The 1097799-nt window shown below is 38.9% G+C and overlaps 3 protein-coding genes, 3 long non-coding RNA genes, 1 other non-coding gene and 4 pseudogenes across 18 annotated transcripts in view; 5 read left to right on the top strand and 6 right to left on the bottom strand.

Annotated features, from left to right (window-relative positions):
• The first annotated feature begins 29074 nt into the window (after window positions 1–29074).
• Window positions 29075–272422, top strand: WDR72 (WD repeat domain 72). Of its 7 annotated transcripts, none has more exons than XM_077127950.1 (20): window positions 29075–29294; window positions 58496–58659; window positions 64108–64214; window positions 70509–70587; window positions 71712–71886; window positions 72648–72724; window positions 73691–73810; window positions 74767–74912; window positions 75289–75385; window positions 79957–80098; window positions 81621–81866; window positions 85373–85593; window positions 88114–88309; window positions 114453–114652; window positions 158654–159471; window positions 161935–162026; window positions 166535–166614; window positions 173614–173806; window positions 264588–264692; window positions 270268–272422. In XM_077127950.1, exons 2-20 carry the CDS (start codon window positions 58507–58509, stop codon window positions 270321–270323), a joined length of 3303 nt encoding a protein of 1100 aa, XP_076984065.1. In that variant the 5' UTR covers window positions 29075–29294; window positions 58496–58506; the 3' UTR covers window positions 270324–272422. The 7 variants fall into 7 exon arrangements, with proteins under 7 accessions (XP_076984065.1, XP_076984063.1, XP_076984062.1 ...); XM_077127948.1 differs by lacking the exon at window positions 29075–29294 and adding an exon at window positions 29402–29479; XM_077127947.1 differs by lacking the exon at window positions 29075–29294 and adding an exon at window positions 39523–39682.
• On the bottom strand, window positions 29443–40805 carry LOC143656136 (uncharacterized). 3 transcript variants are annotated; one of them, XR_013162407.1, is made up of 3 exons: window positions 40221–40805; window positions 32212–35292; window positions 29443–30247 (listed from the first exon to the last, which is right to left on the bottom strand). XR_013162407.1 is itself a non-coding variant. In XM_077127954.1 (2 exons), the coding sequence occupies exon 2, from the start codon at window positions 34995–34997 to the stop codon at window positions 33921–33923; it is 1077 nt and encodes a 358-aa protein (XP_076984069.1). In that variant the 5' UTR covers window positions 34998–35292; window positions 40221–40805; the 3' UTR covers window positions 32088–33920. The 3 variants fall into 3 exon arrangements, 2 of the variants coding, with proteins under 2 accessions (XP_076984069.1, XP_076984070.1); XM_077127954.1 differs by lacking the exon at window positions 29443–30247 and having other exon boundaries at window positions 32088–35292; XM_077127955.1 differs by lacking the exon at window positions 29443–30247 and having other exon boundaries at window positions 32094–35292.
• A 45397-nt stretch (window positions 272423–317819) lies between the features above and the next one.
• LOC143655164 (uncharacterized) lies at window positions 317820–374439 on the bottom strand. The gene is made up of 3 exons (XR_013162086.1): window positions 374354–374439; window positions 372062–372244; window positions 317820–318162 (listed from the first exon to the last, which is right to left on the bottom strand). It is a non-coding gene; the product is annotated as an uncharacterized LOC143655164 (long non-coding RNA).
• Window positions 374440–390327: 15888 nt separating this feature from the next.
• LOC143655163 (uncharacterized) lies at window positions 390328–428153 on the bottom strand. The gene is made up of 3 exons (XR_013162085.1): window positions 428074–428153; window positions 426697–426828; window positions 390328–390476 (listed from the first exon to the last, which is right to left on the bottom strand). It is a non-coding gene; the product is annotated as an uncharacterized LOC143655163 (long non-coding RNA).
• Window positions 428154–471088: 42935 nt separating this feature from the next.
• On the bottom strand, window positions 471089–1074453 carry LOC143655162 (uncharacterized). 3 transcript variants are annotated; one of them, XR_013162082.1, is made up of 11 exons: window positions 1074084–1074453; window positions 1012407–1012574; window positions 795614–795753; window positions 791925–792036; window positions 741613–741746; window positions 741084–741225; window positions 692187–692367; window positions 688518–688634; window positions 554120–554243; window positions 475788–475945; window positions 471089–471633 (listed from the first exon to the last, which is right to left on the bottom strand). It is a non-coding gene; the product is annotated as an uncharacterized LOC143655162 (long non-coding RNA). The 3 variants fall into 3 exon arrangements; XR_013162084.1 differs by lacking the exon at window positions 1074084–1074453 and adding an exon at window positions 1015049–1015099; XR_013162083.1 differs by lacking the exons at window positions 471089–471633; window positions 475788–475945 and adding an exon at window positions 510555–510673.
• LOC143656599 (U6 spliceosomal RNA) lies at window positions 528687–528793 on the top strand. Its single transcript, XR_013162516.1, has one exon. It is a non-coding gene; the product is annotated as a U6 spliceosomal RNA (small nuclear RNA).
• On the bottom strand, window positions 564394–564447 carry LOC143656645 (U7 small nuclear RNA; annotated as a pseudogene).
• Window positions 618846–619956, top strand: LOC143655161 (protein lifeguard 2 pseudogene; annotated as a pseudogene).
• On the bottom strand, window positions 794300–795411 carry LOC143656522 (growth/differentiation factor 3-like; annotated as a pseudogene).
• Window positions 895558–897237, top strand: LOC143656521 (ATP-binding cassette sub-family F member 2 pseudogene; annotated as a pseudogene).
• A 15321-nt stretch (window positions 1074454–1089774) lies between the features above and the next one.
• ONECUT1 (one cut homeobox 1) overlaps window positions 1089775–1097799 on the top strand; it is a 35911-nt gene continuing 27886 nt past the window's right edge. Inside the window, exon 1 of one of the 2 annotated variants that reach the window (XM_077127945.1) lies at window positions 1089775–1091278. In XM_077127945.1, coding sequence (XP_076984060.1) covers window positions 1090177–1091278 — 1102 coding nt within the window. In that variant the 5' untranslated portion in view covers window positions 1089775–1090176. Of the gene's footprint in view, window positions 1091279–1094280; window positions 1094888–1097799 lie in introns of those variants that run through there. The other variant, XR_013162406.1, reaches the window with a different exon arrangement.

Raw genomic sequence — 1097799 nt, 5'->3', positions numbered from 1 at the left:
GTGTTCAGTTGGGTTGTCAACCCTCCAGGAAGGCTTTCTGGTTGCTCTTGTCTCTAAGTGCCCTTTTTCCTGTGTTCCTAAAGCACCCTGTCATAGCACTATAACCACCACGCTGAACATGTCTGCCTTCCCTCTGTGTTCCCTTTGAGGGCTCCTTGAGAAAGGAACCAAGTTCTTTCCTCTAATATCATAGTACCTGCACCTCAGACCTTAACACAGTCCTAGCATGTGATACACTTGCAATGAATGTTATATGCTGAAAGAACACTGTGTGCTCATTCTTTTTAATATCTTATAAACAACACATTTTAAGCCTTTGAAGGTAGATTTGATTTTCTGAAGTGGTCAAAAGTCATTTGGATTAAGTAGGATAAATAAAGAGAATGATCAACTTAATAAAAGCATTTTGGAGGGGAAAATTGACATTACCACCCTGCCTACCTCCACCCCCAAATAAGCCTGCACAATTACAGAATATCGAGACTGATTTTCTTATGTGGTTTGTGAACCGTCACAGAAAAACATCCCTAAACAAGAGTTTAGAGGTGAGAAATGATATATGAGGAGAATGAAATAATCACATGAAAGAGATTCTTTTGAATGGGACAGTATTCCATTGACTGTAAAGCGACAGTCATACAGAAAAGTGGTTTCAGTGGGAGAAACAAAGCTGGGAATCAAGTTCTGAGTCCTGTCTCCAGCTCTGACACTGGCTGGGTCTCTGCCTTGTGTTTCCTTCCCCCCCGCATATGGATGGGTTAATAGATGCTGCGTATCGAGACTTTGCTGCCCTGTAGACAACCCTGGCTGGCCACTAAATTTCAAGAGCAACCCCAGGCATTGGGTATCAGCCTAGGTTCATATAACGTCAAATGTGGGGACTGGATATATATGGCTTTTTATAAGGAATTAGTTCACACGATTGTTGGAGACTGACAAGTCCAAATTCATAGAGCAGGCCAGAGGCTGGAAATTCCAGTGAAAGTGATACTGTATTTTATTTTTAATTTTTTTTTTAATTAGAGCAGCTGTAGGTTTATAGAAAAAACAGATGTTGAATTCTCGAGTCCACATTCCTCAGGAAAGAATGGAGGGTGTAATCTTGAGGCAGAATTCCTTCTGATCTCGGAACCATCAATTCTTGCTGTTAAGATGTCCGATTGATGGGATGAGAGCTCTCCACATCATTGAGGGTAACCTGCTTTACTTAGAGTCAATTGATGATTGATGCTAATCCCATCTACAAAATACCTCCACCAGAGGCCTATGCCAGTGTTTCATCAGACAAACGGACATCATAACCTAGCCAGGCTGACACCTAAAATTAACCATCACACTCCACGACAAGCAAAAATGCTCTTAAGGGGCAGTACTGCTCCTCATGGGAAACAACTGACTTTTGGTCTTTCAAGTTCCCTTACCATACTATCATCCTACAAAAGAAAAAGAGGCTTCTTAATTTGAGTAAATTTTTTTTATCAATCACTTTTGTTTCCTCCTATGAGAGGTCTTTGGAGGTTAAGTTAGATTCTTTTCCTGAATGTGAATCTAGCTCATCATTTTGGCCCTCTTTGTGATATCTGAATTTTATCACCAGATTCTTAATCTGGGTTTGCACGGTGACATTTTAGAACTCTTGCACATGCATTAGATTTCCAAGAGACTCAAATTAATGGCTTAAATGGAGTTCAATTGTTATCTGGTGGGAAAGCAAAGGCTCGTCAATAAGTAAAAATAGTTTAAAATCAGGTAGCTTTTGGTAAGATTTTGAAATTAGAATAGTTTCTTCTCACAAAGAGAGATGAAGGTAGTAGGCATAGTGCCAGCCAGTCCACCAGCTAAAAATGCCTTGATCCATTGCTAAGGGATGCATAAAAATTCAATATATCTGGCCTTCCCTATAATACATAATAGAGAATAAATAATAAAAATGAAAAGAAAGAGAGAGCACTAGGGGAGCAAAAAAGGTCACTAGGGCCAAAAGTTAACTGGGGAGAACTTTTTCCTACACTTTCATACTATTGGTTTCAAAGGATGTTAAATATCTTAGGATATAAGATATAAGGATATAACGATATAGGATATAAGGATATAAGTAGGGTCCTATAAACTGCTAATTGCTTTTTCTTTAGCACCTAAATATTAGTAGATGTTCACTAAATATTTGTTGAATGATATGAGCCTAAGGTTTCTTGATTGTTGTAAGTAGATGAATAAGGGAATAACTTATCGGCACCGTTGGTCAGGATAGACCAATGAGACAAATTGGGTCACAGAGACCTCTGTGATGAAATAGGATTTAGAAGAGGGAAAGTTAGAAAGAGAATACTCTTGGGGAGTTAACAAGCTGAAGAGAGAAACAGACAAACTGGCTGAAAGGTCCCAAAGAGTAAACGCTTCACCGGCTTCTCTCAATTGACAAGTCTGTCAACCAGCCAGGCCTGCTAATAAACCATTTCTGGCTGTGCCTCTCTCTGGTGACCAAGGAGATTCGGGCTTCTCTAATGTCATTTCAGGAGTCCCAGCTCAAGAAAAATGATATCATTTAACAGCCATGGAAAACTTATAAATCAGTGGATTTAGGCATAAGCTTTGGAGTTTGGTAGATGTAAGTTTAAATTCCAAAGGGTGGGCATCACCATGTTCCTTTACCCCATTTTATATCCATCCCTCCCCACTTTAGGAGCAGAGGTATTTCATTGGAGGGGCCTACCTTTAGTAGACCTTTCTAGGTTATAGAATATACACAGCTTATCTTTGTGCTTAGTTTTTAACTCTATGAAAAATATGAAATATTTATAGTAGTTTCAAAAATACACTCTACTCATATTTTATATATATGGTAATATTTGCAATCAGATGTATGCATACTTGCACAGACCATCAAAATTTATTATCACATTTTCAATAGTTATAATTCTTTTCTCCCTTTGGTATATTAAGTGGTAATAGGTTGTACCACACTAGAATCTGGGATGTGGGATGAGAGGCATTGTTAAGGGGAACTTGTGATCACCCACTTTATCACCAACATCAGACTACATTACTACTGCAAAATTATAGTTGTGTGACCCTGAGTAAATTACTTAACCTCTCTGAGCCCCAGTTTCCTCATTTGTGAAAGGGGAATAATAACTGCAACAATAACAACGTATGGAACTTAGTATATGTTCAGTCCTACTAAAGCTTTACAATGCATTACCTAATCCCCATAACCCTTCTGGGAGGTAGGTCTTAATATCATCCTCATTTTACAGAAAAAGAAATCTCGGGCCCCGAGAGTTTAAATACCTTGCCCCAAAGCATTAAAGCTTTTAAGTGGGGAAAGCTCCCCTACTTAACTGCCTAGCTCTGGGATCCAAGTTCTTAGTCACTATACTAGAGTTGCCTCTCACAAAGCATGGAAGGCAGTGAAATGATGTGATAAAAGCAATTGGCATAGGGTCTTAAACACAGTGGGCTTTCAAAGATTGATGGTTATATTGTCTAGACCAAGCTTCAACCCTTCATAAAGGCAACATGGCAATAAAGGAAAGCATACAGGTCTTTGGGATCAGATGGCCCAGTGTTACGGCTTTCTACAAGTTATTAACTTCTGAAACTTTGCTGTTAACCTATTTTTATAATGGGATGATAATACCCATTGCGTAAGGTTGTCGTAATATCTTAATTCAAGATAATTCACATGGTTTATTGAGTACAGTGTGAGAACACTATGTGAAGGGCATTATATTGGAGAGCTAAAGGGTCCCAGAGCCTCTGTAGACCATATCCCACTTCATTATCACCCCCACCCCAATCCACTAAACACCTTCATTAAATGAATAAATGAGTCTGAGCCAGAAACACAATTCTTTCCTAAATCGGTAACTATCAGAGCCCACCTTAGATATGGACCAACCAGTATCTTTGCTTCCACTCTTGCTCACCTCCATGAGAATATCACACAGCAATCATTGCAATTACATTTTATTGTTGCTTTTCTTTAAAACTTTACCATGGCTCATGCTGCTGTGGGAAAAATAACTAAATTTTCTATCAAGGACTTAAGGCACTGAATGACCTGTCTGCATCTCCAGGCTCTCTTACTAATACTATTTATATTACCTGCTAACACTTCCTTGGATGCTGTGCTAGTTGAAATTTGTGGTGGACCCCAGAAAAGCCATGTCCTTTCATCTTCATTCAGTATTGCTGGCAGGGAGCTTTTTGATTGTTCCCATGGAGATGTGACTCACCCAATTATGGGTATTAACTTTTGCTTAGAGGGAGATGTGACTCCACCCATTCCAGGTGCACCTTGACGAAACCTTTAAAAGAGGAAGCATTTTGGCAAGAATCCCTTTTAGAACCTTGACAGAGCTGCACAGCCAGAGATCTTTGGAGATTCAGGAGGAAAGTGCCCCTGGGAGAGCCTCATGAAATGAGAAGCCAAGAGAGCAAGCAAGCAGATGCCACCATGTTCACCATGTGCCTTTCCAATTGAGAGAGAATCCTAACCGTCTTGAACCAAGGTGTCTTTTCCTCGATTCCTCAGAGTGGATAGTTCTATAGACTTGCTTTAATTTGGACATTTTCCCAACCTTAGAATAGTGGACTTGCAACTTAATAAATTCCCCTTTTTAAAAGCCATTCCATTTCTGGTATATTGCATTCCAGGAGCTAGCAAACTAGAACAGATGCCTTCTTATACATATAATAAATATGAAATATTATATTTTAACAAAATAAGATCACACCAAACACATCGTGTTCCCTGCTTTTTGTACTTAATAATGTATTGTGGACATCTTTTCAAGCCCATACAAACAATTTTGCAACCTCATTTTTGCTATACCAGAACTGAATGCATCTCCTAGAGTTGAACAATCATAAACAAACTTTTATTATTATATAAAATACTGCATTGAGTATTTACTTATGGCTGTAATTTTATATAATTCTTAATTATTTTATCAGGAAGTTTTTCTAAAAATTAAATTGTTGGGTCAAAGGACATATGCATTTTTGAGGCATTTAAACATATTGCAATTGCCCTTCAAAAATATTTTACTGATGTTCATTTGCACTAGCAAAATAAAAGCATGAATGCCTTTCCAGGTTGTTGCCAATGCTGAATGCTATCATTCTATTTTATTTTGGTCAATTTAATGGGCCATAGAAAAATTAAATAGCCAGATATTGTTTTAATTTTCATTCTTTGATATTAGTGAATGTTCTAGTTTGCTGAGGCTGCTGGAATGCAACACACTGGAGAAGGATTGGCTTTTAATAAGGGGATTTATTTAATTACAAATTTACAGTTCCTTGGAGAAAAGGCAGCTAACTCATCTGGCTTTCTCTGTCACATGGAAAGGCACCTGGCAATGTCTGCTGGTCTCCTCTCCCAGCTTCTGGGTTCAAATGGCTTTCCCTGGGGCCATTCTTTTCTGTATCTCCAAACATCTGGGTCTGAGCTGTAGAGCTCTCTTCTGACCTGTCCTTGTAAGCCTCACTTAAAATTAAGGAAGGCGCTCCCTTTAGCCCACCACAGATGTAATCAAACATAGATGAAATTCACATGCTGATGATTTAAGTCCACAGCAATAGAACAACTAGTAACATCATCTGGCCAAGTTGACACTTGAGCCTAAGTACTACAGTGTCCACCACTTGGCAACTTGGCAACTATACATATCCCCTTAAACAATACTTAATCTCTAAATAGACAACAGTAACAGATATTTTTTTTGCCTAACAGTGCTCATCTGTCCTGCATACAATGCACTAAAACTTTCCATGTACAAATGCATTCAGTCCTTCACAATATCTCAAAAGTCTTAAATCATTTTAGTAAAACAATACAAATACAATACCAATTTAAAATAGCATACAATTTTATCAAAGTCAGTTATAGGCATGGTCTGTCCTAAAGCAAAATTCTCCTCTGGCTGTGGACTTATGAACTTTAGTTGTCTGCTTCCAATATACAAAAAGGAACAGTCATAGGATAAACGATGCCATTGCCATAAGGAGAAATTGGAAGTAACACAGGGGTTACTAGACCTGAACAATTCTGAAAACTTGCAGGGCAAACTCCATTAGGTTTCAAAGTCTGAAAGTCATTTACCCTTGGGGCTTTAGAAAGCACCAGTCCAATCCTTTCCAAGGGTCTACACAGAAGTCCTGTTCTTTCTAAGCACTGGGGTGAAGGTTGCAACATTGGGGGACATTGGGGAGACTATCCTTTTCTCAGCCCCACCTTCCTCAAGCATCTGTGTGGCACCTAGATTCCTGCCACCCCCAGGGCACATGCTCAACCCCTTCAGAACAATGGGGTGGCAACCAGCAACCCCCAATCCCTGGGAAATGTGCTCTACCCTCTCTGAGGCCTGGGGCACTAGAACTCTTCCTGAACAATGAGACGGAAAGCCCACCCTCTGCCTTCGGAGCAAACTCATCCCCTCCACACATACAGGTGGACCCATTCTTATGGCCTAAGGTTTCTTGGCTTCAGACCTTAGCTTCCATGGTTCTGCCTCTGAGGTTATTCTTCCTTCTATCTGTCCATTTTCTGCCCTTCCAGGCCAGACCAGCAGTGGTTCCATTTATACAGGTCTTGCAAAAATTTTTTCGATGTAGCATACATGGATCAAAGTCCTCAGACCATAAGACCTTCCACAATCCTTTCTGGATAACTCCATCTCCAATCCTGGCTTGTCTTCTAGTGGGTGACTGATTCCATATATGGTTAAATCCTCATATGGGGCACAATTCTCTGGGGTCTCACTTTCTGGAAGCCCAGAATTTTCCAGACCATCAATTTATGATTTCTTTGTTGCCAAAACTTCAGTCTTCAGCATATGCTTTTTTTGTTACATTTTACTATAAGCTGCAAGGAGAAACCAGGCTGCATCCTTCACACTTAGTTTAGAAATCTCCTCAGCCAAATATCCCAAATTGTCACATTCAAATTCTACAATTGAGTTTATGATCAACCCAACTTTTACAATTTTCTTGAGGTTCTTCCAGCTTTGGCCTCTCATCCAGTAAAGCAAATGCTATATGTTTTAGGTTTTTTATTACATAGTACTTCTAGCTACCTAATTTCGTTTCAGTTATTTATTTCTACATTAAACATCAATGCTTTATCATCTCTCCTGATTCTGGGTTGACTGGGCTCAGCTAAGTAGTTCTGTTGGTTTCATTGGGATCTTTCACAAGGATACCATCAGATGGCATCTTGGGCTAGAATCATTGGAGCCTTGAATATACATGTGCTGATTTGAAACTGTTATGCACCCCAGAAAAGCTATGATCTTTTAATTCGATCTTGCAGGTGCAAACCTACTGTGGGTGGAACCTTTTGATTAGGTTGTTTCCATAGAGTGACCCTGCCCATTCAAGGGGGTCTTAGACCTTTACTGGAGTCCTTTAAGAGAGCTCAGAGAAAGAGGGAAAACTAAGAAAGAAACATCCCTGGGAGAAGCAAGAAGGACCCAGAGGAGCTGAGAAAGCCATATGAAACCAGCAGCCAGGAAAGAAGGATAGCAAATATTGTCATGTGTCTTTCCATGTGACAGAGGAACCCTGGATGCCAGTGGCTTTTCCTCTGAGAAGGCATCTTTTTTTTTCAAAAAAAAAATTTGGGACATTTTCACAGCCTTATAATAATAACTTGTAACTTAATAAACTACTTTTTGTAAAAGCCAATACATTTTTGGTATATTGCATTCCAGCAGTTTTAGCAAACTGAAGCAGTCACTTGGATGTCCCTTGGATGCCTGACCCTCCCTTCCTCTCCATGCAGTCTAAGAGCCTTTTCTTTTCATGACTTCTCCATGTAGTCTCTTCATGTGTTCTCTTCAGGAAAGTAGTTGAACTTCTTGTAGAGCAGATCAGAACTCCTGACAGCTCAAAAATGGAAGCTTCCAAGCCTTCTAAAGTCTTAGGTCCAAAACTGGCAATTTCATTTCTTCCTACTTCTATTAGTTAAGCATTCACAAGACCAGACTAGACTCAGGGAAGGGGAAGTAAACTCCATCTCTAAATGGTGGAGTTGCAAGGAATTTGCTGCCATCTTTAATCCATCACAGATCATTATAATTTCAACATGAGTTGAAAGTATTTTTCCAGGTTAGTTATTTGCCACTTTACTTTGTTTATAATGATTTTGCTGTATAGATTATTTATATTAAACACAGTAAAATTTATGTCATTTCCTTGATAATTCCAGTCTCTGGCTCATACACAAAATGTCTCTCTCAGATGAAAAGAAACAAAAAGATCACCTTGATTTGTGTGTGGTGGGAAAGTAAATGGTGAATAGGGTAGATTATGAAAGGATTTACATTTTCTCAATAATCTTTGGCATCTGTATGATTTCTTGAGAGTTTTCATTCTAAAAATAGAAGAAGAAGGAAGAAAGAGAAGAGTGGGAGGAGAGGGGAAGGAGAGTAAAAAGGCAGAAGAGAAAGAAAGATATTTTCTTTCTCTACAAGAGAAAGAAAATATATGGATGAAAGAAGCTCTTTTGCATAACTAAGTTTTTAAATAGTTACTAATGTTTACCTCTGGTGATTCCATGGTTTCCTTTTTGTAAACTTCTAATATTTAGTTCATTTGAAATTTCCATTGTGTTATATATGAATTAGGATCTAACTTTATTTTTTATAGGTGGTTAAATGATAATATAAATGTATTCATTTAATTTTCCAATAAATATTTATTAAGATCTCCTATGTCTTAGGTACTCTGCTAGTCACTGAATAAATAGTAGTGTAAGAAACTGATTTGGTCACTGCCATAAAGAGCTTATAATAGTCCAGTGGGGGAAAAAAGCAAATAAGCAAATGAACATAAATCACAATTTTGATATATGACATAAAGGGAAAAATGGAGGCTGTAATGAAAAAACAGGAGGGAAATAAAAGGAGCAGAAATTTAGAACCAAGCAGAATATGTGATGAGAGTAAAATAAATTGAGTAGTTTTCCCATAAGGGAACATGAAAAAATGGATTGATGGATGGAAGAGAGCAAATGGGAGGTGTGGTGGTTTTAAGTTGTATGTACCCCAGAAAACCATCATCTTAAATCTAATCCATTCTTGTGGGTGTGAGCCTGTTGTGAGAAGAACCCTTTGATGAGGCTACTCCAGTTAAAGTGTGACTTACCTCATTCAGGATTGGTCCTAGACCTGTTACTGGAGTCCTTTATAATTGCATTCCATTTACACAGAGAGAGAGTGTGTGCTAAGGAAGGAAGAAGCTGAAATCAACAAAATCCAGCAAAGTAGAGAGAGACCACCAATGCTGCCATGTACCTTGACATGTGGCTGAGAAACCAAGGAATACTAGCATCCAGTCTTCAGGAAGAAAGCATTACCTTAATGATGCCTTGATTTGGACATTTTCCTGGATTCTAACCATAAGCAAATACATTCCCATTGTTTAAACCAAACAATTTCATGGTATTTGTTTGGAGCCACCTAAGAAACTAAAATGGGGTTACCTGGATTATTTTTGAAGATGGAAAGTTGAGAACTGAGGAGAGTTTTTATTATCCATGAAATAGCCTAGATTCAATTAAAGGGAACAAGACAATCTTGTTTGATCTTGAAAAATAACCTAAAAGAAACAACTGCTTAGGATGACAACTAGGGTTACCCTCAAAATGATGACATAATGCAGAATAACTGAAAGCAACGCAAATCCAAAAGCCCATGATTTCCCTGTCATGTCCTTTTTCTATTGTTTGTACATCTTCTCCTTTCATTAGATTGGTTAAAATAAAATATATGAAAGTTTGTTAAAGTAGCACTATCTAAAAGTGAGATGGTATTGCTATTAAAAGTTGGAATTGAGTCCTAGTTCTTGAACCGATTTTCCCAGGCAGGATGAAAAATATAGTACTAGATACTAACTATATACTACTGTGTTCCTTGACCCTTTCTGGGAGGTTGTTATAATTAAGTTCTGGGAATTAACCTTTCTTTCATGTCAGAGTGTACTAAAATCTAGGAGACAGCTTTTCTTCTGAAAACTCGCATTTGCTGATGATTTAGTAGACAATGTAGTAGTCGTTTATATGGACTACTGAGCAGAATTCACAAGGAGATTGCAAAATTCAAACTAGTTTATCTGGATTATTCATTTGATATTATTGTTCTGGGTAATTATTCTGCTCTTACATGAAGCATTTAGAGCATGGGAAATAATTAGGTTTGATCACTGTTGTAGCAACAACTTCACATTGCTTCAATGTTCACCGTTTTTAAAACCAAAAATTCTATCCCTTAAAAACAACAACAACAAAAAAGATGTTGACTTGTCTTTTCTCATTTTGCTTTCGGTATAGGCACTTCTAAAACATGAAAAAAAATACATTTGACCTTGAAATCAGGTGTTAGAAAAATAACCTGTCTAAATTCTACCTTTCACCTAAAATATCATAGTAGAGGCTGCCCAATAGCAATGCTATAATCAAAAATCTTCCATCATTTTATTCAATTCATAGTGTCATCGGTTTATAACTTCTTTAAAAGTCATCCCAAGGATCTTTAAGCCCACTGTCAGTTCAGGAAGGAATACACTCCAGCTCCCACCCCCAGACACATTTAAAGAAAATTCATTATCTAATCAATTTTTTAACCAATACGTATCTTGAAATATGTGTTTATAGAAACATTAAGTCCTTGATTTGAGTAATGAGCAAGACATTACTAGCATGGAGTGGTTTTTTACTGAAGTGGTATAGGGCGGTAGGAAGACCCTTGAGCTAAAAAGTTTGTATTTCGAGCACAACCTTGAATAAATTCCTTAACTACTTAAGCCTTTTTATGCTCCAAGCTAAAAATGTGGCATTGGATTTGATAATGTTAAAAATTATATAATTTCTATAGGTCAGGCTTTAGCTGAATAGCATAACAATTGAAAGCTCTTGTTCTATCCCCCAAAGACTGATCAGAAGGAAGATTTTTCAGTCTCCACAAGTTTTAATCATTGTGAGGTATTTTCATAGTTTTGGTATTCCATAGCCTTGGTTTAAAGGGTGATAATCTGATGAAAGAATGCATGTGAAATGTCAACAGTCAATGCTTCATTCTTATTATCCATTAGCAGCTCTAGTTGCAAACAACAGGTACCCACTCGAGAAGTTTCAGCAGAAAAAGAAATTTATTTAGGTGTATGTGAGGACTGTTAAGTTTAGACCTGCTTGGTGGATGCGAGAATGGCAAGAATTCTCACTGCTGCTGCTGAGTGCTGGGCCCCGTCACTGGAACCACCACATCGCCGGTACCGAGTTGACTGAATTCTGCAAGGCACCTCTTTGTCGATATTGCTAACCTACGTCTCACGGGGTGCATCAAATTAGTGTAAATCTAGATCATATGCCTGAATCTGGCTACAAGGACAGCTGGTAAAGAAAGTTCCTGTTCCTGCCTTAAGGAGGTAGAAGTGAGTGAAGTGGGAAATATCCCCCCAAAGGCATGAGTGTTCCAGGAGCCTGGGAAGCCCAAATAAAACACAAATGTCCACTACCACCCTTTTATAGCAAATTTAAAATAGAGTGAATTTTTTTTCTTTTTTTGCATGGGCAGGCACCAGAAAGTGAACCAGGGTCTCCAGCATGGCAGGTAAGAACTCTGCCTGCTGGGCCACCATGGCCCGCCCTAAATAGAGTGAATTTTAATTAATCTTTTCCTTTTCTTATTTTTTACAAATCTTTTTTATTTTGAAATATTTTCAAACTTACAGGACAGTTGCAAAAATAAATCAAAACCAATATAGAGGATTCCTATATAACCCTTATCCAGATACCCAGATTTACCAGCTTTTAATATTTTGCCTTATTGGTTACATCATTCTGTATGTATTTATGTGTCTATGTGCTTCAGTTTGCTAATACTGCTGGAATGCAATATACCAGAAATGGATTGGTTTCCAGTGGCTTTCTCTCTAAGCATCTGTGAGCCCTCACTTAGCTTCTCTGGGGCAAACTCTGGATTTCATCTCTAAGTTTCCCTTTGTTCTCTCTAGACTCTGGCTATTTCTGTGAGTCCTTATTTAGCATCCAGGGTATTTCTTTCTGGCTCTTCTCAGCCATGAGTGAGCATTCTTAAAGGACTCCACTAAATGGATGAAGACTCACTTTCAACAATCAGGGTCACATCTCCTTGGAAACAATCCAATCAAAAGGTCCCACCCTTAAACAATATGTCAGACGCCAAAAGATTTGATTAAAAGAACATGAATTTTCTGGGGTGCATAACAGTTTCAAACCAGCACACTATGTATGTATGTATCTATCTATCTACCTATCTATCTATTATTTCTCTATCTAATCTATCTATTTTCTAAATAGTTAAGTATGTGTTGATACATCATGCCCCTCTTATACTTAATACTTCCGAAGAACAAGGATATAAACTCAACCTCATTAAGTATAGTTATCAAATTCAAGAAATTTAACACCAATATTAAGCGTACAGACTGTATACAATTTTTTTCAGTTGCCCCTATAATGTCTTTTTGGGCTTTTTCTCTTCCATTATTTTTAGATCCATTTCAGGACATTATATTGCATTTAGTTGTCATTGTCCATTTAGTCTCTTTCTTTTTTTTAATTATGTATACAGAAAAATATAAAATTTCCCATCTCAACCCCTTTCAAGCATACAATTCAGTGGGATCAATCATATTCACAATGTGTTAGTATCCATTATAAAAGCCCTTCTATCACCCCAAACAGAAACCCCACACCCAGTATGCATTAACTCCCTCATTGCCCTTTCCTGCAACCCTAGTAGCCTGTACATAATCCATCAATTCTACTTTTTTCCTCACTACAGACTCTCTCCTGCTCCCCCCTTTTTCTTTTTTCTTTTGCATGGGCAGGCACCAGGAATCGAACCCAGGTCTCCAGCATGGCATGGCCTGCTCTCCTTTTATTTCTCTCCAGAATAAACTGGTTGCTTTCAGGACTTGGAGCACATGTCTCACTCTGGGTTTTTCCTTCACCACTTTCCACGTTGACTCCCTGTTTCCATAATTCCTGGATATCATATTTTCCTCTTTAGTTAATTCCTTATTTTGCTGAAGATATCATTCATGATTTCCTAAAAAGTATGTTTGGGAGATTTATTTAGTCTTATAAATATCTTATACTTATTTGATAATTTGGCTGGACATAGAATTCTGTGCTGAAAATCATGTTTTCCTCAAAATTCACTATTTTCTAGCATCTAGCACAACAGCTAAAAAGTCTAAGAGTTTTCTTCTTTCTTTGTAGGAACTTCTGTCTAGACACTCTTAGAATCTGCTTGTTATATCTGGCATTCTATAACTGCATAAAATTGAACCTTTGTATGTTTTTATTTTTTGTTTATTTATAATGATATTATTTGGGAAAATTTAAATTGGCAGCACTGTATTTTCCCTTCCCATTATTATTATTTTTTTTTTTTGAAATTTTACTAGTCTATAAAATCTTACAGTTTGGGAACTGCTTAGAGCAGCGACCTGCAACTAGCCATTTGTGATCAGCTTTTCCCCTAGGTCTCAATGCTGAGAGTCTCTTGACAGTTGGAAATTCATCGACATACACAATGTAACCTTACAGAACCTTTTAAAAAGGAGAGACCTTACCCTGAAGAACAAGGTACCTTCCTCTAGGCATTACATCTGCAGTTTTAGTCTCTAATATTGGCTGCCAGAAAGATGGCTTGTCGCCTATTAGCAAATCAGAGAGAGAGAAAGAGAGAGAAAGAGAGACACTAACTCTGTACCCCTGTAGGACAGAATTATTTTAATAATTCTAACGTGCGTGCATATCCCTGGCAGTTTACAGAGGACATTTCCTTACAGATAAAAATAATGGGTTTCCGAATGATTGTGTGATGTTTATAGTCTCATAGCTAGAGGCAGACCCCAACTTCACACATCACATGCCTCTGTCTCTTTTCTTGAATTTCAAGTAGTTGCAGCTTTTAAGAAAAGGAAGGCTATTTGAGAGAATTATTTGTTGAGACGCAAAATCTGTAAATAATTTCAAATAAATATGGTAATGATTTCACAAATGAGACACCTGACCCCATTTTTTTAAAATTTGTGAAAATTTATCCTGGTAAGATATGGTCCTTGCAGTTCCTAGGCACCGAAGTGGTTTGCTTTCTTTTGTTGAGCTGTTATTACATTGGAGATAAATACATTCTGGTCTCACTACTTAGTTCTGCACATTTACGTGAATGTCTCTGTAATTCCTAGCTATATATTTTTAAATTTACATATACTAAAACTTATACTTTTTGAAATACTGAAGATTTCAGCCGTCAGAAATGAGAATTTCTATCTTTACTTCAGCTGGCCCATTTCTCATGGGGAATTCAATATCACCTTCACTAGAGTTTCCAACTTGCAGCCTGCCCTAAAGAATTCACATTGGCCATCCCCTTGGTTTCATGAGGCAATTATTATAATAAATCTCTTACTATTATATATATATATATATATATATCCTGTTAATTCAGTTTCTTTAGAGAACTCTGACTAATACAGATCTTCTGACTAGATCCTTTAGTTTTCTAATCTTTTCTTTCCCATTGGCAATCACTTTTTCATTTACTTTCAGAGACATTGCCTTATCATGATTTTTCAGCCCTTCCATTAAAATGTATACTTTTTTGACCTTTTTAATTTTCAAAAGAACTTTTTCATTCTCTATTCCTTTTTTTAAAATTAAGTCATATTCTTGCTTTATAGGTGCAATTTCTCTTTTCCTTGATTTTATATATATATATATATATATATATATATATATATATATATGTTTAAATCTTAGTCTTCTCCCTGAATTGTTTCTGTATATTTCTTTCTCCTTTCTGGTTGATATATTTTAGTCTTTTTCATGTTGGAAGTTTTCTATATAATTTTGACAATCCCTTGCTTTTCAATAAGATGTAAGACAGTAAAAATTGAGTGGACATTCTGTATAAAGGCTGGACTTATCAAATATAGACTTTCACAATCAGATGGGGGTCTCACCCACTTTTTTTTTTTTTTTTTTAGAAAACTACAAATGTCATTATTTTGAGGCCTTTTCTGATAATATTAAATTTTCTTCTGAAAATCCATTGTCCTTCATAGGGGTTATATGGTTGGTTGTCAGCATTCCTCTAGCTCAGTACATCAGAATGCTGGGCTTCCTGTTCATTACGGAAATTTTTAAATTAATTTTCAGCATGACCTGCATTGGTTTGGCAGAATCTGGAGTCTTTGTGTTCTTATCATTGGAGGTGAGATGGGGTTGGACAATTGTGCAGTTTGAATGTATTATGTACCCCAGAAAAGCCATGTTTTAATCCTGGTCCAATCTTGTAGGAGCAGCCCGTTTCTTTTAATCATGATTCAGTACTGTAGGTTGGACTGTTTTGATCAGATTTTCTACAGAGAGATGTGACACACTTAATTGTGGGTATTAACTTTGATTAGATGGAGATGTGACTCCATCCATTCCATGTGGGCCTTGATTAGTTAACTGGAATCCTTTAAAAGAAGAAACATGTTGGAGAGAGTCAGAAGAGAAAGAAATGACAGAGCTGACAAAAAGACTGCCAACAGACACTTCAGGGCCGACAGAGAGAGCAGAGACACGAATATTTGGAGATGCTTGGAGCCCAGCAGATGTTGCTATGAAGTGTTAAGCAAGCCAGAACCTTGAGAGAACCAAGGGAAACCTTGAGATGGAAGTCAGCCCAGAGAAGCAAATTAAGGAACCCCCATAGGAACAGAACCTGAGAGCAAAGGAGCCCAGGAACAAGGGATGAGCAGATGCTGGCCACGTGCCTTCCCAGCTGACAGAGCTGTTCCAGACAGTATCAGCCTTTCTCAAGGGAAGATAACCTCCTGTTGGTGCCTTAATTTGGACACTTTCACTTCCCTAAAATTGTAAACTTGTAATATATTGAATTCCCCTTTTGTAAAAACCATTCCAGTTCTGGTATATCACATTCTGGCAGATAGCAAACTAATATACAGGTGAACAAGCTGAATAAGCATTTCGTCATGGATAGAAACAGAACTCAGGGAGAGCATTTGGGGCAGGTGAGAATATTCCTTGCTCCCAGGGTAAGAATATTCCTTGTTCCCAAATTTTAACTGTCATTAAATATGGTTGTTGAAGTAAGAAGAGGAATTTTCAAATTGATTAAAGTGAGTGAGAGGCAGGGATAAGCAGAGAAAACACTTGCAGGTGAAGTATCTGTGCAAAATCAAGGAAGCTTGGAGGAGCATTGTAGGAGATAGGATTAACATAAGACCTGGGAACTACTTGGGAGTAGATGGCATTAGGGTGGTGGCAGCAGTAAGCTGCTTTATGTTATCTGATTTATGTAAGACAGTTTAGGAGGAAGAGAATGTTTGTTTACCCCAAATGGAAGGAAGAACACTGAAAGATAAGAACTTTGTTCCCTCAGGAAATGCATGCATGCCTATTGTCATCCTGTGGTATATAACTAGGATCTGGTTAAGAATAAAATTGTCTGAAGTCTGTCTGAAGTAAACTCAAGCTTCAGACCCCCTGAGCCCGTCTGTGTCTTTCTTTCTCTCCTTCTTCCTTTCTTTCTTTCTCATCATTCCTTAATATCCTTCGAGCTCTATTTCAACAGGAAGCAACAGAGCATGGTTTATTTCTGCAGCAAGGGGTTCAATGTTGTTGGTATTTAGTATGCTGCAGGGCAGAAAACCAGCATTTCATCTTGTTTAAAGAAAAACAAAGTCCTTTGTTTTTACAATTCTAAATTAAAACCCTTGTTTTCTTAGCTAATGTAGTCCAGTTCTACCAGTTGCAACTTGTATCTGCTGAAAAGTCATTTAACATCTTTGATTTCAATTTTCTCAACTTTAAAATGGAGACACCTACCTGTCTCTGTCAGAATTTTTACTTGTATACGATAGAAAGCAACACTACTTAATCTAAGCAGAAGGGGATTTCATAAAAGGATATTGGATCTCTCTCTCAGGAAATGGAAAAGTAAGCTTGGATGCTAGGCAGTCATGACAGTGTCTGAAATCATACTGCAGAGCTGGTTCCAAGGAGGCTTCATAGCCAGCAGCACTGGGTACACACACTGACCCCTCTGCTTTTCGCTGCAGCAGATGCAGCCACTGAGGATACTGCACTTCTCGTTGCCCTCAGCAGTTTTGCCTCTGAAACTCCTTGAGTTATGACCAAAATAGATTTTGTTTAGGGCTCTGAATTTGATTGGCAAAAACTAGACCATATGTCCCTGTCCTTTATAAAATGGAAGACCACAAAGCAAGCCATGGCACCACTTTTCAGCTTCAACAGGAAGAAATGGGCTCTGCACCATAAAAGGGGTAGAGATCCTCCAAACCTAGGAAATGGACAGATCCTGGATAATCAAAAAAAATGGCATGCCTGTCCCGGCCCGCGGGACGATCAACCGAAGCTCGAACTCCTGTGAGGGAAGAATGGCATGGGACAAAGAGACGCGAAGAACGGCAGCAAGACAAATATTCTGATCAAGCTGCAAAAGTTTATTGAAAAGGCTAGGTATATATATACTCTAGGAGAGGGGGTAGCTAGTAGGAATAGGTGACGATCTCTGATTGGGTGAATAAGGACAAAGGGATGATTTGGAATTGGTGACTGCTGTTGCTAGGGCAGAGGGCAGATGTAGGTTAGTACTTTTGGTGCGAACTTTAGGCACGAACTACAATTACTTCCGTGAAGAAGGCTGATTATAGTTTAGGCTGTTCTTTGTTTCAGCCCTGGCGGCCATGTTGCATGTTTCTGGCATCGCTGAGGGTGGATTTTATACATGCTACCTTAATTGTCCCCAACACATGCCCACAGAATTCAGGCCACCTTGTGAGGTTTTTGGAGATAAGTAAGGCATTGTATTGCAGAAAACTCTAAAAATGACTCCGATAATTAGTATTATCATCTTTAGTACATCATTATCAGGGAAGGTTCTGAATAAGTTCTGTATTTAGTTATTTATTGCTGTGCAACAGATTACCCCAAAATGTAGTGCCTTGTAACAACAAAAAAATTTTATTTCAGAATCTCTGGGGGTCAGATTCAAGAGGTGCAGGGGCTCTTGTGAGATTGCGTTCAAGTTTCCGGCTGGGGCTGTGGTCATCTGCAGGTTTGACTGGGGCAAAAAAAGCTATTTCCAAGACAGCACAGTCATTTGACTGTTGGCAGGAAGCCTCAGTTCTTTACTGTGTGAGCCTGCACATAGATCTGCTTGAATGGACTCACAACATGTCAGCTGGTCTCTTCCAGAGAGACTGATTCAAGAAAGAGAGAAAGAGAGAGCATGATGAAAATTGCAATATAATTTTATAACCTGTATTTGATAATTATTCTCTAACGTTTCTACCATATTTTGTTAGAAGTGAGTGACTAAGTACAGTCTACACACAGAGAAGAATTAAATTAACCCCTACTGTATTAATATTCAAGCTGCCAGAATGTGATATATCAGAACTAGAATGGCTTTTAAAAAGGGGAATTGAATAAGTTAAAAGTTTACAGTTCTGAGGAAGTGAAAATGTCCAAATCAAGGCAGCAACAAGAGGTTACCTTACCTTTCATTCAAGAAAGGCTGATGGGTCAGAAACACCTCTGTCAGCTGGGAGGTCACGTGGCTGGCATCTGCTGATACCTGGCTCCTGGGCTCTGTTGCTTTCAGCCTCTGTCCCTCAGGGGGTCTTCACTCTGGGGCTAGCTTTCACCTCCTGGCTTCCCTTGGCTCTCTCTAGGTTCTGGCTTGCTTAACACCTCATAGAAACATCTGCTGGGCTCCAAACATCTCCAAGTATCTGTGTCTCTGTTCTCCACGTGTTGGCATCTGTGTCAGTTCTGCTCAGAAGTTTCTGTTAGCTCTGTCACTTCTGACTGTCTCCAAAATGTTTCCTCTTTTAAAGGATTCCATTAAACTAATCAAGAGCTACCTGGAATGGCTGGAGTCACATCTCCATCTAATTAAATACCCACAACTAGGTGTGTCACTCTCCAGGGAGATAATCTAATCAGAAGTTTCCAAACTTTGTGACCTACAGTATTGAATCAGGGCTAAAAGAAATGGCTGCCCTACCTGATCAGATCAAGATCAAAACATGGCTTTTCTGGGGTACATAATACCTTCAAACTGGAACACCCACCAAAGGGAGAAATATCAAAGAACTTCAGACACATATTAAGACTGTCACAAGTTATTTTTTATTATAAAGAATTGGACAAACTAATTTCCTTAGGCATTATTTCTATTCATTAAAAAATAAAATTTACATGTCATATAATTAATCATCTGTGCTGGTTTGAAAGGAATTATGCCCCCTAAGAAAAGCCATGTTTTAATATAAATCCCATTTCATAAAGGTAGAATAATCTCTATTGAATACTGTATGTTTGAAACTGTAATGAGATTATCTCCCTGGATGATGTGATTTAGTCAAGAGTGGTTGTTAAACTGGATTAGGGGATGACATGTCTCCACCCATTTGAGTGGGTCTTGATTAGTTTCTGAAGTCCTATAAAAGAGGAGAATGAGATATTCAGAGAGAGCAGAGAATGCTGCAACACTACAAAGCAGAGAGTCCATCAGCCAGCGACCTTTGGAGATGAAGAAGGAAGATGCCTCCGGGGGAGCTTCATGAAATAGGAAGCCAGGAGAGAAAGATAGCAGATGACGCCGTGTTCGCCATGTGCCCTTCCAGTGGAGACAGAAGCCCTGACTGTGTTCGCCATGTGCCTTCTCACTTGAAAGAGAAACCCTGAACTTCATCGGCCTTCTTGAACCAAGGTATCTTTCCCTAGATGCCTTTGATTGGACATTTCTTTAGACGTGTTTTAATTGGGACATTTTCTTGGCCTTAGAACTGTAAACTTGCAACTCATTAAATTCTCCCTTTTAAAAGCCATTCCGTTTCTGGTATATTGCATTCCAGCAGCTAACAAACTAGAACATCATCTTAAAGTCAATGATTCAGTGGCATTTAGTATATGCACAATGTCATGTAACCACCCTCTATCTCATTACAAAACCCTTCCCATCACTCCAAAATAAAACCCATTACCTATCAAGCAGTTTCCCCTCACTCCTTCCTTCCTTACCCCCTAGCCCTGGGCAACCACCAATCTCTATTCTATCTCTATGGATTTATCAATTCTGGATATTTCCTATTCATTCTTGCATTATAATGTCTCAGAGAATCTATTCTGAATCAAAGTTGAATTGTCATATGTCTTCCAGGGATATTTATTTTATCTGGCAAAATTTTCAGTGCAAAAAAAGGGGAATGGGACACACTAGATAGGATCTTATCACCAAAGAAACACATTTCAATTATAAATGAAATATTTGCCCTTATGTTCAATCTTCTGAACCCTATAGTATAGAGATCAACAGATTATAAAGTACGGTATTGTTTTGGTTTGAAAGCTGCTGGAATGTGGTATACCAGAACTGAAACGACTTTTAAAAAGAGGAATTTAGTAAGTTACAAGTTTATAGTTCTAAGGAAGTGAAAATGTCCAAATTGAGGCACCAATAAGAGTTACCTTCATCAAGAAAAGCAGATATGTCAGGAACAGCTCTATCAGCTGAGTAGCCTGGCTGGCATCTGCTGGTCCTTTGCTCCAGGGCTCTGTTGCATTCAGCCTCTGTTCCTGTAAGGGTCCTCACTTTGCTTCCACAGGCTGGCTTTCATCTCTTGGCTTCCCTTCGCTGTCTCTGGGTTCTGGCTTGTTCAGTATCTCATGGCAGTGTCTGCCATGTCTCTGTGTCAGCTCTGCTCTGAAGTTTCTGTCAGCTCTCTTGTTTCTGACTCTCTCCAAAATGTTTCCTCTTTTAAAGGATTCCAGTAAACTAATCAAGACCCATGTTGAATGGGCAGAGTCAGATCTCCACTTAATCAAAAGGTTATACTCACATCAGGTGTGCCACATTTCCATGGAGATAATCTAATCAAAAGTTTCCAACCTACAGTCTTGAATTAGGATTAAAAGAAATGGCTGCCTCCACAAGACTGAATAAGGATTAAAATATGGCTTTTCTGTGGTACATAATATTTTTTAAAAGGCACAGGCATCATTGCCTGGCCATCTCTATTGATATGGTAGGAAGAAAGGGAAAAGGCATTTTGTAATTTGAGGAACCTTATCTGAGAGCATAAAAATATTCTAGGGACACAAACTTAAATACTTTCAGAGGCCAGACAGATAATAGGAATGGGTAAATACTTGAGGAAGTGGTGAGGCCTGTGACACTCAAATTCAATAAAAATATAACAACAACAACAATGCCAGGTCAGCCAAGCAAAATAACTTGAAGTGCTCACACTGACCCTCAGCTGCCAGTGTGCGCTTCCTGCTGAGGTCTATAAGCACTGACTTGCTTTACATTAATAGAAATAAGGGTTGGAGGAACTGTCAAGTGAAAAGAATCTTTTGGTTCTTCCTGCCATCCTACCCTGAGGTTCAGCACATCCCCTAACATGATCTGCAGAGAGAGAGGGATCGAAGGCTCTTTCTGTCTTCTCCCATCTCTGCCCTTACACAGTGCTCCTGACCAAGGCAGTCCATCTGATACGGATTTGCTCTAGGAGTATGGGTTAGCCATGACTGGGTTCTTTGAATAGGAAATGATTACAGGTTAATTATTCAGACCAGTTGTGATCCTGTGTTGAGTGTGTTGCTGCCTCTGTCTTGACAGAAAAATCCACATGCAGGCTGGAAACAAACAAAAATGGATACCATACTGTCTTAGTTTCCTAGCTGCTAAAACAAATACAATATAATGGATGGTGTTTTAGTTTGCTAATGCTGCCAGAAAGCAATATACCAGAAATGGGTTGTCTTACGTAAAGGGGATTTATTAAGTTACAAGTCTACAGTTCTAAGGCCATCAAAATGTCCAAACTAAGGCATCCAGATAAAGATACCTTGATTCAAGAAAGGTCGATGTTGTCTGCAATACCTCTATCAGCTGGGAAGGCACGTGGCTGGCATTTACTGGTCCTTTGACTTCTGGTTTCAAATAGCTTCCCCAGGGGCATTTTCTTTCTGCATCTCCAAAAGGTCTCTCTGTCTGTGTTGGAGCTGAGCTTTTTTAAAAATGGTTCCCTCTTTAAGAACTCTATTAAGCAGATTAAGATCCACCTTGAATGGACAGAGATGCATCTCCACGGAAATCAGCTAATCAAAACTCCCACCCACAACTTGTGGGTCACATCTACATGAAAACAACTTAAAAGATCCCACCCAACAATAGGTCTACCCCCACAAGATTGGAATAGGATTAAAAGAACATGGCTATTCTGGGGTATATAATAGTTTCAAACCAGCACAGTTGACAACAGAAATGTATTGGCTCATGATTGTGGGGGTAGGAGAATTTCAAAACTGAGGTTTCAGTAATGAGATACTTTTTCCTGTAAAATGGTGATGTTCTGGGGCTGACTGCTGGCAATCGTTGGCTTTACTTTCACATGCTCCCTTTGACTACCAGCTTCTTGCTTCTCCATGTAGCTTTGTCTTCATAAATCCCTCTATAATAGTTTCAAGGCCCCACCTCATTCAGTTGGGCCACACCTTAACTAAAAATAACATTTTTAAAGGTACTATTTACAACGAGTTCACACCCACAGGAACAGATTAAGATTAAGAACATGTCTTTTCTGGTGTATATAATTCAACCTATCACAAATACTCTTCAAGCAATTTCTGTATTTCAGGGAAGAGAATCTATATATGTGATTTTGGACATCTGTTCTGTTAAGAGGAGAAAAGGCCCTTTCAGAAATTTTGCTTTGGAGGTTGTAATTTTTTTTCAATAGACTTTGTTTTTTAGAGCAGTTGTAAATTTACAGAAAAATTATGCACAAATATGTAAAAGTTTACATATTCCCACCTTCCAAATACAATTTCCCCTATTATTAACATTTTGCATTGATGTGGTACATTTGTTACCCTTGATGAAACAATATTATGATAATTACAATATTAGCTAAAGGCCATAGTTTGCATTAGGTATTCCTCTGTGTTGAATAGTTCTATTAGATTTTTAAAAAGTTTGTGTGGTGGTAACATATATATAACATAAAATTTTCCATTTTAATCACTTTCAAGTATACAATTCAGTGGTGTTAAATACATTAACAATATTGTGCCACCATCATCAACATCCACTACCAAAAGTTACCCATTAAGCATTAAATTCTCATTCCTCACCTCTATCTTGGGCAACCTATACTCTACTTTCTGTCTCTATGAATTTGAATATCAAATAATTTCATATAAGTGAGATCATATAATAGTTGTTCTTTTGGGTCTGGATTACTTCACACAGCATGATGTCTTCAAGGCTCATCCACGCTGAAGCATGTATCAGAACATTTTCTCTTTTTTTTTTTTAACTTTTTTTATTAATTAAAAAAATTAACAAACAAAACATTTAGATATCATTCCATTCTACATATACAATCAGTAATTCTTAATATCATCACATAGTTGCATATTCATCATTTCTTAGTACATTTGCATCGATTTAGAAAAAGAAATAAAAAGACAACAGAAAAAGAAATAAAATGATAATAGAGAAAAAAAAGACTATACATACTATACCCCTTACCCCTCGCTTTCATTTACCACTAGCATTTCAAACTGAATTTATTTTAACATTTGTTTCCCCTATTATTTATTTTTATTCCATATGTTCTACTCTTCTGTTGATATAGTAGCTAAAAGGAGCATCAGACATAAGGTTTTCACATTCACAGAGTCTCATTGAGAAAGCTATATTGTTGTTCAATCATCATCATTTTCTCTTTTTTACATCTGAGTAATATTCCATTGTGTATATATATATATATGTATATATACACATTTTGTTTATCCATTCATTCATTGATGGACATTTGGGTGGCTTCCACCTTTTGATTACTGTGAATGCTGCTGCTAGGAACACTGATGTACAGATGTGTATTCAAGTTCTTGCTTTCAATTCTTTTGGGCATATACTTTGAAGTGGAATTGCTAAGCCACATTTAACTTTTTGAGGACCTGTCAAGATATTTCCCACAGTGGCTGCACCATTTCACATTTCCACTAACAATGGACTTGGGTTCCTAATTCCCTGCATCCTCTCCAGGACTTTTTATTTTCTATTTATTTAAATACTAACCATTCTAGTAGATGTGTGGTTTTCATTTGCATTTCCCTAATGGTTAATGATGCTGCATATCTTTTCATGTATTTATTGACCATTTGTATACCATCCTTTATCATGTTGAGAAAGTTTCCTTCTTAGTTTTCTGTATCAGTTGACATGATGATGTGTTTTTCTCCTTTATTCTGTTACTGTGGTGTATTAAATTAATTGATTTTATTATGTTAAACCACCCTTGCACTCCTGGGATAAATCCCATTTGGCCATGGTATATCAGCCTTTTAAAGTGTGGTTGGATTTGGTTTGCTAGTATTTGTTGAGGATTTTTGCATCTATATTCATAAAGGATATTGGTCTGTAATTTTCTCTTCTTTAGATATTTTTTATCTGGCTTTGATATTAGGGTGACAAGGCCTCATAGAATGAGTTAATGTTCCCTTCTCTTCAAATTTTTGGAATAGTGTGGGCAGTATTGGTGTTAATTTTTGTTTGAATGCTTGGTAAAATGCAACAGTGAAGTCTTCTGGTCCTGGAATTTCCTTTCTTTGGAGATTTTTTATTAATCCTTTAATCACTTTTCTTGTTATAGGTGTGTTGAGGTCTATTTCTTCTTGAGACAGTTTAGGTAAGTTATGTGTTTCTTGGAATTTGTCCATTTCCTCTATATTGTATAATTCATTGGTGCAACCCTTTACTTTCTGGAGCTCTGAGAAAGATGGCCCTACCATGTTTTGCTAATTTTCTTTTTCTTTTTACACTTTTTATTTTGAATTACTTTCAAATTTACAGGACAGTTACAAAAAATAATAAAACCCCATTACACAGAACCCCAACATACCCCTATCCCCAAAGACACCTTGATCCACCAAATTTAACATTTTGCCACATTTGCTGTATCATTCTATTTATCCATCAGTCTATCAATCCATCTATTTGTCCACTCATATATCTGGGCTATCTATTAACCTATTTTCTGAACACTTGTGAGTAGGCTGTATACATCATTCTCCTTGAACACTTAATACTGCTATATATATTTCCTAAGAACATGAACTTTCACTTCTGTAATCATTTTAAATGCAGTTATCAAGTTCAAGAAATTCAGCATCACTTAAAGCTTACAATCTATATTCCAATGTTTTACATGTTGTAGTAAGGTACTTCTTTATTTTATTTTATTTATTTAATTTTCTAGATTTTTAAAGAGTCTCTGAGGGGACAATCTTTTCCATCTTGGTGATTGTGTCAGATTGAAAGCCTTGTCTACCTCAGGAAAGCCATGCCCTTTAATCTTGATTCAATATTGAAGGGTAGAATCCTTTTGATTAGATAGTATCTTCACAGAGATGTAATGCTCCCAGGTATGGGTGTGACCTTTTGGATACATGGAGATGTGACTCTACCCATTCAAGGTAGGTCTTGATTAGTTTACTGGAATCCTTTAAAAGGGGAAACATTTTGAAGAAATCTCAGATGCAGATGCTTGGAGGACAGTTGCTTCACAGTTCAGACACAGATATTTGGAGATGTGGGAGTGCTGACAGAGAGAGCAGATGCCTAGACAAAGGCAGAGCCCAGCAGATGTTGTCATGTGCCTTCCCACGAGATGCTAAGCAAGCCAGAACCCAGAGTTGTGTCCTAGAGGAACTAAGTGAAGGCCCACAGAAGCTAAGTGAGGAATCCCCACAGGAAACAGAGGCTGAAAACAAAAGAGCCCAGAAGTAAGGGACCCGCAGATGTCAGTCACATACCTTCCCAGCTGACAGAGGTGCTCTGAATGGCATCAGCCTTTCTTGAGTGAAGGTAACCTCTTACTGGTACCTTAATTTGGATATTTTCATGACCACAGAACTGTAAACTTTTAACTCATTAAAATCCCTTTTTAAAAGCCATTCCATTTCTGGTATATTTCATTCTGGCAACTTAACAAACCAATACAATGATGTCATGCTTCCAATTAATTTTGACCCCTTTTTGAAGGGCAACTCTAGGTAAGCTTTTAATGACCTCGTCTAAACCTAAGGATTAAGATTTATAAAAATTAAGGAGATTTATATATTTCAAAATGCAGTTGGGTGACTTTGATAAATATTTTCCTTCATTCAGTCTTTTATTCACTATTTAACAAATAATTATTGAACAATTATTAAGCGCCAGATTCTATGCTTGTTAATGGAGATACGATGGTATAAAATCAGACACTCTCTGCCCCCTAGGAGCTAATAGCAATCCAGTTCATCAAATTAGAAAATACTATAAATCTGTATATTTAATCCTCATGCTAAGATCAGAGAAATTGACTCTCTCATGCTTTGCTGAAAATAATTGTTCTAATTCTTGGAAATCAACTTGGCAAGATATATTTTGATGCATAAAAATGGTGATACATTTTGACCTAATAATTCTGCTTCTGGGAATCCGGTCTGACAGAATATTCAACACTGTATATTTCAGTGAAAAATTGGAAACAAATGTGCAGCAAGTGAGAAATGGGTATATAATGAAGCATTCACTTGATCTAATATGCAGCTATTAAAAATGAAGACTTTTAGCAATATGGAAAACTTCTTGTAATGTGCAATATTATAAAAGGATATAAATTATATCTCTATAATAATTATATATATAAATATTAAGATAAGAGAAAGACAAGAAAAATACACAATATGGAGTTAGTGGTTATTTTAGATTACTATGATTTTTCTTCCCCATTTTTTGTATTAATTTTAATGTAGTTAATTCTTAGAGAATAAGCTTCTAATAAAAATGTAGCCAATTAAACACTTTTAAATTAAGCTAAGGGGTTTATAACAATTTATCTGGTTGAGTGAGAAATAACATTGCATATCATACAGTTTGTGCCTTAAAAATCATTTTAAAAAATCCTTTCTTAGTTTTAGTATCTAATGTAATCACACGAATCAGAAAACAGGAAGTTACCATAACCAGCAGCTACTGTGTCAGAATCAGAGAAAGACATACAGATCAATGCATGGTCACACCTCCTTCCTCCTTGTGGTGGACTTTCAGAAGGGAACACTTGAAGGCCTCTATTTCATCCATAAAGGAGGCACAGGAAGTTCTCCCTAACCATTAATAGAAGCAGCAATGCATGAGTAAGGTGTGTGATGAACGAAATGGGTAAGTCATTCTGTCGGTGGCTATGTATTGATTGGCCAGGGGCAGGAAATTCTGCTTCTGAATTCACTGGTTTTGATCTGGCAGGGTCTTGGTCTATGTTCTAACTTCTCCATTTTACAGATGGAATTTGGCACAGGACACTGTGGTTTTTGTGGGCCCTAGACGCTCTTGTCTTCATGGACCCCTTCTTCCATCAAAAAAATAATAAAAATGATATTTGATGATGTCGAATAAAAAACAAATTGGGCTTAAGTAGGGAATCTGATTTATTTGAAGGAGTAATTGCAAGAGAGTGGAAGAGGACTATGGCAGGATGGGGAGGGGGACAGTTTTAATAGGGAGAACACTCTGATCCTGACATTGCAAGTATCTCACAAGTTAGGCAGAAAAAGGCTCTTACTTTATGAAGGGGTGTAGACAACGGTAGAAAGAACTGATTGTAGGTTAGTAGGATGACCAAGGGTGGCATGATTTTACAGATCAGAGAATGTTTACCCTAAGGTCAGCCTATTCTTAGGAGGGACATTAAGGAGTTCAGGCTGGGGAAAGGTAAGAGGATTAACTCAAGTTTGGACAGGTCAAGTTGGCAGGTATTTTGTCAGATTGGTCAGTGGTACAAATACTTTAGCTAATTAATTATGACGCATAGAATGGGGATTTGAAGGGTGTGTCTAACCTTGTCATAAATGGGTCTTATCTAAGTTATATGGGGAGGAATGGTTCCTTGCAGTAAGCCATTTCTGGAAGGGGTGGGAGGATTTTTTTAATCCTTGCTGTTTTCCAGGATCATAGGGCTCGGGTAAAATTCAATACTGTCAATGCCTACATTAGTATAAAGGCAAATAAATTAATATTACATATTACAACATTTTCTTGAACCTAAAAGTTAATTTCCCCCTTTCTTTTTCTTTTTGTTCATTTTTGTGGGCCTTAGACACTATAATGAATAAGCTGTCCCTGATCTGAGACCCAGAGAAAGAAAGCGCACTAAGCTAATTATGGCACAGCTCAGAAAGGTGAAGACTCTGTTGAACAGATGGGATGAAGGCTTAGGGATGGTGGGAATATTAACTTTGAAACAAAATTTAGGAGATAAGGAAAGGCCAAGAAAGTTCATTCAAGAGTTGGGGGCTTGGGAACACCTAAATAGTTGACTTAAGTGCTGTTCACTATTCGACCAATATTTATTATGTTGTCCCCACCTTCATAGAGTTTACAGTCAAGCAGGAGAGGCCAAAGACTAAGCAAGCAACCACAATTAATTGTGACAGGTGAGACACCTAGAAGTGACTAGCAGGAATGCCTAGCCTGGAGGGGAAATGTGAGGTTCCTGATAAAACAAGACTAGGAATTAAGGAGGCACAAGAGGATGGGGAGGGTGAGAGGAGTGTTGTAGGTAGCAAGAGGGAATGCACAAGGATATGTGAAGTTTAATCTCAGAGGAGACCTGAACTCCGGATCCTGACTTAGATCTGGACAAATATTCTTAGCATTTGGGAAGAGAGCAGTAAAAGTCTCTCCCCACCTGCTTCCAGGCACCCTAGAATCCATAACTAAGGAGTCCATAGGGTTGGGAGGATAAAGTAAAAGAACTAAAAACCCTGAGAAAGAATACAATCCCTCCCACTTTTCTAAACTAATCTAGTCAAGTGTGGTAATTGGACCACCCAGCCAGGCTAGGATGCTGGTTTCCACGTTGAACGTTTTACCCACTTTAGCTACCAGGAATCGCGCTTTGCCCTGCTCAGAAGGTCTTGAGGGGAGCTGCCTTCCATCGCGGATTAAAGATCTTGGAACTTCGAAGGGCAGCTCCTGGCCAGTGCCCGGGGTAAGGAGTTCACGGTCCACCCCCACCAGAGTTACTTGGATTTCCCCCACCCGAACTTTGACTTCTCCAGCCCGGTAGGGCGAGACACCTTGAGGCCGGTGTCGGGCCTGCTTCCAGGAGTCACCGCAAGGCGAGGAGGACGGCAGCGGGTAAGCTGGAGGCGGAAGGGGAGAGCGGGTGCGCCCGGCCGGCTGGGCGGCTGCGGCCGGACAGATCCAGGGCGCGCGGTGGGAGGGTCGGGGCGGGGTCGGGCCGGCCAAAGGGCCACTGTGGGCCGCCTGGCCAAGGGCTGCCCGGCGCCTGCTCTCCACTGCTCCTGAGCTGGCCGGCTCGGGTAAGGCGGGCGCCCCCGGGCTGCGACGCAGGCTCCCCGGTCCCGGGCGGTGGGTGTTGGGTGGCCCGGGCTTCTGCCGCACCTCGGCCTCCTGCCCTCAAGCCTGGCGCCGGAGAGGACCGGCCGGGCAGGGGTTGAGAAGCCTTGGGTGCGCGCGAGCAAGGTGGGCGCGCGTCGTAGTTGCTATACCTTCGTTTTGCGTTAAGTTCTTGCACGTGGAAAATCTCCTTTTCCGTCTCTTTTCTAGACGCCGCAGGTAGTGACCAAAGCCGTGCGCAGCTGTGGCTCTGGTGCTGTCAGGGAGTTTGCGGAGCTGGGGGGCGGCGGCGCAGGATTCGTACCCGCGCAGCTGGGAGGAATCTGCCCCCAGACACTTGTAGGGACCTGCCTGGCGTGGTTGGGGGAGTTTCCTGGGACTCGGGACTTCTGTGCGGCGGGATTTGGTTGCGTGGATTTCAAAACTGAGTTCAAGCACAGCGTAGAGTCCCAGCGCAATCCCTGTGGCTGGAAACAAGACCCGAGCCGGCTCCGGTGTGAGACGTTTGGGCGTCTTAAGAAAACTTCTTAAGACCGCGGGCACGAGTCTTTTGTGTAAGGTTGGACGAGGAGCAGGAAAATGAAGGGGAGGGTGTCAGCGAAGACAAAAACCTGGAATAGGCGACTTAGAGTATCCGCTTCGGGATCCGGTGCTTCTTTATCCTTCCTTTCGCTCCCCCTTGCAGTTTTATGCTGAGTGAGCTCAAGGTCACCTGTTGGAGACGAGGTCACCTGTTGGGAATATGTGTACCAGAAAATAAAAAGGTGTGGAAACTTTTACTTGCCCCTTTCATACCCACCCCCCCTCCCCATACAAGATGCAGTTATTCTACACCTACCCACCATAATCCCACCCACTTAAAGTCTGAGGAGAAGAAGGCAATCTCTTTGTTATTCCAGTATTTGTGGTGAAGTTACCTTGTGACTTTTTTGTAAACGTCACTTGTTCCTTAGCCTTCTTTCAGTTCCTTCAATATTAAAATGTACCAGTAGTGTTTTCTGTAAAGAATACAAGGGGCTGAAGAAAAAAGAGAAACAATTTGTCCACGAAGTGGGCATGGAGTGATTTTAAATGCACACACACGCATGCACAAGCACAGAAGTGCACACAGAAATTGGTTCTCTGTAGAGTCGTCATATTTTCACCTCTTTACAAAACGATATTTTAAATTTTTAATTATTTGATCATAAATAAGATTTCAATTGTTAAGCTTCTCCTTATTTGTGTGAAATTTTGATTTGTGTGAAATCTTATATTAGCAATCTTCCCAGTGAAGTGAATGCTTTAAAAATCTGAGGTTCTAGTTATAGAGACCAACTGGAATGGGAGAATTTATTAGTTATAAAATAATTTCATGGAACTTGGAAAATGATGGTTTTATAAGGTCTCTAGAGTGCCATATTCAAATATCTTTAAATATAAAATTTATTTATTCTTTCTATTTGCTGTTTGATAATGATGCACACAATTTGGGGCAGTCCTTACTAAGAATTCTGTCAGCACATTATAAAAGACAGGTCTTTGGAGTTCTGCTTTGAAGGTATGGTTACTTTCTGCCTTAGTCTATAGAAGTTTTAGATTCAAGTCTGCTCTAGGCTGTATTAGGACCAGGTAGACGTGGTAGAGACTGGAACTAAAAGTTTCCTTTGGACTGAATTCTAGCCCCAGATCAGCTTTGGAGACCTGGCAAATCGAATCTATATGTATGTCATTTTTCCTATCTGCAAAATAAGAGGATTGTTATTTCAGGTGCAAATGGACATTAGGAGCCCTTTGTACTCTTCTAATAATGCTGATCTTCATTTCTAGAGCTAGGTATTAGTGTTCTGAAAGAGTTTCACTTCCAGAGTTTGCTTTAATTTCCAGAGGGCAAACTAACATGTGATCACTGCCCCTGACACACCTAAGCGGGAGGTCATGTGGAGTAACATTTCGAGGGAGAGTTTTGGAGACCGAGGGGCCTGTCTCTAGCTCTGACCTTAGACAAGAATAAGCCTCATTCTCCTCATATTTAAAATAGAAATAATAATGCCATGTAAAAAGACCAAATGAAGTCATGCACATAATATAAGTAAATAGTGCCTAGAGCATGATAAATTGTCAACAAATGGTAGCAGTTTGGTTCTTCGAGACGGACTTCCCTGCTGTTTTCCTTTTAACAAAATGCAGTTTCACTGATAAATATAATATCTCCACATAGGTGTTTAGAAAAATAAGCAAGTCGGAGATGAGGGAGTTGTAATTTATTGAACCAGCTAATTGCAGTGGTTAATCTACTATATTTCCTGTGGGTCAGCATTGAGTTGTGCAGACGCCAAGAGCTGTTATGATTTCAGGCTGCTTTAATAGAAATTAGGATACATGTCTCTAGCCAAATGTATTTTTCTTTTTCTGCCTTTTGTGCAGATCTTAGAGTTGCACTCTTAAGATGAACATTTACAGGCTGGTTTGTCTTCGGAAAAGAGAGGAGAAAAGCGAGGTGACTTTGAAGACAGAACAAATGCGTATTTGTTCATAATGAATTAATAACAAATACATTTTTTGTTACCTGTGAAAGTTCCAGCCAGCAGAACGCAAAAGCAAAGGGAACAGGTTTCTGACGTGGTATTCACAGTTAGGATCAGTTATGGTTCAGGTAATAGACTCAGGGTGATAAGTGCTCTGATAAAGGTAGATAAAGGTGGAGTCACCTTACCGGTTTCCGCTTCCCCAGAGGTGATGGCTAGAGACTGACACTTTTGCTCAGGCTTAAGGCTAGAGCTCTAACTGAGGGGTCGGAGGAAACGCCGGCGCTCAGGACCGAAGTCACTGAGGGACCCAAAGACTTGAGGCAGAGACTAATTGTAGCACAGAGCTTGTTTTATTGTAATGGTTAAGCTTAGGCCATAGCTGCTCAAGTGCCAAAGGACCCTGAGGCTTGGTGAGCCCCGGATTATATACAGTGTAAGGGAGGGTGGAGTTGGGACGTGGGCTTCAGGGGAGGGTAACCAATCACACAAGTTCAGAAGCAGTTACTAGGCTTTGGGCAGAAGTTAGGTTAGGGATAGAGTTTGAACACAACAGGAAAGGTTTGTGGTTTTGTGGTGGGCTACGGAAATGGGCGGTCTACGACAAGAGGGGGAGAGGACAGCAAGTAAGAAGAATAAAAACTAAAAAATTTTTAAGTACTGTTTTGGCTCCAATCCCAAATAATTTGCCACAATTCCTCTCTTTTTCTTTTTAAAGAACACACTTGTGTGACAAGTGGCGGGCATGAACCTTTGCTGGGAGGGGTAGGGATGAGATTCCCCTTGCACGTGAGGCTCAGAATTTCAGGGGAAGGGTATGTGCTGAGCCGACCCTTATGCAAATCTCATGTGCCCCAGAAGAGCCAGAGGAGGTCTGTTAGAGGGACCCTCTTCTGCGACTACTTTGTGTCACACCCAGCGGTACCCATCTGGTAGCCATGCGGCGGCCCCAGATGCACATACTCTGGTAACGTGCAGTCCCCGTGGGGGAATGGAGAGGACACAGAAATGGCGGAGACACACGGTAAGCATGGCCAGAGCTACAGCAGCATGATGCAGGCTCCACAAGAGGACCAGTTCCGGGAGCAGCACCAAGACCCCAGGGTGGTCAGTCCTGGGGGTGAGCCATACCAGCCAGCCAAACCTGCGCCTGCCAACGGTTGTCCGCATCGGCGAAGGGATTTTGGAGTTCAAGGGCCGCTAAGGCTAGGAGTTGCGTTTGTTGTCTTTGCCTAGCAAGGCTTTGGCACAAACATTTGAGGAGGATGAAGATGAGTATGACAGCTAGGAGCAAGAGGCCATAGAAAATGAGATTGGAGGGTTTGAAGAAGGAGGTGAATTTACCTAGTAAGTCAGTGAGGAGGGAGGAGGTGATGGAAGGGACTACCGTGCGCTCAAGCTCTAAGATCTGTGTTTGAAGGGTGTGTGTATAGTTCCAGTAAGAATCATTGAAGGAGGTGAAGATCCAGTCACGCAGGGAGAGACGGGGGACAGAATGATTGACAGGAACAGGGGTGACACAGATTTTGGTAAAGGGGTATCGACCATCACAAGTACTAGAGGCTAATTCAAAAAGCGCTTCAACATCAAGCGCGACTAAGTCTATTTGTTGTTGCAGGTTATAGATGGCAGAATGCATAAGATGATTGATGTTTTCTTGGGTGCCGGTTAACTGGGCTGTCGTCTGCGTTACGTTGAGAAGAACTTCTGCCGTGGTGGAAGTTTGAGTGAGAGCAATAGCTGCTACCCTGCTGGCAGCGACTGCAGCGACGATGGCGGCGGCAATGGCAGCGGAGATGCCGAAATCACGCTTTTGTTTTGGGTGGAGGCTGGTTCCTAGAGTATAGGGGGCTAAAGGAAGTTGTGGGGCCATCCAGGTGGTGGCGTTGACCGGAATCTACAGTAATCTAGGTTGAAGCACAATGAATGTATAGGGGAGGGAAGGGTCCCAGATGTTTGATAGAGAGCAGTTCTCGGTCGGGTTTATGCTTGAGCACTGGAGGAAGAAGAATGGAGGTTTTAGAAAGATGTATGTAGTTATATTTACGCATTGTTCGGTTGAGGGCTCTGGCCGGTGGGACATAGAGAAGTTAGACGTTCCGTTGCATAGGCTGCAGCCCTGTAGGCAGAGAATTGGACGGAGATCCATACATGCATATTTGCCACAAAGCATGTGCATGGAGAATAGAGGGGTTCCAAACAGAACATCTGGGACGACATCGAGAGTTGTGAGGGGGGAGTAATGGCTGGAGGAGGAATTGGAATTGGAGGAATCCAGGGTTAAACGAGGGGAGAAGAGTGCATAGAAGGGCGTAACCATAAGAGGTTCCGGGCGGCGACATTTGACCCAGCGAAACTGTAAAGATAAGGATTTGGGCCGTCGGGATTTAGACGGGTGAGGGGAGGCACAGGCAGGCTCCGAGGGGGGATGGGGCATGAAATCGCCTGAACTCGCGTTGGGCTTGGGGGGGATGGGCCACCAGGCATTTCTTAGAAAGAGGCCAGGGAGATTGATATTATTTGAGCTCCCGTAGTTGGAGACGTCTTTAGAATAGAGGTCGGAGCCGTTGTTGCAGAGAAGAGGGACGCAGTTTGGAAAGTTCGGGGGGCAGATGGAGTTTGACAAGCAAGGGTATTGGTTTGGGTTGGATATCAAATTAGCGACAAAGAGAAAGGCCGATGAAGGGGGAGTGAAGAAGATATTCAAGGTACTACTAGCATTGAGGTGAAGGGGGTCGCAAGGAAGAGAAAGGTTGCAGTTTTTATGGAATAGTTGCGGGAAGAAGGGACTGTTCGGAGTTATGAAGAGGACCCCAGGAGGGTGTTGAACGGCGGCCCACAGTTCGGTGGGCTGAGGGCCAGCATTGGGTTCGGCTGGAGAGGCTGTGGAGAAAAATGTAAGTGAGAGAAAGGTGAACATCAGGAAGCGGGGTAGGGGATGGCGGGTCTGGGTGGCGAGGTCAACGGTTAGCATTTTAGAGGAGGAAGATGAGCAAGTTAAAGCACGCTATGATACACAGAAATATTACGGCAAGTAAAATTCTTTCAAATAGATTCCAATCTTTTGGAGCAATAGTTGCTAATATTACTGCCCACAATAAGGCTAATGGGCAAATGAGAAAGAGCTAGTAATAATTCATTGGGTGTTTAACGGCGGGTTGAACCTGAGTGCAGGGGTTCCTCTGGCTTTCGGTCTTCTGTTTTCTCCGCGGTGGCTGTTGCTGGTCAGATGCAGCGGGAGGGGATCCACAGTGGTTGTGGCTCGCTCTCTGGGAAGACACAAGCAAAACCGCGTCCCTGCGCTAGGAGCGGGGCGGGACCCAACCAAATATTGGTAACTGGATCGCGCCAGTAGACCGAGGGGACTACTGAAGGTCGATTGGCAGGACCCCAATGCCTATGTAGAGGAGACAGGCCATCTTTGTCAAAGGTTAATAAATTTAAGACTATAAGGACTTGAGTAATGATGTCTTTGGGCGATGCTTTAGGCATATTGCCCTTCTGTTTTTCAATTTGAATTTTAATTCTCTTGTTTAGTGCCTCCACCATGGCTTGCTCTTGAGGGTTATAGGGGATGCCAAAATGGTGAGTGATGTTGTACATATCCAGAAAACTTTTGAAGGCAGCGCTGCGATACGCAGGGCCATTGTCTGTTTTTAGATCCCAAGGAACTCCCATAAAGAGAATTCCCTGTCGTAGGGCTTGTATGCAGTGTTTGGCAGCTTCTCCCGGCATGGGAGCCGCATAGCACATGCCCGAGTAAGTGTCTATGATCACATGCAGGTATTTGTATTTTCCGAATGATGGGACATGAGTAACATCCATTTGCCACCTAGCATTGGGCTTGAGCCCTCGGGGATTTACTCCTTGTGGTTGTAGAGGTCCCAAGGGCGCAAATGGAGCGCAAGTGGCGCAACTTCTGACCAGATGTTTGGCCGTTTCAATAGGCAACCCACATAGGTGCCGGATTGCCCCTGCTGACAGGTGGAACCTGCTGTGCAACTGCTTGGCAGCGTTGACGGGGTCTTGCACGGTTGCAAGGACCTGGGCTGATACAGCCCTGTCAACGAGCCGATTGCCTTCGGCAATTGGGCCTGGGAGGCCCGAATGGCTGCGCACATGAGCTATGAACCATGGAGGTCCTCTCTCTTCTAGGGTGTGCTTTAACAGGTTTAGGTATTCATCAATGGGCTTGGACTCATCAGGACAAAACATGGCATGGGCTAATACCTTGCAGACTTGGTAAGTATACAGGCTGTCTGTGAAGATGTTTACAGGTTCCAGGGGAAACTGCTGCAAGGCCAGTAGAACTGCTTTGAGTTCCCCAACTTGGACTGAGTAGGGATTACTTTGGACAACACACACCGGCTCCTTTTGCTGAGGGATAAATGCAAGGAATGCTAGAGAGGCCTTGGAGGCATCCGTGAAAATGGTGGTGGCTGCTGGGATTGGTGCCGAAGATGGGAATGGGTGTAGTGAGCTACTGGGCCTTAATGGAAGATGAATGAGTGTTTGAAAGATTTTATGCTTGGGATATTTGGTTGAAAATGCACCAGTGAAGCCTTCTACTAGAATTTGCATGCTCAGGTTATGCTGAAGGAGCCATGTGGTTTGTTTGTCATCTATTGGCCAGACAATGGTGTCTGGGTGACGGCCGGTGAGCTGAACAGCGGCCTTAAGGAGATCTTGGGCCAGGGCTATAAACAATAGGAGCTGTGGACAGATTTTCCTGAGCTTGCCTTTGGCAGGGTGTACCCAGAGTAAGGGGCCTTCTTGCCACAGGACACCGGATGGCACCTCAAAGGTATCGATGATTATGGCCATCAACGGTTTTTCCGGATCGAATCTGTCCAACTGGCAGGTATGGAGCTGCTGGTTAAAGGTTTCTATCGCTGCCTTTGCCCAGAAAGTTAATTTGATAGGCTGGTGCAGCGCTTCCACCGTTTTACGGCTTGTCTTTAACAGGTCAAACAAGGGCTGAAGCTGCCCGGTGGTTAATGGCAGGGCTCCCCTTACCCAGTTTATTTGTCCACACAGCTGTTGTAGCTGATGTAATGACAATCGGTCCGGAATTTCAAATGAGAACTTAACAGGGGCTACTTGGTTGTGAATAGTGTAGCCCAAAAATGTATAAGGAGGGGAGGTTTGGATTTTGTCAGACTGAACAGTGAGACCTATGCCATTGAGGTTCACAATTAACTGCGAGAGGACTGATCGCAATTGGTCTCGAGTCTCTGCCGCCACGAGTACATCATCCATGTAATGGAGAATGGTGGCTTGTGAACGGAGTGGCTGCACTGCAACATTAACATAGGCCTGACAAATAGCTGGGCTATTACGCATCCCCTGAGGCAGCACCTTCCATTGGTAGCGTGGTGCGGCCCCCATGTGGTTAGTAAGTGGTTAGTACTGTAAAGGCAAATTTTTCTTTGTCCTTCTCATGCAATGGGATGGAGAAGAAGCAATCTTTTATATCTATAGTAGCAATTTGCAGATGTTTAGCAAGGGCCGCAGGGTGAGGCATGCCAGGCTGAGGGGACCCCATGGGCCGGATGTGCTTATTAATTTCCCTCAGGTCATGAAGGAGTTTGAACTTGGTGCCTCCCTTCTTGCTGATGATGAAAACTGGAGAGTTGTAAGGACTGCATGATGGTTCTATGTGCCCTGCGTCTAGCTGCTCTTGTACTAATTGCTCTAATATTGTTAGTTTGTGGGATGGAAGGGGCCACTGCTCCACCCAGATAGGCTCCTCTGTGTCCCATTGAAGAGAAGTGGGTGCCGGAGGTGTAATGCGAGCAGTGGTGCAAATCATTGGGGGGGCTGCGAGGTGATATCGGTCCCTCTGTCTGCTGGACTGGCTCGCCCCCAGAGTGCCTGGCCGATGGTGGTTAGGAAACCTTCTTGAGGGGGCTGCGTGGTAATATAGGCCCCTGAGGCTGCTAGAATGTCTCGCCCCCATAAGATTTGGTCAATGGTGTTTAGAAACAAAGGCCTGAAGACGCCTCGGTGGCCTTCTTTATCCTCCCATGTAAGAGGGATGGCAGCTCTCTCCGAGGTGGCAGAGCCCGTAGCACCGATTACTGCGGGCCCTGCGGTAGTTGGGCACAGATTTTTCCATTTGGCAGGAAGGCATGAGATTTCTGCTCCCGAGTCCACCGTACCTAGAAGCCAATCGGCTCCGATTTTTAGTTTACGGGTGGGCTTATTCGGGGTTATTGGAATAGTCCACATTATGGTTTGGGGGTGTTCCTGTTGCCACCCCTGGTCTCTTGGGGATGGGGCTGAGACCTGCCCCCTCTGAAGTTTAAAGGAGGGTTAGGTGCCCGACAATTGTGAGCCCAGTGATAGCCTTTGCCACATTTTGGGCAGGGGGTGGTAGGCTTGCGCTCTTCCCATCGCCGCTGTCCCGACTGAACAGGGTTTTCTGGCCGTTCTGCTCTAGAGCGGGCGTCTGCCGGCTGATTAGGGCATTCTCGAGCATAGTGCCCGCTTTCCCCGCACCTAAAACACTCATTGGAGAGGCGCATGGCTGCACTTAAGGTATTGGCCAGGTTTACAGCAGTGGGATCAACATTAGAACATGCGAGCACCCAATCAGAAATAGATTTCTCTCTGATACCCATTAACGCCTGTTTGAAGACGGGACGGGCTCCCTCAAAGATGAGGTCTTTAGCAAGTGAGTTTTGCCCTTGCACATCAGTAACCCTTTTCTGGCACGCTTCCTGCACCCTTGAGACAAAGAAAGCAAAGTCCTCATCTGTTCTTTGAATTAGGGCAGAGAGCTGCTCTGGCTTAGCTGCAGAGCAATTACGGAAAGCTCTCATGCCCACATTAGAAAGAAGAACCCATTCGGGGCATGCATGTATACTGCCGGGTCAAAGTAAGGGCCGAGCCCGAGGAATGACTCTATTAGAAGACCTAGGCCAGGAGGGCCTGCTTGCTGGGCTGCTTGCCGTGCTGCTCGCTCGGCTTCTGAGTTAAAGTGAGCTTTCCAGTCAACAAATTGGCCAGGGGTGAGAATGGCTCAGGCGAGAGAAGTCCAGTCATGAGGGGTGTTAAGCTCATTGGACAACTCGTCTAGAAGGTGGGTAGCGTAGGGACTAGCAAACCCATCCTCTTTTATTGCCTTGCGCAGCTGTTTAATCGCTTCCGCATCGTGAGGATACCACGCGAGCGGGCGCTGCGGGGACTGTTGGAGATTTAGGGGAAAAAGTCCCACTTGCGCCGGAGGCAGAGGTTGAGTGGGGGGCCATACTCTAGGACTGTACGTGGTGGGGAGGTTGCCTGGCCAGCCGGAAGGGCTGGCAGGCAAGCACTGTCCTCGGCTCAGGGACGGACTGCCATCTGTGGGTATACAAGATGGCGGCTGGGTTGCACAAGATGACGGCCGCCAAGGGCACGCCCCTGCATAACATGGTGGCGGGGGTATGTAAGATGGCGGCGGCGCTTCCGGCATTTCCGTCCCAGGGCGCGAGAAGGGGTTGGTGTTGCTAAGGGGAGGAGGAAGAGTGACGGGAGGAGGGGCGGAAGGAACAAGGGAGGGCTCGGAGTGCTCCACATCCGCCCTCTTAGGGAGGGCGGGGTATAGGTTCTTATCCCCTTCCGGTTTTGGATCTGAAGAAGAAGGCGGAAGAGCACCGCCTGCCCCTCCGCCATTAGGTATACCGCCATGATGGTTTGAAGGCGGGTGTCTTTCAAGTCGCTCTTCTATTTGCTCGAGCAAGGACTCGGTATCAGAGTCAGAATCAGTGTCAGAGCGAGGAGCGTGGGCAGCGGCCGCGGCCATGGGTTTAGAGGGTCGGCCGTCTGTGGGGGGCAATGAGCCTTAAAGGCATGAACGGATGGTGATGAGTGTGGGAAGAAGCCCTGGAGGGAAACGCTTGCCCTCATGCTCCATTTTATCCGTGACCCGGGCGATAAGCTGGTCATAGGTGCCCGGTGTCCAGAGCGGGCACGTCAGCAACCAGGGGTTAAACGGCAACAGAAGATCCCAATAAACTTGAAGTTGCCTGGCAGATACTTTACATTTGTGGCTGTCTAAGAGGGCGGCTAACGCGCGCACCTGTGGGACCTGGCTCTTGGAGATGGAGTTGCCCATTTTGAAATCAAGTAATTTAGCGGGGGCTTCTCACCGCTCCTAGAAACCTAGGACTTCGTGGGGAGTTTAGTTGAGCGGGAGAGGCCGGGGGGCACTTACCTCAGACGGGGGTCCTAGGGTGCAGCAGAAGAAGTCGATTCGGCGATGGAGGTCCCTGTTCGGGCGCCAATTGGAGTCACCTTACCGGTTTCCGCTTCCCCGGAGGTGATGGCTAGAGACTGACACTTCTGCTCAGGCTTAAGACTAGAGCTCTAACTGAGGGGTTGGAGGAAACGCCAGCACTCAGGACCGAAGTCACTGAGGGACCCAAAGACTTGAGGCAGAGACTAATTGTAGCACAAAGCTTGTTTTATTGTAATGGTTAAGCTTAGGCCATAGCTGCTCAAGTGCCAAAGGACCCCGAGGCTTGGTGAGCCCCGGATTATATACAGTGTAAGGGAGGGTGGAGTTGGGACGTGGGCTTCAGGGGAGGGTAACCAATCACACAAGTTCAGAAGCAGTTACTAGGCTTTGGGCAGAAGTTAGGTTAGGGATAGAGTTTGAACACAACAGGAAAGGTTTGTGGTTTTGTGGTGGGCTACGGAAATGGGCAGTCTACGACAAGAGGGGGAGAGGACAGCAAGTAAGAAGAATAAAACTAAAAAATTTTTAAGTACTGTTTTGGCTCCAATCCCAAATAATTTGCCACAAAAGGAATACTGAGGTTGAGGATTGCTAAATATCGACCAGCAGAGACTGAAAGGAGTTGACATGTACTTCCAGTTTTGAAGGTTGGGTAGAAGGTTGCCAGAAGGAATACTAAGGAAAAACATTCGAGGCCAAGGGAAAAGTTCTCATGAAGCTGTAACGGGGTGAGAAGGAGTGCGTGACAAATGGAGAACACCAATCCTGGCAAACTGTCCCCAAGCTGTCTCAGCCATTTACATTCATGCTGCTTGACCTTAGCAAATTATCTTACCTCTCTGAACTTAAGTTTCCCAAAATTTAAGATGGGGATCATATTGTTATTTTATTGGGTACTGATTTGGGGATCATATTATTATATTATTGAGTACTGATTTAATCTTTAAGTGCATCCTATACGGGTGTGTCTGCCTCACAACATTGTTGGAAGACTTAGTCCCATGTAAAGTACTAGTTGGTCAGAGGCAGGGTAGGCATAGACCAGTTCCCTCCACCTCTCTCCTTTCTTTGATTAGACATGAGGGAGCACTATCTGCTCCAGCCTTGAGGATAGAGAGAATTTATGACTTTCATGCATAGTGTAACAAAGCAAATAGGAAATGTTCTAACTGTTCTTGTTGTTTAGAATGAATGACATGACATATACTTCATCCACCACTGCCCCTATTCCCCATCCACCACATGCTTTCCTTCAAGTGAGGCAGTAGAATTAGTTATATTTCAGAGCAATACACTGAAAGCAGGACTGCTCATTTTTGAGTATTCATTTGTTGGAAAAGTTTGCATTCCTATATTTGTGTGACAGGACCTTGTCTTAAGGCCCTACTTCAGGCTTCAGTTTGAGCTAATGAAGTGAGTCTTAGAAAGATTTGAGTGTGGAGAGGATATTGGAAAATAGTTAGTTATATTGGGGCACCAAAATGCAAATTGGGAGAAATTTGTTAAAGGATTTTATGTTCTTTAGATTTTTCTTCGGTATTGTTAGCTCTTAAAATTCTTTGACATGTGGAAGAAATTGCCTTGAAATTTCAACTTGATCACACATGAATGATCTCTTTTACATATATTATTGTAAAAATGTCCTGAAAAATCAAATACTTAGAGTCTCCCCCATAGGCACTTTCCTCCAGCTTGATTTCAAAGACTTAGGCAGTTTTGGTATTGTTTGTTTGGTTTGTTGTTGTTTTTACAACACTCTGTAGAACTCTCATCTATATTTGACTGAAAGTTGGAAAAATTCTAGTACTGTGAGGGAAGTAGCAGGCAATAAAAGAATTTAATCACTTTAGCTTTTGGTCATTGTAGAAAAAAATTAGATGGTTGGTGGTGAGACTGGGTTGATGCACTAAGAAAGACACACATAAGACAAGGTATAAACATTCTCAATAGACCAGGAAGACTGGGCCCTTAACGCTTCTTAGGAAACTGCTCTTTTTGGTCATTTATTAATTCATCCAGTGACTATTTTATTTAACAAGCATTAATTGTTTCGTACATAATGAGTATTGAATTGAATCAAGTTCCTTACCCTCAGGATAGCAGTTTTTGAACTAAGTATGAATAAGAATCTCTTTGTAGAGCTTGTTAAAAATTCTAATAATTCCTAGACCTGGGTTTGATTCCTAGTACCTGCCCATGCAAAAAAAAAAAAAAAGAAAAGAAAATTTAATTAAAAAAAATTCCAATTCCTGGACCCAGTTTCTTAGAGGTTCTGATTCATTGTATCTGATTTTTAATCTGGGAATCTGCATTTTAATAAGCCACACAGGTGATTGTGAAGTTTTCTCTTTGTAATCAATGTTCTTCCAGTTTTGGTGTATACATTTACACAGATTCTTTGGACTACAGCTCAATCCCTCTGTCTAGGCCTTTTTTCTTATTGTTCAGTTGTCTGAACAAATGCAGACCCTATTTCCAACCCTGCTTTCAGCTTCGTAAGTCAACTTATTTTTTTTTTCTGTTGCTGTTTTTAATCCATAAAATAGGGATTTCTGCTAGGTTTCTGTAAAACTCCACACTGCTCTTTAATTTGATGCTTTTGTCTCTTTTGTACCCAGATTAGGATCAGAGAGAATTTTTTGGGTACTTACAGACTAAGGAACCTCTTTGAGGAATTAGACTATTGGGAGACATTTGCCCCAAGTTAGACTCTTCAGGATATCTGTTCACCTGATTTCTTTATTACCACCTTCCTGAGTAGTTGTAAAGGAATCATGATTTCAGATATCAAGGTAGGAAGATTTGGTTTATAGAGACCTGGTTAGAAACCAAGTTACTTTTTTAAAAAACTATGGATGTAAGTAACCAGCTGAATGAAACAGTTATTGAACTTCCCTTTGAGAAGCCCTCTCCAGGTGGGATGGAGTGTGCCTCCCCTGGGCTCTCCAGGCATCCTGTGGGAGCCAGGCTGCAGCCCTACTGTGCGGTGAAGGGGGTTCCTTGGTCTGTCCACGTCGTGGGACAGGACCTGGAGGCTCCATCTCAGTCTCCCAAGTATGATGAGCACAGTTGGACAAATGGTAGATGCTTCAGAAATATGTGTTAAGTGAATGATTATTAACTGGCACTTCCACAGCCACTGGTAAAAGAGAAGCCAGGTATTTTCTGTAACGTACTGCATAATTTTCTTCTCTTTTTAAAATATGAAGAACTGCGTGCTAATTCTTTATGCTGGCTTTTGAGAAATGCCATGCGTTCGATTGCAATCGTTATTTAGAAGCTGCGAGTAAAAGGAATTTTACTAGTATTGTCATTTTCTCTTAGTTAAGGGGAACAGAGGCTATGATTATGAATAACAACCCCGTGTTACAGAGACATGTATTTCCTGAGGCACGGGGAGGTGGGCATTTGAAACATTTTATTCATGTGCACTTTTATTTCCTATTGAAGAAAAAAATACAAACAGAAAGAGCTTCATTTTTTTTTTTACCCCAGAAAGATCACAGAGATAAACCAAGTTAGAACAACTCACCTGAATAGCTAATGTCTGTCACCCAGAGGAGAAAATTATTTTCTGCCCTCTATGTTGATGTGTATAGAACATGTGTTCTGAGTAGCTGCTATTTTCACCACCTCTTTTTTTCCAGTTGAGGTGCAACATAAACTATTTTAATTAATATTGTGTCACCAATAGGGATTGAAATAGCCAATTGAATTCTGCCAAGATAGAGTCTTTTGATGAAAACATATCTTTATTGATTGCGGACGAAGAAAATCATTCTTAAAATGAAATCCAGAGAAAAATCATATCCCTCAGAGAAAATTTCTGAGTGGCAGGCCAAGATTAACATCATAAAATTGAATTTGTGCTGCAAGCCTTTGATGTAATCAGCAGCTGGGAGATGGGGTTGCCCTTGCTGTGCTCCCTCTGATTGTGGTGAATTATTGTGTGGAATGAAATAAGTGTTTCTTGTGTCCCTCCTCCAAGAAATACAAACAAGGTATTACTAGGTAGTTTCTTGCTAGTTAAAATGGGTTGGATCGATTCTAGGCCTCTCAGGCTCTCATCCTCTCAAGAACTATAGGAGTTGGGCATTTATTTATGCCTGAGACAGAATTTTTGATATCACTGGACAGTGATTTCTTTAGCTGAGAGAAACCCAGCAGAGCAGAGGCCAGAGGGATCCCCTTACCAGAGACTTTTCAGGATAAGCAGAGTTCCACCGAGCCATGCATTGCCTGGTGTCGGTTGGCCTGTGGGTCCCAGCAAGCCCCTCCCTGTCTCCCTCTGCTAGTTCTTATAGCATACCCTGTATTGAAATCAGTGTGAGGAAGAAATCTCCCTGTGCATTTTGAGTCTTGTTCCATGACACCCGTGTTACAATAGACTTTTAATCGTTTTATGTTTAGTCTTGAAGCTTTGAAAACACTCTTGCCCTCTCATGCACCTCCATGCATGTAATGAGTAGGCTTTGTAGATTAAGAAGAGAAAATCTACTTATAGATTTACTCTCTACCAAAGCGTGATTTGACACCTTAACCACTCTGTGGTTGAACCTGAGTTTTTTGTTTTGTTTTTAATAGGTGCACTGGCCTGCCTGTGTGGAGCTGTGAACAGGTTGTGGTGTCCTTATACTTTCAGCTCAAGCCCTTTGAGGAGTGGGATGGGCCTCGAATTCAGTCAGCCCCGGGGGTATAATCCTTTTGAGAGATTTAAATTTAGCAAGCCTGCTTTTCCACTTTTCCAAATAACACTAATGATAGGGGTGGGATTAAATGAGATAATGCAAGGGAAAGCCCTCAGCGTAATGTCTGGAACAGAGTTGGTATGCAGTAAACAATTATTAAATTGAATTGTTAACACTGTGGTTTAACACTGGGTGAAAGGGGAAGGAGAGTTAAAACAAAAAGTGAGGGCATATTCTGGAATAGGGGAAAGTGGGAGGAGCTAGGACTGGGGAAGTGCTGAGTAATGAGGTGAGATGGGGGTCTAAGAAAAGGAGGTGGGGCTTACCACAAGGAGGAGAAGAATGTTTGCAAACTCTGTCTTCTGGGTCCTGAGTTAGTGCTAGAACTGGCTGGAAGTTTCAGAAAATATCTTCTTTAAAAACTGAACATTCAGGTAAGGCTAAATTTCCTTTGAATTTCCTCAAGTGCTGTCCCTGCTCTAGTCTTCTCTCCAAATCACTTTTGAGTTCTGCATTTATAAGCCTTCCTCTGACTTAAATCAGTTTGGGCCAAGCTTCTGCTAGGATCCTCAGTGCAAGAGGATGGGTTTCAATAGGCTTCCCTGCTAGAGATGTCTTTGGTTGGTGGGCAGGATCGAAGAGCACTGGAATTATGGGTGTTAGGGAGGCTTCTGCCTCCCTGCTGTGGGGACAGGTCCACTGGGCCAATGCTTCTGTTTGTGGAAGGGCCTTCCATTTAGGAGGAAGATATTACCATAATGGCTGTGGACTGACTACCAGAGTCAGTCTGTGCTGAAATTGGTAGGAAGTTAGTAGATATCAGACCAAGGAAAGAGCTAACTTGACCCCAGAAAAACAAGGAATTTTCTGAGAGAGAATAGTCAAGGTATAAGGCATGCATCATTGACCATTATGGAAGTGAAGTTGGTTCACTGCTGTACTCTGAAATCTTTGTACCCAGGACTTACAGGTTGTGAATTCTCAGAGGACAGGACCATGTGCTTTTCCACCTTTCATTTAGTAGGGCTTTAATAAATTCCTGTTGAATGAATACGTGAATATTTTCTTTCCTCAGCCTATAATGTGGATGGGAAGGCTAGGTATTACACAAAGGAAAGATAATATAATTTGATATATGACCAATTATGTGGTTTGAACAAAAATTGAAGTGTACATTTCAAGTGCTGATATATGTATTATTGAGATGTATGTTCTAACTAGAAGAAAACAAAATCTTCTAAAAAGATGGAAAGGTGGTAGAATTTGCTTTACTTTGTCAGTTTGACATCTTTGAAGTCTTATCTTCATATCCCCTGTTTAATTCACCTAATAGATGGGATTTACTATAAATTATGAATAATAAAAGGAAGGATTATGAATGACAAGGATTCTTCTCATTGAACTCTGTTTACTTAGCAGAATTTATGCTCAGATTTTGAGATTACAAAGAGCCTTCCAATAATAATGGCTAACACTTCTTGAGTGTTTACTATCTAATACTTTCCATGGATTATCTAATTTAACACCCACATCAACCCTATTAGACTAGTGTTTTATTTATTCCTATTGTATTGATCAAGGAACCCAACATAGAGATGTAAAATGAACTACAATAGTGGAGTTGACATTTGAATCCAGGCTTTCTGACTCTACGGCCTAATCTCTAGGTATATGCTGCCTTCTTATTCTCGTAACTGCCAAGTAAGATAGATATTTATTCCCATTTCATGGATGAGGAAATTGAAGTTCAGAATAACAAGTAATGTGCTATGTATGTCACAAAACCAGCAAGTGTTTAACATTTGGGATTTGAGCTTCGATGTTATTTTCCTGGGAAAATCCTTTCAGTTTGGATTTCAAGCTCCACTTGGGTTTTCTCTCCAAATACTCTTGCACAAACTGGTAACATAAGGCTGATCACACTGTGTGGTAAATCAGGGTGTGCCTGTCGCCTGAGAAGCCTTTAGCAGAATTGATATCAACTCCTTGATGTTTGTGACTATTTTGTCTGTCTTGTCTACATCTCTAGTAGCTTGGATATTTTTTAGCTCATACTAAATGCTAAATAAACATTGTGACCTAAGTACATATAAATAAATGCTAAGAGACCAAAGAAAAGGAGACTATTTGAAAATAGCAGAGAGAAGGGATTTGCTGAAGTGGCAAAAGAAGCGATCTGGGTGAAGATAAAAATGTTATTGTAAGAGAGTAATGCAGCTGTGTGCTGTTTTGAAACTGTTGTGTACCCCAGAAAAGCCATGTTCTTTAACTCTGATTGAATATTGCTGGGTGGGATCCTTTTGATTAAGTTGTTTCCATGGAGATGTGACCCACTCAGTTGTGGGTGAGACCTGATGATTAGGTGGTTTCCATGGAGCTGTGTCTCCACCCACTCAAGGTGGGTAGTTGACTGGTATCCTTTAAGAGAGAACTACTTTGGAAAAAGCTTTAGAGCCTACACAGCCTGAGACCTTTGGAGATATAGAAGGAAAGTGTCCCTGAGGAAGCCTCATGACACAAGAAGCCAGGAGAGAAAGCCAGCAGATGTCACCATGTGCCTTCCCAGCTGACAGAAGTGTTCAGAATGGCATCAGCCTTGGTTGATTTAAGGTAACCTCTTGATGGTGCCCTAATTTGGACATTTTCATGGCCTTGGAACTGTAAACTTGCCACTTAATAAATTCCCTTCTTAAAAGCCATTCCGTTTATGGTATATTGCATTCTAGCAGCTTTAACAAACTGAAACAGGCTTAGACAAGATAGATCAAAAATAAAAAAGATACAGAATGTTGAAGTGGTAAGAGGAAGCTCATGCCTGAATGCCTTAATTTTCATGGTTGATTAGGAGGAACATTAGCTATGAATGCTGAGATGTGAGATATTGCTTGGGTTCTGATGGGAGTTTGAAAAGGTGGAGGAAAGAATTTGACAATGGGAGAAGATTAGAACAAAGTTTCCCAAGATGATTTTAGGTGGTACTCAGAAAACATTAATTGTAATAGTAAGTCATTATTTTAATGTGCATTTTGAAAAACATAACCAGCACATCAAACACCATGATTTGGGGGATATTATTGATTAAGATGATTCTGTAGGAGATACTTAAATAATTTATACTTAAATTTAATTTTCTACTTCACTTTGTAAAGTGAGTTAATTTAAAGACATCTATTAGGCAAATAGCTTTACAGATTGTTTTTGGATATGGCAAAGAAAAATATTGCTAAAGGTTGGAAATAGGTTTAGAGAATCATACGCAAAAATATATTGTTTTATCCAATAGAACAAATTACTTTGTTAAAACTAACCAGGAGATGTCTGACTTACAAATACCCTGAAGGCAGGAAGTATGCTTTTCTATATTTTGTGTTTCCTGCAGCCCAACTGACCATCTTGAATGTATTTGGTTTTCAGTACATATTTGTTGAATTTAATTAAGAATGGGCTATAATTTCAAATTATTTTTGTTCATATTAAACATCTCAAGCCCCCCCAAAATCAAAGGCATTGACTATAAATATTCAGAAAGTTAACTGTAATTTAAGCTAAAAAAATAAAACAAAAATTCTCTTCAAGAGTCTGAAATGTTGAGGTTTTAGAGCAGAGAATTATAGTTCCATGAAGATCACTGTTTGAATATAAGTAAAAGTGAAGGGCCCGCCTGGGAAGACATGCGTTGTCCTTCTCCCGTTCTGTACCACCCTACTGCTCGTCTTTTTGATGACTGTAAAACTGTAAATGAAACGTACTTGGCATTAATCTGCCCGTGTTGGCTGTGCCCCTACTGTGCCTAATGAGCAAGGAAATTGAAGATAATGCTTTGTGAAAATCTTGACTCAAAGGACTGGAAGAGCTGCACGTTGTGGTAGAAGCATCATCAGGGGAAAGTTTATGGAGGGATTTCCTAGCCAACTGATTTCTTGGTTGTTTTGTTTTTGTGTTATGCTGTATGGTGGGGTCACATTTCATTATTTTTTCATGTGAGTGTCCCGTTATTGCAGCACCATTTGTGGAATTTTTTGTTTGTTGTTTGTTTTTTGGGGAAGTGAGTGGACTGGGAATTGAACCCGCGTCTCCCGCATAACAGGCGAGAATTCCACCGCTGACCTACCCTTGCACCCCTGGTTTTTTTGTTTTAGATGCATTCTAAATTGTGGAAGTTTTAGAGTTCATATATTAACTTGCATATCTGTTTAACTCCTTCCATGATCTCTAAGTTATTTTATCACTTATATTACCTGTCACCTAAAACAAATTACATTCTAGAGTTTCCTAAATGGCAGCTAATCACCTTATAATAACTTACTGGAGGAGCTTGGCTTTGTTGTTGGTTAGGGGTTAATTCTGAAATAGTCATGCTACAGTGGGCAGAATAGGTGGAATTTTATGTTATTCAAATAATCTTTGGGCAGCCTTTGAGCTTGTAGAAGCAAATGTTTATCTTTTCTAAGCAGTGATCTGATTACAATCTGTTAATAAAGCAAGAACATTTTCTTTGGGGGTATCTGCAGGCAGACAGCTTTGGGGGACTGGGCTTTTGCTGAGACCACACCAGCTGTGCATGAGCTCTCAGTTTCCCATGACCTTCTGGGGCTGCCTGCTTCTTATTCCCCTAAGGCTAAAGTAGCTCTCACCCTGGCCTATCCTCATACCCAGTTGCTTTCCCTCTAGCTTTCTTTAGTTTATTTCTGTTCTTTGTTCCTCCTGAAAGCCTCCTTTGCCCTCTTCCAAACTCTTCATTGCCACTGAGCTGGCTGTGTGACACTGATCAAGCTACTTTACTCTGATCTCCAATCTCTCTTTTCATTTGTTTTTCAGCTTTATTAAGGTACAATTTGCATACCATAAACTGCACTCAAAGTGTGCAATTTGAAATTTAATAACCAGATCTCATACTCTCTTCCTGAACGCAAAATTTTATAGTATTTTTTGAAGGAATGCATCGTGAGGTAATTCACTTTTATCCTTCACAGTGCCTAGGTACAACCTTTAAAGAAAGTAGATACGTGTGGTGGTTTGAAGCTATATATACCCCAGAAAAAACTTGTTGTTAAATTTAATTCATGCCTGTGAGTGTGAACCCATTGTGAGTAGGTTCTTTGGTGCATTACTTCCGTGAAGGTGTGGCCCAGACGAATCAAGATGGATATTAATCTTATAAACAGAAGGACATTCAGGTAGAGAGAGTCTAAGGGGAAGCAAAAAGCTGAAAATCAATGGAACCTGGAGGAGGAGAGATTGGCCCAGAGATGCCACCATGTTCATAGCCACATGACAGAAACGCCAAAGCAAGAATCACTGGGAACCAGCCCCAGAATGCTAGACTGTGAGGAGAAAGCATCATCGTGATGACACCTTGATGTGGACTTCCTTTTCACCTTGGAACTATGAGCAAATCCATTCCCATTGTTTAACCCAACCCCTCTCCTGCTATCTGCTCGAACCGCCCAGGAAACTAAAACAGTGGGATTCCTCTCCACTAAGAGACCGGATACAGAGAGCTTATACAACTATAATCGCAAATCTGCGATTCATACCTGGATTGATTGTATCCCGAGTCTCATCTTATTAACTGTTACACTATTTTTACTTTCCTCACAAATGTTATGTTTTGTGCAGGAGATTTTTGTCAATATTTTTGCATTCTAGTTGAGGACTCTAATTTGACGACTCTAACCTTTGTAACTTTCGCTTGGCTGTCTCCAGTCAAGGTGTTGGAGATTTGTTTCTGATTGTGAGGCTGCTGAGGCTGAGAATTGCTTCTGGGAGTGTCTCTGAAGAAAGTCATTTTTGACACAGTAAACAATTGCAATGTCTAGTAGACACCAGCCAAAAAACCACGCAGGCGTCAGACTCATTATTCTGTTAGCCTCAGACAAGTCAGAGAGTGAAAAACAAATTGTTACAAGAAAGAAGGGGGAAGATGGGAAGGAGGATGGGAGCTGCAATGATGTGTTGTCCTTTCTTGGTGTTTACCAGGTATTTTGGATCTGTAGAAAGTACCAGGGACTATCAGCCCATCTTTTAGAGGTCATGAATGCCGCATTGGAGCCTGAATGAATAAGAGGATTTTATTGTTGTTGTTTTGTTTGATATCTTGATATATATATATATATATTTTTTAAGAACAGTCAATAATCAAATTTTGTTTTGTACTTCATTAAGACTTTCTGGTGGGGGGGCTCTGACCCATCTTTGTCATGGTGTGTGGGACAGGGGCTGGGGGCGGAATGCAGTTCTGGATGAATTGTCAGGAGACCTACTTCTAGTTCTGGCTCTGTTACTATGTTCCAGGGTTACCTTGGCCAAGTAGTCAACATTCCTGAGCTTTCATTTCCTCATCTGTAAAAGGAGGGGAAGTGATATCCCCAAGGTCCCCTTAGCCTTTGCCAGAAGCCCTAGGACGCTTCTAGGATGCTTCCTTAAATCTGAATTTCAGATAAAAAATAAGTACTTTAAAAATAAATATGTCTCATGCAATAAACAGCAATTATTTTTTTAGTATAAGCATCTCCTAAATATTTCATGGGACATACTTACACTAAAAAAGTTCATTGTTTCTTTCTGAAATTCAGATTTAACTGGGTATCTTGTATTTTTATATGCTAAATCTAGTAACTAATTTAGCCTGGAATCTTTAATTAAAGTTTCATCATAGAGTGTAAAAGTAGTAATAACAAATTGTGTATTTTCACAACCAAATGTTCTAATATATACCCACAGTATTTTTGAGAAAAGAAATCATTGTGACAATATTGTAAAAGTAAAATAAGGAAATCTCACATTGATAAGGATAAAGTAGTAGAAAGTGACAGTGACATTCTCTACACAGTGTAAAATTATACTGATTCATTGTTGCATTCTTTCATTCAATAAAATTTACTGAGTGCTAATAATGAACATAATCACCTATCCTCACAATTCTCCTGGGTAATTATTATTCCCATTTCATAGGTAAGAAAGCTGAGCCTGAAAGATTATTTGCTATCTAGTAAGCAGGGGAAGAGACCAAGATTTATGTGACTCTTTCTATTGTCTTTTCTTGCTTCTTTTCTTCACAATAAAAATACGTTTTGAATTATGTTAATGGGGACTGTAGCGTGCTGGGTATATGTATGGATTCAGTGTTTCAAATTTTATTCAGTGGGTTATAATTTGTTACTAGCATTGTTTATTTTGAATCTCAAATTGTCCTGGTGTGACTATAGGATACCTCCACAAGCTGGCTTCTCTGTTCTTTTGATATGTCCCCTTGACTCTGAGAACTTTTTTGCTTTCAACAATGTGTTCTAGGCTCATTTTGTGCTTTCCCTGCTCCAGTCCTGGAATCAACCATTTTCCAAAGAAGCTCTGGTTTCTTTAGATGGAGAATAGAATTTAGAGGTTGAGATCAGGTGGATCCATTGTTATTGGGGTGTTCTTGTTTCCAGGCCTTCCTACTGAATACAGCTAGGATACGTGTATGTATGTGTGTGTGTTCACCTCATGGATTGGGTTGGGTTCTTCCAATTTTCTCTGTTTCCATATTTCCACATCCCTTTTCTATTGGTTGGAAACCTGGATCCTGCTACCCTTAAATCTTATTTGAGCAATTGTTCTGTATGTGACTGTCCTACAGATGCTACTGCTCTTTCCTCTATGCAGATGTTCTCCTTATCCTTTTATGGCTTCTACTTCCTTGTAGCGCTGTCCACTGCCCACACATGTGAATACCCTCCTCCTCTAAATCATATTCCAAAGTGTTGTTGAACTTTTAGGCAGTAGCCCTCCTCACCCCACTAGAGCTCCGATAACCTGTGCTGAATTTCCTCCAGTGTGACGGTCTTCCTTAGCTTCCTTGGGCCCCATCACTGTGCCAAAGTGTCCTTTTATGTGGCTGCCCCTCCTCACCACGCTCCAGTTCTTACTCCCCTGTGCCAATGCCTCCTTACTCAGAGTGAAGAGCATAATCCCTCTGCTTGAGCTCCTGCACTCTATACTGGAAGCTCCCATCCCTGTGAATCCTGCACAGGCTCTGACACCTCTGACAACAGGGTCAGTTCTTCTGCTGTTCTCACCCCTCTGAGGCCCTTGTCAGCCTGTTGAACCACCCCATCATGGAGCCCTGCCTTGATCAGGCTCCAAAGCCCAGTTCTGTGCTGTCTTCTGTACGTTCTCTCTCTTTTTCCTGGTTGGATTCTGAAACTCACACTGGACACCCTACCCAGCAACCCTGGGCTCTCACTCCACCTGTCCTCCGGTATGGATGTACTCTGTGCTCTGTTCAGCTTAGGAAGGGGAAGAGTTCTGCCTTTTTTGACACATATATTAGATAAATGTTGTTTCTTTTCATTTTATCTTCCATGTCTCTTGATCTATCTGATTAATCTTAATCTTTCTATTTTTTTCACTCCATATTTTCTATTTCTCTACCTCTTCATGCTGTTTTTTTTGATTAATTTCCTGAGCATTATTTTCAAGTCTATTGATTCTCTCTTCACTTGAGTCTAGTCTGATTTAACTTCTTAATTGAAATTTGTTTTATTTCAATAATTATATGTTTTATTTCTAAAAGTATTAGTTGTTTTGTTTTTTTTTTTACAAGTCTGCCTTTTTTTTTTAATAGGGTATGTTTTTTCATCAGGTTTTTAATTTCTTCTTTTGTTGTTTTAATAGTTTATAATAATTTAATAATGGGTTCTGATTTTGTAATAAGTTTTAGATTGTCTCTTATTGTTAATTCCTGGGGATACTAATCCTTCTGGCTTATTATTATTTTCTTGAATGTTTTGCAGTTTTAGATTGTGAGTTTATTTGCCACAAGTAGTTTCTCTTATGTATTTTATGCAATTCTTGGTTATGGATGTGTCTTCCACAATACTTTTTATTTTGTAGCATTAGTGAAGTACAATTGATACTTGATATACTTTAATGTCATATATATGTATTTAAAATTAATGTTTTGATGTATGTCTACACATGAAAACATCCCCACAAGTAAGCTAATGAACATATCTACCACTCTCAAAAGTTTCCTTGTTCCCTTTGTATTTTGTCCCTCCCTATCTCTAGGCAGCCACTAATCTGCTTTCTGTTACTAAAGATATTTTAAATTTTCTAGAATTTTATGCAGATAGAATCATGCAGTGTGTGTATATTTTGTTATATATCCTGCTCAATATAATTATTTTGAGATTCAGCCATGTTGTTGCATGAATCAATAGTTCATTCCTTTTTATTGCTGTGTAATATCCCCTTATGTGTATATACCACAATTTGTTTATGTAGTCATCTGTTCACAGACATATGTATTATTTCCAGTTTAAAACTATTAAAAATACCAACTTCACATGTAGAAGACTTTAATATAAATATATGCTCTCGTATCTCTTGGGTAAGACGTAGGAGTTGTTTGGCTTAGTTGTGTGCTAGGTGTATGTATAACAAGAAACTGCCAGACTGTTTTCTATTGTATATTTCCACCAGCACCTATGAGTTACAGTTGCTCCATATCGTTCTTAGCATATGTTATGGACATTCTTTTTAATTTTAGATATTCTAACATGTTCATTGGTTTTGATAGGCTTCCTAGAGTTATCACTGACTTGAGAAGAAAAATATTTTTATGTTAATTTCTTCGCATGCAGATTCTAGCAGTGTATATAATATTTTTACTCCAAAATGATTTGTCATTGAAGCTTGACGTAATTTTCTTGGGAGATTTGTTCTTTCTTCTCACGTAGTGGCCTAGGTAGAAATAACCTTCTTATCTCCCTGGGATAGTAGTAGAGTTTTCTAGTTTTCTTTTCATTCAGCAAGTTACCTATGGAAGGCCTTGTTTCCTGTCCTTGTGTGGAAATTAACACTCAACTCCTAGACAAAAGAGCCATTTACTGGCTCAGTTACAGTCCTTACTGTACTGTTTTTTAATTTTTCTTTTAGCTTTTGATTATTTGGGATCCCTAGACCTCTTGCAAGTTTGGTCATGAAGCAATATTAAAAAAAAATAAAATTCTCTGGTTTCAAAGTAGAAGATATCCACATTCAGGTTACAATATTAATGAAACCAGAACCCTTTGGTTAGTTTAGTAATATGATTAATATTTGTGGTTCTGCTCTTTAGAAATGGAATGCTGGAAACCTTGGTAAATGGTGCTTGGGTATTATAGTGAGAACAATACAGGTCTATTATATGTTAGACTTGTGGCGTAGCTTAAGAAGTAATCCTTGGGGAACTAGCTATAAGTAAAATTGTTAATGCAGTCAGTTTGTGGGATCAGCACTGCCTATATTAAATTTGTGTAGATGTAGTTAATGGAGTCAGTGAATTCCTATGTATATGCATATGTAAATAAATACATGTGTGTATAATTGAACATTACAAATAATATGCACCATAGTTTTTACAACTTGAATTGATATTTACACTTTATATGCTTTAGTATCTGCAAAATGGTATCTACTGTCTCAAGGCAAATGTAGGAAATAAGCCTGTAGAATCAGGCTATCTCCTCTTTGACAGTTTTAATAGGTTTAAATATGGAGTGCTAAATTACAGGAGAGAATCTATCAATTTATCCTGAGGACTTAAGGTATTATCTATCCCCAAATTATTTATGTTTCAGTAAAGAATGCATATATGGATAGAACATTTAACTCAATATTTCATTAAATGAAATGCAGATATTCCTGGGTGATATTTCAAGCCATTTTGGGTGGTACACAGGCAAGCTTTTTTCTTTTTTAACTTTTTTTATTGTATAGTACAACATATATACAAAGCAAAGAAATAAAAAAGCAATAGTTTTCAAAGCACTCTTCAAAAAGTGATTACAGGATAGATCCCAGAGTTTGTCATGGGCTACCATTTGATCGTCTTATATTTTTCCTTCTAGCTGCTCCTGAATATAGGAGGCTAGAGGGCTTAAATACTTTTTTATCATTACAATAGAATTTTTTTCCTTTTTTTTTTTTTGTAAACAATGACATATATACAAAAAAGCTATAAATTTCCAAGCACAGAACCACAATTAGTTGTAGAACGTATTTCAGACTTTGACTTGGGTTACAGTTTCACAATTTTAGGTTTTTACTTCAAGCTGCTCTAAAATGCCGGAGACTAAAAGCGATATCAAGTTAATGATTCAGCATTCATATTCATTTAAGTCCTATCTTCCATGAATAATTCCACCACACCTTTGATCTTTCTATACCTCTCATTGGGGTTGGTTGGGCTATGGCAATTCCAAATTTTTGATATTGGAAGGGTCTGTCACTAATATGGGGTAGGGAGATGGAACTATTTGATGTTCTAGAGAGGCTGGGCTAGGTTTCAGGACTTATCTGTACCAGGGACCCATCTGGAAGTTGTAGGTTTCTGGAAAGTTACTCTAGTGCCTGGAACCCTTGTGGAATCTTATAAATTGCCCTGGGTGTTCTTTAGGATTGGCTGGAATGGTCCTGGTTGGGAGTTGGTAGGTTATGATAGGTAGCAAGGTCTACCTGAAGCTTGCATCAGAGCAACCTCCAGAGTAGCCTCTCGACTCTATTTGAACTCTCCCTGCCACTGATACCTATTTATTATACTTCTTTTTCCCCATTTGGTCAGGATGTAATTGTTGATCCCACAGTGCCAGGTCTGGACTCATCTCTGGGAGTCCTCTTTCACGTCGCCAGGGAGACTTTCACTCATGTCCCAGGTAGGGGGGAGGGCAATGATTTCACTTGCAGTGTTGGGCTTAGAGAGACTAAGGCCACAGCTGAGCAAAAATAGAGGTCCTCCAGAAGTAACTCTTAGGCATACCTATAGGTAGTCTAAGCTATGCTACCTACATAAGCTTCACAAGAGTGAGCCTCATGATCGAGGGCATGGCCTATTCATTTAGGTGTCCCTAAAGTTTGACACAGTATCAGGGGATTTCCTGATGGTAAGGTTTAATAGTTCCATAGTCTTTCTCTCTCCCTCAGGGGACTTTGCCAATACTTTGTGGTTATCTGCTTAATATACTCTAGGATGTTTCTAGGCTTTACAATAATCTATACCAGATTAAAGGACCTCTTTCTCATTCTGTGCTCTCTGTGTTTCAGTTGTTCAAATGAGCTATATAGATAGATTGAATTAGATTATGCACTGCAGAAAATTTCAGATCCAGATCAAATAAACCTTTCTTCCATTGGTCTCAAAGAACATGTGTGGTTCTAAAATATAGACACTGTCTTCCTTCCCCTATGTTCAGAATTACTTTAACCCCAACCTGTTTGGCTTTGTTCTTATCTCTAAAATATCAGGTTACATATATACAACAGCCTCTCAGAATCCAGAAATAATAATCACCACCCTGAACTTAATGTGTCTGCTCTAAAAGCTTACAATCTAGGCCCCTGTTTTCTTATAAGCATTTTCTAAAGGTGACCATACCATTGTTGTTTTTTTGTTTCTGGCTTATTTTGTCTCACCAAATGCCCCACATGTTCATTCACATCTTTGCATGCCTCATGACATTGTTCCTTTTTGTAGCAGCACAGCCTTCATTTGTAAGTATACACCATTGTTTGCCATTCTACTTCTCTGTCAGTGCATCCTTCAGCTACCTGCATTCATCAGGCATCATGTAGAGGGCCCAAGTCCACAGCCCATCAACATGCTCAATTTTAGGTAATTTCATTGTTCCCAAGAGACAGAAAACCAATAAACACCCCGTCACCAATTAGGAAATCTAAACCTCTTCTTAACTCTTGTCCCTCACCCCATTATTTACCTCTGCTGTTGCTGCGGTAGTGCTGATGGTTTCCTTTTGAACATAGCTCATAGCATGCAATAGCAGTTTTACCCCTGTGCCCTAGACTTAAACACTCTTTATACAAGAATCATATTTGAAGTAGTTCTTACAAGAACTCATTCATATTTCTAGTGTGAGTCAGTGGTACAGGGCAAGCTTTTTTGATAATTATTTATTTTAACACAGGAAGCTGGTGATTTCATGAATATCACTGTTTAAGAAAGTGTCAAATACAAAAATGGGTCTAATAATAATTATGAAATTTTTATTTTAAATAAGTACAGGTAGAACATGAAAATGGCAGAAATCATGACAGTCATACCCTAAATCTTTGAAGGCTAGGAAACACTTAATAAAAAGATTTACTTTTTAATAATTAATAAATTCCAGACATTGATCATTAGGTGATGTGATTTCTGGGGGGAGGAAGTCAGCAAAGCTGTCTTCAAATGATATTTGTAAATTGCTTTATTCTTCATGAGAGGCCCAGCTGGGCTTCAGAATAGGATGCAGTGAGAACTGGGTGCAGAGTGGACTGACTATTCCTATCCTTCACTAGCATCAATAATCAAGAATTAGAAGAACAGTCCTTCTTTTTTGACGGGTTAACCTTGGGCATGGTGACGTCATTGTCTGGTGGCTACTTTCTCCTCTAATTAGTGGAGGAAGTATCTTTCTCCATAGTTCTAGGAGAAAACCTTGTCATTACAGTTTGTGTCATCATAGATCCACTTTGTGATATGTTCATTCCTTAGAATTTAAGAATGATGATCATGCACGCTACTTCCCTTCTCTGTTTGTCCAGGTTCTTCCAACATGAGATCCTCCCTGCAGGCAGTGGTGCTTTGGGGAAAAATGGCCCCTGTTCACAGCATCACTGCCATCATGCTCACCGATGACCAACAGACAATTGTCACTGGAAGTCAGGAGGGTCAGCTCTGTCTCTGGAATCTCTCACCTGAACTGAAGGTTAGAGAAACTGATATTGAAATAAACAGTGCTCACAAAATAAGCACAACTTCTACATGCAATGACGATGGAAGGTTTGCATAATTGTTAAAAAGATATTTTCTAAAGTAGTAATTGATTTTAGTTCTGAATTTGAAGGGAAAAAAAAAGCATTATATCCTGGATCAAAAATCATACTTGAAAATGATATTATGAATATTGCTAATCTTAGCTACCAGCTATGTGCTATCACCCTTTACACTGTGCTGACTTTTACTATTTTATATCCTGAATTATATGTTTAAGTAACTGAACTGCAGACATTTAAGTATAATTCTGAAAATTATAACTCATTAATCTAAACAAAGGGCATCCTTAAAAAGCACTATTAGCTAAATGAGTAATATCTTAATTACCTGGGTGTTTCTGTCAGTTTGGCCTTCTTGCTTTTCTCTTAGTCTGTGCTTGCCTGTGATTTTTACAGACCACATCAAAAAGCTCTAAATCCAATTTACTATTGTCATTCTTTTATTTCAGAACCTGACCTCACCTAGGATTTGGCCCATTGATTAACAATTAATTGTCCCTGTCCCAAGTCATAAACGTTTAACATATCGGAATAGATATTTGCTTAACTCTAGCAGCCTGGAGACCCAATTTGAACACTTAAACTAATGATGTACTTAAAGTATACTGCCCTCATTAAGTAGCCTTTTAAAGATCAAAGACTATTTTTAGCCTTTAAAGTTTGTCACTTTAAAACCTAAATTAACAATTAATTGTAATTCTATTTTATAGTATAATTAATTAACATCTTCCATTACTCAACAGTTCTACTACGGGATTGCCAAGAACTACAGAGCAAACCAACTCAGCTCAATGTTCGTCGTCGTTCTTGAGAGCCACATTGCAGTAGTTGTGCTTTGAAAATGGAGACTCTCACATTTAATTTTCCATTGCAATGTAAACTCAGACTCCTAAGTGGTTTAAAATGTCTTGCTACTCTTTTTGATGTTGAAGCATAGAGTTTTCTGGCTAGAGAAGTTGTTTTGCAATATGTAAATTGCTCTTAGTGTAAGAGATTTGGAGCCCTAGCATCTATTTCTTTCTCTGTAGTTCTTGGTAGTCATTCAGTGTTTATTCAGCATGCATTTATTGAACACGTATTATAAGTTAGGCACCTAACTATGCTAGGTATCTGAGTTCCCACGTGAATGAGAAGTCTATTGCTGGCTGCCCAGGAAGTTGCAGTGTAGGGGAGAGGAAGAACATAGGCTAATAGTGATGCAGTAATGTAATAGTACAAGGTCCAGTGTAGCACAAAGTAGGAGTGATCTGTAATGCATCTTCAGTGGGGAAAGTTATGCCATGCTTCTCTTAAAAGCAAATCTTTTGCTTGGGGTTAGAACATTGGCTCTTAATGAAGGGGTGGGGTTCAAGGCTGGGTTGGGGTGATTTTGCCCCACAGGGGCCACTAGGCAATGTCTGCAGACATTTTGGGTTGTCACAACTGGGGGAGAAGGCTGTTATGGGTATTTGTTGGGTAGAGGCCAAGGATGCTGTAAACATCCTACTGTGCACAGGTGGCCCCCCACATCAAATAATTATCTGGTCCAAAATGCCAATAGCACAAAGTTCAAAAACCCCAGATTAGAGATACAGGGTAGGAATGGGAACCAGCAGGAGTAAAAGAAAGGAGATCATTCCATGTCAAGGAAGTCGCATGTGCTTGGAGAAGTGTTTCTCTTGTTGGAGGGCAAGAGGGGGACCTGATCATAGAGAATTTTGGAAAACAGGTGAAGGGCTTTGGATTGAATCGTCTAGCCAAGAAGGGCCATGAATATTTAAGTATTTTGGTGGGATCACTTTTGTGTTTGGTAATCTTAGGGACATTGTGAAAAAGTGAACAACATGAATAAGACATTGATTTGTACAAATGTGAGATGACTCCATGCCAAAGTTTTCCTTAATGTTTTCTGTAGCCAGCCATAGAGCTTGAATGAATGAACATAGTTTCTCTTGTTTTCCTATGACTCTCACCCCTACATGACAACTGAACCAGTAGCAGAGAAAACAACAGACTTTAAAAAAATCAAGGGCAATTTTTGAGTTCCTAACAATGACTTTTCTTATCTGTAAGACGGTAGAATGAGTGTTCCATAATTATTGCTTTAATGCTTATGGTTTAATGTGACTTTTAAAAGCTGAACATCTCAAGTAATAATTTGGGCAGAGAAGGAAGGTAGGATGTGGAACATGGAGACTATAAGAGGGGATGTGACTACTTGAGTGACTGGAGTAGTTGTAGAGGGAAAGAAGAGTAGAAAGGGGAAAAGGAAATTGTAGGGCAGCAGGGTGTAAAGTAAACTAGAAGATATATATTTCCTCTTAATACAAAACTGAAAAGCCCTCTCTCCCTTCCTAAAGAGTTGAGAGAAGAGAACATATGAGGTTCTGTGGTCTTAAACACTTGTCACCATGAGATATAAAGTGGAAAAATAAACCCAGGGACTTTTATTTATTCATGCATTCGACGGACTAGATAGGGGCACAGACCATCCCCTTCATTGCACAGTGTCTAGCATAGGAGACACTTGTACAGCAGAAATTGTAAAGCTGTATGATCGATGCTATCTTAGAAATTGGCTGAAAAGAATATGGAAGCACAGAGAAGGAGCACTTCACTCCAACTAGGAGATCAAGGAAAGGCTTTCTGAGGGTGTTGCTTGAGCTGAGTTTTAAAGGGTGCACAGGATTTAAACTAGAGAAGATAGGAAGGGATTGTAGACAGGGTGAATGATAAATGTAGGTAAAAATTACAAGCCTTTGACTTCAGGAAACTGGTAAAATAAGTTGAATAGACCTGGAACAAAGAAAGTAAATTGAGGTAGTCAGCACACGTGCAAAGAACTGCACAGTCCCAACATGGAATCTGCCACATGAAGGGTTTAGATTTTTGTTTTTAACTAACAAGAGCTAATACCATATACTAACTAAAAGCAGTGGTGACATTAAGGGATTTTGATGATGTTTTGTGCAATAAGATGAAATAATACTGTTTTTATTATATTCAAGTTTTAGAATATAAAACTAAAAATACTAACTAAAAGCAGTGGTGACATTAAGGGATTTTGATGATGTTTTGTGCAATAAGATGAAATAATACTGTTTTTATTATATTCAAGTTTTAGAATATCAGCTGGTGAAAGGCACATTGAAGAGAGTGGGGGATGACATAAGGGAAAGGGACTCTAGGTAGAATGTGTCTATGGTAATTTAGTCAAGAAAGTTTTGAGGCATGAACCAAATCAATGGGAATGAAGAGGCAATGAAAACTGAAAAGGTGTTAGGAAGAGAAAATGCACAGAACTTAGTACCTGTTTGATGTGGTGTAAAGGAGAAGGAACAAAGATACCTTCCAAAGTTTGGGCTCAGGTAATGGAAGGTATATGTTATCATTTATTTGCATAGGGAATAGAGAGGATTAGAAAATAGAAGTAGGGAGAGAAAGAAGGTAATTTAAATTCTAGACATCTTGGAGTATCCAAGAATTCACTAGAGTATTGGATACACATTTCAGTCTTTCCCTGTCCATGGGTGGTGGGATGGGAAGGTGCAGGGGAGCTGGAGAATGAAGATCATGCTTGCTTGGTCTTCTGGTCATCTGCCTTGGTTATGCCTGCTGCCTCCAGGTTCAGGGTCTGACTTCCATTGAACTTGTGGAGTCTGCCAGTGAGGCACCTCTCCATGTCCCATGCTAGGAACTTCCTCATTTGAGAGTTTTTTAGTTTTGTGATGTTGATTGCTGGTATTCATCATACCAGTAGTCCCAGAGAAAGTGAATGTCCCTTCAGATATATTTACTTAGGATTGCTATGTTCCATTTTCCTCCCATCTAATATTCAGAAGGAAAATACAATGACAAAATGAAGGCTAGGAATATGTATGACATTGGACAGATGATCGAGTCTCAATGTTCGAGGTTCAGTTTCCTCATCTGTGAAATGGGAGTTTAAACACTGTCCATGGAGAGTTGCGTGAGTGCCTAGAATATAGTAGAAGCCCATCAAATTGTGTGTCCTTTTCCCTTTCTCCTTTGTGATATTAAAAGAATTCGGGGGTGAGGGTGTAAAAACCAGTGCTTCACAGAGGTAAAGCCAATGAATAGAAGTAAAGTTCCCCCTGGATTACATGATGACAATGCCAAAATATGATTGTTGAATTTTAAAATGTTGTTATTCTTGACAACAGCTTTAGAAGATGATAAAATGAGGAGATTAAAGTGAAGTGACACAGCTTGTTCCAAGTACATGTGGGGATTTACTAGTAGAATAAAGACTTCATTTGAAAGACAATATAGTGCCATTCTATGTGCCATAGTGAATTTTCTCTTTAGGAGGAAATGTCCTTGATGTGCCCTGATTCATTGCTCAATTTGGCTTATAATAGATGGGAAAGGGGTTGATTTCACGGGGTGTGTGCCCCCAAGTGTGATGATGGGAAAAAATTGTATGCTATTTTCTAAGATGGAATCTTCTGAATTTCCCAGGAAAAAGACAAAGAGTTAGAATTTTGGCTGTCAGTAATTCCAATCAACCACAAAAACCCTGCTTTTAGCACTAAATATTTAGTCTGATAAGAAACTTTTTAGAGAAATATTTTTGATTATGATCGAAATAATATAAATGCAGAGGACAATTATGACATAAAATAATGTGACCTTATTGATATGGTTCAGTTACCATCTATGTATGTAGTTGCATGGTTCAGAAAAAAGCATGGTGAATATTAATTCATTTGGAAAATTGATTTTCATTATTTATTCTGGCATATTTTCTATTTTATAATTGTTTTCATAATCTTGTTTTACTAAATAATGAATAGCAGACTCTTTCACATCTGAAATAATGGAAGAATTAGCTTTTAGTATCATATTTTTAAAATTCACATGTAAGTAAAAACCAAGGGTATTTTAAATTATAGTTAAACGTTTTTCTTGAATGTTCAAAAGTTAATTTTACTATTCTGAGGCAAGAAGCTGAATAAAGTATTATAATGGTTACAAAAAGGTTAATATTTTCTTTTGTAGTATTTTGTAAACTAATTTGTGAATTCTGAAATCTGCACATTAGAATACTTCTATTATTTGGGGATCTTTTGTGCAAAATAAGAATCAACACTGACTTGTTTGTATTCAAAACTTAGATGTTGTAAAACAGGTCTGGCAATTTTCTAGGTTTCATGATGGATGCAAAACAAAAAAATTGTGTGCAACACAGTTCTTTTATCTATAAGTTTATTATTTCATGGATTTTGATATGCTATATATCTGAGTTTTTCTGAAACTTAGGCACAATAAAAATATTATAGGGTTTTTAAATTAGAATTATGAATATTGTAAATTATGATGTTTATATTCTTTAATTAAAACAGTTTAAAGTTATTTTAAAATCTTACTGTTATTTTCAGATTTCAGCTAAAGAACTTCTATTTGGTCATTCAGCTTCAATAACATGTTTGGCAAGAGCAAGGGACTTCTCAAAACAACCATATGTCGTTAGTGCTGCTGAAAATGGGTAGGTAAGACTAGTAGAACTTTGTTCCCTTCTACATTTCTTCCCCTTGTTTAAAAACTATAATGGGATACAGAATTCTATAAAGGAAATTTGTATGATCAACGTGATCTTGACTTTTCGATGGCTGAGTAACAATGGCTGTGTGACAGTCCCAAGGAATGTAATTAGTATTGTGACTCCTGGTCACCTCCTCTTTTTGCTGGGTTGGGACTATGAGACATCCTAGTACATGCATCGATGGCCTGTGGCAGCCTCATGTGTGAAGGGTAAGGGCAAATGCCATCCCTCTTAACACCTATTATAGAGTTGGAAATGGAAAAGTCCGGGTTCTAATCTTTTCTTCATGTTGTAACACACTTTGAATTCTTTTCTTTTCTTTCTCTCTTTTTTTTTTTTTAACATGGGCAGGCACCAGGAATCGAACCCGGGTCCTCTGGGATGGCAGGCAAGCATTCTTGCCTGCTGAGCTACCGTGGCCCGCCCACACTTTGAATTCTTAACCAAACCCATCTAAGTCTTCATTGTTTTGTAAACAGTTCAGTACTTAACATTCTTCCTGTTGCACCTTTGTCGAATGTTATCATAAAACTCAGAAAGGAGAGGACTCGATTTTAAGTGGAAGGTGAGAGAGAGAAGGGAAAAGAACGTAAACAGTGATTTGTGTGCTGTTTCATGGAAACCAGGCTTGCTCCAGTGACATAGGGTTTAACTGCAGGAAAAAAAAAACCCACTGATAGAAGCACTTATATGTGCTTGACTCTGCTGATGAGTTACCTGCTAATGTGTACTCAGGAATGTGACATCAATTTGGAATTCACATGTGAATGAAGGATTGGGTTGCTGGTTGAAACGAGAGCCCTTCCCCATTTTCTTTGTTCAGCCCAAGGATTGATTATATGGCTCTGAATTCCAAGAACCAAAAGAATAATGAAGAATCAAATGTCATAACTTGTTGAAGCAGAATAGTTTAACAAAATGGGAGGTGGACTAGCTTTCAATGAAGTACCTATTCTCATAGCTTAGCAGTGATTGTTATATTTAAAGAGATTGGACTTTGGTTGAGTCTAAATTGAAATGCCCTTGTACATTATTATTATTTTTTTTTGTAGCAATTGCCAGTAGCCTTCAATCACTAGTGCTGCCACAAAGCCTGCTACACAATCTAGGGAATTTGGCAGATGATGAGATCTTTCTGGGATTACTGAGTTGAGAAAAGCTTAATGGTTAAGTGAGAATCAGATCTGAAAGTAACTGCATCCTAATTTGATGTTTTGCTCACAGTGGTCTAGCTCCAAAAAGAAACTAGGCTCAATGATAGGGAAATTCAAAGCTATGTAAGCCCTGTAAGAAGAACTGTTAATGGACTTGGGAATCTTGTTTGTTCTGACTATCATCTTTCTTTTTGAAGATCATTTGAATTTTCTAGAACTTTGTTCCATTAAGTTCCACAAAGAAATTTCATCTATTATTTATCTATCAAATCCAAATTTAATCTGCTGAAAGTTATTACCCTTGCTAGGCTTGGTCCCATTAGTCCCCAAACTCCAATGGTTTTTACCTTTGCGAAGTCCTAATAAGTGGCTGCGGGTTTAGCATTTCTGCCTCCGAGATGATCAGAAAAGACCCAGAGTTGCTTCGTGATGCTTTTTTCACAAAGTATCATTTCGAAATATCAAAGAATCACTGAGAATTTGTAAATTCTCACATTCAGGCTTCCTACTGAATGCTAGGATAAATGAAAGGAAATCAGCACCTAAAGATAATGATGTTGAAATGACAGAGCCCCGAAGGAAAAAAAAAAATCCTAAAAGGCTCCAGTTAGAAAGGGCAGATTACTTACAAAGGAATGAAAATTAGACTGAGAGCTCATTTCTCTACAGTAAAGGAAATTAGATGGTATGGAATATTATCTTCAAAAAGTTGAGAGAAAATATCTGTCAACTTAGAATTATACATCCAGCAAAAATATCTTTCACAAATGAGGACCAAAAGAATAACATCTAAGATAAACAAATATTAAGACCATTTACTAAAACCAGACACTTTATAGGTATAGTTATGCCTTTCACATGGCATAGCACCCCCACCACTGGGAAATCCATGTACATTTTTTTTCCCCAGGCTTTACAGAAACACCCTAGCTGCCCCTTGATTAGCAGGTTCTGCCTCTCCCATCACTTTTCCATTGCACAGGCTAAACCTTTTTTAAAAAATTTCGAGCCAGACTTTGCTGGCCTGAAAATCCACGGCATAAAGCCTTCACCTTCATTTTTCTTTAGGGAATCTTATAAGGACTTTGCCTTTTCTCCTATGAAGTCAGTCTACCAGAATGCCTTTTGTTTTAATAACAACCCTGCACATGTCTAGCCTTTGTATGTCATCTGCTGGCCATTCCCTCCTGTCTGTGGCTTCTGCAGAACACCAAAAAAATTCCCATTTAATTTCTTTGCCAACCTGTGATATGTTGAAACTATGTTGGGGAAAGTTGCGATGTGGAAAGGATGACTGTAAATTCTAACAGATATTCTTCAGGAAGAAGGCCACTGGTTTCAGAAGGAATATCTGAAACGGAAGAAAAAACATTGAGCGCAGAACCCATCAGATTTTTAGAAAATTGAAATGATTGCGGACTATAAAGCATGATAATGCTTACACACCCAGTCCTAGTTAATAATAACATATAATAGTTGTCAGATTCCACATGTTCTGGTGTGCCAGAGGCATGTAAAGAAGATTAACTTTGGGCTTTAAGTTAGATATATATGTTGACAATTTCAGGGTAGCCAATGAAAGACAGAAATAGACTATATACTTCCAATTTAAAAAAAATATATGTTTTTAATTTAAAGATACCTCGCCCTCTCCAAAAAAAAGGTCGAACAGGACAAATAGAAAGCACAAAAATGAGATAGTTGAAATAAACCCTAATAAGCAACCTCAGTTACTTAAAGGGGTCTTTCAGTTAAATTGCAAAGATTATCAGACTGATAGAAAAACAAATATAGCATTAAGATATACATAAAAAAGTTAAAAGTAAATGGATGGAAAAAGACATCTGATGACTACTAACCAAAGTAAGCTTGGAGTAGCTGTATTAATATTTTATATTAATGAATATAAGTACTTAATAAAACCTTAAGGCAAAAAGCATTGGCACTAATAAGGAGGGTTATTTCTTATTCATAAAAGTTTCAATCACTGGCAAACGATGAGGTTAGAGAGATGGGCTAGAGAGGTAGGCAAACTTCCAGAACAGTGTTTGTCCAACCTGAGCATTCATCAGCATCATCTGCTTGTTTAAACACAGATTTCTGGGCCCTACTCCTGGTATTCTACTTGAGTAGGTCTGGGCTGAGGTCTGAGAACTTGTGATTCTTTACTACTTGAGTAGGTCTGGGCTGAGGTCTGAGAACTTGTGATTCTAGCAGGTTTTCATTTACTGCTGATGCTTCTGGTTCAGAAACCATATTTAGGGTAGCAAGTAGACCATATTTCAGACAATGAGAGAAAGTGTGGGTCAAGAATGACTTGGGAAACTCATTGGTGATGATTCCATTCATTAAGACAGAAAATGAAGGAGAGGAGATATGCTGTGTTTCATTTTAAACATGATGAGTGTGAAGTTCCTGCAAGCCATCAAGCATTTCTCCAGCTAATTGCATATGCAAATCTACAGTTCAGGGAAGAGTTCTGGGGTTCTAACATCATAGAGATGAAGCCATAGAACATGATGATAAAGAAACCAACATTTAAGAAGCAGGCTGAGGAAAAGGAAGAGCGTGAGAATGCCAAAAACAAAACAAAACAAAACAAAAACCCAGAAGTATAATGGAAGACAAGGAAAAGAAAAGTATCAAAGAATATAATGGATTTACTATTTAAGATGGTGAACCAACCGTTCTTGTTTATTTCCTCTTCTTCCAAGCATTTTACTAAAATTTGAATGAATGAATAACAATAATATAAGCGCACAACAAAGACTAGGAATGCACCCAAGAGAAAGATGGAAGGTAGATGCAAAAGTGGTAACTGATCCATATGATATCCATTGAATGAATTTTTGTTGAGGTCTGAGGTGGGAATGTAGAGCTGAATTTTACAAAAGACCCTTCCTTAAGGAACTTGTTGTGGGAATTTAAAAATTTTCTAACTTTACAGTGTACATATATTTTCCCCTTTATTTGAATAAAAGTTTAATAATTCAAAAATTTTGGTTAATCATTAAATTTCATCTATTTAGAATGGAAGGTGATTTAATTTCCATGGAAACGTTGAGAACAGTATTTGCAAAGGAAAAGGAAAAATATACATTTCAATAGTTATATTTCATTTCTTCTTTTTTGTTAGGTATATAATTTGTATAGTTGCAGATAAAATGCCGATGCTACTTTTGATACAGAGAGAATTTGCTTTCTTTCTTAAATAGAATTGATGGACAAAGATTCAGTCTTTGCTTTGTGATATTTTTGTATTTTTTTTTCAAATTTATGGAAGGAAATAAGATTATGAACAGAGAAGTTATTCAGGATCCAAGGTGGTTTAAAAACATTACTATCACTAGTGTATCTCACTGATGCTGGGCTCTAACCCTAGAAAATGTGATTTCATTAGCCTGATGTGAGTTCTGGGCTGGGTCCCAGACATCAGGAGTTTTAAAAAGCTTCCTGATGACACCAGTCTACCAGAGTTTAGAACCACTGGTTTATCGGTAAACTTACCTAGAGACAGGTCAACTGACCAGGTGGTTTTCAAAACCACACATGCAAGCACCTCAACCCAGAGCTACGGAATTAGACTTTCTGGAGGTAGGAACCAGACATCAGCAATTTAAAAAATATACACAGGTGATTGTTGATGCACAGAAAAAATTGAGACCCACTCATAGAAACTCCAAAATTGCTCCTAGAGCTGAGTTTTTATATTGATGGTTAAGGTTCAGGTCAGTCCAGTAATATCTTTACTGTTGAGATTATTTTAGTTTCGACTTTTCAGGTACACATATATGTACACACGTAGGGTTTTTCTCCTGTTTTATTGAACTGCATATTTTCCAGCTTACGTTAAATTCTTTTTAGAACAAGATTATATATAAATAGAGAGAGAGGAAAAAAGAACTATGACTACTTTGTTTCTATATCTAGACAGTTTTTTCATCTCTGAAATGAGAGGTTGGGCTGATTTTTATCAGTATGTTTCTTTTACACCAGGATTTTGTAGTATCTGCTCTAATGACATTTTGGGTCAGATTACTTTGGGTTGAGCGGCCTGTCCTGCACACTGTAGGATGATTAGCAGCATTCCTACCGTGTACCCACTAAATGCCAGTAGTACTTGCCCAGTTATCACAATCACAAATCTCTCCAGGCATTGCCACATGTCCTTTGGAGGGCAAAGTCACCCAGGTTGAGAATCGCTGATCTAGAAGATTGAGTTCCAGTGTTTGGTTAGAAAAAGAAAAAAGAAACTGCGATAAGTGTGTTTAACATTATTAGTCTCTTGCTTCTTACTAACAGCTTCTCCCTCAAAGCCAAAAAGGCTTTGGTTTTTCTTCCACGGAAATTTTTGTTTGTGTATCAAAACAGAAGATTATTGCCCAACAGCTCTGAAGCAGCAATTCTGGGGTTTGTGAATGGAAATAATACAGATTTAAACTGTCCCACACTGAGTGCATTTAATAACTGTATCTGTATCTTTGTAAACTAGTCAGAGTTTTCTAAACAGTAATGGTTTTGTAAATATTAAGCAGCAAGAATGATTTCAGAATCTACTGGCCCTTTTATGGGTTTAGATGAGAAGCAAAGAAAGAAACTTAGCAGTGACAGACCAAGTATGGCCTCTTGGTGGCACTGTTTATTTTTTAACAGAGATGATACCTGGGCTCCAGACTTGCAGCCAGTGATGCATTATGCTTTTCAGAATATGTAGTTTAAGTTCAGTGAAATAAACCATTTTCAAGACGATGTAGTTTCCACGGAAGGACTTTTGTATTGTCACTCGAACAGACTGTGATGGCTGTATCCCCACAATTTGTCGTTGGCCATATTGGCCTTAAAGTAAGGTTTGCAAGCTGGCAGCAAGGTGTAATTACCCAAACAAAAACTACAGATACAGCGTGTCATCCCTCGCTAATGACCACAACATTTTCTTGCGCGGTAATCTGTAACAAAAAGCCACATAAACGATCAGGCTGCACTTAAGTGCAGCACTAAAGCAAAACTGGGTGGCACAAAAATTATTCCAGCCACTTGAGTGGAAATGACGGAGAATAATACAGAGTTTTATCTCCTTTGCTAGGGAGATGTGCGTTTGGAATGTCAGCAGTGGGCAGTGCGTGGAGAAGGCCATACTCCCTTACAGGCACGCTGCGATCTGTGTAAGTATGCTAACTTCCTGTAGTGCATTTCTTAGTTCTGCAAATCATTTAGAGTATTTGCCGCGTTCACATTTAAAGAAATGTCTTTGGAGGATATTCTTTCTTTTCCTAAATTTTTTTTTTTGTCCTGAGGATAGAGTATCATCAGTAATCATCTCCTATTTTGGCATCTTGCTTTCCCAAAAGTTATTATTGAAGCTGATTTATTCCTGGATCTTTCTTTTATTCTGTATCTTTCTAGTGTAGGTAAATTTGAAAGACAATTTTCATATTTTTTCTTAGTGATATTTACCCAAACATGCAGAAAGATTCAGTCCTAATGATATGCTATTTTATGAAGCAAAACACTTACTTCTCAATTTTCCAGTTTCAACTTTTCAATGGATAGTTTCCAAATTTCTGAATTTATTATTTATGAAAAGAGAACAAGAAGTCTATCTATAGCCTTTGTAGTCACTTTCCAATATTTAAAATGGGTTTTGACTTTTGGTAGATGGACTCCAAGACCTATGTACATTTAGTTGCTTGATTCCAATGCTGGCAGTGTTTATCCTGCATTATTCCTTGTGTTTAGAGTTGATGACTTTCATTGCAACATTCACAAACTCCTTTTTATTCTTCTGGCACCAAAACTCTGCACAGTGAGAGAGCTCATTAAAGGTAGAGTATATTACTTGATCCTTTACGAAAACCATCCTTAAAACTTACTTGACAGAATAATTCTTTAAATGATCTTCAAACATTTTTTATTTCTTCTTGAAGTGTGTCAATACTAGAATAGCAATCTGCGTTTTTATAATATAGTCATTGTTATTTAAGCTTAATAGAAATAAATATAACCTTGTGAGCTTTCTATGATTTGGAATAAATTCCTTCTTTTTCCGAAGTTCCCACTTCCTGCAGAAAATTAATGGAGTACAAATGAGAATTAGGTACAAAATAACACTTAAGGAGTTTCAATTAGGAAATATTGAGTTAAACTAAATTTTATTTGCCATTTAGTCCAATATCCTAATTGACAAATGATAAAACTAAAATCTAGAGATGTCTTCAGCACACCCTAGATTAAATTAATTGCAAATGGTGGAATTATATATTTTTGCTTTTGAATTCCATTTGTATAGTATTACCACTGCTCATTTCGGATGACAGGAGAAGGCTGGCTTCTGTGTTGTGGAGAATATCAAGATGTCCTCATAATTGATGCCAAAACGTTAACGATTGTTCACACTTTTACATCATCCCAGTCCCCTGATTGGGTCAACTGCATGTGCATTGTTCACTCCATGAGAATTCAAGGTAACAGTTGGGTATTATAGAACACTAAGAGATTGCATATAATGTCCACCTTTGAATCATTTGCTAAAATATGGTTGAGAATTAAGGATGCTTCTTTATATTTATCTGTTAGTGGGGTTAGCTGTCTAAGCTATATCAAGGAAAACTGAGAATACCAAAACCAGTAGTTCTAGTCATCATAAAGTCAGCAAGAGGTTAAGATGTACTGCAAAGAACTTGGGTCCCGTATCCCAGTTCTGCTTGGTAAATCTTAAGAGTGACAAGTGGGTATTTGGAACTTTCTCCCTACTGCATCTTCTGAATATGGTAGTGAAGATGATTCAGTTTCTGTAATGAGTGACGAAAGAGAAGACCAACTCCTTTATAATTAGTAAAATAGGACAGCATAATATTGCCAACATGATGGTTTGCAGCATGTGCTTGCTATTTAATAGTGTTCTCCTTTTACGTGGGGATCAATCTGAAATATTAAAACAAATTTGGAACAATGGTCTAAAACATTCATTATTTTATGTTAAAAAAACAAAGCTGGGCAGTGCGACGGTGGCTCAGTGGCAGAATTCTCGCCTGCCATGCCGGAGACCCAGCTTCCATTCCTGGTACCTGCCCATGACGAAAAACAAAACAAAACAAAAGCTGAATATTTTCTACATATACAGCCTTGCATAATCCTTAAGTGACTATGAAATGATCTGTCCAGGAAGGGCGGTCAGCAGTTATAGCAGTGGTCAGCTCATATGTGACTTTTATTCCTTTTACAGAAGATTCTCTCTTGGTAGTAACAGTAGCTGGTGAGCTGAAAGTATGGGCTCTCTCTTCATCTATCAACAGTATTCAGGTTGGTTTGCGACTCGCCATTCTTTTCTCTTGTTTCAATCGTATATTAAAAATTTAAATTACAAAAGCATTATATGCTCACTGTTAAAAGCACCGTGATCTAGGAGTATATACATTTTATTTTCATGTACTTCCTGCAGCCCTTTTCCCAGGGGTGAGCAATCTCTGTGCATATACAAATGTTTTTATTTATACACCCACACATCTGTAACGTTGATTACATTTTTTATTGAAAAAAAAAAAAACTATCATAGGAGAATACCTCTCTGTCCCTTACAGCAGAAGACTCCTCTTTTTCTGGGTGTGTGTGAGCAGTGGCAGGGAGATAATTTTGAGTAGTTTGGGGTCATCTGCTGGGGGTCTGCCATGTTTGCCTGCCCCTTGGCCTCAGGTTGCAAGTCATGGTAATGGGCAGAAAAACAGCCATTGCATTTATGCTGGTGGCAAAATTGTTTAGGCTGCTCCCAGGAGCTCTGGGGTTTTAGGAATTTCTTGGTTGAAGTAGCCAAGCAATTGTGTGTATGCTGAGCCCAAGAAATACTCACCCAGGGTTATCATAAACATAGTGAGAATATGTTATTTTATGTGTTCTGTGAGGGCTACTCTTCTGTCTTTAAAAAGCACTTTGTTCGTTTTTTTATTTTAGCAATTAAGGTATTACAGGCTTTAAAATGTTAAATTTACATTCTTGTTTTTCTCTTTCTGTCGTGTCTCAAAGTCAGTGACTTATTATATTTATATTCTCAGCATTTAATACAGTGCCTCACATGATGTTTGATGGAATATTGTAAATAATGAGGCCTTTTACAAAATAACTTCTCAGTTCAGAAAACTCAAAAAAAAATTGGAGTACTTTTCATTTTAAGCTAGTGGTGCAATCTGCTTCAGTATTCAGGGAGCAGATCTTCCCATAGTCATTTGTAAAGTACCTAGAACTAGCACTAAAATGTTTTCATTCCTTTTGAAGGAAAAACAAGATGTCTACGAAAAAGAATCTAAATATCTGGACTCCCTGAACTGCCAGACAGTACGATTTTGCCCCTATACAGAGAGACTTCTATTGGTGGTATTTTCCAAATGTTGGAAGGTATTATAGAATTACATCATAATCAACAGTGATGTATAAATATAGTCTTCTTTTTTGTCCAGTACAACAATTATAGGAATGTTTAAATATGATGCACAGATTTTATAATATTATGATTTCTAAATGAAATGACATCTAAATTTTATGACTGACCATTTTATAAGTTTTCTACTCCCTGTATTCAGTTGATTTACCTCCCAGTATATGTTCAGTAGTATATCCTAATTTGGTTAATAACAAACCATAATAATAATGAGCATTTTTATGTATATATAAATTATTTTTTAAAGTTAGTGCCTGTACTTCAGAATTGAAAAGAAACAATACTGTTCACCTATGTAGATTAATCTTATTTTGATAAGTTTTCTCTTCTGCTTGTAACTACATTTGTTTCTTATCAATCTGTATGCTTTTCTTGTGAATATACTCATTGAGGTCCCTAAGAAGATAGAAAAGCCAAGTTACTATCATTTGATAGTATCTTTTTCTCTTTATTGTTTCATTTAACTGACTCAGTTACCGAAACTATGCTGTCTTACTTGTGTGGTGACTATATATTTCTAAATGAAAATCTGAAGGCACACGGTCTAGCAAAGGATTTCTGCTGTATAAACTTTTTTGTATAATAAATTTTAAAATTGAACTATATGGAAGAGAATAAAACTATATAGAAAGGCTGAGATTTTTTATCTCTGTGCTTCACTGGCACATTCTGAAATGGCATTACCAGGTAAACTATCTACTGAAACCTACCTTAGAATAAATGTGAAAAAATATGTACTGGCACAATATCATCTTGATATCCAAGTATGAAATGACCTATTATTAACACTTAGCATGTGGATGCATTAATATTGCCATCTAAATAGTCTTTACAAGCATAATTTATCTTTCACCTCATTGGCAGATTAGATTGTAAACTTTTGTTAATGTGCATCATTAACTTTGTATCTTAGGTTTATGATTATTGTGATTTTTCCCTCCTGCGAACTGAAGTTAGTAGCAGTGGGCAGATCTTTGCTGGTGGAGAGGTGCTTGCTCCTCATAGAATCATCATCTGGACAGAAGATGGTCATAGCTATATCTATCAGCTGCTGAACAGGTGGGCTCAGATGGGAGCAGCATACAAAACATTCAGGTAGAAAATGAACTTTGGGAGGTTTATTATGGAAAAATCCCTGCATGCTGCCCATGATCAAAAACCAGAACAAAACAACTTTGGCACTAGAAGATTTACCCTGAGCTTGGTAGGCTTCAGCCTTTGTATAAAACAGCAGGGGATGCAGGAATGAGATTAATCATGTATAACTTGTACAGCTGGTGCTGGGTTTTCAAAGTCACTTGTAATTATTAACCCAACAATTTCTAACTAGAGTTTCGAAACTTGAATGGTACCATCCGGCTCTTGAAAGTGGGAGGAAAAAAGTGAATAAAGAACCCCAAAGTTCTAAACTTTGCTTTTTATTTTTGCCATGCAGTGGGCTTTCAAAAAGCATATCCCCTGCTGATGGAAGAGTGCTTAAAGAGACCGTTTATCCTCATTTACTGTGCTCGACTTTTGTGCAAGAAAACAAGGTAATGCAAGATTTAGAGTGACTGCCTCAAAGCTGTTTCACTTGGTTTCTTAGATAAGTGTTGCTTTGTCTGTAACAAAGTAAGACTTGATAAAATTTAATTGAAGCATCACCTCAAGTAGTTAATGAGAAAATCAAGTCTAATTGTTAATAGCTACTGAAGAGAGAACTTCCTCTTTAAAATCTCTTGTTTTTAGGTCCAACTAAACAATTCATATTTATTATAGGAAAATTATAAAGCCTGAAAAGGATAAAGGATTAATTAAAAATCTTGACCTTATCCATAATATGTTCACTGGGAATATTTTTTATTTTATTTTCTCCATTAAACTTATTTTTATTGGAAAATTTTCAAATATTTGGAAATGGTGCAGGAATTATACAGTGATCACTCATATTCCCTTCACGTAGATTTACCAGTTGTTAATGTTTTGGCATATTTGCTGCCTCTCACTTTATCTATATCTTTATATATATATATATTTATGCATATACATATATGTATACACACACACACACACACAAGTAACATATACATCCATACCAGACACTTATTTTTTTTCACTGATCCTTTTGTAAGGTAGTTTGACAGAACATTGTAAATGTTTTGATCTATTTGCTCCAATTTTAAAAATAGATGAAATGGTTCATGTCCTGCTTTTTTTTAAACTTCATATTGAGTTCATTTTCACATGTATTTAGCTGTTCTTCTGAATAAAATTTAGTTGTTATTTAAACAAATATAACTGAGATTTTGTTATTTAAACAAATATAATTGAGATTTCTATAAATGAAGGCTTGTTACTTGACTAAATTATAACTTTTGACACTCTATGAAGCTTGAAAATATAGGCAGTTTTTATTTTATTTCAGCAGTATTACACAAACTTTTTTTTTAACTGATTGGTCTAAGTTGTCAGTTAATTATCCAAAAAGGTAATTTGTAAGAATGGAGAGATTTTGAATTATTGGTGTGTCAGCCAAGGAAGCATTTTACAGAATGATGGTTTGCTTAATTAGGCAGCATAGCTATTGGAGAACGTACAGTTCACTGATTGCCCCTTTAACAAATATGTGAGGTTTTGTTGCAAAATCTTAAGAAGTTATCAAGCAAAAGTTAATTCCCAGTGTCACTAGAGCATGGCAAACTTTAGAATTATGGCATGAGGGACTATTTCTAAAGTAAATTATGACTTAACAATAGAGCCTTGTTTTGGCATTGATCACAAAAGCCGTATTGTGGCTTAAGCAATTATTTCTAGTTATATTTTAAAGGATCTGCCCTTTTCTCCTTTATAGCTCCAGAATGTATTTGTACAAAGTACAGTTTGCCTGAAAAGGTAACTCTTTAAGTCCTGTCCTTTAGGAGCTTCCAGTCTACTGCAGGCATCAAGGTTTACATAACCATGAAGAGAAAGTACAGCTATAAAAATTAATTTATGAAAATACTAATAATATGGGAAGTTGCCTTGTTTTTTTTTTCTCAAAATGTGAAGACATAAATATGCGGGTCTTCTACCAATAATTCTCCTTTGGACAGCCACAGTTGTTTCTGTATCTCAAAAGTGGGAAGTGCCTGGAAGTTACTAAAATATGAATAGATAAATCTCAAACTAAAAGAAGTTGGCTTACCTGTCCTTAGACCCGTGTCTTTTATGCAGTCAAGAAGTTAAAGTCATATATTATTCATGTCATTCAAAACATCACCAGTCAGGTGCACAGGTGGTTCAGTGGTAGCATGCTCGCCTTCCGTGTAGGAGACCCAGGTTCGATTCCCGGACCATGCAATGCCCCACCCCCCAAAAAATCACCAGTATTTATGGAATATAAGATTTCTTAGTCTCTCTTGCAGTTAGAAGATAATGAATGCCTTGTTGTGGAGTGGAGATAAGTTTGATAGAAACAGTGAGCTTAGCAAAGGGTACTCTATGCACATATAATATTGACCTGATTTAATTTTGAGTGATAACCATAGAATTAGATCTCATTTTTCCACAGTAACATATTCTCAGTTTGCAATGCCTGGAGGCCATAGGCTAATGGAGTACTAGTAGCAGGAATGAGGATGTCCCCTTCCTTTGGTAGATTTATGAGGGTCTCTCTAACTTCAAATCAGAGCTTGGGTTGTTGAGGCCTGGGCCAGGGGTCCTGGCTGTTAAGATGAAGAACTGGGCATACCAGGGTCTTCGGTAAGGAGTAGCTGGGGTAGAAAGAGCCTGAGCCTTGGAGATAAGGAATTTGGGTGCATCAACTAAGAGTAATAGGTGATGATATTGATAGCTAATTTGTATTGAGTCCTTGTTTTGCCAAACATACAGTGTAGCTGATTTACTTTAGTTCCCACCATGACCCCATTTTAAAGCTGGTGCTCATAGAGGTTATTTCCTAGGATTTGCATCCAAGCAGTTTATTCTCAGAGTTTGGTAATGGATTGAGATTTTCCATTGTTCTGAGAAAAGGATTATAGTAATAGTTATTATTTACTGTATATGTACTAAATGCCAGACACCATTCTTAGCACTTACACTTATCATCTCATTAATCTTCACAAGAATACCATGTGTTTTTATTAGCCCTCTTTTACAGTTAGGGAAAACGAAATGCATGCAGTTTAAGAAAATTGCCTAAATTCAGTAACTAGCTCTTTAAATAGAGTTTAAATAGAGTGACTGTTGGGCACCAGTGATTGGAAAAAAATGCTTTCACCAGTGAGGAGCGTAGGATCCGCTCAGCACCACCATGGAGGGTCGCTGGTTTTTGGGCAGGCAAGCATATAAAGATATGCACAAGAGATCGAATGTGATAAAACCAGGATTTGAAAACAGCAGTTAGACTCAGAAAGGAACTTCACTCTTAACCACAATATTTTATTACTTCAAGGGGGGTGGATTCTCCCTGTGATGAGTACTGGGTTCTCCCTGTGATGAGTAAGAGGCTATAAGGGGGTTTTCTGCTGTACAGGGAAGAAGGAAAACAGAGGGTTCAAGGAATGGGTATCCCCAAGTCGGGAGTGGCTGTGTGGACAGTGCTGGAGAGGGAGAAGCAGCAACCCAGAGTATTAGCTGAGTAGGCAGCACCCTAGGCTGGGAGGGAGGGGATGTGCTGGTATCAACCTCAGTGACCCGCAGCCTCTCAGGGGCTTTATTTTCATATTAAAATAGTGAAGGAGTTCAACTAATAAAGCCTATGATTCCTCAAAGTCTGGGAGAGTTCAATAAGCCAATTCAATCAAATTTTATCCACACCATTTCTAACAACTATCAAATAATGGCCATGAGACCTGTAAGACCCCAAAGTGCCTTCCGAATCTCAAAAAAAGAAAGAAGAAAAACGGGAAAGGAAAAGATTTATCCAGGTAATTGACTTCATTGTTTTCCCTTTTGAGTAGCCTCATTTCTTGGGACCATCTTGGTTAAGTAGTTGGACTGGTTTCTTGTCCTCTCGTCTTAGTTTCCTCATCTCCATGACAGGGATAATAACAATATTTACTTATTTCATAACATTGTAAGGATTAAATGTAGCAATATTTTGATCTTTAATATTCCCTAGAGAAACATTATAGAATCTTTCCATTAATGTATCTAAATGCTGATCTTAAAACATGTATGTTCAGACTAGGAGCAAGCACTTTCTTAGATTTCGTTAATTCTGGCACAGCAGTTGACTTTCTTTTCAGGGCACCTTGTATTTGTACATCGAAAGATGTTTTTCTAATCACATAATCATTTCGATCTCTTGTGCATATCTTTATATGCTTGCCTGCCCAAAAACCAGCGACCCTCCATGGTGGTGCTCAGCGGATCCTACGCTCTCACTGGTGAAAGCATTTTTTTCCAATCACTGGTGCCCAACAGTCACACTTTTCTTCAACAAAATTGTAAATTATGGAATCATTTTTCCTCGTGATCACTTAGGAAATTTGAAATCAATTGTGCTGAACCTGAAAAATGCTCCTGGTCAACAGAAAGTGTAAGCATATTAACAACTCAAAATTAGCATACAAATATTAGTTGTTGATATTTGAATGGACAATTGGAAGTGAAAGGGCCTTTAAAGAAACCAGGCCTTCCTGGTGGGCAGTGGAGCATTGCCATGAAGACATGGTTCTTGAGTCAGAATTACTGGACTCAAACCCCAGCTCATTCCTTGCTGTCTGTATCACCTGGGACACATCAACCTCTTCACTCTCAGGTTACTTGTCTGTAAAATGAAGATAATAATAGTAGCAACTTCACAGGAATATTGTGAGGATTATTTAACCAAATACATGCAAACTCCCTGGTGGCATAGATAATATGTACATAGAACATGTTCAAAAAAAGGATATTCTTATTAACTCTTGGAAGTATAGCTGGTGGCTTTGCTTCTTGTTTTATAAAGTGTGGTTTTTTTTGTCCGAATTCAAAGATTATTACATTTAATTTACTTGGAAATTTTGAGACAACTGGAAAATAAATTGAAAAGAGTTAGCTCAACTTTTAAGTCCTCCATTTAAAAAACAGTGGCTTGCCATCTAATCTTTATAGTTTGATATTTGTCCTACATAAAAGTTACCTCTTTGTTTCTGACCAGAGCCTTCACTTTGTTATGGGCTACATGAATGAAAGGAAAGAGCCTTTTTATAAGATACTTTTCTCTGGAGAAGACTCAGGGAGAATTACTTTGTGGCACATCCCTGATGTTCCTGTATCCAAGTTTGATGGTTCTCCGAGAGGTATGTTTGCATTCCTAACCACATGTCTACTGAGAATTAGTTTATAATTAATTCAGGGTTCCTCTACATTGAGTAACTACAAACAGGGAAAAAAAATTTCTTGTATACACTATACATTATATTATTTTTAATATAATGTTGCCTAAAATGTGGAAACATATTAGTTTAAATAAGATGCTTATAAATCTTAAACAACAATGCAATCAATATAATTCAAGTTAACAGCAATTTAACATAACAAGTCATGTTTTATTGAAATGAAATGAATGCCAGCGATACAAGTATGGGATAGGCTGATACACAGTATTCATATTTTTAAATTTATTATGTGAATACCTTGTACTCCTTTTCAGTCCATTTCTCCATTGGGTTTTATGACAGTTGTTTGAAACTACAGACACAAATATAAATTTGGGCACTAAAACACTTAGCAATTGTCCATATAATTTAACATTTGCTTATTTAAATTTTTCTTGGATTACAAAACTGAAATAATTAACAATTATCATGGAGAACCATCAAATTGAGGAATCCAGTGGTAACTGTTTTTTCCTTTATTCCAAAATCATTGAGTCATCAGTGAGTCTTCACTGTTTGAGGGCACAGCAGAAATAAGATCTTTATTATTTGAACTTCTAAGCACAACTTCCCATTAGTTAAAAAGTTTACTGTATGACTTTTAGTTTCCCTGTCCAAAATGTTTTCACAGTGAGACCTAGATTAATAAGAAATGGTCAAGAAATAGAACTTGGTATGGCATGTAGAAAATTTTCTTATAAGTTCAGTTTTATGAGTTAAAAATTATACCATTCTTGAGGCTGCCTGATGATGGCTGTAGAGTTTCTCCTGCATCTTCTCCACCTCAAAGCAGAATTAAGGCTCTAACCAATTTTATATGGAAATCTATGACAACTCTTGGTCCTATTCTAAGATTGGTGGTAGAAGTTTTCACAGTCACTGTGGCATGTCCATGGCACGGTCAGTGACATGCTCTCCCATAGAGAGGCAGGGTGACTTTAAGCTGCCTTCTTCATTCTTGCATGACAAGCCTCTCTTACTTTCTGAGCCTACCTGAGGCCCAGTTGAAACGCTTGGGAGGTCAGTTATATCAAATGATGGCCAAAGTTATTGATTGTCACAGATCAAGCCTGGGGCTTAGTATGTTTTTGAGATACTCAGATTTTTGACATTTAAAGAATACATTTCTTCCATTTACCTCACCGGATTAATTGACACACCCAGTTTTCCCTCTAAACATGCTAAGGCAAATGAGATTGGTCCACCACTTTACAACACAAGAATTTCTCAGTTCTTTTCAGGTGGCCTAAATCTAAAATAAGTGTGCTAATGCACACCTATTAGTACCGGTACAATCACATTTTGAGTGAAGACAATGGATGGCAGGAGGGTTCTTCTGCTTATAGACCACACTTAGGATGAAAAGAAAGCTTGATAGTATTTTCTGTATCTATTATGTGTTAGTAAACCAAATTTTCCATTTTTGCATCTTTTTTCCTTTTAGAGATACCAATAACTACCACCTGGACTCTTCAAGATAATTTTGATAAACATCACACCATGTCACAAAGTATTATTGACCATCTGTCTGAATGTAAAGATGGGGCAGGGACTGCAGTAGTCACTTCATCAGAGTATGTTCCAGGTCTTGATAAGCTAATATGTGGCTGTGAAGATGGAAGAATTTTCATTACACAGGCTTTGAATGCTGCCAAAGCAGGACTCCTAGAAGGCGATTCTTTATTAAAAGGTTGTTGAATTTTTATGACCCTAGTCACTTAATTTATCTAAGCTTCAGCTTCATCAAACTGTGTTAAAGAAGATTGCAGAAACTTAAAAAAAATGGCTTGCATTTGCTGATAAATTTGTACATTTTTAAATTTAAAAGTAAAACAAACATATGTTTTTTTAAGAATTCAAGTAGAACATAAACTGAAGAATGTTTCTCTCCTTCCTTGATCTTCCAGTCCCCTTTACCAAAGGCAACTGATGATAACATTAACTTTCTTTATTCCCTTCTTGAAATTTTCCATGCATATTCAAGCACATAGCAGCATAGCAGTATACATTCTTTTAATTATGTTACACAAATTGGCACATACTATACAAACTTTACTGAAACTTCTTTAAAAAAATCATAATACAATATCTTGGAACTCATTCTTTATAAATTCATTTTAAATTATTAATAATAATCAAAATTTAACTTTAAAAAATCTATAAAGTGTTAGGTTTTTCTCGTCTTTGGTCACTGTGAATAAGGCAGAATTAACAATCTTTGCCCATATATTTCGGTATATCTGCAATATTAATTCCCAGATGTAGAATTACAGGATCAAAGTTTGCATGTATTTTTAATTTTGAAAATATATCTAAAGTTTTCTTCAGAGAGCTGATATCAATATACATACATGTCCACTAACAGCCTCTGAGAATGTCCTTTTCCCTAAATCTTGTCAACTTTGTGTCCTATGAAATATTTTAATCTTTGCCAATCAGGAGGAAAATTGGTATTCTTTTGTTTCATTTTTTATCTTTTTGTTAATCAAATGTATATGTGTTTTTATATATCTTTGTATATTGCCATAGCTAATAACCATTAAATAAAGATTGTTATACAGTAAGTTGTCTTATATAAGGGAAGAAAATAGAGGAGGTGATTGAAAAAAAGGTATATGCCATTTTCTATTGTGTGGATCCTCTTAGATTGTAAAGTCCTTAAGAATAGAGATAAACTCTTAATTAAAATTGTTTTGTTACATTGTACTCAGCTTACCTTGGCTAATTATTAAATATTACTGACTTATTGATTGAAGTAGGGGAGTGAATGACAATGAATCATGGTAAGGAAATTTACTGGTATAGAGCTAAATAATGACTGCTGTTAAAAGTTAGAGGAAATGCAAAATCTAACTAAAGAACACTGGTGTAGATGTCAAATAAGGTAGATTTTAAGGCAAGAAACACTACTAGAGCTTAAGAGAAACATTTCACAATGATAAAAGATCAATCATCCAGGAAAATAGAACAAAACTATAATTGAATCATTTAACAACATAGTTTTGAAATATTTAAACCAAAAATTGAAAGACCTTAAAGAAATAGTAGAAAAGTCCGTAATCATAAAAAGAGTCACTAATGGTCATTCTCAGTAAGAACATAGAAAATTTTAACAATATGATTAACCAACATCACTGAACTGATATATAGAGAACATGCTATTCAGTGATATAGAATTCGCATTCTATTCAAGGGCACATAAAAATTTATAAAAATACATCATATCCTGGGCATAAAGCAAGTCTCAACTAATGTAAAAGGACTGAAATCATTCAGAGTTAAAGTCTCTGAACACAGCAGAATTAAGTTGGATATAAATAATAAAAAGACAATGATAAAATCTCCAAACGCTTGGAAAGTAGGGGTTTATTTCCTAAAGATCCATTTTGAAATGAGTGATAATGTGAACATGACAGATCAAAACTTATGAGTTGTAGCTAAACTAGTGTGCAAAGGGAAATTTATGGCATTTAAAATGCATATATTAGAAAATAAAGGCTAAAATAATCAATGATATAAAAATCCATCTCAAGAAGCTAGAAAGTGAACAGCAAAATAAACCCAAAGGAAATAATAAAGATAACAGCAGAAGTCAATGGCATAGAAAACAAATATATAACAATTGAATATCAATAAGTCAAAGAATGAGTCATTGGAAATACCAATAAAAATGAAACAAGAAATAGCACAAATCTTAGATAAAACTCTTCCAGAGAGCAGAAAAAGAGGATATGCTTAAAACCCTTTTATGAGGCTAGAATAATAAAGTCCAAACCTGAGGAGGACTTTACAAGATAGTAAAATTTATAGGCAAATCTCTTTTAGGAAAAGAGATGCAAAAATCCTAAACAAAATCTTAGCTAATCTGATCCAATGATAAATAAAAAGGATAATTCTTCAAGTTAAAGCTGAGTTTATTTCAGATGGAAAATGCTGGCTTAAAATTTAATTGAATCAATTCATGAATTCACCATATTAACATAGTAAATAAGGAAAATTATATGACCAGTTTCAAAAAAAAAAAGTTAGAGAAAAAAATTTAGACCTTATTTTTTGTCTAGGCAGATTCATCTTAATATTCAGAAAATAGAACACTACATTCAACCAGTAGTTTGTGAATTAACATGCATCATGGTTTTCTATGCATGTTGGAGCAGAAGTAACTAAAGTATGATGATGCTTTGGGATTCATTTTTCAATTTGAATAAAGAATTTGTGGTCTTTGATATTCTCAGTATTTTTTAGATTTAGCTAATGATTAAGGAAAAAGCAGCATGCTTAGTGAAAGGAGTAATGACTAAGTCAGTAGACTTAGGTTTTAGTACATCTTTTGTATAAAATACCCATGTGCCTACCAAGTATGAGGAACAATGCTAAGGAAATATAGGTATTATTTTATTTATTCCACAAGAGAATTGCAAGAAATAAAGAATATTATTCCAGTTTTTCAGCTCTGTACCTGTGTTTAGAGGGAAAAAGCAGCTTGCCCATGGTATCAGATTTAGTAAATAGAATCAGAAGAACTAAGTCAGATTTGTTTAATAGCAAAGCCATGCTCTTAAACATTCCGCTGTGATTTTACACATGAAAGCAAGTTACTTAACCTCTCTGAGCCTCAGATACATTATCAGTGAAATGAGGGGGTGGAATGAGGTATTCTCTAATATCTTTCAAACAATAAATAGTCCTGTAAAACTTTGCTTTTCCTTATACTAGCCTTGGTCATACTAATTTAAAAAGAAGCAATAATATTCTGAGCTCATATTTTTGGAGGCAAAATGTTTGAATTGTTCCCTCTTACAAGTGTTTGCTATTTTATGACCTTGGAATTAGAAACTTGCTGATGTCATTAAAGAATGAACAGCCTTTGAACAACCAGCTTTAGTGGTTTTTTTTTTTTTTTTTTTAATTAACATGGGCAGGCACTGGGAATCGAACCCAGGTCTCCAACATGGCAGGCAAGAACTCTGCCCACAGAGCCACTGTCGCACCACCCAGCTTTAGTGTTTAATCAAAACTATGATCTGGTTTATGATGAGGCACTTGCTTTTGAGATGATCCAAGGGATCCTCATTAATTTTCTTAGTGAAAATTGTATGTAGTTTTCTTAAATAAAAATTATAAAAGAAAATCTCAAGACCATTTTCTGCATAAAAATAATTTTTTATAATTATTTGGTGTTTTGTTGTTTTCCAGATTCCCTCCCTCACAAAGTTCTTAAAGGCCATTACCATAGCGTTACTTCATTACTCTACCCACATGGTCTCTCTTCAAAATTAGATCAAAGTTGGATGTTGTCTGGGGACCAGGACTCGTGTGTCATCTTCTGGAATATCTTTACTGAAGAAATTTTACATAAATTCTTTTTAGAAGCTGGTCCAGTAACAAGTCTTTTGATGTCACCAGAGAATTTTAAAGTAAGTTAAGACAAAGAATAAAACATAAAACATAAATCTGAAAGTTATGCAACATAACAGAAAGTCTAGAAAACAGAAGGAAAAATGGCCCATATTCTCATAGGAAAGAAAAAACCATTCTGTGTACCTGTCCGTAATACAACTGGATGATTATGATTTTTATATATTCCTTTCTAATCTTTTTATATGCTTTTTATTATGCCCCTGGTTATAGAATTGTAATTTTTCATGGAATTATCTTTTTATTATTATTATAAAAGTGACAGATACTCAATGTAAAAACAATACAAACAATATGGGAATCTATAGATTAGAAATTAACTTTTGCCTTCAGCAGTTTTCTCTTATGGAATTGACGCATAGTTACATTTTCTTTTCCTTAAATCCGTTTTTTCTTGTTATTCATTTATTTAGCAAATAATGAGTATTAAAAAATTTATGAGCACCTATCTGGTGCTGGGCAAAATGAAAACTAAATTTTAAGTATAATTTTTCCATGAAATGTCAACTTAAATTCACTTTCCAAGCTGAACTGATATCTCTATTAAAATATGAACAGCCAACTCTTGAGTTTCCCTTGGAAAAAAAGGGACATGGTCAACATAAAATGGGTCTGTAAGTAATTATCTGGCTTATAAAAAAATTACTTCTCCAGGGTAGGGCACGGTAGCTCAGTGACCGAGTTCTTGCTTGCCATGCTGGGTTTGATTCCTGGTACCTGCCCATACAAAAAAAAAAAAAAAAGATTCTCCATAGTAATATAAAAAATTGTATTCAAAGTCAAATCAGAGGATGCTTATATATTTTTTCCCAGTAAGACATAGTAAAAGCAATATTTCAGCCACCCAAATGATTAAGCAAAACAAAGTTAACTGATTTTGTTTTTAAACTTGATTTGGTATACCTTGACATGCCTAAGGTTCTTTTTCATTCCTAAGGTTCCTCTTTTTCTTCTCCTTCTTTTCAAATCGTATTTTAACTCCCATTTCCAGGACCCTAGTCCATATCAGCTCCTGTCCTGCTTGGGGTAGGCTCTAGCTGTCGACCTAAGTCATAGAGGATTTAAATGTAAGGTTCAAAAACCCATCCAAACCAAGTTAAATAAAAAGAGATTGTATTGAAAGAGTATGAACCATCCAAGACAGAACACCACAAAAGGGACATAATGGAACTTGAGCTATGAATCGAGAAACCAAGTTACTCTTCAAGTCTTTTTATCCCTAGTATCTGCTTTTCTGTGATTGCTCTATCCTCGTGCTTCCCCCCCATGACTTCTTCTTGTGTCACAATTTAAAATTCCTAGCAAACAGAATCTGATTGGCCTAGTGTGGATAATGAGTGTATGCCCATTCCTGGACTTAGGATATGCATTTGTGTGTCTCTATGTGCTCTTGTAGGAGGTTCCTGAAACACATCAGGTTGTCCTGTCTAGAAACTGAGAATGAAGATGTTCTCTAGGGAAGTAGACAGTCATATTTGTCCCCTTCTACAAATCTAGTCTCCAGATCTGTCACACTTACCACTTTGTAAATGTTTCTCAGCTTTTCTATAGTCTCTTTAAAAAAAATTAGGAAAGATAGCATGTTCCTCAGTGCCTCACAGAGAGAGGTTAATGATAGACACTGGGAGAGTCTCAAGGAGCCTCTATACCTATTTAAAACATAGGAGCTGATGTTCTGGCTTATAGAAGGTAGGCATCTTCACATGGTCTGGTGGTTAGAAAAGAAATAGGTTGGATAGAAGAGACACTACCCTATTCCCCTCCCCACCACCCACCCCCAGTAATGGCTTGACTAATAGCTGGCTCTCATTGTGAGGGACAAAGCTGTCCTGTAAACTTCTCTCAGATCCACCTCAGCAGCGCCCAGTGTGGAAAATCATTGTCCTAAACTCTGTTCAAGGTAAGCATATGCTGACTATTTTTTAAAACAGCTTAAGGATACTTTGTGCCCTGTGTCTTTGAGGCTGTGCATTCAGTTGGAACTATCTAACACTTACCTTTTTTAGATTGTGTCTGCACTGATTTCCTGTTTGAATTAGAAAGTGTATAGCTCTGGGAACGGCACCAAATCACAATTTGAGGCTCTAAGTGGAAAATATCTGCTCATGATACCCTTGGACCTAAGCTTCTGTCTCTAAATAGCTTCTTTTTCTGGGAACAAATTAGTTCTGGGGATGTTTTATTTTGCATTATTCCCGATGCCTGTCTCTCTGCCTGAATTTGCTGAGTGATGGTCAAACCCTGTGTTTATCTTAAAAGTAAATTTGGCCTGGAATTTTCCTTTTTGGGGGGGGGGGTTCTTGACCTTCCCAATAGTTGTGGAGTTTTCAGATTTGCTTAGTGTTTAAAGCTCCTTGGTTGGAGTGTTAGGTAGAGAAGTGCTGTAGAAATCAGAATTGTCGTTCTGTAAATGGGGTTCCGAACAAAAATTTTTAATTTTACTAGGGACAAATATCTGATTTAACAACAAAGAAGGCATTTGGCTATTTACTTGCAGAAGAATGTTGTTTTCTTCACAGGTGAGAGGTGATCAGATAATTTGCTGTGTGTGCAGCGACCATTCTGTGGCACTGCTCCATCTTGAGGGAAAGAGGTGTCTCCTGCGTGCCCGGAAGCACCTTTTCCCTGTAACGATGATAAAATGGCGCCCTGTTGATAATTTTTTAATTGTTGGATGTGCAGATGACTCTGTTTACATCTGGGAAATTGAAACAGGTAAACTGAAATTTTACTCCTTTTCATCCTTTGTATATTTATGACACCACAACATTTGGGGGGAGGGAGGCAGGTTCAAAGAAGAAATGGTGATGACCTCATTTGCTTTAACCTTTGGTTGGGCTACATTTAATGGTTTTAATTGAAGACATATGTAGAAAATAAAACACAATGACCACTAAGTCAGATCCTGACCAACTGACGATTAGCTGACAGGGCACTACACAGGAATGAGCAGATATTTCTGGAAGCTATAAATAAAAACCTAAGTTATCAACTTTAATTATTAACAAGAGAGAAATTTAGTGTCCTACCAGTCTCAGTTTATCATTAAATTCTGCTTTCTTCAGTATCTTTACCATCTCAGCAACATTTTGAGCTAATTGATGATCAGTAATAATGGAATGTAATTAATTACAAAACTCCAGAAAGTTGAGTCAGGGAAATAGAAAACTGAGTGGCTCAGTTGAACTTTTGATATCGTATGGTAGAGAATGTGCAGTTTGGACTTCAAAGTTTTTAAAACAATTTCACTGCATAATTGAAGATTGAGACCAACATATTTCAGGTAAATGCTGGAAACATATCAAATAAGACAAGGTAATTAATGAATATGAATCCAGAGTTCACTTATGAGTACATTCAGTGAACTCTTGCATGAATTTTTATTGATTAATCAGTGGTGGTTTTATGTTGGGTGTTATTAACAGACTGGATAGTTTATACTGTTACAGTTTAGTGTCATGCTTCACCAAAATAATTGCTGTTTTCTATCCATTTGACTTTCATTTGTTACTGTTGATTGCAGCATACTGGGGTATTGGGTATGCAGTGCATTACCGCCTTACATGTGCAACTTTCTTTACAGCTTTGAAGGGCTTTCATGTTCATTTTTTCATTCGATGGTCACAACATCTGAGGTAGGTAGGAGAGGTGTTATTTCCCATTTTATTCATGAGGAATCTGCAGCTCTGAGACGTTAATTAAATATGTGATAACAGCTTATAAATGCCGGAGCCAATATGAGGGTCACCATTGTCCTTTGCATGATATACACAAAACTGAGAGAGTTTTGGAATTTTTAGATGATCTGCCAGTCTGAAAGGCAGTTGAATATAATGGTTAGAAATGCAGATACTGGGATAGCTGGGTGCCTCTCTGCATATCAATTTCCTCATCTATAAAATGGAAGTAATGATATTGTCTTCCTGTTAGGATTCAATGAGGTGATACCTTTGAGGCTTGTAAGCAGTGCCTCAGTAATAGGTAAATATGATTCAAAACGTTATTTTCAAGGATTGCATCAAAATCTTGACCTCTTTTTGTGAAAACTCTTATAAAATACAGGTACATATATATGTATATAACTGCATCAATTTCAGTTGTGAACATTTGATTTCCTAACATATTTTGCCTGCAGAATACAGTCCAGCAGACTTAAGAAGTATCTGGGCATTTCCAAATGTTCATGTTCCCATCGCCCCATTAGAAGCCATTTTTTCAGGCTAAGCACCTTTTTATGTACTTTTTGATAGAGTGGAAAGGAAAAGAGAGCAGACAGACCTCTACTGCTTCAAAGCACCGCCCCACTGGCCACCTCACCTGAGCCCCACAGTACCCTTTGGAGGTGACTGACGGCCAAGCTCTCCTCACTACAATTTTTCCTTTTAGTTTTGTGTCTGGCATCGGCTTTCCTGTGGGAGTTGCCATCAACCTTTGCAATTCCAATTTTGCTGGACATTTAATGAGCTAAGCAACTTTTTTATTACCAGGCCCATTTCAATTGGTTAAGATGCTTCCATCATGCTTGCTTTATTTGATTCCTATTCTGTCCTTTTCCTGTAAAGGTGGAAAAAAATCTGGGATCAGGAAGTTTTTCCATTTATATTTTCATAACGTTAGGAGAAAAACTCCAGTTGAGAACCGATTGAGTAGACTGAGAAAATCTCTTAGAGATGTGCCTAGCATATGAATGAATGAATGAATGAATAAACGAACGAATGAACGCACCAACAATTTACGCACTAACCCAAATGTTTTTGGGCCTCGGTAGATTGGGTTAAGTGAGTTTGTCTTAACATTAGCCAGCGTTGTTAGCTCTTCGATTGCAGATACCTGAGTATAGATCCTTAGCTTTCTCTTCCTAATGGCCCCTAGGGTTTCTGGGTTTCTGGAGTTCACAGGACAATTCGTACCTCCTCAGGTATAGGTCTGTGCATTTTTTTACTGCAACCAATTTTTCATGGACTTCTGCCTTTTGGCTTTGCGTATAGCTGTGTTCTTAGAGTTCAAACTTTGTTCCTTGGAGGAACAGATGCATTTTTTTTGCTCCACTTTTCCAGCATTCTGCTTCCTATAAATACATACACAAGGCTTAAATTTACACTAAGATCTTTGAGCCCTTTGAGCAACTCTAGAGTACCTAGGAAGAAAATTGGAAGTGTCAGCAGGATAGGAATTTTGGGGAAAGGGGCCTCAAAAGAAAAGGCAGGGGAAGGGGCTTAAGCATGATTAATTCTCAGCTGTGCCAAAAGATTGTCTTAGTGGAAGGCTGGGAGGAAGGCAAATTATGGGATCATTCCCTTTGCCACCCACCCCCAGGTATGGTGGATAGGACATGGGACCTCTTTAATTTTTCACAAATGCTCTGTATCAGCTTATTCTTGCTTTGATTATGAGTCTCTTTGTCAGATTGCACAAGCATGTTCTAGAGCTCTCTTCCTCGATGCCCATTTTATCTTGAAATTGCAGTGGGTGCTTCTTTCTGTGACAGATGGCAGAGTTCGTGTGCCAGAGTATAGGGTGGGACTAGAGGTGGGCACACTCATGTCATTGCACAGGCAAACAACCAGAGTAGAGAAATATTTATGAGACACTGAGGGTCCTTGTCTGCTGGCTAAAAATGCAGCATTGCCAGGTTGGGAGTGATGAGGGCATCCAGTTTTGCTTATTGATCTGCTGGATGTCCCATGATGTTTAGGCCTGATTAGGAAGGAAAAGCATTGGAGATGTCATTTTGATTAATATTTGAGCTCCCACAGTGTGTATGGCACTGACAACTCTGGGCAGCTTTGTTCTCCCAGTGCTACGAGGCACAATAGGGATAATGGAATACTGATTTTTTTTTTCCCCTAAAATTCCCACCAGAAATAAATCTCAGTGCTGAATTATTTTTTCTTTTAAGAATTTAATTTAATAATTAATAATTAAATTAAATGTGGACTTTTCTGTCCACAGTATTGGATTTACATAGCAGAAAATTTGTTTAATAAATTTCTTGTGTGTTAATATAAACTACTGTTATTACTCAGGATCTTCTGTTAAGCTTATGAACCATGTTGTGAAATATGGGTTGGTGTGTGTGTGTCGGGGTGAAGAGAAGTGAACAGTAGTTGCTTTCAAATGAAACATTTCTTGGTAGGATAGATCAGAAAAACTTTAAATATAAAGGGTCAGTGTTTCAGTTTAAGTTGCCAGAATGCAATATATCAGAAATGGAGCTGTTTTTATAAAGGGAATTTAATAAATTACAAGTTTACAGTTCTAAGGCTGTGAAAATGTCCAGATTAAGGCACCGACAAGCTGTGACCTTCATTCAAGAGAGGCTGATGCTGTTCAGAGCACCTGTGTCAGCTGGGAAGGCACGTGGCTGACATCGGCTGGTCCTTGTTCCCAGTTGCATCCAGCTTCTGTTGTGATAGTTTCCTCTCTGAGCATCTGTGGGCCTTCACTTAGCTCCTCCTGGACATAACTCTGAGTTCTGCCCTGCTTAACGTCTCACGGGAAGGCACATGGTGGCATCTGCTGGGCTCTGCCCATGTCTCTGTCAGTTCAGAAGCAGCTGTTCTCCAAGCATCTATACCTGTGTCAGCTCTGAGGTTTCTTCAAAGTGTTTCCCCTTTAAAAGGATGCCAGTAAACTAATCAAGACCCCACCCTGACTGGGTGGAGTCACATCTCCATCTATCAAAAGATCACACTCATAATGGGGCACCACATCTCTGCAGAAACAATCTAATCAAAAGTTTATGCCCTACAGTATTGAATCTGGATGAAAAGAAACAGGGGCCTCCACAAGATTGGATCAGGATTAAAACATGGCTTTTCTGGGGTACATAATAGCTTCAAACCCTCACAGTCAGATGGTAATTATTCTCAGCTTTGTGGACCACATGGTTTCTGTGGCAACTCTTCATTATGCCAAGGAAGCCACGGACAGTAGACAAAGGAATAGGTAAAGTTTTGTTCCAATAAAACTTTCTTTACAAAAACAGGCAGCTGACTGGATTTGGCCAGCAGGCTATAGTTTGTAGACCTCTGAGATTAATATTAGTTCTATTTAAAGGCTATTATTTTCACAATAACTCATTCCTACAGCAGTTTATATTTTTTAATTCATTATATCTCACTGTCTCTTTGTGGTAAGCAGGGTGGGTATGACTATACCCATTTTATTCATGAGGAAATGGGACATAGAGAGGGTTTGTGTGTCCAGCCTGAATTTCCCCAGGCTGGACATTGGCACCTGTGTTAGAAGATACACTGCCTTCTTTAATTCTAATGTTTTCCTAAGTGCGCTGTACCACAAGAACACCCCTTGCAGATGCGGGTCAGCTTTTTGAGGCCATCAAGCAAGGAATTAGATAAGAAAACCTCAGAGAATAAAAGAAATGGCTGCCAGGAAACCTGCCATGTGCTCTCTTGCAGGAGAAGGTCTCTAGCTATCTCTCAGAGCTTGGCTCTTAATTTACGCACAGTTCTAACAGCTCTGGTCATCTGATTTCTCAGATGACAGATTAGAAACAGCAAATTACAAGTGGCGAGGCTGTTCGTGGCAGGCACTCTGATACGAGAAGCAACAGCTGACAGGAAGGGATGAGAAGCAAAAGCTTAGTCTCACTCACTGCTCAGGGCTCTGCTTCCTGTGCTCATAAGGAGACGGTTGCCAAAAGACGCTGAAAGCATTTCCCGTGTTCAGGAAGCTCTTCAGAGGCCATGGCAGCTGCGGGGCTCTTTCCTGACTGGGTACCGCCGGGCTCCAGGAGACGAATGCTTACTGGTGGTATATCCAGGGTGCATTCTGGACCTGGGGAAATCTTAGAAACAGCTCAGGGCATGGACCTCAAGGAGGCTGAAGTCTTGGGCCGAGGACTGGGAAAACTTGGCCCATGAGAGTCTATTTTTGTCAATTCCTTCCAGGTCTTACTCAGATGATAAAATCTTTGTGACCTTGAGCAGAGAACTTGACTTCTACAGCAAGAAGATAAGAGGATGGATAAGATAATTCATTTCAGAGTTATTTTCACCACAAGTGTTACATTTTCTGTTCATTTCTTTTCGTATTGGAATTGGCTATAGCTCGCTAGAAAATTATTCTGTCCACAATGACACTGTGTAAATAAAGTCCTTCTTCTTCCATAGTCTCAGAGAACATAGTTTTACAAAGACCACAAAACTATTAAGAAAGATAAGATGATGTTTTTCAACCAATAGCTAATAGTCCATATGTTTAGAATATATCCAGTGTTTAATGTTCTGCTATAGATTTGAGTTTGCTTTAACTGTTTAGGGTGAGAAATATACGGGGTCTGTGCAGGCCCCAGTTTCCCAGAAATATGCAGTCATATTTACCCCAATAGAATCGTGTGGTTAGATTTTTACTTTGCCACACTAAGATATCACACGAGGTCACTACATGGAGAAGTAATCTTCCACTCCACGAATCTTATGAGTCACTCTCTTTTATAGTACATTTATAGTGTCTAGTGCAAGTAGACATATAAAATAAAATTTTAAAAATTACACTAGTTACCAACTGTATCATTCTGAGGGACAATTTTACTTGGTTTTCTCATCAGGGTCACCACTTTGTAGATATAGGGGTAAACTTACCTCTTGTCGACTGCCTTGTCGGCACAGCCAGCATGCAGCAACTTTCATTATATACATGCTAAAGGTAGGTTTTGGGTATGCAGCAGCCAGCTGATAATAGACCTTCCAGCGTGTCATTTTCTCGGAGCCACATTATTCTGTTGTGGTAGATAATAACGGAACCCTCTTGGGATGATTGTTTTTAGAAAAGAAAAATAGGATACATTAAAGTACAGGGTGTGCTTTTTCCTATATCACCTTTCCCAAGCCCTTTTCTTCTTTATTATAATAATTACTGATGTTATTACTCAACATATATTTTTGGTTTACTGCAGCCCTTCCTGCCAATTTTTGGAATCTTTATTTCTTCCTTCTTGGCCATGGTTATTACAGCTGCACTATAATTTGCCATTTTGATTCATGCTGTATTTTGATCTTGTGCATGCAAATGTGCACGTTTGTGTAGATGACGTTTATCTGCAGTTTAGCTTTTAAAGATTTTCAATATTGTCAAAGATTAATCTCTTGAGTAAGGGATAGAGTATTTACGACCATGAGCCCAAGAGTCGGACTACCTGGGTTTGAGGTCTTGTTCTACCCCTTAAAATCTGTATTACCTCAGTGAAGCTTTCATGCCTCCAAGACTCACTTACCATATCTAAGTGGTGCATAGTATTGAATTAATTTTAACTCTTATTTAATATAAATCCATCATATTACCATGCCAGTTTGTACTTGAGGTTTCACTGTCTTCTTCCTTTTTCTCTCCCTCTTTCCATTCTAGTTGCGCTCAACAATTATTTCTTGCTTCAGTGAAATACATACCACTGCAAAGGATACTAGAAGCATCACATGTGGCCTTGTCCCTTAAAGAGCATGCAGTATAAACGTGGAAAACTTGTATGGCTGAAACAATTTGAAAAAATATAGAACAATAGATAAGGAAGTGGAATATGGACTATACTTAAGTGCCCAAATGTACTAATAAGTATTTTGAACTCTTGTATAAGTGTATAATTTTATACACTTTTCAAAGTGAGGAAATTCCAAAGATGATGTAGTAAAATCCAGGAAAAAACGATCTGCATAGACTAGTTTCTTCTGTGCCTTTTAAAATCCATTTACTACATTGAAAGGCTATTGACAAAACAAGCACAAGTAATTTTCTTTTCCCAAATTTGGATTTTTTTTCTTTGTCAGCCTGTATTTGTATAAATATTTGAACAATTATTTACATTTTTACTATTTCATTACACTTAAAATGAACATGCTTCTCTGTTGTTTTTAGATAACCATGGATTATCTTTGAAATTCTACATTTTATGCAATTAAACATACACAGTTATTTGTGTCCCTGTGCATCTATTTTAATTTAGGTCTTATTCAATTCCATCTTTTTCTGATCTCCTGGCATCTTGATATACATTAGGCATATTATTGTGTTTTTTGCAGATGTCTTTAGGACCCTCTGTATACTCAGAAATAAATATGAAAATCAATACAGTTTCATTCCCATGATAAAAATAAATATTTTCTGCTCTTAAAATACTTTCACCAATTAAATCCCACCCTTCATTGCCTTTATCGGGTCCTTTCGCAGTTGAAATCATCCTGGATTTTCCTTCGGTAAAGAAAATATGAGCTCTAACGAGCTTTAGCTGATCCTGTCATCTGTTGGGCATCTGGATTTTTGCTGGCTGGATTCGTTTGTGTGGTGTCTGCATTTAATATTCGCAGGGGCCTATTCTATAGCTGCAGAAAGAGGAACGTATCAGGATGGGTGCTTTAGGGATCCTTCTCGGTTAGGCCCCCTTTTTTATGGACATTTGGATGCTTAGTGGGTTTCACAGCTGCAGTGTTTAGTAGAAATAAACCCAAAGAAGCCATCTGCCCCTCTTCATGCTGCCTCCTTTCAATTCCCTAGCAGCTTCCCAGGAGCCAGCTGCCACAGGAGCGATTGGAAAAGCAAGATTCAGTCGACTGTAATGATTGTTATTCTCTGGGAACGTGGGTTTTCTGATTTGTTTGAGAGATAAAGGATACTGGATGTACTTGATTCATTTGAGTATATCAATAATATCCAACTTCTACCATTAACTTACTTGTTAGGATTTGACGGGAAAGGTCTTTTATGTTTCAGGGGGTAAACCAGGTGAAAACAAATTCAAAGGTCAAGTCCTTGGCTTGGGAATGGTGAGCAGAGAATTTGACTGTGGGAATGTTGTCAGATGTTATCCTGTGTGCTACAAACAATGGTGGTTGTTAATCTCAGCCTTGTCAATAAGTCCTGGGTATGGACTACCCCATGATTTTCTGCAGTCGTTTTCACATTTAAGTACAAGCAGATTCCTTTCACTTTTCACTTTACGTGTGCTGAGAAGAACATGGGGACTGTTTCGTCCCTTTAGAAGCATCAGAGCATCAGCAGGTCCACCAAGGGATGCAAGATGCCAATGTTATGTCCTGAGGGACTTACAGTCCATCATCTGAGCAGAAAGCAATGTGTAATTTTAAGTTGCATGTGAGTTGTACTTGATGCTCAGTTTTTTTTTTCTTTTTCTGCTCATAGTTTTTTTAATTGAGAAAATGTATGCGTTGAGATTTCAGGAAGACAACTAGAATAAAAAGATTTGATAAAAAAGAATTCACTTTGAACCCATGATTTGCTCTGGATATTATCCTTAATTTCTCACATTGTTCTTATTTCCAGGAGAATCATATCTAACTCTAGCTGGCAAATCACATTGTTATATGTTCCCTTTTATTTGCCTGTTGTTTTTTTAAGAAATTTTTTTTTTTTTTTTTGCGAACAGGATAGTTTTCCCAAGATTGATGTGTTAGCAAAACTATCTCTCATCAATGGTTTTCCACAGGAAATGACATAGACAAAATAATCAGCCAAACTGGGAGCATAGAATTGAATGATTAAGCATTACCTATATAGATATAAGGACAAATTAAATGTATGATCTGATATCCTATATTTTAGAAAACTGAGCATCATGTTAGCCCAGACAATCTCTCTTTAAGTTAGCTCTGACTTCTTAGCTACCAGTTTTTTTAAATACAGGTCTACATTTCCTTAGCCACAATTTAGAGATCAAAAAAACTCTGATGAGAAGTTTTGTTTTATATTTTTCATTAGTTTGTGGTAAGGTAACAAACCAGACTTAATTTACATGAGATTGTTTATTCCGCTAAATGGACATTCTCTTGTTTTATCTGCAAATACATAAACATGTTTGATTGTCATATGCTAGGCTAGACCCTCTTGGGGGTGATACATAATATGCATATATGCATTATGTTTTCTGTCCAAAATATGGAAAACCCTGATTTTAAAACTTTGTGATTCAATTGTTTTTCATAAGTGATTGGAGGAATCTATTATTTTTCTCTGCTATTATCATGAAAGTAATCAATACTTTTCTACTAAATGTCGTCTATATTCTTTTCTTTGTTTTTTGCCTCCAATTCATATAACCCATTTTTAACCTGGCTTCTGTCTGCACTATTTCAGTAGAACTGTTCTGTTTGAGTTTACCTTACTGCCAATATCAGTTGCCATTCGCTGGGTCTCAGATACTCGACTTGTCAGCAGTCACACAATTCCCTTCTCTCTCTCTCTCCACTCTCAGCCTTACATGATACTGCCTTCTCCTGATGGCCATTGGCACTCTTTCTCAGGTTGTCCTACTTCTGCATGCTTTCTCAATATTTGTCCTTGCTTTTTTATTTCTCAATGCACTTTTGTCTTTATCCTATCTATTTTTTTGACTCTCTTATCATCATAGGTGCTGTTAACACCACCTATGCATCCTGAGAGGTGGAGTGTGGCCCACGGTGGCATAACATCCACTTCTAGCCTTCCTGGGATCTTTACCAGGCAGGAGGTGGCAGTAGGGAGGAGAGGCAGGTTGGGTTCCAATTTGGAATTAGGTTTGGGCAATGACTGATGTCAGGAAACCTACCTATATTCTACCAGACTCCTTCCAGGGTATAAGATATATAGCACTAGATACAAACCAGCCAGAAATGGCCATAGAGATTATAAGCTATAGAAATGGTGATGTTGGTGAGACAGGCTAGGGTAGAATATTCTGGTCAAAATAGAAGAAAAAGGAAATGGTTCTAAAGAGTAGAGAAGAGTTCACCAAAGACCTGTGGCTCTATAGGACACTTATATGGCCATTCAGTGAAAGTCCTAATCAATAATATGAGAGGTTGTTACTGTATCTTAGCCCCAATTCTATCAACAGTATCTAGTGATGAACTTGGATCCGTTTGTAAACTAAACTATATGCTGAATTTATTTTGTAAACTCCAGAAGTATCAAAGGTATCAAAAATATTTAAAACATTTAAAAGTAAAACATTTTAGGGTTCAGTGTATTGGGGTTGTCATCATAATTTATATGAACTACTGAATATTTTCCCTGATTACTTTACCAATTGATCTCTTTCTTTCTTCAGCTCTTTCTTTCTTCAGTTCTCATCTCCATTTTGCCAGCCAAACATTTCCTACTTTAAATCCAGTCCTGAATATGGCAGTCTCTGCTGTTTGTGGTATAAATCTAACACCATTGTACAGCATTAAGACCCTTTCTCAGAGTTGTTCTCAGCTCCTAGAGGCTATTGTCTGATCATTGCACTTAGCCTCCTCCACTTCAAAGCCCAGCAGCATAGCATTGAATCCTTCTTGTATTCAAACCTGTGACTTCCACTTCTACCACCAGCCGGAGAAAACTCTGCTTTTTGAAAGTGCTAAGCTAATTAGGCCTGCACCTGAATAATCTACCTATCTTAAGGCTAATTGCTCAGTAATTTGACATCAGCAAAATTCCTTTTGTCTTGTAACTTTATATAATCATGGTAATGATGTCCTGTTAAATTTCTAGGGAATTGTGCCATACAAGGGTGTGGGTCACTGGTGATCATTCTTAGAATTCTGCTTATCACATTGGTCTTCAGGTAGGGTGGTTTCTGCAGGTCTCCATGGCTGGCTCACTCATGGAGTTGGAGGGGATGGATGGGAGAGACTCACTGGGTGCAGGCATGTGTACGGAATTTAACAATTGGCACTGGGGAACCAGGATGATAATAAGGGTAAATTGTACTTTGCTCCTTTCAAAATAAGCTCTGAAATGCTGGCTGGAACTTTGGCCACCTATTATCTGCCTAAGGCAAACCACTGTTATGTCTCAAAAGAAAATTAATTGCAGTTTAAATGTTTTTGTCCTCCCATTTCCATCCCTGTTTGTAAAAAAAACAAACTCCATATGATTTCATCTCTTATCCAGCACCTCATTCAGGAAACCCTACTCCAATTTTTCCTTCTCTAGTACTGTTCCACCCTCCACAGGCAAAATTGTAGGTCAACTCAGAGTGATATTGACCTTATTAAATTAATTGACACTGGAGGTGAATAAATGGTAGACTCAAATCTTTTTAAGGTTGGGTACACAAGTAGTGCATGGACCATGCACCAAAAAAAAAAAAAGAAAAAAAGACTTTTCAAGGTTATTGTATCCCATAGCGATGTACATGATTTCAATTAAGAGAATGAGGAAAAATCTATTTTTGAAATATTTTTAAATGACAAAATAAGCATAACTGGTGTAAAAAATCCAAATACAGAATGAATGGCATTTTGTGATACTTAGAAACAGAACTTTAATGTTTTGTAGATAATAGATTATATAAATATAAGTATTTAACTTAAACATAAATATGTTTCACATCTTGCCGCTGAAACACTTTTCTGTAAATATCCTTTCGGTTGGTTGTATACTGTATTTAGTTTTAGCATGAGATTAAAAATTAAAATTTAATCATAGCAGATTCTATGTTGTCAGTGCATGTTTAAGAACAAGGAGTATTTCATAAATAAATTCCTTATCAAGAAATCCCTAGTTTCAATTTTGTTTCATCATTTGTAACCCTTTATCCTTGTAATCTGAGTAATTTAAACTTCTATGTGTTTAAATCCTTCTTTTCTCTTCCTGTCTCCTCCCTCCTCTTCCACATACCTGACCTTTATCCTGGTTTTCCTTTGAGGTGAGAATTAGGGGTGAAGGTGAGTGGGGCCCAGATGATAAGTCCCCACCTTGTTCTGAATAAGCTGGAGGCTGTGGCACAGAGCAGGGTCAAGGTCATGGGGGTCAAAGACTTTTAAAAATACATTTTGTGTATCCTTGAGGTTTAAAGGGTGATACAAAACCAATCACAATTTTGTTATCATGTTAAGTCCTGTGTATAGCACACATGAGCCAAGTCCTCAGTGGTCTATTTTAAAGCTACAGTCAGCATATTCAACTATACTTAGGAGCAAAGTAATTGGGGACTTTTTATGCCTTACGTAGTATTCAGATTCATTCCCTTTCCCTACCCTTCTGTTCTTTTCTGGTTAGCTAAGTTTGTTACATCCAGGGTCTCCTGTTCCTTGTCAGAAACCCCTTCAATTGCATGGTTTCTGGAGTAAGATGCAGTAACTGTGAATTGGCTTTGTTCCAAAAGGGGCCCTAGGTCCCTCTCCATACACTTCTGCGGGCAAGGCAATGAACTTCATGCGGAACTGAAGACCAGCGATAAATCTCACAACGGACTCGATGATCAGAGGCCTGGGTACATGGACTTTGATGGCAGTCAGATTTGGTCGAAACTTGATTTTATGAATTTGGCTAGCAACTGGGTGGTGAGACTGTTTTTTTAAGAAATCTTGTTCTGTTTTAGATAGAACCACTTTTGAAATCTAACGGTGCTCTTCATCACTGCCCAATATTGTGGTGGATTAAGTTAGAAAATGCTGCCTGATGTGGAAAGACCTAATCTATAATCTGTAATGTATCTTACAATTAAGTTTTTTAATGTAAATACTACATATGTATTATTAATAATTTTTAGAACACATTTTGTACAGTATGAATTATTTACCAAATCCTGATGGTTTTCAACAATCCCATAGTAAGCAGAATATATAATTGAAAATGTTTCCTTTTCCATGAAACAAATTTTTTGGTCTATAATATATGTGAACTAGGTGGGTTAGGAGATGTTTTTGCTCCTGCAGTCCTGCTATTTCTACAGTGTCTTCTGAGGAAAAGCACCGTGAATTATAATAAATCAATTTCTGCCTCAAATTTATTCATGTATAATTTTTAAATAAATGAGACATTTATATACAATATGATGAAATATTAATCCATCTGGGCGATGTTTTTAATTTTAATTTACTCTTGTTCATTTGCAGCTGGATTCATTAAATGACAGCAATTTCTTTTTTAACCATTTCTTTACCTATTGGAATAGTAGCTATTCCTTTTTCCCCAGACTTAGGGATTCATTTGTAGAAAGAAGTTTTATCTGACTAGGGGTTTTAAATATATACTTTAAAGCTATTCATCCATTGATTGTAGGCTATGATAATTTTTCTTATTGTTGAAAAGCAGATATTAAGTGGAGCTGAAAAATGTGTTTAAGCAGAAGACAGCAAATATTTAAAGTATGGAAACTTTATAAGAAGGATAAAATCAAGGGAGCAAGAATTAAAGAACAATTCTTTGGAAGGGAATTAAATGTAGACTGTTATACCTTCTTCTTGTTGTGTAGAATTTCAAGTCTAATGACATCTATAAAGCATATTATATCACCTAAAAATATTCTCTTTATTTTCTGTCTAGCTTCTCTACCACAATTGAAGACAGCATCCTGCATGGTACACGTGTCTTGCTTTAAGACTTCAAAATCAGATTTTGTAACAGGCACATCACAGAGTAATTATTGGCCCTATTTATAAACAAAACAAATAAATGAACAGAAAAAGTGTAGGTGCCTATAAATATTGACAAACCTAAGGCATTAAAATACAACTGTGTTTTATTAACATACTGATTTACAGCAGGCCTGCAATCTTTCTCCTCTCCTTTCCTTTTTAATGAAGAAGCTGCTGAAGGTGCTGTGCTGGTGTCTTTGCACATCCCACTCCCAGTTTTCTTGGAGGTAGCATTGTTGCATTGGAATTTAATCCTCACCTGCCTGCTGGTGATGCTTAAGCTTTTATCTCTCTATTCTGATCTCTATCTGGAACTCTGTACGCTTCAACTGCTAATTTTGCTGCTCTATGTAAAATGTCCTCAAACTTGGCATTTTCAGCATAGCAACAACTCTTCTGCCCTGTCTTAATTAAGGCCCTTTAGGTAGCTAGCAAGCATTAGAAGCCAAGTAAAGTTGACTGTATCAGAAAGGGGCAGTTATTGTAAGGACTCAGGGATGTATTTCAGAGTCTCCAGTGTCAGTAACATATCCAGTCCAATGGAAGGGACTAGAAACAGAAATTGGAAAATTGAAAGGCTCCTTCTCTCCTCTTTCTCCTTTACCTCCTCCTCCTTTTCTCTGCCTCTATATCATCTGTCATTTCTAGCTCTTTATCTCTTCTCCTCTTCTGTACCTCCTCCCTTCTCCCTATCTCCCTATTACTCTCCCTCCGTCTCTCTGTCCTTCTTCCTCCACTGCCTATTTCTGGGTTTCTGTGCATTTTTTCCATTCTTTTTTCTCTGTAGACTGGCATATTCTGCTCCTTAGTCCGCTGAGCCAGAGATGGCTACTCTACAGGTCAAAAGAACCTGTCACGTTCAGGGACTTGACTTGCTGCTTCCAATTCCAAATTCTTGGGAGGATCAGGGATGCCCTGTCAGTATAACTGAGACTGTACAAGCGTTGGGCATGTGTGTGCTGCTTTTCCAGGTGTTGGTTTCTACTGTGTTGAAAGGTCTAAGTTTATAAGAGGTATGTAGTTTGGCATGAACTTCTGTGACACTGAGACCCTCACATCTTCTTATGTTTTTATGGCACCCTCCTTCCACTGCCTTCAAGGAAAGGGAACGATTTCATTTTTTCATTTAGTGAACATTTATCAAGCCCTCCTTTGCACTAAGACAAAGAATGTACACTTGCTCACAAAGTGTTTGGCATGTGGTAGAATGATAGCCTTGAATCTAAGCAAGCAAATAAAATATAGTATATAAATGGGGGTAAATACTATAAAGAAAAGGAATATAGCTGAGATAGAAAACTATGAAAGATGGAGAGAAATCTTTAGAAAAGCCTCTTTGAGGAGGTCAGATTTTAAGCTAATTCCTCAAGGATGGGATGGAGCTAGCAAGAAAGGATTCGTTTGTTTTCAAGGGAATTAAAAAAAAAAAGATAGAATTTGTGAGCAAGGGGAGATAGTGAGCAAGGGGTAAATGATGGGAAAAAAAACAGAAATAAGCAAGGCAGGAATATGACTTGTAGGTCAAGAGGTTTGTGACCATGGTGATGAATAAACAACTATGTGATGATGTTGTGAGCCATTGATTGTGTTGGACTATATGTGTGTGAAGATACCTCAATGGAAATATTTTTTAAATAAAATTAAGTTTTAAAAAAGTGGAGTTTGAATTTAATCGCAACTTAAAAAAAGATTATTAGCCAGCTTGTGGGTGTCATATAATGCATTAGGAAATATTTATGTAGCATCCTTTTATGCCAGACTCATTCTAGTTTACTGAGGAGCCCTATACATACGCCTACCCTTATTTTGATCATAACCTAGCCTGAGAGGCAAGGGTGGTTGAGGAGAAGGCATTGGGTTCCACACTGTCCTTATGCCCAGTAAACTTGGAACCACAGAGCAGAAGACATTTGTTAACCTCCCACATGGGCTGAGTAGAAACCCCTGTTGTGTGTCAGAAGGAAGGCACAGCTATCTCTTGTTAACCAGGACAGCGAATCTGAGAAATGCTACTTAGCAGCCAGTGAAGCCCAGGTGAGAAAGGTCCTATTGACTTATTTACAAAGCACATATGCAGTGCAGCATTCACTGTATGCCAGAAAACATCTATGCTTTAAAAATATCTACTCAGTCCACTTAATAACTGAGGTGAGAACTATTGTTATCCCCATTCTGCAGATGAGGAAACTGAGGAACACGAAGATTAAATAACTTGCCCAAGTGAAGATATTGTCACTATGGGCCTTGGTCTCTGCGAGGAGGAGCTGGGCTGCTGCTTACATTTTTGTACATTGGCTTTTTTGTGAAATAGGCTCTTTTGGATCAGTGTTAACTACTTCATCTTCCTTCACCTTCTATCTGAATGTTAATTATTCTAATCTTTTTCCTTATGACTGGTTCCATTCTCTAATGCACATATTATATAGCTATATATCAATTTTGAGAAACTGTAACAAAACTCACCTTAACAAAATGAGTAATAGATAAAAATGCAAAACATTTACTAGAAAGCATTTTATATAATGAAGATTTTGCTTTGAGTAGATAGTATGGCTTTATTTTCTTTTTGCATAGCATCTGCTTTGAGAAAGGAAATGGAATAGCTTTCAAAAATATTTTACTCACATGTATCTCTACATCTTTTCTTGTCATGTACAGTCTTGTTCAAATGAGAAGGAGAAGTACATTACCTCATAGTTTTGATGTAGCACAGCACAGGAAGAATTCTGATTATCTTGAGTTCACTTTGGAATACTTCTCAAATTGGAAGTTAGATCAAAACAATTCTGTAAACTTCCAGTTTTTGTTATTTTTTTTAATGTCGTGAAGGAGTGACTATACTCTTGGCAAAGGTAGCTTGTTAGAATTGCAGAGGCAACACCTGGTGGAGATTCCTTATGGTCATATAAGATCATATACCAACATCCCCTGCTTGGTTAAGTTTGTGTTATAGAGTCCCTCTAAAAATTTAATTATATTCTTGAAGTTAGGTAAATTCAGTTACCTTTGGAGATATATTTGAGAGGCCATTCTGCATTAGAAGTGATTTATCATAGTGCATCCATCAAGATCCCACTCAGGAACAAGAAACAAGACAGTGATTTGAATGGAGAAATCGTGTTTTATATTCATGGACCATGTAATCATCCAAACTGTACAATCAGTGGTTTACAGTATCATCATATAACTGCATTCATCTTCACAATCAACTTTCTTTTTGTTCTGAAATATAACATATATACAAAAAAGCAATAAATTTCAAAGCACAGCACAACAATTGGTTGTAGAACAGATTTCAGGGTTTGGTAAGGGTTACAATTCCACAATTTTAGGTTTTTACTACTAGCTGCTCCAAGACATTGGAGACGAAAAGAAATATCAATATAATGATTCAGCAGTCATACTCATTTGTTAAACCCTCCGTTCTCGGTAGAGTTCCACCATCACCTTTGATCTTTCTCCCATTCTTCTGGGTTATTTGGGCTATCTTCATTCTAACTTTTTTATGTTGGAAGGGGCTTTTAATATGGGATAGAGAGATGGAACTAGTTGATGTTCTAGAGAGGCTGGTCCTTCTGTATTTTATGACTTATGTGGCCTAGGAACCCATTTAATGGTTGTATGTTTCTGGAAAGTAGTCCTAGTACATGGAACCTTTATAAAATCTCATATAAAGTCCTAGGTGTTCTTTAGGGTCATCAGGAATGGTTTTGGTTGGGATTTGGCAAACTATGATAGGTAGCAATGTCTAGCTGAATCTTGTGTAAGAGTGACCTCCAGAGTAGCCTCTCAACCCTATTTGAACTTTCTCAGCCACTGATACCTCATTTTTTATACTTCTTTTCCCATTTTTGTTCAGGATGGCATTGTTGATCCTATGGTAACAGGGCCAGGCTCATCCCTGGGAGTCCTCTCCCATGCCACCAGGGAGACTTTCACCCCTGGATGTCATGTCCCACATAAGGGTGAGGGTAATGATTTCATTTGAGGATTTGGGCTTAGAAAAAGAGAAAGGCCATATCTGGCAACAAAAGAGGTCCTCTGGAAGTAACTCTTAGGCATAACTATAAGTAGGCAAGTTTCTTTGCTATATAAATAAGCTTCACAAGAGCAAGCCTCAAGATCAAGGGTTTGACCTATTGACTTGGGAGTCCCTAACGTTTGACATTGTATCAGGGGTTTCCCTGGTGGTAAAGTTTAATGCTTCCATATTTTTTCTTCTATCCCTCAAGGGACTTTGCCAATACTTTTTGATTGTCTGCTTAACAAATTCTGAGATGTACCTTGGCATTATATTAAGCCATACAGGATTACAGGCCCTCATTCTCATGCTGGGCTCCTTGTGTCTGGGTAGTTTAAATGTTCTATCCACACAGGTTGAGTTAGATTATGTACTACAGAAAATTTAGGTTCTGAACAAAATAAATCTTATTCCTTGGGTCTCACAGAGTAGGTAAACATTCTCATCTCTAAATACCAGGTTATGCATATGTAGCACAGCCTGTCAGAATCTAGAAATAAAAATTACCACTGGACTCAGTGTGACTGCTAAAGAATTTACAATCTAGGCCCTAATTTTCTTATAAGTATTTTCCAAATGAGACTGTACAATATTTGGTTTTTTGTTTCTGGCTTTTTTTGCCTCAAAAAATGTCCCACAAGTTCATTCACAACTTTGCAGGCCTCAGAATTTTTTTCCTTTCTATAGCAGCACAATATTTGAATATGTATACACCACCGTTCACTGTTCTACTTCTCAGTCAGTGCATCCTTCAGCCACCTCCATCCATTGGGCAGCATGTACAATGTCCAAAGTTGACAGTCCATCACCACTCTCAATTTTAGACAATTTCATAGTTCCCAAGAGAAAAATAACCGATAAACATACCCTCACCAAATAGAAAATCCAAACCTCCCCTTAGCTCTTTCCCTCTCTGCCCCCATTATTTACCCCTGGTATTGCTGTGGTACTATTGATGTTTTCCTGTTAAAGAGAGCCTATAACATGCAATAGCAGTTTTCCCCTCACATGCCTTTCAATCATGTTCATTCTTGCAATGTTTCTTATAGACCTACTAATGAACTGCCTTCACTTCTAATTATTCCCTTACATTTAAGTTCAACCACATTAACTAACCATTCACCCATCTCTAGCTTCTGTGTATCTCTAGGCCCCCTATATTTTGTATTATAAGCCTTTGACTTTACCTTTACCAGGGTCATAAAAGCGAAATCATACAGTATCTATCCTTTTGCATCTGGCTCAGCATTATGTCCTCAGGGTTCATCCATCTTGTCATGTGCTTCACGCCATCATTTCATCTTACTGCTGCATAATATTCCATCGTGTATATAATATATATACCATATTCTGTTAATCCACTCATTTGTTGATGGGCACTTGGATTGCTTCCATCTTTTGGTGATGGTGAATAATGTTCTGTGACCATCGGTGTGCAAATGTCTGTTTGTGTCACTGCTTTCAGCTATTCTGGGTATATACTGAGTAGTGGTATTGCTGGGTCATAGGGCAATGGGTACTTAGTTTTCTGAGGAACTGCCAGACTGTCTTCCATAGCAGCTGTACCATTATACATTCCCACCAGCAGTGCATAAATGTTCTGATTTCTCCACATGCTCTCCAGCATTTGTAGTTTCCTGTTTGTTTAATAGCAACTATTCTTATAGGTGTGAGGTATTATCTCACTGTAGTCTTGAGCTACATTTCCCTAATAGCTAATGAGCATGAACATCTCTTTGTGTGCTTTTGAGCCATCTATATTTGCTCTTCAGAAAAATGCCTATTACTATCTTTAGCACTTTGTATTTGGGTTGTTTGTTCTTCTGTTGTTGAGTTGTATGTGTATACAGGATATCACACCTTTATCCAACGTGTGATTTCCAAATATTTTCTCCCATTGGGTTGGCTGCCTCTTCACCTTTGTGACAAAGTCTTTTTAGGCACAAAAGCATTTGATTTTGAGGAGTTCCCATTTATCTATTTTTTTCTTTCATTGCTTGTACTTTGATACAAAGTACTGTTAGGTCCTAAAAATGTTCCCCTATATTTTCTTCTAGGAGTTTTATGGTACTGGTTCTTATATTTAGGTGTTTGATCCATATTGAGTTAATTTTTGTACAGAGTGTAAGGTAAGGGTCCTCTTTCATTCTTTAGGCTATTGATATCCAGTTCTCCCAAGCCCATTTATTGCAGAGGGCATTTTGTCCCAGTTCAGTGGATTTGGGGAAATCCACTTGCCAAAGATCAGTTGACCAAAGATTTGTTGGTCTATTTCTGTGCTCTCAGTTAGATTCCATTGGTCAATACTTTTATCTTTGTGCCAGTACCATGCTGTTTTGACCACTCTGGCTTTATAATAAGCTTTGAAATCAGGAAGTATTAATCCTCCCACTTCATTGTTCTCTTTTAGGATATTTAATTATTTGGGGTCTCTTTCCCTTCCAAATGAATTTGATAACTAGTTTTCCAAGTCTTCAAAGTAGGTTGTTGTAATTTTTATTGGTACTGCATTGAATCTGTAGATCAATTTGGGTAGAATTGACATCTTAACGATATTTAACCTTCCTATCCATGAGAAGGGGATACCTTTCACCTATTTAGGTTTTCTTTGATTTCGTTTAGCAATGTTATGTAGTTTTCTGTATACAAGTCCTTTACATTCCTAGTTAAGTTCATTCCTAGATGCTTATTCTTTTAGTTGCTATTTTGAATGAAATTTATGCTTATTTGACTCCTTAATTAGGTCATTGCTTGTATATAGAAACATTATTGATTTTTGCACATTAATTTTATATCCCCCTGTCTTCCTGACCTTGTTTATTAGCTCAAATAACTTTGTTGTAGATTTCTCAGGATTTTCCAAATATAGTATCATGTCATCTGCAAATAATGAAAGTTTTATACTTCTTCCTTTTCCTTTTGGATGCCTTTTATTTCTTTTCCCAGCCTGATTACTCCAGTTAGAACTTCTAGTACAATATTGAATAATATTGGTGACAGAGGGCAACATTGTCTCATTCTTGATCTTAGGGAGAAAGCTTCCAGTCTCTCACCATGGGTTTTTCATATGTACTATATTACATTAACTGATTTTCTTTGTTGAACCACCCTTGCATTCCTGGTATAAACCCTGCTTGGTCATGATGTATAATTCTTTTAGTGTGTTATTGGATTCAATTTGCTAGTATTTTGTTGAGAATTTTGGCCTCTGTGCTCATTAGGGAGACTGGCCTGAAGTTTTCCTTTCTTACAACTTTACCTGGTTTTGGTACTGGACTGATGTTTCTTCATAAAATGGTTCGATAGTGTTCTTTTTTCCTCAATTTTTTGGAAAAGTTTAAGCAGCATTGGTGTTAGTTCCTTTAGGAATGTTTGATAAAATTTCTCTGTGAACCCATCTGGCCCTGTGCTTTTCTTGTAGGAAGATTTTTGATGACTGAATCTCTTTACTTGTGATTGATTTGTTGAGATCTTCTGTTTCTTCTTGAGTCAGTGTAACTTTTTTGCGTGTTTCTAGGAATTTGTCCATTTCATCTAAGTTGTTGAGTTTGTTGATGTATAGTTGTTCATAGTATCCTCTAAAGATTTTTTCTTTCTTCAGCATCCATGGGTATGACACCCCTCTCATTTCTGATTTTGTTTATTTGCATCTTTTCTCTTTTTGTCTTTGTCAGCCTTGTTAGGGGTCCATTGATATTATTGGTTTTCCCAAAGAGCAAACTCTGAGTTTTATTGATTCTTTCTATTGTTCTTTTGTTCTCCCATTCATTTAACTCTGCTTTGATCTTTCTTATTTCTCTTTTTCTATTTGCTTTGGAGCTAGTTTGCTGTTCTTTCACTAGTTCCTCTAGGTAAGCAGTTAAGTCCTTGGTTTTTGCTCTTTCTTCTTTTTTAATATAGGCATTTAGGGCAATAAATTTCCCTCTCCACACTGCCTTTGCTGCATCTCACAAGTGAACAGAGAAATTTTAATTTAAAATTAGTTTAAATTAAAATTTAATTTTAAAATTAATTTAAGTTAAAATTTAATTTTAAATTTTAGCTCCCCAGGCCAATGATGACAGTTTACCCCAAACTGAGAATGTGACTATTTGAAACCTCTGGGTCCTAGTGATATAGGAAGAAAAAGTTAGATAGATAGCTCTTTATCTCTTCCCTCCCTTCCCATACCGGTGTTTCTTTCATCTTAAAAAATTAAGAAATTGTCAATTCCTGGAAAAAAAAATAAGACCCAAGGAAGAGGAAGGGGTAAGTCCTGACATAAAGCACATGTAAGCATCATGACTGTGTGTAAGGGCCATGTTTACAGGTAATAATCCAAGAAAAGCTGGTATGTTAATATGCTATGCACTTATGCCCGAATCCAAGGCCAACAGGCATGGGTACTTGTGTGCTCTTTGTTGAAACATAATCCATACCTATTTTTTTTTTTTTTTTTTTGCTACCACTGGCCTGGTTGGAATGCCAGTTACATTCCCAAGGATGTTTACCACTCATTCCAGGCAAACCTTCCAGGGCTGTACTTCCAGAAGACCACACCCCAACACTTAATAGGCTTCCAAACTCTTTAGAGGGAGGGGCCCTGGTTTACCAGGACCAGGTCCAAGGAAAATTTGTACAAATGAAAGGCCTATGCCATCACCCTCCATGACACAATCTTTCCAAAATTTCTATGAGCTCTGTTCTTAGATCATTTATCAAGAGTCAGACATTCCTTCGTTAACCATTTTCAATGGCTATTTATGATGCATCCTTTTGTGGTCATTTGAAGCTGTATGTACCCCCAGAAAACATGTTTTTCAACCTAATCCATTCCTGTGTGTGTAAATCCACTGTAAGTAGGATCTTTTGATGAGGTTTCTTCAGTTAAGCTATAGTGCAGCCCAATCATGCTGCGACTTAAACCTATTACTGGAGTCCTTTATAAACAGATTGAAATTCACACACACACAGAGAAAGCCATAGGAAGCAAAAAGCTGAAACTCAGCAGAACTTCAAAGAGAACAGAGAGGTCAGGAGATGCCACCAGTGTGCATTTCCATGTGACAGAGGAGCCCAAGACGAAGGGTCACTGGCAGCCAGCCCCAGGATACCAGCCTTTGGGAAGAAAGCATTTCCTTGATGCCACCTTGATTTGGACTTTTCCAGCCTCAAAACTGTGAGCTAATAAGTTCCCATTATTTATGTCAATTCATTGTATGTATTTGCTTGAGCAGCCAAGGAAACCAAAACACTTCCTTTCTTTCAAGGACAAACAAAAATTACAATTAGTTTATCCAATTCAATGACGTTATCCACATAACTGAATCTAGACCTTGGAAAATCATATTTAACTTGTGCAGTTGGCTTTTGTGAAGTAGATGGCAGAACAAAGTATATAGGTGTTTGTAATTTTCTTCCTTCGTTACCATCTATGTCTGATTTAAGAAATGTCATCTACTATTTGAAAAAAAAAGAATGATTAATTATAACAAAGAATTGAATGCAAGGGATTGGCTAATAAAAAGTAATGAGAATTTAAAATATATAGGAATAACTGATATAAGGGGTAGACATCTACCCCTAGGTCTGAGAGAGCATGCTCAAGAAGGGACCTCCCCTGGGACTAAGACCCTGACTTTATTGGAGAGGATAGGACTGCGGCTTACTGGATTTCAGAGAAGCTGCTATGGCAGTTCGCGTGGACCTTGACAGAAATATGCCTTCTAGGGTGCCAAGGAAAACTGTTCATGGGGAGGTGTCTTGCTGGAAGCACTCTGCTACAGCTTTTCCTGAAGGGTGTGCCAGGGGCATCTGCTGGCTGCTGTGTACCTTAGGAGCCAGGGACTGGAGGTTTCATCTTCTGAGGAAGCCACTTGTGCTCAGGAAATGGGCATTGGAGATGCTGCCCATGTGTTGTAAAAGAGCACACCAGAGCCAAAGAAGAAAACCTCGTCCTTCTGCTGTTTCTTCCAGCAACTCTCTGCCTACTAAGATGAGCCTCATAACAGCTAGCAAAGGAGCCCGGATCCATTTTCACAGTGTAGTTAACGAAGGACAAATCTGGAGCTGAGAAACAATAAATTGGTTACTGGTAGAAACAAGAATCTCTATCCACTGTCAGGGTTTTGACCAAGGGCTTCCAAAAGCTGTTGCCCTGAATTTACTGCAAAGTGAACTAATTGTTTTAAACTAGTTTATTTATTTGTCTTTGAAAACTTTTTAAATGCAATTTTATTGAGATATATTCACCCAACATACATGATAAACTTTGAAGAAATTCTTCTGATCATTTAAGTTACATTCGTGTTTCAACCTGTCCCTTTGAAGTAAAATAATAGCTAATTATTTCTCAAATGTTTTATAATTCATCATGATGAAAACATTGTTCACAAAGTGTCCAACATTTTTTTTAGGATGGGAGATTTTTAATTTTGGTGGAAATAGCTTATATGTTACTTCACATATTATAGCAAATTTTTCAGGTATTTCTTGCCTCTGCACTGCCATTAGATTTTAAGAAAGCTGCAGGAAGACAGTATGGGTTTTGTTTACTAGTATGCTGTTAGCATATGGCCCAGTAACTAGCTCATAGCAGATGCTCATGCAGACTAGTTACTTAAGCATGAATGAAAATGGGTTAGTACTGCTGAATTTTATAGATAAAATATAGTCATCACTAAGAAACAAAAGAGGGATAGCAAAATCTGTGGAATAATTCTGTGTGTGCAAAACATTATATAGAGAGTAAAAATGTGAAATATGAAAACGTAGTATAAGGCACTTATGCATGTGTTAAACTGCAGTAAACTCTCTTGCAAGAATTTTCAAAATATTGTTCAAGTATTACAGTTGGAGGAGCCACAGAAAACCTGTGAAAAGAAAATATTCCTGATGATGTCATATTCAAAGAGATTTCTCAGAAAGACAGTGGATTTTATGAGATACGACAGCTACAAATTCTGAAATACTGTTATTTTTAGGAATCAGTAATAACTATTATCTTTTGGTTTGTGAAATTCTTTTCCTGTTGCCATCCTTGAGATGGAAGATTTTCTTGATGTTGGGCCAGTTTCATTTGTTTAAGGCATGTAACTCTTGGTGGAAAAGGAAAGTTGAGAAGAATCACATATTTATAAGTTTGATATGTTAGAGATGCTTATTTGTGAATGTAGAAATGTTATAATGAAAAAATATATATCATTGCTAGGTGACTGGAGACTAAATTTCTGCCCAATATTTTAACTATTACTGATTTGGAATCTGAAGTTCGAGCTAATGCTAGTTTAATTGCTATAAAAGGATATGTAAGAAAAGAGGAGAAATGAGAAAGGATTAGTTATTTATAATCTTCAAATCTCTCTTTCCTTCTTTCTTTCTTTCTCTCTCTCTCTCCCTATTCCCCCTGTTTACCCATCTATTTATATTTTTTCTTCTTAAGATACACAGTTGTATGAAATTATTGCTTTTATTATTTTATTATGAAAAGAGTTGCTTTAAATTGACATTTTCTTTCTATTACCAATGAAATCAAACATAAGGAAAAAAAGTAATTTTTTTCTAACAATAGTGTTGCTACTTTCTTATTGGTAGAAAAGAAATGATATTAAATGAAATCCGTTTTTAGGTATTGTCTGCCAAGTTAATTTTTCTTAGCATCTTTACAGCAGAATATGTTATGTATTTAACATAGTATAAATAATATAAATGAACTCTTCACTGACATGAGAGAGTGGTCATAATTATTTCATATTTATTAAGATTTCACAAACTATGGTGTTGTATTTTATAAAACACTTATCTATTTGTGAATTACTTTTACTCTTTTTCATACTTGTTCCTTTTAACTTTAAATTGAACATTTAAGCACCTCTAAATTCGGAAACTGTGGAAGAATGGCAGAGAAGGGGCAAAGTTTTGTTTTTTCTTCTTCTAATGTAAGAAATCTAGCAACAATAAAAACAATAACAAATCAAGTTAGCCTTCATTCTTTCAGCATTAGTGGCTGTTGGTGTAGGGAGGTGGCCGTACGAAACATCTGTGTTCTTACTTGCCCTGCTTTTTTAAATTGCATATTATCAAGAGGAAACATTTTAAGCCTATGAACCCAAGCAAAATACTGTAGATTCTTTGTTGTTTGTGAGTTGAGACACTAGGGGTCAGCACTAAAATATTCCATAGTTGTTTGTTATTGATCACTTGCATAGTGTATAATAAGTAAAAGATTTTACTGTTAAAGACTATTGAACGTCCTGTTGATTTCAGTGGTTGAAAAAGCACAGAGAGGAAGATGAGATTTCCAAGTTCATAATTTCAGCCTTTGTGAGAGGGTTGTTTGAATAGTTGAGAGAAAGCAACCAGCTGTTTTTTTTGGTTGCAAGAAGATAGTAAGGCATAATCACTTTAAAGCATTTTGATTAATCTTTTAAGAGTGTCTTGTTTTGTCTTATTCTGTTGGGATAAATATTTTGCACACATTTTTATTTCTGATCTTGTTTTCAAGGCACTTTGGAAAGACATGAAACGGGAGAAAGAGCAAGAATTATTCTTAATTGTGATGATTCACAGCTTTTAAAATCTGAGCCCGGACTTCCAGTTGCCCCAGAGCCACATAAACACAAAAATGTAGAACAAAGATCTTCCAGCTCCTGCCAACTTGGGCCAATACCTTGTCCTGGTCCACAGGTAGAGTCTTCAAGTAAGGTAAGTTCAAATCAGGCTGCTCTTCACAAAGAACTTTATCAGTAGAATGGCTATGCCTTCATAATAATATGGTGCTTAAATATCAACAGAGAAACAAGAAATCAGAGTTGATTGCATTTGCCAGACCTATCTTCCAAGTAACGTTGGTGAATTGGGGTAATTTTTTGAGTGTCTATTATTTTATAGCGTTCTTTTGGACAAGATAGGTTCTGGCTTATCACAGTTGAGCCAAATATCTTTTAATTCTTGAATTCTAAAGGGTTTTCCATGAGGAGGAAGAAACTATATTCTTTGGTTTGGATCCATTTTATTTTTCAGTTAAGGGCATTTGATTTCTTTTTAGAACACTTATGATAAATAAACAAAACAGTATTGGAAAAAGTGGATCATTGTCTGGACATTTCTTATCTCCTGATGTATTTACGGGGCCACCAGCTCTTTGGAATTATAAGCTTCGTAATACACAGTGATGGAGTTTGCATTTATCCTCAACTAACCAAGTTGGTCATCTCAGCAGAAATTTGAATTAGCTTCATTATTTTTCAGTTCTAAATATGACATTGTAATTTAATCTGATTTCTTTAGGAGACTGTTTTTCATCTTTTTGCTTTCTATTCCTCCAAGGGATGTGGATCATCCCTTCTTCATGCTGTAACTATGCCATTTATGTACACATATTTGCCATTATATCTTTTTTCATGTGATCATTTTTTCATATTATCTAATACAAATGTATTAGTTTTAAAGGCTGTTTCAACTCTATTCTTTGTATATGTGATTGTTTATATAGATTATGTTTCTATGGCTCAATATATGGATTGTTTTTTTCATGCTTCACTTTTATATAAAACATATTTGTGAACCTAAGATTGTTTTCATATTCAGGATTCTTTAATAGGATATATTTCCAGGAGTGGGGTTGGGAGATATTAGATATTGTTAACATTTTGCATTGCTATAATGATAGTATCAGGACTATTCAAATATCATTAATAAGGGTTTTACATATGACCTTGTTATCACATGTATACATTTTATAGCTAGAAGCAAAAGCATTTGGCATCATCAAGGAACACCAGGTGACTGCTTAAGCCAAGCCTCAGAATGGCAGTTGAGGACAGGGGCATCTGTGATCTTCATCTTTTAAGTTTACAGACTTGATTTAGACTTTGATCAGTGAGGCCAGGTGTGATAGATTGAATTGTCTACCCCACTTTGGACAGGTTCTTGGTCTTGGTCCTGGTTATGGTGGGTAAGATCTCAGGCTGTTACTTCAGTTGCAGTGTGGTCCAACTAGATGAGGTTGGGTTTTATTCTGGACCCCTGGAGTCCTTTAGAAGTGGAGTGAGCGTCATAGAGTGAAGCCACAGGGAGCAACCAGAGGCTGGAAGTCAAGGGAACCCAGAGGAGAACCCAGAGGAGAAAGAAGACATCACCACATGACACCATAAGACAGAAAAGCCAAGGAACCCCAGAGGATCAGCCAGCCAGAAGATACACTGACCCCAGGAAGAAGTAAGTCTTCTAGCATCTGAAACCATGAGCCAATAAATTCCTGTTGTTAAGCCAACCCATTGTATGTTATCTGTTGAAGCGGTTGAGAAACTGAAACACCAGGGTTTTCAATTTTTTGAAAACTGAGTCACACTAACCAACCCCCTAGGAAATAAGTATTTAATCAGAATGACAATTCTTTAGTTTATTATAATATATATAATTGGAATTCTGTCCATTGCTCAATGTAATCTCATTATAATAAAACTATAGAAGGAAGGTAAATTGTAACAGAGGGTTTCTTGCTGGGCATGGAATCAGAGTTGGGTAATTCATTAGATGACCTTACATCTTTGATCTCTGAAAAATTTAGTACAATCCTCTTTTAGCCTATCACGATACCATGTACTTGGTAAAACTGATACACATGGAAAAACGCATGAAATTGGATATCTCTTTTTGAGATTCCTATTTAGAACACCCACTTTTGTTTTTATTTTCCTCTTTTGAATGCAAAAACCCATGCTTAGGCTATAGCTTTTGTTTGTTTCCGTCATTTAGTCAATTTTTTAAAAATGTATTTCCAAAACTTGCTCTTTGTGTTTTTAACTTAAAAGAGATCACATCTGGGGCAACGGTAGTGCAGCGGTTAACCCTTTGCCTGCAAGGCGTGGGGAGATGTGGGTTCGAGGCCCGGAGCCACCATATACTGAAAAAAAAAAAAAAGAGAGAGATCATGTCTTTTAAGGGCAGTTATATAGATACGATGAACTTTACTATTCACAAATGAATGTGAAAATTGATAAGGTCCTAGTCTTCCAAGGCAGAAAATTGAATCAAATTTATGTATTATAAGTTTGGAGTAAAGGCCAATAGGTACGCCCACTGACTGCCCAGCATCCCCCGTCTTAATTGTGGCTTTGTTATGCTGTGTAATAGGATGCGCATTTTATGATGGAACTTACATGCTAGAATAGTAGATAAGAACTTGTGATTGTGTCTTGATTTGTACATTTAAGAGGGTATATAGGAGAAATCTTAATTCATCCAGTGCCAGTTTTACAGTTTAATTCTCAGAAGGTAAACCTGTTTGCTGTTTCTTTAAGCTTCTTGGAGTACCTAAAACTATGCTTTGGATAATAATAATAGTATATAAAGATTTTCTCTATATATATTTATTTATTTATTTTGCTTTCTTGACTCTGGGAAGCAATAAAATGCCAAGGTCTTGTTTGTCCTTCTCTTAGATGATTCCAACTATATTTTCTAACTGCTGCCTGTTACTTTAGATGACTACAATTTCTAATCCTTCACTCCCTATGTAGTCGGAAAGAAACCGAATTGAACGGAATTATTACTTCTGTTGTTCTAAGTATTGTACTTCTGTTGATACTGAGCTTAGTGTTAATCACAGCTATTTTTATTTGTACTGCTCCTGTTATATCCTCTACAACCATGTACTAGAATTTGCATACCATGCATTTGTCCTTTTAACATTGTTTAATCTTAGTCTTCCATTTACTGATTTGATAAGCATAATATTTCAAGGGGGCTTTTAAGTTCTCCAAATTCACTTTATTATAATAGTAAAATTCTGTATGTGCTTTCATTTAAAAAATCAGTGTTAAAGAACATTTGAATCACACCCATTTTATGAGTGGGAAAAAATGAGGGACAGTAAGCTTCAGAAATTTAGTTCTGTTTAAGGTTCATTTGCATTTCAGGATTTTAAAAACTTCTTATTGCAGCAATATATATATAATACAAAATTAGCCATTTAAACCACTTTCAAATATACAATTCAGTGCTATTAATTGGATTCACAATACTGTGCTTCTAATCACCAACATCCATTATCTTACTCTTTCATTACCTCACATAGAAACTGTATCTATTAAGTAATCACTCCTTCTTCCCTCTCCCAGCACCCCCTGGTCCCTCAAAACCTGTAATCTACTATCTGACTGTATGAAATTTGCTTATTCTAGGTATTTCATATAAGTGAGATCATGCAATATTTGTCTTTTTCTGTCTGGCTCAGTATTTTTTTTTAATGTGAGTATTTTAGTGAGACACAAGTGAAATTTCTCCAACGTAAAATGAACTGTTTAAATGGAAGGATAGCATGTAAGCATGTACTCAAAACTGAGTACAGTGAACTCTTTGTTTTTGGTGATACTTGAACTTTATTAGAATGCTGTATTCACTTTTCCATACTGCATGTGAAGAGGACGTATAGATTTTAGAAAAGACTTTAAAGGGAACAACAAATACAGCCAAACATTTTGAAAATGCATCTAATTTGAAATGCTAGAGGAGTTACATTTGTGCTGCTGGACAAAGTCAAATCTTTGGAGTAGGAGAAATCCAGAGACTTAAAGGACTTAAAGGAATACAATATCATATTAGTGATGGAGAACGACTTTTCTCCGATTCTGCTGAGGATAAAACAAGATAGAACCTGTTTAAATTGCAATGGGAGGAATTTAGCTTCAAAGTAGGGAAAAAACAACCTTGCTAAAAATCATCCCACATGGCAGAAATCTTTGTGGCTTCTTCAAATTTTAAGGAGAAAAGGTCTATTTGGTTTGTTGGTTGATTGGCTTTAAATTCTTTTTCTGGATTCTTGTCTATAAAATAAGTAAAAGGACAAACAGATTAATTTAACTGCCACTATTTCGACCTATTGGAGTATCCTGGGAATGATTTTTAGTTTTTACTTCAATATATTTTTTATTTTAACTGATTTTCTGTAGAATGGGTGCCCTAACAGCTGTCCCTGATTGCTTATTTCGAGCCATTCTGGCTAAGACAGTTGCCAGTCACCACAAGTAGCTATTGAACACTCGAAATGTGGCATGCCCCATGGCTAAAATAATGCTTTGGCATTATCATTAATGTTAAATAAAACATATTACTAAAATGAGTTTCACCTAATTTTTTTTATTTTAAAGATATGCTACTGAGCAATTTAAAATTACCTATGTGTTTTGCATTATATTTATATTGGACAATAATTAACTAAACAGGGATCAGCAAACTCTTTTGTGAAGTGCCACATGGTAAGCATTTTAGACTTTGCAGGCCAGCTCTTCACTGCTGTTTTCTTACAAAGCAGTCAAAGATATTACTTGCAAACAAATGAGTGTGGCTGTGTTCCAATAAAACTTTACTTAAACAATCAGGCCCTCTGGCTGCAGTTTGCCATTTTCAGATCTAAAGGGTCCTCTCTGGACTTGAAGACCATGAGATACTAAGAGGAACTGAAAGAATAGCCAATGTTGCCCCTTGCTTACCTTATCTGGATTTTTTACTAAACAACTTTTCCCAACTTCTTCAGCTCTGTGTGGAATGTAATCCAGAAGACCTTGTATCAATTCTGTTCTCTGAGAAAAACCACAAGCTCATATGTGTTTGAAAGTTTGCCCTTTGTAGACTAACAAATATGTACATATACCCAATTCAAATGGGATCTTTTAATGGGCTTTTCTTTAAATGAAGCATGTATATTTGCATCTTTACTTAAACATAAAATTGAATATAAATCAAGGATGCATTTACATTCCACTTGAGCTGTCAAGAAATATGGTTGTATTTTTTTAACCTTTAGTTAGCCTTAGGGTAGTGTCTATTTAGTGACATTTGCTGAAAAATCTTATTTGAGCTTTATCCTACTATGTCACATAAAGCACAGATGATGCACTGATAGGCCACCAATAAAAAACTGGATCCCAACTTATCGTAAACTTTTCAGAATAAAAAGTTAGTTATTTTATATTTTATAATATGCTAACAATAAACCAAAATGGAATGTGAGTAGTTTCCAAAATGTGAGATTTTGAGATTTTACCTACAAATTTACATGTAAAATATTAAATAATAAAATGTTGTGGCAACATTACATGTTGCAGACTAGCTCCATTTTTATTGAACTATCTACAATTTTATTAGCAAAATTGCATCAGCACAGAGAACATATAACATTTCTTTGCAAACAATGAATTTCATACTATAAGGTAAATTTTCAATATAGAATGGCAATTCTTGGTCTGTTCCTTTTAATGTAATGAACAGTGTATGATCTTTTCTAGTGCAGAAAATATTTTGCATCAATTTTGTATAATTTAAAAACAAAATAGCTTTTTGTTGTTAGACATGAAGACATTCGATGAAATATTTATATATGTATTTCCCTCCATTGGCTTTGGATTAAGATTTGTTTTAAGTGTTTTGATCTAGTTGAATCCCAACTCCAGTGCCTGAGCAATCACACCTGTCCTAGCCTACCCGGGAAACACACAAAGCCATTTGCTTTTTAAACACACGTGAAATGATGCAAGTCTTTGATAGCATAGAACCGTTTTTCATAAGCATTTAATATACAGTTTTAACCATTGTAAGATACATAAAAATCATTTCATTATACCCTACAATACTTTGTTCATAGCGTCTTTGTAAAGAATGTCCCTTTTCTCACTTTGTTGCATTAATTTAAACTCTTTTGACGAAAGAGTGCCATCCACGATGAGGAAAACTATGAAAAGCATGTCACAGCTTTCTGCCAACACTAATTCAGGAGGTCTCGGCTTCCCTGTGAAAAATAGGAATGGACCATTAAATAGCTCCAGCTGTCTGCCTTGCACACAGAAGCAACTCTGAATTTCCTCACAGGACTTCAAAGCCATGCATGTATCTAAACATTTGATGGCCATGTAAATCAGAGGCACAAAGGGAGAATGTGTGGATTTCACGGTGTGCGGCTGGTTTAAGCCCGGCATTGTGCCCCACGTGCCGGTGGGGAGTGCCAGCAACAGAAGGGCACTGTTGAGGCGCGTGTGACAAATGTAGTTAACACCAGAGCCATATTACTGTTGTCAGGTTTGCTTGATGTATTTAAACAGGTTTTAATTATTTTCAGCATCCAAGAGCCTGAAATATATAGCTTAATAGTTCTTCAAAGAAAGCTTACTTAATGTGTGAATGTAAAACCTCTCATAAAAACGAAACTTTTATATTGGCCTTCGTCATTGACATAGGTTATTCATCAAGTCAGCAATTTGTGTGGCAAAGTGCCATTTGAATAGTGTATTGTTAGGATACTTATGGTCCACTTGACAAGGGCTCTTGCTGTAAATAGTGCAATTTGACTCCAGCTGTTAAAGAGTGGCTTTGACAGCAGCCAAATAGAATGGAGATGCTTTACTGCACCACCGAAAAATCAATATTGGGTTTTTGTTCATAGTAACCTGTTCTTTTCTCTTCTGTAGATTTATAAAGGACTATCGAGGGTGTATAAGTGGAAGTTTAAATATTATTTTAAATGTGATTCACATTGAGTTTCAAATTAAGACTTGTGATAGATGGTACAAGTGCAGAGTTTTAGGATATTATTTCCACCCCCTGCTTCATGTTTAGTCACAATTACAGTTAAGTCGCATTCAGATTCTCTAACCTAAATAGAAAAGAAGGAGTGTAAAACATGGACTCAAAATTGTGTACCTATTGTGTGTTGCCAGTGCAATTATTTCTTTTTATTTTTTCTTATTTATCTTGTGTGTCCTTTCCATCTTTTCTGTGTGTACCTTTTTGTGTAGATGGCAGGGTTCTTTGTGGTTGTGCCCCTAGCAACACCTACAGATGTTGACAGCCAGTTAGGTCCTTGGTATTGTTGCAGGTTTTCCTAAAGCAGAGTCTTGCTGGTTTTGAAAAGGTTCCTGGCAGTTTCCAGCAATATCAAGTTGCTATGATACCTGACTGATAGCAATAGATATTGAATCTCTTAATCACAATAAGTACACGCAAGGGTTCTTTTTTTGATTGGGTTTCTCTACTGTTGCTAGCAGTTATCTTTAAGATACAGTAATAGGAAGTGAAATTATTTATACAATATGAGAAAAAAATGTTTCAGGGGCTTACCTCGAAATGGCATATTGAATCGAAAAAAAAAGAAAAAGTTTTCCAGGTGTAAAAATAGTTTAACTAATTATTGATTTCCCAGAATATCAGAAATAATATATGTAAATCATTTAAGGTTTTACCAAATTTGATTTTGAATTTTTACAGTTGTATATCTGCCTGAGATGTCATAAGTCTTTGTCTAAGGTGGGCTGAATAGGATTTGAAGAAGCTGTCATTTTTAACATATGGAAAATGCTGGTATAATGTATATATTCTCAAATGCCTTTCTGAGTGAAGTCTGTTAAAATAACTATCTTCCCATTACTGATCAAATCTGCATTTATTGAATTTGTGGCTGAGATAGCAACTGAAAATTCATAAAGCTGATAATATAATTGTGCAGAGACCTTTAAGGCTGATTCAAGGTCACTGATACTGTTTTTTCTAATTGCTGATAGGCAGTTGTGATTTCTTCCAGAGAAAGGTTTGTTCTGCTTTGGCTGCAGCTGCCTTCAAAAACTGTTAGCTCTTCTGTTAATTTTAAAGTCTTTTTTCCCTGAATAAATGTCTATATTGTTTTTCTAGCACTCTATTCAGTTGACAAATAAAGGGCCAGTAGTGCCTGCAGAATTTTCACTAAGAGGGCCAAGGTTTCCCTCAAACCCCTCTCCCTATCCCCTGGCCTCAAAAGTTCACCAACCCTGGAAAAAAACATAGAGACATAATATTATTCCTTTCTTCCTAAATTAAAAATTCTGTTTAAAATCTTCACTTGACTTGGCAGAGTAAGGGGTTTCTAGCCATAGAAACATAGATAAAAGTTAAGCATACCAGGCATTTTGATTTTGTATGTAGCTTAATCTAAGGACAGGACAAACATACCAAAGCATGTCTTAAATTTGACACCATTTGCATTAATTTCATATAGCTTTTTAGAAACAATGAATTCTCTAACCATGTCCTTTCCATACTACCCACCTGTTCATAACCATTTTAGTCTTTTTAAAATCTTTCTTTCTTCTTTTCTTTTACTTTTTCTTCTCCGTAGTAAATAGTTTTTGTTTTTTATAAACCTGTTACATTTCAAAATTTGCTAAAGTCCTGATTCTTGTAGGATCCAAAAGATGGACCTACTGAAAGAGGTCTATATGTTTATTTCCTGTGATGTAAATTCACTCCAGTGGATTTGGGCATACAGTTAGCGTACAACTTGCTAGTTCTAATTAAAAGGTGGTGATAACCGTTGTTACCCCTTAATAACCAACCACTTATCTTACATTTGGGATATCCCATGTCTGTGTCCCATTTTCCCATTCAAAAAGCATTGACTGATATTTCCAGGGGCTAGAAAGTGAAGTTTGGTGAACTTCAGATACTGAGTTAACCAAAAGGGTTAGTTGCTTACAATAGGAAAGGAAAAAGGAGAGTAAAATCTTTCTTCTTGAAAGCTGGTAATATCATTTATTGATTGATGGTACCATTTGGACTCATTTAAAGAAATCCCAACAGGAGCACTACTTCTGTTCCTGTGACTTATGTTGAAACTGGCCCTAAGAGAGCAGCAAATGCAAAAAACTAACCATGAATAATTCTCAGAAAAGAAAATACTTATTCTCATGGAATATTTTCCCTTTAGTGTTAAAAGCAAAATGTGTTAAGATCTTGGTTTTATTCATTGGAACTAAGAGAATGAATTATCAAAAAATTTATCCAGCTAGCATTTTTATTCATTTTTCTGAATTAGGTTTTAATCATGACATCCTGAGAACACCATGATTTTTCTACCTCCCCGAGTGACTTTCACTTATTTGTAATAGTCCGCATACTGCAAAGCATATATTGCTTTGGAAATAGCCATTTTAACCCTAAATTAAACTATTCTGCATATCCTTTTTGTCCAGTTATTATTTCTGCCAGGTATAAAATTATCTTATGAAGCTTTGTGTGGGACTATCTTATGCACATATTTAACTCCATGCATATGAAGATAGGACTGAATGTTTTAGTTGTTTTTTGTCTTCACATATTGTGAAAACCTAGAGAACCCCATTTTGAAAGTTCATGAACTTAAGAGTCATGCTCATCTCCTTTACTTTCTTCACTGATCCCCTAGAGATCTGTGGTCATTATACAAAACTTGGCTTTCTCCATTGATTCTCTGGTGATAGTTGTTTTTTTGTGTTTGTTTTTTACCTTTTTTGGTCCTTGAACTGAAATAGTAATCTTGATGCATAAAGAGTAGTAACAGAGAAGTACAGGTACACCAGAACCCTTCATCTCTGGTTTTAGCAACATAGAATGTTAGAATTAGAAATGGTTTATTTACTTGTCCTTGCCTGTCCCATCTCTTTTTAAGAGGGATTTTGGAGTCCAGTCTTGATGAAATCATTCAGTGAGGTTCAGAACTAGTACTGACTCCTTTTGGTTCCTGTCCCAGCTCTCTTAGTCCCATTGTATCTGAATCCACGGACAGACGGTCCCTGCAGCCAGGCTCAGGGCTATCAAATTTCTCTCACTGTTGAGTTCCCATGTTATTCTGCTTTCACTTCCCCACCCCATTTTCCTGGATGTTCATAGCAAACAGACTTGAGATCTATTGTACTAACATGTTTCTGTAGTCCCAAAGAATTTCAGAATTCCCTGTTTTGCAGTGGTGAGTTGATAGAATTTAACTGCTGCTTGGATCTTGCCTTCCTTTTCTCTGTCTGATTACTCTGCCTGGTATAGCTGGTCCTTTGAGACTGCCTCTCCAGCCCTAGGGCTCTCATCTTACAGCCCTCACTGAGGGTCACTGTGCTGATTTGAATCTGTGGTGGACAACAGAAAAGCCATGTACTTTAATGCTCATTCAGTATTGCTGGCTGGGAGCTTTTGATTGTTCCCATGGAGATGTGACTCACCCAGTTGTTGGTGGTAACTTTTGATTAGATGGCTTCCATGGAGTTGTGAGTCCACTCATTGCAGGTGGGCCTTGACTGGAATCCTTTAAAACAGGAAGCATTTTGGAAAAGGCTTAATATTCTGAGAGAGACTGAGGCCGGGCAGCCAGAGACCTTTGGAGATGAAGAAGGAAAACGCCCCAGGGGCGCTTCATGAAATAAGAAGCTGGGAGAGAAAGCTCGCAGATGCTGCCATGTTTGCCATATGCCTTTCCAGTTGAGAGAGAAACCCTGAAAGTCATCGGCCTTCTTGAACCAAGGTATCTTTCCCTGGGTGCCTTAGATTGAACATTTCTATAGCCTTGCATTAGTTGGGACTTTTTCACGGCCTTAGAACTGTAAACTGTAGCTTATTAAATGCCCCTTTTAAAAAGCCATTCCAGTTCTGGTATATCACATTCTGGCAACTAGCAAACTAGAACAGTTACTCTGCCATCTTTTCCCTGAAATTTTCCAGATGCTAGTGTCTTTGTTTACTATTGTTGTGTAACAAATTATCACAACCTTGGAGGCTTAGAAAAATATAAACATTATATCACAGTTTTCATGGGTCAGAAGCCTGGCCCAGCATGACTGAGGTTGCTCTTCAGGGTCTCTCATGGCTGATACCAAGATGTCAGTAGGAGCTTTCTCATCTGAGGCCTGGGCTCCACTTCCAAGCTCATTCAGGATGTTGGTGGGATTCAGTTCTTTGTGGTTGTAGGACTAAGGTCTCCATATTCTTGCTGGCTGTCAGTTGGGGCCACACACTTCCTTGCCACGTTACCCTTGTCATCTTCAAACCAGCAACAGGGAACTTCCCATGTGCCAATCCCCCTTGCACTTCACCTCCCTGACTGCTCCTTCTGTACCTGCTATAGAAAATTCTCTGCTTTAAAAGGGTCACATGATTCATCTGGGACCTTGGTTACACTGGCACAATCCCTTCCCGGCAGTACCAGATCAGTATTTGATTAAATAACTGGGAGAAGGTGTGTGTAAATCAGGGGCCAAGAATCTTGGGGACAGTTTTTGAATTCTACATGCCCCAGATGAGAAGTCATTCTAACTCAGGCGACTGCTGCCTTGGGAATGTTACACTGCTCTGCTTCTGGAAGACCTCTTCGCCCTGTCTGTTCCTGCTGAGGAATTGGTCTGCACTGTGACGGTTCTGAATCTCTTTGCCTCTCAGGTCAGTGTCTGTTTTAAGACAACCATGGTGTGCTGATCATGTGATCAGATGGTGGAATGTGGAAAGGAAAATATGGGTCCTTTGTCTTCCTACATGGTTTGCATGTAGGTTAAATGAGAAAGTTATCTGACATTTAAATGGCTCTGTAAACTAAGAAGTTATCTGAATCTAGAACTTTTATAAAGTTTGTTAATCTATGCTGGACAGTCCAACATTTTTAATTACCAGGGGCCTGTCCTTATATAAGACAAGGGACTAGGCATAAATATTCAACCTGTCATAGTTAAAATCAAGTTTATAGATGGTAACAAATTATTTGTCTTTACAATGCCTTAAATGTATTTTTCCTTTATACTTTTTATGTTAGCACTGTTCAGTTATATTAATGATCAGCTTAAGCTGTCCTTAGACATATGAAGTTTCTGATGTTACCGAAGGATATGTATGATGCAGCAGAAAACTCCCAGTTTTAATTGTATTTTTGTAATTATTTTATTTGCATTACTATGATAATTGCATTAATCATAATAAATTATGCCCAGAAATTCATTTGATTTAAGTGATCTAGTCTCCTGTCTATGTCAAGATAAGAGTTGGGGTTAAATACAGAAAATTCCAATGAGTTGCAGCATAAATAAATATCCAAATAATATACAACATCCCAGCTGTTAGTTTGCTTTGCTGCTCTTCTTGGCCCATGATAGAAGACTGGCTATAGGGCTACAGCTTGACAGTTTTTGCCTTCACCTAATAGTCAATGTCCATTGATTCTAGGAATAAGCTCTTACATTTTAAAACATTGTATTATTCTTCTTTATCAGAATTCAGATTCATAACCGGAAGCAATTGTCAAAATTTATTTCTCCTTCAGTAATGCATAAAACCTAAGAATTTTTGCCCTTATCTATCTGCAAAAAGGACATAAGTAGTGTTCAATTCATAGGCATACCATGAAGTATAATAGAACTAATCAAGATAATCTACAAGATTATCAGTACTTCATTATGTATGAATGATACATAGCATACTCCCCTAAAGTTTTTGCAACCCTCTTGGTGTCATCTATCTCCAAGGTAAATAATGTAATATGGCTGCTTTTAATTCTCATTTTCAGTATTGCTGAATTTCATTCAGAGTAAACATGCAACAACATATTATAAATAAAAGTTTCCACACTTGAGAATTAGAGCATATGTAGCAGTTCATGAGTGATACTTGGGGAAGAATTCTAATTGATCTTTATTATCCATTACCTTTTTGGACTTTTTGCCAGTTTGTTTCCAAATTTTGAACACCTTGATACATAATTAAAGCATAGAAAATAACACCTGTAATATTTCACAATATCTATAAAATCCAAATTACTAACCACTATTATTGCTGCGTAATTTTTATTGTATCTTTTGAACTAGGAAATATATTATTCTTTTCTTAGCAAGAATATCTTCTAATGGACATTTAATTATTATTAATCTGGGTGTATTTATCTTTAGAGTACAAGCCAAAGTTATTAAGTATACATGAAGAAGATAGTGAGAAATTTCAATCGTCAATTTGAGACTCAGGTATTTACCTACCAACCAGTTGGCTTTAAAAAAGAAACTCAGTATTCCAACAACTGCTAGTTCTGCCAGAATGTTCCTTTCTTAATTCCTTCCCATCAAATCTTAGCTTCCATGTTCACCTCCCCATTACATGAGTAGCCCCCATCTCCCTATATTCTTCTTCTCAGCATTCTATTTATTTAAGCTCTTTTTTTTTTTTTTTACATGGGCAGGCACCGGGAATCGAACCTGGGTCCTCTGACATTGCAGGCAAGCACTCCTGCCTGCTGAGCCACCGTGGCCCGCCCTTATTTAAGTTTTAATCTTCCCAATTTTACACTACAACATGAGCTTAAGGGTAGGGAGGGGGTGTGGCATTGACTTGACCAGCTCTGCAGGTTTATCACTGTAGCCTCATCACCTAGCACATGTCTGGCATAGGGTAGACATTATGCAATATCTATTGAATAAACACATGAAAGCTACTAAAACCTAAACATGAAAAAGAGATGGTGAGAAAGTGGGAGTTATTTCCTTTTTTAAATTGTAAGGGACAGAAGTGAAAATGATGGCTAGGGAAATACAAAGCATATTTATTTTGCTTAAAGTCCATATTGGGTTTACATGTGACTTGATCTTACAGAGGGGAATGACCTAGCAAATAATAGTCAATAATAGCAAAGATGCTATTGAAACACAACAGCTACCCCACCAATATTTAGACAGTAGTCTCAATCAATTCAAAAGTTTACAAGGCATATTGATATTTAGACCAGCCCAGATCAATTCAGAAGTTTATAAGAAAAAAGATTATTAAATATTGGTGATGAAGTTTAGGATGTTGAGCTCATTAGGGAAAGAATGATTCACTATAGATGAGATGGGCATAGCACTGAGATGATAAACCCTTAGGAAGATTAAAAGGCACTATGGTTAAAATTACATTTTGCACCAGCAAAGTTTGCATTATTCCCGCATTCGCTTTCCTTAAATCTTAGGTTCCTTTTTCTAATAACAAAGTCATCTAAAGTAAGTACTCAAAATAGCTGGAGGATTATACTATATATCATGAGCCCTCTGCTTCCTTCAAATAATTACTTTTAACTAAGCCCTCCCCTCAGTACAAAACCCCACAGACAGCAACAACATAATCAACCGTCTTGTAATAACTTTTAGAAATATAAGTGTAATAAATATGAATAGGCTTGATTTTTGTTTCATTTCCAAGATGCAAGGTCTCTGGCACAGTACTGCATCCCTCAACTGGCAAACATCATAGAAGCTTCTTTCTTTTGCAGATCATTTTAAAATGGTTTTGCTCCTCCTCTCATCAGAGAGGGTTGACTGTGTTCCATGGTGTATGGCATTAAATGCTTTAGGTAACTTCTTGCCATGGGAACATAGGGTAACGTGCTGGATTAGCAACCTCAGGCTATGCCCAGCCTCATAGGATTTGGTCCTTCTCTTTGTCCCTTAACACCCCATCTTGATCACAGTGAGGAGGCTTCTCAGTGATTGCAGGTCTGTAGGGCTCCTTGGCTCAGCTGGCCCTGCTGCCTCCACTCTCCTGCCTAATCTCATGTACAGGAGATAGTCCCTCTACTTAGTCAAATCCTACCCATGCTACAGTATCAGTACCATGCTATCTGACATGCACATGCTGAGCAAAATAATGTAAAATGAATATGGATTCCTTAGTTATTTTACAAATATTTGTCTTATTTTTCCAATTTGGTCTCAAGCTCTTTGAAAGCCAAGGACTGCTATGTGTGTAAGTTTTGCGTGGAATACAGAATAAGACACTTTATTCATTCAGCATGTATTTGTTGAACACCTATCATGTGCCAAGCACTCTTCTTGGTATTAGAAACTTCATTCAGGTCGTGGCATTCATGGAACATACATCTCAAGTGAAAGTGGACCAATCGTAACTATATATGTAGAGAAAGAGAGTGATCAAGTTCCAGCAGGTAGTTAAAAATCAGTTGGTATTATAAACACTTCCTGGGTGTTTACTGAGGGCTCACTGGTGAAAAGGCCTCTTGGAGGATGCTAAGTCTGCATGACTAGAAGGAGGCAGACATGTGATGATTAGAGAGGATAATATTTCAGGCAAAGCAAGCAGCTACTACTGAAAATGGTCAAATGTAGGAGTGAGCTTGATGTAGTCAATGGAGTAAAGAAGGCCAGTGTCACTGGAGAAAAGTGGTATGGGGGAAAGCCTGAACATTTGGAGAGTAACACAGGGGCAGACTACATAGGGTGTGATCATCTGGGAAAAGGAGTTTGAGTTTTATCCTAAGTACTAAGGGAAGTGTATTTTTCTAAGTACTAAGGGAAGTATTCAAAAGGAGTGATGTGATCTGATTTACTTTTTGAAAAGATTCCTTTGGTTGCTATGTGGAAAACTAGATCAGAGGAGAAGGGGTGTCTGGTAAGAGGTGGCTATTGCAATCTTGAAGCAAGAGAAGGAAATTATAAGTTGGTACTGAGTTGAATTTTTTTTGCATTAAACTGGTAAAAAAAAGTCACGACACAACATATGTACATCTAATAGGCCAGCATCTTAATTAAAGTGTGATTGGAACCCCCACTGATGGAGAGACATAATGCGGGAAGTCTTGTTGGGTCTAAATCCTGTTAGATGAATAGGATTTTGCTGTAAGGAAGAAGAGGTCCAAAAGCCCAGAAACATGAAGAGTAGGGGATTGATGAGAAGTTGATATGAGTGAAGATAGAATATATAGTGAGTAGAAGGGCACGATGATTGTGTCTTGTGCTCCTGCAGGAAAATGTTTTAAAAGTCTACGAACTTGGAGGTGAACTTCTGAGAGCAACTTTTATTTGAGGTGGAAAGTCACATGAGTAACCATAAAAGCTACAAATATAGCCTCAAGACCTTTGTTAAAATGTAACTTACCTGAGTCAAGAGGATTTTATACTTTAAATTGAACCCTTTATATTTATATTTTAGTTTTGCCTAGGAAAAAATGCCTTTCTATTTATTTAATCTTCACATTAACTTAGGATAAGCCAGCTCTCTGCAAACATTTTCTGTAAAGGGCTAGATAGTATATATTTTTGGCTTTGTGGACCTTACATTCTCGGTCACAACCACGTAATTTGCCTTTGTAGTTCAAAAGCAGCCGTATGATACGTAAACAAATGAGTATTGCTGTGTTCTGATTAAACTTTACTTGTAGAAAGAGATGCCAGACAGGCTTTTGCCAATGGGCATGGTTTGCTGACCCCTGCAATAGGCAGTGCTGTTATAATTAAGTGAAATAGGTCACAGGCGTAGGAGTGGAAACGTTCCATTAGAAAGAGCTGCATTTGGTTCTTCTGTTATCAGCCTATTTTCTTTTTTTGCTCCCTCATTTAGTAAAAGTTCCCAGTGTTTCCCTTAACTTTAGAGTCCTAGTTTGTGAAATCATTTTCGGCTTTTTGTATTTTTTTTTTTAATTTCCCTTGCTTCTTACTTAAATAAGCTCACAGTCTTGATCTTGTCAATCACTTTATAGATATGTGAGAAGTGATGATGGTATGGTCCTTTGAAAGTATCCACGTCTTCAGTTATGCTTTTTATATACGTTAGTTTAAATTATACACTTTTCCTTAGGTGAGCATCCTTTTTAGATATTGATTTCAATTTAATAAGTATGTTTTGAATTGAATTGACTAAAATATCTGGTGGCCACATACAGGTATATACCTAAAATAAATGTTGTGGCTGGTTATGCTTATGCTATGGAAATATGCATAAGAAGTATTCCAAAGGGAAGAAGCACTTTTTTTTTCCCCCTTTGATTTACTTAGTGGAAAAACAATTTTGACTAAGTTATTTTCTTTCAGACTTACACGCTTTCTGACCTTTTGGCCAATTATAAGCTTATTAGCTTGATGTTTAGAAAGTATCAACATGATACAACTGACTTAGATGTCATAGCTGGGAAGCAAAGGTGTTGGAGTAAGTCAAATTAGCATATCCATAGCACATCACTTTTAATTAGTTTTCATCTCTAGGGGGTGAGTACAGAGTAATTCAGCAACACACACTTGTTATCTTAATTGACAATTATACACAGAGAGAAAGAGAGGTAAAAAGAAATGGAAGGAAACACTTGCTATAGAGAATAAGGAACAATTATCTCTCTTACTCCATATAATTTGACTTTTTAATGAAATTGATTTTGAATATGATATTGAGTAATTTCTTTTTTCTATTAATATCATTGAATTTCTTGCAGGATATTCAAAGACCAAAGTTGAATTATGAAGTTCCTATTTAAACAGTTGCAATCATCTGTCGGAAAATGGAGAAGTAGTTTCTTTTATTCGATTAGTTACTAGGAGACACAGAGCACATAGGCCTGAGAGATCCCATGTTATGTAGTGGAGAGAGCACTGGGAGAAGGCCGTGTGAGTTCTGATTTCAACTCCGACTCTTCGATAGTTTTGGTTGATTAGATGAATCCATGTTATGACTTTTTTGGGGGTGCATGGGCCGGGAATCCAACCGGGGTCTTCCGCATGACAGATGAGCCTTGCACTGCTGACCCACCCGTGCGCCCCTGAATGAGTGGTGTGACTTCTAATCACTCACCTACCCTCTCCTGATTGTCCACCTCCCTATCTATTCATTCATCTGCTGTTGGATAATGTCTAGATCAGGACAGGCTAGGTAGAGAGTCTAGTCACAAAAAATGCCCTAAATCTCAGTAGCTAAAAACAATGCAAATTGACTTCTCACCCACTCCATGCATCCATCTCACACAGGCCCCATTGACAGGGCAGAAGCCGTGTGCTGGGAGGGGTGGAGAACTGAAACTATTTGGTGAATACACTAACGACTGCACAGATAATAATCTCTAATATCCTTTCTATCACTAAAATTCTGTGACATTTTGTAGGAAAGCATGTATTTCTTTCCAGACTTCTAATTCAGAAAGTCAAGGGGCTTCCCACATATTGTGATTATGAATGACTTTAATTTACTTTTCTATCTGTATTTTCTAATGCAGTGCAAATAGTGTTAGTGTTGTTTATTAAAGACAAAAGCAATATAACAAGTTATTTTTTTAAGTTGAGGATCTCTTTTAAATGTCTCTTGTTTACCTTACTAATTTTTAAAAAAATTGATGAATGTATATAAATATCTCTAGTCTCTCCTATAATTCAGGAGTTGGTAACTGAGCTAGCATTTAATATTATATACTATTTGTGATTTTATAATAATTGAATATATTTTTTCAAGTTTCTAGACTGTCATATGATTTTTTTTAGTGGTTCTGTATACAGAAATAATTCCATTAATTTACATTTTGTTCCTGAGAGTCAGTCAGATACATCCAGCATTCTGATTTCTGATAGAGTCCTCACCATATAAACTATGAAGTCATTTTTGGCTTTAGCAGAATACTAGAGAAGTTTTATCAGAAAAAACCTTAATTATTCCTAGATAACTCCCACATTAATTAATTAATTAATTTTCTTCTTTTTTTCTAATCATTTATAAAGCAGTGCATGAGTAGCTCAGTAGTAGAATTCCCACCTTTTTTTTTTTTTTTTTTAATGTTAACTACTCTCCCTAATTCCTACACTTCAGTTTTCTTGCAATTTAGTTTTTAGGAGTTTTCTTCAGTCAGCTTTTTCTGAAGCTGACTCCTGTCACTGTGGCATTTCATTACCTAGAAGTTATCCTGAGATTTTGTTTTGCATTTCCTTTTCAGTATCATTTATAAGACTCTGAAACTTTAAAGCCAGTTCTGGGCTCCATCCTTCCCACAGAGTGATTGTTTCTTTTTTTGTCAGGGAGGATACATCTATCCCCAACCTTTGTCTCTGATCTGTTAGCTGATTACCAATCTAAGATATCCTAAAACATTCTTTCTGACCTCATGATAATTTTGTTTACCCACCTTCCTTTCTCTCTCTCTCTCTCTCTCTGACCTTGTAAATTCTTCAACTTAAGTCATTTGTTTTATTCTAAATCAATTGTCTATTGTTTCTCACTTCTCTACAACCCTTACAGAAATTTAGTTGATTGCTGAGGGATTCTTTTGGAAATACCATAACAAACTAATTGCATGGACTTAATAAGCACAAAATACAGAAATAAAAGCATGAATTATTTAGTAATAGTTCTTATAATGGGGGCTTTATTTATTTTTAAATTTGCTACCTATCAAAAATTTTTGAGATTTAGGAATACAAAACAAATTGAACCTGAGAGTTTAAAAAAATAAACCTTACATCTTATTTTAGTCATTTAAAAATAAATCAGGGGGGCGGTGTGATGGTGGCTCAGTGGCAGAGTTCTCGCTTGCCATGCGAGAGACCCGGTTCGATTCCTGGTGCCTGGCCATGCAAACAAATAAATAACTAAACTCAGGGACTTATGATTGTGGTTTACAGAACAATAGTCACATTTTAAAAGCAATACAGAAACTTTTTTATTTTTTAATAAGCATATTTCATCACCACATTCCTTCAAGAAAGGGCAATTAATGTTGTCATTAATAGTGCAGTATTTCAGTCTCAAAAATGTTCTGGTTTGAACAATAAATTATATGATCACTTTACTGAGGAAGAATATATACATCTATTTAAGGTTATACTTATAATTTTTAAATATTCCACAGCATGATGATACACTAGCACAAACAGATTATATCTTAATAAAGTTAATAGTGAATCGCTTTCCCTTCGCATTTGAATATGCCAAAATACTACCATCTCCTTCTAGCAGGTGAATGATCTAATTCAAGAGAAAAATTTCATCTAAGGCAAATTAAAATATTCTTTTTACTTCATCCAACATTGATAGTCTCTTAGTTTTTTTCTGTATATGGCATGACTTTTTTAGTCTGTCATTAATACAAAAACAACATGTAACAAGATCACTGGGCAGTAAATGATACCATGCATTTTTAAATGGGCTATTTTTATATTACTTTAAAAGGTAACCAATTAACCCTTGCCCATGCTTTATAAAATTCTGCTATTCCTCAGACATAAAAAACAAAACCTACAATTAGAAAAGAAAGAAGCAATTTTGTCCATTAGCTGGGGTCAGATTGTGTACTTTAAAACTGGAGACTTTGTAGGACATACTAACAATATTTTACACTCATAAACCAGTTTAAAGCCTGAAACACAATTTCATTTATCTTTATATTCTAAGCTTTATAGTGTCACAGAAAGTGTCCATCTGTTCAGCTGAGATTGCTTCAAATAGTGAGTGGTCAGAAAGACTTAGATGAGAAAGGTCAAAGGAGCCTCTTGACCCTGTGATACTTGCCAAAGCAATTGGAACATAGGGGCTGATATACAGTTAGATACAGTTCTCCAAAGCAGCCTTCACTTTAATTGGTAATGATAGCATGAATACACAGTCAAGTCATTGCTGAGAGAAAACAAAAAGTATCCAATATAGTAATTTATTACCAGTCAGTGGGTTTCACGCACTAGGTTGTTTTACCCCTGCAGTGGTGAGAGAAAGCAAAAAGGTACTCTAACACTTAGCTGAAAATGGATGCCCTGCTGATACCCAAAATGCATGGTGGCCCCGTGATTGCCCATGCCATTAGCTTGGTAATGCCGTCTCTATTGTAAACTCAACTCCCCATGTCCTTCCTGTGCATCAGCTGCAGATTGAAGGCTTTCTCCTTTGTCTTCTATTTGTGCTGCCAATCATCAAGCTGCTGTCCACCCAATCTGCTGGAGATGGACAGCTATTACTGCCAACAGCTACCTCCAGCTACCTAGGGTTCAAAGGATCTAAAAATGAATGGCTGGCACTTTCATTTGCACCTTGTTGTTTGATTTATGAATTGCTGAGATATCTGTTCTTTCCTATCATTCCACCAATGGTGGCTAGATTTTTCATATGTTTGTTAGATGTATGCTTTTCCTAACTGGTATATCCCTACCTGCTTATGGTTTTCTATAAAATTAAGTCATTTGTTATAAATGTTGAAATGTATTTGGTGCAATATGAGGAGAGCCCTTTGTAGATCTTTTTAATTTATTCAATCAATAAAAAACCCTTTTAAAAATAGTTACTCTTTTCTGTCAGTGAAGATAAAATTCCCATGGAGAAATATAAATGAGCTCTTTTCAAACTCTAGATTTTTTTCCATAAAAATATCTTAAGATAAAGTGTATAGCACTAAGGAAAGATAGATTAAAGCAGAGAATTTTTAATTGCAAGTACAGACAAGGTAAATAAATCTTATTTCACAGTCCCAATTGTTAATGGGAGGATTCAATTTGTGGTTTCAGTTTGTTTCTGTGTCTGCTTTAAAATAGCTCACCCTTACAGAACGAGTAACAATTTGTAAGTGTGTGAATACTTTTACTTTCCTCAAATACCTGATTTTACTTCAAGAATAATTTTATTTCATGACTAATGAAGCCTCCCTTACTCTCAGATCATGATAGAAATTTATTCCTGAGGTAGTCATATAGAGAACAGTATTAATTTAGCATTTGTACTTGAACACAAACCTTAACCTTGATTTTGTTTTCTATGACTGAGGGTTCAGGTAGTATATAAAGTTTGTTACTGGGTGTGTTTTTAATGATTGAATAGTTTTTTACGCACTTAGGTTGCATATATGAAATGAAATGACGTGTTATTGTGATTCTTAATGAAAATATGTTTTCAATTAAGGATTTAAACATTTTAGATGAAATCATGGAAATGAGTAAATTGTTGAACAGGGTGTTATTTTCTCTCTTTCTGTGCTCATGTTCGCGTGTGCACATGACACACACTTATACAAACTTATTTCAGCTTTCAACTTGCTGAGACCAGAACTCATTATATGAGGAACTAGAAAAACTCCAAAGCATATTAGCCACTCTTCTGCAACAGCTTTTATTTATTTATTTTTTAGACGATAGTGAGGGTAGCACAACATTGTTTATGTAATTAATCCCACTGAATAACATACTTGGAAGTTGTTGAGATAGGAAAATTTATGTACGTTTGTTTCCATAATTTTAAATAAAAGGCAACTAAAGAGACAATAACGATTAAATGCAATACGTAAGCCAGGACTGGGCTTAATAGTGGAGGAGAAAAGGCCCAAAAGAACAGTGTAAGGACCTATTAAAAAAAAGTTGGAATTGGGATATAAACTGTAATTTTTTATCAGTGTTAAAGTTCTTTTTTTTTGCATATATAAAGATTTTAATTGAAGCAACGATTATAATAGCTCACTCATAGAAACAATCTAAATGTACATTAGGGAAAAACAGTTAAATTATGATACACATAGATGTTGAAACACTATATACCAGATAAGAAGAATGAGTTTAGAGCTATATAGTGGCACTGTCCAATAGAAATATAATGCAAGCCACACATGTAATTTAAAATTTTTCCAGCTTTTATTTTGACCAGGTTGTCAGTAACATATTTGGTTACCCCAAAGGCAGGTTGCTGGAGAGCCTGCCCCAAGCCAGCTCCCTTCTATCTTAGAAACCATACTGCTTTGAACTTCAGAACAAATAGTGACTTTAGCTTTATAGGCTGGAATGCTTTATCTGCTTTTTAAGAACAAAAGAAGGCATTTTGGGAGAAAAAAAGTCCCCAATATCCTGTTTCTGAACTGTGAGAATTGTTTGACCTGCTGAATAATAATCTTCTGCTCAATAAGCATTTAGTTATTATTACATTAATTGATTAATTAATTAGCTATTGGGATGGAGACTGGGTACTCTTGTCATGAATCCTCATAAACTCAAGAATTCTTAAGTCAATATCTGACTCAGCTCTGAGTTCTGTTTTTTAGGCCAGATAATTCTAATCTGAGATTATGAGAATTGTGTGAAAGTGTTTTAGCACTGGATAAATGTTAATCCTTCATCACATTTATTAAGAATTCCTTCACTTTTCTTTCTTACTTGTGGCTTTTACCTTAGAATCAGCAAAAGGGTAAGAGGAAAAGAATTAGCTTGTTCTTCAGGGTTGTGTATCTTGTTAAGAGAATCACTAGTGTTTTAGGAAAAATTGTAAAGAGGAGGTAAACCAATATGGGACTCTCCATCAGCTAATGGAAATGTGCATTTTAAGGGAGGTAGCAGAGTTCCCAGAAGTTGAATCCCAATGGTAAACAGCCTTCAGAGACAAGAAGGTAGATAGGTAAAATAGCATTTAAATTGTACTTTCCATGAAATTTTTATGTGGTTATGTATATTAAATCAGTTAAAATAGATGGCATGTCTTGACGTATTTGAGGGGGGGAAATATAAAAGCATTTTCTTTTCCTGGATATCATGTTGGTAATATACACAGTAACTTGACTTTTCAGGTATGGTTTATGTTGCAATTTAAGACTTTCCAAAATACAGTGTAACAGTATTGGTTTTCATGTATCACTAATGGATCAAGGGTGAATTTTGGAATTGAGTGCTTTTCAGTCCAGGGAGGACCTTGACATTTATGGATAGTAAAGAAACCTCTCTCATTCTTCAAACCACAGTCCTTGTGTTTAGTATCTTTTACTGTGATGCCATTATGTTCCTTTCTAGACCACAAAATAAAAACGTGTGTGTGTCTGTAGGGGTGTGTGTGTGTGTGTGTGCATTTAATTACCTTTTTATATAGAAATGAGACCATATTATATATTGTTCTACAACTGTCTTTTGTTCAGTCAAAAATATGTGGTAGACATTTTTCCATATCAGATATACCCTGATTAGATATTTAGCCAAATATCAAAAAAACATTATTTTAGTTTACTCTTTCCGAAAATCCTTGATGGGGGTAACTATTAGGAATTACATATTAATATGCAGTTGTTACTAGTGTATGCTATTAGAATGGAGCCAGTGTTCTGTTGTTAACTGGGTATTATTGCATAAGTCAAATTTAAACAATAGAGGCTGAAGAGGAATGGTTATTTACATAAATGAACCTATGAAAAGCTTTCCAACTCATTCAAAATTAAGAAACTAGATGAATCAAATGATTTTTTTTAGACCAGCAATCAGCATACCAATTAAAATTTAATCTACCATCCCCCTAGTATTTACGTTTTTTTTTTTCCTGGCAGTTTTAGCATATGCCATAAGCCGAGGAAAAGAAATAATAAAAATAAAAGTAGAAATAGTGAAACAAAATGACCTTTATTCAAATACAGTAATAGTGGATACTCTACCTACTTCTATTACATTGTTGTAATAGAACAGAAAACTTAATAAAATAAAAAAAATGAAGATAACATAATCATTGGTGGAAAACAAAGCTCATATACTGATATGTATATAACACTGGGTAAATTATATAGTGAATATTAAAATCCCATTTATAATAGCAATAAAAAGTAAATAGGGATAAAATTGACCAGAAATATTCAAGCCCATATGAAAATATGCTTTAAACATTACAAAAGGGCATAAAAAATCTTTTCAGTTAAAATAATAGAGTCACAGAGGGAAGGTATATTATTTTAAGGATTTCCATAGTCAAAAATTAATCTATACATTTAGTAACAATAACTCAAAATCTCTTTGATGATTTTGGGAAATCAATGAGTTGATTACACAATTCTTCTGGAGAAATAAATATGTAGAATGAGCTAAGAAGAATTAGAAAAAAAAGAATGATGGGCAAGGTTGCTTCCTTCTTAGACATCAAACATTATATAGAACAGTAGTTTGGTTTGCTACTGGTTCAAGAATAGGCAAATAGCTCGGTAGAAAAGAAAGCATAAGCACATATATAAGTCATAATTTGCTTTTAGAAAGACATGACGCTAAATATCATTGAGGAAAATTAAGTTCCTTAATAAGTGGTGTTTATATAATGGATTGTAATGCTAGATAAAAATAAAATTATATTTCTACTTCCCACCTTTCAAAAAGTAAACTTCAGATGAGTAAGTTTTAAATATATAAAGATAAATTGCTAGAAGAAGATATATGACAATATCTTCAATAATCAGGTTGTAAAGAGTCAAAGTATGGCAAAATTCCCAAAAGATACATGAAAACATTAGTTTTGACAACTTAAAAATTAAAAATAAAATTGTATTGTAAAAACCCCAAAACCCAATTCTGCAACTTAAAAGCCTATTGACAGACTTGAAAAATTTTTGCAATGTATTCAAAAGAGGGTTAGTATGCTTATGTACAAAGAGGTTCTTAAAATCTGGAAAAGTTAAATAGTAAAATAGGAAATTGGGCAAAAATTTTAACACATAATTCACAGAAAAGTACAAATAATTATTAAGTTCACACTAAAAATCAGCAAAGCCAATTTCCTATGATCAGATTAATAAATATTAAAAGAAGTGCTAAACTCTTTAAGGGTATAGTAGCCTGTGTAGAATCGCTGTTGGTTGAAGTGTGTTTTAACACAACCTTGTTGGAGGATTGTCTCATAATTCAATCAACATTTTAAAGGTCCATATCCTTTGACTCTCTAATTCCATTTAAAAAAATTTTTAAAAGAACTAGAAAAATGTTTGATGTTTTAGGAATAGGTATGTTAATTTGGCATTATTTGGAATCATGAAAATTTGGAAACCACGTTTGTATGTCGTTGGTTCCATACATTGTTTCTCAGATGCCCCCTTTTTGGTCTACTCTGGTCCGTATCCAGGTCTCTCCCTCTGGTTTTTGGGATTGGTGGAAGTTAGAGAGGACAGTTTTCCCTGCAGATTAACATTCTCAGCAGTTCCTTAGCGACACCAATTGGTGGAGGGCGAAGCAGAGCTTCAGCTAGCTCTGCCTCCTACTTCGTTGCAGTAGGTGGGAATGCAGTTCAGCTTCCTGCTGAGCTCGCTGATACACTGCTCCAAACACCTACTTTTATCACCTCTCTCTGGCACTTTGTGACTGGGTGTGTGGAAGTTCAAGTCTGGGTCCTGCTGACATTAGCCCTTAAAGACTCCAGCTAGCACTGTGTGGTGTTGCTTCCTTTTGCCTCATTGCTACTGGGTGCAACTGGAAGTTCAGCTGCTTGATCAGCCTCCCTGACATCACCCCAATGGGGGAAAAGGAGGATCAGTTTACCCTCTTGCCTCTTTGCTTCTGGAGAGTACCAGAAGATGAGCTCCTGCTCAACCTCCCTGATGCCGTGGTGCACGTATGTCTGTGTATGTCAAAGGATGTGCAGTTTTTCCTTTGGTGTTGGCTGGAAGGATGGATATTATTAGTAAGGTTTTCTGTTCTGTTAGGCTACCCTTTTCCCAGTCCTTTGACAAAGAGGGAGCAAGCTGTTCTTGGGGGATTTCTGTGTGTGCCAATTGGTAGTTCCAGGCTGCTGGCTTCTTCAGAGCATCACCTAAGATATTTGGGAGTCAAAGAGAAAAACCCAGTGAATTCACTCTTGTGTCATTATCAACCCTGAGATCCCCAACCAGTCTGCTGCCTTCTTTCCATGTTTCAGAGTTTTTCTGTATTTGTTATGTTATGTCCAGGGACTTTTAGTGTTAAGAGGGAGGCCCTAAGAGTGATGGCTCTGCTTCCTCTTGGCTACAACCAGAAGTCCCTCATTCAGTTTTTTTGTTTTTTTTTTTTTGTTTTGTTTTCAGGTGCATGGCCTGGGAATTGAGCCCAGGGCTCCCGCATGGAAGGCGAGCATTCTACTACTTACCCACCTGTGCAACCCCTCATTCAGTTTTAAATATTTTATAATTTCTAATGTGATGTCCTCTTTAAATTGTGAGTTGTTTAGGAGGGCATTTTTTAATTTGCAAAATTTAACTTTTTGTTACTGATTTCCAAATTAATTGCGTATGACCAGAGAATGGGGACATTAGAAGATATTGGTTCTTTTACACTTATTGAGATTTCTTCTCTTCCCTTATGATATCTACCAAAGAGATATCATGGTACTAATGTTCATATTATGTGTTTTTATGTGTGCATCAACTTAAAAAGAATGTTTATTCCATTTTATAAGTTCAGGTATATGTGTGTATATTTCAGTGTAATTTCACACACACCAAAGTTATTAATTCAGTTACGTTTAATATTTTAATATAAATTAGATTACCTGCTTCCTCTTCATGCTAAAATCAAGTATGATTGTAGTTTTGCCAATCTCTTCTAATAATTATGTCTATGAATGCCTTATTCTGAGACTATGCCATCAGGTCTATAAACATTCACGATTATTATATCTTACTGGTGGATTTTAGAGTCCCTTTTTTATCCCTTAGAGCTGTTTTGCCTTAACTTCTACATTGTACAGTATTAATATCAATTTATCAGCTTTCTTCAGATTACTGTTTACTCTATCTCTGTATCTATATTTTTGAGCTTTCAGTGCAGTTTTCTTTTGGGTATGTTTCTCAAAAATCTCAGGCTTTCTACGTCATAACAAATGTTAAAACATCTGTATTTTGATGGCACATAGGTACACATGGAGGTGGCTGTTAGTGGCCACAGGTAAACTAAGTCTGTACCAGTGTGATCAATTCCTAGGCAGACTTGTAGCCCACTTAAGGCACACTGACCAAGTATTCTTTTTAAGAAATTGTAAGGAAATGTAACTGAATTTCATTTGTTTTTATTTAATTGAGTCTGATTTTCTCTCCCTTTTAAAATTTGATACTACAATGTAATTAGCAATATGTATGGGATGCTTTTTACAGTTTTCTTTTGTAAAGAATGCTGCACTCCATAGTTTATCTGTTTGTTGTTGTTTGTCTGTTTGTTGTTGTTCATGTGTTTGATTGTTTTTTATTTCCCTTTTTATTTGTGTTGGATTGATAAAGGTTTCTATATTATTTTTCTTCTCTGATGGTTTCGAAGTTCTGTATTTACATTTATTTATTTATTGTTAAATATTAAGTGTAATTGCTTAACTACATATTTAATAATGAATTCAAATGTATTTAATATCTCTAGTGTCCTGTCAGAAAAGCTAAAGACCTGTTGAAAACCAGTAAGCTATTCTATTGTAGTTGTCCTGAATTTTTAGTTCTACTACCTGTGGGATCAAGCATGTTAATTTTATTTTCTTCCAGTCCTTGATATAGAATATTCTGTCTCATTTATCTCATTTTGATTGATAGATTGTATACAAAATCACATAAAATGTTTTGGTTTTGTTAAATCTCTCCTTATAATTTTGGTTTTTTAATCCTTTCATATTTTGATTATTGTTGTCTAGAATTTTAAATCTACGTTGTTGGGTTGTTTTTTGTTTTGTTTTTTTTTTTTGGCATGGGCAGGCACCGGGAATCGAACCCGGGTCTCCGGTTTCATGGCAGAACTCTGCCTGGTGAGCCACCGTGACCCCTCCTAAATCCACCTTTTCTAAGATGGGGAAAAAAAGTCATTTTTTAAATGTAGTTAATTAAATATAGCTCATTAACCTCTGTGCTTTCATATTTCCTTATAGTACACCTTCTCTCTCTGGCTTCATTTTTTATTTGATATTTCAGATAGAAATACTGTAATCCTTGGTGTTACAAAAGCCTGAAAATAAGTTCTTTATTTTGCTCTCATTCTTGAATAATATTGTATCTGGGTATAAAATTCTAAACTGACTTATTTTGCCTCAACACTTTGATCAATAATTTTCCAACATTTTGTGACCTTGGTTAATGGCATTGAATTTACTGTCATTCTAATTGCTGATTTTCTTCAGGTAGTTGTCCTTTCTTTCTGATGGTTTTAACATAAACTCTCTTAACTTTTGTATGTGTAGTTTCATGATGCTCTGTCTAGATGTTCATTTATTTTTGCTTACCCTACTTAGTATTGTCACAAAGCACTTTCTATCTGAGGACTAATGTCTTTCTTCAATTTTGGAGCATTCCCAGCATTTACCCTTTAAATATCACTTATTTTCTGTTCCCTTTAGTCTAATCTAGGATTTCTGTTGAACTTATTGGATCCTCCCAATTTCCACTCCATGCCACTTCAATTGTTTTTTCATAATTTTTATTTCTTTACTTGTTTATGCTGGGTCCTGGGTGAATTTTTTAGTATAATTTTCCAATTCATTTATTTTTCTTCAAATATGATCTATTGCACTTTCTCCCTTTTTTTTCTTAATTCACCCTTTTAAAGTATACAAATTCAGTGGTTCTTAGACATTCACAAGGTTGTTTAACTTATACCACTTTCTAATAACATTTCATAACCCCCAAAAAAGAAATTTCCTAACTATTAGCAGTCATTTCTTCCTCCTGTCTCCTTTACAGCCTTTGGAAACCACTAATTTACTTTTTGGCTCTACAGATTTGCCTTTTCTGGACATTTTATATAAATGTAATTGTATAATATGTAGCCTTGTGTTTCTGGCTTCTTTCACTTAGCATAATATTTTCAAGATTCATGCATGGTGTGGTATATATCAGTACTTCTTATTGCTAAATAATGTTCTATTTTAGTGAAGTGAGTTAAGATGTATCCTTCAAAATTCATGTCTAACTGAAACCTCAGACCGTGATCTTATCTGTAATAAGGGCCTTTGCAGATATAATTAGCCAAGGATCTTGAGATGAATCATCCTGCATTTAGATGACTCATCACTATAGTATCTTTAGAGATTACAATGTTAAGCTTTGTTTTCCTAGGAAATAAATTTTATATGCAAATTTCATCATTTTACATATCTTATTAAAATTGAAAGTACACCTGAGAAAAAAAGTTGAGAACAAAAAGGTTAAATTACTGGAATGCAAATGACACAGTTGCTATGAGTAGAAGTACAGAGAGTAGAAAGTATTCTACCACTAGTCAGAAGGATTAGAGAACACTGGTTAATCTGGCTCCTTGAATTGAGGTCAGACTTCTGGGCCAAGATGGCGGCTTAACAATGTGTGCATTTTAGTTCGTCTTCCAGAAAAACTACTAAATAACCAGAAGCAGTACAGAACAGCTCCTGGGGCCACATCAGTGACCGGACACACAGTGTACCCCAGTCTGGACCAGCTGGACCAGCTGTGAGCCCCCCCAGAACCGTGAGTTCCCCAAGCCAAGGCAGCTGGCGCCCCTCCCCCACAGGCTGCTTCCCAGAGGGGAAAGGAAAGAGACTTTACCAGCAGCAGAGACTGAGCCCAGCTAGACGCCAATTGTGGAATTAATTAACAAGTTATGACTACTAAAAAATACGCCCCCAGCTCAGGTGAACCTGGTCAAAGCAGAGGTCGCTGATTTTTGCCCCGGAGCCGAGGGGGCAGGGCTGATGGAAAAAAAAAAAAAAAAAGGAAACAGAGGTTTTTGTGGCTGTGTTTCTACAAAGGCTTGACTGCCTTTGGATATAGTGGCAGGACTTTTCAGGCTGCAACTGCCTCAGACATAGGCAGAAACAAGGTTGTTTGAGAGCTTGTCTGGAGCCTGTGCCTTCCCTAGGGGAGGGGTGAAGCCCAACTCAGGTGGAATTCAGACACCAGGGCTTGGTAATTTGAAGCCATTAAAACCAGCCTACAACCTCTTCTCTGTCTCCACCATGCCCCCAGCAGGGAGAGTCTGCCAAAGTTAAAGGTACCACATCATCTTATGCTGGTGGGACCCACAAGGCAGACAAGTACCACATACTGGGCAGGATAAGAAAAACAGAGCCCAGAGACTTCACAGGAAAGTCTTTCAACCTGCTGGGTTTCACCCTCAGGGAAAACCAACTCAGGTGACTCTTTCCTCCTGACAGGAGGCCATGTTGGTCTGGGAAGATCCGGCTGGGGTCTATAATACCTAAGTAGACCCTCCTAAGTGTGGGGGGAAAAAGGCACCATACAAGCAGGGCAAGAAACAAGAAAACAAGAACTGAAAATTTCTCCTCTGTTACACAAAACTTAAGCTAGAGGTCCAGATAAAGCTGAACTTAATGTCAAAGAACAGATAGACAACAAATTAATCCAGCAAGAAAACCCTAGGTAAAAGAAGTGAAAGAAGAGAGAGGTATGGAGAAGAGTGTAGAAAGGAAGACTATGAGTAAAGGTAAAAAGAAGGAAAATTAGATATGACATATAAAATCCAGAAGTCAAAATAGTACTACCTGTGCAGTAATAACACTAAATGTTAATGGATTAAACTCCCCAATCAAAAGACATAGACGGGCAGAATGGATTGAAAAACAGGACCCATCTATATGCTGTCTCTACTCAAAGGACATGAGGGCAAGGACACAAATGGACATTTGCACACCAATGTTTATAGCAGCATTATTTATAATTACCAAGAGATGGAACAGCCAAAATGTCCATCAACAGATGGGTGGCTAAACAAACTGTGGCATATACATACGATGGAATATTATGCAGCTGTAAGACAGAATAAAGTTATGAAGTATGTAACAACATGGATGGACCTTAAGGACATTATGCTGAGTGAGATTTTCCAACAACAAAAGGACAAATACTGTATGGTCTCACTGATATTAACTGACATTAGTGAACAAACTTGCAATATTTCGTTGGTGACAGAGACCATCAGGAGATAGAAATAGGGTAAGAGATTGGGTAATTGGAGCTGAAGGGATATAGATTGTGCAACAGGACTGAATATAAAAACTCAGAAATGAACAGCACAATACTACCTAAGTGGAATACAATTATGTTAAAACACCGAACGAAGCTGAATGTGAGAATGATAGAGGGAGGAGGGCTGGAGGCATAAATGAAATCACAAAGAAAAGTAGATGATAAAGATTGAGATGGTATAATCTAGGAATGCCTAGAGTGTATAATGATAGTGACTAAATGTACAAATTTTAAAAATGTTTTTGCATGAGGAAGAACAAAGGAATGTCATTACTACAGGGTGCTGAAAATTGATGGTAACTAATATTTTAAAATTTCAACTTATGTGTGAGACTAAAGCAAAAAATGTTTATTTGGTACAAAATTTATATTTTGACTAGTGCATGTCCTAATATAACTTATGTAGATAGTTGGTTGAACAACATAAGTACATGGAACCTTGAGTAGGACATGAGATTTTGTTGGTGTGTCCAGAGTAATGTCCCAATGAATCCCAGAGTGATTCGATCAATAAGTGGAAAAGTATTTGCAAAGTCCCCTTCGGGGAATGGTGAGAACAGGGAAAAATTCAACCCCCCTCATTGAATTCTTGATATTCTCACAAGCAGTGTGGACAAACAAAGCTATAGGCTGAGCCCCCAGTCTTGGGGTTTGTTCATATGAAACTTAACCCCACAAAGGATAGCTCAAGCCTACTACTTAAAATTAGGCCTAAGAGTCACCCCCAAGAGAGTCTCTTTTGTTGCTCAGATGTGGCCTCTCTCTCCAGCCAACACAACAATCAAACTCACCACCCTCCCCCTGTCTACGTGGGACATGACTCCCAGGAGTGTGGACCTTCCTGGCAACGTGGGACAGAAATCCTAGAATGAGCGGAGACTCAGCATGAAGGGATTGAGAAAACCTTCTCGACCAAAAGGGAGAAGAGTGAAAGTAGACAAAGTGTCAATGGCTGAGAGATTCCAAACAGAGTCGAGAGGTTATCCTGGAGGTTATTCTTATGCATTAAACAGATATCACCTTGTTAGTCAAGATGTAATGGAGGGGTTGGAGGGAACTGCCTGAAAATGTAGAGCTTTGTTCCAGTAGCCATGTTTCTTGATGATGATTGTATAATGATATAGCTTTCACAATGTGACTGTGTGATTGTGAAAACCTTGTGTGTGATGCTTCTTTTATCTACCTTGTCAACAGATGAGTAGAACATATGGAATAAAATTAAATAATAAGGGGAACAAATGTTAAAATAAATTTAGTTTGAAATGCTAGTGATCAATGAAAGGGAGGGGTAAGGGGTATGGTATGTATAAATTTTTTTTCTGTTTTCATTTTATTTCTTTTAATGTTATCTTTTATTTCTTTTTCTGAATTGATACAAATGTTCTAAGAAACATGATGAATATGCAACTATGTGATGATATTGTGAATTACTGATTATATATGTAGAACGGAATGATTATATATTAAGAATGTTTTTGTTTCTTTGTTGTCATATTTTTTTAATTTAAAATTTAAAAAAACTTTAAAAAATTGAGGTCAGAAGAGAGAAGTAAAAAAATACAGATTTTTTAAAATTTAAAAATGAAGCTAAAATTATTAAAATAATGAGGCTTATGTATATTTCATAAAATTTAGGTTATAATTGCAATTATACACAAATTCTTTAAATGGCTGAAGAATGAATGAAATGGGTTTATTTTGTGTATTTTTTCTAATTTAATTATGAAATCCTTCTTTTGCTTCGTGTTTGACTTTCAAAAGGAGTAATAAATTTCCTTATTATTCCTTAATAATTATTAGAATTATTCTAGGAAGTATTTAAGGGATAATCAAGTTTTCCACAGGCCCCTCTTGTATATTTTATATTAAATTATTTGTCGTTTGAAGCCTCTGAGTTTATTTTCTTTTCTTCATTTGCTAACTGGTCTCCTTCTACCCAATTCTATTTGTCAGTGACATTGTCTGTGATTCACATAATTCTTCTGTATAATTTTTTTTTTTAATTTTTTTATTTTTTTTTACATGGGCAGGCATCAGGAATCGAACCCAGGTCCTCTGGCATGGCAGGCAAGTGTTCTTGCCTACTGAGCCACCATGGCCCACCCTCTTCTGTATAATTTGTTATGAGCTTTGTCAAATCCTGTATCTTTAACAGCATTTGCAGTTGGCTTTGCAGTTTAATTGCACTATATGATAATCAGTCAGAGACAGACCAATGGATGGGGATTGTCCTTTATGTTATGAGGGGAGTGTTTGAATTTAATATTATTATTATTATTAGAGGAGTTGTAAGTTTACAGTAAAGTCTTGCCTAAAATGCCGAGTTCCCATATACTACCCTAGTATTAACACCTTGCATTAATATGGTACATTTACTACAACTGGTGTAAGAACATGGTTTACAGTTGTCCTGTTTATTGTAGTATGTGGTTCACCCTAGGATTCGCTGTGCTGTATGGTCCCATGGATTTTCTTTTCTTTGTTTTATTCTAGTAACATATACAACCCAAACTTTCCCCTTTTAACCACAGGTACTAATTTTGTAAGTGATGAGTTCATTAGTGAATATTCACGTGATGCTGATTTTGTCTGCTTGTACAGCTCTGTAAATATGGTGTCTCATTAAATGAATACTTAGAGAACAAGGACCACTTAGACCTAATAATCAGGAAACGTCAGTCTAATTTCTTAAGATTTTAAGTGGAAACAGTCATCTATAAAGTAGCTGAAAATCCCCAGACTCAGAAATCCCCAGCACGGCTACTTATCAAATGGGTGGCAAGTCATTCCATTTGTCTGGCCCACACTTTTGCCGTATTTTAAGGGGATGGAGTTAGATTAGGTGATTTCTGAATTCTTCTTCCTCTAACATAACTATATATCTACAGTGTTTTAGTAACTGCTGTCAGCATATGATCTCACTGAGTAAAATGTACATACTAAGTTTTATTTCACAAAGTTACACAAGTGAAAAGACAAGGATGGTTTGAAGCATCAGTCTTAGTTTTATAGCTGTACTCGTTTGGGCAGGCCAAATCCTTTAATATCAAACTCAGTAGGGGCTCTGATGTTTTCTTTCAGAGAGAAGTTGCCAGAAAATAAGTGCATTTCCAACTTCAAAAGCTCATTATATCTTTCTGAATCAAGCAGCAAAGGAAGAGATGTCAGTTGAGTAGGATTAAGAAAAAAAAAGAATAGAGATATATATATTTATTTGTATGAAGGTATTAGACTCATACTTTGACATTTATTCTTTTTTCCTCCTAACTTTTGGGTCTTTTTGCTTTCCTTTTTATATCTACACGGGGTCATTGAGGCTGAAATTTGTGTTGCTGAATTTAGTTTTACTTGTCAGTTGTTCCCGGATCTTGAGGACAAGAACGATGGTGGTAAAGGGATCATTTCAACCGCTGACCATCTGGGATGACACTGGCAGACTTTCTGACTCAGTAACTTTTCACATAGTCTGTGTACTGCAGACAAAGAGCTCCACTCTGGGTGCCTCTTCCTACTTCCCACCTGCTGTTTGTATCATTCAGATGTAGATGGGCCAGAACTGTTTTGCTTCCCATCCCCACCAGAGTGTCACGTTTGGAATGGACTGTTGTCCTTTAGTGCTTACTCCTTTACAGCCCTGAGAGACTCAGCCTAGAACTTCAAAGAGTAGGGCCAAAAGTGCGATGTTAAATTGGGGGAAATGCCAGCACCTGCTCTACAAGGCAAAGCCTGGAAAGCACATTTAGGGGAGTTAAAGTCAGGCAATCAGAAAATGTTCTATAAACAACCCGTGGACTAATAACTTAATATTTATCTGCAATGACATAGATTGGGCAAAATACTTTTTGTATTTAATCACTTGTGCTAGACTTTTTTATTATAACCAGACGGATGAAATGTTTACAAAGCTCTTTTGTTATAATGGTATTTTAGATATATTTGTTCACTTTAAAGTTAATATAATAATATTTATTTTTCTACGCCAGTCATGACTGAGCAGGTTATTTTTAACAGAATCATTGTCTGAGGAAGATATTGCATATATGCAAAATGTATGTTTGTAACCAAGAAGTTAGGATTTAAGGGATAGTTATGGTTGCTAAATCATTGTAGATATTCCTTTATGCTTTCTGCTGTACTGGAGTAGACAGAGGGTAATACCTGAAATCTTTGAACTTTGCCATCCAACTGCCTTGACCTCTGATAGTGATCATATAGCTTTTATCTTCTGCCCTATGATTAACCCTCACTTGTATCCATTTAATCCATTTTTTTTCAACTTTGGAGATTTGATCACTAAAGACAGCCTCTAGTGTTTATTCATGAAAGCTCTTGGGTCAGCCCAGAATTTACCCTCACCAAATCCCAAGTTATCTTGATAACCAGAGCTGGATCTAACCCAAATGGGCCCACCTTACATGTGCAGTAGCTTAGACTTTAACCTATAAATCACCTAGACCTCATTATAATACTAAAAATCACACCCATCATCATGTTAAGGTCATCATTTTCTTACATACCTTCTGTGACAAAGCATGTAATCAATCAGTGCATACTCAATAATTAATCACCTCTAATTCCATCATCTAGAACCACTGTGCTCATTACCCCAAAATCTGCCCCTCTTTTAATACTTTAAAACTATCAGAATTACTGCAGTTTGGAGAAACAGATTTTTTGACCAAAAGGCCATCTGTTCTCCTGCTTTGCACCCAGCAGTAAACTTTTTCTCTCTTTGAAACCCCAGTGTCATTGGAACACAAAGGCAAAGAATCCTCCGCCTTTGTTCAGTATAAAGGTTAAGATTTAATAAAGATTTTGCTAAGCATTACTAACTATTGTGTATGCCCAATCTATAATATCTGAAAACTCAGGAATTATATATTATAGATTTTTTTTTGTCATTTGTTCTATGTTAATTGTATCCAAAAATAATGACAAATATAGTCTTCAAGGCCCTTTGGTAATGTGACTTTAAAAATTTGCTTCCTATTAATAAAATTTTAAAATTTAAAACAATGGTGGTAGGCTAAAATTATATTTTAGCATTTTGGTACATTAAAACAAAACAATGGTTAATATTTCAGTTGTATGTTGAATAAATTTGTAATAACATTTATGATTTGAATATAATGCAAACTGACCAGTGGCTCCTGAGGCTAACAGTGATCATACTATGACAGAAATTTAGGATTTTTGTTTATTGTAGTGAATGGGCCTGTTATACTGTGTGGATCACAAAACAAGAAATGTATCCTATTGCTAAAATCAGTGCTGTGATTTTGGTTGTCCTGTTAATTGAGGAGATGTGGACACTGTGGACAGAGAAGATTGTATCTTTGGGGTGTGAAGGTAAAGGAGGCCCGAAGTAATAATCCGCAGGAAGAAACCGCAGTTTTGTTTTGTGAATAGTGACTTTCATGTCTTACATACCCACTCTTTCAAGGACTACTCAACAGAGTTAAAAGGCTCTATATAATCTGGCTCTTTCCTTTCTGTCTGACTCATCTCTCTACACTCCCTTATTCTACCCTCCAGCCATACTAACATTTTCACAGTTCATGCTATAGGTTTTCTTAACTCTCTTCCAGCTATCATTTCAGGGGGCTTCTCATGTTCCTCTTTGCCTGTAATATTCTGTCTCCCACTATTCTTTTGTCCCTTGTTCCTTAATCTTTCAGACCCAAGTTTTGTTGTCACTTGTTTCTAGAAACCTTCTTGATGCCCCCAGGTTGTATGTGAGGTGCCTACTTCTTATCCTCATAATTTTCTGTCTTTGCCTTACACTGTTCTTATCCAAGGCATGTGGTTACTGCTTGGCACTTCTCTTGCTCTTCTCTGATTTTAAGGGATGTGAGCTGCATCAGTGTGAATGTTGGGTTATGTTCCCTATTGTGTGGTCAGTTACTCACATAGTTCTCCACTTGGCAGGTACTCAGCAAGCACCTCACGAATGAATGCTGAATGAATGAATGAAGACTAGGGACAAATCCAAAATGTGGAATAGGGAATAGTGACAGCTAAGAATATGAAGTAGCATTTGGATTAAAGGAGTTAGCACTGAATATTTTTAAGACTTATTTTCCATTCTTTCAATAGTCATGCTAGTGGGTATAAGGTGGTGGTATCTCACCATGATTTTGATTTTCTTTTCTTAGTGGCTAATGTTGTTGAGCATCTTTTCATGTGCTTATTGGCCATTTGTATATCTTCTTTGGAGAAATGTCTTTTTCAAGTCCGTCTGTTTTTAAAATTGGGCTGTTTGTCCTTTTGTTGTGTTGTAAAAGTTCCTTATATATTCTAGATATTGAACCCTAATCAGATATGTGGTTTAAAAATATTTTCTCCCATTCTGTTGGTTGTCTTTTCACTTTCTTAATAATGTCCTTTGATCCACACAAATTTTTAATTTTGATGTGGTCCTATTTATCTATTTTTTCTTTTTGGCTCCATTGAATGGACCTGCCATCCTTGTTGAAAATCAGTTGGCCATAGAATTGTGGAGTTTTTTTTCCCTGAACTCTCAATTCTGTTCCATTGGTTTAAATGGCTGTCTCTGGGCCAGAATCACATTGCTTAGATTACTCTAGCTTTGTGATAAGTTTTTAAATTTGGATAATTGAGCCCTCCAACTTTGTTCTTTTTTCTAGATGGTTCTGGTGATCAGACTCCTTGCCCTTCTGTATGAATTTAATGATTAACTTTTTTATTCCTCCAAAGAAAGCTGTTGGAATTTTGATTGTGATTATCGATTCTGTAAGTTTCTTTGGGTATTATGCCACCTTAATGCAATTAAGTCTTCTAGTTCATAAATACCACGTACAAAACCTTTTAATCCTGGCTTAATTCATTCCTAGATATTTTATTCTTTTAGTTGCTATTGGAAATGAAATTGTTTCCTTGGTTTCTTTTTTGGATTGTTAGTTTCTGGCATGTACAGACATCATCGTTTTTTGTATACTGATCTTGAACCCCACCATTTTGCTGAACCCACTTATTAGCTCTAGTAGTTTTCTTATAGATTCTTCAGGATTTTTTATATATAAGATCATATTATCATATTGGATAATTGAGCCCTCCATTTTGCTGAACCCACTTATTAGCTCTAGTAGTTTTCTTATAGATTCTTCAGGATTTTTTATATATAAGATCATATTATCTGTGGATGGAGATAGTTTTTTAAATGGACTAAATGAAATTTCTAGAAATTCAGTGGGTAAATCGTAGGTTATATTAGAGAAGACAGTTTGTGAACTTAAAATTCTGAAGAAGTTATCCAGCATGTGGCAGAGAGACTAAGGGACTAAGGGTCTGACAATAGCTAACCAGAGTTCCATAAGGGGATAACTGATTGCAGAGAGAGAAAATTCCAAAAGATAAGGCTCAGAGCTTCACGAAATAAACAGAAGGGTAGGAGTACTCAAATACAATGTGGGATTGGGCAAAAATATTCACATCTAGAAGAACTGTATCAAAGCTGCAGAATATTAAAGATCAGAAGATCTAAAAAAGCAGCAGAGAGAAAAGACAGATGGAGTGACGGGCTGCCAGCTGACTTCTCAACTGTATCAAAAGAAGCCAGAAGAATGAGAATAGCATCTTCAGAAATGCTGTGAGAATATAAGTCAAGCTAAAATTGTATACTCAGTGAACCTATCTTTCAAGAAAAAAAATATTCCATTGAGAGGATAAACAAAGTCAAAGTTGTTTCTTTGAAGAGTCTGAAAACTCCCAAACTTCTAACAAAAAAAAAAGAGCATGTCAACAACAACAAAAATAACATCACAAATGCAGAACACACCCAGTTATAGGTGATACAGAGTAAAAACTAATAAGCAGATAATATAAACATATTTGGAACAATTATAAAACTATCAAGAGAAACTAAAGATGGTCCATATAGGTGGGAGATGTAGTCCTGAATTTCACAAACTTTTTCTCAAGTTTGTTTGAAGAGGTATTATTTGGTCAATGCGGCACACTTTTCCTACAATTAGTATAGAAGCGTAAAAGGCCTTGGGAAGGACGAGGTGGGAGAAGCTGCCCAACCAGATGTTCATTTTTTTTTTTGTAAAGCTATTTTACAGTGTAGTATTGTGCAGCAAGAGATAAATTATTTATACCCCACATAATAGAAATCAGAGAGGAAAGGGCTAGTTCACAAATGATATTAGAGCAGTTGAATATCAAAGTAGAACATGAAAATAGTTCCCTATTCCAAACAAAACCTAACAAAGAAAAATAAAATTTACTAAAGATTTAAAAAGTTGTGCAAATTTTAAATTTCAGGGAAAATACAGGTCAACATTTTTATTTCCTCTGGATAGGGTATCTTTTGTTTCTTTTCAAAGAGAACACAAGAAGTATACTCTTTAAAGTAAATGTTTCCTAAATTTAACAGAATTAAAATAGGAACATAATGTCCATGAGAGAACACTATTCAAAAATAGCGAAAACACTGTTGTTTATGGCAGCAGTATTCATGCTTTGCGGTGGATGGAGGAGGCCTATGGATATACCGGATACAGAATGGGAGGTGAACTGTGGAGTGTACATACAATGGAATATTGAGCAGCTGCAAGGAGGAATGATGTTGTAAGGCATGCAGCTAGGTGAATGGACCCTGAGGACATTATGTTGAGTGAAATAAGCCAGAAACAAAAAGACAAATATTGTAAGCCCACACTAATATGAATCAACTATAATGTGCAAACTCTGAGAATTGAATTTGCGAGCATAGGTATTAGGAGAAAAAAACATGGCCAGGGATTGGTAACCGATGATTAAGGAGTAAGAAATGTTCAGTAAGGCTTATTGTAAAGGTTCCTACCTTGTAAGCTCTTACAGCAGTCACATCTATCCATGAGTTTTAATTATTATTTCTAAATTCTGAGATGCTTAGCTATTTGTGTATAACCTGGTCTTTGGGTATCTGGGTGACACCTGAGACTTTTAGAGTTCTGCAGCTATGAAAGTCAGCATTACCCCATATAGCAACTGTTAAAGAAGGTGAAAAAGAGATCAGACAGTAATTAGAGAGATGAATGAAGCTGATCTGGTTAGGACTAAGGTAAGTCAGAATACAGGGTAAAGGATATTAGCTGTATTTTAAAACTTCAACTACTGTATGAGACCAAGGGAAGAGATGTTTATTTGGTACAAAATTTTAATTTTCTGTAGCACACTATCTAATTTAACATGTATGATCATTTTATTCAACAATATAATGACATGGAAACTTGAATAGGGGTGAGATCTTGTAATTTTGTACAGGTTAATGTGATATCCCAATACATCCCGGAGTAATTTGGGCAAAAATTTAAAAAGTATTTGAAAAGTCCCTTTGAAGGACTAGGGGGAAATGTGGAACTATTAAACTTCACCAGTGGGGAATTCCTGATATTCTTGCAAGCATTAAGGACTCCCAATTTAATAAGCCAAGTTCTCAATCCTGGGGCATAGTATAGAGACACTTATTACTGCAAGGGAGATTTTAAGCCTATTTACAATTATGCCTAAGATTCACCCCCAAAGAACCTCTTTCGTGGCTAAGATATGGCCTCTCTCTCAGCCAACTCTGCAAGTAAGCTCACTACTTCCCTCCTACTTGGGGCATGACTCCAGGTGTGTACACTTATGAGGCAACGTGGGACATGATTGAGAAGGACTTCTTGACTAGAAGGGAGAAAAGAAATGAAACAAAATAAAGTTTCAGTGGCTAAGAGATTTCAAATAGAGTCAAAAGGTCATTCTAGAGAATATTCTTAATGCATTATATAGATATTCCTTTTTAGTTTCTAGTGCATGATAAAAGGAAATACCTGAAACTGTTAAACTGTAGTCCAATAGCCTTGATTTTGATGGTGATTGTATAACTATACAATAGCTTTTACGATGTGACTGTGTGATTGTGAAAACCCTGTGACTGACACTCTGTTTATTCAGTGTATGGGTATATGGGTAAGAAAATAAAGGCAAAATAAATAAAAGTAAATTATATAGGAGGATAAGGGGTATGGGATGGTTTGGGTGTTCTTTTTTTGTTTTTTTGATGTAACGAAACTGTTCTAATACTGATTGTGGTGATGAATGCACAACTATATGATGATAACTGTGAGCCACTGATTATATACTTTGGATGATTATATGGTATTTGAATATATCTCAATAAAATTACATTGAAAAATAGTAACAAACAAGCCACAAACAGGGAAAGGCATTTGAAACACATAACCAAAAAGGATTATTTCTCAAATGTATATATATATTTATATAACCTAAAAATCAATAAGAAAAAGTCAATTTGGTAGAAACTCTATAAAATATCATAAAGAGGTATTTTATATAATAAACATGAAAGGTTAATGAAATATTGCAGTGATAATCCTATTAATAATTAAGGAAATGTAAATTAAAACTATGAGGAATCCAATTTAAACCCCTGAAATTGACAAAAATGGGAAAGCATGTGTTAGTGAGGATGTAGAGCATTGGAACAATGTACAAATTGGTACAACCACTTGGGAAAACAATTTGAGATTATCTAGTAATGTTGAAGCCAACCATATCCTATGAATTATCAGTTTCACACTAGATAGCCTTTCAAATGGGCACCAGAAGTCTTTACAAGAATGTTCACTGTAGCCTTAAAAAAAATTTGTAATGGTAAATCCTGAAAAAATTTTGTCTCCATTTAAAAGCAGTGGATTCCCACAGGAAAAAGTTAGAATGGCCATAGCCCAAATACCCCTAAAGAATGGGTTAGAAAGATCAACAGTGATGTTGAAGTTGTATGAACAAGGTAGGATTTAACAGATGAATATGGTTGTTGAATCATTAAATTGTTATTTCTTTTAGTCCCCAGTGTCTTCCAGCAGATAGTAGTAAAAACCCAAAATTGTGGAATTGTAACCCACTGCCAAACTCTGAAATCTGTTCTACAGTTATTATGCTGTGCTTTGAAATTTATTGCTTTTTTGTCTACATGTTATTTTTCACAAAAAAGAAAAAAAAGTCACTTGTAATGATAAAAGAATATTTATTCCTTCTAGCCTTCAATGTTCTGGAGAAGCTAGAAGGAAAAATCTAAGAGGCTCATTATGGTAACTCATGACAAACTCTGGGATCTGTCTCGTAACTGCTTGTTGAAGAGTGCTTTGAAAACTATTGCTTTTTTATTTATTTGCTCTGTATATATGTTATATGTTATACTATACAATAAAAAAGTTTTAAAAAAAGCAGTAGATAAACTATACTTTCATACAGTTTAATAGTTTATGAACAGTGAACATGGAAGAATACAACTATGAGCATTAATAAATATTAGTCTCATAGGTATAATATTTAGCATAAATTCAGGAAAATTATAATAGTTTAATAACATTGTATAAAAATCAAAATCATGCAAGATTAAATAAATAATTAGGAATACACCTATAAGGTTAAAACATTAAATGAAAACAAATCATCAACATGAAATTCAGACTATTGACTACCTCTGACAGTACTGGGGCAGGTTCTACTATTTTTTTTATACCTCAGAAATTTAACACAATGCTTTTACTGAATATACTGCCTAATATTCAATTTTCTCCAGTTTCTAAAATATGTACATCTTGTTTTTGTTTTTACTTTTTCCTTTCTTTTTTTTTAAACTTTTTTATTGTATAATATAGATACAAAGCAAAGAGAGAAAAAAGCAATAGTTTTCAAAGCTCTCTTCAGCAAGTGGTTACAGGACAGATCGCAGAGTTTGTCATGGGCTACTATACCATCATCTCATATTCTTCCTTTTAGCTGTTCCAGAACACTAGAGGCTAAAAGGAATAAATATATATATATTTTATTATTGCAATGGACTTTTTTTTCTTTTTTGTGAAGAATAACATATATACAAAAAAGCGATACATTTCAAAGCACAGCACAACAATTAATTGTAGAATAGATTTCAGAGTTTGGTATGGGTTACCATTCCACAATTTTAGGTTTTTACTGTAGCTGCTGTAAGATACTGGAGACTAAAAGATGAGTCTAATGATTCAGCAGTCACACTTGTTTGTTAAACCCTACCTTCTCTGTATAACTCCACCATCGTCTTTGATCTTTCTCCCACTCTTCAGGGGTATTTGGACAATGTATTGGCAAAGTCCCTTGAGAACTATTAAACGCCTGATACTAGGTTCTACTTTTTAATGTGCAAGGGACACTTTGCTAGCTTTCCTTATATGTTTCATTTATATTATTTATTTACTATGAAATGTATAATTGATAGAGAAAAAAATACACAGAACAAAAATGTACAACTCAAAGTATTGTCACAAAGCAATCGCCTGCATCATCACCACACAGATCAAGAAATAAAATACACCCCCAAAACGATACTCTTCCTGTCTTCTATAGGCAGCCATTGTTCCTCAGTTTTATTCTCTGTGCATGCATCCCTAAACCCTATTGTTCTGTTTTCTCATGGTTTTTTGATGAATAATTTTTTTTTTTATTCCCCTCAGGTTGTTGATGCTAAGTCTTTCTCGGGACCTTTTAATGTCTTACCTGTGAAAACAAAATGGAGTAACGTTGGCTTTCATATTCTTTTATTTGATCTGGAAAATCTTGTTGATCTTTTGCTGCCAACTCCACTCAGTGATGAAGACCCAGCCAGTTCATTCTATGGAAGTGAAATCCTGAGAAGAGCCAGGAGCACAGTAGAGAAGAAGACACTCACACTGAAGAGAAATAAGACTGCTTGTGGTTCTCTCTCAGAAGAGGCACAAGCCAAGTCTGTTAGTGAAAGCCTAGTCCAAGGAGATAACACCAACAAATTCTTAGAAGAAAACGATGGCATTAAAAAATGGAAGAAAATGAAGAGCTCCAAAAAGACATACCCTAAGCCATCAAGGAAAGTTGATACTAACCTCACAATAGACACAGCTAAATTACTCCTGTCTTGTCTTTTGCCATGGGGAGTGGATAAAGAATTAGATAATCTCTGTATTAAACATCTCAATATTTTAAAGCTTCAAGGTCCTGTTTCTTTAGGACTTGCTTCAAATGAAGATCATTTCTCAGTGATGCTTCCTGGTTGGGATTTATGCAGTGCTGACATGAAGAAAGACTATTCAGCAGTGAATTTATTTTCCAGAAAAGTTTTGGACTTGTCAAATAAATACACAGCCACTCTTCCAGGCCAGGCTGGCATTCTGAGGGGACTTGAAAATAATTGTGATGCTCTGCAAGAGTCAAACACTATAGTTTATTTATTAAGCAGACTATTTTTAGTTAACCAGTTGGTTAATATGCCTTTAGAATTGGCCTGTGGAATTGACAGGTAAGACATGACTAAAGATTTTAACTAGTCTTATTTAGAACATTGAAAAGTTATCATAATATGCTTATTCAGTTCTCCAACTGCTTCCCTTATTTTCTTCCTTCTTTCCTCCCTCCTTCTCCCTTTTCTTCTTTACATTTGATGAGGGGGCAAGATGTATATATGTATGTACATATATACATATATATGTACATACATATACAACAACTCTTTAGTTCAAAATACATTTTTAAAAAAATACTCCTTTTACTTTTTTGGAACTGGAGGCCAATAATTTGGCCAATAAATTTATATGTTTTAAAATCCATCCATGTAAAAATACCCATTGCTTTCATAAAATGTCAGGAAAGTCATTGTTCTGAATGTTGAATGATTCTCTCTCTTTGAAATCATAGTATTTAATTTATACTCTTATATTAAAATAGAAGAGGTTATTCAGTCATTAATTTGTAGAAAGCACAGTTTAGTAATACTAATAACAATTTCTTGAGTGTTTAATATCACTTGTCACTGTGTATATCTACTGCATATGTAATTTCATTGAATATGTACAGGAAATGCTTATTGTATGGATGAGATAGCAAGACTTAGGGAACATATCAAACCTAAGCTTATTCGGCTCACTAGAGGGTGATCCAGAGCTAATTCCAGAGCCTGATTAATTACTAATTTCTGCTTTCTCACTTATTTTGTCTTCTCCATTGCTAAAATTCATTATAGTTTTTCACAATCTGATTTAATAGGATTGAATTCAATTCACCAAGTACTTGTTGAACTTCTCATATGTCCTTAGCAACAGCTTAAAGAGGAAGTATAAAATCACTTTATAATTCCTGTGATAAGGAATATGTGCATGAAATCAATAGAAAACACTGAAATAAAGTAAAGGAAGAAGAAACACCATTTGTAGTATAGATGGTCAGAGTAAGGAAAATAATCAGTGGGAGATGAAAGCTTCAGGATGCCATTGTAGAAGGGAGACTGTTTGAACTCCCCATTACAGTGTGCTTGATGATCCTTGGCATTTCTGTCATTTGATAAGAGCTCAGTTCAATAAATGTCTGAGCCAAGCAGTGTATAATATAAAAGTTGGAGTTCCTGCCCTCAACAAACCTTCAGTCTATTGGGATGTACAAATGGATCATGTAAGATTCAGTATCATTATTCCTTCCACTGTAATGATTGCAGGTTATGGGGTTTTCCATTTTCAGTCCAGTGACCCTTATAATGAAGAAACACTTGAGATTTATAAATTCCCTCATTCATAAATTTATAAATTAAATTTATAAATTCCCTCATTCACTTAATTTTCCATTATTTGGTTCATTTTAATTGCCTAGATCTTTTTTTCAAATCTCAGAACTTCTTTCATTTTTCTCTTCCATTATACTACTATTAAATTATGAAGCACCGAAAGTATGGTGAAAAAAATGTGCTCACCCTGGTGTCTGCAGACCTGGGCTTGCATCCCAGTTTGGTTGTTTAACTAGCCTTATGATTTCGTGCGGTTTACTCAGCCCCTCTGAGTCTTATTTTGCTCATTTCCAAAGTGAGGTCACTGCGATAGGTGATCATTAAGATTTCTTCAAATTCTTAAAAAATTGTCTGCTAAATTTTTTAAAGCTTGTTCCCAGGATCATGATCCCACAGGGTAGATGAGGAACTGAGCTCTGATTAGCCAGAGGTTTTCATTACAAGTTTGTTCCTGATGCAGTGGAAGTAGAGGTGCCTGGCGCCCATCAGAGGGGCTTGCAGGCTCTCAGCAAGACCTTTGATTGTTGCCACACATTCATTAACTATTAAAAAGAAATTTTGCATTAAAAGAAACTGTAGAATGGAGTGTTAGGATTGGAGACTGCTTCCCTAAATAAGTAAACCCACATTTGATCTGCTGCCAGAGCCTGTATATAATTTTTCAGAAAATCAAAATAAAATGTCTTGGGTTTGCCACACCAAATCCTTCCAACATGTTTGGCCATTTCACCAATGTGCCACTGTGTTCGTTGAGAAATAGCTTGCATGTTAACAACTGGGTGCCCAACTTAACAAAATTTTAACAAAAGAGCTGTCTGCCAGTACCTGAAAGTCCCTATGATAGAATTACTGTAATAGGATAGAGCCCTGCTTTCATAAGGCTTTGATGGTTCATGAGGAGAATATTCATGAATATATTGCTGTAACCAGAAGTCACCTAAAATAGCAAGACCTGTCCTATAAAAGTGTATCACTAGACAATTCTATGATTCCCAGTGCAATTGGGATTGAGGTTTTAGGTGGGTGCAAGGTGAAGAAATAAAATCCAAAAAGGAGATTGACGTGGAAGATATTGCTAAAAATATTTTGGAACTGTGTTCAATTCCAAAATTTGCTATGATGGGCATGTACCCAATCTTAAATGTATTTTCTCAAAGTATTTTTCATACTTCCCTGATAATAGCCTTTAAATCTTTTCTTTTTCAACAGGACCTTCAAAATGGAATCTATCCATACTAAGGGAAAAAGTCCTGGGAATGATATTTTGAATATTTCAAACTTCTATGGTTACTTAAGAAATGGTAAGGAAGAGAATTTTAGATGCAGATATTGCTTTAGTTCCCAGCTACTAAAATGATATTTAATGGGTTGGCTTAACAGTAGGAGTTTATTCTATCATGGTTGCAGAGGCTAGAAGGCTTGCTTTCTCCCACAGTCAGAATCTTCTGGCTGTTAGTCTTTGGGGTTCCTTGGCTTTCCTACCACATGGTAATGCACATGGTGGCATCTTCTCTTTTCTCTTCTGAGTTGTCTTGACTTCTAGTTTCTGGCTGTACTCTAGCTTTTTCTTATGTCTGATTTTCCTTGCCTATAAGGATTTCAGCCATAGAGAATCGATTAAGGCCCATTCTCATTCAGCTTGGGCACACCTTACTAATAACATCTTCAATAATCTTTTTTCCAAAAAGCACACCTGCAGGAAGGACCAGGGATTGAGATCTGAACATACCTTTTGTGGGGGACATCATTCAATTCCTACCAGAAATGAGCTGATTTTTTTTTCCTGTGAAATAAAGTAACCTTTTTGTGGCTGGATAGCATTTTACAGTTTAGAATGAAGAGTGTGTATTTATTGTTTTATTTAGTCTACATTTCACTTAGTTATGGTTTGCATTCTGCCTATATTTGAAATAGCTATGAATATTTTTATTAAAATCAGTAATATCATATAGGAGATCATGAGATAAAGTTCATCAAATGAAGTTTGAAATGCCTGAAAGTCTGAAAATTTTCAGCAAAGGAAGTATTTGGATATTAAATGAGGGCATATGTAATCCATTGGGAAATTTATAGCATCAATGTCCTGAGTACCAATGAAATAATCATTCGATTTGAGAATTTTAGAGCTATTTCACAAGGTTCTATAATGGTCCTTCAATTTTCCTGAGTAAAAATTTTTCTTTTGATGCCAGGAAGCTAATCCATCTACAAACCTGTTCCTCCTAGTCTTTACTATCTCAGTATGGCAACCTAGCCTTCTGGTTGCTCAGGCAAGAACTTTGGTACCATTTTTTACTATCCCCTTTCTCTCATACGCCACATCCCATCTTCCAGTAATCATGGTGAGTCTACCTTCAGAGTGTATGCCACAGTCCACCTGCTTCTCACCACCTGCAAAAGAACCCTGGTCTGAGCCACCGTCCTCTCTTGCCTGCATGACCGCAATAGCCTCCCAACTACCTCTCTGCTCTTTTTCTTGGCTCATTTACTCTATTTCCAGCCAAGGAACCAGAGTGATCTGAAACCAAGTCAAAACCTCATGCTTCTGCTTCAAACCTCCCAGTGACTTCTGTCTCCCTCAGTATACAAACCACAATCCCTACAGTGGTCCAAGGCCCTACATCACCGGACTGCCCTTCCTTTGCCTTTACATACATCCCAATGGACCTTAGCGCTTTCTACTCATTGTCTGCTTCACTCATTCCAGCTGTGCTGATCTATTTTCTCATACCCAAGCATGACAGATAGGTCCGAGCACTGGCTGTTCCCTCTACCTGGAATACTGTTTACCTAGATACCCATACTCATATAGCTCAAACTGCCTCCTGTGTTCCCACCACACCCCATGGCCTTCAAGTCTGGCTCAAATATAATTTATCAATGGAAGTATCTGTCCACCCCAGCACTCCCTACCCCCTTCTCTGTTGTACCATTCTCCACAAGTTGAATCACTATCTGACGATATATATCAATTTTTTCATTTGTTATACAACTCTCGCTACTAAAATGTAAGCGGCATGGGGTTATGTTTTTATAATAGTTTTATGAACTGCTGTGTCCCCAGTTTCTAGAACATTCCCTGAGAGGAATTAAGTAAATATTTTTTTAATTAATGGATGAGTGAATTAAGCCAAAAGAGGATTTAAATTATTCCTCCCGCTCTATCAGTATATTCAAGGGGGTGGCCTAAATGGTATGTGTGAACATGTGTGATAGTCACACAAAATTGTAGGTTCCTTTTCCTGATAAATGCAAAATAAGAAATGCATCAGATTTTCTTGAGTCTCTTTATATCTATGAATAGAGCAGTGGTTTTGGAGATAAATGAGACAAATGGCTGAGATTCAAGATTCAGCTTTGCCACTGTTTACCTTAGGCAAGTCTTTTAGTCCTTTAAATGTCCCATTGACTACAAATGTAAAATGGAAATAAAATCCAGAATGGATGTGGATGTTGCTTCCAAGGTTGTGCAGTATATGATCCATACAATGGATGATCTGACAATGGTGCAGCCTTTGCAGGGCTATTGAAAAGAATATTTGGGATATTCTTGAGAGTTTGTTAATAGCTTCCAATAACTGTGTACCTACCATGTACCAAGAACTTTGCTAATGGCTTTACATATATTATCTCAAATAATATATAAGCAACCTTGTATAGAAGCGGGTAGTATCTTTGCTTTATCTTAAGAAAAATTGGAATCAGCAAAGTTGGATGACTCACAGTCAGGCAGCTCTTACATAGAAGAGCCAGGACTCTGATCCGAATCTGTCTGTCCTTTCAGCTGTGTCAGGCCATGTGTCCTAATTCCCATGATATGTGCTGCTCCCTCTATATGGCCCCCATCTGGGTTGTCTGCCTTCTCCTAGGTAGTTGCCCTTATTAGGGTCATTTATCCCAGTTTTCACTTTTTATAACACACAGGGAAATCCCCAGACTTACTGCTTTTTGTCAGAGCTGGGAAAGAGATTAGAAGTTAAGGACTTAACGTAAATATTTCTGCCAAGACATAGGAAATTGCTAACCAGATCCAAGAGGCCCCTGTTTTTCTGTAGCCACCCTAACCAAAGTAGCCTTGAGCAACTGGGGTTTTTACTGAATAATCTGTGGTTATTTAGGAGTGGCATCTATAGCATTTAAAATTCAATTAGTCATTAAGGAAACAAGATTTTTTTTTTTTTAACTAATAGGAAGATAAGAGGTTGGAGGGAAAGAAGGGATTCACTTTATGGTGTTAATTTTTTAAAACAAAAACCTGAGGAATAAAATAATACTTTGAGGTGATCATTCTACAGGATTGACACAAACCAGTGTTCACTGCTGTCAGCGGGAACAGTGACTGTGCAGTATTGATAATATGCTTTATTTTTATTTTCCCCCCTGAAGCTGCAATTAATTCCTTAACTCACGGATATTGCCAAGAAAAGCTGTCTCTTATTTCTCTCTCATATTAAAACGTTAACATCACGTTATCATGCGCAATGACGTACCACATGATTCCAGCATGTCGTTTCAGTTGAGACCAGAACTTAGCTTTGATGGTGGAATCACAAGGTCCACAGAATGAGAGATGGAGAAAGGAAAGAGGTCAAAAGAAAAATTTCTCTTACCTGCTGTCCTCATAAAGAAGTGGAAAATATGACTTAAAAATCATAGTGCCCCATCGTACTTGCATGTTTCATGCACTGTTCTTGGTCATTTCAAATTCACATTATATATTCCATCAGCAAAAAAAAAAAAAAAAAAATTGAAAATGGATCAGAAGTTTCTTACATATTTTTCCATGTTCTCAATTTGCATGATATCTGTAGCTTTTATCTCTTTTCCTCTGACTACTGTGATAGATATCATTTATATTTATCAATTAGTGATTCAATGAAAAGCATATTGGATTAGTACTCATGTAAATATTTGATAACAGAAGTTCAAATATATATTAATACGTTAATGTAAATAGACGATCATAGCAACAATTTTCCAACTAGGGTAAGCTCATCCCATTCTTTCCTATCTCACTCCTGGGATCTGGCATCTAGATAATATATTTAAGTCATCAGCCTTAATTCATTGATTTCATTTGGATGATAATATGTACATTTTCAACTGATGAAAAGCCATTTATTAAGTGCTTTTTTGTGCAGAAGACTTCTGGACACTCTATGGATCAATTTAAATAGACGAAGTCCTAGCTCACTCTTAAATTTCACACTGAACATTAAGGCAAATAGATAGAAAGGATATTCAAGAGGGCAAACTTAAAAGAAACAATACATAACAAAATGACTCAAATTAAAACATTAGCGTTATACCTATTGATCAGAGGGTTATAGCTGGGTAAGGTCAAACTAAGGGAAGTCTTTGATTTTTCCTGTGAAATACATTGATTCATGGGAAAGTAGAATTTTAGGAGAAAGAAATTGTAGAATTTGGTGTCTATGCTAGGCAGGGAATATTAGCCATAGCAGTCAGTTAGCAAAAAGGTACAAAGAGGTGTTCATGGTATAGAAATGAATTTGATTTGATGAGACTCTATGTGACTTTAATTGTTAAAAATACATGTAAATATTTTTACATTATCGGTGCTCAACTTTGGCTGCACAGTGAAATCACCTGGGGAGCTTTTGCAAAGTAGGAAAAGCTTGCCCACCCCCACACCAGACCTAACAGATTAAAACCACCTGATGATTGAACCTGCGCATTTATTGGTGTTTCTTAAAGCATATTCTGATGAGCAGCCAAGATTGAGGACGATTGGAGTGCATCCATTTTTAACACTCTTATAATAAAAATATGTTCTGTGCATTTCAAGGTAAGACTGAATCCCATATGCCTCAGGCTGACCTTTCACTTTTGAAGTTAATTTCCTGTTGGAGAGACCAGTCCGTGCAGGTATGACACATTTCAAGTTTTAAGTTATTCGAAGTGCTCCTTGCTGCTGTGGTTCATTCATATATCCCTTCATAGGAGAGGAAAAGTATTTACTCTTATCCTCACATAATGCCTTCCCAAGGCATTTCATTTACTAGGCCTAATGCCTGAGATGAAGGAATCATGGAAAATAATGTAGGCTAAGGTGCTCCAAGGGGGATACGTAAATGGAGGGGACAGAGAAAGAGAGGTTCATGATGTCATAAATAACTTGTCCTTTGGACAAGTTATTTAGTTTGAGGCGGAATCATCTATCTGATCTCAAACTGTGCCATAATATAAGTGCCTAAGCTTGGGAATTTGGTTGTGTGTAATTAGAAATCATTATTCTATCCTGAGAGTAACTCCTCTGTGAGCTGATTAAGAAAGTTGTTTTTTTTCAATTCCCTGTATAAGTCCTTCTTCCTTTCTTAGGTCTTAAGTCTTCCTTGGGTCCTAACAGTTCACTGGTAGCCTTGTACATTGTGCCCAGCTAATACCTGTGCATTGATTCGGTGAATGTTTATAGAACTTTATTCTTCATGAGCTTGATAAATATCAAATTTGCAAAATGTAAATAGCAGTAAGTAAATAACCAATGGTTATTATTGGTTGCAAGGAAATAAAGGAAGTTCAACTTGGAATATAACTGTCTAGGGGCTTGACCCCATGAAAACAAATACGTGTTGTTGGGATAGCTGTGGAAATTTGTTACCTTGACCTACAAGTTCCTACTTGATTTTTACCCCAGCCAGATACCATCTCTCGTCATTTTCTCCCCCTTCTCATCCTGATGTAGCCACAGCGACCTTTCTCTTTCCACAACATGCAAAGTTCCTTTCTACCTCAGAAGCCTATAATTTTCTGCCTATAATTTTATATAAATTTCACATCCATCATTCAGGTCTTTGTTCAAATGCCACCTCCTCTGAGAAGTCTTCCCTGACCACTCCAGTTAGTATTTTCACCACACCCACCCCTACACCATGCCTCCGTTCACCACACATTATCCAGTTTTATTTTCTTTGTTGCACTTTTCTTTAATGGACATTATTTCGTTTGCTCTTTGGCTTGCTTATTTTCTGCCTTCTCTAGTATATAAGTATGCTAAGAGCAGAAACCTTGTTTGTCTTCCCCATTCCACTTTCACCAATTCCCAGCGAAGCATAGTGACTGTAGCCAGTCAGTGAGTATTTAATGAATGAAAGAATAGCTATGCTATAAATGCTAGTACATGTTGACTTTGCCATCATATTAGCAGTCACCCTCAAAAGAGTCTAGCTATTAAAGGTGAGATTTTTTTTTCAGTAGCCAAAGAAATCCTCAATAGGAAAAAGAAAACCCTTAGGGAAGAGCATCCGAATATTTATGCTGAGTTGTGCTAATCTAAAGCTCTTTCGTAGTTATTCATTTGGCCTTCACATAAATTTCAAAGTGGTTTGGGCATGTTTGGACTAATGGATCTTTAAGGTTCTATGTTTCTATGACCTTGTATTAAATGCTGGCAACAGGGCAAAATAATATTACTAGAGCATTTACTACTCACTCCAGCTTCGAAGCTGTTCTCTCATCTCTGCCACTAACTTGATGAATGACTTTGGAAGACAAGTTTCACTTGTTGATTATTTTACTCATGTGTAAAATGAGAATTCATGGGCACTCAGGTACAAAAGAGATTCTTGCAAGTATCCTTTTAAATCCTTCATTAGCTAATCCTCAAATTCTGTATAAATCTGTTTATTTAAGCTGTTAGTAGAATGATGTTAACTTTATTTTTTTGTTTTTTTTTGTTAGAATTATGTTAACTTTAACTTTTTATGTATTGTATGAGCACTGGCTGGTCATGGAGTGCTTTTGTAAAACAGAGCAAAATCCAATTTCAGGAACTCAGCCTTTATCTTTTGTGTTTGTGCTGGGTTTGTTTTGTTTCCTTCCCACGCATAGAGATAAATGCTGGAAATAATACAGGAAGGTTTTGGAGTTGCTAGTTTGGATGGTTCTGACCCTGCTCTTAAATTTCTTTGCATTTAATAATCTAACACCGATGGGGACAAATCATGACATCCAGGCCTCCATGGGCTTTTCCAGGAGACCCTGCAAAGGCGTGAAAGGTCAGGGTGAGCCCGAGTGTTGGGGAAATGCTTTTATACCAGGAAATCTGGACACTGGCACAACAAGCAGGGCACAGGGGTATCATGAGTCTCCAGGAAGCTCTGTCCTACTTTGTGGTACTTTGGTCTTCCAAGACATTAGTGGAAAGGCATTAAATATTTTAACTTGCCTAGAGCATAGTAATACTTCCAATAATAAGGATATGGCCCTAGTTTGGGGCCGACTCTTTCCAGCCAATGGCTTTGTAAATTTTATTTTGAATATCTGCAGATTTCTTCAGAAAAGAGTATAATACATTACATATCATTTTTTCAGAGAAATTTGTTTATGCTCATTTGGAATATAGTTTTATTGCCGTAGGGCTTTCAGTCCTAGCTCATTATTAAATTCACAAAGGTATATAAAATATCAAAAAAATTTAAATTTTACTGGAGAAAAGTCTATATTGATTATCTATGAAATTATCTACTGTATTTGTATACTTGTAAACTTAACATACAAACATACAAACATTCCTAACATACAAACATTCCATACATGTTGTACAATCGATGTACAATCACAGTATCATCACATATTTGTGTATTCATCACCATGGTCATTTGCATCATTCCAGAAAAAGAAATAAAAAGAAAAACAAAGAACTCATGCATCCCATACCCCTTACCCCTGCCTCTCGTTGATCCATAGTATTTCAGTCTACCCAGTTTTTTGCCCTTTATCTCCTCCTATTATTTATTTATTTATTATCTTACTTTTTTTTTTAACTCATCTGCCCATACCCTGGATAAAAGGAGCATCAGACACAAGGTTTTCACATTCATACTTCATATTGTAAATATTATATAGTTATACAGTCATTATCAAGAATAAAGGCTACTGGAATACAGTTCAACAATTCCAAGTGCTTCCCTCCAGCCCCCACTATAACACACCATAAACTAAAAAGTGATATCTATATAATTTGTAAGAATAACCTCCAGGATAACCTCTCGACTCTATTTGAAATCTCTCAGCCACTGAAACTTTTATGTTGTCTAATTTCTCTTTCCCTTTTTGGTCAAGGTTTTCTCAATCCCTTGATGCTGCAGGGTCTCAGCTTATCCTGGGATTTCTGTCCCATGTTGCCAGGGAGATTTACATCCCTGGGAGTCATGTCCCACAAAGTAGGGGAGGGCAATGAGTTCACTAGCCACATCGGCTTAGAGAGAGAGGCCACATCTGAGCAACAAAAGATGTGCTCTGGGGGTGACTCTTAGGCCTAATTTTAAGTAAGCTTAGCCTATCCTTTGCAGGAATAAGTTTCATAGGAACGAACCCCAAGATCAAGGGCTCGGTTTATTGATTTGGTTGTCCCCATTGCTTGCAAAAATATCAGAAATTCTCCAAATGGGAAAGTTGAATATTTCCCCCCTTTCTCCTCATCCCTCCAAGGAGACTTTGCAAATACTTCTTTATTTACTGTCCAAATCACTCTGGGATTTATTGGGGTGTCACGTTAACCTGGAAAAACCAACAAAATCTCATGCCCTATCCAAGGTTCCATGTACTTATGGCATTCAACTAAATTGACCATACAAGTTAAATTAGGAAATGCACTACCCAAAATATCAAATTTGCACCAAATGCACATGTCACTTTAGTCTCACACAGAAGTTGAAGTTTTAAAATACGGACAATATCATCCTTTACCCAGTCTTCTGATTTATCTTAGTCCTATCCAGATTAGCTTCATTCATATCTCTACTTGATGTCTGATCACTTTTTCAACTTTTAAAACAGTTTCTGTATGGGTAACTTTCAAAAGAAGTATGGAGTAAGAAATTTTTAACCTTAACTGATTATATCTTAGTTAAAAAAAGACTGGAAATTACTGAGATAAATGCTCAACAGTAAATAACAAAATAGTTGCTGCTAATAATTAATAGAGAGGATGAATTGATCAAATAGAAAGCAAAAAAACAATAGAGAAGATTATAAAACCCAAATATGATTCACTGTAAAAAACATTAAAGTGGAAAGACCTGCAAGCAAGATTGAGCAGAATAAAATGAGATAAAACATACACACAAGTATACTAAAACTAAAAGAAGAGATGTCACCACAGAAAGAATTGAGGTTTTAAAAACTGTAAGAGAATGCTATTTGCTATTTACAACTTAATGCCAATAAGTGGAAAAACAGATAAAATGAACAATTTCTTAAAATAAATAAAATGTATTGTTCGAGTTTGCTAGGTGCCAGAATGTAATATATCAGAAACAGAATGGTTTTTAAAAGGGGAATTTATTAAGTTGTAAGTTTACAGTTTTACAGTCATGAAAATGTCCAAATTAAGGCAAGGCTATTAACATGTCCAACCTAAGGCATTGGGGAAAGATACCTTGGTTCAAGAAGGCTGATGACGTTCAGGGTTTCTCTCTCAGCTGGAAAGGCACGTGACAAACATGGCGAAGTCTGCTAGCTTTCTCTCCAGGCTTCTTGCTTTATGAAACTTCCCCAGAGCATTTTCCTTCTTCAACTCTGAAGGTCTTGGCTGTTTGGGCTCTCATGGCTTTGTGGCTTTAAAGCTTTTCCCAAAATGATTCCCTCTTAAAGGGCTCCAGTAAGGAACCCCACCTTGAATTGGGTGGTGACACATCTCCATGGAAACCATCGAAAAGATACCACCCTGCGATACTGAATGACCCTCCTTGATGTAATAGGTACAGCTAAGAGCTAGCTTCACATAGTATTCTGATATTAAAGCTCTCTTCTAAGCCTCTCGCAGACTCTCAAGGTCTCAGAGACTTTATTTTATAAGTGAGGACATGGAGTCCTAGAGAATGTACATGACGTATCAAAGATTTTATTTGTAGTAACTGCCATAGTTGGATCAGAAACTCAGGCTTTGTCACTTCTGATCCAGAGCTCTTTCTACAAGATCCACATCTTGGAGGTTGTGCTGTGAAATAAAATATGTGACAAAATTAAAATGATGCAAATTCAGCGATATGAAATTATCATGAATAATTAATACAGCAAATCCTATCATGTGATATTCGTAAATAAAAATGATTAACCGATATTGTGATATACAATAGCATATGTTAATAAGCATCATCTGCAGTTGTTAATGCAATATTATACATACCTCACCACATGGTAGACATGATTAGTAGTATAGTGATGGTAGCACTATATTCAGTGATATACAATGATTATTACAATGCTATCTCATTGCTTGATATTCACAAGTAATCATCATTTACCTATATTATGATAAGTAGTTCTACATGTTAGTATACATGATATGCAATAGTAAACTCATATCATTCGATAACCTGTTTTTAAAACCTAACCAAACATTTGTTTCAACTGTATAAGGACAGAGGGGTAATCAGAGATCAGAACCTGTTCTGATATTCTTAGGAAGCTTCCTGTATTTAAAAATGAGGTGGGGTGGGGTTGGTGCATGGGTGGTTCAGTAGTAGAATGCTCGCCTGCCATGCAGGAGACCCAGGTTCAATTCCCAGACCATGCACCACCCCCAAAATATCAGGGGGCAGTGGAGTGGTGGCTCAGTGGTAGAATTCTCGCCTGCCATGCCAGAGACCTGGGTTCAATTCCCAGAGCCTTCCCATGACTCCCTTCCACCTCCCCAAAAAATCAGGGGACCAGTTCTTTCTGCTCCATTAGTTCACTGAGCTTCTGCCATCGGCAGAAACTTTCCCAGTGCCCCTGGAGCCTAAATGCCTCACATGCTACCATGACACCTAAAAGTGACTTAATTGTTAAAATGATTACACGTTCTGTTTTTGGTCATGGCATCCTGAGACCACAACTCTTAGTAGGTCTTGTCTCAAAGCCCTAGTTCTAGACATCCTATGGGTAGACTGGAGATAAAGAAGAGGGCACAGTGGCAATTGTGGAACACTGGTCATTTTGACAGAGGGCAGGTTTCTGAGGGGAAAAGCAGTAGGCAGCGGATGGTGGTACTAACTGTTGGCCAACAAAGGATAATTAGAATGTATCCCAAGTTTGCCTAGATCAGCGTTGCCCTTCTGTTAATTTCTCTGATTCAGCTCATGGCTTTCTTTGGACTCTCCCTAATTCCTATACCTTGCTTCACCCTCTTGCTAGGAAGAGGGCTCAACAGATTGTCGCTAGCTTTGCTCTGAAAGATTGAGGGTGAAGGACATAGAATCAGGGCTCAGAAGCCCTGTCCACCTACTCTGTGTGACTATGGGCTGTCGTGTTCCAGGTTCTTTATTTTAAGAATAAAGATACCAGACTTACAGATACGCTACGACAAGCAACTTCTTATCCCCTTCCAACCAAAGGTCCTTGAGTGGGTGTGTACAATGGGAAGTGATATCTTGCAGTGTTTAGGCTATATGAAACAACATACGCATGTATGCAGTTTAGTAAGATTTATTATTAAAGTCCTCTCCTCAGCTCTCAGTGTTAGCTTAGTTTAATTCCAATGTTTTCAGCTAAATGATACCTTAGCGCTAGACATAATTTGGGAAACTAAACATACCTTTAAAAGCTCTATGAAATATTCAAATCATTTTTTTTCTCCTGATGAAAATTAAAATAGCTTAGTTAGTAGAAAAATTGAGAACTTTCAACTCTCCTTTTAGAATCTTTTTCCCTTGGGAAAAAAAATCAAAATGTGATGGTTTGGGGGTACCGTTTCTCACTATCTGAATTTCAATTGTTTTAGAGGCCATTTCTAGTGGAGTGGAGCATTATAATTGATGAGAAACCTGTTCCAATAAAACTTCCAGGCTTTGGATTTTGTGCAAGACTCCCAAGTATTTGTAATGATACTAAAAATAATTCATTTTACAAAACAAAACAAAAGACACACCCAAAACTTTGCAGGTAACTGAAGCAATACAAGCTGTCCTCTTGGCTGAAGTTCAACAGCACATGAAGACCTTGAGAAAGATTTCAGTCAACAGTCAGCCCATGTCCACGACAGAGCATTGTGACCGTGAGGTGATACGGATCCTGCCAAAGAAGGAATGGGCCGAGCAGCTGGAGTTACAGTGCATTGCAAATGTGCCTCTGCAAAGTAAGTGCAAAATGTATTGGTTTGCTCTTTCCTCAAAACTTTTTCTGCTACAGAGAACATGTTGAGAATATGAATTCACATGCATCGTTTCCCAAACAGCCAAGCCAGTTACCCTGTTTCTGACCTATTTTGCTATCGATTTCCTGTTATGATTGAAAGAACTTCCAATTCTTTTATAATCCATAAATATTTTCTAGAAGAAAAATGTGTATTATTTGTAAAGGTGTTTTAAAGTTAAGTGATTAAAATGAAAATAGAATTATCAGTGATAATGGTATGTTCATTACAAGAATACCCTGATAATAACAGGTCCTAAATTTGTTTTCATTTTGTACCTTGATAATACTCTGTGTCAATTTGTCTTTCATAGGAATAAGAAATGTAGTATAGCAAATTAAACTAGTTTTATAGTTGAACTGTTTGAATTTATAACAAACTTTATCATTGTAACTTCATAATGATAACATCAACGGTTGATGGATAGCAAATGAAATCTTCTGGCATAAAATGGTGAAATTGAAATGGATCAAAAACAAAGTAAAAAATTTCATTTTCAGCTTAATGAGATTTTGATAAACAAATTATATATACAAAATATATTTATAATAATTTTTAATTATACAAACAAAAAAGTATAATATGAGTGAATGTGTGTTTTTGTCACAAAAATGTGTTACAAACTTAAATATTCCAGAGAGTTAAAAATTGTCAGCTACTGTTTGTAGCTCTGAAAAAGAGATTTTCTTTTTAATTTATTTGGGACTCAGACAAAGGTAGCTGTATTCAGAATATTAAATCTTAGAACGTGTCATTCTTGGAAAAGTGTTAAAATTCTACCTTCTTATTATTTTTATAACAGTGCTAAGTTGGAGAGCATTATGTAGTGAGAGATAATAAATAGTAGGAAAAAAGAAAAATTATCATTTGGCCTATTCAGTGAAAGCCAAGGGCCAAAATTGATAGAATATTTTCTAATGCCTGGAAGTCACTGATGGTGTAAAGGCAATAAATAATTTGATAACTCTAGATGTCTATTTAAGGCCATTTTCTTTGTTTTTCCAGAAGTTATCTTTTCTTTCTTTTTTGCATGTGGGCAAGCACTGGGAATCGAACCTGGGTCTAACTCTGCCTGCTGAGCCACCATGGCCTGCCCAAAAAAAGAATCAGAAGTTATCTCTAATTATACGAAAAATTCACAAATGTGAAGGAACTGCTTTTTATCGTATCACATAATTGTCATTACATCATACTTTTTAAGCAAGAAGTGGAAAATTCTGTTTTAAATTAATTTTCCATGACTACATTAGTGTTCATACAGAGAGACTCCTTCCCTCCCCTAGTATCATTGTTGGTAGGTTGCTTCCAAATCCCATAGTAGGTGAGTGATCTCTTCCAACTCTGCAAAGTCAGCCAATGTTATTCGTCATGTGTCAGTTCTCATTAACTGTCATTTCCAAGACTTATCCCTAAATTTGAATGTCTATCTTATTTATAGGCCCATAGCTCTCTTTTCTGGGTAAGAAACTCTTAGCAGATTAGCAGAGTGAAACTTGAGATGAATTTCTCTGTTACACAGCGGACCAGTATTTGACGTTTCACAAGGCCGGACCCAGTTCTATCTCCACTTCATCCTTATTTATAAGAATTGTTGATACCATGGAATTGAATCTTACTATAACTAAAGACATCCAGATTTTAAGTTTGGTACAAACTGTCTTTTGTTCAGTTATTGAATGATCCTATGTCAGCGGTGATGAAAAATTGAGGGTTAATTTGTAACAAGAATTGGAACACCAAAAGACTAAATCTATTTTATATGTTGGTGGTGAAATTTAGAGTATGTTATTTAAAAGAATAACAGCATATGCACAAAATTCTGAGTATATATTTTCTCGGAAAACCCTTCCTGCAGGAAAATATTAACTGTAATTGCAGTTAAATAGGAAATACATTAAAAAGCTTGAAGAAGAAAATATCCAAGCAATATTAATTATGTTAGATAGTAACATTGCTTTTCCCCCCTTTGGGAGAAAAATTATTTTTAAACTATGCAAAGAAAGCAGGTAAGATCAGAAGAAAAGATTTTAAACCTCCATTGCAGTGATATATTCTACATTATTCAGTAGGATTTTAAAAAAAGCAAAAAACAAAGTGCTATTTTCCCTATTTCCAATGTCCTGAGACAAATGGTTAAGGAGATATATAGATGCTTTTCACTGAGTGTGATTCTTCCTCAAATTTCATATGCAGATTCACTTAGCCTAAGTATTATTGCAAGGTAAGTCATTTTACCAAATATTCTTATGATAAAATGTTTATTTTTTTTTCAAGTCCTTGCTAATTTGTCCTCTGTGAGATGCCTTTTTTTTTTTTTTGGCTAATTTCTTTTTTTGGTTTCTTGGTGAAGCATCTTATCAGTGAATCATCAATAGCTGATGGTTTGATGAGCATGGGTATTCATTAACTTATTTTAAACCAGGCTGGAGAATGTTTGGCTTATTAGGAGTATGCCAGGTACTCTATGCATACTGCCCCATGTTTTCCTTTATCCTCACATCAACCACACAAATCCTATGGCTCTGTCTCCAATACTTGAATAATTAGTATAAACAGTCTCACAGCTTTTTAAATGGCTGGGTTTGCTGGAAATGGAAGTTTGAACCTAAGGCTAAAAAGAACTACTCCCTGAGAAAGAGGGATCCCTATGGTGCTAAGATTTGTCCTGAACAATTAACTGTGTAAAATTTTAAACTTAATATGAAAATTATATATTTTTCTCTTACACATTAAAATAAATACTATTAAACTACAAAGTAAGTTCATCACCATAGCAGCTAAAATATCTTGCTCTTTGAGACATGCGTCTTACTTTTTTGAATGAAGAAACTGGCAACTTAAGAGAGGTTAGATGTCGTGCCTACAGTCACAGAATTACTAAAATCAGGAAGCAAACCCAAAGCCAGTTATTCTCCTTAACACTGTGCTCTTATCCAGTAAGCTACATCCTCATATTGGCAGCATGAAAGAAATTTGCTCTAAATGAGCGTAATCTAAAAATTGAATAATTTATTGAGTAGTTTTGCTTAGATTTTTATTTCTTTCTCATAAATCATACTTTCTATTACCATAGAAAATGCAGTGGTCAATCATTGCCATCTTAGCCCTCATAATAAAGAAAATCACCAGATTTCTTGACCTGTTTGCACATGAGCTGAATTAATAAAGCAATTTGGAAATTAAGTGAGGTGATGTTTGAAGCATAATGAGTATTTCCATTCTTAAATTTTGCATCTTATTTATTTGTCAATGTCTTCACTTGATAATACTTCACAGCATGCATTCCATTTGAGCTTTTTTATATTTGTGTATCAGAGTTTTATGGGAGAGTGGTGGATTTTATCTGAGTTTACAGTTTTGTAATGATTACATTGCTATCTTCCTTGCATCTTTTTTATAAGAAATTATAAAATCAACACTCACATTTGAGGCTATGATTCATTTCTCTAAAAACAGCAATGATTGCTATCTGAAAATTATTTCCTTTATATATATATATTTATTGCATGCTGTTTGGATTGGCTTTAAACAAGTACTCTAAAATGTTCCATTAAATAAATTGGTTGAAATAGAAATGGAGGCTTTGTAGATAAAACTGTCACTATGAGATTATTGGCTGAATTTAAATTTCACTTAACCGTGTTGTGAAGATTATGCATCAAATATGGGTATTGGAAATAATCTTTATTACACGCATTGTTTTAAAAGACTTATCTACAAAGTTAAATAATGTAAAGGTACATTCTGTGTAAATGAAAATATTCATCTATTGAGCATTTGCAGTAATCATCTCTTGAGCCTAAAATCTTCCTGGGCTTGGTGGCCACTGGAGGACTCGTTCAGGAAAGGCTTGCTTTGTTCACTGAGTTTGTCAGAAGGAAGTCAGCTTGTTGTGGAGACCCTTTGACATGTGGTTGACACCCTCACAGCGGAACCTTTCTGTGGCTGGATTTATAGTAGATGCATCTTGCCTCACCCCCAGTAAGTTCTTCTGGCCTGAGTGAAAAGGCCATGGAGGAGTTCTTTATGGCCACAGCAGTTATTTAGGAAAGATCTGTGTGATTTGAGTGAGCAAGGAGCAAAGAAGTAGTAGTGGCAGATCACAGAAGATCATGCGTTCACTGTGAGGCTCGAGCTTTCTCTCTGAATGAGATGGGGAACTGTTTGAACAAAGTGGCACATGTAATGGCATCAAGTTGGCTGTTGACTAGGGGGCAAAGACAGAAGCAGGGAGAGCAGTTAGGAGCTAATGCAGATGACGGTGGCTTAAAACCAGTATGGTAGCCTGGACAGAGTCAGTGAGAAGTCATCAGGTCATGAATGTATTTTGAGGATATGGCTGACTATCTTTGCTGATGGGCTGCTGTGTGTGTGTGTGTGGGGGGGGGGGGTAATAAGAAAATGAAAATCTATACTTATTTTTTAAACAAAAAGTATTTGACACCTGCATTGACTCCCGGTGTCCTGATTTGATTCCTGTGTTAAGTGGTGCAGTGTCACAGATAGGATTTTAGGTCTAATGAAGGTAGACTGGGAGAGCCACATGGCAGAGGGCTGTGCCTGCTGTGTTCAACTTGAAATATACCTGGTTAAGTGATTTACAGATTTTAATTTCTAGTTTTAACAAAAGTAACCCTCAGGGCGGGCCACGGTGGCTACCCAGGTTCGATTCCTGACGCCAGAGACCCGGGCTAGATTCCTGGTGCCTGCACATGCAAAAAAAAAAAAGTAACCCTCAGAACATGGACAAGTGATTTAAAAGTTTCCTGCCAGCAAAGCATGGGTTGAAGACAATACCAATAATGCAAGCTTAAGGAAATAAATGACATTGCCCAACTTCTCGTAAGCTACATCAGGAGGTCTATATGTAGATATCTATCTGTGTGTGGGTATATATATGTGTATTTCTGGACATTTTTTTCTCTTTTTTTGGGCGTGGGCAGACTCCAGGAATTGAACCCGGGTCTCTGGCATGGCAGGCGAAAATGCTACCACTGAGCCGTTGTGCACCGCCCCACATTTTATTTTGAAAAAATCAATGAAATGATATTGACATTTTTAATATGTGTGATCAGGGCTAAATACTGTGCTTTTTAAAAATATATGTTTTTTTTATTGAGACATATCCCCACATGTACAGCCCAGCCAGCCATATTATACAATCAGTGGCTCACAACAGCATCACATAGTTGTGTATTCATCATTTTTAGAGCATTTGCATCACTCCAGAGAAAGAAATACAAAGAAAAAAAGAACTCATATATCCCATCCCCTTTATCCCTCCTCTCATTGACCCAGAATAGTTCAATCTACCCAATTTTGACCCTTTATCTCCTCCTATTATTTTTTTTTTATTTTTATCTTTTTTTTTTATTCCTCTGTCCATACCCTGGATAAAAGGAGCATCAGACTGTTTTTTTTTTTTTTTTTTTTTTTTTTTGCATGGGCAGGCACTGGGAATCAAACATCAGACTGTTTTTGTATATATTTTAAATGGGCATAATATTGATATACCAGTAGCATGATTATCATTTACAAACAGACATACATATATATACTTATGGTGCATGCTTCAGAGCTCCTTCTTGGTATTTTCTACAAGAAGGTGTCCCAGCCACAACCTTTAAGTGGATAGAACCAACCAGCAGGGCAAATGTGACAGGTTTCTGAAGAATCACGTGACCAATAAATGTGTGAATTAGGAACCAGGGCTTTAGAGAAAAACCCAAGTGTTTAGTTTAGTTCTCTGCAGACCTACTGTTTGCTGTTTGAATCTCATCATACCGGTCACCTTCCTTTCAGCCTTCCAGCACAACAATAGTGATGACTGATGATAATAATACCTGTGCTGATGTGACTTAGTATGTGCCTCACATACCTCAGCTCATTTTATCCAGACAACAATCCTGTGGGAGTAGTTAACATTGTTTTACCCATTTTATAGTTGAGAAAACAGACATAAAGAAGTAACTTGCCCAATCTCCTATAATCAGTAAGTGAGTCTAGGTTCTTTAACACTATGTGACTTTGTCTTCTGATTACCTGCGATTCCACTTTACTATTTCTTAATTCAGTAAATATTTACCAACCTCCTTCTGTGAGGCAGTTACTGAGATAGGTGTTCCCCATGCTGGGAATTGCAAGGTAAGAAAAACCTACATAGATGGCATGGAACCAGAAGAAAGATTTCCTAGAAAGAATCAGTTGACAAATATTGAATGCCTAAGCTCTACAAAGTTCTGGATGTGGGGCTATAAGCTATTCAACTAAAGATGTATTTCATACTAACGATTTTTATTTGGAATGTAAATTTATTTAAGTTTAAGTTTTAGTGGTTAATAAATAGAAGTTTTCATGACAAATAATCTGTTTTACTCATGAGAACTGGGAATATCAATTGTTAAATACTAAAAATGTAGAAGATTTGACATACGCATATTATTTGAAATTGAGTAAGGGTTGGGGTGTGAGAGGAAGACAGGAAGAATGAACAAACTTCATTTTAAAGGTTAATTTGAATATCTAATCTTATTTAAACATCAAATTACTCATGTTAGATGAAGACGAATTTATGTATGATAAACAAATAAATTGTTCAGCATCTAGAATGCATTACATGCTTTTCAAAACACACTGTAGTCATTTGGGTTTAATAAACGCCATTTCTTATTTCTTGCTTCTTTTAAAATTGATGGAGAAATTTCATCGTTTCCCCTTTTTCTCCATATAAATGCTTCTGAACGTCTCCACTGCTTCTGCCCTCTCTGTATCATCTTATAGATTGCGTTGCCTTAGAAAGACTGATAGAATTCACTGCTCTTTTTCCAAAGGTAGTTTCATCTTTCACAGGGATTGAGATTGATGATTTTCATCTTGGCATATGAAGAACTAGAATATTTCATCGTCTTTTTTTCCTCATGAGCGGACAGAATGCCAACCTGGCCTGACTGCACAGACGGAAGCATCAAGGAGTTGAGTTAAATATTTCCTTGCTAACAGTTGAGCAGGCACCACTGTATTGATTATTGTCTGCATACCCATTTAAATTTATTGACAAAGAAAAAGTGATCTAGTTTCTGTCACTGAAATCAATGTGTTTTGCACTATTGTTCTCCCAAGATGAGACTGGCTTCTGGACACTGACCCTTCAAGGACAGGGAGCAGTTCTATTTATCTTTTTTGCCTCCCATCACTTAGTACAGCCCTTCACTTAGTAGCTGGTAATAAGTGCTTTATTAAATGGATGGATGGATAGACAGAGTGATAGTTTGTATTACAGATTTAGCCAACTCCTTACTGGTAAGAGAAAGAGGGGACAGAGATAGTCAGCTGATGGCTCTTCTTTAACAGCTAGATACGATCTTGAATACATGCTGAATTCAGTGCTTTGTAAGGACGTCATCATCCCGGAACAGGTGGTGCACACATGGCAGGCTTGCAACAAATAAAAATGGATACATGAATGAATCTAATTTGTAAGCCTCAAGAAAGGTTTTCCCTCCTGGTGGTTCATTATTTGGCTCTTGACTCCTCATTTTTTCATGATCTGCTTTCAATCCGATAATCTTTGAGAGTGCTGAGCCTTGCCTGGGCTCCCCATTTAGCTGCAGCTTCTCCATGGTTCTCCCCATCAACCCCACGTCATGCTTGCCAGAAATATTTAAGGAGCTGCTACCTCCAACACTGCTTCCTCGGTATTTGGATTCATACCCCTGTGCTCTCTCTGGCTCATTACTGATGCCTTGTAACCAACAGCCCCTATACTGTTAACCTGGAATCCATTTTACAACCTGACTCACCTGGGTTAGCCTCCTCTCTAATGGCCTTACTTCTGAGCCTGGGACTTTGCATGACAATTCCACTAGACAATATGGATATGCCATTCTAGTTCTGGAAACAATTTTTTCTAAGACCAGGAGCTAAGTTCCTTGAGAGAAAAAGCAGGCATATAGTAGGCTTTGTATTCTCCAAAGATAGCACAGTTTCTGACACATGTCAATTACTAGGGAAATAATGGCTGACAAAAAAATTAGCCATTCGTCTCTAAGCTGTTAGAATATTCCATTTCCACCAGAATGAAAATCATCTTGCCTGCAGGAGTTCTCTTTCTACGTCAGTTTATCAGTGTATCTGCCCAATTTTCAGCCTTGAAACAATTTGAATAACTTCAAAACATTCCTTATTAAGCACTTACCACAGCTAAGATTTGATATCAGGTGCTGAAATTTTCTAGCATGACGCTTTTTCCCCAACCTGTATATCCTTTTAAAATAGTGCTTATCACTTTGCACTCTAATTGCTTGTTTATTTGCCCTTCTTTCTCACCACTCTGAACTCCTTAAGGGCAAAAGTTGGAACTTATTAATCTTGTGCTCCTAGCAGCTAATGTACTACCTGGCACCTGATAGGTGCTCATTAGATGTTTGCTGCCTGAGTGAGCAGACGAATGATAAACGATAGTTTCAAAGAACTTTGGTCTATGGCAGAATGGAAGAAATGTTAAATCATATGTTAATAATCTTTAGGTAGGAAGAGAATGGAAAGATCATTATAGGATGGTCATTTTCTTCTAAGGCTATAATCCAGGGCATTTCTTCAGTTTCTCTTCTTAGTTCAGGAGTGACATCTGTCTAGAGAGCCACCAGGAAAAATTAATGCTGAGAGATGTTTGAAGGCATAAAAGCAAGAGCGCTTTTCAACCTGAGAATAAGTTATAAGAAATGAGGATAACTAGTTTAATGAAGAGTCACTTTTTTTTTTGTTTCCCAAGCTGAAAACATGATATGATTTCTACCTTACAAAATCCCATCCCAAAAGGCAAGAGTCCTGTTAACATAATGAGGAAATGGTGAGGTATGAGATATTAAGTCTCACCTTACTATGCTAGAATAAAGGTTGACCAGTTGCCTGGGATAGTTTTTAGGGACTTCACATAGGAGTAGATATTTACATATGATCTGGGGAATAATGGTGTGGCAGACATGGAGAGATGCACATTTATGGGAAAGAACTCCTGTCCAGCTGTGAACAAGGTGGTCCAACTGTGAACAAGGTTAGCTGACAACTTCCAGCTATTAGTCCCTTCAGGATCTGTTGCAGCATTGGAGCAGTTTATGTCTTATTGGGACAATGACTGAGCAGGGTGGAGGGAGCTGAGGTCATGCTTTTCTGAGAGCAGCTTCACCCAGTGACTGAGCAAAGTGGTGGTACTTCCACCCAACTTAGACCTCCTCTAATGGGCAGATTTCCTCTGAGATTTCCCATTGGATTGGTAAAGACATTGTCAGATCTGCATAGTGGTCAGAGAACTCTGCTTGTCTAATTCTGCTTTTCCCTTTTTTCTTTCCCAGGTATTACTCCCCAACAAACCTTTAGCATTCTTAATTCCATTTCAAAGTCTGTTTCTGGGAGTACCCAAGTGACACCAGGAAGGAGCAAAGTGAGAGGGTAATTTAGGCGAAAGGAACAACATAAGAGTAGACACAGAGGCATGCAGGAAGTGGGGCATGGTCAGGAAATGGGGATCAGTATTGTCAATAAAGAAATGAGGGAACTCCCAGCTAGAATCAGAAAGTGAGACACATGGAATGTTAAGGTTTTGCTTGGGGGCTTTTTCCTGGAAGATGTAGGAAGCCATTAAAAATCATTTCAAATGGAGAAGTGGGACTTTTCCAGTGCAAAGCAGAGAGTGCTCAGAGCAGGACATACAAAGAAATCTTGCTTCCAAATTTTGTCAGAGTATCTTTCTTTTTAGTATTTTATGTGTGAAGAGGTACTTATTTTCTAACTTTTTAAATTGCCCTATGATTTGTTTTCTATAGTCATGAAATTTTGCCTCATCACTATCAGACTAAGCCCCCCAAGTATCTTTCAGAATACTTAAAAGTCCCGATGATATTGTAGTACCTTCTAAGTCACTGTGCATCTTGGTACCAGTTTCAGTTTTTTTATCTCCCTTTATGTTTGGCCATTATCTCAATCTTTCATCCTCTTTTAATCAGTTCGTAATTTTTTTCTAACTTTTATACAGTAATATTCAGTCTGATTTATCATTCTCTTTGGATACGTTTGTATAATTTACCATTTATTGACAAGTTTGTGTCTCACCGTCCAGTTACTCTTTCATCTATCTCTCCCTTTTCTCTCTCTCTCTCTCTCTCTCTCAATGTATGCAACATTCTTCACCTCCTTTTCTAAAAATATACTTAACCAAAGCATTAAGTAAACACAGCCTTATTAAATAGTGTTTGCTATTAGACACTTTCCAGCCATAGGCTATATTATTTCTCTTTACCACGTTAAAAAATAACTTCATTTAATGAATTGATTTTTACCAATAAAAGGAACTTTAAAATGTGCTTCTCCGTGTGTTAATATTAATTTCCAGTGAATCGTTTCAAGGGTTAAACTTCACGATCCATTTCTTCCAACTACCTACTTAAGTCTTGAGTCATTACATCACCTGCTTCCCTTATACCATTGATTTATATTTCCTTCAAACTGCTGAGATTGGACAGTATAATTTATTTTTTTATATGACATACAGTGCTTCAAAAGGTAATGGGGATAACAAAAAAGGAGATATAGTACAGAATTACCTACTCACCTGTGTGGCTCGGTAACCTACCCCTTGCCATATGCTTGGGGTTCTCATAATATTTTAAGAAAATGAGAGGTTTTAATTGGGCTATTTCTGCAGTAAAAATGTAGGGGAAATCTCCGGGTAGTATTTAGTCCCTATAATTTGTCTGTGTTTAATGTTGAGGGGATGCAAAAGGAGTTTTTAGAATTTTCTTAGGGATCTCATACTTTGAGTACACCAGATTAGCCAAAGTCTATTCAAAATGTACTCCAAAGAAATACCAATTTCAGGACCCAAATATATCTATTTTAACATTATTTCTGATATTAGGAAAATATTAGTTTAATGATTTCCAAATGATCAGCATGTCTTTTCTAGTACTTCCTTTTTTAGTACTTCCCTTTTGAAAGAGTTTTAGCCTGCCTTCTTATTTCTCTACACAGATTTCCTGTGACATAAGCCCATTTCATTGAGAGGAAACTATTGTACCGATAAACTGAAATAGCTTTGTTTTGGTGATATGACAAGTTGGAAAATAGCAGTAGACTAGGTTGCATGCTCCTATTTGCTAATGTCAGTTTCTTTACTGTAAGTCACATGACTTCATAGAGTATCATGTGGAGGATGGGATTTTGGTTTACAGGAGGATAAGCTTGTATATTTATGAAAAACAATATATTTCCCTCTAGTTAGATTTGGGCCTTTCTCTAGAAGAATATTACCATTTTTATATTTCCAGTGGCTCATTTTAATGGAAAATATATTACCCACTAAAAAATGAGTTGAAATATTTCTACTGTTAATGGCCACCCACTGTTATGAAATTCATATTAAAAAGCCTACTATTAGTCAAAAATATAGTTTGATGAATGTCGTATTTTTATAAATTGAAGATAGTCATTTCATTTCTTCCATAGTAAATTTGTTTTAAATATTAGTTTATTATATATGTTGGCTTGTATTACAAATAGTTCCAGTAAGCAAACACAAATCACTTTTATGTTTAGCATTTAAAATGTATCTTAACGTGACCATTAAGTCATCTATTAAATATTCAATTAAAGTGGGTTTTGATCCATTTTTAAAAATTAGTGGCCAGGTATTCGGGGAAACAAGCTTACATGATATTTCTAAAACACAATTCACTTCATTTCTTGTTCTGTATGTTTTGTCAGAGAACTCCTTAATGTAGCAGAAATCAGATTTGGTGTGTATTTTTACACCAAATCAAATTGTACAGGCGCCACCCTCAGCTTTCTCCAAAACATTATAAAGGATAAGATTCCATCATGATATATCTTAAGAAAGCAGCATGGCCCTGTAAGAAGTCCATATGTAGAAAGCGCAGCCAGCCACAGGGGTAGGTTTTACTGGAAAACCATGTGTTCTGTAACACCATGGCACACTGGGTTTAAAAAATAAGTTTAGTTAACTGAGTTCTGTCTCCTTCTGGAGGTGTATGTGTTTTTTCTAGTTATTCTCTAGGCATAAATCACAAGTATAAAAGATATTGAAAAAAATGTAACAATGAGGCTGCAATATAGCCATGAGTGATGGTATAAAGCACTTAGATACTTCAGTTATAACAACTCTATGAGGAGGAAGAAGGCATCATAAGTCATTTTATTTATAACAATTGGCAGGTTTCCCTTTCTAGTTGCATTGAACATAGTCTTGCTTTCCCTGTCCTCTCCTCACCCAATTCCCATTTCCCCAAATTCACAAGCCACGTTTATCAATTTTAATATTTTTAAATTTATTCTTTCTATCTATAGCAGTTATCCAACATTATTAGTTCCTTTTTCAGAAATTCAGAAACCTTCGGGATTAAACCTTCAGAAAAAAAGGCTTTTCTGAAAAAAAACTATCAGACCTTCATAGGTTTTTTCTAGTGTAAAGTTCTAGTTTATATCACAATTTGTAAAATTTCCATTTCTGGTTCCTAGAGGTATAAGCTGTGTGCTTTTTAAATATCAGAAAGTTGCAATGAAATAATTTCTAGTTGCTTAAATATTAGAAAGTTACTCTGAAATAATTTTGACACTATGAAGGTGAGTTAGGTTGTTTTCATCTTCTTTGGGGACTTTCTCCACAGTCATAGTTGAAAATTTGAAAAAATTAGTAAAACAAAGCAAGATACATCAGTAACTTCTATCTCATACATAAGGTATAGAAATGTGTAAAGATTTTAACCAGTGCTTTCTTTGGTTATTTAGAAATTATCTTCATTGGTAGTTTTAAATTTTGGTTAGCATTCAAACTATTTGTAAAAATGACATCAATGAAATAGACAAACCTATATGTTATTAGTTTAAAGTTATATTATATATCATACATTTATAATAATTTACATTTTACAAAGTTAAATACTAAGGACAAGCATATTTTGCTAAAGTATGAAATTTGAAATTGAGAGATGGATGCTCATCATGAACATTTGGTCTCAACATCCAATTCATTTTGGTATATGGGTCCAAATACATCGTAGTAAGAAAATTCTGATTGACCCTGGTAAACAAAATAGCACATCAGTAGACCTTGCTATTATAATTTTACATGAATGAAACTGCTGAGAACTTACATTCAAAAAAAATCCAAAGGGCAGGCCACCAGGGCTCAGCAGGGAGAGCTCTCGCCTACCATGCCAGAGACCCGGGTTCGTTTCCCGGTGCCTGCCCACGCAAAAAATAAATAGGTAAATGGAAAACAACATTTCCCTGAGCTGGTCAGGTGCATTAAAAAAAAAAAAAAAAAAGAACAAAACCAAAACATGCAATTTTTCTAATATATTTAAATATAAGCACAGAGATTCATCTTGAATCTACCCAAAACAAATTTATTTGGCATTATGAATTAATGTGGTCATCGTTTCCAAGTTTATTAAAAATTAGTATAAAACAAAAGATTGGTATTTTATATTATAGTTCATTAAAAATAGCTAAACTATATACTTTTTAAAAGAATACGTAATCAGACAAATATGTAATTTGCTCTGAAAAAGACTGAGATTTCAAGGAATGTACTTTGGAAACTGCTGGACAGTGTCATGAAGGTAGAGACCACATCATTTCTTCTTGGACACCTCGAGCACCTAGAAAAATATTGTGGCAGTGAAACAGATACTTGACAACCCAGATTTTATTTTTTTCAAGGGCCCACTTATAATTATATATTTAAAAACAAAAAAATAGGCTTATGCTATGATTTGTGTAACCTGGGTTGTTTGCTACCTTGCAAAAGGCTCAAGTCATAAATCTCAGACAGTTTCACCCTGGCGTGGGCCTTTATGTTTCCCCTGTGCTCCTGTAGGGCATTGCGCCTAAGTCCAGTGCCCAGCTTATGTGCCATGCGAGCTGCTGACTTGCACAGAGAAGAGTTCCAGGAAGCTGTCAGAACAGGCCATTTTCCAATAATGCTCCCTGGCATGGGCTCAGTTCAGGACTCTCTTGCAAATGGCTATGACATTGAGATCATGATGAGATTTCTTAGAAGTACATGCAATTCTTCTATAAAATATCCTAACTCAAAACTTTTTGTGAAAACAGAGGTTTTCCCTTGCATTCTTAATGTCACACAACCATATGTCAGTGCATTTTAGTGTCCCCCTTAGATGTGAAAGTGCTTTGATCTATTGGAAGCATGCTTTTTAAAATTAAATTATTAGTATTTTTTTACTTTGCATCATTTTGTTTTAAATGTTAGGCTTAAACTATAGTGGAGTTTTATGTCTTATTTCCAAGATGATTGAGGAATACAGGAGGAACATATTGTCTCTATTAATTCTGTCAGTCAGCAGTCACTGAGAGTTTATGGTGTGGACAGTGGTACAGCAAGCATTCTAGACATCTGGGCAGATATTTGGGTGATTTCAGATCAGTTTGGCCTTAGAGCCCACTATAGAGCCACTTGAGGAATCTAAAACACATAAATTTCTGCAGTGATAAGTAAGATCATCATGTTACATTTGGTAAAATTTTGGTGTGGAGAAATACTGGAGTACTCAGTTTCACCTAGGACTAAGAACTGACTACACCGCTTGGCCCCTACCCCTTGATCTTTTTGTTATAGATATTTGATATTTACTTGATTTTGAGCATCTTTTCAGGGGTGTTGGGGTGGGGGGCTCAGTCTTAAAGATTGGTGTAGTACTTGGCATATGAGTAGTACTCAGTTAATAGGACTCATAAGGCCTTTGAATCACGCATTTTAAGGGTTATTGCGTTTAAGACATTTGCCCAGAAATCTGACACTCAGAGAGGCTTGGTGCTTTGCTTAAGGCCACACAGCTGATTAAGAAGTGAGACAGTATTCATACCTGACACTAAAGATATGAAAACTCAATCCCATTGCAGTGGAACTTTCTTAATGGACTCAGGACCTGTTACTGCCCAAGTGAGCTCATTGCCTGATGCACACAAATGCCAATAATGTGACACTAGGATTTTGACAAAAGAAAGAGTTTATTGGGAGGCCCGCCTTGTAAGAGACAGGAGGCAAGCCTGAGGTCTGTCTCCTTGAACTGAAGAGGCTTGGGGTTTTTATATGGTTTGGGGAGGATTGGTCCAGGAGTGTGTCACAGGATGAGGTGAAATGATGTGGATCAGGTGCAGGGTTAAGTGGCACATGTGCTCTTAGAAGCTTAACATGATGAGTGGGTGTGATATTTACTGTTATAATTAGGTATAGGTAACTTCAGGTCAGGGCTTCTTCTGTCCACGTATGGCCCTGTTGCGGGGAGGAGGAAAACAGACTCTTATTTTGCAGTGAAGCAAGTTCCTTAGGAATAAACATCAGGAAATGGGAGTATTAAGAAAAGGGAAATGGAAACTTCTATAAGCCAGAAAGGGAGAGTTTACTTTGGAAAGTGGGTTAGAAGGTGATGGTTTTAAACCTCTAGGTTTAGGTAAAAGTTAAGGAAGTTTTTCTTCTCCCCTTTTTGAAGGACTCTATTGTATCCCCATCTGATTTATACTATGTTTGTTTGTTTTCTTAATTTTTCGATACATTTTCTAGCTGGTTATAGCTATCATAGAAGTAGAGTGATGACTCTGGAAGATTTATCTTATACTATATATTTTACTACACTCATTTATTTTTTTTAATGCAGCTTAAACTACAAATAAAAGTACCCCTCATTTTTTTAATAGGATCTTTATTATGAATGAATGGTGAAACATATGGAAGCCATTGCCTGTGAGGTCATTTGCATACTCTAGTTGCAGAGCATCTAGTTCATTGGTATATATGAGAACAGATTTTGATAATAGTGAAGTCATACTATATCCATTTGTATCTGGCTTATTTCACTCAGCATTATATCCTCTAGGTTCATTCATATTGTCATATGGTTCAGGACTTCATTTTCTCTCACTGCTGCATAATATTCCATGGTGTGAATGTATCACATTTTGTTTATCCCCTCATCAGTTGATGGTACTTAGATTGTTTCTATCTTTTGGTAACTATGAATTGCCAGAATTCACACTGATGCTGTAAACATCAGTGTACAAATGTCTTTTCACATCATGGCTTTCATCTCTTCTGGGTGTATATCTAATATTGATATTGCAGGGTCATAGGGCAACTCGATATTTAGTTTTCTAAGGAACCACCAAACTGTCTTCCACAGCAGCTGTACCATTATACATTCTCACCAGCAGTTAATGTGTTCCGATTTCTCCATATCCTCTCCAACAATTGTATTTCCCTGTTTGTTTAATAGCAGCCATTCTTATAGATGAGATATCTCGTTTTGGTTTTGACTTGCATTTCCCTTGTAGCTAATAAAGATGAACGTCTCTTTGTGTCCTTTTTAGCTGTTTGTATTTGCTCTTCAGAAAAATGTCTATTCATATCTTTTACCCATTGTATAATTGGATATTTGTTGTTAAGTTGTACAATTTCTTTATATACACAGGATATTAAACCTTTTTCTGATATGTGGTCACCAAATATTTTCTCCCATTGAGTTGGCTGCCTTTTCACCTTTTCAACAAACTCCTTTCAGGCACAGAAGCTTTTGATTCTGAGGAGTTCCCATTTATCTATGTTTTCTTTCATAGTCTGTGCTTTAGGTATAAAGTTCAAGACGCTACCTCCTGTTGCCAGGACTTGAAGATGTTTCTCTATATTTTCTTCTGAGAGTTTTATGGTACTGGCTCTTATATTTAGGTCTTTGATCCATTTGAGTTAATATTTGTATAAGATATAAGATAGAGATCCTCTTTCATTCTTTTGGCTATTGATATGATATTCTCTCAACCCCTTTTATTCAAAAGACTATTCTGTCCCAATTCAGTGGAATTTGGGGGCCTTCTCAAAGATTAGTTGATCACAGATTTGATAGTCAATCTCTGATCTCTTGATTCAGTTCCATTGGTCAGTACTTCTCTCTGTGCCAGTACCATGCTCTTTTGATCACTGTGGCTTTACAGTAAGCTTTAAAGTTGGGAAGTGTTAGCCCTCCCACTTCATTTTCTTTTTTAGGATATCTTTAGCTATTTGAGGTTTCTTTCCCTTCCAAACAAATTTGATAACTGACTTTGCCAAGTCTTCAAAATAGGTTGCTGGAATTTTAATTTGTATTGCATTGAATTTGTAAATCAATTTGGGTAGAATTGACATCTTAATGACATGCAACCCTCCTATCCATGTACATGGAATATCTTTCATCTATTAAGATCTTCTTTGATTTCTTTTAGAATGTTTTGTAGTTTTCTGTGTACAGATCCTTTACATCCCTGTCTAAGTTTATTCCTAAATATGTGATTCTTTTAGTGGCTATTTTGAATGGAATTTTTCCCCTAATTATCTCCCCAGCAGTTGTATATAGAAACATTACTAATTTTTATATATTAATCTTGTATCCTGCCACTTTGCTGAATTTATTTATTAGCTCAAGTAACTTTATCATAGATTTCTCAGGATTTTCCACATATAGGATCATGTCATCTGTGAGAAATGAAAATTTTACTTCTTCCTTTCTTATTTGAATGTCTTTTATTCATTTCTTCTGCCTTATCACTCTGGCTAAAACTTCTAGCACAATGTTGAATGATAGTGGTGACAATGGGCATCTTGTCTCATTTCTGATCACAGGAGGAATGCTTTCAATCTCTCACCATTGAGAATGATGCTGATTATGGGTTTTTCATATATGCCCTTTATGATGGTGAGAGTTTCCTTTGATTCCCACCTTTTGAAGTGTTTTTATCAGAAAAGGATTCTGAATTTTGTTTAATGCTTTTTCAGCATCATTTGATATGATCATGTGATTTTTTCCCATTCAATTCATTAATGTGCTGTATTAATTTGATTGATTTGCTTATGTTGAACCACTCTTGCATTCCCAGACCTCATGGGGGGATTGCAGTTCTACTTCAGGCTGTATTGAAAGCTAGGCAGATAGGCAGTTAGCCAGACTGCACTTTCTACTTCTTTCCATCAGATGGCAGTCTTGAGTCACCCCTTCTCCTCTGGTCCACTTCTCCCCAATTGCAGGTGCCAGCTGACCTGAATGGAGACCCAATGTAATTCCAGCCAGAGCCAATGGTCTTGTTACTTGTTAAAAGCCATCAACCCTGGGGCTGGGGAATTGTCAACTTGCACCTCAGCATAGACCCCACTTGTGTGCCCTATATATCTGGTGGCCCCCAGACTCCCACTTGGCATGACCTTGGGCTATGAACTGAGAATTTCAGCTTCCCCTGCCCACAGCCAGTCTGGAAATATCTGGCAGCTGGTCATGGTATTCAGTTCAGCTGGCTTCTTCATCCTTGCCTCTCCATCCTTGCATGCTTAAGGTCTCTAGGCCTCTGTAGGGGAAGGGAAGCGAGATAACCACTCAAACAAGTGTCTTTCGCTGGCCAGCTGCCAGACTAGCGCCACTCTACATCTCCCCCTCCTCCCTGTAGGAGGGCCCCCAGTCTCCACCAGAAAGTCCAGGCAGCCTGTCTCAGGAGTAGGGAGTAGGCATTGTACCCTAGGCAAATGATCTCTGTGCACAGGGAAAGTAAATCTGCTGGCTTCCAAGCTCCCCACAGGAACTCCAGGCTACAGAGCTGTGAGGAAAATTTGTGGAATTGTGACCAAGCCTATCCACCGCATTCTTTCCATCCCAGTTTCTCCACTTTTTTGTTCAGGGCCTCCCTATATATGGCAGAAGACCGTCTCTGGTCTCTTGCTCCCTGGAACCGCAGTCCCAGTCTATTTTTTTTTTTTTACATGGGCAGGCACCGGGAATCGAACCCGGGTCCTCTGGCATCACAGGCAAGCATTCCTGCCTGCTGAGCCACCGTGGCCCAGTCCCTGCCATTTTTTCTCTACCATCTCTCACTGTTGCACATAGCCAGGGTAAACTCAGCCCCTCCTATTCCGCCATCTTCTCAGAAGTCTACACTCTTACTGTTTTAAACCTTAACTTTTGTTATTGATTCCAGAAATAAATTGGATCATTAGCACCCCTTAAATAGACAGGTGTTGACCTAGAATACAAAGTTTATTTATTTTAATTAATGTGCTTCAGCATCTGTCCAAAGTAATTCATGACACTACATTTAACAGTCCATTATGAAATGAAAAATAGGATCCACTCAATAAACACTGTATTCCTTCCTAATAAAAACATCTTTAAAAATTAGGAATGTAAGGTTTTTTCTTGCAATCTAAAACAAAAGTCAACATTAACGTCGGTGGACAACTCATGGGAGAGGACCATTAAAGGCTTTAAGACTCAGAAACAAAACTGGGATTCTTATTTTCAGTTTTTGAACTTTGGCCTGGCAACTAAAGAAAGAAAAAGAATGTGTCTGATAGCAAAACATCAAAAATAACAATTTTGTTTCCCATTGGTGTGCAGATGCATCTATGAGGACAACCATTCTTTACTGCAACTATTTTTCCTGGAATTTTTCACATGAATTCCAATACAAAGCATCATTAAGTCACACAGTAAAGTACACCTCTAATCAGCTTTCCAAAGGCACAATTTCTCTTAAATATGACACTTTTTTATATCAGCTTTCTATAAAGTCAAAGGACATGATATTGAGCCATAACTCAGTGAAGCCATGTCTTTGATTGACTAAGATAATGTGGTCCAGGACATTATTTTCTGATGGTCTCAGAGTGCAGAGATGGAATTTGGAATAGTGTCGGTAAATGGATAGTTAATAATATCCATTTAGGCTTTTTCTTTCAAATATCAAATATCTTAAATGAGCTTTGGAGAGGTGCTGGATTGCATTCAATTTGCAATCAAATTCCCTTAATAAGATCTTACAGTACAGATTCTTCCTCTCGGATTAAAATGAGAGCCATAATTTTATGAACCAGGTACTGACCAAACGTATTTTCCTGCATAAGGAAGGACAGCACACTTGAACACAGGCATGAACAGCCAGGGTGCTTGCAAGTAAAATCCTAGTCTTTTGGAAGCAGCAGTGGCTCTTTTCAAGCTCAGTAGCTTAATATTAATTTCTAGGCTTTCAGGGTCTTTAGGCTTTATAGCAAATATTCAAACTGTTCCCCTATAGATGCGTTCTGTTTGATTTTCACAGTACTTTACAGAAAACACACAACACACACACTGAAACACTCACAATAACCCCCTAATGGTCAACACTTAAAAATCAGGAGATTTCCCAGAATGTTCTGAATTTCTGGCTTCTCTTGAAGGATTGGAAGATGTGGTCACACCGAGAAACCATTTTTTGTGACAACAATAAGCTGGAGCTGAGTAGCAGTTAGTTATGATATTGACGTTTTCAGAGTAAACCTGTGCTCTCCAGGTCACTTCAGTATCCACCAGACCTGTTTTATTCATTGTTCACTAGACTCCTACAGGAATTTGAGGTTTTTACTTGCTCAACACTGTGTACCATAGAATAGATAGCTTTAGTTTGAAAAAATATATATGGGCTTCTAGGGATGGAGGAAGAAGTGGGGGGGGGGAGAAGTTATTAGTCACTGGCCTCTTCCATAAAAAGCTTTTAGTATTAAAGCATTTAACACCCACATTAAATTTCACTTAATAAGAATAGGCTCTGCACAAGTTACCATGTAAACAAAAAGGAGTAAGACATAATGATACATGAAAGTGTGTCCTTTACTTAGGGAGATGTGAACTGCTTCCCCAAACCTACCTGTTTATGGGAAGTTTCAGAGGATCTGATGGCACTCCACCTTCAGTTTTGAACATCCTTAAAATTTAATTTCAAAATGTTCATTTTACTGATATCCCAAGTAGTTTATGAAGGATGCTAACAGTGGGTTCTCCTTCCAATGTACTTATCTTGGGAAGGGTTTCAATGTACTGCCCTTGGTACTCAGTCTAGAGGGAATCAGACCCCTGGTGAACTAACTATAGCATAGTGTTATAAGGGTCATTTTAGAGGTGTAATTGGGTAAGCTCTGTTGGTTGAGGGGGTGGAGCAGGCTTAAAGTTGAGGTGGGGCCTGTTTGTGAATATTTTTTAATGCCTTGCTATGCCATAGTGTAGGTAATAAGAGGTCTTTAGGCTTATAATTGAGGTATTTCTCAATGTGGTTGTTGGATCAAGGGGGCTAAAGGAGGGAGACCAGTTGTCTCTGTGGGCTCCAGAAATGTCTTCTGCTGTCCTAAGATGCTGTTAACTGGCACTTGTACTCTCTGAGATAAATGAATACATTAAATGGTTGCATAAATTAAGGTTGGCAATTAAATTAATTTAATTAATCCCTGTGTGTGGTAGGGATAGGCAGCAGTTGTTGATACGCACAGGTTAAATCTAACCCAGTTATGGACATTGATATTTAAGTTCAAGTCATTTTACCATTTCTCAATTTAATAGTTGCCTGGAAATTCTGGATACTTTGCATACAGTATCTCTTTAATTTGGTTACAACTTTTTGAGCTGCAAACTATTATCCCCACTTCACAGATTGAAACTGAGTCCAGTTTTCTTCCTAAAAGCTGTTTCCATTAAAGAAAAAACAATACACGTGCTCAAGTTGGAACTTTTGAATACCAACACTATACAACTTTTAAACTCTAGGTTGATTTTATTCCTGATAATGAAGTTGTGTTAGGGGATATACAGAATTACCACATTTCAAAACAAGGTGGTTTGCATTAGTAATTAAAACTTTATTTGCAGAACAGCCCCTGGTTTCAGTGTGCAGAGGATGTAACATATAATATTGATTAAGGCTTTAATACATAAAGTGTCAGCAACCAGATATAAAGCATCTCACTGGCATATTGTAGAAACTGTCCATGAATTACTTCCTGTGAACATCAATAATTAAGTCCACATTTATATATGAAAGTTCATGCTCAGTTGTTGGTTCTCAAATACAATTGGTAGTGATTCTCCTGTTTACATTTAAAATATATAGAATAGGGCAGGCCATGGTGGCTCAGCAGGTAAGAATGCTTGCCTGCCATGCCTGAGGACCCATGTTCGATTCCCGGGGCCTGCCCATGTAAAAAGAAAAAAATATATAGGGTAGTATTTTTTTTGTATGTGAAAAAAAACTATTACTAATTTCTTTACATTGCTTTTTGAAATATATTGTTGGCAAAAACTGTATAGAAATTATACATATACATATATACATTTAATTATATATATATATATTCTGTTTCAGTTTTAGCAGCCTGTCTAGATGCATTCTAGGGAAATGTACATTGGAAGATTTCCTTGCTTTGAACTGAGGGCTTTGTATTCAAGCTGTTTCATGAATACCTGGGTACTCCTCCTCCCTCCCCCACCCATATATATATATTCTTTTCTGTATTTGAGTACAAAGAAAATAGAAGAAATAATGTGAAAATAGAGGACATAAATTCTCTACATTAGAAATTATGTAATGAAAGAAGCACCATTTCAAGTATGACTACTAAAATAGTTTCTTAGAGAAGTTTTAATAAAGTTGAATTTCAATGCATTAGAAACAGTTGAATTGGACTGTCTAAACTGACTTTGAAGCTACATAACTTTTTTTACCCTATTCTGAGATGCAATTTTTATATATTCCTCCACATTTTATCATTTTTGAAATCTGGGTGCCTATTATAATTGAAGAATGTGAGCTTGATGAGAGCAAAGATATTATCTTATTCACCCGATGTTGAAAGTACCTAGGTCAGTGCCTGACAAGCTAGCCTTTAAATAAATGTTTGTGGAATGAATCCATTAATCAAAATTAAAAGGAAATTTCCAGTGTGGGAATCATCACTTGTGCATGAACTTAGCTATGTATAGAAGGCATCCTTCATTCAGTTTTCATTTCAGTCAGATAATTTACAATGGTAGCACTGTTTGCGGCTGAAAATCCACTCAGTTTTCTAATTGCCACTTAACCTGTCTTAAGAAGGATTATGTTGTGATACAAAAGTGAAACAAATACTATTCTGTATACAGAAGATTGCCTGTCACATCTAGAGATGCGATTAAAGACAATAAAAATAGCCAAATCTATTATAAGAGGTCATCACGTTTTCAAGTTGGGGAAGTCTCTACAATGGATTCAAGCATTATAAAGGACTTAGAAGTTTCCAGGTGACTTTCAAGAGAATCTTTTTAATGTCCTGGGATGTATTATTTGAGTAAAGAAAGAAAAACTAATATGAAACTATGACATTAACTAAATAGAGATTATGTAGTGAAACAGTTGATGTTAAAATTGCTGAAGGAATCAAAATCGCAAGTAAGAATCATGAAAAGTATTTTATCAAGTGTCATTGTATAGAAATTCAAAAACCAAAAATGAACCAGAAAAATCATAGCCTCTGAACACACCTGGGATTATACTCAAACATAAGGATATTTGAAAAAAAGAGGCATATGGTTGTATGAAAAAAATATACCATTGTGAATCAATAAAAAAATATGGACAATTAATGTGGGAGTTCCTTCTGCTTAACAACTGTTAGGAAATTGATAACATCTTAGAATTAAAGATGTCTTGGAATGAAGGAATATAGGCAGGCATACATTTGGATACTTGGAGGTATCATTTAGAGAAAATGGGGTACTTAGTTAAAAAGGAGCAGTTAACTCAGTTGATGTTTGAATGGCACAGAAATCTGAAGAAATGTTTTTTAACAAAGCATTCATTACCAGAGTTCATTGGTATTGTTTGCAATCTATGACCATAGAATGGAGCCTCCTGATTGAAATTCTACCACTTCTCCCTCCTTCCAACCCCAACTGTAAGGGCACTGGTATTCAATACAGCAATATAATAATGTTTTCCTTTGGTTTGATTTCCAACTAATGTAAAACCCAGCCACTGTGAAAGTATGTGTATGTGGCAAAATGATAGAAAATGTGGTTCTCCGGAAAGGAAAGTTCTGACAGCTGCTGCATGCGGGCTATTTCTTCAAAGGTGAGAAACACTCTGAAAAAAGCAATAACCGGAGTCTTCTCCCAAAAGGGATTAGATCCTCTTATTCCCACTCAGACTGGAAGTTCAGAACCAGTTGCAATATTTAGTATCCTCTGGTATGGTGACTAGACTCTATAATCCATTTAAACAGTGTTCCTTTCTAACAGAGAATACAGTTCTTCCCTGCATGTGCCTTGGTTTTGTAAACTTGGTTACAGAAAACCCTTTCAAGGCAGCTAGCAAATTAAAGTCCACAGTTTATATTACTCAGGCATGCAAGACACTAGAAGAACAGAAGGGTTTCTCTTTTCCTCTCACCTCATTTTTCATTTTTAAAATTAAAATACTATTAAAATACTATTAATTAAAAGTTAATAAAATTAAACATTTAGTCCTTTATAAGAAACTGCCAAACCATTTTCCAAAATGATTGTACCCTTTTTTGGCATTCCCACCAACAATGTATGAGAAATTCAGTTGCATTGCATCCCTGTCAACACTTGCTTATGTCAGCCTTTTAAAATTTAATTTCAGCCATTCTAATATGTTTAGAGTAGTATCTTCTAGTTTTAACTTGAATTTCCCTAGTGACTAATAATATTGAACATCTTTTCATGAACTTATTTGCTGTTTGCATGTTTCCTTTGGTGAAATATCTGTTCACATCTTTTCCTTTGCCCATTTCTTACTGTTTGATAATGATTTTTTATCACTAGTGATAAAAAAGGAGGGTTGAAATCCATTTTGGGCTATATGGATATATATACCTCTTTGAATATACTCGTTGTTGAATAAAAAATAGGCAGCTAGAAATTCATGAAGCTATTAAATTGGGCCTGACATTACTGGTAGGCAAAAGTATGCTGGATTGCAGACGATGGGCATGCCCCGATCATGTGGGCTAGGAAAATGTTTACCTAAAGGATGAGGAACCTTAATCTTGGGGCTGTTGTGAATAGGCTTCTGTTAGCATCTGCATTCAGGCCCTGGTGTGGACATAAATAGTCATTACTCTTAGGTAAATACCCAGGAGTAGAATCATTGTGTTGTGTGGCAAGGGCATATTTAACTGTTTTCCAAGGTCATTGTACCATTTTGTATTCCTTCCAGTAACATATGAGAGATCCAATTGGTCACATATCATCAAATCTTTTAATTTCAGTCATTCTAGTGGGCATGTCATTGTATCTAATTGTGGTTCTTTCCCTTTTTAAAAAAATTACAGATTTTTTTTCAATTAGGCTCACAGGAAAATTGTGTAAAGAGTAATATTTATCCGTTTGTGTCTGGCTTATTTCATTCAACCTTATGCTTCAAGGTTCATCCATGTTGTCTCTCATATCAGAACTTCATTCCTTTTTATGGTTGCACTATTTCATACTCTCGTCAACAATGAATGGGTGTTCCTATTTCTCCTCATCCTCTATGATACTTAATATTTTCCTTTTATTATTTTTTTTTAGTGTCGGTATTCTGTTGGGTATGAAATGGTATCTTATTGGATGTGGTAGTTAGATTAGTTGTCAACTTGGCCAGGTGAAGGCACCTAGTTCTGTTGCTGTGGACATGAGCCAATGGTAGGTGAATCTCATCTGTTGCTAATTACATCTGCTGTCGGCTAGGAGGCGTGTCTGCTGCAATGAGTGACATTTGACTTAATTGGCTGGTGCTTAAATGAGAGAACTCAATGTAGCACAGCTAAGCAGCTCGGCATTCCTCATCTCAGCACTAGCAGCTCAGCCCAGGCCTTCGGAGATGCAGAAAGAAGTCACCGGGGGAAAGTTGTTGGAACCCAGGGGCCTGGAGCGAAGACCAGCAGAGACCATCTTGTGCCTTCCACGTAAGAAAGAACCTCAGTGGAAAGTTAGCTGCCTTTCCTCTGAAGAACCAACAAAATAAATCCCCTTTTATTAAAAGCCAATCCATCTCTGGTGTGTTGCATTCCGGCAGTTAGCAAACCAAAACATTGGGAGTTTAACTTGTTTCCCTAATCGCTAAAGCTGTTGGGCATCTTTTCAACATGCTTTTCAGCTATTAGTATATCCTCTTTGGAGAAGTGTTTATCAAAGACTGTAGCCCATTTTTTAATTGGGTTGTTTGTCTTTTTGTCATTGATTTGTAGAATTTCTTTGTATATTTCAGATATTAAATCTTTATCAAATATTTGGTTTCCAAGTATTTTCTCCCATTCTGTAGGTAGTCTTTTTGCTGTCATGATGAAGTCCTTTTGATGCCCCTAAATTTTTAATGATGTTAAAGCCCCATTTATCTATTTTTTTTCTTTTGTTGCTTGGGCCTTGAATGTAAAGTTTAAGAAACCATTGCCTAATGCAGTGTCCTGAAGATGTGTTCCCTGTTTTTTTTTCTAGGAGTTTTATCGTTTTGATTCTTATATTTAAATTATATTTAAATCATTGCTCCATTTGGAATTAATGTTTATATATGGTGTGAAGCAAGGTATTACTATTTTTTTTATTTCCACAATATTCATTTATCTTAAATCATTCTTTCTTCTGAGTTGTCCAATATTTTCCAAAAGATATAGTGTCTTTTTATGTTTTTAATCACAGAATAAGGCTTAAAAAGTTCTGGCTTTTAAAGATATTTATTCTAATTATTCAGACTGCTTTCCTATCTTAAACTCATGTCTTCTAACAGGCTCAGAGATTTTTCTGCCTGTTCACCCATTTACCTAAATGGATAATGAAGCCTGTGTTCTAGCTTAATTTAAAGAGCAATTGACGTGTATAATTATCACAGATATTCTTTCAGACTCAGGTAAAAGGAAAAAGTAAGTTAGATATACTGTTGATTTGTTTTATCAAATCGTAAATCCAACAGAGTGGGGAGGAAGTCTAAGCATTCATTCATTCACTCGTTCTTTTTTTTTTTTTACATGGTCAGGCACCAGGAAGCGAACCTGGGTCCTCCCGTATGGTAGGCGAGCATTCTTGCCTGCTGAGCCACCGTGGCCCGCCCCATTCACTCATTCTTAATATTTATTTACTGAGTGCAAACTGCATAGTAAACACTTTTCTATGTGCTGAGAATAAAGAAGTGAATATGAATAAAACACAGAACCAAACCTCTTCTGTCTGCTGAGTAGGCCATCAAGACTTTCTTTTTTTTAAAATTTATTTATTAATTAAAAAATTAAGAAACCAAATAAAACATCAACGTATATAATCAGTAATTTACAATATCATCACTTAGTTGCATATTCATCATTTCTTAGAACATTTGCATTAATTCAGAAAAAGAAATAAAAAAACAATAGAAAAAGAAATAAAACGAATACAGGAAAGAAAAAAAGATTATACCTAACATACCCCTTACCCCTCGCTTTCATTGATCACTAGCATTTCAAACTAAATTTATTTTGGCATTTGTTCCCCCTATTATTTATTTTTATTCCATATGTTCTACTCCATCAAAACTTTCTTGCAGCAGTGCCATTCTCCCTCACAGAGCAAAAGGTTTTAATTTTGATGAGGAACGATTTATCAGTTTTTCCTTTTATGGAATCTGCTTTTGGTGTCACTCTAAGGATTCTTTGCTTAACCCTAGGTCCCCCAAATTTTCTCTTTTTTTTTTTTTTTTTGAATAATAAGCATAAAAAAACATTTTAACATTAGGAAGAGAGCAAAAAAGGAAGAGAGAGAACATATTCCTTCAAAAACATGTTGTCTTTGGTGGAATATGGAATCACTTCTACTGAGTTGTTAAGTGTGAAGCACTGTTACATAAGACCACAAAGCCCACCTATGTAAAATGTTTGCCATTTTTATAATTTAACCTTTAATACAATACAAAGATAAAAATTAAAGCGAAGTGTGACAGCTAATGAAACAGTGCAAATATACTCACTCACCCATATAATGACATCCTAGAAGGCAAGATGAGTGAAATTATTACCTCTTTGAGTGTAAACCTTGAGTATCCTGAAAAGAGGGCTTAATCAAGTGCACAGCAACTGTACCTCCTTAAATTAGATTTTGTGACACTCACGTTTTACATGGTTTTGTGAATGCAAATAAGTCAACGTAGAGATAGAAAATGGAATTCCTGGTGTATTTGAAATCTTGTGACTTGAATGAATAACTGAGCATATGGCTGTTCTGTGATGACATTCATCTTGGTTTTTTTTTCTTTTCAGAGAAATTGTGGGTTTACAGAACAATCATGAATAAAATACAGAATTCCCCTATGCCACACTATTATTAACACTTTGCATTGGTGTGGAATATTTGTGACAGTTGATGACAATACATTTTTATAATTGTGCCTTTAACTTAGGTTTAACTTAGGGTTCACTGTTTACGGGGTGCAGTTTAGTGGATTCAAAAAGTATTCTATTAACATATATCCAACCTAACATTTTCCTTTTAACCACATTTAGATCTATATCTCAGTGCTATTAATTATATAAACAATGTTGTGCTACCATCACCACCATCCAAAACATTTCCATTATTCCGAATTCTGTTCACTTTAAGCATTAACTCCCTATTCCCTATCATCACCTCATCTTCAGCTAACCTATATTCTAGATTCAGACTCAGTAGAGTTTGGTTATTCTAATTATTTCACATCAGTGAGATCAAACAATATTTGTTCTTTTGTGTCTGACTTATTTCATTCAACATGATGTTTTCAAGGTTCAACCATGTCATTGCATGTCTCAGAATTGTACTCTTTTTAAAGGCTGAATAGTATTCTGTTGTGTATATGCACCACATTTTGTCTATCTATTCATCTGCTTGTGGATACTTGGGTTGCTTCTATCTTTTGTCTATTGTGCGTAATGTTACTATGAACATCAGTGTGTGAATATCTGTTTGAGTCCCTGCTTCCTATTCTTTTGGGTATGTACCTAAAAATGGGATTGCCAGATCTTATGATAATTCTGTACTGGACTTTCTGAGGAACCATGGATCTATATTTAATATACATGTCTTATTTAATAGAGACATGTTTCAAAATATTACCATAGATACTCTTAAGATGCCTTTCTTGCTGATTCTTGCTTCTCATACGGCTTGTCCATGGCCTTTTCAGATATCCTGGTCCTATTGCAGAGATGCATGGGCTACTGGTTGTATAACTCCATGCCTGTGGAGATCTCTGATTAGACCCAATGGTGAGTGGAGGTCTGTTGAAAATTAAATTTTTTCTATCCCACAATTTGGAAACTGGAAATGTATAGGCCCAATTACTTTCTATTTGATGCAGAACAGGAAGATCATGTAATGTCAGGGATGGGCTGGCCATAGCTGATTCAAAGCAGAGAAATCTGCAGAGAGAGAAAAAATAATTCTGTGCACAGAAAGAAATAAACCATAAGTTCTGTCAAGAGGAATAAAAACCATGGATTTGTTTATATGTTTTCACTAACCTCTCCACTATGTTTAAATACTGTGAGTTCTTTTTAATTCAACATGGTGAATTAAACTTTATTTAGTATTTAATATATCATAATGAAGGTGTTCTTAATCTTAATCTATTCCTGTGGGTATGAACCCATTGTAAATAGGGCCTTTTGATGAGGTTTTCAGTTAAGATGTGGCCAGTTGAATCAGGATGGTCTTAATCCTATTAATGCTAACTTTGTTGAGAAGACCACAGACAGAGAAGCTACCAGAAGGAACTATAAGAGAGAAGTCAGTGGAACCTGGAAGAGAAAGGGGAAGTTGTCGCATGTGCATTGTTATGTTACAGAAAAGTAAAGGACCGAGGATCATTAGCAGCTAGTGTGACAATGCCACTGTCTTCGGGAAGAAAGCTGTGCCTTGCTGACCTCTTTTTTTGGACTTCTTCCAGCCTCAAAACTATGAGCCAATAAATTCCCACTGTTCAGGCTAGCCCACTCTGTGGTATTTGTTTTGCCGCTGAGGAATGAAAACACCTACCCTTTGTGCTAAACTCCCAACACAATGAAAATGTGTATGTGTCAATAGTGCATCAGAGTTATATATCTTACAATATAAGGTTACACTGGTGGAAGCTAAGTGCTCAACTTGTGGTAGTTACCCTAGTCATGAAGTTGTGTGATATTTGAGAGAGAGTCTGTAGTCTTGTTAGAGACCATCATAGTGCTCTTTGAATAGGAATTGTTGAGAGGCTGTGTAAACCATGTTGTAGGAAGAGTGATTAGAGGAAATGGGAACATTTTGCCTTAGAAAATAAAATCTTAGTATGAAAGACATGATTGATGATCATCTGAGTAAAAATGGGGAAGACTTGTTGACTGGTTCCCAGAAACCAGAGCTAGGACCATAGCTAGACATTCAGTTACAGATTTTTGTACCATATATTAGAGAAAATAACCAAATGCACAGATCTATTGAATGATGGAGGCTGTCTCATTAGGTAATACGCTCACTGACATTGTTTTTGTTCATAGTATATATCAAGAAGTCAGACTCACTTAGAAAATCCCTATCTTCCCCTCCATAGAAATTGATTCTACTATTCTAAATCTCTTAAGGGTCTGTAAAATCAAAGGTTTACATGCTTAAGAGGAACTCTACTTTTAAGCTCCTGCTTCCAACTTGCATCCACGTGAGCCAGACCTACACATCTATGATTCACATATCAAATGTAAAGAAAGCTTTTACAGTTGACATAAATAAGCCCACCTATTTTTAAAACTCACATAGTCATTCACTAATATTTAGAATTTAAGTAGAGTTTACTTGTAGAAAAGAAACCTAGGAGGAAAATGCCTAAAATCAAATCATGATTTAGAACATCTTAAATAATCAATGATTTTTAAATTTTTTTAGATTGCTATGTTTATGTTCAGGAAAATGAGCAATTGATCTTGAAGATAAAACTTGATAAAATGGATAAATATTGAATTGAAGACATTTCTAATAAAACTTAGAAATACTTCTCAGTTTTTTCTATAAGGTGGAAAATTAGGCCTTGTAAGTAAAAAATTATTTATTAAAAATTTAGCCCTAGGTGTGCCTTAAATATTAATGGTGTGTATAGACTTTTAGTTGTTGTCCCTAGAATAGTAAATAGTATTACAATTTTATTTGTATAATTTTCAGAGCTTCTGTTCCTATGAAGATCAGTTTAAACACATATAAAAGTGCTTATATTCTACATCTGGGTCCAATTGTAAATTTTCAGCGTGGCGTATTCAGAAGTGGAATTTGTTTGCTAACATAGAAGATATTATTTATGACTTACAAGACCGACTCTATAAAGCTAAACTTGAAAATTAGTCCCATCTCTCCTGCTTATACTGCATATCAGTTATGATATAGCAATTAAAACACCTTTAGAGAATTGATTCCCTTTGAAAAGAGGGTATTTGTTTTGTTTTGATTTTTAGAAAGAGTTTGGAGAGTGGAAAGGTTGGAACTTCTTGCGATTTAGAGACTGAATCCATCAGTCCACTGACAGTGGCTACATATTCCCCCCAAATATATTGTATGAGCTGCATATTACACAGTCTAGGCAGACTCAGAAAATCTATACTCATTTCTTGATCCCAAATGTGAAGATCCGCTTTAAACCTAGAAGACTCCTAGAAGGATTTACAGGGAAAATATAACGAGCCTGATTTTCCAACATGTGTTGGACACGCAGCTCACAGCAACCTTTGGAGAGCCCTCTGTAGATTTATACGAGGTGGTGTATGGGGCTATTCCTTGCCATTGAGTGCAACTCTCCTGCTTCTGAGTTATGTCAGGTACATAGGAATCAGTCCCAGACACTCTCCCGGGACTACAGCAGTAGCCTTTAAATCCTCAATTTGACATTTTTCTGCATGGTTATTAGAGCTTTAAAGAAATGTATCAGGACTCTCAGCCAGCCCCAAGAAAGCAGTTTTCCCCTGGACTATCACATCCAGAAGACAATATTGGTGGGGAGGTTTTAGTAAACTATTCTTTCCTTGTGTTTGGGAAATATTTATAAGTATTACTTTCACAATATTTGAGATTTCTTAGGAATAAAAATGGCATTAATTTAATTTGTTGTAAAGCAGTCTCAGGTGCTTTTTTTTTTTTTTTATGTGGCTTGGTGGGGGGAGGGGATAACACTTTCTTCTGTTTTTCCTTCCTTTCCTATCTCTTGGTTCATTCTTAGTCTCTTTGATGCTCTCCTCATCCTTGGCTCGTTCCATCGATGTTGTTCCCTGGGTGAGCTCTTCCATTCCTAGCACTTCCCAAGTGTAACGATGCCTCCAGGTATATCTCCAGATCAGACTGTTTTCCTGCTTCTGAGGCAGTAGAAACATCCTCTCCTATACCTACCGCTGGTACCTCGAATTATAAATCAAACTCACCCCAACCCCCATAGCTTTACTCCTTGACTTGCAGTTATAAGTCTTCTTAGGGTTCCAGTCTCAGCAGATAATGCTGACATGTTCCTTTCCCTGCAACCAATCAGTTACCAAAGTCAATTCTACCTCTTTGATAGATCACAAATGAATCAAATTTTCTTTATTCCACAGAGGCTGTTGTTGTGGCTAAAAGCACTGGCTCTGAGCTAACACTTCTCTAGATTTGAATCTCAGTTTTGCCTGCATGAATCTGGACTAGTACCTGATGCACCTGATTTTTGTTGCTATTCATCTGAAACAGAAATAATAATAACTAACCATCTGTGTTGTAACTTGCAAATGAGATAATGCAATTGAAATGCTGAATAGAGTGTAGCATGTAACATATGCTCAATAAGGATGCCTTTCATATAATCCATATTGAGTTTCTGTTCTGGGCTAACTGCTGCAAAGCTTTCTAATTGTCCTTCCTGCTCCCTGTCTTACCCCCAAATCCATCCATTTTCTACATTGCAGTGAGGCATGTTTTTCTAAAATGTAAGCCTAATCAGGTGACTCCTCTTCTTAAGAGCGTCAGTTTACTCTCCAGAGTTCTCAAGATAAAGTTCAAACTCCTTTGGGGGAGAATAAGGAAACAGTCACTTTCATATGTTACAAATGGGATTACAAATGGGTACAGACTCAGTGGAGAGCAATTAGGAAAAATTTACCACCAAGCTTATATCAATCTACTATGATTCCACAATTCTGTTTCTTGGAATTTAAAATGTATTTGCATATGTGAAATGAATTAGGTACAAGTTTATTCCTTAGGGCATTATTGGCAAGAGCAAAAGGTTGAAAACAATCTAATTATATATCAGCAGGTAACTGGGAAAAGGTATTATGGTATGTATATTTCGTAGAATACTATGCAGTGGGGTAGTTTGCTCTCCAAAATACATTAAACCCAAAAAAACAAGGTATGGAACTTTGCACAGTGTTTTTATTCTATTATGTATGGGTGCAAAGGATGTGCTGGTTTGGAAGTGTTGTGTACCCCAGAAAAGACATACCCTTTAATCCTGATTCAATATTGTGCAATGGAAACCTTTGACTAGATTGTTTCCATGGAGACTGATCTACTCAATTGTAGGTGTGACCTTTTGATTAGATTATTTCATGGAGATGTAACATGCTCAATTGTAGGTGTGGCCTTTTGATTCAAGGTGGGTCTTGATTAGTTTATTGGAGTCTTTTAAAAGGAGAAACATTTTGGGGGAAGCTCAGATGCTTGGAGAACAGTTACTTCAGAGCTGACAGAGACATAGACATTTGGAGATGCTTGGAGTGCCAACAGAGAGAAAAGACACTTAGACACAGAAGTTTGGAGATGCAGAGCCCACCAGACATGGCCATGTGCCTTCCCATTAGATACTAAGCAAGCCAGAACTCAGAGTTGTGTCCCAGAGGAGCTAAGTAAAAGCCCACAGATGCTTAGAGAGGAAACCATTGACAGCAGAAGCTGGAAGCAACAGAACCAAGAACAAGAACCAGCAGACATCAGCCATGTGTCTTCCCATGGAAGACATTAAACCTTTCTGATGTTAAGTTATCTTAACATGGGCCTTTCTGGAGTCAAGTTATCTTTCTCTTGATGCCTTTATTTGAACATTTTTTTTATATCCTTAGAACTTAAACCTGTAATTTAATAAGTTCCCTTTTTGAAAGCTGTTCCATTTCTGGTATATTGCATTCCAGCAGCATTTAACAAACTATAGCAAGGGGTATTGAGACATATAATAGTACATTTTTGTATAAAGATACATAAGAAACCCTTATTGGTGTTTTCCTTCCAGAAAAGAAATGGGTGACTGAGGTGGGGATGGAAGGAAAACTTTTCATTGTAATTTCTCCATACACATTTTTCCATGTGAAAGTGTTCAATAAATAAATACTTTTATTAAAAAGTGAGACAAATGTCCATCATGACAATGTCCTTTCTACTTCTTTAAATGCGTCTTTTACCTTGGCCTCCTAAGCTTTCTAAACTAAGCTGCCTAAAGTTTCCAAGAGCTTGTATTCTCATGCAGATCCCTGGATAGGAGTGATTTACCCACTCTTCCCTGCATTTGACCGATTATGCCTGTGAAGTTTCTATTTCTCTGGCACCTTTTCTCAAAACCATTGCCTATGTTTCAGGACTGAGTCAGGTGCTTTGTGGATATTACCTCCAGAGTACCCAGCATTTATTCCTGAACTTAGGAACCTATCTTGTGTACCGTGGACCAGCTGTATTAGGGAACATCCAGAGTTCACATTAAAAGGTATTTCTGGGCCCAAGGCTAAGATCTGTTGACTTGGAATTTGGGCCCCCAGAATTTTCACCGTTCATGAGCATTTGGGTGATTTTGGTGCACACTGAAGCTTACTATCCTAATTGCTTACTTACCTGTCTCCTTCCACTAGTCTGTCAGCACCACTTGTGTCTTCAGCACTATATGCACTTAGCAGTGTGACTAGAAGATAGGAATTTTCAATAACGGTTGAAGGAAAGAATATGATCCATCTGAATAAGGCTTTGACTGGAACAGAAAATAATATAGTTTTTATAATACCAAATGTGGATATCGATAGCGCAGCCTTGTGACTTATTAAGGCCAGACAGCAAATTAGTCACAAAACCTAGAGTCAAAGCCAGCCCTAGTTCCTGTGCCAGTTTCTTTTGGGGGGGTGTGGTTGACCTGAGGATAGTTGATTTTCTGTTGAATTTCAAACTCAAGTTCTTTTCATCATAGGAAAGGAAGAAAAATAGTAATAATAAAAAATACTGCATGTCTAACAGGTAATTTGCATATTATTTTTAGACCCAGGTCTGAAATCTGACAGCACAGAGCGTGACTAGAAATTTTGGATAGGGATAGGACAGATGCAAAATTTTGAAAATATGGAACACTCGACATTTCAGGTTTATCTCCCTAATAAGATATAACTACCCTCCATGTGAATTTGGTTCCAAATATTCATTATCCTATGGGCCAATTCTAGCCATAGCATGAGATGATAGCCGACAGACACCTTGGTTATTAAATTTTGTTGCAGATAAAGGTGCCAGAAATAAATTAATGGCTGGTAAAACAGCTGGCTTTCTTGGTTACAAGAAAAATACCTTGACATATTTTTTGACTCCATGATTGGTCAACATTTCAAGGGTATAAATTAATCTTCTGAAGATTCTGAGGAATATCTTCCCTCGACACTTCACTTATACATCAAAGTTGGCCATGTTAGCAATCTAATCACAAACCTGTAATTCAGTGGGCAACAATTTCTTATTGTGACCAGCATAGCAGCTTTTACTATCATTTAGGTCAGCTCAAGATTGCTGATGCACCGTATGTTTCAGGCCAGGGATGATGGATGGGAAGCTCTGATACCCATCCCTAAGTGATTGGAAAGATTGAAGACACACAGTTCACTTAAGCTTGCTTACTATTACATCAAGTAATCAGTAGGATAGGCAAGCCCGTGCTCTTTATGTCATCTAACCAACTTTCTGCAGGAACTGTATTTCACATAAAAAAAAAAAAAAGATCTTAAGAACTGTGTTCCAGCTGACATTCCTATTACGCAATTAATCATTTAGCAAACAGTCTCACCTCAAACGTGTAGACACCGGGGGCAGAGGGGGAGGGTGGCATTAATGAACATTTCAAAAATACCTTCGTTATTGCAGGCACATTTTGCTTTTCTTTAATTTCTCAGCTCAAATCAGGTAGATATGTAACTGAAGTTCCAAGTGAAAGATGCAGAATTGTTTCTTTCAAACTTAATTCATGCCAGAAAGAGAAAGAAGCTGTTAAAATAATCTCACACTTTCAATGCTCAGTTTCCAATTTAATAAATTAGTCTGTTTATTGTTTGCTGCAATTGTTTCATATAAATTCCAGTCTCTGAAATCTCAACTGCCCAATATCTAACACAAACAATTAGGGGCATCCTTCCTAGGTAATATTCTGTTTTGTGAGAATTTCTTTCTAAAAGCAATAAAGAAAAACTAAATGCATATCTTGAATTGTCACTTTTGCAATGAGAGCATAAATCATTTAGATAAATTCAACAAAATTCCCTTGCTTTTATTGTTTTAGACACTGTGCTTTATAACTTCAAATAGAACATTTCATGGAACAATTAAATATATCTTGATGCAATTTAAGTAACTTCAGGAACACAAAACACAGAGAACCTGAAAATGGCTCATAATTGCTCATTTATTTTCTAAGCCATGTCATAATGTAAGTTTCTGTGACTTGGAGAATACTTTACATAGCCCACCATCATGCACACAGTCTAATTTTAGCTTCCTAGAGAAAAGAAAGCTGAAGTTCATTTATCTCTTGGGAAGGGTTGGCGGTGGGTGAAAGAGAGAATTTCCTACTTGAAGTTTTATTTTCAATTCGAATTAATGTATGTATATATTATCATCCCTCTCTCCTTTCTTTCCTGTTTGTATTTATACATATCCTTTCTCTTTACATAAATGATTTAAGGAATCTCATAATGAAGACAGATAATGTAAAATAAGATTCACTGTAATTAATCTAACCCAGTGATTCTTAAGGCATGGTCCTGGCCACGGTTCAGCAGCATCACCTTGGAGCTTATTGGAAATGCAATCTTTGTAGCTTCGAACCTACTAAATAAGAAATCTTGTTTTTTAACAAAGTTTCCAGCTGTTTCTGATTCACACTAAAGTTTGAAGTCCACCCATAATTCTCAGAGTCCAAACCAAAGTTAGCAACTAAAAATTAAGTCGGGTGTGTGTATGTGTGTTTGTGTGCACACATGTGTACACATACACTCCTGTTCTTTCACCAAGTATGTGTGTTGGGTAGGGGAGTGGCAATTAAGAGAAAACTAATCCAAAGGGTGAGAAAAGCTTCAAGAAATGAACAACAAAGCAACCCTCAATGTCAATGTAACATTGAAATTTAAGAGTATAAGCTCTGTTACCAGACAATGCAGGTTTAGATTCGTGGATGTTCTGTTACTAAGGAACTATTTGACTTTGAGCAAGTTATTCTACCCCCACTAGCCTCAGTTTGTATGTACAATGGGAAAAGTGACATTGCTGTCAGAGTTTGGTGAAATGTATAAAAAGGGGCTTAATGCAGTGATTAGCATGTGGTATGTGTGTATTACATTTTAACTTATTGTTTGTTGCTGTCAATATAAAATGATGATTTTATATTACTCATAAAGATTCCTGCTGACTACATGAGCTTCCTAGCAGCCAGTGTGAAAAGAGAAGCATAACAGGTTATATGGCTTTGATTGGAATGGTGGTCCCCAGCCCTGGATGCACATTTGTGTCATCTGAGGACCTTTTTAAAAATGCCAGTGCTTGAGCCCTATAGTCAGAAATTCTGATTTAATTGTTTGTTAGTGGGGCCCTAGAACTAAATTTTTAGAGAAATCCTCAGGTAGATCTGAATCACATTCAGCATTGAGAACTATTTTATTAAAGTAGGGCTTCTCAGACTCAAATGTGCATATGAACCACCCAGGGATCTTGTTAAAATGCTCCTTACTTGATGGGGTGAGATCTGAAATTTTGCATTCTAAGAATTTTCCAGATATTCTAAATAACAAGGAATTAAAGTATGGGGAAATATTCCAGTTTCCTGGGAGAAACAAACCATTTTTGTCACTTTAGCTCTAAGAGGAAACAGGGCCATAATATAGCAAAGCATGTATTTATTTTATGGAGAGGAATAGCCCCGTTTCTGACAGCTTCAAGTGCAATCAAACTATGTCACGCTTTGTTTATGTGTTTTATAATTACTTTGTTTTAGTTTTTTTTTTTTTAATTGGGAATGTGGATTTGAAGTCTGAACAGAATAAAAGCCTTCAATGTCTTTTTTTGGTCGGAAAATTTAAAAGCAGTTCATTTCCTAATATGTGTTGGGGAAGGGAGTAGAGTTCTAATATTAAGTGTTTGTTGCACATTTAAGTTTTGTAAATAAACTATTTATAAAAAATTAATTTCAGATGAAGTCTTTTTTTCTCAAATATGCTATTCTAATTTCTACATTTATCAAAAGTAGAATTCCAAGTGTTCTGAAGAATGCAGTTTATGATACTCGGAATCAGAGAAGACTGAAAATGTCAATAAAGAGTTAGAACTTGAAGACCTATAATATTCTTCTCTCCAAAAGAAACAAAGTACAGTGGTAGTAATATCTTTAGGGACAATGAAATCCATTGTGAATGATGTACAAACAGATGGTACGGAATAGTATAATCTTTAAAAGTGATTCCAGGAATTTTCTGGTGCATGCCAGAGGTTGTAGTTCTCCTTGTTGTATGGACTTCAGAAGCTTATTACTCAAACTCATTGCCCCTTGAATACAAATGAGCTCTAAGAATCCTTATGGATCTTCTTTAAATCATTGTTGTGCTTTCAATATGTAAAATACTTTAGGAAATTTTTCATACTTACAAGAATATGAAGAAGAAGAATTTGAACACACTCTCTACCCAATTAAAGGAAAAAGAACTAACTTTAACCATACATTGGAATCTCCTATACAATCATATTCATCTCCTTGTTTCCTCAAGTGGCTAAACTCCTGAATTTAGTATTTATTATTCCCAAGCTTTTCTTTATACTTTTAATACATGTACCCTAAACAATATTTGGTATTGCTTTGTATGGTTTTAACTTTTTATACACATTATTATATATATATTTTTAAATGATTCTAGGGCCAGTTCCTCTCTTTCTCCTCACTCATTTTCTTTTATTTTGAGGACATATAAATAAGAGTATTGCTAGAAAAATGCAGAGTAGTTATTTTGAGGTTAATAGATTTAGTTGACAAAATCACATTAGAAATAAGGGTCAAACATTTTATTGCTACTAATTAACTCCTTAGCAAAACAAATTTCAGTCCTTGAAACCTCCTAAAAGAAATCAAAAAGGTGAATATCTTTTCTCAGACAGGACTCCAATAGTAACCTGGTTGTATCTAAAACTCATTTGCTATTTTAAAGCGCAAAATTAAAATAAGAATAAGTATAGCATCTTGACATGGGGGAAAAATCACCTTGTATATTGGGGTCATGATGCTTAGTATCCTTTCTGATGACTCTTTGTATGTGTGAAGCAAGAACTGGGTCAAGCATCAGACGCACGGGAAGCCTTTCCTTCCAATCATTGCAGTTAAAACAGCTACTGGTAAGGACACGTGAAGAATCTGAGCTTTTAACCAGTGCAGTCTTCTATCCTGTAGAGTAAGCCTTTTTTTTTTTTTTAAAGTGACGATGGCAGACACATATGTTAAGCACGTGGCTGGTTGGTTGGCCAAGTCAACCATGTGCATCAGAAAGTGGCAGAATATGGAGTAAGGTGCAACCTCAATCTGGGCCATAATAAAGTAGTTGTTCATCTGTGGTCAGAGAGCGCCATGAAAGACCTTGAGTTCCTCCACTTTATTTTGCAGAAAGCCATCAGACAGCTTTGCATCATCCAGCTCTATCAATCAAGGACCTCAACCGCTGCTTGCTGCTGAAAGCTTTCCTGTTTGGCTCTGTTTTTTCACAGACAGCTCAATAACTTGTCTGTGGAGCTGTGATAAACGGCCATGTGCTTCTAAACTGTCTCTTTAACACTGGACTGTATTTCACCTTGGAATGCTTATGACTAATTGCTTGTATCAAAGGCTTTTTATTTATTTGTAATGATTATCCAATAGGCTTATCATTTGTATTTCTCACTTCTCTTTATGAAGTGGTTTTATTTTAAAGTTGCACATAGCAGATTGTCAGAAAACTTCTAATGGAGTAGCTCTTGCTCAATGAATAAGCTGTCAAGTTAAGAGAACATAATTGGCGAACCCTGTTATATAACCAGCACCAATACAAACTCCTAATGCTTTTTTTTTACTCTCTTTTTGTGACCACCACACATCAGCCATAGTTTTAACACCGACTTTATGACTGCCTACGGTGGCTGTCAGAACAGAAATTTCCTTATGGTTTTGTCCTCTTGGGTAAGGACAGTAGTCAGAATCACAAAACTGTCTTGTTTGGGCACAATTACCAGTTTCTGCTGAGGACACCCAGAATAGAGCTATTATTGTAAATGAATAACTTCTCACTTTGAAAGAAGGTGGTTCTTTCAGATCAGGTTGAAGGTCAATGACAGGGCAGGGATAGGAAGCTCATATTGCAGCTGTCTGCAAATGAGCTTTCCCTACAGATACTGTAAGGAAAAATAAGACTCTAGTGGGGAGGCTGGTCTTCATTTAGTCTTTAATAACATATATTTTTTTAAAAAAGGAAACCCTACATGGTTTTCTTCTTAAACCTAAGTTTTCACTGTACCTTCATTGTGCCATAGAGTTATCATCTTCTTGTTGGGAGTGAGTATTTCTCCCTTCAAGCCCATGGCTAAAAGAATAAGGAACTTTACTACAGCAAAGTCTGTGTTTAAAAAAAAAATAGTGCTAACCCTGGAGCAGAGAGATACGTTAAGGAGTTATAGGGCGTATAAGTAAATAACCTTTGAAATTGCTATTGTTTTTCAGTTATGGTTCTGTTGACTAAATGTTGGGTTGATTCAGACATTGATAAACTGAAGAGAAAACTGCTTGTCTGCATGCTTGAGATTACAACTCCCTAAAAAAATAGATTTAATAAACATCATGCAATTACTTAAGTATACAGAGTAAGTGAAGAAGTAAAATATCTCATTTATGAAAGACCCAAAATAAAGTTTCATTAAGAGACTTTTATTCTGAAGTCATTTGATTGCCTCACTGTAAAAACCCTGTCACACAAATGAAATCAAAAGGAAGATGTCATTTACTGCTGTGAATCAGAATAAGCCAGTCTTAGTCACTGGCTTTATTGGAAGAAAGGAGTTACACATTAAATTTTTTTTAAAAAAATCACCTACATCTGCATAAGGTTTGAGAATGCATTAAAGTATCCTCTCTCATACAGCAACCTAGTGCATGGACTTTAACTTTTTTGAATTTATAAATTAGGAGATCAATTCAACATTGCATTAAACATACTTAGACAGAACGTTGAATTGCTAAATCATCATTTTGAGAGGTAATCAAACAATCCTTGCTCCTCCTTCACTCCACTCCATTTCCTTAAAGATCAGAGATAGAATGTGGTATCTATAGAATAATGTTTAATGAAGCTTCAAATGTGTAATGAAAATTGATACATAGAATTTACTTTACAGCCAGCTTTACAGAAAACTATCTTCTACTTCTTAAATATCAGGGCTGCCTTATGCTATATTTCTAATTTGGTTTGGTTTGAACAGTTGGTGTCTGGTAAAACAATCCCCAAAACTGCTAGGCGGTAGAAAAAGGCAGCCTGGAATTAAATATGTCATGGATAATACTTAAAATGTGGACAATTAAGAATATGCTATTATAGGATAATTGTTTGCCGCTGAGATTAGACAAAAAGTTAAAATTGCTATTGGAGTCTATAAAGTCCTATTAAAGAATAAGCAAGGATTCCAAGTCAGATTTATGGTAAAAGTGGAGATGTGTTGATCAGCTTCTATGAAAAGACCAAGAGATTGGGCTGTTGCTCTGAGCTGTAGTCACACTTCACCAGGGGACCACCATTGCTACTTTTTCAGCATCAGTAAGGAAAGAAGTCATTTCTATCCACTATTCCCTAAGGTCCGATGAAAAGCCAGCCCTCTTGGGAGCATTTTCTTTCTTCGGGTCCATACACCAGAGCCTACTTCCCTGCTCCAGCCAGCATGGGTAATAAACTGCCTCCATTGACAACTTTATGGCTCGGCTCATTTATTTCCATGGCCACAAAGCACACAGGAGGGTCTGGAGGAGAAAGAACATCTGCTTCGCTTTCTTCTGGGTTTCAATGCTTGGCTCTGACAGGAGACCTTTTTCATTGTAAAAGAAGTCCGGGAGACTGGTCCCTCCTGAGTAGGAGACCCATCAACTGGTAGTGACTTCCAGAAGTGATGTGTTAAGAAGTAATCTCACGCTGTGTCTGGGCATAGCAAGAAAGGCCACCATGATATATTACTGATATCTACCATAGGCAAGGAATGGGGGATCCAGGAGGTTAGGAGATTGGCACTTGACAATGGGTAGGTATGAAAGTAAGATATGTATTTGGCGTGCCAGTAGAAATGTGCATTTGTATATGCATCAGGCCATGTGTAAATTGGATGGATCCTAACATTTGACCCCTTGCTCACTGCCTGTGTCGTCTTGGTTAACCTCCTTGGGCTTCAATTTCTTTATCTACAAAGTTATAATAAGGAATAAATAAATTAATGCCTATAACATCTTTTCTTGAATTATAAAATTGGTATACAAACCCTAGGTGCTATTAAATTATCTTGGGGCACAAAGAGGACTTTGCTGATTATGTTGTAAAGCCCCCTTCATTTAAAGGTGAAGAAATGAAGCCTCGGGGGTGATAGTGGTCTCTCTCCCAGATTCACAGGGCCGGGTCTCTCATGACCTCAGCCCAGATCTTATTCCACAGGAACACAGACATGTGTCAGATGAGCTGTCTCTTCTCCATCCCTTCCTCATGGCAGACATTGCTCATTGATCAAGTTATTGTTCCTTGCTGAGTTCAGATACAACAGTATAGATTTTCTAAACATATCCTTTCAGGCAGTCACTATAATTTGTCTGAACATAGCATGTGAGATGAAACCTTTTGTCATTTTAATGTCTAAGGGCCCCTTCAGCTCACATAAAATAAGTTCCCTTGTAGTGCTCTCTACTTTAGGTATTCTTACTATTGTAAGAAGCTTCATGCAGCTGGTTTCTCCAAGATTTTCTGACAGTTCAGGAAAGTTTAATAAATTCCAAATGCAACATTGCTCTCTCCACTTAGAAAATAGTGAAGAACTTTCCCAACCTTAGAAAACTAAGCACAGTGGTACAGTAATTATTCATTTCTGTAAATGTTATGGCACTGCTCCTTGGCATCTAAACTTTCTGGATAGTCTAACTATAAAGAGCTAATAAAATAAATTGCCTTTTAAAAGTGTAGTCTCTTAATCTGAACAAGTCAATCTTGGCAATATCCATTATTTAATTTTTGAAGTCAAATTCCTATTGTCAATAAGCCTTTTATTTGTTTTCTTTTTTCTCTATTTGGAATGAAACTCCTTTTCATTTTTGATCCAATAACTTAAATTATTCATTCTATTAACGTGCCTTTTACGATTTTAGTGCATGTGTAACCTTTCTACATATACACGGCATGTGTTAATATCAATAATGTATGCATATATGTGAGCTTTGTAAAGAAGAGATTTATGCTACCTTTGGGGAGCTTGGACCAGATTACAGAATACCTGTAAAAGCAATCTGTATTTTTTGTCTTATTTTAGATCGCTTGATTGACCTGGTATTTTGAATTTAATCCATTCAATATATTGCATTTTGAATCCACAAAAGGCACTTTCCATGATTTCCCAATGCAATTATTTTTATTCTTTAAACTTTTATCAAGGCAGGCAGTATGCTGGGCTTGGCTCACCGGATAATTGCCAGCTCAGTGCCATGTCCGCCTTCTTCACATGGCCGATCTGTGTGACGTGGGTGACAGTTGAGAAGTCAGCATATCCATCCATGTATGTGAACACTGATGACCGTCACCCTGCTGGTTCCCAGAGCCTGTGACAGGCAGTCCTTCTAGAAACATTATATAAATCCTGTGAAGTGAAAGATTAGGGCAAGTGGTGATTTCTTTGCAATGTGATGAAAACTAAAATGAGGGAGAAAACATGAGTCCTTAGTTCAAAACACAGTGTTTTTCCTATGCTGAAAAGTTTTAATGGTTACCATGACCATCACCCATATCCTCGTGAGGATATTCAGCTGCTGTTAAAATGTTTTTCCAGGATATGGCTACTGTATGTGTCTCATTTACACATTTGCCTCATCATGATGTCTCCAACATTTACATTGGTAGGTAAAGGAGAACATTATTATTTGTATTTTCCATAGAGAAATGATCCCTGCCTAAACATTCAATGTGAAGTGAAAGGTATTCTAAGTTTTTAGTGTATGTTTTAATTTTTTTATTAGAGAAATTGTGGTTTACAGAACGACTCATGTATAATATACAGAACTCCCTATGCCACCCTATTATCACCACCTTATAATGGTGTGGTATATTTATTACAATTGATAAAAGCATGTTTTTATAATTGTTCTATTAACTAGAGTCCATGGTTTAATGTAGGATTCATTGTTGGTGTTGTGCAGCATGAATTTTTTCAAAACCTTTTATTCTATTATGATATATACAACCTGACATTTCCCCCTTTAACCACACTCAGATATACATTTCAGTGCTGTTAATTACATTCACGATATTGTACCACTGTCACTACCATCCATTCTAAGACAATTCCATTGTCCCAAATTACATTTTGATTTTACAACTCTGTAATCTAGTAGAAAATATCCTAGAATAATAATGTAGAGGTACAGATTCAAACTTAAGTCCATTTTTTTATTTGATGAAGAAATTCACTTCATTCCTTTTTATCTTCATTTATTTTGTAAAATGAAAATAATAGTCCCTTCCTCTGAGAGTGTACTATAGAACTTTTAAAGTAAAGGGTGTAAAACCCTAGCAGCATCGAGGAAGTGTGGAACTCATTATTTTTTACTTGTCGGCAACCAACCCAGCAAAATAGTCAAATTAGTAGTCTAAATGTAAAACAAATAAACAAGACCCCATTTTAACTAACTGGATGGTAGATGATAGAGAGTAATAGTAGGGGAGTTGAGAGAAATATGGAACTATAAAGACTACCACAAATAAGAAATATATTTATTATAGCATGAAAGAGAGGGAAGATAAAACTGGAAAAGCACAAATGGGCCAAAAGAGAGAAACTTACATACATGCAGAAAGAGAGATGAAAAATGCTATGCAATGATAGCCCCAACTTGTGATGTTTTGATATATTGGGGCCTCAACTGCATGTTGCATTTGCATTTGACTAATTATAGGAATAAATTAAGATATTCTTTTTAATCTGCCTTATTACCTAGATGAATTTAAAAGATATTTTGTGTAGAATTCTTTTTACTGCTGTGCGAAATCCACCAAATGTAACTCTACTTACCTGCACAATATTTCGGCCGTTTTAACCGGATTCATCTTGTGTTTCTGTCCATTGAAAGCAAATTCAATTACTGTCTTGTTAAAGTGGCTTTGTTTTGCTTCATTTTGTTTTTGAGTTAGTGGATTGGACCATTTGCTTCACTCCTCTCTAGAAATAGTTCATTTGGTATGCAACCTCAGAGGAACATTATAGGCGAATAAGAAGGAACCCAGTAAAGAAGAGATTTTATTCAAGCTTGCGCCTGTTATTAGCAGCCTTACATCACTGGATGGCCAAGGACTTGTGAAAGTACTTTATAAATGCAGAGTGAGTCCTGTGCATCCACAGCATATTCTTTTTTTTATGAGTTCCTGCTTAGATAAGGGTAAAACAGTACTTATTCAGGAAAAGGAGCCAAATCTAGTCAACGGGGTTTGGAACAAGCTGAGTCTGAGGCAGCATGTTTTGTTCTTGCATGATCTTGCTGACTTCCTCTCTGAGGCTCTTTCATCTGGTGTTCTCTCTCTCTCCCTCCCCCTCTCTCTGTCTGTCTCTTTCTTCCTCATTTGTCTGTTTATCATTCCCCTGCCTTTCCCCTCTCTCTCTCCTCTCTATGTCTACACCTTCATCTCCTGCTGTTTTCTTCCTCTCTGTCTGTGTCTGCATTGAGTCTTCCCTGCCCCTCTCATTGAAGATGCGAGTGCTTCCCTGAGTCCAGACACAGCTACCTTACCCTTCTGGCACCCATTTCCCCCCCTCTTTTTGTCCTACATGGTTTTTCAGCGTAGAAAGGCAAGAGGAGCTCAAAATAGAGTAATGAAAGGTGTCTACTACCTGCCCGGCTATCTTTTCTTCTTCCCTCTCTGATGAATCCCTTAATCTCTCCTCCAAAATGAGGACCCTATTATCTGTCCTATTTCCAGTGGCATGAAGCCACCTAGCCCCAGCTCCTACGAGACGGCTACATGCGTCTCCTCCCAAGTCGGCATTAGTGGCATCACTGGCAGCTTGAAATCATGTATAGTGGGACTATCTGCACATAAAAATAGGCAAATGGTACAAATTAGGCTTATTTCATTTTTTATTTGTGTGTGTGTGTGTGTGTGTGCATGTGCGTGTGTGTGTGTGTGTGTGTGTGTGTGTGTGTGTGTGTGTTTCAGGGTAGGCTATTAAACGTTTACCAACACACCATGCCCTACATGCTACATGAGGTTGCCGCAAGGCTCAAATGAAATATAAAGTGCTTTAATGGGACAAAGAGATGTTGTTCCACGATTCCCATAAGATGTCACTTTATTCTCCTTAAACCTATAAACTCACTTCCCATCTTCTCTTATATCATGGTTCAGCCGATATCATGTATCTAGCAGTAGTATTCCATATTATTAATTAGAGCGGGGCTTCACTGCCATCTAGGCTAAATGCTTTTACTTTGGAAAATCTGTGACTCTTTAGGAAAATTCAGTATGCGCAAGGCCAAAAAAGAAAAGATTTTCATATAACACAGTAATGTGTCACATAACACAAGAATCCTGCATATCAGAAATATTCTCTATATCTTTACTTAGTTGAGTTGGATTGAATAAGCTTGAAATCAGTAGAAAAATTGACTTTGGTTACCATTTCGTCTTTCTAGGTTTGGCAGATAGGAGGAACTGTGAGGAATCTGTGATGAAGCTTTTTTCCCCAGTCCTCCATTGTTATGTTTTCTGTGTGTGTGGTTTTTCTCACAATTTATGAACCCAAACCCAAAAAACTGGTTTCAAAGCACTCCAAGTGTATTACAATATTGCAAGGGGCATAATGTTATTTTCACTAAATGGCCTTTCTCATGATTCAGAAATTAGCAAGAGTTTAATATGAAGAGTGAAGAAGAATATCATATTCAGTTGAAAGGCGACCTAACAAAATAAATATTATCAGCTAAAGTGGAATTCAGCCAGGCCTCTGACATTTTTCATTTAAAAGGACACTGAGTGAACACAAATTAAATGCACTGTAACATGTTCTTAATCAGAGATGTCAAAATGAGACGTATTACAAGATATTTATTAAAATAATATAAACATAAACAAAGTTGACTTTATAACAGCTGATGTTTTCCAGAAACAATAACAAAAATTTAAAGGATCAAAATTTAAGAATACATAGCTTAGTTAGAAGCCATCTTTCTATTTTAATTTTTGTTGAAAATTCAAAATACTCTACAATAAAAGATCACTGTTTCTTTCAAATAAGCTAAAACACGTAAATAAATTATAACATCAACAATACTCCTATAGCTTAACCTCTAAACCTCTTATCTAAATATGAAGAATAGTGATTTCAAATGAAGGTCAACAGGCACATCTTTATAGATAAATAGGTTCATGTCTATGTTCAGAAAGTTCAGCTAAAACCACCTAGCTGATAAAATAAGTAAAATAAATAGAACAAAAGAACTTTTAATATTTTTGTCAATGTTGCAGTAATAAAGAAAATCAGGGTTAGGAGATAAATATTGAAAAACACACTCATTTCTACTAAACGTAACAGCTAAATAGCAGCATCAGAAATCAGGAAAGGAATCTCTTTAAAAGCAACAATAAAAATATTTCTGTAAATATCTCTTTACATGCCACAACAGTTTTGAAAACCTCTCCTCTCCTGCACCCAGGTACTACGTAGTGCAGCACCTACAGCCTGGGTGGAGGCAGCTCATTAGCTGAGCTGTCTGCCCGTGTGTGTCTGCCATCAGCATCTGGTGAAAGGGAAACACTGACCCTGCCAGATTTGGGTCACGAGGTCAACAGGTCTCATTTATTATTCAAAATTGCTTTCTGACCCTTTATCTGCTAGGTCAAAGGATGTTATAGTCTAGATGCTTGAAATTTTTAATGATGAAGCCACTATCCTGCCAGTTAATAAAATTATTTCTCCCTTTTATAGGGCAGCATGATTTCTCCTCTCCTTCCCAAAAGTGCAATATTCTAAATCCTCAGAAGAAAGCCATTAGTGTTCTCTTTTCTTTCTTTTTTATTTTTTTCATAAAATTTCTAGAGATTCAAATGATATTGACTATTGACAGCAGTTGAAGTCATTTGCTTGGCCGTGGTTTGGATCTTTCAGTCTACATTTAGAATTCCCCCACTCCTTGTAGCTCTTCTGCACTGCTCAAAACAATTGGCCACTGCGCTGATCACCCTGAGTTTGGGCAGTCATAGATTTCCGAAGCAAAAGCAAGTGCAGTCGAGTGGCATTAGGCTTTTGCTGGTTAAGGTTTGTTTCAGAAAGAGAAATGAGTGACAGGTGAATGTGTAACATGCTGTCCAATTTAGAGAAAATTCAGGAGATTTTTTTATGTCTATTAAACAGATTCTTCATCATTCAAGACAAAGAATTTCTGAACCATTTCATTTTCTATGTCTTATCTCATAAAACATAAGCAAAGAGAAGCAGGATAAAGTCCCCTCCAATAAAGAATGGATTTGAAAATATTTAGACATCTAGCCCTGTACCATAAAATTAGCTATAAACATTTAACAAGCAATACAGCAGAAAATAGGGACCACATCAATAGCAGATTGGGGAGCTGTGCCGATAGACAATGTTTCTAAAGCATGGTCCTATCCTTTGCAAAAGAAAAAGCCAAAGGTCATGTTGGTCTTGCCCTTGAAGCAGACACATGAGATGTGGCCGTGTGCTTTGTGACACTGCAGATGATGAATATCTTTGACAAGCTAGTAAACAAATAGCAGAGAACATGTAGCCTTCGTGCACCCAGTGAAGCACTAATATACTCTACGGATTAAGTTACAGCTCTAATCTTGTGTATATGGCTTTGTCACTGATGTGAAATTACCTGATAATGATTTTGTATTTTTTTTTATTTTTTTAAATAATTGTGCACACATATACACAAATACAGAGATAGACCTAGAACAACTCATTTGGGAATAGTCTAAAAATGTCAGGTGATGCTTGATGGGCATTCTAAACAACCACACTTCCATCCCTTCTCTGAACGTGCTCAGCCAGAGATGACCAAATGGTGGTCATTTCTCTTCCTTCCTGCCCATCCCTGATCTGATAGGACCATGATACTAAAAGGAGATCAACTTCCAGACAAGGTCAGAGGTCTCCTGCCCAGCAGTATGTGCGTGTATGTGGTGTGCACGTGTGCGTATGTGCCTGTGTTTGTTCTTAGTCTTCTTATATGCCTTAACTGTCACCTTGCATAGATTTTTACCTCCCTCTCCATTGATGCTTCCCATTGGGTGAGCAAGATCCCTTCCAAAGGGGTTCCCTCTGGTTCCTGACTTTCTTTGTCCAGATGATCTAAAGTTTGAATCTAAAAGTTAGTTGTTTTATATGGTGATTCTATGATTCATAAAAGGGGCTCTGATTTCTGTGCTTGATTTATATATAGCATTACAATTGTGCATTGTTATAAAGAAGCAAGTTATGGTGATAAATGTATCTGTATATACCCTGGGGAAGGAAGAGATGACTTTTTCCCTTTTACCTTTTTCCTTGTCCTGTACATTTTTGCTTAGAGGCATTTTGCCCAGGTAAGGTGCTAGAAGGAGGAACATGGAGAGTATGTTTAATCAAATTGTCCTTCCAAGCCATTTTTCACCCAACAGACAGAATGATCTGTTGAAAATGTAAGCCTAATCTTGCCAGCTTTGCATAAAGTTTTTTGATGTCTTCTTAATGCATTTAGGATAAAATACAAAATTCTGAACAAGTTTTATTAGGCTTATGAGTTGATTCTCGGCCTCTCCAGCCTCAGCTCTTGCTAGTTGCTCCCCCATTTTCTGTGTTGCAGTTGCACAGTCCTCCTTCCAATTCCTGGACTATGTCATGTTCCTTCCTGCCTCCAGACTTTCACGAATCTTTGCAAGTGGGGCCAAAAACAGCCATTAATCTTCCCTACCATTGTGTCCTCACCTAATTTCTACCCATCCTTCAGATCTTACTTTAAAGGTCACTTCCTTAGAGAGGCCTTCCCTGACCTCCAAGCTTCATTGGGTTCACTCGGTTATTCATTCTCATAACACTCTGTGACTTTCTTCCAGATCGCTTTTGTTCATGTGTAATAATAATTATTTAGACATTTTTAAGTTCATGTATTTTTTGTAAGTCTCCTAGAATATTCCAAGTTTTACAGGAGACAGGGATCATACATGTTTTGTTTGCCCCTCTATTCCCAAGACCTATAATCCAAGTCCTGTCACAGAGTAAGTACTCAATGAATAGGTCTTGAATTAGTGGCACTGTCATTCTCTTTTCTCATTGATATATAACACTTATAAATATAACCTCTTTATCTGAAAGGATGATATATGAGTGGAAAGTCCCTAACCATCTCCCTAATGTATCTATGGAGGAAACAAAAACATCTTTTTCTTTCTTGGACCAGAGTTGGGGCAGGATGAGGCACTGAAAGGAAAGGCAGAGTAAAAATTAAGTTTAAATTAATGCTTGATAAGCAGAGGAATGGAGAGGTGTATTATGCTATATTCCTAGACTCCAAGGCTCAGATGTACTTTTAATTCATAGCACCCCATCACCGCATTGTGGAAGTTGAGGCTCAGCTGGTAACCTGATAAGTTACCCAAAGATCATCAAGACCAGGGGTCTGCAAACTAAGATTCACCCCCAGGCTGCTGTCTTTTTTTATAAGTGCAGTTTCATTGGAACACAGCCAAACCCATTTTTTTTTTAATGTATTGTCTGCAAGCTGCAATTGCAGAGTTGAGTAGTTGTCACAGAGAAACTATTAGACCTACAGGCCTAAAATATTTGCTAGGGCTCCTTTAAGGAATAATTTGCCTATCCCTAGGCAAGACCCACAAAAGGAAAAGCAATTCTAGGGAACAGATTATGTCTATCTTACCATGCTATTTCCTCAACAGTTATCATAGTGCTTGCCTCCAAGAGGGTGTTGAGTTAACAATGTTTGGATTCAATTAAGCTTAGAATTTTATTTTATTTTTTTTGGCATGCCCAGAACTTCCAATCTGTGGAACCTGTGTAACTAAGGAGCGCACCAGCAGTTCATCCAGGAAGGTGTCTGCATGAATGGAAAGAAAAGCAAATAACCTGATTGGCAAGACACCTCTGGGAAACGCTGGGACCTAAATCTGGGTATACTATAATTTGGATATATATTAGAAAGTTGGACACAAGAAATAAGAGGAAAAATCCAAATAATAGTTTGGGTTTCAAGGTTGGAGCAGATACCTTAGGATCTGCTTAGTATCTGCTTGGTATCTGCTTAATATGCCACCTGGTTCCTAGAGCACTCCTGTGCTTACCTGCAGCAGTCTTTGGATGGGATGGGAAGAGAGAATAGAATGAACCAGCATGCCAGGTCCTGGAGATCACAGGAGACTCCTTGCCTTCAAGGAGCTTACACTTGAGTTAAGGAAAAACAGAGAAACATACAAGCAGGAAACATTTAGAAAATAAAATTAGGAATATATGTGTTGAAGAAACTTCTAGCTAAGGAAAAGTATATTATGGAGAGCAAGAAGTAGAGAGAGGTACATGGATTCTTACTTAGAAAAAGTGTTCATTGGTATCTTTCTTTTCCACAACTTTGTTGTGGGGCAGATGAAAGGGTTATAAGAGGGACCATTTATTAAACCCTTGCTGCTAACTGCCTGGTACTATGTCAGGTGCTTTGAATAGATTATCTCATTTAATCACAGTGAAATTACTACGATGTAGGTCAGTCGTCCTCAACCCTGGAATTCCGCTACGTGGAATCACCTGGACCTCACTACTGCTACCCAGGATTCTTATTTAATTGTTGTGAGTTGGGCCATTCATAGGTCCCTTCACAAATTGCTCCAGGTGATTCTAATATACAGCCAGGTTGGCAACCACAGGTGTTCATGTTAATTCTCTTTCCTTTGTTTCTTTCGAAACGCAGTCATTGGTGTGGACTCAAGGGAGAGGCAGGGAAGATGAGGGGCGTGTCTGACCCTCAAATCAGAATTCAGTAGCCTTCATAGAATGGTTAGAGTTCTTTCAAGGACTTCAATAAATTATCAAAATTATTTTCCCAGGATCTATCTTAACCTCTTAATTTACTTGGATCCAAGTCACTCTACTCTTACTGATGTGTTCCTTATGGTAAAATAGAAGTGCAGACATTTGACCCTTCAAATACTGTCCTGTGTATAGAACTCCACCAGGTCTTTTACATGATCTCTGCCCTCATATCACTTCACATTCATAGGTATGAAGCTAAATGAGCAGTGTTGAATTTCCCTGCAGAAATGGCTCAAGCCAAGGTGAAGAATGACTGAAGTGGTTCCCAAACCCAAATGTCCATCAGCATTACCTAGGGGCCTTGTTAAAACACAGTTTGTGACTCACTCATTCAGTTTTTGACTCAGTGAGCCTGGGGTCAGGCCTGAGAATTTGTCTGCCTCCTAAATTCCCAGGTGATGCTGATGCTGCTGGCCTGAAGATCATACTTTGAGCACCGAGAGTGTATCTGGTGCCAAAGTCTGTGGAAGCAATGAAGACCAAGTGGGCCTCCTTCCCCATTTCCATTTTTCCCACTGACCACCTGAAATGCATATTTTCCTGAGACCTGCTGAATTCCAATTGGGTCAAAGTTGAAGATGAGTCCATGCTTCCTGTCCAGTCAGGTAGGAGAGCTGCTCCGTTCCTTACTTGTGGAGCTTGCATTACTAGGACTAATTTTAATAATGACAAACTAATTTCCTTTGGTTGGCATCAAATTCCAAACTGGACATGACTAGATTACACCACCAAAGCATACATGCCATTAGGAGTAAGATTTCACCTTTAGATCGACTTAACCACTAATGTGCTCTGCTCCAAAAATGACCTTTCCTTTTTTTGTCAGTCTCGGTTCTCTGTCTCTTATAAAACAAATGAACAAACACAACTCTTCAAATCAGTTTCTTGTTGAAGTTGTCCCCTTTTTTAAAGCCTTGGCACTCACACATATGAGTAAAACTGCTACCTTAACAATGTTGAGTTTAAATTTTCTCATTGATAAATGGAGAAACATATCTACTTGGCAGGGCGTCTTAAGGATTAAATGGCACAATGTATGTAAAGCATATCTATCTATGTCAACAACCAATCCTTCTGAAAATTGACTTATCGATCTCAAGCAGTCTATATGTTACATTTCTTGTTCTCACAAGAAACAAAATGATCTAAATTCCTCTTGGTGCATTTTCCAAAAGGACTCAGTATTTACCCAGCCAAACAGTTATCACATGTGATTGTCATTTCTTGTCCAATGTCTCATTCCAGTTAAACGGTAAGATCTAAGAGGGCATCAGCCTTGCCTGTCTTTTATTGTTGTTTCCTCCCCCTAGCATGTTGGTACGTCATATACCAGGGTCTTCAAAACATACTGTTAGTGAATAAAATGTTAAAATAAAAGGATCCATTGGAATAAATAAATAGTGTTGTCCATACTTAACTGCTGAAAACTCTTCCTACTTAGATGGTGCTTTCATTATACATAGACCATGGCTGTTCTTTTTCTTCACTACTTTGCCCCCAAACCTTTTGAGAGCTTCTTATCTGTCATTCCCAGTCTTCTTGGTGTTGGTATTAAGATGAGAACAAAAATATATAAGCTCTGTTTTCAGATAGTCTATGCTAATATCTCTCTCGATGCTGAATTATGAAAACATCTTGTCTTATAACTACTGATGACTTCTCAGTTCTTCCTACTAAAGGGCTTTTCCATTTTTAAGTGGCCAGAACTGTTTTTTTTTAAGTCTCATTATCACTTATAAACTACTAATCACAATATAATGTATTTATAAACTACTAAATACAATGTAACGTAATGTTTTGTGATCAAATTATACTTTTCCCCAAAAAAGGCACAATTCATGATATTGTCAGAAAATCATTAGCATTCACCACAGATGGTTCCCTCGGTTTTTACTTTTTTAACCTGATCCCAATTCCCATTGCCTTTATAAATTAGTAAATGAAGTTTATCAAAAATTAATGCCTTGTTTTATTTTTTTCACGACTAACTTTCTCTCCTCGAAATCGCTGTCTTTGAAGTCAGCCGAAATTCTGTACATGGTCTGTCTGCACAACAGGAATTCTGAGTCCAGTGTGTTCCAGAAACAAACCCTGCTATATCTCAGAGTCCAACTTCCCCGTCAGACCTGCTCTGCCATCTCTATAGGAGAAGATGGCAATAGCCATTTCTTTTTTTTTTTTTTTTTCCCATTTGGAACTCTTACCTTGTGAAAGACACCTTACCACTGGTACTTTCAGAAGGAAGGTCAGGATTATGATGCAATGCTACCAAATTCTGATCTACTTAAAGAAAAGAAGATTTAGGTAGAGACTGATCTCCATTATAGGGAGTGAGTGGTCAATTTTGTGCTTATTTTTCAATGCATAAATTAGTCTCACATTCAGTGTACATTTGGACAGCAGTCTTAAATCCAAGAGGTCAATTACAGTGATACAATTTATTATAGCCTTTGGAGGTCAGTGACACTTGTCTCTTTTTTGCTGTCCAGCAGCCATTGCTGCCATGAGAGCACCCCAGTTTTCTTTTGTGCATTCCTGCAGTTATAATATATTAAATCATCTCTCATTTCAGGCACTAAAGGCATGCCTGAAGCACCTACCATCCCATCAGTTCCTCTGTCATTGCCCTAGTAGAGCCAAGTGTTCTAGTTTGCTAGCTGCCGGAATGCAACATGCTAGAGACGGATTGGCTTTTAATAAAAGGGGATTTATTTTGTTAGTTCTTCAGAGGAAAGGCAACTAACTTTCATCTGAGGTTCTTTCTTATGTGGGAAGGCTCAGGGTAATCTCTGCTGGCCTTCTTTCCAGGCCTCTGGGTTCCAACAACTTTCCCAGGGGTGATTCCTTTCTGCATCACCAAAGGTCTGGACTGAGCTGCGAGTGCTGAGATGAGGTATGCCAAACTGGTGGGCTGTGCTGCATTGTGCTCTCTCATTTAAGCACCAGCCAATTAAGCCAAATGTCCTTCATTGCAGCAGGCATGCCTCCTAGCCAACTGAGATGTAATCAGCAACGGTGGAGGTGCAGGTACCATTGGCTCATTGGCTCATGTCTACAGCAACAGAACTAGATACCTTCACCTGGCCAAGCTGACAACTGAATCTAACTACCACACCAAGGAATGGTCATGTGCCTTAGCTCATACAGTCAGGTTTTTTTTGTTTTTGTTTTTTTGTTTTATGGCTCAGAACTTTATGCTGAATGGAGCAAAGGCAGAACAAGTGGATGCAATCTATACATTCCAGAAGTAGCACCCAATAAAGATTTGTAAAGGTTCTGCTACTAAGGAATTTTGGAAGTTCTCTGATCCTGTCTGTTCTGGACCTGATGTATCAATCCATCCTTTGGTGAGCAACTTTTGTTTAGTACTTAGAACTACTAAAACTTGTATTCGGAACTACTGAATACGGAGATCACTGGTTATCACTATATACCCAGTACTTAGTACAAGACCTGGCACCTGGTTAGCACTCATTAATGTTTGTGGAATGAGGGTTATTTTAATAGTTAACACTTGAGTTATTCTTAAGATTAGTGCATGAAATACTCCATGGAACTTTTTTATTTTTTTGGTATACTGTATGATGGGGGTCACATTGCATTCTTTTTCCATGTGACTGTCCCATTATCGTAGCACCATTTGTTGAATTTTTTTTTTGGTGGGGGCAGGTAGTACATAGGGCTGGGAATCAAACTCAGGTCTTCCACAGGGCAGACAAGAATTCTACCACTGAATTGTACCCGCCATGTAACTTATTTTTGACAGAAATAATTTCTAGACTTTTTAATTGAAATACCATATATCTGTTCTAATTATGTTTTTAAAACACTTTACATCTAAAAAAGTTTAAATCTATTTTCTTATGCTTTGATTACAATTTTTGGGAGGCTGAGTGTAATTCATCGAACACTGAATTCAGTCTATGTTTCATGTTCCTCTAAAATGCAATCTTCATGAGTTAACATCTCTGAACTTAGGTATTTTTTTTTTAATGTGCATTATGTCATAGGACTAGATTCAGTGAGTTCAATAATTCAATAATTTGCCCAAATTCTTCCCTTAAAAGCATAGGTGTGTCTTGCTATTATTCAAGTCCATTTTTGGTCTTCTAAGAGTCTTTTTTAATCTTCCTCACATACAGCTTAGGCATTTCTTATTATTTATGCTTTATTTTAATTATTATAAATGGAGGCTTCTTTTCCTTTATATTTTCTAACTGGTTTTGTTTGTATTTTTCAAGATAATTAATTTGTATGCTGTACTACTTTACTAAGTTCTCTTTTTCTTTGCAGTGCTCTTCCTATTGCTTCTTTTTGGTTTTCCAGATATATAATTGTACCTTCAGGTAAAAAAGCCTTGCTTCTTCCTTTCCAGTTATTTTGGAACTGATATCTTTTAGTTGTCTCACTGCATGAATGAAACTTCCAACACAATGTGAAGTAGTAGTTGGAGACCCTTGTCACTTTCCTTACTTCAATGAGAAAGTCACTGGTGCTTTTGTATTAAGTAAGGTGCTTGCTTATGGGTGACACATTTATTTGGTCATATTAGGAAAATATCCAATAATTGTTGTTTTATTAAGTGGCTTATAAAATGGGTGTTGAATTTTGTCAAAAGTCTTTCCCCTATTTCTTTTTTGGTAATTTTCCATTGATGCTCTTGGACAGTATCAGTAACTTGTTTTTATAGAAAATTACTTATGTAACCTAGGTTTTCAAATGTATTTGTGTAAGAGTTGAGCAGAGTAAAATTAGAATTTTCCAGTCTCATTATTTATTTTACGTATTTGTGCATTCTCCCTTTTCTTTTTATTAGGCTTGCTAGTTTATTGGTTATACTGATTAATTTTAAAGAGATTGCTTTGGGAATTCTCTCTTAGTTCTTCTGTTTTACTGTTTTCTAACTCAGTATCTCTATTAATTTTTCCTTTTGGCTTTTTTTTGGTTTATTTTATTGTCCTTTATCTGCTTTTTTTCATTTGGATTTTTAATTCATTTTCACTTTTATTAATATAGATATTTAATGCTATGAAAATTTATGGATTCTCTCATTTCGTGTTTTCATTATTGTAATTTTGAAGAAATTCTTTATTTGTATTGGATTCCCCTTCTTAACCAAGACTTATTTACTAATGTGTTTTGAAATTTTCAGGTGGAAAGATTTTTTTATGTTCTTATTAATATCTAGTGTTGTATTGTGATCAGAGAATGTTGTCTATACTACTAGTTCTACTATTTGGAGTTTTTTAGAGGGTTACTTTGGGGTTTAAAATGTGGTCAGTTTTTGCGAATGGGTCATGTGCACATGTAAACAATGTGTGGTGTCTATTATTATCATTCAGAGTTTGATCATTAGAGCTACATTATTTGGTTATGTAGGTTTTCAATGTTCTTGACAAATTTTGGTCTCTTTCTTCTTAGCATTGGGAAAGTTTTTTGCTTGTTTTTTGCTCCAATGTTTATTTTTATACTAATCCCTTTATATAACATAATACCCTATTTTTAAAAATTTTTAAATATTTATTGTTCATTTGTTTATTTATTTATTGCCATTGCTAATTGGTCTCCAATTATGAGCAATATTGAAATAAATTTCCTATTTATCTTGTCTCCCTCTCACCCAGCATATACTTTGAAATTGTATTCTTTTACTCCCAGATGATACATATAATGCAATTAGTGAGTTTATTCTGATTTTCATAATACTTTTCTTATCCTTATCTCCTCCATTTTTTCATATTTGTTCTATACCTGCATTGTCAGAGCATGTAACCGTATTTCTTATAACCATCATTTAGTCTTAGTTCTAAAGGTTAATGTATATTTAGTGCTTGCCACCAGTTCTTATGCTGATCTGTCTTCAGTTGCTTTGGTTGTCTAAATCTCATCCTCTAGTAGATCCCTCAGGAAAAGCTTAGGCTTACTCAAATAATATTTCTTAAATTTGATATGCTTGTATCAGCTGCAGCCTTTATAGTGGAAGCTCATATTAGATAGATATAAAATTTTAGGAGCAGTAGAAATATCTTGGATCAAACTAGATATATTTATTGGCTATGGCCAGAGTTGAGTTGGATATAAAATAAAATATTCTTAACTTAGCCCATCTTATCTTTTTGTTACCCCCCAAAAATGACATCTTTTCAAAATAATGAACTAAAGTACAAAAATAAATATATACTACTCTCAACTTTATACTTGAAGAAGATGGATGGATACATGTTTTATCCAAGTTTAAGTGGTATTCAAGGAAAAGAGAACTTTTTGGTTGTTATTTAATATTTTTATTTTGGTGCTTTCTGCCCTACAGATGAGAGAGGGAAAGTGTGGATAGCAGGTAAGCCCTTATGCCTGTGTTTTAGTTGTGTCCTCCATCTAATTGTGCCCATCGCCCAGTAATATTTTTGCCTTTGATGGAGCTGGGCTGGATTAGACTTTCAATTTCAATACTGGCATATTCTCAAAACCTAATTTATGAAGGGAAACCAGTAAAAAGCCTGGCAGTCAAGGAGTTACATAATTGATAGTACCAGGTTGTGCTTAGTTTGCTTCTTACTTTCAAATATAAAAACAGTAGCTATTTATTTAAAAGGTTGTGATCTAATTGTATCAAAATCTGAAATTCTGTTTTGCATATACAAAACTTTAAATCTCCAAACACCAATCAATTTCTATATAAGGGCTATTGCTATAATGTTTCTAAAGGTATCAACATATCATCATTTCCATTCAAAGTAATTTAATTCATCAGGAAAAATCTATTTAGAATAACTTTCCATTGAGGTCCTGTTTTACCTGGTCAGAATGTCAGAAATAATAGTTATTTCTTTCCATATTCAGCATTTCTTGATAGGTAAAAGGAAAAGAATTACAGATCACTGTGAGCATAATTTTATTTGGCTATAGATATTGCCTAATGGATACAAACCTACATGCCTCCTTAAACTGTTTAAAAAAGATGGGCCACTAGATTATCTTCTGGATTTCTTCAATTTTAAATGAAGTCCAAGATTATATAACTATTTTAAATATTCTTATATTATTAGGTCAGAGAAATTTTTAAAATATTTTTATTGAAAAATCTTCACACACATACAATTCATACATGGTATACAATCAATAGATCACAGTATCATCACATAGGTGTGTATTCATCACCATGATTATTTTTAGAGCATTTGTATCACTACAGAAAAAGAAATAAGAAGAAAGAAAAAACTCATACATCCTGTACCTTATCCCTACCCTTCCCTCTCATTGACCACATTTCAATCTGTCCAATTTTTAACCCTTTATTCCCCCTTATTTATTTATTTTTTATCCTTAGTTTTTTACTCATCTGTCTATACCCTAGATAAATGGAGCATCAGACACAAGGTTTTCACAATCACATGATCACACTGTAAAAGCTGTGTAGTTATACTATCATCTCCAAGAATCAAGGCTACTGGAATGCCCCTCCAGAGTTTCAGGTAATTCCCTCCAGCCACTCCAATACACCATGAACTAAGAAGGCATATCTATATAATGCATAGGAATAACCTCCAGGATAATCTCTCAAGTCTGAGATCTCTCAGGCACTGAAACTTTATTTTGTCTCCTTTCACTCTTTCCTTTTTGGTCAAGAAGTCTTTCTCAATCCCATGATGCTAGATCCAGGCTCATACTGAGAGTCCTATTCCATGTTGTCAGGGAGATTTATACCCCTGGGAGACATGTCCCACATAGAGAGGAAGGCGATGAGTTCACCTGCTGAGTTGGCTTAGAGAGGGAGGCCACATCTGAGCCACGAAAGAGGTTCTCTGGGGGTGACTCTTAGGCATAATTATAATTAATAATAATTATAAGTATGCTTAGCTGCTTCTTTGCAGGAGTAAGCTTCACAGGGGCAAGCACCAATATCGAATTGAATTGGTTGTCCTCACTGCTTACGAGAATATCAGAAATTCCCCAGATGGGGAAGTTGAATATTTCCCCCTTTCCCCCAGTCCCTCAAGAGGAATTTGCAAATACTTTTTTATTCTCAGGTCAGAGAAATTTTTTAAGTATTACTATATTGTTAGTAAAACAATGTGCCTTGATCTAAAGGATAGACATCTTATGGCCATTATATTCATAACAAAGACCATAAAAAACAATAGTAATAATAGTGGATTTATTTAGGTCTTACCACCTTCTATTAAGTAGTCTAAGTACTTTGGATGCTCTAACTCATTTAATTCTAATAAGCATTGTATGCATCTGGAGGCACCATCTTATTCTTATTCTGTAGATGAGAAAACTAAGACACAGGAAGATTAAGTTAATTTGACCAAGGATACCCAGTTTGTGGATGAGCCAGGATTTTATTTGAATTGGTTATTTTAATAGCATAGTAAATTTCTTTAACAATAAGCTACCTGTCTTTCATTTGTGAAAGCTGTCTTCTTCAGGAGAGTCCCTGAAACTGAATAGTGATTTTAAGCAATGTTGGAAGAACTATTCATACAAAGCTAGTCAATTAGAAAAGAAAAGCATTATATGTAATTCTTTGAACACCTAATCGTACTGTATCATTCAATTAAGCCATCCTCTTAGAAGTAGAATCCCTATATTGCCAAGTACAATCCTTGCCAAATATCCAGAAGCAATCATGGTCTTTAAAGGATTACAAGTCACATAATAAAGGCTAATGACCTAAAATTAAGCACACCAATATAGAAAACTGAGATTGCCATGCTCAGTATAAATCAGCAATCTATTAGATTTAATGTGAGATTAAGGAGCTATGTGACCTGCAATTATGCTGTTTTTCATTAAGAAAAAATGTGGTGATGGTGCTCAGTAGGATTCTTCCATATATATACCTCTGTTTAATTGGATTGGGGACTGCTTAAACATCTTTGGGTTAGAGCTTATAAGAAGATGATCCCAGCTGTTTTTCAAAGCTTTAGACAGCAGGCAGACAATGCAAGCTTGTCAAAGCTCATGCAAACGCCTTAATCCTACTTTTTTCCATCAACCAGCCACTGCAGCCCGGTGTTTAAGCTTGTAAGTACTAAATGTGCTTTGTCACGACTTTGGTAGATTTGCCATAGAATTGTTATTGTTTAGTGCTATTAGAAGATCTCAATTCTCTCTGTTTTGGGATACTGACCATTATTATTAGGATTTTCAGTATTTTATCCCTTAATTTTAAAATAGTGTTTGATTGTCCACACTTCTAAAATGTCAAATAGAGCATAGTGACTTGTTTATTCATATATTCATTCACTCATTTATTCATGTGACAAAGAGAGCAAACATTAATGTACACTCCCTTTTGAAGATGGCCCACAATCTTAATTAGCCCAAAACCATATTTTCTCATCCAGCTCTTAGGATCTCACTGTTGACAGTAAATAAAATAATTTGGAGTTCTCTTTTCCTTCTTTCTTTTTATAATTACATTTTGCCTAGTTCATATGTTCAGCATCCTAACCTTAGGAACGATCAGCTGTGTTTTTACCTAGATATGCAATGCCATAGCATTTAAAGAGTAAAGGTTAAATGGTCAAATTCATTTTCTCTATAGCTGTACAAGCTACATGAGCGGTGATGCACTTTATTTTCCAAGTGGTGAAGGGAAAAGAGAGTGGCTCTCTGATTTGTCCCAGTGGCAGTGGGCAGCCAACAGAAAAGCAGGCACAGTTAATGCTCAGCTGCTGGACCAGTCAAACAAGTTACCAAGTCCCAGCTGTGCTTCTTGATGTTTTCTGATTGCACCTACTCCTCAATCCGTGAACTGTTTTCTGGACTCAGACTCATCAAGCACTGCCGCTTTAAAAACGCACGCAGGCAGGCATCCTAGGATATGCCATTATAAGCTGCTGCCAGGGGATCTTCTAGGAGGTAAATGGAATCTGTGTGAATTAAATTAGTGTGAACCAGTCAATCTGAGTGTCAGCCTTGAGCCACTTCCTTGGATAACTAGCTGGCCGCCTGGAGCCCAGGGTCTTTTGCCATATGTAGGTTGGAATCTCTGCAAACGTGGTCCACAGAATGGGGGGTTTGGGGAGGGCTGTTTACTCTTAGAATAGGGCCAATTTGACCTGTGTTTGAAATTTGCCAATGAGATGAACTTCTAAGGCATTTTCGTATACCTCCCTACTCTAGCTGAACTGAATGCCTGTAAGTTGGACAAATTCTTTACTACAGGAAACATGAGAGAAATGCCATGGAAATAACTGCTTCCTCCTTGCTTTAGCAACCATTTTGCAGACTCCAGCTGTGCTATCCTTGGTTTGTTCTTTCTATCTAAGATCTTTAAGGTTTTAAAACAAATAATCATAATTTGGCACAAAAGAGTTTATTCAAAATCTTCTCTCCTTATTTTTTTTAAAGAATAAATCCACATGATCTTTTATTCACAGAGAGAGCTTGTAGCAAAGCCTGATGATTGTGGTTCCCTCAGAAATCTGGTTTTGAAATTAGAATTTCAGCTGTGGGGTGAGGGGTGGTGTGGGGAGCTGCCCCTCAATAGCAGTAGAAGGAGAGAACCTTTTAAAAATTTTTAACTGTTGCTTGGGACGGATTTAGAAACAGAAAACATATGAAACAGTAAAGCCAAAAGAATTATTATTCAATATGATTAAATTGTAAGTGTAAATGGTTCTATTATTGTAAAAATCATGTATGCATGGTTCTGTGTTCTTTTAGATATCATGCTCTGCTCTTACGTTAAGATCACAAGGATTCCTTTTATCTAATTAAATTATAATGGATCATCTTTATTTCCTTTTTTCCTTTATTACTTTAATAAAAAATTTTATCACCTCCCTCTTGGTAGAATGAAATATCAGTGAGATGATTAAACTCAATAAAAATGTATAAAATAGCATGAGACCAGAATTTTTTTCATATTTTGGAAAAATTTTAAAAGAACCTTTTCTCCCCTGTGGGGAAGTATTTTGTCTTTCACAGGAGGGAATAAATCTGTTTTGGACCAAGAACCTGGGTGAAATAAGAGTTGTTTAAAAATTCAACTGTGAATGTTTATTTTCTATTTTTGATCACCTTGTCTAGACTCGTATGTCTGTAATGTAGCTTTTGAGTACTTTATATGAAGATACCACCATTATGGGGTCCATGGAGACACATTTCATATATAAGTTACATTTCGGGATATAGAGTGTGTCTGTGGATGGTAGATGGCGTGAATCATAGCAAAGATCAAACCAAATGCTTTAAAAATTGAGTGACCCTTTCCTTGAACTAATGAAACAAAAATGGGATGTCCTGTGAGAACGAAGTTTGTTTTATGCCTGTACATTGATTTCAGAGAAATGAAATCCCTAGGGTAAATTTAACTTTATGATTTATGAGGGCAAGAAAAAGAGAGCAGAAACCAGCGAATTTTCCCTTCTGTTACAAGGGGTAGGTGTAATCTTTTGCAATGTCTGACTTTTATTTTATGACGCTCTTAGACAGAAAAGGGAGCAAGTGTTGTAGAAATGATGCTTTGGCCTTGAGAGCTTGCTCAACCTGGTCTATTACATAACCTCATTCAATGCAGAAGAATATAGTAAACTTCTTAAGCCATCACCACCCACAAGCAAGCTACCCCATGCGTATGAGACACATAATGTTTGTGGAGCAAGCATAGTGTCTGTGAATTTCCAGCTGTCAGAGATAAGCTGAGGATGACAGGAACTGACACAGTGGAACAGGTCTATGATTCTTCTAGCCTGGGCATCTCACTGCAGCACCAGAGGTTTCACTATAGAGAAACAAATTTTTCCTTGTTGAAATCAGCTTTAAAATTCCAGGATGTGTCTAAAATGTCTTGCTTCCCTATTAATAAGGAATAGCCCCATGGGGTAGCCAGATATGAGGTCAAAAGAATGGAAGACAGAAGAGAAGAAGAAAGATTAATGTTAACTGATGGGTTGATGAAGACTTCATGCAAAAGGTAGCATTGAATCTCAGCCTTGAATTAGGGGTAGTGTTTTGAAAGCAGAGAATTGCAGATGGGGTAGGAGAAGATATCTCAAGTCAGGATCTACACAAAGATACCAATGCAGAAAATAAATGGCATATCCCCGGGAAAATAAGTGTTCTGGTCCAGCTGTAGAACATAATCTAGGAGTCTGAGATGGGGCAGGTTGGCAGGGGGACAGGCTCAAGTGAGAAATTTCTAAATGTGAGTTAAGATTGTATCATAAAGGGCCTTGAAATCCATAGCTCCAGAATTCCCCTTTGCATACTGAAGAGAGGGTTTTTCTGCATAGGAGCTGTATGATCAGACCCATGTTTTAGGGATATCCCAACTTTAAAGAATAACTGAAGGGCAGGCAACAGTGGCTCTGAGGCAGAGTTCTCTCCTGCCATGCCGGGTACCCAGGTTCTATTCCCGGTGCCTGCCCATGTTAAAAAAAAATTTTAAATAATAATAAAAAATAACTGGAGAAAGAGACACCTATATCACGTTATTGAACTAGGGGAGTGACTCTGCCAATGTAAAGTAGTAAGAGTGTATAAATATGTAATCATCTTGAGGGGGTGGAGGAATCAGAGGTGAGAAAATGGCAGTCATAACTATATATAATCAAGATCTTTTGTGGACTTCATAAATTCCATTATATCGTGTATGGGCTAAAATGACTGGCAGCACATGCAGTGTTACAGGTGCAAGGGCCTCATGGGTTTATTTGTTGGATTTCCTATTGTGTTATCACCTTCCTAAAGCCTTCTATAACTCCATTTGTCAACATTTATACATTGGCCCAATGTCCCTGTGTTATAAGTGATAGCTCAGAGCCAATTTCTTGGTTCCATGTATTTTGGGTGTGTTTCCTTTAATTATGTTTCCCAAAACTTAAATATACTGAAATTTTTATGTAACCTTTATTGTCATTGATTTGGCCTGACAATTGTCTTCTATCAGTCTAACATTTCACAAGTCAGAAACTCTTAGTGTCATCTGCAGTCCTGGAGATTATACCATATACTCTTCAAATGATTTTAAAAATACCTTAAGAGGAATATTTCACACTAATCTGGGAAACCAACAAGTATTGCCTTATTTAAAAATATTTCTAACCCATTGCTTCCTATTTCTTAGTTCCCTAATTATGATATCTCTCTTGCACTGAACTAAGCTATCTGAAAGTCTTATGAGATTGTATTTACTGGTTTCCTTTTATATGCATGAATGTTTGCTCTTTAAAACTCTGCTTTCTTCAAGGGTGTGTCTCTTATCCTTCATTTATAGAGCCCACTGGCCTGCCTAATATCAAAATGAGACTTCTTAGTACTTATCAAGGATTATTTCTATATTTTGGGCCGCCATCTCTTAGAGATATTAGTCCAAATACTGAATGTTCTGCTGTGACACAGCTTGAAGATTTGCAAAGGCATCCTTCTATTCTTTACTCCCAGCAAAGTTAAAATGATGAAATGATTGGCACATTTTACATCTGTGACCACATGTGTAGTAATCAATGATGACAAACCACCTATATGTGTATTTTTTATATCTAATGTGAATGCCTGTGTGTGGTGTAGGGTATGAGAGAGCAATGCTTGCTCAATAGTTAAGTACATTGTTAGCACTGAAACATACTTTCTATGCAATTTCAGTAAGTTCTCAAGTATACTAATATAGCATTTTGTTGTCATGCAAATAAAAATAAATTACATTCAGAATAGGTACAACTAATGATGCAAAATTTGGTGACATAGACTGTTTTCCTCATGTATCTTTCTTCATGTTGACTAAAACTAGAAAACAAAGGTATAATAGATAATTTGATTTCTTTATTTCCATCTCCTATCTGGGAAATGAAAGACCTCTGACATTTGACTAACCATCTGAGACAAACATTTCCCCCTGACACAGAGACAGTTATCAGCTGGAAATTTGGGACTGCACACCAACTGTTCTCCCCACTGATAGTGTTGTCTTACATTAAGTCTGTAGAGAAGTTGCTGCTCTTAAGAATTCCAATGTTCAGTGTCATTTGAAGTTTCTTTTACTACTGATCCAGGACGGAAATTGTGTTGGTACATTTCTTTAAGAATAACAGTAGACTTTGCCGTGATTTAAATTGTCCTATCTTGTAGATTCTTAAGTTCATATATAAATCATGTTCATCTCCTGTCTCAAATGCTTGTTTGATGTTCTTTTGATCGAAGGGTCTCTTTTTTTATTGATGATTTATTTTTTAAACAGAGAAGTTGTGGGTTTACAGAGCAATCATGCGTAAAATACAGGATTCCCATATATTACGCTATTATTTACCCTTTGCATTGGTGAGAGCATTTGTTAATTTGTGACAGCACAGTTTTATCACTGTACTATTTACTATAGCCCATGTTTTAACTTAGGGTTCACTGTATAGTGTAGTTCTGTTGATTATTTAAAATTTTATTCTATTAACATATATACAAATTAACATTTCACATTTTATCCAAATTCACATATATATATTTCAGTGTTGTTATTATGTTCACAATGTTGTACTACCATCTCCACCATCCATTATCTAAACATTTCCATCGTAGGAACCCTGTACATTTTAAATCTAAATTCCCATTCCCTATCCCCACCCATCTCCTGGTAGCAAGGTTCTGACTCTATGAGTTTGCTTATTCTAATTATTTAGTATCATTGGGAACATACCATATTTGTCTTTATGTCTGGCTTACTTCGCTCAACATGTTTTCGAGGTTCATCCATGTTGTCACATGCATCAGAACTTCATTCCTTTTTATGGCTGAATAATATTCCATTCTGTGTATATATCACATTTTGTTTATCTATTCATTGGTTGATGGACATTGGTTGCTTTCATCTTTTGGCAATTGTGAATAGTGCTGCTGTGTGTGCAGCTATCTGTTCAAGTCCCTGTTTTCAATTTTTGGGGTATATACCTAGTAGTGAGATTGCTGAATCATGTGTAATTCTATACCTCACTTTCTGAAGAATCAGCAAGCTGTCTTGCACAGCAGCCACCAGCAATGAATGATTATTCCTGTTTCTTCAGATCCTCTCCAACACTTGTAATTTTCTTTTTTTTAATAGCAGCCATATTAATAGGTGTGAATTGATATCTCATAGTTTTGATTTGCACTTCCCTGATGGCTAATGATGTTGAGCAGCTCTCATGTTGCTTTTTGACCATTTCTATATCTTCTTTGGAAAGATATCGATTCAAGTGTTTTACCCATTTCTTAATTGGGTTGTTTCGTTGTTAAGTTGAAGGATTTCTTTATATATTTTGGATATGAAACATTTATCAGATAAGTTGTCTCCAAATATTTTCTCCCATTGTGTAGGTTCATTTTACTTTAATGATAAAGTAAAATGTGCATCCTTTGATGCACGAAAGTTTTTAATTTTGATGAGGTACAATTGATCTATTTTTCTCCTTTTGTTGCTTGTGCTTTTGGGTGCAAAATCTGAGAAACTTTTGCCAAACACAAAGTCCTAAAGCTCCCTCCCTACATATTTTTCTTGGAGTTCAATAGTTCTGGCCCTTACAGTTAAGTCTTTGATCCATTTTGAGTTGATTTTGAATATGGTATGAGATAGGGGTTCTCTTTCATTCTTTTGCTTATGGGGATCCAGTTTTCCCAGCACCTTTTTTTCAAAAGACATTTCTTTCCCAACTGAGTAATCTTTACCACCTTGCCAAAAAATCAGTTGGCCTAAATGTGAGGATCTATTTCTGAGCTTTCAATACAATCTCATTGTTTTGTGTCTGTCCCTGTGCTAGTACCATGCTCTTTTGGTTACTGTGGCTTTGAAATAAATTTTAAGATCAGGAAGTATGAGTCCACCATAGCAGATGAACTCACTGCTCTCCCCCTTACATGGGTATAAATTTAAGGGTGTAAATTTCTCTGCAACATGGGGCAGAACTCCTGGAATGAGCCAGGACCTGGCATCATGGTATTAAGAAAGCCTTCTTGACCAAAAAGGGGAGGAGAAAAATGAGACAAAATAAAATTTCAGTGGCTGAGAGATTTCAAATAGAGTCAACAGGTTATTGGAGGTTATTCTTATGTATTATATAGATATCCCTTTTTAGTTTATGATGTATTAGGGTGGCTAGAGTGAAGTACCTGAAACTGTTGAGCTGTGTTCTAGTAGCCTTGATTCTTGAAGACGACTGTATAACTATATAGCTTTTACAATATGACCATGTGATTGTGGAAACCTTGTGTCTGCCACTCCTTTTATCCAGGGTATGGGCAGATGAGTAAAAAAAAATAAAGATAATAAATAAATAAATAAATAATGGGGGGATAAAGAGTTAAAAATTGGGTAGATTGAAATACTAATTGTCAATGAGAGGGAGGGGTAAGGGGTATGGGATGTATGAATTTTTTCTTTTTTCTTTTTATTTCTTTTCCTGGAGTGAAGCAAATGTTCTAAAAATGATCATGGCAATGAATACACAACTATGTGATGATACTGTAAGCCATTAATTGTATACCATGTATGGACTTTATGTGTGTGAAAATTTGTCAATAGTGTTAAAAAAAGAGTATGAGCCCTCCAACTTCATTCTTCGTTTCCAAGACAGCTTTGGCTAATCAGGGTCCCAACCACCCTTCTATGTAATTTCGATGATTAGCTTTCTCATTTCTGGAAAGAAGGTTATTGAAATTTTTATTGGGATTATGTTGAATTTATAAATTTCTTTGGGTAGAATTAACATCTTAGGGAATGTCTTTCCAATTATTTAGTTCTCCTCTGATTTCTTTTAGAACCATTTTGTAGTTTTCTATGTCCAAGTCCTAGGTTATAATTATTCTTGGATATTTCACTCTATTAGTTGCTTTTGAAAATAGATTTTTTTTCTTGATTTCTTCTCCCTCTAGTTCATAGCATGTGTACAGAAACACTGCTGAGTTTTGGGTGTTGATCTTGTACCCCACCACTTTGCTGAATTTATTTAATAGCCATGGGAACTTTGTTCTGGATTTCTCAGGATTTTTTATATATAAGTCATCACCAAATAGGAAACATTTTATTTCTTCCTTTTCAATTTGGATGCCTTTTATTTCTTTTTCATGCCTAATTGCTAGATTGTAGGATCTTGTCCTAGAGGCAATAGGAAGAATACATTTGCCTAATAGTTTCATCTACTTATCAGTTATATACCCCATAAGTTAATAAGGCTATCATTATTGTTAAAAAAAAAAAAAAAGAAGTGGTATTGGATTTTGTCAAATGCCTTTTCTGCATCAATTGAGATGATCATGTGTTTTTTTTCCTTTGTTCTGTTAATGTAGTCTATTACATTAATTGATTTTCTTGTGTTGAACCATCCTTGCATACCAGGGATCAAGCTTGCTTGACCATGGTATATAATCATTTTAAAGTGCTGTTGAATTTGTTTTGTAGTGAGTGTTCCCTCCTTATTAAGTTTTTGGAAAAATTTGAGCAGAATTGGAGTCATGTCTTCTTGAAATGTTTGGTAAAATTCCCCTGTGAAGCCATCTGGTTCTGTGCTTTTCTTTGTTGGAAGAAACAAATAAACAAGGATTCCATCTCTTTACCAGTCATTGGTTTGTTGAGAGCATCTGTCTTCTTCAATCAGTAAAGGTAGTTTTGTGTTTCTAAGAATTTGTCCATCTCATATAGGTTATCTAATTTATTGGCATACAGTTGTTCATAGTATTCTCTTATGGTCCTTTTTTTTTCAGTGGGGTCAGTAGTTAATCATCATTTACATTTCTGATTTTTGTTATTTATAGCCTCTCTCTCTTTTTCTTTTTAGTCTAGATAAAGCTTGGCAATTTTATTGATCTTTTCAGAGAGCCAACTTTTGGCTTCCTGGATTCTCTCTATTGTTTTTGTTAGTTTGTTTTCTCTTTCATTTATTTCTACTCTAAACATTTTAGTTCCTTCATTCTCCTCACTTTTGGTTTAGTTTGCTCTGTTTTTTTTTCCCCCTAATACTTCTAGTTTTGAGGTTAAATCTCTAATTTTAAGTCTTTCATAATTTTTAATATAAGCATTTAGAGCTATAAATTTGCGTCTCAGTATTGCATCCATACATTTTGTTATGTTGTTTAACAGTATGTTGTTTAATTTCTACCAAGTTGTGAATTTTACATTTTTCCCTCTGTTATTTGTCTCTAACTTCATTTAATTGTGATTGGAGAAGATATATTGCATGATTTCAGTATTTTTTAATTTATTGATACTTGTTTTATCTTCTAACATATGGTTTATCCTGGAGAATGATCCTTATGCACTCAGGAAGAATGTGTATTCTGTTGCAGTTGGATGAAGTGTTCTGTATTTATCTGTTAGGTCTAACTGACTTAGTGTATCATTCAAGTCCTATACTTCTTTATTGATCTTCTGACTAGATGTTCTATCCATTATTGAGAGTGGTATGTTAAAGTCTTCTACTATTAATATAGAACCATCAATTCCTCCCTTCAAATCTGTTAGTGTTTGTTGCATATATTTTGGGCCTCTTCTGTTAAGTGCATATACATTTATATATGTTATATTTTCTTGTTAAATTGACCCCTTTATCAGTAGATAATGCCTATTTTTCCCCTTAAAACTACTTTTTACCTACTCTATTTTATCTGATATTTTAACTACCACAGCTCACTTTTGGTTACTATTTGCATGATGTATATTTTTCCATCCTGTCACTTTAAACCTACTTGTATCCTTGAATTTAATGTTTTTCTCTTGCAGGCAGTTATAGTTGGGTCATGCTTTCATTATCCATTTTGTCAATCTCTGCCTTTTGATTTGGGAGTTCAATCCATTTACATTTAAAGCCAGTATTGATAGTGCAGGACTTTCTTCTATCATTTTGTTATTTAGCCTTTGTAAGTCTTATACGTTTTTGTCCCTTAATTCTTCCATTAATACCTACTTTTATATTTATTTGCTTTTTTGTTGTGTTTCATTAAGTACCTTTTCATTTCTACCTTTATATAGTTTTTATATACTTTCTTTGTTACCATGGTTTTTAGCATCTTAAATATATAACAGTCATGTTTGATTTGATGCCAACTTGACTGCAAAAGCATATACAAACACTTTTCCTATATTCCTCTGACCCCCCACCTTTTTTGTCTACTTTCTTTTTACCACTTATATCTTTGTAGTGTATGTCCAAAGCCATTGATTTATCATAACTTTTTATGCATTTGCATTTTAGCACCTGTAGGAAGAATTGAAGTTATATACCAAACAGTACAATACAATTATACTGGCAAATATAATTATCCAAATGGTTACCTTTAACAAAGGTCTTTATTTCTTTATACTGCTTTGAACCACTGGGCTAGTGTCCTTCCCTTTCAGGCTGAAGAACTCCCTATCATTTGTTTGTAGGGCTGGTGTAGTAGTAACGAACACCCTTAGCTTTGGTTTATCTGGGAATGACTTCATCTCTCCCGCATTTTTGAAAGTCTCACCTGATATAAAATTTTTGGCTTGCAGTTGTTTTCTTTCAGCACTTTAAGTATTTCAACCCACTGCCTTTTTGCTTCCATGGTGTCTGATGAGAAATCAGTACTCAACTTAATTGGGATTGTCTTGTACACAATATATTTCTCTTCTTTGGCAGCTCAAAACTCTCTCCTCATACTTTGCATTCGTTGCTGTGATCAGTATAGGAAAGGTTATAATTTTCTTCGTGTTTATCCTGTTTGGTTTTGTCTGGGTTTCTTGGATATGCAGAGTCATGTCTATTGCTAAGTTTGGGATGCTCTCTATCATTATTTCTTTGAATATTCCTTCTGCCCCTTTCTCTCTTTCTTATTTTTCTGTGATTCCCATAATGTATATAATAGCACTCTGTTTTGATCATCCCAGCTAAGACAATTCTTAGTCTACTTTTGTGCTTTGTAATTCTTTCTTTCTGCTCCTCAGCCTGACTCATTTAATTGTCTTGTCTTCAAGTTTTCCTATTTTTCCTTCTTCTTGCTCCAATCTGTTCTTGAACCCTCCTGGGAATTTTTCATTTCACTTACTGTGGTCTTCAACTCCAGTAGTTCTGTTTGATTCCTTTTAAAAATTTATATCTCTTCACTCGAGATTTTTCTTTTTACTGTAAGATTCTCTTATTGCTCATTCATTGTTTTCCTGATATCCTTAAGTCCTTTCTCTGTATTTCCATTAATCTCCTTGAGCATTTTTAAGATTTTTTATATTTGAAGTCTTTGTTTGGTTTGTCAACATTCTGGTCTTCTTCATTGGTGTTTTCTGGACTTTTTATCCTCTTCCTCTGGATGGGCCATCATTTCCTGCTTCTTCATTTGTTATGTACTCTTTTGTCCACACAGTAAATTTTAATATTTTAGAATGTTAACTCTTGGATTTATTCCCTGAGATGTCTGTCTTTTGATTTTATAGACAGCTGGTGATAGGACAGATATTTTCTTGAGTTGTCAGCCCTCCTATCAGCAAGGTCTGCCCGAGGAGAATGTGGTGTTCAGGGTCTTAGCTGTGTTTGTCTCAAGCTGTTTTCATCTGGAAGGCAAATTCTGGGAGGAGAGCTTGCTGGAGAGGAGTTTCCCACTCAAAACTGGACCAGGGACCCACAAAGGAGGTGTGAGACTGGCTCTAAAGAGGTCTGGGGCAGGGTCAAGAAGGCCACCAGGATCTTTTTCCTCAGCTCCCCAAAGCTGAGCTTCCTTTTTTTTCAGTCTACTAAATTTATTTTAACATTTGTTCCCCCTAGTATTTATTTATTTTTAATCCACATTTTACTCATCTGTCCATACAGTAGATAAAAGGACCATCAGACACAAGATCTTCACAATCACACAGTCACATTGTGAAAGCTATATCATTATACAGTCATCTTCAAGAAACATGGCCACTGGATGGAGCACAGCTCTACACTTTCAGGCACTTCCCTCCAGCCTCTCCAATATACCTTAACTAAAAAGATGATATCTATATAATGCATAAGAATAACCTTCAGGATAACCTCTAACTTTGTTTGAAATCTCTCAGCCATTGACACTTTATTTTGTCTCATTTCTCTCTTCTGCCTTTTGGTCAAGAAGATTTTCTCAATCCCTTGATGCTGAGTCCTAGCTCATTCTAGGATTTCTGTCCCACGTTTCCAGGAAGGTTTACATCCCTGGGAGTTATGTGCCACATAGAGAGGGGGAGGGCAGTGAGTTTGCTTGTCATGTTGGCTGAGAGAGAGAGGCCACATCTGAACAACAAAAGAGGTTCTCTGGGGGTGACTCTTAGGCCTAATTTTAAGTAGGCTTAGCCTATCCTTTGTGGGGATAAGTTTCATGTGAACAAACCCCAAGATTGAGGGCTTAGCCTATTGCTTTGGTTGTCCCCACTGCTTGTGAGAATATCAGGAATTCTCCACATGGGAAATTGAATTTCCCCCCTTTCTTGCCATTCCCCCAAGGGAAGTTTGCAAATACTTTTTTATTCACTGTTCAAATCAGTCTGGGATTTATCGAGGCATCACTCTGGACAAATCTACAAAAGCTCATGCCCTAATCAAGGTTCCATGTACTTAACGGTGTTCAATTGAACTGTCCGCATAAGTTATATTTGGAAATGCACTAGTCAAAATATAAATTTTGTACCAAATAAACATTTTTTGCTTTAATCTCAAAGATAAATTTAAGTTTTAAAATATGAATTAACATCTATTTTCGACAGCTTGCAATATTGAGATTCCTTTGTTCTTCCTCATGCAAAAACATTTCTAAATTTGCACATTTAGTCACTATCATTATACACTCTAGGCATTCCTAGATTATACCATCTCAGTCTTTATCATCTATCTTTCCTTCTGATCCTATTTGTGCCACAGGCCTTCTCCCTCTATCATTCTCACCTTCAGTTTCATTCAGTGTACTAACATTATTGTATTACAGTTAGGTAGTATTGTGCTATCCATTTCTGCATTTTTACAATGGGTTCTGTTGCAAAATCTGAATCCCTTCAGCTCCAATTACCCAATATCGACCCTATTTCTATCTCCTGATGGTCTCTGTTTTTAACTGAAATTCTCCAAGTTCATTCACTAATTTTAGTTGATATCAGTGAGTCCATAAAGTATTTATCCTTTTATTTCTGGCTAATCTCACTCAGCATAATGTCCTCAAGGTTCATCCATATTGCTACATACTTCATTACTTTATTCTGTCTTACACCTGCATAATATTTCATCATATGTATATACCACAGCTTGTTTAACCACTCATCTGTTGATGGACATTTTGGTTTTTTCCATCTTTTGGCAATTGTAAATAATACTGCTATAAACATTAGTGTGCAAATGTCTGTTTGTGTCCTTGCCCTCATGTCCTCTGAGTAGATACCTAGCAATGGTATTGCCAGATCTTATGGCAATTCTATACTTAGCTTCCTGAGGAACCGCCAAACTCCCTTCCACAGCAGTACCGTGTTACATTCCCACCAGCCGTGGATAAGTGTGCCTCTTTCTCCATATCCTCTCCAGCACTTGTCGTTTTCTGTTTTATTGATAATGGCCATCCTAGTGGGAATGAGATGATATCTCATTGTGGTTGTGATTTTCGTTTCCCTAATAGCCAGGGAAGTTGAACATCTTTTCATGAGCCTTTTAGCCATTTGTATTTCCTCTTCTGGGAAGTGTCTGTTCAAGTCTTTTGCCCATTTTGTAATTGGATTGTCTGTCTTTTTGTTGTTGAGTTGAGCAATCTTTTTATATACTCTGGATAATAGACCCTTATCTGATATATCATTTCCAAATATTGTCTCCCATTGTGTACACTGTCTTTTTACTTTCTTGACAAAGTTCTTTGATGTTCAAAAGTGTTTAATTTTGAGGAGTTCCCACTTCTTTCTTTCTTTCTTCAATGCTCATGCTTTGGGTTTAAGATCTAGGAAACTGCCTTCTCTTATAAGATTTATAAGATTTATAAGATATTTCCCTATATTTTCTTCTAAAAGTCTTATGGTCTTAGATCTAATGTTTAGGTCTTTGATCCATTTTGAGTTAATTTTTGTATAGGGTGTAAGATATGGGTCCTCTTTCATTCTTTTGCATGTGGATATCCAGTTCTCTAGGCACCATTTATTGAAGAGACTGTTCTCTCCCAGGTGAGCTGGCTTGACTGCGTTATCAAAGATCAATTGTCCATAGATGAGAAGATCTGTATCTAAACATTCTATTTGACTCCATTGGTCAGTATATCTAGTACCATGCTGTTTTGACCACTGTCACTTCGTAATACGCATTAAAGTCAGGTAGTGTGAGATCTCCGACTTCATTTTTCTTTCTCAGGATACTTTCAGCTATTTGGGGCACCCTGCCCTTCCAGATAAATTTGTTTATTTGTTTTCTATTTCTGCAAAGTAAGTTTTTGGGATTTTAATTGATATTGCATTGAATCTATAAATCAATATAGGTAGCATTGACATCTTAACTATATTTAGTCTTCCAATCCATGAATATGGTATGCCCTTCCATTTATTTAAGTCTTCTGTGATTTCTTTTAGCAATTTCTTGTAGTTTTCTTTGTATAAGTCTTTTATATCCTTAGTTAAATTTATTCCCAAATATTTTATTGTTTTAGTTGCAATTGTAAATGGAATTTTTTTCTTAATTTTCCCCTCAGATTGTTCATTACTAGTGTATAAAAACATTACAGATATTTGAGTGTTGATCTTGTAACCTGCCACTTTGCTGTACTCATTTATTAGCTCTAGTACTTTTGCTTTGGATTTTTCCAGGTTTTTGACATATAGTATCATATCATCTGCAAACAGTGAGAATTTTACTTCTTCCATTCCAATTTTGATGCCATTCTATTTCTTTTTCTTGCCTAAATGCTCTGGCTAGAACTTCCAACACAATGTTGAATAACAATGGTGTTAGTTGACATCCTTGTCTTGTTCCTGATCTTAGGAGGAAAGTTGTCAGTTTTTCCCATTGAAGACGATGTTAGCTGTGGGTTTTTCATATATTTCCTTTATCATGTTGAGGAAGTTCCCTTCTATTCCTATCCTTTGAAGCATTTTCAGCAAGAAAGGATGTTGAATTTTGTCAGATGCCTTTTCTGCATCAATTGAGATGATCATCTGGTTTTTCTGCTTTGATTTGTTGATATGGTGTATTACATTAATTGACTTTCTTATGTTGAGCCATCCTTGCATATCTGGGATGAATCCTACTTAGTCATGGTGTATAATTCTTTTAATGTGCTGCTGGATTCGATTTGCAAGAATTTTGTTGAGGATTTTTGGATCTATATTCATTAGAGAGATTGGCCTGTGATTTTCTTTTCTTGTAATATCTTTGTCTGGCTTTGGTATGAGGGTGATGTTGGCTTCATAGAATGAGTTAGGTAGCCTTCCTGCCTCTGCATTTTTTTTGAAGAGTTTGAGCAGGATTGGTACTAATTCTTTCTTGAATGTTTAGTAGAATTCACATGTGAAGCCATTTGGTCCCGGATTTTTCTTTTTGAGGTGCTTCTTAATGACTAATTCAATTTCTTTGCTTGTGATTGGTTTGCTGAGGTCGTCTATTTCTTCTCGAGTCAATGTTGGTTGTTCATGCCTTTCTAGGAAGTTGTCCATTTCATCTACATTGTCTAGTTTATTAGCATAAAGTTGTTCATAGTATCCTCTCATTACCTCCTTTATTTCAGTAGGGTCAGTAGTTATGTCTCCTCTTCCATTTCTGATTTCATTTATTTGCATCCTTTCTCTTCTTCTTTTTTCAACCTCAGTAAGGGTCCATCAATCTTATTGACTTTTCTCATAGAACCAACTGCTGGTTTTGTTGATTTTCTCGATTGTTTTCACGTTCTAAATTTCATTTATTTCTGCTCTAATCTTCATTATTTCTTTCCTTTTGCTTGCTTTGGAGTTAGTTTGCTGATCTTTCTCTAGTTCTTCCAAGTGGACAGTTAATTCCTCAACTTTTGCTCTTTCTTTTTTTTTTTTTTTTTTAGATATAGGCATTTAGGCCAATAAATTTCCCTCTTAGCACTGCCTTTGCTGCTTCCCATAAAATTTTATATGTTGTGTTTTCATTTTCATTTGTGTCTAGATATTTATTGATTTCTCTTGTAATTTCTTCCTTGACCCACTGGTTGTTTTAGAGTGTGTTGTTTAGCCTCCATATATTTGTGAATTTTCTGGTCCTCTGCCTATTATTGATTTCCACCTTCATTCCTTTATGATCTGAGAAAGTATTTTGTATGATTTCAGTCTTTTTTAATTTATTGAGACTTGCTTTTTGCCCCAACATATGGTCTATCCTTGAGAATAATCCATGAGCACTTGAGAAAAAGGTGTATCCTGCTTTGTGGGGTGTAATATTCTATAAATGTCTGTTATGTCTAGCTCATTTATTGTATTATTCAAATTCTCTGTTTCTTTATTGATCCTCTGTCTAGATGTTCTGTCCATTGATGAGAGTGGGGAATTGAAGACTCCAGTTATTATGGTAGATGTGTCTATTTCTCTTTTCAGTGTTTGCATCATGTGTTTTGGAGCACTCTGGCTCAGTGCATAAATATCTATGATTGTTATGTTTTCTTGTTGAATTGTTCCTTTTATTAATACATAGTGTCCTTCTTTGTCTCTTTTAATTGTTTTACATTTGAAGTCTAATTTGTTGGGCATTAATATAGCTACTCCTGCTTTTTTCTGATTGTTGTTTGCATGAAATATCTTTTCCCAACCTTTTACTTTCAACCTATGTTTATCCTTGGGTTAAAATGCATCTCCTGTAGACAGCATATAGATGGGTCCTGTTTTTTAATCCATTCTGCTAGTCTATGTCTTTTGATTGGAGAGTTTAATACATTAACATCTAATGTTATTACTGTAAGGGCAATACTTTCTTCTACCACTTTGCCTTTTGGATTTTATATGTTGTATCTAATTTTTCTTCTTTTTACCTTTACTGATAGTCTTCATTTCTACACTGTTTTTCACACCTCTCTCTCCTGTTTTTTCTATCTGTCTCTAATGCTCCCTTTAGTATTTCTTGCAGAGCCAGTCTCTTGGTCACAAATTGTCTCAGTGGTTTTTTTTGTCTGAAAATGTTTTACTTTCCTCCTCATTTTTGAAGGACGGTTTTGTTGGATGTAGAATTTTTAGTTCGCAGTTTTTCTCTTTTAGTATCTTAAATATATCATGCTATTGTCTTCTCACCTCCATGGTTTCTGCTGAGAAATGTGTACATAGTCTCATTGGGCTTCCCTTCTATGTAATGGATTGCTTCTTTTTTGCTGCTTTCAAGATTCTCTCTTTCCTTTTGACATCTGACATTCTGATTAATAAATGTCTTGGGGTACGTCTTTTTTGGATCTATTCTGTTTGGGGTATGCTGCACTTCTTGGATCTGTAATTTTAAGTCTTTCTTAAGAGTTGGGAAATGTTCAGTCGTAATTTCATCCATTAGTATTTCTCCTCCTTTTCCCTTCTCTTCTCCTTCTGGGACACCACAACACATATATTTGTGCACTTCATGTTGTTATTTAGTTCCCTGAGTCCCTGCTCATATTTTTCCATTGTTTTCCCCATATTTTCTTTTGCTTATCAGATTTCAGATGTCCTGTCCTCCAGTTCACTAATCCTATCTTCTGCATCTTGAAATCTAACACTGTAGGTTTCCATTGTTTTTCATCTCTTCTACTGCACCTTTTATTCCCACTAGTTCTGCAATTTGTTTTTTCATACTTTTGATTTCTTCTTTTTGGTCATTTCTTGCCTTCTTTATATCCTCCCTCAGTTCATTGATTTGATTTTTGATGAGGTTTTCCATGTCTGTCCTAACATTCCAAATTGATAGTTCAACTCCTACATCTCATTTGAATTGTTGGTTTGTTCCTTTGACTGGGCCATATCTTCAATTTTCCTAGTATGATTCATTATTTTTTGCTGGCATCTAGGCATTTAATTCCCTTAATTAGTTTAATCTGGAGATTGTTTTCACTTTTTTTTTTACCTAGGATTTTCTTCCTGGATGACTTTGTTGTCTATCTGTTCTTTGACATTCAGTTCAACTTATTCTAGGCCACTAGCTTATGTTTTGTTTAACAGATCAGAATTTTTTTTTCCAGTTTTTGTTTTCTTGTTTCTTGCCCTGCCTATATAGTGCCTTTTTTCCCCTTAAGGAGTTCTACTTAGGTATTATAGACCCTACTCAGATTTCCCAGGCCAAACTGTCCTCCTCTCAGGAGGAAAGAGTCACCTGCATCAGTTTTCCCTGATGGTGAGAACTAGCAGGTTGAAACTTTCCTATGAAGCCTTTGGACTCTGTGTTTTTCCTATCCTGCCCAGTATATGGTGCTTGTCTGCCTGCAGATCCCACCAGCATAAGGTGATGTGGTATCTTTAAGTTCAGCAGACTCCGCCTGCTGGGATGTGATTGAGACAGAGGAGAGGTTGCAGGCTGGGTTTAATTGCTTCAGTTTTCCAGACCCTGAGGTCTGAATTCCTTGAGGGAGGGATTCCACCTGGGCTGGGCCCTACCCCTCTCTTAGGGAAGGCACAGCCTCCAGACAACCTCTCAAACAAGCTTAATTCTGCCCATGCCTGGGGCAGTTGGAACCTGAGAAGCCCAGCAGCTGTATCCAAACAGGAGCCAAGCCATAGAAAAACAGCCTCAAAAAAGAAAAGGAAAAGAAATTCTTTTCAGAGCAGGTCCCCCATTCCTCGGATTTGCTAATTAAGAGCTAAAGTTGGTACATTGCTTTGTGTATCTTCAGGTCCTGTGTGCTCCCTCTTTTCCTCCAGGGCCCAGACCCTTTCAAGTATTTTGTGCTGTCCAATCCAAAAAACGTCTGTTTTTGTTTTTTCTTTTTCCATGAGCCCTGCCCCCTTTGCACCAGGGCAAAACCCAGCAACCTCAGCTTTGACTCAGGGTTCAGCTGAGCTGAGGACCTATTTTTAGTAGTCAGAATTTGTGAATTAATTCTGCAGTTGGAGCTTGGTCACGCTCAGCCCCTGCTGCTGGTAAAGTCTCTTTCCTTTCTCCTCTGGGAAGCAGCCTGTAGGGAAAGGGTGCTGGCTGCTGCAGCTTGGGGAACTCACAGTTCTAGATGGGCTCACAGCTGGTCCAGCTTGTCCAGACTGAGATACACTGTGTGTCCGGTCACTGATGTGGCCCCAGCAGTTGTTCTGTAGTGTTCCTGGCTATTTACTAGCTGCTCTGGAGGATGAACTAAATCCTACACCTCACTAAGCCACCATCTTGGCTCCCCTCCTCCCTATAGTATGCATCTGAGCTTTCTTGACATGCCCACAAATGCTGCCCTTGAACTTGTGCCCCACTGCCCTGAGGAAGCCTACCTTCCATAATACTCCCTCGCTGCCACTTTTATCTGCGGTAGGTTGGAACAATGGCCACCCTCCTAACTGGGTCCCCAGAGATCTGAAGTTACTATTCAAAAGCTGTGCTCAGCAATCAGTAGTGCCCACCCCTGATGTTGGAGAAGAGAATTTTTTTTAACATATTTTTATTGTAAAATATAAGATATATACAAAAAAGCAATAAATTTCAAAGTGTGTTCTAACAATTAATTATAGAACAGATTTCAGAATTTGGTATGGGTTACAATTTCACAATTTTAGATTTTTCCTTCTGGCTGCTCCAAGATACTGGAGACTGAACGAAACATCAATATAAGGATTCAGCAATCATACTCATTTGTTAAATTCTATCTTTCTGTCATAACTTCTCCTTCTCCTTTGATCCTTCTCCCAATCTTTAGGGCTATTTGGATTATGCCCATTTTAACTTTTTCATGTTGGAAGAGACTGTTGATAATATGGGATAAGGGATGGAGCTAATTAATGTTCTGGAGAGGCTGGCCCCTCTGGCTTTCAGGACTTATCTGGCCTAGGAACCCATGTGGAAGTTGTGGTTTTCTGGAAATTTTTGTAGAATCTCAAATAAAGACCTTTATTAGGGTTGATAGGAATGGTTTTGGTTAGAGTTTGGTAAATCATGATAATTAATAATATCTAGCTGAAACTAGTGTAAGAGTTGCTCTAGAATAGCCTCTCAACTCTGTTTGCACTCTAGCCACTGATACCTTATTTTATTACATTAATTTTCCTCCTTTTTGTCAGGAAGGCATGGTTGATCCCATTGTGCCAGGGCCAGGCTCATCCCTGGGAATAAATGTCACATTGCCAGGGAGCCTTTCACCCCTGGATGCCATGTCTCATGTAGGGGAAAGGGTAATGATTTCAATTGCAGAGTTGGACTTAGAGAGAGAGAGAGAGGCCACATCTGAGCTACAAAAGAGGTTTTCTGGAAGTACCCTTAGGCATAATTATAGGTAGTGTTAGCTTCTCCATTACAGAAATAGGTTTCACAAGAGCAAGCCTCAAGATCAAGGGCTTGGCCTATTGACTTGGGAGTTCTTATGTTTGAGATAGTATCAGGGGTAGGGAAGAGGATTTTTATGTCCCTTTCTCTGACCGGCAAACTAGTCAGGGGCTGGACCCACAAGTGACCTATCACAAGAGTGGAGAATGAGTGTCATTTACCACTGCCACCTAGAAAGCAATTTATTGGTCTTTGCTATAATTTACCAGCTCCTGCCTTCCACTCTTCCCTGCATGCTGTTCTGTGTTTTACTGACTTCTGGAGTTTCAAACAGTTGTTTTAGATGATTCCTGCCTGTTTAATAGTTGCTCTGGTAAAAGAACTGAATCCCGGAGCTACCTACTCTGCCATCTTCCCACAAGGATGGGTCTCTTGTTTTCTTGACCTTCTAAACTTTCAAATTCAAGCTGGGAAGTTCACCATGAATTCTTCTTAGAGTCTCCCTTTACTGACTGTTCTGTGGTTTATCGGTATATGGGGATCTGTTTATTTTCTCCTTGGGAATCTATTGCTGCTTTTAAATTAGCGTTTTCTTGAGCTTCTGAACAGTAAAATTAATGCATTTCATGTTATCATGAAATTAGAGTCCTTATGAGGAAACTTAAATGACTTTTGCAGAACCGAAATTATATGAAGCATGTAAGAGTTAATTTTTGAAACGTTAGAACTCAGTTGTCACCTACAGTTCCTTTTAGTGATGAAGGGGCTTTTCAAATAAGATGCTCCTTCTGCCTTTGTCTTGACTAATTATCTCTATGGTTTAACATAGAATGCTGGGTTTGACCTTGCTGATTTAACCACCTTGCTTCTTCGATGTAAAAATTCTCTTCTTTACCAAATGATAGGTAAATATAAGAAAATAATAATAAGTAATGATTCCCTGAATTATTTCTACCCAAACACTCTGAATTTGCTCAGTAATACTCAACACCAATGTTATGGGAAGTATTCTGATTTGAAGTAAAAAAGAAAATGTACCTGCTTACCTACTCACCACCCCTCAGTCTTGGAACACTGCGTATCAAGGAAATTGTACCCTAAAGGAGTAGTCTAACCCCCCATAAAGAAAACTAGGCAAACTTCTCATCAATAACTCTGAGAGCTATCCTGGTTGGGATGAGAAAATGCAGCAGAAAAGGCAGAAATAGTTGCCTCATTCCCTGTTATTCTGCTTTCCCACTTTCCAACCTAAACATTTTCTCTTTTTGTCCTTTCTTCCTCCTACATCCCAATTTGTGTGTCTCAGTCTGGAGTTTATATAATTTGATTAAAAACCCTGGTTTTTATGCCAGGGTTGGTTAAGGCAGAATGCCTTCTTGGGCTCCTATCTTTACATACAGAAACAAAATCAAGAGTTGGGACTATATCACTTCTCCTGTTAAGAGACTTGACTTAAGAAGGCAAGAACGATTCCATAGAAGTATGACACCTCTTCCTAACCCTATCCATCCATTCCACAAATAATAATTGAGCAGCTCTTTGTGCCTAGGAAACTAAAACTAGGAAAGTGCCAATCCTCAGATAGGCTCATGCAACCTAACCCTAACTCGGACCATCTAATTTGGAGGCCAATGCTTTTCTACTCTGCTGGCAGTTATTACATGGATCCAAACTAATTTAATTTAGGATGATTCATCTTGTACTGAAGTTCACATTTGACCTATTAATTGGTGGGGAGGTTGTTAAGGAAATTGATATCATCTATGTGATTCTAAAGACTAAGGTATAGCTTATTTTTTAAAAGTTGTGCTTTTAAAGAATTTTGTTCTCCATTTGTAAACATCCAGTGGATGCTTTTCTTTGACCAGGAATTCATTTCGGAGTACCCAACTATAGCCTCAGTTCTTTTCTGATCACCTTCCATAGAGATGGCTCACCCTAGGATTATATCGTTCCAAACTTGTCTCTTCAGCTACCCTGATTTCCTCTTTCCCTCAGTCAAATCAGACATCACCACTATAGGAAGAAACCAATCTTACTTCATTCATAATGGGCCTCAAAAGTCGTCGTTATTTTCAAGGCCAGTATAGTAGGCTCTTACCCTTTTGGTATCCTGGTCAATGATCTAATGAGTAATTGGTTGGTCTTGAATTCTTGACTGTCAGTATATTTGCATCTCAGATCTAGAGGGGCTTTGAGAGGTTATATATTTCAACTCCCCTTTCTCTCATTTTATCAGTGAAAAAACCAGAGGTCAGCAAATAAAATAACCTGCTCAAGGTCACAATGCTGGTTAGAATCAGGGAGGGGATTGGATACCAGATCTTCTGGGTCCTATTACTTGAGTTTTTTCCCAGTACATAGTCCCTCCCTGAGAACCAAGAAGAATGTTTCTATAATGAAATTGTTTATATTTCTGTTGCTTTCAATTAATGTGTATGTTTGGGTGCTAAATCATGAGTAAATTTATTTTCTATTCAGAAGTAAGGCAGATAGAGGATCCTCCTTTATGCAAACTGTCTGATGGCATTATAATAGATTTTAGGCATGTTTATGTAAGTTTGAGCTGACCTTGAGGTTTTTCCTTGAACCTGCAAGTGAAAAGAACCATTGTTTTGTTTGTTTATTTGTTTGTTTTTTACTTAGTCATTAGTCATTTGATAGTACTTTCGATTGCCAGCCTTGTGCCTCACACTAGGCTTACGGATAATTAGTATTTGCTCATTTATCAGCCTTACCAGTGCAGCCTATTGCTCAAACATTCTTGGTAATAACAAACTGTCTATATTTGCGAGGAAGAAAGTACTATTTTAAAAGATTCAGTAATCAATCAAAACCTCTTCCTCATTTGTATTTGTCTTCCTCCAAATAGTTGGATTATCTAGTCATACTTCTATAGACATATATGTATGTGCATATAAAAATGTATAAACACACACACATCCTTATTTGGAAAACCCAAACAAAAAATAATTTTAAAATAATATAATCAATTCTATACATCTAGTTAAGGATGTCAAAATAACTTTTTATCATTTGATAATTATATCATCCCTAAACCAATTCATACTCAAAAATGCCACCCAGAAAATAATATTCATGTCAGATTACAACTGCATGAGGATGGCAAACCCATATAAATCCAGTGTTAACTAATTTTCCTGAATTTGGACTATTAAAATATTATTACTTAGTTATGAAGAGGCATTAGATATCTTATTTAATTCTTTTTTTTTTTTAATTTCCAATCCACGTTGAAGAAAGGGTGAGCCTGAAGTCTGATGCAGGATGTAGCTATTGCTATTCAAATATAATCAGGAAGTCCTCTCGCTTGATTATCTCAGTAGATACTCTTAAAGTAGGGGTAATATATACACAGCTCTTTAGCTAGATAGGTTTTCCCGATAAGACATCTGTGCAGTGAGAAGCCACTTTGTAAACTAAATTTGGGATCGCTTCAAATGACATCCTCCTTGTTTACAAATTTGAAGTTCATTTAAGGTACTTGGCTGATTATGACTTCCTCTAATTTAAAATGTATTGCTGTCTTTTGTCATCTGTTAATATAACATTAGTATTTACTTCTACTGTTTCCTGACCTCTGCAATCTGTACGTCATTTTTACACCATTGCATAAAATGGGATTAAGATTTTTATCTGAGTTTTATCTGCTGCTGCAGTGTTTTATTCCATTTTAGTCGAACAACATTTCAAATGGTTTTATCTATTTATTGATGAATTTCCTATAAATATCTCTATTACTTCCCCAAAAGCCCATGGTGTATGATGGATAGGGATCTGTTTTGAAAACATTCGTAAGTCATCATATTAAAAACATTACTTAGAGCTGCAGAATTTTACTCACACTGTAAATATGGATTTTTAACACAGGCTTTATTTGTACCAGAATAGTGGCTGACCTCAGAAGAGTCAGCTGCTGTTTGTGGAAGTGAATGGAGTTGTTTTCCCAATGGACTTTCTTTTGGCGGTGGGTGGGTATTTCTTGGAGATGTTTGTGGCCTAGGCATAGTCATGTTTAACAGCTAACATCACCAGTCAGGAAATGATGAGAAGAGGAAGGAAGGAAATTTAGAAGATGACTGAAACCAAAATTGAGGGAGCAATGGAGGAGCATTCCCACCGAGAACAGATGACCTTGTCACTGCAATTTTTTGGACATTAAGTCCTTATACAAGGTCTGCCTCATGTAGTCTTCTGGGTTTCTCTTAGGGTATTCTTGAATTTAGTTTAAAAGCTACCAATATCATATTGCTTTGAGCTGAGCCATTCAGCTGGCTAGGATCTAGAAGAATTACTCTTTTTTTTTTTATTAATTAAAAAAAAATTAACTAACACAACATTTAGAAATCATTCCATTCTACATATGCAATCAGTAATTAGAAGAATTACTCTTATAATTAAAAACACCAAAGTCAGGCACATGCATGCAAAGGACACAGACTTCTACCTCTCTCTAGCTTCTGAAGATATTGTAAAGAAATCTAGAAGCGTGGTCTTCCAGTTGTCAATACTTTGAATGTGTGATGAGTAAAAAAAATTAACTAACACAACATTTAGAAATCATTCCATTCTACATATGCAATCAGTAATTAGAAGAATTACTCTTATAATTAAAAACACCAAAGTCAGGCACATGCATGCAAAGGACACAGACTTCTACCTCTCTCTAGCTCCTGAAGATATTGTAAAGAAATCTAGAAGCGTGGTCTTCCAGTTGTCAATACTTTGAATGTGTGATGAGTAGATGGAACAGTCTTACATCTTTCAGTAGAGGAACTGTTAAGAAGGGTTTGTCTATTTTGCCCCCACCCCCAAATGTTGGCTATTTCAGAATCCATTAACGAAAAATAAACAGTTGATCTTAAGTCATAAGGATGAGCCTAGCAAACATTTGCACTCTTATTGATGTCAAAAGTATCTTTCTGCCAAGCTCTAAAATGCACCTTCAAAAACTACTGAAATTATACAAGAACTTTAGTAATGAGCTACAAATGGAGTTTAGTATTGATGAATAAAAGTCAATGTGTATGGTGAAAGGACAACTTACTGTGATAAATGGGCTCACCATTAGGAAAGATCAAATTATTGACTATCTAGGACAAGGGGGAAAAGCCTGATTATAGCTAACCTCTACAGGTGAGAAGAATTAGCCACAACAGCTGTTCAGGAAAAGCTCAAAGACGAATGTAAAGAGAATTCATTAAAATACATATACCAAAATAGACAGTAACATTCTGTTAACAAATACATTAGTGGCACTAGGCTAATGTATTTCTTTGGCCATGCCTGGGTTCACCTTTTCTTTTGCTTCAAATGGGTTCCCTTTAGGCTTTCCAGATTCCCACTCAAGGAGGTCCAATTCAGATTTTGCATCTGGACCACCTTCTTGCAGGGAAATTCTCTGCACTCCTAAAGGCCATGCGACTCTTGGAATGTCGCCTCTTCTGCTCCAGCTAGTTACTTTATCCTTTACTTCAACAAGAGCACAAGTTGTATGAGGGTTCATTAAATGTACCATCAATTTTTTACCCTTCACCCAGCCCAGCACAGAGCTCTACCCATAATAAGCACTAGATCAATATTTGTTGATTTCATCATTTTTGAAATGATTCATTAGAGAAGTTTTGGTCACACTCATGTGAGAGTTTAATGATGAAATACTACGGGAAACACCCAAAAGCACAATTGTAGGGATTAACCTATCAGATGAAAAAAAAAAAGGAGAATAGTAGTAATTAAACTCTCCCATGTCTGTTCCCAATTGGCAGGTAGGAATATCTTCTATGGTTAGTTTAATTGGATGCTCTATAAACTACCCAGTAAAAATGACAAATCTTGTACCATTCCAGAGTGGGAAGGTAAACGGTAACTAAGCAAAACATCTGAAGAACAATCCTCTACACCACTTCCCCCAGAACCACCATGCTTACACAAATACACCATACCCTCAGAAATCAGAGCCAGCGACAAAAATAGCTGCATGGTATCTACTAGTGTTTGTTTAGTGATAATCATGAGGCTGAAACTACATCTAACTTCTTTCACTTTCCTGGGGTTATTGTATCTAGAAACAGCTTTGTAGCTATGCGTTGTAGTTCTAATACCATATCCTCTTCCTCTTTGAGACAGAGTCTTCCAAATAGGTGGCACTTGAGATAAATATTTGTTGGAGAAATGAATAAATGAAAGTTTTAAATTATGAAAGAAAGTGTCATTATGGAATGACAAATGAAATACATTTGCGGAAAGGCTATAAGAAATTTACCTGCATGGTTCTTTCCCTCTTTTAAACGCTAGTGTAAATGTCACAGGAAATTGACAAATGAGATGTATACAGATAAAAGTTATTAAACTGGGCCAGGAAATCTTAACCAATACAATAGTGTTCTGCAACTTTGGTGCATTTAACTATCTCACTTAAACATTTCACAAACATCTATGAATTTTAAAATAATCGATTAACAGGACATAAGCCAAGGAAAATGAAATTAAAGGCAGTTATATATCACTAACTACATAGACTGTACAATATAAAAGGCCCTGAGCTTTTCTCTGTGTAGTTATCCTCCTTCCAAGTCATTGACTAAACCATGCCACATATGTGCATCCTTGGTCTCAAATAGGCCTAAACAAGAAACTGAACAGATCTAGTGGAAAGATAATTCAAAGCACATATCCTCATGGATCAGTAGGACACCTGGCATGGTACCTTTACTTTATTCACTTGTTCATTCCACAAATCCTTAGAGAATACCTTCATTGGCTCAGGCCTGATTGCATGCTGGACTCACAGTGATGCGTGAAGTAGACGTGGTCACTACCTCCATACTTTTTTCAGAAAGTTCAGATGTACAAAATGAAAATTTGGGTTTACTCATTTGAAATAAGGTTTCCAGACATATATCTTTTTCATATTTTGTTACTGTTCTAGTTTGCTAGTTGTCAGAATACAATAAACCAGAAACAGAATGGCTTTTAAAAAGGGGAATTTAATAAATTGCTAGCTTACAGTTCTAAGGCTGAGATAATGGCCCAATTAAAGCAAGTCTATAGAAATGTCCAATCAAAGGCATCCAGGAAAAGATACCTTGGTTCAAGAAGGCCGATGAAGTTCAGGGTTTCTCTCTCAAGTGAGAAGGCACATGGGGAACAGGGTCAGGGTTCCTCTCTCAACTGGAAAGGCATATGGCGAATACAGCATCATCTGCTAGCTTTCTCTCCTGACTTCTCTTCATGAAGCTCCCTGGGAGGTGTTTTCATTCTCCATTTCCAAAGGTCACTCTCTGATGGACTCTCTGCTTCTCCTGGCTATGTCATTCTCCTCTCTCCGAATCTCCTATTCTCCAAAATGTTTCCTCTTTTATAGGACTCCAGAAACTAATCAAGACCCACCCAAATGTGTGGAGATGCACCTCCAGCTAAGCCAGTTTAACAACCACTCTTGATTAAATCACATCTCCAGGGAGATGATCTAATTACAGTATCAAGCATACAATACTGAATAGGGATTAGAAGAAACAGCTACCTTTACAAAATGGGATTAGGATTAAAACATGGCTTTTCTAGGGTACATACATTCTTTCAAACCAGCACAGTTACCCAATATTTTAGAGAAGCAATGAGTTCAAGCTCTATTTTCACATTTCCATAGCACGGAAAGGTACTGTGTATTCCTGGGGAGACTGTTTGGGGGGAGAATTTGGACCAGAATTATTTTACGAGTCTTCTTAAAAACATGTATATGTAGTCCCTAGGTCATGTTACCAAAGCTATGGACACTCCATTCAAACAGGAGGTGGCACGTGGGAGGTGTGAAAGCTGCTGGTGCAGCTTTGGGTCTCAGTGAATGTGTGACGTGACACAGTCTCCAGCTTCTTTGTGCTGCTCTCTTGTCTCCTGATGGGGTTTAGTAACAGTGACCAGGCCCACTCCCCTGTGCCAATAAGCATATTGTATTTAATGTATGATTTATAAATGCATAGTTAATTTATGGTTTATAAGTAATGTATGTGTTATCAAGATATAAAGAGACAGTGAGAGCATTTACTGGAGCAACTTCTGATAGATAAAATCCCATGTACTCAATAGTATGGATATTTATAGTGTTTGGCTTCAAACAAGCAACTGGAACATAATTTATTTTGGAGCCTTCCTTTGTTTTGTTTTGTATTCACTGAGTTCCTTCATGAAGACAATGCCTTTTGCTGGCAAAAGGGTCCTAGAACCAATGCAATACAGAGCTGTGTAACTTACAGAGATAATAATTTAATACAGGTATTACAACTTGTAGAAGAATACGGAAACTTGAGTCTTTGTTTCCCAAACAGAATTAATGGGGGTAATGTCTTCATGGGAAATAGACTCATGTCTCAATAGACCTAACATTCAAAATATCAACCCTCCTTTTTATCATTTTCAATGTAGTTTATGCATTCCATATTTTTATACTCTTAAAAGAGACTTGTTTTCAATGTAACCTTTTTTAATTACCATAGTTTTAATTTAATAAAGGGAGCCAAAATATATACTTATGTGTTCAGCCGCTGTGACTTGTGTGATAGAAGGAACCACTGTGTCAGTGTTAAGTTAGTCTTTCTAATTGACCAGTCTGATGGTCCTTTCTCGGTGTCTGTTGCCATTAATTGACTGCATTGTTTTAGATTTATGCATTAAAAATAGGATTTCTACTTTGAAGGGATCATTTTGTTACTTTGTAGCTTTTAAGCCGAAGCCAAGAACTTATTTTTCTTCTAAGATAAAGTCACATCTATAGATTTTTCAGCTAATTACATGTCTGCCAATAAATACTTAGAGGATACATTTTATTTCAATTTATTATTTGTATTTACATAGTGTGTCCCCAGAAAGATCTGTGGAACTGAAAGGAAATGTTTATTGGTTCTTGTTACTACTTTTTCATTGCTCTCTCAGTCTCTCTCTCTCTCTCTCTCTCTCTCTCTTTTATTTTTTTTTATTTTTATTTTTTATTTTTTGGTCTCTCTTTTTTAATAGCTCCAGTCAGTCTGGTCAAGCATGACAGCAACTCAAACTCGGCAAACTTCCAAGATGCTGAGGATGTGCCTGACAGATGTGTCTTCGAAGAGTCCGAGAGTCCAGGTGAAAGCCATTTAAAAATAGTCAAGTATAAAATGATAAATTTGACAGAGCTTTGGGGTCCTTGGAAGGGGGTGGGGAGAGGACATTGTAATGCTGTTTTCTCTTAGCAGCTGCACTGTCAAATCAATGGTCACCTCCAGGGGTCACAGTGAGGGGCTGTTATCTTCTCCTCTTTCATCAAGAATTCAGTCCAAGGAAGCACAAAGGCTTTATGACTGAGAAGGGAAGCTGACACTGTTAGTTCATTAACATCAATTTTAGCCTAACCTGGTTAATAGAGGCAGAGATTCAAAACTGGAGAAATGGCAACATTTTAGATATTTCAAATAATGGGATCTAACGAAGAGCTCAGGGGAAGTGGAGCATTTGCGAGAAAAGAAAACTGTCATCATTACAATTCTGTTTACCTTTCTAAATACAAGCAGGGCTCTATCTGTGATGAGAGGATTTTAGCATGACAATAATGGATGTTGTCAGCTCTTTAGAACAAAACAAAACAAAAGGAAAAGGTAGCCCCTCCTCACACAATAAAATTCCCCGTGTCAAAGTTACTTATATTTATATTCTGTTTTTAAAAAGAATAGACAGAAATGTGTTGGAAGGATCCAATCAGAAACATGTAAGTGTAGATTTTTGTTTCTGTCTTTGTGTTGCTTTGAAGCACAGCTAGTCATAACAACTAATTAATTTTAAAATACTGTAAAAGTTGGGGGACTTTCTTAGATCGCTACAAAGCCATACAGGGCTAGAAGTCACCTTATTACCCTGAGTGAAAGAGTTAACTCTCGTCCCCCCTTATGTCTCCCACTTGATATTTTTCTTTCCTGTTTCATCTGGCGGCTATCAACTATCTTTTCGCATCTTTGTGTGCTGATCCATGTATCATATTTTTGATTCATCCTCTCTGTGGCCTGTCAGCTTAGTTAAGAGATTTCCAAATCTTGTAGCCTCTGCTGACAGGGGGCAGCTGCAAACAGTCCCCTGATCCTTCCCCGAGGAGAGCTGCTGAGATTTAATTTTCAGTGAAAGGTGCAGCCTGCAATCTATGTCAGGTCCCCTAAGTCATCTGGGAACCCCGATAGGCCCAGTGGCGATGGCATTGCATTTCAGCCTCCTCCACTACACCGAAGTTCCTCCAAAGATGAGCCATCGCCGGGCACCCATCTCAACCACCCTTCTGCCTCAGCGCCCATGTTGCTGAGAAATGGCATCTTTAGAAGGACAGAAGTGTTTAATCAGCCAGCTAATCCCGCCCTTGCCATAACACCTAAAAGAACAAATGTCAATCATTCTCATTCTAAAAGGAATAAAGTAGTGGTGGCATTACATTTCTACAATAAAAATTATTTTAAAATCACTGTTTAGTTTTGGCTAAAATTGCCCACTTTTGACTACATTTTTTAAACGTCTTAGTAAACAGTTTCCTCTCACTTTGTCAGGAAGCTCAGTTAGTGAGCCGAGTTTTTTTGTTTGTTCATTTTTGTTTCTTTATCTAAGTGTTCACTGTTTCTGGTAAGAATAGATCAGGCTGACACCATTGCAAAAGTAAAATGAATTCCAGTCATCCCTTAATAGGAGTGGAATAGTGGTAGGATTCAAAACCTAACCTACACTAGCTGATTGATACAAACAAAAGGATATATTGAAAAAGAAAGATAAGTTGGAAAAATACAAGTGCTGATCTGATATAAAATCTGAACTTAAAAAGTGAGTCCTGTTCTGTACATCGGACATCATTAAACTGGTAATAAAGAATGAATTACTCTGGCTTTTTCCTCTGTCCATTCCTGCATTTTAAGACATCTTGCCTTATAGGCCCAGAACCCTCTAGAGAGTTCACTACTGGTCTCACTGCCTTCCACTGAGAATTTGTGGCTTGGTTGTCATGGAGACATCGTATTTCTCCAAGAATTGCTCATATTGATCCGTGGCCAGGCGTAAATGGCCAGGCGAGTGTGAGGAATAAAGGGGGCTGGGCAGGACTATAAAATGACCAGGGCTTGGGGGTTGGAAATAAGCTCATAGCAAACACTTAGGTAAAAAGAAAGAAGCAGTTTTATTTTGTTTCAGAATTTCTTTCTGCACTTTGGGCCATTGTCTTCTTTCACTATGAACTGAAAGAAACTTGTTAGTCACTTGTCATGTCAGATCTTTGGTGCTTGTCCTGACACAGCTGTCAGCCTCCCAGCTCTGTGCAGTTCAGGGACATACAACAAAGAGGCAGCAACATGAATTATTTATTGTTCCTTGTGTGGATAAAATTCTGTGATAAGAAATTAAGACACTTCTGACAGAGGTGCTTCTTTAGTAAGAAAGATTTTGAGGAGGGAGTGTATTTGAGAGGCAGAATTCTTACAACAACATGAAGAAAGATAAGTTTTGTATTACTTGTATGGATTTGGTGACATAGCAGGACTTTCTCGAACTGTGAAAATGTGACCGTCCATTTTTCAGTGGCCAAAAATGAACTTCAAGATATCATGCCACTCAAGCGCAGGGGCTCCAAAACCATAAACATGATATTTTGGTCCTTTGATTACCTCTATATACTATGTGTAGGAGGTGTTTCTTGGAAAGACTTAACCACCTTAGTTAGAAGAGAAATGAAAAAAATTGGGGCTTTGAAATGGTGTGCTCTAGGACACTCCAGTGGAGTTGCTTCAGTAGCTAAGTCTATAATTACATTAGTATATTTGTGATATGGAAAGAAGTGCAATTAAATCTAAATGCATCATTCTTAACATTTGCACCTGCAATATACCACTCATTTAAAATTCCTTTGAACATTTCTATCTACATGTGAAATCTTCCAGTTACAGAGTTGAATGTGGTCAGTCTTCAAGCTTTAATGGATATTGACCTTACGTTGTTTCATCTATGCAGTGCTAAATGACTAATATATTTATTATATCATTTTGAATGAAATGATCAGTCTCTTGAACAGCATATAGAAAATGAAAGCAAAAAATCATTTTCCCACCCAAGCACAGTTCAAAAATATTGCCTCATATATGGTCCTTTATGAGTAAAGCCTTTTCTTTTGCAAATCCTCTAAACATCATTTTACTTTGGCACTTACAGCTTTATATTGCTAATACCAACTAATTTGCATGTGCAGAGATCAAGAGGGACAGGGAAAGAGAAATAACATTTTTTAAAAAAGGTGAAGTTGATATTTTTTAAATGTTAGAGAATTTTAAAATGCCATTAATAAAGTCAAAATTTTAGAATTTGTATGAAACAGTAAAATTTTGCAAAATGATTATCTTTGAACATAATGACATTTGAACCTAGTGTATATATTGTTTAGTTCTACACCATCACCACTGCTTCTTTAGTGCTAAATTGACTGGGCGAACCCATTTGTAAAGGGGCTGGAGTCTACAAAAGGTCCTAAATTGGATGTCTTGTGGCGTGGTTGCTTACCTGGTCTCTAGCGCACTCTACCTTATTCATCATGTCATTGTGATCTCTCTATGGGTTCAAGCTGTATACCCAGGTGAGAGCCTGTGGAGTCCATTAGGGTTGGCAAAGCAGCTTCAGACCAGAGCATTCCTGTTACTTTGACCCTGCTAGTGAATCTGGAGGTCTTGTCTTTGGAATAATTCATTAGCAAAGAGTTTTGACTCGCAGGTGAATCCCAGATTGAAGTTTCTGGCTTCGACTCTGTGAAGTCTACTTGCTTCTTCGCTGGCATTTATACATTCCTGAAACCTTTGGGAATAACTTTGATGTCTAGTAATAGAAGCACTGAGACAACATTGTGAACTTGCAGCTGGCTTTTTGGAGATTTTAGGGCCATTAGGCTCTTTAAGGCCTGGTCCCTCCTGAGTCTGAAAGATGTTATCAAAAAGTAGTTCAGTTTAGTCTTTGGCCCGTTAACATCTTGTTAAGTGTTTCCTAGGCAGTGATTAAAGCTTAAACCCCCTGCTCCAGAGGAACAATTTTGTCCATTGCCCCTCATCTTTGCACTCATAAGGATACAAAATTTAGTGTGACATTCACAGTTTCACTCCAAGTATTAATGAGAGTCTTTGAGCTTTTATCACCTTGTTGGTTTAGAAAATTAAGAATTTTATTTCCTTGTTCACTAGAGGCAGTGCACTTAAAAGCACCTTCAATTGAAAATAGTGGTGACAAAAGCTTAGAAGTCCAAACAAATGCATTCAGATAAGAATTTTTATGTCATTCTGAAGGAGTTTATAATCAGTATGCATTCTGCCCTTAATAGAACATTTTAGTTGTTTCTGTCTAGCACATTATGTGCAGATCTATATACATCATTGTCAATCGATATTACATTTGCATGAATCTAATGAACAAAACTAGCTTTCTCACAGAGTTTCCAAGGCATACTACATTGTGAACACCAAAGTGGATTTTTTTTTCCTTACTATTCTGGCTCATGAATCACCAGCAAAAATCAGGTAACAGAAAGTAGGACAGATTCAGGAGTGGAGTGCAGGAGATGGCTGATGATGATGCATGAAGCAGAAAAAATGTGGAACATGTGAGCAGCCCATCAATCATAGCCATTGGGAACACACTTCTTATGGTTAGTGCTAAAAAAATGTGTTCTAGAGGAAGCAAGAATAATTTCAGTAGTAAAAACATTTAAGCTGTTCTTCTCATTATGTTTGACAAAATAAATATTTTTTAATTGGCCCAAAGGAAAAAAAAATTAAGCATCAATCTAATAACTTACCCAAGAACATAGAATTGTAGGCTAAACTTATACGTATATATATATATGTATATATATAAAGTATATACTTATATACTTAATATATAGTATTGGTTTAAATAAGCCAAAGAATTCGCCCTTTGAATTTTTGCCAATAGGAGTGGAAGTTAATATGCTTGGTCACATCTTCAATATAAATGTGTTTAGAAATAATTAACTAAGGCATGATGCTCAAATTAGTTTGATAGTCAAATTAATTTAAACCAAGTGACTTTTTTAGCCCACAATTACAACCATAATTGTACAAGTAGTATGAGAAATAAATGTTCTTGAATCTATAAGTCAAACCATATTTCTACTAACATTATAAGATTCAACCCCAAAGCTGGTTTTTCTATGTGTGCTTTTAGGATTTTTTAAAAATTCTTTTTAGAGGTGATTATGCTCAACCCTTCTTCTATTTCAGTGCCAATAAAGTTTAGGAAAACTTCCAAAAAAAAAGAAATTCAACCCTAAAGCTGCAGTCATGGATCTCTCTAAGAACAATCTATAGAAATTTACTAAATTCAAAAAAATACATCTTGTTGAAAGCTTTCATCGTCCTTGACATTTTTTTTAAATCTACCTGTATTAGTAATATAAGCAATTGAAATGTATTTAACTGGGACATTGATAATTTATATGACAAGAATGTTATGTTGGCATTTCCTTTTGTGATAGTTAAGAAATATAGAAGTTATAAGCAATCCTCCCCTCCCTTCCTTCCTTCTTTTCTTCTTTCCCTCCCTCTTTCCTTTCCCCCTCCCTTTCTCCTTCCTTCTCTCTCTGCATTCCTTTCTTTTTTTCTTTGTTTATTTTATCATATAACCCAAGTATCTGTTTTCTTGCTAGGTGAGACAAAACACCATTCATGGATAGCCATGGTGTGCTCCTGCAAGGTGTGCTAAGTGGACTCTCATCTATAGGAATTGGAGAAACCCAAAACATGCCCTTTGTTTATCATTGAATATAGGCGCTGTTGTTATTAGTTAAGTATTAAGCTGCAATGCCATTTGCTAATAATTTAGCCAGGGCATATTGAAATCAATTACTGATTAAAATTACCCAAATTCACTTAAGTAATTGTCTAAATCATTTTATATTCCTGCTTCTAACTTTTCTGTTAATATTTCCACTGAGGAATGCCAGCCTTCAGACATCAATGTACTCCTTTTTTAGATTTTCTTCCATCTTTTCAGTTCCTGAATTATGTAATAATTAAATGTTGTCAGCAAATAGCCCATCCCATTTTGTTGTCAAATAGCCCAAATAAGTGATACACTATATAATAGGGACCAACCTTGTGCACTCTCGTTAATTTGGACTTCCTATGTCATAAAAGATAATGTCTTTGGCTAAATGTTGATCTTGTTGGCCATTTCAGTGTAAGCTGGAGAAGGGGAATCTACTTATGACACATCACAATTGATCCTTATAAAGTATAAACTCTTGTAGTTTTCCCAGAAAGAAACTAGACTAGCAGGAATTCTAAAACTAAAATATGCGAAGCAATATAAATAGGGACAGACATAAAGTGCTCATTTATTAAGGCCTTTAGTGATCTGAATTTTATTTGTCATGATTTATATCTACAATTCCTGGATTTATAGAAAATCATCAAAAATATTATTTATGTGCATATATTATAAACACATATATAGTTTAGTCCACAGAAGAATGGAAATAATGTCATATGTATGGTTTATATCTCTATCTCATCTCTCTATCTAAAATGGGGAAGTGCAAGTCACTTCAACTCAACAGACATTTCTTTTGAGCACTAACATCATACAGCAGGCCCTGTGCTGGGACAAGAGGGCAGAGAAGATGAAGAGATTGGAGAAGAGAACTGTGCATTTGAAATAGCATGGTCTCTACCCTTACAGAGCTTCTAATTAATGATTAACCTGAAATGAATATATCATAATATAGACATGAAATGTTTGTGACTCCTTTAAAATAGATTAAAAGTAAATGTTCTTTACTTCCTAAAATGTTTTGCCTTGTCATTTATTGAAATTATGTTTAAGAGTTGAACTTCATTTCTAATATGAGTAATTATGGACAATCATTATCCTTTGAAAATGGCTGTGTATATTTTTTCCCACCTTTGGAAGTAGCCAAAAGCTACTTGGAGCAAGTTTCAAAGAAGATAGCAAGCTCAGCAATGGAATGGTATTTTCTTGCATCTTATATATTGATTCTAAAGGCTTTACAAGCGAGCCTACCAACAACATTTTAAATGATGGAAATATGAAATAAGTAAATAGCCCTGCAAAAGGGCAATTTTAATGCTTACAACTAATTTGGATGCCTAAGTTCTTGTATGTGTATTAAAGATATGTATCCAGTATGTATATTTAAAAATTATTTTGTACCTACTTCCAATTATTTCCTTTCCAAAGAAAAATGAAAGTTTTAAAAGTTGCCCTAATTAACAATTTTCAGGTCTAAGGAAACCAGTAGTGAATCCCTGATAAGTATTTTAGGATGTCACTAGCCATTTGAAATTAGAACTGTCATAATCCTATAATCAGATTTTTAAAGTTTTTTGCATCATATCTTAGGTAGAATATTAAAAGAATTTTAAATAACTTTAATTAAAATCCTTTTGTCATTATGAATTCTGCATACCAACACTATTAACTATCAAAATTCAATCTCTGAAAATGAGAGTTTTAGAGGTATTTACATAATGCTTTCCTAACATCATGTACAAGCGTGTTTATGACACAAATTTACTAGTCTGTTTAGAGATGATTTCTCTTGTTTATATTGACTTATATTCAACATGCTTCAGTAATCTCTGTTGTGAGGAGACTTAAAATAGCAAATTGTACCTAGTTAAATGGACTAACCATGTGGTGATCCTAACCATTTGGTAGCACAGCTAGAAACTCAAGTTGACTGCCTCTTGATTAAGTATTTGTCCTTTTCCACTCTTAGCCCTGGGTAACAGGGATAAGTAGAGTCATTACATTAGCAAGCATGTTTGTATCCATCCTATTCCTTGTCATTGTAATAAATGACTCATTGAATAAAATCCTCTTGTTTCCTTTTGTTTGTTTGTTTAGTGATTCTTATGATTATATATATTTCACACCAAAGAAATACCATCTTTTCAAATTCGCAAGCCTGGGTTCTTTTATTCTCTGTGAAAATACCCGTTGGCTGTTTGCAGAGGACGGTTATCCTACTCGAAGAATCTGTTTTTGCAGGTGGAGGCCCCACTGCCGTGTTTCCCAGCAGAGTGTCTCGCTGTGCTTTGCAGAGCCTCATTGCTTCATCCATCAGAGACCTCCCTCCCTCATGGGGGTTCCCCCAGAGCTGCTCTAGGAGGTGGTATAGAGAAAGCCATCTGAAAACCGTGAAACACTTCAATGTAAAGGACAATATTATAAAGACATAATTAGAGAAGCAGCCTCAGGCCTTGCACATTCTGTTGCTATTTCAGAAACTAAATTAAGGTACTGCTAGAAAAATGACTGGAAAATGTTTGCTAAACATTAACATTCTATCTCTAGATGGCCACGTCTGGGTGATTTTGATTTCCTTCCTTATATATTTCCCTCCCAATGCTCTGTATTTTCTTGAAAGACCTTTTATAATTATATATAAAAGAACATCCTTTTAGAAAAGATATTCTTTTCATCAAGCTTTACAGGGCACATTAAAATAATTGAATTATTAAATTATCGTTTTTTTAACTATTAAATTATGAAATTGAATAATTAAAGGCTCAGAGTACATTTATTCCAATGGATTATAAAACCTTACTTTCACAGAGTGGACTCATTCATGCAACGTTTAAAAAATTTTATATTGCATACATGTTGATTGCTCAATTATTTAAATGCAGTGCTATGTGCCTTTTAATTCTCTACAAAGAGTATTTAATAAGTGAACGGTCCATCGTTGTCTAATTTCATAAGAAAGTCACTGCTTTGTAAACGTTCACATAGTTTTGATAATATTTCCAAAATCAGCTGTAACCTAGAAAGTTGAAGAGTTAAAACTTTCTGTGGTTTCTTGACCACTTTTGTGTTGTGATGTGGTCAACAGGCACCTGCAGATGACATGTAGGAGAAAAGTGTAACCCAGCAATGAACAGATCCAAGTAAAAGCATGACGTGATAGATTCCCATCCACCTGTGGCCCTCTGGGAGACAGACACATCATTTCATCACCTCAGCAGCAAGGCCAGGTCGAGGATGCGGCAGTGGCAGGACTCCCTCACACCTCTCACCCTCCTCCCAACCCTCTCAAGCCTGTCTTTATGTAAAATTTCAATATGCTCTTCATCATAGATTTTTGCAGTAGTTTGGCTTTTTAAAAATAAATATTGCATTGAGATATATCTTGGTTAGTGAGTGTTTTGCCATCCCTAGACCTGGGACCTACTTGTTAAGTCCATGTCACCTTTATCCCAGTAGGCATGCTGCAGGTAAACGGATTGTGGCAATTGCATCATTATGAGCACAATTATAATGACACATCAGCAAGAAATAGTTATTTTAACAACATGTGAAAACTGTAGCCATAGACCATTGAAAGTGTGTGAGGTGGCTTACTTCTAGTGATGTACACGGGGAAATGTTGAGCATGTATAGTTCTTCTTTGAGACGGTAATTTTTTTTCTATGCATAAAGTATATTTTCCTATCATCGGTTTTAGGGATGCTCTTTTGCATTCACCATCAGACTAGTGGAAAAGGTGGTGGTGATTTTTATTCAAGGACACAAGGTTTTTTAACATTGAAGATAATCAGCACATTCTTTTTAGTACCAAACTGTACCTAAATCTACAAAGTGCCAAATGCCCATGGAATACCAATATTCATAACATTGTACTAAAGGGATAGTCAGTTGGCCATACTTACAGAATCCATCACTTATTCACTTAGCAACCATTATACCTATAATTATCTGTGAGGTCATCAGTCAGCTTTCTGATCTTGGATGTGTATTTTTTTAGGGAGAAGGTATCTATCTTCACACAGCTTCAGGCCTGAGCATCGGGACCATCTGAGATAAAGGCACAGTTATGATATGTTCTTGACATATCACAAGGTTCCTTTAAACTTATTAAAAGAGATTTCCTGTTAATTCTGAAGTGGCAACTACATTTTCCATCAGCAATAATCTCTTATCTATAGCGGAAGAGTTCTTGTACCTAGGAAGTCTCCATATGCATCAATTTCTATTTATAATCGACTTAAGGAATATTGTTTTGTTTTTCCTTTTGTAATTTAGAGCTGCCAACACACAAAAAAAAACCTGTGGCACAGTTAAATTAACTTTCATCCTATCTGCATAGCCATGAGGCACAAATTGCATTTGGCATTGTCTTCATAAGGAAGGTTTCCTTGAATCAGCCCCTATTTCAAATAATCACTGTATTCTCACAAATCTAAGCAAAAACATTGAGTCAAAATTCTGCAAGAATTTGAGATAGGAAGCACATGGAAAATAACAAATACTATCAACTCAATCGTTATTGAGATAGTCAAGTAAAGAAACAAATTTGTAGATTTCCAAAATGTGTTTGCACAGTGCCTCCGAGGTCCTTCTGGAAAGGTCTGGGTTTCGTTTGCAGTCTTCCTGCCATGTAGGTGGCAGCAGCACTCAAGGCTAGAGGTTTCTGCTCACATTTCCTTAGCCCTGGGCCAAAGCATATTCTTTCTAAAAATCCTTGTGGAGGAGAAAAGGTTTAAAGTGTAGAGACAAATTTCTCTCTGTCTTCACACATCTCTGAAGCACTATTTTAAGGTTGTGCTTAAAATGATTCCTATAATGTGAAAATATTCATCATTTTCCTTAATACAAAAGTCATTCTGCTCCCATACACGTTGGTAGCATTAGGTTTCTGTTTCTTTATTTACTCGGATCTTCTGAACCTTCTCTCAGGCTTTAAGGCTTTCTCTGGAAAAAAAAAAAAAAGGAAACTTTTCTGTCACTACCACTCAAGCTTTTATCAGAAATATGAAAAGGCTATCCTCTATTCTTGGTAAGAATCTAAGAAGCCAGGAGGTTTAGTACACATGGAGCAATTTCCTGTTAGTCTTCTAAAGGAACCCGTTTTCTCTGGTTGCCTTAACGAGAGGTGACTGCATTCAAGTCCTATGTGCAAATCAGGGGACGGCGGCCTCCAAGCAGGCAGACCCAGGGAGTTGTGTGAGCCCAGAAGACCTGAACAGGGGACGTACAGACTAAAGATGTCATCAGCTTGGTGTCCTTGTGTGGACTTGGCCCCTTGCCTTGGGAAAGCTATTGCCTCCTGAATCCAGGTCTAAATGAAACCAGGATATCTTTTTATAAACAAGTTTGCTCTTCCTTCATGTTGGAAATTGATGAGCAATTGGTTTTTCTTCAATTCCTGGAGTTTGGCTGGAATAAGTATGCATTATAGCACACATAGGCTGTTAATGTGAAATCATCGTCAGCGTTCTTTTTATAGAGGGTCAATCAGTGCTCCCAAAATACCAGGCCTATATGCACAATTCATACACAATTCCAGGCCCAAATGAAGTAGATAGCAATTAAATTCCCAGGTTACAAAGAAAGTTTCCTGGTTGAAAGGTTTTTGGGGAGGTGAGGAGAGGGTTTTGTATCTATTATCTTTCAATCTAGTTTATTCCCCTTTCTTACTTATTTTGTCCTACATGTCCTTGATTACTTTCCCCATTTCCCTATGTAGTTGGATGCAAGACCTTTAAGAAAAAGACCTATGCATTGTTGTGGTTTCTGAGTACCAGCTCCTTCATTTTCTCACTAGCTGTTTGAGACCAGACAAGCAATTTCATATAATAATCTGAACCTCAATATATCTTATCTATACATAGGACTAATAATTCCAATTTCTCAAGCACCATATGCATGGACTATTACTATGGCATATATTACAAATAATTGAAATTAGTAAATATTTTTAAATTGCCTGCTTAGAGTCTTAATTGTGGCCAACATTAATGGCCCTCCAACTTGACCAGGCTTCTTATTTACATTGGCGAGAACAGTCTGGTATAAACAAGCTAAACAGATTATTTAATAAAAGTTTCTTCTTAAAAATTGTTTCATGTGAGCTGAGTACGCTCAAGATTAAGGGTTAGATCTCAACATTTTCAATAATTTATTTAAAGGTCAAGGCTTTCCCCAGCTCTGTGGATAATAACAAATAGTAAATAGTAAATAGTTTTTCTTCTGGGTCCTGAAAGATAATCCTCTGGGAATGTGTTATGTCAGCATGGGATAGGCCACAGTCATCTAAGATGTACAAAATGGCAAGTAGGTCCCCTCTTGACTTCTATCAGTCTGCTTATTAATCAGATAACATCAAAAAGCATGTTTCTATAGTTTTATATGAGTGTGATGAAAGAGACCAAACCAAAGACATCTAAAGAGAAGTCCAAAACAACAGAAGTCAACGAATTCCTGAATGATTGTGTATAAAGCAAAGCAGTGTAAAGCAAATTCTACCTGCCCACTAAAGCTACCATGAAAGTAGTATATCTAATATTTCCCCCTTAGACAAGAACCTGAAAATGCATGAACCAGCCATCAGATGGGTAGTCTAACTTCCCATCAACTTCTTCAAATAGAATAAAATCTGAGTCAAGGAAGGGTTAGTGTAGAAGCTTGTCTGCATGGCATCCAGGCATCAAACGCCAAAAGACAGTTCCTGGAGAGGCAAGCTCCTCCTTATTTTTACTTTAATAAATCTTAGTGAAATATCTTATCACAACTTGGTCTCTGGCTCTATCCTCTTCTTTCTCTAAATAGAAAAAGAAAAAAAATTATGGGTTAATGATAATTATAGTAATAACAGTAAATGACTATGGGGATTTTCAATTAAAATAGTAGGTTAAAGATATACTAATCTTTGCCTCTTCTGAAACCCCATTGAAATAATGGGATAAAGGCATACACCAAGAAAAAAAATAGAGAATGGGAAATGGAGTAACAAAAGCAGAATTGTAGAGGCTGGAAAGCAGATGGGATGACACCAAGAAGTGAGCTGGTTGGTGCTGCAGAGCTCCTTAAAGACTCAGAAAGTAGAGTCAGTGGAAACCTCTGAAAGTGGGGGGACAGAAATGACTGAAATAGGAGAACTGTTTGAAGAAAACAGTTAACTATCCTAATTCCCACCTCCATTTGCCATGCACCCTAATGACTGACCACCCCCTCTCCTTCTGGTGCAAGAGGTTTCCTCTCTGGCAAGTTGAAATGGAGCAATTTGGTGCTCGGGGGCCACAGGCCCAGTTGATGGTGGGCATCATCCAGAAAACAGGAGAGATGAGTCAAAATCTGCGCACTGAAGAGGCACAGCCTCAATCCCAGGCCCCTCTGTTTTGCTTCAAAACTGTTGATCGCCATTATTATTGACCCTGGGCAAGGGACAGAGGATTCTTTTCTGGTAAAACAACCAACCTGAGGAAAAAGACCTATAGATGTTGACTGCTTGGGGCTCCTCCAGTGAAACATCATAGCCAGATAACCCCATGGTGGTGCCCAGCCCTGGAACCTGCTCAGGAATGCAAAGTATTTTGGGGCCTCACTATCCCATGAATGGAAACCCAAGGATCATGAGATCTATGAAGAAAGCAGTCCATATGAAAAACAGAGACCAAAGCAAACAATTGAGGAAGAGAAGCTCAGCAAAAGCAGGCAATGTAGTGTCTTATAAGAAAATCCCAAAACATTTATAATTAATATAATCAGAGAAATAAGCGCTGTTGTCCAGACTGGAGTAGAAGGTGGAGGGTTCCAGTTGACATGTCTCCAGGATGACAATGAAAATGTTAGATTACTTGATAAGTCTGACTGTACTGAGAGTGATTTTAGAGTTCTGTTGATGAGTGTGGTGATGAATGAGTGACAGGTATTGTGTACAACAGAAAACTAAACAATGAAAAAGAAAGAGAGATGTGTAATAATAATTTATTACATGGCCCAACTGTGAATAATACTTACAAAGTAATAATTATCACAAAATGCTAATTACCCCAACGATTCTTTAAATGATGTAACTATTAGGAGGATGAGACGATATGTGTGGGAGGGTGGTAAACAGGAGGAAAGGAAAACTAAATCCGCATCCTTTATTCAAAAATTAAAGATAAAATATTAGAATAACAGCTAAAGAATCATGGGATTCACTAAAATTGAGAAATTCTTCTGAAAATGTGGGCAAATCCCCACTTGACAAATTTTGCTATCACCTATTTTAGTATATTGATTTTATTGACAAAAAGGGTTATCTGGAATCTTTTAGTGTCTCCATCTCTGATTGCCCTGTACGGGCCTGTCTTTGTATCTCCCTGGTTATTTAGGACCATTGCTCACAAAATTACCCAAGTCTTACAGTTCCTGTGAATTCCACAATTATATCACTCATCTGATGCTATTCTTTCACAGTTGGCCATAGCCCAGTCTATGGAGTAATCCAGCAAGCATGGCTTCCAGACGGGATTTTCTGCACATCTGGTACACTTGGTAATGATCCTGCTTTGTAACATGATTAATGAATGTAACGGATGATTAATGAGTGAGAGATGGTGAAACTTTAAACAACTGAACTCGATGTTGAGTATCTGCCTATTCATAAGATTTTGTGAACAGCATCTAAGATTATTGGTCAAACACACTCTATGCCTTCATAGCTGTCCTGTAGACCAGAGGGCAATCTGCATCTGTGCATCTCAAAAACTTTCACCAAAGTATTTTCACAAGCAAAACAGTACACAAAAGTTGCCCCAAAATGACCAGTATAAATGTGAAATTTCTGTGACATCTTGTAGTTTGTATTTAAAATTCATTTAACTTTTTTGCCTACATGTCAGTATTTGCTAAATATGTAAACTGCTAATAGCTGACATTTATTGAACATTTTCTGGGTATACTGTGCCTAGTACTTTACATACAATTTTCCATTCTTTCCTTGCAGGAACTTTATGGGATAGGTTCTACTGTTATCCTCAAATTGCATATAAGGAAACAGAGACAAAGAAAAGCTGAGCAATTTGTCAAAGACCACACAACTAGTAAATAATGAAAAAAAGGATTTAATTATTACAGTGACTATATAAGCAGGCAGTTGCTCCATTCAGAGTCTTTGGAATCATTTTGAGTCTTTTATTATTAGCTGCCTTATCTGTGGTTCTCAGGGTTTCTTTAGGCGTATGAGAACTATAGTTTGAAAAGCATGACTCTTTCATCTACTCCCTTTCGTTATGCAGAAACTAGTGCAAACAATGGCAAGGATATCACCATTTTTAATAAATATTGATAAGCAAATTATCATTTTCTTCCCCAAAAAAGAAATAATAAGTATTATTATTCTCTCAGCGTTAATACAGTAAATATCATTGAGTCAGTTACCTGGAAGCCCTTAATGAAGGATCATTTGGGAACCAGTGGGCTGGATCCAGGTCTTCTTTTGCTCCATTAATAACACACTCTACCAACTAGTCTCCCAAAGCACATGCAGATGAATTTACTGGGAATCTACCAGGTATCAGTTGCTCTACTAGCTCCATGTGTGATAGGTGATTTACTGCCATCCTCAGCCATTTGCGACAGGTACTATTTTTATCCCTTTTTGAAAGACAAGAAAAGTGCAGTCAGAAAAGGATAAGTAATTTACTTAAGATCACTCAACTGAGTCATGGGACCAGGAGTCAAACTCAGGCAGCTAAATTCAGCAAGCCAGGTTCTAAACCACTACGCTATGTTGCTGAACACCTCTGCCACCTTTCTGTCCTCATATTTGGCCATGCAGTAGACAAATTTAGTGTTCATTTTCAAGCCCCCAGTTTTAAGGTGTCCTTGGTTGCCTATGCTTTCCCATCTGTACCCATGATACAGAAATTAACATCTTTACATCAACTAAGTAAAAGTTGCATGCTTTCTTGTAGCTCTCAATGTTGTGTCTTCCCAGAGCACTCCTGTACACACCCAGGGTTTTCTGACCAGGTAAGTAGCCTTCTGAGTTAGAAAAGCTAACTGGAATGGGACTTTCCAGGCAGTTTATCAAGATTCTTTCATGCGTTACATCAAAGACCTTCTCCAGTGTTTCTTGATCAGAAAAACAATTTAAGGATGATTTCAGCTCGTTCAACAAGATTGTTAGCTCAATTGTCTAAGGCAAGGGTTTCTCAGCCTTGGCACTATTGGCATTTTGGGCTGGGTAGTTCTTTGTCGGCAACTGTCCTGTGAATTATAGGTTATTCAGTAGCAACTCTGGTCTCTATCACTAGAGGCCAGTAGCAACTCCCTGCTCCCTCCTCCAGTTATGACAACCAAAAAGGTCTCCAGACATTGCCAAATGTCTCCTGGGTGGGGGGGCACAAAATTGTACAAGTTGAGATACACTGGTCTAAGGAAAAAATTCTTCCTACTTATATTCTCAAGCTAAAATTAATAAATTGTTATATGTTTTATTTAGTTCAGAATAATACCCTCTAGCCTGATTTCAGTGTACGACTTATTCAGGTTATATTTACATCTACTGAGAAACTAAGAGAAAATAGTTACTATATCTTTCCCCTCTTTTTCTCACTGCTTGCTTACTTCCTCTGACTCTTTAAACGGATGCCTCCAAGACATCTCTCTCAAGTATATCTTCATGTCAAGCTCCGACCAATATATTCACTTGAGTCATCATTGTCTCCTCTCTATGCCACAGGAACCGCAACCCATTGTGCCCAGACTGAACTCATTCTCGACCTCTCCAAATCTCTCATCTCTTCAGTCCTATAGTTCATTTCCTAAATGGCTCTCATACCTGTCCTTTTGGCATCACGTCCTCAATTCAGCCTCATTTCCCATCCAAATTGCCACAGGACCCTCCTCACTCATCCATCTGCCTCCAGTCTGCCCTCCACACCAGTCCCCAAGCTGCCTTTCTAAAGCACAAATCTCAGTTTTCCACTCCCTTCCATATAATTAAGCCCTCTTAGCAAGCTTGTGAAAGTCTTCTTAAAGTCTCCCTTGCTTTCTGCTATATAACCATAAAAGAATTAGTGAGGATTACATTTGCTACTAACATGAAGGAAATATAAGAATTTGAACCAGAAATTAATTACATAAAATATTGGAACTTTATATATCTTACTGTATTCAAGGGACTACTTGTGCATAGTGTTGCGGATTTGAGAATATACACCCCTGAGGTTTAGGTGTCTTTAAAAAACAGGATAAAGTCTTGGTACATACTCTCAGGTGCACCAAGACTCAACCCAATTTTCTCTACATATAAATTTAATTTCTAATTTAGATTCCTTTCCTCATTTTTCCAGGCAAAAGAAAATTGTTCAGTGGGTTCAGGCTTCCCACTTTCCCCCCTGTGTTACTTTCTGTGTTCTGAGGAAATAACTTGTTGACCACATAAGAAGCATAACATATTAGATTATTTCATCTACTGAAGGCAGATGAAACCTAGAGTAGTAAAAATTTATGGACTTAAAGATGGGGTTTTATTGGATCCTGGATGCTCATGGAAATCATGTGGTGATCTAAGATCAGCAAACATTGCAAGAGTGACAAAGAGAGTGAGCTCTGTCATGACTTAAGGAGTAAGGGTAATCCACGGCATCAAAAGCTATAAAGAGATCAGCAAGAAAAAATAATGTCAATAATGCCTCTGTGGAGTAGTGATTGCAATCAGATTGGTTAGGTTCAATTGAAAGCTAAGTTAGAAGAGACAAAATGGAGTAGAAAAACAAAAAATAAAACTAAATTTAATTAACTAAGAAGTCTAGGAAACTTCCTCAATATGATAAATAAAATTGTTAATAAATATTTAGCAAATTTCATATTTAACCATGAGACACTCAAGGCATTCTATTTGAATCAGAAACAAATGTAAGATGATCAACCGACCCCGCTATTCAGGATGACTCTGGTGATCTGGCCAATGCAAAAAGACAAAATAATAAATGGGTATAAACATTGACAAAGAAGAAAAACAATAAAATTGGCAAATTATATAAATGAAGCCCAAGAGGACCAGCTGAAATGAGAGTGTGGTAGCAATGCCCAAATACAAGGCAAATATGCAACATAACAACTTTCCTGTACACTGGTAATAACCAGTCAGAAAATGGAATCAAACAAGACCCCATTCATATTTCCAGCAAAATTTACCAAAATAACTAGAATAAATGAAACTAAAGAATTTGGGGGAAAAACTATAAAACTTAACTATGATATAGTTTCATATATATAAAGATGACTGGAATAAATGATGAGATTATGTTTCTGGATGGAAATAATAGAAATCATAAAGGTTTCAAGTACCCTTAATCAATCTCTCATAGACTCCAATCAAAACATGTATACATACATGTTCTGTCTTATCATTGATGGTTTTCTGAAAAAGTGTAACTATTTAAAATTAATGAAAGAAATGAAATATCTATATAGGTGAATAAACATAGAACAGTCTTTACAAATTTTCAAAAGGTGCCTCCTCTCCAAAAAAAAACACCTAGTCAAAGTGGTTTCATTAAGGAGTTCTGTCAACCCTTCAAGAAACAACAATTTGTGTACTATTTAAGTAAGAAAGTAGAAAGCTTCCCAATTAATATTACAGGTCTTGAACAATTTTGTCACCTGAACCTAACAACAATAGCACATGTTCACACAACACACAATCATAACTTTAAAGCAATCTCAATTATTTTATTGTGGCAAAAATTCTAAAAGAAATATTAGATGAATGAATATTAAGTGTTTAGAACTATACAAACATTCTAAAGAGAAAACAAATATAGTAAGTGCTACATATGTGCTTGTTAAACATATTGAATAAATATATAAACACAAATTAAATCTACCAGTAATGCAAAGATTATTTAATGTTAAAAATATATTCACATCAGTAGGTTAGAGAAAAATTGCATGATTATAAAGACAGATGCTTTAAGAGTGTTTGATGAGATAGGTATGAAATAAGAAGTCTCTACTATTTGTACATTTTTTAACACTCTCATAAATGACTCTTGATTCAAAGAAAAAGTGACAGTCATAGTTACATCCTATTGTGAAAATAATAAGGGTACTATACATAAAAACTTTCAAAATACAGTAAAGCTGTACTAAAGGTAAATTGATAGCATGAAGTAACTTTTAATACATAAATAAGTCAATAAGATGGCTGTTCAGTTCAAGCAATTTAAAAACAAAGATTCTTAAAGTAAAAAAAATACAGCCATTGAGAAGAATAAAAATTTAAATTAAGCAGCCAATAAAAGAAAGAGACAGTTATTGAGATTAATACATTGTTATATCTTTACATCTTATCTTATGTGATACCTTTCTAGGATTCCCTTGAAAGACCATCATGGTATATTTTATATATACACTCACCTATATATCATGACATATGTGTGTGTATGTGTATATGCATACATATGTATGTATGTCATTATATACACACATATACACTGAGATCTCACTCTAGCACTAATCCAAGTGAGGTATAAATTTCTATAGAGCATTGTCTTACACATAAACTCTTTTTTTTTTTTTTTTTTGCATGGGCAAGCACCAGGAATCGAACCCGGGTCTCAGGCATGGCAGGCAAGAATTCTGCCTGCTGAGCCACTGTCACACCACCCAAGCATAAATTTTAAAAATAGCAGCAGCTATTTATCTAGTTGCCTTGTCATAAACCCTCTGAGGTTTGCTCTTTGTGCATGTCTGCTTCTCTCTCTGTGTCTATGTTTGTGTCTGTCTCTTCCTCTTTCATTTTCATTAAAAGATATTTTAATTTTAATTAAATGAGGTCAGCAAATGTCTCCTGTAAGGGACTAGACATTAAGTAGGCCAGTTTTGCCCTGGAGGCCATAGTTTGCCAAACCTATGAATAAAAATATAATGAGTGAAAGCCCAGTAGCTAAGTTGAAGGTGCTTGCTTCACAGAGCTGAATGTAGGACTATGTGCCATGGAAACTGCTTTCTTCCACAACGTGTTTCTTTGTACTGAGAGAACATGTGACTGTTGGAACCTGAAAACCCTTCACTGATAGGAAGATAAGTACACCTACTCATTCTTTTCTCAATGATTCAATAATAAAGAGAATTTTCTCTTCCAGGTTTCTGTGCTACACATGTTAGATGCCATGTTCAGTTTGCTTATAAGCTGAAATTTCAGAAATTTCTTTTGTTAAAAGAGAAAAATAATTGCAATAGAAGAAAAATAGATTATCCTTGTCCTTAAAGTAAGGTGTAGAAGCAAATTCTCTAAGCTTTCACGTTAATGATTTTTTGTTGGGATTTATTATTGCTTCATCTGTGAGAAGTGTTTTCACTGAGCTGTAGTGCACATTTTACAATCTAGACCAGTGCTGTCCAACTGAAATATAATGCAAACCACATATGTAATTATAACTATTCTACTAGCCACTTTAAAAAAAATAAAAAGAAATAGGAGAATTTAGTTTTAATCATGTATTTTATTCAACCCAATATATCCAAAATATTATCATTTCAACATGTACTGAATATAAAAAAAAATATGCTTTGCATTCCCTTTTTTTTTTTTTTGGTGCCAAGTCTTCAAACCCTGTGAATTTTTCACTTGAAGTTGATCTCAATTTGGACTAGCCAGATGTGACTAGTGGGTTGCCATTGAACAGCGCAGAGCTAGATGGAAATGTTATGAGAAGGAATTAAGGAGGCATTCCTGTGCATTATCATAGACTCAGCAATTTTTAGAACAGGGAAATATAGTTGAGGTTAATCCTTTGACTTGACTTCCTCATTATGCAAATAGAAAAAAGTAAAAAACCCAGAGAGGTTGGGTGATTTTCCAGAAATCGTTCAGTAAAACCAGAGTGACAGATTCAAGATAACCCAGTGTTTCAGATTCTCGGCCTCAAACTTTAAACAAAATCACATGGGAATTATAAAGCATAATATATTAGGCCAACCAATACTATCAGTTAATACTGCGAGGAACCAAACAGCATGATCAAATGAGTCATAAACAATAAGAATCATGTTATCTAACATAACAAGATCCCCAGGTTGGTTGCTTCAGATGCTCTATGGGGTCATCAAAAACCCCAGTTCTTTTCATCTCTCGACTCTGCCCTCCTTGTATGTCAGCTTTGCCCTCAGGCTGACAGTGGCAATTCCAGACAAAACTTCTTGCAAGAGGAATATGTAGAGAAAGAAAGGAATAGCCTCTTTTTATAACTCTTTCTTTGGAGGGAGGAATCTTATCCCAGAAGCCTCAAAAAATGCAGCAAAATTCCCCTCTTATCTCAGTGACCAGGACTGGGAGACGTGCGTATTCCTGAACCTATCACTGCCAAAATGAATAGCATTACCAAGATGCTTTGAGATTAATCATTTGAGAGTAGAATGGATGTTGGGGGAACCAACCACAAAGGCTACTACACCTCTGATTTAATTCAATAGCTGAAAATCCATTTGTAGGGGAAATATAGTAATAGCCATAACCTCAGAATTCTATAAACAGCTGCCTTCTATTGGTCCCAAATTCCACTTAGGTTTAATATACTAATGACTCAATGAATATACATGAAACAACCAGACTATCATACTCATATTTCTTGATCTAAACCCCAGAATTATGAGACAGAAAGTTCCCATTATGTTAAAACAGAGATTGAACAAATCTTTATTAAAGCTGTCCTATACAGCAGGTACTGGTTTCACCATTCCACACGCACTTCATCCTTATGACCACTCTGTGAAATGATTCAAACCAGTTCTGATTAGACTGACTGGATTTCACTTAAGTACTCTGAATTCAGTTTCCTCATCTGAAAAGTGACAGAAAAGCTTGATTCAAGAAATTTTGAAATTGATATAAGCTAATGTATCTAAGCATGGTTTGTCATTGAAGAGTCATAGCCAATGAATATGACTAGGAGAGGAGTTTTTGTCAGGTTTCACAGAGAGAAAAAGGGAAATCCCATTTCTCTACCATATTGAGGTTTTCCTAACTCTATAGCATAAATCTAAGTTGTATCCAAACTGGGATAAAAAGCGGAGAGATATTTTGCTTTCCAAGGTAGCACTATTTGCTTGGCTGAACAATAGCTGATGGTGACCAGTTCATGATCCCAGAGTAAGGTAAGGGGCATATTTTCCAAGTGGCTTCTTGGAGAAGCCTGAAGAATAAACAGTGATGCCAATGGACAGCAGTTGAGTAGCATGATTGACTAAGCCAAATAATTTGGGGCTCAGATAATCGTCCTAAAAGATTTCAAAGGTAGACTGAAAACATTGGGACATTACATTAAATAGCATTTTCTACCAACAAATTGTGCACATTTCCAACTACAATAGTTGCACTGTAAGAAGATAATAGCATTTATGTTTTAAGAAAAGTTTGAAAAGCAAAATGCCATGTGCTAGCAATTTTTAAAATTCTCCTTTGTGATCTTACTTTATTTATGATGCACTCATGTAAATTCCTTCCTTGCTTTTGACCTTGACCACAGTATGAAAAGTAGTCATTTTTCTATTTTTGAGCCTTATAAGCATGTCTCTTCCTCTCTGTTCTGGGACCCCTGGATTATAGATCAAACACCAGTAAAATATGGAGCAAGGCATAGCAAAAAGAGCCATTTGCACTGCTATTCTGACAGCTATTACCAGCAATAACTATCATCTCTAAACTGTTCGACAGTGAGTCCATACCAATAAGTGAAAACATTTCTCATAAGTGCTGTATAATAATATCTGACATGTATACAGCACCTTTCATCTGTAAGAATTCCAAAGTGCTGTATGGCGTATCCTAGGGTCACTTTATCTAGTAAAGAAATACGGTAGCCTGTGGAATGTGAAATGGTAACCCTTCCATTCTTATAATATTCCACAGTTTAATTCCTCTAGTGGGTAGATTTGTGGACTAAAACCCCTTCAGATCCTCTATGAAGGTCTTCACATATGCTTTAGTTTTGTATATACAACCTGTGTGTCCAAAAGAGAAACTCTTCTACTTCATTACTTTCTGCTTCAATGGGAAGCCTGATTTCTTGAACAACAGTGGAACTTTGAAGAAACTTATCTAAGTGCTGATTTATTCTGACTGCTCTTTATTTACAGAAGATTTTGTGGGAATTAATGAAAACACAATAGTAAAATGCCTTTGAGATGCAGACTATTTTTGATACCTGGTTCGGCTGTTTTTTAGCTGTGGATTTGAGACAGGTTTCTTAATTTCTTGCAGCCTCATTTTCCTCATTTTAAAAGATGGAGAGGATAGTACTTACTTCAAAGGGAGCATACAAATTTAGAGTGATTAGCAGAGTGGTCACGACAGCTTAGAAGCAAAATAAATATGAGCTTCCCTTCAATTGCAGAGTGTGTGCATTGCTTGAATTAGTGGTGGGGGGGGAATCTATTATTTCTTAACAGAGATGTTTACTTTAGTAATAGTAATGCCATGGGTTAGGAGTCAGAGATTTGATTTAATAATCTTTGGCATGTCAATTATTTGATGGCTCTAAATAACCCTGTCTACCAAAAGAAAAAGAAAAACATCTCCTACTCTCCTCACTTAGGACTTAGGAGATAAAGTGAATATGTTTGTAATACAGCTCAACTTCCTCATAAGATGGTACCATGTAAAGATAATGCTACGTTGGTCTGGTTATGATTTTTGACCAAGTTCAGAGTAGAAAGAAAATGACGAAAGAAAGGAAAAGATTCAGAAAGGTTCCATTAAAGTCAACCTATGACAAGGAATACAAATCCAATCCCATAACTTCCCCCACCCCCCTACCAAACACACATTGTAAAGGCTGAGAAAGTGGTGGAAAACCAATAGAGGATGAGGCACATGGTCTTACTGACCTATAGCATATTCTTTTAACAAATATTTATCAAGAAGCCACTATGTACAGAGTATTGCAATAAGAATTTTCATTCTCACATCAAACTGAAAGGTATTTGGTTTAACAAACATTCTTTGATGTCCTTTATGAGCAAAGCACAAGGCCCAGAACTAATGATCTAGGAATATGAAAAAAACTCCTTCCTCTATAAAAAAGTTGAGAAGATAGATAGATGTAGATGTAGATGTGTGTGTACATGCATACATCTACATCATAGAAGACATAAATGATGTATTTATAAAAATGGTGAGTTTTAGAATTGGCTAATTATTAAAAAATCAGCTCTACCATTGACTGGCCAAGTGGCTTTTTCTGATTTCTGTGTTTCCTCATACTTGACTCACAAAGTTTTTTTAAGCATGAAATAAGTTTATATGTGAACATTTTTCCAAAGGGCCTGGGCTTTAATAATCACCTAATAGATATGAGCTTAAAATAAAATAATTTCACCATTATTGTATCCTAAAAATTGGGAGTATAATGGATTTAGGATCATGGTTCTCATTTGGGAATGATTTTGCTCCCCACCTTCCCCTAGGGTATTTGGTGAAGTCTGGAGACATTTTGATCATCAAAACTGGGAGAGGATAGAAGCCAGAGATGCTACTAAACATTCTACAATGCACAATGTAGGACAGTCCCGCACAACAAAGATTTATCCAGCCAAAATATCAATAGTGCCAAAGTTTGAGCAATCCTTATCTAAACAAAAGTATCTATTTATCATCCCTCCATCTATCTGTCTATCTAATCATCTATCACAATTGGTTTGGATACAGCTAAGCTGAATTAACTGCTGTTAAATTGCTGTTAGGCTGGGTGAAAATAAAAAGCAAAGTACATCTCTAAAGTGACTTGCCTAGAAATTCAGAGCAGTTATGAATTGTAGAGGCTGGGGAACAAAATATGAGGTCCAGAAAAGAACTTGGTGCCACTAGTGATCAAAGACTGAAGCCCATTATTTTTAAGGCATTAAAAATAGAAAGCAGGGCATGACCAATGGAAAGTATAACAATATTAGTGATACTTGCTACTCTGTCATTGAAAGGAGCACACACAAGGAGGAAAAGAAAGCTGTCAAAACAGAGACCACCGAGGCCAGTGAAACTCATACGGAGAGCAACGTTTGAATTCCAGTCCCAGGATCCTGCTGCTTTACTGAAGGGAAAATAAAATCTGAAGTACCATAGAAAGAATTTCTAGTATGTTTCCTTGGGGAATGGGCCTTCTATGCAAGTAAATAACTGTTCATGATATAGAGGGTGAGAATGAGAAAGATGTAACAATGCCATCAGTCTCCCAAGGGGCAGATGGTAGATGGAGAGACAGTGAAATGGTTGATGTTTGAAAGCCAACACGTGCTTGGTGTGCTTGGAAGGACAGGCAAGCCCATGGACGTACCCAGGAGGCAAAGGGAGCATGGCAGGGTTCAAGGCTAAAAAGAGTGACGGTATAGGATGGAGACAGCAACAGTAGATTGTGTGTGTGTGTGCATGGTCCAGGAATAGTGGATTCTATGTTATGTAACTGCAACAGAGAGAACTGCAGGAGAGGAAAAGAATCTGGCTAGGATAAGGGGTGGTGAAAAAAGGAATTGTAGCCCAGTGCCTTCATTATGTAATAGATGGTATTGAGTAAATGTAAAGCAAGTCCCTAAGTGCAGAACAATTTCCAAAAGGAGACATCACTATATAGAGGAATTTAGAATATACTAATAATGATACCTCACATCAGTGAGGTATAGATGGGCTTTTTAATAAAGGGTGTTAGGACCACTAGGTAGCCACTTACAAGATATATATCACATATGAGTATAAATTCCAAATGAATCAAAGTTTTTCATGTCAAAGAGAAACCTTAGCCTTAACGGAGGAAACTATAACTCCAAGTAGCAAACAAAAAATGCCAAATGCAAACTTCAAAAAGCAATGACAAACTGCGTAGAAATATTTGCAACCCTTAGATATTAGAAGGAAAAATAAAGAATAACTACCCAATAGGAAAAGAAAAAAAAGACATGAATTGAGAGACCACAGAAAAACTCAAGGAACAAAAGCACAGTTTCAGTCATAATTGAAGACTGTATTGATGTATCCATTTCTCAACTATCAAATGGTAAAAAACCAAAGTTTCACAGCATACTTCCTAAGCTAGGCTGGAAATAAAGAAATACTTTCCTATAAGACTGGTAGGAGTACAAATTGGTACAAAATATCCACCAAAGGGAAAATATCCACCAAATTTGGCAACATCTACCAAAATTTCTGAAGCATTTAACTGTTGACCCAGAAATCCCACACTGGGGACCATTTACTGTGACACTGTTTAAATAAGAAAGGATTGGAAACAAACTTAAGTGTCCATAATTTGAAAATGATTAAAGAATCATAGAACATCCGGGCAATAGAATCCTATGCAGGGATGATGAAAAAAAATCTTTATCTTTGACACTGAAAGATCTCCAAGGTTGAGGAAATATCAGAGTATTTATGAAAAATCAAAAAATAGATGTTCATATCTACTTGTATTTAAATAAAGCAACACTGAAAGGATATACAAATTAAAAATGGTCATCCATAGGAGGCAGGAGAAAGTAAGGTTTTTCAGTGTAAGTCTTTTCATGACATCTTGCAGTAATACTGAACACTTCCAAAATGTTTTTTATCAAAACATGAAACCGATTATGCCAGTTCAGAATTCTTGATATTTTCTCATTGCCTTCAGGGTAGAAATCCCAATCCCATATATGGAATATAAGGCTTGTCTTGATTTGTTCTTCCATATATCAGTGCCTCCCTACTGTCCTTCTCCTCTTCATCTAGTAAATTCCTACTCATTTCTAATATGCAGCTCTGGGCAATTTCTCTGCCTCGATACCTCCTACCTCACCCATGTTGGATGAGACACACCACTTTGGGTTCACATCGCATTTGAACCCAGTGCACTGCATTTCTCAGTCACAAGCCCATATCACTTGTTCTGCTGCTTATCTCTCCCCCTTGCCTGAGTTCCCGAGGGTAGCAAGGACACCTTCACGGCCAGTGTTCAGCACATCGTAGGTATCGGTGTTTGAAGGGTGGATGGATAGATGGATCAGACAGTGTGCCAGCTACTAAGGTGAAGTCGCAGGTCCACACCCACCCTCCTATTTCCTGCCTTGTGTGATGCTGGGGCGAGGACAATGCAAACACTATTTCTATGTTGCCAGCTGCTCCAATAGGGGATGCCAAAGGGAGCCTGCCAGGCTTGGGGAGGAAGCCGGGGCTTGTTCCTTCCTTCTTGTTGGTTTCCTGTTCTCGTTAGAGCAGTCTTGCTGCTTCACCTCAGGAAGTGTCAGGCGAGCCAGCAGCAGCAGCTGAATCCACTTTGCAGTCACAGGTTTCTCACCACTTGAGAACAAGCCACATCACGTTCCCTCAGAGACGCCAACACCAGGTGAGCAGCGTCCCTTACTCAGAGACCTGAATTTCAAATCCAAGGGGCCTCTTCGCCAAGCCCCTAAGTTTTAATAATCATACCTCTTCCCTTGTTTCCTTAACCCCAAGCCTTGAAGGTGCTTGCTACCTCCTAAATATCTTAGTGTTTGTTCTCTTCTGCCTTTCCAATTGTCCAAAACCTGGTTTAATAATTCTTTATATTAAATTCTCTCTGTTAAAATAACTAGTGTGCATTCTGTCTCTTGCTGGGAGCCTGAGGGACTCCCAGCCTCCACTTCTCCACACCTGTTCTCCTTGTGAGGCTGCACCTGACACCGGGTCTATCCTAACTGTTGGCTACACAATGAGTCCTGGGACCGCCCTCCTCTTTCTGTCCCACCTCTGCTAAATACTCCACGTGTGGAATAAGCTGATGGGCATCTCTGGATGTAGGTGGAAAGGACCAGCTTTCAACAGTTTCAAGAATGTCCTTGGCCCCCTGCTTTCTGCAAAAGGACCCAGACCCATTCTGCCATAATTCAAGCATCCAAAGTACCCTTGGTTCTATCTCACTATACCTATCTCTCTTGGGTGCCTTGTGTTCCTCAAAATCTTGGCAATTTTTGAAAAAATTCTCTAACATGCTATAAGCATAGCAGAGGGCAATGACAATATTACCAAACATTTACTAAACATTTACCATAGACCACACAGGTGAGAGATCTTCCTTTAACTCTCAAAACAGTCTTATTTTATAGAGAGGGAAAATGAGGCATAGAAAGGTAAAATCATTTGCTCAGGGTCATCTGGCTGATAGACAATGAAATCAAGATTTGATCCAGGTACACTGACCCAGTGCTTTCCTACTGACCATCAGAAGTCGCATACACTATGGAATATTTCAGAAAAACCTGTGACTGCTTTGTAAAAGTTGATGGGGCTATGGTGTCTTACCAGAATTAATTTTGATATATGTGCGTGTGCAGTCTATGTAAGCTCTGAATGTTGTGGAGCACAAATATTTAGAATTTGGGAAAGAGAAAAGTCATTTGTAAGGGTTCTCTGTAGCATATCACAAAGCCAGAGGTCAAGAATGGGGGGGAAACAGGCATCGTCACAGAAAAAAAAATAGATAACTGCCCATTTCTCTTGGCAGTACCTGGATGATTGCTGGCTCTTTGGCATTAATCACTTGTCAGAAATTACCTTCCCCACACCTGACACTCCTACCTTGACAATTTTCACCCCCTTGCTCATGAGTGATGGGGTGATGGTTAGGCCCTATCCATCGTGCATTTTGATCAGACTGTCATCCTTAGATGACATACATCTCCTGGCCAGGACTGGGCCCCAAAGATGTCAGCTCCAAAGTGATGTCTTGTGATGGTTGGGTGGATGGTTCTGGGAGCAGGTTGATTGCAGCCAGGGTTTGCTGTATGTCAGCACCAGCTTGCCTGCTGTGACACATGAGCCATGAGCTTATGTAAAAGTATACGCAAAGGCAATGCTGGCCCAGACCTACCTCTTTAGCATAAGGCTGAGCCTAATTGGATAGGTGCTCAGCTGTGCAGCATCTGGTGTCAAGGCTGGGTCAGAGAAGGACAGGATGCTAAACTCGTAAAGGAGCAGTTTCAATGTCATCTGAACAAATGACTCAGAACACCTACCGATGCCAACTTTGGGAAAGAAAAAATGAGAAGCTTACGATAAGGTTTCTGGGGCTCTGAAGACCAAAGAACCCCAAAGTAGAAAGGTCAGGGAGTTAAATCATGAGGATCTAAGGATGGATTCTGCTTTCAGAAGTAATAATAGTTTCCAGTTAGCATTATACTCCGTGGGTAATGAGTTTCATGACTCGAGGCTGGTAAAATCCTTATTCAATGGGGAAGCCCAAGGGTCTTTTGTTTGTTTGTTTTGTTTTCTAAACCATTTCACAGAGTCCTCGATCTTTTATCAGCATTTGATACTGTTGCTTTCCTTTCTTCTTGAACTTCCTTTCTTCTCAGCCATTGCTTCCTAATTTAGACCCACCTAAAATTCACTCTCCAGTCCTAAACCCTTATTCAGCCTTGTTATTCAAATCTGTGTTGCACAGATGGTCTTCGTTATACAGCTCACATATTATATCATGTTACTCTACTTACTGTGTTTATTTATTGGGAAACAGTTTCTATAAGCCTGTCTCCCGATTTTGTAGTTAGGTTTGCATCATTTCCCTCCCAGTTGATTATAAGGTCTGAAATTAGAGATTATATATACCTTTGTGTTCCCAGGAATCCCCACTAGTGTATACTCTGGAAATTTCATTGACCGATAGCATTTATACTTCTGCTCTCTGCTGACACCTAACCCATGGCTAGGTACGGAGAAGCTAAGTAAAAGCTTATTGACATGTTCAGGTAGAAGGTGATGTCTTGTTCAGAACTGTGTCACTGAGCCTTCTGCAGGATACATCCTGCACCTCTTTCTGGATACACAGATGCCATTTCTATTCTCAAGGTCAGGGAGTCCAGCAAATTGAAAACATTTTTCAGGCCTCACTCAGTAAACTCTTTGCAGTTTAAATTGTATCTGTTTCAAATGCCACTTATAGGAGCCAATAATAGTACAAGGGCTTGATCTTGACAGCAGAGAAATGTGTTAACTTTCCCAATGTGCCATATTTTCTGTAATCTTGAGTAAATTTCACTCTCTTTTTTCTTCACCACCTCCACTTCAACTCTTTCATTTGGAGAGTAATTTCTTCAGAACACTGCCCAGGCTAACAAGGGGGCTCCTGTCCTGCTTTGACTCTTGATGTTGCCCTTTGCCTGATGGGTCCTTTTATTTTCCTATTTTTTACCGCTAATCTCGTGTTCATTCATTCTGTTCACTGATTCACTCATTCACTCTCTCATACACATATCCATGTATCAAACACCTGCTCTTGCCATTGACCCTTCTGTTTTTACTATATATGTGATGGTGGCCTTTTCTGTGACTCGGGTTCCTCATCCACGAGTGTGTGTGTGTGTGTGTGTGTGTGTGTGTGTGTGTACACTCAGAATAATGCCTGGCATATTCTAAGGATTTGTTGTTATTTTTATCTTCAGAGAGAATGACACCAAACACATTGGAAGGGAAATTCTATGCCTCCAGAGCATCATCCATTTCTCCCTCCAATCTAAAATGTATGCCAGAGCAGATTAATATGTCCCCAATAGCGTTTTTATCATACTGCACTCCTCACAAAGTTTCTGGTGCAGGCTAGGGTAGAAAGTATTGTGGCAGAGGGCTGGTTGATGCAAAACTCCAGAGTGCTCAGCATAAACTCACATACCATGGAACATTTGCTCCTTTATTGATCTGCTAAGCTGTCTGTCATCAGATAATTTACAAGTACCTCTGTCTGGGATCATGATTCCTGGCAGGGTTAAAGGAATAGATAATCTAAGATGCAGAAGGACGTAAAAAGATCAAATAAAACCATCCAAACAAATGAATAGGTGCTGAGCCAGTGTTCTTCAAATTACATTCTGAAGAATTCAGGTTCCCTGGAATCTTATGTAGGGAAAGCAGTCTTATGGTCAAAATGTTGACCATAAATTAAATCAGGTCAGCATTCCACACTGCTACTGTCCTGTTCCTGGCTTTAAATATCCCTTGTGGGTTACGACCATCACCACCTGCTTAGACTCCTCGACTCATTTTCTTTCTCTGTCAGTCTTGCCAGAGAATTTTCCTAAGATGTAGAGTTGATCACACCACTCCTTTGTTTGAAACCATGGATAGCTCGTCGCTGCCTGTAGTATTGAATACAAATTTCTTAGTAAGGCTTACAAAGCCCATCAGTATCTGGGCCAAAAACTGTGTTTCCAATGTCTTCCTCTGAGCACACCCTGTTCTCTGTGCATACCAGAGGTTCGCTCGTCCTGGGGTGTCCCATGGATATCCATCCAGTTCCCTCTGCCTGGAATGGCCTTTCCATGCCGACATGAACTAACTCATTTAATCCTCACAGCAACCCTGGGGGGGATGTACTATTATCCCATTTCACATTTCTGTAAACTGAGGTGGAGTCATTAGGCAATTTGCCAGAGATTACAGGGATCAAAAGTAGTAGATTTGAACCCAGGCAGTCTAGTGCCTGAGCCAATGTTCTTGAACCTTATGCTGTCTTGATTTGGTGAAGCTGACAGAGAAACTAAGATAAACTCCCTGATCCAGCTAAAGTCAGCTTCTTTCTGACCAACGATGTTCTCTCGCCTTCTTCCCAGGAAAATGAGTAAGTTAAGCCATTACCTGATTTTACCACCACGTATGTATATATAATGTTATACATATACTTTATAGTACTTATCATCCTAAATTCATGATTTATTAAGTTGTTTCTCCTTTAGGACTGTGAGCGCCTCAGGAACAGAAACCCTTTATAAGTATCTTAACACCCGTTCCCACCCTAACAGCCAAATACACAAGGGGTTTAAGTTAGGTATTTAAATCTGTGTGGAGGTGAATTAAAATGAATCTGCTTGAAGGTAATGGGATGCTGTGGTGACAGCTTGGTTATAATTCCTGTCCAACCGTTCCCAGACACACAACTGATAAATGCAAGCCCCTTGTCAAAAATGACAGTGTCTGCTAAGCTGTGTGTTGCAAGCAAGTGTTTCTGAACTGTAATTGTCACAGCAGGGTTTTGAAATGGAAGTCAAAGTACTTTCGAGAGAGTCCACCTTAGTCAAGAACTCCTTCCCCCGAAATGGCCTTGGAGAAATCGATTTGGCTTCCTGTCTGAGATTTCTTGGTTACTTTGAACGGACACAGGTGTCCTTGGTATGCACTAGCTCTTCCCCAGGCCTTTCAAGTTCAGAATCAATCCCAGGCCCCTAAGCGTGGCTGCCACTCAATGTTTCATGGCACGTGAAGGGCCCCCCAACAGCCCCGAGGGCACAAGGCCCCCGGGCACCTCTCCTCTCCTGAGCGCCTCCTGTGCACCAGGCTCTGTGCTCCTGCTGAGGGTACAGAAATGGATGCAACACTGCCTCTGCCCCCCAAAATATTCACAGTCTTCCAGACGGTGGCCACGGAAGTCGATATTCTGATTTGTCCCATTGTGGAGGCACGTCACAGGCTGCTCAGAGAACAGGAGGGGGTCTCTAACCTGCAGGAATGAAGGCCTCTCCAAGGCACCATTTTAGGGGAGGCAGCATAGGCCTGAGCCTTACAGAAGCAGGAATTACTCAGAAAGATGAGAAAGGTAAGGGCAGAGGCCACATCATTGGCAGTGTTAATTCCCTTCCCTGTATATCTCTTAAATCCATCCACTGTCATCACATTGGTGGCAGACCAGAACAGCCTCCTAAGTAGCGGCTCCACCAGCTTTGTCTCTTGTGTACCCTCTAATTCATCCATCTCACAGGTGCCAGAGCAAACTTTTTAAAAATGTAAATTGAATCATATTATCCCTTTGCTTAAATCCAACCACAAGCTTCCAATTGCAGTTGGATTAATAGCCCTTACTTGGAGCTAGGAGGCCTTGCATAATCTGACACCTGGCTCCTCCTTCATCTTCACCTCATACCACATCCCCCACACTCACCATGCCCCAGTTACACCAACCGTTAATGAATTCCTTGAACCTGTGAAGGCCTTTCTTACTTGAGAACTCGCACATGTTTCCTCTGCTGGGTGTTCATTGCCAGGGTCTCCTGGCAGACTCTCAGCCTTTGTGTCTCAGCTGAGATGTCACCGCCTCAAAGAGGCCTTCTCGGGCGGGCCATGGTGGCTCAGCAGGCAAGAATGCTTGCCTGCCGTGCCCGAGGACCCAGGTTCGATTCCCGGTGCCTGCCCATGTGAAAAAAAACAAAAAAGAGGTCTTCTCTGGCACGTAAAGGACACCCTTTTTCATCTCTAGCTGAACAATCTGGGCCTTTCCCTTCGCAGCATCTATCACAACTTGCAATTATTTTATTTACATTTTATTTTGGCGATGTGCGTGCGTGTGCGTGTGTGTGTGTGTGTGTGTGTGTGTGTGTGTGTGTGTGATTTTTCTTTGTTACCCCTGCTAGACCGTGAATTGCATGAGGCCTTGAGTCATGTTGTCCTGTTTATCGCTTCTTCTTAGCTTTTGGCACAGTGCCCCCGGCACATAGTAGGTGCCCAATATTTATTGAATGAATGAACTTTAAAAGACTCGGGAGGTTGGGGACAGAGTCTATTTAAAAGCCACAATAATGAACTATGATATAATTGTGATGAGGGGTGGATCTGTGGGTGTCAGGATATGAGACTGAAAATGTGGGCAAGGATAGATCGTGAAGTATTTTGCAGTGCCATTCCAAATCATTAGATGTCATCCTCAAAAGAATGGGGAACTGCTGAGGAACTTTAACGCACTGAGTGTCTTGACACATAATTAGATTTTAGTCTTCTGGCCCAAGGTCGCCTGTGTGAAAAGCATGACCTTGGATAGAAAGGACGCCCCACAGTTGTCCAGGCTTTGCCCTGTGTACTTCTGCAGGATTTTGAAAGGAAATCTACATTTTACTATCAACCTAGACACAGCAACTATTTCCTGTTCCTTGCCGATTGGTAACTATATGACTGTTTTTTTTTTTTCCCACGAACGGTCAGCTTTGGGTATAGGGAGTAAATAGGGCAATTTCTGATCTTATTTGTTGAATGGTGACAAGTATTTAAGAGGCAGTGTGACCATTGTACACCATTCTCTGCCTTCCAGTCCCACCTGAAACATAAGAAAAAATTTATATATAATCCTTTGTCATTTTCACACACTGACACACCGTTTCCATATTTTATTACCCAAACACTATAAAGTGTACAAAATGCACATGATATAGTGAAGGTTTTATGTCACTTTCCAAACCGACTCTATTGCAAAAGAACCAAGCAGGCTGTGTCCCAAGATTTATTTGTACAAGGATGGGGATAACATGAAATATGGCTCTGGGTGCTCCTTTTGCCCAACCCCCAATTATTTGACCAATGTGTAGCTTTTCATGATTTGAACTGAAAATGTCCTTTTGATTAATTTGTAGACGTTTCAACCTTACCTAAGAAAGTATCTGCTTCGAGTATTTTCTGGGAAAAGCAATATGTTGAATCCGAAAAAAATATTTTCGCTGGGCAATATTTATCAAAAAGTAAACCACAGGAGGGTCATATGTTAATGGCTTGTATGGAGCCCCTTTATATCCTTGAAATGTAATGGGTAGGAGTAATTGAGAAATGCTACCTAAAATGCTGCTTGTTTAAACCAGATCACAAGACATTATCAGGAAAGGAGCACAAGGATTAATAAAGATAACAAATATGCTACCATTCTATATTTAAATCCTGGAATGAATTACATTTAGTTTTTCTTTTCCATCTTTTACTTCAGTCTTTTTTTCTTTAGGAGCTCAACCAATAGTTTCATTTTCTATAAAATGTAAATGAAATTGAATTTCAAAGTATTAGACAGAAGATTTTCTTTCAGCTAATAAAGTTTTATTAGTTACAAACAGTTTTTATACCTTAGAAACTTCTGCTTTCACCAGCAAAATATGAACAGTCCCACACTGGGACTGCTCCCAAATCTGAGGATCTGTGGTTATTGTTCGTGGGGAAATGTCTTTTCTGGAGCCTAAGTCTGAGCTTTGGGGCATCATAGCACACCTTTGCTCTTTTTTTTTTATACCTTTTATGTGTGTGTGAAATATATATACAAAAAAAGCAATAAATTTCAGAGTACATTGTAGCAAGTAGTTATCGGACAGATTTCAGAGCTTGATATGGGTTACAGTTCCACAATTTTAGGTTTTTCCTTCTAGTTGCTCCAAGACACCAGAGACTAAAAAAAAAAATCAGTATAATGATTCAGCAGTCATACTCACTTGTTGACTCTTGTCTTCTCTATAGCATGCCCCCTTCTGCTCTGATCCTTCTCCCAATCTTTAGGGGTATCTGGGTTATGCCCTTTCTAACTTATTCATGTTGGAAGGGGCTGTCGGTAATACGGGATGGGGGATAGGGCTAGTTGATGTTGTGGCCCCTTGGGATTTTGGGATTTTTACCGTCTAGGAACACATCTGGAGGTTGGATTCACATATACAACTAGCTGGGATAGGTTTGAAGACTACAGGATTAACTGCACTTGAGGTACACACACCTTTACTTTTGATTGTCTTAACCAGGTCCTCTTGTCAGGCACAGGACAAAGAAAACCTTCCTATATTCAGGACTAGAGAAACTCGGGATCAAAACATGGAACTCAGTCAGGACCTATTGCATGCATTTTATCTGAATCTGAGTTCTGAATTCGAATGCAGGCTGGATCTCACTGGGTGTATGAATCCACTAGACTATGAGAGCTTTTGCTTTTAGTGCTATGAATTTCTCAGCAAGGTTTGTGATTTAGAGGTTTCAGCTACAGTAAACATTTGGCTGCACTGAAGTAGCTCCCATAAGGTAACTTACTGTGTTTCCATCCACGAGCACGTGCTGCACATTGCAAGAGGCTGAAAGTCTACAGCGGAGGGGTGGGGAGCAGGGGGCAGGAGGTGTCCAGACTTCACTTTCCACTTTCACTTTTCAAGAGCAAACCTGTTATTGTCAAGTAACTCTAAAATTCCACTTTGAAATGAAATTGAAATTGAGCTCTGAAAACCTCCATTGAAAAGCACCAAATTACAGGAGAATTTATGTTTAAATACCAGACTCACTAGTTCACTAGTTTTCTGATAATTTCTTATTGGCAAGGGGCAGGAAGAGTGTGCAGAGAATCTGGGATGGCCATCCACCTCACCCCTTCTCTAGTCATAACCACGTTGAGTCCCCCAAATACTGGGGCATGTCAGAGCCCATAAACAGAGGCTGCATTTTCTATTGGTAACTTGGTACAGACCCCACAACAAGTATTTATATCGAAATTGGCTCCACAACAAATATTCATATCAAGATTATCTTCCTCACATTTAACCTATCTTATTAAATAGAATATTTTGATTATCTAAAGCAATGACTCACTGTTTTACTGAATATGAATGTTTAGAGTGAAATCAGAAGGTATAACAGATTTCATATCCAAGGCATTCTGAGGTGGCACAGAGGAAAGAGCCATTCCCTTCTGATAAACCTTTTTGGGAAGGAGGAATATCAGAAAATCTTCCATTATAAAAATCTTCTTGTAAAGTGAACCCAAATATCTGATTACCACCAAAACTACTCATTTTTATTGTTGATAAAATTTTCAGTTCTCATGATCAGAAAATAGAACTGCTTTCAAAATAGTGACTGCTTGCAATTCTCTTTTAAGGCCAGTTACAAGTCTTAATCAGTTAAGTAGGCTCTGCCAGGAGGTGCATTCCAGGCTTAAGGATAAGAGACTAAGTGATGACCTAGGTGTGTGCCATGGGAGAGGAGAAGGCTGGGTGTTTTCTATTTGCCTCTCCAGTTCCACTTTCCGCCCTTTTCTACCTTACTTTGTGCCCTGCGAGGTTGACCCAGGTGGACGGCACCAACAGGTGCCCTTGCCTGCTGGCTTCCAGTTGGTTCTGCCATTGAGGGGGTCAGTAGGCAGCAGAGGGTGGAAGGAGAGTGAGGATGAAGAATATATCCCTCAATTCCCTCCCTCCAGGTCGTGGTGGACTCACTGGGTCTCTCTACCAAAGGCCCAGCTTCTGTCCATCTGGTCTCTCCATCCAATGACCCTCAGTGGGTTCCAGAAACTGCTCCCTCCCCTTGCTCCTTCAGAACCAGGGGTGATAACTGTGCCCACTACTATTAAACCCTGGCTTCTGCACGATTTGTCTTCCAAAACACTGCCTGTATCTTTGAACATATTTCTGATATCAAACTTGTCTCAATCATGATGTTTGCATGTGATGTGAAGAGCCAATGAAAGAGCAGCCCCATCTTCTTCTCGGGAATGTGGCAAAATCAAGGTCCTTTTGTACAAAATAGAGTTTTCTTCTATAAAAAGAAAAATTGGTAATTTATCTTAAATTTCAGGAATTTATCAGACATCAAGGATAACTGCAGTTCCATCCTTGAATGAATCATTTCTGCCTGATCTAGGGAAAATAAGGAAGAACTGGGAACAAAGTCAAAGGGATATCCAACAACAATGCATTCCAGTTGCCTGTTGGGGAAATGTTCAAGAAAGCTTGCTTAGTTAGAGAGTCTGAAAATAAGCAAGACGCCTCTGAGCAGGCTGCTTCGCTGTGAGTCCTAGGATCTGAGAATAAATGGGATCTGAGACATTATTTCCTTAATTTCCCCTTGCAGTGCTGGAATACCTGCAGTGACGGCTCTATCAAAAGATGGCTCAAGCTTTGCTTGCACATTTTTGGAACCTGGTTTCTCAAAACCTCCAGAGGCAACTCACTCGGATGTGGACAGATCTAATAGTGTAGAAAGCTCTTCCTTCCACGGAAACTCAACATCCCTTCCTGTAGCTTCCAGCCACTGAGGCTAGTTTGTCCCCCAAGGGCAGCATAGAGTGAGTCTAACTTGTCTTTCTCTGATAGTCTTTCGAAGGCAAAGGCAGCAATCATGCTTGACCTCCATTTTTTCCGTTCCAGACCCAAATTCCTAGTTCCTGGTGGTGAAGATATGGCACTCTGGAAAGAGAGAGATTTTACTAATGTCCTGGGCTGAATTTTGTGTTTGAGGTATGGTCTGACCAGCTACAGAGTGGCGCTATCCCCTTCTGCCTTCCAAACACTCTATCAACATAGGCTCAGAGGACACACTCCTTTTAGAATGGTCCCCAACTCTGCTATATGCTCAGGGGTGGGGAGGCATGGCTTATGAACTATTGGGATAGGGGAACTTGGAAGATGTTTAAAATTATTGCTCCCTACTTAGGTAGGTAAGGTGCTAACATAATAATGATAAATGGCAATAGTAAGTTGTAAAGTTTTGGGATAACTTGCAATAATGAGTTGTAAAGTTTCTCCATGAATTTCCAGGAACTGAACTGATGATGTGGTGACTCACACAGAGTGTCAAAGGTGCTGTGACAATTGGTCTGTTGCCTCGTGCTAGACCTCTTTCTTGGCCAGACAAGCTGGTTGAGAAGATCACCAGCAAAGTCCTGGATCTCAGAAGACCCGAATTCCAATCAAGTTGACTGAGTCCCAGGAGGCCAAGTCTTCCTTTGGGATGCCTGTGTCCCCATAAAATTGGTGCTAATACAGCTGGCAGAGTTGCTATGATTACAAAATGAGAGAATGCTGGTGACAGTGTTGCAGAAATTCTAAAGTGCAATAGAGACAAATATGCCATGTGCAGTTGGGACAACCACAAAGAAGCTAATACTGGGATTGGTCTGGAGGAGAAGTTCTTTATTTATTAGGCGATATTGTTGACCATTACCTTGACCAGGTCCTGACAGGCGGTCGTTCTCCTCTGACCTTCAGGTGGTTTGTAAATCTGCAACTCATGTACACACTAAAAAAAACTAGTATTGTTGTGGCTAATATTATTTCATATAATTGTGTAATTATTTTTTCTGCCTTAAAAATCCCATTTACATCCAGAGAGATTATCCATGAGTAATTAAACCAGAAAAGAAGGAAGAGTGATTACACATCTAAGTCCTCTCAGTCCCTGAACAACTATCCCAAATTGAAGAGAACCACCTTTCCTTTATCCCTGGACAACAAAGATGCATGTGCAAACAGCTATTACAACCCAACTGGGTTTACAGCTACCCAGCAATGCTTTTTTAGGGACAGACATCTTTGCATGGAAGGAAGGAACAGGAGCTGTCTTGGAAAAGCATGTTGAATGTTGGTACCAGTGAACTTGGTATCCATCTGGGCACAAATTGACAAGGCAGGGGTTTGGGATGGCAAAAGGCAGTATTTGTACAAGCTGAAATTCAGTGCAGCCTTCTGTTCTACTATCTGGACCAGTTTATGAATAACTGGGCTTTTTTTCCCCCTTTTTCTTCCTTTTTTTTTCATTTAATAGATTCTGAATCTGATATTTTCTATTTAGGTGGATGAAGAGATCAGTGGAATCAGACTAATCCCAATTGATATTTGACAGTTTTCAAGTAAAATTGAACCACATATGGAGTACTGAAAGCACTCAAAATGGATGACTGAATGCTGTTCATAGTTTTAATAGTGGCTTAAAAGACCAAAAGATGATTTCCACAATGGTAGTGCCAAGATAATTACGACATTACTTAGGCCAGGTTTAAATATGTTAAAAAATATATTAATTTTCTAGAAAGGAAGAAAAGTTAAATTTTTATTTTAGTTCCTTTTCATATTGTCTCATTTGATTCTCTGCAGACCTCATAAAACAGTCAGAATAGGAATTATCCCACAGGTTAATTTTACAGGGGAGCAATTTTAGTTCCAAAGCTATAAGACCTTGAATTAATCTGACACAGAGACTGGTACATAACTAGGTTCTCAAAAAAAATTTTATTGGAATAATTGAGTGAATATATTGTTGTACAAAATATCAGATAGCAAAAGGGATAGACAGGACTTGAGGCCAGGTTCCCTGACTTTTTGTTCAAAGTGTGTTCCATTATACCAACATTATTCAAGCCTGAGTAATATGTGAACCCATTTGCGAGAAAAGAATTTCCATTGGAATTATATTTGTTATAATGTTTTAATAGTATTAGCATTCCAACCGTTGTTTCTAAGAAATTAGTAAAACCATTTTAAATTTTGTTTTGTCATTAAGATTTTGCATTGTCTGCTTGTTCCGTGTTCTTTAGTTCTGTTTCATGCCATTCTGCACTGTACATGTGTCATCCTCTGATTGTTCGCTTTGCATACCAATTGCAGAGAAATCCCAGTCTTTCCTTCAGCAATTGTACCTGGTTCAGGTTTAAAATTTATTTTTAGCTATTACAAAGCCAAAAATTCTGGTCTTTCTAAATCCACACACTACAATATTAGGATAGGATGGCCTCTTAAAAATACCCACTTCATTGACTTCATTTTACTGTTTTTCCACTGCTACAATCCCACTTTTTATCTTTAAATTCTGTGACCTGCATTTCTGTGTATTTGCTGCCCTATGGAATTAAAATACACAAAGGTTATCCTTTGCTCTTTTGGGAAAGGAACATTTAGAACAGTGTGCTGGTTTGAAGCTATTAAATATCCCACAAAAGTCATGTCCTTTAATCTTCATTCAATATTGCTGGGTAGGATATTTTTTATTGCTTCCACAGAGATGGGACCCATCCAATTGTGGGTGGTGACTTTTGATTAGGTGGTTTCCATGGAGATGTGTCTCCACCCATTCATGGTAGGGTTGCTTACTGGAGCCCTTTAAGAGGGAACCGTTTTGGAAAAAGCTTTAGAGCCCATAGTGCCAACAGAGCCAACAGAACCGAGAGAGCACACACAGCCAGAGATCTTTGGAGACGCAGAAGGAGAACACCCTCAGGGAATCCTTATGAAACAAGAAGGTAGGAGAGAAAGCTAGCAGATGTCACCATGTGCCTTTCCAGCAGACAGAGGTGTTCTTGACCCATTGGGCTTTCTTTTTTTTTCTTCTTTTAGGTGCATGGTCCAGGAATCAAACCCAGGTCTCCCACATAGAAGGCAAGCCCATCAGCCTTTCTTGACTCAAAGTATCTTTCCCTGGATGCCTTAGTTTGGATATTTTCATGACCTTAAAATTATACACTTGCAACTTAATAAATTCTCCTCTTTAAAAATCATTCCATTTCTGATATATTGTATTCCAGCAGATTTTACAAACTAAAACAAATTCAGGATAAAATAGTTACTGCCTTTTATATAAGTCATGGTACCATTAACATTACCCAGATCCTTCTCAGTCACTCATCTCCACCCAACCTTTGACCAAAGGTACTAGGGTTCATTGTCGTTCACAGTTACTGCTCTCCAAGCTACGTTAGGACTGTAAGGATCAAAAGATAAACTGCTGTCGAGAAGTTTACTACACACTTAGATTTTCAGTCTAAACACATGACATAGGCAGAGGATAGTCAAATTATCACACCATGTTATATTAACCATAATTAGCATAGAAGTTCAGAGAATGGAACAAATTCTGTGGGTTGAAATTATTGGGAAAGGATTCTTGAGCATCTAGAGGGTAAACAAGGTCATGGAAAGTAAATAGAATTGATACAGAGGATGAGAGTAATAAGAGTTTCACAAGTGGAGTGACAGCAGTTAAAAGCACCTGGTAAGAACATAGTGTGTTCACGGTCCAACGAGCAGCATGGCCCAGCTAGGTGATAATAAATTAATAAGAGAATTGGAAGGTAAAATATGGAAAAAAAGAAAATCAGAAAAGATAGATAAGGACTGAAAGGGAGAGTCATTGCAGGTTCCAGAGCAATGGGGTAACATGAGACCTGCATCTGTAAAATACTATCTGGAAGCTCTACTCATATAGCTCTTTATTCCATGGAGGATCAAGTGCAAACTTGAGCAGATAAGTATGGATTTCCTTATTGCTCATAATCTGGCCCTGAGCATCATCATTGCTTCCTTTCTACCATAACATTTGATATAGAAAGGCCACTTGGCATTTCCCAAACATTCCATAAATTTTAATGTCTCTCTGCCTTTACTTCTCTTTTCATTTTATTTTCCTGATTTCCTATTCATTCTCAAATTCTACCATTCTGTTGATCCATTATATGTTACTGATTGAATATATACTGTAACAAACTATGTGCTGGGCACTAGGAATTTTATAAAAAATTTTATATATTTTTTATTTGTATGAGTGTATGTGTGCACGTGTGTATGAGTGTATGTGTGTATGTGTGTATGTGTGTACATGCCTAGGCTTGAACTGGCACAGCATCACTTTCACGTATTCTGTTGACCAGCTGATCAAAGCAAGTTACACGTTCCCATCAGGGAAATAGGCTTCGCATCTTGATGGTGGCATATGTTTGTTCTTGGTCGTGAGGAATTGTTGGTGGCCATCTTTGTGGACCGTCTATGAAAACCACTGATAGAATAAGGTGATATGATAGAGAATTGACCACAGAGGTCATAAGTGACCCGGTCTAAAATATTTTCAGTCAAGTTGGGTCAAAACATTGGGTCAAAAGCTACTTGCGTTCAAGAGGGAACAGGAGGAGATGAATCAAAAACAGCAAATAAGAGGGAGCAGGAGAAGTTATATAACAGATGGAGTGAGTTATATAGTAAGAGGTCAAGAAAGTTTTTTTTTTTTAACATGCTAGTAATAGTAGTATGTTTATATGGTGTTGGGAATAATTGAGTAGGTTGGAAAAATTTGATGATTCAGAAGAAAAAGGAAATAATTATCAGAGCGATAGCTTTCAGTAGATGGGGAAGAGGAGAGGAATGAGAGGGAGGTGAGATGACGCTCGCAAGTGGAAAGTTGTGTGCTAGCCAAGAGCACAGATGGTTCAAACAGTTAACAGGCAAGAGTGTGGAGACTATGGATCCAAACCTAAGCAAGCAGGCAGACTAGGGAGTGTTTACACATGGAAGTTCTATTCTGATTGTTCGCGCTTCCTCAGGAAATAGGAAACCAGGGCATTATCAGAGAGAGGAGAGAGGAAATAATTGAAGCTTTGAGGTCAAAAGAAATGATACAAAGCAATCATGTAGGAAATAAAGAATGTGTTAGGAAAGCATAGAAGGATTGTTGGGCAGCACTAAGGGCCTATAAAAGGTTAGAGGTTATGAATTTAAAGGGAAATAATGCAGCCTGAATTTGTGGTTCCCAAAATTTCAGTGTAGCCACAGAGTAAAACCAGTGCTAGGGATTTTGAAGGGAAGGTGATAATGGGAGAGCTGGACAAAAGAGTTCAGGGTAAACCAAGAGATAGTTAAAGGGCTGGTCTTGAAACTTAAGCTGGGAAGGAGGGAAATGATGACCTGAGATGAGTGAAGGGCAGAGTCAAAGCAAAAGTGATAAGATCAATGGATTGGAAAACCTGATGTGGTTAAAGATTCATGGGAATAATAATACTAGAGGGAATTACCTGAAAAAGTAGTAGGACTGTTTGAGGCTGACATTGTGAAGGGGGTGCAGTTATTGGAAATGACGAGCCTAGCATGTAACCATGGGAATGACTGACTGAGGTAGGGTGAAGAGCAAGGCTATCTAAAGACAGAGGTTAAGGAACTGAGAATAATCACCTAGATAGAAAAGGAAACACCAAAAATGATCACATAGATTGTACTGGAGACAGTGACAGTCACCCAGATGCTAACAAATCCTTATGAAATGAGGCAAGAGCCCTTTGGGTTTGTAAATGACAGCTCCAAGGAGAGGTAGCAGGTGATAGTTTGGGGGCTTGATTTTCAGAGAGGTTGGAAGGGGGTGACATGGTCTGGAAGTGGCAAGGAGGAGCTAAGAGCACACCTACCCCATCTTTAGGCAGTGTGAAATAGAAAACAGGTATCCCTTGAGAGGGCTGCAAGGAAGCAGTGTCCTCAGGGGAGAGCTTGGTTTTCGTTAGGGCGAGAACAGGAAAGGAAGAGCAGATACCAGCCTCCGGACTGGGTGAGCAAAGTCTCTGTCGTGGGACTGTCTGCACCCTGACTCATGGGCTGAGGGGTATGTGGGACCAAGGAGAGGCACCCACTTGAAGGCAGTGTACCCCTTCTAGACCATGCTAGGTGCCAAGTCTTCACAATTTCCTGGGCACCCATACCCTAGCCTGGTCTCTGGGCCTATGGTCACTCTTCCACCGTCCATCCTCTGGAAGACCACCCAATTCCAAACACACAGACCTTTATGACATGAGATGGAAATGAGGAAGGACTAGAAGAATGGGTTGGCTTAACGTAGGTGCCAGGAGTGGGGGCTCCTCTTCCTATGTCAACATGTGAACCCCTAGATCCTGAGGCATGCTGCCCTTTCTTTGGGCATCTCCTGCTATGGCATTTTTGTAGGTAATTGATGTTGCCATTTAGATTAAGATGAAATTTTGGGTGTCAGCTCTGGGCTGCTTCAATGGCCATGATCAGTTAGCTCTCAGTTTACCAACTTGTGTTCCACTGAACTGAGCAGTAAAATTCCGTGGTAGTTTACTTGAAAGGCCATGATGATGACTTATGGGCTTCAGCACACAATATTTCTTTCCTGTACTTTATCTAGACAAATAAGTGCTTATAACTCTGGATTCAGGAAAGACTGTTTATTCTTCAGAACTGACATCCCATTAAAAAGAAAATAAAGTAAGTATCAGGATTAGTTCCCCAAGCTTCCATCAAGTCTTTTGCCATGACTGTGTGTTTTTCCCCTGTCAGTTCCTGACACTCAATACACATTTTTCTGCAGAAGATAATATCATGTTACTCTTTTCTTTTTCCCCTACACTTACCACTCTTTCCACACATTTCTCAAATAAAAAAAAGAAGAAAAGAAAGAAATCAAACCATAGACCTAAAAAAATAAAAAGAAAAGAAACTAAGGAATGAAAGCTCTTATGGAGTAGGGTAATACATTTAGTGAAGAACTTCCCCCACCCTTAAGGACTCTCCTTCCATTACTCTTGAGAAAGAAGCATTTTAGGGTATATTTAGGCCAAGCACAATGTCACAGTGACTTTATGTCCTTTGTTAAGAGAAAAATAAAGGAAAGAGAAGATCTCTACTACATAGGGCTAAATGAATTCTTCTAAGTAGGTAGCTTCTTCCTTCATCTCTCTTACCAGTCAAATTAAACTTTATTAGTTACTACTTTTGTCAAATGAAATCAGACAAACAAGAACATATATCACTCAAATAATCATAATGCAATATGTCTAAGTCCCAGGTTGCAGGAGAAAAGAGAACTTAAAAAATCAAATGGCATGACCTGGTTGGTAGGTCACCAGGCAGGACCTGAGGGATGGAATGGGTATTTCAGCCCTGGGTCTCATTTTGGGCTACCTGAAACCCACCTGCTGTTTTCTTTGAGGTTCTTGAGTGATAGATGAAAGGTGATGGGTCAGAGGCAGGCTGTTGGGATTGCAAGGAAGAAACCCTTTGTGATTTTATGTTTTGGTGGAATAATGAGTCCACACCTTTGAGCTCCAAAGCAGATGAAGCAATGTGACTTGTCATCCAGCAGCGATTGGCAGCTGGAAAGCAACTGGCATTTAGATTGTAAAGCAACTAGCAACAGGAGTCTTAACTGTGTCCAGGCAGCACCCCTAGTCATGGCGAGGCTGGCAAGTAAGTTCCTGTCTCTTATACAGATTCCTTAGGCTGCACATTACCCTTTTGTAACTTCTTAGACTGAGACATAGCATTCTCAGGCTGGACAAAACCCTTGTTACCATCTGAGTGAGCACCTTCCCTTTCACAGTGAGTTAACTGCAGCAGAGAAGAGGTGCACTGCTGGTTAATATCAAATCACCTAAATTCCAGCTGTTGTTCTTTTCACTGAATAAGGCCAGGTTGAGGTCCCGGTCCTTTTCCTTTGCATACTGCCCTTGGGTGTTCATTTTCACCTGATAGCACTTAGATAAAAATGTTTGAAATGGGGATCTTGCCATCCCTTGAGATGTATTTCTGTCCACAGTCCCAAGGAATGGCTCTAATGGATCCTGTCAGATGATCCTAAAGAGAGATTCTGTCCTGTCTTTAACCCCAAGAAGGAGTATTTTTGAGTCTCAGGAAGGTGGATAGGAAGGACACCCATTTTGTTTGGCAAATAGAATATAGATTTTATAATAGCAAAGGATGTTGCCGAATAGGGACAATTATTTCTGACTGGGCTGATTTCAAGCAATTTAAATTTATTTGTTGTTGCTTTGGTTCCTATTATTCATTTCTACTCCCTTGTTCTTATCCAGGGAACTTGTATTCCCTGGATAATTAGAAAGGGTAGACAAACCCAAATGGATATTGTAACATGTGAGTCTAAAGCTTCTCTTTTAATGCCCAATAGAGGACAACAATTCTCTATTTTCACCAAATTAGAAATCATCCTAATATTCTAAGAAAAATGCTGCTTTAAGTTCCAAAACTCTGAATTTGAGATCTGGTTTTTTTTCTTTTTTCAATAATTTCACAAACAATATTGACTATCCTTGTGCAGTGGGTAATTTCCTGAGTCCTCAGCGGACTTACAGAAAATAGAACTTGGCCAAATCGTTCATCTCTCTGAGCAACAGTTTCCTCATTTGTAAAATGGAAATAACTGCACTTCAGTAGGTCGTTGTGAAGATTAAATTATATGACATATATAAATCCTTCAAGTGCTCAGGAACTGTGAGATTAAGTGTTGGATCTGAGAGTGATCGAAAGCAAGGATGAGCTATTAGATTTTTGGGAAACAAATATTAGCTTACTAAATAAGGGACATCTCACATCAAACCCATGTTTCAATGTTACTTATTATGAGTCTAAGAGAAAACACGTTAACTTGTTCAAATATAAGCTGTTGAGTTTAGCTCTCACTTTGATTTACCTTTCCCACCAAGCTGCTGGTCCTCAAGATTTGAGTGATCGCTGCCAATGTTCACTTCTTGTCATCTGAGGGCAAGTCAGTTTCTAGACATCCAAACTCTGATTAGCTCGATCTAGATGGATGGGGTGGAAAGATGAAAGTATACTACAAATACTGAAACATCCACCTGGGACATTCTCACAATTTTAACCTCAGGCTCCCCTTTCATATCATAGCCCAGAAGCTTGTCACAGCAATTTCACCCACGTGTTCCTCAGCCCCTACTTTACGGAATCACACTCACAGCAGAACATGAAGAAATGAATGAGAGAATGAAGCCATGTTAAAAAGTGAGCCCATGAAAGGGAGCTGTGAAAAAAAAGGAGGTTCAGATTTCCCCATATGTAGACAATACATTTTAATTTCCTCAAATACTCAAGTAATTCTAACCTGGGAAATTTTCTACCATTTTCTTTTTTTTCCTTAATGAATTCCCACTGTGCATGACCCTTAAAAACTATTTTTCCTAAATTTATCTAATTTCTCCACTTTTAAGAGAAAGGTAGATGGCCAGGTGGGCCAGACCCTCCTCTTGGCTGTCTCCTCTCCAGTCTGGGTTTGATGAGGTGGAAGAGGTAGTCTCAGCTCCTGGGCAAAGGGGTATTCTCAGCTCCCGGGCATCTCTGCCAGGCCTTCTGGCCCCTGTAGGGCCTCAGGGCCTAGGAGGAGGCTGCTCATATCTTTGTTCTCAGAGCATCTTGTGCTGGCTGAGAGACCCTCCTATTCCAAGGGGCTCAGGGCCTTGAATCTTGAAGGTTCCAGGACTGGAAGCTTCAGGACCCAGCCAGTCACTAGGCTTCGGTGCAGGCAGCGGTGGAGCAGTGTGGTGGCACACAAAGAGAGTGTGGACCTGAGTTTTCATTCAGGGGTCACCCATAGATGGAGGACTGGTTTAAACAGTTGGTTAGCTTCTCCCAACTTCATTTTCCACAATTTGCACAATTAGGAGAATACTGCCTACCTCCTAGGGCTGGGGAGAGCATTAAATGAGAAAGTACAGATAGATACCAAGCATGGAAAATTATAAGAGTATTTTAAATCTTAATCCTTCCTGGTGTCCACAGTCTTGCAATTGCGGACATCACACTAGCCCATCTATGCCAGTTTGAATGTTATGGGCCCCAGAAAAACCAAGTTCTTTAATCCTCATTAGCATTGCTGGGCGAGTGCATTTTGATTGTTTCCATGGAGATGTGACCCACCCACTTGTGATTAGACGGCTTCCATGGAGCCGTGTCTCCACCCATTCAAGGTGGGGTTGCTTACTGGACCCCTTTAAGAGGGAACCATTTTGGAAAAAGTTTTAGAGCCACCAGAACCAACAGTGCCAACAGAACGGACAGAGCCCTAGGGAAGCCGTTGAAGATTCTTGAAGAGAAAGCTAACAGATGTCACCATGTGCCTCTCCAGCTGAGAGAGAAACCTTGAACATCATCAGCCTTCTTGAAACAAGATATCTTTCCCTGGATGCCTTAATTTGGATATTTGCATAGCCTTGCCTTAATTTGGACATTTTCACAGCCTTAGGACTATAAACTTGCAACTGATTAAATTCCCGTTTTTAAAAGCCATTCCATTTCAGATATATTGCATTCTGGCAGCTTTTGCAAATTAGAACAGTCCTACAAATACTCTCACTTTGGAAGTCTTCTCTCTCTTTTCTTCAAGCTAGTGTAATGCAATGGTTAAGCACTACTGAAGACATTAATAGCTGTGTGATTTTGGGCAAGATGCTTAACCTCTCTGTACCTCAATTTTCCCATCCCTAAAAGGAGGCTAATAATAATAATACTTATCAAACAAGGTTGTTATGAAGAATAAACCAGTTTATGAGCATTAAGAGCCAATGGCATAAAGCAGTAGGTTATCATCCCTACAATGTACACTACATAAGGGCAGGAATTTCATCTATTTTTTCCTTGACATACCCCACAAACTTGGAACTGTGTCTAGCACATAGCTGCACTCAATAGGTATTTCTGGAATGATTTAATAAATGTTCCTCTCACCTTTTCTGGCTGGCTTTCCAAACCCTCTATAATTTGGACATAACTCAACTTTCATTTTCCTTTACAACCGGCTCAGGAACATGGGGTGCAACCAAACTGATTGACTTGGATATTTTTTAGCAAGTCGTGCATTTTATGTTTTATTCCCCCTCACTCCAGCTGCTTCTACTTGTAATATCTTCTCAATTCCCAGCCAATCTCAGCACCCTAAGTCCCACCCATCTTCAAGGCCACTCAAATCAAATTCATATCAGGGTTTATTGAATTTAATGGACCATCCAAAATTCCTGAAGCATCTTCAGCTTCCTTCCATACACCATATCTCTTACAAAGGTGGATGTCCCCCTCTTCACACAACCCCCCGTCCCCTCCCTACTCCCCTACACACACACACAGCCCCAGAGGCTCTTTGGGAGACAAAAATCAGGATTCTCAGGGCTCTACCTTCTCAAACCTTCAGAGCCCCATTCCTCCTGTCCCCACAATGAAACATCCTGGAAAGTATTACTTTAGATTCCCTGAGCAGCCTCTCACACCTTTCTCAAGAAGCAGCACCTGACTGAGAGACAATAGAGATATCTAGTCAAAACTATCAAATATTAAAATTCATTCTGTAATAGGGGGAGCAAATGTTAAAATAAATTTGGAGTGAAATGCTGGTGATCGGTGAGGGGGTGGGGTGGGGGGTGTAGCGTGTATGAATTTTTTTCTATTTTCTTTTTATTTCTTTTTCTGAATAGATGCAAATGTTCTAAGAAATGATCATGATGATGAATATGCAACTATCTGATGACATTGTGAATTACTGATTATGTACGTAGAACGGAATGATCAGAAAAGTTACAAATGTTTGAGTTTGGTGTTTTTTGGTATTTAAAAAAATTTTTAATTAATTTAAAAAAAAGAATATTGGAGAAAAAAAAAAAGAACCAAAAAAAAAAATTCATTCTGCTTTCAGTTTGGGGAGAACTTTTCCAATACCATTAGAAATAACCAGAGGAGACCCCAGGAGGGTTGTAAATTCAATGCTCGCAGATGAAGGGGATATGCTTGAAGCCATCCCTCATTTCCCCCCCTCCTCTGCACAAATAGGGTCATGACTGCTTTCTACCTTTGGGACAGAAGTAGTCTGCCCCCAAACTTATCAGCAAGTATGTCAAAATTTGGTGAGGAGGGGGCAAAAGGACAGAGCACAGAGATAGCTGTGGGGCGCTGGTCCCTGCAGTAACTGGATCTCCCACAGAATTTGGAAGGAAGGTCCTTTCATAAGTTTGATATATTTGCATTGTTTTCTCCTGACTCTTGTGCTACCACCCCCTGAGGTGGGGCCTCGAGGTGGGTCCTCCCTTATTAAAATAGATTCACTGAATCAAATCTTGAACCTGTTTGCACAGGAATGAGCTGGAGGGTAACCACAGCTGTGTTTGCTCTTCTGGGGATACTGACATTGAAACTCTTCCCTGCCCGGGCTTCCGGAGGAGAGCCGAGTTGTTTGTCTCTCAGCTCTTAGAGTCTCCAGCTCCTCACAGGCAGGGCTGGAGGCATCCTGAGGGCACGAGTCACATGAGCCTTTCACCCCGGGGCATGGGTTGGAGAAGAGCCTCATCATGTCCAGACCTCTGATGCTGTGGCTTCAAACTCACCCCAATTCACTCTCTAATCCTACTTCTATTTTGCTCTTTTATTTCTGTACTAATCATTGCCTTGGCTGGAAAATTGATGAGTGTTCTAATTAAGTCATACGATTTTTTTTTTCCTATCAAAATATTCACCCCAATACTCTGTCAACTCCCAGAGAGGACAGACATCACTCATAATTAGGAGCATTTCAGTAATGTCAGCCTATAATGATATCATGTGTTCTAGTTTACAAGGCATTTTCCCATCTATTACTTCAGATTATACTCATAATAAACCAGCTCTGTGAAGAGAGCTGGGAAGCTATAATTAGCCCTCTACAAATAAAGATCCTAAGAGAGGTTGGCTAAGTGATCTTGGCTCATAAGTGGCAGAACCGAATTCTCTGATGAATAACTGGAGGGAAGGGCCCTTAGGAGCGGGTGAGAAAAGGTAAGAGCCGAGAGGCCCCAAGCGCTAGGCTAGTAAGAACTGTATGGTGCGTCAGATAAAACCAGGATCCCATTCGCCTCATGACCATTAGGCTATTTAATGAATGTATAGTGACTCCTGGATGAAATAACCTCTGCCAGTCTGCTTCCTGGTCTCTTTCAGTCCCTCGACAGCCTCACTGCACTTTCACTCTTGCTACCACTGACACCAGCTAGAGAAATCCAACCTGATACTATCTCACCATCACATCCTATCCTATCAATCATCTTCCTACATACAACCCTTCTGTGGCTTTCCCTTTCCCCTAAGATAAAGACCAAGCCTTAAGATTACCCATAACGAGGGCCTGCCTCACCCTTTCCCTAAATGCCCACCTCTGCCTCATCTTACCTCGTCACCATCCTCACTTGCTCCAATCCTGCCGCACTTCCGGTTCCTCAAGTGCCCACGCTGTTCCCCGCTGCCTGAATGCTCGTTCTCCACCTGCTTTAAGGACCACTTTTCCTTCCATCCAAACTAAATCAACACTTCCTAGGGTGGCTGTCCCCTGACAGTCCTGACCAGGCGGAGCTACCCCTGCATAGGTTTCCATAGTCCCTGGTCTCTCCTTGGAGGACTTTGTGATTCGTCATTGCAACTGGCATGTTTCTGTGTTTCGTTGCAAAGTTTTATGAACAAGATCGCAGTCTTTAAGAGCTATTGGGGCATTCTTCTGTCGATGCTTCCTCCTTTTCCTTTGTCACTGAGCGGGAGCTCCCTTCCCTGCTCGCCTTCTCCCCACCTAAGGAATAGTATTATGTTTTTTAAACGGCGAGTAATTCTTTTCTAGCAGGAAACTCTTGCTGGTGAGACACATTGGCGAAGTGCCTACCTGTGTGTGTGTGTGTGTGTGCACACGCGTGTGACTCACCAAACACACGTCAGTCTTCCTCTGACTGAGAAAATGGCCACCTTTTTACACTTTCTAGCTCTTTGTTAGGTTCCTCAACTTGAGCTGATTTACATTGAGAAAAGCTTTTACACCAGAGACGCACCTGTTTCAGAACATCCCCTGGGGACCAGGCGGGGAAGCTGTGAGGTTTCCTGATGAAAGGGTCTGTTCACACATAATTCAGTGAGTCTGACTCAGAAAGATAAATGAATAAAAAGAGCTTTTTTTGTTTGTTTTTCTCACCTAACCTCAGCTCTGCCAAAAGGAATGTACTGAGAGAGGAGAGTTTTAAGGCAAAAAAAGCAAGAGAATACAATAGCAGTAATCATCAGGAAACCATGTTGAGCAGTGTTTTGTTTCCTAAAGCAGAAATGAACGTCTGTTTCCCTCTGCATCAGATGCTTCAGAGAAAGAAATGTAGCTCAGCAGATTAACCTGGCATTTGTACAATAGTCTCTGAGTCACTAACTCTGGGGAAGGGGAGCGGGTGCAGGTGGGAAAGAAAGACCTCAAATTGGCTAATTGGGGGCTGTTGTTGGATCACACCGATACATTTGTGCCAGGAGTCAGGAAAGGATTTACCCCTCCACTTGATCTGTGGATGTGCCTGAGGGGCAGCGAAGTTTTGAAGGAAACAAACCAATGGAGGATTTGTGTTTCGCTCCATCAGTTTGGTCCTCAGAATCTAAGAAGGCGCTTGTAGCCCTGTCTTCGCTCTTAACAGATTTTTTTTTGCTTTGAATCATGGTAACATGTAAAGGCCTGACACCTAAGATAGCCTGAGGGGGAAAGCGAGAGAAGGATGTAATTGTGCCAATTCATCTGACCAGGAGACTGAGGGCAGAATGTCCTTTGGGCAGAATAAATTGTTATTTTGGGGCCTCGTGTTGATCATTTTGGCAGCAGTGTCCTGGAGGGACAAATCCAGAGTTGCAGAAAGATGCTTGGGTGCCTGAGGCCGGAAGGCAATTAGTCATAAGGCTCTTCTTTTCCCCACCCATGTTTATCCAGATTGAATGTCCATTAAAGGTCCAGTTTACTGAGGTGGTATCTGATTTATATTCCAAAGCCTCTGCAATACCTCATTTAAAAAGCCTATGTTGTTCTCTATGTCATTAATTTGTCATGCATGCAAATAAAGAGAAATCATTATATTTTACTATTTGCAGCATTTAATCGGCAGCAAAATGCTTAAATAAAAAACATCCATATGCCTGGTCTGTAGATGCTCAATGTCTCATGATATTCGAGATCTGGCTCCCTCCCGCTCTTTTTTTTTTTTTTTTAATTTTTATTGTGGTAACACAGGCGCTACATAAAATGTCCCCTTTAAAGTACTTTCAAGCATACAATCCTGGGGTGTTAATTGCATTCACAATGTTGTGCCACCATCACCAACATCCACTACCACAAGTTCTGGTTCTCTTTACTCCCTCAGTTCCTTTTCTCATACTTCATAAACGTTTTCACATAATATTTTCAAAGAAGAAACTTTTGTTTTTCATTTCTGTAAAGCCACCTCGATCTTAGTTCCAATGATTCCTGCAACTTTGAATTTCCAGCTGGCATTCATGGTCACTGTAGAATTAAATACAGTTCTCAGGTTTAAGGATTAACAAATTAACAACATCAGCATTTTCAGCCCTTTACAATAAAGAAACAGATGCTGCACAACAAAATTTATTTTAGGAAATCTCCTTTTTTTGGAAAGTGCTATTTCCTCATTCTAAACCCTTTAGATAGCGCCACGCCAGCCACACCTTGCTCCCCAGGCCAATTCGCTCCATTCTTACCCAGCCCAGCCCTCACCATGGTCCAGGGAGAAAGGATGGAGACAGCAGCACCCATGGGTGCAAGTGGGAACGAAGCAGCAGTGTCCTGGACCATCAAATTCACCAGGAGGATGGGCAGGGTGGAGATTGTGGTGCTGAGACTATGTGACTCTCCTTCTCCAGCAGATGTCCTTTTTTCCCCTTTCTGATTGCTGCCTCTCAGATTAAGCTTCTGTTCATCTTCCTGTTTTAAAATAAGACAGCCTCTAATTAGTAGGCTAGAGGATCCAATGGCTATGGAGGTCTTCGAGTGGACCAGCCCTATGCAGAGGCAAAGTGCCCAGGACACAGGAGAGGGAAAAAGACAAATGAGGTTTGTGTCCCCATGGACCCTAGAGAAATGCCACTACTAACCATAAAAAGGGGAACGGAGGTGAAAACAGGAAGAGGGGACCATCTCCTTTTTATATGCTTAAGTAGGCAACTTTCATATTTGACTAGAGTAAGCCATATTTATCTCACATTTTCCATAGAATAATATATTGTTTCTGTGTTCATTTAGAAAATGTGCCTCCTTCCTGTTTGGCATAGCATGCCTAATGCAATCTCTTTCATCTGTGTTGATATTGACCTTTCAGCTGAGATACTTTCCTCCTTGTGTAACACATTCCACATGTCATTAAAGAATCTCAATAGTTAAATTTTTACATGATAGAGAATGTATCATCAAAAAAACAAACATTTCTGAGATTTTTTTGGATCTGTTTTAAAACTGCAGCTTGGATATTATCAGAGCCACATGTTTACATTGTGCTGTGTCCCACACAGCTTGTAAATATTTGATAAATGTTACCGTTTAATTCCTGATAACATTATGAATGCGTTAAGAAATGTTTGGCTGATAACCTCTTCCTGAGCCTGAGATTCACATTTACCATGTAGAGTTATTGATTGACTAGAGCAAAAAGATTTTGTTTTCAGGGAAACTGACTCTCAGAGGCCATATTCAAACTTTCCCTTCATTTAATTGTATGTTTTCCAAGGACAGAGATAAGATTTTTTTTTTTTTCCTTCTGACTCTCACGCAGGTCAACCTGGGTCTGCCAAGACCAAATATTTATGGACATATCTGGGTATGCAGGTCCCTAATGACAAATGTGTGATACTATGTCAGAATGAAAGATTTTTGAGACAGTCATGTTGACTGTCTGAGTTGAGCATTTACTTAAGCTGTGTTGCTGGGAAGCGAGTACCTGGCCCTCAATTCAATAAAGCATTTTCTAATGAATGAAGCCACATTTTGAAGTGTAAACTCCAGGATCAGGACATCAGGCCCAAAGGCAGCACTCTTTGCAGAAAGAGTTAGTGATTTCTAATGCAAGCCTGGGAAAGCTTCATACGAAGCCGATGACTCACAGTGGATCAACCTTTGCTGGTGGCATTTAATGAATAAAGCAAAGTCATGAATTGAAATGTGGTGAAAAAACGCTTTTAAAATCTTCATGCAGAAGAGTACATACTATGTGATTCTACTTATTTAAAGCCCAAAGACAAATAACATTTCAGTGGCATGGACTATCAGAATAAAAGATATGAGATACCCTCGGGGACAGTGACAAAAATTATGATATAAGGGGAATCAGGGGGTTCCGGCAATGTTGGTTCTTAATATGGGTACTGGTTGCATAAATGTGTGCAGTTTGTGAAAGTTCATTGAGTTCTACAGTGTGTGCGCATATACTTTATAAAAATTTTCATTTGCAATTTTCATATTTTATAAAAAATTATAAATACATAAATGCACACAGATCAAAAGCCTGCATACGTGATTGGCAGCTTTCAGTTATATTCTTCTTTATAGAAAGATGCGTTTTCTTTTTTATATATTCAAAGAGCTCTTTTGAGGAAATAGACTTCTGTTCTCCTTGAAGTTGGCATGTGCACATTTGTACATATTTCTTAAATGAATCTGTTATTATATCCAACTTATATTTTGGTAACAGTTTGTCTAAGTGAAAACTTGTTCTCCCTCCATCTCCAGGCTCTGAGCTCCCTGACGCAGGGGTCATGTCTTGCTTATACCCTAGGAGCCTGGCATATGGTAGGCAGTCAATAATTATTGAATTGGATCCAAAAGATCAGGCAAGCAGGCGCCCCCATGTTCCCCAACACTGACCCCCAGTCTTTTCAGTCTCTTTCTACTTGATAGTTCATAACACTGAGTATCGAAGGGAGTTGAAGCATAACCACTTCTGCTATGACCAGGTTACATTATCTGCAGGCATCCAGCTCCAAATCAGGAGATATTGCACAAGGACCAGGAGGGAGCCAAGGACAAGAACTGAGTAACTTCATCATAATTCGGTAAACAGCAGCTAGCACAAAACAGGTTCTAGCTACCCAATGGCTACACAAAACAGGACACATTCAAAGGGCAGTGTCAGGGACAGATGTCTCTTTTCATTGGAATGGGCACAGGTGTCCCTTAGCAGCCCTGCCCTGTAGGAACAATTACAATGAATATTTGCCAAGCGCTTTATGGATTATGGGATGTCATGTGCTCTGTGTGTTCTAATCTTATGACGACTCTGTGGTATAGGAAATGCTGTTCCCATTTTATAGATGAAGAGACTGAAGTACAGAATTTTAAGCTGTATACTTTTGGTCACCAAGTACGTGAAAGAATTGTAACTCAACCCTGGATCTGGTTGACTCAAACTCAAAGTTCCATGAACTGATGGCATCACACATTCAAAAATCAAAAACCTATGATAACTCAGAATTACCCTGATTAAGCTAAGACCTAAAAAAAAAAAAATAGAAAAACAGTGGGAAGATAGTAGACCCTTCTTCATAATTTTTTGTATTTTTTGGATGATTTTGCAGTTAGAAATGGGCGTTAAAAGGGGCATTTTCCTTGTTTTCTTTTCAAGGATGCTTAATGTCTAATCAGGTCCTGTGCTATTTATATAGAATCTTACTTTATCCCTCATTACAATTCTGGAAAATAGATACTATCATTATTTCCATTTAATGATGACCCATTTGAGAATCTGCAAGGTTATGTCACTTACCCGGTGCTGCTCGGCTAATAGGTGACATTGCCGGTTTAGAAACTAGGACTCTTCAACTCCAAATTCCACTGCTTACTCCACCGAGGATATCACATAGGTTTCCTCTCTAGAGCCTGCCCTGCTCTGAATAGTGGCTGTCTGGAGTTCCATACCAAAATAGATTGTGAGCCACTGCAGAGTCCCATGGGAAAGAAGGCTGGGATGGGATTGATTAGCCATGTTGCATATTTGCCATCACCGTGCTACACTGTTCCCACAAACCACTATCTATAAGCTGCTGGGGAGCCACTGGCACTTAATTATCACAAGCCTTGTTATGCTTTCCTGCCTGCAAGGCCCAGGCATTCAGACCTCCACCCTGCTGGTTCATCCTGATGTTTGTGTGCTCAGAAGACAGTACATCCGTTCTATAAGTGTGCAGCAGGTAAAGGGATTTCTAATGCTTCTCCTTACGTTTTTTTTTTTTCTTTGTTTCGGTTTTTGTTTTTTAGGTGCATGGTTCAGGAATTGAACCTGGGTCTCCCGCGTGGAAGGTGAGCAGTCGACCACTGAACCACCCATGCGCCCTCTCCTTAAGTTTTCATTTCAAAGCAGACATTTAAATCACTCATGCAAACATGAACTACAATTTTTCTGAATATAATACTGGTTCAGTTAGAATGAAAGTATTTACTTAAATACCTGCACTACTTTGTGAAGATGAGAAGCAGATTAGAACAATAAAAAGGACCTAGATTAGAATCAGGAATATCAGACCAGGTCGCCACTTGGCCACTCACTGGTACTGCAGCCTTGGGCTAATTACTCAAAAGCACGGGTTTTAAAGTCAGACCTAGATTTGAATATTGGCCCCAACATTTACAAAGGCTATCTTCTGTGCATTTTGCTATTTTTCCTAAAGCTTTGGTTTTCTCACCTTTAAAAAATGAATAGCAATTACTACCACATTGGGTTGTTATGAAATTCATGGAGATGTCACATGTTTACAGATTAGCACAGTCCTTGGCACTTTAAAGTCCTTAATAATGCCAGCCGTCATCATTTTCTGTGTGACTCAGTTTCCTCATCTACACAATTTGGCTATAATGCAAAGTTCCCTGAGATGTTGAGAGAATAAAATTAGATCTGCGTGTGAATAGGCTTCAAGAACTGAAAATCTATAAAGAAACATAAATTATTACTTTTAGTTGATAGTACAAGATAGGGCCAAAAGGATAGTGAGACAAGTGAGCCTGCTAGGGTATGAAATTTGAGACACTCAGCACAACTCTGAGTGTGTGCCTTTTTAAATTTTGCACCCTAGGCATCTCTCTTGCCTCACTCTTATCCTTGGTCCTGGATAAAGAGACAGCAAACATGTCTCTTCTAATTGGAATAAAAATGTGAGGACAAATATTGAGACATGAGAGCATGGTGATAAATCCAACTAATAACAGACTATAAAGCACAGAGCGATAAGTCTGGACCAATGAGATAGTGGAACTACTTGAGTTTTTGGTGAAGGATCTCTGCATGTGTTTTCATAACTTGAACATATAAGGCAGCAGTTCAGTTGGTTTCTGGAATACACACCAACTGGATCTATAGAAGTTAAAAATGCTCCATTTTATTGTGAGTTTGGAGAGTAAAAAACTATTATGTACATAATTGGTTGACAAATTTTAAAATTATAAATTAATGAAAATCACCTAGCACTTATGAAGAATTGCTACTTCATGCCCTATCTTTGTAGTATATAGGATTTTTGCACTGAGGATTACCAGATACCTCATATCAGACCATGAAATGCATGCTATCTGCCATTTGTATGATTGGGTTACTGAAAGGGCAAATAGCATTGTGACAACCTAGTATTTTTTTAAGTACAGTAATTATTGAAACATAGAACTACTTGGATGTAAATTTGGAGTCAAGTAGATCTGGAATCTATAGGGTGTTAGTGGGCTGGGTGTACAGATATTTAAGGGTAGAGGACTTAATTCTATTCTGATGAGGATTGGGAAAAAGCCATCCACCCATAGAAGCTTTGAACAAGCAGCAAGAATTAGCAGAAACATCTTTCTCGAAGCTCCAGAAAATAGTCGAAGGACTGCAGCAACAAGGTGAGTGCTGAATCAAGAATAAAGGCTGCCTAAAAGCAGTTAAGATCTGTTGGCAGCATGACTATCTCACCCTTCACTGGCTCAGTGCAGAGCTGGCACACACTCCCAATGCGGATCCCTGGTCTTGGTTGTGGAGGGAGCAAAGTAACCTTCATGCTCATGTTGGGAGCGTGTACTTTTGGTCCAGTGTGACTGGTGGTGGCCTAAGGGATTTGCTATCCTAGACTTGCCCTGGGTGACGACAGCTCACAGAACTCTACGGAAGGCTATGGGAAAGAAGTCAAGTCTTGCTCTCTGGGGCAAAGAATTGCTGCCTGTATGACATGCAGTGCAGTGTCTGGACCCATGAGGAAACTCTTTTCTAGGGAAGAGGGGACATTCAGGACCACATAAATGGGGAAATCCTAGGGCTATGCACACGTACTTAAGACAAACCACATGCACAGAAAGGATCAGGGAGACCCTTCTGCTTTGGCCTGGAACTCTTCTCATAACTAATTGTATGGCTAAATTCTGAAGGAGACACTTGTTCAAGTCAATCTGCAAAGACTGGTAAAAGGTGTTTTCTTTTTTCTTCCTTCTTTCTCTTTCTCTCTTTTTTTTTTTGAAAATCAAGGAGAGCTCTGTTATACTAGCTGGACATGGAATAGATGCCTTAGAGTCTAAATTCCAGCAAGAACACATTAAAATATCAAAATGTCCAAATTTCAACAAAAGGTTAATAACATCCAAAGGACCCGGAAGCAATGGCCTAGGTGAAAGATAACACTGAAGCCTTAGAAACTGTCAGTGAGAAGGACCAGACCTGGGACATACCAGACAAAGACTTAAAAAATGATCCCAAATATGCTCAAAGGAAAACATGGGGAAAAAGCTGCATGAATCTGGAAAATGATAGATGAAAATAAAAAGAATAAGAATTTAGACGTGGAAATTATGAAAAAGAAGAAAACAGCTGAAGGACAGACACCGTAGCAGAAATTAAAAATTCCCTGGGGTTCAACAGCTGATTGGAGTTGGCAGAGCAAAGACTCAGTGAACCTGAATATAAGACAATTAAAATCATCTAGTCTGAGGAGCAAAAAGACAAAAAGGATGAAGAAAAGTAAACAGAACCTGAGGAACTTGTGGGATACCACTGAGAATGCCAACGTATGCATTGTGGGAGTCCCAGAGGGAGGAGAGAGAGAGAGAGAGAAAGAAAGGGTCACAGAAAAATTTGAGGAAATTACGGCTGTAAACTTTCCAAATTTAATGAAAGACATGAATATATACATCCAAGATGCTCACTGAACTACAAACAGGATAAGCCCAATAGACTGTCAATGCCAAATATGAAAAGATAAGTCTGAAAGCTCCAAGAGAGAAGCAACATGTCACATGCAAGATAGCCTCAGCAGCATTAAGTGATGATTTCTCATAGGTAAACATGAAGGCAAAAATGCAGTGGGATGACATATCTAAATGCTGAAAGCAAAACTGTCTTTCAAATATGAGGAAGGGGTTCAGACATTTCCAGATAAACAAAAGCTGAGGGAGTTTGTCACCAGTAGATCATCCTACAAGAAATGCTAAAAAGAGTTCTGCAGGTTTAAAGGAAAGGACAATAGACAACAGATCAAAGCCACATGAGGAAAGATCTCTGGGATGGGTAACACATGGGCAAATATAAAACCAGTACTACTGTATTTTTGGTTTTTAAATCCACTTTTTACTTCCGACAGGGTTTAGAAGGCAAATGCATAAAATGTAATGAAAAATCAGTGGTTTAGAGCTCGCAATGTGTAAACTTGGAATTTGTGATTTAAAACTATGTACAGGCAGGAAAATAAAGGGGTATAGAAACACAGTTTGTATATACTATTGAAGTTAAATATCAAAGTAATGAGATTATTATATATTTAGGATGTTAAATGTAAGCCCCATAGTGACTACAGAAAAAATATGGAAGAAGACGCAAGCTCATAAAGACAGAAATTAGAGTCCAGGTTGCCAGAGATGGGGGCATAGGGAATGGGGAATGAATGCACAGTGGACACAGGGTTTCTGTTTGTGAAAATGGGAAAGTTTTAGTAGTGGAAAGTGGTGAGGGTACTGCAATACTGTGAATGTGGTTAATCCCACTGAAGGGCACATTTGGGATTGGTTGAGATGGGAAATTTTATGTTGTAAATATGTTTCCACAATAAAAAAAATATTAAAGAAAGAACAGCTAAAGAAATAATGATGCTTAAATGTAACAATTATAGATGAAATCTAGAAGGGAGAATTTGAAAAGGTTCAAAAGGATATTATGGGGACATATGAAAATCATAATATAGACTGTAAGTTTTATATCAGTGTTAAATTTCTTGAACTTGATAGCTTCATTTAAGGTTGATATATAAGAGAATGTCCTCATTCTTAGAAAATGTACACAAAAGTATGAAGTGGTCAAACAGCATGATGTATACATTCTATGCTCAAGTACTCAAAAAAATAGATTGATATCTATCAGACAGAAAGGTGATAGATGATAGATTGATACATATATATATATGTGTACATATATACATATATTCATGCATACATGGAGGAAGGAAGGAAGGAAAGTAGGAAGAGGCAGCAAATGTGGCAACATGTGAAAATTGGTGGATCTAGGTATTTGGAAGGGGTAAGGGTATGCTGGAGTTTTCTGTATGGAATTTGTATTATTTTTGTGACTGTCATGTCAGTTTGAAAATATTTCAAATTTTAAAAGTTCCAAAGATGGCTGTTAGTACACTGCCAAGTAAAAGATTCTGAGGCCTCAGCCAGGTTTGGCAGGAAGGAGCCACAATAGACTCGCAATGTGTGTCCAAACAGCAGCATTGATGAGTTGTGCATGGTTCCCATAGGTGATTCCCTGAAACTAATTCAACTGCTTTATTTTCGATTGATAAAGCTAAGGCCCTACTAAGGGAAGTGACTAACTCAAAGCCATGAGAAGGTCAACGAATAAGTCAAAAATCAAACTCAAGTTCTCTAGTCAATGTAATTCCTTCACAATTTGCTTCTCATCAGAGCATTTTAATGTGCTTATAGCTTTGCTTTATATTTTGGTTCAGAGTGGACGATTCAGCATCTCAGGGTTAGACTTTTCTTCAGGATGTTTTTACTCGAGCTTAAATGGCATCTTTTCTAGGCTACTCTACCAGAAAAGCAAGATAATGGGAGCCTTTGCTGAATATGAAACAGATTCCTAGAAAACAAGCAGGCATTGATTTATTTTTATTGATGTGCTTTTACTAACTGCCAGGAAGTGTTCTTTGAACACCTCTCTCCCAAACCTTCCACTCCAATAAGCCACTGAGCCTGATCATTTCGAACACATGGTCCATCCGCTGTCTGGAGACCTGAGAGCCTGACCAGCAGCAGAGCTAACTGGGGCAACAGCCACCCGAGTCTCGTCCACAGGGACAGGGTGTTTCCCTGATGTGGGATTTGCATCCTGACCTAAAGATAACCTACCCATTCTAGAAAGTGTGAGAGGGAAATGGGCTGGGATATGGATACCTCAGAAAACTATTGATCTTTTAAAAAAAAGAGAGAGATTTAGTTAGGAATAAACTTGCAGATGAACAACTCACGTAGCCAGTATAAAAGGAAAGGCAGGCTTTTAGGGGGAAAAAGGTTATAAACTGAAAAGGAAAAGTCAGGCTTTCTCCCCCCTTTGAATATAGATGTTATCTCCTTAAACATCACTGAGTATTTGGCATTTTCTAGGGTCCCCAAATGCTATGTTACTTTTTCAGTGGAAATCAGCTGCAGAGAGGCACGTGATGTTTTGACGTCTGAGTCAGGGAGGGCACTGGGGACATAACTGTTGGGAACAGCAGGAGACCACTGGGACCTTTAAATTTCAATTTATTAGCTAAGCCCTGAAGAAACAGATTAGCAAATTCTAATTCATTCTGAAAAAAAAATTACTCCTTTTTTGAAGGATGTTTTCATCCACCAAAATAAGCTTCTCGGGGCTTATTTTTCCCTGTTTAAAAAATAATAATACACTATCAGATCACTAACAGTTTGAAAAGCAACCATTGCTAGTATTCTCGGGTATTTCTTTTAGGTATGCTGTCCTGGACATTAATTTTTCCATAGCTGTAACTTATGATTATTTTTTTTTTTACTTAAGCCCACAGCATTTCTTTATATTTCCTGTTTCTTTAACTTATATTTAATTTAATATATTTCTTTCTATTTATTTTTTTCAAAAGTCATTTCTTTTTTTTTTTCTTTTTTTTTTATTAATTAAAAAAAGAATTAACAAAATAATTAGAAATCATTCCAATCTACATGTACAATCAGTAATTCTTAATAACATCACATAGTTGCATATTCATCATTTCTTAGTACATTTGCATCAATTTAGAAAAAGAAATAAAAAGACAACAGAATAAGAATTAAAACAATAATAGAAAGAAAAAAAAACAAAAAAAACAAAAACAAAAAACCTATACCTCACATGCAGCTTCATTCAGTGTTTTAACATAATTGCATTACAATTGGGTAGTATTGTGCTGTCCATTTCTGAGTTTTTATATCCAGTCCCGTTGTACAGTCTGTATCCCTTCATCTCCAATTATCCCTTCTCTTTTTTTTTTTTTTAATTAACGGAAAAAAAGAAATTAACCCAACATTTAGAGATCATACCATTCTACACATGCAATCATTAATTCTTAATATCATCACATAGATGCATGATCATCGTTTCTTAGTACATTTGCATTGGTTTAGAAGAACTAGCAACATAACCGAAAAAGATATAGAATGTTAATATAGAGAAAAAAATAAAAGTAATAATAGTAAAATCAAAACAAAACAAAACAAAACAAAACAAAAACCTATAGCTCAGATGCAGCTTCATTCAGTGTTTTAACATGATTACTTTACAATTAGGTATTATTGTGCTGTCCATTTTTGAGTTTTTGTATCTAGTCCTGTTGCACAGTCTGTATCCCTTCAGCTTCAATTGCCCATTGTCTTACCCTGTTTCTAACTCCTGCTGAACTCTGTTACCAATGACATATTTCAAGTTTATTCTCGAATGTCCGTTCACATCAGTGGGACCATACAGTATTTGTCCTTTAGTTTTTGGCTGGATTCACTCAGCATAATATTCTCTAGGTTCATCCATGTTATTACATGGTTCATAAGTTTATCTTGTCTTAAAGCTGCATAATATTCCATCGTATGTATATACCACAGTTTGTTTAGCCACTCTTCTGTTGATGGAGATTTTGGCTGTTTCCATCTCTTTGCAATTGTAAATAATGCTGCTATAAACATTGGTGTGCAAATGTCCGTTTGTGTCTTTGCCCTTAAGTCCTTTGAGTAGATACCTAGCAATGGTATTGCTGGGTCGTATGGCATCAAAAGTCATTTCTAATGGCTGCATAATATGCTATCAAATATATTGCTACATATTTCAGTTATTTACAATTTCTGGCTATCTTAAATCTCCCATGAACATCTCTGTACATAACAGAAAAATCGTATCTGTGATGTTCCCTGAACGTAGATTTCTTTGATTAGTTCCTCCTCTCAGTCTCACCATCATTTTCATTCCAAAAACAAGCTTTTATTTTGTTTCATTTTTTTGCAAATGGTTGAATTGTTTTAAATAGTTGAACTTTTGCCAAAACCTTATCTGCTGTTTTCTTGGTTATTCATTCCTTAACCTGAACGCGTGTTGGTTTTACTTCCCATATTCACGAATCAGGACCAACTTTCCTTGTAAGAGGAGTGTTTGGAGCTTCTTTGGAGGGCTGTGGTGACATGCCAGGACAAGAATTCCCTGTGCTGGTGGCGCTGGTGGGGTCATCGTTGAGAGGCCGCCCCGAAATAAAAATGGTACTTTTATGGCTGTGGATGTGTTTGTCCAAAGACCATTTAATCACCCTGAAGGTTTTTCCCCCTTGTCTGTAGTGAGCAGCATTTTGTAACTGTAGAGTTCTGCTAATGCACACTTCTGCCGGGAAGCTTCCCAGGGTGGGGCACGAAAGATGCTAAGTGGCAGGGGGCGGAGATGGGGAGAAAGCCATTAACACTCCAGCAGCGAGGTCAGATTTGATGTTTCCTTTTGTTTGCAGGATCCAAATTAAGAAGCTGCTTCTGTACTTTCGCTGTTGCCTCCCACCTAAACACACTCTTGGGTCATCTCACTCCGGTCACATCTTTTGACAATTAGCCACCCATTAACAGGATGATTGAAAAGGAGCCAGAGTGGTTTACACATAAAGTGCTTACTCTTTTCCAGGAAGAACACATAGCTCTACAGTTTAATGCTTTGGCCGATCAGCACACAAAAATAAAATATTTGTCCCCTAGAAAAGCAAAGGGGAAAAAGTGGGGTGGGAAGAAAGAAAATTAAGGCACAAAAATAACCTTTGGAGGTTTTTCTCCTTTTTTTCCCTTTTCGCAAACATGTTTCAAAAAAAAAAACGGGAGGGAGGTGTTGTCTTGCTTCTATCTTTTTCTACCTTTAAAGCCAGTATTACCAGCCATTTTACTTGTACTTTACCATTATTATCTGGGTGATGGCTGTGACATGTTGATCATATATGGCAGTGAGAAAATTGATTTCCCTCAACAGAAATGCTTCCAATTTTCCCAGGGCCATAATTTTACGTCCACAACAAAATAAAAGGGTCATTTTCCTTAAGATGAGGGGAATTGAAATCTTTGATAAAAGCTATAGTAAATGTTGTACTTTTGATTGCAGAAACTGCAGTTTTCACAAACATCTGGCCTAACTGATTTGGGGGTGCAAGTTGGGGGCAGGGGAAAAGGGTTCGAAGGCAAAGAATTGTTGTTGTTATTTTTCTTTAAAGAGCTGAATTTGCTTTAAGAAAGCCCAGGAAGTCCACCGCTTCACTCTAAGTGTTCATATTCCCATTAAAGGGACGCGACAGGGTGCCACTTTGAGCTCCCTGCCGACAAGCAAAGGGACTAAAAAAGCCACGGTCATGCAGTTCCCGCTTTCTCGAAGAACGAACACCTGTGTGGAATTGGACACCTCGGTTCACAGAGAGCCAGTCACAAAATATATTCATTAACTCACTGATGTCACTTTGCAAGCCCAAGTTGCTTCATACCAAAGAAGGTGGAGGGTGTGAGAATTGAGACTGTGGACAATTCAACCTTGCATAGGCCCAGGAAGAACAAAAAAGAGGCTGTTTCCTGACGGGAGGAATTGCAGCTTTGTTTGATTACCAGGCTTTACCGGACCTCATGGCAACGGACTGCCACGTAGCCGATGAAGCAACATTTACCAACAAACATTTAGAATGAGAGACCTTTGCTTCACCCTGAAACTACACATGGGTTAAACTGTAAGCTTTCCAGCCAAATCCCCAAGGATTTTATTTGACATTTGAATCACCGACAAAACTTCTATACTTCAGCTCTGAACTTGGAAGAGATGGTAAAAAGATCTAATAGTTTTAAATAATAATTGTCCTCGAACCAGAAATAATCGATGCTTCTGTCTTCTCCACGTAGTAGTCCACAGTAAACAAATATAACTTTTGTAATCAGAAAAAGGATTTTCTTATATGATGAATTATATTATTTGTTACACATTTCTAATAAACTTGTTATGAATACAGATATAAATAAATACAAATTCAGGATTTCTTAGAAAGCAAAATTCACAATTCATTAGTAATCTGAAAGCATACTCTTTCGGGAAAAATTTTAACTCCTGGACTTGTAAAACACAGCAGAGAGCACAGCAGTCTTCCTCAAAGCACATGCTATAAGAAAAATAGTCTTGATGCCTCTTTACTTTTCTTTTTCCCCTTGGATATTTTTCTTCTAATGCTAGAAAGATGAAATCTGAAATTACTAGTAGTGACACACTAAGATAGTTGTTCTGTATGTGTTTTCATGGTTCAGCTGATTTTCTCATCAAATCAGGTGGGCTGAGTCCATGTTGATAAAGAACTTGAAAATGAAATGTAAGCAAAGAGATTATGTGTCTTGTTTTCAAATCTGTGGGTTGAAGTTGGTAAACTATGGGCTGCAGCCCACCACCTGCTTCAGTGTGAGAACTAAGAATTGGGTGTTACATTTTGCAATTGTTGAAAAAAAAAACAGAATATTTTGTGACATGAAAAGCATATGAAATTCAAATTTCAGTGCCCATAAATAAAATTTTAGCATAGCATAGTCACACTCATCATTTACACATTGCCTATGGCTGTCCTTGCACCGAGACTGCTGAGTTGGGTAGTTGCAATAGAGATCATATGGCCCATAAAACCTAAAACATTTATCATCTGACCCTTCAGCCTCCACATTTCTTTCCTTATAAAAGAAACTTGGTAGATGATTGCTCCAAAGCACTTTTCAGGTACAAGTAATCACATAAACATACCAGTAAATATCTCTTTTACATGGGCATGAATTTTGCTTTTTGAAATGGAGTAAATTCAATGATAGATGTGAAGCTATCAAGAAATCATCCCTTCCCAACTTACAATTTCAACAAAGTTTAGATCTGTAGAACTTGCATCTGGGGCACTAATAATGTTTCAGTCTTACTGAGGGGTCAGTCCTAAAAAGTGAATGAGACAGTTTCAAGGTGACTCTTCAAATAATTCTCAGAGCACTTAGAAATGTCTGTACCCAGAAGAAATCTAAAATGCTTACACTTCACTTGCTAAGAGCATTTATACTCCTCTATTCAGAGGAGTAGGTAATAAGGGAAGAAAACTCACTTCATTTCTTGGGAGCTGTGCTCTTTGAATGTCCAGTTCTTTTCAGTGTGTTTAGAGGACAACAATTATAAATGACTCTTAGGACCCTGGACCCGGCAGAGGGAGTGACAAGCCATAAGTAAGTGACACTCATTTGAATCCATGGTCCTGCCTCTTTAACGTGAAAAGGTCCCTGCATTTAGAATAGTAACAATGAATTAGAGTAACTTGCCTGCCTCATTAACATGTGGTCTGATCTAGGTAAATCAATTTGGAGGATGTCAGCGTATTTAATCCTTCCCAAGGGTGAATTGCGGCTTTTTCCAATTTGTTGACCTTATAGCTATGCCCAGCAGAGTCTCTTCATCACGTCACAAGCCTGCCTTGGATACTGAGCATGTCTGTGCTGAGCCAGGAACATGAATGAGCCCCTTTGCATTTCTTCTAGCAAACACAGTGGATTAGTGGATGCCGAAATGCCAAAAAGCATTCAGGTGTTTGCTCAGGAACTCTATCATGCCACACTGAAAACATAAACCACAGAGCAGTTTTGAAGTGGTCCTTCTATTTGCTGGTGTGCAATCAGCCTTCTTGTGTGAATTGTATTTCTTCAGGGCCAGCTCTGAGAATTTGCAGAGCATGGTCGCATCTTTAGAACAGGAGGGTTTGCAAAGCAGTTGCCATTTGGGAGCCCAAATGGATTTTTCAGGATTTTTACAATGCCCTAAATATGGTTCAGTGGGTATGTGATTTGCATGGCTGGCCACATCTCCAGAACAAAATCATTCAGACTGTCATGTATATCTGCTCAGCCTTGGCTCCCACCTAAGGATGACTGCATAATGCCCATAATAATTAGTGACAAGTGGCACTACTGGGCTTCCTGTCCCCTTGGCTAACAGCACCCTGCTAAATAGCAAAGTATTTACAATCATATTCTCGCAAATTTGTGCTCCATGATATGTGAATAGGTATTCCATGGAGTAAAAAACTGATCCAAAGACAAATAAATTTAGGAAATTCTGGGTTAAATAATACCAAGCAAATTTCTTTACTATTTCTCACAGCCTTTAATATAGTTTTACGTCCTGAGTGTCTCTAAGAGGACGATGTTGTATGCATTTCTAAAACTTATTTGACCAGAAACACTTCTTTCAATTAACAAATGATTTCCAAGATTCACAATTTAGGTAGTGCTGACTGAAGACTTTAGCAAACACGAAGGCAAAAAGCTCTCATCCCACTAGTGAGTGGAATTACCTCACTAGTAGAATCATTGACTGCAAAAGGTGGAATGGACCCTACTGGTTTTCTAACTAAGAAATCCTCAAACTGTGGGCAGTAGATCCCTGAAAGACATCACAGTTATTGCAAATGCATGTATCCACGTCTTATCCATGTATGTACTACAATTTTCCAAAACATGCAAATTATTTCTGTAATTAATAATGTATGAATTTATTTTAAAGTGGTGATGAACTCATAAGAACTTTTGTCATCTATTAAGCAACAATACAATCATGTGTGGGTCTGGGATATTTTTTACAGGTGAAAAGGGATTCTCTTACTTGGAAGGGTTTGGGGCCATTGACCTCGTCCTGCCTCCTCATTCTTTGGAAAAGGGGGTGACATTAGTTTCACTGGAATCTAGTCCGGGTAGTTCCCTCATGCTTTCTTGATGATCTCCACTCTCTTTGTGGTTAGACCAGAAGTCGACTTTCAATCACTATTTTTTGGAACATCTGAGACTATAGAGGTGGTTTCCAGCCATTCTACAGGCAGAGTGGAATTTCAGCCTGGCCAAGGAACAAACTATAAGTTGGTTCCTGCTTTTCCATTTGGCAGCAGGTGGGGTTGTTGGTAATGGAGGGGTTGAGGTATTTCAAGAATCACAAACACCTGTGTTATTCGGGATGCTTGCGCTAGAACAGGACGTAAGACAGGGAAGATGAGGGATTAGAACATTTTTGGCCATAGTCAGTGCTTGCCAAACAAGGTCATGAAAAGAAGCAAGCCTGCTAATGTGAGCAGACAAAATGAATCGGCTAGCAGGTGATTATGTAAACCAGATGTTATAGTTTAGCGCCAATTAGGATACGCATAAGAAGTCCCGTATTAGTAAAGATAATAAAAAGGGAAATAGTATATTTAGGAAAACAAATCTATTCTTTGTTAATCTATTGCTACTGAATATATGTGTCATGCACTGAGTGATGGGCCACAAGAGTGAAAAAGGCATGGTTCTTTTTTTTTTTTGGCATAAGCAGGTACCGGGAATCGAACGCAGGTCTCTGGCATGGCAGGCAGGAACGCAGCTTGCTGAGCCACCGTTGCCCGCCCAAGACCTGGTTCTTACCCTCAAAGAGCTTTCACACTGGCTGGATAGAGAGAAAACCGAGGAGACGCTCACTGTACAGTGTGATAACTGCTGAAATAGATGTTCAGGCAGGCTGCTCCGCGGAGGGGAAGACTTCCTTAGTCAGTGGAGGGCAGGATGGGAAATCAAGCAGGGCGTTTTAGAGGAACAGGTTAGCTAAGATCTGGAGGAAAACTTGCATCCTCAGATAAGAGATGAGGGTGTGAGAAAGAGTTATTGCTAGAGAAAAAAGCTTAGAGGTGAGCGGCGCTGGCACAAGATTAGTTTGGAAAACTGAAAATAGTTCAATACACCTTTAAAGTGTGTATGTTTGGGATGGTGGGAGAGAAGGAATGTTATGGGGCAGTTACACCAGGTAAGAAACACTACATGGGTAAGAACAGTCAGTCACTGAGGGCTGTGCAGGATATATTATTGCAGGAGCAAAGGGAAGTTTCTGAGGAATTTTAAGCAAAGTGACATGATCACAACATATTTCAGAATGAGCAACCTAAACCTGAAAAGAATTGGGTTTGGTGGGAATGAGGGGGCCAGTTGGAGAGAAACCAATTAGAGAGGAGCAGAAAATCCAGAAGAAAGCTTATTTAGCATAGAGGTGAAGGGGGTTGGAGAGAATAGACGGTTCTCAGAGATAGTTAGAAGTTCAATTCCATAGGACATAGAGATTGACTGGATGTGGCGATTGGGAGCAGAGGTCAGAGTCTGACAGTACCATTTACTGAGCAGGTATCTCCTTTGGGTTAGGAGAGGGCTAGTTAATGCAATCTGGTTATTTTGTCTTAATTTTTCATAATGTACTTTTTTTCCAACTTTTTATTGTAGTAACATACGATTCAAAATTTCCCTTTTTAGTTACTTTCAAATGTACAGTTCAGTAGTATTAATTACATTCGTAATGTTGTGCTATCATCACCACCTAAACTCTTTCACCACCCCCAACAGGAAGTTTGCACTCCTCAAGCAGTAACACTCTATTTCCACCTGTTTCAGTTTCTCCAGCCACTGAAATGAACACCATGCAATGGGTTGGCTAAACAACAGGAATTTATTGGTTTCAGATGCTATAAGGTTTGCTTCCTCCCGGGGCTGGTATCTTCTGGCTGACTGGCAACCTTTGGGGTTCCTTGACTTTTCTGTCACATGGCAATGCACCTGGTAGCATCTTCTTTCTCTTCCTGGTTCCACTGATTTCCAACTTCTGGCTGTATCTGTGGCTTCCTCTTTCCATGTCCAGTTTCCTTTGCTTATACAGACTTCAGCCATATTAAATTAAGGCCTACAATCGTTTAGTCTGGGAACACCTTAACTAATTACACCTTCAAAAGTCCTGTTTACAAATGGGTTCATACCTGCAGAACCAGGGGTTAGGTCGAGACATGAATGTGCCTTGTGTGAGAGACAGATTCAACCCCCAACATAATGCTTCTCCCCAACCCTTGGCCCCCGGTAACCTCTGATCTACTCTTCTCTATCTCTTCTGCCGCTATGAATTTGCTTATTCTAGGTATTTCATATAAATGAAATTAAACAATAATTGTCCTTTTGTGTTATCTTTAGTTTTTTTAACTTAATCTTTTAAAAAAATATTAAAAGATGTCTCTTTCTTGTTGTTGTTTCTCATACACTGATTTTTCTTAGACAATAGCAAAGTAATCTTCAAATTTTTAATCCTCACATTTAAGCTTAGATTTTTCTGTTGTTATCAACAGTTAATCTAAATCAGCTATTTGAAAATAACATGTTCAATACCTGTTTTCACATTTTGAAAAGGCAAGCCACAACTGGGAGAAAATATTTGCAAAATAAATACCCAGTAAAGGACTTTTGTGTCTAGAATATATAAATAATTCTTATACCTTATTTAATAAGAAGACAATCAGCCCCATAAAAAAATAGTCAGAAATTTGAACAGATACTTCACCAAAGAAGACATACAAATGGCAAACAACCACTTGAAAAGATGGTCAAAATGAATAGTTATTTGAAAAATGCCTAATAAGATCCACTAAGATTAAAACGACTGGCCATAACCGGTGTTGGTAAGGATGTGGAGCAAATGCAACTATCATGCACTAGTGGTGAAAATGTAAACTATTGTACTTTGGAAAGCAACAGGCCAATTTCTTAAAATCTTAAAGATACAGTGAACCAATGATCTAAGCCTTCTACTTCTAGGCATGTACCCAAGAAAAGTGAAAGTATATGTTCACACAGGGACTTGAATACAAATGTTCACAGCAATGCTATCTGTAATAGCCCAAAACTGGAAACAACCCAAATACTCTCCAACATGTTTATAGAGAAATAAATTGTGCTATATCCAGGTAATGGACACTGCTCAGCAATAAAAGGCATGAACTATTAATACATGCAACGACTTGGATAAATCTCAAAATAATTGTACTGCCTGAGAGAAGCCAGACAAAAAGAATATATACTGCAAAAAGAGTACATACTGTATGATTTCATCTATATAAAATTCTAGGAAATACAAAATAATCTATGGTGACAGAAAGCAGTTCAATGCTGTCTGCAGAAGCAGATGGAAACTTTCAGGATGGTTAGAAGGCAGGATTACCAAAGGGTACAAAGAGTGATGGGTATGTTCATTACTTTGATTGTGGTTTCATGAATGTATACATATATAAAAACTTATCAAATGGTACACTTTAAATATGTTTAGTCTATTCTATGTTAATGATACCACAATGAAGCTGTAAAAGCAAAACAAGAAGTATAATTCACCATGATAAGAAAAAATGGAGAAAAACTTCAAACATCAAGATCACCTTGACGGATGTACTCAAATTGTTTAATAAGCTTCAGTCCCTATTCATGACTAACATTAAAAAAAAAAATCACACATCTAGAGGATTAGGAGTAGGAGGAAATTTTTTGTCCACAAAAATCTTAAAACAAGATCATATTTAATGGTAAAATTTGAAAGCATTTCTGCTGAGATTGGAAATGACCTACAGTGTTCTATTCAATATTGTAGTGAAAGCCTAGGTCAATGCAATAAGGCAAGAAAAAATAACTAAAAGCTATAAATATTGAAAAGGAAGAAATAAAGCCATAATTCAAAGATGATATAATTATATGGAAACTTCAAAATAATCCATAAACTGCTAAAAGTAGAATTCAGCAATGCCACTAGAAATAAGATCAGTAAACAAAAATCAATTATATTTCTATATTCTAGCAACAAATAGAAAATGCAATTTTTCATGATACAATTTAAAATAGAAAACAAATATCAAATATATAGGCATAAATCAAATTCCTAATAAACTGCAAAATATTGTTGAAAAAGACTAAAGCTCACATTCCTTCAGAACTGAGGATTTATCAGGCCAGTGTAGGAGAAGGATGGCAAAGCAAGAAAAATGGAGATATAAGGAAGAGAGGTATTCAAGTAGTGGACCACAGAGTTCAAGAATTACATAGGAAATATGTAAGAAATAAGTCTAGGCAATAAAAGGAAAACGGGGGGATGGGGGGTATGGATCCTAAATGATAGAAAGGACCAAAGATCTGTCACTTGCTTAGTTTAATAATAGTTTCTTTATTTTTGAATCATTCCTTACAGCTCACCAGTCATTAAATCCCATATTTTTTCTTTAGAACATTCTTCAAGTACATTCCTTTCTTATTTTGCCAACCACATTAGTCTACATCAACCAAACTTTACATCTTGGTTTTTCTCAGAAATAGAAAAATCTAGACAAAAATATTTGGGGGTGTGTGGGAGGAGAATGATGAGTTAGTTTTGGAATTGCTGATCTTAAGGAAATGGCAAGATAAAGGATATTGAGTTGGAGGAGCAGATTTGAAATTTATCCCCATTGTGATATTATTGAAACCCCAAACTGATTAAATACTCTAAGGTGAGACTTTGAAGAAATAAGAGCTGATGGTGAAGGACTGTGGTCCCTACATGAAGAGAAAGAGTCAGCGAGATGGGAGAGAACCAAGAGAAAGACATGGAGGGCGTAATTTGTCAGATAGCTTCAAGAAAAGATTCAAATGAATGGTCATGGATGTTAAGACCTGCAAAAAAGAGGAGACAGACTAAAAATCAAATGATACTTCATGGCTTTTATCAAAAAGAAAGTTATCAATAACCCTGAAGAAAAAAATTATAGTAGATAATTGAGGATTACAGGTGATACAAAACTTTAGTTTCATGAAGTTGTTATTAGACAGACAACCTCAATTTAAATATTCCACACTCAAAAGTTATTTGTATGATATGATGACATGGTATACACATGGCAAGGAAGGCCAAATGTTTGGAAGCCACTGAAGTTTCTGGTTTTGGTAAAAAGCAATTAAGGGGCTCTTGAGACTCAGTTTCCCCATATGTAAAATCAGGGGTGTGGATGTGTATATAACTTAATGTAATGCCTGGATAAATCCCAGAGTATATTAAGCAGATAATCAAAAAGCATTGGCAAAATCACTTGATGAATGGGAGAAAAAACTTTACCACCAGAGAAACCCCTAATACTCTATCAAACATTAGTGACACCCAAATCAATAGGCCAACCCTTTGATCTTGAGGCTTGCTCTTATGAGGCTTATGTATGTAGTGGAGAAGCTTAGCCTACTTGTAAGTATGCCTAAGAGTTACTTCTAGAGGACCTCTTTTGTTGCTCAGATGTGGCCTCTTTCTCCCTAAGCCCAACTCTGCAAGTGAAATCATTGTCGATGATATCCATGGATGAAAGTCTCCCTGGCAGTATGGAAGATGACTCCCAGCATTGAGCCTGGCCCTGGCACCATGGGATCAACAATTCCATCCTGACCAAAAGGAGTAAAAATAAGTGTAACAAATAAGATATCAGTGGCTAAGAGAGTTCAAATAGAGTTGAGAGGCTACTCTGGAGGTCACTTTTATGAGATCTTCAGTTAGGCATTGCTACTTATCATAGCTTGCCAAACCCCAACCAAATCCATTCCAGCCAATCCTAAAGAACACTTAGGGCAATACATAAGATTCTACAAAGACTCCATGCACTAGGGTAGCTTTCCATGATCCTACAACCTCCAGGTGGTACCTGGACCAGATAAGTCCTTAAACCCAGAGGAGCCAGCCTCTCTAGAACATCAACTAGTCCCATTCCCCCTATCCCATATTATCAACAGCCCCTTCCAACATGAAAAGCTAGACTGGCCATAGCCCAAATACCCCTAAAGGAGGAGAAGTTAGAGTTTAACAAATGAGTATGAGTGCTGAATCATTATATTGATGTTTCTTTTAGTCTCCAATATCTTAGCACAACTAGAAATAAAAACCTAAAACTGTGAGATCATAAGTCATACCAGACTCTGAAATCTGTCCTACAACTAATTGTTGTGATGTGCTTTGAAATTTATTGTTTTTCTGTATATATGTTATTTTTCACACACAAAAAGAAGTTGATTGTGATGCACAGGTATATGATGATATTGCGAACCACTGTTTGTACACTTTGGATGATTACATGATATGTGAATAATACATATCAATAAAAAATGTAATAAAAGGGGGTGCAAGGGTAGTTCATTGGTAGACTTCTCGCCTGCCATGTGGGAGATTTGGGTTCAATTCCTGGTCCATGCACTCCCCCCCCCCAATAAAAAACAAGCAAGCAAAACAAACAAACAAAAAACAAATGGTGTTGCAATAACAGGATACTCACATGGAAAAATAATGAAATGTGTCCCCACCATACACCATACCAAAATACAAGAGCAATTAAAGGGAATTTTCAATTTATCTGCCTTTAGCCAGAAAGAATATTTGAAGAGAGGGATATAATTTAATGACAGAAAAAAGAAGAAAAGAAATAAAGGCAGTTAGACTAGGTCATGGTTCTAGGTTCAAAGAGGAAAGGACAAAGAATATTTAAGCCTAGGTTTCTTGGACCAACCAAGCAGCAATGGTGATTCCAACATATTGTTGAGTTCCTTGCTTGGGAAATCAATCACATGATCTATGTGAGATATAAAGTTAAATGCGGCAGGGTATCATGATGATGGATCTCAGGAATCTGGTCATGATCTTCTCAATCAAAATATCTTATATATAACTTGGCATTTCAGGGTCAGAAAGAGTTTAGTCCCAGGACTCAGTTATGTTTCCCCAAATTTTGACTTATTAAAGAAGATCAAGAGGAAGAGGCTCTTTAGAAATTTTTTCTTAATGAAAATTCCTCCAATAATTCCTTTGGCATCAGTGAGAGGTGGCTGATTGGAGGCACTGAAGGACTGGCATGAAGCAGAGGAGAAAGATCATGCTAACAGAGAAGGCTAATTTCTAGGAGAAGATGATGTTGAGTAAGAATATTGCAGCTGACTGGATTGAAAGATACACAGATACTCTCGGAAAAGACTCTGATACTTTAGCAATGATAACCAACAACTGGAAAGTGTGCTTTACAGAGGCTGGCCTGTTCAAGCTGGATGATATCCTTGAATAGACAGACATTTAGGTGCTACTAGGATACAGATAGAGAAAGGGAATGACTGTGTGGCATAAAAATGGCCTATTTCATCATATAAAAACACATTCCTTTGTACTTGAACATCAGCTGGTCTGTAACAACATCATGTGAAGAAAAACTTTATAGAAACAAAGGTTTCCTCATATAATCAACTGAATCTTAATTTTAGACTCTAAAATGTTACTGTAGGGGAAAAATAAATGCTAATCTCTTTCAACTGCTCTCTTTCCCAGCATCTCCATTTTGTCCATGACATCTGGCATGTGAAGTGGTTCATGACTGTGATTAAACATTTTTGCATGTTTTCGAAATTTGATTGTATAACTTTGTTACAGTTACCCAAACTCTCTAAGCCTGGGCTTATTATTCTGTAAAATGACACTAATAATACTGTCTACTTCAAAGATTATTTGGTGATGATTAAATTAGATAATATAGGTAACAGGCCTAACATAAGGCTGGGAACAGAGTAAGTCCTCAATAAATAGTTATTACTGTTGTTATTTTATTCACTAACATCACAGGGGAATAGAATGAAAATTGAACCAGGAAATGGGCTTAGGCTCTACTTTCAAATGAATCACTGCCAGACTTTTGAAGCACATTTTAAAAATGGGAATAATATCTGTAACAACAACTCTCTCAGTCTTGTGTGAATGAATAGAATAATGAATATTTGCTCTCTGTAAAAGGTATTTAAGTGTAAGATGGAAAAGAAATAAAAAATTACACCACGGTTCTACTTCTACCTCTAAAACTAGTATATGACACTTTGTTAGTTGAGATTTTGCTATCATTTATCTAATGGAAGCACATGGTTATTATTCTGTCAGAGATTTTGAAACCAGTTGAATGTCTTAAGTCAATCTTGGATTAAAAAAATGCCTTGAAGTTGCATTTTCTTTAATTGCCTATTGATAATATAATAAAGTTCAATGGACATTTTTAAATACCTGCTATGTACTATGCACTATGCATAATCTAGTAATAAAAATTAGATATGGAGAGTTAGGATGCTTGAATTGTACCTCTTGTAATAATTTGCAGTGGCATTGACCTTATAATGTATGTGTTTCCGTCGAGTCATCTATTAAAAGACTATTATGATACTTATCTACTATGCAAAGGAACTATAAATTGGTTTGAATGTTAAGCTTCACTCAGGAAAAACACTATCTAAGCAAAAGCCGCCCCATTGTGTCATTCCTGAATTTGGTGCCATGCTTAATAGATGCAAAGTACAAACCACTGAATTATGCATTTGCTGGTACAATTCTGCCCCAGAGCAAGGTTCTGTTGGAAGCCATCCCAGTGAAGCGCAGGAAAGAAACTGCCCAGTTTTGAAAAACTGATGAAAAGAGGATGTGATAAGCAATGAAATAAGCAAAGAAAAGTCAACTCAGAAAATTACACTCTAAGGCTGTGTCCACTGACAAAACCTCTGCCACCGGTTATGAGCCAATATTTTAACCAAACTGATTGATTGACTAAGAATATTTATTAAGAGAGGGTCTCACAGGATATATACACACACAGACAAACCACTTAGGAAAAGATGATCTGACCAAAATATAAGCAATCCATGTGTGGTATAGGGAGCAAGCTTTGTGTACAAAAGTCTCTGCTGTATGAATGGAAGTCCCAACACAATAAACAACATCAATACATCACTCTACAGTTTATAAACCTTTTCACCTGCACAATTACACTTAACCCAATGGCTCATAAGTTTTCATATGTGTCTACATTCTGGGTCAGCCAAGGGTACAACTCCTTCTCTATTTATGCTTCAGATTCACTCTAGTTTTAGTCCTTAATATAAACTCTTACACGAGCTGCCACCTTTCTCACCAGCCTGGACAGTGTACCTGTGGACTCTGGCTGACATCAGGACCCTTTGCTCCTATTAGCAGACAGGGGTCATAGTCTTTGAATACAGCATATCTTAGGGGCTGTCTCCTTGCCACTTTCAATTTATCTATACAACCCATTTCTCCCACTCTTTTTCTTATATGCCACAGGGCTATACAATTCAGTTCCCTGAAATCTTCAGATCACCTAGGTTTAATCAACCTCTTCATAGCCTCAGGATCTGAGAATAAGATCTCTCTAAGGTCCTTTGGTCAAACCTTCTACTCATAGTAGGAATTCCCTCTAGCATGACTGACTGCTGGTCATTCAGCCTCAGTGTGAATGGCCCCAGTGAAAAGGGGCTCACCATTTTGCCAAGTATGCCATTCCATCAGATTGTATCTTCCTAACAGATCACAGTGATACCTCCTACCCCACATATCTTATTATGTGACTTTGAGGTTTTTCCCATTGAGAGTGGAGTCTAGGGTTCTTCCACCTGAATTTGGACTGGACTTGGAACTGCTCCAAGTGATGGTGTACAGCAGAAGAGATTTTATGTGACTACTGGGGTCAGCTCATAAATAGACCACAACTTCCAGCTGGCTCACTCTTTTTTAGGACTCTTGTTCTGGGGAAGCCATCCACGATACTTTGAAAAAGCTCATGCTCACCACAAAAAGAGACCACCTGGAAAACTCCACAAGGTGAAACCCTCAGGCCTTCAGCACCAAACACCATCAGCCATCAGTTATGAGTGAATTGCACTCTAGATAATTCTAGCTCCTATCCTTAGAGCCACCATACCTGATACCAAGTGGAATGAAGATGAGCTATCCACTTGGAGCCTTGTCTTTTTTCACAGGTTTTCATATCAAGAAGAATAGTCCTCAAGGAACTGTAGCCAAAAAACCACACTGGAGAAGCCTCTTTCTCAACTGGACCTGATGTAGTGAATGATGCCTAGATTTCTAAGTTAATGCCTCAGTGGGATGAGACTTGGGGGCTTATAGGGAGAAGATGAGTATATTTTGCAGGTGGGAGGGATAGGAATTGTGGCCAGAAGGTGGACTATAGCAGATTGTATTTTCCTAAATGTAACAACATCTTCCATTCTACTTGCTCATCTTGTGATGTCGTTTCCTCCCATTGAGAGATGAGGTCTATACTCTCTCTTCTTGCATCTGAGCAGGAACTAGTGACTGCCTTAACTGATAGTGTAACTCATGACTTCCAAGGCTTCCCCTTTAGAGATGCATGCCCTGAGAAGGCCAGTCATCATACTGCAAGGAAGTTCAAATTAGCCCAGGTGAAGAGAACTCACGGAGATGTCCCATGGAAACTGAGAGTCCATCAACAACCAGCACTAACCACCAGTCATGTGAGCGAGAGCACCTCCAGATGATTCCAGCTCCTGGACTTCAAGCTGTCCTGGCTGATCCCAGTGACACAGAGATGAACTATTTGTATCAAGCTTTGTTCAAATTGCAGACTCATGGACAAAATAAATGTTGTTATTGTTTTGAACCATAAGTTTTGAGGGTAATGTGTTAGGCAGAGATAAAGTGCCAGAACAGAAGTAATGCCCTATATTTGGGGCAGAGCCCTGCATGGGAGGGAGAGAGAGTCATGCATTAGAGAGGGGAATCCTCAGTAGAGTTTTGTATCAGGTAGAGCCACGTGTAATAGTATAGCTTTGTATTGGAATCTGTATTGAGATTTGAGCTCTGTGTTAAGGAAAGAGCCCTATAATGAGGATACAGCGCTATAGGAGAATAGAACCTCATATCAGGAGGGAAAAGGGCAGAATTCTTGTCTTCCCTGTTCCCCTAGCTGGGAGATCTTGGACAAGACACCTAATGTCTCAGGACTTGACATGCCTCATTTGAAAACCTGAGGTGATATTCTATTGACCTGAAAGGAGACTCTACCAGATAATTTCTTTTTTTAAAACTTTTTTTAATTGTATAATATAACATATATACAAAGCAAAGAAAGAAAAAAGCAGAAGTTTTCAAAGCATTCTTCAACAGTAGTTACAGGACAGATCCCAGAGTTTGTCAACACATCATCTCAAATTTTTCCTTCTAGCTGCTCTGAGAACACTGGAGGTTAGAAGGAATAAATATTGTTTTATCATCACTCTCGACTTTTTTTTCTTTTTTGTGAGAAATAACATATATACAAAAAAGCAACGATTTTCAAAGCACATCACAACAATTAGTTATAGAACATATTTCAGAGTTTGGTATGAATTACAATTCCACAATTTTAGGTTTTTACTTCTAGCTGCCCTAAGATACTGGCGACTAAAAGAAATAACAATTTGGTGATTCGGCAATCATATTCATTTGTTAAGCCCTACCTTCTCTGTATAACTCCACTATCACCTTTGATCTTTCTATCCCTCTTTTTAAGGGTATTTGGGCTATGCCCATTCTAACTTTTTCATGTTGGAAGGGGCTATCGATAATATGGGGTAAGGAGATGAAACTAGCTGCTGTTCTGGATAAGCTGGGCTCTCTAGGTTTCAGAACTTGTCTTGCCCAGAGACACATCTTTTTCTGTTAATTTATTTTAAACATAACAACATACAGACATGAACATTCTTCCATATGATTACTCCATTCGATATATAATCAATAATTCACAATATCATCACATTGTTCTTTATTCATCGCCATGATCATTTCTTAGAAAATTTGCATTAATTCAGAAAAAGAAATAAAAAGAAAAAAACATATACATACCATGCCCCTTACTCCTCCTTCCCATTTATGGCTAATATTTCCATCTACCCAACATATTTTAGCCTTTGTTTCCCCCATTTTTCTTCTATACCCCTTATCACTCCCTTTCCTTGATCATTACCATTTCAATCTACTAAATTTATGTAAAAATTTGTTCCCCCTATTATTTATTTATTTTTAATACATATGTTTTATTCATCAGTCCATACCATAGATAAAAGGAGCATCAGACACAAGGTTTTCATAATCACACAGTCACATTGCGAAAGCTATATTATTATGCAATCATCCTCAAGAAACATGGCTACCGGAACACAGCTCTACATTTTCAAGCACTTCCCTCTAGCCTCTCCAATATACCTTAACTAAAAAGGTGATATCTATGTAATATATAAGAATAACCTCCAGGATAACCTCTCGACTCTGTTTGAAATCTTTCAGCCATTGACCCTTTATTTTGTCTCATTTCTCTCTTCCCCTTTTTGGTCAAGAAAGTTTTCTCAATCCCTTGATGCTGAGTCCCAACTCATTCTAGGATTTCTTTACCACATTGCCAGGAAGGTTTACACCCCTGGGAGTCATATCCCATATAGAGAGGGAAAGGGCAGTGAGTCTGCTAGTTGCATTGGCTGAGAGAGAGAGGCCACATCTGAGCAACAAAAGAGGTTGCATTGGCTGAGAGAGAGAGGCCACATCTGAGCAACTCTTAGACCTAATTTTAAGTAAGTTTAGCCTATCCTTTGTGGGGATAAGTTTCATATGAACAAACCCCAAGACTGAAGGCTTGGCCTATTGCTTTGGTTGTCCCCACTGCTTATGAGAATATCAGGAATTCTCTACATGGGGAAGTTGAATTCTCCCCCTTTCTCATCATTCCCTCAAGGGGACTTTGCAACTACTTTTTTTATTCACTTTTCAAATCACTCTGGGATTTATGGGGGCATCACTCTGGACAAACCTACAAAATCTCATGCCCTCCTCAAGTTTCCATGTACTGGTGGTGTTCAGTTAAACTGCCAGGGACCCATCTTCTACCAGATAATCTCTCAAAATTAGATCAGATCCTGAGCTAGACTTTATGATTCTAAATCGCCTTTTATTCACCCAAATGTTCATTGTCATTCTGACCTGCCTAGTCACAATTCAAGTCCTAAATTCTAAGCTGAAATCCTCTACTGAGTAATAGGAACCTCATCATCATCTTTGTGTTTTCTAAGCTACCCCCTCACCAATCCTCACCTGGTACCCTATTCATACAGAGACCTTTATCTGAGGGTTATTTTTATAGGATAAGAACAAATGCAATTTTTGCAAAGCCTCCAAAGAAAATAGGATATGTATGTGTGTATTTATTTTCCTATCAAAATAAAATACTGACAAAGTGTAAGATTTATTCTTTTCTTTTGCAACTAGACCCTGTGCTGAAAAAGTGTCCTAATTTTTCAGGGTTTTTGCAAATGATATCTTTTATCACAGAAGACCTACACATCTAATACAAAGTAATATTTTTAACTACTTTCCCATCTGGAGTTTTAAAGCGTGATGTTATTTAGCCTAAAATCCTTAATATAAAAGAAAGACAGGAGCTTGGCTAAGTGGTTCATCAAAATGAAACATGTGGTCACCCACATGCATGTAACCCAGTTATCTAAATCATGAAGTAAAAGTACAAAACTATAGAATTACTGGGGTCTACCAAAAGTGTTTCCACTATTGTTTCAGAATAAGAGATTCAAATAAGGGCATAACTTATCACATACACATTTTAATCTCTAAGTAAAAGAAACCCCATTTCTCAGGGTTATGTGGCTTCAGCTGTACAAGGCAAAAGTGGCCCCCATATTCCAGATGCAAAGGGCATGCTTGGGTAGCCTCTGCTTCCTCCTGACCTGAACCTCCTTTCATTTTTTTGCACACCCTCAACTTCACCAAAAAGACAGATCTTTAGATGTTTTTTATGTTCTTTTTCTGAATTGATCATTTTGAGTCAGGTCATTTTGGAACCAGTGATTAGTAAATATGATAAATTACCGGGAGCAGGTTTGCAGGTTTGAAGTTCTGATGCATTAGTTATTTCCACCCAGGACAATGATAGCTCTGAACAACATCAAGTGCTATCTCTCCAGGTGGAAAACTAGTTTGATAAAGAATATTGTTTTGCATTTGGAAATGTGGGTCCTTTATATCAGCAGGATCTAAGTTTGCAATATTTTTGGCACCTGCTGTCTTGTATTTTCAAACGCTACTATTTAAAAAATTATTTTGAAATACTTTCCCCTCAACTTGTCTCATTGAGCAAAGAGATATTTTTTCTAATATAAATCATGTTGATTTTGTTTTTACCATTCTGTGTCCTAAACAAATTTCAAGGCATAAGTACAGCAGATTTTATACCTTTTGGGGAGTAAAATGGGGCTGGGTATGTGTAGGATACAGTTTAATATTTTAGAATTTGCTCTAGAATTGGCCGGTCTGCCATCTCTTTATCATCTGCTTGTCCTCCCACTGAAAGGGTCTTTTGGACAATGGGGTTGACACACTTCACATAGAGCAGATGCCCAGATGTTTATACTGCGAGGCTGTTGTTGATACACATTTCTTCGTGTTTGTGATTATGAGTGCCCCACTCTGAGAGGTGCGGGGCGGAGGTAGGCTTGAGGACATGAATTCTTCTTCAGGAATACAGCAGGATTCACGGTAGGAGCAGCGGGAGGATTTCCAGGGGAGAGAATTTCAGGACAGTGTACAGAATCGGAGCAGGGAGGTCATGACCTTGCCTATTGATCCAGCCTCTCTAATTTCCCCAGCTTGCTGAGGCTTGTTCTTCCAGCCTGCTGGTGCACATTAGAGCAGAAATCCATAACATGGCCATGTTCATCCAAGCACAGGAAGAAACTAAATTAAATGTTAAAAAACAATCTGAGGCTAGAGTTGGAGACAATTCATCATGATCCTAGATGCCAGGCAGGTAGGATGACCAAGGGTTCCTCAGCCAATAGGCCCCTTAACAGAATGTGGAAACGCCTTGGCGCCCCATCTGTCAGGCATGGAGCAGATAGCCTGAAAACGCACGAAGGTCAGCTTTTTAGGCTGCAACATATTTTTCTTCTCAAAAAAGGAGATATTACACATACGAAAAGTGTAACTGAAGTAAACTATCAGAAAGAATTGGGAGAAATGAATGGAGTTCCTTATGAAAGCATATTTGAGGGGTATTTGGCAAATTCTCAAAGCCAAGCGATGCTTTTGTGCCAGCCTCTGCATTTTCAGCTCACTGAATTCCAGGACAGGGCTTGTTGCATTTATATTGCAGAAAGGAGACCGCCTCACCAGGGTCACGGCCTTTCTTCTTGGGGAAGGAGATTTAGAACAATAGCACCTGTGAAACCTCAAAACAAAGTCAGATTCCTGGATCATGCAACCCTCCCCACCCCCTGCCAAAAAAAAAAAAAATGAAGTCACAGTGGTGAGGTAAAGGGTGCCAGACACTCAGATGTTTTAGAACAGTGCTCATTTTTCCTCTGGATATTTCACTTCAAGAAAACACAGTTGAAGACAGCACTTTTTTAAGGCCTGTAGGACAATGCCGAAACTGCCCTTTTCTGCTTCTTCAGTTGATCTCATTTATATTGGACATAGGGCTCATGCCATTTATTTGCCATTTACTTATTGATTAATCTAAAATGTTTAACCTGAAGGAGGCATCACAAATGGCAGGTTGTTCTGTTGGGAACTGCCTCAAATGCTGGGATGCATCCTCGAAAGGCATTATCCAGGTAAAAATCCCATTTTAATGAGTAGGACTGCAACAGAGCACACGGCTCTATTTAGGAAATCCAGCCCCATTTGGGTGGTGGCCTGCAGCAATGGGGATTTAAAGGTTTACAGAATGCTAGGAAACAGTAAGACCACTTTCCCTAAGTACAGATCCAGGCAGTCCTTCCATCCAAGCTATCCAAAAAGGGAGTGGGGATGGGAGGGAGTTTGGTTTTGAGATTGTGCTTCAGGCTGAAGTTCTATTTGCATGCTAATATGGCCTTGGGCTGCATCAGATTTTTTTTTTCCCCTAAGAAAAGCAGAGCAGAGACAAATGGGAAGCGCAGATCAAGTTGAATTAATCGGCAAATCCAAATTGGACAGGAATGTGAGATCTCAGAAAAGGAGGGGTGGGCAAAATGCAGAAATTTTGGACTGACTGGACCCCAGACATGCTGCAGTTTGTGACAGAGCTCATGGCTTCCTGCCATATGTGGTTCAGAGCATGCCTTTGGCATGCAAAGGTTGTGTTTGTGCCCTGACTCTATCACTTATGCTTACGTGAATTTGGGCAAGTGATGTTGTCTCTCTGAACTATGGTTTTCTCATCTATAAACTGATGATAATAATAGCATTTTAATAGAGTTGTGATAATTGAATGAGATGATGCATCATGAAGCTTTTAACATTGCCTGACACATGTTAAACTCTCAACAGATAATGTTGTTCTGTGCTGCCTTTCCCTTTGAAAGCATCTAGCCATGCCTATCTTTTATTTATGCATTCATTCTTAAGGAAACATATCCATACAGTGTTTAAAGTATAAGTATACAAAATGTGGTGAATTTTCACAAAGTGGACGCAGCCACATCACCACCCAGAGTTAAAAAAAAACAAAACAGAATTTTCCAGAATCTCGGAAGCCCATCTCATGTCCTTCCATACCACAATTCTTCTACCCATCAAATGTAACCAACGGTCAATTTTTTTTCACTAGCTATTGATCTTGCCTGTTCTTGAACTTTACATAAATGGAATTACACCATTTTCATCCTTTTGTATTTGGTTTCTTCTCAATACTATGCTTGTGAAATCCCTTACTTCTCTTGTAGCAGTAATTTGTTCATTTTCATTGCTGAGGATTTCCTTATTATAGCCTCACAAAATATTCCAAACAGTTGTGAGCAATGTAAAAAGTGATTCATTAATTAATATAGTTTATAATAATATAGAGTACCAAAGTTGATTAGTATTTATTTAAACAATTTATTTAACTCAGGGATCATTCAGAGTTTTGCCTAGGAACTTCACTCACTCATTTTCATGGCGAAAGGTTTTATTGAATGGGAGAAAAGTGGGAGTTCCAGCCAGTACCTTACCTTCTCCACAGCAATGTATGGCTGCCGCTGATTCAGCATCATTATTAAGATAATTAGCAAATTGTTAGTTTACTCTGAGCTCTGTTAAATCTGGGTACACCATGGAGAATCTTTCGTGAATGCCATCCATTAATGGTATGACCTAAAGAATGAAGGGTTGTGAACTACTGACCAGGTCTCAAATCTTCATTTTCTAGATGGGAAAACTGAGTTCCAGACGAAGAAAATTATTCCACCCGGGATCATATAGCCAGTGAGTAACAAATTTAGGGTTGAATGGGAAGACAGCAAAAGAGTAGAGGAATTGAGACACTGATGTAATCTGGAACTAAAGTACAGCTACTGGGACCATGGCACTGCCACCCGGAGTCCAACCTCTTTGCATAAGGACCACTCACTTTGCAGCCCAAGAGTTCCTTAAACAGAGTAAAGTGTCCCAGAGTCTGCTGTTACTTGCAACTACAGAGCACACTGGGGCACTGCAGTTAAATTAAAAGATACGAATTCTATACTTTGAAGATAGTAAATACCAGTTGGCGTGTGCATATAATTTGAATTTGCAAAATAAAATGTGGGGTCTGGTCCAATAAAACAGTTTTTTTTTTCCTCCCATAGAAATTTTATCGGATGACAGCACCAGCAGTTGTCACCTCCATGGTAAAGAGGGATTTTTAGCATTTCTTCAAGAAGATTTAATTTCTATGGTCAAACTTAACTCAGATAGTTCATTAAGAAGTGGAAAGTAATGTGTAATTTTAATCACAAAGTTCTACCAAATCATGTGTGTGACGTTATAGATGAGGTTCTGTTTTATCAAGTCTATTTGATACTATATAATATAGACTAAGAAAATATAACAGGGACACATTTAGAAAAGAAATGTTCCCAGTCTTAAGCAAAAGGTGAAGCACACTTGAACAATCATCAATGATATGAAGTCCTACACCTTTGCCAATTAAGCAGAAATCTAAAACCATCATATGGAAAAGAATTTTCCCTTCTTTGAGTCAGGAGGAATGTACAGAACACACCAGGGAAGGGAAAGGATGTGCTCAGAACTTGGATTTACCTGTGATATGTCCTTTAAACCTGAAGACTAAAAGCAACATTAGTTTGGTTCTTTTGCTTCTGTTTCTCCACACTGTGCAATCTAATTAAATTCCTCTATGACTGAAAAATCCAAATTGGAAACACATTTTTTTATCTGAAGATGTTTGTATGACTGCTGTAATGTATTAGCCTCTGACTTCCAAGAAGAAAAGACTTTGAATATTTGCATTGCAATGCCTTTAATTGTTTCTGCATTGTATGTTTCCATTTTCATGCTTTCTGTACTTTTTCAGCAATCTTATTTTAAAATTTTTTTAAATTGTCCTTCTTCATGCAAAATGACTTTTGGGGAGATACTTTCTCCCACATTTTTTCTGTAAATTTAGTGTTTTGATGTCATTTCAGGTTTTGAAAGCTTTTTATTTTGAAATATATATTCCAAATATAACATAAGGTTTTAATGTAAATCACTTTTTTACTCTCTGAATGGGTAGTGGATTGCACTTGATCATTTCTATTCAAATGAAAACAAACCAGATAAATATGAAATATATGTGTGAGTATATGTATGTGAATAGTAGGGGGATGATGTCAGGTGATGATAGATGATTAGATAGATAAATAAATAAATGGATGGTAGTTCAATATTTCTCAGTACAAAATAAAAAAGAAGAAACGAAAATACATAATTTCTGAAAATAAACTGTCTTTCATTTGTTTCTTTATCTTTGGTCATGAGATATCATAATTGTGAGTAATCACTTTGCATTAACTCAGCTCATATGTGGCCAATTCAATGTAGTTGTTAAAATAATGGACTAGCTTAGATGCCATTCCCAATTCATCCGGATTTGGGAGTACAAGCAGGTCTCTTTGAGGAATGGAGGGACTACCATTAAATTCATGGCAATTAGGAGAATAGGCCATTGGGCTAAAAGTAGAGATAGTCTCTTTTGAATGGTCACTAATTAAAGGAGGAATGAATCATGTGCTGAGTAAAAAAAGAATCATTGGTCCTGATGTGGCTGGCACCCTTTAGCCAGCCCCTTCCCTTCACACACATATGCCATTTCCTGATTGTAATTACAATCAGAAAGACTCATCTTCTGGGAGGAAGGAAAGGAATAAGCCCCTGGGACCACCTGGGCCATATCTACACAGCATGATTATATCTTTATTGATAATTTCCCCAATAGGTGTTTTTGGTCCTCATGAGGACTGATTGCCATTAATGGTGAAATAATCAATGGGATTGATGTTATTTCAAGCACCTTAACAACTGAATTGGATCAACCATGCATGAGTCCATAGACAGCTCAATGACCAGTTATTATTGTGGCTGATAAAACCAAGTCAACTGGAAAAGAGCCCTTTCAGGCTGGCCTTGTAGACAATCTTTTAGTCTGCACTGTTGAACCATCCAAGATGACTGGCCTGAAAGAGTGAAGCCCTTTGAAGCAGCAATTGGTATGAGCCTGGATTGATTATGGCACAACAAGAAGCCGAACATGAGATGCAAGTTAAAAAGAGCTTCAGATTTTGTATACATGAACTTGAGAGGATTCACTAATTGGCTTACCAAGGTTCAACTAATTAAATCTGTGGGCATTTACCCTTCTTGCAGCATGGTAGTCAAGAGAGAAAATGGCAGGTATGAGGTACTTCAATGACACAGTTATTAGTCTATGCTAGTGGAAGAAATCTCTCTAAATGCCCAGGCCTAAGCCTTGTCTTGCTGCAGAAGCCCCTAGTAGAGCCAGAGACAAGTATAGAGCTATTTAAGCAGGAACAGTTAGGGCACACTTAAGCCACCATCCCCAGAATGCTTCCAGATCACCAGGAGAGAAAGGATTTAAGGATGTACAAGGCCAGTGCATACTTGCCCTAGATATTGGGTTTGGATTTCTCTATATAAATTGGCATGAGTTATAGCTATCCGGGGAGCTAGACTGCCCTTTGTACAGCAAGGCACCCTTTTATCTATCATAGGTGATTGTGAGTTGTGTCAGTGACTAGGAGAGTCAACCTGAAAAGGTCAGGAGTGTAGGCAGACCCAAAGAAGTAACTCAAGCCAAGGGTAGCCACGAGTTCTGGGATATTCTGGGGCAGTTTGGGATTATACCTGTTCTAGTTTGCTAGCTGCTGGAATGCAATATATGAGAAATGGAATGGCTTTTAAAAGGGAGAATTTAATGAGTTCCTGGATTACAGTTCTAAGTCTGAGAAAATGTCCCCGTTAAAACAAGTCTACAGAAATGTCCAATCTAAGGCATCCAGGGAAAGATACCTTTGTTCAAGAAGGCCGATGAAGTACAGGGTTTCTCTCTCATCTTAAAGGCACATGGTGAACACGGTCAGGGTTCCTCTCTCATCTGCAAGGGCACATGGCGAATACGGCATCATCTGCTAGTGTCTTCTCCTGGTTTCCTGTTTCATGAAGCTCCCCGGGAGGCATTTTCCTTCTTCATCTCCAAAGGTCGCTGGATGGTGGACTCTGCTTCTCGTGGCTATGTCATTCTGCTCTCTCTGAATCTCTCATTCTCCAAAATATTTCCTTTTATAGGACTTCACAAACTAATCAAGACCCACACAAATGGGTGGAGACATGTCGTCCCTTAATCCAGTTTCACAACCACTCTTGACTAAATTGCACCATCTAGGGAGATGATCTCATTACAGTTTCAAACATACAGTATTGAACAGGGATTATTCTACCTTTATGAAATGGGATTTATATTAAAATATGGCTTTTCTTAGGGGACATACTTCTTTCAAACCAGCACAACACCTATTGTCACAATATGAGCCTCATTATTTCTAGATGGTGCACCTAATAATAAAAGCAGTAGCCACCATTGCCAGGTGCTGCAGTGTCAAAATAGTGAATCAAAGCAAGGATGACACCCATTAAAAAGGAGGAAAAAAGATGGAAACAAGACAAGAAGGGGATGTATATGCTTGCTCTAGGCCAGTGTGTTTTAAAATGCCTCACACATCTTGAATATCTGAAATTATTGTTAAAATGGAAGGCACTGTTCCCTGTGTACATTTCCACATGGTTCCTCTCACAAGTTTCATTTCACAGGTAACGAAATTAAAACTCAGAGAGATTAAGTGACTTGTTTAGAATCCCACAGCAAATACAAAACTTGGTTCTGGCTCACACGATCACCACCACACCTCACTAAGATAGATTGATAGACTCCTTACCTCTTCAGAACTTCTAGACCCCTCTTCATTCCTGGAAGCATATTCAAGAGCTGGCCTGTCCTGTTAAAGTCACGAGTTTCCTCAGCTTGTCCTTCCAACTATTGGGCTGAGGGCTCTTTGAATTTCAGGAGACTCCTTCCATCAAACTGGCTATTAGGATATATCTCTTTGCCCCATGTCCCCATTACAGGATTCTCTGCATTCTCAGTCATGCCACGCCAGAGAAAAAAAATTAAGTTCCTAATCTAGCAACGCAAACAGATCACTAGCCCACCTGTGTGTGTATACATACACACACACACACACACACACACAAACTTGTACTTATAGACAAACATGCCAGCTAGTGCTGCTGATAAAATGCAAGACACTCAGAAAAATTTGAATTCAGATAAATACCTAATGATTTTTCAGTACATAAATGTTCCAAGCCTTGCATGGGACATAATTATCCTAAAAAAATTTTGTTGGTTATCTGAAATTTAAATTTAACTGGGGATGCTGTTTTGTTTTGTTTTGCTAAATCTGTCAACTCCAATACCTGCCCTTTCTTTCCATATCAAAACATAGCCCCATATACAGACTAACAGACACACATGTACACACACACAGTGTTACACAAACACTTAAATGTAAGGTGTACACATTTGTTCCACCTAACTCAGGTAGAAAATTATACAACTCCAAATAAGCTTTCTATGTTCTTTATATGTCTATATGTTCTGAGCTTCTACTCATACTGTTGTGATGTCTTAATCCCAGTCATGTTTTGGGAGCCCCCCTCACCTCCCTAGGGTTATCCAAGAACCTGGGAATGTGGGAGAAGGGAGGCAGGTATTAGGTCATGTCACAAAGCCAAGGAGAGAGGCTCCACTCACACAGGACCAAGAGTGGCTGGGGGGGGGTCTTTCATGGATCTCCCACCAGAGCCTGGTGTCCTGGCAGCTAGCCGGGCACCATTCTCATCCCAGCCTCCTCTGGGGTTCATGGTGGGAGAAAGACGTGGCAACTACACCCCTCCCACCCGCCCATCCCCTCGCAAATATATGACATCTTCTGTCATCCTCCAAGTCTTAGGGAGACTGTCAGTTCTCCTGAAAAATCTAGTTTTATTTTTCCTATAAGCTAAGACTCCAAAACAAATCTATCTTTATTTTCCCTGGACCAAGAGAAGCCCCTAAACTTCAGATTGTTCTGATAGGTAGGGGGATAGAATGGATAACTCCAGAGAAATAAGTAAAGTAAATTTATGGTTGTGCATGATATGAAGAGAACTATATGTATATATGCCAGGTAGGTTTTTTTTTTTTATGCCCTATGCGTAACTCACAATAATCCTTCTTTTCCCCACATTCAACAGGTGATGAAACAGAGAGAGCGCAAGTAACTTGCACAAAGTCGCTTCCCTAGTAAATTGCCATGTGAAAAGTAGTATGTATGAGAGAAGCGAGGAGAGCAATGAGACTGAGACGGGGGGGGGGGGGGGGGGGGCGTGGATCGGGGAACAGCAGGGAGGACACCTAGGGAGGAGGGTGGCTTGACTTGAGAGTTTTGAAGAATGAGCAGAGAGGAAAGGAATCCTACACTGAGTAAATGGTAGGAGAGCTTCAGAGGCATGGACCTGCGTGCTGTTTGGGGAACTGTGTCTGCTGTGACAGGAGGTGTGGCAAAAGAAGGGGCAAAAGGGAGAGCAAGAAGTTTGAACTCCATCCTGAGACCTAAAAAGTCATTGAATCAGGAGAGTGGCATGCTCAGATCTGTGATTCGGAAAGGTGATTCTGTGCAGCTGTGCAGAGGAAGGCGAGGCTGGCAGCAGGGAGACGAGTCAGGAAGCTGTTGCAATCACTCAGGCAAGAAGTCCTAAGTGTTTGATTCCAGACTGAAGGCACCGAATTAAAAGTTGCACACCGAGATATTAAGGGTGTGGAATCTATCAGAGTCGGTGACTGATTGGACTGAAAGTGTGATGGAGAGAAAAGAGTCTACACAATTAGTTATGAAATTGCTGAGTGTGGTTCTGCTGAAAAAATAGAACTGAATCGCCATTGCCTTGTTTGAACCTTGACTTAAAAAAACTGACTATAGTGAAATCCTATGTGGGCCTCGATATTATCTGTCTTGTATGTTACTCATTCATTCATTCTTAAAATGTACTGACCCTTTCATCATATAATTACTGAGCATCATATAATTACTAACAAGTTCAATGCTGGACATGGGGATGTATTGTGAATGACACCACTGTGGCCTCCGCCCTGTCAGAGAAGGTGAGTATAAGAGCATTTGCTGCAATAGGAATATATCCACATATAATATGTATGTGCAATTTTCTGGATGATCACATAGGGTATATCAACATCTAAAATTTTGTTTTATTTCCTAGATCACACATACAACAGATATGTATTGAGCACCTATGGCATGCCAGGATCTGTGCCAGGGGTGAAGCGATCAAATAATCAAGCAAACTCTAATAGCAAAGCATGCTAAGAAGACAACAAAACCAGGTGATGCAACAGCACATGGCAGAAGAGGCACAACTCTATACTCTAGTTTGGAGGATCACCAGGGACAGCCTCTCTGAGGAGGTGACATAAAGCTGAGGCCTAAATGACAGGAAGGAGGCAGCCAGGCAAGCCCCTGGGGGCAGAAGGGATAGTGAGTGCCAAGGCCCTGAGACGGACATGGCATGGTGCTCATGAGATCCTAAAGGACAGTGTAACCAGCTATCATGACCAGAGCACGAACAAAAGTCAAACCAGAAGCCAAAGGCCAGAACATGTAGGGCTTCCTTAGGTGATGGCTCACAGGGCAGGTGTTATTTTATATGAAATGGAAAACCACCGCAGGGTGTTAGGTGTGACATGATCTGATTTGCAGTTTTAAAAGGTCCCTCTGGCTGCTCCTGTAACTGAGAAATTAGCATTTAAGGGATGGTTTTGATGACAGAATCATTATATAGGTATTCCTTTTTGCTTTCTGGGTATATTGGAGTAGACAGAGGGAAATTCCTGAAATCTCTCAGTTTTAATCCAGCTGCCTTGATCTCTGATGATGATTGTATATCCCTTATCTTCTGCACCAGCGACTGTAAAAACCTTGTGACTCACCTTCATTTGTACCCAGTTGTCCAATTTTTCAACTTTAGAGTCTTGTAATCACTAAAGAGAGCCCTTTATGTTTGTTAATGAAAGGTCGTGGGTCAGCCCAGAATGAACCTACCCCAAGTCCAAAGTTATCTTGAAAACTGAGACTGGATCTAACCAAAATGGCCCACCTGACATGCAGAGTAGCTTAGACTTTAACCTACAAGTCACCTATATCTCGTTCCACCATTTTCTTACATACATTCTGTGATGAGGCAGGTCATCAGTCTGCACGTGCTTAGTAATCAGATTCCTTCAAATTACGCCATCTGGAGTCACTGTGCTCTTTATCCTAAACACTGCCCCATTTTTTTGTCTAATAAAACTATCAGGGTTGCTGCAGTTTGGGGAGACAGATTTAGGGCTGATAATCCATCTGCTCTCCTGCTACATGCCTAGCAATAAACTTTACTCTCTTTGAAACCCCACTGTCTCAGGAATTGGCCGTGGAGCACATCAAGCAAAAGAATCCACCACTGTTGTCCAGTAACACTCTGGAGAAAGCATTGTCAAGGAGAAGGAGGAAGAACTGGAAGACCAGTTCAAGGCTGCTGTAGTCATCCCGTGACAGTGATGAGTAGAGAAGCTACTCTTACACTAGCTTCAGCTAAATATTGCTAATTACCAGGGCTTGCAAAACCCAACCAAAGCCATTCCTGTCAACCTGAAGAACACCTAGGGCTTTATCTAAGAGTCTACAGATTTCACATACTAAGATTACTTTTCAGAAACCTACAACCTTCAGTTGGTTTCCTAGGTCAGATAAGTCCTAAAACCTGGAAGGGCCAGCCTCTCCAGAATATCAACTGATTCTATCCCTCTATCCCATATTATCAACAACCCTTTCAAACACAAAAAAGTTAAAATGGGAATAGCCCATATATGCCTAAAGATTGGGGGGACGACCAAAGACAAAGGAGAAGTTATAACAGTGAAGTCAGGAGTTAACAAATGAGTATGACTGCTGAGTCACTTATATTGATTTTCTTTTTGATCTTCAATGTCTTGGAGCAACTAGAAGGAGAAACCTAAAATTGTGGAACTGTAACCCAAACTGAATTTTGAAATCTGTTCTACAACTTCTTGTTACAATGTGCTTTAAAATCTATTGATTTGTTGTATATATCTTACATTTCACAATTGAAAAAAAAGTTTAAAAAAGAATCATTACCAAAAAAAAAAAAAAGAGATGGTGATGGCTTGGATCAGGGTTGTAGCAGGGAAAAATGGAGAGATTGGGACAGATTTGAGATATATTTTGGAGGTGGGGCCAACAAGACTTGCTTAGAAATTGGATGTGGTCAGAGAGGAAAAATGATGAATTAAGGTTGTTCACTTGAGGAGGTATATGGTAGGAGTGCCATTTATGGAGATGAGAAGACTCAGGCCAGAAAAGCAGAAGAGGCTTGGGAGAGAAAATTAAGAATTCAGTTTGGCCATTTTAAAATTTGAGATGTTTGTTGCAAATCCAAGTGGAGATATCAATTGCGCTATCAGATCTGTAAGTCTGGAGTCTAATGCAATTGACATGTAGATGGTATTTAAAGCAATAGGATCAAGGCAGTCACTACAGAGAAAAGTGTGGGTGGAGAAGAGAAGAGGGCTGAGGGCCAAGCTTTATAGAAAAAAAGAAAGCTTCCATTAATCCTTTTAGGAAGGTGGTGAGATTTAACATAGAAAAGAGTATAAGATGGGTCCTCGCCTAGAGTAACATACAGTCAACTTTAGAAGACAAATATAAAAGCAATCATTTGAAACCTCATTTTGTCTTGTAAACATTTTGGGGGGCATGCTTCAGTTGCAATAGAATATTTTAATGGTGTGATTTGACCTTTGTGAAGGTGTCAGAAGGTCACAAACACATCTTCACCTGAATCCTCAGATGAAATCACCTCAAAGCTTGAGCTGGAGTCCAGTGTCTTGTATTTTCTTGCTATTTATCTCCAAAGTGATGTAAAAAGAAGGCTGGCATGTGATCTAGCTGTGCCTCTGTTTCTGTTGTTTCCTATCAGGTCCTGAGGGGGTGAAGGTGGTCCACACAGCCCATAGACCAGGATGGAAAGGGATGAAGCAATGGGAGAGCTAATGCTTTCCTGCCTACTTTGAGCTTCCTTGCTGCTATGAATTTAGGCAGTAAGCACATTAACTTGGGCTCCATTTCTTATTTTATCTAGGTTTGTTCCCGGCTCCTACATAGTTGTCACATAAATGATCAACTCGTTCTTCTTGTATTGTGGCTAGAATTAGGTCAAGCCACTCACCCCAGCCTAGTTTCCACCTGTATGTTATCATTCCTGCAAAGATGCCCGTTACATGTCCAAAAGAGAAGCCAATCTGACAGTTAGATATACAAGTCTGGAACTCAGAGGGGAGTTACCTCTTCATTCCTGGGTATGGATCTTCTCAAAACCTCCACCACCACCCTTACCCACTGTGGGCTCGGGTGGTCTACATGACAGAAGTTGCATGCAGGCCATCTCAATAAGCCCCTGTGAATTCCCATGTTTCATGTAAACTAATTTATCTTTTTGTGACCTAGTCTGACTCCCATCTCAGTGTTCCCCTTTCTCTGCCTTAGAATTGGTCACACTATTAATTCCCCATATTGCATTTTAGGAAACAAATGTTGCCGTGTTTCCAACTCAGCTAAGCTTTCTAAGATGGTTCTTTAACCTTTCTCTTTTCCTATACTCCCCTACCATTTTTCACCCCTTGAATTTCTCACCCAAATGGAAATTCTATTTAAGTCATTCTTTTACTTATATTTCCCCTTGGGGGACAGAAAGGATAGCTTACAATCTTCATAATTTAGTAATTCATAATAACTTATATTAGTGCATAGTGTTTTATATCTTACTGCCATTTTCTAACTTAAAAAAAGTTGCATTTAAAAAGAAACTCTAACTTAAGGAATGAAAGCTTTTTCATTGGCAATATCTTTCAAATGCTAATTATCACTGCAAAAGACAAATTTTCATTTATTATTGGTAGGAGTATATATTTAAAATTGTAATCAATGAAAGGAGGGGTAAGGGGTATGGTATGTATAGTTTTTTTCTCTATTATCATTTTATTTCTTTTTCTGTTGTCTTTTTATTTCTTTTTCTAAATCGATGCAAATGTACTAAGAAATGATGAATATGCAACTATGTGATGATATTAAGAATTACTGATTATATATGTAGAATGGAATGATTTCTAAATGTTTTGTTTGTTAATTTTTTTAATTAATTAAAAAAAAGTTAAAAAAATTGTAATCAAAATGAATATACACACTTCTTTAAAAATCTCATGGAACCTTGGGGGTCATGTCTATGGACCCCCAAGAGGCCTTTCTCCCAGAGTGAGGAGAAGTGCCAGGTTATTAGGTCAGCTAGCAGTGAGCTTTATCCCTTTTCAAAGGGGAGAATCAAAAACTCCAGTGATTTAAAGGAGTTTCAAAGTCACATAGCTATATGAGCTGTTATCAGGACTCTAGCTGGAGACTTTTGACCTCAAACCAATACTCTTTTTACTATATCTTCTATACAGTTTGTGCAGAATAACTCCTTGGAAAATGTGTGTTGACTCTTATTGAATGTTGGAAATAGGGAAGAGTTGGCTTCAGTTCAGTGTTTCCCAAACTTCTGCTATTCATGCATCACTTTCACAGTTTTTACTGTATCAACACAAGTTTTATTATTACTCCTTAATATTTTTTTTTAAATCTACTTGCTTTTTCTTACCAAAACAAATTTCTTACAAAAAGAAATTTCATATTGCAGGCTTAACATACTAGTTAACGTTTTTCCCTAATACTCAATATAATGAATATATATTTAAAAGTGTTAATTATTCAATTAAAGTCAGCCCAGGTAGCTCACCTTGAGACACTATGGTTTTTAATGACAGCTTTTGCTTTGCAATTAGATAAGCCTGAGTTTTATATTCAACTCCACAACTTACTGGTTGAGTGTCCTTGGAAAGTTATTTAAGTGCTGTAAACCCTGGTTTTTCTTATCTATAAAATGGGAACACTCAAACCTATATCATAGGACTTTGTTTTAGGACAAAGGAGATGATGTACAGAAGGCACTTACCAAACTGACTGCCACAGAAAAATGTTGCATCATTCCATTACCACCCACTACAGGTAACTTCAGCCCAGAAGGTGTTCTAAGAAGCCATAAGAATGCTTCTTAGGAGTACCTCTTTGGAGTAAAAAGGTGAAAAGGTTTATTCATCAGCTCTTATGCCCCATTGATCAAGGTTCACTCATGGGCTGATAGCGCCCGCTCATTCCTGGGCTGCACACAGGAAGTCAAATGGATGGGTTCCTGTATGACCTTGGAGGCAGCAGACCCAGATCAGGAGGCAAGAGGGCAGCAAAAGCCTAAGCCACAATGCTCTCAGGTCGCACCTGCACAAAGCTGGTGAGCGCCCACAGACAGCTGGTCCCCACAATGACAGCTGGCATAAGAGACAGGGGAGGCTGGGAGGACCTGAGTGGTGCATAAGAGGTCTTCTGAACAATCACTTATCCCAGTATCGACATGCTGTCTCTTCCCTGGCTACTGTTGAAATGCCAACACTTGAATTTTGTGCTGCAGAGTAGGAAAGAACCCTGTGTTCAGAAAACCTTTTGTGCTTCACTGGAAATTAGGAGAAGTCGAAGATATAAGGAAGAAGTGTTCATTTATCTCAGAACCTTACAATTGCAGGTCAGCTTGTGCTGTCTGAACTCTTGTTCTCTTCAATGGGCTTTCAACAATTCCAATCTAACAAGGACACCTTGCACAAGCATCTGTCCCTTCTCCCTTTGGTAGTACCTTCCCTCATTTTTAATGCTTTCTTTGATGTTGGAACAACAAAGACCAAATGCTTTTCTGCGACACTATCTATGGAGTCCTAAAAATAGCTACAATAGTTTTTGACAAGTAAGTAGCTGCAGCTGAGAACTCACATAAACTGGTTTTAGCAATAGCTCCTTTTGAAATTGACAAGCAAACATGCATCTTTTTCTAAATAAATTTCCCAACAACTCTTTGACCACATTACACACCCAGAAAGAGGCAATCAAGACCCAGAGAAACTTCATGACAGGATCTTTTTGGCTCTTCTGTCAGGTGATAAAGAGCCTGGCAGCAAGGCCTGGACTAGACGACACACCCACCTTAATTGGAGGCATAATGTGCAATAATAATAATTCATTATTCCACTTCATTCTTATAATACTCTTCTATTAAATGAGTATTGGCGGTTGGTTTCAGTGTCAAAATTCCTCAAGGGAGGAAAATTGACCTATGCCTTCTGGATTAGTAAATAATTCATAAATCAGACACTGAGCTTGTCAGGGAGCCTTTGCCACCTATCCCTACAGCCCCAACCTTGTCCACAGGTAGGTTTGATCTATCCAATTGCTGTATAAGCAGTATAAGAATATGCTTTCCCTCAATCTCCATGTCTCATTGTAAGTGTGGCCTGTCCCAGCTACCTATCTATCATGGCTTATCCATTCATTCCCTGGTTCTGTTGGTAGTAACCTTAACATTGGGTGTTTCTCCTACTTCTTTGTCCCCTCTGCTCCCCAAATGTCTCTATCCAGTGAGTATATTAGACAATAAGCTTCTTGAAGTCTTCCGCATCCTTCATGTTCATCACATTTACTGACACTTGATAGGTGTTCAATAAATGTTTGAACAGAATTATCTTGTGTGAACCCAATCTTGAGGGCCCCCTTTATGCCAAGAATAATTCATTGTGCTTTCTCCTTACCCCTGTTCCCAAATGGAGGTTCAAAGTGAGGGATCATAGTAAATAAGAGATAGTATGAATGAGGGACATACTTGAGGTTCCCCTCAAAGGCTTCACAGACATCCTCCAAAAGAGAAAGTCAATTTAGATTATGTTTATTTCAAATTTACAGTTTCCAATATTTCCTGGCCCAAGAACTTGCTCTCTTGTCTCATTGCTGTTTGAAAACATCTCATGATAAAATAGTTTTTGCTTCTACATCCATAGTCCATGACCCAAAAAAGAAAAAGAAGAGGTAAAGGAAAAAAAAAAAAAATATATATATATATATATATATAAATGAGAAAAAAGGCAAAAATGTTAGATAACCATCAATCTATATAATCTTCACCAATAGTTGTTCTACAGATGTGATAAAAGTTTCTAGAATCCAAAGAAAAGTCAAAAGAACAGGAAGACCAACCTTCTAAGAGAACAAGCTCTTTGTATTTAATTGCCAGAAGCATATGGCCTCTAAACAAATTGTTAGAAGCACTGGGTTTAAGCTTTAGTTCTGTGATTTCTGAGCTGTGGGACTGTAGATCATTAAGCCTCACTGGTCCTCAGGAACTTCAGTTCTAAAAGAAAAAAAGATTGCCTTCTCCACCTTCTTCTCATGGTCACTGTACAAATGACATGGCTTGATTCTGCAGTCAGAACACTTTCTGAATCCTCTTTTAGAGAGCATGACACATTGGAACATAGGTATTTGTTCCATGATCAGTCTCTCTGATTAGATTCTAAGAACACTGAGAAAAGGGTTGGTGGTCAGGTTTGCTCTGTATTCCTGATGCCTACCACAGTGACTGGCACAAAAGAGATACTTAGGAATTGTTTGTTAAATAGAAGCTGGAGAAGTAATGGCAAAAATATTTAAAAGCTGAACATCTGTGCAACTTTAATGATATCCCTAAACCTCTTGCTATCCCCTTGCTAAAAACTGGAGTTAGCAGAGAAAATAGGTTGAGTGATGGCCCCAAAAAGATATGTCCAAGTACCTGCAAATGTACACTTATTGGGAAAAAGGGTCTTTGCAGATGCAATTAAGATCTAAAAATCTTTAGATGGTGTCATCCTGGATTTCACGTAAGCCCTAAATCCTATGACAAGTATCCCTATAGGAGACAGAAGAGAGCCCCTGACACAGAGGATAAAAATGGCGGAGTGAGACACTTCAGGGTTCCATCTACCTACAGAAGCTTTGAAAAGCCAGCAAGAACTAGCACAAACATCCTTCTCAAAACTCTGGTAAAGAGTTAAAGGACTAAAATAATAAGGCAATTGCCAAATCAAAAAAAAAATTTAAGACTATTTGAACACAATAGGATCTAGTGGTCCCGTCCCCAACCCTCAACAGCTTGGCTTTGAGCTGGCCTGTGCTCTCCAGTGAGGATCCCTGGTCCCAGTTCCAGAGGGAACAGAGTAACCCTCCTGCATATGCTGGGAGCATGTATATCTAGTCTCTCTGGTGGTGGCTTGAGGGACTCACCATCCTAGAACTTGCCCTGGATGTAGAGGGAGCTCAGGAAACTCTCCAACAGAATGATATGGGACAGCAGTCAAATCGTGCTCCCTGTTACAACGGATCCCTGTCTGTAGGATACACAGTGCAGTGCCCAGGACCATGAAAAAACTGTTTCTCAGAGAAGAGGAAACATTTGGAGTCATGAAAATGGAGATTCCTAGGGCCACTTGCGCATTCCCAAGATAAGACATATACACAAAAAGTCTCAGGGAGACCCCTGTGCTTTGGCCTGGAGCGGTTCTCTAAACTCTTTGAACTGTCCAGATAAACCCTGAAGGAGAACACTTGCACAGACTATTCTTCAAAGATTGAGAAAGGTGTTTTCTTTTTTCCTTTGTTTATAAATTTTTAGCTCCTGGAAATCAAAGAAACCTATTTCATAATACTAGCTGTATACAAGCTTAAGGAACAAATTTCTCAAGGTCTAAATCCCAGCAAATATCAAAATATTGAGCTTTCAACAATATGTCACAAGGTATACAAAGGGACAGGAGGCCATGGCCCAAGCAAAGGATAACATTAAAGTATTAGAAGCCATCAATGAGAAATACCAGACCTGAGACATACCAGACAAAGACTTAAAAAATGGTCTGAAATATGCTTAAAGAACTAAAGGAAAACATAGAGAAAAAACTACGGGAAATTTGGAAAAAGACAGATGAAAATAAAAAGAATAACAACAGAGAGATGTAAATTATGAAAAGAAACCAAACAGAGCTGAAGACCACAGGAACGCAAATTAAAAATTCCCTAGAAGGTTCAAAATCAGCTTGGAGCTGCATAAAAAAGACTCAATGAATGTGAAGATAAGATATTTGAAAGTATCCAGTCTGAGAAGCAGAAAGAAGAATGAAGAAAAATGAACAGAGCCTGAGGAACCTGTGGGACACCACCAAGAATACCAATACATGCATGGTGGAAGTCCCCAAAGAAGAAAAGAGAAAGGGGCAGGAAAAAAAATGTGGAGATAATGGGTGAAAGCTCCCTAAATTTAGCAAGAGAAATGGATATACACATTCAGGACTCTGTGAATTCCACACAGGATAAACCAAGTAGACCCATGCCACAGCATATTATAATCAAACTGTTGAATGCCAAAGACAAAGAGAGAATTCTGAAAGCTGAGAGAAAGAGGAAATGTGTTACATACAAGAGACCCGCAGTAAGAGCCAGGGAGGCTGTGGAACAATATATTGTGCTGAAAGCTAAAAACTGCCAACCAAGAATTCCATATCAGGCAAAAATGTCTTTAAATACGAAGGAAAAATAAAGACATTTCCAGATAAACAAAAGCTGAAGTAGTTTGTCACCACAAGACCAGTCCTACAGAGATGCTAAAGAGAGTTCTGCAGGTTGAAAGGAAAGGATAATAGACAATAGATCAAAGCCACATGAAGAAAGAAAGATCTCCAATGAGGCTAATACATGGGTAAATACAAACACCGGTACCACTGTATTTTTGGTTTGTAACTCCACTATTTACTTCCTACAGGGTCTAAAAGATAAATGTAATCAGAAATCAATTGTTTGAGCCTAGATTATAAGCTTTTATACCAGACACATTTAGTCCAGAGTGGTAATTATTAATTCTGGATTTCAAGAGGCTGTTTTATATATATCAAGTTATTTATATATAAAATATATGTATCAATTGTTGATATATATTCCCTATATATGTGGAATTGTTGATCCCACGGTGCCAGGACTGGATGCACTGACGGAGAAGTAAATTGGTGAACGATGGTGTATATTTATGAATGAAGCTTGTGCTGCTACAAACGGGCAAAGTCACGAGGCATGAAACGATGTGAATGAACATGTGGGACATTTGGTGTTACAAAATAAGCCAGAAACAAAAGAACAAGAATGGCATGGTCACCTTTAGAAAATGCTTATAAGAAGACAGGGGCCTAGACTGTAAGCTTTTAGAGCAGACACATTAAGTCCAGAGCGGTGATTATCATCTCTGGATTTTTGAGAGGCTGTTTTATATACATATAACCTGATATGTAGAGATAAGAACAAAGTGATCAGGTTGGGGTTAAAGTAATTCAGAACACAGGGGTAAGGAAGACATTGTCTATATTTTAGAGCCACACATACTCTTTGAGATCAAAGGAAGAAAGGTTTATTTGGTCTGGAACTGAAATTTTCTGTAGCACATAATCTAGCTCAACCTGTCTGTAAGCTCATTAGAACAACTGAAACACAGGGAGCCCAGAATAAGGAAGAGGTCCTTTAATTCTGTATAGCTTAATGTAACGCCTGAATATATCCTAGAGTATATTAAGCAGATAATCAAAAAGCATTGGCAAAGTCACTTGAGGGATGGGAGAAAAAATATGGAACTTTTAAACTTTACCATCAGGGAATCCCCTGATACTGTGTCAAACTTAAGGGATATCAATAGGCCATGCCCGTGATCTTGAGGCTTGTTCTTGTGAAGCTTATGTAGGTAGCAGAGAAGCTTAGACTACCTATAGGTATGCCTAAGAGTTACTTCTGTAGGACCTCTTTTGTTGCTCAGATGTGGCCTCACTTTCTCTAAGCCCAACTCTGAAAATGAAATCATTGCCCTCCCCCGCTATGTGGGACATGACATCCAAGGGTGAAAGTCTCCCTGGCAGCATGGGAGATGACTCCCAGGGATGAATCCAGTCCTGGCACCATGGGATCAACAATTCCATCCTGACCAAAAAGGGAAAAAGAAATGTAATTAATAAAGTGTCAGTGGCAGAGAGAGTTCAAAGAGAATTGGGCAGCTACTCTCGGGGTTGCTCTTACACAAGCTTCAGTTAGAGCCTACTACCTATCATAACCTGCCAACCCTCAACCAAGACCATTCCAGCCAATCCTAAAGAATAGTTAGGACAATATATAAGATCCCACAGGGTTCCATGCACTGGAGTAACTTTCCAGAAACCTACAACTTCCAGATGGGTCCCTGGTCCAGATAAGTCTGAAACCCAAAGGGTCCAGCCTCTCCAGAACATCAGGTAGTTCCACCTCCCTACCCCATATTAGTGACAGACCCTTCCAATATGAAAAATTTAAAATGACCATAGCCCAAACACCCCTAAAGAGAGGGTTAGAAAGATCAAAGGTGATGGTGGAGTTATACAGAGAAGATAGGCTTTAACAAATGAATATGATTGCTGAATTATTAAATTGATATCTCTTTTAGTCTCCGTATATTAGAGCAGCTAGTAGTAAAAGCCAAAAATTGTGGAATTGTGACCCATGTCAAACTTTGAAATATGTTCTACAACTAATTATAGTGCTGTACTTTGAAATTTATTGCTTCTTTGTTTATATGTTATTTTTCACAAAAAGGAAAAAGTCTATTGTGATGATAAAAAAAATATTTAAGCTTTCTAGCCTCCTATATCCTGGAGCAGCTAGAAGAAAAATCTGAGAGGATCGTATCGTAGCCCATGACAAACTCTGGGATCTGTCCTGTAACCAGCTGTTGAAGAGTGCTTTGAAAACTATTGCTTTCTTATTCTTTGCTTTGTATATATATCATATTATACAATAAAAAAGTTTTAAAAAATTAAACAAACAAACAAAAAAGAAATCAATGGTTTGAGGCTCATAATGTAAAACACATAACTTGTGAAATAGGAACTACATAAAGTGGGGGGACAGAGGGGTATAGAAACATAGTCTGTGTAACATATTGCATTTAAGTTCATATCAAAGCAATCAGGATTGTTATAGATTTAAGATGTCAAATTTAAGCCCCCTGGTAATTGCAAAGAAAATATTGGAGTATATGCAAGCTCAAAGAAACAGAAATTAGATTAGAGGTTGTCAAGGGTGGAGAGAAACAGGAATAGGGTGTTAATGCAAAACAGATTTAGGGTTTCTGTTTGGGAAGACAGGAAACCTTTAGTAATGGAAGTGTAACATTATATAATGCAAGTGATTGATCCCACCAAATGGCATACTTGGGAGTGGTTGAGATGGAAGAGTTTATGTTATTATTCCCACAATAAAATGAACAAAGAATGAAAGAAAAAAACTAAAGAGACAATGACATAACAAGGATATAACAAGGAAGGAAAGAATGTTGGAAAGGATATTATTGGGGCATATGAAAAATTGGAATATAGACTATAAGCTCTATGTCGATGTTAAATTTCTTGAACCTGATAACTACCTAACATTGACACATAAGTGAATATCCTTGTTCTTAGGAAATATACATGGCAGTATTAAGTGTTCAAGGAGTATAATGTATACAACCTATACTCAACTATTCAGAAAATAGATTGATAAAATAGACAGGTGGATAGTTGGATGGAAGAGGGCTGATACAGCAAATGTGGCAAAATGTTAAAATTAGTGGGTTTGAGTATCTGGGGGAATAAGGATATGTTGAAGTTCTCTGTATGGGGTTTACACTATTTTTTTACTGTCCTGTAAGTTTGAAATTATTTCAAAATTAAAGTGTTTTAATTTAAAGAGAAGGAGAGAAGTGGAGAAGACACAAAGAGAAGAGGGGAATGCATGTAAAAATGTAGGCAACGATTGGGGTTATGCAGCCACAAACCAAGAAATGCCTATGGCCACTAGAAGCTGGAAGAGACAAGGAAGAATTCTCCCCTAAAGCTTTTGGAGGGAGGGGCCCTGCCAGCGCCTTGATTTTGGATTTCTGGCCTCCAGTACTGGGAGTTGTTTTAAACCACTTAGTTTGCGATCATTTGTCATGGCAGTCCTAGGAAACTGACAAAGCCCCAAATCTTCAAGGCCTGATCTGATTCCCACAGCAACTCTGGGGAGCTGGGGCCTCCAGGCTTCATGCAGACGTCTCATCCAGCAGTGCTGGGTGATGAGGCATGGAGAGACCTGTCCAAGAGGCCTGTGCAAAGAGAGCTCCTGGAAGGGCCATTCAAATGCAGCCCACAACCAGCAGCCCTTGGAAGCCCAGTCTCCCCGTGATGAACACAGGCAATCAAAGTCGTATTTGTTGTTTTCAACCACCAGTCTTGGCAAGAGTTAGAAGCCAATGGGGAATTCAGAGTAATGCGATTTGTCATCCGGGGAGGCAACCAGATGAGAAGTCACCAATTATTGGCTTGCTTAGCAGAGGGAAATGAAAAATAATCGTTGGAAACAACACAAAAGCCTCCAGAAACAGAGAGACTCTCATTTCTGGAACTACAGCCTCCAACTATGTAATTGCTTTTCTGAATATTATAAGAAATGTCTGTGCCCTTCACAATTTAAAACTGGCAAAGGAAAATTAAGTTACATGGATTCTGCATGACTGTTCTGTTGGTTTACGGTCAATATGATCTAAAGAGCTCATGAGTGGTTACTTGAGTCTCTCTCAGCCTCAGTTTCCCCATCTGTAAAATGAAGACAATATGGTACCTCCTTCACAGGTTTCGGGAAGAATTAAATGAGGTAATTTTTATAAATAGCATGATGTCAAGAAAATAACATTCAATAATTGGAGTCATTCTTATTACTATTTGTTGATACTGTCACTGTTGTTATCTAGGTTAGAAGAGAGTGAGGCAAAATTTTAGCAGAGCTGTTAAAGCTCAGGCTCTGGTGTCAGTCAGTCATGGGTCTGAATGCCAGCTCCACTGCATATAAATGGGATGTTATTTTCTCATCTGTAAAATGGGGATATCAATAGATAGCCATCCCAATCATAGAGATGTTAAGAAATAAAATGATAGATGTAAAGCATTCAGCACAATGCTGGCACATGGTCATTCATATTCCATCTTGTTTGCCCTTAAGAATGAAATTTCATTCTTCCACTCGTTTTGCAAATATTTTGAAAGATGTTTATGTCAGACGAGCACTAGAGGTTTAACGGTGAACAAGATAGCTGTGATCCCTGCTTTCCTGGAGCTCACCTTCCATGGGGGTGGAGACAGGCATTAGTCAACCATGTGACAGACGGACATGACTGCATTTATCAGGGTCATTTAGGAAACCTGTGTCTCTCGCAACAGATATTCGTTGACATGGTCCCTGGGGGGTAGAATAGAAACTAAGTGAACTGAATATTAGTAGAACCATTTGTGAACTCTTCCTGCCCCCAAACAGAAAAAAATAATAGATCATTCCACATTTGAGCAAGAAGAAGAGAGAGAGTGAAACCATACTGTGGTGACAAATCAAGGAAAGCCTCTGAGACGGTGATACTGAAATTGTGGTGAGGATGAGATGGACCAGTGCCAAGAAAGCCTTGCATGTGCAAAGGCTCTGGGGCCTGGAGGAGTGTGTTGTGTTAGAGGAAATGCACAGAGGCCAGAATGGAGAAATGGTATGCAGAAATGAGTGCAGTTTGGGAGGAGAACCGAGGGATAGGAGAGGCAGCTCAGGCAAAGCCTCCAAGATAAGTCTTCTTGAAAAATAGCCTCTTAAGGGCGGCACTTCTCAGAGACCTCTAGAGGCCTGCACTCCTGGGACATTTAACCACGATAAAATGTCATAATAGGGTTACAACAAATTGCAAATATTCACATTTTAACAAATTAACACTCGTCACCCAAAAATACAGTGATATATAACTATGATAGCCACAGAGAATTTATTTTTAAAAGTGATTAATTCATAACATGAACAGCTTGTGTGGTCTGGGACTAGGACTCACATTTAAAGATGTAATTATTATTATTTTACTTATTTATTTTTTTTACATGGGCAGGCACCAGAAACTGAACCCACGTCTCCGGAATGGCAGGCAAGAACCCTGCCACTGAGCCACCGTGGCCTGCCAAATTATTATTATTATTATATCTCCAAAACCTGATTTTAAGATAAGGTCACGGATATACATTTGCAAACCTGGTTACTGCAAGGCCTTGGCCACATGGTCCTCTCCTGTGGTCCCTTCACCCCTGCCCTTGGCCCTCTGAAGGGCATTGCTTAAAGGATCGGAGACCTAAGAGTTTGAGGAAAAAAGTATATTTACCTAAAAAGCTTGCACCTCTGCAGTGCTTATGAGTAGGCTGTGGCCAGCCCCTAGCAGAGTGCATAGCTCACAGTAGATGCTCATCAAATGTTAGATGAGTGAGTGAGTATTTGCAAATGACTGGATGTTGGCATACATCCCTCCTGCACAAAAGCACCATGCTACGGAACTTGATTGACTTTCCTGTAGCAAAAAAAGACAGAAAACAAAATGAAACTCAGAAACTATAAACAGCTTGGATGCCCCAGACATGCCTTTGAAAAAAGTCAGCTTTTCCAACACTGTTTTCTCACCCTTTGCCACTGTAGTTTGAAATGGAGAATGCGGTGGACTTTAAGCACCAATAAATAACCACATAACTCCATTTGGTTTCTGCTCTCCTGGGGCCTTGCTAGCTTAGGACCGCAACGCTAGGCTTCTCACCTTCCAGGCAGAAGGTAGCTTTGAAAGGACATGCTGTTACTCAGAGCTGTGTTCTCATTTTCACTGTCTGGGAGAGGAAATGAAAAGTTCATTCTTGGATAATTTATAAGAATATCTCATCTCTGCTCTGAGACTCATTTACAGAAGTTCTATCTCTATTAACTTGCTGTGCGACCTTGAGCAAGCCAGCCAACTCCTTGGGACTCTTGATAAAGTCCAAATTATATAGAATTTACCTCAGGAGACTGTCGTAAGGCTTCCACGAGAAAAGTATTTGGTAAATGAGGGATAAATCGCAGAGGCAATTCTGGATTTTCTGGGGACCAAAACTAGGACAATTTGGGGAGTCTTCATTAAGGAAAAAAAAATTGATTATCAGATACAAGGTCTTAGGATATGGCTGTGTAAGGGAGGAGCTCTATGTCTGGCAGGAAGATAATCAGATAAAGAATTATTAACACAGACTTTTTGGTCTTACTAGAAAGCTGTGGACTAAAAGGGACAACTTCTGACCTTGCTGCAGTTGCTGGGAGAAAGAAAAGTTGGCCTACACTGGGAGGGTCTCAGTGGCTTTTTTTTACTGCCCAAAGAGAGTGGCCTCAGATTTCAAGTTCCCCCCTATGGACAAGCCCAGCATGAAGACCTCAGGGCATGACTTAATTCAATTCATTGTGTGTCTCTGACGTATACTCTGTGTGTTCTTTCTGGTGAAGCTGACCCAGGGGAGAAGGATCCATAAGGCGCATGGGACAGGTCTCCTGCCTTCAAAAGCTTGCAGTCTGGCTGAGCTGAGCACCCTGCCACATGTTAAATAAGTCGAGAATGTGTTGCTATGGTATAATGGCAAACTTGCATCTTGCTCGTCTAATTCTCACTCTCTTGTGAGGATAAGTTTAAATCCGTTCTGCAAAGTCTTCCCCAACCATCCAGGCCACAGACACAAATTCATCCTGCACTTCAGGTTGAAAGTACACATTTGACATCCATTGTATTCTGTCCTGGGATATTGTTGTCTTGCTGTTGGATTATGTGTCTGTGTGTGCTGTTGTTGTTTTTGGTGGTGGTGTTTCCTCAATAAGACCATAAACTCTTTGAGGGTAAGAACCAGGTCTTTTGCTTTCAGTCTGCTAGATGAATGAATATGGATCAAATGTTAAAATATGGTCTTCAGACTTGGCTCACCACGTGCTTTAGGAGGAGAAGCAAGGGGTGCCGGTCAGAGGTACTAGGGAGGCTTTTAGTGAGGAGAGGGCGTAAATCTTACTGAACTTCATGTCTCAGAGGCAGTGCAGTGCCCGCTAACTATGCAGCTCATCGTTCCCCTTCTAGCCTTGTGTGCCAACTGAGGACTTCTACAAAGAGTCTGAAAGAAAGGCAGCAGGGGGATTTGCCAACTTGAGGGAGGAGGTTGCTCAGATCAGGGTATGGCTAGAGGAAAGAGGCAGAGGTAGAAAACGGAAGAAGAAATGTTTGCTGAAATCCCTTTTTAGTCTTCCTGGGAGAAATGAGGGTGGGCCAGGGATCCAAGCATGATGAGGCATTGGGTAGTCTGGCAAAGACTAGTACGAAGCCTGTGCCTAGGGGTTCAAGGGTATGGAATTGAGGGGAGTCATCACCACACTGAATAGAGATAAAAGGACAAAGGATGTGGCAGCCAAATCAAGGACAGAATGTGGGAGAGCTCCATTAAAACCCACCACAGCCTCCACATACGTCTATGAACACTGCAAATGGAAACCCTCGCCTGGCAATTACTCCTGCTCACTTCTAACAGGGGCCCACCTCATCAGGCAGAGTCATATCCTGCTTATCATACGCCTGCGGTGGGCCTCCATCATTCTGAAGTCAGTGCCAGGAATGCTGACTTACCCTCTTGTCTTTCAGGGTCCATCTTAAACCTCCTCCCTCCTGACCAGCCAGGCTCCAGTGATGTCACAAGTCTCTGAATCCTGTACCCTTGAAGTTCTAGCAGGGCAACACAGCTCCTGTAGCCTCTACCTAACAAGCACTCTTTTTATGTCATGGAATGCTGCGCCCTTCAACCAATGGAGCAATGAAAGGAAGAAACAGCCACCAAGCCAGCTAACTATTTAGACCTGCTGAATCATCAACCTGCAAAATAACAGGAGTGAGAATGCTTGAAGATGGGCCTCCTTCCCTTCCCAGTGCAGGAGCGTCTGCACCTCTCATATTTATTTGCACTTAATTACGGTGTTCCCTGGCACAGCTATCTGAATATCTTCAGGTTTAGGCACAGAGTAAGTACTCAAAAAAAAAAAAAAATCCTTACAGAATGAAATGAGAATAAGAGGCTTACTTTTTTTTTTAATTTTAAAGTCAGGGAGTCTTTGAGCCCAGAGGTTCAGGTTGGGAGTTTCGCAGGGTGATCACAAAAGGTGACCTTCTCATCCAATGCACTTTCTGTCTCATTTCCCATTGCTTTTATCCCCAACAATGAGACCCTAGGGGTTGGATGCAGGATAGAAGTGCTCCCTGCTGTGGAAAGGATCAAATATCTCAGCAGGCTAATTCCTTTCTGGGTGCAGAAAATTTTGCTGCCGAGATAGGGCCTCCTCCTGCAAACTCAGGCGGGCAAAACTAAATGCCACTTCATGGAATCCATCCCTCTGAGGGCAGAGCCATTCTTTGATGAAACCCTGTTTGGCACAGGGTAGCCCTGGACATTCTCTTTGCTGTGTCTTCCAAAGGGACCACTGGGGACTGCAGGAGCCTGTCGAAGTCCACAGCCGATAAACGCAGTCTTCAAAGCCACTCATCCATTCTTAATGGACGGCCCGTTAATTTGAGGTCTAGGTCATGAATTTGAATGCTGTGCACTGAACACCTCTTCAGCAAGAAAACCTGGTTTTGCCTCAGGGTAACTGGTGATTCATTAATTGTAATTAAATTAGGCTGGTGGCTTCAACTGGATGTGACAAAATGAAAATCCCCATATAAAACCTGAGATGCATATCCCAGGCCTTCTGTCAATAATATCTAGTTTTTGTTTAAGTGGATTTAAAGAGAAGATGCCTCTTCTTTATGAAAAAAAAACCTGCCTCAATTAAATAGGAAAATAAATAACTTCTAAATGTTTTTCTATTTCCTTTTCACTCAGGTCCTGCTCCCATAACCTGAGGACTGTAATCAGGGGTTTTAGGATCCCCCCTGCATATGTGTGAGGGAATCAGCCGCCCTTTGAGGGTTGGATTTAAGTTTAGCCCATTCTGGGTTGGCTGTGAAGCTCTCCACACCCTGCTGGTTAGGGGAACTACTCTGAATTCTTTGACTCGTAGGACAGTCAGTGTATCAGCCAAGACCTTGGATGGAGTCCTGAGGTCACACTGCACCTCATTCACTAGCTCATTGTTTACTTTAGGCTTTTTTGGTCCTGACTTTCCTTATTTGTGAAATGAGAAGGTTAGACTCTTCTACAGCAATTGTACCCTTTCCTCAAAAATAACTAAGCAGAAACCCAATGTGAAACAGGTAAACAAGAAGTTTCTCGAGTTGAATGGAGCAGAGGATCCTCACCTGTTGAGACCCACTGCCCCACCTTCGAGTTCCAGAAGGAACTAGTCTAGTCTCAGAGGAACCTGGATGATGGTGGAGCAAAGTTTGAAAACCATTCAACTGGGTATTATCTGGTTTCCTCCACTGGAAAGTTTGTGAAAGTATACTCTTGTTTCCTACATCCCAGCCACTTGTGTTATTTTTCTGGGGGAAGTATGTGGGCTTGTATACACTGAAGGAAAATATGGGTATTAATCCATCCTTAATAATGATGGAATAATAATTTTAATATAGAATAAATAATTATTTAATTGAGGCAACGGCACTTCATTTACATGCAATTAAGCCAACTTGAAAATACTATTGGCAAATGCCAGCACTGGGTATAAAGTCTTCATGTCCTGTGAACAGAAATCAGACAAGGCCTTTTAAAAGCCTTCAGGTTAGGGGTCATAAATCCAAGTGCTTTTGGGTGTCAGACTGGAAGTATAAATGGAATGAAGAGGACCCACTGGAGATGAAGAAACCTGGGGCATCACACTTTATCCCGGAGAGCTGCAGCTGACTCAGTTCCAGCAGATTGTAGGCATGGGGAAGTCAGGGATTACTGTGAAAAAAATCTGTGTTGTCCTGAAAAGCTGGATATCCAGATTATGCAAATTTAAAAAGCACACACAATATAATAGTGTATCAGAGTTTGATCTGAGAAGCAGATTCACTAGGAATGGTACATAATAGGGGATTTTTAATAGGAATTAGATTTAAAACAATTGGAGTTGGTGAAGAACTCTTATAAAGCTATTGTGCACCGTTTTGGACTGAAATCACTTTATATCCGCTGGGCTTGCTGTTGCAAAAGAAAACTGGGCACAGAGTGGAGAAGGGAAAGACAAACTGGAACTCATCTTGACAACGGAACTCTCATCTGGATGATGTAGAGGAGAAGCTGGAACGCTTATCTATGGGACAGCACTCACACCTGATTCTGCAAAGTGAAGCTCAGTGGGAGCTGGGGTAGCTGAAGGCCTGGTGCTGCCCCATGCCAACCAGATCGCCCACAGATCAGCAGCCATTTCCAGGAGCTCCCATCATGTCCTACAGCCACCATGAAAAAGGCTGCTGCTTAGCTTCCTTCGGAATCATACATATATATCTCTTGTGGCCAACCCTAAGGCAGAATCATACAGGGAAAGGAACTGCAGGAAACGGTTTCAGTTCAGCCAAGTTGACAAAATACAAAGCCGCCACAGTCCAACCCTTGTCAACTTGGCTTTGCGCACTTCTTTTAAGCATATAAACCTCCAAAATCATAATACAACAATACCTCATACAATAAAAAACATGCTAACCCTTTTCAAAAAAGAAAACACAAAATCATTTTACCCATATTTGGCTGATGTTCTTTCTTCTGAGTCATCTTTGCCTTTTGAGATCTTGTAATTTAAATACAGAACTGTAAGGTCAACTGCTATGAACACATCTTATGTTAGATGGAAGGGGCAAGGGAAAGAGAGTCATTGGTTAATAAATATTTTTATGTCAAAATAAAGAAGAAATACATGTAACTATTGCAGTCTTTGTGTCTGGAACTGGCCACATGGTTATAGCTGCTGTTTATAACTGCCTTCTTCTATTACCAATTCCATATTCCTTTGCCCTCCTTGAACACCTTGGCTGTCAGTGTCCTTGGGTGGGATGACCTAAATGGTCTTTCCTGAAGAGTCTGGGACATCAGCAGTCTGTCTATAGTGGGCTGTCATTGTTTTCTACTGACTTTTATCTCATGGAAGTTTAGGAGGGAGATTTATAGTATACATTTTTGCTAGCATAGCAAGCTCCTTCTTCAAGAGGAGCTGAACTCCACTTCGCTCCAGGAGTACTGGCTCTGCATTCTAGCTCAGGTCTTGGGCTTGGTGGGTCTGCAGTTCTCTATAGTGGTGACTCAATGAGACTTCTGTTCACTAGACCCAGAGTATCTCTGCTTATTCAAATGAAGTAGACTACCTATCTAATTCAGTTCTAGGATATTCTGATCAACTAGCCAAAATCAATGATTTCCTGTCCTCTGCATTTACAAATAACATAATGATAAAAATTCTTGCATAGAGTACCTTGTGCAATATACTTGCATACCTAAGCAAGTATAAGGTATATTGGAAAATAGGAAAACAGGGACTATTTTCTTTTAGGGCCTCATGCTTCCTTGTGGTTGACTGTTTGCTTATCCACTTGTTTAATCATTCCTCTGGGTCTATGACAATAATTAAAATAATAATAATTCCTATTTTCAACACTTGGTATTTGCTAAGCTCTTTTCCTATAGTATCTCATTTAATCCTTATAACTTGGTAGGTGTCATTATTCCCAGTTTACAGATGAGGAAATGCTCACAATTCCACAAGGACACAAGGAACTTAAGGGTCGTGCACCAATTCCGATAGCTGATAACTGGCAGAGATAAGACTTCAGACTTAAACTTGTCTGCTTTCAAAAACCATTGTTCTCAATATTATGACCAAGAAAGAAGGAAGAAGTAGCTTGTGCATTTATTTTAATACCTCTTAAAGTTAGCTTTATGCCTCGTCATGAGCACAAAACCTGGGTCCAACCTTGGTCAAAGACGTAATGAGCAATGAGCGTCTTGAAGGCATGTGGAACAGGCAGTTCAGCCAAGTGGCTGCCCATATTGCTGAAGATGCTCAGCAACTGGGAAGTCTGTGGGAATAAGATACAGCTGTAACATTGTAAAGTGTGGCTGTTTGTTATTGGTGTAACTTTACATGTTAATAAATCTCTGCCACATCTATCTGTTAAATGGGGAAAACATTAAAACCTGTTCCACAAGGTTTTGAAAAGAATCAACAATATGTATAAGAGCCTGCTAAGCTGTGCAGTTCTGTACCAAATGTTATTATTAGTATCTGCATGCTGCAGTTGCCAAACAGCCAGCACTGAATCAGCAGCAATTATGGTGGCCAGGTTTGTGCGAGCTGGTTTCCTGAGGGCAGAACAGGTTTATCACTGTTGACCTGGTGTCCCATTTGGATTAGCCTTTTAGGACTCTCAAAGGCAGCCTGGTCTGAACAATCAATGATATGGAAACCAGAGAATCAAGAGTAGAGCTTCCAGGCTGGGAGGGGCATACAAGGGGGTGGGGGGAGCAGATGGAGAAAGAATTTCCTGACAGTCTGGCTCATTTTTTACTGCTAGTTAGGAGATCAGACCTGGAAAATAACATGCATTACAAAATAGCAAATGCTTATAATATATTTATTATGCACCAGGTGTGGTTCAAAGTGCTTTATGTTATCAGCACATTTAGTCCTCCCAACAACCTTATGAGGCAGATTATCATCCCCATTTTACAGATGAGAAATTGAGGTATGGAGAGTTAAGGACTTTCTCCAAGATCCCACAGCTAGGATGTGGCAGAGACCAGAATTTGAGCATAGGACAACTGGCTGCAGAGTCCAGGCTCTGCTCCTCTGGCTATGCTGTTTCTCACCCTACTGAGTTTACTAGAAGCAAACTAGTAAAGGTCACCTGGGGCAGAGAATCGTGGGGGTAAATTCTTCCTCTCCCCCTTCATAAAGGCATGGTGATGGAACTTCAACTTTTGGATAACTGAGGTTTTTGAAAAGTAGTGATTCTTTCCCATTAATGGACCTGACATGCTACAGCATATGTATTGGGGATTGAATCACGTCTCCCATAAAGATGTGTTCAAGCCTTAATCCACATTCCTCTGGGTATGAACCCATTTGTAAATAGGACCTTGGAAGAAATTATTAAGTTAGAGCACAAATTCATTTGTCTATAGGATCTTCAAAGTTGCTATTTGATGAGGCTGAATTGAATCAGGGTGGGCTTTAATCCATGTGGCTGGAGTCCTTATAAAGCAGAGGATATTCAGTTAGTCAGAAGAAGCCAGAAGTCAGCAGAAATCAGAGGGGCAGACACAGGGAGAGAGAGAGGGGGCCAGGTGGCAGAGATTTGCCAGAAAGCTACAACTTCCAGGAGAAAATAAACCGTGTCAGTACCTTCATGTTGGACTTTTAGTCTCCAAAACCATGAGATAATACATCCCTGCTTTTAAGCCAACCCAATCTGTGGTGTTTGTCACAGCAGCCCTGGCAAACTAAGGCTATGTGCTAACTGCCCCCATCCATAATGAGGTGCTGAGATTTTTGACTTGTGAAGTATTGGGAGTTGGGACCGTGAGTATGATGATCTGTGAAAATGTTTCCCCTTTCTACGCCAACAAAGGCTTGCTAAGGTAAGATGTGAGTATTTCTAATCACACTGGTTTGAAGAAAACTTCTCCGACATATTACTGCCGAAGGGTTTGTGGGAGGGGATGAGGTTTGAGATGGATGGATGGTCCATCATTTGGTGTCCAGATCTTTTGAACAGGAATTCTTTGGTTGAGATAGATTGTGAAAGAGATGGGAAAAGCAGCCCAATCTAGTCAGCTTTGGATTCTAGGAGTCAGGACATTTAAGGCCTCAATCCTAGTCTGTTCTAAGCTGGCCATGTGATGTTGAATACCACAGGTCATTCAGTCTCTGTGTGTTGCCCAGCACAGGAGTATTCTGAGGAGCAAGGAAAGAATAGATGCAAAATAAACTTGGGGAGAGTTAAAAACTGCCCTTGAAATGTAAAGTCCCTGAGTAAGACCTTGAAGAAGGAACAGATAAACTTTCCAAAGGAGCTGTGTTAAGTGGATCAGGAAGAAATGGGAACTGGACTGGCCTGGGCTTTGTAAGATATTTGCAGCCATATACAAATATAGAATGAGATTTTTAGAGGGCTTTTTTTTTTCTTTCGTATTTACCTTATTACCCATGCTTAACGCAAAGATATGGAAACTCTGGTAATCTTGCCACAGAGCAGTAAAGGAACAGAGTTCTTCTACCCAGCCATCTTAAACAGCTTCCCAGTCCACAGTCACATCCTTCAGTTTTTCACACTGCACTTTCCGTGCAGCTAACATTTTTCCCTCTCATTTCCCTAGACCCCACGCAGACCCGGCACTACTGGAGACATCAACAACCCCCACTGAAAAGCCAGATTGGCCTTCCGATAAGATTTTCCCTTCCCAGGACCTCATCTGTCATTTGCCTGACTCCTAGGGTCTAAGAATAGAGGGACATTGGTGGAGCAAAATGAAACAGTATCTCAGGGACAGTCATCCCAGGTAGGAGGGTTGGCTTCAGCATTCAGTTCTGGGAGAGGCTGAAGGGCTGAGCGTGTGCTGATAGCCAGCTGACCACTCCAAATTCGTGCTCCCTCCTCAGGGTGTCAGGTGGTTGCTGGGAAGCAGCTGCCCAGCTAGGGATGGCATGTCACAGCTGCCTGGCATCCAAGTGTGGACAAGCAACTCATTTTCATGAATGGGATGTGGCCAGAAGTGAGTGTGGCCCTTCTGCGTATGAGTGGGTAAGAAGATGTGCTTTTTCCTGGCTCTGTCCCTGCCTGCCAGTGTATGGAGAGGAGTCTGAGGATCTAGAAGAGGAAGGAACCAGAAGGTGGAAGGAGCCAGACCTCTGAATGACCATTTGGAAAGGAGCATCTGCATTGGACTTTTTCCCATATGAGGAAAGTGTGTTAAGCCACTGAGACTTGGGGATTCGCTTGTTGCAGCATCTGGCTAATATAGTCATTAACACAAGTAGGAACTGAACCTTTGTAGGCCCCGAGAGAGTTCTCATTTTTGTCTTGGAGACAAAAAAGCTCTGAAAACCTAAAACCCAGCATAGGATTGCATAGTCTAGCCAGACAGAAATGACAGGTACTGACATTAGAACTTTCCATTCCCCGTTGTGCCGATACAATGCTCCTTCTCTCAGGCCTGGGTGACAATGTCTTTTAACCCTTCCCATGCTGCACAGTGCAAAGGGCTGAGAAGGACCAGGAGTTCATACACAGGAATAATCCAAGAGCAATTTAGACCTTCCTGGTCACCAGGGTTTGACAGTGCATGCCCCTGGGTAGCCTGAATTGAAGAGCCTATGCCTCACTGAGGGGGACCTGGGTGAAGGTCATTCTGTCCTTCCCCATTCTACCAGATAAACTATTGAGAATGCTTCTCTTCTGGCTTAGCCAGTAAAAAATGAAGCAGACCACCATTGGTTTTGTGGCTTGATTTGGCTTAAAACTGAGCCTAGATGGACGAGTGGCAAGAGAGGGAGAGGATATAATGCTGTTCCTTTGAGTTAATTTTGATTCTGAAAAATGTCTCTGCCAAAGATGCCTGAGCATCATCCTCCTCGTTTCACCTGCAGCTCCTGCAAGGAGTTGAGAAGCAATCAACCTCCTTCCAGCTTCGTTCTGGCATAGACCTATGCAGCATATGTCAAAATCCTGGGCGCTGGCCCAGAGGGCTTGCCAGGACCAGCATGGGCTGCACGTGCCCAGGTGTGCAAGGCGCCTTCTCATCACAGCCACCCCTGACACCCAGGAAAAAGCAGCTGTCTGTCTGTTCCTTGCTAATTTTCCTTCCGTGCTGAGCTACATGTTGGAGAATAATTGCCTTCACTCTGAGCTCTGACATTCCCACATTCAAACACCTGCTCTCCCACTGTTCTCCCAATAGGAAGACAATTTCCACCATTCTCGGTGTCTCCTTATAGCAAACCTGCTGATTAGAGAGACACACTCTGCAAGAGACTGTTGGGGGCTTGCGAAAGTGGCCAGGACTACAGCCACATTTTGGAAGACTGGTTGTCATAACCACCCCTATCACCACTACCAATGACATATGAACTCTAGTGGGAATTCCCTGAAGTCAAGGAGTAAATTATAGAATTCTCTGGAGCTCTCGGCCCCTCGAAGTATCTTAAAAGGTCCCAGTCCTGTCAGAAGCAACAAATTAGGAAAGCCTAAATCCACTAAAAAGGAAAACAAAGTCATGGTCATTGAATGATAACATGTTGAATTTACCAAAAGTTTTCTCCGAAAGACTCAGAATCATTCTGTTCATACTCGAGGGTTGATTTCAATGGATTTCTTCGTTATTCTAGATTATAGGATATAACACTTTAGCAGTTATCAATCCTAGTAGAGGTGTCTCAGGGAGAGAACAAGCTAACACTCCTCTAGATTCAAGCCAGCCCCTTTAAGAAACCATAAATAAGGAAAGGAACAGCTCTTATCCTATCCTTTTATCACCCCCCCAAAGAGCCAACCACTAGGTCATAATTAAGATTACCCTTGTGCCCCAATTTTATATATTTTTAAATGTCTATATTTTTTAATCATGCAGGTAATAAACTTTCATTGTAGAAATGTTAGAGCAGGGTTTGACAAACTATGACCTACAGGCCAAATCTGGCCCACCACTTATTTTTGTAAGTAACGTTTTATTGAAACATGGCCATGCCCATTTGTTCATGTATCATCTATGGCTGCTTTCACACTACAAAGGCAAAGTTGAGTTGTGACGCTATGGTCCACAAGGACTAAAAGATTTACTATCTGGCTTTTTACAGAAGAAGTTCACTGATACCCACCTTAGAGTAAACTAAGTAAATAGGGAAATAAATTTCTCATAATCCAATCATTCAGAAATAGCTAATGCTTATTATTATTATCCAGTCCCCCTTCTATACCTGTTGTAGCCATCCTAAAGAAACAGAATGGACTTGCCCAAAATTTGGGTCGGATGTTAAGACTGACCACACACACATCAAGAAGATATGAAAAGTGTATTAGTTACATGATTGAAGCTGTCTGGGAAGAGCTGGTCCAAACATAACTTGCTCCTTGTGCCTCCCATGCCCCACCTTTTTCTGGCTTGTTCCTTGAGAGCTCTAGCCCCCCAAAAGGGCAAGGCAATCTCTTGACAGCCAGGGGTGAGGGGCTTAGACTAGTTCTGCTTTAGGTCTTAGGGAAAAGTTATTTTTTTCTCCTTTTCCTTCCTTTAATTTACTATTTCCTCAAATGAAAATCGAAGTATTTACAGCTGCAAAATTAGGAAATGGCCCCAAAGAAGAGATGAAGGAAGCTACTCAGCTGGCTGAACCTTTAGGTCTGCGTCGCACCTGGGAGACAGGAGTCCTGTAGGTTCTGCACTGGGGCTTGGCTCACTAGGAGACTACACTGGGGTCTGGGGTCAGAGCCTCAGCTTATAATAATGGCACCTCGGCCTGGCAATGTCCTCCTTGGAAGATCTCCTTAGGGGCTTCACTGAGTATGACTGAGAGCGGATGCAGGAGTCCTGGGCTCCCAGCAGCCCTTCAACCACTCCCTACCTGAATCACATTTAACTGAATGGTAGAATTGGGTACTGTGAGAGCCCTGAGAAGGAAAAAGAGCCCTGAGAAGGGGAAAGGAAGATCGGAATAGTGGGAGATGAGGGGAAACAGCAATTATCTACTAAGTATAGGTGCTTTATGTATATTTCCTTTTATGAAAATGTTCTTATTATGGGAATGTTTAAACATATGCAAAAGTAGAAAGAATAGTAGGGTGAACTGCATGTACTCACTATTCAGCTTTAATAGTTATCATTTCATAACAACTGCCCGGAGAAGTAGATATAATTCTTACCATGTTTTGAGGACTTTAAATTACTTGCCTAACGCCACAGAGCAGAGAAAATAGTGGCTCTCTTTGGCTCTAAACCCAGGCCCTTTCCGTATCATTTTGCCTCCTGGGAAGGCTTTGTGAAAGACACAGGGTTAAACTGGACCAGAAATATCAAAGAAGAAGCATGAGGACATTTTGGGAAGGGGCAAGATGTTGAGTCCATAATCAGCAACAGAGATGAGGAAAGGGCTGTGGTGTAGTCACTGGCCATGAGTCCAAGAAAGAATCTTCTGGGCCCCACTGCAGTGATGGTTGGAAGACTTACTACACTGCCTCCACCCACCATGAAGCACCCAACCCTCGTGGTGAATCACAAATGACATCCTTCAGACCCCATGTCCCTATTGTGTGGCTGCTTGCGGAGTAGGGTTCACCCTTCCTTTGAAGATGAAAGAGACATTAATATGGGCCTTGTTAGAAAGTCCCAGAGTAGATGGCCTTTCTCTGCTTCCTGAGTGTATATGTAAGTGATGTCTCATCACTGGCATAATTTTATTTTATTCTTTTTTTTTTTTGCCACCAGATTGAATATTGCTCAGCCATTTCAGAGGAGGCCTGTGTTTGCCGCTTCCTGCTTTGTTGATTATTGAGTGCTTCCAAATAAGGAACAGGAGTCTACGGAAAGGGAAATGATTCTTTGAAACTGCAAGAGGATGCAAGAGGACATCTTCAGCAATTTTAATAATAGCTTTGGAACAGATGCCTGTATGGTCTCAAAATTACAACAAATGAAACCCTAAAAAGCTTTATTGTCTCAGGGAAGGTGGATTCCAAACTGGGAGGATGGACTTAAAATACAGAGAATAAGAAGTTTAAAAGCCTAAAGCTGAGCTGGATTTATTAACTCATTAGTTAAATTAAGTATTAGATAAGCACAGACATGCCTATTTTTATTGAAAATATCGATATTTTGTATGTTTTGTGTATGTTACATATGTCATTTTGAAAATATTTGATTATATTTATAATACTTACCTTAAAATATATTTGAACTTTCACTACATGTATGAAAAAAAATGTCCAACTGAATATTTTTTTGTTTTCTAAATTCTGAGATGAAATTTCATGGAATGTGACTCCTTGGTCCACATTAAAAACACCAAAAACTCATCTATAGTTTATTAGAGGCATCGGGAAAAAAAAATCCTATCAGTCATCAGATGTCAGTAGCATTTAAAAATTTTCCTGGTGTTTGAGTCAGTTTTTATCTGGAAAAGCCACAAACAAATCTAGTCAAGTCTGGAAATGTACATCTTGGAGGAAAGTCTGTACATGGTTCTGACAGGTGAGGGTAACCTCCATTGCCATATCCAAGGATTTTAGCTGTCGCGGGTCAGATGTGAGTGTCCCTTTAGGAATAGGACTTTGGGCCTGAGATGGTTGAGACACACATACAGTAGAGAAAGAAGAAAAGGATAATTTCAGCTCCAAAGTTTTCTTCCTTTATTGTTTTGACAAAACACAACTCACTGACCTTCCAGGCGTGGTTTATTTCTCACCCCTTCACTCTAGTTGGAGAGGAGGTATGTGGATAAAGGCTGATGCTTTTTACGGCAAGATTTTGATGTTGCTGGGCTATTTAGAGATAGTGTATGTTCTTCATGAGCCCCTTTTCATATGTTCCTCTAAGGACTGCAAGGGAAGGACGACAGGGCAAGCAAAATGACATGAGCCCAAATGACACACGGGAGACAACTTAGCTTATGGGTTTTCTGGTAGAACCGAGAGATGTGAACTATCTATGCTACAGGCAGAGCCACCTGAGACCAGCGTAAATGAGTTTCACTGCCACAGCTCCCAAATTGGTAAAAAGCGCTATCTGTTAGAGATTGAGCATTTTCTGCCCCAGCAGTAAGGGGGCTTATTTGGTGGTCCACAAAAGCCTAAAAACATGAGGAATGGTTAAGGAGTGCCATGGCCCAGTGGCTCAGGGATGGCATCCCCGAAGAAATGGTGTCCCACATGCTCTCCATTTACATAACTGTTCTTTAATTTCACTTAGAATAGTACTAGTGTCAACTCCGTGCCATCATGGAGACATTTTCTAGACCTTGCCGTCGATAGTGGATTTTGTGCTTAACACAACAGGCTGAAATTAAGAAAATATTTGAATTTGTAGTTCAACAACTCTTAGGAAAGATACTGCTACTATCAAAATAACAATGCATTGCTGTTTTCCTGCCTCAATATGTGTTAATTCTTTTCATTTCTTCCATATTTTATGTTTTGACATGAGCCAATGTGGAAAAAATGGTATATTTAATAACACATGTTTTAGGATATTGTCCCATTACAGCACAAAATGAGCAAAGGACAAGAACAAGCAATGTGCAAAAGGACACGTGTGGACTTATATATATATATATACACAATGATGTCTAATCTTATTAGAAATCAGAGAATTATAAATCAAGCCAATGATGAAAGGCTAATATTTTTCCTGGTGATACTGGCAAACATGAAAAAGAACGATAATACCATGAGTTGGTAGATGTGTGAGGAAATGGATATGTTTTTTTCTCTGGCGTTTAAGAGTATAAACTGTTTATTTCTGGGGGGGTGGTTCAAAAATATATATCAAAAATACAAACATGAATACTCTTTAACCCTAGAATTCACTTCTAGGAATTAATTCTAAGGATAAAAATGGAGAAGTATGCTAAGCTGCTTGTGTACAGAGACGCAACAAAGCATTAGGTGTAATACAAAACAGTTGAAACAAATTTTTATCAGTCGGAGGGGGTTGCTTATACAATTTATTGTACAAGACAAACATTGGAATATTATGCAATCCCTAGAAGTTGAAATATAAAGCTATGTTATGGAATATGCATCTACAATGTACTATTGCTGTAAAATAGAAAGCATAGGATAACACATTCCCCAAAATAGGAACAGTCATAGTGCCTTACGTGGGTGGGGGTAAGCAGTCACAATATCACACTGTTTCTATACTTCGGGGAAATTATGTGGCACAACTGAAGGATTTCAAAAAAGACTTCAGGAGCACCACCTAATTGTCACAAAGCAGATCCAGCGTTTATAAATGTGTTCTTACATAGGTGCCCACCTTTGTTTCCTTCTGTAATTCATATTTCTTTGAATTCTGCTTTGTTAATATCCCATGAATTTCTTCCCCATGAAAAAGTAGTCTGAGTACAGAAAGAGGTTATGACAAGTTCAAAAAGCAGAGGGATAACAAATAAGGGTATCCACTGATACTCACTGAAAAAGCATACTCTTTCAATGTTGAAATAAAGATTGGTCTCGTGCACAGAGACAAATGTCAAGGGCAATTGGGATCTTTAAGCATGGCAACGAAGCTTAGGATATAGAGGACAAAGAAATATGTAGCCAGTAATTATCTTCCACCTGTTTTTGCAAATGAGTTGGATGAGGCCTGCATGAGGGATTCAATTGCTAAGGGCAGCAGATGAGGAATTAGCACATATGTAGATTATACCAGTAATGGTTATGATAAGCTTAAAGTATTATGAATGATCACAGCCTAATGCTTTTTTTTAAGTAGATAAGCACAAATATCATTTCAAACTAGCAGAATAAGGACCATTTAAGGAGATCCCTGTAGGAAATGTATTGCATAAACATTCGAGTTTGGTGCTAAACCAAAAACAACAAAACAATACTCCTTTATCTAGATTCCAAAGCCATATAGCCACCAGGTGCCCCAGTAAACTTGAAAGAGCATGGAGCAGTCCTCCAAAATCCTCTTTAGTTTTATTTTCAAGTATGTCACTGCTATATGGTTTCAAGTTTCATCTAAACCAAGAACCTGCTTACTCATCAATAAAATGGATGCATTAACATGTGTCACCAGACCAGCTCTCAGAAGTGATTTGTGAGCCAGAGAGAATTCTAACTAAATTCCCTGAGTCTCCCTGTATTAAAAAAAAAAATTTAAATAGCATGTACACTCAGCTTCTCAATAGCTTTATTGGCAGAAAAGCTTCAATGATAAAATCACAAAACTGTTTCTTCCAGTCACTGAACAATAGAAAGGACAAAAAGGAAACATTTATTTTTTTGCATTTGTCTTATTTAATTCTCACCACCGTGTAAGAAAAAAAGAAAAGCAATTTTAGAGATATTGTTGAGACTCAGACACATCAAATAACTTGTCCAAGTCAGTAAAGGGTATAGTGAGAATTCAAACCCAGATTTTATCGAGTCTACGTACGCTTTTTGCCCCAAAGGACAAGGATTCCTTCTCTAGCATCTGTCCAAAATAACATGCTCCTGTGGGCTGTGTCATTCTCCTCCAGCCCTCTTTCCCCAAATTACAAGGCAGATACCTTTATCACTACTATATTTGAGGCTTCTAATGAAGTGTTTTCTAAGCAAACCTATTAGTTTTTCAAGTTAGTCATGCAATTCCCAGCCTATCTCAGCGCATCTAGCTATCCGTTTTTGTCACACAGTTTTCTATTGTTTGTTCCTAAATATTTTGTCTTTCCTATTAGAAAAGAAGAGGTACAAAGAAAGGCACCATAAGTGAACTTCACTATGCATTGATCCTCAGGCAAGCAGGTCAGTAACACATGGTATAAATGGTACAATATCTTTAATCTTGGGAGGTTAGCTCTAATTTGGATGCAAAACCAAAGCCATCCTGTTTTGTGTTTTGAGGTTTCAGGAGGATAGAAGTTCACTCAAAGCTACTCTAACCAAGGAGGAGATTATTACGCAGTTTCAGAGAGGCTTCACAGGAATCCAGGCAAAGCTTAACAACTGTGCTTCTTTGGAAGGGCCAGAGCTGTGGCTGCTCCCAAGACCAGCTTCCCTCTCTCTCCTCACTCATTCTGCCCGATTGCTGCACTATCTTTTCTGAGTGTAAGCTGTCTCTGCTTGTACATGGTAAATAATGATTGCCCCAGCTATATCCCAATAAAATCTTTTACATCTTCTACACATCCCACTGCTCGTTCTTTCTCTTAGTTTAAATTATTGAGAGACAATCTGATTTTCCCAGGTTATCTTTTCAAGCTAGCACACATGATTCTTGGTCACTCTCTCACTCTGATGGGACACCTCCGATTAGAGGGCCTCTCTAGTCAATTGCCTACAGTCACAGGGCAGGTTCAAGTCTTCTAGTCTGCTACCCACTCTCTGTTTCTAAAAGGAGATGCATGATTGGGAAGAAACCACGGACGATGTCTAACGCATATATATACTCAAGCCTGCATCTCCTTCTTTGAAGAAGTCTTGCCTTTCCATCTCGTTTCAAAAGCACAGAGATAGATTATTAACTCAGGCATGACTTTTAATGGAATTTCAGCCCTTCTCGGTAAAGATAATTATGAAGGAAATGGGTGACTTCACAAAATGAATTTTTTAGTCATGGAGCAAAATGCTAAAAATTGAAGGGAATTTAGAGAGGAGGCAACTGATATATGACACAGTTTTCAGTCTTGTTCTAGCAAAAGGCCTATATATCCTAATAGGACCACTTGGCTGAGCATTTGGAAGTCATTTTGCAATTTTTAAGTTGTCTCAGCAAGAGACTTGAGAAATGGATAGATCTCCAGTAAGTTGAAGTGGGTCAGGAAAATGACTGAAAAAAAAAAAAAATCCTAGCTATAATCCTAGGATTTAGGATTATTTTAGCAATTAAACTTGATGAACAGAGTGTTCATCTGTTTATATCTATGGACCTGTTTAGAGAATCTGAATTGCCCACCCACCTCCAACACGTACCCATTAATACTCTATCAATACAACAGTGGTATGACTGTGACTTAAAATGCATTGTTGTAACCCAAAATATATGTCTCACCTCCTTTTCAATATTCACTTTGCAATTCCATTACTGACTGACAGCAAGTGTAGTGCAACTTTATGGGCAGTCTTTTCGTTTTATGGAGCTCTCCATCTGAAATATTAGAGGGTTGGGATTAAAGGTTTCATAGACACAAGTTCTATCATTCATAAATCTTTTATCTTAAAATTGAAAGCATTATCTTTAAATGTGTTCGACAAATCTTTTCTGAGAATAAAAGACCATTTGCGAACTATAAGAGAGGTGACTGAAAGAAGGATACTTTATGAAATTTTTGGACCATGAACTCTAGATTTGGATTTTTCTTAATTAAAAAAAATGATGCTTTTGAATGTTTTGAGACTGTGATGGGAAAAGCAACTTCGATGTATTTTCTCTTTGTGGTCACTGAGGTAGGTCATCGAGGCGCTGAAGTCTCCCAACAGACTTTTAAATATGTGAAACTGAAGATATTTCAGGATGTATCAAATAAGCAGTGGTTTAATTTTTATTTATATTCTATTTTTGGTGTGTTGTGACTCTAGCCCCACCAAAGATGGGTGATCAGTAATGAATGTGTCCTGTTGGCAGATCCCCCTAGGGTTCTGATTCAATCTTTTGAGTTATGAGATGAGGACAAAATGAACTATTTTTCAAGCTTGTAAATATGTGACAAATGACAGTGCAAGAACTATTGATTCCAATCACAGTGATACAATGTTTCATAGTCAAGACTGACTCTGGCTTTACAAATTACTTGCAAGTTGAGCGGTAAACCCATGCACAACATGCTTCAAACTGGATCAATCTTCAGGAGTGTTTGTGTCAGTGTTCGCCAACATTTGAATAAATTCCCCAGTCGAAATGGACTTTTCTTGCATTTTCTTCCTTAAGGGGTGCTGTTAGGTTTTCACTCATACTTAAAAAGGGAAGAGAGAAAGAGAAACTTTATAAAATCCCCAATGACTCTATGCTCATTTATCTGCTTTAATCTTTTGAGTTAAATATCATAGTTCAAACATAATTGAGAAATGCCTTGCAAGAATACGAATCTTGAAACAGGTTAAAATTCAGAAGTGCTGCCTAGTTCAGCACCCAAATTCTATACAAACATATCTGGAAACAGAGAGGGGAAAAATAATAGAGTTGATTCCATAAGTTAGAATTTAAGGTAATCCAGTAGCTATTTTTGGTCCTGTTTGGGGCAATTGGGTCTGATCATTTTTAAAAAACCCTTTAAATGGCAGGCATTTATATGTGCAGACTGATCCTTTTAAATCACCCTCACTTGGATTCTGTGCCCGAAGAAAACTTCTCCTAAATCACTATTACATGAACCTAGTAAAATTCTTTGGGGGGCCAGAAGTCAATTTTGCAGCAATTGTGGGAAGGCAGCACCTGTGCCACCCCCATCCCTGCCCCCATGGCTAAGCGCCACTTCAAACTTGCCCTCAGGTTGTCATGGTACATTTTATGCAGGACTGACCTTAGCAGAGACTCTGCATGCTGATGTATTATTGAACTTCTTCCCTACTGCTTACTCAGACAGGCCATCTGGGTACCAGAACAGTACAGGGAATTTGTCCGACTTTCCAAACCAAGATAAAAATAAATTAAAAAACAGAGTTGGGGGGGATGGCAGAAGGAAGACCCTTTAGTTTGGCCCGTGGGTTCATCTATTCATGCGTAATTGGCGAGGGTTTGGTCAAGGCACAGTTTCCTTCTTTGTCTAACCCACTGGCCTCGTAGCCCCTCCCCCCATTGTTCATCTCCAGCAAAGTGTGATGAGCCACTAAGTAAGAAAGGAGGGCAGAGTCCCGGCCAGGCCACCACCAGCCCCTCCTAAAGCGGTTACGCTTCTGACAAGGTTGGAGCTAACCAGGGCATGTGGGTGTCCATTGAGACACATTAGAGCTGAGTGGCCAGGAGGTTGTGGCAAGCAAGGGCTGCTTCTCCCTCCCACCCACTACTCTGCCCCAAATGGGTGTGGGTCTCTAGGGTTGGTCTGGCCAGGCACCTCTCACTCCCCTGCATGAAAAGATCTCAACCTTGCCAAGACAGACTAGCCACATCTACAGCTTCCCTAGTGAATTTTTCCCAGGCTCAAATCCAGTTTTAGCAGCTTAGCTTGGTTGATCAATGGCTTCCATTCAATGGTGATATTGACTTCAGAAACTAGCTCAGAATGTCAGATGTAATTCATGCACAGCCACTTTCCAGGTTGCGAAGATAACCATGAGCTCTTTGCAGCACAGGGACACCACAACTAGTGAAGGGGATGAGTGCTGTTTGTCTACAATTTAGTTGAGGAAAAGAAAAGTATTTTTAAAGTATGCATTTTAGATATTTTTATATTAAAAATTGTGTTTGAGGAGCGGTGTGATGGTGGCTCAGTGGCGGAATTCTCTCCTGTCATGCCGGAGACCCGGTTTCTATTCCTGATGCCTACCCATGCAAAAAAAAAAATGTTTGGGGACAAAATATCCAGCACAGTTAGTCTCATACAGTATAGAAATGAAGTAAGTATTAGCCAGGAACCAGCCATCTCCTCCCGAAAGCCTTCTCTGCATCCTGCCCCTAGCCACTAACTCTCCTCTTTCTGTTTTTCCTTGACACTTTAGAGAAAGCTTTATATCTTTCATAATAGAATTTGATGTCCATCTAAGTCTACCCTTTTCAGAGTATGGAGGGCTAAGGGGTGTTGTAATCATCCATGTCAAGTTCAGCCCCGTGCCTGCTAGATAGGATGAGCTCAACATATATTTGCTAAATGAATGATTAATCATAGCTCATCATTGCTTAGAATTTGACAGTGCATCAGGCACTTCTGTTAATCATCACAGCAACCCGAGAAGGTAGGTGCTAGCCTCATCTCCATTGTGCAGATTAGAAAAACAGATACAGAGATGTTAAGAAGTAGCTAGACAGATGTGAACCAGGATTTGCACTCAGGCATCTGACTGCATATTCTAGCTGAGCTCTAGCTCGGCACCGCATGCCTCCCTTCACGCACAGATGGGAAATTTTATGGTCCTATTTTTGGAGTAAGTAAGGATGAATCTATCCCATCACAAGGTATATTGGGGTTATGATGATTATCCGGGCCTTTTAGGAAGAGCGAACACAGATTATAAAAGGCAGTCCAGCTCTGTTTTTTCTATATGTCCTGTCCTTTTTTCCCATGGCAGACTCTGCAAGGAACAAGCACAGATTTAGGATGGTTGTATCTTCAGCAAAGTGCACTGACCCATGGAGTGAATATAATTGCTTAAATGTCTGGGCTCTGCAGCTGACAGACCTCTTCCACTTGCTAGATGTGTGGCTCTGAACGAATAACATGACTTCTCCCACCTTCACTTTACTCATCTGTAAAATGGGACAAATAAACAGCATCTTCCTCAGAGGTCTGCTTTACAGAACTAATGAGACAAGGCATATGAAACACTTAGCATGGTATCAGGCACATGCTTAGGAGTTTAATAAATGGTGGGTATCTGCAAGACATCAAACTATCTGCTTACTGTCAAATACACCAAGGGTGATATAGGCAAAATAAAATAAGTTGAAGTACCTGTCCATTATCTTTAGTATATGTCGTAATGAAAGAACAACCCAAAAACCAACATAAATGAAACAGCTGCTACTGCAGACATTTCTAAATTATCTAGAAAAATGTTATTTTAATTTTTTAAAAAATCTAATATTCTGAACATTTTTAATACAAATTCTTTGCATGTCATGTAATTATAATATCTAACTAAACTGTTATTCATATTGCTAAGACTCTTTCATATTCTCTATGAATTCCCAACAGCTAGGTGGGTTCTCAAAAAGGTTTTTATAATTATTTTTATTATTGTACTTTTTAGCACGTTAATACTTTCAAAGCATATATTTTATCAGATTTTCTTTTCAATCCATCAAGGTTAGTGATTTCTACAACCCAGGACAGGAGATGAGTTTGGAGTGGAGGTGAGCCTGGCTTATGGGGCTTAAGTGAGAATGCACAGCCTGAGAGCCTCACACTGGTACTCCTACCACAGCCAGGACCTTAGGGGCAGGCTGGTCCCAATCTCTGGCTATAGATTCATTTCTAGCACACCTGCTTCCCACTGAACACATCAAGTTGCCTTACGATGGTAAGATTTGCCATCCTGACATCTCTCAGACCTACCCCTGTGCCTGATGTCAGCCTACATGACCTAACTTCAGTTTGGTAAATACTGTCTCCTTATCTGCGCAGATAGTATGAAGATCCAAGAGAACTTCCAGCATTGCAGAAGTTAGGGCCAAAGAGTAGAGGTTGGCGTGTTGCAGCATGTTTGAAGCTCTGCCCATGTCTGAAAGGAGCATTCTAGCCTTAGAGTAGAGAAGGAGAAGCATGCCACATACCCAGGGACCTTCTTTGGCTGGGTGGCCTCTGAGAACTGGGAATCCTCATCTTTCCCTCTACCTTCCCTTAGCGTCAAGTAGAGCTGAGCAATAATGACTACCGCCTTTTCAATAAGCATTGTCTTCAGGAAGTTTGTGACCAACTGGGGACAAAAGGAAAGCTGATCCACCTGTCATTGGCCCACCTCAAGGAAATGACTCTGAGTCTCTGAGTGCCTCATTCATTGAATGGAGAGACTATGTGTATGGAGAGATTAGGGGGTAGGAATGGAGCTTGATAACCACCTTCTAGATATGTGGTTGCATCAAACTCGGTGGATGAGCAGAATTGCCTGGGAGCTTCTTAAATCTCCAGAGACAATAAATCAGAATTTCCAGAGCATGGCTCAAGCAGTTGTGATTTAAAAAGTCCCACATATTGTACTGATGATCTGCCAGTTTAAGAACTGTTGCAATGCAATCTAGACCCATTGACTAGAATAATTAGAGCAGGAGTGTACGTGCTCACAGTGATGATTGAATGCCAGATGGCACTTCTGAAACAGGTTCATTTTTTTAAACACATGTAACACATTTTTTTTGAGCAACTACTATATACTAGCAATAGCAGTGATAAAAATGGACATAGGCCTTACTCAGGGTGCTTACAGACAATGTATACCATATAATCTAGGACCCTTGACTTTGATCTTCTTTGTGTGGGAGCATAAAGACAGTGTGCTCATCCAATTCAGAAAAAGTCAAACCAATTGTTCAGCATATTGGAAAGCAAACAACTCATATGATGTATATGACAAACATTTATTTAATGCCTTTGCTAAGTAATATGGGACATTCAAAGAAGAAATGACAATACTAACTCCTTTAAATGTGATTTAATAATAGTAATAACCACAATGTATCAAATGCTCACTCTGTGCCAGGCGTGGTTAAATACCTTCACATTTAATCCTCAGGACAACATGGGGTCTGCCTGGCTTCAGAGCTCTTTGCATCGTTCCTCTTCCTCGTGGGAAAAGTGCTAGTAGTCACAGCCTCATGGGCTTTACAGCCTTACACCTCTGTACAAGACTCTAGCTCCACTACTTAGTTGCTTTACAATCTTGAACATGTTGCTTAATCCATCTGAACGAGTACTCTTACCTATAAAATGGAGATTATACCGCGTACTTTGCAGAGTTGTTGAAAAGAAAACTGAAATAATGCTTCTAAAGGATCAAAATAATACATGATATGTAGTTAGTGCTTAATTAATATTCGCTCTTCATTAATAATGTTAGTTGGTCGGTACCCACACTGATGAGTCATCCCAGGCCATTCAAATAAGGATTAGAAGTGAAATTCTTAGACTTGCCCAAAGGCAATATAAATCCACGTGGGCTACACTTTTATGTAAGAGGACACCACAGATGTGAGATTTCTGCCATCAGGCAGCGTGTGACAAATACAAAATGACTGGCTGCAGCATCAGGTGCTGGGGAGCTTAGGAGAAGAATGAAAATGTTGAGGACTGGGTGGCAAGATAAGCTTCAGGGCAATAGTGAGGCTTGATGGAGGGGGTTTCAGACACATTAAGAGAAAGGAGAAAGCATTCCCCATGCAGGTAAGGAAGGCATGTGATTCAAGGTAGACACAGAGGTAGCAAAACTCAGGTGTGCTCAAAGGCCAGTGAGGTACAGGGTGAATGGGGGTAGGATTTGTGCAGAAGTTTAAGGCAAATACAATACTTGAAAGTTCAGCTGAGCCATGCTACCAAAGATCTTGATTGTTAGCCCAAAGAGATAGGTGAGAGGGAGCCACGGTTTCTTGACCTGTCCAATGACAGGGTAAGAGTCCTTGTTTGGGGGAATATTTATCTGGAAGTCATACATCAGAAGGAATTCATTGGGGGAAGTAGCAGCCAACTTCAGCTAGTGGATGTGGTCACATTTTTAAGATCCTCAGCTAGATTCCTTGAGCCCTGACTTTGTTATTTCCTTCCAAACCAGCATTTTAGGGTCTGCAATCCATCTACACCGCAAGCTTCACCCAAGCTGAACATGACAATAGGCTTTGTCCTTCAGACTCAAGATTTCAGAATCATCCTTTACTCTTCCCTAACCTGCTGTACCCTCATCTATCCAATTGCCATTCATACTGACAATGCCATTCAGTCATTTAATTTTAATAGTGTACTTGGCATCGTACCATGAGCATCTGTCATCTGCTTGCTATTGTCTCCATCCATCCTGCCAAAGCTTCATCTAGACCTGGGTCATTTCTCATCTGTATGACTTTAGCCTTTTCTCTTTGGGCCTCTATTTATCAAATATCACCAACATTCTAGGAAAAGCATAAAGCATACAGAATTCGCATATTAGTGCCAGACAGGGCCTTTAAAATCATCCAGTCCAACCCTCCCAATGTATTAAAGAGGGAGCTGAGAAGTACAACCACTTGGGAAGTTAGAGGAACTTTAAATCCAGGTTGCCCAATCACTGCCCCCTCCCTCAGCCCCACGGGTAAACTCACACTGTACTCTACTGTCTGTCCTGAGTGAGCTCCAGATGACTCCTTAGCAAACCACTCCAAAGTCTTCTTCTCTTTCCTTACCCAGGTAAGCAGAAGTGATCTTTGACCCAGCAAAGTACCTCTGCTGGGCCAACAACCTGGTTGTTGTGTTCATTTAGTCCATGAAGATCAACTGTCACTCAATGCTGGAGGTTCAAAAGGGCACTCATTAATACTAGATCCTGGATAAATGTTTTTTGAATAAATGAATAGATGGGTAATAAGAAAGGAAGGGAGAGAGAGGGAGAGACAGAGAAGAGAAAGAGAGAAGGGGACGGAGAAAAAGAAGGGAAGATGAAGAAATCAACTTTCTCCCCATAGTCTTCTGCCTCAGTGCTCAAGGTTTGGCATTACTTTGCTAACCCAGCTTCTGCCTCTGTATTGTAAAACCAAGAAGGCATCCCTAGGGACATAATCTATTCAGTGACTGTTTTTGAAGCCTTCACTGCTTACATCTGCAACATTTTCTCAAAAATGCTGCCTAGAGGATGAAGAGATGTGTCTTCCCAGTCAGACCCGATATGATGTGTTAAAAACCCATTACTTGGGCACCTCCTGGTGACAGGACTGGCAATGTGGTCAGGAAGGAGGCGACTGAGAAAACCGTCAGCAGGGACCGAACAGGCTCAAAATTAACTGGCTTCCATTGTTTTTATAAGTCACTGGGCTTCACCGCAGCATATTCGACATTGTCATCTGTGCCATTGAACCTTTTAAATTAAGGATTTCATGACACCTTTAAAACATAGCTAGCTGAGAGGCTCAAGTAAGAACATCTTCCTCAAATGAGGAAACAGTGGGAATTGTTTATCTTCAGATTGAAACATTTTAGTAAATACGAATTATCCCTTGAGTCAGGGGGTGCATAGCAAGAAAGAAGAGAGTCTCTACCCGTGAGGAAGTTACATGGACTCTTAAGCATGTGCTGTATGCGGTTATTTCTGATATGCCTCAAAAAATGTAGTCTATTATGCATGCATTTCAGTAGTTAAAAGGGTGACATTTCTTCATATTGATGAAATAAAGTTAAGTTCCAATCAGATGAACCTGACATAAATATCCAATTCTAACTGATAGAGTTTTTACACTTTCGTTGATGATAAATGGCTTCCTGATTAAAAAAGAAATTCTAGCTGCTTCCTAGAAGAACAGTTGAAAGGAAAAGGAACATAAAATAAAGATGTATTGGGAAGGATAGCAGTCCAATGCAAGTTTCACATTTTTCTTAAAAGCACATGACAGGGCTCCAATGGAAAAGCCTTATGGGACATAATTTACACCAGGTGAAACCAAGGCTCAGATAAGTTAATTGAACTTGCCTAAGTCTGCAAATTTGTGATGGGAATGGGATTTGAATCCAGAGCCACTGAGTTCTAATGCTATTGTTCACTTAGGGAACTTCCATGTTATAAAGGAACACCAGGCATGTTACTGCAAATGTTCATACAAGAAAACCTGGCTGCTAAAGTTGAAATCAATTGCTGCTTCTCCTGGGCCACTTCCCGCTGTGCCCTGGTAGTCTGTTAAGTTGTGCTTCTGGCTGCTCGTTTATCATTCTCTCCAGATTAGAATGTGCTATAAGGCTACAGTCATTAGGTTTTACAGTTTATTGTTTTAATGCTCTGTTAGGTTTTTTTTTTAATTTAGAGGGAAAATGAAAACCTTGATATATACAGTTAAACTTTCCTAATTTACATCCCATTAATTTCAGGATCCATGGTAATGAAACCAAAACTGAAGCTGAATTTTGTGCTTCTTTTGAAGAAAAAGCTAGCTAAGCAAATTAGTAGTTAAATAAGGACCTGCTCTATACCTGCATCTGGTTCCTGATCTAAAGTGGGTTGCTAGACCCTTATAAAATTCTGATGAAGGGTATACTCTCACCAAGAGAAAGAACACATTCAAACATGCTGCATGTGGTGGTAAGTAAATCTGGGGGCTGCAGAACTCCCACCCTACTGCCTATTTATAAATATTGTCTTTTTTGTTCATAAAAGCAGGTCATCCATCTGAAACCATTTTATTAGCAGTATGTTTTTCTGCATAACTGTGTATTGGAAAGTGACATCGATGTGTTTGTTCTCAAACAGATGAATTCTGACTTTTCATTAAGTACTCCTTAATTGGCATTCATGAAGTTTTCTTGTACAAAGACAGAATTTGGTATATCCTCAGCTGTTTTATTAGGTGATATTCTGGTTGTTCGTTAAATTATTCAAATGTGAAGCTGGGGACAGTGTGGCAATGGGTGGCAGCAGTAGGTTTGCGTCCAGGCCAGAGCTGGAGAACCAGACTGGGGGCTGAAGGCAGTGCCACACAGAGCCAGGCTGGGCCTGAGGTAAAAGGGAAAACTAGTCATATTGAACTGTCTTCATTTAAGGTTTTGATTATTTTGCTCATCATGGATTTTTTGCATTAATTTTGATTTTCTTAAATATTATTTATCTTGATCGAATTTTTTTGGTGCCTCCTTAAATTTTACACCTGCGACAAATGCCTCACTCGCCTCACCCTAGTCCAGCCCTAGCTGAAGGGTAGAATGAAGCCAATAGAATACTTGTAAACATGGGGTGGTTCCCATGAAAATCAGTATTTCTGCATCCCTTGGGGGGAAAAAAGGAATAACTGGCATCATTGGCCTTGAATTTCCACATGGAAAACAATTAAAATAAAAAGGTTTCACCTAAGTGGCAGTAGTCTCCAATGGGGGGTGGGGGCTTAGGTGCTCCCTAGTTCTCTGTACTCCCCACCATTTCCTGATTTCTTGGCTTCTTCAGTATTGCCTGGCCCTGAAGACATTTTGAATTGAGCACTCTGAGGCTAGACCAAATGGTGAGTGTATCACAATTATCCTCTAACCTTCAACAAAACCTGTTCTGCCACAGCCTGTAACACTCCATCAGGATTACTGATGTGCCACCCTTGACAGTAAATCACAAGACAAGATCACTGCCAGCAAGACCCTGAAAAAAACACACCGACCAGCACTGAAGCATCAAAGATCACAGAGCCCAGTGCATATTTCACATGTGCTGCCGGCATGGCAAACATTACGTTTTTATATCAAGGACTTAGGTTAACAAGTACTTCTATCATCACTAAGATTTTTTGAGCATTTATGAAATATCAAACTCTGTGCTGATATATGATTGTGTACAACCATCACAAGAATCCTACGAGATGTAGTAATAGCCCCATTTTTCTAGCCAAGAAACTGTTTCCAAAAGGAAACTGAATTTCCAGAAGAAAATCACCGAAGGACATGCAGGTAGTAAATGGAAGAACCTGAACTTAAAACCCAGATGGAAGACAGCAAAATAACTGCGCTTTACCACTGCGCATCTGCCATCATCTTTAATATAGACACCCGGCTCCCTAAACTTGCTGATCTCTCTCTTTGCTGTCAATGGCATTAGCATTTCATAAGCACGTGGGAGTTTGAGCCAAGCACCTACAGAAGCTGCCTATTGTATTAAATTCACTTTGTGGGTCTCTATTCCTTGTTTCTGTGCCTCTTTTTCATACCAGATTAATTTTTCAAGGGTTAATCGCATGACACTTACTTTAATTATGCCTATCCAGTCAGGACAAATGACAGCTTTTGACTTCTTGTTGCCTTCCTTTGTACTGTGTGACCAATGAGATTATTAATAAATGCCTTTTTATTATGTAGCCATGCTGTAGGTGCCCACGGGGTATGGGCCGGCCTCATGTATTTTACTCTGGGTGCAGTATCAGTAGGGCCTTGCAGATTTGCTAATGAGCTAAATCCGGTTAGTGCCACATGCCCTGGACTGCCAGAGATCTTTTAAGTACATCATTGCTCTCAGAGACTCAGCTGGGTTCAGTTTGAGAGAGATTAACTTCTCATTCCAATTAGTGGAGAGTCACCCTGCTGGAGAGAGAGCTGCTTATGGAACCCCAAACGCAGAGTGCTCTGACTGATGAATCAGGGACGAGTCAACACAAACCCTGACATAGGAAAGGCTAACCTCATGAAAGGATGTTTTTATTACTGTTTGTTACGTGTGGGCTTAGAGACCATCATCTCCTTGATGGGGTGAGCAGCTGGTGGGGGTGGGGAGGGATGTTTTCTTTCCCATGTGGTCAGCAACTGAGCAGGAAAACTACATTGACTTCTATCTAGAATGAGGAAAAGATAGAAATCAAGGGAGAGCATGAAAATAAACTTGAAATTGGGTGTTTAAATCTTTGACCAGATTTCTCCATCACAAACCTTGGGTAAAGTGCTGTTTTAAAATCCTACGTTTTATTTTTTCCCCCAATAATAACAATAAGAAGAAATTATTGAGCCCTGACAGGGTCAGGCACTTTTAAAATTGCCCTAGATGCATTAATTAATTAAATCCTTATGACAATCCATGGAGAGAAATAAAATTATCCTCATACAAGGTTCTGTTCCAAACAATTCGTGAAATAATTTCGTTTGGAGCAGACGTGTCTCTTTTCACGTCTTGTTCTTCTTGAGTTGAATTAATGTTTTAAGCTATGCATGATGCTATTCCATGCCTTTGTTGAGGACAAATGAATAGTTGTTTAAAGTGTGATGCTTTTTTGGATGACAGTCCAGCCCAATTCAAGCTCTACAGAGATAATGCAGATGTGCAGAGGAATAAAAAAAGCTCTATAGACCCAGAGAAATGAGGGGATTAAAAAATGTGCTTTTTCTCAAGTATATGATCTGATGAGAAAAAGATGGGCAGAATAAAGAATTCAGCATAGAACTCAAGAAACAAGCAGAAATGCACATCTTCCTTTCATTTAGAATTCAAAATGATTCCGAAAAATATAATCTAAAACATGCTCCATCGTAATTGAAAAATATTCTGTTGAGATTAAAATTATCTCACCATAGTTCTGATGTTAAGACAGGCAGACTGGCCTACCTAAAGAGAACTCCAGAGGTATTCCTGAATAGAAATCAATGCACACACCCTAAAACCGCAGTCCATCTAAAAAATCAATGAGGTTTTTTTTTAAAAAAAAAAAAACACTTGTTTTACAAGAGAATATATTCTCTTTTGAGGGGGGGATTTGATCAATCTTATTTTCAAAAGTAATATCCTACATTTAAAAAGCAGGTACAAGCTTTCTTTGTCGAAAAGAAGGCAAAGGTAAGACAGGATTTTTAATGTAAAAATTCTCTCCAAAGCTACAATTGCACACACACACATACACACACATGCACACACACACGTATGTAATGGTTTTAAAATGGCTTCCCCATCTAGAGGCAGCCAAAGACAAGACTTGCTGGAGGAAAGAGTTTGAATGGAGATGCAAAGTGTCCATAAATGTGCTTTTTCAAGAGTGTAATTGCTTCCTTATCCTTAAGGTCTGCAGGGAAGTCAGAGTGGCTGACGCATGAACATAGAGAAAAGCAAACAAAGGATCTTGTTGAAAAAATTACAGGAGGAGATGTGATGAGTGTGTGTTTGCATGGGGGAGCAGGGGCGGGGGAATGGGGTAGTTTGCAGTGGGCAGGGTGGAGGGACAGGCACTAACCAACCAACAGAGGGTCCCATAGCCTCGTTTTCTATCTGATTATAGAAATAGTTAAATTTTATGAAGGAAGCCCATTTGTTCCCTGTCTTTCTTAAAAGCAACCTCAGGAGAATTCACTAAGTGAGGGGTTGGGGAGCCTCATCTCTTTCCTGGCCCGGACCACTGCCCTCCCCTCCCTGTGTGCAGGGCAACACAGCCGAGTGGAAACCACCTGCCGTCCCTCTGCCATAGGCCCTGTGGTTCATGGGCCTCTGGACAGCCAGAGCTGGGCCCTGCTCACCCTTGTGCTCCCCGAACATTGGATGCATTTGCAGCGTGATCAGTGCTGTTTGAAATGAAGAAAGATTCTGGTTAACTCCTAGAAATTCATTTATTAAACCTGGTGAAGAGGAAAGGACGTTTATATATCCATCAAGCTGTGTAACTTCATTTTAAAAGTCAAGAAGCATTGTTTTCCTTTTTTCCCATCCACAGATCAAAAACTTTTTCAAAACCTCATTTTGCAAGTAATTGATGGAAATCCAAGATGTAAATAATTTGCCTGAAATATATGTTTAGCTAAAAAAATGGAAGTGAGGGCAGCATATTCAATGTTCAAAAATGGAGAGTTCATGGTAACTGATGAAAGCCATAAGTTTTTCACATTTATTCACTTTCAGAGAATTCATACCTCAGTGAGGGTGATTGCAGCTGTAGGTCTAGAAACTTCAGGATGGGGTCATCCTGAAATGGAACTCTGAAATTTGTGGTTTGTGATCCTCAAACTCACACGATACTGATTTGGATTGATTAATTTACATAAACTTTTTTTTCCATTTTTTATTAGAGATGTTTATAGATTTACAGAAAAATGATCCACAAAATACAGTGCTCCCATACACCACCCTATTATTAAAACCTTGTATTAGCATGGTACATTTGTTACAATTCCTGATAGAACTATTACATTGTTGTAAACGATCATCCATCGTTTGCAACAGACATTTGTAAGTGTTGAGTATATGCTAGACATTGTGCCCCAATGGACCAAGGCAAGCCTTCTATCTTTCTCTGAGCTTGCAGTCTAGTAAGAGAAAGGCATGTAAATAACTATCTTAGGTTCTCAATGTGTGGTACCAGACCAGCAGAGTCAACATTACCTGCTTGCTACAAATGCAACGTTTGGCCCCACTCCTGGTGAAACAGAAACTATTAGGTGGGGCCAAACAATCTGGATTTTTTTTTTGTAAATATCTGCAGTTTATTCTTTTTTAAAAAATGTTTTATTAATTAAAAAAAATATAAGTAAGAAACACAAACATTTCCAACACATACACTCAGCAATTCACAATATCATCACATAGTTGCATATTCATCATGATCATTTCCCAGAACATTTGCATCAACTCAGAAAAAGAAAGAAAAAGACAACAGAAAAATAAAACAAAAACAGAAAAAAAAATTTTACATACCATACCCCTTACCCCTCCTTTCATTGATCACTAGCATTTCAATCTACTAAATTTATTTTAACATTTGTTTCCCCTATTATTTATTTTTATTCCATATGTTCTACTCATCTGTTGCAAGATAGATAAAAGGAGCATCAGACACAAGGTTTTCACAATCACACAGTCACATTGTGAAAGCTATATCATTATACAATCATCCTCAAGAAACATGGCTACTGGAACACAGCTCTACATTTTCAGGCAGTTCCCTCCAGCCTCTCCATTACATCTTGGTTAATAAAGTGATATCTACTTAATGCGTAAGAATAACCTCCAGGATAACCTCTTGACTCTGTTTGGAATTTCTCAGCCATTGACACTTTGTCTCATTTCACTCTTACCCCTTTTGGTAGAGAAGTTTTTCTCAATCACTTGATGCTGAATCTCAGCTCATTCTGGGATTTCTGTCCCACGTTGCCAGGAAGATTCACACCCCTGGGAATCATGTCCCATGTAGACGGGGGGAGGGTGGTGAGTTTGCTTGCTGTGTTGGCTGGAGAGAGAGGCCACATCTGAGCAACAACAGAGGTTCTCTTGGGGGTGACTCTTAGGCCTAATTTTAAGTAAGCTTGACCTATCCTCTGTGGGGTTAAGTTTCATATGAACAAACCCCAAGACTGGGGGCTCAGCCTATAGCTTTGGTTGCCCACACTGCTTGTGAGAATATCAAGAATTCAACGTGGGGAAGTTGAGTTTTCCCCTGTTCTCACCATTCCCTAAAGGGGACTTTGCAAATACTTTTCCACTCACTGATCAAATCACTCTGGGATTCATCAGGGCATCACCTGGACAAACCAACAAAATCTCATGTCCTATACAAAGTTCCATGTACTTAAGATGTTCAACCAACTATCTACATAAGTTATATTAGGAGATGCACTAGTCAAAGTATAGATTTGTACCAAATAAGCATTTTTTGCTTTAGTCTCACACATAAGTTGAAATTTTAAAATATTAATTACCGTCAATTTCAGCACCCTGCAGTAATGACATTCCTTTGTTCTTCCTCATGCAAAAATATTTTTTAAATTTGTACATTTAGTCACTATTATTATACACTCTAGGCATTCCTAGATTATACCATCTCAATGTTTATCGTCTTTCTTTGTGATTTCACTTATGCCCCAGCCCTCCTCCCTCTATCATTGTCATATGCAGCTTCATTCAGCATTTTAACATAATTGTATTATAGTTAGGTAATATTGTGCTGTCCATTTCTGAGTTTTTATATTCAGTCCTGTTGCACAATCTGTATCCCTTCAGCTCCAATTACCCAATATCTTACCCTATTTCTATCTCCTGATGGTCTCTGTTACAAGCGAAATATTCCAAGTTTAGTCACTAATGTCAGTTCATATCAGTGAGACCATACAGTATTTGTCCTTTTGTTTCTGGCTAATCACACTCAGCATAATGTCCTTAAGGTCCATTCATGTTGTTACATATTTCATAACTTTATTCTGTCTTACAGCTGCATAATATTCCATCTTATGTAAATGCCACAGTTTGTTTAGCCAGCTGTCTGTTGATGGACATTTTGGCTGCTTCCACCTCTTGGTAACTGTAAATAATGCTGCTATAAACATTGGTGTGTAAATGTCCATTTGTGTCCTTGCCCTCATGTCCTTTGAGTAGAGACAGCATATAGATGGGTCCTGTTTTTTAATTCATTCTGCCAGACTATCTCTTTTGATTGGAGAGTTTAATCCATTAACATTCAGTGTTATTACTGCATGGGTAGTACTTTCTTCTACTATTTTGCCTTCTGGATTTTATACGTCATATTTAATTTTCCTTCTTTTTACCTTTACTCATAGTCTTCCTTTCTACACTCTTCTCCACACCTCTTTCTGTTTTTTCGTATCTATCTCTAGTGCTCCCTTTAGTATTTCTTGCAGAGCTGGTCTCTTGGTCACAATTTCTCTCAGTGATTTTTTGCCTGAAAATGTTTTAATTTCTCCCTCATTTTTGAAGGACAATTTTGCTGGATATGGAATTCTTGGTTAGCAGGTTTTCTCTTTTAATAATTTAAATATATCATCCCACTGTCTTCTTGCCTCCATGGTTTCTGCTGAGAAATCTACACATAGTGTTATTGGGCTTCCCTCGTATGTGATGGATTGCTTTTCTCTTGCTGCTTTCAAGATTCTCTCTTTCTCTTTGACCTCTGACATTCTGATTAGTAAATGTCTTGGAGTATGTCTATTTGGATCTATTCTCTTTGGGGTACGCTGCACTTCTTGGATCTGGAATTTTAAGTCTTTCATAAGAGTTGGGAAATTTTCAGTGATAATTTCCTCTATTAGCTTTTCTCCTCCTTTTCCCTTCTCTTCTCCTTCTGGGATACCCACAACACGTATATCCGTGTGCTTCATATTGTCTTTCAGTTCCCTGAGTCCCTGCTCATATTTTTCCATTTTTTCCCCTATATTCTCTTTTTCTTGCTGGATTTCAGATGTTCTGTCCTCCAGTTCACTAATCCTATGTTCTGTCTCTCGAAATCTACCATTGTAGGTTTCTATTGTTTTTTCATCTCTTCTACCTTGCCTTTCATTTCCATAAGTTCTGTGATTTGTTTTTTCAGACTTTCAGTTTCTTCTTTTTGTTCTTTCCTTGCCTTCTTTATATCCTCCCTCAATTCATTGATTTGGTTTTTGATGAAGTTTTCCATGTCTGTTCGTATATTCTGAATTAATTGTTTCAGCTCCTGTATGTCATTTGAATTGTTGGTTTGTTCCTTTGACTGGGCCATCTCTTCAATTTTCCTAGTGTGATTTATTATTTTTTGCTGGCGTCTAAGCATTTAATTACCTCAATTAGTTTATTCTGGAGATTGCTTTCACTTCTTTTACCTATGGTTTTCTTGCTAGATGAATTTGTTGTCTATCTGTTATTTGACATTCAGTTCAGCTTTATCTGGACCACTAGCTTAAGTTTTGTTTAACAGAGAATTTTTTTTTCAGTTCTTGTTTTCTTTTTTCTTGCCCTGCTTGTATAGTGCCTTCCCCCCAACCCTTAGGAGGGTCTACTTAGATATTATAGACCCCAGCCAGATTTTCCCAGACCAAACTGGCCTCCTATCAGGAGGGAAGAGTCACCTGCATTGGCTTTCCCTGAGGGTGAGACCCAGCATGTTGAAAGACTTTCCTATGAAGTCTCTGGACTCTGTTTTTCTTATCCTGCCCAGTATGTGGCGCTTGTCTGCCTGCGGGTCCCACTAGCATGAGATGATGTGGTACCTTTAACTTTGGCGGACTGTCCCTGCTGGGGGTGTGGTGGAGACAGAGGAGAGGTTGTAGGCTGGTTTTAATGGCTTCAAATTACCAAGCCCTGGGGTCTGAATTCCTTGAGGTAGGGATTCCACCTGGGTGGGGCTTCACCCCACCCCTGAGGAAGGCACAGGCTCCAGACAAGCCCCCAAAAGAGCTCACTTCTGCCTATACCTGGGGCAGTTGCAGCCTGAGAAGTCCTGCCGCTATATCCAAAGGCAGTCAAGCCTTTGTAGAAACACAGCCCCCAAAATCTGTGTTTCCTTCTTTTTTCTTTTCCCCTTTTTCCTTCAGCCCTGCCCCCTTGGCCCCAGGGCAAAAATGAGCAACCTCCACTTTGACCAGGTTCACCTAAGCTGGGGGCCTATTTTTAGTAGTCAGAATTTGTTAATTAATTCCACAATTGGCGTTTGATTGTGCTCAGCTCCTGCTGCTGGTAAAGTTCCTTTCCTTTACCCTCGGGGAAGCAGCCTGTGGGGGAGGGGCGCCAGCTGCCACAGCTTTGGGAACTCACAGTTCTGGGGGGTCTCGCAGCCGGTCCAGCTGGTCCAGACTGGGGTACGCTGTGTCCAGTCACTGACATGGCCCCAGGAGCTATTCTGTACTGTTTCTGGTTATTTAGTAGTTGTTCTGGAGGACGAACTAAAATGCGCACATTGTTAAGCCGCCATCTTGATCCGGAAGTCTACAATCTGGATTTTAACAAGCCCGCCAGGTAATTCTGATACACGTTAAAATTTGAGAAACATTGACCTGATGACCAATTAGATGTGGTGCTTCTCAGCCCTGGCTACATGTTAAAATCACCTGAGTCAAAACACCTGCAACCCCCCTCCATCTCATATCAATAAAAATGAGTTCTCTATTCATTTGGCCCCTCCTTTTTAATCACTGCTTTGTTCACCTGGTTTTAATCAGGTATTGTCATCTATGACTTCACTGGAAAAGCTGCTGCCAACATTTTTAATGCCTGGTGATCTTCCTAAAATCTGTCCTGTTAGATTTTTCTTAGATGTCCTTTCATTTTATTATATTTTTTAACTCACAACTGGACCGAAGGCCTAACTTTCTAGGATTTATTTCACATGCCCAAGACTCAAATGTGCCCAGAGTTTTCTCCTTAGCTACCACCTGATCTTCCCCTCTTGAGATTTATCTCTATAGCTTGAAGTCCTTTTTCTCCTGTTTAAATGAACACTCCATGAGACGAGAAACAATAGTATCTGCAACTTGTAAGTAAAGATTCTAATACTGGGTGGGCCATGGTGGCTCAGCAGGCAAGAATGCCTGCCTGCCATGCCAGAGGACCCGGGTTCGATTCCCGGTGCCTGCCCATGTAAAAAAATAAAAAATAAAAAAAAGATTCTAATATTTTTAAAAAGCCCAGTGGAAAATATTGATAAGGCTTTACAAAGGCTAACAAGAATTCTTTGTCTGGGGCAGTACAGTAAGCCTGGTTATCTCATACTGATAAAATCTGATAAGCATATGTGTTTGTATTCGACAAAAAAAAATAAAAATGAACTCCAAAAATGAATTTATAACAAAGGTTGGTGGATAAAAATCTTTCAAAACATGGCTTCCATGGAGGGAAAGTAATAAATAGTGTCCTTGGTGGTAAAATGGGTAAAACACTGCTTTGAGTTATCAATCATGTAGACATGAGAGGAAATAGTGATTCTGATGGCAGCAGGTTTGAATGGGGGAAGGAAGAAAAGCACTGGTTAAATACTGAGGGCAGAGAGAAAAGAAGAGTTTTTTAGCCTCATCTCCTTACCCTAACAAAACAGAGGTTGGGAGTTTCACAACCCTGGACAAAGCAGCATTACTGATCTGGGGCCAAGTTTGGGAAGCACTTTGCCTGAGATTTTAGTGTGACATTCCAAGGTATTACAAGGGGCCGTATCCTAAGGGAGTACAAGGTCAGAACCGGGAAGAAAATGGAATATCAGGACACAAATTTACTTAGAACTGGACAAAGAGGGAGAGAACTCAGAACTTAGTCAAATAAGACTTGAAATAGCGGAGCTGTCAGCTTTCTTAGGGAGAACCGAAGAGAAACAGTCTGAAGCCTAAAGGCAAAGTTTCCAGCTTCAGTTAGGACTTAACCCCGAATATCCAAGTCAGAACATCTTAACTCAAAAGGAAAGAGCCCCCCTCATCCCCAGCCATAGGCCCCATTTGGACAACAGGGCACAAACCTGCTAGGATGTGAACCGTGCCTGGGAAAGGACACTATTGCTCACTGGGGATTTTGCTGAAACAATCAGATTCATTTTGCTTGGGTTTGCAATGGCAATAATAACGTTAAAAACACCATCCATAAAACAGCTATCATTATCTGATTCATTTTTTGACATGTACTTATGTTTTGTGGTAGTTTGAAAATATCACAGTGAAGTTAATGCCTCATTACTTAGAACCTCTAAGGTTAGACCCTCCAACCTAAATTGAATCACAAAAATACATTTATAGCTAATTCACATATTAGAACAGCTTCTATCGATCATCATTTGTGCACTTAGAGATTTGCATATATCTTCTATACCCTCCAAATCCCTCTCCCCTCTAGCCATCCAATTTTCAGGAAATCCATCACTGCTGCAGTGCAACAGTAGGAAGTACAGCTGGGAACTCGGGGGGGTGGGGAAAGGGAGAAGTCTGTGTGAAACCGGAAGTGCTACCTCAACCACCAGGTGAGGGCCAGGATGATGTGAAGCTTTGCAAATCTAAAGGCCCAAGCTACACTACTTAATCTCTCTGCACCTCAATATTTTCATCTAAGTGGAAATAATAATACCGTCCCATGTGCCTCACAGGCATGTTAAGTCAAAATTGTCACGGTATTGCAGGATGGTGGATTATACATGTTAGCGTGGAATCCAAAATGAAAGTGATTCCTCTAGTGTAAAGAAGTTTAAAATGTTCCTTTCCATCATAATTTCATACCGAAGAACGTTGGCCTTATTTGAGAGGACCAGCAGCCAACAGGCATGAAAAGACTTTCAGGTTAGAGAGGCAGAAAGCCTGGCATTTTTCAGGACCTACTGACAGGAAACATTATCTTGTAAAAACTCAATTTAGGGTGGTACGACGGTGGCTCAGTTGCAGAATTCTCACCTGTCATGCGGAGACCCAGGCTCAATTCCCGGCGCCTGCCCATGCAAAAAGAAAACCTCAATTCAGATTTCTCACCCTACATTTGAGCAAACACAAAGTGGTATGTAAAAACTCAGAAGAAGGTATCATGGACAAGATTGCCATGGACATCATGGACAAGATCTAGAATGAACTGAATATAGTTCTTATTAAGAGTAACACAAATTACAGGGGTAGCCTCTTACTCAACATTTATCATGTGAATTCAGTTAATCCTTTCAACCAGTCTTGGAGGTAAACATCATTATTCCCATTTTAAAAATGAGGAAACTGAGGCTCAGAGAGGTGAAATGACTTGCCCAAGGTCACACACAGTGAATAAGTGGTGGTGCTGGGGTTTGACTCCGGGTCTTTCTTAAGTCACGCTCTTAATTGTTATGGAATCTATCTGCAGACTATGAAGTCAACCATTTCCAACAGTTTTTCTCAACTTCAGAATGCCTCAAGCTAGAGAGTCCTTTTACATGTAGTTAAATATAGCTATCTCAGCTGCAAGACTCTACTCAACTACCACAGTCATAGTTCACGTGTATAGAATTTCCAGTTTAAATGGAAACCTCTTTCTTCAGAGATCCCATCATAAACATAGCAAAATGAAAAACAAAAAGCCAACCACTATGTAAATGGGGAAGGGCCATCAGTGGGAGAAAGGTTTTGACAAGTTAAGATGATGATGATGGAGAGATAATTGATAACATTGGATGAGAAAGTCATAGCCCAGAATAAATACAGAGAGATGCAGCTACGGATCATGCCAACAGTCTGACAAAACCACAGAAAGGTGGAGACTCAGAAACAACAAGGATAACAGAGGGCAAAAGTGAGGGTTCCCATCAACACCATTCATTACCAAAACATTTTCATCATCCTAAATAGGAACCCAGTACATTTTAAGGCTTAACTTTCCTTTCCCTAAACCCATCCTGTCCACTGGTATCCGATGATTCTGACCCTATGACTGCTTATTCTGATTATTTCATACCAACGAGATAGAAGCTGCACTACACAAACAGTGCAGCCTGAGTTAAACTACAGACTATAGTTAAGAAGTACAATAAAAAAATGTGCTTTCATCAATTGCAACAAATGTTCCACATCAAAGCAAAGTGTTAATAATAGGGTGATATATTGGAATTCTGTATTTTATGCATGATTTCTCTGTAAACCCACAACGTTTCTAATAAATAATAATAATAATAAAAAGGTAAGGGCTCAAGGAAGATGTGAAACTGCAAGCATTGCAATTAATGGAAAGTTTGTAAATAGAACCGTGAATCACCACCTCCAATTCCTCCCCTACTCCCGCATGCAGCACCTCCAAGCAGGCAAGCTTCTACCCCTCAGGAAAAGATGTCAGAGGGTTTCTCCTAAAAAATTCTTAACAAGGTTCCAAGAGAAACCCCTTAATATTTAGGGCTCCCGCTGTGGCTATGAGTTCTGCACCTTAATACCCTGAAAATGAATCTCTATAGTTAAATACTTCACCAATATATACACAAATTCCCAGCCAGATTTTTGCTATCCCTTTTTCACAGATGAGCAAACAAACTAAGGTCACCAGACATTTAAGGAAAACCACTAGCATGTTAAACAGAAACAAAGATGTACAGGAGGAAACATGGACTTCAGAAAAAATCAAAGATAACTTGGGACAGAGAGAAAACTTTAATCCGAACCTTCAGAGAGATTTGAGAAGACAGTGCATCCCTAAATTGATATGAAAACAAAACAATCAGGCTTCGCTGCTGGAACTGTGTCAGACTATGTATATATATATATAGTTATATATATATAGTTATATATATAGTTATATATATAGTTATATATATATAGTTATATATTATATATATTAAGGTGCATGGTCTGGGAACCGAATGTTAGACAATATTTTGAAAATCCTGCCCTCTGCAAAATCCTTAATGCTATGTAAACTACAGTACATATACTTAGACATTGCTGAGCTCATGAGAAAATGAGAGAAATCCCTAAAACGGAGGAGGAAATAGAATGGTGAGTGAACGAAGACGTCAAAGTGCCCTGATGACAAACGCAAACAACCAGAAGCCGGAGCTCAGGGTTAGTGGTCATGGATGGAAAGGAAGACTTAGGTCTTAGATCTGTGTGAAGCGGGAGTTGAAACCGAAAGCCCCACACAAAGCTGGGGCATTTGAAAGTGCTGCAGTCTCTGGAAGATGATAGATAAAAATTCATCTGCTGCAGAGTGGGTCAACATGAAACTTGTCTGTCTTCATCAAGCTTCTAGAGGGAAAATAATGGTGACTGTGCTGGTCATAATAATAATAGTATATGCTGAGACTTTGTAACCACAGACCAACTCTCAAATAGGTCCGAGGCTCAAATTTTCGCTATTTATGCAGTCCTAGAAATACCAAACAAGAAATTAAATAAGTGGTCACAATTTGAAAGTGCCCCTGAAAATTGAAAGATGCAAACACTAATTTTCTCTTGAGGAATGCATCATCATACCCAGGCCCTCGAGAAATCAGTTAACTTCAGGCAAATATAAGCTCATCATGAAAAAATACTTCACCACACGCAGAAGGGAGCAAGCCACTACAATTGAGAGTCAGCAGAAACTCATGGTATGCAGTACATTTATAGTCTCAAATATTTATGTAAGAAAAGAAGACAGGCTGAAATTAACAAGGTAAATTTTCAAATTAATAACAAGTTAGGAAAAAATAAAGAATAAACTAAAGGAACTAGAAAAAATAGAGATGATAAAGTTTAAAAAGATAAATAGAAAACAAAGGTACAATAGAGGGTATCAACAAAGACAAAAGTTGGTTCTTTGAAATGGCTATAAATAGATGAACTTCTGGCAAGACTGATCAGTCAAAAAAGAAAGTGATACAATGTAGCATTTTTAAAAAAGAAACCAGAAATATATTAGAGAATTAAAAGAAAATAAGATTAAATAAACAGCTTCATATAAGCAAGTTAGAAATTTACACAATTTGAAAACTTATACAACACAAAGAAATTTCTAGAAAAATATACTTATCAAAATGGACTCAAGAAGAACTAGGAAGATAATATTAAAAACTTCCAACAAAGAAAACTGCAAGCTCAGATGCTCTTACGAGTAAGTTTTAAAAACTTTAAAGAAAGAGAAACTTTCAACCAAATGCTAATATTTCTAGAAATTAGAAAATAAAATGAATGCTTCCCATCTCATTTTATGAAAATGGTATAATCTTGATATCAAAACTAGACAAAGACATTAAAAGCGAGTGTGACTGCCGGCCAATTATTTCCATAAGCATAGATGTAAGAATCATAAACAAAATATTGGAAAATGGAGTTCACTAATACACAAAAAATAAAATATGCAATGACCAAGTTGAGTTCATTTTAGTAATAATTCAAGATCAATTTAACTTTAGATAACCTATTAATGCAATCATCACATTAATTGATAAGTGAGGAAAAAGCAAATGATTTGAGTAGATTCACAAAAATTATTTGATAAGACTCATGATAACATTATTTTTAGTAAATTACAAATAGTAGGACACTTAATTTACCTCATAAGTGTTACCTAACAAAACAACTACAAATATTGTAACAAGCAGTCCCCTAAACTTGAAAGCATGACATTAGTGTCCTCTGTCACAACTTCTATGTAATATTGCATTAATATTGTATTAAAAACAAAATAAAATGAGAGGGAAATAGAGCATAAAAATTAGAAAGAAAAACACCCATTATTCACAGATAATATGATAGAAATGCCAAAAAAATTATAATGATGATTAAGAGTTTAGCTAGTTGGTAGATAAGAAAAATATATAAAAACCATTATATTTGTTAGCAACAAAATATTTAAACTATGTAATTTTTATAGCAAAAATAAGATACCTAGGAATAAATCTAATACGAAGTATCCAAACCATTTCTAGAATAAATTATAATATTTTATTAAGAGACATTAGCTTTTTAGTCTATGCTTCTCTATTCCACTCTTTCTAGTTATCATAAGACTATAACACGTATCATGGACTTCATAGAGATAAATATAAATGACTGCTTTTATCATTTCTATGAAATTATAAGGGCCTAAAACCACATTAACGCTTGAATTTTTGGTTCTGTTGCTGACATGAATTTTAATTTTACATGTAATTTAAATTCTGGAAGATATTACAATTGTTTTGTTCAATCAGTATTCATATAGACTTACCCAAAGATTTATTCTTTCCATTATAGTTCATTTCCTCCAGAATTTCCATTGTTTACCTCTAGGATTGTTTTCTTTCTGCCTAAAGAATTCCCATTAGCATTTTTTTAATTAGCTTTATTGTGATATAATTTGCATACAATAAATTTCAAATATTCCTTTTCATAATGGTGAATAGGCTCAAATTTTTGTTCATCTGAAAAAGATCTTTATTTCACACTTAATTTTAAAGATTATTTTCACTGAATGTAGATTTTACTTTGGCAGTTAGTTTCAGAGCTATAAAAATATCCTTCCATTATTTTCTTGCTTCCACAGTTTCTTTTGAGAAGTCAGCAGAAAAGCCAGTTTTATTGCTGCCTTCTGAAAACAATGCCTCCTTTTCTTCTCTGATAGCTTTTGAGATCTTTAGTTTTGTATTGCTTTTTAGCAATTTAACTAACATTACCTTGGTTTGATTTTGCTTTATTTATATTGTTTGGGGTTGTAGAAATTCTTGAATCTGAGAACTGATGTTTTTCTTCGGTTTTTGAAAAGTTCATGTCTATTTCTAGCTATATCATTTCTACCATATTCTTTCCTCTCATTCTGGGACCTCAATTACATATGTGCTAGACATAGACAATGTGTCATATGTCTCTTGTACTCTTCACTGTTTTTCTATTTTTTTCTGTGTGCTTCAGTCTGGATGTTTTCTATTGATCTAGCTTTTGGTTTCATTAATCCTGTCTTCTGTGTCTAATCTCTTGTTAAACCAATTTTTCCTTAATCTTAAGTACTGTATATTTTGGTTCTAGGATTTCCACTTGATTTTTTAATAGATTCAAATTCCCTGAAGAATTTAACAAATGTTAAAGTAAATTCAGTTTGAAATAGTGGTAAATAAAAAAAATTAAAAAAAAAAGAATTTCCCTATCTTGTCATTTATTTTCTTGACATATAAATCACAGTTATTTTAAAGTCCATGTCTGAATGCTCTACTATATCTATCATCTGTAGATCTATTCTATTACCTTCTTTAGTCTCTTAAATTTGAACCTGACTTCTGGTATGCCTGCTAACTTTTCATTGAATGTCAGGCATGTATAAAAATTATAGAGATAACTTGAGGCTCTGGTTGGTGTTGTCTTTCTTTAGAGAGTATTTTTGCTTTCTGCCTGGGGATAAAATAAGAGCAATTGACCTTAGCCTTTTTTTGAGAATGAGCTTGTTTGAAGTTTGGTTGTTCCCTTTTCTCTGTGTTGGTCTGTTTCCGGCTTACCCTTACTTCAAGGGTGGCGCCGTCTAAGGATTCCTAACTGGAAGTCTGGGATTATTGACAGCACCCCTCCTCACCCACCTGGAGCTCTGGTTTTGCATCCCCAAGCCCATAATACTGAGGAAATGGATGTCAGTTTCCAGCCACGAGCTACGACTTTATTGCTCTGCTTGTTAGCTTTTCAGCCCCACATTCATTACAGATCAACAAATACCTCAAAGAGAAAAATACTATAGATTATCTCACTTTATGGGTTTTTACTCTCTCTGATTTTTTTTTCTTAAGTCCTAGCAGACTTGGAAGCTTTTCAAGTCTTCGAATGAATGTTCTTGGTATTTTGTCCAACTTTTCCAGTTATGTTTAATTGTGTTTTATAATTATGTAAACTATTTACAAAATTCAAAACTCAAATTCCTAAAGCAAGGTGTATTCAAAAATTCCTGTCTTCTATGCCTGTCTACTTATTCGATTCTGTCCCTCCCGTGTTTTAATGAATTGTCTTTCCACTGTTTTCTTAACATAATAAAATACATGTATCTGTTTATAAACCTACCTTTCTTAAATAAATGGTAGCATAATATAAACACATTTCTCCCACCTTGCTTTATTTCACTTACCATTATATCAATGCTTATTTTATTGTAGTATATAATGATATTTTGCATTCCTTTCACAGCTGCTTAGTAATCCTTTGTCAATTTTCCCAATGGTTTGCCTATTTACAGTTTAACTCATTATTTCTCTAAATATTTATCATTTTAATCATTTAATATTATTTCATTTAAACATTTATTATTTCCTGTCTAATTCATTTTAAGGTATGATTTTGGGTCACTGATTTTAGAGGAACCCAAGGTTTAGGGAAATTTAAATGTTAAAGTGGTTCATCACATAAGAATTCCAGTAGACCCCAGTACATTTCCTTTACCAAGGCTGTGAGAACTAGATTTATGAAAGGATCTCACACATCTTTGAAGAGATTTGTAGGGCTGTTCTCTGTGGGACAGAAATGATAGTGGGTTCTGCCATCATGAAAATGCTGCATTGGAGATGATCGGTTTCTGGGTGATGGGGCCATGGGCTAGCCTTTCCTCATCAGAAAATAAGTGTGCAAGGCCAACACAGCCAAAAGAGTAATCAGTTTGATCTATAGGTACCACAATTGGCTAGCTGGGTTCGCTAATCCTAGAACTGGAATAGATAGACTACTAAAGCCTTACTTGGTTGGTACAAGTGAAAAAGCTCTAGGCCTAGTAACAAGACATATGACTTGAAATACCACAATAGTCACCAAGTCCCAAGATTAGAGCAATTCACAGTCCCAAAGCCCCTTAGCTGAGGAGTAGGCTGGGTCCCCTTGAGGAAAGGCCCTATTACACTGCCACCAATTTCTATTATGCATCTTCCCCTCAGTCTTTTCCAAAGGGACCTGTGGTCATTTACCAGATGTGCACTGAGGAAGGGGATTAACTCGACACTGGCTCTGAACTGACATTAATTTCTGGAGCTCCAAAATGCTAGTGTGGTCCACCAGCCAGAGTTGGGACTTAGGAAGGTCAGATGATCATTCGATGGAGTTTGAGCTCCAATCCATCTCACTGTTGAGATAGATGACAGATGATAGATAGATAGATAGATAGACAGACAGACAGATAGATGGGTAATGTATGTGTAGTAGCTAGTTGAATTATCAATTGGTGAATATTGATGAATGCACACATATTTTAAAGCATTCTTTAATACAATAAGAAGAGCATAAACTAAAACAGAAAATACAGTCATAATATGATGATAGGTAACTTTAAACCTAGTCAAGCTTTCATGTTTCCAAACATCTAAATGATCATTTTATATTAGAAAAACCTCCATAAGTGATGCCCTGCATTTTTCACCTCTCCTCCAGACCTCATGGCAATGGGAGGCATGCTGATTGATATGAGCTCCCTTTCAGGGAGTAAAGGGAAAGCCTCAAAAATCACAATTCCAAAGCTTCACCCATATTTCACTGTCATGAAGATACTAAAATATGCCATGGATAGGAAATGAGTTTCTCACTCTTCAGTGGCATCTAATGTGAGAAATGAAACATGTTCTCTCCTCTTTCATAACTGCAGAACTACTGTAACTAACAGTAGTAGTGATTTCCACGGGTAAATCTGATGGTGCATTTATAAAGACCCTGTGCCGGTTTGAAACTATTACGTACCCTCAAAAAGCCATGTTTTAATCCTGATTCAATCTTGAGGGGGAAGCCATTCCTTTTAATCCTGATTCAATGTTGTAGGGCTTTTCATTAGATTATCTCCATGGAGATGTGGCATGCCCACTTGTGGGTGTGACTTGATTAGATGGACATGTGACTCCACCCACTTAGGGTGGGTCTTGATTAGGTTACTAGAGTACTTTAGAAGAGGAAACATTTTGGAGAAACCTCAGATGCAGCACTGGAGAACAGTCGCTTCAGAGCTGACAGAGACATGGATGTTTGGAGATGCTTTGCGTGCCAACAGAGAGCAGATGCCTAGACAGAGGTATAGCCCAGAAGACATCACCTTGTGCTTTTCCATGAGAGATTAAGCAAGCCAGAACATGGAGTTGTGTCCCAGAGGAGCTAAGTGAAGGCCCACAGACACTTAGAGAGGAAATCACTGGCATCAGAAGCTGGAAGCAATGGAACTGGGAACAAGGGCTAGGAGACACCAGCCGCATGCCTTCCCAGAGCAGCCTTCCTTGAGCCAAGGTATCTTTCTCTGGATGCCTTAGTTAGACATATTTATAGCCTTAGAACTATAAACTTTTAACTTATTAAATTCCCATTTAAAAGCCATTCCATTTCTGGTATATTGCCTTCTGGCAGCTTTAGCAAATGAATACAGACCCTGTTTGAAAATTTACTTTCTTTCTTCAAACTTTTCTCTCTACATTTAGGATACCTATATATCTTGATGGGCCCAGGACCATCCCATTTCATCCCTGTACCCTGACATCTCATCCAAGTAAAGGGCCCAACCCACTATCAAAAGGATCCTTGTCTGGAGGATAAATTAAATTATCACCCTACCTATAAATCACAGGGGAGCTCTTACTCATGTGAAATTTCATGATCATTTTTGAAAAAAGGGAAAAAATTTTGGAATCTTTACTATGAGATTAGTAAAACATCAAATGTCCTTTTGGTCAAATAGGATAAGGTGAAATTCTCACTCTTGTCCCCATGCTTTGGAGCCCATAAAATGTGATGCAGGGTGAGAGTCTCACCCAAGTTGTCTATGAGAGTGATTTCTTATGTCAAAAGACAACTTCAACCTTGTGGTAAATTAGAAAAAAACAAATGTTAAAGTGTGTTTGTGCTCTCACTTTTAAACCAGTTTGGCAATAAATTAATCCCATATGTGGCCTTTTAGTAAGTTATCTCCATGTCAGAAGAGTGAGGGCTCTTAAGTGCTTCAGAGGTGCCGGGGTCGATGTTCACAGTCCCCCTTTCCGCTAATCTGTTGTAGGTCTCAAGAGTGACATTACACAGAACCCATCACTGCCTGAGTCACAAACTCTCATATGTCAACATCTGGAGTAGGAGCAGGGAAGTCAGATGCTCTGGATGGCAAAGCAGCCTCCAGGTTCAGACTAGAACACTCATCAGTGAGAACAGTCACGGCATGAGATGGGGACTTTGAAACTGAGATTAGCTAAAACATGGTCATATCAAATGATGCATTTATTCTTAAGTCCATGAGATCTCTTCCTGTTCTTCAAGGTTCAGGTAGAAATAGTACCTCCTCCAAGAAGCCTTCCCTACTTTCTTTTATGCAACTCTGATATTTTGTGCTTCTCTCCTAACTCTTACCCTCTTGCCTTAAATTATGCTTAGCTCCATGCAGGCCTGCTTCTCACTACCAGTAAGCGTAGCACATTGAGGGCCAGGCATGTTCTAATCGTCTTTGAGATCACTTCAGCTCTTAGGACACAGTCTACTGTAAAAGTAAATATTTAATTGATTGAATGAAGTTCTTTTCTGTTGCTTTTCTTTCCTTTAACTTTTCTTTCATTTGTAGGTGCGGGCAGTGTGCTCACAATTCCAGAGTCGGTGCCAAACTGCTATTGAGTTATTTGGAAAGAGTCTCCCAGGTTGAGGACTCAAGCTGCAAGCATGTCTTAAGATAAAGAGCAACTGACCCTAGATTTTCTCTACAGTGTCTTATGGTCTTCCTAATATTATTTATAAGAAGAAAGAGAGTCATTAGAAACTAACAGCCAGTACATTTAAAATATTGCTGTTAAGACATTTGTGCAATTCTTGATTTAGAGCGCGCATGACACATGAGGAGTAAAATGATCAGGCCCTGCTGCATTCATGCCTGGGGCAATTTTTATTCTGTATTTTTTAATATTTTGCTCTATTTTAAAAATTGCGGGGTGTGCAAGGGTCGTTCAGTGGTAGAATGCTCGCATACTACGTGGGAGACCTGGATTTGATTCCTGGCCCCTGCACTCCCCACCCTCAACCCCCCAAAAATCAACAAATGGTGCTGCAAAAACAGGACGGTCACATGGAAAAAGAACAAAATGTGAACCCCACTGCACAGCATACAAAAAAAAAAATTTAATTGTGGTGATTAACATATCACAATAAATAGTAAAATATACAATGTTTAAGTATATAACTGGATGAATTTTTACATATAAAATTAAATATGTAAAATTTAATTAAAAAATTTAGTGAGTGTATGTACACTCATTTAACTATCACCAGAATTGAAATGGAGAATATCTCCATTTCAGAAGGTGTTCTTACTTCAATAATATCAACAATGACCTCCCCTCCTCCTCCAAATAATCCTATTCTTACCCCCATCACTACAGATTGGTTTTGGGTTTTTTGAACTTCATATAAGTGAATTAACAGTACGTAATCTCTTGTGTCTGACCTCGTTTATTTCGCATCATACCTGTGAGATTTATTTATGTTATATCGAGTAGCTCTATTTAATTCTTTCTCACTAGTGTGTAGCAGTTTTTTGAATGAATACGTTAAAGTTTATATCTATTCTATATTTGATGGATATTTGGATTGTTTATACTTTGCGGCTAATATAAATAAAGCTACTATGAACATAGTACAAATATTTTGGTGAAAATATCCACCTCTGAATTCAGGAACATAAGTTTCTGGGTCATGGGTTATGAGCATATCCCATGGGTATTTTATACAATGTTAGTAGACACTACCAAATAGTTTTTCAAAGTAGTTTTGACCAATTTACACTGCCCCAATACGGTATGAGCATTTCATTGTCTTCACCAACTTGCTAATTTGCTAATACTTGTTATGGTCAATTCTCTTTATTTTAGTCACTCTAATGGGTTGTAGGAATCTCATAGTGCTTTCAGTTTGTATTTCCCTATTAAATAATAAGAATGATTCCTTTTCATTTGTAAATTAGCCATCTGATATATTATTGGTGAAATGCCTGCTCAAGAAACAGAATGTAGGGAGGGAGAGGCCAAGAAAAAGGAAAGGGAGGAGAAAAACTGAATTCCCAAAGGGAAGAGGGAGAGAGTTAGGAGTGTTGATCACAGAGCTCGTTGCCCAAATCAAGGAGAAGTAAGCATTTGACTTTTAATTTAACTTGACCTTTGCGAGAACAAACATGCACGACCCTTTTCATGTAAAGCTCCTGAAAATAAAAGGTGATACAACTGCTGTCGCTGTTTCAAAACTAAAAAAGAAAAAAAAATTGAAGAAATATACCTACATCTGAACAGATGGGAGAAGGAGTAAAAACCTTCAAGCAAAACACTGTGGATTAACTTCTCAAAACAGTGGAAGAAGACAGGGACAAATATTGTGCTTGAGAGTTTGATGAGGGCAGAAGAAAATGATTCCCCAGTGAGCCATTCCATTCAAGAGAACAAATTGGAATGAATATGGGATCTTATTGTGCAGTTCTTTTTCTAAACATGCCCTCTCTAACCCAACAATGGCTCTGTCTATGCTAATTAGAAACTCACTGGATGTGATTACTGTCATTTCTGATTGGAGATTTTGACGAGCAAAATCTTTTTGTAGTTACTGAGGGGAAAAAAAACAATCTGTTCTGGGAGAACTATAGGCTTGTTTCCCAAGCTTGAGTTATACAAAATGGAGCCTGTATGTGTTTAGGTATAGGTATGTGTTTTCCCCCTTGTCCAGACCTGCTGCCTCCTTGGGCCCTGACTTCTCATGAGCTCCCTAACCAACCTCTTATGACTAAAACTTCCCCGACATGGCTTGTTTGCCTGTCTGAAGGCAGTGGTGATTCCCTAGGGTTCAACAGTCCCTCTACTGAGAAAACCTTTTTCCCAGGGCTGTGCAACCCTTCTGAGATTATAGGTATTTGCTTTCCCAGTTTCACTTATGAGGAACTTTTATCTCTGAGGAAGTGCTCAAGTTATAATCATTGTTTGTGTTTATTCTCCTTCACAGAAGTATAGAATGTTAGTGCCAGAAGGATCTGATTATTCAGTCTCACCCAAGGCCCTCATTTAGCAAATGAAGAAACCAAGGCCCAGAGAAGTAAAATGAACTGATAGGAATATATGACCAGGAAGCAGCAGGGCTACAACTGGACTCTAGCTCTCCAGGACTCTGCACCTCTGTACCTGCCTACCATATCATGGTTACATAAAGTAATTGCAAATAAAGAAATAGAAATACAAATAAATGTACATAAATAAGCTCAAATTTCACCCACCTCTCCCAACCCTTGCCTCTGACAACTTGTTTGTAGAAAATAATGTGGATTGAAATAATCCTTTTATGGTTTGGACTCTGTTAGGCAAGTCTGAGTAATTGCAACCCAATTCAACAAGGAAAGAAGAATCTCTGAACATTTGCCTCATGTCTGGTTACAGAAGAAAACACTTCAAAACATTCCTTGTATTTTACACAAAATGCAATGGACATTTTTTTTTTTTAGCTATTCCTTAAGTTTGGCTTGAATTTCTAGAAATAAAATGCACTGTCTTTGAATTCTGAATTAAACAAATAATAAAAATTACTGTTCTGAAGGTGAGATCTGAAGTACTCTGAGAAATAAAACGCTTCCTTTCAAATTTTGTGATCATTTTAATTGGGTGGGGAACTCAGCTCCTCTTGGAGATTTTATGCAAACCAGCAAAGTGCATGGAAATAGTTGCCAACAACTTGTTTAGTCATTGTCTACTTACCCTCATATTGAAACTATCAAAGGGGAGAAAAATATCGTTTAGGGAACAAAGTTATTTTAGAAGCCAAAGTGGTTCTTCGATGCTTAGACAAAAGATGTAAGTCTGTGTAATTAGGACCCAGAGACTGATAGAACCGTGCAGGTGACAGGAGAGGTGAGGAAGAGTAAAGAGGAAGAAAGAAATTCACTCTATTGAAACAAAGTTTGATTCATCTGATTATTAAACTTTAATGATTCATGAAGTTTGGTAAGTTTATATGTACGATACACTCCCCCATCCCCAGTCTTTTCTATAATATGACAAATAACAACAGACTGAACGAGGCAAGACAGCATAAGAGGACTCTTTCAACTGAGAAAGCATCGGCTGGTCTGTGATGAGTAACGAGGCTGATAACCCCACAGAGGCAGGATGGACACACTGAGTTCCCTAAGGTCCAGCAATGCTGGGCTCACAAACATAACCACAACCACTAGCTTCTTCCTTTGGTTAGATGTTATTTCTCACAGATGCTCCCAAATAGGTCACATAGCTGTTACATTAGGGCTGTTGACAGGTACTTCTTGGGACTGTTTAAGGAGCTGTTCCCTGGTGAACAGGGCAAATGTCACCTGTAGCAGATCAGGCTAGAGGTTACTATTTCTTTCTCAATTAAATACAGATGGCCCCCCCACTCCAGTTTCATAATGCACCCTGGGTAGTTGGAGAGACCCAAGGCTCTCAAATAAAAGGACAAATAAATATCATTCCTTACTCTTGTGCTAAACTTTGAGTTCATTCATCGAATTTTCTTATCTCTATAAGAAATATGTTGATCAGTCATAAGTATTGTTTCTGTTTTCAAGATTACTGATTGCTACTTTTAAAATAAAGCAACTTCTTTCTCAAACAAATTGCCAAATGAGAGAGACTCAGTTGATTTCTTTTTCCCTTAAGAGTCAGAGAAAATGAGAAAAATTGCTGAGAAGCAAAGATGACTACTATTGTTCCATTCTAAATATTGTTCCTGGCTTCCCTGTGTGTGAAACTGCACTCCTGGAGCTGTAGTCACACTCTCATCACATTTATCTGAGTGGCTGATCCATTAGAGAGAGGCCCTTCTACTCCAATCATTTAAATGGACATATGTGCAGCTTTGTACAGGACAGGCTTTTGATTGCTGCCATGGTTTTTTTCCATTTAAGAATTGAGTCATTGGCATTTTAAATGTGAAACACCATTTCTGTTATGGTATAGCCTGGAGCGCAGGAAAGAACATTAGGTTGGGAAATAGAAGAATTTAAATTCATGATCCATTAACACCATGTGAAAACTGAATATGATTTAAGTACTCTGAGCCTCAGTCCCTTCAGCTGTAATATGTTGATAAAAATATCTTTAGGGGTTAAATATGTATGTGACAATGCTTCTAAAGCCCAATGTTTTATAGAAAGGAGATACTGTTTTTATTTTATTAATACTAATTATTAGTCCTTGTACAAGCAATCTTCCTTGTGATTACAGTCTTTAAGTTCCTGTTTGCATAAAAGGAAACAATGAAGTCCTATGATCAGTGATATTTGGGGAGCCAAATACTCAAGGGCAAGCACTGCAGACGTTGTTCTGCAGTGTTTCAGAAGCCAAACTGGTTTGGCAAACTGGAGAAGATCAAGACAAGGAGAACAGTTGGAAGCCTGTTTTTGATAATCCACGACATCAATAATGGTGGCCTAAAATAGGATAGCGGCAGTGGGGATGGAGAAAAGTAAATGGGATGAAAGATGGACTAGAAGGTGGAATTGATAGAAATTGGTGATTAACTGGATGAGAGTATTGAGGGAAAGGGAAGGAAAGGTATGGTATGTTCTCCCCTGAGATAGGGAGGAGAAGATGTGCAGGGGATGGGATGAGTTTGGTTTTTGACTTGTGTTTGACATGTTGGTGGAACACCCAAATGCTGATTCCATAAGGAAGCTGTGTACATGGGTCTTCAGAAGCTCAGTGGTGAGATCTAACCTGGAGTTCTAAGGAGATTGACACATGTGTAGTAGTTGAAGTCAAGAGGAGAGTATCCAAGGGACCAAACAGAGAAGGGAGTCCAGGACAGACCACTGAGGAACTCTATTGGACAGGTAGATGAAGATAATCCTACCAAGAAACTTAAGATGAATTATCAAAGAGTGAAGAAGAGAACCAAGAAAATGTGCTCTCAGAGAAGGCAAGGAGAAGGAATTTCAAAAGGAAGGCAATAGTCAACATTGTCAAATGCTACATGGAAGACATATAAGAGAAGTTAAGCACGAAATCATGCTTGTACTTTTTAAACTCAGGTTTATTGTAAATGCTCAATTTAATGAGTTTTGATAAAGATACACAGTCATGTAACTACTACCATAGTCCTGCTCTAGAGCAATTCCATGAACTCAAATTCTTCCCTCCACCCCCTTTGCAGTCAATTGCCTCCCTCCTCCTTAAGCCACACCAATGACTGATCTGTTTTCTAGCACTGTACTTGTGCTTATTCTAGAACTTCATATAAATGGAATGATAGTAGTATTTTGTGCCTGGCTTCTTTAACTCGGCGTAATGCTTTTGAGACTCAACTCTGCTGTTGTATGTTTTAGTACTATTTTAAAAATTTCTTAGTACTATTCAGTTGTATGTGTATACTACAATACGATTATCCATTTATCACTGTTTGGCTATTATGAATAAAGCCACTGTATACATTCGTGTGCACATCTTAGTGTGAATATATGCCTTCCTTTCTAATAGGACTGGGATAGCTGATGCATATGGTAATTCTTATGACATGTTTAACTTTATAAGAAACTTCCATCTATTTTCTAAAGAGGCAATACCATTTTTTGCATTCTCACCAGCAGAGTATAAGCATTTCAGCTGCTCCACATTCTCACCAACACTAGCTATTATCAGATTTTTTTTTAAATTAGCCACTCTACTGTTATGTAGTGGTATTGCTTTGATTTTCACTTGCATTTTCCTAATGTCTAATGATGTTAAATGTCTTCTCATATGCTTATTTTCTATCTGTATATCATCTTTGGGCAAGCTCCTATTCAAAATTTTTACCCATCTTTTATTGAGTTGCTTGTCTTCATACTACAGACTTATACAGGTCATTTATGTATTTTGGATCAAGCCCCCTATCAGACACAAGTTTTGAAAATATTGTCATTCACTAGATATCCCTGTTCTTTATTGATGAAAGGCTAATGTTTTGAAAACAGTTTTTTTCATTTTTTTTCAGGTGTAAGGGTAAATTTGGTCCTTGTTACTTTACCTTGGCTAGCAGTGGAAGTGTCCATGCTTCAATTTGGATAATTTTGTTTTTTCTTGCTATGTCTCCAAGTTCAGTAAACGTTTCTTCTTTTGTGTCTCATCTGCTGTTATACTATCTACTTTAGAGTCCCACCTGCTGGAACAAAAGCCATAAAGTGGGTTGGTTTAAACAATGGGAATTTGAGGCTAGAAAAGAAGTCCAAAATTGAGGTATCAACAAGTCAATGCTTTCTCCCAGAAAACTGTGGCATTCTGGGGCTGGATGCCAATAATTCTTGGTCTTTGGCTTTTCTGTCACGTGGCAATGCACATGGCAGTGTCTACTCTTTTCTCTTCCAAGTTCTGCTGATTTCCAGCTTCTGGATGTTCCCCATGGCTTCTCTCTCTGTAACCCTCTCTACCAGGCTTCCAGTAATAGGACTAAGACCCATCCTAATTTAGGTGGGCCACACCTTAACTGAAGCAACCTCATCAAAGCGTCCTATTTACAATGGGTTCATATTCACAGAAATGGATTACCATTAAGAACATGATTTGGGGGGAACATAACTGTAAGCCATAACCATTCAAATATTTTTATTTCCAAATATTGTATTTATCTCTAGAAATTTTATTTGGGTCATTTTGATATCTTCCATTTTCACGCTCATGTCTTCCTCTATCTTCTTTAAACCATGGAACATACTGATAATAGATGTTTTCACGTCCTGCTAGCTCTATCACATTTGTCATTTCTGTGTCTGTTTCTATTCCTTGAATTTTCTCTTAGTTGTGGGTAATAATTTCCTCCTCTTTTTCATGCCAGATATCATAAATTTTGCATTGTCAGTTGCTGAGTTTTGTTGTGTAAAATGTTATGTTAAATTGTTGGATTTTGTTTTAGGATGCAGTTATGCTCCCTGGAATAAATTTGATATATCTATTGGCTTGCTTATGAGACTTGTTAGGGTAGGTCCAGACCAACCTTTTGTATAGGGCTAATTTATTCCCACTACTAATGTAACACCCTAATCATTCTTCCTGAAATCTTGTGTATTATGAAATCTTTCCAGCTGCCTTGTAGAATACAAACTATCCTCAGTCCTGTGTTTTCTTTTGGAAATGTTTGACTCTTCTCCTAGCCTTAAGTATTTTCCTTTCTCATATGTGCAGAGTGTAGCCAAAGACTGATGAGTCTTTGCAAATTTTCAATACTCTCCCCCTTTCTATGCTGCCTCCTTCCTTGATTCTCTGTCCCACAAATTCTAACAGCCTTGTTCTGTCTGATCTCTGTCTTTTCAACTCAGTGAGACTGTCAGACTCTGTTTCCATTCCTTTTCCATGTGACATAGCCTAAAAACTGCCTTAGGCTCAAAGCTAGTGCAATTGTAGGGCTCACCTCATTTGTGTTGCCTTTGTCCAACATTGTGAAACTGTTTTTATCATATAATTTCTCCATTTTTATATTTGTTTAAGATGGGAAGGTAAGTCCAGTGACTTCTACTCCACCTTGGAAGAAAGCAGAAATTTGACACATTATTTTAGTGAGAACAGTTTCATGGAGGTGATAGAGTTTGAAATTATATCCACTAATTTTGAGGACCTAGTGGGAGGTGAGAAAGGGCAGGTAGAACAGTACTTTCAAATACTTTGTTCTGAATGAGATGGAAAAGATAATGGGTTGGTTATAGATGGACATTATCAAATGGGAAGGTTATTAAACTTGAATATTTTTATGTGTTAATAGGAAATAGACTATTCAGAGAAAGAAATGAGAAAGGTCAAAGGAAAATGTCTTAGTAGTCTGGAAAAGATGGGCATGCAAAAGTAAGAATTATCTTTAAATGGAGTTTTGACTTGATTCCTTTAGGAATATTGTTGAACTGTTTTATGCAGGTTTGGAGGTCGTATGAATAGATTTGTTCTATTCATATGAATGAAGTTCACTCCAGCTGTGAAGTTCACTACAGCTGTGATGTGGAAGACAGATGAGGGGGATGGTCCAGAGACATTATAAGTGAAGCATTTAGAAGGTTGGTTTCTTCTTGTTTCACTAGTTTATTAGGTAAATGATGGTAGCATGGATAGAATGGTAGCAAGGTTTGAATTGATCTGAGAGACATAAACACGTAAAACATACAGGATTTAATCCTAGATTGTATGGGGTAAATAAAGGAGAGAACTATTTCTCTGGTTTAGAGTACTAGACACACGGTGATCCCTTTCACTAAGGAATGGAACTTTGAGAAGAGTCAGGTTTTGGCAAGGGAGGTATAGTTTGGGACATATAAATTTGAAGTGACTTTTGACACATAAAAGAGGAGGCAGCAAATAAATAAGAAGATATAGAGAGAGCCTGGTGATATAAACATGGTATCGAGAGAATTGCAGAGGAATTAAAATGGATTAGACAAGCGGAGACAGGAAGTGGTTTACGGGGATGGAGTAGAGGTGTCAAGGGGCTGGTATCTTAATAAGGTCAAAAACAGTTACAGTGGGAATGACTGAGAAGGAAAATGGAAGGATAGGCGATTAAGATAAGGGGATGGGATTCCAGAAAATCATAATTAGATAACTTCTGGGAGTAGATAACTGAGGTAGAGTTAGAGTAAAGGTCATTGAAGCAGTGGCAGTCAGAGAATTGGGTAGCAAATGTGTTGGGAACAGCATCCATATCAAATTGAAATAATCCGGAGCAATGACAGGAGAGTGATGGGGAAAGAAGAATGCAAGTCAGGTGCCCCTGTGTACAGTGAATGATGAGCAACTAGGACATTGGTGGAAGAGAGTAATTGGGAGGTATAGGAAGCTGTTATAATGAATGATACAAGGGTCAAGCAACAGTTTACCAGGAGAATGCTGGCCCTACCTCCTGATTCTGAGGCACATGGGTTGGGGAGAAAAAGATGCTTCCCCTTGAGAGACTATCTTGTGAGAAAAGATAGAAAGAAGCACTCAGTGAAAGGGACAAAGGAAATTGTTAATCAGGGAACAAGATTCCTGTGGTCAGGGTGGAAAAATTGGGGACAGAGGAAGATTTGATGGTGAAGAAAGATGGAAGAGAAGAGGGATGAAAGTATTAGGAAAGATGGGTAGCAGAGAACCACTGCCAAGGTGGTTCAAGAATGTGTAACATGGTGGATCAATCCAGCTCAAGGCTGCCAAGAGAACGTACCCACCACATCTCTCATGGATGGTGGGTATCCAGGCATTCCAGGGGTCGTATGTGGCTTGCAAAAGTTGCATTCTAAGAAGATCTCAGGCTCAGATGGATAAAGTAACTTTAGTCTTTCTTCCAGGATCTGACTCATTGTGTCTGTGGAGGCCCAGGGCCTGGGCTCCCCCTCCATATTGAGAGTAAGTTTCTGCACGTAACCACCTATATGATCGAGACAGAAGTTAAAGGTCAACAGACCTCCTCAGGGAGGGAATAATGTACAGATGGCATTGTAACCACTTATCATATAAAGCGTTAAAACTCCTTTTCTCTGATCATTGTTGTTAACAAATCTTCAAACCCTTGCATCATGAGACCCTGTTGAAACCTGTTGTTTTAGTTTGAAAACTGCCAGAATGTGATATATCAGAACTAGAATGATTTTTAAAAGGGGGAATTTAATAAGTTACAGGTTTACAGTTCTAAGCCTATAAAAATGTCCAAACTAAGGCATCCATGGACAGATACCTTAATTCAAAGTACCTTAATTCAAGGTGTTTTGATGGGTACAAAACACCTCTGTCAGTTGTGAAATCATTTGCTGGCATCTGCTGGTCCCTTGCTCCTGGGCTCCATTGCTTTCAGCCTCTGTTCCTATGGGGGTTCCTCACTTTGCTTCTCTGGGACTGGCCTTTGTCTCACAGCTTCCCTTGGCTCTCTCTGGTTTCTGGTTTGTTTAAGATCTTATGGCAGCATTTGCTGGGCTCCAAGCATCTCTAAATATCTGTGTCTCTGTTCTCCAAGTGTTAGCATCTGTCAACTCTCTCTCTGTCAGCTTTGTCATTTCTGTAGTCTCTCACTCTGTCCAAAATGTTTCCTCTTTTAAAGCACTCCAGTCAACTAATAAAGACTCACTAGGAATTGGTGGAGTCACATCTTCATCTAATTAAAAGAGCACACCCATAATTGAATATGTCATATCTCTGTAGAGGCAATCTAATCAAAATTTTCTACTTGCAATATTGAATCAGGATTAGAAGAAATGACAGCCCTCACAAGATTGAATGAGGATTAAAGCATGGCTCTTCTGGGGTACATAGCACTTTCAAATCAGCACAAATGTCTTCTTCCTAAACCTTTATAAGCTGTCTCTTGCACTCCTGCTTTTATGGTGTGTTAATTCCATTTTTACTAATGGCTGCCACCAGAAACCCTCTCCTGTTGATAAGTCCTAATAAAACTCATGTCTGACTATGTGCCTAGCATTTTCTTTGGTCTTCAGCCTGCATCAATTCTAGTTCTTCAAGAGTTGGGATGGGAGGGTTGGTGAACAGCCAGGAGACCAAAGAGCCACTGGCTATAGCAGATATGAGCTCTGAAAAAAAGAATCTGTGGTGTAAATTCCAAATTGGCCTATATCATCCATGTGGGGAGGAGTGGCTATCTTCCTGGACAAATGGGGACCACCAGGAGAGCATGAAGATGCCCTGAAAACTCCAGCAGGGTTGCTAACTATTTTGCAACAGATAGCAGGACAACCAAATTTTAGCAGAAAGAAAAAGGAATGCCAATTAGCAGCAGCCATAGTTTGGCCCCTTTTAGGAGCCTTATGTATGGCCACAGAGGCAGAACAGGTGGTAAAAGCAACAGCCTACAATCTAGAGAAAAAATTAAAATTAGAGAGGGACATGTGGCTTGCTCATGGGACATGAAAAATGCCTTAAATGAGCACTTGTGTCATGTGGATAATCAATTGGAAACATTAGCTTGCAGATATGCTTAAGCCTGTGGTAGCTCAAGGAGGTAGCTTGAATTACCCCAGATTCAAGTCTGGGAGAATATTAATTACTCTGGGATGAGACCCCAGAGTATAGGACCACAAAAACTCCTTCTCTGAATAGGAAGGTAAGGAGGAATGGGAGATGGAGGAGAATGAAGAGTCCTGACAGGTGCGCCCCATAATACAACAGAAATAGAAGGCATCACACAATCAGCAATTCCAACCTCCTGAACAGAAATTACATGTTACTATGAGAGATTTTACTGCTAACAAGTTGGATGATTTAGGGCAGTGGTATAGATAAAAGAAACTATGGAGTCCCTACCCAAGTGGTTTCTGAAGTTATGGGACATCAGAGCAGAGGGGGGTAATTCTTGCTGGATTGGAGATGAGCAAATTGGTATCTATTACAACCCATCCTTCACTATGACATTTATATGCTACCTTAGCTGATGCAAAAATTGACTCCTTATTGGTATGGCTAGTTGATAGGTATAAGGCTACATGGTCTTATGAAGGGGATACCTCACACAATATCCCCCCGCCGTTGGCAAAATATGTTTTAAGGGTTAGAGAATGAAACATGCCATTGATGCTGTGGCTTTCATAGGTACTGACACTGAAGCTTTTACCACAGGAATAAAAGCCACAGTATTGCACATTGCCCCTAACCATTACTATGGGCCTCTCGTGTCTATCCTAAGTCTACTAGGAGGACAACACATTTCCCTTGCTGCTCAAGCTGTAAGTGACCTCGGAGAATCAGAGAGACAGTGGAAAGATGGAGTGGGAGTTAGGGCAAAGGGAAAGCCTCCATGTGAGCATGGCAGCCCTAATCAGGTATCCTGCAAGCAGATGTGGGTGAATCCTATTGCTGCAGGCACAGAGATAGAGGCTATAGATAGGCAACCTAATGCAATCCTGGTCAAACTATGGAGTAAACTGTCTAAAGACCAAAGATTTACAAAAGTGAGCTTCCAAGCTTCCATGGGAGGAAGTCAAGAAAGAAACCACCATTCAGAGTCTGAGCCTGGTGGCTATCTGCTCCCTGGAAGAGGCTTGGCAATTCCCTTTCCCTCTTCTGTAAGAGGGAGGTCGAGATCCCTGGGTGCAAAAAATAGCTGAGAACCCTGGGGATTGGAGGCCGTATGTAGAATTAATCATCTACTAGTCCTCTACTGACCAGAAGCAAGTGTTAGCACTAGTAGATACGGGAGCTGAATGTACCTTAATCTATGGGAATGTAGGCTGAGTCCACAGGCCAGTACTGACTATAGATGGCTATGAGTGGGGGAACGGAGGAGGGTAACAATCTAGGCAAAGTGGCACAGCTTAACTTTACAAATTGGGAGATTGCCCCTCCCAGGTGTCTATTCCCCTATATCAGAATACATTTTAGGAATTGATTTACTATGGAATGCCACGTTGCAGACTACCATAGGGAGTTCTGCCTCTGGTGTACAGTGATTGAAGTGGTACTGAGAGGGCAAGCTAATTGGTCCCCTGTAAAAGTATCCCCGCCTTGAAGGGTCATGGCTACAAAAATACGAACTTCTGAGATGGCACTAAGAAATTTCAGCCACTATCAAACAGTTGGGTATTATTATCTGCACCCACAGCCCTTTCAATAGTCCTCTATGGGCAGTATGAAAGTCTAATGGAATGTGACATATGACAGTGAAGTATCAGGAGTTGAACAAAGTAACACCACTGTTGTATGCCATAGTCCTGAACACTGCTTTATTTATAAGAAATTAGTACCCAATTGTGTCAGTATCATGTTATATTAGAACTTGATAATGCTTTCTTTATCTCCCTTGAAAAATCAACCAGCCTGCATTCACCTTCACTTGGGGAGGCCAACAATGGACTTTACCTGTGATTGCCCAAGGCTATGTACATAGTCTGACCATCTGCCACAGTCTCATGGCAAAGGATTTGGCTAAGTGGAAAAGCTCTGCAAGTGTAACTCTATTTACTATATTGATGATGTCATGTTAACCAATAATTCTCTTTCAGAATTATAAGAAAGCTCAAGCTCATTGCTGTTTCACCTTGAGAGCCGGGGATGGACAATCAGTTGCAACAAGCTGCAAGGCCCTGGCTAATTTGTCAAATTTGTGGGTGTTGTATGGTTGGGTAAGACAAAAATCTATACCTTCTGTTGTAAGTGATAAAGAGCAATGTTTCTCCACACCTCAAATGCCAAAGCAACTAATGGCTTTCTTGGGGTTGTTGGGGGGTATTGGAGAACTTTAAGCTTCACTTAGCTCAAATATTAAAACCTTGTATGTTTTAGTTAAGAAAGGCCATCCCTGGTAATGGGATATCTCCCAACAGACTGCTTTTGAAAATTCAAAAAGGGCAACAGCACAGGCACAAGAACTGGGGGGTATAGATCCAGACCTGGCCCATGAATTGGATGTAGCTAGCATTGACATTGGCTTTGGGTAGGGTCTGTGGCACAGACAACATTCTAAACGGCTTTTGGTCATAATAATGGAAATGGGAAGAATGGAGATACAGCCCCTTGGGAAAGCAATTGTGTTCTCCATATAATGCCTTATTGCAAGTGGAGGCACTGATGCACAGATGCACAGTCACCTTGAAAGTGGCCATCCTTATTCAAAGGTGGATAGCCAACATGGCTTCTAAGCCATGCTCTGGCAGTAACCAACTGAGCACAGTGACCAAATGGTAAGCTTACCTGCTACAATGCTGCATTTTCAATACCAGCCCCCTAAGTGCAGAAATCCATGAGATTCTCAGACCAGTGTCCTATACAGATGATTCAACAGCTAAAGTTGCTGCCCCTGAAATAACTGTTGAAATGCCCACTATAAAAGGCATGAGTACTGTTCCTTAGTCTGTTTGGTACACTGATGGATCTGCTAGTGGGAAGCCTCCTATCTGGAGAGCTGTGGCAGTACAATTCAGTGCTGAAACGATATGGTGGGAGACTGGAGCTATGCAAAGCAGTCAATGGGCTGAGTTAAGAGTATGAAACAAGAGAGACATTAACTATCTTTATCAATAGCTGGGATGTTTACAAAGGCCTTAGAACCTCATTGGTAATCTGGAAGCAGGAACAATAGATAGTCATAGGTTGCTCCCTCTGGGGGCAAAAATTGTGGAAAGATATCTAGAATGCCTGCCAACCACACAAAGGTAACTATTTATCATGTCCCTACTCACACTCCCAACATGTTCCCTGGGAATTGGAAGCAGATTCACTCACAAAGATTCAGAGCAGCAGTGCTGAGCAGTGGACTGACTTCATCAGAAAAGCTGACGCCAAGGGTATCAAACCCTTTGGGGTCAGGCCCAGCAATTCCATCTGCCAGTCATGTACCAGCAGCTAGTGGACATCACTAGAGAATGCCCTTCAGGTTCCCTATGTCCACCACATAGCCTACCACACCAGATGGGACTCATCAGCCAGTCACAAATCCCAGTGACCCAGTGGCAAGTAGGTTGCATCAGTCCCCTTCCACTCTTAGAGGGCATGAGATATGTTTTTATTACTGTGAACACAGCTACAGGACTTCTGTTAGCTTTCCTGGTAGGGAAAGGAAACCAGAAGGCCACCATCTGCTGTTTGGAAGGAATGAGCACTCTGTATGGCAAACTGACATAGAAAGACAGTGATCATAGGACCCCATTCACTGGGCATATAGCTCAATCCTGGGCCATGGGTCAGGACATCATGTGGATGTTTCTTCTGTCCTACAATCCCACAGGTGTGGGCCTTACTGAAAAAATGAAACATTTGTTAATGGAAAAGCCAAGGAATGATAAGAGTTCCTTGCAGCAGTAGACTAAGAGCCTCTATCAGGCCTTAATTCACTTGAATGTTATACTGCAGGCTGCTATACCTACCCCCATTAAAATGCTGATGGCTGGACCAATGCAGACCCTGAAAATACAAGTCAAAGATCCCACTGCTTTTCAGCCAAAAAAGGAAAATGATAATAATTTATTGTTGCTTGTGCATCAGACCATACAAAATGGGGAAAACAAGCTCAGTTGTCCTTGTTGCTGGACTACACAGTCATGTTGGTTAGGAATTCTAAACCCCTAGGGAATAAAAGTCACCCAAAATATTGTAATAGATCTCAATTTATACAGAAAATTCTGAATCTTTATCACCAATCCAGGGCCTCCTATTTCCATGGGAACCTTATACATGATTATGTAGACCCTTCTTATGCCCAGGATAATAAAACTCATGCCTGACTATGTACCTAGCATGTTCTTTGGTGATGGGGCTGCGCTGACCCAAGCCTTTCAAGAGCTGCATTGGAAGAGTGTCCCAGGATGAAAGCCTCGCTCAAGGGTCACTGGCATTTACACAGTAGTGCCCAGCCTGGTCTGAGGGTATAGAAGCTAGAGAGTCGAGAGCAGAGTGATCAGAGCAAAGCGAAAGCACAGTCCAGAGAGTTGCTGAAAGCTGGTAAGAAACTTGACTTTAAGCTTTCATACTGAGCCAAAGCACAAAGGGAAACATGATCAGTTAAAAATTCACACATAAATCCTCCGCCTAAAAAAAAAAAAAAAGGCTTTTTAGAAGAAACACAACTGTTTCTAGAACTAAGACTAGATTTTACTATTTTTCTTGGGTGGTTTCCAAATGAGAGAAGTGTGTGATATTTAAGTTCAATGATGCATCTCATGGGGCTCTTTATTAGATCATCTAATCATACTGGCTAATTCCTTGATACTTCAGGTTACATAAAGAAATACCTTCTAGTAATCAAAGTGTAAGATGGCTGCATCATGAAGCAGTGAGTTCCCTGTCAGAAGCGGGTATTAGAGTTCATGTAGCCATCAGGTTTGCATATGGAGGGAGCTCTGTGGTAGGATGAATTATACCCTAACAAAACAGAAATTCTTAATCTTAGTATTCATCTCAGTGTGTGTGTACCTTTTATAAATAGAACCTCTTGAAGGTGTTATTTTCAGTTAAGATGTGGCCAACTGAATGAGAGTAGTTCTTAAACCATATTACTGGAGACTTTATAAAGAGAAGAAACTAGAAGCCAGAATCAGAGAAGGCCACAGGGAGAAGCAAGAAGTCAGAAACTAGAAGAGCAGGTACAGGGAGAGAGAGGGATCACCATGTATGAGAGGCAGAGATACAAGCCAAGGAAAACCAAGGATTGTTGGCAGCCAACTCTAGAGAGCTACAGACCCCAGGAGAAAGCATGCCTTGCTGGTTTCTTGAGTTTGAAAAGAAGCCTTGTTGATATCTTCTTCTGTTGTCAAAACCATGAGCCAATAAAGTCCTGATCTTAAGCCAAAGCCAGTTTTTTGTATTTGTGATGGTCTACCTAATGTTTATAAAATAATGGCACATTTCACAATCAATGCATCATAGTTGAATAAAATATTGAAATTTATGGAAGCATTAAACCCTGCATGTCAGGTATGTTTTCTTTTTCTAGGACAGGTTAAAGTTTTATAAAACTACAGCCCCCTAAATTTAATTGCTCTAGAGAGAAAGTGGGCAGAATTCAGAGATAGAGAAATGAAGATTCAAACCAAGTTTTCCAGATCTCTAAAAAGTTATATTACATTGCAATATACTGGACATTGGTTCCCCATGTTGACTGACAGTATATGTTTTGGATTCCAATTAACCTCACTTCATACCCTGGCTCTTCCATTAGGTACCATGATTCTTTGAACAAATCATTATATCTCTATAAGCCTCAATTTCCTCACCTATAAAATGGAGATAATATGCATAGAGTTGTTAGGATTGAGGTATATGATTCATATGAAGAGCTCACAGATCACCTGAAGCATAATTAATATTCAATGACTGTGGAGTTCATATAAAAGTTGCCTGCAATCTGCAGTGCAACCTCACTTGTAGTCCATTTTTAGGGCAGCTGTTCAAGAGGCCCTGCCCAAAAGAAAAAAAAAGGAGGTCCTTGGCAACCGGCTTAACTGCAAGAACCTACCCAAGAAGAGTCAACCCAGCTTTTATTTTGATGAATGAAATTCCTCTATCTGAGGAAAATTTCAAAACCATGTTAAAACCTCTAGAAACAAGTCAATTAAAGAGTCTTTCTAATCACATGTTACATTATCAAAATGAAAATACTTTTTCATTAAGGAAAAGCATTTCAGAGGTTGTAATTCTTATTGATGGTGAGGATCTTTGAAGAAAACGAGACCAGCATATTTCAAAGCAACTCATCCATCCTCGTTAGAATCAACAAGGAAATTATTTGTCTTTCCTGAATCAGTGTTCAGATCATCACAAAAAAACATGTATCGACTCCTCCGGGAGCCTCTCTTCCTTGATAAATAATGTAAGCATGAAAAGATAAAGAGAGCATCTGGAAGGAATGATGTCACACGGATTCAGGATTTATTCTTCTCCTCTGAAGGATGTTGAATGGTGTCATAAGGTTAGGAATTCAGAAATGTAGGGCCAGATCTGAAAAACAGGAAACATATACCCTAATTCAAATAATATCTGCCTTTGGATCCTTTATGTTAGTTATTGACCTAATGGAATCTCTGAACTATAATTTGTAATCTATGAAGTCTAAAAGAAATGTGTTTAAATAAAGTAAACACATACAAATAGATATATATATGATAGATAGATGATAGATTCATAGAAATATGGAGAGATAGATGATAGGCAGATATAAATGTAGATGATAGATGAAAGGATAGACAGATTAAGAGATGATAGAGAGATCAATAGATAGATAGAAGAGAGGTATAGAGATAGAGATGATAGATATAGAGAAAGATAATTGATAGATGATAGATAGAGATTAGATTAGTAGAAGGTAGATAGAGATAGATGAGATTAGATTGATACAGAGATAGAAAGATCACTGCCCTTGTGAGTGTTACTGGCTTATGGATTATCTAAGTAATTTTTATTTCAGCCCAGTGTCCCCTGGTCCTACCATTCCCTCTCTTGCTTCCTCATTCTCACTTGATTAATTAGAAATAGTCACTAAAGCAAACTAGTTTTTCTAAAATTTTAAACCATGATGAAAATTCTGTTCCCCAAAATGCTGGTGTTAAATGCTCTAAAGTCAAATACAGATTTATTTTGGAAAGGTGGTGTTTTGAGTGAATGACACTACTAAAGATGCACCTGATTCTGCTGCCCTACAATGATATTAAGGTAAGTGAGACTATTTTGCCAATTCAGGGTAAACTTTGATATGCCGATTCCTTTCATGGGACAACCATGGGTCCGAGGTCCCTCCTCAGCTTCTCAGGTTCAAAAAACTTGTTTAATCTTTTCCACAAGGAATGCTTACATTCTAAGTGTCTGACTCAGGTTAGCAAACCAAAAGTGGCTGATTTATAAACCAAAAGGTCAAATTGCTTATAATGTGGAACATCTTTCCAGTGACCAGAGCCCTTGTGCCATTTCCCCAAGTATCCCTATTTCCTGTATTAATATACCCTGCAAACAGAATATCTTATCAGATGATTGTTTCTACATGATAGACTCAAACAAAGATAGTCAGATGGCAGAGAGACATTCTACGTCTTTTTATCCCCATAATACCTTGTTTGATGCCAACAGACATCTATTAAAATAAAGCTGTTGTATTTTATCCATGGTATAGTCTACCTAAAAGCACACCTGTCTAGTGACCAGGAAATTCATTCCCCTCTCCCATGCTAGATTGTTCATCAAAAGCACTGCTCCTGGGTGGGCCACAGTGGCTTAGCAAGCAGAGTTCTCACCTGCCATGCTGGAGACTCGGGTTGGATTTCCAGTGCCTGCCCGTGCAAAAAACAAACAAACAAAGAAGCACTGCTCTTAAGGGGTTCAGGGAAATAGAATAGATTCGTATATATGCATATCTACAAACTATCTTCCAATGAGGGTAACCTCTGCTGACCCCTGACATTTTTATCTGTGTTCTCTATTTTTACTAGTTACAGTTTCAAAATACTATGTTTTCCTGTCCTTGTTGCAAAGTTTGGTTCAGATATACTATATGATAATCTGACTGCAGCTATATAGAATCTTATAATGAGATCTTTTCATCTTAGAAGAAACCTTTCTAAAGACAATTGAGCCCAACCACTCATCTTATGCTTGAATACCCTCCTTTCCATATCAGCCTTGGAGTCATTTGGTGATTATTTGCCCACATTATTGGGAAAACATCATTATGATTTGATATTTCTGCTGAACACAAAATCCAACAGACATAAACTCACTGTAAAATTAAGTAACTGTTTTTTGTTGTTGTTGTTGTTTTTCAAACATAATCCTTCCTCACCATACAGTTTCTGTCTCTTCGGGTAAATGAGAGAGAACTCAGCTTTGTGGGGTTTTTCCAGCTACCTGTCTTAAGGTGGTTTCTTATTTGAGGCAGCTGTTCTAAAATGAAAACTGTCCTGCTGCCAATATTTTCTTCCTGAAATTAACTTCTTTTGATGGGAAAGTCAGAGCTGATGTTTGAACCAGCACTGACCCCCATCAGTCAGGCAGTCTGGTCAGCTCATTAGGTCCTCAGGGAAGTTTGGATTAAGGATAATCAACACGGATGAACCAACAGAGGAGTTTTGTGGCCTGCCAGGAGCTAAAACGATCATTTGCAAACAGCACAGTCTTAGTGCCCCCTCCTGAAGGCTAACCTAAGAGACCTTGGAAATGGAGCAGATCAGTTCAAGGAAGAAGTTCTTAGATGTTAGGCATATGGATTATTTGGAACCACTTTGATTTCTTAGATTGACATGCTGTTACAGAAGACTGAGCGCATGCAGATGAAAAGGCAGATGAAAGTGACCAAATCAGAAACCTACTGCTCAGTGGGAAAAAAAAAGAAAAAAAGACAGAGTTTTAGAATGGGGAAATACTGCCCACTTAGTTGCTCTTCTTTTTCTCTCAGGTCCCAACTAAAGAAAGCACTTTGAAGAGTCAAAAAGAGCATTCAGCCATATTTAACATATATCCAACTCTTTGGCATACTAATATCTGAGAAGAGAAAATGTGAGTTACAAAAATAGACTCAATCAACTAATTAATAGTCAATAGTGTGTGTCAGTTCCAGATAGACATATTTGGCAACTGTTATTAACAGGAGGAGCTGAGCTAAGTGCTAGAGTTGGAAAAACTGATTCCTTTATTTAAGGAGTTGATGGTCTAGTGGGGGAGGAAACAGACAATTACCGTCAAATAGAATGCCTGATTGTAGGATTAAGACAAAGCTGATCTCCTACTCAGGAAAGGGCTCCCTTACTCACCTTGGCCAAGACCTGGGAAGGAGGTTAGAGGAACTTGCTTTATTTCCTCTCCTATTTTTTTTAATAAACCTTATTTTTTAGAATAGTTCTAGATTTACAGAAAAATTTCAAAGATAGTACAGAGAACTCCCATAAACTCTGCATCCAAGTTCTCCTATTTTTTTTTAACATTTTCTATTGTGAAAAATAATGTATATACAAAAAAAACCCAATACATTTCTAAGTATATTGTAACAAGTAGTTATACAACAGACTTTAAAGTTTGATATGGGTTACAGTTCCATGATTTTTCATTTTTCTTCTAGCTGCTCCAAGACACTGGAGACCAACAGAAATATCAATATATTGATTCAGCAGTCATATTCATTTGTTAAATCCTGTCTTCTCTATTATACTCTTCCTTCTCTTTTTTCTTCTTTTTTGTGAAAAATGACATACATACAAAAAAGCAATAAATTTCAAAGTACATCACAATGATTAGTTATAGAACAGATTTCAGAGTTTGGTATGGGTTACAATTCCACAATTTGAGGTTTTTATTTCTAACCGCTCTAAGATACGGGAGACTAAAAGAGATGTCAATATACAGACACAGCACTCATACTCATTTGTTGAACCTGACCTTCTCTGTATAACTCCACCATCACATTTGATCTTTCTCCCACTCTTTAGGGGTACTTGGGCTATGACCATTCTAACCGTTTCACGTTGGAAGAGGCTGTTGATAATATGGGGCAGAGGGATGGAATTAGTTGTTGCTCTAGAAGGGCTGGCCCCTCTGCATTTCAGGACTTATCTGGTCCAGGGACACATCTGGAGGTTGTAGGTTTCTGGAAAGTTAACCTAGTGCATGGAACCCTTGTAGAATCTTATATAATGCCCTAGGTGTTCTTTAGGATTGGCAGGGATGGTTTTGGTTGGGGGTTGGCAAGTTATGATAGGTAGCAATGTCTAACTGAAGCTTGTGTAAGAACAACCTCCAGAGTAGCCTCTCGACCCTATCTGATCTCTCTCTGCCACTGATACCTTATTTGCTACACTTTTTTTCCTCCTTTTGGTCAGGAAGGTCCCCTATTTGGTCCCCTATTTTTAGCATTTCACTTTAGTGTGATACCTTTATTTATTTATTTATTTTTACAATTAATGAACTAATATTGATCCATTATTATTAACTAAAGTCCATAATTTATTCAGATTTCCTTAGTTTTTACTTAATGTCTCTTTTCTGTTCCAGGATCACAACCGCAGTTTACTACATTACATTTCGTCATCATGTCTCCTTAGGTTTCTCTCTGCTCTAACAGCTTCTCGGGCTTTCGTTGTGTTTTTGATGACCTTGACAGTTTTCAGGAGTACTAGTCAGATTATTGTGTAGAATGTCCCTCTATTGGTATTTGATGTTTTTCTCAAGATGAGACTAGAATTATGAGTTTGAAGGGGGAAAACCACAGAGGAAAAGTGCCATTTTCATCACATCATATCCAGGGTTCATCTGATCAACATGACTTATCTATGGTTACGGTGACCTTGAACACCTGGCTGAGGTAGTGACTGTCTGGTTTCTCACTGTAAAGACACTCTCCCCAATGCCCACCGGGTCCCCTTTCCATCCCGTGCTCTTCTTTGGAAGGAAGTCCACATCCACAACCGACACACACAGGAGGGGGAGTTATATACACCCTCCTTAGAGGCATAGCATCTATGTAAATTATTTAGAATTTTTTGTTACAGGAGATTCATCTCTTCTCCCTCACCTATTTATTTATACCAATATGAACTCATGGATATTTATTTTATATTTTGAGTTATAATCCAACATGCCTTTATTTATTTTGTTGTCTAAATTTTTCCAGCTTTGGTCATTGGGAGCTCTTTCTGTTGACTGTTGTGTCCTTTTGACACACACCCTCATCATTGTGGGTTTTGTTTTGTTTTGCTGAGCAACTCTTTATTTTCTGGGACTACAATATGCCCCAGGCTCATTTTGTATATTTCCTACTCCTCTTCCATCTTTTAAAGTATAATATAGTCAGGACTGTTATAATGCTCATTTTGAGAATGGGAATTTGTTTCAATGTAATTGATATATTAGGGAATAATGTGAGCATGACACCAGTTTAGCATTTGCTTATGCATGAGAAACACTGAGATAAACAGAAAAATGCACCCTGCTGAAATGAGTTGAAGAAGAAGAAACAAAGCACCTGTGCACACATTGCAAGGGCATCTAACAGCTACCTCAGTTTACTGCATGTGTTATGAGCCACACCCATCCACATATCAAGTTGGGCTTTTCCATTCGATTTGAGACAATCCTCCTTCCACCACTTCACAATAATTTACAAGCTGCAATGCTTCTGCTGCCCACTTCTACAAACAATCTTCTAGTCTTTCTCAAGGTAAAGTTTCTATTTACACTTTCCCTGACTGTTGGGGATTGAATCACATCCCCCAAAAAAGATACCTTCAGGTCCCCCACCCCTGGTCCTGTGGGTATGAACTCATTTGTAAATAGAACTTTTAGGATGTCATTAGTCAAGGTTTTTCCAAACTGAATGAGGCTGGGCCTTAATCCTATATGGCTGAAGTCCTCATAAGCAAAGGAAATTGGACATGGAAAGAGAAGCCATGCTGAGCAGCCAGAAGCTGGAAGTCAGTGGAATCCAGAAGAGAAAGGAGAAGGCATGGCCATGTTCAGACCATGTGACAGAAAGCTGAGGAACTCCAGAGACTGTCAGCCAGCCAGAAGACACTGGCACAGGAGGAACAAGCCTTCTTCCCTCTGAAACCATGAGGCAATAAATTCCTGTTGTTAAGCCAGCCCACTGTATGGTATTTTGCTTTAGCAGCCAGGCATCTAAAACACCGACCATTTAACATAGGTAAAACAGTGCTACTGCTTTTATTAGTTTCCCATCTTATATATGTGTCACTTGGGAACTGAGTGTTATGCCTTTGATCACATTTACTTTTCTGGCTTTCTACTGAGAAATTTTTCAGAGCATAGTGTTTTCAGGAGCTTATATGTAATGTAATAGCAGAACTGGCTGTAGTTGGCTCTAATTGTGAAGAGCAGAAAGAATGTTTAGGGCAGAGAAGGCATAGAGCTATGAAACAAACCATATGTGTAGTGCGCTTTCTCTCATTTGTGTTGTTGGAGTATAAAAGACGGTGAGATGAGGCCAAATGGGTAAGTAAACAGGAATAAAAGCAAGTGCAGCCATTTGTTACAACAAACTCGGCATTAATTCTATAGCTACTGGGATTTCCTCGAAAAGTTATGAACATTGCACTGACAAGCACAATTCTTCATTTTATGTAGATTCCTCTGTTCTCATCACTGTGAAGAGGATGGATTGGAGAGGGGCACGGCTCTAGGCTGGCAGAGCAGGAGGCTTTTTCATATGATTGAATATTACAGTAGCAAATGGAATAAATTGAAATAGATTGATGAAGTTTTTTGCAGATAGAGTTGACAACCTGGGTAATTGACTGTTGAATGTGGTAGATGGAGGCTGAAGGGCAGTTAGAAGTAGGGAGAGGACCTCCCTGATTTTTGCCTTGAGCACACTGGTGGATGATTGTACTACTAATTGCATTTCGGAATGTAGTGAGAGCAAAAACTTGGGAGGGGCTTTGGCTTTGGCAAGAGGATGGGATTGGTGGATTGAAATTAGTAAACTTAATGGATGATTTTAGGCATAGGGATAAAGCTATCTGGCATGCACTTGGATATTCTGATTTGAGTTTAGAATTCATATGTAACTTTGCTTTTTCCTAAGCCTGGAAAAGAATACCTAAGAAACCAACACAATAAGGATTTGTTTTGCTCACTGTCTTTTCACCTAAGTAACTCCTTCTCACCTTTCAGATGTTCGCTTAAATTCACCTCTTCAGAGAGCGCTCCCTTCATCACCTGTCAAAGTCCCTAGGATTCATATGCAAGTAAATTATTTGGAAAATTATCTAGAAAGGGATTGGGGAAAAGGGGACCAAGATAGGGAAGAAGCAAAGCAAGGGTGTTATATTAAACAAAGGTCCTGGGAAGGGTAGCTTCAACCAGATCCCACAGGGGAATTCTGGAGTATAAACTGTATCTTGGAATTATCCTACCCTGAGGAAAGAGAGCTGGACTTTCCTAATCCACAACTCCACCCACATTTTGGGGGATGGAAGCTCCAGATGCTTCTGGCTCTCAACTGCAAAGCAGCTCCACAGCCCAAGGACTGGACTCCAAGGAGCTGAGTTGCACGTGTATTATTAGCACACTGATGGGGAGGAAAGAAAGAAGCAGAAATGATTTAAAAAAAAAAAAGCGAAAAGGGATCTAACATGGAAAAATTGGGATGGGCATAGCCTAAATACCCCTAAAGAGTGGGGAAAGATCAAAAGTGATGGTGGAGTTATACAGAGAAGGTAGGGCTTAACAAATGAGTATGGGTGCTGTTATCAGTGTATTGATACCTCTTTTATTAAATTCAACAAACATAAAAAAAAGTGGCTGCATCATTTTGTATTCTAACCAGCAATACTTGAGGGCCTCCATTCTTCCATATCCTTGCCAACATTTTTTATTGTCTATTGTTTTGATTATAACCATTTTAGTGAGTAAAAAGTGGTTTCATTATGGTTTTGATTTGTCTTTCCCTAAAGGGGAAGCATTTTTTTCATAATCTTCTTGTTCATTTGTATATCTTTTTTGGAGAAAATCTATTCAAATTCTTTGCCCATTTTTAAATTACATTAACTGTTGCCTGTTTTCATAAATAACATAGTCATATCCATTCATTCATTTACATATTCTTTATGTGGGTGTTAGTGCTTATTACAGCAGAGTTGAGTTACAACTGAGACTATACATCAAAAAACTAAAATGTTTACTGTCTGGCCCTTTACAGTAAAGGTTTGTCAACCCCTGTTGAGGTTGCCCTGGCACATTAGCCCTGCCAGGGCTGCAGCTGTCCCTAAAGATCTTTGGGGAATGGAGCAATCATTGGGTCTTCACCCCAGCCACCATATTTCTAGTAGACCCCAGTGGAATATATACTTACTTTGTTTATTTCTACATTTCCAACACCTATCACAGTGCCTTCCATATAATAGGCATTCAATAAATCTAAATGGATTTAGTTTACAAATAAAATGAAGGCTGAACAAACAGCAAATGATTCTGAAGAATACTTTAATGATAAAAATGATGATCATTCCAAGCGAATCAGATTTCCTGCTCTACATATGGTTTTAATGGTCTCTTCTTAAAGTTTTTGTTAAAGAAATTCATACCTTTAAAGCCTGTAAATTCCTTGATAAAATAATTCTAGACTAACAAAATAGGTTATGTAATTTTTAAATTATTTTTTTAGGTTTACAGAAAAATCAAGCAGAAAATACAAGTTACAATGTTAAGCACCTTTTTCTGCCTATTAAAAAATCTTCAATGAGCCTGATTAGTGAGCTTTTTATAGAGGCTTGATTTAGGCTAGTTACAATATTACAATATTAACCACTAGACATGGTTTTGTCTAAAGATGGTCATACTGCATACTCTCTGAGATACACTACATATTATGGAGACAAATGTCTCCCATAGCTTTTTCCACAAAAGTCAGCTTTAACCATCTCCTTGGCCCAGAAAGCAATAAGCCACCTTGCCATGTGAACACTCTCCTAGCTGGAACATCTCCTCCCACCCTGTCCTTCCACTTAGGCAGGGAGCAAAATATCACCATCTAATGCTGGGAAATAAGTGAGCAGGGAGGAGAAGCCCACCTCTCCTCACCCACCAGTGGGGGGACGAGAACTTACATTTAGAGCCTCCATAATTACATGATTCTGGATTATATTTTCTGAATTGAGATTGTGTTGGCGACTTACAGTGACTTTAGGTCTCTCTATTACCTTAAGTGAGCTTCAAAGTCAAGAACTTGCCTGAATTTCTTTCAGGGACAGAAAAAAGACTATTAAGTTCCAGTAGAGCAACGGGGAAAGAAAAAATTATATTGTGATTACGTTCAGAGTTGAGCTTGTTCAACTTGTTACCAGCATATGTGAGATTCTAGCTCTAGATAATGAATAAATGTTTACCAAATAAGTTAAAGATGTCCCTAAGCAAAATTAAATGTAAGAGTTTCCTCACAGTATCTAACTTTTGTTTCTTTTAGGAAGTGTCACTATTTGTCCTTACTGACTACAGAATATCTGCATATTTTGATGATCAGGAAGATCATGTAACAGGATGAATACTGTTTTGTTAGATTAAATATCCTGTCTTCCAGTGTCTTCCCTAAGAGCCCATATCTCTCTTTCCCTCAAGGACTCTCCATTCCTTTTCTTCTCCAAGGTAGGCCACGAGTTCTTTCTCAGTATTGCCAAAGATCCTAGAACCTCCCTCTATCAAAGCTCCTATCATATTTTATTTTAATTTTCCAGTTTCTTGTCTGTTTCTCCAACCAGCCTGGGATTTCTTCCAGGGCAAATATTATATATTGCTCACTGATAAGATTCCAGCATAGTGTCTCACAGAGCATAAATGAGTATTTATTTAAATCATGTTGCTTAAATAACTAATTCATTGTCAGATATGGTATGATTAGGTGTAGTCATTGGCTTGCCCCTCAAATGCGCCCCAAAGAGACTATAATTCTACCTAACAGGAGAAGGGAGAGGAAAGGGAGACTAAGCAGTACAAATTCACTCCTTGCCCTGTAAACCAGAAAGTGGAAAATTAGAATCCTCTTCACAGTCAAGGTGTCTACAGAGGTTGGAACAGCATACTTCATATTCCACTGAAAGTCATATGAAAACCTGTTTTGCCTCTAGTTGCTCCTATGTTTCTGAAGCAACTTCTCCCAGTGCCTTTGAACAGCTTTAATTGATGTGGACCACTGACCCATGGATGTGGGTGCAGCAATCAGTATCAACTGGAAGGCAGCGAAAGTAAGAGGATCAGCCATCCTGCAATCTGGTGTGCCAGCCACATATAGCTAGAGACTGGAGAATTGATCTTTGCTGCTTTAAATGATCAAACTGCAACCTAGTCAAGATGCATAAGGTTTCAAAGCCTCCCAAATGCTGATGTTGGACACTGCTAAAAGGGAAATAATGAGCCTAGCACCATTAAAGTTGGAGTCAATTAGCAGAGTCAGGAGACTGACATTGTGTGTTTCTAAGTATAATTTGCATCCTTTGTATCTATAATAAAACTTTAGTGATTTTCCTGTAGCTTGATCATTCCCTAAGGAGTCACATTTGTGGACAGGTGGAGTGGTATGTGGGTGACATGAGGAGTACAATGAAGTTACTGCCCACAGTGGTTTAATGCCATGCCTAAAAGTCTACTTTGAAAACTTTTAAGCTAAGGTTTGTTTTCTCTGGACCAGCTTTTCTAGGGTGTATTTGTAGAATACTACTTGGGAAAAATGTTCACCTGGCCAAATAAATATAGGAAACCCTGTATTAGATTAAGTTAAAGAAGTCTCTTGATTTTTGGACTTTTCAGTGTTAATCTGCATTATGTACCATAAATTATGTACATATACACTAAGGAAGGAATACTGTTCCCAAACATTTCACCAATGAGCATTCTATCAGGAAGCCTATAGTGGATTCTATTCTGAAAAACATACCATGAGAAATACTGCTTTAGAAGGTACTGCAAGAATAGCTCCACAGGGTAGGCCACGGTGGCTCAGCAGGTAAGAGTGCTTGCCTGCCATGCCCGAGGACCCGGGTTCGATTCCTGGTGCCTACCCATGTAAAAAAAAAAAAAAGAAAGAAAAAGAATGGCTCCACATGGGTCTGCCAAGAAATCCTTCCTATGAAGGAGTTTGCTTGGTGTTTTTTTCCCCTCCACATTTTTTTAAATTTATTTTTAAAAATAAACTTCATTTTAAAATAATTTTGTATGTATACAAAAGTTGCAAAGATAATATAGAGAGTTCTCATATACCCCACAACCAGTTTTCCATATTGTTGATTGCTTACATAACTATGGTACATTTCTCACAACTAAAACTGGTTTTAGTACGTTACTGTTAAACTCCACACTTTATTTGAGCTTCATTAGATTTTCCCTAATACTCTTTCCCTGCATTTCATCCAGGATACCATTTTACATTTAGTAATCACGTCTCCTCTAGTCTCTGATAGTTTCTCAAGATTACCTCATCTTTTATGACCTTGATAGTTTTGTTCCTTAATAACAAGAGATATCAGGAAAACATAATGAAGCTGGAAATCTTGTGGAAAAAAAGGGGATGAAGGAAGTTTGAAAAAGCAGAAAATATACAAGAAACTAGAAAAGCAGGAGACAAATTTTATTGATGCGTCAGTTTTACATGATCAACCATGCCCATAAACTAAGTTTGTGGACTTCCGGAGAAGATGGCGGCTTAGTAAGGCACGCGGGTCTTAGTTCCTCCTCCAGAACAACTACTAAAGAACTAGAACAGTACAGAACAGCTCCCGGAGCCACGACAGAGACCAGACACACAGTGTACCCCATTCTGGAATGGCTGGACCAGCTAAGAGACTCTGCTGCAGTGAGGTCCCCGAGAGGCATGCGCTTCCCCGGGCCGCAGCGGCTGGCGGCCAGAGCCCCTCCCTCCCTCCCTCCTGGGCCGGCTGGGAACTTTGGATCGGGTTCCCCAAGCCGCGGCGGCTGGCGCCCCTCCCCACACGTGGCTTCCCGGGCCAGCTGGGAGCCTCGGAGCAGAGGTCCCCCAACCTGCGGTGGCTGGCAACCAGAACCCCTTCCACACACGCGGCTTCCTGGGCTGGCTGGGAACCTTGGATCGGCGGTTCCCCAAGCCACGGCGGACGGCGCCCCTCCCCCACGCGTGGCTTCCCAGGCCAGCTAGGAGCCTCGGAACAGCGGTCCCCCAAGCCATGGTGGCCGGCGACCGCAGCCCCTTCCACACACGCAGCTTCCCGGGCCGGCTGGGAGCATCGGAACAGCAGTTCCCCAAGCCACGGCGGCTGATGACCCTCCCCCACAGGCGACTTCCTGGAGGGAAAGGAAAGAGTCTCCAACAGTAGTAGAGACTGAGCCCAACCTAACACCAATAGTGGCATAAATGAACAACTTCTGACTACTAAAAATAGGCCCTCAGCTCAGGCGAAACTGATCAAGGCGGAAATCGCCGATTGGGCTAACTGAAAAAGAGGAAAGGGGGTGAAACAGAGCCTTCTGCAGCTGTTTCTATGGAGGCTTCGGTGCCTCTGGGTTCAGCGCTAGGATTACATAGGTTACAACTGCCCCGAACGCAGAAACAGGCTGCTTTCAGGGCTCTCTACCACCTGAACCTTCCCTGCGGGAGGGGTGAAACACAACTCAGGTGGAATCCCTCTCTCAAGGAACTCAGATCCCAGGACTTCACAATTTGAAGCCATTAAAACCAACATACAACCTTTCCTCTGTCTCCACCACACACCCAGCAGCAAGAGTCTCCAAAGTTAAAGGAGCCACAACATCTTTTGCTGGTGGGAGCCGCAGACAGACAAGCACCACATACTGGGCAGGATAAGAAAAACAGAGCCCAGAGACTTCACAGGAAAGTCTTTCAACCTGCTGGGTCCCACACTCAGGGAAATCTGATTAAATGCCCAGGCGCCAGCAAAAAATAATGGATCACACCAGGAGAATTGAAGATATGGCCCAGTCAAACGAACAACCAATAGCTCAAATGAGATACAGGAGCTGAGACAACTAATTCTGAATATACGAACAGAAATGGAAAACCTCTTCAAAAACCAAATCAATAAATTGAGGGAGGACATGAAGAAGGCATGGGATCAACAAAAAGAAGAAATGGAAAGTCTGAAAAAACAAATCACAGAACTTATGGGATTGAAAGACACAGTAGAAGAGATGAAAAAAACAATGGAAACCTACAATGGTAGATTTAAAGAGACAGAGGCTAGAATTAGTGAACTGGAGGATGGAACATTTGAAATCCAAAGAGAAACAGAAACTATAGGGAAAAGAACGGAAAAATTTGAGCAGGGGCTCAGGGAATTGAATGATAATATGAAGCGCACAAATATACGTGTTGTGGGTGTCCCAGAAGGAGAAAGAGAAGGGAAAAGGAGGAGAAAAACTAATGGAAGAAATTATCACTGAAAATTTCCCAACTCTTATGAAAGACCTAAAATTACAGATCCAAGAAGTGCAGCGCACCCCAAAGAGAATAGACCCAAATAGGTGTTCTCCAAGACACTTAATAGTTAGAATGTCAGAGGTCAAAGAGAAAGAGAGGATCTTGAAAGCAGCAAGAGAAAAACAATCCATCACATACAAGGGAAACCCAATAAGACCATGTGTAGATTTCTCAGCAGAAACCATGGAAGCTAGAAGACAATGGGATGATATATTTAAATTACTAAAAGAGAAAAACTGCCAACCAAGACTTCTATATCCAGCAAAACCGTCCTTCAAAAACGAGGGAGAAATTAAAACATTCTCAGACAAAAAGTCACTGAGAGAATTTGTGACCAAGAGACCAGCTCTGCAAGAAATACTAAAGGGAGCACTAGAGTCAGATATGAAAAGACAGAAGAGACTGGTATGGAGAAGAGTGTAGAAAGAAGGAAAATCAGAGGAAAGTATTACCCAAATAGTAATAACACTAAATGTTAATGGACTGAATTCCCCAATCAAAAGACATAGACTGGCAGAATGGATTAAAAAACAGGATCCTTCTATATGCTGTCTACAGGAAACACATCTTAGACCCAAAGATAAACATAGGTTGAAAGTGAAAGGTTGGGAAAAGATATTTCATGCAAATAACAACCAGAAAAGAGCAGGAGTAGCTATACTAATATCCAACAATTAGACTTCAAATGTAAAACAGTTAAAAGAGACAAAGAAGGACACTATCTACTAATAAAAGGAACAATTAAACAAGAAGACATAGCAATCATAAATATTTATGCACCAAACCAGAATGCCCCAAAATACGTGAGGAATACACTGCAAACACTGAAAAGGGAAATAGGCACATCTACCATAATAGTTGGAGACTTCAATTCGCCACTCTCATCAATGGACAAAACATCTAGACAGAGGATCAATAAAGAAACAGAGAATTTGAATATTACAATAAATGAGCTAGACTTAACAGACATTTATAGGACATTACACCCCACAACAGCAGGATACACCTTTTTCTCAAGTGCTCATGGATCATTCTCAAAGATAGACCATATGCTGGGTCACAAAGCAAGTCTCAACAAATTTAAACAGATTGAAATCATACACAACACTTTCTCGGATCATAAAGGAATGAAGTTGGAAATCAATAATAGGCAGAGTGCCAGAAAATCCACAAATACATGGAGGCTCAACAACAAACTCTTAAACAACGAGTGAGTCAAGGAAGAAATTACAAGAGAAATTAGTAAATATCTCGAGGTGAATGAAAATGAAAACACAACATATCAAAACCTATGGGACGCAGCAAAGGCAGTGCTAAGAGGGAAATTTATTGCCCTAAATGCCTATATCAGAAAAGAAGAAAAGGCAAAAATGCAGGAATTAACTGTCCACTTGGAAGAACTGGAGAAAGAACAGCAAACTAACCCCAAAGCAAGCAAAAGGAACGAAATAACAAAGATTAGAGCAGAAATAAATGAAATTGAGAACATGAAAACAATAGAGAAAATCAATAAGACCAGAAGTTGGTTCTATGTGAAAATCAATAAGATTGATGGGCCCTTAGCAAGATTGACAAAAAGAAGAAGAGAGAGGATGCAAATAAATAAGATCAGAAATGGAAGAGGAGACATAACCACTGACCTCACAGAAATAAAGGAAGTAATAACAGGATACTATGAACAACCTTACGCTAATAAATACACAATGTAGATGAAATGGACAAGTTCCTAGAAAGGCATGAACAACCAACTTTGACTCAAGAAGAAACAGATGACCTCAACAAACCAATCACAAGTAAAGAAATTGAATGAGTCATTCAAAAGCTTCCCAAACAGAAAAGTCCAGGACCAGACGGCTTCACATGTGAATTTTACCAAACATTCCAGAAAGAATTAGTACCAACTCTCCTCAAACTCTTCAAAAAAATCGAAGTGGAGGGAAAGCTACCTAATTCATTCTCTGAAGCCAACATCACCCTCATACCAAAACCAGGCAAAGATATTACAAAAAAAGAAAACTACAGACCAATCTCTCTAATGAATATAGATGCAAAAATCCTCAACAAAATTCTAGCAAATCGAATCCAACAACACATTAAAAGAATTATACATCATGACCAAGTAGGATTCATCCCAGGTATGCAAGGATGGTTCAACATAAGAAAATCAATTAATGTAATACACCATATCAACAAATCAAAGCAGAAAAATCACATGATCATCTCAATTGGTGCAGAGAAGGCATTTGACAAGATTCAACATCCTTTCCTGTTGAAAACACTTCAAAGGATAGGAATACAAGGGAACTTCCTTAAAATGATAGAGGGAATATATGAAAAACCCACAGCTAATATCATCCTCAATGGGGAAAAATTGAAAACTTTCCCCCTAAGATCAGGAACAAGACAAGGATGTCCATTATCACCACTATTATTCAACATCATGTTGGAGTTTCTAGCCAGAGCAATTAGACAAGAAAAAGAAATACAAGGCATCAAAATTGGAAAGGAAGAAGTAAAACTATCACTGTTTGCAGACGATATGATACTATACATCGAAAACCCGGAAAAATCCACAACAAAACTACTAGAGCTAATAAATGAGTATAGCAAAGTAGCAGGTTACAAGATCAACATTCAAAAATCTGCAGCGTTTCTATACACTAGCAATGAACAAGCTGAGGGGGAATCAAGAAACGAATTCCATTTACAATTGCAACTAAAAGAATAAAGTACTTAGGAATAAATTTAACTAAAGAGACAAAAGACCTATACAAAGAAAACTACAAAAAACTGTTAAAAGAAGTCACAGAAGACCTAAACAGATGGAAGGGCATACCGTGTTCATGGATTGGAAGACTAAATATAGTTAAAATGTCAATCCTACCTAAATTGATTTACAGATTCAATGCAATACCAATCAAAATCCCAACAACTTATTTTTCAGAAATAGAAAAACCAATAAGCAAATTTATCTGGAAGGGCAGGGTGCCCCAAATTGTTAAAAGTATCTTGAGGGAAAAAAACGAAGCTGGAGGTCTCACGCTGCCGGACTTTAAGGCATATTATGAAGCCACAGTGGTCAAAATAGCATGGTACTGGCATAAAGATAGATATATCGACCAATGGAATCGAATAGAGTGCTCAGATATAGACCCTCTCATCTATGGACATTTGATCTTTGATAAGGCAGTCAAGCCAATTCACCTGAGACAGAACAGTCTCTTCAATAAATGGTGCCTAGAGAACTGGATATCCATATGTCAAAGAATGAAAGAGGACCCGTATCTCACACCCTACACAAAAGTTAACTCAAAATGGATCAAAGATCTAAACATTAGGTCTAAGACCATAAAACAGTTAGAGGAAAATGTAGGGAGGTATCTTATGAATCTTACAACTAGAGGCAGTTTTATGGACCTTAAACCTAAAGCAAGAGCACTGAAGAAAGAAAGAAAGAAATGGGAGCTCCTCAAAATTAAACACTTTTGTGCATCAAAGAACTTCATCAAGAAAGTAGAAAGACAGCCTACACAATGGGAGACAATATTTGGAAATGACATATCAGATAAAGGTCTAGTATCCAGAATTTATAAAGAGATTGTTCAACTCAACAACAAAAAGACAGCCAACCCAATTACAAAATGGGAAAAAGACTTGAACAGACACCTCTCAGAAGAGGAAATACAAATGGCCAAAAGGCACATGAAGAGATGCTCAATGTCTCTGGCCATTAGAGAAATGCAAATCAAAACCACAATGAGATATCATCTCACACCCACCAGAATGGCCATTATCAACAAAACAAAAAATGACAAGTGCTGGAGAGGATGCGGAGAAAGAGGCACACTTATCCACTGTTGGTGGGAATGTCAAAGGGTGCAACCACTGTGGAAGGCAGTTTGGCAGTTCCTCAAAAAGCTGAATATAGAATTGCCATACGACCCAGCAATATCATTGCTAGGTATCTACTCAAAGGACTTAAGGGCAAAGACACAAACGGACGTTTGCACACCAATGTTTATAGCAGCATTATTTACAATTGCAAAGAGATGGAAACAGCCAAAATGTCCATCAACAGACGAGTGGCTAAACAAACTGTGGTATATACATATGATGGAATATTATGCAGCTTTAAGATAGAATAAACTTATTATGAAGCATGTAATAACATGGATGGACCTAGAGAACATTATGCTGAGTGAGACTAGACAAAAACTAAAGGACAAATACTGCATGGTCCCACTGATGTGAACTGACATTAGAGAATAAACTTGGAATATGTCATTGGTAACAGAGACCATCAGGAGTTAGAAACAGGGTAAGATAATGGGTAATTGGAGCTGAAGGGATACAGACTGTGCAACAGGACTGAATACAAAAACTCAAAAATGGACAGCACAATACTACCTAATTGTAATGTAATTATGTTAAAACACTGAATGAAGCTGCATCTGAGCTATAGTTTTTTTGTTTGTTTTTTTATATATATATTTTTATTTTTTTCTCTATATTATCATTTTATTTCTTTTTCTGTTGTCTTGCTATTTCTTTTTCTAAATTGATGCAAATGTACTAAGAAATGATGATCATACATCCATGTGATGATATTAAGAATTACTGATTGCATATGTAGAATGGAATGATTTCTAAATGTTGTGTTAGTTAATTTTTTTTAATTAATAAAAAAAACTGTAAAAAAAAACTAAGTTTGTGGAAATGTAAGATGGATGCAAGTCCTATTTTAAAAATTTATATAAAAATCATACCACTTTCTCCTAAAATGCTGCTTGGTGTAGTTAAAAAGAAAAAAAAAAGCAAATATCAAACCAAAATCAAATGATGAGATAAGACCCAGTAAAATGTAGGCTCAAGAAAGATAGAAGAGGATTGAGATGACCACCAGAAAGAAATTTGGAGGTTATGACACCCAGAGATTTTTCCATCAATAGCACAGCCTTTTGACTTGAGATGGTAGCTTTCAAAAGATTGTCTGTTGTTCATTTCCTCTTTGTTCTCAGGAAGTTTTGAAATTGGGAAACAAGAACATTCTTAGAGGGACTGGCTCTTGGTTTTCTGGGCTTGGGTTGGGAAGAGGGTAAACAATGGCTCCTAAAGACTATTTTTCCCTTCCCCAAACCAAGAAAGTACATTTTCTCTTCCATTATACTGGCCAGATATATAGACTCTAGGAAAATCATATGTAAATAAGACTAGTAACATGTCGTATTTAGATCTATTCCATCCAGCTTAATCAAAGCCACATAGCAATGGCAAGCAGTATGACCAGGGAGACTATTGCCTGGTGACCAGCAGCCAGGGTAGAGTTTCTTAGAATATGCAATGGCCTAAAATCTGGTTTGGATTAGGTAGCAGATATTGTTAGTGCTATAAAGGTTAGAGTACAAGCTAAGCTGTTTTTTTGGGATTGAATCATGTCCCCCACAAAGAGGTACCCAACCCCTGGTCCTGTGGGTATGAATCCATTTGTGAATAGGAGCTCTGAAGATGTTATTCGTTAAGATGTGCCCAAACTGAAAGAAGGTGGGTCTTAATCCAATATGCCTGATGTCCTTATAAACAAAGGAAAGAGAACACAGAAACAGAGGTCACAGGGTGCAGCTAGAAGCTGTAGGTCAAGGAATCAGGAAGCAAAAGGACAAAGTGCTGCCCTATGCATTACTATGTGATTAAAAAAAGCCAAGGCTCAAAGACCAGGGATCACTGGCAGCCAACTCCATAGTCTTCAGGAAGAAAGTATTGCCTCGTAGATGACTCAAGTTTGGACTTCTCCAAGCCTCAAAATCATGAGCCAGTAAATTCCCATTTTTTAAGCCTCCCATTGTATGGTATTTGTTTTAGCAGCCAGAAAGCTAAAACACTGTTTTAACAAAGACTAAACATACAGTTAACCAAATAAAATCAAAAGAATCTATTTCTCCTCAAGTAATTGTCCAAAAGTTGACAGGCCATGGAGAGCTGGTAGTCAATTCTACCATTTTCAACACCAGGCTCAAGGCAGCTGCATCAGTTCTTGCTATTTTGCAGCTAACAAGAAGAGGACAAAAAGCTAAGCAAGTACACAACAAATCACTTTACAGACAAGACATCGTTTTAACCCAAATTCACCAGCCGAACTTAGTCACATGGCCACATCTGGCAGCAAGGAGGCTGGGAAATGTAGTCTTTAGTTGGGTAACCATGCGGCCACTAATATTCTACTACAATGGCAAAGCAAGAATAGATACTGTGAAACAACTTACCCTCTGCCTCAGTTGTTTGCCCATTCTCCATTTCCCCTGGTTAATACAGGCCCATTATTGTCTAAGGAAGCAACATGCCCAGATAATTAGGTGTTTTTCAGTCTCACTTACCATTAGGAGATACCATATAGCATAGTTCTAGCCAATTAGAACAAAAGCAGAAGTCTGCTGGGGGTTTTACATAAAGTTTTGCTTTACTAGTAAAGAGGAAAGGATACAGGTAGTGCTGCCCTTCCCAATTCTTCTTTCCCAGAAAGCAGATGTAACTGTGGGAGCTACTGCTGTCAAATTGTGAACATGAGGGAAGGCCAAGAGAATGTCAGAAACATCTGTCTTGACATCAGTGAACTGCTGGGCCAATACTAACATTGCTGCTTCTAGACTGTGGCATGTGATAAAACAAAACACTTCCTCTTTGTAAGCTTGTGTTAGTTAGATTTTCTATTACCTGTAGCTGATTTCATTCTTAATACAAAGGATAAAGTGCTAGAACAAGGAAAACCTTGAAAGTAGATAAGCAGCAGCTCTGGAGGGAGTAAGGACCACATAGGATTGATATATTGTGACATTATATAGAAAGAATTAGAATTCAAAGAACAAAAAGTAACAAGTAATAGAAAATAAAAGTAGGCAAACAGCTGCATTGGAACAGATCTCAGAGTATTTGCAGCTAGCATAGTAAAGGGGGTGTAATATAATGATGGAGTGTTTTAAAAATGCAGATATAATGTATAAATCCCTCAAAACATGTAAATGAAAGTAAGTGAATAGAAGTAAATGCATATTTATATACTAAGCATCAGAAATAAAGTCATACCTATAACTAAAAGACTCTTGATGTAAACTTCATAGTAACAAGGGGTTCATGAATAGTGAATACAATAGCAAATATCATGAACCATAGAATGAAACATATTAAATATTGGTAATTAAGCTAAAATACTCACTACGACATTCTAGGAAAATCTATTTAGCATTTATCCTTGGTAGTTCTGAATTTCTTTCAAATCAAATCTTTGCTTCCAAAATCCCGTTTAAAATCTTCATTCAATAACATCTGTCACAGGCCTGTAGGTGTAGCAGTCGTGCACCTGGATTTAGGCATTAAAATGCCTGGGTTTGAAACCGAACCCAGTCACTTACTCTCTTTATGATCATGGGCAAACTGTCAGCATATTTTTGCTTCGATTTATCTAAATAACTATGATAGCAGCAACACTGCCTTCATATGGTCGTTGTAAGAATCAAATGGCATGACACCTGTAGATAACTGGGACATAGCATGTGTTCAATAAATATCGCCATTTTTGGTGTTGGGAAATACCTAAATCCAAATCAACTATTCAGTCTCTATGTTGGGTGGGTACCCAGACATGGAGTGGAATGCACGTGAAGTTCAAGAAGCATACACAGCATGATTTATTCCTGTGAAGCTTTACCTGTATGGTGATATGGGGGGCAGAGGACCTGAAGAGCACCTGGGCACAGAGGCCACTCTTACATGGATGGGGTAACATCTCATTCTCAAGTCCTCCAAGCTAGAGATTTGAATTCTTTCTTTTGGTTGATGCTGTCATACCCTTCTCCCTCTTTGCTTCTAAATCCAACGTCCTTAGATTTAACTCTAGAAGTGATAGTTGAACTGCTTAAGGTAAAGAAGGGAGAAGACTGAAGGTTAGCTTTTCTTAACATTTGAAAAACTAAACCTCATGCACTTTTGTCTGTTGTCAGGAAATGATTATAATTGTCCTGTCTATTTAAGTGGCTCTGAGATTTCCTTGTAGAATTTGCCCCTATTTTCAGAAAGAAAGTCAAGATGGTGGACCAGGTAGGTCCATGCTAGGTGGGTCACGTTGGGCAAGCGAGGTCAGAGATAACGATTAGAATGATTGGTTCAAATGTATACAATTTGTTTGTCCCAAGTGAGATTTAAATAATCTCATGGTGCCATCAGCTCCCCGCCTCCCTCTCCCCCCACCAATTGATATATACATAGATCATGTAACTTTTGCCTGCATGCATCCTTGTACATATGTCAATGAGATAGGCACACATCATATCAACAGGATGAAGCAATCCATTTTGTGCAGGGTTATACAAAACTCTTTGGAGAACTGAATTATATAAGTACAGTAAATATCCTATAAAGGGGGAAAAGCTATAATTTTTTATGTTTCTTTTCTGCCCTATAAATATAATTCTCTGGAAGGGTACCAAATAATTATTGTCAGTGAGTATCCAAATTCCTTCAGTGCACTGCATCATTGAAAGATTTTTCACTAGCTGTGAGATGATTCATTTGTTTTCCTTATCCAGTCAAATGAGCATCATTATAATAAAGTGCTTTACAAATTTGCTTTGACCCTCATACCCCATGCTCAGTTCTTCCTTGCATATCAAGGAAATTATGTTCTAAGGGAACGCATATTCCTTCTATGTCAGAAAAATACATAATATATAAGAGAATGCAATGTCTCTGCTAAGTCACAGTTGTGTAATCAACTTTTTCTTAAGATTCGCAGAGCCAAAAAAAAAAAGGTTTTAAGTGTTTATATATATGACATAAATAGAAGGTTACCTAGAAAATTTGTGTACTATAAAACTACTTCAAGGAATAATTACTAACAATAATTTGTAAATAGTGCTGCAGCAACTAAAGTGATAATTCAGTGGCCAAATCTGACAGTAGGAGCATCACCTTTACTTTGCCGGCCGGGTGCAGAGAGGTCTGCGGGTGTGTCTGCAGAGAGACAGAGAGAGCTGGTTTTCAATCCTACTCTGTGAGAGCTGGGTTAGATATTGGACAACTCAGATATCTCAAGTAGAAAATGAAGCGTCTGGCTCATGAGGTTGTTATAAGCAGTATGACTGTGGTACGGTGAGTGCTTGTGAAATGGAATTGTGTAGTGATGCTCAGACAGGTGACTCCTGGGTCTGCAGAGAGGATGCACCAACCTCATCCCATGTGATGCAGCTCCCGTGGCTGCCAGGGGCAGATGCTAAGTCATTGGAACAGTTCCCTTTTCCCACAAATGCAGATGGAAGGAGCCCTCCCCTCCAGGGAGAAGCGAGAGAGAGAATATGCCTGGAGAAAGACACACCACAGAGCAGATTTATGTTATGGAGCACAGTCCTGGGACTCTTGAACATTTATGACTTGTGGAAACAACACTAGATTTATAATCAAAAGTTTGAGATGTGAGCTCCATGAGGGGAGGACTTTGCTGGTCTTACTCGCCACTGTGTCCTAAAACAGAGTCTGGTATTTAGGAGGTACTTCGTCCATATTCATTTACCGAATGACTGAATGAATCAACCCATCACCTTGTCTCTTTTATTAGTAGTTTGATCTTGGACAAATTAATTAACCTCTTCAAACCTCTGTTTTATGATTTATAATATGGGGCCAAGAATAACATATACTTCACGGGATTACTCAAGCAGGAAGAGAATCAACACTACTGAAATGCTATTTCCATTCAAGAAGATTCTGACAGCAAAGTACATCACTAATTCAAAGAGCATTCTTGGAGTCATGTCGGCAAAGTGAGAAAATGCCTTAACACTCAGTAGTCTGGCAGAGGCAATGCAGTAATTCTGCAGTCCCTCAAGAGCTTAGAATAGAATGGAAGTCAGAGTCTGCATCGCTGAGCTTCCTCTGGAGCTCATGGTTTTCTTTCTTTCTCTGAAACATGGGTCACCCATGATCTTCTCTTCTAGGTGACCACCAGGAGGGGAACCCCACGCATACACCTATGCACATTCTGGTGTTTGGCTTAAAATCTGTCTTTACATTGTCATTAGCTACAGAACCAAGCAGAATTTTGCCTGCTTTTTCTCATTTCCTTTGCCATTTTCCTTGTGCATGATCTTAGTTTCCTTTGCTGTTCCCCACTCCAGGTCTTCTCTGCCCCAGCCTCCCTGATCTGGTAGAGCAGAACGAGTGCCAGATTAGTATTTAGAATTTCTGGATTCTGGTCTTGGCTTTGCCGTATCCCGCCTACAAATATCTAAGCTAATCATGTCACTGCTCTGAATTGCAAAAAATTGCAGTTTTCCCGCCTGCACAGTGAAAACACTGATATCAAACTCTCTGGATTAAAGGCCCAACTGAGATAAATATAAATCAGAGCATTCTGCAAACTGCAGAGTGTTCTATACATTAAATCCATTCATTCCTTCTCCCTTGGTACTTCTAAGATCCAACTGAGGCATTATTATTATTAATATTCTAAGCTGTTCTCCCCCTAATTTGGATAATGAGAAATGTAAACTCCTTTCTGAAGTGACCCCTGAGTCATAAAAGAAAAAATGTCCAGCGCTTCAGCCGGAAGCAAGAGAGGCAAGAACTGAAAACCTCTCTCAATGAAGAACCGGTGTCTGTGGACAGGTCCATTCCTGTGTGGTTCTCAAACTCTCTTTTGCTTCCTCCCACCATGCCATTTTGACATGGGCTCTACAGAAGCCCGAACCTCACTGCTGGAGCCACCACTCATCAATCTCATGCAGCCTCGTTACCAAGGCATCAGGGGCCTGGGCTCCAGTGAACTACACGTGTGAGTAATTAATCTTCTGGGTCCTGAAGCCCTTATATGTGGGCAGCCGCCACCAAAGCCAAGAGCGATGTTGCAGATTAGTTGTTTAAGTGCAGCCTGGAAGCTGCCTTCTGAGTGAAGTGGTGCTAATCAAACCCTGCACCATCCCAGGATGGGTGCTCTGTCAGAGAAACGAGAGGTTAATTATGGCTTCAGCACTATTTTGGAATTTGTTGATTAACTCCCAGGAGGATTGATGAGCTCTCAAAATAGAAGCACTTGCTTATTTTGGGCCAAGCCCAAACAATGAAAATTCTCTCCTGATCCTAGGTCTTTTTATGTTAATTGGGTCATAAGATTACCAGGTGCTAAAGAAGGAATTCCAAACAATTAAGCAAATGGACATTTTTGAACAGCAATTACTATTTTTAGTATTTCAACTACTACAAACTCAGATATGGAGAATAAAATGAAGAACATAGCAAAATTATTTTACATTAGAAATCAAAAGGGAGGCATAACTCCACTGACTTACAGTTTCAGACATTAGTTCATTTTATTCTTTTTGAATGAGAATAGAATGTAAATGAAATGATTACTTAAATTTGGTTTTTCCTTCTCTCAACACATTTAATGTAATAATTTAACTACCTGTGTGACCGGTAACATCAATAGTAAATGTACTAATTATGTAAAACCATTCCGTTACGACCTGAATGGGGGTGAAGACTACAGCAGGGTCATTATTTGAGTTCTTGTAGAAGCTCCATTAACATTTTTTCCTGTATCAAATTTACTGCTGTCAAGTTGAGCATAATAAGAAATGGGGAAACAAGTAGCACAAGCTAGGAAAAACTAATAAGCTCTGCACACAAATATTTGGACAGAGTTTCTTCCTACATGTATGTGGCCACCACTCAGTTTTTAGTCAACTTGGTTCTCGGGCAGATTTACTGACCAGGTTCTCCCGAATCATTGTCATTGAAATGGTTCTAAACTGCGGCTTTGTGTGCAGGCGTGTTGTGTGTACGACTGTGTTTGCATGGAAATAGAAGGTTTTCGTTTCTAATTCCACCCCCAAATTATTCAATAACGTGTGTGTTATTGAATAACAGAGAGGCAAGAAAAAGCAGGGGAAAACCAGTCATTCCAGTCCAACCAAAGAACAGCTCCATTAGGTTTGAGTAGCCAGTACAGAAGTAAGACCATAAATACAGTGGAGATTCTGCCCCTTGATCTAGTTCAGGAGAGAAAAAATTGCAAACCACCCAAGGAAAAATGCTATAAATGGTAATTTCACATAATTCATATTTAAAAATGTTCATTTATATTTAATGAATATTTGCTGTCAGGTGCATTATGGCTATTACCTTGTTTTATTTTCCCAACCAGCATATAATGTAAGGCTATTATTTCCACCATTTTAGAGTTGAGAATACTGAGGTTTATAAACATTAAAACAACTTCATGTTCATTTCCAGAAAGTAGTAAAGACTAGATGTGGATCCACCACTCTGACTAATGAGCTTATGTTATCAGCTACCATATTGTTTGCCTCTACTCTACTTTTAGAATGAACTCATACCAGTTTCAAAGATGACTGCAAATAACTGCAAAATTCCTGGCAAAAATTACAAATCAGAAACTCTAAAAGTTGAGACTGCTCTGAGTTGCAGTAATATCTGAAACTCTTTTCTCAGGTAATCTCTGAAACATGATTTAAAATAACAAAAAAAAGGCAAGAAGGATATACCCCCCATGCCCAATTGCATATCACCAAAGATGGCTCTGAAGGATCTCAGTTTTCACTTAGTTGGCAAAGAGATGAAGATATTGGGCTGAAATCTCCAAGCCTTGTTAAGGTAGTATCATTATACCTGAAAATACAGTTCCTCATTCATGCAAGATTAATAGTTTTACTAGGCCTTCACCAGTCAAACAGAATATGTCTTATTTCCTCAATTCTAAGATGCATTTTTCCTCATTTTAATGTTTCTGACATAATGGTTTGTGCTATAATCAACGTACATCTTTAGTTGAGGTTTTCTCCCAAAGCTGTAACAAACCTAATGTTGCAGTTTGCTATCCAGGAAAAATCTACTCTTTGTCTCTTGCTCTCAGAATCCATCCCCAACGTTGACGCTCAGCCCTAATGTGGCAAAGGTAAGCCAGCATGGATGTGTTACCCCGCATCATGAAAACATAGAGAATTAGTCTATAACTGAAGAGGAGAAGCACATTAACAGCCAAACTGCGAGCAGGAAGAAGACCTCTCAGTGCTGATCAAAAGAATTATCTCTCCAGCCACTTCCCAAGTTAAAACATAAAAGCTGCAGCAGCAAACTACATACCCCTGTATGCCACACTGCAGAACAGACTAAAAAACACTCATAATTGCCTATTTCATTATGGGCTTTGATTATTAGAGCTATAACCACATAGCTATTTGAATACAGATATATATAAAAAAGAGAGTTGTCTGAAAAGTGTGAATAAGCACAATGGCCAGAAAGTTGTATATAACATTGTATAATGTCACAAATATTCCTAAGATTCCAAAGTATTTGCACCAATTTTTTTGGTGCCCATTCTGCACAACGAAAGCATCTCCTGCATGATTGCAGGTTCTGCCAAGTACAGTAGATTTAAAACTAAACTGGCTTCCTAGTTTCTAAATAATCCCCTAGGAAACAGTTTAGTCTAGACCATTATCTTGATAGTTCATAATTAGGTTCAATAATAAAGCTTGTTTTGCTGGCCTAGGTCAGATCGACGTGTCCACAGCATCTGGGCGCAGTGACCTTGCTTTGAGAGGGTATTGTTAGAAAATCCATTATTATCATCACATACACTTCAAAGAAGTGGCTGTTTTGTGAATTGATGGTGTGATGTTGCCACTTTAGATAAAAGAGTCCATGAATTATTGACTTAATGAGTTAATGTTGCTTGATTTCACAACAAAGTCTTTATTGCCTCAATGCTATTTACTGAACACATAATCACAGCATATGAAGGAAAGCACAGGTAAGGGGTTGTGCTGTGCATTTATGAGCCACATCAAATCTGAAAAAGGCATGATCCTCTTGGAGGTGTCACCGCCTTGCTCTCAAAGGCATGACACCTTGGTCAGTGTGTCTAAGGCTGACTCATGAACAGTCTCTTGAGATGGCTTTCTTTCCCATTATTTGTGCCCTGTAGACACAGAGCAGTTAATTGCTTTTCCTCCTCCCTCAGAGTCTGTTTTGGGCCCCAGGCAAGGCCTGGGGATCAGTCCTGTGTAATCAGCATGGCTGTCACTGGGTAGAAATTCAGAGAGAGCCCAAAGAGAGAGCTTCATTGCAAGCACTGTGCCGGTCTCCCGATGCTCACCACCTACAAAGTGGAAGCAAGAAACCTAGTGTGATACATTTTGCCGTTCAGTACACAGAACATGAGGAGATGGCAAAAACCCCTAGAGAAGCTGAGGAGCTGGTGAGGCACATTGATTCATCAAGCTGTTCCTCATTATGGTTTAGCCACCATTTATGATGTGCCTATTATCTGCTAAGGACACTATATGTAGTATTTCATTCAGTCCTTGCAACAGACTTTCAAAGTAGGTGTTATTTTTCCTATTTTACAGATGAGGAAACTGAGTCCTGTAGAGAAGTAACTTGCTCAGAGCTGCAAGTGCGGAGTCAGGATAACCACTCCATGGAGCTGTGACCTCCTGACGCCACATCTTTCCATGCCTTCCATCTGCCTATATATCTCTCAGCCTGTAGGATCACATTTGGAAGTTCATATCATCCTCCAAATCAAATTAGAAGTCAATAGGGGTGGGCCACGGTGGCTCAGCAGGCAGAGTTCTTGCCTGCTGTGCCGGAGACCCGGGTTCAATTCCTGGTGCCTGAGCATGCAAAAAATAAATAAATAAGAAGTCAATGTTATTCAAGGTGGCTTGTATTTTGGTCTCAGCATGACTTTCCAGCTTACTTTCTAGACAACCAGCCAGGTACTCTTTACTCTCAACTTCTACTTCATCCCTTGCTTTGCATGCATAGGGACCCCAGCTCGGACATTCCCTTTCTATCTCTAATGAAATTTGAACAATTTTCCAACACTTGTTCCTTGTGTTTTGTTTTCAAGAAGTTTTTCTGACTCCTATCCCCATCAAAATCATTATGTATTCCATACTTAAAATTCCCATAACTCTCTGCTTATTCCCCTCTCACAGTATTTTATCCCAGTCTGGCTTGTGGTAATTATGTGTGATCTTGCTAGCTTCCTCTTGTGGGAACAGGGAGTCTCTGAGGACAGGGACCTTAGTCATTGCTGTGTCTCCGGGGTTTAACATCATTTCTAGAATGAGGGATTCTCCATAATGTTTGTTAGGTGAATAATTAGATGAATGAATGTCCCACAGGACCTCGATGCAATTTTTAGTGAAAGGATTGTTTTCAAAGAGCATGGAAAGTTACCCTTGACTATTTGCCCTTTTGTACCAACCTATCCTTTTGTTTGTATGTCAGAACCCAAGAATAGGATGGGAGATTATAGGCATATAAGAAACACCTTCTCTGCCCCATCACACTACCACTATTTTCTATGCCTTCAAGGATTGTTCAGCCAAATTGGGAAAAATTTCTGCTCCATCTTGGGCAAGTTACTTAACTGCACTAAACTGCATCATTCTCATGTGTATAAAGGTGATATTATAGTACCTATTGGTATTTATCTCATTTCTGGATACATTTTATGTCCCTACTTGTGATTTTGATTTTCCATCTCATGCACATTGGATTATTCAATCAGAAAGTTCTTCCTTGTGTTGAGCCAAAATCTGCTCCCTTCTAATACCATCCATTAGTCCAAGTTCTACTGTTGAAAACACAGAACAAGTCTAATCCCTCTTCTACATAATGCTTTTTGGTGACAAAAATACCCATTTGGGATGTATTGAGAGAGTTCATTCGAGAAATAGGCACCAGCCAACACTCAGAGAAAGACCAGGAACTATGCTGGGAAATTAAGGGAGAAGGAGCCCATATCCCTGTTCTTTCTATTACTAGTCTTCTTCTGTCATGAGAAGTGTGGTGTAGTGGAAATAAGAAAGGTTTGTGAGCCAGATGTTTTTGGATTCAACTTCTCACTTCACTGGACTGAGTTGGAGGCAAGTCATTTAACTTCTTTGAATTAACCTACCTTACAGGGTTGTTGGAAGATAAAATGATATGAATAGATGCAGAGTGCCCAATACAGAGAAGATATTCTAAAAACTGTCAATTCTGTTATCCCTCAATTTCCTATAACCTTTTTTTCTTTTCTAAAATTATCAGCAGCTCCAGTTAAAAGAAGGAAGTAACTATTTTGATTTATGTGCAAAAACATTTTTCCCAAAGTATCAAACGTTTCAACAAAAGCATCCAATAACATAGTATCAAAGAACTTTTCAAATATTCCAAAAAATGGTCATGGCTTATCAATTAAATGTGAACAATTTTGCTTAGGCTTTAATGTTTCAAGTTTATTTTCAAATTAAAAAAAAAACAGTGACAATACTTTCATGTTAGTTAGACTTGGAGGTAATATAGAGTCAGAAGAAACGTTGAAAGCCTTCCATGGTTCTTACAAGGTTGAAAACCACTAACACAGTAAAGCTTTGAGGAATGGGAAAATGGAACTGCAGGCCCAGGGAGAATGTGTACTTGTGATCACCCCCACCCTACCCCCACCCCTCCAGACTCTTTGCCTCTAGACAGGTGAGCCCAGGAGAGAGGAGGGAAGCAGCTCTGGCAAAGTGCCCTTTCTCTGAGTCTTCCAAGACATCCCACTTCCTATCAAGTTATAGATATTGGGATATTCCATCTTCGGGACATCTGGACAAGTTCTCCCAGTGATGCACCAGGGAAGTGTCAGCATTCAGCTGTTCGTTATGCATCTAGAAAACTTTCAAGTTGAGTGGAACTCAAAGAGGAAAATTGTTGAATGTGATAAGAGGAAAAAACCTCTTTGTCACTCAAGAAACACCATGCTTTGACCTATTGAGTTCCATTTCCCCAGCTGCTCCTCTCCCCCCATCCCCACTGGAATGTTCTTTCCGTGTATCTCTACCTGAGTCTAAAAGAAAGGCTGCCTCCTCTGTGAAGATTTCTCACACTGATCTTTCTGACTTCCTATTACACATGTGCACACATTTCCACAGAAACGGTATCAAGAGGCTGCTTTCATCTAACTCATGTGCTTAGCACAATGTATGTTTATCCTTCTTCTATCTTTGTCACCACATCCTATCCTAAACATCAATATTTCCTCTTTTCTCCTTCTCTGCACCACAAACCACTCTTGGGGTTGTCTGAACTTGCTCTTCCACTTCCTTCCTCACCTCCTCACCCCTTTCCCCTTAGCATCCTAAATTGTGTCTCACCACCCACTGATGGAACCCTATCCTTAAAGGCACACCACAACTTCTAAATCTGTCATTTGCCAAGAGGCTCAGTGCTAAATATAGTGTTCAGCCATAGTACTTAACTCCCCCTTAATGCCTCCTTCTAGCCAGCTTTTGAGTTGTCTTCTTAAAATGTTTGTTTCACTTGTACTATTTGAAGTGTGTTGTGACCATGTAAATCTCTTCAAATGCCTTTTAGAGAAAAGTGGGAATAAATGTTGTTTACTAAGATCACCAAATCTTATGGCTTCTTCTCAGCCCTTATTCTTATCAGCCTTTCACTAACTTTTGATACTGTTGATGGATCTCTCTTCTAGAAGCTCCCTCCTTGGTCCTGCCTCCCTCATGCTCTGCTGCCACCTCCTTTGCTGTCACCTCTTCCTGCCTTCAAATGGACACATTTTTTTGACATTTTCCCTTGTCCTCTCCTCTCCTCTTTGCTCTTTTCTTCCACTCCCCACCCTAGTCTATCTCCCCTGGTAAACTAGTCACTTCTCTGGCTTCAGCTTTGACTGAAGAGTAAATGATTTCCAAATCTGGGTGGTAGGTCCAGACTCAATTCACAAATCTGCATTTCCAGTGGCCTCATCAACAGTTCTTGGACACACTGAAGGAATACCATACTCGATAAACTAAACCTAACTCATATACCTCCTTCCTTCTTAATTTGTGTGAATGACATCACCAGATCCTTTGTCCCCTAGAGTTGGAACTTTGGAGCCCTCTTCTACTCTTTGCTGTCCCTCACCCCATAGTGGATCAATAGCCACATCCTTCCAGATCCGCCTCCTCAATGTCCCACATTTGTCCCTCAATTCCATTTCCACTGCCTTTGTTCTAACTCAGGTCCTCATTTATGCTCATCTGAACCGTTGCCACAGCCTCCTCATCAGACTCCTGCTTCAGGTCTTTTCCCATTCCAATATATTTTTCTCACTATGCCAGTGTCATCTTTCTGAAATCTCTCTCTGGTCATGCTGCTTCCTGATTTGATTCCTTTGATGCCTCCCTGTGGTAGTTAGATTCAGGTGTCAAGTTGGCCAGATGAAGGTGCCTAAATCTATTGCTGTGGACAAGAGCCAATGGCATGTGAACCTCATCTGTTGTTGATTACATCTGCAGTTGGCTAGGAGGCATGCCTGCTGCAATGAATGATGTTTCATTTAATTGGCTGGTGCTTAAATGACAGAGCTCAACGTAGCACAGCCCAAGCAGCTCAGCACACCTCATCTCAGCACTCAGCTCAGCACAGGCCTTTGGAGAAGGAGAAAGGAATCACCCCAGGAAAGTTGTTGGAACCCAAAGCCTGGAGAGAAGGCGAGCAGAGATCGCCCTGTGCCTTTCTATGTAAGAAAGAACCTCAGTTGAAAGTTAGCTGCCTTTCCTCTGAAGAACTATAGTTAAGTAAATAAATCCTCTTTTATTGAAAGCCAATCCATCTCTGGTGTGTTGCATTCCAGCAGCTAGCAAACCAGAACACTCCCTAATGCCTACAGACCAGTGACCAATGACTGAGCAAGTCGTCAAGACGTCCCAGGGTTTGGACCCAGCTCCCTTCTCACTCTTCCTGTTTCCTCCACCTTCAGTTCCCAAAAACTCCTCATCCTTTCTCACGCTCTTGTCTTGATTCAGTCTCTTCCGTCCATTCCTTCATCAAAACGTAACCTAGTTTTCAAAGCACAAGACAAATGCTTCCCCACCTAAGAAATCTTTCCCATCTTCCTCCTTTGTATTTTGCTGACACTTTGTTAACATGGTGTGCCAGTCTTAGAGGGAAATCATTTTACTTATTGTGAAACATCCTACATGCTAAGAATTGGTCTGGTGGTTTCCAGGTCTGTTCTTTCTACTTCTTAAAATAATTCCATAAAATGGGGTTATTAAAACCATTTTACAGATGCAGAAGCTGAGGCTCATATGGACCAAGTTTCTTGGCCAAGGTCATATGGGCAGTGAAGCACAGCCAGTCAGACCACAGTACCTGTGTTCTTTTCACTACACGAGGGCATGTCTTTTAAAGAATCATCCTACTTCGCCCTCGCTGGAGAGCCACAAGAATCTAAGGGAATTGATATGACTATCTAACAATGACAAAGCAGCTCTGACTTTGGCTGTCCTAGTTCCATGCTTGTTTTTTCTCCTTTCAGATCCTCTTCTGATATTTGGTTTCTGTTGCCTTTTAAAAGTTTCATTATTATGCATAATGTATTCACTGTAGGGCAGCATTTCCTGTAATTTATGTCTCTTCATTTTACTACTCAGCAATTCCTCAGTATTTAGCCTCATAAATTTCCAGTTATTGTCCTATATTTACACATTGCGTCTGCTGGAGAAGTCTATATGCAATTTAATACTGTGTGCAATCCAAAGGGACGTTGACAAGGAGGGTAAGCCTGCTGCTTATGCCTCTCCTAACAGAGTAAGATTGCTCATGATCAAAAGCAAATAATCTTTACCTTTTTTCCCCCTCCAGTATTTATCTTATTAAATAACAGTAGGGCCTGAATCCCTTGACTTTACAAAAGCATCCCTTGCCTGATCCTGGGGACCTGAGCTGCTGGCCTCCAAGGCCCTTTGTGGCTGCGATGCATTTTGTATGCTGTACCTCTCCATCAGCCGGCTGGGCCGCCTGTTCCTCCCCCTCTGAAAGGCCAAACAGTGCTAAAACCTCACCTCATCTGGCTCTGGGCTCCCTTTGTTTCTTTTATATTGTTCTGCCATTGCCCTAAGGCCAAAAGATCTTTGGGGCTGTGGCCCTGTTTGGTGTTTGGCACACTTTCATTTACTGAACATCTCTATGTACATTTATGATGCCATATAACTAATAATAAAAACAGGACAGCCTAGGGCATCGTTTTTTATTGCCGGCGCCGTGGCAGCTGTGGAGGATGGGGAGGGCAAAGGAGGCGAGCGCAGGAGTGATACAGGACTGGCCCACGGAGCCTTGCCCTTGTGCAGCGGCATCTGCTGAGCCATGTCCCCTTCCAAGGAGCCTAGTCCACCATCCCAGTCTCGCCCAGACCCTCTCACAGAGCAATTGCAAGTTTTCCGAACACTCTGCAATGGTAGAAAATATCAGAAGGGACGATTTTGTGCACTGGAGGGCAACTGTCTGGGTTGCCTACCCCACTATTTTTCAAGTGGCAGGTTTGCCCTTCTCTATGCGTGTGCAAAATGGATGACGGCAGAGCTCACGGTGTTCATCACTGCCTGCTGCTGAATTGATGCAGCTCTCCACGGATGCCCTCAGCTGGGCAGTAATCCATATTGATGGCCGGGCTTTAGAGCAGCCGTTTGTATGCACAGTGTCCCTCTGTAACTGGCTGCTTTTGGTGGAGGGGGCCTAGGTGGTATAGGTCCCAGGTCTGCTGGCTTGGGCTTCAGCATGTTGAAAAGGCTGTAATAGGATTTTAAAGAGAAAAATTTGTTTCATGAAGGTGTTTTCAGGAGGCAGCATAGAAAAATGGAAAGAGCCTTAATTCTAAAAGTAAATGGCCCGACTTTGTATTTCAGGTCTGCCCTTGCTAAGCGTGTGACCTTGTGTAAATCACTTAACCACTCTGAGTTTCAGTTTTTCTCCTCTGCAAGTGGGGAGTAAAGAATAACTCAATAACTCACAAGGTTGTCAAAAATCCAAAGACCATGTTTGTATACACACACACACTCAAAATACATGGCTCGTCTCCATTCTCTATGATTCCGGCTACTTCGGGTGCCTTGGTTCATCTGGAATATTTGGTGCAATTCTACCATGAGGGCAATTGTTGGCAGCATCTACTTAGAAAAAGTGAACCCTCTCTAAGGTTAAAACAAAAATTCAATGCTGATTTTTACATTTGTTCAGGGTGTGCGGTTTGTAAACAGTTAGAGGAACCTGTTCCGTAAGGGATCCATGGACTAAGGGGACAGAATATGGGAAGGATGCAGTGGAAAAATTAATTCTGTGCAACGGCCTGGCATTGATCTTGGAAACACATGGTCAGCTGGAAGCAGCCCTTGGAATGTGCCAGAGCCAAAAGGGATTGAATGTAGTTTACAAAATATGTGTCAGTGAAAAACAGATTCATTTTGGCTGGGATATTTTGTCATGGTGCCAAAGCCAAGAAAGACTCAACAAACAATGGAAAGTGAAGTAACCAGCGGGCATGAGGGGAGATATGCATCCACGTCTCAGATTTCTTTAATGACCCTAACTCTTTCAACCCCACCCGCTGTTTGTGCAGGGGCCATTACCCTTCAGCTTTCAAAATGGCCTGTCCTTTGCTGGGTGCAAACCCTCAACAGCAACATGGGGGGGGGGTGTTATTTGGGGGTTACTACAGATGAGTTAATAGTTATCTCTGAACTGCACATGCTAAATGCTGCCCTGCGCCTGTAAAAGAAAGGAATCAATTCCCTTTACATGTTCTGAGGACCTAACAGATTTTTCTAGAAACAGAAGATTGATAAAGAAGGCAGTGATGGCCTATTTCAGGGAAATATTTTCTTTTATTCAACAAGGAGTGTGTCCTGTAGTGCTTTTTTGACTTGCTGATCTGCTAATTTTAACAAAAAACTTGAACAAAGCCTTAGCTGTCTCTACCTTTTCTTTCTAAGCAAGAAATCCATTTGACCTACAAAAATGAAAAGGCTATGACAGGCGTTTCAGCTACGGGCAAGTGAGAAGAGGTAGCTGCTCTGGATTTGCTGTTGCCTCTTCTCCACTGTTGATTTTTGTGTGTCAGAAGGTGTGTCTACCCAAACCTAGTATTTCAGTTTCCTTCAGTCATTAGCAGGAAGGAAGAGGATCAGGGAACCCACTGGCAGCCATTTATCTTTCTCTTCAAGTACCATGTTCTTTGTAAATGAAAGAGGCCAATCAATAGGGCAATAAGGAAGGAGGGCGAGCAGCTGGGAGGTACCCACTGCTTGTGGAGGTTTACTCACAGCCAGTGCCCCACACTCCATCCCAGAGGGGCAGCTCATCAACGTTCCAGGGAGGAAAACTGGGCTTGTTTTTTAAATTAGCTTTCTACTAAACAGAACAGGCTGGTATCTGAAGAGCAAAAGGACACATCAGTTTAGCATGTGGGGCTATTGAAATTAGATGTATACTGCCCCCCTAGTAGGAGGCAGCGCTGTGGAGGGGAAAGATTATGGGTCAGGGAGGTCAGGCAGATTTGGGTTTCAAATCTGGGCTTCACTTCTCAGCTCTGTCAACTTGTTCCGTTACTTTCTTTGAACATTTGTTGCCTCTTCTGTGGGTTAGAATAGCAGTACCAATCTCAGTTATCAGAGGATGATATAGGATAATTTGTGTCAAAGTACTTCAAAGAATTGTGCTCAGAAATTTGAATTCTTATTAGTTCTATTGTTATAGAAACTGAAGTACTAAGTGTTAGGGGAAAGAAACAGGTAACTCTTTGTGAATCCATAAGGCCCAGTTGGGGCTGTTCTATCATATGGGTAAATCTGTAATTTCTTTAGGGAGGAACCTTCTCCTTAACTTTGAGACTTCCTTGGTCCTCAGAGCTGAATTATAGTTATGACTTCGAAGACTACAACATCCCAATATGTGAAGATACTAAATATCACCATTGCTAATCTCCAGTGTTCTGATCACAATATTTTTATTAGGATGCACACGGTCTCATGTATTCATTTTGCAGAAGGCTTGAGAGATGTTGTGATTTGTCCAGGCTCACGTGTTGGAATAGTGGGTGTAGTCCTATTTCTCTCCCATTCTGTTTTAGTTTTGCAGGCTGTTCAAAGAACAAACCATGAAATGAGTGTGGTTTAAACAATGGGGATTTATTCACCTACAATTTTGAGGTCAAGAAAATATATAAATCAAAGCATCATCAAGGTGATGCTTTCTTCCCAAAGTTTGGCTGCCAGTGATCCTTGGTTCCTCTGCCACATGGCGAGGCACATGCCCGCATCTGCTGGTCCCTTCCTTCTCTTCCAGGTTTTGTTGCTTTCAGCTTCTTGCTTCCCTGGCTTTTTCTGTCTGAGGGAATTCCATTGTCTTATAAAGGACTCCAGTGATAGGATTAAGACCCATCTTGAATGAGGTGGGTCACACTTATGTTCACACCCACAGGAATGGATTAAATTTAAGAACATGTTTTTCTGGCGTATATACAGCTTCAAGCCAACACAAATTCCATCAAGGTAATTTCCCAGAATCTTTATAAAAGAGTATATCAATATTAAGAAGGAATTAAATGGTCTTTTAAGCAACTATAGCAATATTCAAAAGCCCTAGGGAAAAAGTATATAAAGTCTGTAATTCCTCATTTGAGGGATATGACCAAGAACCCATTAGACTTCTCCCCCAAACACTCTAGCTAGAATTCCATACTTCTGCATTCTATCGTTTAGCCAGTTTGCAAACCCAGGATTTCCTGGGTTTGTCCACAGTGATCCCTTTATATCTGTTGAAGCTGCTGTGGGGTTCAATCAGGGTGACTGATACTGCCAGATTGTTGTGCATAACAGGACTGTGGGCCCCCTCTAGAAACTCCCATTAACTTCTAAGCATTGGGTGTCATTATACTCATGTAGCAGAGCACCCATGCTTTAGTGAGTGCTCCCTGAGAGGAAAACTACTCCAACAAGTGATGTCCACATGGAAGTTGGGCCTCTGGAGAGGCAAAATTTTTACAACAAAGTTATAAAATTATCTCCTACTGCCCCTCCCAAATTACTACCTCTTGTTTTCAGGGTTCTTGGGGTCCCCAGCCCAGGATTCTACCTATACTATAACCATGAGGAGAGAAAGTGCAATGAAGGAAAAAACAAAAAAAAAGGCCTAAACACACCTGAGTCTGTTTTCACCATAATTACTATGTAAAACATAATTTATAAATCATGTGTTTCCTCAAAATCTATGATACAGTTTCCACCATGGTCAAGAGGCAGTATAATGTATTGGAATGAAAAGACTACAGGCTTGAGCCAGAGTCAAGGACTTAAATCTCCTCTGCCACTTAACCAGCTCTGTGTTCCTGGGCAAATAATATCACCAAGCCTCAATCCTTCATCTATAAAGCATACCTACCTTATAGAGTTGTATGAATTTTGGAGATTTGCATGTTATGTACTAGTCCTAAAATTGGATGCTGAATAAAAACCAGTAATAATTAGAGTTAGAGCTTTCTATTGAGATTACACTGTGATGAAAAATATCCTTCCTTGATGTTTTTGAACACTAGAGCAAATACCTGGCAACCTGGAAATGCTTTGGATGAGTCATTTTAGATTTAGTAAATGAGGAACTGGCTCAAAGTCTTTTATTTATATTGTTGGGATTAAAGATATTATAGGGGTTGATAAAACCAAATGTTCGAAACACCATACATCTGATTTTCCAATCTTTCTTGAAGCATTCTATAGTCAAAAATGTGAACAGATTTTTTTTTTTATTACCATTATCTCACTAGAAACCACTGGCTCTAATTATTACAGACTTTAACTTTATATATTAAAATTCCTTTATGATTTCATTTACATCTGGCTTCTAACCATAACCCCAGGTAGACAAAAGAGAAATATTTTTTTCCCTCCAACCTTGCTTCCAACTGTGCACAGGCTACTTTCCTCCCGCTTCAGCACCCAGTCCCGGGATCACTGGGGCAGTCTTTACCATTGAAGAGCTGTTGAATTGAGTCCACACACTGAGGCTTGGCTGCAGGCTCCTTTTGCAGATGAAGATGTCAAAAGGCAGTCTGCAGTGAGAATGACAGCGTGATTAACCAGAAGGAGGCCCAAGTCAGAAGTGGCCGGACCACTGGGAAATTAAGGCACCAATTTTCACCGTCAAGATCAGCTGTGATAGGGTGATATCCTAGCAACAGCAGAAGTCTTAACCTTGCCATCACAGCAAAAACTAATTTTGTGGTGTTATCAGTTCCAATATCTTTTAATCCAAAAAGTCTTTAAACAGAAAATAAATACTCACACATTTCCTCTCCTAGATCTGCCTTTTGCCTCTAATTGGGAAACCCTTAATTCAGTGAATTAAAAGGTTAAGTGAGTCTTAACACAAATTTCATTTGCTTTCATTCTTGATGCAACCGCAGGAAGCTCATTCGAAATACGGAGAGGGATGGTAATAGTTAATGTTAGCAGCGTTCATGGAGAAAATGATACTTAAGATCACCCTTGTGTATCTTAAACCCAATGTACCGTATTTTATCATCCAGATGCCCTGTTATTATGTTGATTCAGATTTACCATAGGGCAGCACCATCTCTTAAAACATAACTTCATATAAAGTGGTCACCCAATAAGGATGGCGGCTTCTCTGTCCCTTGACACCAGTGATTTAAACAGGCTTCACTATGATATATTTATATTTTTAAAAATAAGCATGATAGAAGTTCAGCTGCCAGGTCCGTGAGACAAGATAAATAAGCTATTCCATGCACTATATTGATGTATCAAACTGTCAGAACATGCAGTTTCTCTTTTGAAAACTAAGCAAAAATAAAATTGCTCTTTAATGAGCCCAATCCTCCAATTAAATGTAAAATTGTGCCAGAGGTCAAAATTATTCTCGACACGCCTTTATCTCTGGTTAGGAGCTCCTGCCCCAAGATTCTACACTGCTGCAAATATCCAGCAAGTGTCAGCCCTTCCTGCAGAGCCCAACGCACAGGTGAGAACGGAGCCTTGTGCCTAGCACTCAGTTACGGGAAGGAAAAGGGCACAAAGGAAGTGAAGCAGCCACAGCCAAGGCACTGGGGCCAAATAGGATCAAGAAAGCCAAGGGAGAAGGCAATTTGAGGACACCATGCTGATTGCAGTGTAGATATTATGAAGCAATGGGACTAAAGAAAGCTAGATGGTAGCTCTCCAAGTATCCAAAACTCCATCCATTGAGCATAACAGGCCCTCCCTTCCCCCTGCAAAATGGAACTGCAAGATGTTGAGGACCCAAATTATACTGCTGGCTAAAACGCCTGCCCTACAGGCCGAACATGATCCATAATTCAGTAGGAGTTTATATTGAAAAATGGGAATAACTTCCTATCCCAGAAATTCATTCTTGGGATAGAATGATAGAATGTCAGTCCACACCCTGACTCTGATGCAAAGTCTCTAAGGGAAAAAAAAGAGGCAGACAGGGAAACCCCAGAGCAGGCAAGAGAATGAAATGATCCGTTGGTATGTTCCTCCCAAACTCAGGCAGAGGATTCAGTTCAATTAAAGTGTGGACACAATAAGTAGGGGGAGGCGTCCCCCCACCCCTCTTGGGGACCTGGGGAAGGCATTTTACTGGCAAAAGGTGGTGTAGGTTTTGCACACTAGTGGCTTTAACTACCTCTGGTCTTTCAGCACGCATTTGTGTGTGTGTGTGTGAAAATGACATATATACAAAAAAACAATAAATTTCAAAGCATACCATAACAATTAGTTATAGAACAGATTTCAGATTTTGGTATGGGTTACAATTCCACAATTTTAGATTTTTCCTTCTGGCTACTCCAAGACACTGGAGACTAAGAAATATCAATATAATGATTCTGCAATCAACTCATTTGTTAAGTCCTATCTTCTCTGTTATAACTCTACCTTCTCCCTTGATCTTTCTCCCAATCTTTAGGGGTATTTGGACTATACCCATTTGAACTTTTTCATGTTGGAAAGGATGCCAATAACATGGGATGGGGGGTGGAGCTCGTTGATGTTCTGAAAAGGCTGGCCCCTGTGCATTTCAGGACTTATCTGGCCTAGGAACCCATCTGGAGGTTGTAGGTTTCTGGAAAGCACTCAGTGCAATAGAACCTTTGTAGAATCTCAGAAAAAGCCCTAGGTGTTCTTAAGGATTGGCAGGAATGGTTTTGGTTGGGGTTTGGCAAGCTATGATAGGCAGAAATGTCTAACTGAAGCTTGCATAAGAGTGACCTCCAGAGTAACCTTTTGACTCTATTTGACCTCTCTTAGCTACTGATACCTTATTTGTTACAATTATTTTCCCCCTTTTGGTCAGGATGACATTGTTGATTCCATGGTGCCAGGGCCAGGCTCACTCCTGGGAGTCATAGCCCACGTTCTAGCACATAATTCGCCTTATGTGGAGGAAGGGCCTACTTCAGAGCTATTTAGGAAGTCTTAGGGTTTTACACAGGAATGCCAATGCAAGTTTGCTGGTGCCTCCAGTTTGGCGAAGCTGCTGTGGGTGCCACTGCCCTCACAGTGTGGGAAGCTGTGTCTGAAAATCTGAAGTATGCCCAGCGGCCCTCTTGCTTCTGGGCATCCATGATCTCAGCAGGTCACTCCACCAGCTGTGTGTAGGCTTTCTCTGAGGACTGACTTCTGCATTTCTCAGGCTGCCTGCGCTGCTGCTGAGCTGTTCTTGCTAAAAATAAGCCACAGCTCTCTGCTCCACTGCCTGCCAAACTGGGCTGGCAGCTGCTGTGGTCTCCCCTTCCCTTCCCCACAGCTTCCTGCCAGCGTCAGAACCAGTGCATTCTGCCCTGAAGGCTTTTTTTTCTCCTGGTCCCACTCATAGCATGTCACTCACACATCCTACTTTCACCTTTTCGCCTCCTCTCTCATAGATGCATGGATTTTGGAGCCAGCCAGATTGCCCCACACTGAACCATAGCTCCAATACTTACTAGCTGTGTGACCTCAAATAAGTTACTTATCCTCTCTGGGCCTTTTCCAGCAGGTCAAAATGAATGGAATCGTAACAGTATGTAGACTTTTCGGATTGGCTTCCTTCACTTAGCAATATGGATTGAATATTTATCCGTGTTGTTGCAGGAATTAATAGCTCACTCCTTTTTATCACTGAGTAATATTCAATGATATGGATGTATACCATTTGTTTATCATTCTTCTATTGAAGGTTATCTTGGTTACCTCCAGTTTGGGGCAATTATGGATAAACTGTCATGAATTCATGTGCAGGTTTTTTTGTGAGGACATAGGTTTCACATCATTTGGGTAAATACCTAGGAATGTGATTGTTGTATCATATGGTAAGTCTTTAAAAGAAACTGCCAAACTGTCTTCCATAGTAGCAGTACCATTTTGCATCCCCAACAGCATGAATGAGAGTCCCTGTTATTCCACATCCTCAATGACAATTTGCTATTGTCCATTTTTTTTATTTTAGTTTTTCTGATAGGTTTGTAGTATTCTCATTGCTTTTTGTTGTTGTTTTTTGGGGGGAGGAGTGCATGGTTCGAGAACAGAACCCCATTCTCCTGCATGGAAGGCAAGCATTCTACCACTGAAACACCCGTGCACTCTCGCATTGTTTTTTAATTGCATTTTCCCAATGACAAATGACATTAAGCATATTTTCATATGCTTATATGCCATCTATATATCCTCTTCAGTGAAATGTACATTCAGATCTTTTGCCCAGTTTGAAATTGCATTGTTTTCTTATCGCTGAGATTTAAGAGACTTTTACATTCTGGTTATAAGTCATTCATCAGATACATGATTTACAAATATTTTCTCCCAAACTGTAGCTTGTCTTTTCATTCTTTGTGTCTTTCAAATACCAGACGTTTTTGATGTTTCATGAAATTCTGTTAATCAGTTTGTTATTTTATGAATCATATTCATAAGAAATCTTTGCCTAACCCAAAGTCACAAAAATTTTCTCCTATGTTTTATTTGAGAAGATTTATAGGTTTAAGTTTTACATTTAGAGTTATGATCCATTTTGAGTAAATTTTTGTATATGACATGAGGTATGAATCAAAGTTCAATTTTTTGCATATCTAAACATTGAAAAGACTATCCTTTCTTCTCAGAATAGACTTTGGGCCTATTTCTACTCTTTGTTCTGGGGGAAGAGTACTGATGTTTGCACCTTATTATGGAATGCATCAAAAAAATGAGATGAATTGATGATGGATAGATATGCGACAAGTTAATGGCAAATCTAGGTTATAAGTATATGGATGTTTACAGTAAACTTCTATCATCATTTCTGTTTGCTTGAAATTTTTCATAATCATGTGTTAAAATAATAACTCCCTTAAGGATTTCTAAAAAGCACCAGCATGCCATTAGTTTGTGGACCAACCTTTAAGAACGACTTCCTGTATGAGTATTTTAATCAAGCTTTTGGTATCTGAATTGTAGAAAACCAGGTAAGGAGCCATCCTCTACAGAACAATTTCTTAATCAGACAATTTTTGGCTGGGTGTGCTCCCATAATGGCCATTACTTCTGTTTTTTGTTGTCATTGTTGTTTGTTTGTTTGTTTGCATGGGCAGGCAACAGGAATTGAACCCAGGTCTCTGGCATGGCAGATGAGAACTCGACCTGCTAAGCTGCGATGGCCCACCCCATTACTACTGTTTTTTAAGAGTTTACCAGTCCTTCATATGAGGGGCTTGATGTCAGTCTATTATTGTTGGATTGTTTGTCGAGCTATTTTATAGTTCATGTTTTTGCAACATACTAAAATATCTCGCATTGGTATAGCTCTTTGCTGTCCTGTAACAGTGTTTTCATTCACAGTATGTCATTAGATCCTGTGAGGTAAGCACTGCACCAGGTATTGTTATCTCCATTTTCCTATTGATGAAACTCAGCTCAGAGGGGATCTCCTTTTCCCAAGATCAAATGCCTAACAAGTGACAGTCAACTCTCCACACTTTGTAACCTAACGCCACATTAAACTAAACAATGGAGCTTTCACTCCCAATTATAATTTGAAAAGTTTGTGGCCCTGGCTAATCATCTCAATGATTTTGTAGTCAAGTTTGATTGTATTCTGATTCATTCCTTGGAATGTCTCCAACAAGGATGGTAAGTCCCCTTTGTCAAAAGAATGGTGGGTTTGATGCAAAGTGATGTGTGAGCACCAAGAGGATGCTGTTAATTGATTCATCAATGCTCTTAAGTGTGAACAGGTGTGATGAAGTGTACAGAAGCAAATGATGTGGATGTAGCAGAGCTGTCAGAGGGGACTTTGACTATCAGAGGAGATGTTTCCTTGATTATATTCTACCTTCCTCTCCAAACCCCATCCTGCCTTGGCAACTTGAGGAGGCTTAGGAAAAGTGACAATGAGATGTGGGCCACGGTACTACACACCTGAGTAAGGTGGACATATTTGACCATATGTAGACTTAACAGGCAGATCTTTCACGAGAGCACCTCTGACCTATAGCTAAGGCTAAATGAATTTCTAGGAATAAGATTTTCTTTTAACACTCTCACCAAAATTCACTAAAACTTGTCCTGGTTTGCCCAGACTTTCCTTGATTTCACAGTGAAGTTCCACATCCCAGGAACTCTCCTCAGTCCTGGGCAAACCAGGACAGTTGGTCACCCTAGCACTTGTCCATTTTCAGCTTCCCATCCCTCCCGATTTGTCACTGAGGCAGTCCCTGAAGGAGCTGCAGGTAGAGACTGTCCACTGACCCCATCACAGTGGCAGGGTAGAGAGTCCTGGCAAGAAGGAGCCTGAGTGGTGCTGTTCCTGGTTCCACCAAGTGGGTTAATACACTATGCCCCACCCTGTCCACTCTGACTCCCTTTCTTTCTGTGTTAGTTAGATTCAGTTGTCAACTTGGCCAGGTGAGCATACCTAGTCTTGTTGCTGCAGACGTAAGCTAGCGGTACGTGAACCTTATCTGTTGCCACTTACATCTGCAGTCAGCTAGGAGGCGTGTCTGCTACAATGAGTGATGTTTGACTTAATTGGCTGGTGCTTAAATGGGAGATTGCAACGTAGCACTGCTAGCAGCTTGGCATTCCTCATCTCAGCACTTGCAGCTCAGCCTGGGCCCTTGGAGATGCAGAAAGAAGTCACCCCGGGGAAAGTTGTTGGAACCCAGGGGCCTGGAGAGAAGACCAGCAGAGACCATCTTGTGCCTTCCACGTAAGAAAGAACCTCAGTGGAAAGTTAGCTGCCTTTCCTCTGAAGAACCAACAAAATAAATCCCCTTTTATTAAAAGCCAATCCGTCTCTGGTGTGTTGCATTCCGGCAGCTAGCAAACTAGAACACTTTCTCCTGCTTCTGGTTTGCGTGTCATATTTGAATGAGCAATAGAAGAATGAACATGACTTCGGAGATATTCAGACCTGATTTTAAATCCTATTTAGACCATTCATTAGTTTTGTGACCTTGGGCAAGTCAACTCTGAAGCTGCAGTTTCCTACCTTGTGAAATTATTGTAAAGATTAAGTGAGATGATATACATATGTAGTATAGGCACAGAGTAGGTCCTTCCTAAGGATGAGACATTAACTTTTGAGGGAAAATCTCCTACCTTGGAAAATGAGAGAGAAAAATGCCTCAAGCAACTCCCACTTTGGACAACTTCCTGTGTCCTCATATCCTGCCCTTTACTCCCTTTTGAAGGGTGTCTCTCACCTTTACCTGCTCATTAGATCATTTCCACAAAGCTCCTGGACAACAAGGATTTCTGAAATGCACAATGGCATCCAGAAGAGAACAGCTTTTACTTGGGGGCTGCCTGCTCTCATGAAAATCAAAGAGTAAAACAGGTCACAGGGGGCATCAACAGCCGTGTTCAGCAAGGTCCTTGCAATTCCAAATGTGGACAAGGAAAGGGTAGTGCTGACTGGGCTTGAAAAAGTGCAGTGGAAGGCAAACAAATAAATGATGTAAGGTTTTGGAAGAAAGACGTTTGATGAGGACTTGACCTTGACCTGTGGAGCTTAGAGGAAAGCTCCACTGAGTGAAGGTAGGCTGTAGTAGTAAATTGGTCTGAACAGAACATATAGAGAGTCATTATGAGAGGAGACAGCCCTCCCCATCTTGTTGGGACTGTGACTGCTGAGAAAACACCTCCTTAAAGGGCAGCCTACTGGGGAGAAGTGGACTTAATTCAAAGACAATAGCAATCCACATTAGGGCCACAGAAAACCAGGGACTATGAAATGGTGACCAGCCGAGCTATCTCATGAGCTGCTTGCTTGAGGTTGGTTGGCTTAGTTGGAGAAAGTGAGGAGGTCAAGGCTAGGAGGCTGAATTCCTGCAAAGGCTAGTGAATTTGACATTTTTCCGCTATCATGGATTCCACCACTAAGTCATGCCATGCAGCTTACACATGTGTGTATACTTGTTACTGGTGACTCAAGTTTGCCCTCTGGAGCTTTCTCTGAATTCTTGGCAAATGTGGAAATTCATGCTATTTTTTTTATAGGCTTAACCAATGGACTAAGCCAGCAGTAAAATTTTAATTTAATCACTTCTTCATTCAGTCAATCAACAAATATTTGAGTACTGGCCCTGTGGAAGCATTGTGCCAGGTACTATGGATGAGTTGTAAAAAAAAGAGGTATAGTCTCCCCCTCATGGAGCTTGCACTTTAGTGGTAGTGGAGACTGACATTACAAAGGTAAATACACTCTATTTAAATAATAATTACAGCCTGGGTTAAATGCTATTAAAAAAAAGGAAGGTTCTATGAAGGAAAACAATGATAGTTACTTTAGATTGGCTATTTGGAGAAATTTGTTCTGAACGGCTGATAAAGGTTGATAACTGAACAGTGAGAAAAAGAAGGTCACTTTCAGTGTGTGTAGAAGAGTAGTAAAGGGATGGTAGAAGTGGAAGATAAGAACATTTCAGGTGGAAGAAATAACCATCAACAAATATTTTAGTACCTACTAGAGCCAGAAACTCAGTTAAGTGTTTGCGATATAAAAATGAATAAGACACAATTCCTGCAAAAGAGAAGTTCACTATGGAATGAGACCTAAACAACCGATTATTGCATTAAACTAGGTAAGTGTAAAGAGTTGTATGAGCAGAACACTAAGAATAACTTCAAATGAAACAAATGCCAGCCACAGGGCAGTAGGTGTCAGGAAATTTTTCACTGAGTCCCTTACATTCAAATTGTCTCTTAAAGGATAAGTGGGAATGTAGCACCTGAAGAATAAGAGAAAGGGCATTCTAAAAAGAACTAGACACATGAAAGGACCTGGATGTGGGAAATAGCAGCAGGTTAATTCTGACAGGAATACAAGATGTGTATGGAAGGAGGGAAGGGATTTGCTCTTTATCCGGACAAGAAGCCAGGGGCTATTGTTAAAAAGAAGTCCTAAGCTTCCTATTACATACTGCAGATTAAACTTATACACATTTAAGTTTCTGTTTCCTGAAACCCAGTGATATCCTGGTAAACATCTAGAACCAGTTTTCAAGGATAAAAACTAAGTCCTGGTTCGAAACATTTGCCAATTTCTATGGTGTAAATACTCTCACCACAGCTGATTTCAAGCTTGCAATGTCATTAAATGCAGAGTTGTGAAAAGACATGTAAAATCACGACCTGGCAGGAGCCAAGTGTAGCATGCCACTTCTGAAGTCTTACTAAAATGAAAGCAAAAGAATATCAAAAAGGAAAATTCCCCGAGGACAGAAGACAAAAAAAAAAGAAGTCAAGAAATTTTTGGAAAATAGATGAACCAGTGGTAACTTACTTAGTAGATATGAAGTAGTACAAAGATAAAGTATAGTATGGCTCTGAAAATGGGGCTAAAGTATTTAATAAAGAGAAATTAGAACAGATTGAGCAGCTTGGTGACTACTTTTCCAACATACTGGCAGTAGTCTGGAAATTTTCCCTCTGGAGATATAAACCCAGTCACACTGGTTTCTGGTATACTAGACATAGTTAAAAGTGAAGGTAAATTGCAGGATTGAAAGCACAGATAAGTTTAAATGAAATATGATGTGTGATCTTCCCTCTACTTGGCTCCTAAACACTGGCAGCCATGTTTATTCCCCCAGGCAGAAATTGAAGGATTCATCTCTGGGGAAACTGACCAACCTAAATAAAGATATTTTAAGACAGCAAGTTCTATAAAAATTTTGTATTTTATGCACTATTCTTCAAGAAACTAAAAAATGATGTGCTCTAGCAAAATAAAAGGTGGAAGGGAAAAAAAAAAAAACAAGAAAAGGAAGACATAATCCAAGAAATAGGAAATTCATTACAGGAGAGCAGCAAAGAGGATACCTAGGTTAAAGTAAATGAAAGTAGCAAGATGACAACCAATAGTTGTGCAGCAATCCTAAGAGGAAAAAAAGATTCCTGGGGGGAGAAAACAGGACAGAAATCTCTAGAAGTTGTCTCCTGGAAAAAATATCAAATAAAGTAACTTGTGATATGACCAAAGAGTTTGAAAGTATAGAAAGCAAATTTTCAATTCTGTTGATGTGTCGGGGATAAATCAGTGATACATACATAGAAAATCAAGAAAATTAATAAAATGTATAAGAAAACACTAAAATCATAGTACAGGTAAAAGAGTTGAAAGGGATTACATGGGGGGGCTGAAATTGAGAATGTCAGGTGGGAGGGGCAAGGCTCTACTCTTTTACATTATAAATGCAATAGTGCTATTTGATTTTTTTTAGTGCTATTTGATTTTTAAAACTGTACGTTTCTTATTTACAAAATGTTTTTGGTTGTTTTAAATGCTATAGTTCTGAAAGCAATAATCAGCAGGCATTTAAAAAGTCTTAAAGTGTACATGGATATACATAAAAGAGTACCCATTGAAACACAGTTTGTTACAGTGACAACTGTTAACACCTTAAATGTTCATCAATAGGGCATTGGTTAAATAAATATCAGCAAGTCCATAAAATAAATGGACTATTTCATAGTCTGAAAATAAAGGGTAGGTTGATGTGTCTTGTCATGGAAAGATCTCTTCATATATTTTTAAACGAAAAGAGCAAGTGCTGAATAGTATGTACCAAAGTGTATGTATTTATATACATATGTGCGCGTATATTTATTTCTCTGTATGTGTTTGTACATAATAGGAACATATATGGAAGGATACAAAATAAACTATTAACTGCAGAAGGACTTTCACTTTTTCTTTCTAAGTATTTATTGTTTGTATTTTCACAAGTATGTACTATTACTAAAAATGAAATCCACAAAGATAATACTTATTAAAATAAAAACACAGAAGAGGTTGATCCAATTAAGGCTCAAGAGCTTCAAGTGAGGACATGCCCACATGGCCATTATCTGCAGAGCTCGGGCTCAACCTTGCCAAGGGAATTTGCACCTTCAACTCTTCAGTGCCCCCACCTGTACAGCACCTACCCTGGCTTGGGTGTGAATCTTGCACCTGGCTCTCATATCCATCAGACCGTGGGTAAATATCTCAGGGGGATTTAGTTCAGGGAGAGAACCAAAATGGAGATGGTAACAATATTACCTACTACCCAGGGTAAATTGTGGTGACCTCTCAATAAGTGCAAACTACTACTGTTATTATTACTTTATTTCACAAAGAGGGTTCCAGCACTGCCCCAGGTTTCACAATGGAATTATTCTAATGTCTAAAAGGCCCCTTACCCCCAGATGAAGTAGAGGGGGACACTAGCAGCTTATTGTCAGCTGTTCTTCCTGCCTGGCAGAAGACAGATCATTTTAGGACACTTCGGCTGCCCCATAGAAGACTCTGTGGCATAGGGGAAGAGATTGGGCTTTTGTATGCAATGTTTGAGTTCAGTGTTTGTGGCTCATCACCTATGTCAGCTTGAGCAAACTATTTAACCTCTCCAAGCCCCCTTTCCTCATTGGTAAGCCAAGAGCCTTCATCGACTCGAAATGCAGTTGTGAGGATCATATACAAATATCCTTCTAAAGGACCTGGATCCTGATAGTCTCTCAACAAATCGTAGCTATTATTTTGATTTTGATTATTCTATCTGATCATGACTATTCCTTATGATTCATAACACAGAAGCATACTCACACTGACACATTCCCCTCTCAGAGACCGTCTCTGGGATTGCCTGACTATTTTGGATGTGGTTTTCTGCTCTTGGCAAGGAATTGGTCTCACTGTTGCTTTTAAGAGCAGTGAAAGGAAGATGTGACATGGAAGGGTGTTCTAGTTTGCTAGCTGCTGGAATGCAACACACCAGAGACAGATTGGCTTTTAATAAAAGGGGATTTATTTTGTTAGTTCTTCAGAGGAAAGGCAGCTAACTTTACACTGAGGTTCTTTCTTACGTGGAAGGCACAGGATGGTCTCTGCTGGTCTTCTCTCCAGGCCCCTGGGTTCCAAGAACTTTCCCCGGGGTGACTTCTTTCTGCATCTCCAAAGGCCTGGGCTGAGCTGCAAGTGCTGAGATGAGGAATGTCGAACTGCTTAGGCTGTGCTACCTTGCGCTTTCTCATTTAAGCACCAGCCAATTAAGTCAAATGTCACTCATTGCAGCAGACATGCCAACTAGCCAACTGCAGATGTAATTAGCAACAGATGAGGTTCATGTACCATTGGCTTATGTCCGCAGCAACAAGACTAGGTATGCTCACCTGGCCAAGTTGACAACTGAATCTAACTAACACAAAGGGTAAGACAGAAGAACAAAAGTAATGCCTAATGATCACATTGCTCTTTACAGTTTATAAAACACTCTGAGGTTTACAAGATGCTTTCACCAAGATTGCCTCCAGTCAGTTTTTAGGCAGCGGTCTACATGGACACCTCAAGCATGGCCCCTAATGGCAGTACATAAGCAATTTCATGAATATTCTTTCCTTGCTCCTTTCTCAAATCCTTCAAGTCCCTAGACAGGTAAGAAAGGTTTACAGTTTGCAATACTGGACTTGCATTCCAACCAGCTCACCCAGTAAATCCTAAAGTAAGCTGCAATCTCAAAACCCACTAAGTGAATAGATAGCAGCCATTTCACCCATCATGACTGTTCTAATTTCCAAGCTGGTGAAATGTGATATACCAGAAACAAAAGAGCATTTAAAAAGGGGAATTCAGTAAGTTGCAAGTTTACAGTTCTAAGGCCATGAAAATGTCCAAATTAAGGCAAGGCTATGAAAATGTCCAAATTAAGGCACTAACAAGCAGTTACCTTCACTCAAGAAAGGCTGATGAAGTTCAGTGTTTCTCTCTCAACTGGAAAGGCACATGGCGAACATGGTGATGTCTGTTAGCTTCCTCTCCAGGCTTCTCATTTCATGAAGCTCCCCTGGAGGTGTTTTCTTTCATCTCCAAAGATCTCTGGTTGTGTGGGCTCTGTTATCTCTATAGCTTTTTACAAAATGGTTCCCTCTTAAAGGGCTCCAGTAAGCAACCCCACCTTGAATGGGTGGAGATACAGCTCCATGAAAACCATCTAATCAAAAGTTACTACCCACAATGGAGTGGGTCACATCTCCATGGAAGCAATCAAAGGGGTCCTAACCCAGCAATATTGAATGAGTATTAAAGGACATGGTTTTTCTGGGGTACACAACAGATTCAAACCCGCACAATGACCTACTGAGATTTTGCCTTTTTTTTTTTACCCTTGTTACAGAACTCACCTCAGATGCTGAATATATGCGATGTTAAAAAATGAAACCAGTAGAAATTGATTCCTAATCATTATATTATCTCCTGGACTATTGCCTTTCTCTTGAAGTGAATTCAGATTACGATTAATTTACATTGATTTTAAAAATCTAAATTGTACCTTCCTCTAACTACATTCAAAGCACTGAACCAAGTTTTATATTATTGCAGAAGCCTACTGGATGGTTTAAACGAATAGCATTTATGGATGACCCCAGTCGCACTGAGAGAGATTTTATTACTTTTAGTGCTTTACATCATTTTATACGGTGCCCTAGGAACCAGGCCATTCACTTTATATATGTCTTATCTGAGGCCCTACCTTCCCCTATCCCCTGTTCCAAACTAAAACAAAACTGGGGGAGAGGGAGAAAAAGAAAGTTATATGTTTGGGCAAAGTTAAGGATGAGAAATGGTTCACAGGCAAGACCTGAGTATTATCTTGATGCCTTGAACAGGGTTCAGCACAGACTAGACATAAATATTGATTAATAATAATAGTAATATGCACTAATGGAGGAGAGTTGAGACACAGCCAACCAAAGTTTATGAGTATTTGACATGGCTACATTACTTAAATTCAGCCTCACATTTTCAAGTGAACTTCCATAAAATTTTGGTAATTCACCCCAATGTAGCCCTTTTCCCTCAAGAGAAGATGGCCCATCATCCATCTCCAGAGATCCTGATTAGTCTATGCTAAAGTAGGCAAACTCTTCCTTAAGGTGCAAGATAGTAAATATTTTAGACTTTATGGGCCAGACGCAAAATCAAGGGTATTGTATAAATACTTTGTGTGTTCATTTAAATGCAACCATTTTAAACTGTAAAAACCGTGCTTAGCTCTCCGGCCATAATGAAGAGGTGGCTAGCTGGATTTGACCTGCACATGGTAGTTTTCTGCTTTCTGGGCTAGGCCGTCATAACAATCACATGCTCTTATTCAGTGATGATTCAGGAGCTTCTGCTTAAGCCAATCAGAGCTTGGTGTTTCCCTGAGAATAGTTATTGGTCTCGGAATGAGCACATGACTTGATCCAATAAGACCTAAGAGAAGAACCTGATTCTGTGGTTGGGAGAGCAGTTCTCTCTGTCTCTCTGTGCCTCTCTCTCAATCTCCCTCTCACACACACATTCTCTCATCCTCTTTCTCTTCCTCCCATGCTTTCCTCTTTCTTTCCTCTCTCGTGCTGGATGTGAACAAGTAAGCTTATTGCAACAATTGCTGCTGAGACTATTCTTGTGATGATTGGAAAGTCAACTGGAAGACAAAACATCCATGTGGAGGAAGACAGAGCTGAAAGAATCATAGGGAAACAGAAGCAGATCCCTGATTGTACAGTGCCTGGAGCTCATTTCACTTTGGGGCTCTTTATTACGTAAAACAGCAAATGAACACATTGTTTAAGCCATCTTAAGTCATTTGACAATTTCTTACAGCCCAAAGCATTCTAACTGATACAAATAAAGTACAAATCAGGAGTCAATATAAATACTCCAAAACTTCAATATAATAACCTTTACCTGCTTACCTGTTCTCTCTGTGCCCTCAAGTTTCCCCCATTTATTTTTGAAAGCCTCTAGAAGATGTGCTAAGAGTGAATAGGTTCATGTTTTTCTGCTCCAGGCTCTCTGTGATGTCTGCTGCCTGGAGGCCCTAGTTCTAGACCCTGCCACTACCACTGTTGTTGCCAATTGCCAATGCTTTTGTGAAGATGGTACTTGCCCGGCTCAAATCCCAGCTTCATTACCCTCCCACCCTCTTCAGTCCTCACTGCTCTGAGTTGTGTTCTGAACAAAAATGTGGGAAATGTTCTGTTCCCTATTTTTGAGTAGGCTAAGCTACTGTAATAAAGAGACCTTAGCATTCAGAAGCTTAACAAATGCTGAAGCTTATTTCTCTCACATAGCGGTCAAAGTGTCAAATTCAGTAGAGGAGTCTTTGGGCTAGAATGCTCAGCTTTTTGTAGTCTTTCAAGGACTCAAGCTGATGTTGGCTCTGCCATCATCAAAGGGTCACTTCCAGAGCATTCTGTTGGTTTCCCTTCCAGGGAGAAGGGAAGGGAGGAGAGCACTGAAGAGTGAACAAGAGAGGTTTCACAGGCCATGCCGGAAAGTGGTACAAATCACTTCTGTTCACACCCCACCAGAGAGGATGTACTCACATGACCACACCCATCAAGGGAAGCTGTGAAAGACAGTGTTTTACCCTAAATATTTTGGAAAATATCCTTTAAAAATACATACTCTTATAAAATGTATAAAAATGCAATAAAATGACAAAGATGATTTTAGCTGTGAGTTGCAAATATGGGAACTGAACCACAGAGGTAAGCCTCCATTCAATAGATCTGTATCTATGCCTAATAGTCCTTGCATAGGCCCTAAAATTTAAGGTGTCTCTGTGATCCCCTTTTGCATATTATAGAAGCAGAATTTTTACCACTTTTCAGAACATTCTACCCAAGACTTTATCTACCACCTTGTGTGTGCATAGCAAGTCTGTTTTAGTTGCTTGAAGTGCACATGCCTCATTTTGTTAATCTACTTCAGTCTATTTCTGCACACTGAAAGACAGTTCAATTCAGTATTCCACACTTCAATATTAATTTATCTTTTCAACTTCTTCAACAGAGGATGTGTGCCCTCTGTTACAACTTGGCTCAAATCCATCTGTCATTTTATTGACCTACTGGAAACAATGTCCAATGAATTCCAGCTCACAGATTGTGTTTGCTTTAGCCACACATGAAACCAGGACACTAAGTGTCTGTTTTTAAAATGAACCTTCACAATGACAGAGATTTTCCACATAAGAATGAATATACATCACAAAAAAAGAGCATATGGAGCGACGGAATAGGAGCTTTCAAAATTGCAAAAGGTTAAGAAGATCACTCAAAATTATAATCTTAAATGGATGGTTATGCATTTTCCTGTTGGCCCAGGAAGATTCTCATGCATTTCCTTTAAATGCTGATTTATAAAGGGCCTTTTTTTCCCAAACAGTTTAAGAGGAGCACTGAATTATACAGGTAGATCATTTTGAAATAAAGTATCAGGCTTTGTTTGTTTTACAAAGAAAATCCAGGCTATTTGAGGGAGAGGGAGCAAATTATATTACAATAGAAAAATTTTCTTTAGTAAACACATTTTTGAGACCAAGAAATGAAGGCAAAGGATTTTCTTTTTAATTTCCTTAAGGACATGTGATTCTTAACGAAATTATATGCAGAAAAATCTAGTGTAAGTGTAATTTTAACACCGCTTATCTGTGGTGCAGTACATTGTATTATAAGAGAGGGTTGCTGTTATTATTTTGCTATTTACATAGATCAAACAAACAGTAAGCTGATGAAGAAGTATTCCATAAATATGAAGTGGGCAGGACGAGGTGGGGTTTTTCTTAAAGCCCTAATGCAGCTCCTTATTCTGACTCCACTGACTACACAAACAGAAAACTTCCATCAGAATTCTGCTGTGTTCTGTGTTTACATATGCCATACTCTGTTTACAAATGCTCTTTCTCTAGGCCAGAAACAAATGGCTCAATCCGATTCCCAGAACTGCTCTGCCTACAGAAGATGTTCTCTGTTACCCTGACTTGATATTTTATTTTACTTTTTTTTTTTTTACCGCATGGGCATGCACCGGAAATCGAGTCTGGGTCTCTGGCATGGCAGGCAAGAATTCTGCCACTGAGCCACCGTCACCACACCCTGCTATTTTATTTTAAATGAATAAAAGATAGAATCTTAGAATACTGCTAGATTCAAAGAGAGGAAATAGTTCTCAAAATGGATCTTGTCCAAAAGCTTCTAAGAATAATAGATCCTCTCCCTCTTCCCTCAAATATTCATATGCATTTTGGGAAAACAGTCATTTTTAAAATCCATATTTCACAGGCTGCTGTATAGATTTTCAATTGCATTTCAATTTCAAATCAATTCCTCCATTCGCCAGAAAAAGTGGTCCTAAAAATGGACTTTCTTCTTTTTTGTTTATTCAGAGGTATATATGTGTATGAGAGTGAAACTTTTAACCACGGAATATTTAAAACATTGATTGAAAAAAACAAAAAAATTTATGTAATTGTGAAGAATATGAGTATAATTTAAGAGAAATACAAGGCAACATTTTGACAAAAGTTATCTTTAGAAATTGCTAGATTTCTGAACTTCAATTATTGGCTATAATTTATTATAAAAATGAAGATTTCTTTTCCTGGATAAATTAACCAGCAAACTTTTTTCTGTCATACACATTGCTAATCTGAGTACAAGCCCCAGGCCTTCTTTTTTGCTGTGTGACCTTGTAAATCACAATCACTCTGAAACAGTAAAATGAGGATAAAATTATCTTCCTCTTTTGCTTTGAGGATTAAATTGGATAATGAATTAGGACATGCTTTGTGAGCTATAAAATGTTATAAAAAGATTAAGTATCACCAGTGCTTTTTAAAGTAAAAATTGAGATATCATTACTCATATTTTATATATTGTAAAAATCTCTCTCACCCTTTTGTCTTCTTGTACCCCTTTCTGAATTGGTGTGAAAACATATTGTTTCTGCCAAATGAGTCTAAATATGAACCTTCATTTATCTGAGTGGACATGTGTCAACACTACTTGCAAAAAAATGTGCAATGCATGCCATTACAAAAATCATTGGATATTGTTATTACCTCAATATTTGATGCAGAAGGATTCAGTCAAACCCCCATAAAAATGCCATTTTTGTAGGTCAAAGACAGCCTAATTTCAGTAATTCCATATAGTTCAACTTCTTAGTTTTCGAAATCAAAAAGAAAAGAGACAACATACTTAAATGAAAAAGGGATTATTAATTGTCGTAACCATCCCCCTGCACACACATACAAACATACACAAGGGAAAACTGAAAATGAAATGTCTCCATAGACTGAAACACCAGACACTAATAACATTTTACTGTCTACCCTCATTTAGCAGCTATGTTTAATAGTCTGAACTACAATTTAGGTCTTTTAGACAATGAAGCCATCTAACAAGTCACAGTTACTCAAAGTGTCCTGCTTAATAATATTGTATTGATCTACAATAAACTTTTTTAATTTTAAATGATTTATTTTTCTGCTTGTGAAAATAATACATGTTCATTGTAAGAGATTTGAAAAATACGTAAAAATATAAAGAAGTAAAAAAAAAACTCACCCCCAAAAAATAAAAATAACTCACCCTTTTTCCCACCATCCAGTGAGAGTTAATGCAAACTTCCCAGCATATTTCATTTCAGAATTTTCCTCTACATTTATTTTTGTGCATAGTTGAAATGAAATTGTACATGTAATTTTTTTATCTGGCCTTTTCACACTTGGAAATTATATCATAAGTAGTTTCTAATATTAATATGCTATTGGCAAATATCATTTCAAAGAAATGTTAATTTCTCATTACATAGGTATATCATCTTACTGAATGATTCTTACTGAATCATTCCATAATCGTTGGGCATATAGAGTTTTATATTCAATACTGCTAGAAACATTGTTATACATTCTATTTTCCTCTGTTTCAGAATTTCCTTTTGATGAAGTCTTAGAAACAGAATTATTGAGTAAAGGAAATGACTCTTTTTAAAGTTCTTGAGATATATAAACAAAGAGCTTTCACTAAATTATACTCTCAACAGTAGTGTGTGAGAATACCTATTCAACTTCAACACCATCATCTCAAATGCTACTATATGTTTCAATTCTGGCTTATGAGGGTTCTCCAGTAATTGTATCGTGTTAGTATAGATTGTAAATATAGAGTACGATTATTTTAATTCTTTAAATTTTCTTCCCCATTGATGAAGTGAATTTTTAAAATGTTATTTGGGTTATGCGGCATTTAAAATATACTTAGATTTTGTCACTGTGGCACCAACAAAGCAATGGCAAGTATATTTTCATTTATCTATTTGGTTAATTTATTCAGCAAATAATTACTAAGCACCTACCCAGATGTTTAGTACCAGGTACTAGGACCTGGACATACAGCAGTATAAATTAGAGACAATAACAAGTAAACAAATACAAAAAGTAATTTCAGATAGAGATAAGGGCTAAGAAGGAAATAAAGTATATCATAGTGAAGGGTATCATATTACCAGTGAAGGTATCATATTACATGGGATACTTAGGGAAAGCCTCTCTGATAGGGTGACATTTGAGCAGGGACATACACAATGAGAACACTCCAGCTTGTGAAGTTCAGTAAGAAAAAATTCCCCGAGGTAGGAATCAATGGACAAAATGATGAGGAGAAGACGAAAATTGCTTAACTATTGTAATGAGAGAACCAAGATCACAGCTTGAAAGATCAGTGGAGCAGAAGTTGGAGCCAAGACTGAACCACAAAGGACTCATTCCTAGTTGCTTCAGGTATGAGATGTTCTTAAATGTTAATTATATTCTAATGAGAAAAGCCTCATGTAAACAAAGTAAGCTGTAATTGGCCTAAATAGCTATAGTCTGGGAAGGATCGTGGGAGATATCTTGAAGTATACAAAGGATGGGAGCTCAAGAAGATCATCTGGAAAGTGAATGAGATCTTCTGAACCTTGGAAATCCAGAGCTTCCTGGTTCTTTAGCTAACAATAAGATCAGTGTAAAAAAATGGAATATTTTCTAGAGTCCCTGTTGCTTCATATTTCCTGCCTTGTGGATTTGGCTGCAAGGGGGAAAAAAAACCTCAGAACTAAGAGACTTTCAAGCTCATCCTTTTGGAAGTTTTGTTGAATTTGTGTAGGTTTCTAGCAAAGAAGCAACATGCTACTCTGAATAATGAGATCATCTCTTACAGCCACCAAGGAGGGACAAGCCCAAGCAAAGGTTTTCAATAGGCAGATGGAAAAGTCAAAATGAACAATAAATGCCTGATAACTATTGTCTGACCACAGGAAAAGAGAGCTGAATCATATCACCTCTATGGCTTTTCAGATATACATAAATATCCCCTACTGTGGTGGCTTGTCTCCAAAACGGACATCATCAATTCCTTCCCTCCCTGCACATTCAGAAGGATAGTCTATTCTTCCCCTGTCTTTGAGTTGCAGACAGCCTGAGTGACATGTTTGACCAACAGAATGGGATAAAAGTGACATTCTGGACTATGAAGGCCAAGTCAGAAGAAGCTTGTAGTTTCTAACTGAGCCTCTTGGAATGATCATTCTGGGAGAAGCAGGCTACTATGTAAGAGTCCGTATACTTCCATTCTGTGAGAAGCCCAAGTCACTTGGAAAGGCACCACGTGGAAAGAGAATCAGAAGCCAAGGAGCAATGAGGCATTAGACGTGAGCGATGAAGCCATTTTGGTTGTGAATCCTCCAGCTTCTGTCTCAGTGGATGCCACTGGATCAGAGATAAACCTGAACTCTTCCAAAATTCCCCACCAGAAAATGATGAGTAAAATAAAAAGACTGTGTAAAGCAACAAGAGGAAAAAAATAGATCAATTGGACTTTTTCAAAATTAAAAACTTTTATGTACCAATTGACATTTTCAATAAAGTGTTTCACACTTAACACTTTATTGACATTATCAATACAGTGTAAAGGCAATCAATAGAATGGAAGAAAATATTTGAAAGCAATATATCTGAAAAGGGTTTAATATCAGAATATATTTAAAAATCTTCTACAGCTCAACAATAGGAAGACAACATGATAAAAATTGGCAATGAATTTGAGCAGATTTTTCTTACAAAAAGATATACAAATGGTCAATAAGCACATGAAAAAATGTTCTATACCATTAGTCACTAAGGAAATTCAGATCAAAACCACTGTGATATGGCACCTTATACCCACTAGAATGGCTACTTTGGGAGGAAAAAAAACAGGTGCTGGTGAGGATGCGCATATACAGGAACATTTGTACATTGCTGAGACTGTAAAATGGTGCAGCTACTGTGGATAGCAGTCTGGTGGTTCCTCAAAAAGTTAAACAGGAGCCAGGGGAATGAGGAGTGAATGCAGAATGGGTGTAGGGTTTCATTTGGGGTGATAAGAAAGTTCTGTAATGGATGGTGTTAAGGGTAATGCAACACTGTGAATGTGAGTAATGCTACTGAATGGTATGCTTGGGAGTTTTGGGGATGGCAGGTTTATGTTGTACATATGTTTCCACAATTAAGAAAGAGTGGCTAAAGAGACAATGACAATTAAATTCAATATAATACATGAGCCTGGACTGGATCTAACAATGGGGGATAAAAGGCCCAAAAAGTCACTATTGGAACATGTGAAAAAAATCAGAAAAAAGTCTGTAAGCTTTATACCAATGTTACATTTCTTGAATATAACTGAATGGAGGGATGATTACATAAGTGAATATTCTTATTCTTAGGAAATGTACGTGGAAATTTTCATTTATCAAGGAATATGATATATACAAACTAATCTCAAATGTTAAGAAAATAGAAAGATGATGGATGATAGATGGATGATTAGTTAGTTAGATGGATGGATGGATGGATCAATGGATGGATGGATGGATAGTAGATGGATGTTTGGATTGGTTTGGAGGCTTTATGGGCCCCAGAAAAGTATGTTTTTAAAGTTAATCCATTTCTGTGGGTGTGGACCCATTGTAAGCAGGATCTTTTGGTGAGTAGGATCTTTAGGACCTCAGCACCATCCATTACCAGAACTTTCCTCTCACCCCAAACAAAACCCTACACCCATTATACATTCACTCCTCATTTCCGTGGCTCCTATTTAACTTTTTGAGGAACCACCTTATTCAGGATGGTTCTTAATCCTTTTAGCAAAGTCCTTTATAAGAAGATGAAATATATAGAGAAAGACACAGAAAGATACAGAAGCTGAGAGAGAAAGATACAGAAACAGAGAGGAAGCTACTGAAGCCAAAAGCTGAAAGAATTGAAACCAGAAAAGGAGGAGACCAGCAGATGCTGCCCTGTACCTTGCCATTTGACAGAGAAGTTCAGGATCACCTGCACCTTGTCTTTAAGAAGATGGTATTGTCTTGATAATTCCTTGACTTGGACATTTTCATGACCTCAGAACCATAAGCTTGTAAACTAATAAAGGCCCATTGTCAGAAGCCAGCCCTTTTCACATATACTGCATTTTGGCACCTTTGGCAACCTAAGACAATGGTGAATCTGGGTAGCTAGGTGAGGGGTATGTTGGACTTCTTGCTATTTATTTTTGTATTATTTTTGCAACTGTCTTATAAGTTAAAATTATTTCAAAATAAAAAGTTGAAAATGAAAAACTAAAATAAAATTATTTTAAACTACTACATTTAGGCATTATTTGTCACCCAGCAATTTTGGAACCAAGCCTTCTAAATTGATGGTAGCTATTAAGACCACAGGAATTTTGAAGTAAGTAAGGCATACTTTCTAAAAGCAAATTTAACTTAAAAATAGTGTTTACCCATGTTGCATCTATTTCCCAGGCAGTTTTGTTCGATAATAGTATAAATTTGTATTTGGAGCTTTCGTTTCATTTCATAAACCTTTGGTGCCTTATAGTTGACCAAGAGCATTCCTTGTCCTTAAAGAACTTACAGTCTAGTAGAAGAGACCTTAGTAAGTGCAATTACAGAGGGGAACACCAGACGGAATTCAGAAGAAGTTCACAAAGTAAGTGACATGCGATGATGATCTTGAGCAATTTTTTAAGACAATTTTTGTGGAAAAAAAAAAGACTATTTTCTGGATTATTTACTCATTTTCTCTTTCATTATTGTAGGGGGCTTAATTAATAAGATTAGAAAAAGATAGTATATTTTGTTTAAATAATTATCTTTAAAACACTGCTTTCCTGGGACAGGAGTGAATTATTTGAAAGGAATATTATCTTTCAATTTCTTCTCCTGAGATGTTACCAAAGTGCAAATAAAAGAACCAAGAGGAATACTGAATAATATAAAGGCAATATAGTATTAAATGTCCAGCTAATAGTGAATTGTATGATTCAATTCAACAGAGAAGGCTCCACTAAGTCTGTGACACAAAAGTAATGAGGTTTTATAACAAAACTGAAAAGTCTTCTCTGAAATGCAGATAGAAGGCTTTTCAGTGCAAACACAAGAAGGATTTGGAGTTGAACACTGAAAATGAACACAAGCATGAAACCATGACTGACGAACTTTCAATATGCAACAAATCTTTAGTTAAGTACATTAATCAAAATATCATGTAGTGTAATAACTGCACCTCACTGCCTCTTCCAACCTGCAATATTAAACCAGAGTAGAGAGAAGAGGAAGTGTAGTTCTGTAGAAGTACACTTCCAGAATAGTACAAGAAACACTAGCATTTTCAAGCTACAAAGGACCTTAAGGAACAGAATTCACCTTCTTCTAGAAGATTAAGTTTGCTTAAGGACACACAACAAGTTTATGTCAGAAACAAGATGAGAATCCAGCTATTCTGACCCAAACTAACAACCAAGTTTTGTCCTCTATGGTTGCTTAAATTCCCAAATGCATTGTTTTTATTATTATTTTATGTTTCTAATAATATGTCTTCAAAGAGAAATGTTAGAGTTTATAATCATCAAAAGATAATCAGCATTGTTATTAACAGAAAGAGAAGGAAAGTTAAAGCCAAGCTTTTTCAGGGGACGATCAGGGAGCATTGTATGTTATAAAATAGAAGAAGTTTTGTTTATTGTCATTCTTTTTGCCTTCCTAAGAACAAACCAAATCCCGTTGCACTCCTGCTTTTTGTCAGGCCCTATGCCAAGTGCTGAAGGAGATTATAAAAAATAAATAAACATTAATACCTGCCTCAGGGAGCATAAAGTCTGGTGGGAGAGGAAAGAAGACTTAAATGAATTTAAACACTAATAATGAGTTAATTAACAGGTTAAGGCCCATGGAGCAACTGAAATAAGGCTGAAATGATTGCCAGGTAAATTATGCAGAAGAGAGAGAGATTATCATGTCTTCTGATCCCATCAAGGGAAATATTATGCATCCATCTCATAGCACTAGATGGAGTCCTATCATCCACTTTCTGGGAAACACGGTGATTTTCTTCAGAAAAAAACAGAAATAGTGAAAGACTGGCCAGAGGGAGGTTAACACGATGGGATGAAAGGCAGAATGCTTTCATGGCTACTAAACGGGAATCTGATTGGGGAAAGCTTTTTGGGGTACTCTAAAGAATTTGAATATTATCCCACATACAATGCAAAATCATAGAAGAGTTTGAAGCATGGAAGTGGTTTTAGTTCTGTTTTGAGAATTTGGTGGGGTTAAAGGAGGTGGAAAATGTGGTAGAGATCTATCCAGACAGGGGTGAGAAGTGAGGAATGGTAGACGGGAAGCCTAAACTCTGTACAGCAAGTCCCCACGCTTCACTGGGAGACGGTTAGTGGAGGCAGATACAGCAGTGATAGGAAAGACCGGGAGGGTAGCTTCATTCCTGCATCCTAAATTTCCTGTTCCTGCAGCTGGTACCATCGTGGACATCCTGGACTCTCCTCTCTTCTTTTATCCACACATCTCATGCCTCGGCAGATACACCAAACCTTAGATTTTAATATCACATTTTACTCACATCCATTCTTTCAATTCCATCTCCATATCCACCACTCTTATTCATTAGTTTATGCATCAGAAAGTGAATTTATATATCAAAAGATTTATCCATTTGGAACTTCATAATATACAATTTTGGGCTTCACAAAAGTAACTTGAAAACTGAAATCAAATTTGATATCACATCTGAGCTATAGGTTTTTTTTTGTCATCTGAGCTATAGTTTTTTGTTTGTTTGTTTGTGGCTTTTGTTTTTTTTCTTTTTCCTTTTTATATATATATTTTTTTTATTTTTTATTATTATTATTATTTTTATTTTTTTCTCTATATTAACATTCTATATCTTTTTCTGTTGTTTTGCTAGTTCTTTTCCTAAATCGATGCAAATGTACTAAGAAATGATAATCATACATCTATGTGATGATATTAAGAATTACTGATTGCATATGTAGAATGGAATGATTTCTAAATGTGTTAATTTCTTCTTTTTTTAATTAATAAAAAATATATATATCTTGTTGCTCTTTCATTCTATGTCAAATTTTAACAACATTGGTCAACTCCTTTGGATGTTATCGGACAAACATAAATTTGAAATCTCATAACAATTTTATTCAAAAGAACTTTGAGTCTCTTATCAAGTTAAACATATACTTATGCAACTCAGCAATTCCACTCCCAGATATTTGCCAAAGTGAACGAAAAATTTATGTTTACACAAAAATTTGTATAAAGATATTTATGGCAGCTTGATTCATAATTGCCAAACACTGGATGTAACTAAGATATCCTTGAATAGACAAATAGATAAACATCCATATAATGGGATACCACTCAACAATAAAAAGGAACAAGCTAGTGATTCACAAAGCAACACAGATGAATCTTAAATATATTTTGATAAGAGTATGTATCCAAAGCCTACGTACTGTATAATTTCATTTATATAATATTACAGAAGAGGCAAAAATGTAGGGATAGAAAACAGATTAATGTTTGCCATGACTTGGGGAAGGGAGAGAGAGAGAGAGAGAGATGACAAAGGGGTCATGCAGGGAAATTCTACATAAACTGTTCTGTGTGGTACTGGGATAGCAGAATAATTATTGTACACATTTTTAAAAATCCATATAACTGAATATAAGTTATAAAAATTTTAAAATATCAACCAGAATGTTGAGAGATCTCAGTAAAGAATGGAAAGTAATCTAACTATCACAAATATATGGCATAACTCACTGAAGGAGGTGGGGGAAAGTCGCTCACTGAAGTAACTTTGGAAAATGGCATATTGTCTGGACTTTATAAGACTATAGACAAAAAGAAATATAAATATCTCACTCTAATTGGCAAATTTGTTTCTCACAGGACTATGGGCTAGCAATTCTGAAACTACTTTATATGCACACTAGGGTGAAACAAATAAGCAAATAAATAGTAGATAATGAAAACCAGGCTTCTCACTGTCAATAAGAAATGACTAATGAACAAGGGAGGAGTGCTAGGATGAGCTATCTCAGATGGAATAGAACGGATTAGAGTCAGACTCATCAGTGTGAACTCATGTTTACATGGTAGATAGATACAGAAATAAAGATACATGTGCATACATGGGTTTGTATACATATAATATCTCCTAGCTTGGAAGCAGTGATACCCCAATAACTACGAGCACACCCAGTGCCTAGAACCTGGTTTCTAAATATCATTCTTTAATAAAAAAAGAGACATGGACTTTAAAAAGAAATGGCTGATTCTAAAGCTGAAGCATAGAAAATGCACGATGAGCCTGGAGCATGTTTATCTTGTAATGACAGAAGGAAAGAAAGTGCACCCCCCCCAAAAAAAATGACAGGCATGTCAAATGCCCGAAGAGCCCCAAATGGCCAAATGTGGAATGATTTGAGAAGCAAAATAAATGAAAATATTATTGGATTATAATCCAAAAAATAACAGTAAATACACACATGTTCTACTGATAGAAACAGACGATTAAAGAAATAAATGGAGGATTAAGGACAATTCATGCTTCTAAAGAAATCTCAACTATTTTATGTAGATACTATGCCCCAAAAAGTGGAACTTAATCCTCCTTACCTTGAATGTGGGCTAGACTTAGTGACTTCCTTCTAAAAAAATACAAAAAAGGAAAAAAATAGTAAATCTACAGTGGAGAAATCTGACAGATTTCTCTTCACCAAGTGATCAAGGTTTCATGTGATAAGGCATGTTGATAGCATGTACTTGCTGATATGACACGGTAGGAAGTGCACTTTATCTCACTGTTATTCATCCCCTAAAAAACTACAAGCCCAGTCTAATCATAAGAATACATCAGGAAAAGCCAAATTAAAGGGCATACTAAAATATGAAACCAGTACTCCTAAAAACTGTGAAAGTCATGAAAAACATGGAAGGACTGAGAAACTATCACAGATCAGAGTAGACTAAGGAGATGATAAGTAAATGCAACATGGGATCCTGGAACAGAAAGAATACATTAATGGAAAAATTGATAAAATCTGAATAAAGTCTGTAGTTAAATTAATAGTATTACATCAATGCTAATCTGTGAACCATGGTTAAGGACATTGGTGAAAAAACTGATGAAATACAAATGAAATCTGTAGTTTTGTTAATAGTATTGTACCAATAATTTCTCAGTTTTGACAAATATAATGCAGTTTTGTAAGCTGTTAACTTCAAGGGAATTTGGGTCTCTGAGTACTATCTTTGCAACGCCACTGTAAATATTAAATTATTTCAGAACAAAAAGTTTAAAAGCAACCAAGCAAAAAAGAGTCTTTGCTATGATAAAATATCCCATGTGACCTAACACTGAAAAGCAAAGAGCAGGTATTTCTTTGTCTGAAAAAAGAATCAATCATTCAAACACCCTAGTACAAAGCCACAGGCTTAGTTTGTCAAGAACTCTGCAAGGCAGCAGAGTTCATGTGGGTTGAATCAAATCTAAACATTTTTCATGGAACTAGCTCTTGCAAAATATATAATTTATTTGTGCATGGTAAGACATTACCCCACCCTAAAGTGTATTTTGTCCCCACACTAATGCAGCTGCCATCCCAGCATGGATGAGTTTTGGGTTACAAAGTCCTTTGGATTTAAAGGTCAATTAGTTTGGTTCCACTTTAATTAGAAGCCATCATAATAGTGCTGTGTGAGTAATTTATGGAGGCATAAATATTGACATCAATTTTGTCAGATATTCTGATATCATAAACATCATGTAAATCTAGGCACCAGCAATCAATTTGCACATAATAGACTAATTTTATTAGAACTGTATGATTGCACTATTTGTTTTTTAGAGTCCCTCTCCTCTTGCTACATTAAATCATCATTTTAAATCATGTCATAGTGTCCCTCACAGTAAGCAATCAAAACCAGAAAATTTAAGTCTATTGGATCTTTGCCTAATTTAATGATTTTTCTCTGGAGTTGTGCTCTCTCTGAGCCCTGCAATGAGGGTTTGGCCCTGTGCCTAGAAACACCTCCATGTTGCTTCAGAACAGGGTGAGCCACAAATCAGAGTGATGGTGAGGAAAATTCCTCGCGGCTTATAGAATCTGGTGGGACTTACATTCAGCAGTTTGCATTCAGTTAGCCTGCATGGTGGGGAAGGTCTCTGCTGGCTGTCCGACCTCAAAGGGGTCCTTGAGGAGTCACTAAACCACCAACCTCAAAGGCTTGTTTCTGAAACTGGAATGCATGGATACATTTGCAGGAGTCCTTGAATTCCCTATGAAAATGTTTAAAGTATTTTTAATTCAAAATTAATTTCCTTATTTATTATCACTATTGTTTATAGTCTCTCCCTGCCACAATGTAAGCTCCACAGGGGAAAGGATCTTACTTATTATGTGATCCGACGTGTCCCTGATGCCTAGAACAGTGTCGGCACAAAGGAGATACTTCTTTGTTGAAAGATCTAATTCAGGTGGGCAAATTTTAAGTCAATCGTTGACCATCGTATAACTGAGAATGGGCCGTGATTTCAATGCCAGCATTTGGGCTTGCATTTATGATCACGCTGATGCCAGGTAATCAAGTATTCCTCAAACTGGGGTCCATGGGCCCCCCAGAGGACTATGGAAATGTCCTCAGAGGTCTATAATTTTTCAACATGGAAAAATACTGGCCGAGCCCGGTAACCTCACTTTACAGATGAAGAAACTGAGGGCCAGGAAGGGACATGGCATTCTTAGCACCCCAGGACCTTTTATGTCCTGACCCTGAGTTTTTCCCATTCTATGTCACTATTTCCTCTTTTGAACTTCTTGATCTTCATTTCAGAAAGCACTAACAGTGGAGTCTGATCTGATCATTTGAGTAAGAAAAGGAAGGAATTTCATTGTGTATTGTTGTCCTTTTCCTTGCTATTTCTCCTATGCCATTACTTTATGATTTTGACTTTAGATACATTTTAAACCTGGAAATATATGTAAGTTGTATATATTTACTATCTTGGCTGCTTCTTAGTCTATCTTATCTTGTCTATATTATGAATGCTCTGAGGAATAAAATGATGTTTTACCATGTTATTTATCAACATCTAGTTTTCAGTGGTTTTTACTTAGAATCAAATGAAAATGTACAAGAAACACTTTCTTGATATCAAGAATACCAAAATCAAGTTGGACTTATGTCTGCTCTCAAACCTGGGGTGAACTCCCAGAAGGTGAGGGTCACCCCTTCCCATCATACTCCTCTTTAAATAACTGATCCTTCTGCCTTGAACTTTATCAGAACACTGACTCTTTACAAATACAAGCCCAGCCCCTGGCATATATATCATATCAACTTCTTAAAGAAAAACATAGCTCAGTGTGGTACAACTGGGTTTTTAAAATGTCTCATAATATTAGTAGGTGCCCTCTATGGGCATTTAAAAATATTTTGTCATGTTTCATATTCACAGACTTATCACTCATTCAAAATTATAAAATAAAATTAAGGATTATATTTTATAAAATAGAATATATAAATATATAATAATCATGAGAAAGGGTTTTTTGAAGATTTTCTAAATTCTCTAGCCAGAGACAGTGTTCCATTAGGGATCTGTAAACTGACTTTCACAATACTGCAGAGTCATAGAGTTAGAGTGAAAAAGATCTTAAGATTATCTGGCCTAGGCAGGCCACGGTGCCTCAGCAGGCAAGAGTGCTCACCTGCCATGCCAGAGGACCGGGTTCGATTCCCAGTGCCTGCCCATGTGAAAAAAAAAAAAAAAAAAAGATTACCTAGCTCAACCCACTTGACAAAGACACTGAGGTCCAACAATGGAAAATGATCTGCACAAAGGCAGACAGCTAGTCAGCATGAGACAGGGATGTGACAAAGGTTTTCAAACTCCCAATTCAATATTTCTCTTTTAATAACATGCTAGTGATTTATATTCAACAAATATCTCTATAGTGCTTACTATGGAAAACTTCTAATGTAGAACCAAATATGCTTCAGGAGGAGATGAAAATCCAGCCATGTTAGGTCAGTGGTCTCCTGGGGGCATTTATAAGTTAGCCCCAAGCTCTGATAGCATGCCAATCACTGCTCTTCCAGGAGGTATTAACCATCCTGTTATCATGCTGAAAATATCTAACTGAGATATCTCACTGGGCCATTATTAATATTTTAAAGAGAGATGATGCATTTGCTTAAAGCATGGCTCATGAAAGAAGCCACTACTTCTGATCATGTTTCCATGTGGTTCAAAGTTTTCCCATCTCAGGAATAAGTCTGCCATGTTTTTCTTATCTCCACGGATTGTGTTGACCTGACCCCAATTACTCATCACTGAATTAGTCAGTTTGTTGACAAAGGTCATAGCTGTTAGGTTACAAGTTTCCTTCATTATGGTGGGAATGGAGAGTGAGACTCTTATTTATAAGAAAGACTGCAAAAGTATGGTGATGGAAGCATGTTCCATGCCTTGCATAAAATAATGGAAGTAACAGAAAGACGACTACGGCAAAGATCATGGCTCCCTGGAGTATAATATCTAGACATATATACATATTACAGTAGATGTTAGAAGAGAGATATCAGTAAGGCATTGCAGAAAATTACAGGAGAGAATACTTAAAATGGGTTGGGGGAGATGCTAGAATCAGGTATGGTTTGGAGTCCAAGATCATATCAAGATACCAAGAAAAACTGAGCTTATTCGGGTCTGTATCTGTTGTTTCTACCCACCGATCAGTAGCTAAGCAGTTAGGTTGCATGAGCAGCAAGCCTGCAGAATTAGATTAATCATTTGGTGTTTGATTGATTGCTTCATGATCAATGTGGAAATGATGGCTCCAGGCAATATTATAGACTCAGCCTCAGAGTCCAAGTTGCAAACAGACTCTTTAAAATTCAAGTAAAGACCTCCAAAGCAAGAGATGTTCTTTTCAAGTTCTTGCTTTGAAACGATAACAGGTCATACATTGGTCTTTGCAGCCACACTCACAAATAATGTGAATAATATCAATTTTTAACAGCAAATGGCCAAACACAGACCAACAAATATGAAAAGCTGATACGTGTGTTCAGGAGCTGAATATCTCACACATTCAATTTCTGAATCCTGTCAATTCTACTCCTAAGTCTTTCTAAAATTTGTCATAGTTAGAGCTTGGGCATATTTAGGGGGAAAGGAGAGTAATATTCTCAATGTCCACTAACTCCATAATAATTAACATTCCAACCATAAAGAACTCCTCAGGGTACAAATCTGAATGTCCAATTCTCTTGTTTAAAAGTCATGTGACCTTGTTTACTATCTGACGGTGGGTCTTCATTGCCAAGTCCTGAAAATGGTATTCAAGAATTTTCTTTCCCCTAAATTTCTCCCCCTTATCCCTAATGCTCACAAACTCTAACCATGGTTTCCTTAATATGCCACATTGGGTCATGTACCTTCATAAGTGCTGTTCCCTATATGCTGAAAATGCCCCCATATCCACCTAGAGTGTCTAATCACTCTTCAAAACTCTTTTCAATTATCACCACCTCCAAGAATCAATTTGCTCTACACCATTACTTGTTGGTACATACTAGTGGTAGTGTACATCTCTTTTCATTATAATTATTTGTTTCCATACCTGACTGTGACTTTGTTGAGTGCAAGGACCACGTTTTTTTTCATCTTTGTATCCCAGAGCACTCAATAATTTACAGGATGAATAAAGACAAGCATTTGTTACATTAGGTAAGTTTATACTTTGATTACAGATTTGATGTTACAATTTAAAAAAAAGGTTAGGAAACCCTAGATATTAAATGAAATTCAAAGATGCTGGTGAGAAATCAAATCATTTTTATGTGAGGATGATCACTAATAGCCTTAAGCAGAGTAGAACATTTTATTTTAAAGCAAGTGATTGATTGATCTTGATAACAGCAGGGTAAGCCAAAAGACAAAGTCCCTTTGCTAGTTCTTTGAGAGCGGGGACTGTATTTTCTAGTTCTTTCTTATCACTTGCTGCAAGTTATAAGAAAGTGCTAGACACATAGAATACCCTCAATAAATGCTTTGGAGAGAATAAACAGTGTTTATAAACATGGATGAAACCCTATTGCTACTAGTTTTCCAATGCCTCAATTTAAGATAGTTAATATACAAATCAGTCAGCAATGTGACTTAATCTCAACATTAGCATCAATGATTACTTCTTGAGAAGTTTCTTATTACCTTAATATCTTAAATTCTATTTAAGATCTATCTATCTTAAATATCTGAGCTCTTTGCAGACATTTTTCTTCATATAATTTGGATCCCTTATTCGAGTTATCACTCTGAGGTCATAGGATGCCAACTTGAGCATCCATGCATGCACTTTTACAATACCCAGCACACTGCAGGTGCTCAACAGTTGTTTGCTAAATGAAACAGCTAACCTGTATTTTCAAGGTGCAGAATTTAGCTACAATACTTACATACAGATACACACAAAAATGTGTAGTTGTAGAAATGGATTCAGACAAAGCTATGACATTTATAGAAATGGAGAAATAATATTTACCTGAAATAGAAATAATGTAAACTAAGCCTAAAAAAGAAAGGCATTCATTTTAAAGGTTTGTCAATCATTAGTGGAAGAGTGGAAGAGGCATGAGTTAGGAGATCAGCCAGAGCAGGGTTCAATTTTTAGCTCTGCAACTTACCCTAGTGGCCTTGGGTAGAGGTTTATGCTTCAGTTTCCTTCCCCAGCAATACTAGTTAATACCATCTCCTTAACAGGCTGAGGTGAAATTAAATAAGAGGACACATCTTAAGTCGTCTACGCACATGGTCTGGCACAAACCAGTCAATCCATGATGGCTTACTATGGTTGCTCTCAATTGGCCCTCCTGTCTACCTCTGCATTTCTTCGCCTTTCTTGGAATAGTTATTGCTTTTAATGATGGGCATCCAGAGAACCACAGCACTTCTGAGCAGAGTTTCTCAAACTTCACCTTAGAATGCCCTGGAGGGCTTGCTAGAACACAGATTATAGGGGCCCAACTCTGGCATATCTAAGTCCCCAGATAATGCCGACACGGCAGTCCTGGAACCACACTTAGAGAATCACTACTTTTTTAGTAATTGCTTCTGCTATAATGATAACACAGCAGGAAAAAAAGTCATTATGGGTTCTTGGGTAGGCATATCTCTGAGTGCCTCCTAGCGTTTAGGATACAGGAATGGAGTTCTTACACCTGCCCTACACAGGAGAAGGCTGAAAAGAATGGGGTTTGCCAGTAGATCTCACTGAGTCAGCTGAGGGATGATTATGGGTTGGAGGGTAAAAGACAGGAATTCTCAAGGCCCACAACCTTCTGGGTGCTGAGATTTTCAACAAGTTCTTTTTTGCTGACTCGATTTGAAAATAAATGAACTGGGTGGGCCACGGTGGCTCGGCAGGTAAGAATGCTTGCCTGCCATGCCCGAGGACCTGGGTTCGATTCCCGGTGCCTGCCCATGTAAAAAAAAAAGAAAAAGAGAATAAATGAACCACTTTGGTCATTACATGATCTGAATCTCTACCTGTCCCCAATATTGTGTGCTATAGACTGATATATGTGGTAGGACAGAATCAAAGAGAGAGATAGGTCCAGTTTTGTTTCCTAGAGGAGCTCAGAATTAAGTAGCTTGGCAGGCATGCTAAAAAAAAAAAGATGGGAATTTAACATAAGTACCCTCATAGAAAGCAAAAATTTAAGGGAATATAGAAACACATAACAGAAAGACTAATAGTAATTGCCAATACTTTTGTTGGTCTTACAATAAGTGAGGCACTGTTCTAAGCACTTTAGATGTATTACCTCAATTACCTCATTTCATCCTCACAACAAAGCCATGGGGTAAGCCGTTTATTTCCATTTTACATGAGAGGAAATTGAGGCACAGAATGGTTATATGGATTGCCTAAAGTCACACAGTCAGAAAGAAGCACAGCTAGCATTTGAACCCGGGCAGCCCACTCAACAGCTTTGTTCTTAACCACTGTGCTATATTCCATGATCTAAAGCATTATATGGGGAGGAAAATGAAGAAATATAGATGGAGGAGAAGGATGCTTTATAAAGCTGGCTCAAACTATCAACTATAAACCCACCCCCTTCCTTCTTGTATCCCTGAGTTCATTTTGTTAGTACCAGACTTTTTCTGTTCCAGAAGCTGAACAGGTAGAATCATAACTGCATTGCTGTTTTCTAACTTAGGGTAATTCAAAGAGCTACACTGATTATGTGCACTGACTTCTGCCATGTTGCCTTATTCCCTAAATATCCTACAGCTGAAAGAGTCTCATAATAAATTATGCCTCAATCCTGTGCATTAGTGCTGGCCGCTCTCCCACAAACAATGTCCAAATTGTAAGCAATTGGCACGGAGTCATTGTGACCATATGTAAATTACTTGTAAAGTGAACTTGATCTTGTATAATAAATGCTATTTGAATCTTAATCTGCTAACAATATTTTAATGTGGTAATTGAGGTCATGGAAGACTTGGGCTAAAAATGAAGCCATCTATAACTGTCGACTTTAAGCAGGACTGCATTACCCAGGTTTATAAAATGCTCCAAGGAATTTAAAAAGCTAATGCAATTCTTTATATCTGCTAGGAATAGGCACTGAAACATAACCGTAGCAAAAGACACTAATTCTCTGTAGAGCCATAAGAGGGGTTTGGACATGATCAAAGGTTCTTTGTGACCCTAAAACTCCTTGGTTATAGGGTGCATGGGTGGTTCAGTAGTTAGAATGCCCACCTTTCATGCAGGAGACCCGGGTTCGTATTTCCAGACCATGCACAAAAAAGAAAAAAAAATTCCTTGGTTATAGGATCAGTGTCCCTGACCAACCCAAGTTTTTCCTGAATGAGATAAAGGAACACCTCATTAAATTCCATGCTCCTAGCTTAATTCTTAATAATTTGAGGCACCTACTCATTTTCCATGCTTTCATCGAGCGTGTGCTTCTATGTCTTCTCAGAAAAAGCCCTTGTCAGTTGCCCGCCCAATCTTCTTTCTCCTCTGCAGTCCAGCTTTCAGATCAAAATCGGGCTCGGAATCTGTGAAATTGACCCTCAAATGTGAAATCATTTTTTAATGATAAAGTGTCAAAAGTGTTCAGCAAGTATAAGGTCTTAATGGAGTGTTATAATTATTATTATCCGGCTACTTCTCCCAGTGGTGACCTTTGTTCTCTCCTTCTTCTTCATCTGTTCTGTTTTATGCTCTGTCATCTTTGAGGGTTTAAAGCCTCTCTCCTCTCCTGAAAACTGATACCCTGCTGCTCTTTGCTTCACCCATCTCTGCCTCCCGTGAACTGGGCTGAACCTCCAAACCCAGAGCGCACCATGAGGACAGAGCCAGGCCATCCCTCCCACAGGGAGCCAAGCAGGACACGTCCTTGCTGAGTACCACTTACAAAGCTTGGCAAACCTCTGGGGCAAGAAGAATTTCTGAAGGAGGCCACTCACTAGCAAAAGATCTGAAAAACAGCCTCCTTTAATTGTGATGTACCCTTTACTCAGGAAACTAAAATTCTTTCCTTTTTTTCAGTCGCATCAAATTATGATGCTGATACGACAGAAGTATCAAGATCAGTCATCTGGCTGAATAGAACCCATCAGTCACTTACTTACAGCCTCCTCTCCACTTAGGCTTGTGCTCCGTGTCTTGCGCATTTCTGCACCTTGTTCCAACCTCCCCAATGCTGGCTGAACATCCTGCTCATTGTTCCATGTCTAGCCAGCTTTTCAGGCCAAGTTCAAATCCCACCTTTGCAAAGGAGCTTTGGGCCACCTCTTTGGGCCCATGTATTTGTGCCCTTCTTGAATCAAATTTCTGCTCATAAATTCCCTCTTCGAGGACAGAATTAGCTGCTCCCTCTTCTGGACCATTAAAAGCATTTTGATTATAACGCAAGTATTGCTTGTGTATCTGTCTTTCTGACCCGATAGTATGTCTCTCAATTATTGCCCCTTGTTTATTTTTGTAACTCAAGAACCCATTTAAAAACCCCTGATTCATGGGAGGTGCTCAATGAAAAATTGTTGAATCAAATTATAAATGATTTCCTAAAGGTGTGTGTGTGTGATTTGTTTATATGACTCCTATTCTATAAGTATAAGTGTTTCTCTTGACAATATACCAAAAGCTGAATTACTGGGTTGAGGGTGTTTTGGTTTGCTAAAGCTGCTGGAATGCAATATACCAGGAATGGATTGGCTTTTATAAAGGAGACTTATTAAGTTACAGGTTACAATTCTAAGGCTGTGAAATGTCCAAATTAAGGCACCAAAAAGAGGATACCTTCTCTTAAGAAAGGTTGATTCTGTAGTTTCCCTGTCACATGTTTCTGAGTTCAAATGGATATCTTAGCTCCTTCTACAGCTCCACATGTCTGTGTCTGAACTTTCTCCAACATGTTTCTGTCTTAAAGGATGCCAGTAAACTAATTAAGACTCATCTTGGATGGGTGGGGCCACATCTCCATCTAATCAAAAGGTCCCACCCACAATTGGGCGTGTCACATTTCCATGGAAACAATCCAATTAAAAGTTCCCACCCTAAACAACAAGTCTGTCTCCACAAAATAGGATTAAACGAACAGGGCTTTTCTGGGGTACATAACAGCCTCAAACAAGCACATAGGATATACAGAGATCAGCTACAAGTGACAATGCTACACTATTACCCCAAGCAGTTGCACCAGTTTTTACTCACACCAGCACTGTTTAAACATTCCTATAGATCCATTTCCTCTCTAACACTTAGTATTGTTAATCATGTTACTATTTTGCGCATCAAATGGGTAAAAAATGGTATCTCATTATGGACTTAGTTTTCACTTCGCTAATAACTCATGATGCTGAACATCTCTTCATATATTTATTCATGCCATTGTCCATTCCTCTATTATTCATTTGCTTACTTATTTTTAGAAGTTCTTTAAATATTCTTCATACCAGGCTTTTGGTTTTGTAATTGGAAATACTTTTTCCCAGTTTGTAAACTGTCTGCTTACTTTGTTTAAGAGTCACTTAAGTTGTCAATTTCTTTCTTTTTTTGCATGAACAGGCACCAGGAATCGAACCCAGAGTTGTCCATTTTTTTTTCTTGCATGGGCAGGCACCGGGAATCGAACCGGGTCTCCAGCATGGCAGGTGAGAACCCTGCCACTGAGCCACTGCGGTCCGCCCTAAGTTGTCAATTTTAATGTAGTCAAATTTATAAATATTTTATTTTCTAATCAATACCTTTCGTGCTTTCTTGTTCAAAAAATCTTTCCCTATCCAAGAAAAAACTAAAAGGGCCTAGATTCAGACTCAGAAAACCTGGGTTTATATTCATATCTTGCCATTTATTTTCTGTGTAGTTCTATCCTAGTCAATTTATTTGATGTGGCTCTCTAACAAATTCTTCCTTTGTAAACAGGGACTATCACGATACCTCTATACAGATCTGTGATACAGATTAAGTGTGATCACGGTTTTATATGCAAATTGCTATATTTGGATTTATTTGTAAAAATGTTTAAGATTATTTTTGTGTCGTGTGGGATGGCCTGGAATGTAAATGTAAAGAATATCAGGACAGGATTCAGAAAGCCAGTGTTCTAGACCATGTCTGCCATGACTTTCTTGAATATCCTTAGACAAGACTTTTTGATCTCCAGCAGCCTCAGCTTATCATCTCTGAAATGGCTATACACCTGTCTCACAGTGCTGCTGTGAGCAAATGGTGATGTTTAATAAAAAAGGACTGGGATTAAGGTGAGGCAAGAAGGCATTCACCTTGCAAAATTTAAGGTGGGGAGGAAACCAGGAAAAAAAAAAACCCTCAGTAATCAAAATAAATAACATTTGACTATGCAATATTTTTTACAAAATCAAAATTAATGCAAACAACTCCATCCTGAATCAAATATCAACATTTTAAATAAGATAGGTTTATATTTGTAAAAGGAGCGTTTATTTCTCCCCTTTTGACAAGTTATTATTCAAGCGCTTTTTTTTATGGGAAAATGAGCAGGGGTGGGACTAGTAACATGGGAGGCAGGTCATCATTTGCAACTTTTTAAGGGCATTCATTGCAAGCAGGTCATCTTCCTTCTCTCCACCAATAATAGATGGGGAGTAGGAGCTGCTCAGCTGGCAGGTGACAATGTTTTGAAAGCTCTGGGAGGCCATTTCCAGCTGATTGGCTATTTTCACTATTGGTGGGTTACTCTGTCTTAATCACAGCTGACTGAGCTCAGCTGGCAGGTTGCTCTGGCCTCCCCCACACCTCTGACAAAGCTGATGCTAATAGCAAAGGTGTCTTTTCCCTATGATTTTGAAGCTTCCATCTGCCTAAGCAATAGCAAGGCCAGCAAATGTGCTCTCCCATAAACAGGGCGGCTTCTAGCACATGGTAAATACTAAAACAAACTCAGCCAGCTGGCGACAGGATTGGCTGGGGGGAGCCTGGATGAGAGCAAGGCGTGGAGCTTGGAAGTCTTTTAGCACCTTATAAGCATTGCACATCTTTCAGCTCTACGTACTTGGATGCCCTGATAAGGGCTGGGATGATTTCTTGCTTTGGAAGCATCTCCTGATAAGATTTACCGAACAGGCAGAAAAGACTCCCAGATCTTTAATGTACATCCAGGGTATGATAGAGGAGGATAAATGTACTGTATATAATAGTCTAACATACCCTCTGTTTTTACTGTTGTGAATATTGACTTCCAAATGGATTTAATCAAAATCAATAACAAAATGTACAGTAATGAAGTAATGTAAAATGCAGTAATGTATAGGCCAAGAGGTTGAATATGGAATATATTAACAGAAAAGCAGCTTTACAAGAATAACTCATCCCTCTTTAAGAATCTTTTCTTCACCTAATATAAGACAGTAAGAAGGTAAGGCAGCGCTCTAGGAGCTGGGACACAAAATGGGTCCTTTAGAGAACTTGTTTTGTTTCTTAGCAAATTTAATGAGACAGAATTGGGCTACAGCTGGAAAGTAAAAATAAATAAATTGGTTTATAAGATCGGAAGGCTGACCTTCAGGTTGATGATCCAAACCTTTTCCTTTCAGATTGGCTTATGAAAGGAAAATGATGGATTTTTAACAATATCTAATGATTTTCTAAAAGTTAAATAATTATAAAATGCTTTACATGTATTTTTCTGAACATTTGCATGCATTCTAAAGTTAAATGGCAAAGGGCACCATGGTTAGGATATAGCTACTTATTAAATTTATACCTTAAGAGGTAAAAGAGGGAAATGTATTATCTAGAATTGGCCAGAAAGGCCCTGGGTGATTTTTGAATAATCAATATTTTCCAATACATGCTACAGCTTTAAAACAGAGAAAAAATAACTGATTCTGGCACTCACTAGAAACCTGTTTTTTTTTAAAAACAAAGCTTAATGATTTGCTTCCAAAGACAGACTAGTCGGCAAAGATTTCAAAGAGTGTTTTATCAAAGAAGGGATAGCATTTCCATTCTATAGAAAACCAAACTGAAGTATCAGGATATTAAGAGGTCTCAGCATAAATCATCGGGTGAACTCTCACTCATTTTTCATAACTATTTCTTTCTTTACAACTTCAATTTACTTTTCCCTTCACATATTTGGCCGTTACTCCTCTCAATTAACCTTTGTGTTACCATCTACATTCCCTCATTTCCTCCCTCCTCTCCCCTGTTTTTCCCCTTTCTTCACCTGTCCTTACACCCTCTAGAGCTGCTTTAAAAGAGGAAAGAATGAAAGCAAAAAGAGAACAAATAGCCCCCTTTTAATCACAAGTGACGTAGCCAAGTTAAGGCAAGACACACCATCCTTTGAATCCCTCCTCTTGAGACAGGGAACAGATCAGAAAGAGGAAGGAAAAAGGGAAGAAAGGAAGGAAGGAGGGAGGGAGGGAGGGAGGGAATAAATGAATTGCAAATGTTTGCCAGCACCATCCTGTAATGATTAATGTAAACTTTCGCATACCATCTCTGTGTAATGCCTCAGCCTTATTGGAGACAAGCACTGACATACACAAACACTACCCGAAGCTGAGCAGCAGCAGCTGTAAGGGTGGAATGGCTGTGAATCAGGCACACAGCATCTAGGGTCTAGAGGCATTTCCTACTCATCCTCAAGGGACCCCACCATGGCTGGAGTAATAGAAGTCAAAACTTCAATCAGGCCCTTATTAGTTACTTCGCACACCGGATAGGCGGCACCATTGGTGGTGGCAAACGAGAGCTACTGCAGCTTAGAATCGACAACGCATTTTTTTTAAAGCCAGCTGTGACTGCTCAATGTAAGGTTAGGAGCAGGTTATGTACCAGAGTTTTTACCAAATTAATGCTATCGAGGGAATTAGATTTAAATGGAATTCTTTCTATCTAAACAATTCCATCTAGTTCCATCACTGCTTTTTCTCTCCATCCCTCTGTATATAAAATAATTCAGATGAGTAGACATCTGGAATAATATATAAAGAAGAAGTTATCAGGCAAGCCAAGATTTAGCATCAGGCCCTACGCCCTCCCTCTAAGTCATCCAGAAAACGAAAGTCTCCAACAGCCAGTAATTTTTTTTGACAGATTTCAAATAATCTTTGACATTCTGTTTCTTGGTGTGCAATCTTCATTTAAATGAATGAAAACAAAATTTTAAGAGGCTCTTCCATTTGGGAATCACTCCCCTCATCCATTTTTTCATTTAAATGGCGCATTGGCATGTTTAGGAGAAGTTTTCTAAATCAGCCATCAAATACGTTAGGCATCATAGTGTAAATCTAATTACCAAGCTTATATGTTCCTCACTTAAAGGTAAGAGGCACTTCCTATTGCTTTTTCTTTTTATTGTATAGTATTTTTTTAAACAAAGAATCAAATTCTCATCTCTAGTGCCAGTCCAATAAAAGAACACTTCATTACACCCATGTCTACACACATAGTAACTGGGAAATTAAACCCAGGTTTTTATCAGTAATTGAGCCAGACAGCAACAATTATTGAAGCACTTGTATGCCCCCATATAATGTGTGTGCGCGTTTGTGAAATGAGGAGCTGGAAGTGGGGAGGGGCTCAAGAAAGTAGACTTTAAGTGACCCCAATAAGCATAGTAAAAATGATACTGGATTGAGTCGATAGGAGGCCCTGAATTCTAAAATAAGAGGTATTGGATTTGATCCACAAAATGATACTAAACTATTGTAGATTCTTAAACGGAGAAGTGATATGATAAAAGCCATTTTTCAGGAAAATTTATCTATTGTGCATGCTTAGCAGCTGGGAGCAGGTAAAGGACTAGGAGTTGGGTGGGAAAGAGAATGGAGGACAGGCACATTCAGTATAATGTGGCAGTGATCCATAATAAGGCAAAAAAAGGTCTCAACCAGAAAAGTGGGGAGAAATGAATAATAAAGGCAGGTCAGAGGGAAAATATGTATTTTATTGTGAGAATTGGCAGGTAGAGATAAGCAGAACATTATCAATATGAATCCAAGGTTTGTGAGACTAGCAGACCAGGAAAATGAGGTACCTCCAACAGGAAAATGGGGGTCAGCCAACAGCACTGATTTAGAGATAGGGAGGAGGTGGGGAAAGGGGCAGATAAGAGGTTAAATATTTGGTTCAGCTGGCAGGTTGAATTTAAGAGGAAGAAGTTACATCCATCTACAGAGATTTAATTAGCAGGTAAAAAGATGGCATCTGGATTAGAAATAAAAATGGAAACGTTTTAGTAAATCAGCGTGAAGATGATAGCTGAGGTCTTGAGAATGACAACACTGTCTCATGAGAAGAGTCAGAGAAAGAGAAGGCAAAGGACTTGACCTTGGAGGAAATTTGATTTTGAAAGATGGACGGAGTCAAAGAGAACTCAGAGGGGAGGGAGGGAAAGGTCTGAGGTGTGTTGGAATAATTGCAAGAGTCCTTAATATAAAGCAGAATTCATGAGTTCTAGTTTTTATATTGTCACTTACTAATGGTATCATTAATTGGGTTGAATGATTCTGCTGTGCTTCTGTAAAATAAAGAATTTGGAAGATTTCTATTTGGCTTGTAGGTACAGAAAGCTGGATCATTAGTACCCTAACAATGAGAAAAGCCAGACAGACTCCAAAATCATAAGTTTACTTGAACCCATTGGAGAGCTGATGTTACGGAGCAATGAGGTAGCCTGAACTGCAAGGATGGGCAGGTACCTTCAAGAAACCCAGTGTGAGTGGACTGGCACAGTATAGAAAGAAAAGTTCACTAGCCACCTGTAATGGTTAAGTTCGTGTGCCAGCTTAGCCAGTTTATTTGCCCAGTTGTTTGGTGAAGCAAGCAGGGGCCTGGTTGTTACTGTGAGGATATTTCATGGGCTTAAATCATCAGTACATTGATTGCATCTATAGCTGATTGTATCTACAACAACTGCCTTCAACAATGAAAGAAGTCTCATCCAACCAGTTGAAGGCTTTAAAAAGAGAAGTGATGATTTCAGCAGTTAGAAGGGAGAATTTCCATCTCTACTTCAACCAGCCAGGTTCTCCTGGAGAATTCACTGAAAACCTCTGAGTTTCCAGCTTGTAGCCTGCCCTATGGGATTTGGACTTGTGCATTGCCACAGTCGCATGAGACAAATTTAATAAAAATCTCATAATATTTATAGACATCTCCTACTGGTTGTTTCCCTGGAGAGTACTGACTAATACATCACCTACAAGCAAAAAAGGATTCTGCTAAAATTTGAACAAATGGGCTAGGGCAATGATACAGAAACCTTGGGAGCTCCACAACAGAAGGAAATTCACACTTAAAGGCTTTTCTTCCCCATAGACCTCCACTGGGTGTTCGTAGGATTGGGGTCAGGGTGAGGAATCAAAGAAAGTACCCTCGTCTGTGTAAGTGTGCAGGAAGGGATAAGCTTCCCCTGCAAGAATGCACAAATTCTGCCCCCCTGCCAAGAACCTTTTCTCACGTGGAACAAAACCTTAAGCACCTGGAAGAGGAGCAGCATATCTTGTCTACTCCAGGGCACAGGTGAAGACCTATTGTGGCAGGAGGAAACCATAAGGAAAAAAAAGAAACTCTACCCCTGAGGGAAAGGCAGGAAAATGTCCTGGAATTAGGACGCCATACCAGTATCATGAGATATTCCACTAAGAACCACTCTCCTGCAAAGGAAATACCACAGATTCAGGCAGAATTTGACTACCACAGCAAAGAGAAGCATGGGTGATGAGGAAGCTATACCTCTGGGACACACAAGCTTATAGCAACAGTTCCCTTTGCTCCCCACCATCATCCAGCCAAGCCCAAATAACAAGTAACAACAGTCTACCGCTGGAGAAGGCAAGAGCACGGAAAGTGGCTTTCTGTCTAATTCAATATACAAGAATGGCTGAAGGCTGAAGGTGAAGCATTAACGCTGAAAAAACCCTCTTGCTCCCCAGCTTTCACTCCAAGCACAAGGCAACAACAGTCCAATGCTCCCCTGGCAATAGCCTTAGCCACATCAAAAACAAACCCAGCTCTACTCCTTACTACATTGACTCAACCTTCCCCCACACAAACATACATACACTAGTGGCTTGACAGAAGAAAAAGTGAGCCCCTTAGCAAGTACAACCATATTTCCCTCAGCCTCTACTATTCTGCACATGATGTACAGCAATCAGTCAAAACCTATGAGATGCACAAAATGTTCAGTAAAACAATCCATTGTCAAAAACAAAGACATCGACAGAACCAGACTCAGAGGTGACCTGGATGTTGGAACTATCAGATAAGGAGTTTAAAATTACTGAGATTACTTTGCGTCTGATGCTCCTTGTATCCGGGGTATGGACAGATGAGCAAAAATATAGAGAGAGAAAAAATAGATAATGGGGGGATAAGGGGTAAAATAAATTGGGTAGATGGAAATACAAGTGGTCAATGGGAGGGAGGGGTAAAGGGTATGGTATGTATGAGATTTTTTCTTTTCTCTTTTTATTTCTTTTTCTGGAGTGATGCAGATGTTCTAAAAAATGATCATGGTGATGAATGTACAACTATGTGATGAGATTGTGAGTCATTGATTGTACACTATGTATAGAATGTGTGTATGTGATAATTTGTCAATAAAATTACTGAGATTAATATTTTAAAGGAGATAGTGGAAAAGGTGGATAGTAAGCGTGAATGAATGGAGAATTTCAGTAGAGAGGGAGAAACTATGAGAGCCAAATGAAAATGAAATAAATAAAAGACAATATTACAGATGAAAAAGTATTCATAGGTTTGTCCACAGGCTGGACACAGCTGAGGGAAAAAAATTAGTAAATTTAAAGTTTGGTCAGTAGAAATTACCCATACTGAAACCCTAGGGGAAAAATGAATCAAAAAGAATAACTAGAGCATTCAAGAGCTGTGGGATAATAAATATTAAGCTTTCTAACATACCTGTAATTGAATTTCCTTAATGAAAAGAGAGTGAGAAAAGGCCAGAAGAAGTATCTGAAGGGATAATGGTTGAGAGTTTCCCAAAAATAATGAAAGCGTTAAACCACAGGTCAGAGATGCTTAGACAATCTGAAGCAAAATAAACACAAAGTAAACAAACAACAAACAAATGCCTAGACAAACTCAAACTGCTGAAAATCGGAAATAAAGACATAATTCTGAAGGTTAGTTAGAAAGAAAAGACATATTACATACAGAGGAACAAACATAAGAATTCATAGACTTCTCATCAGAAACGATACCATCCAAAAGTCAATGAAGTGATATCTTTAAAGTGCTGAAAGAAAAAATCAAAAGCAACTGTCAATCCAAAATGCCAGGCCCAATGGAAACATCTCTCAAAAATGAGGGCTAGAAATAAAAACTTTAGGGATAAACAAAATCTGAGTGAATTCATGCAGGTGGATCTGAGCTACAAGAAAATTCCAGGAAGGAATAATACCAGATAGAAACTTGAATCTATATAAAGAAATGAAAATCTTCAGATGCTTAAAAATTGAAGTAACTATAACAGACTTTCTATTATTTCAATCCTGTAAAGGATAATTGACTGTCCAAAGCAAAAATAATAACAATATATTGTGGGATTTATAACATATGTAAAAGTAAAATATGTGACAATAATAGTGCAAAGGATGGGAGGGAATAATTGGGAGTATACTATCATAAGGTTATTACACTCTATACTTCCCATGAAGTGATATAATTTTTTAGAGGCAGACATGATACATTAAAGATGTCTATTATATATCTTAGGAAAATCACTAATTTTTAAATAAAAGGGGTAAAATTATTCAACCAGTAGTGAAGATTATATGGAATTTAAAATATTTTGGATTAGAGATCCGAACTCAGGCAGGAAAAAAATGGAAAAAGAAACAATGAAGAAAAGAAATAAATATCACAATGGTAGGTTTAAGTCCAACCACATTAAAAATTACATTAAATTTTAATAGTCTAAAAGAAAGAGATTGCCATGTTTATGAAAATAAGACCCAACTACATGTGGCCTATAAGAAATGCACTTTAAATATAAAGTTTAAGAAAGGTTAAAAATGAAGGGCTTTGAAAATATCTGTGGTCATCTTCAAATCCTAGGCCATTGGTGAGCTGTACTGAAGAAAAAAGTTTTCTAGCTGTTTTCCATGGTTCACAGAGATAGATTTTTACTGCCCCAAAGGTGATCCATCATCACTAGGATATGATTTTGACACGTCTTTCCACAGCCATGGTGGATTTATACCATTTCATTCATATAATTTCACTTAACTTTACCTCTACCTCTCTAGGACAAAGTTTTTGTTCAATTTATTAATTCAATGTATTCAGCAAATGTTTATGAGTGCCTGCAATGAGCCAAACACTGCTGTAGGAAGTTACTGGGATTCTTAGGGTAATTGTGGAGCGGGACACAACTAAATAGTCAGATGATGATTGACAAAGGAACTTGTTGGCACCATTCTTAACTAGCTAACTTATTTAAATATAGCTATTCAGTTCTAGAATTTCTATGAAACATCACAATATGAGTAAGATCTAATCCCTTCCTTCAAGGAGTTCACATCTAGTTCATATCTTTGAGACAAATGAAATCATCAATAATCACCCAAGCAACTCCTTAGAATAAATGGATCAAGTTCTGCAAAGACCCTTTGAAAACTACAAATAATAGCTGCCATATACTTAATATATGTAGGCAATTTTACAAGATGCTTTACACAAACAAGCTTCACTTGACAGCTTACATTTTATAAGCTCTTACCGTGCCCTATTGGAACTTGGGGCCAAGTGAAGCTACAGCTTGTGGGTTAGTCTGCAGCATTCTCTTATCAGTGCTTTGTTTCAAGGTCACTGATTGGCCAACTACATTCTAAATGCACCCACCCACTCGCAGGGCTGTCTGCATCAGAGTGGAATTGGATCACAATAATTCCTTCTTCATGGATGGTAAACAGCTCGTATCAGAAGAGAAAACTATTTCCTTCTCCAGTTGAGGCACTGAGGAAACCAAAGTACAATCAGAATCTCCAACTTACCCCCAGGTTTTGTCTTCAATATTTGTTTGCCAGACAAGAGTTAATTATTAGATAGTTTCCCAGGCCAGGACACAATACAGGGAAGGGCATGGTAGCAATCATCAAGTAGATTCATTTACTCGTCTATTGAAAATATTTTTGAGACTCTACTATATGAAGTGAACATAGTAATGAAATCCCTGTCCTCAGGGGGCTTTTATCCTAGTTTGGGAGACAAACAATAAAATAAATGAATAAATTTAACACCAAGTATTGGTATGCTCTTGGAAAAAAATAAGGTGGGGTGAGGAACTAGAGAGAGGTAGGGAGTGGAGAAAGCCTAATCCAAGGAGGTGCCTTGAGCAGAAACCTGATGAGGTAAGGGCAAGGACCAGGAGAACACTTGGTTCAACAGGATTCCAAGCAGAGGGAGCCCCAGAGGTTCTGGGGCAGAACGTGTTTGGCAGGTTTTGAGAAATGGAAAGAAGATCAGAGCGGCTAGAGCAAGAGTACACTGAGAGCATGGAAGAATAGTAGGAAATGGAGTCTGAGAAGCTGGGGCAAGGTCCCACAGCACTTTGTAAGGACTTGGAATTTTACTCTACATGTGATGGGAAGCCACTGGGGTAGGGGGCGGTAATGAACAATTATTTAAGTTTTCAAAACTGATTGCTATGGGAAGGTTAAACTTTAAAGTAGGAAAAGCGGGGAAGTAGGAAGATTCTTTTGGAGCCTCTGCAATTGTTCAAACAGAGACGATATTGTCTTGAATTAAGGTGAGAGCAGAAATGGTCATCAACAGGATGTATTTGGACAGAATTACTGACAGCAAATGATAGATGTATGGGTGTTGGCAAGTAGAAAGACTTTTCCTTGATGTGAATAATGTCCAGCCTGAACTAGAAGATATGAATCTAAGTAGATTTCAAAACCGCAGAAAGTAATTGACTATATAATATGGCTAAGGCACATGATGGCTGTATATATTTAAAAATCCTACAAGACATTGCAAATATTTTCAAATGACGGAATCCCAACAGAAAGTGAATTTTAACGGAGAACATATTTGCACCTTTCCATCCTTCAAAATGTTTTCCCTGTTTCCTCCAGGGGTACTCTCCCTAGTGAGACCATTGGTGGAATTGTTTGGAAAGTGCTTGCCTTTCATCACAGGCCAAAATAAATCAAAAACTGCAGTTGCAGCTTTTGCAAGGATTGGTTCAATTGTGAAAAAGAATATGTTTGATCTGTAAAGCCTCTCCAGGGGAAAATGTTTTGAGCGAAAGAGCAGCATTTTATTTTCTAAAAACAAATGCTTCATCTTCCTTCATCCATAAAGGCTGTCTCTGCACACACAAGAATGGAAAGGAAACTTGAAATGTGCATGTAGAAGGGTAAGAAAGGAGGGAGAACCACAGTATTATTGAGATCACAATGGAATGATTCTTGCCTGAATTATTCAGATTAAATATCTAATTTGAGCAACTGCCTATGATTATTGTTCTACCTTCACATCACATAAAAGTAGAAAGATCTTGCTATTTATATTTTCCTAGGAAACTACTAGTAATCTTCTTCAGACACTGTTAAGATAGATTTTCCAAATTTTATGCTTAAGTAAGTCAAATATCAGTAAATTATAATTCCGGGTGTTAAATGAGAGAGCTGCTGTAAGATGCAGCTGTCTTCTAAATGTCAACCCAGTGCTTTTCCCATGTGGAAGGATGTTTTCCTTGATTCGATTTATAACATTTTTCCATGTCGCTAATCAATGCAGTTTCAATCAAATATCTCTAATCAACTTTGCTTCCTAATTTGATGAATTATACTAATAAACTCCAATTCTCATGAAGAAAATGTAGATTTACATTCAACTCCTTTTCATTTGAATGAGATACTTCTACCATTTGTAAAATTATCTGATCTCATTTCTCATTTTCAGAACAACTGGCCAACCTAAATTTTCTGGCAGAGTATGACCAAGGAGCTTAGATTCTTTGTCTCTAAGAATGGCATCAGATTTTTCTCCTGGGTTGCCATGAGAGTCTCTTAATAGGGTATAGCCCTTTCAATCTCATTAGTGTCTCTGACGGTGGAGGAAGTACAGCACTGGGGGTTTTTGTTGTAAAGAGTAGGACTATTTGGGGACTCAATCCTGTCCCTCTGTCATATACTGGAGGATAAGTCTTAAGGCCTCCATCAAAGACATTCATGTTTAGAATCCTGAATTCTAATTTCCTATTTGGATTTATAGTCTTTCTTTTAGCCTTTGACACTTTTACCAAGGCTTTTATTTTGGGGTGGATTTTTAAAATTAGAAGATGAGAGCAAGCCACATGTTCAGTAAATAGAGCATCAGACATGAATATCCTCTTCACTAAAATGACCACTAAACTAAGGATCTCCTTTCCTTTATATCCCCTCTCAGCCGCTTGTTGCTGACCCACTGTTGGACTTCTAAGAAATATTGCCAGCTGACTAAATGCTTCATCAAACAAATCTCCCAAATTTAGCTGGATTTAACTTAACCACTATTATCATGTCCCTACTATGTGCAGTCCACTGTGTCTTGCACTGCTGGCGATATATTGATGAATAAGACCGAGTCCTTTGTTCATGGGCTCATAACTTGGGGAGGATCCTAAATTAGTGTTAATCTTGAATTATCCTAGGTTGGTGTTTCTCTTGAATAGATACCAAACTGTGGAGAAACTGCCTGTAAGAAAGCAAGAGGCAAGGACCTTCAGTGGCACCTCATCATAACCTCCCCAGTCAGGGTATGTCCTTAATCATGGAATTCTGCAATCCACTCCAAGAAGTAGGAGCACTAACTGATAGGAAAAGCCACATTACTCAGTGACTCCAATCTTCTAGTTCTCATTGCCTTTAATGTAAAAAGTAATTTAGAAATAAATTCCTTGTATATAATTATAGAGTTGGGCAGAGTCTTGGAAGTCACTTAGCTTTTGTTTTCCAGATGAGGGAACTGAGACCCAGAGAAGATAAATAGTGTGTCTCAGATCACCATTTAATTAGTGACAGTCAAGAATTATAACTCAGTTCAAAGAATCTTATTCTCAACCACTCTACCGCCCTTCCTCTCTTATTAGCTGCAAATAAAGAGGCTAAACATGAGCTATATTTAAGTTCTAGGAAAAAAAAATTGGAACAGAAAATGGATTTTTTGGTAAAAGTTGCTACCACACTATTATAATTCAACTCAGTGAAGGTGAGCAGTAGAAGTTATACTGAATTCCAGTCACTGACTTTCTTCCTTCTATGCATGGTTGCTGACTCACTCCTTGGGACCCAGAGACTCAGATTAATTTGTGTGTGCAGTACAGGAATAGTTGTATGAAACCTTTATTAATCTGGTGAAACGGCCAAAGAGAACCAGCACATTTTAGTGGAGAGGAACCGATTCTATTCTTCAGCTATATAGGTCAAAACCCAGCTTTACCACTTACTGTGTTGACTTGGGCAAATTACTTAACCTCTCTGTTTTTGTTCCTCATCTATAAAATGGGGTAGTACCTACTTCATAGGATGGTTATGAATTTTAAGTGAATTGATATTTATATGGTGATTAGAATGCTGCCTGTCTGAAGATATAGGTCAGAATATCTAGAAACATGCCTTGTCTAAAAATAATTTTTTTCTATTTTTATAGAGACAACTATTAGAGAGCTAGAGGTTCTGCTGAGGATTTAACATAAAGCTATCCTATACTATTAATTAAGATGGCAAATTCAGCTAAGAGCATACCATGCCATTCAGATAAAAGGTATCAGACATATCTGTTATTATTGTTGTTACTGTTTTTACCAATAATCACTTTAAATTAATATTTCCAACATTGGACTTTATGGAACATTCAATTCCTCAGAATCTAAAGACATTCCATAGTCATTTGGAAAGGACTAGGACAAACAGAATTTAATAGATTTCTTTGCTGTAGGACTTTTAAGGGCCTGTAACATGCTGATGTGAACTGTGAATTCTGTTCATTAAGGTAGGAAGTAAATCATTGAGTTTAAAACAATAGCAGCTAAAATGCAACTGTACTTTACAATATTTAGATTATGAATAGCATTTCAAAAGGTCATTTCTGCAGGCACTGATTCTGGTGGAATTTTCAAAGTATAAAATCTGTATGAGCATTGATAACTGTGAATCCCTGTTACATTTTACACAACTATACCAAATGAAAGGTCAATAGAAATGACAAATTATGGGGCTTTTTCATAAGACATAAGGGAGTAAACAATAATTTTAACTTATTACAAAGGAGAATTACCACACAGTTTTTATAGAATATACAGCAAACTAGTATTTCTATAGTTTAGCAAGTGGGAGACTAATTTTTTCCCTAGGTGGGAAAAAACACAACTTGACATTTCCTAGGTACTTGCTTTCTGCGGGGTTAGTTTCTATGGGCATTTCAGGAAAGAGAAAAAAGCCCAAGAATCAGAATAGGATTCAAACCATCCTGTTAGTAAGAAGTTCTTCCCCTGAAGAACTTTTCAAAAGTTTTGAAAAGTCTCATCAAGTGAGTTATGTCCAAAAGGATTACTGAGTCTGCACTAAAGAGACAAGACTATAGTCTACAAAACGAGACCATCATGTCAAAGAGATACGGGAAACAAGCCTCCTGTAGGTCAGTAGACCTTCCGCTACCCTCCTAATGATTATGCTGTGAAAATCTAAGTCTGCCAGACTGATTGCTTCATTCCTGGATTGCAACAGCCCAGAGTATCTTACATCTAAGTGATGTGAAACAACTAGAGAGTTATAACAGGGCTGAAATATCATAATTTTTGAATGTTGTCTTATATCATTCATCTTACATAATTTATGATTGACCTAAGCAAGATGTAGTAATAGTTTCTTTATTTCCTGGTAAATTTTATCAAACCAAAACCTAGAAGAACAAAAAGACACAATTAAGATGCTGATGCCTAATTTAAGGCATAGGGTCCTTAGAAGCCTGGAAGACCTGTTCTCATTTATGAGTGTTGTGCTTTATGCTAACATGTAACCTATGTATTTATGCCCATCAGCTTTTTGTGTCAGGACCTAATAGCAATCAGAAATACATTTGACAATGGATAGTATGTGCTGGGATTTATTTGCAAAAGAGGGAATCAGAGTTTGAAGAGAGTGCGGGGAATCTTTCCGTTGGAGCTTACAAATGTTAAAAGAAATACATTTGGGCCTTTTAGGGAGAAAGTTTCTAAGAAGTAGATAAAAAGTGCTGAGAGATCCATACTATGGATCCTACTATGTTATGGTCTGCTTGGAAATTCAGTTTTCATTGGCAGATGGAAAAACAGCTAGTTGGTATTATGAGGCATTTTCCTTCTTAAGGAGATGAATAACTCTCAAAGTTTCCTTCCATGATTTTCTTTATCCCAGGAGTACTTGGCATTAGAAATAGAGTGTGGATAAGCATCTGAATTGGAGGAAGATATGTGCTGCATAGGAAGAATGTGGAAGGATTCCACTGGCTCCAAGCTCTTAAAATTGAGACACACTTTATAAGCCTCCCCTGTGCCCCAATTCCTTTCTATACCAGCTACCAAATTGCTTCTCCACACATTCTCATGATCTGCCCCACACATACAGACCCTTAACCATAGAAAATTCCTTCCATCCTGACCTCTGGGATTGTATTTGTAATTACTAAAATAATGGTGTTAAATATACAGACACTCCTTTTCAGGAGTGGCATCTCTTCCATTTATCAAAGGATGCTTGTCCTTACAAATTTTCAACTTTATTCTATCTTAAGGAGTATTCAAATTTTATCCCTATATCAAGTTGAAATAAAATGTGGGGAATTGGTAGCAGAATTTTAGCAGTGATAGAAATCTCATAAGATTCCTATGTCCCTTTAAAAAATGAAATACAATAACGGAAGATATAAACTGTGTTAAATGCCAACACTCTCCTTCCCATCTCCACTGTTTGTGTATGTAGCCAAGTGGTCTCACTGTCAATCATATTCCAGGAAAGAAATAGTATAGAAAATATTTTCAGTGTCACTTATGCATTCACTAGATCCATTGTTTCCCTGATTCAGCTGAGTGTGGTGTTAATTAGCTGCCCATATATTACTGAAATAAAATAAACATGTTTTCTCTCATTATAATGTAAGTAAATTGACGGTAATTTAGGAAATACTGGATAAATTAAGTCACAAGATTATTCATTTCCATAAACTTTGGAGAACCTTTCATTAGAAAAAACAGGATGATCCACTTTCTAACTAAATCTGAAGCAGAACGTATATCTGATTTTGCCTTACTTTAAAGAAATGATCAACAAACTCTACTTAATATAAACATTAAAGGTTTTCTTCAAACACCTTTCTAGTGAGCTTTCATTTCAGTGTTCTAATATGACTACAGAGAATTTTAAACTCTTAGTTTTTTAAAGGGCAATAATTAACTTCCCATGTCCTATTTCAGATAAATATTTATGGCTGAATTTATCTGAAAAAAAAATAGCTTTAAAATAAAATCTCCTTTGGAAAAAAATCCATTGATATTGTGGCGTAAAAACCATTATTATCATGCTTGCTTCGGCAGCACATACACTGAAATTGGAACGATACAGAGAAGATTAGCATGGCCCCTGCGCAAGGACAACACACAAATTTGTGAAGCATTCCATGTTAAAAAAAAAATACCATTATTATCATAATCAGAGTGTTATTAGACTTCCAAGAAAGCTCTTTATGGTAAAAACCTTCCCCCAGGAAAATGTTGGGTGAAGAAAAGAAAGGAAAATTCTGAATCTCAACTTCAAGATAAAGAAATTAATTTCTCTACTCACATAAATAATGATTTTTTTCATAACGTGATATCAAAAAAACGTGATTCGGGCGGGCCGCGGTGGCTCAGCGGGCAAAGTGTTTGCCTGCTATGCCGGAGGACCTCGGTTCGATTCCCGGCCCCAGCCCATGTAACGAAAACGGAGAAACAAAATACAATAAAACAAGAAAATGTTTAAAAAAAAAAATGTTTCCCTTTCTTCCTCTCTTCCTTCCTTCTATCCTTCCTTCCTTCTCTCTGTCTTTCCTTTAAAAAAAAAAAAAAAAAAAAAAAAAAAAACGTGATTCATTTTATATATTGGTCACTACTGTGCAGGTGCTCATTCCTCCTCCTAATATACTCAGTATTATGACAATGCCTCTAGCTAGTTTCTTCTTGTTTTTCCTTTCCTTACAAAGAACAATCACAATAGTTTAAATATAGGAGATGCTTTCCTCCAAGTAGCTGGACAAAGAACAAAGAAAACCTAGAGTTTTCTTAGGCACATAAATGTTTCTAAAATACCATAAGGGGCCATTTCCTTAGACTACTGGGAATTTGTCCCTGACAGTCCCCCGATGGTAGGAGACTAAGGTTGACTTCCATGACATCAACTTCCGAAAAGATGATTTCTACTCTATTAATTACAAGTTTTCATGAGAACCAGCTGTATTTCTAACCTCAATCATTATAGCCAGACATCTTAAAAATAAGGTATTCGTCTCATCCATATAGCTTCCTGAGATCCATGGATTTACTACCTACTGAATAAAGTAATATGCCCTTTTATGTGCCCAGCCCACAGTTTTTGGTAGCACTTAAACTTAAGCACTCAGTTCGGATGCATCTTGACTTTATAAATTTAAGTTATGCTTCTACACAGGCTGGTGCATGTTGTTGTTTCTATCTTTAGAGTTCCTCCTCATCAGTCCTTTGTTTTCCAAGATTACTCTTAGTTTACTCTTTAGCTACACACACACCCATCACACACAAACACTCACACATGTATGCTATGAAAAGTTCCATTCCTTCATGAAACAGAGAGAAGACCAAGGGAAACAACCAGCATTTCTTGACGCTCTTCTAAGCTCCATGCATAATGCTGGGTGTTTTGCTTATCCTTCTCCATTTTATCCTCACAGGGGTACAGTGGAGTAGGAGTAGGTATTCTCATACCCATACAGCTCTAATCTATACAGTCTAGGTCTGTGCCTCCAAGGGGATGGAGGTGGAGAACGGCTTTGCTTTCAAGCCCATTCTTTCATTTAAGATCCAGCCCTGTATTGGGGCAGGAAAGAGGGTAGGAGAGGCAGAAATCTCTTTCTTATTTGACCAGGGCCAAGGAGATTGCCCAGCCACATTCTGATTCACAGGACCAGAACTATGGGAAGGAGAGAGAAGTGGTGATCCAAACGTGCCTGACCCTGGGCGTGCCTCCTTAAAATTTTCACCCTCTATCTGGCCCTGCTCAGACTGTTTCTATCTGAGGATGGGAGTGGTCTGCTATATGGAGGTCTCCACATGATTGGTTAGGGGAAGTTTTCACTTTCCCTGGGTCATCGTCTTTACTGAGGACCTCTGGAGGAGCAGCAGCTTGTCCTGATTACCCATAGTTCAATTGTTTTCCCTGGTTGGGTGTCCCATCACCTGGCCTGGGGCCTACCTGGGAAACGCTAAGATCCCTGCTCCTGTTCCATGCTCCTGAATGTGGAGCCTCAGGAGGCCCCACAGGGTTCTCTTCTGTCCTCTCCAATGACTACAGAGAACTAGGTTGTGGCAAAGATTGCCCCCTTATTTTCCAGAAGTCCAGTAAGACACATAAAGTCTCTTTATGACTTTCTGGAATGGGTTTCTCAAGTGGGCTTCCCACCTTCCCAGCACTCTATACGAATCTCTATGTTAAGACGACAAACTTCTGGGGAAAGATATGTCTCAGGTTGTCCCCAAATCTTTCTCCCTGTAGTGTGCTATGGGACAGAAGTTTGCTGATCTCAGTGAATGCTGAGGTACAATTTGAGAAACAAAGAAATCTGCTTTTTATAAACCTACAAAGTAAGGGTCCAAGCTTTAGCAGCACTGCCATCATTAAAACCGCCACTGAGTCTGCAAAACCTTTCTGGCTCTACAGGTCTCCAGCCCTGCAGTGAGAAATGCTAGACGCCCACATCCTGACCTTGAGCTATTTGCCTGACTAGGATATTTTTTTTTTCTTCCATCCTTGGAAGCACAAAGCTATTTCTGAACCCTGGTTTCTTTGCTGATTGCTTACCAGGCAATAATTCTCCAGGTTCTCCATTTGCCCTTGAAATAGAAAGAATCACAGCTTGCCAGAAGGTCAAGAGGACAAGTGGTACCAATGAGAAGTAGCAGAGGAGACTTTCTAGAGGCCATAAAAGCATCGCCTGCATTGGCTGGGATCTCAACTACACATTTCCGCAACCCTCAAGATATCTTTTGGGGGTTGTCTTAACCTCTGAGGGGAATGGGACAAAACTTGGAGGATCTTGATGTTCCCTCTTAGTTTAACCTCTTATCAGATTCTGAACGATAACTCACTGTGGGTGCTGGGGTCAATAAGGGTAGAGAGTGGAGGAGTAAGCTCCCCACAAAGTATTTCTGCAGAAGGTAAAGGTTTCTAAACTTTGCTCCTCAGAGGCCTGGGAGCTAGTAACAGGGTAAAGATGCTTCTTTTTTTTTCTGTTTTGCATATAGGATTTAGGCGACAATTTAATATAAATAAAGTGTTCCGATCTTTAAAAATGTAAAGAAGATAGGGATTTGGACTCAAAAAAAATGGGATTTCAAGTCAAACCAAGACCTTCACTGGTCATTGACACTGAACAAATTACCTAAGATCTCTAGAATCAGTTCCTTATTTATAAAATGAAGGGAGTAATGGCTGCCCAACTGGTAAACAGTATATATTATTTGGAACCCAGAAAGGACCTTTGCTTTACATTCTCTCCTTTAAGCTTCACACCATTAATCTCCACTTTACAGACTGAGAAATCATGAATTCAGAGAAGTTCAGTAAATCGCTTAAAGTCAACTGTGATTGAGCCAGGATTTGCTCTCAATCCTGACTCTCCTTCTTCTGGGAACAAAGGACTTAGCTAAATGCCTCAGATTTACTTTGTTTTGTTTTATTTTAATTTTTTAAACATTTTTATTGTGAAATATAACATGTATGCAAAAAAGCATAAATTTAAAAGTTAACAAATTTTTATAGAACAGATTGCAAAGTTTGGTATGGGTTACAGATCTACAATTTGAGGTTTATCTTTCTAGGTGCTCCAAGACACTGGAGACTAAAAGAAATAAAAATATAATGATACAGCAGTCATACTCATTTGTTAAATCCTGTCTTCTCTGTTATAACTGCTCCTTCTCCCTTGATCCAATCTTTAAGGATATTAAGGCTATTCTCATTCTAATTTTTTCATGTTGAAAAAGGGTATTGACAATATGGGATAGGGGGATGGAACTAGTTGAAGTTCTTGGAGAGGCTGTCCCCTCTGTGTTTCCAGACTTATCTGACCTAGGAACTATGTGGACGTTATGGTTTCTGGCAAGCAAACTTAGTGCATGAAACATCTGTAGAATCCCAGATAGAGCCCTAGGTGTTCTTTAGGGTTAACAGGAATGAAGTGGGTTGGGGGTTGGCAAACCATGGCAATGTGCAATATCTAGCTGAAACTTGTATAAGAGTGGCCTTCAGAATAGCCTCTTGACTCTATCTGAACTCTCTGAGCCACTAATGCCTTATTTTGTTACATTTCTTCTCCCAATTTTGGTCAGGAAGGCATTGTCGACTCCACCATGCCAGGGCCAGGCTCATCCCTGGGAATCATGTCCACATTGCCAGGGAGACTTTCAACCCTGGATGTTATGTCCTATGTAGAGGGGAAAGAATGAGTTTCTTTGGAGAGGGAGAGGGAGAGAGAGAGAGAGAGAGAGAGAGGGAGAGAGAGAGAGAGAGAGAGAAGGAGAGAGAGAGAGAGAGAGAGGGAGGGAGGGAGGGAGAGAGAGAGAGAGAGAGAGGCAGGCCATATCCAAGCAACAAAAACGGTTTTCTAGAAATAACTCAGGCATAATTATAGGTAGGCTTAACTTCTCCACTACAGAAATATGTTCCATAAAAGCAAGACTCTAGATCAAGGCTTGGCCTATTAACTTGAGAGTCCCTAATGTTTGAAAGAGTATCAGGGGTTGCCCAGGTGGGAAAGTTTAATGGTTCCATATTTTTTCTCCTGTCACTCAATAGACTTTGCCAATACTTTCTAATTATTTACCCAGCATACTCTGGAATGTATCAGGGTATGATATTAAGCTATATAGAATTACAAGCTCTCATTCCCATTCTGGGCTCCATGTATTTGGTTTGTGTAAATGAGCTACCCAGGTGTATTAGTTAGGGTTCTCTAGAGAAACAGAACCAACAGGGAACACTTGCAAATATAAAATTTATGAAAGTGTCTCACGTGACCGTAGGAACGCAGAGTCCAAAATCCACAGGACAGGCTGCGAAGCCTATGACTCCAATGGATGGCCTGGACGAACTCCACAGGAGAGGCTCACCAGCCAAAGCAGGAATGGAATCTGTCTCCTCTGAGTCCTCCTTAAAAGGCTTCCCATGATTGGATTTAGCATCACTAATTGCAGGAGACACTCCCCTTTGGCTGATTACAAATGGAATCAGCTGTGGATGTAGCTGACGTGATCATGACCTAATCCTATGAAATGTCCTCATTGCAACAGACAGGCCAGCGCTTGCCCAATCATATGAACAGGTACCACAACTTGGCCAAGTTGACACCTGTCCCTACCATGACACCAGGCAAGTTGATTTAGATTGTGTGCTACAGAAATTTTAAGTTTTGGACAAAATAAATCTTTCTTCTTTTGGTCTCATACAGTAGGTGAACCTCTAAAATAGAAACAATGTTGTCTTTTGTCCTGTATTCTGATTTACCTTAGTCCCAACCAGATTGGTATGTTAGTATCTCTAATTGAAGCCTGACCTCTTTTTTATTTTCTTAGATAGTTGTGTTATGCAGCAATGTTGACTTTCAGAGTTACAAAACTCCAACTCTGAGTTTGAAGTGTCACATAGGTGCCCAAAGTTCTAGGAAAATACCAGGCTATAAACATATAGCACAGCATCTCAGAATCTAGAAATAACACAACTCCGGACTAAATGTGACTTCTGTAAGAGCGTACAATTTTCTTATAAAAATTTATAAGAATTTTAATTCTTATAAGTATTTTCTAGAAGGACCATACAATATTTGTTCTTCTGTTTCTGGCTTATTTTGCACAACATAAAGGTTCATTCACCTCCTTGCTGCCTCACAGCATTGTTCTTTTCTGTAGATGCCCAATAATTAGTTATATGTTGTATTAGTTAGGGTTCTCTAGAGAAACAGAATCAACAGGGAACACTCACAAATATAAAATTTATAAAAGTGTCTTTTGTGACTACGGGAACACAGAGTCCAAAATCCGGAGGGCAGGCTGTGAAGCCGACGATTCCAGTGGAGGGTCTGGATGAACTCCACACGAGAGGCTCACCAGCCGAAACAGGAAGAGAGCCTGTCTCTTCTGAATCCTCCTTAAAAGGCTTCCAGTGATTAGATTTAGCATCACTCATTACAGAAGACACTCCCCTTGGCTGATTACAAATGGAATCAGCTGTGGATGCAGCTGACATGATCATGATCTAATTCTAGGAAATGTCCTCATTGCAACAGACAGGCCAGCACTTGCCCAACCAGACAAACAGGTACCACCACTTGGCCAAGCTGACACATGAACCTGACCATAACATACGTATATACCATGGTTTACCTTTCTGCTTCTCAGCCCATGTATCCTTTGGTCACCTCCATCCATTGGGCATCATAGATAATGTCCAAAATAAACTATCCATGTCTCACATTATCTTCACTTAGTTGTGCAAGCATCTACACTCTCAATTTTAGACAATTTTTTTCTCCAAAGATAAAAATAAAAGATAAACAGACCCTCAACAAATAGAAAATTTAAACCTCCCCTTAACTCTTGTCCTTTCCTACCCAATTATTTACCCCTGGATTGCTGTGGTACCATTGATGTCTTCCTGTTAACTACAGGCCATAGCATGCAATAGTAGTTTTCCCCTTATACCCCTTTATTATTGACTCTTTGTTTAAGATTCATACCTTTGAAGAAGTCATGCAAGAACTCACTTCTATTTGCAGTGTTAGTTGGTGGGACACATGGCTCCATACAACCCCTTTCAATCATATTTCCCTTCAATGTGGCAATAGTACTTATAATCCCACTATTGAACTACCATGACGTCTATCCATTCCCTTACTAGTTAACTGTTCACCCATCTCTAGCTTCTGTGTATTTCTATGTCCCCTATATTCTACCTTATAAGCTGGTGAGTTTACCTTTACAAGGATAATAATAGTGAAATTATACAGTATCTATCCTTTTGTGTCTGGCTTATTTCACTCAATATTGTCTCCTCAAGATGCATTTATCTTTTCATATTCTTCTGAATCTTAATTCATCTTTCTGCTGCACAATATTCCATCGTATGTTAGTATCTCGTTTTGTTAATCCATTCATCTGTTGAGGGGCACTTGGATTGTTTCCAAGCAATTGTGAACAGTGCTGCATGAACATTGGTACGCAAATGTCTGTTCATTTCACTGCTTTCAGCTCTTCTGGGTATATACCAAGTAGTGGCATTGCCTGGTCACAGGACAACTTCATGTTTAGTTTTCTGAGGAGATACCAAAGGCAGCTGTGCCATTATACATTCCCACCAGCAGTGAATAAGTGTCCCAATGAAGTTGAGCATCTCTTCATATGCTTTTTAGCTTTTTGTATTTGCTCTTCAGATAAATGTCTATTTATTTCTTTTGCCCATTTTATAATTGGGCTGTTTATTCTTTTGCTGCTGAGTTGTATGATTTCTCTATGTATACAGGATATCAAACCTTTATCTGATATACAGTTTCCAAACATTTTCTACCATTAAGTTGGCTGCCTCTTTACCTTTTTGACAAAGTCATTTGAGGCTCTGAAGCATTTGATTTTGAGGAGCTCCCATTTATCTTTTTTTTTCCCCTTTCATTGCTTGTGCTTTGAGTATGAAGTTTAAGAAGCTACCCATTATTACCAGATCTTGAAGATGATTCCCTATATTATCTTCTAGGAGTTTTATGGTACTGGCTTTTATATTTAGGTCTTTGATCCACTTTGAGTTAATTTTGTATAGGATATAAGGTAGGGGTCCTCCTTCATTCTTTTGACAATGGATACCCAGTTCTCCCATGACCATTTATTGAAAAAACTATTCGATTCCAGTTCAAGGGATTTGGAGACCTTGTTGAAGATCAATTGACCACAGATTTGGTGGTCTATCTCCACACTCTTGATTCAATTCTGTTGGTCAATACTTCTATCTTTGTGCCAGTACCACATTGTTTTTGCCACTGACTTTATAATAAGCTTTAAAATCAGGAAGTGTTAGTCTTCCCACTTCCCCTTCTTCTTCTTTTTTTTAAGAGTATTTTTAGCTATTCAAAGTCTCTTTCCCTTCCAGACAAATTTGATAACTAGCTTTTCCAAGTCTTCAAAATATGTTGTTGGAATTTTGACTGCTATTGCATTGACTCTGTAGATCAATTTGGGTAAAACTGACATCTTAACAATTAACTTTCCTGTCTATGAGCACAGAAAGTCTTTCCACCTATTTAGATCCTTGATTTCTTTTAGCAATGTTTTGTAGTTTTCTGTGTATAAGTCTTTTACATACCTGGTTAAGTTGATTACTAGATTCCTGATTCTTTTAGTTGCTTTTTTGAATGGAATTTTTTCTTTGTCTCCTCAACTATATCATTACTTGTATATAGAAACATTACTGATTTTTGTACATTAATCTTGTATCCCACCACTTTGCTGAATTTGTTTATTAGCACTGTCATAGATTTCTCAGGATTTTTTATAAGCACAGGATCATGTCGTCTGCAAATAATGAATGTTTTACTTCATCCTTTCTGATTTGGATGATTTTTATTTCTTTTTCTTGCCTGAAGTTCTAGTTCTAGTTAGAACTTGTAGTACAATGTTGAATAATAGTGGTGACAGTGGGCATCCTTGTGCTATTCCTGATCTTTGGGGGAATGCTTTTAATCTCTCAATATTAAGTATGATGCTGGCCATGGGTTTTTCCAAAAATGCTGTTTATGATATTGAGGCAGTTTCCTTCAATTCCTACCTTTTGAAGTGTTTTATCAAAAAGGATGCTGGATTCTATCGAATGCTTTTTCAGCACCAATTGAGGTGATCATGTGACTTTTCTCTTTTGATTTGTTAATGTGCTATATTACATTGATTGATTTTCTTGTGTTGAGACACCCTTGCATCCTGGTATAAACCCCACTTGGTTGTGGTGTATAATTCTTCTAATGTGTCACTGGATTCAATTTGCTAATATTTTGTTGAGAATTTTAGCATCTATGTTCATTAGAGGGATTGCTCTGTAGTTTTCCTTTCTTGTAGCTTCTTTATCCAGATAAACTATTAGAGTGATGTTAACTTCATAAATGAGTTAGGTAGCATTCCTTTTTCCTCAAGTTTTTGGAAGAGTTTGAGCAAGATTGGTATTAGTTCTTTTTGGAATGCTTAAAAAAATTTCCTGTGAATCCACTGGCCCTGGATGTTTGATGACTGATTGAATCTCTTTACTTGTGATTGGCTTGTTGAGTTCTTCTATTTCTTCTCAAGTCAGTGTAGGCTATTCATGTGTTTCTGGGAATTGGTCCATGTCTTCTAAGTTGTCTAGTTTGTTGGCATATAGTTGTTGATAGTATCCTCTAATGATTTTTTTGAGTTCTTCAGGGTCCATGGTAATGACTACCCCCCTCTGCCCTTCATTTCTGACTTTGTTTATTTGTATCCTTTCTCATTTTTTCATTGTCAGCCTAGCTAGGGGTCCACTGATTTTATTGATTTTCTCAAAGAGCCAAGTTTTGGTTTTATTGATTTTTTCTATTGTTTTATTGTTCTACAATTCATTTATTTCTGCTGTAATCTTTGTTATTTCTCTTCTCCTATTTTGGGAGGGGTTAGTGTGCTGTTTTTTCTCTAGTTCCTCCAGGTGAGCTGTTAAGTTCTCAAATTTTGACCATTCTTGCTTTTTAGTATAGACATTTAGGGGAATATATTTCCCTCTCAGCACTGCCTTTGTCACATCCCATAAGTTCTGATATGCTGTATCCTTGTTATCATTCATCTCCAGATATGTACTAATTTCTCTAGCAATTTCTTCTTTGATCCATTGATTATTTAAGAATGTGTTTTTTAAATCTCCATATATTTGTGAAAGTTCTGGTTCTTTGATGGTTACTGATTTCCAGCTTCATTCTGTTATAGTCAGAGGAAATGCTCTGATTTTTTAAAATTCATAAAGGCCAGTTTCATGCCCAACTATATTATCTATCCTGGAGAATGTTCTATGAACACTAGACGAGAATGTCTAATCCTGGTGTTTTGGGGTGCAATGACCTATATATGTCTGTTAGGTCTAATTCATTTATCACATTGTTTAGGTTCTCTGTTCCCTTATTGATCCTCTGTCTAGTTGTTCTATCTATAGAGAAGAGTGGTGTATTGAAATCTCCCACTATTATGGTTGAAACATCTATTACTCCCTTCAGTTTTACCAGTGTTTGCCTCATGTACTTTGGAGCTCCTTGATTAGGAACACAAACATTTATGATGGTTATTTTTTCTTGGCCAATTGTCTCTTATTAATATGTAGTATCCTTCCTTGGCTCTTCTGACATCTTTACATTTAAAATCTATTTTGTCTGATATAGCCACTTCTGCTTTCTTTTGGTTACAGCTTGCATGGATCATCGTTTTCCATCCTTTCACTTTCCATCTATTTGAATCCTTGTGTCTAAGATGAGTCTCTTGTAAGTAGTAGTACATGGATCATATTTTTTAATCCATTCTGCCTATTTGTATGTTTTAATTGGTGAGTTTAGTCCATTAGCATTTGTGCTGGTTTGAAGGGAAGTATGCCCCCTAAGAAAAGCCATGTTTTAATATGGACCCCATTTCTTAAAGGTAGAATAGTCTCTATTCAATGCTGTGTATTTGGGACTGTGATGGGATCATCTCCCTGGTTGATGAGATTTAGTTAAGAACGGTTGTTAAACTGGATTAGGGGATGACATGTCTCCACCCATCTGAGTGGGTCTTGATTAGTTTCTGAAGTCCTATAAAAGAGGAAACATTTTGGAGAATGAGAGACTCAGAGAGACTCAGAGAGAGCAGAAAATGCTGCAGCACCACGAAGCAGAGAGTCCACCAGCCAGCGACCTTTGGAGATGAAGAAGGAAAACGCCTCCCGGGGAGCTTCATGAAACAGGAAGCCAGGAGACAAAGCTAGCAGATGATACCGTATTCGCCATGTGCCTGTCCAGCCGAGAGAGGAGCCCTGACTGCATTCGCCATGTGCCTTTCCAGATGAGAGAGAAACCCTGAACTTCATCGGCCTTCTTGAACCAAGGTATCTTTCCCCGGATGCCTTTGATTGGACATTTCTATAGACTTGTTTTAATTGGGACATTTTCTCGGCCTTAGATCTGTAAACTAGCAACTCATTAAATTCCCCTTGTTAAAAGCCATTCCGTTTCTGGTATATTGCATTCCAGCAGCTAGCAAACTAGAACAGATTTTGGTACCAGGAGTGGGGTGCTGCTGCTGCAGTTTGCAAATACCAAACATGTTGGAACGGCTTTTTAATTGGATAAGGGGAAGATTTTGGAAGAGTTGTGAGAAGCTTGATAGAGAAGGCCTAGAATGCTTTGGAGAGACTGTTGGGAGAAATGTGAACTCTAAAGATACCTCTAATGAGGCCCTAGACAGAAATGAAGCACGTGTTATTGTAGACTGGAAGGAAAGTGAGCCTTGTTTTAAAATGGCAGATAATCTGGCAAAATTGACTCGTGGCTTTGGCTGGAAGGCAGATTGTAAAAGCCATGAACTTGGATATTTAGCAGAAGAGATCTCCAAATTAAATGTCGAAAGTGCAGTCTGGTTTCTCCTTGCAGCTTATAGTGAAATGCAAAAGGAAAGAGATAAGCTGAGAACTGAACTCTTGAGTAAAAAGAAACTAGAAATTGAGGTCCTGGAAAATGCTGGGCCTCCAGAAATGGAGACCCCAGAGAATAGTGCTCCATGTGAGGATTTGACCAGATGTGGAACCAGTCAGCCATTTCAGAGAAAGTCAGGATCGGACATGGAGTTATCCAGGAAAGATTTGTGGAAACTCCTTATGTCTGATGGGCATGATCCAAGGCTACTGCATAGAAAGCCAACGAGAGTGCTGTGGGACCTGTATAAACAGAGCCGCTGCCAGTCTGGACTGAGGGACACATTGGAGGAAAAATAACTTCAGAGGCAAAACCGTGGAGGCTGAGGTCTGAAGTCAAGAAGCCTCGGGCCAGGAGAGTGGACCCACCCAAGCCCGTGGAGAGGGTGAGTTTGCCCCAAAGGCAGAGAATGGGCCTTCCACCTCATTGCAGTGGAAGAGTCATGCCGCCTCAGACCTTGGAGAAGGTGAAGCACGTTTCTTGGGGTTGGGGGAGAGCCTGGTTGCCACCACATGGAGGGGTTGAGCGTGTGCCCCGGAGATGGCAGAGAGCCCGGGTGCGGCCCCAATGCTTGGAGAGGGTGGAGCCGAGAGAAAGGTGGTCTCCCCAATATCCCCCAAGGTTGCATTCAGAGAGAGGCAGGCGTAGGCATTTGGAAAGGGTGGGACTGCCACTTTCTAAAGCCCTGAGGATAAATGACTCTCAGACCTTGAAATCTAATGGACTTTGCCCTGCGGGTTTTCGAAACTGTATGGGTCAGGTGACCCCTGTGTTCCTTCCTCCCTATGGAAATGTATATATATATCCTATGAATGTTCCTCCTTTGTATGTTGGCAGTAAATAACTTGTTGTGAGTTTTCAAAGGTCCAGAGCAAATGGAGAGAATTTTGCCTTAGGACAGACCATGCCTGTAACTGACTTGATGAGATTTTATACTGTCTCTAATTTTTTACTTCATTGTATTGCTACTGATAGGCTTAAGGATTTCTGATATTGTTATGAAATTAATGTATTTTGTATTTGGGAAAAACATGTCTTTTTTAGGGGCCAGAGGGTGGAATGTGCTGGTTTGAAGGGAAGTATGCCCCCTAAGAAAAGCCATGTTTTAATATGGACCCCATTTCTTAAAGGTAGAATAGTCTCTATTCAATGCTGTGTATTTGGGACTGTGATGGGATCATCTCCCTGGTTGATGAGATTTAGTTAAGAACGGTTGTTAAACTGGATTAGGGGATGACATGTCTCCACCCATCTGAGTGGGTCTTGATTAGTTTCTGAAGTCCTATAAAAGAGGAAACATTTTGGAGAATGAGAGACTCAGAGAGACTCAGAGAGAGCAGAAAATGCTGCAGCACCACGAAGCAGAGAGTCCACCAGCCAGCGACCTTTGGAGATGAAGAAGGAAAACGCCTCCCGGGAAGCTTCATGAAACAGGAAGCCAGGAGACAAAGCTAGCAGATGATACCGTATTCGCCATGTGCCTGTCCAGCCGAGAGAGGAGCCCTGACTGCATTCGCCATGTGCCTTTCCAGATGAGAGAGAAACCCTGAACTTCATCGGCCTTCTTGAACCAAGGTATCTTTCCCCGGATGCCTTTGATTGGACATTTCTATAGACTTGTTTTAATTGGGACATTTTCTCGGCCTTAGATCTGTAAACTAGCAACTCATTAAATTCCCCTTGTTAAAAGCCATTCCGTTTCTGGTATATTGCATTCCAGCAGCTAGCAAACTAGAACAGCATTCAAAGTTATTGCTGTAAAGGCAGTTCTTGCATCTATCATCTATCCTTTGGTTTTTATTTATCACATTTGTATATTCTTTCCCTCCTCACTCTCTTTATCCTTTAAGTTACCCTTACTGATGCTATTCAATTCTGTGCCCTCCTCCAGACTTCCTTCTCCTGTCTTTTTTTTTTTTTTTCAGCCAACAGAACTCCATTAGTATTTCTTGTAGGGCACATTTTCTTCTAAAGTTTTATGGTCTTAGCTCTAATGTTTTGCTCTTTGATCCATTTTGAGTTTATTTTTGTATAGGGTGTGAGATATGGATTATCTCATTCTTTGGCATATGGATACTCAGTTCTTTAAACACTATTTATTGAAGGGGCTGCTCTGTTCCAGCTGGGTTGGCTTGACCGCCTTATCAAAGAGCAATTGTCCCTAGATGAGAGGGTCTACATCTGAACACTCGATTCTATTTCATTGGTCAGTCTATCAATCTTTATGCCAGTACTATGCTGTTTTGACCACTGTAGCTTTGTAATATGCTTTAAATTCAGGTAGTATTGAGACCTCCCACTTCAATTTTCTCTCTTAAGATATTTAGCTATTTGGGGCAATCTGCCCTTCCAAATAAATTTGGTTATTGGTTTTTCTATTTCTGCAAAGTAAGTTTTTGGGATTTTAATTGGTATTGCATTGAAGCTATAAATCAATTTGGGTAAAATTGACATTTTAACTATATTTAGTCTTCCAATCCATAAACATGGTATGCACTTCCTTTTATTTAGGTCTTCCATGATTTCTTTTAGCAATTTCTTGTAGTTTTCTGTGTATAGGTCTTTTGTGTCCTTAGTTAAATTTATTCCTAAATATTTTATTCTTTTGGTTGTTATAAATGGAATTTTTTCTTGATTTCCTCTTCAGATTGCTCATTACTAATGTATAGAAACACTATTGATTTTTGGATTGTGATCTTGTACCCTGCCACTTTGCTGTACTCATTTATTAGCTCTAGTAACTGTGCCTCATCTTTTTTTAAAACTCATGATAAAATGGTCACTCAAGATGCAGAAGAGGTTGGACCAAAGACGTCCAAGTTTGTGGCAGGAATCCTGAGCCAGAACTTGGTCTTGGACCATAAGACTCCAAGCAGGATGTCCAATGGATGACCAGAGTTTTGGAGTTATTGCCACCATGTCACTCTCTGCTGTTCTTTGCACAGCTGGTTCTGTTACTGTTCAGAAGTGCTAATGATAATAATGACTGCTGTTCACTGAGTCCAAAGCACTGCACTATCTGCTTGAAATGTGTCATCACACTTAGTTATCCCAACTCAGTTCATCATTTCTATCAGGTGGGCACTTTTTACAATCTCTATTTTACAGAAGAGGAAAATTATGCACAAAGAAGACATAAAGGTTACAAGGTCACATGGCTAGTGTCATTGAAGATACCATTGCTGATACAGCTCCTCACTGCCATGTCCCTGCTGCCACCACTAATTTAGCCTCCATCACCACAGCTCCTGACTATGGTGCCATTCCTGCTGCAGTATTCCTGCTGCTGCAAAGGGCAAAATTGTTCTTTCAGATTTATGGTATCTTTCTCCTTCAAAGAACATGGGACAAGTCCTAAAGGACATTTGAGAAAGGGTCCCCATGACGTTGACTCATTCCAGGCATCTCCATTCTCTTTTTCCATGAATTGACTATCTACTTAGGAGAATACCTCAATGGATGGGACAACTTTGCCCCCTTTATTTTTTTCTGAGACCATCATTATCATGATCTTGAATATTTTCTGAACACTTTCTATGTCTTGGGCAATGCACAAATTGTAAGAACATCTATGATCTTATTAAACTTTCAACAACTTTGTGAAGTAGTGGCAGTGATTATTTGCCATTTACAGATGAGGAAACTTAGGCATAGGGTGATTAATAACATGCTCAAGTTAATACACAGAGTTGACAGTAGAGCCAGGTTATCAGACACCACTGTAAATAACCACCAAATATGCCACGAAAATCCTGTCCATGTCACAAGAGTCCTCTTCTCTGCTCCTCTTAGGAATGCAGGATCCCAGTACCCTGGTCTGAAAGCTCAGAGTGATCCTCTCTACATAAACATCAAGATGTAAAGATGGAAATCATTTTGTGTGTATCTGTATAGAATTATGTCATATACAAATGCTAAGAGGATATGGAATATATTGGGTAAGCTCTGTTAAAAAGTTGACAGGAAAATAACATTCAACCACATTGCTAACCTTTAATGTGGTATTCTTTGTGCTTTCTTGTATTCATTCATTCCTCTCATGCAAAATATTTAAAGCATGCACATTCTCTTTGAGTTTCCTATATATTCACTAAATCCCATAAGGAACAACAAACCTTCATAATTTTAATTACAATAATAATATATACAAATTTCCAATTGGCTCTTTGATCAACTAATCAACATATTCATGGCACCTTGTACCAAGCACCAGGGTATAAGGTGGAAATTATGGATATGATGCAAGAGCAGTCCTCTCTCTTTAAAGTATTTAATTCTATGCTGGAGGCTGGCCTCAAAGGATATGAGTTTTAAATATTGGTCATCTAGGTAGCCAGCTTTCCCTGTTGAAATGTCATGAGCACCCTTTGATATGGCCCACCCAAAACACTTTTGTACAATATGAAATGCACACCTTATGAGGTGAGAATACTACCTAATTTACAGTGTCCACTACGAAATGAAAATGCAGGGCCCCTTGTATGAAAACTCCTAAGAATTTCAAGATGTGGACAGGGTTAAGTTGTCCAAAGTTAAACAACTTTGGGCCACCAAGTTACCATGAGACCTGAGTTGCCTATCATGAGCTCGGTGTTGTCTGACCCACCAAGCCATAAAGTTGGGTGTGCACAGCAGCACTCTATCGTAAAAGGGAAATGGTATATATGAGATAGGGCCAGAGCAGGTCTTGAAGGCACAAGTAAGTTACATGAGGAAGTGGCCCAGATGCCCATGGTCTCCACTCCTGCCACATTGTCTTTTCTTTCCCAGACCAGAGCTATGGCCTCTTGGGGAGTTCCTTACAGTGAATTGACTGAGGAAGAGAAAACTTGAGCCTGATTTATAGATGGTTCAGCACAATATGCAGGTACCACCCGAAAGTGGACAGCTGCAGCACTACAACCCCTTTTTGGGGTGCCCTTGAAGGGCAGTGGTGAGGGGAAATCCTCCCAGTGGGCAGAACTTTGAGCAGTGCACCTGGTGTTCATTTTCCTTGGAAGAAGAATTGGCCAGAGATGCATTTATGTACTGACTCATGGGCTGTTGCTAATGGTTTGGCTGGACGGTCAGGGACTTGGAAATACCATAATTGGAAAATTGGTGACAAAGAGGTCTGGGGAAGAGGTATGTGGATAGACCTTTCTGAGTGGGCTAAAAACGTGAAGATATTTGTCTTCCATGTGAATGGAGTTCGAATGGAATGTTTACCATGTGAATGCACCAGAGGGTGACTTCAGCAGAGGAAGATTTTAATAAGCAAGTGGATAAGATGACCTGTTCTGTGGACACCAGCAGCCTCTTTCCCCAGCAACTCCTTTCATTGCCCAATGGGCTCATGAACAAAGTGGTCACAGTGGTAGGGATGGAGGTTATGCATGGGCTCAGCAACATGGACTTCCACTCACCAAGGCTGACCTGGCTATGGCCACTGCTGAGTGCCCAATCTGCTAGCAGTAGAGACTCATACTCAGCCCCTGATATGGCATCATTCCCCGAGGTGACCAGCTGGCTACATGATGGCAGGTTGATTACATTGAATCACTCCCTTCATGGAAGTGGCAACAATTTGTTCTAACTGGAATAGACACATACTCTGGATATGAGTTTACCTTCCCTGCACGCAATGCTTCTACCAAAACTACCATCCGTGGGCTTACAGAATGCCTTATCCATCACCATGGTATTCCACATAGCATTGCTTCTGATCAAGGAACACACTTCACAACAAATGAAGTGTGAGAATGGGCACATGCTCATGGAATTCTCTGGTCTTACCATGTTCTCCATCATCCATAAGCAGCTGGATTGATAGAACAGTGGAATGGACTTTTGAAAATTCAATTACAGTGCCAACTAGGTGGCAATACCTTGAAGGGCTGGGGTAATGTTCTCCAGGAAGCTGTAGATGCTCTGAATCAGCATCTGCTGTGTGGTGCTGTTTCTCCCATAGCCAGGATCCATGGGTCCAGGAACCAAGGGGTGGAAATGGGAGTGGCACCACTCACTATTACCCCTAGTGATCCACTAGGAAAATTTTTGCTTCCTGTCCCTGTGACCCTGAGCTCTGCTGGTCTACAGATTTTAGTTCCAGAAGGGGGGGTTCTTTCACCAGGAGAAGCAACAATGATTCCATTGAACTGGAATCTAAGACTGCCACCTGGTCATTTTGGGCTACTCATGTCCTTGGATCAACAAGTCAAGAAGGGGATTACATTATTGGCTGGGGTGATTGACCCTGACTATCAGGGGGAAATAGGACTACAATTACACAATGGAGGTAAAGAAGAGTTTTCCTGGAATATAGGAGATCCCCTAGGGCATCTTTTAATACTACCATGCCCTGTGATTAAAATCAATGGAAAGCTGCAACAACCCAATCCAAGAAGGACTACCAATGGCTCTAAAACATCAGGAATGATGGTTTGGGTCACCCCACCTGGCGAAGAATCATGGCTAGCTGAAGTGCTTGCTGAGGGTAAAGGGAACATGGAATGGGTAGTGGAAGAAGGTAGTGATAAATATAAACAACAACCACATGATAAGTTACAGAAATGAGGACTGTAATGCTGGTTTGTTCATGTTATACTATTTAAGTTGTAAGATATCAAGTTTAAGAATGAATATTACCCAAGGACTTGCACCCTATTCTGGAGAGATTTAATGTACTTCTGGTTATATGCAGGACAGTTGAGTATTGTTAGGTGAAAGAAAAAATGTGTGTTTTATTGTTTTTTATTTGGAAATTAGGTATGATTTAAGGTGATGTGTACAGCTGCCAAGTTGACAAGGGGTGGACTGTTATGGTCAGGCTCATGTGTCAACTTGGCCAAGTGGTGGTACCTGTTTGTCTGGTTTGGCAAGTACTGGCCTGTCTGTTGCTATGAGGACATGTCATAGAATTAAATCATGATCATGTCAGTTACATACACAGATGATTCTATTTGTAATCAGCCAAGGGGAGTGACTTCTTTAATGAGTGATGCTTAATCTAATCACTGGACACCTTTTAAGGAGGATTCAGAAAATACAGGCTCTCTTCCTACTTCAGCCAGCGAGCCTCTCCTGTGGAGTTTTTCCATACCCTACAGTGGAATTGTCAGCTTTGCAGCCTGCCCTATAGATTTTTGACTCTACATTCCCATGGTTATGTGACACACTTTTATAAATTTTATATTTACAAATATTTCCTGTTGATTCTGTTTCTCTAGAGAACCCTAATACAACTTGGTACCAGGAGTGGCTCTTAAGAAGCAGAATCTTAAAAATGGGTTCATGTATCCTATGACTCTTCCTCCTTCATACAGTGGCAACAAATAACTTGTTCTGAGTTTTACAGGTCCAGAACCAATGGAGAAAATTTTGCCTTAGGACTGTCCGTGCCTTTAACTAACTTTGGTAAAACTTCGTACTGATTTTAATCTTGTATTAATCTTGTATTTGAAATGTTACTGGAATGGTTTAAGGTTCTCTGATATTGTTTTGGAATGAATGTATTTTGTATATGGGGAAAACATGTATTTTTTAGGGCCCAGAGGGTAGAATGTACCAGTTTGAAAGGATGTATGTACCCTAGAAAAGCCATGCTGTAATCCTAATTCCATTTTGTAAAGGCAGTCATTTATTCTAATCCCTATTCAGTACTGTATGTTTGAAACTGTAATTAGATCATCTCCCTGGAGATGTGACTCAGTCAAGAATGGTTGTTAAACTGGATTAGGTGGAGATGTGTCTCCACCCATTTGGGTGGGTCTTGATTAGTTTACTGGAACCCTATAAAAGAGGAAATATTTTGGAGAAAGTGTGAGATTCGGAGAGAGCAGAGAACACCACAGCACCACAAAGCAGAGAGTCCAAAAGCCAGTGAGTTTTGAAGATGAAGAAGGAATATTCCTCCCAGGAAGCTGGAGAGGAAGCTAGCAGATGATGCCTTGTTTACCATGTGCCATTCCAGCTGAGAGAGACCCTGACCATGTTTGCCATGTGCCTTTTCACTTGAGAGAGAGAAACCCTGAACTTCATTGGCCTTCTTGAACCAAGGTATCTTTCATCAGATGCCTTAGTTTGGACATTTCTATAAGCTTGTTTTAATTGGGACATTTTCTCAGCCTAGAACTGTAAACTAGCAACTTATTAAATTCCCCTTCTTAAAAGCCATTCGATTTCTGGTATACTGCATTCTGGCAACTAGCAAACTAGAATAGATTTTGTTACCGGAGAGTGGGATGTTGCTGTGGTTTGCAAATAGCAAACATGTTGGAACGGCTTTTTAAATAAGGGGAGGATTCTGGAAGAGTTAGGAGAAGCTTGATAGAGAAGGCCTAGAATGCTTTGAAGAGACTGTTGGTAGAAATGTGGACTCTAAAGATATTTCTGATAAAGCTTAGAAATGAGGTACGTATTATTATAGGCTGGTAGGAAAGCAAGCCTTATTTTAAAATTGCTGATAATCTGGCAAAGTTGACCAGTGGCTTTGGCTGGAAGGCAGATTTTAAAAGCCATGAATTGGATATTTAGCAGAAGAGATGTTCAAATTAAATGTGGAAAGTGCAGCCTGGTTTCTCCTCGCATCTTATAGTGAACTGTGACAGGAAAGAAATAAACTGAGAACTGAACTCTTGGGGACAAAGAAAACAGAAATTGATGTTCTGGAAAATTCTGGGCTTCCAGGAGGGGAGACCCCAAAGAATGATGCCCCATGTGAGGCTTTGGCCATGTGTGAAACCAGTCAGCCATTTCAGAGAAAGCCAGGATCGGACGTGGAGTTATCCAGGAAGGATTTGTGGAAACTCCTTACACCTGATGCGCATGATCCAAGGCTACTACATAGAAAGCCAACAAGAGTGCTGTGGGACCTGTGTAAACAGAGCTGCTGCCAGTCTGGACTGGGGGGTTCAGAGAAGGAACATATTGGAGGAGAAATAACTTCAGAGGCAAAACCATGGAGGTCGGGGTCTGAAGTCAGAAGCCTTGGGCCAGGAGAGCAGACCCACCCAAGCCCATGGAGAGAGTGAGTTTACACCAAAGGCAGAGGATGGGCCTTCCACCTCGTTGCAAATGGAAGAGTCATGCCACCTCAGGCCTTGGAGGGGGTGAAGCACATTCCTTGGGGTTTGGGGAGAGCCTGGCTGCCACCACAAGGAGGGGTTGAGCATGTGCCCCAGAGATGGCAGAGAGCCCAGGTGCAGCCCCAATCCTTGGATAAGGTAAAGCCAAGAAAATGGTGTCTCCACAATGTCCCCCAAGGTTTTATCAGAGAGAGGCAGGCCTCTGCATAGGCCCTTTGAAAGGATGGAACTGCTGCTTTCTAAAGCCCCGAAGATAAATGACTCTCAGACTTCGAAATCTTATGGACTTTGCCCTGCAGATTTTCACAACTGTTTGGGTCTTGTGACTCCTGTGTTCCTTCCAATTTCTCCCTATGGAAATGAAAACATCCTGTGACTGTCCTCCTTTCCATATTGGCACCAGTAACTGGTTTTGAGATTCACAGGTTCACAGCCAGAAGAGAATTTTGCCACTTTAATATCACTTAAGGTGATACATATAGTTGCCAAGTTGACAAGACTACTACTTATGGTACTACTATATGTGGTAGTTAGGTTCAGGTGTCCACTTGGCCAGGTGAAGGTGCCTACTTCTGTTGCTGTGGACATGAGCCAATGGTACGTGAAGTTCATCTGTTGCTGATTACATCTGCAGTCAGCTAGGAGGTGTGCCTGCGGCAATGAATGATGTTTGATTTAATTAGCTGGGTGCTTAAATGAGAGAGCTCAAGGTAGCACAGCCTAAGCAGTTCAGCATACCTCATCTCAGCACTCACAGCTCAGCCCAGGCTTTTGGAGATGCTGGAACCCAGAGGCCTGGAGAGAAGGCCAGCAGAGATCGCCCTGTGCCTTCCCACCTAAGAAAGAACCTCAGTTGAAAGTTAGCTGCCTTTCCTCTAAAGAACTAAATATTAACTAAATAAATCCCCTTTTATTGAAAGCCAATCCATCTCTGGTGTGTTGCATTCTGGCAGCTAGCAAACTAGAACATAAGTGCAGAGCTCTTCTAAGGAGGTTCCCAGGTCATAGGCACCAGAAAGAGGGCTTGGTATCAGGTCCTTGTTTCGCACTTTGTACCAACATTGGTTCTGTAACTATATCATGTCCTTTGACCATCCCCAGGCCTATTCTTCCTTCTGGGGCAATGGCATATCCCAACAGTTCTTACAGCCCACATCTGCCTCTTGATGAGCCCCTGTCCCAACTTTCCCCAATAGTTTGAATAGGAAGCCTTGGCTGTCTGTTTCTCAGACCTCAGTGTAATCTAAGTCCATCCCTCCTCCTGCAGGCCATTTGCTCTTTTCTTCCCCCAACCCAGAAGAAGTGAGGGTAGAAATAAGAAGAAACCAGCAAAATGGTTTACAGATGGTTTAAATCTCATTATTACCACCATAGTCACAATTTACATTGGTACTTTCTTAACCAGAGCAAACGTTATTTTACATGAAATTCCCTGATAACTGGCTTAGAAACTATGGATTCCAGATAGCAGCCAACCTCAGTTAAAAGTTTCTTTTTAACTTTTTTTTTTTTTGGAATAAACTATCAAACTGAGTTCAGGGATATGCTAATCTTCCTAATGAGGTTGGTTATGGTAACATTTCTGTCTACACCCTTCTCTGGACGGTGTTCTCCAGTGAGAACCATCTGGATTGATCCTATCACCATACAAGGCAGCAAGTGCCAGGTATCAAATGAAAAGTGCAAACAATGGAGGCTATAAGAATTTGAAGGAAGTCAGGACTGTGAATTGGAGAAATTCTCCTTCATGGAGGAGGTGGGGATTAAAAGTCTTAGTTCTACAAATTAAAACAGAATAGTCGATTTGCTGTTCAACTCAATGATATCTGCAAATATCAAAGAATATTTTTCTATTGGAATTACATCATTTTCTTTATTACCTTCTAAAACCCAGATTTTATTATGTGATTTCTAATTTATAGCCTTTTTACAGGTCATTTAAAATCTTTACCACTATGCCCAATATTTATGCTTTTATGCGTTTTCTAATTTATTACTGCTTTATTCTTCCTAAGTCTTTCAATTGGGTCCCTAGTTTCTTAATAGTTAACTAATTCATTGCAAAATAGCAGGTATGTGCTTTGATCACAGGGCAGTTTAGCTATAAATATGATCCCATAGCTGGAAGTCATCTACCCAGGATCTGAAATCCTTTGTCACTTTCTCTGCATTTTTGTTTGGCAATTAGTACTTTCCAAGTGGGTTATAGGGAATATAATTAGTATCCCAGTGTTTTAAATCCCTTAATAGCCTGCAAATTTTCTGAAGACAAGATGCCTATCTGGTTCATATTATGTCCTGCAAGTAGGAGGTAGTTAATAGAGGTAAACAGTTTGATTGGCTATCTGGTTGACTGGTTGGCTGAAGGAAGGAAGGAATGAATGGATGAATGAATATTTTTCCCTTTTACCTCTGGGTCTCCATTCCTTACTAATATTTGATTCTATTATTAATTCTAAGACATATTCATGGCTAATGTTCTTGTGACCAAAGCGTATGCCTATTATTTTTCAATTAATTCATTTACTTTACTGTTAAGAAACCAGGGAGCCAATTAAAAGATATTGGAGAAATAAAGCAGTGATGAGTTAAAAGAGCTAGTAGTGATGCCTACTCAGTATTTACAAAACTCAATGCAACTGTGTGGGTCATGGTGGCTCAGTGGCAGAGTTCTCATCTGCCATACTGGAGACCTGGGTTCAATTCCCAGTGCCTGCCCATGTGGAAAAAAAAAAAAAAAAAAACTAATGCAACTAAGATGAAAGTCTTTGTCCTAATTTTCCTTCCATTACCCATGCCTCCCACAATTTGCCCACCAGATGTTCCAACCACTGACAAACCTAGGGAATGTGCTTACAATTATTAATCTCAGAGTCAGAAGAAATCTTACATGTTTTCAAGTAATTTCTCAATCAGTGTTTAGATGACCTACAAATCTTTGCTGATTTGTAGCTCTGCCTCAATTTGATTACACCCAATGATGATGGATTTATTACTCAACAATGGATCCCATTCCATTTTTTCTGCATGTTGCTTTGTTTTGTTTAAGATTTTACATTGGAGAGAATAATAAAAAATAATGGAAGGAACCCTCCACTCTGAAATATATGATAAATGTTAACATTCTGTTATTCTTTACTTCAAAAATTTCACTCACTACAAATACATATTAGTGAATTAAAACAGCATAGAACATATATCTACAAGTTATAACATTTTTGTTTCTCGTCATTTGCTAAAGACACAGATCAGTTTCTGAACCCATCTTTTCCAAATGTAAAATCCCCATTCCCAGGGATTTATGATGGCCTTGTTTTGGGCTCTCACTGGGTTCTGTTAGAAAATGGCTATTCCCCACCAAGACTTTTCTTTTCTTATTTCTTGACAGGAACAGATTTCAGGAAATTCCACTACCTTCAATATTCAAATGCCATAAATGTGACCAATGAAACGTTGTTGCCTATTTATAAGAGTATTATGGCAGCAGCTAGCAACATCTATTTGAGCGCTAAAGTTGCTTTAAAAAAAGTAAAGTTACATTCACTTCAATAAGGCAAAACTTCTTTGTTCAAATGGGAAATGATGAACTTGTACCTCTCCAATCAACAAAATTTCAATACTGAATTGACTCTGACCTTTGCGATACAAATACTTTCAGAGAGAGCAATTATCGTCCTTGGCTGGGAGCAGGTGAAATAAATATGGATCCAAACATATCTGAGATCCCATTACTTTATTCATCATCAGCAGTTCTTCCTAACGTCTACATAAAAAACTGAAGCAAAGTGTTTCTTCTCTCCCAGGGCTGAGCCTTTAAATCACCATTTCTGTTCTAGGGCCCTGAAGACAGCATTTTACACAGTGCCATACTCGCCAGCAGCCAAGAGTCCCCGAAGGTGAGTGTATCATTTGAAAGGGTTTTAATGCAGCAGGGGAAGAAGCACTACCTCCCGGTAATCACATGATCAGCACACCTAAATGGACAGCCCCAGCCTGCATATTTAAACCTGCAGCCGGAGATACAGCTCTGTTTGCACAATGCTGTCCCGTGGCAGAATTACACAGCTCACCATGGCTGCAGCCAGATAATTATTATTGATTCGCTCTCAAACTGTCAATCTGGGGACAGCTCAGAGGCAGTCAGTGATGGACAGAAGGAGGATTGGACAGTCACCATCCAACGAGGAAACTTCATCTTGAAAATGAACTTAGATGAGATGGTGCTGGTGGATAAGGGTAATTGATGATTGTTTCAGAGTGGAGGAAGGGGAAGAAGGAACGATAAAAAAAAAAATCCTCCTTGGCATTCATCTTCATGTCCTTAGTGGAATGCACCAGGGACTGTCCATAAACTCCTTCAAGTTTTTGTGCAATTTTTGCCCAAAACATTGACCCCTCTGAATATGCTGTCATAATCTGAATGGATCCACCATCTTCTAAATTAAGAAAAAAAAATCTGTAAAATTGAAATGTTTTCTTGATTATCTTGAAATTTGGAAACGTTTGCGGATGTAGCCACATTATTTTTTAAGAGTGCTTAAATATGTATTGGTAGAGTCATTTTAACTTTTCAAACTACCTTCTGTACTTAGTTAACCCTTTGACAGATACGTGCTAAGTACCTAATATTTGGGAGGCAATTTCATCCTCTCCAACATCATAGGTTAAACAACCAAATACCGGTTGACAATTTGATAAATGGGTAAACTGAAGCACCTAACAGCTAAGTGAGTTGTCTGAACTCACAAAACTCATTAGAGGCTGAACTAGACATAGATGCCACACTTCCTGTGTCTTAGACCCTCATTCCTCCCCTAATAATCATCCCCATTCCTTCATCAAATGCCTATTCCGATGCAAGCACTAAACTGCACACTTTGCACAGATCATCTCATTCAAAATTCACAACAACACAGCGAGGTGGTCCTCATGAACCTCTTTTCAAGATGAAGAAATAAAACTCACAGTAATCACAGGACTTGTCTACAGTCATTCAAGAGTCTCAGCCAGGATTTGAATCCCAGACCGTGTCATGTGGTGCTCAAAGTAGAGACTTCCGTGTCAAGTATCAGGGCTACTTCAGCAGCTACTGAGGGGAAAAAAAAAAAAAGAACACTGAGTTTGAACAATAATAAATTAAACGCCAATCCCATATAGCCTTGGTGACATCTTGTTCCAATAGCCCAAAGCCCAGTAGCCATTGAAAAATTCTTATTAAAGGACACTGCCCTGGTTACATGGCTCTGGACCTTTTTCTTGTCATCAGCATCTCCTGTCCAGGGAAGCCAGTGGTTACACTGAGGGGGACAGTCCTGACAACCAGCCTTCATCACGTTGCTATAATCTCTGAGGTTCTCCCTTTGTCTCCCTTCATTTGAAATGTGACCTGGCACTTGCTGATTGTCAGTGACATTGCTTTACAACAGTCATTTCCAGGCCTAGGGCTGTGTCACCCCAGGGCACCTTCAATTATCTCAAGGAATCATCTCAAAATGCTTTCTAAAGACAAAGAATTGTTAGTTCATTTTAATTTAAAAAAGAGAAGTACATTCCAGAGAGTATTTTAAAAGGAGGAAAATGAGACTAAAATCAAACCAAAATAAAGACACACAAACTCCAGAGTCAGAAATCACTGGTAAACATAAATCATGCATTTTTTTTTAGAAAGGGAAAGGCTGATATTATCCATACATCATTCATTACAATAATTTCCAAGAAGTTGGAATAAAATACCCTGAGTTTTGGCTTATGGGCAATACAAACTGCAATCTATTCCCTGTAGTTTAACTTTCACAATATTAGTTGTCTAGTCATTCCCAGCATTCACACATTCAAATGTTGGCTTATCTTAGATTAGAAATAAACTTTCTAATGGCTGTGGGATGGTGGGTGCAGAAAGCTCCTTCTTCAACATATCACTAAGCCTAAGTAAACCTACAAGTTTTTAACTGCAAGAATAATTTCCATTCATGGTCACACACGGCACCCACACCCTGCCAAGCCCAAATCTGTGGTCGCTGTAGTTGTCATTTGATGTTCCTTTTCACGTATCCGATATTCTTAAGTACCTTTTGGACAGATACTATTTTGGGCAGATTGCTATTTATACATGGGGAAATTAAGGATTGAAGGGATTAGGTGACCTATCTAATGGTCAGTTTATGGGTGACAAAACTAGGCCTAGAACACAGATTTCTTGACTGCTAGTCCCTGTGGTTGAATTTTGTGTTCAGTGTACTAGAAAACATTTTACATGCACATAAGCTAAACACAAGACGTTGCTGATAGTGTAGAAAGCATAAATTTATATATTTAGACCTTAAAGTGACTCTTTCAAAATCAGTTTATTTGGACAATTTTTTTACAAAAATGTTGCGTTTTTTTAAGAAAAGAGTGACTTATTTCTAATTTTCTCAAAGGTAGCCTTGCCCTAAGGGCCTGAATCCATGGTCTCCTGTCTGAGTCTTAGGAAGAGATTCTTAAGAGAAAGAAGGGAGCAAAAAACCTAAAAGAGGTATGTCTTAGGTTTCCTAGGGCTGCTATGACAAATACCACAGACTAGTTGGCTTTAACAACAGGAATTTATTGTCTCTCAGTTTTGTAGGCTAGAAGTCCAAAATTAAAGGGTCAGCAGGCTATGGTTTCTCTAAAGTCTGTAATAGTTTGGTGGTGGCATGCTGATAATCCAAAACTCAATTTCTACCTCTTGTCACATGGAGATTTGTCTCCTTATGTCTCCTCCTTATAGTGACTCTGTATTTATAAGGGCTCCAGTCATATTGCAGTAAGGCCCAACCTTGGTTCAATTGGATCTCATCACAATAAGATCTTCAAAGATCCTACTCACAAATGAATTCATACCCACAGGACTGGGTGTTAGAACTTGAATCTGTCTTTTAGGGGTCAGGATTTAGTCCCTAATAAGTTACCTACAAAAACCACAAATACTGGAAATACAGACCACTTTCTAGATTATATTCCAGCATGTAGTATCAGTTCGAGGGTACCAGGCACTTTCTGAATGAGATATCTCTTCAAGCATGCTGGTGTCCAGAGAATACCGAACAGCTTAACCATCTGGCAAGATCAGCCATGTGCAGACTGAAGAAGAAGGCACTGTTTTAAGCAAGTACTGGTGGTCTCAGTGCACCAGGACAGTGAGAGATACGTGGCATCCTCACAATGGCTGTGTGTTAATCAAAGGCCGGAGAAGAAGACATTATCACTGGTATGAGAATGTAAAATGGCAGATTCTAAAGGAAACCAAGAAGACTGTGTTTGTGATCACAAGTGAAATGCTTCCTGAGAATGCCCAGAAGTAGTCAGGGGAGGTGGAGGAAAAAGGGCCTCTTACTGGAGCCTGAGTCAAGATTTAGCCAGAGTAATAATGTTTTTTTTTTGTTTACCATAGCACAGCTGTGGCTGTATTTTCGATCCCTAGGCTGATGTGGTCCAGAGAAAAGGCGACTCACATTCATATTTTAGATTTTTATTGGAAAATTCTACCTCATTTTCATGTTAAGGAAAAGTACATGGACTTTGGGGTCTGGCCAAACTGCCTTTCCATGCTAGCTCTACCATTTACTAGTTCTGCATACTTGGGTAAGTAATACGACCTGCCTAGATCTGTTTTCTCAGTAAACGTAGGGTGATACTTATTTCATGGGTTGTTGGGGTCTGTCTGTCCTTACAGGGCATGGGCTCTTAGAGAAGAGGTAACTCTCATCTGAGAAAGAATAAGCAGGCTCTTCTCCAGTCCTGGAAATCCCGAGTCAGCCTTGGGATGTTAGTGCAGCCTCTGTAAGACAGATGAGGGATTTTGCCCAGGACTGATAGGAACTAATCACCTTGTGCTCCATGGTATTATCACACTCTGTTTCCTGGGGCCAACTTCCTTCAATGAGTGCTCTGACTCAGGCCACAGTGGAGACTTAAAGCCATACTCAGTCTGATACGATAATCTAAAATTCTTTGTATGTGCCATTTCTGAGTCAGTGCTTACCTCTTTACCTCCAGTGGCAGAAAGCTGGAAATCTCTGTGAGGAGGCGCCCTCACCTCTGGGGAAGCTCTGGGTGCTGTTGCCCCCCACCAGTCAAAGGACATGAATAAAGGCCACATCAAATATGCTTCTGGGAGGGAAGGGAGCCAAGCTGTGGAGAATGCTTAAGTAGAATTGGCAGCGGGAATCTTTGATGGTCCTAGCAACAAACACTTGAGGGGCAGAACTGTAGTGTAGATTTTTCTTTTAATCTTCTCTCACCTTCATGATAACATAGTTCAGTGGTGCAAACATCAGTCTTTACCCTTTCAAGGCACTGAGGTCAAGAATTGCAAAAATATTGCTCCAGCTGAAATTATGAAATAGGCTCTCATTCCCTATGATTATAAAAAAAAAAAGGTAGTGTGTCTGTATATGCTATCTCTTTTTGTGGTCATGATGTTGCTTTCCATGCTTTGTTAAGCGCCACGTAAAGGGGCCAGAGCCAGCCCTACAAGTTGAGAAAGGATGAATCAGAAATGACTGGCAAGAAAGGACAGAGAGAAAGAGAGCAGAAAGAATTTAGAACAAGAGACAATTCCTTAAGTTTATCAGGTAGTGGGGGTTGAAAGAGCATGCAGTTGAGAGAGCCAGAGAACTAAGCAAGTGTTGCTCAGCTGGCATGAAAGTGTTAGAGCCAAGAATTCACTGTTCGAAAAATTAAACATAAATTTAAATCTACCATTGACAAGGCTCTGCAAGTGGAGGGTCGGAGAGCAGGTAGAGGGAGGTGCCATTAATGGAATTTGGATGGAACTAAAGGGATCTAAATCAATCTTCCAGAGTTTGTGCAATTAGAGATAGAAATCACTGGGTAATAAACACTGAAATTGGGAAGCTGAGTAAAATCATAAAGAAAATATAGCAAAACTGTATTGAAATGGCTCAGTGTAACACAAAAATATCTGATTTCACACCTTGCCCCATCTTACTCTGGTGTCTTATTAAAAATAAACACAAATCCAGCATCTTCCCAAAACTGTCATATAGAAATCTTTAGTGAAGTATTTCAAAGAGGCACACATACTTGCTGCAAAAAAAAATAAAAAGCCCAGATTTTTTGCCAATCTCCCTGAAGTTTTATTCAATATGATATTCGTTCTTCCAGAATCTCTGCTTTGGCCTATCCTCCCAAACTCCAGCCAATGTGCTTGGCCTTCCTCCTCTCTCCAGTCCTTTAATGCTCATTGTGAAACTGCTGCCATTCATCCATCAGTTGTTCTAAGCCATTGGATCTCAAACTTTGGTTTGTCTCAGACCCACCTGGGGAACATTTTTTGTATAAAAATACAAAAAAAAAAATACTTTTTTGTATAAAAATGCAAAAGCCCAGGTCCTTTTGCATTTCAACAATCATAGACGTCTATGTCCTTTTATTTGCTCCTCAGATGATTCTAATCCTCACCCAAGCTGGAGAACTAATGTTTTAGGCCAATGGTTTTCAACTAGCGGACAATTTTATTCTCCAAGGGACATTTACCACTATCTGGAGACATTTTTGGATGTCACAACTTGGAGTGGATGGCTGCTACAGGTATCTGGTGGGTAGAAGCCAGGGATGCCTACAACGCAGGAGACAGCTCCCCACAACTAAGAATTATCTGGTCCAAAATGTCAATAGTGCTGTAGCTTATTTTGCCAGGGCACTTGCGAGAGCTCCTTCAAACACAGTGTGAGTCTAGAGTTTAGGACCCTCATCCAAGCTACCTGCCTGGTCAAGTGCAGAAAAAGGCCCTATGAAAAGTACAGTGAAGACAAATCCTAAGAACCAGTGATACCTACCTCTGAGAAGCAGAGTTTCTATAAATCCAGGCTACCAATGACATCCACTCAAAAATATTTGCACACACACAAGGATCATTGATTTTTAAAACATTGTCCTTTTCCTAAGGAGCCCTATTTAAGTGGTCATTTTCCTGGAAAAGGTAACACATTAGTTTTCCCAGTGTTTTTATGTAAATGAGTTCACTTTATACTTTCCTCCTAAACAAGACACACACCTGTGAGAGAACTCCTGCTGGCAGGGTGGGTTAGGAATGGGCTCTGACACTGAGGCCTTGTGCTACATGCCAGGGACTCTCAGTCCTCACTGAGGATCAGAAACCCCTGGAGAGCTTTGTCAGACTAGTGAGAACCCAGCCCACCCTCAAGGATATCTCAGTAAATCTTGGAAGGGCCAGAGCAGATCTTGTTGTTATTTTACAGGTGTACAAGTATTTGTGGTTGCACAGTCAGGGACAAAACACCCCCTGTAGTGCTTCCAATACATTATTTTACATAATCCACACAACAACCTGGTAAGGCAGATGGTTTATCCCAGTTTTCACTATGATAAAACAGGCCCAGAGAGTTCCAATTTATCACAAAATGTTTATAGCTAGCTAGTGGTAGAACTAGGATGGTTAACCAAATATGTCTTTGTCCACCTACTTACCCCAAAGCATGGTGTGGTTTTCTGTTTGGTGTGTGTAAGTGTGTGTGTGTGAGTATATGTTCTGTGTTTAGTGTGTATGAATGGTTCACAGGCAGGGATGGGGATGGTTAACACTAAGCTAAGATTCCTTTAAATCATGTTTTCCTATCTTTAGACTCTGGTTCTGAGGGTATTTTTTTTTTTCTCCCTTTCAAAGCCAAATGGCAGATAGAAAAATAAGGAAAATATCTTCCTTGCAAACCAATGCAAGTTTAATAAGAATGATTACAGGGCTGATTTTATGTCTCATAGGATTGAACATATGGTTGTGCTTTTAAATTCTTAGGAATAGTACACTTTGCTCTTTTCTATTGATATTTCAGCAGGTTTCCATTGGAGAAAGATAAGAAGAGAAGGAAAACTTCTGTCTTGGAATTGACAGTCAATCAGAAGATCACAACTCAGATTATAAAAGAAGTCAGTGGACATAAAGAAAAACAAATTCAGGTTTATGATCATTCTTGACTATTTTAACCCTAGCTAATTTTAGTCACTATTAGATAGATTTTATAAATTTAAATCCTTAAATTTAAGAATCTCATTTATAAGTGAAATCATCAATTTATATCACATAGTACAAACATACCTGCAAAGAAATGGCTGCTTCAGGTGCCTCAGAATAGTCATGGGGATCAGACAGATATTGAAGAACTTAGTAAACTATAAATTGCCACGTAAAAGACATTGCTAAGAAAAAAAAAGTAGCATAAGGCAAAACAAAACAAGACAAAGAAACATAAAAGGCGTTGCTGCTCCCTGGGTGCCCACTGCTGTCTACACTGGAAGGCCAACCTGAGAAACGCCCGTCAGCCAAGCTGCAAATTTCCCAGAACCTTGTGCTGGGGCATCTTCCCAAGTGGGTAATGGCCTGGCCAGACCCCAAGCTGTCACAGAAACCATCAGGGGCACCCAGGTCTGTTCTCATCAACCTTTCCTTTTCCGTGTCCCACCTTAGGAGAACCTTACCCCCAAGAATGAAGCACCTGTCAATGACCTCATCATGTGCTATTGTTAAGTTGTTTGTACTGAAAATACATGCATATATGTTACATATATATATACATGCATTTTATAAACATTTGTATAAATTCACATGCATTTATATATGTACACATACATTTATATATATAGAACACCAGCGGTACATAAGGATGTGCCAGGGGCTCTGCTAAGGCACTGAATGAACATCTTTCTGTAACCTCAAAATTATTCAAAATTAAGTAATTTACAACACTACCTTTTATGAAAACAAACACACACATATATATATATATCATAGAGTAGCACCAAAATTTTACAAGTGTTTTTAAGATGAAAGTGGAAACTTGAAAGACATTTCCTGGTAAGCTTTGGTCAGACCCTCAAGATTCAAATATCACGTCCTTTGCCTGAGCTTCAGTTTCAGGTCTGAGGACAGAGCACCTGCAGGCACCGGGAGCTGTGCTTACCCTCAGCTGGGGCTTTAAAAAACCCTGTGGTGTGTTACAATGTACTTCCTGAAGAGTAAATGACCCAGTTCACTAATGCCGATGCACAACCTTGCAAACTTGTCCTTCTTTGGTAACTGTGTGGTGGGTAGAACAAGCAAGAGTGGGATTTACTTCCTGCAAGGATTTGGAAAAATGCTGCCAGGACCGAAAGAGAAATCTCATACTGCTCTGTTGTGGTAAGTCTGGCACATCCAGCCACCAACCTTTTAAGAGAAGGCTTGCTTTGCTATGTTTACAAACCAAAAGTCTGGGTCAAGCATGATCAGAGAAGTTTTTCCGGTTTATGAATTTTACCAAGTTAAAGCTTGAGTTTCTCTAGACCTCACGAGCACAAGAGTTCACATAGTAGGATTAGGATCATAGTTGCAACTCTATTTTCTCTAGCTCCTGCTCCTACTTGCTCATGTGGGACTTCAGCTGCTACGACATCTCACCCTAGTATGTCTAAAAATCCCCAGAGATGTCTCATAGATATTTAAGAATCAGTCAGTCCAAGCTTCTATCAGAATCTCTTTCTGGATACTCTGATCTAGTGTCCATGGCCTGAGAAATTCCTTGAATGCACCTCATCAATGCCACTGTCACCTCTGCCAAGATGTTGCATGTGGAGGATGTCTCCCTATGCTTCCAGAGACAACCTCACCTGAGGTACCTCTGCACCTCTTCATATTTTGTGAAGAAGAGGAGAGGTTGACCCTCTTCTCCACTAGGAGAGGAAAATCATCTGGCACCAAAGCTACATTCCTGATGCCCCTACATTTCACCTTGTTCCTTGTGAAAATAGCTCCTTGGTTTCTGTGTGCAGATGCCTTCAATGCAAGGCTCACGAACCAAGACCAGACAGTAGTTGAATATGAAAGAAAGACATCATGTAGTCCTCCCCTTCCTCATTTCCTCCCTCCTCCTTCACTGCGCAGTCTTCTTTCTCCCTTGCATATCAGCTTATGCTAATTGAAACCTGAATTCCTTGGCTCACCAATTCATGCTATACTCATAGACATGCCTGAATCCTCAGAGCAGGCACCAGTTAAGGTCAAGATGGAACCGCATTCACATACATGATAAGCCTTTGGAAGGTATTAAAATTAACCTCCACATCCTGGTTCATTCTGTGGATTAGTTTTGTTAGTTAAAACTGGGAGTGACCCAGAAAGTACAAAATGATCCATCATGTTAAATCCAGGCAAGTTCATGCTATGGTCATAATCTGTGTCCAACCCATCAGCCCTAATGGCCCTCATCTGGCTGGTCATCATGTGAGCATAATGAATCAGCCTCCTTTCTACAGGGGCCAAGGTAAAAAGCACTTGCATTTGTTAAAAATCCCTTCTAGGTCTTCAATTGAAATGTGATACAAAAGCACAAAGTGCTATTATATTAACCTAATTATGAAGTTACTTGCTAAGAGCAAGTTTCAAGAGTATTTATGTTTGTTTAAAAGCCAAAAAAGATGATCAAGTGTACTAGTGCAGACTTTGAGGCTCCTAGCTTTGTTTTATTTACAAATTTCTAAAGTTAGGTAGAGGATTCTGCTGTGCACTTGAACTGCTGGTCAATTATGCCTGGTCAGACACAGTGCAATATCAGAGAGGATACCTGCATTATGATGGGGAAATATTAATACACAAAAGACATTTTTGATAAAAGAGAAAATACATGAAATGGCAAGAATAACATTTAAAGAATAAATGGCTTCATTTAGTAAATTAGAACTGTATAAGTTTCCATTTATAATAGCCTCTGCAAAGAATGCATGCAGAGTTCCATATTCAAAATAGAAAAGTAGGAGACTGGAGGTGCTTTAAATGTTTTCATATTTCTTTCTTATTTCACTTTTGCACAAGACTCTATGATCTGAAATTTTTACAACTGGAGGAACCATGATCTGGAGATAAATACACTTACTTACTTTGAAGTGAATAAATAGGACATTAGAGATTAAGATGCAAATATTGTGATTCAAAGGGATAGTTAGAGTTCAGGCCTTAGAAGTTCAGGCCTTGCAGACCTTCTTTGAGTTCAATGACTTGTCAAAAAAATCTTCTACCCAGCCAACACTAAACAGTTCAGTCACACACCTCACTAATCAGAAGTCTGCTTAGTAAGAAATTTCAACCATCCAAAGTACAAGAGGTAAGAAAAGAAAATATTTGAGAAACAAACTTAGATGATACCAAGCCTCACTACCTAACATTGCATTAGGGCTGCATGGCTTCTTAGCCCACCTCCACCTCTTACAGTTGTGAGACATTTGGAAAGTTAGGTCTGAGCCTTGGCACTGTTAATACATAGAATGCGGATAGTAATTTTTTTCTCCCTCATCAGATTGTAGACAGGATTATATGAGATCATAGGTGTAAGGTGTTTAGAACATTATCTGTCATATATTAAGTATTCATAAATGATGCTGTTTTTGTTATCATTGCTATTATTTATTGCTCTAAATATAATTACGCGAGCATAGTTTCCAGATTTCCCATGCAGGGCAGATCAGAAGCCAAAAATTAGTCAAGTAAGAGACTGTCCTACTAAAAGCACAAGCACTGGCAGCAGGACAAGGCCATAACCAACAGGTTGAAAGTGCAAGAAAAAAACAAAAGGGGATAAGAGTAAGATATAAGAAATGAAAAATACCAATTTGGGTCCTCTTCGTTTCAGGAAAAGTAACAGACACCATTTCAATATTTCTCAAAATAGAATGCAATAATTGCCATTCAAAATGATAAGTGTAATGTACAGAACTTAAATCAGGCTCAACATAACCCCATGAGAAATTTCTTATAGAATAAGAGCTAGGAAATGTTTTCCTTTCCTTAAGAATGTGGCATAAATTTCCCCTTTCTGAAAAATAGAAAGGATGGACCTGATCTTTTCTCCTGGTCACTCTGAACACTAGAAAGCTTAGAACCACATTTTCAGCTCTACTATAAAAACCAATTTCAGCTCTACTATAAAAACCAAGAAGGACCTTAGGGACCTTTTCATTCTAGATTCTTCCTTGGATCACGGAATTCTACTCTGGATTTGTATTCTTTGTTCTGATCTTTACATTTCTCAATTACATTTTGATATTTTATTTTATGGCATAAGCTGACTCAAATTCTTTGTGAGAGAAGATCCAGTATAAATAAATTAAAATGCTCAGCAAACCATTTTTAGAAGTCTGATATATGTGCACTATGGTTTAGAAAGATATCAGTCCAAACATTTTTTTAAATGTTACATCTCCTAACATTTTCTGGCTTTAGCCGGAAAACCTGCTAGACAAATTCTAAATGAGCTGCAACACTAGTCCAAACATTTTATAAAGTTAAATTCAGGAACCAAAGGGATAAGTTATTTGGGAAAATCTTCTCTAATGAAGAAGATTCATTCTGTAAAAATAGCTTATTCCTTGACTGTCCCAGAACAGTATAATACTACTATATGTTGTTCTCTTCCAAAATGAAGAAGCAATTGCTTCCAAAGTGAGGAAGTCTCCACCTTTCTCCAATGGGGAGGAAGAAAGGAGCATTGAGCTGCCATATAGTTTAGGTACCAACCATGGAGTGGAAAGCCCAGTTCTTAGACTGGGCGTCTTAGAGCACAGTGACAAAATGCCCTCAGTTGGCTTGTTAACGGAATAGCAGATTGCAGAATCAGCCTTAATTTCATTCAGATCCCTGCTCAAGTATTTCCTGAGGAGAGCAGGCTGTCTCTGACCACCCTGTGTAAAATAAAGCCTCTTCTCCTAACATAACCGTTCTTCTTATGATGCTTTATTGTTCTCCATGGTATTTATCACCTTCTGACACATTTTTAGTTAGTCCACTGTCTGTTGATTGTCTATCTCCTCCTATTAGTGCAAATTCCATGAAGTCAGTTACTTTACTGCTTTATCTCCAGCTCCTATAACTGTGCCTGGCAAACAGTGAACACAGTAAATATTTGTTGGTCGAATGAATGAATGCATGAATGAATATGCAGAAATGGCTAATCAAGAAAGATTTCTCTCTTCTGTCACTTTAGAGAGAAATGATGAGATATTTTAAAACTCTAAATCCTTTTAAATCATTGAACAAAAAGCAGTTTAAACAATGAAGAACAACATATCAATCAAATTATGGGACCAAATGGAGAAGCAGGAACATTACCTGTCCTGCCCAAAAGCTCATGGCTTACCAAATATTACTCTCTTCTGCCCTCTGGGACCACAGAATCTATCCAATCCTTCTTCCATTAAGTCATTCCAAAATGTACATCCCTTCCAGTATTTTAATTTCCTAGCTGCCAAATCAAATACCACCCAGTGAATGGACTTAAACAACAGGAATTTATTGGCTCACAATTTTAAGGCTAGATGTCCAAAATCAAAGAATCATCAAGGTGATGATTTCTCCCAGAAGACCGGCATTTTGGGGCTGGCTGTTGGCATTCCTAGGTCTCTGGCTTTTCTGTCACATGGCAATGCACACGGTGGCCTCTCCTGGCTTCTCCCTTCTCTTGCAGGTTCTATTGATCTTCATTTTCTGGCTGATCCCTATGGCCTTTTTCTCTTCCGTAATAGGATTAAGGCCCATATTGATTCAGTTGGGCCACACATTAACTGAAGTAACCTCATTAAAGGTCTTATTTACAAGAGTTCACATCCATAGGAATGGATTAGGCTTAAGAACATTTTTTTTCCTGGGGTACATAGCTCCAAACCACCACATCAGGCTTCTTTCATGATCTCTAGTCTATATTTGACTGAAGAACAAATCCATATAGATGTCCTACTTGTACCAACCCCAACTAAAACTAAGCTCTACTTTTTTTCCAGATCAACTCTGAATAATCTAATAGGTAGGCAGCAGACCCAATGAAATGAGAGATTAGGCACGCCACATTTAATTAGGATAAGAACACTGAATGAGAGAATAGAGGAGAAAAGATGGACTTTAGTGCTTCTTTTATGTGATGAGTTGAGAGAGCCTGGAAAAACCAGCTGAGGTCTCAGGTATGTGAGACATGGGTGCATCAAGGGAATTCACAGAAAGGCAAATCAAAGGTCACTCCTCAGTCTTGCTTGGAGTAGCACAGCAGTGAATGAACCAAGTTCCAGTTTGTAAGAGGGAAGATATTTTAGAGAACACAGTGTTCTCTATTTTTCAGCATTATATGTTGGTGGCCATTTCATGTAACTGCTATTGGTTCTCATTTAACCTGGGCTTTGTCTCTATCTTCTTAAATTATTGCTCAGAAATAGAGTGACTTTGAGTATTTTGTCTGGGAAAATTGGGAATAATTTTCTATTAATATATCTGCCACAGTTTATCTGCAGGGAACCTCCATGTCTGCCAAGGTTTCTCCACCTCCTCCCCATTAACAGAGTGATAAAACCTAAGCCAGAGCAGGGCAGAAATTATCAACAGGATACCCTAGACTGACTCAGTTCTCCTTCTCCCTCTCAAGGAGTTATTCAGTCTCAAGGCCTGGAATTTTGTCTCAGTTTTCTCTCTCATATGGCTCACTTGCTAAAACATTAACTTTGACCTGATACCTATTTATCTTCCTTTTCAGTAACAGAATATTCATTTATCTAACATTATCATTATGCTTAGGTAACTTGCAAAATGGGAAAGGAGTTTCAAGGTACTTCATAGAAAACTTGCCCTCAAATATGGAGAGTTCTGAATAATCCTATAGATTAATTAGTAATACCTGTGCCAAATTAATAATACCTGTGTCAGATTTGGGGGATTTGCAGTTGCTTCTCTTCTCTATCTCATTTAACAGTGGCAACAATCTTAAGAAATCAGCATTAACATCCACACAGGCGAGGAACCTAAGGTTCAGAGAAGACAAACAACTTGCCCAGAGTCACAAGATGAACTCCAAATTAGAGCCTGGAACATTTTCCACCACATCAGACTTCCACTGATATATTCCATCTTCACAGCTCATCTAATTGTATAAAAAGAATCACAAGCCACCACATCAGACCCACAGTATCTCACCCAGCCCTGTCTTTTACAGAGCCCAGGAGTAGATTTTATTTTCCCTGCTCACTCGGCCATACTGCATTTACCTGCTTCTGCTGTAAGCTCTTTGGTTTATAAATCCCAAGTTAGCACTTTTTATTTGTTCATTTTACCTTTATTTATTGAGTGCCTACTATGCGCAAGGCATCAATCCTGTCACTGCATTGTGATGGGAACTATTTACTAAATAATTACAGATGAAAGTATTATTCATTAAAAAATCCACTTAAATCATGCAGAATCCAATGATCTATATTGTGTTCAAAGCAGAGTAAATCACAGGGTAGCTGGCTCCAATTCTGTTTTAAATTAGGCAGGGTATAAATAATAAATAGAATAAAAGCATTACTGTGAAAATTTTATTAGAGGCAATAGTGTAAAGGAGTTAAGAGGCTGGGCTTCAGTCCAGACTCTGCCACCAGCTGCGTGTGACCTTGGGGGAGTCACCTCACCTCAACAGGCCCCTGTTTCCTCCCTGTTTAATGCATGCATTAAACAGAGTGATTTTAAAGTGTCTTTTATGATTAGTAGGCATCCTCCTTTTGAAGTTGAAACATCACTCAGTGCCTCAAACCTTCATCCCTACATGTAACCTTAAGCTCAGCGACTAGGAGAAACACATGGGCTTGGTTACACTCAGGAACCCAAAAGGTAAAGTACCATCAAGATCAAACAAGCTAGATAGCTTGGAAGTGGGAAATCCTATTCATAAATTTGGGAATAAACTCCTCAAATCAAGGTGACTGTTGGTAACACAGCCATACCCACCCAATCTCTTTAACCTCCTCTTTACAATGAAAATTAAGAAAGCCAAACAGAAATTGCAAGGCAATAACAATCACAGGAAGGAAAGCTTGATATAACTAACCTGCTATTTGGCTACCATTTTGAAGCAAAGAAAAAAATAATGCACACACCAGATTTAAGGAAGAAAAGTCAATAGTATGAATAGCATGAATAAATTCAGGATTTAATGTGTTAAAAACCATGTGGATAAAAAAATACCCCATCAGTTTTCTTATTAACATTAGTAAATGCACATGTAATCTATATAACAGATCTGACCTAACTTTAATTTTAGCTTTAAGGCATAGGCTTCTGAAATGTCTTCTCTTTGGTCTACACATTGCCTTTTGATATACTCTATCAGCTGGAAGCTCCAGAATCCTTTATTATGATTCTGGCAGCCTTAGCTCTCTGCTCACAAATAATTGATGCTCCCTTTGCACCAGGCATAGTTTCAACTGATAAGCAGCAAGGTAATTGGCACCTTCACAGGATATTAGGAAGAAGAGGGAGGGGGTATTCTACTGTGCAAACAGGAAGCAGACAGCAGAAGGTAACCAAATAAATGTGCTCCTGCTAGGAAGGCTAAATTCTTCTTGACAAATTATTCTGTTTATATTGCTTAAAGTAAACGTTAAATTTTATATTTATTAATACACATTATAAAGAAAAATTTCAGGTCATGGTATTCCTTGGGTTCTTTAAAGGTGAGTTGTTGATGTTACTATTTATTCTCTATAGCATGCAAAATTTGATATAATTTCTAGTAATACTTAGCACTCACATATTATGTGCTTTCCATACTCATTGCAACATAATTAATGATGCTGTCATGCTGAATGAATGGACATGAATTATTACTAAATTAGAATAGAATTCCTACAGAATTATGTGTAATGCCTTGTCACCACAAATACAATATTAATAAAGAATCTAGGTTAACCTGTGCTTAATCTTTTAAAATCTAACCTTTTCTTCTAAAACACACATTATAAAGCTCTGACTTTGCCAAATTTGGAGGAAAGTTCGCTGCATTTTCAGAACCATAAGATGTCAATGTGATTTTGACAGCAGTACAGGACATACATTTTAAAGTTCTCTCTCCAAAAATGAATCAGGTATCTCCTAGAATAACCAAACAGTTAAAATGTATAATGAGAGCAAGTAAGTAGGTCAGGACATAGATCAGTTAACTTGTGCAGTCAATCCTACCACCCACCCCAATAAAATCTAACCCCTGGCCACTCTGTAGTGAAATTCAAAGACTACAACTTATTCTAAACACTCACGCAAAGTTACAGTGAGGTGGGAGGTGTAAGGAGAAAGATCCTGGGTTCAACATTCTATAACATCTGACCAACACTGTTCACTTCCTTCCCCAATATCGATGCCACCAAATTCCATCTGACACCTTCCTATCCACAGCAGGATTAATCCACTTCCATACAGGACATGAGCTAGGACCATCTCACCCTCAGAAGAAACTTCCATTTGACCCACATCAAACCCTGATCCTTTAGTCCGATACCACTCAGTCAAGGTACCCTGGTCCTCTCACTACACAAGCTCCTTCCACCTCTCTCTAATCAATTTCCTGACCCTAGTCACCTCTGCCAAAGAACCTTGCTCTTCTGCTAGCATTTGACATTTTATTCCGCATGTATCTGAAGGATTTCCTTAGACTCTCAATTCAATGATCAGATCAGATCCCAGCTCACCCGCCATCTCTCCAAGATCAACTATGTCAGCAGCTAGACCAACCAGGATGCCCTCCCAAGCCTGGATGACGGGTCCTTGATAAAATAATCTGTTCATTTCAGCAAATTCAATTTCTTGAATCGATTAGCCTGACTACATTGGTGTATGGCCTGAGTTTCAATTATTCCACAACCACGTTGTGAGTCAAGGAATCAGAGATGCAATTTGCTCCCCAAATTCCTTCCTCTCCAGCTATCCTCATTCTTCAGTGGCACCTGCCAATCCACCTAGGTCAGTGGTTCTCAAACTTCTGTCTCTTAAAAATTATTGAGCGCTTAAAGAGTTTTTGTTCATGTGCATTATATTTATTAATATTTACTGTGTTAGAAAAAACTGAGAAATGCAAGACTATTATTAATTCACTTAATATAACAATGATAAATTTATCACATATTAACATAAATGGCATATGCTTATGAAAAATGTGAAAACATAGTTTCAAAAAAAAAGAAGAGCAGCACTGTTTTACAATATGTCATATCTTCTTAATGCCTGGCATAATAGAAGGCAATTGTATTCTCATATCTGTTTCTACATTCAAAATTGCAATATGTCATTTTGTGTGAAGTATATGAAGAAAATCTGGCCTCTTGCAGAAACATATTTAATTGGAAAAGAGAGGAGTATTTGAACAGCCTTTCAAATAATAGTGGATATTCTTCTTTGATACGATAACCATATTCAACAAATGGTAGTGCAGTGGGAAATCTGAAGCTTTTTCAATGAACTTTTTATACTCCAGAACATTAAAATCCATTGGTTTATCTTGCACTCTGAATGGATTGCTTTACCCATTTTGTAGCACTCATGACTGATCATCTGGAAAATATTGGTTCATGGAGTTATGCAGATCAAATGGTGATATATTATATTCCATAATATAAAAAGCAACAGTTGGCTCAAAAGCACTATGATAAATGAAATAAGCCAGACACAAAGGCTATGCATTGTATGATTTTATATATTATGATATTCTAGAAAAGGCAAAACTATACAGAGAAATCAGATCAGGGTTGACAGGGGTTGTGGGGTAGGAGGTGGTGAGAACTGACTGCAAAGGAACATGTGGGAACTTTCTGCTGTGATGGAGGCATTCCATATCCTATTTGTGATGCTAAACACACAGCCGTAGATATTTGTCAAAACTCATTGAACCGCACACTAAAAAGGTAAATTTTACTAATATAAATTAACCTCAATATGCTGGACTTTAAAATAAATCATGTTCCTTAAGCATCACCTATCTTATCAGAAAAATTCTGGGAAGCTCTTAAGCTCACAGTGTTGGGTACAAGCTTTATAAAATTCTCCTTTTTGCTTGAAAGCTTAAATTTTATCCATAGCAACAAATACTGTAGCGTTAACAAATACAACTTAAACATTTAAACAACTTAAATTCCTTCTTTCTTTAAACTCCAAAAGATTGGTCTTGAAATGATGCAACAACTGGCACCATAGTACTATTCAAAAATGTTCTGTTGCCCATGACACAACATGGTAAATTATTAAAATCACTAAAGCCAAGGGAAAGATAGCTTTCATCATACTTTTCTTTGAAGTGATGGGCTCACTTTATTCATTTTGGAGAAAATGTCTGTCAAATACTGAAGCCTGAATTCCCATAGTGTGGCTGCCAGTCATTCTTTCAAGTAAAAATTATGTTCCATAAAAAGTGGCTAGTTGAGCTACCAGCTCAAATACTCCTCTAAGTGCTTTTCCTTGAGACAACACGAGTACTTCAGTATGCAGCAGAAGTATTTTATCCATACTCCTGATTTTGTCATACAGAATATTTTAAAAGGTTAATATTCCATTAAAAGGGTTAAGATTTAATAAAACTAATAATTTTACAGCCTTGTCAAAGACATGTTTAAGTGAAATTGGCTTTCTTTTTTTTTTTAAGAATTCCAAGCAAATTGATGTTAGATTCATTTTTACAAATGGGAAGAATACACATAGAGACACTAAGTACATAAAAGTTAGAGTCGCCCCTGCCCTTGGCATGGTCTAGCTGAGGTCACCCATCTTTATGAGATGAACATGAAGCTGCTGCTCCGAGTTCTAATCCTTATGTGTGTCGGCTTAGATGCTTGCCAGAACGGAGGCTCCTGTGTGGATGGAGTGAATACCTTCTCCTGCCTCTGCCTGCCGGGGTTCATCGGGGAGAAGTGCCAGACAGACATGAACGAGTGTCTGAGCGAGCCCTGCAAGAACGGAGGGACCTGCTCCGACTACGTCAACAGTTACACCTGCAAGTGCCAGGTGGGGTTCGATGGCGTCCACTGTGAGAACAACGTGGACGAGTGCACTGAGAGGTGAGCCACTGTGCACCAAGCACCACATCTCGTGGGATAAAGGGAGAAAGGAGAGCACAGTGCTGGGATGGGCAGACAGCAGGTATCCACGTGGGTCCCACTTTCACAACTGTTTCCCACTGCCCAGTCGATACATATGGAGCCATATATTTAGTCATACAGTTAGGAGGTCATAGACTGGAAGCTGAAAAGTTCAGTGGGATGAAAATTTTCATTTGTTTCTAATTCAGGGAACAGAGCTATAATCCTTTTCTTTTCTCCTCTTGGACTCTTGTTCATTTCCGTTGATGCTTGATCTAAAAATTTTGGATTTGTCATCACTCATCAAGTAATTTATAGAGGATTTGTTTTATTTTTATTAACATGTTTGTTCGTTTTCTTTTTCATAAAGAAATGTAAGGTCAACAGATATGTACTTAGGACTTTTCACGTCAGTTAAATTGACTTAGGGAAAAGATGAATTGTGATACATGGAAAAACCACAGGTTTTGGCAAAGCCTGAAAATTTCACTTTCTCTAGGAATCTGTAGTGGCTCAGCCGTCTCAATGATCCTAAGCCTTTTGGTTGTAGAGAGGAAGCTGGCACTCAGGGCTTCCAGCACTCAGTCTAGCGTGGGAGAAGGTGAAATTGGCTGATTATGGAGATTTGAGAGGGGGAGTGCTTGGGGGTATTTTTATATAGGGTTTTGCCTCTTAGGTTCCAGGAAGATTACTTTTCAAATAGTGAGGTCATAGAAACCAGGTTACATAGCTGATACCGTTCTCTGTGTTTGCTCCTTAGCTCCTGTTTCAATGGTGGCACCTGCGTCGATGGGATTAACGCCTTCTCTTGCTTGTGCCCCATGGGCTTCACTGGTCCCTTCTGCCTCCATGAGATCAACGAGTGCGATTCCCACCCGTGTCTGAATGAGGGAACGTGTGTCGATGGCCTGGGCTCCTACCGTTGCACCTGGCCCTTGGGCTTCGTTCAAGAAGGCCGATGAAGTTCGGGGTCTCTCTCTAGTGAGAAGGCACATGGCAAACACAGTCACTGTTCCTCTCTCATCTGGAAAGTCACATGGTGAACGTGGTCAGGGTTCCTCTCTCATCTGGATGGGCACATGGCAAACACAGTGTCATCTGCTAGCTTCTTCTCCTGGCTTCCTGTTTCATGAAGCTCCCCGGGAGGCATTTTCCTTCTTCATCTCCAAAGGTTGCTGGCTGGTGGACTCTGCTTCTTGTGGCTATGTCGTTTTACTCTCTCTGAATCTGTCTTTTTTTTTTTTTTTTTTTTTTTATTGCAAGAGCATGTTAGTGAATACAACCAGTATAGGGCTGTTTGGTAGTGCTGCGTTCAATTGTGCAGTTTTACTAGGCATTACATTTGCAAATGCAAATCTCAATACAGTTAGTTATTCAATACTTCAGAATATTTCAGCATCACTTGTACTTGTTACCAAGGTTTCACATAAAACATTTTATTGGATGATTAGTTGCTGCTATTACTGGATGGATAAAAGCAGATTTTTGAAGACAAATATATCTGCAGATGAGATATTAAATCAACTTTCAAATATACATATCTTGATTAGTCTGTCAGTTATTGTGTGTGCTACTCCAGTCAATGCATATTAAAAGAATTACACACCATGATCAAGTGGCATTTATCCCTGATAAGCAAGGTTGGTTCAACATAAAAAAATCAATTAATGTGATACACGATATTAACAGAATGAAGGATAAAAACCCACATGATCATCTCAATTGATGCAGAAAAGGCATTTAACGAAACATAACACCCTTTCCTGATAAAAATTTAGAACACTAAGAATGGAAGGAAACTTTCTCAACATATTAAAGGGCATGTATTAAAAGTTCACAGCTAATATCCTACTTAAAGGGGAAAGACTAAAATTTTCCCTCTAAGATCAGGAACAAGGTAAGGATGCCCACTGTCACCACTGTTATTCAATAACGTACTAGAAGTTCTTGCCAGAGCAAGTAGACAAGAAAAATAAATAAAAGCCATCTAAATTGGAAAGGAAGAAGTTAAACCTTACCTATTTTGCAGATGATATGATCCTATATGCAGAAAATCCTGAAAAATCCACAGCAAAACTCCCAGAGTTAATAAATTAATTCAGCCAAATGGCAGGGTATAAGATCAACATCCCCAAATCAGTAGTGTTTCTAAACACAAGCAGTGAACAACAGAAGAAAAAATCAAGAAAAAAATGACATTCAGAATAGCAAATAAAGAATGAAATATCTAGGAATAAGTCTAACCAAAGATGTAAATAACTCGTACACAGAAAGCTATAAAACATTGCTAAAAGAAATCAGAGAAGACATAAATAAATGGAAGAAAGTCCGTGTTCATGGAAGGGAAGACTAAATATTGTTAAGATGTCGATACAACCCAAAGCAGTTTATAGATTCCATGCAATCTTAATCAAAATTGCAATAACCTCTTCCGGGAAGATGGCCGACTAGAGTAGCTCAAGATTAGCCCTGCTCCATGGAAAAGTTAGAGAAGGGACAGGAGGGTGACTGAGGCAGCGATTTGGGAGTGCAGCTGACTTGGGAGAGCCTTCTGTACCACATGGGGCAGCCCTGGTTGCAGAGCCGAAGAACTGGGAGGCAGAGGGCTAGAGACTGGCCCAGAGGCGTGAAGCCCACAGGAGTGCACAGGTGGGAGTCGGGGACTAGGAAGTAAGCCAGGCTGCGTTCCTTTGAGGTGCTACCCTCACCAGTGCAGCCCCATAACTGGCGACTCACCCCACACACCACGCACCCCAATCCCGTCACCCACTCCCATGCCCCGAGCTCCAGGAACCCCCACCCCACCAGCCCCCAGAGCAGGTACCTGTCCCACACCCCCACCCCAATGCAGCCCAACCTGCACAGCCCAACCTCTCCTGTGCCCCTCCTGAGCACTATCTCCCCCTCCCTGTTCCCTGCATACTGTTGCCAGCGCATAAAGGCTGCGGGAACAAGCCTCCATACCTAGGCTATACCTGTCCCCCTGCCCACAGTTTTGCACGGCCTCACATCATCCCTGCTGAGCTCTGCGCATCAGTTCTATGGCACTCCTAGGCCCACACATGCCCATGGATCCCCAATCATGTCATTCAGCTCTGGAAACTGCACTTTATAGCAGTCCTAGAACTGCGCATGCACTCGGTTCTCAGCCACACTTCCCAGCTCTAAGAAAGTGCTGACCTGCGCAGTCAGGGTTACATCTGCCCCACTCCACGAAGGCATAATGCTGACCTCCTGCCACAGCTCTATGCATGCACACAAAGAGCCCCATGCCTTAGTAGACCAGTGCACACCAGGGTTATGCTCCCAGACCAGTAAACCCATGCAGCTACATCCTCCCTGGAACTCTGGACACCCATGTTCACAAGCATCAGCACAACATCCTCAACCTGAACCTATACCTGCCCTGAAACAAATCACTGCACTGAGTACCCCACCCCATAACCTGCTCCCTACTGTACCACCATCCCGCAAACACAAGGCCTTAGACTACTGAAAGAAATCAACTCCCAAAGTAAATCATGAAGACAACAGAATATCACTAAGCATATGACAATTCAGACAGATATACCCCTGCCTAATAACCAAATTAAAACACCTGAGGAGACACAGAAGTTGGAACAACTAATCAAAGATGTTCATACAACTCTACTTAATAAAATAAGTGGGATAGCAAATGACGTAAAGGAGATCAAGAAAACAGTAGAAGAATGTAAAGAAGAAATTGAAAGAATAAATAGAAAAATAGCTGATATCACAGAGATTAAAGACTCTGTTGACCAAATGAAAAACATACTAGAGGCACACAACACCAGATTTGAAGAGACAAAAGAAAGAATAGGTTATATAGATTACAGGATAACTGACTTTGAAGACTCAAAACTGCAAATGGCAAAAAAGATGGAAAAATTGAATTGGATCCCAGGGAAATGATAGACAAAACAAAGTGCACAAATATAAGAATCACTGGTGTCCCAGAAGGAGAAGAGAGGGGTAAAGGGCCAGGAACAGTAGTTGAGGATATAATGGGGGAAACTTCCCATACCTCATAAAGGCCATAAATATACAAGTCAAAGAATCCCAACAAACTCCAAACAGAATAAATCCAAAATAGACCTTCCCTAAGGTACATGCTAATCAGTCTGTCAAATGTTGGAGAAGCAGAAAATCCTGAAAGCAGCAAGAGAAAAACAATCTACTACATACAAAGGAAATCAAATAAGACTGAGTTCAGACTACTCAACTAGAACCCTGGAGGTGAGAAGGTAGTGGTGTGATATATTCGAGATACTGAAAGAGAAAGACTTCCAGCCAAGAATTCTGTACCCAGCCAAATTGTCCTTCAAAACCAAGGGAGAGATTAAAGTTTTCACAGACAAAGAAGTCCTGAAAGAATTTGTCAACAAGAGACCAACCCTATAAGAAATACTAAAAGGAGTCCTGCCAGCTGAAAAAAAAAAGACAGGAGAGGGAGGTCTTTGAGGAGGGCACAGAATTGAAGAGTACCACAAAGGGAAATTTAAAGAATATAAAGAGAAAGAAGGAAAAGAATATATAGATCTGACTAATAAAATTAAAAAGATAAGATGGTGGAGTCAAGAAACACTTTCAGTAATAACTTTGAATCTTAATGGACTAAACTTTCAATTAAAATATACAGATTGGCAGAATGGATTAAAAAACATAATCCAGCCATATGTTGCTTACAAGAGACTCATCTTAGACATAAGGATACAAATAGATTGAAAGTGAAAGGATGGAAAAAGATTTTCCACACAAGTTGTAACCAAAAGAAAGCAGAAGTAGCCATACTAATATCAGACAAAATAGACTTTAAATGTAAAGATACCATAAAAGACAAAGAAAGACACTATATACTAATTAAAGGGTCAATTCACCAAGAAGATAGAGCAATCATAAATGTTTATGCTCCCAATCAAGGAGCTCCAAAGTATATTAAATAGACATTAGTAAAACTGAAGGGAGTGATAGATGTTTCAACAATAATAGTAAGAGACTTCAATACACCACTCCCATCTATAGATAGAACAATCAGACAGAAGATCAACAAGGGAAAAGAGAAGTTAAATAACTTGATAAATGAATTAGACCTAACAGACATCTATAGGTCATTGCCCCCCAAAACACAAGGATATACATTCTTCTCTAGTGCTCATGGAACATTCTCCAGGATAGAGCATATGCTGGGGTACAAAGTATGTCTTTATAAATATAAAAGCATAAAAATTATTCAAAGCACTTTCTCTGATCACAATGGGATGGAGCTGAACCTCAATAAGCACCAAAGAATGAGAACATTTAAAAGTATATGGAGACTTACTTAGCAGTGGGTGATGGAGGCGTCACGCTATGGACGTGGACCCAGTGGGGATAGATCAAACGAAGGAAAAGTTCCTTGGTCTTAAAAAGAGAATGAGGGGACTTCTGGAGAAGATGGCGGCTTAGTAAGACGCGCGGATCTTAGTTCCTCCTCCAGAACAGCTACTAGGGGAGTAGAAACAATACAGAACAGCTCCCGGAGCCACGACAGAGATCAAAAAGACAGCGTACCCCATCCTGGAACGGCTGACTGGCTGGGAGAACCCGCTCCGGTGAGATCGCCCAGGGGCGCGGGCTTCCCCGGCAGGGCGGCAAGCGGCCGGAATCCCTCCCTTCCTCCTTCCCGGGCCAGCTGGCAGAACTGGGCAGGTGGTCCCCTCAAGCTGCGGCGGCTGGCGCCCCCACCATGCGCAGCCCCCCGGACCAACTGAGAGAATTGGATCAGAAATCCCCAGGCCGTGGAGAACGGTGACCGGGGGGGTCCCTTCCAAACACGTGACTCCCCGGTCCGGCTGGGAATGGTGCATTCTCCCAGGCCACAGCGGCTGGTGCTCTCCCGCTGATTGGCACCCCGGGCCGACTAGGAAATTCGGACGGGCACTCTCACAGGCTGCGGCGGCCGGCAACCCTCCCTGCATTTGGATCCCTGGGCCGGCTGGCACTCTTCCAAGCCGCTTCGGCGGGCGAACCTCCCCCACGGCGAGAGTTTTCCAAAGCTAAAGGACCCACAGCACCTTTTACTGGTGGGACCCGCAGAAACGTGTGCCACGAGCACCACCTACTGGGCAAGATAACAAAAACAGAACCCAGAGATTTCACAGAAAAATCTTTCAACCTGTTGGGTCCAACACGCAGGGAAATCTGACTAAATGCCCAGATGCCAGCAGAAGATAACGGATCACGCTCAGAAAATTGAAAATATGGCCCAGTCAAAGGAACAAACCAAAAGTTTAAATGAGATACAGGAGCTGAGACAACTAATGCTGAATATACGAACAGAAATGGAAAACCTCTTCAAAAACATAATCGATAAATTGAGGGAGGACATGAAGAAGACATGGGCTGAACAAAAAGAAGAAATAGAAAAACTGAAAAAAAAATCACAGAACTTATGGAAGTGAAGGATAAAGTAGAAAAGATGGAAAAAACAATGGATACCTACAATGATAGATTTAAAGAGACAGAAGATAGAATTAGTGATTTGGAGGATGAAACATCTGAATTCCAAAAAGAAACAGAAACTATCGGGAAAAGAATGGAAAAATTTGAACAGGGGATCAGGGAACTGAAGGACAATATGAAGTGCACAAATATACGTGTTGTGGGTGTCCCAGAAGGAGAAGAGAAGGGAAAAGGAGGAGAAAAACTAATGGAAGAAATTATCACTGAAAATTTCCCAACTCTTATGAAAGACCTAAAATTACAGATCCAAGAAGTGCAGCGCACCCCAAAGAGATTAGACCCAAATAGGCGTTCTCCAAGACACTTACTAGTTAGAATGTCAGAGGACCAAGAGAAAGAGAGGATCTTGAAAGCAGCGAGAGAGAAGCAATCCATCACATACAAGGGAAACCCAATAAGACTATGTGTAGATTTCTCAGCAGAAACCATGGAAGCTAGAAGACAGTGGGATGATATATTTAAATTACTAAAAGAGAAAAACTACCAACCAAGACACCTATATCCAGCAAAATTGTCCTTCAAAAATGAGGGGGAAATTAAAACATTCTCAGACAAAAAGTCACTGAGAGAATTTGTGACCAAGAGACCAGCTCTGCAAGAAATACTAAAGGGAGCACTAGAGTAAGATGCGAAAGACAGAAGAGAGAGGTATGGAGAAGAGTGTAGAAAGAAGGAAAGTCAGATATGATATATATAATACAAAAGGCAAAATGGTTAGAGGAAAATATTATCCAAACAGTAATAACACTTAATGTTAATGGACTGAATTCCCCAATCAAAAGACATAGATTGGCAGAATGGATTAAAAAACAGGATCCTTCCATATGCTGTCTACAGGAAACACATCTTAGACCCAAAGATAAACATAGGTTGAAAGTGAAAGGTTGAGAAAAGATATTTCATGCAAATAACAACCAGAAAGGAGCAGAGGTGGCTATACTAATATCCAACAAATTAGACTTCAAATGTAAAGCAGTTAAAAGAGACAAAGAAGGACACTATCTACTAATAAAAGGAACAATTAAACAAGAAGACATAACAATCATAAATATTTAAGCACCGAACCAGAATGCCCCAAAATACGTGAGGAATACACTGCAAACACTGAAAAGGGAAATAGACACATATACCATAATAGTTGAAGACTTCAATTCAACACTCTCATCAATGGACAGAACATCTAGACAGAGGATCAATAAAGAAATAGAGAATCTGAATATTACTATAAATGAGCTAGACTTAACAGATATTTATAGGACACTACATCCCACAACAGCAGGATACACCTTTTTCTCAAGTGCTCATGGATCATTCTCAAAGATAGACCATATGCTGGGTCACAAAGCAAGTCTTAACAAATTTAAAAAGATTGAAATCATACACAGAACTTTCTCGGATCATAAAGGAATGAAGTTGGAAATCAATAATAGGCAGAGTGCCAGAAAATTCACAAACACGTGGAGGCTCAACAACACACTCTTAAACAATGAGTGGGCCAAAGAAGAAATTGCAAGAGAAATTAGTAAATACCTAGAGGCAAATGAAAATGAAAACACAACATATCAAAACTTATGGGACACAGCAAAGGCAGTGCTAAGAGGGAAATTTATTGCCCTAAATGCCTATATCAGAAAAGAAGAAAAGGCAAAAATGCAGGAATTAACTGTCCACTTGGAAGAACTGGAGAAAGTACAGCAAACTAATCCCAAAGCAAGCAAAAGGAAAGAAATAACAAAGATTAGAGCAGAAATAAATGAAATTGAAAACATGAAAACAATAGAGAAAATCAATAAGGTCAGAAGTTGGTTCTATGAGAAAATCAATAAGATTGATGGGCCCTTAGCAAGATTGACAAAAAGAAGAAGAGAGAGGATGCAAATAAATAAGATCAGAAATGGAAGAGGAGACATAACTACTGACCTCACAGAAATAAAGGAGGTAATAACAGGATACTATGAACAACTTTACGCTAATAAATACAACAATTTAGATGAAATGGATGGGTTCCTAGAAAGACATGAACAACCAACTTTGACTCAAGAAGAAATAGATGACCTCAACAAACCAATAACAAGTAAAGAAATTGAATTAGTCATTCAAAAGCTTCCTAAAAAGAAAAGTCCAGGACCAGACGGCTTCACATGTGAATTCTATCAAACATTCCAGAAAGAATTAGTACCAACTCTCCTCAAACTCTTCAAAAAAATCAAAGTGGAGGGAAAGCTACCTAATTCATTCTATGAAACCAACATCACCCTCATACCAAAACCAGGCAAAGATATTACAAAAAAAGAAAACTACAGACCAATCTCTCTAATGAATATAGATGCAAAAATCCTCAATAAAATTCTAACAAATCATATCTAACAACACATTAAAAGAATTATACATCATGACCAAGTAGGATTCATCCCAGGTATGCAAGGATGGTTCAACATAAGAAAATCAATTAATGTAATACACCATATCAACAAATCAAAGCAGAAAAATCACATGATCATCTCAATTGATGCAGAGAAGGCATTTGACAAGATTCAACATCCTTTCCTGTTGAAAACACTTCAAAGGATAGGAATACAAGGGAACTTCCTTAAAATGATAGAGGGAATATATGAAAAACCCACAGCTAATATCATCCTCAATGGGGAAAAATTGAAAACTTTCCCCCTAAGATCAGTAACAAGACAAGGATGTCCAGTATCACCACTATTATTCAACATTGTGTTGGAGGTTCTAGCCAGAGCAATTAGACAAGAAAAAGAAATACAAGGCATCAAAATTGGAAAGGAAGAAGTAAAACTATCACTGTTTGCAGATGATATGATACTATACGTCGAAAACCCAGAAAAATCCACAACAAAACTACTAGAGCTAATAAATGTGTACAGCAAAGTAGCAGGTTACAAGATCAACATTCAAAAATCTGTAGCATTTCTATACACTAGTAATGAACAAGCTGAGGGGGAAATCAAGAAACGAATCCCATTTACAATTGCAACTAAAAGAATAAAATACCTAGGAATAAATTTAACTAAAGAGACAAAAAACCTATATAAAGAAAACTACAAAAAACTGTTAAAAGAAATCACAGAAGACCTAAATAGATGGAAGGGCATACCGTGTTCATGGATTGGAAGACTAAATATAGTTAAGATGTCAATCCTACCTAAATTGATTTACAAATTCAATGCAATACCAATCAAAATCCCAACAACTTATTTTTCAGAAATAGAAAAACCAATAAGCAAATTTATCTGGAAGGGCAGGGTGCCCTGAATTGCTAAAAACATCTTGAGGAAAAAAAACGAAGCTGGAGGTCTCGCGCTGCTAGACTTTAAGGCATATTATTAAGCCACAGTGGTCAAAACAGCATGGTATTGGCATAAAGATAGATATATCGACCAATGGTATCGAATAGAGTGCTCAGATATAGACCCTCTCATCTATGGACATTTGATCTTTGATAAGGCAGTCAAGCCAACTCACCCGGGACAGAACAGTCTCTTCAATAAATGGTGCCTAGAGAACTGGATACCCATATGCAAAAGAATGAAAGAAGACCCATATCTCACACCCTATACAAAAGTTAACTCAAAATAGATCAAAGATCTAAACATTAGGTCTAAGACCATAAAACAGTTAGAGGAAAATGTTGGGAGATATCTTATGAAACTTACAATTGGAGGCGGTTTTATGGACCTTAAACCTAAAGCAAGAACACTGAAGAAGGAAATAAATAAATGGGAGCTCCTCAAAATTAAACACTTTTGTGCATCAAAGAACTTCTTCAAGAAAGTAGAAAGACAGCCTACACAATGGGAGAAAATATTTGGAAATGACATATCAGATAAAGGTCTAGTATCCAGAATTTATAAAGAGATTGTTCAACTCAACAACAACAAAAAGACAGCCAACCCAATTACAAAATGGGAAAAAGACTTGAACAGACACCTCTCAGAAGAGGAAATACAAATGGCCAAAAGGCACATGAAGAGATGCTCAATGTCCCTGGCCATTAGAGAAATGCAAATCAAAACCACAATGAGATATCATCTCACACCCACCAGAATGGCCATTATCAACAAAACAGAAGTGACAAGTGCTGGAGAGGATGTGGAGAAAGAGGCACACTTATCTACTGTTGGTGGGAATGTCAAATGGTGCAACCACTGTGGAAGGCAGTTTGGCGGTTCCTCAAAAAGCTGAATATAGAATTGCCATACGACCCAGCAATACCATTGCTGGGTATCTACTCAAAGGACTTAAGGGCAAAGACACAAATGGACATTTGCACACCAATGTTTATAGCAGCGTTATTTACAATTGCAAAGAGATGGAAACAGCCAAAATGTCCATCAACAGACGAGTGGCTAAACAAACTGTGGTATATACATACGATGGAAGATGATGCAGCTTTAAGACAGGATAAACTTATGAAGCATGTAATAACATGGATGGACCTAGAGAACATTATGCTGAGTGAGTCTAGCCAAAAGCTAAAGGACAAATATTGTATGGTCCCACTGATGTGAACGGACATTCGAGAATAAACTTGGAATATGTCACTGGTAACAGAGTCCAGCAGGAGTTAGAAACAGGGTAAGATAATGGGTAATTGGAGCTGAAGGGATACAGACTGTGCAACAGGACTAGATACAAAAACTCAAAAATGGACAGCACAATAATACCTAATTGTAAAGAAATCATGTTAAAACACTGAATGAAGCTGCATCTGAGCTATAGGTTTTTTTTGTTTTTTTGTTTTTTTTTACTATTATTATTACTTTTATTTTTTTCTCTATATTAACATTCTATATCTTTTTCTGTTGTGTTGCTACTTCTTCTAAACCGATGCAAATGTAGTAAGAAATGATGATCATGCATCTATGTGATGATGTTAAGAATTACTGATTGAATATGTAGAATGGTATGATTTCTAAATGTTGGGTTAATTTCTTTTTTCCGCTAATTAAAAAAAAAAAGTATATGGAGATTAAGTAACACACTTTTAAACAACCAGTGGGTCAAAGAAGAAATTGCTAGAGAAATCAGTAGCTATCTGGAGATGAATGAAAATGAGAATACAACTTATCAGAATTTAGGGCATGTGGCAAAGGCTGTGCTGAGAGGGAAATTTATTGCCCTAAATGCCTATATTAAAAAAAAAGAAAGAAAGGTGCATGGGTAGTTCAGCGGTTAGAATGGCCACTTTTCATGTGGGAGACCGGAGTTCAATTCCCAAACCATGCACCCCCCACCAAAACAAAAACAAAAAACAAGGAAGAGCAAAAATTGAGGACTTAAAAGCACTCCTGGAGGAACTTGAGAAAGAACAGCAAACGAACCCCAAGGCAAATAGAAGAGAAATAACAAAGATTAAAGCAGAGATAAATGAATGGGAGAACAAAAGAACAGTAGAAAGAATCAATAAAACCAAAAGTTGGTTATTTGAGAAAATCAATAAAATTGATGGACCAGTAGCAAGAATGACAAAGAAAAAAAGAGAGAGGATGCAAATAAACAAAATCAGAAATGAAAAGTGGTGTGTTACCACAAACCCTGAAGAAACATAAGAAATCATAGGAGGATACTATGAACAACTATATGTCAACAAACTAGACAATTTAGATGAAATGGACAAATTCCTGAAGACAAATAAACCAGCTACACTGACTCAGGAAGAAATAGAAGATCTCAACAAACCAAACATAAGTAGAGATTCAATCTGTCATCGAAAATCTTCCTACAAAGAAAAGGCCAGGGCCAGATGGCTTCACAGGGGAATTGTATAAAACACTCCAAAAAGAACTAACACCAATCCTGCTCCAACTTTTTCAAAAAATTGAGGAAAAAAGAACTTTACCTAACTCATTTTATGAAGTGAATACCATTTTAATACCAAAACTGGGTAGGGATGCTATAAGAAAGGAAAAATACAGGCCAAACTCCCTAATGAAAATAGATGCAAAAATTCTCAATAAAATATTAGCAACTCGAATCCAACAACACATTAAAAGAATTATACACCATGACTAAGTGGGGTTTACACCAGGAATGCAAGGAAGGTTCAACACAAGAAAATCAATTAATGTAATACAGCACATTAACAAATCAAAAGGGAACAATCATGATCATCTCAATTGATGCTGAAAAAGCATCTGACAAAATTCAGCATCCTTTTCTGATAAAAAAACACTCCAAAAGATAGGAATCAAAGGTAACTACATCAATATGATAAAGAGAATATATGAAAAACTAATAGCCAGAATTGTACTCAATGGAGAGGGACTGAAAGCTTTCCCACTAAGATCAGGAACAAGACAAGGATGCACACTGTCACCACTATTATTCAACATTGTGCTAGAAGTTCTAGCTAGAGGAATCAGGCAGGACAAAGAAATAAAAGGTATTCAAATTGGAAAGGAAGAAGTAAAACTCTCATTATTTGCAGATGATATCTTATACTTGGAAGATCCTGAGAAATCTACAGCAAAGTTACTTGAACTAATAAACAAATGCAACAAGGTGCTGGGATACAAAATTAATGTGCAGGGTGGGCCACGGTGGCTCAGCAGGCAAGAATGCTTGCCTGCCATGCCAGAGGACCCAGGTACGATTCCCGGTGCCTGCCCATGTTAAAAAAAAATTAATGTGCAAAAATCAGTAGCATTTCTATACACAAGCAATGACCTAGCTGAGGAGCCAGTTAAGGAAAAAATTCCATTCAAAATAGCAACTAAAAGAATCAAGTACTTAGGAATGAACTTAACTAGGGACATAAAAACTTGTACACAGAAAACTACATAACATTGCTAAAAGAAATCAAAGGAGATCTAAATAGGTGGAAAGACATTCCCTGCTCATGGGTAGGAAGGCTAAATATAGTTAAGATGTCAATTCTTTCCAAATTGATCTACAGATTCAACACAGTACCAATCAAAATTCCAACAACCTAGTCTGAAGATTTGGAAAAGCTAATTACTAAATTCACCTGGAAGGAGAAGTCACCCTGAATAGCAAAAAGCATCCTAAAAAAAGAAGAATGAAGTGGGAACATTAACACTCCCTGACTTTAAAACCTATTATAAAGCCACAGTGGCTAAGACAGCATGGTACTGGCACAAAGACAGAAGCATTGACCAATGGAATTGAATTGAGAGTGCAGCAATAGACCAGCAAACCTATGGTCAACTGATTTTTGACAAGGCCCCCAAATCCTCCGAACTGGGACAAAATAGTCTTTTCAATAATTGGGCATGGAAGCACTGTATATCAATAGCCAAAAGAATGAAAGAGGGCCCCTATCTTGCACCCTACGCAAAAATTAACTCAAAGTGGACCAAACACTTAAATATAAGAACTAGCACCATAAAGCTTCTAGAAGAAAATGTAGGGAAATATCTTCAAGACCTAGTAATAGGAGGTAGCTTCCGAAACTTTACACCCAAAGCACAAGCAACAAAAGAAGTAGATAAATGGGAACTCCTCAAAATCAAATGCTTCTGTGCTTCAAAAAACTTGGTCAAAAAGGTGAAGAGGCAACCAACTTAATGGGAGAAAATATTTGGAAATCACATATTGGACAAAGGTTTAATTTCCTACATATACAAAGAAATCATACAACTCAACAACAAAAGAACAAACAACCCAATTATAAAATGGGCTAAAGATATGAATAGGCATTTTTCTGAAGAGTAAATACAGATGGTTCAAAAACACATGAAGAGATGCTCATTTTCATTGGCTATAAGGGAAATGCAGATCAAGACTACAATGAGAGACTACCTCACACCTATAAGAATGACTGCTATTAAATAAACAGGAAACTATAAATGTTGGAAAGGATATGGAGAAACTGGGACACTTATCCACTGCTGATGGGAATGTATAATGGTGCAGCCACTATGGAAGACTGTTTGGCAGTTCCTTAGGAACTAAATAATGAGTTGCCCTATGATCCAGCAATAGCACTACTTAGTATATACCCAGAAGAGCTGAAAGCAACAACACAAACAGGCATTTGCACACCAATGTTCATAGCAGCATTATTCACAATCACCAAAAAATGGAAACAAACCAAATGCCCATCAACAGACAAGTGGATCAACAAAATGGTATATACATAGGATGGAATATTATGTAGCAGTAAGACAAAATGACATCCTGAAGCACATGACAAGATGGATGAGCTTTGAGGACATAAAGCTGAGTGAATTCAGTCAGACACAAAAGAACAGCTACTGTGTGATCCCACTTTTATGACCAGCATAAAGATATAGTCAGAGGCTTATAATACAGAATTATTATAGGGGACTTAGAGATACATAGAAGCTAGAGATGGGTGAACCATTAGCTAATGAGGTTGAACTCCAATGTAAGGAAATAGATAGGAGTGAAGGTGGTTCACTTCTGGTAATATAAGTAATATTACCATATTGAAGATGAACAAGATTGAAAGGGGTTGTACAGACCTACATGTCCCACTGACTCACCCTAGAAATATGAATTAGTTCTCACAAGAATTACTTCAGAGATGTGATTCTTGTACAAAGAGTGTTTAAGTCCAGGATTCAGGGGGAAAACTGCTACTGCATGCTATGAGATATGTTCAAAAGGAAACTTATCGGCACTACCACAGCAACAGCATAGGTAAGTAATGGGGGGAGGGACAAGAGTTAAGAGAAGGTTTAGATTTCCAATATGGCAAGGGTGTGTTTATTGCTTTTCTTTCTGTTGGGAACAATGAAATTATCTAAAATAGAGAATGTCTATGGACTGTGGACTTTGGGCCCTCTGCATGATGCCTAATGAATGCAGGTGGCTGAAGGATGCACTGACAGAGAAGTACACTGGTGAACGATGGTGTATACTTATGAATGAAGCTTGTGCTGCTACAAAAAGGCAAAGTCATGAGGCATGAAACGATGTGAATGAACATGTGGGACATTTGGTGAGACAAAATAAGCCAGAAACAAAAGAACAAGAATGACATGGTCACCTTTAGAAAATGCTTATAAGAAGACAGGGGCCTAGATTGCAAGCTTTTAGAGCAGACACATTAAGTCTGGAGTGGTGATTATTATTTCTGGATTTTGAGAGGCTGTTTTACATATATAACCTGATACTGAGAGATAAGAATGAAGCCAAACAGGTTGGGGTTAAAGTAATTCAGAACATAAGGGCAAGGAAGACAGTGTCTATATTTTAGAACTACACATATTCTTTGAGACCAATGGAAGAAAGGCTTATTTGGTCTGGAACTGAAATTTTCTGTAGTGCATAATCTAATTCAACCTATCTGTATAGCTCATTTGAACAACTGAAACACAGGAAGCATAGAATAAAAAAGAGGTCCTTTAATCCTGTATAGGTTATTGTAATGCCTGGAAACATCCTAGAGTATATTAAGCAGATAATCAAAAAGTATTGGCAAAGTCCCCTGAGAGAGGGGAGAAAGACTATGGAACTATTAAACCTTACCATCAGGGAAGCCCCTGATACTGTGCCAAATTTTGGGGACACCCAAATCAATAGGTTATGCCCTTGATCATGAAGCTTACTCTTGTGATGCTTATGTAGGTAGTGGAGAAGCTTTAGATTACCTATACAACTTCTTTTGTTGCCCAGACGTGGCCTCAGTCTCTCTAAGCCCAACTCTGCAAGGGAAATCACTACCGTCCCCGGTATGAGGGACAAGATACCCAGGGGTGAAAGTCTCCCTGGTGACATGAGAGATGAATCCTAGGGATGAATCCAGTCCTGGCACTGTGGGATCAACAATTCCATCCTGATCAAAAGAGAGCAAAAGAAGTATAATTAATAAAGAATCAATGGCAGAGAGAGTTCAAATAGAGTCGAGAGGCTACTCTGGAGGTTGCTCTTACTCAATCTGCCAACCCCAACCAGGATCATTCCAGCCAATCCTAAAGAGCACCTAGGGCAATATATAAGATTCCACAAGGGTTCCATGCACTAGAGTAACTTTCCAGAAACCTACAACCTCTAGATGGGTCTCTGGTCTGGATAAATCCTGACATCCAGCCTGGCCTCTCCAGAACATCAGATAGTCTCATCTCCCTACCCCATATTAGTGACAGACCCTTCCAGTATGAAAAAATTAGAATTGCCATAGCCTAAACAACCCTAAAGAGAGGGATGGAAAGATCAAAGGTGATGGTGGAGTTATACAGAGAAGATAGGATTTAACAAATGAATATGAATGCTGAATCATTAAATTGATATCTCTTTTAATCTCCAATATTTTAGAGCAACTAGAAATAAAAACCTAAAATTGTGAAATTGTAACCCATATCTGAAATATGTTCTACAGCTAATTGTGGTGCTGTGCTTTGAAATTTATAGCTTTTTTTTTATATATATATATGTCATTTTTCACAAAAAAAAAGAAGGAAAAAAAAGTCAATTGTGATAATAAAAAATATATTTATGCCCTCTAGCCTCCTATATTCTGGAGCACCTAGAAGGAAAATATGAGAAGGTCATATGATAGCCCATGACAAACTCTGGGATCTGTCCTATTACTACTTGTCAAGGGTGCTTTAAAAACTATTGCCTTTTTATTTATTTGCTTTGTATATGTTATACTATACAATAAAAAAAGTTTAAAATTTTTGTAAAATCCAATAATTTTCTTTACAGAAATTAAAAAACCAATTATCAAATTTATATGGAAGGTTAAGAGGCCCCAAATAGCTACAGCCATCTTGAAAAAAAGGAATGAAGTTGGAAGATTCACATTTACCATTCTTAAAGCTTATTACAAAGCCACGGTAATCAAAGCAGCATGGTACTGGCACAAAGATAGACACATAGAGCAATGGAATAAAATTGAGAGCTCAGAAATTAACCCTCACAATTATAGCCAGCTGATTTTTACAATATGGCAATGATCACTCAATTGGGAAAGAATATTCTCTTTAAGAAATGGTGCTGGCAAATGAAATCAGACATAAAAATAGACAATAAAGATTGAGATGGTATAATTAGGAATGCCTAGAGTGCACAATGATAGTGACTAAATGTACAAATTAAAAAGATATTTTTGCGTGAGGAAGAACAAAGGAATGTCAATATTGCAGGACGTTGAAAATAGATGGTAATTCATATTTGAATGCTTTAACTTATGTGTAAAACTAAAGCAAAAAATGTTTATTTGGTACAAAATTTATAATTTGACTAGTGCGTTTCCTAATATAACTTATGTGGACAGTTTAATTGAACACCCAGAGTGATTTGAACAGTGAATAAAAAAGTATTTGCAAAGTCCCCTTCAGGGAATGGTGAGAAAGGGGAAAATTCAACTTCCCCATGTGAAGAATTCCTGATATTCTCACAAGCAGTGGGGACAACCAAAGCCATAGGCCAGGCCCTCAATCTTGGGATTTGTTCATATGAAACCTATCCCCACAAAGGATAGGCTAAGCCTACTTAAAATCAGGCCTGGGCAGGCCATGGTGGCTCAGCAGGCAAGAATGCTTGCCTGCCACACCAGAGGACCTGGGTTCAATTTCCGGTGCCTGCCCACGTAAAAAAAAAAAAAAAATCAGGCCTAAGAGTCACCCCCAAAGAACCTCTTTTGTTGCTCAGATGTGGCCTCTCTCTCTCTCAGCCATCACAACAAGCAAACTCACTACCCTCCCCCTCTCTATGTGGGACATGAATTCCAGGGGTGTAAACCTTCTTGGCAATGTGGGACAGAAATCTAGAATGAGCTGAGACTCAGCATCAACGGCTTGAGAAAACCTTTTAGACCAAAAGGGGGAAGAGAGAAGTGAGACAAAATAAAGTGTTAACAGCCGAGAGATTTCAAACAGAGTTGAGAGGTTATCCTGGAGGTTATTCTTACGCATTATATAAATATCACCTTTTTAATTAAGGTATATTGGAGAGGCTGGAGGGAAGTGCCTGAAAATGTATAGCTGTGCTCCAGTAGCCAAGTTTCTTGGCAATGATTATATAATGATATGGCTTTTGCAATTTGACTGTGTGATTGTGAAAACCTTGTGTCTGATGCTCCTTTTATCTATGGTATGGACAGATGAGTAAATATATGGATTAAAAATAAATAAAAATAATAGGGGGAACAAATATTAAAATAAATTTAGTAGCTTGAAATGCTAGTGATCAATGAAAGGGAATGTTAAGGGGTATAGAAAAAAATAGGGGAAACAAAAGCTAAAATATATTGGATAAATGGAAATACTAGCAATCAATGAGAGGGAGGGGTAAGGGGTATGGCATGTATGAGCTTTTTTCTTTTTATTTCTCTTTCTGAATTGATGCAAATGTTCTAAAAAATGATCATGGTAATGAATATCCTACTATGTGATGATATTGTGAGTTACTGATTATATACCAAGAATGGAATGATCATATGGTAAGAACGTTTGTGTTTTGTGTGTTGTTATGTTTTAAAAAAAGAATAAAAAAATTTAAAAAAAAAAAAAAAAGAAATGGTGCTGGGAAAATTTGATATCCATTATGGAAAAAAAAGGAGGACCCTTACCTCATACCACATACAAAAATTAACTCAAAATGGATCAAAGATGTTAATGTAAGAGCTTAACTGTCAAATTTTAGAAGAAAACATAGGGAAGCATCTTAATGACCTTGTGTGAGGTAAGTGATTTCTTGGATTTTATACCCAAAGCACAAGCAACAAGAGAAAAGATAGATAAATGGTACCTCAACAAAATTTAAATCTTTTGGTCCTCAAAGGACTTTATTATGAAAGCAACCTACACAATGGGAGAAAATATTTTGAAACCACATATCCGATAAAGGGTTAATATCCAAAATATATAAAGAAATCCTTCAACTTAACAACAAAAAGATAAACAACCCAATTTAAAAATGTTCAAAAGACTTGAACAAACAACTCTCTAAAGAAGATATCAAAATGGCCAGAAAGCACATTAAAAGAGGCTCAGCATCATTAGCCATCAGGGAAATGCAAATGAGATACCATGTCACATCCATTAGAATAGCTGCTATTAAAAAAAAAAAAACAGAAAATAAGTGTTGCAGAGAATGCAGAGAAATAAGAACACTCATTCATTGCTGGTAGCAACATAAAATGGTGCTGCTGCTTTGGAAGACACTTTGATGGTTCCTCAGAAAGCTAAGCATAGAACCATATGACCTGGCAATCCTATTACTAGGTATATACCCAAAATAGTTGAAATTAATAAGATAGTTGCACTCTGATGTTTATAGCAGCATTATCCATAACTGCCAAAAGATGGAAGCAAACCAAGTGTCCATTAACCAATGAATAGATTAAATAAAATATGGTATATACATACAATGGAATATTATTCAGCAAAAAGGAATGAAGTCCGGATACTTGCGACAACATGATTGAATGTGGAAGGCATCATGCTGAATAAAATAAGCCAGGCACAAAGGGACAAAGATTGTATGATCTCACTGATTCACAACAATTAGAATAAGCAAACTCAAAAAGTCAGAATCCAGAATAAAGTTTACCTGGGAAGAAGGTGGGGTTAAGGAATGGGAAGTTAAGGTTTAAAATGTTCAGGGTTCCTATTTGGAATGGTGAAAATGTTTTGGTAACAGATGGTGGTGATGGAAGCACAACTTTGTGATACCAATTAACAGCACTAAAATATATCCATCTGAAGGTGACTAAAGGGGGAAATGTCAGATTGTACATAGGGTAAAACAATAAATATTTTTAAAAAATACATGGAACTAACTATATAAACAACGAACCCTAAGTTACGCTGTGGACTTTAATTAATAGTACAACTATAAAAATGTGCTAGCATCAATTTTAACAAATGTTCCACACCAGTGCAAGGTGTTAGTGGTGGAATGTTATACGGGAATCCTGTATTTTATGAATGATTGTTCTGTAAACCCACATTTTCTCTAATAAAGAAAGAAAGTAAAAAAATAAAAAATGAATGAGTGGGCAATAATGAAAGTGCCAATACTATAACAGGTATAATCTGCTAATATGATTATAGTAGAAGTATTGAAAACATACTGAGTTAATTTCTGGAAATGCTCATATTTTTTACCTTAAATCCACTATCTAGAATATTCTAGAAGACTTGAAAAATACACAAGCACACCTTCCATCAACCGCCAGAACAATCATGTCTTCACTTGTCTGAATACTTGTGAGAGCAGGGAGTGAAAACAGCAAATAACATCTTAATATAACAATAGTTTTGAGCTCATGTACTCCTTGAAAGAATCTCAGGAGCCCCCAGGGATCCATGGGTTGCACTTTGAGCACCGGTAGCCTAGGTAACTAGGGAGCCCTCTTCGATATTGGTGGGAGTCAGTCTACTGCCACTCTTTCCTTTTAATGGCCCTGAGGGAGCCTGGGCTGCTTATACACCTATGGGCTACTAGACTTGTTTAGGAAACAGGAGAGATATTTGAGCAAGTAGCAAAACTTCAAAACCTGAGGGTACTGGCAGCTAGTTAGTAAAGGTGTTCGACCTCACCATCCCCAGCTCAAGCTAGAATCTCAGGTTCATCCTTGAATCCTCTCTCTTCCTCACTCCCTTTTCCAAATCCTGCTGTACTCTGCCTTGGTTGGACCCTCATTATTCACTTAACTCTGTCTTCAAGCCTCATGAGTGGGCATCTTGCCTCTGCTGCTACATTACCACTGCCAGGAAACCTTCCTGCACACCACCTACCAGATAAAGAGCAAAGGGAGTTCTTTGTAATCAGGGCCCAGTTTGTCTTTCCAGTCTTATTTCCCTCTGTTCCCCATCATATAGTCTTATGTTTCAATCACATTAAACAAGTTCCCAATCACACAGTGTTGTTTTGTACTTCCGAGCTTTTGCATATATTGTGCCTTTTGCCTGGAATACCCTTTAATCTCACTCATTGTTCTAGGCTCAATTCAAATGTACACTCTTTCATGAAGCTTTCCCCAATATCCAGACAGACCAGTGCTCCCAACACATAATAAACAGCTTAATGACAGCATTTATCACCCCAGATTGTATTTACTTGCTCACATGACTGTCTTCATCCTCCTCAATAGATGATAGAGTTATCTTAGCCACATCTAGATACTCTCCACTCTGCCAAGTTCATGTCTGGTGCCCTGGTGCATAGTAGGTGCTTAGTCCATGTTTCATTGAATAAATGGAAGGCCTTGGGACAGCACTGAGTCCTCCAGTCCCCTGCTGATTTGGTTGCTAAGATGAGCTCTCTCATTTAACTATCTTTCTACTGGCTCATGAGTTGCTTTGCTGCAATACTGGTGCACAATAAAAGATTTGGAACACAAAAGACGGACCTTTGGGCAGACTAATGGCCGTAATGGCACAAGCAAAGCTCATATTTCTCTCAATTGTATAGAACCTGGCATCCTACATAGGTAGTTTTCAGATGAGTATATTTTGTTAATGATATATGGCTAGACACTTGTATGATCTCAATTTGTAATCACAATAAGCCTATGAAAATTGCCTTATTAGCCCCATTTCAACATGAGGAAACTGCAGTGCAAAGAGTAACTTGACCAAGACAAAGCTGGCACTCAAGCTGAATTCTTTCCAATATCAGAGTCCAAGCACTTGCACTCTACTGCTTACAGAGAAACTAGTCCATATTAAAATCCTGCCCAAATGAGACTTTTCTGACTCCAACAGTACTTTCCCCTTTAAGCCATTTCTCACTTTGGATTAATAAGGCTTTTTGTTTGTCTATTTGTTTTTACTGAGCTCTAAGAAGAATAGCATATGAAGAATTTTCTGCCAAAAGTAAGTTCTACAGAAGGAGGGAGAGTTCCGAAATTCAGATCTCAAATTCCAAGCTTCAGCTGTTGCCTCTGGCTAGTTCATGAATGAAACAGATTAGCATCCAATCACGATAATGAGCAGGATCTGCTTCCAGACCTGGTATCATTTTTGCAAATAATTATTGTTAAAATGTTCCTTAGACTCTTATGGGATGGCAATGCATGTGCTTTATTGTGATAGGGTTGTAAAAATTGTAGCATTGTGCTTTATTAGATAAGAATGAGGAACGTCAGTGGAAATGAAGTCCATCACTTTATGACACCCCATTCCCAAGGCAAACACTTATGTCTGTCCTGATGATGGTGTTACTGTATTTGTTTTGCAGTTTCATCTTGAGTGAGCTCAATAGACCAAGAGGCATGATGGGAGAAATCTACTTTCTGGAAATTACCACTTTTGTTCTGTTTGGAGACGGGTGAACATTTTCATTTACCAATTTTTATTCAAGCTTTAGAAGTACAGTTTAAAAATCCAGAGACTTCAAAAATGCTTTTCATATTCAAGACTTGTTACCCACAATGGAATTTTTCTGAGTAGTCCCTGATGCCTGTGAATGGTGCCACCGAATCCGACAAGTGTGCAGAATGCTTGAACCATAAATCATGTTTCAAGTCCATATGCTAACTCCAAAAGGTGATTTTTAAATTAAGTATTAGCAAGGAGACCAAATATATTATGTCAACTGAAGTCATCCATTGGAGAAGAGGATCATTATTTCTAATAACTGCAGTTTGATTCATGATGACAGGCCTTTTCTTTCACAGCAAACAATGGGTATGTTTAAAAGAGCCTCCGAAAGCTCAGTCAAAACGGTACCTGCCTGAATAATATTTCACTTAAACTACTTTCAGAGAGGTTTCTATACTGACGTGGAAATATAAATAAAACATGAAAAGCAGCCTTATGTTGCTTGGAATGTAAAGGTAAAAAGGTATATGTATCAGAAAACTTCAATTGTCAAGCTCTAATATCATAACTTACTGGTTTTGACTCGGCGAGTTTTGTCATATAACAAAAAATAATTCCATTTATGTAATTAAGCATTTCAAATTTCATCTGCAACTTTTTTAAAAGATGGGCTGGCCACATTGTTTCCAGAATATATTTATGAGTTTATGTTTTCTCTAATGATGATATGCTTCCAACAAATGTGAATCATCCTAAATTCTTTCTTTTTGGTTTTATGAAAACCACCCCATACCAACTGGGTGCCACACATTTTTCAATCTTGTTTACTATGCTTTTCTTTTTCTTTTACAATGTTCTTCAGCTTTTAAGTAACTATCCATAGATCTGTTTCTTATTCAGATTATTGCCCCTTGAGTGAGTTGTTAATAAGTTATTTGAAAAGCAGCTTTAGAAATTGAAAGAAAACTTCAAAAGGTGTGAAAGTCACTTGTCAGCTTCTTGTCTTCATTATCCAGTTACTTAAGATGAATATATTAAATTACTTGAATTATCACCAAAACACAATTTATACATCTCACTGAGAATCAGAATAATTGTAGTTTCATTTAACCAAGTATCTTTTTCAGAAAATTAGTGGATTGAATTAAAAGCATGGACTGTAGAGCCAAATTACTGTCATTTATAAACTTCAGGCAATTTTACTAATCTTCCTGTGTTCCAGTTTCCTCCCCTGCAAATGAGCTAAATAACAGTGCTAACCTCATAGCACTGTTATGAGGATTAAGTGGGAAACTATATATAAAAAATTTACTATTCTGCCTGGCACATTTTTTTTTAACATGGGCAGGCACTGGGAATTGAACCCGGGTCTCTGGTATGGCACACTGCCTTGCCTGGCACATTTTAAACCTACAATACTATTATATATTAGGTAAGCTACCCTGGAATATTTTATTCATTTGAAATTTATGTCCACTTACATATATACTTGTATATATTACATAAGACTAATGTATTACATTTCTCTAATTGTTTGCAAAATTGTGTTTATTCTCCACTTTTCGTGGTAAACACAGTCATACCTTTCATTGAGAGCAAATTTGTGCTCTCATTTAGCCAAGTGTCTTTCATAAGAGTTAGACCATAGACACAGAAAGTCTTACATACAAATACATACACAAAGATACATACATACTTACAATTATCTTCATCTACTATCTTTAAATGTCTATTTCATGTCGGATTGAAAAGAAGAACATTATCAGCTGAGGAGGAGAAGCAGACAGATGAAAAATGAGCAATACAAACCTGAGCAGAGGAAATCTACATTTTAAGAATGCTTTGAAAGAAGTCTGCATTCCCCTAGGACGTGAGACTCTCACTATTCACTCTGCTCAGTAATATAGTACATCGGTACATGGTTCTCCTAGATTAATTACATGGGTATTCAATAATAATGACTCATTATTCTACCAACTGCATCCTTATACCAGCAAGCCTAGAACATACCAGCTTCATCAAATGCTGCTTTAAGAAAATCGCCTACAAGCTGATAGAGAAACACCACATACACACACACACACACACACACACACACACACACACACACTTATATCCACACAAGAATTCAATGGCTGAACGCTTCAGGGGAGAGCATCTGTTCCTCAGGTTAAAGGCAATGGGAATCTATATATTGTTTTAATCCAACTATACCCACCAGCATATTGATGTCTTCACAAAACTGCCCACCAAAGGGGCCAGGTTGGTCTCTCCCTCACACTCACCCCTCTGAGTGTTTATTCCTGCTGTTTCACCATCTTCCTCGCAGTTATTCGTTTAAGCCCCAGTAGAAGCCCGACCTCCTCCCTGAGACCTTCTCTTAACACTCTAACCCATACCATCTGACCCTCTCAATACTAAATACCTCAATGGATTCTTGACCCTCTATTGTCTTACACAGGAATAATTCAGCAAACAGCTGTGGAGAACCACCAAAGAATGCTACTTGGCATTGTGAAGGGCACAGAGGAAGACAAGTAATATTTTGAAGACTCACTATGTGCTAGGCACTTTATTTAGATCTCATTAATCCTCAGAGGGGACTATTATCACACACCGCCCCCCTGCCAGGATACCAATGAAAAAACAGGGTCAATGAAGAAACAGTCAAAGGAGGTAAATTACCTTCCAAGATTTGTACATCTAGTAAGTAAAACAGCCAGAATTTAAGTCCATGTCAGGCTGATTCTATATTCCTTATTCCAGTAAATACATATAAATGACCTGAGGGCTGAGTAAAGGAGTTTTGTTTAGCTGTATGGTGTTTTTTTTTACAAAATAAAAACAAAAAAAGGAATATGTGTGACTTTAGATAGGGCATGCACTCTCCAATTCTCCAGAGGCTGCACCCCACCCTATTGCCTTATACCTGCACCCCTTTCTGTAGCTGCATGGGTCCCTACGTCTGTTGAATTTGCATCCCCACTGCTCCCTCTGAAAGTCTATTTTGGCTCAGGCTTATATTCTAGTGGGGGAAAATTATAATATAGAATTGAAAAAAGATGGGCAGAGAATCTCAAGAGCATGGAGTAGTCTTCCTAGAATAGAGGATGTTAAGGGTCTTCAAGACTAATGGATCTTAGGGGAAGGGTATTCTAAGGAGAGGAAATGGCAATAGAAAAGGCTCACTAGGTGAAATGGGGAAGCACATTCCGTTTCGCTGAGCAAGAGTTTCACTGGAAACTATTAAAGGCAACCCAGCAATAAGAAAGCCGAAAAGCTAATGGGGGGGGCAATTCCTGGTAAACTTTGAATGCCACACTCTAGCGAACTGGAATTTGTTCTGTGAAAATAAGGATCTCATAAAGATTTTTCAGCAGAGACGTTTTTGGAAATAGATTTCAGAAGAACAATCTAGCATCAATGAGTAGCAGCCTAAGTAAGGAGAAATGGGTGGGTGGAATAAAAGGAAACAACAAAGAGACCAGCTATGCTTCCTGGAACTGAGATGCTAAAGCCTGAACCAAGGAGCTGCAGGGAGAATGGCAACAGAGGTTGGAGACTGGAAGGGAACTTAAGTGAGAGATCTGTGCCCTGGCTTGCTATTGTTTTGTATGTGAAGCATTCCAAATTTTTGCTCCAGATGTCATCTTATCTAAGATGCCTTCCCTGACCACCTACTAACAGCTTGCCCTCCAATCCCATTTCCAGCCTCCTTATCACCCAGATACAGCCTTATCATTCTCCATAGCCTTTATCACCATCTGACATACTAAATACTTAGTCATTAACTGTTTGCTGCCTCTCTCCCCTGACAAGTTAAGCTTCAAGAGGACATAGATTCTGCATTATCTCCAAAAATTCCTGGCATATGGGTGGTATTTAATAAATAGCTTTTAAATGAATGAATAAATAAAGTCTGTCTGAGGGTATGATGTCTTCTTTCTCTATCTAAATTGTATGCCCTTCCAAGCCATGAGTTGTGTTTTATAGCCCTGCACACCTCATCATGCCACACTTGATCTAGACCCTTGCCACCTCAAAAGCACAGCCAAACCCTTACTTATCCCTCCAAATGGACATGTTCTTTCCCCACTTGTTCCCTTTGCAAGGATAAAGTCATCATACCAATCACATGGCCAGCAGTCAACCAGGGTACTTCCAGACATCACCATTTCAGGGTGTCATGAATCTGAAATTGGACTAATTCCCAAATTGACTCATGTCACTTTGCTTTTTTGTGAAGTGCATATCATAATTTAATTGACTGGTTATTGATGCAATTAGTTGTGGTTTTCAACCCTATCAGGTCCAAATCCTTTTTTTATGACACATATCTTCTGAGACCTGATTTTACTGAACTGAAGTGAAATTAATGGATAAAATAACTGCCTAAAAACATATTTCTTTAAAATCAATATAGTGCCCTAACAGTAATATAAGAAGAAAGGAAAGGAAAGGAATTTATAATAAAATAGTACATATTTCAATATAGGAATGCTGTGGGATGACTATACTAGAAGCTTGATGAAATAGATGTTTGCACCTATAGGAAAAGCTAAAATGCACAGTGACACAGACATGTTGTGTTAAGACTCAGATAATATGAGCGGTCATCAATGATATGATTTTCTGAAATGGTAAACTCCTCTTGTTAAAATTCAATGGCTATTTACCTATATTGAGAGGTCCCAGAAAAATTAATGCAGCAGATGTTTTAAAGCATTAAACTGAGGCACAGCCATCATTTGCAGCCACTTGGATGAAGAACAGAGACTGAAGACAATTGGAAACAGAGTTCACCTGATACAGGCAAATATATATATATATTTTTTTTCCATATATATATATATATATATATATGGAAAAACCTGTCCTGCTCCAGCCATCCTAACCTATATAACTAGGGCAGTTTTAAAGTTTTTTTGCTGACTTGCTACATACAATGAATGAAAGGGCAATAATGAAATTTCTAATATTATAACAGGTATAATCAGATAATAAGCTTACAGTAGAAGCATTAAAAACATGCTGAGATACCTACTGGGACACAGGGATACTTGGGTCCCCAGGAATCCTTTGTACTATCTCTGGGTTTCCCTTCTCTGTTTTCTGCATGCTTCTGTTTCTAATGGCCTGTGTCTACAACCCTATTTGGAGAACTAACCTTGTTTTAGTTTTCTACCTGCCAACAAAAGTCTCTACAATGGGCTGGCTTAACAATAGAAATTTATTGGCTCACAGGTTTGGAGACTAGAAGGCTTGCTTCCTCCTTGGGTCAGTATGTTCTGGTTGGCTAACAATCTTTGGGGTTCCTTGGCTTTTCCTTCATAGGGCAATGTACATGGTGGTGTCTTCTCCTTTTGCTTCTGGGATCCTTTGACTTCCAGCTTTTGGCTTCTATCCATGGTTTCTCTTCTGTGTCCAACTTTCTCTGCTTATAAGGACTTATAAGCCATATTGGGTTAAGGCTTACCCTCATGCAGTTTGGGCACACCTTAACTAATAACATCTTTAAAGGTCTTACCTACAAATGGATTCTCACAAACAGGACTAGGAATGAGGACCAGAGCCTGTTTCTTGTAAGGGACATGATTCAACCCCCAACAAACCTCAAGCAAATGGAGCCAGTTCACCTGCATGGCCAAAGAGCTATAAGTATCTGGATTTCATGTTTGCCCTTTGCCTATGGGGCAGCCTTAACCACTGACTGATTGGTGCTGGAGTGTAAAATCCTAGCTCCCTTTACCATAAGTCAAAACAAATACTGAGTACAATGTATTCTCCAGGGTTCCCTTGCAGAGTCAGGCTAACTAGTACAGTGTCTGACATAGAGTGGGAAACAGTAAATATTTATAAAATTCTCCAATCAATAAGTGGCAGAATTCAACAAAATAGGTATATTGATCCCCATTTTACAGATGAGGAAAATGAAGTCATGTAAGTTGCTCTAACTCACAGAACTAGTGTTTGGGAGAGCTGGGAGCCAACCCAGGCCATCTGTGGCCCCAAACTGAGCTTCTCAACAACACCATGTCCCTCTCAGCCCTAGTTCTGTGCTTTGGGAACATACCCCTTTGGTCTTTTCTGGTACTAAATTCTATTCTAGTGGTAGCTTCTCTTAGGACATTCACTCAGGACAAAACCTTCATAGCCCAGGGAAGTTATCCTGCTCCAACCTGATTTGCCAGATGACATTTCTGGAGTTCAATCTTGCTATCAGCTATCAGGAAATCTCCAAAGTGTCAAAGCCAAATAAAAATCTATTCCCTAACACAGAACAAGGGGAGGAAAATTTGCAGAAGTGCCCCATGATATCAGGCATTAGGAAGGAGAGAAAGATAAAAAGTAATAGCCTAATTTTCGTTAAGTGATTGCTCTCATAAAGTAAAAGAGGGCTTGTCCTTACCAGGACATTAACCCTGCATTGCTCAGACAATTAAGGAAAGTCGTAAATTAATCCATAATCACAATCTCAAAAGAGAATGTATTTCAGAACACAGGATAAGAAAGGGAGAAAGTTATCTTGGAAGAGGTGTCTCATCAGTTCTATTTTGCAAGACAACCCTGTAACCCTCATGTTTTTTTCTTGCAACTCTCTTCCTTTTATTTCTATCAACACTATCTCATCATTTTCCCTCTTCTTTCATCTCTGCTCACCTTCAACTCAATCGGCCCAAAACCTCAATCTCAACACTTAAAAATGAAAAAAGCAATATCCTTTCAGACACTCTGAAAGAATGCTGAATTGCCTTAAATATGAAAGTTCATTTAAAGAATGGTACCTTTATCATTAAAGAATATAGAGATCCTTCAGAACTGGACAAGAAAAGAAAAAAAACCATGGAAAATGAAATAATAAAATGGTGATGAGATCATGGAATGTTATCTTTGATTCTTATTTTTATTTCCTTTATTATTGTAAATGATAATATTTGAGCAATACATGCAAATGTGGAGAGAACAAAAGGAGGCAAGACAGTAGAAACAAGGAGGTTCTGATCAGCTAAACTATGCTAGGTATGCATATATATATTTATTGAATCATTGAATCCTAATCACAAATCTATTAGATAGATATTGTTATCCCCATTTTACAGATATTGGAAGTGAGTGTGTAGTCCTATTTCTCGGGCAGAACCAGGATTAAAACAAACTCCATATATTTCCAAAGCTCACGCTTTGGGCTTTGAGATGAGGAATGAACAAGGGGAAGAGATGAATGATGGACATTAGAGGCTTAGAAAACTCTTACATAAATCTACTGTTCAATAGCCCTACAGTAGATAATAATGCTGAAATTAAGATCATACATGATTTTCATAGATGATGTTTATCTAGCCAGAGTTCGGAGGCGAAACAAGTGAGGATAATGGAACAGAAGGATCAGGGCATTGGAGCATGATGAAAAGCCTAATATTAACAGAAATTTTAACAGACATGAATTCACCTTTATCTTTTTGCCCATCAGTCAGAGAGTCTGCATGCATTGCCTCAAGGGAGGGAAAACAGCATAAAGAGGATCCCTTTTTGGTATTTCACACCGGAAAGACTTAGCCTCAGGAAACAATCAGAAGTCACACGCATAGATGAGAAGTTTGGGAGAATATGAGATAAGAGTAAAGATTTTGTTCCTAGACAGGATCCTGGGGACTAACAGACAGAGGGGAGGAAGAGTTAGCGAAGTTTGAGTGAGGTACTAACTCAATAGAGGTACTAACTTCCAATCTGCTGTCTGTAGCCTCTAACATCTCCACTTCCTGTGGCAACTGTAGCCTCCTGCTCCAAAGCAGACACACTCTTTGGGAGTGAACAATAGAGAAGACTTGGAGTCTGAGAAGGGACAAGGTGAGAAATAGGGTCAGAGTCAGAGCAGGACCCATGGCCAAAAGTCAAGCAGTGCTTGTCACCATCATCCCATCTGGACCCTCTGGATCCTTGCAAAGTAGACAGGTGCGGAGCACCAGCAAAATGCCCAAAGCCAAGCCCTGGATATAAATACAATTTTCCAGGAAGAATGGCATTCAGGATAAATTTGTTACTCCTAATGTTTTGAACCAACCACTTACAAACAATGTAAGATGACTCTATAAAAAGGGCAAGGTGACTGCAAAGCATTTCTAGCTTCCTGGCTTCTCATAAAATTGAAGAAAATATAAAGTACCCCTATAGATCTTTAAGGAAATTCTCAGTGGACAATTTGATATTAAATGTCTGCACTGAGGCAAAGTCCTTGGATTTTTCTTGGTAAGAGCCTTATGTTTGTGTTGACCTGGGTTATATATTGTTTCTAAATAGTGACCACTATGTGTTTTATGCATATTAAAAGTATTGACATTTCTCCCCATTATTTGACATATACCAAACTAACAGAAAAGCTGAAAAAAATAGGGCAAGGTACACCCTTTATTTGTGCTTGGGTGGTGGCCTAACAAAATAACATAATTATAATATGTTATCAGAAATAATATAAATGAAAACCCTAGGATATAGCCTTATACATTATAAGTGACTATGATTTCTGCTATTTCGATATACTCATTGCCAGCAGTATCTACAGTTTGTAAAAAATACTGTGATGCATACAAATAGCATCTTGATGGAAAACTATGAATATGCCTCAAAAAAAGGAGTTTACCCTGAAGATCTGCTTCCAAAACAACATAAGCCTATCTATCACAGCATTGCTTTAATAGCAAAAAAAAGTGACCTACATATCTGCCTCTAGAATCTAGTTGAATAAACTATGTGATTCTACACAGCAGCGTACTAAGCAGCCATACAAAATGAGGGAAGATCTTTGTAAACTGATATGGATACATTGTTAAACAAAAAAGCAAAGTGCAAAGCAGTATAAGAAGAGGAATTTGTATCTATTAATCTTCTGTTTATATCTTCATAACTATTCTTAATTTTGCAAAGAGAAAAGGGTAAAGTACATTGGAAAATAACGAAAATGGTTACTTACGGGTAACACATGGGAACATGCTGGAAAGGAATAGAGATGGAAATGAGGGAAAATCTCTGCGTATACCTTCTTATACATTTGACTTTCATGGGACAATCTACAGGAAAATTAGCCTCAACTCTTTAAAAATGTCAGAGAAAAAAAGGCAGACGGGGTTTTCTGTATTAAAGGAGACTAAAGAGGCATGTCAATTGTTTATAGAATCCTGGATCATATATCTCTGTCTACATATATATACATATCTGTCATCTACCAAGAGATAAAATATAACATAAAATAAAACATAAAGTAAACATAACAATTGTTCTAACATTGCAAAACTAATTCATCATAGCAAGCCTCTTTTTAAATTTGTTTTTGTTTTTAAATACTTAAACTCATTGTGTTCATATTTCAATTTGCATTAATTTCCTATATATTATCTCCTTAATCCTTAGAACAGTCATATAAGATACGTAGCGCTACAGATGAAGTTAATTGGGTCAAGGAAAGCTTGTATCACAGAGTTGGGAAAACACTACAGTAAAGAAGATGAATAGAAAGACTTGCGGAAAATTTAGGACCATGGCAACTGCATTTATATTAGATAAAAGCTTCATAAATTCATATATTTCACTTTATTTATTATAGCTCTAGCCAAAAGAAATAATAAATGCAGTAAATGCCTTGTTAAAAAAATACCATGTTATTGGCTAAATTATTAGTGAGCAGTGACCCTAATTAACAAGGTAATAAGCTTGCCGATTTGCTGATGGGGCAGTTTTTCAGAAGTCAGCTCTTCCAGGTAGGCCTTCTCTGAAGAATAAAAAAATATATTATGCTTCGAAGAATAGAACATCAAAAAATAGGACTCCAACAATTGATGGGGACTGGGAAGGGTGCGTGCCCATCTCCCTCGGCCTCCTTTGAGCCCTGCCACCTCCCACTTTGCTTTGGAAAGAAGGGAGAAGACCGACCCACTCTTATTGGCCCAGCTGATATATTTTATATCAGAGGGAGAATCAGTCCTGGCCTCTGCAACTGCTTGCTCTCTCCATCTTCTTTGCTTCAGGCTGTAGTGCTCAGGCACCCAGGAGGTGAGGCTCAAAGGCACTGATCATCCAAATTTCTTTGTTTGCTCCCCCCGAAATCAGTGTTTCTAACAATGTGGCTCCCAGTACGTCAGAGTCTAATTTCCTCAAGTAGTGAGCAAGAGGCTTTAGCTTTGCATGATTACCGAGAGCTAGAATGGCCTGCTCAGTTTTCTTCTGATTTTCATTTTCCAAGGTTTATGTTAGGGAAAGGAGGTCACGAAAGGTCAATTCCATCCACACCGCTGATCCCACACCGAACACTCATCTGAGCAGAAGAGGCCAGAAGACTTAGCTTTGATGTAAATGTAAATCAAAAGGCAACTGATACAGCGTGTGGGGTTAGTAATAAAAAGCAAATACTCGGGGACCCATTTTCTTATCTGTTTGATTGAGCATTGGAATAGAGGAAGGAACATATAAGTCATGTTTGAATCTAAAAAGGAAAAAAGAGCCCTGCTTCCAAGAGTCTTCTTTTCTGACAATCAATTATATTAGTTTAAAAAAAAAATAAGGCTCCTCTGCTCCCCCCAAAATTTAATAAAGTAGTACATCCTAACAAGGTAGGTGAGGACTCAGATTCAAATAAGTCCATCAATCCATGAATCAATACTTACAGAGACTTCACCAAAATAAAATATCGACGCAGATGAGGTTCCGTTTAGAGAATGATTTGATGTTCTCATCTTCTTCTGGTTCAGTAATTTAGGAAAACATGAGGCGTGACTATAAAGTAATGGTACTGATTCTACTTGTCTCACATGAAAATCAACCTTGTCAGTTATATAACACCATTCACTTATATAACCTGGGACCTTGTCACCTATAAAAACTCAGACACTAGATCTGTGTTTTGTAAGAAAAAGAAGAAAATTTTTGGTATGGGTTATATCTTAGGATAAACTAATTTTGAAGCCGATTGAATTCACTGTTCCTATAAATTGGTAGATTGAATTTGATTTTATATTTCAAGTTTGATCAGTGCAAACACCCAAAATGTACTGAAGATCTCCTGTGGACAAGGCTGCATGGTATGACGTGTGCACGTGGATGTGAATGTGTGCTGGTGGCAGAAAAGTGGGACTGCAGGAGGATACAAAAAAGAAAGAAAATGACTCCTAAGAGCATTTGCCATCTAACTGAATAGGCAGTAATGAATGGCCCACCACTCCTTGTTGTATGATCTTAGGCACATCACTTAGCTTCTCTATGCCTCCTTCCTCCTCTGTACAATAGAAGGGCACCCACCTCACATGCTCAGTGTGAAGATTAAATGAGATCACATATGTAAGGTGCTTAGCACAGTCAATGTTGGATTTGATGATGACAATGACAGCATTGCAATAACATTACAGAAGGATAGGGACGTTGTTGCTTTTTTGCAATACCCACATGGGCACTGGGTCTCAAGGCTTTATTTTAGAACTGGGAGAAACCTTCGTCTTTGAAGTCCCTTGGTTGAAATATATTGTTTCACAGGGAAGAAACTGTGGTTCATAAAGGTGATGTGACCTGGCCATTGTTTTTGGACTAGAAGAGCACCCAGTCTTCTGACTCTGCCTTGTTTGCTCAATATTTGGGTAGAGGGGGAATGTTTTGAACTTCAGGGTGGGTTGCTCAAAAAAAAAAAAATCAGTGAATGAAAACTGTCAAAGCAGTCTGAGGCACGCAAAGGGTAGACATTAAGTAAAGTCAGTCACTGGTCAACAGCATTTATTGATTTATTTCTGTGTGAAGAGCATTGTATTATGTGCTGAATGGGAATGGTGTGTTCTTATTCTTCAAGGCATGGAAGCTGACCGGGTACAGGTTGACCTGAATTTTTCTGTAAAAGCTTTCTCCAGATGGCGACTTAAACAAGTCTTCATCGAAAGAGAACCTCATTCCCAGCACTCTCACTCCTGCTGCTTCTCTGACACTCACGGGGGTGCCCCAGGCTGCAGCAGATCCCTTCCACATACCCACCAGGGGGATTATCCCCAGACATGAGAAAGACATGAGATCCTGAAGTATAGCCTAAGAAACTAGGCTCCACAATGTAAAGAAAGTCTGTTTACTGTACAATGAAGATAAAGCCACTCTTGTTTTCTTATGCAATGTGTTTTCAAATGTATGAACTCTCAAACTTGAATATTTAGTTGCATCCAGTGTTCTTAGATCGCATCCTTTACTTCTCCTGTGAATCACAGCAAAATTTCTAGTAAACGTCCTGGTCCAAATTATGAGAGCTGCAACGATTTCTACCTTGCCTCTGCCCTAGCATCAGAGAGAGAGAGAGAATGATTGTGACATCCCAGCTGCACTCCAGGCACCCACACATCAGTGCAGTATACACACTTCAAAGAGTACTAGGGAGCAACCCGGAAAGATCCCTAGGCACTCCAGCTCCCTCACTCCTTCGGGTTTTGGTTTAGTTGGTCTTCACTCCCTATCCCCTCACTTCGCACCTATTTTTCATGCACCTTCATAGCAAATCACATTCATTACAATTCATTGTCATTTCTTCCTCTGAATTTATTTTGAAAATTGTGGGGAGAAATAAGCACAGAATAAGAACAGCCATTTCCAGTAGATAAATTCTTTATGTCTTGATTTTTTAAATTTACTCTGCAAGTATGTTTTGGTTCTGACTTTGGTTTGCATGAACAGGCACCAGGAACGGCAGGCGGGAACTCTGCCTGCTGAGCCACCGTGGCCCGCCCCAAGTATGTTTTTGATATAGGTGTTTCGGAGGCATTTTTGTTGTCCATGCATGTGTTTGTGTATGCCTGTGTTAGGGGTTGGGAGGTCACCAAAGGAAGTGCGAGATGTCTTCAGCTATAAGAGAGATGGCAATTAGGAGAGAATTTCAAGGTTGGATTTGCCATGAACTGACTAAATTCCATGAACGGTCAAGCATGACAAATCATAAAGAAAAGGAAACTACTTTCTTTCAGTTCTGTTTTTCAGGCTCAGCTAAGATGTCTGACAGAGACTTGCAGAATCTGAATAGTAAATTGCATTCAATACTTTTAGATTTGTATCTAGGACTGGGTGTTAGGTGGAGGCTAGGATTTGCTTATAAGACAAGTGTCAGGGAAGAGACCACAACATGGAACTTCTCAGTCTGGTTTCCAGAAGCACAAGAAAATGGAACTAAAAACAGATAGATGGTTAGATAGATAATAGATAGACACATAGATAGGTGATAGATACATAGATAGGTGATAGATACATAGGTAGGTGATAGATAGATAGATGGATAGACAGACAGAAAGACAAAATAGAAAAGAACAATACCAAGAGGATTCTTAGAAAGAACAAAATACATTTCCAGTTTTAAAGGAAAATGTAAGCAAAGCCAAGATAAAACACTCATTATTGCCAAAGAGCATTTAAGCTAACAACATGGTTTATGATTGTATTGTTGCAGTTTTCCCCAAAAAGAATTATTATTAAAAAGTTATAAAACAGAGTTGTGACAGATACACCTATCGGAAGCAACCTATAAACATACACAAATAAATAAATTCTGCATAGTTATCCATTATTATTCAATTTGACTATTAGAGTAATCCCTGCTGTCTGAGGGCAATTGATCATTAGACCTGAAGAAGGGGAAAGCCTGCTCTTACCGCTATTAGATCTAAGAAGTCTTCCTGGAAGAAGAGGGTTTTCTCATTACATGATTAATACATTGAAGCAAATTGCTCCAGAGGAAGAAAGGAAATGAAGATTTGTTTAAGCTAATACTGATTTAAAAAACAAAACAAAACTAACTCTTCACTCAATTCTCAAGAAATCTAGTCCACAAGGATCTCCCCCCCCCCAACATCATAAAAATGTTCTTCACCCTATGACAGTCGCTATTGATGCAGTTATCTAAGGCAATGTTGATAAAATATACATGCATTAATAGTATTCGGGCCTGAAATCAAACAGACAGCTTCACATCCTCCATTCATCAAGGTGAGAAATCTACTTAAGAAAGCTGCCCCACACACTGTACATTAATAAAAATGGGGCCTGCCTTAGACTCTCCAACTCTACTCACACTTCTACAGGGCGCACATCTAAGAAATCCAAAGCTGGCAAGAAATATCCCCCATTCCTTATTTTTAACATTTATAAAGGTTTACACGTATGTTCTCTCCCTCCACCCCTGCCCCCCGTGACTCAGTCACTTCATATTGTAATACTTTGTTGATTATTGATTTTTGGTTAAGGCTGGAGCCCAGGACAACTGTGTGAGCATTCGCTCCTCCAGTCTGACGGTGCGCTGCTGCCTGCCCACTCGATATTGACAGGCATCCTCTTACTCTCAGATTGGTGTTCGTTTGCTGATGAGCGCAGGAGGGGGATCATGACCTTTTCTCTTATCTGGACAGCTCTTAGCTTCACAAACATTTTTTTGCTGCAGGGTGTTATTAAGAACAGGGAGATAGAACAAAGAAATGAAGAGCTGGGAAGCACAGCAACGTATGGCTTTTTTTTTTTTATTAGGACACCCTCAAGGCCCAGGGGCTGACTAATTATAAATGTCTTGCCTTTCTCCTTAGAATAACAAATTTTGCATGCACATATGCACATACTCTTAATGGGACCATGATTTGAAAATTAAGGGCTGCTCACTCCCCTTGTCCATGGGAGTTTGCAACTTTGCTTTTATTAAAAACTGGTTTTTTAAAATAGAAAGGAATACCAAAATCACTGAATATGTTATACAGCAGTTATGAGTTAAGACAAGACCCATTATAATTAGATGCAGTGTGTTGACGATTAAAATTTAATGAGTTCATTTCTCCTATATTTAAAAGGTGGTGTCAGTTCAGCTCTGTGGATTACTTGGGGCAAAGGTGTTAGAAACATAAGCAAATTATTACTAGTCCAGTTAGTTTGCAAGCCCTCCATGCCCCATCGGCCATTTATCTGAATTGAAGGGCTCTCACGGCATGGAGATTCTGGACATTTTTAGAAGAAATCCTGCCTTTAGATTCTCACAAACTTATTTCGTATTTCCTGCGCATTTCTGAAGGAAAATTTGGGACCTCATTTTGTGAAGAATATCTTAAGAGAATATTCTATCTTTCTTCTGGGGTAGGTTAAATGCAAACTAAAATTTTCCACATCTCTATATTTATGCTGGGACTATTTAGCATAGGCCAATACCCTCAATAATAAGAAGTTAAAATAAGAAGATGTGAAATAGCCATAAGGAAAACGATAAACAAGAACCTATATAATTAATGAAGCTAATACTAAGAAACAATATTAAGAAGTTTGCAACATAGTATCACTGTGACAAATACGAACCACTTCAATATTAATGATTCCAAACTGATTATTTCTATTAACTTTGCTTCCCCCTCTGAATAACCAATTCCCACCTTGCTTTTAGGCCCCAAATCCTAATATTAATGTGTGATAATCTGAAATCAATAAAATTTCATTTAAAAAAAGAAAGAAAAACTCATTTTAAAGTTATATAAGTACAAAATACTGTCTGAAATTACTAATTTATTTTATTTTATTTCCCTAAGTAAAAGATGTGAAATTGGATTTATTTTTACTCATATTTCGCTTAAGATAAAATCCCCTCTGACTTGAAAACATAAGCTATATGTCAAAAGTACTTGAAAAGAGAGATTTAAAATAGAAACACCATAGGATTTTTACTATAATGGTCCCAGCAGGGCTTGACCAATAGGTATAAAGTAATCTAAAAAGGGAGGGGAAGGGAAATCCCTTGAAATAGTATCGCTTTGCATTTCCATATTGCATTTCATCTAGGCATCCTTGTCACTGCATATATGCATTAATGCACTAAACCTTACCACTCTGTAGATAGTGACAACGTTTTTGCTCTGGGATGAATGTATCATCTCTGGAGATCATGTGGAGGAAAGGGAAAGAAGTGTGGCCTGGAAGTCATATCACTATGAGAATCCGTCCTGGTCTCTGATAGAGCATCCTCAACCCTTGCCCAAGGACGGAATTACAGAATAGAAAGAAAAAAGGGTGAGCCTAATTGCCATCCCAATTCACTTATTTATTAAGGTGTAAATAAAAAAAGAATAGTTATTCCTTTCCAGTCTGGCATTTTAGTTAATGGGAATTTTCTATTTGCCATCATCCACATATTTCTACTGTAGTTGTGACTGTTGCTCAGAATTATGACCCTGCAGCATAACCCTGATGTCCTTCTGAATCAGTAAAGCAGTACCATATAGTGTTCATCAGTATTCCCATATATCATAAATTTCGCTATCCTTAAACATTTTCCCAAATTGGTCACAAATGTGAGATGCATGTATGCTGCCTATTAACCAGAGACTTCATTAGCCAGAAACGCTATGTCACTATCTACAGAGTGGTAAGGTTTAGTGCATTAATGCATCTATGCAGTGACAAGGATGCCTAGATGAAATGCAATATGGAAATGCAAACCCTCCATTTCTACAATGATAAAAGATACAACAGAGGCCTACTGTGATGAGTAAGAAGACTAAATCTTAACCTGAGTGATGAAGAAAAATATGATTTTTCTCATAAATTATCTATTTGTCTAGGATTCTATAGAAGACGGGATCTTATCAATAAAATATAACCCAGTCCATGGAAAGTTCCCAGGGCTGCTACAAATACAACCCATACTGACCATAACCCATCTAACTAGGGTCCTAAACCAGCTAGATTTTTTTTTTTTTTTTTACTATTTTGCTTTTTTTTTTACTACATTCTCAGTATCATCAGCATTATCATAGCTAATGTCTATGACCTGCCAGGCTGTACTACAAGCTTTGCATCTAATCTACACAACAACCTCTAGAGAAAAATGCTGTTATTATTATTCCCATTTGCAGATGAGGAAACTGGCTCTGAAAGATATCCAAGACCTCAGAGAAAGGGAAGAGATGAGCCTTAGACCCAGTTCTCTCTAATACCAAACATTCATCCGGCAAGTCATACTCACATGAAATAAGATGATAACAGGGAATTTCATTAAAAAAAAAAAGAAGGGATTTAGCCTGGGGTCAATATAAATGAAACTCAATCTCTATACCTTTTATATCTGTGTCCATGATAAAGCACCATCATAATAAAAGTGTAAAATGATGAGCAAATGTACTGAGACCTCAGTTAACAGCATTGCCCCCTAATGTATTACATGAGCCATGACAGAGGGTCCTTTAGCAAACTTTCCAACAGGAAATGAAATAAAAAGGGATTTTTGGCTTAACTGTTTACCAGAAGACTATATCCTCTGCTTGGTTAATTGGAATTTAATCATATATATGGACCCAATTCACTTCCCCAGGGGAGATGGGCAAGTCATTCTGTACATTGAAGGAAAAAAGTTCCCCACTTTCCCACTCCTTTCCTCTTCCCAGGCTCCATGATGCAACATGCTGCTGTTATTTTTGTTCCTAGGATTGGCAACACAGTCCCAAAGGGACATGATGCTATCATTTCCGAGATTTTTGTTTCACTAGCCTTGAAATAACCTTTCTCTGACAGCCATTCGACCTCACTTCAGCTGGAAGCAGCTTTTTAAAGAGACAGAAGATAGAAATATCATTCATTTGTCCAACATTCAACAAACATTTATGGAGCACCTATTATGTATAAACCCCACTGTACATCAGGGTATTGACATATATATAAACAACTATATGCTATATGTAGAAATAAAAGCCAGGCAAAGAAAAGTGATATAGGTATTTAGAGAAGGGAGTGAGACGGATCATGAAAAGTTTCACGGAAGAAACGCAATGAAGAATGTAGTCTTGGAGACTGGATATGATCCAGCTGTGTGAGATAGGAAGAACTGAGAATTGGGGGATAAGGGCCTAAGAAGAGGAAAAGAGATTCTTAAAATTGTTCCTCTTTACAATGAAGAGAAGTGTGGAATCCAATGCATTATGGGGAGTGAGTTTCTTTAACCTACGAATTTAGCTTTGGTCAGTTTTGTGGCTCTCAAGCCTAGTACAAAGTAGTTGCTCAAAAAAAATAAAACTATATATATTTGAATGTTTAATGTATGTACTAATGAATAAATAAATGAATGTTATGCTGCAAAGAGAAAAGTCTATGAATCCCATCACTCTTTTAAAAGTTAAAAGGGAAAGCAATGGCTTTTAGAACTAGGGTAGAATTAGCCCTCAGCACTGTTTATGAATCCATGAAAGGCGAGTAAAGGAACCCATGCCCTCTTTCTCCTCAATTATCTTAAAGGCTTCTTATCCGAATGATTATTTGTCCCTGAAACAATCTGGAGGACAGAAGCCAGAGGGATGTGGAGAACGGAAGCAGTTCTGGATAAGGGGGCTACAGGTTGAGGAGGAGAGGGAGACCAGCCTTGTCTGGAAAATTGCCTGGCTGTAAGAAATCCAATCTGTGCAAAAGGAAGTACAAAAGAAATTTTAAGTTGGTTTCCAAGAACAAGTCTATTATTAGGTAATCCTTTCTCAGCAGCACACCTCCAAGAGCAGGGAAGCATCTAGAATTAGTCGGAGCAAAATAAACATGACTGTCTAAAATTTATGCTGTCCCACGGTGTTTTTTCTTTTGCTGATGAAATTCTCAATGTGGGCAGAAGAACCATAATTCCTGGATCCAATTCATTAGTGGAGGGTGAAGGAGAATAAGTAACGAGAATAAATAAGAGCCTTATCTGCTGGGGAAGCCCTACTGATTTGCACTGTATACTGATATGGGTTGGACTGTTCCCCCCAAAAGGCATTTACAGTCCTAACTCCTAGTACCTCAGAATGTGACTGAATTTAGAAATAGGGTCTTTGGAGCTAGGATTGGTTAAAATAATGCCAAACTAGATTAGGGTGGACCCTAATCCAGTACGACTGTTGTCCTTATAAGAATGAGAAATTTGGACACAGATAGACAGAAGGTGAGAATGCCATGTGACAACTGGGCAGAGGTTGCAGCCCACAAATTGATGGAAAAGATTCTTGCCTACAGACTTCTTAGAGAATCTGACCTTTCTGACACCTTGATGTCAGACTTCTAGCCTACCTCCAAAGCCGAGAGTCAATACATTTCCATTATCTTAAGCCAGCCAGTGGTAGTTTGTTGTGGCAGCTCTAGCAACTGAGTCAAAAATTCAGCCAAGTCAGAGTGACCCAGCTCACCGGCTTGGGGCAGCCTCTAGCGCACAGCAGATTACAAGACTGACCACGTTACACTCACATGAAAGGTATTTCTGCCGAGTTTCTGAGCTGTCAGCTCCTGAACCACGTGGCAATTTCAAACTCAGAAAAGACATGGGACACAGAAAAGACAACAATGTTCTGGTGGGGACCCAAGATGCTACATTCTACAGGCCACTTGGTCTTTGGGCAAGCAATCCCGGGAAGGATTCAAACCTACCCAGGCCACCAGAAGGGACTTACCTCTCAATGCTTCACCTGTTCAAAAAACATGTTCTCCCAATTCAAAGTTAAGACCTCTGGAGAGGCAACTGTGCGGGGGACAGAGCAAGGACAGGAGCCACCGGACTCAAGGATGAATTCTGGCTCCACTATTCCTCTGCGAGAATGACTACAAAGAAAAGCAGTCTCTACCACATGTTAGGCAACTTGCTGCAGTCCTTCACATTCTTAATTTTTCCTAAGCATCAGTTTTCTCATGCATAAAATGGAGATAGAGACAGTGCTACCCTGCTTATTTCATAGAGAGCTTTGTGAATTCTAAAGGAGCTTCACAAATCTGATAAAGAACATATTTATGGTCTCCAGGGATGCCTTTGGATATCTGACCTGACAAAATTTGCAATGAAGGAGGGAGTTTCCCTCCCAGCAAATTCTAACTCATGCCCAAGTCAAATAGAATCACAGAACCATTCCCACCACCATATTTCCTGTGGGGATCATAAAAGCCTAAAGCACCAGCTAGTGTAAAAGGGACAGACTCAGCATTAAATTATCAATATTTATCAATATCTTTATATCTATATCTCTCTATTTATAGGAAAGGGTGGATTAGAAAATGGTTTGTGGCTGTTTTTTCTTCCTTCTTTCTTCCCTTCCTTCTTTTCTACTTTTTTTTTTCCTTTTTTATTTTTGGTAATCACCAGACCATAACCTAGGGGTGCCCTACACCTCTCCTAGTCTCCTAGTCTCCATTTCATTCCATGGCAAACCTGAGATCTTGCAATGATGATGACGGGAGTCTACCTTGGATGAGCACTTTCTGGTGAAACAATTCCTAGTACTTTGCATACATTCTCTCACTCATCCTTCCCGACAACTCTGTGAGGGAGTCACTACTATCCTCATTTTACAGGTGAAAAAAATGAGACACAGCTGTGTTTCTATGTTGATAAAATCACAACCCAAAGTTTCTATGTAGATAAAACCAGAAGCCAAAGACTCATTAGGAACAGCCATGGTCATGTTTAGCTGCATTAGCTGTGCGCAATGAGCCTTCAGTCTCCCTTCGGAGTCATCAGGGCTGGTAGCTGGGAGGTGGCAGTGCTGTGTTCCTCTTCGACACAGAGCACAAGCACAAGGAGTAGGCAGGGGGAGCAGGCAACCACTCTTCCCGCATTCTGTAGGACCCCTGCCTCGACCCTGCACTCTAATGTGCCCTATCTATTCCCCTTGTCTTCTACATCTAAAAGGGACCACACATGAGCTCTTCCTTCTTCCTCTAGAGTTCAAGTTTTCACTTACCTTCTGTGGAGAGTCTGAAGAAATGGCTCAAGCCCAAGAAAAATGGAGAAATATGTGGGCAACAGAAATGAGATATTCACCAGAAGCAAAAGAACCCATTTCGAAAAGGAGGGTTTGCTTCAGTTTTATGCATGCTTGGCCCAGCTGTGTTCTGGGAACTGCTCAGCTCCTATTTCAAATGAGATCTAAAAGATTTACATCCCCACATTGCTGCCCTCCTAAACCTATGCCTGGGACAGGCGCTCTATGGCTTGAATGGCCCTCGAATTGGTACCAATGTGTCTGCCAAGCCAGACATGAACAGTAGCTTCCATATAACGTGTCTGCCGTAGTAACAATGCACCAGAGAGAGAAAAAGGAGGCCCACACTTTGTTCCAGCCTCACAACTCTCCAGCTCTGTGTCATTATCTGAAATAACTTAACCCACCTAAATCTGTTTCCTTATCTGAATAATGGGTATAATATTACTTGCAACAATTATTTCTCAGGGTTGTTGTGAGGGTTCAGTGAAGTTATATATAAAGCTGCTATTCTTGCTGAATTTGAGACAATATCTTATAACTTTGTAGCTATTCCAAATTGACCATTTTAATTCCCAAATATTAATTCCCAAAAAAATCATTCTAAAAGCATGATACTCACAGCCACACATAATTTCCCTCACAATTATAGCTATGCTTATATGTTGAGTCAAATTGAGCCAAACAAAAGCCAGGAGGATTGTCTATTTAGCTGATGTGGAGTCCTGAAAAGACTTATTTTGCTTCTATGATACACTTAAATAATTTTTTCCTAAGCATGTGACTCTAGAAATGGCTAAGAAATTGCTGCTTTTAAATAAAGTTTAATGATCAAATATTATGTGACATCTGTTACAACTGATGTTAATTAAGGCTTTACAATAATTTGCTTTTAAAAAAACATAAAAACTTTTTAAAAACATAAAAATACAGAACCACAAGACAGTTTAAAAGTATTGAGCCCATGGATCTAAGATTTACCCCCAAAGATATACTGGACCAAAACTCTTGCCATAAAGGGTGAAGATTGTACCCATAAGACAAAATGGATGCAAGTGAGCTATAGATTTCAAGCGTAATCACTAATTTATTGAAATAATTCATGGGTTGCTGGTGTGAATTCACCATACTGGTAATCATATTGCTTTATTTTTTTTAAATCAAACCTCGGAATCACCTCTAAGCTCCTACATTCTTGGGTGGAGAGAAATTGAACCTTAATCATTACCCTTGTTCTTTCCTTGACCCCTCTATGGGATTAGGGAAGAATGTGAGGCTTTTGTGACATCAGAGAACAGGGGAGAGCCTTAAACCCTGTCCCATACAGCATGAGTGCTGGGATGTTCAATGTCCAAGGCCTTGTAGAACATTTAAAGCCAGGAGGCTCTGCTTCCTCTGTGCCAACTGAGGATGCCCAGATTACCCACCACAAAAAGCACAGCTCTTAGAGTTCAATAACAACCAACCCTCTGTCCATCTCCTAGCATCAAGGTGGTACACACATTAGAAAGCCTGCCATACCCAGAGTAGTACCTGGGAGCAGGGCATGAGTCCTTTCTGCTTACACACATGTACATACCTGCCCCCCTGCTAAACCATTTTTTCCCAGCCATCTCTTGGAACTTCATCTCTTTGAAGGAAATCCAACATCACTGGCAAGAAAAATCTTGACTTCTGCAACTCAAGACTGAGTCACTGGACAGGAGGGTGGAGTGATACCCTTCCTTGAAACTTCTCCAACAATGAGAAAAAAATGGAAATTAATATCCCTATAAACGTCTTGTCACGTATGCAGCTCATCTATTCTAGAGACTGGCACATAAAAAGACTCTTCAAAATTCCATTCCATCCACCACCGTGTATTTCATTTCTGCATGTTCCAGGAACTATATGTATTTGGCACTGGTGATACGAAGGAAGACTCAAAGTTTAATGGTGGAATATGAGAATAATTGGGGTGATAGTAAAAATAATTGACAGCCTAAAAAATTCAGGCGTCAACCAATCATCAGAAGCTGGCCACAGTTTTGGGTCCCAGGGGCCCTCTCCTCTGCTGGGCAGATCTTAACAGCTGAGTTGTCAGGACTTGGGGAGGTTTGCAAAGAGCTGGAGAAAGGCAATAGGGGGGCATATTGGGGTCCAGGCTGCAGTTATTTACCAATTGGCACATAAACAGTCAATATTTTAACTACAGAGTCACATCAGCACATATCAGCTGAATATCAGCCCTGATTACATAAGAAAACTGTTACTGCAATATCGGAGGATGATGCAAGCGCTTAGAACACATGGCTGTAATGGAAGCTTTTGATCTGAGACCTTCCAGGGAAAGGGAATAGCTTAGGAACAGGCACCGAGACTAAAAAACAGCAGGGAAGAGTTTCAATAGAAAAAGGGAAAGTGATCAGTATTACCATTGTTATTACTGGCAAAGAGGTAGATGATCGCCACTCTAGAATAAGTAAGTGGGTATGCAGATCTACTGAAAGCCCAAACTGGTCATGTTGCTGGGGCGTCAGGCAGCCCCTATATGTGCTCTTACCTTGGCACCCAAATCCCAGCATCTATGGCCAGTGTCCTCAGTCCCTTCACAGACAACTCCCAGGTGAGTGCCCTGTTATCTCCTCCCAGGTAGAAGCACACAGCCCCTCTCCTTCAATTGTCCACATGAGAGCAGCTTTCACAAACAAAAAACAGATACTTCCTTCTCGGTCGCTTTATAAAGAAGCCTAAGCAGATGAACTAGACTTAAAGAAAAGCACTGCCTGGTGCTGCCAGCCTAGGGAAGCTACCAGCCTGTGACCCTGTGGGTGAAGGACCAGTTAGGCACCAATGATCATGCCATCGGCCAGCCGGGATGAAAGACGGGATGAGGGCAGCACCACTCTGATCAGTGCAGCTGCTGATCAGTGTGGCCAGAAAGTGACAGCTAGAGTGGGGGGGGAAGTTGTTCAATTTGGACAACCGGACATCCTTTGAAGAGTGACTGACATCAAATGAGAATTTCGTTTTGGTTGTGAAAGTGCCACAGTGTCAGGTGAGTTGATGTTTTGCTGGCTGCAGCCAGTAGACATGCCCCCCCAAAACAAATACATTCTGTTCTTCTGACCAATTTGGACGGTCAAGAATTCTGTGAAGTGTTATGCTGCCTTGACTTAATTGGCAAACTATAAAACAGAAATCTTCAGTATTGAGTTCAAATAAAGACAGACTCTATAACCAGGCATAACCAAGGAGATTTCTGATCAAGTCTCTTCATTTGATAGAGGAACCAGCCTGAAGCTCAGAGAGGTGGAGTGATTTACACAAAGTCACACAGCTTTGAGGCAGGCTGCGGTGACCCAGGCGGCTGCCCCTGCCTCAGGGATCCCTTCCTCCCCGAGAGACGGCAAGATGACCCAGGGAAAGCTCTCCGTGGCTAACAAGGCCCCTGGGACCGAGGGGCAGCAGCAGGCGAATGGCGAGAAGAAGGAAGCTCCAGCAGTGCCCTCGGCCCCACCCTCCTATGAGGAAGCCACCTCCACTGAGGGGCTGAAAGCAGGGGCCTTCCCCCCAGCCCCTACGGCTGTGCCTCTCCATCCCAGCTGGGCCTATGTGGACCCCAGTGGCAGCTCCAATGATGAGAATGATTTCTCCACTGGAGACCACCAACTCTTCACCACCTTCAGTTGGGACGACCAGAAAGTTCGCCGAGTCTTCATCAGAAAGGTCTACACCATCCTGCTGATCCAGCTGCTCGTGACCTTGGACATCGTGGCTCTCTTTACCTTCTGTGACCCTGTCAAGGACTATGTCCAGGCCAACCCAGGCTGGTATTGGGCGTCCTACGCTGTGTTCTTTGCAACATACCTGACCCTGGCCTGCTGTTCTGGACCCAGGAGACATTTCCCCTGGAACCTGATTCTCCTGACTGTCTTTACCCTGCCCATGGCCTACCTCACTGGGATGTTGTCCAGTGACTTCAACACCACATCTGTGCTGCTGTGTCTGGGCATCACGGCCCTGGTCTGCCTTTCAGTTACCATCTTCAGCTTCCAGACCAAGTTTGACTTCACCTCCTGCCAGGGTGTGCTCTTCGTGCTGCTCATGACCCTTTTCTTCAGCGGGCTTATCCTCGCCATCCTCCTGCCCTTTCAATACATGCCCTGGCTGCACGCCGTGCACGCTGTGCTGGGAGCAGGCGTGTTCACGTTGTTCCTGGCATTCGACACCCAGTTGCTGATGGGTAACCGGCGCCACTCCCTGAGCCCGGAGGAGTATATTTTTGGAGCCCTCAACATTTATCTAGACATCATCTACATCTTCACCTTCTTCCTGCAGCTTTTTGGCACCAACCGGGAATGAGGAACCTCTCCCACCCCCAGCCCTCCTCCAGAGAATGCTCCCTTCCTGGCCTCTGACCCTCCCCCATGCTCCTGCAAGCCCAGATATAAAACTAGCTGCCAACCCAAAAAAAAAAAAAAAGTCACACAGCTTTAAGGAACAGAGCCAGGAATAAAACCAGAGCCTTGGGTCTCTACATTCAGTGTCCTGTTCCTTACTCTCAGGTGACTTCCTTGGGTCTTGGATACCGAGGCTAAGGAGGCATCCAGCCTTTGTGCAGGGCCCTTGCCCACCAGGAAGATATCCAGGGGGAGCCCTTCCACCCAGATAAAAACAGAGCGAGGGAAATTCCAGAGCATCAGAGGGCAAAGGACAAATCACAGAACATGTGCCCAAGGCTTTATAATAGGGACACCAATCTGAACCGCTGGGAGGCAGCATTTTTAATTTTAATTTCAACAGTATTTTTGTCATAAGAACAAAAAGAAAGGCACCCAGAGCTGCCTCGATCCGAAATTTCTGCCGCTAATGGAGACCCTGGCGAGTCCATCCTCAGACGCGGGGAATAGAAAAAGGGCACGTTGCCGGCGGCTGCAAGGGCTTTGTTTGTGGACTTGGACACAGACAGACGCAGCCGGTTATCGATCGGCCGCAGCTTCTTCCTGCTGTGTCATGTGCCAAGGCCTAGAGGGAGCTCTCGGCGTGCTCGGCAGTCCGGGAGCGTCTCAGCGCCGAGGAAAACCGAAACGACAGAACACAGTCGTTTGTTTGTCGTCTTCTCAATTTACTTCAATATTTCAGGGGAAAGAAGAAAGTTCCAAATGGGGCTTAGGAAATCCGCCCTGCTTACTGAGGCAGAGAAATGTTTTTAAAATATATTATTGGATTACTTCTTCCCTACCTCCCTACAAAATTGAACGTTTCTAAAAGAAATCTGCCCTCAAAGTCAAGAATATGTTTCCATCCCTTTCTATGGCGTGTGGCAAGCTTTAATGATAAGAGAGTAGCATGCTCTCCTGATTAAAATGGCTTGGTTGAAATGACCCGCTTTTATTTCTGCTACAACTTGCCCTGTAACATAATGACCAGCTTTAAATCCATCAAAGTGGAGTACAGAGTGTGATTGCAAAGGTTCAGACATGGAAATCCTGTAAATTTTATCTGCTATTCAGCCAAGGGATGCTTCCAAGTAGAGCGCAGCCCTGCTGAGTTGAGATGATCAATTCCTCAATTCCTAATCATTCATCACAGGCAGGCACATGCATCTACTTCCTTCTCTAATTCATTTCCAAAATGTTTTCCTGAGGCGCGGGCAGGGGTGCAGGGGCTTGCAGAAGCTTAAAGGTGGAGGAGAACTTTGCACTGTTTAAAACATCTGAGAAGAGTCGTGACTTAAAACCAAGGCAAGAAGAAACCCGGAGAATTTACATTTATTGATATTATTAAGTGATTTGCAAATATCTTGGCTACAAAAATTTTGCAGCAATGGTCTAGGTGTGAGGCAGGACTGATAAGTGATTGTTACTTGCTAATAATAAAATGAACATGTATACAAATGTGTGTGTGTACCCAAATAGAGATACGTATATCTGTACACACAGAGAGGGGTCAGTTTTTTCTATGTATGTGTGTTGTGTATGCCAACAATTCTGGGGAAGATTATCTAGCACACAAAGCAAACGGCCCTGCCCCCACTGTGAAGGAAGCATTTCCCCTGAGATTAGGAAAGAAGGAATTGCTTATGGTCAGCAAAGGCCTGGAGAACAATGGAGATCCCAGCTAAAGGCGCAGCAGCAGCAGCCTGCTAGGATGGGTGGGGGACTGACCACATGGCCATTGCAAACTAGATGGCATTGTCAGTGTCACCAGAAGTGACTAAAAAGGACTCAAATTAGCAATTGTTATGATTAGCAGGTGGTTTAAGAGATATGAGATTCACGAAGTCACTCTGGCTTTGGGGGAGGGTGGAGTGGGCATCAGAGTGCATTTCAGATGTTCCTAGAGCTCAAAATAGAGAAGCTTAAAAATGTCCATACTTGAATATCAGAAGAATTGCAGAATCATTTAAGGAAAAATAAAAGGAACATCTAAGATGAAAAGTTGTCTCCAAGAGAAGAAAATTTAAATGTCCAGTTCTTTAACGTTATTTGAAGTTAATGCTTCACTGTAGATGAATTTTGGTAAAAGTAGAAATTAAAAGGCTATTAAATTATAAATAGATTATAACAGAAAAAATTGATGCCTCTAGATTTTTCAGAAGCCAGCTTAACTCAGTTTGCCCTATACAGTGCTTAGCTAAAAGACGTTTTAGAAGATTCAGCAAAGTTTAATAAATTAACACATTTAAACTTAGCAGTTATTTACTTCTCAACTTCTTATAGAGTTTCTCACAAAATTGATGATCTCTTATAAAGACACAAGTTGGTTTTTCGTGCTGTGCCTCTCAACTACATGAATCTCAGTACACAAGCATCACAAGAATAAACAAAGGCTGCCTTTTTAATCTTTTCTTTGATAATGAATCTCAGGGGTGAGTGACTGTCTCTAGGAATCTGCAGAACAGAATTATCAAGAAGAGATGGTCTATCCCTCTTTCTTCTAGTCATTGCCCTCAGATTTATTTCCTGCATTCGTTCCCTTTTAAGGTAAATTTTTGGCCAAATGGTCGTAACTTTTCTGTAGTTGCCCATAACCATAAGGCACATGCAATAGAGAATGAAGACTGGCTCCGGAGTTGAATAGGTCTACAACTCGAAGATGGCACTTGCTCAGTGGATTTGGACAAAAAGCCCCATTGAATCCAAATGCATTTCAATATATACCTGGAGAATAACTGGAAAATTGACTTGTAAGTGGCTGCTTTGATGTGCAAGTCCACATGGCTTCATGAAACAAAATTCCAGGTAGAGTAGCTAGGACTTAGAATCAAGTTAAACCGGAGTCAGTCTTAAGTTTTGTGGATTTTACTGCATTGAAAATGTAAGCAAGATTCCAAGCCAGGTAAAGCAAAGAATGAAGCAATTACCTGGCAAAATCAGGTTATGGAAAAAGTCATACCCTTAAGTGTATTTGTTACTAGGTTATATTCATCTTAGTAACAAACACATTAGCAAAATTGGCATGGCCCTCTCTCATTGTGTTGAAAGAAAACTTGACCAGTATATCTTTGGACCTAGATGATTCAGACCTAAACTTTACCAAGTAAAATCCCAGTAATCCAATGCCTGTGATTTGGGAATCTTTCTTAGGTATCTAAGGAAAAGATTCCTATTTTGAGTGTACCATAATTATATGCAAATGCCCCTAATGCTAAAATGACTCAGTATAAGTAAATTTTCAAACTTATGAGCGAGACATCATTTTCCCAAACTACAATGGAAAATCCTACTTATTCATTTATAGCTCTGCCTCATTTTCCACACAACCAAAGGATCCAGCACAGCCCTGACTAATTTGAGCAGATTTTGCAGTCAGTCTAGATTATTTATATAAAACACACAGCAGCTTGCCTTTTCCCTGTGGACTACCCAAATTCATATGGCTTGGTTATCCTCTTGGTTTTGACTTCAGTCATAGCTTAAGAAGAGTTGGGTAGCTGAATGGCTGCCGGCTGTGCTTCCTATCCTGAATCATCTTATCAGTAATGGAGCAAGGCCTGCAATAATGGCCTGGACAGTGCAGTTCCTGGTGCTGCCAGCCCAAAAAGGGTTTTGTCCCCAGGATTATGAGGGAAATTAGAAACACATGGACCTGACTTCAATGGGGAGCTTGATGCAATCTCTGATTTTCATCCCCATTCTCTGTTGTATTGATTCCCATCCAAATGGACAAACCTGAACAAGCCTTTTAAAACATGAAATAATAGGCTGCTTGTATCCCACAGGAAACTCGACCATCCAGCCACAATAGGAACCATTTTCCAGCAAAAGTTGATGCATTTTGTACCTCACCTGACTGAACAGAAATTAACCTCCATTCATGACGCTGACCCCCACAAAACCCACTAAACCTACTGCACTTGAACATATTTATTTGGATGTTATTCACAAAGTCTTGTTATGCACTTATGTATTTAAGAGTCTGGTAACCAAGAGAAACCCCAGTTATTTGTTCCTTTATTAGTATTAGTACCATGCTGGTAAGAATGAATGTAACACAGGTTTCATACATTCGAAGTCTCTCTTATTACTGAAGTAAAGAGGAAAATCTCTGATTGCATTACCCAAACTGGTAGGGTACATCACAAGCAATCTAGTAGGAAAAGCCCAATGCCTATTTATTTGTTGTTGATTTTATTTTTTAAATGCACACATGTTGGAAACAGATGCAAATGAGTGCTTCTTTCTCAAGATGCTCCTACATATGTTTGCATGAGATAGTTACAGATTCAAAACAATCTGTGTCCAGGAATTCTCTCAGTCCACTTCATTTTTAGCATCAAAGAGTCCTAAATAAAAGTATGGTTAAATGAATGGCAAACTTTCTAATTATTACTGTAATATTTTATAAGCACATATGACTTTTATAATCACAGTTTTAAAACAAAATTAGTATGTAGTCCAGAAATTAAACAAATCAATACATTCAAAAGAGAGATGTTGTTGTTACTTTGCCAGGCACCCAAACCCAACACCTAAGGATGTAAGCATAATTATGCTAGCTTGCTTTCATCCTATATTGGGTATCTTCCAAAGGAGGCACTCAGCACCATGGACAGAGAAGAGAGCTACTAAATACATAAGGAATGAATACGGTACTTATTTCTATTGGACACATATGAAAGGAGGAAGCTAAAGTTCATAGTTTAAAAACACAATGAAAAATAGTCTCTAATTTCCCATGGCTAATTAATGGTTTATCACACTAAGGGCCCCTACTTTCATTAAACGTATGAGTTCAGTTGTTTTTAATTGAGTTTCCAACTTAAATTTTCAAAAATTCAATAGATTCCAATGTATTTTAATTATGGCAAACCCCTTACATTAGTACGCAACCTTGAGAACAGCCCTAGAAGCAATGAAACAATTCACTAACTTGCTGAGTGTTTTCTGCTGTTAAAGTTAGTTGATATTTAATCTTCACATTTTTCCTACAAAACGAGTAGCAAAATACTTTTATCGAGTTTTGGAAATTTGTTAACAAATATAAAACCAAAAAGACTATTTTAATTGAGCAAATATGATTAAAGCCTCATGTGTAAGAGAATTTGTTAAAGTTCTTTTGGGGGGGAAGCTCATGACTGAATTAAATATGGTCACTGTCTTCAAGGAACTCAGAATCTAATGAAAAATCGCTATGGGGGGAGAATGGTAAAGAAACAAGAATATACTGAGTGCATGGCATTTGGCAAACGCTGAACTATTAACTTAATTTAGATGATACTATTTTAATAGTGCATTTTATGGCCATTTTTTCAATAAAAGGAAATTTTAAGTTCAGCAAAGTTAAGTAATTTTTCCAGATCACTCAGTTAATAAGTTATAGAATCAGAATTCAGACTCAGATCTTTCTGATTCTGACACCCATTGTCCTATTTCACTTCTCAGGGCTGCCTCAGAAGAAGAGGTGGACAATTCTGAAGGTCAAAATGCAGAAGGCTTCACAAAGCAGGCGAAGCCCAAAGTATTTTACTAAATCATCTACAGGTAGTGCAAGGCAATGGTTAGTTCTTGGGATATTTTATATTTACAGTGTGTCCACAAATGCATGTATATGTAGTTGGTCTCTTGATTTTTCTTGCTAACGGAAGGAATTTATGACAAGGATAATTCAAAATAAGATATAACACACAAATCTTTTACGTTTATGTTTCTGACAACTTCAGTAGTATATCCCTACTAATCATATTAGCAAAGGTTATCAAAATGAATTTGCGTTGCAGCAGCACAGAAAATTGATGGAAATTGGCCTAAAGCTATAGAGTATCCCAATGACAGCAGCTTTAATTTAAAATATGTTGTGGGTAATAGACCAAGTGGATAATCCACTTGTGGATAATTGAGAGTATATCTGTGCCCACCTTTTAAGATCTAGGTATTTCATAGAGGTCCTATAACATAGCACGTCATAAAATAGCCTGTTCCCAATGCACTAGTATCCATTAAAATCAATAGGGTTTTGCAAGCCATGCATATGATAGATAGTATGAAATGTAATTAGTATTGGAAAATTGCTATAAAATCTCAAGCTCTTTGTACGTAAATGATCAAAATGTTTTCCACTGGGAGTCCTTTTTTAGACCAACCTAGTGAATAGAATCTGAAGGATTAAATAAAAGGTGTCTTGCTGGTTTTTAAGCAAATGAAACCTCTTGTTTCTGAGTACAGAAGCACAAATATTTATCACTACAACAGAACACTACTGTTGATGACACTTTCTGAAATGAGGTAAAAAGCAGGATTTAATAGCCCTGGACTGAAATTTTTATATTCTCTATCCGACCTGCTGGTAATAAATTATCTGAAGCTGACATCCCTTAGGCAAAGGGCTTATAATGGAAACACCCCCAAAAGCTTTAATTATGAAGTAATGTATGAGACCCCATAATTTTGGTTCATTCTTCCAAATAGAGATATTACGGTGAGGTGCACAAGTATATATATATATATACTTTTTGACCCATTTTTTGACCCAGTGTACATATATATATATATGTACACTGGGTCAAAAAAATGCAAAGAGACACCTGAGGAAAGGCGGAGAGAAAGAGAGAGAGATTATACACTTTTTCTTTTCTTCTTAACCGTATCTGTGCATTCCTGGGTCACACGAGCATTGTGCTGACTCCAGATGATGAGGATACATGCTGAAAGGGAAAATTCTGAATTATGTTCTCTAAATTATCCAAGGCTTGGAGAGCAAGTATTGATTTTAAAAATGACTGAGCCAGACCTGGTACTGCAGGGCCTCTTCCCTCCCTCCTTCCCTCCCTCCCCACGGCCCAAAGCACAACAAGAGATCTTGGGCGCTGTGCAGCCACCTCAAGGCCCTGGGCTGGCATTGTTTCAAAAAATCAGAAAGTCATCCATCAACCAGAGAGTCAATGGAATAAGTGCATGGTAGCTAAAGACACATATTATCCGCTTACAGGCTCCAATTCCGTGAGCTACGAGGAGAATTAGAATGCTATTGGACCGATTAACTAATGTACTCTGGGAATCATGAACTGTTAAGGTGTTTATTTTGCTGCCTCATATAAAAGAATGAGGAGAAGTTTATCTGCATAGTTAAACGTTCTGTTTGCACCAGCCATTAATAATTCGGAACGCCTCTGAGTCAGACCTCTTTTACAGAGACAGATTGAGAACCAGAATTTGTTCTGTAATTGCTTCCCATACTTTGCAGACAATTCAGGCACAGGGTTTTGTGGGTGAGCTGTGTGAGCGCATGCATGCGACTGCATGTTCGCTTGCTTGTATGTGGTTCCCTTGGAACGGTAGCTAGACATTAATTTTATGGAGGAAAGGGAGACTAAAATTATCAATGTCCACGTATGGTGGAATAATTGCTTTACTTAGTCAGTAGGGGTGGGGAACCTAATGAGCATGTCATGAGTGAAGTCAGATAACACGAGGCTTTTTTATTTTACATCCTTCTGTGGGGTATCTGAAGAACTGACCAGAGTGATATTTATGCTCCATTCTCCAAATGGAGAAATGTTTGAGGCATATAAAATTCCAAGTCCTTTGTCTTCATACATTATAAATCAAATTACAAAGCAAAATAATTGTTTTTTTAAAACTTTTTTTATTAATTAAAAAAATTAACAAACAAAACATTTAGATATCATTCCATTCTACATATACAATCAGTAATTCTTTATATCATCACATAGTTGCATATTCATCATTTCTTAGTACATTTGCATCGATTTAGAAAAAGAAATAAAAACACAACAGAAAAAGAAATAAAATGATAATAGAGAAAAAAATGACTATACATACCATACCCCTTACCCCTCGCTTTCATTTACCACTATTTCAAACTGAATTTATTTTAACATAAAATAATTGATTTAATTAACAAACATGTTCTCAGGCCTAATACGTATTTTCAGATACTAATTTGAAACAACACTATCATGGGATATCTCGACCTCGGGACTTTGGCTGGATAATTTTTTGTTAACAGAGAGAGGGGAGGGGTTGTCTTGTGCATTGTAGGATGTTAAATACCCTCTAGCAACCCAACCCCGCCACCCCAAGTGGCAGACAAAAATGTCTCCAGATATGACCAAATCTCTCCCTTGGGGAGCTCCCAGTTAAGATCCATTCATTAAGAAAAAAATATCTGTTTTTCTTTTTTAATTTTGAATGTTTTTAAAAGTCCTCTGAATAGGAGTTTACACAAGCACAAGACCCACTGTGTTCACATGGGCTGCTGACAGCATCTGAGTGTAGAATGGAGAGTAACCTCCAGGCCTCCAAGGGAGGCCCAGGAACTGACAGGCTTTCCCCACACATTATGCTTCAATTCCATGATGCGTTCTGATAAAAGACTCATTTCATCTCAAAATGGAATTTTCTAAGCTATTTGTAGCACTGTCTTTGAAATTTGGATTAAGAAAAATTTCACAGGCTCATTGACTCCATGTTTCCCTGCTGTGATTTTTTTTTTTAATGTGGTATAATTCCTTGGCTTGCTGCAGCTAAAAAATATTACTCTGAAATTTCTCTCATAGACATTCACCTGTTTATTTTTCCCTTGGCTTTTTGAAGGATATGCAATTGAGTGATGGCACTGATTTCATTACCAATTCATCCTGGAAAAGGTCAACTTGACTGGGTCAAGGTTGAAACACCAAGTCACGGGATAAAAAAAAAACTTAATCTACCTCTAAATCGTTCTGTAACTTGGGAGTTATTATGTTGAAGACAGGTCTACATAGAACCTAAGTAAAATCTAGGGTTGGCCCTTATCCAGTGAATTTCAGCAGTAGATTTAATCAGTTAGATAATTCACCACTCTTTGTCCTTTGCTAAAACGACAGAGGTAGATTCAAGGATCTGGGCTAGATCACTTATTTTGGACATTATAAATCCAAGTTACTTGGAAGAGAAAGCCAACTTGAATGATATCCTTATATACAATTTCCATTTCTACTTAATACTCTTATTTGTTATTAGCACTTCCAAAATTGTGCACCCAACAGAAGGGCCCCATTGAAAAGAGGTTTGAGAAGAACTGTGCTAAACATAATGAAACAATCTGAGTAGCTGCAGATTTTCTCGGAGGCTTTAATATGTCAGCATGCATTGTGAATCTTCAAGGGACCCTTTCAAACAGGATATTTTGAGGAAATAGATTTCTTGTGACGAACTTTGGGAAATTCTAGTGTACATATTAGGACAAATGTCTGGTATTACATTATAATGATAAAATGCAAAGCTCCCTTTCCCTGAACTACTTTAGGCCTTGGGATTTTATCCTATCACTTTTTAATGTGATGGTAACGTGGTTGTCAGGTCTATGGCTTGTAGACAGTGAGCAACTCGTGCACAGCTATAGAGAATATGAACATAAGCATAGGAGGCAGGAGGATGCTTTGAGGAGAGCACAGGATTCTTGTCTCTGCTCATCTGGATACTAATTATCTGATCTTGAATAAATTGTTTAACCGCTCTGTGCTTGAGTTTCATTATCTGTGAAGTAAGCACAAAAATCCCTGCTTGATAACTCCTACACCATTGCAAGTCTCAGATGGGCCCAGACATGTAAAAGGCCCTTAAAAAACTGAAGTGTCATAAAAAGAAAGCAATTCACTTTTTTTTTTTTGCATGGGCAGGCACTGGGAATTGAACCCAGGTCTTCGGCATGGCAGGCAAGAACTCTGCAGCTGAGCCACCGTGGCCCGCCCAGGTAATTCACTTTTATTATTGGTATAGTTACACAGATAGTAACATTATAATCTCTGAGACAGACTGATCTGGATTACAAGAAATAAAAATTCAATAAAAAAACATAAACAAAACAAAACAAGGTGGGGGGGGGTGAATTGATTGAAAGAGTAATGGAGGTGTGTCTGCCAGAAGCCAAGATCAGTGAGTCAGGGTCCCAACCAGAAAGAAAGGACACACTTGATTTGGGATGATGTAAGGAGGGGGTATTTACAAAGGGACTAAAGCAGGTGTAGGTGGGATGTGGAGAGCTTCAAGGGAGAAAGCAGGGTCCTGACCAGGCAGGACCTACCACCACCCAGAGGGCAGAAGGGTGAGAGAAGGGAAGGCTACCAGAGCCAGAAGGAGGGGAAGACATGGAGATCTGAGGAAGGCTACCAGAGCCTGAGGTGATCCTTCACAGAGGGGGTCAGGGAAAGATTCCCTGAACCCACTCTCCTCTTGCTCTCAAATCTCTACCCAGGGTTTCCTCAAACAGCAGTCAAGGCACAGCCCTGCTGGTACAGTGCAGAAAAATCTTCTGGGGCAGCAAGGAGGGCAGAGCATGAGGAGTGGCAGAAGCGAATGGAAAATGCCTAGCACAGAGAGGAAAGCAGTCAGACTCTAGCAATGAATGAAAAATCAGGGCTCAGAAGTCCTTGGGAGAGGATATGTGCATGGCCTCAGAGGATGTCTCCCAAAATACTATTAATTACCATGGTGGAGTTAACATACGTCTGCAACCTTTTTGGTACTCCTTCACTACAGGAGGTAAGGTTTTTAATTCCTCTCCCCTTGAGAGGGCGTTAGACTTAGTGGCTTGCTTCTAACAAATAGAATATGGAAAGGCAAAATTATTAATTTACAGTGCAGAAACCTGGCCAACACTGCCTTAACCAAACAATCAAGATTAACATCACCAATGTTGATTTATGTTGATTGCATGTGCTGCCAGTACGATGCAATGAGAAGGCCACTTCACCTCTGGGACCATTCTTCCCCAAAATTCATATCCCCAATTGAATCACAATAAAAACATAAGACAAACCCAAACTGCAGGGCATTCCACAAAATACCTGACAAATACTCTTCTAAAGCATCAAGACCATGATAGACAAGGGAAAAAAAACTGTCATGGTTTGGAGTAGACTAAGGAGACATGACAATAATATGCAGTGTGATATCCTAAAATGGATCCTGGAACAACATTAAAAAAATGGCCTTAGTAGATAAGATAGTGAAATCCAAATGAAGTCTGTATTTCAATGAACACCAATGTGATTTCTTAGTTTTGAACAAATGTACCATTTTTTTGTAAGATATAAACATTAGGGGATGCTACGTAAAAGTTATATGGGAACTCTCTGAACTATTTTTACAACTTTTGTATAAATCTCAAATTACTTCAAAATAAAAAATTAAATAAATAAGCATTAGGCCTTTATATTTCTTTTTTGTGCTCCTTCTGAAAGCCTTTTTCCTTCTGTCTCCCCCAGGGGGCTTCCTCTGCCTCTCCAGCCCCACAGTAGATAAACATGAGTTCTGCATGATTATATGTTATGGGTTCTTTCTCTCTCTCTTTCACTCCTTATTCCACTCAATGGGAGTCCTAGATTTCCTAAGGAAGAAACTAAAGTGAACCAACTCTACCTGTAGCCAGGTAGGGGAGTATCTGAATGGATGGGGTAGTACCTGCAGCAGATATATAGATAAGATGGGAAGACTGTTCCTAGAGAAAGAGATATTGAAGACAATTCCATATAAAACTGAGGCACATGTAAAATGTGACATTTCTTCACATTCCTTTAGCTCGAACCAGTAGCTCCACCCCTGAAAAGCCTGATAACCATCACAGCAAGTGACTTAGAACTATTACAATGGTGGGTCATAGGGACAATGCCAATTCTGAATATGTAGTCATGGCTCAGAAACTTAAAAGAGGTCATGATAGTAAAGTAATCCTATGCCGCAAATATTCTCTCTTTCATAGATTCTGTTATTCATAGACTATTGCTATCATACCCCAGGCCAATAACAGCAGTTGGATGAACCCATCTATGGAATAGAATAGAATCTCGTTTTTACATAAGCATCTCCTTAAACTATGTGATAAAGTAACAGAGTTGCAGTAGAGGCAGTGTAGCCACAAGTAACTGAAAGCCCTGCTGAAACTGGTGCAAATGATGAGGAGGACATTTATTATCCCATGGAATGGAAGAGGAAGAGGAATTGTGGCTTCCATTTCTCTCCCAGCATTGCATAGGCTCTGGCCTCTTCTCTGCGGAGGCTTGTCCACTCCTGGCCGCAAGCTGGCTTCCAGCAGCAACCAGATTTATGGCTCACAGACCAGGAAAATCTTTCCCTCACCCCAGAATAGAAATGCTTTCCCCTGTTCTAATTGGGCTACCTTAGGTCGTATGCCCATCTTCAGATTGTTAAGGAATATCATGCAGGAATTGGGTTCTAAACCAATCACTGGGAAGAAGAATGAGAGTATTGTGTTTGACTCAGATCATTCCCAAAACTAGAGTAGCACGGACACCTAAACAAAACAGCCATTAGAAAGGTAGGAATGGAGAACCAAAGATGCCTGCCACTGGAGAAGGTGGTGGAGAGGGTTGGCGCTGGAGTCAGATGGCTTGAGTTCAAAGCCTGAGTCTATGTTTGAAAAAAAGCTTATGCCTTACTTTTCTCTTCTGTAAAATGTAAACAATTTAATCTTATATCATAGCATTGTTGTGAGGGTTAAATAAAATAATCCTATTCAACCCCCCACCGTACAGCATACAAAAAAAAACTTAAAAATAATCCTATTCAAAGTACTGAAAGCAATGTCTAATGTTCAGTAGACATTAAAGAAATGTTAGTGAATATTATTATTTTTAAAGGTCTCTACGCTTGCGAGCAGAAAAATAATTTTAATCTCAGCTCTTCATTTAATAAGGTTTACATTTTTTCTATCCTGTGTGACTTTGAGCAAATCACTTAATGTCTCTGTTCCTCAACTTTCTTATCTCTAAAGTGAAGATAATAATACATGCCTTCCAGAAAACTGTTATGATGTTTACATGAAGTAACCTAGGCAGAAGGAATAAACATAGGAAATTGTTTCACAGATGAAAATGCTGTCATATTATTGCTTTCATAGTATGAAACCATAAATTTTGGTGTGTAGGAAAGGAAACATAATTTTCTACATTTTTCTTTAAACTTAACCTCTAACAGGAGCCCCTATTGTGTTAATGCTGCAGTTTATTAATCCATTCAGGGTAAGCCAGTCAAATCAGGATATCCAGTCTCCTTCATTCCCATGGATATCCATGAGTACTCGTAGGGTGGGAGGGGATGATTATATGTCTGGACCTCAATTGTCATCTGCCCACAGAAACATCTACTTGGAAACCATTGGTTCTGTCCAGCTTTGATATACAGATGCTGCTTTGCTAGCCTCATCCCAGCCACAAGCCCTGTTTGGATCCACTAGTTTTCTGGGTTGCATCTCACCACATGTAAAACCATTCTGCTGCTACCAAACCACACTGGAGAACACAGACCCTGTGGAGGTTGTCTCAAAACCATCGGCCCAGACATTACTTGTGGTCGTTTCTATTCTGCTATCACCACACCTTGCTGGGTGTGGCATATTTCTCAGGGACTGGAGCCTAGCCATGCTTAAAATTTTTTAATCCTTCTCTCCCTCTCTACATTCACTCTCTGCCCTCCGTACCTGTAACCCCCCTCTCTGTTCCCCCCTTCCCCCTCTTGTTGTAAACCGCCCATTTCCGTAGCTCACCACTAAACTGCAAGCCTTCCTGTTATTCTCTTCACTCCTCTATACCTAACCTAAGCCCTCAGCCTAGCAACTGCCTCCTGCCTTGTGTGATTGGCTGTCCCTTCCTGACGTGTGCGCCCAAGACTCCACCCCTCCCCGAGAGTACTTAAGCCCCACGCTTACCCCGCTCTGGGTCGTCCGAGCCCCGGGGTCTTCGGACCCCAGACGTCTCACTCCTCGGGTTCCGGGTGGCCCATCCCGGAGTGTAACAATAAAAGCTTTAACCCGTATCTGGCCTCAGTAAAGACTTTACTCGCAACCGCCGGCTGGGGAAAGCGCCGGCTTCAGCTTACCCAGGTTAATTCCCTGCGAGCTCGCCCCAAACCCACCCAGTGTACCGGTCGCGCAGCCCGGCTGAAGCTATCAGCGGCACTGGGCATGCAGGGGGCTCTGAAGTCTCACTGCCTCATGAGATATGCCGAGAAGGAAGGCACTGTGCAAACCCATTCTTGAGTCCCCATACCTGGCCTCCCATCTGCTAGCCAATTCACAAGGGGAATGACAGGATAGAGGTGCTTCCCGAGGGCCCACCAACATCTGAACTCCACTCTGTCTTCTCCCTCTCCTCTCCTGGAGAAACTTCATTTCCTCTAGGCTGGGACAAATGGACAATGACTGATCACTTAGTCTCCTCAATCTATTATTTATGCCAGGAACTCAGCTTTTGAATCTCAAAACCCAAGAATTTGGCTTTTATTCAACAACATCATCCCTTTCCTGAAGCGGTAAGCAAGGAATGCTCTGGCTGCTGTTTGAATGGGAGGAGGGACATGGAATGACAGGAATTATTGAGAATAGAAAACACATAAGTATAATAAAGGATATCAAGTATTGTTCTACTTTAACTCTATTAGTAAGAATAATCTATACCGACTGATTTAAACCCTGCCTGCTTCTAAAACAAGGATTTTGAAATAACGTTATAGAAAACATAGACATAGTGACAAAAGAACAATTAAATTGAGACCAAAACAGAAACCAAGGACTAAGTTCTATCATCTCACAAATATAACAGTTTATCATTATCACCATTTCTTCAGCACTGACTATGTGACAGACCCTGTGCTAAGTACTTTGCACATTAAATCCATTGATGAACAAGAATTCAGTGCATTCTTAAAACAGCCCTAACATAATGGATATTATTATTCCCATTTTCTTAAAAAGCATACTGAAGTTCAGAGAAGTTTAGTAGCTTGCAGATTTTCCCAACACGAAAGTTATGGTATGGTGGATACTGTGATACCTCTCCAAGGACCCCCTTCTGCTGATAGCAACAACCTCATGGATTGCCTCAGCTGCAGAGAGCCATGCTGTTCAAAGCCACACTTCTTTGTGGGACAGCCACATTCCCTGACAGTTTGGGAATGTAAAAGTGTGGTCCTCTTAACCCAACTCTACACAACTCTGAAGGGCCATTCTATCCCAAGAGTCTTCATGGGTTGGCCAAGGTTGGCTACAGTTTAACTCCCTCCTTTGTCCACTCTTTCCTTCCCTCCCTTCCATGGGTGTTGATCCCAAAGATGTTTGCTAAACTGTTTCAGAGTGTTTCCTGGAGAACCCAATCTGTAGCACACAGAATGAGTATTAAACCCCCACTCTCTTTTGCTTTACTTTGAAGCCCAGCTTCTTAATCATTTTGCCACTTACTGTGAACATGTTATAGTAAACATGAATTCAATGTATGAAGATCGAGTCACATTAACAGAGCAGTGAATTGGTGGTCTTACTTGCTACTGTATAACTGCAGTCAAGAACTTGTATTCTTGTCTCAGAATTACATTTTCTTCTGACTCTAACATCTATCTGCTTTTCCTGTGCCATGCTGTTTCCTGATAACTTATCAAGAGGAGTAAACTTTCCTCCACCATAATAATAACAGTGAAAATTTACTTTTGCTGTAAATTTAGGAACTATTAGATGCAAAGAGTCAATATATAAAGACATCGGTTTTGGGTGAAAGTTTGATTGACTAATGAAGAGGAACTTAGTGATTCATCCAAATATCAGATCCAAGTGACCATCTACCAAGACCCTCTGCATCTCCCTGACCTGACAGGATTCAGGAGCATTGGATCCCAGATACTCACCCTCTTGCCAAGGACCAGAGATGTCATACCCAGGGAGGGTGGATCTTACTTCCCGTTGTTGTGATACCTGGTCAGGTAGCCAGAGTACCTGATCTCCCATAAGCCCCCAAGGCCATCTTTCACAGAAAAGGCCTGTAGCTTGTTTTAAGTTTGTCTCATTTTAGTCCCATATTAAAGATAAAGCTGAATTTCAATGAATGAGTTGTGAATTAGCTTGTGAATTTTGGCTGTGAAGGCAGCCAAAGTAGATAATTCTTGCCTATTAAGTGGATTTATCACATGTTCAATTGTGTAATTACTTTTCTAAAAAATCCATTTTTTCCATTTTATTGTCATGAAGATACAAAGGGGACATTTTGGATAAAGAAATCATTATCTAGGCGAAGGAATAACAACTGTTCCTCTTGAATAGTTGAGCTTTACATCCATTAAGTGGTTCAAAGAAAGGATCTGTAACTGGAGGTTGCTAACTCCCTGCCCCCTTGCTTAGGGCACCGTACGACAGATTTTATGAGGAGATGACTAAATAGATGACATTACTGAAGGAACAATGGGATAACCCCATGGATCCAGAAGGCATTTGTTGCACACTTATCACAGTGCCTGAATTCCATCATTCAAAAATTCTTCTTTTGGGTCTTGAAAGTTTTCTGGTACTCAGACCCACCCAAGGTAAGTGCCGTTACTGCAGAGGATGTGATTGCTACCTGAAGAACACTGGTAAAAGCAAGGACATGGAAAGAAAAGAATTTGGGGTGGACATGGAGAAGGTGATACAGAATAACCACCAGGAACAATATAGAATTCATTTAGTCTAATTTTCATAGATGAGAACATTTTACTTTGTAAAGTAGCACCTCCTGAAGTTTCTTCCCAGACAACAGCTGCCTACAGAGGTAATAAGCTTTGCTCAGTTAGAGGATTCCAAGGTCAGGAAAATTTGGAAAACTCTATATTAAGAGGTTCCATGGGTTTCTTTCCTGTAGCGCCTATCAGTGCTGACGTGCATTGTGGAAGGAAGATGGGAATAGAGAGAGACCACAGACCCTTTGTGTACAGCATCTTATAGCATAATTGTTGTAAAACCACTTCTTTTTCTAGAGATCTTTTCTAGAGACGCGAAGTGGCTTGCCCATGGCCGGTACAGAACTAGGACCCAGATCTTCTGACTCCTGGTCCAATTATTTTTTACTCTACTGTGCTCCCATCTCATTATTTTGTGCTGGGCAAAAAAAAAGAGCTTTTAACAGGCAGAAAAACAGGCAAAAAGCAATTCTTGAGAATGAAACAAAAATCATGCCTGCTTGAGCATGGATGCACTCACTGAGATGCAGCCAACCCCCAGATCCCCACTCACTCACTCAGGGCCTTTGCAGATGAACACAGATGTGTCATCAAGAAGAGCAGTAGCTCCTCTCTCCCCTTTTCCACCTCATTCCTCCACAGTGTCCTACTGGTAGACAACAGCAATGCCTAGAACAAAAACAGGGATTGCCTGAGCCCATATTGCAGCATCCAAGGTTCTCTCCTACCTGAAGTCCACCCTCTACCCCCTGAACTCAACCAAAGAGGCCCAGGCTAAGACCGAGGTTTGTGGACTCCTCCCAGGGTGTTATGACCAATCAAGTTAGCTGAGCATATAAAAATGAGCTGAAATGGAATCATTGCAAAAATCTGAAAAGCATGGGAAACACAAAAATGAGACAACCAAAGGATGGAATAACTTGAAATAGAGGAAGCAAAATTAATGGAACTGAACAATGTTAAAATGTATATTATAAATAATCTTAGACAGATTCACACACTATCAGAAACATGAACCAAGAAAACACAAAACTGATTTGAACTTTGGTATGAAACACATATTTGTTAAAATAGGGAATTCAATGTATGAATTGGCAGCAGAATTTAAAGCTTTCAATATATTTATAGAGAAAACTAGAAGTATTGAAGTACTTAAAAATCTAGACTAAAAAAAATGCAACTGAATGAACTCAGAGAAACAAGAAAAATGGAAATAGTGAAGATTTAAAACACTTGGAATTGCCAATTATTTTTATGAAGTCAGTGCTGTTCTAGGTTTTCATCTCAGAGCTATTGCTAACTTAGTGTCCATCGCTAAAGACTGGAAAAGGAGAAGAGAAACATACATAGGATAGGCTACTCTACAGAAGAAATGAGCTGGAGTTATATTTGGCAACATTGGTAGTCTCTAAAACATAAACATAAGAATAAGCAAGAAATACAATGAACTGGGTAGCAATTGTATAAGTTTTATATACATGTACGCACATATATGTGCTGAAAAAAGTGAATGGAATGAGATAATGCAATTTCCAAGAGTATTTTGCTTAATCTGATACTTTATATAAATAAACATATGGAAGGTAGGTTAGAATGACAAATGTTAAAAAGTCAAGAATTTGGAATTGGGTGTGGTTTAGGGTTGGGGGTAAGTGATGTAGGAAAAATAAGTCATAAGTGAAAATTAAGAGCCTTGCAGTTGGTATGTAAGGAACTCTAATATGATCACTTCTATTTTGGGTACCCGAGTTATAAAAAGAAAGTTAAAAATTACAAAGACTAGTAAAATGTTTTTGTAGACTGATGCGTTGTTTGAAATCAACTCAATTCACCAATATATGTACAGGTTACATACCCTACCACATGCCCAGAAGACACAAGGCCTCCATCAGGTGATTCTTAAACTAAAGAGGCTTCCAGCCTATCTGGGTCCAAAAAAAGCCTTATTCCTTTTGAAATATGGAGGGCAATGTGAGTTATTGTGTTCCTGGTACAGGCTAAAAGCCATGTACAAGAGAAGACAATGGAGAAATGAGTAAAAGCAAGAAACCCCTGGGAAGGTGGTGGAATTTGAACTTGACTTCGAACAATGAATGGTGTCTGGACTGATGGAGGGAAAGATTCCCAATAGATAGCTTATCTGCAAAACTGAAGGAAGGGCTTGCTGTACCTAGGAAAATGGAAAAATACTGTTCTCTACTTGAGAAAGCAAGATTAGCATCAGGAAAAATGACTTGTCCAAAATATCACTGTTATTCAAGTTAAAATTATAGATGTTCCAATACCTTTTCTAACCACTAGATCATGCACCATCCATATAGCATGTGCTGTTTCAGTTCCCAGATGTGCTGAAAAAAAAGGGAATGGAATGAGATAATGCAATTTCTAAGAGTACTTTGCTTAATGCTAGGGCAGAGTTTATGTATTGGAAGAGTCTGGCCTCCTAAGTGATGAGGATCTTCAGTAATTTGCATGTTGCAGTACGGTACAGCTCTTTGCTAAAGAGGGAACCTGCAAAGACAGGCGGTTGTACTGTACTTAGTGAGACATTTAAGGCCATTCATAATCTGCCCTCGATTTGCCTCTTAAAAACCATTCTCTCTTCCCAGTCCCTTTCGCACCCAGGCTTCAGCCAAATTGAGCGCTTTTTTGTCTCTGTATTTTCATACAGCATTTTCCTACCACCGGCCTTTAGTCATATTCCTCCCGATTTGGAATAATTTCAGCTCTATCACCACCTGCCAAAATGCACTTCCATCAGGACCAAGACTGAATTCTATTTATTCCTTGAAAACATTAAATGAGGCCCAGGCAGAAGGATAGTCTCCCTTTTATGAATGTCCAAAGCATTGAACTCCTCCAATTCTGTAATTACATTGGCCTTTAGGAATATTACAATTAGAATGAATTAAAACCAAGATTGTCTGCCTAGAAAAAGATGATCATTCCTACTAATAGTAAAATAAATTAGCTTGCGCACAAATACCATTGGCCAAAATGAATCTGATAAACATGATTCCTTGCGCCTTTTCTTAGGATTACAAACCCATATTCGCCCAAGAATTTTTACTTTTGCATGTTGCTGCCCAGGATTTCTAAACCTGCTCACTTTACAAAAATCTCATCAGAGAACACATACAATTCTGTGTCCTGTGCTTTTTCACTACATTTACATAGTATGCATATTTTTGTGTGGTTATCATTTTAATAGGTCCATGATTCTCCATTGTATTAACATGCCATAATTACCAAAAAGAAAAAAAACAAAAAAGTGCCTATTTGGGATCACTTAGTGTAGAGAAGTAGCATTTTTTCCTCCCCTTCCCCCAGGCCCTACAACAAAATATCCACACTAACCCTATATATCCTACAATATGCCAGTTTTAAATGATCATGCTAGTGTTCCACTAATATTCATTACTCCCTGCCATCGTTATTAGAACAAAGAATCAAGATAATCTATTTTTTGCCATTTTGATAAATTGCCCCATTTCTTACTTTCCAAGATGGCCAAATAAATAAATAAAGTCCCTTCACAGAAACTCAGTAACTCATATAGAAATCTGGAAATGAATAACCCTATATGTCTTCACACATCTGTATGTTCAGTGAGGATGTCCTTGGAAAACATACTTCCTGTCCTTGGCTCTCTCCAGGGCCTCCCACAGACACATGCAGTTTACTTGAACAGAATTCTACTTCTGAATTCTCCAAAAGGGGAAAATAGACCATTAGCCCTTTTACACTAGCTAAATTACCAATTACCAGCAAGTAAACAGCCTATCACTGCAACACTGCTCCAAGCTTATTATGAGTGTCATTTGCAAAGGTGGAGCCCTTCAGAGAGAAATCTCTGTTTTATTAGCATAAAGAGGTCTAAAGAGCACTGACCAGGGCCAGGAAGCCCTCTGTGTTCCCAGGGGATCACTGTTGATTTATGAGCTCCCACACATTCACCTACGACATCACAATTCATTCCCGTGTAAAATTCTCGATCATCCCTCCACCCAAGAATAAGGTCAGAAAATGCTAAATGGAATAAAAATTCCCTAAGCAAGGTAGGGAGAATAAGTCATTTTATAAAAAGCCCCAAAGCCAAAATGAATTAAGCTGAGAACTAATCTGGAGAGAAGTAACCAACTAAGCAAAAGCAAGTGGGAAAAGCCAGAGTACATTTTTGTTTCCCAGACCCTGGAGGTCAGGCCACAGGCCTGGGCAGAGCCACTTTGTAGCACTGAAGTGGGAAAAGCAAGAGCTCTAGACCAACCTGCTACCCTTCCTCCCTCTATTTTGAAGCCATTGGCTTCATGCAAGTTACTTAACCACTTTGATTCTCATTTAAAATCTGATAATGGCTTCATATGGTTGTTGGGAGAATTAAACTAAACATCTATCTCTGGGCACATAGTAAGTATTTTTACTTCCAGCCTGATAAGCCATCCTACACCCAACACATTCACCTGCTACATTTATCACTCTCCTCAATTAGGCAACAGGCAAACCCTGCTAGTTTGGTCTTCTCGTCTGGGAGACATTTGGTTCTTAATATATATATACTCCCATCCAATAAATGCTATTTAATGGGGAGCTAATAACATTCCTTTTTCAAAAACGAGGTAAGAATTATTGTTCAAAAGCTTAAAAGGTGATGGTGTTTATATTTAGTATTTCAAATTTCAGCTTCAGCATTTAAGCACCATTGGCTTAGCTGTTGCCAGCAAGCTCACTGTTATGTGCTGCATAATGTCACAGGTGAGCTGAGGCAAGGGAAAGTCTGTATGTTCCCATCCCAATCAATGCTGTGCCCTGGTTGGTCAGAATATTGAAAGAATGGCAGCTGTTACATGTGGTTACAACCATGTCAAAGTCTGGGCCCCACTACTTTATAAACCAAGTAAATGTATTTACCTGCATGTCCCTCAGTTTCCTCATCTGTTCAATGAGAATAACGATATCTACTTTATGATATAATTCTAAGAATTAAATGACTTCATCCATGTAAAGTGTTTTACATAGTACCCGGTATAAAATTAGTACTCAAAACACACTAATGAAAAATATATTCTGAAGTTTCAATAATCTGAGGATTGGGTTATTATTGATGACAGGTGTGGGTTAGAGGAGGTGACACTGACTGAGTCTCCAGGAGATATAGTTAAACTTCACTGAGGACCTGGTGAGGCACCAGAGCACTTTGGCTTGGTCACCCAGCTGAGAAGCTGCTTTGGCCCTAACTGGGTGTTCCTCTGCCCTCTTGGTCGCCTGCCTATCTTCCCAAAAGGCAGGACCCCACTTCCTACCCACTTCATCTCACTCTTTGCCTTCTCCTTCCCAAAAGGAGCTCTCTCTCCTTTCTTCCATGAATCCTTTCATTTTCCCATTTCCTTCTCTCTTCTTTTGAAAAATCCATATTTACATCATTTTTCCTCCAATTATTCTTGAAAATCTAAATGAGACTGCAAGTTAGCAGATGACAGAACATGTCAGACTTCCACTCAAATATAAGTACATAAGCATTAGAGTTTAACCAATATGGATAGTCAGAAGAGTTCTAGGTAGTCAGAAGTAGCTCCTCATTTGGAAAAGGAGAAGAAATTCTAACGTGCAACAATGAAATGGGTAGGCCAGTGCAATCTAATAAATATTTATTTAGTACTCATATGTGCCAATCATGCTAGATTGTGCTCTCTCTCTCTAACCTTGTCCTAGTGTTGTCTCAGGACATTGCGATTGTTAGTTAATGTGTCCATCTCTATTACAGTGCAAGTTCCCCAAGGGGCCTTGCCACAACTTGCTCATCTTGATACGTCCAGCCTTGCATACAGTACCTGGCATAGGGCAAGGAAATGAGTGAACAAAATGAAGGGAAAGGAAGGAGGGGGCAGAGAAAAAGAAGGTGGTAGGGAGCAAAGAGGAGGATGGAGAAGAAGAAACAAATTTCCAAAGCAGCAAAATCAGATAATGGTTGTAATCCTTAGCTTTGTGAACTGGTACAAGTGTCTTAACCTTTCTAGATCTCAGTTGACTCATTGGTAAAATGGGGATAAGAATACACTCCTCAAAAGGCCACCGAGAGGTTTAATAATAATAAATGGTCAATAAACGATAAAATTGCTATTACAAATGAATGGAGGGTGGGGTGGGAACGAAGTCATTGCCTCTTGTATAATGGAGGTGGGAAGGGTTTGGACTGTCCTTTTCAAATCTGTCCCCTGGTTTGGACAGGTCTTTCCAGATATTTGTAGTTGGAAAGCCACTTTGCCTACACAGCTTTCACTTAAATGGGGCTCTAAATCACCCTGTCTTCTGCCGCCATTCTTCCCTGGGCCTCTGACTATAATCATGCTGCCTGCTATTAGTACAGGGATGTTTAAAACTCCTATAAAACAAGAGCTAATTGCTGATCTGCTTAATTAAAGTAAGCCTTTTGTTGTCACATTTACAAAGATAAATGAAATAATCAGCTCTGGACTAATGAGAGATAATTAGATTATCCAGCCCCAATAAATGAAGACCAAAATGTTCCTGGCTGTCCCTGAATGTCACAAAGAAGGACCACAGTGAGCCTTATAGAAGTACATGTTTTTATATTTTATTTTATCAACAGTGGGTGATTGTGAAATTCAGCTCCCCAACTCAGCTTTTTTATCAGTTTTCAAACAATCAACAGAGAGCTGATCAGGCCTTCTGTGGCAGCCTGGCAATTCTTAAACAATTAGTCCTAAGTCCTTTACTAAAAATAAGAAGGATATAACTTTAAAGTAAATATAATTTAACTTGATGTATATGACCTAATATATTAATGAAAAGATTTATTAATGTAACATTGATAAGTATTGGTGCTTTACAAACTGTAAGAAGGCCTTAAACCCTGCTTTCTTGTCTCATAATCATTTATTCAATCTCTTTACTAAAAATATCATATTAAGTATAAAAATAAAACTGATCCAATACCACCATAGTTGAGAGTAAGCAAATGCATTTATTTCAGTAGGTCAGAACACCTAAACTGCCTTAAGCCATTTCTGTGGCCTAGCTTTCAAGGGTCAGTTTTTCCTTACTCTGCCTGGTCCTCTAAAACAGAGAGATGAGAGAGAGAGATCTTAAGTCCCTATAGCCAAAAGAAACCAAAGCTCTTCCACACACAAATTGATTGATATAAGGGTAAAGATAAAATTTTTATTTTCACAGATAAAATAAATACTGATTGCTCAAGGCTGATAACCTAGCAAAAGGAAACCCTCCAAATGACTGAGATTATTGTATCCAGAAAAATATCTGTTAAACTCATAGTTTCCAAATTTCTTACTTCATGGATCAGTATTAAATATATATGTATCTAAAACATACATAATTATATATTAACATAGATATTAATACAGAGAGATTAAATTTAGGGACAGATGTAGGATTTCAAACTTTTAATTTTCCGAATTAAGAATTTAAAAGAAAAATACACCATCCCTCTCATTTTACCATAAAAGATAGGCAAAATATAATCTTGGAATAAAGGAGAGGCCTTTAAATTGAATAAAAATAGCTTTATTAAGAAAACTCACTGTTGTCCTTATTTTTCTCACTTACCCTGCACCAACAGAAAATCCGTCTTGGAAAGGCAACCTTCTAAGGACTCAGGTCTGGCATCCACTGAGCTGGACTAGTCTGCTCCCAATATCATCACAGCTCCCTAAAGCCTGGCAGCTGATAATTTTTAAAGTCTATAATCTAAGTCATTTTGTAGAATTAAAGGTTGGTTTGCAAAAAAGAATAAAGAAAACTGAACTCTCTAAAGTACATGAGTCTACAGCAGCCCCTTCTGGTCCAGCCTGTAACTGACCAGGGGTTATGACCTTAGAGGAGCATGGCCAGCATTGGGTAAGAAGGCGACCCAAGCACTGTGGCCTTACAGATACTCTTGGCAATGAGGGCAAGCTGGTTTTCCAAGAAACTGGGAAATATCAGGTCCAGTGTGCTTGTCCAAGCATTCTCTAAGGTATACTGTACATAACTGTTGATTTTAAAAGAAAGCATCCTTTATAAAGGAGGAAAACTCGCACGGTGCAGGGAAAAGCGCCAGAATGCCTGGCCCCATATCCAACTCTGCCCCTGATCATAACCAATCAGCCTCTGAGTCTTGATTCCTCATAACTGCAGATGACACCCAGCTCGCAGCATCAGTGAGAGGATGAACAAGCTGAGAGCGAGAGAACAGCACAATGTGGGACTTCGATGACTTTCTGATTCCAGTCTTACCTCACTGGATCGAGAATCTAAATAAGGTGTTGGATGCCATGTTAATTCTTAAGTCTTAAACGTAATGTCAACCTATGTAAAATCCTACCCAGCAAATTGTTCACAGAGCCTAAAGTTGGCCCTGTCCTCACTCTTGAAATAATATATTCCTGCTGTCCCCGGAAACCAAGGCATGGATGGGGGAAGGGAGGGAAAGGCAGTCATAGATCAAGTGTCTCAAATGTCAATAAATGGCAAAGGAGAGTTATGGAGCACATAAGAGAAGGAGGAGTTTCAGAATATGGGGCTAGGGATGCCCTCTGACCCCACTCAGAGAGGCCCAGTAATAAATCCAGAGGTGAGGGACATCTTTAGATATTGGAGCCATCCAGGGAAGCCATAGAGAATTTTCTAGCATCATAAACAGTTTGGAAAGAAAAGGATTTAATTTGGGAAGACAAGGACAGAATGGTGAACACAGAAATAAAGCCCTAGATAAGTTTGTTTTGTCACTGCTGCTGTTGTTATTGTTTTATCAGAAAAAAAAATTTATACCAATAGAACATTTGGAAAATCCGCAATTGGGCCTCTTCCCTAAGTCAGGAATCTGAGATAATGAGAGATCCTCCTCGCAGGGCCGCATGCAGCTGATTGCACCTAAGAGCACTGGTACCTGGTCACACTCAGAACCCAGGAGGATTCCCTCAAAGCAATAGGTCTGTGCAGGGTGGACCTGCTTTCCTAAGTGACTGGAATTCATGCCAAGTATATTAATCAGGATGAGTAATGGTAACTACTGTGATAATCCCCAAATCGCAAATGCTCAACATAGTAAAATGTTATTTCTCTCTCGTGTTCTAGTCCAATACAGGTCAGCTGGGGATGAGGGAAAGAACATCTCTGCTTCATGCATCTAGTAAAGGATCCAGGCTCTTCAGTTAGACCTGAGAATTGTCTGCTAGATGCTCTATATTCAGAAAGAGTGAGAACAGGAGGGATCAAGTAGAATTTTAGAGTCCGGGCCTGGAAATGGTTCACATCACACCTACCCATAAGCCATAAGGCAGCACCCAGTCATGCGGCCTCACTCAAAGTGACAGATGCTGAGCCTTGCAGCCTTCCTGTAGAAACGTGTGGCACCATCTCTGCCACACTGGGAAACTCCATGGAGAAATATCAAGAAAAGGACGGAAGAAAGGAATGGAAATCCCTTCATTTATGTGTATAGTAGGTTTTAGCACTGGCTAGGTAACTGGTTAATTACCTTTGTCCCACTCAGTTAAAAAAACATTCATTGAGAACCTACTAGATGTGAGAGGTGCTGAGGGAGCCTTGGGGTAAAGAAGACCCAGTCCCTGAAGTCAGAGAAAGGATCATCTACTTAATGGAACAGGATACGTACAAACACATGACCTCTCTGAGCCTCAACTCTCTCATTGGTAAAATGGGATAATATTATGTAACCCCTTTGACTGTGAAGAGTAAATGAGGAAATAAATGCAAAATGCATGGGACAGTATAGATCTTTTTCTCTTCTTCCTTCTCCATCATCATCGTCATCATCACTCCTATTATAATAAAACTTAGGATGTGTGAAAAGCACCACAAGGATTTAAAGAAAAGGAAAACTGTACCTAATTGGGGAACCAGGAAAGCCCTAGGGAAGAAAATTGATATTTCAGCTGGGTCCTGAAGAACAGATACCATTTCAACAGTTAGAGAGGAAGTAGGGCCTTCCTGGTAAGGGGCAGCAGGGGTAAGGACATCTGCTGAGAAGCAAACAGCAAGGCTCTTACCTGAGTACACAAGTGTTGGAGAGAATGATTAGGGGAGGGAGGAAAGTGAGGGCCTGACAGGGGAGAGAAGGACAGCTGAAGCATTCAAATGCCAACCAATTGGGTGGAAGATGCCCTCTTGCCAGGTCAACGATGACCCAGGAGCTGCCCCAAGCAGTTTTTTAGCCTACCAGGACTGAAATAGAGATATTGACTATCAAGAATTCTTCTTGGTGGAGAGATATGAAGAAGGAGGAGAACATATATGGAGATGGGCAGGACAGATACTATGGGGGACTGTGAAGGAGGAAATGGAGACTGGTAGGCTTTGAAGCACAGGAAAGAAATCTAGAACAAAATTACCAGTGATTAAAAATGTCTTGGGAAGCCCCTGGGTGGGTTGGTGCTGATGATAGGAAACAAGAGCTTGTATTTCAAGCCAGACCCATATGGAGGAAAATATGTTGTGAACCTGAACATATCACTTCACCTCTGAGCCTCAGCTTTCTCATCTGTAAAAGGGAAGTAATAATGGAACCTCTGAAGGTCATTATGGGGATTAAATTAAATTGGATAATTTATGTAGAACAGTTAGTACACTGCAGGGTAGCATAAACACTCAACTGATATTAACTATCATCTTTGTTATTATTACAATTTTGTGGTTAATCCTTTTTAATCTCCAGATCCTGCCCATTTATCAACAGGCACTTTACAAAGAGGTGATGAATAAATGAATGCTCAAAAGACACTCAGATATGGATGATTAAAGTATAATAGTTATAGAAACAATATAAGAACCAAGGCTTTTCAGTCTCCCTGTTCCTGGGTGAAGAAATTTAAGTGTAGAAAATAGACTGCATTTCACCAAATCTATTTATTAATTAAGATAAAGAGGGTCCTCAAGGTGTAAGTTAAAAGGTAAGTACTTGTACCGCAGAGGGAAGGTAATGATTTGCGATATAAGCTATAATCTCTGAAATTCAGTTCCTTTACTGATTATGCAGAGGATACACATTGAAAAGAAATGGCACTAAGGCTGCTGTTCAAATGTACATTGACTCAGTGATGAACTATCTCAGCATAAACAGCAAAACTAAAATGCAAAGGACTGGAACCTGCTAAGACCCATCCACTAACAGTACCAAAGTGAGGATGGAGGGTATCAACATTAAAATGGGAAAAACAGGAGGGTATCAACATTAAAATGGGAAAAACAGGAGGGTATCAACATTAAAATGGGAAAACATTATCACTTGTGGTCCCTAGAAACCTTCCTGGATTAAGCTATTGTTTCTTGTAGAACTCCTTTAGACTATAGGGGAGAACATCAAGTTTGGAATTGGCATTACAAAAATGGTAGTAAAAAATATTACCTCATTTGGTTATTTTGAAGATTAAACAAGATAATGTGTATAAAGTGTTTAGCACAGTTCCTGGTACAAAGTAAGCAATTATTATATGTTGGCTAGTAATAGTGTTATGAAACCCCTTTTCCAGATGAGGAAACTGAGGTTCACAGAACTAAAGTGACATTCTCAAGCTCATGAAGCCATCATACTATGCAAACTTCCACAGCACTGACCTTTATCCTATGACTTTGTCCAATATTTTGTGTTGAGAACAGCACAACAGACTCTTCCAGTAAATATTTTGACAATAGGAGAATGCTGTCCTCTATTTACCCCTTAAAGAAGGTAATATTATCTCCTTCCATAAATCCCTTTTTTGTCCATACTGACTCCAGTGCAAGTACCTCGTAGCTTCCAGAAGCAGACTCTTTCTCCATGAAATTACTAATTCCCCAGTCTCCCATGGGGACCATATTAACACTGCTTAATGCTAGGGAGATCATATTCCCTTCTGACATTGAAACCCATAATTTTAGATCAATTAGAGGCTGGTTACAAAAACAATCAATTGATATTTAACTCACTGAGTCAGTAATCATTCCAGTTTCACTTTGGAGTCTCCAACAGCAAATGATTTGCTAAATTTTGAAATTCACAACAAGTCTTCAGAAAAGTGAAACAAATGATAGTTTTTTCCTCTCTCTCTTCCTTTCTGGGAGAATGTGGTATTGTTTCCATTCTTAGAATTTGAAGTTTGAAGTTGATGGACAAAACGCACGAGAAAGTATAGCAGTTTCTACATCAAGTTCAGTTATGAAGAAGGATGTTCTGGAAAACACTATAGGTTTTATCCTGAAACTTTGGTATTGCCTAGAACTTGGGTGATGTGGCCACCTCTCTAGAGTGACATAATGACCATTTGGCTCTAAAATAGGAACATCCACCACTATTGAGGAAACTCTTTCACCATGTACATGATGTTAAAACTCATTTCATCTCTACAAAAATTTCACAATATAGACATATTTATTCCCTAAAAGAAGTTCCTAGAGGTCCAACGAGGTTAAAGTGCCCATGGGCAGATCATTATGGGGGGCAGATCAGGGATCCATGCTCAGGTCAATTTGATTCCAAAGGTTCTGTCCTTCCCACTTGGCCAATAATCTCTGTAAGCAAGTCCCCCTGCAGGTTTGTTCCTGATTGAAACCCTCAAATCAATTCTTCCCCATGGAAGCAGGCACTCTCATGGGCTTCCCATGATAAGCTTTGGAATGAAACTGATAATTGGCTCAAAACCCATTTTGCCTCCTTACCTGCTGTGTAATCCTAAATAAGACCTTTTACCTCAGTTACCCTTTTGTAAAAAAGAGATAAGATGTATTTGGATATTTAAATATTATGATAGTATTTTGCTGGTATTTTGGCCAAGACACAGGCATCCTCATGGGAGGCTGTATGGTATGGTGCTAAGTCCGCATGCCTCTGGTCAGATCACCTGGGTCTGAATTTTGACACTACCATTTAATAGACCTGTGACAAGTCATTTGACTTCTTAGTTCCCCCATATGAAAATTGGAATATTAATAGTACTGACCTCATAGGATTAGTGTTATGAGTGTTAAATACATTAGAAATTGAAATACTTTGCAGAGTACCTGCTCCATAAGTGTTCAATATGCTACTATTTTCACTTTGGTTTTTCAGAAACAGCTGCTTTTACTTAATACAGAGCTGTCTATCATGGCCCAATACCTGCCTTTAGGACTACTTCCTAAGCAGTTCTCCTGCTGAGTAACTATGTGGGTACTCACCTTTCACTGTAAGCCTACCCTACTCATCCATTCTAGTCTTTCTTCATCTGGCCTGCCCAGCCACTGCTGTCTTTTCTAGTCACGGCACATGAGCTTAGTTAGTTACACCAAGAAAACAGAATCAAGCAAGCTGTGACTTACTTCATGAGGGCAAATGTTTTATTAAGGTTATCTGCTCACTGCTAAAATGTCCTTCCCTGAATGGACACGTGCACAACAGGAACACTGGCAAACAACTTAGGTTTTCTTCATTTTCCCAAGCTCTTCCCACCCAGGAGAGTTGAGGCTGGCTTCTTTCCTTATCCAGATTCATTGCAGTTCCCATATTTGTGGCTTTCTACGGTTAAGTAAGTCATGCCCCATGGACCCTGTTGTGTGGGATATAATAGGATACAACTTCTGAACCCCCCAGAATGTTGAACTCACAGTAGATGGTCAATGAATACTTGTTCGTTATATAGCTAAGCATATTTCCATCATAACTAAGGCTATAAATAGCAGCTAAGTGATATGGTGCAAATGCATTTAGGGTTAAATCGTTTTTGCTTGGTCCTGTTAGTATTTATGCATAATTTCTCTCTATAATTTTGTCAAGGTCACCAATGATTTCCATGTTGATAAATCCAATGATCATCTTGAGCTATCATCAGTATTTGGCAGTTGCTTGCTCCCTCTTCCTTGATATACTTTCTTCACTTGGCTTCCAGAATACTATATTCTTGGTTTCCCTCCTACTCATGGGTCACTCCTCAATTCTCTTTAGCCTTTATTGTTGAAGTGCCCGGTTCTTTTCTCTTCTATAGCTGTACTCACTTCCTTGGTGATTTCATTAAATCTCTTATCTTCACATATTCTCCATTTACCAAAAACTCCCAGACCTCTCACAAATTCTAAATTCACTAACTGCCTACTTGATGTCTAAAGATATCTCAAATTCAAAACATCTAAAAATGAACTCCTAGTGTTCCTCTTCCACCCAAGTCAACATTGTCTGCATTCCCCTTTTGGCATCATCCTTGGTGCCTCCCCTTCTCTGACACCCCACAGCCAGTTTGTCAGGAAATTCTGTTGGCCCCACAACAAATCCAGAGTCTGAGTACTTCTAACATCCCACTTTGAGGGTCGCTAATCTTTCCTGGATTATTTCTTCGTAATACCCTAACTGCCTCTATCCTTGCCCCTCCAGTTTATTCTCAACACAGCAGCCAGAGAGTTCCTGCTAAAAAGAAAATGAAATCCTGACACTTTTCTGCTCAAATCCTCTGATGGCTCCCCATTTCACTCGGAGTAAAAGTCATCCTTAAAATGGCCTACATGTCTCTCAATGATCTAGGCCCGATTACCCCTCTGACCTCATCTCCTAACACTATCCTCTCATTCACTCTGCTATAGCCACACTTGCCACCTTGCTGTTTCCTAAACACACCTCTCATTTTTCCACCTGAGGGACTTTGCACTGGCTGTTCCCTCTGTGTGGCATGCTTGTCACACAGATATCCTCCCACATAGCTAACTCCCTCACTTCCTTCAAGTCTTTACTCCAGTGTCACCTTCTCAATGAAACCTATGCTGACTACCTCAGTACCTAGAGCACCTATCATTTTCTAATATACTATATGATTTTTTTATTTGTTATGTTTAATGTTTTGCCTATCTCCCTGTAGTATAAGTTCCACACAGACAAAGATACCTACCTGTTCTGTTCACTGTCACATCCCTGATGCCTAGAATATTGCCAGGCATGTAGGAGGTTCTCAATAAATATTTGCTAAGCAAATTGAAAGAATGAATTCAGGAAATGCATTCTGATTGCCTTGACTTATGAACAAATTTTAGAATGGAACCCATAACTATTGTAGACATAGCAGGCCGATTTTCTCATTTTTCTGCAAAAGTAGAGTATTCCACTTACTTTATAGATACTCTAAATACAGTCTTAAGGGGCATTGTACATGATTGGTGCTTTATTAACAAATTCAGATATTCAGAAGGAGGGGGGAATCACAGTGCTTATTAAAAACTTTAGCTCAAGTACCCACTCAGATACAGAGTTGCTTTCTTTGGTTTTTAAACCATCTCATTATTACGTTTGGATCCTTCGCTCTGATCTCCTGGGAAAATAGTATGGCAAAGAAGTTAAGAGAAATGATTGTGGAGCCATATTGTCTGTGCTTGAATCTCAACTCTACTGCTTACTATTTTAGCAGTTACTTAACCTCTCTGTACATCGATTTCCTCATCTGTAAAATTCTCACAGAGTTATTTTATCTATTAAATGAGTTCTCATTTATAAAGCACTTAGAACAGTGCCTGGCACATAATATGTTATATATGAATGCTCACTAAATAAAAAATATAATCATCTTTCAATTGCGTTTTTTGGGCCTGTGGTCAAGGAGATGATGCATGAAAACTCCTCAAACCTGGTCCTTGAAAGTCCTGACTGTGTCAACTGATGACACACTCCTCAGCATCTGAGAGTTTATACTCCAATTGTCTTTTGCCCATCCTTACTTTCCTTCCCCCTTTCACATTTTCAGATTCCTTACTTATCTTCCATCCCCAAATTGCCCACATCTATCAGCTTTCCACCCCTTTTCACTGAATCAAAGCATCATAGACTCCTAGAGTTGGAAAGAACCTTAAATTTCCACCAAACAGTTTTTTCCCTCCACTGAAGACACTTTAATATTTTAAAAATCCTGACATGTCCTCCAACCCAGTTTGCACAGTTGTGATAAAAAGAAGCTTATTACTTGTGGTAGCCTGCTCCTTTGTTGGACAGCACCATGTATTATAAAATTCTATATACAATATTGAGCTTTTTACTAATTTCCAAGCATTGGTACTAAAACTAGCCCTTGCAGCACTGGAGAATATAGACTTCCTCTTCCACATCATAATTCTCCTACCACCTATTTTTTTTTAAACTTCTTTCCATGCCTGCCTAAGTTATGCCCTCCTTGTCTCACATATGCTGTAGGATTAAGAAGAAATAGGTTATATATTAGTATGTTCCAGACATTGTACCCATATTGCATAAGGTGAGACATTTCTCTGACCTTACCTGTCTCCTTCAATGCATGCAATAGAGCAAGAATCAACCCATGCTTTTATTTAATGAGCTGGCAACACCTTCTTTCTCTGCTCACAAGTAACCATTTAGACAGGTTGCTTTGGGGCTACTTTTTTTCTTAGGGATGATTTCCTACACATGCTTCCCTTTCCCTAGTGTCTCTTTCTTAATCCCATGGTAATGTCACCTGCAACAATTAGAACCCTTCCAACTCTAAAAGCCCATTATTCTAAATAATATGCTAATCAACTTTATTCCCTGCCTACTTAACTGTTCAGTCAGCAATTATTTATTTTCCTCTCCACATGTAACTTCAAAAATAAATTATATATTGCCCCATTCCTAAAGCTTTTTCCATTCTCTTTTATTTTTCACATCTGATTCACTGCAAGAATGTTTTTTTGGCAGCATTCATGGTAATTTGTCATCAAGGTTCAGTCAACATAATTCCAGCATGGACCCCATCACACTTCTTAACCAACTAGTTGACCAGTTCTGTGTGGCAGAGGCAGTTAAGTTTGAAAGCAAAGGACTCTGGGAAACAAGATTCCTGGCTTCAAATCCCCGCTCTAACTTGTAAGAAATGGGAGTCTTCAGGCAAACTATTTAACTTCTCTTGCCTCTGTTTTATTTTAATTAAAAATAGAGATAATAATAGCATCTATCTCAAAGATCTGCCGAGAAGATTAAAGGAGTTAATACATATGAAGGATTTAGAACAGTGTTTGGCACATGCTAAGAGCTCTATAAATGTGAACTACCATTATACAGCAGCCACTGGGAGAGAGCCGAGAAATTTTAGACATGATCTCTAGCCACATGAAGTGTGACTGCTATTGAGAAAAAGAGAAAATAATGATAAAAAAAACCTACAGATCATAAGCAAAGGATATGTAAATAAAAATGAAAATAAGGATATGTAAAATAAGAATTAAGAATTCTTATAATTTATAATCTACCATCTGTATTTCTCTATTAGATATCTAGAAACACCTTAACCTGGCTGGTTCAGAACCAGCTCTTCCTAGTAAATGATGTCAGACTCATTCAATTACTCAACAAGCATTTATTGAGTGCCTATTATGGGCCCACCATCCTCAAGGCATATTAGAAACTTAATGTTATTCTCCTCACTTCCCTCTCCCCTACCTTCCACATCTAATCAGACACTACATTCTGCCATTCTTACCCCAATCATTGATTTAAATCCCTCCTTTTTTTTTTTTTTTTTTTAATCTCCATTGCTATAGCATCATTTCTCACCAGGTCTATGCGGCCAGCCCCCTGCCAGGATCCCTTGGTTCGCACTTGGATGTTCATTGTTGTCTGGGTAATAATCCTTGAAACTGAGTCTCCTTTTTAAAAATCGCCTAATGACTCCTCACAGCCTACAACACCAAGCCTAATTTCTTAGCTTGATTTAGGAGTTCTTTTACTCTCTGACCCCAGGCTTCTGTTTCAGGGTCATCTCTTGCCAGTCATCTTAATGCAACCTATGCGCAACTACACTGAACTTCTCCCTGCCCCTCAGTAGAGCAGACCGTCGGGTAAGTCCATGCCTTTGTACATTCATCTCCATTTCTATACACAACAAACACCTACTCAGCCCTTAAGACTCAGTCCAAATGACTCCCTTTTAATGACGCCTCCTGCAGGGCTTTTCCAGCAAATTTTACTCACGCTTGTTAATATAATTAACAAGCTATCATCAGCAAATTATCTGGCATCAGGTTTGTCACAGAGCAGCTATAGCACAAATGCAATTAACACTATTCCTGTTGTGTAGGAATCAAGTGTGGACCCTCAAGACCTACCCCAGGACTTGCACATAATGATGGCCAAAGAAGCATTTGTTGAAAGAATGAATACAGCTGAGGCATTTCACAATAACAAAGATACATAAATTAGGAACATTAAAATTAAAAAGTACCTCATGCAGAAGAAGGCTGGAAGGAGTAGTTACACCAAGAACACTGGCTAGCATAGTTACTACAGCTAAACATTAAAGTTTATACCTGAGCTTCCAGGAAAGAAAAACTATAAGTAATTCTCATTGCCTGATAGAAAAAGTACACAAGCTAATCAAGAGACAAGCATCTTCCTGGAGAAGTTTTCAACGTGGACAGTATACAAGTAACACAGAATAATATGGATATTTTCCTCTGTGTTTAAAAAAGTAAAAAAAAACTCTTTGCTTGGAATGTTTTCTTTAATCAATCCTCAATTAAATAAAATCTAAGAGCAGTGACCAATTCTAGGCGTAGACATTGGTAAAGGAAAAGATGGGCGTGGTTTGCCAGTAGGAGGGACCCACAATGTTCTCTGCAAGTGCTGAGACGTGAGCGCTGCAGACCATGTGGCGTCAGGGATAAGAAGTCTGCCTCTTTGAGGTTGGGCTGCCAGCAGTAGCCATGCTAACAGCTAGCTACCTCACAGTCGGGTCGAAGGGATAGGTTTCAGCCAAGTCTTGAAACAATAATGGGAAATTACAATTTTCAGTGGCATTAATGGTGTTGCAAGCACTAAAGAATAGAATGAGCTAAAGGCATAGAAACTGGTTAACCATGTGTTTCTGAGAGGACTCAGTAATGCAATGGTGTAGCTCTATCAAAGTAATATCTGGGAAAATGGACAGACATTATCTGGCCAGGAATCACTAGATGAGGGTACCTGGCTGGCTTAATTTTGAACACTCCAGATCCACTTATGCTCCAGCAATACAATCATTTTTCTCATCTCTGGCTTTACATATACGTTTCCCTCTTTTTGAAATGGACCTTCCCCTCTTTTAACTTCTGCTCAACTTTCCACCTTTACCTCCATTTATCACCTCAGGTGGCCTTTCCTACTCCTTTATTCAGGTTGCCCAGCTGACTCTTCCATGGTCTTGTATCACCTTTAATGATGGGCACATTTCACATCGTTTCTATCTCTGCCATGAGTTGCTATAGGGTAGCTCCCAAGACTTACTCAATTTTGCCTTCCAAAAACCCAACAGTACAACATTGCACCATTTCATGTTTGTTGAAAGCAGAAAGGGAGTATGGAAATTAGCTTACTCTTAAAGAGTGCATACGCTTAAATGTCCATAACAGTGTCTCTGAAGATAATAAGGCTGTGGAAGGAGTGGTCATGGGGAATGGAAACAACATTGGTATTTGACTTGGTAAGGTGGGTATCATCAAAACATTTGGTGAACGTTGAGAGGGAACTGTGGGCATTAGGAATGCAGATTTACAAATCTTCTCACAAAAAGTGGTAGCTGAAAGACTGAAAAGATAGTTTTAAATTGGGCTTTAATTTAAAAATGATCCTTTGATCAAGATCTTTCCATCCTTTTCCCCCTGATTTGGAAACCAGTACTACAAAATCAGGGTTAAAGTCAAACTTCTCAGCCTATTTCAGTAGACCCAAGGCCCTTATTGATCTCATATTACTCCCCAACTCAGTCCTCTTTGCTCCAAGGAAACTCACCCTCTGTCTGTCCCTTGAGCATCTTGCTAATTGTCCCCTCAGAGGCATTGCTTCAGCCATTTCCCTCAGATAGAATCCTTGGGAGATGTGCCTCTTCCTCCATCATCTCCTTCAAGGTTCAAGTTCAAAACTACAAAAGATTACTCTAAACCTGACACCCACCATGATCCTCCTTGTTGTATGAGTATGTGTCTTGTCTACTCAATCAGAATGCAGAATCCTTGAAGACAGACATCATATTCTTTGTTTATTCCTTGATCCTTTTTTATTCCCCACTGACTCTAGGCTAATAATTCTGCACATTTTCATACAATAAATTTTTAGAATTTTGGTGGGAGGAGAATAGCTTTTTTTCTTTTGTATGCTATATGGCAGGGGTCACATTTCATTCTTTTTCCATATGAGTATCCCCTTATTGCAGCACCATTTGTTGAATTTTTGTTTGGTTTGTTTTTTATTTGTTTTGTTTTGCTTGTTTGTTTGGGAAGTGCATGGAAAATAGTTTATTTTTGAACTCCTGGGGTATCTTCCAGGTTATTGTCCTCTGACAAATATCAACAGCATCTCTGCTTCTAAAGACAGACTATCCCCTCATCTTCTTCCATCCTGGAGGCTTCAGGATTGTGATGGTGCCTCCTCCCGTATGATTCTAGCTCCTTGTGCCATAATTCTCTGCATCTTTCTTGATGGCTTCATCATCCACAGAGACTCTGGCTTATAGCTATTTGATCTCTCCAGTTTGAACAATCTTCAATTCCATTTTGCTGAAGCTGCCAATGGGCAAGTACATATCATCATTTAGCTCTACCAAATACTTTGAAAAGCTGAAATGTCACATGGTCCTCCCCTTCACCATTCAGTCATCTCTCTATCTCCCTCCCAATGAACCTGTTTATCTCCCTCATCTTCTTTCTTGCCCTTGCCTCCCCCTTACCCTTTGCAGCCCCATCTTCCATCCTGCCAGACCCCTGCTGGCCTCACATAACCATTCTGTCATCCCTTTGGAGAACTTTTTCAGCTGGGTATTCGCTAGTTACATAGTCTCTCACCAAACCAGAGACAAAACCCAACATGGATTTAAAAATCAAAAAACGCAGGTAAAATGGACTTTTTTCCTTATCTCACTGCCTGAAATGCCATACCAAATGGAGTTTAGAAAGGAGTACTGTTTCCACTATTGATATCCTTGTAAATATCAAGTGAAAATTGAGGGAAGGAATTATCTTCCCTAGTGTTTATGTCCTAAATATTATTTATAAAAGTCCTTATCAATGTTTTTGTCTTTAATACCTGTTTATCCCTAACAGATCATGAGCTCTTTTAAGATATGATCCATAGCTATTCATCTTTATATTTCTCAGCTCTCTCAGCAAAGTTTTCAATAGGAGGGACACACAGTAGGTGCTTAATAAATGTTTCATGAATGAATAAATATTTCCATAGTCTACAAATAAGTTGCAAGTAGATATGCCACTATGAAGAGTTCTTAATGAACACTAGCATTAAGCAGAACTACATTCCATTTATTAACTCTATGACCTTTCTGTACCTCAATTTCTTCCTCTGTAAAATGCTGACAATAAAACCTGCCTCCCAAATGTGCAATAAAGATTATCAGTAATGCATGTCCAGCACAAGAAGGTACTTTTACGTTGTTTGAATTTTGAACTTCCAATTTGTTTGTCATCTTTCTTTCAATTGCAGAAGCAATTTGTAGCAGCCTTTATTTTCATTATTGTTACCAATCTGAGCCAATAATATTTTCCAGTCATTTTGATGGTGTTATTCTTTTTGAATTTATTTTAAGAACAATGTACTGATGAATGAACTTTTCAAAGTGGATTCAGAATTACAGGACTGGGAAAATAAATGCCTGTAAAATAAATCTAGTTCTATGTTCAATACTGTGTTCTAGTTCTCTCTATATGGCTCCATCACTGGCCATTCAGTCTATGCTTGCACTATAATAAAATTTCTAACAAGAATAAAGCATCAGTTGGTAACTTTTATCGTGTTTACTAAGTGTCCGGCACTTCACAGTGTCTGGCACTGCGCTAGGTGTTTGGTGAACATTTTATTATCCTAGTTGGACAGATGAAGAGACTGAGACTCACTGAGGTCCAGTAACTTGCTTCGCACCACAGTTGGGATTCAAGCCAAGCTGTCTTGCACCAAAGCTGAATCCTGATAAGTGGGGAGGATATTTCTTCACTGTGAGGCTGTGGGAAGAATATGAGCTTTGGGATCAGGCGGAACACCCTTCTCTTGATTGCCTTTCCTCTATGTGTACCATGAGAGTGACAGCACCAAGTCTGCAGTGCTGTTGAGAAGATGAGATAATTCATAAAAAGCTAAGCTCATAGCATGTGCTCACTACATTAAGCTTCTTCCTCTATTTCTCTCTCCCCTTTCTCTCTTGGAATGAGAAGCTAATGCTTCCTGAAGCAGCCCATTCCAAATTTGAACCTCTTTGATTGATCTCCAAGTTCCATCCTTCTGAGCCAAAACCTGTCTCCCATCCTCATCCCCACCACACAGAGGTCCCCGCTCAGCTCCCTGGAGCAAGAAGAAGGATGACCTTTCTTCCTCAGGTCAGCCTTCCAGAAATACCAGACAATTCACACAGCCCCTTGAGTCTTGTCTTCCCAGGGGCCACCATCCTTCCCACCTGACTCCTCACGCCCCTACAAACAAATGATGCAATCGCCAGGTTAGTCTTTCTCCTCAAAGCATAGTCCAGTGCCCTACTCAATGTGCAGTGACTTTAGCCATCACATCAGCCCATCCAAAACTCCCAGGACAACAGCATGAACCATTTCCATGGTTGACAACTTAACCTGAACCATTTCCATGGTCGACAATTTTTCCTGCTTCAAAATGGTTGAAAAATAAGTCCACCCACTGCTTTGCTTACAAATCAAACTCTACAAGGGAGGGGAAAAAAAAAAAAAACTAACTCCCAGGACTGCAAAAAAACGGTAATGCCAAGTGAACGGGGATTTTTTTTTAAGAGTCTTGAATCCTAAGGGCTTGTCTTGTTCTTTTAACTAGAGAATTTGAGTCTTGATCCATTAATCCAGAGCTAATAAATGTCTGGTGGCAATTTGCCAGTTTGAACTCACAAGTGCGAGCTTATTCATTATTAGGAAGCAGTGATCTCTGTGGGGAAATGCTCGCAAACAGGATTAGTGGAGCAAGGGGAGGGCAAAGTCTTTGGTGAAAAATGTGCCCATTTCTAATCAATGACAGAGAGCTTCTTGCTGCAATGAGCTGCACAAAGCAGACGCGGCGCAGTCATCTCGGTGTCCATCATCTGCCGGCGTGGGGTGCGGACTTTGAACTCTGGCGGAGTCAGGATTTCCAAAACTTCTTCACCAAAGCGTCCTGACAGCAGTAGCCACTAAGCCCGTAGGGCCAGGGGCCCAGAGCAGAACCAGGAACTTCTACCGAAATGTAGTGTGGCTTCCTGTTTATTCTTTAATATTTATGTGAATTTAGTATCTTATCTCAAAACATTCCCTTATTCAGTTTTATAGAAAAAGAATGTTTCCCCATATATCCATGTAATTTCCTGAGCCTCCAGCCCACAGACAATAGTCCCTGGAGCTTTAACATGCTCCAGTTTGAGAGACGGGCCTCACTCCGTGCGAAAAGCCCAGGCCCCAGCAGCCTAAAGTCTCAATGTCGCTTCACTGGCCATCTCTTACACAAGTACAGGGGCTTATTGATTCCAGAAGGAATGACACCCGAGAGGGTACGGCACTGTAAAAGCTCAACATTGCAGACAGGTAAACAGTTTGAATCTGGACTCTCCACTCATGAAACATGTGGCCTGAGGCTATTTCACCTCCATGAAACTTGGTTTCCTCCTCCGTACAGCAGTAGCCACCTCATAGGCTACAGTGAAATCTAAATCAGAAAACATGTGTGCCTTCATTTCTTCGGGCTGCCATAAAAAAATACCACAAACCTCATGGTCTAAAACAACAGAAATGTTATTTCTTCACAGTTCTGGAGGTAGAAGTCTCAAGTCAATGTTTGGACAGAGCCAAGCTCTCTCCAGTGGCTCTAAGGAAGAGTAGTTTCTCGCCTCTTCCTAGTTTCCGGTAGGGGCTGACAACCTTCTGCAACTCGAAGCTCGTCTCTGCCCCTTCACATGACTTTCCCCCTGGGTGTCTCTGTCTTTGAGTCTCTTCTCTTCTTATAGGGACTCCAGTCAAATTGGATGAAGGGTCCATACTACTCCAGCATGATCTCACCTTAATTGATTACATATTAACTAATTATTTTAACTAATAAATGTCTGCAAAGACCCTGTTTCCAAATAAGGTCACCTTCTGAGGTAGTGGCGGTAGGACTTCAACACAGCTTCTTTGTTGTGGGGGCCACTCAAACCCTTAACAGAGTGTAAAGTGCTTAGGACAAGTGTAAATAATGGTTGTTATAATTATACTAACATCATTACCAGGCATCTAGAAGGTTCCACAAAACCCTATATTTCTGTGCTAAAGAGAACCCTGAAAGTAGTCTACCAACCTGGAATTAAGCCTTGATTCTGTCATTAATGAGCTATGTGACCTTAGACGAGTGATTTGAACTATGAAAATAGGAGCATGCTGCCTGCTTAGAGAGCTCACAATATCATTGTGAGGATTATATGAAATGGTAAGTGCATAATATATTCGACAATATTTGGGGAAAGTTATACACAGACATAAGCTAAATCCATCCCTTTCTTTTTCAAAGGTACACAGCTTTCAAACGTTTAATTATTTAAGGGATTTTGGTACACAGGGGACACAAGGAAAAGATGTGAATAAAGTTATAATCTGAGCAAGGGAAATGACCTTTGCAAAGTGTAAGCCTTTCTTCCCTCCAGAGCATTATATAATAATAACAACAAATGACAATTGTGAGCCCACCACAAGACAGGCATTATTTTAAATGCTTTACTTACAATCTCCCGTTTAATCCTCATGATTTCAAAAGCCTATACAATTACTATACTCAGCTAAAAACTAGAGAACTGAAATTCACAAGGATTGAAAAACTTGCCCAGATTGGTAAAGCTGGGGTTTGAACCAAATCTGTACAACTCCAGAATCTGAGTTCTTAATGATTATGCTCTGCTATTTCACCCTTCAAAGGGGCTGAGATCTTTTGGTCTCCAATGTCTTGGAGCTGCTAGAAGAAAAAGTGAAAAATTGTAGAACTATAACCCATACTAAACTTTAAAATCTGTTCTATAGCTGCTTGTTAAAATGTACTTGGAAATATATTGCTTTTTGTATATATGCTCTATTTCACAATTAAAAAAAAGTAAAAATAAAAAATTAAATAAACGAAATAGGTAGAAGGGGTGGGGCAAGGGTTAAGATCTGCTCATTTTATAATTAACCCAGAGCAAAGAAGCCTATTCCGGGTTTGTCTTGCCATTCAAGATTCCTGGCTGTTCCTAGCTGCACCTGGCCAAATACAGGCTGACACTGTGATTTCAGTTAGTAACGAGTCATGTCGGAGAAGTGACAGGATTTAAGTTCAGTGCCTTCTCCTCCCTTCTAGGGAAACCGCAGGTCTGAGATGCTGTGGGGTTCCAGTGACAATGGCTAGAAATCCAATTCCACCTCTACTGATTAGCAACTCTGTGACCCTGTGACCCTCTCTGAGAGTATACATAATGTCTATCACATGTAAAATGAGAATTATAATGTCTACTTTGCAAGGATGGCTAGAAGGAACAGCAGAGATTGTACAAAGTTCCTAGCACACAAAAAGTGAATTGTAAATAGTAGTTATTATTTTTTTAAAAGGAAGTAAAACTCTTTCACAAAGAAAACCAAAATAGATTTTCAGATGTCACACTATCTGAAATTTAAAATCACATGTACCCTTCTATATCTGCCCAAAAAGCATGAAGCAAATATAATCAATTGTAAATAATTTATGTCAGTTCACAAATGGTCTCAGTCTAAAAGATTTCACATCTTCTTCCAAATAGAAAGCCACCCTGAAGTGGTTAAATTCTGATAGGGAGCTGAAATCCATGTGGGTTAGCAGAGGTAACCCTGGGAGTTTAACCCTCTTGGGAGCATTAAAATGATTCTTGAATAATTTTCAAACCTAATTGTATTCTCACTTCCCACTGCTCTAAAGCCAAATCAAACTTCATTGGCAAACAAGCAGAATCCTGCCAGTATCTCATGGTTTATCATGTGAGATTTCATCACGCATAGTAAGCAGCAAGGGCATGTTGGTTTATGAGGCATATGATCAAAATTCCTGATGGGTTGTCTGTTCCCCCTGAGAAAGAGGGACCAGGGAGAGCCAATCAATTGAACCTCATGGATTTGAGCTGATAAGCTCCTAATAGGCAGGGATAGATCTGATCAGGAAGAACTGCTACAGAACTCCAGAAGACAAAAGGGAGGTGGGACAAACCCGAGACTACAGGAGGATGTGCTGCCTCCTTGCTCCCCCAGGGGGCAGTATTCATGGCTGAGCCCTGAGAGTCAGGAGGAAAGACTAATTCTGGAAGGACCTGTAAAGTAGGCTCTATGTCTATTTTCTCCGTGTCCCCCATGGCCTACCATGGTGTCACAATTACTTCCTGACAACGCCAGACCAGAAAAACAATTTCTGACTCTCTAAGACAATTTACTGAATGTCTCTCTGCCTTAGTTTGTCCATCTGAAAAGTCGTATCCACACATGAGGGTGTGGTGACAACTAAGTGAATTCCCCTTCCCCTTCCACCTTTGTCATATAAAACTCACTCACTAACTGCTTTCAGGTCCTCATTTAAATCTCAAGACATGCCTAAAGAGGTCTGACAAGTATCATCATTCCCGCTTTACAGATGGGGACCCTGTGGCTCTGAGAACTGATGTGATTTATCCAAGGCTATGGACCTAATCATGGTCAGAGAGGTACCTGAACCAGGGGTTTTGGTTTCAAGTCCAGAGACCTTCTGTTCACGTATCACACAGCTTATTCATAATTTTGGTTTAAAAAGAAAATTAAATTCAAATAAAGCAAATATTTTCATTGTGACCCTGCAAGAACCTATGCAGTCTACATGGGGAATTATTCCTTCCATTGTGTGGACTCACACATTTGCACTGGGTTGTCAGTGCAAACTCAGTTGCTAGGAACACACTGTCAGAGAGGAGCTGTGCCCACAACCAGAATCCTATCCCTTTCCCACTTGCTCTCTTGAGTCTGCTGTGCTCTGCAGTCACTCGGGATAGGCCAAAACCAGGAGGGAGAACACAGCTAAGGGCAAACTGCACTTACCATTCGCAAACAAATGATCATTCTGGCCCCATCACCACACGTGGAGATTTACACAAAAGGATCCTGAATTTCCACGTGTCAAGACTAGCAGCCCTGAATAAGCTCTCCTGGGTGAATAAAATTCTATCTGCACCACCAATTAAATTTCACATACCCAAAAGGCAGACTAATCACAAAATTTAAAGTGGCCAATGATGGGATAATCTCTGAGCTGAAGAAGCGCTTATATACTCTCAGCCAGTTGGGGAATGCTAATGGCAGGTTTGTACTGCTCAGATTTGCAAACAGAACAGGTGAAAATGGAACTAGTGACAGCTGGCGGGTGATTATTCACGGAAACTCCTGATTCAGACAGGAGTAAGACACATGAAAGGAAGCATAGAAAAGGAGATGCCAAGAAAGCATTTGGTCCTTGAGTTCTCTGACGAGGAGCAGATGGACATAATCAATTACCTAAATAATTCAAAAGGAAGAAAAAGCTGCTTTCACCTGAACTATCCAGATAATTTTGAAAGCCATCGTTTGGGTGAAGACTTCTTTATAATCTAAATGAACTGCTGATATTTTCCCAGTTCATGAAATAACTGACTTCTATGTGGGCAGGTCTGGCTTACAGAAGTGCTGTAACCATAGGGGTAACCGTGCCTGATGACGTCCTTTCTCTTACATTTGTACTTCAGGAAAGAATTGGTTTCAAGCCAAGTCCTTTTTTTCTCCTTTGTGTACTGGTAAGCTTTTCCTCTGGAAATAAACTGGGCTGGCTGTCCCTTTGATCCCATTGTGTGATTCTATCTCGTTCATCAAGCTTTGGCACCTGACCTGTTACAAGGGTATAGAAAATAGTACAATTTGATCATTTCAAAGTGCCGGTTTTCTATTAAAAGGGGGGATATTTGACAGCCACCTTCAGATCCACTTGCTTATCTGGGTTGTGTTTTCACAAATTTTTGTGAAAGCATACCATTTCTTCACCAAAATTGGAAAAACGAACAATGGTGAGTTCATAGACCAGTGAAACATCCAAATATACAGCAGAGACTGACAGAAAGAGAGTGTTTCATCAGAAAATGGCTCAGGCCTGAGCTTCTACACCCTGCAATAAAAATGAACACGAGAGTTGGGGTTATAGCTCAGAATTGCTTGCCAGTGCCGGGGAAAGTAGCTGCTTCCTCTTCCAACCCATTGTGTGGGTAGATTAGAAGTGACACAGACATATCCCTAGCCAGAAACCTCTTGGCTCCATCTTCATCAGGAACAATTGATCAGCTTTTACTGATTACAGGAAATGGCTGTTAACTGAGTGAATAAATAACACATCTGGAGGCAGAGGTCCTAAGACGATTCAGACCCTCCCCCTCTCAGACTCTGCTGCATAACTCAGTGGAGCGAGTGCCTTCTCTCCTTAGAAGACATTTGTATCGCCCACCCTTATCTTTTCATCAGAAACAGAAAGCCTCATAACTTGGGGCAACATGAAAGTACCAGGGCCCATGGTGAAATGTGTTTGTTGGGCTTTCTCTCCAAAGAGCACCTCTTTTCTCTTGTCCCCAGAGCTACAGGTACTTTGTAGGTCACCAGGTTGAAAGCAGCAAATACAGTGTCACATTCAAATTCACTTTTAGCTAGTTTAAAGTCATGCCAATTCCTTTCCCTGAAAAAGAAAACAATTTAAAGTGACCATCATAGAGATGACGCCACAACTTGGAAAATGGCTAATGGTATAACGTTAAACCAGGACGTAAATAGCTATCTATTTAATGATAACAATAATGTATAAGTTAAGCAGACATTTGGGCAGGGATTAAGAGAGAAAAGATGGAGTATTTTAAATGTTTATGTTTTTAGAGTGATAGAATAGCAAGTAATTTTTCTTCTTTAACAAATTTTGCCATTATGGTCTTTTTTGCAACAAATATTTTAATATTGATAAAGCGAAAGCAAAAAGAAGCCAAGGTGTTTTGTCCCTCCCTGCTTTAGACTGAGATAAAATTCCACTCTTGGCTGGAAATGTTTCCACTGTTTCTGATTAAATTAACTTGACTACATTGATTCTACTCATTAAAGAACACTTTAATACTTTCTCCTTCATCGTTTTTAACTTTTTCTTATTCTCCCTATTAGCTGTACCCTGAGAACAGGCTTTCTAAAGGATGGCCCTGTCATTGCTGTTTAAACTTGCACAAAGCACTTCGTGGAAATCGGTCTGGGCCTTTACTGTACTGAGAATTCATGCTGCAACTCCCTGTTGAAAGTCACACTCTTGCTTCCATTTGCTTGTGCTTCTGATTATAACTCAATATGTTTTCATTCAGTTTGTAGAGTGCCCCTTTTTAGCCTCTAGCTGCTGGATGACACCATCTGTGATTGCCAAGGAAATTAAATTAAATTAAGTTAAAATTCAATCAAGAGAAGATTGTTGCCTCTATGACTTTACTAGGATTCTTGAGAGCATCAGCGTCTAAATGCCTTTCTCTTAATACAGAAACTGGCCGGCTCTGCTTTAGCGACCTCAGCCCCTGGTTTAAGACTCCTGCAAAGCCAGGGCCAGTGATGTACCCTTTTTGTCCCCCTTCGCATTTCCTGCAGCAGCTAGGAGGCAGATTGCCTGGCTTCTACAGTCTTTGCTTGGCTTATGGAAACTGTTGTTTTTTAAACAAAAAGAGGTTTATGCAAAAGAGAAAATTAATTTGCACAATATCTCACAGCATACACCAAAATAAATTCTAATTGAATTAAAGGATTTTATTTTATAAATTAAAACAAATCCTAAAAGCGGATTTTGATCTCTGAACTAAAACACAAAGAAAAACATTGATAGAATGAAACACACTAAAGTTGAAGAATAATATAACAAACAAAATGCAAAAGACAAGCTGGGGCAAATGTAACTTTTATGACAGGCAATGTAACCTTAATACACTCACACACACAACTGTACATATACACTCTTAAAAAGAAAAGTAAAAACATTAGATGTTTGGTCAAACAACATTATCAGCAATTTACAAATAAAAGAATCACAAATGGCCAAAAATCCTTTAAAATTCTCCTATTTTAAACAAACCAGCACATGCAACACGCAAACACACACATACACACTTACATTACAAAAACAACGAGAAACTATTTTTGATGTAGCAAATTAACAAAAACTCAAAAAAAATTAATTTGGTGACTGAAGCAAAATAAGAACTCTTATACATCGCTGGTGAACTGTAACTTATCACAATCTTAATATATTAATCTTACTATATTTGGGGGGGAAATTATCCCAAAGAAAGAACCACAAATATGTATAGGAATTTTTGTGGAAAAAAAGTGCTTATAGTAGCTTCATTTGTAATACTAAAAATTTTGGAAATAATCTAAATGTCAATGTGTCCACAAAATTATATCACAAATGTAAAATGAATATTATAGTCTTTCAAAAATATTTAATTACATGAGGAAATGTTCACCATGCAATATTATTAAAAGCAGAATGAAAAATTTTGTATGTATATGTACATGTGTGTATAAATATATGTGTGTATATATTATGATGCAGATTTTGTTACAGAGGTATTTAAAATGTATAAATATATATTATATAATATGTATAAATACATATACAATCACAGAGATAGGCTGAGAAAAAAATACCAAATGAAATCAGTAATTATCATTGAGTTATGGGAATATTTATCATTTTAATTTTCATCCTTATTTTCTGTATTTTTCCAAACTCCCCAAAATCAGATAGTAATACTTTATAACAAAAAGTAATAAATGTTACTTTAAAAATAATAATAACTTGCTTTTACCATTTCTCCCAAATGACAGAAGTCCCTTTCTCTCTCGCTGTATAGAAAGGTATATTTCATTACCATTTCCCATAACCATGTAATAATTATCTTCTTAACCAGTTCATAACAGGAAGTGCAAAGACTCACTGTAAGGCAAAATACCAGTAAAAATTTCCCAAGGGAAAGAACTAAGTGATGGAGCCAGGAAATGTGGTTTGCATTATCATATGTGGCTTCACATTTTGTCCAGCTCCTCCCCTCAGTTCTGCTCTGTGCCTGCCCGCCACCCTCACCGACACTTCGTTTAAGCAAGAGGGTCAGATTTGGAAAAGAGGCAGCGCCATCCCACAACCTGCTCAGACCCTTCACTTTCTCACAGCTCCCCAAACCCGAAGGCACTCGTAGGTGTACTCCAGGCACAAGCTTCAAATAAACGTGTTCAGAAAGACCAAGTGGATGCAATTATTTTGAATTCTGGGGCCCCCAAAATAGAGAATTATCATACAAGGCACCATTTTTTTGAGCAAATGTAATGTGCCAGGCACCTTGCTAATGCTTAACAACGCGTATTATCTTACTTTTATCCTTAAAACAACCCGGTACGGGGGGCCTAAATATCCCCATTTTACAGATAAAGCATTTGAGACACAAGGATGAGAAGTAGCCTGACTAGTATCCCATAGCAAGTAAGTCAGAATTAAATTCAGGTCAACCCCAGTGCCTACATGCTAAAGTACTATTTTCTCCAAATAAGATGGAAAACCATGCTTTTAAAACCAACCTAATTTCGGGCTCTGCTGTCTTACACTCCTTCTGGATTTTGGTATTTAAAGAGGACGCACATTTACTGTCTCCTTTTATCCCTCTCTTTTTCAGTAGATTGTAACCTGTCATGATTTAAGTGGGTTAGAACTAGAAACCCAGTATTGGACCCCCCAAAAGAAACAGAAAAGTTCATGCAGTTCAGACTTTGCCTTCAGGCAGATACATTGTTATTATTTCTATTTTATGGATACATCCACTGAATCCCAAGAGATTTTAGAGAACCTCCCTAAATCACATGCCTAGCAAGTAACAGAGAAGGGCCTAAAGCCCAGGTGTCCTGCTCCTTGCCTCTGAGAGCCAACAGCATATACAGAATTAATGATTTCACTACATACAAGCAAAGCTGTTGCTTCACAGCTGATGACCATAAACCAATTACATATAATTTCTGTGTAAGAATAAAATTAGCTTTATTAGAAAGCTAATATTCTTTCTATATTTTCCTTTTTTCTATGACTTATCTTTCTATAATAACATGTGCTAAGTAATCCTCTTTAAAACCCTATAAGGTAGGTATTCTTATTATACCCATTGCATAGATGAAGAAACTGAGGCTGGATTGTGAACCCGTAAAAACAGCAGAAGGAATTTGAATCTGAATCTAGACTGTCTCCAGAGTCCATGCTCCAGCCAACTGCACTACACTGTCTCTCTACACAAAAGACATTCATGGACACTGTATCCTAAAATTGTCACTTTGTACACCACCACCAGTTAGGGACGTGCAGCATTTGGAACAAGTCCAGAAACACATAATGAAAACTAACAATGTTTGAAAAATGGAGCATATGAAGAGAGGTTAAGAGAGTAGAATTTTTTTAAAAGAGAAGTCTGAAGGGGAAGTTAATAACTCTTCAAAAGAATAAAGGGGTATTAGGGAGAGAACGGTAATCATATTTTATTCCTACTGCATTCACAGAGAAGAACACAAGGGAAAATCAGCTTCATCAGAAGAAGGAGGAAATTAAACCAGCTAGTAGGAAGAACTTCCATTAGTTAACATTTTATCAATTGCGAATTTCCATTTAACTATCCCTCCTTATTAGGCAGTTTAAGTATTATTCCTAATGAGGCCAAGAATTCTCTTTTGAATCTCCTATGATTAAATGACACACAGCGTAATATTAGTTTAAAATGTTTTGTTTTATTTCCCAATTTTTGGGCAATTAGATATCCATGCCAGGCTAATACGAAAATTCTCAAATAAGAATACATGGTTAGTCAAACTGTATCACTATGATTCCTTGACCTGCCTGCTTAGCAACAATCTAGGGTGGATGTGGCCTCACTTTCTTGAGATCTCTGTGAATAGAGGCAGCACCATTTGTCTGGGACACTTTGGTGGCGTTTGTCCCAGAACCAGGTAGGTGAGCTGCGTTGACCTCTTGTGGTTCCTTACTACCTGATGATTCTATAACCCCTGCATCTGACCATCCGTCCAAATAAAGCTTCATTGTTAGAAACCACAGTGTCTTCACGATCGAGAAGAATGAAGTTCAGGAATGGTGCAGGTAAGAATTGTTGATGGGTAAGAAAAATTGGGTTCCAGGCTAACTTGAAAGGATCTTACTATGTCTCTAGGTCAGATTTCCTCCATGTGGTCCTTGGGCCACTTGATATTAGAATGATCTCTGATACTGTACTTGTTAAAAATTAATCCGAATCTTTTGAAAAAGGGTCCCAGGAACTGCACTTTAAGCACTCTTCCTGCAAATTAAAAAAAAACAACAAAAAAAAAACCTTGCACTAAGCTTTAAGAACAAATGAAATTAATGTCTGATAGCTTCATTCACAAATGAGTAAACATAGCAAGAGAAACCAAATATTTGTCCCATCTACTTACTAGAAGAACCAGGAATGGAATCAGACCTCCAGATTTCCAAGCTAATAAATTTCTAATCAACTTGAAGGCATCAAAAGTAGATTTTTAACTGTGGAGCAATAAGGGGGAGGGGTAAGGAGTATGGGATGTGTGAAGGTCTTTTCCTCTTTATTTCTTTTTCTGGAGTGATGCAAATGTTCTAAAATGATCATGTTGAAGAATACACAGTTATATAATGATATTGTGAGCCACTGATTATATAATATGGTTGGACTGTACATGTGTGGATATTTCTCAATAAAAAAGTTTTTAAAAAGAGTAAAGCTCCTAGATAGAAACATGTGTGCATAAGTCCTGTGTTTCTATGTTTTAATTTCTCTTGGATAAACATCCAGGAATGGAATCTCTGGGTGATATGGTAAGTGGATGTTTAACTTTATTAAAAACCACCAAACTCTTTTCCAAAAAAAAAAAAAAACGATTTTTAGAAAATGCCCTGTGGAATATACACCTTGCATCTAATTAATTATCAAACTAGCTTGCCTCTCTGGATAATTCCATTCGTTGTTTTGGAAGAAAAATACTGAAAACCTATATCCCAACCACCTAAAATAACTGAATCTCATTTTAAAGTGACTTAAACTATAAAGAAATACATTAGCTCATCCTAGAGGACATCCAAAGATGAGGGAGGCTTCAGGGTTGGTTGATTCAAGGTTCGACCCTGCCATCAGAGACCCAGTTTCACCGTCCTCCACTTTGCCATCCGATCATTAGCCTAGCATGTCAGTTCTCTCTCTTCAAGGCAAACTTCTCTCCAAGAAGGCCCTAGAAAGATTTTCTGCCTTTCGTTGGTGCCAAAAAGCTTAAGTTTATCCATTCCTCAAGCGATAACTGACAATAGGACTAAAAATTCCATAATTGGCTCCAATAATCAGCTGGCAGGGAATGGATGTAGTGCCCACTACAGCCTAGAAGTAAAAATGGTGAGGGGAGCTCCCACGTTTTCTCCCAGCCAGTGGACCCCACAACAGAGTCACTCACAGGCATTGCCTCCACCAGCTGCTCTTCCCAGCCCTACCGTCATAGGGCTATCTCCATTTTCAGGGCTTGTTAATTAACCTGTTGTCTTGGGGCAAGGCCTTCCCTGTTGCATATCCTCACCCTAGATTCATAATCCCTGACTCAATTCTTTAGAGAAAAAAGGCATGCTTTCTTATCTGTACATAACAGGGTCCTAAATGTACTCAAACTATACTCAGAAGTGCAAGGAAATGCAATTTCTTTGTTTTCATTTCTGAACTAATCCCCCTCCCATGTCCACAGTATCTGGGACAGCAGAGTTAGAGGAGTGTTTAAATTTGACCCAAACTAGTGAACTCAGAAGTATCTAATATTCAAAACGAGTGCTTTAGGGATCCCATTCAGGTTTGGTTAGGTATTTCAGATTTTTTCCTACTCTTCTTCAAAATGGCATTTGAGCATTTGGAAGATCTTTTTGCAGAGCGGTTGCAGCAGCTCTAAGTCCATGCAGCAGCCTCCCACTGCCCACCCTGGGTGCTCCTCGTGGAGAGAGGCACCTCAAAAACACATGCTGACCTCTCTGCCCTACCTCTGACCCACTTATTCTCCCCACTGCTCCTCTGGAGCCAGGAGCAACGGGCTTTCCTGTTGGTACAGAACCATCCCATCCCCTTTGCCCCCAATATCCTGCTGTCCTCCTTTCAGAGGCGGCATTCCAATTACACACACCTGCCCCAGCTTCAATGGTGATGTAGCACAGGAAAGAAGCAATCTGACGAAGACATAAACATGGAACTATTTCAAAAGTATTATACTTATTGCACATGATAGTGTGCAAAATACTCAGGGTTTCCTTCAAAGCTATCTGGATAAACCTGCTCCACTGGCTCATGAGGAGATGGGGGGGAGAGAGGAGAGCCAAATGTAGCTAACTATGAAAACATAAAACAAAACCCATCATCCCTGTGAGATAGCAAAGTTGAAAAGATATGCCTGTCCCTTTAGAGGCTGAGGCTTAAAAGCAAAAGGGTAAAGTATCCATGAAATAAAGAAAAGAGACAGGTTTCCAGTAATCCTGCCTGTGTCTAGACAGGTGACATCTAAAAGCCATATTGGTCAGAACAGTTTTTGCCATCAATCTGCCTAGCGATGCGGTCTAGAAGTATCAGTGACACCAGTGCCATTAGCACATAAGCAACAAAAAAGAACCGAGCCAGTCCAGAGCCAGCTGGAGGGATCTTTCCAACTCAGTTGACTTCAGTGTCACCAGAGTCCTTTTTTTTTAGCTAAAACTTTTCCCTAAAAAATTATAAACTAAAATCTGACATAAGGTTCTTGATGAAGCGTCATTCAGTGGTATGGAATGGTGATTCATATTCTAGAGTAATTATTGGCCTTCAAAAAGACAATATTGTTAAAATTTTTAGCCTAATACATCTATATGTTTATATTTGAGCAAAAACCAACATGATCCTCTTACAAAACTCAAACATATACCTTGCTATAAGGAAAACCATGTTTTCAAAAACATTCTACTCATTGGGGTAAAAACAAAAGATCTTTTTAAACTTAGGCTGAAAGAAAATATTAGAAGTTCAGTACAAGTATTGAAACAAACATGGCAAAATAGTTCAAAGAAGCCAGCTTCAATGTCAGAAGTCAGTGCTAATTATCCAGAATCAATGCTTAATTTAAAATGAACTAAAATGGAGGGAAAAGATAAAGAAGATAGACAAGGCAGAGAGAGAAAGGAGTGGCTTTACTGTCAACACTGCCATTATATGAAAATAGGAAGCCATGAGACATGAGTTTTATTAGCAATGAAGAAGAATATAAGTTTTCATCTATTTTATTTCTGACTTAAAATAGGCGCATTCATGACTCAGATTATTTTGGAAGCCCAATTTGGAAGCGAGAGGTCTTCTGTTAAGGCAGATTTAGTAATAAGAGGTACATGCGCAAAAAATTAAATCTGGCAAGGTGGTACAAAGGAGGTGATGTTTAAGCTGGCATTCATTGAAAGATGAATGAAATTGTTCCAGACAGAAAAGACAGAGGAGAATGGAGAGAAAGGCATTCTAAGAGAGGGAATGGCACGTGCAAGACAAAGATATGTGAAACTGCTTGGCATATTCAGATTATCACATCACACCACTAAGGTGAGAAAGAGGGGGATAGGGGAGCTTTGAAAAACGTAGTGGGCCCCCAAATGCTAAGTGTTGCAGAGAGGCTGATATAAGACAAAGGCAGAACATCCCACATGGTGCCCGGTGATGAAAAGGTCTCCAGCGACCGGGATAAGAATGGTGTCAGTAGAATGGGGGCGGCAAAAGCTAGGTTGTGGTGGTTTGAGTAAATGGGATGTTGAGGTGGACAATGAATGGGCTATGATGGGAAGAAGAGAGATTGTCTAGTAACTCAAGAGCAATATGGAATAAAAGGAAGGTTTTTTCTTTTTCAGTCTAAAATGGGAGAACTTGATCATATTTTAAGCTATGGGAAGGAACCAAAAGCAAGAAAGAAACTGAAGACACATTGCCAAATGAAATAGGTGGAACTGAACAGGGAAGAGGATGCTCCTTTTGAGTCTAGAGAAAGGATACAGAGGTAAATAAATCTGTAGATGAGAAGGAGGCAAGAAATTAGAGAGCTCCTGACTAATAATCTCTAATTGTTTGTAAGTAGAAACCAAGGTACCTGTTCTAATCCCTCTCAGTGGACCACCGACGAACCCATATTGTATATAATTTAAGACATTGGAGAGGGCACAGAGCTGTTGAGGGAAAAGAATTCAACAGAAAAGAAAGAAAAATAAGTGTTGAGGGATCTTGAAACCCAAATGACATTAGAAGGTTGACATAAATATGCACAATTTGTGGCTTTCTCAACAGTGTTCAATATATTGGCTATGCAGCTAGGAGCGTGTATGACACATGTTAAAAACTTAGGGAGTAATTCTCACCTGTCACGTGGGAGACCTGGGTTCAATTCCTGGTCCATGCACTTCCCAAACAAACAAGCAAGCAAACAAATGAAAAACCAAATAAACAAAAATTCAGGAAATGGTGCTGCAATAAGGGGATTCTCACATGGAAAGAGAATGAAATGTGACCCCTACCATACAGCATAGAAAAAAAAAAATCATAGGGAACAGGGTGCACAGGTGGTTCAGTGGTAGTGTGCTACCCTTCCATGCAGGAGACCCAGGTTCGATTCCCAGATCACGCACTCAGAAAAAAAACAAAAACACAGGGAGTGGAGAAGAAAATGCCCAAAGGGGCATTATTGAGACATATTAAAAAGATGGATTACAGACTATAAGCATTATATCAATGTTAAATCTCTTGAACTTGATAATTGTGCTTAAAGTGCTCATGTACGTGAACAACCTTGTTCTAACAAAAAGTGCATAGAAATATTAAGTGTTCAAGGAGGAGGATGTAAACAACCTACTCTCAAATGTTTATGAAATAGAGAGTGAGAGAGAAAATGATACATTTGCCTGAAAATGTAGTGCTGTGTTCCAGTAGTCATGTTTCTTGACGATGATTTTGAACAATGATATAGCTTTCACAAAGAGACTCTGTGAATGTGAAAACCTTGTGTCTGATGCTCCTTTTAGCTACTATATCAACAGAAGAGTAGAACATATGGAATAAAAATAAATAATAGGGGGAACAAATGTTAAAATAAATTCAGTTTGAAATAGTGGTAAAAAAAAGAAAAAAGAAAATGATACAGCAAACAGGTCAAACATTAAAAATGGGTGGATATGAGGATATGTAGGAGGTATATTGGAGTTCTCTGTATTGGGTTTGTATTATTTTTGCAACTGTCCTGTAAATTTGAAATTATTTCAAAATGAAAAGTTTCTTAAAAAACATAAGGAAGTGAGGGGAAAAAAAAGGGTATTGGTGAGAGGGTAGTTCCAATGAACAGCAGCAATTTAAGGCAGAGGCAGAAAGAAGAGAAAGCTAGAATGGCAAGCTGAGCCGCTTAAGGAGCAAGTATTGTTGGAATGACAGAGAAAGCCAGAAGGATGGGAAGTTGCCTTCATAGAGAAGGGCCATCCTGCTTGAGAATTCAGATTTGGAAAAGTATGCATGATAGCAAGGTCTTGCTATACAAAAGAACTGTTGCCTTGGAGTAGAGGTGAAAGCCATTGGCATTAAGGAGATCAAAGAATTGAAAATTTGGCACTAAATGCATTATCTCTGTGATATAAGAATTCACCCAGGAGATGACAGAGTTGGAGAGAAGCAGAGTCTGTGTGTCTCTTACCTTAGGAGTGATCAGAGGGTGGGGAGGTAACAGCAAGAGGGCATAAAGAGAAATACAGAAAGCATGGTGTGAGTTTCAAAATAGGGAGAATGTCTTCAGGATGAAGACAAATGGCCTCAAAGTAGCTGGAGGAGTAAGAGTTGCCACAGAGGGGGAGGAATGCATTCTAGAGAGATGCAGTGTCTCCGGATAAGAAATAGGTCATGGTTAGGCCAGAAAGTTGAAAAAATATTCTGAGAAGAGGTTGAAGTCCCAGTGACATGGTGGAAAAGTTGGAGAGGAAGATCTGGGATGAGGATATGGGCAAAGGAAGAGAATGCCCCAGAGAAATACGGAGGAAAATGAATAAGGAAAGACTGGTGAAAGAGTCATCAAATCTGTAGTGTCCAAGATTGAGGAGCCTAGATTTAATTGACTGGGCTCAGGCTTTCCAGTTTCTGGGTAACAGTGTTAGAGGTTAGAAAAGGTCAAGGGTCGTAGGGGTATGGGGTCTAATCCTGCAGCTGCCCCTCATTCAGGCCTGTGCAGAAACTGCTCAAGGGCCCCTGGTAATATCTGCCCAAGTGGACTGAACATCTCAACAGCTATGTCCCATTTTATTAAGGTTAGCTGTTACCAGTAAGCATCACACAACTTTTTTTTTTCTTATTTAACTCTGGCATGTTGGTAAATTTTCTGCTGAGTTGTAGTTTATCTTTCCCAGCTTTAGTGTAGACTCTATAAAACTGTGATTGGTTTTACTGACCAATTTAGTTAGGTTACAACCTGGCTAGTAGTTCTTCTGTTTTGCAATCTGGGAAAGCAATAAATTTTAGATGCCAATTTCCTCTCTTTCACTGTCTGCTTATGTTCAAATGACCCAGATATATTGGGCTACTAATATTCATATCTTATATATGATGGCATCTCGGTTTTTGATCCACAATTACATGGAGGCATTAGAACTAACAGGTATTTATCACCTTAATTTTCCTGTCTATACTGATGTAAATTTTAACTACTTTTGTCACTTGTGAACTAAATGTTTTCTATGGGTTTTCTTTCACCGCTTTATGGTTAACCATTTCAATTACAATAAGACCAGATATTTATAGACTTCATTATTCCTTTTATTAATTTGATCTTTAATCCTTTAAACCCTATTTGTTGCTACTGTCATGGTAACTCAGAGAATATGGAATCTCCACCAGTAGAATACCTTAGATGAAAATTTCCATCACAATTATACTTATTCACATCTGATTTTTTTCTTAGCATATCCTCTGCTGTATACACATTTTGAAAAACAATCAAGAAAAGGATTTGTCTTTCACATTTACCACATATTAGTATTTAAGGGGTTTTTGTCCTTTAGTTTGAACTATAATCACTGCTGCCAGCAGAGGCGGGTCTGTGTATAAAACCCTACACTCACTGTGGGAGATGAAGAGCTACATTAAAAGGCCAGCCAGAAACCTGGTCCTGGGTAGAAGAAAACGAGCAGAATCCTACACGTCTCCCCCTCTCCACTACTCCTGCTCTCTGAGGCATTTTTTATTCAAACCAGGATGAGTTGGTCACCTGAACACAAGGTCCCCTCTGAACTACTCCCAGTCTCTGCCTCTTCCTGCCTTTCTCTGACTAGACAAAGAGAAGTTACTAAATTATGCTTATGCTGGGTCAAATGTCCCAGACTCCCAAATTTGTAACGTTAAAAAAAGGATGTCTTAAACACACAGAACGCATCTTGGGCTCTTAGTTCTTCATAAAGATAGAGGCGGTTTCATTTAAAGCAGGATTTCTCAACCTCGACACTATTGAAATTTGGGACTGGTTAATCCTTTCTTGTAGGGGGTTGTCCCGTGCATTGTAAGGCATTTAGCAGCATCTCTGGCCTCTACCCACTGCCTTCCACTGGGGGGTGGTGGGGTGGCAGTAGCCTCCCCTCCCCAACAGTTGTAGCAACTAAAAATGTTTCCAAACATTGCCAAATGTCCCTTGGGAGGTAAATACTGCCCTGGTGGCGGACTATTATGGCAGAAAAAGAAAGAAAGAAATTTTAAAAGAAAGGAGGGATGATAAAATGGGAAAGGTTAGGGAAGGAAAAGGAGAAGAGGAGGAGAAAGAAAAAGTTAAGAGAGAATAAAGAAAAAATATGAGAAGGAAAAAAACGAAAGAAAGGGGGTATGTATAGGAGGAAACTTAGATCTTGATTCCAAGTATGAAATACTTTTATCAACCATCCTCTAGACTTAATCCTAATTCAAAGATGAACATTTTGTGGCAAAATCCTTAAACACTGCCTCCTTCTTTCCCTGAAAACAAGGCTCAAACTGACCAATTTACATGTATAAGAGACTTTGAGAGAAATCATACTCTGATAGTTTCATAGGTCATAAATTAACCATCCTACTGAAAAAAAATATTCATGTAAGGAACTGACTCGCAGTGTTTGAAATGGAAATACAGAGGGCTTTGCTCGGCTGAATCAACTCTGTCATTTGCTTGTTTGCTTGCTTGTTTTATTTGTTTGCTTTCCAATCATTATTTAATATTCAATGCTATGGAGAAAGAGTTTAGAGCTTAGTCCGTTGGTCTCAACTGGCATTAGTGTGGGAGGCCTGTGATCAGATGAATGGCTGTAAATGGCAGTTGGGAGCTCCGGACAACAGCTGCGGACAGCCATTAGCAAATCCTTTAAGCAATTTAGACAAGTGTAGATGACTACAAAAGACAAAACGCAAATGTCTATCCTCAGCTTTAGCAAGTTCACTAATTAGTAGTATAAATATGGTTTGTATGAGAAGCCATTCCTATGCTTTGATGAAACTGACTGCTCTTACAATATTTAAGATATACAATCTTTCACTGTCTGGTGATATCCAGGCATATTATCTTTTGGCTGACAGGTAGAAATTATAAAATAAAATAACCTCATTTGAAATAAACAAGTCACTAACACTGGACATGCCTAATTTAAACCTAATTCATATAATTTAATTAATTTGGCATTAGATATCTCTCCATACATCATTAGCATTGTTAACCTACAGATATAAATAAGATCACATTAACGATAATCCTCATTCATCTCTAATTTTTGTTCTAACTCATCAGGAAGATGCAGCCTCCTGGCAAGTCCCCCTGAATTTGACTGGAATCCCAGAGATTCTCCTCAGAATAAGTACAATCAGTTGACCCACCAGGTTCCTCTTACACTAATCAGGCCTCTCCTGCCGGCAGTAGCCAAGGCCCATGAAGACCAAAGAGCCACAAGTTTTGAGGCTAAGGAGAGAGAATATCTGTCATTCGTCTATGCATTATGTTTTCTTGGAGAAAATTCAAAACATGGCTGTTCAAGTTTTCAAACAACTCTTTCAAATAATGTTCACCTCAGTCTTCTCCAATAGAGCTCTGACATGACCAGAAGCCAGGCTGACAATGTAAGTGACAGTTACCACACAATTTACTCCTCCAACAGCCAGCCACAACTTGGTCTGGTGCCACAAGTTTGGCTCTCTCTTGCCTACATTTAAGTCCCCTCTCTGATGACCATTCAGGTCTTCTTGTACACACACCTCCAGCTGCCCAACCCGTCTTGTGAGACTTTTGCAATGGCCCATACTGAAGATCTTTGGAGAGTTTTGCTCTGAGTGACTTCCCTGACTGTGGCCCCTTCTCAAGGAATCTGATGCCACCCACAGTCCTCACTAGCAGGCAGTAGAACATGTGGCCCTCACCCATTACACACTTGAATGGACCAATGAATCCCTGACCTGAAGGAGGAACTTCCAGAGCCTGGTTACCAGCCCCTGGCTTGGTACACAAAGGTCAGCTGAGCCCATTAGATTCCCATCCTGAAAATAAGTGATGGCAGAACAGAAAGCAAAACTCTACTACCCTTTCAGAGGCCTGGACTTTTCATGAAGCCTCTCAACATCATTATAATCAATTTCCTATGGATTTTTGCTCCTTGACTCCAAACAAATTCTTTTAAAACAATTATGTAGCGATATGAACCCTAAAATGTTTAATTTTAGTCTATAGTCCTACCTGGTTCTTCCAGTGAAGAGCAATGTGCTCTCTGAACCCCATGGAGGTGACCCCATCACGTACCCGCAGGTAAGAATGTGTGTACAATTTTTAGGTCACTCAGGAATATAATGTCTGGCATAGAGTCTCTGAATTCAGGGATCACAAAGGACAATCAGAGGTGAAGCAAATGGAGAGCTCATATATTTACTGGCCATCTTCAATTCTCTTTGACATATTCCAATAAAGTTCAGGTTAAACTGCTATCCTGGTAGATGGTGAAATGTTACTTGTGTCAATCCAATCTGTGAATACAATTAAATACATATACCCTGTGTTCAGATTTTCTAAGGACAACAATTCTGAGTGATGATGCAATGGACCTCCGTCTTTTGAACCTGCCAATGATTTCACTAAACCATCTACCCTTTTGGGTAGTTCTCTGCATGATGAATTATGCCTTTCCCAAAGAGTATCGGAAGCTTTCATTTCAAGCTTCCCTTGCCACCAGGGTGTATATGTGACTAGATTCATCCAAACAGGCTCACCCTATGAGACTTGCAAGACCACAGTAAATTCTATGAGGTCAAATGCCCCTTGTAGCAAGCATAGTCATGAAGGTGTTCTGCTTACCTGCAGCAGCTGTGACAGAGCTTCAGGTGCTCAGGTGGTGGTTTCATGAGTATTGAGTGACAGGTGGAAACACTGGGCTTTCTTTGAGAAAAGTCTCATGGAATGAGTGAGCATTCTTTCTCAGTGTTGCTGTTTGGCACCCAAGTTCGGTTTTCTGACTATTCCCCAAAATTTGTAAGCTGTCTAATACCCTGTAGGAAATCCCTTTCTGCTTAATCAATCTAACTAGAGTGGACTCTGTGGACTGCAGCTGAACCCAATAGAAATGGATTGAGGGAAATCTGTTTCACACAAGCAAGGAAAGCTGTTCTATCCGGGCTGAGCTGTAAAAGAGATGCAGAGAAAAAGAAACTGTGTTTGTGTAGGCTAACAAAACCCGAAGTGGACAGTATATGATTGGAAAGAGATAAGAGAATCTGCAGTGACATGAAGTCCTGTGATAGGCGCTTGCAGGATCCCATCTTCCCTTTTCTCCTCTCTAAGCAATTATTTTGGCTATTTATTTGGCCCCTTCTCTAGACTTTGAGCGCCTAAGGAATAGAAACTGTGTTTCTCTTTTTGCCTCCTACTTTTATCTGAGTACAATGTTCTGGACTTAGTAGGTTCTCTAGTAATCCTTATGGTATGTTAGGTTGTTGCTTGCAAGATGCTCCCTGCTGCTTCTCAGGGAAGTTTTCATTCACTGACAATAGAGTAGACATAAAAAGCTTCTCTTTATTCTTTTACTTAAAAGGATGGCTCAAAAAGCCTGTGTGTAGGGTGAGATGGCATATTCCTCCTCACCCCCACCCCAGCCAAGAATCTTATTGTGAGCACTGGCCCTGGTGGTTCTTCAATTTGTATTTACATCTACACATGCCTCTTCCATCAAAATATGCCATGTGCAACTAAGAGATATTGAATCAAATATTAATGCCTGAGATGCCCATGCATTTTTGTAATGCCTTCAACCTGCTTTACAAAAGATTTTAATGTGCTCTTGTAATTTTACTTCAGCATAGTGCAATCAGCAAATATCAATTTCTCTCTAGGACCACAAAGACTTGTTAAGTGTAGTTGTGCTATGCGTGCCCTAGTGAGGAAGAGAACTGCTGCTAGACCCCAGAATTTAACTCACTGTGGACCCTGGCCTAAGAAAACCAGGGAGGCTGAATTAAGTTCATTTGTCAAACTCCTGATGGATTGTTCTTGAAAGCTGAGTTCAAAGCATTCTGTCTTTTGTGCCCACTTCTTTTTTTCTATCTATTAAATTCCTACCCATTCTGTGAAGCTAGGCTTAAAAGCCACCTCACCAGGAAGCTTCTTTAGCCTCCCAAGCAGAAATGTTTCCAGTGTACTTTATTTCTATTTCACTTATCAAAAACTGCCTTGTATAGTAATTATTTGCTTATATGCCTATATAACCTACCAGATAAATAGCTTGAGAGTAAGGACTAGATATTTTTCATCTTTGTAACCCACTACTTGGCAAATCATAGGTGTACATTAAATATTTGTTGATTGGATAAATGGCAAAAATTGTCACTTCCACTACCAGGGTTTGAATGGAAGGTCCTGATAGGTCAGTGTTAGGTCAGGGAAATGGGGACGTGCTCTGCAACTGGAGCTGTAGAGGCTGTATCAACCCTCCCAACACGGCTTCTGGAACTGCCCCTTCTGGACCTGCCCCTTCTGGACACCTGACTTCCGGAACTGATGAACCGCCCCTTCCGACCACCTGACTTCCAGAGAACCGCCCCTTCTGGGCAGCACCTGACCCCTTGCTTAAAAACCGCCCACGCCGTCACCCAGGCGCTGACTCACCTCCCTCCCTCCATCTTGGGTTTGGTGAGCTCAGCCCGGGACCGCAGAAATAAACCCGCCAACTTTAAATTTCCCTGTCTACTGTCCTTCTTTCTCACCCTTTCGCCTCCTAAACCTTTCAGTCAGGAAAATTATAGCTGAAATATGTTTTTGTGGTCTAGCTTAAGAATTGAAACAGCTTTTAAAAACGTTGTTTCTATGCAGGAAAAAAACTCTGATTTACAAGACAACTTGTGTATGAATCGGACATTGCCTATGCTTGTAGCAAAATTCCAGAACTCTAAAGAAAAAAAAATAAGGTGCTCTCTGCCTTTTTCAATAACAAAATAAAAAGATTCCTTGTCCCTTATAAGCATTTCTTATGTCCAGAAATAAAGCAAATATAGGAGACTGCTCGGTGGAGCCATTTCTCTTTTCCTATCATATTAGCCTACTCTCCATTGCCTTTTAACTTTTTCCTTGCAGAATCATAATTAATTCTCAGCAAAATGAGTTACCAGTACTTAGCAAGTAGTTGATGCTGTCAAATTTTGACTCTGCACACCCTGAAATGTTCTTCAAGCTGTGACTGGTTAATAAATATATCCTAACTCACTGATTGATGCCCTCATTGACTTTGCTCATTTTTGCTCAACACAGAGAAGAGGCCAAGTCCTAGGGATGTACCACCCTTCAGAGTTATTAGCAAACATTTTCATGGCAGTTTAACGTTGGGGCAAATAGTTTCAGATCTCCAAAACTCAGTATTTCCCCCTGGGTTCTTTGAGTACTATTATAGAAGTTCTCCTGTAGGAGGAAAATGTTCCCTTAGATCATCTTTTCCCAAATTGTTTCAGAAATATTAACAAATCGTGTGGAAAATGGAGCCCATGGTCAATAAGGCTGCAAAATATTGAGTTTAACCAAATTAAGCAGGTTATTTACTTTGTGGATTACTTTAAATCTTGCAAGCATTTCTGAAGATACTCATGTTCTGAACCTACATTTTGGGAAATGCTGCCTTATGATATCACTGTCTTGGCGTTTAGTACTACACTACCCAACGCAGACAAGGGAGAAAGCAAGGGTAAGTAACGCCAAAGGCATTTTTATCCTTTTTCTATAATTAATATCATAATATATCATACATTTCTCATTATAAACCTCTGCAAAGCAAATTTTTCAATACCTTAAAAAGAAACTAAAACTTCCAGGTACCACAGATATTTTCTGACCCCTGTTGACTTTTGTTAATCATGTTTAACAAAATTCTCCCTAAATCTTTCTCTTACAGTGAATAATTATTATTACAATGCTATCCTATATGGAGTTTTTAATATGACCCAGGGACCATGTGAAATGCAGTTCTTCATTTAATCCTCAGACCTGATGAGGTAGGAACTGTTACTAAGAAAACCAAGACTTAGACTTATTTGGTATCCCACCCAAGTGAACACTAGAACCTAGATTCCAGACAGGTTTCTAGACTCCAGGGCTCATGCCATGACAATTATGGGGCACTTCCACATCTCTAAGATATTCTGGGGTGCATGTGCTGCTCTCAGAGGCTTCCACACCTCGGCAGCCTCTATATTCGTTTAAATACACAGACAACCAAAACCTTCCAAGAGGCTGAATTCTCACTGATTCTTTGACTATCTGCTTAGAGCTAATCAGAAGGGAAGGTGCTGACTAATTTTCTACTTCCTTCTGTGTTGCAGCCTTTTACTGCTCTCCCAGACTCCTTTAAACACTTTGGACTCAGAGAGAGGCTTCTTTCATGTTCTTCCAAAGAAAGCCATATGGAGTTCAGAATTTCAACTCTCAGTCTCCTGCACCTGCCCTTGTGGGTAGCAGAGAGGAGAGGAAAAATTGCAGAGATACACCGTGTTCCTGAGGCCACATTCCCTGATGCACTTTCCTAGCTTGGGTTTCTGTCCTTCTCTATCCATACAGATAAGCCTTAGTAACTAGTACAGGGTTTGGATTCAGTAGGTATCTAAGTGCTGTGGCATCAGCAGGTTACCACCCACTTTTGTTAACATCCTTTTTGTCTTTATTCCTGAACATTCTAAAGAGCATCTGAGGAAAGAAGACAATGATCCTCTTCAGACACGAATATTTCCTCCCCCTGCTTTGTTTACAGGTTATTCTTTAACCAACAATGTTGTGTGACAACTGTGTCATCACGTTATTTTGCACATGTGTAGGTGAGGCACAGAGGGTCCCACACAAATGTGGAGATGGTGTCTTCTCAGGATCTCCAAGCAAGGGAAGAGAGGAAATTAAAAATAAAAATAACAAAGAAGCTTAGCTTATCTAAGCTATGCATAAGAGTTACTTCCAGAGGACTTCTTTTGTTGCTCATATGTAACCCTCTAAGCCCAAGTCTGCAAGTGAAATCATTGCCCTCCCCACTACGTGGGACAGGACATCCAGGGGTGAAAGCATCCCTGGCAGCATGTGAGATGATTACCAGTTACCGCGAGTCTCACCCTGGTACCATGGGATCAACGATGCCATCCTGACCAAAAGGGGGAAAAGAAATATAACAAGGTATCAGTGGCTGAGAGAGTTCAAATATAGTTGAGAGGCAACTCTGGAGGTCACTGTTACACAACCTTCAGTTAGACATTGCTACCTAGTATAACTTGCCATACCCCAACCAAAACCATTCCATCCAATCCTAAAGAACACCTAGTATGTTATGTAAGATTCTACAAAGGTTCTATGCACTAGGGTAACATTCCAGAAACCTACAACCACCAGATGGGTCCCTGGACGAGATAAGCCCTAAAATGCAGAGGGGCCAGCCTCTCCAGAACATCAAATAATTCCATCCCTCTATGCCATGTATTATCAACAACCCTTTCCAACATGAAAAAGTTAGATTGGGCATAGCCCAAAAACCCTAAAACGTGGGAGAAAGATCAAAGGTGATGGTGGAGTTATATAGAGAAGGTAGGGTTTAACAAACGAGTATGATTGCTGAATTACTATATTCATATATCTTTTGGTCTCCAGAGTCTTAGAGCACCTAGAAATAAAACCTTAAATTGTGGAATTGTAATCCATACCAAACTCTGAAATTGGTTTTACAACTAATTGCTGCAATGTGCTGTGAAATTTATTGCTTTTTTGTATATATGTTTTTTTACAAAAAAGTAAAAAAAATTATTTCTTCTAGCCTCCAATATTTTGGAGCAGCTGGAAGGAAAAATCTGAGATAATGGTATGGTAGCCCATGGCAAACTCTGGGATCTCTCCTGTAACTATTTGTTGAAGAGTGTTTTGCAAACTGTTACTTTTTTCTTTCCCTGGTTTGTATATATGTTATATTATACAATAAAAAAAAAAAAGTGAAAAAAAATTAAACTTCAGAGCAAAGCTGACACAGATGCCAAAACCTGGAGAACAGAGACACAGATATCTTGAGATGCTTGGAGCCCTGCAGACGTTGTCATGAGATATTAAGCAAGCCAGAACCTATAGAGAGCCAAGGGAAACAAAGAGATGTCAACCAACCCTGGAGAAGCACAAAGTAGGAACTCCCACAGGAAGAGAGGCTAAAAGTAATGCAACCCAGGAGTAAGGGACCAGCAGATGCCAGTCACATGCCTACCTAGCAGACAGAGGTGATCCACACACATCAACCTTCTTTGAATTAAGGTACCTTTCCTGGATGACTTAGTTTGGACGTTTTTATAGTCTTAGAACTGTAAACTTACAGCTTATTCAATTCCCCATTTAAAAGCCAAAAATAATAATAAAATAAGAAAGAAAACAGTGACGTTAGGTCTCCTTGTTGCAGGTCACATGTTAGAATCTCATTTTCAACTCCAAGATGGATTTTGCAACTCCCTGAGCCCAATTAAAAGATTACAGTCAAGACTTCAGTACAAACTGTTTGAAATGTTCTGCAAAAACAAAGTGAATTTGACTCAGTGTTGAATAAGAGCTTCAGGTTGACAGGTTAACAGCACAGAGTTAGTCTATGTGATTATAGCAAGAGCGCTTGCTTGTGCACTTTGGATGGATTGTATGGTGTGTGATTAAAAGTGGTAAAAAACAAAAGTGTGAGTTTGTTTGTGTATCTTTGGGATTAAACCTCTCCCTTGACTTCTGCTTGCTCCTCTCTTCTGGTTCCAGCACCTTAGTACCATTCCATTTGCCCTCACTCCATCATGCCTCTACATATGTGCACACACACACACACATACCTCTTTAATGTTATCCTTTATTACCAACTAACTAACATAGTTGATGTTCAAAGTAGAGATTGTTCTCTCACAGCTGTATTTACACTTTAAGAAAGGCTTTTTAAGAAACAAAATTAATCAGTACTTACATAAATTCACTGGAAAATGCCAGACCATGAGGTGAGGTAGCCCCTTAAATTACCTCATTGAGGCAGCCACCCCTTTTGCCTATCTGTGGGACTGGTTACAGTTCTGGGATAGCAGCTCTTCCTCCAGAACACAAGGCATTGCTCAGGGTTGGTCTTGTGAGCCATCATGGGCTGTCACTGAAAGGACGTGGGAGACTTCCAGGTGTTGTGGGCCTCAGTGAGCCGGAGAGTGATAACTGGGCTCCAGCTTATGGGATCTCAAATCTCAGTTACCTAAAACTCTCAGAGCTGACTATCTTGAAAGCTGAATGCACACCAGCCACTGAGAGTTTACCTCTGAAGGAAAAGACCAAGGCCCTAAATTTGTAGGTTATTTGCTCTTTCTGACAAGCAACATAGTTGAGAGGAAAAGCATGTACTTGGTAATAAAGCAGACCTGGTTGCTCAGAACACAGCTCTACCACGTCCTTGCTCTGTGACCTTGAGCAGGTTACTTAACCATTCTGGGTCTCCGATTCCTTACCTGTATAATTACAGATAATACGTATGTACAAGAGGTTTAGGAATAAAATTTAATAACGTATATGAAAATCCCAAGCATACTACCTGACACTTAAGAGAGACTCAATAAACATTCACTTCCTTCCTGCTACTCAGCTTCTTGACTGTAAAGTTGGTAAGTAATAATAACGTTTTATCCTAAAGGGTTTTTGGAAAATATCATGGGGATACCTAAACATAGTAAATATTCAACAATGATAAAAATAATATTATTGTTCCAGCCTGCTAGCCTGCTCGTCGTTACCTATTATTGTTTTTTAGTAAGAATGTCTGCAAGGTACAACAACGTGATGGCCTGATTCACTTTTGTGTATGGCACATAAGTGTCCCCATATGTCTGCTATGCCCGGTGAAGGAATGGGCAAGCAGATGAGGGAGGGACAGTTATCTCAACATCCCTTATGTCTCAGAAGATTGTCCTTCCTAGAGTGTGTTCTACCTCCAGCCTACTTTCTAATCTGGTGACGTGGAAAATCAGGATAAGGAAGTTTCAGGTCTGATGTCTGAGCACAAAAGCCCAGAGTGTTTTCTTCCCTTTGTTTTAGAGTTCATTACGGATGAGAATGCTCCATCTAGATATGGAGGTTGTGACCGACCTCACCCAGTCCACTTTTCCGCAGGATACTTTGGCCTTCTGGGGCTTGCACAACCAAAGGCACTGGGGTCACGTGGCGTCTCATAGGTCCCAAGTCACTGGTCTTGATTTGATTCATCTGCCACACCCACGTGAGTTCATCTAGCCTCTGTCTTGCTCTCTCTACATATGTGGTAACAGAAATCCATTTACACTGCTAGTTTTAAAATTAATGACATCTTCCTTTGATATTTCATTGGAAGTTAGCACAATAAATGCATGTCGTATAGCCCAGTGCTACTATATATATATATATATATATATATATATATATATATAGTGTGTGTGTGTGTGTAGATTTAGTCTAAACTGTCACAAAAGAGTAAAATATTATCTTAAACATATCCTTCACCTGAAAAAAATTCACCATTTCACCCAAGGATTCTGTCATTATTAGGCAATTATTGTCCATGCTAATGTCATCATGTGTCTTTCTATACCTTCTCTCCAGGTTAGAACTGCACACAGGACTCCCCTTCTGGAATTGAGATGAAAATGTAGCATTATTTTATCCAAGATTTTAAATGCCTGGAGATATTGATCCAGCCTGCAAGCCTGCTCAGAAGGATGCTCCACTTGCTGCATTGTGCTTAGAGACAATCTAATAAAAGCTTGCTGAATAATAAACAATGGGAACCCACCAATTCTAAACATTTAGATTGACAGGAATAATCCCCTCCCTGGAAAAGACAGACCAGCGGGCGCTTCCCATAAACCCATTACTGCCCACTCGCCCATAAGCCAATAGAAGACATCGGATTATTGTAACTGTTAGCTTTAAAAGATATTGCTTTCCTAAATTTGACCTCCCACACTAAATATAAAATATGGACCATCTGTAATGAGGGGATTGCAGCCCAAACAGCTATCAACTTGCCAAGGCAGAGGTTAGAAGGTTGATGTGCATTGGTTCCAAAGGGATGGGGATGAGGGTGACCTTTTATCTTGAAAATGGTCACTCAGAGCTGTAATGTGAGAGAAAAGGGTCAGGTATTAGCCAGTAAAGAGTCTGTGAAGCTTCTGCCTTGTTAGGCTTTTACGGGGGTGGGGAGGGGCGGAGGGGCGGCACAAAAGCAATAGGAGAAACAGCATCAGTTCTCATAAGCAAGAGAATGTAATACAGAGGGAACATGAAACTGGATATACTTCAGATGGAGGATGTGTTTTGAAGCCTTTTAAAATAAACAAATGACTACAAGGAAAAGAGAATCTGGAAAGGCAACTATTGTGTTTACTTGTGACACATTTTTAACGATTTGATTGGCGTGTCGGGTGTGGCCACTTACTCCCTACCTGCAGGCAAAGTACATTTCTTCAAGGCTGATTCTTTTAAGGAAAAACATTTCACAAAAATAACTTACGGAATTCGGTGAAATTCGCATTGTTCAGGTCCTGAGTTTTAGCTTAATTCCTAGAAGACTCTGGCAGCAATAAATGGGTAACCCCAAAATATTGGATACTCTGTGAGCCATAGCTTTCTGCAAAAAAAAAAAAAAAAAGACTGCAGATCAAAGATTACATCTGATAGCAGTGCGCCCCATTCAAGGCATGCTGACGTTAAGAAGAAAGTTGGAATGAGACACAACAAACTAATGGGAAAATCCAAAGTGGTTCATACTGAAGCTGGAGCAGACCGTGAGGATGGTTTTAGTAAACGCATAGAAATATGTGCACCCATTAGCCTCATGGAAGCCATTAGCAGGTTTCTTGGGCTGTAGTTTCAAAATACAAGTGAGCGAAAATAGGGGTTGGCTGAACATTTAGGATTCGCCATGACTGGTATTTTGGGAAAGCAAGATTGACCTGATGAATGATGAATAAAAAGCCAAATTTGGCACTACTCTTTTTACTCTCCAAAAGAAGTCTTTCCTACTCAGCTCTCTAGACCATGTCTCTTAGGCCACTGTATTTAGCAGTACATTCTCAATGCATGGTGAGCATGGTAACTAAACTTCAAAGAAAAAAGAAACAATTAATAGCTGTTCCAGTTATTCAGCTTAGTATGGGAAAGAAAAATGACAGAGTGATATTGCCAGTAGCAATTCCTAAGTCATGTGATTTTTTTTTTTTTTTGGACAGATCAATGTTGGTTGCCAAGCAACACACACACACGCAAAAATAAGAAAAGAAAAAGGGAGGAAAGCATTGTTATGTTTTGATAAGTCTCTTTTTTTCATGTGTGGGTTTCATACTGATATCATTATAATTATTTTCCAGCTCTGTGTTACATAAAAAGAGGCTCAGCCTCATTTATTGAGAACAACTTTTATAAACAATTGACCACAAGAAAAATACACCTAGTGAATGAATAGTGAACTTTTGGAACAACAGCTAAAAATTCATAGTTCCTATTCTGGAATACCTTATTAATGATATGTGCGTGTTAATTAATGAATTTACTGCCTTCGTGTCACACTTATGTCACTATCAAATATTAATGTTTTCTATATTATAATGATATCTATTGATATAACTGAAATTTGCTTCCCAGTAGGTGTCACCATGAATAATATTTCCGAAATAGTAAAATCAATGACAAGAATATTAGGGGGGCATTATAGTATGTCAGTGAAATGAGTTCTACTTAAATGCTGCATGTAAAATAAAGGACTAAATATACATAGCCATAATTTTAAACATATAAACATATAGGTTATGGATATGGATCTTAAAATACTCAAGGAAACATTGTCTGAAATAATACGATAAAGCTACCAAATAAACGAAAAGAGGCTCGGTGAATTCTGTGATTTAAAGTCAAGATCCTGCTCATTGATGGAATTAATAACCAACAGTTTCTTTCAACTTGAAGGGAGATCGTGGAGACAAGAGGTGGACTAAGCAGTTGAAATAGATCCTAAATTCATTTGCCCTTGGATGGGATCTGCTGTTTCTTCCTCCACTCACTCCCTCTGCAGCTACGAGCTCTTGTTCGGGAGCCATTTTTTTCTCTTCCACGTTGCTCGGGACTGGACAGTGTCTGCGAGCCAGAGGCCTTCCCAGTGGATACCAGGATAGCTCTGTGTGCAGGGTCCTGCAGCTCTGAGCAGAGGCCGATTGTCTAGGCATCTGGGAGTCTGACGGTGCTGTCTGGAGATGAATGGAGGACAGCCTAGCGCTTTGCAGTGCTACAAATAAAGATAGAGGGATGGCAGGCTCCCTTAACCAAGGGATAAACACCATGAACGTTCAGGAGGGACTGGAACTCATCTAGATTCTGGTGAAGTATCAGAATACCACTTTCACTGATCTTTGATTTCTCTCATAGGCAAGGTTGTCGGGAGGATGCAAAAGCAGAAGCATGCTCCTCTTATGGCCTCTTGCTTTATGCAACCTGGGGCTGCCCACAGAGAGCCTCACCCTGATAAGTCCTGCTGAATCTTTGTTGAAGTGCTCACACTTGTGCTGATCTAAGGCCAATTCCTTCTCTGCCTGGTGGGCTCATCTGACAAAACCAGAGTGCATTATGGTACTTCATGTGTACCCTTCCTGAATAATCAACAACTCTAGAACTGCTGCTACTTTAACCCAGGGTACCAACAGTAATAATTGTGGGTTCCATTCTTAGTCAGTAGGAATGAGATTTGGGGGTCCTTCAAATGGTACAAAACAGGCAGTTGCCAGCTTTCCTTTGGGCAGAGTAGTGTTAACATAATAATATCAGCCGACAGAGCCAAGAGCTATTCTAAGCACTTCACAAGTATGCTTCTAATCTTCATAATATCTCTTCAAGGTAGGTACAATCTTTATTCCCACCTTACAAATGGGTGTCTTGGGGCAGGAGTTGAACCCCAAGTAGTCTGGGGCCAGAGCCCAGGCTCTTCACCACTGCCCACAGCTGCTCATAGGAACCCTACAGCATAAGAGGTTCCCTTGGTATTTGAAGGCAGTTTCTAATGAGAAGACAACTCTGAAGTTCGCCCAATTTGGGCACTCCTATAGAAACTTTTTATTTTGAGGAGCACCTAATTCAAAGTTTATTATATGTATATAATAACATAAAGGACATCCTTTTCTCTGAATGCTGTAAAAACTACAGGAAGAATTAGTTGATTCTTAAGGGGAAACTTTATACAGTTAAAGGTGGAAAGAGAAAACAGACCTAATCACACCTCATGTAGGCACAGTTGGAGCAATGGGTCCTGGCTGGGGTTCTGGAGTGTTCCAGCAATGGAACATGAGTCCCTAATCTTGGCTGACTGCCTGCAGGGTTCCTGAGGCCTCCTGGGGCTTACTTACAGAAAAAATGTTTGCCAATTCTCACTGCAGGAAAGACCAGAGCTGCCACTGTCATTGCTTGGCCCTCTGTTTTCCCTTGCTTTGGACTAGATTGGTCTCCCTCAGATTCCGTTTTGATGCTGCTCTCCCTTGTAACTCTCCATTTTTATTCCATGATATGAGACTATGCTATCTTTTCAAAGATCATCTCCTAGATAAAAACCTCAAGCCTATCACCTTCTAAGCAAGTTCCATCCCCTTGGTTATTTGATCAGAATCCTGTGAAGAACCCTCCTAAGAAGTTCCAGGTGTCCTTGGGGTCCCTGGTCACACCAACCTGCCTGGGTTCCTGACCCAAAACAGGCACACACCAACCATTATCACTCTGAAAGGAGCTAGGGATTATGATCACGTTTTCTGTAAGAAAAACTAATTTTTGAATCTGGCTTTTAAAAGATTGTCTCCAGGGACACTGAAACAGGTGTATTTATCTTGCAGAAGTGGTTCTTACATTTCACTGAACATCAGAACCACTGGAGGCTTACTGAAATTACGGACTCACCTCACCTCCATCCTCTTCTAGGAAATTCTGTTTCAAAATGATAGGGCCCAGAGATTCGTATTATTTAAAAGAGGGCCCACTGACCGTACTTCCAGCAAGCCTGTTCTGTGGTTTTTCCTGGTTTCCACTTCAATACTTGCCCCTGACTAATGAGTCTATAATCCTGGGACCCAGAAAAGATTGAAAGAAAGAAGAGCACACATACAACAACAACAACAACAAAACACTTTAACTGCAACACTTTACTTACCTCAACACCCTTGAGAAACAGGCCAGAAAGGTTAAGTGACTTGTTCAAGCTTTCAAAGTTAGCGGTGGATCTTAGACCATAGAATGAATCTCTCATCTTCTTGTTCTTTCCTCCACTACATGCCCCCTTTCCTTTTCTGAAGTATTTTGAATAAGATAGAAGGTGCTAGGACTAATGAAACCTGAAAATCACATATAAAAACACACTATTTATTGAAAAGTAGAAAATTCTATAGAAGGCTGGGAAGAATTTCACATGATTCAAAGGATCACAACTTTTTTAGAAATGTAACTCAGAATTAACAAGGGCATCTATTTAATGGCTTAAAACCAGCTGTTATGATATCTAATCACAGTTTTACCTTATAATCTTGTAGGGGATCACTAAAATCTGTCTGTGCCTAAGCATCCTTATCTTTTCCCAATCCAAATTACACAGTAAAAACAAAGATTACTATTGACATTTAAAAATTCAAAATATAAATGTCCCCTTACTTTCAGCAAACTCATTACATGAAAATCAAAAGTTTTCAGAGGAGGTAAATTGAAGTAATTCCATTGCAAGAAAAATAATATCACAACTCTTGGAAGACACTCCCCTGGAATATCTCAAATGTGATCTATTTTATAGATGTGTTTCTTTAGAGAAACTAATTCCAAGACTCTGTTTTACATTATGGCAAAGTGTGTTCTTCTTAGCAATTTTAGCACAAAAAATTCACAGACACCATCCCTATGTGATGTCAAACAGCTGGATAAAAATCACAACAAAATCAGCCATCTAGTCAATAGTTGGCATGTATTGTATCAACCTCTACTCTTTAAAGAGAATTAGCTAATTGACTTCTTTTATCCAGATTGAATTAGAAATAATCAGTGCATGTTTACTATGAAGAAATCATAGTACTAGAAAATTTAGTGTTGGGCAGGCCCAGTAATTAAAGGCCAACCCAGAGCAAAATATCCCTAAGTTTGTTAGGAGGAATTCTAAAAATAGAGCTATGTTTATATAGAAACCAGTGCAATGCCAGGCCCAGAAGGAAATAATCATAGCTGAAGCGTGATGTGATGAGAACTATATGAAAGAGACCAGTGCATTACTAGAGAACTTTCTGTTTTGCAAACAAGATGCGGAAGGCCTTTTCAGAAGCTTAGAGCCTCCCAATAAATAGCTCTTAAAGCCATCTTTAGCTGGTTGCCTAAAAATCCCCTCCACAGCCTCCTTGTCCTAGTTCTTACCCCCCTCACCTTCCCCCTTCCCACACACCTGCCCCTGACATTCACCCAGTTATCTTTCAGCCCCAGTGGGTATCTTAAAATTTGGGAGAAATATAAACTTTCTTACTGGAAGGATAGAATTCCTCAATGTAGGGAAATTCTCTCCGTTTGAAACAAAATAGATTTTGTTATTTTTTTTAAATCACAATTTTCAATTTGTTTCAAAAACATTATAAATCATGACAATTATATTCGCAGAAGTTTTTATTTTGCTGTTCCCTGACACCCCCCCCCCACAGAAATAAAGTTTTAAGGAAATTAAAATTTATTTGGTCAAAAACATTTGACATTTACTTCATTACTCAGTGGACTAAATTCTCTCTAAATAAAGCCCATACTCATCTGACTTTCCCCATGAAAATCTGTACAGTGAACTCCTAGTTTATTATGCCTACTTGAAAAGGGTAATTTAATAAGGCTTCAGAACAAATACTTAATTGTGCAATGGCTATCGACAATGCCTTTAAACAGTTGCATATTTGCCAGATTTAGCTAATGGAAGTAGAATTGCCACTTAATGTCTCAGCTTGCACTGGTGGAAAATAAATTGTATCTGACATTCCTTTGGCTTTTAAAGGACATGCTTAGATAATATTTACAGTCAAATTGATCTATTGTCGCATTTGTGTTTTCTTGGGTTAAAAAAAGGGAACAAATGGATTCTAAAGGGTAATATTTCTTTGTATCTGCTCAGTTTGGAATGCTTTTGCACACATATGCCTCATTTACTGGGTGTCTAAACAGAGTCTAAACAACTGAATGGAGAATGGAAATTTTAATCAGGCTCAAAATTCCAGATGCACAGATCAGTCAATGAGCAGCATTGCCCACATTTCATGGGTACCATGTAAGAAAAACTTGCTTCATTAAACCACTTGACACCTTAAGTGTTAAAGTATCTTCTTCAGTTATGACTATGAAGAAGAAAGTGCTCGAAGAAAAGATCTAATATTTCAACATCCATTATTTGCCAGGCATTACTTTAGATACATTATGTTACCTCATTAAACCCTCAAAACAACTCTGTGTTAGGATATTATTACCTTTTTTTTCCTGTGGGTTTCCATTTCTGTGAAACTCAAAGCAGGCAAGCCTTATTATTATTGATGTTGTTAAAATTTAGGACATTGGGTACTCTGGGAAGAAATAATGTGAAGCAGGCACAGAGAGATGCTCCAAGTGCAATGTCATGTTCCTCTTCCTGATCAGAGGGCTGGATCCCTTGATGTGTTCTCAGATACTCCTCTCTACCCCCATACCCCTATGAAGATGACTATCATCCCAGAAAGTTCCTTCGTGCCCCATCCCAGCCAATATCCAGCCCCATTCACACCCACAGGCAACCACTGTTTCGATTTCTTTGCACCATAAATGAGTTTCACCCTTCTAGAACTCCATATAGATAGATATACTCTTTTTTATAAGCATTTCTTCACTCAATATTGATATTTTTGAGAGTCACCCATATTGCACAGATCAGTAGTCTGTTCCTTTTGGTTGCTGAGTAGTAGTTCATTGTATTAATATACCACACTTTGCTTATCTATTCTCTTATTAATTGACAGCTGAGCTGTTTCCAATTTGGGGCTTTTATGAATCAAGCTGCTATGAATATTCTTACAGTCTTTTAGTAGACATGTTTTCATTTCTCTTGGATAAATACTTATTAGTGGAATTTCTGGCACATAGGGTAGGTGTAGTATATTATTTATCTTGGTTTTGCATGCTATCTGATAGATTTTCATATATCCATATGATAAAGACATTATGCCAACATAGTAAGGAAAACCTACAGCTGAACAAACATTTTTTCTGGAAGCGTGGATCAGAATCCAAATCAACTGAAAAAGAGATCTTTAAGGATAAGCCTTGGGACCTAGGATGGTGCCCTTGGCCCTGCTGTAATCAACAATTTGGATGATTTGAATGGAGACATATTCAACAAGTCTATAACAGACTGAAAGGAATACGCAATTGAGTTTTTAGAAACGGATCAAATTAGGTTTCCCCAAATCCATTGTTCAGCAGCTTGAACCACCCAAACTTTTTTCTCAACATTCCCCTTCTAGCATACTCTCCTTCCAGCCCAAACCTTGATTCATTTAATGTAGTAATTATGGTGTTCCCTCACCATACCATGAATTCTTTCCCAGATGCCTCTTTCCCACATGTTACATTTTTCTCCATGAAAACTCTTTCCCCTAGCAAAGCTTTGTTCATTCTTCAAGACATAAATTAATCACAACTCATTCATTGAAGCTGTCCTCAGTCCCTGCAGGAAGAAGTAAATGCTTCCTCTTTGGCTTCCTATGGCCCTATATATTGCATCTAATGAAGCTCTTCTATTTTATTTGTTGTTAACAGACTTGTTTCCCCATTTCTTGATATAGCTAAAAGGTGATGTTCCTTTTTGCATTCCATTCTGCTCGTAGCATAAAAGACGTTGCCCTCAAAGGAACATTTCTTGTCCCTCTTCTCTTTTATCCTTCTCTATCTCAAGTCAGCAAAGGGCTGATCTGGGATGGTCAAACTAAAGGATACTGAAGGGGTATGTCATCCAGGAATGGAGGCTTGTGGGTATAAAAAGCCTTTTCTGGGTCAACAGGCCCTCAATTCTGCCTTCCCAGGTAGGGAAGGAGGACCTTTCCTCACTTTAACATGAGTAAATTTCTAGCTCAGTTCAGAATTAAAGGGAAAAAGTAGAGCAAGCCATCCAGAACATCCCACTGAAGTAAAAATTTCTCCAAAAATTTCTGCCAAACTCACCAGAGCTCTGTTTAGGATTAGAGATGCCTAAGTGTCACTGTGCCTTGCTTTGCCTTTGAGTCCAGAGACATCTTAAAGAAGGGCTGAAGCAGGGAAAAATTCAGGAGTTCCAGGATTTTAGTCAAATGCTTTATCCACCCCGAACACATCACCAACTGTAATGTTCATTACAATTTGATTAAATTAATAAAGAGACAATAATAAAGAACAACATTCACTGGAAGTTAAAAATCAGTTGCATTGAAATAACATGGATGAATTTCACAAACACAACATTAAAAGAAATAAACCAAACATAAAGGAGAACTTAATGTATGATTCCATTTATACAGAGTTCAAAAATAGGAAAAAGTGGGTGGCCACAGTGGCTTAGCAGGCAGTGTTCTTGCCTGCCATGCCGGAGACCCAGGTTCAATTCCCAATGCCTGCCCATGCAAAAAAAATAGGAAAAAGTAATCCTGGTTCTAGAACTCAGCACAGTGATTATACTCAAGTAAGGGGCAGTAGTGACTGGAGGGAAGTACAAGAAGAGACTCTAGGTAACTGGCAATGTTATATGTCTTGATCTGATTGCTGGTATTACAGGTACTTTGTGAAAATTTATCAAGCTGTGCATTTATGAATCATTTTCTACATGTACATAATATTTCATTAAAAAATTTTAAACTTTATTGCACTAATACAAATTAAGATGTATAAGTAAAATATTTCCAAGGAAACAGCCCATGAGCCTAGTTAATTTCAAGTGGGCAATATAGCCCATCACTCTGCATGGCAATTGTTTTAAACACCTAATGCATATTAAGAATTGTAGGCACCACAACAAAGTTGCTAATAGTTCCCCTGGTGTCTGTATCAAACCACAACTTGAATGCTATGTCAATTTTGGAACACCTCATCCTAGAAAAAATATTATCAAACCATGGTGCATCTGGAGGAAAAAGGAAAACCAAAACAAAGAGGAGACTAGAGAACTAAAACCAGGAGAAATTAAGAGACCTAGGATACTTAACCTGGGAGGCCATGCTCCTTATGTCCCAGTCCCGCCCTCCAGCTCCACCCCTACCCCATGGAGCCCAAGTCTGCAGCAAATGACACAGCTTGCTTCACCTGAGAAGAACCTTTGTAGACCTTTACATCAGAAACCATAAATCCTCATTTTATCCCTCCAGCCTTCCTCTATTGTCCTTGGAATACACAAATATGACACAACATGCAAACCCTGAATAGAGGGGGGGAGAAATTAGAAGGATCTTAAATGCTTGTGTGAATTTATTGCACTCACAAAGAAATGCTGTGATTAATTGAATGTTTGGAAGCTTTTCTTGACTGAGAGAAAATAATTGTAGTTAAATATGTTCTTTATATTTTAATTCTGTAAGATCCACATAAATTAATACTTATGAAAGCAACTGTGAAGCACAGAAGATATTTTAGAACACTTCTGAAGAAAATACTAAACATATATATATATATAGTCCATGAGGAGTTGAATCTGAAATTTTCCTTCAGCAGCACTGGCACATATAATCCAATGTGATTCTTAACAAATCAGGTACTGTTGTGCTCCCAGACCAAGAGGTGAGTGAGAAGAGATAAGTTGGTCTAGTTCTAAACCTTCATGACCTGAAGAGTGGGTTTTGGTCTAAATTTGAAGAATTGAATCTGTTTTTATTTCAGCCTTATATTGGGGACCACATTTCTCTGGAATTTCAATCAGGCTTTACTAAGGCTTTAATGAGGAAAGGGAAGGTAGTAGATTTTTCTCTACACTATGCCAGAGTAGGAAAGTTTTCATTCCTTTCACCCTTCTAAACAGCAGAATGAAAAACGAGGAAAATATGATACATAAAGACTCAAAGTTTATTCTTTTCAAGTAATTATAAGAATATGTAAAACGTGTACATAGATGTAGGTGTGTTACTCACGTGAGTTCACATTCTATATTCCAATTAAGCAAAAGACCTTAAGAAGGCATTTCAAACTTGATCATAATATTTTAGAAAAGACTTCAAGAATCAGTTTACTCAACTGTTCCAAGTAATATGGTAATAAAACCATCATATCTGTCCACAATCTTTAGAATTTTCTGGGGGCCCACACAGTTCACCTAACTGAATAGTCTTCTTACTTAAAGAATGCCACTGGGCAATCAAGGTATATCAAAGACAACTCAGCAAATTAATTGCTATCCCTAACAAATCAACTCACAACACCTGTTTAGCTTGATGGAGGGTCTGAAACATTAAGTTCGTATACACTGTTCTGTTGATTTGTATGCAAAAGTTGGCAGAACAGCCCATAGCCTTTATTTATTCATTCATTCATTTGACCATTCTACAAACACTTTTTGAGTACTAACAAACAATGTGCGACATGCTGTCTAGACCCTGACTGTACATTTTCTAGTTAATTAGGACAAATCTCTGAGCAGCTAACTGGATACCCTTCACTGCCTATCCAATTTCATTTGGGGGGCTAGTTTTAGTTAGTCTCTTTCATTTTCAATATAATACACTCAAATTACTTCAGGATAAAAGGAAATTAACTCCATGGATACACAGAGTCTGAAACTGAAAATTTGTTGAGAACTGAGGTGGCTCCAGGGACCTGCAGTTCTTGCCATCTCTCATTAGCAACATTATCCTCCATAACTTCATAAATATACCTGTTGCCCTTTCTCTACTGGCCTGGTTCTCTTACTCAGGGTTCTTACTCCCTTGTTACTTTGATGTATGCACACTGTACTGGATTTTATGACGTCAACTTTAGTAAGGCTAGCAGCCCATTTCTCAGCATCCCCTTCCCTGTAGAGGTCTTGATCAGAGTTGGTCAAAAGAGTAACTTCCAAGAGATTGGGAGGAAGAAGTGAAGTAGAGTTGTTACTCTGTAGAAGGTCACTGAAGTCACACACTGTGCAGACTCAGGAGTGCCTGGTGGGATATAGCTTGTTCTCTCTCTCCTCTGCAATACATTTTTCTTCCCACCTGACAACCCTGCTGGCCAACAGCTGTCCCAGGCCAACAGCTATCCCAGGCTCACCACCAGAAACTTGGCTGAGGATCCACAGAGGCAGTAGCCACTCAGATGTACAGCTTCCCCCAGAGTGGTTTTTCCACATATTTTTCCACAAGCCTCCCCTCCACAGCCCACTTCTACATCCAGAAATCAGTCTTCTTTGATTCCTCTGAGACTCTGGCTTGTCCACTCTCGCTAGGACTTCAGGCAGACTGCTTGGTGACTGTTTCTCGGACTCTCCAACTTTCCCTTCCAAACCTTCATTTCCCCATTTCCTCCCATGTTTGCATAAAGTCCAATTCTTATGATAACTTCCTTATTTTTTATAATATTTATAGTAGCTCTGCCCCAGTGTCCTTGTTTCCTGGTTTGCATTATTCCAACACATGTCAAGTTGATCTGTGTACTTAAGATACAATACATCCTAGATTTTTTGATTTAGTACATTTATTGTAATGTCTTAGCATTTGTATTTCTGAAAATCTGCATGGGGGGATTGCTATGCAACTCTGATTGGGAACCACTAATTTAAAATTCACAAGAAAGGGAGTTAAAAATTAAATCCAAGACGATTTTTCAATTTAACATATGCCCTCATGACTTAGAAAATATGCAAAGTTAAGGAAAGAAAATTTACATAGCCAGGTTGTAAACCCACAATTATGACTTTATTAATTCCGACAATAATTATAACAAAGTCCAAGGCCCTTTAAGAATTCAGAGGAAATCAGGCACCAGGAGAGAGGAGTAGGTAAATTCAGACCTAAGGAGCAGAGGAAATTCCAAGCAAGTTGCCCAAAATACACAGGTGTATTTTGAGAAAGGCAGTTTAAAGCCACTTGAAAAAGCGACAACCCAGACAGCTTTTAATTTATCTTCCCCAAGGCTGCCCTAAAACCAAGGCTTATGAGAGAAAAATTAAGACAGACAGTTTGAGTCTACGGGAACTGTTTAAAAAGTTGAAAAAGTGATCAGACTTTGAGTAGAGATATTGAATGAAGCTGATCTGGACAGGACTAAGATAAATCAGAATACAGGGTAAAGGATGATAACATCCATATTTTCAAACTTCAACTTGTGTCTGAAACCAAAGGGAGAGATGTCTATTAGGTATGAAATTTGTATTGTGGGTAGTGCATTTCCTAATTTAACTTGTATGGTCAGTTTAATTGAACACCATAATTACATGGAATCTTGAATAGGGTACGAGATTTTGTTCATTTGTCCAGGTTAGTGTGGTGCCCCATTATATCCCAAGGTAATTTGGGCAGTGAACAAAGAAGTATTTGCAAAATCCCCTTGGGGGATTGGGGAGAAAGGAGGAAAGATTAAACTTCCCCATTTGGAGAATTTCTGATAATCTCACAAGCAGTGTGGACAACCAAATCAATAGGCTGAACCCTCTATCTTGGGGTTTACCCCTATCAAATTTATTTCTGCAAAGGATAGGCTGCTATGCTTACTTAAAATTGGGCCTAAGAGTCACCCCCAGAGAACCTCTTTTGTTGCTCAGATATGGCCTCTCTCTCTAAGCCACCTTGGCAGGTGAACTCACTGCCTTCCCTTATATGTGGGACATGACTCCCAGGGGTGTAAATCTCTCTGGCAACGTGGGACAGAAACCCCAGATGAGCTGAGACCTGGAATCGAGGTATTGAGAAAGCCTTGACCAAAAAGGGGAAGAGAGAAATGAAACAAAATAAAGTTTTAGTTGGCCGAGAGATTTCAAACAGGGTTGAGGTTATTCTTAGGCATTATAAAGATATTCCTTTTTAGTTTATGGTGTTTTGGAGTGGCTAGAGGGAAGTACCTGAAACTGTTGAGCTGTGTTCCAGTAACCTTTATTCTTGAAGATGTTTGTATAAAGATATAACTTTTACAATGTGACTGTGTGATTGTGAAAACCTTGTGTCTGATGCTCCTTTTATTCAGGGTATGGATAGACGAGTAAAAAAAAATGGATAAATAAATAATAGAGGGGACAAAGGGTAAAGTAAATTGGGTAGATGGAGATACTCCTGATCAATGAGAGGGAGGAGTAAGACATATGGAATATATGAGTTTTTTCTTTTTTCTTTTTCTGGAATGATGCAAATGTTATAAAAAAATGATCATGGTGATGAATATCAACTATGTGATGATATTGTGAGCCACTGATTGTACACCATGTATGGAAAGCATATGTGTGAAGATTTATCAATAAAAATATTAAAAAAAAAAAAAGGGACAGTTTGAGTTCTCAAGAACAAGGAGGAAGAATAGAGGTAATTCCTGGCCACTGGGAATAAACTGGATGTTCTTCCTTCAGAAGGGAGGAAAACAATTGAAGGCAATGTTTGGTCTTTACAGGGAATTAATGATTAAGGATGAATTTAGACAAAGGAGTTTGGATTTGGGAATTCTTGTTTATACAATGATTCTAAGTACATAAGTATATTTTTTACAATTTAAAAATTAGTATTTTTGTAGAAAATAAATGCACATGAGTGGACTTTAGCCCTTCTTCTCCTTATCCTATATAAAGGATGCAGTATCACTCAAGAATCTAGGTGTCCTCCTCTCCCCTCTTCCCCCTCCTGCTCTGGCGGCTCTCCAACCACCACCGTGCCCTCTTCCACCTTCACCGGCTCCTCTGCCACCATCCTCGACAGCCTTGCCACCCTCACCTTTCCTCCTCCAGAACAGCTACTGGGGGAGTGGAGACAATACAGAGCAGCTCCCGGAGCCACAACGGAGATCAGAGGGACGGCGTACCCCATCCTGGAATGGCTGACTGTCTGGGAGAACCAGCTCTGGTGAGATCATCGAGGGGCACGGGCTTTCCCGGGTGGGACGGCAAGCGGCCGGAGTCCCTCCCTTCCTCCTTCCCAGGCCAGCTGGCAGAATTGGGCAGGCGGTCCCCTTGGGCCGCGGCGGCTGGCGCCCCCACCACGCGAGGCCCCCCGGACCAACTGAGAGAGTTGGGCTGGAAATCCCCAGACTGCGGAGAACGGTGACCAGGGGGTCCCTTCCAAACACGTGACTCCCCAGTCCGGCTGGGAACAGTACACTCTCCCAGCCTGCGACAGCTGCCGCCCTCCCGCCACGCTTGGCGCCCCGGGCCGACTAGGAAATTCAGTCAGGCGCTCTCCCGTGCTGCGGCAGCCAGCGACCCTCCCCACATTCGGACCCCTGGGACGGCTGGCACTCTTCCAAGATGCTTCGGCTACCGAACCTCCCCTACGGCGAGAGTTTTCCAGAGTTAAAGGACGCACAGCAACTTTCACAGTGGAACCCGTAGACAAACGTGTGCCACGAGCGCCACCTACTGGGCAGGAAAAGAAAAACAGAACCCAGAGATTTCACAGAAAAATCTTACAACCTGTGGGGTCCAACACCCAGGGAAATCTGACTAAATGCCCAGACACCAGCAGAAGATAACAGATCACACTCAGAAAATTGAAAATATGGCCCAGTCAAAGGAACAAACCAATAGTTCAAATGAGATACAGGAGCTGAAACAACTAATGCTGAATATACAAACAGAAATGGAAAACCTCTTCAAAAACGAAATCGATAAATTGAGGGAGGACATGAAGAAGACATGGGCTGATCAAAAAGAAGAAACAGAAAAACTGAAAAAACAAATCACAGAGCTTATGGAAGTGAAGGATAAAGTAGAAAAGATGGAAAAAACAATGGATACCTACAATGTAGATTTAAAGAGACAGAAGATAGAATTAGTGATTTGGAGGATGGAACATCTGAATTCCAAAAATAAACAGAAACTATCCGGAAAAGAATGGAAAAATTTGAACAGGGTATCAGGGAACTCAAGGACAATGTGAACCGCACAAATATACGTGTTGTGGGTGTCCCAGAAGGAGAAGAGAAGGGAAAAGGAGGAGAAAAACTAATGGTAGAAATTGTCACTGAAAATTCCCCAACTCTTATGAAAGACCTAAAATTACAGATCCAAGAAGTGCAGCGCACCCCAAAGAGATTAGACCCAAATAGGCGTTCCCCAAGACACTTATTAGTTAGAATGTCAGAGGTCAAAGAGAAAGAGAGGATCTTGAAAGCAGCGAGAGAGAAGCAATCCATCACATACAAGGGAAACCCAATAAGACTATGTGTAGATTTCTCAGGAGAAACCATGGAAGCTAGAAGACAGTGGGATGATATATTTAAGTTATTAAAAGAGAAAAACTGCCAACCAAGACTCCTATATCCAGCAAAATTGTCCTTCAAAAATGAGGGAGAAATTAAAACATTCTCAGACAAAAAGTCACTGAGAGAATTTGTGACCAAGAGACCAGCTCTGCAAGAAATACTAAAGGGAGCACTAGAGTCAGATACAAAAAGACAGAAGAGAGGACTTCCGGAGAAGATGGCGGCTTAGTAAGATGCACAGGTCTTAGTTCCTCCTCCAGAAAAGCAACTAAAGAAACAGAAACAATACGAAACAGCTCCCGGAGTCACGACAGAGACCAAAAAGACAGCGGACCCCATTCTGGAACAGCTGAACGGGCAGGGAGAATCTGCTGCGGTGAGATACCCGAGGGGCACGCGTTTTCCCGGCCGGAGCAGCTGGCAACTGGAGTCCCCTCCACGCACGTGGCTCCCCGGTCTGACTGGGAACGTTGGATAGCGGGGCCCTCCCGTCACACTTGGCATTTCGGGCCAGCTGGGCAATTAGGACCGGCACTCTCCCAAGCCGCGGCAGCCAGCGACCCCCGCCTCCATGCGCGGTTTCCCGGGCCGACTGCCGTGCAGACAGACGAGCGCCACAAGCGCCACCTACTGGGCAGGAAAAGAAAAACAGAGCCCAGAGATTTCACAGAAAAAGCTTTCAACCAGCTGGGTCCCACACCCAGGGAAATCTGATCAAATGCCCAGACATCAGCAGAAAATAATGAATGACACTCAGAAAATTGAAGATATGGCCCAGTCAAAGGAACAAACCAATAGTTCAAACGAGATACAGGAGCTGAGACAACTAATGCTGAATATACGAACAGAAATGGAAAAACTCTTCAAAAACCAAATCAATAAATTGAGGGAGGACATGAAGAAGACATGGGCTGAACAAAAAGAAGAAATAGAAAATCTGAAAAAACAAATCACAGAACTTATGGGAGTGAAGGACAAAGAAGAAAAAATGGAAAAAACAATGGATACCTACAATGGTAGATCTAAAGAGACAGAAGCTACAATTAGTGAACTGGAGGATGGAACATCTGAATTCCAAAAAGAAACAGAAACTATAGGGAAAAGAATGGAAAAACTTGAGCAGGGGATCAGGGAACTGAATGACAATATGAAGCGCACAAATATACGTATTGTGGGTGTCCCAGAAGGAGAAGAGAAGGGAAAAGGAGGAGAAAAACTAATGGAAGAAATTATCACTGAAAATTTCCCAACTCTTATGAAAGACCTAAATTTGCAGATCCAAGAAGTGCAACGCACCCCAAAGAGAATAGACCCAAATAGGCGTTCTCCAAGACACTTACTAGTTAGAATGTCAGAGGTCAAAGAGAAAGAGAGGATCTTGAAAGCAGCAAGAGAAAAACAATCTGTCACATACAAGGGAAACCCAATAAGACTATGTGTAGATTTCTCAGCAGAAACCATGGAAGCAAGAAGACAGTGGGATGATATATTTAAATTACTAAAAGAGAAAAACTGCCAACCAAGACTCTTATATCCAGCAAAATTGTCCTTCAAAAATGAAGGAGAAATTAAAACATTTATAGACAAAAAGTCACTGAGAGAATTTGTGACCAAGAGACCAGCTCTGCAAGAAATACTAAAGGGAGCACTAGAGGCAGATATGAAAAGACAGAAGAGAGAGGTATGGAGTAAAGTGTAGAAAGAAGGAAAATCAGATATGATATACATAATACAAAAGCCAAAATGGTAGAGGAAAATATTATCCAAACAGTAATAATACTAAAAGTTAATGGACTGAATTTCCCAATCAAAAGACATAGAATGGCAGAATGGATTACGACCCAGCAATACCACTGCTAGGTATCTACTCAAGGGACTTAAGGGCAAAGACACAGACGGACATTTGCACACCAGTGTTTATAGCAGCATTATCTACAATTGCAAAGAGATGGAAACAGCCAAAATGTTCATCAACAGAAGAGTGGCTAAACAAACTGTGGCGTATACCTACGATGGAATATTATGCAGCTTTAAGACAGACTAAACTTATGAAGCATGTAATAACATGGATGGACCTAGAGAAAATTATGCTGAGTGAGTCTAGCCCAAAACTAAAGGACAAATACTGTAAGGTCCCACTGATGTGAACCGACATTCGAGAATCAGTTTGGAATATATCATTGGTAACAGAGACCAGCAGGAGTTAGAAACAGGGTAAGATAATGGGTAATTGGAGCTGAAGGAATACAGACTGTGCAACAGGACTAGATACAAAAACTCAAAAATGGACAGCACAATAATACCTAAGTGTAATGTAACTAGGTTGGAACACTGAATGAAGCTGCACCTGAAATATGGTTTTTTGTTTGTTTGTTTGTGTGTTTGTATCTTTTGTTTTTGTTTTTTTCTTTTTCCTTTATATATATATATATATATATTATTAGTATTATTATTTTAATTCTCTTCTCTATATTAACATTCTATATCTTTTTCTGCTGTTTTGCTAGTTCTTTTCCTAAATCGATGCAAATGTACTAAGAAATGATGATCATACATCTATGTGATGATATTAAGAATTACTGAGTGCATTTGTAGAATGGAATGATTTGTAAATGTTGTGTTAATTTCTTTTCTTTTTTTTGATTAATAAAAAAATTTAAAAAAAAAAGACAGAAGAGAGAGGCATGGAGAAGAGTGTAGAAAGAAGGAAAGTCAGATAAGATATATATAATACAAAAGCCAAAATTGTAGAGGAAAATATTATCCAAAAAGTAATAACTCTAAATGTTAATGGACTGAATTCCCCAATCAAAAGACATAGACTGGCAGAATGGATTAAAAAACAGGATCCTTCTATATGCTGTCTACAGGAAACACATCTTAGACCCAAAGATAAATATAGGTTGAAAGTGAAAGGTTGGGAAAAGATATTTCATGCAAATAACAACCAGAAAACAGCAGGAGTGGCTACACTAATATCCAACAAATTAGACTTCAAATGTAAAACAGTTAAAAGAGACAAAGAAGGACACTATATACTAATAAAAGGAACAATTAAACAAGAAGACATAACAATCATAAATATTTATGCACCGAATCAGAATGCCCCAAAATACGTGAGGAATATACTGCAAAGCATGAAAAGGGAAATAGACTCATATACCATAATAGTTGGAGACTTCAATTCACTACTCTCATCAATGGACAGAACATCTAGACAGAGGATCAATAAAGAAATAGAGAATCTGAATACTACTATAAATAAGCTAGACTTAACAGACATTTATAGGACATTACATCCCAAACAGCAGGATACACCTTTTTTTCAAGTCTCATGGATCATTCTCAAAGATAGACCATATGCTGGGTCACAAAGCAAGTCTTAACAAATTTAAAAAGATTGAAATCATACACAACACTTTCTCGGATCATAAAGGAATGAAGTTGGAAATCAATAATAGGCGGAGTGCCAGAAAATTCACAAATACATGGAGGCTTAACAACACACTCTTAAACAACAAGTGGGTCAAAGAAGAAATTGCAAGAGAAATTAGTAAATACCTAGAGGCGAATGAAAATGAAAACACAACATATCAAAACTTATGGGACGCAGCAAAGGCAGTGCTAAGAGGGAAATTTATTGCCCTAAATGCCTTTATCAGAAAAGAAGAAAAGGCAAAAATGCAGGAATTAACTGTCCACTTGGAAGAACTGGAGAAAGAACAGCAAACTAATCCCAAACCAAGCAAAAGGAAAGAAATAACAAAGATTAGAGCAGAAATAAATGAAATTGAAAACAATAAAGAAAATCAATAAGGCCAGAAGTTGGTTCTATGAGAAAATCAATAAGATTGATGGGCCCTTAGCAAGATTGACAAGAAGAAGAAGAGAGAGGATGCAAATAAATAAGATCAGAAATGGAAGAGGAGACATAACTACTGACCTCACAGAAATAAAGGAGGTAATAACAGGATACTATGAACAACTTTACGCTAATAAATACAACAATTTAGAGGAAATGGACGGGTTCCTGGAAAGACATGAACAACCAACTTTGACTCAAGAAGAAATAGATGACCTCAACAAACCAATCACAAGTAAAGAGATTGAATTAGTCATTCAAAAGCTCCCTAAAAAGAAAAGTCCAGGACCAGACGGCTTCACATGTGAATTCTATCAAACATTCCAGAAAGAATTACTACCAACTCTCCCCAAACTCTTCAAAATAATCGAAGTGGAGGGAAAACTACCTAATTCATTCTATGAAGCCAGCATCACCCTCATACCAAAACCAGGCAAAGATATTACAAAAAAAGAAAACTACAGACCAATCTCTCTAATGAATATAGATGCAAAAATCCTCAACAAAATTCTAGCAAATCGTATCCAACAACACATTAAAAGAATTATACATCATGACCAAGTAGGATTCATCCCAGGTATGCAAGGATGGTTCAACATAAGAAAATCAATTAATGTAATACACCACATCAACAAATCAAAGCAGAAAAATCACATGATCATCTCAATTGATGCAGGGAAGGCATTTGACAAGATTCAACATCCTTTCCTGTTGAAAACACTTCAAGAGATAGGAATACAAGGGAACTTCCTTAAAATGATAGAGGGAATATATGAAAAACCCACAGCTAATATCATCCTCAATGGGGAAAAATTGAAAACTTTCCCCCTAAGATCAGTAACAAGACAAGGATGTCCACTATCACCACTATTATTCAACATTGTGTTGGAGGTTCTAGCCAGAGCATTTAGACAAGAAAAAGAAATACAAAGCATCAAAATTGGAAAGGAAGAAGTAAAACTATCACTGTTTGCAGACGATATGATATTATATGTAGAAAACCCAGAAAAATCCACAACAAAATTACTAGAGCTAATAAATGAGTACAGCAAAGTAGCAGGCTACAAGATCAACATTCAAAAATCTGTAGCTTTTCTATACACTAGTAATGAACAAGCTGAGGGGGAAATCAAGAAACGAATCCCATTTACAATCGCAACTAAAAGAATAAAATACCTAGGAATAAATTTAACCAAAGAGACAAAAAACCTATATAAAGAAAACTACAAAAAACTGCTTAAAGAAATCACAGAAGACCTAAATAGATGGAAGGGCATACCGTGTTCATGGATTGGAAGACTAAATATAATTAAGATGTCAATCTTACCTAAACTGATCTACAGATTCGATGCAATACCAATCAAAATCCAAACAACTTATTTTTCAGAATTAGAAAAACCAATAAGCAAATTTATCTGGAAGGGCAGGTTGCCCCGAAGTGCTAAAAACATCTTGAGGAAAAAAAACGAAGCTGGAGGTCTCGCGATGCCGGACTTTAAGGCATATTATGAAGCCATAGTGGTCAAACAGCATGGTATTGGCATAAAGATAGATATATTGACCAATGGAATCGAATACAGTGCTCAGATATAGACCCTCTCATCTATGGACATTTGATCTTTGATAAGGCAGTCAAGCCAACTCACCTGGGACAGAACAGTCTCTTCAATAAATGGTGCCTAGAGAACTGGATATCCATATGTAAAAGAATGAAAGAAGACCCGTATCTCACACCTTATACAAAAGTTAACTCAAAATGGATCAAAGATCTAAACATTAGGTCTAAGACCATAAAATAGTTAGAGGAAAATGTAGGGAGATATCTTATGAATCTTACAACTGGAGGCGGTTTTATGGACCTTAAACCTAAAGCAAGAGCACTGAAGAAAGAAAGAAAGAAATGGGAGCTCCTCAAAATTAAACACTTTTGTGCATCAAAGAACTTCATCAAGAAAGTAGAAAGACAGCCTACACAATGGGAGATAATATTTGGAAATGACATATCAGATAAAGGTCTAGTATCCAGAATTTATAAAGAGTTTGTTCAACTCAACAACAAAAAGACAGCCAACCCAATTACAAAATGGGAAAAAGACTTGAACAGACACCTACCAGAAGAGAAAATACGGATGGCCAAGAGGCACATGAAAAGATGCTCAATGTCCCTGGCCATTAGAGAAATGCAAATCAAAACCACAATGAGATATCATCTCACACCCACCAGAATGGCCATTATCAACAAAACAGAAAACGACAAGTGCTGGAGAGGATGCGGAGAAAGAGGCACACTTATCCACTGTTGGTGGGAATGTCAAATGGTGCAACCACTGTGGAAGGCAGTTTGGCGGTTCCTCAAAAAGCTGAATATAGAATTGCCATACGACCCAGCAATACCATTGCTAGGTATCTACTCAAAGGACTTAAGGGCAAAGACACAAACGGACATTTGCACACCAATGTTTATAGCAGCGTTATCTACAATTGCAAAGAGATGGAAACAGCCAAAATGTCCATCAACAGAAGAATGGCTAAACAAACTGTGGTATATACATGCGATGGAATATTATGCAGCTTTAAGACAAGATAAACTTATGAAGCATGTAATAACATGGATGGACCTAAAGAATATTATGCTGAGTGAGTCCAGCCAAAAACTAAAGGACATATACTGTATGGTCCCACTGATGTGAACGGACATTCGAGAATAAACTTGAAATATGTCAATGGTAACAGAGTTCAGCAGGAGTTAGAAACAGGGTAAGACAATGGGTAATTGAAGCTGAAGGGATACAGACTGTGCAACCGGACTAGATACAAAAACTCAAAAATGGACAGCACAATAATACCTAATTGTAAAGTAATCATGTTAAAACACTGAATGAAGCTGCATCTGAGCTATAGGGTTTTTTGTTTTTACTATTATTACTACTTTTATTTCTTTTCTCTATATTAACATTTTATATCTTTTTCTGTTGTGTTGCTAGTTCCTCTAAACCGATGCAAATGTACTAAGAAACGATGATCATGCATCTATGTGATGATGTTAAGAATTACTGAGTGCATATGTAGAATGGTATGATTTCTAAATGTTGTGTTAATTTTTTTTTCTTTCCGTTAATAAAAGAAAAAAAGAAAAAAAAGAAAAAGAATCTAGGTGTCACAGTTCACCTGGTGGCAGGTAACCACAGTAGAATATATAGTTCACTCCGGTGGAGTGAGATCCCATTCCTTTAAACAATGTATAGCAGTTTTACAAATGCCAGGTACTATAATCAAAGGTATGCAATGGCTAGCAGACTTAGTTTGACTAAATTCATTATTTTATATAGTTAGGTGCAATTGATAACTGAAGGTAAAAATTATACTGTTTACATATTATGTCCTGGGTGCAAGGGTGAGTCACTGGTAGAATGTTCACCTTCTATGCAGGAGACCTGGGTTCGATTCCTGGACCATGCACCCCCAAAATAATAGTAATAAATGCATATTATGTCCAAGAAAAAGCTTTTATCAACATTTCTTATCTTATTATATTATGCTTCTAAAAAGGCAGACAGGATAAATTTTATCCTTAGTATGCTAAAGGCCATTTAAAAAAATTAAATATACTTTAGAATAATCCAAAGTGTCAAGTGATTACATAATTGAGCTGAACAACTGTTATTAAATTAGTTGCAAAAGGGTAGCTTTTCAATAAGCTACAGTGTGTATATTGGTAAAACTATTTCAAATTCCCATGAAATCTCTACCAATAGTTAAACCTCCATTCCAACAACCAGGAAATGCCTGAGGAGATAGCAATTTTCTTTCTCCTTCTGTTTTGTTAAAAAAAATAATGATAATAATAAAAATCACAACAAGGAACAGTGAAAATCTACAGTCTGAGGTGCCATGTACACACTGTAAGAAGGTAAGGTTTATGAGGATCTTATTCCAATTGGGGATTGTTAAAAGTAGTGGAGTCTGTTGTAAATAGTATTGGAAAGAGTCAGATTTAAAGTAACAAAATTTCATCCTAATTTATAAAATCAGAACATGAAATGCACAGGTCGGAAAAATTTTGATGGGGGGGGCTAAGGAAGGACAAAAGGAACAGAGAAAGAAATATATATATATTTTTAGGTCAAGTTTATGTTGTCAAAATAAATAGGGAATAACAATTATTCTGGAACATTCACTGTTATATTATAGGAAAAAAACACAATCAGGATAATTTAAACCAATCATTTTTCTGTCTGAATTTTTTGCTAATCAGCTAATTTGACTGACATTCCAGATTACCAGTTTACAAAGTGACGGATTCAGAAGAGATCTTTGGGATAATTTACTCCATTCTTTTCGTTTTACAAAAAAAAAGAAACTATGACCCAGGAATGAGAAGCAGTTTTCCCTCTATTTATGGAGAGCCCAGTTCTCAAAACTAATGCTCTTCATACAATGCTCCAGTTCCACTACTCCAAAGAAAAGCAACCACAAACAATTGTTGAGAACCCCCTATGTACCAACAACCACTGCAAGGGTTTTCCAAGGAGTCGCTTTTTTAAAAAAATACTTTTAGTGACAAATATTCACACATATACAGTCTATACATGGTGTATAATCAGTGGCTCGCAATATCAGCACATAGTTGTGTATTCATCACCATGATCACTTTTAGAACATTTGCATCACTCCAGAAAAAGAAATAAAAAGATAAAAGATAAAAACTCATACATCCCATGCTCCTAACCCTTCCCTATCATTAATTACTAGTATTTTGATCTACCCAATTTATTTTACCCCTTATCCCCCCTATTATTTATTCTTTATCCATATCTTTTTACTCATCTGTCCATACCCTGGGTAAAAGGAGCATCAGAAACAAGGTTTTCACAAAGGGATTCACTCTTTCAATCCTCACAATAATGAATTAGGTTCTATCACAGTCCCTGTTTTACAAATAGAGAAATTGAGACCTAGGTTAAGTAATTTACCCTAAACTATGTAACTACAGTAGCAGAGCTAAAATCAATATCAATTGTATACTCTAAAAATGAGTTGCAAATCTGAAATATGAGTTGGGCATATGCGGGCAATGCTGACAAGCTTACTGACTAAGGATTACTAAAAATTGACTTGAATTCCAAAATGGATTATCCGTTAAACATGATATCTAGTGTTCTTGTCTATAATCATCAAAGCACAAAAATAAGCAACAAAGAAAGTGCTTAAGCTTGTATATGCATGAATTAATGCCTCCTATATCAGGCACAGGTAGGTGCTAGGAGGGTGTGAAGATGAATTAGATATAATTTCTTCTCAAAGAGCACAGATCTAGTAGTAGGAAATTAAACATGCTTATATATTCTAAACATGGCACAATACAAAACGTAGAAAATGTCACAACATACAACTAAACTCTACAAGGGTTAAAGAAGAAAGGATCACAGTTTTTTGTAAGGACAGCTCTGAACCCTTAGAAGTCATTTTTTTGTATCATTTATCTTTGTGTGTTCTTTAATACAATGACCTTTAAAAAGTCTTTTTAAAAGTCATAATGGAAAACAAATTTTTTAATTTAAAAAATCACCTAAAACCTCACTACCAAGAAATATCATTAACCTTGAGTGAAATTACATTAGAGTCATTAATAGATAGATAGGTAGACAGACAGACAGACACAGGCAGACATAATTAAGTTGTACTTTATTTTAATCAAACGAAATGAACCTTAAGTAAAATCAAGGAAATTGCAGAACTATGAATAAGTTGTTTCTTCAACACCTTCTAAAGAGCCTTTTAACAATTCTAAGGATTTTGAATCATTCGACTTTGTTCTTTAATCACATTTTTCAGCTTTACATGGTAACTACTGACTTCTTGCTATGAAAGATGGGGAAATGAGCACACTTTCATTTCTCCCACTTTCCATCTGTCCAACCATCTGATTTGTGTTCTAGTTTTACTTTATTCAATATTTAGAATATTGATATTGTGTTCAGGAGTCAATTCTCAAGCCATTTAATCTTGGTTCTAAATTTAAGTGGATTCAAAACTCACCACTGAACCCTTTGCCGTCACTTTGTCACTTCTGAGCTCTTGGATGTATTTATTTGGTTGGATTTTATCAAGCGGATTTTTGTTCTAATCAAATGTTTTGTGGGTGTTGGATGAACCTCATTCTTTCACTGACCTTACAGATGTAGCCACATCCCAGGGTAGTTCCAATGTCCATCACTTCCCAGACCCAGAACCACACGTCTACCCAGAGTAAAGTAATTTAAAAAGACAACTCGATTGAGGTATATTTTACATATTATAAAATTCATGCATTCCAGGTGTACAATTCAGTGATTTTTAGTAAATTTATTGAGTTGTATAATCATCTCCGTAAATCAGCTTTAGAATATTTTCACCTCATGCTCATTTAGAGTTAGCCCTCATTCCCACTTCTAGCACCAACCAACCACTAATATACCCTATCTAGATATACATTTGCTTTTTTTGTGTCATTTCACATAAATGGTATCATATAATATGAAGTCTATTATGCCTGGCTTCTTTCACTTAGCATGATAGTTTTGAGGTCCATCCATGATGTAACATTTGTCAATAGTTTGTTCTTTTTAATGGTTGAATAATATTCCAATGTAGAAATATTGCACATTTGTTTATCCATATCCATTCACCAATTGGTGGACATCCAGGCTATTTCCTTTTTTTTTTTTTTTTTTTGGATATCATGACAAATGCTGTTAAGAACATTTGTTTGCAAGTCTTTGTACAGGCATATGTTTTCATTTCTCTTGGGTATAAATCCAGGAATGAAAATTTCAGTCATATGGTAGTTTTATGTTTAACTCTTTAACAAAATATCAGCCTATTTTCCAAAGTGACTGACCATTTTACATCCCCAGCAATATTCGAAAGTTCCTATTTTTCACATCTTTGCAAACATCTGTAATTCTCTGTCTTGTTTATTTTCATAATTCTAATGGGTATTGAAATGGTATTTCATTGTGGTTTTGATTTGCACTTCCCTAATGATTAATGATGCTGAACATTTTTTCATGTGCTTATTCACATATCATCTTCTGTGGAATGTCTTTGCATATCTTTTGTCCATTTTTGTTTAGAATGTTTATCTTATTATTATTGAGTTCTAAGAGTTCTTTATAAATTCTGGATACAAGTCTTTTATCAGATATGTGTTTTGCAAATATTTATGCCCAGTTTGTCTTTTCATTTTCTTAATGGTACCTTTGAAGTGTAAAAGTTTTTCATTTTAATGGGGTCCTATTAATCTTTTGTGTGAGTGTATGTGGATGTGTGCAACATGCTTTTGATGTTATAGCTAAGAAATCTTTGCCTGACTCAAGGTTTCAAAGACTTTCTTCCATTTTTCCTTCTAAAAGTTTTTTTGTTTTGGGCCTTACATTTAAGTCTATAATCCATTTGAGTTAGTTTTTTTGTTTTGTTTTGTTTTAGTTTTTGTTTTTTGCATGTAAAATATAAGGTAAGTGTCTAAGTTCATCTTTTCACATGTGGGTATCCCATTATCCCAGCATCATTTGTCAAACAGACTATCCCCCCAAAAATTGTCTTGGCACCTTTGTAAAAATCAATTGACTATAAATATAACGATTCATTTCTGGACTCACAACTCTGTTTTATTGATCTGTATCTATCCTTACCCCAATATCACACTGTCATGATAACTGACGCCTGATAATTAATTTTAAAATTGGAAAGTGAAAGCCTTCCAACTTTATCCTTTCTTTTCAAAATTGTGTTAGCTATTCTAAGTGTTTTGTACTTCCAATAAATCTCTGAACCTGCTCAACGATAGAGATGGGAATAAAATGGGATGGTTCCTTATTTGTAAAAACTAATAAATGTTTTCAGGTCTATGATTTCCTTCTAAGTTACAGATTTAGCTGAATCTTAGACATTTCTGCATGTAGTATTTTTTTAGTATCTACTTAAGAGATTATCATTGAAATTTTATTTCTTCCATAGACCAAATTATCCTTTCTCATTTTCAAATGGTTTGAATTATTCTTTTACTTTTTAAAATATTGTTTCTAGTTTCTTTGCACTGTGGTCATATACTATGACATCTATAATTTATTAAAGTTTTATTTGAGGGCTGGGACAGTAAAAATTAATGCAAATATTACATGAACTTAAAAAATAATATATATTAGGGGCAATGCGATGGTGACTCAGTGGCAGAATTCTCGCCTGCCATGCCAGAGACCCAGGTTCAATTCCCAGTGCCTGCCTATGCAAAAAATAATAACACTAGTAATATATATTAATATAGAATTTTACATTATATATGGTATTTCATTTAACTATGTATATTTATTTATGAGTTTATTATATACTAAAATTCTCCATTACCCTATTTTTATATATTTTATTAAAAATTGAGAATAATACTTTAAATTCTACCACTGTTTGTGGTTTAGTTAACTTAGAGACCATTTTTTTTTAATTGTAAAAAGATGTGTGACTTTTGACTTGCCAGTGTTTTCACTGAGAAGTGTCCTTTTTCTTATTTAATATTTTATCCTTGAAGTTTATGTGACATTAATAATGTCACCCCTCCTCTCCTTTGGCTTGTATTTTCCTAGTGTACCTTTTAATTTGAATTTCTATGCCATTTTGCTTTAGGTATCTCTCTTCTAAATAGCTTATAGTGAATTTATCTAACTTAATATGATAGCCTTTGCCTTTCTAAACAAATTTAAACTATTCACATGGTGTGAAAACTGATGTTTGATCTTTGCTATATTACCTTTTTTATTTTTCCTTGTTTCTTTTTTCATATCACGCATTTCAAGTTTTATTAGTTTTTTATTCCAGAGATTAGAATTTATTCATCCTATTTTAATTCTATCAGTGATTATGTTTAAATTCTTAAAAATACATTTGACTTATTGCTGCAATAACGAAGCTAAGCCTACTTATAAATTTGCCTAAGAGTCACCCGTAGAGAACCATTTTTGTGGCCCAGATGTGGTTTCTCTCTAAGCCAATTCTGCAAATAATCTCATTACCCTTCTCCCCACATGGGACATGACTCCCAGGTGTTTAAGTCTCCCTGGTATTTTAGGATAAGATTTCCAGAGAGGAACCCGGCCCTGGTATCTTGGGATTGAGAATGCCTTCTTGACCATAAAGGGGAGAAGAAGTGAAACAAAATAAAGTTTCGGTGGCTGTGAGATTTCAAACAGAGGAAAGATTTATTTTGGAAGTTATTCTTAGGCAAGCTTCAGCCAGGTATTGCAAAATTGTCACAGTATTCCTGAGAATCCTAAATAATACCCCAGGCTCTATCTAAAACTTCATAAAAGTTTCTCTTTATTTTTTTCAGAAACTTAAGGCCTGCAGAATGTTTCTATGCCAGATAAGCCCTGAAACCCAGAGGTACCAGTGTCTCCAAGAACATCAACCAGTTTCATTCTTCCACCCCATAAGGTCAACACCCCTTTCTAGAGTGAAGAAGTTAGAATTGTCTTCACCCAGACATCCCTAAAAATGGAGAGAATGATCAAGTGAGAGGGAGGAGGTGTAACTGTGGAGTTAGGATTTAACAAATTATTATGGCTACCGACTCATTATATATATATATATTTCTTTTTTGTTTCTAGTATATTAGAATATCTAGAAGGAAATGTTTGAAATGATTGAACTGTAATCCAGTAGCCTTGATCTTTGATAATGATTGCATAACCATCCAGCTTTTAATACGTGACCATATGATTGTAAAAAGTTTGTGACTGACACTCCCTTTATCTAGTGTATGGATAAATGACTATTAAAATAAAGACAAATAATAATGATAATAGGAAGGGATAAGGGGTATAGAATGTTTGGGGTTTTTTTATTTTTATGTTTTTAGGGGGGTAATGAAAATGTTCTAAAATTGATTGTGGTGATGAATGCATAACTATATGATGATACTGTGAGCCACTGATTGCAGGCTTTGTTTGAATTATATGGTATGTGACTATATCTCAATAAAATTGCATTGGAAGATTTTAAAAAATATGTTTGAACCTATACTCTTCTTTCAACACAAATAATATCTATTAATTCCCTTGCATAAAATGAAAGACTTAATCTCTGACTTCCTTCTTCCTTTCCCCACACAGTCCCCTCATTTTACATTCAAATAATCAGTGGTTTTTAGTTTAGATTATCATCATTAATTTTTATTTATCTATCTACTTTGAGGGCTGCACATGTCCAATAGAGTAGCCACTAGCCACGTATGGGTATTTGTATTTAAATTCACTGAAGTTAAGTACCATTAGAAAGCTTCCTTCTCAGTCATTCTAGCCTCATTTCAAGAGCTCAACAGCCACATGGCTGCCCTGGCAGATGGCACAGAGAATATTTCCATTATTTTAGAGAGTTCTATAGGACAACACCATTTTAGAGAATTATTTCTGACGTTTTCTCCGTTTTTTTTTTTTTGTTTTTTTGTTTTTTGTTTTTTGCATGGGCAGGCACTGGGAATCAAATCCAGGTCTGGTCTCCAGCATGGCAGGGGAGAATTCTGCCTGCTGAGCCACCGTGGCCCACCCTTCATTATTCTTTATAAGCATGAAAAGGTTGTTTGAACAGTGCTAAATTTTACAGGTTGCATTGATTAAGGCACTTATTAGTCTATCACATCTTCTCAGTTCTTTTTCTTTTCTCATTTGGCTACAGTGTTTCTACAAGTGACTGTATCACAAAAGATGCAATGTCACCACACTTCTGAGAAAGTCCTTCCCTGCCTTCCATGTGAATGAGAGCACGGATAGATATGGGATTCATAGATCATTGTCTCGTTCACTCAAAGACACCATATCTTTGGGCAAATCTGATGCCAGACTTTCCTTTATAGATAGCCCACTTTTAGTGCCTACATTCCTGTAGAAACATTATATTTTCCTTAAACTAAAAAACTTAACCAAGATATAGTTCTAAGGGATCCCCTTCATGAATTTTGCTTGGTACTTGGCAAGTACATATAATCTAAAGATTCATGACCTTTTTCAGCTGAGTAAAAATTTTCTTCCATTATTTTTTATTGCATCTCCTGCATGTGTTCTATTCCACTGAAATCCCGATTATATGTATAAAGAAACTCTGGGACTCATTCTTCATATGTTTATCTATTCTCTGCCCCTATTTAATTATATCCTTACATCTGGAATCTTGGAAAATTTCTTGAGCTTGTCTTTTTATTCACTGTTTAAATAATTTTTTTCATTGTAACCAATCCTCAGTTCACATCTTCCTTTTATTTTCATTTGGTAGATTATGCTTTTATTATCTTAAACTAACCTTCCAGGATCTCAGATTATTCCCTTTTTGAAGACATAAATGTTAAATTTCACTGATAATACAAAGAAAGTTTCTCTAACGTTTTCTCTTATTTCTTTCAGCAGCTCTGTTTGTTGAGAGGATAATTGCTCTGCTCCCAATCATTTGTTTAAGAGCAAGGTTTGGAGTTAGAGCTGGGCTCAAATTTCTGTTCTGTTACTTGAGCAAGCTTTTTAATCTCAAAGGGACTCTGTTTACTTAAATGTTACATGCATATAATTCTCAGATTTGGGGGGCTGCTGTAAGGATGAAGAAAGGCAATTTATGACAAGTTCTTATTAGTTAGTACTCAATAAGTATTAGCTATTATATTCACAGATCTTTTAACGTGTAAAATAATTCTCTCTGCTTCTTCATCCTTAAGACATGAAAATACAAACATGTCTAAAATTGAGTGTTGAGATGGATTCTTGCAGAGATAATGCTGTCTTCTTATTCATATTTTTTCAGCCCCAGATGAAGGAATGGGAAAATTTTAGGTATCCTGCAATTTTACTTCTCTAGGTCAGCAGTCCAGTTGCCAGTGGAAAGGAGTGGAAACTATACGCCACAGTTAAGTCAAAGAGTCTCCTCTGTGTTTGTCAAGGCAGTGTGAAGGCAGATAGTAAGTACATGGTCCCCGTTCTCCCCTGGTATATCTGTACTCTGTAGACCTCTCCAGAACTGCTCCTGCTTGTTTCTACCCCAGCAGGGCCAGATAAAGTATGCATGGGCCTGTCCACAGCATCCCCACTCTGTCTGGACCCCTGGGCCTCATGCCCTTTCCCAAGATGCTCTTAGAATCAAGACCCACCTTCACCTCCAGCCCCTACCACTTAGCACATGTTTCAGTGGCAGTCACTGGAGGGTCCCTTCCTATTATATCCTAGGCCAACTGCAAATTGATCATCCTTCCCTTCAATCCAGTTATACCGGTCATGACTTGAAGAAACTCCTTAAAATTTCTGGCCTTTCTCTTATTTCCAATTCTCACATCGATTCCCCCTCCCCAGGCCATTTTTAGGTTCCTTTGGTCATTTCCATGGAAATGAGGGATTGGAGTGTTAAATAGCACAGTCCTATCTCCATCTTAAACAGTTTGCTTTTAATCACAGTTTTACAAGAGTAGAATGTGGAAAGAGAAACAAATCATGGCATTGATATTGTTTTTATTTATGGGAACTACTACCTAAAACTGTTGGTTGTTGCTATGTCACTACACAGCACTGCCTTTGTTTCAGTCAAAACATGTCCAGATTCTGTGTATGTGGGGGGGGGGGGGGGGGGTTGTGAAGGGAATTGTACCCCTGACAGGGTAGAACACCTCCAATTTTTATCATCTTTGGGGGATGTGTGTTGATGTTTAAAAGCAAATCATTGAGATGAAATAGCACCAGAAAGGAAAGAGGCTGCAGCTAGGCCACCCCAGCTATATGTTCCAGTAAGAGTTCAGTTTGAACTGATCTGTTCTGTTCTAAGGCAAGAGGTTTCCAGTTGATCTGTTTGCTGATGTCGTGAATTACTCTCATGTAAACAATAGAAGCACCAAAGAGAGATACTGCTGCAGTTACCTCCTTACACACACAGCCTGCAGGATACTACTGAGCATGCTCAGCCCTGACCACATAAATCTTTTATTAGAGAATTAAAGAGGCAGGCATGAGAAGGGAAGAAAAGAGGAAGACCTTCAAAGTGGCTAAACCTGTAAAAGAAAAAGGCACAGCAGACAGAGGGGCAGAGACAGAGGCCCGGGGCAGGGGTTGAAACTCAGGGGCGGGAGCCACCGAGATCGAACTTGCCCTTAAAGGATCCCTTTTATCACTGGTCAGTCCCTCCAGTGGTTTGTCTGCAGCACAAACTCACCTCTCTCTGTGGAAGCCAGAGAGCCCTGAAGTTTATTTTAAAGCTATTAAAAGTAAGTTGGTTGATGTTAGGACATCCCTTGTAAATGACTGAATCCTGACCATCCTTTTGCTGAGACAGGCAACCCACACCCCATCTGCCAAGTATCTGTGTTTTCAAAGTATTTTAGAAGAGATCATGGAGCCAACACCAACAGAGAAACAGGTGACCCAGGACAGGAAAGGATAGGGGGGCACTCTCCCCTCAGGTAGATTTGTGCTCAACCTGGGTTCAAATTAGGATTTTTGTGAGATCAAGGCAGAAACCACAAAACTCCATGATAAACCTCTTTGGAAAAAGCCCATGCCTGGTTATTCAGATGCATGTGCTTACGAGATACATGCACTGCCGTGTGAGGCGCTTAAAGGTGCACAGGAGAGTTGGAGCACTGGGGGCCAAGACTACTCTCTGCCTCTTTTGAGATATATTTGGCATCCAGAGAGCTGTTCAGCACATAAATAACCCACAAAGCCTGTTGGGATTAAGGGCATTGAGAGACAGACTGATGATTCATGCCTTATCACCCTGCTTCAAAACTCCGATTGAAAAAAGATATTTAGAGCCAGAATACTTTAAAAACATAACACTGCAAAATCTTCATGTTAAGTGCAGTCTATCTAAGTGAAAACTCTCAATGTAAACGTGGCAGATTATTATAACTAAATTTGACTGAGTAAAATATTTGGGTCACAACACTAAGAACACTGAGACAGGATCGCCTATCTCAGATAGGAAAATGCAAAAGTCTGGATATTACTTGCTTAAAAGAAAATATTTTCCATGAACAGCGAGGTCTCATCATAAGAGCATTTAAACTCACACAAATTAAACTATATGAGTTGCACAGAGAGAGAAATAATTTTTAAATGTCAGCATTCTGCTAGAATACATGCCCAGATTGGGAATGAGATGAGAAGTGTAAACCCACTGTTTCCTCAGTTGCTTAGTCCCAATAGTCCTCTCATGGCAGACGCAGTTTGCTGCTTTTGTGGATGTTTTCAGAGCCATTTAGGGATAACTTTGACTACATACAATTGTCCTCATGTGTCGAGGTAACACCTAAACTCAATGCAATAGGGTCTGAATGATTAGAAATGTGGTTCAGCAGAGCTTATTGCAGTGCTCCTCAAACTTTCATGAGTCTACTAAACACTTGGAGGATATGGTTTAAATGCACATTCTAATTCAGTAGGTCTTAGGAGTGGCTTGGCATTCTGCAAACTCCTGGGTGATGCCTATGCTAGTGGGCCACAGACCATGCTTTGACTACAGTGACTTATAATGAGTTTAGATATGTAAAATTCAACAAAGATTTATTGAACATCTACTATTTGCCAAGCATGATGCTATTTGCCGATGATTCAGAGATGAAAGACTCTGTTCCTTGTCCTCTGTGTGCTTGCAGTCTGGCTAAATATAAATAAAAATCTAAGTACTACTTGAAATAGAAATCGACCAAACAAGTGTTCCTTAAAATAATCCTTAGCCCTAACATGGGCATAGTGCTTTACCACTTACAAAACACTTTTTAAAAATCTTTGTCCCATTTACTGCCTCTAATGTATTATCTCACTTTTCTCTCAGTTGTAACATATTACAGATTTTCTTTTTGTCTTAGCATTGCTATGTATGTACTCCCACTGATGAGAAGAATTTCCCCACTACCCTATTTCATGGATGGTTGAACAGCAAAAATGAATTAAATAAAACTTATTTACGAATGCATCCATTGCAGGTTTGTAACTTAGGATCCAGCAAATAAAGCAAATTTTTATTTTTCATAACCTATTTAGAGAGGTAGAAAGCCCAGGAGGACATAGCTCTTTTTCTAGTACAGGGTCTTCTGCTGACTAGCTGTGCAACCACACACAAGTTAGTTAACCTCTCAGGACCTCAATTTCCTCATCTTTGAGGAAGGAACTGGACCAGGTGACCTCTCAAGTCCTTTCCAGCTCTACAACCCTATGACTCCATGACCTGCCCACCTTGAATCTGCAGCATTCTGAGTTTTAGATCCCAAAGACAGATCTTTTCAACAGCATCAGCACAACCACACCTCCCCTTGAGCTTTGGTTACGCGGTTCACACAGTAAAGCTTTGAAATTCCCAAATACTGTAAGCTCAGGCCTGCCAGTGCTGCGTGGGGCTGCTACTTCACAATTCAAGTAGTCAGCTATTGACTCATGGCAATCTATATCTGCATTAAAATGGGGAGTTTTGGATTAATGTGGAGCTGAAAGCCCGACTGAGGCTCTTTGCTGCCAGCCTGTCTCTGTAATTGCAGCATGGATTTCACCAACCACAAAGGGCAAAATGAATGTGATCATCCTCTGTAGTCAATAGCCCATCGATTTTTTTCTTTTGACTCTATGATTCGCACAAATATTGAAGCTCATTTTTTAAGCAGGGAGGCTTATTAATCTACATTCTTCAAAACTAGTGGCCCTTTCAATGAGGTGAAATCTGAAGGTTACTTAATATGCAAGACATGAATAAAATAGTCACATTTCAAAAGATTTTTAATTCTTTTTTACATGCAAACATACCCACACAGTCTTGTCCATGACTGGCATTCAGCAAAGATGGTTTAACTTCAGGTTCATCATCATGTCATTACTTGTCTGATTGTTTAGGAATGATTAGGAAGGAAATGCTAGCAAAGCTCATTCTGGCCCCGATTGCTGTTTTCTTGGTTAGGTTACACTTCACATTCACCTCCTAAGGTTGTAAACGGAATATGTACAACATCTGTGGTTCCTAAGACGGAACAATGATCCAGGGCCATTCCTCTGTAGGATGGAAGCTATTTATCTGCAGGAACAAATACATGATGAAGCAGAGAAACAAAGGCAGTTCCTGCAGAGTTCTGTTGTGGTTGGCTCCAAACCATACCAGTTCTTTTAATTTCTTGTGATGCATTTCTATTTTATGTGGCTTCTGGTTGTTATATCCTCTGATCATTTCTTAAGCCTCTTTTCTTTTATTGGGAAATTCAGACTCTGATGGGTTTGAAACGGTATATGTCAGATTAGTTTTTGTATGGTTTGTAGTAAAATGTACTGGCCTTTTCTCTTCCTAGAGCTCTAGCTTTAAAATAATCAATAATGATAATTAACAATCAAATACCATCAGTTTTTTTCCCTCAGGAAAATTTCCCAAATCTGGCGCCTACTCTCCACCCCAACTTTAGTCGAAGCTGTTCTAGATGCAAGGAACAGAATTTAACACAGTTTACTACAAGGGAAGGGGATTTGGGAGATAAGGAGACATGTGGGAATAAAGGTAAAGAGAATCTTGAGTATACAGACTTAGTCACGCAGCAAGGCTCAAAAAGATCAGAACTTTCCTGGGGAACTTGAAGTTCATTCAGGATCCAATATGATTCCAATGACTGAGCTATCTTGCCATCAGGAATGTACTGATCTCTGCCCTACTATTCTATCATACAGTGATTCTGCTTCACTTTATAGCCTCTCGACTTACACTCTGACTTCTGACTATTTAACTCATTCTCAAGTTCAAATATCCTAAGTCTCAAGATCTAATTTGTCCACCATTTCCACTGGCCATAGCTTTTGTGCAAGGCCATCCCACTGGCCACCAGTCAGGTCTACAGATAGGCTATTCTTAGATCAAACATGCATCCTTGATCTAGTAACAGCCAGTATTAACATTGTGACCTACACGGGAGAGAGCTATAGCAGGAATCTTTCAAAGAGAAATATGAACAGGCAACATGTTGAAGTCTGAAATGTCTCTTATACCCCTGCTTTTGCTGTTCAAGCCCATATTATCACTTACCTGGACCACTGCAATAACTTCCTTACTTAGATCCTAAAGCCTAAATTCTAACCCACTTGAACCAATCTCAATAATGGTAATGATCTTGGGAAAGTATCTTAACCTCTCTAAGGCTTAGTTTCTTCATCTGCCTATATAATGGGTATAATATTGAGAGGGCTTGTAGAGAGAACACATGCAAAGCACCCTTCTCTTTTTAACTGCCCTGTGAATATCCTATTCTGATTCTAGGGATTACATTTGTTCGTGAGATTGTGGGATCCCTCAATGGGTCAGGGTGGTCTTGATCCTAATTCCTGGCCTAGAACCTAGCACAGATTAGACACTGTTGAATGAATTGAATAAAGGCATCATTCAAATCACAGTGAACTGCACAGCAAGCTAAACTGAAGAGAAAAAAATCTATGTTCCCTTCATTAATTGATTTTTCTTAATTTTCTTTATAATAATGTGAAATTTCACCTATTAGTGTAAGAAGTTTAGAACTGATAAGGTTTGATACGGCATCCCTCTGTGCTCGGGAATTAGGATGATTCCCTTTATAAAAAGAGCACTCAGTTACAGAAAGTGTCACATGTCCCCTAACATCATAGAATGCCAAATCCAGAAGGAATTGTAGAGGTGATATCTTCTGTCTTTATTTTAAAAATGAAAAGACTAGGGGACTTCCTGGAAGATGGCGGCTTAGTAAGACGCGCGGATCTTAGTTTCTTCTCCAGGACACCTACTAGGGGAGTAGAAACGATACAGAAAGCGCCCAAAGCCACAACAGAGATAAAAAAGACAGCGTACCCCATCCTGGAACGGCTGGCTGGCTGAGAGAAGCAGCTCGGGTGAGATCGCCGAGGCGCGCGGGCCTTACCGGGCGGGGCGGGAAGCGGCCGGAGTTACTCCCTTCCCCCTTCCCGGGCCGGCTGGGAGAATTGGAGAGGCGGTCCCCTGAAACAAAGACGGCTGGCGCCCACACCACGCGCAGCCCCCGGACCAACTGAGAGAATTGGATCGGAAACCCCCAGGCCGCGGAGAACGGTGACGGGTGGGGGAGGCCCCTTCCAAACCCGTGACTCCCGGGGAACGTGCACTCTCTCGGGCGGGCCGCTGCCGCTGGTGCCCTCCCGCTACGCTTGTTGCCCAGGGCCGACTAGGAAATTCGGACGGGCTCTTTCCCTGGCTGCGGCGACCAGCAACCCTCCCTGCGTTCGGACCGAGGGCCGGCTCAAGCCGCTTCGGCTAGCGAACCCCCAGGACGGCGAGAGTTTTCCAAAGTTTAAGGTCCCACAGCACCTTTTACTGGTGGGACCCGCAGACAAACGTGTGCCACGAGCGCCACCTACTGGGCAGGATAAGAAAAACAGAACCCAGAGATTTCACAGAAAAATATTACAACCTTGCTGGGTCCAACACCAAGAGAAATCTGAATAAATGCCCAGACGCCAGCAGCAGAAGATAACTGTCCACGCTCAAAAGATTGAGAATATGGCCCAGTCAAAGGAACAAACCAATAGCTCAAATGAGACACAAGAGCTGAGACAACTAATCCTGAATATACGAACAGAAATGGAAAACCTCTTCAAAAATGAAATCGATAAATTGAGGGAGGACATGAAGAGGACATGGGCTGAACATAAAGAAGAAATAGGAAAACTGAAAAAACAAATCGCAGAACTTATGGAAGTGAAGGATAAAGTAGCAAACATAGAAAAAATAATGGATAGCTACAATGATAGATTTAAAGAGACAGAAGATAGAATTAGTGATTTGGAGGATGGAACATCTGAATCCCAAAAAGAAACAGAAACTATCGGGAAAAGAATGGAAAAATTTGAACAGGGTATCAGGGAACTCAAGGACAATATGAACCGCACAAATATACGTGTTGTGGGTGTCCCAGAAGGAGAAGAGAAGGGAAAAGGAGGAGAAAAACTAATGGAAGAAATTTTCACTGAAAATTTCCCAACTCTTATGAAAGACCTAAAATTACAGATCCAAGAAGTGCAGCGCACCCCAAAGAGATTAGACCCAAATAGGCATTCTCCAAGACACTTACTAGTTAGAATGTCAGAGGTCAAAGAGAAAGAGAAGATCTTGAAAGCAGCAAGAGAAAAACAATCCATTACATACAAGGGAAACCCAATAAGACTATGTGTAGATTTCTCAGCAGAAACCATGGAAGCTAGAAGACAGTGGGATGATATATTTAAAATACTAAAAGAGAAAAACTGCCAACCAAGACTCCTATATCCAGCAAAATTATCCTTCAAAAATGAGGGAGAAATTAAAACATTCTCAGACAAAAAGTCACTGAAAGAATTTGTGACCAAGAGACCAGCTCTGCAAGAAATACTAAAGGGAGCACTAGAGTCAGATACAAAAAGACAGAAGAGAGAGATATGGAAAAGAGTGTAGAAAGAAGGAAAATCAGATATGATATATATAATACAAAAGGCAAAATGTTAGAGGAAAATATTATCCAAACAGTAATAACACTAAATGTCAATGGACTGAATTCCCCAATCAAAAGACATAGATTGGCAGAATGGATTAAAAAACAGGATCCTTCTATATGCTGTCTACAGGAAACACATCTTAGACCCAAAGATAAACATAGGTTGAAAGTGAAAGGTTGGGAAAAGATATTTCATGCAAATAACAACCAGAAAATAGCAGGAGTGGCTATACTAATATCCAACAAATTAGACTTCAAATGTAAAACAGTTAAAAGAGACAAAGAAGGACACTATATACTAATAAAAGGAACAATTAAACAAGAAGACATAACAATCATAAATATTTATGCACCGAATCAGAATGCCCCAAAATACGTGAGGAATATACTGCAAAGCATGAAAAGGGAAATAGACTCATATACCATAATAGTTGGAGACTTCAACTCACCACTCTCATCAAGGGACAGAACATCTAGACAGAGGATCAACAAAGAAATAGAGAATCTGAATATTACTATAAATGAACTAGACTTAATAGACATTTATAGGACATTACATCCAACAACAGCAGGATACACCTTTTTCTCAAGTGCTCATGGATCATTCTCAAAGATAGACCATATGCTGGGTCACAAAGCAAGTCTTAACAAATTTAAAAAGATTGAAATCTTACACAACACTTTCTCGGACCATAAAGGAATGATGTTGGAAATCAATAATAGGCAGAGTGCCAGAAAATTCACAAATACGTGGAGGCTCAACAACACACTCCTAAACAACGACTGGGTCAAAGAAGAAATTGCAAGAGAAATTAGCAAATACCTCGAGGCGAATGAAAATGAAAACACAACATATCAAAACTTATGGGACGCAGCAAAGGCAGTGCTAAGAGGGAAATTTATTGCTCTAAATGCCTATATCAGAAAAGAAGAAAAGGCAAAAATTCAGGAATTAACTATCCATTTGGAAGAACTGGAGAAAGAACAGCAAGCTAACCCCAAAGCAAGCAAAAGGAAAGAAATAACAAAGATTAGAGCACAAATAAATGAAATTGAAAACATGAAAACAATAGAGAAAATCAATAAGGCCAGAAGTTGGTTCTATGAGAAAATCAATAAGATTGATGGGCCCTTAGCAAGATTGACAAAAAGAAGAAGAGAGAGGATGCAAATAAATAAGATCAGAAATGGAAGAGGAGACATAACTACTGACCTCACAGAAATAAAGGAGGTAATAACAGGATACTATGAACAACTTTACGCTAATAAATACAACAATTTAGAGGAAATGGACGGGTTCCTGGAAAGACATGAACAACCAACTTTGACTCAAGAAGACATAGATGACCTCAACAAACCAATCACAAGTAAAGAAATTGAATTAGTCATTCAAAAGCTTCCTAAAAAGAAAAGTCCAGGACCAGATGGCTTCACATGTGAATTCTACCAAACGTTCCAGAAAGAATTAGTACCAATTCTCTTCAAACTCTTCAAAAAAATCGAAGTGGAGGGAATACTACCTAATTCATTCTATGAAGCCAACATCACCCTCATACCAAAACCAGGCAAAGATATTACAAAAAAAGAAAACTACAGACCAATCTCTCTAATGAATACAGATGCAAAAATCCTCAATAAAATTCTAGCAAATCGTATCCAACAACACATTAAAAGAATTATACATCATGACCAAGTAGGATTCATCCCAGGTATGCAAGGATGGTTCAACATAAGAAAATCAATTAATGTAATACACCATATCAACAAATCAAAGCTGAAAAATCACATGATCATCTCAATTGATGCAGAGAAGGCATTCGACAAGATTCAACATCCTTTCCTGTTGAAAACACTTCAAAAGATAGGAATACAAGGGAACTTCCTTAAAATGATAGAGGGAATATATGAAAAACCCACAGCTAATATCATCCTCAATGGGGAAAAATTGAAAACTTTCCCCCTAAGATCAGGAACAAGACAAGGATGTCCACTATCACCACTATTATTCAACATTGTGTTGGAGGTTCTAGCCAGAGCAATTAGACAAGAAAAAGAAATACAAGGCATCAAAATTGGAAAGGAAGAAGTAAAACTATCACTGTTTGCAGACGATATGATACTATACGTCGAAAACCCGGAAAAATCCACAACAAAACTACTAGAGCTAATAAATGAGTACAGCAAAGTAGCAGGTTACAAGATCAACATTCAAAAATCTGTAGCATTTCTATACACTAGTAATGAACAAGCTGAGGGGGAAATCAAGAAACGAATCCCATTCACAATTGCAACTAAAAGAATAAAATACCTAGGAATAAATTTAACTAAAGAGACAAAAAACCTATATAAAGAAAACTACAAAAAACTGCTAAAAGAAATCACAGAAGACCTAAATAGATGGAAGGGCATACCGTGTTCATGGATTGGAAGACTAAATATAGTTAAGATGTCAATCCTACCTAAATTGATTTACAGATTCAATGCAATACCAATCAAAATCCCAACAACTTATTTTTCAGAAATAGAAAAACCAATAAGCAAATTTATCTGGAAGGGCAGGGTGCCCCGAATTGCTAAGAACATCTTGAGGAAAAAAAACGAAGCTGGAGGTCTCGCGCTGCCTGACTTTAAGGCATATTATGAAGCCACAGTGGTCAAAACAGCATGGTATTGGCATAAAGATAGATATATCGACCAATGGAATCGAATAGAGTGCTCAGATATAGACCCTCTCATCTATGGACATTTGATCTTTGATAAGGCAGTCAAGCCAACTCACCTGGGACAGAGCAGTCTCTTCAATAAATGGTGCCTAGAGAACTGGATATCCATATGCAAAAGAATGAAAGAAGACCCATCTCTCACACCCTATACAAAAGTTAACTCAAAATGGATCAAAGATCTAAACATTAGGTCTAAGACCATAAAACAGTTAGAGGAAAATGTAGGGAGATATCTTATGGATCTTACAACTGGAGGCGGTTTTATGGACCTTAAACCTAAAGCAAGAGCACTGAAGAAGGAAATAAATAAATGGGAACTCCTCAAAATTAAACACTTTTGTGCATCAAAGAACTTCATCAAGAAAGTAGAAAGACAGCCTTCACAATGGGAGACAATATTTGGAAATGATATATCAGATAAAGGTCTAGTATCCAGAATTTATAAAGAGATTGTTCATCTCAACAACAAAAAGACAGCCAACCCAATTACAAAATGGGAAAAAGACTTGAACAGACACCTCTCAGAAGAGGAAATACGGATGGCCAAGAGGCACATGAAGAGATGCTCAATGTCCCTGGCCATTAGAGAAATGCAAATCAAAACCACAATGAGATATCATCTCACACCCACCAGAATGGCCATTATCAACAAAACAGAAAATGACAAGTGCTGGAGAGGATGCGGAGAAAGAGGCACACTTATCCACTGTTGGTGGGAATGTCAAAGGGTGCAACCACTGTGGAAGGCAGTTTGGCGGTTCCTCAAAAAGCTGAATATAGAATTGCCATACGACCCAGCAATACCATTGCTAGGTATCTACTCAAAGGACTTAAGGGCAAAGACACAAACGGACATTTGCACACCAATGTTTATAGCAGCATTATTTACAATTGCAAAGAGATGGAAACAGCCGAAATCTCCATCAACAGAAGAGTGGCTAAACAAACTGTGGTATATACATACGATGGAATACTATGCAGCTTTAAGACAGGATAAACTTATGAAGCATGTAATAACATGGATGGACCTAGAGAACATTATGCTGAGTGAGTCTAGCCAAAAACTAAAGGACAAATACTGTATGGTCCCACTGATGTGAACGGACATTTGAGAATAAACTTGAAATATGTCATTGGTAACAGAGTTCAGCAGGAGTTAGAAACAGGGTAAGACAATGGGTAATTGAAGCTGAAGGGATACAGACTGTGCAACAGGACTAGATACAAAAACTCAAAAATGGACAGCACAATAATACCTAATTGTAAAGTAATCATGTTAAAACACTGAATGAAGCTGCATCTGAGCTATAGGTTTTTGTTTTGTTTTGTGTTGTTTTGTTTTGATTTTACTATTATTACTTTTATTTTTTTCTCTATATTAACATTCTATATCTTTTTCGGTTATGTTGCTAGTTCTTCTAAACCAATGCAAATGTACTAAGAAATGATGATCATGCAGCTATGTGATGATGTTAAGAATTAATGATTGCATGTGTAGAATGGTATGATCTCTAAATGTTGGGTTAATTTCTTTTTTTCTGTTAATTAAAAAAAAAAAAAGAGAAGGGATAATTGGAGATGAAGGGATACAGACTGTACAACGGGACTGGATATAAAAACTCAGAAATGGACAGCACAATACTACCCAATTGTAATGCAATTATGTTAAAACACTGAATGAAGCTGCATGTGAGGTATAGGTTTTTTGTTTTTGTTTTTTTTTGTTTTTTTTCTTTCTATTATTGTTTTAATTCTTATTCTGTTGTCTTTTTATTTCTTTTTCTAAATCGATGCAAATGTACTAAGAAATGATGAATATGCAACTATGTGATGTTATTAAGAATTACTGATTGTACATGTAGATTGAAATGATTTCTAATTGTTTTGTTAATTCTTTTTTTAATTAATAAAAAAAAAAAAGTTAAAAAAAAAAAAAAAAAAAAAAAAAATGAAAAGACTAATCTCCAGACATGTGACATTTTTTGTCTTAAAATGTCTTAAAAACATGCTTTATATTAGGGACTTCCAGTTTAATAAGCCAAGCTCTCAATCTTGAGGCTTGCCCTTATGAAACTTATTTCTGTAATGGTGAAGCTAAGCTTACTTATAAATATGGCTAAGAGTCACCCTCAGAGAACCACTTTTGTTGCTCAGATGTGACCTCTCTTTCTAAGCCAACTCTGCAAACAAAAACACCACCCTCCCCTATATGAAACATGACTCCCAGGGGTGTATATCTCCCTGGCCACGTGAGACATGACTTCCAGGGATGAACCAGGCCCTGGCATCATGGGATTGACAATGCCTTCTTAAACAAAAAGGGGAAAAGAAATGAAAAAATAGTTTCAATGACTAAGAGATTTCAAATAGAGTCAAGAGGCTATTCTGGAGGTTATTCTTATGAAAGCTTCAGCTAGATATTGCAAATTGCCACCATATACCAAGCCCCAACCAACAGTATTCCTGAAAACACTAAAAAATTCCCTGGGCTCTATCTAAGACTCCATAACGTTTATTTTTTCAAAACTTAAGGCTTCCAGAGTGTTTCTATACCAGATAAGCCCTGAAACTCAGAGGTAACAGTTTCTTCAAGAACATCCAACAGTTTCATTCCTCTAACCCATGAGGTCAACACCCCTTTCCAATCTGAAGAAATTAGAATTGTCATTACCTATATATCCTTGAAGATTGAAAGAATGATCAAGTGAGAGGAAGGAGGTATAACTGAGAAATTAGGATTTAACGAATGATTATGACTACTGACTTAATATATAGATATTTCTTTTCAGTTTCAGGTGTATTAGAATAACTGGAAGGAAATACCTGAAATTGTTGAACTGTAATCCAGTAGCCTTGATCTTTGATAATGATTGTATAGCTACATAGCTTTCATTGTGTGACCATGTGATTATAAAAACTTTGTGACTGACATTCCCTTTATCCAGTGTATAGGATAGATGAGTAATAAATAAAGGGGTCGGTGAATAATAAAATAAAGATGTGCGGAAGAAAAAGCAATAATGATAGTAGGTCTGGGAATATGGGGGGGACTACCTCTAAATAAACAATGGACAATAGTACTACTTTAATAGGTAATAGTACTACTTTCATCAATTGTAACAACTGTAACTACTGTTAAAAAATAGTAGAATTACAAAAAAAAGTTAGCATTAATTGTAACAAATTTTCGTCACCAATGCAAGTGTTGGTGGTGGGATGGTATATGGGAATCCTGTATTTTATGCATGATTGTTCTGTAAACCCACAATCTCTGTAATAAAAATATTTTAATTAAAAAAAATGCTTGAGGTGGGTACAAGGGTAGTTCAGTGGTAGAATTCTCGCCTGCCATGTGGGAGACCCAGGTTTGATTCCCTGCCCATGCACTTCCCAAACAAACAAACAAATAAACAAACAAAAAATCAGCAAATGGTGCTGCAATAATGGGATGTTCACATGGAAAAAGAATGAAATGTGACCCCGCCATACAGCGCACACACATACAAAAAGCCTGAAAACAATTCATATGTGTGAAGTCCCAAAGATGTACTTGACCAAGGACTGGGACATTTCCCTGCCTCCAAGACGGCATGCAATCAATACAGAGTGACGACTTACTCAGCAGGTTTTTAACTGGTCTATAGAAGAATCCAGAGCAGACGTAATTCCACTCCTTCTCTATTCATATCCAGGAAAGTAAAGATACCTCATTGCCTCTCTTAGAAAAAATGAGTCTGGAGTCAAAGCAAGTATTTCTCCTTTCATCACTGGCTGAAAAGTGACCATATCTAAGTTTAAGTTATAGTTCAATTGCCTCTTTGGGATTTCATTGCAGCAGCTGTAAAACGAAAAGGTTGGGTTTGGTCACTAGTTTCAAACTAGGTTTCTCAGAGCCCTCTAGTGCCTCAGGGTCCACCTCAAGGAGTGAGAGGAAAAGGTCCAATCGGGGCCTTTCTCATCCACTTTTATAGCATTTTGTTCATTTTTCAAATTCAGACTTTTAACATTTTCTAAATCATTTTCAATCAGATATAGTATCTCTAAATGGTCTGGAAATGTCTTAATTGTTTAACTCTTGCTTATGGTTCAATTTTAATTCCTCAAAAGCAAATAGATGAAAGGAATGATTCCACTGCTTCTGACCAGTAGGTCACATATTAGTAATTTTACTTTATCTATATAGATTTTAATCCTGCAAAATCAAGTTGCAAGAATTATTTAAAGTGCACAAAACCGACACCCAAATCCTGACTTTGGAAAATAATGTTTTAAAGTATCTAAAATATTGCAATATTATCCTCATGGCACTCAAAAACTAATCAATATGTAAAATGCCCATGATCTGAAATTTTCATTTCTTATCCGCATTGTCATTTTAACCAACTTGCTACTTTGTCCACTGTTTTCAACTAATTTTTTTTATCAAACTGATTCTCGAAAGCCACCGAGCCTTTTGCTTCTATTTCTAAAGAAAAAATATCATACGGAATTAATGGAAATTGAGCCAGGACTCATGGTTGACTTCTTCCTTTATTATCTTTACTCCATCATAAGAAGCTACCAAGACTGTCAGATCCAACTACTGTGCCTCCTTCTTTCCTTCCTTCCTTCATTCATTCATTCATTTGTTCAAGACCTTCAATGGGCCAGACTTTCAGGTACAGAGTTGAGGAAGACAAGATCCTTGCTCTAAAAGCAGACAGGTCCATAAATAATTAAAATAGCCTGTGATAAATGCTGGCAGAAATGTATTTCCCCAAGAACTAAGGGTAAAGGAAATAGTAAGCGTGAGATGAAGAGAGGGTCAAAGAAGCACAGAGGAACCTACTGTCTAAGACTTGCTGATTGCATAGGAACTCACAGAGAGATGTGTAGTGCTGTAGTGTGTCATGAGAAGATACATCTGCAAAAAAAAAGAGGAAAGGGGAACTGAAAGAAATTCTTGGAAGACAGATAGGTTCAGAAACACAAAAGGGTGCAATCTTTCCAAAGAACCCCCAAATAATTCAGTTTAGCAGGTGCATGGGTCCCACCAAAAGAGGAGATGAGAAAGATCCGGCAATAAGATAAAAATGTGGTCAACAGTCAGAGAAATGTAGAGGCTGACAGAGTAATGAGAGAGACTTTGTGAGAAGGCTAAATGGAGAGAGGGAAGGACACAGTCTGGAGAATTATATCTAGCAGAAGAGCAGGGAAAGCTAGAGAAATCTTTTAAAGATAGATGCGTCTATATATCAAAATAAAAGATGTCACTGTAAAGTGTGCAAGAATAAAAATCCAAACACAAGTGGGTCGCTATGGAATCAGAGCTATGAATGACAGAAAGAAGAGCAGGAAATGAAGGAAAGGGCAGGGAAATGTCAAGTCAGCGAATAGAGATCGTGAACTCCCTCCAAAAGAAGCCAGAGCCCAGAATAGGTAACAAAATAACTCAAACTCTAAAATAAACTGACTCTGCTCGGGGTGCTTTGCCAGCTGCTATCTGAGACCTAATCAAGTGCTCCCCGACCTGCCCCAGCAAACAGCATGACTCCAGAAAGCACAAGGCAGCCAAAAGCTGAAGATGGCTGGATAAAGAAGGCAACTGATGGGGGGAAATAGAATGGAGCCTTTCTTTAGTATTCCAGGATGATAAAAATAATCACACATATAAAGATCCCAACCTATGTTTTCCATTCAATCCCTTACATAAGTAGCTGGCAAGAAATTTTAGCTGCATGCGATGAGAATGTCAAAGGAAAACAAAAACATAATCTTCTAGGGATGAAAAATCCTCTGGATGTCTTGTGAGAGAAAGTGGTATCCTAAAGGCATGAATTTAAAAATTGCAAAAATTTCCCCTACCCTGCCCATCCTATATAGCTGCAGCTGCCTCTACCATCCCCTCCCCCCAAAACTGCAGATAGTTGAAATTTCCCATAATTATCACTTCATTCTTTTTACCTCTACTAAACAGAGGATTTTTCATACTTAAAAGCAGACATTCCTGAAGAAGGAAGAGGCATATAATAATTGTATCTATCATTATATACATTATTAGAAATAAGTTTATCTACTTGTCTCTCAGGGCAAGCAGAAGTGGATAGAAAGGAGGGTCTAAGATCTCACTCCTCATTGGATAGAACTGTTCTCCCTACACAAGTGAGATGAACATTTCTATTCAAGTGTGGATGAGCCCCTCCCAGGGTACCTGGTAACTAAAGATTCAATTCAATAACCTTGTGGATCTGTCCCAGGGTGTCCTTAGTTCTCTATGGCAAGCTGATTGCATGTCCTGACCTAAGCCAATCTTCCACGTGGTGAGTCCCAGTATATACAAGACTTTGGGCCAGGCAGTATTGGTAGCTCAAGAAGGCAGAAGCTATTCCCTGTAAGAGCTGAGAATCTAGTTGTGAAGGCAAGATATGACTGTATTAAGGGAAATCCATCAGTCCAGGCAGTTAATATTTAGTTAGCGATGGAGACTTAAGCTCCAGGATCCGGGGGAGGAGTGCTCAGTCCCATTTGAGGATGATGCCCTACTATGCCAGCTTCTGCTTTAGGATTTGTGGTCCGGGTTCAAGACCAGGGAATGAGTTTACTTAGAAAACAACTGGAAACGTGGCTGGAAATCCAAACGTTTGTTGTCCAGTTCAATTGACCTTAAAAAAAAAATGAAAGTGTGTGATAGACATGCATTCATTCTATAACCACACAACTCAGAATTGTAGATAGATAAGATTAGATAGATAGACAGACAGACAGATATAGATAGATAAAAGAGAGAGATATATGCGTACATACAGACTTTCAAAGATAAAAGCCATAGCAGGAAACACTAGCATGTAGTTCTTACTTCTGACAAGGAACAATGATTTTCAAGAGCTATGCCAGCCCCTACTGCGACAACTATAGAAGCACTAGTGCAGTTTGGGAGTTTTTAATGAAAGCTTATTGTTCAGTTCTATATCATTTACAGATCTTTATAATGACTCACTTTTTATTTGAACCTTTACCTCTTTCATTTTGAGATCTGTACTAATTACTTGGGGTTTTTGCTGCTTTAGATACTAATTTGGTCTGGAATAGGGATCTATATATTACAGAGGTATTTCTCCCATATCACAAACAATACTCTTTAAATTTCACCCTAATAAGGCAGTGGGTAATTGGTATAAAATAAGAGAAGGGCGTCAGTAGACTTTGTTAACAGTTTCTAATTCTCACTCTGCTTACATAGCAATCATCTTTAAAATTTCTCTAGGCTCTGTTTCATGATTATGTTCAAAGGTCCATTTCTGATAATAATAGAAATAGTCACTGCTTACTGAGCATTTAGTATATGCCATATAAATGAGTTAAGCACTTAACATACATTATCTCATTTAAGTCTCCTAATGACCTAATAAGGTCGGATTAGGAAACTGATGCTCAGGTCATGATGCCCAAGTTCACAGAGTCAGTATGGGGTAAAGCCAGGATTCTGACCCACAGTTGTCCACTGCCAGAGCCCTTGTACTTAACCATGATATAAGACTGCTTGCAGGACAGCTGACCAACTATGGGGAATGGAGTGATGCAAAGCGAAACCCTGCAGGCAGAAAAGACCATATCACCAAATTGGGCCTGCTCAAATGCTAAGGAGTATCGGCAAATTCCAGACTCCTGCAGCCTTTTTTTTTTTTTTTTTTGTGACCCCTACAGCCTTTTGCATAAGAATAAATTATCCAATGAAGTTAAATGGGATTTTTGTCAAAAGGAAGAAAGAAAATGGGTGGAGAGTACAGAGATTCAAGTTATCTCTTGCAATAATTTTTTCTGATGTAAATAAAATAGTGCTTCACCTAAGCCCAAATAAATGAATGGATGAATGAGGGAGTTAAGAATGAACAAATGAATCTAGTGTTGTGCTGGGGCAGAAAAGGAAGAAATATCACAATCAACAATAATATTGCCACAAGTCAGATGGTATTGTTGGCCAGCACAAGCAATTGGTTTTCATTAATGATCACAACATTTTCTGGCATTTGTGGCTACAGTCATCTGGTCCCAACCCACCTTTCTTGTCTTCTCTATCCCCAAAGGACTCATGAGCTTTTCTTCACTTCAGACAAATTAATCCCTGCGTTACATTTCCTTTGCGTTTTTCCTTCACTTGCATATTCCCCCTATAGAATCTGTCCTTTCACTCCTCATTGGCAGTCAAAATCCCTGCCTGTCTTCCAAGGTGTAGCTGGAACCCTTCCTTTTCTGCTACAATGACAACAGGGCAGAAGTGTTAAGGCAATGGGGCTTTCAAGAGCAGGCCAGTGGTTAGGGCAGTGAAAAGGAAGATCTACATGAGTGCTTTCTGTTAATTTTGGGTACTGGGGAAAATTAGGGCTACTCATGCAGGTCTGGTCTGTCTCACCACTACATCTGGAATTAAAAGACTTTCATGGTTCTTGAATGAAATGCCAGGGTCCTGGTCTCAGGTAGCTCATGATCCAAGAGAGAGGATGAATACACAATTAAGGATAAAAACAGATCTTCCCAAAGGAGAAGGAGGAGTTATAACAGAGAAGTTAGGATTTAACAAATGAGTATGAGTACGGAATTATTATATTGATATTTCTTTTTAGTCTCCAGTGTCTTGGAGCAGCTAGAAGGAAAAACTTGAAATTGTGGAACTATAACCCACACCAAACTGAAATCTGTTCTATAACTACTTGTTAAATGTACTTTGAAATGTATTGCTTTTTTTGTATATATGCTATACTTCACAATAAAAATTGTTTAAAAAAAACAAAACAGATCTTCCCTGCTGCCACAATGAACTCACATAACCCTCTACATCTAACATTCACTCCATGCTGGGGTTTTTTGCCTTGTTAACTCAGCTCAAGTTATTACCTCTGTCCGCAATGCCATTGCCTTCTCTCCCTGCTGCTTCCCCTTCTTTCTCTGGATAACTCCCTCTTATTATTTAGGACACACAACTCAGGCATCACCTCCTCTACTTTCTCAGGGTTATGTGAAACCCCATGTGTTCCCACCATCTATTATGTACATCTCCATCACTGCGCTCACTATATTGATTTTTATTTATTTATTTATTTATGTAGGGGTCTATCTCTTCCAATAACTGTCAGCTCCTGTGCAAAAGCTGTCACATTAGTTGTTATAGCTTTTGCAGCCAGAAGGGGGCCTGACACGTAGTGGAATTTAGTAATTTTGCTGTAATAATGAATGAGCAAACAAACTGGGGAGCTCCATGTCGGACCAGAAGATGTGGCCTTTCTTTCCCAGAACAGAGCTCTCAAGCTCTTCAGAAGTTGAGAGCAACTCTCTGAAGATAAACCCTTGTCTTGAAGAGACATGAAGTCTAGCAGAAAGCCACTTTAATGATGGCCAGGAAGATGGAACTATACAGGGAACTGCGGGAGCAGCTGCACCAGGAAGCTGTCCAGGGTACTGGGCAGGCTGGAATGTCTCTTTTCCTTACCCAGGGATCCTCTCTGCCTGAACCATGACTGGTCTGCTTCCTCAGCCTGACTTGAATTTTGGCCTCTGATAGAAACCCTCACCCCTGCATCAGCAACTTCTGCTAACTTGAGCTCTTCCTGGCCCTGGTCATTCTCCAGATCAGGTACTGCCCTAACTTAACTGGTTTAGAGCTCACTGGCTCCAGGCTAGCTCCCTGTTTCAAGCGTTGCCCCATTGGACCTATAATACCTGCTGTGTCCTCTGTTAATTCAAGAGCCATTACCTTAATACATTTCCTATCAGCCCCTAACTGTCTTGCTGAACAGCATGATCATTGCCTCAGACTGGACAAGGGGGTGCATGGAAGGGAGGAATTGTCATGCAACTCAGAAACAGCAGCCTTCCCAGAGGTGGGCTGTCTCCCTGTAAAATGTGGCCTAAGGCAGTGTGTGGCATAGGTTGCTTTTATGATGTGCTGCTTTCATTTTCCAGCCCCTCTACAGTCACACGAGGAGCAGAATATTGAAGGGATCTAAGCACTCCTAAATCCTTGGCCACGAAGGTAAAAGTAAAAGGAATCCAAGTGTTGGAATCCAGGTAGGGCTTCTTACTTCTCATTTACTGTGAGTACAAGAAGTATTTGGTGTATAGGATAAAAATTACATTGCATCTAGTATCACAGCTAAGTATAGATAGAAATGAATTATCAATAAAAAAAGGAAAAAACTAAAAATTTGAACAATAGTATTTAGTATCTCTTACATGAACTGCTTACCACTTAAGCCAAATTATTCTCAGAAGATTAAGGATTGTGAAAATTCTAATTTATGATAGTTTAAATGTTCTAGGCTTTATTTGATAACAATCTTGAACATCATTCACATGTTACTCACTAGTCAGTTTATTGGTGATGTAAAGCAGTTTTCTATGTACAATTTTTAAACATGACCCATCCTACTACACTGAAATTTGCCAAGTGAGTCCCCCATCATTACCTAATATTAAATGGCTTGGGTATGGAGTGGTGAAGACAACAACCCTCCTCTCTTACATGGGAGTTGAACCTCCACAAATGCTGGGCCAGTGAATCCCCAGAAGTTGAAACCTCCTGCAAAAGCAGATGGCAAGGGTACCTGCATTTTCCAGCTCCTTGCACACTCCTTGCTCTTAGATCCAGCCCTAACAAAATTCTCACATAGACAATAATTCCCAGCTCAATGGTTCTCATTTCTATTGTAAGCATCCTTGAACTAAGGCATTAGGCTTCCTAAAAAAAAAGTTCTACTTGCCACCCTAGAAGCACTTAATATGTGAATACTCTTACCCTTTTCTATCTCATGAGTATAAGAAATGTTATCTGGGAGCAACAACTGGTTGGTAGATCAGAGAAGCTAAGAGATCCTTAGTCTAAGGTCTTAATGGCTTGGTAATTGTGTGCTCAAATGCCAATAAAATTTGCAGGTTTCTCCCCTTCTCAGCTTAACTTTGGACATATAACAACCACTGAGTTCAAAGGATGCCCTGGCCTCAAAGGAATTAAGGGGTGCTGTTAGGAAGCCACTGACCTCGACAGCTGTCAGAGCTGAAAATTGGCTGCCTTGTGCCTCTTGGCCAGCCCCCTTCACATCTGTGAAGGAAAATGGTCACACTTGAATGACTCCTCTTTTGTCCTCATGGATTTTAATCTTTCCTCCAAGCCCAGGGATGTTTATTGGTATATCAGAGAAAGGAAAAGAAAATAGGATCTGTACCCCTTCCCACACATCTCACTCCCATATTGTACTATCAAACAAGTCAACCAAGACTGAAAGCTGGAACCAGGTCTTTTCTAAGTCTAGAATCTGTCACCCTTAAAATATTGATTCATCCATAAAATGTTGTTGCTGATGATAGCCAAGGATATTTCTAATCCAAAATTTTGAGCAGAAACAGCCCATTTTAAAGAGAACTTTTTGCTTCATTAGATAATTCTGAGCATCCTCTCTTTTCTTACTACCCCTATCTGCCACACCAGGCCCCTGTTCCTCCTATGTAAACTACCCCACTGCTCCTTTTCCCTGAATGGCCAGTGCCTCTGCATAGCATTTTCTCACTCCATCTACTTTCCTTCCAGCTCCATGAAGTCCCTCCCATCCAACTCTTAAACAACCTCAGAAAACTCACCTCTTCCATTAACCTTCCCAAGTGGTTTAGAAAAGAGACTGGCTTCGATGAGGAGAAGGAGGCCAGGACTCAATCAGATCCAGAAGTTGGCTCCGCCTTTAGTTATTTGTGCCTCCTCCATAAATCCCTCCACTGGCACCATCTACAAAATAAGCAACTTGAACTCCAAAGACCTTGCCAACCCTAAAGTCCTATTGTCCCATTCTAAACACATAATTCCCAGGTTAATTTTCCAATCACCATTTCAAATTTAAAAAATCTCTATCTAGTGCTCACACTTATTGTACATACCCTTTGCCTCATTTTATTCTTTTATTTCTGTGACCTTGAAAATGATATTGTTAATATTTATCTTTTAAAAATAAAACAAGATGGACTAAAGCATTTGCCTGCTACAATATCCAGATAAATTATGAAAATTTTAAAAAATAGTTTTTGTTCATAATGTCAAGCATGTGGTTTCCCATATGGATAAGCAAAACATCCAAACTATGACTCATTTGTGAGTTCAGTCATCGGAGAGACACACCTTAACTGAATTTGAAAGTCTGCCCACCAGAGTATCTGCTGTTGCTGAAATAACTTTGAATGATAAATATTTTTGATGTTGATGAATGATTCCTCTACCCACAGTGAGCTCCGTTTTGAAAATCCATCAAGAACCTGCAGAAATACAGAACTTAATGTTTCCATTATCTTTGTCTTCCAGACCCTGAAACTGAAATTATTCAAGCTTTATTCAGTGATATTAGCATATCCTACAAATTGTCGGTTTTTTTCCCATAAATTCAGACTTTGCCTTTGCATGGTAGAAAATTAAACAAGATAATGATTAGCTGACTTAAGGTAAGGAAGTAAAGAATAGCAACTACAAAACGCTTAAAGGGATCTTTTTTTTAGATGTCTAATATTGTATTTTTAATTTTTTCTTTGTTATCCAAACTTACAGACAGATATTTTAGGCGAATAATACTAAATAAAGCTATGCACTAAATCTATACCAAGTTTTCTTTTAGAATTCTAACACCATAATGCAGTTTTTAAAAAAAAAAAAAAACCTCCTGTCTTTTTCCACTATTCTGCCATTTTTGTCTGTAGAATAGGAAAAACTAGGCAAACACCCTGAAATGGCCAGAGGGTAGGCAGCAGAATGTGCTTACAACCAATGAAATATTCTCATTGTTCACACCGTAACCACATCACTGAGAGAGTGGTTTCTTTCCAGCACTGGCAAGCGAACATGAACAGCCCCACCACCTCTGATTGGCGGTTGGTGGGTCTCTGACTTTGAATGACATTGTTGGCAGACTGATTGGCAGGTTGTAGCACAGCAAAACACTTCCACTACACATGCCCACTTTCCAGAAATTTACCCTTATCTTTTCAAAAGCACTTTTGTATTTCTAAAACATGGACTAAACATGCACAAAGACGGGACTGTAGGTATCTCTCAGCCTGGAAAAAAACATAAGCTTTAATTTACAACTCTCAGATCCCACTGAAACAGATACACCCAGTGATACAGCTGGTCAGCCTTTAGCTGAATATTCATAAGGCCAAAGATCAAAATTAGATGAGAAAAATTCAGGCAGTCATAGAGATAACTGCTGTCTACAGAGTACCAAACATCAGGAGCACCAAATACCCAAATAGTTAGGAGCCTCTGCATGATCCTTGACAAACAGACGAAACATGTGGCTGACAATCAAAGGTTTCATTTTTCTCCAAATGCTTATACATATTAAAGGGAAGGCTCAGTCTTGGTCAGCCAGCCCTAACTCCACATGGGCTGAATGAGATAGAGATTAATGGTGCCCTCCCACTATTCTGGTAATGAAAATATACTGACTTTGACAAGCACTCTACATAGTTTCCAAATATTTCCCTTAATAAATAAGAACATATTTTCAAATAAAATGTCATGCATGGTTTAAGAAATGGATGCTTACCCTTTTAAAATAAAATCAAGGTGCAAGGGTAGTTCAGTGGTAGAATTCTCACCTGCCAAGCAGGAGACCTGCATCCAATTCTAGGCCCATGCATTTCTCCCCCCACCAAAAAAATTCAACAAATGGTGCTGTAATAATGGGATTGTCACATGGAAAAAGAATGAAATGTGACCCCTACTTTACAGGATACAAAATAAATAAATAAATAAATAAAATCAAGGGGTTCCAAAGTTGGCTTCAAAATATGAGCCTCCCATACTCCTGGTTAGACATGGCATATTGAATTCCTATGGCTCATCTCTGGTACCTCCAAAAACCCTACTAAAATGAGAGTAAATGAATCCAAACAGTACAATCCTTTAAGTATAAAATAAATGGGACAGGGACAAAAGCAAGAAGAGACGTCAACATGTTTACATGTGAGAAGGTAGAAGGTAGTTGGAGGAATTGGCAACTAGGAGCCTGCAGAGAAGAATCCCCGAAAAGGTAAGCAAGTTCTTCCAGCAGCATCTTGGATTGGCTCAGGAATTAGAGACCCCTAGTGCTTTAGTAGGGGGAAATAGGACTGAAAACTGAGAAAGTGGATGAAAGTTTGTCTATGAGGCATTCAAATTCCCTGACTTCCTTCCAAACAGACAAGTGATTAGCTTCTCTCTTCCTCATAAAAAAAAATTTAGGGGGTGCATGGGTGGTTCAGTGGTAGAATGCTCACCTTTCATGCAGGTGACCCGGGTTCAATTCTCAGACCATGTACGCCCCCCAAAAAGAGTTTATTTTGTGGAGTAATTGAACTCCCCCCGAAAAGTAAATTCATGACTCAGAGAAGAAGAGAAGAGCACTGTCGTGAAAACAGAGAATAAGAAAAAATCTGCAACCTGAACAGTAAAGGCCCAACCTCCTTCTGCCACTTAGTTCAGATACTGCTAGCAGCCAGGCACAGACCTTCTTGTCACAGGTCAGATTCCCTGGGAAACAGATGCTGAAGTGAAGATCTGTGTGCAGAATGTTTATTAGAAGTGCTATCGAGATCAACACCTGCGGAGGAGTGAAGTAAGCATGAGATGCAATCACAACCAAGGTCTCAGTCAATCCCACGGGGAGCTCTGGCACTGGAATGGCCCCTCAGTGTTGTCCTGCACTGAAACAGAGCCAGGCTTTTGTACTCCCACATCGAGCAATCGCTGGATGTGGGCTGCTCTTTTCAGCTGGAGGCAATTCAAGAAGAGGACCTCCACTGAGAGCACAGCCACAAATACTCCCAGCTGGTAAAGGAATGATTGATTTAGTCTACAAGGACATAGAAGTAGATCTGGTGGTATAATTCAGAGATGAGTAGGATATCACTGTTGTCTTTGTCAGACTCCCATGCCAGCTGGGTAGACAGGCTGGTAACAAGAGCTTTAACACAATGGGTTATGTGCACCAAAAGCTATGGGGTGAAGAATTCTTTGAGTGGAGAAATGAAGTGTGGAGGTGGGTACCGGGACCTTTTTCCCAATTGAAAACATTAACTGGACCTCAAAAGAAACATTGAAATATATCAGCTGGGATAGGCAGGGAAGACTATACTAGAAGGAAGGAAGAGCTTGAGCCAAGGAATGAAAGTAATCCAGTATGGGTAAGTAGCAAAGAGTACAGGGGTGAAGAGATAAGTCAGCAGAGAAGCCTTGAATGGAATTAATTTCTCTGGGAGCTACTGATGGTTTGTGAGCAGGGAACTAATTTAACAAATGTCATGTTTCCAGGCTTTATTGTCAATGATTATAGAAAAGATTGGAACTTGGAATGGCTCCAGGTAGAAACATAACTTGGAAGAATTTTTAGATAGCCCAGGGAGGCAGCATAAGAGGACAGTTAACAGTGCTTACTCAGATAGGCCTAGGTTTTAATTCCCCTACTGCTAACTTAACTGTGAAGAAACCTTGGACAGGTTTATCCTCTCTAAACCTCAGTTTTCTCATCTGTATGGGATCCTAATACCAACTTTAAAGGATTGGGGGCTGGAGGGAGCAAAAAAATGAGACAATCCGTGTAAAGTGCAAAGTGCCTAGCACCACACCCAGCACAGAGAAAGTGCTTAATGAGTGAAGGTGGTAGGTAGTAGCAGCGCAGCTGGGTGCCATGGGCTGGGATGACTGCAAAGCCAAGAGGAATGGCAAGGAAGGGAGGAAAAGAGCTGGAAGAGAAAGTTTAAAGGAGAATCAGGAGGAGTTGGCTTTTGTCCAACTTGGAACTTGCCATTCCAAGTTCCAATCTTTTCTGTAATCATTCACAATAAAATCTGGAAACATGACATTTGTTCATTTATTTCCCTGCTCACAAACCATCAGTGGCTCCTAGAGAAAAAGGAAAGAAAATGGGTGGAATCAATGATGCCTTCACAGTTTTGTACTTGGGTGCCTGGGACAATGGTGACACCATTGCAAGAATTACTGACATGTGAAGGGTAGGAAGTTTAGGCCAACTTTGAATTTAACAGTGCTAAGTTGAGAAGATGGTTGCATATCCATCTTGTGTCTATTTGCTCAAGTTGAAGTTAGGGATGTAGCTGAAGATGTGAGAATAAAGGTGAGCTCCAGGAACTATTGAGAGAGGAAGCATAGAACAGAGTGGGTGACTGGCTCTGAGGTACATCCCTATTTAGGAACGAGAAGATGAAATACAGTTAGTGGGGGAAGAAACACATGAAAAGCAGATAAGAGAGAATTAAGTTACAAGGGAGGAGAGATTTCAAGAAAGAGAAAGTAAGCAAGGTGCTAAGTGTTTACATAATAAATTAAAATGAGGGTTGATAAGTAACCTTAAGTTTGGATGACCTCAATATGTTAAGTTTTAATAGATCAAAGAATCTGGATGGTTGCATGGGAGGTTTTGGCAAGTCTCTCACTTTAATCCAACAAATCTCAACAAATATTTTCAGACAATATCATAGATGAATGGGCCAAAAATTAAATTAAAATTTATGGATGGTACAACTGGTATGGATACATCTGCACAGTACATTTCTCAGAACAAAGGATTCAGTCTTGGCCAGGATGGTCTTGGTTGATGTCTCAGTCTCCTGTGGCCACTGTAACAAATTAACACAATTTTGGTGACTTCAAATAGCAGAATTTATATTCTCACAGTTCTGGAAGTCACAAATCCAAAATCAATTTCACTGGATCAAAACCAAGGTATTGGCAGGGCCACATTCCCACTAGAGGCTCTGGAACTGCGTTTCCTGGTTTATGACCCTTTCATCCATCTTCAAAGCCAGCAGCATAGCATCTTCTCTTTCTGACTCTTCTTCCTTCTCCTTCCTTCACATGACCTTCTTCTATGTGTCTATGTTAAAATCCTCCTCTTAGAAGAACTCATGTGATTGCATTTAGGGCCCATCCAGGTAATCCAGGATAACCTCATCTCAAGATTCTTAACCACATTTGCAAAATACTGTATATATATATATATATATGTGTGTGTATATAAGGTAACATGCACAACCACATTTGCAATATATGTATATATATATATATGGTAACATGCACAAGTTAGGGATTAGAAGGGGGCTATCTTTGGGGGGGCATTATTTAGCTTACCACAGAAAGTGATTCAGGGACTGTGTCAAAACATCCACCCTAACAGCCAAGCTAACCCATCACTCGAACACCCAAACTCAAGGATTTGAAGGAGAAACAGCCCAAAATCCAAGCCTAAACATAACCAGGAAAATATATAGGCATTTTAAAGAGAGAACAGGTGATAAGACCTTGTCAAGAAAGATAACCTACAGTTGTGGAAGGCCTGGCATTTAGCAAGAGCTGTAAGCCAATGAGATGCTCTGTCAGGAAGCAGAGCAAAAGAAAACCCTGCCTATTTGGATTGGCTGCCTTAATGGGCTAGAAGTCAAGAAGTCAGAATGAAAAATATACTCAATTCAGCCACCTGGAATTGACTGTAAAAAAGATGCAATAAAATTGGTCAATTTTTCTGAGACTGGTAAGAGGGTACATAAGCAAATAGACTGAATGCTTCTATTTTTATGCAACTGTTTGTCACTTTGTGACCATATCTTAAAGTACTCAAGGTGGGTGAAACTCTCTTGTTCCTAAAGGGTTAAAAGGCTGTGAATGAATATATTAATTTTGAATATCCTACCCAACTATGGCCAGTTGACTAAATTAGTTGTGAGTTTGACCAGTTGTGCCAGTTCTTTACTTGCTCACTGACACAGCTCACCCTTTTTAATGTTAATACTATTTAAATTCATACTTTCACTGTTACAACATCTGGATTATCCATCTTCTCAGAATATCACCACACTTTATGCAACTACCACACTGCATGCAATTATACTTTCATTCGCCTCAAACAGGGCATTTGTTTTCGAAGTGGATTCAAAGTGGACTCAGACTTTTGACCATTCATAGCACATTATAAGTGATCATGGAACTGCAACTGGACACTTCTGAGAATGACTTCATCTTCAAGGTTTTTCTATTCATCGTGGCCTACTTATAAAACCAGGGTTACTTTTTCTTTTATTAGGCCTTTAGGTATTTAAGTCTATTAAAGTTAAGGACTATGTTTACAGGAAACTACCATTTGGGATGAGTTGACCAAACAGCTGATGCAGAATTTCCCTACATACAATCTATTGTGTGTTTGAATGAAGAGACCCAGCTGAACACCAGTTTAATTCAGTGCCTTCAGTTCCACATACAAATACAGCCTTGGCCGTCTAGGCCAGATTTAGATACTGAAGGTAAAATAATGTTGTTGGTCTCCTACAGGCTGATACACCTGTTAACTCAGTGTGGTTAGCTGATCTGTCCTCTATTGGTGAGGTCATGGGAGAACCTGGATGTGTTAGTAGAGAGGTGAATAGTACAGGCAAGAAAATGTCAACATTTAGAAATAAATAGGGACTGAAAAAGGAGGTTCCTTAGCTGCACCCACATACAGTACTTAGAAATGGCCTTCAGCACTACTAGACCCAAAGTTCTAGCAGCCAAGGAAAGGCAAGAGAAACGTTGCACAATGAAGCAATCCAGATATGGGAATGCCACCAACATGTCTATCAGGGCAGTTAACTAAAGAATAAAAGCAAAGGCTTATAGGAATAAGGTCCACCTTACTAAAGAGGAAAGCATTTATAAGGGTGTAGTAAGAGAAAGGCAGTTCAGACAGGAAATCAACAATGGGAACAAATGAGGGAGGAGGACTCAAGACAAATTAATTCCAATAGCATGTAAATTCTCTGGTGTCCAAGAAAGCAAATAGAATGAAGGAAGAGGATAGAAACTTTAGTATTTATGGAGCACATCCGAGTTATCAGGCACTATGAGAAGCACTTTAGATATATTAAGAGTTTGTTGGTCCATTTTACATTTGAGGCTCAGAGAGATTAAATGACTTGCCCCTGTAAACACAGCTGATAAAGGAACTGAACCCCAGATTTATTCATGTCCAGAGCTCAAGCTCTTTCTACTACATCAGTGTTTCAGACTATGGACAGGAGATCATCTGCATCCAAGTCACTTGAGATGCTTGTTAGAAACTCAGGCCCAGCACTCCTAAATCAAGTTCTCCCCAGGTGATTTTATGTACACTAAGGTGCTAAAACCACTGAACTCTTGGTGCTTCCTCTCTGGAGAAGGCCTGTCCTCTGGGGAAAATGGAGAGACTCCTGCCTTCAGGAGGAATCCAGGGTATTCAGAGAACCAGATCTCAGGAGCAAGAACAATGCCCAGCCATCAGAACTGAAGGTACCAGACTGTAGGGATGATTTGGTAGATTGCCCAGAGTTGGAAATATGAATCCTGTATCCTCTGCTAAGCCCATTTGGCTCAAGTAGAATGATGGTCCTAGGTTCTGGTGAGGACTAAGCCTACAAGCTATGTTCAAAGACATAGGGTAAAAATCCAAGCTGATTATCCATAAAATATGGGTGAGTTCAGCAACTTCAACCATCATGGCAACTTTAGGTTTCACCATAGAGCTGCCATATTCAACACGAGAAGAAATCAACCAAGTAGTCAAGGCCAAGTGATCAAACTTGTGACAGCCATCAAGAAGCCAGCTGAGCACTGGACCCAAAATCCCTAATATTGATTGTTAGTTCTTTCTTTCTCCATCTGTGTTTCTTAACCTCTCTATCTCAACTTTCTTGTCTGTGATCATAATAATAGCTGCCATTCACTGATATATTCATAATATACCAGGCCTTATTCTAGTACTTTACATACATTTATTCATGTAATCCTACCACCACCCTGTGAAATAGGTACTATTTCTATCCCCATTTCACAGATGAGAAAACTAAGGTCCCAAGAGATTAAGTATCTTGCCCAGGTCACACAGCATATAAATGCTAAAGCAGAGATTCTAATTCAGAAAATGTCTCTCCAAAGGCCATATTCCTAGCCATGACACTGTACTTCCTCATTGACAATAGCTGTGGGGCCACCTTCCACTCTGCCAACACTCACAGGGTAGCCTTAGGTGCCATCTTGAGACACAGATTAGAATTCAAACGCTGCATGAGCCCATGTGTCTGGCCAGCTGTGATGACACAGTAAATCGGATCCAGTCACATCAGATTTGTCTCTGACAGCATGGATGGACATGATTCCAGACTGCATAGCCAAATGGGGCAGAGTGACTCAACCCTAGCATGTACACAATACTGTTTTATTCACCAGATATTCCAAAAGTATCATGACATGTCCTAAGGGACATGCATTTGGAAGCAGAAAGATAAAATCATTGGGAAGGTGGAGCTTTCAAGAGTTCCTGGGAACAAAAAAATGAGACAGCAGAAGGACATGCTGGCTGGTTGTCTTCAGTGGCTGAAGTGTCTACAACTGACCAACAAGGTAAATCAAATCTGCTGCCAATACATTCTTTTGCTGTCCAGATAAAACGGCAGACTAAGCTGGTGAACTTTCACCCTTCACCCACGCTCTTCAAGCCAAAGTACAGATTAAAAAAAATCAATAACCCCAATCGATGGGAAAATATTTTTAGTCTCTAACTGAACGATATGTTTTGACAAGGCCAAAGAGGAGCACAAAAGAATGGCAAAAGATAAAAGACAGAAAATTAGGAATTTGCTTTATTGGGTGAGGTAGAATCACCAATCACTTTCTTTTTCCCTCACTGACATTCGTCTAAATTATCTCACAGCAAGGAAATAAAGTGTAAGGAGATGAATCTATAAAATGGCATGATTCACCGCCAAGCACCTTAAAACCTATTATTGCTACCATTTTCTGTTGCCATTTCCAAGAAAGCAATCTAGAGAAATGTCCGCGTTCAGAACAGAGGAGAGGAAAGAGCATTTCCCCAAAGTGGATAGAGCGAACAATGGAACGAAGCTTCCCTGCCCCCACAACAACCAGGAGATCCCATCAGATACTAAACACACTGGAAAGTGTTTAAAATCCACCCAATTTGGCTCCATTTTCTCTCAAAATAACCATTGTTTTTCATAACGTTATACCCTTAAGGCCTTTCATAACTGAGCAAATTAAACACATATTACCTTGTCTTCTGGACCCTTAAGCAGTAATTTATTTTTGTACATAGATCCCAGCCTGCCATATTTCCAAAAATTATTTCACATTTTTTCCCATATTGAATAAAGGTGATAAAGAAGTAAGGGATTCTAAATAAAATAAACAGAAATTAACCAATACTTGTTTGCTTTCTTTACCCAAGAAAACCTTGGACATAGAGAGTTGTCTCATTAACTGATTAGCATTTTCAATTGTTTAGAGCAATAACAAAAATTGGTAAACAGATTTATGGGATTCAAAAGTCTATACAGATTTAGGAAGATGGTGGAATAGGAAGCTCCAGAAATCAGCCTCTCCACCAGATCAACAAATAAACAGACAAGAATTGTCTGAGTCAACTATTTTGAAACTCCAGAGTCCAATAGAACGCTGTGCAGCATCCAGGGAAAAGCAGGAGGAAGAGGCCGACAAATTGCAGTAAATATTATAGAACTGCACTCTCTGAGTGGCAGCAGCTAACACCCATGCCAGAATCTTGGCAGGTAGTAGTAAAGCAAAGGTGCAGCTTGCTGGTGCCAGAGTGGGACATAAAAACCCAGGTCCCCAAGATCCAGATATATACAGTCAAAGCATTGATAACTGTTTTTGATTAGCTACTTCAGATCACTGGAGGGCCACCTCTAAGGGCAGCCATTGTTCTAGGAGGGTTAAAGATGATAAGCTTCCTCAGAGCAGCAGAGGACTGAGTTGAAGGGCTGCATTTTGCTGGCCAAGAAAGCATAGCTTTAGGGAGGCTTGAAGGAAGCTCCTGACCCCACCCTAATGCCTTCTGCAGGGCATTTTGGAGCTGTCCAGCACTCCCTCTGTGGATCACTGGCCGAATTTTGGCAGGGAAAGACTGATTTGCAAAAAGCTTCATGGGCATGTCCCCCCACATGGGTGTGCCCCATCTGGCCCATCCCACCACCACCACCGCTACCCTGGAAATTTTCCTCCAAGCAAAAGCTTCTTGAGACAGTGAAAGCAGAGGATAATTGAGTTGGGCCAGCCTGGGGCAAAGGTTTGTAGTAGAACACCCAGGAGAGGAAGAAGGTCTATATCCTGGGGAGTAGAGCACTCATTCAAATTACTGCAAACAAGGGAACTCCTAAGGCCACTAATAAGCAAAAGCCCAGGACAAGATACAGACCCAGAAAAAAACAGGGAGGACCCTATACTTTGAATTTGCCCCATTCCTGATGGGGTTGGAGGGTTGAACTCTGAAGGTGAGCACCAGCCAAAGCAAAGCCAGTCAGCAAACATTGTGAAAAGTGTTCTTTGTATAGATTTTCTTGGTTTTGTTGGTCTCTGTCATGCAAGAAATTATCTGTCATGTCACTAGCTGAATACAAACTCAAGAAACAGATATCCTGGTACAAGATAAGTCCGCAGAAGAATTTTACCAAACATTCCAAGAAGACAACTCCAATTCTGCTCAAACTCTTCCAAAAAATTCAAGACAAGAGAACACTTCCCAATTCATTCTATGAGTCCAACATCATCCTCATAGCAAAGCCAGGTAAAGATACCACAAGAAATGAAATTACAGATCAATATCTCTTATGAATATAGATGAAAAATCCTCAACAAAAATACTATGTAACAAAATAAAACAGCATATTAAAAGAATTATACATCATGATCAAGTGGGATTTATCCCCTAGTATGCAAAGTTGGTTCAACACAACAAAATCAATTAATGTAATATTCTACATTAACAGAACGAAGAGAAAAAACACATGATCATCTCAGTTGAGGCAGAGCAGGCATAAAACAAAATCCAGTACCTCTCCATGATTAAAAAAGAAAGAAAGAAAAAACCCTCAGAAAACTAGGAATAGAAGGAAACTTCCTCAACATGATAAAGGGCAGACTGAAAACTTTCCCTCCAAGGTCAAGAAAAAGACATGGATGCCTACTGTCACCACTGTTATTCAACATTGTACTGGAAGTTCTAGCCAGAGCAATTAGACAAGACAAAGAAATAAAAGGCATTCTGCTTGGACAGAAAGAAGTAAAACTTTCCTTATATGCAGTTGACATGAGTCTATATACAGAAAATCTTGAAAAAATCCACAACAGAGTTAGTAGAGCTAATAAATGAATTCAGTAAAGTGGTGGGGTACAAGATCAACACCCAAAATTCAGAAGTGTCTTTGTACAATAGCAATGAACACTCAGCAGAAGAAATAATGAAAAAAATCCATTCAAAATAGCAACTAAAAGAATAAAAATATCTAGGAATAAATCTAACAGGAAAAAAGGACTTGTATACAGAAAACTACAAAAAAATTGCTAAAATGAATCAAAGAAGACCTAAATAAATGGAAGGACAGTCTGTGTTCATGGATTGAAAGACTCATTATTGTTAGGATATCAATTCTACAGAAAGAATTTATAGATTCAATGCAATACAATCTCAATCAAAATTGTAACAGCATTCTTGTAGAAATAGAAAAGTCATCAAATTATTATTAAAAGGTTGTGGACCCCAAATAGTCAAAACTATATTGAAAAATAATGAATTTGGAGATCTCACACTTAACTGATCTTAAAACTTATTACAAAGCCACAGTAATCAAAACAGCATGGTACTGACACAAGGACAGACAATAGACCAATAGAATCAAGTCAAGAGTTCAGAAATCAGCTCTCACATTTATGATCAGCTGATTTTGATAAGGTAATCAAACATTTAATTGGGAAAGAATAATCTCTTCAACAGATGGTACTGTAAACTGAATCTCCATATGCAAAAGCATGAAGGTAGACCACTACCTTATATCATCTACAGTAATCAACTTACAATGGATCAAAGATCTAAATATAAGAGCCAGAACTATAAAACTCCTAGAAGAAGACATAGGTAAGCAACTTTAGGACCTTGGGTTACAACAAAAGAAAAAACAGATAAATGTGACCTCATCAAAATTAAAAACTTTTTGCATTAAGGAATTTTACATGAAAGTAAAACTACCTACACAATGGGGAAAATTATTTAGAAACCACATGAGAGTTAATATTCTGACTATACAAAGAAATCCTATAACTCAACAGCAAAAAGACAAATGACCCTATTTAAAAATGGGCAAAAGGCTCAAATACACATTTCTCCAGAGAAGATTTACAAATGTTCAAAAAACACATGAAATGATGCTCAAATCTGTAGCCACTAGGGAAATGCAAATCAAATCCACAATAAGATACCATTTCAAACCCTCTAGAGTGGTTACTATTTTTAAAATGGAAAATTTCAAGCGTAGAAGAGAATGTGAAGAAATAGGAACTCTCTTCAAACATTGTTAGTAGGAATGTAAGTTTGCGCAGCTGGTGTGGAAGACTGTTTGGCAGTTCCTCAGAAAGTTAAGTGTAGAATTACCATATGACCAGGCATTCCCACTTCTAGTATATACCCAAAAGAATTGAAAGCAGGGTCTCACACAGATATTTCCACACCAATGTTCATAGCGGCATTATTCACAATTGCCACAATGTGGAAGCAACCCAAGTGCCCATCAATCGTGGGTGGAAAATAAAACGTGCTGTATATACACAATGGAATATTACGCCACACTAAAAAGGAATGATGTTCTGATACATGCAACAATGTAGATGAAACCTGAAGACATCACATTGCATGAAATAAGCCATACAGAAAAGGACAAATATTGTTTGAATGCATTCATATGAAATAATTAGAATAAGCAAACTCATAGAGTCAGAATCTGGAATATAGGTTACCAAGGAACAGAGTGGGGATACTGAATAGGAAGTTAGTGCTTAAATTGTAGTGTTTATGTTTGGTGTGATATTAGTACCAAAGTGTGAACATAATTAACAGCATTGAATTATATATTATTATGTGGTTAAAAGGGAACATTTTTGTTTATATATATATATATATACACTAGAATAAAAATTAAAATAAATAATAGGACAGTACAACAGAGTGAACTCTAATGTAAACCATAGACTATAGTAATAGTACAGTTATAAAAATATATCAAGAATAACAAATGTACAACGCTACTACAAGGTGTTACTAATGGGGTAGTATAGGGGAACACTGTATTTTATGCATGACTTTTCTGTAAACGCACAACTTCTAATAAAAAAATTAAATTAATAAATTAATTTAAAAGTCTATATAAATTCAATAGAGTGATAGTTAGAATAGTAGCAATCTATTTTACTTAATAATATAGCTCTTTCTCTTTTATTCACCAATATTAATGCCACATCTTTTATTTAATAAATCTTTGGTGAAAATTTAATGATGGTTGTTTTGCTACAATTCCTTATTTTTCACTCTACTTAAGTTTAAATACACATTTCTTACATAAATATATATTGAGGCTATGGCTACATTTATGTTATGGCAGCCAATTTAACCCACAAAAATATATCAATTCGGTAAAAAAGATTGCCAAACCAAAAGTTTGGCATCATATATTTTGGCGGTAAAAGCATCCATTAAATAGTTACTTGATTGGCCAACTTTTTACACTGAAATATTCTTCAGTTAATGTCAGCAATGACTCTACAATGTCAATAATTCTGGCAGGTTAAAAGATTTGGGATTCTTCAATAAAACCCCACAACCAGCCTTGCACACTTGGGTTCTATTTAACCAAGTGGTAGAAACCTTCAGAGACTATCACTACTTTCATTTTATAGATTCCCCAGTCCACTTTTATCCACTCACAGTTTGTGATAAAACAATGAACTTCTCCATATCTTTTTTTTTAAATCATATAATACCACCTTCTCCTTCTTTAGCATTTACTATATGCTGAGCTCTGTGCTCAAGATCTTTACAAATCTGATCTTGTTTATCCTCACAACAAACTTAACACCTGGGTAGGATTATCCCACATAACAAAAAATAAAACAGCCTTAGAGAGGCGAAGCAATTGCCCAAGGCCACGCAGCTAAATGTCAGAGTCAGGATATAAACTGTTTATGTCTGATTCTGACCTCTACACTATGCCTCATTCCTTTAATACTACCACCATCTAGGTGGAATGGAGCTGCTCATATTCACTATAAATTGTAGTTTGGAATGAAGAGAAAATTACCCTTGCCCGAGTCTCTCGTTAACAAAATGTTCTGCCATATTCAAATGGGCATGAAAGGCTCTTCTTATTTATTAAGTCTTTATTAAGTTATAATACATTAATTAAACATCTTTAATTTTGGGATATTTATGTGGATTCCTGATAGGTCGCCTTGTTAAGGAATACTGCGCAGTGAGAGATCAATGCATTGTAAGTAAAACATATGAGGCAGTACTTCACAAGGCCAAAACCAAGAGTGTAATATATGTTATCCATTGACACTCATTTTCTTAGCATTTTCAAAGATTATTCTGAGATATCGAATTACCATATTTCACACATTTCCGCCAAATGGCTGTAAATAAAATGCCATGCTTCAAATTGCCCATTTGTTGCTTGTTTTTTTCACAAAGTGCCAGAGGATTTTGGATATGTGCTCCCTCTTTTTAAAATTCCCTCAAAGTACCTACCATGGTCTTTGATTGTTGAAGCTCTAGTGACTGAAATGAGTAGGTAATTATGATGCTGAAAGCTTTCAACTTGCCCAGGGAAGTGTGATGACTACTTGAATTAGCCAATGAAAATATGTCAAGTCGCTGCCAAAAGATCTGTTACAAAAATCCATTATATGCAATTGGGAAGTTAACAACAGTATGAAAAATCAGAATGATCCTTTATAACTCTGGCTAAATAGTCCTTGGCTTCATCAGTTGCAAGTAAAACCGGGTGTACATGTGAATCACAAAAAGTTTTAAGAATAGGGGAATATGGTGGATACAGTATAAATGGCCATTACAATGTCCAAAATATTCTATTTCAACTGGGGCCAAGCTTTCCCTAGCAAAATTGATTTAACTAACTACTTTTCTCTTCCCCATAAATTCCAAAGCTTGTTCCAGACTAATAAAATAACATTAATAATAATAAAGCTGTTAACATTTGTCAAGGCTTACTATCTATAAGGCATTTTTCTAAGTGCTTTAAATTTATTAATTCATTTAATCCTCACCCCAAACCCATCAATTAGCTACTATTATTATCCCCATTTTAAAGATGAGGACTAAGATGAAATACTTTGCCCAAAGGCATGCAGCTGTAAGTGACTGTAGCCAGTTCTCCTTTCTGTATGCATCAACTACCACATCCCAGGCTCTAGGGCAGACCCTAGGGGGCCATAATAAGAGCAGACACAGCCCTATTCCAGTGAAGTTTACCATTCAGACTCAATCCCAGGGCCTGACTCCAAAGTCCACTCTAAGACTATAAGATACACCAAAGTATATTATTACCCTGCAAGTAAATTTGCTTTTAACCACCACACCAAGCCATGATGGAAATGCAGCTGACTTCATTCAGGTACTTTAAACAGGTGATTTCACTCAGTCCTCAGAACAAGGCAGTAAGTAGCAAAACTGAAGCCTGAATCCCAGGGTAAAAGCACAAACTTCCTCAGAAGCAGTGGAGGCTGACTTTGGCCTAGGAGCCTGCCCAAAACTGGCTATCATTTCTTTGTGCCTTCCCTTTTCATTCCAACCACTCTTTTCCAAGAACATATTACCTCAAGCCCAAATTGTGAAAACTCCCTCCTGGTTTGTCTCAAATAAGCCTGCTTCTTTCACTTTTTGTCCTTCTCAAAACACTGGCTTCATCATATAATATCCCCTACACAGAAGTCCTCACTGCCCCCTACTCCCCTCACCCCCACTTCACTGCCTATCCAAAAGACTTCCACTGCTAAGCCCAGCACTCATGGCCTCCATCATTTGGGCCCCGTTTCCTTCCAAGCCTTGTCACTCCTGCTCCTTGGTATGAGGTGCCCCCTCAGATACACCCTCTCCCCCATGCTCTTCACCTCCTCCGCGGGCACCTGCCAGGCTCAGTAGCAAGAAGAACAGGGAAGGGCCTCAGCTCACATGGGCTTCCTGCCTGGTGGGCAGTCCTTCCTCTCCCAGTTAGGCACTGTACAGCTGACATTCACTCATTCAACACACGTGGGTTTGAGTGCCTGTTTTCTCATCTAGAACACAGAGAAGGACAAAAACATAGGCTTTGACCACAAGGAGGTCGTTATTGTAAGAAGTCATGCCATCAAATTTGTGCAAAATACTTACAATAATAAAGGTATGGACGAGGTGGAGAGGCACCTTGGGGCAGAACTAGTGAATAACTCCACCTGGGGCAGAGGCCAGACAGGATAGCCTTACTGAAGAGTCAGTGTGTATGCCCAAGGCAGTCACACAGGATGCAGAATAAGACAATGAGTCAGAGACTGAATTTTTATAAATTATTTATGGTTTCTTTATCTATCCTGCTCAGTTCACAAGGTTGTTTTGAGACTAAAATATGATAGGAAAGAAAGTTCATCAAAAACTATAAGACACACCAAAGTATATTATTACTGTACAAGTAAATTTGCCTCTCCAGTTAAATACTAAACTCTTAAGAGGTTAAAAACTGATACAGAAACTTGACACTCCATGTCAAGTCTTTAGGCTATGTTCCTGTATAAACTTTCCAGTGCTTTTCCACAGGACTGAGAAAAAAAAATCTAGGTTTCTTTTCATGCCTGGTAAAGCCTTAATAAATTGGTTCTGTCCACTTTTTTCTGTTTGGCTTACTCCAAGCCATCACTCCATCATTTCAGCATCATTTTTAGTCCTTGAACATGCTAAGCTTGTTCCCACCTAAGGGTACTTTTGTTACCCTTGCGTGGACTGTACTACCCACAGATTTTGTATGGCCAGCAACTTTTCACCCTTCCAGGTCTCCATTCAAACATCATCCCCTCAGAGTCTCCTCTGTTCCACTACTCCTCACTCACTCTTTATTATTTTGATTTATATTTTCATAACACTTATCATTATCAGAAAAACTCGACTACAAGTTCCATGTCCACCATCATATTCCCACTGCCTAGATCATGGCCTGATAAAAAGGATATTCATTATTTGATGAATGAATTTTCATTTCTAATGTATTATGGACAAATTTGTAAATCAAATTTTGTACCATGCAAATTTGATATTTGGTAATTATCAATGTCATTCCTTATACCATAATCAGATGATTCTTCATACATTTGATGCCCAAATTTTCATTTCAGGCTTTATAAAAACAGAGATAAATGGACATGGCATTAGCAGAACAAATTCTCCCCCATTCTGGCTGTGCCCGCTTGAATCTATTATGTACCCCAGTAAAATCATGTTTTAATCCTGACCCAGTCTTATGGGGACAGTCATTTCTTTTACCCCTGATTCAATACTGTAGGTTGGAAACTTTTGATTAGATTGTCTCTGCAGAGATGTGACACACCCAATTGTGGGTGTGACCTTTTGATTAGATGGAGATGTGATTCTGCCCATTCAAGGTGGGTCTCGATCAGTTTACTGGAGTCCTTTAAAAGAAACAGTTTGAAGAAATGACAGAGGTGGAAGAAACTTCAGAGTCCAGAGCTGACAGAGATGCCGACACTTAGAGAAAAGAGACATGGATGTTTGGAGATGCTTGGAGCCCAGCAGATGTCAGCATGAGATGTCAAGCAAGCCAGAACCTGGAGAGAGTCAAGGGAAGCCAAAAGATGCAGGTCAGCCAAGAGAAGCAAAATGAGGAACCCCCACAGGAACAGAGGCTGAAAGCAATGGAGCTCAGGAGCAAGGAACCAGCAGATGCTAGCCACATGACCACCCAGTGACAGAGGTGTTCCTGACCCATTGACCTCCCTTGAATTAAGGTATCATTCCCTGGATATCTTAGATTGGACATTTTTATAGGTTTAGAACTGTAAAATTGTAACTTATTAAATTCCTGTTTTTAAAAGCCGTTCCAGTTCTAGCATATTGCATTCCAGCAGCTTGCAAACTAACACACTGGGCAAGGCTATTCGTGTCCTCTCCTGTGTATTTACATATATCCTTTCTGCCTGGAAAGCTCTCTACCTCTCTACCTAATAAATTCAACTCAGGATTCAAAGGTGTGTAAATCGTATCTTCCTTATGGAATATACATCTGAGTGGGAGCTGGCCTACATTTGCCACCAAAATTTCATTTCCTGCCATTCATCTCTCAAGTATTATTCTCTAACGACACTAACTTTTGCCAGACTCTGTTACGTCTGTTCCCTTCATATTCACATCCCTCCAACAGGAATTAGTCCTATACTATATTTTCCTATGGAATTCCTATCCAGTCTTCAAAATATCCTCCAGTATTACTGCCTCTGTGAAGTCTTCTATGAATTGTTTCTAGTCCAGAAAGAATTAATCACTCCCTCCTCTAGGCAAGATCTCTACCTTGAACACACTCATTTTTGCGCTTTTCATATTCTGTGTTCAAGTACAGAACTCTGTCTTTCACACTAAATTAGTAGTTTTCAACCCAGGGCAATGTTCCCTTCCAGGAAACATATGGCAATATCTAAAGCAATTTTTGACTATTACATCTGAGGGAATGGGTAATGCTACTGGCATCTAGTAGGTGGAGGCCAGGGAAGCTGCTAAACACTCTACAAAGCACAGAGCACTCCCCACAATAAAAACCCATCCAACCCAAAATGTCACTGGTGCCAAGGTTAAGAAACCCAGTCTGAGACTATTGTCCTTGAGGAATGGTTCTTTGTCTTCCTTGGTTCACCTCACCAGCACTTAGCATGGGACACAACACACTGAACTGAACTGACTATCTCTGAGGCATAGGGTGAGGACCACTGCCCCAACTCCCAGCTGTAGAGATGCATTCATACTCTACTATGTGCCCTCTTTTGCCTGAGAAGGGTACATTGCAGGAGGTAACCACAGCAGAGCCAAAGAAACAACTTCCCAATACCCGTCTGTCAGAAACTCTCCCTGGAAGGAAAGACCACCTCACTTAAAGGTTTAGTGGATACCAAAAATGTATTTATTGAGTTATCAATTTTATTGTCCTTGCTCTATATCTCCAATTCCCCTGTTCTAGTCAAGAAGACTGAAAGTTACCAGTCCCTATCCTCACAGACTTTTGCAAAGGTCCTAACTGCTGGAAAACAATGATTTCCCCTTCTATGTCAAAATCCTGAATTCCTTAATGTGATAATGCACAAGACTTTGAGGGTAATCAGAGAAGAAGGGAAAAGATTTCCCTTCAGGAAGGTCACTGGTATAAGGAGCAAAAGCTCTCCTGTAGGGGAGCATCCTAGCAAGATAGCAAGATCTCAGTAGTTATGAAGATACTTTTAAGGAACCACAAATACAGGTACCCCAAACACGGCAGCAAAGCAGAGAGCCATCTGACTTCTGGCTTTCTACTGTGCCTTTCTGTGGCAACAAGCCTGGGCTGGACATAAAAGACCCTGACCCTGCTTTCCAACACACTGCTTAGGGTTCCGTAGGGAGGGGAGAGGTTCAGGGAATGAGACTGAGGTTGAATTTTCCAGTAGCTGATCAATATGGAGTCTCTGAGTCTGATTTTATTTTTTTTAAGGAAAGTTAAGAAATGGATAGTTTCACACCTGAAGGTATGGACTGAGTTTCTTACCTGCTGCAAAAGCCTTCACTGATCAGGATGGCCTGAGCTGGAATGACTTCAGCTTTTCCTTTTATCTTGCAAGGGAGAAATTGACTAGTGCAGAGTTCTTCAACATGTGTTTTCCTTAGAGAAAAAGAGAGTCTATAGATGTACATAGTAAGCCACAACCCAGAACTCAAAACATCTGGGTTTGAATCCTGGAGTTCTGCATCTTTAGGCAACTCACTAAATCTTTGAGCCCAGAATTACCAAAATGCAAATAACATTACCTCAAAAGGCTGTCCAGAAAATGAAAGTAAGCCATGTGTATGAAAATGTTATGTGAACTGTAGAGTCCAAATATTAACATTTTCTTCCCATGAGAAGGAAAAAAAGAACCAAAAAACAGGTTTTATTTTATTTTCAAGCTCTGGCTATAGAACCAGTTCAGAATGAGCAAAGAAAATATCTGCTTTTCAACATACATGCTCAGCGTCATGCAGGAACTGCTCTCCTCAAACCTGTGGCTCTTGCAGTAATCAAGTCATCTTGATCTAAAAGACTTGGGGGTAAGTTAGCTCCAAACTTCATCCTCCTGCCACCAACAATGCTCTCCTTCCCAGTACTCCTTTATATGTCCTGTGTTATCGAAGGCCAACAGCTAGGATAAAGTCCAAAATGTTCAGCAGTTTAACACTGTAGAAGCTTATTTCTTGTTCATGTAACATCCAATGCAGGTCCAAGTTACAGGAGGGTGAGGTGGATGGGTGCTCTGCTCCATGCAGTCACTTAGGAATCTGAGCTGCCAAAAACTCTGCCATCTTCAACATGAGCCTTCTAAACTCACTTGGGGATCAACATCAAGCTGGCATTTCAATCTAGAAGTGAAATAGGCATTGCTTCTGGAAGCTCCCTGCCTGGTGAGGAAATAAGGGGGATAATGGCTGTCCCTTCACCATCTCCAAACAAACTCTGTAAATTCCCATTATAGCTGTTTCAACTTTTTCCACTCAAAGCAGCAGGTGTTATCTGCCATGCTATTCAATGCTGCCCTTTAAAGGACATAATGGAAGGCCTTTGAGTGACAATGCTCCTATTTTTCTCTATCACTGATGCTACCAGGTAGCTGAGATACAACCTCAAGACCATGAACTAACCAGAACCCAGAGCCAAAAGCCTGTACAAGCAGAACAGACAAGCATCTTCCAGCGCACAGTCCCCAGTGTGTTTGGCCAGGAAAATAAAATGTTTAATTAATAGAAAAGACATTTGTGCAGCACTGGTTAGCCATATTTTTAGCATTTAAAAATATGATCTAAATCATTGGAAGGGGGTGCAAGGGTAGATAGTTCAGTGATAGAATTCTTGCCTACCATGAGGGAAACCCAAGTTTGATTCCTGGCCCAGGTACTTCCCAAACAAATAAGCAAATATACAAATGAAAAACCAAACAAAAATTCAGCAAATGATGCTGCAATAAAGGATACTCACATGGAAAAAGAATAAAATGTGATCCCTGCTATACAGCATACAAAAAATAAATAAATAATAAATCATTGGAGAGTGTTATAAATAACTTGTGGTTTATCCAGGATCAGATGGCTTCACAGGAGAATTCTACCAAACATTCAAGAAGAGGAGAACTCTAATTCTGCTCAAACTTCTTCAAAAAAGTTGAAGAGGAGAGAACACTCCCTAACTCATTCTATGAAGCCATCACCACCCTCATACCAAAGAGGGATAAAGATACCACAAGAAAAGAAAACTACAGATGAATATCCCTTATGAATATAGATGAAAAAAATGCACAACAAAATACTAGCAAACCAAATAAAAACAGCATATTAAAAGAATTATACACCATGATTAAGAGGAATTTAACCCTGCTATGCAAGGTTGGTTCAACATAAGAAAAATCAATTAACATAATGCATCACATTAACAGAGTGAAGGAAGAAAAACACATGATCATCTCAATTGAGGTAGAAATGCCATTTAACAAAATACAACACCCTTTCTTGACAAAAACATTATGAGCAGTGTTGAATAGAAGGAAATTTCCTTAATATGATTAAGAGCACATATGAAAAGCCAACAGCCAGCATCCAGCTTAATGGGGAAAAATGGAAAGTTTTCTTTCTTAGTTCAGGAACAACCCCGGATGCCCACTATCACGGGTGTTACTCAGTGTTATACTGGAGGTTCTTGCCAGAGAAATTTGGCAAGACAAAGAAATAAAAGACATCCAAATTGAATAGGAAGAACTGAAACTTTCCCTGTTTACAGTTGACATGAACCTATGTACAGAATATCTTGAAAAACTCCACAACAAAGCTTGTCTGTACACATAATATGTACATAGAATATGTACAGAGCTAAAAAATGAATTCAGCAAAGTGATAAGTACAAGATCAACACCTCAAAATCAGTAGGGTTGCTATACAATCAGAAGAAGAAGTCAAGACAAAAATTCCATTTCAAAATAGCAACTAAAAGAACCAGATATCTAGGAAGAAATCCAACCAATGATGTAAAGGACTTGTACACAGAAAACTGCAAAATATTGCTAAAAGAAATCAAAGAAGACCCAAATAAATGGAGGGATATTCTATGTTCCTGGGTTGGAAGACTAATATCACTAAGATGTCATTACTACCCAAAGCAATGTATAGAGTCAATGCAATCCCAATAAAAATTCCAGCAACCTTCTATGCAGAAATGGAAAAGCCAATTCTCAAATTTATATGGAAAGGTAAGGGGCCACAAATAGCTAAAGCCATCTTGAAAAGGAATAAAGAAGTAGGAGGACTTCCCAATCTTAAAACTTATTACAAAGCCATAGTAATCAAGACAACATGGTATTGGCACAAGGATAGACAGAAGACCAATAGAATTGAATTAAAAGCTCAGAAATCAACCCTCACATTTATCAGCCAGCTGATTTTTGAGAAGGTGGTAAAGACCACTGAATTGGGAAAGAATAGTCTCTTCAACAAGTGGTGCTGGAAAACCAGATTTCCATTTGCCAAAAAAGAGAAGGAGGACTCCCACCTCACACCATATATAAAAATCAACTCCAAATGGATCAAAAACCTTAATATAGGGTTCAGAACTATAAAATTCCTAAAAGAAAATGTAAGGAAGCATCTTAAGGACACTGTGTTAGGCATTGACTTTATACCTAAAGCACAGGCAACAACAGAAAAAGTAGATAAATAAGACCTCAGCAAAATTAAAATCTTTTGTTCCTCAAAGGATTTTACCATGAAAGTAAAATGACAATCTACACAAGGGAAGAGAATATTTTGAAACCACATATCCAACAAAGGTTTAATAACCAGAATATATAAAGAAATCCTTCAACTTAACAACAAAAAGACAAACAAGCTGATTAAAATATGGGCAAAAGACATAAAAATGTCTCTAAAGAAGATAAACAATTGACCAGAAAGCACATGAAAATATGTCCAACATCATTAGCTGTGAGGGAAATGCAAATCAAAACCACAAATACCATTTCACACCCATTAGAATAGTTGCTATTTAAAAAAGAAAAAAAAAAACAGAAAATGACCAGTGTTGGAGAGGATGCAGAGAAATAGGAACACTCATTCCTTGCTGGTGGCAATGTAAAATGATGCAGCCATTGTGGAAAACTGTTTGGCAGTTCCTCCAAAAGCTAATTAAAGAACCACCATATGACCCAACATTCCACTATTAGTTATATACCCAAACTTTTTGAAAGCAGGGACTTGAACAGATATTTGCTCACATATGTTCATAGTAGCATTTTTCACAATTGCCAAAAGACGGAAGCAACTCAACTGTCCATCAGCCAAAGAATGGATTAATAAAATGTGGTATATACATACAATAGAATAATATTCAGCCATAAAAAGGAATTAAGTCCTAGTACATGCGATAACATGGACGAACTTTGAAGATATCATGTTGAGTGAAATAAGTCAGACACAAAAGATAAATATTATATGATTCTCACTGACTTGAATTAATTAGTTTAAGCAACTCATAGAGTCAGTATCTAGATTGTAGGCTACAGGGGACAGGGTGGAGATAGGGAACAGAAAATTAAGGATTAAAACGTTCCTATTTGGATTCTTATTTGGAACAATGGAAACATTCTGGTAATGGATGATAGTGATGGTATCAAAACATTGTGAACACAATTAACAGCACTGAAATATATATGATTAAAGGGGTAACGTTGGATTGTATAAGTGGTAACAGAATAAAAGTTTTTAAAAATCCATGGAACTGCACTACACAAACAGTGAACTCTAAGTTAAACCATGGAACATGATTAATAGTGCAATTATTAAAACATGGCTAACATCAAATGTAATAAACATTCTATATCAATGCAATGGAAGTAGAATGGTATATGGAATCCTAAATTTTATGCAGATTGTTCTGTAAATCCACAACTCTCTAATAAAAAAAATTTAAGATAAGCAAATAATTAATTAATTAACTGATTAATAGTGGTTCATTCCCATGATAGAATGATCTGCTGCCATTTTAAAATATGATGTTATGTATATTTTTGGTATTAAGAGATGTTGCTGATATTACATGAAATAAGCAAGTTACAAAATAGAATGTAAAGTATTATCCTACTTTTTAATGTATTTATATGTTATATACACATACATGCATACATACATATCTGTATAGATATATATGTATTGTGTGCATATTATATTTATATATTATATATATATTTCATTTATTATGTATTAGAATATCAGCACAACCTGGCAGAATCAATGTGTATCTGATTGATTTTATCCCTAGTGCACAAAACATAAGTGGTTGAAATATTTGATAAATGAGTAAGATTATGTGCCTTTGAAAAAGACTGGAAAATTACAATGATAGTAACAGTGGTCATCTCTGGGTTTCAAGATTACTTGCCTTTGATTATCTGTATTTCTACACTTTTATCTAATAAACAGCATTATTTGTACTCGAAAAAAATTAAGGCAATGACTGGAGAGAAAATACTCTGAGTCTAGATGCACACAGTGAAATGGTGAATTTTTAGCCCAAATATATTTTATCTAAAATTCCTTGATAAATGAATAAATTCCCATGTAACTTGGGAAGACTGAGAGAGCCATAGAGACATCAAGTAGGATGATAAAAGAGAGAAGTCCTATCCAAATGTTCAGGGCAGGAGAGAACCTGAACCAGAGGTGTTGATGGAAACAGGTCTAGGAGGATGTGGGCATTTTCAATGAGTGAGCAGAAAGAGGACTGTTTATTTCAAAAAGGAAAACAAAATTGATAATGACATGAACACTGGGGTACATGGGGCAGGCTTCAGTGATAATATTGGATCATACTTGGATCTTTATAAGAAATGAAAGGGGATATGGTCCTAATGTAGGTGGTCCTGACAGGGGAAGATCAGGAGTTAGCATTTTGTTCTGTGAGTGGTAGGGTGTTATCCTTACTCAGTTAGCAGAGCAGTGGCATCGCCAGTGTGCTGTCTGACAAAGATTTACCTGCCAACTGGTTGTAGCATGGGTTGGAATTGGAAAAATTGGTTAGAAAGCTCAGGTTATCCCAGGTTTAAGGTGATAAAGACCTGGATGGGGCAGGAGCAGCAGATATAGGCAGCACTGGTACATGTAACAGACTTTATGAATAAGGAACCAATAGGACTTAGAAAATGTCTGTGGCAGTTCAGGAGGTTTCAAGCCTGGTGAAAAGTACTGTGTACCCTTGCTTTTTTTTTTTCCACTGAGGTAAAATCAGATTAAAATAAACATCCAGGATATCTTTCGAGGGCGTCTGTGTAGACAGTAAGGTCAGCTAAGAACTTTGGTTTTGTGGGGAGTGGAGTATTTTTTGTTCCCAGTTTCTTGGGGGAATGCTGTGGGCATTTGAAAGTAGGAAACAATGAGATAATGGAGAGAGCGAGATTGAAGATGAAGGAGGGTTGGAGTGACTGAGGTGGCTTTCCCAGAAGGTAGGAGATGAGGGATCCAGGCAGAACAGAGCACATGGGAGACATCCTTGTCACTGAGACTGAAAAGAAAATGAGAGGTTGAATGTTCTGAGGTAGAAAGAAGTGAGAACTGGGAGCTTATATGCCATCAGATAGCCTCTACATTCTCTGTAAAGGAGTTCGGAGACCACTGACCTTGCAAGGTGGGGATGAGGATTGAGCAGTGCAAAGTAGAAACACCAGTGTGAAAAGTCTCAGAGAAACAGAAGATAAAGCGTGATACCATGGGTCGGGCTCACAGGACTCTGTACTTGTTCTTCTATAGTTATGGAGTCCAGGTCTCTTAGCCAGAAGGAATCAGGACTGGGAACTGCTTGGCAATCCAACAGAAAGGACTGCTGAGGCTAAGATGGGGAGATAAAAGAGCACCCAAAGTTGGGTGAGGTGGGAGGGACTGAGTGATAGGAAGTCAGATTGGCTTTCAAACCCCAAGCTTGTACAAGGACTCATGTACAAGTCCTTGACCAAGGCCATGAAGGGACATGGGTCCTCAAGAAAATGGTAAGGGGGGCTGAAGGGACATACTGAGGAAAGCAGTGGATTCACCTGAAATGGGGACTAGTATCAGTTTGGTGGTATTTACTCTCCTCTACTTTCCAGGAACCTCAAGAGGAACAACTGAATATGATAGTGCAGGAACCAAAAGGGATGAGAAATGTAATGACTGGGAATATGTTTACGCTAGGCTGATATGACATGATGAAGAAAAAAGAAGGCAATGGAGGCAAAGAGCCGAGGATGAGTCCAAACCAGAGGTCTGAGTGTGCAGACTGACAGAGGCTCAAGGTGAAGGGGATCCTCAAGCTTCATACAGTGCCCAGGAGTGGTCTTCAGGGGGACACGTGAGATCCCCAGGTCTCAGAGTCATTAGATGTCAGATTATTGACAGTTAAGGGAGACTAGATATTATGTTAAATTCATGTTGCTGTAACAATAAACAATGACAAGAGTTAACATTTCCTGAGTCCCTTCTATTTGCCAGGATCTTTAAAGGCACTATCTCATTAAGTTCTCACACTAATCCATTTTCTGGATAAGGAAATTGAGATCTAGAAAGATTAAAATTAACTTTTGTGAGATAACAGAGCTAATGAGGAGTCAGAAATTGAGCCCAGATCTCTTGGAGTCTGAGCCCAAATTCTGAAGCTCTAGGCTTTCCTGGGGTGACTGCAAGAAGGAAGCACAACAAAGCCAAAAGGTGATGACTTTACAGATAATTATGTGGTAATTCTGGAACTTCTTTGCCAGGGATCTGCAACACTCAGGTTATGCAGATACAGACCTAAAAGCAGTTTCTAAATCAGCTATAACTGAAAAGAAAAATTAATCGAAATGCCTGTGTTTGGTAGAATAACTCTAAAAGCATACCCAGTATTAAAGACAGCCCAGATTAAAAGGGCTTCCCAGACATACGAGAGCTCCCACAAAGCCAGTGGGGACATGCTTCAAGGTGACTCCATTTATCACCTTTCTCCAGAGATCCTTGTGTGGACTCTCCTAATATCATCATATCCTGGGGACTGAAGGCTCCCAGGTCACCACCTTTAATATTGGTTGTGACTGGGAGTTATTTGGAGTGTGTGATACCTTGCATCAGCTGGGATTGGAAGAAAGCAGAAGAGACAGACACAGTTTCAAAATAACATCTTTCCAGCAACTTCTTACAGATGTGTGCTCTCCACCAGGGAGCTCCTACCTGGCTGCTCATCCTGACCCATGTAGAGCTACTATCTCAATGCACGACACCTCTTTTTAGGATCAAGAGTCCAGGGTTTTAATTAGGGACACAAGTTGACATTTCATACCTGTAAACAGCCTAAGAAAATTATATGCCAAGATTTGAACTGAAGCAGTGTGCCTCCATCTATACAAGTAAGGTGAAATGAGTAAGAGTCAAGATGAAACAAGGCCACAAGCCTCTTATATCTTTATGTAAAGATGTCAGGAAAGGAAAGGAAAGGAGGTAGGGAGGGAAAAGAAAGGGAGGGAGGGAAGGAAGGGAAGAAGGAGGGAGGGAGGGAAAGGAAAGAGAGAAAGGAAAAGGAAAGAAAGGAAGGAAGAAAGATCAGCTCTGTGTTAAGTAGATGTAGATAAAAATAACTACACTTATTTAAATTTTTAAATGCATTATTCTACTAACTCAGTTAAATAGCTCCATGATTACAGAATGTATGTCTGATTCATCTTTCCCTTCCTCATTCATGGAACTCAGTACCTGATACTTAGTAGGTACTAAATATATCTTTGATAAATGAGAAACCTGTTGATATTTTTAGATGCAGCCTCATTTTTTAACCAGAAGTTAAATTGCAGTCATCAAACCTCATGTCTGAGTCACACACAATTCTATTTAACCACTGTCTTTTTCCATGACTCCATGAGTTCTTTGGACCAGGAATAATGCCATCATTTTTAGAGTCATAGTAAAGAACCATGGCAAATGGCAACAGCTAAATGTTTTAAATATGACTGGTTCCACTGAGATTGTACAGCAACAACCAAAAACTCTATATTCTTTTGGAATCACTCTGAATTACTCCTGGGAATGCAACTTGTAACGGACTTAGCCTTCATGTAAGTACACCTTTAAAGAATCATAATACTTCAGAGCGATAATCTACTTCTAGTCCAGCTCTTTTAGTTTACAGATTAGGGAGCATGGGCCCCGAAAGACAGGAGTCTTGTCTCCTGTCACACTGCTAGTTGGCAACAGGACCAGGATGAGAAGCTCAGCCAGTGTCTTCACATTTCACCACCCTAACTCCTACTCCTCCTTCAGCTCCCAACTTAAAGCCTTTGCTGACCTCCACCCCCCTACTAAATTAGATCCTCCTCCTGTGCACTTCATAGAACCCCAGATCTCTCCGTTTTAATTATATGTTTGTTTGTTAGGACCACGTGTTGAATATCTGCCTCTCCACCAGGACTACATAATATCAGTAGCTTGCTATAAACATTTATGGAATAAATCACTGGATGAGTAAGTAGATAAAGGAAGGAAGGAATGAACAAATCCATCTTCAATGCACTTCCCATTATAATATACAGTCTTCATTTGTTTATTCATCTAGTATAGTTTTATCGTTTCCATCTATTCCAGAAAATTTATTTAAAAAAGAAAAAACTTTTCCGGGGCTACCCATGTGAAAGAAAAAAAAAAAAGAAAAGGAAAAAACCTTAAAGACCAAAAGAAACAAAGTCTTTTTACAAAAATAAATAAGAGCTTCCAGACATACAAAAATCAAAACTTTCATAAATCATTTTTGGGGGGGTCCTCTAATTCTTCCAGGACCACAAAATGAAATAAAATGTGTACACTGTATTCTGTCCAACAAACTGCAATATCACTTGAATTTTATTTATTTATTTTTTTAGTTTTCTTCAGGATAAGCTATTTGCTTCCTCTGCTCAGAGCCACATTCTAACAACTGAGCAAGAGGTTGATGGCAGCACAGCATTTGAAGCCAAAGTGAAAACTTGATCTAAGTTACAAGAGGTTAAGGTGTCCTTAAAGGTGAGAAAAAGTTGGGGGTCACAGAAAGGACGAGCTGTACACCACCCCTGCCCACCACCACCACAGGGACTCCGGAGCCAAGCTGCCAGGCTCTCTCTGTGTAAATTCAGACATGCTGCAGCAACACTGGTTCTGGAATGGCCAAGCAGAAGCCACCCACTGCTCCAAAAGAGCCACCACACAGCCAGAGGGCAGCCACACAGCCAGGCTGGCCTGACCTAAATGCCCTTCAAACAAAAAGTGCTTCTCTGAGTTTCAGAGAGATGATTGGAGCCATCCCCATGGCAGCGTAAGGTTAAGTCCACGAAAGCAAGGGTTAACATACGATGCTGGGTGGTAAAAGCGCTGCCTGCATTATGTTAAATCCCCTTTATATGAAAGGCAAAATACAAAAAAGGGATTTTTGTTCAGAAAATCCCTACTCTTTCCGATCGATGCTTCCTACCAGTAGAGCATCTGGTAATTTCTGATTCAGTCTCCCGTAGCCTTTACTTCAATGACATGGCACGGCAGGCCAGGGCAGACAGTGCCAGGCTCTGCTTGGCAAACCACCGGCCCAGCCAAGAGGTGTGAGTGTTTGGAGGTGATACACCAGGCAGAGAGGGAGATCATTGTAGGTTGCACTGGAACTGTTTTAAGCCATGCCCAGGTCCTCAGTCACAGACTCCGAGTTCAAAGAGCTGCTAGGCTGCTGGTCACAGATCTCATTTCAAGGTGATAGCCATCTCTGGCCTTTCAACACAACAAGCCTACTGTCCATCCATCTTGGAACAGCTTGACACTGGATCCTCTACCCATTTTACAGTCAGTGAATATTTCCCATTGATTTATTGATACAGGCCTGCCTGTGGAGGGAACTCAGAACAGACTCCGTGTGCACTCACAACCTCCCACATGAATTTTTTTTCCTCTTTTTCTTTTCTCCTTTTTATGCAAGGCGTGTTAACAGTCCAGAGTGCAGCAAGAATTAGAGCATGCACGAGCCCAATTTACTGGTCATGAATGTGCCCAGTTCCAGGTACTCAGTCGGGTCTGCTTATCTTTTCTTTTTTTTTTTTTTTTTTTGGTATGCTGTGTGGTGGGGTTCACATTTCACGTGACGATCCTGTTATTACAGCACCATTTGTTGAAAAAAAATGGGGGGGCGGGGGTGGTGGTAGTGCACAGGCTGGAAATTGAACCCGGGTCTCCTGCATGGTAGGCAAGAATTCTAGCACCCTTTGCACCCTCTGCTTGTCTTTTCTTTTTCTCTCTTTTTCATTTCGTCCCAAACTCTTGGAAATATCTGTCCATCACTCACTTTTATTTTGCCCAGTGAATTCCACTTTTCCCTTAAATCCAACACTGAACAAGAAAGGAAAAAGGAGTTAGGAGAACTAACATTCTTTTTCTCTATTGTCATTTTCCTGTCACATCCTATTATAGGCAAACACCTTATTTCCAAAAATAAGAGTTCTTCCTCACCCTTGGCCTGTGAATAAGCAATGTTCAATTGTCTTGAATTATTTATAATTCAATTCTAAGTCATTCTGTTTGCACCCGTTTCTTTTCTTTTCCAGCATGCTTGTCCTTACTGGAATTTCATGAACGTGCATTCGGAAGCCATGAAATCTGTATGGTCTTTAAGCTTCTTTAATTTGCAGAGCAAGCTTAAGAAAAGTTCATATGAAACAAATCCTTTCCTTCAAGAAAGGCAGAAAGCACAAAATCATTTAAACACCATACATCTACCAGGTATGAGGTGCTGTAATAGAAATCGTTGGAACAATAGTTAGTGTGTCTTATAAGCAGACCACATGACTACGCTCAGCAGTAATTACTCCCAAGCATCTCAGATGGGATCTAAAGATTACACCTCCAGATCCCACAGTTTTTCACTGCCTTTGGAGTTTTCGGTGAAAGGGATCATTTATCTCCTATGTTAATTAGACAGAAGGATAACTGTGGTGTGTTATGAGCAAAATATTGTGTTGATATGGATGTTGGATACCCAGGTCACATCATTCATAAATATATTTCCTAAAAATAATATAATTTGTTTAGTTTAAAGTAAACAAATCATTTGTTTTGTTTATTTTAAGCAAATAAAACAGAACAAATAAAATAAACAAAACAAGGGCACTAAAAGAGCAATATTTCCAAATAAACAGACATACTGGGGGAAAGACTGCAGAGTATGTCTGTTATAGAGTCTCCATTTTCTTGAAATTTTTGCAAGTATATGGGGCAATTTCAGCTCCCGGTAACTATATAGCACCATTTTAATCAAGTCCTCTACCTACAGCAAAAAAAGGAAAAAAGAGTCTTTTCATTGCACTTGGAACTACCAGTTATATATTTGTCACAGTGACCCACCTTGACCAAAATGAACTAGTTTCCTATGATCCCATTCACTGACTTAATTATGTATGCTACCAATTTTAAAATGTTTTTATTTATTGTATTTAATCCTTTTTAAAAATTGACCCCAAGATCTCAGTGGTAAACAAAATGAGAAAAGACAATTAAAAACAAAATCAAAGAAATACCTATTGAAATAAGTTACTATTTTTCACCTATCAATTAGCAAAAAAATTAATAAAAATTCATACAGTTGGTTGGTGTAATAAACATCCTGTAGGCAGTGTAAATTGGTAAGCCATTTTGAAAAATAATTGGGCAGCATATACCAATAGTCTTTAAAATGCATACATCCATTTGATCTAATCTAAAGAAACGATTATAAATAATGAAAAAATATTTATGCTTAAAGAGGTTCACAGTAGTAGGTACATGAAAATAGAAAAAAAGGAAAAATTTCAAAGCTATGGGAATGATTAAGTAAGCAGTGATATAGTCACTAAATTTAATGAGCTTTATAAAAAGTAGAAGACAGAAAAGAGTATATAATAAGAAGAAATTCCTCTACTATAACATTAAGTGGATGAAACTACCAAATAATATCAACAATATAAATTTAACTAAATGAAGGAAAAAGGGAGCAGAAAAATACACTGGCAAGAAATACTCTCAATGGTAGTAATAATGTCAGGTTAGGATAATGAAACTAAAAATACTTTTTTCCCTTTACCTGATGTTCTTTCAACTTGTATGTATACCTGTTCTAATAAAAATAAAACCAAAAATTGGAAAAAGTGAAACAATAACTAGCCCTTTGTTTTAGTTTCCTTGTTTGCTCAAGTAAATACCATGCAATGGTTCAGCTTAAACAATGAGAATTTATTAGCTCACAGTTTTGAGGCTAACATAGAAGTCCAAATCAAGGTATCATCAAGATGTTGCTTTCTCCCCAAAGACTGTCCGTGGCCCTTAGTTTGTCACATGGCAAGGCACGTAGTAGTGTCTCCTGGTCTCTCCTTTTTCTCCCAGGTTTAGTTGGTTTCAGCTTCTGGGTGCTCCCTCCGTGGCTTTCTCTCTGTCTAAATTTCAGACAGGATTCCAGTAACAGGATTAAGACCCATCCTGATTGAGGAGAGCCACACCTTAACTGAAGTAACCTCATGAAAATTCCCACCTACAATGGGTTTAAACTCACAGGAATGGATTAAATTTAGGAAAATGTTGTCCTGAAGTAGATATGGCTCTAAAATACCACACCCCTGAAATCATCTAGGATGATTTTCAAGCACGTAATTAAAGGTGGGTATTTTGATTTTTCCTAACTGAGAAGTCACCTAAGGAGCAGAGATAGGGAAGTAGGATATCTGTTTTAATAAAATGGTTTTGAAAGTAATTGGAATTTTCCCCCATTATTGATAGAAAGCTTTTTAGCAGTAAACATACAATGAACAAATAGGACAGAAACGACTAGAAATTTTATGAGATAATTTAGTCTAATAGAAAGGAATTTGGATCAAAAGTTCTGGATTCTAGACCCAGCTTTTCTATTAACTTGTCTGGGATGGAGGTTGAGGGGGCGGGCGGGGGAGAACCAAAGCAATGACCTTCTCTACACTTTAATTTTTTTTTTCATTAAAACAAATGAAATCATTTGCTTTTAAACCATAAAGCATAGAAAGTAATGATAAATGGCTCAGCCCTCACTTCTCTCCCCAGGACAATTATTATTTCATTTTTTCTCACACTTCGTCTGATTGGAATGGCCACTTAATAAAGCAGCTCCTCAATTTTGTCATACACATCAGTGCCAATCTAGATGTCAATCACCCCTGTGGCAAGGTGATTGTCCTGATTTCCTGAGCACACACCCAGGCTGACGGGGAATCTGCCCCTTCCTAGAGAAGTGCTGACCAATGGTACGAGTCCCCAGAGGGGTGTGGTAGAAACAAAGACTGAGTCAGTCCAATGACCTGCATATATCTGGGAGCTCTGAAGCAAGAGCAAACAAAACTGAACTGTAGCCCAGATGTCCCAGCAAGAGAACAAAGGTTGAACCTAGGCATGACTTAAACAAGGTTAAGTAAACAGTTGGTCTAAATGTTCTACCCAAGAATCACTTATGATGGAAAATTACTATCACCAGATCTGAGCATCATGTGAACAAGTTGCCCACAAAAATGTCCAGAAGTCTAGTAGTCTTCCTTCTCACCAAAAACGAACACCAGTGCTTCTCCCTCAGAAGCACTGCCTTAAGAATCCAGTTAGTCAAGTCACTTGTAAGAGCTACAAAGGTAGGTCTTGAACTTATTGCATTATTCAACCAACATCAAGCTCCACGATGGGAAGCAAAGGATGGGCACAATCCTGGTCTCTGAGGAGTCTGCAGTTCACTGGAATAATAACCAAATGCCACACTTAACATCTTGAACAGAATCTGGTTCTTTCAACACAGTGCTGCATTAACCTCCCAGCAATACTACAAGATCTTGCCGGGACACAAGGAGGAGATACACTCTTTAGGCAGCTTTGCAAGCTGACATTTGTCTGAACCTCTAAATCTTGCATATGGCATATAGCATAGAAAATGATCATGCTTCTTCCAGTGCAGTGAGTCTTCAAATTCTAGGTTTGCTGTGGACTCCCAGCATATCTGGCTCATAAGAAAAAAAAAAAGGAAACCAGAATCAAAGGCTTCAAATTGCCAGGATACTGCTCTAAATACTTTGCAGAAGCTGACTCTCATTTCTCCCATATGATGCCAGGAGACATAAACTCAATAATGTGCTTTTTTTTGTAGTAGGAAGTATTGGAGGTGGAGAGGACAAGTGCACATAGAGCTGTCTAGACTAGCCTAGAAGTTTAATATTCCTGCTTAAAACCAGGTTGGAAGCTAGATTTAATTATTCAATGCTGATGAGATTGCAGACAGTGTTCCCTGCCCATCTTAACATCAAGGCACCCACTCAGGCACCATGAGTAGAGTTTCAAGGACCTTGAGGGACTTAGAAACATGTGAAGGGATTCTACTTTTGAAGACTCAAGAGGAAAAATTGAGAGAGGGAAGCAGACAGATAGAATTAAGATTCTCACAACTACTGCTTGAAGACCCCAGATACTAACAGTTAAGAGACGTGTTTTTCAGTTTGAGCTGAAACAGAATCCCCTGGAGGATTAGCTAAAACACAGATTGCAGGGCCCAACCCCAGAGTTTCTGATTTAACAGATCTAAGGTGGGGCCCAGGAATCTGCATTTCTGACAAGATCCCAGATGATGCTTCTCTGGGACTGTATTTTGGGGACCACTAGTTTAGAGCATCTTTAAACCACCTATAAACCAAATAAACCTGGCTGTATAAATAGTACTAGAATTATTTTTATTTCATTGTGCTCAGCAGGGTATATATGACAAAACATTTCTTCAATGAAACCTGTGTTGTGGGGTTTTAGGTTTTGTTGTTGTTATTGTTGTATTTTCTGTTTTGGTTTGCTTTTTTCTGCCTGACAGTACAAAAGAACAAAGGTGGACTCTGAATTTTCTTTCTGATGACAACTCTGCAAACAAAATGGACATATGACTGATCCTTGGCAGTTCAAACTCTGCTTAAAGTTCAGGGAGCAATCACTGGAACTTGAATATGCAGGTCAACTGAGTTAACTAGATGCTGGTCAATCCGGGGCCTTTGAGCTGTCACAATGAATAGGTAATCAATGGTCCGTCCCATTCAGTTGTTAAGACACTCAAAATCTAATGCCTGACCATTTCAGGATCCGGTTATCATGAAATGAGAGTGGGCTTCCTTTACATGGCCAAGTTATCAAGCGTGAAGTATTTTTATTGGTTCCTTAGCAATATTTTCCCTCGGCCAATTCGATTAATTATCAAGAACTGTCAAAAAGACCCTGAATTAAAACAAGTAAATATTCTCCTCCTTTCTACTAAGTGTTCAAGAATATTTTCTGGGGAACTACTGTTTTATTTTTTAGGCTATCAAATCAAAGCAAATCTATGAATACAAGAATATTAAAATTAAATACAGAGTAACCCCTCGTCAGTCCTGAGAAAACCTTTATTCAAAATTCCAGTACCTACATATTTATTTCTGTGTAGCTTTTGAGCAATCAAGAAAATTCCACTTTCTATTATACTGTGTGATATTCATGAGGCCCTCCAACTGGGGATAATTAAAAAAAGGGAAAGGGCATACAGAGCAGGAAAAGGAGGAGGGGGGGCAGTAGAATATAAGCTAGAGTTTGCCATGTTTCTCTCTTTATCTCTCAGGAGATTGAGAGAAGGAAAATCCTGGCATTGGAACTGCTCTCCTGTGCCTGTTAAAAGGAAGAAAGCAGAGAAAAGAGTAAGGGGGCTGACCATGCTTTGGCATGAAGCTAGTTAAGCAGAGGGAAGTTCTAAATCTCTGTTTACTGAGGATAGGAGGTAAGAAATATTTACCCAGCAAGAATAATTAGGTTAAATAAAATTTTCCAGAAGATTTTAGGATTTACTTTTTGTTAGTATTTATTTCTCTTCTTTCTCCATCTTTAAAATCCAAACCACTCTGCACTCTGAATCTAAATGGAACCTGAGAAATAAGAGGCAACAACTCTAAATTATTACTTCAAAAAAGATATTATTTGAATACAGGAAAGACACAAAGTAGAATCCTTCCAACATGCATGTTATATAGAAAAAAAAGATGGAGAGATAAAGTCATTATTTTAATTGTTAAAACAACAGTATATAAACAACAAAAAGACAAACAATCCAATTAAAATATGGGCAAAAGACTTAAATACACCTTTCCACAAAGAAGATAAAGTGGCCAAAAGCACATGAAAAAATATCCAACATCATTAGCTATCAGGCAAATGCAAATCAAATCTGCAGTGAGATGCCATTTCACACATTATAATGACTACTATTGAAAAAACAACAATAGAAAATAGCGCATGTTGGAGAGGATGCAAAGAAACAGAAACACTCATTTGTTGCTGGTAACTATGTAAAATGGTGTATTTGTTATGGAGGACAGTTTGGTGGATCTGTCAAAAGCTAAGTATACAATCACCATATAACCTGGCAATCACACAACTAGGTATATACCCAAAAGAATTGAAAGCAGGGAGTCAAACATATTTACACACCAACATTCTAGCAGCATTATTCACAACTGCCAAAAGATGCAAGCAACCCAAGTGTCCATCAACTGATGAATGGATAAATAAAATGTGATGTAAACAAGCAATGGAATATTATTCAGCCATAAAAAGGAATGAGGTCCTGATGCAAACAACAACATGGATTAGCCTTGAAGATGACATGTTGAGTGAAATCAGCCAGATACAAAAGAACAAAGATTGTATGATCTCACTGATCTGCAACAATGAGAGTAAGCAAACTCATAGAGTGATGATCCAGAATATAGGATACCAGGGGACAGAGTGGGGACAGAGAATGGGAAGTTAAGGCTTAAAATGTGCATGGTTCTTATTTGGAATAATGGAAATATTTTGGTAATGGATGGTGGTGATGGTAGTACAACATTGTGAATGTCTGAAATATACATCTGAATGTGATTAAAGAGGTAATGTTAAGATGTATAAATGGTTTCAAAATAAAAGTTTTTTTAAAAGTCCATGGAACTACACTACACAGTGAACCCTAAATTAAACCATGGACTTTAATTAATAGTACAATTATTAAAATATGCTAGCATCAATTATAATAAATGCTCCACACCAAATGCAAAGTGATGGTGGTGGGGTTGATGTATGGGAATCCGGTATTTTATGAATGAATGCTCTGTAAACCCACACTTCTCTAACAAAGAAAAAAATTGCATACACACAAAAACAAAAGTACAGAGAATCCTAAAATATTTTTCAGTAAGCTAAGAATGGCAAATTGTAATTAACTCACATTATTTTTATAATCAACTAATAATGAATAATGTTATTGATATTCTCTTTATTTAGTATATTCTTTTTAGTTTAGTATGTTAATAGTAGATTTTACTTTGGTATCAGAAAATAGTTAAAATGATCTTTGTGAATCCACCCACTTTCACAATTCCCCAATTCTTTTTCCTATAAGATCATCCTATCCTCAACCATTAGAACTTTCAATGACCTAATTCTTAAGGATTTAGAAGAAACTCCTATATTGCATATGCACGTCAGCAAGCTCAAATTGATTCCTAAAGCTGGGCACAGCATTGCATGAGGAACAGGAAAGAAAAGTAAAGACATGTCCCTTGACCTTAAAGGGCTCACAGTCTAATAGTGGTGACAGATTTACAAACACTAAGCTGTAATGCAAGTGGGAAGTAAAGTGTTTCAGGACCACTAACTGAAGTGGAAAACTGGATAGGAGGAAGACTCTAGAAGATTTCACATTAAAAGACACATTTAAGCCGAGCCTTGAAAAACATACAGGAGTCTGCTATGCTAGGAAGGGAAGAGTAAGGGGTGGAGGAGTACTCTCGGCCAAGCTTATGGCCTGTTCAAGAAACCTCCCTATTATCAGCCAGGGTCAAGGTTCAGAGACACCGTGAGTATTATAGGAACAAGGGACTTATTTTAGGAATTAAACCTCATACAAATGTGAGAGGAACTAGGAAAGTGAAGTCTGTGGAGAGTAAGGAGATCAAAAGAAAAGTCATTAACCAGTCCACTTGGTGCACTAGCAAGGGAAGAGGAGTCAGAGCTTACAGGGGAAATCCAAGAAGCCAATCCATCCAGCCAGTAAGGTGAAACCCCAAGAACCCTAAAACATTTTTAGGATTGGACTACACAAGATATTTTCTCTGCAGAGCTGCCACCTCTGTGTGTCCACAGCCAAGAGTCTGGTAGTGGACTTGAGACCGTCAGTGGTCGCAGGGCCAGCAGCTGGAAAGATGAGCTATATGCAGGCTGGAAGAAAGCCAGCATCAGTGGGAACTTGTCAGGTTCTTATCCCTCCATGACAGAATTCCAGGACTAATCACTACTTCTTCTCCCCTACCTTCCAAGTCTTACTCAAATTCTTCTTTGAACTTTAATCAGGAGCCATACAAGGAAGGGGTTCTGGGAAATATACTTCCCAGTTTAACCAAGTTAGTATAGTTCAATGTCAAGGGATAATTGTAAGAGGAGACAATAGAAAGAGTATTTTAAGACCAAATAATTTGTCTTCTGAAGAAACTGGAGTGACGTTAAAAGTTTTAACAATTGAGCAATCCAATTTCTCTTCATAAAACAAATAACTTGAGTAGTTGTATCTTATATTACAAATGGAGAAGATTAAGGAAGGTTCTTTCAGATCTCCCTGAGTTTACTCAATTTATTTCTCCCCCTCTGAATTGCTCTTCTTCTTGCCCTATCCAGTGAAAAACTCCACCTCCTCACAGACTCCACTGAAACATCACCTCCTCACAGACTCCACTGAAACATCACCTCCTCACAGACTCCACTGAAACATCACCTCCTCAGACTCCACTGAAACATCACCTCCTCACAGACTCCACTGAAACATCACCTCCTCACAGACTCCACTGAAACATCACCTCCTCAGACTCCACTGAAACATCACCTCCTCACAGACTCCACTGAAACATCACCTCCTCACAGACTCCACTGAAACTCCACCTCCTCACAGACTCCACTGAAACTCCACCTCCTCACAGACTCCACCGAAACATCACCTCCTCACAGACTCCACTGAAACATCACCTCCTCAGACTCCACTGAAACATCACCTCCTCACAGACTCCACTGAAACATCACCTCCTCAGACTCCACTGAAACATCACCTCCTCACAGACTCCACTGAAACATCACCTCCTCACAGACTCCACTGAAACTCCACCTCCTCACAGACTCCACCGAAACATCACCTCCTCACAGACTCCACCGAAACATCACCTCCTCCGTGAAGACTTCACTGACTTCCCCCACCCCAGAAGTCTTCGTTTTCCCCCTCTAGGTTCCCATGATGTCTTGTACATACGCTATTAACGCACTTTTCATATTATGCTGTACTGTAATCATCTGTTTTCATGTTTGTTTTTCTTCAATATGGTGATAAGAATGTAGGAGACAGATTCTGATGAATGCTATATGTAAAATAAAGTATGATTTTATAGACGGAATCTTGGTAGGTTTATATATCAAAGTTATAAAAACATTAGAACATTAAGAAAAGTATATGTCCAGAGAGTAAAATATAGTCAAAGCACAAGTCAGCAAATGAATCCAGTTTGTCAGGTAGCCAACCAAGAGAGGTGAGTAGTATTACACATTAGAATATTCTACAGGAAACCTTAATTTCCAAACTTCAGCCTATATTTCCATTTTGTTTCACTTGGCAGTTATCATTGAGCAATTCTAATGGAATCAAAAGAACTATGAGGGTGCGTGGTCTGTTCAGTGGTGGAATGCTTGACTGCTACGCAGGAGACCCGGGTTCAATTCCCAGCCCATGCCCCCCCCCAAAAAAAAAACTATGAAAACACATAATAACTACTTTTAATCTAATTTTAGCGCAAAGTATCTGGTATTATTGGTTCATTACAGATTTCCAGATGGCTTGAGCTAAGCAAGTCAAGGCTCCTATTTTTTAATAGGCGGAAGTTCTTTTCTGGTAGGCTTGGGTTTGAGCCCCAAGTCCACTCCCTATTCACTGAGTGATGTAAGACAAGGCTCTTAATTTCTCTTAGTCTCTGAAAAATTGGTATAAATACCAATGGCTGTGAGTATTTTGTATGTTAAAGGCCTAAAAAATACCTGACCAGTGGGATAATTTTTTATTCATTTTTCCAATATTTTACTTCAAAATGTTCTAGGTAACACATACATATACAAAACTAAAAAGTAGTTAAAGTGGTATTCATTGCATAAATTTTTCTTCCCTCCCTGTCTTCAGCTCACAAAGGAAATCACTATTAGTTTGAAAAATATTCTATGCATTTTTCTTACACACAAATTTGGCACACTCTAGTCTGAACCCTGTTTTTCCTTTACTTAAATTATATATTTTGAAGAGCTTTCCAGGTAACTATCCATAGTGCTATGTCATTCTCTTTTTTAACAGCTGTTTAGTATATTATTGTACGGCTCATTCACAAATTATATTACTGGTCTCTGTTAAATTACATAACTGGTCTCTATTAAAAGACATTTCAGTTGATTCTAATCTTTTGATAATGCAAATAACATTGCAATGAGTATCCTGAAACATATGTTATTTCACTCAAATACAAGTATACCTATGAAATAAATAGCTAATGGTGGAATTGTTGGGTCAAAAGATATGTGCATACTTTTTTCCTTTTTAAACTGTTTTCTGGAAAATACATGAGATACAAATATATATCAGTGAATTTCCACTGTGTCTTAGTTGTATCTTATATTACAAATGCTATGACAAATCCCACAAACTGGTTTTTGTTTAAACAGCAGGAATTTATTGGCTCAAGATTTTGGAGGCGAGAAGGCTTGTTTCCTCCTGGAGTCAGTAGAGTTCTGGCTCACCTTGGGTTCCTTGGCTTTCTCATCACATGAAAAGGTCCTCTCCTTTCTCTTCTGGGTTCCCTCGGCTTCTGGCTCCCAGCTCTTTCCTATGGCTTTTTCTCTGTAGGTCTGAATTTCATTCTGCTCATAAGGACTTCAGTAAACCTCATTCAGTTAGGCCACACCTTAACCAAAATAACATCTTCAAGAGATCCTATCTACAATGGAGTCATACCCAAAGGACTGCTGATCAAGCCCAAAAGCAGGTCTAAATCGTGGTACATAATTCAATCTACCACACACACCAAGCTTTCATCTAACCACCAACTCCTTCCCCTCCAAAAGGCAATCCTGGTTTCCACGGCCAATTCATCCTCCCCAAATCTCCTCATCAAGGGTGCCACAACAAACACCACAGTTCAGCCTTCCTTGTGATTTAAACACTACACAAATGGACAAGATGGGTATGCTTTCATATCCACCTTCATTCACTCATTATATTAATAAGATGCATCCATGTTGTTGTACTTATATATCGTTTTCATGGTTGTATAATAATTCCCAGTATAAATATACCATGATTTATATATCTATTCTAAATAGGACATTTGGACTGGCTATTAGAATAATGCTGCTGCGAACATTTCTGTGTATGTCTCCTGGTACATGTGTGCTTGCATTTATGTGGGGTATATATCTAGAATTTACTGAAGTGCCGGGTCATAGGATATGTGTATTTTCATTTTTAATAAATAATGCCAAACTGTTTATCCAAAGTGGTTGTACCACCACACACTCCAGTGCATATGAGTTTCAATTGCCCCACATCCTCACAAACACTAGGCATTTGTCAGTCCTGTTAATTTAACCATTCTGTTAGACAGTTAGTGGTATCTTCTTATAGGTTTAATTTGCTGACAACTAAGGAGGATGAGTGCATTTTTGAAGGTCTTCACTATTTGAATTTTATGTTTTTTGTAGTGACTTTTCACTACTCTTTCCATTTGTCTATTGGGTTGGGGTTATTTCTCTTTTCTTTTTTTTTTTTTTTTCCATTCTGAATACAAGCCCTTTGTAAGTAAAATGTATTGCAAGTATCTTTTTCTCTCTGTCTTTTCACTCTTTTAATGAAAAATGGATCTTAACTTTAATGTGGTTATATTTGTCATCCTTTTATTCTATAGTTAATATTTTTCTTATCCCAGATGATAATGTTATTCTCCTATGCTATACTTTAGAATATTAATGTTTTGCTTCTCACATTTGGATCTATAATCAACCTAGAGTTAAATTTTAGGTATGATGTGCTAAAAGGATCAAGTTTCGTTCTTTCCATGGCTTTTTTTATCCATTTTTCCCAGCACCACTTATTAATAAGACTAATCTTTCCACATCATTTTGAAATGCTACCTCTGTCAAAAATATAGTGTCCACTATATTTATAAAATAAACATGTTGTTTATTTTTCCACCTTCTATCATATTTCACTATTCCATTTGTTGATACTCATTGTCTTCCCACTTGTTCTTCTTCCAGAATGTCTGGCTATTCTTGGACTTTTGCATTTCCATGTACATTTTAGAATCAGTTTATTTACTTCCACTAAAAATAAGATTTCTATTGGGAACTGATTATTACTGGGATTGAATTGAAAAAATCAGTTTGGAAAGCATTAAAACCTTTATTATTTTGAGTTTTTCAATCCATAGACATGATTTTTCCATCCATTTATTTATATCTTCTTTTTAATTTTTATCAGTTATCTTTTATACTTATTTACTTAGAGGTTTTGCATATCATTTCTTAGATCTGCTTCTAGGTAACCAGCATATTTTTATGCCATTGTAAATGATATATATTTATTCCATTTTCTAGCTGTTTATTGCAGATACATAGAAACAGAGTTGAATTTTCAATATTGACTTTTTTATCCAAGTAACCTTGCTAAGTCATTTGTTAATCATAAGTTATGTATATATTCTTTTGAATTTTCTACACAAAATCATATCATCTTTGAATAACTCTTTTTTCTTTGTTTTCTCCTTGTCTTTCTACACTAAATAGCATTTCACATTCAGTGCTGAAGACAAGTGATACTGGACATCTTTACATCATCCCTGATCTCAAGGAAGAGCTTTTGATTACTGAATATGATATTTACTGTATTTTTTACAGAAACTCTTTATCATATTAAGGAAATTTTCCTCCATCTCCAATTTCCTAAAATGTTTTTAATTATGAATAGATATTAAATTTTGTCAGATGCAATTTCTGAATCTATTGGGATGGTCAGATTTCTTAAATCACTTATTTTGTTAAGTGAATTAAATAATTTCAAAATGCTAAATGAATCTGCATTCCTTATTATACATTACTGAATTTGATTTGCTAATATTTTCATTAGGTTTTAGGGTTGGGTTTTTTTGTCTTTTTTTTTCATCTCCATGCATGAATGAGATGAGCTTTACATTCATAAATGTGTCAAGTATATTTTATCTTTTATGTAAGACTGGAGGTTTTTTTGTCTTTGTTTTTTGTATGCTGTATGGCAGGGTCACATTTCATTCTTTCTCCATGTGAGCATCCCATTATTGTGGCACCATTTGTTGAATTTTTTGTTTGTTTGTTTTGGTGATTTCTTTGTTTGTTTGGGAAGTGCATGAGCTGGGAATCGAATCTGGGTCTCCTGCATGGCAGGCTGGAATTCTACCACTGAACTACCTTTGCACCCCCAGATTGGAGTTATTTTGTTCCTAAATGTTTCATGGAATTTTCTGATTAGCCATCTGAGCCTGGAGTTTTCTTTGTGGGAAAAATCCTAATTATACATTCAATTCCCTTACTAGATAAAAGACTATTCAGATTTTCTCTTTCTCTTGATATCTTTTATCAAGATATAAGTTATATTTCTTTAAGACTTTCCATTTCATCTAATTTTCAAATATATTGCTACAAAGTTATTCCTAATAGTTTATATTATCATTTTAATATCTGTAGAATCTGGGGTGATGATGCCTTTTTTATTCATGACATTGTTTACTTGCTTTCTCTGACTCATTTATGCTCTCTCTCGCTCTCTCTCTCTCTTCCTTTGTCCGTCCATATTGATATATAAAAAATGCAGCATTGGGTGGGGCCGCGGTGGCTCAGCGGGCAAAGTGCTTGCCTGCTATGCCGGAGGACCTCGGTTCGATTCCCGGCCCCAGCCCATGTAACAAAAAACGGAGAAACAGAATACAATAAAACAAGAAAATGTTTAAAAATGTTTCCCTTTCTTCCTTCCTTCCTTCCTTCTATCCTTCCTTCCTTCTCTCTGTCTTTCCTTTAAAAAAAAAAAAAAAAAAAAAAAAAAAAAATGCAGCATCATTCAGTTCAAAATATTTTCAAATGTCCATCATGATTTCTTCTTTCATCCATGGATTATTTTAAAGCATATATCTTAATTTTCTAAATATTTGGGAATTTTTTAGATACATTTTTATCAGTGATTTCTTGGGTTTTTTTAATAAGTGATAACTGAAAACAGGGACTCAGATATTTGCATACCGATATTCAAAGTGACATTTATTCACAATATTATTTACAATAGACAAAAGATGGAAGCAACTCAACTGCCCATCAACAGATGAATGGGTAAACAAAATGTGGTATACACATGTCATGGAATATTATTCAGCTGTAAAAGCAAATGAAGTTTTCCCACCCTCAAGAAGCAAACTTCACTATGATCCCAGCACCTGCCAAACAATCCTTACCATAGTTCTTATTCCTTCACAATTGGTCCTGGTTTCTGAACTTTAGTAATACCACCCTTTGACATTTTCCTTCCAGCCCTGGGGGTGGTAGAGGCTTTCTACTCTTGCTAATTTCTAAAGTGTCTCACCATCCCCTGATTGGCTTTTCAGCTCACCCATCATGTGCTATTAATTATCTATATAAAATTCTATGTTTTAAATAGCCAGTGTGACTTCTCCTTTCTTGGCTAGACCCAGACTGTTCCAACTAGGGAGGACGAAGTTCAGATGATCAGTCATGGGATTCTGCTGGGTAGGAAAGGTAGCGAGACAAGAAGAGATCTGTTAGATAATGAGAACTAAGAGAAATCATGATAATGACAATCTTTATGAGGTCAAATAATGGTATTGCTGCAAGAAAGAATAAGCAAGTTGTTGGTGATGGGAGGTTTCAATAAGAAAATGAAATAGTTTAAATTTTGTTTTGGAATGATAAAATTGAACATATTTTCTAAAAAAAAAAGGAATGACGTTCTGATACATATGACAACCCAAAGGAACCTTGAAGACATCACATTGGGTGAAATAAGCTAGGCATGAAAGGACAAATGTCATATGAGCTCAGCAATATGAAATAAAGTAAGCAAAGCAAATTCATAGTCAGAAATTAGAATTTAGGTTACCAGGGGCAGGAATGGGAAGTGAATGTTTAATTAATATAGAGTTTCTGTTGGGGTGATGGAAACAGACGTCGCTAATTAAAAAATAAGATTAAAAAACCATAGTTCTGTGCGATGCAGTGAATGCTAATGTTGAACTATGGACTATAGTTATGCTGGTTTGAAAGGATGTATGTCACCTAGAAAAACCATGTTTTAATCAAAATCCCATTTCATAAAGGCAGAATAATCCCTATTCAATACTGTATGTTTGAAACTATAATCAGATCATCTCCCTGGAGATATGATTTAATCAAGAGTGGTTGTTAAGCTGAATTAGGTGATGACAAGTCTCCACCCATTTGGGTGGGTCTTGATAAGTTTCTGGAGTCCTATAAAAGAGAATGGGAGATTCAGAGAGACAGAGAATGCTGCAGCATCACGAAGCAGAGTCCACAGCCATCAACCTTTGGAGATGAAGAAGGAAAACATCTCCCAGGAAGTTTCATGAAACAGGAAACCAGGAGAGACAGCTAGCAGATGATGCTGTGTTCGCCATGTACCCTTCCAGCTGAGAGAGAAACTCTGACTGTGTTTGCCATGTGCATTTCCACTTGAGAGAGAAACCTCATCGGCCTTCTTGAACCAAGGTATCTTTCCCTGGATGCCCTAGTGGACATTTCTAGGGACTTGTTTTAATTGGGACATTTTCTCGGCCTTAGATCTGTCAACTAGCAGCTTATTAAATTCCTCTTTTTAAAAGTCATTCCATTTCTGATATATTGCATTCAGGCAGTTAGCAAACTAGAACAATAGTTAATAGTAGTATAATAATAATATTGTTTCATCAATTGCAGCAAAGGTGCCACACTAATGCAAAGTGTTAATAATAAGAAAAAAACTGTGATGGGGTAGGGGACTCTTATTTCTCACATGATTTTCCTATAATCCTACAACTTCCCTAATAAAAAATATATATATTGGCCATGACACCAGTATATCTCCCCTAACTAAGAGTTACTATAAAAAATGGCAACCACCATTATGCACAGGATTCTGTTTTTCACAACAGAAACTATTTCTTCCCCTCCTCTAACTCCATCCATACACAATTTCCTGGAGCTAGGTCAGAAAAACAATAACTAGGGGCTAAAATGCCTTCCCACAGCTCTTTTGTACAGGGCTTCTGTTGGCACAGCTCCATAAGTATCCACTACATCACGGTCTATGTAGGTGGTGCCCCCTGGAGTTGTGCAGAGCACTCTCTGTGTGTTCAGACACAGCAGCCCTGCTCCCTTACCTTACCGAGCCTCAGTCAGAGGGATTCATATTCCTCAGCTAAAATGCCAGCTGCACCAGGTCAGAAACCATGTTTATTCACCCTCCTGTCTCTGTGACATTTAGCTCAATGCCTAGCACCTGTGTTCAATAAATGCCTGTTGGATGGATGAAAGAAAGGATGAATGTCTGGACAGAAAGAAAGATGACAGAAGAAATTGGACAATTTTATACTCTCTACAAAGGTTGGAGCAGTGGTTCAGTGAAGCTTAAGGACGTGGATAATTTTTTAAATGGGCTTGGAATAAATATATACTTAAATCAAGTTTCAAGTAACAAAGAAAGCCAGTGTCTATGAAAAGGGCAAATAAGTCAGCCATTATCTGAAATTGTGGTATTTCAACCTAGGAAAGCAAACATATACATAAAACTAAGCTTTGGTTCAAAAGGCAATTGGATTCAAACAAATTTTAAATGACATTTGGTGCTACATCCCTGATTACACAGACAATTGTTCAGACAATTCAGTAGTAAATATCAGATAGCTGGATATTTAAACAACTCTTTCCTAAACTCCTTGACATATTATTTCATGGTACTGGGTGCTTGGTTTTGTGTGTGTGCGTGTGTGTGTGTGTGTGCACATGTGTATGTGTATGCGTTTTAATGAAAGAGGAATAGAAATGAGAAGAAAAGGCAAAAAGCCAATAAGCAAAACTGGTCAAATTCAAGAAAGTGGGTTTGATAAGTTATCTCATTTCCCTGAGTTGTCACCTCATCCTTTAAGAATGAGGTAGGTAGTCAGCCTTTCCTCAAGTATATTCCGTAGTCTGATAGAATGTTAATACAACAAAAGGGGTTCTAGGGTTCAAAACGTTTAGGAAATGCTAGTTTAAATAAAGTTAATTTACTGCAAGATTTCACAGTCTTTTAACACGCTTATATCTCCAACAGTGCAATACTTTTTATACTTATTAGACCATGAACCCTTTTTGTGTTGAAGCATCCTCTAAGACCAGTATACTGTGAAACTTAATTTTCTTTGGTTTAGTTTAGTTTTATTCTACTACTAAGTAGTTTCCATTATTCCAAGTCTCAGGAGAAGGAAACTCAACACCAATTACCAATACCAGAGCTGGGAGATGAAATCGTCAATTCTTAGTTCATCCACACTAGCAGCCCCTTTCAGTATTCTCAGCTCTACTAGCTGGTGGCTGCAGCTGTTGACAGGCCAGTAAATCATGAATATGTCTACTTTGTCTGCAAGCAAAATGAGGAAATGAAGAGAATTCTTAACCTGTCAGACTCTCATAAATGACATTCAGGAAAGAATGAAGTTTCCTTACTGAGAACATCTGAAGAGTTTGAGTAGTGCATTAATTAATGTTCCTTAGAAGGTTACTCAAAGAATGTATGTGTTCATGTGTATATATGCACATGCAGATTGTGTATGTTTGCATGTTACAAGAGATGCTAATAGGTTAAAAAAGTGGTTCTGTGGTCAAATAAATTTGGGAATTACTGGGATTAAATACAATAAAACAAGTTTCTTTATTGTTATAGAGTGCATTGTAATTCTGCAAGAGGCAGACATGGTATGTGGCATTTATGTGACCGTAGGATTCTACCACAATCTTGCAGGATTGTGTTCTGCAGAACAAACTTTGGGAAATAGTGATCCTATCCATAGAACTTGGAGTTCCTGCTAAATGTATGCATCCTGAGATTTGAATTTTAGGATAAAGAAACTACTGAAGGTCCAAAAATAATGGCTTTGGGATGTTTAGAAGTAGATGTGAATTCTCATATGTTACTAATGAAAGTGTTTTATAGTGGGATAATTTGGGAGATTCTCCTACATACACCCCTATAAGTATTATACATGTATCTGTGTTAAATGATTTTTACGTATGTTTTTTACATTTCAGCATTGTATGTGATAGCTAAAGGTTAGGGGAAAAACCCACACGTACTTTCTACAAAACTTGTTATACTATGGTACACACAAAGAATGGAGTCTATTCAGCTGTTTGGGTCAGTTAAGACAGGTGAATTCCACGAGAATGAACTCAAAGACTCAACTGGGCCTTGTTAATCTCTTCATCTTTAGCAGCTATTACAGGTCCTAAAACATTATAGTTATTCTATAAATAACTGATGAATGAAAATATATATAAAATGATTAAATGAATGACATCCAAAATCATAATCCTTCATAACCAATGAGCACCATTTCCAAATTTTCTTTTCTTAAGACCCTAGTGATTGTTGATTCAAAAAGCATGTTGAGTGATCTCAAACATCACCTGTGCCCCAATACAGTGGACTTGCTAATCCATCGTATACACACAGTATGCTGGGTATACAAAGATAAATCGGAAATATATCCTTTTTTCAAAAAACTCAACTACCTCATAAGAGAAGTCAAGACATAACTACAACAGACAATAAAAAATAGTGAGGGGTGGGCCATGGTGGTTCAGCAGGCAGAGTTCTCGCCTGCCATGCCAGAGACCCAGGTTCGATTCCCAGAGCCTGCCCATGCAAAAAAACAAAAAACAGTGAGGATTCAGATGAAGCAGTAATTACTTGATCCATTCACCATTACTAAATTATAAATATGCAATAAAAGAATTAGGGAAGGTTTTCAAGAGTCACTAACTTCTTTTGTCCTTTTATAATTGGCTGACAATAGTATCTATCTTCATAGAAAAGAAGTGGAATCCAGCTATTAGAATGCTGTCCAGGGACCTGGAAGGGGAAAATGAAATCTAGTTTCCACTAGTATCTGTTGTGGTATGATTTTATTTTTGTCAGCCAATTACTTTTTATTTCCTGGTATTTTTCCATTTTTTTCTTCGAGCAACTAAACTGTACCGTGCTGTTATCTCAGGACAAATTTTACAGAAAGGGGGTCCTCCTAGCTCTGAATTCCAAAAGGCAACACTTGGGGAACTGGAGAGGACTCTGGGCATGAATAAAAATTTGGACGGATGTGGTATCTGAATAGTAAAGGGGTTTCCAAGAGAGAAAATGCAAGATTTTACAACAGAAGGAAAAGTGATGAAATTTAATGTTGTCTCTTACTAGAAAATGGGATCCTGGCAGAACCCAGAGGTCAGAGAGAGGAGGGGGAACAATGTTTCCAGATATCCAGCTCCTTAGGCAGTTCACAGAGATCTCCATGTTCCAGATGGCAAGAAAGAGTAGAATAATTCCCATGCACAAGAATAGCAGAAAGAGCCACTAGGTCTGAAGGAGCCATGAAAGGAAAAGTGAAAATATCATGGGTAGCCATAGGGATACCAATATCAGAGGACCTGATGAAAAACTGGATATCTCATCAGAAATACAGATCAAACAAAGTCAAAGTCCACATGCAAAGTCAAAGTCCACATGTAACCCTGTCATGCCTTGGAACCACATAACAATGCCTCAAAAAAAAACTTAGACTCTATCCTAAGAAAGGGGAAGGGAAAGAAATTTCTTTCTGTCAACCCAGCAAAATGGAAGCTTGAAGTAGAAATTAAGTTAAGTTAGAGAAAAATTAAAGAAAAAGAACATTGTGTTTCTGGTGCATCTGGGTTGAGGACTGTCATAGAAGCTGGTGACAACTAGTTCCTCATGCCTTAGGATTCCTGCTTTGACTTTGTCTCACATTCACACAGAGATTCTAAAACTTTAGCTTCAGAGAAGTTACAAAAGTCCCTCTATGAATGGTCTCAAACATCACCTGTGCACCGATATGGTGGACCTGCAAAAGCTGACCTGCCTTCACCAGCGAGTGTCTCCTCCCTCAGAACAGCTGAGAAACAATGAGTTGAGACCCAAAGACACTTGCTCTCCAGAACGTGGTCATTAGAGCTGTATCATCCATCACCTTTGGTGGTAATTAGAAAAAGAAAGTCAATAACAATAGTACATAACACTACTTTACCAAGATTTAAACAAGTTGTAATATTGTTGAACAACTATTGATGAGTCCAAATGTGCCACAGGCTATCGAGCACAAGAAGGACTTTGACGAGAGGCTTTTCATTATTAATTTACTAGGGTAAGGTTTATAGACATTGCTGCATACATTTTCATTTGTTACATAAGCCCCCAACGCCCCCGTATCCCCCGCCCCAGCCATCATATCTAATCAGCATCGTGTGGTGAGGCACGCAAAGCAGGGGCAAAGCCTCAGAGCTCTGTGCCTGGCACTTGCATAAAAGGGAAAGAGCCAAGCTTTGTTGATTGGGTAAAGCTCTTTGCTAAGAGTAGGAAATTGAGACTGGATGAGATAACCCAAGATAGGAAGGCAAGAGAAAAGTAATCTTTTCTTTTGGTGAAAATAAATTCTGGTTTGGGAATGAGCAAGCCTGGGTTTTGTTATACTCTACTAACAAAACTAGTTCTGTGCCCATAGGCACGTCACTTTGTCTCTCTGGACTGGGGTTTCTTCATCTTTGAAATTATATTCTCTTACTGAGACTTTCAAGCCCAATTTCGTTTGAATTTTCTATCTTGGGTTATCTCATTCAGTCTTAAGGTTTTAATACCATATATAGCTAGTACTTCCTATTTTTATCTCTATCCCCAATCTCTATCCTGAATTCCAGATACAGACACATGATAGAGATAGAGATGATAGTGATAGAGAGAGAGGTAGAGACAGAGGCAGCGAGAACAAAAGAGATCTGTCCCCTTTAAAAATCCACTTGGATATCTAAATAGCTTCTCAAACTTCACATATCCAAAACCAAATTCTTGACTTCTCCCTAAAACTTGCTTCACCCTCCAACTCCACCCTAGTCTTCTCATCACAGGCCTTTCTACCAGTTAGTTACATAATACAAAAACTTTGAGGCTTCATTTGAATCCTCTTTCTCTCATATTCCGAATCTAATCCTTTAGCAAAGTTTGTTGGTTCTCTCTTTGAAATGTATCCCTATTCTGATACTTTCCACTACAACATCCCAGTTCAAGCATTCATCTTCTCTCAATCAGTATCTCCTCCTCCACTCTTCCGATACACATGCTATTCTCCAAACACCAGCAAGAATAGCCTTTTTAGAATGTAAGTTAAACCATGCCCCTCCTCTGCTCTTCCCGAGATGTCTTTATAGCTTGTTCCTCACTGCCTTCAAGTTTTTGCCCAAACTCACATTATCAGATCAGCATTTCCTGACCATCCTATTAAAAATAGCATTTGTATTAGTTTGCATAACACATTACCACAAACTTAGCAACTTAACACAATGCATATTTATTTTCTCCCAGTTTCTGTGAGTCAGCAATCTGGGTACAGCTCACCTGGGTCCTCTGCTCAAGGTCTTTCATGGCTGCAATCAAGGTGTCAGCCTGATCCCATTCTCATCAGGAGGCTTAACTGGGGAAGAATATGCTTCCAAATTCATTCCCACTTTTGATAGAATTCATTTCCTTGTGCCTCTACGAGTGAGGACCCTCTTTTCTTGATGTCTGGGAATTGCTCTTAGCTCCTAGAGGCTAACTCTCAGATTCTTGCAAGGTGACCTCTTCCATAAACCATTCACAAAATGGCTGTTTACTTCTTCTATGCCAGCAAAAGAATTTCTCTCTAACCTGATTAAGCCAGGCTCATCAAGGATAATCTCCCTATAGATTAACTCAACATTAACTGATCTGGGTCCATAATTATATCTTCAGGATACCTTCACCTTTGCCATATAACCTAACCATGGAATGCCATTCCATCATATTCACAGGTCCTGTTTGCACTAAGGTTGGGGAGGGAGCAAGGAATAAACAGGGATTGTAATAAGGGAGTAAGAACCTTAGGGGCCATCTTAAAATTCTGGCCCACCACAGCATTTCCACCATAGCCTTTACCCTATCTCTTGCTATACGCCTTGCCCCATAATACAATTTTCTGTTTGTTTATTGTTCTACTTCCCCCTGAGTAGAATATAAGATTCCTAAAACTATGGACTTTAAATTTTCCACTGTTATTTCTCCAGCACCTAGAACAGTGTCTGGGCATATAATCCAAACTCAATAAATATATGTATATTTTTTTCAGGGCCAAGAGGTCCTAAACCAACAGGTAGTTTTAGTAGAAGGTCTACCCTAAGAACACATCTTCTAAGAACATGTCTTCTATTCCAATTTCCAAATGCCTACCCACACCCACACTCATCAACCACCATAGCCTCTTGATGCCTTAGAATGACATTGTCATCATTGTCCTGATAGAGCACGGAAATGGGGACAGCTTGGCAAGGATACAGACTGCCTAAGGGATCTCTCGGTCAGCGCATTCATCAGAGCTTGCATGAAAGCATAATTGGAGCTTTTGAGAGAGGTGGTTAGTGAGAAGGGACACTCTCCAGGGCAGTAATTTGCCATGAACCCCCTCAGGGCAATGATCCACTTGTCCCAACCCAGGTCCTGGAAGTTGATGTATAGCTGATGACGGTGGCAGAGGTTCTTGCAAGAAGCCATAGGGGCAGGGACAGCTGCCCTTCTTTTTCAGGAAGAAGAGTGACACTGCTCAGGATTGAGGGTTACTACCATCAGGGAAGCATGAAGGAAGTGGCTCAGCCTGGCACAGATGTCCTTAAGCTGAAAATTCACCTCAACATCTCTATCTCCTTTGACAAGTATCTCCAGGAACAAACCCAAGTTCTTCTAGGGGTTAATATGCCCAGCAAGTTAAAGCGAAGGGCACCTCAAGGCCACGGCACTGACTGCAATGCAATGCAAAGAGTTTACCTGGCTTAAGGATGGGCTTGCCCCACATGGAGGGTTTCTGAACCAGAAACAGAAACAATTTCAGTTTTGGTCCCAGGTCATAATAAGTGTTGGGCCCCAAGTCCAGGTCTAGCTGGGTCATTGTTAACTGGTCGTTTTCTTTGATGGCAGACAGGTTAAAGTATGGTTACTACTGTAGGCAAGAGGAGGGTTGGGAATGTTTCTTGGAATAAAGAAAGAAACCTTGGTCTGGGTGAAGTCAGAATACCTCAATAAATATTTATTGAATGAACAAATGAAGAAAGAAAGGAAGCCCAATATGTTATCTCTCGAAGTTGATTTTTTGACTAACAGACCCTGGTCACATGTGATTTAGCTTTGGTGAATATTTATTGAGCACTTACTCTTTACCAGTCACTTGAACATACTACAGTTAATCTTTACAATAAACCTCTCTAAATCAGATAATCATTTCTGAGCCTGGTTGGAGGGAAATTGAATTTCAGGCATACATTTAAGAGTCCTAAATACCTATCATGGAAACCAAGTATTTCCCTATTCTCTCCTCCTTCTGTTTAGCAATAAAAACCCTCAGTTTTAGCTGTATATAACCAACTGATTACAGACCCCCTAATCTGGCTTCTTTTGCAATGAGGTGTGATCATAGGACTAGAGACAAGTCAGTGGAATGGGAGAAGAAGAGATTTGTGCAACATCATCATATGGACAAAATCACTTACCATGGATGTCTCTCTTTCTCTTTTGTTTCGGCAAGAACATAGACATGGAGGTAATCTAGTTTCAACACTCCATGACAGGATCCTTAATCTGGGTTAGACAGATTCTCCAAGGCCATGGATAGAATTCAGGGGTCCATGAACTTGAATAGAAAATATTACATCTTTATTTTCCATAACCTCTAAATGAAATTCAGCATTTCCTTTAATTATGAATGTAGGTGATAAACCACAGCAGTATTCACAATATCCGTAACATTATCAGCATTAGAAATCATATATATTTTCATATCATATTGCAGTTACACAGATATTATGAAATGATTTTTATGCTCATCACTATGTTGAAATTAGAGTACTTATTGGGCATAACACTAGATCTTGTTAATAATAAAGAAGCATATATATTAGTATAACATAAATTTATCTTTTTATATTATAATTGAATTATAATATAATTTATTTCCTGCAATCTTCCTATGTACTTGATTTGATGTATTTAGTACCATTATTCTGAGACCCTTAGGACTTTACCAGATTGCCCAAGAGAGCCAAGCATAAGAAAGAGTTTAAAACTCTGTCCCAGGAGATGGTGGGGAACCAAGATAGAAGAAACATGGATTCCCAAATGAACTTGTGGTACAGAGCTGCTCACTAGACAGCTTACTTACTTCCAGACTGTTATAAGAGAGAAATAAATTTCTAACTCTGTCTTTTGGAGTCTTTGTATTACAGTAGCCCAATTTAACATCCCCCTCACTAAAGTCAAGCCAGTATCCTGGAGCTCCCTATGCTATCCAAAGCATTTTTGGAAGGAATGTATAGGGTCCTCTTCAGATGGTACTGTTATAACTGAGGAGGTCATTGTCCAAGCCTGCATGGTTCCTTGAAGAATCATGGCTCCTAAGAGAACAGCTTTTAAGGTTTGGCTCCTCTATCACCCCAGCATCATTTACTAGATGTCCCACTGATAGAGAACAGAGTGATGTTGCTGGTAGAACCTACTAAACCCACATCCTTCCTGGTCTCAAAAGTTCACAAAGAAACCTTCCTATTTAGTTTTGCCCTCTTCTACCTCCCAAATTTAGACATTCACCCATATCTCCCCTATCATTATGGATGATATAAAATAATTCCCCTCCATGAGCTTAGGTTTTACAAACAAAATCCTAATTGGGACTGTCTGGAAATCCTAATTGGGGTTGTCTGGTAATTCTCCTTTTGTCATATTCACCTCCTTCAAAAAGCTCCTGAGACAGAGAACAAAAAACCAGGCTACCATTTTGGGATAGGGGAAAGAAGAATTCCTATAATAGTGAGAAAAGAATTACTAGCTCAACAAATTATCTTGCCATAAAGGCTATTGCAATAACCTAAGTAGGAGGTCTTAAGAGCCAGCTTTGAGAGGGTGTGGAAGTAGAGAGCAAAAGGAGGGTGGAGATTGTAGAAATTTATAAAGTTGGTATAAAAACAAATAGTGAGCTTGCTCTTGTGACACTTACGTATATAGCAGAAAAGCTTAGCCAACCTATAGGTATGCCTAAGAGTTACTTAGCCCTCTTGTATTGCTCAGATGTAGCCTCTCTCTCTCTCTCTCTAAGCCCAACTCTACAAGTGAAATCTTTGCTTTCCCGCCTATATGGGACATGACATTCAGGAGTGAGTGAAAGTCTCTCTGGCTGCGGGGGACGTGACCTCTGGGGATGAGCATGAACCTGGCACTGTGGGATCAACAATGTCATCCTGACCAAAAGGGGGAAAAGAAGTTTAACAAATAAGGTATCAGTGGCTGAGAGAATTCATATAGAGTCAAGAGGCTACTCTAGAGGTCCCTCTTATGCAAGCTTCAGTTACACATTGCTTACCTATCATAGCTTACCAAAACCCAACCAAAACCGTTTCTGCCAATCCTAAAGAACATCTAGGACATTATATAAGATTCTACAAATGTTCCATGCATTAGGGTAAATTTTCAGAAACCTGCAACCTCTAGATAGGTCCCTCAACCAGATAAGTCCAGAAATGCAGAGGGCCCAGCCTCTTCAGAACATCGACCAGTTCCATCCCCCTATCCTAGATTATCGACAGCCCTTCCAAAATGAAAATGTTAGAATGGGCATAGCCCAAATACCCCTAAAGAGTAGGAGAAAGATCAAAGGTGATGGTGGAGTAATACTAAAAAGGTGAGGTTAACAAATGAGTATGATTGCTAAATCATTATATTGATATTTCTTTTAGTCTCCAGTATCTTAGAGCATCTAGAAATAAAAATCTAAAATGGTGGAGTAACACATACCAAATTCTAAAATCTGTTCTACAACTAATTGTTGTGATGTGCTTTGAACATTATTGCTTTTTTTGGTATATATGTTATTTTTCACATAAAGTCAATTGTGATGATAAATGCACAGCTATATGATGATATTGTGAACCAGTGATTGTACACTTTGGATGATTACATAGTATGTGAATATGTAATAATATCAATACAAATTTTTTTAGAAAGATAGTGGGTAGATATGGAAGGACTATGGAAAAGGAAAAACCAAAGTTAGCTGCAAGATTAGAGTCTGAGGAAGCAAAAGAATGATAAAGGAAAAAGGGAATGAAATCATTCTGGGTTGAAAAATGTAGCTGCCTTTAAATACCTTGAGTCTGAGGTTGGATTGAAAATCCAAGTGGAAATTCTCAAGAGATACGGAATGAGAGACGTGAGATCAGTATCTAGATGAGATGTTGATAGAGGCCAAAAGAATGAATTTGCTCAACAGGCACAGAACTAAGAAGGGGAAAAGCAGAAGGCCACCTTTGTTCCTTGAAGAGTATCCACCTTTGGGGAACAAAAGAAAACATCAAAAGAGATAGAGAAGAAACAATTAAAAGGAGGAATAAATTTAGGAATAAATATCATTAAGAGGTTAACACTACCTAAAATAATTTATAAATTCAATGCCATCCCAATCAAAATTTCAACAGCCTTCTTCACAGAAATGGAAAAGCCAATCATCAGTCTATAAGTATGGGTATGGAGTCCCAAATAGCTAAAGTCACCTTGAAAGAAAGAATGAAGTTGGAGGACCCAAACTTCCTGATCATAAAGCTTATTGCAAAGCACAGTAATCACAGCATTATAGTACTGGAACAAAGACAGACAAATAGACCAATAAAATAGAATTGATAACTCAGAAATCAACTCTCACATTAATGGTCAACTGATTTTTGAGAAGGTGGCAAAGAAGTGAAGATCCAGCTTTCCCAGCCCCAATTGTTGAAGAAACTATTTTTTCCCAATTGAATAGTCTCTTCAACAATTGGTGCTGGGAAAGTTGACTCTTCATTAGCAAAAAAAAGAAGGAGGACCATTACCTCACACCAGATACAAAAATCAACTCAAAGTGGATCAAACATCTTAATAGAAGAGCTAGACCCATCAAACTCCTAGAAGAAAAGGTAGGGAAGCATCTTCAGAACCTTAGTTTGGCAATGGTTTCTTAGGTTATACACCAAAAGCACAAGCAACAAAAGAAAAAATAGATAAATGGGACTTAATCAAAATTTAAAACTTTTGTTCTCAAAGGACCTTATCATGAAAGGAAAATGACAACCTACACAATGGGAGAAAATATTTGTAAACCATATATCTGATGAAGGATTGATATCCAGAATATATAAAGAAATCCATCAACTTAACAGCAAAAAGACAAACAACCCAATTTAAAAATGGGCTCCAAAAGAACATATACAAATGGCCAGAAAGTACATGACAAGATGTTCAACATCATTATTAATCAAGGAAAAGCAAATGAAAACCACAGTGAGACACTATGTCATACCTATTAGAAGTGCTGCTATTAAAGAAAAGAAAAGAACAAGTGTTAGAGATGATGTTGGGAAATAGGAGTACTCATTCATTGCTGGTGGCAATGTAAAATGGTGCTGCTGCTGTGGAAGATAGTTTAGCAGTTCTCAGAAAGCTAAGTGGAGAATTACTATATGACCCAGCTATCCCATTATTAGGTATTTATTCAGAAGAATTGAAAGAAGGGACTTGAATAGATATCTGTACACTGCTGTTCATAGTGGCATTATTCACAATTGTCAAAAGATGAAAGCAACCTAAGTGTCCATCAACCAATGAATGGGCTAAAACTTGGCATATACACACAATGGAATTTATTCATGCAAAAAAAGGATGAAGTCCTGAAGTAAGCCAGGCACAAAAGGACAAAGATGTAATGATTTCATTGATTTGCAACAGTTAGAATAAGCAAACTTATAGAGTCAAAAATCTAGAATATAGTTTACCCAACACAGGATTGGGATAGGGTGGGGATAGGGAATGGGAAGTTATGACTTAAAATGTATAGGGTTCCTATTTGGAATGATGAAAATATTTTGGTAATGGATGGTAGTGATGGTAGCACAACAGTGTGAAGGCAATTAACAGTAGTGAAATATATACATATATATGAATACGATTAAAGGGGAAAATGATTTATTGTATATAAGATGATAGAATACATTTTTTAAAAAATCTATGGAATTACACTACACAAACAGTGAACCCTAAATAAAACCATAGACTTTAATTAACAGTACAATTATTAAAATGTGCAAGTGTCAATTGTAGCAAATGCTCCACACCAATGCAAGGTGTTGGTGGTGGCATGGTACACAGGAAACCTGTATTTTATGCATGATTGTTCTATAAACCAACAAGCTCTCTACTAAAAAAAGATAAAATTAAAAAAAAAGCAAATGGGTTCGGAATTACTAAATGTATTCCATTGGATAAATATCATATAGAATACTTATTTTCATTTCACTTACCTGAAAACTACATACATTACATATAACACCTGTTAATGTCTGAAATATTTTCCCCCAATCTGTGCAAATGAAGATATTCCTCTCCATTTTAATCCTATATTGAAAGAATAATACAAGTCCTTTTTAGGGCACTAGCTAGTGCTTGCCTAACCCCTGTAAATTTTCACCATGATGGAATCAATAGATGGAATATAGAATTCATCTCACAGATGAATGATGCCTAATGGACCCTAGATTTTAATTCTGAGATATGAACCCAAACTGAACAGCTAAACAAAAAAAAAAAGTTAAGAACAAAGTCCTCTCCAATGCACAAACAAACAAGGGTATACATATTTGGACAAAAGAAAATTACACAATTAACAAGGAAGAGTTTAGGTAATGGATGGTGGTGGTGGTAGCACAACACTGTGAATGCAATTAACAGCATTGAATTATACTTTTTAATGTGGCCAAAAGAGGAAATTTTAAGTTGCATATATGTTACTGGAATAAAAATTATAAAAATAACACATGGGACTGTATGACACGAACAGTGAACCCTAATATAAACTATGGGCAATGGTAAATAGTGCAATTATAGAAGTATTCTTTCATCATTTGTAACAATATACCACACTAATGCCAGGTTAATAATGTGGTATATAAGAACTCGATATTTTCTTCATGATATTTCTGTAAACAACTTCTCTAACAAAAAATTAAGAAATAAAAGCAATGTCTTCATAGCCTTCCTGGTGAAAATGAATAAAACATTAATATGAATTGTACAGATTAAATATTAAGGTACTGAATGCTGGAACTTGTCACAAATAATGAGAGCCTTTATACTAATCTGTTATCCCCTTATTAAAAGATTTGTGAAACTCAGAACCATGATCAGGGAAAGTTAAAAAAAAAGTATCCTTTTGCTGCCATTTGCCCTCAAAGAAAAGGAAAATGACACATTTAAGCTATGTCAACTTGCCTAATACCTGATTATTTAAAACGTTTTCCTGGTTGCATGAATTTTTCAAATTCCCTCTAGATATCTGCCAGTATTTTTTTTTTTGAACTTTTTTTTTAATTATTTTTTTTATTAATTAACGGGAAAAAAAAAGAAATTAACCCAACATTTAGAAATCATACCATTCTACATATGCAATCAGTAATTCTTAACATCATCACATAGATGCATGATCATCGTTTCTTAGTACATTTGCATCTCTTTAGAAGAACTAGTGACACACCAGACAAAGATATAGAATGTTAATATAGAGAAAAGAAATAAAAGTAATAATAATAGTAAAAAAAACAAAAAAAACAAAAACAAACAAACAAAACCTATAGCTCAGATGCAGCTTCATTCAGTGTTTTAACATGATTACTTTACAATTAGGTATTATTGTGCTGTCCATTTTTGAGTTTTTGTATCTAGTCCTGTTGCACAGTCTGTATCTCTTCAGCTCCAATTACCCATTATCTTACCCTGTTTCTACCTCCTGCTGGACTCTGTTACCAATGACATATTCCAAGTTTATTCTCAAATGTCCGTTCACATCAGTGGGACCATACAGTATTTGTCCTTTAGTTTTTGGCTGGACTCACTCAGCATAATGTTCTCTAGGTCCATCCATGTTATTACATGCTTCATAAGTTTATCCTGTCTTAAAGCTGCATAATATTCCATCGTACGTATATACCACAGTTTGTTTAGCCACTCGTCTGTTGATGGACATTTTGGCTGTTCCCATCTCTTTGCAATTGTAAATAACGCTGCTATAAACATTGGTGTGCAAATGTCCGTTTGTGTCTTTGCCCTTAAGTCCTTTGAGTAGATACCCAGCAATGGTATTGCTGGGTCGTATGGCAATTCTATATTCAGCTTTTTGAGGAACCGCCAAACTGCCTTCCACAGTGGTTGTATCATTTGACATTCCCACCAACAGTGGATAAGTGTGCCTCTTTCTCCGTATCCTCTCCAGCACTTGTCATTTTCTGTTTTGTTGATAATGGCCATTCTGGTGGGTGTGAGATGATATCTCATTGTGGTTTTAATTTGCATTTCTCTAATGGCCAGGGACATTGAGCATCTCTTCATGTGCCTTTTGGCCATTTGTATTTCCTCTTCTGGTAGGTGTCTGTTCAAGTCTTTTTCCCATTTTGTAATTGGGTTGGCTGTCTTTTTGTTGTTGAGTTGAACAATCTCTTTATAAATTCTGGATACTAGACCTTTATCTGATATGTCATTTCCAAATATTATCTCCCATTGTATAGGCTGTCTTTCTACTTTCTTGATGAAGTTCTTTGATGCACAAAAGTGTTTAATTTTGAGGAGCTCCCATTTATTTATTTCCTTCTTCAGTGCTCTTGCTTTAGGTTTAAGGTCCATAAAACCGCCTCCAATTGTAAGTTTTGTAAGATATCTCCCTACATTTTCCTCTAACTGTTTTTTGGTCTTAGACCTAATGTTTCGACCAATGGAATCGAATAGAGTGCTCAGATATAGACCCTCTCATCTACGGACATTTGATCTTTGATAAGGCAATCAAGCCAACTCACCTGGGACAGAACAGTCTCTTCAATAAATGGTGCCTAGAGAACTGGATATCCATATGCAAAAGAATGAAAGAAGACCCGTATCTCACACCCTATACAAAAGTTAATTCTGCCAGTATTTTAATGCAGTCTGTATTCAGTTTCCATGTCCCGTTTTCACTAAAATCAATTGGGTAGCAGGCTAGGGGGTTAGGCCCTCAGCAGATGTCATTGAGTAGGCTCCAATCCAACACAAGATTTAGGAAGCTGAAATATGAGGAGCTTTGTAATGTCTCTATCACAGTGCCCACAGAGGTTATTCTCCACTCTTCCTTCACTCCCGATCCCAGGATCTCCTCCACCCATCCCTCCAATAATCTGCTTTGCTGAGATGGGAATTATCCAGCTCACACTTCCTCTCTAACTCTTACTCCCCATCTGTCTTTGTACCCATCCTTCCCTCCAGCCTCAAGGTAAAATGAGCCTTCCATCCCTGGGTGGTGAAACCCTAATACTACTCAGTGTTTATGTTTTCCTTTGTCAGTTCCTAAGAGATGTGGTCATGGAATCATCTACCCTTTTGAAACATCTCCACTGGCTCTTTCCCTCCACTCTCAAGCATCAACTGGCTCCTCCCATTCTGGTGTTGGGGAAGGGGAGACCCAGCTTAATTTTCAGGGAGGGCTCATTAAGCTATGCATATTTTCATGGACCTCCTATTCTTCCCTGTCATTCCTCACCAATCAGTGGTCCATTATGCAGCAGTTAATTAAAAAATAAAAAGGGGAAAAATATCATTCACAAAATCAAGGAAATGTTTAATATATAATAATAAATTTAACAAAAAGATGCCTATAGGGTGCATAGGTAGTTTAGTGGTTAGAATGCCCACCTTCCATGCAGGAGACCTAGGTTCGATTACCAGATCCTGCAGCCAAAAAAAAATGATGCCTATAAAAAGAAAATCATAACATTTACAGACATGAAATTTCTTTAAATAAATGGACGAGTTCTGGATGGACAAACTGAATATTGAAAAATGTCTAAAAAAATGCTGAACTATAAACTGAAGGAGCTATCCTAGAGTACATTTTGTTAATGCACAAGAACCTTAAAAAAATTGTTCAACTTTTTAACTAAGTAATATCATTTCAAGGAATCTAACAGAAATAATCAGAACTCTAGACCAAAATGTACACCTATTTTGCATGTTTATTTGTATATGCATTTCTGTTTTCTTTATGGTAGTAAAAAAAATGACACAACCTAAAGTTCCCACAAAAGATGAAAGGTTAAGAAAATTTATGATAATAAATTGTTTGCATCTATTAAAACTCAGGTTGACTAAGTGTGCAGGGAAATGCTTATTTTATACCATTAAGGAAAACAACAATATGAACTAGTATGAATTTCCTATGTAAAACACTGTATAAGACATTAAAGGAATATATTTCAACCTTTAACATGAGTGGTCTCTGGGTAATGGATTTCTGATAAATTGTTTTCCATTACTTTATACTTTTCTATATTTTCCACCTTATCTAAAATGAGCATATGTTGCTTTTAAAATATAAAGTTAAAAAAGGAAGAAATCTTAAAAGCAGGGAGTGAAGTGCTCCCAGAGCAGTAGAGCCTGGGGTTAGGAAAACAAATTTAGCATCAGCAGAATGTAGTTTCAAGTCCTCTTTCTGCACTTTCTAGCTCTATGATCTTTGGCAATTTTTACTTAACCCTCTGGGATAGACTCTGTGAAGATAACAGGATCAACCAACAGGTTACTGGAATTATTAAATTATATGATCCACACCTTGCCTGCAGGTAGTAATTACTTATATGAACTATTATAATTAGTAACTACCTAATTATTACTGATAAAACCCTGCAACAGAAACAGTCACAGATCAGTGAGAATTGGTCTACTTACTTCCCTGTGAAACCCTCACCATTTCTCTCTCAATAAAAACTGTCCTCTCATAAAGATCAGGAGAGTGGTCCCAATATCCTCTTTACAGAAGGAAAAACATAGACACATGTCCCAAACCGAAAGGCCATAGGCTTCTGAGGTTTGAGTTGTGGGTAGCAAAGGATTGAAAGCACAGGCAAAGAGTCTTGAACTTTGTACCTTACCACCATTTCAGGTGACATTTCATGGGCCCAGCTCTTCAAGGGAAAAAGTAGAGACAGAATCTATAGTCAAATTGGGCAAGAATCAAGATTCATTATGGCTGAAAGAACCATGGGTCCACACCCTCATTTCCTAAAGAGGAAGCTGGTTCTCATTCATTTGACTGGCTATACTCCTTCTACCCTCTGTTTGCTTACACACTTTCACCCTTTCTCTCTACCACTCCCTTTGTCCTTCTGGAACAAGCTCCAGAACGATCTTCCCCCTGATTCTCCCCAGGTACCTGATTCACTGGACTTTCACTTCCTTCAACTCTTACTATCCAGAACGTGGCCAGACCTTCTGGCCCTAGCTTGCTCCCTGCCCTGGAGGGCTCATGAACTGTTTCTTATGGCTTTGTCTTACCTCCCTGCTAAATCACAAGAAACAGGCTTCACTGTCCTGTTTCAACTGTGTGACACACAGAATAGGTGTGCAGGAGGATTTTTCATTAATAAAATAATTCCCTGTTCAGACTGAGATTAATAACACCAGCTCCATGGGCAAGTTTTCTTTTTTTCAATCTCCCAGGTACAAAGGAATACAGGAGGAAGCCACCTTCTCTTCCATTTTTCATTCCAACAAAGAATCAGGCCCTGGCATAGGTAGGATGCCCCTTCTCTTTGTGACCTACAGCCCTGCAGGGGCTGCCTTGACTCATAGCCGACTGTATGGATTTTTAGTTTTGAATCTGCGCTACGTACAGTCTCATCTCTCAGAAACCAGATATTGATCCTTGTCTCACTGGGTCTCACAAACTGGATTGCCTGAATTCAGGGTTTTATTTAAGGAGCAAATTCAGTAAATTAAATAGAGTGGATTTATTTTCCTACACCATGCCAAACAGTAAGTTCCACCATGTCTTTTGCTTTTTATCTAGCTTCTCTGGTGACACAGAAAATGCAGAATGGGATGGAGGGAAGCCATTTTTTTGATGGCTCACCAAGCCAACTTTGCCATACCTGTAATTGTGTCCCCAAGCAAGCCCTGAAATCAGGAGGCACATACACCAAGAGGATTACAGAAGAAGAAGCCCAACCCAGTGGCTGATTTGTAGATCAGCAACAAAAGACCACAGATATTGCCTCCATGGTCAGCCAGCCACAGAATTTAACAGCTATTTATTGAGCACCTTATGATGTGCCAAGATATATGAGGGAACAAGTCAGACATGATCCCTGCCCTCAGAGGCTTTCAGTCTGTTGGGAAAGACTGATCTTAAACTAGACACTACAGCTCTGATGGAGGTAGGGAGAGGGGTGACTAGGAGAAATAAAGCTTACAGATGCTCAGCAGCCCTAACCCAGCCTGGAGAGTGGTCCTTAAGGACTTACCATTTAAACTGAACCTGAAAGACGAGTAGAAGTCAGCTAGGTTAAGTGAGGCCAGCAGAAGGATGGGGTTTTAAAGGGAGAAAGATCATTTCAGACAGATAGAGCAGCTTACTGTAAGATACTGGGATAAAAGAGAGCATAACATGCCTGAGAAACTGAAAAAAGTCCTTAACTGAACAGAACGAAACAAGGGTAAGCCATAAGAATAAAGGGGGGAGAGTAAATAATGCAGAGCCTTGAGGGCCAGGTGAGGGTTCCGAACTTTTTCCTAAAGGCAATGAGAAGACATTTATGAGTTTTAAGTTTGAGAAGCTTATATGATAGAATGTGACTTTCTAGAAGATTGCTTTTGCTGCAATAAGGAGAAACTTGGGGAGGGGCAAGGATGGAATCAACAGCATGATTTAGAAGGCGGTTGCTGGAGCCCAAGCAAGAGCTGATAGTAGTCTGGGTAACTTAGTGAGAGTGGGCACGGAGAAGAGAGGACAGACTTGAGGAATGGTTCCAAGTCAGAACTAAACCTCAAGCTCACATTTTGTCTCCTTTTATTGAGTCAACCACTCAACTCATCCTTCCCAACCTCTCATATCCCACCATCCACTCACCTCCTTAGAGGTATAAAAGTGAGAAGAAAAGGTACCCTTCCCTTAGTCCATGAAGCATTTTTGAGAATTTATTTATCACATTCCCAACATTGATTGAAAAGAGGCCTTCTGCCTCTAAATGTGCATATCCCCACATCTATATTAAATTAACCAGTGGAGAACTTCTTTTTTTTAAAAGGTGAAGAGACCAGTCTCAGAGAAGCCACTAGGAACATAGTGAACCTGCAAATAGAGTCTTTTATTTCCCCCCAGTCCAGGAGTCTATCTACTTGACCTTGACCATCCAAAGAGAAAATGTTGGTCAGCACTGGGCCAGGAGTTGAGAGACTAACTGCTCTTTCCCCCTTCTGCTTTCAGAAGGCTCTGACTACTTCAGAACTCAAATGGACGTTGATCACAGATTCTTAAGAGGATTTCTGAAAGAAAATAAATAATATGTTCCCTCCTCTATTGTGTCTTTTCCCTAGAAACCTTTTATGAAAGGTTTTTATTGTCCACGGTAGCTTTTTAGATGTCACTCCAGCCCTAAGTGTATTTGCATTAAGATGCTGCTTATTTCTTGCATCTCCCAGAACCTTACCGTCTCGCTATTAATACATTCACAACCCCTCACGCTCACAACAGAAAAGAGAAGTCAAAGTAGATGAAAGGGACCAGCTCCATTTGCTCCTATCCAAGCCCCTTAAGAGCCTCTTAGAGGATCCCAGGTTACAAATATGTTCATCTTTTCCATTCACTAAAATACCTTTCTGAAGGCCAAGATGGGCCTATAAAAATGGGACAAGAATAAAAACATCTTTTCCACTGCATCTTCTAGAATCCTTCCTTAAAAATGTTTTTATGTTAGCGACCAAACTAGCTTTAGATGTATGCCATTTGTTCCCAAAAGAGTTTTAAGCATATATCTATTTCCCCTTGGATGGTGGGTTTCTGTGGCAATCAACCTGCTGAAAGTTGCGAACAAGGTATAGAATTTTATACTTTCTTTTTGAGAGACAGAGAGAGAAGCTAGTACTTTATGATCACATCTCTATCTGCAGAATTGCATTACTTTAACAGAAACTTTGTATTGACTTTGAAACCTTTACAGGAGTAACTGCTGGTTTCCATGACAACCATGTCCATGGCATCTAACTTTCTCCCTGCACATTTTGACGCAAGATAGAGCAAGGCCACATGTGACAAGTTCTGTTATGCATCAATTACAGTAATGAAAATTCAAGAACGACCACAATTTACCCCGTACCTTGGGAGTTTAAGATGTTATGTAGCTGACCCTGTGAAACAGATATGATGCAGTGGCCAAAAAATGAGAGCATGTAAATATACAGATCTTCTATAGGCTTGGTTGTGAGCCTTGGGCATGGCTGTATTTGTTTCTCATATCAGAATGTATTTTTCAGTTTTCCTGGTGCCTGAATACAAAATAAATGAGAAGTGTTCAATTTCCCTTGATTTTTCTTTTTTTTTTTTTCAAAGCCCTTTTTTTTCATTCATAGAACGGATTACAATGAATAATGCATTGAACATGAGGATGAAATTCCTATCTGAAATATCCTCCCAGACATCTAATTAAAATACCAATGAATTACAGAATTCTCACATCTCAAAAACATGTTTATAAGAAACATGAGCAGATTCTAGAAAAACTATTCTCTCCCAGGAATGTGTTGCCTTTTGTCCTCTTCATGAAGACAGTGGTACTCAGTGGTTCAGTACAGAGATTCTTAAGTCATTCAGATCTAGGATCAATACTGACTCTGTCATTTACAACTATGAGGCCTTTGGCAAGTTACTTAACGTTTAGGTTTTAGGGTTTTCTTTCTATAAACTGGAGATAATAACTATTTCACAAGATTGTTGAATTTAAGATAATGTACTGTGTAGCCTTGTGTCTGGCGGATGCATCAATAATATTAATATTAACTATTAATATATTTATTATACTTCAATTCAGTGTAATGAGCAATCTTTGTGTACTTTTAGGCTAGTATGGTAAAATGTTGTTATAATTATCAGACCCACAATCCGATTTTTAAGGACCTAATTATCTATGACACTCTGTTGTGTTTGAATAAATTTTTTAATTCAATCCAAAAATATCGTTAATTCCGTTTCCTAAGTAATTCGGCAAAATTATCTTTTACTTAAATTATCCAAATAATTGAGTCAGTTATCCACACTCCTTTTCATGAGACTTGAGATGTGTCAATGACATCCTAAGCTGTTGCTCTAAACTAGTATTTTTTTAATTGGTCTTTTTGCAGAAATTTGGCAGAGGCATGCCTAGACTTCTGTTGGTCCTAGGGAAATTTTTTTTAACTTTTTTTATTGTATAGTATAACATATATACAAAGTAAAGAAATAAAAAAGCAATTACTTTCAAAGTCCTCTTAAACAAGTAGTTACAGGAGAGATCACAGAGTTGTTCATGGGCTACCATATGACCCTCTCATAGTTTTCCTTCTAGCTGCTGCAGAATATAGGAGACTAGAGGGCTTAAATATTTTTTGTCATCACAATTGACTTTTTTCCTTCTTTTTTGTGAAAAATAACATATCTACAAAAAAGCTATAAATTTCAAAGCACAGCACCACAGTTAGTTGTAAAACATATTTCAGACTTTGGCATGGGTTACAATTTCACAATTTTAGGTTTTTACTTCTAAAATATTGGAGACTAAAAGAGATATCAATTTAATGATTCAACATTCATATTCATTTGTTAAATCCTATCTTCTCTGTATAACTCCACCATCACCTTTGATCTTTCCAAACCTCTCTTTAGGGGTATTTGGTCTATGGCAATTCTAAATTTTTCATATTGGAAGGGTCTGTCACTAATATGGGGTAGGGTGATAGAACTATCTGATGTTCTGCAGAGGCTGGGCTAGGTTTCAGGACTTATCTGGACCAGGGACCCACTGGAGGTTGTAGGTTTCTGGAAAGTTACTCTAGTGCATGGAACTCTTGTGGAATCTTATATGCTGCCCTAGGTCTGGCATCATGTATAGAGCCCAAAGTCCATAGTCCATCAACATTCTAGGGAAATTTTGATAATCCAGCCCCTGAAGCTCCTTTAAACTTCCTTTATGAAGTTAAAAATTTTTGTTCAAAATATAAAAGTAAAATAGGAATCAGATTCAACATTTTTTTTCCTTAAAACATAAATTTGTTTGTAAAAGAGACTCCCACTGTCCCTTCCAAACACTATGAACTGTCATTTGCTAATTTGCTAAATTAAATTACTGGGGAAATTTCACTGGACTAAATCTGAAAACAAACCAAACAACATTAACTACAGTGTGTTTCACCAGCTAGAGTTAAAACCGAACAAGCTGGGCAGTCAAAATAGATTTATCAGTAAACTGCAACCTCTACTTGAAGCAGTCCATATCAACTAAACCAGGTTTTATTGTTGTTTCTTTAAGACAATTTGGGCTTCAGTTGATGCACTTTGACCACGAAAACTACCATTCCATGCTTACAGGTTGTTCTATGAGAACACAGTTTCAGCTGATAGAATGCAACTTCTTCCTCAACTTTGCATCCTTGGTGGTTCTAGAATATTCTAGAACCTTCTGCCTCTGCCTGGAGCACTTGGGAGTTCTGGTCCCTGCTAAGAGCTTCACCACTTCTTTCTCTATTCATCAATAATCAAGTTCAGGAAAAAAAGTGGTCCCTTTCATATAGCTGATCAGCACTTTTTTTTAAAATTTATTTATTAATTTAAAAAAATTTAACAAACGAACAAAAACATTAACCTATGATCATTTCATTCTACATATATAATCAGTAATTCACAATATCATCACATAGTTGCACATTCATCATTTCTTAGAATATTTGCATCAATTCAGAAAAAGAAATAAAAAGACAACAGAAAAAGAAATAAAACAAAAACAGAAAAAAAAAGATTATACATACCATACCCTTACCCCTCGCTTTCATTGATCACTAGCATTTCAAACTAAATTTATTTTAACATATGTTCTCCCTGTTATTTATTTTTATTCCATATGTTCTACTCGTCTGTTGACAAGGTAGATAAAAGGAGCAGCTGATCAGCACTTTTAACACAATATAGATCAAGTGATACCTTTAAAATATGCCATGGAAAATAACATTTGCTATCAATTTTTGTGTGCCTACTATGTGTCAGTTGTTATATTGAATACTATATATATTATCTCATTTGGGCCCCACAAATTCTAAGATTATCATAATTTCACTGAAGATGATATAGGTTCAAAAAGATTAAGTAACCTGCCCAAGGACACACAGGTAATAAATAGCGGAATTGGAATTCAAACTCAGCTTTGCTGACTCCAAGCCAATCTTAGTAAAATATAATACTTTATATTACTTTTGTGTACATTCTGCATTGCAAGTTGCTCCCTTTTATATTTACCATAAAGAGAGAAATATTTTTTAATAAAAATGTCCATGATCATTAGTATCTTGTCCTTGAAAATATGGTCAGCTAACGTCCACAGTAAAAGAAAAAAATTAATTTACTAACTGTAGTTTTGCTTGCGTATCTACCCTCATGTTTGATTATTTCTTTAATTAACCACCCTCCCCACCTGTGCAGATGGAATTATGTAACCCTCAAAAGACATGATCTTAATCTTCATCCAAGTTCCTGTGAGTATGAAATTATTTGTAAAGGGACCTTTTGAAGATGTTATTTTTAGTTACGGTGTGGCCCAACTGAATGAAGTGGGGTCTCAATCCATATTATTGGCGGCCTTATGAAAAAAGGGAAGCCGGAGTCAGCAGAAACAGGAAGACCAAACAAAAGGAGAGAGAGATGACAATGTGATGGGAGGCAGAGATGCAAGTCAAAGATTGCAACTCCAAAGACTGTAGGCAAGCTAGCACCAGAGTACTGCATATAGAGAAAAAGCATGATCTCAATGATGCCTAGATTTTTGACCTTTAGCTTCTGAAACCTCAATAAATTCCTGCGCCAAAAAATTCCTGTTGTTAAGCCAAACCATTGTGTGGTGTTTGACATAGCAGCCTGGCAAGCTAAGACACCACCCCATGTATTAGTTAAATATATTAGCATAAGAAAATGCATACACACGGGAGAAATTGTCTTATCTGGTCTGAGGTTAAGCAGCTTTCTACAAGACCTCTCTATTTCTGCATTCCTAAAAAGTGTATAGAAAATATTAATGTCTTTCAGGAAATTCCAAGTCAGTAGCCTGAAGCTTTGTCTTTGTCCCACTTCATATGGAAACCTAGAAAGTACTTAGGAAAGCAATGCACATGCACTGCTAGACTTGGGAAAATATATCCTTATCTAAAATTGAATGCAGTAAAGGCTTTAGAATAAAATGCAAAAAGGAAAATAGAGAATACACATAGTCACAAATTCCCATGGAACACTTGGTCTTGCTCTTGAGAAGACTAGATCATCATATGTAGGCAAAAAGTTTTAAAAGAGAGAATACTGACATCATTAATATTAAGAGAGCCAAAGCAACATGACCTTTTATTTTTTTCCTGGGACCTAAGTTTCAATTGGCTTCAACTTGGAACAAACAAATTGGCTATGTGGGAAACGATTGACAGGTAGCATCAATCATGCCCAAATGGACCTTTATAAAGAGAATCAATGGCTGTTCAAATATAATTCATATTGTATTTGCATTTATCTCCAGGCCCAGAACCACCTCTTTCCTTTCCACTTCCAGCCTAACCCAGATTGCTCCTTGAGGTTTAATTCTTTAATCTAGGCCCCTGGAAGGTAAAAGGTTTAAATTAAATTTTCACTACTCACAGTTGTCTCCCCAAATTTTTAAAAATATATTTGTCCCTAAAAAGACAACCATCTAAAGGAGAATTAAAGAAAGACTGCTGGAAAAGGTAGAGTGAATGTGTCAATGTAGACTCAACATGAGAGGTTATATGTGGTTTAACTTTTTTCTTTTCAGTTGGAATCATGGCTAAGTCATCATTACACCACCTCCCATGTAGAATTAGAAGATTGCCCAGTTATGTGAGCATGTTGCTTAGCCTATACAATGTTCATGGAAGAAAGTAGATCTTCCATCTACTTAGTTGAATCTTTAAATGTACAGAAGTGTCCCTTAATCTGTAACTCACAAGATGTGCACACCAGGCTCCTGCCAAAGCATTATGACCATGAGCTGGCAACCACCAAGCTTTTAGGACAAACACAGTTATAAGACATTGCACTTACCTCTCCTTTAGCATTGTCACCTCCAATGGATGATAAGACGTTTAAACAAAATCTAGCTATTTTAGGATCAAAGCAAGTATATAAAAGTTATCTTTCTTTGGTTTCTCATATAATTGCTTTCACTGAACTGTTATTCAATCTTTGCCTTTGACTTAAATAGACACTATAAAATCAAGTTTATGGAATCTCTTACTTTTTTTGCAGAAAGTCACTGAGAACATTATCTTTTTAATCACTCAATGAGCCCTGTATGTAGACAAGGGTGGGAAATGACTTTAAGACACAAATGTCTGAAAGCAAGAAAAATCTTTGTTTCCCTTAAGAACAAGTATGCTCCACCCTTCCAACCCTCAATACTTCCTCTCCATGGACAATGTGAATGTGTAACTGACAATTTATCTCTTTGTCTTGGCTGCTGGGAAGCTCAGAGTCAACATCAATGAACAAGTATAATATTTATATAGAACTCACAGATCTGTATGTTTGTGCCCCAAATTTCACCAACTCTTCATTTTTCTATTGTATTTATATCGGGGTAATTCTAATTTTAATTTAATGATATTATATATGTATGTATATATTATAAGCCACATGACATCTCTAAAAAATGAACTAAAAAGTAAAAAAGGCAGGGAGGAAGAGAAAATGAATAAATATTTATCAAATACCTTCAATATTAAGGCAAGTGTTATGGGCTTATACCAACAGAAGAAATGTCCTCTGGTTCTCTACTGCCTGTCCACATTAGCATAAAAGCAAGAGCACCCTGACACTGAAAGTCAGACTACTCAACTCTTGCTATATCCTGATCTTTATAGTTGTAAAGGCAAAAATAAGCCTTACTAGAAGATAGCTTCATTCAGCAACATTTATTGAGCACATACTACATGCAGTGCAAGTACTACAAAGAATAAGAAGGTAGTAGAGTATTTAAGAACACAGACTCTGGGACCAGACTACTTGGGTCCAAATCCTGAACCCACCACTAACAAGCTTTGTGGTTTTGGGCAAGTTATTCTTCCTCTCTGTGTTTCATTTTCCTCTTCTCATAATGGCATTAATAATAGTATCTATCCCACAGACTTGTTGTGAAAGTCAAGTGAGCTGATGTCTGTAAAACAGTGCCTGGTAATAGCAAATACTCTGTTAGCTAGTACTATTATAAAGAATAAAAAAGAAGGTACCAATTGTAACCCATACCAAACTCTGAAATCTTCTACAACTAATTGTTGCAATGTACTTTGAAATTTATTGCTTTTATATATATACGTTATTTTTTACAAAAAAAGGAAAAATAAAGAGAAGGAAGAGTATAATAGAGAAGATAGGATTTAACAAATGAATATGACTGCTGAATGAATATATTGGTATTTCTTTTTGTCTCCAATGTCTCGGAACAGCTAGAAGAAAAAATGAAAAATTGTGGAATTATAACCCATACTAAAGTTTAAAATCTGCTTTATAACTATTTGTTAAAATGTACTTGGAAGTGTATTGCTTTTTTGTATATATGTTATTATGCACAATAAAAAAAGTTAAAAAAAAAAAAAAGAAGGTACTGCTCATGTCCCAAAGAAGCTCACTACTTAGAGCTCACTGCCACATTCCTCCAGAAATCATACACTGCCCTTTTATTTACATTCCTGTCACTCTCAATATGTAATGTGCATCCAAGAGAATTCTCTTCCTTGTATTTCCATCTAACAGCATGTGGTAGTTAATACTTCACTTAACGTTTAATCTAATTGCCCATATGTAATAGCAACGATTATAGTATTTTGTCCTCGACATTTATGTTGCCTGAACACTATATGGCCTAAATTGGTCCACAAGCTATAACCGTCTTCAATTGTTGTCTGTCTTCAATTATTCTGAGCTGAGAACAAAATTTCAGTCCCAGAGTACACACACACTTTCACATGCAGACAAACCCGCACACACATAAGCATTCATGTACACACAAAGGATGGGTCTGGGTACTATAACTGAGTCCACCCCTGCCCAGTCAGTTTGCTATTTTTTAAAATCATTTTCATCATTTCAATTGATTGTACAGCAATCAATGGGACTGATCATGTGGCAACCCAACCTGGTCATTAAGAGAGCTGTGACAATCATATCACAGATTACTTCGTTCATTTCGAGATGACAGGAGTCTCCCATGCCAAAAAAAAATGTGCAACCCCCAGATAGACTTTGTTTTAAGTGATCATTCTTCTTTTCAGATCATTCACATAATTTGGATCTAATGATCAGGTTCACTTAAAGCACCGCTTTTTGAAATAAGCACACAGGATATGCAATCAAAATGTATGATGTAGACACTACATCTACAGAGACTCTCCTATTAAATAATACGGCTGGAAAGAGACACCACTGAGACAAAAGGCATTTTGGCTCCTGTATAAAGGGAGGAATTCTTATGGTGCTTAATTTCCCAATTCATAATTCCACTGTCTGTGTAGCAGCAATGTATAGTTAGCTACATCTTCATGTCCTGCAGGGTGGTGAGTGCAGCTGGGCAGCAGCAGGCTGCTGGTTCAGGTTGATTGTGTGGCCTGGCCTGAAGAGCCTCCTGGGACCAGCAGTGTTCTGCAAATTAAAGTCGGCCTGGCCTGAAGGTCAGCAGCCATCCCCCAGCAGTCACTGGCCGTCCCAGCCCACTGCCCTTGAGAAATTGGTGCACTGCAAAACATATTTGCTCAGATACAGAGAGAAAGTGATTCTTCACCTAATTACATCCATTTGGCTCTGAACAGATAAATCAGGTCTCCTTGTGGGGGAAACAAAGCAGGAAGGAAAGGGATGTTTATGTTTTATTTATTTGTTAAATCTTTTCAAAATTTTTGTAGGAAAGCTGTATTGCTAAAATAAGATTATGAATATGTATGCTTCATGAATTTTACACACTGTATGAGGGCAAAAGAGAGAGAGAGAAGGATAGAAAGAGACAGAAGAGATAGTATGCTCCACACTGTAGACTGTCTTACAGAAATGACCACAATGAATACCCATCTACAAACAGCTCCCAAAAAGACAGACACCTTTTCTCTAGTCCTTGTCAAAATGACAGTTCTCCTCTATCATTCAAGGCCCTTTCTGAGTACTGTTACCCAATTTTTCTTAATTCTTTGCAGTGCCTTTACTTGTGTACAAAGAGAATTGAATGTTAGCCAGGCATTTCACATATGAGCCACTTTAGTTAACCAAAGCATCAATCAGCAGATAGTGAAAACCAGAAAACTGGTCAGAAGGACCTATACAGCTGCTTGAGAACCATACAACATTGCTCTTCAACCCGTGGAGATAGGACCAACTGACCTCTAGGTTATCTGGTCAAAATTGCAAAGTAGGTAACATTCCTCTTTGGCCAAAGAGGCTTCCAGATTGGTAGCTGCTATCTTCTCTCTCACTTGGTATCCAGAATGACTTCTCTCACTTATTGTCTATTTCTCTCTACCCCATCCTCACCGTCCTCATTCCCCCAATTTTGCCCATTTAGGCCATTCATACCCCCTAGTTTATACACCAGTTCTCTTGGGTTTTCTTATATTTTAATAGGGATCAACACTAAATAAAAAGATGAAACTCTGGGTAGAATTTCATGCCTTGATTGTGGAAGTATGTAGGGTGATGTGGGCCTTTTAGACATCCCTACAAATGCTACTCTGTTGGAGACCACCACTTTCTCTGCTCTGTTGTGTGCTCCAGAATCATCCAATCATGGCTGAAACTTCACTGCGCAGCCACACACAGGGCTGACTTAGAAATTATCTCAAGCATATTATTTGATTCAGGAGCCCTGTGAGGATATAGCCCTGGAGAAATAAGGTAGATAAAAGAGCTGGGAGAAGGAGCCAGCTTTCACTCCCTGCTCCACCAAATTCATCTGAAAAATTAGTGTGATCATTACCATCTATTTACCACAAAGTGCCTTGCAGAAAGCAGTGAAATCCTGTCTCAAAAAGGTTTTAAAATCCCCAGATTAAAGGGATTGTACTATTTAAGAACAAAGGGATAGAAAGCCCTAACATACAGTTTAAAACATCATTACCATCCTGGTTCCTGCTCTTTAAAAGAGAACCATAGCTTTTTTTAGTTATTTTATCTTAATTTGCAAGCAGTCCTAGCTGAATGGTTCGTTTATTTCCAAGATCATGCACTTAGTTACAAGGTTAAGATTCAAATGGGCAGGGGAGAAGAAAAAGAAGCAAGCTGGTGGTAAGAAAAATAGACTTCTTGACCTTTAGTAAGTATTTTGTTTGCAAAGCACGCATTTCATTCTAGCTAATGGTGAAAACAAACAGATGTAGGAAATGGGCTCTTCCACTTTCACCTTCCACAGGATCCCTAGGTTTAGGGGTCTATCCATCTCTCCCCCTGGTAGGGACTGAACACTGTTGGAGCCAGTTTCTGAAGCACTGTCTCTACTGTTATTCTGACCATATGGAATCCCCTATTCTTAGTGAGTGTACAGTGAGCCCCCGAAAATGGAGATTTGTCACATTGGAGACTCATTAATTTGGCTTTAAGGAAGAACAAATATTGATTCAAACAGCAAACCAGACTAACTTCAGTTGAGAAAACTTCATGCTCAGAAAGAAATAAAAAAGGAAGGGAGAGAGGAAGGAAAGAAGGGAAGGAGGGAGATACATAGATAAGAAAGAAGGAAGGTAGGGAGAAATGAAGGAAGGGCAATGTGGAGGTGTACATTTATGAATTTATGTACATAAATACTTAACATACTTAGTTGAAACATATTAGCCAACATTCTCCACCACTTTCTAATAGTGGATCCATTCCTAGCTTAATCCAAAGTTGTCTTCAATTTTTTCAAAGAAAAGAACAAGACTGACTTTTAGATTCTGTCAATAACTGTGGTAGAGGGATGGGTTTTTTCCAGCCCCTAGACAGCTGAGGGCACTTCATAATAGAATCCAGCGCCTTTCACCCCTAAATCACTGATTTGAATCCAACCCAGGTCACTATTGACAGAATGTTATTACCTCTAGGTGCTGCCTAGTAGCCCATGTGGAATGAGTTGATGGTCTCTGTCCCATTCCATACAGACAATTGTCCATGTCACTTCACTGTCAGTTTCAAACAAGAAGCCAAGGAGTTAATGGATGTGGAGCCTGAGCCCCTCATACTGAAAGGTGGTGCTCTCCAGGTCAAAGTGGAGGGCATTGACTCTGATTCTGCCCCAATCTCCCTCATCACTTTCCGGGACATCAGTCCATCTCGTTGTTCCAGTCACCTTTGCTAGAGATAGAGAAAAATATGTACGGCTGGGTTTTAGCTAGAATTGTTTCCATTTCTCCTAGCAAAGAAGGTTCCTAGTGATGAATGAAGCTTATAGCAACTTTTAGTTCACCATCCTAATTATGAAAGCAGGTATTTGTAAGACCATACAAGCCTTTATGAATTTTCTGCTTGCAAATAAAATATTGTTGGGTTATATTTTCCACTTGCTTTGATGTATTTTGCTGCAATTGAATTGAATTCAGCCAGAACTACAGGCACAACATTGGAATTTCTATTCAAGAGGGAAAAGATAGGCATTTTTGAGGGTAGCCACCTATATACTCTACGGCATGAAACCTGCACATAATCCAGCACTTCACTTTTTTCCAGATGAGAGAATTGAGGCCCAGAGAGGCAAACAAACTCATTCTAGATCACACAGTGAGAAAATAACATGGCTAAGACTAATGAAGAAGTCCCCTGTCTTACACTGCAGTGCTCTTTCCACAGAGATATTTCACTTCATTTAGCAGGTGTTTATTGAGAACTTCCTGCAAGCCAGGCACTCGGCTGCCTCCTGTGGTAATTATGTTGGTGGAGAGTGTGTTCAGAAGAAGAAAATGCAATTGCTCAGCTCGGCATCTAGCACAGAGCCTGGCATAGTGAGATGTCAATAAACAAGAATGAATAAATGAACAAGTATGCATATAAGGGTTATTTTCTGTTGTGTTCTTTCAGAAACATCCTGAGACGAAGATTTGCATGTAAACAGTATATTTGGGAGATGATCCCAGGACACAGTTAGTAGAGGAGAGAGGAAGTAAGAGAGGAAAGGGAAAGCAGGACATACAGAGTACATTAGTGAGCTGGTTGCTGCTGAGGGTAACAGGGCTTAATCCCACTGGGGACTTCTGGGAGATGTGAGAACCTCTCTCAGGGTGGCCCCCCTAGGAGATAAGGAAGCTAAGACATCTATCCACCAGCTCCCATTGTCATTGGTTGAGGGTGCCACATGCAAGGTGCTAACTGCCCAGAACTTTTGGCTGGTCTGGGGGGCAGCCAAGCACACTCTTGCAGCCCCAGATGGCATGCAGAGAGGGTCATAGGTGATTGCAATAGAAAGCCAGCAGCATTTTCAAAAACCATGAGTGTCCATGGGGCCACCAACAGCTTCTACTATGAGGGCTGATAATCTCGTTAAGACTATGTTTTACATTTAGAAGACAGTAAATAATTCAGAGCAGAGATGAAGGGTTCCAAGAAGTAATGCAATATGTGAAGTGGTTGTGGCATGCACTCAATACAGGGAAGGCACAGGGCTTCACAGCCCTGCATGTCCCAGCCTTCAGAATTGTATTCACTCTGCTTCCCATCAGCAACCAGCAAGTCAAAGTGCTCCACACACACCCCACCTCTTTATCCCTCTGCTCTACTGCCTACTTATGCTATACCTTCTGTTGCGACTTCTTTGCACAATTTTCCTTCAAAAGTCCCCACCTAGCCCTTAAAATCTCCCCTTCCACAGAATCAGGTTTGAGAGAGATGGGTGAATGAAAAAACAGATAGGTGTAAGGGTGAATGGGTGCATGGATGGAGGACGAACAGACAGATGGAAAACATTCCCCTCTTCCAGGTTCCACCAAAACCTGCCAGAATTGCAGTTTTTTCCTCACATCTCACCCACAAAATTCTTCCTATTTTTTATATCTCCCCCCAACATCTGTAGGAATAAATTGGAATTTGTTTCTAAATAACAGCAGACAATAGTTACTCAAGAGATTTAGTGACTAAATGAATCACCGCATTACTAAATCAAGTTGCTAGAAATGCTCATAGGAGATCAGTCCAGACACTGAATTGAGAATTTTATAGCAACTTTCAGTCCAATTCCTGAAATAAATTAGACAACCCCCAAGAATCAGCCAGGTTCCAATGATGTTTGCTGTTCAAACTGGAGAGAAAAAGCTCCTAGAATACTCATGCCCAAGCACTGTACAATTCCCAGAATCTTCCTCAGGCTCCAATTTCTCTCAAAGACACTATCTTGGTAATGTACATAGTGTAGCAAGATTGCTTAAGTGCACAGTTGCACAGACATTAAAATAAGGTACAGGGAGGGAAATATGTCTCATAAGACATCAGTGGGAAATGAGAAATTGTCTTTTGTTTCCCTCTTGGGCAAATGATAGAGATTGGGGGGATATGAGATCATACAGAAATAGATATTAAAAATTTTTATCTTTTTTTAGAGAAGAAGATGCCTAACAAATTTAGAAGTGGCTGCTGTACATAAGGAGCTATTTCAAGAGGGATTTTTTATGTTATCTCATTTAATTCTAATTAAACCTTATGATTAATGACATTAATAAGCATGATGATATTAATAACAAGTGGGTGACAATATTCATTGAGGCAGTGCTCCAGGCACTGTGCTAACCACTTCAATGTATTATCTTGCTCAGTTCTCACAACACCCATTAAATAGGTACAGCCTATTATTAGTTAGGTATAAATGTTATCCTCATTTTACTTATGAGAAAACTGAGGCTTTTCAATGTTGCATAATCTGCCCAAAGTCATGCAGCTCACTTAGCACTGCTGGATCTGGGTTCCACACACCAGCTGTCTGACTCTATAAGATGTTCTGCTTCTACTCTACCACACTGTCATGGGGACAGACCATGATCTTCCACCCAGGAATCTTCTCACATGGTAGCACCAATGTCATGAGGTAGGGGAACATATGGTTACTATCAGGGGTGTCCACTTCAAAAAGTTAGGACAAATATCCTCAAAGACCTCACTCCTTTAGGAACCCATGGGCCTGGCATTCGTAATAGCCAAGGCTCTGAGACTGCAAACACAAGAGTCTCTGGGCATCACTATCACTTTTGCAATCCCACTAAGGACAAGAGGAAATATTTTCCCCCACCTCTGCTAACCATAGCCTGTCCTGTTGGAAGCAGGCATGTTGGAAGTCATGTTGGAAGTCTGAAAAACCAGGCATGGCTTTGCACCTACTTCCCACACTGGGACTGGGAAATTAGGGCAGTACAGGAAGGCAAAAAAGAAGTCCCAAGACGCTCACCCATCTCAGGAGAGATATACTTGTTTTGTTCACTGAGGGACAGATGCCCATGCCTGCTTTGTGTGGACCCCTGAGAAAGCCCTGACTCAGTCAAGTCCACAACTACCCACAGCAGCTTAGGAGAGAATGAACCAAACTTTAGGAAAGAATGAGTCAAAAGGGCATTGTCGGGTCAGAAATTCAAGTCAAAGTGTTCTGGCTTCTCACTGAAGCAACGAAAGTCAGCATTGCCCCATTCAACAACTGTTAAAACTGAAAAAGTGCTCAGATTATATCTAGAGAGATAAATGAAGCTGATCTGAATAGGACTAAAGTAAATCAGAATACTGGGTAAAGGAAAATATGGGCCATATTTTCAAACTTCAACCTCTGTGTGAGACCAAAGGGAGAGATGTTTATTTGGTGCAAAATTTACCCTTTGGGTAGCACGTTATCTAATTGAACTGGAATAGTAAGTTTACTTGAATACCATAATTACATGGAATTTTGAATAGGGAATGAGAGCTTTTGGTTTGTACAGGTTAGTGTGATGCTCCCAATATATCCCAGAGTAATTTGGGTAGAGAATAAAAAAATATTTGCAAGTTCCCCTTGGGAGACTGGAAAGAAAGTATGAAATATTAAACTTCCCCATCTGGGAAATTCCTAATATTCTCGCAAGCAGTGGGGACAACAAATTCAATAGGCTGAGCCCTCAATCTTGGGACTTGCCCACACTAAGCTATTCTTGCAAAGGAGAAGCTAAGCATACTTATAATTATGTCTAAGAGTCACCCCCAGAGAACCTCTTTTGTTGCTCAGATGTGGCCTCTCTCTCTAAGCCAACTTGGCAGGTGAACTCACTGCACCCCCCCCATGTGGGACATGACTCCCAGGGGTGTAAATCTCCCTGGCAACATGGGACAGGACTCTGGGGATGAACTGGGACCTGGCATCATGGGAATGAGAAAGCCTTCTTGACCAAAATGAGGACAAGAGAAATGAGACAGAATAAGGTATCAGTGGCTGAGAGTTTTCAAACAGAGTTGAGAGATTATCCTAGAGGCTATTCTTAAGCATTATATAGTATCCCTTTTTAGTTTATGGTGTTTTGGAGTGGGTGGAGGGAAGTACCTGAAATTGTTGAACTGCTTTCTTGAAAAGGATTGTATAACTGTATAGCTTTTACAGTGTGACTCTGTGATTGTGAAAACACTGTGTCTTATCCAGGGTATGGACAGATGAGTAAAAGAAAAAAAAGGATAAAAAATAAATAGATAATAAGGGGAGATAAAGGGTAAAAACTGAACAAATTGAAATACTGTGCGTCAATGAGAGGGAAGGGTAAGGAATATGGGATGTATGAGTTCTTTTTTTTTTTTTCTTTGTATTTCTTTTTCTGGAGTGATGCAAATGTCCTGAAAATAATCATGGTGATGAATATACAACTATGTGATGATATTGTGAGCTAACGATTATATAATATGGTTGGGCTGTACATGTGTAGATAGTTCTCAATAAAAATATTTTTTTAGAGTGTTTTGGCTCCTGACTAGAACTATACAACACAAACAGTGAACCCTAAAGTAATCTATGGAGTAAAGTTACTCATATAATTATAATAATACTATTTCATCGATTGTAACAGATTCTATACTAATGTAAAATATCAATAATAGGGAAAATTGTGTGTATGAAGTGGGTGAACTTAGGGGAATTCTTACTCTCTTCATGATTTTTCTCTAAACCTGTAACTGCTCAACTAAAAGAAAATGAAAAAAATAATTAAATTTTTTTTTTCAAAAACTGTTCTACCTCCTGACCAGCCTCATAGTCTTAACCGAGGTGATCATTGTCAGCTGAAGTCACTTGAACCATTCTCCTAAGATTTAAACCATTCTCTTATGTAGTCCCCAGATCACAAACTGGCTGTATTACCAAAGGCCTTAAAAAGTGATTTGGAATTTGCTTCTTCCAGAGAAAACAACATTGAAAGAGTGAAGATTTCCAGACCAGCCCATAAAAGCCACCTTAACCCATCATGTGTAGTCTCCAACCACCATTGTAATAAAGTAAGTTTGGAGCTTCCATTGAGGTGATGAGAACATGCCTCCCACTGACCCCTCCCCTGGAACAGAAATGCACTCTCCCAGCACTGAGCAGATCTGAGGGACAGGTTTTGGTGTGGCTCTGGGAAAAGCGAGATAGGAGATTGGTGCCTTCATTGAGAGCCCCAATGGAGTATTGCCTTAAGGACATCCCACCCAGGATTGTCCATCAGTGCTAACTCTCCCCCTAACAGATGCTAGACTCCAGGATGAGAGCAGGGGCTGGGGGCTGGGAGCAATCACCCCTGGCATGCAGTGAGAAGCCACCAGTGGGCCATAGATAGAACTCTGAATTGGGAGTCAGCTGAACAGTATCCAACCATTTACTAGCAGGGTGAGCAATGACTAAAATCTCACCCACAGAGCTGTCATGAGTGTGAAATGAGAAAGAAGATCTGAAAGGGTCTAGCATAGCAAGTGGCACCTGGGTACAGCAGATGTCTGCTTGTGATGAGCATATTTATGTCATAAAAGGAAATCATTATCATAATACTTTATATCTGCACAATTTTTTTCATTTCATAAAACAGTCTTGACTGTCTGAACTCTGATCTCACCATCGTCTTAAGTGTGAGTATGCTCATCATTCCCACTTTGCTAATGAGGAAACAGAGGCTTAGAGGAGGTTAAGTGACTCCCCCAAGGTCACACAGAAGTGAATGGGGAATGAGGCTGAGGGCACAGAGGAGTAGATCATAAACTCCTTGGCTTACTATTCTTAGAGACTGGGAACAGAGAAGGGGGAGTTGTCAGCATTGAAGAGAGGAGGGAATGAGGGCAGACTTCACCATCAAGAGCTCCACAAATTTGCCTTGAAGAGAAAGCAAATTTAAGTAGGAACAAGGATGAAGGTGAACAAAGGCTAGAACTTGGCCCTCTGGCTTCTACTTTCCTTCTACCCACAATTCCCCACATAGGGATGAAGGCAATTGACCCTGACATCCTCACTGGCCTCCTGTTTGTTCCCAGGGACAACCCAGCTCATTGTCTGAGCATCCCCTTTCTTCAATTTCCCAGCAAGCTAATACCTCAGAAAGGGGGCAATTTGCTAATCCAACCCCTTCCCCTTTCTGAAAGACAGCAAAGTCTGCCAAATTTCTCTGAGAGCATACTCTCACTTCAGTGTCTCCCAGCGCTTTTATAATCATGCCTCTGTAAAGGGGGTTCGGTCTGTAAAGTGCAGGTCAGGGGAGGGAGCGGTTGGTCTGGGATAAGCCAGGCCTGCCATCCACACTGCACTGCTCCGTCAGCGCCTCCAGGCACACACTTATTTTAAAGCTGAAGTTCTTTTGTCGGTGTGACTTTTCTTTTGGCCTCAGCCTCTGACCATTACCATGCCTAACCACACCTTTACAGAGGCAGGAAATAAGAACCCCTTTTGTCTGTATGTTTTATGAGCCCACAGTTACCAAAAAAAAGTCTACTCAGAACAAAGATGTTCCCTGTGACCTTCACCTGGCACATGGCCCTGGCAAGGAAAAAATGTACTGAATGGTGAGCTAAGAAGAAATGGAGCTGAAAGATTTCACCCCCAAACGAATGTTATGACACTTCCTTTGCTCACTCCTTACCTCAAGCTGCCCTGTAATGGTCAACAACATATACCGAGGGTGGGGGGGGGGAATCATTTCTGTGCTAGACATTAAAACAAAGGTGGCCCAGAGCTGGTTAATTCTTCAAATGAGACAAACATAAATGGCACATGGGTGTGCAATAAGGTGTAAAAGAGGAAGTGAGATGCATTAGAACCAAGAGTGCATAATGTATTATCAACAGCTCTGCGGCTTTGATGGGCTAAGGCTTTTATACAGACACCATATTGATAGGTATTTCAAGCAGCAGTAAAATACCGTTCTTGACACTCATCTATAGGGAAAAATATCCATGTACTCTTGGCTGTAGGACCAATTAGTCTGTGAAAGCAGTGGGAAGGGGGCACAGAATATAAATGCAGGATGCATCCGCACTTGATTACTCTAATGAAATGTCCATTGATTCCTATAGATTAATGTGAGAAGAACAGCAGCTGCAGAGTGGCTAACACCTCTAGGTCAGCAGCTATGTGTGAGTGTGTGTGCGTGTGTGCGTGCCTGTATGCCCCCACAAGGCTTGTGCCATGGAAAAGGGATATATTAGAAGAAAGAATCATGTGTGTGTGCACGTGTCTGTGTGTGTGTGTGCGTACTGAGGTGAGACTGATTATGCTGAATAAAAAGGAAGGGTCTGACTCCTCAGGAGGAAAGTGAAAACAGACTGCATGTCAGGAGACAATAGGACTGGGGCTCAGCCTCTTGCTGGGATAGGGACTGAGAGTTCCATGTCCCTTTCCCCTCCTTTCCCTCCACCCATATTTGACTTTGCTGTGAGGGAGACAGAGAGCTCATAGGTCACCTAGTTTGGTTAAATTAATTTCAGGCAGCCTTTAACCACCCAGAGCAAATGTGGAGTCCACAGATGGCTTTCTGCCAACTCAGTGATGCCCACTCCCCACCCGACCTCACCCCAGTGTTGACATTCTGCCAATTCCCCAAGCCCACATCATGTCCTGAGTGAATGTACCAAACTAAGTGATACCCTCCCCAAGCTTATAGGACCCCAGCCCCTCCCTGTGATTCCTGGGGAGCTATTCTATTCCCACTAGGCCTAACATAAATTTAAATTCTAGGTCCCAAGAGCAAAAGTGTTTAAAGGGTGCTTCCTTCATTACCTAGTGCTTACTAGGCTCTTCCATGGCAACAAGGACCTCCTGCAGTACGTGCTAACTACACAGCCCTGCAACAGAAGGGGTTGAACAAAGTTTATCTAAGATCTCTTTCAGTGTGTGAATGCCCAAAAGTATCAATTATCTAGTATGCCTTTGCTCCACCAGGTTTGCAACAATTTCTACCTGTAGAAAAGGAAATGGCAAAGAAGTCTTGGAGCCACGAGAACCAGCGAGTGCCAGCACCTAGCAGCTGGAAAGGGGCTCTGAGAAAAAGCGAGTCTGCTGCCTCAACCACTCCGAGGTTCCCAGAGGCACTTGCTGGAGTGTCTACAAAACCACAATGATAGAAAAGCTAGGGAGGAACAGCAGGCCTCAGAAATCTTTTCACACCTAGAAAGGAACATTTCCTTCGGCAGGAGAATTCAGCACCCAATGGCCACGAATCCCACCTAAACCCAAGGAAATAGGAAATCACAGACTTAGGGTTTAAAGCCATTGCCTTCTTGCCTCTAGAGCCTAATCAGAACATGTTGATCACTATTAGTTCTGTTTCTCTGAATCGCCGTTTGTTAAAGACCAGCAGGAAAGGGGCCCTTCACTGGAAAATTAAGAAAATGGATGACACGGACAGAATTCATTAGTAATGCTGCTAGTTAAGTTTTTAGCATGGCAAGAGAACCCTGTGTTTTTCCATAAAATACATTCAGCATCCTTGTATTTGCTCTGATCATGAACATTAACATGTTTTTAGATATGTTTAGAGACAGACCCCTAAACTAGAATTTTATAGAATCCTACATACATGTAGGATTATATATATATATGTACATATGTAAATACACACATATATACACACACACACATACATTTATCAATAGATGCCAAAATTCTCTGTATGCACCAAATCTGACAGATAGATAGACAGACACATAATTTTAAATATAAATAGGCTATTTCGGTTTTCCAAGTCCCCTTCACCTGCCAGCACATATGAGTCTGTGTTTTAAAGAGTACAGGCCCAATGCTTTTTTTTTTATTGAGAAGCTGCAGAACTCTAACCAGTGGTTCAATAAATTGTATTACATCCCCCTTGCACTGAATGCCCTACTCGCTTTGGCTTTCCATGTGTAATTGCAAGCTGTTATTAGCCCTGAGCTGTGTCCGTTACTGGCCACACTCTTGCTGAGCGGTCAATTTTTTCCCCTGCCATTTCCTTTGCTCACACCATGCTGACCACGTTGGCCAGAGGCGGCCCGAGGTTTATAGTGCAGCATTGATTTTTCTTTTCTCTCAATACTGACAGAATCATAGATCCAAGGCAAATAAAGGAATGCATTCTGGGGTGATGAAATGTCTTTCATTCAGGCTGGATTGAATCAAAGCCCATCACAGAAATGTGGGGCTCTGAAATGCTAGAGAAGCTCCTGCCTCAAATTGTGGAAAAATAAATTTTATGTTTTCTCCTTTTCCCTTTGGATTCATAAATCACTGGGGATGTGGACAATCAAACCAATGACCAAACTTGGGCAATGGGGTCATTAAAAACAAAAAAAGGCAGTTACCCCCTTCATTAATTAGGGTATTGCTTGTAATTCTGTTTTGAAGGATAGTCATTTATTAGCCTACATAACACTGGAGTCTTCCAAAGAACTGTCCTACCGTAACAATATTGACTGAGGTTCAGCCTTTGCTAAGAAATGCAAGATAGCAACTCACACAGCCTTGTGAAATTCAAGCACGTTGCCTATTATGAAGGGCGGGGGAGGGGGTGGAGGGGTGGGACAGCAATGACTGACTGCAATAAATTGAGGAAATCTTCACTCAAACAAATAACACAAGTTGACACTTGGCACAGTGTAAATATGACCTTCACTAATTAATTTGGTGATATTCATACCTTGTTTATAGACATTAATCCAAGTTTGATCTTTAGCACACAAAAGAGTACAGGTTTGCAAAGACAGTAGGATACTCAGTGGAAAGACTCCTGGAGTGTGAGTGGGAAGTCAGGAGGCCTAAATTTCAGTCCTAGCGCTTCCATTAACAACAAACCATTAACTGGGAATACATTACTATCCCTCTCTTGGCCTCTGTTCTTTCATCTGCAAAATGGAAGATGGTAAATCTACCTTGGGTGGGTTTGATGGTTCCCTGGGATAATGTATGTAGCAGGTCTGGTGCAGACTTTGGTACATGTCATTCATTTGTTCAACGTAATTGGCTGAGTGCTTGCTATGTGTAGGCACTGAGGATACAGCAGTAAACAGACATGGTTCCTAACTTCATGGGGGCATCATATGCCTAGCAGGTGCTCAAAATGATGACTATATCACAATTATTATTATTTATCAGTAGTAATAGCAATATGTTTTGGAAATCAAGGGATTCGACTGCATGAGCTTAGGCCCTTTCCAGTTCTCAAACCCTTTAATCCTGTTTCTACCTGTTTCTATATGCAACCAATTATATATACAGTTAATATGCTGAAACAATTTGCATTTAAGCACACTTGTCTGCCAAATAGCTCATTTCTGTGTCCAAGTTTGGAACCATTCAAACTCATGTTTTCAAACCTGCCTAATTCTAAAAATAATTTGAAACACTGTGCCATAAATACAAATTGAAGCCTCACAGAATATCTCCCAAATAACTCACTTTGTTCTTCACCTGACACATCAAATCCAGGTCCCCAAAAATCCAAAAATATTACAAGTACAATCAATAGATTTGACTTATTAAAGTTATGTGGAGACACCAAGTAGTACAAGGACCACTTTGATTTCTGGGTGATCTTAAAGACTAAACACACCTCTATCTCTACTACATTTAAGTTTCCAGAGAGGAGAAGCCTTCTCCTGTTTTTCATTCATCCAGGGCTTTGCACATAATAGTTGCTTAATAAATAGTTGGTCAACCAATCAATCAGCATCCCAATCAGTCAGCCAGCCAGGCTCTGCTCCTCATCCTTCCAGAAGCAAACCGCAAAGGAACTGTTTTCTTTTTTGGGTGGCAATAGCTAAGAGCCAGTGAGCTAACCATGGTACATTTTTTTGTTTACAGTGCTTAAGAGTATCTATGATTTGATGTCCAAAGGCCCTTACCTGGAACCCAGGAAAAGATCTCTATAGATCCCTGGACTTTAGAAAGCATGAATGCAGGAACCCGTGGGATATGAGTAACTCCATAAACAAGATGTTCTAGTTTGCTAGCTGCTGGAATGCAATTTATACCAGAAATGGAATGGCTTTTAAAAACGGGAATTTGATGAGTTGCTAGTTTACAGTTCTAAGGCAAGAAAATGTCCCAATTACAACAAGTCTATAGAAATGTCCAATCAAAGGCATCCAGGGAAAGATATCTTGGTTCAAGAGGGCCGATGAAATTCAGGGTTTCTCTCTCAAGTGAAAAGGCAAATGGTGAACACAGTCAGGGCTTCTCTCTCAGCTGGAAGGGCACATGGAGAACTCAGCATCATCTGCTAGCTTTCTATCCTGGCTTCCGGTTTCATGAAGCTCCCCAAGAGGCGTTTTCCTTCTTCGTCTCCAAAGGTCGCTGGCTGGTGGACTCTCTGCTTTGTGGTGCTACAGCATTCTCTGCTCTCTCTGAGTCTCTCATTCTCCCAAATGTTTCCTCTTTTATAGGACTCCAATAAACCAATCAAGACCCAACCAAATGGGTGGAGACATGTCGTCATCTAATCCAGTTTAACAACACTCTTGACTAAATCACATCATCCAGGGAGATGATCTGATTACAGTTTCAAACATACAGTATTGAATAGGGATTATTCTACCTTTATGAAATGGGATTTTGATTAAAGCATGGCTTTTCTAGGGGGCATGCTTCCTTTCAAACCAACACATAAGAGATGCTTTGTATCTTCTCCCTGTACCAGAGGGTAGGTCTTCACTGCAAGTGGAAAAAGGAAGCAAGCCTTTTTTTCTTTGCTTCTGACCCTCAAATTGGCCTCTAGGAAGAACGGTCTCTTGATTTTGTTTGTTTTTAATCTCAAGAGAATATTTATTCAATGTTAATTAATATTTAAGTTGGTTTTGAATAGACTTTAACATTTTTCTGCAATTGAGTATAGGTAGTCATCATTTTGAATATCTGTGTAACTTTCTACACATGATATACTTTCGATGACTGGACCAGAATCATAAGCTTAAATGGCAATACTTGTAAAATGCTAGTACATATAAATTGTACCTTGTGCTAGTTTTTCTGGAAGGGATCAAGTCAATTCAGAAAAACCATTACTCTCACAAGGAACTCACCTCAATTTAGCATTATTCTTAATTTCAGAGTCTACTATTTTTAGGTAATTTATATAAAATAGGTTTTATAATGACTTGGGGCAAGAAATACTCTGCTCAGTTCTCCCACATGCCCTAAGGAATGTGCATTCAACAAGCACTTTTTAAGTATCTAAGACATGTCAAGGGCAGGGTCTCTGTCTTCCTCAAGACCCTTAGGGAAACAAATGCAAGCAAATGGTCAAGATTCAGCTGACAGGACACATGATAGAGGATGTGTTCAGTGCTGGGGCGGCTTAGAGATTGGTTTGCACCTGGGATGAGAGGCATGGGCCAGAAAAAGGCTTCATGGGCTTTCTGAGGTGAATTCAGAAGGAAGAATCAGACCAAAAGGCAAAGGAAGCTGAAATCAAGAAAGCAGCACATGCAAAGGCACCCAGGAGTCACTGAAATTTTGTTCCCTAAATCTCAAAAAGGGCATTCTCTTGTGTTCACCTCCCACTCTCTATATTGCTGCTGAGCTACTCAGAAGAATGTTCAAAAATGTTTTATAGTGCTGGGAACAGGGACATTCCCGCCTCAGGGAGGGAACATTGAGAGGTGAAAGGGGGTAAGAGTTAAGGATTCATGCCTTGTGATTTCTCCCCAGCTCAACACTGTATAAATCTATGAATAGTTTCCTCTAACTTTTCTACATGGGGGTTGGGGATGTCACTTTTCCATAAGTCAGAATGTCAGAATTCCAGATCCCTGAAAGTTTTTCCACAGACTCAGCCTGGCTTAGCAGGCTCATGGGACTTTGACAAGAGCTTGATGGGAAGGAAAAGGCCCATCAGTGACTGCTCCAGGCAGGCAAGGTCCAAAGATGGGCCAGCAGGGCTCAGCCTCCACCTCAGTGGCTGGCGGTGGGGCTGGGTTGGGGGAGGGGGTGAATGTTGCGCCGAGGAAGATATGGTCAGCTTTGGTAAGAAAAGAAAGGCAGGGCTACAGTCAGCCTGAGGCCAGGAGGACAAAGAAAAATACACCCTGAAAAGCCACCTACTAGATTCCCAGGAGGCAATCTGACAGTGCATGTTTATCATTCACCTTAATTCAAATCAATTCTGATTTGCAGGAACATCAGCTGTTTGAAGAGATAGGTGACTTTGCCAATACATCCTTGCTTATCTTTCTCGCTGGCTAAATTAGTAAATTTAACAACAACAAAATAAAACTTCAGGGATGTAGTGAGAATAAAAGAGGTTTGGAATGAATCATGTGGATCAAAAAGGGTTGATTTAAATGTTCATTTTTTTGGTTTGGACACACAGATATAACACTTTCTGATTTCACACAGAGAACTTCAAGTCATCTAAAAAATGATATATTAGGTGCCAAAAATCAATGTTGTACATGAAAAGTAAATGAAGGATTCTTCTTCTTATTTTTACTACAACTGAAATATTTTAGAACAAGACAGTTGTAAATTTAAAATTTTAAGGTATTATTTTCATACTAGTTATCTATAGAAACCATCAGTGTTAACAATGGGCCAGTGCACACAACATACGGAAGGATAAGTAACCCAGGTTTGGGTGGATTTCATATGAATCAAACAGGCCCAATTCTCTCCCTCAGATCTAAGGAGCGTTTTTAAGAAAAGGTCATCAGGTACGTTTCTCTGTAATCCAGAATTCCACATACAGGTGAAACTAAGCTTTGTGGAAGTGATTTGTTCATTGCTATATCCCCATCACTAGAGCAATGCCAGGCACGTGAGGCTTACTCCATAAATATCTGCTAAATGAATAAATGACGAATGAATGTATGAACAGAGGAACAAATGAACTAAAACCCTTTTTCTGGTCATCTCACACCAGGCCCTTTTGGCATGACCTCAAATAAAGCACTTCGGAGCTGTGGTAACAACCTCAGCCTAGATCATTCTTTTCCCAGATCTCTACTTGCCTGATTCCGCATCATTCAGGTCTCTGCCAACTATGACTTCCTTAGAGAGACCCTCCCCAACCACAGTAAAGGGGAAGCGGAAGGTCCTCCCACTCCCACCAGTTGTCAGCTCTCTCCTTCTCCTGTTTTATCTCCTTCAGAGAAATTATTACTCTCAGAAAATACAAAAAACATTACTCTTGGGCGGTGTGATGGTGGTTCAGTGGCAGAATTCTCGCCTGCCATGCCAGAGACCCTGGTTCAATTCCCGGTACCTGCCCACACACACACAAAAAAAAAAAAAAGAAAAAGAGAAAAAAACACATTACTCTGACAAAATACACAAAAACTTTATGGCTGCTATAACAGATTACCAGGAACTAACTTAATGACATCAAAGATAAATTTATTTTCTTACAGTTTGGTATATCACAAGTCCAGCGTGGCTCTTGCTAGGCTAAAATCAAAGTATCAGCAAGGTTGCTTTCCTTTCTGGAGACTCTAGGAAAGAAACCATTTCCATTCCCTTTCCAGATTCTAGAGGCTGCCCACATTCCTTGGCCTATGGCCCCTCCCTCCATCTTCAAAGCCAGCAACACTGCCTCTCAGACCTTTATTTTGTAGTCCCAGTCTCTTTCTGACCACAGCCAGGAAAGGCTCTTTACTTTTAAGGACCCATGTAATTAGATTGGGCCCACTCAGATAATGCAAGATAATCTTCCCATCTAAAAGTCTTTAATTTAATCATATTTTAAAAGTTCGTTTTGCCATGTAAGGTAGTATAATTCACAGGTTCCAGGGATTTATTAGAAAGTAGACATTTGGGGGGAACATTATTTTGCCTACCACATATGACAACGATTTTTTTTTCTTGTTTATTGTCTGATTCCTCCGGATATAAACTCCATGACAGCCAGGACTTTGTCTCATTTGCTACTGTATCTGTAGCAACCAGAACAGTGTCCAGCATATGTTGGGCACTCAGGAAATATTTGTGGAATGAATAAATAAATTTGTGGAATGTGTACCTACGTTGGGAATGAGCTGCTTGTCTAATCTCTTACCACCCCACAGTCTTTGTCCAGCTAAAAACAATTTATGATCTTCCTAAATCATCTTCCACATACCTGCAACAATGCCACAATTACTCTGAATTCTCCAAGAGCTAATACAGAGAAAAAAACATTTTTATCAATGTTTGAATATCTCCCATCCATCTATTCACCTTTGATTTTAAAGTTGTAGAATTTACTGAAATCAAGCTTCACTAGTATGCTTCTTTCTTTTGCAATTTCTTACCACACAGAATAAGACTGGCTTAAATAAGACTGCACGGACTTTGTGAGAGATGGAGAGATTTACAGCTATATTTCTTTCTTTCCAATTAAGAAGCTTCAGCCCCTTTGTTCTAAAGATGGATTAATAAATTACAGCACTTCCAACTCACTGAAGGCAGTGTGATATCACATAGAGGATATCCAAGGAAAAGAGACCTAGGTTTGAGTCCTGGCTATTTTCTGATCATGTGCTTCTGGGCAATCTCTGTAATTACCAGCCTCAATGTTCTCATATACAAAAAAAAATAGGGAAAACAGGACCTCTCAAGGGCTGTCATTTGGGGCTAAGTAAGAAAATAAATGTAAAGCACATGGGTGGCGCACATAAGTCACTTGATAGGCATCAGCTTCTTTTTCCTCCTCAACACTGATCTGAAAGGTTGGAGGATAGAAAAGAAGTAAGAACAGGCTGAAAAGGGAACAAAGGCATTTGGGCAGAACTGAGGAATAAGAGTCTGCTTGCTGCAGAGTTTGCTGTTTCAAAGACGAAAAAAAATGCATCACCTGGACATAAATATCCAAAGAAAATATCTTTTTTTCCTCTCTGTGGTGAGGGAAAATGACTAGCCTGTCATTCAAGTCTTCCATCAGCAAATCTTTCTTACTTCCATTGAAAATTATAAGCATGGCATCCTTCTGCAAGGAGAATTCAGGGCAATTGTCCAGCAGAACAAATGAAGTACTAAAATGATTCGATGTTTATTGAAAGATTCATTGCATGACTCTGTATGTGAATTGTTGCTCCAGTTTGTCCAAGTGGAAAATAAATATTTGGTAATGGAGTTGAAGCATTTCCTTCCCAGCACATTAAAAAACCTTAATTCATATTGAAGACAAAAATAAATTAGATGAACTATTATTTTTGCATGACTCCTTCACTATCACTGTGATATCTCCCCCATCCAGAATGCTCTATTCACTCCTCCCTACCCAAATCTTATGCAATTTTCAAAGCCCAGGTCAAATTCTTCTATTAAGCCTTTCATGATCACCCCCAGACTAAAATGATCTTCGCATCCCCAATTCTATAGCATTTATTCTCACTACTACTGATTCCAAAACCCAGTTGATTAGGATCCCCAGGGAAGGATAAGCTATGTTATCTTTCAGTAATAAACTCCCCAAGATTTCAATGGTTTAACACAATAAAGGTTCAGTTATTGCTGATGCAAAACCTATTGCAGGTCTAGGCAATTTTTCACTATGCTTTTGTTCCACAAAGTGACTCAGAGATCCAGGCTAATGAAGACTCCACCATCCTATGCCTGAACTTTCTGGAATATATGACCTCCTTAATTACAACAGCAACAAAGAGAATGCTGGAGGGTCTGACATTGACAATGCAGAAGTGATATGTGTAACTTCCACTCTCAATCCACTGGCCAGAACTAGTCATACTCCTCACTCAAGTGGAAAGAGTTGGGGAAGTGTAATCTTTCCAAGTGGCAAGAAAAAGAGAATAGGATTTGAAGGAGCCTCTGCCAATTGTGGAGTCCTTTTTGAAAAATATAGAGTCCCAGGAATACATCACAGGCCTACTGAATCCAAATCTCTGGGGATGGGACCCAAAAATCTCACTTTGAAAGCTGTCTTTGAGAACCATTCATTCACACCACTTGTGCGGGTTTGAAACTCAGAAAAGCCATGCTCTTTAATCCTGATTCAATAACGAAGGGTGGGGTCTTTTTGATTAATTGTTTCCATGGAGATGTGACCCACCCAGTTGTGGATGGGCCTTTTGATTAGGTAGTCTCCGTGGAGATGTGTCTTCACCCATTCAAGGTAGGTCACTTTCCGGAGTCCTTTAAGGGGGAACCATTTTGGAAAAAGATCCAGAGCTAATATGACAGAGACCTTTGGATATGCAGAAAGAAAACATCCCTGAGGAAGCCATTGAAAGGAGAAGTCAAGAGAAAAAGCTAGCAGATATCACCAAGTGCCTTCCCAACTGACAGAGAAACTCTGAATCTCATCAGCCCTTTCTTGAGTCAAGGTGTCTTTCTATGGATGCTTTAGTTTAGATATTTTTTATAGCCTTAGAACTATAAACTTGCAATTTAATAAATTCCCTTTATAAAAGCCACCCTATTTCTGGTATACTGCATTTCCTGCAGCATCAACAAACTAAAACACCACTTATTCTGACATATAATTTACTGCCCAGTACTTCACCTTTTCATAATTAATTTTAATTCAGAAATGTTTGTTAATTCAGGACATGTTTATTAGTCATGTTTCAGATATAGGATTTGCCAGAGTGGTCAAAAAATGACAGTGATCTGGCCTTCAAAAAACATGGGCACTTGTCCTATTTCTGCCACCAGGTAAGTCACAGAACTTTTTTTTTTACTTTATAATCAAGGTATAATTCCTTTTTAAAGTGTGTCAGTCAATGGCTTTTAATATATTCAAAAGATTGTGCAACCATCACCACTATCTGATTCCGGGACATTTGCATCACCCCAAAAAGAAACCCTATACCTGTTAGCACTCACTCCCCATTCCCCTCTCCCCAGGCCCTGGAAACCATTAATCTACTTTCTATCCCTATGAATTTGCCTATTACAGATATTTCACATAAATGAAGTCACATAATGTGTGATTTTTTGCATCTGACTTCTTTCACTTAGCATAATGTTTTCAAGATTCATCCATGTTTTAGGATTCATCAGTATTTCACTCCTTTTTATTGCCAAATAATATTCCATCATATGGATATTTCACATTTTATTTATTTATTCATCAGCTGATAGACATTTAGGGTAGTTTCTGCTTTCTGGCTATTATAAATAATGCTGCTATAAACAAGCTGCACCAGTTTTTATGTGAATATATGTTTTCAGTTTTCTTGGATATAGACCTAGAATTGGAATGGCTGGGTCATATGGTGACTCTGTGTCTCATAGAACTTTGTCAGGTTTATTTATATGTGAAACGTGGTGAGTTGGCACCGGTCCTGTGAACCTCAGGAGAATGCTGTGAGCATCAAATATATAAGTATTTTGTGAAAGCTAAAACACTAATAGACTCTAGGTATTATTGTCATACCTCAAAAGCTCTAAGCACAACATCTTACACATAGTAGGTACTCGATAAAGATGTGTGTGCTAATTGATTTGTGTAATTAATAAACAAGGAGAAAAGAAACAGATCATTGAATGGTATTAAATCCTGAGCATTGTCCCAAACAAGCAGAAGCAAGTTATTCAATGAACACTTTGAGTCTGCATTTGATTTGTTTCCCTAAAGCAGAACAATGAATGCATTCTTGAAATAAAATAAAATTGACCTGGTATCTTCAAAGGCTTTCCATACTGGCAATCTATTTCTTTAGGCAGGCTCTGGGGTGAACTGCTTGTGTATGCAACAATGGCATCCATCAGGAACCTGAAGGCCACTCCACCTCACCTCCTTTCAAACCAGTTCTAAAATAAATAAATAAATAAATAAAACCAATTCTGCCAAACTTCTTTTATTTTCAGGAGTTAAGTATGGAGTCACACTCCTCCCCAACAACTCTAAGGAAGAAGCAGCATCTTTTCAATAAACTGCAAATTGGCATCCATTCATAGAAGACATGTCACTACCATTTTGTCAGTATATTCATTCAGGTGTTCTGTCTAAATTGAGACTTTTAGGCACTAATAATAATTAACTACTTTCTTAGCAATGAGAAGTCTTAAATGCCTATTTACTTAATGGTCCCCTAGGGTGTCTTTGTTTTGAATGGGATAAAAAAAAAATCCTAGCTGCAAAATAAGCAGGTGATTCTAATCAATAAAGCCAGAGAACTCTATTGATTACAAGAACTCCATTCTTTAGTCATTAACCCTGTGAATTCTCTACCAAAGCTGAGGAGGACTATTTTTGCCCATTACAACATAGAAAGTTCCATTGATAACTGGAATCTCACTTCACTTTCAGGCTTTCCATTTAGCCTACAGGGCCCATTTTAGGACTTCCATTCCACAGCCTGCACATGTGGAAAGATCACTTTCATGACCCTCTCTCAGGATGGTGTGCATTGGGAGGGTTGGTGTTTCTTGTTTTTTTGTTGTTGTTGTTTGGTTGATTGATTTGGATTTTTCTGTGATTATGGATTTGATGATGAAGCATGAAACTTAGCCCGGGAATTTCTTCTCCAGGGACAAAAAGCTTCCTCTTCTCTTTGGTGATTTCCAATATTGCTGCATTTCAAAAAGACTGTAGGGATGAGACCTCATTGATTGTATTAGTGAAAAATAGTTTGAACAATAGGACCCATGGAGTGTCCAACAGGCCAAATCAGGCTGGATCCCCCAGTCTGCTTGAGTTGCAAAGATGAGATTCATCAATGCAAGTTATAAGCAAATTGAGCATAGTTTTCAATCATTGCTTTCATCTAAAATCCCACAGCACCTCATAAGAAGAGGTAATACAGTATAAATAGTTCCATCAAAAATCAGGTTCCCTAAATCAAGTCTTGGCTTTCTTATTATAATACAACCTAGTTATCTCATCCATCAGGACCTATTTCATCACTTGTGAAATAAGGTATTTGGACCAGATCTGTGTTCCTCAAGCTTTAATGGATATATGAATCAACTGAAGATTTGGTTAAAATGTAGTCCCCTGGGGGAAATGGTGAGAAAGGGGGGAAATTCAACTTTCCCAAGTGAAGAATTCTTGACATTCTCACAAGCAGTGGGGACAACCAAAGCTATAGGCTAAGCCCCCAATCTTGGGGTTTGTTCATATGAAATTTAAACCCACAAAGGATAGGTCAAGCCTACTTAACATTAGGCCTAAGAGTGACCCCCAAAAGAACCTCTTTTGTTGCTCAGATATGGCCTCTCTCTCCAGCCAACACAACAAGCAAACTCACTGCCCTCCCCCTGTCTACATGGGACATACTCCCAGGGGTATGGAGCTTCCTGGCAATGTGCAACAGAAATCCTAGAATGAACTGGGACTCAGCATGAAGGCATTGAGAAAACCTTCTTGACCAAAAGGGGGAAGAGCGAAATGAGAAAAAATCAAGTGTCAATGGCTGAGAGATTCCAAACAGAGTCAAGAGGTTATCCTGGAGGTTATTATTACACCTTAAATAGATATCACCTTGTTAGTCAAGATGTAATGGAGAGGCTGGAGGGAACTGCATGAAAATGTAGAGCTGTGTTCCAGTAGCCATGTTTCTTGAAGATGATTGTATACCGATATAGCTTTCACAATGTGACTGTGTGATTGTGAAAACCTTGTGTCTGATGCTCCTTTTATCTACCTCATCAACAGATGAGTAAAACATATGGAAGAAAAATAAATAAATAATAGGGGGGTCATGGTTAGGGACACGTGTCAACTTGGCCAAGTTGTGGTACCTGTTTATCTGATTGGGCAAGCGCTGGCCTGTCTGTTGCAATGAAGACATTTCATAGGATTAGGTCATGATCATGTCAGCTACATCCACAGCTGATTCCATTTGTAATCAGCCAAAGGGGAGTGTCTTCTGCAATTAGTGACGCTAAATCTAATCATGGGAAGTCTTTTAAGGAGGACTCAGAGGAGACAGATTCCATTCCTGCTTTGGCTGGTGAGCCTCTCCTGTGGAGTTCATCCAGGCCATCCATTGGAGTCATCGGCTTCGCAGCCTGCCCTGTGGATTTTGGACTCTGCATTCCTGTGGTCACGTGAGACACTTTTATAAATTTTATATTTGCAAGTGTTCCCTGTTGATTCTGTTTCTCTAGAGAACCCTAACTAATTCAAGGGGGAACAAATATTAAAATAAATTTAGTAGATTGGAATGCTAGCAATCAATGAAAGGGAAGGGTAAGGGGTATGGTATGTACGAATATTTTTCTGTTGTCTTTTTATTTCTTTTTCTGAATGGATGCAAATGTTCTAAGAAATGATCATGATAATGAATATGCAAAAAAATGCAGATAATGACTCAGTAGGTCCTGAGTAGAGCTCAAGAGTCTACCCAGGTGAAGCTGAAGCTGCTGGCTCATAGACATATTCTGAAAAGCATAGAATAAATGATACATGAGATTACCTCACTCTAATGCTATGTCTCTATGATCTCTGAATCTCTAATGGTATCCATCAGTTTCTAACTTATGCTATGAATATTTATGTGGCTGCCTAATTAAACTTCAAGCTCTGTGATGGAAAAATAATTGCTTCTTGAACTATTGAATACCATAGAATCTCTATGACTTCTCTGTATCCCACTGGCTGCACAATGTTTGGCATAAAATAGATGCTCAATAAATATGTGTGAACGAATGAATGAGATCTGGTATCTGCTCATTTTCCTAAGAACATTGCATTTAGAGTCATAGAACTGGAAGGATGGTTTGAGACAATCCAAGCTAACACTCTGTTTTGATTCAGAGTCTGAAGATCCAAATTACTCAAGTTCACAATGCTAGTTTATGGCATGGCCAAAGCTAATACACAACCTCCTTCCCACAAAATCTACACTCATACAGCACAGCATCTTCCACACATTTATCATTAGGAAGAGGGAAGTGGGAGAAAAGGTGACGAAAGGGAATAAGAAGCACTAGAAGGACTAAAAGGACATAAATGTTCTAAGAGTACATTTCAAAGGTAATGTCCCCAAGGAAAATCAGGGCACCTTTAACACAAGAATAGGAGGAGGCTATTTTCACCCAAGGAAAGATGCTGTGCCAAGTCTTCTGAAAAGAAGATAATGGACATTCTTTAAATAAATATAACACTACTGATTTCTCTGTTATTTGACCAGTTTCAGCTTGCAGATGCGGTTAACACACATGACCATTTTATTTCTCAACCTGATTCATCCATCTGCCACCAGATGACTGTATGTAAAAATACTCCTTAGGACTGAAGCTAGCAGTCCACCTGTGAATGGCAGCATCTTGTGAACACCACTATAGACCAGACTTATGCAATGCTTTGTTTCAGACCTTCCAATCAACTGCACCCACAGAAATTTATGTTAAATCTTCAAAATATTTCCCTTTAATTCTTTTATACCATTACGAATACATTCTTTCCTTAATACTTATGTGGCCTCCTATGGGGTATCAGAGTTTATTTATCCAGATAGTAAAATTTATCCAGGCAGGGATCTTGCCTGTTTGCTAACTGCTCAACTCTCAGTGCCTAGAGTAACATCTGGCACACTGTAGGCCCTTGATAAATATATGTGGAATGAATGAATGAACAAATGAATGAGTAAATTCTGGCAATAAAAATGTCATGCCTCAGAATGCTGCTTCTTCGTTATGAAAACATACATGTATGTTTATAGGAATGTTTCTAGAACCACATATTAGAATTAGAGGAGGATTTGGAGGTCTCCTGGACTAGCCTGAGGCTCAAAACACTGATGATGATGATGCTCATGATGGTGGTAGTGCTGATGGTAAATATATGTTGAATACAGCAAAATTAAGTGACTTCCTCTAAGACACAGAATAAATTGACAGCAACACCAAAGCCCAGTCCTGGCCTCCTGACTCCCAAGTAGCTGCCTTTTCACTGGGCCACACAGTCCCCAAGGAATTAAGAAGTTCATGCACATGTTCAGTTCAGAGAGAAGTGGAAAGAAAGTCTAAATTTGATTCTGGTCCCTGTGCATCATGGAGGGGAGAGCTAAAAAAATCCATGGAATTTGTCATGGTTTTCTTGCTCTTGGCCTTCACTTGAAAATAAAGTTGTAAGACAGGAACACCTAGGGGCAAAATAAAAGCTAAATAAGAGAGTACTTCAAAATTAAAAATTGTATACACATACACGTGCTGAAGAGTCATAGAAGGTGCTACCTCTTCCCCTCAGATTAGGTGTTGGTGCACAAAGCAAACATTTTGGGTGCATCCAAACACAGTGTGCAACTCAAATTTGTTCCATATGCTACTTTCTGACTAGAAACTGTTTAATACATTGGTAAGTACATTTTTGCCTAAAACCATAATGTTGAATATCACTTCTTAGAGTGCATGTAGTGTGTATTCAGATGAAAAAGTCACACACACACCAAAAGAAATGAGGAGTCCAAAAGGCAGCATGATTTTTGATAAGCCAGTACGGTGAAAAGACTTTAATTGAGCAATCATTATGCAACTCATGTCTGTATTTTTTAATTCAAATTATTTAGCAATGTTTACAGTTCGAGATTATCACACAGCAATAAGAGTTCTGGCTTTTCCTGAGAAAGAGGATGATTTGACCACACAGGTCTCAACATCCTTGCACAGCAACAATCAGCTAGGGCTGAGTAGCAGTTGCCCCATTGGGTGGGTATGAACACGCCCTAGTTGGCCCCCTCCACTCATTCATATTTCTTATCTGTCTCTGTAGACATCTTCAGTCTGGGGATCCCATTTCATTTGACCACTGCGACACTCCTGCACGTGCAGGCTACCTTCCCATGTAACCTGCTATGTACAGAGAGGCTCTAGCTACAAGGACAGTGAGCTCCTCCAGAATAGAGACCTTGTAGGCAACATGAACATTTGAGAGAAAATTCAGCAGCTCAGAGGCAGCTGTAATGACAGGCTACTACCCTGGCAGTACAAGTGAACCTGGAAGATTTGGAGTCTAAAAGCTCTAAATGACCCTGCTTTTATCAATACTCCATACTTCATATTATGGATATTCTCATGTATCCCTTTTCTTCTCTGTGAAATTCCACGTTTCTTTTATATCTATATATACACACACATACTCACACAGCTCCTTATAACACAATGCTGACCTATGTTCAAGGTAGGAGATAGGGCAATCCTATCTTTAACCTCTCCTCTCTTGGCATCTCCTCTTGAAGAAACTACAACACAGAAACAACAGCTAAACAGGAAGCAGAGTACTCCAAAGTTGTGGTAAACTGTGCTGGAGACCCTGGCTTAAATTTCTACCTATCAGCTGGGGATGCCAGGACTGAAGAGAGGTTCATCTGCCCCACCAGCCATGAAGGCTGGCACCAGAAATTCCCTCCTCTAGGGAAAATACGCCCATTGAAAACCGGAGACACTGGTCATTCATCTGATTAGCTTTGTCTTCCTGGGGAAGAATCTAGGAAGTTCTATCAGAAATGTAGAACCTTGCTGAATCTAGGTATGTTTATTCCAATTATCCATTCAGAACATAACTTTACTAAAAACATGTCACTGCTGAATCTGCCCAAGAGATTCAGACTATCTCTTTAAAAGTGCCTGCAGATTATATTTGGAGAACTTAGAAATTGATATAATTGTAGTTACTTTCAGCCTCCTTCAACCTCCTTCAATGCCTATGTGTTCCATATTTCCAATGCACATTATTTCTGAAGCACAATATCTGGGATTATTTTTCAGTTACCAAAATTGTTCTCAACTTTGACTGCACATTGGAATCTCTTGGGGAGCTTTAAACTATACTGGTGCTTCGGTCCCACCCCAGAGTTTCTAACTTAATAATCTTGGTTGCAACCCAGGCATCAAGAACTTTTAAAGCTCCCCAGGTGATTTTAATGTAGAGTTAAGGTTTAGAACCACAACTGTAAACACCCCTTTAGACTGAGCCCAGAACTTTTGCTGAGAAAGTCCTGAATTTCCTAGGGACAAGGAGAATTAATACCTCCTTCATACAACCTGGGCCACATGGAGAACTTCAAGCTGAGTCCTATTACTAGATGTTAAAGTTTCACTTACCAAGTCCAAAGACCTTATCAGTAAAAATAATAATAATAATAATTACTATTTAGTGAGCACTTATTTTGTGCCCAGCACTGAATATTATTTCATTTAATCCTCAGCACCACACTATCAGGCAGGCACTATTTTCCTCCCCATCTCATACATAAAAGCTCAGAGAATTTATACAACTTAGCCAAGGTCATCAAACTCCTAAGAGGCAGAAATTAGATTTAATTTCCAATTAGTGTGGCCTGACCCAAAAGCCTGATGAGCTCTTAAACTCACACTACCATCCTGTTTCAAACCTAGAAATTGCCTGCAGCCCAACATATTAAGGGCATGGTTTCATTCCTGGACAGTGATAACATAAATTCAGTGCTGGCAAAAATAGAGTTATGGCATTGCCATTGCTAGTAGGTAAAGAATTGATAAATGATTAAGAGGAAGGGTTCTGCAGCCAGACAGTCAGGGTTCCAATCCCAGCTTCCCCACTCACAACCTGGTAGACTTTGGGCAAATCATTTGACCTTCCTCAATCTCAGTTTATTTTCTCATGAAATGGGCTAATAAATAGTACTTAGACTATAGAGTTCTGACAAGGAATAAATGACATTAGCAGATTGAAAGTATATAACACTGTATGTGACTCACAAGATCTTCAATAAACACTCTACATAATTTTATTTTTTATCATCTTAATAATTATTATTATATAACATCCAGCAAGACAGGGGTTGGTTCTAAGGTCTTATTCACACAAATAAGAATATGCTTAATTTTTGCTTTAGTTTATGAAACTTGATCCATTAGATTCCATAATGTATCTGAAACATGCCATTAAATACAGGCCTCAAGATGTATATATACAATTAGGACAGGTATCAAAGGAAAGAAGCTATGATAAAATGGATCGAAACGGCCCTCTTTTCTGATGGCACAGTAATTTGCCATCGGGTTTGCACATGCCCTGCAACATCAGAAATCTTCAAGCCATAGGAATTACTTCTTTTCTCTTGCTAAAGTAAAAAACTGAGGTTCTGAAGTAAACTTGCTCTGGAAGAACTTATAACCCAACACAGATAGCTGCCCGAGATACACAAATCACCAAACAAGCCTCAATAAAGAGCTTCAATAGCCATGAGAGTAAAAGAAGACAGAATTAAAACTTTGGCATAATGAGCGTTAAACACATTCTAGAAGGCAAAGGAAGGTAATGAGCTGTTTGGAATTCCAGGGATTAAGGCAGTCTTTCTAGAAGACACACAGCATTGAGCAAATTGACATGAGCAAGTAAACACTTCATAAATGTTTTATTATCATAATAATTAGAATCCAGAACTACTTACTTACAGTTTAACTTTCTGAATTATTGTTTCAAGGGCCTTTGTCTAAAGTCCTTTTTCTAGCTCTCACCTCTTTTATAAACTCTCACCTCTGAGTATCATTTCATCTTTGAAAAAAGAATGGGTAAGGATAAGATGTTCTGAACGTTTAGAACTTTCAAGAGCCCATATTTTTGAGCTGGGGTACTCCGACCTGATGTTTCTAAATTGGGTATTGGAGCAAGCTTTGTTCCCTGTGGCCTGTCAGTTGTACTTTCAGTTTGCTGCTTAATCGATCCACACATGTAGGTTTGTGTCTGAGTGTTAAAATACTTTGCATTTTAGAAGAAAAGAAAAAAAGACAAGGGTCTTAGCAATGTGTCTGATCCAATTATAGGAGCCCACAGAAAAACACAGAGAGGTTCAAAGGAGTCCTAGGTGGGAGAAGAGTCCACAATAATTTTATTGGTGGTCTTGAAAAGCTGGGCTAATACACCTCAATGAGCCTTTAAAGAAGGAAGAAGAAAGAAAGAAGTTGATAACGATGCATCTTAGTCCCAAATACACTCATCACAAAAAAAAACCTGTTTTTTCCATATGGACAATAACCAATGACCGACCATTCATTTGTAAGTAGAAATGAGAGCTATTGAAGCAGACAAGACCCTTACCTGGAATACCACTAACAAAAACTCTTAACCAGAGGTGGGCATGAGCTTCAAACCACACATTTATTTTTTCAGCAAAATGTATTTGCTCAGGAAGCATATCTGTTCAAGGGTTATTGTATTAGTTAGGGTTCTCTAGAGAGACAGAATCAACAAAGAACACTCGCAAATATAAAATTTATAGAAGTGTCTCACATGAGCATGGGAACACAGTCCAAAATCCGCACGGCAGGATGTGAAGCTGACAATTCTGATGGAGGGTCTGGATGAACTCCACAGGAGAATCTCACCAGCCAAAGAAGGAAGACAGCCTGTCTCTTCTGAATCCTCCTTAAAAGGCTTCCAGTGATGAGATTAAGCATCACTCATTGCAGAAGACTCCCCTCTGGCTGATTACAAATGGAATCAGCTGTGGATGCAGCTGACATGATCATGATTTAATTCTATCAAATGTCCTCATCACAACAGACAGGCCAACACTTCCCAAACCACACAAACAGGTATCACCACTTGGCCAACTTGACACATAAACCTGACCATGACAGTCCACCCCTTGTCAACTTGGCACCTACACATACCACCTTAAACCATACTTAATTTCTGAATAAAAAACAATAACACACACATTTTTACTTTCACCAAACAATACTCAACTATCCTGCATATAACTGGAAACACATTAAATCTCTCCAGAATACAGTGCAAATTCTTGAGTGATACTCATTCTTAAATTTGATATCTTACAACTTAAATAGTATAACATGAACAAAACAGCATTAGTGTCCTCATTTCTGTAACTGATCACGTGATCAAAGTTCATCTTTATCACTACCTACTTCCACTACCCATTCCATGTTCCCTTTGCCCTCAGCAAGCACTTCAGCTGGCCGTGGTTCTTTGCCCAGTGGAGTGACCCAAACATTCATTCCTGAAGTTTCACCACCATTGGTAGTCCTGCCTGGATTGTGTTGTTGCAGTTTTCCATTGATTTTAATCACAGGGTGTGGTAGTACTAAAAAACGCCCTAGGGGATATCTTATATTCCAAGAAAACTCTTCTTTACCTCCATTATGTAGTTGCAGCCCTATTTCCCCCTGATAGTCAGGGTCAATCACCCCAGACAATAATGTAATCCCCTTCTTGGCTTGTTGATCCAGTGGCATAAGTAGTCCAAAGTGACCAGGTGGCAATCTTAGATTCCAGTTTAATGGAATCATTGTTGTTTCTCCTGGTGGAAGCACTCCCCATTTTGGAACTAAAACCTGTAGACCAGCAGAGCTCAGGGTTGCAGGGACAGGAAGCAAAAATTTTCCTAGTGGATCATTAGGGGTAATAATGAGTGGTGCCACTCCATTTCTCCACTGCTTGGTTCCTGGACCCATGGATCCTGGCTGTGGGAGAAACAGCACCATACAGCAAATGCTGATTCAGAGCATATACAGCTTCCTGGAGAACATAACCCAGCCCTTCAAGGTATTACCACCTAGTTGGCACAGTAACTGAGTTTTCAAAAGGCCATTGCACCATTCTATCAATCCAGCTGTTTTTGGATGATGGGGAACATGGTAAGACCAGAGAATTCCATGAGCATATGCCCATTCCTGCACCTCATTTGCTGTGAAGTGTGTTCCTTGATCAGAAGCAATGTTATGTGGAATAACATGATGAAGGATAAGGCATTCTGTAAGCCCACAGATGTTAGTTTTAGCAGAAGCATTGTACGTAGGGAAAGCAAACCCACATCGAGAGTGTGTATCTATTCCAGTTAGAACAAACACTGCCCCTTCCATGAAGGAGTGGTCCAATATAATCAACCTGCCACCATGTAGCTGGCTGGTCACCTCGTAGAATGGTGCCATATCGGGGGTTGAGTGTAGGTCTCTGCTGCTGGCAGATTGGGCACTCAGCAGTGGTTGTAGCCAAGTCAGCCTTGGTGAGTGGAAGTCCATGTTACTGAGCCCATGCATAACCTCCATCCCTACCACCATGACCACTTTGTTCATGAGCCCATTAGGCAATGACAGGAGTTGCTGGGTAAAGAGGCTGACTGGTATTCATAGAACGGGTCATCTTATCCACTTGATTATTAAAAACCTTCCTCTGCTGAAGTAATCCTCTGCTGTGCATTCATATGGAACACAAATATGTTCATGTTTTTAGCCCACTCAGAAAGTTCTATCTACATAATTCTTCTCCAGACCTGTCACCAATCTTCCGATTATGGTCCTTCCAAGTCCCTGGCCATCCAGCCAAACCATTAGCAACAGCCCATGAATCAGTATACAAATGCACCTCTGGCCAGTTTTCCTTCCAAGCAAAATGAACAATCAGGTGCACTGCTTGAAGTTCTGCCCACTGGGAGGATTTCCCCTCACCACTGTCCTTCAAGGACACTCCAGAAAGGGGTTGTAGTGCTGCAGCTGTCCACTTTTGGATGATACCTGCATATTGTGCTGAACCATCTGTAACCAGGTCCGAGTTTTCTCTTCCTCAGTCAATTCACTGTGCGGAACTCCCAAGAGGCCATAGCTCTGGTCTGGGAAAGAGAAGGTAATGTGGGAGGAGTGGAGACCATGGGCAATTTGGGCCACTTCTTCCTGTAACTTACTTGTGCCTTCAGGGCCTGCTCTGGCTCTATCTTGTATATACCATTTCCATTTTACAATAGAGTGTTGCTGCACATGCCCAACTTTATGGTTTGCTGGGTCAGACAACACCCAGCTCATGATAGGCAACTCGGATCTCATGGTAACTTGGTAGCACATGGTTAAGCATTCAGTCTCTACTAAGGCCCAGTAGCAGGCCTATCTCAAAAGGAGACTAATTATCTGCAGCAGATGGTAGGGCTTTGCTCCAGAATCCTAAGGGTCTGCATTGAGATTCTGCTGTATGGGCCTGTCAAAGGCTCCAGACAGTATCTCTATTTGCCACTGACACTTCCAGCACCATTGGATCTGCTGGATCATACAACCCAAGAGGCAGAGCAGCTTGTACACAGCCTGGATCTGATGCAGAGCCTCCTCTTGTTCAGGTTCCCACTCAAAATTACCAGCTTTTCTGATCACTCAATAAATGGGTTGGAGTAGCACCCCAAATGAGGAATATGTTGTTGCCAAAATCCAAAGAGACCACTAGGTATTGTGCCTCTTTTTTGGTCATAGGAGGGGCGAGATGCAGCAACTTATCCTTCACCTTAGAAGGGATATCTCGACATGCCCCACACCACTGGTCACCTAGAAATTTCAGTGAGGTGGAAGGCCCCTGTACTTTTGTTGGATTTATCTCCCATCCTCTGACATGCAAATTCCTTAAGAGTAAGTCTACAGTAGTTGCCACTTCTTGCTCACTAGGTCCAATCAATATAGTGGACCAGTGTGATGTTTTGTGGGAGGGAGAAATGATCAAGGTCCCTGCAGACAAAATTATGACATAGGGCTGGAGAGTTGATATACCCCTAAGGTAGGACAGTGAAAGTATATTGCTGACCTTGCCAGCTGAAAGCGAACTATTTCTGGTGGTCCTTACTAATAGCTATTGAGAAAAAAGCATTTGCCAGATTAATAGCTGCATAGCAGGTACCAGGGCATGTATTGATTTGCTCAAGCAATGATACCACATCTGGAACAGCAGCTGTAATTGTAGTTACACCCGGTTGAGCTTATGATAATCCACTATCATCCTCCAAGACCCATCTGTTTTCTGCACAGGCCAAATAGGAGAGTTGAATGAGGATGTGGTGGGAATCACCATCCCTGCGTCCTCCAAGTCCTTAAGAGTGGCAGTAATCTCTGCAATCCCTCCAGGAATCCGGTATTGCTTCTGATTTACTATTTTGCTAGGTAGGGGCAGTTCTAGTGGCTTCCACTTGGCCTTTCCCACCATAATAGCCCTCACTGCATGAGTTAGAGAGCCAATGTGGAGATTCTGCCAGTTGCTCAGCATGTCTATACCAATTACACATTCTGGAACTGGGGAAATAACTATAGAATGGGTCCGGGGGCCCACTGGACCCACTGTGAAATGGACCTAAGCTAAAACTCCATTGATCACCTGGCCTCCATAAGCCCCCACTCTGACTGGTGGACCAGAGTGACATTTTTGGGTCCCCTGGGATTAATGTGACTTCTGAACCAGTGTCTAATAATCCCCAAGATATCTGATCCTTTCCTTTTCCCCAATGCACAGTTACCCTGTAAAAGGCTGTCGGTCTCCTTGGGGAAGGCTTGGAGGAAGATTAACAGTATAAATTTGTGGCAGTGTAACAGGGTTCTCCCCCAAAGGGACCTGGCCTCCCCTTCATTCAAGGGGCTCTGGGTCTGTAAACTGTCTCAAGTGTGGAAATTGATTAAGGGGCCATGATTCTGTGTTTTTGTAATTCAGATTAGACTTCTGTTCACTTGACCTAGAACTTTTGTTTATACAGCTGGAACAAGAATTTAGTAGACGGCCCTTCTATTGTATTTCTAGGTACCCCATAATTTACTAGCCAATGCCACAAATCACTGTGAGTCATATAATTCTGATGCCTGCTTTGAGTTTGCTATCTATTATAATAGCCACGTCTACCCTGTCTTTGGCAATTAAGTGCTGCCACCTGGCTTCTGCCAACTCAGGATCCCATCATCCCCATTGTGTTTAAGGATTCCAGCTCAGTGACAGCAGTTCCTACAATAATATCTGACCTACAGCAAAGTGCAACTACAGAGCTCTTCAGGGATGATGGTGCTAGTCTCACAAACATATTTCTCATGGTTCTGGTAAAAGGTGCATCCTCCGGACATTCCTGGGGTGTAAGAGCAGATTTGCATGCTAAATCCACTCTAACATTCCAATCTCTCTAAGCCTCTGGATCCCCTCATCTACATTATACCAGGGCAGTTCTGGCATTTCAACCTCAGGTAATGTTGGCCATCTTTTGATCCATGTTTCAACCAACCATCCAAACAAACTGTTAATATCTTTTCTAACCCCTCGAGCTATAACATTGAATGCGGAATCTCTGCTTAGTGGGCCCATATCAATAAATTCAGCCTGATCCAGTCTTATATTCCTCCCACCATTATCCCACACCCTTAAAATCCATTGTCACACATATTCCCCAGATTTCTGTCTATGTAAATTGGAAAACTCACACAGTTCCTTTGGAGTATAATGTAACCCCTCATGTGAGATACTTTGTACCTCACCTTTAGGGGCCTGTTGGGACTTGAGTCTAGTTATATGTCTGGAAGAAATGAGGGGTGGTGGGGGTAGGTCATGAAAGAATTAGAAATATTTTCCAAGCCATTTGCTTCAGGGCCTTCATTTGCAGCTTTATCTGGTAAAACAGGATTAATCACTCTAGGGCTAATCCCTTCAGGAGGAGGTTGGGTGGCCAACTCCTCAGGGCAGGCTGGAGGTGGGGCGGCTATGTTCTCAGGGCAAACTGTTACAGGGTTATCTAGAGAAGCCTCAGCATGACCTAGGGTTTCAACCTCACCCCCAACATCACTATCAATCCATATGTCACCATCCCATTTTTCAGGGTCCCTTTCCTTTCCAATCAATGCCCTCACTTTAAAGACAGAAACCATGCAACATTGAGATTTCAGTTTAAATTGTTAAGTTGCTACTCTAACAATAAGATTCTGAGTCTGATTTTCAGAGTCTCAAGTTTACAGCTACACGAAATAAGATTTTCCTTCAAGATACCCATAGAAACGTCTACATCTGCCAGACGGCACTTAAGCTTCTCGTTTGAAGCCTTAAGCCCATCCCTTCAAATCCTTAATGTAGCCAGTGTATCTAAAAACAACCACCCAACATCTCTATACCTCTTATTTCCATAAAACTCTGTAAAGGTGTCAAAAACATTATCCCCCAGAGCCTGGCTTCATACAAGTGAAGCATTAGGAGAATCTAATGGTGATATTTTGACTATCTCTTTTGCAAATTCACTCCATGGATTGGCATTGCCATTCTGAGTATGGGAATCAGAGTCCTTAGTGCCTTTTAGTCCAGTCAGAGTAGAAAAGCATTCATAAAAACCCATTTTTAAGATTCTGTTTCTTAAGAACCACTCCTGGTACCAAGATGTATTAGTTAGGTTCTCTAGGAAACAGAATCAACAGGGAACACTCGCAAATACAAAATTTATAGAAGTGTCTCACATAACCATGGGAACGCAGAGTTCAAAATCCGCAGGGCAGGCTGTGAAGCTGACAATTCCGATGGAGGGTCTGGAGGAACTCCACAGGAAAGGCTCGCCAGCCAAAGCAGGAAGAGAGACTGTCTCTTCTGAACCCTCCTTAAAAGGCTTCCAGTGATTAGATTAAGCATCACTCTTTGCAGAAGACATTCCCCTTTGGATGATTACAAATGGAATCAGCTGTGGATGCAGCTGACATGATCATGATTTAATTCTATCAAATGACCTCATCCCAACAGACAGGCCAGCACTTGCCCAACCAGACAAACAGGTACCACCACTTGGCCAAGTTGACATGTGAACCTGACCATGACAGTTATCTTCAAAAAACCTAATATATGCATTCTACTATCAAGCTACACACACACAGTACAAGATGTACATCTATATGTCAAATCTCACAAGGAAAATACAGTCCCTTTTCAAAGAAGCAGTCTTTCTGAAAACCCATGGGCATAATCTATGCAAACATAAAAAAATTATTCAGGATGCAAAGAAAAACAACACAGGTAATATCACAACTTTTTTATTGCATTGAAAAATCAGCAAGTTCTTTTTACCTAGTGAATTCTTGTTTATAAAGCATTCAGGAGCTGGCTTTTAATTAAATAAACAAATTTTTAGGATGTTACATTTCAACTTCTAAGTGATTTACCGTTATTCATTTGACATTTGGGTTGTCAAGGAAGAGATATTCTTTCTTCTCTGTCCCTCCTCTTCCAAACCTTGACCTCAGAGGTTTATCCAAAAACACAATCTAGTCAAAGACCTATATGCAGGCTGACTTAAAACTAATATCTTTAAGATCAGCACCTACAGTCAACAAGAGCATCAAAGAAATTTACATGATAATAAAAGAAAAGGAAAACTAGAATTAGGATCAAGGATATGTGGGTTCTAATCTCAGAGGCTTTCTGACCTTGGCCAAGCCATTTCTTAAATCAGTATATTGAGTTAAGGTCTCTTCCAAGACTTATTATACATGGGGCAATTACAGGAGCTAAAGCCAATGTTAAGGTAGGGGAAAGCGGATATAGAGTTGGCAAGAGCACTGTAATGGAGCTATAAAGAGGTAAGAAGAGCAGACGAGGAAGTGACTAATCGGACTTTAGACAGCAAGGGCCACAGAACACATGAGCTTCAGTAACTTGGCATTTCGGGACATCAAAGAAATGGGAGATCATTTTCTAGCTATTATGGAAAGCATCTTTAAATCTGTCCAAGATATTAGGACTGCCTCATTAAAAGTACCCGGAGGTTATATTTGGAACCAGTCTTCAATTCATGGTCCTGAACCTATACTAAGACTTGATAAAATCATTGATTGTTTCACTCTTGATAGAGTCCCAGTTTCTCTTCAGAACCCAGTCTTAAACTCAAAGATACAACTCCAGAAGCTGAGTTTACAAAAAGGAAGAAAATACCATTCCTTATAAGTTTGCCCTACCACTAAAGGCAGGATCAACTCTACAACAGCTCTAGGCCTTCCCTGTCTTAGCAACAACCACCTGTCCAGGCTAGAAAATGTGTCTAATCACCCAATAGGGACACTGAAGGATCTCAGCAGACCATTGGATTCTAACTATCTTAATTTACACTCATTCAATTGACTACCTTAATTTATATTCATTACAAACACTGAGTGTCCACTATGAATAAACTTGGTGGAGAAGAAGAAAATAAAGAAGTTATCCTTTTACTCAAGTTCTTCCCCAGTGGGAAGATTAATATGAAGCCAAAATGTCTTATGACTGAGACCCAAAGTGCTATGAGAGCACAAAGAACATTGACCTGTGTAGAAGGATTAGGAAGGCTCCCAGAAGAGGCTATATTCTCCCTTATCTAACCGAGCCTCTCCTACCTCTCTCACCTTAGCCTATCTTTGGCCCTATGGTCAAATTGCTCACAGCCCTTGGAGGCAACCTAGCATTTCCAGTCAGATGGAAAACTTAGAGTACCAGAAAAGCTTTCCAAAGGAAGTGGATTTTGAGCTAGCTCTTGAAAAATAAATACAATTTTAATGACTGTTCATATATACCTGATGGGGCCAAAGGAAAGAAGAAAGAACATCTTAGGCAGAAAGGAATGATAAGAATAAAGGCAGAAAAGTGGGGATGTGTATTCTCATTATGAAACAAACATAGGCTAACCCTATGCCAATGGAGAATCTAGAGGTAGATACACCAAGTTTCATGTGACTTTGAACCCCTTTGCCAAAAGAGGATATTCTGAAGTTCCTACCACAATGTTAGATACATAATAGGTAAATAAAACAAAAACTTGTGGATTCATTTAATTACCTCAATAATTGGGATATTTCCCCAATATTGTGCTCTTAAGTGCTAGAGATTCATAGTTGACTAAAATAAATTTAGAAGATAGAACTTTCGACTTTTTAAGTACACAATGAAACGACATTAGTTAGACTAGTCTTGAGAAATACCCTCCAGTTATCATAAGTGAAGACAAAATTTAACTGATGAATAACAGTATAATAAGCCCAACAATACAATGGAAATTAAACTTGTATAAATCTCAAGGACAGACCCTTTTCAATCTGGGTGATGGGGGAAGAAAGAGAACAAGAACTTCCTCACCTCCTCATCAGTTCCATGTAATGATGCTACACCTGTATCTGAAGCCCCAAAACCCAGTCAGTCTGTCGGGGAGGGCTGGTGGGTGGGGGTACATGCAGCTGCCAGGCTTTCCTGCCCCCACCCCAGGGCTTCCTCCACAGCTTTTAAATCCATTTAGTCACCCATATGACCAGCACCTGTGGAAGCCAACAGCCAAGAGTGATTGATTCTCTACCGGAATTAGGCAAAAAATAAGAAAGGAAGGCAGAATGTGGGCAATTCCTTCCCATTTAATAGAGAGATGAAGTGACTTTCTGTTTACAAATGGCTTTTCGTCCTGCTTTTATTCCTCTCCATCATGTCCTAATTCCTCTCCATCGACCACCCAGCTTAGAGTACAGTTCTTAAGGAAAATTGTCAGGGATGGCATTTGCCATTTGATATTTTCTACCTGAATGGTAAAAAAAAAAAAAGTACAAAAAAAATTTGCAATAAAAAGAAATATAAAACATCCTTCTTCTATAAATGCTGCTGGTTCATGAAGACTAAGACCAATCTAACATTCAACTTTGCTTTCAATCATCCCCACCTCTGAATTAGCTAAGCAGAAGGCTTATCCCAACAATATTTCTGTAACAGCCTCATCAATACCTACTCACCTATATTCAGAGGGGAACTCAGGCAGAGTTTATGTCTGTATAATTCGAATTCAAACTTTCTAACTGCTGTCTTTTTGGCAAAAGGTGCACCCTCCAGTTGATGTCAAATTTAGGCTCTTTTGGATTATGCTGTATTCCTTAAACCCACCTGATAACTTAATTCAGTTAATTCAATAAATATGTATTAAATATTGTTATGTGTCAGGCACTATCCTAGAGGCTAGGCAGTGCATAAGAGAGACAAAATCCCTGCTTTTATGAAGTTTTTCTCTAGCGGGGAAAATTACACATAAAAGACAGAGAGAGAGAATGAGGGAGGGAAGGGGAGAGGAAGGGATAGAGAGAGGAAAGGATGAGAAAAGGAAGGGAGGGTGGAATAGGGAGGAGGAAAACGAAGGGTGGTGATAAAAGAAGTGAAGAAAAATAAAACAGAGTGAGATAGAGAGTAAGGGAGAAAGCCACGCAGATATCTGGGGGAAAGGACCCCATGAAAGAGGAGACTGTAAGTGAAAAAGCAGTGAGTGGCTGTACTTGGGTTGTATAATAAACAACAAGGGGCCATTGTGCTGAAGCATGGCAAGCAAGTGAGGAGTGGTAAACAACAAAGCCATAGTAGTAAAGATGTGATGAGGGTTACCCCTAGATCATAGAGAACCTTTGGACAGTTATAAAATTCTAGCCTTGATTCTTAGGAAGCCCTTGCAGGGTTTTGAACAGAGGCATAGCATCATACGACTTGATCTCTTTAAAGAATCATTCTGGCCACTCTCCAGAAAGCAGCTTTTAAAGGGGACTAGGTGCTCACCTAGAAGGGAGCTTAGACAAGCAGGCTTGGCAGCCACTTCAGAGCCTCCCAATGGAGCAGACATGAGCCAGGAGCCACTTATCTCCTTTTGCTCTCAGCCCAGCCATACTGCTCTCCTTATTCCATACAATCCTTCTAAAATATTCACTGAGCAACTTTAGAGGAGCATTTGATGATGTTATTCATGAATGAGCTGGACAAGCCACAATTCAAAGTCTTGGTCCAGAAGAGAACTTCCAGCTGACAATTACTCCCACCACTTTCATCACCTCTCTCCAGTTTCCTAGGCAACAAGTGCCCCAACCTTTTTGGATACAGCCTAAATTACACTAGTTATACACTGCTTTTGTAAGATATGGACCCCATGCCTAGTGCATTTCTAGAACATAAAACACAAACTTCAAATCAGAGGAGATATTTCTGCTCTCTACCAAATCACTGTGTTTCTTTGGGAAAGTCACTGAACCTCTCTGGGCTTAGTGGACTCATCTGAAAATAAGGAGATCAGGCCCATCCGTTCATTCATTTATTTTGCCTACATTTAATGACCATGTATCATCGTCCAGTCCCTGTCCTAAGTACTGAAAACCAAAAAGATGAATAGCACTTGGTCTCTGCTCTCAAAAAAGTTACAACTGGGGAAACTAAGGAAGAGGGCTCTGATAATTAACTGGAATATGGTTTGGTAATTAAAATAACAGAGATAAGAACAAAAGCCCTGGGTAGCACAGAAGAAGGAGCCATACCTAAGTATCTTCAAAGTTCTAGCATTCTATGACCTCTAAATCTACTCTGGAAATATGGCATTCATACTTTATGCAACAATGAAAGTTTTAGACTTGACTTTATCAAAACTTTCTCTCATTAGTAAAAATAATCCTCTTTCTCTTTGTGCTTACATCTCATCAATTTATGTGATACTTAATTAAATTATGTAATTACAATAGTAACTACAACTGGCATAAACAATTTTAGGGACAAACACAACAGAATTTGGTAAGCATTAACCCACCTTACAGGAGAAGTTTCCTGAGTAGTATAGAGTAGAATAGTGTTGCAGGCATTCAATGTGTCTTGGGCCCAGTATATTTTTCAGAGGGAGTCCTGGGGAGGTTGGATAAGAGAGACTCTACTGTATATATACGTGCATCCAAATAATTTCTTCCTTTCTGAGTTATCCCCCCCAACCCTTCAACTCAGAAAGAATGCTTTCTCATTATACCAAGGGAAAGGTCATAGGTCCTTTCATAGACCAAAGGCATTCCAAGGTCTCCTTGCTGCAACTCCAAAATCCCCAGCTAAATAAAATAATGAGATGAAAAATGAAATGGGAATAGTTTAAACATTGGAGAGTAAGTAGCAAAACCAACTTTAAGCTCAGTGGAATGGAGTAGCTACAACAAGGCTTTCCTGCCTGCACAAGTATTGAAATCTTTTACATCCACATTTACTGATTGAGGCTTATTATTAAAAAGCACATGATTTCCTGGAGCATCCCAAGAGACAGGGGGTTTGAGGACCTGGGAGAAAGGGAGAGAAGAGATGAGTGGCCTGGAATGAATAATTAACTGACAGCAGGCAGAGACTGAAAGGAAGGAGTGAGGGATTCCCAGTTACGGAGAAGACTGGAAAACCTCTTGCTGATGGTATTTTGGGCGCTTTGGTTAAAGCAATGTGGGCTTAACAGAAGACAGAGGCTTTAGGATGGAAATGGATTGTCAAGCAGAAGCAGTAACTTGAACTGACATAAGTCCCTTGGGATAGCTGTAGAAATATGGGAATCTTTTAGAGACACCATAAACAGAATGTGCCATGAAGAAGCTTCAGTCTTACCTAGAAAATAATATGGGTCCATGTGAAATATTAATAGAAGAGAAGAAATCATATGATTGGATACAAATGCGAATGGCAAGTCACCTGTATAGTGGAATTTACACACTAAGCAGATAGAAGTACTGACTGAAAAATATCAAATAGTTTATAAAAGAAGGCATGTGCATTGATCTTGTGATGTTCTTATCATTAACTGTTTATGTCTAAAAGAGAACTGCAGCACTGAAAAAAGTAGGATATGTCCTCATACATCATCCCCACCACTGTTCATTTTTCTTCAAGGGGCATGATATGTGTGGATAGTTTCCACTGTCACAAATTTGGATACATTTTCTCACTGATTATTGCTGTACAATTTTAATTTACCAATATTTGAAATGGACTTACATAAAGAAACTAAGCTTTTCTTTGTCAACAGGCAAGTGTTCAATAAGTATGATGGAGAATGTTCAATTCCTTGGGTCCAAGAGGCACATGGCATTACTCATAATCTTTATATCCTATGATGCAGAAAGCACAGCTTCAACTATACCTGTCCACTCTCTCTGCAGTGGACCATGATGGTCCCTTCCATGGCTCCATGGCTATAAAATAAATATATGCAGTGTCTACCAGAGTTCAGGTCAGTCCAGCTTATAGAGTCCCAGAAAGTCACCCAAAAGCATCTATGAAATTAAATAGTTCCCAAGCATCTTAGATTTTAAAAAAAAAAGATAAAAGTTAAACATTGTATTATGCACAAATGTTATAACAAAGAATAACATGAGAGCTAGAGTAAAAGGAAGTTTCCAGTATGCTTCCCCAGACAAGTCTGCCCACTCCATCGTTGTCACACGCCTCAAGTAATTATTACTTATTGCTTGAAAGGAAAATGGTTTTCTTCAACCATTTTTCCCTCACCCATCTGCTGTCAGAAAGGTCATTATGATGGAAGATATGTCTACAGAATTGCACAGGACAAAACAAAACATAGCACTACTACCAAAAGCAATAATACATCCACATAAAGGAATATGAACCCCTTGCTCTCCATCCCAATGTAGTTCTAAGGCTATTATTCACAGATTTGTAAAATGAAATGAGAGCTAAACCATATAGACACATACTGCTTCCCTCATGTATACCTGCACATTTAATTTTAGATGAAAAGGTCTTAAAGTCATGGTTTAGCCCATTTTACCCTATATCCTTCATAGCCCTGGTTTTAAACTTTGCCGTCAACAAACTGTGTTTGTCATTCTTAAAAGGTAGAGAAGATAGAGCTGGCAATAACCTTAAGTCATTTGGAACATCCATTATAAGTTACAGAGAAAACAGAAGTTCTGGTTTATTATGCTGAAGCTGTAAAGCCACGTATACAAAATATGAGTAACAGTCACCTTGTTTTATTCTTCTTTCAACAGCTTACTAACAGTGTGTAAATATAAAAAGCAAACTTTGATTTTTCCATCAGAGCTCTCTGAAATGGATACTAGAATGCATTTGACATTGTGACCAGAAATATTGAAATTTGACAGCTGAGAGGTTAGAGGTCCCAAATTTATACATTGAGGTGTTTGTTCCTGTCATCATCCCAGCAGCTTGCTCAGAATAACCCCTTTTTGCTTACTGAACCTTTGAGAAACAGAGAACATTAAGTAATACATCTTGGCAGATGTCCTGGGATTCTACTCCCAACAGGAAGCAAGCCTAGGAATCACTAAAATAATTCTAGGGTAAGGAAAGGACATCTGTGCAACTTTAACATTCAATTACATTGTGTAGGGGGAAAAAAATCTCCTATTGTTTGGACCCCCCGTTCCAAAACCATTAGCTTACAATTCTGGACTTTGTGTTTCATTTTATATATACCTTTCAGCTTACACACCCTTCTGCCAAAACTTTATTTTCTGATAACATGGAAAATCACCACTTAAACTCTTCTTACTTTTCTGAAAAAGCTGGAATACTACCTGGCTCAGGCAAAATTTATCTTTAGCACAAACACTTCCTTCCATTTCACTGTGCTTCTTAGTGCCTAACTCTCATCACATGAAACATCCCATCCCCCACTTCCATTCCCTAGATACCCAGACTGTCCTGTCCTCCCACTGCCCATTCAAACTCACCCACTTGGTCAGGATCCAGACCCAAAAACTATTGTCATTGAAAGATCTGGGTCCACTTCAAAACCTTGACTTCTCAAATGTATAAATCCAATAGCTAATTTGCAAATTCCACAGTCAATAATATTCTTAAATAAAACAGTAAAAAACTATATAAGAGGACAAGGAACCAATTGTCACAATAATATTTCTCATGTATTAAGTACTTGTAGTTACTAAATGCCATTAATCCTCAAGATCACTTGCAAATCATCAAAGCTCAGAATGATAAATCCTAGCACATCAGGGTTCTTCCACAAACCCATTCTTAATAGAGTATACTTTACTGATAGGTTAATGGATTACTCCTTCCAGGGGTATTTGACATCTAATAATATCTTAAGCCAGGGAAATTAATAATCAAAAATTGAACTTCAGGCATCACCTTTCTGAAAAAAAAGGAAGGCTATTCTTGTATCCCTTCAAATTATGTTAAACAACATAACAATTTTCTTCCTCCATGTACCAGGCCCTCCTTGGCTGAAATAATGCAAAATAGGGAGGCCAGACTTCCAAATTTTTCAGAAGAAAACAACATAAAAACCATAATTGAACAGTTATCAAATGAAACACAAGAATTTATTTTTAATGCACAGAATTAATGTTGTGCTAACAAGAAAAATTTTGAAATATTGCCTTTAGGCATTGGCTTTCAAATTCGATTTTTAAAACAGATTGCTGGGTCCCAAATCAGAGTTTCTAATTTTGCATTTCTAGTTCCCAAGTAATGCTGATGCTGCTGGTCCAGAGATCACACTTTGAGAACCACTACCTTAAACTCATGCTACTCAAAGCATGTCCACATCTGTGTCCCCTGGGTGCTTGGGAGAAATGCAGAATCTCAGGCCTCATCCCAGACCTACCAATCAGCAGCTTCGTTTTAACAAGCTATTGAGGTGATCGACGTAAACATTAAAGTTTAAGAAGTACTGATCTAAAACCACCTGAGAGAAAATACCTTTCCTGCTGAATACTTCGTAAAAAATAATAATAATAAAATACATACTGAATTGAATTAAAATCACTCAACAAGTGTTTATTTGGTGGGAGGGCACAGGGGAGGGAGGTGACAGCTGTGTGGTTTTCAAAACCTGAGGAACTGTGGGTGATGCTTTTAAAAAAAACATTTGAGACATGATCTCTCAGACCAGGAACCAAAACAAGGAAATAGTCTAAACAATATGAAATAACGTGAAATTCTGTGATATGGATTATAAGTGCTAAGGACATTCACTGTAAAAGAAGAGCAACAAAGGATAGAGGATTCGAAAAAGTCTTCATGAAGACAGCAGGGCTTACCTGGAGAAGCAGATGGAAGGAACAGCATTTAGAAGGTGCAAAATGGCTTGGTGGTACATTCCCTGGACCACAACACCTTTTAATACCCCCAGGTGGTTCCACCCTTCTTTATGGATTAGAGCATCCTATATTTTCCCAAATTCTCAGCTGCTTGGCCAAACTATTTTCTTCTTCCTAGTCAAATGGGCTATCCCTGTCTAGCCAAAAAGCAAGTGGAAACAAGGCAGACCCTTCTTCCCAAGCCAGAAGAATGAATGTGTTGAGTTTCCTCAAGTATCTTAGGATCATTGAGTGTATTTCTAGCAGTGATTCTCAGCATCATATATGTGCCAAGCTCCTATAATATGGCAAACACAATGCTAGGCATAAGAAAGACATATCAATGTGACAATGTGACAGAAAGGCTTGAGCTGAGAACTGCAGAATAAATGGGAGTCAACACAGCCAAGAGGCCTTGGGAACTGCATCTCAACAGTGAACTCAGAATCACTGGCACTGCAGAGTCAGACTGAGCTAGCCTCACCAGGGAAGCTGAGCTGTATTCCCCCCAAGGATGCGGACAGTCAGACGAGTATCAGGACAGAGAGAGGACTCTGCTTCTCAAAAACATGGCCTCCACTAGGGTACTCAAGGCACAGGCACAGAGCAATGCACATACACATACATATACCTCTCAATAACTGTACAAAACAGAGGAGCTGGAGGGAAAGGATCCCTTCAGGTAAGCACAGGGCAAGAGTGGTCAGTTTATTTCTCTCCAAAGAAATTGACATTGATATGAAGCCCCCATCCCCACCTAAGCAGAGGCAAGAACTGAAAATGGAAAGAACACTACAAATAAATAGCTATTTTATGTGTCTGTGATGAAACACCTGCATAAAAAAGAAAAGAGAAAAATCTGTTGTACACCTCAAATCAAAAGATTTTACATTCCTTTCAAGTTTTTATATTAGGACCTGGACTTGGCATTTTATATGTGCAGCACACTCTTTATAGCTCTCTTATAGAATAAATGTGAGGGGGACAAAACAAGCAAGGCAAGGTACCATTTTGCTCCTTCCTCTTGTTTTGCATAAATTAACTTTTCTAAGACATGCATAAGCCCTCTGCATAATTTACTGGAAAGTCTTCAGAAGCCAAAGCTTTCTGAGTGAAACTTTCAACCATGGCATGTCGGCTTAACTTTTTCTTGGCATTTCTCCAGGTATCAGATTTATCACCTCTCATGGTCAGAAAAATACAGCTATGTTATGTAAGCCTTTGAATAACTGGGGGTCACTCTTTGGCCCCCATTATGTCCTTTTGCTGTTCCACTAAATGAAAATGCAAGGACAGTTTCATAGCCATGGAACCCATTTCCTAGTTCCCATCTAAGAATAGGCTAAAAAGCGAATGGATGTCTTAACATCAGCTGTTCCCTATTTCTGGAATGAAAGCCCATCTGCTAGGTCCCACATCCCTTTACAAAAGGCACATTCTCTGTTGATGCTCACACATCAAAGCTTATCTGGGTAACAAATTTTTCCTCAAACCTTAAAACTTGTTATTAAGGGCAGCTTTTAAAGCACCATTTAAGCAGCTTGGAAGCAAGCCTCTTTCTAATGAATATTAAACCTCTAGGGTCAATGAGATCCTCTTTCTTCCCTGTCAGATAGGGTAAGAAAAGATGTAAATTTTTTTCTTTGGCTAACTAATGAAACTCTGACTGCTGATCTGTTTCCGTTTTCAGTCTAGCATAAACAAAAAGGCTTGGACCCCCTTCCATGGTTGCTTGAGCTCACCAACCATCATGCAAAGGCAGCAATTTTTCATTATTGATAAAATGTAATGTCATAATGTCATGGCCTTTCAGGTCATCATCTTTGTAAGGCAGCAATGACATTATCGCATTTTATAATGATAACAAATGGCCATAATGTTTGCATGTAATTTTCATTGGCTCCTTCAGAATTCTAATTTGACTCCATCAACAGATAGAACTCAACAGCAACTGCAAATGTCTACCTCCTTAGATCTGTTCAAAACTAATAGTAAGATCTGCATGAATGAAAGCACATTAAAATGTACAAGGGCCACTCCCCCTATTTGACCAAATCCTTCACTTTTAGAAAGAAAAATTTTGCAGAACGTATTTGTACTGTTGAATCTTAGATATGTGGTAGTTAGATTCGGTTGTCAACTTGGCCAGGTGAAGGTACCTAGTTCTGTTGCTGTGGACATGAGCCAATGGTAGGTCAACCTCATCTGTTGCTCATTACATCTGCAGTCAGCTAAGAGGTGTGCCTGCTGTAATGAATGATGTTTGATTTAATCAGCTGGTGCTTAAATGAGAGAGCTTAACATAGCACAGCCCAAGCAACTCAGGATACCTCATTTCAGCACTCGCAGTTGAGCCCAGGCCTTTGGAGATGCAGAAAGGAATCACCCCGGGTAAAGTGGTCGGAACCCAGAGGCCTGGAGAGAAGGCCAGCAGAGATCTTGGAACCCATAGGACTGGAGAGAAGGCCAGCAGAGATCACCCTGTGCCTTTCCGCATAAGAAAGAACTTCAATTGAAAGTTAGCTGCCTTTCCTCCAAAGAACTAACGAAATAAATTCCCTTTTACTAAAAGCCAATCTGTCTCTGGTGTGTTGCATTCTGGCAGGTAGCAAACTACAACAGCATATAAATGGATTAAATAAATCTATTTACTACTCATTCATGAACTCCTACTAACTCCTTTCTATCTTGCGTGTGCCTTGTTTCTCTAATCCATCTAGTGATTTTTGAGTGCTGTATTCTGTCTGTTCCACAGTAATCACAGAACACTAACTGGTCTAAATGATAACAATCATTCACAGGGCACTTATTTCCACATACTAGCCTTCTGACTCCTCTCCTCCCTGAGAAAGTAAAAATATTTCATTAGCTAAGCCCAGAACTAAAGTAAGTATTCTTTAGAAAGCAACTCTCTAATAGCAGAGAGTTACCAATAGAGTAGAGCTAGAATGAAATTCCCCTCCAGACCTAAATATGCTTGTGAGACCTTGAGAAACATTTTACAACTTGTTTGGCACTTCATGAAGAAGGAAGGAATGGAGGAGAGGGGGGAAATTATTTTTCTCTGAGCTCTGTACTTACATGTAGCATCTCATCTAATCTTCCCAACAACCCCCAATATATAATAATCATTCTCTGTTTTAAACAGAGGAGGAAACTGAGGGTCAGGGTAATTGCACAGCTAATCAGTCATAAAACTTAACAATTTTTATTTCAAAGTCTATGCATGTTCCATTGCACAAAATACTCAAAGCAGGTATTCCACTCCAGAAGGAAAAATAAAATCTTCTAGCCAGTCCCAAATTAAATTGTCATTTATTGAGAGAAACAACTGACAATGAATAGATTTCAGATGCAGAGATTCTTTTATCATACTATTAATACATCCATTTAGGCCTCGATTGGAACCACACTTGCAGGCCAGGCACATTTTAACTGAGTTAATGGCCCCAATGCATCTATGTGATCCCTCATTGATGGGCTTTCCATATTATTTAGAAGATTTCACTACTGTCATTGAGAACTGGATCAAATTAGGTGGTTTCATTACATCTGTAGATTAGCAGCCTTTAAACTAAAACAATACAACCATGTAAAAGGGAATACAATACTGTTGAAATGAGAGTTTCTCACACCTTCTCTAGTTAATCAGAGGAGGCACACGTTACCCTGTTCACTTAAAATAACTAACATTTTCACAAAGACTTTACTACTCACCAAATACTGTCAATTATGCTGTTGTGTTTGTTCTCAGACAACCCCATTTTCAAGTACAAAAACAGATTACTTGACTTCTCCAAGTTCATAAAGACATCAAATGGCAAAAATAAGATTCAAACAGAGGTTTTCTTGCCCAGCAGTCCATGTTCTTCCACTCTACCAAAGCCTTTACGTGTATGTAAGGCAAATGATCAGCCCTCCTTTTAGGGGCAGACCAATTAAATATCAGTGTCCCATGGCAATTGAAGAATCCCAGAAATGGTATGCTGATAGTAGAAAGCATAGGGGAAGGACTTCCAAAGAGTGCGGTTTAACAGTCCACTCTATCCAACAAATTGAAAGCATCAGAGAAGGGAAGAAACTTTGGGGTTTCCTATTCATTCATTCATTTGTTCATTCAACAAAAATAGCTGAAGCCCTCCTCTAGACCAATGTATTAGCTAGGATTCTCTAGAGAAACAGAACCAAAAGGAGAGATCTGTAAATATGAAATTTATAAAGGGGTCTCATGCAACCAAGGGAATGTAAGAGTCCAAAACCCTCAGGGCAGGCTGTGAAACTGGCAGCTCCGATGAAGGGTCTGGATGAACTCCACAGGAGAGGCTCACTGGTTGAAGAAGCAGTGAAAGAGTCTCTCTTCCTTACTTGAAATTAGACCTAAGAGTCACTCCCAAGAGAACCTCTTTTGTTGCTCAGATGTGGCCTCTCTGTCTCTCAGCCAACACAACAAACAAACTCACTGCCCTCCCCCTCTCTATGTGGGACGTGACTCCCAGTGATGTGGACCTTCCTGGCAACCTGGGACAGAAATCCTAGAATGAGCTGGGACTCAGTACCAATAAAAACTTCTCGACCAAAAGGGGGAAGAGAGAAATGAGACAAAATAGTGTCAATGGTTGAGAGATTCCAGAGTCAAGAGATTATCCTGGAGGTTATTCTTATACATTAAATAGATATCACGTTTTTAGTTAAGGCATAACAGAGAGGCTGGAGGGAACTGCCTGAAAATGTAGAGCTGTGTTCCAACAGCCATGTTTCTTGAAGATGCTTATGTAATGATATAGCTTTCACAATGTGACTGTGTGATTGTGAAAACCTTGTGTCTGATGTTTCTTTTTTTTATCTACCTTATGGACAAATGAGTAAAACATATGGATTAAAAATAAATAATAGGGGGAAAAAATGTTAAATTAAATTTAGTAGATTGAAATGCTAGTGATCAATGAAAGGGAGGAGTAAGGGGTATGGTATGTATGAGTTTTTTTTGTTTGTTTTCTTTTTATTTCTTTTTCTGAAGCAAATGTTCTAAGAAATGATCATGATGATGAATATACAACTATGTGATAAAGAAAGAATGTTCATATGTATGTTGATTGGTTTTGTTCATAAAAATTTTTTAAATATTAAAAACATATTTTTAAAAAATCTATTGAGTAGATGGAAATACTAGTGGTCACTGAGAGGGAGGGGTAAGTGGTATGACATGTGTGAGTTTTTTCTTTCTTCTCTTTATTTCTTTTTCTGGAGTGATGCAAATGTTCTTAAAAAATGATCATGGGGACTTCCGGAGAAGATGGCGGCTTAGTAAGACGCGCGGGTCTTAGTTCCTCCTCCAGAACAGCAACTAAAGAAACAGAAACAATACGAAACAGCTCCTAGAGCCACAACAGAGACCAAAAAGACAGCGTACCCCATTCTGGAACGGCTGAACGGGTGGGGAGAATCCGCTGCAGTGAGACACTCAAGGGGCACGCGTTTTCCCGGCCGGGGCGGCTGGTGACTGGGGTCCCCTCCACGCACGTGGCTCCCCGGTCTGACTGGGAACGTTGGATAGCGGGGCCCTCCCGCCACGCTTGGCGTCTCGGGCCGGCTGGACAATTTGGACCGGTGCTCCCCCAGGCCACGGCAGCCAGTGACCCCCCCTCCACACGCGGTTTCCCGGGCCGACTGCAGGATTCGGATTGGCAAGTTAAAGGAGCCACAGCATCTTTTACTGGTGGGACCCGCAGACAGACAAGCGCCACGAGCGCCACCTACTGGGCAGGAAAAGAAAAACAGAGCCCAGAGATTTCACAGAAAAACCTTTCAACCAGCCGGGTCCCACACCCAGGGAAATCCGATCAAATGCCCAGACACCAGCAGAAAATAATGGATGACGCTTGGAAAATTGAAGATATGGCCCAGTCAAAGGAACAAACCAATAGTTCAAATGAGATACAGGAGCTGAGACAACTAATGCTGAATATACGAACAGAAATGGAAAAACTCTTCAAAAACCAAATCAATAAATTGAGGGAGGACATGAAGAAGACATGGGCTGAACAAAAAGAAGAAATAGAAAATCTGAAAAAAAACAAATCACAGAACTTATGGGAGTGAAGGACAAAGAAGAAAAAATGGAAAAAACAATGGATACCTACAATGGTAGATCTAAAGAGACAGAAGCTACAATTAGTGAACTGGAGGATGGAACATCTGAATTCCAAAAAGAAACAGAAACTATAGGGAAAAGAATGGAAAAACTTGAGCAGGGGATCAGGGAACTGAATGACAATATGAAGCGCACAAATATACGTGTTGTGGGTGTCCCAGAAGGAGAAGAGAAGGGAAAAGGAGGAGAAAAACTAATGGAAGAAATTATCACTGAAAATTTCCCAACTCTTATGAAAGACCTAAATTTACAGATCCAAGAAGTGCAGCGCACCCCAAAGAGAATAGACCCAAATAGGCGTTCTCCAAGACACTTACTAGTTAGAATGTCAGAGGTCAAAGAGAAAGAGAAGATCTTGAAAGCAGCAAGAGAAAAACAATCTGTCACATACAAGGGAAACCCAATAAGACTATGTGTAGATTTCTCAGCAGAAACCATGGAAGCTAGAAGACAGTGGGATGATATATTTAAATTACTAAAAGAGAAAAACTGCCAACCAAGGCTTCTATATCCAGCAAAATTGTCCTTCAAAAATGAAGGAGAAATTAAAACATTTCTAGACAAAAAGTCACTGAGAGAATCTGTGACCAAGAGACCAGCTCTGCAAGAAATACTAAAGGGAGCACTAGAGTCAGATACGAAAAGACAGAAGAGAGAGGTATGGAGTAAAGTGTAGAAAGAAGGAAAATCAGATATGATATATATAATACAAAAGCCAAAATGGTAGAGGAAAATATTATCCAAACAGTAATAACACTAAAAGTTAATGAACTGAATTTCCCAATCAAAAGACATAGACTGGCAGAATGGATTATGACCCAGCAATACCACTGCTAGGTATTTACTCAAAGGACTTAAGGGCAAAGACACAGACGGACATTTGCACACCAGTGTTTATAGCAGCATTATCTACAATTGCAAAGAGATGGAAACAGCCAAAATGTCCATCAACAGACGAGTGGCTAAACAAACTGTGGCGTATACCTACGATGGAATATTATGCAGCTTTAAGACAGGATAAACTTATGAAGCATGTAATAACATGGATGGACCTAGAGTGAGTCTAGCCAAAAACTAAAGGACAAATACTGTATGGTCCCACTGATGTGAACCGACATTCGAGAATCAGCTTGGAATATATCATTGGTAACAGAGACCAGCAGGAGTTAGAAACAGGGTAAGATAATGGGTAATTGGAGCTGAAGGGATACAGACTGTGCAATAGGACTAGATACAAAAACTCAAAAATGGACAGCACAATAATACCTAAGTGTAATGTAACTATGTTGGAACACTGAATGAAGCTGCACCTGAAATATAGTTTTTTGTTTGTTTGTTTGTATCTTTTGTTTTTGTTTTTTTCTTTTTCCTTTTTATATATATTTTTTATTAGTATTATTATTTTAATTCTCTTCTCTATATTAACATTCTATATCTTTTTCTGCTGTTTTGCTAGTTCTTTTCCTAAATTGATGCAAATGTACTAAGAAATGATGATCATACATCTATGTGATGATACTAAGAATTACTGAGTGCATGTGTAGAATGGAATGATTTCTAAATGTTGTGTTAATTTCTTTTCTTTTTTTTGATTAATAAAAAAAATTTTTTAAAAAATGATCATGGTGATGAATATATTACTATCCAATGCTACTGTGAGCCATAGTACACCATAACACAGAATGTTTGTATGTTAAGAATGTTCATGTTTGTACGTTGTTTTGGTTTGATAATACAAAATAAATTAAATTTTAAAAAATAAATAAATAATTTTTTTTTAAAAGCCACTAACTGATTAGATTTTCTCCTTGTGGGAGACACACCTTGGCTGATCACAGATACAATCAGCTACAGATGCAATCAACTTACTGATGATTTAATACACCAGTCATCCAGTTTATCAACCAGCCATGAAACATCCTTGCAGCAATGGTCAGGTCAGTGCTTGCCTGACCAGACAACTAGTCATCATCACTTGGCCAAGTTGACACCAGAACCTAACCATCACAGTCAGTACTGTGGCAAGTACTATGGATGCAACAGTAAATGAAACATACATACACCTGCCTTCATAGGCACACATTTGTGCAGATGGAATGGACATCAGATACCTAATGGATGTCAAACTGTCTCACTACTACTGATATAAATGAAGACTCTATGTCCCATAAGGAAGCATTGTCATTGTAGCAAAAGGCAACAATGCTTAAAGAGATATAATTATAAACTAGGACAGGGGGAGGCCCAAAGGTGGAACCGATAGGAGCCGGTCTTGCCACTACATATTCACATCATCCAAATGATGTGAGCACCCACAATCTGCTAGGCACTGGGAAAGGACTGGATCACCAGTTCAGACAGGCGTTTCTCAGTGTTATACTGAAAGTAAGCTGTACAGGCTGTGTTAGTGTCCTCCTAGATCCTTTTGAGGCCTCTTCTACGCACTCCTTGCCACCTAACTGCTCCACCCTACCAGGCCTGACCACCTACACTGCCATCCTCCAAAATCCTCTTACACTGCCAGCTGGCTCAGAACCTTTAGGCAATTCAGGCCTCCAACAGGTCAGATGAAGCACCACAAGAGCATTCAGATAAGTGGCCCATCCCTGGAAAAACGTACTAAATCATGTAGCACTTTCTACCCCATTTATCTTAACTCTCCCCGCTATAATTTTCTTGCTCTCTTTCCTACTACCACCCTCTCACCTTAAATGTGTATACATCTCCAGCTCTTCTGATTATAATCCCTACTGATCCTTCAACAATTCTATCTCTCCATATCAGTAATAAATTATTGGATTACTTCATATAACTATACAATGCTCAGACACCTGGTAGTCCAGTCCTGCATGAAGCAATTTAAATATTTCCTGAAGTCACTCAACGCTCCATCCATAACACAGCAAGTCCCTTGCACCACCATTCTCTCTTTATCCCACAAATACAGCACCTGACCCTAAAATTTCTCTCCTGCCTTTCTCTCAAATATGCCCACCAAATTCTCTAGAATCCATCCCCCATTAACTCCTTTCTTCTTATCTTCCCTTCCCTTCTAAGAACTATTCAATGAGCCGGGTATGCTCTAGTCTCGGGATCGTGGCCACAATGTTCTTTCTGCCTGAAATCCACTTCACCTAGATGTCCACATGACTCACCCTTGCCCCTCCTTCAGACCTTTTCTCAAATGCCACCTTCACTATGGAAACTTCTCAGATCATCCTGGGTAAAGCTGCGTGCTCCCACCCCACACTCCCTACTCCCTATCCTTCCCTACTTTTTCTAATTCCATAGTACTTAACACCATTTGACATACGACATATTTTACTTCTTTATTTATTGATCTTCTGTCTCCCCTCACTAAAATTCAAGCTTCATGAAGGTAGGGATTGTTGTCTGTTTTCTTCACTACTGTATCCCCAGTACAGTGCCTGGCACATAGCAGGCACTGTATCTTAAAAAAAAAAAAAAAATAGATACTCATCCATTATTCTTATGCAATATAATAAAGAACCAAGAAAAATATTGAAAAATTGAACATTATGGGAGAGGTGAAGGGGAGGATATCTGTGAATACTCAGTATGTATTATCTTTCTCTTACTGCACCATGCTGTAGCATTGTCATTGGTCTGACCCAGCCACCAAGATCCTCCTATCAGTACAGGTACCTGCCCACTCCTCCGCCTCTGAATGACGTTACAATCATTCTTTGTACCCTCATTCCCTCACATTCTCTCCAGTGTTCCAAACATGTTCTGTTTCACCCCCTCAGGAAGAGGTAATTCACTTGCTCACTTCTGAAAATAAGTCTGCAGTCCAGTGATTCCTCATAGTGCAATGTGGTATTTTCTGGAGCTATTCTTAAAGGACTTCCTATAGAGGCAAGGACTTAACTTGTAGAAATAAATTTCTAATGGTGAGAGATTAGGGCCTGCAAACCAAGTGGTACACCTGAGATGCCCTCAGCCTTAGTTCTACTGGAGAAAAGCAGTTTATGAGGAATTTTTTCTGTAACGGAAATAAGGTTACCCAAATAGACAATGGTATCACTGATCCCAGTCATGTGACCGTGGAAAGACACTGAAAGTACTCTTTCCTCAAAATGTAGTACCCTTGGAAATGTGTCTGAGTACAGACATGTCCTGAAATGTGGTTGGGGAATATTAGCAAATGTATATTTATCCTCATTCTTATTAGCCCCCATTTACCATAAATAATTGGGAAATAACTGAATCAGTTGACTGAATCAGATCCTTGCCACTTCCCACTGAAGAAAGCTGAATTTATTTCTACTAAAATCAAATCAACTGCTTATACACCTCTCTTTCCTCTTCTAGTCCTTTACATAGTTAGGTAAGACAAAATAAGGCAAATGTATGTAAATTTACTGTTCAAACAGCCAGAGTTATAAAGTTAAATCACAAAGCAACTGTGTATGAGTATTTATCTGATCTATTTAAGGGAAGGGACTTTCAATCATAAAAACAAGAAAGAAAGAATAATAGAAAAGATATTTGATTTATAAAAGCATAAAAGTATAAAACTTCTATAACCACCTGCCATGCCAGAGATCATTTCCTGGTGCCTGCCCATGCGAAAAAAACAACTTCTATAACTATTATTTGTATCAAAGAATGAAAAGATTTAACACATCTTCTACATAAAGAATTTCTGAAAGTCAATAAACAATATGAGCATCCTATAGGTAAAATCATGACCAGTCAATGCACAAAAAGAGAAAATACAAAATCATGAACAAATATATGAAAAAAATGTTTAACTTCACCAATAATCAAAGAAGTACATATAAAAATGAGATGTTGTTTTCTGCCTATTACACTGGCAAAGATTTTTAATGATAATACTCAATGTCGATAAGGATGCAACAAAAGAAATACTTTATATCATGCTGCTGGAAAACTGGTATCACCTTTCTGGAATGTGATTTGGAAATTTACATGTATTCATATTTTCAATCTAATGCTCTCATCCCTAATAATTTAGCCTAAGAAAATAATCAGTGATTTGCACAAATATTTATTTATAGTGATGTTTGTTCTCTGTAGAGTTCTTTCCATTGGAGACATCCTAAATGTTTAACAATAGAGGAAGGCTAAGAAAATGACAGTCATGCAATAAAATGCCATTCAAGCACTGAATTTACTTAATTATGACAGACTATATGTCCAAAAAATAACAATATTTCAGACCCAGATCCTTGCCACTTCCCACTGCAGAAGGCTGAATAATGGTTCCCCCAAGATGCACCCTAATCTCTGAAACCTATGAATTTGTTGCATTACAAGGTGTTTTGGTTTGCTAATACTGTCAGAACGCAATATACAAGAAATGGATTGACTTTTACAAAGGAGATTTATTAGTGTGCCAATTTGAAACTGTTATGTACCCCTGGAAAAGCCATGTTCTTTAACCCTGATTCAGTAATGCTGGGTGGAATCTTTTGACTAAGTTGTTTCCATTGAGATGTGACACACCTAATTACAGGTTGTATGTTTTGATTAGGTGGTTTCCTTGGAGATGTGTCTCCATCCATTCAAGGTGGAATAGCTTATTGGAGCCCTTTAAGAGGGAAACATTATGGAAAAAGCTTCAGAGCCCACACAGCCAGAAACCTTTGGAGATGCAGAAAGAAAGTGCCCCCAGGAAAGCCATTTGAAGTCAGTAAAGAAGCTAGCAGACATTGCCATGTGCCTCCCCAGCTGACAGAGGTGTCCAGAAGATAGACCACAGCAGAGACAGAGGTGTCCAGAAGATAAAGACCACAGAAGACACAAGCCACATGCCTTCCCTACTGACAGAGGTGTTCTGAATGGCACCAGCCTTTCTTGAATGAAGGTAACCTCTTCTTGGTGCCTTAATCTAGATGTTTTCGTGGCTTTAGAATTGTAAATTTGCAACTTAAAAAATTCCCTTTATAAAAGCTATTCCATTTTTGGCATATTGCATTCCAACAGGTTTAGCAAACAAAAACAACTGGGCTACAAATTTACAATTCTAAGGCCATAAAAACATCCAGATTAAGGCATCTAGAGAAAGATACCTTGACTTTGAAGAACGGCTGTTGGCATCTGAAGCACCTCTGTCAGCTGAGAAGGCATGTGGCTGGCATTTGCTGGTCCTTGCTCCCAATTCCTTCCTTTCAGCTTCTGATTCCAGTGGCTTTCTCTGTAAGTATTTGTGGTTCCCACTTAGCTTCTTCAGGGCAAACTCTGGATTCCATCTCTTAGCTTAGCATCTCCATAACTCTGTTTCATCTCTCTGCTCTCTATATCAGCTTTGAATTCTTCCTCATAAAGAGCTCCAGGAAAAGATCAAGACCCACCATGAATGAGTGGGGTTGCATCTCCGTGGAAAGAACCTAATCAAAAGTTCCCACCCACAATAGGGGTGAGTCACATCTCCATGGAAATAACCTAATCAAAAGGTCCCACCCAAACAATAGGTCTGCCCCGACAAGACTGGATTAGAAGAATATGTCTATTATGGGGTACACAACAGCTTCAAACCCACACACATGGCAAAAGGAATTTTTCTGATGTGATTAAGTTAAGGATCTTGAGATGGAACATGTATTCCAAAAGTGGGCCCAGTGTAATCGCAAGTATCCTTATAAAAGAGAGTCAGGAGGATATCAGTCATAAATAAGATCTGAGATGATGCACACAGAGATCAGAGATCTGAAGATGCTATGTTGCTAGTCTTGAAGATGGAGTAAGGGGCCACAAGCCAAGGAATGCAAATGACTTCTAGAAGCTGTAAAAGGCAAGGAAACAGCTCTCCTAGAGCCTTCAGAGCTAGCACAGCTTTGTTGACATTATTGTTTCATTTTTATTTCAGGCCATGAAACCTGTTTTGGATTTCTGAACCCCAGAACTGTAACATAATAAATTTGTGTTATTTTAAATTTGTGGTCATTTTTACTAGCAAAAGGCAACTAAAACACCACTCAGAAGGCTCCCTTTGAACTTGGATGGGCCTTTGTGACTGCCTTGGTGAATAATGGTGTGCGACTTCCAAGACTAAATTATAAGAGGTGATGTGGCTTCAACCTAGCCTTTCTCTATAAGCATGCACTTTTGAAGCCCTGAGTTACCATGTAAAGAACATGGTTACCCTCAAGCCACCACAGAGGAATGACTACATAAAGATATGGAGAAATATCCAAGAAATCCAGCTATCCCAATCTTACAGCCTAGGCACCAGACATGTGAGCAAGTAACCTTCAGATAATTAGCCCAACCCTCCACTTGACTGCAACTGCATGAAAGACCCCAAGCAAGAACCACTTAGATGAGCCTTGTCAATCCCCAGAACCATGGCAGACAGTAATAAAATGATTCTGTTGTTTAATGCCAAAGGATTTTGGAATAGTTTATTGTCCATCAATAATAACTAATATATTAATGATAAAAAATGCTCTAAATATAATATTAAGTTAAAAAGTAGGTTACAGACTATGAATTGCGTATGTGTGTGTTTACATAGAAGAAATTTGGCACCTCCAATATGCATATAGCAGTTATCTCTGTGTAATAGGTGAGGAAATGGATATCCTCATATTTTTTATATTTCCAAAGTCTATGCAATAAACATGCACTAATTTTGTAATCATGGGAAATATCTTTAAATTCTTCAGGTATTGGTGAGACCGCAAAGGGAGCAGCAGCGTGGGGTGAGCAAGGTGGCTGTGACAGAAGTAAGTTGGCAATGGCAACCATAGCTCTCATTTGCTCACCTATTGCTCCTCTGATTGTGAGTGAAAACTGAGCTATTGGCAGTGCAACCATAGGATGTCAGGTCTGCAAATCAGGCATGCTTTTCTAGTTGGCACAAGGAGAGAAAGTGTGGAGCAAAGGAATGTGATTTCTCCAAAACCAAAGCCCAGACAAGAAAAGTGCCTGTAAAAAGCAGGAAATGATAGTCATGAAACTTACCTACAGGAAGGACAATTCTGACATCATGTCATTGCAGAAAGTGCACACTCAAAATTGAGTTCCTCTAAATGTAATTTTTGCAAGAAGTTTCCACTATCAGATCCACAGTAACTAAACATGTATTACTTACCATGAGAAAGAAATCATATTTAAGCAAATCACTTGGAAAAGTTCTCAGTGACCAGTTATCTTTTAATCAACATAAGCAGATTCACTCTAGAAGTAAATCATATGAATACCATCAAAGTGCTAAAGCCTTTATTAAAAGCCCTGGCCACAGACAATACCATGGAATTCAAATTGGAGATAATTGATATAAATGTCTTCTGTGTGGGTAAACTTTCATTAGATTTTTTTCATCTTAGAAAAAATGGAAGAATTCACAGCAGAGAAAAGCCCTATGAATGTAATCTATGTGGAAAAGCCTTCAGCAAATCTTCTAATCTTCAACAACATGAGAGAACTCACCTTGAAGAGAAGCCCCATGAATGTCATCCATGTGGGAAAACCCTCAGACAGTATTCTACTCTTAGACAACATGAGACAACTTACCCTGGAGAGAAATCCTATGAATGCCATCTATATGCGAACACTTTCCATCAATATTCTCATCTTAGACAACTTGAGAAAACTCACACTCAAGAGAAACTCTATGAATGCTAAACATGTGGAAAAGCCTTCAGTCACATCAATCCCTCAGGCAACATGAGAGTACTCACACTGGAAAGAAACCCCATGAATGTCATCTGTATATGGAAGTTTTCACTCATAGTTGTGCCTTCAGGCAACGTGAGAGAATGCAGTAATAGAAACCTTGAGAATGCCCTCTATATAGGAATGCCTTCACTTTTCTATCCTTAGAAAGCATAAAGTTATTTGAACTTGAGAGGAAACCTATGAATATCATCAATATGGGAAAGCCTACAGTCAATATCCTGACCTTAGATGGAATGAGAGAACTCAGACTACATGTTTTAAATATGGTAAATATTTCAGCCATAGCTTTAACTTTTAAACACACCAGACAACTCACACACTGAAGAAATACTATGTTTGTAATCAGTGTATTAGTGCCTATTTAATTATCAGTACTATTTAAATTAAAATAAGGAAATTTACACAAGAGAGAATCTATATAATTGTCATCTTCATAGCAAAGACCTTAGCTGATGGTTGGTTGGTCTGATGATATACCATATGAGAGAACTCACAATATAAATCAACTAGAAGTGGAAAGTCCTCATCTACCACTCTGATAAGCTAGCCAGAGAAATTACATGTGAGGAATTCTATGTCAATACTCAATATGGGAGTGCCTTAACTTGTAATTTATCCTTTAAATAAAATGACTGGACTCCATAGGAAAAAAAAAACTCTTTAGATACTATTACGTCTAATTTTATCATGATTGTAGAAAATATGAATGTATCTTAGATGTGAACACATGAACCCAGGCAAGAATTGTGCATACTGAAGATAAAATAGATAACAAGAGAAGGGGCTACTTGGTTAATCTGAGAATATGAACCTTAAAACCCTGCTTTTATTATTCCTTTCCTACAGTAGAAATGTCAGCAAATATCTAATAATTTGAGGTCAAATTCCTAATCCTTTTTGCCATCCCTACTCAACTGTAACTGAATGATGCTACTGAGCATGGATTCTGTTCTGTGACACAGATAAAAGATAATCTATAGCTTCTTTCAGAAAGTGATGAGTAAACCACTTTTAGAATCACCCCTTCCTCTAGGCATAGTGCCTAAAATTCACCTTTTTTTTGCTGTTCCCCATCAGTAGCTCTGAAATATGAGCACCCCAGAGACAAGAGACTGGAGAATAATAGAGACTGGAGACAAATGTTGACTCAAAGAAGAGAATAAAAGGTAGGATATCTAGAACGTGGACCTGCCAGAACAGGACCAGTTCTCCTGCCTTCAGGAGAATCAGCTTGAGAGTCACACAGAGGAAGCATGACATGGAGACCTCCTGCAGTGATACTCTCAGCAGTGAGTTAGAACCCATGCACATCCAGGCACAGGGACCCAGGATGGAACTCAAGCAGCTGGCCAATGCAAGCATAAAAAAGAGCCACCAGTTAACAGAACAGGCCCACTGCAGAACCATTGGCAAGAGGTGCACACATCCAACCCAGTCTCTGATTGCTGGTGTACCTAACATTCATTGACCCATCTGGTTCCATGGGCACCAGAAAAAAAAAAGGGAAATTGAACGGCTTTAAGGCAGGATGTGTCCCAGGATGGAAAAAGTATAATGAAGGGGGGGGGGCTATTTTAGTTTGTTTATGTTGCCAGAAATACAGTATACCAGAAATGGGTTGGTTTTTGTAAAGGGAATTTATTAACTACAAGTTTACAGTTCTAAGTCCATAAAAATGTTCAAGCCAAGGCATCGAGGGGAAGATACCTTGACTCAAGAAAGGCCAGTGGGTCCCGAACACCTCTGTCAGCTGGAAAGGTATGTGGTTGGCATCTGCTGGTCCTCTGGCTTCTAGTTTCAAACAACTTTCCAGGGGGCATTTTCTTTCTGCATCCTCAAATGCCTCTATCTGTGTCAGCTCCGAAGCAACTGTGTTTTCTCCGAAATGTCTGCCCTTTTAAAGGACTCCAGTAAACAAAGCAAGGCCTACTTTGAATGGACAGAGTTATATCTCCATATAATCAAAAAGGCCACAACCACAATTGGGCGTACCCCATCTCATGAAGTAATCTAATAAAAAGGCCACACCCACAATTGAGTGGGTCAGTCTCCCACATGTTGGGTCACAAACCAAATCACAATATATTTTAAAAGGTAGAAGTGAGCAAAGCTTCTTCTCTGACCACAATAGAATGAAGTTGGAAATCAATAACAGGCAGAAAACTGAAAAATCTGCAAATATACGAAAGTTAAAAAACACACTCTTAAACAATCAATGAATCAAAGAAGAAATCATAAGGGAAATATATAACTCTCTTGAAAAAAATGAAAATGAGAACAGAGCATATCAAAACCTATGGGATACAGTGAAGGTAATGCTTAGTAGGAGATTTATAGCCCTAAATGCTTACATTAAATAAGAAGAAAGAGCTCAAATCAAAGACCTCACTGACACCTGGAGGAACTAGAAAAAGAACAGCAAACTAAACCCAAGATATACAGAAGGAGAAAAACAACAAAGATTAAAGTGGAGATAAATGAAATAGAGACAGAGAGAGAGAGAATTAATAAAACCAAAAGTTGATTCTTTGAAAAGACCGATAAAATTGACAAACCTTTAGCTAGACTGATGAAGAAAAAAAAAAGGAGGAAAATCACTAAACTCCGAAACGAGAGGGGGGTGCATTACTACTGGCTCCATGGAAACAAAAAGGATCATATGTGGATAATATGAACAACTGTATGCCAACAAAGTAGGCAACCTAGATGAAATGGACAAACTCCTAGAAACACATGAACAACCTACTCTGACTCCAGAAGAAATAGAAGATCTCAACAGACCAATTACAGGTAAGAGATTGAATCGGTAATGAAAACTTCCCAACAACAACAACAAAAAACCCAGGACCAGATTGCTTCACAGGGGAATTCTAACAACCTTCCAAAAAGAATTAACACCAATCTCACTCAAACGCTCCCAAAAAAATTGAAAAGGAAGGAATACTCACTAATTCATTCAATCATCCTCACACCAAAGCCAGATTAAAACACTGCAAGAAAGAAAAACTACAGACCAATATCTCTTATGAGTATAGATGCAAAACTCCTCAACAAAATACTAGCAAACTGAATCCAGCAATACATTAAAATAATTATACACCATGATCAAGTAGGATCTATCCCAGTTATTTGAAGGTGGTTTAATATAAGAAATTCAATTAATGTCATCTCAATTGATGCAGAAAAGGCATTTGGCAAATAAAAACACTTAGAAAACTGGAAATAGAGGGAGACTTCCTCACCATGATAAAGGGCATCTATGGAAAACACACAGCTAAGATCAAACTTAATGGTAAAAGATCGAAAACTTTCCCTATAAGATCAGGAACAAAAGAAGGATCCCACTATCACCTCAGCTAGTCAACACTGTACTGGAAGTTCTAGCCAGAAAGAAATAAAAAGCATTCCTCGAATTGGAAAGAAGAAAGTAAAAGACCATTTGCACACAACATGATCCTATTTATAGTAAGTCTCCAAAAATCTACAACAAAACTACTAGTGCTAATAAGCAAATTCAACAAAGTGGCAGGGTACAAGATCAACATGCATAAAATCAGTAGTGTTTCTATACACTAGCAATGAACAATTCAAGGAGGATATCAAGAAAAACATCCCATTTAAAATTGCAATTAAAGGAATCAAATGCCTAGGAATAAAATTGTTCAAGTATGTAAAGAACTTGTACACTAAAAAACTATAAAACTTTGCTATCCATATTCATGGATTGGAAGACTATTGTCAAGATGTTAATTCTAGGAAAAACAATTTACAGATTCAACACAACTCTAATCAAAACTCCAGCAGCCTTCTTTGCAGAAATAGAAAACTCAATCATCAAATGTATTGGAAAGGGTAAGGGGCCCAAATAGACAAATCCACCTTGAAAAAGAATGAAGTTGGAGGACTCATACTTTCTGACCCTAAAACCAATTACAAAGTTGCAGTGGTCAAAACAACATGGTACTGAAACAAGGATAGAGATATAGACCAATGGAATTGAACTGAGAGTTCATAAATAGACCTTCACACCTATGGCCAATTGGTTTCTGACAAGGGTACCAAGCCCACTCATTTGGAAAAGAACAGTCTCTTCAACAAATAATATTGGAAGAACTAGATCTCCATATGCAAAAGAATGAAGGGGGACTCCTAACTCACACCACATACAAAAATTAATTCAAAATATGGCTCAGTGGCAGAATTTTCACCTGTGATACTGGAGACTGGGGTTAAATTCCTGGTGCCTGCCCATGCAAAAATAAAAAAAATCAAATGAAAAAATTAATTCAAAACAGATCAAAGACCTAAATATAAGTGCCACAGCTATAAAACTCCTAGAAGAAAACATAGGGAAGCATTTTCATAAGCTTGAGCTTGACAATATTTTTTAGATATTACTCCAAAAGCAAAAGAATAAATAGATAAATGGGACCTCATCAAAAATTTTTTTAAATTTTGTTCATCAAAGGACTTCAGCCAGAAAGTAAGATGGCAACCTACAGAGTGGGGGGGAAATATTTGGAAACTATGTATCTGATAAGGGTTTAATTTCAAGAATCTATAAAGAAATCCCACAACTCAGCAATAAAAAGACAAACAACCCAAACAAGAAAATGGTCAAAGACTTGGATAGAAGATATACAAATGGTCAAAATGCACATTTTTTTCAGTTCAGTGTACACTGTATTAGTGACTAAACTACGAAGAGACTTTAATGAAATAGAATTAAATGCAATGTAACCAGTTTTAAAAAAAAAAACAAAGTGAAATTTCTTTTTAAACAGAAAGCTGTACCAGCTATTTTTCTTTTTTCAACTTCATTAGCTATCAAGGAAATGCAAATCAAAACCACAACGAGATACCATTTCACACCCACTAAAATGGCTACTATTCATAAAACAGCAAATAATAAATTTTAGCAAGGATGTAGAGAAATAAGAACACTCATTCATTGTTGAAAGGAATGTAAAGTGGTACAGCCACTGGAAAACAGTTTGACAGTTCCTCAGAAAATTAAGTATAGAATTACATATGACTTGGTATACCAACTTTTTTCAATTCAAAAAATTGAAAGCAGTAACTTGAACAGATATTTGTGCATTGGGGTTCAGAGCAGCATAATTCACAATTACCGAAAGATAGAAACAACCCAAGTGTCCATCAACAAATGAAATGGATAAGCAAAATGTGGTATATACATGTGATGGAATATTATGCAGTCATGAAAAGGAATGACGTTCTGATGCATACAACTGGTTGAACCTTAAAAAACTCATGTTGAGTGAAATAAACCAGACACAAAACTATAATATGTATAATCTCACCAATATGAAACAATTAAAAGACGGAAATTTACAGAGTCAGAAACCAGAACAAAGCTTATCTGGGGAGGGCTAGGAAAGGGAGAGTTAAAGCTTAATTGGTTGAGAGTAATGGAAAAGTCATGGTAATGGATGATGGTGGATAGTTGTACAACATTGTACAACATTGTAAATGTAATTAACATCATTCAATTATATATCTTAATGTGGTTAAAGGGGGAAATTTTAGGTTATAAATATGTCACTAAAATAAAAATTAGAAAGAAAAAACAGTATTAGAGTTTGCCGGGGGTTCAGTGGGAGGGAGAGATGAATAGGTGGCGCACAAGGAATTTTTAGGGCAGTGAAATTTGTGGCATAATTTTATTCTTGGCCTGATAGCTTAGTCTTTTTCATTCCCTCCCTCGCCATTTTGGCACGTCCGGTTCTTCTAGACCTCTGAATTACAAGCCTCACCCGGCGACTAGTGACGCAGCCTTGTCTCTCTAACCCTGTTGGCCTCCTCCTTATCCCTCCACCCGCCCAACATCCGCTGCTACAAGCACACTCAAAAACAACATCTCCCTGGTGCCTACAGACGTCACAGTCACCCCATCCATCCTCCCTGTGTGATTGGCTACCCTCCCCTGGAGTCCACACCCTAACTCCACCTCTCCTCAAACTGTATATATTCCGGGGCTCACCGAGCCTCAAGGTCTTTAGCTACTGGCGGCCCTGGCATAAGCTTCTACCAACAATAAAGCTACCTTGCTTCATGCCTTAATTGACTCGGCCTCCAGTCCTTCAGACCCGCAGTGGTTCCCTGCGCGCGCGCCTCCAACCCAGACCCTCGAGCTCGAGCCCCCTCTGCGCCTGGCGGTTCTACTCCCTGAACCCCCTTGGCAGGAGGAGTGGACCCTCGCTAGCCTAGCGGGACCGGACTCGGCGGAGTCCCACCTCTCCCCGCAGAAATTCATTATGTAATGGTGGATTCAGTACTGTGATGAATCACATTTGATGAACAGCATTACACAGTCATCAAAACTCACGGAACTATATAACACAAAAAAGTATAAATTTATATAAACTAATATATCAATACTGGTGGTTCATCAGTTGTAAAAAATGTACCATGCTAATGCAAGATGATAATAATAGGGGGAATGATGTAAGGGAAGGAGTGGCATTATGGAAACTCTTTGTATTTTTTGATCAATTTTCTGTAAACCTACAACTGCTTTTAAAAATAAAGTCTAGGCAGCCGAGTGGACGCCCCGCCTCCTCCCAGGAGTTAAAACTGGCATCAAGAAGCAAGGAGTAGAAAGCAACTACTAGGTGAACTGAAACAGTGCAGAACAGCTCCCAGGGCCACAGCAGGGAATGGACACACAGCGTACCCGAGTCTGGACTGGCTAGTCTGATTGCGAGACTCGGCTGCGGTGAGATCCCAGAGCAGCGCGTGATTTCCCGAGCAGTGGCAGCTGTGGCGGCCAGAGCTCCTCCCTCCCTCCTTCCCGGGCCGGCTGAGAGTCTCGGAGAGGCAAGTTTCCCAAGCTGAGGCGGCCGGCGCCCCTCTTTTGCGGGTGGCTTCCTGGTCCGGCTACGAGTCTCAGATCAGAGGGGAACCCAAGCCGTGGTGGCCCTCCCCCTGCGGGCGGCTTCCTGGTCTGGTGGGGAATTCCACAGGCCGCGGCGGCTGGTGACCGACTCCCCTCCCCCACGGGCAACTTCCTGGTCCGGTGGCGAATTCCCCGGGCCCGCTGTGGCTGGCGACCAGCCATAGGGACCCTCAAGCCGCGGCGGCTGACGCTCCCATCACGCGCAGCCCCCCGAACCAACGGAGAGAATTGGATTGGAAATCCCCAGGCCGTGGAGATCGGTGACCGGGGGGATCCCTTCCAAACACGTGAGACAAACGTGCGCCACAAGCGCCACCTACTGGGCAGGATAAGAAAAACAGATCCCAGAGATTTCACACAAAAATCTTACAACCTTGTTGGGTCCGACACCCAGGGAAATCTGACTAAATGCCCAGACGCCAGCAGCAGAAGATAATGGTCCACGCTCAGAAGATTGAGCATATGGCCCAGTCAAAGGAAAAAACCAATAGTTCAAATGAGATACAGGAGCTGAGACAACTAATGCTGACTATACGAACAGAAATAGAAAACCTCTTCAAAAATGAAATTGATAAATTGAGGGAGGACATGAAGAAGACATGGGCTGAACATAAAGAAGAAATAGAAAAAATGAAAAAACAAATCACAGAACTTATGGAAGTGAAGGATAAAGTAGAAAAGATGGAAAAAACAATGGATACCTACAATGATAGATTTAAAGAGACAGAAGATAGAATTAGTGATTTGGAGGATGGAACATCTGAATTCCAAAAAGAAACAGAAACTATTGGGAAAAGAATGGAAAAATTTGAACAGGGTATCAGGGAACTCAAGGACAATATAAACCGCACAAATATATGTGTTGTGGGTGTCCCAGAAGGAGAAGAGAAGGGAAAAGGAGGAGAAAAACTAATGGAAGAAATTATCACTGAAAATTTCCCAACTCTTATGAAAGATCTAAAATTACAGATCCAAGAAGTGCAGTGCACCCCAAAGAGATTAGACCCAAATAGGCATTCTCCAAGACACTTACTAGTTAGAATGTCAGAGGTCAAAGAGAAAGAGACGATCTTGAAAGCAGCAAGAGAAAAACAATCCATCACATACAAGGGAAACCCAATAAGACTATGTGTAGATTTCTCAGCAGAAACCATGGAAGCTAGAAGACAGTGGGATGATATATTTAAATTACTAAAAGAGAAAAACTGCCAACCAAGACTCCTATATCCAGTAAAATTATCCTTCAAAAATGAGGGAGAAATTAAAACATTCTCAGACAAAAAGTCACTGAGAGAATTTGTGACCAAGAGACCAGCTCTGCAAGAAATACTAAAGGGAGCACTAGAGTCAGATACGAAAAGACAGAAGAGAGAGGTATGGAGTAAAGTGTAGAAAGAAGGAAAGTCAGATATCATATATATAATACAAAGACAAAATGGTAGAGGAAAATATTATCCAAACAGTAATAACACTAAATGTCAATGGACTGAATTCCCCAATCAAAAGACATAGATTGGCAGAAAGGATTAAAAAACAGGATCCTTGTATATGCTGTCTACAGGAAACACATCTTAGACCCAAAGATAAATATAGGTTGAAAGTGAAAGGTTGGGAAAAGATATTTCATGCAAATAACAACCAGAAAAGAGCAGGAGTGGCTATACTAATATCCAACAAATTAGACTTCAAATGTAAAACAGTTAAAAGAGACAAAGAAGGACACTATATACTAATAAAAGGAACAATTAAACAAGAAGACATAACAATCATAAATATTTACGCACCGAACCAGAATGCCCCAAAATACGTGAGGAATACACTGCAAACACTGAAAAGGGAAATAGACACATATACCATAATAGTTGGAGACTTCAATTCACCACTCTCATCAATGGACAGAACATCTAGACAGATGATCAATAAAGAAATAGAGAATCTGAATATTACTATAAATGAGCTAGACTTAACAGATATTTATAGGACATTACATCCCACAACAGCAGGATACACCTTCTTCTCAAGTGCTCATGGATCATTCTCAAAGATAGACCATATGCTGGGTCACAAAGCAAGTCTTAACAAATTTAAAAAGATTGAAATCATACACAACACTTTCTCGGATCATAAAGGAATGAAGTTGGAAATCAATAATAGGCAGAGTGCCAGAAAATTCACAAATACGTGGAGGCTCAACAACACACTCCTAAACAACGAGTGGGTCAAAGAAGAAATTGCTAGAGAAATTAGCAAACACCTCGAGGCGAATGAAAATGAAAACACAACATATCAAAACTTATGGGACGCAGCAAAGGCAGTGCTAAGAGGGAAATTTATTGCCCTAAATGCCTATATCAGAAAAGAAGAAAAGGCAAAAATTCAGGAATTAACTGTCCACTTGGAAGAACTGGAGAAAGAACAGCAAACTAATCCCAAAGCAAGCAAAAGGAAAGAAATAACAAAGATTAGAGCAGAAATAAATGAAATTGAAAACATGAAAACAATAGAGAAAATCAATAAGGCCAGAAGTTGGTTCTATGAGAAAATCAATAAGATTGATGGGCCCTTAGCAAGATTGACAAAAAGAAGAAGAGAGAGGATGCAAATAAATAAGATCAGAAATGGAAGAGGAGACATAACTACTGACCTCACAGAAATAAAGGAGGTAATAACAGGATACTATGAACAACTTTACGCTAATAAATACAACAATTTAGAGGAAATGGATGGGTTCCTGGAAAGACATGAACAACCAACTTTGACGCAGGAAGATGACCTCAACAAACCAATCACAAGTAAAGAAATTGAATTAGTCATTCAAAAGCTTCCTAAAAAGAAAAGTCCAGGACCAGACAGCTTCACATCTGAATTCTATCAAACATTCCAGAAAGAATTAGTACCAACTCTCCTCAAACTCTTCAAAAAATCGAAGCGGAGGGAAAACTACCTAATTCATTTTATGAAGCCAACATCACCCTCATACCAAAACCAGGCAAAGATATTACAAAAAAAGAAAACTACAGACCAATCTCTCTAATGAATACAGATGCAAAAATCCTCAACAAAATTCTAGCAAATCGTATCCAACAACACATTAAAAGAATTATACATCATGACCAAGTAGGATTCATCCCAGGTATGCAAGGATGGTTCAACATAAGAAAATCAATTAATGTAATGCACCATATCAACAAATCAAAGCAGAAAAATCACATGATCATCTCAATTGATGCAGAGAAGGCATTTGACAAGATTCAACATCCTTTCCTGTTGAAAACACTTCAAAGGATAGGAATACAAGGGAACTTCCTTAAAATGATAGAGGGAATATATGAAAAACCCACAGCTAATATCATCCTTAATGGGGAAAAATTGAAAACTTTCCCCCTAAGATCAGGAACAAGACAAGGATGTTCCACTATCACCACTATTATTCAACATTGTGTTGGAGGTTCTAGCCAGAGCAATTAGACAAGAAAAAGAAATACAAGGCATCAAAACTGGAAAGGAAGAAGTAAAACTATCACTGTTTGCAGACGATATGATACTATACGTCGAAAACCCAGAAAAATCCACAACAAAACTACTAGAGCTAATAAATGAGTACAGCAAAGTAGCAGGTTACAAGACCAACATTCAAAAATCTGTAGCATTTCTATACACTAGCAATGAACAAGCGGAGGGGGAAATCAAGAAACGAATCCCATTTACAATTGCAACTAAAAGAATAAAATACCTAGGAATAAATTTAACTAAAGAGACAAAAAACCTATATAAAGAAAACTACAAAAAACTGCTAAAAGAAATCACAGAAGACCTAAATAGATGGAAGGGCATACTGTGTTCATGGAATGGAAGACTAAATATAGTTAAGATGTCAATCCTACCTAAATTGATTTACAGATTCAATGCAATACCAATCAAAATCCCAACAACTTATTTTTCAGAAATAGAAAAACCAATAAGCAAATTTATCTGGAAGGGCAGGGTGCCCCGAATTGCTAAAAACATCTTGAGGAAAAAAAACGAAGCTGGAGGTCTTGCACTGCCTGACTTTAAGGCATATTATGAAGCCACAGTGGTCAAAACAGCATGGTATTGGCATAAAGATAGATATATCGACCAATGGAATCGAATAGAGTGCTCAGATATAGACCCTCTCATCTATGGACATTTGATCTTTGATAAGGCAGTCAAGCCAACTCACCTGGGACAGAACAGTCTCTTCAATAAATGGTGCCTAGAGAATTGGATATCCATATGCAAAAGAATGAAAGAAGACCCATATCTCACACCCTACACAAAAGTTAACTCAAAATGGATCAAAGATCTAAACATTAGGTCTAAGACCATAAAACAGTTAGAGGAAAATATAGGGAGATATCTTATGAATCTTACAATTGGAGGCAGTTTTATGGACCTTAAACCTAAAGCAAGAGCACTGAAGAAGGAAATAAATAAATGGGAGCTCCTCAAAATTAAACACTTTTGTGCATCAAAGAACTTCATCAAGAAAGTAGAAAGACAGCCTTCACAATGGGAGACAATATTTGGAAATGATATATCAGATAAAGGTCTAGTATCCAGAATTTATAAAGAGATTGTTCATCTCAACAACAAAAAGACAGCCAACCCAATTACAAAATGGGAAAAAGACTTGAACAGACACCTCTCAGAAGAGGAAATACGGATGGCCAAGAGGCACATGAAGAGATGCTCAATGTCCCTGGCCATTAGAGAAATGCAAATCAAAACCACAATGAGATATCATCTCACAGCCACCAGAATGGCCATTATCAACAAAACAGAAAATGACAAGTGCTGGAGAGGATGCGGAGAAAGAGGCACACTTATCCACTGTTGGTGGGAATGTCAAAGGGTGCAACCACTGTGGAAGGCAGTTTGGCGGTTCCTCAAAAAGCTGAATATAGAATTGCCATACGACCCAGCAATACCATTGCTAGGTATCTACTCAAAGGACTTAAGGGCAAAGACACAAACGGACATTTGCACACCAATGTTTATAGCAGCATTATTTACAATTGCAAAGAGATGGAAACAGCCAAAATCTCCATCAACAGCAGAGTGGCTAAACAAACTGTGGTATATACATACGATGGAATATTATGCAGCTTTAAGACAAGATAAACTTATGAACCATGTAATAACATGGATGGACCTAGAGAATATTATGCTGAGTGAATCCAGCCAAAAACTAAAGGACAAATACTGTATGGTCCCACTGATGTGAACGGACATTCGAGAATAAACTTGAAATATGTCATTGGTAACAGAGTTCAGCAGGAGTTAGAAACAGGGTAAGACAATGGGTAATTGAAGCTGAAGGGATACAGACTGTGCAACAGGACTAGATACAAAAACTCAAAAATGGACAGCACAATAATACCTAATTGTAAAGTAATCATGTTAAAACACTGAATGAAGCTGCATCTGAGCTATAGGTTTTTGTTTTGTTTTGTTTTGTTTTGTTTTGTTTTGATTTTACTATTATTACTTTTATTTTTTTCTCTATATTAACATTCTATATCTTTTTCGGTTATGTTGCTAGTTCTTCTAAACCAATGCAAATGTACTAAGAAATGATGATCATGCATCTATGTGATGATGTTAAGAATTAATGATTGCATGTGTAGAATGGTATGATCTCTAAATGTTGGGTTAATTTCTTTTTTTCCATTAATTAAAAAAAAAAAAAAAAAGAGAAGGGATAATTGGAGATGAAGGGATACAGACTGTACAACGGGACTGGATATAAAAACTCAGAAATGGACAGCACAATACTACCCAATTGTAATGCAATTATGTTAAAACACTGAATGAAGCTGCATGTGAGGTATAGGTTTTTTGTTTTTGTTTTTTTTGTTTTTTTTTTCTTTCTATTATTGTTTTAATTCTTATTCTGTTGTCTTTTTATTTCTTTTTCTAAATTGATGCAAATGTACTAAGAAATGATGAATATGCAACTATGTGATGTTATTAAGAATTACTGATTGTACATGTAGATTGGAATGATTTCTAATTGTTTTGTTAATTCTTTTTTTAATTAATAAAAAAATGGTAAATTTCAAAAAAAAAAAAAAAAAAAGAAAGTAGAAAGACAGCCTACACAATGGGAAACAATATTTGGAAACAACATATCAGATAAAGGTCTAGTATCCAGAATTTATAAAGAGATTGTTCAACTCAACAACAAAAAGACAGCCAACCCAATTACAAAATGGGAAAAAGACTTGAATAGACACCTTTCAGAGGAGGAAATACAAATGGCCAAAAGGCACATGAAGAGATGCTCAATGTGCCTGGCCATTAGAGAAATGCAAATCAAAACCACAATGAGATATCATCTCACACCCACCAGAATGGCCATTATCAACAAAACAGAAAATGACAAATGCTGGAGAGGATGCGGTGAAAGAGGCAAACTTATCCACTGTTGGTGGGAATGTCAAATGGTGCAACCACTGTGAAAGGCAGTTTGGCGGTTCCTCAAAAAGCTGAATATAGAATTGCCATACGACCCAGCAATACCATTGCTGGGAATCTACTCAAAGGAATTAAAGGCAAAAACTCAAACGGACATTTGCACACCAATGTTTATAGCAGCGTTATTTACAATTGCAAAGAGATGGAAACAGCCAAAATGTCCATCAACAGACGAGTGGCTAAACAAACTGTGGTGTATACATACGATGGAATATTATGCAGCTTTAAGACAGGATAAACTTATGAAGCATGTAATAACATGGATGGACCTAGAGAACATTATGCTGAGTGAGTCTAGCCAAAAACTAAAAGACAAATACTGTATGGTCCCAATGATGTGAATCGACATTCGAGAATAAACTTGGAATATGTCATTGGTAACAGAGTTCAGCAGGAGTTAGAAACAGGGTAAGATAATGGGTAATTGGAGCTGATGGGATACAGACTGTGCAACAGGACTAGATACAAAAACTCAAAAATGGACAGCACAATAATACCTAATTGTAAAGTAATCCTGTTAAAACACTGAATGAAGCTGCATCCGAGCTATAGGTTTTTGTTTTGTTTTGTTCTGTTTTGTTTTGTTCTTACTATTATTACTTTTATTTTTTTTCTCTATATTAACATTCTATATCTTTTTCGGTTGTGTTGCTAGTTCTTCTAAACCGATGCAAATGTACTAAGAAACGATGATCATGCATCTATGTGATGATGTTAAGAATTACTGATTGCATATGTAGAATGGTATGATTTCTAAATGTTGGGTTAATTTCTTTTTTTCCATTAATTAATAAAATAAATAAATAAATAAATAAATAAATAAAGTCTATTCATTTATTTAAAGAGCTAGTAAGTGGCAGAGCTGAACTTGTAAATCCAAAACTTACTTATAATGCTATGATTGCATTTATCCTCTCTGTAGTTTCCTAGTACCTACCTTCATAGAATTGTTACATAAATGTGGTGATTAAATATATATCATATCATATTAAAGAGTGCCTAGCACTTATCATTATATTAGTGCTAGTTGTCATTTAAACTGCTGTTATTCAAAATCACATCAAAAAGCACAAGCAGGGAGACTCATGATTGCCCTCTTTTCAGAAATCTGCACTCTGCATCTATCCATTTTAAGGTGGGGTAACAACCTTCCAGCCACAGTTGTTTATCCATGAAAACTAAAGCTGGGTCTGGAGCCTGCAGTATAGCAACCCAGTACTCTAAGCCAGACATACATTTTCCTGCTTTTTTTCAAAGAGCACAATAGTTTTTCCACAGTCAAAGGACTATCATTAGAAGTCAGCCGCTCTCTGAATGTGTCGATTCTGGTGGCGCTGACGAGTGTGTATGTGTATGTGTATGTTGGTGACGGGCGGTGGGAGGTGGGTGGGGATAAGGGCACAACCCTTAGCACAAACTGGTTGCTTCCACAAAATAATGAGAAGGGAAATGGTTTGGATCTGCCTTCTAAATGTACTGAAAACAGAGGCTCTCATCTTTTGGCATTTCCTGAAAGGTCTCTTGAGCATTCCTTGACAAGCCTCTCTTTTGAGGGTACTTTTAGCTGTTTAAGCCTTCCTCTTATAACAGAGGTCAAAGGGCTGGAAAGATCTCCTCAAAAGGATAGAGAAGGAATCATTAAAAGGGAGGAGAAGAGAAGTGACAGAAGGTCAGCTTTCTTTTTTCCTAGTGGGTGCGTCCCTGCAGGGTTGGGTAGAGTTGCGTGCCTTGCACACAGGCACCTGGCTTCCCAAAACTGGCAGCAATTTGATTAACACTTTCCTGAGCGCAAGACCTAAAGGAGCAGCCAGCTCTGTATGTGTATACTGGGGGAGGGGGGAAGACAAACACGACAGAAATCTGATTGTGATAAGTAAAGTTCAATGATCACATTAACTTAAAACAAAATTGTATTTCCATAAACCAGAGAGGACAAATGCTTGAAATCTTTGTGATGCCCTTTTGAGTATGGAGTGTGTCATAAGGCTTACTTCCTTCAAATACAAATTTACTCTAAAAACATCACCTATGGCATAGCACAGTTTTATGTAAGGACTGGTTTGGGATTAAAATTCATGTTTATATGCAACACAAGCAAACAAATGGTGAAGGCTTTCACTGATTTTTAGTCAAGCAGCAATAAACTGCATTTGCACACAGACGCTTACTCCTAACATCCCATCTGGTAACATTTCCACGTTTCAAGGAAAGAAATCAATAGCAATAATTTCTGAGGGACTCATAGGGTGTATATTTTTTTACTGCCATTTGAAGAAAAAAAATTTCCCCAATCTACTTCAAGCAAAAGATTGTTCTTTTTGAATGTTCACATGCAAATTTTGGTATTACTGTTGGGAGAGGGGAAGGAGATGGCCAGAAAGAAAGGGGAGATGTGTCAATTAAAGCAAATATGTTCTAACCACGTGCTTTTAGCAATACCAGTTCTATCTGAACAATTCAAATGATAATCAGTGCACATGCTGAAAAATTCCCAAACAGCTGGTGCATTCAAAATTATGTTTTGACTCTGTTTCTAAGGCAAGTGTTGCTAAAACGCATGTTGCTTTAACTTCTCAGAGAAGAGAGCAATCCCTGCTTTCAACTTGCAGGGCAGGAAGAAGACACCAGGCCTGAACTCTGAAATTTAGAACTATGTCACTGCTGATTTTCTGTGTGAGAAGGAAATATGATTCTTTGTTACTGCTCTTATTTATTGCAGACCTTGTCTGGAATCTGATATTGAAGCCGTGCTTGATGAGTTGCTGCCTTGAACTTTCCCCACTGATCAATGCTGGCGCTGCGGCTGCATGAAAGAAAAGCTTTCCCGGGGAGCCACTATCACATGGGAAACCAGCTACCTTGCAAGCTTTAAAAACAAAAATGGGCTACAGCTTTGTATGCTTAAGCTTTGGATCATGCCCACCCTCCCCTCACCACCACCCCCAAAAAAAATTGGCAAATGGTGACCGACCATCTGCAAATTGGAATGTTACCAGAGGAAGAGGTAAAGTCAAAAGCAGAAATACTCCTTTCTGTAAAATGATCAGACAACATGGAATGAAAATGTGCAGAGAAGAGAAAGGCTAGTATGAAGCAAGAGGACAGGAATCATATTTCTTTTCAGCAGGGTGACAAATAAAAAGTTGCCTTTATTTTTCTGCGCAAATAAACTTTAGGAATTGTGGCAGCAGGTTGGTCTCCCATAAAACAGGTTTTTATCTGTTGTGGTGACAACCTAAGGCAGGGAGGGGTTAGAGGCAGGGTAATTGCCATCTTTTCCATTATTTTTGTCAATATTTTTGTTATTTTGTGGAGAGATTGAAAGAGAAGTCTAGACAAATGCTATTAAGAATGGGGGCCAAGAGAACACGTTTAATCCAATTCTTCGGCAGTTTGTGTCGGAAGCATGTGTCAATGGAGCAGACCAGAGTAGAATCCTCAAACACATCCAGGTAGGTCTCTGAGTAGAAACCCCAGCCTCAGGGTGCACGGATAGTTCAGTGGTGGAATGTTCACCTTCCACGTGGGAGGCACAGGTTCAATTCCCAGACCATGTACCTTGCCCCCCTAAAAAATACCCAGCCTGTACACACTTTGGGGCCCCTCTGAAAAGGATGCCCATGATAAAAACATCGATGGGGAAGAAAGTAACCTTTGGGAGGGAAGTCTAGCAAGCCATCACTAGCTGCTGGGGGCCAATGCTTCTCTGATGGATACCACCACCAACCAAAACTCAGAAGTTATCAGGCCACAAACCATGAACCACCAACTGCATTGAGAAATGAAACAAAAATGAGATCTGCGTGTTAGTAAGTTTTACCTATCTTCACCCATTGTCCATCTCCTTTGGCTTTTCATAGACAACAGATATTTTAAATCATTATTCATCCTATTGTGAGTCACTTCCATGCCATCAGAAGTCATAACAGAAAACTTCTACCGGGTCCGGTCCCTATTTTAGTCTCCCTGTCCCCATCTCTGGGTCTCTAAACCAACCATCACATCCACCCTGAGGCAGGCAGTACCCAGCAAGAAGAGGATGTGGGCTTCTTGCCCTATTCACCAAAATGGTCCAGAAGTCTCTTGCTCCTCCACCTCATCCAGTGCCTCCTCAAGTTTTTCCTGGTTTTTACCTTGGAACAATACCACCAGCCTTGACCCAACCACCTGACATGAGGCAAAACGAGTTGTCTGATTGTGCAGTTCCAGGCTTGCCTGAAACACAATTGTGCACTAACTTTACAGCTCCCTTCACCTCTGGATGCCCATCCACTCCCCAGGACTTACTCTTTCCCTCCCACGAGAAGCCCTCTTGGCTGATGCTTCCCCACATCTGACCAATTCCCCACAAGGGGTACTGCAATGTCCAGCCCTATCCTGGTTGGTGACATCAATCCCTGGACACACCACCACACTGGACCACTGTGAGTGTCACAGCCACTGTCAATGAGAACTGCTACACCCAAGGCAGGGTGAGAAGTCAGGTCGTTTGGCTTTTGTAAGGAGAGAGGCCGCCCTTAGATGTGCTGGAAGCAAAGGTAAGGCACCTTGTAACTTACAGGAAGACCATGGGCCTGTTCTATTCTCTCTGCAAAAACTCTCTGGCCTGTTCCCTCTGCAGTCCTCTGCAGCAGCCCTTCATTGTGAGCTGCACAGTAACAAACCACCTACAGCATAGAGCCACCATCAAAGCCAGCTTCCCAGGACTGTAACCAGTGTAATGGTCCAGGGCCCAGGTGCTCAAAAGGAATCACTTGGAGTGATAATCACTTGGAGTAATAAACACTTGGAGTTTACTATTCTGTGGTCACCATCTTGAAATTCTTAATAATTTTGTCTTTGAACTTGTGCTTTATAAGTTAAGTGTGATAGGGAAATGGAGCATGCCCCGAGGGCTTGAACTCTCAGCTCACAGCATGGTCCAGGGTCTGCCTGCTGCTGCCTCCCCCAGACTGTCTCTCAGCTGCTTGTTCCCTGGCCCCTGGACACGCAGCCTGCCCAGCTTTCCCCTTCTTATCTCTGTCCAGCAACCACTGCCACCTTCCACTCCTGAAGGGAGCATGGGTCTGGATGCAGGGAGAGCTGGGATGCGGCGTGAGCACCCTGAGGCAGCAACTTGGGGCAGGGCATGGCCTTTCATTGGGTGGCCAGCTTCTCACTCATCCTTAATCCAGGTACCTAGCACAACCCTGCAGAGAGATTGCAATATCCTTGGTGTCTCCCCATCTGCCTGGGGTCAGTGTGGCAGGACTGTAGGCCTGTACAAGGGGGTGCTTGTGAGGGTCTGCACTTTTCCACGGTACTACTGGGGGACCCCTCTTCCTCCTTCCAACCTTCCTGAGTCTGGCTTGAATTTGTCTCCTCTGGCTAGCTTGAGGCATCGTCTGGAGAGGAGCCACGAAATATAAACTGTATAATTTTGATGATTCTACTTATAAGTTAAATACTCTGATGTTTGCTTCAAACTGGCATGTGAAGATGAATGGCAAAATTCATGCCAATAACTTAAATTTTTAATTCATGTTTATTTAGATCAACATTTACTAGCTGTGCCGGTTTGAGGTTATTATGTACCCGAGAAAAGCCATGTCCTCTAATTTGCATTCAGTATTGCTGGGTAGAATCTTTTTAAATTGTTTCCATGGAGATGTAACCCACCCAGTTGTGGGTGGTAACTTTTGATTAGATGGTTTCTATGGAGATGTGTCTCCACCCATTCAGGGTGGGCTTGCTTACTGGAGCCCTTTAACAGGGAACCACTTTGGAAAAAGCTACAGAACCACGAGAGCCCATGCAGCCAGATACCTTTGGAGATGAAGAAGGGAAACACACCCTCAGGGGAGCTTCATGAAACAAGAAGCTGGGAGAGAAAGCTGGCAGCAGACATTGCCATGTTCACCATGTGCCCTCCCAGCTGAGAGAGAACCCCCCAAACTACATCAGCCTTTCTTGAATGAAGGTAACCTCTTGTTGGTGCCTAAATTTGGACATTTTCATGGCCTTAGAACTGTAAACTTGCAACTTAATAAATTCCCCTTTTAAAAAGCCATTCCATTTCTGGTATATCACATTCCAGCAGCTAACAAGCTAGAACACTAGCAAATAAAAATACATCTGTATAGTGTGTGGATATATCTCAATAAAATTGCATTAAAAAAAGACCTTCTGGAGTAAGTTGGGGCTCCTTGAAAGAACAGTAACCCACCCCTGAGGCTCATCACCATGCCCTCTGACCTGGCCAAAAAGAAGGCAGCCAAAAAGAAGGAAGCTGCCAAAGCTCAACAGCGGCCCAGAAAGGGGCATGAAGAAAACAGAGATGCTGTCATAGAACCACAAGTGACAGAGGAGAAAAATGAGGAGGCCAATGGCAGAGAGACTACAGAAGTGAATTTGCTGACCAAGAAGTTAGAGGACTTTGAGATGAAGATAGCTACTGTTCGAGCTGTTACTGGTGTTCTAGCCTCTCACCTCAACAGTACTGATATCCATGTTATCAACCTCTCACTCACCTTTCATGGTCAAATGCTGCTCAGTGACACCAAACTGGAATTAAACTCAGGCTGTGGCTATGGTCTTATTGGCTTAAATGAAATTGGAAAGTCTATGCCCTGAGCACATTGACATCTACCATCTGAATCGGAAGATGCCTGCTACTGACAAGACACCTTTGCAGTGTGTGATGGAAGTTGACACAGAGAGGGCCATGCTGGAGAAGGAGGCTGAGTGGCTGGCTCATGAGCATGCAGAGTGTGAGGAACTAACGGAGCTATATAAGCACCTGAAGAACTGGATGCTGACAAGGCAAGAGATGAGGGGCTCACAGGTCTTGCACGGACTGGGTTTCACACCTGCCATGCAGCACAAGAAGGTAAAAGACTTCAGTGGAGGCTGGAGGATAAGGGTTGCCCTTGCCAGAGCCCCTTTTATTCAACCTTTCATGCTGCTTCTGGACGAGCCCACCAACCACTTGGACCTAGATGCATGTGTGTGGTTGGAAGAACTCAAGGCTTTTAAGCACATCTTGAACCTTGTCTCCCCATTCCCAAGATTTTCTGAATGATGTCTATACCAACATATTCACATGCACAACAAGAAACTGAAGAAGCATGTAATTATGATTGGTATGTGAAGCGACTGGAGCTGGAGGTGAAACAGATGAAGAGGTTTCACTGGGTGTAAGATCAGATAGTCACATGAAGAACTACATTGCTAGGTTTGGTCATGGCAGTGCCAAGTTGGCCTGGCCTGGTAGGCTCAGAGCACGGAAAAGACGTTACAGAAAATGATAGCATCAGGACTGACAGAGAGAGTCATAAGCGACAAGACACTGTCATTTTATTTCCCACCATGTGGCAAGATCCCTCCACCCATCATTATGATGCAAAACATGAGCTTCAAGTATACAAAAGATGGGCCTTGCATCTACAACAATCTAGAATTTGGTATTGATTTCCAGCAGGAAAATCAACTCTTTTGAAGCTGCTAACTGGAGAGCTGCTACCCACAGATGGGACAATCTGAAAACACTTTCATGTTAAGATAGGGCATTACCATCAGCATTTACAGGAGCAGCTGGACTTAGATCTCTCACCTTTGGAGTACATGATGAAGTGCTACCCTGAGATAAAAAGGAAGAAATGAGGAAGATCATTGGGCAATACAATCACACTGGGAAACAGTAGGTGAGCCCAATCCAGAACCTTTCAGATGGGCAGAAGTGCCGAGTGTCTGGCCTGGCTGGCCTGTTGCTCTGAAAGGTTGCTCTCTGCTGAACAGACCTTTGAGGCCAGCCTGAACCATCACTCCTTTCCCATTCAAGCAGCAGGACCTCTCTGTTCTCCTTGTTTGCCAGCAGAAGTTCAGAGTAGGGTTGGGGTGGGATGTGGAGAGGGCAGAAGCTAACAAGAGTGTGACTAGGAGGAGAAAGAACATGGGGCATACACAGGAGAGAGTTACCATAATCAGCATTTGCCAGAAGTGGTTTTACTTCACGCCAGCCCTGCCCATGTGATGCTCAGCAATAGAGAGAATGCAACCAAGATGTAATTCTTCACTAAGACCAGCATATACTTCTGAATGAATGAACTTGTTGAATGAATTATCAGATTTAATCTGAGTCAGTCAGCTCATCTCATGCCAGATCATGGAAATCAAGAACTGCTACTCCTTAAAATTTACAGTTTCCCCAATGTTTATTCAGTTTGTTGCATGCCTCTCAACATCCTTCCTTTTTGTAGCCATAACATATTCCATCATATAAAGGTATCACAGTTCACCATTCTACTTCTCAGTCATTGTACCCTTCAGCTCCCTCCATCTAATGGGCATCATGGATAATGTCCAAAATAAACAAACCATGTCTTACAGTATCTTCCTTTGGTTGTACAATCAGAGGCACTCTCAATTTTAGGCAATTTCCATTGGTCCATAGAGACAAAGAACCAGCAAACACAGCCTCACCAAATATCAAATCAAAACTACCACTTATTGGAGAAGGGGAAATATTCAACTTCCCCATTTGGAGAATTTCTGATATTCTCACAAGCAGCGGGGACAACCAAATTAATAGGCCAAGCTCTCAATCTTGGGGTTTGCCCCTATGAAACTTATCCCTGCAAAGGAGAGGATAAGTCAACTTAAAATTAGGCCTAAGAGTCACCCTCAGGGAACCTCTTTTGTTGCTCAGATGTAGCCTCTCTCTCTCTCTCTCTCTAAGCTGACATGGCAAATGAACTCACTGCCCTCCGCCCTCTAGAGGGGACATGACTCCCAGGGGTGTAAATCTCCCTGGCAATGTGGGACAGAAATCCTGGGATGACCCGGCATCAAGGGATTGAGAAAACCTTCTTGACCAAAAGGTGGAACAGAGAAATGAGACAAAATAAAGTGTCAATGGCTGAGAGATTTCAAACAGAGTCAAGAGGTTATCTTGGAGGTTATTCTTACACATTATATAGATATCTCCTTTTTAGTTTATGGTTTATTGGAGAGGCTAGAGGGAAGTACCTGAAACTGTAAAGCTGTGTTCTAGTAGCCATGTTTCTTGAAGATGATTGTATAATAATACAGCTTTTACAATGTGACAGTGTGATTGTGAAAACCTTGTGTCTGATGCTTCTTTGATTTAGGGTATAGACAGTTGAGTAAAAAATATGGATAAAAATAAACAAATAATAGAGGGAACAAAGTTAAAATAAATTGAGCAGATTGAAATACTAGTGGTCAATGAGAGGGAGGGGTAAATATTATTGTATGCATGAGTTTTTTCTTTTTATTTTTTTTGCTGGAGAGATGCGAATGTTCAAAAAAATGATCATGGTGATGAATGCATAACTATGTGATGATACTGTGAGCCATTGATTGTAACCAGGTATAGAATGTTTGTATGTCAAGAATGTTTGTGTATTTGTTTGTTAAGGTTTTACAATAAAAATATTAAAAATAAAAAATAAATTAATTTAATTTAATTTAAAAGAAGTTCAAGAGCAACATAATGGCCGTGTTTTCCAAATAATTGAATAAAGAAATTAAAGAATTGGGAAAAAAAAGAAACTATCCCTTATCACTTGTCCCTCCCCTCAAATTAGTTGCCTATGGTAGTGCTGTGGTACTGTTGATGTCTTCCTGTTAACTATTGGCCATAACATGCATTTTTACTTTTCCCTCATACCCTCTACTATTGACTCTTTGTCCAATATCAAACCTTTGAAACAGTTCATATGAAAATTTATTTATATGTGTAGATTTAACCAGAGGCATACATGGCACTATACATCCCCTTTCAATCATATTCACCTTCAACATGGAAATGTTACTTATAACCCCACTAATTCATTATAACTTCTATCTGTTCCCTTGCATGTACATTCAACCTCATTGGGTAGCCTTTCCCCACATCTCTAGTTTCTGTGTACCTCTAGGTCTGCCATATTCTACAGTGCAGCCTCTGAGCTTACCTTTATCAGAGTCATAATAGTGAAATCATACAGTACACATCCTTTTGTGTCTTACTTATTTCACTCAGCATTATGACAATGTGTTGTGAAAAATAATCCAGAAATAAAAGAACAAATATGCTAAGGTCTCTTCAGAAAATACTTATAAGAAAATGGGAGGCTAGATTGTAAGTCCTTATAGCAGCCACTCCTACTCAGAAGTTCTAAGTGTATTTTTAAATTCTGAAACACTGAGCTATAAGTGTATCAGTCAGTTTTTCCCTGGAACTTTAAGTACTCTGTGACACTTGAGACCCAGAAATAAAGTGCTGCAGCCCTGAAGTTAGCACAGTTACATACAATAACAGTTTAAGTAACCAAAATAGAGTAGGTCTTAATTAGAGATAAAAATGAGGCCAATCTGACTGGAGCTAAGGTAAATCAGAATACAGGGCAAAAGATGATCGTGTATATACTCTAGACTTTCACCTACAGTATGAAACCAAAGACAGAGATGCTTATCCAGGTTTATGTCTAGAACCTAAATTTTCTGTAACACAATCTAAATCAACCTGTCTGGATATCTCATTTAAACAACCCAAACTCCTGGAGTCCAGAACGGGAACAAGGCCTGGCAATTCTGTATAGCTTAAGGTAATACCTGGATACATCTCAGTCTATGGTAGGCTGATAATTAAAAAGTATTTGTAGAGTCCCTTGAGGGTCCGAAAGAGGGAAAAAAAATGGAACTATTAAATTTTCCCTTCTGGGAAACCCTGAGTACCCTCTCAACCACTGGGGACTCCCAAGAAAATAGGCCAAGCCCATGACTTTGATGCTTTCCTTATGAAACTTTTCTGTAGTGGAGAAGCTAAGACTACCTATAACAAGGCCTAGGAATTGCTTCCAGGAAACCTCGTTTGTTGCTCAGATATGGTGTCTCTCTCTCTCTAAGCCCAACTCTGCAAGGAAAATCATTACATCCCCTCTTACTTGGGACATGATATTCAGGGACGAATTCTCCCTAACAAATTGGGGCATGACTCCTGGGAATGAGTCTGACCCAGGCATGATGGGATCAACAACACTTTCCTGACCAAAAGTGGGAAATGAAGACATCAGGGGCTAAGAGAGATCAAATAGAGTCAAGAGGCTATTCTGGGGGCTATACTTACACAAGTTTCAGTTATATAGTGCTAATTGCCATGGTTTATGAAATCCCACCCAACATCATTCCTCTTAATTCTTAAGAACACCTTGCGTTAGAACTGAGACTCTATAAAGGTCTGACGCACTAGATTTGCTTTCCTGGAACCTATAACTCCTAGCGGGTTCCTAGGCCAGATAAATCATGAAACCCATAGGGAACAGCCTCTAGGTTTAGATTATCAACTAATTACATCATCCTATCCTTGAGTGTCAACACCCCCTCTTTACATGAAAAAGTCAAAATGGGCATTGCCTAAAGATCCCTATAGATTGGGAGAAAGATCTAAAGAGAAGGAGGAGTTATAACAGAGAAAATAGAATTTAACAAACAAGTATGACTGTTGAATCACTATATTGATATTTTTGGAACAGCTATAAGGAAAAATCTGAAATAATGGAATAGTAATGCATAACAAACTCTGAAATCTGTTCTGTAACTGCTACAGTGTACTTTGAAAATTATTGCTTTTTCTTTCTTTTCTTTGTATTATTTCACAAAAAAAAAAGATGTTTAAAATGTACAGTTTCGGGCAGGCCATGGTGGCTCAGCAGGCAAGAATGCTTGTCTGCCATGCCAGAGGACCCGGGTTCGATTCCCAGTTCCTGCCCATGTTAAAAAAAAAAAAAAATGTACAGTTTCTATTTGGAACAACAGGAAAGTTTTGGTAATGGATGGTGGTATTGGTAACACAACATTGTAAATGTAAGTAATGGCACTAAATTATTATTTGAAAGTGTTTAAAAGGAGAAATTTTTAGGTCATATATATTTTAATAGAATAAAAACTTAAAAGAAATCCATGGACTTTCATAATACAGTGGACCCTAAGTTAAATCATGTACTACAGTTAATAATACAATTATAAAAATGTGCTTTCATCAACGGTAAAAAATGCACCAGAGCAGTGCAAGTTATTAGTAATAGGAGGGTATATGGAATCCTGCATTTTATGCATCATTTTTCTGTAAACCCACAGGTTCTCAAAAAAAAAAAAAAGCTACTGATCCTTCTTAACTAGTAGTTCTCAGGTGGGGGTGATCTCCCCCCATGAGGGGACATTCCAAGAAATAATGTCTGGAGACAGATTGGGTTGTCAAGACTGGAGGAGATGGGGCAGTTGCCACTGGCATCTAATGGATGCCTGTTAAACATCCTACAATACACAGGGCAGCCCCCACAACAAAGACTCATCTGACCCAAAAGGTCAATAGTGCTGAGGCTAAGAAACCCTGCTCTGCACTCTACATTTGCTTGGTCACATCTGATGGACTTCAAAGTTCCCTACCTAGATCTGTGCACAGGAGAAGGCTCCATCCAGGCCATCTTTTGAAAGGGTTTTACCCCAGATTCCATTCTACTTGCCCTCTCCCCTTTCTCTAGAGGTATGAAATGTGGCACGCATCAGTCTCTCTCATTGTCAAAACAGTGGTCAAAGGACTGGGCAGAGAGTCTTCATGAGTGATCAGTGGAAGGAAGAGGAGAATGTTAGGAAAGGATGCCAAGAATGAAAAAAAGGGAGCCCAGAGTCTCTCTAGAAAGAGAAATGTGCTCAATCGTGCTCACCCACTTTCTCTGGCCCTGAAGACAATGCACTCTAGTTCTTGCCAAGTCTGTTTTCTAAACTCTGGCCTGAGAAAGTCAAGTTATAAAGAGTAGCACCTGCCTTTATCAAAGCAGAAATGCAGACCCATCAGTAAAGACAGGGAGTGATATTTGTTTTTTCATCCCTCCACCCTCAGGACATAGGTACATGGTTCTGGAAAACAATCTTTCAGGCTTGGTTTTCCCTATGCCTTCGCATCTTCTCCTAACAACCCTTAAAATGCCCCAGCCTCTAGGAACAAGGGGTCATGGAACCAAAATAGTGAGAACACAAACAAATAAGCAAAGAGGTACTGCAGTCTGAAAAAGGAAAGATATTTAGACTTCTTTCACCCCAAACCATGTGTACAATATACTCTTCCTCAGGCCACATCAATTTAAAGACTGATCTAGCATAAATCTTTTACAGTTTAGTATAAATAAATTTCCAACTCCAATTCAAGTTTTGGTGGCCAGTCCCAGAAGCTGTCTTCTTCAACTTTATGGCGTGCTACATTAACAGTGTTGAACGCTTATTAGACATATTCCATTTACCAGATTCATAGCACTTTGCAATTGTTCTCTCAGTAAAAATCTCTCAACTACCTTAAGAGACAACATTACTATTCTTGTCATTTTCATCTTAGGTAAGAGGAAACTGAAACACAGACAGTTTAAGTAACTTTCCCAGCTAGTATGTGGCCAAGACAAGATTTCAACCAGGCAATCTGTTCCAAATTGTGAGCACTTAATGGCTCTACAATCTAGCTTTAAGTTTTTCCTTACCCAGAGATATTGAGGCAAATGTACTCTAACCAGGGATCAGTATAGCATAGGGTTATATGTAGGCACCAAGTCTTCTTCCTATCTATAAAATGGGGATAATTAAAGTAACACTTGATAAAGTCATGGTGAAGAATAAATTACATAATATCTAAAATGCTTCTCCAAGTGCCTGGCACATAATAATCCCTCTAAAAATGTTAGCCATTGGTGCTGGTTTGAAGATATTATGTACCCCAGAAAAGGCATGTCCTTTACTCCTCATTCAGTATTCCTGGGTGGAATCTTTTTTATTGTTTCCATGGAGATATAACTCATCAAATTGTGGGTAGTAACTTTTAATTAGATGGTTTCCATGGAGATGCATCTCCACACATTCAAGGTGGGATTGCTTACTGGAGCCCTTTAAGAGGGAACCACTTTGGAAAAAGCTTTAGAGCCACCAGAACTGACAGAGCTCATATAGCCAGAGACGTTTGGAGCAGAAGGAAAACACCCCCAGGAAAGCCTTACAAAATGAAGAGAGAAAGATAACAGACGTTGCCATGTACCCTCCCACCTGAGAGAGAAATCCCGAACTTCATCGGCCCTTGCTTTGGAGTTAAGGTATCTTTTTCTGGGTGCCTTACTTTGAACATTTTTATAGCCTTAGAACTGTAAATTTGCAACATAATAAATTCCCCTTTTAAAAGCCATTCCTGTTCTGGTATACGGCATTCCGGCAGCATGCAAACTAATGTCCATTATTACAATTATTATGACCACAAAGCTAGTGAGTAGTAGACTCAAGGCACAAACTCAGTTTTCTCCAGCTTCAAAGTCTTAACTGAAGAACTATCAAAGTAAACAAAGAAATTAGTATAACTGTTTGGAAATGAGTTTCTTTCCAATTAAAGATAACTGCCCAAAGACCAAAGCATTTAACAGATCATAATAATTTAGTGGTTGTAATTTTTTTCAGTACTAAACTTTATTCCTATTGGCTTTACAAGCTTCTACTGTGTGGCTTAGATCATTTACACTTTAAGAATGCAAAGGATTCTAATGACTCCACAAGCCTTGGCCAAATATAAAACTAACATTCGAGGCTTATGGTCTGTACATTATGAGTTTGGTTCTGTGCCAAAGAATTATTAAACCATATTGCTTAACCAAAGGGGTTTGCCAAGGTCACACAAACCATCCCTCCATATCCAAAAGAAACAGACACCCCTTTATTTCACTTAACTTGGCATCTGAGAACATTAGACTTTAGCCAAACAGCTTCTCCTGCACACGTTGAAAAGAAAAATAGAAATTTTGTTCCTTAAGAAAGTAATTGCCAAACACATAAATTAAGCATTTTCTAACCTAATAATAACTTAATAAATAAATCTATGTTCATTCTTCTATTATGGTTTTAAATCCCTGATGCATTCAAGCTTGTTATAGGGTTACTACAGTATCACCTCAGTGAGAAGTCTGAGAGTGCCTAACGCAGTATTCGGCATATATGATCAGTGATGAATGCCATGATGCCCTGACAGCCACTCGGGATCAGCCTTTGAAGGCAGTTCCCTGTCATCCCCATTTGAATTAGCAAGCAATATCCATCAAGCCAATAATAATCCTTAAAATCCCTCTACATGAAATTAAAATCTTATAAGCTAAAAAAAAAAACATCTTACAAGTGGTTTCCATGATCTGAACTTTGTGTTGTAGTTACATTCAATAGCCCATCCCTGCAAAGCTCATCCTCCATTTAGATCTCTATTCCATAACCCTACAAAGCCAAGTTACATAACTCTAGGAACACCATTCACATCACAGTCTGTGGGAATGCCCATAGATCAACCTGTCCAAATGTACAAAATAGCTCTGATCTTATGGCCCAGGGAATATTTTAGCAAAAGGAGTTGACCATTTTAAGAGCCCTGTTGTATTTCCTTGAACCACTTAGAAAAGAAGAAGGAAAAATCATTTTGAGGGAAATTCCTAAAACACCTGGAAAAGTTAAACGTAAGCTTTGCTGTCTGCAGAGAATCTTAACACATCTCAAAGAAGGTAATATGGTGGAAACCAGGAGTTTGGAGTCTATTTTAGTTTTCTGGGTTGCTCCAAGCAAAAACCTTGAAATCGTTCAGCTTAAACAATGAGAATTTGTTCACACATGGTTTAGAGGCTAGGTAAATATCCAACTCAGGGCATCATCTTTCTTCTCGGAGACCGACTGCCAGCAATCCTTGGCTCCTCGATCACATGGCAAGGCACACGGTGGCATCTGCCAGTCTCTCCTTTCTCTTCCAGGTATTGTTAATTTCAGCTTCTTGCTTCCATGGCCTTCTCTCATTTTGCCTGAATTTCATTCTTTTATAAAGGATTCTTTAAATCCTTTTATAAAGAATTTCATTATTTTATAAGAGGATTAAGAGCCATCCTGAATAAGGTGGGTCACACCTTAATTGAAGTAGCCTCATCAGAAGGTCTTACTTACAATGGTTTAAACCTACAGAAATAGATTACAATTAAGAACATATTTTTCTGGGGTATATGCAGTTCCAAAGCACTACAAAGTCATGCTAGTTTCAGCTCCAAAGTTTACCCTTAGGTTCTAATCTCCTGATTTGGGAGCCCTTCCCTGGAACCATAGTCTTGGCAACAGCATTTCTGACCACGAAAAAACATCAAGTGATACTTCTTCAAAGCCCAAATGTACCCCTTTTTGTTAGGAAACGCTCCAAGCAAACAAATTTCACTTCTCCTTAACTGCACTCCATCGTTTAGCCAAATGCAAATTCTATTTATTTCCATGAGTATGCATCTACCATCAACATTAATTAACTTATAAGACTTTCAATTTTTCAATTTCTTTAATTGAATTGGGTAATTCCAAATGTCCTAAACCAAAAATGTTTTTATTAAGTGACATTATGTGCAGTCTAAACATTAATTATTTCCAGTTGAATTAGGTACCAGTCTCTTTTGAATGCCTAATGTAGAGACAATGTTCTAACAATAAAATTAAACAGGAAAGTTTCAGTTTTTAGAAATTTCACCTTTTAATATATATGTTGATTATTTGTTTCTATCTAAGTTAGGGTTTGTGATGGTTAGGTTCTAATGTCAACTTGGCCAAGTCTTCATGCCCAGTTGTCTGGTCAGGCAAGCATTGGCCTGACCATTGCTGCAAGGATATTTCATGGCTAGTTGATAAACTGGAAAAGGCTGATGTATTAAAAGGCTGGTGTATTAAATCATCAATCAGTTGATTGTATCTGTGGTTGATTACATCTGTTATCAACTAAGATATTTCTCTCTCACCATGAGAAAATCCAATCAGTTGATGACTTTCAAGTAAGAAGAGAGACTTTTTTACTGCTTCTTCAGTCAATAAGCTTCTCCTGTAGAGTTCACCCAGAACCTTCATCAGAGCTTCCAGCTTCATAGCCTGCCCTATGGATTTTGGACTTTTCCATTCCCATGGTTGCATGAGTCACCTTTATAAATCTCATATTTACAGATATCTCCTCTGCTTCTGCTTCTCTAGAGAACCCTGAATAATAAAGGGTTCATTCTTAAAAGCCACTTTCTATCCAAATATCTCATTGAAATTCATAATTAAATAAGAATTACTTAACAATGAAGTTAAAACTGTACTGGTTTCCAGTTGCCCATGATGGTTGCATAAGACTCTCCAGGATGCTGCTCCCACATAGAATCTTCAAACAAGGAGCAAAAACTGTCAGAGTCATATTCCTCAAAACTCTGGAAAGCAGTTAAAAGGCTGCAATAACTACATGAGGATCTAATCAAGAAAGCACTGCTTTAAAAACAGTAGGAGTGGGGGAAGGGACAAGAGTTAGGGGGAGGTTTGGATTTTCTATTTAGTAAGGATGTCTTTATCAGCTGTCATTCTCTTGAGAACAATGAAATTATCTAAAATTGAGAGTGTTCATGGACTGTTATACCTGAGGCCCAGTAGACAGAGGTGGCTGAAAGATGCACTAACTGAGAAGTAGAATGGCAAACGATACTCTAAATATATGATCGAATGCAGTGCTGCTACAAAAAGGAAGGAAGTTGTGAGGCATGCAATAATATGAATGAACCTGTAGGGTATTTGGTAAGGCAAAATAAGTCAGAAACAAAAGAGCAAATATTGTATGGTCTCATTTAGAAAATACTTATAACAGGGGCCTAAACTGTAAACTCTTACAGCAGTTTTGTATATGTATTACCTGATATTTAGAGATAATGAAGTTGATAGGGTCAGAATTAAAGTAATTTAGAATACAGGGTTAAGGAAGACATTGCCTGTATTGTAGAACTTTTGGCCGTGGAGACCAAAAGAAGAAAGTTTTATTGTGTCCAGAACCTAGGTTTTCTGTAGCACATAATCTAACTCAACTTGTCTAGATAGATCATTTAAACAATCCAAACACAGGGAGCCCAGAATAAGAATGAGAGCCTTTAATCCTGTATATCTTAATGTAATATCTGGATATATCCCAGAGTATATTAAGCAGATAATCAAAGAAAATTGGCTAAAAAAAAAAAGTATTGGCAAAGTCCCTTGAGGGATGGGAGAAAAATTATGGAACTATTAAACTTTACCTCCGGGGAAACCCTGTATACTGTGCCAAGCATTAGGGACACCAAAATCAATATGTCAAGCCCATGATCTTTAGGCTTGCTCTTGTAAAGCTTATGTATGTAGCGGAGAAGCTAAGCCTACCTATAGTTATACCTTAGAGTCACCTCCAGAGGGCCTCTTTTGTTGCTCAGATGTGGTCTTTCTTTCTCTAAGCCCAACTCTGCAAGTGAAATCATTGCCCTCTCCCCTACATGGGACATGACATTCAGGGATGAAAGTCTCCCTGGAGGCCTGGGAGATGACTCCCAGTGATGAATTTGGCCCTGGCACCATGAGATCAACAATGCCATCCTGACCAAAAGGGGGCAAAGAAGTATAGCAAATAAAGTATCAGTGGCTGAGAGAGATCAAATAGAGTTCAGAGGTTACACTGGAGATCACTTTTATGCATGCTTTAGTTAGACATTGCTATCTATCATAACTTGCCAAACCCCAACCAAAACCATTCCTGCCAATCCTAAAAAACACCTAGGGCATTATATAAGATTCTACAAAGTTTCCATGCACTAGGGCAACTCTCCAAAACCTACAACCTCCAAATAGGTCCCTGGACCAGATAAGTACTGAAATGCAGAGAAGCCAGCCCTTCCAAAACAGCAACTAGTTCCAACCTCCTATCTCATATTATCGATAGCCCCTTCCAACATGAAAAATTAGAATGGGAATAGCCCAAATACCTCTAAAGAGTGGGAGAAAGATCAAAATGTTGGTGGAGTTATACAGAGAAGGTCAGTTTTAGCAAATGAATATGAGTGCTGAATCATAATACTGATATTTCTTTTAGTGTCCAGTACCTTAGAGCAGCTAGAAATAAAAACCTAAAACTGTGGAATTGTAACCCATACCAAACTCTGCTCTATAACTAATTGTTGTAATGTACCTTGAAATTTATTGCTTTTATATATGTGCTATTTAAAGAGAAGGAGGAGTAAAACAAGGAAAATAAGATTTAACAAATGAGTATGACTGCTGAATCATTAAATTGATATTTCTGTTGGTCTCCAGTATCTTAGAGCAACTAGAAGAAAAAGTAAAAAATCATGGAAATGTAATCCATAACAAACTTTAAAATCTGTTCTATAACTACTTGTTAAAATGTACTTGGATATTTGCAAAGTCCCCTTGGGGGAATGGCAAGAAAGGGAGAAAATTCAACTTCCCCACGTGGAGAATTCCTGATACTCTCACAAGCAGTGGGGACAACCAAAGCAATAGGCTGAGCCCTCAATCTTGGGGTTTGTTCATATGAAACTTATCCCTGCAAAGGATAGGCTAAGCCTACTTAAGATTAGGCCTAAAAGTCACCCCCAGAGAACTTCTTTTATTGCTCAGATGTGGCCTGTCTCTCTTCACCAACACGACAAGCAAACTCATTGCCCTCCCCCTCTCTGTGTGCGACATGACTCCCAGGGGTGTAAACCTTCCTGGCAACGTAGGACAGAGATCCTAGAATGAGCTGGGACTCAGTATCATGGGATTGAGGAAACCTTCTCAACCAAAAGGGAGAAGAGAGAAATGAGACAAAATAAAGTGTCAATGGCTGAGAGATTTCAAACAGAGTTGAGAGGTTACCCTGGAGATTATTCTTACACATTATATAGATATCACCTTTTTAGTTAAGGTACTTTGGAGAGGCTGGAGGGAACTGCCTGAAAATATAGAGCTGTGTTTCAATAGACATGATTCTTAAAGATTACTGTATAATGATATAGCTTTTGCAATGTGACTGTGTGATTGTGAAAACCTTGTGTCTGATGCTCCTTTTATCTATGGTATGGACAGATGAACAAAACATATGGATTAAAAATAAATACATAATGGGGGAACAAATGTTAAAATAAATTTAGTAGATTGAAATGCTAGTGATCAATAAAAGGGAGTGGTAAGAGGTATAGAAAAAAACAGGAGAAACAGAGGCTAAAATATATTGAGTAGATGGAAATACTAGCAGTCAATGAAAGGGAGGGGTAAGGGAAATGGTATGCATGAGGTTTTTTTCTTTTTTCTTTTTATTTCTTTTTCTGAATTGATGCAAATGCTCTAAGAAATGATCATGGTGATGAATATACAACCATGTGATGATATTGTGAGTTATTGATTATATACCAAGAATGGAATGATCATATGGTAAGAATGTTCATGTTTACATGTTTTTATGTTTAAAAAAATTTTTTAATTAAAAAAATGTAACAGAGAAATGAAGTGAGCACATGACTTTGGAAAAATGGTGCTGATGAAGTTGCTTAATGCAGGGTTGCCACAAGCCTTTAATTTGCAAAACAAAAACAAAACTGTAAAGTGCAATAAAATAAGTTACGCCTGTATACACACATTACAGTAGTCTCAGAAGGTTAAGAAAGAGAAAGAAGCAGAAGGAATATTCAAAGGAAAAACAGCAGAAAACTTCCCAAATTTAACAAAAGACATACACAGTTTCAAGAAGCTGAACAAACCCTAAGCAGAATAGAACTCAAAGAGAGCTATGTCCAGAAACTTAGTAGTCGAACTGTCAAATGCCAAGGACAAGGAGTGAATCCTGAAAGCAAAAGAGAAAAGCAATTTAATATGTTCAAGGGAGTTACGATAACATTAAGTGCCAATTTCTCATCGGAAATAATGGAAACAAGAAGGCAATAGGGCAAAATATTTAAAGTGCTGAAATAAAACAATTGCCAACCAAGAATTTTTTATCTGGTGAGACCATCTTTCAAAAATAAAGGAGAGAAAAACAAAAAATTTTAAAAAGTGAGGGAGAAATTTAAAAATTCCAGATAAACAAAAGCTGAGGAAGTTCAACGCCACTAGATATGCCCTACAAGCAATGCTAAAGGGAGTTCTAATTACTGAAAGATGTCCAGGTTGTGCAACATGGGCACTGATTGTAAAAGTTCAGAAATGATAGCACAATACTATCTGATGGTAGCACAATAATATAAGTACAGTGAATGAAGTTGAATGTGAGGATGGTTGAGGAAGAAGGGCTGGGGGCATGTATGACATCAGAAGGAAAGATAGAGGATAAAGATTGATGTGGTATAACATAGGAATGCCTAGAGTGGACAGTGATGGTGATTAGATGTACAAATAAAAGAATGTTTTTGCATGAGGGAGAACAAGCGATTGCCAACATTGCAAGGTGTTGAAAATGGGATGGAATAAGGGAAAATAATACAACCAATGCAAGCTAGGGTCTATAGTCAACAGTAACTTTGTAATATGCTTCCACTAAATATAACAAAGGCATTATGCCAAAACTAAATGTTAACAACTATGGGATACAGGAGAGTGGTATAAGATTCTTTGCAGAAGAAAAGGAAATATCTTCATAGAGAGTATGGTGGCAAAGGCATGGCTATATGATTATATCAGGAACCACTGGTTTTTTTACTTAGGTTGGATTGTATGATGTATGAATAAAACTATTTAAAAATGAACAGAGAGAAACAAATGCTAGAGAAAGTGTGGAGAAAGAGATGTACCTATTCACTGTTGGTAGGGAAGCTGAGAGGTGCAGCCCCTCTGGAGGGCAGTGGGGGGGGATGCCATATGATCCTGCAACCCTGTTGCTAGGTATATACCTGGAGGAAATAAGAGTGAGGATATGAATGGATTTTGAGATACTGAGCTATTTGTGTATAACCTGGTAGTTCCCTGGAACTTTGGGTATCTATATAACACCTGAGACTCAGTCAGAGCACTGAAGATATGAATAAAGATGATCTGGGTAGGCTAAGGTAAATCAGAATACAGATAAGGAAGATATTATCCTTATCTTAAAACTTCAACTTCTGTGTGAGATGAAAAAAAGAGATATTTATTTTGTCCAAAATTTAATTTTCTGTAATACACTATCTAATTTAGACTGTCTGGTCAGTTTATTTAAACAATCTAATTATATGTAACCTAGAATAGGAAATGAGATCTTGTTATTCTGAATAGGTTATTGTAATACCCTGATATATTCCAGAATATTGGGGGCAGTAAATAAAAAAGTATTTGCAAAGTCTCTTGAGGGACTGGAGAAAAACTTTGGAGCTATTAGTTTTCCAGATATCCTCCCAAGCATTAGGGACTCCCAATTAAATAAGCCATGCCCTCGATCATGAGGCTTTTACTTATGAAACTTATTTCTGTAATTACAAAGCTAAGCCCATTTATAATTATGCCTGTCACCCCCAGAGAACCACTTTTGTTGCTCAGATATGGCCTCTCTTTCTAAACTAAACTCTATACAAATAAACTCACTACCCTCCCCCTATATGGGACATGACTTCCAGGTTGTAAGTTTCCCTGGCAATGTAAGACATAACTCCCAGAGATGAGCCTGGCCCTGGCATTGTGGGATTGACAATGCCTTCTTGACCAAAAGAGGAAAGAGAAATGAAACAAAATTAAGTTTCAGTAGCTAAGAGACTTCAAATGAAGTTAAGAGGTCATTCTGGAGGTTACTCTTATGAAAGCATCAACCAGATATTACAAATTGTCACAGTATGCCAAGCCCCAATCAACAGTATTTCAAAAAACTATAAAGAATATCCTGGGCTCTATCTAAAACCCTATAAAAGTTTTACTCAATAAGTTAATTTTTACAGAAACTCCAAGCTTGCAGATGACTCCTATGCAAGATAAACCCTGAAATACAGAGGTACAAATCTCTCCAAGAACATCAACCAGTTTCATTCCTCTACCCCATTATGTCACCAGCCCTTTTCAGCATGAAGAAGTTAAAATGGTCATTGCTCAGATCTCCCTGAAGACTGAGAGAATGAGAAATGAGAAGGGGAAGGTGTAACTGAGAAATTAGGATTTAACAAATGATTATGACACCTGACTCATTGTATAGATATTTCATTTTCATTTCTAGTGTATTAGAATAGCCAGAAGGAAATACTTGAAATTGTTGAACTGTAATCCAGTAGCCTTGATCTTTGATAATGATTGTTTAACTATATAGCTTTTATCGTGTGACCATATGATTGTAAATCCTTGTGACTGACACCGCCTTTATCCAGGGTATGGGTACATGAGTAATAAACTAAAGACATGCCTGAAAAAAAATAATAATAATAGGTTGGGAATATGGGGGGGAACTATCCCTACATAAACTATGGACAATAGTTAATAGTACTACTTTAATAATCTTTCATCAATTTTAACTACTGTTTGAAAAATAGAATTACAAAAGAAGTTATCATCAATTACAACAAATTCTCCTCACCAATGCAAGTGCTGGTGGTGGGGTTTGGGAATCCTGTATTTTATGCATGATTGTTCTGTAAACCCACAACTTCTCTAATAAAAAAATTTTTTTTAATAAAAAAAGTTTGTTCAACATGGCACCTGGAAAACATCCATGTTAGTTTTAGTAATCCCTAATTTACTAATACAAACAGTTAAATCCATGAGGGATTTATTCTAGACAACCAAGGCACTATGTATTAGGGTCAATAAACACGAAAATATACATAATGCATTCTTTGTAACTGAAGTAATTCTAAATGGGGAATTCAGAACACTTAACAGATTTCAAAAATAGCTTAAGTCACATTCACCTTTTCATCAATCGATGAGATGAGGTCAACTGCTCTATGCCAAGGAGACTTTTTATTCATACTTTCCACTGTAAGAAAAATTTTTCCCAGGGTTTTGCTGTTTCTCGAGATTCACCCACAGAATAAAACTTTGCTGGTCTAAAACTTTGCTGTACAAATGAGTATACAGCACTCATTCTTATGACTTAGGAGGATTTACTAAGGCCATAGAAGCAAATGGCACTGTGAAACAAGACTACCACTATTCCTGTACTAAAGAGATCACAACATCAATTAGACTGCATTACATGAACAAACAGCACATAATAGTACAATAGGTAACTGCAAATAATAATTTAAATTAGTCATTTAATATCTTCTGTATGTAGTAGTATTATGTGACAAATATTGATGTATAGTTTAGCAGCTTCAATCAGAAGGCTTTGTTGTAAACACTATGCAAGAACCTGCCCATTGAGTAGGCCAGATACCGGGTATTAGATAAATGAAGCAGCAAGATAGCTGGGAGCTGGGGGTGAAATGAGGGGATCCAAGATGAAAGAGAAATTATGTAGTTGAGCCTATCTAGGAGAGGCAATTTTTAAAAAGAAATTCTATTTTATTTTGCATGGGCAAGCACTGGGAATCAAACCAGGTTTCCAGAATGGCAGGCGAGAATTCTACCACTGAGCCAACCATCACACTGTCCTGAAAGAAATTTTATTTTGAGGATCACAAATTGTTAGTAGATTTGGGGGTTATCTGGTCAAGATGATGAGAGTGGAAAATCACTTTGGCAAAGTCCAGAGGCAGGAAGAGAGTGGTTCTGCAGGTGAGACAGAAAAGATGGAGGCAGCTCTAAAGAAAAAGCTGATGGAGCAGAGGAAGAGAAGAAATAAGAAATAAAAAATCTGCCTGTTAGCTATAAAGAAAAACAAGGTGAGACCAGAACACAGACTAATGGAACCCCCACGATTGTGAAAATCCTAGAGACACTGAAAATATCTCTGAGACAAAGCCTCAGGGACCAAAGGACATGTGGAGAAGGCACAGCAGAGATTTCCAAAGCTGGGAAGAGATCAGAAGGAGGGACAGAGAGAGAACTATTTGCTTCAATTGCAAGATAAACTGCAGCAACCTTGGTGGAGTCTATTTCTGCAATGTGCAAAGATGAAAGATCAAAACAACCACACCTAGGCAAGGGAATAAGGGAATGCCTAACCAGGTATTTTCAAACTCTTTTCTTAAGCATAGAAGTTTTGTTAAAGGATATCTTACATGAATATGCAAACAAATAAAGTAATTTAAGTGAGCCTTATCCAGATGAGGAAGGGTGTAAGAACCCCCAGTGCCCCACTGGTTAAATGCCCTCCTTCCTCTCTAGCAGTGGCTCCTAAAGTGACTTAGTAGGATCTCCAGTGATCTCTAAAGAAAAGTTTAAAAAACCACTAGAATTCACCCAAAAAGATGTTTCATTTCTTCCCTTTAAAAAAAAAATGCCCAAGGATGTTGAGCAAATGAATCATCAATAGCAAATATCCTTAAAACTCTACTGCCTCAGGCAGGGCCTAGGCATATCCATCTAAAGAACCCCCATTCATTCCTCTTTAATCAAATTCTTCAAGCCAACAAAGAATAATAAAGTAAGTTCACATCTAATGGATGTGAACATTTTGCCACATTTGATTACATCGTTTATAAAGAAATAAAATATCAAAGAAACAGTTGAAAGCCCTTTTTTCTTCCTCCCCAAATACATTCTCTTTCTGCTCTCTCACCCCCAATAATCATTAACCTGTTTATTCTTATCATCAAAAACTTACTTCTTTTTTTTTAAAGGAAAGACAGAGAGAAGGAAGGAAGGATAGAAGGAAGGAAGGAAGGAAGAAAGGGAAACATCTTTAAACATTTTCTTGTTTTATTGTATTCTGTTTCTCCGTTTTTGTTACATGGGCTGGGGCCGGGAATCGAACCGAGGTCCTCCGGCATAGCAGGCAAGCACTTTGCCCGCTGAGCCACCGCGGCCCGCCCAAAAACTTACTTCTTTTATTATACCTGCATATATCCCTAAATCCATGGTTTTATTTTCTGTTTTCATAATGACATACTGTATTCATCCTTCTGCAGCTTGCTTTTTTAACTCAATATGTTGTCAAGATTTACCTAGATTGATACATGTAGATCCAGCTCATGTATTTTTAAATTTTACTAAATATTGAAAGAAAAAATAGACAAGAGCTTCTGTGCCTCAAAGGGCTTTGTAAAAAAGATGAAGAGGCCGTCAACTCAATGGGAGAAAATATTTGGGAACCACATATCGAATAAAGGCCTGATATTCTGTGTAAATACAGAATACATATACATATATATAATATATACAATAATATATACAGCTCAGCAAACAAAAGAACAAACAACCAAATTATAAAATGTGCAGAGGACATGAATAGGCACTTTTCTGAAGAGCAAATACAAATGGCTGAAAAGTGCATGAAGAGCTGCTCATCTTCATTGGCTATAAGAGAGATAAAAATTAAGACGACAATGAGATATCACCTCACACCCATAAGAATGGCTGCTATTAAACAAACAGGAAACTGTAACTGTTGGAGAGGATGTGGAGAAATTGGAACACCTATTCACTGCTGGTGGGAATGTATAATGGTTCAGCTGCTGTGGAAGTCAGTGTGGCAATTCCTCAGAAAATCAAATATTGAGTTGCCCTATGACCCAGTAATACCAATACTCGGTATATCTGGAAGAGTTGAGGGCAGTGATATAAACAGACATTTGCACACCAATGTTCATAGCAGCACTACCCACAATTGCCAAGAGATAGAAGCAATCCAGGTGCCCATCAACAGACAAGTGGATAAACAAACAAGTGGATAAACAAAATGCGGTATACATATACGATGGAATATTATGCAGCAGTTAGTCAAAATAATGCCCTGAAACATATAACAACATGAATTAATCTTGAGGACATAATGCCGAGTGAAATTAAGTCAGACACAAAAGGATAGATACTGTAGGATTTCATTATTATGGCTCTGGTAAAGCCTCCGGTGTTTTGGAGCAGCTAGAAGGAAAAAATTGAGATGAGGAAATGATAGCCCATGACAAATTCTGACCTGTTCTGTAGCTGCTTGAAGAAATGTGCTTTGCTTTTTTTCTTTCTTTGCTTTGTATATAAATATTATATTTTACAACAAAAAAGGTATATGCAGCTATAGTAATAGTAGATAACTTCCTGAAATCAAAAATTTGAAAATGTTTAGTAACATAGGTAACTACTATAGCAAAGTTGATACTTGAAATAACTTTGTTTGATATTTTAAGAACATATACAATTTTGATAGATAATCAAATAGATAAGTGTTTAATATTTAGAATCTAAGATAGTGTTTAATATTTAGAATCTAAGAAACTCTGATATTTATATCTGTAGATTTTTTCCTACCTTGCTTTAATTTTAAATTGGTTTGTAAAAAATATTGTACAAACAGGCTTTACAATGATTATTTAGGTATTTTATTTAAATATGCCTATGGATAAGCTAACTAAGATATCCATTTTAGGTGTTAAAATTTTCATATGTTAATTGTAAATACATTTGTATCTTCACGTTTTCCTGAAATCAGGAAAATGTTTAGTAACATAGGTCAATACCATAGCAATGTAGATATTTGTAATAACTTTCTACTTGATATCTTGAGAACATTCACAGTTTTGACAGCTGACCAAATGGTACTTAAATTAGGGTTTAATATTTAGAATTTAAGAAATTCTTCTCTCTGAATTTGTAGATTTTTTCCTTGTTGCCTTAATTTTAAATTGGTTTATGAAACTTACTGTGTAAACACAGGTTTTACAATGATTATTTGGATACTTATTTAAATATGCCTATGGTTAAGTTAACTAAGATATCTAGTTTTGGTGGTTCTAAGTGTATTGTTGTTTTCTTAAATAAAAATATATTTTTAAATCAGTTGCATGAAAAGATGCTCAACTTCCCTGGCTATTAGGGAAATGCAAATCAAAACCACTATGAGATATCATCTCACACCCACCAGAATGGCCATTATCATGGCCATGAAAACGACAAGTGCTGGAGAGGATGTGGAGAAAGAGGCACACTTATCCACTGTTGGTGGGAATGTCAAATGGTACAACCACTGTGGAAGGCAGTTTGGCAGTTCCTCAGGAAGCTAAGTATAGAACTGCCATATGACCCAGCAATACCATTGCTAGGTATCTACTCAAAGGACATGAGGGCAAGGACACAAATGGACATTTGCACACCAATGTTTATAGCAGCATTATTTACAATTGCCAAGAGATGGAAACAGCCCAAATGTCCATTAACAAATGAGTGGCTGAACAAGCTGTGATATATACATATGTGGAATATTATGCAGCTGTAAAACAGAATAAAGTTATGAAATATGTAACAACATGGATGGACCTTAAGGACATTATGCTGAGTGAGATTAGCCAGAAACAAAAGGACGAATACTGTATGGTCTCACTGATATGAAATAACATTAATGAATGAACTTGGATAATTTCAGTTAAGAACAGAGGTCCTCAGGGGATAGAAATAAGGTAGATATTGGGTAACTGGAACTGAAGGGATACAGACTGTATAATGGGACTGATTGTAAAAATTCAGAAATGGATAGCACAATACTACCTAGCTGTAATACAGTAATGTTAGAACACTGAATGAAGCTGAATGTGAGAATGATAGAGGGAGGAGGCCTGGAGGCAAAAATGAAATCAGAAGGAAAGATATATGATAAAGACTGAGATGGTATAATCTAGGAATGCCTAAAATGTATAATGATAGTGACTAAATGTACAAATTTAAAAATGTTTTGCATGAGGAAGAACAAAGGAATGTCAAAAATGCAGGGTGTTGAAAATAGGTGGTAATTAATATTTTAAAACTTTAACTTATGTGTGAGATTAAAGCAAAAAATGTTTATTTGGAACAAAATTTATGTTTTGACTAGTGCATTTCCTAATATAACTTACATGGGCAGCTTAATTGAACATCATAAGTACATGGAATCTTGAGTAGGGCATGTGATTTGTAGGTTTGTCCAGAGTGATGCCTTGATAAATCCCAGAAGGATTTGAACAGTGAATTAAAAAATTTGCAAAGTCCCCTTGGGGGAATGGTGAGAAAGGGGGTAAATTCAACTTCCCCAACTGGAAAATTCTTGATATTCTCACAAGCGGGGGGACAACCAAAGCCATAGGCTGAGCCCCCAATCTTTGTTCATATGAAACTTAACCCTGCAAAGGATAGGCTAAGCCTACTTAAAATTAGGCCTAAGAGCCACCCCCAAGAGAACCTCTTTTGTTGCTCAGATGTGGCCTCTCTCTCTCAGCCAACATGACAAACAAACTCAATGCCCTCCTCCTCTCTATGTGGGACATGACTCCCAGGGGTGTGGACCTTCCTGGCAACATGGGACAGAAAATCCTAGCATGAGCTAGGACTCAGCTCCAAGGCATTGAGAAAACCTTCTCGACTGAAAGGGGGGAGAGAGAAGTGAGACAAAATAAAGTGTCAATGGCTGAGAGATTCCAAACAGAGTCGAGAGGTTATCCTGGAGGTCATTCTTACACATTAAATATATATCACCTTTTTAGTTAAGGCATAATAGAGAGGTTGGAGGGAAGTGCCTGAAAATGTAAAGCCATGTTCCAGCAGCCATGTTTCTTGAAGGGGATTGTATAATGATATAGCCTTCACAATGTGACTGTGTGATTGTGAAAACTTGTGTCTGATGCTTCTTTTATCTACCTTAAGGACAGATGAGTAAAACATATGGATTAAAAATAAATAAATAATAGGTGGAACAAATGTTAAAATAAATGTAGTAGATTGAAATGCTAGTGATTGGTAAGGGGTATGGTATGCATGAATTTTTTTCTGTTTTCTATTTATTTCTTTTTCTGAATTGAGGCAAATGTTCTAAGAAATGGTCATGATGATGCATATACAACTATGTGATAAAAAAACAATTGATCATAAAAAAATTTTCACTAAATATTAACTAACTACCCTAAATATTACTCCATTATTTGACTATACCACACTGTGATGGTCAGTTCATGCATCAACTTGGCTAGGTGATGGTGCCCAGTTGTCTGGTTAAGCAAGCAATGGCCTGTCTGTTACTATGAGGACATTTCATGAACTTAAATCATGAGCACAGTGGTTGCATCCACAGGTGATAACATCTGCAGTTAACTAAGGGGAGTGTCTTCTGCAATGAGTGATGCTTAATCTAGCAACCTGAAGGCTTTTCAGGAGAATTCAGAAGAGAGAATCTCTCAGCTTCAGCTAGCCAGCTTCACTTGGGGAGTTTGTTGAGAATTTATCATGGAAGGACTGCTCACACAGCCGAGGAATGTCCAGAGATCACACCTTTTTCCAGAGCTGTGAGAAATAAATTTTTGAGACTAGTTCCATCATCCCTGAAGAACTCTGTGGTTGCCCTTCTCTGTAGGTCAGTGTGCTGGTTTGAAAGGATGTATGTCCCCTAGAAAAGCCATGTTTTAATCAAAATCCCATTTCATAAAGGTAGAATAATCCCTATTCAATACTGCATGTTTGAAACTGTAATCAGATCATCTCCCTGGAGATGTGATTTAATCAAGAGTAGTTGTTAAGCTGGATTAGGTGATAACATGTTTCCACCCATTTGAGTGGGTCTTGATAAGTTTCTGGAGTCCTATAAAAGAAGAAACATTTTGGAGAATGAAAGAGATTCAGAGAGAGCAGAGTAGAACGACATAGCCATGAGAAGCAGAGTCCGCCCGCCAGCAACCTTTGGAGATGAAGAAGGAAAATGCTTCCCAGGGAGCTTCATGAAACAGGAAGCCAGGATAGAAAGCTAGTAGATGATGCCTTGCTCGCTATGTGCCCTTTCGGCCAAGAGAGAAACTCTGACTGTGTTCGCCATGTGCCCTTCCACTTGAGAGAGAAACCCTGAACTTCATCGGCCTTCTTGAACCAAGGTATCTTTCCCCGGATGCCTTAGATTGGACATTTCTACAGACTTGTTGTAATTGGGACATTTTCTCAGCCTTAGAACTGTAAATTAGCAACTGATTAAATTCCCCTTTTTAAAAGCCATTCCATTTCCGGTATATTGCATTCTGGCAGCTAGCAAACTAGAACAGTCAGATATTGCTGTGGGAACTGCTATCACTGAGCTGGAATCCTTAAACACAATGAGGATGATCAGATCCTGAGTTGGCAGAAGCACAAGGTGGTGGTACTTAATCGCCAAAGACAAGGTGGGCATGGTTATCAAAATGGACAGCAGACTCAGAGCAAGAGTCAAAATACTCTGACTTGCACAGACCTATGGTGTTAGCTAGTAGATCATGAGGTACCTAGAAGTACAATAGATGGGCACTCTACTACATTCTTGTTTGAAATATATAAGCACAAGTGTTCTAGGTCAAGTGAACAGAATTCTAACTTGAATTACAAATCAGAGTCACGACCCTTTCTTTAATTAATTCCCAGACTTGAGACAGTTTACAGACCCAGAGCCCCTTGAATGAAGGGAAGGCCAGGTCCCTTTGGGGAAGGACCCTGTTACACTGCCACAAATTTATACTGTTAATCTTCCTCCCAACCTTCCCCAAAGAGACCTACAGCCTTTTACCAGGGTAACTGTACACTGGGGAAAAGGAAATGATCAGATATTTGGGGAATTGTTAGACACTGGTTCAGAAGTGACATTAATTCCAGAGGATGCAAAATGTCACTCTGGTCCACCATTCAGAGTGGGGGCTTATGGAGGTCAGGTGATCAATGGAGTTTTAGCTCAGGTCTGTCTCACAAGTGGGCCCAGTGGGTCCTTGGGCCCATTCTGTAGTTATTTCCCCAGTTCCAGAATGCATAATTGGAATTGACATATTCAGCAACTGGCAGAATACCCACATTGGCTCTCTGACTTGTGGAGTGTGGGCTATTATGGTAGGAAAGGCCTAAGTGGAAGCCACTAGACCTGCCCCTCCCTGGCAAAATAATATATCAGAAGGAATACTGTATTCCAGGAGGGATTACAGAGATAAGTGCCACTCTTAAGGACTTGAAAATGCAGGGGTGGTGATTCCCACCACAGCCCTATTCAACTTGTCTATTTGGCCTGTGTAGAAAACAGATGAGATTTGGAGTATGACAGTGGATTATTGTAAACTTAACCAGGTAGTGACTCCAATTGCAACAGTTGTTCCAGCTTTGGTATCATTACTTGAGCAAATCAACATATCGCCTGGTACCTGGTATGCAGCTATTGATCTGGTAAGTGTTTTTTTCTCAATAGCTATCAGTAAGGACCCACAGAAACAGTTTTTTTTCAGCTGGCAAGGCCAGCAATATAATTTCACTGTCCTACCTCAGGGGCATATCAACTCTCCAGTCCTATGTCATAATCTTGTCTGCAGGGACCTTAATTGTTTCTCCCTTCCACAAGACATCACACTGGTCCATTATATTGATGCTATCATGTTGATTAAACCTAGTGAGTAAGAAGTAACAACTACTCTAGACTTATGGTAAGGCATTTGTGTGTCAAAGGATGATCCTTTGATAAATCCAACAAAAATGCAGGGACCTTCCACCTCAGTGAAATTTCTAGGTGTCCAGTGGTATTGGGCATGTTGAGGAATCTCTTCTAAGGTAGAGGATAAGCTGTTGCATTTGGCTCTTCCACAACCAAAAGAGAAGCACAACACCTAGTTGGCCTCTTTGAATTTTGGAGACAACATATTCCACATTTGGATGTGCTACTCCAACCCATTTACCGAGTGACCAGAAAAACAGCTAGATTTGAGTGGGGACCTGAACAAGAGGAGGCTGTGACAGGTCCAGGCTGTTATGCAAACTGCTCTGCCACATGGATCATATGATCCAGCAGATCCAATGGTACTGGAAGTGTCAGTGGCAAATACAGATGCTGTCTGGAGCCTTTGGCAGGTTCTCTGTAGGAGAGCCATAATGCTGTCCCCTAGGATTTTAGAGTAAGGTTTTGCCATCCACTGCAGATAATTACTCTCCTTCTGAGAAACAGCTTTTGGCCTGTTAGTGAGATCAAACACTTAACCACGGGACACCAAGTTACCATGAGACCTGAGTTGCCTATCATGAACTGGGTGTGTCTGACCCACCAAACCATAAAGTTTGGTGTGCACAGTAGCACTCCATCATATAATAGAAATAGTACACATGAGATAGGGCCAGAGTAGGTCCTGAAGGCACATGTAAGTTACATGAGAAAGTGGCCCAAATGTCCATGGCCCCTACTCCTGCCACAATACTTTTTCTTTCCCAGACAAGAACTATGGCCTCTTGGGGAGTTCCTTAGAGTCAGTTGACTGAGGGAGAGGAAACCTGAGCCTGGTTTACAGATGATTCTACACAATATGCAGGTACCACCCAAAAGTGAACAGCTGCAGCACTGATGGTTCTAACTGGAATAGATATACACTCTGGATATGGGTTTCCTTTCACTGCATGCAATGCTTCTGCCAAAATTACCATCCATGGTATGTTGGTTTGAACCTGTGCTGTACCACAGAAAAGCCATGTTCTTTAATCCTCATTCAATATTTCTGGGCAGGAGTTTTTGATCATCCATGGAGATGTGACCCACCCAATTGTGGGTAGTAACTTTTGATTAATGGTTTCTAATCATGAGGTGTGTCTCCACCCATTCAAGGTGGGGTTGCTTACTGGAGCCCTTTAAGAGGGGACCATTTTGGAAAAAACTACAGAGCCATGAGAGCCCATGCAACCAGAGATCTTTGCAGATGAAGAAGGAAAATGCTCCTGGAGCCTCATAAACAAGAAGCTGGGAGAGAGAGTTAGCAGAGTTCACCATGTGCCCTTCCAGCTGAGGGAGAAACTCTGAGCTTCATCAGCCTTTATTGAGTGAAGGTAACCTCCTATTCATGCCTTAATTTGGACATTTTCACAGCATTAGAACTGTAAATTTGCAACTTAATTAATTCTCCCTTTTTAAAAAGTCATTCCATTTCTGGAACATCACATTCCAGCAGCTTCCAAACTAGAATATGTGGACTTATAGAATGTCTTATCCACCATCACAGTATCCCACACAGCATTGCTCTGATCAATGAACCCACTTCACAAATGAATTGTAGGAATGGGCACATCCTCATGGAATTCTCTGGTCTTACCATGTTCCCCATCATTCTGAAGCAGATTGATAAAACAGTGGAATGATAAAAATTGATAAAACAGTGGAACTGATAAAACAAGGAACAGAGCCTTTTGAAGACCCAATTATGGTGCCAACTAGGTGGCAATACCTTGCAGGGCTGGGGCAATATTCTCCAGGAGGCTGTATATGCTTTGAATCAGTGTTCAATCTATGGTGCTGTTTCTTCCATAGCCAGGTGTATCAATTTGAAACTGTCATGTACCCCAGAAAACCAGGCTCTTTAATCCTCATTCAGTGTTGCTGGATGGGATCCTGTTTATTGTTTCCATAAAGATGTGATCCACCCAATTGTGGGTCATAACTTTTGATTGGATGGTCTCCACCCAGTCAGGGCGGGCTTGTTTACTGGAGCCCTATAAGAGGAACACATTTTGGAAAAAGCTTTAGAGCCATGAGAGCCCATGCAGCCAGATACCTTTGGAGATGAAGAAGGAAAATGCCCCTGGGGGAGCTTCATGAAACAAGAAGCCAGGAGAAAAAACTAGCAGATGTCACTATGTGCCTTCCCAGCTGAGAGAGAAACCCCAGACTTGGTTCTTTCTTTGGAGTTAAGGTATCTTTCTCTGGATGCCTTAATTTGGACATTTTCAGTCCTTTCTAAAAGTCATTCTGTATCTGGTATATTACATTCTGGCAGCTTACAAACTAAAACAGCAGGATTCACAGGTCTAAGAATCAAGGGGTTGGAAATGGGAGAGGCACCACTCACTATTACCCCTAGTGAGCTACTAGGAAAAATTTTGCTTCTTGTTCCTGAAACCTTGAGCTCTGATGGTCTCCAGGCTTTAGTTCCAGAAGGGGAATTGCTTCCACCAGGAGACACAATGATTCCATTGAACTGGAAGCTAAGACTGCCACCTGGTCACTTTGGGCTATTCATGCCCCTAGATCAACAGGCAAAGAAAGGGATTACTTTATAGGTTGACCCTGACTATCAAGGGGAAATAGGACTGCAACTTCACAATGGAGGTAAAGAAGAGTCTTCCTGGAAAACAGGAGACGCCTTAGAGTATCACTAAGTACTACCATGCCCTGTGATTAAAGGGCAATAACCCAACCCAGGCAGGACTACCAATGGCTCAGAAACTTCAGGAATGAAGTTTGGGTCATCCTACCAGGCAGAGAACTATGGGAGCTGAGGTGCTTGCTGAGAGTAAAGGGAACATGGAATGATAGTGGAAGCAGCTAATGATAAAGATGAACTATGATCACGTGACCAGTTACAGAAACAAGGACTGTAATAGTATGAGTATCTCTTCCTTGCTTTGTAATGAGTATGTATTTGTACATAAAGCAAATGTCTTTGTTTTCCTATTTTAACCTCTTTATCATATGACATAAGTTGTATTGTTAATGTTATGGCATTTAAGTTGTAGGATACCAAGTTTAAGAGTGACTATTACCCAAGGACTTGCACCCAATTCTAGAGAGATTTAGAGCATTTCCAGTTTTACACAGGACAGTTGAGTATTGCTAGGGAAGAAAAAAATGTGTCTGTTATTGTTTTGTATTTGGAGATTAAGTATGGATTAAGGTGATATGTATAGCTGCCAAGTTGACAATGGGTGGACTGTGATGGTCAGGGGCATGTGTCAACTTCACCTGGTGATGGTGCCCAGTTGTCTGATCAAACAAGCACTGGCCTGTTTGTTGCTGTGAGGACATTTCATGGACTTAAATCATGAGCACACTGGCTGCATCTATGGCTGATTATATCTGTGGTCAGCTAAGGAAAGTGTCTTCTGCAATGAGTGATGATTAATCTAATCACTTTGTATCAGGTTCATGTGTCAACTTGGCCAAGTGGTGGTACCTGTTTGTCTGGTTGGGCAAGTGCTGGCCTGTCTGTTGCAATGAAGACATTGCATAGAATTAGATCATGATCATGTCAGCTGCATCCACAGCTGATTCCATTTGTAGTGGCAGGGGGGAGTGTCTTCCATAATGAGTGATGATCAATCTGATCACTGGAAGCTTTTTAAGGAGGATTCAGAAGAGACAGGCTCTCTTCGTGCTTCAGCCGGCAAGCCTCTCCTGTGGAGTTCATCCAGACCCCCCGTCGGAATCATCAGCTTCACAGCCTGCCCTGCGGATTTTGGACTCTGCATTCGCGCGATCACATGAGACATTTTTATAAATTTTATATTTGCAAGTGTTCCCTGTTGATTCTGTTTCTCTAGTGAACCCTAATTAAGACATCTTGGTACCAGGAGTGGTTCTTAAGAAACAGAATCTTAAAAATGGGTCTTTATGAATGGTTTTCTACTCTGACTGGACTCAAAGACACTAAGAACTCTGATTCCCATAATCAGAATGGCACTCCCAATCCATGGAGTGAGTTGGCAAAAGAGATAGTCAAAATATCACCATTTGATTCTCCTAATGCTTCACTTGTATGAAGCCAGGCTCTGGGGAATAACGTTTTTGACACCTCTACAGAGTTTTGTGGAAATAAGAGGTATAGAGATGTTGACTGGTTGTTGTTAGATACACTGGCTACATTAAAGAATGAAAGGGATGGGCTTAAGGCTTCACATGAAAGCTTAAAAGTGCCATCTGACAGATGTAGACTTTTCTATGAGTATCCTGAAGGAAAATCTTATTTCCTATAGCCATAGACCTGAGATCTCTCAAAATCAGACTCAGAATCTTACTGTTAGAGTAGCAACTTTACAACATAAACTGAAATCTCAATGTTGCATAGTGTCTGCCATTAAAGTGAGGGCATTGATTGGAAAGCAGTGGGACCTTGAAAAATGGGATGGTGACATATGGATTGATAATGATGTCAGGGGTGAGGCTGAAACCCTACATCATGCTGAGTCTTCTCTAGATAGCCCTGTAATAGTTTGGCCTGAGGACACAGCCACCCCACCTCTAGGCTGCCGTGAGGAGTTGGCCACCCAACCTCCTCCTGAAGGGATTAGCCCTAGAGTGATTAATCCTGTTTCACCAGATGAAACTGCAAATGAAGGCCCTGAAGCAAATGGCTTGGAAGATATTTCTAATTCTTTCATGACCCACCGCCACCACCCCTCATTTCTTCCAGACGTATAACTAGACTAAAGTCCCAACAGGCCCTTAAAGGTGAGGTACAAAGTATCTCACATGAGGGGTTACATTATACTCCAAAGGAACTGTGTGAGTTTTCCAATTTACATAGACAGAAATCAGGGGAATATGTGTGACAATGGATTTTAAGGGTATGGGATAATGGTGGGAGGAATATAAGGCTGGATCAGGTTAAATTTATTGATATGGGCCCACTAAGCAGAGATTCTGCATTCAATGTTATAGCTCGAGGGGTTAGAAAAGATATTAACAGTTTGTTTGGATGGTTGGTTGAAACATGGATCAAAAGATGGCCAACATTACCTGAGGTTGAAATGCCAGAACTGCCCTGGTATAATGTAGATGAGGGGATCCAGAGGCTTAGAGAGATTGGAATGCTAGAGTGGATTTAGCATGCAAAGTCTGCTCTTACACCCCAGGAATGTCCGGAGGATGCACCTTTTACCAGAACCGTGAGGAATATGTTTGCGAGACTAGCACCATCATCCCTGAAGAGCTCTGTAGTTGCACTTCACTGTAGGTCAGATATTATTGTAGGAACTGCTGTCACTGAGCTGGAATCTTTAAACACAATGGGGATGATGGGATCCCGAGTTGGCAGAAGCCAGGTGGCAGCACTTAATTGCCAAAGACAGGGTAGACGTGGCTATTATAATAGACAGCAAACTCAAAGCAGGCATCAGAATTATATGACTCACAGTGATTTGTGGCATTGGCTAGTAAATTATGGGGTACCTAGAAATACAATAGAAGGGCAGTCTACTAAATTCTTGTTCCAGATGTATAAACAAAAGTTCTAGGTCAAGTGAACAGAAGCCTAATCTGAATTACAAAAACACAGAATCATGGCCCCTTAATTAATTTCCACACTTGAGACAGTTTACAGACCCAGAGCCCCTTGAATGAAGGGGAGGCCAGGTCCCTTTGGGGGAGAACCCTGTTACACTGCCACAAATTTATACTGTTAATCTTCCTCCAAGCCTTCCCCAAGGAGACCACAAGCCTTTTACCAGTGTAACTGTACATTGGGGAAAAGGAAATGATCAGATATTTCGGGGATTATTAGACACTGGTTCAGAAGTGACATTAATCCCAGGGGACCCAAAATGTCACTCTGGTCCACCAGTCAGAGTGGGGGCTTATGGAGGCCAGGTGATCAATGGAGTTTTATCTCAGGTCCATCTCACAATGGGTTCATGGGCCCCCAGACCCATTCTGTCGTTATTTCCCCAGTTCCAGAATGTATAATTGGTATAGACATACTGAGCAACTGGCAGAATCCCCACATTGGGCTCTCTAACTCATGCAGTGAGGGCTATTATGGTGGTAAAGGCCAAGTGGAAGCCACTAGAACTGCCCCTACCTAGCAAAATAGTAAATCAAAAGCAAAACCAGATTCCTGGAGGGAATGCAGAGATTACTGCCACTCTTAAGGACTTGAAGGATGCAGGGGTGGTGAGTCCCAACCACACCCTCATTCAACTCTCCTATTTGGCCTGTGTAGAAAACAGATGGGTCTTGGAGGATGACAGTGAATTATCATAAGCTCAACCAGATGTAACTTCAATTGCAGCTGCTGTTCTAGATGTGGTATCATTGCTTGAGCAAATCAATACATTCCCTGGTATCTGGTATGCAGCTATTGATCTGAAAAGTGTTTGTTTTCTCAATAACTATTAGTAAGGACCTCCAGAAATAGTTTGCTTTCAGCTGGCAAGGTCAGCAATATACAGTCACTGTCCTACCTCAGGGGTATATCAACTCTCCAGCCCTATGTCATAATCTTGTCTGCAGGGATCTTGATCGTTTCTCCTTCCCATGAGACATTACACTGGTCCACTATATTGATGATATCATGTTGAATGGACCTAGTGAGCAAGAAGTAGCAACTACTCTAGACTTACTGGTAAGGCATTTGCATATCAGAGGATGGGAGATAAATCCAACAAAAATACAGGGGCCTTCCACCTCAGTGGAATTTCTAGGTGACCAGTGGTGTGGGGCATGTTGAGATATTCCTTCTAAGGTGAAGGATAAGTTGCTGCATCTGGCCCCTCCTATGTCCAAAAAAAAGAGGCACAATGCCTAGTTGGTCTCTTTGGATTTTGGCAACAACATATTCCTCATTTGCGTGTGCTACTCCAGCCCATTTATCGAGTGACCAGAAAAGCTCCTAATTTTGAGTGGGGACCTGAACAAGAGGAGGCTCTGCTTCAGGTCCACGCTGCTGTACTAGCTGCTCTGCCACTTGGTCCATATGATCCAGTGGATCCAATGATGCTGGAAGTGTCCATGGCAAATAGAAATGCTATCTGGAGCCTTTGGCAGGCCCCTATAGGAGAATCACAGCACAGATGCTTAGGGTTTTGGAGCAAAGCCTTACCATCTACTGCAGATAACTACTATCCTTTTGAGAAACAGCTTTGGCCTGCTACTGGGCCTTAGTAGAGACTGAATGCTTAACCATGGGCCACCAAGTTACCACAAGACCTGAATTGCCTATCACGAGCTGGGTGTTGTCTGACCCATCAAGCCATAATCTTGGGCATGCACAGCAGCACTCTACTGTAAAATGGAAATGGTATTTACGAGACAGAGCCAGAGCAGGTCCTGAAGGCACAAGTAAGTTACATGAAGAAGTGGCACAAATGCCCATGGTTTCCACTCCTGCTGCCACATTACCTTCTCTTTCCCAGACCAGAGCTATGGCCTCTTGGGGAGTTCCTTACAGTGAATTGACTGAGGAAGAGAAAACTCGGGCCTGGTTACAGATGGTTAGCACAATATGCAGGTACCACCCAAAAGTGGACAGCTGCAGCACTACAACCCCTTTCTGGGGTGTCTTTGAAGGACAGTGGTGAGGGGAAATCCTCCCAGTGGGCAGAACTTTGAGCAGTGCACCTGGTTGTTCATTTTGCTTGGAAGGAAAACTGGCCAGAGGTACATTTGTATACTGACTCATGGGCTGTTGCTAATGGTTTGGCTGGGTGGTCAGGGACTTAAAAAGACCATAATTGGGAAATCGGTGACAAAGAGGTCTGGGGAAGAAGTATGTGGATAGACCTTTCTGAGTGGGCTAAAAACATGAACATATTTGTGTCCTATGTGAATGCACACCCCGAGGGTGACTTCAGCAGAGGAAGGTTTTAATAATCAAGTGGATAAGATGACCCGTTTTGTGGATACCAGTCAGCCACTTTCCACAGCAACTCCTGTCATTGTCCAGTGGGCTCATGAACAAAGTGATCATGGTGGTAGGGATTGAGGTTATGCATGGGCCCAGCTACATGGACTTCCACTCACCAAGGCTGACTTGGCTACAGCCACTGCTGAGTGCCCAATCTGCCAGCAACAGAGACCTACACTCAGTTCCCGATATGGCACCATTCCCCGAGGTGACCAGCCAGCTACATGGTGACAGGTTGATTACATTGCACCAGTCCCTTCATGGAAGGGGCAGTGATTTGTTCTAACTGGAATAGACATACATTCTGGATATGAGTTTGCTTTCCCTACATGCAATGCTTATGCCAATACTAACATCCATGGGCTTACAGAATGCCTTATCTATCATCATGGTATTGCACATAGCATTGCTTCTGATCAAGGAACACATTTCACAGCAAATGAAGTGTGGGAATGGGCACATGCTCATGGAATTCTCTGGTCTTACCATGTTCCCCATCATCCAGAAGCAGCTGGATTGATAGAAAGGTGTAATGGCCTTTTAAAAACTCAATTACGGTGCCAACTAGGTGGCAACACCTTGAAGGTCTGGGTTATGTTCTCCAGGAAGCTGTATATGCTCTGAATCAGTGTCCAATGTATGGTGCTGTTTCTCCCATAGCCAGGATCCATGGGTCCAGGAACCAAGGGGTGGAAATGGGAGTGGCACAACTCACTATTACCCCTAGTGATCCACTTGGAAAATTTTTGCCTCCTATCCCTGCAACCCTGCGCTCTGCTGGTCTACAGGTTTTAGTTCCAAAATGGGGAGTGCTTCCACCGGTAGAAACAACAATGATTCCATTGAACTGGAATCTAAGACTGCCACCTGGTCACTTTGGGCTACTCGTGTCCCTGATCAACAATCCAAGAAGGGGAATGCATTATTGTCTGGGGTAATTAACCCTGACTATCAGGGGGAAATAGGACTGCAACTATACAATGGAGGTTAAGAAGAGTTTTCTTGGAATACAGGAGATCCCCTAAGGTGTCTTTTAGTACTACCATGCCCTGTGATTAAAATCAATGGAAAACTGCAACAACCCAATCCAAGCAGGACTACTAATGGGTCTGAAACTTCAGGAATGAAGGTTTGGGTCACCCCACCAGGCAATGAGCCATGGCCAGCTGAAGTGCTTGCTGAGGGTAAAGAGAACATGAAATGGGCAGTGGAAGAATGTAGTGATAAATATGAACTGCAACCATGTGATCAGTTACAGAAACGAGGACTGTGATGATGTTTTGTCCATCTTATACTATTTAAGTTGTAAGATATCAAGTTTAAGAATGAATATTACCCAAGGATTTGCATCCTATTCTGGAGAGAGTTACTGTGTTTCCAGTTATATGCAGGACAGTTGAGTATCGTTAGGTGAAAGAGAAAAAAGTGTGTTTTAATGTTTTTTATTTTAGAAATTAGGTGTGGTTTAAGGTGATGTGTATAGCTGCCCAAGCTGACAAGGGGTGGACTGTCATGGTCAGGTTCATGTGTCAACTTTGCCAAGTGGTGGTATCTGTTTGTCTGTTTGGGCAAGTGCTGGCCTGTCTGTTGCAATGAGGACATTGCATAGAATTAGATCATGATCACATCAGCTGCATCCACAGCTGATTCCATTTGTAGTCAGCCAGAAGGAGTGTCTTCTGCAATAAGTGAAGCTCAGTCTAATCACTGGAAGTTTTTTAAGGAGGATTCAGAAAAGACAGACTCTCTTCCTGCTTCGACCGGCAAGCTTCTCCTGTGGAGTTCTTCCAGACCTCTCATCGGAATTCATCAGCTTCACAGCCTGCCCTGTGGATTTTGAACTCTGTGTTCTCGCAGTCATGTGAGACACTTTTATAAATTTTATATTTTCAAGTGTTCCCTGTTGATTCTGTTTCTCTAGAGAACAATCACTAATACAGGAAGTGTCTTCTGCAATGAGTGATGATTAATCTAATCACTTTTAAGGCTTTTAAGATGAATTCAGAAGAGAGAATCTCTCTTTCAGCTTCAGCTACCCAGCTTCTCCTGGGAAGTTCATTGAGGACTGCCATTGGAGGTGCCAACTCACAGCCTGCCCTACAGATTTTGGATTCTTGAGTCCCCATGGTTACATGAGACAGTTTTATAAATCTCTTATTTACAGATATCTCCTGTTGGTTATGTTTCCTTAGAGGTCCCTGACTAATACACCATAGTTTGTCCCTTTCCCTATGATGGGCATTTCCCTATTGTGGCCATTCCAACTTTTCATTATTACAAACAGTAATAGAATAATGAACATCCTTCTACTTGCCTTATTGTGTACATGTTCAAGACTTTCTTTAGAATATAACTGAAATGGAATTACTGGGTATAGCCAAATTTTTATCCTTTAATATTCAGTTCATGTGTCACCTCACTCAAGAGGTGTGTCCTGACATGGTTGGGCAAAGTTAAGTGCTCTCCCTTCTCCAGTCTCATTAGACATTTCCTACCCTCATCACAGGGCTGTAACTATCCATTTAAATGCCTGTCTTTCCAAATGATCCATGATCCCCAGAGGACAGAGATCCTGTGTCTAGCACATAGTAGGTTGTTAATTAGTGTTTGCCAAATAAAAGTAGAAGTTAACTTAGCTTAAAGGCACGTGGCTATGTAGGAACATATGGGAATTACAGTTTAAATTCAAGGAGATGGCAGAGTCCATCCTGGGACTTGTGCCTAAGCCCAGGAGGGGATACTAATCAAGAAGTTAAGAGAAAAGAGATATGAAGTCTAGGAAAATGAATCCAAGTCAATTCTGGGTCTTATTGCAAAAGGAAAAACAGCTGAGTCCAACACCTTGGTAAATAAGAAAACAGCCTTAAAAGTAATGAAGACATTAGCCAGAAGCAATACCATGGCATAAGGTCATAGATGGTAAAGAAAAGAAGGACCAGCAATCACAATGGTTAAGGCTGACTGAGAAAGAGATGGGAGCAAATATAGGTCTTTAAGTCTGAATTTTTCTCTAAACATGTATATTTTTCAAAATATATGGCTTTGTAAATAAACAGGTACTCTCAGATATTCTTAGCAGGAGCATAAATTGATGTACACTTATTTGACAATACCTAGCATGATGATAATTCTTAGTATCTTTAGATCCATCAGTACCACTAATAGGATTTATCTTATGAATAAAATTTTTTCTCAAGTTGTAAAACAATTCAATTTGTAAAAGCTGTAAGTAAACTAAATGTTCATCAGTAGAGGACTGTGTAAATTATCAGACATCCACTGGATAATCTGAATAATTGAATATCATGTAGTCATTAAAAAGATTAAGATAGAGTTGTTCTTGGAAAAGAGTTTTCACGATGGTTGGGAAAACATGCTGACAAATTAAAAAGAAAAAACAAGGAATGGGACTGCATGTATAAGTATGATTCCATTTCTATAAAATGTATACATGCTGAAAAAAGACACAAGAAAGTCAACAGTGGTATGGGGGGGGAGTAGAATTAGCTTTTATTATTTATTTATACCTTTTGGTATTATTCGAATTTATGGGTGTATGTGCTCCAGTACTTTAATTGTTTTAATTTTTCACATTTTTAAATGTCAAAAAAATGTATCATGGGGTTCGAAGGTAGTTTAGTGGTAGAATTTTTGCCTGCCATGTGGGAGACCCGAGTCAATTCCCGGCCTATGCACTTCCCAAAAACAAACAAATAAGCAAAAAAATTCAACATATGGTGCTGCAATAATGGGATACTCATATATAAAAAGAATGAAACGTGGCCCTCACCATACAGCATACAAAAAATAAAATGAATCATTTGAGGTAGGTTGTAACATTTATGTATTTTAATGTTATTGTTTTGGCATTTTGAAAAGATGACATGAAAAATCATCTGAAGTGAAAAATCAACTGAGGTAAAAATCTCTTTCAGTCAATAAGTAATGTCAAAGCATAGGCTGCTTGTCAGGAGTCAGAGTCATTTCCCAGGTTCCACATTGGCTTGAAATAGCAATCCTAACAAGGAATAATAAAAGGAAAATGAGCAGTTTCCTGCCATAAGAACTGAGCTTCTGAGAATTCCTTGCAGCTTTTCCAGGTTAATCAGAACTCTCCTAACCCAGGTCTTGCTTCAACTCATTTTTAAAAAATCAGCACTAATGGACAAAATACAAGACAATTAAGTTCACGGTTACATTTTTTTTTTTAATGTTTAGCCAAATACCCTATTGTAAACAACAGTTACAGTCTTTTAGTCAAATTTGCACGCATGTAAGTTGGGGTGGCATGCTTAGGTTTGACCTTGTACACAAATAGAATAGATCCTGTTTCATTCTAGTAAAATGCCCTCTTAGATCTTCTTTTCCCTCTTCCCTTGTGGATAAGCCCCATCCTAGCAAGGAATGATGTAGCCCTATGGGATTTGGTGCAATATTTTGTCACTCTGATTGAAATGTGTGCTGTCTGGTCCCTATAGTTTAATTTGGAACAATTAAGGTTCAGGGTACATGAGCTGGCAAAGCACATTACAATGGCTACAGAATGAACTGCAAATCAATCCACACTAAATCACCCTGAAAATCCTTGCCAGCACTACAAAGCCATCCTGATTTCAGCCCTTCCTTCTCTCCCTTCCATCTTCACCACAATAAGAAGTCTCCATTGTTCCATTTTGTAATGATTTTGCAGAAGTGTTTATCCTTCTGGACATAAAACTTCACAATCTCCGGTAGGGGTGAAGGACAGATAGGAAAAGGATTCTGAGGGAGATGTGCCTCAGTTCATAGCTATTTTGCCCCATAAATGGGAGTCATTTTTCCATTTCCCAATCCAATCAAAAATCAGCCTAACTTATCTTGTGGGAAATATTTGACTTTTCTCTTAATCTCATTTACTTCCTTCCTCATCCCTCCATATGTAGCCACCCCTTAAAGTTTCCCACTTGGTCAGAGAGGATGAGGTACCCAGACAAACTACAACCTACAAACATATCATGAACCCACCTTCAGCACCATTTTCTTATTATTGTATAAATGAAAGCGGACTAGGATAAACAGCTCATTCTTTTGTCCCAGGTCAATGGAGGGACAGCAGAGATCATGCTTCCATATACAAAGGAAAGCATAAAAGCATGTCGCATAACTAGCAAAATTTTAAATGTGCACATCCTTTGATCTAGCTATTCAGCTATACCATTTTTCCTATAAAACTATTCACCTATGAAAGCAAAGATATGTATGTGAACATTTCTGGAGACACTGTACAGTACAGCAAAAAAAAAAAATGCTTTACCCACTTTGTCTCATGTAATCCTCACAGACGCCTTATGAAATAGTTACATATATTATCTTTTTGCTACAGATCTGATAGCAAGAGATCAGCCAGGGTCATCCAACTAATAGATGGAAGAGCCAAGACTACATGTAGCCAAAGCTTTAGACCCCTACATTAGTGCTGTAGGGTAGGTGCTTACACCAGAAGTGGTCACTGCAAGTGCTGGTAGCTCTAGTAACATTTGCTAACCTGTCAGCCTGTGAAAAGAAACTGATGAAGCAAGGGAAAAACAAAACACAATTATGAGATTTAGAAAGTCCATGCCAGTAACATGTCAAACTCATGATTTATGAAAAGCGTTAATGAAGTATAAACAATTCCAGGTGGGTCATTAAATCAAGCTCTTGACGGTAAGCTTTTACTGTTTGGGATCTGGGTGGCTACCAAATAGAATACTAATTCCTTATAGGATAAAACTTCAGATTGAATTATGCTGTAATTATGAAGTCAGGAGGGGGATGGTGTATATGTGAGCCTGGGTACTGAGCATGTGTGTGCTGGCTACAAGACCAGGTCCTATCACATCAAGTCCTCATTAAAGCACAATACCCTAAAGTTCAAGTCCAAGCTGCAACTGTAGGATTTGAGACGGGAACCCATCCTCCTCAGTCATTGAGCCTACTGTTGTGCCCCACCCACAGATAGCCAATGTGTGGGATCCAGTGCAACAGGCAATCCTTTCTGGGCTTCCTACCTTTTGACATGCATCTCCCTTGATGCGCAACTTCCTCTCACAATTTCATCCAATGAATATCTTCTAGCATCTAATATATGCTAGAAACTGTACTTTAATACAAAGTAGAAAAGATACATCTCTACTTCTTAAGTATTTCAAAATCTGGCCACAGAACTCAATTCTGGCAGGGAGTATACAGATACTTTCCCAGATTTTAGTATGCCACTCCTTCTTAAGAACCTTAAGACCACCTACCTGTTCTCAGATCAAATATAATACCTACCCTGCCTTTGAGGCCCAATGCATAATCTGGCTCCTTTTTAAACTCTTCAGACTAATCCCAGTTCACAGCTGTCTTTTTTTAGCTCTAAGTTATTCCAGCATCAGTGTATAACATCCGTTTTAGGTCTCAGTATTTTTTTTAACCCCGTGCCAGGCACATAATTGAATACCGAAGACATTTTGATCAAAATAATAAAGATACGGCAATTACAAATGGAGAGAAAGGGAGAATTATTAAGATATTCTTCCTTATATGCTGTTGGTGTTTTTAGAATCAAATAGGTCTTCAAAGATCCTCTAGTTAACCCTCTCATTTTCTAGACAAGCAAATTGCAATCAAAAGAGATAAATAATCCCTGTATTGTGGATCCATCCATTAATTTATTCAACAAGTATTTATTGAACATCTATTATATGTCAGCACTGTTTCAGGTCCTGGAAAAATTAGCAAAATCTCTGCCTTCATGCAATCTGCATTCTATCAGGTAGAAAAACAATTTTTAAAAAAGCAAACAAATGAATATATGGTATAATTTCAAGTAGAGATGAGTGCCATGAAGAAAATAAAAGAGAGTAAAGGGGTGGTGGGATTGTTGTTTTAGATCAGGTGTCAGGGAGTGGGAACAGCAAGTGCAAAGCCCCTGGGGTAGGAATAAACTTAGTGCGCTTAAAGTACTGAGAGAATGGCATCATTGGAGCATGGAGAATGAGGTGGAAAAAAAGAGTTAAAAATTGGAAAGACTCATATTTTTAGGGCCATATAAGCTATGATAAAGATACTGGATTTCACTTGAAATCTGAAGGAAGCCACTTGCAGAATCTTAAGTACAAGAGTGACATGGTTTTAATACATTTCTAAAAGATCATTCTGGCTGAAAAATGAAATAAAGGCTGATGAAAGTAGAAGTAGGGAAATCAGTGAAGAGGCTATACTAGTCCAGACAAGAGATGAGGGATGACAGAACTAAAATGGCAGTGTGGGAGGTAGTAAGACAGGAATATATTTTGAATGTAGAACTGCCAGTATGTGTTGGTGAACTGAACATGAAGTTTGAAGGAAAAACAGATTTTTGGCCTGATGTTGCTAAGAAAGGAAGTCCAAGGAAGAAGCATATTTGAAGTGATATCAAAGTTCATGTTCTGGTCATTTTAAGTCTGAAATGCTTTTTTTAGATATCCAGATGGAAACACTGAGCAGCAGTTAAATGTAAACATCTAGGATTGAGGGCACTGTCAAGGCTGGAGATAAAAAAAATTGCAAATCATTAGCTTATACGTGACATCAAAAGCCAAGGATCTGAAGAAGGTGACCTGTGAGACTTGTCAGTAAAAAGAAGTGAACTGAAGACTGTCCTCAGGAGTTCTAGAACATTTAGAGACCATTGACAAGATGGAAGTTAGCATGCTAATGAGAAAGTAAAAGGGATTTAAAGGGACACAAACAGAAACTCAGATGCTCATCAGCCAGAATCCTGAACTGAGAACCCAGAATCCTAAACCATAAACCAGAATCCTGATTCAGCCACCATTCATTTCTTCTGGATATCAGGAGTCAAAAACCATGGAAGGGAACACAGACCCACTTGCACCCTAGGTACAATCTCCTTCTTGGAAATGAAAGAAAGCTCTTAAACTATGATCAATAGTAAGAAAGTAGTCTAAAGTTTCAGCAGCAGTACCCAGTGCAAGACAATGGGCAGCAGACAAGGGCAAAGAAAAAACTCATTAGATGGAGAACCTCTTTCTATAGGAAAGTTGGGACCTTCCACAAGTAAAATGCATCCAACCATTATGAAATGCTATGGACCAAGTCCAGTGTTCAGCATTGCGGAGCAGCTACAGAAATATATGGGACAAATTCTAGGTCTTCAAAGAGAAGTCAGTCAAGTGGATTTGAGGAGATATTAGTTAGAAGATGGATACCTGATCCAGAAATATGGGAGAAAAGCCCCACCCTACCTCATCCTCCATCCTGTCTTTCCTGGAATCCTGCTCTGAGAAATAATTTGAGTTTTACAACAAGCATATCAAAAGGCACCCTAGGGGTATATGCCTGAGAAAGTTGTGGAGTAAGCCCCTGCCTCTGCCACCTGCTGTCCTGGCCTCCTGTTAAAGGGTACACAGTGTCTTGTCAATCAATGCACTCTTGAGAGCAGAGAGAAAAGAGGAGTTTGCAATAGGACCATCCTAGTAAGAAAAAGGAGTAATTTTCACAACTGCTCAACTTTTCCTCTGAAAAGTGCTTTCAGGCGCCTGTCTAAGGTTCTCAAACCCTTCTTAAGGGGACTTAGGCCCTGCTCTTGACTCTTTTTCTGACCTGCACGGAGGTTCTGTTTCTTGATTTCTTTTTAATGAGCAATACAATATTGTTCATTATAGCATTTGCATAGGACAAATACCTGGCTCATGTAACATCCCTGTCCAATCCTTTACCTGTTGATAGGCATCACTAATCAATCAGGGTACACTTCTCCACTGAATTAGGATGCAAACTCAAAATTATTTTCATCACAGCACTGCAAGTGGTACTCTTACCCATCTCTGGCATAGTAGTTTACTATAGATATTTTAGAATCTAACACATTTCTGCATCCTGGTTCAGAAAAGGTCATGTTTGGCCTTGAGACCTTGGGTCCCAGCTTCACTACTTATTAGTTGTATGACTTTGGAAATATTGGAACTTTGGAAAGTCTGAGTTCCTTCATTTGTTCTTCAGAGGAAAAGACATGGTCCTATGAGGGCTCCAGATAAGGGAATATATTTAGATTGAGGGAACTCAGGCAAGTCTTCCCTGAAGAGGGAGCACTTCGCTGAGATGTGGGAAGGAGGGAAGCATTTTAAATACAGAGAAGGAACACGCTGCATTAGAGAAAGTTCATGAGGGCAAAGCACAGAGATCAAAAGGTTGTTAGGCAAGGGCTAAACCATGTAAGGCCTTTAGAGCATGTTAAAAATTTTGGTCATTACCTAAAAAGAAATGGTCAACAATACAAAGGATTAAACAGTGTAAGCAACGTGATCGATTTCCAACCTGGAAGACATTCCCTGTCTCTCCTGTGATGAAAAAATATGAGAGGGGAACAAGGATAAAGACGAGGAGACCAGTTGGGAGACTGCTTTAGTGCTCAAGGGAAAAGTTGTGATAACTCAGGCTAGGAAGGCAGCTTTGGATACCTAGAGAAGTGGAGAAATTTCAGAGATATATGAAAGATTAAACTGAAGAGGATTTGGGAATGAATTCAATCTAGGGATAAGTCAAGGCTTCTCCTAGGGTTTTGGCTTAGACTTCCAGGTGGATGGTGGTGGCATTCATTAAGACCAGTAACATCAGAGAAGATCAGGTTTTTTTTTAGTTTTTCTTTTGTGTTTTTATAGAGAAAGATTTGTATATCCAAATAAAAGTGTTGAGTAGGTAGTTACATGTCCAATTACATGGATCCAAAAAAAAACATGAAGTAATTAAGACCAAAATCAGTCTTGCTGGCATATTTAATTGACTCTTGAACTCTCATATACCCCCAAAAGCTTCCCTCCCTAACATCATTGAGAGAAAAGAAAACCCAGCCTGGACCTACTATCTGCACGGCAGTGCCAAGCTGCAGTAAGAAAACTTGTCCTTGCTGTTTTTGCACAGAGTCTGGATGCTGAGTGTGTTGGTTTGGCAGGCTACTAAGACAAATACCACACAATAGGAATTAGCAAAGGAAAGTAACAACAGGAATTTATTGGCTCAGTTTCAGAGACTAGAAGCCTTACTTCCTCTCTAGTCATTAGCATTCTGATTGCTGACTGATGCAATCCTTTGGGTTCCTCACTTGTCTCTCTGCTTCCTGTGACATAGTAATGTCTTTTCCTTTCCCCTCCGGGTTCCAACTTACTTTTGGCTTCCAGCTTCCTGCTCTTTCAAGTGGCTTTCACTGGCTGAGTGGCAATTTCTTCTGTTTATAAAGGACACCCATAATCCGGATTAAGGCCCACCATCATTTAGTTGGGTCACACCTTCATAAAGTAACATCTTTAAGAGATCTCGTTTACAACGGATTCACATCTGCAGGAATGCAGCTCAAGACTAAGAACGCTGCACAGGCATACCTCATTTTATATTTATAGTGCTTTGCTTTATTGCACTTTGCAGATATTGAGGTTTTTCGAGTTGAAAGTCGGTGGCAACCCTATGTCAAGCAAGTCTATTGGCACCATATTTCCAACACTATATCTCATATTTTAATTAAGGCATATACATTTTTTAGACATAATGCTATTGTACACTTAATAGACTACAGTATAGTGTAAACATAACTTTTATATGCACTTGGAAAAAATTCATTTGACTCGCTTTATTGCAATATTAGCGTTATTGCACTGGACTGGAACAGAACCTACAATATCTCCAAGGTATGCCTGTACATTGAGGTCCATAATTCAATTCACCACACTAAGTAATAGAATCCTGGAATTGTAGATAATTAGACCTAGAAGGGGATATAGAGATCATCCAATGTCATGGTGTGGTCATGAACATGTGTTAGAATGCAGAAAACTGGAGAGAATGGTTCTGGCCTCAGAAGAAGGACACCTGAATAGTTACTCTGCCTACTAACACTAACCCCATTTTACAGATGAGAAAACTGAGGCCCTTAGAAGTGAAATGATTTGTCCAAGTTTATACAGGAAGTTAGTTGCAGGGCAGGAAACTAAATCCACAAATGCCCAAAATTTTTCAACATTTCTGTTCTTCAAATATTTTTAAATCCGTAATTACTAATAATTAGTACAGGAAAGAGCTATTAGCAAATCGATGTATTTTACCTCTGTATAGACTTTTGGTTTCACTCATTCATTCAACAAATATAACTGAGCATCTACTAAGTACTCAGAAGCAAAGATAAGTGTTGGTGTAAACTCAGACCTTAGTTGATCCAAGGCCTGGATAAAGGGCTTAACTATACAGATGAAATATAAACATTTTAAAATTCAATCGTATTTGTGGAAACTCAAAGACCTTTTCCAGCTTTCTAAAGGTGGTTTCCAAAGAGCCATATAATTCACTTTCATCAATGATTTGTCATCAGCAAATCAGAGGTATAAAAGCTCAAGGAGCCATAGGGATTTGATTTTAACAGAGGGCAAGAGCACACAAAAGATTTGTCTCCTACCTTCTTTTTGCAAGGAATATGCTTCCTTGTGTGGGGTCAAAAAGATTGTGTTCCACAAGTAACAATGGCCTTGTCTCATGAGGGGCATAGATTTCATTCAGAGAGGCCTCTAAAAGTTCAGATCTCTATCAGGAGCAGCCCAGTGTATTTGAACCTGTTTGATATCTGGTTATCAGGATGAAAACAGGACTTCTGGCACTAGGTACTGCTGATGAACTACACAGAGCAAGGAGCCTTTATTGCTGTTCTACCTGGAGTCAGCTAAAACTAGCTGACTAAAGAAGGAGAGAAAAGAAAAAGATTAACTGGGGCTTTCCAAACCTTAAGCTTGCCATTGTAGTTTGTGCTTTACAGAAACTTCAGACTCCTTGTTTCATTCACCTCTGCATGGGACACTGGATTACTTCTATACCATCATTTAAATTAGGACTAAAGGCAAATTGGAGTATTCACACCTCCAAGGGTATTTAATTTTCCCACTGTGCATGGATTACCTACATCAATTTGAGACTGAAATGATTAAGTTTGATGATATAGAATGGATGGCACAATTTGCAATCAGGAAAATTAAAATTATGACGCTTAGACTTCAACATTAAAAAAATGCTTATGATATAAGGTTAATGAAAGAATATAAACATCACATATGCTGTGACTGTGATTTGTGAAAATAGGTAAGCATTCAACAAGAAGATATGTAAATGATATATTGCTTTTTGTATATTATAAAAGTGAAAGAATTAAGGGTCAGTGGGGGCAAAGGAGTACTTTTCAGTTTTCTTTAGTAAAATTAGGTTGAAAGATTTTGAATTATTTTTTTGACAAAGTATAAAACCCGGTAAGTTATAGAGAAACAGACCCCACAAGAAGTAGATGATAGAACAGAATGCTTTCAGTTTTTCCTTTCGTTTGTATGTTTGTAATCATTACTTGTCCAATTTCAACCAGTAACAAGTAGAACACATTTATTTGAAACTCATATCTTGATAGAAATTTCATAGGGAGTAACTAACGTCCTGAGGTCCAGGTATACCAGTAACTGGTGCTCTCCTCCTCTAAGGACACGGGAAATTTTTGGGGACCATGAACTTGGAATTAAAAAAAAAAAAAAAAAAGCACAGATTCAAATCCTAACTGGCATTCCCTTCATTTTCTCACTTGTTAAATGGGATGAAAGAGAAGGAAGGAATGTTTGCTGGATGCTGATTATGTGTCAAACTCTGGGCTCAGTAATTTTTCATACTCCATTTCATCTAATCTTCACATCAGCCCCATGAAACAAATATTAGCCTTCAGCTTATTGATGAAGACAATGAGGCTTTCTTTGAGACATTCATCTGTCCACAGCTACCCAGCTAGTAAGTGGCCAAGTCAGGGTTCAAACACAGGATTGTTGATCTGCAGAGTCTACTCCTTTCTCTCTCTGGCTGCCTCACAGGGTTTTTTGGGAATTTAATTAGATAATGGATCAGGCCCAACTGGGGGCCTGATATATATCTGTTGCATCAAAATATCAATATTTATTATCACTGAAACCTAAAGACCTACATCTCTAGTTTCATTAGCTCCCTTTACCAGCCCAGGATAAAGTGGTTTTCCCTTTGCCAGTCAGTGTGCCTAGGCCCCACCCCATTCTATGGAGAACAGGCTTTAGGGCTTTTGTAGGAACCCGATGTGCCTCAATGGAGTTCTCTCTCCACCTTGCCTTGCAACCCAGGCCAGAGCAGCAGCAACATGGGGACCTGCTGATACAGGTGCTGGAAGCAGGGCAGCACCTGGACATAGCAGCTTCCATAGGGCACAGGTCCAGAGAATTCTATAAGCCAGACAGGGTGTTAATACCACAGCCTTAAGTAAGGCTTAAGTAAGAGGTTCTACACTGCCTGGTTAGAGCAGAAAATGGAAAGAGGAAATATAGGAGATGGCAGAGAGGATGGTAAAGAGCTCCCTCTTTCTCCCCATCATAGCCTCCTCAGCCACAAGGCTTCTCTACACAGTCAGAAGAGAACATATAGAAAAGACTCCTATTTTCCAATTTGGAATTGCTGCACAAAGAACTCATGAAGGTATTTATTTTCTTAGATTCACCACAATCGCATAAGCAGAACTTGCCTTTACTTTTCTTTTTTTGTTCATGATAAAGTAAGGATAATATCTCTCTCTTTACTATAATTAAGACTTTTTATCCTCCTTCAAATGCAAGAAAACAGTAGGAACGTTAACAACCCCAAACTTTATTCAAAGATATAGCCTTTCACTGGCCTTTTCATATTACAATACATTTAAAGACTCACATAGAGAGCAGAATTAAAGATAGACACTTCCCTCATATATTGAAATCATTATAAGCTACAATTCTTTTGATGCAAAGGGCTTCTTTTTTTTTTTAAGTCTGATGTCTTTTATGTGAACAGTAAAAAAATGTTCACGGTAACAAATGCACCAGGAAAAAAAAGGTTAGGAAAAAAATGGAAATCCTGTTTGTGTCCATAGGTGAATTGCTGCTGTGAGGCGGCTGCAATTTGACTTTGTACAAAAAGGGTCACTGAACAGAAGGTCAGGCAGCTGGCCATTTCCATTTCAAAGATGCTATCAAAAGGCCAAGAGGCAGTTCACCCAGCAGCCCTTTAGCAAACAAGATTTTCTCCTCTCTCATTTATGATATTTTTTTATGCCAAAATAGTTCAAGGAGGTTCCTATTCATTTCCCTCAGAACAGAAGTGGCTTGTATGAGGTTTGGGGAAGACTTTAGTTTAAGGAATTGGAAGAGTTTTGAGTAATGAGGAGCCATTTGGTGACCACTTATCAAAGGTTTTGCAGCAAGGCAATAAATCACAGCAGAGCCCCTTCACTCCAGGCAGAGACAACTGGGGAAAGGTAGCTCCGTTATTACGAATTATGGCTTGTCACGTCTGCAATGAGGGAACTCAGCTTTACAAATACCTCTCTTACTAATCAGGAACCCCCTGCAAAGAACACAGAAGAAAGGCATAAAAAGTTGGGGATGTTATAATTTTCGTTGAATTCTACATCTTAGTAGTTAGATCTGTTATTGCTAGGCAAAATGATACAGAAAAAGCTAGAAATTACAAAACGCTAAATTTCATTGGCCCATATGATTTAAACACAGCAGGAATAGAAGGTGAACTGGAATATAGAAGAAGAGTGGTCACACAGCCCAACGTTGTTGACTTGAAACCCTTCGTGGACACTAATATAGCAAGCCTCCAGTCACCACAAAAAAATAAAATAAATGGAGATGCTTAACTCTAAATGCACTGCTCTTTAGCCTGCCTGTCAAGGAGAGGGCAAAAGCTCAGAGACTCAGGCCCACTTATGATCAGAACAGCTAGCATGAGGCAGATCCAGCAGACAAGCCCTGTCCTCGCAGTATGAGAGGTCGACATGAGGAAAGTTACATCCATCCACTAGTCCTAGAAATGAGGGAGGAAACTAAGGGTCAGGAGCTGCATAAATGCAGAAACAATGTGAGCAAAGAGCAAGTGTGGATGAAAAATACAAGCTCGAAGGTAATTACTTTAAGTGGATATTTAGCAGAACCCAGGCTTTGTGGTAAGAGAAGGGATGGTATCTACTGGGTTTAAAGACATAGGTCAGGGCCGATACTAACGGGCCCTAATGTTCCTGGGAGCTGTCTTTAAAGAAGCGCTCATACTTTACCATCTTTAACCCTTTCTCTAAAAAAATGATACAATTGGCTTTCCAGCTTATCCTTTTACCCCTACTATAGCGTGAGACTCTATTGACCCCTCCCTGGATGACCAGTCTTTAAAGGCTCAGGGCAGCCACGGGAACCTCAGAGAGGTCAAGGTAAAAAAATAGCCCCCTGGGATATATACCAGTGATTTCTCTGCTGCTGTAGACATGTTCGTGAACTCTGTGCCAAATGATAAGAATATCTCTAGTACTCTTTTGGAAAAAAAAAAATGATAAAAGCAAAATATGACTAGTAACTGCTCTATTTTGAAAATGTGCCTAACACTAGAAGAAAAAGGAATACTATCCCCCAAATATTTTAGTATTTTTAATTCAGCGCTATTTAATATAATTAACAATCCTACATTTTCTTATCATTTCATTTTTAAATCATTTTATGCTCATTTTATGCTTACAAGAGCAAAAAGGATATACCTTCTTGCTCATTTATATTTTTCCAAAAATGGTCTGTCTCCAATGCTTAGAAGAAATATATGCTTGTAAAAAGGAAGGAAGAAAGAAAGGGAACGGGAGGGAGGGAAGAAAGGGAGGAAGGAAAGAAGGAAGAAAGTAGGAGGGAAGCAAAGAGGAAAGAAAAAGAGAGAGAAAAGGGAAGGAGGAATAAGGAGGGGAAAATGAAAGAAAGGTAGAGGGAACCCAATAGGCTGCACTGGCTGCTGCTTCCAGAAGCAATCACTGGTACCTGTCAGAACAGCACTAAATGAGGACCCTTCTCATCAAGTGTTTGCTCTACTCCTGTACAACTAATTGTGTGGCCTTGACTATGATGGAATTTGTTCCTTAAGGAAAAGGAAGAAACATGAGCCGTGGTGCTTTAATAGCAAGATACCTTCCAAAGTAATAAATGACTCAGAGGTTGGATTTGGCAGCAGGGGATGCTACTTCCTATGTTCTCCCCAGAGATGTCATGAGCAGCTGCGATCATTAGAGAGAAAGGAGTTTGGGAGGAAGATGGCATGAGCAGAGAGGATGGGAAGAGAGAGTAGGAGATGATGTCATGGGGAGAGAAGAGATCTTGTTGGATTCTTTGCCCATAATAGCCAAGCTTTACCTGTTGGGAACAATACACTATGATTCAAGCATAACCTGCAGCCTGTTAGTCATTGAGCAAATCCATTAACAAGAATCTTTAAGAGCTTCTGCCTGGTAGTTTCCCTATGGCCATAAGCAGGGTTCTAGAACTAAGGAGACTAAATCTGGACATTGTCGTTGTCCTTAACATCTCTCTGAGCTCATTCTGTAAGCAGTCTCCACTCCAGCCCTGAATTCTTGACACCCCCCCCCCCCCCGCTGTGGTCCTGAAATCCCAACAGACTGCTGTGTTCAAATCTCCATGGCAGGCTGGCCCCCACGGAGGTATCTGGGCCCCAGGAAGCAACCAGAAAAGGAAAGAGCACACACATCAGGAGTCAGGGTTTCACATTCCCAGTGAATATAATATGCGATTCTATGATCTCCCTCAGAATTCCTCTTGGAAGGAGAGTACTTTGGCATCTAAGAGAGCATGAGACAAAAGCAGTCTGATCAAAACTCACCTCTAGGCATGAGGACAATTGAGGGAGTTTGCAAAGGCCCAAAATAATAATGGCTGTTTCCACAATGCCAAAACCTTTTTCATCTACTTGCTTTCTTTATTCATACAGAATAAAAATTTTGTTGGGTTGTTATTATCTTTCCCATTTTACAAAAAAAAAAAAAACAGGAAAAATGAGGCTCAGATGTAGGCTAAGTGGCTGACCCAAGCTAGTACTAAGCGGCAGGGGCAGGACAGACAGTCTGATCCACTGACCCCATGTCTAGTTGACCTAGAGCAAGGACTAGATTTTTGTGCTCCACTTGAGGGCTGTGGAAATCTCTTCTCATCTAAAAATAACAATAAATCCTAATTAACCGGAGATAGTGCTGCAGATTCCCATTCTTTGATACCCCTATGGATAAAGAATAGATAGAGTCTTCAGTGTCTTCTCCAGACTCAGTTGACAAATTTGACAGCTGCCTCCTAACCCCATAGAGAGACTATGGGAACATACTCATCCCCATAAGTTTTGGTGGGTGAGGTACAACCTGGAGAAAGCCCCTAGGTTGTCAGGAAGCAGTTGGAAGGAGCAGGAGGGCTAAGGCAAAAGGATGGGGAAAAAGAAAAGAAAAACAGAGACCATTCACCCAGACAGAGGAGCCACCAAAAATAGTGAGGGGACAGCAAAAGCCAATTTGCCTCTCCCCAGAGTTACTTGCAAAACAAGCAGATCTCCAGGTGTGAGGGACCACTCTGCCACACCATGGCTGAGCTTGCTGTAAAGCAATTATGCAATCAGTCCCTCAAAGATGTTCAGAGTTAAAAGGCCAGGTTTTTTCCTCTTTGATGCAATCTACTAGCACTGTCACAAAGCCTGTGTGGTTTTGCAGTGCTATGAAGACAGTGTAGTGGAGAGTACTGGACCCAGTACAGGGCTAGGGGAACAGACAGAAAACAGAACCCCCAACTATTGAGCTCTCATTATGCACCATGCACTGCATTGTATATGTATTGTCTGGTTTAATCCTCCCAACAGCCTCACGTCATGGTGGGCATGACCATCCCCATTCCACAGTTGAAGAAACTGAGGTTCAAAGAGTAAGTAACTTATCCAAGGTCACACAGTTAGTTACGTGGCAAAAACAGAATTCAAACTATCTGGCTCAGTTTATGCTCTTTACATTACACTAAGATGCTTCAGTAAGTTTATAGGAGTATTCCAAGAATTGAATGAAATAATCTTAATAAAAATTTTCATAAACCCAAAGTGCTATGCAAATATTAGCTCAGCTAATATTTGTAATATCTGCATATATATATATACACAATAATAACATATAAGCAAATATTCAGGTCTAAAATTCATTTTACAGAATAGCCATGTGAATTACCACCAGTGGCATGCTTCTCTCAACAAAGCAAGTATCTGTACCTTACACAATTCCCCTGTGAACCCTATCATCACCATGGCCATTAAATATGGTCCCCAGATGAAGTATGAGTATGCTGGTCAAAAATGGATATTCACAGGCTGAAAGCACTTTATGATTACCAAGGGACAAAAAATGAATTAAAATCACACCCTGCTAAGTGCCACAGAAGTATTTTCAAATTAGCATCATTGCTGCTATCTCCTGATGCCTGGCATGTGGATTGTACCTGACATGTCCCTCAGGAAAACTAATATGTTCAAATAGGACTCTGGGCAGCTGATTACAGTTTATTTTCCATGCCAATGACAACAAAAACAAGCAAGCTTTGTCAAAGGACTCTCTCCTTTTCTCAATGGAAGGTGTGCCTTTTTTGAAGGTTATTTCTATGATTTATAAATTCCTAGCAGGGCTGGAACTAGGGTGAGGCAAGCTAGGCACTAGGGCACAAAACTTAAGGAAGCACTTATTTTCAGAGCCTCCTTAAATTTTGCACCCTTGGAACTTTACTTGCCTCACCCTAGTCCAGGCCCAGAATTTCCTAACACCAGCACAGATGCCATACTATGAAAGGGCGTAGGAGTCTCTTAGAAGAAAGTTGCTTCCCCAATACAATGTCACTGAAGCCTCTGAAAGTCCAATAATATATATTTTTTAACTACAAGGCAAGATAAACTAATATATGGATATGCATAAGAGCCAGACAATGTTATTGCTACAGCATATGGAGACTATAGGATACCCTCCTTCCAAGATTACCCCAAAACCTGTGCCAAAGAAGGAAGAAGGGAGAGCAGGGCTAACTCCATCTAGTATCTTCTACAGCTGTCTTCCTTTCCCCCAACCTGGAGCTCCAATATACTTCAGGCAAAGGAGTGGAGACACAGCAAAGGGTTTCTGGTCTGCCCAGCTTTGCTCATACTCTGTTAGAAGGCCCAGCTTAATGCAAAACCAGACAGAGGTAAGAACTTTCAGGGCAGTCAAAGTTGTTTCATGAACTCAGTAAATGATTAGACATGAGTCCAGTTTAGACAGTAATCCTTTCTACATCATCCCCCATGCAGATTGGGCTACCTAGCACTACCATTGAAGGGAAGAAGTAGTGAATGGCAGGTCAGAGAAACATCTGCCAGCTGAGCATGAACTTTCAATGCTCGGATGATCCACATTGCATTTATAGCAAATGGAATCAGCTGGAGAAAGCCATCCAGATGTGCCATAACTCCACATGGTATAAGCCAAGTGAGCAAGAATCAAGTTAATTTCCAAAGGTCTCCCTTAATTCTGTACTGTGTAGATGCAGCTGAGACTGTGCCAATAATTAGTTCCCCACCAGCAGGCAAATAGATACACAGACGCAGACAGATTCACACCCTCCTAGGTAGGCAGACAGTCCTCACTGGTAAACAACCACGAGGACTTCAGAATACTCTAACTGTGACAAGTTATTCTTAGATCAGTGGAGTCCCAGTGTAGGCGTCAGACCAGGTAGTCCATGAACTGTTTGCTCCTAATCTTCACAAAATAGGTACAGAAAGTGAGAGCAAGCATTTAGAGATCTTTATAGCAATTTGACAGCATTGTTATCTGTTGAAACTATTAGCAAAAACTTGGGGCTTGTGTTTTTATCTATTTGGGTTTTATTTCATTTACCAGTAACTTATTTTCATTATATTTTACAAAAGTATGGGTCAGCAATGAATTTGAAATTTAAAAAAATAATAATAAACCCCTGGTTCATGTTCAGTGACAAGAATTCTCGTCTGCTGAGCCACAGACCTGAGTTCGATTCCCAGAGCCTGCCCATGCCAAAAAAAATAAAATAAAATAAACCCCTGGTTCTTCACAAGAGACCATTCAAGATGTACTATCTTGAACTGTACACACTTAGGACCACTTCTTCAATCATACTAAGTTCTTTATGAGCCTTCTTCAGCTTCCCTCCTCTCCACACCTCCTTCAAACTGCATTTCCAGGCATGCCAAAGTACTTGTAATTCCCTGATCCCACCCTGCTGTTTCATGTTACTGTGCTTGTACTTGTGCTTGAGCTGATCCCATCTGTTCTACCATCTCCTCTGCCTGATGCCTCCCTATTTCTGCCTAGATGTCTCCTCTCCTCTGAATAATCCTGGGGCATTATCTTCAGTTCTAACTTTGGCACCTCGCCAGCCCTCAATTTGGTGAAAATAAGGGTAGAAAAAATGTATATCCATATGTGTTTATTAACCACACAAAGCCAGCCTTCCCCCAAAAGGACAGAGTGCCAAAGATAAGTTTGTGAGGTCTTTCTCCACAGAAACAATGCTGTCATGATGATTAGACCCCAGATTAGCTCAGAAAATTTAACAAGCTTAAATAAATCAACTTATGAGAGTCAGACATTCCCTGTTTACCAAGACATTCTCCAGATTCTTGTCCCAGTGCTCTCCAAGGTCTCCTGGGTTTTTCAAGCCCTGGATTCCAATTTTTACTCAGCAAATTCAGACACCACAATGGAAGTACATAGCTGATTTCTAGGGAGACTTATAATAACTTTGTCTGTCAATGAGGCCAAAGGAAAATGGAGTCAGGATTTCACTATGGTCCCTGACTATGTTCACATTAAAAGAATTATACACCATGATCAAGTGGGATTTATTCCATGTATGCAAGAGTGGTTCAACATAAGAAATTCAATAAATGTGGGAGGGCCACAGTGGCTCAGCAGATAGAGTTCTTGCCTGCTGTGCTGGAGACCCGGGTTCAATTCCCGGTGCCTGCCCATGCAAAAAAAAAAAAAAAAGAAATTCAATAAATGCAAAACACCACATTAACAGACTGAGAGGTAAAAAACATATGATCATTTCAGTTGATGAGAAAAGGCATTTGACAAAATTCAGTACCACTCCTTAATAAAAATATTTAGAAAACTAGGAATAGAAATCTCATCAACATAATACAGGGCATCTATGAAAAACCTCCAGCTAACATCATACTTAATGGTGAAAAACTGAAAACTTTCCCTCTAAGATAGGAAAAGAAGACAAGAATTCCAGCTGTCACCAGTTATTCAACATTGCAATAGAAATTCTAGCCAAAGCAATTAGGCAAGAACAAGGAATAAAAGTTACCCAAATTGGAAATTTTCCCTATTTGCTGATGGCATGATCCTATATGGAAAAAAATCCTGAAAAAAATCCACACAACAAAGCTATCAGAGCCAATAAACAAATTAAGCAAAGTGATAGGGAACAAGATCAACACCCCAAAATCAGTAATTTTTTCCACACTTGTAATGAGCAGTCAGAAGATGAAGTAAGAAAAAATTTAATTTACAATAGCAACTAAAAAATAAAATATCTAGGAATAAATTTCACCAAAATTATAAAGGATTAGTTCACAAAAAAACTATAAGACATTGATAAAAGAAATCTAAATAAATGGAAGAACATCCCATGTTCATGGATTGGAAGACTAGACATTGTAAAAATGTCAATCCTACACAAAGGAACTTACAGATTCAACACATTCTCAATCAAAGTTCCAACAACGATTTTTGCAGAAATGAAAAAGTCAATCATCAAATTTGGAATATAAAAGGATAAGAGACTCTGAATAGCAAAACCATCTTGAAAAAAAGAAGAATGAAGTTGAAATACTCACACTTCACAATTTTACAATTGTAAATTGTAAAACTTTTGTAAAAATTTTTTTACAAAATTTTTTGTAAAAATTTACAATTGTAAATTGTAAAACACTTGTTACAAAGACACAGTAATCAAAAGAGATAAGCATATAGACCAACAGAATTGAATTGAGAGCTCAAAAATCAACCTTCACATTTAAGACCAACTGATTTTTGAGAAGGGGGCAAAGACCACTCAATTGGGAAAGAATAGGGTCTTCAATAAATGGTGCTGGGGAAAATGGATCTCCAATTGCAAAAGCATGAAGATGGACCCCTACCTAACATCATATACAAAAATCAACTCACAATGGATCAATGCCCTAAACATAAAAGCCACAACTCTAAAATGTTTCCTAGAAGAAAACATTGGGAAGCATTATCAGGACCTTGTGTTAAGCAGTGGTTTCTTAGGCACAAGAAAAAATAGATAAATAGGATCTTATCAAAATTAAAAACATTTACACATCAAAGAATTTTATAGTGAAAGTAAAATGACATCCTACATAATGGGAAAAAAAATTGGAAACCACATATTTGATAAGGGCTTAATACCCAGAACATATAAGGAAGCACTGCAACTCAACAACAAAATGACAAACAACCCAATTTTGGGCAAAAGACTTGAATACACATTTCTCCAAAGAAGATATACAAATGCCATAAGGTACATGAAAAGATACTCAACATTATTATTCATTAGAGAAATGCAAATCAAAACCCCAATGAGATACATGTCACACCCACTAAAATGGCTGCTATTAAAAATGGAAAATTACAAGTGTTGGAAAGGATGTGGAGAAATAAAAATACTCCTCATTCAATGATGTGGGAAAGTAAAATGGTAAGCTGCTGTGGAAGACAGTTTGGCAGATCCTCAGAAAATTAAGTATAGAATTACTCAGAAAATTAAGTAAAGAATTATGACCTTGCAACCCCATTTCTGATATATACTCAAAAAAATTGACAGCAGTGACTTGAACACATATTTGCACACTGATGTTCATAGTGGCATTATTTGCAATTGCCCAAAGGTAGAAGCAACCTAAGTGTCCATCAACAGATGAATAGATTTTTAAATGTGGTATATATGCACAATGGAATATTATTCAGCCCTTGAAAGGAATGAAATTCTGATACATGTGACAATATGGATGAGCCTTAAAGACATCATTTTGAGTGAAATAGGCTAGACACAAAAGGATAAATATTGTATGATCTCACTGGGACAGTGGAAAGGTTTTTGTAATAGATGGTGGTGATGGTAGCATAACATTGTAAATGTAGTTAACAGCACTGAATTCTATATTTGAATGTGATTAAAAGGGGAAATTTTATGTAGTATAGATGTTACTAGAACAACTTTTTTCAATCCATGGATTTTTGTGTTTCACAATACAAACAGTGAACCATACATTAAACCATGAACAATAGTACAACTATGAACATGTGTTTTCATCAATTGCAACAAATGTATCATGTCAGTGCAGGGATATTAATAGGGTGGTATGTGGGAGCCCCATATTTATGCGTGATTTTTCTGTAAACCCACAACTTCTCTAATTTAAAAAAAAAGGAAGAAAGAAACAGGTGGGGGTCAGGTGAGACACAATTCTGAGCAACTGCAGTCTGATAGGGAAGGTAAACATTCTAACTAGAAATAGAAGTTGGAAACTGTCTTGTTTGGTTGGTTAATAATCACACTTCCCTAGGTCCCAGGACCCCGTGAGACAAGTCATAACACCAACTTTCATTAAATGAAGAATTCCAATTAGCCAAAAATTCCAGGTCCAAAATATCACTGAAATCCAAATGAACTAGAATTTTTTACCTGAATTATCCTGATAATAACCATTCTACTGGGTCTACTGGACTTTAGGGGTAGAGGAAGAACTTGCCCTTCTGCTAACCAAAGACCCATGTCCTATTAAATAGACCATTCTCTTTTTGCTTTTCTTAAATACATAAACTATATAAGCTAATACAAATCCTGTATATCTGTAGATTTTCTTAAGATTAGGCATGTCAATATTTTACATAACTTAACAGGGAATAATTTGTCCCTTTTCAATATGCCTTTTTTTAATTCTAGAAAAGGTGAAACTATAGTGACAGAAAGCAGGTTACCTGGGGCCAAGTGTCAAGATGGTGACTGATTGCAAAGAGGCAGGAGGAAACTTTTCCTTGTGTGTCTTGGTGTGGGGGGTGGGGGAGTTTCATCAGACTGTATACTTAGAATTACTAAATTCTGTAATATGTAAATCCTACCTCAATAAAGCTAAAAAAAATGCCATTTTTTCACAATAGCTGTCAGTGCAGATGCTTCTCCTACACAGAGATGGAAATACTAGGTCTGTCAAAATGTTTCAATAACAGGGTACTTCATCAGAATATGCCAATATTTCCTGGTATAAATCACCATCTGTCAGCTGCCTGAGGTGGAGCCATGTAACATGCACAAAGCATGTGCTTCCCCACCATGTCTATCCTGGAGCCTTGGTTAACGCATTAAAAGATAAAGGCAGTAACATTCTATACACAGAAATTATTGGGGCAGGTTGATACAATAGAAAAAGGAGACGAGTTTTAAGTCAACATGGAACTCTGTCTTTCCATAGCCCAAACGTGTGACATTATCAGAGCAGTTTCCTTTCCCCATTTCTATATTTACTTGGCAAATCAAAGGCTTGAGGCCCAAATGTTTTTACCTAACCCATTTTTTTACCCAGGGAAACCCTGGTGAGACCCCCAAAATCCTCTAGTAATCCATAAGATTGGAAACTGCAAAGCCGCTGAAAGTAAAAGAAATTTCTCCAGCCCTCTTATCCCCAGGGGTAAAGGAGTCCTGGGCTGTGTGGACAAAAGTATTGCCCCATCCCTTTAACCATCTATATGGGCATTCCATCCCTCCTCTCATATCTAAACAGAAGTTTCTGAAAAGAGAGAGTCCACTGGGACACCTGCATACTCCTTTTGGAATCTCACACAACCAGCCCCGAGAGGAGAGGATATGTAGATTCTTGGCTCAGGGGCCTAACACACAGACCCCTGACTAAAACCTAAGACTTTTAATAGAAAGAAGAAACAAGGGGCCCACTGATGTCTCTCATTCAACAAACCTTCAAGTCATAAGTTCAGGGAGGACAACCACTGTCACTTTCAGACCATTCATTTTTTGTCAGTGACATCTTTTGAGAAATGGCCTGGGAGCTAGGAGATGGATCTCACTAATAAATGTAATTAAACACTGTGGTAGTTATCTTAGGCATTGCCTGTACTCAGACCTCTCCTTGTCTTCCTCTGTCCGGATGATCTCACCAGCCCATCAGTTTTGATTATCAGGCTCCCCTGATGATGTCTAACACTCTCTCTCTAGCTCAGCTCTCTCTAAGCTATGGCAGTGGGTGTCCACCTGACCACTGACCACTGTTCCTTGGGTGTTTGGCAAGAAACCCTAATTCAATTATAGTAAATCCAAAACTCCAAATGTAATCCCCACCTGGACTCCTAAATCAGAGAATAGCACCCAGACCATAGGCATCCAGTCACCCAGACATCAAATTGAGATTTGCCTGGAATCCTCTCTCCCTTAACTACCATCATAATCCAAATTCCATCAGTTTTACCTCACAGATATCTCTTAAATTCATCCCCCACCCCACTCCCATACATCACACTTTCACTGACAACTTCTAGTTGTTCCTTCACTTCCAGTACAATAATCTTCTAATGCATCCAGCAGAGCCAATGCTGTTGGAGTCTACCCAGGTCCCCCTGACCATCCAGTGCATTCATCTTCAGGGTGCTGTAGGTTTGCTCTGCTAACAGTTCATACCTACTACATCCCTCTCTGGAGGATTGTCCATGACTGATGCAGCCATCTTACCTGGGGACATCTTACCTGGGTCACCATCTTCCCTGTAGAAACAGGAGGGACAATCTATATGGTATAATTCTTTTAAAAGAGCAACTCACCAATAAATCATTTACCCAAGAATTCTCATCTCTGGGTCTACTTCTAGGGAATCTGACCTAAGACATCCTTCAAACTGACAACAGAGTAATTTATCTTTAAAGGCATATTAGATCATGTAACTCCTTGGCACACAATTCTTTAATTTATGCCTCATTATAATTATAGTGCATAAAATCCAAAGACCTTAGGTATCATATAAGCTCTTGTTTGTCCCCTACTCCAAGTGTGCCAACCAGGACTTCTACTCTTCCTCTCTTAAACTACTCTACTTTCCCCAAAAGTCATGTTCTTTCATACTTCTGTGTAAGCTCATGTTTTCCCCTTTGCCTAAAATTCACTTCCCTATCTTATTCAAATTGCTTAAATAACATCTGCTCCTTGAACATTTCCTGGATTTTCTCACTCTCTCAGGCAAAGTCAGATATTCCACCCTTTGTAGTCAAGTGGTATCATGTACATTTCTGTGTTAGTTAGATTCAGTTGTCAACTTGGCCAGTTGAGCATACCTAGTCTTGTTGCTGTGGACATAAGCCAACGGTACGTGAACCTCATCTGTTGCCAATTACATCTGCAGTCAGCTAGGAGGCGTGTCTGCTGTAATGAGTGACATTTGACTTACTTGGTTGGTGCTTAAATGAGAGAGCGCAACATAGCACTGCTAAACAGCTCGGCATTTCTCATTTCAGCACTAGCAGCTCAGCCCAGGCCTTTGGAGATGCAGAAAGAAGTCACCCCGGGGAAAGTTGTTGGAACCCAGGGGCCTGGAGAGAAGACCAGCAGAGACCATCTTGTGCCTTCCACGTAAGAAAGAACCTCAGTGGAAAGTTAGCTGCCTTTCCTCTGAAGAACCAACAAAATAAATCCCCTTTTATTAAAAGCCAATCCGTCTCTTGTGTGTTGCATGCCGGCAGCTAGCAAACTAGAACAATTTCTCCACAACAACATTTCCCTTGTTGTATTGTATTTCCAAGTTACCACCAAGATAATGCAGTGCATATGAACAGAGACTGTGTCTTGGATGCCTTATATTCCCAATGCCTATCACACTGCCAGGCACAATGTTAGTGGTCAGCAAATATTTCTTGAGTACATGTACAACCCAGCACTCCTTGGTTCTCTAGCCCCGGGACTGGCCTTTCCTTTAAAACGCAAAAAAAAAAAAAAAACCAATGATGTGGGCTCTTTGTTCCACCTTAGCCTACTTCCTGAGAAGTCCAGTCTTTAAGCAGATTTCCTTCTCCCAATTATTTCTAGGGTCCCCAAGGTATGGATTGGTATCCCAAGAATTATCTTGGCTGTCATTTGTCACATTTAGATCTGATTTACTACTAAAAGCATCTCTGCACGTCACTACTCGGCATCACATAACCAACATTTCCAGGCCACCCAAGCGCACTCAGTACCAATTCTTCCCATGTGAAGAGAATTTCCCAACACACAGCCTTAGCAGACAGTGGGGTTCAAGAGATCTTTACTGAAGAAGGCTCAGGAATACCAGAAAAGAGATACTACATAGGAAAAAAAAATCCTCAAAACTTGGTGTGAGATCTCACTGCTCCCAGAGTTCATGGAGTCATGCCTCTGAAGGGAATTTCCTTCCAGGCATCTCTCTTCTTATCCCCCAGTATAGATGCTGCCGTGTTTCAAAACCAGCTTACATCCGTGGACAGAAGTTCCCACCTAGAGACCAGTGCCTAACACCCCCTTCTCCCCAGCAAAAAGAGGAAATTTCTCCTTCTTCTCCTAGTCACTATCAAAATGTTATTTGCAGAGATGCAACTCTGTCACAATGAACAAAATTTTATATTATTTTGTGTTTGGTTCATTCTTCACTGTCTCACGCTGTCCTTTCCAAATAAGCATCGAACACTTTACCTGCGCACAACCAGAGGCATATCGAAATGTCAGAGAGAAAGAAAGAACAGTCTCCCAGACCCCACAATATGAAATCTCTACCTCTGAGTAAACAAAAAGCTGCTATTAGGAAACAGGAAATTTCACTAATCATCAAGGTTTCAGAAATATTTTATTCTAGGCCGAGAGCACAGCACTACTCAGGGAATTAAATAAACAAACTGATGAAAGAGTAAACCAAAAATATCCACATGAAGGGCCCCCATAAGGCTTTAGGAAAGGGACTTAAAAGAGGATAATGTAAACCTCCAGAAATGAGGGAAGCTCATTCCAGACAAAAGAAATGGCACAAGCAAAGGTCACAGCCGAGCAAACAGAACATAGATGACACTTTTTAGGAAAACTAGGAAATTCATGCCTCAGTTAGGAGGGGTCAGGCTGGAAGGCAGGTAAGATCCCTTCCAGGGCTGAAATCTACTGCTACTATATAAAACTGGAAAGTAATTTGAATTAAAATTTGCATTTAAAGCAATAGACAGTGGCTAATATTTCAAGGTTTTTGATGTACTCCCATATCATTTTGTAGGTTGCCAACATTTGATAGAAATGGTTACATTGAAAATATGTCATCAGATTTTGGAAAGATTAAAATTTTAAACAAAGCCAAAATATTAAGAATGCCTTGCCTTTTGGCAGTGGAATTGCAGATGGAGGTTTTTATTCCTGCTTCTTTATACGTTTTTGTATATCCCAAATTTTCTCCAGGGAGCACATACCATTTTACAATAGAGCTAAAGAAAAGCATATTTATAATTCTTAAAATAAACTATGGGGAAGATCCTAGATAACAAATTAAAAGGAAAGAATCTTCATTTAGCGAACTCCACTCTCTCTAATGGCACATTAGCTGAGACCCCAGTGCTACCCTCTTTTTACTTAGAAGATAAATCAGTCCCCAAAAGCATTTACTTCTCAAAAACTGCAGACAATATCAATGATAAAGTCAGCATTAAAATCCCAAGAGTTGTTTCTCCTCTGCCTATGCCCAAACCACCCCATCTTGATGTGGGTACAGAGGCATAGATATTCCTTTGAAAATCTTAGCAATAGCCAGAGACAAGCAGAATGGTATGGAGGGCTTCTCTTCACCCCAGAACCACATTCTCTGGGAACTAAAGCAAGAAAAAAGAACAGTTTATGGGCAAAACAAGTAACCTTACCTGCAGGCTAGTTACTGAGAGTACCTAAAAAAAGAGATTGGGTCAGTGATTCTGATCAACTGTGACTTACACTAGAAGGGGAATGAAAGAGCTCAAAATGACATGCTTCTAGAAAGAAAGCTTTCAAAGAGACATGAAAAAGGAGGACATAGAGTTAGAATCTGGCCTGGCCCAGAGAGTAAAAGAAATTCTTCTTGAGCTTAGGAATCATCACAAAGATTAATGTCGACCCACTTGGAGAGGATGAGGCATCATTTGGAAGGATGAAAGCATCAACATGAAATACCTGAGCAAGCCTAAAAGGTGACAAAACAATGCCTGGAAACAAAAAGACAATGGAAGAGCCATATGATCATTCAAAGTAACATGTGGAAAAAGCAAAGGTCGATGGTTAGATGGAAAGAGCTGCCAGTGGGAAGACCTGGATGAAGGATGGCATGAGCAAGTGGTACACAGGAAATGGAGCATCTAATGAAGAGGTCATTGTGCCAGGTGCGACCTTCTCTGTGACCTTCTCGGCCACCCTGCCAGCAATTCTTCAGGACAGAGAAGAAATTATCTGCCAGATTTGAGTAGAGTGCTACGATTGTGTTAGGTCGCCCTAGGTCAAGACATATTGATATAGATTTGATGAAAAATAAGTCAGTGGATTGAAACCATGTGTCTGAGTCTAAAAGGAAGAAGGAGTAGCAAATATTCATGGAAAGATCTGGTTAGAAGCATTTTCAGGAAGAAAATCTTAGGAAAACCTTCTTCAGTTAGAACCTCTGAAGATTTTTCTATCTGCCTGTGGTATTGGAATAAATAGAAATAATGCAGCAGCGGGAAAAGAGTAGGAGAATGTATTCATCACCTCCTACCTGTGAAAGCCCCTATTCAAACAAAGGAGCAAATAGCAAAGCATTGTTTTGGAAAGAAAATGGGACTGGCTACTAGCTACAAATGCAGATGTGGAAACAACTTCTGTGGTTCTCATGGCAATGCAGAAACTCACAGCTGCACCTATGATTACAAGAGTGTAGGGAGGAGATACTTGCAGGAGGCAAATCCTGTGGTTAATGCACCAAAACATCCAAAAATCTCTTGCTCTGCAGTTAACTGTTCTGCCAGAGGAATTGTATTATAATGACAGAAGAAATATTGTTTAAACTGCATTATTTGTGTTCGACTCCAATAGATTTGCCAAATAAAAACAGCATACAATGCACATTGTTGTAGAATGAGAATGTGGCTGTCATTGACATCTTTATTCTTTGGTGAATAAAAAGTTTTAAAAATAGTTTTAAATTTTTAAAAAAAGAGAAAAGAAAATAAATATTTGGTTAGGAAAAACAGTTCAGCAGTCCAAAGGATATCTAGATTAGGGTCGTATTAGGTCTTTGGGCTTTGTAACTGTGGAATCCAAACTAATGAAAAATCCCTGAAAAATATACTAAGAGAATCACAATTCCAAAGGGAGGGTTGAAAAAGAAGTCTGCAAATGGAAGACAGGAAACAAAGTGAAAACTTGCACATTTTCTTAGTACCTTTTGGAAAGAGAGAGGGGGTGAAGCCCCAGGGTACTGAGAAAGGCTGGACTTCACTAAAAATAAAACCATGGCCGGGCTACAGCTACATAGAGACCTCCAAAACAGATAAAGTTAATTTTTCTTTTAGTTGCTGTTACACCCTCAAATGACATTTGTGATCTATTTGTATTAAAATGGGATCTATTGGTTCTGTGTCACACAGGAAATAATACATGCAAAAGCAGTTACATAATAACATATATAGAAACAATGTCTGGCACATAATAGTTGCTCATTAGATACCATATAGTCATTCACTTGTTCGTTCATTCATTCACTTAACAATATTTATTAAGTGTCTACTACAAGCACAGCATGGTTCTAAGCACTGAGAATTCAGCATTTAAAAAAAAGACAAAGCCCTTATAGACTTTACATTCCATGAGGGGCAACAGGCAAATATAAAAATGTATATATAACAAGGTCAGAGAATAACAAGTACCACAAAGTAAAATAAAGCAGATTAAGGGATAGAGAGTGACTAGGAGCTGCTTTAGAAGTGTAGTCAGGAAGGGCCTCTCTGATGAAGTGACACTGAGCCTGGATTAAGTAGGGAAGCTAGCCACATGGACTTCTCAGGAAGAGTCATGCAGTAAGAAGGAATAGCAAATGTAAGGCCCTGAGTCAAGGACCAGCAAGGAGGTATGTATGGCTGGATAAGAGGGGGGAAGGAGAGAAATGGAAGGAAATGGAGCTGTAGAGAAAGGCAAGGGCCAGGACATTGGGCTTCATAGGCCAGGGAAAGGGCTTTGGATATTATTCTAAATGTGATAAAAAGCCATAGCAGGATTCTGAGCAGGACAACCACAGGATTGATTTCCATTTTTTAAATAATCTCTCTGATTATTGTATAGAGAGTTGACTGTGAGGTGCAGGAGGAGCAGAAGTAGATGCATGAGGAAAGCTAGGGCACGGAATGAGATGATGGCAGTTTGGGTGATGAAATGTAAGGCAAATCTGACATTTCCCCAAAAAGAAGGTCTTCAAAAACTTATTTTTGGCAGCCTTGAACATACCATTTTTAGAATGTGTATGAAATAGTCAAAGGTCAACTTATAACATTAATACATTAATTTCATTCACAGTCTAGAAAAATTGCTTATTTATCAATCTCAGATTCTATGAAGTAATTATACTCACAAACATATTTGACATCAGTGCCTTTATAGAAGCACTTTTTCAGTCACTTCACATAGATTTCCAGGGCATATCATATCATCTTTACTTCCACCTAGGCCTTTTTTTAATCCACTAAACCATTTATCCCAAGCCATGAATACTACTCAGTAAGGATTCAGATTTTAAAGAGCACTTACATTAGAATGTGGGTTCCTGGAAGGCAGGAATGCTGTTTTGTTAACTACTGTATCTTAGAACACAGGTTGGAAAAATGAAGCCTGTGGGTCCGATTTGGCCTGCCACTGTTTTTGTAAATAATATTTTGTTGTAGCATAGCCACACCTAATCATTTATGTATTGTCTGTGGCTGCTTTTGCACTACAATGTCAGAATTGAGCAGCTGTGACAGAGATTGTATAGCCTGCAAAGACTGAAATATTTACTATATCGTCCTTTACAGAAATAGTTTGCTCAACCTTGGTCCAGAACATTGCCTAGCACATAGTAAGCACTATTTGCTAGGCACAATAACAAAATAAATATTTGTTATTGAATGAACTATAAGACAACTGCTTGTTTTCTGAAGAATAGTTTAGAAAAAAAGAGGGAAAAAAGCTTTATGTTCTGCGGTATTTATAGAATTCTTCCTCAAGCACCCTCCACACTGGCCCCTCCTAGTGCTTCTTTTCAAGCACTAAGTGGTATAAAAGCCTCTCTGTCTAATTCTTAGCAGAGCATTCTCCAAGGCACCTCTCCTTCCCTCAGCACCACAAAAAGCTCTAAGGAAGTCACTTCTGTCTTCGGTGACTCCATTTTCCACAACTTGAAAACAGAGTGTTTGCGGAACTTGTGGGTCAAGTGTTTTTACAGAAAAAGTACTGCAGTGGGAGTATTTGACTTTATATATGAAAAGAGCAAAGGGGAAGGAGTGTGGAAAACCAATGCTCATGCAGAGATGGAAGGGCCATTCAACAGTGGGAGCAAGTCAAAAAAGGCCAATGGGGAGAGAGCATCTTCTGAAAAGGGACCTATTTCTCCATGTTTTCCAAGCCACTCATATAAGAGCATCCTTTGAAGGAGCCCTGAAACCCTGTTTCATTCCATGTCCAAAACCTATGTACAACATTTTCTGATCTTTATGGGGTCTGCAGGATCTTTCAGAAAAGAGTTTCCACCAAGGCTCTTTGTAAGGGTTTGCAGGTGGCAAAGCCACAGCCAAGGCATTTGTTGACAGTGGCACTGCTGGATATAAAATCACATGAAAAAATCCCAAGCAAGAAAAATGACAGAAAATGATTGTTTTCTTTTTGTAGAGCAAAGTGGAAATTACCTCCATCTGTTGAGAGAACATCTAGTGTTAGCAGGCAAAGAGCCTTTTTTTTTTTTTTGGCATTGTAAGGACTCGAAAATTTCTGTTTTCCTTATTCTCTTTTGTCTTCTGCCATCTCAATAAAAGTGAAGAGGAACCTGAGAAAAATGAGCTGAAGCCCTTCTAAAGTATTTTAGCAACAATTTGTGCAAAAGGACAGTCCTAGGACTGATTGTATCTAGTCTGAAATATCCTTGGAGGCAGCAAGAAGCTTTTGCTGCCAAGCCTGAAGACGTAGAAGCATGACCCAGACCAGGAGCAACCAGCCTCCAAGAGAGACTTCGGAGTTCATGAAAGAAAAACCTCCTATCAAAGCCATGGGTGGTAAAGGAAACTTGCTTTCCTCTTCACAAACTATTGCAGAAAGGTACTGAAAGAATTGACTGAGATAACAAAATATGACAGCACGCACACCTTAGTGTGGGCTCCCCCTGAGGAACATCCTGAGACAAGGTGCTAGTAGGAACATCCTGAGACAGGAAACACCAGGAGAGTGAGTAAGTGAGATCAGAAAGGAAGGAAGCCAATAAAAGGTCTTCTATCAAGCCAGCTATCACTGTGGAAGGCTGGAGCTTAATACCAAGGAGAAACTCTGGGAAATGGTGTAAAACAAAACCCTCTGAGTTACCCACCCAAGGTGCAAGGGTGCTGGAGTCAGTAATTGATTGACAAAGGCTCGGGATGTAAAGAGATGTTAATTCCCCCAGCACTCCCTCTTGGGGGTTCAGACAGAGCCTTTAGGCAATGAGATGCAGGTACTGCCACTTGCAAATGACTGCTGGAAATGGCATTTGGAAAAGCAGGTTGGAAATATCTTAGTTTGCTAGGTCCACCCTAACAAATACCAATAAAAGGTTAGCATAAACAACAGGAATTTATTGTCTCCTGATTTTGGAGGCTAGATGTCCAATATCAAATATTGGCATGACTCACTTTCTTCTAAAATCTGTATTTTGGCAATTCTCCATCCTATAACCACCTTTCTTTCCTTGTGTCTTCTCTACTTTCCACTGATTTCTAGCTTCTACTTCCATTTACAATTTCCTTTGCTTTAAAAAGGATCAGGGCCTCCCCTGACCCAATTGGCCACCAAACAAACAAAACATTATCTGCAAAGGTCCTATTTACAAATGGGTTAACACTCACAGGACCTGGGATTAGGATTTGAATATGTCAATATAGGGGACATTATTCAATCCCAACACATGGGAGTTCATACAGATATTGGTGCCACACGAACAGCATCTGCTACATAGGTAGCTATTAGATAAAAGTTTCTTCTCATTTTTCCTTGCCCACATGCCCCTCTTTCTTATACTTGGAAACAAGAAATTCCCTCTCATTCACAGTGTCCTTTATCTTTTGTATAGACTTCCCACATCTGGGGAAATACCCACATTGTGAATCAAACCTCTCCAAGGTAGAACACAAATTCTCAACCTCCCTTGCAGCTAGGACACAAGCATGAGATTTAGATTCTGCCAATCTGGCACACAAAGGGGAAACCGTGCTTTGGAAGGGTACAATGTATGAAACAAGCCTGGTGAGGAACTTCCTTTGTACCTGGAGAGAGGAGTAGCAGAGGCATACAGTTTTAGGTGGTAGAGGCAGCAGCATTGCTGGTAGTTCAGGGTAGAATTGTTGGCACAGAAGTGGCATCAGGGCTAGCGGCTTTAGCAATTGCAGTAACTATTCTCAACAGCTTCAGAGGTTTCCCATTAGGCCAGTTTCTATGGCTTGGTGTAGGTGATACTCCTAGAAGCTTGACTTTAAGTCTGTTTGACTACCCTTTTAATGTCCTTTATGTCAATTTCTTTCTTGGTTAAACTAGCCAGAGTTTATATGTTGTTCACAACTAAGACCATGACTGATACAGATGGAAAAAATTGAAGGCAAAGGATACAGTATGAAATGGTGTATAGATCATTTTATAAAATCATAAAGAAACCTGAAGAGGCTATTTTGTCTCCCCTCTTCCTCATAAATATGGTTACCAATAAGCCATCTCAAACAAGACACAGTTTTCATGTCGGCAGAGAGAAAAGCTTATCTAGGCTAAAGAGGTACATAATGCCAAGAACTTACAACATCCAATGCCAGAAAGGGGAAAAAAAAGAAGAAGAAGAAGAAAGAAACAGAGTTTTTTGTGGCTGTGTTTCTACAAAGGCTTGACTGCCTTTGGATATAGTGGCAGAACTTCTCAGGCTGCAACTGCCCCAGACATAGGCAGAAGCGAGCTCATTTGGGGGTTTGTCTGGAGCCTGTGCCTTCCCCAGGGGAGGGGTGAAGCCCAACTCAGGTGGAATCCCTCCCTCAAGGAATTCAGACACCAGAGCTTGGTAATTTGAAGCCATTAAAACCAGCCTACAACCTTTTCTCTGTCTCCACCACGCCCCCAGCAGGGAGAGTCCACCAAAGTTAAAGGTACCGCATCATCTTACACTAGTGGGACCTGCAGGCAGACAAGCACCACATACTGGGCAGGATAAGAAAAACAGAGTCCAGAGACTTCATAGGAGAGTCTTTCAACCTGCTGGGTCTCACCCTCAAGGAAAACCGATGCAGGTGACTCTTTCCTCCTGACAGGAGGCCAGCTTGGTCTGGGAAAGTCCGGCTGGGGTCTATAATATCTAAGTAGACCCTCCTAAGTGTAGGGGAAAAAGGCACCACACAAGCAGGGCAAGAAACAAGAAAACAAGAACTGAAAAATTATCCTCTGTTAAACAAAACTTAAGCTAGAGGTCCAGATAAAGCTGAACTGAATGTCAAAGAACAGATAGACAACAAATTCATCCAGTAAGAAAACCCTAGGTAAAAGAAGTGAAAGCAATCTCCAGAATAAACTAATTAAGGTAATTAAATGCCTAGAGGCCAGCAAAAAAAATAACAAATCACACTAGGAAAATTGAAGATATGGCACAATCAAAGGAACAAACCAACAATTCAAATGACATACAGGAGCTGAAACAATTAATTCAGAAGATACAAACAGATATGGAAAACCTCATCAAAAACCAAGTGTGGTAGTTAATTCAGCATACCTAGTTTTGTTGCTACAGGAATCAGCCAATGGTACGTGAACCTTCTCTGTTGCTGATTTACATCTGCAGTCGGCTAGGAGGCGTGTCTGCTGCAATGAGTGACATTTGACTTAATTGGCTGGTGCTTAAATGAGAGAGCACAATGTAGCACAGCCTAAGCAGCTCGGCATTCCTCATCTCAGCACTTGCAGCTCAGCCCAGGCCTTTGGAGATGCAGAAAGAAGTCACCCCAGGGAAAGTTGTTGGAACCTAGGGGCCTGGAGAGAAGACCAGCAGAGACCATCCTGTGCCTTCCACGTAAGAAAGAACCTCAGTGGAAAGTTAGCTGCCTTTCCTCTGAAGAATTAACAAAATAAATCCCCTTTTATTAAAAGCCAATCCATCTCTGATGTGTTGCATTCCGGCAGCTAGCAACTTAGAACACCAAGTCAATGAATTGAGGGAGGATATAAAGAAGGCAAGAAATGAACAAAAAAGAAGAAATGGAAGGTCTGAAAAAACAAATCACAGAACTTATGGGAATGAAAGGCAAGGTAGAAGAGATGAAAAAAATAATGGAAGCCTAAGATGGGAGATTTTGAGAGACAGAACATAGGATTAGTTAACTGGAGGACAGAACATCTGAAATCTGGCAAGAAAAAGAAAATATAGGGAAAAAATGGAAAAATATGAGCAGAGCCTCAGGGAATTGAAAGACAATATGAAGCGCATGAATATACGTGTTGTGGGTGTCCCAGAAGGAGAAGAGAAGGGAAAAGGAGGAGAAAAACTAATGGAAGAAATTATCACTGAAAATTTCCCAACTCTTATGAAAGACTTAAAATTACAGATCCAAGAAGTGCAGTGTACCCCAAAGAGAATAGATCCAAATAGATGTTCTCCAAGACACTTACTAGTCAGAATGTCAGAGGTCAAAGAGAAAGAGAGGATCCTGAAAGCAGCAAGACAAAAGCAATCCATCACATACAAGGGAAACCCAATAAGACTATGTGTAGATTTCTCAGCAGAAACCATGTAGGCGAGAAGACAGTGGGATGATATATTTAAAATACTAAAAGAGAAAAACTGCCAACCAATAATTCTATACCCAGCAAAATTGTCCTTCAAAAATGAGGGAGAAATGAAAACATTTTCAGACAAAAAATCACTGAGAGAATTTGTGACCAAGAGACCAGCTCTGCAAGAAATACTAAAGGGAGCACTAGAGACAGATATGAAGACAGAAGAGAGAGGTGTGGAGAAGAGTGTAGAAAGGAAGACTATGAGTGAAGGTAAAAAGAAGGAAAATTAGATATGACATATAAAATCCAGAAGGCAAAATAGTAGAAGAAAGTACTACCCATGTAGTAATAACACTGAATGTTAATGGATTAAACTCCCCAATCAAAAGACATAGTCTGGCAGAATGGATTAAAAAACAGGACCCATCTATATGCTGTCTCTACTCAAAGGACATGAGGGCAAGGACACAAACGGACATTTACACACCAATGTTTATAGCAGCATTATTTACAATTACCAAGAGATGGAAGCAGCCAAAATGTCCATCAACAGATGGTTGGCTAAACAAACAGTGGCATTTACATAAGATGGAATATTATGCAGCTGTAAGACAGAATAAAGTTATGAAGTATGTAACAACATGAATGGACCTTAAGGACATTATGCTGAGTGTGATTAGCCAGAAACAAAAGGACAAACACTGTATGGTCTCACTGATATGAACTGACATTAGTGAATAAACTTGGAAAATTTCGTTGGTAACAGAGACCATCAGGAGATAGAAATAGGGTAAGATATTGGGTAATTGGAGCTGAAGGGATACATATTGTGCAACAGGACTGAATATAAAACTCAGAAATGGACAGCACAATATTACCTAACTGTAACACAATTATGCTAAAACACTGAATGAAGCTGCATATGAGAATGATAGAGGGAGGAGGGCTGGGGCATAAATGAAATCACAAAGAAAGATAGATGATAAAGATTGAGATGGTATAATCTAGGAATGCCTAGAGTATATAATGATAGTGACTAAATGTGCAAATTTTAAAAATGTTTTTGCATGAAGAAGAACAAAAGAATGTCATTACTGCAGTGTGCTGAAAATAGATGGTAGTTAATATTTTAAAATTTCAAAAAAAAAAGTCAACACGAGGAAGGTCACTTGAATTCCATTCCTCCCTTGTGAAAATGGAAAACCTCTTTCAGGGTCATATATTCATCTTCCTCAGACATTTGAAGGAGGTCCTCTGATCTTTGTCCTTAGTGGTAAGAGATATGATGATGATGATTACAAACTCTAATCTAATCTATCAGTGGTTTTCAGAAATCATTTTGGGGACTCTGGGTCTCAGCATGAACACATTACCATAAATACTTCACTTATCCATCTTAAAATACTACAAAATTCATATTTTTCTTTTAAATTATTAAAAAATATTATAAATATAATATAACAAACATGATGTCTCATGAAAAAATCAAGTTATATTGCATAGGTGTGATGGTTTGAAGCTATATGTACCCCAAAAAAGTATGTTCTTAACATTAATCCATTCCTGTGGGTGTGAACCCATTGCAAGTAGGATCTTTGGTGAGTAGAATCTTAACTTGAAATGTGGCCCACCTCATTCAGGGTGGATCTTAATCCTATTACTGGAGTCCTTTATAAAAGAATGAAATTCATACAACAAGAGAGAAAGCCATGGAAGGAAGAAGCCAAAAGTAACAAAACCTGGAAGAGAAGGGAGACAACTACAGACACCACCATGTGCCTTTCCATTTGACAAGGAGTCCAGAATCACTGGTAGCAGGTCTTCAGGAAGAAGATATTATCTGGATGATGCTTTGCTTTGGATATTTTCACAGACTTAGTACTGTAAGCTAAATAAATTCCCATTATAAAAGCCAATGCATTTTATGGTCTCTGCTTTCAGCAACCTAGAAAATCAGAACAATAGGGAAAAAGACTTAAAATCAGAAAAACCTAGACTCTAAGTAAGAATCCTCCTCTAATTATAATCTGATTGTCCATAGTTGTTAACTATGCACCTTGGACAAGTCACTTAATGTCTTTTACATTTAATTTCTTCATCTGTAAAATGGGAATCACAAACCTGAGACTCATATTTGAGTTCTGCAGCTCTGAAAGTCAGCATTACTCCATACAGTACCTGTTAAAGAAGCTGGAAAAGAGATCAGACTCTAATTAGAGATATGATTGAAATGGATCTGGTTAGGACTAAAGATAAACCAGAATACAGGGTAAAGGATGATATTGTCTGTATTTTAAAACTTTAACTTCTGTGTAAGACTAAAGGAAGAGATGTTTATTTGGTCCAAATTTAAATTAGCCCATCTGGCCAATTTATTTAAACAACCTAAATACATGGAAACTAGAATAGGGAATGAGATCTTATTATTCTGTACAGGTTAATATAATACCTGGATATATTCCAGAGTATTTGTGGTAGAAAATAAAAAGTTATTTGCAAAGCCCCTTGAGGGACTGGAGAAATAAATGAAACTAATTAAACTTCACCACATGGGGAATTTCTGATTTTCTCTCAGACATTAGGGACTCCCAATTTAACAAGCCAAGCCATCAATCTTGAGGCTTGTCCTTATGAAACTTATTTCTGCAATGGTAAAATTAGACCTTAGTAATCATGCCTAAGAGAGCTTCTTTTGCTGCTCAGATGTGGCCACACTCTTTAAGCCAACTCTGCAAATAAACTCACTACCTTCCCCCTACATGGAACATGACTCCCACGGATGTAAGTCTCCCTGGCAACATGGGACATGACTCCCAGGGATGAGCCTGGCCCTGACATCATGAGATTAAGAATGCTTCTTGACCAAAAAAAGGGTAAAAATAAATGGAACAAAGTAAAGTTTCAGTGGCTAAGAGATTTTCAATAGAGTCAAGAAGTCATTCTGGAAGTTACTGGGTTCTTTAAATTTTTTTAACATATATTATATATTTACTTATCATGTAATCATCCAAACCATACAACCAATAGTTTACAATATCATCAAATAGCTGTGCATTTCCAAAGTGTACAAACAATGGTTTACAATATCATCACATATTGACTTCCTTTTTCTTTTTTGTGAAAAATAACACATATACAAAAAAGCAATAAATTTCAAATCACAACACCACAATTAGTTGTAGAACAGACTTCAGAGTTTGGTATGGGTTACAATTCCACAATTTTAGGTTTTTATTTCTAGCGGCTCTAAGATACTGGAGACTAAAAGAAATATCAAAAAAATGATTCAGTAATCATACTCATTTGTTAAACGCTACCTTCTCTATATAACTCCACCATCACCTTTGAGCTTTTACCCACTCTTTAGGGGTATTTAGGCTATGGCCATTCTAACATTTTCATGTTGGAAAAGACTATCAATAATATGGGATGGGGGCGGAGCTAGCTGATGTACTGGAGAGGCTGGCCCCTCTGCATTTCAGGATTTTTCTGGTCTAGGAACCTATCTGGAGGTTGTAGGTTTCTGAAAGTTACCCTAGTGCATGGAACCTTTGTAGAATCTTATATAATACCCTAGATGTTCTTTAGGACTGGCTGGAATGGTTTCAGTTGGGGTTTGGTAAGTTATGGTAGGTAGCAATGTTTCACTGAAGCTTGCATGAGAGTGATCTCCAGAGTAGCCTCTCAACTCTATTTGAACTCTCTCAGCCATGATATATATCTTATTTGTTACATTTCTTTTGGTCAGGATGGCATGGTTGATCCCACAGTGCCAGGGCCAGGCTCATTCCTGGGAGTCATCTCCCACACTGTCAGGGAGTTTCACCCCTGGATATCATATCCCACATAGGGGAGAGGGCAATGATTTCATTTGCAGAATTGGGCTTAGAGAGAGTGAGGCCACATCTGAGTAACAAAAGAGGTCCTCCAGAAGTAACTCTTAGGCATACCAATATGAAGGCTAAGCTTCTCCACTACATAGATAAGCTTCACAAGAGCAAGCTTCAAGATCAAGGGCTTGGCCAATTGATTTTGGTGTCCCTAATGAGTGACACAGTATCAGGGGTTTCCCAGGTGGTAAAGTTTAGTAGTTCCATGTTTCTTCTTCCCTCCCTCAAGGGACTTTACCAATACTTTTTGATTATCTGCTTAATATACTCTGGGATGTATCCAGGCATTACATTAAGCTATACAGGATTAAAGGCCCTCATTCTTATTGTAGGGCTCCATTTTTGGATTGTTTTAAAATTTTATCTATCCAGACAGGTTAAGTTAGATTACGTGATACAGAAAATATATGTTCTAGACAAAACAAACTTTTCTTCCTTTGGTCTCAAAGAGTAGAAGAACTTATAAAATGCAGACAATGTCTTCCTTACACCTGTATTCTGAATTACTTTAATCCTGACCTGATCGGCTTCATTCTCATCTCAAAACATCAGGTTATGCATATATGAAAAAGCCTCTCAAAATCCAGAAATAACAATTACCACTCTGGACTAAACGTGACTGCTATAAGCGCTTACAATCTAGGCCACCACTTTCTTATAAGTATTTTCTAATTAAGACCATACAATATTTGCTCTTTTGTTTCTGGCTTATTTTGCCTCACCAAATGTCCCTCAGGTTCATTCACAACATTGCATACCTCCCATTGTTTGCCAATCTACTTCTCAGTCAGGGCATTCTTCAGCACCTCATTCATTGGGCATCATGTATAATATCCTAAGTCCACAGTCCATCAACAGTCTCAACTTTAGATAATCTCATTGTTTCCAAGAGAAACATAATCAATAAACATACCCTCACCGAACAGAAACCTCCCCTTAACTCTTGTCCCTCCCCTCATTATTCACCCCTGGTGTTGCTATTCTTTTGTTGATGTTCTCCTGTTAAACATAGCCCATAGCACATAATAGCAGTTTTCACCTTGTACACTGAACTTAAACACTCTTTGTACAAGATTCATACCTTTGCAGCAGTTCATGCAAGAACTTATTTATATTTGTAGTGTTAAGCAGTGGGACACATGGGTCTATACAATCCCTTTCAATATGGTAATATTACTTATAGACCCACTAGTGAACTGCCTTCACTTCTGTCTATTCCCTTACATTTAAGTTCAACCTCATTTGCTAACTGTTCACCCATCTCTAGCTTCTGTGTACCTCTAGGTTCCCTATATTCTGTATTACAAGCCTCAGATTTTACCTTCAACATGATCATAAAAGTGGAATCATACAGTATCTATCTTTCTATGTCTGACTTATTTAACTCAGTATTATGTCCTCAAGGCTCATCCATATTGTCAGGTGCTTCAGGATGTCATTTCATCTTACTGCTGTATAATATTCTATCAAATATTCCATCAAAATGTATATATACTACATTTTATTAATCCATTCATCTGTTGATGGACACTTAAACTGTTTCAATCTTTTGTTGACTGTGAATAATGCTGCTATGAACATCAGTGTGCAAATGTTTTGTTTGTGTCACTGCTTTCAACTCTTCTAGGTATATACCAAGTTTTGGTATTGCTGGGTCATACAGCAAATCGATATTTAGTTTTATAAGGAACCACCAGACTGTCTTCCATAGCAGCTGTACCATTATACATTCCCATCAACAGTGCATAATGTCCCAATTTCTCCACATCCTCTAAAAACATTTGTAGTTTACTGTTTGATTAATAGCAGCCACTCTTATAGGTGTGAGGTGAGATCATTATAGTCTTGTTCTGCATTTCCTTTATAGCTAATGAAAATGAGCATCTCTTCATGTGTTTTTGAGCCATCTGCATTTGCTCCTCAGAAAAATGCTTATTCATATCTTAGGTATTTTATAATTGGGTTGCTTGGTTCTTTGCTTTTGAGTTGTATGATTTACATATACAGGATATCACACCTTTATCTGATGTGTGATTTACAATTATTTTCTCCCATGGAGTTGGCTGCCTCTTCACCTTTTTCATAAAGTCTTTTAAGGCACAAAAGCATTTGATTTTGAGGAGTTCCCATTTATCTATTTTTTCTTTTGTTGCTTGTGCTTTGGGCATAAAGTTTAGGAAGCTACCTTCTGTCACTAGGTCTTAAAGCACCTAGTAATAGGTCCTTTAGTAGGACATTTATGGTACCAGTTCTTATATTTAGGTGTTTAATCCTATTTGAGTTAATTTTTGTATGGGGTGTAAGGTAAGGGTCCTCTTTCATTCTCTTGGCTATTGAAATCCAGTTCTCCCATGCCCATTTATTGAAAAGAGAGTGGATTTGGGGGCCTTGTCAAAGATCAGCTGACCTTAGATTAAGTGGTCTATTTCTGTACTCTCAATTTAATTCCATTGGTTAATACTTCTATCTCCATGCCAGTAACATGCTATTTTGACTACTGTGGCTTTATAATAAACTTTAAAATCAGGAAGTATTAATCCTCTCACTTTGTTTTTCTTTTTCTAGGATTGGAGGTTACTCTTAAGCAAGCATTAGACTGATGTCGCAAACTACTATGGTATGCCAAGTCCCAACCAACAGTATTCTTGAAAATCCTAGGGAATGCTCTGGGCTCTATCTAAGTCTCTATAAAGCTTTTCTTAATAAGTCTATTTTTTCAGAAACTTTAAGGCCTCCAGATTGCTCCTATGTCATTTAGACCCTGAAACCCAGAAGTACCAGTCTCTCCAAAAACATCAACTCATTTCATTCCTTTACCAAATGAAATCAACACCCCTTTCCAGCATGAAGAAGTTAAAATGGTCATTGCCCAGATATTCCTGAAAATTGAAAGAGGGGCCAAATGAGAGGGAGGAGGTATAACTGAGAAATTAGGATTTAAGAAATGACTGTGACTACACACTCATTATATAGATATTTCTTTTTAGCATCTAGTATTTAAGAATAGACAGAAGGCCTATAATGACTGTTTTAAAATAAATATTGTATATGTTTCAATGTGGATGACATTTTCTCTTTTATCTCTTAGGTTCAAATTTTCACAGACTTTTGCATGTCTCATCTGTGATCTGAGCTATGGTTATCATTTTATTATACTCTTACTATTTTTTCCTGAAATGTAGGAGTCATCCTTGATTCTTCTCTCCTCACACCCCACATACCATCAGCAAATCCTGTCACCTGTACCTCCAAAATTTATGTCCCATATGTGTCTACATACCTCCATTTTACATTCTCAGCTAAGCCACTGCATCTCTCTTCTGGCCTATTCCAATAACTTCAAATTGCTCTCCTGGATTCCAGCCTTGCTCTCCACATGGCAGCCAGAAGGATTCCTTTACAACTTTAATCAAATCCCTTCAACCCCTGGCTCAAAGCCTCCCTCCTCTACCCCACAGTGGCTTCCCATTCACTTAGAATAAAAATTAAACCCTTACCTGGTCTAAAGGCTCTCCATGGTCTTCCTTCTCACCAGCTTCACCTCCCTCTTCATATCTACCCACAAAATTGACTCCAACTACCTGCCTTTATCCTGAACTATCCCTGGAACATAGTAAAGCAGCTTAAAGATTTTGTTCCTTTAGTTTAACGGTTCCTTTAGTCTTAAACTTCCCCAGGAAGTCCTGTCATTCCCTGTCATTCCCTGAGATAATCAGAGAACTCGATGGTTTTGCTGATCTTCCTTGGCCACAAAATATATAATACCCCTTCCTGAGCTTTAAACTGGTCCTTCCCTCTATCTTTAGATATACTTTACTCTGAGACACACACATTTACATGTATAATGTATGCAATAATATATATTGTATATATGAATATATACATCTACTTTTACACCTAATATATACATTTCAGAGACACATGAAAGTGTGGTTATGTTGTGAGGCTATACATAATAATACTTTTATGGCTTCCTTTTAAATATTACCATGACCTACTATATATTTATTCAGCCATTTCCTTTTGCACATTCTCCTTAAAATGCATCGTAGGTTCTCAAAAAATGTTTTCCTATCTTTTCAGAGTTTAAGTGACCTTCTTTTTGCAATCAAAATACAATAAGTTATTTTGGCTGAATTATTTGCCCCCTCAGAGCTCAGAACATCCAAAGCAGTAAGGAGGCAGAGTGTCCCCTTCAGGGCTGTTTACCCCCCAGACACTGTGAACAATCAACAAGAACAGGCATAAGCATCTTTCCCAACCAGAAAACAGTAGAAAGACAAGGGTGGAATCAGGTTTTTTAAAAAGCTACTTAAAAGTGTTAGGTTCTCATGGCACCTTGGCTGTTTCCATCACCCTTCACCACGACTTGATTTGGAGCAGACCCATGCTCCCAGTGTGGATCTCGGGCCCTAGTTCCAGAGGGTACAGAGTAATACTTGCGAACATACTAGGAGCATGTATGTCTAACTCAAACTGTCTAATGGTGGCCAGAGGGACTCTGTGTCCCAGAACTTGCCCCACATGTAGAAGGTAGCTCATTGGATCTCTCCTACAGAATGCCATGGAAAAGCAATCAGGTTGTGCTGCCTGAGGCAAGGGATTATTAGCTATAGGACCTACAGTGCAGTGCCAAGAATCATGAGGAAATTGATTCCAGGGAAGAGGGAACATTTGAATTCATATAAAGAGGGGAATTCCTAGGGCTACAATTATATGCCCAAGACAAGTCACAACCACAGAAAGGATCAGAAAGAGAGAAAATGGCACAAAGAATATCCAAAGACAGAATGGTTGAGAACTTACCAAATTTAATGAAAGAAACACATATACAAATCCAGGATGCTCAATGAACTTCAGACAGGATATGCCCAAATAGACCGACATTGCAGCTATTATAATCAAGCCATTGAATGTCAAAGATAAAAAGAGAATTCTGAAATCCACAAGACAGAAACAATATATCATGTACAAGGGACCCTCAGTAAGATTAAATGCCAATTTCTCATTGGAAGCAATGGAGGCAAGAAGGCAGTGGGATGACATACTTAAAGTGCTGAAAGCAAAAGATTGCCAACTAAGAATTCTATATCCAGCAAAACTGTCTTTCAAAAATGAGAAAGGGCAACATTGGATCAGTAGCAGAGTTCTCGTCTGCCATGCCGGAGACCCAGGTTCATTTGCTGGTGTCTGCCCATTAAAAAAGAGAGACAGAGAGAGACAGAGAGAAAGAAATTAAGACATTCCCAGATAAACCAAAGCTAAGGGAGTTTTTCACCATTAAACCAACCCTATAGGAGATGCTAAAGAGAGTTCTGCACATTGAAAAGGAAGGAAATAGATGATTGAAGTCATATGAAGAAATAAAGATCTCTGATGAGGGTAGCAAAATGAGTAAATAAAAATGTCAATACTATTGTATTTTTGGTTTGTAATGCCACTTTTTTTTGCTTTGTACAGGATCTAAAAGGCAAATGCATAAAGTGTAATGACAAATCAGTGGTTTGGGGCTCATAATGTATAAACTTGCCATTTGTGCCAAAAACTACATAAAGGTGGGGAAGAACACAGGAACATAGCTTGCGGGTACTATTGAAGATATTGGTACCAACACAAATGAATTTGTTATAGATTTAGGATGTTAAATTTAACATCCCCATGATAATTACAGAGAAAATATCAGAAAATATGTAAGCTCATAGAGACACAAACTATATTATAAGTTGACATGGGCAGCTGACATAGGGAATGGGGAATTGATGCATAATGGATGTAGCATTTCTGTTGGGGAAATGGGAAAGTTTTAGTAATGGAAGGTGGTAGGGATACTGCAATACTGCGAATGTGATTAATCCTATTGAATTGTATGTTTAGGAGTGATTGAGATGGAAAAGTTTGTGTTGTAATATGTTTCCACAATTTAAAAAAAAATGAAAGCACAAGAAACTAAAGAGACAGTGGCAATGAGATGCAATACACAATCCCAGATGGGATCTAACAAGAGAGAAAAATGGTTCAAAGAGACATTATTGAAACATACGGAAAAAAACTGGAATAGAGACTATAAGCATTTTATCAACTTAAAATTTTTGAACTTTATAACTGCATTTAAGGTGGTTATATAAGTGGCTAATCTTGTTCTTAGGAAATGTATATGGCAGTATTAAGAGTTCAAAGAGCATGATATCTACAATGTAAATTCAAGTGTCCAGAAAATGGATGGATGGATGGATAGGTGGATGTATATATGTATGTATTTACGGATGGATGGAGGGAGGGAGGAAGGGAGGGATGGAAGGGCTATGGGTGGACAGAAAGATAGGTAGAGAGAGAGAGATAGAATGATACAGTAAATGTGGCAAAATGTTAAAATTGATGGATCTGAGTATCTGGGGAGGTAGGGGTATGTTGGAGTTCAATGTATGGGGTATGAAATTTTTTTGTAACTAAACTGTAAATTTGAAAGTATTTCAAAATAAAAAGTTATTTTTTTAAAAAAAAAGTCAGTAATTGATTAAGCTTTCCCTAAAAAAGAAAGGACATGTAAAATAACTTAGAAATATGTATTCTCAAACTAGAAGCAACTGTGCCATAAAACTACTCTTAAGGGAGCCCCCAGCCTGGACCCACAAACCCTTGTTTCGGTCTGGAGACAGGCAAGTATCCCAGGACAACCCCACTGGTTTGAAGATAATTCCATAGAATCCCTTAATGTCTGAGATGGAAAGGACTTCAGGGGTCAAATTGCCCAAGCTCTTCAATTGATAGGTAAGGAAACAGGAAAGAGAGGGGGAAATGTCTTGCCCAGCCTAAGATTCCTAGCCCATCACTCTTTCTACCATATCCAACTAGATGCATGGCCTGGGGTAGTTAAGCCACTCTTTCTCAGAGATGTTTGGAAACATCTCTTTTCTTTGCTCCTCTTCAGGGACTTTGGGAATCCCAAGGGGGTACCTGGAAGCAGACTTTACCAAGCACCCCTTGGCGAATGCAAAGACAGGGACCTCAGGTCCCTAAGCACTCCCTCAGCATCCCGAGAGCCTTCCTTCCCCACAGTCAATGCTTCTAACCCTTCATTTATTACCCCATAACTTGAAAACCAGAAGGAGGGAGGCACCATTATTGGGTGTCCTCACTGCTACTGTTACACACAATCTCTGGGTAATGATTCCCTCTGCCTGAAGCCCAGCTCCCAAAATAGTATGGTGCATTGGCAGAAGTCCAAGAGCTAATAGAGGTGGCAGTGTTGTATCCTATGACCTGTTTTAACTGAGCTAATTTAGAATTTACCTTACCAAGAGTATCATAAAATGTACTCCTAAAGATGAGATTGTTAATTACCACAGGATGACTTCCCTGTGTTTGGTGGCTGAGGGAAGCTTGAGGGGACAGACTGGTTTCCAGAAATAATCCTTCCCTCATGACCAAATAGGAATTAAATGTGGGAAAGGGCAAAGGGGATGGACAGAGAGATTTGCCCACAGGAACTAAATAGGGTTATAATTAGCTCGTGTGTTCGTAGGTGTCATCTTTCACCCTCTGCCCGTGGAGGAGAGTACAGTGAGCTCAGAATCCTTTGTGTTTCTTGGAGAAGGGCACTGAAATCCAAGGATTTCCAGATCCTTGGGCTGTTTAAAGAGCTGGAAGCAAGATGACTGCTAGGAGCAAGGCAAGCAAAGTGTCTGCAGTGTGGAGAGGTGGCCAATGAAACGACACCTCCCCCGCACCACCACCCCCCCACCGCCAGATACAACGCTGTTTACTGACAGCAGGTCCCCCACAGCAATTACAGAGCTGCCCGAGAGTGTACTTATTAGTGAGTGTTGTCAGCACTCCCATTATAATCCCCTGTTGAGTAAGCTAAGTGTTTATCTCAGTCACTTCAAGTCACAGCCTCTGAAACATACATTTGAGTGGCCAGTCTTGATTTGTTTTCACCCCATGACTTATTCTAACCATCTCCATGTTTCATATGCATCTCAAATTTATATTTAAGCATAGTCATCTCTTACTAAAGGGGACTATCACAGCTTAGTTTCCTTGCTAAAAGATGTCTATGATTCTATATAAATGTTGTCTCTAAGCACTCTCTTCCCAAATGTTTCTAAGATATGAGTTACAAATTAGATGTATTCTATTTATTTATTTAGCATTTTCTTCTACCACTTCATTCACTGCTTTCTCACATGCTGGCTCAATATCCTGGGTCATACCCTCTCCAAAGCAGTTCCAAAGAAGCAGGAATTTGTTCCTAATTTTTGCCAAATTAGTCTTGAGTATTAGTCAACTGAAAGTTGTGTTCTATGAATTCATCCTAAGTGTGCTCTCCGTTAATTCATGAAAGCCTCTTGGAATTTTAACTTGCTAGATATCGATGTTATGAAGATTTACTGTTATGCCATAAACCTTTACATGCCATGATCTGCCTTGATATGTAGGACAGCTGTCTTGAATGTAATGGGTGTCTTGCATTCTGAATCAGGAGAGCGCTTCGAACAGGAATAAAACTCAAGCAGAATGATAAATGCCTAACAATTCAATACATGTTGCTATAGTAGTGTAAACATTGTGTCCCTTCTCGGCAAGCCCCTTCGCTACAGCACAAATGTAAGGAGAATTCAGGGGTGACAGTATGAGGTGGGGGAGCCTCATTTTCTTGAAGTACATAACAATAACCTAGGTAAGTATATCAAATATCAGACTTCCTTTAGGCAGTGTGAAGTTGGCCTAAGCTTAAGTCTGACACCAAAACCAGCGGTTTTGTGAGATAAGAGAAGTCCAAAAGGTACTATGAAAATAGAGTCTGCATTGAATACTTTTGCAACCCATGTGAAGTTCACATTAAAGATACATGATGTGAATTCATCTATTTAACAATAACTAGTTCATGAACAATAGTCAATCCAGTGTCGTTTCAATTCACAAATCCATAAACCAAATTTCAAGAAATTTATCATTTTTTAAACTTTGTACTGTGGAAATTTTCAAACAAAAGAAGTAGAGAAAATAGTTGAATAAACTCTGCTTCAACACTAACAACTATCAAGTACTGGATAATCCTGTTTCATCCGTAACACCCACTACCACCTCTACCCATCCCCAGATTATTTTAAAGCTAATTTCAGACCATTTCAAGAAATTAAAACATGATCTCCTGCCTTGGAGAGTCTATTCTGGGATGGATTGCCACCTCCACCATTAAGACTACCCCCTGCTGTACCCTCACATACCAACACCAAAAAGGGCTCATAACTGGCCAACACCACCAGAAATGTCTTCTTGGGATAAAAAAACCAAACCTCATCAGAGGCCCAGAATGTAAGGAACTGACTGAGCACCCAAGCACAAGCAATTGCCAGATAAGGCTTATACCCTAGGGGGGCAGCACTGCCTGCAATTTGCAAGTGGCCTGCATAAGGCAGGATGTGCAGCATGTGTTGGCTCTACTATGCTCCCCATTTCCCAACAGCATCAAATGTTCAATTATCAAATAATCAAATTTAAGAAAACATCATCTTTACCATAGGGAAGCTCTGTCTCCCTAAGAAAAAACACACGACATAGGCATATACATAGGATAGCCCTTGTTCTAAAGAAAAAAAGACAGAAAGTGGTATCATTGCACTGAACTTGATGGCAGTGCCTCCTCACCAAAAAAATAAGTAAATAGCAAAATAGAACTTTGATATGGTACAAAAAGCTGGAGGTTCCTATTTTATTACCACTATTTACATATTTGAGATTATTCTTTCTGGAATCACATTAGAAAAGCATGTAAGGATGTGAAAAACATTTGCGTCCCCTAGTAAGCTACTTAACTTACACCTAAGAATGTTCCATGAGTTTGAGTGCTGGTAAAGCTACAAAATAAATACCTAGGACCAGTAATGACTAATAAGAATTCTAAGGGTTTGAAAAACATTTAAAAATCAAAAATCCTCTGGTCTTGTACATTAGCAGCTATTATTATATGAAAATAATCTGTATGGAAGACAAAAACAAAAAGTCAGAGACATTCTTCACTATGGAGCAAACAGTTGTGACTGAAAAGACGATCCTATACTAAACTTCTAATCTTCCCCATCAGCTTAATAGTAACTCTAACCATTAATGAGCAAATATAAGTTTTTAAGTTGACATTCTAGAACTATGCATCTAGAGAATGTGTCTGCAGAATATCTAATTTGGAAAGACAGGATGCATTTGAAATACTGGTTAGTAGGGAAAGGAAAGAGGACCTTCATGATCAGCCTTGTCAATTAATACCTACCCTCTAAACTCAAGGAGAATATCAACACCAGTAACCAGTCCTTGTCAGCAAGGAAGGCAGAGCTGAAGGAGCCCCAAGAGTTAAAACCTTGTTTACTATGTCTGGAGGTAGTGCAATCTATATACCAATCACTGAAGTCATTTGAGGCTTGCCTGTTGCTGACAAATGTAGATGGACAGATATGTAAAGATGATGCGTCATGAACCACAGCTGATGAATTTCCTGCAGAAGCCCCTGTACTCACATCAGAGGTGTCAGGAGGTGACAGAGCTACATCACACCAAGTCTGGCAGTTTAATTTGGTGTCGGCTATTAGTGTTGATTCTCAGTGCTATTGCCATTTAGTGTTTCTGCTAGCAAGGTGACACAGCCTCAGAGATTGCTAAATTTCTTTGTTGAGTGAAAAAGAAGTTTCCTGATTTGCACAGTAACCCCTTGCTGAACAATGAGAATCTCAGAAGGGCAGGAGGAGGAAAGGAACTAGTGTCACAGGACATAAGATTCCTCTAAAACTTTCCTGGCATTATTTCATGTAAGAATCTGATGGTTTTGCAGGGTAAAAAACAAATATCTAGGCAGGGACGATTTATGTTGAAGGTTCGGTTTGGCTGAATTAGGAGCTCCTAAGCGCACTGGCATCGCAGAAGTACCCTTCCTACATTGGTCCCTGTGAAACCACTATATCCACTCAGGAAGGAAGAATTAGTGGGTTGCTATGACCTCTGGGTGTCAAACAGTGAGTCCTATTTCCTTCTTTGGCCCCCAAGCCTGTGGGAGAGGAAGGCTTTGGTAGTGTACCCAAGGACACATTAAACCTTCCTTGGTTATCCTTTCACCAGGGAAGAGAAATAGTGCCTGTATTCTACATCCTTCCCCTACCCCAGGCCACTGCTGGCAGGGTGAGAAGGAATCGAGTGCAGGCCAGGGAGGTACTGGCAGGGTCTAAAAATATCAAGGGAATTTGGTCAAAAGCTAATAATATATAACCCCTCCCCACTCTACCCAGGACAACACTGCCCCAATGGGTAGCCCAATCCATACATAGTGGAGGTCACAGAAAGGTGATAAAGATTACCAGCTCCTACAAGACACCCTTCCAGAACTATGAGAGTGGAAAGGGAAAGGAATAAACATGGAGAGGAAGTTATAGTCATAAGTAGTAAAATAATCACCATATCAACTCAAAGAGAAAAATGAGGTTCAAAAGTTTAAATGACTTGATCAGTGTATCAATTAGGATTAAAGTAGGGAAAGACGAAACTATTGGAGTTATCAGAAACTAGAGCAGATTGCAATGTATTCCTTCTTAGCACTGGTCATAGCACATTGGGCAAGAAGAGCCTGTTCACAATATTGTGCTCTGTATATATTTTCATAGAATTTCAAACTTGTCTGTGGCTTTTACTTCCATTATTTCATTTGAGTCTCATTTATTCCATGGTTTATTCCAACTATTTCTAGAGGCCATCCTCTGATTTTGAGCTGTTCCGATGTACTCAATCTTCCACCCACATTTTTGTCCTTTATAAGAGATATCTGCATATTCCAAGAGAATTTTCCCCCACTGCCAGGAGTCAATTAATCCTAAATAATCTAGACTTTCAAAGACAAAAGAGTAAGGTTTATTTCCAAGGGTTAATACACAGGCTGGTCCAGGCATTCGATACAGACAAGGAAGTCTGGAATAACTAAACATTTCAAAAGTGTATCCTCAGGATGACCTTCCAGTCTAAACCTCTTTGGAGATACAGATTCAGAATTATAGTGTTTGAGGGGTGACAGTGAGGAATCAAGGATGTGAAGGTTTGGTGATAAGTTTTCCAGTTGAAGGATTCCAGCACTAATATTCTAGTAGTCCTATGTCCCTGGCTTCTGATTTCTGAAACCACATTCCTTCCACAGATATCTTTACAAACGTTTCAGATAGATCCTATAGAAGATATTGGGTTATATACCTAAGCTATATACACTGTATGTAACAAGGTCAGTGATAGTCTCCACTTCAAGCTGGTCATCACCACCTCAAGTGTGGTTCTGGCTGTGAGATCCACACTTTATGGGGGCATTTACAAGTGGAGCACAGCCACAGGAAAGCAGCTGGGGCAGCAAGAAGCCCACCACACCACAATGAGCCACTGAAGGTCCTAGGCTGAGGAAGACAAGGATAAGTACAGTCTACATCTTCAATTACTTGAAGAGTAGTCAGGTAAAAAATAAGAGATTTTACAGAGAATAGAGCAAGGCCCAAAAGGTGGGACTATCAGAAGGGAAAATATAGGAATACCAGGAAGGAAGAACACTCTAATGGCTAGCCTGAAATTGAAATGGACTGTTGCAGGTCATTAGCTGCCTCCACAGGGAGTGTAAACCTACAATCAAGAAGCACTTTGGGGAACATCATAGAATGAGTCTGTTCATCATATAAGGAGTTAGAGTAAATTACTGCTAAGTTCCCCTCTCTCTCTCTCTGATGTTCTTTGGACCTAAAATCTTCTCCACTTAAATCTTAATGAATTAGACAAAAGAAGGAATTTCTGACATGTGTGTCCATGGGAAATGAATCTACTGTTGTTGTAAATGCATTAAGAAAGGTTAAGATAGAGGAGACATAACCACTGACCTCACAGAAATAAAGGAGGTAATAACAGGATACTATGAACAACTTTATGCTAATAAATACAACAATTTAGATGAAATGGACGGGTTCCTGGAAAGACATGAACAACCAACTTTGACTCAAGAAGAAATAGATGACCTCAACAAACCAATCACAAGGAAAGAAATTGAATCAGTCATTCAAAAGCTTCCCAAAAAGAAAAGTCCAGGACCAGATGGCTTCACATGTGAATTCTACCAAACATTCCAGAAAGAATTAGTACCAACTCTCCTCAAACTCTTCAAAAAAATTGAAGTGGAGGGAAAGTTACCTAATTCATTCTATGAAGCCAACATCACCCTCATACCAAAACCAGGCAAAGATATTACAAAAAAAGAAAACTACAGGTCAATCTCTCTAATGAATATAGATGCAAAAATCCTCAACAAAATTCTAGCAAATCGAATCCAACAACACATTAAAAGAATTATACATCATGACCAAGTAGGATTCATCCCAGGTATGCAAGGATGGTTCAACATAAGAAAATCAATTAATGTAATACACCATATCAACAAATCAAAGCAAAAAAATCACATGATCATCTCAATTGATGCAGAGAAGGCATTTGACAAGATTCAACATCCTTTCCTGTTGAAAACACTTCACAAGAGAGGAATAAAAGGGAACTTCCTTAAAATGATAGAGGGAATATATGAAAAACCCACAGCTAATATCCTCCTCAATGGGGAAAAATTGAAAACTTTCCCCCTAAGATCAGGAACAAGACAAGGATGTCCACTATCACCACTATTATTCAACATCATGTTGGAGGTTCTAGCCAGAGCAATTAGACAAGAAAAAGAAATACAAGGCATCAAAATTGGAAAGGAAGAAGTAAAACTATCACTGTTTGCAGATGATATGATATTATATGTCGAAAACCTGGAAAAATCCACAACAAAACTACTAGAGCTGATAAATGAGTACAGCAAAGTAGCAGGTTACAAGATCAACATTCAAAAATCTGTAGCATTTCTATACACTAGTAATGAACAAGCGGAGGGGGAAATCAAGAAACGAATCCCATTTACAATTGCAACTAAAAGAATAAAATACCTAGGAATAAATTTAACTAAAGAGACAAAAACCTATATAAAGAAAACTACAAAAAACTTTTAAAAGAAATCACAGAAGACCTAAATAGATGGAAGGGCATACCGTGTTCATGGATTGGAAGACTAAATATAGTTAAGATGTCAATCCTACCTAAATTGATTTACAGATTCAATGCAATACCAATCAAAATCCCAACAACTTATTTTTCAGAAATAGAAAAACCAATAAGCAAATTTATCTGGAAGGGCAGGGTGCCCCGAATTGCTAAAAGTATCTTGAGGGAAAAAAACGAAGCTGGAGGTCTTGCACTGCCTGACTTTAAGGCATATTATGAAGCCACAGTGGTCAAAACAGCATGGTATTGGCATAAAGATAGGTATATCGACCAATGGAATCGAAGAGAGTGCTCAGATATAGACCTTCTCATCTATGGACATTTGGTCTTTGATAAGGCAGTCAAGCCAACTCACCTGGGACAGAACAATCTCTTCAATAAATGGTGCCTAGAGAACTGGATATCCTTATGCAAAAGAATGAAAGAGGACCCGTATCTCACACCCTATACAAAAGTTAACTCAAAATGGATCAAAGATCTAAACATTAGGTCTAAGACCATAAAACAGTTAGAGGAAAATGTAGGGAGATATCTTATGAAACTTACAATTGGAGGTGGTTTTATGGACCTTAAACCTAAAGCAAGTGCACTGAAGAAAGAAATAAATAAATGGGAGCTCCTCAAAATTAAACACTTTTGTGCATCAAAGAACTTCATCAAGAAAGTAGAAAGAGGCTGACTTCCGGAGAAGATGGCGGCTTAGTAAAACGCACGGGTCTTAGCTCCTCCTCCAGAACAGCTACTAGGGGAGTAGAAACGATACAGAACAGCTCCCGGAGCCACGACAGAGATCAAGAAGACAGCATACCCCATTCTGGAACGGCTGACTGGCTGGGAGAACCCACTCCGGTGAGATTGCCGAGGGGCGCGGGCTTCCCCGGGCCGGGGCGGCAGAGGGCCGGAGTCCCTCCCTCCCTCCTTCCCGGGCCGGCTGGGAGAATTGGACAGGCAGTCCCCTCAAGCCCAGGCGGCTAGCACCCTCCCCCACGCGCGGCCCCCCGGACCAACTGGGAGAATTGGATCGGAGATCCCCAGGCCGCGGAGAACGGTGACCGGGGTCCCTTCCAAACACGTGGCTTCCCAGTCCGGCTGGGAACGGTGCACTCCCCCGGGCCGCGGCGGCTGGCGCCCTCCCGCCACACTTGGCACCCCGGGCCAGCTAGGAGATTCGGACGGGTGTTCTCCCGGGCTGCGGCGGCCGGCGACCCTCCCCGCGTTCGGATCCCCGGGCCGGCTGGGAGATTCGGATTGGCACTCTTCCAAGCCGCTTCGGCTGGCGAACCTCCCCCACGGCGAGAGTTTTTCCAAAGTTAAAGGACCCACAGCACCTTTTACTGGTGGGACCCGCAGACAAACGAGTGCCACGAGCGCCACCTACTGGGCAGGATAAGAAAAACAGAACCCAGAGATTTCACAGAAAAATCTTTCAACCTGTTGGGTCCAACACCCAGGGAAATCTGACTAAATGCCCAGATGCCAGCAGAAGATAACGGATCACGCTCAGAAAATTGAAAATATGGCCCAGTCAAAGGAACAAACCAATAGTTCAAATGAGATATAGGAGCTGAGACAACTAATGCTGAATATACGAAGAGAAATGGAAAACCTCTTCAAAAACGAAATCAATAAATTGAGGGAGGACATGAAGAAGACATGGGCTGAACATAAAGAAGAAATAGAAAAACTGAAAAAACAAATCACAGAACTTATGGAAGTGAAGGACAAAGTAGAAAAGATGGAAAAAAGTAGAAAGACAGCCTACACAATGGGAGACAATATTTGGAAACGACATATCAGATAAAGGTCTAGTATCCAGAATTTATAAAGAGATTGTTCAACTCCAAAACAAAAAGACAGCCAACCCAATTACAAAATGGGAAAAAGACTTGAACAGACACCTCTCAGAAGAGGAAATACAAATGGTCAAAAGGCACATGAAGAGATGCTCAATGTCCCTGGCCATTAGAGAAATGCAAATCAAAACCACAATGAGATATCATCTCACACCCACCAGAATGGCCATTATCAACAAAACAGAAAATGACAAGTGCTGGAGAGGATGCGGAGAAAGAGGCACACTTATCCACTGTTGGTGGGAATGTCAAATGGTGCAACCACTGTGGGAGGCAGTTTGGCGGTTCCTCAAAAAACTGAATATAGAATTGCCATACGACCCCAGCAATACCATTGCTAGGTATCTACTCAAAGGACTTAAGGGCAAAGACACAAACGGACATTTGCACACCAATGTTTATAGCAGCATTATTTACAATTGCAAAGAGATGGAAACAGCCAAAATGTCCATCAACAGACGAGTGGCTAAACAAACTGTGGTATATACGTACGATGGAATATTATGCAGCTTTAAGACAGAATAAACTTATGAAGCATGTAATAACATGGATGGACCTAGAGAACATTATGCTGAGTGAGTCTAGCCAAAAACTAAAAGACAAATACTGTATGGTCCCACTGATGTGAACCGACATTCGAGAATAAACTTGGAATATGTCATTGGTAACAGAGATCAGCAGGAGTTAGAAACAGGGTAAGATAATGGGTAATTGGAGCTGAAGGGATACAGACTGTGCAACAGGACTAGATACAAAAACTCAAAAATGGACAGCACAATAATACCTAATTGTAATGTAATTATGTTAAAACACTGAAGCTGCATCTGAGCTACAGTTTTGTTTGTTTGTTTGTTTGTGTCTTTTTTTCTTTTTCCTTTTCTTTTTTATTATTATTATTTTTATTTTTTCTCTATATTAACATTCTATATCTTTTTCTGTTGTTTTGCTAGTTCTTTTCCTAAATCGATGCAAATGTACTAAGAAATGATGATCATGCATCTATGTGATGATGTTAAGAATTACTGATTGCATATGTAGAATGGAATGATTTCTAAATGTTGTGTTAATTTCTTTTTTTTCTTTAATTAATAAAAAAAAAAAAGAAAAGAAAGGTTAAGATAAAGGAAATTACTCTGGGACACTTAAAATTCTTCTCCAGTTGCCCCAGGTTTCCCTCTCCCTTCATCTGAGGGAGGCTTTAAGTCTGAAAAACTGCTGGTAAGGAGAGCCCACCATCTTCCAAACCTGACTGGTTTTGGTTGGTTGGTTGTTTTCTGTAGGCCCAGACATAGAAACCAAACCTACCTTGAGGGTGGTTCAGAGTTTGAGAGTCTGGAATGCACAGAGTATAGCAGTCATTCCTGTCCTGTTTTTCCTTGCTGTGTAGAAAGGGGTCTCACAGACCACTCAATCCCTTCATTTTTTAGATAAGGAAACTGAGACCTAAAAAAGTTAACTATGTATCCCAAGGTCACAAAGATAATTACTAACAGAGATGAGCCCTGGGAGTGGGTCTCCTGGTTCCCAATCCAGAGGTCTTTCTTCCACTGAGTCCTCATCTCCACTGGGGATATAAATACTAGTTAGATCTTCTTTCTGTGATGAAGGAAGGTCTTGGGATAGAGAAACAAGATAAACAACTCTAAGAAGAAACAATTTCAAAATGGCACAGTTTCTCCAACAAATTAATATCATGCAAAGCAAACAGATTTAAAAAGATTTAAAAGATATCCAACTAAATGTATGGATGGAGCTTGTTGGATTGTAATTCAAACAAATCAATTGGAAAAAGACATTTTGAGACAATGGTAAAACTGAAATATGAACTGGATATTAGATACTATTTATAGGAATTTTTATTAGGTATGATAATGGTATGGCATATGTCACATTTTTAAACTTCTTATCAGAGATGTATATTAAAGTATTAACAACTGGCAATAGTGTTGTTTTGGATTTGCTTTAAATTATTCCAGTTACCACCTCAGATATCATCTATTCTTAAAACAAATGGAAAATAATAAGTGCTAGTGAAAATGAGGAGAAATAGGAAATCTCATACACTACTGGTAAAAACATAAGGTAGTGCAATGACTGTGGAAAATATTTTGCAAGTTCTTCAAAAAGTTATACATAGAACTACCATATGATCTAGAAATCCCATTTCTAATTATATACCCAAAAGAATTAAAATCAGGAATTCAGACAGATACATGTACACCAGTATTCATAGCAGCATTATTCATAATTAGCTAAAAGGTGAAAGCAACCTAAATTTCCATCAGATGAAAGAATAAATAAAATGAGGTATATACCTACAATAGAGTATTTCTCAGTAATATAAAAGAATGAAGTTCTGGTACATGAACTTTGAAAACATCAAGGTGAGTAAAAAAAGTCAGACACACAAGAACAGATGTGGTAAACATCTGTTTAGCTAGAATATGCAAATTCATAGTGATAGAAAGTAGAGTGCAGATTACCAAGGTCAAGGGGTGAAGGAATAGGGAGTTCATGAAAAACGGATACAGGGTTTCTGTTTGGGGTGATGGGAAAATTTTGATAAAGGAAGGTGGGAGGGTAGCACAACATTGTGTATGTAATTAATCCTACTGAATGATATGATTGGGAATGGTTAAGATGGGAAAGTTTATGTTGTTGTATATATGTTTCCACAAATTTTTTTTAAACAGCAACTAAAGAAATAATGAAAATTAAAAGTAATTCATTATCCTGGACTGGATCTAACAAAGAAGGCAAAAAGGCTCAAAGGACATTACTGAAACAAAGACAAAATTGATGAAAATAAAATATAGATTTTATATCAATGTTAAATTTCCTAAACTTTATAACTGTATGTAAGATGGTTACATAAGTTAATATCCTTGTTCTGAGGGAAAATGTATGGAAGTGTTTCGTGTTCAAGGAGCATTATGTATACAACCTACACTCAAGTGCAGAACATGGATAAACAGATAGGTAGATAGGTAAGTAGGTAGGTAGACAGACAGACAGACAGATAGATAGACAGAAGTTACTGCAAATGTAGCAAAATGTTAAAATTAGTGGATCTGGGTTTTTGGAGATGGAGGAGTATGTTGGAGTTCTCTGTTTGGGCTTTATATTATTTTTGCAGCTGTCCTGAAAGTTTGAAATTCTTTCAAAATTAAAAGTTTAAGGAGAAAAAAGGGGAGGTGGTAAGTGTTCAAATAAGATTTGACAAAATGTTGGTAATTGTTGAAGCCAGGTGATGGGTACCTGAGAGTTTATTAAACTGACCTCTCTACCTTCGTATATACTTGAAAATGTCTATTTTTAAAATATTTAAAAGAAAAAAAAAAAAAAAAAACGCTAGCCTAGAACTAATGGCTCAGTAGGTTGAAAGTACCACCTCTCCTCTGTCTCCAATTGAGCAGTTCTGAGAGTGGGAGTTGAGGGACGTGGCCTGAGCCTGAATCCTTGATGTTCTCCCAAGTCATCAGTCATCCTCCATTCTCTCCTCACCAGGCGGGAAGCAGGTCAGGAAATGACACTCTGCTTTACACATATTTATCCAAATGTTACTTGATATTGTTTCTCTTTACAGCAAGCTGGAAACTTTCTGGTGGGAAACTCCTGTGTTGTTTTCCAGATCCTAAGGCTTTGTTAAAATAGAATAGAAAAACCTCACACTCATCACATGCATAATACCCAAACATCATCTTGTTAAATGAGATACAGTGTTAGGACTCTTGTGATCAGTTCTCACCTCTCCTTTGTGTTGTGTCTTGTTCTACATACACACACACACATAGCATTGACCATTGACTGTTTGGAAACCCAGTTCGGATCCAAATAAACCTGCCTGTAATATGAACTCAGCATGTGGTTTGGCTATGGACTTGATCTCTTCTGTTAATTCTCTCAAGGGCCTGAAATAAATTTGACTTTCTTAATTAAAGAAGGTCTGTCTGTGGAAACATTGAAATAATTTTTACTCAAATTTCTTTACCATTGGAATCTTGGTCTTATATCTTATAATAATACATCTGAGGGCACTCACAGACACCCACCTAATGACTTGATGAACTAGATTAGAATCAGGGGAAGCAAAATGGGAGCTAATCATCAACACAACCTGGGACAGTTTCTTAAAATGATCAGGACTATATAAATTACTTTCAACCTAAAAATATTTACCTTGATCCCACCTATTTGCCCCCTTCCCATTCCTAATCATTCCTGCCTCCTCTTACTACTGCCATCTCTTTTCTCCATGATTTTTCAATGCCACAATGTCAGCCATCATGGAGATCCTGTTAGCAAGTAACAAACTTACCAAATATTATTGTGTCCAATATTAGTGAGGAGGAAACAGGAAGAGAGGTATGATCCTTGGTACCAAGGCTTGTGACTCCCCCCCCTCCAAAAAAAGTGGAGGATTGAAGTCATGGGGTTTGATCCCAGGTCTCCAAATACTAAAGCACAGCAGTCACAAATAATTGCAAAGGAAAAATTCCATGCCCCCCCCAAACTACAACCCCTAATGCAGGCCTGAAGGGGTAGGAGTTAACATGACTGCAGAGACCATTGCTCATTGTTCTCTGTGTCTCCCACAAAACTCAGCACAGTGTTTTGCACTCATAGAATCTCAATAAGCAGTTAACAGATTGAAATGGTGAGTTACTGTTAGCAATCTCATACCAGCCAAAATTCATAAGACTCACTACTGTTAGTCCTTATGGAAATTCATCCTGCTCAAAACTATATATAAATGCAATGGATTTATAGGCTTAGAATTTCAAAAGCGTTGATATTTCCAATCTAGAGTTATCTTATTAATCCCATTGCACCTTGTGGTAGATTCAGTTGTCAACTTGGCCAGGTGAAGGCACCTAGTTCTGTTGCTGTGGACATGAGCCAATGGTAGGTGAACCTCATCTGTTGCTAATTACATCTGCAGTGAGCTAGGAGGCGTGTCTGCTGCAATGAGTGACATTTGACTTAATTGGCTGGTGCTTAAATGAGAGAACACAGCGTAGCACAGCCTAAGCAGCTTGGCATTACTCGTCTCAGCACTCGCAGCTCAGCCCAGACCTTTGAAGATGCAGAAAGCAGTTGAAACCCAGGGACCTGGAGAGAAGACCAGCAGAGACCATCCTGTGCCTTCCACGTAAGAAAGAGCCTCAGTGGAAAGTTAGCTGCCTTTCCTCTGAAGAACTAACAAAATAAATCCCCTTTTATTAAAAGCCAATCCATCTCTGGTGTGTTGCATTCCGGCAGCTAGCAAACTAGAACATGAGGTAACATTCAGAAGTTGAGCATGGGTCCTCAAGTGGCCTCAGTGGAACTGCTGCACTCACAGAGCACTGTTTATATAATGCTGGTATGGCTGACACTGAAGAAGCCACTACACACCTGGCCCCACAGGCTCTGTCTCAAAGGCTTATTATCTTATTGAGAGGGCGTAAGACAGGAGAGAGACATTTTTTGAACTGAAAAGGCAATGTAAAGCTAGTGGAAAATAATACTGTACAAATGAAACCTCCAAGGGCCAAGGAGAGTTGTATTAGGCCACAGTCAATTCAAACATAGAAATAAACAATTGCTTCCATCTGTACAACACACCACAGCTTTATAAACATTCACACCCAATACTTCTTTTAATTTTCACAACTCTGAGAAGGTAGGCTTTATCCTCCCCCAATCTCTCGATGAGAAAATGCAAGTTCCATATACGTGAAGTGATGTGTCCTAAGCCCCTGAACTCGTAAGTGGCAGAGCTAAGAAGAAAATAACTCGGGACTCCAATCTACTGACCTCTAGCCTGATACTGTTTCCACTTCCCCACATTGTCACTCACTACTGTATATCTGTACAGAACTTTACTTTTACAAGGTATTTTCACAGACATTTTAGCATTTGGTCTCTCAACAGCTCGATGAAAAGCAAAGCAGAAATCTCACCAGAGAGCAAACTAAGATCCTGGTTAGTTTAGCTGCCTGAAGCCACCCAACCAAAGATCATGGAGGTACCCTAATTCCCAGTAGAGTGATAGTATCTTTACACCTAATTGCAGATTTCACTGCAGGGCTGGAAGGGGGGAAAACAGAAAACGGACATGCATTTTAATTTTCTCTCAGATCTGTACCAGTTAAAATCCTGGATACCAGTTAAAAGCATGGGACTAGAAGAGAAGAAGGGCTACCAATCTGTTTTCTCAGCAGCTTCCTTGCTTTTCAGAGCATCAGAAATGGCAAGGGATCCGTCTCCCCGCACCCCAAACCACCTCGTGCCTCTTTGCTTGAATCAAGGAGATAGCATTAGAAAATGAATTCAAATCCTGTCCCCAGCTCCCAGCACAAATCCTTCTAGCCTGTCAGTAGAACTGCCATGACCTCCCCTGTTTTGCATGCCTTCTGCGAAGAAGGAGAATGAGAAAAAGATAACCCCAGGGTGAGCCAGAGAACCACTTTGGGAAATGTATTCCCATAGCACCTGGAAAGGACCTGGCTAATTGGCTCCAGAGGTAGCATTGGCGGGCACGAGCAGGTAGGAGTGCACTATCCTTTATTGACTGATGCAGTCACTTGTTGGGAACCTGTGTTCATTAGCTGTGTGTAAAGTGATATGAGGGGCAAGGCATTGGGTTCTGTGCTGAATGATTGAGCATCTCACCTGATAGGAGGGTGCATTATGTAAAAGTGCCTGCCAGAGTAATCGAGTTACTTAAATGGACGTGTTGAGCATATCTGAATGGGTACTGCAGCAAGAATGCAAGATCAGGGGGTGTTGAAATGGGAAAGGTGACTCTACCTCAACTGAAATTAGCCTGCGGCCTTCTTTTTTCTCTTTTTTTTTTTTTTTTTTTTTTGGCGTGAGCAGGCACTGGGAATCAAACCCAGGTCTCCAGCATGGCAGGCGAGAAACCTGCCTGCCGAGCCACTGGCCAGCCCTAGCCCTCAGCCTTTTCACACCTGCTCTCCACACCTCCCTCCAGTTATTATCTAGAACTAAAAGGTCTTCCCACTTCCCCTGGGCTAACTATTCAGGTTAATGGGGCAAGGGTGGGTAAGCAAACTAACAGGATTTGTTTGTTTGTCTTACAGACCCCAGAGAAAGTGGAGAAGCCAGCTCTTCTTCCTTTAAATCTTCTTTAGCCCTTTCTGTGAAATGGGGAAGCTCATTGGCTTTAAAAGATTCAAAAGAAAAGGACACTAGATCAATGGTATCTCCTAGGAAGTTGCTGCTCAAATCAAAAGCAAACAGCTTTGGCAAACAGCTCACCAAATTTGTCCCCACAGCCCCTGACCTTTGGAGACATAGAAGAAGAAGAACGTGGGTTAGCATCAGCCTTGTACATAGACCAGACAAGTACCCCCATAGGATATGACTGAAATGACCACGTGCCCATCACTATGGCCCCACAAAAGGCTTGATCATCAATCCCTTCTTTATTCCCAGGACTGCTGCCTTAGTTCGCTGATGTCATTACCCCTCTGCTCTTTCATCATGCCAGCTTCCCAATGAGACAGTGACATTCACGCAAAAGCATTTCTGTGGCTCTATATCCACCCACTCTGCAGGACCTGCAGACCCATCAGTTCCTCCCAAATCATTCCAGGAATCCCAAGAGGAGTTTCCTAGGTGCTCCAAAACCAATATTCTGGGCCACCTAAATGAGGTTTTCAAGGTTATAAGGCTATAACAGCATGTCTGCAACCAGTGCTTGCATCAAATATGGCATCTATATGCCCCCTGAAGTGGACCCTTCATCCCCTAGCCCAGGCCTCTAAACCTGTCAAGTTTCAAGAGAGAGCTCAACTTTCACTCATAATGGGACTCAACCCACTTCACTTCCCTCTCTTCCAGCTACCTATAGAATGTCATAGAGATCCTTTCAGCATGGCATTCAAAGTTTCAGATACTCTGCTTCTACCAATAGCCCGTCTCTCAGTCCCACCTTTACAATGAGCTCATCAAGCCCACCACCACCACCCCCAGAGTACTTGCCTTTCACTAAACTCACCTTCAATTTTCCCTGCCTTGAGCCTTTATCCATCCAGTTTCCTGCTCCCTGTCTTCCTTACTGTCTACTCACTGCTGGTTTTCAAAGTCCAGCCCAGCAACCAGCAAGACCCAGTTCAACAAAGACAGTTTTTCTCCTCTCCTCTACAAATTCAGCTTACATCATGGCCAGTAGTCTGTATCCCTACCTAGAATATGAACTCTGGAAGCAGAAGTGACATCTTCTTTATATTTTTGTCCCTATAGTTGGTAGTATAGTACTTTGCATACAGTGGATGCTCAATAAATAAATAGTTATTGACTTGAAGAGGCTACAGTATCTGAAAAGTGATACCTGGGAGAAAATAAATCATTTTCTCCATATTGTAAAATCATTTATGATTGTTTCTTTTACCGGGGGGGTGCTGTAGGGGAATGGGACACAGGACTGGCAAAATTTTAAAAGTTAGAATTTGGAAATTCCTGAAGCATGGTCCATAGGACACCCAAGTGAAAATAACTTAGTTGTATGAGAAACAGGAGGGCACAGACAGAAGAAATAAAGTGAGGGAAGAGTGGCACTCAGAACAAAGGAATGAACTCATTGACTCTCTCGGGTCTGAACCAACACAAGCAATACATGCTAGTTTTGATATCCTTCAACTTTCTTTTATAGGATTTAGAGAATTTAGAATCATCAAATGTTATAAATTATATGATCTAGCCCCTTTGATTTAGAGGCCCAGATGAGTGAAATGACTTCTTCTTGCAAGTCACACAGACAATTGGTGTCACCATCAGAACCAAAACCCAGGTCTCCTGAACATACTCTACTAATCCTACAGTCTTTTCTCCCCCTCTCTTTATTATTCCTTTTCATAAGAGTAATGGGAATGCAATGAAACAGTAAAGAAGAAAGATGATGAGGTACAGAAAGTAGAACTAAAAAGGAATATTCATTTATAAATCTTAGTTAGGGGTGGGCCAAGGTGGCTCACTGGCAGAGTTCTCGCCCACCATGCCGGAGACCCAGGTTCGATTCCCAGTGCCTACCCAAAGGAAAAAAAAACCTTAGTTATATTTCCAATGATATCACCCCCCCCCCCATTTCAGTCAGCAGAAGCTTTTGTAAATTTCCTTGTTTTCATGAAAAAGGGCAAGAAGACATGGAACTCTCAAGTGACAGTTTATTCAGATGCTGAATCCCAGGATTCCCCTTGCTAAGCACAGGCCCTCTTTGCCCTCCTTGTTAGAATCTAGGATGAACATGATAAGTGGGAGGCCAGATTCTCACTTTAACACAAGTCTCAAGTCCTGCCAGGTTTCCTCTCTGATTTATTAGAATAAACCTAGTTCTCTAAAAAATATAATTACAGCATTTAGAGTATTTCCTATCTAAAAGCTGCAGGAGTTTGAGCAACACATAAACTCCTCTGATACTAAGTTTCCCCAGGAAACCAAAACTGTACACTTTGAAAAGCTGAGCTGATGGCTGGATGATCCAATTGGCAGCAGATGTGGGTGACACAGCAGTCAAGTATATGATGGCAGTATTCATTTTTAACATAAAGTACACAATTTACAGCAAGGAAGTCAGCCTCATAACTCTTTCTTGATCATCTTAATATGGACTGTTTCCTGAGTTTTAAAATATACCTCCAGATTCTCACTCTTGATCTCAAGAGAAATTGTAGGATTTATTTTTGATATTACTAACATAAGGCCATAAGAGATGAGCTAGGCAACATGTTTCTGAGTGAAGGAGTGTCCTGTGAAACACAGACTTAAGCATGGGTCCCTCAAGCTCATCTTTCTACTACCCTGTCACATTACGTTCTAAACTCTAAGTGGCATTGCCTTATACTCCTCACAATCTCTGGGCTGCTGGGGACTCTAAGAAGGCCCCATTGGCTAGTGACTTACAGTGCAACCCCTGCATGGGTTTGCTAAGCAGCCATGGAAAAGTATCTCTCTATGACTTGGTCACCTCCTCTACAAAGTGGAGATAACAGCATCCCCACACTGTGAATGTGTGGGGATGATTCTCACATTGTGATTGTGAGAATCAAATGTAATAATGAATACAAAGTGGTTAACACCCGGTCTTTAACCCAGAATAAATGTGCAGTAAATGTCAACAATTATTATCATTTATTTTGATGATACTATTTTTAAATTTGCATAAAATTCAGATCTGATCATGTGTATTCCAAATTTAAAAAGTGTAAAAGACCACTGAAAGTTTTTGACCAGAATAAAGTTCTAAACTCCTCAACATCACATACAAAGCTTTTCAGAATCTGGGTTGAAATATTTTTCCTATCTTAAGTCCCTCACTCCTGCACATATTTGAAGCTCTCTATCACCCAAGACTCCTGCCATTCTCCGGACTTACTGACTCCATCACATATACAGATACTTCTTCCCTCCATTATATTCCCAGTGAACTCCTACTCATCCTTCAAGACCCACATCAAATTTCACCTCCTCTGTGAAACCTTTCCCCTAGTCTTCAGTCAAAGTCAGTTATTCTCCTCATTATACAACTAGAGAACTTTGCATATAAATTTATAACAGCGCTATTGCTTTATTGTTTGTCTATGTGACTATTCACGGCTTACCCTTTTTTAGAAAATAAGTGAAGTTGTTTTGGAATAAATACAGAAATTGTATTGAAATTGAATAAAATTATATTGGAAGAAAGGAGAGAGGAGGAAAAGAATAGAGAGAGAGGAGATGAAAGAAAAGAGGGGCAGAGAAAAAAGATAGAAAAGGAAAAGAGGTAAGGAGGAAGTAAAATAAAGGGAGGAAATTGAGCAAACCAAACCTATGAAAAAATTAAAACCAGCAGAGGAGGCAGAAGTAGCCAAAGGCCAAGGCAAAAGATAAAGTCACCATGTTCCCATTAAAACAGTGGCCTAAAGAAGACCAAAATCATGAAACAGAAAAGAAGATATCACTAAAGAGGCAAATCTTTTTCAAAGACATCCATCCCTGCTTCTACTGGTAAAGTTGCCCTCTTTTAACTTCGAAGTGGTGGAAATGGGTTGAGCTGCTACCCGTTTACTATGAATGGATTCCAGATAATTAAGAGCTACAGGGGAATCCAACTGTGATGGCAGGGCAGAAAGTTTGGAATGGGGACAAATAAATGAAACATCCTAGGTTTTCTAAGAAATTATTTCTGTAGAAATGTTTAATTATTTCAGATAAGATGTTTTGTGTGGATTATATATTAAGCAAATATTGCAAAAGGCATATCTACACTAGTTATAACTATGTAAAAATATAATTATGATAGTATTATAAGAACTAATGTGTATAAAGTATATGGATTGTACACTATGCTAAACCCCTTACAAGCACTATCCCAATCAAAATTCACAAAAAACCACCAATGTGTATATTATCATTATTATTATCCCCATATTACAGATGAAAAACCAAAGTGGACAAAGTTTAGGCGATTTGCCTGCCATCACCCAGTAAGTGGCTACACCAGGATTTGAACCCAGAGGCTTTGCCCTTGACCGTTCTTCAGCACTTCCAGTTAGGAATAAGCATGGATGGGGACTGGGAGGGAGCAAGGGAAAATTAAAATAGATGAGCTGGAAAATTCACATTATTTCTCATTTTATTATTTTTGCTTTAATATTGCTTGTCTAATAAATATCAACAAAAATAAACTGCATACATAACATAATACAATACATTTAGGGTAAGTTGTTTACATATTGTAACCCAAAGTTTCTTACCCTCAAGTTTTTTAAATCTGCACTTTAAAAACATTTGATGTACAGATGAATGGATAAACAAAACAGGGTAAATAAGCCCAATGGAATACAATTCAGCCATTAAAATTAATGAAGTTCTGATGCATGCTAGATGAATGAACCTTGTAGGCAGCATGTGGAGTGAAAAAAGCCAGACACAAAAAGACAAATATTTTATGATCTCACTTATGTGAAAAACCTAGAAGTAAATTTCATAGAGACAGATAGTAGATTGTAGGTTATAGGGGCCAGGGATGGGGAAGAGGGAAGAGGAAGTTATTGCGTAATGAGTACGGAGTTGCTGTTGAGGACAGGGTTGGGGTAATGGATATTGGTGATGGTAGCATAATATTGTGGATGTAACTAATACTACTGAATTGTATACTCAAAAGTGATTAAAATGGGAAATTTTGAGTTGTACATATGTTATTAAATAAAATTTTTTTAAAAGGTTGACTTAAAATTCTCTAAAAGATCACAAACCCTGGCCACTGAGGAAGCTGCATAGCTCCCCATTTCCTGAAACCAAAGTTCAAGGCCATGAGTGGTAGCCATTACCACTTTCAGCTGTGCTCTAAAACAAACAGCCCATCCAAAGCTAACAAAGGAAAATAAGTTTCAGATGTTCCAAAAAAGCACCTTCAAACATTTTCCTCAGAAATAAAGTTCACCAGCAGGATTTTCCTCATAAGGTGGTGCCTCCACCTTCACAGAAGAAAGCTTTTGACAGAGGTGGAGAGCTCTGCCACCAACTCTGTGTAACCTCTGGAAAATCACCTATCCTCTCTGGACCTCAGATGAAAGAAGAAAGATGAAATTATCTAAATACCAAAGACCAGGGGCTGACTAAGATGAAATTCTGAAGTCCTCTCCATCCACTGACAGCAGATTTCTCTTGCATCCCACCAGCTTCAAACACTTCAAAGTGTTGCAAGAAGTGAAAGAGTAGGTATGTTTGGAAATACACTTAAAATCAGAAAACACACCAAAGGAAAGGCCCATTTGTCCAAATGCAGATGAATTCTCAGTAGTCAAAAGTCTCCAAAGATTAGAAGTATCACAAGAAGAATCTGCTCTGTCCTGCTGGACATGAATGAGGACAGAAGTGGTCATGGGCTGTTGCAGCCATCTCACAACCATGAAGGGAAGGGCTTCTCACTCCTTCCTGGTAAGGAAGGAGAAAAGAGAGCAGAGACATGGAGAGAAATCAGGATCTGCTCACATCCTTTGGGCCCTAGATCAACCCATGCATGATGGTTCAGTTTCATGAACCAGTAAATTCCCCTCATTGCTTAAAAATTTAAGAGAACGAGTAGCAGTATTCAGAGTGTTCAAGGGAAGGTTAGGAATCAAGGGAGCTGCAGAGAGGCTTCACACATTATTTTGGAAGCTGATGATGACTCTTTGAGCCGAGGGTTTGTACACTTCAATGCCTTCCCCTCACCACCCCGAGCTACTTTGTTTTTCAAGCAATATGAAGGTTGCCCAGTTCCAGTCATAGTCCTTACTCCCAAATTACAGAAATCCTAATCCCCTGCCTTGAGTACCGTGAAGGGTCATTAAGTCTTTGCTGTGACTCACTACTGCTTTGAAATTTTAAAGTAGTTTATGCCAAACAAAGGCAGTAGATCACTCACCTGAGCATCTCTCCAACTGGCAAACTGAAGTATTTGACAAGCCTTGTAAATAGCCACTTGCTCAGGGCAAGAAACTATTTATTAGGGGCACATAGGAAAGGATATTAATTTCACTTACTGTGCTACATATATTTGTCCCTAGAGGGCAATGAGAGGTCGAGTTCTTTTAAAAAGGCTATTGTAAACTGAGGGCAGGCCTTGTAATTTTTAAAGTATTCTCTTTTAGGAATAGACAATTTGAATTACAAGCAAATTTGTATTCTAATTTCCTGGCTTCCCCTTTTCCTAATAAATTAACCATTTGGCATTGTGAGAGATCCCAAAATAATGAGGAAAAACAAGAAATGTCCATTTGTCACTCCAGTGCTCACACTGGAGACAGGCTAATGAAGTTGGCTTGCAAAGTGTCATTTATACTTTGCTCTTAAGGTTATTTGCAACATTCTATTTTCCTTCTTTTTTTTTTTTTTTTTTTTTGCCCTTTAAGCCTTTCCAGCACTTTTGCTTGTAAAAATCACCTTTGCATGTAACAACACAATGGAGCAGAGAAGGGTGTTCCCTGTTCTGATTCAGAATCCCATACATAAAATTATTCGGTGACTTTTCCAGTCAGCCATGTCCATGATAGCTACACAGCAAGGCTACTGCCACACAGTTGTTTTTCTTCTACAAATGAATGGCTTTGCATAGTATAAAAGCCAATCACATTGTTGAAATAAGTGTGGTTGGCTTTTATATTAAGGTGTAGTAGATTGTCAGATTGTCAGATTGTTCTCATTAGGAATTCAAAACTCCAAGTTCACCAGAAAATAGATTTAGAATGACTAATGATGTCACTAAGCTGCCACCCCTTATTCATAGAAAAATTAGCTCTGTGATATCTTGGGAATTCATCTCTTCTTTTCCTCTCCCATAAAACTTGTTCTAATTTAGGTCTTCCCTACATTGAGCCTATACAAAACCTTCTTTCCTCTCTCCACCTTTTCCTCCAGGCTTCCATACACACTAAACACATACACCAGCAGAGCACTACTTTGCTCTGCTTTGACATTCAGAACACCAAACTATGTTTCCAGCCTTATCCATATTTATATCCTCCCACCACCCTACCACCACCAACTAGATACCCAACCACATTTCCTAACAATTAACATTCCCTGAACATACTTAGCATGTGTCTCTTTCAACATCCCACACCCCTTCATCCCACTTCCTCAGCTGTCAATTATTCAACACTTTGTTCAATTATTCCCACTTCCAGGGGGACTTCTCAAATCCCCCAAAGAGAATTAATCTCTTCTTCCTAGATTCATTCTTTGAACTCTGCGGCTCTACTACAGCATACCTACAGTCTGTCTTTATATAGATATATAATTATTTAAGTACATACCTATCTCCTCCACTAGAACGTGAGCCCCTGGGAGGCACAGGCTTCCCAGGCAGCACCTCCCATGTAAATATTCCACACATTTGTGGGTCATAGCAAAATACTATCAAGCCATTCAAAAAAGATGTGAAGCTATGGACAAGCTATATGGTTAAGTAAAAAAAGGCATAAAATTTTATATCATACCCAATTTATGCAAAATAATATCAAATGTGGATATAGATATAGAGTGATATGGATGAATAAAATAGATAGATATGTCTCCGATATTTTTCTCAAAGAATGAACACAAAAAAATCTTGCAATTGTAGGTACACAGGGTGAGTGGCAGGACAGAGTCCTGCTTTCTCTGTATAACATTTTATACTGCTTGAATTTTATTACCATGTGCATATATTACCTTGAGCATAGATTACTCACATTACCTATTCAAAGATAACAATCCAATTCAATTGAAAGTAATAAAATAAATGTTTGGTTTTAATTGGAACTGAACTGAACAACCCAGAAATTAATATTAGAACTGGCTGAAATAGTCAAATTATCCATTGCCAATGAGTTCAACATTCCAAGAGAGAAAATTTCATTTCTCTAATTATAGAGTGACCCAATGCCAAGTTGAATTCATTAGTATTAATAACAATACTAATAATGAATATGCTTATAAAATTAACAAATCAGACACGATTTTTCATTTTGAGAAATTTTATCCAAGAATGCTTAAATTTTATCAGCTTACAAAATCAATTCACTAAATGTGGGTTCTCAGATATCTTTCTTTTTCCCCAGTTCTTTTATTGAAAAGTATTGCCAAATAACAAAAGCTGCAATAAATATATCATTAAATCTTATAATTGCATAAATTGTATGGGTAAATCCTTGTTGGAATTGTGTGCATAAAGGGAATGAAAACTGTCCTTTGAATTCAGGGAAGGATACGGCATGAAAAGCCCTCTACATGAAGAATGAAGTATGGTGCATGTAGCTAAAAAGTTCCCAGACTTAACTGTGTGGAGATAGTCATTGTTCTTCTAGTTTCTACCATACAAGTGAAAGAACTCATTCTATCATATGAAACTCAAAATAAAATTGTTTCCTCTTTAGTTCCTTCTATATCCTTCCTTCTCTTATGACAAGTTAGTGAATATATGAAATTCAAAAGATATTTTAAAAATCAAAATAAACTCTGCCATTAGCATGCATGGACAACCAGGTGCCTTCTTCACGCTGTCAGCTGTGGATCCCGAGGTTTCATCATTTTGTTCATTATCTTAGCCTTTAGAGCTACAAATATTACTTGTGGCCATAAAATTATCCTGCCATATCTACAATTTCTTTTTAAAGAGTCACCTATGATACACAAGCAGCACTGAAACCCCACTCCTGGAGGCTCTCAGCACAACACTGGGGGCAGATTGGAGACCCTCTGGGCAGCAGATCCTGAGGGATGCTAACAAGGGAGGGGCACTACTTATTATTAACATATTAGCCCAGCAAGGCACAATGCCAGTTTTAATAAGCAACCAATCTGGCATGCCAGCTAGCTATGAAAGATCTGAAAACTCAGAAAAATATAGGCACACTGTAATGCCTTATTTCTAGTAATGCCGAGGAAAGCATTTTTTCATGACAAATTCTCAGGCACTGCTAGTCACTACAGTAATCTTAACTCTAATCACTAATAACAGACATGATTATTATTACTGTCTACAACAAGATGGATATTATAGAGTATATACCAAAATACACTATAGGATTCATGCTAACAATAATAAACTATCATAATATATTTTGTTCAATATTATATTCCCAGGGACTATCATGGGATATGGCAGGTGCCTAATATTGGTTTAATTTAATTCTGTATTATATAAAAATTTATAGATAATATACTCTCTTATTTCCAAGGGAAAACAGAATTGACTCAATTTCCTTAAAGGTAAATTCTGACTCCCATATGTTTTTATCTGCAGAAATCCCCATTTGCTTAAAAAAAGAGAGAGAGAAAAGAAATCAGCGATGAGCTACACCTAACAAAAGAAACCAAGGAAGAGTAGGAGATCCTGAGGAGCCATCATGAGGTTAGCTGCATGTTGCCTTCCCCTTTTTCCTACGAAGAGCAGAAAAGAAGGAGGAGCATTCCTGTCCTTGAAATGAGAAACCTTACAATAGTTCAGCTTCTGACCTTTCTCTCTAGTGCCTATCTTTTCTCTGGGTCCCCCAGTCCAATTGCTTATAGAAAATATTTGGAGCCAGTCTCCCCAGAATCAGGAAAAGACATCAGTGATGCTCTTCCAATTCCAGGTTGCACTCTTATGCCTCATTGATTGGCAAGAAAGTTGATACAGACCTGTTGAAGAATAACTTGGCAATATTTATCAAGAGCTCTAGAATTGTTCATGCCATTTGGCCTAATAATTCAACTTTTGGAATGCCAACCTAAGGAAATAATCCAAAACACATAAAAGATTTTCTATTCAAATTCACTCAGAGCCTCATTTATGAGAGCAAAAATCTGGAAGCAATTGAAATTTCTAATAATAAAAGAATGTCTTCTTCCACTCACATGTTGGAACATGATACAGTCACTAGAAATTGCATTATGAAGAGCATGTAAAAAGCAAGAGTACTATTCTTTTAATTATAAGTGGAAAAATTTACAAAATATTTGCATGTATAGTGTATTAGTTAGGGGTCTCTACAGAAACAGAATCAACAGGGAACACTTATAAATATAAAATTTATAAAAGTGTCTCACATGACTGCAGGAATGCAGAGTCCAAAATCCACAGAGTAGGCTGTGAAGCCAACGATTCCAATGGAGGGTCTGGACAAACTCCACAGAAGAGGCTCACTAGTCGAAACAGGAAGAGCCTGTCTCTTCTGAATCCTCCTTATAAGGCTTTCAGTGATTAGATTAAGCATCACTCATTGCAGAAGGCATGTCCCTTTGGCTGATTACAAATGGACTCAGCTGTGGATGCAGCTGACATGATCATGATTTAATTCTATGAAATGTCCTCATCACAACAGACAAGCCAGCACTTCCCCAACCACACTTGGCCAAGTTGACATGTGAACCTGACCATGACAGTCCACCCCTTGTCAACTTGGCAACTATACATACCACCTTAAACCATACCTAATATATAAATTACAAACAATAAAACACACATTTTTTTTCTTTCACCTAACAATACTCAACTGTCCTGCATATAAATGGAAACACATTAAATCTCTCCAGAATATGGTGCAAATCCTTGGGTAATGTTCATTCTTAAACTTGATATCTTATAACTTAAATAGTATAACATGAACAAAACAGCATTACATTCCTCGTTTCTGTAACTGATCATGTGGTCGAAGTTCATATTTCTCACTACCTTCTTCCACTACTCATTCCATGTTCCCTTTACCCTCAGCAAGCACTTCAGCTGGTCGTGGTTCTTTGCCTGGTGGGGTGACCCAAACATTCATTCCTGAAGTTTCAGAGCCATTGGTAGTCCTGCCTGGATTGCATTGTTGCAGTTTTTCATTGATTTTAATCACAGGGCATGGTAGTACTAAAAGATGCCCTAGCCAATCTCCTATATTCCAAGAAAACTCTTCTTTACCTCCATTATGTAGTTGCACTCCTACTTCCTCCTGATAGTCAGGGTCAATCACCCCAGACAATAATGTAATCCCCTTCTTGGTTGTTGATCCAGTGGTATAAGTAGCCCAAAGTGACCAGGTGGCAGTCTTAACTTCCAGTTCAGTGGAATCATTGTTGCTTCTCCTGGAGGAAGCACTCCCCATTTTGGAACTAAAACCTGTAGACCAGCAGAGCTCAGGGTTACAGGGATAGGAAGCAAAAATTTTCCTAGTGGACCACTAGGGGTAATAGTGAGTGGTACCACTTCCATTTCCACCCCTTGATTCCTGGACCCATGAATCCTGGCTATGGGAGAAACAGCACCATACAGCGGATGCTGATTCAGAGCATATACAGCTTCCTGGAGAACACTACCCCAGCCTCTCAAGGTATTACCACCTAGTTGGCACCATAATTGAGTTTTCAAAAGGCCATTCCACCGTTCTACCAATCCATCTGCTTCTGGATGATGGGGAACATGGTAAGACCAGAGAATTCCATCAGCATGTGCCCATTCCTGTACTTCATTGGCTGTGAAGTGTGTTCCTTGATCAGAAGCAAAGCTATGTGGAAAACCATGACGATGGACAAGGCATTCTGTAAGCCCACAGATGGTAGTTTTGGCAGAAGCATTACGTGCAGGGAAAGCAAACCCATATCCAGAGTATGCGTCTATTCCAGTTAGAACAAATCACTGCCCCTTCCATGAAGGGAGTGGTCCAATGTAATCAACCTGCCACCATGTAGCTGGCTGGTCACCTCTGGGAATGCTGCCATAATGGGGGCTGAGTGTGGGTCTCTGCTGCTGGCAGACTGGGCACTCAGCAGTGGCTATAGCCACGTAAACCTTGGTAAGTGGAAGTCCAAGTTGCTGAGCCCATGCATAACCTCCATCCCTACTACCATGACCACTCTGTTCATGAGCCTATTGGGCAATGAGAGGAGTTACTGGGGAAAGAGGCTGACTGGTATCCACAGACCGGGTCATCTTATCCACTTGATTATTAAAACCTTGCTCTGCTGAAGTCACTCTCTGGGTGTGCATTCACATAGGACACAAATATGTTCGTGTTTTTAGCCCACTCCGCATACTTCTCCCCCAGACCTCTTTGTCACCAATTTCCCAATTATGGTCTTTCCAAGTCCCTGACCATCCAGCCAAACCATTAGCAACAGCCCACGAGCCAGTATACAAACGCACCTCTGGCCAGTTTTCCTTCCAAGCAAAATGAACAACCAAGTGCACTGCTTGAAGTTCTGCCCACTGGGAGGATTTCCCCTCACGATTGTCCTTCAAGGACACCCCAGAAAGGGGTTGTAATGCTGCAGCTGTCCACTTTCAGGTGGAACCTGCATATAGTGCTGAATCATCTGTAAATCAGGCCCAAGTTTTCTCTTCCTCAGTCAATTCACTGTAAGGAACTCCCCAAGAGTCCATTGCTTTGGTCTTGGAAAGAGAAGGTGATTTGGCAAAAGTGGAGACCATGGGCATTTGGGCCACTTCTTCATGTAACTTACTTGTGCCTTCAGGACCTGTAAGTTTCGTATATACCATTTCCATTTTACAATAGAGTGCTGCTGTGCACGCCCAACTTTATGGTTTGGTGGGTCAGACAACACCCAACTCATGATAGGCAACTCAGGTCTCATGGTAACTTGGTGGTCCATGGTTAAGCGTTCAGTCTCTACTAAGGCCCAGTAGCAGGCCAAAACCTGTTTCTCAAAGGAGAGCAGTTATCTGCAGCAGATGGTAAGGCTTTGCTCCAAAATCCTAAGGGTCTGCATTGTGATTCTCCTATAGGGGCCTGCCAAAGGCTCCAGACAGCATCTCTATTTGCCACTGACACTTCCAGCACCATTGGATCTGCTGGATCATATGGCCCAAGTGGCAGAGCAGCTTGTGCAGCAGCCTGGACCTGTCGCAGAGCCTCCTCTTGTTCAGGTCCCTACTCAAAATAGGAGCTTTTCTGGTCACTCGATAAATGGGCCAGAGTAGCACACCCAAATGAGGAATATGTTGTCGCCAAAATCCAAAAACAACTAGGCGTTGTGCCTCTTTTTTGGTTGTGGGAGGGGCCAGATGCAGCAATTTATCCTTCACCTTAGAAGGGATATCTCGACATGCCCCACACCACTGGACACCTAGAAATTTTACTGAGGTGGAAGGCCCCTGTATTTTTGTTGGATTTATCTCCCATCCTCTGACACACAAATGCCTTACCAGTAAATCTAGAGTAGTTGCTACTTCTTGCTCACTAGGTCCAATCAACATGATATCATCAATATAATGGGCCAGTGTGATGTCTTGTGGGAGGCAGAAATGATCAAGGTCTCTGTGAACAAGATTATGACATAGGGCTGGAGAGTTGATATACCCCTGAGGTAGGACAGTGAAAGTATATTGCTGACCTTGCCAGCTGAAAGCAAACTGTTTCTGGTGGTCCTTACTAATAGCTATTGAGAAGAAAGCATTTGCCAGATCAATAGCCGCATACCATATACCAGGGTATGTATTGATTTGCTCAAGCAATGACACCACATCTGGAACAGCAGCTGCAATTGGAGTTACCACCTGGTTGAGCTTATGATAATCCACTGTCATCCTCCAAGACCCATCTGTTTTTTGAACAGGTCAAATAGGAGAGTTGAATGGGGATGTGGTGGGAATCACCACCCCTGCATCCTTCAAGTCCTTAAGAGTGGCAGTAATCTCTGCAATCCCTCCAGGAATCCAGTTTTGCTTTTGATTTACTATTTTGCTAGGTAGGGGCAGTTCTAGTGGCTTCCACTTGGCCTTTCCCACCATAATAGCCCTCACTGCAAGAGTTAGAGAGCCAATGGGGGATTCTGCCAGTTGCTCAGTATGTCTATACCAATTATACATTCTGGAACTGGGGAAATAACTACAGAATGGGTCCGGGGGCCTATGAACCCACTGTGAGATGGACCTGAGCTAAAACTCCATTGATCACCTGGCCTCCATAGGCCCCCACTCTGACTGGTGGTCCAGAGTGACGTTTTGGGTCCCCTGGAATTAATGTCATTTCTGAACCAGTGTCTAATAATCCCCAAAATATCTGATCATTTCCTTTTCCCCAATGCACAGTTACCCTGGTAAAAGGCCGTCGGTCTCCTTGGGGAAGGCTTGGAAGAAGATTAACAGTATAAATTTGTGGCAGCGTAACAGGGTTCTCCCCCAAAGGGACCTGGCCTCCCCTTCATTCAAGGGGCTCTGGTTCTGTTAACTGTTTCAAGTCTGGAAATTAAGAGGCCATGACTCTGTGTTTTTGTAATTCAGGTTAGACTTCTGTTCACTTGACCAAGAATTCTTTTGTTTATACAGCTGGAACAAGAATTTAGTAGACTGCCCTTCTATTGTATTTCTAGGTACCCCATGATTTACTAGCCAATGCCACAAATCTCTGCATGTCATATAATTTTGATACATGATTTGAGTTTGCTGTCTATTATAATTGTTAGGTCAGGGGAATGGGGAAGGGCACTGCAACTGGAGCTGCGGAGGCTGTGTCACCCCTCCCAACATGGCTTCTAGAACCGCCCCTTCCGGACACCTGACTTCTGGAAAACCACCCCTTCTGGACATCACCTGACCCCCTTGCTTGAAAACTGCCCATGCCATCACCCAGGCGCTGACTCACCTCCCTCCATCTTGGATTTGGTGAGCTCAGCCCAGGCGCACAGAAATAAACCCGCCCACTTTAAATTTCCCAGTCCACCTTCCTTCTTTCTCACCCTTTCGCCTCCTAAACCTTTCAGTAATAGCCACATCTACCCTGTCTTTGGCAATTAAGTGCTGCCACATGGCTTCTGCCAACTCAGCATCCCATCATCCCCATTGTGTTTAAGCATTCCAGCTCAGTGACAGCAGTTCCTACAGTAATATCTGACCTACAGCGAAGTGCAACCACAGAGCTCTTGAGGGATGATGCTGCTAGTCTCACAAATTTATTTCTCATTTTTCTGGTAAAAGGTGCATCCTCCGGACATTCCTGGGGTGTAAGAGCAGGCTTTGCATGCTAAATCCACTCTAGCATTCCAATCTCTCTAAGCCTCTGGATCCCCTCATCTACATTATACCAGGGCAGTTCTGGCATTTCAACCTCAGGTAATGTTGGCCACCTTTTGATCCATGTTTCAACCAACCATCCAAACAAACTGTTAATGCCTTTTCTAGCCCCTCGAGCTATAACATTGAATGCAGAATCTCTGCTTAGTGGGCCCATATCAATAAATTCAGCCTGATCAAACCTCATATTCCTCCCACCATTATCCCACACCCTTAAAATCCATTGCCACACATATTCCCCTGACTTCTGTCTATATAAATTGGAAGACTCACACAGTTCTTTTGGGGTATGACGTACCTCCTCATGTGTGATACTTTGTACCTCACCTTTAGGGGCCTGTTGGGACTTTAGTCTAGTTATAGGTCTGGAGGAAATGAGGGGTGGTGGGGGTGGGTCATGAAAAGAATTAGAAATATCTTCCAAGCCATTTGCTTCAGGGCCTTTGTTTGCAGTTTCATCTGGTAAAACAGGATTAATCACTCTAGGGTTAATCCCTTCAGGAGGAGGTTGGGTTGCCAACTCCTCAAGGCAGGCTGGAGGTGGAACAGCTATGTCCTCAGGCCAAACTATTACAGGGTTATCTGGAGAAGACTCATCATGATCTAGGGTTTCAACCTCACTCCTGATATCATTATCAATCCATATGTCATCATCCCATTTTTCATGATCCCACTCCTTTCCAATCAGTGCCCTCACTTTAACGGCAGACACCATGCAAGATTGAGATTTCAGTTTTTGTTATAAAGTTGCTACTCTAACAATAAGATTCTGAGTCTGATTTTCAGAGATCTCAACTCTACGGCTACAGGAAATAAGATTTTTCTTCAGGATACTCTTAGAAACACCTACATCTTTCAGACGGTACTTAAGCGTCTCGTTTGAAGCCTTAAGTCCATCCCTTTCACCCCTTAAAGTAGCCAGTGTATCTAACAACAACCAACCAACATCTCTATACCTCGTATTTCTACCAAACTCTGTAAAGGTGTCAAAAACATTATCCTCCAGAGCCTGGCTTCATACAAGTGAAGCATTAGGAGAATTGAATGGTGATATTTTGACTATCTCTTTTGCCAACTCACTCCATGGATTGGCAGTGTCATTCTGATTATGGGAATCAGAGTCCTTAGTGTCTTTGAATCCAGTTAGAGTAGAAAACCATTCATAAAAACCCATTTTAAAATTCTGTTTCTTTAGAACCATTCCTGGTACCAAGATGTATTAGTTAGGGTTCTCTAGAGAAACAGAATCAACAGGGAACACTCACAAATATAAAATTTATAGAAGTGTCTCCAGTGACTGCAGGAACGCAGAGCCCAAAATCCACAGTGTAGGCTGTGAAGCCGATGATTCCGATGGAGTGTCTGGAAGAACTCCACAGGAGAGGCTCACCAGCCGAAACAGGAAGAGCCTGTCTCTTCTGAATCCTCCTTATAAGGCTTTTGGTGATTAAATTAAGCATCACTGATTGCAGAAGACACACCCCTTTGGCTGATTACAAATGGACTCAGCTGTGGATGCAGCTGACATGATCATGATTTAATTTAATGAAATGTCCTCATCGCAACAGACAAGCCAGCACTTGCCCAGCCACCACTTAGCCAAGTTGACACATGAACCTGACCATGACATACAGGATGATTGGGGTGGGCCACAGTGGCTCAGCAGGCAGAGTTCTTGCCTGCCATGCCAGAGACCCAGGTTCAATTCCCAGTGCCTGACCATGTTAAAAAAAAAAAAAAAGAATGATGATAACTATATAAAAATGTATGCATAAAAAAAATAAGGGGCCCAATTTCACTAACAGAAATGCAAATAAAATTTATAATGAGATATCATTTTATAACATCAAGTCAGCAGAATTACCTCTGTTAGTGAGGCTGTGGAGTAATGGGCAATATCTTGTAATTTGAACAATATCTAATAAAATCTAAGGGTTTCCTCTCCTTAGTATACACCCTAGAGAAATCTTCATATAAAAAAAAACAGACAACCAGAAGAAAGTCTACTGTGTGTAACAGTGAAAAAAAAAACAACTTATAATTAATTATTAATTTCCTTTAATAAGAGAATGGATGAGGACTGATAAAGTCATATGAAGGAATACTATTCAGCAATGAAAATGGAGGAACTAGACCTACATCGACATGGTTAAATCTCACCAAAATAATATTGAGCACCAAATACAATTTGTGGGGGGAAGTTATATAAAGTTTAAAATATGCAAAGAAATATTTTACATTACTTATTAACTGATGCAATACACAGTAAAAAATATAAAGAGATGCAGCTTAATGGTTATCTCTTAGGGAGAAGGAAAGGGGCATGACAAGAAAAAAGGCACAAAGGGAGTTTTAATAGTATTGAAGAATGTTTTTTTTCTTAAACAGGTTGGTGGGGGTCTGGGTGTTGATCATATTATTCTTTATATCTTAGGCACGTCAAATATTTCAGAACAAATGTAAAATGTATGGTTAATAATTACATGAAAAAGAGGGAAGGGAATTAACATCAAAACAATATGATGGCTACCTCCAATGGTAGGAACAGAGTTGAGATTTTCTTCCTTCCACTTTTCATGATTTGCTAACCAAGTACCTTCATCTGAAGATACGAAATTTATCTTCAAATAAGGAGCCACCAGTCAGAGCCAGAAACTAAAGAGACAATGGGCATATAGGGGAGTGTGTTCTAAGTAAAGATAGAAAGGCATCTTTTCTGAATCCCAACAAACAGTTCCTTTCCTCTGAGTAAGTCCTGTTCTCAGTCAGCTCCAACAGATTGGTCCTAGAATACCTTAGCCCTTTACTGCAGTTCCTGCCAGCTCAATTCAGTTAGTCAAACATATCTAAAAGACCTGCAATATACCTGGCACAGTGGAGATGCCTTGCCTGGATCTATATTTCCTGTGCCTATCTTTCCCAGTCTAAATACCCGGTTCTGGCTACTACTGGTCTGCCCTGGTTCCTTCTAAAATTAATCAGTTTGGCACTGGACTGGGACAGGACCTCATGGAAAAGATGGGCAAGATGTGACTGAAATGATGGAGTGTAATATGAGTTAATCTCTCAACATTATTTCCATGTAGGGATACACAAAAGAGCTCCACCTTATGTCACACTACTCTGGAACTCTTTTTCAAACCAAATATAAAACTCCAAAGCACCAGCTGCTCACATCTATTGGCATCCATGTTTAGATTTTATCAAATCTACTCAACTGCTTCTTGTCAATTACATGCTTACAAATAAAGAGCTCTGCATATAGCCAAGGACCTTTAAAGAACAGAAGGAATAATAAAAACTGCTTGGAGGGAAAAAATACCACCTAGCTCATTGAACAATATCTCATTGAAAAAACATCCATAGGTGTTACTATAAGTCATGAAAAGTTCTTAGTGCTTTGCGGCTATTAAAACATTTAATTCTCATAACAGTCCTATGAGATAGGTAGGCACTATTAATATCCCGAAGTTACAGATGAGGAAACCAATGTACAAGGTCAGAAAGCTGGCAGGAGGTGGAATCAGGAGTCAGACTAAGCAAGCTTCAGAATCCAGGTTACTTACCACTTCTCTGCTGCCACTCAATACAAATAAGCTGGCTGGGAATGGGAATATAAACCCATGTTCCATCAGTAGTCAGACAGACATAAGTCCCACTGGTCTTTACTGGAGACTCATCGCTTCTTATAGGTCCAGAGTTTTCCAGTCTGAACCCAATAATAAAATGACTCCCTATGGGAAAAAAAAAAAAGATCATGAGCCTTATCTAAACTAAAACCACTTACTCATCCTCCCAAGACCCAGCCTCCACCACCCCACCAGTCACCACCACTCCTTCTAATGAATTATCATGGGGGGACAACATCAGGTGAGGAAACCGATCCTCACTTCAGGGGTCTCCAGTCAACCCCAGAAGAGGAAGAAGTGATTCTCTCTGGGAGCTGCAAATGCTTAACGAAATGTTCAACATTGAAGTTAAAGTATCTGAATTTTTGCCAAAATAACAAAAGTTTTAATTATTGAAAATACACACATTTTTTTATGATGGATGGGGAAAAAGGCATTCTCACACACTGTCGGACAGGATAAGCAAGTACATTTTGGCAAATCTGTAAAATAATTTAAATATGTACAATCTTTACATACTCTTTAACCTCGCAAATCCACTGCTAGGAATACATATATGCACATGCAAGGCTATGAGTTGCAGTGTAGTTTGCAATACCAAAAAATCAGGAAATATTAAATTTCCATATTTAATAAACTATAATAAATTATAGTTTATCCAGACAATGAAATACTTAATAACACTGACCAAAAAATAGATATAGTTGAAATGAAATGGAAATTTCTTTAAAATACATTATTAAATAAAACAAAAAAGATGTACAATTGCAGGTACATATAGCATGGTCCATTTGTGTAAATATTTTAAAAACATATGACTACACACATGGGGAGATTTTTTTTTTACATTTTATTGCATAAAAGACTATGTGATGGCAGGCCACCGTGGCTCACTGGCAGAGTTCTCACCTGCCATGCAGGAGGCCCAGGTTCGATTCCCGGTGCCCGCCCATGTTAAAAAAGAAGAAAAAAAACTACTTAAAAAACTGTTGACATTGGTTCCTGGGATTGAGAAGTATATGGGTAAATATTTTTGTTTTTTATTTCATACCTTATTGTCATTTGAGTTTTTTAATATGTGCATATATTAGCTTTAGCTATGTTTGTTTTATTCTAAATAAATTTCTTTGATTTGTTTAGAAATAAGTGGCTATAATAATATCCTTTTCAAATACATATATATCTATATGGGAATATATATATACATATATATATATACACACACATAAATAGATATTTGGACTAAGATACTAAAGAAACACACCAAAGAATTGTTGCTAGATCTGCACTATGAAAGACATACAAATATTCACAGTATTACTATAGACATTAAAAATGATACTGGAAATAAATAATAGGGGGAACAAATGTTAAGATAAATTTAGTAGATTGAAATGCTGGTGATCGGTGAGGGGGAGGAGGAGGGGGTATGGTATGTATGAATTTTTTTCTGGATTGATGCAAATGTTCTGAGAGGTGATCATTGTGATGAATATAGAACTATATGATGATATTGTGAGTTATTGTTTATATAAGAAGAATGGAATGATCATATGGTAAGAATGTTCATGTCTGTATGTTGTGTTTAAAAATATATTTAAAAATTTTTAAAGAATATCTAAAAAATTAAAATGAAAAAATAAAATATTAGAAAAATACAAAATTTAAAAAAGATTATACTGGGAGGTACAAAAGTAGTTTGGTGGCAGAATTCTCACCTGCCATGCCAGAGACCCAGGTTCAATTCCTGGTACCTGCAATTCCTGGTACCTACCCATGCAAAAATAATAATAATAATAATAATGATTTTTAAAACTTGAAAATACAATTCTATCTATTAAACCCTCTCTCCATTTCCCTTTCTCCAGCTCCATTCATTTTGCTTCTGCATTTAATTAGAATGATAAAATGTTTTTAGTGGATAATGGAAAGCCCAATCCAACTGTAGCAAATTTCAAACAGTCAAAAGTAAATGCTTCTTAGAATTTTCTCTTTGTGACTTCACAAGATATTATTATTATAGCAGATGTCTTTAGAATATGAATATTCAAAACAATATCTGATCAACTAAAATTTCAAAAAAAATCTTTTGAAAGTGGTAAAAGGAGAAAGAGAATATTTAGGCAAGAAGGTGAAAATTGAAAAGAAAAAATAGACAAGAGAAGAAAAGATCATTTCTATGTCTGCTGGGGATATTTGTGAGAAGTAAATGTAATTACATGGGAAAAATATTTATTTCAAATGGAAACTTGGCAAGAAGTACATTAAGATAGGACAGGGTTTGAATAAAATAGATTTGGAAAGGTGGATTATAAAGATAGAAGAAATTCCAAGGGATTTCACAGGATCTTTAGAAAAACAGCAGTTATTTGGTGAGAAAGATACTGAAAACATGCAAGACAAGATTATCTATGAAACATCACAAGAATACAAACATATACCCTGGATAGATCCATAAAAGTAATCTCAGCCAAAGGTGGATAAAACAAATGCATGTCTGCTCTATTTTTTAAAATCTTTTGAAATAGGGATTGTATGTCTATACACAGGCGCACAACATATATACAAAATGGAGTGACCTGAGACTGAAGGGGTTCCCAGGATGCAGGACTTTCAGTACTAAAACCAGGATAGTCTCAGGCAAACTGGAACAAGTTGGTCACTCTAATAGAGTTTAAAATTTAAAAAAAGATATATTGATACCCTTGCAAACAAGTCTCTGAAACATGTTGTGGGAGCATTATACAGTTAAATTATTGCTGTGGCTCTCAAAATTTTTAATAAGAGCAATATAAATTTAACTCAACCACTATTTAGGTCACTTCCCTATTCTGTCCCTTGAAGCAAAATGGTAGAGTTTAGTGAAACTCTGAATATTCTTCACATAGAAGAGAAACTATCCTAACATGCCATCCAAGATGTGAGTACAGTTGAGTAATTCAAGATCTATTTCTATACATCATGATAACACAGTAGGGTTGATATTTCATAATATTCATAGATTTGTCTTTTAAACTGATTAGAGAAATTTCTGGGATATGAGAATTTTCAGACTTCATTCTCCTATTCAACAAATATTTATTGAGCATCTATTTAGTGCTATGTTATTAATACGGTATAAGTAAAACTGTTAATATAGGATTGTTTACAGCCTTCTCACTAACCTCATACTGCCAAAGAAAATACTATAATTTTCAACCCAATTCACCATTTCCCTATTCCAAAAGAGGCAAGATTAATTTACACAGTAAAGGTTTGGGAAATGAGGTGGGAGGGAAGAGAAGCTCAGAGGTGGACTTAGGAAGAAATTTAAGGTGAATTATGGAGCAAAATGTTCTATAGCAGCAGGAAATTGTGGGAGAAGTGGGTAGAAAAACAAAACATTTTAAGAAGTATTGTAGTAGCCTATATATGTGAATCCCTTCCACGTTTTTGAGAAATACAAGTGTTTTAGTTTGTAAAAGCTGCTGGAGCACTATATAAAATGGCTTTTAAAAGGAAATTTTTTTAAGCTGCAAGCTTACAGTTCTAAGGCTTTGCAAATGCCCAAATTAAGGGAAGGCTGTAAAAATGTCCAAACTAAGGCATCCAGGGAAAGATATCTTGGTTCAAGAAGGCCAATGACCTAAGCCTACTTAAAATTAGGCCTAAGGGTCACCCCAGAGAACCTCTTTTGTTGATCAGATGTGGCCTATCTCTCAGCCAACATGGCAGGCAAACTCATTGCCCTTCCCCTCTCTGCATGAGACATGACTCCCAGGGGTGTAAACCTCCCTGGCAACATGGGACAGAAATACTAGAATGAGCTGGGACTCAGCATCAAGGAATTGAGAAAACCTTCTCTACTGAAAGAGGGAAGAGATAAATGAAACAAAATAAAGTGTCAGTGACTAAGAGATTTCAAATAGAGTCGAGAGGTTATCCTGGAGGCTATTGTTATGCATTATATAGTTAGCCTCTTTTTAGTTTAAGGTGTATTGGAGAGGCTAGAGGAAACTGAAATTGTACAGCTGTGTCCCAATAGCCATGTTTCTATAACATGATGGTATAGTGATATAACTTTCACAAAGTGACTGCGTGATTGTGAAAACCTTGTTCTGATGCTCCTTTTATCTATGGTATGGACAGATGAGTAAAAAGTATAGATTAAAAATAAATAAATAGGGGAACAAATGTTAAAATAAATTGGGTAGAGGAAAATACTAGTGGTCTTTTTCTGGAGTGATGTAAATGTTCTGAGAAATGATCATGGTGATGAATATACAACTATGTGATGATATTGTGAACCATTGATTGCACACCAAGTATGGAATGTTCATACATTAAGTATGTTCATGTGTATGTTGATTGATTTTATTAATAAAAATTTTTAAAAACAGAAGGCAAATGATGCTCAGGGTTTCTCACTCAGCTGGAAAGGCACATGGTGACGTGTGCTAGCTTTGTCTCCAGGCTTCTTCAATGGGTTCCCCGAGGGCATTTCCTTATGCATTTCCAAAGGTCTCTGGCTGTATGGCTCTCTCTGCTCTGTTGGCTCTAAAGCTTTTTGCAAAACCATTCCTTCTTAAAGGACTCCAGTAAGCAACACCATCTTGGATGGGTGGAGACACATCTCCATGGAAACCATCTAATCAAAAGTTACCACCCACAATTGGATGGGTCACATTTCGGTGGAAACGATCAAAAAGATCCCACCAGAGAGAGAGTGCCAAAATGGTGGCTTAGCAAGGGGTGAGATTTAGTTCGTCCTCCAGAACAGCTCCTAAATAGCCAGGAATAGTACAGAAAAACAGCTGGGACCACATCAGTGACCGGACACACAGCATACCCCAGTCTGGGCCAGCTGGACCAGTTGCAATCCCCCTCAGAATCATGAGTGCCCCAAGCCACGGTGGCTGGTGCCCCTCCCCCACAGGCTGCTTCCCAGAGGGGAAAGGAATGGAACTTCACTAGCAGCAGGGGCTGAGCACAACTAAGCTCCAATTGTGGAATTAATTCACAAATTCTGACTACTAAAAATAGGCACTCAGCCCAGCTGAACCTCTTCAAAGTGGAGGTTGCTGATTTTTGCCTCGGTGGCAAGGGTGCAGAGCTGGCGGAAAAAGAAAAAAAGAAACAGAGGTTTTTTAATCGAATAACACATAATACTTGAAAGTGTCTGGGCCCTGAAGGAAAGAGGGGGCAAATAGGATCTGAAGGTACACAAAGCAACATACCAACTTATGCTCTTGATTGGTAAACCTGAGGAACGGGGGTCCTGCACTGAGAAGGATTTTTCAATTTCCTTTTTGTGGCTGTGTTTCTACAAAGACTTAACTGCCTTTGGATATAGCAGCAGGGCTTCTCAGGCTGCAACTGCCCCAGGCATAGGTAGAAACAACTTGTTTGAAAGCTTATCTGGAGCCTGTGCCTTCCCCAGGAGAGGGGTGGGGCCGAGCTCAGGTGGATTCCCTCCCTCAAGGAATTCAGACCCCAGGGTTTGGAAAATTGAAGCATGAAAGCCAGCCTACAACCTCTCCTCTGTCTCCACCATGCCCCCAGGAGGGAGAGTCTGCTGAAGTTAAAATTACCACATCACCTTATGCTGATGGGACCTGCAGGTAGAAAAGTACCACATACTGGGCAGGATAGGAAAAACACTGAGTCCAGAGACTTCATAGGAAAGTCTTTCAATCTGCTGGGTCTCACCCTCAGGGAAAACTGATGCAGGTGACTCTTTCCTCCTAATAGGAGGCCAGTTTGGTCTGGGGAAATCTGGCTGGGGTCTATTAATACCTAAGTAGACCCTCCTAAGGGTGGGGTGAAAAAGGCATCATACAGGCAGGGCAAGAAACAAGAAAACAAGAACTGAAAATTTCTGCTGTGTTAAACAAAACCTAAGCTAGTGGTCCAGAATAAGCTGAACTGAATGTCAAAGAACCGATAGCAAAAATATAACAAGTCACACTAGGAAAATTGAAGATATGGCCCAGTCAAAGGAACAAACCAAAAATTCAAATGAAATACAGGAGGTGAAACAGTTAATTGAGAATGTTAAAAAAGACACAGAAAACCTCATCAAAAATCAAATCAATGAATTGTGGGAGGATATAAAGAAGGCAAGAAATAAACAAAAGAAGAAATCAAAAGTCTGAAAAAACAAATCACAGAATTTGTGGGTATGAAAAGCAAAGGAGAAGAGTTGGAAAAAAAATGGAAACCTACAATGTCATATTTCAAGAGGCAGAAGAGAGGATTAGTGAACTGGAGCATGTAACATCTGAAATCCAACAAGCAAAGGAAAATATAAGGAAAAGAATGGAAAAATATGAGCAATGACTCGGGATTGAATAATAACAAGAAGTGCACAAATATACATGTTGTGGGTGTCCCAGAATGAGAAGAGAAGGGAAAAGGAGGAGAAAAACTAATGGAGAAAATTATCACTGAAACTTTCCCAACCCTTATGAAAGATTTAAAATTATATATCCAAGAAGTGCAGCGTACCCCAAACAGAATAGATCCAAATAGATGTACTCAAAGACACTTACTAATCAGAATGTCAGATGTCAAAGAGAAAGAGAGAATCTTGAAAGGAGCAAGAGAAAAGCAATCCATCACATACAAGGGAAGCCCAATAAGACTATGCAGAGATTTTTCAGAAGAAACCATGGAGGCAAGAAGACAGTTGGATGATATATTTAAGATACTAAGAGAGAAAAACCGTCAACCAAGAATTCTACATCCAGCAAAATTGTCCTTTAAAAATGAGGGAGAAATTAAAACATTTTCAGATAAACAAAATCACTGAGAGAATTTGTGACCAAGAGACCAGCTCTGTAAGATATACTAAAGGGAGATCTAGAGGCAGATATGATAAGACAGGAGAGAGAGAGGTGTGGAGAACAGTGTAGAAATGAAAACTATCAGTAAAGGTAAAAAGAAGAAAAATTTGATATGACATATAAAATCCAAAAGGAAAAAAGGTAGAAGAAAGTACTTCTTATGTTAATGGATTAAACTCTCCAATCAAAAGACATAGACTGGCAGAATGGATTAAAAAAACAGGACCCATCTATATGCTGTCTACAGGAAACACATCTTAGACCCAAGAATAAATATAAATTGAAAGCGAAAGGTTGGAAAAAGATATTTCATGCAAATAACAACCAGAAAAGAGAAGAAGGAGCTATACTAATATCCAATAAATTAGACTTCAAATGTAAAACAGTTAAAAGAGACAAAGAAGGATACTATGTATTAATAAAAGAAACAATTCAACAAGAAAACATAGCAATCATAAATATTTCTGCACCAAGCCAGAATGCCCCAAAATACATGAAGCAAACACTGAAAAGAGAAATAGATACATCTACCATAATAGTTGGAGACTTCAATTCCATGCTCTGATCAATGGACAGAACATCTAGACAGAAGGTCAATAAAGAAACATAGAATTTGAATAATACAATAAACGAGCTAGATTTAACAGACATTTATAGAACATTACACTCCACAACAGCAGGATACACAATATTCCCAAGTGCTCATGGATCATTGTCAAGGATAGACCATATGCTGGGTCACAAAGCAAATCTCAGTACATTTAAAAGATTAAAATCATACAAAACACTTTCTTAGATCATAATGCAATGAAGTTAGAAATCAATTAACAGGCAGAGGGCCAGAAAATTCACAAATACGTGGAGGCTCAACAACACATTCTTAAACAACCAGTGAATCAAGGAAGAAATTATAAGAGAAATCAGTAAATATCTCGAGGAAAATGAAAATGAAAACACAATATATCAAAATTTATGAGATGCAGCAAAGGCAGTGCTAAGAGGGAAATTTATTGCCCTAAATGCCTATATCAAAAAAGAAGAAAGGGCAAAAATTGGGGAATTAACTGTCCACTTGGAAGAACTGGAGAAAGAACAGCAAACTAAGCCAAAAGCAAGCAAAAGGAAAGAAATAACAAAGATTAGAGCAGAAATGAATGAAATTGAGAACATGAAAACAATTGAGAAAATCAATAAAACCAGAAGTTGGTTCTATGAGAAAATCAATAAGATTGATGGGCCCTTAGCAAGATTGACAAAAAGAATAAGAGAGAGGATGCAAATAAATAAGATCAGAAATGGAAGAGGAGACATAACAACTGAACTCACAGAAATAAAGGAGGTAATAACAGGATACTATGAACAACTTTATGCTAATAAATACAACAATGTAGATGAAATGGACAACTTCCTAGAAAGGCATGAACAACCAACTTTGACTCAAGAGGAAATAGATGACCTCAACAAACCAATCACAAGCAAAGAAATTGAATCAGTCATTAAAAAGCTTCCCAAAAAGAAAAGTCCAGGAACAGATGGCTTCACATGTGAATTCTACCAATCATTCAAGAAAGAATTAGTACCAATCTTGCTCAAACTCTTCAAAAAAATTGAAGAGGAAGGAAAGCTACCTAGCTCATTCTACAAATCCAACATCACCCTCATACCAAAGCCAGACAAAGATATTACAAAAAAAGAAAACTATAGACCAATCTCTCTAATGAATATAGATGCAAAAATACTCAACAAAATTCTAGCAAATCAAATCCAGTAGCACATTAAAAGAATTATACACCATGGCCAAGTAGGATTCATCCCAGGTATGCAAGGATGGTTCAACATAAGAAAATCAATTAATGTAATACACCACATCAACAAATCAAAGCCAAAAAATCACATGATCATCTCGATTGATGCAGGAAAGGTATTTGACAAAATTCAACATCCTTTACTGTTTAAAACACTTCAAAGGATAGGAGTAGAAGGGAACTTCCTCAACATGATAAATGGAATATATGAAAAACCCACAGCTAATATTATCCTCAGTGGGGAAAAACTGTAAACTTTCCCCCTAAGATCAGGAACAAGACAAGGATGTCCACTAAAGCACCACTGTTATTCAACATTGTGTTGGAAGTTCTAGCCAGAGCAATTGACAAGAAAAAGAAATACAAAGCATCAAAATTGGAAAGGAAGAAGTAAAACTCTCACTGTTTGCAGATGATATACTATATGTCGAAAACCCAAAAATATCCACAGCAAAACTACTAGAGCTGATAAATGAGTACAGCAAAGTGGCAGGTTACAAGACCAACACTCAAAAATCTGTAGTGTTTCTATACACTAGTAATGAACCATCTGAGGGGGAAGTCAAGAAAAAAATTCCATTTACAATTGCAACCAAAAGAATAAAATATTTAGGAATAAATTTAACTAAAGAGACAAAAGACCCATACAAAGAAAACTACAAGAAATTGTTAAAACAAATCATAGAAGACCTAAATAAATGGAAGGGCATACCATGTTCATGGATTGGAAGACTAAATATAGTTAAGATGTCAATTCTACCTAAATTGATTTACAGATACAATGCAATACCAATTAAAATCCCAAAAACTTACTTTTCAGAAGAAAAAAACCAATAAGCAAATTTATCTGGAAGGGCAGGGTGCCCCAAACAGCTAAAAGTATCCTGAGAAAGAAAAATGAAGTAGGAGGTCTCATGCTACCTGACTTTAAGGCGTATTTTGAAGCTACAGTGGTCAAAACAGCATGGTACTGGCATAAAGATAGATGTACTGACCAATGGAATCAAATAGAGTGTTCAGATATAGACCCTCTCATTTATGGACAACTGATCTTTGATAAGGCAATCAAACCAACTCACCTGGGACAGAACAGTCTCTGAAATAAATGGTGCCTAGAGAACTGGATATCCTTATACAAAAGAATGAAAGAGGATCCATCTCACACCCTATACAAAAATTAACTCAAAATGAATCAAGACCTAAACATTAGATATAAGACCATAAAACTGTTAGAAGGAAATGCAGGGAAATATCATATAAATCTTATAATAGGAGGCAGTTTCCTAGACCTTACACCCAAAGCATAAGCATTGAAGAAAGAAAGAAATAAAAGGGAACTCCTCAAAATAAAACACTTTTGTGCATCAAAGAACTTTGTCAAGAAGGTAAAAAGACAGCCTACACAATGGGAGACAATATTCGGAAATGATATATCAGATAAAGGTCTAGTATTCAGAATATATAAAGAGATTGTTCAACTCAACAACAAAAAGACAGACAACCCAATTATAAAATGGGCAAAAGACTTGGACAGACAATTCTCAGAAGAGGAAATACAAATGGCTAAAAGGCACATGAAAAGATGCTCAACTTCCCTGGCTACTAGGGAAATGCAAATCAAATCACAATGAGATATCATCTCACACCACCAGAATGGCCATGCTGCAGCACCACGAAATAGAGAGTCCAAGAGCCAGTGACTTTTGGAGATGAAGAAGGAAAATGCCTCCCAAGGAGCATTATGAAACCAGAAGCCAGGAGAGAAAGCTAGCAGATGACGCCATGTTCGCCATGTGCCTTTCCAGCTGAGAGAGAACCCCTGACTGTGCTCACCATGTGCCTTCTCACTTGAGAGAGAAACCCTGGACTTCATTCCTGGATGGATGCCTTTGATTGGACATTTCTATAGATTTGTTTTAATTGGGACATTTTCTTGGCCTTAGAATTGTAAATTAGCAACTTATTAAATTCCCTTTTAAAAGCCATTCCATTTCTTGTATATTGCATTACAGCAGCTAGCAAACTAGAAGAGTAATTAATATTTTTAAATTTTAACTTCTGTGTGGGACTAAAGCAAAAAATGTTTATTTGGTACTTATAAATCTTAAAATTTATATTTTGACTAGTGCATTTCCTAATATAACTTATGTGGACAGCTTAATTGAACACCATAAGTACATGGAACTTTGAGTAGGGCATCAGATTTTGTACGCTTGTTCAGAATGATGCCCCAATAAATCCCAGAGTGATTTGAACAGTGAGTAAAAAAGTATTTGCAAAGTCCCTTTGGGAGAATGGTGAGAAAGGGGGAAAATTCAATTTCCCCATTTGGAGAATTGTTGATATTCTCACAAGCAGTGGGGACAACCAAAGCATTAGGCTGAGTTCCCAGTCTTGGGGTTTGTTGTATGAAACTTAACCCCACAAAGGATTGGTCAAACCTACTTGAAATTAGGCCTAAGAGTCACCCCAAGAGAACCTCTTTTGTTGCTAAGATGTTGCCTCTCTCTCCAGCCAACACAACAAGCAAACTCACCACCCTCCCCCTGTCTATGTGGGACATGACTCCCAGGGGTATGGACCTTCCTGGCAATGTGGACAGAAATCCTAGAATGAGCTGGGACTCAGCATCAAGGGATTAAGAAAATCTTCTCTACCAAAAGGGGGAAGAGAAAAATGAGACAAAATAAAGTGTCAATGGCTGAGAGATTCCAAACAGAGTCAAGAGGTTATCCTTGAGGTTATTCTTATGCATTAAATAGATATCACCCATTTAGTTAAGGTATAATGGAGAGGCTAAAGGGAACTGCCTGAAAATGTGGAGCTGTGCTCTGGTAGCCATGTTTCTTGAAGATAATTGTATGATGATATGGCTGTCACAGTGTGACTTTGTGGTTATGAGAGCCTTGTGTCTGATGCTCCTTTTGTCTACCTTATCTATGGACAAGTAAAACATATGGATTAAAAATAAATAAATAACAGGGGGAACAAATGTTAAAATAAATTTAGTAGATTGAAAAAAAAAAGATGCAATGGAGAGGCTGGAGGGAACTGCCTGAAAATGTAGAGCTGTGTTCCAGCAGCCATGTTTCTTGAAGATGATTGTATAATGACATAGCTTTCACAATGTGACCATGTGGTTATGAAAACCTTGTGTCTGATGCTCCTTTTATCTACCTCATCAACAGACAAGTAAAACATATGGCATAAAATAAATAATAGGGGGAACAAATGTTCAAATAAATTTAGTAGATTGAAATGCTAGTGATCAATGAAAGGAAACGGTTAGGGATATGGTATGTATGAAATTTTTCCTGTTGTCTTTTTATTTCTTTTTCTGATTTGATGCAAATGTTCTAAGAAATGATCATGATGATGAATATGGAACTTTGTAATGATATTGTGAATTACTGATTATATATGTAGGACGGAATGATCATATGTTAAGAATGTTTGTGTTTTTTGTTGTGATATATTTTTTAATTTAAAAACTAATTTAAAAAAATACCCACACCCACCCCCAGCAATACTGAATGAGGATTAAAGAACTTGGTTTTCTGGGGTACATGACAGATTCAAACCAGCACAAAAGTAAAGAATTTGAGCTATTCTGCATTATTATTTTTGGTTACTAGACAATGTTTATATGCCAAAGTCTGAGATTGAAACACATGAGTGCTAGTTTTATAAGGGTAACATAGGAAACAAATATATAGCAATTCTCAGGGAAAGTAAAAAAAACTGAATTGTGGGCCAAGTTAATCCTATAGGTGTTAATTTCCCTGTCTGGTATCCTTGTGCCCACTTAAGCTACTACTTCCATGAGTTCCTTAGCATCTTCTGCCAAATTATTCCAGTGTTGTAAAAATGTGATCCAATGAAGCATATATTTGTTTGCATTTTATTGCTGGTTTACTGAAAAGTGGGATTGCTGGGTCACATGGTAGTTCTATATCTAACTTTTTAAGGAACCACCAAATAGTTTTCTGCAGTGGCTGTACCATTTTACATGCCTACCAACAATGAACAAGGGTTCCTATTTCTCAGCATACTTGTCAGCTCTCATCTTCTGTTTTTATATATAATATGGCTGAAGTCCAAATGTTCTTCAAATTGTAGTAAAAACATGTATGTTTGATGATTGATGTATCAATCTAAGTACAAGGCCACAGACATTCAAATAAGTGATTTTCACTCAGATCCAAGGGGTGCAGAGGACAAATATAAGATGATATAGCTTAGTTAAGATAGTGGAAGATAGTTAAGATAGAAGATAAATGGAAGACAAACAATCCAATTAAAAAATGAGCAAAGAACTTAAATAGATGTTTCCCCAAAGAAAATAATAAATGGCCAATACACACAATTAAAGATACTGAACATCATTAGCTAGTAGAGAAATGCAAATCAAACCACAATAAGATATCATTTCACATCCACTAGAATGACTATTATTTTAAAAACAGAAAATGAGAGCTGACAAGTATGCTGAGAAATAGGAACCCTTGTTCATTGTTGGTGGGCGTGTAAAATGGTACAACCACTGCAGAAAACTATTTGGTGGTTCCTTAAAAAGCAAGATATAGAACTACCATGTGACCCAGCAATCCCACTTCTAGGTATATACTCAAAAGAATTGAATGCGGTACTCAAACAGATATTTATACAATGTTCATAGCAGTATCATTCACAATTGCCAAAAAGTGGAAACAACCCAAATTACCATTGGTAGATGAATAGATAAACAAAATGTGATGTTTACATACAATGGAATATTAGCCTTAAAAAGGAATGGAATATTGATACATGCTACAACACTGGTGAATCTTGAAGATATCATGTTGAGTGAAATATGTCAGACATGAAGGAACAGATGTTATATGATTCTACTAATATGAAATAGCTGGAATATGTAAACTCATAGAGAGAGAAAGTAGAATATAGGTTACCAGGAGTCAGGGTCAGCAATAGAGAGTTAATGCATAATAGGTGTAGGGTTTCTGTTTGGGGTAATGGGAAGTTTAGGTAATGATGATGAGGGGAGTACAACATTGTAAATGTGATTAATCTCACTCAGTGGTATGTTTGACAGCTGAGATGGAAAAGTTTATGTTGGATATATGTTTCCACTTTTTTAAAACTGTGAAGTGAGTTTTACTGATTTTGTCAATCCTACAAAACAATAGACAACAAAAATGTTAGCAATATAATGTTTTTAAGAGTAGAAAGACATGTACTACAATGTAAACACAAAACAGTCCACAACTGTTTTCACATCAGCAAATTAGATACTGTATTGGAGAAAGACAGATACACTCAAATTTTCTACACCATTTGTAATTGCAAGCTAAGAATTTAACAACACATATCTGGATAGATTCAGAGATGTGCAAAACAGAAGGAAGACTCAGAGATCGTTTGGCACAACTTCCTCAATTTATAAAACAGAAATTGAAGTCCAGAGGAATTAAGTAACTTTTCTAAAGCCACACAACTCCAGAGGTGAGTACAGTACTTGAACCCAGGTCTTCTGACTCTGAATCTGTGTCTCACCATAATATACCCCACCTCTCTCAATATTTGCAATAAATTTTTCTGAATAATTACCTACATTTACACTAGTAATTTTTACTATAACAATACAATTCATGATGGAAATTAAAACAGCAAAATAGACGGGAGTTGTTTTTATGCTGACAGACAACAGCACAAATATGAAGCTGTATTTTGTCAAAGATATTATGAGTCTAAGAATATGAGGAAACATTGACAGAGATCTAAAAAGAAATTAAATCTTAAGGAATCAGATAATATAAAAAATATTTAATTGAAATTGAGAAAGACTTTTTGAAACAATATAAACTCCAAAAGCCATAAAGCAAAAGACAGATAAATTTGCTGATGTAAAAATGCAAAACTTTGGCACATAAGAAATGCCAAAAATTCAAATGATTTATAATAAAATACTACTATTCACATATCAAACTGACAAAAATCATTAAGTTTGAAGAAATATAATGTTATAGAGAATGTGGGGAACAACATTCTCAAACATTGCTGGTAGGAATTTCAACTAGAACAACCTCTCTTCAGGGAAAATTGACAATACCTTAAATTAAATACATTTATCACATTTAACATAGAAAATTATTTTAACTCCAACTTCACAAACAGTATCTCCAATAAACCTAGAACTAATATCACAGTTAATGGTGAAAGAATGAATGCCTTCTCCCTAAGGAAGGGGAAAACAAGTAAGGATGTCAATTCTCACCACCCATTTTCAATATACTACTGGAAGTTCTAGCCTTTGCAATAAGGCAAGAAAAAGAAATCAAAAGGCATACAGATTAGAAAATAATAAATAAAACTGTCTCTATTTACAGATGGCATTTCAGTCAAGGTAGAAAATCCCCAGGAATATACCCAAAGCACCCTAAAACGAATAAGTGAGTTCAGCAATGTTGCAGGATACAAGATTGACACATAAAAGTCAATCACACAAACAAATTAAAAAATTAAAAATAAAAAAGCCAATCACATTTCTTTATACTCACAATGAACACGTAGAAACTGAAATTTAAAACACAATACTATTTACAATCACCCAAAAAAATGAAATACTTAGGTACAATTTCTTTTAATACATACAGAATCTATACGCTGAAAACTACAAAATGCTGATAAAAGAAATCAAAGAGGATCTAAATAAATGGAAAGAAATACTGCAGCCATGGTTCAGAAGATTTAATACAGTACATATGTCAATTCTCCCCAAGTTGATAAACATGTTTAGTGTAATTTCTATCAAAATCCCAGGAAAATATTTGTAGGCAAAGATAAACTTATTCTAAAATTTTTATGGAAAAATATGGATCCTATAATAGCAAAAACAATCTTGGCAAAGAGGAATAGAATGGGAAAACAATTCAATCCAATATTAAAATACACTGTAAATTACATTAATCAAAACAGTGTGGCATTAGCTGAGGGATAAATACATAGATAAATGGAAAAGAGTAAAGAACTCAGAAAAATGCTTATCAGATATTTTTCATATTTCTATATTTTACAGATTTATTTAATTATCTGCAAAATACATAACATACATTCTTTTTTAGAATATTTTATTGGGATATAATTCACATACAGTAAAATTCATCCTATCAAAGTGTACAATTCAGTGGGTTTTACTATGCTCAGAAATTGTGAAACATCTAATTCCAGAACATTTTCATCACCCTTAAAAGAAACCCCATACTCATTAGTAGTCACATCCCATTTTCCCCATACTTTGAACCCCTGGAAACCATTAATCTATGTTTTGTCTCTTATATATTAGCCTATACCAAACATTTCATATAAATGAAATCATACAATATTTGGCCTTTTGTGTCTGGCTTCGATCACTTAGCATAAAGTTTTCAAGGTTCATCCATCTTGCAGTATGTACCAAAACTTAATTATTTTTATTCTGAGTAATATCCCATTATATGAATATGTAGTTTATTTATCCATTCATCAGTTGATGAACATTTCGATTGTCTCAACTCTTTGGCTAATATGAATAATGCTGCTATAAACATTCATTTACAGGTTTTTGTGTACATGTGTGTTTTCAATTCTCTTGATTATATACCTAGATGTGGGATCACATAGTAACTCTATACTTGACTTTTTGAGGAAATTCCAAACTCTTTTCCAAAATGACTGCATCATTTTATATTCCCACCAGCAATATATGAGAGTTCCAATTTCTTTACATCCTCGCTAACACTTGCTACTTTCAATTGTTTTAATAATAGCCATCCTACTGGGTATAAGGTGGTATTTCATTATGGTTAAGATTTGCATTTTCCAAATGGCTAATGATGTTGAACACATTTTTACATGTCTATTTGGCATTTTGTATTTCTTCTTTGGAGTTATGACAATTCATATCCTTTGCCCATTTATTTTGTATTTTAATTGAGAAATCTTCACACACATACAGTCCATAAATGGTGTACAATTAATGGCTCACAATGCCATCACATAGTTGTGTATTCATCAATATGATCATTTTTAGAATATCATGGTGTTGCATTGCTCCAGCAAAAGAAATAAAAAGGAAAAAAAAAAAGACTCATACATCCCTTTACCCCTTCCTCTCATTGACCACTAGTATTTCAATCTATCTGATTTATTTTAACACTAAAGCCCATTATTTATTTATTTATTATCTTAATTTTTTTACTCATCTGTCCATACCCTGGATAATAGGAGCTTCATACACAAGGATTTACAGTCACACAGTGTTCTAGTTTGCTAGCTGCCAGAATGCAATATATCAGAAACAGAATGGCTTTTAAAAAGGAAGATTTAATAGGTTGTAGTTTACCATTCTAAGACCAAGAAAATGTCCCAATTAAAGCAAGTCTATAGAAATGTCCAATCTAAGGCATCCAAGGAAAGATACCTTTATTCAAGAAGACCAATGAAGTTCAGGGTTTCTCTCTCAAGTGGAAAGGTGCATGGCGAACATGGTCAGGGTTTCTCTCTCAGCTAGAAGGCCACATACCTCTGTAGACCCTCCTAAGGGTGGGGAGGGAAAAGACACCTTACAAGCAGGAAAGAAACAAGAAAACAAGAACTGAAAAAGTACCCTCTGTTAAACAAAACTTAAGCTAAAGGCCCAGAAAAAGCTGAACTGAAGGTCAAAAAATAGATAGACAACAAACTCATTGAGCAAGAAAACCCTTGGTAAGATAAGTGAAAGCAATCTCCAGAATAAACTAATTAAGGTAATTAAATGTCTAGACACCAGCAAAAAATAACAAATCACACCAGGAAAATTGAAGATATGGCCCAGTCAAAGGAACAAACCAATAGTTCAAATGAGATACAGGAGCTAAAACAATTAATTCAGAATATATGACAGAAGTGGAAAACCTCATCAAAAACCAAATCAATGAATTGAGGGAGGATATGAAGAAGGCAAGGAATGAACAAAAAGAAGAAATGGAAAGTCTGAAAAAAACAAATCACAGAACTTACGGGAATAAAAGATACAGTAGAAGAGATAAAAAAAAAAAACAATGGAAACCTACAATGGTAGATTTCAAGAGACATAGGTTAGGATTAGTGAACTGGAGGATGGAACATCTGAAATCTGACAACATACAGAAACTATAGGGAAAAGAATGGGAAAATATGAGCAGGGGCTCAGGGGATTGAATGATAATATGAAGCGCACAAATATACGTGTTGTGGGTGTCCCAGAAGGAGAAGAGAAGGGAAAAGGAGGAGAAAAACTAATGGGAGAAATTATCACTGAAAATTTCCCAACTCTTATGAAACACCTAAAATTACAGATCCAAGAAGTGCAGCGTACCCCAAAGAGAATAGATCCAAATAGATGTTCTCCAAGACACTTACTAGTCAGAATGTCAGAGGTCAAAGAGAAAGAAAGGATCTTGAAAGCAGCAAGAGAAAAGCAATCCATCACATACAAGGGAAACCCAATAAGACTATGTGTAGATTTCTCAGGAGAAACCATGGAGGCGAGAAGACAGTGGGATGATATATTTAAATTACTAAAAGAGAAAAACTGCCAACCAAGAATTCTATACCCAGCAAAATTGTCCTTCAAAAATGAGGGAGAAATTAAAACATTTTCAGACAAAAAGTCACTGAGAGAATTTCTGACCAAGAGACCAGCTCTGCAAGAAATGCTAAAGGGAGCACTAGAGACTTATAAGAAAAGACAGAAGGGAGAGGTGTGGAGAAGAGTATAGAAAGAAGGAAAATTAGATATGACATATAAAATACAAAAGGCAAAATGGTAGAGGAAAGTACTACCCAAACAGTAATAACACTAAATGTTAATGGATTGAACTCCCCAATCAAAAGACATAGACTGGCAGAATGGATGAAAAAACAGGATCCTTCTATATGCTGTCTACAGGAAACACATCTTAGACCCACAGATAAACATAGGTTGAAAGTGAAAGGTTGGGAAAAGATATTTCATGCAAATAACAACCAGAAAAGAGCAGGAGTAGCTATACTAATATCCAACAAATTAGACTTCAAATGTAAAACAGTTAAAAGAGACAAAGAAGGATACTATGTACTAATAAAAGGAACAATTCAACAAGAAGACATAACAATCATAAATATTTCTGCACCGAACCAGAATGCCCCAAAATACATGAGGCAAACACTGCAAACACTGAAAAGGGAAACAGACACATCTACTGTAATAGTTGGAGACTTCAATTCACCACTCTCATCAATGGACAGAACAGCTAGACAGAGGATAAATAAAGAAATAGAGAATTTGAATATTACAATAAATGAGCTAGACTTAACAGACATTTATAGAACATTACACCCCACAACAACAGGATACACCTTTTTCTCAAGTGGTCATGGATCATTCTCAAAGATAGACCATATGATGGGTCACAAAGCAAGTCTCAACAAATTTAAAAGATTGAAATCATACAAAACACTTTCTCAGATCATAAAGGAATGAGGTTGGAAATCAATAATAGGCAGAGCATCAGAAAATTGACAAATACATGGAGGCTCAACAACACACTCTTAAACAACCAGTGGGTCAGGAAGAAATTACAAGAGAAATCAGTAAATATCTCGAGGCAAATGAAAATGAAAACACAACATATCAAAACTTATGGGATGCAGCAAAGGCAGTGCTAAGAGGGAAATTTATTGCCCTAAATGCCTATATCAAAAAAGAAGAAAGGGCAAAAATTTGGGAATTAACTGTCCACTTGGAAGAACTGGAGAAAGAACAGCAAACTAACCCAAAAGCAAGCTAAAGGAAAGAAATAACAAAGATTAGAGCAGAAATGAATGAAATTGAGAACATGAAAACAATTGAGAAAATCAATAAAACCAGAAGTTGGTTCTATGAGAAAATCAATAAGATTGATGGGCCCTTAGCAAGATTGACAAAAAGAAGAAGAGAGAGGATGCAAATAAATAAGGTCAGAAATGGAAGAGGAGACATAACAACTGACCTCACAGAAATAAAGGAGGTAATAACAGGATACTATGAACAACTTTATGCTAATAAATACAACAATGTAGATGAAATGGACAACTTCCTAGAAAGGTATGAACAACCAACTTTGACTTAACAAGAAATAGATGACCTCAACAAACCAAGCACAAGCAAAGAAATTGAATCAGTCATTAAAAAGCTTCCCAAAAAGAAAAGTCCAGGAACAGATGGCTTCACATGTGAATTCTACCAAACATTCCAGAAATAATTAGTTCCAACTCTGCTCAAAATCTTCAAAAAAATTGAAGTGGAGGGAAAGCTACCTAATTCATTCTATGAAACCAACATCACCCTCATACCAAAACCAGGCAAAGATATTACAAAAAAAAGAAAACTACAAAAAGATCTCTCTAATGAATATAGATGCAAAAATACTCAACAAAATTCTAGCAAATCGAATCCAGCAACACAGTAAAAGAATTATATATCATAACCAAGTAAGATTCATCCCAGGTATGCAAGGATGGTTCAACCTAAGAAAATCAATTAATGTAATGCACCATATCAACAAATCAAAGCAGAAAAATCACATGATCATCTCAATTGATGCAGAGAAGGCATTTGACAAGATTCAACATCCTTTCTTATTGAAAACACTTCAAAGGATAGGAATACAAGGGAACTTCCTTAAAATGATAAAGGGAATATATGAAAAACCCACAGCTAATATTATCTTCAATGGGGAAAAACTGAAAGCTTTTCCCCTAAGATCAGGAACGAGACAAGGATGTCCACTAAAGCACCACTGTTATTCAACAACGTGGTGGAAGTTCTAGCCAGAGCAATTAGACAAGAAAAAGAAATACAAGGCATCAAAATTGGAAAGGAAGAAGTAAAACTATCACTGTTTGCAGATGATATGATACTATACGTTGAAAACCCTGAAAAATCCACAACAAAACTACTAGAGCTAATAAATGAGTCCAGCAAGGTAGCAGGTTATAAAATCAACATTCAAAAACCTGTAGTTTTTCTATACACTAGTAATGAACAATCTGGGTGGGAAATCAAGAAACGAATTCCATTTACAATTGCAACCAAAAGAATAAAATACTTAGGAATAAATTTAACCAAAGAGACAAAAGACCTATACAAAGAAAACTACAAGAAACTATTCAAAGAAATCACAGAAAACCTATATAGATAGAAGGGCATACCATGTTCATGGATTGGAAGCCTAAATATAGTTAAGATGTCAATTCTACCTAAATTGATTTACAGATTCAATGCAATACCAATCAAAATCCCAACAACTTACTTTTCAGAAATAGAAAAAACAATAAGCAAATTTATCTGGAAGGGCAGGGTGCCCCGAATTGCTACAAGTATCTTAAGGAAAAAAAACGAAGCTGGAGGTCTCATGTTGCCTGACTTTAAGGCATATTATGAAGCCACAGTGGTCAAAACAGCATGGTACTGGCATAAAGATAGATATATTGACCAATGGAATCGAATAGAGTGCTCAGATATAGACCCTCTCATCTATGGACATTTGATCTTTGATAAGGCAGTCAAGCCAAATCACCTGGGACAGAACAGTCTCTTCAATAAATGGTGCCTAGAGAACTGGATATCCATATGCAAAAGAATGAAAGAGGACCCATGTCTCACACCCTATACAAAAGTTAACTCAAAATGGATCAAAGATCTAAACATTAGGTCTAAGACCATAAAACAGTTGGAGGAAAATGTAGGGAGATATCTTATAAATCGTATAATTGGAGGTGGGTTTATGGGCCTTACACCTAAAGCAAGAGCACTGAAGAAAGAAAGAAAGAAATGGGAGTTCCTGAAAATTAAACACTTTCGTGCATCAAAGAACTTCATCAAGAAAGTAGAAAGACAGCCTACACAATGGGAGACAATATTTGGAAATGACATATCAGATAAAGGTCTAGTATCCAGAATTTATAAAGAGATTCTTCAACTCAACAACAAAAAGACAGCCAATCCAATTATAAAATGGGAAAAAGACTTGAACAGACACCTCTCAGAAGAGGAAATACAAATGGCCAAAGGGCACATGAAGAGATGCTCAATGTCCCTGGCCATTAGAGAAATGCAAATCAAAACCACAATGAGATATTATCTCACACCCACCAGAATGGCCATTATCAACAAAACAGAAAATGACAAGTGCTGGAGAGGATGTGGAGAAAGAGGCACACTTATTCACTGTTGGTGGGAATGTCAAATGGTGCAACCACTGTGGAAGGCTGTTTGGTGGTTCCTCAAAAAGCTGAATATAGAATTGCCATACGACCCCAGCAATACCATTGCTAGGTATCTACACAGAGGACTTAGGGGCAAAGTCACAAATGGACACCTGCACACCAATATTTTTAGCAGCATTATTTACAATTGCAAAGAGATGGAAACAGCCAAAATGTCCATCAACAGACGAGTGGCTAAACAAACTGTGGTATATACATACAATGAAATATTATGCAGCTTTAGGACAGAATAAACTTTTGAAGTATGTAACAACATGGATGGACCTTGAGAACATTATGCTGAGTGAAACTAGCCAAAAACTAAAGGACAAATACTGTATGGCCTCACTGATATGAACTGACACTAGTGAATAAACTTGAAATATGTCGTTGGTAACAGAGATCATCAGGAGATAGAAATAGGATAAGATATTGGGTAATTGGAGCTGAAGGGATACAGACTGTGCAACAGGACTGGATAGAAAAGCTCAGAAATGGACAGCACAATGCTACCTAACTCTAATGTAATTATGTTAAAACACTGAATGAAGCTGCATGTGAGAATGATAGAGGGAGGAGGGCTGGGGACATAAATGAAATCAGAAAGAAAGATAGATGTTAAAGATCGAGATGGTATAATCTAGGAATGCCTAGAGCGTATAATAATAGTGAAATGTACAATGTAAAAATTTTGAAAATTTTTTTGCATGAGGAAGAACAAAGGAATGTCATTATTGCAGGGTGCTGAAAATAGATGATAATTAATACTTTAAAATGTCACCTTATGTGTGAGACTAAAGCAAAAAATGTTTATTTGTTACAAAATTTATATTTTGACTAGAGCATTTCCTAATAAACTCATGTAGATAGTTTGATTGAATGTCATAAGTACTTGGAATCTCAGGTAGCACAAGAGATTTTGTTGGTTTGTCCAGAGTGATCCCCTGATGAATCCCAGAGTGATTTGATCAGTGACTGGAAAAGTATTTGCAAGCCCCCTTCGGGGAATGGTGAGAGTGGGGAGAAATTCAACTTCCCTAAGTTGAATTCTTGATATTCTCACAAGCAGTGTGGACAACCAAAGCTATAGGCTGAGCCCCCAGTCTTGGGGTTTGTTCATATGAAACATAACCCCACAAAGGACAGGTCAAGTCTACTTAAAATTTAGGCCTAAGAGCCACCCCCAAGAGAGCCTCATTTGCTGCTCAGATGTGGCCTCTCTCTTCAGCCAACATGACGAGCAGTCTCACCACCCTCCCCCTCTCTGCATGGGACCTGACTCCCAGGGGTGTGGACCTTCCTGGCAATGTGGGACAGAAATCCTGGAATGAGCTGAGACTCAGCATCAAGAGACTGAGAAAAATCCTAGAATGAGCTGACAATTAACATAAAGAGACTGAGAGAACCTTCTAACCAAAGGGGGAAGAGTGAAATGAGACTAAGTGTCAATGGCTGAGAGATTCCAAACTGAGTCGAGAGGTTATTCTTATGCATTAAGTAGATATCACCTTGTTATCCAAGATGTAATGGAGAGGCTGGAGGGAACTGCCTGAAAATGTAGAGCTGTGTTCCAGTAGCCATGTTGCTTGATGATGATTGAACAATGATATAGCTTTCACAATGAGACTCTGTGAATGTGAAAACCTTGTGTCTGATGCTCCTTTTAGCTACTATATCAACAGAAGAGTAGAACATATGGAATAAAAATAAATAAAGGGGGGAACAAATGTTAAAATAAATTTAGTTTGAAATGCTAGTGGTAAATGAAAGCAAGGGGTAAGGGGTATGGTATGTATAATCTTTTTTTTCTCTATTATCATTTTATTTCTTTTTCTAAATTGATGCAAATTTTCTAAGAAATGATGAATATGCAACTATGTGATAATATTAAGAATTACTGATTGTATATGTAGAACGGAATGATATCTTAATGTTTTGTTTGTTAATTTTTTTAATTAATAAAAAAAGTTTTAAAAAAAGATTAAAACATGGCTTTTCTAGGATACATACATCCTTTCAAACTGGCACACACAGTTACTTGTAAAAGCTATATAGTCATACAATCATCTTCAAAGCTACTGGACCAAAGCTCAACAGTTTCAGGCACTTCCCTCCAGCTACTCTAATACACCATAAACTAAAAAGGTATATGTATATAATGCATATGAATAACCTCCAGGATAACCTCTCAACTCTGTTTGAAATCTCTCAGCCACTGAAACTTTATTTTGTGTCATTTCTCTCTTCCCCCTTTGGTCAAGAAGGCTTTCTCCATCCCATGATACTGAGTCCAGGCTCATCCTGGAGTCCTGTCCCACACTGCAAGGGAGATTTACACACCTGGGAGTCATGTCCCACATAATAGGGAGGGCAGTGAGTTCACCTGCCCAGTTGACCTAAAGAGAGAGGCCATGTCTGAGCAGCAAAAGAGGTTCTCGGGGGGGGTGACTCTAAGGCATAATTATAAATAGGCTTAGCTTCTCCTTTTCAGGAATAAGTTTCACAGGAGCAAACTCCAAGATCAAGGGCTCAACCTACTGAATCGGGTGTCCCCATAGCTTGTGAGAATATCAGGAATTCCCCGGGTGGGGAAGCTGAATATTTCCTCCTTTCTCCCCAGTCCCCCAAGGGGACTGTATGCCCATTTTTTAATTGGATTGTTGGTCTTTCTGTTGTTGCATTATAAGAATTATTTATATATTTTAGACACAAGTTACTTATCAGATATATGATTTGCAAATTTTCCCCATTCTGTAGGTTATCTTTTCACTTTCTTGATGGTGTTCTTCAGAGCAAAAAAGATTTTTTTTAATTTCATAAAATCCAATTTATCTATTTTCTTTTTTTCACTTTTGTTTTTGGTGTCATATCTAAGAAGCCATTATCTTATCCAAGGTTATGAGGGTTCTCCAACTGATTTTTAACACATTTAAATTGGAAAAGCATAGTCTCTTCAACAAATGGTGATAGGGCAATTGGACATCCATAGGCAAAAAAAAAAAAATAACTTCACACTTTATAAAAATATTAACTCACTATGGATCATGGACTTAACTATAAAACTATTAAACTTTTAGAAAAAAAAAACCAGAAGAAGATCTTTGGGATCTAGTGCTAGGTAAAGAGTTCTTAAACTTAAAACCAAAAGCAAATCTATAAAAGGAAAGAGTGATAACTTGGACCTCATCAAAGTTAAAAAGTTTTACTTGATGAAAGAAGCTGTTAAGAGAATGAAAAGACAAACTACAGCTGGTAGAAAATATTTGCAAATCACATATCCAAGAAAGGACTAGTATCAAGAATATATAAAGAACTCATAAAACTTAACAGCAAAAAAGGAAACAATCTTATTTTAAAATGGCAAAAGACATAAGCAGATATTTCACTGAAGAAGATATGCAGTTAGCAAATAAGCCCATAAAAAAAGACATTCAACATCAGTAGTCACTTGAGAAATGCAAATTAGAACCACAACAAGATATTACTGTACACCTATCAGAGAGCTAAACTAAAAACTAGTGATAGTACCAAATCCTGGCAAGAATGTGAAGAAACTGGGTCACTTATATATTGCTGTTGAGAATGTAACTTGGTATAGCCACTCTGGAAAACAGTTTGGCATTTTCTTATCAAACTAAACATACAACTACCACACAACTCAGCAATTGTACTCTTGGACATTGATCCCAGTGAACTGAAACTTTATGCGCTTGTTTGAAATGATCTATGTACCCTAGAAAAGCTGTTTTAATCTTAATTCTATTTTGTAAATGCAGCCATTTCTTCCAATCCCTATTCAGTATTGTATGTTTGAAACTGTAATTAGATCACCTCCCTGGAGACGTGATTTAATCAAAAGTGGTTGTTAAGCTGGATTAGGTGGAGGCATGTGTCCACCCATTTGGGTGGCACTTTAGCTTACTGGAATCCTATAAAAGAGGAAACGTTTTGGAGAAAGCTGGAGATTCAGAGAGAGCAGAAGGACATAGCCATGAGAAGCAGAGTCCACCAGCCAGCAACCTTTGGAAATAAAGAAGGAAAACACCTCCAGAGGAGATTCGTGAAGGGAAGCAGGAGATTCATGAAGGGAAGCAGGCTGTTTCCTGAGGGGAAAGGAAACAGACTTTACTAGTAGCAAGGCTTAGCTCAACCAAGCTCCAATTTCAGGATTAATTAACAAATTCTGACTACTGCAAACAGGACACCAGCACAGACAAATCTGGAATAGGTACTAAAGGAGCTAGGAGTTTTTCCCCTGCAGAGATGGGATAGGGCTGATAGAGAAAAACAACAGAGGCTTTTGAGTTGGACAGCAAAAAAACACTGGAAAAGGGCTAGACCCCAAAGCCACATACCAACTCAAGCTCTTGAATGACAAACCTGAGGAGCAGGGATCTGGTTATGAAATGGATTTTTTGCTTTTTTTTACTTCTTAAATATCTCATTAGATAGAACTGCAAGCACTCTCAGGCTCCAACACTGCCCCAGGCAAGGGCAGAACTAAGGCAGTTCTAACAGACAAAGTAACTAGTAAAGTAAAAGGGGTTAATTCCCTAAAAGGTATATCATCCCCAAGAAAACGTGGGCAGGGCCCAGCTCGAGTTGAGGCTCTCCTAATGAAAATTCAGGCTCCAGAGACTGGAAAATTAAAGCTATTAAAGCCATCCTACTGCTTCATATCTGTCTTAACCAAGCCCCCAGCAGGGAGAGTCTGCTATATTAAAGGCATCACATCACTTAAACTAGCGGGAAGCCAGGGGCAGACAAGTGCCACATATTGGGAAGGATATGGAAAGCGCAGAGTCTAGAGGCTTCAGAGGAAAGTCTGACAACCTGCTAGGTCTCACCCTCAGGGAAAACTTATGCTGGCTACTCTCTTCTCCTGAGAAGTGGGCCTGTCTGGTTTGGCCTGGGAAACTCTCAGGTTGATGATATCTGGTGAGACCCTCCTTAAAAAAAAAGCCCCATATATGCAAGGCAAGAAACAGAAAAATAAGAATGGAAAAATTCTGATAAGTTAAACAGAACCTATGTCTAGAATAAGTTGAACCAAACGTCAAAGGACAGATGAAGAACAAAGCCATCCAGCAAGAAACCCTAGGTAAAAGAGTGGAAACAACCTCTAGAATAAGGAAATCAAATGCCTAGATACTAGCAGAAAATAACGAGTCATACTAGGAAAATTGAAGATATGGCCCAGTTAAAGGAATAAACCAACACTTCAACTGAGATATAGGAATTGAATCAACTAATTCAGGATGATCAAACAGACATGCAAAATCTCATCAAAAATCAAATCAAAGATTTGAGGGATAATAGAAAGAAGACATTGAGTGAACATAAAGAAGACTTGAAAGTTTGAAAAAAACAAATCACCAAATTTATGGGAATGAAAGGTACAATAGAAGAGATGAAAAACCAGTGGAAACCTACAATAGATTTGAAGAAGCAGAGGAAAAGATTAGTGAACTAGCAGAGGAAAAGATTAGTGAATTAGGGAAAAATAATGGAAAAATATGAACAGTGTCCCAGGGAATTGAATGACAACATGAAGTGCATGAATATATGTGTTCTGGGCATCCCATAAGGAAAAGAGAAGGGAAAACGAGCAGAAAGACGAATGGAGGGAACAATCACTGAAAATTTCCCCTTCCTTATGAGAGACATAAAATTACAGATCTAAGAAGTGCAGCATACAACAAACAGAATAGACCCAAATAGACACACACCAAGATACTTACTAATCAGATTGTCTAATGCCAAGGAAAATGAGAGAATTTTGAAAGCAGCAGGAGAAAAGCAATCCACCACAAACAAGGGAAGCTCAATAAGGCTATGTGTGGATTTCTCAACAGAAACCATAGAGGTGAGAAGGCAGTGGTGTGATACATTTAAGACTCTGAAAGAGGAAAACTGCCAACCATCAATTCTATACCCAGAAAAACTGTCCTTCAAAAATAAGGGGAAGAGGTGTTGGGTCAAGATGGCATCTTAACAATGTGCACATTTTAGTTCATCCTCCAGAACAACTACTAAATAACCAGAAATGGTACAGAACAGCTCCTGGGGACACGTCAGTGACCAGACACACAGCGTAACCCAGTCTGGCCCAGCTGGACTGGCTGCGAGCCCCCACAGAACTGTGAGTTCCCAAAGCTGTGGCAACCGGCACCCCTCCCCCAAAGGCTGCTCCCAGAGGGGAAAGGAAAGGAACTTTACCAGCAGCAAGGACTGAGCACAATCAAACGCCAATTGTGGAATTAATTAACAAATTAGGATTACTAAAAATAGGCCCCCAGCTTAGGTGAACCTGGTCAAAGTGGAGGTTGCTCATTTTTGCCATAGCGCCAAGGGGGCAGGGCTGACGGAAAAAGGGGGGAAAAAAAAGAACGAAACAGAGGTTTTTGTGACTGTGTTTCTACAAAGGCTTGACTGCCTTGGGATATAGTGGCAGGACTTCTCAGGCTGCAACTGCCCTAGGCATAGGCAGAAATGAGCTCGTTTGGGGGCTTGTCTACAGCCTGTGCCTTCCCAGGGGAGGGGTGAAGCCCAACTCAGCTGGAATCCCTCCCTCAAGGAATTTAAACCCCAGGGCTTGGTAATTTGAAGCCATTAAAACCAGCCTACAACCTCTCCTCTGTCTCCACCATGGCCCCAGCAGGGAGAGTCCGCCAAAGCTAAAGGTACTGCATCATCTTATGCTGGTGGAACCTGTAAGCAGACAAGTGCCACATACTGGGCAGGATAAGAAAAACAGAGTCCAGAGACTTCACAGGAAATCTTTCAACCTGCTGGGTCTCACCCTCAGGGAAAACCAATGCAGGTGACTCTTTTCTCCTGACAGGAGGCCAGTTTCGTCTGGGAAAATCTAGATGGGATCTATAATATCTAAGTAGACCCTCCTAAGGGTGGGGGTGGAAAGGCACCGTACAAGCAGGGCAAGAAACAAGAAAACAAGAACTGAAAAATTATCCTCTGTTAAACCAAACTTAAGCTAGAGGTCCAGATAAAGCTGAACTGAATGTCAAAGAACAGATAGAAAACAAATTCATCCAGCAAGAAAGCCCTAGGTAAAAGAAGTGAAAGCAATCTCCAGAATAAACTAATTAAGGTAATTAATTGCCTAGATGCCAGCAAAAAAAAACAAATCACACTAGAAAAATTGAAGATATGGCCCAGTCAAAGGAACAAACCAACAATTCAAATGACATACAGGAGCTGAAACAATTAATTCAGAATATACAAACATACATGGAAACCTCATCAAAAACCAAATCAATGAATTGAGGGAGGATATAAAGAAGGCAAGGAATGAATAAAAAGAAGAAATGGAAAGTCTGAAAAAACAAATCACAGAACATATGGGAATGAAAGGCAAGGTAGAAGAGATGAAAAAACAATGGAAACCTACAATGGTAGATTTTGAGAGGCAAAACATAGGATTAGTGAACTGGAGGACGGAACATCTGAAATCTGACAAGAAACAGAAACTATAGGAAAAATATGAGTAGGGACTCAGGGAATTAAATGACAATATGAAGCACACGAATATATGTATTGTGGGTGTCCCAGAAGGAGAAGAGAAGGGAAAAGGAGGAGAAAAACTAATGGAGGAAATTATCACGGAAAATTTCCCAACTCTTATGAAAGACTTAAAATTACAGATCCAAGAAGTGCAGCATACACCAAAGAGAATAGATCCAAATAGACATACTCCAAGACATTTACTAATCAAAATGTCAGAGGTCAAACAGAAAGAGAAAATCTTGAAAGCAGCAAGAGAAAAGCAATCCATCACATACAAGGGAAGACCAATAAGACTATGCACAGATCTCGCAGCAGAAACCATAGAGGCAAGAAGACAGTGGGATGATATATTTAAATTATTAAAAGAAAAACAGTCAACCAAGAATTCTATACCCAGCAAAATTGTCCTTCAAAAATGAGGGAGAAATTAAAACATTTTCAGACAAAAAATCACTGAGAGAATTCGTGACCAAGAGACCAGCTCTGCAAGAAATACTAAAAGGAGCACTAGAGACAGATACGAAGACAGAAGAGAGAGGTGTGGAGAAGAGTGCAGAAAGGAAGACTATGAGTGAAGGTAAAAAGAAGGAAAATTAGATATGACATATAAAATCCAGAAGGCAAAATAGTACAAGAAAGTACTACCCATGCAGTAAGAACACTGAATCCCTCCCTCAAGGAATTTAGACCCCAGGGCTTGGTAATTTGAAGCCATTAAAACCAGCCTACAACCTCTCCTCTGTCTCCACCATGGCCCCAGCAGGGAGAGTCCTGATCAATGGATTAAACTCCCTGATCAAAGGACATAGTCTGGCAGAATGGATTGAAAAACAGGACCCATCTATATGCTGTCTCTACTCAAAGGACATGAGGGCAAGGACACAAACGGACATTTACACACCAATGTTTATAGCAGCATTATTTACAATTACCAAGAGAAGGAAGCAGCCAAAATGTCCATCAACAGACGGTTGGCTAAACAAACAGTGGCATTTACATAAGATGGAATATTATGCAGCTGTAAGACAGAATAAAGTTATGAAGTATGTAACACCATGAATGGACCTTAAGGACATTGTGCTGAGTGTGATTAGCCAGAAACAAAAGGACAAATACTGTATGGCCTCACTGATATGAACTGACATTAGTGAATAAACTTGGAAAATTTCGTTGGTAACAGAGACCATCAGGAGATAGAACTAGGGTAAGATATTGGGTAATTGGAGTTGAAGGGATACAGATTGTGCAACAGGACTGAATATAAAACTCAGAAATGGGCAGCACAATATTACCTAACTGTAATACAATTATGCTAAAACACTGAATGAAGCTGCATATGAGAATGATAGAGGGAGGAGGGCTGGGACATAAATGAAATCACAAAGAAAGATAGATGATAAAGATTGAGATGGTATAGTCTAGGAATGCCTAGAGTGTATAATGATAGTGACTAAATGTACAAATTTAAAAAATGTTTTGCATGAGGAAGAACAAAAGAATGTCATTACTGCAATGTACCATAAATAGATGGTAATTAATATTTTAAAATTTCAACTTATGTGTGAGACTAAAGCAAAAAATGTTTATTTGGTACAAACCTATACTTTGACTAGTGCATCTCCTAATATAATTTATATAGATAGTTGGTTGAACATCTTAAGTACATGGAACTTTGTATAGGACATGAGATTTTGTTGGTTTGTCCAGGTGATGCCCTGATGAATCCCAGAGTGATCTGATCAGTGAGTGGAAAAGTATTTGCAAAGTCCCCTTCAGGGAATGGTGAGAATGGGGGAAAACTCAACTTCCCCAAGTTGAAGTCTTGATATTCTCACATACAGTGTGGGCAACCAAAGTTATAGGCTGAGCCCCCAGTCTTGGGGTTTGTTCATATGAAACGTAACCCCACAGGGGATACGTCAAGCCTTCTTAAAATTAGGCCTACGGGTCACCCCCAAGAGAACCTCTTTTGTTTCTCAGATGTGGCCTCATGCTCCAGCCAACATAGCAAGCAAATTCACCACCCTCCCCCTTTCTACGTGGGACATGACTCCCAGGGGTGTGGACCTTCCTGGCAATGTGGGACAGAAATCCCAGAATGAGCTGAGATTCAGCATCAAGGGACTGAGAAAAACTCTAGAATGAGCTGAGACTCAGCATCAAGGGATTGAGAAAACTTTCTCGACCAAAAGGGGGAAGAGTGAAATGAGACAAAGTATCAATGGCTGAGAGATTCCAAACAGAGTCGAGAGGTTATCCTGGAGGTTATTCTTATGCATTAAGTAGATATCACCTTGTTATCCAAGATGTAATGGAGAGGCTGGAGGGAACTGCCTGAAAATGTAGAGCTGTGTTCTAGTAGCCATGTTTCTTGATGATGATTGTATAATGATATAGCTTTCACAATGTGACTGTGTGATTGTGAAAACCTTGTGTCTGATTCTCCTTTTATATCTCATCAACAGATAAGTAGAACATTTGGAATAAAAATAAATAACAGGGGGAACAAATGTTAAAATAAATTTAGTTTGAAATGCTAGTGATCAATGAAAGGGAGGGTTAAGGGTATGGTACATAAATTTTTTTTTCTGTTGTCTTATTTTTCTGTTGTCTTTTTATTCCTTTTTCTGAATTGATACAAATGTTCCGGGAAATGATCATGATGATGAATATGCAACTATGTGATGATATTGTGAATTGCTGAGTGTATGTGTTGGGAATGTTTGTGTTTCTGTCTTGTAATTTTTTTAATTAATAAAAAATTTTTTAAATAAGGGGAAGATTAAAACATATTCAGACAAACAGTCACTGAGAGAATATGTGACTAAGAGACCAGCTCTACAAAAAATAATAAAGGAGTACTACAAGTAGATAGGGAAAGACAGGAGAGAGATGTCTGGAGAAGAGTGTAGAAATGAAGACTATCAGTAAAGATAAAAAGAAAAATAGATCTAAAATATAAAATCCAAAAAAAAATAGATCTGAAATATAAAATCCAAAAGACAAAATGGTAGAAGAAAGTACTGCCTTTACAGTAATAACATTAAATGTTAATGGATTAAACTCCCCAATCAAAAGGCACAGACCAGCAGAGTGGATTTAAAAATAAGACCCATCTATATGCAGTCTACAAGAAAATCACTTGAGACCCAAGGACAAAAACAGGTTGAAAGTAAAAGGGCAGGAAAAGGGTGGACAACAGTGGCTCAGTGGCGAGAATTCTCACCTGCCATGCCAGAGATGTGGGTTCAATTTCTGGAGCCTGCCCATGCCAAAAAATTAAAATTAAAAAAGGTTGGGAAAGATATTTCAGTCAAACAACAAACAGAAAAGAGAGCAAGGAGTAGCTATACTAATATCTAACAAATTAGACTTCAAATGTAAAACAATTAAAAGAGACAAAGAAGGACATTATGTATTAATAAAAGGAACAATTCAACAAGAAGACATAATCATAAATATTTATGCACTGAGCCAGAGTGCTCCAAAATATATGAAGCAAACACCAAAGGGAGAAATAAACACCTCAACCATAATAGTTGGAGACTTCAAATCCCTGTTCTCATCAATAGATAGAACATCTAGACAGAGGATCAATAAGAAAACAGAGAATTTGAGTAATATGATAAATGATCTAGGCTTAACAAACATTTACAGAACATTACACCCCACAACAGCAGGATACACATTTTTCTCAAGTGTTCATGGAACCCTTTCAAGAATAGACCATATTCTGGGTCAGAAAACAAGTCTCAATAAATTTTAAAAGATTGAAATCATTAAAAACACTTTCTCGGATCAAAATGGAATGAAGTTGGAAATCACTAACAGGAAGAGGGCCAGAAAATTCACAACTATATGGAGGCTGAACAACACCCTCTTAAACAACCAGTGGATCAAGGAAGAAATTATAAGAGAAATCAGTAAATATCTTGAGGCAAATGAAAAGGAAAACACAATATATCAAAATTTGTGGGATGCAGCAAAGGCAGTACTGAGAAGGAAATTTATTGCCTCAAGTGCCTATATTTAAAAGGAAGAAAGAGCAAAAGCCAAGGAATTAACTGTTTACTTGGAAGAACTAGAGAAAGAACATAAAACTAACCCAAAGCAAACAAAAGGAAAGAAATAACAAAGATTAGAGCATAAATAAATGAAATTGAGAATATAAAACAGTTGAGAAAACCAACAAAACCAGAAATTGGTTCTTTGAGCAAATCAATAAAATCAATCAATACTCAACTAGCTTAAAGAGAGAGAGGATGCAAATAAATAAAATCAGAAATGGAAGAGGAGATATAACCACTGACCTCATAGAAATAAAGGAGGTAATGAGAGGATATTATGAGCAAATATATGTGAATAAACTACGCAATGTAGATGAAATGGACAACTTCTAGAAAGCCATGAACAACCAACATTGACTAGAGAAGAAACCAAAGACCTAGACAAACTAATCACAAGTAAAGGAATTGAATCAATCATTGAGAAGCTCCCAAAAAAGAAAAGTCCAGGACCTGATGGCTTCACATGTAAATCCTACCAAGCATTCAAGAAAGAATTAATACCAAGCCCGCTCAAATTCTTCAAAACAATTAAAGAGGATGGAAAGCTACCTAACTCATTCTATGATGTTAACATCACCTTCATACCAAAGCCAAACAAAGGTGTTGCAAGAAAAGAAAATTACAGACCAATCTCTTTAATGAACATAGATGCAAAAATTCTCAACAAAATACTTGCTAATTGAATCCATCAGCACATTAAAATAATTATACACCATAAATCATTTATTTCTCCAAGTGGGATTTATTCCAGGTATGCAAGGCTGGTTCAACATAAGAAAATTAATTAATGTAATACACCATATCAACAAATCAAAGCAGAAAAACCACATGATCATTTTGATAGATGCATAAAAGGCATTTGACAAAATTCCACATCCTTTCTTGATGAAAACACTTCAAAGGGTGGGAATAGAGGGGACTTACTCAACATGATAAAGGGAATATATGAAAAACCCACAGCTAACATCATCCTCAATGGGGGAAAACTGAAAGCTTTTCCTCTAAGATCAGGAACAAGGCAAGGATGACTAGTGGTGAACATTATGACGGAAGTTCTAGCCAGAGCTATTAAACAAGAAAAAGAAATAAAAGGCATCCAAATTGGATTGGAAGAAGTAAAACTCTCATTGTTGGCAGGTAACTTGATACTATATGTCAAAAATCCCAAAAAAATCTACAGCAAAGCTACTAGAGCTAATAAACAAGTACAGCAAAGTGGCAAGGAACAAGATCAACATCCAAAAATCAGTAGTGTATTCTATACACTAGTGATGAACAATCTGAGGAGGAAATCAAGAAAAAAAATTTCATTTACAATAGCAACCAAAAGAATTTAACAAAGGATACAAAAAACTTATACACAGAAAACTACAAGAAATTGATAAAACAAATCATGGAAGACCTAAAAAAATGGAAAGGCATACCATGTTCATGGATTGGAAGACTAAATAGAGTTAAGATGTCAATTCTACCCAAAGTGATTTATAGATTCAATGTAACACTAATTAAAATTTTTTAAAAACTTACTTTGCAGAAATAGAAAAACCAATAACCAAATTTATTTGGAAGGGCAAGGTACCCCCAAATAGCTAAAAAAAAATATCTTGAGAAAAAAAAAATAAAGTAAGAGACATGCTACCTGACTTCAAGGCACATAACAAAGCTACAGTGGTCAAAACAGCATGGTACTGGCATAAAGATAGGTATACTGACCAATGGAATCGAGTAGAGTGTACAGAAATAAACCCCTTCATCTACGGACAATTGATCTTTGATAAGGCAGTCAAGCTAACCAGCCTGGGACAGAGAAGCCTCTTCAAAAAATAGTATTTGAAGAACTGGACATCCATATGCAAAAAGAAAAAAATGAAAGAGGATCCATTTCTCACAACCTGTATAAAAATAAACTCAAAATGGATCAAATTGCTAAACATTAGAGCTAAAACCATAGAACTTTTAAAAGAAAATGTGGGGAAACATTTTATAAATCTTGTAATACATGGTGATTTCCTAGACCTTAGCCTGAAAGCATGATAAGCATTGACAAAAAAATTAGATAAATGGGATTTCCTCAAAATTAAACACTTTTGTGCATCAAAGGACTTTGTTAGGAAAATAAAAAGGCAGCCTATGCAATGAGAAACACAATTTGGAAAGCACATATAAGATAAGGGTTTTGTATCCAGAATATATAAAGAGATTCTTAAACTCAACAACAAAAAGACAAACAATCCAATTAAAAATGGGCAAAACACATGGACAGATACATCCCAGAAGAGAAAATACACATGACTAAAAGGTACATGAAAAGATGCTCAACTTCGCTGGCTATTATGGAAATGCAAATCAAAACCACAATGAGATCTCATCTCACACCCACTAGAATGGCCATTATCAAAAAAAAACAGAAAATGAAAAGTGCTGGAGAGGATATGAAGAGGCACACTTATCACTGTTGGTGGGAATATAAGGTGGTACAACCACTCTGGCAGGCACTTTGGAAGTTCCTCAAGAAGCTAAGAATAGAATTGCCATGTGAGCCAGCAATCCTATTGCTAGGTATATATTCAGAGGAACTGAAGACAAGGACACAAATGGACATTTGCACACCGATGTTTATAGCAGCATTATTTACGACTGCCAAAAGACAGAAACAGCCCAAATGTCCAACAAATAAATGACTAAACAAGCTGTGGTATATACAACTGATGGAATAATACACAGCTGTGAGACAGAATAAAGTCATGACACATGTAACAATGTAGATGGATTTGAGGATATTATGCTGAATGAAGTTAACCAGAAACAAAAGGACAAATACTATATGATCTCACTAATGTGAATTAACATTAATGAGTGAACTTTGAGAGTTAAAGTTAAGAACACAGGTGTGCCAGTTTGAATCTGTGGTGTACCCCAGAAAAGCCATGTCCCTTAACCCTCCTTCAATATTGCTGTGTGGGAGCTTTTTTGATTATCCATGGAGATGTGGCCCAACCAACTGTGAGTGGTAAATTTTGATTAGATGGTTTCCATGGAGATATGTCTCCACCTGTTCAAGGTGGAGCCCTTTAAGAGGGATCCATTTTGGAAAAAGCTTTACAGCCACCAGAACTACAAGAGCCCATACAGCCAGCAACCTTTGGAGATGAAGAAGGAAAACGCCCCTGGGAGAGCTTAATGAAACAAGAATCCTAGAGAGAAAGCTAGCAGACATCACCATGTTCACTATGTGCCTTTCCAGTTGAGAGAGAAACCCTGAATGTCATCAGCCTTCTTGAATCAAGGTATCTTTCCCTGGATGCCTTAGATTGGACATTTCTATAGTCTTGGTTTAATTTGCACATTTTTTTTTAACATGGGCAGACGCCAGGAATCGAACCCGGGTCCTCTGGCATGGCAGGCAGGCGTTCTTGTCTGCTGAGCCACTGTAGCCTTAATTTGGACATTTTCATGGTCTTAGAACTGCAAACTAGAACAACAGGTTATCAGAAAAGAGAAAAAGGGTAGAGATTGGGCACTTGGTGCTGAAGGAATACAGATTGTGCAACAGGATTGATTGTAAAAATTCAGAAATGGATAGCACAATACAGCCTGATGGCAGCACAATACTATAAGTATACTGAATGAAGCTGAATATGAGTATGATTGAGGGAGTAGGGCTGGGGGCATGTATGAAACCAGAAGGAGGGGCAGAAGATAAAGACTGAGATGTTATAACATAGGAATGCCTAGAGTGGACAATGATGGTAATTAAATGTACAAATAAAAAAATTTTTTGTACAAGGGAGAACAAATGAATGTCAATATTGCAAGGTTTTGAAAATGGACTGTATCCAGGAGAAAGTACATTCAATGCAAGCTAGGGTCTATAGTCAACAGTAACACTGTAATATGCTCCCACTGAAAGTAACAAAGGCATTATTATGTCAAAATTAAATGTCCACATGTGGCGAGAGGGGGTGAGGGGAAATGTATAGGGGAGGGGTATGAGTTTTTTGTGGAAGGAAAGGAAATGTCTTCATATAGATTTCATATAGATTATAGTGGTGAAGGCATGTCTCTTTACTTAGGTTAGATTGTATAGTGTGCGAATAAAACTGTTTAAAAATGAACAGAGAGAAACAAGTGCTAGAGAAAATGCAAAGAATGAGATGTATCTATTCACCATTGGTAGGGAAACTGAAAGGTGCAGCCCCTTGGAGAGCAGTGTGGTGGTTCCACAGGAGGCTAGAGGTGGGGTTGCCATAATGATCCTAAACCCTGTTGCTTAGTATATACCTGGAGGAATTGAGTGTAAGGACACGAATGGATATTTTTACACTGGTGTTTATGGGAGCAGTGCTCCCAATGGATGGAGGTGGCCTAAAGGTACAATGACTGAGGGAAGGAACGGGAAATGTGGTGTATACATACAATGGACTACTGAGTGGTCACAAGTAATGAAGTTGTGAGGCATGCTACTAGGTGAATGAATCTTAAGGACTGTATGTTGAATGAAATATCGGGAACAAAAAGACAAATATTATCATGCCTCACTCATATGGATTCACTATAATATACAAACTCAGTGAAATGAAATCAAGAGCATGGGTTATCAGGTTGGGGCCTATTGTAAAGGGTCCTATATTGTAAGCTTTTAAGGCAGTCACATATTCAGGAGTTGTGGAGTTGTAATTGTTATTTCTAAATTCTAAGATACTGAGCTGTTTGTTTATAACCTGGTCATTCCCAGAAATTTTGGCTATTTGTGTGAAACCTGAAACTCAGAGTTAAAACACTGCAGCTATGAAAGTCAGCATTACTCCATACAGGAACTGTTTAAAAAGTTGAAGAAAGTCTCAGATTTCAACTAGAGATATGAATGAAGCTGATCTGAATATGACTCAGGTAAATCAGAATACAGGGTAAAGGATGATATGGTCCATATTTTACAACTTCAACTTCTTTCTGAGACCAAAGGGAGAGATGTCTATTTGGTGCAAAATTTATATTTTGGGTAGTGCACTACCTAATTTAACTTGTATAGTCACTTTAGTTGAGCACCATAAGTACATGGAACCTTGAATAAGGCGTGAGATCTTTTTGGTCTGTCCAGGTTAGTGTGATGCCTCAATATGTCCCAGAGTAATTTGAGCAGTGAATAAAGAAGTATTTGCAAAGTTCCCTTGGGGCATGGGGGAGAAAGAAGGAAATATTCAACTTCCCCACTTGGGGAATTCCTGATATTCTCACAAGCAGTGGGGACAACAAATTCAATAGGCTGAACCCTCGATCTTGGGATTCACCCCTATGAAACATCCCTGCAAAGAAGCTAAGCCTACTTATAATTATGCCTAAAAGTCACCCCCCCAGAGAACTTCTTTGGCTGCTCAGACATGGCCTCTCTCTTTAAGCCAACTCAACAAGTGAACTCACTGCCCTTCTTACTACATGGGACATGACTCCTGGGGTGTAAATCTCCCTGGCATGTGGGACAGAACTCCAGGGATGAACCAGGACCCAGTATCATGGGATTGAGAAAGCCTTCTTGACCAAAACAGGAAGAGAGAAATGAGACAAAGTTTCAGTGGCTGAAAGATTTCAAACAGAGTTGAGAGGTTATCCTGGAGGTTATTCCTATGCATTATACAGATATCACTTTTTAGTTTGTTGTGTATTGGAGTGACTGGAGGGAAGTACCTGAAACTGTTGAGCTGTGTTCCAGTAACCTTGAAGACGACTGTATAACTATATAGCTTTTACAAGTGACTGTGTGACTGTAAAAACCTTATGTGAACCTCCTTTTATCCAGAGTATGGACAGATAAGTAAAAAAAAAAGAAAGATAAAAAATAAATAAATAATGGGGGGGTGTAAGGGGTGAAATAAATCAGGTAGATGGAAATACTAGTGGTCAATGAGAGAGGGGTAGGGGCATGGGATGTAGGACTTGTTCTTTTTTTCTTTCTATTCCTTTTTCTGGAGTGTTGCAAATGTTCTAAAAATTATCAAGGTGATGAATACTCAACTATGTAATGAAATTGTGAGCCATTAATTGTATACCATGTATGGACTTTATGTATGTGAAGATTTCTCAATAAAAATATTTTTAAAAAGAATTTATAGTATGTTAATATATGTGAGAAAAATATATATGTAAAAATTTTCATTGCAGCTTTGTTTATAATAGAAAATATAGAAAGCACCTGAACTGTCTATCAACAGAGAACTGGTTAAAGTATGGTAGAGCCATATAATGGTATGTTTAGAGCCATGAAGCTGAGAAACACAGTCATCCAGAAGGAACTCTAAAATATAAGTGCAAGAAGCCCTATATTTGAAAATAAAACACAAAGAAGAGAGTAAGGCTTCTTTTTCTGGTAGTATGACAGATTAGACACCCTGGATGACTCTACCCCTGAAACACATACTTTTTTGTTTTGGTTTGGTTTGTTTGTTTTTGTTTTTGTTTTGTTTTTTGTCATGGGCAGGCACCAGGAATCGAACCCGGGTCCCTGATATGGCAGGCGAGAACTCTGCCTGCTGAGCCACCGTGGCCCACCCTGAAACACATACTTTTTAATTCTGGAAAAAAACATATCCACTAGAAATCTAAAATATAAAGAAAAAAAAGGGTTAACAAACCAAATTTTGGCAATGATGTGGAGCAATCAGAACTCTCACACACAGCTGGTGAAAATGTAAAATGGTATAATCACGTTGGTAAAAGGTCTTGTAATTTCTTAAAAAGTTACATATACATCTATCTTCTTAACCAGAAGTTCAAGAAAAGAAAATTACAAGTGAATCTTACTCATGAACAGAGATTAAAAAAAAAAACATAATACTAGCAAAATCAAATCCAACAATATATTGAAAACCTAAAATATGACCACATTTGGCAAATTAATTCTTATAATAAATTAGCATAATTAAGTGTGTTGAATTAGTGTAGGGATAGTCAAATCTCCCAATGGAACAAAATAGAGAACCCTAAAACAGACCCACTCATTTATGGAAACAATATATAATACAGTGGGCATTACAGATCAATGGGGAAAGGATAAATTATCCAACAAAGATATTCAATAACTTGCTATCCATATTAAAATAAATTTATTCAATAACTGACTCTCCATTTGAAATAAATTAAAATTCTATCTCTACTGCACTCCCAACATTAAAATAAAATCAATTCCAAATGGATTAAAAACCTAAATGTGAAACACAAAATCATAAAAATTTTAGAAGGCAATTTATGAGAATATTTAGAAACCTACATAGGAAATTTAAAAAAAGTAAAACTCATAAGTGAAATTACTGATAAAATGTAATTTGTTAAAATTAAGAACACAAAAGAAACTGAGAAAAAGTTATTTGCAACAATTATTAAGGACAAAAATTATATCCAGAATGTATACAAGTATCTAGAACATTAAAAACTAAAACTCCTAAAAAACACCAAGAAAAGAAAAAAAGAGTAACAGATATGAAAAGGCATACAACATAAGAAAAGATGTTCAGCCCTACCAGAAAAAGGGAAATACAAAACTAAAACTTCATAAAATACAAATTTATACCCATCAGATAGGCAAAATTTAAAGGATGAATAACAATGAATATTGATATTGTCATATAGCTATAGGAACTCACTCAATGTTGTTGGGAATACAATTTCTACAACCATTTTGGATAACAATTTGCCATTATTTGACAAAACTGAAGGCATATATATATCTTAGGATCCAGGATTCCATGCCTCATTATATACCCTAACGAAATTCTGGTTGATGTGACCTGGGGAAATGAACAAGAATATTCATAGCATCAGTGTTTATCATTTAAAAATGGAGACACCCCCAATATCCATCATAGAAGAATGGTTTTTAAAAATTGTGGATCTGTATAATCTTACAGTGGAACACCACACAACAGTGAGACTGAATAAACTCAAGCTGCAACATCAACAAAGACGATTATCGTAAACACAATGTTGAACAAAAGGACAAGTCACAGAAGAATATTTACCATTTGGTTGGATTTATAAAAAGTTCAAAGGTAGAAAAACTAAACAATACATGGCAGAGAAATCTGCATGGTTACAAGGGGGTACAAAGTTTACAGCCTAAATATATAACAATCATATTAGGTTTGACACCAACTTAACTTCAGTAGCATGCATATATACTTGTCCTATATCCCTCTGTCTCCCCACCATTTTTTTGTACTTGTTACTACTTATATCTTTGTATATCGTATGACCAAAAACCTAGACTTATCATTAATGTTTGTGATTTGCATTTTAGTGCCTGTAGGAAGAAGTGGAATTATATACTAACAAAAATACAAAATACTGGCATTTATAATTACACAAATGGTTGCCTCTACCACATGTCTTAATTTTTTTTATGTTGCTTTGAACCACTGTCTAATGTCCTTTCCTTTCAGTCTAAAGAACTCCCTTTAGATTGCTTGTAGGGCAGGGTAGGTGGTGATAAACTCCCTCCGCTTCTGTTTATCAAGGAATGTCTTAATCTCCCCCTCATGTTGGAAAGAAAGACTCACCAGATATAAAATGTCTGGATGCCAATTATCTTCTTTCAGAACATGAAGTATTTCAACCCACTGTCTTCTTGCCTACATGATTTCTGATAAATCAGCACTAACTCTAATTGGTACCCCTTTGTACGCAACACATTGTTTTCAAACTCTCTCCTTGTCCTTTGCATTTGACACTTTGATAAGTATGTGAAGGGACATATTTTTCTCCAAGTTTATCCTGTTTGCTGTTTTCTGGGCTTCCTTCTTTCTTCATCTTCTGGGAATTCCATAATGCATATATTGATGTGCTTGATGGTACCCCAGAGGACTCTGAGGCTATTTTCACTTTTTAAAACTCTTTCCTCTCTCTCTCTCTTCAGCCTAGCTTATTTATGTTGTTTGATCTTTAAGTTCACTGATTCTTCTTTCTGCCAACTACAATATGCCGGTGAAACCCTCCTGGGAATTTTATTTTTTCGGGAATTTTTCATTTCAGTATTTTGATCTTCAACTCCAGCTGAAGTTCTGTTTTGTTTCTTTTTAAAATTTCTATCTCTTTATTGAAATTATCATGTTAATCATCCATTCTTTTCCTGATATCCTTTAATTCTTCTCTAAATTTTCCTCCATCTCCTTGAGCATGTAGAAGATGATTTTTAAAAAGCTTTTTCTGGTATGTCCACAGCCTGGACTCCTTCATTGATGTTTTCTAGATTTTATCCTCTACCTTTGGATGAGCCATTATGCCCTGTTTCTTTGTTTTTCTTGTAATTTTTTTTGCACACTGTATATTTTAATATTTTAAAATGTTAACTCTGGGATGTATTCCCTGAGATGTCTTAGTTTCTTGAGTTTGTAATCACCTTGTGATATGACAGATTTCCTTGAGCATCAGGAGCTAATAAAACCAAGCAAACCTAGGAGAGAAGGTCCAGCAGACGTTATCAAGTGCCTTCCCATGTGACAGAGGAATCCCAGATGGGATCAGCCTTTCTTGGGTGTAGGTATCCTCTTGTTGACGCCTTTGAAGTTCTCCACTCCCAGCCATCACCTATCTGCTGTGAATGTTTAATGAATTCTGCACAGTAATGCTGGAATGCTTGTTAACCACAGGACTCATCCTCTTCCATGTTAAATAACGCACTCCGCTAGGCCTCTGACCCCACCACCCAGCCTGGCAGGGCTGGGGCAACCAAGCAGGGGAATTTTTAACATAAAAAATAGAATAGTGGTTTCCTCTAGATGGGAGGTTGGAAATGCAATCAGGGAGGTCTATGCCACACAAGCAGATTTTAAAGGTACTGGCAATATTTTATTTACTAGGCTGGGTGATAAGTATATGAATGTGTGAAGTATTATTAACACTTACAACTTTCACATATGTTAGAAGCATTCTTCTGTTTATATGCAATATCTAATAAAAATAAAGGGGACACATATATGCATATATTATTTTACATACTTGAAAATAGTTCTGAAAAGACACACAATAACTGTTAACAGTGGCTGATTCCTGGGAAGGGAATGGAGATTTAGCAAAGAAAAAGGAAGCCGAAGAGTGTGTGTGTGTGTGTGTGTGTGTGTGTGTGTGTGTGTGTGTATGTATGTATGAATAGTTTTTTGTTGTGTTTATTATGTTTTTCATTTTTATTATGCAATATTTCATACACACAAAAGAATAGATAAATGACGTACATATTAGTTATTAAGAATAATAATTAAATTAATACCCAGGTACCTACCTCATGAACTAGAATATTAGCTATATTTTTAAAGCCTTTCTGCATAACCCTCCCCTACTGAACACTAGCCCTTCCTCCTTCTTCTCCCCAGAGGAAATCTACCTTCATCATCAGTTGTAATAAGAACCAAATTAGAAAACAGACATAAGAGTGCTTTAAATTAATGTGTGTATTTACTAAAACTCATATGTTAATTGTGTAATATATATGACAGTATGTGTGCTTGATGTCATAACCAAGGGCAGAGGACTGTAAATATATAAATGGGTAAAACATTCATTAGCAGAATAGGATTTCCTCTACCCCTATTCTAGACTATCTTTCCCAAAAGAGATTTTTTGGTAAAATTGGGGAACAAGAGGGAGACAGAGATTCTGTTAGCATAACTAATCAATGGTATATATTCACTACAAGAAGAATGAAGTTTTTCTATTCAATACTAATTGTTCTAGTTTGCTAGCTGCCAGAATGCAATATACCAGAAACAGAATGGTTTTTAAAAAGGGGAATCTAATGAGTTGCTAGTTTACAGTTCTAAGGCTGAGAAAATGTCCAATTAAAACAAGTGTATAGAAATGTCCAATCAAAGGTATCCAGGGAAAGATACCTTGGTTCAAGAAGCCGATGAAGTTCAGGGTCTCTCTCTCATCCGAGAAGGGACATGGCGAACAGTCTCAGTTTCACCCTCAGCTGGAAAGGCATATGGCGAGCACAGCATCATCTGCCATCTTTCTCTCCAGGTTTCCTGTTTCATGAAGCTCCCTGGGAGGCGTTTTCCTTCTTCATCTCCAAAGCCCTGGCTGATGGATCTCTGCTTCATGGTGCTGCAGCATTCTCTGCTCTCTCTGAATTTCCTTCATTCTCCAAAATGTTTCCTTTTTTATAGGACTCCAGAAACTCATCAAGACCCACCCAGATGGGTGGAGACATGTCACCTAATCCATCTTAACCACTTTTGATTAAATCACATCACCAGGAAGATGATCTGGTTACAATTTCAAACATACGGTATTGAATAGGGATTATTCTGCCTTTATGAAATGGGATTTTGATTAAAACATGGCTTTTCTAGGGGACATGCATCCTTTCAAAACAGCACTAATAAAATTCCAACAGCCTTCTTTTACAAAATGCAAAAACCAATCACAAAATTTATCTGGAAAAAAAATTTATATGGAAAAGTAAGGGGCCCAAAATAGCTAAAGTCATCTTGGAAAAGAACAATGAAGTCGGGAGGATGTGCAATTCTCAATCTCAAAACTTGTTACAAAGCCACAATAATGATAAAAACATGGTACTGGCACAAGGACAGACTAGAGATCAATGGATAGAATTGAGAGCTCAGAAATCAATCCTCATCTTTATGGCCAAATGATTTTTCACAAGGAGATAAAGACCATGCACTTGGGAAAGAACAGCCTCTTCAACAAATGGTGCTGGGAAAACTGGATCTCCACATTGGCAAAAAAAAACACAGCGAGGATCCCTACCTCATATCTTGTACAAAAATCTATTCAAAATGGATAATAAATAAAAGATCTAAATATAAAAGCCAGAACCAGGAACCAGAACTCCTAGAAAAAAACGTAGGGAAGCCTCTTCAGGACCTTGCATTGAGCAATGGTTTCTTAGACTATAAGCACAAAGCACAAGCAACAAAAGAAAAAACAGATAAACATGATTGCATCAAAATTTAAAACTCCTGTTCCTCAAAGGATTTTATCATGAAATGAAATGGCAACCTATACAATGGGAGAAAAGATTTGAAACAACACATCCAATAAAGGTTTAACATCCACAAAAGATAAAGAAATTCTTCAACTTAACAATAAAAAGACAAAAAACCCAATTTACAAATGGGCAAAAGACTTCAATAAACACCTCTCCAAAGAAGATATACAAACAGTCAAAAAACACATGAAAAGATGCTCAATATCATTAGCCATCAGGGAAATGCAAATTAAAAACTACAATGGATAGCATTTCACACTCTTTTGAATGACTGCTGTTTAAAAAGCCAAAAATAACAATTGCTGGAGAAGATGCAGAGAAATTGGAACACTTACTCATGCCAATGGCAATATAAAATGATGCCCCCTTCTGTGGAAGGCAGGTTGGGGGTTCCTCAGAAATCTAAGTGTAGAACTACCATACAACCCAGCAATCCCACTACTAGATAATACCCAAAAGAATTGAAACCAGGATCTTGAAAGGACATTGGCACCCCGATGTTCATAGCACTTATTCACTATTGCCAATGTATTGCATTGTATACACATGCAATGGAATAATATTCAACCTAAAAAAAAAAATCCTGATACATGTGACATCATGTTGAATAAAATAAGCCTGACACAAAAGGACAAATATTGTATGATCTCACTGATTTGAAAGAATTAGAATAAGCAAACTCATAGAGTCAGAATCTAGAATACAGGTCACCAGGGGACAGGGTAGAGATAGGGAGTGGGAAGTTAATGCTTAAAATGTGGAATGATGGAAATGTTTTGGTAATGGATGGTGGTGATGGCAGCACTACATTGTGAATATAATTAATAGCCCTGAAATGTATCACTGGATGTGATTAAAAAGGGAAATGCTAGATTTTATATATGATAACAGAGTAAACTTTATAACCCCATGGAACTACACTACACAAACAGTGAAGCCTAAACTAAACCATGAACTACAGTTAAAACAATTATAAAAATATGCTATCAATTGTAACAAATGATCCACACCAATGCAAGGTGTTAATAACAGGGTGGCATAGGGTGTATTTTATGCATTCTGGTTATGTACGCCCACAACTTCTCTGATAAAGAAAGGAAAAAAGAAAAAGGAAGGAAGTTCTGGTACATGTTACTACATGGATGAACCATGAAGACATCATGCTCAGTGAAATAAGCCAGATGCAAAGACAAATAATTGTATAATCTAACTTATATGAAATACCTAGAATAAACAAATTCATAGAGACGGGAGATTACAGTTTACTGGAGCCATGAGTGAGTGGAATGAGAAGTCATTAGTTAATGGATGCAAAGTTCCTGTTTGAGGCAATGACAAAGTTTGGTAAGGGATAGTGACAATATTGTGAATGTAATTAATACCACTGAAATGTACACTTGAAAGTGGTTAAAATGGGAAATTTTGAATATGTTCCATTAGCTAATGTCCATACTTTACACTAGGGTTTACTGTTTGTCGTACAGTCAACATTTAGTAGGAGGAATGATTTATCCCGAGGATATTTCAATTAAAACATCAAGCCTCATTCCAATGGTACATAGAATCCACCAAACCTAATGCCATTAATCCAGGAAGAATATAAAATGGATCCAACTGATTAGTGAGGCACTGGAACCCTTGGGGAAAGAAAAGAGATATAAAAGAACTAGGAGAGTTCCAAGATGGCAGCTTAGGAGTTCCAAGAAGTCGGCTTAGTGAGGTGTGGAATTTAGTTCATCCTCCAGAGAAGCTAGTAAATAGGCAAGAACAGTACAGAACAACTGTTGGGGCCACATCAGAGTACACAGGTCTGGACAAGTGGGGCCAGCTGTGATCCCACACAAAACTGTAAATCCTCCAAGCCCCCTCCTACATGGGCTTTTTTTTTTTTTTTGAGGAGAAAGAAAAGAGACTTTATTAGCAGCAGGGGCTTAGCTCAACCAAGTTCCAATTGCAGAATTAATTAACAAATTCTGACTACTGAAATAGGCCCCCAACTCAGATAAACCTCAAATAAGAGCTAAGGATACTGGGAGTTTTTGCCCCAGTAGAGAGGGGGCAGGGCTGACGGGTGGGTATACAGAGGCTTTTTGGATCAGACAGCATAAAATACTTGAAAGGACTGGACCCTCAAAAAGGTGAGGGGATACCCTGGAGATATATACAGCATGTACCAATTTAAGCTCTTGATTAACAAACCCAAGAAACAGGAGTCATGCTCTGAAAAGGATATTTTTTTTTTTTTGCGTTGTTTCTACTACTTGACCCCTCATTAGATACAACTGCAAGGTTTCTCGGTCTCCAACTGTCAAAGTCAAGGGCTGAATTAAGCTTGTTTGAGAGACAAAATGGTTAGTCAGTTGAAAGGAATTAATTCCCTGGAGGCTGTGCCTTCCCCAGGGGAGGGGTGGGGCCCAGCTCAGGTGGAATCCTCCCTCAAGGAATTCAGATACCCCAGGACCAAAAAACTGAAGCAATTAAAGCCACCCTACAACCTCTCCTCTGTCTCAACCATGCCCCCAGCAGGGAGAGTCTGCTGGAGTCAAAGGCACCTCTTCATTTTATGCTGGTGGGAAAATGCAGGCAGAAAAGCACCTCATACTGGGCAGGATAGGAAAAACAGAGTCTAGAGACTTCATAAGAAAGTCTGTAAACCTTCTGGGTCTCACCATCAGGGAAACTGATGCAGGTGACTCTTTCCTCCTGAGGGGAGGCCAGTCTGTTCTGGGAAAATCTGACTGGGGTCTAAAATATCTAAGTAGACCCTCCGGAAAAAAAAAAAAAAAAAGGCTCCATATAGGCAGGGCAAGAAACAGAAAAACAAGAACTGAAAATTTCTGATTCATTAAACAAAACCTATGCTAGAGGTCAAGAATAAGTTGAACCAAACGTCAAGGAACAGATAGAGAAAAAAAAACATCCAGCAAGAAAATTGCAAGTAAAAGAGTGAAAACAATCTCCAGAATAAACTAATTAAGGAAATCAAATGCCTAGATGCCAGCAGAAATAATGTCATACTAGGAAAATTGAAAATATGGCCCAGTAAAAGGAACAAACCAACAATTTAAATGAGATACAGAAGTTGAAAGAACTAATTCAGAATATTCTAACAGACATGCAAAATCTCATCAAAAATCAAATCAGTGAGCTGAGGGAGGATATAAAGAAGGCAATGGGTGAACAAATGAAGAAATCAAAAGTCTGAAAAAACAAATTACAGAACTTATGAGAAAGAAAGGCACAATAGAAGAGATTAAAAAAACAATGGAAATCTACAATGATAGATTTAAAGAGGAAGAAGAAAGGATTAGTGAACTGGAGGATTGGACATCTGAAATCTGACAGACAAAAGAAAATATATGGAAAAATACAAGCAGGATCTCATGGAATTGAATGACAACATGAAGCACATGAATACACATGTTGTGGGTGACCCAGAAGTAGAAGAGACAGGGAAAGGAGGTGAAAGGCTAATGAAGGAAATTATCCCTGAAAATTTCCCATCTCTTATGAAAGACATAAAATTACAGATCCAAGAATGCAGCATACCACAAACAGAATAGATCCAAACAGACATACTCCAGAACACTTACTAATCAGACTATCAGATGTCAAAGACAAAGAGAGAATTTTGAAAGCAGCAAGAGAAAAGCAATCCATCATATACAAGGGAAGCCCAATAAGACTATTTGTGGATTTCTCAACAGAAACCATAGAGGCAAAAAGGCAGTGGTATGATATATTTAAGATTCTAAAAGAGAAAAACTGCCAACCAAGGATTTCTTATCCACAAAATTGTCCTTCAAATATGAGGAGGAAATTAAACTATTTTCAGACAAACAATCACTGAAAATTTGTGACCAAGAGACTGGCTCTGCAAGAAATACTACCGGGAGCACTAGAAGCAGATAGGAAAAGACATGAGAGAGAGAGGTGTGGAGAAGAGTGTAGAAATGAAGACTATTAGTAAAAGTAAAAAAGAGAAAAAAAATTAGATGTGACATACAAAATCCAAAAGACAAAATGGTAGAAGAAAGTACTGTCTATATAGTAGTAACACTAAATATTAATGATTAAGAGACAAAGGAGGGCACTATGTATTAATAAAAAGTTGAATTAATAAATTCAACAAGAAGACATAACAATCATAAATATTTATGCACCAAGCCAGAGTGCTCAAAAATATATGAGGCAAACACTGAAAACAGAAATAGAAACCTCTATGATAATAGTTGGAAACTTCAATTCCTCACTCTCATCAATGGACAGAACATCTAGACAGAGGATCAATAAGAAAACAGAGAATTTGAATAATACAATGAATTATTAGATTTAACAGACATTTATAGAACATTACACCCCACAGCAGCAGGATACACCTTTTTCTCAACTGCTCATGGATCATTGTCAAGGATAGCCCATATGCTGGATCACAAAGCAAATCTCAGTAAATTTAAAAGGTTAAAATCATACAAAACACTTTCTTGGATCATAATGCAATGAAGTTGGAAATCACTAACAGGCAGAGGGCCAGAAAATTCACAAATATATGGAGGCTAAACAACACCCTCTTAAACAATCAGTGGGTCAAGGAAGAAATTACAAGAGAAATCAGTAAATATCTCAATGAAGATGAAAACACAACATATCAAAATTTGTGGGATGCAACAAAGGCAGTGCTAAGAGAGAAATTTATTGCCTTAAATGCCTATATCAAAAAAGAAGAATGAGCGAAAATCAAGGAATTAACTGTTCACTTGGAAGAAACCTCAACAAACCAATCACAAGAGGTTGAATCAGTCAACAAGAAGCTCCCAAAAGAGAAAAGCCCAGGACCCAATGGCTTGACATGTGAATTCTACCAAATATTCAAGAAATTATTAGTAAGTACCAATCCTGCTCAAATTCTTCAAAACAATTGAAGAGGATGGAAGGCTACCTAACTCATTCTATGAAGCCAACAACATCCTCATACCAAAGCCAGACAAAAATACTACAAGAAAAGAAAATTACAGACCAATCTCTCTAATGAATATAGATGCAAAAATCCTAAACAAAATTCTAGCAAATCAAATCCATCAATATTAAAAGAAGTATACATCATAACCATGTGGGATTTATTCCAGCTATGCAAGGATGGTTCAACATAAGAAAATCAGTTAATGTAATACACCATATCAACAAATCAATGCAGGAAAACATATGATCATCTCAATTGATGCAGAAACAGCATTTGACAAAATTCAACATCCTTTCTTGATGAAAACACTTCAAAGGATAGGAATAGAAGGGAACTTCCCCAACATGATGAAAAGAATATATGAAAAACCCACAACTAACATCATCTTCAATGGGGAAAGACAAAAAGCTTTCTCCCTAAGATCAGGAACAAGGCAAAGATGTCCACCATCACCACTGTTATTCAACATTGTGTTGGAAGTTCTAGCCAGAGCAATTAGACAAGAAAAAGAAATAAAAGGCATCCAAATTGGAATGGAAGAAGTAAAACTCTCACTGTTTGCAGATGATATGATATTATATGTCAAAAACCTCAAAAAATCTACAGCAAAGCTACTAGAGCTAACAAATGAGTATAGCAAAGTGCAAGGTACAAGATCAACATTCAAAAATCAGTAGTGCTTCTATAAACTGGTAATGAACAACCTGAGGAGGAAATCAAGAAAAAAATTACATTTTCAATTCCAACCAAAATAATAAAATATTTAGGAATAAATTTAACTAAGGATACAAAAGACCTATACACAGTAAAATGCAAGAAATTGCTAAAAAAAAAAAAAAATCACAGAAACCTAAATAAATGGAAGGGCATACCATGTTATTGGATTGGAAGACTAAATATAGTTAAGATGTTAATTCTATCTAAATTTATTTTAAAGATTCAATGAAATACCAATTAAAATCAAAAAAACTTACTTTGCAGAAATAGAAAAAACAATAACCAAATTTACTCGGAAGGGCAGGGCACCCCAAGTAGCTAAAAATATCAAGAATGAAAAATGAAGTAGGAGGTCTCATGCTACCTGACTTTATGCATTATTATGAAGCTACAGTGGTCAAAACAGCATAGTACTGGCATAAAGATAGATAAATGGACCAAGGGAATCAAATAGAGTGTTTAGAAATAGACCCTCTCATCTACAGACAGTTGATTTTTGATAATGCAGTCAAGCCAACTCACCTGGGACTGAGCAGTCTCTTCAATAAATGGTGCTGGGAGAATTGAATATCCACATGCAAAAGAATGAAAGAGGGTCAAATTCTCACATTTCATACAAAGTTTAACTCAAAATAGATCAAAGACGTAAACATTAGAGCTAAGACTATAAAACTTTTAGAAGAAAATGTAGGGAAATATCATAAAATTTATAATACGTGGCAGCTTCCTAGACCCTAAACCCAAAGCACAAGCATTGAAGAAATAGATAAATGGGATTTCCTCAAAATTAACACTTTTCTGTATCAAAGAACTTTGTCAAGAAAGTAAAAAGGCAATGGGAGACAATATTTGGAAACCAATATCAGATAAGGGTTTCGCATGCAGAATATATAAAGAGATTGTTCAACTCGACAACAAAAAGACAAACAACCCATTTAAAATATGGGCAAAGGACATGAACAGACACTTCTCAAAAGAGGAAATACAATTGGCCAAAAGGCACATGAAAAGATGCTCAATTTCCCTGGCTATTTGGGAAATGCAAATCAAAACCACTATGAGATATCATCTCACACCCATCAGAATGGCCATTTTCAATAAAACAGAAAACAAGTGCTGGAGAGGAGGTGAAGAAAGAGGAACACTTATCCACTGTTGGTGGGAATGTCAAATGGTACAACCTCTGTGGAAGGCAGTTTGGCAATTCCTCAGGAACCTAAGTATAGAATTGACATATGATCTGGCAATACCATTGCTAGGTATCTACTCAGAGGACATGAGGGTAAGGACACAAACGGACATTTGCACACCAATGTTAATAGCAGCATTATTTACAATTGCCAAGAGATGGAAACAGCCCAAATATCCATCAACAGAAGAGTGGCTAAACAAGCTGCGGTATATACATACGATGGAATATTATGCAGCTGTAAGACAGAATAAGGTTGTGAAGCATGTAACAACATGGATAGACCTTGAGGACATTATGCTGAATGAGATTAGCCAGGAACAAAAGGACAAATACTGTATAATCGCACTGATATGAACTAACATTAGTGAATGAACCTGGATAATTTCAGCTAAGAACAGAAACCATCAGGAGCTAGAAATAGGGTAGATATTGGAGCTGAAGGGATACAGATTGTGCAACAGTACTGATTGAAAAATTCAGAAATGGATTGCACAATACTATCTAACTGTAATCAAATAATGTTAGTATACTGAATGAAGCTGAATATGAGAATGACGGAGGAGAGCTGGGGGCACAAATGAAATCAGAAGGAAAGATAGATGATAAAGACTGAGATGGTATAATCTAGGAATGCCTAGAGTGCACAATGACAGTGACTAAATGTATAAATTGAAAAATATTTTTGCATGAGGAAGAACAAAGGAATGTCAATATTGCAGGATGTTGAAAATAGATGGCAATTCATATTTGAAAACTTTAACTTATGCATAAGACTAAAGCAAAAAATGTTTATTTGGTACAAAATTAATATTTTGACTAGTGCATTTCCTATATATGGAAATTAATATAGTATAACTTACGTGGACAGTTTAATTGAACACCTTAACTACACAGAACCTTGAGTAGGGCATGAGGTTTAGTAGGTTTGTCCAGAGTGATGCCCTAATAAATCCCAGAGTTCTTCTGAATAAAGAAGTATTTGCAAAGCCCCCTTGGGGAGATGGTGAGAAAGGGGGAAATTTTAACTTCCCCATTTGGAGAAGGCCTGATATTCTCACAAGCAGTGGGGACAACTAAAGCAATAGGCCGAGCCCTCAATTTGGGGGGTTGTTCATATGAAACCTATCCCCACAAAGGATAGGCTAAGTCTACTTAAAATTAGGCCTAAGAGTCACCCCCAGAGAACCTCTTTTGTTGTTCAGATGTGGCCTCTCTCTCAGCCAACACGACAAGCAAACTCATTGCCCTCCCCTTCTCTACATGGGACATGATTCCCAAGGGTGTAAACCTTCTGGCAATGTGGGACAGAAATTCTAAAATGAGCTGGGACTCAGCATCAAAGGATTGAGAAAACCTCCTAGACCAAAAGGAGTAAGAGAGAAATGAAACAAAATAAACTGTCAATGGCTGAGAGATTTCAGAGTCGAGAGGTTATCCTAGAGGTTATTCTTACACATTATATAGATATCACCATTTTAGTTAAGGTACTTTGGAGAGGCTGGAGGCAAGTGCCTGAAAATGTAGAGTTGTGTTCCAGTAGCCATGTTTCTTGAAGGTCATTGTATAATGATGTAGCTTTTGCAATGTGACTGTGTGATTGTGAAAACCTAGTGTCTGATGCTCCTTTTATCGACAGTATGGACAGATGAGTAAAATATATGGATTAAAATAAATAAATAATGGGGGAACAAATGTTACAAAAATAAATTTAGTAGATTGAAATGCTAGTGATCAATGAAAGGAAGGGGTAAGCGGTATGGTATGTATGAATTTTTTTCTTTTTTCTACTCATTTCTTTTTCTGAATTGATGCAAACGTTCTAAGAAATGATCATGATGATGAATATACAACTATGTGATGATATTGTGAATTACTGATTATATATATAGAATGGAATGATCATATGGTAAGAAGGTTTATGTTTGTATGTCAGTATGTTTAATAAATAAAATAAATTTAAAAAAAAAAAAGAAAGAAGGCAATAAAAAAAAAAAACACAATGAGAGGGTCCACGGGTACCTCAGTGCTTAGAATGCCCGCCTTCCATGCAGGAGACCGGGTTCAATTCCCGGACCATACATACACACACACAAAAAAAAACGCAACGAGATATCATCTCACATTCCACTAGAATGGCCGGTATTAAAAAAAGAAAAAAAAAACAGTAAGTGCTGGAGAGGATGTGAAGAAAGAAACACACTTATCCACTGTTGGTGGGAATGTAAAATGGTATAACTGCTGTGGAAAGCAGTTCTGCAGTTCCTCAGGAAGCTAAGTATGGAATTGCCATATGATCCAGCAATCCCATTGCTAGGTACCTATTCAGAGGATATGAGGGCAAGGACACAAATGGACATTTGCACACCAATCTTTTTAGCAGCATTATTTATAATTGCCAAGAGATGGAAACAGCCCAAATGTCCATCAACAGATGAGTGGCTAAACAAGCTGTGTTATATACATACAGTGGAATATTATGAAGCCGTAAGATGGAATAAAGTCATGAATCATGTAACAACATGGATGGATCTTGAAGACATTATACTGAGTGAAATTAGCCAGAAAGAAAATTACAAATACAGTATGGTCTCACTGATATGAACTAACATTAATGAGTGAACTTGGAGAACTGAAGTTAAGAACACAGGTTATCAGGAGATAGAAATAGGGTAGAGATTGGATAATTGGTGCTGAAGGAATACAGATTGTGCAACAGGATTGATTATAAAAATTCAGAAATGGATAGACAATCTACCTGATCATAGCACAATAACGTAAGTATAATGAATGAAACTGAATGTGAAAATGATAGAGGGAGAAGAACTGGGGACACGTATGAAATCAGAAGGAAAGATAGACAATAAAGATTGAGATGGTATAAGTTAGGAATGCCTAGAGTGTAGGATAATATAGTGACTAAATGTATAAATTAAAAAATGTTTTTGCATTAGGAAGAACAAAGGAATGTCAGTATTGTAAGGTGTTGAAAATAGATGGTCATTCATATTTTAAAATTTCAACTTCTGCAAGGACATTTTATGATATAGAATTGTGTGAGGCACCTATTTATAATTGAATTAAATGAGCAAAATGAAATAAACAGGCTTAGTTTGTAATTATCAATAAATGGAATTCTAAAATAAAAAAAAAATTTCAACTTCTGTGTAAGACTAAACGGAGAAATGTTTATTTTGTGCAAAACTTATATTTTGATGAGTGCATTTTCTAATTTAACTTGTATGGTCAGTTTAATTGAACACCATAATTACATGGAATCTTGAATAGGGCATGAGATTTTGTTGGTTTGTCGAGATTGGTGTGATGGCCTGATAAATCCCAGAGTGATTTGGACAGTGAGTAAAAAGTACTTGCAAAGTCCTCTTGGGGGGATGGGGAGAAAGGCAGGATGGGGAGAAAGGAGGAAAATTTTCAACTTGCCCATTTGGAGATTTCCTGATAATCTAGGAAGCAGTGGGGACAACCAAATCAATAGGCCAAGCCCTCAATCTTGAGGGTAGCCCCTATGAAACTAATCCTTGCAAAGGATAGGCTAAGCCTACTTAAATTATGCCTAAGAGTCACCCCTAGAGAACCTCTTTTGTTGTTCAGATATGGCCTCTCTCTTTCTAAGCCGACACAGCAAGTGAACTCATGGCCCTCCCCCCTCTACATGGGACATGAATCCCAAGGGGAATAAACCTCCCTGGCAACATGGGACAGAAATCCTGGGATGAGCTGGGACTCGGCATTAAGGGATTGAGAAAACCTTCTCAACCAAAAGGGGGAAGAGAGATATGAGACAAAATAAAGTGTCAGTGGCTGAGAGATTTCAAACAGAATTGAGAGGTTAACCTAGAGGTTATTTTTACGTATTATATAGGTATTCCCTTTTTAGTTTATGGTGTACTAGAAGTGGCTAGAGGGAAGTACCTGAAACTGTAGAGCTGTGTTCCAGTAGCCATGCTTCTTGAAGGTGTTTGTATAATGATATAGCTTTTGCAATGTGACTGTGTGATTGTGAAAACCTTGTATTTGATGCTCCTTTTATCTACGGTATGGACAGATGAGTAAAAAACATGGGTAAAAAATAAATAATAGGAGGAACAAAGGTTAAAGTAGACTGAAACACTAGTGGTCAATGAGAGAGGGACAAGGGGTTTGGCATGTATGTTTTTTCTTTTTTCTTTTTTCTTTTTATTTCTTTTGCTAGAGAGAAGCAAATGTTCAAAGAAACAATCACGGTGCAAATACACAACTATGTGATGATATTGTGAGCCACTGATTGGACACAATGTATAGAACGTTTGTATGTTTGTTGTTTATAATAAAAAATATTAAAAAAAAAAAAAAAGGAACTAGGAAAGAGGGACACCAGTTAGAGAAACAAAAATCACTCTGTGTTTATCAAATACAAGGATTTAATACAAGGGATTCGTTAACACCAATGATGGAAGAGCTGAGAAACCAAACAAGAAATGAACTACAATAATAAACCATCAGCACCCCTAGGGGTGGACAGTAGTCATCAACAAGGAGCCACTGAAATTTCATGTTTTAAGATATTCTTTGGAGGGGGCACAAGGGTATTTCAGTGGCAGAATTTTCACCTGCCACGGGGGTGACCAGGGTTTGATTCCCGGCCCATGCACTTCTCAAAACAAACAAACAAAAGAAACCAACAAAAGCAAATGAAAAAGTCAACAAATGGTGCTACAATAATGGGATATTCACATGGAAAAAGAATGAAATGTGACCCTGACATACAGTATACTTTCTACCCTGTTTCTAAGATCAACATTCCATAGCCAAACCCCAAAAGGGCCTGTGGTGGCTTGGAGCTATGTCCCCCCAAAACACAAACAAATAAACATGTTCTTAAATTTAATCCATTCCTGTGAGTGTGAACCCATCATAAATAGGACCTTTTGATGAGGTTACTTCAGTTAAAAGTGGGGTCCAACTGATTCAGCATGGGTATTAATCCTATTACTGAAGGTTTTAGAGAGACTAAAATCACAGGGTGCAGACAGAAGTTGGAAGTCACCAGAACCCAGAAGAGAAAAGAGAAATCAGGAAAGGCCACTATGAGCATTGCCAGATGACAGAAAAGCCAAGGACCAAGGATCACTAGCAGCCAGCCTCAAAATGCCACAGTTTTCTGGGAGAAAGCATCCCCTTGATGACAACTTGCTTTTAGACCTCTCCTAGCCTCAAAACAATGAACCAATAAATTCCCATTGTGTAAGCCTACTCCTTGCATGGTATTTGTTTCAGCACCTAGGACGTTAAAACAAGGCCCACGCCCTCGCTCAGGAGGCCAAGATGAGTGAGTTCTCTAGGTTCACAGGAAACAGTTCCAGAGAAAGGATGGTGTTCCAGGAAATAATACTCTGTGATGCACTCCTAGGAGCCATTTGTCAAAAACTTTCCCCATGGGTATGCCAAAATATTGGGGGAGGTGCAAAAATGTTTTCCTTTCCATTTAACGGATAATCACAGAATAAAAGAAAATGAGAGGGTAAGAGACAAAGAAGCAGGAGAGTGGAAGAACAGAGCAAGAGAAAGAGGGTGAGCTAGCCAATGTCAGATTCCACTGCCTGCCTGTTCACACCTCCTACTAGTCCCTGCTACATGAAAAATTGTCCCAGCCAATCCCTTTCCCCTTTCCCATTAATCCGTCTAGCTAGGTGTTCTACTGTGTCATAGTTTCCCAGGCTGCTATGACAAATCCCATACAACGGATTGGCTTAAACAATGATAATTTATCGGCCCATGGTTTCAGAGGCCTGAAGTCCAAATCAAAGTGTTAGCAAAACCATGCTTTCTTCCAGGTTTGGTAATGTTCTCGTGCTGGCTGTCAGCAATCCTTGGGGTTCCTTAGCTTGTTTCTCTGGACCTGTGTCATGGTAATGCCCTTTCCTTTCTCTCCTAGATTCCCTTTGTCTTCCTACTTCTCACTGTATCCTCTCTTTCTCTTTATAAAGCCTCTAGTAATCTGAATTAAGACCCAACTTCATTTAGTCGGGTCACACCTTAATTTAAAATAATATCTTCATGAGATCCTACTTATAATGGGTTCACACTCACAGCAATGTGGATTAATCCACATTAATCTAAATTAATGTGGATTAAATTGAGTACATAATCCAGTCTACCACAAACTGCTAGCCAAAAAACATAAAGGAAAATTTTCTTTGCACCAAAAATGAAAAGTAAAAAATATGTGATTTTACTAAGATATTTAAATAGCTATAAATATCTATTTGGTCCATTTTAATTCTTATATTACATTAAATAGTATTAATTTTGTGTTGGCAAATAAGAATAATAGCTTTTGGTTCCTATTATCTCTATAACCATCAATCTCTAACAAATCAATTCAGATCCTTCCTTAGATTCTTTGAGAAAATATTAGCAAAATAACATGGCTTATCTTTCCATTTTTAATTTAAGTTGCCTGAAGTGTCTTTTTCCTTTCTTCAGCTGTTTACTCTAATGTTCAGCATCTGCAGAATTCTAGTACTACAGTTAGACCAGCCTGGAGAGTTTCTAATTTCTTGCACTTTCAGTTCTGGCCTTATTTCTGACCCCAGGGAAATACAATGCTGCTTCTGGAATCTTTCTAAATCACACAAGGACTGTTGTGTAAGGACATTTTGCTGAGCTGAGTTTATGACTCAGAGCTTTTGAACTTCTAAGTTCCAGTATCTGTTCTTAGACTTTGTCTCAACAGGCCTTCCCAGTTTCTCCCTACTCCACATTATAGAAATTAGATCAAAAGATTGATGAGACAAATAATATCTTTAGACAAAGTGCTACTCAATGCTTGTTTATAATAAGATATTTTAGAGAATGGGAAAGAAGGGTTAGTGTTTGGCAGTCATTTAGAAATTAGCAGAATACTAATTGAGTACCTACTATATACCAAACAATTTCACATATATTTTCCCATTTAATCTTTAAAGTAACCCTGTGATCTAGACATTAATTCAATTATCTCCATCTTAAAAGATAAAACTGAGATTCAGAGGGGTTAAATCCCTTGCCCAAGAATCCCACTACTAATGAATATCATATGATTTGAGCTCAAATTCTTTGACTCCTGGTTCAGAATTCTTTTCACTGCACCGTTCTTTATTGAAAAACATTAGCACATCCCACAATTGAAATTTCTCATCAATTACATATGATCCATTTTTTAATATAAACCTTAGTAACATAAATAATACAATTTTATTCCAATACAACTCAAAGGATCACCTTTTCTAGAAAAATGGAATTGATAGTTTCCCCTATTCTTTGGATAGCCTCACTTCAGGAAACCTAGGAAGGATGAAATTCACCGATACTTTCTGCTGTCCCCAACTGTTCCCAGGGTCCCTTAAAAACAGAAATAAACCCCTGTCTAAAGCAGACTATTCAATGTCCCCCTCCTTTTGGAATAAATGGGGCTCTTTTACTGAGGAAGCTGCTAATATGGCATCAGGCTATTAATGGGAAAAGCATTTACTTTAGATTAGAAGAGTGTAAGGTAGAGTGGGGGCCCTCTATGACTGGCTATTAGGAATGTTAATTAAATATTTATAATGTCTAAATTAGCATAGTGAAAGCTCAATTCATCAATTTGTTCTGGTCTGTTTGTAAGGAGAAAAAAATAACTCCAAATGCTCTTGAAGAAAGATGCTATGCGTGGGTCAATAGGAAGATGACTGAACAATTTATTATAATTCTGTGGTAAACTTTTTATTTTGATTTTATTTAAAGGTACTTGTTGCTGCACCTTACCTTAAAGACCATTTACCACAGTCAATATAATGGAGAGCCATGCATTATTCATTGTTATCCAATGAAAAATTTGCTAAGGTACTTCAATGCTGAGTGTCTGATTGATTAATTGATTGCTTGATAGTTACTTCCAAAAAGTAGGGAATAGGTTGAATGTTGAGAACTGGGGTTGGACGCCAGAAGCCCTGGGTCCTTATCTATCACTAACTAGCCCACTGAAGGCTCTAGCTTTCCAAGTCTTGAAATGACACGTTGCTAATAGAGTTGTTTTCAGGCTTCCTGGTTAATAATTGAGAGGAATAGTTGGACATTCACTGAAAACTGCTATGTGGCTGCTTCTCCCTGGGTCTAGTGTGAGGTAGCCAAGTACATTAACGCCTAAATGCCCACAGACGTGGGTGCTTAATGAATGTACTTTATGAATTCCATTAGTTATAATTTTTTCCACCTTATTTTATTATACGGAAGTCTCAAAAGGGAAAGGCCAACTGTCCAAACTATTTTCAACCACAGATGATGCTGGCAAGAATGAAGATTTTTCATCACCAACACTTCAAATGAATTTGACTGTAGCTGGCTGAAGTTCATAACTGCTTCACACACTTTGGGGTCAACACCCTTAATTATAGGGGTAAAAGTTTGGAATTTTTTACTGGCCCACTCTCCCCATATTAGACCAATAGTTTCAAGTTCATATTACATTAGAATACTTACTCCCCAAAATTAAAAATACAAAACTTTATGAAGATCCTTCCGTTTGTTTGTGGCCAAAATGAACTGTTTTCTTTCATCTTATAGGTATGCCGCTTGCTTTTCCTATGGTGACATAGCCAGAACTAGAATTTTGACCCTTCTCTATATGGGTGCATCTGATCTCCCTCTTTCTTTCCTCCTTTGGACAAGCTGGCCTTCCCTAGAGAGAGGACTAGTGTGAAAGGGTTAAAGGTTCTCTGGTCAAAATGGCCCAACAGAAGGAGCCCGGCCCGGAGCTGAAATCTAAGTGCTAATGACCGCTGCCCTTCACCCCGCTGCTGTCCACCGGCCGGACCTGCGGCCGGATGGGGGCCGGGACTGGGAGGGGGCACAATGTTCTGCATTTAACATTTGAACTTCTCCTATCCGAGGCAGCAGGCCGTTTTGTCCTGGGGTCGCTGACCCTGGCTCCCCATCAGCTGCCCTGAAACCTTAATTGAATGACAGATGGTCATCTTCGGGGGCGCCAGAAGCTGCGGGCGACCAGCGGCGCGGGGGCAGCGGCCTCCGGCCTCCGAGGTCCTGCCCGGGCCCTGCTGGCGAGGTGCGAGCAGCTGAGGCAGTAGGCGGCCTACGGAGCTTACTCGGCCCGCGGGTTCCGCGCAGTCCGACCGCTCCGGCCAAATCCACAGCCCCGCGCTCCAGGTAGAAAACCAACCTAAGCGACCTCGCAGGCTATGGGTCGCCGGGTCCTAGCGCCCCTACCTTCCTCCCAGGCAGAGAGCCCGACGTAGAGTGGGCCAAGCTAGGCCTGCAGCACGACGCCCGGGGAAACAGTCGGGAGCCGCGGCCCGGCCTCTAGCCCTGGAAGGCGGCCGACGAGGGACAAAACCCTCTCCAGTCCTAGGCCCGAAGTCCTGATTCCAGCATCCCCGGGCCCTGAGCGTCGAGTGGTGGGGCCTACACGGCTCAGGGCCAGCGCCCAACCGACCGGCACCCGGGCCTGACCGGTCTGCTAAGGGCTGCTAGCAGGACGAAGGAGGCCGGAACCCGCGCCGCACGCCCCGGGGCGCCAAGAGGGCCTCCTCGAGAGCGCTATTCCCGGCCGGAAGCCAACAAGGCCTAGAGGTTCCCGGAGGCTCCCGTTGGCTGAACCCGGCTGATGCCCGCACGCGGGAATCCAGCACCGACCCGGCTGCAGAGAGCTTACAGAACTCTGGGTTAAAGTAAAAGATGGGCACCCCAAAAGGCTCCTGGAGGCATCACGGCCTAGCTGCGCAGGTAGCGCTGCCTCAGCTGCCAGTCCACGCCCTAGTGTCCTGTTTCTTTAAAATAAAAACGGCGAGCCCTACAATTACTGGGATTACAGTGAGCGGGTATTGATCTGCAGCCGGCATTGCAGGATGAAGCAGGCAGGCAGAGGCAGACATCGCCGCCCCCACCCCCAGACGCCGCCATGTCTTGCAAAACGCCAAAAAAAAAAAAAAACCACGTTTTTAAATGTTTGATTTCAGGCGCACTACCAGCACCTGCTGCAAAAGAATGACATTCCCCCCCCCCCCGAACGTGCCCGAGGGGCCGCACCTCCTCCCCTCCGCCCATGGGCCTCTCAGGCCCGAAATAGCCACGCTGCCACCTTCAGCCTTGTTTCTTTCTTTCTTTTTGTAATTACTGAAGGGAAATATACACATAAAAAAAAAAATCCTCCCCGGCAGGCGCGAGCGGGGGTGGCGAGAAGGCCGGCGAAGGCGGTAATGCAACCCTAATGCACAGATAGCTGACATCAACTTCCGTCAGGCAGCTCCTGGAGATCGAACCTTTCGATTGTAACTGGGACAATTTGCATAGTGATTCCCTTTCAGTGCTTTCCCGGGTCCATAACAAGCCCAGGCAGCTATTCAAATGCAAGTTGCATCCCCAAATGCTAGGCTGGCCTGACCAAAAAGAGCCACCCCGCGCCTGGAAGAGGCGAGACCCGCGCTCCAGTTCTCGTCTTTCTCTTTTCTCCTCTCTTCTCCCTTTCTCTTCTCTGGTTCCTGATTTAACTGGAAGCTGTTTATTTATGGCTGCAAATGTGTGTGAGCGAGAGTTGGGGGGGACTGATCTTTGCCTGGACTTAAAGATGGAGCCGAAGGCGCTGGAGGGAATTTGGGTTTGTGCATTTGGCTCAGACCTTGTGCGCCGATCGGGGCCGACGCGCACGGAGCCGGATGTCTTTCTTCCCTGCACCCCTAAACCCGCGACCGTGTAGAAATCCTGGAGCTGCCGGGCTTGCCTGCCTGCCGGGGGCGGGGCTGCAGACGAAGTCTTCGCGAAGGGGGCCACCCTGTCCCTGTCTTTGAAATGAGCGCAATAAAAGGTATCGCCTGCGACGTGTGATTATTTTACTGAACATTTAGATGGGGGTATTGGTTGGGGGGGATGCCGTGGGGGGCGGTTAAGAGGCTTGAAATTTGGCTTCCCCATTTCCCTATTTATTTCTCATTTGAAATTATGCAGATTGATTCTCGTTTCCCTCCCTCCTAGGGGGCACACCCTCGGACGCGAACCTGATCGCATGTCACAGAGGCAACTTGCCATGAAATCCGCTAATGCGCCGCGACTCGCCCACCAGGGTAAGCCAGTCTCATAGGCGCATGCGGACGTGGGGGTGGGGAAGAGTAGGCCCGGGCAAGGACTCCCGGGGCCAGGTCCCCGACTGAGGTTGTGGTCACGCAAACCGCGAGAGAGCCTAGGGCGTGGGGTAGAGGGCAGCGGTCGCGTCACGGTTCAGGAACCGAGCGGGGGCGCTCCCCATCCAGCTTGTCCGCCCAGCGGCGGCAGCTAACAGGTCCTCCAGGCCACTTTAAAGTAGCGAATGACGGCGGGGTGGGGGGACCTCCCCACGCCCACCCCACCCGGAGCAAGGTGTAAATAATTCGGGCGGTCCAGCGCCGGTGGCGGGTTTGCGAGCTCGCGTCAGCGGTTTGTGCGCGACTCTTCCGCGAGGCAGAGTGCGGCTGCTGAACCTCACCTACATTTGTGCGAGATGTAGAAAAGGAGCCAGCCGGATTCCCTCATCGGGAAAAATCCCCAAATTGGACCTTGTCTACACTTCCCTAGGCGAGTTCCTGGTTTCTAAATCTCTCAGATTCCTCGGCTGTCTCTCTAAATCCAGCCCAAACCTGCCGAAGACAATCACAATACCCTGTCCTTTCAGCGCTGTCCGTTAACTCCGTCGCGGAACCCGTTCCTCTGGTCAGAGGGCATTAAATCGGCGACCAGATTCGTGTCTTTTTTTTTTTTAAGTGGTGAGAAACTGTAGACTTGTTAAACACACAGAAGCAGCCAAACACCCATTTCCAATTGTTCTTTGGTTATATTGTTTCGGGGGCTGAAATCCGTCAGGTCGTGAGTTTTTTCGTTGAGCCTCTTTTACGCAGAGCACCCGGGATATTTTTCCCATGTTCTAAGTCTTCGTGTCTTAAAAAATGAAGAATGCTTCTCCGATCTTTCACAATTTGCTCCTTAGCGACCAAATATGTAGCAGGGCCAATTGGGTTGAATGGTGAGAAAAGCTGACTGGAAGGTACAAATAGATCGAATGCAAACTGAAAACAAATTGAACGGATGAAATGATTATGAAAGAAGATGAGGGGATTAACTGGTCTGGAAAAAGCAAGTTTAAGGTCTAAATTTACCAGAATCAATGGTCACAACAGAACAAATTCGAGAGAATTCAATCAGCTCCTTTGGCAGTGTATGTACAATCAGAGATTACAGGCCTTCTTGAGCATCTCAGTCAAGTGCACATTTTGAGATTTGTCAGAGACGATTCAGCTTTGGGACACTTGCAAAACAGCAAGCTACAATCAGTCTGGTAACCTTTAGTCTTGATGGAAAACAATTTGAAATTTATCTCTGCTTTAGGGGAAAAAAGAAAAAAAATTAAACCTAGTAGTTTAGTTATTACTGGTTTGTGAGGGGTTAATTTGATGTAAATAACCACTCTCCTGTATGCCATGAAGGAGGGAGGTAGAGGCCTAGGCAAAAGGAAGCACCAGTGTAGTGGTGACAGGGCCCCTGCCTGGTGGTTCTGAGGGGGATGTTGGGAGGCTCTGAACCTAGCTTTGGGTTTGTTGCATCCCTCTCGCTCTCTTAAAACAGTAACTCAAGATGTAAGTAAAAGTGTTTTCATTTTTTATTGATCCCGCTAACATCTTTCATTATCCAGCATGTAGCCACAGCAAATTATTGCTCATTTGATACTGAGAATTCTATTGACCATCGCTTTCGTTGGAGAGAGATTTCTAACTGCTCAGCCCACTCTAGTCAGAAGCCCAGGCTCAGGACTGTATCTCTGCTAAAACTGAACTAAATTGAGCCCTGTGCCTCCAGGATTTAGTGGAGAAGTGTTCATTACATTAGGCCACGTGGACATACATAGAAATCTGCTTTTCACTCTGCCAGCTTTGCCCCCACTCGCCTGAAAGGTCGGTCCCTTTGGAACAGATCTGCCTGCTGGGAAGACTGGACATTCGTCTGCCTGTAGTGGATCCCTTCTGGCAACTTCTTCCCAGCTCTGACCTGGGTTGGGGCAATAGAAATGATACCATAGAAGCCTGCTCTTCAGTCCTGCAGCCAAAGCCCTCTACCCCACACACACCTCACCCCCAACTTAGATGCTTCAAGAAATCATTAAAATCTCCTCCCCCTCCCCCCCAGAAAAAAAAAAACTAAAATACTCAGATAAGTGACTTTATGGTTGAGATATAAATTCCTAAATTAAACAGGTACTTCTGGCCCCAAATCAAGAACCCACCTCATCAGAGTGGAAGTACAGAGGAGGGTGGTTCTGAGATCCGCCTCTGGTCTCTCTTTAGCCAGAAACCACAGGCCAGGCAACTCTAGTGCCCACCACGGGTTGGGGGGAAGAGGCCCTGACCAAGTGAAAGCCTGACCTTTGACCTGCGGGCCTGAGGCTTCCCGGTGCTCAAGACCTGAAAAGTAGGCAGGTCCGGAGAAGAGGATGCAGAGAGGGCACCGGAGAGGGAGGGAAGGGACCGGATCTGTTCCCCCTGGAAGCTGATGGCCGAATCTGCTTCCAGGCTGCAAGGAGCTGAAGCTACCCCACAGCAGGAGCCCCCAGCAAACCGACCCTAGGGCTGCCTCCCCCCTCCCCAAGGTGGCCTAGCCAGGTCTGCCTATGGCTACCCACGCGGGACTCGAAAGTGCGCTGACCCTGCATGAAAGGACTGAAGAGGGAGAGATTAAGTTGACCCCGAAAACAGGCGGGGGCTGAGCTCGTGGAGCCAGGCAACTGCTAGCATGGCCTAGGCACCCAGTGGTGCGTGCCAGATTTCAAACAATAAGGGATCCAAGTCCGCTTCTCCCTAGCCCTTCCCGGCAGGAGGCGGCCAGAGAGACTTTGGAGGAGCCAAGTCCCCGGAGACGCCGTAGAGGAGAATGGTTAGGTTGGGTTTTCATTTCCCCGATCTCCAGGCGATAAGCCCTTCCGGTTCTAGAACAAAAGGAGGACCAATTAACTTCCTTAACAAATAAGTCAGCGGCGTGTGCAGCGGGAGGCGCAGTTAGTTCTAAGGCTTGGTAGTTATTTATCTAATCGTGCCGTTTAAGTGTGTGTGCAGCTATTGAACTCTCTAGCGGGCCGCCCTCCGTGAGTCGCGCGTTTGGAAGGCACTTTGTTCTAGAACTAGGCAGCGAATGGTGGCAGCGTGCGCTGCGCACACTGGGCTCCTATCCAAAAGCAGCAGCCGAGAAATCGGCAGATTTAAACTCACTTTGCTAGGTGCGGAGGAGTATGAGATGAGATGCCCACGGTGGGCTTTTTTGGTTTGGGTTTTCTGTTTTGTTTTTAACGTAGATAAATAACTCACGGCGTCGGTGTAACAGGAGGGCACCAAGTGAAGTCATATTCCTCGACTGTACGTACTAGAGAATCTGGCCCACCGAGGTTTTGGAAAACCTATTTTCCTCTTTGCATTCCAGACTCTCAAACCCCTCAAGCAGGTTCGCCCCACCACCACCACCTCCCCCAACACACACACACACGCACATCCATCCACAAAGGGACTAGAAAAGTGCTGTGCAGAGTCAAAGGTGCGGGCTGGGCAGCTGGATGTGGATTTGGGGAACTGCAGCCGAGGAAGCCAGAAAGACTGAAGCTGCCGGGGTCCTACAACCACTAAGGCAGCGTGATCCTGAGAGTTATTTTAGGAAACACGGCCTGGGACCTAAGTTTGAGTCCAGGTTAGGGGAAAGGGGCAGATCGCCCAACATTTCTTTGGAATTGAGGCAGAATTGATAACTACCGAGTTGGATTCGCATTGTCACATTGAAGAATTGGACATTTATTCTCCTTGCACACACACACCAGCACACACATCCTCCAACATGCGAGCTCAGGGGACCTCTGTCTCGGCCACTGCGCTTCCCAACCGCCCCTTCGCCTTCTCCACGTTTTGCCAGGCAAATGAAACGAGCAGAACTCGATAGTAAATTATTTTGTTCCGCTTTCTGTCTTTTTATAAAAATAAAAGGCAACACTTTGTCATTTTTAATCACATAAGCAGACAATAAATCTAATTTCTATATTGATTTTTTTTTTCCAGAATCAAGTGATTTTTTGCGGTGTCTGTTGTCTTTCCTTTCCTTGGAAGGGCCGTTTGCTGGTAGATTGCGTGGAGATGAGGCTATGTCTACACCGGTGGGAGCTTATCTAGAACATGTATTTGTGGACTTTTGAGAAGGAGAGCTGAGAAAGGGGGCTCTTCCTCGGTGGCAGAGCCTAATTAATAATGGTTTCATCTATGGCGCCCCTGATCGCCCCTACAATACATTTAAAGCTACGGCCTCGGAGATTCATTGTTTAAAAATATATTTTTCAAAACAAAATTTAAATTTAAAACCACAACACAAAAATCTTGCTGATGTTAGGAGTTCCCAATGGCATAGTGTACTAGGCTTGCCAAGGGGCGCGCATCCTCTGCAGAAGCCGAGACTGACACTGGGGATGTGGTCCCAGCCCTGTTCCAGGTCCCGACGCCGACCGCTGCGAAGGCCCAGCTGAGAAGCCCAGGTGGCTGCGAGTTAACAGCGGAAGGCTCACAGTGCACAGGGTACCTCCTCCGAACCAAACAGATTTATTCGGTGCCGATGCCAAATGTAACTGGCACTTTTCATAGGAAAGTCTCGAGGCGGGAAAACAGCTTCCCGGGCTAGGCACCCACCTAGCCAGGGAAAGGAAGGACAGAAGGAGAGGATGGGAGAAGAAAGCCGGAGAGAAGGGAAGAATAAGAGCTGAGAAGTGGAGAGAAAGATAGGAGGGAAGGAAGAAAGGGGAGAGAAAATTTAAAAGGAGGATGAGAGGAGAGAAAGGAAAGAAAAATGAGAGAGAGAGAAAAAAATGTTAAAAGAATAAGGAAAAAAATAATAAAAATTACTCCATCCTTCGGAGCAAAACTGCTCTTGCCTTGTGAACTACCTGGGCCTTTCCTGCAGCTCCCACTGGCCTCTCTTCCTTCCTGAAACAGAACAAGTGACAGTCCAGAAGGTGAATTAAAAGGCCCCCAACTTCTTCCTCTAATGCAAAAGACCAGACTCAGGACGCACCTGCCACGCTGTCAAGCCAAACCCCGCACTTGCTGTCCCAGAATCGGTCCCCCCCACGTGGCTGTTCGCGGTTGTTCACCCCACCCCAGGCCCGCCAAGCGAGCCAAGGATCTGGGTTGCGAGAGGACCTGGACGCTGTCCCAGCAGAGGGAGGTGGGACCTCGGGTCTGCGAGTGACCCTCGGATTTTGACCTTTCCTACTGCCCTCCAGGGTCCGAATTTAACCTTTCGCCTCCCCCTACCTCGCTTGAACCTGCTTCCTTCTCAGCTTCCTTCTCCGCTGGGAGAAAGGGAGAGTGGGTCGATATTTGGGGCCCTGCAGGAGCACAGAGCGGGGAAGGGGGCGGGACGCGAGGCGCGGCGTTGGTGCCCACCGCCAGGGTATGGGACCGAGACAAGTGCGCTCATTCCCCCTTCCCGGGCCAGGTTTTAAAAAAAGAAAGAAAACCTGCCTGGGCAAGGGAGAGGAGAATGGACGTCTTTCTCAATTTTCCTGCTCAGATTAGAGCAGTTTTCTCTTCATCCCAAACTCCCCCACAACAGCCAGGCGTCTGCGCTTTGGGAATCCCGAGAGCCCTGGCCCTTTGGAGAGCCGGACTTAAGCCTCCCTCAAGCCCGAAACATCTGACTCCTCTACGGTAGTGGGTGCCAGGGGAACCGGTGAAGAACTCGGGTCAAAGTCCCAGATCACTGGGGCCCTCTAAACCCGCCCAGCGTCCCCGCCGGGGCATCCACACCCATGCCGGCCCCATTCCACCGACTTCCAAAAGCGCCTGCGACCGGCGCCCCAGAGTGCTCTCCCGACCGAGACGGGGGAAGGGGGGCGGCAAACCGGAGGCGGCCAAGGCGGGTGGAGCGCCCTCCGCCCCCAGCGACTTGGGGTTTTCGCGGTCTCCCCAGCTGGAGCCGGGGCCGCCAGGAGCCGAGAGCGTTAGGTTCAAATGCATCAAGGCTCTGAAGTCATTTATCCGGTTTCATAAATAATTTTCTTGTTACACTTAAGCCCGATTCCTGCCCCCTTCCCGTTTTTATTGAGGGGTTTCAGCAGCTAAAAAGTTTCTAAGTCGGGTGGGCCGTTGTTTTCCTTTTTCCATCATTAACATCATTAATATAAGCTATCAATAACCCTGTCCGTTCAGAGCCGAGTTTCACGGTATTGATCCACGCGGCTATTCATCTCTGCCATGCAAGACACGGAATAATTTTCGCATTACAGTAGCTTGGATTTGCTTTTAATTCATATTTAAAGCTGCAACCGGCTCGGTGGAGCGCTCTGCGAAAGACTGGAGGCGCCTAATTAATAATAAGTTAGAAACGAAGGAAGGCACCGGCGAATAAATAATTAATACAGACATCTATGTCTCTTTGAATATTGCTCCTTTAAAAATTTAGACTTGCCAGGACCATATTGTAAGTCTGCAATTTATATTGTGAGGATGATTTAAGAAAGCTATTTTTTCCTTGAAATACAATACTAAATTATTTACAGTGTTTTGCAAACCTAGGTTCCTTCATTAGCCAGCCCCTCTGATTTGTTCCTTCCAGATGGAAAACACCAATTTTCAACAAATAATCATAATAACAATCATAATATATTCCCAACAAGAACCGCCAGCTAGGATTAGCTGCAGATCGTGAGGGTGGGGGCAGAAAGAGGGATTGTGGGGACTCCCGCCCTCGGGAGAGGCTGGGGACTGCCACATAGGGGAGTTTGTTAGGGAGGAAAACCAAATAACAGTCATTTTTCTGTGACTTTGGGCATTCGCTGGTGCCTCGAGGGACCGGGTTTGAGGTAAACTCAAAGGAGGACCTCAAAGGCCCCCAAGGAGGAAGGAGACTGGGATTTTGGAGGGTTCCCAGTTCCTCTCAGAAAAAAACAAAAAACAAAAAACGGGGTTTTAAAGAGCTATTGAAAGCAAAGATTGGGTTCCAGGCTGGCCCGGAGCTAGAGAGAAATAAATGTTAAGAGGATAGAAGTGACTGAAAATCGGGGAAGGTTTTTGTGTGAGAGAGACCAGGATTTGTTTGCAATATTGTTAGCAATATTGATTTTTTTTCTTATTTGGATTAATGTATGTTAAACAGGAAAATACAGGCATTCGTCAAGTACATTATAATCATCTCTTGTCGAGAGCAAAGTTTTCCGGGTTGAAAACGGATATCTGGGACTGCGAGGCGGTTCCAGAGGCTTCGAGTCGCTCCAGGCTAGGGTTGGAGCTTTGGGAGCCCCGCGGGCAGGCAGTGTGAGAAAAGAGACGTGACTTCACCCCCACCCTATGGCCTCCGATTTAACCAACCCCTAGCTAGGTGTGTCAACCATCGCCTTCGATCTCACCGAGGGGTGAGGGTGTTTTTGTCCACCTGGATCCTCCAAAGTTGTTCACCACGCACTGCCGGTCTTTCCCGCAGCCCTCAGCCCCATCTCTGGGTCTCTTTTCTGACCCTGGTGACCATCCCTACAACCCTCTAGGCTCTCGACCCAGGGGTAGGGTCACCCGTAGCCCAGCCCTGGTGGCCCGAGGACCGGGTAGGACACACACTCTACCTCCTACACACACAGATGCACCCATACCTGGGGATAAACCTGAAAAAGACAGGAGACACCGGAACTGCTATTCACGCGCACCTGGAGACCTTCTGGGCCCCGACAGCTGGATTTGGGTGTTGGTGGGCCGGGAGAGGAGCGCAGGGGAGGTGATAGTCACATAAACAGTGCACCGGTCCCAAGGGATGGCCTCCCCGCCCCAGGAAAGCCCTGCCCTGCCGCCCCGTGTGCGGGGGCTGAAGGTCGGACTATCCTTGGAGCTCTTCCTTCCTCCTGTTCTCTGGATCGCCGCATTTATTGGGGTGAGACCCCTGAGACAGGCACGCAGACCCCGCTGCACAGGTGAAAGACTTTTCTGAGCTCCATGGAAAGCTAAAGAGCACAAAGCAGACCCCTCAGCCCTTGGACTGGTTCAGGGAAGGGTAAGAGGATGAGCACCAGGGTGTGAGGGCGTGGGTGCGAGAGCGACACAAAAGGCTTTTGGGCCCTTGGTTGACGACTCCTTAATCCTGCGCCCCGTTGGCGTTGGGCCAAAGGGCAGGCGCGCACCGTAAGAGCCCACGGACCCCGATACCCGGAGCTGGGGAGGTGCTGGGGTCCTACACAGGGAAGGCTGACCGGGCCCGAAAAGCCAGAAAAGATGAAAAATGTGGAGCTGGATAGAGAAAGAGGGTTGAGAAGGAGGAGGTTCGAACTGGAGAAGTCAAAAAGTGCGGCAGGGGCCTAACAGGCCGGAGAAGGAGACGTCGGCAAAGGGGGTGGGTAGGCCAGAACACTGCCGTTTCATTTTTAAATCTTCTAGGTGTCTGCGGGTCAAATAAAGACAAGGGCGGTAACGATTATTCTGTTAAATCTATGGTACTTGACTGCGCAAATACTAATTGATTAGACACCAAAATGATTTGTTTAAAGAGTTTTCCTTCCCAAGTGCAGCTGCTCTCGGGCCCGGGTCGGCGTAACCGGTGAGGCTGCAAGAGGAGCTCGCCAAGTGGGCCGCGCGCCCGGCCGCCGAGCCCACAGTCAGCCTGGAGGTGGCGGCTAGTCCACTCCACCACCTCCCAAGGCTCGGCTGGGCGCGACTTCCGCCCTACAGCATCCCTCCCGGGCGGAAGATAGTCCACCTGGAGAACTCCTGGACCCACTTTGCCGGCCCCCTCTTTGCTCTGAGTTTTGCGGCCCCCTCTTTGCTCTGAGTTTTGCTCGCTCTGGGTCGCTTTGATGAACTGCACCACGGCGGGCCCCCTCCACCCTTCCCCCTGTTCTGTCGGGCTCCAGTCCTAGCACCCTGTACCCCGGCTCACGGCTGAGCCAGCGCAGAGTTCAAGATGGGGAGTCATCGGAAGAGAAGTCTTGACCATTGCCCCAAATTTGGAAATTTTATTGCACGCCCCTCTCCACCCACCCCACGCCTGGACAGGTTTCACTCTGTGGTATACTTAAATGACATACGATATGACTAGGAAAGAAATACACTAAAGGGTTGTTGTGAGGAAACCAGCACTCTGCCCTCCGGCTCCCCCAAACCCATGAATCCAGCTGACTGAGTTCAGCGCTAGGTTTCTCAGACGGAGCCTCACCTGGGAGCCTGGAACCCCTCTTTTAACTCCTTGTATTAGGACAATTCTTCTCTCCTCAGTACTCTCCGCCTGAGGCCTTGAAAAGGGCTGGCCGAACTGGACGATTGCTGGGATGGATTTAAACCCAGGAGCAGAAGACTCTAGTTTACTGGGTGCCGAGGAGAGCGTGTGGTTTTCTTACTCTGTGCAGGAAGTAACCGAGATGCAGATGGTCTGGCAACATCAGACAGCCTCCTCGGTGGGCCCTGGCATCTCCAAGAACCGGGATTGAGATTGGCACAAGCTGACAAGGGTCTTTCAACTAACTAGAGCAACATCTCTTTGAAATTCAGGAGTTGTTGGGAGATGGAAGAGAGGAAAAGTGCAGAACTGCAGAGTAAAGAACAATATCTTCAGGAGCAAAAAAAACGGAATCTTGCTCAAGGACAAAAGGAGAAAAGTTAGAACAGACGAATTAAAACTTTATGCCACTTAATGTAGTTACATAAGTGAAATCCTTGTTCTTAGAAAATATACATAAAATATTAAACTGTAAAGGAGCATGATGTGTGTAACCTACTCTCAAAGGTTTAGAAAAGAGATAGATAAATGATGATAAATAAATAGATGGATAGATATATAGAAAAGCATAACAGACATAGCAAATTGTCAAAAGTTGGAAATGCAGGTATCTGGGTAGGACTATGTTGGAGAGTTTTGTAATATGTTACAACTTTCCAGTAAGGTTGAAGTTATCTTAAAATAAAAAGTTAAAAAAAATCTGTATCCTAAATAGATTAAAGACTGAAGGAGAAGCTGAATAATTGGCCACCTCTTCCTTGGCCACCAGAGAGGGGCGCCATCGATTAATTGTTAAAAAATAGTTTTCAATAGTAAATCGCCAGGACAATCCTTTGGAATTTCTTGGTGATCTATTCTAAGCCAACAGCAATATTCTGAATAAAATTTCTCCCGAGATGGGAGGATTCTAGAAGGAAGACAGGAGAGCCTGTCAGAAAAGTCCCAGGACTAAATCTATCACCCCACATTTATCAAGTGCCCTATTGTTGCCAGAAACCAAAGAAATGGTGCCTTACCAGGAGTTTAATTCTGGTTTTTCAACAGGCATCAGAAATGCATTCTGAAGCTTTGACCAAGGAGTCAACTTCCCCAGGGAGCCCTGGGTGGAGAGATCTGTTCTAACACCCAGGTTTGCTATGTGTAAGGTCAACAAACAAGTAGTCAACACTCTTGGTTCATTCAGACAGACTAGAAATATTTCTTTGGAATGGTCCTGAAAACTGGGTCTGGGTCACATGTTACATCTCTAATACTTACAAAGATAACTAAAGGGGGAACTCTGAAACTAATGGAAGATTCTCCAAGAACCCCATGTGGCCAGCATTTGGGGAAATGGCTTTATTCTCTTTTTCATTTATAAGCTTAGTGGAAATGCTGGAAGGCTCTAGGCTACTGAACATAGGGGGGATTGCACTTGCCACTGCTGCCCAAGACTCTTCTCCTGACATTCATAAAATAAGCAAGCTAAACTCCTTATTTCACACAGAAAATCATGCCAGTTATGAGCATGCAGTCAATAGTCTTATGTTTCTTCTTGCTTAAATACATGAATGAAATTTTGTGGTAGAACTGACACTAATTTTTTTTTTAATTCCCTGCAGCAATTCAAAATCTAGGCAGCTGGAAATTAGCCCTCTCCTAGGAATTGACCGCTGTAAAGAATTGCACAGGATCCTATAATCACACACACAGTGACCTCCCAAGCAGCATCAAGGGGTCCCACCTTGGGCTTAAATTTATTCCATTCCTTCATCCCCTTTAGAATACCTGATGGGTGCCAGGCATTATGCTGGGCACTGGAAGGGGGAAGGAAAGAGAGGGACAAGATGAAAAAGGAACCCCATCTGTCCAGCAGTTGGCAATCTGTCTATGCCCTCCACCACCACACACACACACATGCACACTCACCTTTATTAGGTCAGAGAAAAGTACCCTTCCTACCCATCACAAATCCCTAGTAACAGGCAAGTATTCTCAGAGGTCCAGCAAGAAAAAAAAAATGTTTCTGGCTGAGAAATCACTGCGACTCAATCAACTGCAGGAAAACAAAGGTTAAATAAGAGGTGTGAATACCCAGAGATGATTAGGGAAATTTGCAAACCAAAGTGAGTCCTGCACATACATACACATATATTATGTTTTAGGAAAAAATGTCTAGGGAAATGTTAAATCAAGCAAGTCCAACACATATTCTACTTGTCCAGATCTTTCCTTTGGCTTCTCCTTTAGGGATCAACACCAAACCAGGCTCCCTTTTCATAAAGCCCCCTTGGAGAGAGGGGGCTGAGCTCACCTGATCCACCTGATCCCAGCCCTCCTTCAGGTGACCCCCAGGGCTCAGCTGGGAGCCTTGCAGGAAGAAGGGTTTCAGGATCAACTTCCTAATTAGCTACACAAAGAGAAAACCATAACCAATTTGTGCACTTGGCGGTATTTATGTTTTGTTTTTTTTTTTTAACAAACTGCCTTTTGGGAAGAGTGTTGTCGTAAGGGCAAATCAATCATTTCAGGGGGATTAAAATGGGAGGGGGCGGAGGGCAACAGTTTAGCTCAATGGCTGCCTGCTACTTTAATCCATTGTTTGGTCTCATTTAAGAGAGCCACATGCTCTAAACTATAGGAAAAGAGAATGGAAACTATCAGGAATAGAAGTTGCAGCTTCCCATCAACATACTGCACTCCACTAAGCAAAAAAAAAAAAAACTGTATACACTTGTGTTTATGTGTGGATGTGAAGAGAGGTAAAGATATGTTTAAATGGAGTACTTTTGTGTTCTTAGTTCTTAATGTCAGTATATTTATCCCCAAAGGCCTTTTTCCCTATGGAGGCCCTAGATTCCTAAGTGTTCATTGTGCAAGTAGACACAAAGTGCACTGAGATGGACTTCAATTTCCAGGGCCTCCAGAGGCATTGATTGGACAAGATGGGAGCGTCCCTGCTGATGAAACTAGTTAGATTGGCTAATCCCAGGACATTACCACTTTCAGGGAAGTCAGGTTGACTGTACTCACTGGCCTTGACCTACCTGGATCAGGATGTTGCCCTAGTGGCTGTAGAAACCTGGGCAAAAAAGAGAGGCCTGGGCTCATGGCTCAGGCCTCTGCTGGAGTTTACCCCAACTATTGGCCAGACAAGGCTTCTGCCTTGGGGCCCAACCACCGTTAGTATCACCACCCCAGCCCTGGGCTCTCTGAGGATCTGAGAATATTTGCAGGAGAGAGACGGGTGCTGGGCTCTCAAGCAGCCTAAGGTACTGCCCCAGTTTGGACAAGAGGAGGGCACACACACTTTGTTCATATTCTGAGCCAGACAGCCCAAATTCTGAATAGGCTGTCCCCCATTGTGACCACCACTAGCCCCGGGCTGCGGCTCATCGCTGACCCGGCCGTAACTGCCAAGGGCCGGACAATGGGCACATCTGTCCTTTCTCCGAGGGATAAAAGCACCTAAGCGGACACTGCTCTGCCTTTTGTTTCGTCTCTTTCTTTCTTTTGTGAATGAAAGAAAGCCGCGGCATGTGGCTACCGGGTGTACGTCCCAAACGGGGAGTGGGGGCGTTCTCCACGCACCCCCACCAGGCCCAAAGACCAGGTTCGACTGTGGATTGGAGCCTGATTATGAGAAGGGAGCAATTACGCCCGAAGCTGAATTGATTTTCAAATTGGAGACTGCTCTCAAGGACGCAGAAAAGAACGCGTGCCTACGGGCAAACCGCGACAGGCGCGCCCGTGTCCACCCTGCCAGCGTCAGTCCTTCCCGCAAGCAGCGGTCTCTGGGTGCTTTACCAAGCCGGAGGTGGAGAAATCACAGGAAGGGCCCGAGCCTCCGCCGTCCCACCAGCACCCGGAAGTTAAAATGGGAACCCACCAAGGTACTCCTCCCCCACCCCCCACGCCCCACCACACACGCCAAGTCATTGGCGAAGCGAGCGCGCCGCCTTAATTACGAGCTGAGCAGGAGGACCCAGGCGGCAGGGGACAACAAGGTACGGCCCGGGCCGGGACCCTCGGCACTGAACGCCATCTCCCCAGGACACAGATAGGACTAGGAGGGCAAAGGAGTATCCGGGAGGAGTGGCAGGGGCTCTAGGGTTGCTGCCACCAGGCTGACCCAGGCCTTGAAGATATTTGCGTCCCTCCCCCTAAAAAGGCCGAACACTGGAGGACAGTCCGAACGCGGACTCCTACCTAGCAGCCCTGGAAATTTAGCTTAGTGGGCAAGTGTGGAAAGGGGTGATGATACCGTTCCCAGCTTCTTGGGCAGCCTATGCCAGGAGTCAGCAGCTGGAGAGAGGCGATGGCTCTCCAAGCATACCGCGACCCCCGGAATGGAAACCGGGAGAGAGAGGCTAGAGACTGGGAGGAGAGCTTGAGCCCATGCGAGCTAGGGAGCCATGCAGAAAGCGCGTCTCCGGGGATGGTGACGGCGGCCCCAAGTCGCGCTCTGCGCTCTGTCTTCGCTTGTGCGCTGGGCTATTGGGTTGCCCGGCGCCGCCAAGAAGGCGCCCCCACCCCCTTTCATTTGTACCGGGATGTCACCCGCCGGCCGCGCGGAGGGGGGCGGGGGCGAGGGGGCGGGGCTGAGTCGCACGCATGCTCGCTGCGCCCCGCGGGCTTGAGGGCGGGCCGCCGCGGTGGCGGCGGCGGAACAGCGGCCACAGAGTCGGCAACAGTAACCGAGCCATGGCTCGAGCTGCTGAGCGGTGCAGGCAGGCAGCAGCCGCGGCAGGCGCGAGGGCCGCGGCAGGGGAGCCGGGGGCCTCACAATCCTAAGAAGGAGAGGGTCGAAAAGGGTTCGGGGTGGCAAGCTGGGGACACCGCGCTTGCCCGCCCAACGGCGCGGATCCTTTTTGGAAATTAATATTTTTAAAAAGCCGAGGACGCAGAGGGGTTGGTGGGAGCGAGAGGGAAAGCGAGACGCACAGAGACAGAGCCCCACACTGAGAGGAAGGAAGGAAGGCAGCAGTCGCCGGCAGCCTACGTGAAGACCTAACTCCGTGCGCCTCTAGCCGCCTCTGCCCGGCGTCATCGATGTTGTGTCCGCCGCCCGCTCGCCCGGATCACGATGAACGCGCAACTGACTATGGAGGCGATCGGCGAGCTGCACGGGGTGAGCCATGAGCCGGTGCCTGCCCCCGCCGACCTGCTGGGCGGCAGCCCCCACGCGCGTAGCTCGGTGACTCACCGTGGCAGCCACCTGCCTCCCGCGCACCCACGCTCCATGGGCATGGCGTCCCTGCTGGACGGCGGCGGCGGCGGCGACTACCATCACCACCACCGGGGCCCCGAACACAGCCTGGCCGGCCCCCTGCACCCCACCATGACCATGGCCTGCGAGACTCCCCCAGGTATGAGCATGCCCACCACCTACACCACCTTAACCCCTTTGCAGCCGCTGCCGCCCATCTCCACCGTCTCGGACAAGTTCCCTCACCATCACCACCACCACCATCACCACCACCACCCGCACCACCACCAGCGCCTGGCAGGCAATGTGAGCGGTAGCTTCACGCTTATGCGGGATGAGCGCGGTCTGGCCTCTATGAATAACCTTTATACCCCCTACCATAAGGACGTGGCTGGCATGAGCCAAAGCCTCTCGCCCCTCTCCGGCTCTGGTCTGGGCGGCATCCACAACTCCCAGCAAGGGCTCCCTCACTATGCCCATCCGGGCGCTGCCATGCCCGCCGACAAGATGCTCACCCCTAACGGCTTCGAAGCCCACCACCCGGCCATGCTCGGCCGCCATGGGGAGCAGCACCTCACGCCCACCTCGGCCGGCATGGTGCCCATCAACGGCCTTCCCCCGCATCACCCTCACGCACACCTGAACGCCCAGGGTCACGGGCAGCTCCTGGGCACAGCCCGGGAACCCAACCCTTCGGTGACCGGCGCGCAGGTCAGCAATGGAAGTAATTCAGGACAAATGGAAGAGATCAATACCAAAGAGGTGGCGCAGCGTATCACCACCGAGCTCAAGCGCTACAGCATCCCGCAGGCCATCTTCGCGCAGAGGGTGCTTTGCCGCTCCCAGGGGACCCTCTCGGACCTGCTACGCAACCCCAAACCCTGGAGCAAACTCAAGTCCGGCCGGGAGACCTTTCGGAGAATGTGGAAGTGGCTGCAGGAACCGGAGTTTCAGCGCATGTCTGCACTCCGCTTAGCAGGTGAGCCGGCCAAGGAGCTGGGCGCGCGGAGAGATAAGGGACAGGGAAGCCAAAGGGACTGAAGGAGGGAGGGAAGGAGAGAGGGCTTGGCGCGCTTCATTCCGCTACCCCTTTTCCCGAGAGGTGGAATCTTTGGGCCTGGAAGAGCCGGCACAAGGCTCCCTGGAGCAAACAGCCTCCTCCAGGATTCCGTGCGCTTGGCTGTGGGAAGCTCCGGGAGCTGAGCGGCGCAGCTTCGGCGACTGCAGGGGGTTCATCAGTGCTCAGGGACAGCGCTGGAAGCGGATCGAGGCCGAGAGAAGCCTCTGCACCTGGCCAGATTCGGTCTGTGCACCGCTTCACAGTAGGGCACTCTGGGGTTGGAGAGAGGAAGGGGGCGGGGGAGGGCGACGCGGGCGTAGAACCGCGTGCGGGTGTTCCCTGCCAGTAGCCCTAGCACATACGCCAGGCTGGAGTGTGCGGAAGGCGAAGACTGTATCGGCGCTCACTGTATTGGCGCCGGGCAAGTTTGGTGGGCACCGCACTCAATGAGTGCGGACAAAACCATCCGAAGTCTCCCGGCGGTTGGGTGCTTGGCGCAGACGCGTGTACCAATGAACGCGCGCTTTGTGAGTGGAACCGGCTGTGAAAAAAGAGAGGGAGGCAGACCCTGCTGAGGTTGGGGTGAGAGACCCGAGGAATACGGGAACTTCCAACCTTCGCTGTTGACTCGCTTAGGACTTTGCATTTCGTTTGGTTCCTTTTTGCATGCTTTTTCGTTTGAATCCCGTTGCTGAGGGTGGGAGAGTGTAAATGATGGCAGTCTGCAAGCAGGTATCTCCCCGGTCCGAATTCCCCGACTCGAGGGGTGTTTCCGAACCAAAAAGTCTCAGCGAGGCTTTGACACGGCGCCTGGCCAACACCCGCCGCCTCTCTCTGGGGACAGCTGAGTCCAGCCCAAATCGCCTTGGGGATTTCAGGCGGATTCGGTGACACCCCCCCCCCCCCGGGGCGGAGAACACGCAGGGAGACTGAGCTGAGTGCAACCGAGGGCGAACTCCGTTTCATAAGACATGGGCGGAGGTTGCCTAGTTGACTGACTCCTGGGCCCTGGCCCCTCTCCCGCCAGCATCTCAGCCCGGCACCCAGGCCTGAGCCCTGGCGAAGAGGAAGGTACAAGCCGGAATGAGGGTTTGTTAATTAACTGATCGTTCTCCATTAATTCGTCCCTGGAGAATGAGAGACAGTCAATCCTCTCCGAGCCGGGGGCACTGAGCCGTTTCACAGTCTAAAATCAAAACGAGAGGCGGAAGCCCCCCCCCACCCACCTCGTGCCTGCCAATGGGAAGCTAGCGAGCCTGCAACTCCGGTGAGGTGCAACTCGGGCCGGGATGCTACTCAAAGCGCGCCTAGGGTCTGGGCGCTGGTTGAGTTTCTGCCCCGCCGGGTTTCCAGCCCAGCCCCAAGATTATTCAAGCCTAGCCAAGTCTTGGCGCAAGGGCTCCTACTATTAGTAGCCTGGCGAGGCGTGGGGAGGGAGAAAGAAAGATGGAGAAGGGTAGGGGACTACCCTTCTGCCCTGGGGACTGCCCTCGCGAATCCCGGGCTTCCCACTTTCCACCCGGGAGCAATGAAAAGACGCGTCTTCTCGCCCTGTGTGCGGGTAAACCGTGTCGCCCCTTTGGGCGGAGCAAGCCCCGAGGGCAGTTGAGGTCCCAGAGGGGATGAGGAAAGGGCTGCTTTCTCGCTCTCACTGCTCGGCCTCCGTCGGCGCCGACGGTCGTCAGTGTCTTTTCACACACCCAGGCCAACTCTGAGCCCAGGCTTCAGAACCTTTTATTGAGGTAGTGTCCGCCGAGGCTGGCGAATTAAGAGGGGCTGCAAAGGTGCTCTTTCTTGGACTTAGTAAGTGCTCCCCCTCCTTCCTCCGATCACCCGACTCACGTTACCTCTAAGAAGGACAGATCGGCAGATTTTGTTCAGAGGCCACCCCCCGAGTCCTAGAAACCCGGCCTCGTGCCCTGTTCTGCGTGAGCGCCCTCTGACCTCGCCGAATGCAGAGCGGAGCAGCCGGGTAGGGGAGCCCGCGCAGGGAGGCTCAGATGGATTCGTATGCAGACCCCGGGGATCCTCAAGGGAACAAGTGCCTGGACACCCAGCAGCTCTTGGCCCCAGGCACGTGACGTTTTTCCTTGAAAAAGTGGAAAATCGGCGACTCTTCTCGCTGCACGCATTTGGCGCCAAACTTCTGGCTGACTCTAAGTCCCAAGACCCGGATGGAGCGGCGTCCTTTTTCATTTTTCCTTTCCTTAACTAATTAAAAGATAGCGAGGGCTGCAACCGAGGGTAACGTGCCCACCGAGGAGTCTCATGGAGGGAGACTGGAGCAATCTCATCACACTGCAAAAGCCTCGACCCCTTTTTACGTCACTGAAGAAGAAGCCGTCTCATTATTAACGTACTTAAAAAAAAAATGTGGTTTTTTTTTTTTTGAACTCTCCAAATGATCTCGAGCAAGCCCTGAAAGCGGGAGCCTTAAAACGCACTGCAGGATGAGTTGGTGGTGACTGCAGGACGTTGCCTCCTGCCGCGCCTACCCCACATACACACCCCAAGCTCCCTACTCAGATGCGCAGCTTGCAGCTTTGCTCGCTGTTGCACGCAAAGATTTCCCCACCCGGTCCGAACCCCGTGCAAGGCAGTGTTACACTGAGGCTTTTTCAGGCCCCTCCGGGTCGGGTCCGCGGGTTTCAGTGCAGCCTGTTGTTGAGAGTCAAAAGCCCCTGCACGTGGCGGCGTGTTTGGCCAGGTGCTTTCCCATCATGAAATTATATAGCCTGGTGGAGACGGTCGTCAAGAGAAAATTCTCGCCGAATTAACTACCTTTAAAAAAATCAATATGTGTCCCCTCAATGTAAAACTAGTTGATGTCCCATTAGAACGCAGCGTAACCCGGCTTGCGCCGCGCCTCGTCCCGGATTAGGTAGGGAGGCTGGGCTGTGCGGGTGGGTGGGTGCCCCGCCTCTGACGTGGGCGCCTATCAAGACGTGAGATTAGTTTTCAATTAAGGATTCCAGAAGGCTTTGGCTACACTGCCGGAGCTGCCAGCGCACAGGGCGACGGGCGCAGCGCTGCGGACCCAGGAGGCGACAGCTCGCAAGCGGAGAGGCCGACGCGATTTGGTGCTGGGCCACTAAGAAGCCTCCAAACGGCGCCAAGGAACTGACCCGGCCTCCCGCGCCAGGGACTGCGCCCTCTTCCTACCGGGATTTGTTACAGAACGACCTGGGAAAGGGCCTGAGCTTGGGAGGAGGGGTTTCGTCCAGGAGGCAGCCATGAGAAAGTCTCACCCGGCCCAACCTGGGCCATGTTTGCAGTGAATGGCCTTGCGGCCTAGCTGATTGATAACTGGCCCCCGCGCAAATCCATTTGCTTTTTGTTAATATTTATCCTGCCAGGTGACAGTTCAGCTGTTCCCTCGCTTCCCTGGGCCGCCGAGGTCAGGTGGAAGGGGTGAGATGCTGGACTCTGGGAATCCCACTTCCCCGATTCCCGAAGACTCTCGAATCAGGAGACAGGCCAGGACTGGACAGGTGGGATAACGCCAGCAGGAAGTTTCCAGATCCGAGGGTAGGAGGAGAAGGCACCAAGTGAGCTGGTTCGCTCGCGCCGGGCGTTTCGGTAGGGTGGGTCTTGGACCGCGCAGCTGCTCCGAGTGGGCCGCAGCGAGAACAAAGGGCCGGCAGGGTGCTGCGGGCCCCAGTCCACCTCGAGCCCCGGGGCGGGGGGCTGTCCGGTGGGAGCTGCTGTTCAGATGGCCTGGGGCGGCCTTCTCCCTGTGTTGTCCCGGGTGCGCGGGGGAGGGTGGTCGCGTTGTTGAGAGGAGACCGAGGCGTCCCAGATCCCGCCCAGGCCAAAATGGTGGAGGTGCATTTGAGGTGACTGCTGGGAACCTCCCCCAAAGCCAAGCGCGAAACCAAAGGGGCTTGCTTTTGAAGACAATTGCCAGAAAGCTCAGCGTGGCCCCTTTCTAACAGCCCATGTGTGGTCCTTTGGGGGGCGTGGGACAATAGTCCCCTCCGTTTGTACGGTCCCCACTTGGGAGCACAGACCCCAGTTAGGAGACGAAGGGACGGCCCTTCTGAAGTGTATTGGTTTAGATTGCAGCAGCTGTTTGGCCGGGGTAGAGGAGACCTGCTTCTAGGGCTTGAGGAAGCCTGACGGTCGGCTATTGTGTGGTGACCCTGGTGTCAGCGCAGCGAGGACGCCCGCCCGAGACAAATAAACTCCGCGGCCTGTTCAGAGAATGACTGGCTGTCCCGCCAGCAGGTGCAGCCGCGAGCCCCTTGGAAATGCCCAGAAAAAGATCAGGAGCGGCCAGAGCGGCCCGCCCAGGCCATGGGGCGGCTGTCAATAGAGAACCAGCCCCACCATTGCCGCTTAGCTACTGACACGGGGATGGACGATGCCAACAATAGCACAGTTGTGTCGTATCAGCAAAGCGTCTCAAAGCCCAGGACGCATATTCCTTTATCTTCAAGCGCTAAGCCCTCGGCGTGCCGCAGGGAGCTGTATTCGCGCTCAATGGAGCCCACCATTTGGGCTCCCTTTCCCCGGTAGAGTAGCCCTACTGGCTGTGCTGCAGAAGTCGCGCGCGCCCCCTGCGGGCTGCTGGGGCCCGGTGCGAAGAAGCCTCCCTGGTCCAGCAGGTTTCAAAGAGGCCCTGATGCTTGCTGCGTCTTTGTTTTTAGAACGTTGTCCTAGTGATTTTGAAAACGATGCCTATTTTGACAGGAAAAGGCTCTGAAGAAGAAAGAAAAGAGTATCTGGTGGCTTCATCCAGGTACCCAACAATGTCTGGGTATTACCCCGCTGATGGGGGCAAAATGGCCATCGCCCCAGAGTACACTCCAAATCAAATCTCCCCAAAGAGCATGCATGTTTGGATTTTCTATCCGAATTATAATTTTTCTGTCATGTTTTTATTTGAGAAAAAGCAAGGTCAGAGTAGATAAGGTGACCCGGCGATCTGAATTCCGAGGTTGGGGCTAGGGAATATGGCACCGGTCGGATTAGCGATTCCTTTGTTTTGTCGTTTACCCTTCCGGAGGCAGCCGCGAAGCCTTGAGCTTGGAGGTCTTTGTTTCCTCTCTTGTGGAGCGGGTGAAAGGGCGTTCGGAAGCTAATGGCCTGGAGAGCTGGCCCGGCGTCAGCACCCTGGACAGGGGCCCGCTGCCGTTTCGCCTGGTCAGGAGTTTCTCTTAGCTCTTGGAAGGCGACTAAAGATGTCTTTGAAAACCATAGTGGAAAAACGAATAATAGCGGCTGATATTTCGAAGTTTATGAGAAAGCGCGAGGCCCCGCCAAGAGTATGTACTGTCGTGTCAGGTAATGGAAAAGAACAAATCTATCCGCGTCAATCAGGTGGTTGATCTTTTCGTCCCTCCCGGCAGCTTTGTGTGTGCGTCTGAATTCACGTGTCCACCTCCTTATAAAATCGGGATTGGTGTCCCTATGGGTGTGACAGGGGTTGGATCATTAAGCTAAAACGTTCAATTCAGTCCCTTTGATCCATGCTGGGGAAAATCTATAGTCACCTCTAATCTACGAGGTCTTTAAGGAGGGTGTTACACGAGCTGTTTTGATGTCATCATTTCTACATTCATGGCAAATTCAGCTAATCAAATAGAAGCTGGCACCCAAAGTTCTCAGAAGAAATAGTTCTTACAAGGCATCTTGGTAGAAATGTATATATATATTCCTGATTTTCTTGTAAGGAAGAAAATGCTCAAGTCCAAGTCCAGGGAAGGCCAGGAATTAAGGAGGAGACTCTCAGTTTTAGTTCTCAGTTTCCATAGTTAGAAGCCATTCTTTTCAGGTGACTGTGCTTACTGCTCTTTGTAAATTCTGTATAGTGAAATGTTTAAACACCAACTTCATATTTAAAATCAATCACTGAGTCTTGATGGAGTCAAATGAGAAATGACTAGTTTCACTTCCATCCCCATTAAAACAGCAGAATTTCCACACTGTTTGTAAAATTGAAGGGTACTCAACCTAGAGTAGCAACAAAAGTAGGGTCTTATTGAGGGCACAGTTGTTAAAGGATAGATTTCTCGTAATACTGGATACAAGTTCAAATCGTTATTAAATTCATTTTATGTTCTATTTCAATTAGATAAATAAGCTCTGTTTGGGAGATAGAAGCTAAAATTATTTACACATGAAAAATGCCAGCCTCATTAAGTCCACAAGAAGAAAAAAACATTTCTAATGTGAGTGTATTTGGTGCACAATCATTAAGTTCCTATCTCTTATCAATAGATTTGTACAGGTTTTTGTTTTAACACATGTATTTTAATACTAATGAAACATATCCTCCTGAGATGATAGAATTGGGTAAGGTGACTTGACCAATCACAAGGTAATCTGTTTATTTTGATAGAAACTTACTAATTATTTATCACAGGGTATTGCTCTGGAATTATCTGCATATGTTCCTCCCACAAGATGCACATTATCATAAAATCAGAACAAATTAA

The sequence above is a fragment of the Tamandua tetradactyla genome, chromosome 14, assembly GCF_023851605.1.
Source record: "Tamandua tetradactyla isolate mTamTet1 chromosome 14, mTamTet1.pri, whole genome shotgun sequence".
In the NCBI taxonomy this organism is placed as follows: Eukaryota; Metazoa; Chordata; class Mammalia; order Pilosa; family Myrmecophagidae; genus Tamandua; species Tamandua tetradactyla.
This window is presented reverse-complemented; position numbering and strand designations above follow the sequence as displayed.

Excerpts from the sequence above, each read along its gene's own strand:
- WDR72 (XM_077127950.1), top strand. The coding sequence starts at position 58,507 with ATGAGATCCTCCCTGCAGGCAGTGGTGCTTTGGGGAAAAATGGCCCCT. Across the intron at positions 75,386-79,956 it reads CTTTTGTGCAAGAAAACAAG|AGCCTTCACTTTGTTATGGG; the intron begins GTAATGCAAGAT and ends GTTTCTGACCAG. Across the intron at positions 173,807-264,587 it reads TGCAAATGTGCCTCTGCAAA|CTCCAGTCAGTCTGGTCAAG; the intron begins GTAAGTGCAAAA and ends CTTTTTTAATAG.
- LOC143656136 (XM_077127954.1), bottom strand. The coding sequence starts at position 34,997 with ATGCTAACCGTTGACCTCGCCACCCAGACCCGCCATCCCCTACCCCGC.